Source organism: Oryctolagus cuniculus, chromosome 1 (assembly GCF_964237555.1).
Source record: "Oryctolagus cuniculus chromosome 1, mOryCun1.1, whole genome shotgun sequence".
In the NCBI taxonomy this organism is placed as follows: Eukaryota; Metazoa; Chordata; class Mammalia; order Lagomorpha; family Leporidae; genus Oryctolagus; species Oryctolagus cuniculus.
Window position 1 is genome coordinate 109,032,759 of NC_091432.1, and position 1,051,206 is coordinate 110,083,964.

The 1,051,206-nt window shown below is 53.6% G+C and overlaps 19 protein-coding genes, 6 long non-coding RNA genes, 1 other non-coding gene and 1 pseudogene across 83 annotated transcripts; 14 read left to right on the forward strand and 13 right to left on the reverse strand.

The window, feature by feature from the left end:
• The first annotated feature begins 23,506 nt into the window (after nucleotides 1-23,506).
• LOC138847727 (U6 spliceosomal RNA) lies at nucleotides 23,507-23,613 on the forward strand. The gene has a single exon (XR_011385675.1). It is a non-coding gene; the product is annotated as a U6 spliceosomal RNA (small nuclear RNA).
• Nucleotides 23,614-35,611: 11,998 nt separating this feature from the next.
• On the forward strand, nucleotides 35,612-37,075 carry LOC138846114 (uncharacterized; annotated as a pseudogene).
• Nucleotides 37,076-62,334: 25,259 nt separating this feature from the next.
• PAFAH1B2 (platelet activating factor acetylhydrolase 1b catalytic subunit 2) lies at nucleotides 62,335-95,495 on the forward strand. 3 transcript variants are annotated; one of them, XM_002708388.5, is made up of 6 exons: nucleotides 62,335-62,499; nucleotides 71,503-71,590; nucleotides 81,648-81,737; nucleotides 83,001-83,117; nucleotides 84,369-84,491; nucleotides 92,285-95,495. In XM_002708388.5, exons 2-6 carry the CDS (start codon nucleotides 71,510-71,512, stop codon nucleotides 92,561-92,563), a joined length of 690 nt encoding a protein of 229 aa, XP_002708434.1. In that variant the 5' UTR covers nucleotides 62,335-62,499; nucleotides 71,503-71,509; the 3' UTR covers nucleotides 92,564-95,495. The 3 variants fall into 3 exon arrangements, with proteins under 3 accessions (XP_002708434.1, XP_008259129.1, XP_051704929.1); XM_008260907.4 differs by having other exon boundaries at nucleotides 62,354-62,539; XM_051848969.2 differs by lacking the exon at nucleotides 62,335-62,499 and adding an exon at nucleotides 62,625-63,193.
• On the forward strand, nucleotides 77,024-80,556 carry LOC138850681 (uncharacterized). The gene is made up of 2 exons (XR_011390780.1): nucleotides 77,024-79,756; nucleotides 80,130-80,556. It is a non-coding gene; the product is annotated as an uncharacterized lncRNA (long non-coding RNA).
• Nucleotides 95,496-107,325: 11,830 nt separating the features above from the next.
• On the forward strand, nucleotides 107,326-122,026 carry SIDT2 (SID1 transmembrane family member 2). Of its 5 annotated transcripts, none has more exons than XM_070078692.1 (28): nucleotides 107,326-108,016; nucleotides 109,270-109,391; nucleotides 109,624-109,788; nucleotides 109,877-109,922; nucleotides 110,269-110,370; nucleotides 110,456-110,539; nucleotides 111,429-111,528; nucleotides 111,716-111,781; nucleotides 112,656-112,749; nucleotides 113,070-113,122; nucleotides 113,447-113,458; nucleotides 113,812-113,883; nucleotides 114,056-114,127; nucleotides 114,296-114,358; nucleotides 115,082-115,200; nucleotides 115,494-115,567; nucleotides 115,672-115,738; nucleotides 116,225-116,298; nucleotides 116,455-116,578; nucleotides 116,787-116,904; nucleotides 117,355-117,491; nucleotides 117,738-117,846; nucleotides 118,067-118,143; nucleotides 118,316-118,362; nucleotides 118,621-118,726; nucleotides 119,275-119,385; nucleotides 120,466-120,579; nucleotides 120,678-122,026. In XM_070078692.1, exons 1-28 carry the CDS (start codon nucleotides 107,834-107,836, stop codon nucleotides 120,738-120,740), a joined length of 2,574 nt encoding a protein of 857 aa, XP_069934793.1. In that variant the 5' UTR covers nucleotides 107,326-107,833; the 3' UTR covers nucleotides 120,741-122,026. The 5 variants fall into 5 exon arrangements, with proteins under 5 accessions (XP_069934793.1, XP_069934799.1, XP_069934797.1 ...); XM_070078698.1 differs by having other exon boundaries at nucleotides 109,270-109,368; XM_070078696.1 differs by lacking the exon at nucleotides 114,296-114,358.
• Nucleotides 122,027-123,675: 1,649 nt separating this feature from the next.
• On the forward strand, nucleotides 123,676-128,244 carry TAGLN (transgelin). Its single transcript, XM_002708381.5, has 5 exons — nucleotides 123,676-123,947; nucleotides 126,582-126,772; nucleotides 126,863-127,040; nucleotides 127,274-127,376; nucleotides 127,675-128,244. Exons 2-5 carry the CDS (start codon nucleotides 126,593-126,595, stop codon nucleotides 127,817-127,819), a joined length of 606 nt encoding a protein of 201 aa, XP_002708427.1. The 5' UTR covers nucleotides 123,676-123,947; nucleotides 126,582-126,592; the 3' UTR covers nucleotides 127,820-128,244.
• A 293-nt stretch (nucleotides 128,245-128,537) lies between these two features.
• PCSK7 (proprotein convertase subtilisin/kexin type 7) lies at nucleotides 128,538-153,713 on the reverse strand. 2 transcript variants are annotated; one of them, XM_002708370.5, is made up of 17 exons: nucleotides 153,578-153,713; nucleotides 152,150-152,269; nucleotides 151,256-151,735; nucleotides 149,436-149,570; nucleotides 148,406-148,571; nucleotides 147,260-147,350; nucleotides 146,490-146,544; nucleotides 145,904-146,042; nucleotides 145,150-145,250; nucleotides 142,803-142,970; nucleotides 142,292-142,399; nucleotides 141,817-141,919; nucleotides 131,675-131,831; nucleotides 131,099-131,193; nucleotides 130,234-130,327; nucleotides 129,949-130,066; nucleotides 128,538-129,717 (listed from the first exon to the last, which is right to left on the reverse strand). In XM_002708370.5, exons 3-17 carry the CDS (start codon nucleotides 151,721-151,723, stop codon nucleotides 129,385-129,387), a joined length of 2,331 nt encoding a protein of 776 aa, XP_002708416.1. In that variant the 5' UTR covers nucleotides 151,724-151,735; nucleotides 152,150-152,269; nucleotides 153,578-153,713; the 3' UTR covers nucleotides 128,538-129,384. The 2 variants fall into 2 exon arrangements, with proteins under 2 accessions (XP_002708416.1, XP_008259068.1); XM_008260846.4 differs by lacking the exons at nucleotides 130,234-130,327; nucleotides 131,099-131,193.
• A 452-nt stretch (nucleotides 153,714-154,165) lies between these two features.
• On the forward strand, nucleotides 154,166-201,400 carry RNF214 (ring finger protein 214). Of its 10 annotated transcripts, none has more exons than XM_051848915.2 (15): nucleotides 154,166-154,296; nucleotides 155,723-155,838; nucleotides 159,111-159,621; nucleotides 160,302-160,361; nucleotides 171,434-171,574; nucleotides 177,863-178,002; nucleotides 187,540-187,636; nucleotides 187,796-187,884; nucleotides 190,060-190,150; nucleotides 190,383-190,481; nucleotides 191,342-191,718; nucleotides 191,823-191,955; nucleotides 192,166-192,270; nucleotides 192,563-192,658; nucleotides 193,542-201,400. In XM_051848915.2, the coding sequence occupies exons 2-15, from the start codon at nucleotides 155,729-155,731 to the stop codon at nucleotides 193,605-193,607; spliced, it is 2,115 nt and encodes a 704-aa protein (XP_051704875.1). In that variant the 5' UTR covers nucleotides 154,166-154,296; nucleotides 155,723-155,728; the 3' UTR covers nucleotides 193,608-201,400. The 10 variants fall into 10 exon arrangements, with proteins under 10 accessions (XP_051704875.1, XP_051704901.1, XP_051704898.1 ...); XM_051848941.2 differs by having other exon boundaries at nucleotides 159,111-159,156; XM_051848922.2 differs by having other exon boundaries at nucleotides 154,243-154,347.
• On the reverse strand, nucleotides 196,149-217,415 carry BACE1 (beta-secretase 1). The gene is made up of 9 exons (XM_002708373.5): nucleotides 216,515-217,415; nucleotides 204,868-204,956; nucleotides 203,371-203,587; nucleotides 201,736-201,873; nucleotides 201,028-201,162; nucleotides 199,597-199,698; nucleotides 199,092-199,241; nucleotides 198,653-198,824; nucleotides 196,149-198,131 (listed from the first exon to the last, which is right to left on the reverse strand). Exons 1-9 carry the CDS (start codon nucleotides 216,773-216,775, stop codon nucleotides 197,890-197,892), a joined length of 1,506 nt encoding a protein of 501 aa, XP_002708419.1. The 5' UTR covers nucleotides 216,776-217,415; the 3' UTR covers nucleotides 196,149-197,889.
• Nucleotides 217,416-224,593: 7,178 nt separating this feature from the next.
• Nucleotides 224,594-301,046, forward strand: CEP164 (centrosomal protein 164). Of its 14 annotated transcripts, none has more exons than XR_011384870.1 (34): nucleotides 224,891-225,529; nucleotides 236,219-236,321; nucleotides 238,744-238,855; nucleotides 254,766-254,970; nucleotides 257,044-258,699; nucleotides 261,913-262,065; nucleotides 262,427-262,564; nucleotides 263,375-263,452; nucleotides 273,932-274,315; nucleotides 275,308-275,388; nucleotides 277,150-277,233; nucleotides 281,062-281,147; nucleotides 282,436-282,591; nucleotides 283,406-283,573; nucleotides 287,132-287,332; nucleotides 289,468-289,599; nucleotides 289,684-289,900; nucleotides 290,721-290,798; nucleotides 291,138-291,269; nucleotides 291,587-291,709; nucleotides 292,719-292,862; nucleotides 293,285-293,368; nucleotides 293,503-293,571; nucleotides 293,818-293,993; nucleotides 294,309-294,438; nucleotides 294,673-294,737; nucleotides 295,150-295,357; nucleotides 296,181-296,288; nucleotides 296,875-296,989; nucleotides 297,462-297,821; nucleotides 298,605-298,671; nucleotides 299,507-299,629; nucleotides 299,758-300,278; nucleotides 300,894-301,046. XR_011384870.1 is itself a non-coding variant. In XM_070065144.1 (33 exons), the coding sequence occupies exons 2-33, from the start codon at nucleotides 236,240-236,242 to the stop codon at nucleotides 299,849-299,851; spliced, it is 6,009 nt and encodes a 2,002-aa protein (XP_069921245.1). In that variant the 5' UTR covers nucleotides 224,594-224,711; nucleotides 236,219-236,239; the 3' UTR covers nucleotides 299,852-301,046. The 14 variants fall into 14 exon arrangements, 12 of the variants coding, with proteins under 12 accessions (XP_069921245.1, XP_069921222.1, XP_069921233.1 ...); XR_011384871.1 differs by having other exon boundaries at nucleotides 299,758-300,101; XM_070065144.1 differs by lacking the exon at nucleotides 224,891-225,529 and adding an exon at nucleotides 224,594-224,711 and having other exon boundaries at nucleotides 299,758-301,046.
• Nucleotides 301,047-312,555: 11,509 nt separating this feature from the next.
• On the reverse strand, nucleotides 312,556-651,206 carry DSCAML1 (DS cell adhesion molecule like 1). 2 transcript variants are annotated; one of them, XM_002708369.4, is made up of 33 exons: nucleotides 650,999-651,206; nucleotides 635,551-635,868; nucleotides 630,723-630,869; nucleotides 406,522-406,668; nucleotides 399,722-400,000; nucleotides 396,709-396,984; nucleotides 393,577-393,873; nucleotides 391,776-392,048; nucleotides 382,901-383,179; nucleotides 382,381-382,500; nucleotides 381,395-381,571; nucleotides 362,775-362,974; nucleotides 362,257-362,353; nucleotides 361,696-361,824; nucleotides 353,375-353,542; nucleotides 352,691-352,761; nucleotides 347,030-347,270; nucleotides 343,970-344,116; nucleotides 341,933-342,088; nucleotides 334,895-335,034; nucleotides 327,898-328,051; nucleotides 324,860-324,977; nucleotides 324,395-324,558; nucleotides 323,995-324,093; nucleotides 323,123-323,311; nucleotides 322,431-322,718; nucleotides 320,429-320,584; nucleotides 317,745-317,775; nucleotides 317,444-317,562; nucleotides 317,019-317,171; nucleotides 316,184-316,378; nucleotides 315,042-315,353; nucleotides 312,556-313,554 (listed from the first exon to the last, which is right to left on the reverse strand). In XM_002708369.4, exons 1-33 carry the CDS (start codon nucleotides 651,042-651,044, stop codon nucleotides 313,079-313,081), a joined length of 6,162 nt encoding a protein of 2,053 aa, XP_002708415.2. In that variant the 5' UTR covers nucleotides 651,045-651,206; the 3' UTR covers nucleotides 312,556-313,078. The 2 variants fall into 2 exon arrangements, with proteins under 2 accessions (XP_002708415.2, XP_069934867.1); XM_070078766.1 differs by lacking the exon at nucleotides 393,577-393,873.
• On the forward strand, nucleotides 500,960-504,007 carry LOC138847206 (uncharacterized). Its single transcript, XR_011384883.1, has 4 exons — nucleotides 500,960-501,051; nucleotides 501,176-501,267; nucleotides 501,923-502,044; nucleotides 503,801-504,007. It is a non-coding gene; the product is annotated as an uncharacterized lncRNA (long non-coding RNA).
• A 14,305-nt stretch (nucleotides 651,207-665,511) lies between the features above and the next one.
• On the reverse strand, nucleotides 665,512-667,847 carry LOC127488147 (uncharacterized). The gene is made up of 3 exons (XR_007915599.2): nucleotides 666,457-667,847; nucleotides 665,920-666,028; nucleotides 665,512-665,703 (listed from the first exon to the last, which is right to left on the reverse strand). It is a non-coding gene; the product is annotated as an uncharacterized lncRNA (long non-coding RNA).
• A 1,527-nt stretch (nucleotides 667,848-669,374) lies between these two features.
• LOC138850687 (uncharacterized) lies at nucleotides 669,375-675,039 on the forward strand. Of its 4 annotated transcripts, none has more exons than XR_011390795.1 (3): nucleotides 669,375-669,516; nucleotides 669,840-670,696; nucleotides 674,532-675,039. It is a non-coding gene; the product is annotated as an uncharacterized lncRNA (long non-coding RNA). The 4 variants fall into 4 exon arrangements; XR_011390794.1 differs by having other exon boundaries at nucleotides 669,840-669,897; XR_011390796.1 differs by having other exon boundaries at nucleotides 669,375-669,483.
• Nucleotides 669,914-676,777, reverse strand: FXYD2 (FXYD domain containing ion transport regulator 2). Of its 4 annotated transcripts, none has more exons than XM_051835977.2 (6): nucleotides 676,613-676,777; nucleotides 671,713-671,751; nucleotides 671,463-671,537; nucleotides 670,431-670,467; nucleotides 670,258-670,288; nucleotides 669,914-670,051 (listed from the first exon to the last, which is right to left on the reverse strand). In XM_051835977.2, exons 1-5 carry the CDS (start codon nucleotides 676,629-676,631, stop codon nucleotides 670,264-670,266), a joined length of 195 nt encoding a protein of 64 aa, XP_051691937.1. In that variant the 5' UTR covers nucleotides 676,632-676,777; the 3' UTR covers nucleotides 669,914-670,051; nucleotides 670,258-670,263. The 4 variants fall into 4 exon arrangements, with proteins under 4 accessions (XP_051691937.1, XP_069934872.1, XP_051691935.1 ...); XM_070078771.1 differs by lacking the exon at nucleotides 676,613-676,777 and adding an exon at nucleotides 673,328-673,509; XM_051835975.2 differs by lacking the exon at nucleotides 676,613-676,777 and adding an exon at nucleotides 673,328-673,486 and having other exon boundaries at nucleotides 669,914-670,077.
• A 6,603-nt stretch (nucleotides 676,778-683,380) lies between these two features.
• FXYD6 (FXYD domain containing ion transport regulator 6) lies at nucleotides 683,381-714,208 on the reverse strand. Of its 8 annotated transcripts, none has more exons than XM_070078809.1 (8): nucleotides 713,982-714,208; nucleotides 688,459-688,524; nucleotides 687,879-687,914; nucleotides 687,702-687,776; nucleotides 687,176-687,212; nucleotides 686,450-686,499; nucleotides 685,986-686,036; nucleotides 683,381-684,555 (listed from the first exon to the last, which is right to left on the reverse strand). In XM_070078809.1, the coding sequence occupies exons 2-7, from the start codon at nucleotides 688,517-688,519 to the stop codon at nucleotides 686,008-686,010; spliced, it is 288 nt and encodes a 95-aa protein (XP_069934910.1). In that variant the 5' UTR covers nucleotides 688,520-688,524; nucleotides 713,982-714,208; the 3' UTR covers nucleotides 683,381-684,555; nucleotides 685,986-686,007. The 8 variants fall into 8 exon arrangements, with proteins under 8 accessions (XP_069934910.1, XP_069934905.1, XP_069934902.1 ...); XM_070078804.1 differs by having other exon boundaries at nucleotides 688,459-688,554; XM_070078801.1 differs by having other exon boundaries at nucleotides 687,879-687,917; nucleotides 713,982-714,191.
• A 21,621-nt stretch (nucleotides 714,209-735,829) lies between these two features.
• On the reverse strand, nucleotides 735,830-763,267 carry TMPRSS13 (transmembrane serine protease 13). Of its 3 annotated transcripts, none has more exons than XM_051835986.2 (13): nucleotides 763,106-763,267; nucleotides 753,189-753,384; nucleotides 752,224-752,328; nucleotides 749,705-749,827; nucleotides 748,591-748,720; nucleotides 745,764-745,856; nucleotides 744,823-744,866; nucleotides 743,195-743,357; nucleotides 742,181-742,353; nucleotides 739,341-739,439; nucleotides 738,071-738,213; nucleotides 737,794-737,946; nucleotides 735,830-737,203 (listed from the first exon to the last, which is right to left on the reverse strand). In XM_051835986.2, the coding sequence occupies exons 1-13, from the start codon at nucleotides 763,124-763,126 to the stop codon at nucleotides 737,177-737,179; spliced, it is 1,470 nt and encodes a 489-aa protein (XP_051691946.2). In that variant the 5' UTR covers nucleotides 763,127-763,267; the 3' UTR covers nucleotides 735,830-737,176. The 3 variants fall into 3 exon arrangements, with proteins under 3 accessions (XP_051691946.2, XP_008247643.2, XP_069934938.1); XM_008249421.4 differs by having other exon boundaries at nucleotides 753,189-753,387; XM_070078837.1 differs by lacking the exon at nucleotides 737,794-737,946 and having other exon boundaries at nucleotides 737,029-737,203; nucleotides 753,189-753,387.
• Nucleotides 763,268-815,225: 51,958 nt separating this feature from the next.
• On the forward strand, nucleotides 815,226-826,889 carry IL10RA (interleukin 10 receptor subunit alpha). Its single transcript, XM_051835980.2, has 7 exons — nucleotides 815,226-815,378; nucleotides 817,322-817,442; nucleotides 818,063-818,247; nucleotides 819,063-819,232; nucleotides 819,765-819,915; nucleotides 821,296-821,417; nucleotides 824,126-826,889. The coding sequence occupies exons 1-7, from the start codon at nucleotides 815,312-815,314 to the stop codon at nucleotides 825,047-825,049; spliced, it is 1,740 nt and encodes a 579-aa protein (XP_051691940.2). The 5' UTR covers nucleotides 815,226-815,311; the 3' UTR covers nucleotides 825,050-826,889.
• Nucleotides 826,890-838,324: 11,435 nt separating this feature from the next.
• Nucleotides 838,325-840,551, reverse strand: SMIM35 (small integral membrane protein 35). Its single transcript, XM_070060872.1, has 4 exons — nucleotides 840,530-840,551; nucleotides 840,361-840,477; nucleotides 839,434-839,467; nucleotides 838,325-838,799 (listed from the first exon to the last, which is right to left on the reverse strand). The coding sequence occupies exons 1-4, from the start codon at nucleotides 840,549-840,551 to the stop codon at nucleotides 838,700-838,702; spliced, it is 273 nt and encodes a 90-aa protein (XP_069916973.1). The 3' UTR covers nucleotides 838,325-838,699.
• Nucleotides 840,552-858,192: 17,641 nt separating this feature from the next.
• Nucleotides 858,193-859,979, forward strand: LOC138847208 (uncharacterized). The gene is made up of 3 exons (XR_011384888.1): nucleotides 858,193-858,770; nucleotides 859,542-859,714; nucleotides 859,849-859,979. It is a non-coding gene; the product is annotated as an uncharacterized lncRNA (long non-coding RNA).
• Nucleotides 859,980-872,586: 12,607 nt separating this feature from the next.
• On the forward strand, nucleotides 872,587-910,190 carry TMPRSS4 (transmembrane serine protease 4). The gene is made up of 13 exons (XM_008249423.4): nucleotides 872,587-872,929; nucleotides 892,601-892,634; nucleotides 895,600-895,713; nucleotides 898,187-898,339; nucleotides 899,048-899,177; nucleotides 901,623-901,730; nucleotides 902,507-902,547; nucleotides 903,588-903,747; nucleotides 904,259-904,425; nucleotides 906,750-906,848; nucleotides 907,052-907,194; nucleotides 908,550-908,699; nucleotides 909,110-910,190. The coding sequence occupies exons 1-13, from the start codon at nucleotides 872,927-872,929 to the stop codon at nucleotides 909,119-909,121; spliced, it is 1,314 nt and encodes a 437-aa protein (XP_008247645.1). The 5' UTR covers nucleotides 872,587-872,926; the 3' UTR covers nucleotides 909,122-910,190.
• Nucleotides 910,191-918,732: 8,542 nt separating this feature from the next.
• SCN4B (sodium voltage-gated channel beta subunit 4) lies at nucleotides 918,733-936,108 on the reverse strand. 6 transcript variants are annotated; one of them, XR_011390805.1, is made up of 6 exons: nucleotides 934,862-935,232; nucleotides 928,508-928,680; nucleotides 927,252-927,480; nucleotides 924,407-924,536; nucleotides 920,044-921,989; nucleotides 918,733-919,259 (listed from the first exon to the last, which is right to left on the reverse strand). XR_011390805.1 is itself a non-coding variant. In XM_070078849.1 (5 exons), exons 3-5 carry the CDS (start codon nucleotides 927,382-927,384, stop codon nucleotides 921,896-921,898), a joined length of 357 nt encoding a protein of 118 aa, XP_069934950.1. In that variant the 5' UTR covers nucleotides 927,385-927,480; nucleotides 928,508-928,680; nucleotides 935,988-936,108; the 3' UTR covers nucleotides 918,733-921,895. The 6 variants fall into 6 exon arrangements, 4 of the variants coding, with proteins under 4 accessions (XP_069934950.1, XP_069934949.1, XP_069934940.1 ...); XR_011390803.1 differs by having other exon boundaries at nucleotides 918,733-919,895; XM_070078849.1 differs by lacking the exon at nucleotides 934,862-935,232 and adding an exon at nucleotides 935,988-936,108 and having other exon boundaries at nucleotides 918,733-921,989.
• A 3,348-nt stretch (nucleotides 936,109-939,456) lies between these two features.
• Nucleotides 939,457-959,094, forward strand: LOC127488151 (uncharacterized). Its single transcript, XR_011390810.1, has 3 exons — nucleotides 939,457-939,610; nucleotides 953,751-953,873; nucleotides 958,734-959,094. It is a non-coding gene; the product is annotated as an uncharacterized lncRNA (long non-coding RNA).
• On the reverse strand, nucleotides 947,372-954,738 carry SCN2B (sodium voltage-gated channel beta subunit 2). The gene is made up of 4 exons (XM_002722181.5): nucleotides 954,526-954,738; nucleotides 948,620-948,786; nucleotides 948,190-948,400; nucleotides 947,372-947,717 (listed from the first exon to the last, which is right to left on the reverse strand). Exons 1-4 carry the CDS (start codon nucleotides 954,599-954,601, stop codon nucleotides 947,518-947,520), a joined length of 654 nt encoding a protein of 217 aa, XP_002722227.2. The 5' UTR covers nucleotides 954,602-954,738; the 3' UTR covers nucleotides 947,372-947,517.
• A 6,378-nt stretch (nucleotides 959,095-965,472) lies between the features above and the next one.
• Nucleotides 965,473-992,704, reverse strand: JAML (junction adhesion molecule like). 4 transcript variants are annotated; one of them, XM_008249431.4, is made up of 10 exons: nucleotides 992,497-992,704; nucleotides 987,324-987,386; nucleotides 984,824-984,978; nucleotides 983,136-983,361; nucleotides 978,778-978,890; nucleotides 976,907-977,138; nucleotides 971,808-971,946; nucleotides 968,721-968,781; nucleotides 968,140-968,226; nucleotides 965,473-965,945 (listed from the first exon to the last, which is right to left on the reverse strand). In XM_008249431.4, exons 2-10 carry the CDS (start codon nucleotides 987,364-987,366, stop codon nucleotides 965,853-965,855), a joined length of 1,149 nt encoding a protein of 382 aa, XP_008247653.2. In that variant the 5' UTR covers nucleotides 987,367-987,386; nucleotides 992,497-992,704; the 3' UTR covers nucleotides 965,473-965,852. The 4 variants fall into 4 exon arrangements, with proteins under 4 accessions (XP_008247653.2, XP_008247647.2, XP_051691968.2 ...); XM_008249425.4 differs by lacking the exon at nucleotides 992,497-992,704 and adding an exon at nucleotides 989,864-989,975; XM_051836008.2 differs by lacking the exon at nucleotides 992,497-992,704 and adding an exon at nucleotides 989,011-989,200.
• An 816-nt stretch (nucleotides 992,705-993,520) lies between these two features.
• Nucleotides 993,521-1,018,264, reverse strand: MPZL3 (myelin protein zero like 3). 2 transcript variants are annotated; one of them, XM_002722182.5, is made up of 6 exons: nucleotides 1,018,110-1,018,264; nucleotides 1,008,283-1,008,449; nucleotides 1,003,518-1,003,728; nucleotides 1,001,248-1,001,413; nucleotides 998,611-998,674; nucleotides 993,521-996,450 (listed from the first exon to the last, which is right to left on the reverse strand). In XM_002722182.5, exons 1-6 carry the CDS (start codon nucleotides 1,018,180-1,018,182, stop codon nucleotides 996,424-996,426), a joined length of 708 nt encoding a protein of 235 aa, XP_002722228.3. In that variant the 5' UTR covers nucleotides 1,018,183-1,018,264; the 3' UTR covers nucleotides 993,521-996,423. The 2 variants fall into 2 exon arrangements, with proteins under 2 accessions (XP_002722228.3, XP_051691970.2); XM_051836010.2 differs by having other exon boundaries at nucleotides 1,008,283-1,008,413; nucleotides 1,018,110-1,018,259.
• Nucleotides 1,018,265-1,019,953: 1,689 nt separating this feature from the next.
• MPZL2 (myelin protein zero like 2) lies at nucleotides 1,019,954-1,036,130 on the reverse strand. 4 transcript variants are annotated; one of them, XM_051836011.2, is made up of 9 exons: nucleotides 1,035,881-1,036,130; nucleotides 1,033,249-1,033,700; nucleotides 1,031,234-1,031,440; nucleotides 1,029,305-1,029,527; nucleotides 1,028,234-1,028,400; nucleotides 1,027,744-1,027,954; nucleotides 1,024,813-1,024,960; nucleotides 1,023,766-1,023,841; nucleotides 1,019,954-1,021,556 (listed from the first exon to the last, which is right to left on the reverse strand). In XM_051836011.2, exons 4-8 carry the CDS (start codon nucleotides 1,029,360-1,029,362, stop codon nucleotides 1,023,778-1,023,780), a joined length of 648 nt encoding a protein of 215 aa, XP_051691971.1. In that variant the 5' UTR covers nucleotides 1,029,363-1,029,527; nucleotides 1,031,234-1,031,440; nucleotides 1,033,249-1,033,700; nucleotides 1,035,881-1,036,130; the 3' UTR covers nucleotides 1,019,954-1,021,556; nucleotides 1,023,766-1,023,777. The 4 variants fall into 4 exon arrangements, with proteins under 4 accessions (XP_051691971.1, XP_069935005.1, XP_008247655.1 ...); XM_070078904.1 differs by lacking the exons at nucleotides 1,031,234-1,031,440; nucleotides 1,033,249-1,033,700; nucleotides 1,035,881-1,036,130 and adding an exon at nucleotides 1,030,004-1,030,041; XM_008249433.4 differs by lacking the exons at nucleotides 1,031,234-1,031,440; nucleotides 1,033,249-1,033,700; nucleotides 1,035,881-1,036,130 and adding an exon at nucleotides 1,029,585-1,029,716 and having other exon boundaries at nucleotides 1,029,305-1,029,476.
• Between the last annotated feature and the right edge of the window lie 15,076 nt (nucleotides 1,036,131-1,051,206).

Consider the following 1,051,206-nt stretch of genomic DNA (forward strand, 5'->3'; position numbering starts at 1 on the left):
GGCCCGGGTTCCTTGGGTGCCGGCTCCAGGGTGCCCCCCTCCGGGGAGCAGGCAGAGGGAACCTCAATCTGGAGGCTTTCCGCAGCGCTGCCCGCCTGCGGGAGCCTGACGCCCGACCCGCAGCCAAGTCCCGCCGGGCCTGGAAGGGCCAATGTGACCCCGACGGTGACCTCTGTCCCAGTTCAACCGCCACCAACCTCCCTTAAAGCAAAAGTACTTCCTCATCACCAAAAATACCAGCCTTGTCCCACTTTAGCCCCTGAGGCCACAAAGGCAGGAATAGCGAGGGTATTTAAGCAACTGTAACCAAGTTGGTAGCAAGGCAGGGGAGTTGTTTGGTAAAATTCCTTCCTCTTACAAAATCCAGCTCGCCCTGTGCGATCAATCGCGTTATCACTAAATATAGAGGGAAACCAGGATTTGCGTTTTCAAGGGCGGAGAAATCAGCCCAAATACGCACTCCAGTCCCGGGGTGGGTGAGGGCCAGGGAGGGTGTACGTCATTTTCCTTCCTACCACCCCCATCCCTGAACAGTTCTATAGCTACGTGTCTGTCAGTGTCTGCACGCTCTTGTTAACCCTGACGAAGCAGTGGTGCATTGTCTGGTAAGCCACGTCATCTTTAAAGACTAGCACGGTCTGTTGGGCAAAACACGTAAGTAAATAATAGAATTTAAAATTCCATCCATACTAGTAACTCTCCAAGGACATTAAAGGTGATCGGCTCTGTAACTTCAGCAATAAAACTCCTATCCCTTCTTCCCTCTGACATTCCACAGCCTCCGCTGGCTCCCAGGCTGCTCCTCCCCCCCCCCCCCTTTCTTAAGTAGATACACTTAGCTGCTTAAGGTGGGAGTGAAGGGGAGGGGAAGTGGGCGGTCAATATGAAGACGGTGTTCCCGCAGGCTAAGGAGGTGGAGGGAGGATTGTTGAAATGTGATTCCTGCACTCTATACTGATCCATTGCACTGTCTTTTGCAACCCTGGAACCATACTGTCAGGTCACTGCATGTACAATGTTAAAAACCAAAACCTACAGGGTTGCATATGTGTGAGAGGGAGCACAGGTGTGTATACTCTGCAACCAGGGAACATTTCCTGGTGCTTTGATTCCCCATCTGACTTTGAGACTAGGGTGGGACAGAAGTGGTGGCTGTTCCAAATTGCCAGCACAGTTAACACTAATTACCTTATTTAAAAGATATATTGATTGTATGTGAAAGGCAGAGTTACAGAGAAAAGAGAGACAGAGAGAGATCTTCCATCCACTGGTTCACTCCCCAAATGGCCACAAGAGCCAGGGCTTCTTCCAGGTCTCCCACGTGGGTGCAAGGGCCCAGGCAATTGAGTTATCTGCTGCTGTTTTCCCAGGCACACTAGCAGGGAGCTGGATCAGAAGTGGAACAGCCAGGACTCGAACTGGTGCCCATATGGGATGCCAGTGTCAGTCACCAGCTCCTAATTGGCTTCTTCACTAACAAATAAGGATAAGGTTGAAGAGGACCTCGACTTCCTGCACTGATCATCAGCTGAACACATTCAACACCAGATAAATGGGGTGTGGCCAGCCACTCCTACACTTTCTGGGCCTTACCTGCCTCTCTCAGGGACTACAGCTTTGGCATCCCAGGCCTGTTTTACCTTTATTTTTTATTCATTTATTTGTTTTTTTGACAGGCAGATTTAGACAGTGAGAGAGAGAGACAGAGAGAAGGGTCTTCCTTCCATTGATTCACCCCCCAAATGGCCGCTACAGCTGGCGCGATGCGCTGATCCAAAGCCAGGAGCCAGGTGCTTCTCCTGGTCTCCCATGGGGTGCAGGACCCAAGCACTTGGGCCATCCTCCACTGCCTTCCCGGGCCACAGCAGAGAGCTGGACTGGAAAAGGAGCAACCGAGACAGAATCCGGCACCCCGACCGGGACTAGAACCCGGTGTACCGGCGCCGCAGGCAGAGGATTAGCCTAGTGAGCCACGGCGCCGGCTACATTTTACTTTCTCACTGTTTCGGTGGGGTGGGGGGGGGGACTCAACAACAGCAACCTTATCTTTCACTCTGGAGGCTGCAGAACTGAAGCCCTGCTCCCAAGTGACTTTGCACTCACAGAGCATTCCTCCACTCACAGACAGTTGAATGACAAGTACGACAACGTGTGCCTCTCTTTCATCAAAAAACAAAACGATAAGGAGGACCTAGAAAATGGAGCACTGGTCCAAGTTCCAAAGAGAAGAGGCAAATCACCCTTGTCCCCTGATCTTGACCGGAGTGCATACCATGTGCTGTGCATTATACCATTTATGCTCCCTGGCTGCATGCATTCAGGCTAGTAGATGGTACGTCCAAGTTGTGTGCCTGCTGGAGAGCTCCCCGAAGAGTCTCCTTGGGTGGAAAGAATATAGAAAATTGAGAAGGAGACTAATCAGAGATGATTGGGGAAGAAAGGAAAATAGTTCAGATGTATAGATTTGATGTTTGTACATTTATTTGAGAGACAGAGACAGACAGCTCCCGTCTATTGGTTCCCCAGGTGGGGCAGGTCTGCATTAGCAGGAAGCAGGAGCCAGCGCCAGGAATGGAACTCAGCCACTCCAATATGGAATATGGGCATCTTAATCCAGTGTCTTAACTGCTAGGCCAAATGTCTGCCCCTAGATATATATATATATTTAATAAAGATTTATTGAGTACCACAATTTAAATTAGGTTTGAGAAGAAGAGCTCATATTCAATAACAATAGCAATTTCTCAGGCACTATGCTAAACAGTTTCCATATCTGAACTCACTTAAATCCTTACCACAACTCTATGAGGTAGGTTATATAATTTTTAAATATTATATATATTTATTTATTTGAAAGGCAGAGTTACACAGAGAGAGAGGGAAAGATATCTTCCATTCTCTGGATCACTCCCCAAATGGTTGCAACGGCCAGCATTGGGTGGAGCCTGGAACTCCATCACAGTGTCTCACAAGGGTACAGGGACTCAAGCACTCAGGCCATCTTCTGCTGTTTTCCTACATGCATTAGCAAGGAGCTGTATGGGAAATAGAGCAGCCAGGACTTGAACCAACGTCCATATGGGGACACTTTCCCCAAGGTGGATTGTACACACTTTTTTTTTTTAATATTTATTTATTTACTTGAAAGAGTTACACAGAGAGAGGAGAGGCAGTGAAAGGCAGAGAGAGAGGTCTACCATCCGCTGGTTGGTTCACTCCCCAGATGGCCACAACGGCCAGAGCTGTGACAATCCGAAGTCAGGAGCCAGAACTTCTTCCAGGCCTCCCACATGGATGCAGGGGCCCAAGCACTTGGGCCATCTTCTACTGCTTTCCCAGGCCATAGCAGAGAGCTGGATCAGAAGTAAAGCAGCCGGGACTCGAAAGAGCGCCCATATGGGATGCTGGCATTGCAGGCAGCAGCTTTACCCACTATGCTATGGCGCCGGCCCCCACCCATTTTGCTAAGGGTGGGGTTAAGGGAATTGGCTAAAGTCATGGTTCAAGCCAAGGAAGCCTTCATCTGGAGCCTGAGATCTCCGCTCGTTGTAGCACAGTCCCTCGAAGGTAGAAGCCAGAGGGAAAAGAAGGCCAGGGTGACTGAGCTCAGTTTGGACCCAGGGAAGGAGCAGACTTAGGGAGTTTTGTTTTATTTTTAAGATTTATTTCATTTGTTTGAAAGGCAGAGTTACAGAGAGAGAGAGCGAGAGAGAGAGAGAGAGATCTTCCATCTGCTCATTCACTCCCCAAATGACTGCAATGGCCAGGGCTGGGCCAGGCCTAATCCAGGATCTTCTTCAGGGTCTCCCAAATGGGAGCAGGGGCCATCTTCCGCTGCCTTCCCAGGCCATCGGCAGGGACCTGGATCAGAAGTGGAGCAGCTGGGACTCGAACCAGCGCCCATATGAGATGCTGTGTAGCAGGCAGCAGTTTAACCGGCTATGCCACAGTGCTGACCCCTATAAAGTTCTTAAAAGCAGAGCAGAACAGGTAGTTGAAGCATGTGAATGAAACAGACTGCAAGGCTGAATGAAGTAGCTGTGATCACTTCACTTGCAAGTACAGCCCCTGAAGAGACTCTGCTTATTATGTAGGAGTATCACAGGCTAGCAGGTGTGTTCCTGCCCTGCTGCAAAGGAGAGGCTCCAGAGCCGAATTCCTGGACCCCGGGCAGTCCAAGGTGAAAGCAGTTAGCTACCAGCTCATCAATCAGCCACCAGCTCCAACACCTCCCTTCTGAGAAAGCAAAAGATAGATTCAAAGATGAAAAGGAGACATTTTCCAGGTGAATACTATTGTGTCTTGTTTCTAGAACTGGAAAACAGCCAAGGCGTTTTTTTTTTTAAAGAGTTAATGATTTATTTATATGGGAGGCAGAGTTACAGATAGAGAGAGGAAGAGACAGAGAGAGGTCTTCCATCTGCTGGTTCACTCCCCAAATGGCTACAACGGCTGGAGCTGGGTCCATCTGAAGGCAGGAACTAGGAGCTTTTTCCAGGTCTCCCACGTGAGTTCAGGGGCCCAAGCGCTTGAGCCATCTTCCCGTCTTCCCAGGCACACCAGCAGGGAGCTAGATCAAAAGGGGAGCAACGGGGACTTGAACTGGCTCCCATAGGGGATGCTGGTACCACAGGCAGAGGCTTAACTTACTATGCCACAGCACCAGCCCCACCAAGGCATTCTTGAAGGAGATGATGGAATCTTGGAGATTTCTAGAAGTGATACAAAAACTTCTTAGGACCTAAGTTCTGTCCTGAGAGTGATATAAGCAGTAGAATGTAACTCTTTAATGATTTTAAAGGCCTGCTTAGCCTGTCAGCAGCGATTGCAAAGAACACTGCAGCCTCACAATATTGCTCCATGGACTCTCAGAGCCGTGAGGACCTTGACGGAGGTCCAGCCCCTCTCACTTTACATTGGCCTGAACCATTACTGCTCTGGAAGAGCATTCAGTCAATACGGAAACCATTCAGAATTTCTGTATGCCATAAGACGTCATATGCTTATATATAATCACATGGTTATATACGATATATAACCCATGTGTATTTATATGCTACTTATTTTCCAAACCAGGACATTACAAATTATAAATTCTAGGGATGGGCGTGTGATGTAGTGGGTAAAGCCTCTGTCTGCAGTGCCGGCATCCCATATGGGCGCTGGTTTGAGTCCTGACTGCTCCACTTCTGATCTAGCTCTCTGCTATGGCCTGGGAAAGCAGTAGAAGATGGCCCAAGTCTCAGGCCCCTCACCTGTGTGGAAGACCTGGAAGAAGCTCCTGCCTCCTGGCTTTGGATTGGCATAGCTCCAATGGTTGCCACCATTTGGGGAATGAACCAGCAGATGGAAGTCTCTCTCTCTCTCCATCTGCCTCTGTAACTCTGCCTTTCAAATAAATAAATTTTTAAAAAACACACACACAAATGATAAATTCTGCTGTCACATAGGAATCAGGGCACTCACTGGTGGACACTCATGGTCTTAACACTCCACATGCCCTAGTTCTCTGGGTAAGCTGGACATGTACCGTCTCTTTGTCAGGGCTGCGTTCTGCATTACCGCCTCAGCCATGTGGCTTTTGCCCTCCTTCCTCTGCTATCCCAGGCTTACTTGTCAGGTGCACATGTTTCCCCAGGGTATCGAGAGCATACGATGACAAGTACCTAACCCCGTGTTGTAACACATCTCAGTGAGGGGGCTTCTGAGAAGCTAAATATGTTTTAAGTAAAGAATTTTCTGTTTAGCTTGCCTACATTTTTTTCCTTTCCTTTTTTTCTTTAATTTGTTTGAGAGAGAGAGAGAGCTTCCATCCACTTGTTCATTCCCCAAATGCCAGCAATGGCCTGGGCTGTGCCCTCCTCCGAAGCCAGGAGCCAGAAACTCAATCTAGATCTTCCAAGTGGGTGGCAGAGACACAACCACTCAGGTTGTCACCTTCTGCCTCCCAGGGTCTGCACTGGTAGGAAGTGAATGGGGAGCTGGAGCTGGGATCAAACGCAGGCACCTTGACAAGGGACATGGGCATTTTCACTGGTGTCTTAAGGCTGGGCAAATGCTCACTCCCACATTTTTCTCATTAATTTAACCATTCAAGCTACTACATAAACCATAAAAATTATTCTCTGTGTGTGTTCTAGGATATGGTGTACCCACTTTCAGATTACCATTATTCTTTTTTTTTGAAGATTTATTTATTTATTTATTTGGAAGTCAGAGAGAGACTGGTTCACTCCCTAAATGGCTGCAAGGCTGGAGCTAGGCCCATCCAAAGCCAGGAGCTTCTTCCAAGTCTCCCACGCAGGTGCAGAGGCCCAAGGACTTGGGCCATCTTCTACTGCATTCCCAGGCCATAGCAGAGAGCTGGATCAGAAATGGAACAGCCAGAACTTGAACCAGCACCCATAGTGGATGCCGGCACTACAGGCGGCAGCTTTACCTGCTATGCCACAGCGCTGGCACCACCATTATTCTTTAAATCATCCAAAACATCTTTATTGTGTATTTTTTAAAGGTTTTCTGCATTCTTTGATATGACTGTGTGATCATTCAGGATCAGTACCTTCCTTGGGTGAACATTCCTTTGGTCTTATAAGGCAAGTCACTGGGGAAATAGGTTTAGTAGAGAAGATAATTCACTGAGGCTTCTCAAGGCTAGGTATCCCTTGGGACCCTGAGAGCAATTCTTTAATATTTAATATTAATTGCAATATTTTAATATTGCAATTGATCTCTTTTTCCTAAATTTCAATTGTGGTATTTAACAAACATTCATGAAGATTTAGAGGTATTTGCATCCTTTTCTTTCCCTGGAATATGGAGATGTACCTGAGATTCTGGGAAGTCACAACACTTCACAGAACACAAAGGCCTACTTCAAAGGTCACCTAGGGTGGGAGTTATCTGCCTGCTGCTGTGTTCTAACCCAGGGAACTGCATCCTTCCCCTTTTCCACTTTGGGAACTGCTCTGGGTTTCAGGTGCAGCCTTGCAAACAGCCTCCCATATCTTAGTAGGACAGAGGCTGGACTCTGACCCTGCGGAGGAGAGGGCTTTGCTTAGGTCTTCTACCAGCCTTTCTGGCTGTTGGCTAAGAACAACTGGTACTACTGGGATTGGTTGCTACAGGTAGATGACCTACCTTGATTTGCTTCACTTCCATGACAGTTTTACTCAGTGAAACTAGAAAATCCATCTTCCACCTCTTGAGGCTACAGGAAAGCCTCTCCCTTGTCTGCAGAGACATCTACTGGTCAAAATCCTAAAGTACATGGTGCCTAACTACATGCTTTTCTGTTCCACTCAGGCCTTCTAGTTCTTTCTATTGAAACTTCAGGCAACTGAAAACCACAAACCCAGATCAGGAGCCAGAAAGCTGGAATTGAAATGGAAGCTGACTCCAAGGAGCTGGATTACTTTATGACCAAACAGAAGGTACGGTGGAGTAAGCTCACAGAGTTCCTTGGATCATGCTATAGTTTTATGACACCCAAGGATGTCACCATTGATCCCCAGTGTTCCCATGGCATTTTTAAAAATTCTTAAGAATGATATTTTTTCTCTTTTTAAAACTTTTTTTTTTGACAGGCAGAGCGGACAGTGAGAGAGAGACAGAGAGAAAGGTCCTCCTTTGCCATTGGTTCACCCTCCAATGGCCACCGCGGCCAGCGCGCTGTGGCCGGCGCACCGCACTGATCCGATGGCAGGAGCCAGGTGCTTCTCCTGGTCTCCCATGGGGTGCAGGGCCCAGGCACTTGGGCCATCCTCCACTGCACTCCCTGGCCACAGCAGAGAGTTGGCCTGGAAGAGGGGCAACCGGGACAGAATCCGGCGCCCCGACCAGGACTAGAACCCGGTGTGCCAGCGCCGCAAGGTGGAGGATTAGCCTAGTGAGCAGCGGTGCCGGCCTAAAACTTATTTTTATTTAATTGAAATGCAGGGACAGAGACAGAGAGAGAGAGAGAGAGAGAGATCTCCCATCCATTCCCCAAATGCCCACTGCAGACAAGGCAGGACCCAGGCAGAAGCCAGGAGCCTAGAACTCCCTTTGGGTCCCCCACATGTGTGACAGAGACCCAAGCAGTTAAGCTCTCAGCTACTGCCTTCCAGGATCACATTAGATAGAAGGTGTATCTGAAGTGGAGTAGCTGGGACTCAAACCAGGCGCTCTGATATGGGAGGCAAACATCCCAAGCAGTGTCACTGAGCCATATGCCAGGCCTCACTTCTATTTAGTTTTGTTTTATTTTTATTGTTTTTAAAGATTTATTTTATTTATTTGAAAATCAGAGTAGGGGAGAGGGGAACAGAGAGAGAGAGAGAGGTCTACCATCTATGGGTTCACTCCCCAAATGGGCCAGGACTAGGCCAGACCAAATCCAGGAGCCAGGAGCTTCTTCTGGGTCTCCCACATGGGTGCAGGAGCCCAAGCACTTGGGCCATCTTCCATTGCTTTCCCAGGCATATTAGCAGGGAGCAAGATCTGAAGTGGAGCAGCTGGGACTTGAACCAGCATCCATATGGGATGTCCACATTGCAGGCAGCGGCTTTACTCACTGTGCCACAATGCCAGCCCCTATTTTTACTCTAAAAATAGTTTCAGGGGTAGGCATTTAGCTTAGTGTTTATGATTCCTATGTCCCACATTAAGAGTACCTGGCTTTAATTCCCAGCTCCAGCTCCAGACTCCAGATTCCTGCTAATGCAGACTTTGGAAGGCAGCAGGTGATGGCTCAAGTGATTAAGTCCCTGTTACCCACCATGGGAGACTTGGATTTAGTTCCCAGCTCTTGGCTTTGGCCTGGTCTGCTCCCAGCCGTTACAGGCATTCTTCAGTGAACCAGGGGATGGGAGCTATGTGTGTGTATATATATATATACCTCTCAGATAAACAAATAACACCTTAAAATTTTTTTCATTGTAGCACAGTGGGTTAAGCCGCATGAGACGCCAACATCCCATATGGGTGCTTGTTAAGTCCTGGCTGCTGGATTTTCTAGTTTCACTTTTGATCTAGCTCCCTGCTAATGCACCTGGGAAAGCAGCAGAAAATGACCCAAGTAGCTGAATCCCTGCCACCCACGGAGGAGACACAAATGAAGCTCCTGGCTCCTGGCTTCAGCCTAGCCCAGCCCAGGGCATTGCAGTCATTTGGGAGAGTAAATCCACAGATGGAAGATCTCTCTCCCTCTCTCTCTCTCTCTCTGTGTGTGTGTGTGTGTGTGTGTCCCTCTCTATAACTCTTTCAAATAAAATACATAAATATTTTTAAAAATTTTTTTTCTTGCAGAGTCGGGGCTGCTCTGCACCCAATCCATCTTCTTGCTAATGCATCCTGGGAGGCAGCAGTAATGGCCCAAATGCTTGGGCCCCTACAACTCACTTAAGACACCCAGATGGAGTTACAGGCTCCTGGCTTCAACCTGGCCTAGCCCTGGACACTCCCAAATGCCTGTGATGGCTAAAACTGGGCCAGGCCAAAACCAGGAGCTGAGCATTCCTCCCAGGTTTCCCGCCTGGCTGGCAGGAACCCAGTTACTTTTGCAGTCATCACTGCCTCCCAGAGTCTGCAGGCATTTGGGAATGAACCAGCAGATAAGTTCTCTGTCTCACTCTCTCTGCCCCACTGTCCTCCCTCTGTCACTCTGCCTTTCAAGTAGATGAAAAAATAAATAAGGAGTAAAGATTTAAAATGTTTAAACATTTGGCATGTTTAAGGGGAAGGCTGGCCTAATAAGTAAAAAGAACAAAGATTTTACAGTTAGACTTGGGTATCACAAGTGTTTCCCTTTCCAAAGTCATCTCTGAGCCTCTCAGTTCCCCTCTTGGGAAAATCACTCCTACCTGTGAGGTTGTTGGAATCCCCTGGCATCAATACATGAAGTGACCTAGCTTAGAGTCTGGTGCATTGTGTGTAGTCAAGGAGTAGCTTCCTGTCTATAGGTGGCAAAGGCAAGTGAACAGTGACGTGTTGCTTTCAGAATAACTTCACAAGATTAGCAATGATTGAGAATAGAATAAGCGCCGTGAAAATGAGTTACCTTCAGAGTTAAGAAGAGAACGTAATGGTATAAGGTGTTTTGGTTAGCTTTACTGCCCATGGGTAGATCCATCTTCGGAAGCTGGATGTAACTGTGTGTGTGATGCCACTCTGCAAGTACAATGAAAATATTCTCATTCTCAAACGTTCCACAGCAGTCGTTCTCCCCTCTTGATAGTGTTCGAGTTGCTTGGCCTGCTGACAGGTCACCCAGCCCGTAGGGGAGTCTGAGGAAGCAGGGCAGCTGCTCTCCAAAGCCAACGGTCTTTACAGACTTGAGAGCAGGTATACCAGTGTCTGTGGCCGTTTAGAAATAAAACAAAAACTGACTTTGTTCCTTCTTATTTATTTATTTATTTATTTGACATATAGAGTTAGACAGTGAGAGAGAGAGAGACAGAGAGAAAGGTCTTCTCTCCATTGGTTCACCCCCCAAATGGCCGCTACAGCCAGAGCTACACCAATCCAAAGCCAGGGGCCAGGTGCTTCCTCCTGGTCTCCCACGCGGGTGCAGGGCCCAAGGACTTGGGCCATCCTCCACTGCTTTCCCGGGCCACAGCAGAGAGCTGGACTGGAAGAGGAGCAACCGGGACTAGAACCCAGCACCCATATGGGATGCCAGCGTTGCCACGGCGCTGGCCCTGTTCCTTCTAAATTTTCTTTAAAGTCTGTACAAGACACTTCAAAGGGTTTATAGGAAATTGAATCAAAAGATAAGTTTTTTGGTTTGATGCAAAAAAAAAAATGAGATACATAGTTTTTTTCTAAACCCTCATTTATATGAGCAGTCTTCAAAAAGTTCATGGAAAATTAGTATTTCTATTTCTCTCATTCAAATGTAACAGGCTGCTTAAGGAATTGATTGCAGGGGCTGGCATTGTGGCAGAATGGATGAAGCTGCTGCCTGCAGCGCCAGTGTTCCACGTGAGCACCAATTTGTGTCCCGGCTGCTCCACTCTGATCCAGTTCCCTCCTAATGGCAGTGGAAAATGGCCCAAGTGTTTAGGACTGTGCCATTCATGTGGGAGACCTGGATGAAGCTACTGGCTCTTAGCATTGGCCTGGCCCTACTCTAGATGCTGTAGCCATCTGAGGAATGAACCAGCAGATGGAACATCTCCCTCTCTCTGTCTCTCCCCATCTCTCTTTCAAATAAACTAATTTTTTAAAATGACTGCATCCTCAATCTTACTGCAGAATGAAGTGCTCTGGGAGAATTCTATATCTCTATAAGAAACAAAAATCAATCCTAGTGGTACTTTCTTCTAAAATTAATTTAAAGCCATATGTAGGGGAGAGTGTTTGGCCTGCTTGTTAAGATGCCCACACCCACATCTGAGGGGTGGTATGCAGATCTTCGTGAAGACTCTGACCAGCAAGACCATCAGCCTGGAGGTGGAGTCCAGCGACACCATCAAGAATGTCAAGGCCAAGGTCCAGGATGAGGAAGGCTTCCCTCCTGACCAGCAGAAGCTCATCTTTGCAGGCAAGCAGCTGGAAGATGGCCACACTCTCTCTGTTTACAGTGTCTAGACAGAGTCCACCCTGCACCTGGTCCTGCACCTGAGGGGTGGCTGTTAATTCTTTAGTCTTGCCATTCAGAACGCCTGATGGCATTACTCTGCATATAGCCATTTGCCTAATTTAAGTTTAGAAAATACCAGCTTCAGTAATAGCTAAAGCTGTTCAGAAAGTTAATAAAGGTTTTGTGGGGAGCAACTCAGACTAGACTGTTACTGGAATTAACACTTATTCTATGCATCTGCTCTCCCACAATATGGCGCTGAGAAGGGAGAAACAGCTTCTACACAGCTGCCTCCAGTTCAACCAATAAAGTGTAGGACCTGCTCCTGATTGGAGGAGAGCAGCGTACTCGGCGTGTGGGTAGCAGAGTTGGGATTGGTGGAAGAGGGCTATAAAGGAGGAGAGAGACGGCATGCACCAGGAACATCTAAGGGGAACATCTATCCGAATAACACCTGTGCAGCCCCCGAGAGAGCCGGCGGGCGGTGTGCCGCTCCCCCGCGGAAGTGGGGAAAGTGGCTAGGGGGAACTGCCCTTCCACGGAGGTGGAAGGGACGGTAGCCAACCCGGGAAGAACCAGCAGCAAACCCGGGGAGGGCCGAGCAGACAAAAGAACAGCGCAGGGTCCTGTGTCGTTCCTTCATGAAGAAGGGGAGCGACAGGTTTTATTGCATGGTAAAAATAATAGTAATACTAAAATAAGATGCCCACACCCCATATCACTGAGCCTGAATTTGGTTCTGGCTCCTGACTCCAGGAGCTCCAGAGTCTTCCTAATGTAGATCCCAGGAGGCAGCAGGTGATGGCTCAAGGGATTAGGTCCTTGCCACTCACATAGGAGACTTGGATGAAGTTCCTGGCTCCTGGCTTTGGTCTGGCCCGGGCCCGGCCATTGGGAACACCTGGAGAGTAAATCATCAGGGGGGAACTCTCTTTGTCTGTCTGTCTCTGTTTCTCTCCATCTCTCAAATAAATAAACAAAAATAATTAATTTAAACAGGGGCCGGTGCTGTGGTGCAGGGGGTTAACGCCCTGGCCTGAAGCGCCAGCATCCCTTTGGGCGCCGGTTCTGTGGGGAGCAACCCGGACTAGACTAGGTTACTGGAATTAAGACTTATTCTATGCATCTGCTCTCCCACAATATGGCTGGGAGAGGAGAAAAACAGCTTCTACACAGCTGCCTCCAGTTCAACCAATAAACTGTAGGACTTGCTCCTGATTGGAGGAGAGCAGCGTACTCGGCGTGTGGGCAGCCAAGTTAGGATTGGCAGAGGAGGACTATAAAGGAGGAGAGAGACGGCATGCACCAGGAACATCTAAGGGGAACATCTAAGGGGAACACCTGTGCAGCCCCCGAGAGAGCCGGCCGGCGGTGTGCCGCTCCCCTGCGAAAGGGGGGAATGTGGCCAGGGGGAACTGCCCTTCCACGGAGGTGGAAGGGATAGTAGCCAACCCGGGAAGAACCAGCAGCAAACCTGGGGAGGGCCGAGCAGACGAAAGAACAGCGCAGGGTTCTGTGTCGTTCCTCCACGAAGAGGGGGAGCGACATAATGGTGCCGTGACTCGGATATGAAGCCTAGGCAGGGTTTAGTGTTGTTCCTCCACGAAGAGGGGGAGCGACAGGTTCTAGTCCCGGCTGCTCCATTTCCGATCCAGCTCTCTGCTATGGCCTGGGAATGCAGTGGAAGATGGCCCAAGTCCTTGGGCTCCTGCACCCGAGTGGGAGACCCAGAAGAAGCTCCTGGGTCCTGGCTTCGGATCAGCGCAGCTCCGGCCATTGTGGCCATCTGGGGAGTGAACCAGCAGGTGGAAGACCTCTCTCTCTGTCTCTACCTCTCTCCGTAACTCTCTTTCAAATAAATAAAATAAATCTTTAAAAAATTAATTTAAACAGTGAAGGTACTTTTAAAAAATCATATATGTAACAAATAACTAATATAGGTAAACTAATATATTATTTTATCTGCTAATCTGCTTTTAAAGAACTAAAGACTCATGTGATTTTTAATTTTTTTCAAAATGAAATCTCTAATTCCTTTTTATTCTTAAATAAATTAAGATTATACCATTGAATTGCATTTTAAGTTAGACATCAGGGCAGGACGTGATGAGGAAGGGTAATAGGATGTGAGCCATCAGCGAGGCCATCCCAGAGCTCTGACAGGCCATTGGGAACAGCACCAGATGTGGAAGCTCAAGTTCTCTGAGACCAGACTGTACCCTTACCTTTCATACCAGCTGCACTAACAGCTTTGATCCCCAGAGATTTTCTTCTGATGACATGCAACACCTAGTATTTATGGATTCTTTGTTGGGCAGAGTCTAAACTCTTTTGCAACCTAGCCTCAACCTACTTTTTCAGCTTCTCAGGTTCATTTACTTTCCTACCCCTCCCTTCCCCACCCGAGATTACCACAAGTGTCTTTACTATCAAAGTACATCCTGTAGTTATTCCTTAACCTTTGCTACCCCACCCAATTGTTATTTGAAATTCTATTACTCCTTTAAGGTACAGCTCAGTTTAAGATTTTTATAATCTAAGTAAAATCTCCTAAGTATTTTATCTATTCAGAGCAGATGAACTGGTTTCAAATCCTGATTCCACAGTTTTTTATTACCTATGTGTTCTTGAGGAAAGTAGTTAACCTCTCTGGGCTAAGTTCAATGCTTCAACTGCAGAATAGGTATAATAAGAGCTCCTATTTCCTAGATATGTTCTAAGGATTAAATAAACTACTACATATACATTACTACATGGATAGCACTTAAAATAGTGCCTGAAACAACATTTGTGACCTATGAGATGATTGCTAAAATTATTAGTAATGTTCATTTACTGCAGAATCTTTTTTTTTCTGATAGGAAGAGTGGACAGTGAGAGAGAGAGACAGAGAGAAAGGTCCTCCTTTTTCCATTGGTTCACCCAACAATGGCCACTGCGGCCAGCGCACGGCGCTGAGCCAAAGCCAGGAGCCAGGTGCCTCTCCTGGTCTTCCATGCGGGTGCAGGGGCCAAGCACTTGGGCCATCCTCCATTGCCTTCCCAGGCCACAGCAGAGAGCTGGAATGGAAGGGGAGCAACCGGGACAGAATCCGGCGCCCCAACTGAGACTAGAACCCAGGGTTTCGGCGCCGCAGGCAAAGGATTAGCCTATTGAGCCGCAGCGCCAGCCTACCGCAGCATCTTAACGCTCTAAATGACATGCATGGCTGTAGACAGCCTAACTAGAAAATTTCCAAATAGGATTGATATCTGTTTAATTTGCTATTCTATATCCAGCATTTAACACTGTGCCTGCCACAAATAATTCATTTTAAGATTTTTCTCCTTATATATTCTTAAGATTTATTTATTTATTTACTTATTTATTTATTTGAAAGAGTTACAGAGAGCATTGTGGCATGGCAGGTAAAGCTGCTGCTGCAACACCAGCATGCTATATGGACACCAGTCATGTCTTGGCTGCTCTGCTTCTGATCCACCTTCCTATTGATGGCCTGGGGAAAGCAACAGAAGATGGCTCAAGTGTTTGGTCCCTTACCACCCATGTGGGAGACCCTGGCTCAGCCCTAGCTATTACGGTCACCTGGGGACTAAACTAGCAGATGGAAGATTCTCTCTCTCTCTCTCTCTCTCCCTCTCTGTATCTCTGAATTTCAAATAAATAAATCTTAAAAAAGAAATAAATTGGCAAGTTGATCCTAAAATTCATATGTAAAGAACCCAGAATAGTTAAAAACAATATTTTTAAAAAGAACAAGATTGGAGGAGTTACGCTTCCCAATTTCAAAACTCATTACAAATTCCCAGTAATCAAGCAGTGTGGTACTAGCAGAAAATTACATGGATTGCTGGAATAAAAGTGAAAGTTCAGAAATAAACCTTTATATTAATAGGCAAATTGATCTTTGACAGGATGCCAAGATAGTTCAATGGGGGAAAGAATAATCTATTCAACAAATGGTGCTGGGACTTCTGGATATATGCATGCAAAAGGATACATTTGGACTTCACACTATGCACAAAATTAACATAAAAGAGATTATAGACCAAAATGTAAGAGCTGAAACTATAAAACTCTTGGAAGATAATATGGGAGTAAATCTTCATGACTTTAATTTGGTCAATGATTTCTTAGCTATGACACCAAAAGCATGATGAAAAAAAATAAATAATAGGTAAATAAGACCACCTCAAAATTAAAATATAATTGGGGAAGACATTTGGCATAGGAGTTAAGACACTGCTTGGGATGTTGTTATTCCGTATCAGAGTGGCTGGGTTCAAGTCTCTGTTCCACTTCCAATTCCAGCTTCCTGCTAATGAACACCCTGGGAGGCAGTAAGTGATGGCCCAAGTACTTGGGTCCCTGCCACCCACATGGGAAACCCAGGCTGAATTCTAGGTTCCAGGCTCCAAGCTTCAGCCTGACTTGGCTACAGCTCTTGCAAACATCTAGGGAGTGAACCAGCAGATTGAAGGTCTCTGTTTTCCTCTGTTTCAGTCTCTTTGTCTCTCTCTCTCTCTCTCTCTCTCTCTGCCTTTCAAATAAGTAAGTATTTTTTAAAAATAAAATATAAGGGCCCACATTGTGGCACAGCGGGTTAAGCTGCCAATTGCGATGCCCACATCCCACATCAGAGTGCTGCTTTGAGCCCTGGCTGCTGCACTTCCAAGCCAGCTGATAATGGTTCAAGTACTTGAGTCCCTGCCACCCATGTGGAAGACAAGCTTCCTAGCTTTTGGCTGATGGGGATATTTGGGAAGTGAACCAGTGGGTGAAAGATTGATCTCTCTCTGTCTGTCTCTCTGTCTCCCTCTCTCTGTGTCACTTTGCCTCTCAAATAAATAAATAAATCTGCAAACATATATAGCAATTAGTAACACTACTATTAATAGGAATAAATAATAAAATAGGCTGCAAATGAAGCATCAAGAAAATGAAAAACAACATACAGAAGAAAATGTTTACATAAGTATATGACTTGCATACAGAATATATACACATCTTGCAACTTAATAATAAAAAAACACAACCTGAAGTGAAAAGCAAAAGATTTGAATAAACATTTCCCCAAGAAAGATCCACAAATGGCCCATTAGCATTTGAAAAGATATTCAACACCATTAATCATTAGACAATGAAAATCAAAACCACAGCAAGAAAACACTGCACAACAACTCGGCTGGCTAAAATAAAAAAAAACAATAATAATAAGTCATGGGGAGAACAAAGAGAACTCGGAGCCCTCGTGGATTGCTGGTTGGAATGTAAAAAGGTATAGTGACTTTGGAAAAAAACCTTAGCAGCTTCTCAAAAATTAAACGTGGAGGCCGGCGCCGCGGCTCACTAGGCTAATCCTCCGCCTAGCGGCGCCGGCACACCGGGTTCTAGTCCCGGTTGGGGCACCGGATTCTGTCCCGGTTGCCCCTCTTCCAGGCCAGCTCTCTGCTGTGGCCCGGGAGTGCAGTGGAGGATGGCCCAGGTGCTTGGGCCCTGCACCCCATGGGAGACCAGGAAAAGCACCTGGCTCCTGGCTCCTGCCATCGGATCAGCGCGGTGCGCCGGCCGCAGCGCGCCGGCCGCGGCGGCCATTGGAGGGTGAACCAACGGCAAAGGAAGACCTTTCTCTCTGTCTCTCTCTCACTGTCCACTCTGCCTGTCAAAAAAAAAAAAAAAAAAAAAAAAATTAAACATGGAATTACAGTGTAACCCAAAATTCTAGGTCTATGCCCCAGAGAACTAAAAACATACATTCAAACAAAAATGTGTACATGAACGTTCATAGCAGCATTATTCCCAATAGCCAAAAAGCAGAAACAAGCCCAAAGTGCAGCAACTGATGCCATACACTGGATTATCACACAGCAATAAGAAGAAATGCAGTATTGGTGCTCCTCATGGATGAACCGTAAGACACTGTGCTAAGTGAATAAAGCCAGACATGACAGTCACGTAGTGTACGATTCTGTTTATGTGAATGTCTGGAAAAGGCAAATCCATAGGAATGGAAAGTAGATTAATGGTTACCAAGGGCTGGCAGAGTTGGGTGTGGGAGAGGCTGGGGAGTGATTGCCGATGGATAGAATATGTCCTTCAAGATGGTCATGGCGTTTACTGCACAAAGTGGAAATATACTAAAGCCAATAAATAGTATTGTTTAAGTGTGTGGATTTTAGAGTATGTGAATTATATCTCAAAAAAGACATACATTTTTAATAAAAAATTGATAAGGAAAAAATTCTCTCCTTTACCTAGGCAGACTCAGCTAAAGGGGGACAAAAGAATAAACATCAACAGCTTTATGTAAACACCAAGGGAAGCCTTAAGACCACGCTACTTGCTGACATGGAGAATCCAGACGTGGAATCGGCTTCATTTATAAAAAGAACACAGACTATAGGGGCTGGGGAATGTGTGGGAAGCATTGCAGGGAAGGAGCCCTTCACAAGAAGAAGAAACAAAATTTCTCCCCTTTCCCATTCAGCAATTTTACCGAGCAAAAGCACTCAAAGTTACAAAGCTCACTCCACTCAGTGATGTAATGGGTCATGTAGCTGATCCACTTATTCCTGGGAAAAGCAGCACCTGTAGGCCGGGCCCTGAAGAATCCCTCCTGGCTGTAAACAGCTCAGCTGGTTCACAGGCAGTAGCCACATCTATTATTTCTCTTCTATCCCTTGTTGATAGATGTTGAGGGCTGCTGATTGCAGTCCCATTTTGGAGGTGGTCTCCTGGGCTGAGTTATTTCCAGCGACTCCGTGTTTCTTCAGTTCCCTGTGGGCTTGGGGAAGGGGAGAGTTGAAGACTCTGCAGCGGTAGCTGCTGTTTGACAGCTGCCAAGGAGCAGCTCCAAGAACAGCTGTTCCCGCGATGGGACGGACCTAATGGGAGACCACGAATTGCATCTCTTCCAGAATGGGGTTTGAAATATGAATTGGAGAAAGAACCAGAATGATGTATTTTCACTTGGCTCCCCGCCCCTGATGGAGCTGAGCTGGAAACATAATGGAAAGGGATTAGCAGGATTTCCATAGAAGTCAGTACAGCCCGGCTGTGCACTGTGCACCAAAAATAGAGGGATAAAAGAAAAGACCTAAAACAAAGCAAAGCACAACAAAACACACCACTCAACTTGAAGTTATGTAAACCCGCCAGCCAGAAACACTTCCTACGCTGTGTGTATAAACTAGATTCACTGAAATAAACTCTCTGCCTTTGAGATGCTGGTCTTAATAATTTAAAAAACCAAAAACTTACTAAGACAGTACTGTGAAGTGCTTGGTTCTGTTGCAAAAACATCCTACTCTGGGAAAGTAGGCTGGGAGCAGTTTGAGGCGCCTGTCCTGTTTCCGGTAAGATGAAATACACCAGTGGAATTCACGAAGTTCCTGGAAATGCGGATTATGGAAAAAACTATACCTGGATTTCAAACATTGTTACAACAAAATTAATTTACCTCTTAATTCCATTTTTCCACCATCATATGGTCAAGACTTAGGTGGGCTGGCATTGTGGCGCAACGGTTTAACGCCCTGGCCTGAAGCGCCGGCATCCCATATGGGCACTGGTTCTAGTCCCAGCTGCTCCACTTCTGATCCAGCTCTCTGCTATGGCCTGGAAGAGCAGTAGAAGATGGCCCAAGTCCTTGGGCCCCTACCACCCATGTGGGAGAGCAGGATGGAACTGAGTTTCTGGCTGCTGACTTCAGCCTGATCCAGTCCTGTCTATTGCAGCTGTTTGGAGTATGAGTCAGTAGATAGAAGATCCCTCTCTCTCTCTTTCTCCCCCTGCCCCATTCCCTAACACTCCACCTTTCAAATAAAATAAATGATATTATAAAAAGATTTTAAGGAGATGGAAATGCTAATTACTGTGATTTGATCAGTATGTTACATAAATGTCTTGATTTATCACACTATGCACAATAAATATTAACAAAAAATAAATATACACAATAAATATTATTAACGTGTACAATTATACATTAATCAAAAAAGTCACTCATATCAAAGAATTAGTTAAAATAGTTTTAAAAGATTTATTTATTTATTTGAAAGAGCCATGGAGTGGGAGAGAAAAAGACAGAGATCTCATGGCCTGGGAAAGCAGTGGAAGATGGCCCAAGTGCTTAGGCTGCTGCACCTGTGTGGGAGATCTGGAAGAAGATCCTGGCTCCAGGCTTCGGATTGGCCCAGCTCCAACCATTGCAGCCATCTGGGGAGTGAACTAGTGGATGGAAGACCTCTCTGTCTCTCCCTCTCTCTTTCTATAACTCTTCCTCTCAAATAAATAAATAAAAATCTTAAAAAAAAAAAAAAAAGAAGAAGCAGGAAAGAACAAAAGTGAATTGTTGTCTATCCTCTCTCACACCTGCTGCAAGGTTTGGGGGCTGAGGGCTCCACACAGAGGAAAGGCTGCAGCCAGATCTAAGTCTATAAACATTTCCGCTGGGGGCTGATTGTGACGGCAGCAGGGCAATGGAGAGAAAGCTGAACACTGGGTCCGGTGATGGTATTCAAGCTCAGCTCCACCATGGAGTAATGTGGTGACTTTGGAAGGCTTGCAAAGTAAGGATAATATTAGCTTAACCAGCTGGGTTGTAAAAACTAAGTGAGATCTATTTACAAAAGAACTTGTGAATTACAAAGGGTTACATAGATACATTTTGCTGAACAGTAGGATAGTTCTGGGGCTATCCTAGTTTACAGGAGTGGAAAACGGTCTCTAATTGTGAGAATCTCCTAATCCGATAGGGTAAATAAAGTTTACAAACCTGAGGATCCTTTAGGATAGCACAGGGTTGCACAGGGATGGAGGCAAGCTTTCATCTCGTCCATTGCAGATGACTCAGGGACGGCTAGGTGTGTCTGGCTCCCTTCGAGGGTGAGGAAGCTTATTGGAAGGACAGTTGGATGTCTCATTTAAGAGATTTTCGTTGGGAAGAATATGAAGATCAGCGGGACAGGCTTCACCAAGAGTTGCCTGACCATCAGAAGGAGCGTGGTCATTGTTACTCAGATGCAACACCGTCTCAACGCTTAGCTGAAGATCCAGGCCCATAAAAAAGTCTTATGGAGACATTGAAAGAGCTGCCTCTGTAATACACAGGGACTCAAACAATAGCACATTCTGAATAACACCAAAAATAATGGGAAATGTCCCCCACTCTGCCACAGACCCTGCATTCCTTAGACACCCAGAGGCTCCTGATGGGGCAGGGTGGAAAACCCAGAGAGCACCCAGGAGAAGGAGCCATCATACGACGCCAGCCTCCAGAGCTGTCAACACCCAGCCAGCACTGTTCCCTGCAGAGCAGCGACAGTCCCTAGCAGAGGCTGCCAGGCCAGACAGCACCGTGAGAGCAGTATTCATAGAACCACTCAGAGCAGTGGCAGCTCTTGAAAGAGCACTGTGCGTATTTTGGGAATCCAGGGTGTTAGATAGGGGCTGGTGTTGCATTAAGCAGCAACACCAACCTCCCATATCTAAGCGCCAATGTAAGTCCTGGCTACCCCGTTTCCGATCCAGCTCCCCACTAATGTGTCTGGGAAGGCAAAAGAACGTGGCCCAAGTGCTTGGGAGTTTTGGGCTCCCAGCTTCAGTCCTGGCCCAGTCCTGCCTGTTGTGGCCATTTGGGGAGTGAACCAGCAAATCAAAGAGCTCGCTCCCTCCCTCTCTTTCTGTAACTAACGTTTAAATACATACCATACATACGTACATACATACATACATACAGAAGGAGGCTCCTATGTTGGCAAGTAGACCCTGAAAAGTTCACTTAATGCAGAGTCCTCTCAGATAATAATAAGGCCAGTAGACTGAAATCATTGACTTCAGAGAGGAGGAGGTAGCTGCTCCTTAAAGTTCATCACCTGGGGCCGACTTTGTGGCATAGTAGATAAAGCTGCCACCTGTGAACTGGCACCTCGCATGGGCAACAGTTCGTGTCCCGGCTGCTCCACTTCCGATCCAGCTCCCTACTAGTAGCATGGGAAAGGCAGCGAAGGATGACTCAGGTGTTTGGCTCCCTGCCACCCAAGTGGGAAGCTCCTGGTTCCTGGCTTTGGCCAGGCCCAGCCCTGGCTATTGAAGTCATCTGTAGAGTAAACCAGTGGATGGAAGATCTGTGTGTGTGTGTGTGCATGTGTGTGTGTGTGTCTGTGTGTCTCCGTCTCTCCCTCTCTCTATAACTCTGACTTTCAAATAAATAAATACATCTTAAAAAAAATTGCTCTCTTGGGAGCAGGTGTTTGATGTAGCAATTAAGACACTACTTGGGAGGCTGGCGCTGTGGTGTAGCAGGTAAACTGCTGCCTGCAGTGCCAGCATCCCATATGGGCACCGGTTAGAATCCTGGCTGCTCCACTTCTGATCCAGCTCTCTGGTATGGCCTGGGAAAGCAGTAGAGGATGGTCCAAGTCCTTAGGCTCCTGCACCCATGTGGGAGGCCCAGAAGAAGCTCCTGACTCCTGGCTTCAGATTGCTCAACTCTGGCTGTTGCAGCCATCTGGGGAGTGAACCAGCAGATGTAAGACCTCTCTCTTTCTCTCTCTGCCTCTGCGTCTCTAAACTCTGACTTTCATAAACTCATAACTCTTTTGTTTCATAAAACATCTTCCATAAATTTTTAAAAAAGATTTTATTTATGTATATATGTATTTCAAAGGCAAAGTGACATGGGGCTAGGTTAAGCCGCTGCCTACAATGCCAACATCCCATATGAGCGCCGGTTTGAGTCCTAGATGCTCCACTTTCAGTCCATCTCCCTGCTAATGTGTGTGGAAAAGCAGTAGAAGATAGCCCAAATACTTGGGTCCCTGCAACCCGTGTGGAAGACCCAGATGAATCTCCTGGCTCCTGGCTTCTGTCTGACCCACCACCAACCATTTCAGTTATTTGGGAAGTAAGCCAGCAGGTGAAAGATCTCACTCTCTCACTCTCCCTTTCTCTCCCTCTCTCTTGTCTCTGTGCCTTTCAAATAAATTAATTAATTTAAAAAAAAAAAGAAAGGCAGAGTGATATGAAGAGAAAGACATTACCAAATGTCTACAATGGTCAGGCTGGGCAAGGCCAAAGCTAGAAGCCAGGAACTCAGTGTAGGTCTCCCATGTGGGTGGCAGGTACTCAAGTACTTGAGCCATCATCTGCTGCCTCCAGGGTATATCGATGGAGAACTCAGTAGGAAGTGGAGTAGCCAGGACTCCAGTCAGCACTCCATTATAGGATGTGAGCACTGCAAGCGGTGGTTTAACCCTTTGTATCACACACCCATCCTCCATGAGTTTTTAGAAGACCTTTACTATATGTCTTATTGGTTCTATTTTTTCGGAAAAACACATTTATCAGGCATGTGTAAGTGTCCAAAGATGCCTCTTACTCCACAGGTTTTAGAGAAAATGTCCAACTATTAATTCCCTAATATTCAGAAGTGACAACAGAGCTTAAAAAGAGCTTTATAACAACACTGTTACAGGCACCAAACTGACAGCAAGTCTCCCTGGCGGGTCATTCTTGCAATTTGCCTATACCCAGAGCAGCTGCAGCTTCTGCTTTTTGCCCAAGAAAGCTTTCTCTGTGTTCTGCCTCACTCCAGGGACAGCGTATTCTTGGCTCTTCCCCTGGTGAATGGGTTGTTTAGAGTCCCTTGGGCCACCCAAGAAAAGTAAGAAACGGGTGGTAGCTGTGGACACAACAGAACTAGTTCAGATGTAACCTGTGCCCACTGAAGATTCTTCCCAAAGATGGTTGTCAGAGTTGCTTAGGGAACCCTAGAGAAGTAAGTTTCAAGTAGCCTGGTGGTTGCCATAGGCAACATTGTCTTCCCTAAAAACAAGTGACAGGTGCTCTCTGCGTCTTTAACATATCAGGGATTATGGTATGGGGGTAGGGAGAAAAACTGACTATTCCTAATTCTGGATTTATTTTAAAGATGACTACCCAGTGCTCGCTTCAGCAGCACATATACTAAAATTGGAACGATACAGAGAAGATTAGCATGGCCCCTGCGCAAGGATGACACGCAAATTCGTGAAGCGTTCCATATTTTTGTATACGAATCTAACATGCTGTGTAAACTGTGTTTTTGTTACTGCACAGTTTATGCAGTGCTGCTTTGCCAAATAAAAGTTCAAAGCAAAAAAAAAAAAAAAAAAGATGACTACCCAATGAACTGGAAGCTGAACCTCCTTCCGGATTTTCTAGATTGGAAAATATTCCATTCTCCTGTTTTTGGGAAAAGACATCACTAGCCATCTAAGTGACAAATACAACAAATGAAACTTAGGCAAAGGTTTTCAGGCCTGGGGTGGAGAGCATCGTGTTGCAGAGGGTAAGCCATCATTTGGGACATCTGCCTCCCATATCAGAGTGCCTGGTTCCAGTCCCTGATGCTCTGCTTCCAGTGCAGCTTCCTGCTAACAATGCACCTGAGAGGCAGCAGAGGCTGCCTCAAGTGCTTGGGGCCCTGCATTATGGAGGGAGTTGGTTCCTGGCTTCCGGCTTCAGCCCGGCTTAGTCCCAGCTATTTGGGGAGTCAGTCAGTGGATGGGAGATCTCTTCTGTCTCCCTGTCTGTCCTTCTCTCTCTCTCTCTTATTCTTTTTTTTTTTTAACCAAAAGTGTGATTTATTTTTGGAGAAAAATAATTAAAAATGAAGCTTTTCCAATAAAGGGGAGAATGAGACCAAACCCTGGTTACGTGTTAATTGTCACATTCTGTGCAATATGGATGTGTTCAACATACATTCAATGATAGTATCAATAATGAATTTTGCAATTTAAAAAGCTCAAACCACTGCCAATGTTGCAAATTCAGAAATGTTGAAATAAATACCTACAAAATAAGTATATTTTGAAACCTGAAGTCTTACCAGTGTTTATAGATCAAACCATCACACACAAACAGTACAGCAAATAGACTGATGTTACTGCTAGTTTCCACTTAATTTCTTCATAATATGGCTGTCTGGTGTTGCAATAGTGAAAATACTTCATGCAACTACATGGGTGCCCCAGAGACTATGAGGAATCACTTAAAGCAGCCAAGATCACCGACACAGAAACCTAAATGTCAGTAGCGTTCATCTGTTTCAAAAAGAATGTTGTTTGTATATGGTCCAAAAAAACTGGAAGAAATAAAATACAAAGTAATATTTTCGTTAGGAAGAAAGGCATTGTAGTAAGTTTTCACATAAACATGAAGATACATCTACCAATACTCCAAATATTTCAAGTAGGAAATAAAAAAGGTTATATTCAACATCTGAATTACTCCCTCCTTTTTTTAATAAAAATATTTATTTATTTATTTATTTGAAAGTCAGAGTTACACAGAGAGAGGAGAGGGGTCTTCCACCAATGGTTCACTCCCAAATCAGCCGCAATGGCCAGAGCTGCGCCAGTCCAAAGCCAGAAGCTAGAAGCTTCTTCTGGGTCTCCCATGTGGGTGCAGGGGCCCAAGGACTTGGGCCATCTTCTACTGCTTTCTCAGGCCATAGCAAAGAGCTGCATCAAAAGTGGAACAGCCGGGTCTCAAACTGGCGTCCATATGGATGCTGGCACTTCAGGCCAGGGCGTTAACCCACTGTGCCACAGCACTAGCCCCTACTCCCTCCTTCTAACTTCCTATGCATTCTGGAAATCTACTTGAATGATTTAGCAAATTTTGTGTTTCAACTCAAATGCGTAACATTACATAACCTTTGAAGATAAAACGAATCTTAGAGAAGTTCACTATCTTTTTTTTTTTTTTTTTTTTTTGACAGGCAGAGTTAGACAGTGAGAGAGAGAGACAGAGAGAAAGGTCTTCCCTCCATTGGTTTACCCCTCAAAAGGCCACTGCGCCAATCCAAAGCCAGGAGCCAGGTGCTTCCTCCTGGTCTCCCACGTGGGTGCAGGGCTCAAGCACTTGGGCCATCCTCCATTGCCTTCCAGGGCCACAGGAGAGAGCTGGACTGGAAGAGGAGCAACCGGGACTAGAACCCGGGGTGCTAGTGCCACAGGCAGAGGATTAGCCAAGTGAGCCACGGTGCTGGCCCTGTAATACTCTATTTTAGCTGATAAGTGGATACAACACCTGTCTCTCTGTAACTCTAACTTTGAAGTAAATAAATAAATCTTTTTACTTTGAAGTATTTATTTGAAAGACAGAGTTACAGAGAGAGGAAAAGAGGACGAATTATTTCCTTAAAGGCAGAAACTCTTCTTGGCATCCCCAGAACCAAATGCAATGCCTGCTTTATGAGCACTCAATACACTGTCATTGTCACTGAATTAACCCCTATGAGGAGACGCTGGGCTGCTCTTCTAGATGATGCGGGAGGTACCAAAATAAATTAGACCCAATTCTGACCCTGGGGAGTTTATAATCCAGAGCGGGGAGCTCATGTGCAAGGTACTCCAAAGAGTTTGTGGAAAAAACAGAATTGAAAGATACATGTGTGGGCCAGCCCTGTGGCATAGCAGGTAAAGATGCCACCTGTGGCGCCAGCATCCCATATGGTCACTGGTTTGAGTCCCGGCTGCTCCACTTCCAATCCAGCTCTCTACTATGGCCTGGGAAGGCAGTAGAAGATGGCCAAAGTCCTTAGGCCCCTGCACCCACATGAGAGACCCAGAAGAAGCTCCTGACTCCTGGCTTTGGATGGGCCAGGCTTTGGTCATTGTGGCCATTTTGGGAGTGAGTGAACTGGCCAATGGAAGAGCTCTCTCTCTCTCTCTGCCTCTGCCTCTCTGTAACTCTGCCTTTCAAATAAATAAGTAAATCTAAAAAACAAACAAACAAACAAAATCTGGATGTGGAGAAGTTAAAAAAATATGTCAGTTTAAAAAAAAAAGATGAGTTGGGGAAGTTGGGGACCAGTGCTGTGGTGTAGCAGGCTAAGCCTACGCCTGTGGCGCTGGCATCCCATATGGGTGCCAAGTTGTTTCCTAGCTGCTCCTCTTCTGATCCAGCTCTCTGCTATGGCCTGGGAAAGCAGTGGAAGATGGCCCAAGTCCATGGGTCCCTGCACCCGTGTGGGAGACCTAAAGGAAGCTCCTGGCTCCTGGCTTCAGATCTACTCAGCTCCAGCTGTTGCAACCATTTTTAGAGAGTGAACCAACAGGTGGAACACCTCACTCCTTCTCTCCCTCTCTCTGTCTATAACTCTACCTCTCAAATAAATAAATCTTAAAAAAAAAAAGACTGATATTCTGGGAAATGAAAAGTTTACTTTGGTCCAAAAAACTTTGAAGTTCATGCAATTTTTTTTTATCCAGTTTGTGTGAACTTTCTGAAGAGCCCTTGTACTCCACCTCACAGTGGGTAAGAAAGGCCTGCCACAAAATCATGCTGGCTTCTCGCTCTCTCTCTCTCTCTCTTTTTTTTTTTTTTTTTTTTTTTTTTAAGATTTCTTTATTTACTTCAGAGGCAGAGTTACAGACAGAGAAGGGGAGAGACAGAGAGAGAGGTCTTCCATTTGCTGGTTCACTCCCCAAATAGCCGCAACAACAAAGCTGGGCAGATCTGAAGCCAGGAGTCAGGAGCTTCTCTCTGGTCTTCCACATGGGCACAGGGGTCCAAGTACTTGGGCCATCTCCCAGTGCTTCCCCAGGCCGTTAGCAGGGAGCTGGATCTGAAATGGAGCAGCCAGGACTTGAAGCATTGCTCATCTGGGATGCTGGCATAAGGGCGGAGGCTCAACCTACTACGCCACAGCACCAGCACCATGTTGGCTTATCTTACACAGAAAGTATCTAGGTGTTCAATTACTGGGGCACAACCAGAACTCAAGTGTAGAAGGGAGGTTCCTCTTCCACTAAAAGGAAGGACCTTATCTCTGCAAGACAGCTGACTAGATAAGAACAGAAATATACAGAATCAGACAAAAGGAGAGAGCCCAATGGCAGGGGGAGGGGAAGGGATATGCATTTCACAAGTATCAGTAAATCCCTTCTGAAGAGGGTGACTAGAAACTGGGTGCCTAGAGGGAATGTTGAGAAATTGCAGATGAAGAGAGGGAAGTTTGGTCCAAAAATAATAAGGATCCTAATACCAGAAATCAGGAGCCAGTGTTGTAGTGCAACGGGTTAAGCTGCCTCTTGCAATGCCAGCATCCCACACTGGAGCACAGGTTCCAGACCCGGCTGCTCCACTTTCATTCCACTTCCTGCTAATGTGCCTGTGAAGGTAGAAGACGGCCTGGGTACTTGGGCCCTGCCTCCAATGTTGGAGACCTGGATGCAGCTCCTGGCTCCTGACTTCAAGCCTGACCCAACAACTGGTGTGGCTATCTGGGTAGTGAACCAGTGGATGGAAGATCTCTTTGTCTCTCTCTGTCTCTCCCTCTCTATCACTCCGCCTTTCAAATAAATAAAATCTTAAAAAAAAAAAAATACCAGAAGTCATATCCTAGTGTAGATTAAATGGGATAAAAAATAGCAAGGTCATAGAGGAAGTAAAGCAGTAGAAATTGGAAGAAGAAACAGAGGAGACCAGCGGTCTTTATTTTATTTTATATATATATTTTTTTATTTTATTTGAGAAGCAGAGAGAGAGGAAGGAAGGGAGGAAGAAGAGAGGGAGAGAGAGATCCCATCTGCTAGTTCACTCCCCAAATGCCCAAAATAGGAGCAGAAGCTGGAAGCTGGGAGCCAGGAGTGCAATCTAGATCTCCTATGTGGTGGCAGGAAGCCGATTACTTGAGCCGTCACTATGCTTCCCAGGGTCCGTATGAGCGGCAAGCTGGCCTCAGCAGCCAGAGCGCTCTGGTATGGTATGTGGGCATCTTAACCACCGAGTTAAACTCCAGCTCCCATACCCGAAACTGTTAAACCATATTTGGCTGAGAATGCTTACATGATCCCAGTAAGAAAATAATTACAAAGATTAGGAGAACCTTATCGGAAACTCGCATTTAGTGTGCGGAAAGTTATCTCAGTGGCAAATTGTATGTCTTTCACATCAGAATGGGAGTTCATTCTCAATAAATCCCTAAAAATCATGCCTTGCACCAGGCTTATTTGTGTCAGGTGTTCCCCACATAATACTAAGGAATGGACACGTGTAGACACAATATAAGGTGTCCATAAAAGACACAGGCACCGTATTATGGAAGCCCAGAAGGAGAAAGTTTTCTTTTAGCTGGTGTGATTGGGGGAGTTTTGTGGGAATGGACAATTCAATTAAGCCTTGAAAGGTGGTCAAGATAGGGAGGTATTGGGGCGGGCGTTGTGGCATAGCAGGTAAAGCCACAACCTGCAACACCAGCATCCCCTTTGGGCTGCTCCACTTGGAACCAGCTCCTGCTGATGGCCTGGGAAACACAGCAGGAGATGGTCCAAACGTTTAGGTCTCTGTTCCACTTGCGAAACCTGTAAGAAGCTCCTGGCTCCTGCCTTTGACCTGACTGAGCCATGACCGTTGCAGCTATATGGGAAGTGAAGCAGTGGATGGACGATCTCTCTCTCCATCTCTCCCTCTGTCTCTGTAACTTTGGCTCTCACATAAATAAATAAATATTTTTAAAAAATAAAGGAAGAAGGGGCCGTTGCTGTGGCGTAGCAGGTAAAGCTGCCACCTGCAATGCCAGCATCCCATATGGGTGCCGGTTCAAGTCCCAGCTGATCCACTTCCAATCCATCTCTCTGCTGTGGCCTGGAAAGCAGTAGAAGATGGCCCAAGTTCTTGGACCCCTGCACCCACGTGGGAGACCCGGAAGAGGCTCCTGGCTCCTGGCTCCTGGCTTCGGATCTGCAAGCCAAGTGGAGAGTGAACCATTGGATGGAAGACCTCTCTCTCTCTCTCTCTCTCTCTCTCTCTCTCTCTCCTCTGCTTCTCTCTGTGTAACTCTTTCAAATAAATAAACAAATAAATCTTTTAAAAATAAATAAATCTTAGCCGGCGCCACAGCTCACTAGGCTAATCCTCCACCTTGCAGCGCCGGCACACCGGGTTCTAGTCCCGATCAGGGCACTGGATTCTGTCCCGGTTGCCCCTCTTCCAGGCCAGCTCTCTGCTGTGGCCAGGGAGTGCAGTGGAGGATGGCCCAAGTGCTTGGGCCCTGCACCCGCATGGGAGACCAGGAAAAGCACCTGGCTCCTGCCATCGGATCAGCACGGTGCGCTGGCCGCAGCGCGCCAGCAGCGATGGCCATTGGAGGGTGAACCAATGGCAAAGGAAGACCTTTCTCTCTGTCTCTCTCTCTCACTGTCCACTCTGCCTGTCAAAAAATAAAAAATAAAAACAAAAAAATAAATAAATCTTTTTTAAATAAATAATTTAAAAAGAAGAAAAGAAGTAGGGAGGCACAAGGCAGATGCAGACAAGCCATTTCTCAATAACAGTCACCTTTTGAGTTGTGTGTTTGAGTTGACTGCTGGCTTTGTTTCAGATGCATACTCCATACTGCATACAAATTCAGAAATGGTGCAACATAAAATGTATACAGTGGTTCTGGTATCAGTCTCCACTCCTCTTCCCTTCGAAACTGGTTATAGAGGCTGGGACTGCAGCGTGGAGGGTTAACCCACTGCTTGTAGTGCAGGCATCTCATATTGGCTCTGGTTCGAGTCCCGGCTGCTCCACTTCTCATCCAGCTTCCTGCTAATGTGCCTGGGAAAGCAGTGGAAGATGGCCCAGGTGTCTGGGTTCCTGATACCCATGTGGGAGTTCTGGAGAAGCTCCTGGCTCCTGGCTTCAGACTGGCCCAGCTCCAACCATCAAGGCCATTTGGGGAGTGAATCAGTGGATGGAGGATCTCTCTCTCTCTCTCTCTCTCTCTCTCTCTGTAACTCCACCTTTCAGGTAAAAATTATATAAGTAAATAAATAAAAAATCAAGGAAGAAAGGAAGGGAAAGGAAGAGAAAGAATGAAAAGAAGGAAGGAAGGAAGGAAGGTAGGAAGGAAGGAAGGAAGGAAGGAAGGAAGGAAGGAAGGAAGGAAGGAAGGAAGAAGGAAACTTGTTATAATCCTCCACCAGTGTGGCTAGGGGAGTAGTTTGATGCAGCTCCAGATGGCCTTCTGTGTGCCTGCTCTAGGCTTGTCTTCACCCTGTTTGGCTGGATATTTTCTTTGGCTCGGGACCTGAAGTTTCATGTTCACGCATTTGCTTAAAGTTCTGTCTGTTGAGCCCCTTCCCATTTCTATCATCACCTCATAACAAAAACCCTGCTCTGTTTTGTAGCTTTCTCAATGCACATGTGATCAGACATAAGGAAATAAAAAAACATGTATTAAGGGATTTGTTTATTTTCTCAGACTACTTTCTTTTGAGCTGTCTTAGGCTTACAGAAAAACTGAATGTAAATACAAAGTTCCTGGGGCCAGTGTCTGGAACAACAGTTACCGCTTGGATCACCCACATTCCTGTATCAAGTGCCTGGGTTCAAGTCTTGGCTCTGCTTGTGATTCCTGCTTCCTGCTAATGTGCACCCTGGGAGACAGCAGGTGATGACCCAAGTACTTCAGTCCCTGTCACTCATATGGGAGACCCAGATTGAGTTCTGGGCTCCTGGCTTCAGCCTGGTCCCATCTGGGCTGTTGTGGGCATTTGAGGAATGAAGATCTCTGTGTGTCCCTATCTGTCCATGTCTTGCTAAAATGAAAATAAACAAATTTAAAAGAACAATAGAAACATAGTGAAATTCTTTACAAACAAAAAAAAGAATACAAAGTTTCATACATCCCTCCCTTTCCTCCTGCTTTTCTTTATTATCAGCATGTTGCTTTGATGAGGGACATTTGTTACAACTGACAAGTCAGCACTGACACTGTATTTTGAACTACAATCCATTGTTTACATTAGGGTTCACTGTACTGTACATTTCTTGGGGTTTTGACAAGTGCGTAGTGTCAGGCAGCCACCATCGTAGTATCATGCAGCGGAGTTCCACTGCCCTGAAAACCCCCTGCTCTCCACCTATTCACCCTTTCTTTCCTCTTCACCACTCATCTTTTTACTGTCTCCACAGTTTCGACTTTTCTAGAATGTCATAGAGTTGGAATTCTACAGTATGCAGCCTTTTCACATTGCCTTCTTTCACTTTATAATTTAAGTTTCTTCCATGTCTTTTTTTTTTAATATTTAATTTTCTTATTTGAAAGGCAGAGTGACAGAAAGAGAAAAAGACAGATAAAAAATGATCTTTTATCCATTGATTCACTCTCTAAATGACCGTAATGGCTAAGGCTAGGCCAAGACGAAGTCAGGAGCCTGGAACTCCATCTGGGTCTCCCAAGTGGGTGGCAGGGAACTCCAATACTTGGGACATCATCCATTGCTTTCCCAGGTGCATTAGCAGGAAGCTGGATCTGATGCAGTTGGGACTTGATTCAGCCCTTTGATACATCGCAGGTGGCCGCTTAGCCTACTATGCCACAATGTCATGGCATCTTCCATGTTTAGTCATGCTCAAATAGTCCATTTGTTTCTTTTTAAAAATTAATTTATGGAGCTGGCATTTTGGCATATTGGATAAAGCCACTACCTATGACACCGGTATGGCATATGGACACCAGTTTGTGTCCAGGTTGCTCAAGTTCCAGGGGGTTGATCCAGCCCCCTGTTAATGGCCTGGGAAAAGTAGTGAAAGATGACCCAAATGTTTGGGCCCATGCCACCCACATGGGAGACCTAGATGAAGCTCCTGGCTCTTGGCTTCAGCCTGGTCCAGACCTGGCTATTTCAGAGACCCAGAGAATAGAAAATTCCTTCTGGGGCTGGTTCCGTGTGGCATGGCAGGTAAAACTGCCGCCTGCAGTGCCGGCATCACATATTGGCTCTGGTTCTAGTCCCGGCTGCTCCACTTCCGATACAACTCTCTGCTATGGCCTGGGAAAGCAGTAGAAGATGGCCCAAGTGCTTGGGCCCCTGCACCTGCGTACGAAACCCAGAAGAAGCTCCTGGCTCCTGGCTTTGGATTGGCTCAGCTCCAGCCATTGCAGCCATTTGGGGACTGAACCAGCAAATTGAAGACCTCTCTCTCTCTCTCTCTCTCTCTGCCTTTCATATAAATAAATAATTTTTTTTTTAATTTGAGCTGGAGAAAGAGAGACCAACAGAGTGCTAGTTCTCTCCCAAAATGCTCACAAGTGCCAGGCCTGGGCCGAGACTAGAATCAGGAACTCAGTACAAGTCTCCCATATGGGTAGCAGGAACCCAACTACTGGAGCCATTGCATTGTATCCTGGGGTGTGCATTAGCCAGGTATTGAACCAGGCACTCCGACGCAGGATGCAGACCTCTCAACCAGGGTTTTAATTGCTATGCCAAATGCCACCCCCTTTGCCTGATTTCCAAATGGATTGTTTGTTTTCATATTGTTGCGGGATTTTGTTCTGTTTTATAAAAAGAAAAAGAAAACAAGATTATATTGTGCATGTTTGTCTTGCTTTTCTCACATAACAGTATGCTGTGGAAATCCTTCCACATCAGCTGGAATAGATGTAAAACAGTCTTGGTTTTGGCTGCATAATCGTGTATGGAATGAATGGCCCACAAGCTATCAGCTTCTGCGCAAGGTTACTGCCCTTCATCTGGATTCTGCCATCACAAACAATGCTGCTGTGTATACCCCTGTGCTTATTGTCGCCACACACACTGGCTCTTTCATGTCTGTTGGGAAGGAGGACTCAGTGGGTGATGAGGAGTGCAAAGCCCTGGATTCAGCCTAAATTTGAAACCCATATCTTCACTCATTATCTGGATCACCTTCAGGTTGCTCAGTATTTCCCATAAAACAAGAATAATAGGGCTGGTTCTGTGGTGCAGTGGATTAATGCCCTGGCATGAAGCGCCACCATCCCATATGGGGGCTGGTTCGAGACCCGGCTGCTCCACTTCCAATCCAGCTCTCTGCTATGACCTGGGAAAGCAGTAGAGGATGGCCCAAGTCCTTGGGCCCCTGCACCCACGTGGGAGACCCGAAGGAAGCTCCTGGCTTTGTCAGCGCAGCTCTGTGTATTGCGCTGCAGCCAACTGGGGAATGAACAATCAGATGGAAGACCTCTCTCTCTCTCTGCCTCTCCATCTCTCTCTGTGTGACTCTGACTTTCAAATCAAATAAATAAATTAAAAAAAAAAAACTACCAAAACAGAATATTAAAAAAAAAAACAAGAATAATAATACTAACATCCCAGAGGGTTGTTGCAGGAATTAAATGACATATTATCGTGTATTGACCAGACCTTGTCATCCTTTACCATTATCAGATAGATTCCTAGCAATGAGATTGCTTGGTTGAAGGTTATATTCATTCTAAATTATTTGTTTTTTTTTTTTTTTAAAGATGTATTTACTTATTTGAATGTCAGAGATACAGAGAGAGAGAGAGATCTTCCATTCACATGGTTCACTCTCCACATGGCCACAACAGCCAGAGCTGGGCCAGGCTGAATCCAGAGTCAGGAGCTTCATATAGGTCTCTAATATGGGTGGCAGGGGCCCAAACACTTGAGTCATCTTCCTCCGCTTTTCCCAGGCCATCCACAGAGAGTTGAATCAGAAGTGGAGCAGCTGGGACACAAACTTATGCCCATATGGGATGCCAGTGTCACGGTGGTCACTTTACCTGCTGCACAACAATGTCAGCCCCTACATTCTCAATTCTAAGAAGTGTTTCTAGATTGTTTTCAAAAAATGTCAAATGACAACATTGTACAGGACTTCCAATTCTCTGATTGCTGAGATGAGCACCTCTACATGATCTTTTGTCATTTAAATGTTCTCTTCTGTGAATTGTCCAGTTATATCTCTTGTCCACTTTTCTATAGGTTGTCTTTTTGTTACTGCTTATAAAAGCTCTTTACGATTTATAAATGTCCCTTTTATTTATTTATTTATTTTAAAGATTAATTATTTACTTGAAAGTCAGAGTTACACAGAGAGAGAAGGAGAGGCAGAGAGAGAGAGAGAGAGAGAGAGAGAGAGAAAGAAAGAAAGAGGTCTTCCATCCACTGGTTCACTCCCCAATTGGCGGCAATGGCCGGAGCCACGCTGATCTGATGCCAGGAACCAGGAGCTTTTTCCAGGCCTCCCATGTGGGTGCAGGGGCCCATGGACTTGGACCATATTCTACTGCTTTCCCAGGCCATAGCAGAGAACTGGATCAGAAGTGGAGCAGCCGGGACTCGAACCAGGGCCCATATGGGATGCTGGCATTGCAGGTGGCAGCTTTACCTGCTACACCACAGCACTGGCCCCAATATGTCCTTTTTATTGCAAAATCTTTCCTCAGTATATTAAGTCTTTCAACTTTGCTTATGAAATCTTTTTCCAAACACAGAAAATATTTTTTTTTTTGGCATTTTTAAATCTGTTCTCTCATAGCTTCTGGGTCTCCTCTCTTGACTTAAAGATTACATAGCCCTTAGCTTATATATAAAGATGCCTAAATTATCTTTCATAATTTTTATTTTTGTTGCTTACTTTTAAGTTTTTAATTGTCTGAAATAAAATTTTTGCATATGGTTTAAGTCAATGATCAAACTTGGGGCTGGCTTTGTGGCGTAATGGTTTAAGCCATCTCCTGCAATGCCAGCATCCCATATGGGAGCTGGTTCAAGCCATAGCTGCTTCATTTCCAATTCAGCTCCCCACTAATATGCCTGGGAAAGCAGTAGAAGATGGCCCAAGTCCCTGGGCCTCTGCCACCCACATGGGAGACCCAGAAGAAAGAAGCTCCTGGCTCCTGGTTTCAGCCTGGCTCAGCCCTGGCCATTGTGGCCATTTGAGGAGTGAACCAGTGGATGGAAGACCCCCCCCCCAACTCTGCCTTTCAAATAAATAAATAAAATCATTAAAAATAAATAAATAAGATGTACACAGAACACTAAACACATACCAAGGGAACAGTTAACTTGAATACAAGGTCAAAAATCAGCAACAAATTCTACAGTCCAGTGCTGATAACAGATACAAGCTTCAAGGACAAATTCCTTTCAAAGGCTTATTCCAGGTTCATGAAGTGCATACATATGCCACAGCGAATTTATACTTCAGGTCAGCTCATGCAGCAAATGCTATGTGTCTGCTGGCAGCCTGTTCAGAAGCCCTTTGTGGTAGGTGATGGAGGGAGAAGGGCACCTGCTCACTGATCCACATCTGGGGAAGGTGGGCAAGGAGGCCAGCACCGATCCACAAGGGGTACTGGCACCCAGGGGGTGCAGTGACCTTGATCTTCACGGTGCTGGGCGCCAGGGCAGTGATCTCCTTCTGCATCCTGTGGGCAACGCCGGAGTCCGTGCTGATGCCCGCAGACAGCACAGTGTTGGCGGGGCAGGTTCTTTCGGATGTCGATGTCGCACTTGATGGAGTTGAAAGTGGTCTCAGGGATGCCCTAGAACTCCAGGCCCAGGGAGGAGGGCTGGGACAGCGCCTCGGGACAGTGGAATGACTCGCTGCCCGTGGTGATCGCTTGGCGGGCAAGCAGCTGGTAGCTCTTTCCCAGAAAGGAGGAAGTCTCAATGATGGCCATCCTCTCTCCCATGTCCCGGGCCACTAGCATAACTCCCCCTTGGTGTCGCGCACGCCGTGGTGGTGGCGAAGCTGCAGCAGCACAGGTGCAGGTTAGCCAGGTCCAGATGCAGGATGGCGTGGAGGTGGGGTGGTGGTGGTGGTTGCCCTCTAGGTGAGCACCGTGTGGACAACTGCGTAGCCAGAGTGCATGAGAATGCCGGTGGTGTGGCCAGAGGCACCGGGACAGCCACGTACATGGCTGGTGTTTTAAAGGCCTGGAACACGACCTGGGTCATCTTCTCTATGTTGGCTTCCGGGTTCAGGGCGGCCACGGGCAGCAGAATCGGTGTGCTACCGGCTAAGGCTGCGGCGGAGGCCGGAGGATCCGCCGACGGCGGGAGCGGAGCTGGATGAGGGAGTGAGAGGAAGCGAGAGAGGAGCCAGCGGAGCGCGCCCTACCGCCCGCCCGAGGAGCCGGAGCCGCCAGCGCCCACAGCCCTGTCCTCCCCGCGCCCACAGCCCTGTCCTCGTCCGCCGGCAGCGGCCACCAGCCCAGCCAAAGCAGCGCCATCCCCACGCGCACCGTGCGCATCAGCGACGCCGCGCAGCTACCTCGTCGGGCGGGACACTCCTTTCCACCGCGAATCATTTATGTTGCAAAGTTTCTGTTGGATCGTCGCAATTCTCCAATGGCTCAGACCCCGCCATGCTTATCTGCCCAATGTTCCAGGAGTCACTAGCCCTGGCACCTTAATAGAAGACTCCAAAATAGTAGTAAACAATTTGAACAATTTAAACAGTCATGACCGGAAGCATGCAGTTGGGGATGCTGCTCAGTTTGAAATGGACATGACTCTCCAGCAAGGGTTAGAAGAAAAGCAGCGGCACGGAGGCCTGCGTGTACCTGACTGGACCTTTAGGATCCACAGTGGACAGACAAAAGAGGCAGCCCCAGCAGTCCCCCTTGCAGTTCGCACCTCCCCCTTCCTGCAGGTGCCAAATAATGGGATGATGAGCTGCATCTCACCATTTCTCCGCCTCTTCCTCTTACCCCTCCCACTTAGATTAGATTGAAGGCCCTGGGAGTATTTCTGTAGAAACAAGCAGTTCGTAGTAGAAACGTTTGATGGCCGGCGCTGCGGCTCACTAGGCTAATCCTCCACCTGCGGCGCTGGCACCCCGGGTTCTAGTCCCGGTTGGGGCGCCGGATTCTGTCCCGGTTGCTCCTCTTCCAGTCCAGCTCTCTGCTCTGGCCAGGGAGTGCAGTGGAGGATGGCCCAAGTGCTTGGGCCCTGCACCTGCATGGGAGACCAGGAGGAAGCACCTGGCACCTGGCTTCGGATCGGCGGCGGCCATTTAGGGAGTGAACCAACAGAAGGAAGACCTTTCTCTCTGTCTCTCTCTGTCTCTCTCTCTCACTAACTCTGCCTGTCAAAAAAAAAAAAAAAAAAAATTAGACCCAGCTTGCTTGGTCATTTTTCTATTGAGAACCACCCATCCCCTCTCAGATCTCCCCCAAACCAAATCTCAGTCCCCCAACAAATTCCTGCTGGGGCTTCCCGCGAAGGTGGGTTCTGCATTGTTCATGTCCTTTAACCTCCTCTCTGCTCCCTGGCTCTGGATCCCGCCTGTGCTTCAGTGCTGCGAGATTGTGGGTTTGGGTCTGTAAAACCACCAGGGAAAATGAGCTGTTCTCCCTTTTACCTTAGGCTGCTCTGGTAGCATTACCCCGTGAGACCTCCCCTTTCCCTCTTTTCTCTGGGAGGAGTGCCTTCTTGTCTTGGTCTCACAGTCCATCTCGCCGTTCCTTTCCACAGGCATTTGTGCAGATACTTTTAAACTGGGTCAGAAGAGAACCCTCGGGAATGGCTGTCTTTGCTCCCCGTCGTTCCTCCCTGCTTTCTCTGACTGATGGCAGAGTCCGCTTGTGCTCCAAGATATCTGGGTGGTTTATCTGCTCCCAGAGCAGGTCTGTCCCAAGTAAGAGAGGCACGTCGGCCTCCACTGGTGGGGAAAGCAGTATTGTGCCAGGTCACACAGGAGGATGGCCCCAGGAGAGTGTGGAATCTCTGGTGTACCCTGTCCCAGCAGTTGCTGTTCTAAGAGCCGATGAGCATTGTGAGTTTAAAGCTGCCTCTCAGGTTATTCTAAGACAGGAGCTCTGCTTCCCTTGGCGGATCTGCTTTATTTGACTGCTGGGATAGATAAGCATGGGCCGATGCCATGACGCGGTTGGTTAATCCTCCACCTGCAGCACCTCCATCACATATGGGTGCCAGTTCTAGTCCCGGCTGCTCCTCTTCCAATCCAGTTCTCTGCTATGGCCTGGGAAAGCAGTAGAGGATGGCCCAACTCCTTGGGCCCCTACACCTGCGTGGGATACCAGGAAGAAGCACCTGGCTCCTGGCTCCTGGCTCCTGGCTTCAGATCGTCGCAGCTCCAGCCATTGTGGCCATCTGGGGAGTGAACCAACAGAAGGAAAACCTTTCTGTCTCTAACTCTCACTGTAACTCTACCTCACGAATAAATAAAATCTTTAGAAAAAAAATGCATTCTTCCCACTTTTCTTGCCTTTCCCATTGTACTCTGGACTTTCCCTTCCATTTCATTCGTTCTTGTCCCCTCTTTCCCTTCTCCTCTCTGTCAGGCCATTTTTCAAATCCACTTCAAAGATACTTCAAGTGTTGGTATCTGATAATACCTGTTACTCCCATTGTTTGAGGAGTAACCTTTTAAGATGACTACAGACCTATTGTTGGATACGTTTTCAGTACAATTCTGAACAGCAGCTTTTTAATTAAACATACCAGTGTTAGGAAGGTGGGAAAATCCACAATATAATATAATAGTCTGTTATAGCCTCACTGATGGGGATGGAGAAAAAGAGATGTAGATCTTAGTAAATGTGTTAACTCTGGAATCTGTAAGACCAAGGACAAAAATAATCATACACAAGCCCTGTACTCTGGTTGGTAAAGTTGTTTTCCCTGCAGGTTAGGGTTAGCAATTTTAAAGTCACTATACATATATACTGGGAACGAACAAGTAAGCAAAAAGGTTCCTCAATGTTGGAATGAGAGGGTACAGATAAGAAAACTAGAATAAACTAAATGACATGGGTTACAGTGACTATAGTAATAGGTATTGAGTTTATCTGACTACAGATAATGACAGATATGCAGAGATATAATAATAATTTGTGTATATATGCAGGTTAGTATACTTATAAGGGTACTTCAAAAAGTTCATGGAAAATGTGAATTATGGGGCTAGTGTTATGGCTTAGTGGGTAAAGCAGCCACCTGTGACACCGACATCCTCTATGGGTGCCAGTTTGAGTCCTGGCTGCACCACTTCCAATCCAGCACCCTGCTAGTGTGCCGGAAGGCAGTTGAGAATGGCCCAAGTGCTTGGACTCCTGAGCCATGTGGAAGACCCAGATGGAGTTCCTGAGTTCCTGGCTCCTGGCTTAGGTCTGGTCAGCCCTGGCCATTACAGCCATTTGCAGAGTGAACCAGCAGATAAAAAGTCTCTCTCTCTCTCTCTCTCTCTCAACTCTGATTTTAAATAAATAAAGTACATCTTTAAAGAGAAAAAAAGAAAAGAAAATATGTGTTATGAAAAAACTATACATGGATTTTGGATTTTTTATATCAAAAATAAACTTATTTTTAATTCCATTTTCCACAAACATTTTGAAGCATCCTTGTACTTATATTTCCTAACTCTGTCTTTTAAGAAGTTTAAAGTGACAACTCTTGTAACATTGAGAATAGTCAGTGCTCATATCTTGATTTCTATTATCATTCTGCAGTAGTATATTTTATGTTTTCTTTCTTTCTAAGATTTATTTATTTATTTATTTTAAAGGCAGAGTACTTGAGAGAAAAGGAGAGATCTTCCATCCATTTGTTCAATCCCCAAATGGCCACAATGGCCAGACTGGGCAAGGCTGAAGCCAAGAGCATCTTCTAGGTCTCCCACATGGGTGGCAGGGGCCCAAGCACTTGGTCCATCCTCTGCTGCCTTCCTAGGCACATTAACAGGGAGCCGGATTGGAAGTGGAGCAGCCAGAACTCAAACCAGTGCCCATAAAGGATGCCAGTGTCACAGGTGGCAGCTTAACCTACTATGCCACAGGGCAGCCCCTTAGATTTTCTTTTGAAAAATTATTTGTTATTTATTTGAGAGAGACAAACACAGAGATAGAATTCCCAAGTGCTGGTTCACTCACCAAATGCCTAAAATGAATGGGACTGTGCCAGGCCAAAATTGAGAGCGAGGAATTCAATCCAGGTCTCCCACGTGGTTATCAACAACCCAGCTATTTGAGCCATCACCACTGCCACTCAGGGTCTGCATTAGTGGAAAGTTGAAATCAGGAGCTGAAGCCAGGAACTAAAACCATGGAACCCAATATCAGATGTGGGTGTCTTAACTGTAACCTAACTGCTAAACCAAACTCCTCACGTTATAAATTTTCTTTCATTTGTGACACTATTCTTGGAGATGTAATTCACATATCGTAAAGTTCACTTTTTCCCAGGGAAAAAGTTTCTGCTTTTTTGCTTGTTTTACTTGTTGTCTTCAATAGTAGAGGCTTTTCTCAGCTCTCTGGTAATCTCGACTGTTTGTTCTTGGTCAAGAGCACATCCATGGAGCTTGCTGACTGTGAGTTTCGCCACAGAGGTGGTGTGCTTGACTCATTTCTTGGGAAACAAGATTCTCCAGAGAAGTCTGTTTCAGCCTTCTGCCGGGATAGGAAAGGTGTGTGCCCCAGGAACCAAGTGAGGAAGAGTATTAGGAGCTCTGCGCTCTCAGGATTCAGTGTGAGTAGTCACTTAATCCTGTTTGCTGTGCCTGCCAGCTCCAGGTGCAGAGCCTCTCTGTTTCACCTGGTCCGAGGGATATGACAGGAATGTTTCCTGGCTTGAGGAACAGGCAGTCAATCAACAGAATGGAGAGAGAAATAATCCCTTTCTCACTAAGCGTTCCCACCACTCTGTGTATTTTAGTCCTAATTCCACCCTCATCCCGTTCCGATACAGAGTTCCAGAGGTACTTAGTGCTGCCAAGTTCTCTTGAAGATTTTGTAGTACAGTTCAGGCTGATTCTCAGATGTCCCCAGTGTTGCATCTTTGGAGATTGGATATTCCAGTTCTGCCAAATCACTACTAACCCTTTGCTTATTATCCGCTATGCTTCCCATCCTAACAGGTTTTTTTTTTTAAATACCTTTATTTATGCCTATTCTTTGAAAGACAATGAAATTAGATGTGCAATCAAGCCCAGTAAGGAGGGCCAAACATGGGTCTCAACCTCTGGAAACAGCAATCTGGCAAGAACTGTGTGGATTGTCATCCAGCCCTACAGTTTCAATGAGGAGAATTAAAGGGCTAAGCCATAAATCACATATGCAAGAACTGGTATGGAAGAACTCTTCCTTGGAGCAAGACTAATGCCACAGAGTCTGAGTATAGTCCTAGGGTTTGTCTTGGTCCTTGCGACTCTGAGTATGACCCAATGACCAGCAGCCAGGGTGTCCTGTGGTAGCCTATTAGCAAGGCAGAATCTCAAGCTACACAATAAGCCTTCTGTGGGAGAACCTGTGTTTCAACAAGATGCTTGGCTTAAGTCTGCCCATAGTTGCAAGGATTTTGACATCTACAATTGGCTCAGGCTACGATGACAGGTACAAAAATTAACTACACCCTTATAGAGAGTGTAGCTTTTTTTCTTTTCACACACACAAAAAAAAGTCAAATTGAGCTGACTCTACTTTAGGATGAGTAAGTGAATTTTTACAGTGCTTGATCCACTCAGGTGAAATCTAAATGTGTCATTTAGTGGGGACCTAACAAGGTCAACCACGTTGGAGGGAGATGAGATTCGCTCAGTGAGTACAATGGGATCCTCTGTACTCTTAGTGTGAAGAAATTAAAAACAGGATAGAGAAGCACATGTTTTATGGTACAATAGTTGATAAAAATTTGGAAGAACAAACCAAGAGGAAAAACAAATTAAGAAGGTAGAATCAGTGTGGCTTGTATTTTTAGTATAGGAGGAACATATTGTTAAACATATTTAACAAAGGGTTAAAAAAGAAAAGAAGACTGAATCCCAGCTTCATTCCTTACTATCATTCAACCTCTGGGGCCTGAGTTCTTCATCTGAAAACAAGGAATAGTAGTAGCAAATCATGGGGTTTCCTGACCATTAAATTAGACGGTAAAGTGAGGTGAGGTGCTACGCAAATCTGTCTTTCATTGTAAGTGAGTGCCTGGCTCAAAAACCCATCAGTAAAGCTATGAGCAAATTATATGACTGGTAAGCCTGAGAAGTTAGGCAATTATCTGTATTTTGTGATGTAACAGACACCAACAAAGGCCCTCGCTCCAGTGTTAACTACAGTGTTTCAAATTCTGTCATCAGGGGGCCAGCGCTGTGGCATAGTGAGTAAGCCACCGCCTACAGTGCTGGCATCCCATATGGGTGGCTGGTTCAAGTCCCTGCTGCTCCACTTCCGATCCAGCTCTCTGTTATGGCCTGAGAAAGCAGTAGAAGATGGCCCAAGGACTTGTACCTGCGTGGGAGACCTGGAAGAAGCTCCTGGCTCCTGGCTTCAGATCAGCCCAGCTCCAGCCATTGCGGCCATTTGGGGAGTGAACCAGAGGAATGGAAGACCTCTCTCTCTCTCTCTCTCTCTCTCTCAGACTCTATGTCTCTCTGTAACTCTGTCTTTTAAATAAATAAAATAAATCTTTAAAAAACAAACAAACAAAAAACAAATGGTTTCTAGAGAGCAGTGCACCCTACAATAGAAATGTTACCGGAGAATGGCAGGGTTCTTGTCTTCACGCAAGAAAGAATTCAGGTGTAAGACAGAGAGGAGTGGGAGGTAAAATAGCAAGGTTTATTAGGGAAGGGACATCCGTAAGGACGGATGGGCACCTCTCCAGACAGAGTCTGAGAGAGAGTGCCCAGTTGCTCAGACTTGGGGGGAAGGAGCGAGGTTACCTGGTTGAGTGGAGAGATTACACCTGGGCAGGCCAGGCGGGCGGCTCAGCAGAGAGGAAGAGGGCTGAGCACGCAGTCTGGTTGAGGCCGGGGGTTTTCAAGGAGACCGGTCTTGCTTCCCTACCTGTGCTCCTCTTGGAACAAAGGGCTTTTTGGATGGAAATAGAAAAACTTCTATTTGAGTTTTCCCCTGAAGGTATCAGACAGGAAGTAGGCTAGCTAGTGCTTGTCCTGAGTGTAGAGGAAGGGTGAGCAAGACCCCCTAGAGAATCGGGATCTAGAGCAGGATGTTTGAAATGCAGATACTGGGCTGCATCTGGGAGATTGTGGAAGACTTGTCAGGCAGAAGGGGCAGGGACACCCCCCAACCTCCTCAGCTTTTCGAGTAGAAGGGGGCAGGACAGGATACGAATACTGGGCTGCACCTGAAACATTATCGGGATGACTTTGAGATGCAGATGCAAATGCTGGACATAGATGTCTTCTCTTTAGGCCTGTCACACACACATAAGCTCATATCTGACTTCCTACCTAGCAGAAACACTGGTGGGTCCCTGGCATTCAGAGTTCTGAGTTGTACGCTGAGAGATAAGTAATTATTTATTTGAGAGCAAGAAAGAGAGAGATGGATAGCGAAAGAAAGACAGAGAGAGCTCCTATCCACTGGTTCACTTCTCAAACACCTTCAACAGCTGGGTCTGGGCCATGCTGAAGTCATGAGCCAGAAACTCAATCCAGGCCTCCCAAGTGGGTGGCATAGACCCAACTGCTTTAGCAATTACCTGCTTCCTCCCAGCGCCCAAGCACTTGTGCCATCCTCCACTGCCTTTCCGGGCCACAGCAAAGAGCTGGACTGGAAGAGGAGCAACCAGGACTAGAACCGGTGCCCACATGGGATGCCGGCGCCGCAGGTGGAGGATTAACCAAGTGAGCCACAGCACTGGCCCCAAGAGTTCCCTACTCCTACTCCAGCACACTGATGCATTCATTACAGATATGAAGTGAGTATTTAGAGTTTTCAGGTACATTTCATTGGAAAACTATATGATATGGGGCTGGCATGTGTCATAGTAGATAAAGCCACTGCCTGTGACACTGGCATCCCATATGGGCACCGGTTCATGTCTCAATTGCTCCATTTCCAACTCAGCTCCCTGCTAATGGCTTAGTAAAAGCAGTGGAAGATGGTCCAAGTGCTTGGGCCCCTGACACCTATGTAGGAGACCCAGAAGCAGCTCCTGGCTTCAGCCTGGCCCAGGCCTGATCATTATAGCCATCTGGGGAGTGAACCAGTGGATGGAAGACACCTCTCTCTCTCTCTCTCTCTCTCTCTCCCCCTGTGTAAAATCAGAATAAAAATGGAGTGAGTGTGGCTAAAAGCTAATTGCAGATCTCTTGCTTCTGTACATATTAGCTTTGCTTGTTAATGGCTAAGGGTGCACCTTGTGAAACTATGCAGGCCCAAATTCCCAGGAACTAGGTTGACTGAAATGTGTCCTTCACTGTTATCTTACAACCATATCTTGGATCTGTTATTGGGTTGTTATTGTTAACTGTTATCTTACAACCATATTCTGGTTTTCCTTTTTATTGTTCACTGCATACCAGGGGTCCTGTTTGAAACTGTGAGCCCCAGTGGACAGAATACTATAAGAAGCTGTGTAACTGCTGTTGGGGGCCGCACTCTGGTAAGGAGTGTTGGTCCCGATCAGTGGCAGAGGTCCTGATCAATTACCTTGCCTCTCATTTGCTTTTCGTTTCAATAAAATTCATGTGTGACTGTCACTGGTTTTTGTAATACTCTACTTTTTTTTTTTTTAAAGATTTTTATTTATTTATTTACTTGACAGGCAGAGTTAGACAGTGAGAGAGAGAGACAGAGAGAAAGGTATTCCCTCTGTTGGTTCACCCCTCAAATGGCCACTAAGGCCAGAGCTACACCGATCCAAAGCCAGAAGCCAGGTGCTTTTCCCTGATCTCCCACGCAGGTGCAGGGCCCAAAGACTTGGGCCATCCTCCACTACCTTCCAGGACCACAGCAGAGAGCTGGACTGGAAGAGGAGCAACTGGGACAGAATCCGGCACCCCAACAGGGACTAGAACCCGGTGCCCATATGGGATTCCGGCACTGCAGGTGGAGGATTAACCAACTGAGCCACGGCGCTGGCCCTGAAATACTTTATTTTAGCACTTTATTTTTGCATATGCGTGTATGCAAAACCTGTCTCTCTGTAACTCTAACTTTGAAGTAAACAAATAAATCTTTTTACGTTGAAGTATTTATTTGAAAGACAGAGTTACAGAGAGAGGAAAAGATAGAGAAATCTTCCATCTGCTGGTTCACTTCCCAAAGGGCTGCAGTGGCCTAGGGCTCTGCCAAACTAAAGGAGTTTCTTCTGGGTCTCCCACACGGATGCAGGGTCCCAAGCATTAGGGCCATCCTCTGCTGCTTTCCCAGTTGCATTAGCAGGGAGCTGGATTGGAAGTGGAGCAGCTGGAACTTGAACTGGCTCCCATATGGGATGCTGGCCAGGCCAGGGCTTGAACCCACCACATCTTAGCGCTGGCCCCAGATAAATAAATCTTAAGTGCAGGGTGTCCGGTGTAACAAATCTTCCCAGGCAGACGAGTCAATTAATTCACAGGCTTTTATTGGGATTCCGCTCCCGGGCGACGTTCCCTGGTCCCAACAGAGCAGGGGCTAGGGAAGTCGTGTGTCAGAGGTTGGGAGGGCTCCTTTTATAGATACAGGGCATGAGGGTTAAAGGTCGAGGCAGGTCTGATCCTCATTGGTTGACCTTTGCCCATGTGGACCTTGACAAGGGCTTTTCGTCCTTGGAAGTGCAGGTAGGGACTCTCCATTCCTGGAAGTATAGGCCTTCTCTCCTTGCGGATCCCAAAGCTACCATTAAGGAAAAAAAAAAAAAAAGGAAAGAAAGAAAGAGAGAGAGAGAGAAATTATTGGGCCAGCTCTGTGGCATAGCTGGTTAAGCTGCCACCTGCAATGCTGGTATCCCACATGAACACTGGTTCCAGGCCGAGTTACTCCACTTCCAGTCCAAATAAATAATAAATAGAGCCATCGCCTGCAGTGCTGGCATCCCATATGGGCACTGGTTCAAGTCTCAGCTGCTCCTCTTCCAACTCTATTCTCTGCTATGGCCTTTGAAAGCAGTAGATGATGGCCCAAGTCCTTGGGCCCCTGCACCCTCGTGGGAGCCCTGGAAGAAGCTCCTGGCTCCTTGCTTCAGATCTGTGCAGCTCCAGCCATTGCGGCCATTTAGGGAACGAACCAGCGGATGGAAGACCTCTCTTTCTCTCTGCCTCTCCTTCTTTCTGTGTAACTCTGACTTTCAAGTAAATAAATAAATCTTTAAAAAGGGGGGGATTATATAAATAGTGAAGTTCTCAAAATTGGGGACTCCCAAAGACCTCAGGAAAATTTTCTCAAGAATGAGAAGGGTATATTATATACACTTAGATAAACTCGTCAAATATGTAGACCTGTACACTTGTTATGGTTTGGATAATAGTTTGGGTTTCTACCAGAGGCCCATGTATTGGGGATTAAGTCCCCAGGGTTTTATGTTAATGATTAATGCTTTAGCAGTGAAGGCTTAATCTAATTATCGTGTCTAGGAGGTGGGTCCAGTGGGAGGTCTTTAGGTCACTGGAGGCATATTCTTAGAAAGTAGTTCTTGTAAGAAAGTTGGTTAGGGGCCAACGTTGTGGCTTAGAGAGCTAAGCCTTTGCCTGTAGCTCCTGCATCCCATGTGGGCACTGGTTGGAATCCCAGCTGCTCCTCTTCCAACCCTGCTCTCTGCTATGGCCTGGGAAACCAATGGAAGATGACTCAAGTCCTTGGTCCACTGCGCCTGCATGGGAGACCTTTCTCTCTCTCTGTCTGTCTCTCTCTCTTTCTATCACTCTCTCTCTCTCTCTCAAATAAATAATAAAAATCTTTAAAAAAAAAAAAAGAGTTGGTTAGTTAGCTAAAGTGGGCTTAGTTTTTCTTTTCTTTTTTTTCTAAAGTTTTTTATTTATTCTATTTGAAAGGCAGCATTACAGAGTTACAGAGACAAAGAGGCAGAGAAAGAGATCTTCCATCTGCTGGTTCATTCCCCAAATGACCACAATGACCAGGACTGGGCCAGGCTGAAGCCAGGAGCCCGAACTTCATCCAGGTCTCTCATGTGGGTGCAGGGGCCCAAGGACTTGGGCCATCCTCTACTGCTTTCCTAGGCCATAGCAGAGAGCTGGATCGGAAGTGGAGCAGCCAGGACTAGAACCGGTGCCCATATGAGATGCCAGCACTGCAGGTGGCGGCTTTACCCACCACGCCACATCGCCAGCCCCAATAGCTTTTCTCTCTGCTACCTGGCTCACCATGTAATCTTCCCTCCACAACTGTTCCACCATCCGTTGGCCTCATCAGACACCAGAACATTGGAGCCACCTGATTTTGGACTGAGAACTTCTAAATTTTAAGCTGAAATCAACATTCTTCCTTCCAAAGCATCTCCTTTGAGACATTTCAATTAAAGTAATAAAAAGCTGATTAATGCAACACTGAAAGCCACAAAATATTGCTGAGAGATATTAAAGATCCAAAATAATGGTATGATAAGTACTACTCATGAATCAGAAGACTCAATGTTATAAAGACGCCAATTCTCCCCAAACTGATCTGTAGATTCAATGCGACTTCAATCAAAATTTTGAAAGGCATCTTTGTAGAAATTGACAAGTTCTGTTGCCTGTGTTGTGGCATAGCTGGTAAAGTCACTGTCTGCGATGCCAGCATCCTCTATGAGCTCCAGATTGAGACCCAGCTATTCCACTTCCCATCCAGCTCCCTGCTAATGTGCCTGGGAAACAGCAGAGGATGGCCCAAGTGCTTGAGTCCCTGCCACCCATGTGGAAGACCTGGATGAAGCCCCCTGGCTCCTGGCATCTGCCTGGCTCAGCCCTAATTGTTGCAACCATTTGGGGAGTGAACCAGTGAACGGAAGACCCCCCTCCCCACCAACTCTTTCAATTCAAAATAAATAAATAAATCTTTTTAAAAAAGGATTTGACAAGTTTACTTTAAAATGTATATGAATGGGCTGGTGCTGTGGCTCAGCGGGGTTAATGCCCTGGCCTGAAATGCCGGCATCCCATGTGGGCGCTAGTTCGAGATCTGGCTGCTCCATTTCCGATCCAGCTCTCTGCTATGGCCTAGGAAAGCAGATGGCCCGAGTCCTTGGGCCCCTATACCCACATGGGAGACCTGGAAGAAGCTCCTGGCTCCTGGCTTCAGATCAGCACAGTTCCGGCCATTGCGGCCAATTTGGGAGTGAACCATCAGATGGAAGACCACTCTCTCTCTCTCTGCCTCTCCTCTCTCTGTGTGTAACTCTGATTTTCAAATAAATACATTAATTAAAAAAAGAAAATAAAGAAAAAATGTATATGGAAATGAAAAGAATCTAGACTAATCAAAACAATTTTTAAAAAGGAGACAGTTGGAGGATTTATACTCCCTTATTTGAAAACTTGGTACATGGCTACAATAAGTAAGATAATTGAGTATTGGTGTAAGGATAGACATCACAATCAATGGAGCAGAAATGAGAATCTGAAATAGATTCACAAATCTATGATCAATTATATTTCTTTTTTTTAAAGATTTATTTATTTATTTGAAAGTCAGAGTTACATAGAGAGAGAAGGAGAGGCAGGGGGAGAGAGAGAGAGAGAGAGAGAGAGAGAGAGAGGTCTTACATCCACTGGTTCACTCTCCAATTGGCTACAATGGCTGGAGCTGTGCCAGTCCGAGGCCAGGAGCCAGGAGCTTCTTCTGGTTCTCCCACTTGGGTGCAGGGGCCCAAAGACTCGGGCCATCTTCTACTGCTTTCTCAGGCCATAGCAGAGAGCTGGATCAGAAGTGGAGCAGCCAGGACTCCAACTGGCACCCATATGGGATGCCGGCACTGCAGGTGGCAGCTTTACCTACTATGCCACAGTACTGGCCCTCAATTATCTTTCAATAAAAGGGTCAAGATAACTCAATGGAAAAAAGAGAAGGCTTTTCAATAAATAGTACTGATGCAACTGGACATCTGTTTGCAAACACTTAACCTTGTGTATTTTCTTTTACTATAAGAAAATCTATCCTAAAATGGATAATGAATTGAAATGTAAAATCTAAAGTTATAAAACTTCTAGAAGAAGACATAGGAGAAACAATAACTAATAGTAGGTAAAGATTTCTCTTTCTTTTTTAAAGATTTATTTATTTATTTAAAGGGTCGAGTGGTAGAGAGAGAGGGAGAGACAGAGTGAAAGAGAGATCTTGCATCCACTGGTTCATTCCCTGAATAGCTCCAGTGGCCAAGGTGGGGCCGGACCAAAACCAGAAGCCTGGAGTTCCATCCAGGTCTCCCATGTGGGTGGCTACTCCACAATGCTGGCCCCTTTTTTCATACAGTAAACATATCCTTGTCATATGCCTCAGCAATTCCATTCTTAGGTATTTAACAAGAGATGAAAGCACTACTCAAAGAACTTTACATGAATTTTCATCTTAGTTTTATTCATGAAAGTCGAAACTAGAAACAATTCAAATCAACAGTGAATGGATAAACAAATTGTGGAATATCCGTACAACGGAATGCTATTGAGCAATAAAGAGGAAAGAACAACTAATACACATGACAGTGTGGATGAATTTCAAAAATAGCCCACCAGTAAGGAAAGAGACAAAGATACTCCCACCACAACGGGGTGCAGCCAAGGGAGCCTCCCCACAGCCTGTGTCATCTTGTGTGTGTATTAAGTGAAATCCATTTTTTTTCCTCTTTTCACATTCTGTCTAACAAAGATAATTGCTGATTTTGTGACTAATCAGTCCTATGTTTAACTCAACACATAAATAATGCTTCCTTAAGAGCCCAAGGAGTGCTGGCACCGCGGCTCACTAGGCTAATCCTCCGCCTTGCGGCGCTGGCACACCGGGTTCTAGTCCCGGTCGGGGCGCCGGATTCTGTCCCAGTTGCCCCTCTTCCAGGCCAGCTCTCTGCTGTGGCCAGGGAGTGCAGTGGAGGATGGCCCAGGAGCTTGGGCCCTGCACCCCATGGGAGACCAGGATAAGTACCTGGCTCCTGCCATCGGATCAGCGCGGTGCACCAGCCGCAGCGCGCCAGCCATGGCGGCCATTGGAGGGTGAACCAATGGCAAAGGAAGACCTTTCTCTCTGTCTCTCTCTCTCTCTCACTGTCCACTCTACCTGTCAAAAAAAAAAAAAAAAAAAAAAAAAAACCAAGGAGGGGGTGGCACCGTGGTGCAGTGGGTTAATCCTTCGCCTGTGGCACTGGCATCCCATGTTCTAGTCCCAGCAGTGGAGGATGGCCCAAGTGCTTGAGCCCTTGCACCCGCATGGGAGACCGGGAAGAAGCACCTGGCTCCTGGCCTCGGATCGGTGCAGCTCTGGCCATTGCAGTCATCTGGGGAGTGAACCAGTGGATGGAAGACCTCCCTCTCTGTCTCTCCCTCTTACTGTCTGTAACTCTACCTCACATAAATAAAATAAAATCTCAAAAAAAAAAAAAAAAAAAAGAACCCAAGGGACTGAATGCAGGTATTGTGGCTCAGTGGGTTAAGATGCTACTTGGTGCCGGTGCTGTGGCTAACTAGGCTAATCCTCTACCTGCGGCACTGGTACTCCAGGTTCTAGTCCCTGTTGGGGCGCTGGTTCTGTCCCGGTTGCTCCTCTTCCAGTCCAGCTCTCTGCTGTGGCTGGGGAAGGCAGTGGAGGATGACCCAAGTGCTTGGGCCCTGCACCTGCGTAGGAGACCAGGAAGAAGCACCTGGCTCCTGGCTTCGGATTGGCGCAGCGCACCGGCCGTAGCAGCCATTTTGGGGGTGAACCAACAAAAGGAAAACCTTTATCTTTGTCTCTCTCTCCATCTAAACTCTGCCTGTCAAAAAATTAAATTAAATTAAATTAAAAAAAAAAAGATGCTACTTGGCATGCCCAGGTCCAACCTCTGCTTCCAATCCAGCTGCCTGCTAATACACACCCTGGGAGGCAGCAGATGATGGTTCAAGTATTTTAGTCCCTGCCATTCACATGGGAAACCCAGATGGAGTTTCTTACTTTTGGCTTTGGCCTGGTCCAGCCTTGATTGTTGTGGGCATTTGAGGAATAAATGAATGAATGGAAGATTTCTCTCTCCCCTCCCCATTCTCTGTTACTCTTCCTTTCAAATAAAAATAAACAAACATTAAAAATAATAGAATTCCAGGAACTAACTGTGTGGAAAGTGCCTAGAAATACAAGATCTTTTTTTTAATATTTTTATTTCTTTATTTGAAAGGTAGCGTTACAGAGAAGTAGAGAGGGACAGAGAGAGAGAGAGAGAGAGAGATCTTCCATTTGCTGGTTCATTCCCCAATTAGCCAGGACAGCCAGAGCTGGACCGATCTGAAGCCAGGAACCAGGAGCTTCTTCCAGGTCTCCCAAGCGGGCACAGGGGACCAAGGACTTGGGCCATCTTCCACATCATTCCTATACCGTAGCAGCGAGCTGAATCAGAAGTGGAGCAGCTGGGACTCGAACCGGCGTCCATATGAGATGCCGGCACTGCAGGTGGTGGCTTTACCTGCTACACCACAGCACCAGCCCCAAATTGCAAAATTTGAACAACAGATGACTTTTGAAGTAACAACTTGACAGTAGGAACTCCATTTTGGAGCACCTGAGACTCCCTCCTGGGAAAGCACCCCCCTCATCCCCACCCACACTGTGAGACTCTGGTCTGAAACTATGATCTAAAACAGTCAGACAATAGCAGTCCACCACATCACACTCGGCAGAGCATAGACACTCCCTAGCATGAGCGCTCAAGCTTGAAAGTAGAAAGGCTGAACCTGGATTAATGATAAAAATATAATTTGTCTATGTCCTACATATGATTAAAACCAATATTTGGATTAACGTCAAGATTATAATTGATATTATTAAGATTGTAACTGTTTTATTGTCAAGATTATAATTGATATTAATTTCACATAGGTTTTAGGTCAGCTTGACCCCAGTAACTATGTACTTCCCCTTGATCCTAGCAACCACGTATTCCCCTCCCTATTTTGCAGTTTTTGCCTTTATAAACCCTGTTATTTTGGGCTTCGGGGTCAAGAGTTCTTTGGGGCATGAGCACACTCTTGGCCAGCAATAAAGGACTCTAAAACTTTTCAGTGTGTGGCGCTCCCCTGTCAGCACTCGCTCAGGCACAACACTTTGTGCCTACCAAGCCTAATCTCAGAGGAGCCATAATCTGTCCAAGAACTTGCGACTACTCGCTGAAAGCAGTCAAATTCTTTTTTTTATTTTTTATTTTTTGACAGGCAGAGTGGACAGTGAGAGAGAGAGAGAGACAGAGAGAAAGGTCTTCCTTTGCCGTTGGTTCACCCTCCAATGGCCGCCGCGGCCGGCGCGCTGCGGCTGGTGCACCACGCTGATCCGATGGCAGGAACCAGGAGCCAGGTGCTTTTCCTGGTCTCCCATGGGGTGCAGGGCCCAAGCACTTGGGCCATCCTCCACTGCATTCCCTGGCCACAGCAGAGAGCTGGCCTGGAAGAGGGGCAACCGGGACAGAATCCGGCGCCCCATCAAATTCTTAATCAAAGGAACCCACCACCCAATCAGTTTCAAGATGATTATTAAGACTGCCTTGGACATCTTCTAATCAACTAAGTCCATTATCCTCCCTGACTTCCCCGACTCCCCTTTCCCTCTTTAAAAGGTTCTGCTAACTTCTAAGTTGAGAAAAACCCTTTTTGAGACAGAAACATCCACTCTCCCCTCCCCCAAGATTGCCAGCCTCTTGAATGAACCTGAGTTCCTTGCACTAACTCCTGTCTCTGGTAATTGGCCTTCAAGAAATGCAGTCTGGACCCAGGTTTCCAGGATCACCTGGGCTTTGAACCTCTGGAACTGTGAGTCAAAATAAATTTCTTTTCTTTATAAAGAAGTCTGTGTCAGTTATTTCACTATGGTGATGGGAAGTAGACTAATATAGAAAAATTGGCAATGAGGATGTGATTACTACTATAATCCACCTGAAGAGATGGAACTGGCTTTGGAATTGGATTTCTTGCAGAGGTTGGAAGAGTTTGGAGGAGTAGACTAGAAAAAGTCTAGAATGTTCTAAGTGGAGCAATAGAGGAGATTCTGGTGAAGGCTCAGCTGAAGACAGTAAGACCACAGAGGGGCTGGCATTGTAGCAGAGCTGGTAAAGCTGCCACCTGCAATGCCAGCATCCCAAATGGGCACCAGTTCGAGTCCTAGCTGCTCCAGTTCCTATCCAGCTCCCTGCTAATGCATCCGGGAAAGCAGCAGAACATGACCCAAGTGCTTGGGCCTCTGCTCCCACATGTGGGACCTGGGTGAATCTCCTGGCCCCTGGCTAGTCTGTCCCAGCCCCTGCTGTAATGGCCATTTAGGAAGTGAAACAGCAGATAGAAAATGGATCTTTCTCTCTCCTCCCTACTTCTCTCTGTACAGTTTGCCTTTCAAATATAAATAAATCTTAGTTTATAATTAAAAGGGCAATAGTGTAGAAAGAATTTGGAAAATTCTCAACCTGGCCCTGTAGAATGGAATGAAAGAACATATTCAGGAAAGGAAACTGTGTGGATAAGCAACCATTTGCTAAGGAGATTAGTATGAACAGAAAAGAGACAATGGGAGAAAGATCTTGAAGGTATTTCAGAGATCTGTGAGGCTCCCTCTTGTCACAAGACCAGAGACATACTCTCTGAATTCTGGCACAGTGCTCCTTGGCTGCTCCAGTAGTGGTGCAGGTGGGACCAAGTATAACTTGTGCTAGTAGTAGACCTTGATGTGGTTGACATGATTCTGGTTTTGCAGGCATCAGAATGCAAGAGTTACGGAGTCATGATCCCACTGAGGGTTCAAAGGGAAGCTCAAGAGGCCAGGCAGAAATTTGCTGCAAAGTCAAAGCTTCCACGGGGAGCCCCTGATGAGGTGATGCCCAGTGGAGCTGTGGAAGCAAAGCCAAAATAGAGATGCCAGAGAGGTGGAGAAAACAGGAGTGCACAATGCCTGCTGGGAAAGCTACAGGCAGCATGCTACACGAGCCTTGGACAGCTGCAGACATCAGCACGCAGCCCATGAGAGGCGCCAGGTGAGCCAACAAAGCCACAGGACTGGGATTCCCACTGAGGCTCCAGAACCGGAGCGCTACCAGCATGCAATGCCCACCTAAATGCTGAGCCCAGGAAAGCCACCGTGGGGCTGCCCAAGAGGGTCCAACCCCCATGCCAGTGTGCATGCAATGCCAGACGTGGGGCTTTGGGGATGTAATACTGCCCTGCTGAGTTTGGGTCTTGCTTTGGACTGATTACACCTTTCTTCTCTGTATGTTTTCCCTTTGGGGTCAGGAATGTATCTCCTGTCCCTGTCTCTGTCCTGCCATTGAATATTGGAAGGACGTATCTTGTTTTTCATATTACAGGAGTTCATAGCCAAAAGAGTTTGACTTGAGTCTCAGATTCAACTTTGGACTTCTGAATTAATGTTGGAGTAAGACTTTGGAATGATTGTATGGGATATATGAAAAGGACAGGAGTTTGAGGGGCCGGGAATAGAATGCTATAGTTTGAAAGTTGTCTCTCGGAGCCAGCACTGTGGCTTATCTGGTAAAGCCACCACCTGCAGCGCCTGCATCTCAAATGGGCGCCAGTTCGAGTCTCAGTTGCTCCACTTCTGATCCAGCTCCCTTCCGTGGCCTGGGAAAGCAATACAGGATGGCCCAAGTCCTTGGGCCTGTGTGGGAGACCCGCGAGGGAGACCTGGAAGAAGCTCCTGGTTCCTGGCTTCAGACTGGCACAGCTCCGGCCATTGTAGACATTTTGGGAGTGAACTAGCAGGCAGACGACCTCTCTCCCTCTGTCTCTCTCTCTCTCTCTCTGCCTCTCCTCTTTCTGTGTAACTCTGACTTTCAAATAAATAATAAAACTTAAAACAAAAAGGAAAGAAAGAAACTTGTCTCCTCTCACTCATGCAAGGGGTTATTCACTAAACTCTGTGTTAATGACATTGAGGGTAGAAATTTAATTCAGTAATGATGCCTGTATGTGGGACCTTTGGGAAGTGATTAGATTGAATTAGGTCACAAAGGTGGCACCCCCAGGACTGAAGGCTGTAGAAAGAGAGGCCATACAGACTGGGACAGACTACTGTGTATACAGCCAACTGGGTGCCCTCACCAAAGCCTGTGTCACGCTATTAACCTACAGAATCCTGCACCAAAGCTTCTTTTTGTTATGACATAAACAAGCTAAATCTATACCTATTATATTTTGTATATATTCTTTTTTTTTTTTTTTTTTGACAGGCAGTGAGAGAGAGAGAGAGATAGAGAGAAAGGTCTTCCTTTGCCGTTGGTTCACCCTCCAATGGCCACTGCGGCCGGTGCGCTGCGGCCGGCGCACTGCGCTGATCCGAAGGCAGGAGCCAGGTGCTTCTCCTGGTCTCCCATGGGGTGCAGGGCCCAAGTACTTGGGCCATCCTCCACTGCACTCCCTGGCCACAGCGGAGAGCTGGCCTGGAAGAGGGGCAACCGGGACAGAATCCGGCGCCCTGACCGGGACTAGAACCCCATGTGCCGGCGCTGCAAGGCGGAGGATTATCCTGTTGAGCCGCAGCGCTGGTCCTGTATATATTCTTAAAATTAATTAATTTATTTATTTGAAAGGCAGAGTTATATAGAGAAGGAGAGACAGAGAGAGATTTTTCATCTACTGTTTCATTCCCCAAATAGCCACGACAGCCAGGGCTGGACCAGGCTGAAGCCAGGAGCCAGGAACTCCATCCATGTCTCTGATGTGAGTGGCAGAGGCCTAAGCACCCAGGCCATCACCTGCAACTTTCCTAGGTGCACCAGCAGGGAATGCTGGATTGGAAGCAGAGAGGCTGAGATTTGACCCAGCACCCATATAGGATGCTGGCAGCACAGGCAGCAGCTTAACCAGCTGTTATATATGTCACAATGCCAGCCCCTATGTGTGTGTGTATGTGTATTTGTTTTTTGCACATTTTGTATACATATATAACCATGCCAGTCAAAACATGTTGTATGAGATAAATATACACAATTTTTATTTGTCAAGGTAAATAAATAAGTACTACAGTTTACATGTGTCCCTCAAAGTTTGTGTATTGGAAGCTTAATCCCCAAGGCAACAATATTGAGAGGTAGTAGTTCACAGCTTCAGCCTCAAGCCATTGTGGGCACTTGGGGAGTGAACCAGTGTATGAGAGCTCTATAAAGCTCTATCTCTTTTTTTTTTTTTTGACAGGTAGAGTTATAGAGACAGTGAGAGAGAGGGAGAGAGAGAGAAAGGTCTTTCTTCTGTTGCTTCACTCCCCAAATGGCCGCTACGGCCGGTGCTGTGCCAATCCGAAGCCAGGAGCCAGATGCTTCTTCCTGGTCTCCCATGTGGGTGCAGGGGCCCAAGCACTTGGGCCATCCTTCGCTGCCTTCCCAGGCCACAGCAGAGAGCTGGACTGGAAGAGGAGCAACCGGGACTAGAACCCGGCACCCATATAGGATGCTGGAGCTGCAGGCACAGAATTAACCATGGGAGCCACGGCGCTGGCCTGAGAGCTCTATCTCTTTATCTCTATCTGTCTCTGTTTCTCTGCCTCTCCAATAAGTAAATTTTAAAAAATTAAAAAGGAATCAGGATCTAGGTTTCCACTAAGCAAAGACAGGACAATTTGCTTAATAATTATTTAGTAATACTAAAATATACATACACACATATTTTGCTTAAAAATATGATCACTGAATGAAAAGAATTGAGGCAAATAAAGATCTGTTAATGTGTAAAGATGTTAATTTTTTTTCTGTTGAAACATTTCTTAATTTTGAATTATTTTAAAAATTAGAGGGCTGGCGCCGCGGCTCACTTGGCTAATCCTCCGCCTGCAGCGCCGGCACCCCAGGTTCTAGTTCTGGTTGGGGTGCTGGATTTTGTCCCAGTTGCTCCTCTTCCAGTCCAGCTCTCTCCTGTGGCCCGGGAGTGCAGTGGAGGATGGCCCAAGTGTTTGGGCCCTGCACCCGCATGGGAGACCAGGAGGAAGCACCTGGCTCCTGGGTTCGGATTGGCGCAGCACGCCAGCAGTGGCAGCCATTTTGGGGGTGAACCGGAGGAGGAAAGACCTTTTTCTCTCTCTCTCTCTCTCTCTTTCTCTCTCTCTCTCACTGTCTAACTCTGCCTGTCAAAAAAAAAAAAAAAATTGAGGTGGGGGAAAGAGAGAGAGAGCAAGAGAAATCTTTCATCTGCTGGTTCATTCCTCAAAGAGTATGGAACTTCTTACATCATTGGGAAAGACCCAACTACTCAAGGCATCACTTGCTGCCTCCTGGGGTCCACAATAACAGGAAGCTGGAATCAGTAGTAGGGCTGGGACTTGAACCAAGGCACTCTGACATGGGTTCTGGGTGTCCACACAGATGCCTGCCCCAGGACACAGGCATCCTTAAATGCTAAACTAAATATTTACGCCCATTAAAGTTGTTGTAAGAACAGAAAATTTTGAAACTGCTTTCCTGTAAACCATTTGACATGATTCTTTACCCACAGAAATTCCCCGGATTCACGTTGTGTGTTCATTTTCAGTCGACAGGGATTTTCTTCCCTTCCTTCATGTTTGAAACGCCAGGCCCTCTGGAATCTTCCAGTTTCCTGACAAGGCCAAGTAGTCTGCACTTGGGTGGTATTTCCAAACTCATCAAGGTCCCAAGTTCACACTTGATCAATCACATTTACTCTGGCCCATTTGAAGACTCAGTCCACAGACATTTTGCCAAAGTTTTGATATTTTCTTCCTTCAGGTTGGCCTTTAGCCCTGAAGGAAACCAGACTGAGGAATCTGGAAAGGGGGCGGCACCGTGGCAAAGCGGATTAGGCCACCATCAGCAGTGCCGGCATCCCATATGGGCGCCGGTTCCAGTCCAAGTTGTTCCCTTGCTGACCCAGCTGCCTGCCGATGCGCCTGGGAAAACAGCAGCAGATAACTCAATTGCCTGGGCCCTTGCACCCACGTGGGAGACCTGGAAGAAGCCCTGTCTCTTGTGGCTATTTGGGGAGTGAACCAGCAGATGAAAGTTTTCTCGCTGCCTCTGCTTCTCCTTCTCTGTAACTCCACCTTTCAAATAAATAAATTAATAAAAAAATAAAGAATCTGGAAGGATGCATAAAACCCATCATAATTAAGAAAGCACAACTTAAGGGGCAAGCTCCCCTGACCAATTTCAATTTGTCTCATGATCAGAAAATACATATTTTTACAGATCATTAAGTAGGTCTTTATGGAAAGCTCAGAAACTGAATGAGTTCTGGGGGTGGCGTGGCTGTGTGTAGGAAGTGAGAGTGAAGAGTAAGACTGGGTGTGTGAGAGGCCTGCCCACCAGCAGAACTGTGTTTTGTATGAAATTGAGGGGAAGGTGGAAGTTTAGAGTCTGAAAGCTCAGCAATCATCTAAAACAGTCTTGTTGCATCCTTTTTGTCTTACAGACCCGAAACAAAAGCTTGAAGGAATTAAAGCCTTTAGACAAGAACCTAGGACACCCTGAAGGCTAGTTTAGGGTTTTTCCCATCACCTACATATTTTTAAAGATAAACTATTTAGAAAGGTAAAACAGACATGGGACCGACGCCAGGTAAAGCCACGGCCTGCAGTGCTAGCATCCCATATGTGTACCTGTTCGAGTCCCAGCTGCTCCTCCACTTCCGATCCAGCTCTCTGCTATGGCCTGGGAAAGCAGTAGAAGACGGCCCCAAGTCCTTGGGCCCCTGCACCCATGTGGGAGGCCTGGAGGAAGTTCCTGGTTCCTGGCTTCAGATTGGCACAGCTCCAGCCGTCATGGCCAATTGGAGAGTGAACCAGCGAATGGAAGCTCACTCTCTCTCTCTCTCTCTCTCTCTCTCTCCTCTCTTTGTGTAACTCTGCCTGTCAAATAAATAATTTTTTAAAGATTTTATTTATTTATTTGACAGGCAGCGTTATAGACAATAAGAGAGAGAGAGAGAGAGAGAGAGAGAGAGAGAGAGAAAGGTCTTCCTTCTGTTGGTTAACTCCCCAAGTGGCTGCAATGGCTGGAGCTGCGCCGATCTGAAGCCAGGAGCTAGGTGCTTCCCTCTGGGTCTCCCATGCAGATGCAGGGGCCCAAGCACTTGGGCCATCCTCTACTGCTTTCCTAGACCACAGCAGAGAGCTGGACTGGAAGAGGCTTAGAACCGGCGCCCATATGAAATGCCGGCGCCACAGGCGGAGGATTAACCTTGTGTGCCATGGTACTGGCTCCAAATAAATAAATCTTAAAAAAAAAAAAAAAAAAAAAAGACAAATTCAGGAGGCATGTTCTTTTTAAAAATATGTATTTATTTTATTTTCATTTCTTTGAAAAGAAGAGAGACAGAGAGAGAAATCTCTCATCTGCTGGTTCATTGCCCAAATACCCACAATGAGCCAGGGCTGGGCCAGATTGATGTAGGCCAAAGCCAATAGCCAGGGACTCAATCTGGGCCTCCCACATGTTGAGCCTCAGCTGCTGCCTCCCAGGGCACACATTAGTAGGAAACTGAAATTGGGAGCAGAGCCAGGAGTCGAACTCAGACGTGACACAGGCATCCTCTTGCTGTGTCTTCACCACTGTGCCAAATGCCATCCCCAGGGAGACAAGCTCCCATATCAGGGTTCAGTGACATGAAGAGTTTGCCAAAACACTAAACACTGCATGAACCATTAAAGTATTTAAATATTTGCAGAGTTTAGTGAAGTCTGGTGCTATTTACTTCCCAGGGGCATACCTCCCACATTTATGTTTCTTAATTTAGAAGCCAAGAACGGGGAATTACAAAGATAAGCCATGGGTTTCACAAGGCACCCATTCAAGCTTTGACCATTCCTCACGTGGCATATTTACTGCATGTCTGCTATGTATTGGGGCAGGGAACCCACAGAACAAGATCCCTGCTCCTTCAGAGCTTACAGCAGGGAAGGCAGTGTATGAAAGTGTCCTGAGTGTTAAAGTTGGGGAAATGCAGGATTCATCCCTGGAGAACCATTCAAGCTGTTCCTCAACGTATCCATATATTTCTGAGCTGCCTTTTTGTTTTTTAAAAGTTTATTCTGGGGGTGGGGGATGTGGCAGAGCAGGTAAAGTGCTGGCATCCCATATGGGCGCCGGTGTCGCTCCCCCTCTTCGTGGAGGAACGACACTAAACCCTGCCTAGGCTTCATATCCGAGTCACGGCACCATTATGTCGCTCCCCCTCTTCGTGGAGGAACGACACAGGACCCTGCGCTGTTCTTTCATCTGCTCGGCCCTCCCCGGGTTTGCTGCTGGTTCTTCCCGGGTTGGCTACCGACCCTTCCACCTCCGTGGAAGGGCGGTTCCCCCTGGCCAGTTTAAGTCCCCACTTCCGCCGGGGAGCGGCACACCGCCGGCCGGCTCTCTCGGGGGCTGCTCAGGTGTTCCTCTTAGATGTTCCCCTTAGATGTTCCTCGGTGCATGTTGTCTCTCTCCTCCTTTATAGTCCTCTTCCACCAATCCCAACTCTGCTACCCACAAGCTGAGTACGCTGCTCTCCTCCAATCAGGAGCAGGTCCTACAGTTTATTGGTTGAACTGGAGGCAGCTGCGTAGAAGCTGTTTCCCTTCTCAGCGCCATATTGTGGGAGAGCAGATGCATAGAATAAGTCTTAATTCCAGTAACTCAGTCCAGTCCGGGTTGCTCCCCACACGCCGGTTTGAGTCCGAGCTGCTCCACTTCCAATCCAGCTCTCTGCTATGGCCTGGGAAAGCAGTGGAAGATGGCCCAAGTCCTTGGGCCCCTGCACCCATGTGGGAAGTCCAGAGGAAGCTCCTGGCTCCTGGCTTTGGATTGCTCAGCTCTGGCTGTTTCGGCCACCTTGGGAGTAAACCAGTGGATGTAAGACCTCTCTCTCTCTCTGCCTCTGCCCCTCTGAACTCTGACTTTCAAGTAAACAAATAAAATCTTAAAAAAAAAAATTATTCTGTATTTGAAAGGCAGAGTGACAGAGAGGGAGAGGGAAAGATCTTCCATCCGTTGGTTCACTCCCAGCCAGGTCTGGGTCAGGCTGGGTCTCGCACATGGGTGGCAGTGGCCCAATCTTTTACTACCTTTCCAGGAGCATTAGCAGGAAGCCGGATCTGAATTGGAGGGGACTCAGGCTTCCACATGGGATGCTGTGGCTTAGTGGCTTAACCGGTTGCACCACAACCAGGGGCCCTAGCTGGGCAGCTTTCATACCCCATGTGAGTTATGCAAACAGGAATTCTTTTTAATACAACACTTACAACAACAAATATTTGCTGAGCACCTATCACTAGGCCAAACCGTATGAATATCTGCCAGACTCTAAAATAAATTAGCAAGGTAAAAGCATTTTATGTGAGAACAAAATTATTTTGGGTTACGTGCCTCTGATAAAATACACATTTAATGCCACTTGACGGCAAAGGTGACCTGAAAAATAATTTGATAGATCTTGACCCTTAAGGCCCCAGGAATTTTTGTCAGCAAAATTACCCGTCTCCCTCCCGCTCCTCCCTCTCCCCATCAGCGTCAGACGCCCGGAAGGTTCTGCTGATTCACAGCTTGGGTCGGAAAGAAGGCCCCCCTCAGGGTCAGCCCGCCCCCCTCAGGGTCAGCCCGGGTTTGCCGCTGCGTTGCTGTGCCCCTAGAGATCCCGCGTTTCTCTAGCGTTCAGCATGTAGTGCTTTCGATATCGACTTTGTTTTCCCCGAAAACGGGCAGATCTTTAAGAAAAAGGCTGGGAGTCGCTCTTCCCTATGCTGTCGTCTCACCCTGTATATTCATCATAGAAATAGAGATTGCCTCATTAACCTCGGGGTCCTATTTCCCTCCCACTTCAGCAATATGGTCTATTCCATGGGTGGAGAAGGAGGCCAGGTTGCAGGGGTGGGAAGGGAATGGCGTCAGTGTGAGGTCACGCTACATTGTCCCGAATGCCATCTGCACACCGCCGCGACATGAATGCAAATGCAGGATGGAGGGATGCAGCTGGAGGGAAGGCGGAGGCCCGAACGGCGCACCCTACGAGCAAAAGGAGCGCAGGGGCGAGAACAAAGCGGGGAACCTGGCGGGGCGTGGCAGGACACCTGCGCGCGAGCCCAGCGCGCCGGCTGACAGGGAAAGTGCGGCGCAGGGGCCACGCAGAGGCCGGGCGGGATGGGGGCGGGACTTCCGGAAGCCATTTGCCTGAGTGGCAGGGGAACCGGAAGTGGAGGCGCTGCTGCTGGTGCTGGGGCCCGAGGAGGGACGCGCCGGAGCGGGGCCGCCGGGACCGAGGGAGCGACAGACGCGCCACCCGCCGACGCCGCAGCCGCTTGGGGCCCACACGGACCCTCTACCTGAGTGAGTGCATCCAGGATCGCGGGGAACCCGTGGCTTAGAGGTGGGAGTTGGAAGGGGCTGCGAGGGGTTATTGTGAGAGGCCCTCGGCCGCCCCTCCCCCACCCCGTCCCCTCCCCCCGCCCGCCGGCCCGTGGGGGGCCTCGCGCGCGCCCTCTCGCAGGCCCGGCGTTGATCCCCGGCCGCTCGTGTCGCTCGCCCTCCGCCGAGACCCTTTCTTCTAGCACCGCAGCCCCGAGCCCGTCGACTTTTCCTCAGCCGCTGGCCGGCGCCGCACCCCGCCTTCGCCTTGGAGCAGCGGCGTGACGGGGCGGACCGCGCTGGCCGTTCCCCTGCCCCGCACCCCCCGGAGGAGGCCTCTCGGCGCCCTCGGGTCCCTTCGGCCGATTGTCCGCTCCTGCAGGCACGCTGGTTGAGCAGCTCTGGCGGCTCCAGCCCCAGCGGAGCCTTTTCCCTCCATCCCTGAGCCTGCAGCTCCGAGCCGCCTCTCTGGCTCGCCTTGCGCCTTGTCGCAGTTACTCCGTTATTTTTTTACCGAGCGTTCTTCCGTCTCCTTTACAACTCTTGAGAAACTCCTGTTACGGATTCGGAAGGTCCATGTCAGGGTTCGGCAGGGGCTACTTACTTCCTGGAAGGCGGCTGAGTCCAGCATCTCATTTTAGGGATGAGGCCCCGAGAGGCTGGTCCTTTGCCCAAGGTCAGCCAGCTCGGTTGCACCTGCGGCGGTGGTGGGGGGAGGTTTGGGGGCGGTGTTTTCCAGAGGCCTGTCCGTTTACCAGATGAGGTCTTTCTGGTGTGGATGTTTGGTGCATCCGTTGTGTGGTGACTCATTCTGCTTTCCATAGCTCCCAGGCCAGTGTTGCTTTTCATCATTGATATGCAAACCGTAAGGAAAGTGAGCACTTAAGCCTCGGCCTCTTTGTGGCGCCTACCCTGAAATTGTAGGACCGCATTTTGTGCACCCTTAGAATGGGGCTGAGGAGTGAGTGAGAAGCCAAGATGTGTGGAGTCAGGAAAGAGCAAATAGGATTGCCTTGGGAAGGCTTGCGTTGTTGGGTTCTTCGTGGCACCGCGTTCTGACATAAAGGTTGCCTCCTTGTGGGGGAGCAGGGGAGGAGTAGGAAGTCACTGTGGTTTAATTTGTTGGCTCGGGGATTTGATAATAAATTATGGATGTTCTCTACCCCGGACCCACCCACCAGTGCACTGAGCCAGCATATTCGGGAGTTGGCCCGCCTCCCTCTCCAGAACAACCCTATCAGCTCCCCCTGACATTAAACGGAGAGTTTGGGTGTGGATGCAAACGGCCTAAATCTTTGAATTCTTCCTTTTCTGTCTTCCTCCTGGTCCAAACTAAAGAAGCTCCCAACTCAGCTCGAGAATTTTTAATTCTTTGTTGTCGGCACTAGCTTCTGCTTACATACACTACACTTCGCTGGTGGTACATGCAATTGGGAGGTCTGGTGTTGTATTGTCATAGCCCAAGTTAAGTGGAGATGTAAAATGCAGGGAAATTGTGCCAATCACTTCTCATCTTCCAAGGCAGCTCATTTAAATGGGCAATTAAAGCTTCGCTGAAATATGGCTTCTTGTGGTAAATTAACAAAATTTTTGTCTTTGGACCCTTCATCTTCTCTGTGTTGTGTTTTTCTAACTGAGCCTGCTGTTTGTGCAATCTCAGACATCAGTGACTTGCTGCATGGGGAGATTATTATGAATCAGGAAGGTGAGATGGGAGTCACATCCCTCCCTCTTGGTACTTTGTTTTTTTCACTTTTCCACTGTTCTGAAGATGGCCATGTTACAGCATTGCCCTCTATGTGAGGCAGGAAACCCAAAGTCAGCCAGATTTTTGTGACCTACCACAAGCTTCTCTCTGGCTAACCCTGGATTATTTATTTTAGCATAAGAATACAACATTTGGGGGCCAGTGTTGTGGCACAGCAGATTAAGCCACCACTGGCATCCCATATGAGCACCAGTTTGAGTCCTGACTCCTCTGCTTCTGAGCCAGCTCTATGCTGATGTGCTTGGGAGAACAGCAGATGATGGCCCAAGTGCTTGATCCCCTGCCACCCACATTGGAGACCCAGATGGAGTTCCTGGATCCTGTTTTTGGCCTGGCCCAGCCGTGGCCATTGAGGTCACTGGGGCATGAACCAGTGGATGGAAGATATTTCTCTGTCCCCCCTCCACTCCTGTAACTCTGCCTTTAAAATAAAATAAATCTTTAAAAAGAATACAACATTTTATTTTCTCTAACTCCTAGAAAAATTGAATCCTCCAGATGCATAGTCCCCTAATTTGTGCATATCTAGAGGAGATGGCCTGGGTTTGTGGATCAGCTTTTCTTTTCCTGGTATTTAAAAATGTTACCAAGTCATAGGCATCAGTAAAACTGAAAGCTACTTTGTACTGTAAGATTTAGATTTGGAAAATAATACAAAATCCAAGTGTCTGAAGGCACAAAGAAGCTAATTTTCACTCAGATGCTATGCCCTTATAGGGAAAGAGGAATGGCCTTGTTTTCGTAGTTAAAAGGGGGAAAAAGACTACTTAATTGGGAATATTTTGTGAGCTTTTCCTAGTTCCACTTGCCTTGTAGTATTAGATAAGGAACATCTTGTTCTTCAGTTTTTCTGTCCATATGCCCTTTTTTTGTCAAGAAATTTAGGATTGAGATGGAAAAGTGTTTTGCTCAGAGTATAAGAATGTCATTAAGATTGGGTAGTATTAATAGAAAACATAGGTGAGGCAATTTAGTAAGTTAGAATTTACACTGTGTAAGATTAACTTCATAGTCTATATATGAAACATGAATTTGTGTGAAGACTTAGATCCCACTCCCAAAATACCTTGTGTACATATAGATGTTCCAAGATCTGAAAAAAATCTGAAATTTGACACACTTAGGTCCCAAACATTTTGAATAAGGGATCCTCAACCTGTCCTGGGTTCAAGTCGCAGCTCTCTTACTTACCAGCTGTACTGGCATGGAGTAGATTCCTTAGATGTCTTTGAGCTTTGGCTTTATTTATTTATTAAATATTTATTTATTTACTTACTTAGAAGAGTTACAGAGAGAGATCTCCCATCTGCTGGTTCACTCCAAATTGCTGCAACACCAGGGAATGGGCTAGGCCAAAGTCAGGAACTCCATTCAGGTCTCCTACGTGGTTGGCAGGGGCCCTAAGCACTTGGACCACCTTCCTCTGCTTTCCCAGGAGCAAGGAGGTAGATGGCAATAATAACTAAGGCTTACATGGGATTGTGGTGTTGCAGCTGTGTCACAACACCAGCCCCTCAGTTTTATTTATTTATTTATTTTTAAAGGTTTATTTTATTTACTTGAAAAATAAAGAGGTAGAGACAGAGAGAAAGGTCTTCCATCCACTGGTTCACTCCCCAAATGGCCGCAACAACTGGGACTGGGCCATTCCAGAGTCAGGCACCAGGAGCTTCTTGCAGGTCTCCCACACAGGTGCAGGGGCCCAGCACTTGGGCCATCTTATTCTGCTTTCCCAGGCCATAGCAGAGAGCTGGATCGGAAATAGAGCAGCCAGGACATGAACTGGCTCCCATATGGGATGCCGGCACTGCAGGTGGAGGCTTTACCCACTTTGCCACAGTACCGGCCCCAATAAATATATCTTTAAAAAAAAAAAAGTAGAGTCTAGGGGCCAGCATTGTGGTGTAGCGGGTTAAGCTGTCATCTGCAGTGCTGACATCCCACGTGGGCACCGAGTCCCTGTTGCTGTACTTCCAGACTCAGAAGAAGCTCCTTGCTTTGACCTGGCACAGCCCTGGCAGTTGTGGCCATTTGGGGAGTGAAACCAGCCTGTGAAAGCCTACCCCCATGCCCACGCCCACCCCACCCCCCCGTCTCTCCCTCTCTCTGTAACTCTCCCTATCAAAATGAATAAAATAAATTTTTTTTAAAAAAGTAGGATATAGACAGACACCCCCAGTGGTCATAAAATTGTGCATTGAAATGTAGGAATGGGCCGGCACTGTGGCGCACCAGTTAAAGCCCTGGCCTGAAGTGTTGGCATCGCATATGGGCGCCGGTTCTAGTACCGGCTGCTCCTCTTCTGATCCAGCTCTCTGCTATAGCCTTTGATAGCAGTAGAAGATAGCCCAAGTCCCTGGGCCTCTGAACTCGCATATGGAGACCCGGAAGAAGCTCCTGACTCCTGGCTTCAGATCGGCGCAGCTCCGGCCATTGCAGCCATCTGGGGAGTGAACCAGTGGATGGAAGACCTCTCTCTCTGTCTCTACTTCTCTGTAACTCAAGTCTTTTTTTTTTTTTTTTTAAGATTTTATTTATTTATTTGACAGGTAGAGTTACAGACAGAGAGAGAGGGAGGCAGAGAGAAAGGTCTTCCATCTGCTGGTTCACTCCCCAAATGGCCGCAATGGCTGGAGCTGCGCCAATCCGAAGCCAGGAGCCCGGTGCTTCTTCCTGGTCTCCCATGCAGGTGCAGGGGCCCAAGAACCTGGGCCATCTTCTGCTATCCCAGGCCACAGCAGAGAGCTGGACTGGAAGAGGAGCAACTGGGACTAGAACTGGTGCCCATGTGGGATGCCGGCGCCACAGGTGGAGGATTAACCTAGTGTGTCATGGCACCGACCCCCTGTCTTTCAAATAAATAAAATAAATCTTTAAAAACAGAAATGTAGGAAAAAAATTAGAACTTTATTTTTATTTATTTATATTTTTTTTTTTGACAGGCAGAGTGGACAGTGAGAGAGAGAGAGGAAGGTCTTTCTTTGCCGTTGGTTCACCCTCCAATGGCTGCCGCGGCCAGCACGCTGCGGCCGGCGCACCGCGCTGATCCGATGGCAGAAGCCAGGTACTTCTCCTGGTCTCCCATGGGGTGCAGGGCCCAAGCACTTGGGCCATCCTCCACTGCACTCCCTGGCCACAGCAGAGAGCTGGCCTGGAAGAGGGGCAACCGGGACAGAATCCGGCGCCCTGACCGGGACTAGAACCCGGTGTGCCGGCGCCGCAAGGCGGAGGATTAACCTAGTGAGCCACGGCGCCGGCCAGAACTTTTTTATTTTTAATATAATAGTGATAATTTAACATACATATTAACAGTAATTCACATATTTATGTACAAATATGTGTATATTGAGAAATTTCAAATAGATTCTAAGACATTGAACATATTTAGACCCCACTAATCTGAGCCATCCTTCAATCATTTGCTTTACTTTATTTTCTGCTTTTCTATTAGATATTCATTTACCCTCTTTGTATCCCCATTGTGAGAAATCTACCTTGTGAGACAGGCCACCTCATTTTGTAGTCAGTGTTAGAAATTTGTCCTGCTGGGGCCAGCATTATGGCATAATAGGTTAAGCCACCACCTGCACGTTTGAGTCCTGGAGTCCTGGTTGCTCTACTTCCAATCCAGCTTCCCTTCTAATGTACTTAGGAAAGCAATGGAAGATGGCCCAGGAGCTTGGGCCTTTGTATCCACATGGGACTCTTGGCTTCAGCTGGGCCAGCCCTGGCATGTATGGTCATTTGGGGAGTGAACCAGTGGATGGCGGATCTCTTTCTCTCTTTTCCTTTCTCTGTGTAACTCTGACTTTCAAATAAATAGATAAATATAAAAAAATTCATTAATGAGCTCTCAATCTACTTAATATAAGTCTTTCAATTAACTTTTGCCTCACTGATACCTAACATGTTAAGCATTTCTTCAGGTAGGAGAATAAGTGAGGCTATAACTAATGAAATGACTGGATTTTAACAATCTGTTTAGGCCGGCACACCGGGTTCTAGTCCCGGTCGGGGTGCCGGATTCTGTCCCGGTTGCCACTCTTCCAGGCCAGCTCTCTGCTGTGGCCAGGGAGTGCAGTGGAGGATGGCCCAGGTGCTTGGGCCCTGCACCCCATGGGAGACCAGGATAAGTACCTGGCTCCTGCCATCGGATCAGCGCCGTGCGCCGGCCGCAGCACGCCGGCCGCGGCGGCCATTGGAGGGTGAACCAACGGCAAAAGGAAGACCTTTCTCTCTCTCTCTCTCTCTCTCTCTCTCGCTATCCACTCTGCCTGTCAAAAACTTAAAAAAAAAAAAAAAGAATCTGTTTAAAAAGGTGGGAACTAGACTTTTTCATTTAGTCAATAGAAAATGGAGTTGTATTTTATATTTCTTCACAGAAAAAGTTCTTTGCCCCTTGTGTGTCTTAAGTCCAGGAAGAGCTTTTTGATCTGTATGAAAAGAAGGTACTTTTAAGATTCATTTGTATTAAGGATCATGTCAAATTTAACCTCAATAGCCAAAACTAAACTTAGACTCAAAGAAACTCTTATATATGAAGTATAGAATATGGTGCCAGCACCTGCACGCCGGTATCCTTTATAGGCCCCAGTTCAAGTCCTTCCTGCTCCACTTCCAATCCAGCTCCCTGCTAATGCATCTAGGAAAGCAGCAGAGGATGGTCCAAGTGCTTGGGCCCCTGTACCCACGTTGGGGACCCAGACGAATCTCCTGGTTTTAGGTTTTCGATCAGCTCAGCTCTGGCCATCGCAGCTTTTTGGGGAGTGAACCTGCAAATGGAAGATCTCTGTCCTCCCCTCTAACTCTGCCTTTCAAATAAATAAATCTCTTTTTTAAAAATGTAGAATGTTTTATTGATTTCAAAACAAAAGCAAAAAAACTCCAAACTGTGTATTTTTCTTTTTTAAGATGAATGAAGGACAGAGATCTTCCATCTTCTGGTTCACTCCCCAAGAAGCCGTTATGCCTGGGACTGGGCCAGGCAGAAGCCAGCAGATTCATCCGGGTCTCTAATGTGGGTCCAGGGCCATCTGTTGCTGCTTTCCCAGGCCATTAGTAGAGAGCTGAATTGGAAGTGGAGCAACCAAGACTCCAACCGGTGCCCATTTGGGATGCCAACTTCGTAGTCAATACCTTAATCCACTATGACACAACACCAGCCCCCTTTTATATGGCTATCTTTTAGCACGTTTAGTCATTTTCTTTTTCCTTTATACATCTTCAGTTTTTCTGTGCTTTAGATAATGAAACCCCAAACAGATTCTGTAGTCTGATTCGAGCCATGCAGATTCATCTTGAAGTTCTTTATGATTTCTTATATTTTATGTTGTTATACTTAGTTCCATGTTGCATGTACCTTCTGAGTGAAGTGATTAGATAATATGCTCCTTTAGGGAGTCAGTGTGAATTAATTTATGATCAGTGAGCCAGATGTGATGTTACTGAGGTCAGACAAACCTAATTTCAGACCCCCTTCTGTCTGCGCATATTGCTTCAGTTCTCTGATTGTTTTCTTCCTTTTGTAGTACTTGAATCAGATATGGGGTTAGCCCTGAGCCTGATTATTTTTATTAGACCTAGTGTCATTTGTACTGAGTTCCATCTGTTTACTTCTGTAATTTGTTTTTTCATGATGGTATGCTTTCATTTCTAAGGCTTGGTACTTGGGATTCTAAAAAACTGTCTTGGAAATCCAGTGTGTTTTGTGTACTCAATGTGAGAGTGTGTGTGTTGAATGAATATAATTTAATCTTTCAGAGAAAGTTTAACTGTTTGGAGGATAGCAAGAGAAATAAAACCATTGCTCATAGAGAGAATGTTATCTTTTACTCTAAGCAATAGAACTCCACTTTTTTTTTCTTTTTCATTGTTTGCATTTAGAGCCTGATGTATTCTCAAGAGTTGGTTGAAAATAGTTTGGCTTCTTACTTGTCTTTTTAGAAGGCTAGTGCTTCTAATTTTGCTAAATTTTGCTTATTCCTTCTTCCCCACTATCTCATCACCACTAAATTTTTTAGTGGAGGGGCCAGCACTGTAGTGCAGTGGATTAAACCTCTGCCTTCAGTGCCGGCATCCCATATCAGAGCACCAGTTTGAGTCCCAGCTGCTCCTCTTCCAAGCCAGTTCCCTGCTGACACACCTGGAAAGAGCCAAGGATGGTCTGAGTGCTTGGGCCCCTGCACCCATGTGGGAGACACAGATGCAGTTCCAGGCTCCTGGCTTTGGCCTGCCCCAGCCCCAGCTCTTGCAGCCATTTGGGGAGTGAACCAGAGAATGGAAGATCTCTGTTTCTGAGTCTCTGTCTCTGTCACAGTACCTTTCAAATAAACAAAATAAATCTGTAAAATAAATGTAAGTGATTTGTCAAAAATATCTAGTAAACGTTTGTCAAAGACCAGTGCCAAAACCTGTGATTAGATTTTATAGTAATTGATTCTATATTTATCTGTGAATTTTAGTAACCTGTGGATTCTAATTGCTGTAGTATATATCTTTTTAAGATTTATTTTATTTATTTGAGAGGCAGAATTACAGAAAGAGGGCAACACAGAGAGATCTTCCATCCACTGGTTTACTCCTCAGATGGCCACAACATTCGGGGCTGGGCTGTGCTGTGCCGAGCCGGAGCCAGGAGCCAGGAGCTTCATTCAGGATTCCCACATGGGTGGCAGGGGCCCAAGCATTTGGGCCATTTTCCACGGCTTTCCCTGGCACATTAGGAGGGAGCTGGATCGGAAGTGGAGCAGCTGCCACTTGAACTGGCACCTATATGGGATGCCAGCACTGTAGGCAGGGGCTTAACCTGCTACACCACAATGCCAGTCTCTATAGTAATTCTTACATGTGTAACTCCAGCAGTCTAGAAGGTGGTAATACAGATTTCATTGTATTATATAGGTATCTAATTCCTTGTGTGCTTTGGTATTTACAGAAACATACAGTCATGAAAAACTAATGTAGGTATAATATATGTATCAAAAGCAGATTTTAGGACACAGTTAAGACCTGTTTGGAAGTTTAGTGATGCTGTATTTATGAGACTGAAGTGGTCATGTGTGGGATTCATCACTACTGAAAATAAACCCTAGTTTTTTAGTTTCTAGGCTAAATGACAGTGAAACAAATGGTTATTTAAAACCTGTCATGTAGTATTTAAGTAAGCGGTTAACGAACATTATTATTAAATGAAGCATAACATAGACAATTTTCCTCAGGTGTAGAATGAGCCAAGGAGACTCAAACCCAGCAGCTATTCCACATGCCGCAGAAGATATTCAAGGAGATGACAGATGGATGTCTCAGGTAAGAGGAAGTGCATGTATACTACTTACATGAGATGAGTCTGAAAATTTTTAGAGCCTTTTGACCAAAACTGCAAAGGGATGGTTATAATACTTGTAACTAACAAACTTAATTACTATAAATAAAAATCTAACATTAGAAATATCATACCTGATCCCCATTCTGTTGGAGTTGAGGATGTTCATATAACTTGGTAATTGTCCTCTGGCTAAGATAATTTTTTTAGGATTTTTATTTCGAAGTAATTTCCAAGTTGCACAAATGTTATAATTTTAGAAAGAACTCTTGACATCCTTCACCTAGGTTGATCAGTTGTTAACAAATTGTCACATCTGCCTAGTTAGTCCTTCTATATCTATTTGTGTATGTATAAACTGACATCCATTTTTTTTTCTGAACGTTTGAGAGTAAGCTGCAATCATCATTCTCCTTTACCACTCAGCTTTTTTAGCATATTTTCTAAGAAGAAGGACATTGCTTATATAACTTTAGGATAGTTGTTAAAATCAAGTAGGTTAACATTGGTATAATACTATTGCCTAATCCAAAACCATGATCAGATTTCCCCAGTTGACTCAATGATATTTATAACAATTTTCTTCTCAGTCCAGAATCACATTACATTCAGTTGTTGTGTCTCTTTTTTTCTCCCTTTAATCTGAAACATTTCTTGGCCTTTGTTTCTCATATGAAGGTATAGGCCATTTAATGTGCAATGGCCTTCTGTTTGGATTTATTCCTTTTCTCATAATCAAGATTGATACTGTGTATTTTTTTTTCCAGGCTATCAATAAAATGATGTGTCTGTAGCACATCACCTAGAAGGCACATGATGTTGGTTTATCTCGTTGGTAATCTTAACTTAGATTGCTTGGTTGAAGTGGTATTGGCTACAACCAGTTCTTATTTATTATAGTATGGATTCATGGATTCTTATTTTATTTTTTGGTTATAATTCATTACCATTCTTACTTTGAAGCTCACATTTTCTCAGTTAGCAAGTGGGATACCTTCTAACTGACCTTTTTGTCATCTTGATGGATTTCATAATTTTCTAGCACTTTATTTCCATCTTTAATATTATTAGCTTTCTTTTGACAAAATGTTATATACTTAACTGCAACTAATTTAATCTGTTTCCAACCATATTACCTCCTCAAAATAACAGGTTCTGTATAACTAATTAAGTCCTCAAAGTTTAATGTGCTAGTGGATTATGATTCTATTAAAATCCTCATAATTGGATAGTATTCTCTGTGTTTGTTTGTTTGTTTTTTTTTGTTTCTGTTTTTTGTTTTTTCTTTTAGCTTTACAAATTCATCTGTCAACTAGCTTATTTTGAGTGGCACTATTTTTTTGAACTGTTTTTTTCTCTTATGGGTCAGTTACCTTGGTTATACTTACTAGGTTACATTTTTTAAAAAGTTAAGGGAGCTGGCATTTGGAGCAGCAGTTAAAGATCCCCTCATCCCATGTCAGAATGCCTGGCTCTGCTGTCAGTTCCAGCTTAAGCCTTGAGTCTGGAATTCCACTCCAGTTTCCCTGGTGGATGATAGGGGCGCAAGTACTTGGACCATGTTCTGCTTTCCCAGGCTCATTAACAGGGAGCTCGATTGGAAATAGATCAGCCAGGACTCAGACTGGCACTCATATGTGCTACTGGCATCACAGGTGGCAGCTTAATTTGATGCGCCATGCCACTGGCCTCAGTTTTCATTCTTTAAATAGCACCCACTGCTATATATGAAAATACCACATTTGATTTGCTCATTTTATCATTGATGGCCATTTAGGCCATTTTTACCTTTATTAAAAGTATTAACTAAACCTGGCTGCCTTGGTTGTTCCTTACTTGTTAACAGAATTTATATAATGAACACTGGCTGAAAAAAAGATAGTTATGTTAGAAAAACAGATCTAGATATTGAAATAAATTGTTTTAAAACTTATCATGATAAGAATTAAAATATAAGATAGTTCTAAATCTTGGTTTCTAAATACTGTGTCCAGTGAAAGGAACTGGGAGTCCTTGAAGAATTGGTTGATTCTACAGCTGAAGCATGGAAAAATAAAAGATGAACTTAGCCTATATTGTAATAAAAGAAAATAAGGAAGAAGAGGGGAGAAAGGTGGATAAGAATGTCACTAGCAAGGTGTCTCCTGTGATGTATGACATAGAGGGTATCTGAAACTGGTTCATCTCATTGATGATAATTTTGATCTCTTGGAACCAGCCTGAAAGAGCACCCAAAATGTGACACTAGAAAAGTTGATAATATCATATTTTTGGCTTATAACCCAAAGAATGACTTAGATGCTCGTGAATCCACACTTCCATAAATACATAATTGAATGAATAAGCAACAGGGATAAGTTGCATCTAAATATATAAAATGTGAGTTTTTTTTTTTTTAAGATTTATTTATTTATTTGAAAGGCAGAGTTAGAGAGGCAGAGAGAGAGAGAGAGAGACAGAGAGGTCTTCCATCACTCTCCAAATGGCCACCAGAACTGCGTCGATCTGAAACTAGGAGCCAGGAGCTTCTTTTGGGCCTCCCATGCAGGTGTGGAGACCCAAGGGCTTGAGCTATTTTCTACTGCTTTCCCAGGCGATTGAACAGAGAGCTGGATTGGAAGAGGAGCAGCTGGGACTAAAACCAATGACCATATGGGATGCTAGCACCGCAGACCGGGACTTTAACCTGCTGAGCCACAACGCTAGCCCCTAAATATGTGTTTTTAAGTTTTACATATGTATGTATACTTGAGAGAGTCAGAGATTACTTCTCTCTATTGGGGTACTCTCCAGATGGCCACAATAGCTGGTACTGGGCCAGTCTGGAGTCAGGAGCCAAGAACTCCATCAGTCTCCCATGTGAGTGGTAAGTTCCCAAGCTTTTGAGTCATCATCCTCTGCTTCCCAGGCACATTAGCGGGAAGCTGGATCAGAAATGGCAGTAGGACATGACCACAGATAACTGCAGTAGGGGATATAGCTGTCCCAGTTGGGGTCTTAACCTGCTGTACCACAACACCTGTCCCATTTGGAGAATTTTACTTACTGTGGAAGGAAAAGAGGAAAAGAAAACCATCAGTAGACCTCTCACGATAATCACTACCAAAAGCAGATCCACTGAAGAATATGAAAATTGGTGGACACAAGTGTTTGGGCCATAGTTAGGATACCACTTAGGGTGATGCCTGTATCCTGAATCAGTTCCTGGGTTTGAGTCCTGGCCCCACTTACCGTTCCAGCTTCCTGTTGGTGAACACTCTTGGAAGCAGTGGTCATGGCTGAGGTGACTGGATTTCTGCCACTAAAGTGGAAGGCCTGCATTGAATTCCAGGTTCTGACTGGTATGACCTAGCTCTAGCTGTCTTGGGCATTTGCGTAGTGAACCAGCAGATGGAGGATCTCTTAGCTCTTTGCCCTTCAAATAGTGATAAATAAATAAAGTTTGTAAAATATGTCCCAGAATGAACATTTTTAAAAATTAAACTGGTAGATGTAACGTTAAGGAGAAACCATACAGTATTTGCCCAGCCTCAGAGGATGTTCCTCTGCATTACTTTGGTGATTTTACATACAGCCGTATACTTCTTATGTTCCTGCTTCTAGCAGATGCAGCTTAATTTTCCTCACCTTTAGTGTAGACTGGTTTTTGTTTATGGCTCCTAACAAACAGAATATGAAAAATAACGTTTCATTGGAGAACCCTGGCAAATGATCAGTGTCAACATCATTATTAATAAGTCACAGTGATACCATGTACCTGCTGAAAGGATGCAACAAGGAGGGCATATTATCTCTGTGGCAGTCTTTAAAAAAAAAGATGATGATCTTAGTCTGTGCTTGAGGAAAAATCAGACCCAAATTGAGGGCTTCTATAAACCACCTGACCAGTACTCATCAAAGATGCCAAAGATGGATGCCAGTTCAAGTCCCAGGTGCTCCACTTCCAATCCAGCTCCATGATAATTTGCCTGGGAAAACAGCAGAAGATGGCCCAAGTGCTTGGGCTCCTGCACTTACCTGGGAGACCTGGAAAAGGCTCCTGGCTCCTGGCTTTGGGCTGGCCCAGCTCCTGCTGTTGTGACCATTTGGGGGCTGAACCAGCAGATGGAAGATTCTCTCTCTTTCTGCCTCTCCCGCTCTCTTTCTGTAACTTGACCTTTCAAGTAAATAATTAAACCTTCAAGAATAAAAAAGGTTGGGGTACAGCGCTGTGGCGAAGTGGGTTAAATGCCCTGGCCTGAAGCACCGGCATCCCATATGGGCACCGGTTCAAGACCTGGCTGCTCCACTTCCGATCCAGCTCTCTGCTATGGCCTGGGAAAGCAGTAGAAGATGGCCCAAGTCCTTGGGCCCCGGTACCCACGTGGGAGACCTGGAAGAAGCTCCTGGCTCTTGGCTTCGGATCTGCGCAGTTCTGGCCGTTGGGGCCAGTTGGGGAGTAAACCATTGGATGGAAGACCACTCTCTCTCTCTCTCTCTGCCTCTCCTCTCTCTGTGTAACTCTGACTTGTAAAAAAAATCTTTAAAAAAAAAAAAAGAATAAAAAAGATGTCAAACTGGAGTGGGTATTTAGTCTAATGGTTAAGACTATGTCCTGTATTGAAGTACCTTGGTTCAGTTCCCAACTCTAGTTCCTGAATTCAGCTTCCTATTAATGGAGCCCCTCAGAAGCAGTGGTGACAATGAAGTAATTGGGTTCCTGCTACCCATTTAGAAGACCTGGATTACATTCCTGGCTTTGGCCCAGCTCAGTCCTGTCTATTGTGGGCATTTGGGAAGTGAACCAGTGGATGGGCGTTCTGTCTCTGCTTCTCAGATCAGTTTTTAAATAGTCAGTCATGAATGACAAAGACCATGAAGCTGTCCCAGATTAGAAGAGACTGAGAAGACATGATGGCTAAATGTAACATGGTATCCTGAATTGGTTCTGGGAACAGAAAAAGGATATTTCTGGAAAAATTGGTGAAAGCTAAATAAACTAGTTGATAGTGTTTTTCAATATTACTTTATTTCTGATAAATGTATCATGTTTATGGAAGATACTAACTATGAAGAAAGTTGAGTGGTATATGGAAGTACTCATACTTATCTTTAAAACTCATCTATAGATCTAAAATTATTTTGGGGCCAGTGTTGGGGCATAATGGATAAAGATAATACCTGCAGGCCGGCACCGCGGCTCAGTAGGCTAATCCTCCGCCTTGCGGCACCAGCACACCAGGTTCTAGTCCCAGTCGGGGCGCTGGATTCTGTCCCGGTTGCCCCTCTTCCAGGCCAGCTCTCTGCTGTGGCCAGGGAGTGCAGTGGAGGATGGCCCAAGTGCTTGGGCCCTGCACCCCATGGGAGACCAGGAGAAGCACCTGGCTCCTGCCTTCGGATCAGCGCGGTGCGCCGGCCGCAGCGCGCTGGCCGTGGCGGCCATTGGAGGGTGAACCAACGGCAAAGGAAGACCTTTCTGTCTGTCTGTCTCTCTCACAGTCTAACTCTACCTGTTTAAAAAAAAAAAAAAAAATGCCTGCAACACCCACATCCCATATGAGTGCTGGTTCACGTCCCAGTTGCTCCACTTCCTATCTGGCTCCCTGCTAATGGGCTGGAAAAAACAGCGGAAGATAGCCCCAGTGTTTGGGCCCCTGCCCCACCATGTGGGAGACCTGGAAGAAGTTTGGCTCCTCGTTTTAGCCTGGCCATCTGGGGAGTAAATCAACTGATGGAAGATTTCTCTGTCTCTGTCTCTGTCTCTCTCTCTCTCTCTCAAATAATCTAGGGACTTGTGTTGTGGCCTGATGTGTTAAACCACTTTGCAACTCCAGCATCCTAAATGATCTGTAGTTTTTAAGTCCTAGCTTTTCCACTTCTGAGCCAGCTCCCTGCTAGTGCATCTGGAAAAACACTGGAAGATGATTTAAGTCCTTGGGCTCTTGCGCTCATGTGGGATACCCAGATGAAGTTTCTAACTCCTGGCTTTTGCTCTCTGTAACTCTGCCTTTCAAATAAATATTTTAAAAGAAATCTTTTCAAAAAATTATTTCAAAGTAAAACTTTTTTAAAAAGGAAAATGTAAAACTGTCATGATTAAACCTCTCTAAACCCTTTGTGGTACCTGTGAAGTAACCTTGTACAGGGAATTTGTTCCAGGACTCCCCTAAATACTAAAATCCATGAATGTTCAAGTCCTTTATATAAAATGTCACATTTAGGGCCATTGTTGTGGCATAGCAGGTTAAACTACCACTGATTGCAACATCAGCATCCCATATTGGAGTGCTAGTTTGAGTCTTGGCTGCTCTGCTTCTGATCTGCCTCCCTGCTAATATGCCTGGGAATACAGTGAAAGACAGCCCATTACTTGGGCCCCTGCACCCACTTGGTAGACTTAGATGGTATTCTGGTGCCTGGCTTTGGCCTGGCCTGGCCTGGCCTTGGCCATTATAATATTTGGAGATTGAACTAGTGGATGGGGGATCTCTTTCTGTTTCTTTATTTCAGATAAATAAGATAAATTCTGATAAATAAAATGGCATAATGTGCACATCCTCTTGTATACTTTATATTGTTTGTTTGAGAGGTAGACACACATACACAGCTCTCATCTACTGGTTCACTCCCCAGATACCCACAACAGCCAAACTGGGATCCAGGAACTCAATCTAGGTCACCCATATGTGAACAGGAACCTAATTACTTGAGCTGTCACCATTACCTCCCAGGGTATGTGTTAGCGGAAAGCTGGGGTAAGGAGCTAGAACTGGGAATCAAATCCAGGTATTCTGAAGTGGGATGCTGATATCTTAACCACTAGACTGAACACCCACTCCAAATAGTAATCCTTTAGTATCAATATATAGTTAGTGTTCAAATTCACTGTCTAATTTTATTTTTTGTGGTGCTTCAACTGTTTGACCTATAAAATCAGAGTACCTGGATTCTATACCCAGTTCTGACTACTGTCTCCAGCTTCCTGTTAATACATACCCGAAGAGGCAGCAGATGATGGCCCAAGTATTTGGGTTCCTACCACCCATATAGTATTCCCAGCTCTGGGCTCTGAGCCTGACCGAACCCCAACTGTTGTGGGCATTTGGGTAGTGTACCGATGAGTAGGAGCTTGCTTGCTCTCTATGTGTCATAAATAAAACAGCAGAACAAACATTAAGAGTTACACACTGAAGTTTTTAAAGGATTTTTTATTTGATAGATGAATAGAATAAATCTCATTTTCAGTTGTATCTTGTGCCTTTAAAACTGAGAGGCATTCCAGGACTTGGTTACTGTTTATAAACCTGGTTTCCACTGAACAGTATTGAGTCCTTGTTTACTAAAGTCTCACACTTGGAAGTTAACAGGCATTTTCAAAGTCCATATTTAAAACACCCAAATAAAGTACATGGATCTTGATTGGATCCTAGTTCAAAAAAACAAGTAAAGGGGCAGACATTTGATCTAAAGGCTAAGCTACCAGTTGGGACACCCACATCTCAGTGCTTGGATTTGAATCTCAGTGATGTTCCTGTTTCCAGCTTCTTGTTAGCATGCATTTTGGAAAACAACAGTGGTTGAGTCCCTACCACCTACTTGGGAGACCCGGATTGATCTTTGACCTGGCCCAGCCCCAACTATTATGGGCATTTGGGAAGTGAACCAGTGGGTAGGAGCTCTCTCTCTGACTCTCAGCTGAATAAATGAAATAATAATTTAAGAAAAAGAGTGGTCTGCACAGTGGGTTAAACCACTGCCTTCAGCACTGGCATCCCATCCCATATGGTTGCTGGTTCGAGTTCCATATGTTCCACTTCTGATCCAGCTCCCTGCTAGTGGGTCTGGGAAAGCAGTGGAAGATGACCCAAGTGTTTGAGCCCCTGTACCCATGTGGGAGACCCAGATGAAGCTGGCTTTGACATGGCCTAGCCCTGGCTGCTGCAACCATTTGGAGAGTGAACTAGCAGATGGAAGATCGATCTCTCTGCTCTCCTCCTCTCTGTAACTGCCTTGCAAATAAATATTTTAAAAGTTCTCAAAGATGTAGCAGTTTATTTAACTTTGGAACAATTGGAAAGAATAAATATGGATTTAATATTGGATGTTACAAGATTGTCAGGTTCTTAGATATGGTAGTAGTTTATGGGTTTTTAGAAAAATGTCATTAATAGGCCGGCGCCGTGGCTCAATAGGCTAATCCTCCACCTTGCGGCGCCGGCACACCGGGTTCTAGTCCCGGTCGGGGCGCCGGATTCTGTCCCGGTTGCCCCTCTTCCAGGCCAGCTCTCTGCTATGGCCAGGGAGTGCAGTGGAGGATGGCCCAGGTGCTTGGGCCCTGCACCCCATGGGAGACCAGGAAAAGCACCTGGATCCTGGCTCCTGCCATCGGATCAGCGCGGTGCGCCGGCTGCAGCGGCGGCCATTGGAGGGTGAACCAACGGCAAAGGAAGACCTTTCTCTCTCTGTCTCTCTCTCTCACTGTCCACTCTGCCTGTCAAAAAATAAAAATAAAAAAAAAAAAAAAAAGAAAAATGTCATTAATAGATGAATGCTGAAATAGAGATGAAGAATCAGTCATTTTTGCAAGTTAGCTTCAAATGGTTCAGCAAACGCATACACAGAAATAGAAATAAAGCACAGGAGGAAGGCTTTGGCCCAGTGTTTAAGACACCTTCATCCCAGGGTCTGGGAATGTGGCATAGCGGGTAAAGCCACTGCCTGTGACACTGGCATCCTATGGATGCCAGTTGTGTCCCAGCTGTTCCACTTCCAATCCAGCTCCCTGTTAAATGGACTGAGAAAAGCAGTGGAAGACAGCCCAAGTGCTTGGGCCCTACCAGCAATGTGGGAGACCCAGATGAAGCTCCTGGCTTTGGGCTGGCCCAGCCATAGCTGTTGCATGCATCTGGGGAGTGATGTGAGATTCTGTCTTTCAAATAAATAAATCTTAAAAAAAAAAAAAAAAAAAAAAGACACCATCATCCCATATTGCAGTGCCTGGGTTAAATATCAGTGGGACTCCAACTTCCTGCTAATGCAGAAGACAGTGATGCTAGGTTCCTACTACCCACATGGCAGACCTGGATTGAGTTCCTGTTCCCAGCTCCCAGCTTTGACTTCTGCCCCAACCAGGGGGCCCTTAAGGTCATTTAGGGATTGGATCAGGATTAGGAGTACTTTGATCTCTGCCTGTCAAATAAAAGGAAAACAGGTCACTAGCATTGTGGTGCAGTGGGTTAAATCACCACTTGGGATGCCTGCATCCCGTATTGGAATCCCTGGTCTGAGTCCTGGCTACTTAGCCCTCTCTATCTGGCTTCCTGCTAATGCACCTGGGGGCAGCAGATGACGGCCTGAGTACTCACGTTCCTGCCACCCATGTGGGAGATCTAGATAGAGTTCCTGTACTCTGGCTTCAACTTGGCCCATCCCTGGCTTTTTTGGGCATTTGGGAAGTGAACCAGTGAATGGAAGATCTCTGTCACTATGCCTTCCAACTAAATAATTAAAATCCTTAAAAGGAAACCTGGGAAAATTTTATTCATTGTAGATGTATAGGTATTTGTTGAACTTTTACAACTTTTCTATATACTTGAAATTTTCCTAATAAAAATTTGAGGAAATGATACACTTTTTAAAATTTATTTTATTTTATTTTATTTTGACAGGCAGAGTTAGACAGTGAGAGAGACAGAGAGAAAGGTCTTCCTTCCGTTGGTTCACCCTCCAAATGGCCGCTGCGGCTGGCACGCTGAGCCGATCTGAAGCCAGGAGCCAGGTACTTCCTCCTGGTCTCCCATGCGGGTGCTGATAAACTTTAAACTATGTTAAGTGTATTTTTGTATTCTGGTTTTCTTGAACATGTTGAAGTGATGAATATGGTAAGAGTAAGAAGAAAATTCTAACAGTTAATTGCAGAATGAGAATAATAAGCTTTACAGAGAGCCCCCTCCAGAAAGGTGTAACAACAGTAACTGGTTGGACAACTTTTTTTTTCTAGGATGAGAAATCTCATAGGGAAAGAAATGCCAGTTTCTAATTTTTCTTCTTCCTTCAAATTAGCACAACAGATTTGTCCTGGATTGTAAAGACAAAGAGCCTGATGTCCTGTTTGTGGGCGACTCCATGGTACAGTTAATGCAGCAGTATGAGGTAAGGGTGGCAGGGGTGAGGGGACTCCTGGCTATGTAAATTCTAAACTGAACCTGCAGACATAAGCATGAGAGCCTATAGTGGGCTCTTCCGGATCTTTTTTGATTTAGGCATTCTTCGCAAGGATACTTGAAAGAAAAGATGGCTTTATTTCTTTTTGACTGCAGCATTCTAAATGTCTTCATCTGGTTTCTGTTCTGCCGTGTTCCTTTGAGTAGTTAAATAGGGATTGACATTGTGGTACTGCAGGTTAAGCCTCTGCTTGGGATGCTTGCATACCATATTGGAGTGCCTGGTTTGAGTCCAAACTACTACGTGCTTCTGATTCACTGCATCCTCTAATGGCACCTGGGAGGCAACATGGGAAACCTGAGTAGAGTTTCTGGCTCCTTCCTTCAGCCTAGCCTTGGCATCTAGGGAGTAAACCAGCAGATGAGATCTCTCTCTGACTTTGTTTATCCCTCTCTCTCTAACTCTGCCTTTCAAATAAATACATCTTTTTTTTAAAAAGCCATCTCCAAAGCCTTTTTTTTCTAAAGATTTATTTTTTTTATTTATTTGGAAGAATTACAGAGAGAGAGAGATATCTTCCATTTGTTGGTTGACTCCCCAAATGGCTGCAGCTATGCCAGGCCGAAGCCAGGAGCCCGGAGATTTTTCTGGGTCTCCCATATGGGTGGCAGGGACCCAAGCACTTGGGTCATCTTCCACTGCTTTCCCAGGTGCATTACGAGGGAGCTGGATTGGAACAGTCAGGTCTCGAACTGGTGCCTATATGGGATGCCAGCATCGCAGGTGGTGGCTTAACTTGTCATGCCACAATGTCAGCCCCTTTCCAAAGCTTTTTCAACAGTGAGTGGCACAATATTTGCAGAGTTACGTTTGAATACAGAAAAAAAATAGTTGGGGCTGGCATTGTGATATCACACCCCACAATACCAGCATCCCAAGTGGGTGCCGGTTCAAGTTATAGCTGCTTCACTTTTGATCCAGCTCCCTGCTAATGCACCTGGGAAAGCAGCAGAAGGTGGCCCAAGAGATTGGGCCTCTGCACCCATGTGGGAGACTAGAATGAAGTTACTGGCTCCTGGCTTTGCCTGGCCCAACCCCAGGCATTGCAGCCATTTGGGGAGTGAATCAGCAGATAGAAGACCTCTCTATCTTCTAACTCTGCATTTCAAATAAATGAAATCTCAAGTGTTACTTCAGATGAAGATTTGTTTCCTACTAATTTTAGCCTAACTAACTCGTTTTTCTCTTCAGATATGGCGAGAACTTTTTTCCCCACTTCATGCACTGAATTTTGGAATTGGGGGAGATACAACAAGACATGTTTTGTGGAGACTAAAGAATGGAGAGCTGGAGAACATTAAACCTAAGGTAAAAATAAACATTTTTCTAGAAGAATATTGTTAATATTGGCTCTTTTTTAAGTAGTTAAATTGTGTGAAACTGGTAGTAAAGCATTGCTTCTTTAAAGCACTGTTTCGCTGTTGCTATTCATCTCATGCCCCTGTAGGGCCAGTGATATTGTCATTGCTTAAGAACACAAAGTATTTATCTAATTAAGAAACCAGCATGTTGTTTGTCTGGGTTGTATTTTTAATTATTGTAATTATCTGCTTCAGTTGTGGGAAGAGATTTGATGTTAATGAAGTGTGCTATTCTGTGGAATGCATGGATCTGGGGCTGTGAGGGGGAAACTGCTCATAGGTGGGCCATGGGAGCCGTGCCATGATTCACTTGAGGAAGTAATTTGGATCTGTTTGACCTTATAAACAAATTAGTAATCTGGGTCTCCAAGTTATTCTAAAGAAAATTCAGAGCAGAAAATTATCTCTATCCAGAACACTATCATATAAACTTCCTGAGTTGGCACAGTGTCTGTTTTTTCAAATTTGGGGAAAAAAAACACAAAGCTGAATCACTGATAAAAGTTACTTTTTTGAAAGTATGTTTTCTTTGCCTTTCTAATAGAAAAAATTGTGTCTGTACCTTTCTTTGGGGACAAAGTAGGAAGTTACTTTGTTGGGTCATACAAGTATAATAAAATGTATGCATCTTAAATGATAGCAAAATTGTAAAGTGATTTTTTTTTAAGAGCAAAATGTTAAAACTGCATCCCACCTCTATCCTGTGACTTCTTTGAGTGCAGCATAACATCCGTATCACTCCCTTTGCTATTTCATTATTATAGATGACACTTCTAACGAGGGTGACCAAGTCTTTATAATGGGAGTGGTAAATATCTTCCCCCAGATTTAGATGTTATTTATATAAATTTTTTTTTACATACAGAAGATTTTAGTTTATACAGTTGAATTCATTAATCTTTTTTGTATAATTTTTGGATTTGGAGAGGTTAGCATCAAACTCTATGATGAAAGAATTCTTCCTTATTTCCTTCTAGTATCATCTTGCCACTTAGATGTTAATCTTTTTGGACTTTATCCTGATATGTGAGATAAGGTATGAATCAGTGTTTTAAGATAGCTACCCAGCTGCACTTAACAAATATCATTCGAAAAATTCATCTTTCTTTTTTTGATTTTTGAAATAAAATTTCAATCTAAATGTTGGACATTTCCTTTATCACTAGATACTTACCTTCTTTTCTTCCTTCAATTACAGGTCATTGTTGTCTGGGTAGGAACAAACAACCATGAAAATACAGCAGAAGAAGTAGCAGGTGGAATCGAGGCCATTGTTCAGCTTATTAATACAAGGCAGCCACAGGCCAAAATCATTGTATTGGTATGTAGTCTTTGTTATATTTAAGTTAGCTAAGGACTCTGTTTAGAAGTGTGTCACTCATGGGCGCTGGGTTCTAGTCCTGGTTGCTCCTCTTCCAGTCCAGCTCTCTGCTGTGGCCCAGGAGGGCAGTGGAGGATGGCCCAAGTGTTTGGGCCCCTGCACCCGCATGGGAGACCAGGAGGAAGCACCTGGCTCCTGGCTTCGGATCAGTGCAGCACCAGCCGTTGTGGCCATTTGGGGGGTGAACCAACGGAAGGAAGACCTTTCTCTCTGTCTCTCTCTCACTAACTATGTCAAAAAAAAAAAAAAAAAAAAAAGAAGGTGTGATCACTCACTGAGGAGTACAGTTGTGGGGTGGAAGCAGTGTATGGTACCTCTGTTGACCTCTTCTCTCATATACCTATGAGAGAAGACATATATATCTCTCATATATATGTCTCATCGTTTCCCATACCAGCTGGGAGATCATCTTTTTTCTTATCCTTGTTTAGAAGTGTGGAAATCTTTTGTTGCCTCACATACCCTTTTTTAAAGATCTGTTGGTAAAAATTATGTGAGATTTGCCAGAACCATGAGTCTGTTTTTCCTGAGTTTGGATCAAGTTAGGTGTGTGGTTCTGTTGCATTGTTGGTATTTTATAGGTGGTGAACTTAATCTTACTCCTAATGGAAAGTGCTACCCTTTCTTACTATTTTTTTTATTTTTAATTAAAAAAAATTTTTTTTTGACAGGCAGAGTTACACAGTGAGAGAGAGTTATAGACAGTGAGAGAGACAGACAGAAAGGTGTTCCTTCCGTTGGTTCACTCCCCTTATGGCCGCCTCGGCTGGCGCTGCGCTCATCCAAAGCCAGGAGCCGGGTGCTTCCTCCTGGTCTCCCATGTGGGTGCAGGGACCCAAGCACTTGGGCCATCCTCCACTGCCCTCCTGGGCCAGAGCAGAGATCTGGACTGGAAGAGGAGCAACTGGGACAACTACCCGGCGCCCCAACTGGGACTAGAACCCGGGGTGCCGGCACTGCAGGCAGAGGATTATCCAAGTGAGCCACGGCACCGGCCCTACCCTTTCTTACTATTAAAGCATTAATTATTTATGGTCTCAGAAAGGAAGCACTGTCTTATTTCAGTATAAAAGTAGCTGTCCGTATTTGTAGCTCAACTTGAAGCATTTATTTAACAAAATGTAATATGCAAAAGTATTTCAAAAAGTTCATGGAAAATGAAATTAAAAGACATATTTGTTTTGGTGCAAAAACCTGGAATCCATGAATAGTTTTTCACAATACACATCTTCCATAAACTCTCTGAAGACCCCTTGTATATGTGGTTCCTTAATGAGATAGTGTTAAGCAGCTATTTACTCAACAAACGAGAGTAACTGTGTACAAAGTATTATCCTAGGTCCTGAGTATACAGAAATGAGTAAGACAGTCCCTCTCAAGGAGCCCATAGTCTAGTGGATGGAAACAGCAATAAAAGGAAAATTATTATGCTATATGCACATGGCAGTAAGAGGAGAACGTGAATGTTTTAGACATGAAAGTTGACAACTTAATGTGCTTTAAAGAATTCATTGGTCTCCAAGCTAATGAAGGAAAGAAGATAGATACCGCAAATGATGTAAAAAATGATTAAAGGCTTGTACTTGTACATGTTTGTTAGGTGAGCAGAGGAAGCTGCATAAAGTTTGAGGCTAGAATGGTTGGAAGAAAGAGGGCTAGCCAGGTCACATAGGAGTTTGTTATGTTAGGGAGTTCGGATTTTATCGTGCAGGTGCTAGGGAGCCAGTTCTTATTTTTTTTTATTAATATAGTCCTTATTTGTTTTGTTGATGTATTTATTTATATCCTGCCTCCTCTCTCTCTGCCTCTCCCTCTCTGTGTAACTCTGACCTTCGAATAAATAAGTAAATCTTAAAAACAAAAACAAAAAAATATTTATATCTTGCCTTACTCCAGAATGGATTATATTGTGGTTATTTTTTTTTTTTAATTTATTTATTTATTTATTTTTTTGACAGGCAGAGTGGACAGTGAGAGAGAGAGACAGAGAGAAAGGTCTTCCTTTGCCGTTGGTTCACCCTCCAATGGCCACCGCGGCCGGCGCACCGCGCTGATCCGATGGTAGGAGCCAGGAGCCAGGTGCTTTTCCTGGTCTCCCATGGGGTGCAGGGCCCAAGCACTTGGGCCATCCTCCACTGCACTCCCTGGCCACAGCAGAGGGCTGGCCTGGAAGAGGGGCAATCAGGACAGAATCCGGCGCCCCAACTGGGACTAGAACCCGGTGTGCCGGCGCCGCAAGGCGGAGGATTAGCCTAGTGAGCCGCGGCGCCGGCCTATATTGTGGTTAGAGTGCAGTGGAGGATGGCCCAGGTTCTTGGGCCCTGCACCCCATGGGAGACCAGGAAAAGCACCTGGCTCCTGGCTCCTACCATCGGATCAGTGCGGTGCGCCAGCCGCAGCACGCCGGCCGCGGCGGCCATTGGAGGGTGAACCAACGGCAAAGGAAGACCTTTCTCTCTGTCTCTCTCTCTCACTGTCCACTCTGCCTGTCAAAAAAAAAAAAAAAAAAAAAATCTACTTGTCAGGTACAGCAGCTGGTACATAGTAGTTCAGGAAATATTTGTATGAATATTGCTGAATAAATCTTTTTCATCAGTATTCTTTGTTTCAAGCAGATTTTTAAGCTTTATATACAGAGGTGTCAATTATAGTGTTAATGGTACTAAAAACATTGTAAATAGTGAACGACATAAATGATTATACAAGTGTACCTCAAAAAGTACAAAATTCATATTATGATAAAACTGCACATGTAGTTCAAAATTGTTTTATGTCAAAATAAACATCTTTAATTATGTTTTGTTGTTGTTGTTTTTTTTTTGGACAGGCAGAGTGGACAGTGAGAGAGAGAGATAGGAGAAAGGTCTTCCTTTTTGCCGTTGGTTCACCCTCCAATGGCTGCCGTGGCTGGCGCGCTGCGGCCGGCGCACCGCGCTGATCCGAAGGCAGAAGCCAGGTACTTACCCTGGTCTCATATGGAGTGCAGGGCCCAAGCACTTGGGCCATCCTCCACTGCACTCCCTGGCCACAGCAGAGAGCTGGCCTGGAAGAAGGGCAACCGGGACAGAATCCAGCGCCCCGACTGGGACTAGAACCCGGTGTGCCGGCGCCGCAAGGCGGAGGATTAGCCTAGTGAGCCGCAGCGCCGGCCTAATTATGCTTTTTTTTTTTTTTTTAAATATTATTTGAAAGGCAATGTGACAGATTTGTCTTTTTTATTATTATTTATTTATTTGAAAGGCAGAGTTAGAGTGGCACAGGCAGAGAGAGAGGTCTTCCATCCACTGGTTCACTCCCATATGTGCCACAATGGCCAGAGCTGTGCTGATCTGAAACCAAGAGCTTCTTCTGGGTTTCCCATGCAGAAACAGGGACCCAATGACTTGGGCCATCTTCCATTGCTTTCCCAGGTCATAGCAGAGAGCTGAATCAGAAGTGGAGCAGCCAGGACCCGTACTGGCGCCCATATGGGATACTGGCAGTGCAGGCGGCGGCTTTATCTGGCACCAGCCCCAAAATTTATCTTTAATCTACTTCTTCACTCCCCAAATGCCTGCAACAGCCTGGGGCTGGACCAGGTTGATGCCAGGTGCCAGAAACTCCATCAGGGTCTCCCTTTTGGGTGGCAGGGACCCAAGTACTTGGACCATCATCAGCTGCCTCCAAGGTACATTAACAGGAAGCTGGGTTGGAAGCATAGAGTGAGAGGACTGGACTCGGTTTTTGATAGGGATACCGGTATCCCAAATGGTACCTTAATCTGCTATACCATAACTCCTACTTCCTTAATTCTGCTTTTCTATCAACATTTTGAAGTATCCTCCTAGAAGTCATTGAATATAGTAGCACTAACCACAGTACAGTTAGGGCTGTGTGAAAACAGACTTTTTGGGCCAGCGCTGTGGCTCAATAGGCTAATCCTCCACCTGCAGCGCCGGCACACCAGGTTCTAGTCCCAGTTGGGGCCCCGGATTCTGTCCCGGTCGCTCCTCTTCCTGTTCAGCTCTCTGCTGTGGTCCAGGAGTGCAGTAGAGGATGGTCTAAGTCCTTGGGCCCTGCATGGGAGACCAGGAGAGGCACCTGGCTCCTGGCTTCGGATCGGTGCGGTGCGCCAGCTGCAGCGGCCATTGTGGGGTGAACCACCGGAAAAGGAAGACCTTTCTCTTTGTCTCTCTCTCTCACTGTCCACTCTGCCTGTCCAAAAAAGAAAAGAAAAGAAAACAGACTTTATGGTGTGTTTAAGCAAAAAATTGGAATACTAAACAATAGATATATTTAGGGTTACTTAAAAGTACAGATGCAATTGGAAAAGGGCTAAAAGGAAACAAAATTAAAACTGTTGCTACAAAGTGAAGAGATTAGGAGTATAGTGTTATTCTTCATTAAAAGTTTATTTTGCTGAGGCTGACGCCATGGCTTACTTGGTTAATCCTCCACCTGCGCCTCCGGCATCCCATATGGGCGCTGGGTTCTAGTCCCAGTTGCTCCTCTTCCAGTCCAGCTCTCTGCTGTGGCCTGGGAAGGCAGTAGAGGATGGCTCAAGTGCTTGGGCCCCTGCACCTGCATGGGAGACCAGGAGGAAGCACCTGGCTCCTGGTTCTGGCTTCGGATTGGCACAACGCTGGTCTTAGCGGCCATTTGGGGAGTGAACCAATGGAAGGAAGACCTTTCTCTCTGTCTCTCTCTCACTGCCTATAACTCTACCTGTCAATTAAAAATTATATTCTATATATTTATATTTTATATATATTATATTTTAGCAGTTATTTGAAATCAAAGAGAAAAGCAACACAGCACAATACCCATATCAAGTGGAATGCTGTGCAAATACATGAGCCAATTTTCTCATCATTGCCTGAAATTTTCAGTAATAAATATGCTGCCTTGTTTTTGAGGCTTAATCATTCTTTATGAATTTGATTGCTGTGGTAGTCTTTGAAAGTCAGAACAAAATGTTTATTTATTGTTCACTGGCTGTCTTTCCTGGTTGCTTATAATTTCAGCCAGACTTTGATATGTCAACATTGAAAGCTGCTCTTCTGTATTAACTATTAGGTGTAGAGCCTGTTACCTTTTTTTTTTTTTTTTTAAGATTTTTATTTATTTATTTGACAGGTAAAGTTACAGACAGTGAGAGAGACAGAGAGAAAGGTCTTCTTCTGTTGGTTCACTCCCCAAATGGCCACCATGGCCAGAGCTATGCCGATCCGAAGCCAGGAACCAGGAGCTTCTTCCTGGTCTCCCATGCAGGTGCAGGGGCCCAAGGACTTAGGCCATCCTCCACTGCCTTCCCGGGCCACAGCAGAGAGCTGGACTGGAAGAGGAGCAACTGGGACTAGAACCTGGCACTCATATGGGATGCCGGCGCCGCAGGCGGAGGATTAACCTAGTGTGCCACCGTGTTGGCCCCAGAGCCTTATGCTTTTAATATTCATGTTAAACTAAGGTTTAGGATTGACTTCAGCTTTTGAATTTTTTGAGGAACTTGACCCATTAAGTCTCAAGTTTCCGATTCTGTAAATTTTTCAATGCCAAAATTTGTATCAGAGTTACCATTAGTGGTATATTTATTGCTCAATTTAAATCTTTGTAGGTGTCTAATATAGATTATGATGGGACACAAAGGGTTAACAAGGATAGGACATGGATCAAGGTAGCATCATTTTTTCAAAAAAGATTTATTTATTTGAAAGGCAGAGTTACAGAGAGGTGGAGGCAGAAAGAGAGCGAGGTCTCCCATGTGCTGGTTCACTCCCCAGATGGCCGCAATGGCCGGAGCTGAGCTGATCTAAAGCCAGGAGCCAGGAGCTTCTTACGAGTCTCCCACGTGGGTGCAAAGGCCCAGGAACTTCTCTGCTTTCCCAGGACATAGCTGGGAGCCGGATCAGAAGGTGGAGCAGTTGGGATCTGCCCATAAGGGATGTTGGTACTGCAGGTGGCAGATTTACTCACTGCGCAACAGCGCCGGCCCCTAGAATAACAGAGTCATAATTTTGTATAATTCTCTTTGGGAACTATGCAATCATATAATTGGTAATCGAAGTTCTAACATCTCTAACATCTTGCTGAAAAAATTTAAAGTAGATGTTAATATTTTGAGTATTTTATTTTTTAAAGAAAATACCCACAGAAAATCTCTTTTTGTGAAATAAGACCTCTTTTTTTTTTTTTTTTTTTTTTGACAGAGTTATAGACAGTGAGAGAGAGAGACAGAGAGAAAGGTCTTCCTTCCGTTGGTTCACTCCTCAAATGGCCACCACGGTCGGCGCTGTGCCGAACCGAAGCCAGGAGCAAGGTGCCTCTTCCTGGTCTCTCATGCGGGTGCAGGGGCCCAAGCACTTGGGCCATCCTCCACTGCCCTCTCGGGCCACAGCAGAGAGCCGGACTGGAAGAGGAGCAACCGGGACTAGAACTGGCACCCATATGGGATGCCGGCGCTGCAGGCGGAGGATTAACCAAGTGAGCCATGGCGCCAGCCCAAAATAAGACCTCTTAAAGTCTACTTTAATTTTATTTATTTAATTTATTTGAAAGGCAAAGTGACAGAAAGAGATAGAGATCTTCCATTGGCTAGTTCACTCCTCAGATGCCCAAAACAGCTGTAGCCGGGCCAGGCTAAAACTAGGAACTCCATCCAGCTCTGCCACATATGTGGCAGGAAGTCGAGTACTTGAGCCATCATCCACTGCTTCCCAGGCTCATTAGCAAGGAGCTGGATCAGAAGTGGAGCAGGCTGGACTTGAACCAGCAGTTGTATGGGATGTGGGTGTCCTAAGCTTAATCTACTATATGCTATACTACAACCCTTTGCATGCAATGTCTGCCTCTTTAAAGACTCCTTTCAGATGATAAAACTTTGCTCTTGCTATGTAAGAGCAGGCTTTTCTTTCCTTTATTATAGTAGGATGACAGACATCTGATTTATCTGAAAGTTATGATAGACCATTAACATGTAAGTTAAAAATTGATTGAGGCCATATTGCTGTTTCATCCTACCAGATATTATGTGGCTCTGATTCATCAAGATAACATTCTTTCTAACCTTCTCATGGTACGTTATGGTGTAGGCTCCATGTGACAGTAATGGACAGGTGTGCATTTGTACTGGACATTCTGAAAGCTTTGTGGAGAATAGATTGAAGAGAAGACAACACTGGAAGTAGGAAAACCAGCGAGGAGATTTTTACATTAATGTAGGTGAAAGGTGATAAGTTTCCCATCTATGGTAGTATATTTAATGGATTAGAGAAGAATTTAGAATGCAAAAGGTGCATAATTTAATGATCAGTAGACAAGGTGGTGGGGTGAGATCCTCAGGGATGCTAGGACAACCAGTTGATAGAATGTGTAAGAGACCTAGTTTGCGGGGAGGATGATGGTGCGCTGCTTTAGATCATGTTAAGTTTGGACTGCCTGAGCAGCATTCAAGTGTGGTTCTGTAACTGCATGTTCAGCATGTAATTCTAAAACTCGAGGGAGAAGTTTGGCTGAAAGTGGTCGGAGTGGGAAGAATAGTGGGCCAAGGAGAAGTTACCTGCAGAATACAATTATGGGAAAGGAGGGAAAGAAGACCCTGTGAAGAAACTAAGAAGGAATGCTCAGCTTTCATTAAAACTGTTGTGGTCCAGAGTTTCAGAAATCAAAGCAGGTTATTCGGGAATATCTGAAAGCAGAAGTAAATATTACAGAAGAATGAATGAATCTTCTCATTTCATGTTCTTTGCTCTGCCCAGGGTTTGTTACCTCGAGGTGAGAAGCCCAACCCTTTGAGGCAAAAGAATGCCAAGGTGAACCAACTTCTCAAGGTTTCCCTGCCGAAGCTTGCCAATGTGCAGCTACTGGATACAGATGGGGGCTTCGTGCACTCGGACGGTGCCATCTCCTGCCACGACATGTTTGATTTTCTGCATCTCACGGGAGGCGGCTATGCAAAGATCTGCAAACCCCTCCATGAACTGATCATGCAGTTGTTGGAGGAAACACCCGAGGAGAAGCAGACCACCATTGCCTGACTGGCTCCCATCGGTGTTAATAGCTTCCCAGCTTCCCGAGATCAGTTATGTCACTGGCACTACAGAATCCTTCTCTTTCTTAAGGCACTTTGCATTGTAGAATGTTCCTGGATGTTCATACCTAGTGTTTGAAAGGGAGGAGGGATTCAAACTGGTCCTGTACATAGGTTTGTTTGACACAGGAGAAAAATTAGCCAAGAAGATTGTTGTTTAAATTCATTGGAAACAAGAAGGGGACTTTTTAGTTGTATGTGTGACACATTCGTTGAATTATCGCTGTTTTTCCTAGAACAACATCAAGCCTAAATACTGAACAATATGAAGATTCTTTTCTTGGCCTTTTTTTCTATGGATTATGTCATATATAATAATTTTCACTCACACCTATTTGGCTTTAAAATGTGGGGTTTTTGTTTTTCCAGTTTTGAAGGCTCATAATTTAGCCATAATTTACTCCTATGTATCCTCAGCATTTTCTTAACATACAGCATTGGATTAAACATGCTTGTCATTCAGATATGGAAGATTTATAGTTACAAGTGAATTTGTTCCACTCTCTTAATTTTTTAGCAGTGAAAAACAGGTTTTTGCCCCATTTGGAGGACTCTTTGGAGGGTATGATTTTTATGCTGCTGAATATCATGTCTATAATAGACCCATGCATGCAGCCTTTTCCCTTGTCCCCACTTCTTTTGCCCTTAACATTACAAGCTTTTAACATTTTTGACCTAGGGGCTCTGTTGCTGAAAGTGTAAGTCCCCAGCCAGTTACTCTCATATATTGCTGATGTATAACTCATTCTCGTGTGGTGTTCTGTGCTGTCAAGTCTGTGTAGTGCTATCCATATTCAGAGTCTGCTTTGTCTGGTTTTTCCCTTAAAACCTGTTACAGTTTCCTTTTGGGGAAAAAATAATCAGAATTCTATTTCCTATCCTGTAATGCCTGGCATTGTTTCAAATTTTATAGGCTCTTAAGATGTATATTTTATTATTTTTAAAATTGGCTTGTTTTTAAATTATATCAGTCCAAAAAACTTGGCTTTTTCCATGGGGAAACAGTGAAGCTGCTCTTCAGAATAAACATTCTACCTTTACCCCATCTTTTAGTAAAAAAGTACTAGGTTCATTTAACTTTTAGGGTTTCTCACTAACATATCTTCAGAAGAATTTCTTTCAAGAGAGTTCTTAGAATCTAATGACTTCCTTGAGCTTCAAGAATTGCCACTTAAAAAATAATGAGAGAGTAGATGATTTGTCGTTCAGTATACCTATGGAATATGCACAAACTGGACCAGGTGGGTATTGCATCGACCCATCGACCTGTGCTCTGCAGTGATTCCGCTTCACATTCACATTCAGTAACCGAGTTGTGTGTTGTATATTCTGCTTGCAAGGCAAATGGCGGTGCGTTGTATATTGGAGGAGGGTTGCCGATTTATGCTAAGATTCATTTCTGATTCAGAGGGATAGAACTTGGGCTTTTTTCTTGTGCAGTCTCTAGAATTTGTGTTTTTTTTTTTGTCTTTCTTTAAAAAGCACACACTTTTCTGAATCTATCATGTCTTCATTAGCGATTGAAAATACATATGGTGTTTACTAAACTTGTTTACTATTTTGAAATTTTCTTTATGTTTTTAGCAGCCCAGGTTCTTGTTTTTCAGCACAGATTTTTTTCTTAACTGCGGTATAGGTGGAAGCAGAACTAATGAAGCCAGAATTCTGTGTGTACAAAGACAGTTTCCTATGCAGGTTTCTTTCTGTTTGTCAGGGAGTGAGTATGATCCAAATCAGCTCCTGAGCTTGCTCCTGCAGCATGTGCTTTCAGCTTCTCTCTCGACCGAGGATCAATAGCCCTTTGTGGGCTGGCCATCAGCTTCTTTGTTTGTGAGTACAAACCTCAGATGTTACTACATCTGCCAGAGCTATTCAAGCAATAGTATTGGAACCACTAGCCTTTTAAATACGATTCTGTCGTGTTGCTAATGTACAGATACTGGGTCCACTTTCATTTCTTGCCAGATTTCTTTGCACTGCTTTAGACAAAAGCTATCACTCTACTTTTCTTTAATTGACATCCCAGTTTGCTTCAGTGACAGAACTTACTGCCTAATCTTTTGTACTTTTAGAAATCTATAATGCACTGTCTAAGTGAAATGTCCTAGTTGTCGTGATTAGGGGCCAACTTTCCAGGCAGCTAACAGAGATACTATTCTGTTTTTATCTCAGTAATTTCTTTGCCCACCATTCCTGCTACGCTAGATGGCAGCCATGATGGGACAGTATGTCTGTGATCTCATCTCGAACATAGCAGGTTAAAGATATACTGCCAGAGGTGACCTAGGGCAGGTTGTCTGCTGTCCCTATACTCTAGATGGCCACAGACGTGCCCTTGCTACCACCTTGGGTCTATATGGACTGCTTAGGACATCTGCCTAAACCTCAATCTTTTGTCAAAAACCTGAACCCAACAAAACAAATCTTGAGTAGCTCATGCCCTGCTCTTAAGAATTCTGTCTGTTGTTTAAAAATATATTTCCAACTTCTTTTTATTTTTTTTAACCTAGTCACTGTTTACAGTTATATGCTAAAGCCTGAAATACTGTCTGTGCTGTGGTGTATGAGCATTGCCAATTTTATATTTATTGCAGTGAAGAAGAAACTAAAAATATATGAAAATGAGGAGCATGTCCAAGCTCCCAAATCTGTGTGGGTGCATGTGGGAGAAGTGAGTGTGGGCCTCGTACAAGGAGGCTTTTTTGGGAGAGGGGTCCTGCAAGCTTCTCCTTGGTGTTCCTGCTTGGGGATCACTGCTGCTAGCTGACTGAACCTCCCCAACGGAAGTTTGTGATTCTGCTTTGGCAAAGTTTCATTGACTAGTAGAACTCATTCTGTTTAGTGCATATTTCAATATAAATGTAAACATTTCACTCAAACTTGCTGATGTCTTTGTGTCTCCTTTATTATCGTTTGGATTCCCTTATCTTATCACAAGCAAATTGAATGCTTCAGTGGAATTGAATGGATGAGAAGTTGAGTCTCATCACTCACCTTCTCAGGGGGGTGAGATGGGGCGAGTAGGTGTCCTAAGGAATCTAAGGAGAGAAGTGGAAGAATCTATTTCAGACTGGCCACAGTATCTGGGAGAAAAAACAACTCTTCAACTGTAAAATGACCTTTTGATTCCTTTTAATTACAGCCTTAACAGTTTAGTCATATAAAGTGTTCTATTTTCTACTGTTTTTCCATTCCTGATACTAATGATCACCAGGGTTTGGTTTGTTTTTTTTTTTTTTTTAATTTTTATTTATTTGAAAGAGTTACAGAGAGAGAGAGAGAGAGAGAGAGAGAGAGAGAGAGAAGTCTTCTATCCTCTGGTTCACTCCCCAAATGGCCTCAAAGGCTGGGCGATCCGAAGCCAGGTGCCAGGAGCTTCTTCTGGGTCTCCCTGCAGGGGCTCAAACACTTGGGCTGTCTTCTGATGCTTTCCCAGGTACATTACTGGGGAGCTGGATCGGAAGCAGAGCAACCAGGACTCAAAGTGATGCCCATATGGGATACCAGACGGCAATACCAGGGCTTTAACCCACTGCGCCACAGTACAGTACCAGCCCCAGTGTTGTTTGTTCTTAAAATTACGTATTGTTTATTTGAAAGGCAGAGAGAGAGGTCTTCCATCCATTGGTTCACTCCCCAGATGTCCGCAATGGCCAGAGCTGCACTGATCCAAAGCCAGGAGCTGCTTCTGGATCTCCCATGTGGGTACAGGGGCCCAAGGACTTGGGCCATCTTCCACTGCTTTCCCAGGCCATAGCAGAGAGCTGGATTGGAAGTGCAGCAGCCGGACTCAAATCAGCACCCATATGGGTGCAGGCGCTGCAGACCGGAGCTCTAACCTGCTGCGCCACAGCACCAGCCCCACCCCAGTGTTTTGTAATATGTTTTGGAAAATACCTCTTTTCTCTATTGTCTCCAGCTTGAATTTTAGTAGCACTCCCTCAGTTCCTGTGTCATTAAGTATAAAAAGCCTTGGAATAGTATTTGCCATGTCAGCTTCCTATGCACTTTATGTAGGAGCATCCCCAAATGTTACTGTCTGCTAAGAGGTCCAGGTGCTGGGTTTTGTATCTTGTCCACGATCAATCATATTTAATTTAATAGTTTAAATAGTTGAACTGGGATTTGGATCCAGCACTACCTGCTTCAAAGTCCTTACCCTTCCATCAGTTGAACTTGAATCTTTCTGGCTCCTGATTTTGATTTGCTGAGTTCATGACAAATGAATCCCTTAGTTTCCTTTCTGTTGAACGTGCTGGGAACGAAGTGATTGTCTTCCTACCTGAACCAAGGCCACAGCTTCCTCCATCATTAAGCAGCTGATCTGCTTTTTGGTTCTATCCTTCACTGGCCACAAAATGATCAGATTTATTTAGTTTAAAGTGCATTGTCCGTCCATCTTGCTCCTTACCTTAAACACAGCAGTAGGGCTGGCATGTTTATGGAGCATGAGTTTTTGGTGGGGTACCCAAGGGATTCAAAGAAGACCTCTTGCCTATGTTGACATATTATTACATTCAGATGAGTAAAAGCAGACACTGTTTGAATAAGTGGACTTAGAATCTAAAGGAAACCTTGAAGTTTAATGAGATTTAGAGCAGAAAGATAACTTTCCACACGCCACAGTGATGGGAGAAACAACAACTTGAAAGGAAAACCTCAGATAAAGGGTTATGTCAGGATTCGGCCAGCACAGCTTCCTCCCTGGAAGTCCGCTCTTATACACGAGGCTGGAAGCTTTGCAGAGAAATTTGGGTGGGTGCTGTGACCTGCCTTCACGGAACTTGGTGAATATCCCCAGTCTCAGGATAAATACATTTATGACTAAATGGGCCACCATTGTGCACTGCTTGTGACACCAGCATCCCGGAGTGCCAGTTCAAGTCCCTTCACTTCACTCCAGCTCTCTGCTCATATGCTTGGCAAGGCAGCAGCAGATGACCCAAGTACCTGTGCCCCTGCCACCCATGTGAGACCTGGATGAAGCTTCTAGCTCCTGATTCTGCCTGTCCCAACCCTGGTGGTTGCCACCGTTTAGGGAGTGACCCAGTGGATGGAAGCTCTCCGTGTCTCAGCTCTGCCTTTCAGATAAATATTTTAAGAACTGAATACATTGTGACTACAAGTTGTGCAACTTGAGGGTGGACTCATCACCCCTACATCCCCAGACTGAAACGGCCTACTCCTAGCACTTCAGGCTGTGAGGCGAGTTCAGTTACTCAGTGGGCTCATCAGACGTATCCTGGTACCACCACCAGCCACCGTGCCGAGAATAATTATGGCTAATTGATAAGAGTGGATCCTGTGGTTCCTTGACAGCTAAAAATTCATAAGTTTTTTTTTTTTTTTTTATCATTGTATCATTCTTCTCTGTAGTGATGCTACAGGAATAAAATGGTTTATTCCTGTAGGGTAATAAAATGTGGATACGTTAAACCAAAGCATGTTTCCCCACTATCTAGTAAGTTCCTCTCCACCCATGCCCAGGGAGGCCTTGAGTTTGTCAGCTGCTGTACATCCCCCTCAAAGTGCACAGCTGCCACAGAAGCAGCCTGGGTCCCGAGGCTTTGCCTGACCGGATCCAAGGTACCTCCTGCAACCTTTTCAGTGGCCCACGTGAGGAGAGCGGTGTGAAAGTTGTACTTGGGGGAAAACTGGACAAAACCCACAGGGAAGTTAGTCTCCTGCATTTCTCCAGCCATCGCAAGGGTGAACGCCTAAAGAAAACCCAGCACAATGGAAAGGCCTTGACCTAGTGGTTAAGATGCCAGCTGGGGTGTCTGCACCTCATATGGAGTGCCTGGGTCAGAGTCCCCGCTCTGCTCCCGGTTCCAGCATCCTGCTAATGTATGGCCTGAGAGGCAGAAGGCTCAAGAATTGGGTCCCTGCCACCAAGTTGAGACCCAGATTGTTTTCTGGGCTGGCTGAGCCCTGGCTGTTGTTAGCATTTGGGTAGGTAAGCTATTATTTAGAAAATCTGTCTCACTTTCAAATAAAATGAAAACAAAAAATTTCTATGGGGCCGGCATGTGGCTCACTAGGCTAATCCTCTGCGGCGCCAGCCCCCCAGGTTCTAGTCCCGGTTGGTACTATTCCCGGTTGCCCCCTTCCAGTCCAGCTCTCTGCTGTGGCCCAGGAGGGCAGTGGAGGATGGCCCAACTGCTTGGGTCCCTGCACCACTTCCAGGAGGAAGCACCTGGCTCCTGGCTTTGGATTGGCACAGCGCCGGCCATAGCAGCCATTAGGGGAGTGAACCAACGGAAAAGGAAGACCTTTCTCACTGTCTATAACTCTCTCTGTCACTGTCTAACTCTGCCTGGCCAAAAAAAAAAAAAAAAATCTATCAACAAATCCTCATACAACAAAAAACCTCTTTCTGAATCTTTTTTTTTTTTTTTAAAGATTTTATTTATTTATTTGAAAGGCAGAGTTACAGAGAGATGCAGAGACAGAGAGGTCTGTCATCTGCTGGTTCACTCCCCAAATGGCACCAGCAGCTGGAACTGGGCCAATCAGAAGTCAGCAGCCAGGAGCTTCTCCGGGTCTTCCTATGTGGGTGTAGGGGCCCAAGGACTTGGGCCATCCTCTTCTGTCTTCCTAGGTCATAGCAGAGAGCTGGATTGGAAGTGGAGCAGCTGGGACCTGAACCAGCACCCATATGGGATGCCAGCACTGCAGGCGGTGGCGGCTTTACTCACTATGCCACAGCGCCAGCCCCAAAAGCTACATGTTTTACATAGCCATGAAGAAAAGATTAAAAAAAAAAAAAGTTAAAAAGAGGTTAAATGTTTTGCTAAGTACACTGATTTTCATGCTATGCCTCTTTGGCTTTTGTTTCTTTGCTGGTCATTGTAATTCATTTGCATACACACAGATTTTACAAACTGATCAAGGTGGTTTTTTTTGTTTTGTTTTGGACAGGCAGAGTTAGACAGTGAGAGAGACAGAGAGAAAGGTCAATCCAAAGCCAGGAGCCAGGTGCTTCCTCCTGGTCTCCCACGTGGATGCAGGGACCCAAGCACTTGGGCCATCCTCCACTGCCTTCCCAGGCCACAGCAGAGAGCTGGACTGGAAGAGGAGCAACCGGGACAGAACCGGCACCCCAACTGGGACTAGAACCTGGGGTGCTGGCGCCGCAGGCGGAGGATTAGCCAAATGAGCCACGGTGCCGGCCCTGATCAAGTTTTGATAGCACACCTGGAAAGACTTCATCACACATCAGTGTACTGTACACTTGTTAACAACCACTGATGTACAAGAGCAAGTCCAAGCTGTTAAATTTAACTTCCAGGGGCTGGTACTGTTGTGTAGTGGGTAAAGCCGCTGCCTGCAGTGCTGGGATCCCATATCACCAACCGTTTGTGTCCCAGCTGCTGCACTTCTGATTCAGCTCCCCGCTAATGTGCCTGGGGAAGCAGTGGAAGATGGCACAAGTATTTGAGCTCCTCACCCATATGGGAGATCTAGGTGAAGCTCCTGGCTCCTGGCTTCATCCTGGCCCAGCCTTGGCAGTTGCAGCCATTTGGAGAGTGAGCCAGCAATGGAAGTGTGTGTGTGTGTGTGTGTGTGTGTGTGTAACTTTGTCTTTCCAACAAATAACTTTAAAAAAGAAAAACTAACATGCAACACTCATGACCCTGCCACTATCCCATTCCTATCCCCCTAACCTTTTCTTTGAACTTTCATGTCAATAGCATTGACCGTCTGTCCATGCCTTTCCCCCAAGTTAGGACCCCTGCCTGGGGTACACGTCTGCCCCTCTGCTGGCCTTGCTGGTACACATCTTTTAAGAATTGCTCAGGGCCGGCGCCGCGGCTCACTAGGCTAATCCTCCGCCTTGCGGCGCCGGCACACTGGGTTCTAGTTCCGGTCGGGGCGCCGGATTCTGTCCCAGTTGCCCCTCTTCCAGGCCAGCTCTCTGCTGTGGCCAGGGAGTGCAGTGGAGGATGGCCCAAGTGCTTGGGCCCTGCACCCCATGGGAGACCAGGAGAAGTACCTGGCTCCTGCCTTCGGATCAGCACAGTGCGCCGGCCACAGCGTGCCAGCCGCGGCGGCCATTGGAGGATGAACCAATGGCAAAGAAGACCTTTCTCTCTGTCTCTCTCTCTCACTGTCCACTCTGCCTGTCAAAAAAAAAAAAAAAAAAAAAAAAAACTCAGAGGGTTTGGCGTGTAGCCTAGAAGTTAAGACACCTGCATCCATATGGGAGTACCTCTGCTCGATGCCTGGCAGCAATTCCTGATGCTAATGCACACCCTAGGAGGCAGTGATGATGGCTCAAGCAGTTGGGTCCTTGCCACCCACATGGGAGACTTGGACTGGGTTCCTGGCTCCCTCCTTCGGTCCTGGCCCAGCCCCACCTCTTTTGGGCACTTGGGGAGTGCCCAAAAGGTAGGAGGTCTGTATCCCTTGTCTCTTAATTCTCGAATAATTGTTTTTAGTCTCTGAGGAGCACCTGATTTCCCCTGTTGCCAGTTCTGGTGTTAGATCAGAGCTCCCATGATGCCTTGTTAAGTCTTTTGTCACTGTACTTACTCTGTGTTACATGCTTAACTATTTGTCTACACTGCTAAATTATGAATCCCTAAAGAAGAGAATGTGTTTTAACTATCTATATTTTCAGCCCTTAGCTTAGAAACCAGCACAAGCACAAATTAGACACTGAATAAATGAAAGAATGAAGGAGTGGAAAATTGAGTGATTTATTCATGGTCAACTAGCCAGAGCCTGTCAGAATTGAAACAGGGACAGGGGCCAGCGCCATGCTCACTTGGCTAATCCTCCACCTGCGGCGCCGGCATCCCATGTGGGCACCGGGTTCTAGTCCCGGTTGCCCCTCTTCCAGTCCAGCTCTCTGCTGTGGCCCAGGAAGGCAGTGGAAGATGGCCCTGCACCTGCATGGGAGACCAGGAGGAAGCACCTGGCTCCTGGCTTTGGATCAGTGTGGTGCGCTGGCCATAGTGGCCATTTGGGTGGTGAACCAACTGAAGGAAGACCTTTCTCTCTGTCTCTCTCTCTCTCTTTCTGTAACTCTACCTGTCAAATAAATTTAAAAAAAGAAGAAGAAACTGAGGGACAGGCATGTGGCGCAGTGGATTGAGCCATCACTTGCCATGTTGGTATCCCACTCTGGAGTGCTGGTTTGAGTTTTTAGTGTTCTGTTTCTGATCCAGCTCCCTGCTAATGCATCTGGGAAAGCAGTGAAAGATGGCCCAAGTGTTTGTACCTCTGCCACCCACATGGGAGATCCAGATGGAGTTCCTGGCTCCTGGTTTTGGCCTGGCCCAGCCCTGGCCATTATGGCCATCTCAGATGCAGGATCTCTGTGTCCATCCAATTCTGCTTTCAAATAAATAAATCCTAAAAAAAGAAAATGAAACACAAATCATATCTTTTTTATCTTTATTTGATTTTTTTTTTTTTTTTTTTTTGACAGGCAGAGTGGACAGTGAGAGAGAGAGACAGAGAGAAAGGTCTTCCTTTTGCCGTTGGTTCACCCTCCAATGGCCGCCGCGGCCGGCGCGCTGCGGCCGGCGCACCGCGCTGATCCGATGGCAGGAGCCAGGAGCCAGGTGCTTTTCCTGGTCTCCCATGGGGTGCAGGGCCCAAGCACCTGGGCCATCCTCCACTGCACTCCCGGGCCACAGCAGAGGGCTGGCCTGGAAGAGGGGCAATCAGGACAGAATCCGGCGCCCCGACCGGGACTAGAACCCCGTGTGCCGGCGCCGCTAGGCGGAGGATTAGCCTAGTGAGCCGCGGCGCCGGCTCTCTTTATTTGATTTTAAAGGCAGAGGAATCCACTGGTCTACTCCCCAAATGCCTGCAACAGCGAGGGTTGGGCCATGCCAAAGCCAGGAGCCAGGATCTCAATCTGGGTCTTCCACATGGATGACAGGGACCCCAGTACTAAAGTCATCACCTGCTGCTTCCCAGCATGGGCATTAGCAGGCAGTTGGATCAGAAATAGAGGTGGAACTCAAACCCAGGCTCTCTGTTATATGGCTGTCTCAAGTGGCAAACACATGCTCCAATGCAAATCTTTTGAGTTCAGTTCCTGGTTCTTTTAATGATACCATGGGTGACAACAGTTGTTATTTCTGCTGATACTAATGACAAAGTTAAAATTCAAATATTTCTGCTAAAGATAAGGATAAAAGTGAAGCAATGTTCAATTAAGAGCAAAAGCAGAAAAATGCAATGAATACCCAATAGAAAATTTTCTGAGACCTATTTTGTAATTACCTGATTAGAACTAGATGGAATGAATAAAGATAATTTTTATAGAGGCTGGAGTGCTAGTTCTAGTCCTGGCAGCCCACTTCCAATCCAACTTCCTGCTGATGCACCTGGGAAAGCAGGAGAGGATGTCCAAGGACTTGAGTCCCTGACACTCCCGTGTGAGTTCCAGGCTCCTGACTTTGGCCTGGCCTAGCCCCACCCTGGCTTGTTGTGGCCACTTGGGGAATGAATCAGCAGATGGAAACACACACACACACACACACACACTCTCTCTCTCTCTCTCTCTCTCTCTCTCTCTGTCACTCTGCCTGTCAAATCTTAAAAAAATATATATATTTCTAAGAAAAGTGAATGTAGAAGGGGTAGGCTACAACACCAACATCCCATGTGGCTGCTGGTTCAAGTCCTAGCTGCTCCACTTCCAATCCAGCTCTCTGCTGTGGCCTGGGGAAGCAGTGGAAGATGGCCCAAGTCCTTGGGCCCCTGTACCCCCATGGGAGACCCAGAATAAGCTCCTGGCTCCTGGCTTTGGCCCTGCCCAGTCCGCGGGACCATTGCTGTCATTTTGAGAAGTGAACAGCAGTTGGAAGATTCTCTGTCTCTCCGTGTCTCTCTCTAATTCTGACTTTCAAATCTTTTTTTTAACAAATAAAAGTGAAGGTAGGAAAAAAGGCTAGATTGATTGAGAGGAATAAATGTATTAAGGAGAAACCACGTTTGTGCACTGAGGCCTGAGACCCAATGAAGCAATAGAGAAATGTACACAAAGGTGTGTGGTGTGGCCTGTATCAGAGAACATCTCTGAGTAAGGCTACCTGGGATCTTCAGATAGAGCCAGACATGGGTCAAGTTTCTTTAGCTGCAGTCTGATTTCTTAGGCGGGGCTCCACGCCACGCTGTCCTGAAGCAAGAGGGTGGCTGGCTCATTTTTATCAGTGATCTGTGGAGGCACGGATTTGAGCTAATCAATTATGTATCTGCCTGTTGTCCGCAAGCTGGTGCCAGCCTCATTTCCTGGAAAGCTGCGTGGGTTCCAGCGCATGGCCAGAGGGAAGCACACGTTTCTCAGTGCGAATGGCAAAAGCCAGGTTTCAGGAAATGGAAAGTGACTGATCTGGGGCCGGCTGAAAGTTCTGCCCATCTGACCGAAACTGCCCTGTCGCCCGTCTCTTCCTGTTCTTTACACAATAGCTTAGGAGGATGAATGCAGCCGGGCCCAGTCTACTGTGTGCTCTCCAGGACAATGCAGGAGAGAAGGAGCTCCTAAGGCTTGGGAGTTTGAAGTCATTTGCCTAAGACACACAACGCAGGGGTTACCAGGACTTTCTGATTGCAAGTCCTTGCTTTTGCCAGGATGCCAGGAAGCTGGGCGGCAGGTTGGAGAGCTTCTCCCCAGCGTGGCAGCACGAATCCTGTATGTCTGGTCACCAACCTGTAGTGCGTCCGGTTCTCAGTCGTTGAAAGCGAGAAAGCCAGACACAAGGGCAGCCCTGGGAGAGAACAGACTGTGCACGGGGGAAGGAAGTCTGAGCTGCTGCTGCCAGGGCTGCCTGTGACCAGACAGTTTATTCTGAGCTCCAGATAGACACACCGAGCCCTTTTAATGGTCACAAAACAGGGAACTTCACGTACATTTCCTTCAGAGGCATTCGCTTTATACAGTCTCTTTTCTGGGTTAAAGTTATACCATTACTCGATTGTAAAGTCCATTTTCATCCCGCCACCTACCCACAGACATAGCTACTCCCCCTTGGGCTAATTCATTTACCGGAGTTCTTACGGTGTCTCACGACAGGTTCAGTCTTCAGGGCATTCTAACCATACCCCTGAGCCAGCTGCTGCTTCCTCCCTGTCCTCTCACCTAAACGTCAGAGATCCCAAGGCTGGTCCACCTTCCTACTAATGCGCCTGGGAAGGCAGCAGATGATGGCCTGGGCTATCCACGGGAGGTGGGAGGGGGCGGGGGCACCGCGTGGTCCTGGCTGTTGTGGCCCTTTGAGGAGAAACCAGTGATAGAAGATTCTCTCTCTCTCTCTGTCTTTCCAATAACTAATTAACTAAACAAATAAATACATCTTTTACAATGGGGCTGGGTCCCTGGAAGCTTGGGAGCCCTGTCAGCTGCTTGGTAGATGGCAGTGTTGCTTTGGTCCACTAGGTAGTCAGGCCCAGGAAGGGCGGCTTACAGGGAGACAGGAATCCTTTACCCTGTGACCCCACTGTGCCCTGTTCAGGGCCGGGGTGGGGGTGGGGGTGTTGAGTTTAGGTAGAATAGGACAGAGAAGGCGTTAGCTGGGCCTGTGTAGAAGGCCAGCAGCGCTGCACTAAGACCTTGACATCTCCCCTTCGAGCTCACAAATCTGTCTTTGAGACCCAGTACTGCCCTTCTTTTATGTGGACTACTGGAGCCAACAAAAAAGGCCTTCTCTCCTCTCCCGCAGACCTCAGAAAGGGCCTATTCATATCATAGGCAGCGGCCCTCCCCAAGGCGGGGGCAGAGGGGCTGGGAACACAGGGCTCCTGCTCTCCCCTCTCCCGGCCTATCCAAACACCAAGGTGCTGGCAACTCCAAGGCCCTGAGCCCTTGCAAAGGGGAAAGATCCGTTCTGGGTGCCCCCACCCCATACCGCCAGGAAAGCAGGTCCTCCACAGCTGCTTGGCTCCAGGGCAGTATTCAGACCTTGTAGCGATAAATGCAGATTTCTGGGCTGCACTGTGATTCAGTGTGTGTGATGCAGGGCCCCAGGCATGCATTTTAAAGTTATTTTATTTGAAAGGCAGAGACAGCTCCTGTTCACTGAGTCATTTCCCCAGATGCCCACAATGCCAGCCCTGTGTCAGACCCGAGCCAGGAGCTGGGAACTAAGGGAGGTTCCCCACCTGGGTGGCATCGCCTGTGCTGGAGCTGGAATCAGGAGCAGAGTCAGGACTCAGACCTAAGCACTCGGGGCCAGGCTGCGGGTGCCCCTGAAATGTGTATCTGCAACAGGCCTAGGGTTGCCTCAAAGCCCAAGAAGCCAGTTTGGAATGCTTCTCCCCACCCCGCAGTACAGGTTCATCCAACACAGCCGTAGCACCAGCCAGCCTGTACCTGAGACTGTGACCCTCAGCTTGTGACCATTTAAAGCACACCAGGCTCAAGCTCAGTGTAGACATTTGTCTTAGAAAAGCAATACATGTACCTTGTAGACAAGCTACAGTTTTGGAAAGTACCAAAACTTATTTTTTAATGTTTTTAAAGATTGATTTTATTTATTTGAAAGGCAGACTGACTCAGAGAGAGAAAGAGTCAGAGACAAGACCTTCCATTGGCTGGTTTACTCCCCAAATGGCTGAGACAGTCAGGGCTGGGCCACACTGAAGCCAGGAACCAGGAACTCCATCCAGGTCTCCCAAGTGGTGGCAGGGGTCCAAGCACTTGGGCCGTCTTCTGCTGCCTTCCCAGGTGCATTAGCAGGGAGCTGGATTGGAAGCAGAGCAGCTGGGCCTGGAACCAGCACTCTGGGATGGGATACTATCATGGTAAGAGGCGACATAACCCACTGCACCACACCAGTCCCAATCCTTGCTAAATTCCCTGTGTTAGGGGGAAGGAAGGAGACCTTGGTTCTTGTCTCACGTAGAAAAGGACAGGTCAGTAAGCAAAGCAAGATTTATCTAAGTCAGAAGCCTCCTGCCGTGGCATCAGCAGGGAGGGCTCCAAGAGAGGAAGATGGGGAAATTGGTCAAAGTGGGGTCTTTTAAGCACATTTGGGGGAAGGACAGAGGGTGGAGACTGTAATCCTGTAACTTCAGCCTTCTGTTCTCACATAAAACTAGAAACTCAGAGAGGGGGAGAGTGGTGTTTTTGTCTTGTTAAAGGCAGCTTCTGTGCAGAAGCACCTTGACCATTCTTAAAGGCACTTGCCCTCTTCCCATTCCAACAGGGACCTGACCTAACTGCCTATTAGCTCACCAACCTCCTCACGCCGGTGGGCAGCCATGGGGTCCCTGCAAGGGGCACTGGTTAGAGGCTGGGCCTCTTGCATTTCCACCTCAGTTTTTCCCTCAGTGCTGTCTCCCAGTGCCTTGAGTTCTACGCTTTTTAAGATCCCAGGAGAGAGGGAGGTGTGGTGGGGGTGGGGAGGCAGGGGTTCGAATGGAGGGGAAGATAGTAGTGGAAATAGCAGTAAGGATGGGGAGATCTCTATGAGCGAAGAATTTCTCATTGAGAACCCAACACTTGGACATCCTTCATGCAAACATGCATCTATTCCAACGGTAACCTCCAGAGGTGGCAGCCAGTAGGAGCTGGAGACCGCCATGGTGTGTTGGGGGGCGGGGGGAGACTTTCCCTTTCCGCTGGAAGGTTGCGGCCCCTTTAAGGACAAATCCGGGACCTGGCCCTTTAAATCCGTGTCAGTTTCCCCTGACATCACAGTGGGCGGGTCGGCGGCTCTGCTGTTTACCGCCCGGCGGTGCAGCGCACTTGCCGAGCTCCGCGCCCGGGCCGCCGCGTCCGCCCGCCCTTAAAGGGCCCACGTCCCAGAAAAACTCGCTGGCCGGCCTGGCGTCCAGTCGCTACGACCTATCGCTCCCCTCACCCTCCCGACTCTCCTCCCTCGCGGCCGCCCTCGCCGGCTGCTTCCCCTCCCCTTTCCCGGCGTCTCCGGGCTCCCGGCAACCAGCGCCCCCGGTTCTCCCGGCCCTGGCCGGGGGCTGCAAGGTCTCGGGGAGTTGCTCAGCCCCTCGTGAGCTGGGACCCCTTCCCGTAGTTCCCTTCCCCACCCCACCCCCGCCGCCCCCTCCCCACCGGGGCCCCTACGAGTGTCTCCGCGGCTCCTGGGAGGGGACGTTTCCTAATCTCGGACCGGGGTTAAAGTTCTGGTCCTGGTGAGATGCTGGAAGCTGCGGCCGCAGCCGCCACCCGTCCCGGAGGTGTCCTGTCGCCTGTCGCCGCCGCCGCCACAGCCGCCGCCACAGCCGCCCTGCCGGGGCCATGTTCGCTCTGGGCTTGGCCTTCTTGGCGCTCTTGGTGGCCTCGGTCGAGAGCCATTTGGGGGCCCTGGGGCCCAAGAACGTGTCGCAGAAGGACGCCGAGTTTGAGCACACCTACGTGGACGAGGTCAACAGCGAGCTGGTCAACATCTACACCTTCAACCACACCGTGACCCGCAACCGGGTGAGGGCTGAGGCTGGCCGGGGGTGCCGGGCGGTTCTGCCAGCCTCCTTGTACTCTTGGGAGACCTCATGGACCAGCTACCCCGCTGGGAACCACGAGGCAGCCTCCAAACTAGTCCCCCCTCCCTGGCCACCGGTGCTCCTCTGAGTCTCCGCCCGGATGGCTTTTGAAGTTGTCGCCTTACCATCTTGTGGACCACCTCCCTTCCACGGGTTGTGGTGTGAGCAGGCCTGGCTGCTCTGGCGTGGCTGGCTGCGAGGGGATGTCCCAGGTGGAAAAGGCTCTGCCCGAGCGAGTTCCAGCTCGGCCTTCCCCCGGGAGATGGGTGCAGGACTCTCCAGCCGGAACGCCGGCTGGCCTTGGGAGTGGAGGGTGGCGGAGATAAGGCCAAGTGCACAGAGGGTGGCAGAAGGGGAGCTCGGCCACTGTGAAGAAGCCACCTCACTCCCACTGCTCTTCCCTTTGCTGCCCAGCAGGGCGTTCCCAGTTGCTAGGGCTGGGAAGTCTGGACCTCAGGCTGAGCTGAGGCTGGGGGAGTCCCTTAGGCTGCCTGTGTGGTTCCAGGAGCCGTGCAGTTGAGAATGGGGAATCTTTTATTCTTAGTATCATTCCCCAGGATGGGGCAGAGTTTGGTTTTCTGAAGTTGGATCTTTCTGCTTGAGTCCTTTCTTGTTTCCCGTATGTGGGCTCAGGCCGCGAGCGGCAGCCCAGGTGTACTTAGTTTTGTTTTGAACAGTGTTATTTTATAGGAGGGGGACTGAGACCCAGGGATGTGGAGGGACCTCGGCATGCTCGTCCTGGGCGGAGATTCACCTGCTCCCCCGGCCCTCCCCTCATTAGTTGTAGTGGTGGAACTGGAGCTTCCTGCCGCTTTCCTGGGTCACAAAGAAGGCTGGGGAGCACTTCTTGTTTTCCTGTGTATGTGTGTGTGTGTGTGTGTGTACATACGTGAGTGTAAGAACCTGTGCATCCCATGCACTTGGTAGGAAAGAGGTGTCCCAAGCAGGCTCCCAAGGTCTCTGTTGTATTCCTGGGGCTTGGGTCCTGCCGTCTGGTACACACCTGTTGTCCAGGAGCTGGCCCCCTCCGTACACATCTCCTCTTCACCCGTTCCTCCTCGACCGACGAGGGTTGCTCCGGCTTCCCAACCAGACCAGAGTGGCGTGGGGGAGGGCCGGGCTCGCCGTCTGGTCTGGGAGCCGTGTGTCAGGCGGCTGAGGCTGGAGTGAGGGGTGTTTGCGTGTCGTTTGCAGACTGAGGGCGTACGCGTGTCCGTGAACGTCCTGAACAAGCAGAAGGATGCGCCCTTGCTGTTTGTGGTCCGCCAGAAGGAGGCTGTGGTGTCCTTCCAGGTGCCCCTGATCCTGCGAGGGCTGTGAGTAGGACGTGGGGACCAGGGCAGGGCAGCCTGGCTGGGCCTCGCCTGGAGCCTCCCCCAGGAGCTCCCTGAGCCAGAAGGCCGGTCAAGGGCATGCGGCCAACTCAGCCCTTTGTGGACCCGGGCTAGGGAGGTCGAGGCCAGATGGGGGCCCTGGGGTCTCACTCCTCTAGAGGGGCAGGCTGACCGGGACACTGGTCACGCCCTGACTCCCGCCTTTGGGCCCCAGGTATCAGCGCAAGTACCTCTACCAAAAGGTAGAACGGACACTGTGCCAGCCCCCCACCAAGAATGAGTCTGAGGTCCAGTTCTTCTATGTGGACGTCTCCACCCTGTCACCAGTCAACACCACGTATCAGCTCCGGGTCATCCGGATGGACAACTTTGTGCTCAGGTCTGCCCGAGGGAGAGAGGGAGGATCCGGGGCCTGGCCGTCCCGCAGGCCCTGGGAGTGACCGTGTGGGGTCTTCTGTGCCCCGCAGGACCGGGGAGCAGTTCAGCTTCAATACCACCGCAGCGCAGCCCCAGGTAAAACCTCCCTGTTGTCTGCACCATAAGGGAAAAACGAGTGGGGGCCCAATGGGGGCGCTGGAACGTGAGAAGCGGGGTGGCCAGTGGCCAAGGCACTGGGGCTTTCACGGTCGTGGTACTGTTCATGAGGGACTCTGACAACTGGCAGACATGTGGGGTCTGGCTGCCGCCTCTTCTGCTGTGTCTCGGCCACTGTCCTGAGTGCCCATCTGAGGTTGAGGGGAATGGTGTACAGCAAATGGGGCTGCCTGCTTGCCCAACCCGAGAGGACTCTGGGGCCTCGCTCGCGGGAGACTGCGTCGTCAGCGAGATGGGTCTCTCCCTGGCCCTCCTGTGCCCTCAGTACTTCAAGTACGAGTTCCCTGAGGGAGTGGACTCGGTGATTGTCAAGGTGACCTCCAACAAGGCCTTCCCCTGCTCGGTCATCTCCATCCAGGATGTCCTGGTAAGTTGCCTGCCCTGTTGCTGTCCTCCAGCTGCTGATAGGGCCCAGGTCCCCTAACATCTGCCTTCCCCTTCTCCCTCTGTAGTGCCCTGTCTATGACCTGGACAACAACGTAGCCTTCATTGGCATGTACCAGACGATGACTAAGAAGGCCGCCATCACTGTGCAGGTAGGACGTGCGCCTGGCCCTCCTTTGCCTCCACCCTGTTCCTACACAGGACTGAGTCCTGGTCCTTCAGTCCCTGTGTCCGTGGGTCCCCTGCTACACGTAGGCTTGAACTGCACTCCCAATCCGCCGCAGGGAGAAGAGGAGGCAGAGTTCCCATTCTTGCTGTTTCATCTCCTTCATTTGTTGTAACGCGAGTGAGGAGAGGGAAAGAGCGCCAGGGCCGTGGCCTGGGTGGGAAGCTGCCATTAGCAAGGCCCAGCCCTGTTCTGAGGACAGGGAGGGGGAGCCCGTGCATTCCACTCCAGCAGCAAGTCAGGGACCCAGCAGGACACGTGGCCCCTCCACGCTTTCTCCTGCCTGATACAGAGCCTGGAATAGCGCAACCCGTGTGGCACGTGCACGTGATTTCTCACCTAGCTGCAGTGTAGATAGAGGGTTTGGGCTCTGGGGCCAAATAATCCTGACTCTTACACTTAGTGGAAAGTGGCCCTCAGCTACCGTCGCTGAGCCTGTCTGGCAGGGAGAAGAGACGAAGGGCGCTTCCGAGGATTCAGTGAAATGAGGCGTGGAGCAGCGCGCAGCCGCTGGCTGTCCTGCTCGCGGCTCCCTCGGCAGCCTGTGCCAGCGGGCCGGCTTCCGGCTGCCCTGCCTGCTGCTGCTTACTTGCAGCGTGTTCAGTAAATCTAGCTCTGCAAACTCAAAAAAAAAAAAAAAAAAAAAAAAGAATTTAGCACGATGTCCGGCCCAAAGAAAGTGTTCAGAAAAGGGAGGAGGCATGGATGGTGGTGGTAGTGATGGTGATGGTGATGGTGATGAGGATGATGGTGGTGATGAGGATGATGGTGATGGTGACGAGGATGATGGTGATGGTGATGGTCGTATCCTGCAGCGCAAAGACTTCCCCAGCAACAGCTTTTACGTGGTAGTGGTGGTGAAGACTGAAGACCAGGCCTGTGGGGGTTCCTTGCCTTTCTACCCCTTTGTAGAAGGTACATTTTGTGCCCTGGGCCTGGGAGGAATGGGCAGGGCTTGGTGGCTTCTAGGGAGGTCCCGGGTGGCTGATGGGTGGACCTGGTAGGACATGGGTTTCCACCCGAGTCTCCAAGGGCTCAGCCCACTGCCTCTAACGAAGCTGCAGGCTACCACTTCTTTGCTTGTTTGATGTCTTACTTCCAGATGAACCGGTCGATCAAGGGCACCGCCAGAAAACCCTGTCGGTGCTGGTGTCTCAAGCAGTGACGTGTGAGTGTGGGCGGCTGGGTGGGGAGGATAAGTCATTATGGCTCCGCCCTTCTGACAGGAAGGGAGATGCGGACTCAAGCTGCTGACCGGGGAGCTGGGGGAATGAGGGGCCCGTGGTGGGAGGGCTGGGGGCGAGGGCCATGCAGTGCAGTGTAGGCGAAGCCCAGGGCTGGAGAGGGGAGAGCTGAGTTGTGGTTCACCCTCCACCCCTCACCAGCAGCGTCATGCCGCTGTGCCTCTGTTGCCCTGTTTCTTTACTGGAGGCAATAAAAGCTGTCCCATTAGCCCAAGTTGTGAGATTTAGCAGAAAAGTCCTGGGCCCCTAGCCAGTGCTCGATAAATATTTACTGAATGATTAAACAGGGCCTTTTATAAACTGGAAAGTATGAGATAAAAATAAGGATTGTGATAGGAGAGAAGAGAAGCTGCCTCTCCTGTACGGGCTATTTATTCTACAAATATTTGTTGAGCACCTCCTGCTGGGCCTGGGCTCAGTCCTTGGGGAGCTCCTGTGCAGAGGGGCTGGAGGCTGTTACTCTGCAGGGTGCTGAGGGCTGAGATGGGCACCGAGCAGGGGGAATCAGGGTGGAGGAGACGTTTGAAGACGAAGTCAAGAGGGAATTTTCAAGAAGGAGAAAGAGAAGACTGTAGAATACACAGGGAAGGACATGAGCAGATAGGATCGTGTCCAAGTTTGGCATGCTTGGGGAACTGCCAATGTGCACACTGGCTGGGTCGTTACACTGGAGGGGAGAGGAGGTGAAACACCGGGCTGGGCAGAGATGCCAGGTCACGGAGGTCCGTGGGTGCCACAGTGGGCTGTGTCCGGGGGTCTGGACGAGACCTGTTCACCTGCCTCCTTCCCGCCCCACAGCCGAGGCCTACGTGGGCGGCATGCTCTTTTGCCTGGGCATATTCCTCTCCTTCTACCTGCTGACCGTCCTGCTGGCCTGTTGGGAGAACTGGAGGTAAAGTGCAGCTGCCGGGCAGTGCCCTGGCCTGGGGAGAGTTGGGCAGCGCGTGTGGGAAAGGTGGCCTGGCAGGACCTGTGCAGCTGCAGAGTGATGTCCACCACCTGCTGGCCGTAGGAAGGTGAGGCCCTGTTAGCGGGTGTGGTTCTTGGGCCTTCCTCTGGAAGACAGTGCCCCCTCACCTTCTCCTCAAGCAGGGATGCCCCACGTTGCCCCCAGTGGGGGTCAGGGCCAGAGGGGTGAGAACGGGCAGGAGAGGCTGCAGGGAAGGCCTCGTCCTGGCCCATCTGGGCAGCTTCTGGATACTGTCCCCGCAGGCAGAGGAAGAAGACCCTGCTGGTGACTGTAGACCGAGCCTGCCCTGAAAGCGGTACCTGCAGGGGCCTTGGGCGGGGAGGGCAGAGTTTGCGTAGCGTTTGGAAGAGAAAGTGGTGGGTCGTTCCCCTGGGTTGGGGGCTTCTGGGCATTCCTGTGGGGAGTCCCAGTCTGCAGGTGGAGGGGGGCTGGGACACTGTGTCCTGCAGCTGGCGCTGTCCCCGGATTGCACGTCTGGCTCTGGGCACACTGCCTGCCCGCCTCAGGCATGGGGCGTGCGGCTCTGTCTCTGGGGTTATTAACTTCCTGTTCTCTCTCCTTTGCCTCCACCGCACCCTCTCTTTCTGTCCTCCCTCCTGCTTGGGACCTTCTCTCTCAGCCTCTCTCCTTGGTAAGCTCCAGGTGCCGGGGGCAGAGGAGTTGCAGGCCGGGGGAGGGGGGTGCGGGGGTGAAGCCCGGGGGCTGGCCTGATGTCTCTGTCCTTGCTGCTGGTCACTTCCACACCTCAGTGCCTTGGCCTTGCTGTCTCTTTAGGGAGGAGAGAGCAGGGCAGGCGAGGGGCACGCCGGGGCCGGGCGGGCAGATGCGTTATCTTTGCTGCAGGGAAGGGGAGGGGGGGCTGTGGCCGTCTTCCCTGGGTTCTGCTTTCCCTCCTCCCCCACGGTTCCTGGCCTCTCTGTTTCCAGGGCTAAGAGGATCTTGTTTTTTTTTTTTGTTTGTTTGTTTTTTGTTTTTTTGCCACAGGTCACCCTCGGGTCCTGGCTGACTCCTTTCCTGGCGGCTCCCCATATGAGGGTTACAACTATGGCTCCTTTGGTATGTGTCAAAGCCCGAGGCTGTGCTTGCCCACTCCCAGCCTGGGCTGCTGTGGCTGCCACCTCTGAGGTCGTCCAATGTTAGCCGGCCCCCTGAGAGCTGTGCCCTGGCCGCTGGTCATCCCTGTCCCTGAGAGCTCTCCTACCTGCCTCACCCGTGCTGTTCCCTGCAGAGAGCGGCTCGGGCTCCACGGATGGGCTGGTGGACAGCAGCGGCACGGGAGACGTCTCCTATGGTTACCAGGGTGAGTGGACCAGCAGCGCGGGGCTGTGTGGTGCAGGGCCGGTGTTGGCTGGGTGAGCGTTGCGGTGGGCAGGTGCCTCCTCTGCCAGGTGCTGTTTTCTTGCCCCCCTCTGCCCTCTTCTTTCACCCTTGGCCCCAGTTCCCCGGTAACTTTCCCTTTCCTTTGAAGGGCTCGACCAGTTCAAGCGACGCCTCCCCTCTGGCCAGATGCGGCAGCTGTGCATTGCCATGGGTAGATGTGGGGAGGGGGCGGGGCCGCTCTGCCAATCAGCTCCTGCCAGGGCGGTTGATGGGAGCCCACCGGCTCCGGGGCTGGAAAGCTGCTCTGTGCATGGCTTCCCCATCTAATGACAGCGATGGCCAGCTCTCGTGTCTTCTGAGGGAGGCGGGTACTGGTCTCTCTGCCAGCCCCAGGCCACGTGTTCTTGGTGGCTTGTGCTCTGCCGGCACCTTCGCTTCCTGGCCACTGGGGTCGTTGATCAGGCATGGCCACGGGAAGGAGCCTCTGAAGGCGAGAGGCAAACACAGAGTGAGGGAGGCCTGTCGCCCTTGCCTGTACCCCAGCCCTTCTGGGTCTATAAGCCAGCAGGGGCCAAGACTGCGTCTCCTCAGAACCCACGGGGCTCAGCACCTTCTAATCAGCATGACTCGCCGAGTCCAGTGTCTGTGCCCGGAGTGTGCTCAGTGCTCAGCCTGGCGAGCCCGCAGGGGCAGACCTGGAGCACTGTGTGGTGGCCTCTGCAGCGCCCACCCTCGTGCCCCTCTAGGACTTGGGAGTACCTGGTGGCTCTCCTAGTGCCTGAGCCCCCCTCCTCCTCCCACCTCAGCTCTGAGCCCCAGCCTACAGTATGCCTTTTCCCCACTGCCTAGTAATTGTGACAGCTGCCTCTGATGGGGGGACACACCTGCGGCTTCGCTTCTGCCAGTACAACCCCTCCCTCCCTGCCCTTCCCAGACCACCCCTTTGATCCCGGGGCCACCCGGCCACGACTGGACTCCATGAGCTCCGTGGAGGAGGATGACTATGACACCTTGACTGACATCGATTCAGACAAGAATGTCATCCGCACCAAGGTCTGTGTGCCCGGCTGGCTAGGGGCCTCCTGTGTGTTGGCCCCAGCGTATCTCCCGCCCGTGTGGTCTCTGGGGGCAGCAGGAGGCAAGAGCGTGGCGGGGCAGGGTCGATTCCAGAGGAAAGTCATCCGATCGATCGCCAGCGTCTTGTGCAGCAGCGAATGCTCTGGGGTTGACGAGCCACGCGGGTTGGGGAGGGGGCCTAGGACCCTGCCCGCCTTGAATTTGGGCCTGGCTAGGGAGGGTTTCTCCCGGGTGGTGGGACCATGGGGCTCACTGCAGCTTCTCCCCAGCAATACCTCTATGTGGCCGACCTGGCGCGGAAGGACAAGCGTGTCCTGCGGAAGAAGTACCAGATCTACTTCTGGTGAGCGGGCTCAGCACATGGTCCCTGGCGGGGGTGGCGGCTGGTCCCTGGCGGGGGCGGGGGCTGGTCCCCAGCCGCCTCACCGCCTCCCTCACCCTTTGCAGGAACATTGCCACCATCGCGGTCTTCTATGCCCTGCCCGTGGTACAGCTAGTGATCACCTACCAGACGGTGAGGGGCTGGGGCTGGCTCACCAAGGCCACCGTGAGGGACAGGGAGGGCCCTGGGGCTCTGGAACCAGCACAGGTAGTCGGTGTGAGGACCTGGGTTCAAGCCCCAGCTCCACTTTACTTGCGGCCTGTCCCTAGGCAAATCTCTTCACCTCCCTGAGTATCAGTTTCTTCGTCTGCAGAATGGGGACAAGATAAGCCCAAATGGCAGCCCTTTCCCCGGTAGCTGTGGGCATTGTGAAACCAAAGCGCTGTGACTTTGTGCTAGTTTCCCTTCCCTTTTCTGTGCACCTGAATCTCAGCGCTGCCTCTGGGCAGAGAGCACTGTGTTGCCGGGCGTCCCACTTCTCAAAAGCAGCCAGTGCCTGGGGTACCCGGCATACGCATGGCTGGCCGGCATACGCATGGCTGGCCGTGGTAGCACGTGCTCTCACTGGGGGGCAGGGAGGCGGGGCGTGGGCTGCAGTTTCACTCCCCGTTCGTGCAGGTGGTGAATGTCACAGGGAACCAGGACATCTGCTATTACAACTTCCTGTGTGCCCACCCGCTGGGCAACCTCAGGTGGGGAGCATGCCCGGGGAGGAGGAGGAGGAGTCAGCAGGGCGGGGGGCGGGTTCTCCAGGCCAGCGGTGAACCAGGCTGGGGCAGGGGCTTTGGGATCGCCTGCCTTGGCTGGGCCCGAGGCTGAGGCCAGCGTGTGGCACTGCCCCCTTCCAGCGCCTTCAACAACATCCTCAGCAACCTGGGGTACATCCTGCTGGGGCTGCTGTTCCTGCTCATCATCCTGCAGCGGGAGATCAACCACAACCGGGCCCTGCTGCGCAACGACCTGTACGCCCTGGTGAGCGAGCACCTGCCTCCGCACACGCTTCCTGCCAGGCGTGGGCGTGGCTGTGTCCGGCCCTGCCCACCCTGGCCCAGCGCCCTGTCACACCCACTCACACCTGCCACCTGCTTCCCCCCCTCCACTCCTCTCAGGGCTCCCTCTTGGTGTCGCTCCCTCCCTGCTCGCCTCACCTGCTCCCTGCCCTCCCCCTTCCTCCCAACAGGAATGTGGGATCCCGAAACACTTTGGCCTGTTCTATGCCATGGGCACAGCCCTGATGATGGAGGGGCTGCTTAGTGCTTGCTATCATGTCTGCCCCAACTATACCAATTTCCAGTTCGGTAAGTGAGGCCTCTCTCTACTCGGGCTCAACCTAGAACAGGAACCCAGCTGAGTCTGCCACCAGCCCCAGGTCACCCACGGGAATCCCTAAGGCTCAGCTCTGTCGGAAACTCCCGGGCCAGGTTGCCAGTGTGCCGTCTGTAGCCAGCACTTAGAAAAGAACCCATGCAAGTACTGAGCAAAGTACTGTGCAAGTACTGAGCAAACAGAGGCCGCTGCGAAACCGCCCCTAGTCTCAGGCTGCTCGCACGCGAAGACCCTCGGGCTAAGTTGTCATCAGGAGACATGAGACTCTGGGTGACAACCAGTGGGGTGGCAGGGATGGTTAGGGACTGGAGTTCGAGTGCCAGCCCACCGTGGACTGGGGTTCCCTGCTCCTCTGGTTGCCGGCCTGCGGGTTCTCTGCCGAGCCTTGCTTCTGTCACTCACCCCCACGTCCCCTGACCCAGACACGTCGTTCATGTACATGATCGCCGGCCTCTGCATGCTGAAGCTGTACCAGAAGCGGCACCCGGACATCAACGCCAGTGCCTACAGCGCCTACGCCTGCTTGGCCATCGTCATCTTCTTCTCTGTGCTGGGCGTGGTGAGGGCCTGACCCGCTCTGCCCAGCCTGTAGGAAAGGTGCCCGTGCGTTCGTGCACCTGTGGGCCTGCACCCCAGCCCCCTCTCCTGCAGGAGGGCTCCCCACTCCTTCCCTGAGGTGCCTTGCTGGCCCTGCCCACTGACAGTCCCAGCCTGACCCAGCAGTGAGCCCCAGGAAGGGCGGGCTGTGGGAGCCACGGGCAACTGGGCAGCTTCTCAGCCCTGCCCCGCAATGGCCTCCCGACAGGTGTTCGGCAAAGGGAACACGGCCTTCTGGATCGTCTTCTCCATCATCCACATCACCGCCACACTGTTGCTCAGCACACAGCTCTATTACATGGGCCGCTGGAAGCTGGGTGAGGGCATAGCCCGGGTGGCATGGGTCCGAATGCAGGCTCTGTGGCCTCGGGACCTGGCACCTGCGGGACTCGGGGTCGTGTCCTCTCTCGGAGGGGCCCTGGAGGGCGCAGCGAGTGAGGACCTGGAGACAGCCGTGCGCGGCCTCGGCAGATCCAGCTGAGGGGTCTGGCAAAGAAGGGCGCCCACCCTCTCAGCGCCACGCCCTTCTCCTCACAGACTCGGGGATCCTGCGCCGCGTCCTGCATGTGCTCTACACGGACTGCATCCGGCAGTGCAGCTGGCCCCTCTACGTGGTACCTGCCCGGCTCCCCAGCCCACCCCGCTAATCTTCCCTACCCTGGGGGGCGGGGGGGCTATAGCTGGGAGCCCAGGGCAGGGGCGGGGCCAGCTGGCACGGCCCTTCTTCCTGTGGGCTCCCTGTCTGTGTGCCTCTCCGTCTCAGTCCCCGTGTCTCTGCTTCCGCAGGACCGCATGGTGCTGCTGGTCATGGGCAACATCATCAACTGGTCCCTGTGAGTGTGGCCACTGCCTGCTGTAGCCTGGCTGGGGGAACCACGGGAGGCCCAGCCAGCCACTGGCTGCCTCGAGTCCACGGACAGCTTTAAACATTGGGTGTAAACAGTAGGGGCTGAGCAGCGAGGTGTTGGCACCTGGGCTTCTAGAATCTTCTGTGGGCCTCTGAACCCCGGTCTCGCATGGTGGGGGTCGGTGGGAGGCCCTTGCTGGCTCCGGTGCCCCCCTGCCTCAGCAGCCCCTCCTCCCTCGGCCAGGGCTGCCTACGGGCTCATCATGCGCCCCAATGATTTCGCCTCCTACTTGCTGGCCATTGGCATCTGCAACCTGCTGCTTTACTTTGCCTTCTACATTATTATGAAGGTGAGTGAGGGCAGAGGGCCTGGACTGCCTGGGGCAGCACCAAGAGGGAGTAAGCATTTTTCTGTCCATCTGTCGGTGCCAGTGAGGCCTGAGTGGGGCGGGACGGAAGCCTCTTGCTTGTGTCCCCTGGGAGCCGGGTGCATCCTCAGAGCCCCTTCCCTGTTGGCATTTCAGGTCCCTGTTGTTGCAGAGGGGCTGAGAGGAGGTGGGCTCACTGAGTCTGGTGGCCTTGGGCCTCCGAGGGCCCGGTGCCATCTGATGTGACAGGAGTCCCCCCCTGCAGGAGAGCCCTTTGGCCAGAATTCTTGGCCAGCACAGGATTCTGGGTACATGAAACCCAGCCAGGGTGGACCTTGGAGTGAGGACGGCATGCTGCCAGCATGGGGCCAGAGCGAGCCCCGCGGCCGTGGGAGGTGCTAGGAATGCAGGGCTCCCTAAAGGCCGAGTCCTGCCAGCCGAGGCGGGCGCCAGGAGCCTGGGTCAAGGAGAGGCAGGGAGCGGGCGGGCGGGGCCTGGCGCTCACTCCCGTTGCTCCCCTGGCCCGGCAGCTCCGCAGCGGCGAGCGGATCAAGCTCATCCCCCTGCTCTGCATCGTGTGCACGTCGGTGGTCTGGGGCTTCGCCCTCTTCTTCTTCTTCCAGGGCCTCAGCACCTGGCAGGTGAGTGGCCGCCCTCAGGCTTGTCCTTTCTGAGTGTCGTCCTGGGGACACCCGCCATGGGCCAGTGCTGTCCAGGCTGCTCTCTCCCGAGCTCTGCACGTTCATCGTGCCCTGTGCCCTTTCCTTACTAAGATAGCCGCGTCGTACTTACGGGGCAGCAGAGGCTCAGAGAGGCAAACCCAAGACACCCAGGCTGAGTTGTCCTGCCTGTATGTGATGACCAGTGGGGGAGAAGGGACAGTTTAGGGACTGGGTGCAAGTGCCAGCCCTCTGCTGACCAGCTGTGTCATTCTGTCCTGCGCCTCACAGGGCGCCCACTGTGTGGCTGGCTTTGATTCCGTGACCAGAACTGAGTCTGACGTGGTCTCTGCCTTTGAGCCACTCAGCTTAGTTCAAGAGAAAGCAAGCCCGCGAGCTCGCGTCTTGTTGTTTACCGTGTGAGACATGAACTAAGGGCACAAGCGAGGTGGGGCAGGGGCAATGGACAGGACAGAAGCTAGCGAGAGCTCTGAGGTAGGGGTTCCTGGAAGGCTTCCTGGAGGAGGGGCCCTTGCTCTTGGTCATAGAGTCCCCGAGCTGTGAGGAAGGACCCATGGCCCAGAGCTACTGTGACCTGAGTGGCGACAGGCCAATTCGGAGATGAGTGAGTGCCCCCTTCTGGGGGCCACGTGAAGGCTCTGAGCTCCTGGAGGGCAGGGCAGGTCTGGGCGGATCCTGTCTGGTCCTCAGCGCGGCACGGACAGCCCCCAGGCCTACGGTGGATGATCGGGGCCAAGCAGGGGCCGCTGGTGTCCTGGACCAGGGTGTGACGTGGCAGTAGCGCTTTGGAGCAAACAGTGAAGCTGAGGACCGAGGGGAGCAGGGGCAGAACCCAGGTCAGGGCCTCTCCCCCCAGGCCTCTCCCGTAGTCGTCAGCCCTGCTCTCGGAGAAAGTGCAGAGGACCAGAAGGGAGGCAGCTGAGAGGGACAGGAGGGAGGAGAAGGCAGCCTGCCTGGGAAGAATTGTGTAACAAAGGCCGGGAGCGGGGTGCTGGCCCGGCCAGTGCCAGAGCAGTGTGCAGTGGCCCGACTTCTCCCCAGAAAACCCCGGCAGAGTCGAGGGAGCACAACCGGGACTGCATTCTCCTCGACTTCTTTGATGACCACGACATCTGGCACTTCCTCTCCTCCATCGCCATGTTTGGGTCCTTCCTGGTAGGTGGATTCCACCCAGCCCGGTGGTGGGGGTGGGGCAGCTTAGCACTGACCTGTTCTTGCTGCTGACCTGGTGTCTCCCCCCCCCCCCCCACCAGGTGTTACTGACACTCGACGACGACCTGGATACCGTCCAGAGGGACAAGATCTACGTCTTCTAGCAGGAGCCCAGCCCTCCACTTCACCTCGTGGGGCTCTGAGCCCCAGTGTCACCTGCTGGGCACCTTTGTAGTGCCAGGGGTGTGAGTCCCAGCCCTATTGCCCAGGGCTAGGTGGTAGCGGGACAGCGAGGTCTAGGCCAGGCCTGGCCTGGGACAGTCATGGGTGTCATTGAACCTTGCAGCTGCCCTCTGCTGGGAGGAGGCCTGCCTCTCCCCTGAAACCCTAGACATGGGGGCCAAATTGCTACTTCACTCTCAGTGTTGAGGCCCCCCGTGGCCGCCATCTGTGGGCTGTCCTGAGGAAGGAGGGAAGGCGTCGGTCCCCCCATTTCATGCCTCACATCCTGCAGTCCTGCCCTCCCGGGCAGCCTGGGAACCAAACCACTTCCTTCCTTCCATGCCCCTGCACCAGGGCCCCCGTTCTGCTTGGGCTCCACGTGGCTGCCATGACTGCCCACCCCTGCACCAGGATGGGTGAGAGTGGAGAATGTGAGGATCTGGCCCGCTGGTGCCAGGCTTTTGGTGCTAAGGCCTGCAGGGGGCCCAGAGCAAGACCCTCTTTCCGCTGGTCTGTGCCCAGGGCTGGCTCTTTCAGCGAGGAAAGTCTGTCCGTTTTGAAATTCTTCTGATCCGGGGGGCTGAATTCCGAGGTCACCTCCTCATCCTGTCGCCCCCCTGCCAGACTGATTCCGTCCCCAGGATTCGGATTGATGGGAAAAGTGACACCCCTTCCCCTCCTCCAGTCCTGCCAAGCCCCAGCTGGGGACCTTTCAGTGCCATCGACACTGCCCACAAATGTCACGAATGTCACGAGGCACAGGAGGGCTGATGTGAAGCCCCACCTGCCTCCACCGGGAGCCCCAGTGCCTAGCTTAGAAGGGGGCTTCCCTCTCCGTCCCTGGCCTCAGCCCCACTCCAGGACCAGGGCTAGCTTCTGAGTTTCCATCCGTCTTGAGCCAAGTTCTGTGTTAGTCACACATGTGCGCACACACGAAGCCTTGGAGTTTACATGGAGTTGCCCCCAGCCCCGGGCCCCATGGCCACACTGGCTTCCCCGCCCCACGCAGTCCATTGCAGATGCCAGCGATGGGGGAGACTGCATGGGGCCTGTGCTCCGGGCCGCGGTGGGTTTCTCTCCCAGCCTTGTTCTTAGAGCCCTCCCTGGGCTGGGGAGAGGGGCTGAGGCTGGGTCTTTGCTCAGAACTCCATTTTGTGTCTGTCCAGGCTACGGTTGCATTTCCGTTTTCTATGAATGAGTGCATTCAATAAAGAAACAAGCAGGTGCAGTCCCTGGGTCCTCCTTTGCTCTCCTGCACTGGGTGGGACTGTTGAGCGTGAGGGGTGGGGCAGGGGGCTGCGGTTCCCATTTCTTCTGGCCTCCGTCTCCAAGCTGTGGTTGCAGCTCCGTGGTTCCCCTGCATTTTTTTCTCTGCCCTGAGCAGTCAGCGTTCCCCTGGGGTCTGCTCCGCACCAGGCACTGTGCTGGGAACAGAGCCTCCTTATCCTTACCGGGAACAGCTCCGTCCTGGGATTCCCTGAGCAGCAGCCTCCGCCCACCTGGCCCCCCACCCGCTGGAGACGATCTGGCTTCCCGGGCAACCTGAATGTCTCCTAGCTTGGCAGGCTGCAAGCTGGTCCCCCTGCACCCCCCCATCCTCCCTGGTGTGGGTGAGGCCACCTTGAGTGTGAGGTGGGGTGAGGCCTGGCGGGCCTGGGGGGAGGCAAGAAAATGAGGGAAAGTGAGCAGGGTCCCAGAGGAAGGAGTTTTGAAATATCCCTGGAAGATTGATTAGATTCAGCAGGCCTCGCGAGGAAGGGCAAGCTTTGGGGAGGGGGTGCTGCAGGAATTTGGTGGATTGGAGAGAGCCAGAGTTCCCTGGGGTTCTGGGAGTGGGGGCTGTGGGCTTTTCTCATCCATCTCCAACTCTGCTCCCTGCTCTTTCCTTAAGGTGCCACAGGGGGGCACTATGGCTCTGCAGTGCTAAGCTCAGAGTGAGCCAGGCTGGTGGCAGGTGGAGCTTTTGAAGTGGCCTTGGCTGCCTCTCTCTGGGGCATTGGTTGGCTGGGGTTTGGGGTGCTGCTGGATGTGTGTGTGTGTGTGTGTGTGTGTGCGCGCGCGCGCGCGCATGCGTGCAGTGGAGAGTGTCAGGGCCTGCCTGCCAGGTGCCCTCAGGTGGGGAGACACTGCCACAGCGGGCAGCCCAGCGGCCCTTGAACCCAGGTACAATCAGGATGTGAGTGGGTCTCCCAGCATAGGTGGGAACTGCTCCAGAAGGGAAGGAGGGCTGACTCCCAACTCCCTGAGCTTCCTACCCGTGTCTCAGGTAGTACAGGCCGTGGAGACCCTCTGCCTTCTGGATAGGGGCTGGGCTGGCCTGGCTGCTGCTGAACCCTCAGATTCCACTGCTAACTAAAGCTTGTAACTGAAGCCCACCCAACTGACAGCTCTGCAATCTGGGTGGGGTGGGAACAGCTGGGCAAGGGTCTGTCTCCAGTGCCCACGTGAGCAGGCAGGGGAGGCCAGGTCCTGCCACTCACCACGCACCATGGCGGGGAGCGGGGAGAGGCACACTGGCCCTCAATGTGGTTGAGTATTAAGCGAGCATTTGCAAAGTGCCTGGTCTGGAGCAGGGCCTCAGTGAACGCATGGTTCCCAGCTCTGATCGGAGCTAAAGGCTCCAGGAAGAGGGTGGCTGCTTTGTCCCCCCGCAAGCCCCAGGGATCCCCAGCTCCCTAGCCGCTGCTCCTTTCCTCTCTCTGACCAGACTCTTGAATTCCGCCTCCCCTCAACCCCAGGGGCAGGGAACAGTGAAGAAGGAGCAGCCCCAAGTCCAACAGCAGGGAAGGCCTTCGTGGTCCTGCCCATAAAAGGCTTTTCCCGGCCGGCTCCCAGCAGCCACGCAGCCCCGCCCCTCCGGCTCCATCTCCAAAGCACGCAGAGAATGTCTCGGGCAGCCCCCGGCAGACTGCTCCAACTTGGTGTCTTTCCCCAAATATGGAGCCTGAGTGGAGTCACTGGGGGGCTGGGGGTGGGGAGACGAGCCGGTTTCCTCCTGCAGGGAGGGGGGGCCCAGGGGCGAGCCAGCGGGGGAGGCTGACATCACTGCGGCGGGGCCCTTTAAACCCCTCACCCAGCCAGCGCCCCGTCCTGTCTGCCCCAGCCCAGACGCCGCACCTCACTCCTTGCTGCGAATCCGAGGAGCCCCTGTAAGTGCCTTTGTCTGGGGCCTGGAGGGAAGAGGGGCTGGAGCCCGCACAGCGGCATCTGGCTACACGGCAGGCAGGGCTCTGCAGAGAGCCAGGGGCTGGGGAAGCCCACCCTCCACAGCTACACAGGGTGGTGTCCACGTGCATGCCAGGGAGGAGGGGACTGGGGGTTCTGGCCTCGCCTAGACTGGACCACCCAGCTCCTTGGAAGGCCTGGCGTGACTTGGCTGGTGCCGGGGAATTCACTGTGGGCATGGTTGGGGTGGGAAATGGGGCTTCCCGTCTTGGCCACAGGTGAGTCAGGCCGAGGCTCTGCTGGCTGCTGTCCCTCCAGGAGGATGCAGGAGGAGGTGAGGGGGTGTCGGGTCGCCGTGCTGGACAGCAGCACTACACAGCAGAGCCTCTGTGCTTCTTCCCTGGTCCTGGTGGGAGGGAACCCCACTGTGGCCAGAGGGGCGAGGGTGAGCTCTGCCCAGAAGGTGCAGCTCTGGAGGGAGGGGCTGGCCAGGTCCAGGCCCCTGGCCATTCCCAAGGGTCTTTGTGATCCCCTCCGCAGTGGCTGCAATTCACAGGCTAACAGTGAGCATGGACCGCCTTTGGGCAGCGGGCTGCTGTCTCTGTCCCTCTGTTCTGCTGTTGTGCCTGGGCTCCCGGGAGGAGGTGCGCTTGGATTTTGCTCTTTCTCCGATCCCTGCCCTCACCCGTGGACCCCTGGGAAGCCCCAGGGCAGCAGGGTCCATGCCCAGCCTCATGCAGTGCTGTCCAGGGGCCTTTGTCTAGAAATATGCCTGGGCTGGCGGCAGGGAGCGGCGATTCCGAGGGATTTCCTGGGAGGCTCGCGAGGCTCGTCTCAGGAGACAGAGTGAAGGGTGGGGTGGGGGGCAGTGTGTGTGGGGGGCCTGGGGGCTGGGTCCCAGCAGGGCAGGAGATGGAGGGTGCTGGGTGCCAGTCTGGGATAGCAGCGTGAAGGCTGAGACAAGCCCAGGTGGATGTGAGGAGGGAGCCTTGGCTGAAATCATCTGTTCCCAACTGACTTGTGGATTTTGACCGTGGCTCTTGGCCCAGCGGTCTTTGGGTGGAAGTGGGGGTGGGGCTTGGCTGTTCTCCCTTGGGTCCTCTAGCATCCCTGGCTGGAAGTGGAGTGGTGCGGCCCGACGGGCTGAGAGAGGACTCTGCCTGGAGTTGCTTGGCCCCGTCTTTGTTGTCAGCTCAGGGAATGATTTTGAGAGGGGCTGGACACAGGAACGGGGAAGGACACTTGCTAAACGTTACCCCTCGGTCGCTACCAGGAGACTGTCCTGGGCAGCCTGGAGGAGCCGTCCCACTGCCTCCATCTCATGGCCCTCGGAGCGGGCTACCCCGCTCCCCAGCTGGGGAACTCAGGCGCCAGCGCCAGGGAGAGACAGGGCCAGAAGGCACAGTGTGCTGGCCGGTCACCAGTGGGACGTGGTGATGCTCACTCTGCTTCCCGCGGGGTGTGGGTGGGGTCTCAGTTCTCACGGGGGGGAGAAGAGGGGGGGCCCTGGCTGCCTCCATCCTCAGACTCCTCTGAGGCCAGGAGATGGGTCTGCCCCACTTTGGTAGTCTTTTGGAAAGCTCTTCAAGCACTGGGCAGAAGGTACGCCACCCCAGGTCTGCCTGACCAGCTGTGGCCACATCTGCCCAGTGACCTGTGTGCCTGCCTATGCCCCCGCAGCCTTCACTCCCCGAGTGGGGCTGTCCTGAGTACTGCCAGGCCTCGGCCCTTGGGGCGGCAGCCACCGGACAGGGCAGGGCTTGGCTTCCCAGGTGCTGGCAGGCAGGTTCTTGGCTCTGGCACGTGCCCAGAGGACTTGGACTACTGGTTACTCAATCTACCACCGTGGGGGGAGCCCGAGGGCAGGAGGGCATGGACCAGTTTGGTCCTGTCTGGGCCCTGACACAAGGCAGCTTCTTTGCCAAGGGCCCTGGGGCTTTGGTGGCTCCCCAGACCTTGCCAGGGGTGAGTGAGCTGGCACCTCTGCAGCCACAGGCCGGAGGCCGAGCTGCCCTGGCCTGGCCTGGAGCTGTGGTTTTGAGTTGCAGCTTCCGGGCTGGAGGAGGCAGTGAGAGTTGGAGCTAACGGTTCCTTAGGCAGCAGCAGTAAGACCACCTCACTTCTGCTGGATGAGATGAGACATCTCCTGGCTTTTTTTGAGGGGGATAGCGTGGCCTCCGCAAAGCCTTCCAGGGCCTCCGTGGTTGGTCTTAGCAAAGAATGCTGCAGACTAGTTGTCGTCCAACTGAGGCCCATGGGCCAAATCCAGCCAGCTGTTTTTGTCAATAAAGTTTTATTGGAATTCAGCTGCACTCATTTGTTTACGTGTTGTCTATGGCTGCTTTCGTGCTGTCAAGAGCAGCAACCGTGTAGCCTTCAAAGCTCAAACTCTTTCCTGTCTGCACCTTTACGATCTTATGCCTGCTCCAGACGTCCAAAGATCTATCTCCTGTGTTCACATTCGGAGAGGCCTCTGGACTGAGGGGCCAAGCCTGGCGCAGAGGGGTGGTGCTTTGATAAATCCAGGATGGCGGGGAACCCCTGCCTGGCACAAGTGGAAGAGAACTGTTGGCCGATCCTCTGAGCCGCTCCCTTCTCCCTCCCCGGCCCGGCTTTAGCTCTCCCCAGCATGGCCAACAAGGGTCCTTCCTACGGCATGAGCCGTGAGGTGCAATCCAAAATTGAGAAGAAGTACGACGAGGAGCTGGAGGAGCGGCTGGTCGAGTGGATCATCGTGCAGTGCGGCCCTGACGTGGGCCGCCCGGACCGTGGGCGCCTGGGCTTCCAGGTCTGGCTGAAGAACGGCGTGGTAAGTGGCACCCTGGGAGGGAGGCTGGGGTTGTGGGGCAGGCCCCCCCCACCCCCGAGCCAAGTCCAAGCCGTGACCTCTGCCTGGCAGATCCTGAGCAAGCTGGTGAACAGCCTGTACCCAGAGAGTTCCAAGCCAGTCAAGGTGCCCGAGAACCCGCCCTCCATGGTCTTCAAGCAGATGGAGCAGGTGGCTCAGTTCCTGAAGGCAGCTGAGGACTACGGGGTCACCAAGACCGACATGTTCCAGACTGTTGACCTCTTTGAAGGTACAGAGGAGAAAGGGGGCGTGGGCAGAGGCACCGGTCAAAACACGCCCCAAGTCAAGGTCTGCTGACCTGGGCCTCACAGGGGTGGGGCTATGCCAAGGGACCCCACACTGTGCTCGCAGGACCTACTGTGGAATCTACTGGAGCCTGTTGATTTGGGGACGCTTGCCCCTGGCTGGATGCCTGTCTACACCACCCTGAGTTTGTCTTCTGTCCCCTCCGTCTGCTCTCAGGCAAAGACATGGCTGCAGTGCAGAGGACCCTGATGGCTTTGGGCAGCCTGGCAGTGACCAAGAATGATGGGCACTACCGCGGAGATCCCAACTGGTTTATGAAGTATGCGGCCACACTCCAGGCTTGGAGCTCTGCCCGTGGGGCTGAGGTTGGGGGCGACTTGGCTGAGCCAGCTGGTGGGAATGGTTAGGGGGAGCAGAGCTAGGAAGGGGAGAGGGAAGAACAGGGCCCTCAGCCTTCTGGACTCTCCCCTTCCCGCCCTGCTGTCTTCCCCGCCTCCCTAGCCCCCGGGGGACGTGAGACTGAAGGGAATGGGATCTGGCAGCGAGTCACAGAGGGCTCAGCGGGCAGGGGAAACGTGAGGTCCTGCCCAGTCTTTCTCCTGGGTCCTCTCTTCTAGGAAAGCCCAGGAGCACAAGCGGGAGTTCACAGAGAGCCAGCTGCAGGAGGGCAAGCATGTCATCGGCCTTCAGATGGGCAGCAACAGAGGGGCCTCGCAGGCGGGCATGACAGGCTACGGACGACCTCGGCAGATCATCAGCTAGAGGGGCGTGGCCAGCCCGGAGCCCTGCCCCTCCCCGGCCCCCTGGCCGCAGCTGTCCCGCTTAGCCCGCCTCACCCACACCTGTATCGTTTCTCAGCCTTGGCCAAGCTTCGAGGCTGTCACTGGACAAAGGTGACTGCACACGGGCAGCTCCCCTCACCACCCCCGCCTCGGCTCGATGCCCTGCGCCAAAGCACCGCTGCTGCGCTGGCCCCTCCTCCTGGCTGCCCCCCGCCTCTGCCGCCTCTCCCCACCCTGGGCCTGGCAGGGGAAGCGGGCTGGGGCAGCCCTGCGGTGGGGCGAGCCCACTGTCCTTGGCAGCAAAGCCTACTGGAGGAGACAGCCCGGCCTCCCCCATCTGTTCCTGGAATACTTTTGGGGTCGAAATTCAACAAGGAAACAAATATATTCGTGCCTCTTTTCTCAGGCCTGGCTAGCAGTTTGATTTGCCCCAGTCACCGCCCCGCGGCTCCAGGAAGTCTGAGCAGGGAGTAGGCTGGCATCTGGGTTTGTGCTGCTCTGGGCCAGTGTGCTCCAAAGACCCCTCAGGCCCCAGGGTTCAGGGGGGTCCGAGTCCTCCCCAGGAACCAGGTCAGGGAACAGGAGAGGGAGTCTCCGGGACCGAAGGGAAAGAGGGGCAACCTGGCAGCAGGCGTGAGCTGTGCGTGTGGCATGGGGGGGCGGGGTGGACAGGAGTTAGGAGACAGGGAGGGGCAGGGTGGTTTGGAAGGTTTTTATTTTGGAAAAGCTGCGCGGAAAAAAATTCAACAAAATGTTGCTGTGAAAAGAGTAAGCCAAAACTTAAGCATTTAAAAAAGAAAATTCAAATCCACCGTTTAGCTCAGAAGAAGGGCGAGGCCAACAGTGGAAGAGGCCCAGCCCGTGAGGGGACAGCTGGCCCCAGGGGAGGGCCATTTCCCTGAGCGGCTGCAGAGGAAGACGGGGTGGTCACGGCCCAGAGTGGCACCTGCTCCTCTGTTCTTCGACTTCCCAGAGGCGGCACCACAGGCCCGGGAAGCTGAGTCCCAGCACCCCCACCACCACCACTTGGGGTGGGAGCCTCGTACCAATCCTTCGGAAAGATGCAGGGGAGGGGTGCCGGGGCGGGAGGCAGGCCATGTTCTAGGCTGGCTTCTGATGGGGCGTAGGGAAGGGAGGCAGGGGGCGTGTCTGTCCGGTGCTCTGCCCCATCTCCCCTTGTCCCCCACCCCCTTTCTGAGTGACCCCAGAGATGCCTCTGCTGAGTTGCTTTCCTGGCCACGGCAGGCATCTTATCACCTTGCCAAGAGACTCGGGGATGGAGGCCTGCCCAATGGGGCACCAACGCCTTGTCCGAGACCTCGCCAGCAGCTCCCACTGAGCTGGAGACCTGCGGCGCGTGCCAGACCACTCTCTGGCACCAGTCCTCTGCCAGTGGCACCTTAGGAAGGTCCCCCCCAGTCCCTGAGCGTAGCCGGAGGAAGCCGCGGAGGCCTCTCTCCCAGAGCCCCGGCAGGCAGGAGCAGGCTTCCCAGCTCCTCCATCGGGGAAGAGCCTGTCCCACGCGGAGCCTGCCAGGCTCCGAGGTCAGCAGATCTGCTCCTCCCTCCGCTGCGGCAGGTCCGGGGGGCAGTCTGGTGCACTCTTGCTGCTCTGGACCAGCGGGTCGGGGACAAGGAGGCCAGGGCTGGCGGGGGGGCCCCCGCTCTCTGTCTCCACGCCGCCGAGATCCTTGCTGTGGCACAGCGGCACTGACTCCAGCTCTGTCCCTTCCTCCTTGGCTTTTCGGCTCCGGTGGGGCCAGTGGCAGGGTCCACGCCCACAGGCCGAGCTGGCGGCCACACTCCTCTGGCTCAGATACATTTCCAGCATGTAGTAGACGGTCCAGAAGATGGTGAAGCAGCCCACCAGCACCAGCGTCTGGGCAAAGTCAAGCACCCTTATCAGGGGCTGCTTCCCAAAGCCCACAGCCTCTCTCAGCCTACCGTGTTGACCCCGGAAAGCCCCCCACCCCGGGCCATCCCTGCCCACTCCCCACGCGAGGATGGCCCCTGAGACAGCAACTAGAGGAGGGGTGGAGCTGCCACACCCCTGCTGGGACCCTGGTCACCCGAGGAGCAGGTTCCCAGCACAGGGCGCCTGTCTGCGTACCTTGAGGGTGTTAGGGGTGATGGTGTAACCATCCTCCTCAGGGATTTTCAGCCCGGGGGGGCAGGGCAGGCTGAAGCCGTCGTGCAGGTACTTCCCACTCATGGCACTTTCCAACAGCCTGTGTGGCAGGAAGGGACCAGGATGCCCTACGCGGTGCTTCCCATGCCACCTTCCACCCACACTCCCACCCGTACAAGGCGGCTTCCCAGCCCAGGGAGCACAGCTGGGGTCCTCTTGCCCATCCCCCACGAGCTGCCTTCTCCTGACACGTGCAGCTGGACGCACCTTTGTCTGTCCCTGATGTCTACCGGACTCCACACAGAGCCATATAGGGTCAGCTGCCACTGCTGGAGGACGCCGACGTGCAGTGACTCATCTCCTGGGGCGGCAAGCAGGGCAGTGCGTGAGCCATGCCCTCTGTGGGCCGTGACACACAGCAGAGCCCGGCCGCACCGCCACCCCGAGGCACTCAGCCTACACAGTCCGCTGCAGCAGCTGCGCGGCCCGCTCACCCCGGCTTCTGCAGGCTGCCTCCCGGGGGGCCCCAGGACGGGAAGGGGAGGGCCACAGGCTGTACTCGGAGGCAGAGGAATTTGTCTTTATCTTCCGGATTTCGGGTTCAGCTAGGATTCTGCTTGGGTGAAAAAAAGGCCTTTCTGCTAAATTAAAGACAGGTTTGAGAACCACTGGTCTCGCGAATCCCTAACTCGACGGAAGCGGGGAGGCTGGGCTCTTCACTGAACTGCAGGTGGTCAGCGGCCCTGAGGCTGCAGTGTCATGGACACGGCGACCTTACGCCAAGTCTCTGCAAACCTCTGGGCTTCAGTTTCTCAAAAAGAACGGCGACAATCAGTCCTGCCCTTACCTGCCTACCAGGGCTCGCCGAAGGATGGTTATATGTGAAAGGACTTGAAATGTGGTTCAACAAGGAATTTTTGTTGCTATCCTGAGGAAGAATGGATCAGTCACTTCTCCAAAGAAGACAAGGGTGGTATCAATGCACAGCCTAAGACACCAGTGCCCATTGTCTGCAGGGGGCGCCTACCCTCCTGGCCAGGGCAACCCTGTGCCTTCCACGTGGAAGGGGAAGTGAGGTGTGGGGACTGTGAGGTGCAGAGGGGCCAGGTGATGGGGGGCACAGGGCACTCACCTACATCCCTCACCACGAGCCTGTAGACCCCTCTGGCCCGCTCCCCCCAGCATCTCACAGTGGAGAAGGTCCAGTCACTGAAGCCACCGGGGTCCCTGGGGAAGGAGCAAAGCAGGAAATGTGGGCGGTGCTGCCCCTGCTCCTGCAAACAGCACCTGCCCATCCGCCAGACGTGGAAAAGCACTGTGGGCAGCTGGGAGGGGGCCACGAGGGTCCTCAGGCGCTGTCCCTGCTGCTGAGACCTCAGGGAACGAGGGGCCTGTGTCCACGTGGTGCAGGGAAGACTGTGGGCTCGGGAGGCCCCCGGACCTAGCTCACCCTTACTCTCGGGCACTTCCTGGCTCTGCGACTCGTTCCCGCCTGTGTGAGCGGAGGTGACAGAGTCTGCAGTTCTTACGCAGGTGAGAGGAAACGCAGGTCGAGTGCGCACATGCACACCGCACACAGCAGGCGAGCAGGTGATGGATGGCTGCCAAAGACAGCCAGGGCACAGCGGCCGCTGGGCTGGGCCGGTGACCACCTACAAAGGTGCTCCTCGGACAGAGGGCCGCGGGCCGCGGGTGATCGGATACGTACGAGTCCATGCTGCGTGGCGCGCCGATAAGGGACATCATGCCGCTGGGGCAAAACAGTTTCAGTTCCAAGCTGCCGCGGCGTGGATGAGTGATGGAGACTGTGACTGCCACGTGTTCCAGTGTCTTCAGCCCCGACATCTCCAGGTCCGTCCTGCTGACTGTGGGAAGTCAGGCTGGGCAGCTGAGAAACCAGCCCGCACCTCACCCCAACGTGCACAAAGGCACCTGCTCCCGAAGCGGCCGGCAAACACCCACGTGGGATCTCAGCGGGCCCCAGTGTTGGCTAGGAGATGAAATGCAGATTCTGCTCTCAAGTTGAGGGTGGAGTTGGGAAGACGACATGGAGCCAGGACATGACTACCTAACAGAGTGACTTCACTCACTCATTCATCCCAACAGTTATGCTTCAGACACTGCCCTAGATGCTGGGAACAGAATGTAAGCCGGGCATGGTCCCTGCCTTCTACCCGCAAGCAGAACACGGTATGAAACAAGGTTCATGGCTGATGCAGGAAAAAGACCTAGAGAGATAGGTGTAGGCACAGAGTGGTGAGCCACCCACTGCAGCTGGCAATGAACACAGACTGGTACAGAGGGTTGGCAGAGGGTATTCTAGAAGGGGGAAGGGCATGTGCAAAGATAGAGATGAGACTTGCATGGGAGACAGTACAAAATTCATCTAAAAAAACCTACTGAAGTGGATAATCTTTAAGGAAATTACGCCAAGTGAAATAAGCTGGGGCCAGTGCTGTGGCGCAGTGGGTTAACGCCCTGGCCTAAAGTACCGCATCCCAAATGGGCGCTGGTTCTAGTCCTGGCTGCCCCACTTCCAATCCAGCTCTCTGCTGTGGCCTGGGAAAGCAGTAGAGGATGGCCCAAGTCCTTGGGTCCCTGCACCCGCACAGGAGACCCGGAAGAAGCTCCAGCTGTTGCAGCCAATTGAGGAGTGCACCATCGGATGGAAGACTTCAATTTCTCTCTGCCTCTCCTCTCTCTGTGTAACTCTGACTTTCAAATAAATAATCTTAAAAAAAAAAAAAGAAATAAGCCAAGTCTCAAAAGGACACACGCCACATGGCTCCACCTTGGCAATGCTCAGGGACTGACACAGTGTAGCAAACGGGAGCTCAGCGGTGCCTGCCAGGAGTCAGGGCAGAGGAAGGAATGGGCGTGGGCATGAAGGGCTGACACAGGAGTCCTGTGGCTGGAGGTTACGCAAGACTACACTTGTGGGAAACTCGATTACAGCTGCACACACAGACACAAGCGTGCAGTGTATACAGAGCTGCTGAAATCAGAATGAGCTCTATGGATCGCACCAACGCCAATTCCTTAGTTTCGATATGGCACTACAACTCCCAAGACATTAATGTCAGGAGAAAGGTGCGTGGGACTTTTCTTTGCAACCTCCTGTGAATCTGTGAGTATTTCAAAATGAAAAAATTGAACACAAAACTGATGAAGTGGAAGACTCAACTGGGGACTATTAAGAAATTAGGTTGCAATGAGAAATAAATCTTTTTGAAAAAATTTTTTTTTTACTTATTTTCATTTTATTTGAAATGCAGAGTTGGAGAGAGATGTCTTCCATTTACTGGTTCTTTCCCCAAATGCCCACAACAGCTGAGGCTAGGTCAAGCCAAAGCCAGGAGCTCAGAACTCAGTATGAACCTCCCACACGGTCGTGTGGGTGGGCAGAGACCTAACTATTCATCACCTGCTGCCCTCCAGGGTGCACACCAGAACTCAAAACCAGGTGCTTGATGTGGGATGTGGGTGTCCCAAGCGGTACCTAACCACAGCACCAAATGCCCATCCTGAGAAATAAATCTTTCTACAACACCCTTTTTTATTCTTCCATTAATTTAATATACAGAGCAGAGAGCACTACTTTCACTTTATAGACGAAAGACCTCAGAGAGGCACTCAGAGGTAGGAGGAAGAGGACATAGCAAAGGAAGCGCTTTACAAACTTTAAATAGGCAAACGAGAGCTAGGATAGACCAACGAGCAAGCACACAGTTAAAAACACAGTGCCCTGGGAAGGAAAGAAACAGTTGGCAGAGGCCGGATCACTCTAGGGGTGAGCTGGCGCACCTGCGGATGACGGGGCCTGGAGGAAGGCTCACAGGCTACGACACCGCTTCCTGTCCTTCCCCACCTCTGTGCTCTCCCTCACTAGTCACTGGAGAGTGCCACCTCCCCTTCTCCACTGCAATACCAGCATTTTGGAGGCCCACCTACCCAGTGTTCTAACTGCACACTTCTTCACCTCGACTTCAAAATCCTTTCTCCATCCATGTCAGCCACCCATATCTGTGACCACAGCCTGGACCTCGTCATTAGCTGGGGCTGAGTTACTTATGGGTGTTTAGAAACTTCCATGGTGGGTCTTATTATACACGAGATGCAGACTGATTGAAGATACATGAGAAAAGTAGATGAGCAAAAGTAAAAACAAGAAAATACTCAACAATTCCTGCTAACATGCTGGTGAATGTCCATGAATTCAGAGCTCTGTATGTATGAGGGGACTCCAAAACGTTCCTAGGAAAATGGAACTGAAGTTTTTTCTGGGGGCAGGTGTTTGGTGTGGCAGTGACGTCATAGGCACCATGTTGCCGTGCCTAGATTCAAGTCCCAGCTCTGTTCTCCATTCCAGCCTCCTGCTGACGGGTAACCTGGGAGGCAGTGGGTCCCGGCCTCCCACACGGGAGACCAGGATCGAGTTCCTGGCTCCTGGCTTTGGCCTGGAGCTGTTACAGGCATTAGGGGGAGTAAACTGGTATGTGGGAGATCTCTGTTTTGTTTCTCTCTCTTTGTATCTTTGCCTTTCAGGTAAGTAACTAAATTTTAAAGTTTTAGTGCAAAAATGTCTGAAATCCATCCGTGCAAGAGATCTTCAAAAAGTTCGTGGATAATTGCAATATGGCACAATTGTGTGGATTTCAAAGAGTTTCTGCACCAAAATAAACATATTTTACTCCCATTCCCCATGGATATTCTGAAGTCGCCCCGCACATGTGCTTGCGTGTTCTGTGCTCAGTTCCACCTGTCTCCCTCTTTCTGAAAACACCCTCCCTCTGGCTGCCTCCCCAGCCTCTGTTCCTGACCAGCTAAGGCCTCGTGGCTCCCTCTCCAGCACTGTCTTGTCCTTTCACAGCAATGTTGGGCAAAAGCCAAACGCCAGATCAACCGAAGGATCCGCCTTCTTGCTTACAACTCTCCTATCACAACTGGAAGACAAACGCAACTCCTCCCTTCCTTACCCCGCCTCTAGAGCCAACCAGCCTGGATTAAAATCCCAGCTCTGCCATTTATTAGCTGTGAGAGTTGAGACAGTTTCCTTATTTGTAAAATAGAGTAACGGTACCCAATTCATGGAGTTGCTAGGATTAACTCAGCTGATATATGTAAAATGCTTAAATTAGTCTATAAGCATTAGCTATTTCTCATCCCTCCTAGGCAGACCTCGAGGAAGCGGTCTGTGCCCACTGTGGATACTCTCGCAGTCATCCCTGGCATCTTCTTTCTATCAGAACAGTGTTCTGTGTGTGGCTTTAAACAAAGCTGTGTGCTCATCAGGAAACAGGACCATTCCCTCCTCAGCCCCTCCTGTCTGTGATCCACTCTGGAAGCAAACACGTCCTAATACTTTCTTCAGGGACCCACCAGGACAGCTATTTTAGGGGTTATCAATTTGAGACGTCTTTCATCAGTTTTCGACCGTGGCAGACGAGGATTTGGCACAACGTGCTCACAGCTCCCGGCCAGCCCGCCTCACGGCCTCGCAACACCACATCAGTACATCAGTGTCCAGACAGGTCTGCGCCTGGCTCACCTCGCGGGGACCTGATCCGCGTTACACTGAATTGAGCCAAGCAGCACGCAGCACTGCTTCACTTCCTGAACAGTCTGCTGCTCTCCCCTCTGAGGTTTCATCATCTCCCTGGTTTTTGGTTTATTTCAATTTCATGCCCCATCACTAATTCTTCCCAAATAAACCATATTAACTTCTTCACATAGCTTCTTCCCTTTTCTTCTAAGTGAAGAGGTCAGGGTTCCCCTAACGCCACCTGCTCTCAGAGAAGCCCTCTAGAGCCTTCTGTCCCAGTCCCATCTGCTGCGCAGCTCCTGCACCGGGACCTTTCTTCACTTCCTACCTGGGTTCTGGGTTCTGACCCCTCCCCGCTTTGTACTTCCTCCCTCCCCCCAAGATTTATTTCTTTGAAAGGCTGAGCGAAAGCAAGAGCTAGAGAGAGAAAGGGACATCTTCCATCCACTGGTTCAGGGACATCTTCCATCCACTGGTTCACTCCCTAAAAGGCCCCAACATCCAGAACTGGGCCAGGTCAAAGCTAGGAGCCAGGAACCCCATCCAGGTCTCCCACATGGGTGCAGAGGCCCAAACACATGGGCCATCCTCTGCTGATTTCCCAGGTGCATTAGCAGGGTGCTGGATTGAAGTGGAGCTGCCAGGCTCCCAGCTGGCACTCTGATACGGGACATCAGTGAGGTAGATAGAGTAGGAGGTCTTAACCTGCTGCACCACAATGTCAGACCCTCTTCCTACCTCTTCTGCTTTTTTGCCTTTCACTACAGAGCAGCACATCTTCGAGTAGTTTCCAGACAAATGGATCCTGAGGACGACCTTGCAGGTCTGAAAGCGTCCTCATTCTACCTTCCCACACAGTTAATAGTCAGGCTGGGTGTGTCTTACTGCTTGAAAATAACTTTCTCATTCCCCCACAAGAATCTTGGAGGGCTTTCCCCGAAATGGTCAGTGTTCTGTTATCTTCAAAAGCAGGTGGGAAGTGCTAACTGCACGGAGCTGTTCTCACTTCAGCGTGGGTTTCCCTGGCTGGCCCTGGGTCTCTCACGGGAGCAGCCCCATGGAGCGTGGCACTGTCGTCTGCCGAGGAGGGGACCCATTTCTCTGGAGAGGGCTCTTCCAGCCTCCTGGCCACTGGGGCTTTGGGATACCAGCGGCTGGCTGGCGGGGAGGAACTCCCAGCTTCTGTCCAGCTGGTGCCTCCCTCCCTGCCCAGTTGGGGCCCTGACGTGGCCGCCCACCTCGCCCCCATCTTCTGCAGCGCACGCACGGCGTCTGAGCGGCCCGGGTGGGCTGTGTCTGCGCCGTCCCCGGCAGGTACTCGGTCTGCAGTTTTCTCGGCCCTGCTCACATTTCTATTCCTTTCCCACCTTCCAAGAATGCGATGAAATCTCTGATTGCCATGGCCTCCTCTCTCATTCTTTGTCCTTGTGCTCATCTCGTTTTTATTCCTTCACTCTTTCTTTGGTGAGGTTTGGGGAAGAGCAGAGATAGAGGCAGGGGTTCATTTCCCAGCTCTAACCACACATCTCCAGTACGCTGCGACAGTTCTGCTCCAGCTCTCTGCTACGGCCTAGGAAAGCAGTGGAAGACGGCCCACAGGCTTGGGCCCCTGCATCCACGTGGGAGACCCGGAAGAAGCTCCAGGCTCCTGGCTTCAGATCAGCACAGCTCCGGCCACTGCGGCCATCTGGGGAATGAACCAGCAGATGGAAGACCTTTCTGTCTCTGCCACTGCCCCTCTGTAACTCTGCCTTTCAAATAGAGAAATCTTAAAAAAATAAATAAATAAATAAAAAAGGAATATATGGGTTCAAGCCCTGGCTCCACTCCTGATTCTAGCTTCCTGCCAGTGCAGACTCTAGGGGCAGCAGTGATGGCTCAAATAATCGAGTTCCTGCCACTCACGTGGGAGAATTGGATTATGAGTTCCTGGCTCCTGACTTCAGCCCATCCCCGTCCTGGCCATTGTGGGCATTTAGGGAGTGAACCAGTGAATGGGAGCTCTCTTTCTGCTCTCAAATAAATACAACAAGAAGCGCTTATCTCTGCTAGCCATGTAGATAGTGGCACGCTGTACCCATTTCCACACTGATGTGGATGGCGATGTGCGTGGCAACGCTTGAGAGAGCCCCAGAATTATTTCGGCTCGTATTCGGTAAACTAGTACTTAGGACAGAGCTGGGCACCTTCAAAACACTGAGGTCTTAGCTGATGTGATGATCCTCAACTTACTATTTAGCCTCTGGTTAAACTGGGGTCTTTTTTAACTCTCAGTCCCCAAAGATGCCAGGGCTGTGTTTGACCTTAACCTGCAGACACCATGACAACCTCTACCCTCTCACTGGTGCAGGATCAGAATAAGAGTGTAGGAGCTGGCATTGTGGCGTAGGTTGAGCTGCTGCCTGCACAGCTGGTGTCCCATATGGGCACCAGTTAGAGACCTGGCTGCTCCACTTCTGATCCAGCTCCCTGCTAATGCACCTGGGAAAGTAGCAGAGAATGGCCCAAGTGCTGGGCCTCTGCACCCACATGGGAGACTCAGAGGAAACTCGGGGCTCTTGGCTTTGACCTGGCTCAGCCAGCCCTGGCCGTTGTGGCCATCTGGGGAGTGAATGAGCAGATGGAAAATATTCATTCATTTTCTCTCCTTCTCTCTCCTCTCCCTCCATCTCTGTAACTCTTTCAAATAAATAATAAATAAATCTTAATGACAACAAAAGAACAAGGGTGTAGAACAAGGAAGCATCTGTGGTGAGATGGGAACTGAAGTCATCAACACAGCAGCACTGCTGGGGGGCAAGTGTCAGGGGAGGGAAGAAAGTCCGGAGTGAAGCTTGGGAGATGCCCAAGGGAAAGGAGCATGTTGGGGAGAGAAGCCAGCAGAGTGCTGTGGACAAAGGAGGTCCCAGGAGCCTGGCGAGGAGCGAGCTGCAGACAGGCCTCTTCAGGGGCAGAGGAACAAGAAGGGTAAGAGTGATGAACCCCCAGCCAGCCCCAGGAAAAGGGCACAGCGAGGGAGGCAGGTGCTCGGCCCTGGCAACAGCAAGCTGCTGCTTTTTAGCTCGTGCATCTGGCAAGGCTGCTGGCTGGAGGCTGGCAGGGGTTGCATTTGCAGGCAGGAGGAGGAGTCAGCAGGGAGGGAGGGAGTGGGGTGAAGGGGGCAGACGCCGAGCGGTGAAGAACAGGCCTCACTGTGCAGGCAGAGGTGAGTTCACTCCAACTGCACGCAAGCACGAAAAGGCAGGTGCGAGTAGGCGCTCGGCACTCTGCACACACACACACTCCCTTGTGCGTGACGCCCTCCCACCCCCTGGCAGAGACTCCAGACCCACAGTGGGATCCACAGGGACCAAGTGGCCCACGCTTGTTTCCACACAGCTCCTGTTGGTGTGGAGAAGCACAAACCTGTCTTCAGGTTGCTGCTCTGCATGGCAGTCACTGGCCAATGTGGGTGTTTAGATTTAAACTCATTATGGGTAAGGTCACACTAGCCTCATTTTAGTTATTTATTTATTTTTAAAGATTTATTTATTTATTTGAAAGTCAGAGTTACACAGAGAGAAGGAGAGACAGAGAAGGAGGTCTTCCATCCATGCTGGTTCACTCCCCAATTGGCCACAACGGCCGGAGCTATGCCAATCCAAAGCCAGGAGCCAGGAGCTTCCTCCAGGTCTCCCACGTGGGTGCAGGGGCCCAAGGACTTGGGCCATCTTCTACTGCTTTCCCAGGCCATAGCAGAGAGCTGGATCGGAAGTGGAGCAGCCGGGACTTGAACCAGCGCCCACATGGGATGCCAGCACTGCAGGTGACCGCTTACCCACTCTGCCACAGCACCGGCCCCAAACACTAGCCATATTGTAAATGTCCAGTAGCAGTTGGGCGGGCACCATGGTGCAGTGGATTAGCCGCTGATTGGGACACCTGCACCCCGTGTCAGAGTGCCAGTTCCGGTCTGGGTGCTGTGCTTCCAACCAGCTTCCTGCTGATGTGCACCTTAGAAGACAGCAGTGGCCAGCGCCGTGGCTCACTAGGCTAATCCTCCACCTTGCGGCACCAGCACACCGGGTTCTAGTCCCGGTCGGGGCGCTGGATTCTGTCCCAGTTGCCCCTCTTCCAGGCCAGCTCTCTGCTGTGGCCAGGGAGTGCAGTGAAGGATGGCCCAAGTGCTTGGGCCCTGCACCCCATGGGAGACCAGGAGAAGTACCTGGCTCCTGCCATCGGATCAGCACGGTGCACCGGCTGCAGCGGCCATTGGAGGGTGAACCAACGGCAAAGGAAGACCTTTCTCTCTGTCTCTCTCTCTCACTGTCCACTCTGTCAAAAAAAAAAAAAAAAAAGAGAGAGAGAGAGAGAGAGACAGCAGTAATGGCTTAAGTGCTTGGGTTCCTGCCACCCATGTGGGAGACTGGGATGGAATTTTTAGATCCTAGCTTTGGCCAAGCCTAACCCTGGCTGTTGTGAGCATTTGGGAAGTAAACCAGAGAATGGAAGATATCTCTCTTTCTCCACCCCTCACCCCTAGCACGCTGCCTTTCAAAAAAATAAATAAATCTTAGAAAACAATGTCCAGTAGGCTGAAATGCCAGCACCCCCTGACTGAGTGGCACAGACAGGGAACACTTCCAAGAGGGCGGAAAGTCCCCTGTGTAGACACTGCAGCCCTGCGGTCTTCGAGGGTGTCACCTCCTCTTCTATCAGGGGGATGCTCAGCCTCACTGCCCTCTGGGAAGCTCACTTTGCAGCCCCAGACACTGGAGCTCCAGATCTTAGCTGGAGGGGACAAGGCTTCCAGTCTGGGACCCAGGTGCTCAGCGCTACTGACTGGGCTTACTGCCCTCCCTCTGCAGGTGAGCCCATAAGCTTATACCTTCTGTCCCGTCTGCTCACGGGGAATGGTGGTAAGAGGGCAGAGGACAGTTTTGCTGGCCTCTGAAATTAGGAGCCGTCCTGCTTGCTGCTCCCCAGGGAGACGAGGGGCTCCGCCAACCAAGCTCCAGGACTCTTCCCCTGATCTCGCCAGCCTGACCCTGCCCTGGCCCCATGTGCTCTCCTCTGCCCAGGACAGATGGTCCTTCTTCCTCTTGCTTTCTCCTGACACACAGCAGGTGCCAGATGCCTCAACAGCTAGGGAGGTTCGCCAGACATCCTGAGGCAACTGTCCCTGGGTACTGGGAAGCAGAGGATGACAGAGCCGGGAAGAACCCAAGGGCTCAAAGTCAACAGGAAACAGCCTGTGTCAGAGGTCAAAGTTGAAAGGCATTTTACCTCCGTGGTACATGAGTACAGGGGCTCCAACTGAACCGCATTCTAGAATGTAACTGACCTTCTCTGCCTTGGCTGCTGCTTTATGCCCTTTCCAAGACAGCTTTCCTTTTAGGGCAAACACAAGGACTGGGCCCGTAGGGCTCCTTCCACGTGGAGGGCACCCGGGCAAGGGCTGGGTGCCCTGAGGGAGACGGACAAGCCAACCCTTCTCTGCAAACCTCCCCAGGAGGAAGCTGCCCTCCTCTCTCAGTCCCTGCCTCTGGCCATCGCTCCTCCTGCCACGGCTCCAGTCCGGTCACTCCCCAGGAGGGCAGGACGAGTGAGGACAGAGCTCTGGTTTGGACACCATGCGTGAGATTTTTCAACCTTCATAAAAAGTAGTGAATGACTCTGCTTGTCAAAACTTCTCAAGGGTAAAAGAAAAAAAAATTCCTCTAAGGAGGCAGAGGAGGCAGTGGTAGGGAGACTTCTGGGAAGCACGCAGAGGCCTCTGGCACAGGCGTGGCATCCCACCCAGCTTCCCTGTTAGCACAAGAGACACTTCTCACCCCTGCAGACAGTCCTGGCGACCCAGGGTGCCGTGGAGGCGGGGTGGACACAGAGGACAGGAACGCTGTGCACTGCTCTGCCCCACCCCACACTAGACAAGCCTGAGAACCCAAGGAAGGGGTTCCTTTACTTCCCAAAGACGCTGGGCCGGGTGGAGTTGCCCGGCTAGACCTGGCATGGAAGTGGCAGGAGGGCTTTCAGCTGCTGCCCGTGTCCTGAGTCCCAAACCCACTCCTCCCGCCGCCTCGCTAGCTGGTTGCTCAGCAGCTCCTCCTGCTACTAGTAACTCGGGAGAAAGGTCTTGTTTAGCAGCCGGGGGCCAGCCAACTCAGAAGCAGCAACATGTCCTAAAATGGTCAAAGCAAACTGCACAGGTTTGGCCGGAGCTCAGCTCCTCCAGGAAGGGGTGGAAGGCGGCAGGGAGGGCGAGTGTAACTTTCCCTCTTCCCACCCCAGCTGGACTGTGGATTAACCCCCTCGTGCTGCGGACGTACCATTCCACAGGACCTCCAGGGCACTGGGCGTCTGCGGGATGGCCTTGTTTTCCTTTATCACAGGGCTGACGTAGGAAGCTAAGTAGGGGACAGAGGTCCAGACCTAGGAGAGGAGAGGCAGGGTCACAACCACCGGCGCTCCTCCAGCCACGTCTCTGTCGGCGTCTCCTGTCCTGATCACTTCCTCTCCATCCCGAGACTCCTGCTGGTGGCCTGCGACGGAGCACCTGCCCCACGATGCACCACCTGTCCCAGCTGTCCCCCGCTCACTCTCTGCCCCCAGTATGGAAGCTTCACCGGCAGCACTGAGCCTGCTTTGCCAGTTGTAGGTCGGCGGGGATGAGGGTAAATGGGGTCGAATCAACGACACGAATGCATTTATTAAGCACTGCTGGTGTGCCAGGCAGTGTTCCAAGCATCTGGCCCCCTCCCTCAGTCACTCCACACAGGGACCCTGCCTGCTGTCCCCGGTCACCTTGGCTGCATTAACAAGTCTCCAGGCATTGAGCAGGCCGAAACCATGCTGGTGGCTGTGGCTGAACCCTGCCTCGTTGGTGACCCAGTCTGCATGGCGATCTTCATACTGAAAGGACAGAGGTCCCTGTTAGTCTCAGGCCTCGCCAGTGGGAATTCAACCTCACCCAGCTGATGACCCAGCCCAGATTCTCCCACTGAGGCTACGGCGAATGGATTCCCCGAGGAAAGCTAGGACAACGGGTCAAAGAACCATGTCACCAGCCAGGGCTGGCCTCTAGAGAGCGGTCAGGAGGCAGTAGCTCGAGTGCAGGTACCTGGCCAGAGCTCTCTTCTGCCAGCAAAATGACCACCGCAGAGTTTAGGTCAAGTGAGCTTAGGCTTGGGGTCTCTGTGGGATCCCTGCCCTTTACACATGCAGCTCTGAAAGGGAGCAGGTGCCCGGCATTTGGGGCATTGACCACCTGAACCCCCTGCTCCCTGGACTCTGCGGTCTACTGCCGGTGTCCTACCTGGGTGGCTGTGAAGACGATGATGTGCTGGACGTCCCGCCACGTGAGGCAAGGCCGCACCTGCAGCATTAAGGCTATCATGCCGGCTGCCAGGGGCGCCGCAGCCGAGGTCCCCGTGTGGCCCTCGGTGCAGCCAGTGCCCCTCTGAAGGTCCCAGTCAGTGGTCACCTGGGGAGTGGGCAGTGGTTAGTTCCAGGGTGACACAGAGCGGGTGGTGCAGGCCAGGTCCTCAGAACAAGGCCGTCAGGCTGGGCCTTCCTCTGTTAGAGCTGACTCTGAGCAGAGGGGGGCCTAATAGCAGGGCAGGACCGAAGAGGCCTTCGACCCTCTGAAGACGGAGGCACTGATACTAAAACGAAGGGGGAGGGGGAGACGGAGACCTGCGGGAGGCCTTCGGCACAGCTGAGTTTCCCGATCCTCTACTATCTGTGCTCCCAACCCCAACTTCTCTACCCAACCCTGCAACCCCCACAACCAAGCCAAGCCAGGAGAGCTACTGGGCCCCAGCTGGAGCTGGGACAACAGTGACGGCACCAGGCAAGGAAATGCAACTTGGCAGCTGAGTGACGAGGGCAAACCCTGGCAGTGTGTTCCCAGGGAGGGGGCTGTGTCCTTGCATACCCCCAGGTTCAGCTTCATGGCCTGCCTGCCTGGCTCTACAGACCTGGATGGGACAAGCTGCCTCTTTGCTCTGGGCTGGGTGCCTCAGGTTGGTTTTCATGAGCCCCCTGGTCTACCTGTGCTTCTGAGCTGGGGGCGGGAGAGGGGGTTGGGGCCGGGTGTCTGTCCAGCACCAGGTTCTTTTCACGCCTCGACAGCCACGGAGCTTCCCAGCAGAGGAGGTCCCTGTCTAAATGCGCTCCCTGCGGTTGCACCCAGATCCTTGGCACGCGGTGCCACTGCTATGACCAGAGAATTTCTTTCTTCCAGAATTCTTTTTTGGGTCAGACTCCAGGATGCTGACTTCTGCCAAGAGCCGCCCCTTCTCCATTGTACTCATTACTTCCCTTCCGGCTGTCAGAGCTGCTGCCCAGACTTGCAGCTTCTCCCAGACCCCACGCGCTCCCACAAGAAAAGGGAAAAGCACTTTCCAAGCTGCAGTGGCAATGAGAGGGAGAAGCCTGTGCCAAGCTGGGAAGCAGACTGCTTGTTTCCTGTTGAGGACACAGCCTCACGATGACAGGCGAGTGTATAGCTGTGAAGCCCACATATTCACCCACGGTGGCAGGAGCTCTGCCCAGTCCCAGAGAAGCCCAGGGAAGCCCCCAGCCCCTGCCCTCAGAAGGACAGCTCCACCCACTGCCCTGGTCAGTGCACAGAAACTGGCAGCAGTTTTCTGGGGCCAGAACATTCCAAGGATGGGAACTTGGCTAAACAAACTCTCTTTTTATTTCTGGACAGATTATGCTTCAGATGGAAGGCGGGGGGGTGGGGGTGAGGATCTGAGCTGACTTTGAAGGAGAAAAGCCAGGTGCCACGGATCAAGAGTGACAGCTCTGTTATGGCACCTCCTTAGGCCCCTGCCTGGGCAGGGGTGAGCTGGGCTCTCAGAGTTCTGCTGGGGGTGAGGGGCTCAGGGGTCCCTGCCCTTCTTAATGCAGCCCGGCCTCAGGCGCACAGACCCCAGCATGCAGAGCAAAGCCTCCCCTGCCTGTTCACTTCAGTGCGTTCCAGGAGGGCAGGGAGCAGGGGTCAACCGGCTGGGGCCTCAGGACACTGTGTTCACTGTAAGTCACTCATTGGCACAACAAAATTCCATGTTTTGGAAAACAAACTTCTTAACCCAGCAGGAAGACAAAGCAGCCGAATTCCCAGTGGTCTCAAGAGAGACCTCCCAGCCCAGCCACTGGAGAAATCTGACACCCGCTGGCTGGAGCCCAGCTCTTGTCTGGAGTTGCTTAGCCCCATAGGAGCTCTGGGAGACCTGGCTTAAACCTGCTGGGAGGGAGCCAAACCCGGCCGGGGCCCTGAGCTCTTCAGATGGGTGCCAGAGGCTGGAGACCGCCCTCCCCTGCTCCAGTCTGCTTGCCGTGGCTCCAATTATAGCTGCGTGGAAAAGGTCCTCTCGGCTGACATGAGAAGTTCCTCTAACTCCTTGTCCCGCCCACCCCCTAAAGACAGCCGCTGGCTCCACTGAGGATGCACAGGATGGAATTCAGAGTATTTACGTAAGGACCGAAGAGCAGTGGAATGATCTTTTTAAGCCCACAGCTTAGCCAGAGTCCAAGTTCTACCAAAGGAAGACATTGCGAAGATGCGACACCCAACGTGTCATAAAGCATGTTAAGGGGGCGGCGAGCAGCGAGGAGAGGAAAGTCCCGCGACGGGAGGGGCCGGGAGGACTCACAATGCTGCGCAGCATCTTGTCCCCTCCGCTGAAGGTGACCGCCAGCATGGAGGCACACTCCTCTGCGTAGAAGGGCATCCGCCCCTCCTCGTCCACCGCACCTGGCAGGGAGGAGGGCAAGTGAGAGCGTGGGGAGGAGCTGGCCCCGTGGAGGGCCTGGGGGCGTCACGGTCACCCTGGGGGCTGGCTTGAGTTTAATAAAAAGGATCCGTGTGGCTCAAGTGCCCCGGCGTGCCCTCGGCCCTCATCTGAACTGGCAGCCTCACGCGGCAGAAGGTACCCTGTGCCTGAGACAGCCTCCAGGTCCACCCAGGGGCTCCTGACTGCTAGGCCTCTTCCTTTAGCAAGCATCCACCGGGAGTCACGCACTGCACCAGGCACCAGGGCCAGATGCAAAGGCCACAGGAGGAAACAGACGGTCAGGCAGCCTAAGGTCAGGCAGCCTAAAGCCAGGCAGGAAGTGCAGAGCCAGGTGGCGAATGCTGGGACTGGGGGCACAGGTAAGCACAGGGCACTGGATTTAGGTGAATGGGAATCACGGGAGGCTTCGGGCAGGAGGTGTGTGGCCCACGGCAGAGAGGCCAGAGCAGAGGCCTAGCCAGTTGCAGGTGGGATGGAGGCAGATGGGCGGGACTCCAGGGAGCTGGGCTAGTTCCATCTCAGAAGAAGAGATGATCACGCTCACATGCGCAGAGAGACTGGAGCTGAACAGGACACACACAACCCTCCCACGGCCCCGAACCCCGGGCCCTACCTATGGTGACGGTGTAGATGGAGTTGGCGTAGCCGTCATAGTTGCAGTTGTCGTTGTGCTGGCCCCCGTTGCCGCTGGCTACCACAAAGATGCTCCCAAAGCCCTGGCGACCAGCCATCACCCCGTGTTGCAAGGCAGCCTGGGTAGCAAGAGTCAGGCTCTCAGCCGAGCAGCTCAGGAGAGGTGGCTATTACCAGGCCAGTCACCCTCTCCTCCCTCACTGGAAAGCAAGCGACAAAAGGCCGGAAGGGCTCTGGGCGTGGGGGAAGGAGACTTAAAGGCAGACGCAGGTGGAGAGGGAGCTGAACATCTCATGGATGCATTCGCTTATCAGATGAGTGGCAAGGGCGCCAAGCACAAGCTCCAAGGGAAATAGCCGCAAAGCTGCCCCATCTCTCTCCGAGAGCCGGCGCCCCTGCCCCACGGCCCCAGGTCAGGTGTAGTCTTCCCGAAAGGAAGCAGGTGGGCTGGGAGGCGCGCATCCTGTACTGCGGCGAGGGATGCGAGTCCAGCTTGTAGTAGCTGCGGTGGTGCTGACCGGGGAGGGTGCCCTGGGCTCCGAGAGCCTTTGCCGGCCCCCACCTACCTTTCCAAGTTGGTGGGGGCCGTCGACTGTCTTCCCATCGTCGTCTGGTCCCCAGCTGTAGAGAAAAGCCCAGTGATGAGGCCAGAGCCAGGCGGAGCTGTGCACCCAGAGTCTCCCAGTCTCAGCTCGCCTGCCCCTGGAGCTCTTCCTCTTCTCCCAAGGGCTCCAGTTCAGGACTGCACGATTTTAAGACAAGGTATTCAAGGGGCCAGTCCTTCTCCAGAGTGGAAAAGGCCATGGTTTTCCTTGGAAAGGTCCCCGGTTAGGACTGCCCGATCCTGCCCGAGAAGTCACTTCCCATGTCTCGGGGACCAGGAGACAGCAAAGAGCGGGGCAGAGGACCAGGGTCCCGCCTCCCCTGCTCTGGGCGTCTACCGCCAGGCTTGACAAGGATGTTTTCAATTTTGATGAGTTCTTGGTTCCTGAGCTGGGGAGCTCGCTATTCTTTCTCTAAGTGGAAGCACACCTTGGGGACAACGTGATGGGTTTAAGGGCGGTACAGGAACAGGGCCATCCCTGCCGCTGTGTCCAGCCCAGCACAGCTGTACCTCAAGCTGCAGGTGCACGCGTTCAGGCAGTGGGGGCTGGCACTGCACATTCGGCCCCCTGTGGTTGGAGAGGAAAGCCCACTTCCTCCCACGTGACAACCTGACTACTGGGGTGCCAGGGGCTGAAGCCTGGGGATGTGTATCAATGAGGATAATGGATGACCTGAACCCAACCAGCAGACCCCTGCTGGGCCCTGCCCGAGCCAGCCTGGTGCCCCTCACCTGCAGCTGTAGATGTCATTGATCTGGTAGTGCTTGTTGAACGCCACCGCCTCCATGCTGTCTGTGAGCGGTCCGTCCAGCACCCGGATACCTAGGCATGGGGGTCACCGCAGCCCCTCAGTGATGCTGGTCTACAAGCAGCAGGCCACAGGGGGACAGGGTGGTGAAGCCACATGCGGGAGGCCGACTCTTCCCAGTGGGCTCCTCTACTTCTTCAATTTTTATGCCACGTACATGCGTAACTTGTCTGCAAATACATCTTAACCTAACAAACACTGGAACTTGCGCTTTAATGATCATGAGGTCTGGTGGAGAGTCACAGGCTAGCCTAAGGCAGAATTCCCCTCTTATCTCCACCCATGATCCCATCTAAAACATCTAGTGCTGTCCTTGACACACAAAAGGAGCTCCATAAATGGCACCATTACCACACCTCCTCCTGTGAATGCCAGATTTCGTCCTCTAAAACGGGTCGGGTCACATCCCTGTGACTGTGTAGGGCCAAATGGAGCATTTTCACAGGGTCTTGGACCCTGGAGGTTGCTAGAGCCTTCTAGTCTCATTTTCAGGGGGATACTGCCCTCTGCTGGAGTGTAGGAGAAATACAGTCAGCCGATTTGGCCTGAAGGGTTCCTAAGCGCTTACTAGGAAACACCGAGGGCAACTCCATTCATTCCTGGACCTGTGCCCCAACGGACTAGGGCTGGGACACAAAGGGACACAGATCCATCTCAGGGGCAGACGGGGAGGTGGGCAGGAGGTGGGCAGGGCTGCTCAGCTCTGTGGAAGAACAGAGGGCAACCATGACAGCAGGACTGAAGGCTGCAGAGCTGGGGCATGAAGAATCCGAGGAAGCAGCTTGTGGATGAGGGCAATGCAAGCATAGCGGAGCCAAGTGCAAGGAGCTGTGACATAACCATGATCAGAAAAGCGGAGCTGTGGGGCACGGGACTTCCGGCCCACATCACCAGCAATTCCATGTTTGTTTGCCTTAAACACCGGGGCCTGTTGGAAACACCCCTGCACTGAAGCCAATCAATGACCCGCCCTGTCCTTCGATCTGTGCCGTCTGGCATAAGCTGCACTTTGCTTTAGTGTGTGTGTCAAGGGTGGGAAGGAGGCGTTTCAGGAGGAAGTGCTAGTCACCTGCTATGCGGCTGCCGTACGCCACGCCCACTGCACAGAAGCTGTTGTTGGGCACCGCAGCGATCTCTCCCGCACACCGCGTGCCATGGTGGTTGCCATTCTCCACGTCTGGGTGGGGCATGGGGTCGGGGTCATTGGAGTTGAGGTCGTAGCTACCCTCTGGGCTCTGAAATATTGGGGAGGGGTGACATAGGGTCACTCACTGGTCCTAGGGGTTAGGTCCTGGAGCTCAGGGAGAAACAAGAAGTGGGAGTCGGGGATTCCAAGCTGGGGCAGTGGGCCCACGTCTCTGCAAACCACATGGGCCATAAAGACAAAGTCACAGAATGCAGAGGTGAAACACAGAAGTGCCACAGCCAGCTTCTCTCTTGCCTGAAATAGAAATGTGCCCAGGAGATGGCCCCACGGCTTGGTAATCCCAGATGAAAGTGAATTAGGGGACCGATGCTGTGGCGTAATGGGTAAAGCCGCCGCCTGCAGTGCTGGCATCCTATGTGGGCGCCGGTTCAAGTCCCGGCTGCTCCACTTCCAATCCAGCTCTCTGCCATGGCCTGGGAAAGCAGTGGAAGATGGCCCAAGTCCTTGGGCCCCTGCACCCATGTCGGAGACCTGGAAGACACTCCTGGCTCCTGGCTTTGGATCAGTTCAGCTCTGGCCATTGCAGCCATCTGGGGAGTGAACCAGCGGATGGAAGACCTCTCTCTCTCTCTCTCTGATTCTCTTTCTCTTTGTATAACTCTCAGATTCAAATAAATAAATAAACCAGTTAGGGCTGCCCACGGCCGAGCTTTAGAGCGAAGGCAGGTACTCAGAACTTCTGCCAGGAGGGAAGCTGCTGGCAGGGGCCACTCCTCATTCCCCGGGGAGGAACAACAGGAAGCAGGAAGGACCTCTTAGCCTGGGAGCCACCTGCTGCGAATGCTGGCTGGGGGAGAGGGAGTCCAGCCCTCCCCCCAAGCCTTGGGAGGGGCCGAGTGTGGCCACGTCAGGAAGTAGGATGTGGGTGGGGCCAGCTGTTCTGGGCACTTACGTAGTTGGGCGCAATGTCCTGGACGGTGTGCTCCACTCCGTCATCCACCACCACGACTGTCACCCCTCGCCCAGTTACATTGCGTTCCCACACACCCGTCACGTTGATGTCCCTGCCGGGGCTCCGCCGGTTATTCTGTAGAGGAGACGGCAAGGCGGGAGTGCAGCGACACACAGGTGGCCCAGAGAGAGGCAGAATTACAGCCGGCAGCCCCTCTCCCCCCCCGACCCCACTCTCCACCAAAGAGGCGGACAGAGCTTGCAGGCCCACGGGTCTGGGTGGGGACAAAGAGGGGTATGGGGGAGCTTTGCTATCGCCTTGGTCTCCATTGCCTCAGGCTGCAAGGGTGGCTAGGCCAAAAGGCTGCACAGCAGAATCATCGTGCCACTGACGTCACTCGTTATCACTAAGAGAAAAGCGTCACTCGTTATCACGAAGAGAACAGCGTCACTCGTTATCACGAAGAGAACAGCGTGTAAGGGCATGTAAGCTCACTGATCCTAACGATGACTCTATGAGGTAGGGACGTTACAATCCCTTTTACAGATGGAGAAACTGAGAAAGGTTTAGCAGAAGGCAGGAACGGCTTGCCGCAAGGCACCTGCAGAGGGAACGTGGGCCTGGCGGCTTGGCCACAGTGCTCAGGTTTCTAGAGCTGCCTTGCTCCCCGTGGGCGCACAAACCCCTCACACAAAAGGCCACTTATTTCCATAGAATCCATTTATAGTCTTCTAACACACCCTTCTGGGACAGGGTAAATGACCGTTGTAAACTGCATTGCTTAGGAAATGATGACAAGGAAAAACTGCCTGTGCCAGGATCCTTTTGGAAAGTTTATGGAAAGTGGCATTAAAAGGTGTGTGTAGGGCCCAGTGCTGTGGGCACTGATGCTGGCAACCCCTTACTGGGGCACCTGTGTGAATCCTGTCTGCTTTGCTTCTGCTCCATCTTTAATGATGCCTGGGAAAGCAGCAGACGATGGCCCAAGTGCTCAGGTCCCTGCCACTCCTGTGGGAGACCCCACGGGAGTTCAGGCTCTTGGCTTTGGCCTGGCCCAGTCCTGACCATTGCGGCCATTTGGGGAGTGAGCCAGCAGACAGAAAATCTTTTTCTTTCTGTCTCTCCCTCTCTCTGTCACTCTTTCAAATACATTAAATAGATCTTTAAAAAAAAATCCAGCTATCTCTAGGGGCTGGTGGTGTGGCATGACAGGTTAAGCTGCTGCTTCAGAGGCCGGCATCCCATATCAGAGTGCCAGTTTAAGTCCCAGCTCCTTTGCTCCCATCAAGTTCCCTGGGACAGCAGGGAAAGATGGTCCAAACATCTGGGCCCCTGCCACAATGCGGGAGACCTGGATGGAGCTCCTGGCTCCTGGCTTCAGCCTCCAGCCGCTGAAACAATTTGGGGAGTGAACCAAGGGATGGAAGACTTCTTTCTCTCTTTCTATGTGTCTTTTAAATAAATCATTTTTTTAAAGGTTCATCTTGCTATACAGAATTTGGAAATCCATGCAGTTTTCAAGATGCACATTTTCTACAAACTTCCGAAGACCCCTGTATGCGTTCAGTACAGACACGGTTCTCCCCCCAAAAAACTTCTATCTGTGGTGGATTGAATCTGCGATCGTGGAACTTGCCTACACGAGGGCCGGGTGTACAGGGACGGCAGGGGCTGAGGGCGAACCCCAGCAGCCACGCCTGCAGATGCGCTCCTTCAGGGGAGCGGTGGGGGCAATGGGACAGGGACACAGCCAGAAGCCCCGCCTCCGGAGAAGTGGCCCAGAAAAAACTTTCCCCTGGAAACCGCGGGTCTGGACTCACCAGGTGCCACTGCTGGGGGTACTTGGGGTCGTTGAAGTGGACACTGCGCTTGGTCCGCTTTAGCAGCCTCTGCTCTGAGTGCCAGCGCACATCTTCGTGGCCGGCCAGTGCAGCCTCTGCCCGCTGCCGGACGGCCTCCACCTCCACGGCCTGCCCGTGCCCGGCGGGCTGGACAAAGAGGTAGTGCCCATGGAGCTCCCCGATGCGTCCGGTATTCACGAGGCCTGCTGCCTGCGCCAGGGCGTCTGCCCGCTGTTCCAGGGTCTTCTCCTCCCTCTCATCGGCCCGGCTGTGCAAGTGCACAGCCCAGCTTAGCCCCCCTGGATGCTGGGCCTCAGGCCCACCTGCCCCTGCCAGGCCCATGACCCAGGGGACCAGTAAGAAGAGCCCGGCGAACTCCAGCCAGAGGCAGGTGGGCAAGCCCAGGCGGGCATCCAAGTGTGGCACTCCCCGCCTCCCCTTCGGCATCAGAGCGGCAGGCTGCAGACAAAGAGAAAGGACAGGAAAGACATAGGGGAGCTGGGCTGCAGGATCCGAGAGAGGCGCCCAGTGCCAATGTGCACCCCTGGAAACCTCCACTCTGTGCCTTTTAAATTATTCATCAGCTGGTCCTCCCTTTCTGTTCCCTGTATAGGGCTAAGCCCCTGGGGAGCTAGGCCTGGACTAACCCCCGCGGGTGCCCTCCCACACCCCTACACCAGATGGGCAGGTACCAGGCTGCTCTTCCCCCTGCAGGGACAGCACTCCTGACCTCAGAGCACGGGTCACCCCCAAAACCAGGGGTGCCATCATGACAGTTCTTTAGAAGAGACCCCATGCCTCATTTACGGGGCTCATGGGTCTTCCCCCAGCTGCTCTCAGGGCTGACTCCCCACCCCGGGGCCCCCTCCCTACCTGCACTCTGGGTGAGGTTGAGCTCCTGGGCTGGCTGACCACGGCACACTCATGTTGTGCAAATGCGTATCAGGCATCGCTCACCTTGTGAGTAGTGCTGACTCAGCACAGGCTGCAGACCTGCGGGCCCCAAGAACAGAGAGGGTCCCACCAAACTCAGTGGCGAACCACTGAACTTCAAAAGCAGAGGCTGGCCATGAACGTCAGGAGCAGCGACCAAGGACACTGGCTAATGACCATCAGGGAGCACTTCCAAGGATCTCACACAGGTCGCAGACTGGAACAGCACTGGTACGGGAAGGCGGAGGCAGCACCAAACCTAGAGGCTCTACTTGCTGTCCTATTTATCTGTTCATCGGCAGAGGACTTAACCACAGCCGGCACGCTTTCCGGAAGTCCAGCTGTCGCCTAGCGTCCTGACTGTGCATCTCCAAGGGACACAGGGGACGGAAAAGTGGGCAGGAGGAGGGTGAGCAGGGAAAAGCCAGAGAGAGACAATGAAACTGAACAGATGCACGGGGCAAGCAGGCACTGGGAGAAAAGACCGGGACCAGCTCAGCAACCAGTTCGCAAGTGAGGCTCCAAACCTGGGCTCCCATTGCCGGGTTCAAAAGAACCAGGGAATTCGTCTTAGGAGCGCTCCAAGACACACACACACACACACACACACACACACGCCGAATTAGAACGGGCACCCAGGCGTGGGGACACAGGTGGCACGCGTGTGCCCCATGGGTGGCTAGCTCTGGATACGAGTCCGCCCTGGGCAGGGTTCGGTCCTCACACACACCCAAACGGATCCCACTCAAAGCACCCCAGAAAAGGGCCCTTAACCCGCGGCTTCCTGGGAACAGAGAATGTACACCTAACATTTCCCTCCAAAACTCTCCACTCCGCATCGCGCTGCTCCTTAGGTTCTCGGGCATAGCCCCTCTCAAGTCACAGCCCCTCTCCCACCCCGGGGCAGCCTCCACGGCGCCGAGCTGCTCGGGGGTCCCCTACCCCTTCTGCAGAAGCCGGCCTTGGACAGCCGGCGTGCGCCTCACCGCATCCCACCGCACATTTCCGGAAGAAGGGGAAACTCGAGCCCTTCCTGTCTGCCGGGGGCCCAGCCGGGCCTCTGGGAAAAGAACTTCCAGTGCCTTCCAAAAGCGGAGCCGAGCCTCCCTCCACCACAGGCCTGTCTTCCCAGCCCCCGGCGGCCAGGGCCGGCGGAGGAGACTGCGGGCGGCCCCGGGTTCAGGAGTCTGCTCCCAAGCCACGGTCCTCCTCGCGGCCACACCTTGCTCCGAGGGGCCGGATCCCCCGGCCCCGGCGACCCCTCCCTCCCCGCCTGGGAACCGGAGACCCCGGGGCCCGGCCCCCTGACCTCCCCCGGCCTCTGCCCCGCCGACCGCCACGGTGCGGCCCCACTGGTGCCCAACTCACCCGCCTGCCCGGCCGCAGCTGCTGCCGCCGCCTCCCCGCGGAAACTCGCGGCTTCCCGGGAGCCGGAGGAGTCGGTGACAGCCGCATCACTTCCGCCCGGCGCCGCAGCCAATCCGCGGCCGGTGCCGCCGGCCCGCCCGCGACCCCGGGCCCGCGCCCCCGGCGCTCGGGCCGGCTCCCGCCGCGGCCTCCGCGGGTGCAGGCCGGGCGGGGTGGGCGGGCCCCGCTCCCGGGACTCCCGCGTCCCGAGTCCTCGGGGGCATCTTCAACAGGGTCCCTCTCCAGAGGCGGCTTCTTTTGCATGGCGTCCACTGGAGAGGGCATCTCGGTTCCGATCTTTAAAAAGCACCTCATGGCTCTGCTCCCTCTGATGCCGTGGCCCTGACTGTCCCTATTACTTCCCCGCAGCGGCTGCTGCCTCCACCACGGGTCGCCTGCTTTCTTGGCGCCCGCATCTCCCGTCCTCTCAGCGCCTCGGGCGAGACCACGCGTACCTCTGGGGTCTTACCGCAGCATCCCCGCGCCCCGGGCGGTGCCGGCTCTCGCCGCCAGAGGGCGCCGTCGGGGGCGGCGCGGCGCTCCGGCGGCCTCTCCTTTCGCGGCCTGAGCCTCGCCCCCTCCGCTCGCGCCGCCGGAAGTGGGAGGTGTCGCGCGCGGGCCGGCGCTCGACCCCTCCCCCCGTGGCTCGGCCGCCCCCTCCCCCCGCTCCGCCCGCTCAGGTGCGTCCCGTCCCTCCCCCCTGCTTTTCTCCTGGGGGCGCGGCGCGGGAGGTGTGTGCGGGGCGGGCGCGCGGGAGGGGACGGCGAGGCCGGGACGCGGGCGGGGGTCCGGGGCCGAGGTGGGGGGCGTGGAGGGTGCCGTGAGGACGGAGTCGGGGGTCCTCGGCCTAGAAGTGGGACGGGGCTGGCCGTGGGGTGGGGGCCCGAGGGGGGGAGGTGTAGGGGGCTGCGGCCGGCCGCGCGGTCCCTGTGGAGGCTGGCTGTGACCGCCGGGGCTGCTTCCCCCCATTGTCCGCTCTCCGTCCGTGCGCCGTTCTCCCCCGGGGACGCGCCGCCGCCTCGCCGGTGGTGGCCGCCGGGTCGCGGGAGCCCCTCGGGCCCCGCGCCCGTGCGCCCGCAGCCCCCCGGCCCCGGTGCCGCGGACTTGGCGTGTGTGCCCCATTGCCCCACTCCGGAGACCCCCCCCCCCCCCGACCCTGCGCACTGTTGGAGTCAGGATGTGTGCACTTGAGGAAGCAGTCATGGCGATTTGGGGCCCGTTTTTCTCGCGGGCGCTTTGTAGCAAGAGGAAAACTGAGACACAGCGGGTGTCTGGACTGTGGCTGAAGTGTTGACACGGCTCTGTCGCCATAGCTGCCCTGCGCGCTCGTCAGTGGCAGGGGTCCGCCGGCGATGCTGTTAGAATGGAAACTGACAGTACTTCGCCCGCCTGCCTCCCCAGAGACGTTTTCCTCACTGTAGAAGGCCGTGAGTTTGTGCTGCATCGCAAAGGATGACCTTTAGATTAAAAAAAAAAAAGAAAGAAAAAGCATCGGCAGGTTGCCTTACTTCTGTTGCTGTGTTGCTCAGCTTCTGTTTTGGTGCTAGGGTAGCCCAGGTCTCATACTTCTGTTGCACCGCTGTAGCGACTGAAAGATGGTTTTGTTTTCTGGCTAAGACTTTCCCCTCTGGGAGGAACACACGGACCCAGGCAGCTAGGCACTGGGATCGCCCGGGATTGCACTCCTTGTTCTCACACACAGACACCTGCAGAAAACTTACATGAACGGAGATGGAACAGCCACCAGGCGATTTAAAAACCTAAGGGACTGTTGATACCAGGCCAGAAGGATCACATCTTTTAGAAGTGGTAGTGGGCAAGGTCAGTGGAAGATTCGCAGACTGTATTTTAGATGAGTGCATTTGGGCCAGGATGCAAGGGGAAGGCTTGCACAGACGGTTGGATGATGGTGACGCCTGAGGCTTGATGCTGCGCCTACTGCGTACAGTGGCTCTCAATACCCCGCTGGAGGATACTAGAGTGTTTTCTTCTGCAGCCCAACTTTTTCCTGGTGTTTCTTTCAGTCTTGCTTGCAGATTCAGAGTGGGGGGAAAGATACATTTGTTTTCACCTCTTGAAAACTCTCCTTTGTTTCCCAATACGCAGAGCGTGATGGCGGCGCCCGAGGTCGCTGGCGTTGCGGCCAATGCCCCCGAACCTCCAGAATCCTCCTCTAGTTTGTGTGCTTCCCAATCAGAAGCAGGCCTGCCAGATGGCCTAAGGTAAATGTGTGGTTCTTGAAGCCTGGTTTGGGTAAAGTGCTGTAGAGGTGGGGGTCTCTGTAGCTCTAATGCCGCTGCACTAGCTGAAGCTTTTTTTAAGGTAGGGGTCATCTGATCTGTCTCTGTGTTTCTGGAATCCAGCACAGCACCTGCCACTCACAGGCATGCTAAATACTGAATGATTAGAATACAGGGTGTCAGACATCCTAAATGCAAATATTTTCCCCATCCTCCATGTATATATATATATATATATATATATATATATATATATATATATTTTAAGATTTATTTATTTGAAAGGCAGAGTTACAGAGAGGCAGAGGCAGATCTTCCATCTGCTGGTTCACTCCCCAGATGGCCACAACAGCTGGAGCTGGGCCAATCTGAAGCCAGGAGCCGGGAGCTTCTTCCGGGTCTCCCACACGGGTGCAGGGGCCCAAGTTCTTGGGCCATCTTCTACTGCTTTCCCAGGCCATAGCAGAGAGCTGGACTGGAAGAGGAGCAGCCAGGACTCGAACCAGCGCCCATATGGGATACTGGCACTGCAGGCGGCAGCCTTTCCCACTATGCCACAGTGCTGAACCCTGCATGCTCTTTTAACTGTGTGTTTATATATCATATACATAGAAACGTGGTTACATGTGTAGTATGCATGCATAAACACATACACATATGTGTATGTTTCTACGTAGATGTCTTTGTTAATATAGCCTGCTGCTTTATGTATACATTTTACCTCCCATCTATACGCTTAAGGGCAGGAATTGTGATTACCCAACTCTGCATGTTACTAATACATGTGGATAATACATTGTTATATATAATACTGAAACAAGTTGACTATACAAGGAATCTTCAAAAAGTTAATGGAAAATGCATATTTTGAAAAATACATGGATTTCAAAATTTTTTACATCAAAATAAATGTCCTTTAATTCTACATTCCACAAACTTTTTATTGTTACATTTATTTACTGTTTATGAGTAGTTATAGAAAGAGCACTTCTACTCCTTGTCTACTCCCCACATGCATGCATGTCTTCAGCCAGGTATCAAAGCCAGGGGCTGAAGCCAGGAGCTGGGAACTCAATCCAGGTCTCATCTGGGTGGCAGGAACCCAGCTACTTGGGCTATCACCGCTGCCTCCCAGGGTCTGCGTTAACGGGAAGCTAACTAGAGCTAGATATCATCAGGCACTGCAGTGTGGGTGTCAGTCATCTTACATCTCCATTAACTTTATTTATTTTTTAAAGATTTATTTATTTTGATTTGAAAGGCAGAGTTACAGAGAGGCAGAATTTTTATTTGAAAGGCAGAGTTACAGAGAGGCAGAGGGAGAGAGGTCTTCCATCCACTGGTTCACTCCCCAAATGGCCGCAACAGGTGGAGCTGGGCTGATCCGAAGTCAGGAGCCAGGAGCTTCTTCCAGGTCTCCCGTATGGGTGCAGGGACCCAAGCACTTGGGCCATCATCTTCCACTACTTTCTGATCCAGAGAGCTGGATCAGAAGTGGAGCAGCTGGGACACAAACTGGCCCCCATTTGGGATGCTGGCACTGCAGGTGATGGCTTTACCTGCTAAGCCACAGCACCAGCCCCGAGCTTTATTTTTTCAAAGATTTTAAAAATTTTTTAAATTTATTTGAAAGACAGAGTTACAGAGAGAGAAGGAGACAGAAAGAGTATTTTTTTTTTTTTTTTTGAGAGAGAGAAAGTCTGTTCATCTGCCAAAACCCCACCCAGGTCTCTCACATGGGTGGCAGGGACCCAAGTACCTGGAGTATCTTCTGCTTTCCCAGGTGCAATAGCAGGAAACTGGATAGGAAGTGGGGCAGGCAGGACTCAAACCAGTGCTTATATGGATTGTCAGTATTACAGGCAGCAACTTAACTCACTTTTTTTTTTATATATATATATATATTTTTTTTTTTTTTGACAGGCAGAGTAGATAGTGAGAGAGAGAGATGGAGAGAAAGGTTTTCCTTTGCCGTTGGTTCACCCTCCAATGGCTGCCACGGCTGGCGCACCGCGCTGATCCGAAGGCAGGAGCCAGGTGCTTCTCCTGGTCTCCCATGGGGGGAAGGGCCCAAGCCCTTGGGCCATCCTCCACTGCACTCCGGGCCACAGCAGAGAGCTGGCCTGGAAGAGGGGCAACCAGGACAGAATCCGGTGCTCCGACTGGGACTAGAACCCGGTGTGCCGGTGCCGCTAGGTGGAGAATTAGCCTATTGAGCCGCGGCGCTGGCCTTATTTTATATATTTTTAAAGATTTATTTATTTGGAAAGCAGAGTGACAGAGAATGGGAGAGATCTGCTGGTTCACTTCTCAGATGTCTATAACATCTGGGGCTGGGCTAGACCCAAGCCTGGGAGGTAGGGCAGGTGCTATTGAGGACAGAAAGATGTGTTGACTTTAATTCTCAGCAAATGCTAGTTTGTGATGTAAGAGAGGGTCAGTTGAAAAAGTCAGTTAAAAGGGGGAGATGGCAAAGGAATTTCACATAGGCTTAATGTTTGGGCTTAAGACTTACCATTAGGAATGTTCATGTCATCATAAATCAGTTTTAAAGATCTCTTTAAAAAGCAGTACCTTACAGAGTGTTTGACCCAGCAGGTGAGCCGCTGACTGGGATACCCATGTCCCATTATCTCAGTCCTGGCTCTCCTGTCAATCCCAGCTTCCTGCTAACGGCACCCTGTGAGGCAGCAAGTGGCAGCTCTAGTAGCTGTGATCTTGCCACCTGCACAGGAGGGCTGGACTGTCTGCATCCAGACACTTGAAGTGAGCAGGCTGTGCTCTGGAAAACTGTCAAAGAACCTAAAAGTGATTCTGGTCAAAGACACATGTAATGAGGTTGAATCAAAGTGTGTTTTGTGAAACATGAGAGTAGAATCAATATTTCTAGGTTATTGTCTTATGTACTAAAATATGTGTAAAATAGTGCATGCAACTGAATATTCTAACTAGCGTTAGGTTGTTGCATCTATGTTCATATTGTCCCTCAACCTCTTTTTGGATCTTCAGAGTCATTTCTGTTTGTGCGTTTTCTGTAGACTGTCTCCAGAACCCAGGTTCTACGCCGCCTAGCATTACTGCTTACAGATGGGTAGAAATCATTGGTTGGAAATTAAGTTTTTCTTCATTCTGTTAATGGGGATGATTTATTTAGCCTAGTTTTGTTTTTCTAATGGTTTGTTGATAGTGTTATGTACCAAATCCTCTGAAAGACTGAGTGAAGAGAGAAACTTTTTATTTTATGTTTTTGATAGCCCCAAAGATCCTGCACAGAAGCAGAAGAACTCGCCTCTGTCGAGTGTAAGTAGCCAAACGCTAACCAAGGAGAATAACAGAAATGTCCATTTGGAACACCCAGAGCAGAATCCTGGTTCATCAGCGGGTGACACTCCAGCAGCGCACCAGGAAGTTGTAGGAGAAAACTTGATAGCCACAGCCATTTGTCTTTCTGGCAGTGGGTCTCAGTCTGATATGAAGGACTTGGCCAGCACAGCAGGCGAGGAGGGGGACACGAGCCTCCAGGAGAGCCTCCGTCCAGTCACTCCATCCCATAAGGCAGGGTGCCGTACAAAGCAGCCTGCCTCCGAGAATGGCCCTGAAGAGAAGTCCCCACAAGCCTCCATCCAAAAGGAAGGGAGCAGGGACACAGGCTTGGATTTCCGACCTGTGGTGCCTCCCGCAAATGGGGTTGAAGGAGTCAGAGTGGATCAGGATGATGATCAGGATAGCTCTTCCTTGAAGCTTTCTCAGAACATTGCTGTACAGGTCAAGTATCAAGTTTCTACTATTAAAATGGAATTTGGGGGGTGGTTTGAGGGTAGGAAACATCCCTTCGTGTTTGGTAAACTACACTGTCTCAGGATTCTTTGCTAGCAACTGTCATACTGTTTTCACACGGTGCCATGCAGTGAGTTCATTCTGGTGCTCAGTAAATAAGCCAATGCCAGCGTCGAATCTTACGGCCAGTGGGAATTTTATGACCTACGTGTGATCTCTTTGGCTGAGGAACTGATGAGCACAGGTCACGAGCATTCATATTTCCCATCTTTGTCCTTGCAGGAGGAATCCTTGTTAATTCTCTGACCTACATCTTACGAAGTACAGTGTATCCTGCCTTCTAGTGACTGGTGTGCTTTGTCGTAGGAGGAAGTATGGGCACGATAGGTTGTAGGGGCAAAATTGTCATCTCAGAGTGGAGACTTTCTCTCAGTCAGCTGCTGAGCCTTGTTCAGCTTATTTTCTGGGACAAATGATTATTGTCATGTGGATGCTGGTGTCCGTTTGCCAGAACTACATTGTTTTTCTTTCTATGAGCTAATGGGGGAAAGCGCAAAACATTTGTTTCTTAGTTGCCTGTGGCAGATTTCTAGGTGGAATCCTAGAATAAGTACCTTTCTTAAAATGTCTTGGAACAGTTCTAAATACGATTGTTTCTTCCTTTACAGACTGACTTTAAGACAGCTGATTCAGAGGTAAACACAGATCAAGATATTGAAAAGAATCTGGTAAGCATTTAAGCTGTCATTGTTGTTAAAGGAAACCATTAAAGCAGATATAGAGCCATGTCATTTCAATTGGAAAAGATGGAGGAATCCTCTTTATAAAATTCCTGACAGCTAACTTCTACTTGATCACTTCAGACATGGGAAGCTTTCTATCTATTGCATTTTAGTTCTCATTTTGAGGTGAGAATGGAACCTTTTATTTGAAAGGCAGAATTACAAAGAGAAAGAAATCTTCCATCCACTGATTCCCTACCCAAATGGCTGTAGTGGTCAGAGCTGGTCCAGGCTGAAGGCAGGAGTCTGGAACTCCATCTGCGTCTGCCTAATGGGTGTCAGGGTCCCAAGCACTTGGGTTATCTTCCATTGCTTCCCCAGGCATATTAGCGGGAACCAGATCAAAAAGTGGAGCTGCCAAGACTTGAATTGTTGTCCATAAGGGATGCTGGCATCGGCAGGCTGCAGTTTAACCTGCTGTGCCACAACGCTGGCCCCATGTAAGCTCTTGATACAATTCTCTCTAAGGATTTCTGGAGTAAATTTAATCTCTCATTAGTCCTATGTATATTTTAAGATTTTTTTATGCTTCTTCCTCGTACTCCTTTTTTTTAAAGATTTATTTTATTTATTTGAAAGATGAAATTACATAGAGAGGCAGAGTCAGAGAGAGAGATGTCTTTCTTCTGATGGCTCACTCCCCAAATGGCCACAACGGCCAGAGCTGAGCTGATCTGAAGCCAGGAACCAGGAGCTTCTTCCGGGTTTCCCATTTAGGTACAGGGGCCCAAGCCCTTGGGCCATCTTCTGCTGCTTTCCCAGGCCATAGCAGAGAGCTGGATTGCAATTGGCGCACCTGGGACTTCAATCGGCATCCATATGGGATGCTGGTGCTGCAGGCCGGGGCTTTAACCCACTGCTCTATAGTGCTAGTCCCCCTCATATTCCTCAAGTCCAGACCTCTCCAGGCACAATGTCCCTACATGTTTTTAGCATTCTTATTTTCTAAGTATACTTTTTCAGTATTTTATCATCATCATCTTGCTTTTACCTAGGCATGCTTCATTTTGGAAGTCTTTCTTTTAAAAAGTGATCTTGAGAGCCAAATGTAATAGCCCAGATACAGTATGATTAGTTCATAATACAGTGGGTTTCTCAGTCTCTTTTTTAATTTATTTTTTTATTTTTTGACAGGCAGAGTTAGACAATGAGAGAGAGAGACAGAAAGAAAGGTCTTCTGTTGATTCACTCCACTAATGGCCACTACGGCTGGCGCTGCGCCGATCCAAAGCCAGGAGCTGGGTACTTCCTCCTGGTCTCCCATGTGAGTGCAGGGCCCAAGCACTTGGGCCATCCTCCACTGCACTCCTGGGCCACAGCAGAGAGCTGGACTGGAAGAGGAGCAACCGGGACAGAATCCGGCGCCCCGACCGGGACTAGAACCCGGGGTACTGGCACCGCAGGTGGAGGATTAGCCAAGTGAGCCACGGCGCCGGCTCTCAGTCTCTCATTCTAGACCCCGTTTCTTAAAAGTGTGCGTTGACTTATTTTGGCAGTTTGTTATGGTGGTGAGTTTTCAGTCAAGCCCCATCAAATACTTTCCTCACATGTTGCTGACTTGTATCTTTCCATTTTCATTCATGTGTTATTAGTTTCTTTTTTATTTGAAAGGTAGTATTACAGAGAGGGAGAGGCAGAGAGCGAGAAGTCTTCTATCCACTGGTCCACTTCTGAATTGGCCACAATGGCTAGGGCTGGGCCAAGCTGAAGCTAGGAGCCAGAAGCTTCATTCAGATCTTCCACATGGATGCAGGGGCAGTTCCAAGTGCTTGGGCCTTCTGCAGCTGCTTTCCCAGGCACATTAGCAGGGAGCTGGATTGGAACTGAAGCAGGTGGGCCTTGAACTGGTGCTCATATGGGGTGCTGGAGTCACAGGTGACAGCTTTACCCACTACAACACAATGCCAGCCCCCATATATTATGACATTTCAGTGTGTTTATTGGGTATAGTATAACACATTATATGCATTGATTGGATCAGGGCAATTGGCATATGTATCACCTCTGACATTTATCATTTCTCAGAATATTCTACCAGCTATTTTGGAAACTTCAGTTTGTTGTTGCAAACTGCAGTTATTCTAATGTGCCGTAGAATATCCTATCCAGCTGTACCCCTGTTAACTGTCCTTTCTTTATCCCCTGTTCCTCCATACCTTTTCTACACTCAGAACTACTGTTCTATACTTCTTTAAGACCAACTTTTAGCTTCCACATAAAAGTGAGAACATGTGATATCTGTCTTTCTGTGCCTGTCTTCATGTCTTTCAGTTCCATCCGTGTTGCTGCAAATCACAAAACTCCATTCTCTTTCATGGCTGAATAACAATCCATTGTGTCTGTATGCCACATTTCTTTTCCTGGATATGTAGGTTGAGTCTGTGCCGTGACTGTTGTGAATAGTGCGGCAGTGACCATGTGAGTGCAGGTATCTCCAGCATACTGACCACAGCTCCTTTGGATGTGTAAGAGTACTTCACAAAGCTCATGGAAAATGGAATTAAAAATCAAGGATATTTTAGTCTAGGAAAATTTTGGAATTGTATTTATCAGAGATCGCCGTAAACTTCATAGAAATGTGAATTATGAAGAAATTGCATGGATTTCAAAGTCTTTTGCAGCAAAATAAACATTTTTTAATTCCATTTTTTCCATCAACCTTTTGAAGTACCCACATACATATTTAGAGAGTGCCATAGGATATTTCAATGCACGTATACAACGTCTGCATTGTATAAGGTTTAAATCCGGGCAAACATACTTATCTTCTCAAACATTTATCTCTCTCTCTTTTCATTAAAGATTTATTTATTTGAAAGGCAGAGTTAGAGAGAGGGAGACAGAGAATCCCCAAGTGGTCACAATGGCTGGTGCTAGGCCGATCCAAAGCCAGAAGCCAGGAGCTTCTTCCAGGTTTCCCATGCGGGTGCACGGGCCCAAGCACTTGGGCCATCTTCTACTGCTTTCCCAGGCCATTAGCAGCCATTTCAGGGGTGAACCAATGGAAGGAAGGCCTTTCTCTCTCTCTCTCTCACTGTCTAACTCTGCCTATCCAAAAAAATATTAAAAAAAAAAAAAAGAAGTGGAGCAACCAGGACTCAAGCCAGCCCTCATAGGGGATGCCAGTGCTGCAGGTGGAAGCTTAACCTACTGTGTCACAACCCTGGCCCCATTTGTCCATTTTTATTTATTTTTTTAAAGATTTATTTATTTTTATTTGAAAGAGTTATACAGAGTGGCGAGGCAGAGAGAGAGGGAGAGGGAGAGGGAGAGGTCTTCCATCCACTGGTACACTCCCCATTTGGCCACATTGGGGAGCTGCACCGATCCAAAGCCAGGAGCCAAGAGCTTCTTCTGGGTCTCCCATGCGGGTGCAGGGGTCCAAGGACTTGAACCATCTTCTACTGCTTTCCCAAGCCACAGCAGAGAGCTGGATCAGAAGTGGAGCAGCTGGGACTCAAACCAGCACCCATATGGGATGCTGGCACCGCAGGCGGCAGCCTCACTTGCTGGGCCACAGCACCAGCGCCGCCCTCCCCCACATTAATTCTTTAAAGGTTTGGTAGAATTCATCAGTGAAGTGATCTAATCTGGGGCTTTTTTTTGGGGGGGGGGGGAGGTTTTTATTAAGTTAGTGACTTAATCTTGTTACCTGTGAATTGTTCTGCTTAGGTTTTCTGTATTTTCATGACTCAATTTTGTTAAGTTATATATGTCCCAAAATATCTATTTCTTCCAGGTTTTATAATTTGCTGGTATATAGGTGTTCATAATAGTCTCTAATGATCCTTTGTATTTCTGTCACATCGGTTGTAATGTCTCCCTTTTCATCTTAGATTTTATTTGGCTAGAATCTTTTTTTCTTCATTAGTGTAGCTTAACAGTTTGCCAGTTTATCTTTTTTTTTTTTTTTTTTTCTTTTTGACAGAGTGGACAGTGAGAGAGAGAGACAGAGAGAAAGGTCTTCCTTTGCCATTGGTTCACCCTCCAATGGCCGCTGCAGCAGTCGCGCTGCAGCCAGTGCACTGCGCTGATCCAAAGCCAGGAGCCAGGTGCTTCTCCTGGTCTCCCAGGTGGGTGCAGGGCCCAAGGACTTGGGCCATCCTCCACTGCACTCTCTGGCCACAGCAGAGAGCTGGCCTGGAAGAGGGGCAACCGGGACAGAATCCGGCGCCCCGACCAGGACTAGAACCTGGTGTGCTGGCGCCGCAGGCGGAGGATTAGCCTAGTGAGCCGCAGCGCTGGCCGCTGGTTTATCTTCTTCAAAATTCATCTTTATTTCGTTGATTTTTATTTTAAGATTTATTTATTTGAAAAGCAGAGAGAGAGAAGGAGAGACTGAGCGAGGTAGAGAGATCTTCCATCCTCTGGTTCGGCTCCCAAATGGCCACAACAGCTGGGGCTAGGCCAGGCTGAAGCCAGGAGCTTCTTCCAGGTCTCTCACAGGGCTGTAGAGGCCCAAGGCTTGGGCCATCCTCTGCTACTTTTCCGGGCCCATTAGCAGAGAGCTGGATTCGAAGTGGAGCATCAAGGACTTGAACCGGTGCCCATAGGGGATGCTGGTATTGCAGGTGGCAGCTTAACCAACTGTGCCACATTGCCCGCCCCTATTTTATTGATTTTTAAAATAATTTTGAAAAGCATTATTTGTTTGAAGGTCTGAGCAACAGTGAGACAGATATCTTTATTTATTTGGAAGGCAGAGCGACAGAGAAGCTAAGAGAGAGCGATCTTTACTGGTTCACTCCCTAAGTGGCCGCAGCAGGAACTCCATCTGAGGTTTCCCACATGATGGCAGGGATCCCAGCAGTTGGGCCATCTTTTACTGTCTTTGGAGGTACATTAGCAGGAAGCTCAATTGAAAGTAGAGTAGCCAGGACTCTAAGCAGCACACCGATATGGGATGCTGGTATCACAAGTGGCAGCTTAACCCACTATTTCACAAGCTGGGCCCTTTATTGTTTTTTGTATTGTTGTTTTACACACACACACACACACACACACACATTTATTTATATATTTATTTGAAAGAGTTAAAGAGGGAGAGACAGGTCTTCCATCTGCTGGTTCCCCCCCCACCCCGCCCCAGATGGTTGCAATGTCTAGGGCTGTGCCAGGCTGAAACCAGGAGCTTCATTGGGTCTCCTAAGTGGGTGGTAAGGGCCTAAATATTTGGGCCATCTTCTGCTGCTTTAGGTGCATTAGCACATTAGCAGAGAGCTGTATCGGAAGTGGAACAGCCAGGACACAAACTGGTGCCCATATGGGATGCCACCATTGCGGGCTGCACCTTTTACCTGCTATATCACAATGCTGACTCCTCTTTTGTATTGTTTTTCAAGTCTCTATTTTGTTTATTTCTGTTCTTTGTTATTTCTTTTTATAAAGTTTTGGTTTGCCGCCTTCTTGCTTTTCTATCTAGTTCCTAGGTTGCATTGTTAGGTTTTTTTATCTGAAAATGTTTTATGCATATATATTTTAAAATATTTATCTGAGGCCGGCACCGTGGCTCACTTGGTTAATCCTCTGCCTGTGGCGGTGCTGGCATCCCATATGAGCACTGGGTTCTAGTCCCGGTTGCTCTTCTTCTAGTCCAGCTCTCTGCTGTGGCCTGGGAAGGCAGTAGAGGATGGCCCAAGTGTTTGACCCCCGCACCCACATGGGAGACCAGGAGGAAGCACCTGTCTCCTAGCTTTGGATCGGTGCAGTGACTGCTGTAGCAGCCATTTGGGAGGTGAACCAATGGAAGGAAGACCTTTCTCTCTGTCTCTCTCTCTCACTAACTCTACCTGTCCAAAAAAAAAAAAAAAAAAAAAAGGCAGAAAGAGAGAGAGAGGGAGAAACAGAGAAAAAGATCTTCCATCTGTTGGTTCACTCCCCAAATAGCCACAACAGTCTGGACTGGGCCAGGCTGAAGGCGGTAGCCAGGAACTTTATCTGGGTCTCTCATATGGGTGGCAGAGGCCCAAGTATTTGGGCCGTGTTCTGCTTCTTTCCTGGGAACATGAGTAGGGAGCTGAATCAGAAGTGGGGCAGCAGGGATTGAACTCCTACTCTGATACAGGCTGCTAGCAACGCAGACGACGGCTTAACATGCTGTGCCACGATGCTGTTACTGCTATAAACTTCCTTCTTAGTACTGCTTTTGCTGTACCCTGTAGGTTTTGGTATATTGTGTTTTCATTTGCATTTCTTTCAAGAAATAATTTTATTCTCTTTGCTGTCAGAGAAAGTACATTTACAATTGCACTTTTAAAAAATTTGCTGGGATTTGTTTTGTGGCTTGTGGTCTCCTGGTAATGTTCCATGTGCTGTTAAGAATTTGTATTCTACAGCTGTTGGTTGAAATGCTCTATAAACGTCTGTTAGGTCCAATTTCCCTCTGATATTTCTTTGTTGATTTTTTTGTCTGGATGATCTGTCTCTTCATGTGAGTGGGATGTTGAGGCCCTGACTATTATCATATTCCAGTCTGTCTCTCTATTGAGAGGTAATACTTGCCTCATACAATTGAGTACTCCAGTATTGGGCACATATATATTTATACTTATTATTTCCTCTTGTTGTATTGATATCTTTATCATTATTTACTGGCCTATGTCTCTTTTCCTAAATGTGTATTTTTTAAGAGGAAGGCCAATGTTGGGAAAGATACCTGGGATCAGATCTTTGGGGTAAGGTATGTAAATTGAGGGCAGAGCAGTATGAACAGGAACATTGCTTATAACCAGATAAGAAAGTGGGTATCTGGTGCAAGTTGAAGGAAGCGAGGGGCAGGTGTAAAGATGTAGTTATCGGAGTATATTAGGCAGATGAAACCAGTAGAAGTTTTTAGCTGGAGAGTGGTAACCGAAGAGTTACTTGTAACAGACAGGTAGAAAGGTCCCGGAGAAGAAAGCCCTCGTAGAGAAGGGCTTGGTGGAAATGAGGGTAGAAAAGAACTTCAGGGAAGTGGGAGGAAACCACCTTTCCTCGAGTGCTGACTTTAACCATGTTACGCCGTCTTTATTCTGTCCTCACAGTTGTAAGCTTGGGTTCAGGGAAGGACATGGTGTTTGAAGGGGTCCCCTACAAAGGCATAAATAAGCTTTCCCTTGTTCTGATACAGGGCTGCAAATCCAGTGAGCCATTGGGCCAAAAAGGGGCCCGGGATTTTTTTGTTTGGCTATAATGTTTTGGGTAGTAGTGAGGTTCAAGTGATTTTTTTAAATAATATTTATTTATTTATTTGAAAGGCAAAGTTATGGAGAGGCAGAGGCAGAGAGAGAGAGGTCTTCCATCTGCTGGTTCATTCCCCAGATGGCCGCAACAGCCGGAGTGGGGCCAATCCAAAGCTAGGAACTTCCTCTGGGTTTTCCACATAGGTGCAGGGGCACAAGCACTTGGGCCATCTTCCAGTGCTTCCCCAGGCCATAGCAGAGAGTTGGATTAGAAGTGGAGCAGCCAGGGCTTGAACTGGCGCCCACAAGGGATGCCGGCACTGCAGGCGCTGCGGCCTTACCTGCTATGCCACAGCCCCAACCCCCAAGTGCTTTTTAAAAACCTTGTGAAACGAGGCAGGTATTAAGCTGGTAGCAGTATAAGAACCTGGTTCCTGATATTTTCTGTTTTCATGCATATATGGAAATTTCCCTTTACCTGCATTTGAAATTGTTACTCCTGGTCTAGGAACCATCTAGTCACTGATGAGACAAAGTAACAGTGTATAACAACCTCCGCCTTGCAGCTCCGGCACACCGGGTTCTAGTCCCGATCGGGGTGCCGGATTCTGTCCCAGTTGCCCCTCTTCCAGGCCAGCTCTCTGCTGTGGCCTGGGAGTGCAGTGGAGGATGACCCAAGTGCTTGGGTCCTGCACCCCATGGGAGAACAGGAGAAGTACCTGGCTCCTGCCATCGGATCGCCGGCCGCGGCGGCCATTGGAGGGTAAACCAACGGCAAAGGGAGACCTTTCTGTCTGTCTCTCTCTCTCTCACTGTCCACTCTGCCTGTCCAAAAAAAAAAAAAAAAAGATGAGATGAATTGGATCAAGTAATTTACTGTTTGCTGTTAAGTTGCATATTTGTATGTACTAGTAAAATAGTATGTACCCAAGACTTCGTTCCCTGATACTAATGCTCTTTCCTTATTCTGTGTATGATCTAAAGATGCAAGAAGATGAGGAATATATCATGAGGAAGCAAAGGGAAGGAAAAGAAATTCTTTCGTCTATTTGTTTCTTCACTTTTCTTTACTTGCCTTAGGTTAAGATTTACTTTTCAGAACCTTTTTTTTTTTTTTTGACAGGCAGAGTGGACAGTGAGAGAGAGAGAGACAGAGAGAAAGGTCTTCCTTTGCCGTTGGTTCACCCTCCAATGGCCACCGTGGCCGGCGCGCTGCAGCCGGCGCACTGTACTGATCCGAAGGCAGGAGCCAGGTGCTTCTCCTGGTCTCCCATGGGGTGCAGCGCCCAAGCACTTGGGCCATCCTCCACTGCACTCCCTGGCCACAGCAGAGAGCTGGCCTGGAAGAGGGGCAACCGGGACAGAATCCGGCGCCCCGACCGGGACTAGAACCTGGTGTGCCAGCGCCGCTAGGCGGAGGATTAGCCTGTTGAGCCGCGGTGCCGGCTTTCAGAACCTTCTTAAAAACTGAATTCTTATCTCAGAAAAAAAAAAAAAAAAAACTCACACTGCCCACACTCTCCACACACCCCCATATCAGTTTGAAGATCACCTGAGGACTGTCCATAAACCCCAGATTCAGGTTCTCTGCAAAGATGTGATGCTTGGGCCCAGTGTTGTGGCGTAGCAGGTAAAGCCTCCACTTGCAGTGGTAGCATCCCATATAGGCGCTGGTTTGAGTCCCAGCTGCTCCACTTCTGATCCAGCTCTCTGCTGTGGCCTGGGAAAGCTGCAGATGATGGCCCAAATTCTTGGACCCCTTCACCCACATGGGAGACCCAGTAGAAGCTCCTGGTTTCCATTCCTTTCTTTGGCATGGCCCAACCCCGGCCATTGTGGCCATCTGGGGAGTGAACCAGTGGATGGAAGACTTCTCTCTGCCTGTCTCCCTCTCTCTCTCTAACTCTGCCTTTCAAATACGTAAATTTCTTTTTTAAAAAAAAGATGTATTTATTTATTTATTTATTTGAAAGGCAGAAGGCTGGCGCCGCGGTTCACTAGGCTAATCCTCCACCTTGCAGCGCCGGCACACGAGGTTCTAGTCCCGGTCGGGGCGCCGGATTCTGTCCCGGTTGCCCTTCTTCCAGGCCAGCTCTCAACTGTGGCCAGGGAGTGCAGTGGAGGATGGCCCAAGTACTTGGGCCCTGCACCCCATGGGAGAACAGGATAAGTACCTGGCTCCTGGCTTCAGATCAGTGCAGTGCACCAGCTGCAGCGCACTGGCTGCGGCAGCCATTGGGGGGTGAACCAACGGTAAAGGAAGACCTTTCTCTCTGTCTCTCTCTCTCACTGTCCATTCTGCCTGTCCGAAAAAAAAAAAAAAGGCAGAGTTACAGAGAGGCAGAGGCAGAGAGAGGGTGAGAGATAACAAGCTTCCATCTGTTGGTTCACTCCTCAAATAGCCACAACAGCAGGAGCTGATAAAGGGGAGACAGAGCTGAACTGTGATCCTCAGAATCCTCACTTTTTTTTTTTTAAAGATTTATTTTATTTGAAAGTCAGAGTTACACAGAGAGAGATGGAGAGGCAGAGAGAGAGAGGTCTTCTATCCGCTGGTTCACTCCCAATTGGCAGCAATGGTTGGAGCTGTGCTGATCTGAATCCAGGAACCAGGAGCTTCTTCTGGGTCTCCCACTAGGGCACAAGGGTCCAAGGACTTGGACCATCCTCTGTTGCTTTCCCAGGCCATAGCAGAGAGCTGGATCAGAAGTGGAGCAGCCGGGACTTGAACTGGCGCCCATATGGGATGCCAGCACTGCAGGCGGCTGTTTTACCTGCTACACCACAGCGCTGGCCCCAAGCCTCACTTCTAATCTCTAGATTTTATGAGAATTTGCTGATTTGTTCTGTTGGAATACAGGAATCCATAGACTTCTTTGGTGAATCTCTTTTTAGTGCTAATGACCAGTAAGGTATCCTGTTCTTGGATGCATTTTCAGTAGATCCTGTGTTCTTTGTTTTTGCACATTCTTTTTGATGATAAAGTACCTCCTTCATAACCCCTGGAGCAAGAGTTGGCAAACATTTTCGATCAAGGATCTGATAATGCATATTTTAGGCTTTGTGAACTATTTGGCCTCTTTGTAGCTATTCCACTCTTCCACTGTAGTGTGAAAACAACCCAGAAACTATGGGTGTGCTTGTATTTATAATAAAATAAACAAACAGGTGATAGCCAGATTTGACTTGATCTATAGGTCGTCAACAAAGCCTTAGAGTAATGTTGTATGATAGGAGTTGCCAGAACTTTGGAAATGGCTCTGTATCTCTGCTGTTTGGTATGCTAACCACTAACTACTAGTCACATGTAGCCTTTAAGAACTTAAGATGTAGCTAGGCTTGAGGGCCTAGATTTTTCTGTTTTATCATACTTCAAAGTTGCATAACCACATATGGCTGGTAGTTCCAGTGTTAGTGCAGCCCGAGAACTGCACAATGCCTTTGGACTGGCACTTAGTGCATGTTTCCTTCCTTCCTTTTTTTTCCTTTTTTCTTTTTAAAGATTTGTTTATTTGGAAGATAAAGAGAGGATGAGAGAGATCTTCTATTCACTGGTTTACTCCCCTAATGCCCACAACAGCCAGGGTTAGGCCATACCAAAGCCAGGAGTCAGGATCTTTGGGCCTCCTACATGGGTGGCAGGAACCCCAGCACTTGGGCTATCATCCTCTGCCTTTCCAGGCACATTATCAGGAAGCTGGATCAGAAGTGGCAGAGCTGAGACTTGAACTGGCACTTTATGTGGAATGCCGGAGTCATAAGTGGTGGTTTAACCCATTGCACCACAATGCTTGACCCTGGTGAATAGTTCTTGTGATTAAATTAGGAAGTAACCTTCTCTTGTGTTGTTCCCATTAGGATAAAATGATGACAGAGAGAACCCTCTTGAAGGAGCGTTATCAGGAGGTCCTAGACAAGCAGAGGCAAGTGGAGAATCAGCTCCAGGTGCAATTAAAGCAGCTCCAGCAGAGGAGAGAGGAAGAAATGAAGAATCATCAGGTATTTTGCTTATATTGAAATTGTTTGTAAAAAATAAAAGTAATTGAACAAAAAAGAAAAAAGATTAAAAAAAAAAGAAATTGTTAGATGAGATGCTGCTTGTGATACCTGCATCCCATACTGGAGGGCCTGGGTTTGGCTTCTGGCTCCTCTTCTGATTCCAGCTTCCTATAAATGTATACCCTGGGAAGAAGCAGATGATGGTTCAAGCACTTGGTTCCCTGTCACCTGCATGGGAGATCTGGATTGACATCTGGCTTCTGGCTTCATCTGGATCATTCTCGACTATTGCAGGCATCTGAGGAGTGAACAAACAGATGGAAGACCTCTGTGTCTGCCTGCTTGCCTGCCTGCCTTTCAGATAAAGAGTGTCTGTGTGTGTGTGTGTGTGTGTGTGTGTGTGTGTGTATGGTACAAGTCTAATAAAGTTTTTTCCATGTAGGTAACTTTGTCAGCTAAGTATATTAAATAAATAAGCCTTTTCTCTCTGAACTAAAATAGGAGTAAGAGTTTAGACAAGATAGGTTCAAAGATTCTCTTTGTTCTAAATCATAAATCATATGATAACCATCTGCCACATGGGTGGCAGGAACTCAACCACTTGAGCTATCACTTGCTGCTTTCCAGGGTGTGTATTAGCAGGAAGCTGGAATCTGGAGCAAGTTGGAATTCAAACCCAGGTACTCCCCTGTAGGATGTGGGTATCCCATGTGGTTTCTTAACTTTTGGGTCATTAACATTTGGGCCATGCCAAATGGCTATTCCTGCCCCTTTGTTTTTTTTTTTTTTAGAGATTTATTTATTTAAAGATTTATTTATTTATTTGAAAGAGTTACACAGAGAGAGAAGGAGAGGCAGAAAGAGAGGGAGAGGTCTTCCATCTGCTGGTTCACTCCCCAGTTGGCTACAATAGCTGGAGCTGCACCGATCTGAAGCCAGGAGCCAGGAGCTTCTTCCGAGTCTCCCGTGTGGGTGCAGGGGCCCAAGGACTTGGGCCATCCTCTGCTTTCCCAGGCCATAGCAGAGAGCTGGATCAGAAGCGGAGCAGCCAGGACTTGAACTGGTGCTCATATGGGATGCCAGCACTGCAGGTGGTGGCTTTATCCACTGTGCCACTGCACTGGCCCCAAGATTTATTTATTTATTTGAAAGTCTGGGTTACACAGAGAGAGAAGGAAAGACAGGGGCGGGGGGAGAAGGGTCTTCCATCTGATGGTTCAATCCCTGATTGGCTGCAACAGCTAGAGCTATGCCAATCCAAAGCCAATAACCAGGAGCTTCTTTTGGGTCTCCTTGTGGGTACAGGGGCCCAAGTACTTGGGCCATCCTCTACTGCTTTCCCAGGCCATAGCAGAGAGCTGGATCAGAAGTGGAGCAGCCGGAACTCAAACCGGCGCCCATATGGATGCCAGCACTGCAGGCAGCGGATTTACCTGCTATGCCACAGTGTTGGCCCCATCTTGCCTTTTTTCATATTAAAAATATAGTTCCAGGTAGATTAAAAATTAGGGAGAAATTTTAAATTGGAAAATTTAGGAGAATATTTATAGAGCTTCAAATTGCAAGAGATTACTTTAAGCAAGGCAGAAAAACCCAGAAGCCATAAAGAAAAAGATTAATCAATTTAATTTCATATAATTAAAATTTTTCAGTATGACAAATGATGTAAAGTCTAAAGATTGTTAGATTGGGAGAAAATATTTGTAGCACGTTTGATAAAATTTTAATATTTATGAGATTCTAAAGATTCTTAGAAATTATATAAAGTCAGTCCAGAGAAAAATCAGGAATGGTGTTGAATTTATGATGAATTTAGTGGTTTAAACAATTATTGTTTTGCATTCAGTTGGTCAGAAACCCAGTGTGGCTGTCACTGCTATAGTCACGCCATTGGTAAGGCTGCATTCTCTTCTGGGGATTCTGTGGAAGAGCATGCTTCCTTGTGTCTCCAACTTCAAGAGCAGAGATGGGAAATATCCAGGCTGTGGGCCTGGAGATAAGTCTCACAAGATCATTTGGACTGGCCCTGCCAAAGCCATTGCAAGTGGTGCTTGAAATTCGATAAATCTGTAGCGGGCTAATTTTTTTTTTTTTTAAAGATCTATATTTACTTGAAAGGCAGAGTTAGAGAGAATGAGAGAGAGAGTGAAAGAGATCTTCTATCCACTGGTTTACTCCTTAAGTGGCCACAAATGGCATGGGCCTGGGCCAGGCCAAAGCCAGGAGCCAGGAACTCCATCCTAGTCTCCTATGTAGGTGGCAGAGCCATCTTCTGCTGCCTTCCCGAGGGAGGGAGTTGAATTGGAAATGGAGCAACTGGGACTAACACATTCATATGGGATATTGGTGGTGCAAGCAGTAGCTTAACCTGCACCTCAATGCTGACTCCTAACAGGCTAATTCTGTTTTAAAGATTTATTTATTTATTTGAAAGGCAGAGTTAACAGAGGCAGAGATAGAGAAAGCGAAAGGTCGTCCATCAGCTGGTTCACTCCCAAAATGGCCATAATGGCAGGAACTGGCCTGATCTGAAGCCAGGATCCTGGAGCATCTTCTGGGTCCCCCACACAAGTGCAGGGTCCCAAGGATTTGGGCCAACTTCCACTGCTTTCCTAGGCCATAGCAGAGAGCTGGACCAGAGGTGGAGCAGCCAGGACTCAAACCAGCACCTATATGGGATTCTGGCACTGCAGGTGGTGGCTTCACCCTCTAAGCCACAGTGCCAGCCCCTACCAGGCTAATTTTTAAGTTGATAACCTTGTCTGGCCAATGAATGATGCTGTAAGTATCCAAATGGCCCTTGGCAGAAAAGAAGTTTCCCACCCTTGCTTTAGAGGTCATCTGCATTACTTGACTTATGGTCCCCTTCCTTCATCTTTAAAACCGGCAGCATTGTATCTGTCTGACTTCTTCGCTAATCACATCTTGCTCTGAACTCAACTGGAAATAATTCTCTACCTTTAAGGATTCATGTGATTAGATTGGCCCTCACTAGATAACCCAGGATAATCTCCCCATCTTGTGCTTTTCTCCTAATAACATCTCCAAAGTCCCTTTTGTCATGGAAAGTAACTTATTTACAAATTCCGGAGCTTAGATTGTGGACATCTTGGGGTGGGGGTGTGTTACTTTGCTAATCACAGTTATAAACAAATTCACAGAAGAGGAAAAGCAAATCAGAAATATATGAAAAGTAGCTCGGGAGCTGGCATTTAGCCTAGCAGTTAACACACTCATGTCCCAGAGTGTAGTGCCTGGATTTGATTCCTGACTCCAGCTTCTGCTAATGTAGACCCTAGGTGGTAGCAGGTATTGGCGCAAGTGATTGGGTACCCGACACCCATATGGGAGACCTGGATTAAATTCTTGGCTTCTGGCTGAGCCTCCCAGTGCAGTGCCATCATGGGTATTTGTACAATAAACCAGCAGATGAGAGTTCTTGCTATCTCTCTTTAATAAATGAATAATTTCTTTTTTTGTAGTATTGGCCCAGTGTTGGCTGTTGTGACTATCTGGGGGGGCGAGCCAATGGATGGAAGACCTCTCCGTCTCTCCTTCTCTTTCTGTAACTTTGACTTTCAAAATAAAATAAATGAATCTTAAAATTGGAATAGAGTAGAAGTGTAATTATAAAAACATTGGAATCAGTTTGATGGAATTTTAGCAAAGAATGGTTGGAAAAATTAGATATATGATATCATATTTATCTTTTTTTTAAGAGAATGTATTTGTTTAGCATTTATTTTATTTGAAAGACAGAAAGATTGCGGCCGGTGCTGTGGTGTAGAAGGTTAAACCTTTGCTTGCAGTGCTGGCATCCCATAAGGGTGTCGGTTCGAGTCCTGGCTTCTCCAATTCCTATCCAGTTCCCTGCTAATGCACCTGGGAAAAGCAGCAGGGGAATGCCCATGTACTAGGGCCCCTGCACCCACATGGGAAACCCAGAAGAAGCTCCTGGCTCTTGGCTTTGGCCTGGCCAATCCCTAGCAATTGTGGTCATTTGGGGAGTAAACCAGTGGATGGCAGATCTTGACCTCTCTCTCTCTTCCTTCTCTCTCTGTATCTCTGCCTTTCAAATAAACAAAGCTTCAGAAAGAAAAAAAAAAAAAAAAAAAAGCAAGCAGAAAGAGTCAGGAATCTTCCATCTGCTGTCTCACTCTCCAAATGCCCGTTATAGCTAGGATGGGGCCAGGCTGAAATCAGGAGCCAGGAACTCCGTCTGGGTTTCCTACATGAATGGCAGGGACCCAAATACTTGAGCCAAAATCTGCCTCCTTAGCATGTGAATTAGCAGGAAACTGAAATTAGAAGTAGAGCTGGAACTCAAACCGGGCACTCAAATACAGGATACTGGCATCCCATGCACCTTAACCACTGTGCCAAATGCCTGCCCTATGCAGCTGTTCTTGAGCTGTGTCTGTATTTATTGCTGTAGTGTGTACGAATGAGAAAAAGCATGATGCAGATAATGTACAGAAGATGTTCTAATATTTTTGAGAAATGAAATACAAAGTAATAAGTCAGATTTACCTAAGTATTCAAGGGTACTTCAAAAAGCACCCTTGGAAAAAGAGATGAAAAGACAAGTTTATTTTGGTACAAAAATTTGAAACCTATACATTATTTTTTCATAATATGTGTTTTTCAGGGCCAGCGTTGTGGCACAGTGGGTTAAGGTGCTGCCTGTAATGCCACTGGTATCCCATATGGGTGCCGATTCAAGCCTCAGCTGCTTAACTTTCCTATGTACCTGGGAAAGTAGTGGAAGATGACCCAAGTACTTGGGCCCCTGCTACCCACATGGGAGACTCAGGTGGAGTTCCAGGTGCTTGGTTTGGCCAGGTCCAGCCCCAGCAGTTGTGGTCATCTGGGGAGTGAACCAGCAGATAGAAGCGCGCTCTCTCTCTCTCTCTCTCTCTCACTCTGCCTTTCAAATAAATAAAAATAAATCTTTTAAAAAACTACATGTACTTTCAGTGAGCACTTTGAAGACTCCCTTATACATGTGTTTTTATGAGAAAGACATGAAAGGGTAGCACAATGCATTTAAGACATTGATTACTTTATGGATGGAAGTTTTGTGAAATCAAGGGTAACTTAATCTTATAAACTTTGTGTTATTTAACTTAATTTTTTTTTAATTTTTACATTTTTTTAAAAAGACATTGATTTTTGAAAGATTTACAGAGAAAGGTAGAGACAGAGAGGGAGAGATTGATTTTTCATCCCCTGGTTCACTCCTTAGATGGCTGCAATGGCCAGTGTTGGGCCATGTGAAAGCCAGGATCCCAGAACTCAATCCAGGTCTCCTATGTGGGTGGCTGGGGCCCAGACATCCTAGCCATCTTCTGTTGCCTCCCCAGACCATTAGCAGGGAGCTGGATTGGAAGTGGAATAGCCAGGACATGAACCACTGCCTATATGGGATACTAGGATCCCGAGTGGCAGCTTTACCCACTATGCCACAACATTAACCTTAACTTTTTTTTTTTTTAAGTATTTACTTACTTATTTGAAAGACAGATAGAAATCTGCTATCTGCTCATGCAGTCCAAGTGCCTGCAGTGCCTGGGGCTTGGTCAGGCAATAGCCAAGAGCTGGAATCAACCCAGGTCTCCCACATAGGTGGCTGGAACCCAACTCCTTGAGCCATCACTACTGCCTCCCAGGTGTATATTAACAGGGGACTGGAATTGGGAGCTGAGATAGGACTCAAACCTGGGTACTCCGATATGGGATGCAAACATCTTAACTGACAGCTTAATCACAAGGCCCAATTCCTGTCCCTGTTTGACTTATTTTTTGTATATGTACACACACACACACACATACATATTTATTGTTAAGTTGTAAGAATACAAATGAAGGAAAATCCACTACACACAATGTAGTAGAACTGTAACAAAACAAAACAAGAACATATTTGTTGAATGTAACAAACTCCCACCTGCTACAGGGTTGCTTTTCTCAGCATTCTTGACAGGTGTTTCATTCAGCCTTTATTTCAGCACCTGTAATGGAGAACTTTCTGCTTCACAAGGCAGCATATTCCATTTTTAAACAGTTGTGATTATTAGAAATTCTTTCTCCTGTTGAGTTGAAATCTATGTTACTGTAACTTTTTCCCTTAGGTCTGGCTTTTAGAGCTACTCATCAACCGATTCTTTCAATTCAGTTTGAATTCACTAAAGTCAGTATATGAATTTGTGATAGCTCAAAGTAATCTGTAGATCAGAAGAACTAACTTAATGCCTTTTTTGTTTGTGTCTGTAATTGTGTGGGATTCAGGAGATACTAAAGGCGATTCAGGATGTGACAATAAAACGAGAAGAAACAAAGAAGAAGATAGAGAAAGAGAAGAAGGAGTTTTTGCAGAAGGAGCAGGATCTGAAAGCTGAAATTGAGAAGCTTTGTGAGAAGGGCAGAAGGTAAATGATGTTAAGAATAAAACCTCTGCATGTGTGTGTGTACACATAGGTGCCAATCCCATTTGTGCTTTCAGGTTCTTTTCTGGTGGTCTGATTTTTATTTGAAAACAAATCCCCCAGTGAAAACTGTCCAATGACTTTAGCTTCCTCAGTACCCCATGTAGGACTTTGTGAAATAATTTCAGATTTATTACTACCTTGAAATGATAGCAGTTAATTGTTGAGTCCCAAGTATGATCAAGATTTTGATATGCATCTAACACCTGTTTTAATTGCTTTATAACAATTTTTTTAGAAGTTCAAGCAATGAACTCCATTAACATTTTGGAAGGTAGCCCAAGTACTTGGACCCCTGAACCTATGTGGGAAACCTAGAAGAAGCTCCTGACTCCTGGCTTTGGCCTGGTATAGCCCTGGCTGTTGGGGCCATTTGGGGAGTGAACCAGCAGATGGAAGATCTTTCTCTGTCTTAGGGATCCCTTTCTCTTTGTAACTTTGCCTTTCAAATAAATAAATAATAAATCTTTAAAAAAAAAAAAAAGAGCAGGATAGGTATAGAATTTAGTTAGATTCTCAATTTTCCAAGTTTCTTAAAATGAGCTGTTTGGAAACCAAAGTGCTGTGAATATTGTGGTCATTTTATTTAAATTCTACTAAAATGAATTTTTAATTATCAGGAAAATATTGACTTTTGCTAATGTGTTAGAATGCTAGGTGAAGAGTAACAAGCTCATTTACTGAATCATTTCCCATGTCTGAAAGATAATAACTGTGGAATTTCAACACGGGAAGGAATGTGTGGGAGAGAGCCTAAGGACCGGTCACTTGTTCTGATGAGAATTAGTGACACTAGTGATTAGAAGATGGGTCAGTTGTCTATGATGGTAATTTTTCAGCACTTACGAAGAGTGTACTCGGAGCAGAACACTATCCCAGTCATTGATCACCATTAGGACAAGCACCGGGCCGGCGCTGCGGCTCACTAGGCTAATCCTCCGCCCTTGTGGTGCCGGCACACCAGATTCTAGTCCCGGTTGGGGTGCCGGATTCTGTCCCGGTTGCCCTTCTTCCAGGCCAGCACTCTGCTGTGGCCAGGGAGTGCAGTGGAGGATGGCCCAAGTGCTTGGGCCCTGCACCTGCATGGGAGACCAGGAGAAGCACCTGGCTTCTGGCTTCGGATCAGCGCGATGCGCCGGCCGCGGCGGCCATTGGAGGGTGAACCAATGGCAAAAGGAAGACCTTTCTCTCTCTGTCTCTCTCTCTCACTGTCCACTCTGCCTGTCAAAAAAAAAAAAGAAGAAGAAGAAAAAGAAGAAAGACAAGTGCCACTGCCCACAGCAACATAGCCCCCTGCCATCAACTTCATAGTCTGTGTGGGGAAGGTGAGGCATGGCATACAGATACCAGCTTAGCGGCAGATATCCTTTTTTTAAGATTTATTTATTTGAAAGAAAACACAGAGAGAGGAGAGAGAGAGAGAAAAAAAAGTCTTCCATCTGCTGGTTCACTCCCCAATTGGCCACAATGGCCAGAGCTGAGCCAGTCAGGAGCCAGGAGCTTCTTCCGGGTCTCCCACGTGAGTGCAGAAGGCCAAGGACTTGGGCCATCCTCCACTGTTTTCCTGGGCCATAGCAGAGAGCTGGATCAGAAGTGGAGTAGCCGGGTCTTGAACTGGCGCCTAAATGGGATGCCGGCACTTCAGGCCAGGGCGTTAACCTCTTGCACCACAGTGCCAGCCCCGCAGCAGATATCTTAAGGAGCAGCAGTTAGGGAAATGAGTCTGTAATTTTATTCAAGGCCCTGTGAAACATGTTCTTTGAATGTTCCTGTCTGTCTGATTAAATAGCTACCAATACTGATTTTCACTAGCAGTTTTGCTGTGCTTCACAAGGTCTTGGAAATCCAGTTTGGTTTTTAAAAAATTTATTCATTTGAAAGGTAGGCAGGTAGGCATGTATGCATACACACACACACACACACACACACGGAAAGAGAGAGAGAGAGAGAGAGAGAGAGAGAGAGAAATTACCTGTCGGTTCTCTCCCCAAATGCCTGCAGCAGCCAGGACAGAGTCTGGCCAAAGCTGCCACCCAGGAGCTCCATCTAGGTCTCCAGTGGGGATGGCAGGGATCAAACCACTGTAGCTATCACCATCACCTCTGCCTTCCAGAGTTTGCATTAGCAGGAATCTAGAATCAGGAATTGGAGCCAGTGTCAAACCCAGGCCCTTTGATGTGGAATGCCAAATGTCTTAACTGCTATGCCAAATGCCTGCCCTGGCTTTTTTTTTAATGTATATCATAAGCATTAGAAATGTTTTGTCATTTTTTCTGTTAAATGTAGGGTTCATTTTTCAAGAAGCAGGAAGAATAGGTGTTCTGTGAGTCTGTTGTAGCAGTCATGTAGGTTTACCTTAGTGTTCCATCATCCACAGGAACTGTGGGCAGAGATTTTGATCATTGTGTTAAACACCTGGGACTGCTACAACAGAGTACCACAGACTAACAACAGAAATTTGTTTTCTCATAGTTCTGGAAGCTGCATGTAGGTTTTCTTTTTGGTGAGGCCCCTCTTCCTGACTTGCGCGTGACTGCTCTCACCATGGCCTTCTCTGTGTCCACATAATACTGATGTCTCTTCTTCCTGTAGGACAGCTGTCCTATTGGATTAGGTCCCTATCCTTATGATCACATTTAACTTTATTTGCCTCCTTCGAGGCCCTATCCCCATCTACAGTTGAAGTTAGAGCTTCCACATGTGTATTTAGAGGTACACGATTTGGTCCGTAACTGTCAGATCTCTTGTTCATAGCTCTTTGTTTCATTCACTCAGCCAACATTTATTGAGTCCTATGAGCCAGGTGTTTTGGGCCTGGAGAATAAAAAGTCCTCGAGTGTCGCTCCCCCTCTTCGTGGAGGAACGACACAGGATCCTGCGCTGTTCTTTCGTCTGCTCGGCCCTCCCCGGGTTTGCTGCTGGTTCTTCCCGGGTTGGCTACTATCCCTTCCACCTCCGTGGAAGGGCAGTTCCCCCTGGCCACATTCCCCACTTCCGCAGGGGAGCGGCACACCGCCGGCCGGCTTTCTCGGGGGCTGCACAGGTGTTCCCCTTAGATGTTCCCCTTAGATGTTCCCTGGTGCATGCCGTCTCTCTCCTCCTTTATAGTCCTCCTCCGCCAATCCCAACTCAGCTGCCCACACGCCGAGTACGCTGCTCTCCAATCAGGAGCAAGTCCTACAGTTTATTGGTTGAACTGGAGGCAGCTGTGCGGAAGCTGTTTACTTCTCTCCCAGCGCCATATTGTGGGAGAGCAGATGCATAGAATAAGTCTTAATTCCAGTAACTCAGTCCAGTCCAGTTTGCTCCCCACAGATCCCCCTTTCTTTTTATTTTTTGGCGTTGATACGCGCCTGTCTTCGGTGTCCCGCGGCACACACTCTGCTCTACTTGCTAGAGTTGCCACAGGTTCTTACAAGTCCTATCAATCAGGCAAACCGAATCCGGGTCCTCTCTTTGCCATGTTGTGAGGAGGTTTTTAGGCGCTGATGCGTGCCTGTGTTCGGTGACCTGCGGCTCATACTTTGGTCGAGCCGCCTGCTGGCGCTTACCGCCTTAATCAGGCAGACCGAATCCAAGCTTTCTCATTGCCGTATTGTGGGGGAGACTTATTAGTGTTGGTTCATGCCTATCTTCGGTGACCTGCAGCTCATACTCTGGTCGAGCTGCTTGCTGGTGCTTACCGCCTTAATCAGGCAGACCGAATCCAAGCCTCCTAATTGTTGTATTGTGGGGAAGCCTTACTGATGTTAATTCGTGCCTGTCTTCGGTGACCTGCGGCGCATAAGCTGCTAGCCGCCGCAGGTGCTCATCGCCTCACTTAATCAGGCAGACCGAATCCAAGCTCTCACATTGCTGTGTTGTGGGGAGGCCTTTCTCTTTCTCTATTTCTCTATCTCCGGGCATTCCTATCTCTCCCATTTTACTTCTGTCTGCCAACATTCGTATTTCTCTCACTTTGCTTCTAAACTTCTATTTCTCTTATCCCTGCAGCTTCCCGGCGCCTCGCCCTGCCGGCAGCTTCACGGCTCCGCGCGGCTTCCCGGCGCCTCGCCCCGCCAGCGGGCTCCGCCCCGAGGCTGCTTCTCGGCGCCCCGCCGGCTCTGAGCCGCTTCAGCCCGCGCCTCTCTCATCTGCGCGGGGCTCGGCTTTGCGCGCACACTCCGCGGTTACGCACTTAACCCTTTCGCGTCTGAACCACGGCCTCGCGCCAGCCCCGTTCCCTATCTACTTGTGCCCCGCACGCTCTCTCTGCGCACGGCAGCCTCCGCGAGTCACACAGCGTAGCTTACGTGTCCGCCACTAGCATTCAATCTAAGTTCCCCGGGCTAGCCTGGCGAATTCAACCCAGCTTACGTCTCCGCCCCACGGTTTGGCTTCCCGTCCTTTGCTCCCCGGGCTAATCAGACGGATCCCAACCAGGCTTACGTTTCAGCTTCTGGTTTCAACTTTTCGCCCCCCATTCCCGGGCTAACTTGAGAATCCCAAAGTGGCTTTCGTTTCAGCCTCGGCCTGCCCCCCGCGGCTTCAATTTCCCTAACACTTTTCTCTACCCGGTATGTTTCCCTAAGTTTTCTTCCAACAATATTCCTCCCTCATTTCTCCTGGCCTCTCCCCACAGTCCGCGTCCGAGTCTGTTTGTTCTAGCTTTCACTTTCGCTTTCGACCTTAGAGATTTCTCCCAGCTTCCCCCCGTAGTCCGTATCCGAGTCTATGCCTAGGCTTTCAATAGCTTCTTCCAGCACCTTTTTCGTCCGGCTTTTCCCTAGGCTGTTTGCTAGTCTCTCCGATATTTTCCCAGTTCTTCCTGTTTCTTCCCTCCTAAGTTTCATATCCGTCCTAGGTTTCCTATCCGAGTCACGGCACCATTATGTCGCTCCCCCTCTTCGTGGAGGAACGACACAGGACCCTGCGCTGTTCTTTCGTCTGCTCGGCCCTCCCCGGGTTTGCTGCTGGTTCTTCCCGGGTTGGCTACTATCCCTTCCACCTCCGTGGAAGGGCAGTTCCCCCTGGCCACATTCCCCACTTCCGCAGGGGAGCGGCACACCGCCGGCCGGCTTTCTCGGGGGCTGCACAGGTGTTCCCCTTAGATGTTCCCCTTAGATGTTCCCTGGTGCATGCCGTCTCTCTCCTCCTTTATAGTCCTCCTCCGCCAATCCCAACTCAGCTGCCCACACGCCGAGTACGCTGCTCTCCAATCAGGAGCAAGTCCTACAGTTTATTGGTTGAACTGGAGGCAGCTGTGCGGAAGCTGTTTACTTCTCTCCCAGCGCCATATTGTGGGAGAGCAGATGCATAGAATAAGTCTTAATTCCAGTAACTCAGTCCAGTCCAGTTTGCTTCCCACACTCGAGGAGCTAATTATTTTGTTTATTTATTTAAAGATTTATTTATTTGCAAGACAGAGTTACAGAGAGGCAGAGAGAAAGAGAGGTCTTCTATCCTCTGGTTCACTCCCCAAGTGGCTGCAACAGCTGGAGCTGAGCTGATCCAAAGCCAGGAGCCAGGAGCTTCTTCCAGGTCTCCCACACAGGTACAGGGGCCCACGGACATGGCCCATCCTCCACTGTCCCACCAGGCCACAGCAGAGGGCTGGATCAGAAGTGGAGCGGCCGGGACTTGAACCAGCATCCATATGGGATGCCAGCACCACAGGCGGTGGCTTTACCCACTACGCCACAGCACCGGCCCTGGAGCTGATTGTTTATTAGGAGAGAAAGATAATTACGAAGTACATACTGATACTATGGTAGTGGTGGCATGAATGCATCTAGAAAGGCAGATAGTTATAAAAGTTAAGGAGGAGGCCGGCGCCGCGGCTCACTAGGCTAATCCTCCGCCTTGTCGCACCAGCACACCAGGTTCTAGTCCTGGTCAGGGCGCCGGATTCTGTCCCGGTTGCCCCTCTTCCAGGCCAGCTCTCTGCTGTGGCCAGGGAGTGCAGTGGAGGATGGCCCAAGTCCTTGGGCCCTGCACCCCAGGGGAGACCAGGATAAGTACCTGCCATCGGATCAGCGCGGTGCGCCGGCCGCAGTGCGCCGGCCGGGGCGGCCATTGGAGGGTGAACCAAGGGCAAAGAAAGACCTTTCTCTCTGTCTCTCTCTCTCACTGTCCACTCTGCCTGTCAAAAAAAAAAAAAAAAAAAAAAAAAAAGTTAAGGAGGAAACATGACCATCAGGTACAATGCATGATCTTTGGTTTAATCTTGGATTAGATGAAAAAAATAGTGCAGGACATTTTTGGAGTAATTGGGAAAATTTGAATATGTATTATATGTTGCAATAATATTGTATCTGTTAGATGCTTTGAGTTTATTATGGTGTTGTTTGATTATGTGGAAAGATGTATCTGTTCTTCAGTGGTAATTGCTGAGGCTGGTGTTGTGGCACAGCAGGTTAAACCACTGCTTGGGATGCTCACGTCGTATATCAGAGTTCTGCCTCTGCTTCTGATCAGCCTCCTGCCAATGTACCTGGGAGACAGAAGATGTAGTCCTTTAGTTCTGACCACTTATCAGGGAGACTTGGACAGAGTTCCTGATTTCTGCCCGGTCCAGCCATGGCTGTTTGCAGGGATTTGGGGAGTGAACCAGCTGATGGAAGATTCTCTCTCTCTCTCTCTCTCTCTCTCTCTCTCTCTGTCTTTCCTTTTCTTATGTCACTCTGCCTTTTAAATAAATAAATCTTTTTTTTAAGATTTATTTATTTATTTGAAAGGCAGAGTGACAGAGAGGCAGAGTGAGAAAGAGGTCTTCCATTACCTGGTTTACTCCCCAGATGGCCTCAATAGCCAGAGCTGAGCCCATCCAAAGCCAGGAGGCAGGAGCTTCTTCCGGGTCTCCCACGTGGGTGCAGTGGCCCAAGGACTTCTCCTGCTTTCCCAGATGCACTAGCAGGGAGAAAGATTGGAAGTGGAGCAGCTGGGATTTGAACCAGTGCTCATATGGGATGCCAATACTGCAGGCGGAGGCTTAACCTTCTACACCACAGCGCTGGCCCCTGGTTGGAAATTTTTAGAGAAAAGGTTTCAGTGGAAGGGATAGATACAGGTAGGGTTTTTCTAATGTAAGTGCATATTTCTAGTTGACCAATGTATTTTCTGAAAGTTAGGGGTGTTAGTGGACATTTATCATCTTCAAGCATAACTTCAATCACAGAAGACAACTCTCATTTTTTCCTACAATTATCCCATTGTCAGAGAGTAAATAGATGGATTATTGATGAACTCACCAACGTGTTTCACATATTGTGGTAAGAGGATCCTGACTGATGTATTTTGAAACTTCAGGATTATGTGTCATAGCAGGAAAACACAGCTACATTGACACTTTTTTTTAAAAAAAAGGTTTATTTTATTTATTTGAAAGATTTACAGAGATTGATAGAGATAGAGATAGAAGTCTTCCATCTGCTGGTTTACTCCCCAAATGGCTGCAACAGCCAAAGTTGAGCCAATCCAAAGCCAGGAGCCAGGAGCTTCCTTCAGGTCTCCTGTGTGGGTGCAGGGACCCAAGCACTTGAGCCATCCTCTATTGCTTTCCCAGGTACATTAGCAAGGAGCTGGATTGGAAGTGGAGCAGCCGGGACTCAAATAGGTGCTCATCTGGGATGCCGGTGCTGTAGGCTGGGGTTTAACCTGTTGCGCTACAGTGCCGACCCCACATTTAAACCTTTTTCTAAAGAACTATTAGAGAATTTTTCCTCTGACAAGAAGTTAATTTGGGGAGGAGAATATATGGAGAGCGAAAGAAAATGCCCAGCTACTCATTTCTATTAGCTAAATAGACCTTGTCAGTTGTGGGCAGACTTATGACAATGAATGAATGAATGTGTGTGAATGAATGAATGAATGTGTAACACAAAACACACCCCTGAATCTATGAAATAGAGAGCAGAAATGCTCAGAAATTGGGTCAAAAGCAAGAATATGAGAGTAGAAGGGGCCTCAGAAACTTCTGGTAGGTGAATTACGCTTTTTCGTGTATATAAGGGTACCAAAAGAGCAGAGGGGGAATAAAATTTTTCTCACTGAAGAAAGAAGGGAACATTTCTCTTAGGATGTACTCTTTTTCAAGCTATTATTCCTATTTTTACCTTTTTTTAAAAGATTTATTTTATTTATTTGAAAGAATTACAGAGAGAGGTAGAGCCGGAGAGAGAGGTCTTCCATCCGCTGGTTCACTCCCCAGATGACTGCAATGGCCAGAGCTGAGCTGTTCCAAAACCAGGAGCTAGGAGCATTTTCTGGGTCTCCCATGCAGGTGCAGGGGCCCAAGGACTTGGGCCATCTTCTGCTGCTTTCCCAGACCATAGCAGAGGGCTATATCGGAAATAGAGCAGCTGGGACTTGAACCAGCACTCATATGGGATGCCGGCGCTGCAGGCCAGAGCTTTAATCCACTGTCACAGCACTAGCCCGTATTTTTACCTTTTTTAAAATTCAGTGAAAATAAACATTTTTATGCCCTTCTGCCCACTGATCTGGGTAACCTATGCTTTTAGCTATAAAACTTACTATAGTCAAGACTAATATAAGGACTTTTGGCTGGCTGTATTCCTTAATGGCCTCTTCAGTTCTGAGTAGGGTGATCACCTTGTCCCATTCACAGAAAGTCCCACATCCGGCTGGCGCCGTGGCTCACTAGGCTAATCCTCCACCTGCGGCGCCGGCACACCGGGTTCTAGTCCCAGTCAGGGTGCCGGATTCTGTCGCGGTTGCTCCTCTTCCAGTCCAGCTCTCCGCTGTGGCCCAGGAGTGCAGCAGAGGATGGCCCAAGTGCTTGGGCCCTGCACCCGCATGGGAGACCAGGAGAAGCACCGCAGTGGCCATTGGGGGGTGAACAAACGGAAAAAGGAAGACCTTTCTCTCTCTCTCTCTCTCTCACTGTCCACTCTGCCTGTCAAAAAAAAGAAAAAAAAATTCCCACATCCTATGAAAATCCCTTAGTACTGGGCATACTGGGATAGTTGACCACTCCAACCTTGAATGTGAAGTGTGAATATTGCACTACAGAGATGGGGATGGGAGTGTGTAAGAAGAGAGGAAATCAGTGAAAATGAGAAGTCCTGGGCATGGAGAAAGCATTTTTTGCTTTTGAAGAATGTTTACTATAGCTAAGAAAATCTGAAACGCATAAGCCAGTACCTGTTTGGTAGTGAATTGGTAAATACTGAATTAGAGATGAGTATTAAATAGACTTTGTTTCTGCCTTCTTTAGGGCCCATACTAGAAGACAGGTGAGAAATCAGAGAAATGCTATAATGAGCAACAAAGATGAGCATTCTGCCTTCAGTGAGGGTTTTATTTCTTTTTAAGATACACTTTTTTTCCTGCTGTAGGTAACCTTGTTTTAGCAAGTGGAGATGTGAACGTTTGTGCTTCCATATGTAGGGCCTTTATGTAATTGTAGACCACTTTATAGTTACTACTTAAAGACTTCTTGTAACAGACCTGGCAGACCAAGTTGGTTTCTTTTTACAGAGAGGTGTGGGAAATGGAACTGGATAGACTCAAGAATCAGGATGGTGAAATAAATCGGAACATTATGGAAGAGACAGAGCGGGCCTGGAAGGCAGAGGTAAGAAGAGCTGATGTCTTGAAAGCTTTCATCTTGGGCTTCCAGGTGGTATATATTTTAGATGTAAAGAAAAGCCAGTAAGCATTTGTGTTAACTATGTAGAGATAGCTTTGTATATGTGAAATTAATAAAGTATTTGTGTGTGTGTGGTTCCCTTAGATCTTATCACTAGAGAGCCGGAAAGAATTGCTGGTATTGAAACTAGAAGAAGCAGAAAAGGAGGCAGAACTGCATCTTACTTACCTCAAGTGAGTACCTTCCCATCTTTTTTTTTTTTTTTTTTTTTTTTAAGATTATTTAGTTATTTGAAAGGCAAAGTGATAGAGACAGGGAGAGACAGAAATAGAAAGATTGATCTTCCATCCACTGGTTCACTCCACTAATGGCCACAACAGCTGAGTCTGGGCCAGACCAAAGCCAGGAATAAGAAACTCCTTCCTTGTTTCCCACATGGGTGGCAAAGGCTCAAGTACTTGGGACATCATTCTCTGCCTTCCCAGGTGACTTAGTAGGAGGCTGGATCAGAAGTGGAACAGCTGGTACTCAGAATGGCATTCTGATAGGGGATGCAAGTGGCAGCTTAACCCACTGCACCATAGGGCCAGCCACATACTACAGAATTTTTTTTTTTAAGATTTATTTGTTTATTTGAAAGGCAGAGTTATACAGAAGCAGAGAGAGAGAGACAGAGAGAGAAAATCTTCCATCCACTGGTTCATTCCCCAAATGGCCACAACGGCCAGAGCTGGGCCAATCTGAAACCAGGAGCCAGGGGCTTCTTCCCGGTCTCCCATGTGGATTCTTGGGCACAAGTGCTTGGGCCATCCTCTGCTGCTTTCCCAGGCACAGTAGCAGAGAGCTGGATCGGAAGTAAAGCAGCCAGGACTCAAATTGGTGTCCATATGGGATGCCAGCACTTCAGGCGGCAGCTTTACCCACTATGCCACATTGCTGAACCCACACTACAGAATTCTTAAATTTCCTTCCAAACTTGTTCCTCTTCTAGCCTTCCCCATCTCTCCATCATTTAATAGTTGCTCATCCAAGAATTTATGAGGGTTTTTCATTTCATTATTTTCACAATCTTTGTCCCTCAATCCTTTATCAGCAGGTCCTGCTGTCTCTTCAAAATCTACCCAAAGTCTGCTTCTTATCACCTTTCTACCACACTCAGGGCTACTGTTATCTCTTACCTGGATTCCTGTACGAGCTTCCTAATGACTCTCCCTGCTTCCATTCTAAGCCTCTCCCTGCGTGACTGCCACAACACCAGCCCTAGTACCTTTCCATTCCAAGGTGTTAGTGGTCCTGAAGTCTGTATATGTTTTTTAGGCTTTTGAACCCTTAGACCACCAAATCTGATAGTCATTCTTTTTTTTTTTTTTGACAGGCAGAGTTAGAGAAAAAGGTCTTCCTTCCATTCACCCCCCAAATGCTACGGCCGGTGCACTGCACCGATCCGAAGCCAGGAGCCCAAGCACTTGGGCCATCCTCCACTGCCTTCCCGGGCCACAGCAGAGAGCTGGACTGGAAGAGGAGCAACCGGGATAGAATATAGCGCCCCAATCGGGACTAGAACCCGGGGTGCCGGCACCACAGGCAGAGGATTAGCCTAGTGAGCCACGGTGCTGGCCATGATAGTCATTCTTTCTTCAGGAACTCTAAGGCTATATTTGTGTGTAGTAATTGCTCAGTGATTTCTCTTCCCATGTTAGAAACTTTTCCTCACTCTTTAACTTCCCTTCTACAGTATTATAGGTTTGCACCTTTATTGTATTATTTCCATTAATAAACAACATGTTGAGCTATCAAAGCATAGCCTCAGTCATGGAGGTTTGTTTCTTAGGTAGTCATTTTTCTTTTTTCTGTCATAGAATTTGGAAGACTTCTGTGGCATGTTCAGGCAGACAAAATCCCTCTCTCTGTGGTTGGTCCTCTTTATTGAATAACTGCCATTAAAGATGATACAGTTAAATGGCTGGCATTGTGGCATAGTGAGTAAAGCCGCTGCCTGCAGTGCTGGCATCCCATATGGGCACCAGTTTGAGTCCCGGCTGCTCCACTTCTGATCCAGCTCTCTGCTATGCCCTGGGAAAACAATAGAAGATGACCCAAGTCCTTGGGCCCCTGCACCCACGTGGGAGACCCGAAGAAGTGGCCAATTGGGGAGTGAAACAGTGGATGGAACACTTATCTCTCTCTCTACCTCTCCTTTTCTCTCTCTGTAACTCTGACTTTCAAATAAATAAATAAATTTTTAAAAAAATGATATGGTTAAGGGAGGCAGGTGACTTAGAATCTTGGGCTTCTGCACCTGCTCCTACCTGTTCTTAGAAGTTCATTAGCTAACTACTGTTTTGGTATCAGAGAAGTAGGAATTGGGCCTCTTTTAATTCTGTAAATTTCTATTGGTTTCTTGAAAGGTCAACTCCTCCAACACTGGAGACAGTTCGTTCCAAACAGGAGTGGGAGACGAGACTGAATGGAGTTAGGATAATGAAAAAGAATGTTCGGGTATGTGTAGTAATGGGTGACCATTTGGTCAGTGTTAGTTTGTGCTTAAACACTTCTGGTGAAGGGGAGATGGTAGCTTTTTTATTTTTATTTATTTATTTATTTTTGCATTGCTGTTGGGCCTGCCCTGCCCCCTTCTCTTTTTTCCTTGATAATGGAAAGCCTCTAGAGAGGCTCACTAGCTCAGCAATAAAGGATAATACTTTCTTTTCTTTTTGTCTTTTCTGCCCAGGACCAGTTTAATAGTCATATTCAGCTAGTGAGGAATGGAGCCAAACTGAGCAGCCTTCCTCAAATCCCTACTCCCACTTTGCCTCCACCCCCATCAGAGGTAAGAGAACTGGCTTTGGGAATTCCACTGGTCTATGTTAGTGATAGAGCTAGAGTCTTCTACTTGTTCTTTTTATGAAGATAATGGAATAATCCCTTTTCTGTACAAGAGTTGCTCATTGATTTCTACTCTGGTTTCTTCTTCTTCTTCTTTTTTTTTTTTTTTTTTTTTTTTTTACAGGCAGAGTGGATAGTGAGAGAGAGACAGAGAGAAAGGTCTTCCTTTGCCGTTGGTTCACCCTCCAATGGCCGCCGCGGCCGGTGCGCTGTGGCTGGCGCACCGCGCTGATCCGAAGGCAGGAGCCAGGTGCTTCTCCTGGTCTCCCATGGGGTGCAGGGCCCAAGGACTTGGGCCATCCTCCACTGCACTCCCTGGCCACAGCAGAGAGCTGGCCTGGAAGAGGAGCAACTGGGAAAGAATCCGGCACCCCGACCGGGACTAGAACCCGGTGTGCCGGCACCGCTAGGTGGAGGATTAGCCTATTGAGCCGCGGCGCCGGCCTCTACTCTAGTTTCTTAAACTTAATTACTTGAAAGCCAGAGAGACAGAGACCACCCACCTGCTTGTTCATTACCCAAATGCCTACAATACTCTGGGCAGGGACAGGCAGAAGCCAGAAGCTGGGAACTCAGTATGGATTCCTTTTGTAAATGGCCAATCACTTGAGCTATTGCTTGCTGCCTCCCAGGGTGTACGTTAGCAAGAAATTGGAGTTGGGAACAGTTAGATCTCAAATCCAGGCACTCCAGAATGGAATTTGCACGTTCCAAGTGGCATGTTAACCACTGCACCATGCAGCTGCTCCTCCTAAACTCCTTTTTCTTCTTTTTCTCTTGTCCTCTGCCTCTTCCTTTCTGCAGACAGACTTCATGCTTCAGGTGTTCCAGCCCAACCCCTCTCTGGCTCCTCGGATGCCCTTCTCCATTGGGCAGGTCACAATGCCCATGGTTATGCCCAGTGCAGATCCCCGTTCCTTATCTTTCCCAATCATGAACCCTGCCCTTTCCCAGCCCAACCAGCCTTCCCCACCCCTTCCTGGCTCCCATGGGAGAAATAGCCCTGGATTGGGTTCCCTTGTCAGCCCCCACGGTCCACACATGCCCCCTGCCGCCTCCATCCCGCCTCCCCCAGGCTTGGGCGGTGTTAAGGCTTCTACTGAATCTCCCCGGCCCCAACCAGTAGACAAACTGGAGAAGATCCTGGAAAAGCTGCTGACTCGGTTTCCACAGTGCAATAAGTAAGTGTCTTTAAGGATTAATCAAAATATCTTTATTAGAAAAATGTTTAGGATAGGTTTCATGGATACAGAATAGACTCTCTCTCAACATTTTTCTTTCTTAGGGCCCAGATGACCAATATTCTCCAGCAGATCAAGACGGCACGTACCACCATGGCAGGCCTGACCATGGAGGAACTGATCCAGCTGGTAGCTGCACGGCTGGCAGAACACGAGCGGGTGGCAGCAAGTACTCAGGTAAGAGAAGTTTCTTAGGGAAGAACTTCGGCCTACTGAGGTGTTGGGGAAGAGGCAGGTTTCAGAAAAATTTGGGGTGGGAAGAAGCATTGCAGCAGGGTTATTAATCTGCTTTCTTCCTTTGTTGGAGTGGAAAGTAAATGATTTCTTTTTGTCATATGCTGTGTTACACAGACTCTTCCTTTACTCTGACAATGTTTCTACCCACAGCCACTTGGTCGGATCCGGGCCTTGTACCCTGCTCCACTGGCCCAAATCAGTACCCCAATGTTCTTGCCTTCTGCCCAAGTTTCATATCCGGGAAGGTCTTCACATGTAAGACTCCTTTTCTTGGAACACCTGGAGTATGCCAAAGCTGGGGGTGAGGAGGGAGTGGGTTTACAGTGGAGTGCAGGAAGAAAATGTTACCTCGTCAGCTTGCTTGTTTTTAGCCATTCTAGCAACAGGCCAGTACTTTAGGAAGGAATCTATACTTGGACTCATTTCTTTTGGTGTAAAATCTTTCTGCCCTTGTGGCCTGTCCTGGAAATAGTAGATGGAATCGTGGGCATGAAAGGCAAGGAGGCCCAGAGTTTCCTTACCTTGTGATCCTGCCTCTGTTCTGCAGGCACCAGCCACCTGTAAGCTGTGTCTGATGTGCCAGAAACTTGTCCAGCCCAGTGAGCTGCACCCAATGGCATGCACTCATGTGCTGCACAAAGAGGTGGGTGCTACATACATCCTCATTTTCTACTGTGTCTCTTCCAATAGCAGAATTTTTCTTGAACATTTTACTGTGTTCATGCTCATCATGATGTCTGATCATCAGATTTTTCTACAAATTATGGCTTAAACATCAGCAGAATTCAGAATACTGCAGCTGGGATCTCCCAGCTTCTTTTTACCCCATACCCTTCCGGACACTGGATAAGCAATTATACTAGAGCACCAATAGTCTGTTTCTTGAAAAATTGACAATAAAAGGTAAACCTACATATCTAATCATTTTTTTTTTAAAGATAGTGTTGCCAAGAGACTTTGCTTACATGAAAGGAATGGAATAGGGAACCTGAATATGTTGGTAACTCCCTTAACAGAATAGCTGAAGGCCTGCCTCTCTGAGATTATCTTCACAGACTGACAAGTCATTCTTTTTCTTGGATTGTGTTGCCAGGGAGAGTTACATCTCTTAGCAGCACTGATGATTCCTTCTTAACTATTTTGTTTTGTTGAGTTTGTTTTTCCAAGAGGTAGACATGGATTTACATCTGAATTGATGGCAAGAAAAAGTCCTGAATAATATTTGAGGGTGACAGGCATTAGGAGATGGAAGCACCTCTCAGGATAAGTGGGGAGAAGTGATGTTAGTTACATGAGAGAGCAACTGCATGAACACTCTTCTTAGCTTATTGTTAATGTTCCTTGTAAAAAGGACAAGTTCACATACTTTGAGGATTCTTTTTGGGGTAACAGCCATTGAACTAGCCCTCCCAGCCCCCCACAGTAAGAACTTTTCTGATTTGGACCTTGTTGAACCTTAACCGCACTTTCCTTCCTTCCCTTTGTTTTCCCTGATAAACCTGAGGTGTGTCTTTCTTTCTTTCCAGTGTATCAAATTTTGGGCCCAGACCAACACAAATGACACTTGTCCCTTTTGTCCAACTCTGAAATGATGGAACTGACTGGGGAGAAAGAAGAGGAGAAATTGATGTGAACAGGAAGCGCGGGTTCAAGATTTCTAAAACTCTATATTTATACAGTGACATATACTCATGCCATGTACATTTTTATTATGTAGGTAATGTGTGTATAGAAAGTCTGTATTCCAATGTTCGTAAATGGAAGTATGTATATTATGCAGAAACAGTCTTCCCCCTCATCTTGCAGTTCTTTCCGAGGATGCAAATTGTAGGGAAGATGTTTAGTTTGGCCTTGAAATTCTGATATCCCTACCTAGGGCTGTTTTCAAATACAGTATAAAAACCATCTGGGAAGCTGCTGTTGCTCTAAGGCCATCCTGCTTTGGTTTGTGTCAGCCTCTAGTCTATTTTCTTAAGGCTTATATATGCAGATTTGAAGCCTGGTGCTCACCTGCTGTCCAACCAGATGCCTTGCTTATCAAAAGCTCCTGGAACCCTCAATGTTCCAGCCACTCTACTCCCAATAGTTAAAATGATGCACTCATTGAGGGCAAAAATGTAACCCTAATAGTTTGACTTTTCATTGAATATTTTACTGTGTTAACTCATTATTTATATGTAGACCTTAGGTTTACAGAATATTCTGTTTGACATCAGCAAAATTCACAGTCCAAGAATAACAACACAACAGGTCCCATTTCCCCCATGCCTCCAGCAACATGTTTTTGTCCACCCGACCTTCTGGATAGAAATTAAGACAACTTAGTGCTTTTCCTGGGCCTAGCCATCTCTTGCTGCCACTGGCTGGGCATCTAATCAAGCTCTGACCTGCCAACTTTGTGAAGTCCCCATCTGTTCACATTCACCTGTGGTCTCCTAACCTCCCTCTCTCCCAAAGGGTAAGGCAATTAGCTCATAACCAAGTGGTTTGGTGACCTTGGGTAAGCTCCAGACAGGCACTAGCGTGAGATGTCTGTGCGAAATTCCTTGTGGAATGACATTGGGATGCTAGGGTTTAATTTTTGAAGCAAGAAAGCTATAGGGGATGGAGACCAAAGTGATAGGAAGAAGGGAGGTTGAATTTCAAGTTTGTGGCTCATTTGTTCTGGGGATAGTTACCTGGGACTAGAACATTTTTCCACCTCTGCTTATTGAGCACTCTGTGTTTAGGTTTTCTAACTGGGAAAGTTAGGACTTTATCAGAGTTTTGAATCTTCTTCTATCCTTCTATCTCCACTTCTACAGGAAATTGCTTTAGCTCCCTTCTCTTTTGGAATTAAATAAGTAAAAACTAAATGCTAATAAAGACAAAAACCAAGCAAACAATTGGCTTCAGGGGAAGGATATCATTACATTACCAGCAACTGAGTTTTTTCCATTTGGGGACCTGGAAATGCTTACCACTACTAATAGTACATACCAGGGAAGGAATGACTACATTTCAGATCTAACTAAATTATCTCCTATGTTGTTGCTGTTTTCCTGCTTTGTCTTCCATCCTTGCCTTTTAGCTCCTGGGTGAATTCTTCTCTTGTCTTACTTGTTCATGTTTAGCATCTTGTCAGATGATTGCAATGGCCTGAGTATTCCATTCTTTAGAGGTCAGGTGACCCGCTTTCTTTGGTTAATGAAATATTACTGTTCCCAGGTTGGTAGCTGTCATGAACAGGAATGGGCAAAATAGAAGACCAGTTCCTTTGCTCTTTTCATTTAGGGGACTCATTGTTTATCTTGTAAGATTTTCTGTCCTCTCAACTTTGTAGTGGTGGAACTCCTGCAGTATATTCTAATATCCTTTGAAAATTTAGAAAATGGAAGTGGTTGTAAAGAATATTGCTTCTTTTCCAAAAATCTTTGAAGTCAAAGGAGTAGAGTGAAAAGGTGGGGATAAATAGGGGGCTTAACTGCTTCCCAGTAAAAACCCCTGGAAAATCAACTCTAGCAGGAGGCTAAGTGTTTTGGAGAGCTGTGTGTGGGAGCTTGAGCCTCCTTGTAGCTCTTTTTCTTGTTCAGGATCAATCAAAAAGCAGCACTTAAGTTTTGGCCACCCCGGTCTCCCCTCTTGGCTGTGTTCACTAGCCTGCAATGGTAAAAGCATGAATATCAAAGGGAAGGGCCACAAACCCAATGGGCAGAGATGGGACAGTCATTTCACAGAAGAATTAGAAAATAAAAATATGTAGTACATATTTTTTATGAGCAAGATGCTATTAAGATTTTTTTTTGTTGTGGTTACACTTAGAATTCAGTTTCAGGGTAAAGAAGAAAATAAGTGCAAGTTTTCTTTTAAAAAAATAGTAAGACAGTAGGACTTAAGGAACGAAGGGGTTGAGTTTTATGCCTTGAAAAGAGCTGGGAAAAAGCCAGTTTTCCCCAACAAGGTTAGATATTATAAAGCAGAATGTGGTATTTTCTTTTCACAGTAGCAATTCTGGAAGTTTATTTACACAGTAAAGTCTGAGCTAGAAATGGACAGTCTGCAGGCTGCTGTCAGTCTTTGTAGTGACAGAGTGTTTCCAGTTGGTCAAGGCAGCACCACGTGCAGTGGGAATGAAGAGAACCCAGATAAGAAACTGTGACTCAGTATTCTTGTTTTATTGGTTTATGGCTTGTGGCTGAGGCCAGGAACCCCAGAGGCCCTCCTTGTATTTCCCTCTCCCTCATCTGATGATTCCACACTTTGTAGGTCCCATACCTGGAAGCAGTGTGATGACCAAATAGGAATAGGATGCAGTGGGTATACCAGCAAAATTCGGTTCTTCCCACGAACATTGGTGTCATAGTCTGTTGGAACTGATGGGGAGGAAAGGAACTTGGTCCCCACTACCTAGCCCAAGAACCAGCCTGGGTACCCCCATATTACTAGGAGTGGGGAGCAGAGAGAACATAGAGGGAAAGGATGGCCTCCATCAAGGAACCCTTTTGGTGAAGGAAATGGGGATGCCCAGGGGCTGCCATCCTTTCTCCATGCAGCCTTGATGCTGATGGCAAGGATGTTAGAGCCAGAACACCCTGCATTGCTGACATTCTTGGATAATACTAGCCAGTATATGAAGCCATAGCCAAATAAATGGAGGGACCATTAGAGAGGGCAAGAAAGTAACAAAACCACTCTGTATTCTGTAAAGACCTTATACTTACAGCTGAACAGGGAGAAATTCAGGCAGAGGTATAGGGCATCAACTCTATACCTGTTGGGTGAATCTCCAGGATTTTACTTTCAAGGGTTAGGTAGGAGAGGTCTCCTATGTCTGCCTTTTAGCACCTTAGCTGCAAAGCTCCCAAGGAATAGGGCTTTGGGGGAAGGAGTGAACTTGTGACCAGGAAGACAGAGCCCAGCCCTGCTGTATTCCAACTTCTCTCCGGTAGGGCACCTGAGACCTAGGGGATTGGGATTTTTCAGCACTACCTGTCGTCTGTGAAATGAAGCGTTCAGGCAAAGACAAGTGAGATTAATAAGGTAGAAATTCATTTGTTAAGCAGAATTTCTTAGTGGGCACTTTTCTCTTAAGAGAGCCAAAAAGAGCTCTTTGGCCAGATAAGCCCTTTTCCTTTCTTGCATTTAGTCAGACTGCAACCACAGAAAAGAAAACACTGGAAAGCGACACCCACCTTACGAGATGGGATTCTATCTTGGAGATGAGGTCTAAAACTGGGACTGACATGTGGTTGTGTTTCTGTCTTTTCTAGCTTTGATCCAAGCTGTTCCATGTCTGCACTCCCTCTCCTCTTCTTTCAGATCACCCTCAAGTGTACACATCTTCAATCTAATAATTTTTTTGTTTAATTCAAGAGACAGTTTTTGCATCAATGTTAGGCTTGTTTATACAGTCCCTATCTCTAAAGCAAATCGCAAACTTTGCATCCTGTCCTGCTGACTTTGCCAGCAGGAAAATCAACGTGGCTCTTTCTTTGCCAGGGTACCGTAGGGACACACTGGTGTGACCTGGGTGTGATACCAGTACTTCCGGAACTGCCAAAGGAGAATACTGTGGGTTGGAAAATCTAAAGGTGGTGGGCAAAGGTTCAGGGCTGAAGTTTCAAGCAGCAGAATTTTCCAACTCAACTGTGGGGTGACCAAGAGTATTCCCGCCACCAGGATGCTTCTTTCTTCCCTTTCCTGTCTCCCACAGGTGCAATCCTGTAACCCACCTTGCCAGCTTTCCTTCTTTTCTGTCACGGCAGAGGCATTTGGTGGGCAGATGAGGGTCCTGAGGTGCTCTGGTCACAGATGCCATCTGTGTCTCCTACTTGTGACCAAAGTGAACCACCCAGATGTGGTCCAGGGGAATCTCTCTTCCGCCCATACTGCTCATCACTTCAGCAGGGAGATGTCGTCAGCAAAGTCGTCGTGCTGATGGCGCAGGCAGCGGAGGCAGCGCCACTGACACACCATGAGGCAGAGTGGCAGCATGAAGAGGGCGCAGATGGCAGCCATGACATAGGCTATGGTCATAAGAGTTGACTCATCTGTCTGTGGAATGTTGTAGCCACAGTCTTCCATGTCCGGGGTGACAAAAGGGCCTTCTACTGCTGCTGTCCTGAACTCGTCGTGCACTGGGGAGAGGACAGATGTGAATGGGCAGCTCATTTTCATAGAGCAGTTTGGGTTTTACAATAAAAAACCTTCCTTACCACTAGATCCCAGCATCAGCTCCTGTTGACTCTCTTTCTTGGAGATAGTTACAGGCAGTTTGGAAACCTGTGCTAGGTGGAGGCCTTTTTCCCTCCCCAGGGCACTGGGAGCAACACCCCTTCCCTATAGTTCTGAGCTGACCAAAAAGCCAGATCCATGCAGCTGGTAGACTTACTTGCTGCTGTAAATACTGCAAACCCTGCCAGCTCTCTTGAAGAGCATTCAGCCTCTCCATACGGCAGCCAGTAGGGCTTCCCAAGGTGCCCTGGCAGCTGTTTGCTCAGGGTTTCCAACAGAGGTTACCAATCCAGGCAAGGGCCACCATGGCAGACACTGACACTAGCACTTGCACAATATGTTAATATCTCCTAAAGTAAACAGGCCCAGGTTTATAGGGAGAACACAGGTAGACTGACCCCATCCCCATCCCTGGCACTCTCACCATGGCAAGCACTGACAGCAAAGCCAATTCGTTTTCGGGCCCGATCAAAGACAACGTAGAAGCCCTCCATGATGACAGCTCCCATGACAGTGCCGGTCGATGACTGTGAGATGGCGAACTTGTAGCAGTCATCTTGCGACGTGGCCACATCTTCCACTGGCCGCAGGTATTGCTGGGGTGAGTGATGAAAGGGTGAGAGTGTGTCTTCCTCACTCCATCCCGTACCCCATCTCTGCCTTCCAACTATCTCTGCCCCTAGGTAGCTCTTCCCCGCGTCATCCCTGAACTCTGAAGAGTTGGGTTGTCGAAGACCCCTTTACCACTGAATGCTCATCTGTTTTGTCTTCTAAGCCCTGGGAAACTGTGTGTGTTCACTATCTCCCAGCATGTGCTTTGCCTTCTCCCTGGTTCCCATGGCCTCAGGCTAGGGGAAACATACCTGTGGAAGGATGGTGATGCGGAAGGACTGATTGGTGACCTCACCCATGAGGTAGAGTGAGATGACTGGGAAAATGTTCCAAGGGGTAGTGCCTGCTTGCCAGCACACCAGCTGCTCCCCTAGCCAGAAACCGTCCGGAAACTTCTCCGTCTGTGTTGCCAAGTAGAGAACAATGAGAAGTGAGTCTCTTTCACCATCTCACCTCTCCCGTCACCAGATAACGCTAACTGGGTCTCATGCTTGCTTTTCCAGGGCTATAGCCAAGTAGGGAAAGGTGAACTGTGACCCAAGGAGAATAGAGGAAGAGAGCAGGAAATGGAGGTCAATTCAGTTGTAGCAGGGGGGGATTGTGTGATGAGGACACAGACCCACAAGGGAGAACACTTTTTAGGAGCTCTGAGTGGAAGGACCTAGCTGCAAACATCGTGGCTTGCTGAGCGGTGTGACCCTATTAATTTCCTCTGACACTGCGTCATCTCTTGTACCCCGTCCCTGGTCCACTGACCGAGGAGGCTGCCTTGATCGACTTCACTGCAGCTTCAAACACCTTCTTGGGCAAACGAAGGTTGGTGGTACCACTGTCCACGATGCTTTTGTCGTAGTTGTACTAAGAGGGAGGAGAGGTTGAGAGAGTCATGAGTTTCCACCGCCAGGCTCTGGGCAGAGGCAGAGGCATGGGTTAGAGGCCTGGGTCTGACTGCCTGGGTTGTGCCTGGCTTGGCGTCCTGGCTTTGCCACTTGATAAGCTTGGTTCCTTGGGCAAGTTACTTAACCCCGTGCCTCAGTTTTCCCACCTCTGAAATGAAGATAATGCCTACCTCAAAGGGTTATTATAAGGATTAAAGAATATACCAAGGTCTTAGAATTGTGACCAGCAAATAGGAGGCACTCAGAAGTGAATTCTTAATATCTTGGCTGGGCAGACACTCTCCAAATCTTGAAAGTAAAAATACTTTTAAAAAATACTTTTAGGCCGGCGCAGTGGCTCACTGGGCTAATCCTCTGCCTGCGGTGCCAGTACCCCGGGTTCTAGTCCCAGTCAGGGCACTGGATTCTGTCCCGGTTGCTCCTCTTCCAGTCCAGCTCTCTGCTGTGGCCCAGGAAGGCAGTGGAGGATGGCCCAAGTGCTTGGGCCCTGCACCCACATGGGAGACCAGGAGGAAGCACCTGGCTCCTGGCTTCAGATTGGCGCTATGTGCCGGCTGTCGTGGCCATTTGGGGGGTGAGCCAACAGAAGGAAGACCTTTGTCTCTCTCTCTCACTGTCTATAACTCTCTCTCTCTCTCTCACTGTCTAACTCTGCCTGGCCCCCAAAAAAAAATCTACAAAAAAAAACTTTTAAAATGCTTTTAACTTTTTGTAATACTTTTATGTCTGTTTTAATTTAACATACATGAGAATCTAAGGAGGGAAGATGCAAATGGTTGGGTATGGTTAATCATAGACTTAACTCTATACCTTTTGTCTGATGTTTGTCAGTCTTTGAGAAAGTGTTTTTTACTCCTGCTTTGCAGATGAGGAGACTGAAACAATAGTAAGGTGCCTTGGGGCACACAGCTACTAAGTGGCAGGCTATAGTCAGCTCCAGGTCTTTCTGACTCCAACACCATCTCTATGTCATATCATCATAGCACAGTGTTGCAAACAGCTGGACCAAGGTCTTGAGGCAAGGCAGTGACTAGGGTCTGGACGTTAGAACCAGTTCCATGCTTTTTTCATTTCTAGACCATATGTCCTGTGGCCCCTGTGCAAGTGCTTTGCCAGTCCTTGCCCCAAACCCCAGGTCCTGTTACATAGTTGTCCTGGGCTCCACACAGTCCCCGACTCCTCACAGGTCCTATTGCTGCTGCCTCATCCTCCCAGCCTCACAGCCAGGGTCTTCCCTCCCACTGTGCCCCTCTCCCCTCACCTCCCCTGGCCCCCTTGGTTTTCTTACCTCCTTACAGTCCATTTTCAGATCTTGTCCATTGATCTCCACCCGCACAATGATTACCTCGTAATACCATTCCCGCCGGATGGGAGTGTACCAGAGGCTGCCCGTGTACAGCGAGTGGTCGATTCCCCCAATGATCTAGGAGAAAAAGAGGTACCCGTGTCCCAGCACAGGAGGAGAGCAAGTTGCTGGGAGACTGGATCACCTTTTTGGTCTTCCTGCTTTAGTCAAGTCATGCTCAGACCTGGCTTGCAGTTTTTTAAATGTGTTCAGAGGAAGAGACTTTCTAGGATTTTCAGTTGTTTGAGATTACGCACCCCATGGTATAAGGTTATTTAAATCCAAATTGGCATAATAAATGTTGAATGAATGATTACTTGCTGCTGCTGTTAAGTTTTGTTTTCTCTGCGTCATTCACCATTGACTTCCTTAAGTTCCTTATATTTGTCTTCTGACCATCAGACTGAAAACTCTGATTTTGATAGGTCTTATTTAAACATTTCCAATCCTTTCCAAGTTTACCATTGGTACCTCAAATTTGGAATAATGCAAGGAAGAAAAGAATGGAGAAAGAAAGGTGGGTGGAGAGTAAAAAATTATTCTGTTCTAAGTCATGGAACCACCACAGTGATGTGGCTTTGAGGGAGAGGGGCAGACGGCACATTTGTGTCTGCCAGTGCCAGGACTTCCCCTGTCTGAGGACCTACTCACCATGCTTCCTCCAACTGAGGCCAGCACCTCAGACTGGTTGAGGGGGAAGCCAGCGCCACAGAGCTGCAAGGAGAAGAGGTTGGGAACATGGGTCTGCTTTACCAGGGAGTCGAAGAAGGGCTCCAGGGAGTCGTCAGGCTGCGGCAGAAAGAGACAGAGTAAATTCTCACTTGGAGGCCCTCCCCGGACAAAGGCCAGCTTCCTGCCTACACTGGAAGGCAAAAGCAAGAACTTGGGGGATGTTATCTGGGAAAGACTCTTGAGGTGCTGAGAATTGGCAGAGAGAGGGTTAGCAAGAGATACTCAGGCCAGTGCCGTGGCTCACTAGGCTAATCCTCCGGGTTTCGGCGCTGGACACCGGGTTCTGTCCCAGTTGCCCCTCTTCCAGGCCAGCTCTCTGCTGTGGCCAGGGAGTGCAGTGGAGGATGGCCCAAGTGCTTGGGCCCTGCACCCCATGGGAGACCAGGAGAAGCACCTGGCTCCTGGCTTCGGATCAGCGCGATGCGCCGGCCGCGCCGGCCATTGGAGGGTGAACCAATGGCAAAGGAAGACCTTTCTCTCTCTCTCTCTCTCTCTCACTGTCCACTCTGCCTCTCAAAAAAAAAAAAAAAAAAAAAAAAGAGATACTTGCAATGCAATCAGGAAAACACTGAAGGACCCACAGTGCTATACCATAGCATCTTTGATCCCCGTATGCCTAGCCTGTTTCAGATTTATGGGGTCCTCTCTTTTATAAGATTAATTTTTAAAAAATAATTATTTGAAAGAGAAAGATATCATCTGCCTTCTGGTTTACTTCCCAAAATGCCTACAACAGCTAGAGCTGAACCATACTGAAGCTAGGAGCCTAGAACTCAATCAAGGTCTCCCACATGGGTAGCAGGGACCCAAGTACGTGGGCCTTCATCTGCTGCTTTCCCAGGTACATTAATAGGAAGCTAGATCAGAAGTAGAGGAGGGACCAGCACTCTGGTGTAGTGGGTAAAGCCACCGCCTGCAGTGCTGGCATCTCATATGGATGCCAGTTTGAGTCCCAGCCACTCCACTTCCAATCCAGCTCTCTGCTATGGTCTGGGAAAGCAGTAGAAGATGGTCCAGGTTCTTGAGCCCCTACACCCACGTGGGAGACCCAGAGGAAGCTCCTGACTCCTGGCTTCAGATCGGCACAGCTCCGGCTGCTGCAGCCAATTGAGGAGTGAACCAGCGGATGGAAGACCTCTCTCTCTGCCTCTCCTCTCTCTGTGTAACGCAGACTTTCAAATAAATAAATAAATCTTAAAAAAAAAAAAGAAGAAGAAGAAGAAGAAGACGAAGAAGTAGAGGATCCCACCCACTCCAATATGGGATATCAGTGTCCCAACTGGTGGCTCAACTCTATACTATAATGCCCACCCCAAGGGTCTGCTCTTAGTAAAAATCATATGGTAAATAAAACCCACAGCCTAATTCTCTGCATATCACAACTCCTCTCGCTACAGTTCTGTCCTCTGTCAGGCTGAAATTCAGACTGCTACCATTTCCTCCATCAAATAATCCTTTAAACTGATCTGTTTCCCTCCTTTAGTCAACTCCCTCCCTCTGCAGCATGCAGTGAACACTGTGCAGACAGTGTAGGCCCAGGCCTTGTTCTCTCACCCTGGCAATCTCAGCGTAGGCCAGCCCCAGGATACCCTCCCAGTTGGAGCCATTGATGAAGAACTTGTCTGATTCCGTGATGGCAGCGATGTTGGCACGCACGGTGACGTTGGGGCCATGAGGGATGCTTACCAGGTCAGTGCCCAGTTCTCCCTCCCACTTGCCCTGGGTGTAGGGCACATACACGCCCTTTCGGAGGTCCCGGTATGTGCTGGACCTGCGGGAAGGAGGCAGAGATCTGTGGGTGCATAACCCCAACAACTGGTATATGAATTTATCAACACTCCTACTTTATCTCTGGGGCATCCTACCGTCTGCTCTCAGGCTGCTCTACAGAACGTCCCTAGACCCATCACCCAGAACGGACTGGAGAGTGACAAATAGAAGAGGGGAGCTATTGCTGGGGCTTGCTGTCCTGTCTCCATAGCTCATATTTCTAGATCTTGAGCTCAGGCCCTACGGAGAACAAGCCTAGCCTTTGTGTATTGTGCCCACTGCTGCTGCAAGGATAGCTAGTGGGCATCTCGTCCTCCCCGCCCCTCCCTTCCCCTCCCCCCAGCTCCATCAGGCTCCCAGAGAAAAGGAGCCATTGACATGGACTCTCCTGCTGCCTTGGGCTCCAGTGGTACCATCTGAGTGGTGGAGTGCCAGGCAGGGTGGGTGCCGAACCTCCACAGGCAGCTCTGAAGATGGGATTTGCACAGGTGTCTCAGCAGAGCAGGCAAGTGTCACATACCGCTTATGTGAAACATGCTAGCCAACGTGTGACACCCTCACTGTGGGCTGCTGGGTGGTGGGCGGCAGGGATGGGGTTGGCGTGAAGTGCCTCCATGGATCCTGCTCTAACCCGTCTCCCTGACTCTTTTAGATAGAGACGTTCAAGGGGAAGATAGGGAAGGTGGGTGCTGCCCTGCTTAGGAATCCAAGGGTGGGAGGTGAGCCTCTCCTAATGCACACAGATCTTCACACAGATGAGTCAGGCGTTAGCTTTGCTGTCACCACTTCCTCTTCCTGCTTCTATGCCCTGGGGACGTCCAGATCATCCCCCAATGCCTCTCTTCCCACAAAAACCCCACTTCGGCCCTCCCACCAGTAAGCTGGTGGCACCTGCAAGGCACGCAGAGATCTTTGAGCTCCCAGGCCCTGATAATGTCCCAGTGGGTTTAGGGAAGCTCTTTGCTTCAAGTCCTTGAGCTGTATTAGAGTGGAGCAACCCCTCGTGAGAACACCACAAAGGGAGCCATCACTGGGCCTCGTTCAGCCTAGCCTTAGCTGGTGTGGTCAAGACCTGAGGGCCCCCTGAGATGGCTCTGGGAGCTATGGGCTGCTGTCCCTCAGCTGCACTCTCCCATGCTATAGTTGCTAAAGTGCCCCCTCTTCATCCTTCACTCTGCTCTCAGTGGCTTCCTTTCCCTTCCCCTGTCCAGCAGGAAGAAAGGAACTGGGGATCTTGTCTTTGTCCCTGCAGCCCTCCCCTGACCCTCCCCCGGGACTCACAGCTGCCTCTGGTAGTAGCGATGCAGGAAAGGGTGCGGGGCAGCCCCTACTGCAAAGTTGCTGCTGCCTGTGTCCACCAGGATGTTGAGCTGTCAGAGAAAGGGGGGAGAAAAGCCATTACAGACAGGAGACTCCAGACTCAGCGCCCTTAGTTAGGGTGCCTTTCCCCATTACAGTGTCCAGGGGGAAGCTTCCATGATGCAGGACTGGCCAGGCTGGCACCCACTTGCTCCACCAGCACAGACCGAGCCTAGGGTCCAGTGGCGCCTTCCACATGGCTCAGACTTTGCCTCTGCTTTTGTCTGTAGCAGCACGTTTCCTGTGTCATCAGACACACAAGTGTGTGTATACTGTCTGTTCCCTCCGTGGACCTGACCGCCTGTGTCTTCAGAGCTCTTGCCACTTCCCTTTTTTTCCTGGTCTTCCCAGGAAGCAGCCTGGCGCGTGCCTCTCCAGCACAGAGCAGAACTATTCCAGGAGCTGGCAGTGGCAAAGGGAGCCGTGGGTACCACAGTGGCACATTGGTGCCCACGTGTGTGTTTCCGACCCTACCCATCGGAACGGAACGTGACTCCACAGGCAGGCTCCCCTTCTGTCTCAGAGTTACAGGGACCCGTGAGTCCCTCTGTTGCAAATAGTGGGGAGCCAGGAGCCCTGTGATGTCCTGGTGAAAACCTGTCTTGTCATGGCTCTGGTTTTGGCTCAGTGAATACGAACAGGTGTCTCCTCGGTGTCCTGCTGGGAGGCTGCTTCTCCAGCCTCTTTTCTGCCTCCCTCCTCCCGTCTCCACCCTCCCTCCTCCCATGATGGCCTGGCCTGTCCGGGCAGACCAGTCCCTGCTTCGAGTGTCTGCTGTGTCCGCACAGGCAGAAAGAAGGCAGGCCGCCGACCTCAGGGAAGCGGCTGTCTGGATTGTGCCTCCTCTCCTGTCCATCACCCACCTCGGAGGCCTCCCTCTCCACATCCTGTCTTCTCGGTGCACAGAAGTCAGCTGGCCTGTTCGCTGCAGGCTCTGACCTTGTCACCTTGAGCAGGTCACTGTGCTGCTGGGCTTCACCTGCCTTCTCTCTGCTGCCCCCTCCCTGCTCCTTCCTGCTCTCCCTGGTCCTCTGTGGCTACGCTGACTGCGCCTGCCCCAAGGGTGCTTAAAATTCCCAGCTCCCCTGTCCTGACTTCACTGTCTCCCCAGCCCGCAGACCCCCTCCTCCTTCCCAGCCCCCCACTTCTGGCCTAGTTCTCGTTTCCCTCCCTGCCCCCTCTGCCCCTACCTTTCTCTCTCCCCGGCCTCTGGGCAGCCACCAGCCCCAGATGCTGTGCTTTCAGAGAAAATCAATGGAGCCAGAGGCCCAGCAGTTCAGATTTCAATCAGCCAGATTAATGATTAAACAGGCTCTTCACCCACCCCTCCTGCCCCCTCTCCCCACCTCACAGAACTCAGCTGCCTGCTTTCGGACCCTGAAGAAAGAGGGCCCCTCCCCAGATGGCCCCTATAGGCTGTGCAAGAGCGGGCCCATCTGATCTGTGTGTCCCAGCCAGCACTGGGAGGCAGCTTTTATCTGGAGCCTCTGCACCTGTCCCCTCTCCTGCAGGGCTGGTGGGGCTCTGCAGACTGCTGCCTCCCCAGCCACGAGACCCCCGGTACTCCTGCTGCCCTTCCATTGCCAGCCTCATTCCTGCTGAGGAAGATCTCTCCTTCCCAAAGGGGGCCAAGGCCAGGAAAGACGCACACCCGGTCTGTCCCCATTTTAGGAGGTTAGGCCCCTACTGCTAAAGCTAAAGAAAGCCAGAATAAACAGTTGGGATTCCCTCCAAGCAAATGTCTGTGTGCTGGCCTTCAGCAGCGTGGCCCTGTCTGAGAAAAGTGACTGCTGGGCCAGTCCTTCCTTCTTGCTTGGAGGAGGCCTTCTAAAGCTACCACCACTCGGCTGCCGTTCCTGTAAGGGGACAGCTGTTAGAGGGAAAGAAGAGGCAGAAGGCAAAGGGAGGACAGTGCACCCCTCACTTCACAGAATGGGGCCATGGGATGGGATGCTCTTCATCCCCTACAACCAATCGTTCCGATGGCCTGCCTGCAGCTAACCCCATCCCCAGGCTGTCCCTCCTCCTGGCTCAGGCCCCAGCCCTATTAATGATCCCTTTTCCCTCTGGTGGAGCCAACCATCATGCCCCCAGCCCCCCACACCACTAAATCTGATTCTTCCTACAGGCATTTGCAGATGCTTGAATCTCTTCATGAAAACACACGCACACACACACACACACCAAGAAGCTTCCTTAATCTCACACCCGCCTCCAGCTCCCCTCCCTACCCCTCCCGTCACAACCCAGGTTCCCAGCCAAGCTGTCTTCATTTCGTCACCTCCCACTCATGCCTCAACCCATTCTGAAACTGGGTTTTGCCTCTATCCTTCCACTATCAAACAGCCCTTACTACAGCTACCCAGGATTTCATGTCACCCAGTAGAGTTTTCAGATCAGCCCTCATCCGACCTGACCTCTCAGGTCTGTTGTCCCCATCTCCTTTGTAGGCTTGCTTCTCAAGGCGTGGGCTTTGGCCTCTTCTTCCACGCTGCCCTCTCTCCCCAGGCATCTTGCCTAGCTTCCCATGACCCTCAAGCTACTCGTGCTACCCCTTCTGTCCTGCTTTGAGCTCCAGATGCGTGTACTGAACTGCTGCACAGAACCTGCAGACCCAGGAGGTCCAGAGCTGGTCTTCTCGGTCCTGCTCCCTCCTCAGTGGATGGCGTCACCATCCATCTGTTCTACAAGTCAGCAACCTCACGGACATCCCTACATCTTCCTTTCCTTCACCTCTCCCCCAGTGCATCACCATGTCCTGCCCAGCTAACCTCCTTCAAAGCTCTTGAATGCATTCATTTGTTGCCATCTTCCTCACCTCCCCTGGCCGGAGCTATCACCATCTGGAATGTCACAGTAGCTGCTCCACTGGCACGCCCACCACCCACCGTGGGCCTCTCCCAGCTGTTTTCCACACTGGGTCTGGAGCGATCTTTTCCAAATCAGAAATTTGGCCGTATTACCTCCACACCTCCTGTGTGGATGGTCAAGGTCCAATTCGGCCCACATATGCAGCCTACATTTGTCTTCGAGTCCCCTAAGCCCTCTGTGCATCAGCCATGGGCCCTTCCAAGGCTGGGCCAGCAGTTGCTCACTCTGCCTGGACCACCTTCTGCTCACCTGATGCTTTGTCTGCTCATCCCCTGCTCAACCTTCAGGCCGAGCCCACAGGGGCCTCCTAGGGGAAAGCACAGGCCATATTCTCTTCCTATTCAAATGCTTCTGTAGAACTTGCCACCCTGACTTCACCCTGACCCTCGCCTCCCCTAATATCCAATTTTTCAAAACTCCAGTATGCCCTCCAGTGGGTATCATGGGGCCTGGCAATAAGTATTTCTTGAACGAATGGATGGTTAAAAGACAGAAGGTGAAGGAGCGAATCTACTCTGTTCCTTGGGTAGAGGTGAGGGAGGATGCCTCAGTGAATCCCAAACGGCAGGTGTTTGGGTCAGGCTCAGGCTTAGGCCCCTGGCCTCCCAGCTTGATGCAAGAGGCGTATGTTCTGGCCGCCCGAGATCCTGGAGCCATCTGACTTCCTTGAGGCAGGTAGACCCAGGGGTAAGATGCCCATGGGGCTACAGCCTGGGTCAGGGATAGGTCATCTCCAATCACTTAACAAACACATGTACCCTTGGGGCCCTCTGAGGTAAGGTAGCTTTGCACGGGCTAACAAGCCCCTCAGGGAAACCTGGGTCACTCCATGCTCAGCAACAGGTCTGGGTGGCAGGTTTAGGGAGAGCAGTTTGTTCCCCAAATCCTACCTGTCTTAACCTCAGCTCTCACCAATAGTCAGGGATAGTCAGGTTTTTCTGGATGAAAAGAACATTTATAAGCCATCTGTCCATTGGCTGGGAAAGACGGGTGCTGTCTCCAATTCTAAATGATCTCTAGCCTGCCCCCAGGGTCTTAGCACTTTTGCAAGCCTTTGGGGCAGGGGCATTAACTCCAGTTCTTTCTACTTCTCCTGTGTGGGCCTCAGAGTTAATGAGGGAAAAGCTCTCTATGCCTATACTTTCATGCAGAAGTTTCCCAGTAGCGCGCTGGCCTCCTCCGTGTACCTATGCCTGAAACAGTCACCGTGTGCCTTCTGTGTCACTTGCTGGTCACAGCTGGAACATCCTTCCTCTCCAACTCTAGCCCTAATGCCCCAGCCAAGATTAGGTTCCTCCTTTCATAGGCCCTTAATTGCACCTGTGCTTCTTTGTCTCCTACCCACCACACTTCTAATCATTTCCTTAATGTCTGTTTGTCCATGGAGCATGAGCACCACAGGCTAGGAAGCACCTTTGTGTCCTTATTACCTAATTATTATCTAGCCTTGAGTAGGTGCTTGGTAACAATTACTGTTTTTTTTTTTTTTAACTGACAGTAATTGCATCAGTTCCTGCATTCGCTCTCTCCAATCCTATAGACGTCAGCTATTACTTCTCAGCCCCAGGGTCCTTGAGGGGGTGATTTTTCAGGCTGGCCCTGTGCACAGCTGCTGAGCACAGTGTCCATGACAACAGGTGCTCGCCATACCCACACACACTGGCTGAACCAGTGTCCATGGGTTCTTAGCACCACGATGGTGACCCCAGGGCTCCTCGGCCCCACAGCCTCTGTGAGTCAGCTTCCTCTGCTCTCCTAAGAGGAGATTCCCAGGCTGAACCTGCCTGGAGCCCAGAGAAGGGGCAAGGAAGGACACGGGCAGCCTGAAGTCAGCAACCGGGAGTGGCTGACAGCCAAGAAAGCACACAGCTCCTACCTCGGACTGAGTCCAGTGACTGGGTCCTGGCCAGGTTCCTCCACCTGAAACAAATTGGCTAGAGCTGGCAGTTGGTACCTGGGAACAGCAGGCTCCCTGGCGCCACTCACCACACCCCCAGCTGTTTTTCCTAAAGGCATCCTAAGCTGGCTGGGTCACCCCGAAGCAGCCCTGTCTAGTGCACTCTTCCCCCGAGGACATGCTGCTGCTGTGCTCCCCAGCCTCGAAGCCAGCTCAGCTAACATTTACTGTTGCCTCCCCTTCAAATAGTTGGGAAAGTGGAAAGCGGGCATGCGTGTTCCTACAGCATGGAGCCAACTCCATTGTCAAGCTTTCTTTAAGCAGCAGAACAAATTTCCCGTCTTGTGTGGGATCCCAGCGTACAACAGGAGAAAGGGCAGAGCTGTCCCATTTGAGGGAGAGGTTTTGCACCCCCCCCCCCCGCCCCGTGCTGGCTCTCATCTCAGCAGCACCCTCTGCTCTACCAGCAGCTATAAGCTACCTGCTTTTCACTGTGAGACAGCAAATCCCCCTGGCACCTAACCTTGTCCCATCCCAGGTGACGGTGACGGTGGCTTCTCCTGGTCTGATCTCTGCTCTAAACCCACTTTCCCCCCATGGTACGTCGGCTGTGCTCAGGTCATCCAGCCATTGGTGGGCTCGCTGCTTGTGCTACTTAGCAAAATCTCCCCCGGCACTGGGAAGGAGGAAGTGTGGTGTTCATGGCCCTGAGAAGCTAAGCAAGAAGACATCCAGCCTGCTACAGTGGGATTATGCTGGACAGCAGAGAGGCCCAGGTGACAGCAGCTAGCTCAGAGGTCTGGTGAAAGAGGACGGGCTGGCTTGGCGCTCACATTTTCAGAGTCTGGAAGAGAAAGGACCTAGGAGTTACAGCTTCCCCCTAGGAGCTGACTGTGGCCTCCCCGGGACCGCCGACTCATCATGCTCCTCTTAGGAGCCAGCCTGCCCCAGCAGCCATACCCCGTGAGCACTCTCCAGCCCCAGAATCCCAGGGCAGCTCTAGAACCAGGAAAGCAGCCTGGCTCCTTCCCAGAACTGTGCACTGCCCAGGTGCCCAGGAGAGATGGCTCCCAGCCGAGACAAGTTAGTTCTCAGGGATGGAGGCTTCCCTGGGAGAGGTTTCTCTTCCTGGACTTCCAGCCAGAATTGTCCTTTTAGCTCTTTATTGGAGATGCCCAAAACAGGCTCCAGACCTTCTACTGTGAGAGGGCAACTGTCTTTCTCAACGCGCCCCACTCCCAGCTACACTGTCCTTTATGGAGGCACAAACGTGCATGACAGCCTGAGGACTTTTTGCAAAGGCTCATGGGCAGGCTGAAGCCCAGCCCAGGAAACCCAGCTGTGATGGCAGGGATGGGGTGTGCAGTGTGGGAGTTGGACAGTCTTGCCTTCTTTGTCTAATTTGGAGGGTAGCTTTTTTTTTTTTTAAGTTCAGCGGTTTTTACCCCCCCCCCTTTTAAGTACAAAAGCTCTTTATGAAAAATAAAATATAGCCCTGAAGTCCAATGTATAGTAATAAAAGCAGATGGGATTGGCACTGAGGCATAGTAGGCTAAGCCTCCGCCTGCAGTGCCAGCATCTCATATGAGCGCCGGTTCATGTCCTGGCTGTTCCACCTCCGATCCAGCTCTCTGCCACAGCCTGGGCAAGCAGTGGAAGATGGCTCAAGTGCTTGGGCCCCTCTACCCATGTGGGAGACCCAGAAGAAGCTCTTGGCTTTGGATAGGCCCAGCTCTGGCTATATGGGGAGTGAACCAGCTGATGGAAGACCTTTCTCTCTGTTTCTCCATCTCTTTGTAACTCTACTTCTCAAATAAATAAATAAATTCTTAAAAAAAAAAAAAAAAAGTAAAATAGAGAGTTACTCTGCAGGGCTGGGGTTGGGATATTTCGGCAGGTGAGGAGGGGTGCCTTGGTGATAGGGGAGCTCTGGAGTCTTGCCCGCCTGTCCTCCTCCTAACCCTCTCCCTTCCCTTGAGGTCCCTTTATAGCACCCCGAAAAGCACAGTTGGAGACCATTCTGGGGGAAAGAGAGGGAGAGATAGAGACAGAGAGAGACAGAGAGAGACAGAGAGAAACACTGGGCTGTTTTTGGTTCTGAGTCCCTGAACCCTTGGAGCTTATGACTTCTCTGGTCATTTTCTCTGGCTCCTTTGTTTACACCCAATATCCTTTCCCCAAGTCTTTGCTCTTTCTCTCTCCGTTCTCTGAAAAGTCTGCATGCTAACTCGGCTTCTGCAGTTGCTTCTCTGCAGGTGACTCCTAAGTCCACCTGTGCAGTCTCAACTCCTCTGCTGGTTCGCAGATCCCCTCGTCAGCTGGCTGCTGGATATGCCTGCGGGATGGTGCACCAGCAGCCCCAAGTCAGCCAACACGTCCGGGATGGGATGGGATGGGAGCATGCGGGGATGTCCCGGATCTGGACTGAGACTCTAAGGACCTGGATTTGGACCCCAGCTGTGCTCTTCCTCGCTGAGTAGCTGTGGGAAAACCACTTCATATCTCTGAGCCTCCGTTTCTTAGCTTCCCAAATGGCTATGCTAATACCTATCCTGCATCACTAAAGCCGAAAAACAAAAGTGGCATTCAGTCTGCTACACTGTGCTTTCAAAGCTCGCTCCTTTTGTTCTAATTCCTGACACAAACCAAAGTCAGAGAGGTTAAGGAAAAGGAAGCTACTTCTCCACCTCCTCCTCTCTCAGCCCCCGAGTCTCGCTGGGCGCAGAGGACAGATGGTTGGACCAGATGTGAATGCCCGTGCTCAGAGGATGTTTTCCGTTTCCCACCCTCATGGCCACCACCCGGCTTCAGGCCCTTGTACCCTGGCAGATCCTCGTCTCATGTGCTAGTCTGTCCAAGTCCTCCTGCACGCTGAACCACATCATCTCGCTGCCCATCGAGCATAGAACCCAGACTCCACTCGGCCCCACGGCGGCCTCACCATGACTTCCAGCTTCTGCTCCCGTTTGTAGTGCGAGTCTTTCAAGGCCACGTTAACTACTTGTCTAGCAAACCTTCCGTCATCCTCTGCCTTTCTCTGTGTGCTTCCAAGACCCTGTTCTTCTGTTGAACTACATGCATTTGGCCTTGTATGATATTTAGGAGTTTATAGCTCTGGTCTCACACCAAACTGTAAGCTCTCCAAGGGCTTCGACCATGCCATTGTGTGTCCTCTCCTGCACACAAGTGCTCAACATAGTGTTTCCTAAACTGACTTAACTTCACCACATTTCCCTCTGAACAAATTACTCCCCTGTGCTTGCTCAGTGGTGCTCACACCATCATAATGAGATGGCATCCTCTCATTTAAGTGGAAAGAAAGAAACGAAGACTTTCTACCAGAGCTCCAGGTCCGCATTTACACTGGGCCATCACCAGTTCTATTTAGATGTCTGGCCACTTTTTCACTCACTCACTCAACATGCTTCAGGGGCGTATCTTCAGCCTCACATTGTCACACAGTAGATTACAAAGAGAAACAAGACACTTCTAAATTAATTAATTAAGAAGGCATTATCCTTACGCTGGGAATGTTATGTCGGCAGCCAACACAAAAACAGTTATGATCCAATACGAGATATAGTAAGGGGCAGCAAGGGAACACTACGGGGAATGGAAGAGACGCTCCTGAAAGTCTTCCTTCTTCTTCCCCAAGACAACAGCATAGTGGGAAGACCCAGGGCGAGGCAAGGTCTCAGCTTGCTGGCCTGCCTCCTGGCCAACTGTGTAACCTTTTGACCTTGTTTCTTCTGCTCAAAATTGTGAGTAATAAAGACCTGATATGGCAGAAATTCTGTAAAGAACAAAACAATGCCTGTAGGATGCATAAGAAGAAACTTTATGCTGCAATAATACATACAAGTATATATCTGTATGCAGTCCCATTAGCCCCCCCCCAACTTTCCTCTTTTTTTTTTTTTTGACAGGCAGAGTGGACAGTGAGAGAGAGACAGAAAGGTCTTCCTTTGCTGTTGGTTCACCCTCCAATGGCCGGCGCACCGCACTGATCCGAAGCCAGGAGCCAGGTACTTATCCTGGTCTCCCATGGGGTGCAGGGCCCAAGGACTTGGGCCATCCTCCACTGCATTCCCTGGCCACAGCAGAGAGCTGGCCTGGAAGAGGGGCAACTGGGACAGAATCCAGTGCCCCGACCGGGACTAGAACCCGGTGTGCCGGCGCCGCAAGGTGGAGGATTAGCCTAGTGAGCCGCAGCGCCAGCCCAACTTTCCTCTTCCCAGCAACAGTCTTGTCCTCCGATCCACCGCAGATCAGAATCTCAAGGCCGCCTTGGATGCTTCTGTTCCAGCCTTCACACCAGGGTGCCAGGCCCTCCTCTGCCTGGCCGCCTCCTTCCATCTCATCTCAGCCTCCTGCCATTCTTGTCATTGGGCCTCACAACTGGACCATTGTGCCAGAGCCTCCTGCTGCAAACAGCTCTCAGTCTCATTCTTTCTAAAATTCAGATGTCTCTTCCTGGAAGATCACTGTCTTTATGTCACGACCCTGTACTACAAAGGGACTCAGTTTCCCCTCTTAGCTACAGACCAAAGTCCAAACCTTGACAAAGCTTAACATTTAAGGCCCTTGGCAATTTGGCTCTTCTTTACCCAAACTTCTCCGGTGTCAGCACAGACCTGTACTGCTGAGTGCACTGGCTTTCTTCTCCCGGACAGACTCGCAGAAGCCCCGGCACAAACAACTCATTCTCACACTCACTGTGGCCTCTCCAGGTTAGGTTAGGAGCGGAGAAATTACACTTTGAACAGGCTTCCTCCACACAGGTCTGGGGCTATCACTGGCTATCACCCTGTGGATGACTTGCACTAGGTCTGAATGGACAGGAAATGTGTCTTCTGTCTCTTTGTGGATTAGCTACCAAGCATAGAAAGCGCTCCCTAAACTCTACTTTTACTTGCTCCGAGCCCTCTGCCACCATGTTCTCACTGGGTACTCAGCCACCAGGCAGGGAGAAAGGGTGCCCTTCTCACAGACTGCTGGGGCCAGAATCCAAGTCACCGCAGAGTGGACACTGGCAGGGGCTGGGGCCGGGGCCACTGGGCACTCCACAGAGGAACTCCCTGGGCTGTGCGAACCTTCTAGAAAGGAGCTGACACATGTGGGAGTAATTCCTCTCCCAAGTCACCTCAGGGATCAGGAAGTGCAGTCTACCCTGCAAACCATGGGGGGCCCAGGACACCCAGTTTATAGGCCTCATTGCACGGCCCAGGAGAGCAAGGGCCGGGCAAGATAAGGAGACAGTGACTTCAGATTTGTAGGAGATGAGTTAAGTGGGTGCTTTCACAACTCTTAACTCTCACAGTTCCCTTGAAAGATCTCATTTCATTCCTGTGGGAGACAAGGCAGTAGTCCTCCCCCTCCCCCTTTGTAATTTGCCCCAGGGCCACAAGCTGGACAAAGGGAACACTGTGGGTGTTCCTGGTCCACCAGACCCTGCAGCCCTAGTTGGTGGCACAGCCTTGCCCCGGGGCCCTGCCACAGGTCTGTGCAGTTTGTGAGGCACCTGAGTGGCACAAGCAAGAGCAGCCCTCAGGCCTCTGCTGGTCCCCACTCCCTGACCATACCTGCCCAGCCCTCTGCTCAGGCTGCTCAGGGCCTGATTCAGGCTTGGTGCTGAGCTCCACACACGCACCTGAGGCCACTCCTGGAGAAGCTGTGGTGCACAGGAGAGAGGACGGGAGAATGGGGGAGACCCCAGGAGGTCAGCCTGAGTGACACGGCCCTGGGAAGGTGGGTTTCTGTCAGGTGATTGGGAGGTGAGGGTTATGGTTCCCCAAAATCCAGTCATCTGAGTTTGGGGAAGAGTGGCTCTCTTCTCCAAATGCACCCCCACCTTTCCAGACCGACCCGTGGACAGGCTTCTGGGACAGGGACACAGATCCCGGGTGACTCACAGAGATGTGCAGGATCAGATTCAAGGTGACACACAGCAGCATGGACAGAGCCACACAGCCGCCTTTGCCCATGTTCACCCATAGAGCAGGCAGATGCACGCAGAGGGCAGCCAAGCACCCCACACAGACAGCAGCTCCAGCCCACATGCCCACGGCCACCCTCCACCAGCCACCTTGGAGGTACCTTGGAGACGGCCAGGAAGGACAGGAGAGCAGGCAGTGAGCTCCCTGCTGCTGCCATGCCCCTCCCCCGGGAGGGAGTCCCACTCCTAGAAGGGGGCTCTGGCTCCCTTCCTACACTTTGTCCTTTCCCCGGCTCAGTTCACTTGCCCTCCAGCGGTGCTGGGAGGTGTTGGGTGGGGGAAGGGCTGAAGTGCAGAAAACAAGGGGGAGGGGAGGAGCAGTAAGAGGTGGGGAGAGGGACCAAGGCAAGGCAAGAGGCTGTCTGGGGGCCACTGGGTTGCATGGTTGGGGGACCTCACTGTGCTGCCCCTGTGGCCGCTCAGACAGTGGGAGGAAGGGGCTGATCCAAATGGTGCCCAGACTGCTTGGTGCTCAAGGAACACTGAACCCCAGAGGAGGGCAGAGGGCTGGGTGGCAAACATCCCGAGAGGTGGAATTAGGGAAACTCAGGCTGGGACAGCGCCAGGAGGGGCTGACACCTGCCACAGCACCCCTGCGACCTGGACCCTCCCGCCACGTGGGTCAGGCTCCCCAGATCCCTGCCCAGGGGTTAGGGGAGAGCACCGAAGGGCGGCTGGGGAGCCAGACAGGGGAAGGAGGGCAGGAAAGGGGAGCTTTGGGGGCGACTTCCGGCGACAGGATCCCATTTACAAAGGGGGACAGGCTGCTGTCTTCCCATCCTGCCTCCCCTCCCCGGTCTCCTTACCGTCTGCGGGGGGCTGCCCACAGTCATCTCCACATAGTAGCCCTGGCCCGACTTGCCCCTCAGGTTGTCCACCATCTCCACAAAGTTACCCCTGCGGCCCGGTTCCTCTGGGTCCTCCTCAGTCTCCCGGGGCAGCCGCAGCCCCAGCGGGGCGCCCCCCAGGCCGCTGCGCAGGGGCAGCCGGATGCCGTGCTGGGTGCCTTGGGCAGGCAGCATGCCCGAGCCCATCCACAGCAAGAGCCAGGGCAGGGCTGGGGCCATGGTGGGCCCACGTCCGTCCCTGTTGCTTGTCCCCAAGCCTGGGTGGTGTTGGTGGCTTCTCAGGAGAGGGGGCTTGGAGGCATCAGGACTCCAGAGCCTGTAGGCCCCTCAACCAGTCCTCGGGTCCGGGCACCGAGATCGGGCAGGAGAAATCCGCAGAGCACCAGAGAAGGGGATCCAGAGCCAGGCTACATCTGGATGGCGGCGGCCAGCCCCGGCAGCGGGCTCGGGCCTCTCCGGGTGCTGGGAGGGGTGGGCATGGCAGCTTGGTGGCCGCTGCGCTCCTGCTCCTTCAGGCGGGGTGGGCGGCGTGGCAAGGGGCAGGGGCTCCGGGCTCCTGCGGCTGCGTCGGCTGCTCAGGCCACCTTAATCCAGCTCCCAGCTCCCAGGCAGGCTGGGGAGGCGGAAAGACTTGTGGCGGCGGCTGTCAAAGCCAGAGGGTTTTCGCTGTTCCCTGGGATCGCTGGGAAGTGTAGTCTTCCCATGGCAGGCAGCCCAGCTTCCGGGGCTGCAGAGGGGTCTGCGATGCCCTCTGCCGAGGCGGAGTCCACCCTGCAGGGCCCTGGCGGGAAAGATGTGCCCAGTCGTGGCGGGGCGGGGAGGGCCGTGCGGCCAGCGTGGGGCCGCCGGCACACCTCCCATCCCTCCGTCCTCCTTTCGGCACTGATGGGCACCCGCTGTGTACCAGACCCACTGCCCGGCCCTGGCGCTACGCAGAGAAAAGGCACACGCAGCAGAATTGGCTCCCCCGGCAGGGTTGAGGGAGTGCTGTGGAGTGGGGTTCCACACAAAAGGGTGTGTTTGAGGGAGAAGCCGTCTAGGGGACGATTAGGTCTGGGGAGACGCAGCGGGAGGGGCCGGTATTTAAGGCGAGCCTTTTCGAACGTGGGTGGGGTTTCCCTGAGGAGCGCCCTGGGGGCCGGGTTATAAGGGATAGACCCTAGGCGGACCGCAGGAGTGGGGCGCGACGGGGAGTGCAGCCAGCGCTTTCCACCGCAGCCGGCGATCTGTGGGCGGTCGAGACGTCCGTTCCCGCCAGAGGGAACCTTCCCTCTGCTGGGGATCTCTCCATGCCTTTGTTGTTCCACTTGCAGGGACTCCGCATGACCCCCTGTCCCCGCACCCGCAGTCAGCATGGCTGATGACAGCTTTGGAGTGATAGCACTCCAAGAAGTGTCCGTAACAGTTTAAAATGAAAAGCTTAGAACTCTAAGAGCTTAAAGGAGCAAAGCCATACGATGATATCAGTATCTATTTGATATATTAGTTTATCAAATGAGGAAAGCCATTGATAAGATTCAGTAGTTGTTCCAATAAATAAAATTAGGGGATGCTTCTTTTTTTTTTTTTTTTTTTGGACAGGCAGAGTGGACAGTGAGAGAGAGAGACAGAGAGAAAGGTCTTCCTTTGCCGTTGGTTCACCCTCCAATGGCTGCCATGGTTGGCGCGCTGCGGCAGGCGCACCGCGCTGATCCAAAGCCAGGAGCCAGGTGCTTCTCCTGGTCTCCCATGGGGTGCAGGGCCCAAGCACTTGGGCCATCCTCCACTGCACTCCCTGGCCATAGCAGAGAGCTGGCCTGGAAGAGGGGCAACCGGGACAGAATCTGGCACCCCGACCGGGACTAGAACCCGGTGTGCCGGTGCCGCAAGGTGGAGGATTAGCCTAGTGAGCCGCAGTGCCAGCCAGGGGATGCTTCTTAAGTAAGATTAGCAGAAAATCATAGAAGACCTAATTGCAATAGGCTAACATTATTCCCATTGTAGTCTGGCTTCAGGGTCATTGTCACCATTCTTACCACACATTTTGGGATCAGGCTGGCTAACTCAGTAAGACAAGAAAATGGAACAAGTACAATAAATATTGGAAAGCAAAGGGACCGTTATTTTCAGATTATATGATATGGGTAGAAAAATCCAAAACAGTGAAGTGATTAGACCCAAGTTAAAAATGTAAAAATAGATCACTGATACATGGGAATTGTAAATATGATAAAGATAGCAAACATATTGGAGGAAAATAGATGCATTATTCAGTAACTGCTGTTGGGACCAGTTGCCTATCCATTTGGAAAGGAAAGAAAACCAAATCTTTACTGAAAAATAAACTCCAAAGAGATCAAAGATCTTAACATCAAAAAGAAGACTACAGAAAAAAATATAGGAATCTTTTCACAATCATTTGTTAAACAAGGCCTCCCTAACAAAATACAGACAATAGAAAGAAAAACAACAACCTGCACAGATTTGACCAATTAAGGATTCAAAACTTGTGTAGAATCAGGTATATTCTGATACTGCCAATGTTCCAATTATGGCTCTGCTAGTTAGTAACCAGGAGACCCCAGGCTAGTTACTTACCCTTTCTGTCCCTCAACTTCCTCACTTGTAAAATGGGAATGATGATGGTATCTACTTCGTCATGTAAGAAATCAATGAAATAACCCATGTAAAGCACTTAGGACAGTGTCTGGCATATTGGAAATGCTCCATAAAGATTAGCTATTATGGTATGCAACCACTGAGAAAATGACATTTGCAACCTTGGAAGATAAGCCACAGATTGGGAAATGTGTGCTATACAATAGAGTCAAAGAGCTCGTGTCTGTGATACGTAGGGCTCCTACAAATCAATAAACAGCCCTTACAACGTGATGGAAAAATCATCAAAGAATATGACTAGGTAATTCATAGAAGAAATTTGAATGGCCAATAAACAAACAGAAAAAGTCAACTCCACTGACAGTGAAAGAAGGCTGAGTAAGTACCATCTTGTTAAGTACCATCTTCTTGCTTTTTAAGACTTTGGGGGCTGATATTGTGGTGCAGTGGGTTAAGCTGCTGCCTGCAATGCCAGCATCCCATACCTGAGCACTAATTTGAATCTGCAGTCATTTGAATAATTTGAGACTGCAGTCATTTGGAGAGTGAACAAGTGGATTTACTTATTTATTTATTTGAAAGTCAGAATTAGAGAGAGAGAGAGAGAGAAAGAGAGAGAGAGAGAGAGTCTTCCATCTGCAGGCTCGCTCCCTAGATGGCTGCAATAGCTGGAGCTGTGGCAATCCAAAGCCAGGAGCCAGGAGCTTCCTCCGGGTCTCCCATGTGGGTGCAGGGGCCCAAGGACTTGGGCCATCTTGTACTGATTTCCCAGGCCACAGCTGTCGCTCCCCTCTTCGTGGAGGAACGACACAGGACCCTGCGCTGTTCTTTTGTCTGCTCGGCCCTCCCCGGGTTTGCTGCTGGTTCTTCCCGGGTTGGCTACCGACCCTTCCACCTCCGTGGAAGGGCGGCTCCCCCTGCCACTTTCCCCACTTCCGCGGGGGAGCGGCACACCACTGGCCGGCTCTCTCGGGGGCTGCTCAGATGTTATCCGGATGTTCCCTTTAGATGTTCCTGATGCATGTTGTCTCTCTCCTCCTTTATAGTCCTCTGCCACCAATCCCAACTCTGCTACCCACACGGAGAGCACGCTGCTCTCCTCCAATCAGGAGCAAGATCAGCTCTTGCAGCTCAGTCAAATTGGCGAGAGGCAGCTGTGTAGAAGTTGTTTACTCCTCTCCCAGCGCCATATTGTGGGAGAGCAGATGCATAGAATAAGTCTTAATTCCAGTAACTTAGTCTAGTCTGAGTTGCTCCCCACAACAGCAGAGAGCTGGATCAGAAGTGGAGCAACTGGAACCAGTGCCCATATGGGATACCAACACTGGCCCCTGTGGCTTTACCCGCTATGCCAGAGCACTGGCCCCAGAAAACCAATCTCTCTCTCTGCCTTTCAAGTAAATGAAAATAAACCTTTATAGAAATATTTATTCATTTATTTTAGAAGCAGAGATACAAAAAGAGAGCGTTTCCATCAGCTTGTTCACACCTAAATGCCTGCGATGGCCAGGGCTGGACTGGGGCTGAAGCTAGGAACAAGGAATGCATAAAGTCCCCCACATGGTAACAGGAACCTGATGACTTGGAGCATCATTACTGACTCCCAGGGTCTGCATAAGTAGGAAGATGGAATCAGAAGCCAGAGCTGAGAATTGAACCCAGGCACTGCAGTGTGGGATGTCAGCTACACTCCACTCTACCATTTTCTCTTTCTTTCTTTTCTGCTTTCTTTGTCGCTTTGTCTCTTCCCTCCCTCCCTCCCTTCCTTCCTTTTGCCACTCAGATTTGTAATGCACTGATGTTGGTGCAGGTATTGTTTGCACTATAAATTATTCCATTTTTGGAGAGTAATTTGACAATACCTATTAAAATGTAAACATGCAAACTCTTTGAGCATTGTCATGTGTAAGACCCTATCCAACAAAAGCTACCATATTTCAGCAATGTGTGCAATGTCACAACTTTTGGAAAACTAAATGGTCATCAATAGGGTAACGAGACATTCACTCAATGAAATCCTAAATAACCACTAATAGAAGTGGTATAGCTTTTTATGAATGGATCTTGGAATATATTTGTGACATAGTAAATGAAGAAAGCACAAGGTAGAACAGGAAGAACATGATGGTCTCATTTCTGTAAAAATTAAAAAATATGTGTGAATGTGTTAAATCTACATCTGGAAGAAAGGAACCAAAATGCCCACACTGATTCCCCTGAAATGTGGGGATTCATTTATTCCTTTGTTTGCTTACTCGTTCACTCACCAGATGTATGGGGAGAACCTACGAGGTGCCAAGTCCTGTTTTAGGACGAAATCCCTGTCCTCATGGAGTTGAGATTCTCAGGCAGGGAGACAGACGATAAAGAAATAAAGAAAATCCAGGGGGGAGTGTTTGGCCTTGTGACTAAGGTGCTCACATTCCATACTGGAGAGCCTGGGTTTGAGTCCTGCCTCCACTCCCGATTCCAGCTCCATGGTAATGTGCGCCCGGCAGCAGCAGGTGAGGGCTCAGTCCCTGCCACCCACATGGGAGACCCGGATTGAGTTCCGAGCTCCTGGCTTCTCCCTGGACCAGCCCCAACTGTTGTGGGCATTCAGGGAGTGAACCAGCAGATGGCAAACTCTGTCTCTTTGCTTTTCAGATAAATAAAATTTAACTTAAAGAAGAGTTGCTGATAAAAAAGCAATGAAATCTCTAGCATTTCAGATGGTGATATGTGCTATGGGAAAAAAATAAAGCCGAGGAGGCAGATAGAAGGTCAGTGTGCAATTTTATATAACATGCATTGACTCAGAGAATACAAGGAACCTTTCACGTCTTCCCACATTTAACAAAATAGGACTAACAAGTTCATTTTTTATCATGAGGATAGTTTTCTGGACACACACACATGCACACACACACATCCCAGTACATGAAGAGAAGAAATTAAGTTCTCACAAGAAGAAAATATTTCTGATCTGGGGGTAGGGAAAATGTTTGACTGATTCCCTCCCACCATCTGGAAAAGTCACTGCTAAATGTGTTTCTCGGACAACCTCGAGTGAGTGAACCAAGCCCCCTTCACTGGCATATCAATTGATGTAGGAGCCTGTGCTGTGACGTGGTGGTGTGGTGGTTACGCATCCGCCTGCAGTGCCGGCATCCCATATGGTCACGTGTTCGTGTCCCGGCTGCTCTTCTTCTGATCTAGCTCCCTGCTAATGTGCCTGGGAAAGCAGCAAGTGCTTGGACCCCTGCACCACATGGGAGACCACATGGGAGACCCAGAAGAAGCTCTTGGTTCCTGGCTTTGGATTGGCCTAGCTCTAGTTGTTATGGCCATTTGGAGAGTGAATCAGGGAATGGAAGACCTTTCTGTCTGTCTCTCCCTCTCTCTGTAACTCTACCTCTCAAAGTAAATCCATTCCTTCCCAAAGACTTACTTTTCTAATTATGTTTGTCTAAGGGCATTCTATAAATTGGTTTGCAACCCTGAGTACAAACCTATGGGGAAAACTGATAAGATGCAAAAAGTTGTCTCCCTTATTATTATTATTTTTTTTTTGACAGGCAGAGTTAGTGAGAGACAGAGACAGAGAGAAAGGTCTTCCTTCTGTTGGTTTAACCCCCCCCCCCCCGACACAAATGGCTGCTATGGCCAGCGCCCTGCGCCGAAGCCAGGAGCCAGGTGCCTCCTCCTGGTCTCCTATGCTGGTGCAGGGCCCAAGCACTTGGGCCATCCTCCACTGCCTTCCCGGGCCACAGCAGAGAGCTGGACTGGAAGAGGAGCAACCGGGACAGAACCAGCACCCCAACCGGGACTAGAACCCGGGGTGCTGGTGCCATAGGTGGAGGATAGCCTAGTGAGCCGTGGCACTGGCCTCCCTTACTTTGTTAGTTCTTCTCAGGAGCCAGGAAAAGGGATAAAGGTTAAGAATTTTGATGGTATTAAAATCAAGCAGATGATTTCAAGAGACTGAGAACTGCAAATGGTTGTGTGAATCCCTGTCTTGTGCAGGTGGATGAGCCTGGAAGCCTGGGAGCCCTTCCCAGTGTGGTCCCTTGACTCCTCTATGTGACTGCGGGATGTGCAGAGGGAGGGGGAGGGGTCAGAACACAGGGGGCACAGGCAGAGCTGCCAGGCTGCTCTGTCTGAACTTGAACATGGGGAATGTTTTCTGGATGTTTGGGAACAAGAGTCTAACCTCCTCATTCGCTCTTGGATCAGGCCCTGAGAGAGCTGGGACCAGACTCAGGAGTTTGTGTGAGCCACATGCTTTTCTGGAACCTACCAGGCACTGCTCTTGGGGCCTGGCCTCATTGCGCTCCCCTTCACCACACAGCCTCTCCATGCTGGTCTCTCATAGTGGCCAAAGTGGTCTTTGGCCCTCTCTTGAAAAAATTAATGAACTCAGGGGAGAGAGAGAGAGAGAGAGGAGAAACAGAGATGCTGTCCACTGGTTCACTCCCCAAATGCAAGCAACAACTGGAGCTGGGCCACGTGGAAGCCAGGATCCAGGAACTCGATTCAGGTCTTCTAAGTGGGTGACAGCTGTCATCTGCTGCTTTCCAGGGTCTGTGTTAGTAGGAAGCTGGAATCAGGAGTGAAGCCAGGACTGGGGTAGATTTTCCACCTGCTGGCTCAGTGGTTGGAGCTGGTCCAGGTCAAGGCCAGGAGCCTGGTGCCCCATCTGGGTCTCCCACCCGAGTGGCTGAGCACTCATGCCTTCCTCTGCTGCTTTCCCAGGCACAGAACGCATAGCAGCAGGGACTCATACTGGCACTGCAGTGTGAAGCAGATTTTTTTTTTTTTAAGATTTATTTATTTGAAAGACAGAGTTACACAGAGGTGTGTGTGGGGGACTTCCATTCTGTTTCACTCCCCAAATGGCTACAACGAGCTGGGCTGATCCGAAGCCAGAAACTTCCTTTGGGTCTCCCATGCGGGTGCAGGGACCCAAGGACTTGGCCCATCCTGTACTGCTTTCCCAGGCCACAGCAGAGGGCTGGATTGGAAGTAGAGCAGTTGGGACTCGAACCGGTGTCCATATGGGATGCCGGCACTGCTGGCGGTGGCTTTACCCTCTATGCCACAGCGCGGCCCCCAGGATTGATTATTGATGACATTGTATTATTCGCCAGATATTAAGCACGGTACTAATATGATAATCAGTAAACTGCCTTTCTATAAATACTATGAAAAGCTCTTCCCTCCTCTGTAAGAAATCCTCCTCATATCTAAATTCAGGGCCCTCTTTGAACCCCTTTCAGACCCCCCATCAGCTATCTTGAACTACATCTCCCATTGTGCCACGGGAAAATGGGCGGAACTCCCGCGTAGGTCGATAGGAACTCGAACCAATCCAATGCCAGAGCTCTCGCTCAGCGACCTATTGGCTCCAAGCAGAGGCGGGATTCCCAGTTGCTAGGTTTGTATCCTTTCCGGAAGTGGTTGTTGGCCACTGCAGGGCAACACCCCGGCGTCCCTAGAAGCGGGGAGCCGGGGTGGTGCTGGGGAAGCTTCGCAGAGACGGGAGCCATCGTCCAGAACCTCCCGGGGTGGGGGAAAGGTGAGGGCCTCCCGGAGGGAGGGCCAGGGTGGCGGGGAGTCGGGGCCGCGAGTGCGAGCGGGAAGTGAGGGAGGAGTGGAAGAGGAGCGGGCGGGCGGGTGTGCATCTGCTCCCAGTCCCGCCGCGGCCCGCCTGGTGGGCGGCGGGCGGCGAGTGAGCCGCGCGCCGCGGGCCGGGCGCCGCGCGCGGAGGAGAGGGCGCCGGCAACCGTGCGAGCTGGCCGGGCGTTGGCTGGCGCTCCCGGGTAGCATAGGAGGCCCGGCCCTGTGAGCCTCGCCGGAGTACCTCTCGGTGGGGAGCGCCCCCGCATCCCAACCCCGGGCTGGCCCAACTTGATGCCATCTTTCGGTCGGCTGGGGAAGTTGGAAAGTTTTTTGTGTTTTTTCCTTACTTTGGCTCAGAAGTCTGCCTCTCCATCAGGAAGCCCTGTGCTCGCTGGGCATCCTCGACGCCCTCTCCCCTCAGCCCCTTGCAGCCCCTCCTGTCTGCTCCCCACACTCCCTCGCTAGGCGATCTCACCCAGAATTGCAGCTATCACCTGCCCAGCCGCGCTGCCCAAACTTGCGTCCAGAGCTCAGATGTGCCAGCCCTCCCCGATCCCCTGCATCTGCCCCTCTTGCGTTTCCTGGAAGGACTTCAATCACTGAAACAGCCGAGGAATTCATTCATCTGTTATATGCGGCAAACATGTCCTGGCTTCTCAGCAGTGAGCTAGGTGGGTGCTTATGGGCAAGGCCTGGAAGTGAAGAGATGATCCCCGCGTTCTGGCTGAAGTGCTATGGTTCCTCCCTCCTCCGCCTCTCACTATGTTGCATCAAGTAGGAAAATTATAATTTACTTATTTGTTTTCTTTTTTAAAGATTTATGTGTTTATTTAAAAGTCAGAGTTATACAGAGAGAGAAGGAGAGGCAGAGAGAGAGAGAGAGAGCGAGAGCGAGGTCTTCCATACGCTGCTTCACTCCCCAGTTGGCCGCAGTGGCCGGAGTTGCGCCGATCTGAAGCCAGGAGCCAGGAGCTTTTTCCGCGTCTCCAACGCGGGTGCAGGGGCCCAAGGACTTGGGCCATCTTCCACTGCTTTCCCAGGCCATAGCAGAGAGCTGGATTGGAAGTGGAGCAGCTGGTACTGGAACTGCTGCCCATATGGGATGTCGGCAATGGAGGCGGCAGCTTTACCTGCTATGCCAAAGCACCAGCATATTTTCATTTTTTTGAAAGGCCGGGGTGGGGGATGGGGGAAGAGAGAGAGACAGAAAGAGAGAGATGCCAGCTTGTTGGTTCACTCTTCAAATGGCTACAGCAGTCAGGGCTGGGCCAGGCTGAAGTCCGAATGCAAGAACCCCATGCGGGTCTCTGTGAGGGTGGCAGGAACCCAAGTGCTTGGACCTTCATTCACTATCTCTCCTAGGTGCCTGTTAGCAGGAAGCTGGCAGGCACTCTGATACGGACATGGGTATCCCAAGGTGGATAAACCACTGGCATTCTGTTCTGTCTACTATGCTAAAGTCCAGCTCCTCTGGTCCAGTCTCAAAGCCACTGCCTTAGCTCATAATTTCTTGCCTGTGCCTTCAGAATAACTTTCCAAGTGGTCTTTCTGCCTCTGTTTTTGCCCCTCTAATTTTTTTTTTAAGATTTATTTATTTGAAAGACAAAGTTACAGAGAGAGAGACAGAGAGAAAGGTCTTCCATCTGTTGGTTCCCTCCCCAAATGGCCACAATGGCTGGAGCTGCGCCGATCTGAAGCCAGGTGCCAGGAGCCAGGAGCTTCTTCCGGGTCTCTCACGTAGGTGCAGGAGCCCAAGGACTTGGACCATCTTCTACTGCTTTCCCAGGCCATAGCAGAGAGCTGGATTGGAAATGGAGCAGCCGGGTCTCGAACTGGTGCCCATATAGGATGCTGGCGCTTCAGGCCAGGGCTTTAACCCACTGTGCCACAGCAGTGGCCCCGTCTAATTAATTCTTACACAGCTATTCACAGGTGTCTTTCTTTTCTCACTCTCACTTTTTAAAAGATTTATTTGTTTGAAAGACACAGTTACAGAGCTATAAGGAGAGAGAGAGAGAGATCTTCCATCCGATGGTTCACTCCCCAAATGGCCCCAACAGCCAGGGTGCACCAGTAGGAAGCTGGATCGGAGGCAGAGGAGCCAGGATATGAACCAGCGCCCATATGGGATGCTGGCATTGCAGAGAGCAGCTTAACCTGCTATAGCACAGCATCAGCCCCAGAATTGTCTTTCTAAACTGTGAGTTTGTCCTACCAGTCTGCTCTTGAAATCCTGCAGGACACAGCGTCAGTCTTTCCAAGCCCTTTGTCGTGTGTCCCTGGCTCCCATTCTGGAGTTCCCTCTTTCCACTGTCACTTGCACTCTGGCTGTATCAGAGTAGTTAAACCTCAGGCTCTGGACTCAGATAGATGAATTCTATTGCACATTTACCAGCTATGAAACCTTGGGAAAGGTGCTATTTTTTTTTTTTAAAGAAAGATTTATTTATATGGTTGAAAGAGAGGGAGAGGGAGAGAGAGAGAAAGCAAGCTTCCATCTGCTGGGTCATTCTCCAGTGGCCACAACAGTCAGGGCTGGGTCAGGCAAAAGCCAGGAGCCAGGAACTCCATCCTGGGTTCCTACATGGGTGGCATGGATGGGATACTTGGGCCATCCTCTGCTGCTTTGCTGGGCACATTAGCAGGGAGCTGGACTGGAAGTAGAGTAGCTGGGACTGGAACCTGTACTCCAATATGGGATGCTGGCAGCAGCTTAACCCAGAGTGCCACAGCACTGACTCCCAATACGAGGTAGTTGAATGTCTGGGTGGCCTTAACTTGTAGTCTCTGTTGCAGGAACTGTCCTCTTGAGCAGTGTAGGACGAGCCCTTTAATTAATTTATTTATTTATTTATTTGAAAGAGTTAACACAGAGAGGCAGAGGCAGAGAGAGAGAGAGGGGTCTTCCATCTGCTGGTTCACTCCCCAGATGGCTGTAATGGCCAGAGCTGCCCAGATCCAAAGCCAGGAGCCAGGAGCTTCTTCCAGGTCTCCCACATGGGTGCAGGGGCCCAAGGACTTGGGCCATCTTCTACTACTTTCCAAGGCCATAGCAGAGAGCTGGATCGGAAATGCAGCAGCTGGGACTCAAACCGTCGCCCATATGGGATGCTGGCACTGCAGGCTGTGGCTTTACCAGCTATGCCACAGCACCAGCCCCACAAACCCTTTAAATATGTGAGTAATAATCATAACATCTATCACCAAACTTACTGTATGTATATATTTTAAGATTATTTATTTATTTGGAATGCAGAGTTACAGAGGGAGAGGGAGAGACGGAGAGAGAGAGAGATCTTCTATATGCTGTTCACTCTACAGATGGCCACATTACCAGGGAGCTGGATTGAAACTGGAGCAACTGGGACTCGAACTGGCACCCCTATGGGATGCTAGTGTCACAGGCTATGTCACAGAACCAGCCACTATATATATTTGATTTATTTTATTTATTGGAAAGCAGAGTTAGAGGGAGATCTTCCATCTGTTTGTTTACTCCCCAGATGGCTGCAGTAGCCACGGTTGGGCCAGGCCAGATCCAGCCAGGAGCTTCAGCCAGGTCTCCCACGAGGGTGGCAAGGGCCCAAACACTTGGTCTGTCCTTCACTGCTTTTCCCAGGTGCATTAGCAGGGAGCTGGATTGGAAGTGGAGCAGCTGGGACACGAACTGGCACCCATATGGGATGGTGGTGTCACAGGCAGCAGTTTTACCTGCCGCACTAGAACACTGGCCCTCACTATGTGGTTTTCAAAATAATTTATTTTTGTTTTATTTGAAAAGCAGAGAGAGGAAGAGAAACAAAGACCTTTCATTCATCCACTGATTTACTCAAAGCCAGGGCTGAGTCAGGGTTGAAACCAGGAGCTAGAAACTTGGTCTGGGTCTCCCATGTGGGTGGCAGGGGTCTAACTACTTAAGCTGTCGCCTGCTGCCTCCCAGGGTGTGCACTAGCAGGCAGCTGAATCAGAAGCAGAGGTGGCACTTGAAGCAGGCCCTCCCAGTGTGGGATGTGGGTGCCCTAAGTGACAGCTTACCTGCTGAGCCAAGTGCTTGCCCCGAGGTCCTACAGTGCTTATTTATGTATATAGCACATATACTACTATATATACAACATATGAGAATATGGGTATTATGTACATCATATATGTGTGTGTGTGTGTATATATATATATATGTATATAATTAATTTCAAAGGCATGGTGAAGGGAAGTGGGGAGAGAGAAAGAAACCTTTTATTTGCTGGTTCACTCCCCAAATGGCTGCAACAGCCAGGGCTAGTCCAGGCCAAAGCCAGGAACCAAGAACTCCAACCAGGTCTTCCATGTGAGTGGGGGGCACTCAAGTATTTGTGCCAACATCTGCTGCCTTCCAGGTGAATTAGCGGAGAGCTTAATTGGAAGCACAGCCGCCAACTCTCTAATACAGGATGTGGGCATCCCAAGTGGTGGCTTCACCTGTTGTGCCACAGCCATGCTACTTCTTACTGTATTTTAGTAAGCTCTTTCCATGGTTTGAAACCATATAACCCTCACAATACTTTGAGATAGACATTGTTCTGCCCATTTTAGAGATGAGAAATCTGGAGTAACTTGCCCAGCTTGTAAAGTGCAGAGCAGGGATTCAAAGCCAAGTGTGTTCTAAAACCTGTGCTCATTACAACTCTCTCTTTAAAAAAAAAAAAAAAAAAACACGAACTATCTTTTGCTCTTTTGCTGCTGCTGCTGCTTCTTCTTTTTTTTTTTTTTTTTTTAAGATTTTACTTATTTTATTTGAGAGGTAGAGTAACAGAGTGTGAGAGGGAGAGACAGAGAGAAAGATCTTCCTTCCGTTGGTTCACATCCAGAGCTGTGCTGATCCAAAGCCAAGAGCCAGGAGCTTCTTCCTGATCTCCCACACGGGTGCAGGGACCCAAGGACTTGGGCCATCTTCTGCTTTCCCAGGCCACAGCAGAGAGCTGAATCAGAAGTGGAGTAGCTGGGACTCAAATGGGCGCCCATATGGGATGCCGGTGCCGCAGGTGAAGGATTAACCTACTGCACCTCGGCACTGGCCCCTATAACTCCCTTAACTTCTCTAGGTCTCTACCTTTTCTGTAATGCCCTTTCCAGTAAATCTTTTTTTTTTCTGTTTTTTTAAAGATTTATTTATTTTAAAGTCAGAGTTACAGAGAGAGAGGAGAGGCAAAGAGAAAAAGAGAGGTCTTCCATCCACTGGTTCACTCCCCAGTTGGCCCCAATGGCCGGAGCTGTGCTGATCTGAGTCTAGGAGCCAGGAGCTTCTTCTGGGTCTCCCACATGGGTGCAGAGGCCCAAGGACTTGTGCCTTCCTGTGCTGCTTTCCCAGGCCATAGCAGAGAGCTTGATTAGAAGTGGAGCAGCCGGGACTTGAACGGGCACCCATAAGGGATGCCGGCACTGCAGACGGTGGCTTTACCCACTATGCCACATTGCTGGCCTCCAGTAAATCCTTTTTAAAATTTATTTATTTGAGAGACAGAGAAAGACCATTAGATAGACATAGGGTGATATGTCTGTTGGGTCATTCCTCAAAAGCCTGCAATGGCTCTGGGCCATAGAAGCCAGGAGCTAGGAGCTCAATCCAGGTCTTCCATATGTGTGGAAGAGACCCAGCTACTTGTGTCATTATCTGCTGCCTCCTAGGTGCATATTAGCAGGGAGCAGGAATTGGGAGCAGAGCCAGGACAAGAATCCAGGCACTGTGATATGGGGTGCTCGTATTTTTAACCACTAGGCCAGAAGTCCACCTCCAGTAAATCTTTTCTGTATTGGATATTCCTGTTCTTGTTGGAACAGAGTGGGAGAAATAAATACATAGGGAACCCTAATTGTGCATATAAGTATTTGTGCTCTCTGTGTGCAGAACTCTGGCTGTGCTGCCCACACAGAGGGTGCTCATGGGACAGTAAGCTCAGTGCTGAAGGACTGGGCAACAGTGGTATGTATTGTATGTGAGGGACCTGGGAGTGCTCAGGTTGGAGTAGAGAAGCCTCAGCTTCTCTCCATAGATCCAAAGGCCAGAACTTGACAAATTAGGGGCAGAATTTTTTTTTTTTTTTTTAAAGATTTGTTTATTTGAAAAGTAGAGTTACAGAGAGAAAGGAGAGACAGAATTTTCCATCTGCTGGTTTGCTCCTCAAATGGCTGCAATGGCTGGGAATGGGCCAGGTGGAAGCCAGGAGCCTGGGACTCCATCTGGGTCTCTTAGGTGGGTGGCAGGGGCACAAGTGCTTGGGTCGTCTTCCGTTGCTTTCCCAAGTGCATTAGCAGGGAGCTGGACCAGAAGTGGAGCAACTGGGATACTAACTGGCAATCATATGGGCTACTGGTGTTGGAGGTGACCACTTAACCCACTGTACTGCAGTGCTGGCTCCAAAGTTGGGAAAACTTTTTGGAAACTGATTATGATTTAATATTTGGAAAACCTTGAAGGATTATTGAACTCCATGGAATTGGCAATAACCTCAGTAATACTAGCTGAATTTATTTAATATTTACTTTATAGCAGACTGTGGTAGGTCATTTTCAAGTATTATCTTGTTTTACCCTCCAGCAGCCTTTTGAAATAAATTATGGTGGTTTGAATTATACACATGAGGATGTGGAGGCCTGGACAGCTGGTAGGTGAGGGAGCTGGCGTTTGAATCCAGGTTTGCTATTCCCAAAGCTGTGCTTTGACCACTGTGCTGTCACTTAAAGCATAGAGATGGAAAATTTAGCATGGGAAGGGAGGCTGGCCCCGAGCTACTTGGGCTCCTGCAGCTCCTGATGCTCCTTGGGTCTAAGTTAGCAATTCATAGTGGTAACTGAGCTCCTGCAGTTTACCCAGATTTGTTTTAGGCTTGGTTGGACAATTCCAGAGGAGAAGGGATGGCTCTCAGAAGATTGTGGTTTGACAGGAGAGGTGGGAAACGTCCTTGCGGTAAAAGGTAATATGGAGAGACATATGCCTGTGAACTGTGCACAGTGTGTCCTCCACGTGGAGCTGGTTCTGGGTGGACAGGAAAGGGTGAAGTTAGCTAAGAAGGCTTCCTTTTTCTTTTTTTTTTTCCTCCTGGGATTGGCAAGAGATGAGTGAGTGCAGTCGAATGACCTCTGTGCAACCTCTCCACAACTCAAAGGCTGAATGTGGTCTCAGGCCAGGTAGCAAGTGCATGTCAGCAGATTTCATCTCCTCTCTGCTGGTAACTGCTCCCTGGAGACGATGTTGCAGGTTCTGAGGCAGGTCTGGGGTGCCTTGATTGACTAGTGATGTCCCTGGTGGTTGCAGGCCTGGAGTAGAACAGCAGGGTACGTGCTAAATCTCATCTGAGGGCTGTGTCGTTGGCTTATCCTCTGTTGCCTTCCTCGGTTACCATCATCCCCTCTCCCCTGGACTCTCTGGTTTCTTACCTCATTCCCTGCACCTACTCTTACTTTCTTCCTTCCAGTCTGACTTCCTCTCTAGTCTGTATTCTTCTTCTTCTTCTTCTTTTTTTTAATTTGACAGGTAGAGTTATAGACAGTGAGAGAGAGAGAGAGAGAGAGAGACAGAGAGAGAAAGGTCTTCTTTCCCTTGATTCACTCCCCAAATGGCCGTTACGGCTGGTGCTGTGTCGATCCGAAGCCAGGAGCCAGGTGCTCCCTCCCGTTCTCCCATGCGGGTGCAGGGGCCCAAGCACTTGGGCCATCCTCCACTGCTCTCCCCCGGGCCACAGCAGAAAGCTGGACTGGAAGAGGAGCAACCGGGACTAGAACCATATGGGATGCTGGCGCTGCAGGCAAAGGATTAACCTAGTGCGCCACAGCGCCGGCCCCTAGTCTGTATTCTTTCTCTGTATGTTCTCAATGGCCACCAGATGGATTCTTTTCCCCAGATGTGTATCTGGGAACACCCTCTCCTGGCTTCTGGTTTCTTAGGAAAAAGGTCAAGTCCTCAGCATTGGCTGGCTCCCACTTACCCCTCAGCCTCGTCCCCAGTTATTATTCTTGTTTGGTGGTGTTTTCTGTTGAGGGGCCTTTGCACGTGCTGCGCCCTCTGTTGGAACATGTTTTCTTTCTCTCTGTCTACTGCAGTTCCCAGCAGACACATTGTCTGCTCAGGCTCATTCCTTTCAGAGTGCCTGCCTTGTTTTAGTTATACGTTCATCTAGGATGGTTTGGTTGGTCGCAGTCCTCACTAGACTGAAGTTCCAGAGAAGAGACACGGAATCTGTTGTTAATCACCGTTGCGTCTCCAGTGCCTACGAGTAAGTCAGCAGATACTTGCCGAGTGAGTCAGTGGTCTCTAGCAGCCATTAAAAAATATGATTTCTCCTTCCATTCTCTTCTTTCCTGTAACTTCTTGCCCTTTTGGCCCTGCCCTGGCCTATATCTTTTCTGAAGCTGGGTAAGGCAAAAGAGAAGGTGGAATTCAGCTTATCTGTATGTTTATTTTTTCTGGAAGATTTGTTTGAAACTTGGATGACCCATGAATTTGGATTTTCCTGATTGTTCCTGAGCTTTCGGGAGTTGAATCGAGATCAGAGTGTGTATAGCTAATTGGAAGTTTTGCCACGAGGACAGGGATCATGTGTGTCCCCTGCTTTCTGGGATGAGCTGTGCGCAGGAATAGGTAACGTTTCTCAGAGGCAGACTTGCCTGGACTCCCTTGCAGTGCGTGTGCTCACACTGATGCTGGGGCTGCCTTCGAATCCTCCCTGCCCAGGGATCTGTTCCTCTTCTCTTTCCCTCTTCTCTGATTTAGAGGATTAAGGCTTCAGGTGACGTCTTCAGTTAGCAGGGCTGTGAGCCCCACCTGCTGCCCTGGCTGCTGGCTCTTTTCTGCTCAGCTCTTCAGAGTGGGTGGTGGCCGGGCCCTCTTGTTCAGGCTGGAGCTCTGTGTCTCGGGATGCTGCGGGGCCTCAGTCGGGAGTAGATTTCCACTCCAACTCGTGGGCTGCAGAGAAGAATCCTTCGTCCCTTGGTCTTTCCTGCCTGTTTGGAGGTGGCGCAGTGGGGATGAGAGGCAGAGTCTGGCTCTCTTCAGGTCTGGTAGACTGAGGCAGCAGTGACTGTGAGTCCTCAGGCAGGACACCTCTGTTGCCCGTCTCTCAGCTGTCGTGGTACAGAGGGGGCCATGGGAATGGTCCCATGGGCTCACGCTCTCTCTCTCTCTTTTTCTCTTTTTAAGAGTTATTTGAAAGGCAGAGCAACAGAGAGAGAGAGAGAGAGATCTTCATCCTCTGGGTCACTCTTCAGATGGCTGCATCAGCCTGGCTGGGCCAGGCTGAACCTAGGAGCCTGGATCTCCATCTGTGTCTCCCACATGGTGGCAGAGACCCAAGCCCTCGGGCCATCTTCCACTGCTTTCCCAGGCACGTTGTCAGGGAGCTGGATCAGAAGCAGTGCAGCTGGGACCCTTACTGGCACTCTGGTATGGGATGTCAGTGTTGTAGGCAGAGGCTTAAACTACTGGCCACAACACCAGACCGCAGGGGGTCTGTCTTATCTCTAGGGATTTTGGAGTGAATTCAGAGTCACCAGATGCAGTCATTTCCCTAACATTCTGCCCAGGCCACATCCTGACCCCGTGGTGAAGCCGGGGTCTTGTACTTGAACAGGGCTATTCATGGTCACTGCTCTGGGCAAAGCGCTGGCAGCATCTGATGGAGCGGGGACAGGAGAGGTCAGGACTACCTTGTGCAGCCTGCCCTTGCTCTGCGGGGCGAGCTGTTGGGAGCAGGGCTGTTCCCAGCAGCCAGCTCATAGGGCAGCCCAGCCTTGTGTCACCAGGCTGTGCATGCTAAGGTGCTGGTGGGCCAGGAGTGGGCAGAAGGGAGTAGATCTAGGGCAGCATGTCAGATGCAGAACTTGGTACTGCCCCATCCCTGGGGCTGGGAACCTTGCATTTGACCTGGACACCTCCTGTCTTAGGCACTTGGGCTTCTGCAACAAAATGCTATGGACCCTATGACTTAAACCTGGAAAACTATTTTCTTACATTTTTGGAAGCCACGAGACCCAGGTTGAGGTCTGTTCCTGGTTCCTACCTGGCACATGAGTGCCTTCTTGTACTATCCTCAGGTGGTGGAAGAAGAGCGTTCCAGTCTTTCTCTCTCTTTTTAAAAAAAGGTTTATTTATTTTTTGAAAGCAGAGTTACAGAGAGAGAAGGCGAGACAGAGAGAGGTCTTCCATCTGCTGGTTCTCTCCCCTGATGGCTGGGCCAGGCCAAAGCCAGGAGCCAGGAGCTTCATCTGGGTCTCCCATGTGGGAGACAGGGGCCCAAGTTCTTGGGCCATCCTGCACTGCTTTCCTGGATGCATTAGGAGGGTGCTGGATTGCAAGTGGTGCAGCTGGGACTTGAACTGGCACCCATATGGGGTGGTGGCGGCTTAACCTGCTGCACCAAGTGACGGCCCCTGTATAGACAGCAGTCCTATTGGTTAGGGGCCCATCCTTGCAACCTCATTTAACCTTCGTTACCTCCCCAGTACCCTCTCAGCTACACGTTACATGTCAAGGCTTCAGTGTATGAAGTTAGGGGGGCATGGTCTAGGGCCTTGCAGCTCCTTTCCACTCCTTGCCCTCCACGTCCCAGTCCCTTTAAGCCTAACTGACATCCCTCTGTCTGTCGTGCCTGTCCATCCCCTTCCGATCCCTCTGCCTCTGCCCTAGTGTAGCCCTGGATGGCAGCCTCCTGAGGTGATTCTCTTGATACCAGTTTCTTATTTCTCCCATGCCGCCGCGCCAGTCCTACCAGAGTTCCTGTCCTAAAAAAAGGCTGCCCTGTGTCTTTCACTGCCGTCCTCAGTGACTCCCCTCTGCTACAGCGCAGGCTTGAGGCTCGTAGGCAGCCCTGGAGCTGGCCCTCCACCCCAGCCCTGCCATGTACACTGTTCCCTCTGTCTAGAAGGCCTTTCTCTGTGTCCAAGTTCTTGTCAGCCTCCTCACACCTGCACTGGAAATTTGCTACTCTGTCTTAGTGTCTTTGGAGCAGGAGGTTTCCCCTGGTGCTGTCCTCTGCTGGTGAACTTGTGATGCTGCCTGCCCTGGATTGTGGGTTCCCGGAGGGCACTGTTGGGTATCAAAGAGGGTACGAGCTGAGAGAGTGTGACCAGGCACCGGCGTGTGCTGCTGGTGAATTTGGAATCACCAGGGTTTTCTAGCTAGAGGTCCAGTGCTTTAACTCTCCTATTTGGAGGGCTATGAAGTCACTCTTATGAGAGCAAGGCATACAGTCTTTTGTGGCTTGCCAAGTGTGTGGTACGCCGGGGAGAGGTGTGTCTTGGGAGCTTGCCCAGGCGCAGAGCCCATGAGGCTCGAGTTTTGAGTTGTTGGTTGCACCCTCCACCATCCCCGGTGCCTGGAGAGCCCCAGCCATGCTGGTTTGCAGGGTCTGGTGTGGCCCATTACCCAGCTCTAGTTTTAACCTTTCTAAGCTGGACCACTAATTTTCTCTTTGTGTGGGGGTCTCTGGGGTCTAGGTGTTCAAGCCCAGGCCAGTAATGGCCGGACAACCCATGCGCATAGGGGACCAGCTGATTCTGGAGGAAGACTATGATGAGACCTACGTACCCAGCGAGGAAGGTAAGAGGCCCTGCTCTTTGAGGGCAGGAATGTGAATGGTTTATTTCTGTTTCTTCCAGTGCAAGGTATGGTGCATGCACAGGACTGCTTATGATATTTGAGTTGGATCAGGGGTTGGGAAACAGTAGCCCATGGGCCTGCCTTGGCCCATTACCTGGTTCTATAAATGTATTTCTTTGGAAAGCAGCAACTTACATTTATTTCTGTGTCTACGACTGCCTTCATGCTATGGCAGCAGAGGTAAGTGATTGTGACAGAGACTGTCTGACCCACGTTTACAGAAAAACTCTGCTAACCTTGAATTACATCAATAGTGAGCTGTAAGTGAAGACGTAGTGTGGGATGTCACGATGTGCTATGGGTCCTGAGGCAGGACAGACCGAATTTCTTATGAACAAACTTATAAAGCAGTGGGTTTTTTTGTTGTTGCTTTTTAGATTTATTTATTTGAAAGGCAGAATTTTATATATATACACACACACATACACACACACACAGAGAAAGAGAGAGAGAGAGAGGTCTTTCATCTACTGGTACACTCCCCAAATGGGCCACAATCGCTGCAATGGCCAGGGCTTGGCCAGGCCAAAGCCAGGAGCCAGGAGCTTCTTCTAGGTCTCCCATGTGGGTGCAGGGGCCCAAGTATTTGGACCGTCCTCTTCTGCTTTCCCAGGTGCATTAGCGGGGAACTGGCTTGGAAGTGGAGCAGCCAGGACTTGAACCAGCACCTGTATGGGATTCTGGCATTGCAGGTGGTGGCTTAACCCACTACACCACAACACCAGCCCTGTTTGTTGGTTTTTAAAGACAACAAACTTATTAATGACAATAATATAATTTATTGAGTATTTTTGTCTGTTTTTAGAACTATACATGTTTCCTTTCTTTTCCTTTCCTTTTTTCTTTCTATTTTTTAAGATTTCTTTGAAAGGCAGAGTGACAGACACACACACACACACACACACACAGATCTTTGATCTGCTGATTGCTCCCCAAATGGTTGCAATTGCTGGAGCTGGGCTAGGCTGCAGCCAGGAATCTAGAATTCCACATGGGTCTCTCACGTGGTTAACAGGGCCCATGCACTTGGGCCATCTTCTGCTGCCTTCTCTGGCACATGAACAGGGAGCCATATTGGAAGTGGAACAGCTGGGACTTGAACTGGCAGTCACATGGCATGTTGGCATCCCAGGCAGCTGCTTAATCTGCTGTGCCATAGCGGTGGCCCTGGTGAGACAGCTCTTAACTCAGTACATACATCTCTTCTATTCCCCCAGAGCTCTGGCAGAAGAGCTCTTCTACATGCTTGACTCCAAAAGAGTACTGCACAAGCCTTAGGCTCCAAAATACACAGCAAGACGGAAGACAAAGAGAAACAGCTCCCTTCATGGAAGAGAGGGTTCAGCAGGTGGGGAAAGGTCCCGCCTGAGTGTCATCCACTCTCTCAGCGCAGGATTTCCCCGCCCCCAGGCGGAATCAGCACTGCTTTCTCTCTGCTTTGTGCACAGGCTAAACGTCTCCATTACAAGCGCGTTTCACCTGCTTCCTGCTGTAGCTGTGGTCTGTGAGGCCCTCAGGGGCTCAGTCAGCTGTAGTTGCTCAGGCTGTGCTTGCTGATCAGGCCGTCCTGGGGAGCGCTGGTCTGGCGAGGCCGCCCTCCAGCCGATGGTTCTGGCTGTGGCTGGTGTGGTTCTTGAGGCTTCTGCCATGAGGAAGTCTTGCCGTCTCCCCCCCCCCCCCTTTTTTTTTTTTAAACCTTTTAACTACTTGGCTTTAGATTATATTGTTGGAGGGTAGAGCTCAACGTGTGTAACTTCAGGTATGACTTGCATAAATTGTGACATAAGGAAACAATTAAATGCAAGGGTACTTCAAAAAGTTCATAGAAATGGAATTCAAAGGTAAGTTTATTTTGCTGCAAAAAAAAAAAAAAAAAAAAAAACTTTGGAAATCTAGGACTGGTGTCAAGCTAGCACTGGTTTGAGTCCTGGGTGCTTTCAAATCCCTCCCTGCTAATGTGCCTAGGAAAGCAGTGGAGGATGGTCCAAGAGCTTGCATCCCTGCCACCCATGTGTGAGACTAGAATGGAGTTCTGGGTTCCTGGCTTCAGCCTGGGCCAGCCCTTGATGTTGTGGTCATTTGGGAAGTAAAACAGTGGGTGGAAGATCTGTCTGTCTCTGCCTTTCAAATAAATAAATCTTAAAAAAAAATTGAAATCCATGCATAGTTTTTATAATATACATTTTATATGAACTTTGTGGAGACCCCTCAAATGTGTTTATTTTTTACATTTAGAGAAACAATATTTTCTCTTCAAAGAAAATTTGGAAAGTGATTGTAAAGTAGAAAAGATTTTTTTTTCTTCTTTTCATGCAACTTCCCCATCTTTCTCTCTTTCCGACCCTCCTGCCTGTCCTTGCAGAAATTCTTGAATTTGCCAAAGAGATTGGTATTGACCCCACCAAGGAACCAGAACTGATGTGGCTGGCAAGGGAGGGCATTGTGGCCCCACTGCCTGTGGAGTGGAAACCGTGGTAAGTCAGCAGGGGTGGAGCCCTGACGGCCCGTCAGAGGCAGAGGGAACCTGATGTTGGAGCTCAGTGTTGACCAGCCAGCTTTCCCGTGCCTGTCCTGCACTTGGGGACAGCCCTGTGCTGTTTCTGTGCCAAGCTGCCTTGCTGGTCTCTGTGATGGGTACAAGTCTTGTGTCTGGGGCCGCAGGAGCTGCTGCTCTGTGTCCTTTAGCACCAGCATCTGTTCTGATGTGCTGAGGAGGTGCCATTCTCATTCTTTGTAGGCTGACATTGGAAGTGACAGCTATACCTCGCATATGTCCAAAATGGATGCTGTTGCTACAGGGGTTTGTAGTGAGGCTACACAAGCAAAGCGTTCTCGTCTCTTTTGGCAACCTGTTGCTGAATTTTTGTAACCTACCACAAATAGGTTTATATTTGTGGGTTCGTTCATATTTTTGGAGTCAGAGGAGCACAGACTCTACTCGGGTTATCTGGAGGAAACAGGTTTATGGTTTGGAAACAGAGCAACCAGGTGGGGAAGCATAGGGAGCCACGGTCACCGCATTGTCAGCCTCCGTCCCTGAAGACATGAGGATGCCCGGCCTCCCTCCAGCCCTGGCACTGTTTCCTCCATTCTGTGTGTCTGCTCTCTTGCTGACTGCACACTTGCTATTCCTCGTCATGTGCACACAGCTCTCTCCCGCGTTGTTTCCTTAGAGTGCCATAAGTTTACTTCCTACCTTACAGTGAGAGTTCCCTATGATTGTCCCAGACTAGTCCCCAGATATTTTGGGTGGGATGTCCCCTTTTGTGCAAGCATTGTGCACTTTTGTAGGCAAGGTGTGATCATCTGTTCTTGCCCAGAACATAGAATGTGTTGGCTGTACTTCAACGTGACTCCAGTGGCCCCGGCCTTACTCTTCGCAGCTGAAGAACTATGATCCCTTTAGCTCTTCCTTACATGGCAGGCTCCTTGTTCTCTTGGTCTTTCAGCTGCCTTTCCTTGGATTGTCTCCAGCTTCGTGACATCTTCCTTGTTGTAAATCTGCCTGCACTTTTTTAGCAGTCCCTGTGCTGAGGACTCCTGGCTGTGTCTGTAGGATAAGTTTATGGGAGAGTGGTTTCTGTTGTGTCTCCAGTGTCCACCGTGGTGGAGGGTAAGAAACTGCTGTTGGTTGTGGGCTGTGAGTGTGCTGGGCTTTGTGCCAGCTGCCTTCTTGTACCTGCCAGTGTTGGCGGACACTTCCTTGCCTTGTAGGAAGAGGGAGAACTATTTTTCACTTTTTAAAATAACCTAAGTCAAGATTCAAGATGGCCAGATGGAGAAGCCCAGCATCTGGCTCCTCCTCTTTGGAGGAGGCCCAGAGCAGCTGCATCTCAAGGTGAGTGCCTGAGGAGGAGTATCTGAATGCAGTAGAGGAACAGTGGAACACATCAGAACACAGGACCGGCAGAGACCAAATCCCTGGCCCCACGGCCAGGGGAGTCCCCTGTGGCGGGGGCCGGGGTTAGCTGGAGCGCCTCCGCGCAGCCCATGTTTAGAATGAACACCGACTGGTAGCAGTCCTGGCCAGGGAGGAATCCGGTCACCACAGAGAGCAGCGCAGCGAGCTCTCCCTGGAAGACTCACAGCCCTTTGCTTCGTTGAAGAAACTCATTGTCTCCTCCCTCACCCCTCAGAGCAAGGGCTGTGGCAGGGTAGCACCGTCTTGAGAGGGGAGTCACTGTTGGAAGCCACACTGGCTGGCCTCACAGACAGAAACCCTTGCGTATCTTCTTCCCAGGGGCCACATGGATAGTCTGCAGTCTGTCAGGGAAGACTGAGGCCCCTCAGTCCGACTGGATACAACGCGGGAAGGGTGACCCCAGCACTCTAGGCCACGTAGCCCAGTGCACTTCAGGGAATGGTGGTAGCAGGGCAGCTGGGATATCCAGCTTCTAGGTCCCTAGAAGTACAGGTCCTGCCCCTTATACCTGGGGATGGTCTTCCTCTCCACTGTCTCCCCTCTCCTGACCACTTGGAGCACTGCTGGTTGCTGCCGGTACCTCTGCACACCGGACACAGTCAGGGTTCCTGTGCCCTGCCAGCTCTGCCTCACAAGGCTCAGGGCTCCCTGTGCACCAGGGACAGTTCTTGCGATAGGATCTGAGCATGTGGTGAGGAGTGTGGTACTTTGTGCATGTTCCCAACACCAACACAGAGAAGGCCTGTAGACGACACCCTGCACCTACAGGCTTCAGCCTCTCCCACTGACATTAGCCAGAATTTTGAAGCCATGCCCATTCTAGGCATCATTCTGGACTCTTGCCCCTCCCATGACCAACTGCCTGGGCTTGCTGGCTGTACCCAGTGTGCTCACTGGGGGCTTTGGCCTGGGCTTTCCACCCTGCCTAATGCAGCATGTAGTGTATTAGCTCAGGGCTTTGGTCTGGACCTTCTGTGCCACACTCAACCCAGCACACTGCTCAGAGTTTCTGTGCTCAGTCCAGGCCCAGTCTGGGGCTCAGGGCTTCAGCACCTCCCAGAGAGCCTGCCAAGTTTCCGTGACCCTCCAAGGCTAATACGCTGCTGCTCAGTTGTTGCTCCAGCCTGGGCTTCCTGCATCCCACTCAGCTCAGTAAGCAGTCCATGGAGAGGGGCCAGGGATTGCTTGTTCTGTTGTCCCAGAGGCAGTTACTCTCGCAGACCCAGCCATTCTCTCAGCACCTGTGGGACCTGCCTCCTGCACCAGCATAGCACTACCTTGGGACACTAGAGTCAGGTTGTGGCCGGGAGTCCATGACACCATCCTACTCCTGGAGCCAGGTTGATCTTCCAAGTCCAGCTCCTGACTTGTGTACTGGCTGGGATTTTGTGTGCCAGCTGCACCCTGAGCACCAGCAGGACCTGCTCCCAACACCGGAGAAGTTCCTGACTCCAGTCCTTCCCTGAGGAGATGGCTGGGATGTGTGACAGGGGTCCCAGTGACTGCACAGGACCACAGGGACTCTGAAGATCCCTGCTACTGCCCCCGTGAACTAGAGCAAAAAAAGGGATTAGGAGTATGTAGTATGGAGTCCAGCTGGAACTAAAGCTGGAGCTGTGAACCATGCCAATACCCAAAGGCACATCTCCAGGAAAAAGCCTTCAGTCAACAAAAATCGCCTTCAAGAAGTAATAGAAGCAATTATTCTCCCAGATGTGTAAAGAACAGCAAAGGAACACAAGAAATATGAATAAGTGAGGCAATCTGATGCCCCAGAAGGAATGCAATAATGCATTAGTATCAGGCCATGAAGAAAGGGAGATTGGTGAAAAGCTGGAGAATTCAAAGGAGGGATTCTGAGGTTACTCAAAGAGATACAGGAGAATACAGATAAATAGCTAAATGAAAATAGGAAATCACTGCATGACATGAATGTGCAAGAGCAAAGAGAGATAGTGAAAAAGAACCAAATATTACAAATGGAGAACTCGATAATCAAATAAAAAATATACTGGAAAGCCTTGACAACAGGCTAGATCCAGCAGAAGAAACAATTTTTTATCTTGAAGACAGGCTTTTGAAGTATCTCAGCCAAACAACCAAAAAATGAACATGAATGAAAATAGTGTTTGGAATCTCAGAGATACCATCAAGTGAATTAGTATTTGAATTCTGGGAATTCTTAAAGGAATAGAAAAAGAAGAGTTGCCTAGAAAGCCCATTTGGGGCTGGTGTTGTCGTGCAGCAGGTTAAGCCACTGCCTGTGACGCTGGGATCCCATATCAGAGCACTAGTTTGAGACCCAGCTACTCTGCTTCTGATCCAGATCCCTGCCAATGTGCCTGGGAATCAGGCCCAAGCAGAAGATGGTCCAAATACTTGGGTCCCTGCTGCCCTTGTGGGAGACTTGGATGGAAGGTCATTATATCATGATCAAGGGATCAATTAAGAAGATATGACTATTGTAAATGTATACATATCTAATGGTAGAGCACCCAGTTTCATAAAACATATGTTAATCTAAAAGGAGACACAAACTCCAATACAATAATATTGGAGGGCTTCAAAGTCATCACATCTCAGTGTTAATTTCACTTCTATGGATTACCTTTTAGATACTCTATTAATTACCACAGTTCAGGAAGAACATATGCCATTTGTCTTTTTGGGACTGGCTTTTTCACTTAGTATAATGTTTCCCAGTTGCATCCATTTTGTTGCAAACAACAGGATTTCATTTTTTTTACCACTATATGGTATTCCATCATATCCCATAATTTTTTTTATCCAGTCTTCAGTTGATGGGCATCTAGGTAGATTCTGTATCTTAGCTATTGTGAATTGAACTGCAATAATGGAGGACTTCAGCACCTCACTTTCATCTGTGGTCAGATCAGCCAGCCCAAAAAATCAGCAAAGAAACAACATAGTTAATTTGCGCCATAGACCAAATGGACCCAGTAGACATTTGCAGAACATTTTATCGCAGATGTGCAGAATACATATTCTTTTTGTCAGCGCATGGACCGTTCTCTAGGAAAGCTCTCATACTGTGCCATAAAACAAGTCTCAACAAGGTTATTTATTATTTTTTTTTTGACAGGCAGAGTGGACAGTGAGAGAGAGAGACAGAGAGAAACGTCTTCCTTTGCCGTTGGTTCACCCTCCAATGGCCGCCGCGGCCGGCGCGCTGCGGCCGGCACACCGCGCTGATCCGATGGCAGGAGCCAGGAGCCAGGTGCTTTTCCTGGTCTCCCATGTGGGTGCAGGGCCCAAGCACCTGGGCCATCCTCTACTGCACTCTGGGCCATAGCAGAGAGCTGGCCTGGAAGAGGGGCAACCGGGACAGAATCCGGCGCCCCGACCGGGACTAGAACCCGGTGTGCCGGCGCCGCTAGGCGGAGGATTAGCCTAGTGAGCCGCGGCGCTGGCCCCTCAACAAGGTTAAAAAAAATCATGTCATCTATCTTTTCCTATCACAATGGAATAAAGCTGGAAATTAACAACAAAAGAAACTGTAGAAGTTATGCAAATATACAGAGCCTGAGCAACATGCTCCTTAATGAGCCATGCATTGAAGGAATCAAAAGGCAAAATAAAAAATTCCTTGAAACTTATGAAAATGGAAACACAACTTACTAATACTAATGGGGTATAGTGAAAGCAGAGTTAGGAAGGAAGTTTATAGCAACAAATGCCTACATTAAAAAAATTGAAAGGTATCAAATAAATAATCTAACAGTGCCATCTTGAGGATCTGGAAAAGCAAGAACAAACCAATCCACAAATTAGTAGAAGGAAAGAAATAATAAAAGAGAATAAACAAACTAGAAAAGTTTTAAAAATATAAAAGATTAATGAAATGCTGGTTTTTTTTTAAAAAAAATAACATTGATAAACCATTAGCCAGACTAACCAAGAAAAAAGAGAGACAGCTCAGATCAATTAAATCAGAAATAAAAAGGGAGATAGTACAACTAATACAGCAGAAATTCAAGGAGTCACTAGGAACTTTATAAACAACTGTATGCTAACAAATGGCAAAACCTGGAAGATACAGATTTCTAGAAACGGCTTAACAAATCTGAATCATGAAGATAGAAAACCTGAACAGACTATTAACTGTGGGTGAGATTGAATCAGGAATACTCTCCCAACAGAAAAGTCTAGAACCAGATGGCTTCACTGCTGAACTTTGCTAAACTGTTAAGGAAGAACTAACACCAAATCTTCTCAAACTATTTCAGACAGCTGAAAGGGAGGGAACACTTCCAGAGTCATTCTGTGAGGTCAGCATCATCTTAATTCCAAAACCAGATATTGCTACAACAACAGCAACAAAAAGAATGCTGTAGGCCAATATTCCTGATGGACATAGGTACAGAAATCCTCAACAAAATACCATCGAATTAAACAACACCTCAAAAAGATCATTTACCCTGACCAAATGAGATTTATCCCAGAAACACAGGACTGATTCAACATACACAAATCAATAACATCCTATCAATAGAATGAAGGCTAAAAATTGTGTGATTGTCTCAATAGATGCAGCAAGAGCATTTGATAAAATACAGCATCCATTTATGATGAAAACCTTAAATTAAGTATAGAAGGAATATACCTCAGCATAATAAAGACTAAATATGGGGACTGGCACTGTGGTGTAGCTGGTGAGGCTGCTGCCTGCAGTGCCGGCATCCCACATGGGCATCTGTTTGAGTCCCAGCTTCCGATCCAGCTCTTTCCTGTGGGCTGGGAAAGCAGTGGAAGATGGCCCAAGTCTTTGGATCCCTGCACCTGTGTGGGAGACCAGGAAGAAGCTCCTGGCTCCTGGTTTCAGATTGGTGCAGCTCCAGCCAAAGTAGCCATCTGGGGAGTGAACCAGCAGATGGAAGACCTCCCTCTCTCTCTGCCTCTGCCTCTCTGTAACTGCCTTTCAAATAAATAAATCTTTAAAAAAAAAAAAAGACTAAATATTATAAACCCACAGCAAACATCATATTGAATGGCCAGAGCCATTAGGCAAGAGACAGAAAGAAAAGGTATACAGATAGGAAAGGAAGAAGTCAGATTGTCCCTGTTCTGGGGCTGGTGTAATGGCGTGGCGGGTAAAGCCACCACCTGCAGTGCCAGCATATGAATGCCCATTAGTTTGTGTCCCGGTTGCTGTACTTTCCATTCAGCTCCCTGCTAATGGCAAAGCGTTAATTGTTAAATCTATGTGTGCTCATTGAACTCTTTGTATTTTTCTTATTATTTGAAGTATTTTAAAATAAAAAAAGGCATCCGCCACAAGAAAAAGTCATTAAAACTTATGCATGCGTGCCATTTTTCCCCTTCTCCTTTTCTCAAGGGTAATTACTGTTAATTGGTAAATTCCTAACAGATTATTTTAAAAAAAGTTGGTAAATTCCTTCCAGAAACACATGTACCTGCTCTCACATGTACACTCACATTCTGTAAGTGCTACGTTATATGTCAGTATGTGTTAGTCTACTTTCTTTTATCAGGTGCATATTTTTTACATATAGATGTACCACATTTAAAAAATTAACTCCATCTGTGTCTCCCAAGTAGATGGTAGGGACCCAAGTACTTGAGCTATCACCTGCTGCCTGTAAGGGTGTGCATTAACTGGAAGAAGCTAGACTGGAAATGGAGTAACCAGGGCTTGAACCAGGCACTCTAATACAGGATGTGTGCATCACAGCCAGCCTTTTATTATTATTATTTTAAGATTTATTTATTTGAAAGTCAGAGTTACACAGAGAGAGGAGAGGCAGAGAGAGAGAGAGAGAGAGAGAGAGAGGTCTTCCATCTGCTAGTTCACTCCCCAATTGGCTGCAATGGCTGAAGCTGCACTGATCCGAAGCCAGGAGCCAGGAGCTTCTTCTGGGTCTCCCATGCAGGTGCAGGGGCCCAAGGACTTGGGCCATCTTCTACTGCTTTCCCAGGCCATAGCAAAGAGCTGGTTTGGAAGTGGAGCAGCCAGGACTTGAACTGGCACCCATATGGGATGCCAGCACTTTAGGCCAGGGTGCTAATCCGCTTTGCCACAGCGCCGGCCCCTATTATTTATTTTTTAAAAGAATTATTTATTTATATGAAAGGTAGAATTACAGAGAGGCAGAAGCACAGAGAGGGGTCTTTCATCTGCTGGCCCACTCCCCAGATGGCCACGACAGCCGGAGCTGTGCTGATCCAAAGCCAGGAGCCAGAAGCTTATTCTAGGTCTCCCATGCGGGTGCAGGGGCCCAAGACTTGGGCCATCTTCCACTGCTCCCAGGCCACAGACAGCAGAGAGCTGGATTGGAAGTGGAGCAGCCAAGTCTTGAACATAACCACTGTGCTAAGAGCCTTCCCAGCTTTTTTGGTGTTGAATCTTATTTTATCCTTCATGTCTGTTAACTTCTGTCTCATATTTTTTGAATATTTATATTGCATGCTACTTTCTGGATAATTTCCTGAGGCATATTTTCCAGTTTACTCTGTTTCTTCCTCTGTATTAAATCTGCTGTTAACTGACGTATTTTTCTTTTTTCTTTTGTTTTGTTTTTGAGAGAGCGAGAGTGAGAGCACGCTTCTATCTTCTGGTTTATTCTCCGAGTGTCCACAGGGGCCAGGGCTGAAGCCAGGAGCTTCATCCGGGTCTACCAGTAGGTGCAGGGGCCCAAGCACTTGAGCCATGTTCTGCTTCTTTTCCCAGGTGCATTAGCAGGGAGCTAGATCAGAAGTGGAGCAGCCAGGACTTGAACTGGTGCCCATATGGGTTGCTGGTATCTCAGGTGGTGGCTTTACCTGCTATACCACAGCGCCAGTAACCCCCCCACACCCATACAAATTTTTAAATATAGTTATCTTTAGTCTTCTTTTGCATGTTGTACTATCTCAAGTTTTATTCATTTATTTATTTGAGAGGCGGAGTTACAGACAGAGCACGAGAGACAGAGAAAGGTCTTTCATCTGCTGGTTCACTCCTCAAATGGCCTGAATGTCCAGAGCTGGGCTGATCTGAAGTCAGGAGCCAGGAACTTTGTCCAGGTCTCCCATGAAGGTGCAGGGGCCCACACGCTTGGGCTATCTTCCACTGCTTTCCCAGGCTATAAGCAGAGAGAGCTGGATCAGAAGAGGAGCAGCCGGGACTCAAACCAGCTTCCATATGGGATGTATGGTGCTGTAGGTGGAGGCTTAACCTACTACACTACAGCGCTGGCCCCAACTATCTCAAGTTTTATGTCATGCTAACTCTTGTCTTTACTGTGTCTGCAGATTTTTGCTATGGTAAACTTTCCTCACATGGTTTGGACTTTTTTTTGTTGGAAATTTCATGATTTCATCTTGTGAATGGCTTATTTTCTGTGAGAGTATCATTAATAGATTATTGAGTGGCTTTACAGTTGCTTCTGCCAAGGATTTTTCTGAGGTTTAGTGTGGGGAGCAACTGGGAGCAACTCGGACTAGACTAAGTTACTGGAATTAAGACTTATTCTATACATCTGCTCTCCCACAATATGGCGCTGGGAGAGGAGGAAACAGCTTCTACACAGCTGCCTCCAGTTCAACCAATAAACAGCAGGACCTGCTCCTGATTGGAGGAGAGCAGCGTACTCGGCGTGTGGGTAGCAGAGTTGGGATTGGTGGAAGAGGACTATAAAGGAGGAGAGAGACAACATGCACCAGAAACACCTGAGGAACATCTGAGCAGCCCCCGAGAGAGCCGGCCAGCGGTGTGCCGCTCCCCCGCGGAAGTGGGGAAAGTGGCAGGGGGAACTGCCCTTCCACGGAGGTGGAAGGGACGGTAGCCAACCTGGGAAGAACCAGCAGCAAACCCGGGGAGGGCCGAGCAGACAAAAGAACAGCGCAGGGTCCTGTGTCGTTCCTCCGCGAAGAGGGGGAGCGACAGTTTAGGACAGAATTTTATATGAATTTCCTGACTTGGCATTTTCTTACCACACTTTGTACCATCTGTATACACACATGGAGTTTCAACTTTTCATAAGATTTTATTTTGGCCGCCCAGAACTTGGAGTGGGTGACACGCCTTCATGGCTTGCAAGGCTTTTTTTCTTCCCATGAGTGACTGTCCTTACAGGCCCAGATATACACAAGAGTCTCATTTCCAGTTTCCAACTTCATGAAGGCCTGAGGACACAGTCTGTGTTCCTGGGGCCTGTATCCAAGTCAGATGTCCGTTCTGACCTCTCAGTCTGCGCTTGAAGTTCATGTTTTCTTTCTGTTTCTGCTGTCTGAGAATTTCTTTGTTTGGCTAAGTTTGAAAATATATTTTTGCTTTGTTTTGTTGTGATTGTTATATGTGAGGCTACTTTAAAAATTTAGCAGAAAAATAAGTTTATTTTGGTGCAAAAATGTTGAAATGAGCATTTTTTTTCTTAATATTCATTTTTCATGCACTTAAAAAAAGTACAAAATATATTCGAGGGATTGGCGCTGTGGCATGTAGCAGGTTAAGCCTCCACCTGTAACTCTGGCATCTCATATGGGTGCCAGTTCGAGTCCTGGCTGCTCTACTTTGAGCCAGCTCCCTGCTAATGTGCCTTGGAAAGCAGTGGAAGATGGCCCACATGCTTGGGCCCCTACACCCATGTGAGAGACCTGGAAGGAGCTCCTGACTTTTTGGCCTGGTTGTGGCCATTGGGAAGAGAACCAGTGATTAGAAAATCTCTTTATTTCTTTATCTCCTTTTTGTAACTCTGCCTTTCAAATAAATAAAAAAAAAATGTTTAAAAAATGTATTTGAAGGCCGGCGCTGCAGCTCACTAGGCTAATCCTCCGCCTTGCGGTGCCAGCACACCGGGTTCTAGTTCCGGTCGGGGCGCCGGATTCTGTCCCGGTTGCCCCTCTTCCAGGCCAGCTCTCTGCTGTGGCCCGGGAGTGCAGTGGAGGATGGCCCAAAGTGCTTGGGCCCTGCACCCCATGGGAGACCAGGAGAAGCACCTGGCTCCTGGCTTTGGATCAGCACGGTGCATTGGCTGCAGTGTGCTGGCCACGGCAGCCATTGGAGGGTGAACCAACAGCAAACGGAAGACCTTTCTCTCTGTCTCTCACTCTCACTGTCCACTCTGCCTATCAAAAAAAAAAAAAAAAAAAAGTATTTGAAGAGAGAGAGGGAGAACACTCAACCACTGGTTCACTCTCCCAAATGCCTGCAATGACTTGGTTTGGGCCAGGCTGAAGCTGGAAGCTGGGAGCTCAATCCAGGTCTCCCACATGTATGTCAGGAGCCCCAGCACTTGAGCCTTCATCACTGCCTCCCAGGGAGTGCATTAGTGGGGAACTAGAATTGGGAGTCAGAGCTAGGGATCAAACCCGGGTGCTCTGACAAGGCCCGCACATGTCTTTACCGGTAACTTAATTTCTAAGCCAAAATGTCCTCCCCTCCATGAACTTGTTAAAGACATTTCATGCCTGGATTTTCAATTTTTTTTTGGTACCAAAATGAACTTTTTTTTTTTTTTTTTTTTGACAGGCAAAGTTAAGTAGTGAGAGAGAGAGACAGACAGAGAGAGAGAAAGGTCTTCCTTCCATTGGTTCACCCCCCGAATGGCTGCTATGGCCGGCGTGCTGCGCCGATCCAAAGCCAGGAGCCAGGTGCTTATCCTGGTCTCCCATGCAGGTGCAGGGCCCATGCACTTGGGCCATCCTCCACTGCCTTCCCGGGCCACAGCAGAGAGCTGGACTGCAAGAGGAGCAACCGGGACAGAACCGGCACCCCAACCGGGACTAGAAACTGGGGTGCCGGCGCCGCAGGCAGAGGATTAGCCTAGTGAGCCATGGCACCGGCCCTTCTTTTCTTTTTAAAGATTTATTTATTTATTTGAAAGGCAGAACTAGAGAGAGAGAAGGAAAGACAGAGAAAGAGAGATCTTCCATCCACTGGTTCACTCTCCAGATGGCTCCAATAGCTTGGGCTGAACCAGGCTGAAGCCAGAAGCCCAGAGCTCCATCTGTTTCCCATGTGGGTGGCAGGGACCCAAGTACTTGGGCCATCCCTCACTGCCCTCCCTGGCACATTAGCTGGGAGCTGGCTTGGAATGGAGTAGCCATGACAAACTGTCACTTGTATGAGTTTCCATAGGCAGGGACGTAACCCGCTGCTCCAGAACACTGGCCTCTAAACTTATTATTTTTTTATTTTTTATTTGTTTTTCTTTCTTTTTGACAGGCAGAGTAGAGAGTGAGAGAGACAGAGAGAAAGGTCTTCCTTTTTGCCGTTGGTTCACCCCCCAACGGCCGCTGGGGCTGGCGCATCGCACTGATCCGAAGCCAGGAGCCAGGTGCTTTTCCTGGTCTCCCATGGGGTGCAGGGCCCAAGCACCTGGGCCATCCTCCACTGCACTCTGGGCCACAGCAGAGAGCTGGCCTGGAAGAGGGGCAACCGGGACAGAATCTGGCGCCCCGACTGGGACCAGAACCCGGTGTGCCCGCGCCGCTAGGCGGAGGGTTAGCCTATTGAGCCACGGCGCCGGCCTCTAAACTTATTTGTAAGTCTGTTTTCCGTGAACTTGTTGAAGTCCCCTGTATTAATCCAGTATTCATCTCTGTTGGAGGGAGTAAGGAGAGATCAGATGTTTCCTTTCTTCAGCAAAGCATGTTGCCAGAATTTTTGCATGTGTTTCTTTAGAAAAAAATTCTAGAATTTGAGTTGGTATGTGAAAAGATATACAGAACTTAAGCATTGTTAGTTCATAACAGATTAATTGCCATTAAAGTTTAGCAGTCCCACCAACACCACATATAATAGTTCATTAAAACTATTACCAGTTAAAATTTTTTCTGTTAAAAAGTTGCCAGTTCGGCCGGCGCCGTGGCTCAACAGGCTAATCCTCCGCCTAGCAGCGCCGGCACACCGGGTTCCAGTCCCGGTCGGGGCGCCAGATTCTGTCCTGGTTGCCCCTCTTCCAGGCCAGCTCTCTGCTGTGGCCCGGGAGTGCAGTGGAGGATGGCCCAAGTACCTGGGCCCTGCGCCCCATGGGAGACCAGGATAAGTACCTGGCTCCTGCCATCGGATCAGCGCGGTGCGCCAGCCGCAGTGCACCGGCCGCGGCGGCCATTGGAGGGTGAACCAACGGCAAAAGGAAAACCTTTCTCTCTGTCTCTCTCTCTCACTGTCCACTCTGCCTGTAAAAAAAAAAAAAAAGTTGCCAGTTCAAGGGCAAGAAATTATACTTCATTTTATTTATTTTTTTAAAGTGATATATTTATTTGAAAGGCAGATAGAGAATGATTTTCCATCCACTAGTTCAGTGCCCAAATGGTTGTAATCTCTGGGGCTGGACCAGGTCAAAACCAGGCACTAGAAACCGTCTGGGTCTCCCACATGAGTGGCAGGGACCCAAGTAATTGAGCCATCCGCTGCTACCTCCTAAGCCGGAATTAGGGGTGGAACCAGGACTTCAACCGTCCTCCCTGCAATGTGGGTTGCAGGAGCCAGGAGTCCTGAGCACCTGCCTAACCTCTATGTGAACACCTGCCCTAGTCTTGTTTTAATTTGTGTTTCCCAGATTGTTCACAGAGCGGAGTTGGCCATCTGGTGGCCATTTGTTAATCTTCTGGGTTTTGCTTTATATATATCTTCGGGCTTTTTGTCCATTGGGTGCATATCTTTTTATTTTTCTTAAGGTGTTAGAATTTTGATTACTGTGGGTATTAATCTTAACTATTATTATTTATATTTTCTTCCAGTCTCTTAATTATATTTATGCTTTATTTTATTATAAGTTATTTTGTATTTTTTATTATGTTAAATTATACAAGTACAGAACTTAAAATTTATCATTTAACCAATTTTAGGTTTGTAGCCCAGCAGCATGAGGTGCATTCATATTGTGGTGGTACAGCCATCACTGCTGTCCACCTCTAGCATTTTTTGATCTTCCTGTACTGAAACTCTCTACCCATTATAAGCAACCCCCATCTCTCTCTCTGCTCAATCACCATTCTGCTTTTCTGTCCCTGAGACTTATCCTACGCACTTCATCTAAGAGGAGTCATACAATATTGTCCTTTGGTGTCTGGCGGCAGTGACAGTGGCGGCTGCTGCTTCTTGTTCTTTTTTTTTTTTTTTTTTTTTTTTTTTTTTTTTACTTATTAGAGAGGGAGACAGAGACAGAGGCAGAGAGATATGAGACAGATCTTCCACTTACTGTTTGCTCCCCAAATGTCTGCATCAGCCTAGGCTGTACCAAGCTGAAGCCAGTACTCAGGAATTCCATATGAGTGGGTGGATCTCAAGTACTCGGCCATCTTCTGCTGCTTCCCAGGTGCATTAGCAGGGAGCTAGAGTGGAAGTGGAATAGCTTCAACTCAAACTGGCACTTTGATAAGGGATGTGGATGTCCCAAGTGGCAACTTAACCCACAAACCACAGTGTCCACCCTTGACTTTTTTCATTGAGTGTATCAGGATTCATCCATGTTATAGCATGTGGCAGAATTTATTTCTTAAGGCTGAATAATAATTCAATGTGTGTATGTATCACATTCTGTTTATGCATTCATCTGTCAATGGACAGTTGGGTTTCCACCTTTTGGCTCCTCTGAATGTTGTGCACAGCTTCTTCTTCTTCTTCTTCTTCTTCTTCTTCTTTTTTTTTTTTTTTTTTTTTGAAAATCAGCGTTACACAGAGAGAGAAGGAGAGGCAGAGAGAGAGAGAGCTCTTCCATCTGCTGGTTCACTCCCCAATTGGCTGCAACGGCCAGAGCTGTGCTGATCCGAAGCCAAGAGCCAGGAGCTTCTTCTGGGTCTCCCACATGGGTGCAGGGGCCCAAAGACTTGGGCCATCTTCCACTGCTTTCCTAGGCCATAGCATAGAGCTGGATTGGAAGTAGAGCTGCTGGGACTCAAACTGGCACCCATATGGGGTGGCAGCTTTTTTTCCTGCTACGCCACAGTGCTGGCCCCAACACAGATACTTATAGAATCTCTGCTTTCCATTTTTGTGGCTGCAGGAAGTGGAACTGTGAGGTCATATGGTAATTCTGTGTTTAATTATTTGGGGGAACTGGCATTGGTTTTCCACAGTGCTATACCATTATACATTTCCACCAGCGATGTGTGTGTGTGTGTGTTTTTAAAGATTTATTTTATTTATTTGAAAGGCAGAGTTACAGAGAGAGGAGAGGCAGAAAGAGAAGTCTTCCACCTGCTGATTCACTCCCCAGACGGTCCCAGTGGCTGGAGCTGTGCCAATCCAAAGCTAGGAGACAGTAGCTTCCTCTGGGTCTCCCACGTGGGTGCAGGGGCCCAAGGACTTGGGCTATCTTCTGCTATCCCAGGCCATAGTAGAGAGCTGGATCAGAAGAGGAGCAGCCGGGACCAGAACCGACACCCATATGGGATGCTGGCGCTTCAGGCCAGGGCTTTAACCTGCTGCGCCACAGTGCTAGCCCCCAGCAATGTGTTTCAATTTCTCCAGATTTTTGCTGACACTTGTTATTTTCTGGGTTTTTGGTAATAGCCATATTGGCAGGTGTGAAGTAGTGTTTCACGGTAGTTTTGTTGCATTTTCCTAATTTAATGGTGCTGAACTTCTTTTTATGAATTTATTGGTCGTTCGAATGCCTTCTATTGTTGTTCTTTTTCTACTTTTGATACTTTTCTGTCTGCTTTTCTTCATTTTCTGTTTTGTTTGAATTGAGTTGAGTTTCTTTAGGATCCTCATTGGAATTGCCCTGAATTTCTATATTAAGGATTATTGGCATCTTAATGATTCAAGTCTTTCTATTCAGGAACATGGTTTTGCTCCAGTTGTTTCAGTTGCTTTTTCCTTTCTTTCTTACCTTTCCAGTAAAGCTCTATAAAGATCTTAACATTTTAGATTTATTCCAATGTATTTTGTCTTTTATATTGCTATTCCTGCTAGCTGTCTGAATGGGTCATTATTAATGGTGGCTGGGTGGATGGTTTACTTTGGACTTGCTTGTGTTGAAACACAGATTCTTAAAATCCACCTTCTATGTTATTTTCTTCTACTATTGACCCCTACTAGCTTGGATTATCACTTCCTATGAGTCTAGAGTCTTCTGCAAAACCAGAGCTTTCACAATGCCTTTTTCTTCTTCTGATTATTAATTAAAATATTAAGCAGGGTCTGTCCTAGTGTACATCTCCAAGGTACCATAGTGTTTATACTTTTTGTAAATAAAGCCAAATTTATGCCTTCTCTAGCCTAGCATGAATTCCCAGAACTCTGGTGATTATATATCTCCACATGGTGTCCCAATCCATTGTCCCCATATCTAAGTTAATTCCTTAGCCAAATGGCACCCTTTAATTATTTTGTACTAATCCTTTCTTCCCTCCTTCCCTCTCTCACCCCAACTCCTCCTATCTTCTTTCTCCCTCTTCTCCTCCCCCTCCACTCCTCCCTGTTCCCATTTTGCCCCCAAGTAGTTTTGGACCTGAGCAGGGACTAATTTCTGAACTCTGCTCATCTCCAGCCAGGACATCACAGGTGATATTTACTATTTCAACTTTGCCAATGGGCAGTCCACGTGGGACCATCCGTGTGACGAGCATTATCGGAACTTGGTGATCCAAGAGCGGGGGAAGCTGTCAACTCCTGGGGCTGTTAAGAAGAAAGACAAGAAAAAGAAAAAGGAAAAGAAAGACAAGAAGGATAGGGAGACCTGTAAAAATTCCCTGGTAAGTCAGCAGATGCCAGTTCCTGGAGAGGCCAGGGTGAGACCTGAGGGGATACTGGAGTCCCTTGTATGCAGATGGGCGGATGAGAACAATGGTCCGTGCATTTTTGATAGCAGGTCATCTGGATTGTGACTGTCTTCTGGGAGATTTTCACTGTTATCCTCTCCAGATGGCTGCTGTCGTCCAGTGCCTGGGGTAGTACCTGTTGCTTAGGGCTGGTGAGATGCCTGGGGTAGTACCTGTTGCTTAGGGCTGGTGAGAGAGAGTGACGTGCCAAGGACACTGTTGAGCAGTAGTGTGGGAAGTGATGGCCACTGCTGCCCTGGAGAGGTCAGGAGCCTCCGTGGCTGAGTGTCCTTTCTCTGCACTCAGAGCCAGGTCTTCCTAGTGCATGTAGGCTTATTCTTTGTCTTAAAGTGATAGCAATTCACTTAGCACAACACCAATGCCTTGAAGACCCAAAAGAAAAGCCTTGGCAGTATCTGCTCCCTCTGCTCTTGTGGAGTGTCTTGGTGCCAGCAACCTCGGTGGCTTAACAGCAGCGTGCTTGCTGGTCTCGGCGGCTTTTGTATTTAGAGTGCAGGGTGCTCTTTCCCATTGTTCAGTCTGTCCCTTCGGCATGTCTAAACTTAGGAGGTGGAGTTGCTAAGACTTGCAGCTGTACTGAAATGAGGCTCCCGCTCTCCCAGAGCACGGCGGCCCCTGCCTTCATGCAGCGGGCATGCTGAGACAAGAGGGATGTAGGGAGCGCTAGGAATATCTTTTCAACCCTCTCAGTGGTCCAGTTGTTTTCCTCTTTTGTTCATAACCTTTATTTCCCACCAGAGCAAAGATTTCATCCATCTTCCTTCTTTCCTAAGGTGTCAGTTTTGTCTCTGAATGGTTGGTGATGAATTGCTCCTTTTTATCACGTCCAAGCTCTCCCCTCCTCACGTATGGCTTTATCATGGTTCTGAGGAACAAAATAATAAGCCCTTTGCTCAGATGCAGAAAAGAGGACAGGTAATTTCCAAAGAGGTGTTATGTGTTTGGCAGGCAGAAGGTGACTGATGGACTTTTCACTAACTCAGGATTATTTGAAATGAAAATCAGGCATCTGGTAAACTGTGGCATGGCTAAAGATGGGAGAAGCAATGAAATGTGGGGTCCTGGGGTGGAGGGTTAGGTGGAAGACTTGAGTTCTGGGTATACAGCTGGGTTCCCAGAGCTCTGTTAAAATGGGGCCCTTCTGAAGTTTTGGAGAATGAGGACAATTGGACAGTCCCAGGCTGGCTGTCTGCTTCTCAGGGCTCATGCCAGGTGCCTGAAGCTTGCATTTGTCCAGAGGACAGGCTCAAGCCGGGCGGGTGGCCTGTACTCATTGGTTTGGGCTCTTTGGAAGTAAGCCCGCAGAGCCAGGTTCACTATAAGTGTTTACAGGGCTGGTTAATTTTTCAGAGTTTCTTGTTAGCCCGAAGTTTACCGACTGTGGATGTCCCCCGAGTAGTGCTGACTTGTGCCTTTGGTGGTAGACTCTGGACTGAGTTTTCAGGCGCCAGGCTGCTGGTTATGGTTTTTTTTCCCTCTTCTAGAGAATTTCTGGGAGTCCTTGGTAAGGTTGGTGGATTGTATAACATTAACCTGATGCAGCTCAGTGGCACCTTAGGGATAATCTCACTGGTGCTCATCATTCTTTTGTTGGTAATGAAGCCCTGTCCTCACATTATCTCGAGAGGGCAGGCTTGTAGAAAAGGGAATGGAGTTGCTATGGTTGAAGCCAGGGGTGTAGGTCAGGGTGACACTCTGCCGTCACAGACACGCTGGAGTGGCCCTTGAGATACCAAGCCCCCCAGGTTCCATGGAGCGAGGTGTGTAAGCCACTTATCTTGTCCAGCTCTCTATAGATGGAAACTGGAGCCTAGAAAACAACATGTTTCCAGTTCAAGGGAGATCTTAGTTTTTATTCCCTCTTTGGTGATGTTTTACCTAAATGGAAGGCAGATTTCTGTCTAGGCTTGCCAGGGGTTGAGGTAGCAGGTATAAATCAGAAGTACTTTCTCTTAGTTCTCTCTGCATGTTTATATACCCATCCAGGAAACACTGCCTGAGCAGGGACTTCTGCCTTCCTCCTCTCTCCGTGGCCTGTCCCCTCTCCCGGCACGTGAGCTTGCTGATCTGGACCTAGACCAAGAGATGCAGGCTAGAAGTAAGGGCTCCTTTAAGAAAGGGAAGAGCCCATGCATGCTGGGTGACCCGCCCCGGCCTTTCCTGGGTGCCCTCCCCAGCAAACTGCAGCCGCTCTCCAAAAGCCAAGCTTTTCGAAATCACCAGATCTTTGCTGATGTGGAGAAAATCTTAGGGAGGGCCCCAACCCAACTCAGGCCAGACTTAGGTGACCAGCAGAGTCTGGAGAACCCCCAGAAGGTGGCAGAGAAAATCGACCTGGGGTTTTCGGACCCTGAAATAGAAGAGCTGAAAAAGAGGACCAGACAGCAGAAACGTGGCCCCCTAGGCCCTGCAAACGTGGGGCCTCTCCGGGATGAGCAGGATGCATTAGGATGCAGGAGCCAGACCCCTGCCCACCTGCAGCTTTCTGAAACCACCAGCAGTCCACAGCTGAAAGGGGAGCAGCACAGCCACAGCACAGCCCAGCTGAGCTCCACTGGCCCCAGGGGGGACAAGGGCCAAAGCCCCATCCCCTTGCCATCTGAGGAGGAGCCCTCCCTGTCCCTTTGTTCTGACCAGATGCTGCCTACCAAGCTGCTGTTGTTAGATAGGAGCCCAGCTGAAGATCTGAGCTTGCCAGGAGTTCCTGGGGACAGCGAGAGTGTGGGCAAGGGGAGGCAAAGGAGAGAGTCCCCAGGATTGTGGACGGGACAGTTCGCCAAGCTTGTCACCAAGGACACCTCAGAGAGCTGCAAGGAAACCGAGTCCATTGACGCTGAGGCTACAGGGGCCCTGGCTGAAGAGGTGCCTCAGCGACTGTTCCTAGTAGTGCCCGACATCCGGGAGGCAGAAGCAGCTCGGAATGCCTGTTCTGAGAGTTCCCTGGCAGGGTCCCCTGCTAGTAAGAAGAGACATCCCCCAGGGTCCCTGGAGTCTTCGGATGAAGATAGGAAGGCTAGTGGATCTGGGCCCGACGAGGAGAGCAGCAGCTGCAGCAACAGTCTGGCCTCGCACTTTGGCTCTGAGGTCCTGGGTGAGGTGAACAACTTGCCTTGGGACCTGCCGAGACCCCAGGGATTTGTCTGGGACAGGGGTCAGCCAGGTCCCGGACCCAGAGGTCAGCACTTCAGTCCCTTCCTAGCACCGCAGTTGTCCGAGATGCACGGCCCTGCTGAGGAGTGCTCAGACAGCGAAGACTACTCTGAGGACCAGAAGTTCTACCAGCACATCCTGCGGATGGCCAAGGTCTCCAGGCGGCTGGAGGGCCTGGGGCTGCCCGAGAGCATGCAGGAAATGCCATGCCAAGACATCACCGGCGTGGTCTGCTGCATGGCGGCTAGGTGTTCCAGGACATGCAGTGAGGGCGAGCCTGACGTCCTCATAGCCGCAGAGAGGGACTGCAGGTTCCTGGTTCAGGGACCGGAGGTGCTGGAGCTTCCTCAGGCAGTGGCCCTTGCTGCTGCTGGCCAGGCGCCCTCTCAGAAAGTCCAGTCCAGCAGCAGCCCCTGCAGGCAGGAGCTAGTCGAGCTGAGCTCCAGCAGAGGGCTTCCTGCAGGGCCTGACAAGATGCAGCTTCTCCATCAGGTAGGCTTCTTAGAGAGCATATGGCCTGCGGCCTTGGTGGGCTTGGCAGGGAGGGAGCAGGTGGAGACGATGTCCTGGTGCAGCACGCAGGTCTGCTTCCCCGCTGTTCACCCTCCCTCAGTAACTGTTGGTTTCTTAACTACCCCAGTGGCCATCTTAGAGGGTGACAGGTGTTTCAAGTGCCTTCGACCCCACTGCCTGCCAGCTAGGGCTGACGGTGTCTGTGACTTCCTTTCCTGGTTCTAACTGTAACTCATGAGTGATTCCCAGGCTTTGAAGATGGTAAGTCTTGAGGGTGGACACAGTGGTACTGATCCTGGCACTCACACAGGATTTGGCATTCGGGAAGCCTTTCCCATGAGCTGATTCAACAGAGGGATCCTTGTGAGCATACACCCTGGCCTGAAGCCCTGCACTTCTTCTCATCTCAGTCACACAGAGCCAGGCAGTTAATCAACACTGGCAGACACTGGAGCTCAGAATCTCTCTCTGACAGCCAGTGAGCTGCCTCTGCTCCTTGCCTCCCGGGGTCCCCAGGAAGCCCTGTGGATAACCCGTGTCAGACTTGCGCAGACCTGCCTATGACCTCACTTCCTCCCCTACTGGCATCTGACAAAGGGTTGTTTGCTCTGTCATTCTGACCCCTGATCCGCTCACCGTAGTTTTCATTCAGAAGTTACGTTGGGTCAGAGACCATGGGGGTCAGTCTGAATTTCCCCGGCTGTTCTTTTGCTGTGGCCCAGCTGTGCCTTTACCCGGTTGTTCCCTCTGGTTCCTAATTGCTGGCGTGCGCTGGTTCTCTGTTAGCTGTAATAACTACTGTAGCACTATAAATATCGGATAAGCTGCAGATTACCCTGGAAGTTTTAATTAGCTCAATGGCAGCAAGTATATCCGCTCTGAAGGACAACGTCACGCACAGCCCCACACTTGGAGTTAATGGCCGTCTGTAGAAGATGATCAGCTAGGAGTCAGCAATGTATCATTTCCCTGCTAACCACTGAATTGGTAAAGCCTGGCAGAACAAAGCCCGCAGCATGCCTGTCTCCTTCCCTCAAGCCCCCAGCACGTTGGCAAATTAGTCATGTTAGGAGTCTGTAATTTTCCATAAATGCGATGTGGGAAGAATTTTGCTTGCTGGTGACTGGGGCTGGTTGGGAGGGCTGAAGCCAGGAGGAGCAGGCCTTGTTTGCTCACTGTTCGCTCAGAGGAGCTTTCCTGGGTTCTTTTCCTGCCACAGCCTGAAGGTGGAATACAATACCTACTGTCTTAGAGACAGCCCTGGGCTGTCACCTGGGGGACAGGGTGGCAGGGTCCCAGCTGTTGGAGCTATTACCTGCTGCCTCCCAGGGTGCACCTTTACAGGAAGCTGGACTCACAAGTGGAATGGGGATTCAAACCCAGGCGTTCTGATATGGGAGTCAGGTGTCCCAAGCGGTGACTTGACTGCCATGCCAAATGCCCATCTCCTTTTCATGAAATTTATTTTGGGAGAGGGAGAAGGGAGGAAGGAAGTGGGGCGGGGGAGGGAAAGAGAGAGAGAAAGAGGGGGAGAGAGAGTGAGAGAGGGAGGGAGAGAAATTTCCTGTTCACTGGTTTATTCCCTAAATACCTGTGACAGCTAGGACTGGGCCAGACTGAAGCCAGGATGAGAACTCAATCCAGGTCTGCCATGTGAATAGCAGATACTCAACTATTTGAGCCATCATACTGCCTCCCAGGATGTGCACTGTCAAGAAGCTGGAATGGAGAGCAGAGCCAGTACTTGAACCCAGGCACTCTGATATGGGATGCAGACATCCTAAGCCCGTCCTAAGTTCTGTGCCAAAGGCTTACCCCATTAAGAATTCTTCTTTTGTCACTTATATATATTTGTTCATAGTTATGCTTATTGTAATAAAAAATACATGCCCATAATTAAAAAAATAGTCAAATAGTGGGGTGGGCCTTGTGGTGTAGCAGGATTCATGACAAAGAGGAGACACCGAGGCCAGGGAGCAGTCTTAATTTACGCCAGCATAAGACTCAGTTGGATTCGGGTCTAAAAAGACTGAGCCCTGAACAAAGAGGGGTGTTTCCTTATATATGGTTTTAGCTTCTTTGTCTCCTTCATATGGCTATAGGTATACACTTGTTTGGATATTCTAATATTACATGGCAGCCACAGGAATTGATACAATCCTGCGCATGGGTACATAGTTACTGATGATTTTTTTCCCACACATATACTGAGCTGGACTTAGGGCAAGGCTTAACACCATTGGTCTATACTAGCAAGCAGAAATGGTTACATATAAGCAGATAATAATAGCAGTTGAAGCCTTCACAGGCAGGCAGATAATGACCACATTTCATTTCCAGGGTAAGTGTCTTTTTCTCTGTCTGACCTTGGGGAGGCCTCTGCCACAGTGGCACAGTGTGTTAAGCTGCCACTTGGGACACTTGTATTGCATATTGGGGTGCCTGGTATCAAGTCCTGCTTCTGAGTCAGCTGCCTGCCAATGCATGCATACCTTGGGAGGCAGCAGGTGATGGCCCAAGTACTTTGGTTGCTGTTGCCCACATGGGAGACCCTGATGGAGGTCTTGCCTCCTTGGCTTTGGCCTGGCACAGCCTCAGCAGTTGTAGGCCTTTGGGCATGAATCAGTAGATGGAAGGTTTCTTTTTCTGTGGCTCGGCCTTTCAAATAAATAAATAAATAAACTTAAAAAAAAAAAGCCACCTACCTAAGATTTGAAAAAAGCTAAATAGAACCAAAAGGCACATCACTTCAGTCCAGCAGTTCCCCTGCTGTGGCCACCACACCCAGAAGCATCCACGTCCATCTTTGTAACAGTGTGCTTGGGCCGCTTCTGTTGACGCATCAGTGTTGCACTTCATCTGCTGAGCCTCCTCCTGGTGCAGGACGGCTTTGCTTCTGTGCTCCCTTCCTGCACACTTCTGCTGCGGCTTCTGAAAGCAGAGCAGGGCCCCGTGCAGCATCTGCCAGATGTAGAGGCACCTCGGGGCCGTGCGAAGCAGGAAGGCAGCCCGTGATTCCTCATGCAGGCGCACAAGCGTCCTTCCTGGGTGTTGTGTTTTATTAGCCTCAGAGCGGAGGTGGCTTAAATTTGAGCAGGCAGGATTTATAGGTGTTATTTTCATGTCGGTCTTGGACACTCATGGGGCTACATGGTTTTTTGGGTTTGTAACAAGATGTTTTCTGCTGGCCAGGCCCTGGGTTCCTCGTTAGCCCCAGTCCACGCTCCTCTTGGGGGCCTGGCTCCTCTACGAGGCCTTGTGGATGCCCCGCCTCCTGCTCTTCGTGGATCTCAAAATCTGAGCCTGGGGAGCTCAGTGGAGTCTGGGCAGCGTGGAGAACTGCTGGTAAGCCATTGCTCGTGTTCGGCGCGTGGAGTCACTCTGGGGCCTCGAGGTGCTGTGCTGGGAACAGGCCGAGTGCTCAGGGCTCCTAATCTCTGTGGGACGAAGAGTCACATCTGTGTGAAGGGGCATGGATCTGGCAGTGGAGGCTGGGCCTGTGCCGCAGTGCTGATGCCCCAGTGTCTGCGGACAGGGCCGTAGGAGCTCAGCAGGGAGTCATCGGTGTGAGCGGGAGCTGCCAGGTCAGCCTCGCGGCTGTGCAGGGACTTGATGTGGGCGACGTCTACACGGAGTGCGGAGGGCGTTCTGAAGGTCATTCTGAGGGTCTTCTTGGCGAGGCCCTTGACTTGTCCCTGTTTTGGAGCTTTCACAGGGTTTGAAGACTTCCGCTCGTACGAAAGGTCTCCTGGGCTCCATCATCCAGGAGGACAAGAGTACCCTCAGGATTTTGGCTTTAGGGGAAGAGACCAATGAGGAGGATGAGGAAGAAAGTGACAACCAGGTAAGGGTGAAGCCTTCTGCCTGGCCTGGAGATCCTCTATTTTTTTCTTTTTAGAACTTTTTTTTTTACTGTAGTAAAATATATATAACATTAAATTTGCCATTTTAACCTTTGTAAATAAATTTACAGTTCAGTGATATTAAATACTTTTACAGTATTTAATTACAGTATCGTGCACCTGTCATCACTGTTCATTTCCAAAAGCTGTTCATAATCCCAAACAGAAACCCTGTTCCCATTGAACAGTGACCACTGCCCCTCTTCCCCTGGTAGCCTCTAACCTGCTGTGTCTGAATATGCCTGTGGTGAGCCGTGTGGGTGGAGGTATGCAAGCTTTGGCTTTGGTGCCTGGCTTCTTTCATTAGCGCCTTCCCACAGATCACCATCCACGTGACAGCATGCAGTAGGATTTCATTCCCTTTGAAGGCCAAGTCCTCTTCCATGGTGTATATGTGCCACATTTTGGTCATTCATGCACCTCCTGATGGATGTATGGGTTGTTTCCATCTTGGGCTTACTCTGTGATATTTTAAAAATAAGTAAGAAGGAATTTCTAGCCCATAGCTTCATTTCCTAACCAGTCTGTTTCTCTCCAGAAAGTGCAGTCTACAAGGGGCTTTTTGGGCCATTTGCCTGGCCCGCAGCATCGTTCACACTGGGTAAAGGGCTGTTGAGTGAGGCTGCCTCAGTGAGGCGCTGCCCTGGGGTGCGGGTCACTGCTGTGTTCAGCTGGACGCTTTTCTCCCCGAGCACTCTCCTGGGCTGCCCGGTTCCCTTGCACTTCGCACTCACACTCACCTTTGTTCCCAGAGTGCCCACAGCACGAGCGACCTTCTGAAGAACTTGCACCTGGACGTTGAGGCACTGGGGGCTGATTTTGAGAATAAGGTAAGAGCCCGAAGGCCTACAGGCCTGTGCCTCAGCCTGGCATGGCCCCCTGCCTTATCAAGGCTTTCTACTTGGTGGGATGCATGTGTGGGAAGAATAATTTTGTCCCAGTCCTGTCCAGATGGAATTCCCGGGGTTTGAGGAGGGACAAGAAGGTGAAGCAGTTCCTTCAGTTACTAGTGTATCAAATACCTGCCATTTCTTGAATGTTTCTGCTGTCATTTATACAAGCATAACTGAGACATGATTATTGCCTCATAGAAGACAGACTTGCATGACTTAGGAGGCAGGGTGGAATGTGGGGAAGCAGAGTGCCCTGAGAGGGGAGGATTAGGGGGCTCCTGTTTGCATCTCCCGGCAAAGGCTTTTTTGAGAAGCTGACGTCTGAGGTGAGCCAGGAAGGAGGATGGGTAGGGCTGGACATGCAGAGGTAAAGGTGAGAGAAGTTCAAATGCAGGAACTGCACAGGCAGAGGAGGAGGTGTGGGGTAAGTTTAGGACAGAGGAAGTCTCCTTTCTGTAGGGTTCAGAATGCACGTGGGGTAGGTAGGGCTGCGCCTTAGGGCACAGGAGTGGCTGGCCATGAGGCTTGGGAAGGATTATGCTGATGCTGGGAGCCATCAGTTTGGAACAGAGGTGCAACATTGTCTGAAGCCATTTTTTTTTTTTAATTTTTTTATTTCAAAGTCAGAAATACACACCCACACGTACACACACATACATACACACAGATATCTTCCATCTGCTGGTTCACTTCCCAGATGATGCCTGCAAAGCCAGGTTTGGGATAGGCTGGAGCCAGGAGCCAGCAACTCCATCATGGTATACCACATGGGTAGCAGGGGCCCAAGTACTTGGCCCATTTTCTACTGCCTTCCCTGGTGCATTAGCCAGAAGCTGGATGGGAACTGGAGTAGCTAGGGCTCAAACTAACACTCTGATATGGTCTGCCAGTGTCTCAAGCAAAGGTTTAACCTGCTGCACCGCAGTGCTGGCCCCCATCCCAAGTCTTACCTTGTGTTGAATGCTGGCCATGTCCTAGGACACTGTCCAAGGCTCTGTGGAAGATACAGTTACCAGTAAGATTTGGGCCCAAGTTTGCATCTGGGGAGAGAGAAGAGAAACTAGGTACTTGGCACTTAGTAAATACTCAGTAGAAGTTGAGAGAATGAACATACAGGAAGTTGTAAGGCAGAGCAGAAGGGAAGCCAGCTGTGGCACAGGCACACTGTTGAGGGGAGTTCCGTGGGAGAGGAAATCAACAGCTGGGCACGAGGGAGAGCTTGGTGGAGAGGTGATGCTTGCCCTGGGTCTGGCTGCAGGGGAAGGGGAGCTTGAGGTGTGGAGTGTATGGAGATTTCTTGGCAGGTAGATAGCCTCAGCAAAGGCACAGGGGTTGGAAATGCAGAGTATTGAGGGCAATAGTTTCTGGAATATGTTCTCAAATTATAATCTCTTTCTCTGCAGGCTGCCCTCCACTGCCACCAGAATGCTATTCATAAAAAGCAAACATCAAGCAGTGGACATTGTGGTGTAGTGGAGTGCCCGATTCAAATCCTAGCTAATCTGCTCTTCTAATCCATTTTCCTGCTAATGTTCCCGGGAGGTGGCAGGTGAAGACTTAAGTACTTGGGTTCCTGCCACCCACATGGGAGACCTGGATGGAGCTCCTGGCTCCTGGCTTTTGCCTGGCCCAGTCCCAACTGTTGTGGACATTTGGGGAGTGAATCAGTGGATGGAAGATCTCTCTCTCACTCTGTCTTGTCCTCTATGTCATGCTGCCTTTCAAATAAATAAATCTTTAAGAAACATATACCAACACTCATCATGTGGATATAATACCTAAAACTTCCAATATGTTGTTTAACTTGGAAGATCAATTCCTTTATGTCCTTTTCCTCTCTCCCTCCCTCCCTCCTTCCCTTCCTTCCTTCCTTCCTCCCTTCTTTATCTGAGAGGCGGAGTTAGATACAGAAAGGTCTTCCATCCACTGGTTCACTCCCCAAATGGCCACAGTGACCAGACCTGGGCCTATCCAAAGCCAGGAGCCAGGAGCTTCTTCAGGTCTCCCAGGTGGGTGCAGGGGCCCAAACACTTGGTCCACCTTCTACTGCTTTCCCAGGCCATAGCAGAGCTTCCTAGATTGGAAGAGGAGCATCCAGGACATGAACCTGTGCGCATATGAGATTCTGGCGCCACAGGCGGAGGCCTAGCCCACTATGCCACAGTCCTGGGCTGGCTGGCTCACCTCCCCCTCCTTCCCCTCCCCCTCCCTCCCTCCCTCCCTCTCTTTCTTTCTCTTTCTCTTTTTTCTTTTTCTTTTTCTTTTCCCTCTCCCTCCCTTTTTCTTTCTTTTCTCACTCTTCCTATCTCCCTCTCTTTCCCTCCTTCCTTCCTTCCTCCCTCGCTTGCTTCCTTCCTTCCTTCTGCAGAGTTTCTCAAAAGAGGGAGAGACAGAGTCAGAGAGAGAGAAAGAGAGAGAGGGAGAGAGAGAGAGAGGAAGATTGATCTTCCGTCTGCTGGTTCACTCCTCAGATGGCTATGATACTCAGGGCTCGGGTAGGCTGAAGCAGGAGCTTCTTCCAAGTCTCCCATGTGGGTGCAGGGGTCCAAACACTGGGACCATCTTCTGCTGCTTTTCCCAGGCCGTTAGCAGGGAGCTGGATCAGAAGTGGAGCAACTGGGACAAAAACTGGGATGCTAGTATCACAGGTGGTAACTTTACCTATTGTGCCACAGTGCTGGCCCCTGTATATTCTTTATTTAGAGTCCAATTTATTGACTTTTAAACAATTAACTTTCCTCTAAGTATTCCCACAATCAGTGAATCATAAAGTCAATAAATTAGATTTCCCCAAACTTTTTAAATGTTGGTTAGGAATGCAATCAGTTAAACTTTAGATGAGTCTAATAGTGAGATTTTCTTTTAAAAAGATTTATTTATTTATTTGAAAGGCAGAGTTACAGAGAGAGAGAGGAGAGACAGAGATCTTCCATCCACTGGTTCACTCCCCAAATGACTGCTGTGGCCAGAGCTACACCAGGCTGAAGCCAGGAGCTAGGAACTTCTTTCGGATCTCCCATGTGGATGCCGGGGCCCTAGCATTTGTGCCTTGTACTTTTGCTTTCCCAAGCCATTAATAGGGAACTGGACTGGATGTGGAGCTAGCACCCATATTGGATACCAGAGTTGCAGGTGGTGGCTTAACCCTCTGCATCACAGCACTGACCCCATGAGATTTTTTAAAAAAATATCTTAAAACTCTTTAAAATCAAACAAGGCGATGCACTTTATTAGAATAGTCATAAAACTGGCCAGTAAAACACCATTGCTCTTAGCTCATATCATGGATCTAAGTATTTTTCCTTACCCACCCACCCACCCTCCCTCCCTGTCTCTCTCTTTTAAAGTTTATTTATTTATTTGAAAAGCAGAATGACAGAGAGGAAGGGAGAGAGATCTTTTATCCATTGGTTCACTCCCCAAATGGCTACAGTGGCTGGGACTGGGCCAGACTGAAGCCAGGAACCTGAAACTCCATCTGGGTCTCCCACATTGGTGAGAGGAGCCCAGATATTTGGGCCATTAGTACTATTTTCCCAGGTGCATTAGTAGGGAGCATTTGGGGCTTGAAGCAGTGCTCTGATATAGGATGCCTGTGTTGCAAGAGGGGGCTTAAGCCACTGCGCCACAAAGCTGATCCCTATTATTTCTTTTGTTAAAAAATTGTCTTTTTTTTTTTTTTTTAAAGGCAGAGTGGACAGTGAGAGAGACAGAGAGAAAGGTCTTCCTTTGCCGTTGGTTCACCCTCCAATGGCTGCCGCAGCTGGTGCACTGCGGCCGGCGCACTGCGCTGATCCGAAGGCAGGAGCCAGGTGCTTCTCCTGGTCTCCCATGGGGTGCAGGGCCCAAGCACTTGGGCCATCCTCCACTGCACTCCCTGGCCACAGCAGAGAGCTGGCCTAGAAGAGGGGCAACCAGGACAGAATCCGGCGGCCCTACTGGGACTAGAACCCAGTGTGCCGGCGCCGCTAGGTGGAGGATTAGCCTATTGAGCCGCGGCGCTGGCCCAAAAATTGTCTTTTTAATTCCATTGTCCATGAACTTCTAAACATTTTTATTTATTTTACTTATTGGAAGGGTGCATATGTGCACACATACACACACAGACACACACATAAGAGCCAGAGACAGAGAGACAAATGGAGAGAGATTTTTCCATCTGCCGGTTCACTCCCCAAATGCCTGCAACAACCAGGCCTGGGCCAGGACAAAGCCAGGTTCCTGGAACTCAGTTTGAGTCTCCCGTGTGTGTGGAAGAGGCCCAGCTACTTGAGCCATCACCCGCTGCTCCCAGAGTGCACATTATCAGGAAGCTGGGGTGGAAGCAGAGCTGGGCTCTGACATGGGATGCTGGCATTCTAAGCAGGGTCTTGCCTGCCACTCCCCCTTATGATTTCTGACTTGTGTTCCTGGTCTTCACCTCACTTGGAGAGCTGGAGTTTCTCCATCCAGCTTTGGTTTCCCATGCTAGGCCCTGACTGGTACTTGAGACCTGAGTTGTGGTAGATCTTGCAGGGCGTCCCAACCCTACTGATTGGTTAGGGCCATTTGAAGTTAAGCTTTTGCCTCTTATCTCAGAAACCGGCAGCTTTTTGGTCTGTGCAGTCAGATATGTGTTGAATGTGACTTTAACACTTTGTGCCACATGAGATACTTTTTCCGAGTGTCCCACTGGTATCATCAACCTGGTGTATGTCTACTTGGAAACCGTTCCTCCTGAGTGGGGCCTGGTATGTCTGGGTTAAATCCAGAGCCTTCAGTCTGTGTGGTTCCCCAACATGACAACTTTGTGTCCTTCTCATCCACTGCTAACACTTGTCCTGATTGATGGACTCAAAGGAGGTGCTTAGGGTTGGAGCCTGTCGGGATGACCATAAAGAGGAGCCGGGGTGTTGCTTGCTTCTGGAGCAAGAGGGTAGTTTCTAGAAGACTGAGGAAGTGGAGAGTGGAGTCTGCTGTCTTCATGTCTGAGTGTCCAGGCAGCATGGAGCCCACTGCCTGGAACACAGGAAACGCTTGAGTAGGTTTCGTTCCACAGTTGAGGGAATGAGGATGTGCATGAACGAGCTGTGCTGGGACAGGGCAGTGTCCAGGCAGCCTGTGCTGTGTTGCTGTCTCTCCTTGCTTTCCCAGATGCTGGGGAGGGTGGGTGCTTGGTCTCCGCTCTCACCTGGGGAACTGCAGGTCTCGATGTGGCCTGGTCATGATTGACTTTGACTTTGGGATACTTGACGTTTACTTCACAATGGATTGTGAGTGTCACTAACAAAGCCTCTTTCTTCTTTGAAATGTCCTGGATTTCTGAAATCCTTCCTTGTAATGGTTTTGTACATTTTTTTTGAGGGGAGTGGGAACCTCTAAACATTTTTATAACCTCTCTGTTATAAATAGGCCCCAGTGTGATGGGGGGAATGGCTGGAGCAGGTGGTGTTAAATACACCTCCCACCACTGTCTCTAGCATCCCAGAAGACTTCAGTCTTTTTGCCACATGGGGTGTTGGATTCCTGTGTTCCTAGGCAGGAATTAGGCTTTCCTTGTTGGGGAAAATTAGTGCTGGGGAAGAATGGGGGTTTTAGGACAGGCTGAGCTGCCTCTGCTTGGGCCTTGCCCTTAGCAAATGGCTTTTGTCCCAGTTTACAGACCTTGAATTCTTGGAGCCACCCCCCTTTCCCCACTCCTGGGCCAGCTGGGCAGCGCCAGATGGAGATTTCCTTCCACGGTTGGCTCTGCCCTGTCTCCCTGCACAGTCACTTTGCTCCTCATTCCATGAGAGGGCAGTAGGATGGCAAGAATGCGTCTCTCCCTCTGTCTCCTCCCTCCTCTCCTGCTTAAACCCATTTCTAGTCTATCATAGACTCAACAGGGAAGGTTTGTGGAACCAATGCTGAAGACGTGTGTGAGTGAGCCGGGGAGGCCAAGGGGTAGGCAAGCAGGTGGTGTGTGGCCATGTGGCGCTGCTGAAAAGCCCATCAGCGGATCAAAGGAGCGGGAGGAAGCCTGGCTTAGAAGTAACAGGATGATGTCAGTGTGACTGGAAAGCAGTGACGTCACCAGGGAGCTGTGTAAAGAATGGAGACTGACTGGGTGGGAAGCAGACCTGGAAAATCCACTGGCCTGTTGGTCAGCTTGGCGGGGTTCCCCCAGAACAGGGTCAGTGCATGGACGAGGCATTCAGCTCTTGCCCCTCACAGCCCCTTCCTGTGCTGTGAAGATTGTAGGAGCCCCAGCCTTTGTGCTCTGGCCAGGAAGATGGGGACATCAGCACGGGAGACCTCATGGCTCTTGGAGGGGGTGTTACATACTCATGAAATGATTTTTTTTTAAGGTTTATTTATTTATTTATTTATTTGAAAGACAGAGTTACATAGAGAAGGAGAGACAGAGAGAGGTGTTCTGTCTGCTGGATCACTCCCCAAATGGCTGCAGTGGTTGGAGCTGGGCTGATCTGAGGCCAGGAGCCAGGAACTTGTTCCACATGCGAGAGACCCAAACACTTGGGCCATCTTCTGCTTTCCTGGGTATATTAGTAGGGAGCTGGATCAGAATTGAAGCAGCCAGAACTTGAACTGGTGCCAATATGGGATGCCAGCACTGCGGGTGGTGGCTTTACCTGCTGCACCACAGCACCAGCCCTTCATGAGATGGTTCTTACAGGCATCTCTTGCACCCTTTCCTCATGCAGATGGTAAAGTTTTGAAATATGCCTTGAGATACTCTAGGACCTGGGACTGTGACAGGAGAGACAGAGAAGTATGAGCCCGAGATGGGCTGACGCAAAGCTGTGGTCAGGCCACAGGGCCCCCGTCCTGTGCATCCCAGACCCTCGGGTGGGAGACTGGCTGTGCCTCATTGCTGGAGTGTGCATGCTGGCTGGGGCCTTAGGTCTTGGGCTCACCCCCTGGTGGGATGAGACCCGGTTATGGCTGAAAGGAGAGAAGCGGGGAGCAGAGTGGGTTTTTCAGACAGCCCCACGCGTTCATCTGTGGGTGATCTACAACAAGTGTGAGTCCCTCTCTGCTTTCCCCACTCTCAGGGTGCACCCCTGGCTGTTCTGTCATTGTGATTCCCAGCATGAGCACAGAGTGTGAGGTCAGGTGTTCTAACACTAGCCATGTTTTGCTATCTTAGTATTTAGGTAGGCAGAGTAGGCTCAGCTCACCATGTGAAAATCTTCTTTTGAAGAAGTTAAGCTTGAGAGTGAAATAGATTGGGCCAAAGATTCTTGTAGCCTGGCTACATTCTCTCCTATGTAACCATGGGAATCTCTCCGTGTAGCTGGTGTCCTCCGATTTCTGATAGGCCATTTGTGTGTATATCACCTTGAGTAGGAAATTAGTAGTTACATTTGTTTAGCTATTTTCAATTTAACACTGTAACAAATATATTCTTTTTTTTTTTCAAAAAAAAAAAAAAAAGACTTATTTATTTATTTGAAAGGCAGAGTTACAGAGAAGAGGGAAACAGAGGGAGACAGAGAGAGTGATCTTGCATCTGCTGGTTTACTCCCCAAGTGGCTGCAATGGCCAGAGTTGGATCAGGCCAAAGCCAGGAGCCAGGAGCTTCAGCAAGGTCTCCCTCCCACGTGGGTGGCCAAGCCCCAAACACATGGTCCATCCTTCACTGTTTTTCCCAGGCCGTCAGCAGGGAGCTGGATTGGAAGTGGAGCAGTTTACTGCATTCTGAAGGCCACTGACCCTGTCTGTGGTCTGACACCTGCTCTGTCCTCTGACCCCAGGTCTATTCCAGGGAGCTCTCTTGGGGCCAGATCTTAATGCCAACCTCATGCCAGAGAGCCTTGCCTTAATCTGGAATGAGCCCTCAGGGTTGCTGGGTGAGGGGTCGAGTGGCCAGTCGCTCCTACTCCATGGAACCCCCATTCCGTGGAGCCCTTAGACCAGCTGTAGAGCTCCTGCTGAGTGCTGGCTGCTGCTGGGGGTGTGGAGTGAGAAGGCCAGACCCCAACCTGCAGCCGCTTCTGTTGAAGAAGAGGAACTCTGGGGCCGGTGCTGTGGCACGGCAGGTGAAGCCCCCTCCTGCAATGCAGGCATCCCATATGGGCACCAGTTCCTGTCCCAGCTGCTCCACTTCCAATCCAGTTCCCTCCTAATGGCCTGGGAAAAGCAGCGTAACGTGGCCCAAGTGTTTGGGCCCCTGCCACCCATGTAGGAGGTCTGGAAGAAGCTCCTGGATCTTGGCTTTGGCCTGGTCCAGCCCCATCTGCTGTGGCCATCTTGTGAGTGAGCCAGCAGGTACCAGTGATCACTGCAGACTTCTGTGCTAGAGGTCAGGGATGCTGGGAGGGGCAGCCCTGGAGGGAACCTACCTTTCTGTTGCCAAGGTGTGACAGACGCCTCTGCTTTTCTGCTGGGACAGGCTTGGGGCTGGTGACAGTGTCACACCTGTGTCTAGTGCCTCTCTGCTTTGGGCAGTAAAGGTTCATAAACCAGAGCCACCAGTGCCACTTCACTTCTCTAAGGATCTGTGTCCTGCTCACGTTCGGATCTGCAAGGCAGGGTCTGGCCATGGCAGGTGTCAGTGGATGAACGTGTGGGTCTCATCACATCCAGGGACACTGACAGGGTGCTAGGGACGGTTCTGAGTTGCTGAACTCGCTTAGTGTTACTCATTCAATCTTCCCAACAATCCTACGAGATAGACACTACTCTGTTCTTGTGTTTTAGAGAAGGAAGGTGGCACCAAGGAGTTAATTGCTGCCTAAGAACACAGGTCAGTAGGGGTGGAGCTGCACCTTAGATGGAGAAGTCTGTTTCCAGAGCTGAGCTGTGAACCACTGAGCTTCACTGCCTCTCTCTGCCATCCTTGCAGAGCTTGGGTTACTTTGACAATAGCTGCCAGGCAGGCCTATGAGTGGCGATCGTATCTTTGGGATCGACAGGTGCTTAGCAGAACATTAATAAATGCTGTGTTTAGTGCTCCTCCTCGGGCCTTTATCTCCCTAGTCATCGTGCTTCTTGTTTGAGTCTTCAGGAACCAGGAAGTCTGAGAAGTCCCTGCTCAGTGCCCCAAGTGTTAGCTCAGCTGTTTTCTGGGAGGAAGGCTCTGCAGCTTGGACCAGGGGAACTCCTTGGCCGTACTGCCGAGGGAGGGCTTCCTTCTTCTGTTTTAGGTGACCCTGAGGAATTGAAGCAGAAGCAGCCCTCAGGTTTTTACTGGCATTTACCTGGAGGGGTGTGCTGCTCACTTCTCCTTTTATGAGACGTTGCAGGGCTGGCACTGTGGTGTAGCAGGTAAAGCTACCACCTGCAGTGCCGGCATCCCATATGGGCACCGATTCAAGTCCTGGCTGCTCCTTTTCCAATCCAGCTCTCTGCTATGGCCTGGGGAAGCAGTGGAAGATGGCCCAAGTTCTTGGGCCCTTGCACCCTGGCTCCTGGCTTCAGATTGGCCCAGCTCCAGCCATTGTGACCATCTGGGGAGTGAACCAGCACATGGGAGATCTCTCTCTCTCTTTCTCTCTCTCTCTCTCTACCTCTGCCTCTCTGCAGCTCTGCCTTTGAAATAAATAAATCTTAAAAACAAACAAACAAACAAGAGAGACAAGTTGTTGAGGCGAGCTTGGTTGATCGATAGCCTCCAGCTGTTGCCCCTCCATCCACCCTGGTGCAGTGCAGGGCTGTGCTGCTGTGCTTTCTCCTAATGATGGGAGACAACAGGGCCCTGAGAGCAGGACTCTGAGTGGCTGATGGGGGACTCCCCTCGTGACAGCCTGCTTGGGGACTCTCACTGGGCTGGCCAAGACACAGAAGGCTCTCCCTCCCCTCCCTGTCTCCTGTCACAGGGAGCAGGCCCACGTGGTGTTCTCTTCCCACCTCCTCTGTCTTTGCTAGGCCTGTGCCCGAGTGAGTCTCCTGCACAGCGTCCCTTCCTGGCGTCTGCTTCTCAGGGGCCTCGCCCTGACGTTCCTCGCGGAGGAAGCCTCTCCGGGGTTGCCGAGAATCACCTTGCACAGGGAGGCTGTGGAGATGAAGGGCAGCCTCCTGCCGCTGTGAATCCTGCTGCCCTTCACAGAGGAAAATGGGAATTCAGACTTTGTGATCTTTGTCTCCCACGATTATCCGTTATCTGGATGAAACACCAGCTTCTTGCTATCAGAGCAAGGCAGATGTGTCACTGCAGGGTGGACTTGAACAGTCCAGAGCAGTGACTTCCTAGCCCATCAGTGGACGGGGTCCAGTTGGTTTTATCTAAATCACCATAGAAATTCGTATTCTGTGGATCCAGGATCGAACCAGCACTCTGTGCTTTAAAAAGCTGTGTGGGTGTTTGGTAGTCATTGGAGTTGGGCCTCGGGCAATGGCTGTGGGCGTGGAGGAGTGGCGGCTGGGTCTTAGAGCAGTCTCTAAACTCCTGTGCGTTCCTGCTGTCTTCCTTTCCAACTTGTCCGCGCTCCCTAGGAGTCTCTGAAGTCCAGCCAGCCGGAGAAGAAGGCTGTTTCCCTAGACTCGGATGCTGCCCATCCCCCTGCTCCCGGCCAGCTCTCCAGCCAAGGTGTGGGCAGCAGTCTGAGCAGTGCCCTTGGCAAAGAGCAGCAGGAGACAGGGGCAAGACCTTGGCTGCCAGAGAAAGAGGAGAATGAGAAGAGCGATCCTGGTGCTTCCCTGAGTCTGCTGACTCCTGGAGTGGACCCTGGGGATGATCCGCCTGCCCGGGCCTCTGCGATGGAGCCACCAGAGGATCCGGTGGGTGCCGCAGAGGAGGGTTCCCAAAGAGAGGAGGCAGCGAAGGAGCCAAAGAAGGAGGCCTCTGCCTGGAAAGAGGACAGATCAGACGACAGCGAAGTAAGTCACTGTGTCTCCCAGGCAGTTGCTGGCTGCAGCCCTCCGCTGCTCCCTTCAGCCCTGCACCGCCTCCTCTCCTGCAAATTCATTATGGAGTCGGGAGATTCCTTTGCAGGCCCTGCACTGGGCTGTCAGCAGCAGCCAGAACCTTTAACAGTGACAAATACGCCCAGACCCAGCAGGCAGTAAAAGTCTGAATGAACCTGCGGACCTCCCAGCACTAGAAACCCAGAGCAGAAACCCGCTCTTCCCTCGGCACCCTCCTGGGATATTCATGTTCTTTTCCTCCGCCTCCTCCCCCTTCCCCTGTCCTGCCTCCCACTCTGCTTCCCGTGAGGCTTGCTGCAGTCAGGTTCCTATAGAGAGAGGAGGATGTTCTGTGTGCTGGGGAGCCCAGGGAGCAGAGGGCACTGCGGTTGGAGTGCCCTGCCGCACTCTGGGTGGGTTAAGTGACAGGAAGACTCTTGATTCCTGTTACTGCTTCTGAACCAACCCAAGGCAGGCAATGCTTGCTTTGGCAAGACCAGGCCAGCCATCAACATGGACAGAAGTAGGTCCGAGAGGGGAGAACCCTTGGCATTTTAGATTTCCCAACCCTTAGTCCTGTTCCTCCTCCAGGTGGATGGTAAGGGAGTTCATCTGAACAGCCCTTACCCATTTCCTAGAAAAGATACTCTGTTTTTTAGGATGGTGTCAGAATTCCATGTTGCCAACTTTTTTACCCTCTGTGCTGCACTTGACCCCTTATGTGTGTAAATCCTTGTTGGTCTGATTCAGAGTGGGGCTGGGCTGCCCAGGTCCAGGGGGTAGAGGCTGAGGCTTATGTCTGGAGAGCAAGGCCCATGGGCCTCCTGCAGGTTTTTCTAGAAGGGGTGGGTTTCGGTTTGGCCTGAATCCTGTCTTCCGCCATGGCCTGAGTGTTAGTCCCTGGGCAGCACCTCTGACCCCTGTGCCCTGCCCAGGGACATTTCTCGGGACCTCTGTCTTCCCAGGAGTCAGAGATCAGTGAACACATGAAGGAACTGCATCTCTCGGATTCCATGGATTCTGACTCCAAGCCCCTCCGTGGCCTGGTGAGTCGAGTAGAGGGGCAGCAGGGGGCGGGGCGGGGTGGGGGGAGGGTGAAGGGTTTGAAGTTCAAGTCCCCAGGGGGAGGGAATTTGCCAGGCATCACACAGTAAGTAGGGAGGTTGGCACTCACATCTGGGGCTTGGTAGCCCATGAACTAAGATAACAGTGCCTACTTTATAGGTGTGTCGTGAGAAGAAAGTAAGGTAAGAGTGTAAAATGTGAACATCTACATGTTCAATAATTGTCAGCTCTCATTGCTCTTGGTGTTGTGTGCCTGGCCTGTGAGATCATGTGGGTTGAGCGTTATGGAATCTGGGAGGGTAGAGAGTGGTGCATTGTGTTTATGGAATCCCCAGAGCTGTGTGAGGACCCAGACTTTGTGCTGGAATGCCAGCCTGCGTGGTCTCCCCCAACCCAGCCTGCTGGATGCAGGGACACCTGCCAGGTCTGTGCCTAAGGAGAGTGGCTGGAGGGGCTTTTTGGCCGATGTGACCTCTGGAAACCATCCTCCATCTGTCTGGAGGAAGCAGATCAAAGGGAAGGGATTAGTGGGCCAGGGTCAGGGATGAGCAGCAGTGATGTGAGGGGTGCAGAGGAATTAGGGGGCTGTGTGCTCCAGCCTCTCACTGAGCCAGGGGCTTAAGAGGCAGATGGCGGCTGCATTAAGTGGCGTAGGACTCAGACTGAAAGGGAAATGTCACCTAAAAAGGGAAAAAAGCCCTGTAGGCTAGGAAGGGAGGGCAGACAGCCATTGTCGTTGGCAAAAACTGCCCATGAAGAATAGCCGTGTCACCGAGCTCTCTGAAGCCAGGCCTGTGGCCCTTGCGAGGCATCCACCCACGTGCAGAAATGTGCCCATCAGCATTTTTCTTCTCCACAGGAGGAGAGGCAGGAAGCCGTGGACAGCAGGACCAGACCTGGTCTGGGCGTCCTGCCATTTGTCAGGGCTGATGACAGAGCTGTCCCCATTAGTGTGCTGTGGGTAGCAATCCTTCACTTAGCCCAGCAGGGGTCTCAGGCTCAGAGGGGGCGTGGTCCTGTGGCAGCCAAAGGGTCCTGAGGAGCTGGCACCGGAGTGGGGCACTTGCTGCCTGTCCCAGAGACAAGATTGTGGAGAAAGTGCTGATAATTAATCCCTGTCTTCCAGAGGGCATTGTGTGGCCAGGGAAGGAATGAGCTGGACAGAGCCCACCAAGCCTCCTTGCCAAGTTGTGCAGTTTTGCTGGGCACTTTGGCCTCCCTTCTGGTGGCCTGGTTGGGCACTGGAGGGGGAGAGACAGCCGGGAAGTGACTAGCTTTTGCAGTATGTGTCAGAGAAAGAGCCCCGGGTGGGGAGTCAGCCCCTGGGCCCACCTGACTCCCAGTTCCCTTTGCTTATCAGCTGTGGGACCTTGGGCAGTCTGTGTGCTTCCCCATCACTGGGAGGAGGGATAAGAGCTTCAGTCTCAGGGTTATTTTCTTCCCCATAATTTTACTATGAAAAGTCTCAAGCATAAGGAAAAGCTAAAAGGACTTTATAATGCTCACTACACAGAGTCTACAGTACACATTGTTACCATTCTTGATTTATCACCTATGTTTCCATCTAGTTACAGTGACATTTTGTGGGATAAATTAGTGGCAGCTAGAATGTTTGGCACAGTGTCTGGCATGTCGTGGGGCCCTTTCTGGAAGGTTCGAGTTGGGATCGAGGTCAGAGGAGAGGCTCGGTGAGCACTGGCCGCGACAGAGGCCGGTTGACCTCCCGTCCTCACCGTCCCTAGGACTTTGGTTTCCGCAGCCGGATCTCGGAGCGCCTGCTGGATGTGGACGTGCTTTCCCCAGTCCTGGACGGAGCCTGCTGGGAGGTGAGTCTCGGCGTGATGGGCTACGCTGGGGCTTCCTTCTGCCTGGCAGCCAGTTTTTGGAATAACCCAGAGCTGAGCCCTGGCCTATTCCTGGGTGTGTTTCTGAAAGTTCTCTCCCTTTTAATTCATTCAGGCATGGCCCTCACTGTGCCTTTCATGAGGCTCTGACCATTCCTGCTCTGTGGCTGCTGTGAATTAAAGCAGTCTTCCTCCCGTGTATTCGTCCATTTATCCATTCATTCAGCAGCTGAGGGTTGACTGGCGCTGACATGCAAAGCGCCGTGTGAGCTGTGGTTTTGAGGCCTTTTCTACCTTCGCCCCTCCACTCTTCCCAGCCTCGTGCTTGGTCTACCTGCTCCCACCAGCAGGGCTGCCACACGCTTTTCTCAGAGCAGAGCTCTCACTCCCTCTGCCTCCGGCACTGCCACTCTGCCTGCCAGGCCGCTTCCCCTTTGGTCCTGGTGAGACTGCCCCCGATGTGTGCATGAATTCTTCCCCTCTCTGCTGCCCTCAGTGCTTCTTCTTCTTTTTTTTTTTTTTTGACAGGCAGAGTGGACAGTGAGAAAGAGAGACAGAGAGAAAGGTCTTCCTTTGCCGTTGGTTCACCCTCCAATGGCCGCCGCGGTCGGCGTGCTGCGGCCGGCGCACTGCGCTGATCCGATGGCAGGAGCCAGGTGCTTCTCCTGGTCTCCCATGGGGTGCAGGGCCCAAGCACTTGGGCCATCCTCCACTGCACTCCCTGGCCACAGCAGAGAGCTGGCCTGGAAGAGGGGCAACCGGGACAGAATCCGGCGCCCCAACCGGGACTAGAACCTGGTGTGCCGGCGCCACAAGGTGGAGGATTAGCCTACTGAGCCGCGATGCCGGCCCCCTTAGTGCTTCTTGTGCTGTATTTTATACTTGTTTGTCTCTCTCCCCGGCCAGATGCAAGCTCTTTGCGGGCATGGATGACACCTGAGCCCAGGGATATACAAAGATGACCCAGACACAGACCCTGTCCTTAAGGGACTTCAAGCTGAGAAGACAGTTTTTTCTCCTCTGCGGGTTGGTTAGGAGACAAAGGTTCTGACACAGGTCTCTGCACGGTTAAGGGAGAATTTGGTGTGGAAATGTTGAATGTTGAATGAAACAGATACCTGTTCCACTCCCCTCCTGGGTTTACCATGAGCCTGACCTGGGAGCCCTTGCTGAAATGCATGCTGGAGACAGACCAGAGACCAGAGTTGTCTGGCTGATTGCAGTTGAGCCCTACATGTTCCTCTTAGTTCTGCCTGATCGAGCTATCCCTTCTGGGCTTTGGTCACCCCATTTGCGGAGCGAGAGGGAGGTGAAAGCACAAACAAGGGCAGGTGGGACTAGGCAGCAAGGAACAGGTGCCTTGGGGAGCTCCTGTGACAGTGAGAATGCACCATGCTTTATCTCACTGGGGCCTGGACCTTGAACAAAGACTGACCCCTGGAATTGAGGTAGGACAGGGGAAATGGCATCTTGAGTAGTCTTCAGGCCAGAGTGGAGGATGCGCTTGCCGTCTTGCCTTGTGGAAGATCGCTGGTTTCCTGGTCTGCTCCCTTGGTTCCTTTTCTGTGGCAGCGAGGTCTTTGGAGTGAGTGAAACTCTACTCAACAGACCTTCTGTCCGGATGTTTTCCCAGCGTACCCCCTTTTCCCGCGGGGGCTAGTTCTGTTTCACAGGGAAATACAAAGATGAAGCAAGACGGGGGTGGACAGATAGACTTGGTCTTTTTCCTTGTGGTGCTTCAGGTATTGTCTGGGAGACCTGTCTGACTCAGGCCTCAGTTCCCAAATGGTCATTGTGAGCACCGCACTTTCTTGAAAACTCCTCTTCTGTTTTAGTTTGTTAAATGGAGTTGGCCTGTGTGATATTCTTGTTTTTTATTTCCTTGAGAGCCTGTGTGATATTCTTGTTTTTTTTATTTTTTATTTTTTTTTCCCTTGAGAAGCGACTGAGGGAGGAGTTTGATGAGCTCGTGTAGTTGTCGGGGGAAGACCTGTTGTGCACTGAACACCGGGAGGTGGGGAGGAGAGTGGAGAGTGGCGGGGGCTGCACACCCTCGTCATGGTCTGCAGGCTGTGCCCAGGCTGATGCGATGAGGACTGGCAGCCCTGGCGGGGAGCCCTTCTGCTGCAGGCACCGGGAGCTTCTCACAGGCGGCGCTGCTATTTTTAATCTGATCTGGGGGAACTGGGTTGTAGTCCAGGCCCTGCCCTTCCTCGCCCATCCAGATGGCAGCATCAACCACAGCTGCTGGGCTCAGGCTGCCAGCGGTGAGGTGTGGGGCCGGTAGGCACAGGGCTGGGGACCCCACTGGGAAAGACAGAGTGAGCTGTCTCCTGCCCTCCCTCTCCTGTTGACCTCTGTGTCCCAGAACAGACGGGGCTGCTGTCGGGGTGACAGGAGGAGTGCAGGTGCTAGGATGGGGACTGGCACTCACTCTCAATGCCTTTTCTTCTTTCTTTTCCGCCTTTTTTTTTTTTTTTTTTTTTTTTGACAGAGTGGACAGTGAGAGAGAGAGACAGAGAGAGAAAGGTCTTCCTTTGCCGTTGGTTCACCCTCCAATGGCCGCCGCTGCAGCCGGCGCACCGCGCTGATCTGATGGCAGGAGCCAGGATCCAGGTGCTTTTCCTGGTCTCTCATGGGGTGCAGGGCCCAAGCACCTGGGCCATCCTCCACTGCACTCCCTGGCCATAGCAGAGAGCTGGCCTGGAAGAGGGGCAACCGGGACAGAATCCGGCGCCCCAACCGGGACTAGAACCCGGTGTGCCGGCGCCGCAAGGTGGAGGATTAGCCTATTGAGCCACGGCGCCGGCTTCTTTTCCGCTTTTGCCTTAAGCTGGGGTGGAGGGAGAGGAGTGTGGGAAGAGGAGCTAGCGTGGTGTGGCTGCTTCAGGCTAGGAGTTGGGCATAAGGTACACATTCTAACTTAACCCTTGCCATCTGCTCTCCCATTTTACAGTGGAAGAGACAGAATTCCCAGGTAGAAAGTGCTGGAACAAAGGGTTGACCTTAGGCTGACCACACTGTTCTGCCCATGTGGAAAACATTTATTTGAAATGATCAAGAATAATAATAATACTTTCTTTTCTTCTTCTTCTTTTTTTAACCACTTTGTTAAATTTGCCTGGACACCTAAGCTTTAAAGGTTTTTTTGTGTGTGTGTGTGTGTGGATTGTTGTTGCGTTTGGGATGGGTGATGTAATCTCTGCCTCCTGGGAAGAGGGCGTCATTGTCCACTGCAGGACCTGGGTCTTCCAGGGAGCCCGGAATGGAACAGTGGAAGGACTCTGCCCTTCTGGGGGGCCTGACGGTGCCCTCTTTGTCTGGGGTGTAGCTCTGTTGTTCCACCAAGACTCTATCTCTCCAGGAGACCTTCTTTTCAGCATGCTTGTCTGCTGGCCCCAGTTCTGCCTACTTGATTTTAGCAGCCCTGTACGTCACTGGCACTGCTGATGGAGGCCTCTGTGGCTTGGGATGTTTGTGGATATCTGTGCTTTCTCTCTGCAGTGCGAGGCAGGGTTTTCTTTTTCTTGAGTGTTCTCCTGCCTCTGGCTTCTGGTTCTGTGTGCAGTGGCTGTGGTCGTCTGCCTCATCATCCAGCTGTGAGCAGTGAGGGGTGAGGTTTAGCCAACAGTGTGCGGGAAGCTTCCTTTTGCCGCACCCGGGCCTTCTGTTCTGTGTCCCACTGTGGTCCCTGTCCTCTTTTGAGAGCCACCACTCAGAGCTTTCTGCTAAGCATGGGGGTCAGCAGGCGTGAGGGGACCCAAATGCAGCCTCCTGCAACCCATACTTTCCATTGCTTCTTGTCCCCAGGCCCAGAAGTTGGGACGAGAACACCAGGATGACAGCCAGTCCAGCCGAGAGGAGCTGCAGAGCAAGCACTCCGGTGGCTTGGAGAGGTACAGTGCGAGGGGGGCTGCCCTCTGCAAGCTGCGACATGGAAAGCCGTCAGGATGCTGTGGACTTGAGCAGATGTCCTGGCTTTGGTGGTTGGCATGGCTTGGTGTGCTCCTGTCCTGATGATGAGCTGGCTGCGTGGCTTTGGAAGTCTGTGTGTGTGTGTCTGTGTATGTGTGTGTGTGCATGAATTAACTTCCAATTTGGCACCAAGACAGGATGTGAAGGGTTGCCGGGTTATTTGGTGGGACTCTGTGCATAGCACCATTGTGGAGCCAGGGCTGTCTTCCTCACTGGAGTACGGTGATTAAGCCATGTGTGTCTGATCATAGGTAGGGCTGAACCAGCCTGTTGGAGGTCTGAGAGAGTCATACTAGTGGTCAGTTTTGCAACTCAGGCCTCTGAGCCAGGGTGCTGCCACATCAGATGTGGCTGTGGCTCTGTGTGTGTATGTGTGTAAGTACGAGATTGACTGTTTGGGGCTGCCAGTTCGTTAAGCTTGAGCCCATGATAAGGCCACCACCCTGCAGGTGGAAGGAAACTCGTTCTACTTTTTGGACCTTAGAAAGTCATCAGTATCGGGGCCAGTGTTGTGGCATAGCTGGTACAGCTGCTGCCTGCAGTGTTGGCATCCTTTTTGGGCACCGATTCGAGTCCTGGCTGTTCCACTTCTGATCCAGCTCCCTGCTAATGCACCTGGGAAAGCAGTGGAGGATGGCCCAAATGCTTGGGCCCCTGCACCCACGTGGGAGACCAGGAGGAAACTCCTGGCTCTGGCTTCATCCTAGACTAGTCCTGGCAGTTGTGGCCATTTGGGGAGTGGACCAATGGATGGAGGACCTCTCTGTCTTTCTCTCTCTCTCTGTAACTCTGCCTTTCAAATAAATAAAAATGAATCTTAAAAAAAAAAAAAGCCATCAACATTCTTACTCTTAAAGCTATAGCTTCATGTATTTTCTGTCATCTGAGCCCTTGAGTCTGGCATCTCTTTTTCTCCCCATTTCTACTCAGTTTTTCCATCCCCCCTGGCTCTGAAGATCTGATGGTGGTAAAGTGGGAACAGAGGCACTTGTGTGTCCAGCTCTTGCTCTTGGACTGAGCAAATGCAGTGCAAGGGCCCAGGGAGCCTGACTGCGGGCCAGGGAGTCCCTCCCTGCTGCACGTCCAGTGCTTTGCTTTGTGGCCATCTGTGGGGCCGGGGCCAAGTCTTGGGGGAGGAGCTGATCTCAGTGGGCTCACTGCACTCCCAGGTTCTCCTGCCCTGAGTGCTACTCTTGCTGGCGCATCCAGGTTGTCTCCTCCACTGCTGACCAGGGTGCGGCTCCAGAGTCCCCTTCATAGCCAGGACACGGAGGAGGGGCCTCTGCAGGCACCCGAGGGGCAGGAGGCAGCAGAACCTGGGGAGGAGTCCATAACCAGTCCTGTGCCGCTGATGTTCCTCCAGAGGTGAGGAGGAGGAGGGGAGGCGCCCTGGGTGGTGGTGGCCCCTCAGGTGTGGTTGCATGTGATTGGCGTGTGTACGGTTAGGGAGGGCAGAGCTAGGGAGGGAGGTGAGAGCTGGGGCAGGTTGTAGCCCAGAGCCCTGCTTGGTGTTCCCCAGGAACTGCGGAATGAGAAAATCTGCTTCCTAGTCCCCAGCCCAGAACTGAAAGTGGGGTGCCCAGTCTGAACAGAGGAGCGAGGGAACTCCTGAGCAAGGAGGAGTCTCCTGTCTCCCAGCTGCTTCCCTCCTGGGGGCTGGGGCAGAGGTTCTGCCATCACCTGGCTGCCCATGCCTGTCAGGAGAGCCATACTCCCCAGTCCCTCCCATCTGATCACCCGGCCACCCAGCCGGAGCCCTGCTCTGTGCTAGGCGCTAGGGGAGGGAGGGAGGGAGAAGCAGCGCTGAGGCCTCTGAGAAGCCCTTTGTGGCCTGGCCCGCTCCAGAGCTCGGTGTCCACCTGCAGGTCCTCTGTGGCCCTGAGCACTCCTCTGGTTGCAGTGAGTCACCCGGGGAGCTGAGCAGCAGCGATGTTCAGTCAGCAGCAGCCGTTGAACACCTGCTGTGTGCAGAGCTGCTCCTGGGGTGCCGTAACCATCCTGTTCCCCATGTCGGGGGAGCCTCTGGACTTTGTGCAGTCAGTGAGGGGAGAGGCGGTGGGGGGAGAGGGGAGGATGGAGACCCAAGGCAGGGAAACCGTGTCCCTCGTCCCCATCACAGCGCTTTGGTCCTGCCCGGGGTGTGTCTGAGCCTCTCTTCTTCCTCCTGGCTTTAACACAGTTGTTTCCTCATGCTATCAAGGGAACAGGCCCCAAGCCCGCCTGCTTCCCACGAGCGGGGCACGGAGCAGCGCTCCCAGGCCGAGGAGCTGGGCCCTGGGCAGGAAGAGGCCGAGGAACCTGAGGAGAAGGTGGCGGTCAGCCCCACCCCGCCAGTCTCGCCGGAGGTGTAAGGGCCAGCTTTGTGTGTCTGTCCCTGCCCTGCACCGTGTGTACACTGCCTGCACGCCGTTCCCCCTGCAGTTGTGGGGAGGGATGCTCTGGCCCCGGCGCAGCAAGTAGAGCGTTCGGGGGAAGAGTGTATCCTTGCTGCTCTGTGTGCACCCTCGAGACCCCTACAGGGCCATCACCAGTCCACGCCTGGGTTAGCAGGTCCCCGGGGCTCCTGGTTAGGACCTGCAGTACAGGGGTGGGCCAGGGAATGCCTTCTGGCTCATCGCCAGCACAGTCCTGGTCAGTCATGTTTCTGCCTCTACCAAATATGACTTTTTCCCTTAAATCTACTTTCCTTGAGGTCTCTGTGTGCGCTGAGGCACACAGATCTGAAGTGTGCCATTTGATGCGTGTCTGCATGTGTACGTGTCACGTAACAGCCCCCCAGCTCAGGCATGGAGCGGGCATCCCTCCAGCCCCCTCAGTCTGTCCACCACAGTCTCCACTGGTTTCAGCCTCATAGGCTCGTTTTCCCAGTTCGTCGCCTCCGTGTAGTTGGAGTGGTACAGCATCCATGCGTGTGTATGTGTGACGCACCTGCGTTGTTGCACCAAGCACTTCCACCGTGAAGAAACCTTTTAGCTGTCCTCCCATTCTCCCCCTCCCTCTCACCCCTTTTTCAGATGAGGGAGCAGAGGCCCAGGGAACTGGAGGAATCTGCCCAGGCTCCCAACACTAGTGCGTTGTAGAAGTTGGAGCTGGCTGTGGTCGCTGGCACCCCTGGACTTGTGACTTTTGTCTGCAGCCACTGTGCCTTTTCTCTGTGTGGAGAGAGGCAGCTGCCAGGGTTTATAGATTTTCCCCTCGGCGAACCCAGCAGGATTGGGGCTGACTGTTGAGCAGAGACAGGTTCCTGCCCTGACTGCTCCCTGGCAGTGTCACCAAGAGCTGGCAGGATTTGTGAGCGCACAGGGATCAGGCCCGGAACGGGGTGGCCGTGTTTGTCAGACGGTGATGTAGCCGGTGGTGAAAGCTGTGGCCCCAAGGGATTGTATGGCTTTCTCAAGTCTTGGTAGCCTTCTGTGAGGACGGGCGAGGGTGGTTCAGAGAGGAAGATCTGGGCAGAGACGGGGTTGGGGCAGCGGGGGCAGGGCACAGGGCTCAGGAGGGACTGAGGCTCCCCCGCCTCCTGGGCCGGTCAGCACCTTGACTTTGTGTCACGCCCATCCCAGTGCGGCTGCCTCTGCTGGGGTCTCAGACGCTTCCTTGACCCCGTAGCAAATGCCTATGTTCCTTCCAGGCCTCCTTGTTGCTCATCTGTATAGCTACATCAGGAATGGGTTGCCTTTTGGGCTTTTGTGGCGAGGAGTCCTGTGCCTGTCAGCTGGGAGCAGAGGGCATTGTGTAGGGGTTGGGCAGACCAGGCAGCAGCACAGGCTGGTGGTTGTGCCTTGTGGCCAGAAGGCGGGCCTGGGAGCCAGGAATGCCCTCCCCTTTGTCATTGTAGCATCTGTCATGAGGATTTGCAGAGAGAGGGTAAATGAATCAAAACCATTGTGTGGAATAGGAGACGAGACAAGGTGGCTTTGGCTCCGTTCCCAGCTGTAGTGGTAGTATAACCGATCCAGAGTGCTCCCTCCCCCCGTCCCCCGTCTTCTCCCTCCCCGCTTTCCTCCACGTGTCTCCGAGCGACCTGGTGGCCCACCTGAAATGACGGTGCTCCTCCAGAGCCTGCCCTTTGCATCTCACTGACGCCGACAGGGGAGGGCTCGGCCTGGAAGCAGACCTGCCTCTTCTCCGGAGTCTGCAGCTTCCCAGTCGTCTCCTAGATCTTCTGGGTGCTGTTTGCTGCCGTGGACCTAAGCTAAGAGTTTAGGATACCAGCTCTTTAGGAGCAAGGGGGAGCAGAGGCCCACTGGAAAACGGCCCCATTTGCCTGCCTGCGAGGTGTGCAGGCAGACTCAGTGGTGCGCAGCAGGGCACACACCGCCACGCAGTCTGACGGCCGTCTCTCCGCAGCATCTGTCCCAAGGGCTCTGCAGAGCCGCACAGCCCGCAGGGGAGAGAGACATTAAAAGGCACCATCTCAGGGAAAAAAGATGTTTTCAGCCAAGGTCGGAAATGAGTTGGAGGGTTGATGAGGCGGAGAGGTTGGGGGGGGAGGCCTCTTCCGAGGGCAGGGCTCTCCAAGGAGGTGGCAGCCACGTCTCTTAGCTCTGCACCAGTGGGGCTGCGGCAGGGGACCGAGAGGAAGCCAGGATTTGGAGGGAGGGAAGAGGTGGAGTTGAGAGCAGACAAGAATAGAAAAACAGGGCTCAAGACTGCTGTGGTTTGAGTTGTGATTTTAGGGAAGGTCTTAATGGTATTTCAGAGACGTCAGCAGCCACTTTGGTCTCCCTTCGCTGGCTAGGCTCAAGGGGCTGTGAACAAATTCCTAAGCCTTTGTTTTCTTCTGCCCCTGCCCATTGCCTTCCGTCTGCTGCGGTTCAGGGGCTGGAGGCAGAGGGGAGTTCTGAGTCTCCAGCAGCGAGGACCTCCCGCTCCCCCCCCCCCCCCCCGTTTGACTCTTATCCCTTCCCCTTTGATTTGAGTCGTGCCCACATGTTCCTGCTGAGGCCGCCTGAGCCCCAGCGCCAGGCCCACAGCAGCCTGTGCATCCTGCGGGGGTGGGGGGTGGTGGTTGTGCTGTGAGCCAGGGTCTGCCATATGGGGCAGGGGCCTGGAAACAGGAAGACGTCCCCGCCGTTGGGACAGCCGCTGTAGGAGGTGAAGGACATCAGTGAGCTTGTGCGTGCATTGCTCCAGCTGTTCCCAGGGTTTCCCTTCGGGTAGTTCCTTCCAGAACCAGAATGCAAGCCAGATGCCAGTCTGCATTGCTTCATAGACTTCTTTTTAACCAAGCAAATATTCCTTATCTTGTCAGCCACCCGTGTATCCAAGTCAGCTCTGGGTTCCTTTTACCCATTTCCAAAACACTGAATTCACTCTACGCGGATTCCAGCGTGCCACCATGGGGCGGCATGGGACGTAGTGGTCCTGGGGTGCGCTCGCTACGTGTTTGGCTCAGAGAGGTGTGTCCTGCCCATCCCTGGACCTCCACGGACTACTGCAGGCCACAGGGCTGGGGGACGTCCTGCCGGTTCTCTCACAGGCTCATATGCACTATGTACTGGGGAGACGGCATTGTCTGGAGCCTGGCACGTGCCTTACGTAGCAGGCAGAGTCCTGGTGGGAAGAAAGAGGACCGTGAGCCACTGTGGGGAAGCATCCAGCAGGGTCCGGGCTTCACTGTCTCCCTGCTGCTGCGAGCCCTTGAGCCACAGCTCTAGTTTTGCCCTCAGGCGGTGATCTCCCAGGTCCCTGGCCTGCCTTTCCCCATGTCTCTTGGGGCCTTAGAGGGCCACAGTGGGGCTTGCCCTATAGAACATATATTGACCATATCTTTGAGGGGGACCTGGGCAGTGACCTGCATAGGTGACTTCTGATTGTGGGCCCTCTGTACCCTTGTGAACCTTGAAGCCCCAAGCTGGGCAGATGCTAAGATTGTAGTGACGCGCTGTTCCTACCATGGCAGGCCATCTACAGAGCCCGCGGCTCCTCCACAGCAGCCCTCGGAGGCTGCACGAAAGGCCATGGAAGAAGCAGTGGCCCAGGAACTTGAACAAGACCAGAGGCGGCTGCTGGAGTTGGAGCGAGAGAAGATGCAGCAGCTACGGGAGAAGCTGTGGCAAGAGGAGGAAGGGGAGGTCGTCCAGCAGAAAGTGAAGTCTCTCAGGTCCTGCCCGTCCCTGAGCCCCCTCCCCGGGCCCTCACAGGGATGGAGGAGCGGGGGGGGGGGGAGCCCTCCTCCCACCCTGGAGAGCACCGGGCTGCTGCTCCTGGAAACTTCACCCAGTGACATTTGCTCTGTCTCGTGGTTCCCCCTAGTTGCGAAGGAGGCCGAGAAACGGAGTCCCTTTGCTGGCCTCTACCTGATAGATGGACACCTGGGGTCTGTTAGTAGCAACAGTGGAGGATGTAACTTAAGGCTAGCTCCCGTCTATTAAGCTGAACATCCAAGAGTGGTGGGGAATTACTATTTTTAGAGCATACATAGCAAAGAGTGTGTAAGACATCTGTGCTTAATTTAGAGGAAATGAAACAGGAAACTAGAACTTGAGCACTGGGAGTGGGTGTGTGTGTTCAGGGGCAGTCACTCTCATTGGCCCAGTGCAGGATCTGCTGACTTGGGGTCTTTTTATTGTGCATCCCAAAGAGCAGACCTCTCCCCAGCTCCTCAGTGTCGTCTTCCTGGAGCCGGTTGCAGATTGGGGCGGGGCCCACTCGGGTGGCCTGTGACACAGCGCACCTGGAGAGGCAGCGTCCTGGGGGAGATCCTGGTGGTGTTGCGCCAGCTGGCCTCCCTGGGCCCGAGTGACTGGACTGTACTTTCTTCTCACTTCCCTCAAGCCCTGAGTCCAGAGGGACCTTCCTGGAGCCCCCTCCATTCGTGGGAAAGACTGCCATGCCGCAGATATCTGCTTCAGGCCTGGGAAATGAGAGTCGCTCTGTAAATAGCAGCCCTTGCTCCATTTTCAGCTGGGATCAGTCGCTTCAGCCAGTCTCGGCAGAGTGGTTGTTCTGGGGGAAGTGCCTTGCCTGGCTTGCTTTGAAACTGTCCCTCATGAGAACCCCGTTTCTGTTTGTGCCTGAGCCTTTTTGAGAGGTGGGGTCTCCTGCTCTCTGCTGGGAAACTTCTATGTGGTGGAACTTTCTGGAAGCCACAGCTGTTTGTGTAGGAGGTATTTCTTGAATGAGAAGGCAGGCAGGCAGGCAGGCGGGCAGGCCGGCCCTTAGTTTCTTGAGTTGTAGAATAAGAGATGATTGCCTTGGTGATCCCCGCCAGGTGTAACGTTCTGTGTCACTGGAGGTCAAAGAGAGAGCTTCTGGGGGAACCTGGGAGGAAGGGTTTTTACTTGACTCAAATCTTCTCTCATAATGGAAGAGTGCAGAGGTGCGGATAACTTGAAAATGATCCGATCCTAAATCTTTTAGGGCTTTTGAATTTGCTACAGAAGGGTTTCAAAGAAATTGTCTTGGATCAGGCCTTGCTTTCACTTGAAATTCTGCCGAGTGCACGGCACACGTCTCCTGGTTGTGTGGGGGCTGAGTGAGGAGTTACCCAAAAAGGGCACTCGGGATGACATGGCCTGTAAATAAGGTAGCACTCAGGGGTAACCAAGGCTTAGAGTTTGAGGCTGGCCCATGCTGTTCGTATTCAGTACGCACTGGTTAAGCACCTTCCTTGGGTCTGTTACGATGTTCCTTGCCTGGGATATAACAGATTTGAAAACAAGATTGTTTCCCTGGAGAAGTTTCCAGACTCTCAAGGAAAGCACAGGTTCAAAAGAGATGCAGTTTGTTACGTGGGTGGTGCAGATCGGCTGGGTAAGAGAGGTCGGTGTGTAAAGTGCAGTGGGAATGGAAGGTAAACCTGGGAACTAGGAGGGAGTTGGGAGCACACTGCAGAGAGCAGAGAGATGGGTATTGAGCAAGGGATTTGAGCTGGCCAGACGGAGACGGAAAAGGGAACTCTGGGCAGAGCAGCTGGCATGAGAAAAGACCCAGACAGAGGCAGGGAAGAGTGTGAGAGGGTTCGGAGGCGGTGGCTCAGCAGATGCCGCTGGAGCTCAGGGGAAAGGCTGGGGAGGGAGAGTGTGCGGAGCCAGAGTCACCATGGGGTCCTTGAGTGCGTGACACAATGCCTGCAGGAGTGAACGTGCAGGCAGAGGGCAGCTCTGCTGCGATGGCTGGAGTTCACGGCCCTCTTGCTCCCCTGGGATGTTTTATAGGGAGGCAGCATAGGGTTAGCAATCGGAGGGGGAAGACCCCACGTTCCCTCCAGCAAGCTTGCCTTGCCTTGCCTTCCAGTTCCCTGCAGGCGCAGCTGCAGAAAGCCACCGAGGAGGAGGAGGCTCGGATGAGGGAAGAGGAGAGCCAGAGGCTGTCCTGGCTCCGAGCACAGCTCCGCTCCAGCACAGAGGCAGATGAGGACCAAATCAGGTGAGTGCACACCTGGGCGCTGCCAGCCCTGTGGGGCTGTCCCGGTGTGCACAGGCCCATGAGCATGCCGCTGTGTCTACCCAGGGCCACGCAAGAGGCTTCCCTGCAGAGGCTGAGAGAGGAGCTGGAGTCTCTAGAGAAGGCGGAGAGGGCCAGCTTGGAACAGCAGAGCAGGCAGAAGCTGGAGCTGCTCAGAGAAGAGATGGCGGCTCTGGAGAAGGACGAGCAGGCCGCCCTGAGAGCGGAGACGGAGGAGGCTCTGCGGCAGCTGAGGGAGCGGCTGCAAGGGGAGCGGAAAGACGTGAGCAAGTGGAGTGGGGCCTCTCTCCGACACGTCTCCCTCAGGGCTGCCCAGGGCAGGACTGAGTGTAGAGGAAGATGAGAGCAGACCTGCAGCGGGCGTGGGCATGGCACACAGACGGCGTGGGAGACTGACTCTCTGGGCCCGTTGGTCTCGGGGACCTGACTCGGGTCAGGTGCTGGCCCTGGTCTCCACTGCAGCACCGAGGTCACTGCAGGTGTCTCGAGGCCCCTCTGGGGCTGGGCTGGGTCTGTGGCAGCAGCCGCCGTCAGAAGCCCGAGACAGAGCTACCTGGCCCTGCGGGGCGTTGGGAGTGACTTCCTCTGCCCCATTTTGTCTCCTGTCTTAGAACGAGAGGCTGCGACTTAGAGGGTGTTTCTCCTTTGCCCCCTCATTCCCTCTCCCTGCAGCCAGAGTCTGCTCGCCATGACGGACTCTGTGGGCTGTTTTAGCTTTTTGATGAGGAGTGGAGTTTGAGCCATTAGGCCCAGAAAAACTACATCAGAACTGGGGGACGGCCCTCTACCACAGGCGCTCAGAGAGAATGTGCCTAAGCTCCCTGCCCTCCCGGGCCCAGGCATCTTTATAGCTGTGCATGCCGTCTGTGTTACCTGTGGCCCGGCCCGGAGGCAGGGCTGGGAGTGGTGCTGCTCCAGCCCTCGTGTTCCTGCGTGTTTGCCACTCGCAGCCTTTAGGGGCTGAGCCGCCCCTGTGATTGCCCTCGGCCCCTTTCTACAGGTCTTCCCTGCACCTTCCCCCATGCTTGCTACCAGCCTGCATCCCTACCCTACTTCCCACACGGGCCCCCCTCGCTCCCCAGGCATTGGCAAGGCTGGAGCAGGAGCACAGAACTGAGCTAGAGCAGCAGCGTTCCTTGCTGGAGACCAAGCACCGGGAGGTGAGATGCTGCCGGCCTCGGCCCCCGGAGGCAGGCCTGGGTGTGAGCACCAGGAGGTGAGATGCTGCCGGCCTCGGCCCCCGGGGGCAGGCCTGGGTGTGAGCACCAGGAGGTGAGATGCTGCCGGCCTCGGCCTCCGGGAGCAGGGCCTGGGTGTGAGCCCCGTGGCCCCCTTTGCCCCTGGTCAGCAGAGGAGCTCAGTTCCATCCATGACTACAAGGGGGAGCTTCCCTCTCCCTCCAGGCCCCTGGGTTGGGTGCTGGACCCCTAGGAATGAGCCCCACGGGAGCTTACCCGTCTCCGAGTGTCACACTCCCCTGCGTTCTGGGGCTGTCTTAGGTGCTGTCCGGCCTGCAGAAGAAGATTGAGGAAGCTCAACAGAGAGAGGAGGCTGAGCTGCGGGAGAGCCTGGGGAAGGCAGAGCAGAGAGCTTACCAGAAGCTTCACCAAGTGCTTGAGTACGAGCAGGAGGTGAGTGCTGCTCCCCCTGTCCCGGGCTCCCGTCGGGTCACTGAGCCGCCCTGGCCTCAGTGTCCCCCAGTGTGCCGCGGGTGACCCAGTGGGGGCTAGCACTTCTCCTTCCGTTTTTGTGCCTTAGTTCCTCGAGGCTGGGTCCTATCCCCAGTCTGCTGTATGCACAGAGGGAGTGTTGGTGGGGGAGGCTGTGCATGTACCATGCGTGGTGTGTGTCATGTGTGTGCATGTCAGGGGCAATGGGGAGATGTGTGTAAGGTGTGCTGGTCCACCTCCGTGTCCTGCCTGCTGGACCCCTGCTGTCTGCCCTGCAGCTCAGCAGCCTCCTGCGGGAGAAGCGCCAGGAGGTGGAAAGGGAGCATGAGAGGAAGCTGGACAGGATGAAGGAGGAGCACCAGCGAGCGGTGGCTGAGGCCAGAGAGCAGTACGAAGTGGAGGTAGTGCGGCTGCATCCCCTGGTGTGACTCCCGGGGCCTCTCCCAGCTGGCTGCAGGGTCGGGAAAGGGGGACAGACTGTGGTCGGGAACGGGGGAGGTTTTCTTCCATGGGCCCTGCAATGGTGAAGTTGCTTGTTTGCCTGTTACTAAAGCATTGGACAAAGGCCCCTACTGGGAGGTGAGTCCTATGAGGCCGGCTGCACTGCCAGCAGACTGGCTTGTGCTGTGCGCCAGGCACTGTTCTGAGCTCTCCTTGTGGGTGACCCGTGAAGTCCTCACTACTGTCTTAGGAAACGGCAGTGTTGCCATGTCTACTTTAAAGATGAGGACACCGAGACTTGGAGAATTTAATTAACCTTTCTGAGAGCCAAGATTCCAGTCCAGGCTGTCCGAGTCCAAAACCTCCCATCTCCCTCCCTCTGACACCATGCTGCCACGGCTAATCAAGGTTTTAGGACATCTGAAAACAGAGTGGCAAGGGCCAGCTGCTACTTAGAGACCCTTTGCCCACCCTCACCCTTTGGCCTTAAGAAGGGGAGGCTCAGTCACTTGAGCAGACCCAAGCCAAACGGGTGGGGCGGCCGACCTGAGCCCAGAGCCAGGCCTCTGGGGCGGATTTTAGGCCCCTGCCCCAGTGACTGGAACCTGTACCCCAGCCTCTTCCTGCATCCCCTGGGGGCAGAACCAGTGTCCCATGATGAAATTTGGTCGCCGTCCTTCCCGCCCCACTGACTGCCCTGCTGAGGAATGGTGACGATTTATCAGTGATTTCCCTTATGGAGGAGAGTTGAACAAGAGGGGAGCCCGGCTCCCAGAGGGGACTCCCTGTGGCACTAGCCAACGTCTGCTTCAGCTGGGGAGGGATGCAGGTTTCCTGGGGGCTGACCCCATGCTGTCCTCGCTGCTTGGGCCTCAGGGGCTGATGGTGGTCCTGGTCTTACTGAGCCAAGGCTGAGGAATGGGGAGAACTGTGACTCTTGGGGTGTGTGGGGCCCCGCCCTCCCTGTAGGAGAGGAAGCAGCGGGCTGACCTGCTGGCACACCTGACGGGAGAGCTGGAGCGCCTGCGTCGGGCCCACGAGCGAGAGCTGGAGAGCACGAGGCAGGAGCAGGACAAGCAGCGCGAGGACTTGTGGCGCCGGCAGCGGGAGCAGGTGGGGGGCCGGGGCGGGGCCGGCTGGGCCCACTACCGTCTCAGTCCGTCTCTGCGGGGTAGGAGAGTGCTGTGGCCATGGTGGGACGGAGCCTGACAGTTTCAGGAATGGAGTCGCTCATGGTCAGCTCCAGGCTGGGCACCTTTGCTCCTTTCATTCCTGGGCCAGGAAACAGGCCCAGGGTCAGGAGACGACAACTCACATCAGGTCTCGGGTTGACGCCTGTGCTTCTCCTTGCTCCTGTGCACGAGGGGAAGGTTTAATGCCTTCCTGGGAGGCGACTGGGGCATGCTGGGAGGAAGCCTGTGCCTGCTGGGCAGTTGGGGTGTGGTATGGTATGTTCCGGAGTGCCTTCGTGTTCCTCTGCTGATGCCTTACACGCTGTCCACGCAGTTTACTTTCCACCTGTGTCTTGTGGGCAGGAAAGGAAACTCCAGGATTTAGAGGTGGAGCTTGAAATAAGAACCAAAGATGTCAAGGCCAAGTTGGCTCAGCTGGACGTGCAGGTGAGGGAGCTGTGGTGGGGGCAGCGTCTACAGGCATCCTTGACCTTTGGGTCTGCTCCCCCAGAGAGGGAGCACACCTGCCCCTCAGAACTGGGGTGTGTAGTCGGTCAGAGGGCCCCGTCTCTGGCCCGCAGGAGAAGACGGCCCGGAAGGAGAAGCAGCAGCTGCTTGACGTGCAGAGGCAGGTGGCTCTGGAGAGAGAGGTTTGTCTCCTCTTGGCCTCCTCCTCCGTGCAGGCCTGTCCAGGGCACTGCTCTGGGGACTCCAGCTCGGGGTCCTCGGGGAGTGGGGCCGTGGAGGGAGGACGGGAGCCTGTGCACCCCTGGCTGCCTGACCGCAGAGCCAGCGGCTCTGAGTTACGTCCCCTGCTGTCTCTTCCGGCTCCCCTCGCCCACTAGTGCAGCCTGCTCCCCTGACGTCTCCCGGTGCTTGTCTCTTCCCCACCCCAGGAAGCCACAGCCACCCATCGGCACCTGGAGGAGGCGAAGAAGGAGCACGCCCAGCTGATGGAGTCGAGCCGGCAGCTCCGGAGGGTGCTCGATGAGCTTCAGGCTCGCAAGCTGGACCTGGAGTCCCAGCTGGATCAGCTGCAGGTGCAGAGTCAGAGACTGCAGAGACACGTCAGGTGTGTGGGCACCGGGACCTGTCCCCCGTGGCCACCTCCGCCTGGCCTCTGCCTTCTGTCACTCACGGCCCCTGCCTCACCATGGCCCAATCAGTAGGCAGAGGGGCGGGTCTGACGTGGAACCAGGCGGAGGGGTGTGTCTGCTACAGTTGTAGGGAGTGAGGTGTGAAGAGGCTGTGGAACACGGTGGGGTCTCTTGTTCTACTGTTCCTGCCTCGGCTCCGCCTGCTTCGGGGGTCTTGAGGGGGGTGTGGAGGTGGTCCCGTGGCGTGACTGCGTCTCACACCCCACTTCCGCTCCTCTTTCCCCTCACAGCAGCCTGGAGGCTGAAGTCCAGAGGAAGCAGTCCACGTTGCAGGAGCTGGCGGCCGAGGAGAGTCACCAGGCTGCTCCACATTTTGAGCCCAGTCTCCGCATTGAAGACCTGAGGAAATCCCTTGGGACAGTGAGCTGGGGCTCAGGGCTGGCGTGGGTCCTCAGGAGGGGCCTGCTTCTGCCCTGCATGCAGCCCAGCCCCCTGCGGCCTCTCCACACGCCAGATGGCGCCCGTGGGCAGTGCCTGGCAGCTGGCAGCGCCTTTTCCTTGTCTGGGCACTGGGAGGGGCTTCAGGGTCTCTTGGTCCTGCAGGGCATCTGCTTTTGCTGCCCTCAGTGGGTCTTTTCTACCCTGTGTCCTTAGAACCTGGCCAAAGAGGCATCCTCTTTCTCCCAGAGCAAGGAGGAGAGCCCCTTGTCCTTGGACAGGTGAGTTCCGAAAGCCCGTCTGACACCGGGTTGAGGGCCCGTGATGGAGTGAACGAGAGCCCGTGTGACAGCTGGCTGAGCAGGCATGAGGCGGCAGTGACTACCAGTGGGCTTGCCTCCGGGGGAGGCCCAGGGACCGCGTGCTGGCCTCTGCTTGAAGCTTGAACTGCTGGGAGAGTCCGGCCGTGGGTTGGGAGGCGCGGGCATGGTCCCTTTCAGAATCATGGTGGGAGCTCTTAGCCCCATATGCTGCGTGGTGTAGGCATTTACCCCGGCACCTCACACCCCAGCCCAGCCGCTCCTCTCTGTGCCCATGTGGGCCTCTGCTGGGGAAATGGCCATGTTCCTTCAGCAGAATTTAGAGTCTTCTGTTTCTTTCTCCAATGCCCCTGGCCTGGCCTCACCTCTGCAGTGTCCGGCACTATCTCTCTGCTGAAGGGATAGCCCTCCGCAGTGCCAAGGAGTTCCTGGTGCAGCAGACGCGCTCCATGCAGAGGCGGCAGACGGCTCTGAAGGCCGCCCGGCAGCACTGGCGCCAGGAGCTGGCCAGTGCTCAGGAGGTGTCCAAAGACCCACCAGGCTCCAAGGCCCTGGAAGATGTGCGCAAGAACCTGGAGGAGGTCAGGAGCCCAGAGGAGAGCCTGCAGGCCCTGTGCAGCGAGGCTGCGTAACGCGGTGTCATGGGGCGGTGGGGGGGGGGCGGTGGCGACACCGTCTCTGACAGTAAACCCCTGGAGCCTCGTGATGGCCACGTATACTGTGCCAGGCAGCACAAGCCGAGCGCCCCGCACCCAACATCCACAATCCAGAGCGCTCTGAGGTTTGGATGGGAAAGTGTATGCAAAGATTCCAAAATCCGAAACACTTCTGCTCCCAAGCATTTCAGAGACAGGCTATTTAGCCTGTGCCCTTGTTCTGGCCTTCTGGTCAAGAGTACAATTAAGGTTTAAAAAATTTTTAAATCCAGGGTTTTGCTTTTCCATTCTGTTGCACTAAGGACTTTGTAAATGAAAATCTTTTGAACATTCTCAGGGTAAGTCTGAGTTCTGTCTCTGTTTTGCTTCTTTTTAATTTGCAGTGAAGAGGCAGACTTCATTTTTAGGGTTAAGGCCACCAAACTTTACGCCAGGGGAGGGTCCCTGCAGCTGGGCTCTCTTGGTTCATGCCTGCGCCCTTAGAATTGTGATACTGCCAAGAGCTGGGGAGGGGACACAGGCCCCTGTGGTCCTGAACCCGGCCCGGGGGCAGCAGAGGGCCAGGGGCTGGCACAGGCCGAGGGGCAGGCTTCTCGGGTATCTTCCCCAGGCTGTTACTCAGCTTAATCTCTCTGAACACTGGCGGTGGTGGTGATGATGATAGTAGTGATTATAAATAACCAGTCTGGAAGCCAGATTGCTGTCTGCGTGGTCAGTCACTGCTCTTCCCCCGCCTCCCTGGCTGCAGGAGACCAGACACCTGGATGAGATGAAGTCGGCCATGCGCAAAGGCCGTGACCTGCTGAAGAAGAAAGAGCAGAAGCTGAACGAGCTGGAGTCTTCCCTTCGAGAAGAGGTACAGCGCTGTGGCTGCGGAGCCCACCTCCCTCTTCCGGTCCTGGCATTGCCTGTTTCCGGGGGAGCTGGGCCTTGAGAGCCCGGGACTGGGCAGTGGGCTCAGGGTCCTGGAGGTAGAGATGGCAGTGGCTCGTCTCTGAGCTTGCTGGGCACCCTTGGGTTTGGATGTCTGAGCTGGGTGGTGCCGAGCACACCTGGAGCCTCCAGAGAAGGTCCCAGAGCAGGGGGACTAACACCTGTCCTTACCCCCCAGAGGCACCCAAGGAGGGCTGTGGCCAGCTCTCTGAGATGGATGCTCGTGGCAGGGGTCCCCACCTTCCCTGGGTCCCTGTGGACTCTCCCCTGGACGCCCAGGGCTTGGAGCTCCAGTGTCAGACACACTGCAGAGGAGTTGACTGGGAGTGGGGGCCGATCTCGGCCTCTGTCGCAGGCAGTTGGGTTCTCTTAGCCTCTCCGAGGTGTCTGCTGGGACTCTGGGCCCCAGATGAGCCCAGTCACCAAGTCCTCTGTCCGCACATCACAAGGGCAAGGGGGTAGCAAGTCCCTGGGGAGCGGGGGTGAAGACTAGCACGTCTGCCCGTCAGGCCTCCGATGAGGACACTCTGAGAGGAGCCCCCACCAAGAAGGTGGTGACCTTTGACCTCAGCGACGAGGAGGAAGAGAGCAGTGAAAGTTGTGAATCTTCCTCCCTGCCTCCTGGTGAGTGTGGTGGCTACAGGGAAGGGGGGTGGAGAGGCAAGGGTGGGGCCTTGCATCTGGGAGAGGGAGGAGCTTGGGGAACAGGGGCACAGCCCCCGCCCTCAGCACTGAGGGGACAGGTCTCTGAGCCCACGTCTAGAAGCGCTGGCAAGAAGGGACGCTGTGTGGGTTGGGGCAGGCAGGGCCCAAGGGGTCAGGGGGGGCCTTCTGAGCGCCACGGAGCCTTTGGTCGGGAGACGTCGGGCCTGGTGAGCCTCCCCTCCCGGGAAGCTGCTCTCCCTCTGCGGCGGCCACCTGCTGCTGGGCAGCGGGGTCCTCTCCCCTTCAGCTGTCTAGGGCCAGCTGCTGTCTGCACTGTGGGGGACACAGGAGCCGTCTCGCCCCCAGGCCCCGCCCCAGGTGCCACGGTGCCAGCTGGGTCGGGACGTTTCAGGGCCCTGAACCAAGCCCAGCGCCTGCCTTGTTCTTCCAGCGACGCCAACCCCGAGTCCCATCGTCCCCACCAAGATCCACCACTTGAGCAGCTCCCTGCAGCGCATCAGCAGCGAGCTGAACGCGGTGCTCAGCATGCTGGGCAGTCTCGGCACGCCGCCGCCGCCGCCGCCCCCGCAGCCACTCTTCACCTGCACGCCAGCCCCGTTCTCAGCCCGGCCCTCCAAGAGCGTCCCCACGCCTGCCTACCCCTCCCTGACCCCCATCCCAGCCGCGTCTCCTGTTTCGCCTGTGTCCACCTCGTGGGCCTGGGACCCGGGGCTGGGCCCCAGGCTCTCCTCCTCCGTGGCTCAGACAGTGGACGACTTCCTGCTGGAGAAGTGGCGCAAGTATTTTCCATGTAAGCCTCCCTCGGGGCAGGGCCTGCTTCTGGACGGAGCCTTCCCACCTCCTCCTCTTCCCATCTACGCCCTTCCTCCTGCTCATCCTCTCTGCCTACCCCTTGTCCTGCCTCAGCTTGAGCCAGGTCCGTGGGTCCCTCGTGAAGAGGAGCCCGCAGGTGGCCCTGAGCCAGAGCTGTGCGGTTCGTGGTGGTTCACGCGAGCCTGGGCAGAACCTGCAGGGCCCGCGCCACCACCTGGGGCACAACCGCACGGGCCAGGCACCCTGTGTGCGTGTCTTCATTTCCTCCTGCTGATGGGTCCCTGAGGCTGTGATATTTATCCCCACTGCACAGGTGGGGAACTGAGCCCCAGGTGGTTAAGTAATATGCTCTGGGATGCTCCGTGAGTGAGCAGCGAGCTGGGTTTTGACCCCGTGTCTCTGTGACTCCAGGCTTCTGTTTATAACCCCTGAGCCACGTGGCTTCCCTCGCTCCAGGGCCAGGCGGCCTCCCCTGGTCCCACAGCCCTGCCGAGGAATGTGAAAAGCCGTCATTTGAGGGAAAAAGTGAAAAACAAAACAAAAGCAAAAACATACTTTCTGCCTGCCCCTCCCAATGGAAAGTAGATTAACTTTTAGAATCAACATGAGTAGGACAGTTCCTGCCTCACCTGCAGCTACCGGAACTTCACTTGCTTCTGTGTGCTCTGGGGGCACTGCCTTGTCTGTGTGGGGGCGGGGGGGTGCTGGTGGGCAGATGCTGGGGCCTGGCTCTGCTGACTCACTGCCCGTTCGTCTCCAGCTGGCATCCCGTTGCTCAGTAACTGCCCGCCCCCCCTGGAGAACAAGCTGGGGTACGTGTCTGCCAGGTAAGGCTCCCCGTGGGCCCGGAGTGGACCCTCACCTCAGGCTGCTCCCTGCACCACCCTGGGCAGGTGGGGCCTCGGTGGGGAGCACGCCTTCTGGTCCTGTTGCCCGGAGAGATGAGGCCCCGGTCCACAGAGCTGCCTGCCCCTTGCCTGGGTCTGAGGCACCATCCACAGCCAGGGCAGGGTCAACTCCACGGCTCTGTGGTTCCAGTGCGCTGGGCCTGGGCCTTCCCGGCCAGCTTCAGCAGAGAGCTGCCCTGTGGTCCCTGTGGGCAGAGTCAGCCCTTGCGGTTGTGCCCCTTCCTGTGACCCACCCCCACCCCGGCAGCCCTGGTGTCCGGCCTTTGTCCTTGGCATCGAGGGCTCTGCTTCCGCTGCTGCCTTCTTCCCCAAGTCTTGCTGAGCGACATCTGGAGCAAGAGGAGCACCCCGTCGGGGAGACAGACGGGCGATTATTTAAACCTGTTATTAATTTCCCATTCATCTCACTCCTTGCCAAGCGTCTCCCCCCCTTCCCTGCTCAGTCCCCAACCATCAGTACCCCCGCCGTCACTTTGGCCAGCTTGGGGGCTGACGCTGGGCGAGTATTTGACTTGGCTGAGGGGAGCCCTTTGCCGATGAGCTTGGCTGGAAACAGGCAGAGGCGGGAGCCTGGAGCTCCTGCCGGTAGTGGGCACCCAGGGAGGGGGCAGAGGGCCGAGGCTCGTGGTTCTGGGGGACAGCTCTTGCCAGAGGAGGGGCTCCGAATGGCCAGAGAAGGCCCCAGTTGCACGGCAAGGGGATGTGACGGTCGGCCCCGCTGCCTGCTCTCTTCCCCTCCCCACACCCTCTGCAGTGAGCAGCTCCGCTTCCTGCAGCGCCCCCAGTCCCAGGTCCCTGAGGCCGGCAGCACCAACTTCCAGGGCATCATCGAGGCTAACCGCAGGTGGCTGGAACATTTCCGGAACGACCCCAAGTCGTATCCTTTCTGCTGGTCCCAAGCCTTGGTCCAGCCCCTGGGCGTGCTTTCCTTCTGCCTGTGACCCTTTCGCGGCCCCTGCCGAGTCGTGCCCAGCTGACCTGAGTTTCCCTTCACCTTGTGGCCAGACATCTCTTCTCCGTGCCCAAGCCAGCAGCCACTGTGGGCCTGCTACAGCTGGGGCTGGATGAGGACAAGACCCTGAAGGTGTATCGCTACTGAGGCCCCGAGCCGGGGCTCTGGGGCAGCCCGGCCTCCCGCACACACAGACCAAGTGCCTGAGGAGCTGCCTGCACTTTATCCCCCTGATACGGCGTCCTCCTGTCCCCTTGCCGCCTGCCCTGCTCAGGGCTGGGAGGACAGGTGGCAGCATCGGTAAACCACAAGCCATGGCTTCTGTGACCATGTGGCGTGGCTCAGGTGGACATGCGGCGGCCTCGTGGGCTCTGGCGAAGGCACAGCAGCGCTGCAGGTGTGCGGCAGCTGGGGGCGTTGGGGACCTGGGCCCGGAGGGTGGCATCAGAGGAGCTGCCTCCCGAGACCACGGGGATCTGGAGCTGAGCTGCTCCCTGGGACCACTAGGACCGAGTGCCCTGCCTGTCTGCGCCCCGCGGCCACACCGTGTCTCCAGTACCTCAGCCCGGCGGAGGTCAGACCCTTCTGTTCTCAGCGGCTGCTCCCCGGCTCTCCTCTCCACCCTCTCAGGGCTGGGCTCGGCCACCAGAGCCCCACTGTGGCTGCTGGGCCCCAGGAAGCTCCGCTGCCTCTCCCTCTGTCCCCTTCCGAGCACTGTGCTTTCCCCCGGGCTCAGGAGTGCCCGCCTCTCCCAGCGCCAGCAGCCCGCATCTCAGGTCTCACGCATACTTCTTCAGGAAGCCAGAGAGCCCCAGGGAGAGGCGGGGCGGCTTCTGGCCTTCACTCTCCTCCGTGAGGAGGCCTTGGGTCTGTGCACAGGCTCGCAGCTCCGTCCCCTCTGCCTGTCCCACCCCCTGCCCCATGCCACGGCCGCCTCTTCCCAGAGCCTGGCAGCGAGGGGCCTCCTGCCAGGCGGAGCGGCTGCCGTGCTGGCGCAGCTTCCTGCGGCACGCGCCTCGGGGGCTCCGGCCCGTTGTCTCAACAAAATGCCCCCATTTTTCTTCTCTTGAAAGCTGTGGGGCTGCCCCTGCCTCCCCGTGGCCTCAAAGCTAGCTGTCTCCGCCCCGCCCCTCATTTCGTTGCCATGGAAAAAGAAACTGAGATCCCCTTGGCTTTTCTACCCCCTCAGGTACTTTGTAGGCATCAGCCGACTGCACAGAGAAAGCCCATTTTGTTACTTGGCTCGTTGTATGTGCTTTGGAATCGCTCGTGTGGTACGACCAACTCTGGTGACAATCCTGTGTGTTCTGCATCAATTAAACCTCTGCGGGTCCTTTTTCTACCCGGCTGTCGTGTGTGTGTGTGTGTGTGTGTGTGCACACGTGCAGGGCTCGGCCTCGGTCTTCTTGCTTGAGAGTAGCAGGGGGGAAGGCAGCTTCGTCTTCACGGGGCCCCGCCCCAGGTGTCCGAGTTAATCAGCGCAGTGCAGAGGTGCGCGTGGACACCTGCTCTAGCTTTATGCACGAGGAGACCAAGGCTCAGGGACCTCCCAGTGCCTGGGCCCCCGGTGCTGTAGCCCAGCTCTCTACACGCGGAGAGGCCACCCCCTCCCCTGCACCCCCAGAGCTCAGAGGCTTGGGGTGGGCTGACAGTCTCTGGCTCTCCCTTCAGCCCCACCCCTTACCTCCCTTCCCCTTGCTTCCAGCCCCACCCTTCCCTGGGGTGCTGGGAAGGGGTGGCTCAGGTCATCACTGTGTCCTGGTGGAATCAGAGGGCCCCTTGTTGCTCCTGCCCTGCCTGCCTCCCTCCCCTCCCCTGCTGGCCGCATGGCGTGGGCCCTTTCTGGCAGGTGTCACGCAGGTTGCAGAGTGCTGTGATAAACGGCCGACAAAAGGATGGTGGCCCTAGCTTTCTCCTTCAGTTCTCTCGCAAACACATGATTTTAAGCTGCTGTTATTCGCGCACGCGCGTGTGTGTGTGTGTGTGTGTGTGTGTGTGAATTTATTTGAAAGGGAAATAGAGCTCGCCCATCTGCTGGTTCATCACTCAGATGTCCACAGCAGCAAACCAGGAGCCAGGAACTCCATCCAGGTCTCCCACTGGGTGACAGGGCCCCGACCCACTGAGCTGCCGTCTGCTGCCTCCCAGGGTGTGCATCCGCAGCAAGCCGGCATCGGCCAAGCTGGGACTCCAACCAGGCACCCCGGGATGGGACGTGGGCCTCCCAAGTGGCGTCTTAACCACTCACTGTGCCACACACCCGCCCCTCCCCGGGCCTCTTCAGCTTCGCACCCTTGGTTTTGCACTCCCAGAAGCAGATGGCTCACACAGGCCAGCGCACACGGCCGCCGCCAGTGCCCTCGTTTCTAGTGAGTGAGTCCGTGGAGATGGGAGCCTTGCTTGATGGAGACGCGTCAAGGTCCCTCTGAGAAGAGGAAGGTGCCGCTGCCCCCTGCGCTCATCGGGTGGAGCTGCTGCTGCTGGACATTGGTACAGAACAGTCTGCGAGTGGGAGTCTGCCGACGTTTTAATCAGGTGGAGGGCAGGAAAGGGGTGGGATTCTGCTTTGGCTGGCACCTTCTGCGATGGGGCAGATCACACGCGGGCCCTCGACTCCACTGTGCTAGAAAGCCCGTCTCATGCTGGTGGAGCCCCGGCTGTGGACTTTGGGTCACCTTGCACTGTCCCCGTCACGTTTATCTCCCTGGTGGTTGGTGTTTTTAGGTGACCTGGTGGCACCTCCTGTGAGAGAGGGCGTAGGAGGTGCCCTCTCTGGCCCAGCAGGGACAGCTCTCAATGCTCCTCACCCCTGTGGGGCCCCACAGAGCTTCCCTAGGGAGGCCCCGCCTCCTGGAGAGTCCAGTGGTTCCTTGTTTCCCTCCCCAGGTCTCAGGCTGGGGGCACTATTTTTTTTTTTAAAGATTTATTTTATTTATTTGAAAGAGTTACAGAGAGAGGTAGAGAGAGAGAGAGGTCTTCCATCCGCTGGTTCACTCCCCAACTGGCCGTAACGGCTGGAGCTGCACCGATCTGAAGCCAGGAGCCAGGAGCTTCTTCCTGGTTTCCCACGTGGGTGCAGGGGTCCAAGGATTTGGGCCATCTTCTACTACTTTCCCAGGCCATAGCAGAGAGCTGGATTGGAAGAGGAGCAGCCAGGACTAGAACTAGCGCCCATGTGGGATGCCGGCACTGCAGGCCAGGGCTTTAACCCACTGTGCCACAGTGCCGGCCCCAGCACTATTTTTTTTTTTTAAAGATTTTATTTATTTGAGAGGTAGAATTACAGAGAGGCAGAGAGAGCGAGAGGTCTTCCCATCTGCTCGTTCACTCCCCAAATGGCTGCAATGGTCGGAGCTGGGCTGATCTGAAGCCAGGAGCTTCTTTTGGGTCTCTCACATGGGATCAGAGGGTCATCTTCTACTGCTTTCCTAGGGTAGGAAGTGGAACAGCCGGGCCCATATGGGATGCTGGCACTGCAGGTAGGAGCTTAGCCTACCACGCCACAGCGCCGGCCCTTGGCAATATTGAGAGGCTCCCAGCAGTGCCCTCTCTGGGGCCCAAGCAGGAGTCCCAGGGCTGCCTGAGCTGGAGCACGGGTGGTGGGCTGGGCTGCAGAGCCGCTGTGGAGATGCTGGCACTGAGTGGCTCCATTGTCAGAGGCAAGCATAGGCCGAGATGGCCAGGAGGAATGATCCCCAGCCCCTCCTTGCTTGGGTCAGATCAGCTGCTTAGTTTCTTCCCTTTATTCTAAAGACAGAGAAGGAGAGATCATCCATCTGCTGGTTCACTCTCCAAATGGCCACAATAGCCTGGGCTGAGCCAGGCCAAAGCCATGAGCTCAGGCTGGCGCCGTGGCTCACTAGGCTAATCCTCCGCCTTGAGGCGCCGGCACACCGGGTTCTAGTCCCGGTTGGGGTGCCGGATTCTGTCCCGGTTGCCCCTCTTCTAGGCCAGCTCTCTGCTGTGGCCCGGGAGTGCAGTGGAGGATGGCCCAGGTCCTTGGGCCCTGCACCCCATGGGAGACCAGGATAAGTACCTGGCTCCTGCCATTGGATCAGCGCGGTGCGCTGGCCGCCGTGTGCCAGCCGCGGTGGCCATTGGAGGGTGAACCAATGGCAAAAAGGAAGACCTTTCTCTCTGTCTCTCTTTCTCACTGTCCACTCTGCCTGTCAAAAAAAAAAAAATGTATTAAAGCCATGAGCTCAGAATTCCATCTGGGTCTCCCATGTGGGTGCAGGGGCCCAAGCACTTGGGCCATCCTCTGTTGCCTTCTCAGGCACATTAGCAGGGAGCTGGATTGGAAGCGGAGCAGCTGGGACATGAACCAGCACTCCAGTAGGGAATGCCGGTGTCACAAGCAGTGGCATGATACGGGCCCCTTTGTCTTCTTGAAAGAACCATATGGTTTGCATCTGATCCGTATGTTGCTTGCCCCAGGCCTGGTCCTCTAACCAGACGGGACTGGTCTGGGTCACTGGGATGGTTGCTCCTGAGCTGGGAGAGAGCTACTGGGCTCGCGAAGTCAGCTCCGCAGCAGCCTCCCTCCTGGGGGCGCCGATGTCTCCCAGCAGCTGCTAACCAGGCAGGAAGAGCTCTTCCGTGTGGTGCGGGGGGTGGTGGGGGGTGGGGGATGGTGGTGGTTGTGGGCCTGCAGTGTGGCCTGGCAGGAGGCCCCTCTCCTGATGCACGGCTCTGCCCTGTCCTGCTCTCCCAGCAGCTCTGGGAGGGGAGGAGTCAGCCTGCCTCCCGGCCTCTGCTCTGGGGCCGAGTGCGGGGCGTTGGAAGCGTTTCTGCTTGGCTCCGCTGAGGAGAGCCTGCTGGGGGGGGTGGGGGGAGGGTCGGAGCAGAGGACCATGGGAGTTGCACTTTCAGGGTGGAAACAGAGGGTGTGAATCGAACAATCGTCACATCTGTAAAATGGGATTAGTGGGATTAGTAGTCATCCCTATCCCATAAGTGGTTGTGAGGACTCCAGGAGTCCTCAGAGCAGCACTCCACACACAGTGAGAACACTGGCATCACACTGCAGGAAGACCGCGCCCGTGACCCTGATTCTGCACCAGCCCGTCTGGGGCACTGCGGACATCTAGACGGCCAGGGAGATGTTCGCTGGGGGTCTGGCTGGCTTGAGGAGACAGACTCATGAGGCTCCCACAGGGAGCCAACCCTGCCAGCTGCATGGAGCTAGGGATCTGGGGACACAGGCTTGGGAGGGTGCTGTCTATGGCTGTGCCCTCGGGCCGTCTGTGGTCACCTAGGCTGGGCCTGGAAAGGGACAAAGGGAAGGGGTGGAGGCAAGGCTGCTCTGATTACCTCTTGTCAGGCTCTTATGTTGGTGGGGGCAAAGTCTGGCCCCAAGGCTCTGTACTGTGGCTGATACAGCCTGGAGTCAGGGGTCAGCATTGTGGCACAGCAGGTCAGGTCGCCAACTTTGATGCGGGCATCCCACAGGGCACCAGTTCAAGTCCTCGTTGCTCGGCTTCCCATCCAGCTCCCTGTTGATGTGCCTGGGTAAGCAGCAGAAGATGGCCTTGGGACCCTGCCACCCACTGGGAGTCCTGGGATGGAGTTCTGGGCTCCTGGCTCTGGCCTAGCCCAGCCCCGGCCATTGTGGCCATTTGGGGAGTGAACCAGAGAATGAAAGATCTCTCTGTCTCTTCTTCTGTCTGTAACTTGTAACCCTGTCTTTCAAATAAGTAGTAAAAAAAAAGAAAGAAAGAAAGAAAGAAAGAAAGAAAGAAAGAAAGAAAGAAAGAAAGAAAGAAAGAAAGAAAGAAAGAAAGAAAGAAAAAAAAGGAAGGGGCTCCTTTGGCAATGAATCTAGCTCTAGGCCTCAGTCTCCTCTCCTGTGTAATGGAGCGCCCTGGGTGAAGCGCCCCGCATACGGCCGAGTGCTGCAGAAATGTGGGCCTGCTCCTGCTGCTTGCTCTCCTGCCCTGGGCTCACAGCATTCCTGTCTACTTCCACATGGCAGTGCCCCGGCCCTCGGGAGCTTGCGCATGTGCGCACAGGAGCCACTGGGGGGGCACCTGCACGGGCTCACCGGGTGGTTTGCTCAGGAGGAGCCGGTGCCCAGTGCTTTACCGACCCGCGGATCTCACCGCATCTCCACAGCCCTGCGAGGTGGGCAGTAGGGCTTCTCATTTTGTGAGGTTGGAAAAGAGACGCGGACACGCTTGGGAAGGTCAAGCTCACAGGCCTCCCAATGACTTCCCTGACCCCAGGCAGGGCTGTGCGTGTGGGCTAGGGAGCACGTGCCTGCCCTCCCAGCACAGAGACTGGCGGTGAGTGCAGGCAGAGGGAGGGCCGGGCAGCCTCGTGTGTGAAGAGGGGAAGGCGTCCCAGAGCAAAGGCCTCTGGTCTACCCTCGCCTGCCCCAGTACTCCCGTGGCCTCGGAGGCCAGCAGAGCCTGGACTGCAGGCAGGACGGCCTTGGTGCCTTGTAAGTAGCGCTTGCTCCGCCTCAGCTTGTTGCCTCCTGGAGAAAGTCAGCAGGCCCTGGGCCACGTCCGCTCCTGTCGCTGCAGCCAGGGGAGCCAGGTGGAGAGGCACTGCGGGCGGTGCCCTGGGGCTGGGGGCAGGGTCAGCCCAGCATGTGCGGTTTGCGCATCCAGCCAAATGGCTATCCAGAGATACACAGGTGTGTCCTGTGTTCCTCTGAGGCTGGGGTCATCCCTGTCCCTAGGAAGCCCAGGGACATGGGTGGGGACCTGTTGCAGCCCAGTGCACCCCTCTGCTGCTCCCTGAAGTCCTCTGGGGGCCACATTCAACTCTCCAAGACGGCCTTGGAGGGGTTTGAAAGCTGGAGGTGTGGCCGGCGCCGCGGCTCACTAGGCTAATCCTCCGCCTTGTGGCGCCGGCACACCGGGCTCTAGTCCCGGTCAGGGCGCCGGATTCTGTCCCGGTTGCCCCTCTTCCAGGCCAGCTCTCTGCTGTGGCCAGGGACTGCAGTGGAGGATGGCCCAAGTGCTTGGGCCCTGCACCCCATGGGAGACCAGGAGAAGCACCTGGCTCCTGCCTTCGGATCAGCGCGGTGCGCCGGCCGCAGAGCGCCAGCCGCGGCGGCCATTGGAGGGTGAACCAACGGCAAAAGGAAGACCTTTCTCTCTGTCTCTCACTATCCACTCTGCCTGTCAAAAAAAAAAAAAAAAAAAAAAAAAAAAAGCCGGAGGTGTGGGACCCACATCCTGGGGAAGAGGTGGGCAGACGCGGGGAGGCAGGCAGAGGCCAGTGTGGTGGGTATGCCCGGGAGGGGGCGGCGACCCTGCTCTGTCTCCAGCCTGGGAGCCCTGTATTATCCCCTCGTGCGCCCCAGACTCCAGGAGGGATGCACTGCCCATGGCGCCCTGAGGACAGCTCGGGTTTGGCTGCTGTGGGGGCGTTGGCTCAGGGATGGCTGCAGGCAGGGCTGGTGGTGGCCACTCGGGTGCTGAGCCCGATGCCTCCACTCAGAGCTTGGGCTGAGCCCCCGCGAGTCACTGAGAGGCTGGCAAAGCCCGGGGCCAATGCGGGCACACAGGGCTGGGCCGCTGCTGGGCTCTGCAAGGGTGGGACTGAAAAAATAATAAAATAAAAAACAAGTCATCAACAGCAGTGGGAGGATTTTAGGGCAGAGTGTGGAAAAGGTGAGGCTTCCTGGGGGACTGATAGCACTGATTGGGTAGCAGGGAGGCGTGGGGGCGGCTCCTGTTTGCCGCGCATGATAGAGGCTTTGAGGCTATGCTCAGCCTTCAGAGCTGTGCTCCTTACACCATTGTAATGCCTCTCTCCACTAGTGGGCGCTCCGAGGCAGCAGGGACCTGCATAGCCCACCTGCTCCCCCAGATGCAGACAGGGCAAGACCATTCATCAGGCCTAACCTGGCTGCCCTGGGACCTGGCCCTCTGATCAGCTGGGCTTTTTCTTGCCTAATCTCTGCTTCTCGGTGAAAAGCACTCGGCCAGGGCAGGCGATTGGCTTGGGACGTTCACATCCCGCCTCACGTGCCTGGATTGGGTCCTGGCTCTGCTTCCACCTCCAGCTTCCTGCTCACGTGCACCCAGGGGGCAGCAGGTTATGCCTCACATGCTGGGGTCCCCGCCACGTATGTGGGAGACCTGGATTGAGTTCTAGACCTCTTACTTTGGCCTGGTGCGGCCCTGGCTGTTGCAGGAATTTGGGGAGTGAAGCAGCAAGTAGAAGATCTCTGGCTGTCTCAGCATTCCTTTTTTTTTTTTTTTTTTAAAGATTTATTTATTTGAAAGAGTTAGAGACAGTTAGAGACAGAATCTTCTGTCTGCTGATTCACTCTTGGGATGGTTGGAAGCACTGGCCGAAATCAGGAGCCAGGAGCTTCTTCCAGGTCTCCCACCAGGATAGTGGGGGCCCGGATACCTGGGCCGTCTTCTGGGGCTTTTCTCAGGCCATTAAATGGACTGGAAGTGGAGCAGCCGGGACACAAACCCGTGCCCATTGGGGATGCCAGCTCCGCAGGCAACGGCTTTACCTGCTGCACCACGACACCGGCCCAGTCTACACTAATAACAACAACAACAACAACAAAGCAGTTCATCCTCATTACGGCCCTTCCCTCTCATCAACCCAGCTAGGTAAGGGGATTGTTCCCATCTCACAGTCGAGGAAACAGAGACTCGGCAGGGAAACCACTTTCCCAGGGTCACAGAACTGGAAAACAAACTTGGGGTCTGGCCCCACCTTCTCTGTTCTTCCCACCACAGGGCTGAGCACAGTGCCTGCCACCCCCCAGGTGCTACCGGGCTTGGTAAACTGGCTTTGGGATCCAGTCCCTGCCTGTGCCTCTCGCTAGCAGTGACCTGTGCAAGTCCCCTGACCTCTTGGACTCTTGTCTTAGCCAACACTCTGGGGACAACGATGCTATCTCTTGAGCTCAAAAAACCATGAGCCCATTCGTTTCCCGTCCTTGGCCCCTTCCTGCCGATCTCGAGAAGTCAGCCTTGCCTGCGGCTTCCCGTCTCCTCCGCTGCTCCTGCACCCACCCTTGGGGGTTTCTTTGTGCATGGTGTGCAGGGGAGAGGGGCGGCGGTGGAGGCCCTGGGGGCATGAAGACTTGCGTGGAAGAGGAAGGGTATCTGTGGGGATTCCATTCATGTATTCGTCCAGGTCTCCTTCAGAGGCACAAAACCAAGGGCCAGGAGCTGGAGTTGCAACTTCCCTTGTGCTCGCTGGTCTGCGTTGTTTGGCAGCACCGGCTCCGGTGCTGACCCGGGCCGATTGCACACAGGGGCCGCCTTTTTGTATAGGGTGGATGTGGAGACACAGGTGTGGTTAGCGGAGTTCTGGCCACAGCGAGCCCTCTGTCACTGGCAGCGGCTGTCGGTGCGTCCCTTTGTGCTGTTTCCTGTACCCTGGAACACTCTGGAGAGAGCCAACGTTTCCTGTGATCTTGGTCTTCACTGATCTCCCCCTACCTGTTTCTCCCACTCTCTGTCTCTCGTCCGTCTATACCGAGGGTATGTGATGCTCCTGTGACGTCAGGCACGGACCTGGGGGTGGCAGGGAAGGAACAGAACCGTTCTCTGCCCGTGGGGATCCTGTCCCCTAAGAGCGATGCCATGTTCAATGCCATGTGTGGAGGGCGGCCCTGGTGGGGCAGGGAGGCAAGAAGGGGTGTCCTGGAGCCTTTTGGGAGCAAGTGAGAAGGGACAACCAAGCTTGGTGCAACAGGGTCTTGGCTGGCTGCACTGCCCACTGGTGAAACACGCCGGCTTGGGGAGAGATGAGTTCTTCATCAGCAGGTGTCTGTCCATTTTCTGTTGCTGTAAGAGAATACACAAGACTCTGTCATTTATCAAAAAAATAGATGTTGATTTGGCTCGCCGTGTTGGAGGCTGGGGCGTGAGAACGTGGTGCCGTCACCTGCGTGGCGTCTCCGAGGGCCTCCTGGCTGCATCACAACACGGCAGCAGGCACTGCGTGCCAGCGCAGGCCCCCTCCTCTCAGGAGGCCACCAGCGCCGTCATGGCCTCATCTAACCCTGATACCCTCCAAAGGCCCCACCCCAGATATCATTAAAATAAAGACGGCAGGCTGTGGTTTAGCGCAAGAGCACATCGAGGTTAGATTATTAGCAAATGAGGACTGGGGGGCTTTGCACACATCCGTCTGCATTTGCAGGCCTGCGCGTTACGAGGGAGCCCGACTCAGTGGAACACAGGTTAAAGCAGCCCGTGCTTCACTTCTCTGCCGCTTCTCCCAATCCTCCTCTCCCCACGCCGTCCTCCCCATGGCCAGGCCTCCTCTCACAGCGCCATCCCCCCCAGAGCTGAATCCCCCCGACCAGCACCCTCGCCGAGGGAAGTGCACCTGAGCCCCTGCCTCCCCCTGCCCGGTGCTTCCTATTGGTGCCTCTGCCGGAACCGGTTACTGATGAGCCTGCATCAGCTGCTCACCTGCCCGGGAGTCCGGCTCGCTCACCTGCACCCGGTGGGAGCTTCACCTGGCAACATCTTTAGGGAAGAACTGGAACCCCGACTTTGATTGGCAGGTAGTATGGCCCAGTGGTCAGGGAGCCAGACACGTGGATTTAAACCTCATCTCCGACCTTTCTTGTTTTTCTGTTTTATTGTTAGAAAGATTTATTTATCTGAATGGAAGAGAGAGAGAGAGAGAGATATTTTCTACCCGCTTGTTCATTCCCAAATGACTACAGCAGCCAGAGCTGGGCAAGCTGAAGCCACGGGCCAGGAGCTCCATTCGGGCCCCGTCTGTGTGTGGTGAGGGCCCAGGTACTTGGGCTGTCTTCTGCTGCCTTCACAGGCACATTAGCCAGAGGCTGAATTGGAAGCAGAGTAGCCAGCCAGGACTCGCATAGCGCTCTGATATGGGACGCTGGTGTTGCAAGCGGTGGCTTAACCCACTGCACCACAATACTGTCCCCTTGTTTTTCTTCTAAAAATTTTTTTAAAGTATTTATTTGAAAGGCCGAGGGACAGCAAAGACGAGCTCCCAACTGCTGGTTCACTCCCCGGGTGCTCACGACAGCTGGGGCTGGACCAGGCTGAAGCTGGGAGCTGGGATGCAACCCAACCCTCCCATACAGGTGGCCGGAACTCAATTCTTGAGCCGTCACTGCTGCCTCTGCTGTCTGCGTTAGCAGGAAGCTGGAGTCAGGAGCTGGAGCTGGGAGGGAACACAGATGCTCCAATATGGGCGTGGGTGTCTTAACGACTAGGCTGAGCGCCCTCCCCTCTTGCTTTTCCGACCTCAGGCAAGTTACTTAGCTCCTGGAAGCTCTAGCTTTCTCCGGAATCTGCAGTGGGGCTGCGTGAGACAGCGTGAGGAGTGTGTCCACTCAGCACCTGGCACCCAGGGCGGGCTCGGCATTGCCCTTTCATGGCAGGGCGGCCCCTTTGCTGCCCTCGGGCAGGTGCCCACCTGAACCTCTGAGGAGCTGCTCGTTCTCAGGCGCTGGTTGGAGCTGGGTCCCATCTGCGTTTGTTAGTGTCCTGTGTGCAGGGGAGTGGGTGTGGGGGCACTCAGTCTGGTCCCAGGCAAATCTGCTGGCAGTTCTGAAGGCGACCTGCAGATGGCGTGCGTGGTCCTGGGAGGCGCCGCGTCTTCCCGGAGAAGGTGGGAAGCTGAGTTGTCACCAGGCACCGTTCTTACTGATGCCCTCAGCTGACTGTCCGGAGTAGGGCCTGAGTGTGGGGTCTGGGATGAGAATTTGCCCCCAGCCTTGGAATCACGGTGGAGCACAGAATCTCTGGCCCTCTGTTCCGAGGGTGCTGCCGTTCCTTACCTGGCGTGATTCACGCATCCTGCACACTCACGTCGGGTGGCCAGAGTTCCTGTTTGGAGGTGCTGCTATTAAAGATCACACATCCCAGGTCGGGTCCACAAGGCGCAGTCTGTGGACATGACCTCCTGGGACTGGGCTGCACAGACACCTCCCTCCTCTCCTCCCTCCCCTCCCCCACTCCGCAGCACTTCCAGTCCCTGCAGCCCCAGGGGAAAGGGACTCACCTTCCCACCGCTTCCCCAAGCCTCGCCTTGGTGTGTTCAGCTCAGAGGCTTCCTTTTGTTTCTTGGGTGCACTTCCTTTGACGAAGGGAGATGTCCCCCTCCAGACCATGGATTTCACACCCTGAGCTTTCATAGTCTCCTGCCCTCTGCCGTCCAGTCTCCCAAGCCTTGTGTCCTTGGTGGCCCAGCCCACCTGCCCCTCCTTACAGGTGCACGCCGAAGCCCCTCCTGTCGCTGCCGGCTGACGCTCCCTTCCCTGGGAGTCTACTTGCCGACACCTTGGAAGCCAGGTGAGGTCCCAGGGGTGCCGGCTGGTCTCTTTGGCAGAGCTCCCCTCCCCCTCCTCCACATGGGCTCTTTCCACCTCCTGTCTCTGAGAACATCTCCCTCCGCCCTCAGCTTGCCCGAACAGCTCAGAACCTCAGGCCCCGAGCTCCTCTGGCTCCCAGTTTGTAAGTGCCTCTCCTGTAGCTGGGTAGCTGGTGGCTGTGAGCAAGGGGTTTTGCATAGCCCCCCCCCCGCCCCCCCGGGGGCTGCCACCTGCTGCGCTGTCCAGGCTCCTCCACACTCTCCCCAAGGCTGTCTCCTACCCCAGCCACAAACCTCCTTCCACTCACAGGGAAGGGAGCCAGTGCTCAGTGGGGCTGAGGTGCTGGCCGAAAGCTACAGCATGGGTGCCCCCTTAGGGCCTGGGTCAGATCTGGGAGCAGAGCAGAATGGTGGTGGGGGGTAACAGATGCACTCTGGCTGGCTGGAGCGCCCAGTGCCCCTCACTGGGTCTCCCCCACCCCCATGAGAGGCGGCCGGCTTGGGGTACAGCGGCCTCTGCTCCCTCCCCACTGGCCCTCGCCACCCGGAGAAAAGCCACGACGTAGAAACATAACCTTTATTGCACACGGCGCTCGGTCTTTTTTCATAGAAAAAGGTATTAACACATAAGCATCTGCAAATTGAAGCAACTCCTGGTTTTCTGGGAACAGTAAAATCGCATGCAGTGTCTCTGAGCTGGGAGTCCGGTTTTTGCCAAAACGGCCGGGACGGGAGGGGGTGAGTAGGAGGGCGAAGATTGCCGAGTCTTTGTGCCTCTGTCTCAAAAGGAGGTGGGAGAAATATATAGCGATATAGCCGTCCGTCTCTATATCCGCCTATATCTCTCGGCCCGGATTTGGGGGGCGGGGTGTGACGGGGTGGGTCAAATTCTGTGCCCTGGCTCCATGGAGAAGAAGAAAATAGCTTCATTTGTACAAAAGAGTTCCATGTACAGGCGTCCGCGACTTGGGGGTGCCTTCTGCCGCCGGTAGGTTGGTGTCCGTCAGTTCAGCATAAATGACGCGGCAAGACGGCCGCGGGGGTGCGCAGAGTCCGGCTGGGGCGGCTCTCGTCGCGGGACCCCTACACCAGGGTGTAGGATTTGGAATAGGCCCCCGCCCCCTGCTTCTGCGAGCGCCCTACCCCCGAAGCGCTCATCTCGAGGAGTGAGTCCCTGGAGCCCCCCATTTTGGTGTGTGGACCCCCGGGCCGCGGAGGCTCGGAGCTGGGGGCTGGCGGGGCCGCACTGGGGACGGCGGGGGGCTCGGCCGGGGCGGGGCCGGGGGCGGGGGGCGCCGTGCCGGCCGGGGGGGCGGGCATGGCCAGAGTCCTCTGAGGTAAGGTGGCTGTGGAGGCGGCAGCGGGGGCCCCCGCGTGCGGGAGGCCCAAGGGCTTGCTGGCAGGGTCCAGGGTCAGGTGGCGAGCCTGGGCGTGGTAGGTCCGAGCCAGGTTGCGGATGGAGGCCTCGCGGGGTGGGACCACGGGGCAGGGTTCCCGCCCGTCTGCCTTCCGGAAGAAGGCCTCGGACTTGGCGTACAGCGGCAGGTTGCAGTAGTCACCTGGAACCACAGGGGCACAGGACGTTAGGGCCACGGCCCGCGGAGCCCCACCCCCGCCAAAGCCTTGCCCTTGCTCAGCCTTGGTTTTCTCCTCTGTGAGGTGCGAATGTCCTATTTCCCCTCAGGGCTGTCGTGAGCTGTGAGTGCCGTGAGTGACAGGTGTGCCAAGTGCACCAGTGCAGGGCCGGCACACTCAGTAGGTGCTCGGGCCGGCGTGGTGGCCCAGTGGGTTAAACCCGACATCCCATAATGGGGTGCCGATTTGAGTCCCGGCTGCTCCGCTTCAGATCCAGCTCCCTGCTAATGCACCTGGGAAGATGGCCCAAGTGCTTGGGTCCCTGCCACCCACGTTGGCGGTCAAGATAGAATTCCTGGCTCCTGGCTTCAGCCTGGCCCAGCTCCAGCCTTTGGCGGCCATTTAAGGAGTGGCCAACTGATGGAAAATCTCTTTCTTTCGCTGTCTCTCCCTCTCCGTCACTCTGCCTTTCAAATAAATAAATCATAAAAAATATGAATTGGTGTTTACTGTCACTACAGGCTGCTCAGCCTCATGCAAAGACAAGGGCTGAAGGCGGACTTCCAGCAGCTTTTCTGACCCCAGCCAGTCTGATTCTGCGCTCTGAGGGAGGCCCCGCCCCCCTCCACCTCCGGATGGAGAAGGCAGCTGTTTGTCCGGAGCTCTTCCTTGCCCCATCTGACCCCAGCACCTCCGCATCCTGACCTTGCTGTGAGCGAGCCCGTGCTGAGTGGGCTTGTCTGTCTCATTTAACCCTCGCACAGCCCCCCTGTCTGGGCCACTGGTCTCTGGCGTTCTGGTATTTTCCACCACTCTGGACCCTTATCACGTGGCCCAGTGCTTCCCTGTGCCCTGCCTCATTCATGTGGCCACTCGCACCAGACTCCATGTGGTCTGGGCCATGCGTGCTGCGACCCCAGTGTCTGTGGATCGACGCCTGCTGGGAACCCTAGACCTGCCCTGCTGGCCACCAGGGCCGTGTGCTCTGCCAGCATGGCAGGCCTTGTCACTGCCCACTGTGAGATGCGACCTCTGTGAGCTGAGCTGCCAAGACTGTGCCTTTGGGCACTGAGAGCAGCAGCCACTGGGCAGCTGACCCCATGAGGCCTCCCCCGCCCGGCACAGCTTCAGACGTAAGGGAATGATTGCTGTGCAGTGAGACCCACTGTGCGTCAAACGTGTCCATCATTTCCGATGCCCATCCTGCCAACGCAAAGCGGATACCACCACTGCAGTTTACGATGAGGAGATTAAGCCCAAAGAGGTTAGACAACTCGCCCAAGGCCACAGGGACATTAGGGAGGCGGCGCCTGGATGTATGCCCGGGTCTGCCCGCTCCCGAGTCCTTGCTCTCTGCTGGACCCTGTGCTGCCAGCGAGCCCTGTTGGGCTGGCAGGATCCAGAAATCCAGCCAGGGACCACGTGACGGAGGCTCAGGGGACCCCGCACGGGCGGTGGGCCTGGCACTCACTCTTGTTGGCCCGGTGTGGGATGGGCACAGCCACGTTTTTGCCTCGGTCGGCATCCTGGGGCTTGGGTGGGGAGGCGGTAAACCGACAGATGCCGGGCTCCGAGGGCGTGCTCATGGACGTCATGCTGTCGGCGTTCTCGTTGGTGCCCGTGGTCATCTGGTCGGAGGAGCTGTCCGAGATGAAGCACTCCGTGATCTCGAACTTGGCGTGCTGCAGCTGCTCCTCCAGCTTGGCGTGCTCGTAGGCCCGCGCCAGCTCCTCGTAGGTGGAAGAGGCGCTCTCAGTGGACACCATGCTGTTGCGTCCTTTGTCTGCAGACACGGAAGCAGTGGGGTTTGGGGGCAAGGAGTGGGTCCAGGGGAGACCCGGCTGAGCACCGCCCCCGTGCCTAATCCCACAACCGTGCGAGCCTGGGCCCGGGGGAGATGAGGCTCAGAGAGCCTGCTCTCCTCCTGGAAGGGCAGCAGTGCTGGCAGGAGTGAGATGCTTGGTTAGCAACGGGAGGAACATCCAGCTGTCTGGAAAGTCAGCACCAGCGGTTAGGTGTTGGGGGCAGCAGCTGCTGCTTGGGACACCCGACCCGCATCCCATGTTGGAGTGCTGGGGTTCCAGACCCGCATCCTCTCTGGCTTCCAGCTTTCTGCTAATGCGACTCCAGGAGGTAGTACTGATGGCTCATGTACCTGCATCCCCTGCCACCCACGTGGGAGACCTGGATGGAGTTCCAGGCTCCTGGCTTTGGCCCAGCCTAGCCCCATTGTCACAGACATTTGGGGAATGAACCAGCAGATGGAAGAGCTCTCTCTCTCTGCCTTTTAAATAATAAATAAGTAAATATTATTTCAAATAAAGAAAAAAACACCAATCCCTGGGATGCTCAGCCCACTCTCCAACAAATGTCTTGCTTTCTCTGACAATTGTTTTTTGGGGAGGGGGAAACAAAATGAAATCCTTGACCAAGCAGAGCTGAAGGAAGTCAGTTGCTTTTGTTCCGGCCACACCGTGGGTCGGTGGCCAGCTAGGAGTGATTGGTGCTCTGGACCCTGCGATCTGGTGGGTTGGGGTTCAGCAAGGAAAGTGGGGAGGGGAGATGGGGAAGCAGAGGAGGGTGGGCAGGATGCGGGCAGGGCCCCAGGCACACCTGTGTCCTGGGACAGGCTGGCACTGTAGCTGTCACTCTCGGTGACAGTGACACCATGCTGGGAGCCCACGGTGCGCCAGTCGGAGGTGAGGGTGCGGGCCGGCGTGGAGGCCTGGCACTTGGTCAGGGTCCACTGGCTTGAGTAGCGGTTGCGGGTGCTGTGGGCTGACTTCACGTTCTTTCTGGACACTGGATCTGCACGGGGGGTGGGAGGGGAGAGAGAGAGATAGCACCGCCCACCCAGGGCACAGAGCTCAGCAGCTGGCACGTGTCACAGAGGGTCCTGGGAGGCAAAGGGGAGGCAGAAGCAGCCCCGGAAGCTCCTGTGAACACGCTGACCACACTGCCTTTCCCTGACCATGTGTCTGGCCCCAGAGGAGGGGAACAGCAGAGTGCAGGGGTGGAGGCAGCGGTCAGCGTCCTGGTCCTGCACCCCTCCGCCCCCGCGGTCTCCTTCCTCCCGCAGAAGGGTGTGATGCCCCCTCCTGCTTCCTGACCGTTCATCACTCGCCACAGCCCTGCGTGCAGGCCCCCTTCCATCTCCAGTCCCAGTGCTCGAAACAAAGACCCTCGGGGAGCAGGGATGCCCAAGGCCCCGAGCCTGCTGGGTAAGGAGATGGAGGCCCAGAGCGGTGAGCTCAGGGATGCGCCCAGTCCCGGCCCGTGAGCCCGCACGCCAGCTCTCCAGAGTGCCTCATGCAACTCCAGCGCTCTTTCCATGCCGTCCCAGCCCGCCCCCGTCTTCCCCTCCCCTGTTAAACATCACCGCCGCCCCACGCCGGGCCCAAGACACCCTGTGGAAGAGCGCGGCTGTCTCCCTACGGATGATGCGTACTGGTTCCTGGCCGGATGTCAGACATGTCGATGAGGGGGCCCGTACTCTGGATGAGGGCTGGGTGATGCAAGGAGACCCCGGTACAGAAGCTCTGGGGGTTGACAGCTTGGCTGAACTCAGCATCTGTCACGGGGATGGTGGCCTTGTCGTCTCCTGGGGAGAAAGGACAATCATCGGGCACGTTCTGCAAACTTCTGTTTGTCTTTTAGCCCATGTTGAGGCCCATCGTATAGAGGAAGAAAGTTAGCTCTTGAGAGCAGCTGCGATGAGTTCCAAGGTTGGGGAGTCCTTGATGGGGCTGTGGCTGGGACCCTCAGCACTGCCACAAGGCTGGTGGTCCCCCCCCCCCCCCCGCCCCGCCCAGGGCTTGTGGCCCAGAGAGGCACACACAGCACAGGGCAGCCAGCCGGGACACCGCCACTCACCCAGCTGCTTGATGCCCTCCTTGTCCTCGATGAGCAGCTGCACCCTGGGGATGTCAATGTGCAGCCGCGGGCCCTGCGGCGGCCCTTTCACGGGGGTGTCAAAGCTGCGGTTGTTCTTGCTGTGGGGAGAAGGACTGGAGGTGGGTGGCTCAGCAGCCGTAAGGGACTGGGGGAGGGGGCTTTGCAGGACAGGGGGTCTTAGCAGCTCCTCTCCTACTCTGGGAGTACACAGCGAGGCTCCTGTGTCCCCTGCAGGGGAGAAGAGGGAGGGGAGGACAGAGGAAGCAGCCATGTGACTCACCTTATCAACATTTCTGCCAAACTCTTTGCATCTGCAAAACAGTAGAAAGAGAGGGGTCCTGGGTGAGAGCCGGTTTGAACAGGACGCTGATTGGGAAAGGCGCGGGAACGAGAAGGGAGAATTCCCTAGAATGGGACCAGCGCTTGTCTCCTGAGAAGCAGAGGGAGTCCCATAGGATCTACAGAATAGCCCCAAACTTGCACAGGTCTCATTGTTTCCATACAGGATTGAATCCAGCTCTGTTTCTTCTCCTCAGATTTTAATCAAATGAGGAGGTTCTTTACAAAGGAGAGGGGGCTTCAAACTGCTCCTCCTGCTTTGTGAGTTGACTAATTGAACAAGACGCCACAGCGGGCTGCAAACAGGCATCACCCAGTTGACCGCTGGGGAGAGGAGGCAGCAGAGGGTGAAGCAGAGATGGCCAACGAGAAGTCCTGGACAACCAAAGTCTCACATCAGCCAGGAGGCTTCAGAGCATCTGTCCCCCACACATCCATGGACGCACTTGGGGGTCCTTGTGTTGTCTCATAGCGGGCTTAAACAAGAGGATCAGAATTCTTGAGTGAGGAATTAAGATGAGAGGAGACTCAAAGGGCAGTTAATCCATTATATCCATAGTAACCAAAAATTATCTGTCAGAATGAATTATATTGTATGCATCTAACCCTCTAGTCATCTAACAATCCATCCACCCATCTATCCAATCATTCATGCACCATTCATCCATTCATTAATTCATCAATCCATCTACCTGCTCATCCCACCATCCACCCACGCATCCATTTAACCATTTGTCCATCCAAGCAGCCATTAATCCATCCAACCATTCATTTATCATTCACCTGTTCATCTATCTATCTATCCACCTGTCAGTCCAACCATCAATCCATCCATCTGATCATCCATCCAACCATCCTCCCATCAAGTCAACCTTGCATTAATATTCATCCCACCATCCTTTAATTTATATATTCAACCTCCCTCCAAGTATCCATACCACCATCCAACCATTCACCCAATCCCACCATTTCAACTCTTCTTTTAGTTAACCATACAACCATATGTCCATCTTATCATCCCTTTATCCATGAAAATATCCTTCCATCCATTCATCCATCCACCCAATTATCAACCCATCTATACAGCTGTTCATATAATCATATACATATATAAATAATCAATCTATTCATTCAAACATCTACTTATCCATCCAACCATCTATCTATGAAACCTTTAATCCAACCATTCATCTTATTCATCCAGCCATCCTTCTACCTAAATACCCTTCCACCCAACTATGTATTAATTGATTCACTCAACCATCTAACCATCTATCCAACCATATAACCACTCATCTGTACAGTCACCCGACTGTCCATCAACTCATCTACCTATCCGCCATCTGTCCATCCATCTATCCATCCATCCTTCCATTTGTATATTTTTACATTCAACTATCTATTCAATCATCCAACCATCTAACCACTCATCCATCCAGTCATCAGATCATCTATCTAGTCATTCACCTATTTATTTATTTATTTTTTGACAGGCAAAGTTAGATAGTGATAGAGAGACAGAGAGAAAGGTCTTCCTTTTTTTCTGTTGGTTCACCCGCCAAGTGGCTGCCATGGCTGGTGCATTGCAGCCAGCGCGCTGTGCCGATCTGAAGCCAGGAGCCAGGTGCCCCCTCCCGGTCTCCCATGCAGGCGCAGGGCCCAAGAACCTGGGACATCCTCCACTGCACCCCCGGGCCACAGCAGAGAGCTGGACTGGAAGAGGAGCAACTGGGACAGAAGCCAGCACTCCAACCGGGACTAGAACCCGGGGTGCCGGCGCTGCAGGCAGAGGATTAGCCTATTGAGCTGCGGCGCTGGCCTCACCTGTTTATTTATCCATCTAATCATTCATACAATCATTCGCCTATCTAGCCATCCATCAACCATTCAACCATCCATTCATCTGGCCACCAAATCCCTGAATATCTAGAGAGCATCAGTCATTCCCTCTTCCATGCTACTACTGTCCTCTGAATTCTCACATCTGCCTGTGAATTCTATATGGGTGTGGGAAGTCTCCTTCTTCATTTATATGCCATATTTCTAATGTCTGGCAGTATCTATGATGCAGCAAACTCAATAAATGTTTTCAAAATGAGTGAACAAACATTTGTGAAGCAACTTGTAGGTGCCAGATACTGTACATTAGTCCTTGGGAAAACTGAGGTATCAAACTATGATATCGGGTATTAGAAAAAAGGGGACGATATTCAAAATATTTAACACTCAACACGGCATGAAAACTTCCCAGTCAGAAGCAAGCAGCATCCTAGAGACCAGCTGAAGTCCTACTCCCTAGTGGACGGTCCCAAGAATCCCGTGTGAGTGCAGCCAAGCTGGAAGAGAGGAATGTCTATTTGCCACCATGCAAAGTTTGAGTGTTTTAACCGCCAGCATGGCTTTGCCAGTGTGTCCCTCTACCTGTCAGCTCTGGCTGGGGCAGGCACAGAGACCTGGGGCCTAGGGGAGGAAGCAGTGATCAGCTACGGCGGTTTCAGGAGGCTGGAGGGCAGCTCTTCCGTCAAGGGCACACAGGCACTGTCTTGCTGTGGGCTAGGGCAGGGTGGCCAGTGCGCCTGAGAGTCAGCACCGCCCCCTCTGAGAGCCCATGGGAAAGCCCCCCACCTCGGAGCCGCTTCAGTCGCTTCTCCTTCCTCTTCTTGCGCACGATGAAGAGCAGAGCCACCCCCAGCGTGGCCAGGATGACGGGGCAGCCGATGGTGAAGAGCTTCTTCACGTCATCCCCTTCTCCTTGAGCAGATTTGATGGGCGGGATGGTGCCTGAGCGAGGGCAAGAAGGAGAGCAGGTGCCCCTGTGAGCCAGGTGCCGTGCAGAGCCCTAGCCCTCTGACTTCGGTCTCTGGTCTCCACCTCCCGGCACAGAGCACTCAGAGGGCCACTGAGCCCTCTGCTCCCCTCAATTCTGGTCCCATCAGAACAGCCGCGAGCAGCTGTGCAGTTTTTACACTGCATTGTACACTTCCTGGTTTTGTTTCCGACTTATTCTCAGGTCTCTGACACGGAGTCTCCTGCCTGGCGGTGTCAGGGCTCATTCTCAGGGGGTGGGTTGAGGGGCTTAAATTTCCACCCCTAGCCAGAGTTTGGGGGAATGCAGGGAGAAGCATAATAGAAAGAAGTTGGCAGTGGGATCCTGGGTTCTCTTCCCTAGGTGGGGACAAAACCCACTAAGGACTCTGCTCTCTCTCTGCTCTTCCCTCCCCAGGCAGTATCTGCTAACCTTGAGTGCCTGCAGGGCCTGCTCAGTGATACTTTCCTGCCCACAGAACCCTCTGCCAAGCCCAGACTATGCTTCAAGGTCACTGCCTGGCTTGGGGTTGGCCCAGCTCCAGCCATTGCAACCATTTGGGGAGTGAACCAGTGGATGGAAAACCTCTCTCTCTCTCTCTCTCTCTCTCTCTTTCTCTCTCTCTGCCTCTCTGTAACTCCACCTTTCAAATAAATAAATCTTTTTTTTAAAAAAGTCACAGCATTCAGGAAGCCTTCCTTGTCTGAGCCCATCTGCTTCCAATGCAGCCTTTATCCTGTTTCCTGACCACCCACTGGACTTGGTTTACCTTGGGACCACAGCCCCTGTGAATTCGGCCTTCTAGGTTCCTTTGGCATATCTGTGGAATGTGCATGCCTGTGTGTGTGTGTGTGTGTGTGCAGTGTGGAAGTAGCTCTAAGAGGCAGACACCTGTGACGAGCTCGCCAGATGCCCATGTGCTTGGCCACCTTTCCAAACTTCCTTGCAGTCAGATTAGAGCCATGTGATGAGTTTGGGCAACAGGGTGTGAACAGAGTGGTAAGCTCCACCTCCTCACCAGGGATCCCATGTGCCTTTTGGTGACGTTGGAGGCTCCACATTCGAGGGCGTAGCTAAAAATGATGGCCAGCGAAGCGTCACAGGCCTCCATGAGAGCAAGAAACACATCTTTAGTGGGCTAAGCCCCCAAGCTTTCAGTGTCTACTCTTGCAGCACAGGCTATCACTTCTTGTTTAAATATTTAAAAAAGATTATTTATTTATTTAAAAGGCAGAGAGAGAGAGAGAGAGAGAGAGATCCTCTATCTGCTGGTTCATTCTCCCAAATAGCTGCAAATAGCGTGGCTGGGCCTGGCTGAAACCGGAAACCAGTAGCTTCCTCCTTATCTCCCACGTGGGTGGCAGGGGCCCAAATACTTGGGCCATTTCTGTTGCTTTTCCAGGCCATTAGCAGGGAGCTGTACTGGAAGTGGAGAAGTCGGGACCTGAACTGGAGCCCATATGGTGGCGGCTGCACCTGCTGCACCACGGCACTGACGCCAAGGCTGTTACTTCCTGGCTAATCTGCTGCATCAGCAGAGTTCTTAGAGGCGGGACCTCAATACGTCACAACCTGCTTCCCCGCCCATCTCCCGGAAGCAGCAGAAACTCCATCTTCTGTGGCACTGGCCTTTGTCTGCCTACTTACCTGCCTGCTGCCGGTCTGCTGCCCCCTTCGCCTGCCCCTTCCTCTGTCTGCCAGCTGTCCCGCAGACTTCTTACTGGTCTGTCTCTTCCTGTGTCTCCCTCTCCACCAGCTTCCCCGGCACCACCTGCTCCTGCCTCGGCACAGCCCCCCTCCCACCCTCTCGGACGGACTCACTGCCATCGTAGTCCAGGGTGGCGAACTGAGCAGTCTCGTTGCCGCAGCCAGCGCTGTTGCAAGCCCGCATGCGCAGCTCGTACCACGTGGCCTCTCGCAGTTCGGTGAGGAACACCTCCCCGGAGCTGTTGGCCCGGAGGCCCTGCCAGGCCCAGGTCCCTTTGGGCCGGTACTCCAGGACGATGGCTGTGATGGGGCAGCCCCCGTTGCTCCAGCCCTGCAGGTTGAGCCGAGCATGTGTGGAGTTGATGTGGGTGAAGAGGTGCTGATCTTTGCTGAAGGAAGGTTCTAGGGGGTGGGGGTGGTGCAGAGGGAGAGAGAGAGGTTAGAGAGACCCAGGGCAGGAGAGCATTGCCCTGGGGCAGATGGGGCTGTCAGGGTCCTGGGGACCAGTGTTTGGCACACCTTGGGGTGGGGATGCCCTAGGGAGCAGAGGGAGGAGAAGCTGGGACCTGGAGGGAGGCCTCAGAGTGCAGGGAGAGAGATGGGGAGGAAGGGGGCCACCCTGGGCCACCCTTGCAGATGAATGGGACCAGAACTGCCCCACGGTGCCGGTTCCATTCTCAAGGTGCCCTAGTGGTGGGACCGAGGTGGGGTCTCCGCCCTCCATCTCCCTGCGTCCCTCTCCTGGCCATCTCCCCTCCCTCGGCCTGGGCTCCTCCATCCTCCCGCCTCCCCCACCCGAGCCTCACCCCGCCCGTGGGTCTTGGCCTCGATGATCTCGCTGATGCGTCCGGAGCCCACGCTGTTCTTGGCCGCCAGCTTCACCTTGTACCATGTGCCGCACTTGAGGCTGTCCAGCTTGAAGGAGCGCTCACTGGAGCTGATGAGCACGTCCTTCCACTCCTCGCTGTTGTCCACCGAGTACTGCAGCACAAAGCCTGCCCGGGGTGGGGGGTTTGCCTGGCTCAGCTGGGGGCGGGGCGAGGGGCGGAAGCCCAGCCCAGGAGACCCCCACAGGCACAGTCATGGGGAGGGGCATATGCAAGTTAGATACCAGAGTGCAAGGACCTTAGGTCCAGCCCCTGGCCGGGTTTTGTTTTCTCTTGCTTTAGTGCTAGGGTTCAGTAGCCAAGGTGGGGCAGAAAACCAGAGAGGTGAGGCTTCAGAGGGTCCCGTGTAGACCCTTAGAGCTCCACATGTGGGCCCGGCCAGCAGCAGCAGCATCACCTGGGAGTCCACAAGAAATGCAGATTCCTGGCCACTACTCTGGCCCCCCAGGCCTTACTGACTCAGGATCTGAATTTGTAAGATGCTCGGGGTTCATGCACACATTCAGGTTTGTGGGGCACTGATCAGCCATGTATTTGACAGATTGGGAAACCGAGACCCACAGAGGAAAGCCAACTTCACAGCTCCCAGGTGGCGAGGGGGCGGGCGTGCTGCAGCCCACATGCCCAGGCAAGCGCCCTTTCTGTGGCTCTGAGTGCTAACCTCCTGGCGGTCCGAATCCACCCCCCCCCATTCCCTGGATCTGATGGGGATCGTCGTGGGAGTGAGGAAAGCCCTTCCCCTGCCCTGGGGCCTAGAATTCCTTCCCCTCCTCACCTGGACTCCTGCTTACCTCTGATGGAGCTGCCCCCATTGTCACCTGGGATCCAGGTCAGGGTGATGGACGAAGCGGAGGTTTTGGAGACAGTGAGGCGGGGCTGGTCCGGGGGAACTGTGAGGAGGAAGCCACCAGCCCTCAGCAGAGGGTGAACCCGGGTGCCGGGAGGGTGGGGAGGGGGCATGGAGGCACGCGGGAGGGGACCAGCTCTGAAATGCTTTCAGCGATCCTGCGCCCCACCCTCCTGCCACCTCGTCTGACCGGCGCACCTGTTCTGACAAGGCCAGTCCCCCGCCCCCCAGTCCCCACCCCTGGGCTTGTCTTTCAGTAACCCTCTCTCCCACGTGATGGAGCCCCTGCCCCTTCTCAGGTCCTGTCCCCCACAGAGCCCGCCCGCCCACCCCACAGGTCTCACCTTGTACCAGAAGGTTGACGATGATGGTGTCGAAGCCGCCGGTGTTGGTGGCGGTGCAGGTGTAGTAGCCCGAGTCCTCGGCTTTCACGGCACGCAGCAGCAGGGTGCCATTGGTGTGGATGAGCCGGTGCCCGTCCATGGCCACGGGGATGGCAGAGTCTTCACTGCCAGGGCGAGAGGGTGGGTGGGTTATGGCAAGCCCCTCCCCGTCTCGGGGCCCTCGGGTCTGCAGGCAGAGGGCGCTGTGCGCTGGAGGCCTCCCAGGGGCACCCTGCGTTCTTGGGGATTTTACCCAGCACTTCCTGGGGGGTGGTGTCTCCAGTAACCTTGGCTCTTGGCTCCCACCAGAGAGGAGCCAGGGAGGCCGGGCCTGCTGGGAGAGCAGCAGCCATGCACTCCGCAGGGTTCCCACAGTCAGCAGGACCGGGGAACACCCCCAACTCTCCTCCAGGGCCTGCCACACACCTGTCCTTGGTCCACTTCACAGCAGGGGCTGGATCCCCCACCGAATTGCAAGGCAGCCGCACGTCCTTCATCCAGGGTGTCGTCACCGTGCCCCCGAAAGAGATGATCTTTGCTGGGGCTGCAGAGGAGAGAGGGTGATGGCTCCGCCACTGCTGCCTCTCGACACTGCCCTGCCCCCTCCTTCTCAGGGATCCGCAGATCAAGCCCTCCCTCCCCAGCCCTACCTCCACCTCGGGGTCGGGGGAGGAAGTCAGGGAGTCCCGGCTGGGGTCACTGGTTCAGCAGTGTGGGTGAGGCTCGGAGGAGTCATAAAATGAGGGCGATCTAGCCTCTGCACTCGAGGTGCTCATGGTCCAAGGAGGAGACAGGGTGCTGAGTACCCCGGCAGGGCAGGGCCAGGGAGTCAGGGGAGCCGGCTAAGGGGGTGGTGGGTGGTGGCTGGGGACGGCTGCTGGAACTGGAGGTGCTGACCTGAAGGCTGGGAGGCGACTCACTGAGCAGAGGAGGAGAGGCAGGCCAGGCAGAGGGAACAGACTGAGGAAGGGCAGAGGGCTCAACAGCGGCGAGGGTGAGGGTTTGCAAGGACTTAGGGCAAGAGCTCAGAGTGGGCAAGGGGCGGCAGTGGAGTCATGGAGGGCTCCGTCGGCACAGCAAGGAGGGAGGAAGCCTCTGGAGGCTTATCCGTAAGCAGCGCCCGCCAAGCGCCAAGTAGGGATTCCAGATAAGCTCCTAGCTGTGCGGCGACCCTGGAGGGTGACCAGACGTGGCCAGAGCGCAGGCCCAAGGCATGGCAGTGGGGAGGAGGTTCAGGGTGAAGGGCAGGGATGGACAGGGATGGGGGAAGAGAAGGGGAGGTGAGGGTGGCCAGACTGACTGGGTGCGGGTGCTGGAGCCTTCAGGGAGATGAGGCACGGGTCTGGCAGGAGAGCGGTGGAGATGCCCCTTCGTGCTGCCTGTGGCCAGCACACGGGGAAGCCAGAATGCAGCTGGGACTGCATGTTCTGTGGTGTAACAGAGATGTCTGGGCCTGAGACACTGAGCTGGGGGTTGTTAGCAGGAGGGGACATGGACGGCCGGGGCCATGGCAGCACCCAGGGTCAATAATGCGGAGGCACCAGTGAGCCCCCAAGGGAGGTGAGAACTAAGTCAGGTGAGAACTGAGCAGCAAGGGTGTCTCAGAGATCGCCCAGCCTGGATGGGAAGGAGTGGAGCAGCCTAGAGCCGCAGAGGGCCAGCAAGAGCTCTGGAGCTGCACGGTGGTGTCCGGGGGTTGGGGAGGCAGCTGAGGGGTTTGGGGACAGGAAGTTGGCTTGGGTTGGTCTCCAGGAGGGCAGTGCTGGGGGGGGCAGCTGTGGGGCTCATGGTGGGTAGGGAAGGTATGGGCGAGCGGCTGAGCAGGGCAGCGGGACAGCAGGGCCTGAGTGGAGATGTCCTCCACAGCGGCAGAGCACAAGTTCTCCAGAGACCCAGCTCCTGCCCAGCTCTGCTGTGGCCCTGGGTTGGCTCCCGGACACCCATGGGTCTCAATGCGTGTGTCGGCAGGTGTGCATGTCTGTATCAGTCTGTGCAGGAGTGTGCATGTGCACGTGCACACGCATGAATGCATGTATCTATGTGAGCGTGCATAGGTGCATGCACGTGTTATGAGCGTGTATATGTGTGCATGTGTACTACGTGAGTGTACATAGTGTGCATGCGTGTGTATGAGCATGAGTGCGCATGTGTGAACACTGTGTACATGCATATGAGCATATACGTGTGTGCATGTGTGCATGGCTATGCATACCTATCTATGTGTACATGAATATGCATGTATGATGTATGTGCACATATGTGTACGGTACACGTGTATGTATGTGCCTGTGTGCATGAGTACGTGTGTGCGCATGTGTGAGCGTGTGACAGCTGGGGAACGAGACAGCAGTGTCAGTCTCTGCTCACAGGGAAGCTGCGAGGGGCGAAGCGTGACTGAATTTTAGGAGGCACAGAGCTCAGGAGGAATGTGTTGTATTTAATGACCACGGAGGCAGGGGCTTGCTCTCTGCAAGGCATTCAGGCCCTTGAACCTTTGCCTCTAAGGGGCTCTAGCTGTCCCAGGAGGACCAAGGGCTACAGCCCCCCACCTTGACAGAGGTGAGTTTTGGAGAAGAGGTGGTAGCGCCCCGGCAGGAAGTAGAGACACCGAGGTCACGTGGAAGCCAGAACCAGCCCAGCACTGCTCGCCTGCCTTGGCGCCAAGGCCCTGCCGCTCTTACCCTGGACTGCTCAGCTGTAGCATGGGATGGCAAGCCCCGCCCCGTTGCTGGGTGCCGGCGCTGAGCCTGCAGTGTCTGAGCAGGGGAGCTCCAGCCAGGAAGGGGGGCCGGGCTGAGCGGGCAGCACCTAGCCTTGTCCAGGCCCTGGGACCCCAGGGCTAGAGCCAGGTGGGTAAGCAGTGGCTGGCTGGGGGAGCAGAAGGAGGCCAGAGTCAAGACCCCAAAGTCCTGAGCTCGTGGGACCAGTTCCTGTGTCTCAGGCTCGGGACAGAGGCCCTGCCTAGCACCTGCCCCGCCTTGGTGTTGGGTGGAGGTCTCTGAGAAGTGGGGGTGCACCGCAGTGCCACATTTATGTCCGGGTCAGGGATTCCAGGGTCACGCCCCAGGAAGGGCTTCTTCCAGTCCAGAAGGCCTTCATGGCATGCGCTGCACCAGGGGCGGCTCCTGGAGCTGTGGGCGCTTCGCTGGGGTCAGGGGGTGGAGGTGCATCTTTGGAGCAGCCCCCACAGGCCCCAGTGAAGGGGCTGAGCGCTGGGGCTGTAGGCTCGACTTCGGGGTGGGAGGTGCGAGCGGAGGGTTTGGCGTGGGGCAGCGCGGGGTGGGGGGCACGCGCGGGCTGGCTACAGGCTGCTGTGAGGCTCTCCCAGAGTCAGGGGGCAGCAGAGGCCCAGTCTTGGCGGCTGCAGGCCGGAGGCGAGAGGCCAGCGACTCACACAGGTCAGGGGCAGGGGAGGGCAGACAGCCCCTGTCTGGTGGCAGCCCCGCCCCCGCCTGGCTTCTCACCCTTGCTGGCGGGCTCGATGGTGACCTTCTCGCTGCTGTTGCCCCGGCCGGCGGAGGTGACGGCGGCCACCCACAGCAGGTACTGCTGCCCTCGGTTGAGGTGGGCGATCCGGTAGAAGAGCTGCTCGGGACTCGTCTCGTACTCGCTGGGAGCCTGCAGGGCAGAGCGAAGCGGTCCTTGGAAGCGGAACCTGGGCCCTGGGGCCTCCAGCCCCCACTCAACCCTGCGCCCGGGGCTCCAAGGAAGGGTGGGGTGGGAGGCAGGATTCCATCACTTTGCTGGAGCAGTGGTTTGCACTGTCCTGGCCCCTTGGGAGGTGACCCTCTGGGTGGTGCTGGGCTAGCCTCAGTTTACCTCTTTGCCTGCCCCAAGCTCTGGTGACTGTGGCTCCAGGTCAGGGACCAGGAGTGTTTTGGGTGAGGGGTGGAGGGGTCAGGAGAAGGGAGAATGGGGGAGGGAGGGTCCCAGGTAAGCTATGAGAAAGGAACGAGTTTGTGGAAAGCAGCCAAGTTGCTGTCCACGCCTTACTGGGGCTGTGGCCAGGCTCCGCAGCCCGTCCCCGCTCAGAGTGGCCGCCCAGCCCTGCCGTCTAATTACCCACTCCTCCATTCCTCGGGCAGCAAGCCTGTCGGGGAGGGAGGGGCAGGAGAGGGAGCGTGGGAGCTTTACGGGGCACCGCTTTATTAATGATTATTAGTGGTATAGATCACCATATATATTTGTAGGTTATAGAAATCTATAACATTTTTTCAAACCAAATGACAGTTTTGACAAGTTGCCAACAAAACAATATCAGATCCCAGCGGTTTTACCAGTTGCTTTGATGAAAAGATTATGTTGCCTTGGAAACCAGAGGCTCAGATATTGAAATGAATTTGAGAAGGAGCTTTTGATAAGCGCCAGTGTGCAGACCTCCTGTCAGCCTCTTTCCTGGTGCCGGTGGGATGGGGCTGACTTCATTTTATTTTATTTTTTGGTCAGCTGCGGGGAAGGGAGAGGAAGACAGCACCAGGGCCCCTTTGAAATCTGGGCAGAAGTCCAGGGCTAGTGTGGGGGGGCAGCCCCCCTGTAACAGACAGGGGGCCCCCCCGAGGCCATGGGGAGCGAATAATTTGTTATCTCTGCAGTCACGGGCTCTCGCACACACCCGCTCACATGCACACGGACGTGGGGACGCCAGGATGCCTGTGCCAAGGGACAGACGTGGGTCACAGAAGGACAGTCTCCAGGCCCTGGGAGGGCTGAGCGCTCCGGTGACTTCTAAAGGGGGAGACCGTCCTCCTGACCCCAGCCCTTCTCTACAAGGAAATGCTGGGGAGAAGGCATGGGCATCCGATCAACACACGCAGAGCTCCCGAGCAGACTCCTCCCTCATGGGGATCTGGCCTTGAACCCAGGAGGTCCCCGCTAGGCGACAGCACTGTGGGCCCCAGTGCGAGTACTGCAGCTCATATCCATGCATGGGGCACGGTGGCTTGAATGCTGTCCTGCACTACTTAGGAGGCTCAGGACCGGCAAGGTGGCCCTGGTTCCCAGGGCCTCGGCTTTCCGTCCTGCACACCAGGCAAGCCCTGCCTGCTCTGCACAGTGACCGGGAGGCACAAAGCAAGGGGTGTGCAAGGCCACGGTGAACTGGGACTCATTTTCAGTGAGGATAGGGGATGGATTTGGACTTCGTGTTATTAAGGATCCCTTGTTATTAAACATTAATTACTGTGTACTGGAGGATAGATACCCTGACCCTTTGCTTATGTCTGTAAGCATCCTTACATTATTTCACACCTTCTTGAACTTTCACTTAATGACACAATAGAAAACATCCCGTAGGACTAAACAAATCTGAAATTATATACATTACATAGGCCTTGGCTGTAATATGTATTACGGAAAATTAAATGTTTATTAAAATAACTTTTGTTAGGCATATGCTGACATCTGGTAATAAACTAATTTGTTAAATGTTATAAAAAATGCCAGATAATGTCTTTAACAGAAAGCAGCAAATCCATAGAAATTGGGACTATGTGTTTAGTTTTTATAGTTTTCTTGACCTAACATATATAAGTGGGATTACAGCATACAAACATGAAAATAATAATTCTAGAAATTAAATGTAGATGTCTATTTTAGAGAACTATTTAAAATCCTAGGACTGAATAATTACAAATGAGTAGCAAAAAACACTAATATGTTAAAATCATTGATATGTGAAAGCCTCAATAATCCCATGGCTAAAGAATCTATAAAACTATATGCCAGATTCTAAATAAAAATGTATGTGCACACGTGCGTGTGCGGGGAAGTTGCATGTGCTTGCGTGAATGGTCAGCATGTACTGGCGGGAAGCAGGCAAGTCCGGCTTCCCCTCGACGGTCTAGGCGTCTTACCCAGTTCCCAGGCACCTTCCTTTTAACCTGGACTCCCCATGAATCGCACGACATCACTTTCAAAAGCACATAGATCCGGGCCGGCGCCGTGGCTCAATAGGCTAATCCTCCACCTTGCGGCGCCGGCACACCGGGTTCTAGTCCCGGTTGGGGCGCCGGATTCTGTCCCGGTTGCCCCTCTTCCAGGCCAGCTCTCTGCTATGGCCAGGGAGTGCAGTGGAGGATGGCCCAGGTGCTTGGGCCCTGCACCCCATGGGAGACCAGGAAAAGCACCTGGCTCCTGGCTCCTGCCAGGATCAGCGCGGTGCGCCGGCTGCAGCGGCGGCCATTGGAGGGTGAACCAGCGGCAAAGGAAGACCTTTCTCTCTCTGTCTCTCTCTCTCACTGTCCACTCTGCCTGTCAAAAAAAAAAAAAAAAAAAAAAAAAACACATAGATCCCCACATAATGTCTCAGTGAATCAAAGATTTAAAAAAAGGCAAACCACGAAAGGTAAATATTTATCTGTTTTTCTAGTCATAAAAGTAAAGGCAAAAATCATAAATGCAAATAACATAATTTCACATGACATAAAAAAACTATGGCACATGAAAAACAGAACCAAAAGGCAAGCCGTGAACTGGCACATGTTTGCCACTCACTTGATAGGAAATGGTTATCAGCCCTAACACAAAACAACACTCACAAATCAGTAAGAAAAGCACGCAGTGGGGCTTGTGGCACAGCTGGTTAAGCTGCTGCCCCGGACACTCGCATCCCACACAGGAGGGCAGGGGACTGAGTCCCAGAGCTGCTTCTAATCCAGCTCCCTGCTCCTGTGTCTGGGAGCCAGCAGATGATGGCCCAAGGGCTTGGCTTTCTGCCACTCATATGGGAGACCCAGATGGAGCCCCTGGCTCCTGGCTCAGCCTGGCTCAGCCCTGGCTGTTCTGCACATCTAGGGGAGTGAACCAGCAGATGGAAGATCTCTCTGTCTCTCCCTCTCTTGCTGTCACTCTGCCTTTCAAATAAACACATAATAAATAAATAATCTTAAACACAAAATAAGAACAATGAGAGTAACCAAAATAGAAAAAGGGACAAGACATATGAATTGGTAATTAGTAGAAATAGAAAAAAATAGTCAGCAACTATATGAGAATCATTTAACTAGTGATCAAAGATGGTTTAAAATAAGTCACCTTAAAAAAAAATCCAGCTGAAAACCAAACCAAACCAAAAACCTTGGGATGAGTGTAGACATGGAGGTGAACCTGCCCATGCCACAAACACCGAGGATGCTGGCAGAGAGGCTGACTGGTGCAGACTTGAACAAAATTCACACTCTTTGTGATCCAGGGATTTCTACAGAAATTGACCCTGGGAAAAATACTGAAATAAGTGCCTCAAGACTTTTGTGAAGAAAGTCCACTGAAGCATTGTTTACAATGGTGAAAATTTCGAAGGCACATTAAATATGGAATAGTGGGAGCCTGGTTAAATAGACTTTGTATAAACAGAAATTCACAATCATGTTTTCAAAGAACATTTGATGGCATGGGCAGTGCCTAGGTATATTACATGCAAAAAAGAAGGTTATGTAATATTCACAGAATTTTCTGAAAAAATTCCAGAATATAATATGTGTACAGATCAAAGACTGGAAGGCGACGTGGAATCTTCAAAAAGTTCGTGGAAAATGAATATTATGAAAAACCTGGGCTTGGATTTCACAACCTTTTTGCAGCAAAATAAACTTATCTTTTAATTCAATTTTTTCCACAAATGTCTTTGAAGTCCCCTTGTACGACAAAGTGTCACTGGTTTATCTTGGGGGAGTGAGAGTACAATAACTTTTACTTGCCTCTTGATTGTTTCGTATATTTTATTTTATATTTATCTATATTTATTTAATATTTACTTATATTTTATTTACAGTTTTCTGTAATTAAATTGTATTATTTGTATAGTCAGAGAAAACTGACAAATTCGCTGAAGTGTTTGGAAGAACTTCTACCAGGCCCCAGGGCAGCTCTGGCTACCTGTGCACCCGGCAATGCACTGACAGCCAGTGTCACAGGCACCTGTTCTGAGGACACCCACGTACCCATGAGACTCTCCCACTGCCATGCATGTGCACACTTGCTCCCAACCCCGTGCCTGTACCCGTGATTTTGCATTATCACCTACACCCTCGTCCCCAGCACACCTCCCAGACCTGCCTTTGTAGCTGTTTGTAATGCAGTTGTTTGGAATCTGGAATGTGTTTGTTCAAAGCGGTCATGTCACACGTGGTGGGTGGGTCCTGGTCCTACACTAGGTGAGCCAGTTCATCTGAGTTCACCTGCTCTCCTGCCCTCGTGTGGCTGAAGTTCCCATAGCCCCGGGCAGTCCTGTGTGACACTGTACACCAGGACGCCTCCCCAGGGGAGATGAGACTCCTCAGTGTCCACGACACAAAGAAGGCAGAAGGTGGGTCCCGGGGTCCCCAGCGGCTGGAGGAGGGGATGGGCCTGGGAGAAGACCCCAGCCAGTGGAGTGAAGGAGCAGACCGGGCTCCCGCACACCAGTCCCTCGGGAGACTTCATTGTCAGAGGAGGGAATGACCGCAGAGGCCGCGCTAGGGAATGCCCAGCGTCTCCCGTGCGTTTCAGAAAGGACACTTGCCCAGTAGCTCCAGCATACAGCCTCCAGACTTCTCCTTACTCATTTCCCAAACCTGCAGTGATTGATGGCCCGGACACTCAGCAGCAGAAGACCCAGTGACGGCAAGATGCTGCCCCGCCCTCACAGGGTATCGGAGACCAGCGTGGGAGAAAGAACTGGTCAGCTTCCTGCTCTGGAATGCATTCAGTGTGTGACCGTGGGCAGAGGGCGCGGCACGGTGGGAAGCCAGTGGGGCAGGGTGCGGAGGAGTGAGAAGGCATAGTGGGTGTCCAGCAGGGTGAGGGGTTTGGTGTTACGAGCTCCTAGGGTGTGTGTGTGTGTGTGTGTGTGTGTGTGAGACAGAGAGAGAGAGAGAGAAAGAGAGAGAGACTGACTGCCTGGGTAATCCCCATTGTCCATGTAGATGTGGGGCACCTGTGATGAGGTGTGATTGGCCCAGCACCCATCAGGGCAGGGTGTTGTCAGCCAGCACCTGTGCACCCTGGCGCCCAGCGCTTCCCCTTCTAGCTCTGTGCCCAACAGGAACACATACGCACGAGTGCCCAGAGCCAAGTACAAGAATGTCCACAGCCGTACCACTGGAACAGCCCCCAACAGAAAAGAATGCAACCCTTCCCTCGTGGGTATCCATGGATAACACAATGGAAAACTGTGCTGTGATCTTTGCATGCAACCGAAAGGTATGTGGAGGTGAGAGTGATCCGAGGCCACACGCCATGATGGGTCTGACATTCACAAATTCAAAATAACGCTAAGCAACAGAAGTCAGACAAGGGTGTGTCTCCACTTACACAAAGCACAGGAAGAGGCAGCGCTGATGATGTTCCCAAGGTCACCAGAGGGGTAGCCCTGGTGGGGACTGGCGGGGCTTGAGGGCTTGCTGTGCCCTGTCCCCTGCCCTGGGGCACTGCCTGGAGCGCCGTGCGGCTTCATGGGGCTGCGTGGTCAGCACGCCACATGCACGTGTGGAAGTGCCACGAGGACGGCCAGGAGGGCAGGGCTGGGGGGCTTCCTTCCCCTAAGAGAACTCTGGCCTCTGTGGTGAGGAGCTTGGCCACCTGCCACCAAAGGCCAATCCACACAGATGACACAGTCACTGCGTGATTTCAGGGCGGCTTCCTGGAGGCCGAGTGCAAACCTGTAGTTGCTCGGGCTGATAAGTTGCTGATGGAGGAGAGGCCGGCCTCCTCCCCCTGCTCCGTGCTCCCCAACCCCTCCTCAAGGCCCTCCAGTGTGCTCCCTTCTGCCCCACTCCCACTAGCCTGGTTGCACCTGCTCCGGTACCTACAACAGGCAACGTGCTAGGGTAGTCACTCAGCCGGACTTTGGGGCTGAGCGGCTGGAGACGAGAGAGGCAGGGGAAGGTGCTGATGATGGGGCCCCTCTGAGTACTCACTGGGAGGGTAGGGGCTGCCCCTGCTCTGTGCCCCCACCTGGGGCTGCCCCTCTGCTCCGAGGGTGGGCAGGTAGCGCAATCTCTCAGCCCTAGGCCCTGGCCCTTGCCTTTCTCAATAGTATCTTTCCTCCTCCCCGATCTAGCTCCATGTTTGGGTGGCCACCCAGGCCAGAGCGGCCGCAGCCCCTCTAAGCCTACGCTGTCTATGCAGAACTCACCATGGATCATTGCTAGGGCCACAGACCAGCCAGTCCTCAGTCCCCATCCTGGGGCCTGCTAGAGCTTCCTTGGCCAACCAGATGGAAGATTTGTACCTGCCTGCTTGGCTGCGATCCACCTGCCGTAAGGGAGCCTCTGGGGCTTGGGACAATCTTGCAGCCCCTGGAACAGAGGACTTATCCAAGATGGAGAGTGGGTAAAGCCCCGGCACCACGGGGTGACCCGTGGTCGTTCTCATCCACGAATCTGGGTGGATGCAGCCAGGGTGTGGCCTGGCAGCCATCTGATCTGCAGGGTGCCTTTGCTTTTCTCTTGTGCCCCTCATCGTTCTGTCCTGGGCCCCACTTACCGGCTGGCCAGACCCGGGGCTGGAGCAGAAGATGGTGTACTTGCGGATCACCCCGTTGGGCTTGGTGGGGGGCAGCCAGGACACGACCACACTGCTGGCTGATGAAGGGACAGCCTTGATGCCAGCAGGGGGACCTGGAACTGAGCAGGGAGAAGGTCTGGTCAGTTTAGAGAAAGGAGGAACATAGCCTGTGGGAGGAACTGGAGTGGGGGAGAATGAAGCAGATCAATCTGGCAGAGCTTCCTGGAGGTGGTGTCCTTGAGCTACGTTTTAAATAGAGGCTAGCAAACAGAGGAAAGGAGAAAGGTGACCCTTTGGACTTGTAACAAAATTTCCATAGTGGAGGCCCTTAGAGTACAGCAGCTGCAGAATCGTTTGGCTAGAACCAAAGACTTGGGACAGGCAGGTGAGAAAGAGAACCGGGGAGGAGCTCAGGATCCCTGCCCCCAGTGCCCTCACTAACCACAAGCCTGTGTCTGGGGGAGAGAGCACGCCAGCACTTGTCATCTTACTCTTTTTGGTCTGCATTCCTTGGGGCTGAGGCCACAACCTCTGGGTGCCAGCTCGGCCCTTTCTGTTTCCAAGAAGGAAAGTCCATCCCGGGAGCAGCCAGGAAACCCACTCTAAGTGGATGCCAGCTCACGTGACCCTGAGCTGCTCCGGTCCCGCCTCTGGGCTGCCTGGGACACCGGCAGCTCCCGCACACTCCTCATCTTCACACCTGCATTGCATGGTTCTCCTCTTGTGTCCTGCCTCCTGGAGATCTGCTGCTGCTTTGTGGATGGTGACAGCATCCTGCTCACTTTATTTTACTCCCTCTGAGCTCAGTTTCCCCATCTATACCACTGAGGTGACCACCACATTAAAGGGTTGTGAAGAGACTTGGCGCCCATTAAAATAAAGCACCTAGCGCAGCAGCTACTGCACCAGACAGTCAATAAACTCTAACGAGGATGATTTTTGCCTTTTTCTCTCTCAATTCTCAAGCTGTGGCACCTACTTGACTTCCTCTCCCTAGTCAGTGGCTGACAATTGGGGCTCAGTGAAGTAACTGGACACAGCATCACCACCACCCAGTGCTCTGAGCCTGGAAGCTGGGAGTTGGCCTTCATGCCGCCCGTCTTCCCTGGGACAGCTCTGCCATCTGCCACTCCGCTCGGCATCTGCAGTTGTAGGGTGTGGGGGTCTGGGGTTGGCCATGAGAGTAAGTGTGCCCACTGAAGTGTTCAAATCTTCTTCTTGCACACTTCCCTTTCCTATCACTTAGCACATCTCAAGAGAGATGTGCTAAAATTGTCCATGATTTTAGACTGGCTGTTTCTCCTTGTAGTTGCCAGTGTTTGCTTTTCCATGTTTTGAGGCTATATGATTAGGTGCATGCAAAAATTTAGAGCTGCTGTAGTTCCCTAGCAAATCTGGGCTTTTATCATAGCCACGTGTCCTTCTTTACCTCTAGCAATGCCTTCTGCCTTCAAGTACACCATATTAATATTCTAGCTCTCTTTTAGACAACGTTGCAGTTTGCCTTTTATCTTTTCCCATTCTTTGATGCTGAACTTTTCTGTGCTCTTATGTTTTACGCTTTATCTAAGCCAAAAGGCTGAGAAGCAATAAGCCCTTACATTTTACATGTCTCCCATACACAGCACATATTTGCCAGTCTTATAGTCTTTATCTTTTAATCAGAGAATTTAGTCAGTTTATCTTTAGTGCAATTCCTGATATATTTAGGTTTAAATATCCCATCTTACTAAATGCACTGTTTGTCTACCTATGTTGTTTTTCCTTTACTTTTTTGGTCTTCTTTTGGATTATTTAAAAAATATTCCATTTTACTTCCTCTGTTAGTTTGATGGCTATTACCAAGTGGCACTTTTCTTTTCAGACAATGCAAGGATCTACAAACTTCCATTTACCCTCTCTCAATTTATATGTCATTGTTTGTACTTTAATTCTTCAGAGACATTATCATAGTTATGGTAGGGACTCAAGTACTTGAACCATCACCTGTGGCCTCCCAGGGAGTGCATTAATAGGAAGCTGGAATTGGAAGCAGAGCCAGAACTTGAGCCCAGGAACTCCAGTATGGGATGTGGGTGCTCTAAGCAGTGTCTTAACTGCTGTACCAAATGTCCACCCACCCGGTTACTTTTTATTTATTTATTTATTTTTGACAGGCAGAGTGGACAGTGAGAGAGACAGAGAGAAAGGTCTTCCTTTGCCGTTGGTTCACCCTCCAATGGCTGCCGCGGCCGGCACGTTGCGGCCGGCACGTTGCGGCCGGCACACCGCGCTGATCCGAAGGCAGGAGCCAGGTGCTTCTCCTGGTCTCCCATGGGGTGCAGGGCCCAAGCACCTGGGCCATCCTCCACTGCACTCCCTGGCCACAGCAGAGAGCTGGCCTGGAAGAGGGGCAACTGGGACAGAATCCGGCGCGCCGACCGGGACTAGAACCCGGTGTGCCAGAGCCGCTAGGAGGAGGATTAGCCTATTGAGCCACGGCGCCGGCCAGGTGTGTATTTCTTTAATATATTCGCTTCATAATTTGTAGAACTTCTTTAATTTGTGGCTTGATATCTTTCATCAACATTTTCAGACATTTTATCTTTTTGTCACATTCTCTTCCTCCTCCTCTTTGGGATGCCTTCCCATTGCATCCTCTGTGTCCTTAACACTCAAAACGTGGCCCATAGGTCATCAGTGGCACCACCTGGAAGCATGTTAGAAATGCAAGATCTCAGGTGCTATCCTAGAACTACTGAGTCAGAATCTGAATCTCAACAACATGACTCCCAAGTGATCTGTGTGCACATTAAAGTTTAAGAATAATTTCTCTGTGACTCGACCTGCACTTTTACCATTTCCTATCCATTTGTCTTTCTGGGCTCCATTTGGATATTTTCTCCTGACATATCTTCCAATTCACTCATTGTCCCTTCAGCTGTATCAAATATGTTGTTACACCCATCTACTGCAATCTGAATTTCAGGTGTTAGCATTTTCATGTCTAGATTTTCCATTTGATAGTTCCAATTCTCTGAAAATTTCAACTTCGTGAAGCATAATTATCATGAAGTCCATGTTTAATAAAACTGTCTGGAGTATCTGTGGATCTGTTTCTTTTCTCCCTCTTTCCTGCTGCCTTTTCTCTTGTGTCCTTATTTTATATCATGTGCCAGATACTGCTTTGTGAAATTGTTTGCGGAGATAATGAGGCTTCAGATGATATCTTCTTAAAGAAAGGATTCAAATTTGCATCTGCAATCTAGGTTTGCTCTAATCCAGTTTCCAGCACGGACATGATTCAAAGCTGAGCTGTGTACTTCTGCACCTAGACTGCTGTCCCTCACGGCCTTGGCTCATGTGAAGGGAATTCCTTAGACAGCCACACCTGCGCAGGCCTGACCTTCAGTGCATGTCTTCCTAGTGCTGCTCAGCGTCTGAGCCACAGCTCCAGGTTCAGCACCTGCCCCTCTGGGAAGGAGCTGTTGCAGAGCCCAGGCTCACCTCCTGGGCCTCTATTTTCCTTTGGATCTTGGCCCGGCAACTGTTTGCTCTCCTGCCAGTGCTCTGATGCTTCCAAGCAGGTGCTTATAAAGTGTTTTACCCAGATTTCCTGGGTGTCCTTGGCAAGGGGAAAGGGGGTTGGTGTGGAGTCTCCCAGGCCACATTGTTGGAGGCAGAACTCCGCCACGTTGCCCTAACCAGCCTCCTGCCCTTCCTCCTCACCGCTGCTGTCCCCGAGCGTGACTTCTTCATCTCTGGTCCCTGTTCCTCCACCCCTACCTTAGTCATGCCTTTGCCTCAGTCAAGGTCTCTGACGTGGCCTAAAACCCACCCCTGCTGGGGCCGGTGCTGTGGGGCAGCGGGTTAAAGCCCTGGCCCGAAGCACCGGCATCCCATATGGGTGCTGGTTCGCGTCTCAACTGCTCTACTTCCGATCCAGCTCTCTGCTGTGGCCTGGGAAAGCAGTGGAAGATGGCCCAAGTCCTTGGGCCCCTTCACTCCCATGGGAGACCTGGAAGAAGCTCCTGGCTCCTGACTTCAGATTGGCTCAGCTCCAGCTGTTGATGCCATTTGGGGAGTGAACCAGTGGATGGAAGACCTTTCTCTCTGTCTCTACCTACTCTGTAACTCTGTCTTTAAAATAAAAACAAATCTTAAAAAACATACAGCCCCAATTTACACTTGGAGCCAGCTTCGGTAGTCACTGGGGAGATGAGCAGCAGCCCCAAGGCTTGGGAGCTCATGAGCTGAGTCCAGCCGAGCCAGCCCGAAACCAAGCTCAGCGCAAGAGAGCTAGGCTTAGGGAATGAACCTGAATTCATTTGTTTGCGTCTTTTCATTTCTTTTGGCTTTCCTCTGAATTTTCTGATTACTTTCTCCTTTAGAGAGATACAACATCCCAGGGGTAGGTGGGGTCACGGTGTCTTCAGGTTAGGTTTGCCCCAGGAGCCACAGCAGGGCTGGGACCGGAACACAGAGCTGTCTGCTCGCCTCGCCAGTAGCAATTCCTGTAAGGACTTGCAGCTGTGGGGCAGGGCGGCCTGCTGGACAGGCAGAGTGGAGGCCCAACCAGCCCTTCTTCCCACTCCCACCTCACCTTTGCTCCTCCATGCTTCAGAGACCGCTACGTCTCCTATGCCAGAGATGAGTCGCGCTTGGCGTGAGTTGGCCAGGGTGACTGGCTTAGCGTGAGTGCTGTGCCTGTTCCTGCCCATGAGAACTGAGGACGACTCCGCAGAGGGGTTCCTGGGAAAGGTTTCTCGCATGGGAAGAGACTGCCCCCTCTCTCAGCTTGGCCCAAGTGGGATGCCCGGCTGCAGCAGTCCTCTGGCTCAGTGGAGCCCGGCCAGGTGCGAGCCACCCTGCGCCGCCCTGCTCAAGGCTTCCTGTAGTACAATCATGCATGAGCTTTCCACTTACAGTGCTTTCAGCTGGGCCTTCTATTGCACCCAAACTCCCGGGATCTCAGATGCAAGGGGCTGATGGGAGGCATGGAGGGTAAGGTAGATGAGAAAGCTTGGATTTGCCACTGTTAGCTAAGGAGCGTTTGGAGAGCAGCGTATGCTCTCCAGGCCTCAGTTTTATCACTTGTAAAACAGAAATAAGGGGCCAGCGCTGTGGTGTAGGTTAAGCCTCCACCTGCAGTGCCAGCATCCCATATGGGCGCCAGTTCAAGTCCCGGCTGCTCCACTTCTGATCCAGCTCCCTGCTAATGCACGTAGGAAAGCAGTGGAGGATGGCCCTGGTGCTTGGACCCCTGCACTCATGTGGGAGACCTGGAAGAAGCTCCTGGCTCTTGGTTTCAGCCTGGCCCAGCCCTGGCAGCTTTGGCCATTTGGGGAGTGAACCAGTGGATGTAAGATCTCTCTCTCTCTGTCTTCTCTGTATCTCTGCATTTCAAATAAATACATAAATGTTTAAAAAATGGAAATGACAGCTAGCTCCAAGGGCTGTTGGGAAGGTTGAATTGTTAGGCTGGCACAATGCACAGTCATGTTAGGACTCTGGGCTGAGGCCTCGCTGGACAGCCCGGGCTCCTACCTGGGGACACTGAGCCCTCAGTCATTTCATCACCAGCACCTCGGTAGCTATAATGCAGCCCCTGCCACCAGCATCGGACCTCAGAGAAAGGCTGTCCCAGCTGTCTTGCTCAAGGAGGCATCACTGTGCCCATTTCATCAGGAGTGGAATGAGGCCCAGAGGGGTGAAGCGACTCGCGGGGCGGAGCCTCCCAGGCTCTGCGCGGCTGTGTGCCCGCATGTGCGGCTTCCTCAGCGGTGCCAGGGCCAAGGTGAGGGCGGGAGGGCTCCTGGCAGGGAGGGGTGGCGCTCCTAGGCCTCTGGGCTCCTCAGGGCCTCCGCCTGGGCAAGCAGTGGAGGTGTGTGAGGCTCAGGTCTCCATCAGAGTCGCGGCGGAAGGGGCCTGCAGGCCCTGGTGGCTCATTTCCAGAAGCTGGGAAGGTGCCTGCGTGTGTGTGGACCCAAGGCTTCAGGCAGGACCAGGCTCTGGTGCCATCTCAGTTCAGATTCCATGCGAGAGCAGGTGGCTGTGCCCCGGGAAGCCTCAGCGGGGGATTATTGGCAGGGAAAGTAGAGCAGGAGGTTGGTAAATATTGAAGTCCTCAGAGCTTCGGGGCGGTGTTGGGGGGCTGGGGGACAGGGAGGGGCTTAGGGAGAGTGAGGAGATTAAGCTGAGCTGGAAGCTGGTCCAGTCACAGCATTGGGCTCACTGGCCACTGGGGCCCTGGGACTGCAGCACCAATTACTTCTTTTCAGCACCTTCCAGAACCTTCTGCCAACTTGTTAGGGTAGGACTGAGACTCTGCGCCTTGGTACCCCTTAAAATAAAACTGAGGCTGGTTGGGAAGGAACCAGCTACTGCTTAGCGCCTGCTGCGTGCCAGCCGCTGTGCATCTCAGCCGCCTCTTCTAACACACAGTGCGCCTGGCTTGGAGCACTCGGTAAGGAACAGCTGACGGAGAGGGCTGGGGTCTGGGAGCTGCACCCAGAGCTGTGCCGCCACCTGCAGCTGCTTCTGTGTGACAGTGGCTGTGGCCCAGGCTGGACGTCTGGCCCCTCTCCCAGCCCACTCCAGGGTGACTCAGCTTCCAGCCTCTGTCCCTCTTCCCTTGAGTCTCTGGCTCCCAGGAGAAGTTGCTTTGAGACCACAGCTCCAGATGGAGGCACATCCCATTCCCCTCCTTGAGTGTCCAGGCCGTGGCCTGGGACTCCTGTGGGGTGACTGCATGCCCTAAACGCAGGAGGTGCTGGGCGACGTTCCTACTTCACTCTGCACGTGTGTCCGGAGGAAGCCAGGCTGAACCTGGCTCGCAGAGGAGGCCCAGGGGTGGGGCTTGAGGGGAGGGCTCCTCTGGCCCACGACTCGGTGCTGCAGGGTGGGCACGGGCCAGATGTTTATGCATGAGGCCTGCATCAGCCGTGTCCTGCCCGAAGCGGGGCCCAGGGTGTGCCCAGGTTCTGGAGAAGGGGTGGTGCCCTGCAGGTGGGCCGGGGCTCGGGGGCCTGGACTCACCGTCCTCCTTGGTCTGGATGTAGAGCACACTGCTGCGCACGCCGTCCCCGGCCTGCGTGTAGGCCAGCACCTGCACGCTGTAGTTGGTGAACTTCTCCATGCCCCGCAGCTCCACGCGCTCCCGCGTCGTGGTGATGTTCTGCATCTCGCCCCACTCTGCCGGCACAAGGGGCACCTGAGCACGGCCAGCCAGGCCCTCGCCTGCTGCACCGGGCTCCCAGCACAGAGAGCAGCCCACAGGGCCGGCCCTCCACCTCGGGGTACCTGTGAGCAGATCCTGGCTGCTGGCCCCAGGGCTAAGTCTCTCCCGAAGGGGCCCAATCAGGGTGGGCCACGTATGCTGGCTGGCGCAATCCCCAGTGGACCCTGCACCAACTTCCACTGACACCCTTTAGAATCCCTCCATCTCTCCACTTGTCTGCCCGCCTGCCACTCAGCTGTCTCCCGTGTGAGAGACCCTGAGGCGCCTGCAACCCAGAGGGGAGCCCAGCCCAGGTGGGACAGCCTGGTAGCCTTCTCCCTCACTGCCTCAGCCCCTCCCTGGGGCTCAGATCTCCAGGGGCTGTTGGTCACCCTGGCACGACTCAGGGCCTGAGGCTCCCTCCCCTGCCTCTGAGGGCTCCCGGGCCACTGCTTGGACTCCCACTTAGGGTCAGGGGCTAAGTGACTCCTCTGCTTCTCCTCACCACTGAGGACACAGCCGTTGCCTGCCAAGAGTGGGTGCCGTCAGCCCAACATCCGGGCTCAGACTGCAAAGAAGGCTCAGGGAGAGGCTTGCCCGGAGGGCCAGGCTCGGGGAAGGGGCTCTCGAGCTTCCTGCTGCGAGTACTGGGCTTTCAGACGCACAGGCCCGGGCGCTGGCTGAGGTTGGGCCTCGTGGGGATGGACCCTGCATCTCCACTGCTGGCGCCTGGTTCGTGATGCGGCACAGGCAGAGGGCCGGAGGCAGAGGGCCTGGCCACGGGAGGGCAGTGGTCTGCTGGGCACCAGAGGGTGAGAATGCCATGCCCAGCAAGAAGGGCCTGCAGGTTGATTGCACAGGGGGTGGGGGTCTCAGAGGCCTGGGCAGCAGGATCTGTTTGTCTCAGGAGGGCTGTAAGCAAGAAGACCAGGTAGACCCGACCAGGACTGCAGCCCGAGAAAAGACCCGGGGGAGGGCAGGGTGGCCACAGTCCAGGTGGACTGGGGATCCCCAAGGCCAGTGCCTTCCAGGAGGGCTAGGCTGAGAAAACAGGAAATCTCTGGAGAACGAAGGAAGTGGCCCCACGTGGCCTGGCGCTGTGATGTGACTGCGCTGTTGTGCTCTGGGTAGCGTGGCCTGGCTTCTCACAGCGGGACTAGGGAGATGCAGAGACCAGAGAGCCCTGAGTGAGAGGTGAGAGGCCCCCGTGGGTCGCGGGAGACCAAGAAGAGGGCCGTGGGGCAGCACGTCCTACAGGCAGGTGGCTGTGAGCCAGAGTCCCAGGTCCTCTAGCACAGAGAGGACACAAGGGCGGGGCAGGGGGCTGGGGACGCGGCGAGGTGCGCTCAGGTCAGCCCTGGTGGTCAGGGCGGGAGGGCCGAGGCCTCTGGGAGCGATCTCACAGTCTGGGAGGCTGGGCCCTAGCTTGCAGGACGGCCGAGCTCCTGGCCAACCTGAAGGTTCTGGTGTATGTTGGTGGGTGGAGCTGGGTGGGGCTGTGGGGCTACACCCACCTGTTTGCACCCCCAGAGGAAGGAGGATACCCCCGAAGCTGGGCCACTGGGCGGGATTTCTCCATTGCTCTCTGCCCCCTCCTGCCCTGCCCTGTGCTCTGGCCTGCACTTCTCTGGGTCTCTGGGGCTCGCTGTGCAGGTGTGTACCTAGCTGCCAGTCTGCTCCAGCTCTCTCTTCTAGGTTCTGGGAGTCCTGCTTCCTCTTCCACCACACCAGACTTCCTACAGGTGCCAGTCCCAGCTGCCCACCCTCCCTCCCCACTCCTCTGAAAGCACCCCCCCTCCCCCACCGACCTAGCACCTGTCATCCAAACACCCGGCCAGCAGACCCAGCAGACTCACCCCCGTCCACGTAGAGCGACCAGAAGATGACCCGATAGCCTTTGAGGACCCCATTGAGTGTGCTGCGTGGGGGCTCCGACCAGGAGATGACTGCCACGTCGGAGGTGATGGACAGGGCCCGGACGTTCTCGGGGGGCTGGCTGGGCACTGCATGGGTTAGGGGAGAACAAGGGACCAATCAGAAATGCGAGTGGCAGCACAGCTCAGGCGCCCCAGGCGGGGTCCTGCCGTCCTCCAGTTAGACAAGCAGAGGGATTTCCTGACTCAGAGGGTGGTGAGGTTGGGGCTGGGTGAGGGGAGTGAACCAGCGCTCCCTTCCAGAGATCAGAGCAGACTTGGTTCCTTGCTCTCTGGGTGGTCCTGGTTAATTCCCAGGGAAGATGGTGATGAGCTTTGGGTCCAAGCCCCTGGGAACTCACGGGTGGACCACTTCGGCCAGGGCCTGCCTCTGCTGCATGTGACCAAACCTGGAGGAGGCCAAGCCACCCCAGAGGAATCTGAAATTCACTACCTCATCTGATGGCCACCAGCCACGGGGGTGCCATCTGACCAGGGCGTCTGAGCCGAGGCCTGGTTTCAGGAACCGATGTGTCCCCTTTGCATCAAACTGAAGGGAGAGAAGGGGAGCTAACCCACCCTGGTGCAGAGAGAAGTTTCTGTAGGGACTTTGAGGACTTCGGGGACCAGTGCACTAGTCCCTGTCCCCAAAATGCCAGAAACGATGGGACGACTCTCAGGGGCCACCTTAGGTTGGCTGGGGGGCAGCTGGCCCTTGCTAGGATGGCAGGCGGTGGGAACTCTGGCTCCAGGGTCCACCCCAGCCAGGGAGGCCTCTGGTGGCACTTCCTACTGGCCTCCGAGGGGCATGGGACAACAGGATAAAAAAAAGATGGTGCTGTGTGGCTCTGAGAGGGAGCGAGGAGGCACAGGCGGGATGGAAGGTAATTAGATCCCGTTGCCCCACAAGAGGCAACTCTAATTTTTATGAGCATTTAAATGATGATACATCATCCTAACGACGCTCTTTGAGAATGATTATTGTTTCATATTACTTAGGTGTAAAAATATAAGCACCATGTAATTAGGGACCCAGTGTAATAAACTAATACAGATCGCCCGTTCGAACAAAATGAAGGTAATATAATTATGGAAAAGACACTATTGCTAAAGCAGGGGCCCTTGACTACCCCAGGAGGAGCGCTAATATTGCCAGGAAACGATCAGGATCTGACAGGCTAACGAGAGCCCTAATTAAGTATGAAAAACTGCTGAGCAAATGCTGCTGGAAACTTTCTCCCTCCCCTCCCCAGCCCAAGCAGATCCCTCCCTGCTGGGAACGCCAGGGGCCCCCACAAGGCAAGGGAGGTGAGGCCCTGACAGTGGCTGTGTCCTGGCGTGGCCCCAGGGATTACGGGAGCCCTAGTGTTACGTTGGGCCGCTGTCCCCCTGGGAACAAGAGGGTGAAGCAGGAGCTGGTGGTTCAGGGTTGGGCCTGGGTTCTGATCTGGGCTCTGTAATTGACAAGATCGGTAACTCTGGACAGGTCACTCCGCATGCGTGAGTCCCGGCTTCCCTTCGGGGCTGTGGTTCCCAACGGGCTCCCTGGCCACAGCATTAGTAGTGCCCGGCGAGCTGAGAAATGCAGACTCTTGGCCCTGGCTTCCGAGTTGCTGCAGCGGCAGCTGTGGGGCGGTGGCCCAGCTGTCTGCTTCACAGGCCTCCAGGGGAGCTGCTGCGTGGGCTCAGGTCTGGTTGGTGCAGGGGACAAGCTGTTCTTCCTGGACCCAGCCAGGTCTGTGCTGTGACCAGCCCCCTCCCCCCACTGGGAGGTGGGGAGGGAGAGGGAGAATGGCGAGGGTCGTGGGCTGCGCCAGGGGTTGCAGGTCAGCTCTGTGACCAGCCCCAGATACCCAGGGCTCCGGGGCACTGACGTCTGCCCCATTCCAAGGCCCCACTGCTGCAAGGAGGTGAGGCTCTCTGGGGATGGTGCCTGGGCATCAGCATTTTGCAACCAGAGTCAGGAACTGCGGGCTTGAGCTAAAGCACTCCCAGGTGCTTCTGACCTAATGTGTCCCCCCACCCCCAAGGGTTGCTGCGTCTTCCCAGAGGGCAAGGGAGGTAGAAAGCACTGCTTAACCTGAGAGGACAGCTCCCTAACAGGGGGTCCTGGGCAACGGGGCAGACCAGGGGCTGCAGCCTCCTGCTCTCCGGAGCTGGGCCATCCTCTGTGGGGATGGAGTGGGCAGGCTCAGGCTCACGAACACCCTTTTGGTTGGGACATCAAGAAGGGTGCTGGGGAAGAATGCTCTGTTCTTCTTTGTTCTGCTCTTTGCAGGGCTGTAAGCAGCCCGGCCGCATCTCTGGGGGCATCCTGGCTAAGTCACCTCTTGGCCAGCGCAGGCTCAGGTGCCAGCTCGTGTCTCTGAGCTTGGTGAGCAGGTGTATTCCTACTTCCTCCTAGCCCTCTCCCCCATGCAGAAATGAGGGCCTTGAAGTGCTGGGTCCCTCCTGCTCATCAAGGAACTAAGTTTTAAAACCCAAGCCACATGGGTGTCAGGATTGCTTAGCTCCACAGCCTCATCATAGGGCCTTAATTAAAACAGTGGGGGCGGGTTCCAGGTTAGAGACACAAAGGGCACCTGGCTTCTGCTCCATTTTCCAAGAAGCTGCAATGGGGGAGAAACAGAACCAGGGAGTAGAAGCAAGAGTGTGGGTCAGAGAGATGGGCTGGGGGCTGGGAAGGAGGAAGACAAGGTAGAGGGAGAAGCAGGGGTGGAAGGAGGGTGGACAGCCAAGTGCTCAGGCGCATAGGCCAATGGACAGCCTGCAGGCAGGACTGGAGCAAGCGCCTGGGTAAGGGGCAGCCAGATGGATGGAGGGCCTAGAGTGCCAAATGGACCAGTGTCCTGAGGAGAAGGGGCTGCACAGGGAGTCTGTGTAGGCCACAGGAACAAGCCAGGCCCCCAGTGAGTGGAGGCAGCCCCACGCCCTTACTGGCTGCCCTGGCTTTGCCCGTGGCTGGGATCGGCATCCCGTCCACCCGCCTGCTGCTGCCCTCACCGTCCTCCAGGGTGGTGGCATTGATCTCGCTGGAGGAGGGCCCCGTGCCAGCCCTGTTGAAGGCCTGGACCACCACCCCATACTGGGCGAACTTCTTGAGGTTGTCCAGGGTGTAGACCTCGCTGTCCCCAGTGGCCTTCATCTCCACGATGCTGTATTGCCCATTGCTGCCAGGGCTGTTCTCCCTGTAGCCGATCTGGTAGCCCCGGATGACGCCATTCTGCAGCTCCTTCTTGGGTGCCTGTGAGCATGGGGAGGGTGGGGATGAAGAAACACCACTTCACGCTCAGGCGATGCTTTTAAAACCCAAGCCAGGTCACGTCTCTCCTCTGTGCTGAGCCTGCCAAGGCTCCCATCCCACTGGGGGGAAACCCAGGGCCCTCACGGTGGCTACACGGCTCCCTAACACCTGGCACCACTGCCTCTCAGCTGGCTCCTCTCCTGCTGGCTTCCCCTTCCCACTTCTAGGCGGGCCTGCTCCCCTGGCAGAGGGACACTTCCTCCGCGGAGACGCACACCCTGGTGCTCTCCGCCACTGTCCTGTGCTAGCCGACACGCCCCCTCCCTCATGGGCCTCCTGGCTCCTGCCTTGGCCCAGCAGCCCCGAGTTTTGCTTCCTGGATGAATTTTCCTCTATGACACTTGTCATCATAGGCTACTTTATAGATTTTACCTATGGGTTTGACCACCTGCCCTGGTTAGACTGTGAGTACCACGAGGAGGAGTCTGGTGGGCCTTGATGATTTGTATGGAGCTCGGTGTCTAAATGGAGCCTGTTTGCAGTGAGTTAAGCCAGCACCTGTGATGCCAGCATCCCATATGAGTTTTGGGTTGAGTCTCAGGGGCTCTACTTCTGAGCCAGCTACATAATTGTACCTGGGAAAGCAGCACAAGATGGTTCAAGTGCTTGGGCTCCTGACACTCATGTTGGGAGACCCGGATGGAGTTCCAGGCTCCTGATTTCAGCTTGGCCCAGCTCTGGTTATTGTAGCCTTTTAGGAAATGAATCAGTGGATGGAAGCTTTCTTTCTTTTTTTAAAATTTATTTTATTTTATGTATTTTTTTGACAGGCAGAGTGGACAGTGAGAGAGAGAGAGACAGAGAGAAAGGTCTTCCTTTGCCATTGGTTCACCCTCCAATGGCCGCTGCAGCCAGCGCGCTGTGGCTGGTGCACCGCGCTGATCCGATGGCAGGAGCCAGGTGCTTCTCCTGGTCTCCCATGGGGTGCAGGGCCCAAGGACTTGGGCCATCCTCCACTGCACTCCCGGGCCACAGCAGAGAGCTGGCCTGGAAGAGGGGCAACCGGGACAGAATCCGGTGCCCCGACCGGGACTAGAACCTGGTGTGCCGGCGCCGCAAGGTGGAGGATTAGCCTAGTGAGCCGCGGCGCCGGCCGGAAGCTTTCTCTCTCTCTCTCTCTCTCTCTTTCAAATAAATAAATAAACCTAAAAAAATGAGCCTAGGCCCTTAGTACATGTTGGATGAATGAATGAATGAATGAATGGGGATATCCCTTGGCATGGCACAGGGGCCTGGGACAAAGTGGAGTATCAGACAAACAGTAATCAGACGGAGAGGGAGATGAGCAATTAATTTGTATGAAAAGAAAGTCTCGAGATGCCACTTCACACCCCTTAGGATGAGAATGATTAACAAATGGAAAATAAGCATTGGCGAGGGTGTGGAGAAGTTGGAGCCCTTGTTGACTGCTGGTGCGACGTGGGCAGGGCGGCCACTGTGGAACACGGTCTGGCTGTTCCTCAGTTCCACGGAGAATTACCACATAGTCCTGTGATTCCACTTTGGGCACACACTCCAAAGAATTGAAAGCAGGGACTTCCACAGACAGTGGGATCCACAACCACTCAGAGGTGGATGTAACCCAAGCCCCTGGTGACAGGTGCATGGCCACACGAAACGTGTTGTGTGTGGACCATGGACTATCACTCAGCCTTAACGAGGAAGGAAATCCTGCTACATGCTACAACACACATGAACCTTGAAGGCATTATGCTAAGTGAATAAGCCTGATACAAAAGGACAAATACTGTTTGATTTCACTTAGGAGATTCCTAGAATAATGACTCCATAGAGACTGAAGGTAAAATAGAAGTTTCCAAGAACTGGGAAAAGGGGACATAGGAAGTAGTATTAATTTAACTTATTTCAAAGGCAGAGAGACAGAGAAAGAGATCTCCCATCCACTGGTTCACATCCCCACTCCCCTCCAAATGCCTGTGATAGCTAGGGCTGGGCCGGGCTGAAGTCTGGAGCCTAGAACGCCTTCTGGGGTGCCCACATGTGTGGGCAGGGATACGGGTACTTGAGCCATCACTGCTGTCTCCCAGGGTGAACATTTTCTGGAAGCTGGAATCAAGAGTGGAGCCAGGACCCAAACCCAGGCATTCTGAGAGGAGATGCAGATATCCCAACCATCGTGCCAAGCAAGTGCCCTGGGCGAATGTTTAACAGGTGCAGAATTCTAGCTGGGAGGTTGAGCAAGTTCTGAGAACAGACAGCAGTGATGGCTACACAGCCCTGGGAAGACTCAGTGCCACTGGACTGCTTGCTCAACACAGTTACAATGGTGGATTTTATGTGTGGTTTTTCTAGAACTTAAAGAGTCCTCGACTTTACCTGGGTCCAGCCGTCTGGGATGGCTGAGTCTGGGTTTCCCCAGACACCAGGGCCAGAGGCTGAGGTGTTGGGAGGGCTGACAGCCTGCACATGGCAGGGCAGCGAAGGCAAGGACATGGGGGTCAGGGGGCTGGTGGGAGGCGAACAGGGAAATCTCTACTGTCTGGTTCTGGACATTGCACTCTCATCCCAGGCTTGGGCCCAGATCCACACTCAAACACAGACACACAGATACCCTGGATGAGAAAACATTAGCACATGAACACTCTCTGAGACATGGCATTCTCATACATGAACACACACACACTCCCCATGTACTGGCTCACATCCAGACCTACCAATACCAACGCCCCAACCCACACACTGGCCCACAGCCACACATATCCAGGCCCACGGAGAGAAACTGCTCATTTAACACAGGGGCCTGCCCGCCTATCAATTGAGACAGAGAACACACTCCAGTGCCTATAAAAACAGCTTGTATCAGGGTTTTCAAATGAAGTTAATTTAAAAGCCCACCTTTTATTGTACTAAAAAAGAGTGAGATCAAAAACAATTAAGTTGGTACAACAGCCCCACTTTCTGTTTTAAACACAATGAATGTTTCAAATGGATTGCATTTTTAAGCTCGCTGTTAACTCAATAAAATGGAGTTTTTAATTTAACATAATCATTTTGAACACACTAGATAGGTGTGTGTGGTTAATTGACTTGGGTTTTTGTTACTGCCTGAATAACGTTTCTCTCTGCACAGGCAGTCCAGCAAGCTAGAATGTAAATGTGCACATTTCTGCATTTGGATCTTGGATGCACACACGTGTATGCTTGTGCACACTCACACACGTGCAGACATCTCAGAGAGAGACAGAAATGTATCTCAAGGAACCTGGCATCCCCTTTGGAGTGACAGACACTCTCCCATTACAGCTACACACGTCCATGCCGACGCTCATTTTGATGTAAACACCGTGACCCTACACACACGCCTTCTTACCTAGAGCTCTCTAACTTGATATAGGAGTGCACAGGAAATAGAGCTAAAAAATCAGTTAATTCCAATGTAAGAATTTTTTGAAATCTATGCATATAAGGGATCTTTGAAAAGTTCATGAAAAATGTATATTATGAAAAAAAGTATGGATGGATTGCAAAATTTTTTTTTGCTCCAAAATGGACATACCTTTCAGTTTCATTTTCCTGTGAACTCTGATGTTACCTGTACAACCGCACCGTGACCACAGGGGACGGACCTAGGCTTCCAGGCCAGCCCGGACACGTCCCTACAGAAGTTCAGGTATTTACACAAATCTTGGCAGGGCCTCCTTCCTTCCCGCCTCTCTTTCTTTTCTCTTCCCCTCTGTCTCTCTCTTTCTCCTCCCAATGGCACACTCAGGATTTAAATCAATCTTAACAACATTTCTCTGAAGCATTAAGAAATCAATAGAGCTGATTGCAAATTTATGTCGTAAAGCAGGGACGATTCATCTTGCGGAAAGAGTCTTAAAATGAAGTGACTTATCTTTCCAGTGAATCTTTATTTTTCATTAATCTGTTTCTCAGTGTTGAAAAAAAAATCCCCGGAGAAGTCAGTCCCCAAATTTATTGACCGGCTGGTTCATTCTGAAGTTCTAACTTTCTAATCAATTTTATTTTTCATTATGAGACTTTGGAGAAATAAATCTGATTCTAAATTTTTATCGACCTCAGGGTCAGAGCTTTGTAGCCAAATATCTCCAAATTTTATGTATTCAGTCCTTGCCCTTGCCTCCCACATCCTGTTTCCTGCGAAACGGGTCCAGAGCCAGGGCACGGACAGGAAGACAAGATGTGGGGACTGGACTCAGGGCTTCAGCCCCAGGCTCTGCGGAAGAGCCCAGATCTGGAGGGGACCCAGGGATCCAGGTGTTTTCTAGGTGGGTTGGCCCCTCTGGAAGGACCAGCAGCCCAGTCCCTCCCTGCTTTCCTGTGGTCACTTCTCCAGGGAAGGGAGCAAGCAGGCTCCTGTGTTGCTGTGTGCCTGTGTGTGTGTGTGTGTGTGTATGCAGAGTGTCTTAGGGAAAATATCACCAGGCCTTCTGAGTCTCACTCACTCTCAAGTCTCCCTTCCCAGAGAGCCCAGGACACCACCTTGGATGCCTGATCCCTGTCGAGATGGGAATGTCCCACGAGGAACATGGAGGGGCCTGAAGGAAGAGCTCCACTCCAGAGCTCCAAACAGCGGGCTGTGGTGGGAAGACCAGGCTGTGGCTCTAGACTGTGTGTGGGGAAGCCCCACCGTGTGTCCGCTGGAGTGACCGTGGGCAGGTGTCCACAGATCTCCGCGCCCAGGGCCTCCTCTGCAGGGTGGGGAGGAAGAGACTCTGGCCACCGTGCAAGAGGGTCACATGAGCTGGTGTAAGAGAGAGCACGTGGAGACTAGAGCAGGTGGTCAGCACTCTCGTGCCCATGGAGGGACAGGGCCTGGCACCCCTTGAGCTGCTCAAGGTTATTCTGCTGCTACCCTCCCAGCTGTGCATCTCCTAGCAGAGTTCCTTAAGTGGCAGATGCTTCAGCCTCCCCTCCCTCTGTTGACTCCGGCCCTTGGAAGCGGCTCGTCTACAGCTCCTCCACACTCCCACCGAGGGGTAGGAGGGCAGTTATTTTCATCCTGGTGCTACTGAGTCAGAACTTTGCGCAGAATCCGACACGATTTCTGTCTTATCACAACACTCAACGTTTGATGACGCGCCAGTGTGGGGGAAGAGCCGTCTTCCCTTGTTGGCACCACAAGTTCTCCATCCCACCCCGGGTCCACCCTTGGCCAGAGAGCCCAGGTGTGGAGGAGGGTGGGGATGGATGCCCTTTACCCTGCCTTCCTTCCATCCTTCAAATCTCACTGAGTTTAGTGAAACCAACCAGCCAACCAGGCACAGGCAGGAGATGAAACTAGAGACCAGCAAGCCTGCTGGGGGCTTCATCACCGGATTGGGTGGTGGGGAAGGGGCAGAAGGCATTTCATGGGAGGTGCCCTCCATCTCACTCACCTTCCAGGTCACTTGGATGCTCTGTGAGGTCACTGGCTGCAGGGTGACATCCATGGGAGGCCCATCAGGAGCTGGGGGCACACAAGGAGCAGCTGTGAGCCAGGTTCTGGGAGGGGAGAGGCCCTGTGTTCTCAGCTCTGTGCTCCCCAGCTGGAGGAGCGTGGGTAGGAAGAGAAGGCTCACACCCAAGGGGCAGAGAAGCTGTGTCGGATTTCCCCAAGCCGATAACTGATATGCAATATTGGTTATGTTAGTTTCACTACATGCTCATTTGTAAGACTGTACATACACATACTTGTCCGCATTGCTTCATGTTTCACCACAACAAATAAAATACAGCAAGCGAAATCCTGCTTAAGCTTTCGGGAAAACTCCATGGCGAGGGTCACAGAGAAGGATCCAGGGGCTAGCAGTCCACCCTTTGCAGATCTGTCTTTTGCAGGCAGGCTGAGGCCTGGGCAGAAGGGCAGAACCATGGACAGCTCCCCAGGCCCAGCATTAGGGTCCCATTTGGAACAGGATCAAACAGGACACCTGCCACCGGCCCAAAGGTGACACAAACACCGTGGGATCCCTCCTCAGCTCTAACTGCAAGCCTCCCTGCTAAAGGACAGGGCTGGTGGGGGTCCCGGAAGTCCCTGGTCCCTGAGGCCACAGACAGGGGTGGCAGGGTGAGCTGCTTACCGGCCTCCTCAGTGCTGATGGTGAGCTCCTTGCTCGGTTCGCTGCGGCCGATCTTGTTGAAGGAATACATGCGGATGCTGTACACGGATGCCGGGTGCAAGTCCACGATGTTGGCCTGGTTGATGGTGGGGGAGATGTTGCGGGTGGACTGCTTGAAGTCCCAGGAATCTGGAGAGAAAATGTCCATGCAGAGCAGAGCCACAAACTCCAGGACCCCTCCCCAGCCTCACACACCACCCAGCTCACATAGATGCTGGTGAGGGGGGTGGTGGTTCTTAACCACTTCATGGGGTGCTCAGTGGGTCCATCCCATGAGGTGCAGCTGGGGAGAAGCCTGATCCTCCTCTAGGGCTAGCCAGCTTGTGAGTGTGACCCTCAGATGGAGGTTGGGTGGGATGTTCCCAAGGTCCCTGCCAAGGTCACTGCTTGCTGACTATGGAGGAGGGTCTGCCTGGCCAGTGCCCTCTTCCCAGGTCTCTCAACATGTCAGCGACCCACACAGCAGTCCCTGTGCAAGTCTTCTCCCCTTCCTCTTGTTCTGTCTGTATTCCTTTCCTTGGCTCTCGGGGGTGGTGGTCTTGAATGCTGCATGTCATGGTTATGTGGGACAGACCCGTGCTGGAGTCTCCAGCCCCAACCCCATCCTCTTTCCTTCACTAGCAGGACAAGCAAAGGTCTCTGAGTCTTTGGGATTGGAGGCCAACAGAGGGATGGACCTAGCTCTGATTTGTCTGGGGAACTGACTGTTCACTCCAGGGCCAATGTGTAGCAGAACAGCAGAATTTTGAAAATACCAGACAAATGCCACTGGGAGGTGCTGTGACAGCAGACCCGCTACATCCCCAGAGGAATTCAGCCCTTCATTCAATGCATGTTCGTTGTGCTTCTACCAGAGGGTCCCAGGAACAAACAGGAAGGGGTGCAGTTACAGTAATACCTCAGCTAGGACCCTCCAAACCCAGAATGTTTACTTATTTGAGGGGTGGAGAGGTCAGAGAGAGAGAGAGAGAGAGAGAGAGAGAAAATGCATAAGAGAGCATTCCAACTGCTGGCTCAGTCTCCTGGACAGGGGTTGAAGCCCAGAGCAGAGAACTCAATCCAGGTCTCCCCATGGTTATCAGGAATCCAATTACTTGAGACACCATTACTGCCTCCAAGGATCTGCATTAGCAGGAGACGGGTCAGGAGGTGGAGCTGGGAATGGAACCTGGACGCTCTGATGAGGGCCGTGGGTGTCTTATCCCCCAGGCTAAACGTCTACTTCTCAAACCCAGAATCCTTAACTGGATGAGGTTCCCCCCCCCCTTGGCACTTTGAAAACTAAAAAAGGCAAATCTTAAGGAAACAAGCTGATAGCAGGGCTTAAAAATGTTCCCAGGGCATATCTGGATGCTACTATTCGTTCTAATTTTCTCTGCTTTTTAATCCAAAGTAGAGTATCCTGACTACTTCTCAATAGGAAAGATTAAATTATACTCACTACAGTTTAATTCTTAACTCAGAAAAGAATACTTGCACATTCTAGATAGATTTTTAAAGTCCGTTTTTTGAAGCTAATGCCTGATAAATCAGGAGAATCCCGTGCCCCCAGATTCTGGTTAGTTGAGGTCTTAATGCTTTTCCAGAATCCGGCTCTGAGCTGAGCAGGCTCAGCATCTGCGAAGGGCACTGGCCCAACTCTCCATCTGCAGTTTTGCATTTAATTCTTTGGTTTCCTGAGCCAAAGGAACAAAATGGCAGGCTTTTGATGCTCTCTCTCTCACACACATACACACATTATTTTCCCCTTGTCTTTGAAAACACCTCAACCACAAGGAAAATCACCCCATGGCTGCAGGTGAAGCCAGAATTGTGAATGCGCAGGCTCCTGCCTGCTGTGAGCACCTCTTTGGTTCAGGATAGAACAGGCTTGCAACGTGGAAGCAGGTGCTCGCTTCTCTCTGCGGCATCCTGGGAGCCAGTGCCAGCACACAAATCACATTTCAGTTGTCTGTGTTTATACGAGCGGGAGAGGGATCACAAGTCAGTGCATTCATTTTTGATGAGTGCAGGCGGAGGGAGGAGCTCAGGGGTGTGCGTGGACACAGAAGGGCTGGGGAGAGGAGACGAGGAGACCTGGACATGCATCAGGCACCTTGATGTGTCCAGCATAGTGCTGGACACTTTGAACATCTGCCACTTCCTCTTGTGACAGCAGGGCTGTGTCCCCATGGCTTGGGGACCTCCAATTTCTCACTTGGCCTCCCAGGTATGTTCCAGACTGGGACTGCTTCCTTCAACTGTGTACACTGCCCCCACCACCCCAGCTTTCCCCTCATCACTTGGGCCAGTTTTCCTGTGTCGTGGCAGGTGCATGCCGCTGTGCCCTGTCACTAATGGCTGGGGTTCCTCTAGGACCATCCCAGCCTCTCATTCTCTCCCTCCATGCACCTTTCCCACCCATGCTGTCTACCACGGGTCCTTTAAAAAGTTCATGGAAAAGTGGGATTGAAGGACATTATTTTGGTTCAGTTTTTTTTTTTAATTCGATGCGTATTTCCTATTACATGCATTTTCCATGAACTTCTGGAACATCCCTATATTTCCTTCTGTGCACAAACAGCTCTCAGATCAGCACCCAGCCTGGGCCTCTCCTTGAACTCTAGACCTTTACACATTACTTTTTTTTTGGTGTCTCTCTCCTGTTTCAAAGGCACCTCAAACTCATCCTGTCTAAGGCAGGACTCTCCGCCCTACAGCTGCCAACCTACCTCCTTCCTGGTTCTGTCTCATAACGGCGCCCTCCTGTGTGCCAGGGGCTCAGATGCTATTCCGGATTCTCCCATCTCCAGCCCTCCCTCGGGTCTTTTGCACCCCAGGCAGCTCCTGAGCATCCTCCCATCTCTCCACCTCCATCCCTGTCTGAGGCCAAGCCACTGCCACCTCTCACCTGGACCAGAGAAACGACTCCCTCACCCGCCTCCCAGTAAGCGCCTTGTCCATGCTCCTCGCTCCCCTCCTTCTTTGCAGAGCAGCCATCATTCTTTCTTTCTTATTTATTTATTAATATTATTTTGAGCCGGAGAGAGAGGAGAGTTCCCACCTGCTGGGTCACTCCTGAAATGTCAGCAACAGCTAGGGCTGGGCCAGGTGGAAGCTGGGCACTGGGGACTCAATTCTGCTCTCCCACGTGGGTGACAGGAGCCCAGCTACTCGAACAATCATTGCTACCTCCAGAGTCCGCAGTGGCAGGAACTGGAGTCAGGAGCGGAGCTGGGCGCTGATACGGGACGCAGGCATTCCAAGTGGTGTCTTAACCTGTGCCCAAGCGCCTGCCCAAACATCACGCATTCTACAGATAGGGCTGAGCCCCTCCCTCTCACAGGCCAAGCACTCCAGCTAGGTGCTGGGAGTAGTCTCCCCCAGCCCCTTGCACAAAAGTTCTTTGGTAGTTCTTCCTTGCTCTTAGCATAAAGGCAAATTTTTTAAAAAAATCTTTTTAAAAGATTTATTTGAAAGGCAGAGTTGGAGAGAGGGAGAGAGGGAGAGAGGGAGAGAGGGAGAGAGGGAGAGAGGGAGAGAGAGAGAGAGAGAGAGAGAGAGAATCTTCCATCCATTGGTTCACTCCCTAAATGGCCACAATGGCCAGGGCTGGGCCCGGCTGAAGCCAGGAGTCAGAAGCTTCACTGGGAACACCCATATGGGTGGTAGGGAGGGGCCCAAGCACTTGAGCCATTAGCAGGGAGCTAATTAATTAACAAGGAGCAGACCTGGAGCAGCCGGGACTTGAACTGGCACCCATGTGGGAGTCTGGCACTGCAGACAGTGGCTTAACTCCCTGTACCACAGTGCCGGCCCCAAGGCAAAAATTTCTTAACACGACCCAGGCCCTGCAACATCTGGCTCACGCTCACCTTTCAAGCCCTGTCTGAGGCCACTCTTCTCCTCTGAACTTCTGCAGCTTTTGGAGCTCCTGTCCATACCTCCTGTGCAGTCCTCACTGCCTCAGGAGACGCTGAGTCCCCTGAAGGCAGGAGCTGCTCCTTGACTGCGCATGTGTGGGGCACTCACAGGCTGTCCTCGGTTTGAAATCAGAGCCACTCCATGTCCGTCGGTTCGGACTTGGAGTTCCTCTGCATTTTGGAGTCACAATCAATACCCTTTGCCTCTGCCTTCCTTGCCTCACTCAGCTGCCAATCACAAGAAGGTGGGGGGTGGGGGGAGGGGCCCAGAGAGCAACCCCTCCTTTTCTGCTTTTGTCAGTCGTTTGCAGGTGGATTTGACCTTGTGTTCCCAAATCATCTTTGATGTTGGCACAAAACAGCTCTCTGCTCGCAACCCTTCCAGGCTAATGCATCAGAGTGGAGCCTGGAGGTCTTTGGTTGATTTTTCCCACTCGATCACTGCCATTTCCCTGACCCTGAACACAGCTGAAATCAGCGGCTCCCGTTTTCTTCCCTTTCCTTCCTGCTCTCCCAGAGTCCTGGGCTGACTTTGGCGAATATTGTCTCTTTTAATATTCCCTTTCATATGAGCCTGGCTTACCCAGATTAACATATTTCATTAAGGGCTCTCTCTCTCTTTCTTCATCAAAGGGCTTACGATGCAAAATATTCTTCTTAAAAAATAAGAAAGCAGCTGGGGAGACGTCGGTGCCTTCCGCTCTGCGGGCTGCTTGCTGGGAGGGGCCGGGAGGCTTCGGTTTCAGGACAGGCATGCACAGCGGAGGGGCGCAGCTTGGAGGAAAGCCACATCTGGGGCGCGCAGCCGCCTGCGCTCTGCAGTGTGGATTTCCTCCTGGCATGGCGGCTCGGTGCCCCTCATGGCCGACCCGCCGCAGCCCAGAGAGGAGGATCCCTGCATCACACAGGCAGCTCTCGACATCCCAACACCAGTCCCTCTCACGGGACGACAAACCCATCGCGGCACCCCTGCCCCCACCCCAGCTCCTGCCCCCCGGGTTCGCACCAGGAGGCCGCCTTCTGGGCTTGGAGGACTGTCCTCAAGGAGCCCACTCCTGCTCCCTGCTTGGCAAAGAGGGGCGAAATGTGGTGTCTGCATTTTTAAATCTGCACAGCACCATCTGATAGATTTGTGTGGACGGTGCTATTTATCATTCAGCATTCATGTATTATTACTCTGCTGCCTGGGGCCAGGAGAAGTCAGCATGAGTGGGATGGCTTAGAAAGGGCAGACTTGGTAATTTCCCTTGGAAAATTAGCAGGATGAGCAACACGGCGGAAAGCAGGCAAAGGCGCATGGGGGCGGGGGGGTGTATGTGTGTGTGCAAGAAAGGAGGTGGGAGCAGATGGTCAGCAGCCAGGCTGGGCAGGGGCTGGGGGCTGGAGGGAGATGGGGCCGGGGAGCAGAGGCACAGACGGGGACCCATGGAAGATTCCCGCGGGCCAGGCGCCGTGCCAGGCCCTGCCATCCATGTCATCCTAATCCTTATAACCGCCCTGAGACAGAAGTGCCGTTGTCTCCATTTTATAGGTAAAGAGAGGCCAAGTACTTGTTAAAGGTCCCCTGGCTCTGGCACTTGGTCCACCCAAGTCTCCTGCTTGGAGAGTGGCTGTGGCCCCACTGGGGCACAGGTGCAGGAAGACGGACCTGGACGCGCCACACCCGCGCGCGCACACGCACGCCTCCGCCTTCCTTCGAGTCTGCCTTCTGTTCCCTTGGACACCTCTCCAGTTGTCACGTAGTGCAGCTTGTGGTGACAGGCTAGTGCTCTGGCGCAGCTCTGAAAGTGTGTGCGTGCGTGCGCCTGTGCCTTCTCACTCTGACTGCAGCGTGGGCTCCAGGGCCAACATTCTATCTCCTGCTTCTCTCCCTTTCCCTACCTCATGGCTGGGGCCCGATTCTGCGAGAGAAATACTGGCACCAGTGCACAGGGCTGACTGACAGACACATGTATTTCAGCCTGTGCGCGTCTCCCGGGACTCTGAGCGGCCACGTGAGCTGTTCGAGTTAGAATGGGGCCAGGGACTTGATCCGCAGCCCCGTGCTGGATGTTCTCTCTCTAATTCTGAGAGCAACCCCGAGAGGCACGCACTGCTGCTCCCACCTCCCAGGCGGGGCGGCTACACTGCGCTCCCAGGCTCCACCTGCCTCCAATGACAGTGCCTGAAGCTCTCTTGGGGCCCCTGTTCCTAAACGCAGGAGGTGACAGAGGCGCTCTGGATCCTGCAAAGCCCTTGTGGAGGGGAGTCTGTGGTGGAGTTTCCGTCACCGCTCCCTCCACGCTGCCACCCATCCTGGCTTTCCTGGCTCTGAGGCAACATGGCAGGTCCTCCTCCTGCAGGGACAGGACGTGGACAGGCTCTGAGGGCAGCCTCTCCCTGCCCGCCTCTGCTTGCGCACAGCTTTCCAGATGTGTGAGGTTCTCAGCGCCGTCCTGCAGGGCAGTGCCCCAGAAAAGGCTGCCACACATTAGGCAGTGGTCAGTGCAGGGAGCGGGCCATGGGGTAGCAGGAGGCAGTTACGGGGCGTGGAGGGAGAGGGTCACTAGGGACGGCCTAGGAATCCACGACTCACCCCAGATGTGGGCCCAGAGAGAGTGCAGCAGGCATTGCTGTGCGGACGGTGGCCTCAGCCAGCCCTTGCTGACTGCTCCAGGCAGCCTGCGCCCAGCCCCAGGAGCCCTGAGATGGGAGACGGCCACACCCAGCCATGGTCCCCTCTCTGTGCCCTGCGACTCCTCTCCTCTCCCCACTGCAGCAGCCTCCTCGCTCGTGTCCAGGGCACCCTTCCTGCTCATGTCCATTCTTCTGTGATGGCGCTGTGTCGCCTAGCCCTGACTCAGGAGCTCTGAGTCAGGCACTGCCAGCGGCTCTTCATGGCCTCCCCCAGCGCAGTGGTCGCTCAGCCCCGAGGCCTCCCTCCTCACCTCGCCCGTGAATCACATGTGCGACCCCTGTGCTCGACCAGGGGTCTCTCCTGGGAGTGTCCTGTGTCCCTGCTCAGCCTCTGCTCTTTCCTTGCCCTGGGCTCTTGGCCTGGTGCCTTTCAGTCTTCAAGACCCAGCTTGTGCTGCGCGGGACCAGAGCCGTGCCTGCGCTGACGACCTCTCCTTGCGCTCGGGCCGATTGCCAGCAGACTATAAGCTCCTGCGGGCAAAGCTCCTCTTTGTAGGCCACTGTAGCAAAGATGACTGAAGCAGGTGCGCTCACGCCACCAGGTGAGACACCCATGCCCCACAGCCAGAGTCCCAGCCCTGGCTCCTGATTCCAGCTTCCTGCTAATGCAGACCCTGGGAGGCAGCAGGTGATGGCTTGAGTACTTGGAAGGCCTGGACTGAGCTCCTGGCTCCAGGCCTTGGGCTGGTCCAGCCCTGGCAGCTGTGGGCATCCCGTGAATGACCCAGCAGATGGAAGACTTCTGTCTTTGCATCTTTCAAAAAATGTTTTGAAATCCCCCAATCCCCTAAGTCACAGATAAACTGTACTATGAGGTGGAAACAGTCCAGTTATGGTGTCTGGGAGCTCCTTAGGCCACTGCTGTGCTCTGAGAAAGTTGTTCTCTCATGGGGCTTGGAGACACAGCCTCAGCGGGGCCCAGCCGCTCTATGGCCTGGCTGGCCACGTGGACACCATCGCTATCCACTGCTGACACAGTGGCCAAATCAATGGAGCCCCATCTTGGACTTGAACTTCCAGAACCATGAGCTAAAACAAACTTCTCTTTCCTTCATAAGTAGCTTGTCACAGGCATTATATTGTAGTAACGACAAGTCCACTGATTCCACATTGAACCCCAAAGGCACAACAGGATCTTGACTAAGTAGATTCTCCCTGTCCTCTCTGAGGCCCCCTCCTTGCCATCCCCACCACCTGATCGTGGGACCCACCATGGGTCCCCTAGACGCTGGGTGCCCCACAGCGGTGGGCAGCTTCTCATGCGCAGCTAGGACCTGAGAGCAGGGCTCTGGGAAGAGTCCTAGGAAAAGGAAGCTGAGAGCCATGATCTTCCAGGACTCCCCACCTCACAGAGCCCCAGTCGCCCTCACCTTCCCAAACCAGTTCACCTGCTCTGTCCCCAGAAGCAGCCAGACCCTGGACGCAGTGCCTTTAAATAGCTTGGAGTTAGACCACCCTTGAGGACGTCATCCCAGGGACAATGCTGGACAGGAGGGGCTGACACCCCTCCCCATCAGTGGGGGTCCCTCGGGCTGTACCATGGAGCCCTAACCTGATAAGTCCCTCCCTTTGGAAACCAGAGGTGCTGGTGTCTGCCTTAGAGGGGTGCTGCTCCAGGGACTGTCCCATCAGAAGGGCACGGGCAGGGGACATGGGGTGAGGCTCTTGGTGGCCATGCCCTCACCCTCCCGCCCTGGCACCCACCTGATTTGTTCTTGTACTCAATGTCGAAGCCCGTGATGATGCTGTTCCCATCGAACCGCTGGGTCCAGCGCAGGTTCATGCTCCGGGCCTTCACCTCCCGGATCTCCAGTTCAGGGGGGTCAGGGGGCTCTGGGGTTTGGCCGGAGAGGGGTAGAAGTGAGACTGGCAGCAGGGAGCTTGCTGTCACCCGTGGTCTAACCCAGAACCCTGGAACCCTAGATTCCTGGCTTGCTGCCTTCTCTCGCGTGGTCTGGAAGAGGGCAGCTCTCCGCACAGGGATTCCTCCAAGTTCGTGGCCTGTGTTTCCCCATGCAGAGCCTCTCCCCTCCCCCTCCCCTTCCCATTCTAGATCAGGCAGCAATGGACTCTGTAGGGACATAGTCATGGCAGAACACTGCTGTGTGAAGGGTGCCTGGGAAGGGCCAGCGTCCCTGCTCAGCACCCAGAGGGAGGCCTTCTGCTGCCATCCACACAGGGGTGGGAGTGAGGCCCCTACTCGTGGAGGGGGAGGTAGCTTCAGGCCGCTGGCCCCAGGAAAGCGGGGGGAGGTGGGGCGAGTACCTTGCACAGTGAGCTGGATCAAGCCCCGGTCCTCCCCGTACGAGTTGATGGCGTGGCAGCTGAAGAACACAGAGTCCCCACGGTCAGCTGGCTTGAGCTGGGAGAGGCCAGCAGGGGCGGAGAGGGGGAGATGGGGAGAGGCTTTTAGAGCTGGTCAGCAGAGGGGGCCACTCGCGGGGCATCCTCAAGCCGGCGCATTGGGGGAGGGGGACCCCGAGGGGCTCTGTCCAGGGCTTTTCTTCCCAGAGCATCCCCAGGATGGAAGGAGAGAGGCATCCAGGAGGGACGGAGGGGCCCAGAGCTTCCAGAAAGGAAGCAGGGGTCATGGTACCCCACAGGTGTGATGGCTGCGGGGCTGTCACAGTGAGGCTGGGAGTCCTGAATGCAGAACGGATGTAGGCAGAAAAGGGAGTGCAGGGAGGGGCTCCCAGGCTCCCCACGTCCTCCTTGTCCCAGTGGTGGGCTCCCCACCCTCCCTGATGATGGGTCGGGGTCCCCGGACGGGAGTGGGCGCTCACCTTCAGCGTGGACACCACCTCGTCGCCGTTGTCCCTGGTGGCGATGGTGTAGCGCAGGACGCGGTCAGGGTCAATGACCGTGTCCCCCTTCTCCCAGCGGATGATGATGGGCCGCTCACCCCGCGCCGTGCAGTTCAGCTCCTTCGCCTGGCCCTTGATGGCAATGGTGGTGTTGGGGTGGGAGGTGATCATGGCCGGGACTGGGGAAGAGGAGGTGCAGCAGGCAGTGAGCATGGGAGGCCATGGGTGTGGCCAGAAACCCACCCCTGGTCCCTAGAGACACTCTATTGAGGGTGGGAGCAAAGTGTCCAGAGCCCCCAGGGTCTGTCTCCTCTCTCTCTCTCCCTATCCGTGATGTCCTGGCCATGTCAGCCCAGTTTCTGAACATCCTTATACATGTAAACACACAGAGAATTGTACATGAGACCAGCTATGTTGCAATACCTACATGGCGATGCAAACATTAAACAGTCAAGAGCACGCTTTCCAGGTGTCCTATCATGTATCGATACATGTTCCTCTTTAGTCCTCTTTTTAAAAAAGATTTATTTTTATTTGAAAGGCAGCGTACACACACACATACACACACTCAAATCTTTTAGCCATTGGCCCACTCCCCAAATGGCTGCAACAGCCAGGACTGGGCCTTGCTGAAGCCAGGAGCACAGAGCCTTGGTCTCCTACGTGGGTGGTAGGGGCACAAGTACTTGGGCCATCATCTGTTGCCTTCCTGGGCACATTAACAGGGATCCAGATCAGAAGTGGAGGAGCCAGGACTCGAACCAGTGCCCACATGGTTTGCCAGGCTTGCAGGAGGCTGCTTGATCCATTGAGCCACAACCCCACCCCCTGCTTCATCACTCTGTACAGAGTCAGATCTGGCGGTGGGGCTTTTAATTACCGTCTGCCTTACTGTGATCTTGTGATAGTGATGCACATGAATGACATTTTGAGATGTCGACAGCAAATGCGACGTGATGTGAAAGTACCCGTGGATTTCTACGGGTGACGGTCGCAGGAACAGCACGGCTGTGTTTGTTGCTTGTGTTCCAAATGGAAGGGAATACTAAATTTCGGTTACATGTCAGTGAGAGAACGGTGAGCTTTTATCCCCATCCAAATTCATGGACTCCCCCTCTCCCTGAGTCAGATCCACGGGCCTCCTGGGGTCCCTGCACCCCGGTGACGAGCCCTGCTCCAAAGCCTGGGCCCCTGTGGTGCGTTCACAGCTGCAGCTGGCTTATTGCCTCCTGAACCTTCAGACCAAACACGGTGGAAACCCTGGATGGCTCCACCCCAAGTAAAACCTCCCAGCAGCCCCCATCCTGCCGTGAGCCTGAGAAAAATCCCCATGGACCCATCATCAGGAGAGACCGCCCGTGCCCGGAAGAAGCCTGTCAGTCACCGGGCCTGACGCTAGAGAATGCGAGGGGCAGCGGGGAAGATGGCCAGGGCCAACTGTGAAACTCCGTCCCTTTCCTCCTGCATCCCGCGTGACAGAGACCTGGGGCACTTAAGAATCAGGAGGCAGCAGGCTGGGGCCATCGTGAGGCTGGGCTTGCGGGATACACCTGGCGCTGAGACAGGGTCCTTGTCTCCTGGAGGGAAGGGAAGGCAGGCCCCCCAGGGGCTTAGGAGAAAGGACCTCCAGCTGAGCGGTAGCTGGCAAAGCGCAGCCCAGGGCTCCAGCGAGTGCTCATGGAGCTGGCGGGGGGGTGGGGGTGGGGGGCAGGCTTTGCGCTGGGTTCTGCTGCTGACGGTGGGCAGGACCGAGGTGGCTTTGACCTCGAGGACTTTCACTCCAGTGGGGAGCAGGGACAACAAGACCAGAGCACTGTGCTGGGAGAACCGCATGGCGCTGACCTGGAGGGCTTCAGCCTGGGTGAGGGAGCGAGGACACCGTGGCAGTGGAACCTCGTGGGAAAGCCAGCTGCCGCGCAGGCCCCGGAAAGGTGAGTGTGGGGAGCCCTCTCAGTCCCTGTCTTTCCCTCTCCACCTTTCCGGGAAAACTTAGCGCTCTGTGGCTCCTGTCCCAGCCGTCCCTGAGTATGCAAATCAGGTGGGGCCTGCACTGGGTTCTGAGGGCAGAGCCCAGCTCACCCTGGCCCCATCCCTGGCCGGCTTGGGCAACGCTGCAGGAAGGGGTTCTGTCCTCTCCCCAAAACCCGGGTCCCCACCCGCCCCATCCCCAGCACCCTTTTCTGCTCCAGTTCGTCAGCTGACCCTCCTCCTTGTCCCTGGCCCGTGTCCTCAGAATCTCGCTCTTGCTCCATTTGAAAGATCTGCTCACAGCAAACTTCCCAGGGACAGCTGATTTTTCTGGACAAATCAAACCTTCAGAGCAAGGAAGGAAACCAGGGAGCTGTAATGGAGCCACCTGAGACACCAGTGAGTGGCTAAGGGGGCGTTAGGAACAGGCATTGGGGGCGAGCGGTTGAAGGGAGGTCTCTGGCTCCCCGAAGACACACCGCAGAGCCAGCCACCTCCAGCCGCCTCGTCTGCCGCCTGCTCCTGCAGGCGCTGGTGCCGAGGCCAGCCCTGGTCCCAGGCCCCTGCACCGGCAACCCTAGCAGGCTCCCCAGCCCCAGCTCATCAAATAATGGAGCAGATAAATTTTATAATGCATGGCATTACACCAGGATATACAATAAAATGCGAAAGACAAATAACGAGGTGCAAGTTATAATGAAGAAAAAGCCTGCAGTCAGAGACATCCGAGTATGAATTATTGACTAAGGTTTTACACTCTCAAGGATGTGCTGAGGAATATTTTTCCATCAAAGATTTGCATAATTCACTCGGATAAACCTGGGTGGAATACAGAGTGAGCTTTTACATCAACAAGTCGGGCCCGGCACTGCGGAGGCCTCCATTTTCCCCCCGGAAGATGGAAATGTTGGCTGTGGGGCAGAGGCAGTGGGCGGCAACTGCTCTCCCCACAAGGAGAGACCAGAAGACTGGGGCCGGCGTCCCCAGGGGCTCAGGCCTGAGGCCTCCCTGGGGAGGAGTCCTAGTCCTCAGGAACTGGGGGAGCATTCTGCAGAGGGGGGTGTGTGTGGTGGGGGGAGGGCCAAGCCTCAGCAAGGCGGAGCCTGATGAAGGCAGGGACAGGAAGAGCCTGTCTTTGGCAGGAGGGCCCGAGGGGCCACACCCAGCTGACGGGCCCAGGGTCTTGAAGCCTGCGTGGGAATTGCACAGGGCCCCCCTGGTGGGATGCAGCCCAGTGCCAGGAGCCACTCGTCCCTTAGGCTGTGTGCTTTTGAGCAGTGCACAACCTGTGTGCCTGTCTTGCCAATCAGAACAGATATGGGCAGCCAGAGATCCCTGACCCCTCAATCCTGCATAACAGCCACACCCTTCCACCTACCGGCTGAGTTTTAAATTATTTTTTGATTTATTTGTGGGGGAGGGGGAGAGAGAGAGGGGCACACACATGAGAGAGCACTTCCATCTGCTGCTTCACTCCCAAATGCCCATAATGGTCCAGGCTGGGCCAGGCCAAAGCTGGGGGCCAGGAACTCCATCTAGGTCTCCCATGTGGGTGGCAGGAACTCAGTTACTGAGCTATGACCACTGCCTCCCAGAGTCTTCACTGGCAGGAAACTGGAGTGAGGAGCTGGAGCTGGAGCTGCATATGAAACCCAGATCTTCCAACACGGGATGCAGGGTCACCCAGGGTCACCCCTGCCTCAGCTGGCTGCTTTTCCTGGCCTGAGCCCCACATAGCACAGCACAGCCCCAGGCTCAGGGCTAGCTCCGGAGAGCAGCAGGGAGGCAGGAAAGGCTTGGGTGTTTGGCTTGGCTTCTGCTTCTGTGTAATTCAGCGCGTTATTCAGGTCTCTGAGACCAGGGTGCGGTTTAGGACAAAACAAGTTCACAGAGGTATGACGCCTGCCACACAGCGGCTGCCCAGGACGCCTGGGTTCTAGTCCTGTCCCCAACACGCTTACACCCCTCTCCTGTCCCCAGGAAAGCATCGGATGAATAAATGTACATAAAGTTCCTGCCGGAAGCTGTTACTGCCCGGCTCTTCCATGGGATCATGGAGTCCTGGAGCCCTGGAGCCCGGGGGAGACATGCACAGTTGAATACGCAGCCCCTCACACGTGTGGCCGTTGGGCACCTGGCACACGGCCGGTCCAAACCGAGCCGAGCTGTCACTATGAAGTGCATTCTGGATTTCAGAACTGTGATAAGAAAAACTTGTAAATGATCTCACTGAGGGGCCGATGCTGTGGCATAGTAGATTAAGTCTGCCTGTGGTACTGGCATCCCATAGGGGCACTGGTTCAAGTCCAGGATGCTCCACTACAGATCCAGCTTCCTGCTAATGGCCTGGGAAATCAGTGGAAGATGGCCCAAGTGCTTGGGCTCCTGCACCCACGTGGGAGAGCCAGAAGAAGCTCCTAGCTTCAGGTTGACCCAGCGTTGGCTGTTGCAGCCATTTGAGTGAATCTGTGGATGGAAGACTTCTCTCTGTCTCTCTGTCTGTAACTCTGCCTCTCAAATAAATAAATAAATCTTTAAAAAAATGATCTCATTGACTTCTGTGGTGTTTACATGCTACTACTTCAGATATGCTGAGTGAAGCAGTGGAAATCTCACCTGTTTGTCTTTTCACTGCTTTGAACATGGAACAGCTGGAAGATTTAAAATTACATGTATGTTTCTGCTTAGCAGCACCGGCATGCATGAGTCACACAGGAGAATGCTCCCTTTCACAAATGGGGAAACTGAGGCAGCACAGGGCCGTGATTTGCCCAAGGTCACACTGCTAAGTAAGCAGTAATGCTGTTAAAAGACAGCCGACGGGAGAGGCCAGGCTTCACACAGAGAAGTGTACAAGGAACGGTGGGCAGTGAGGCGACAGTGGGAGACTGAGCCCCCAGCTGAGAGGCAGAGACAGAAAAAGAAGATGCTCTTATCTGCAGGTTCACTCCCCCGATACCCACAATGGCCACGACTGAAGCCCGGGGCTGGGAGCTCAACCTGGTTCTCTCGTGTGGGTAGCGGGAGGAACCCTGTTACTCGAGCCATCAGTTATTGCTCAGGGTCTGCATTAGCAGGAAGCTGGAGTCAGGAGCCAGAGCTGGGACTTGAACCCAGGTACTTCGACGTGGGCTGTGGGCTAGCTAAGCGGTAGCTTAAGCACTTCCTCCAGTTTTCAGGCTGCTCACACAACCCTATGTCTTGTATGGCACTCTGCTAGATGGAGGACACTGATAAGCAGGGATATGGCCAGGACGAGGGGCAGACATCAGTTACTCCAGAAACTGGGAGTCCCTGGCCTGTGGGCAGGTGCAGTGCAACGCTGAGCCCCTCTCTGGGTTAGAGGCGATGTTCTAGTGGTTTGTGCTGTTAGGAAAAGGGCTGCAATGGGAGACAGCACACTGCCTGCACTACTACAAGCAGGAGCACCCCAGAGAGGGTCAACCAGACCCAGATCCAGGCCCTATGAAGTCTTACGGCCGACATCAGAGCAGAGAACTCTGCAGCGTGCCCCTCGCCGAGGCTCCGTCCCCTGCCTGCCAGAACCACAATGCCCTCTTGTGCCTACAACATGGGCCTCGGACCTCCCAGCCACTGCACAGCTGGGCTTACCGAGGCAGCGCCTACTAAGGGGAGCGCCAGGGCAGCAGGTGCCCTCCCCACCTGCTCTCCCTGCCTCCACCTCTCTGTTGCTTCCGTGTGGACGACAGGGTCTCTCCTTGCTTGGCTGAATTGCAGTGACAAGCACCATGACCTCCTGGATGGGGAAAGCCTGTGGCCCAGAGAGCAGACCTCATGAGTTCCCTAGGGAGGGGCGCACTTGTACAGTCACCTGCGGGAGCCTGGGTCCTGACCTACAGCCACACATACACATAGAAGCAATGTCATACACACAGTCACTCTCACAGCCCAGGCTCTGACATCCACACACAACCCATGCGATGACCAGTGGCATGCCAATGCCCTGACAGGGTTGCTCAGGCATGTCTGTTCACACGGCCACGGTGGGGAGGGCACACTCTCTCCACACACACACACCTGTATAAGTCGCTGGTGTTGAGAGCTGGCTGCGTGCTGGCAGCAATCTGAGCACCTTGCACGAATGAACTCACACGAAGTAGGTGCTGTGATCAGTCCCCAGCCTCCAAGCACATGGCCCCGAGGTTTCTGGACCAAGCGCCATGGCCTCCCACGTGCCCACAATGTGCTTGATGGAGCAGGCAGTAAGCTGGGTGTTTGCCTCTTGGTTCAATGCTCAGTGGGTCCTCTCTACAGCAGCCATGGTACAGCTTATTCTCCCCACTTTCCAGATAAGGAAACCAAGGCTTCCAGAAGGCAATTCTTTCTCCTCCAAGAGAGGCGGGCTGCCTTGTGCCATCTGTCTGTCCCCTTGCACACAGTCTCTGGCTTTGGGAAATGGGATCTGGCTGTCACCAAAAAGCTGTGGGCTCTCTATAGTGAGGCAGTCTCAGCAGGTGGCTCCCGGGGTGGGCAGGTGGGTGGCAGGGACTGCAGCAGTAGGGGTGCTGGCAGGAGAGCCAGGGAGGGAAAGGGCATGGCCTGCAGACGCCTGCCTGTGTGACAAGTGCCAGTGACAGTCATAGGGCAGCGCACTGCACAGAACACTAGGAGGCCCTAATGATTTACAGCCCCTTTTTACCCTGTGAACAGCCATGGGAATCGAGTTCCTCTCTGCAAAAGCCTGCACGGGGAAGGCTGGGCACAGGCTTGTGAGTGGGCTGCCCCACAGTGCATAGCTCCTTCCAATGCAGCCCCTTTGGGTGGCGTGGGAGCTTCTCTCTGGGGCCTTGCACAGTCCTTGGGTGCAGCAGACCGTTTCATTCAAACTGTATGGTACCTGGCACTGTAGGGGGCCACACCAGGACAAAGCCTGGGAGAGCACCAAGAGACTTCCTGGTGACTCCAGGGCGCTTCCCTGGCACGTGAGCCACACGTAGACGCACTGCCTGGGATATTGCCTGCTGGCCCATGTCCTGTGTCCGACTGCAGAGGTGCCTCTGTGCCAGGAAAGAAGGAGGCTCTCCTAGGATGTGCTGTTGTAGTGCAGTAGGTCAAGCCACCGTATGCAATGCCAGCACCCCATATGAGCACTGGTTCGAGTCCCAGCTGCTCCTTTTCTGCACCAGCTCCCTGCCAATGTGCCTGGGAAATAAGATGGCCCAGAATTTGGGCCGCTGCCATTCATGTGGGAGACCTGGATGGAGTTCTAGGCTCCTGACTTTGGCCTGGATCAGCCCTGGCTGTTGCGGCCACTGGGAGCGAGCCAGCGGATGGAAGATCTTTCTCTCTCTCTCTCCCTTTCTCTCTGTAATTCTGCCTTTCCAATAAATAAATAAATGTTTAGCCGGCGCCGTGGCTCAATAGGCTAATCCTCCACCTTGCGGCGCCGGCACACCGGGTTCTAGTCCCGGTCGGGGCGCCGGATTCTGTCCCGGTTGCCCCTCTTCCAGGCCAGCTCTCTGCTATGGCCAGGGAGTGCAGTGGAGGATGGCCCAGGTGCTTGGGCCCTGCACCCCATGGGAGACCAGGAAAAGCACCTGGCTCCTGGCTCCTGCCAGGATCAGCGCGGTGCGCCGGCTGCAGCGGCGGCCATTGGAGGGTGAACCAACGGCAAAAGGAAGACCTTTCTCTCTGCGTCTCTCTCTCACTATCCACTCTGCCTGTAAAAAAAAAAAAAAAAAAAAAAAAAAAAAAAAAAATAAATAAATAAATAAATAAATAAATGTTTAAAAGAAGGAGACTCCTAAAGCATCAGGAGCCTTTGTTGCCTCCTCCAGGGCCTGGGCACAGCCCGCCCTGGGCCTCAACCAGACTCTGTCCAGGGCAGGGAGGAGCCACGGAGGGCCCCTGGGGCTCAGGCTGCACCGAAATCTCCGATTTCCTCCTCCTGGGTTCGATGGGGCCTTTATTGGCAGATGCTACCGAGAGGAGAGAGGCCGGGGCTGGAGTGTGATCACCCCTCCCCTGGCTCCAGGGTCCTCCCAGGGCAACAAGCCGAGGGGAGAGGAAATCAATTTCAGAAACAAGACAGTTGTCAGAATCCGATGTAACCGGTTCCCGTCTGTGAAATTACTCGCAGGCCGGCTCCTGTCACCCCCGAGGTCCTGCCTGGACCAGCTGCTATTTACATTTTAATTTGATGTGAGAGGCTGATAGATTTTTAAACCACGGCAAGACAGCTCTGCCGCCTGCTCAGCCCCAGCGTCCCCCTAGGCTGGGAGGTGGAGTGTGAGGGTCCCCGGACCCTGCCGGGGGAACTGCAGACTGCACCAACTGGGCCCTCAGCTTCCTCCTGCCTCTGGGGTCCCTTCTCCTAGGTGTAGGGGGACTGGCGGGGAGGGGGGTGCTCCTTGCAGTTTAGAAAGCTCTGGTGCATTCTTTGTAGCCGGTGTCAATCGTATTCAGGAGCTGACTTAGGGTCCGTTACCCCCTCCATTACCAGTGAGGCTGCAGAGTCCCAGAGAGGTTACCTGCTTTGTCTGAGGTCACACAGCTGGTGACTGGCAGCAAGGAAACCAAGCCCCATGTCCCCCTGACAATTCACCACCACCCTGCCTTGCGGAGGCCCTGCCTGGCTCCTTTCTCCCCTCGAATGAACTCTAGGGGCAATGCGGAAGCAGGCTGAGAGGTGGAGTGGGGCAGGGCAGGGTGGGGAGGGAGCGCGATGGGGATGGAGGCCCGGCAGGGGCAGGCTGATGGGGGGGGGGGGGGGGCGTGTGTCAGGCTGTCTCTGTCTCCCTCCCTCTCTTCTTCCCCGTGATTGGAGCTCAGCTGGTGTTTGTGACAAGTTCCCAACTCACCAGGGAGGGAAGATTCCGTTCTGAATACCCAAAGGAGAGGAGCAGTGCATGTGGGAAGAATGTGGAAGAAACAGGAAGCAAATGTCCTTGGCTGCTGGGAGGGGCCGGGTAAGCCGAAATCCACAGGAAAGAGTGGCAATCAGTCCCTGCTGTGGGCAGGGGCGTGAGGCTCACTAGTGCCAGGTGTGCACTGCCTCGTGGAATCCTCACAACAGCCCTGGTTCCCGCTGTGCAGGCGGACAGGAACCCCTGGGTTAGAGAAGTAAACCGGCCAAGGGCACATAGCCAGCAAGTGGCTGAGCCGGACTCCCACCAAGGGTGTCCGTGGTCTCACCCACGGCGTGACACCAGGCAGAGAAGGACGGCAGACAGTGGAGCAGGTGCTGGGAACCGGAGTGGCAGGAGCTGAGCTCTGAGCAAGAGGAAGGCAGGGTAATTTGGGGGGCTCGGGGCCTGGGCTTGGCTGCCTTCGCAGCTGGGGACTGAGGAGGGCTCAGGCCTGGCTCTGTCGCACAATCACCTGGGAAGCTTTTGAAAAATATCATTGCACAGACCCTGTTCCCAGAGGCCCTGATTTAATGGGTCAGCACCCTGATTTTTTTTTTTGACAGGCAGAGTGGACAGTGAGAGAGACAGAGAGAAAGGTCTTCCTTTTTGCCGTTGGTTCACCCTCCAATGGCCGCCGCGGCCGGCACGCTGCGGCCAGCGCACCGCGCTGATCCAAAGGCAGGAGCCAGGTGCTTCTCCTGGTCTCCCATGGGGTGCAGGGCCCAAGTACTTGGGCCATCCTCCACTGCACTCCCGGGGCACAGCAGAGAGCTGGCCTGGAAGAGGGGCAACCGGGACAGAATCCGGCGCCCCGACCAGGACTAGAACCCGGTGTGCCGGCGCCGCTAGGCGGAGGATTAGCCTATTGAGCCGCGGTGCCAGCCAGCACTCTGATTTAATGCAGGCCAGGACTCTGATCGCTTAAGGACCACCTCCACCTCCAGATGAGGCTTACACGTAGCCCATGGTGGCAGATGGCCCCTCGTCCCCCCTGCATCCTTCCTCTGCCTCAGGCAGGAAGACCCCAAAGTCAACAGGATTGAAAGAAGGGCAACAAGGTCAAGACCGTGAGGTTCTTCACCTGCCCAAGGAAGGGGCTTTGCTTTTCAAGGAAGTCCTTATGGAGGTCTAATTGGATCTCTCCAGCAACCTCAGAGCTTTAGGCTGGATGGGGTGCACTGGGCATGCTCAATGCCTTTCTGGATGTGCCCCTCTTTATCCTCTGGGAGGGGCTTTTCCAAGGGACAGCAGGTGCGCTGAAGCTCCTTGAGAATCCTGAAGACCCACCTTGTCAGTGGAGAGGGGGCCCTTGGCTCAGAGCCCTCACCCACTCTTGTTGGGGAAGGATTACACGCAGCGAGGGGGGGAGGGGGGACCCTCCTTCCCCCCAGTGCAGCCCCCTCCCCTTCCCTGCAAAGGCTTGTGTTTCTGTTCCTTGTTAACAAGCTCCTGACAAGAACAGGAGCCCTGTTTGGCAGTGTGAGATAAGCTGCCACAAAGGGGCATTGTTGGCACGTGGGGTGGCCAGCCTGGGCGGGTGGCAGCAGCTCCAGGCTTCCCCGGGGAAAGGCGGAGGAAGTGGGGGGGGGGGTGCCTTCTGGCGCCGGCTTTGTTTTCCCCTTCTTAAAGAGCCAGGGCCGTGGCGTTGTTAATTTGATTGCACCCACTTCGGCTTCTTGTCTCCCCTGATTAGCCAAGCTCCACCTGAAGCATGAGATTAATTCAAATTGCATGGAAGCAATCAGCTTCACTCTGAGAGCCAGTGGGGAGGTGCCTGTGCAGCTGGGGGCCTGTGGGACCCTGGCTGTCCACTGCCAAGTACACAGGGTGCAGAACAGGTATGGACGGTGTGTGTGAAGGCAGTTGGGGTGGGTCCTCGGGGGTGTGCACCGCACACCTATTTCTGCCGCATGGCAGCCCAGGGAGACCTTCAGACTTGCCAGGCCTCAGTTTGCCCAGCTGTGAAATGGGGATGAGGCGGTTCTTCTCTTTGCTGTGTGCCAAGGGGTGCACGCTCAGGAGGGGAGTGTTTTCGAATGAAGGTGGGGGCTGGTCCTGCCCCTGCCCCCCAGCCTCTGGTCCTCTACTTCCCTGAGAATCCTGGCAGAGCGACAGCAACAATAACAGCTCGCAGATATCGAGCGCTTGTTATGTGCACACACTGTGGCTAATGCTTTACATGAACGAGCTCATTAAATCTGCCCTTCCCCGCCCCCACCAAATGCCCTAGGATGTGGGAGCATCTTCATTCCTGTTTCAGGGATGAGGGGAAGAACCCTTTCAGAAACAGAAGGAGATGGTGCCATTTTTCTTTGACCCTCTAGAAAGAACTTCCGGGTCATGGCTGTGACTACGCTAGATCTAGGGTTGGCAAACATTTTCTGTGAAGGGCCAGATGGTGGAGATTTTAGGCTTTGTGGAAGCCGCTGCAGCTTGAGAGCTGCCACAGAGAGAACAGGCACAGCTGGGGTCCTGTCACACAGGGCCCGCTGCCTGCACTTGGCCCGAAGCCCGGTCTGCTGGCCCCTGCCCTGGAGTTTGTGCATAGGTGAGGTTGGCCTGACCAAGAGGGAGCTTTGGGATAGGAAACTACTTATCTTTAGGTGGGGCCCTTGTAGGATGGTAGAAAGCACGGAACCTTTTAGTAACCGAGCCCTGGGGGGCTGTTGGGGGTTGAATTATGTCCCCTGAGAAGCTGTGTTGAAGTCCTAGCCCCTGCTAGCTGTGACTGTGCCCTTACTTGGAAACAGGGTCTTTGCTGGTGTAAGTTGGGGTCGTACTGGAGAAGGGTCCACCTTACTGCAGGAGACCCCGTCCTTATAGGAAGAGAAAAGACACACACAGAGGTCACACAGAGAGCAAGGCCACGCGGCAATGGAGACAGAGGCTGGTGCGATGGGTGTACAACCCAGGGAACGCGTGGACTGCGGGCGGCCATGGGACAAGGCGAGGGAGCTGCCTTCCCCAGATCCTTCAGTGGGTGCACGGCCATGCTGGCACCCTGCGGTCTCACTTCTAACCCAGGACTGTGAGGAGCAAGTTCCTGCTGCTGCAAGGCACAGGGTGTGGCGCTCTGTTGCAGTCTGGGGGATACAGACACAAGGGTTCTCAGGGCGATGTGTGCAGCTCCACGGAGCTGCAGGGGCCTCCCAGGGCGCCAGGTTGGGTGGGCTCTGCTCTCCCCACTCTCCCCTCCTGTTGCAGTCCCCCCGCAGTAGGCAAGGCAGGTGCAGGCGTGTTCAGAGGCCACCTCCACTCTGCCCCAGCATACGCCTCCCCTAGCACCCGGCCCGGGTGTTGACACACAGCAGGTACTCATTAGCTATTGCCGAATAATGAATGGACAATGGCAGCCCTGGACAGGAGTGGACACAGGCCAGAGAACATTTTCTTTCGACTCTCAGTTCTCTGCAGAACTGAGAGGCCCAGAGGGCTGGGGTGGGGGAGGGGGAGTCAGGCGGGGGCTTGGGATCCCAGGGGAATGTGTATTCAGCCCACCAGCCCCATTCCTTCTGGGTGTGCAATGAGTGGTGGGGCCCCCCAGCGGGGTGGGGCCTAGGACATCGGGTCTCACACACGCCTCTGGATAGAAACCCTGGCGGAGCGTCAGCCAACGTGTGTTTCCTCAGAGACCTCCTGATGCGTCCTCTTTGACCCAGGCATGTGACAGGCCACCCCTCATTCCCATCCATCCGTTTCTAGGGACGGTGCCGTCATGCTCAGCTCTCAGCCCTGAGCCCTTGACTCAGTCTCCTGGCTCCTTTGGGCCAGTCCACTGAGGCCTGGTGTTTTTGCCTTCAACACGGCCCTCAGAGGTCCCTCTCTCCAACCTCTGCTGGAGACCTAGTGTCATCTCCATCACCTAGCACGCCACGGCCAGACCTCAGGCCACTTTTCTCATCCAACCCACCCCTACCTCAGCCGCCACCCTGTGGTCAGGTGCTCTCCTCACTGCCTCCCACCCTGGCTTCTCACCCCGTGCCTTTTTTTTTTTTTTTTTTTTGATAGGCAGAGTGGACAGTGAGAGAGACAGAGAGACAGAGAGAAAGGTCTTCCTTTGCCGTTGGTTCACCCTCCAATGGCCGCTGCGGCCGGCGCACCGCGCTGATCCGATGGCAGGAGCCAGGTACTTATCCTGGTCTCCCATGGGGTGCAGGGCCCAAGCACTTGAGCCATCCTCCACTGCACTCCCTGGCCACAGCAGAGAGCTGGCCTGGAAGAGGAACAACCGGGACAGAATCCGACCGGGACTAGAACCCGGTGTGCCAGTGCTGCAGGCGGAGGATTAGCCTACTGAGCTGTGGCGCTGGCCCCCAGTGCCTTTGCTCGTGCCATTCTTTCCACCTAGAGGCCTCCTTGCCTCTCTTTCCTATCCAAACCCTCCCTGTTCTTGCAGGCAGAACTTAAGCCCCAGCTTCTCCAGGAAGCGCAGTCTGACCACGCCTGTCCACCCTGGGAGTTTCCTTCTCTGACCTGACCTTGCACTTGTGGTGCTACACATTTTGACCTTGCCTTGTTAGCTGCAGCTTCCTGGCTAGTTTGTAAATCCCTGGAGGGAAAGGGGGGGTGACTTCACCCTGCCTTTCAGACCTCGACAGCGTGTTGGGCGTGGGGGCTGCTCAGGAAGTGCACAGCTCTGCCCAGCCCCTGCAATCGTTCATTCTGCCCTTACTGACAGAGGGGCTTCAGGCCTCACCGGGGGAGCAGTTCTGGGCTCCCCTCTCAGGGATGGGTTTGGGGACTGCTTAGATCTCTGTCCGCCTGCATTCGCTGTCTATTAACCTGGCTCCCCCAGGGAGAGCCTTGGCACGTCTTCTGTCTCAGCCTGTTGACTGCTCCCTTTACCTGTGCTGACCATGGACAAGGCACGTTGTTTTGTTATTCATCCAATCTGCCCTGAATGATCGCCCAGAGCCCAGACTCAATAGACACCCTTCAGCGCTGCAGCAGCCGTGGGACCGCAGGGTGAGGGTGAAGCGGTGGTGATAGAGGGGCCCAGGAGACTCCTGAGGATGAGCACTTTTGTTTTAGGCGTGGAGGCTGCTCAGGCAGGTGCAGCCCTCCTAGCCCTGCCACCAAACCTCTCTGGGTCACCAGAAGACCTGAGTTGCTATGGTGACAAGAGGCGGGGCCAGGCAAGGGGCTCTCCCCTAGGACACTGCTTTAGTCTACCTTGAATCTCTGGCATAAAGGCCTCCTTTGGGGCTGAATTCAGGATGTGACCTGTTGATAGCGAGGTGTCATGAGGTCAGTAGGACCTCCCACGTTTCAGCCACTCAAACACAGCTTCATCTCTCTGTTACACCCCGAAACACCAAGGGCTACAGTTCCTGACACATGGGACCTGGAGAACCGGCAGTGCGTGCCCTTGGGTTTCCACTGGCACAATGAATGCAAACCCCTTGTTTCGTCCTGTCCAAGGGGGGAGGGAAGAGGACTACGATCTCTCTGAACACGGGAGCAAACCAGGGCCCTGGCAGACGGTGGCAGGCCCCAGCTCACCCAGGGCAGAGTGGGGGACACTGGGACAAGAACAGGACTGCGGCTCCCTGGCCAAGGCTTTCCTGTCCTCTAAATGCACTCCTCAGGTTGGCCTCCCTGAGCCCTGCAGGGATGGGGAAGGCCTGGGCTAGCCCAGGGCTGCAAATGCTCTGGTGAGGGCCCAGGCAGGCCTGCTGGCTCCTTGTTCCTGTAAGTGGGGGCCGCAGCGGGGAGCCTGCCGCTGAGAGGATGTGTCCAGCCTCTCTCCTGCTCTCTGTTTGATGACGCAGGAGACAAAGTGCTCCTTAGTCAATGAAGTCTGCAAGTCAAGAGGCCCAACAACCAGCTGCATCAGCATCGCCATGGAGATCATCACCATGGCTCCCTCTTCTTCACCCCACCCCCACCCCCCAGCTGCACCAGTGGCTGGGGAGGCTGGGCCCACCAGCACACAGGATCGCCTGGCTTGGCATGGGTCAGGGAGGATCGTGACTAATGACCACCACCCAGGGAGAGAGGGCAGGAAACAGCCCCCAAAGCCCACAGCTATGGCAGGGCCAAACCCTAGTTCCAGCCCAGCCCCAGCCAGTCTGACTGGAGGCCCACATATTCTGCTTCCCACTCCCACCCCATATGCACGTCCAGTAGAGTCTTTGTCCCTGACCCCTCACCCAGTAAGGGGACTCATGGGTGGAGAAGAGCTGAGGACATGACCTATGACCTGTGACCCCAGATGTGATGAGATCAGCCCTACAGCCCGGGGGCTGGTTGGCAGGCCAGTCCTCAGCACAGAATGACAGTGGACAGAGGCCTGTGGAGAGCTGGGTGCTATGTGCAGGAGTTCTATCCAGGGAGGACAGGACCAGCCCCAGCCTCCATGGGGCTTCTGCCTGGTGAGGAGACAGCACCCACAGCAGGGGACACACCAGCAAAGCTTGGGCTGGACACGTGGCTTCTCTCTGTCTGTTTCTCATCTGTGCTGAGGGGCATGATGAGTGTGTGTGTGGACTTCCTGATCCAGGATCCAGTCCCCTGCCCTGTGGACAGCCATCCCTCAATCTATGGTCATGCTGGTGGCAGGGCTGGTCCACAGCAGGACTGATGGCAGAAGTGACCTTGGACATCAATGCAGGGAATTCCCTGCACCAGCAGCGTGGCCTAGGAAGAGCTCTGGGGCTGTGGATGGCCTCGTCCTTACGCTCCTTGCCTTGGGAATGGGCAGGGTTTCCAACACACAGCCATCTCATCCAGGGTTTTACTTCCTGACCTCGGTATGAATGGCCAGCCAAGGCAGGTGGCCGAGCCTGCCGGCGCCCAGCGGCTTCCCCTTGCCCTCCCTCGGCCCCCAGGACAGTCTGCCTCCATTCCCTCCTGCCTGACTTCCTGTGGCTGTGGCAGGGTGCTGCTCGCTGAGGGCTCTTGGCTCTCCCTTTAATTGGTCTGACATTTTGCTAAACAAACAAATCAAAACTCAAACCAACAAAGAGCCCTTATGCGTTTAATTGGCCATGGGCTTTGTCTGGGGCCCAATGGCTGGAGCCTCCACAAAGTGGAGAAGCATCTGGGGGAGGTGCCAGGACCCGCCTAATAAGGTCACCTGCTGGAGGCGGGGGCGGGGGGCCCGGGAGGCACTGCCACTCCGTGGCGACATCAAAACCCAGCCAGCCGTCTTCCGCCTCAGCCGCATGGCTGTGCACCTGCCTCTCGCTGAAGAGCCACTTTGAAGATGCTTCAGTTTTCTCCCATGTGTCCGTCGGAGGAGGAACTGCCTCCCCCTCCTCATGGTCATTATCTCTCTGTTTTATATTTTAAAAGGGAGATAAAAGGCAGCTCTGTGGACGTGGTATTTTCTTCTGTTAATTACATTTATTTTCCACCAAGTTCTGGGAGGCAGTCAGGTGGCCTGCAAAGACCACGCATGCTGCTGGACCCACAGCTGCTCTGAGCTGGAGTCAGCCAGGGCCTGGAGTCTACGCCCGGCCTCTTTGTTGTACAGATGAGAAACTGAGGCTTGGAGAAGGAAGGGACAGCTCAGGAGATACAGCCAGTGGGTCAGGGCTGGGAGCAGCCTCTGGGCCCTCATTCTCACTCTGAGCTCTTTCCTCCAAGCCAGGAGTCCGTCAAGCTACCCTGGGGCCAGCAGGGCCTGGTTGGCGGCCAGCAAGGAGACCTGAGGACTTGGAAGCACAGAGGCAGGGGCAGAATGGAAGTTCTGGGGCTGGCCAGGCCCCACCCAGTGCGGCAGCCCCACCCCCAGGCCCTGGACAGGGTCATTGTCGGACGGAGGCCCTGCCATACCCAGCCCTCAAACGTCCTAGGGCCTGCCTCCCCCTCTCCTGCTGGGTTGGCCAGGGCAGGTCCCTGGGGGCTGGCATGGATGGGGTGTTGGCCATAGAGGAAGGGTGTGAGGAACACAGGGAGTGTGAGGGGGCGGCTGGGAGGCGGCCTCGGAGCAGGCTGTGTGACAGAGGGCCAGGCGGTACAGTGAGTGGGACAATGTTACCCGGAGGTGCTTGGGATGGGAGCAGATGCAAGAGAGGAGGCCCGCGGGCCCTGCTGGGGAGAGAGGCAGGAGCCAGTGACAGAGCAGCTGGCGTGGGGACATGGGAGCAAGGGAGTGAGGCGGGGAGCTCCCTGGGAAGAGGGAGCATGTGTGTGTGTGTGTGGGGGGGGTTCATAACACGTGCCCTTTCCTAACGCCCCAGTGCTTCACGGCCGCTGCCTGGGCTGCGAGTGAGGATGGCGGAGGAAAGGGACTTGCCCAGGGCCCCTCGGAACAGGACGCGCCGGTACAGGACGGACAGCCTGGCTCCCCACCTCCTGACTGCTGCGCCCTCCGTCACCCGTGTCCCCTCATCTCCACGGAGAACCTGCAAGCCACAGATCCGGCAGCTAGGCTGGCCCGGCGAGAACCCCTCACTTACAGAGAAAGAGCAAAGACAGGAGCAAGTCTGGGGCGAGCCTGGCAGGCGCGGCCAGGGGAGAAGGACCTGATTGGCTCCCGAGGCGCCCGCCCCGCCCCTGCCTCCCGCGAGGCGCGGCAGCAGCGAGCCCTGCCGGGCCGAGGGATGTAGATTGATTGTCTGGTTTTATTAAGGACAAAGTGCTTTTTGATAGTGTGAGGCGAGTGGTTCCCCAGGGCGGGGATTCCGGCCCGGAGCTCCCTGAGCAGCGATCGATCGCCGCCTCGCCGGGGCTTCCCTGCCGTGAGCGGTGCTCCGCTCCGGGCTCCGGCGCAGGCGGAAGACCTCTGATTCTTCCAGGACGGGGCCCTGGGGGCACGGGGAGGGCCTCACGCACAGCGGGCCCCATTGCAGGAAGCTCCCCATGCCACCCCGGGGCAGCGCCCTTGCAACAGCAGGCTGCGGGACTACACGGGATCTGCCCTGCTCTGGAGACGCGAAGGGCACTGTTCTGACGCCCACACTCAGCAGCCTGCAGATCTGTGCAACCCAGCGGGCTCACCAGGGTCATGCAGCCACCGAGCCAAGGGCCCCAGACTCACAGGGGACTGGGCCAGACGGGAAAACTCGGGCTCTCATGCAAGGGCCGCCAGCCACAGCGTGGGGCCCACTCCCTGACCCGCCGTTCTTCTCCCATTACCTGGCCCCCTGTGAAAGTGTGCTGTGACTTGGAACCGTGAATGATAATCCCCAGCGCTGGTCCAGGGACTGAGAAGGTGCAGACACAGCACCGGCTACAGAGATGTGACACATTACATCTTTGACTTTTTCCAACACGTCTTTCTCTTCCCGTTGGTAGCTCCTGTGCTGGTCACAGCAATTTTGTGGGGTGGATGGGCTGGGAGTGAACCTCAAGCACAGGTGAAGAAAATGGAGCACAGAGAGGCAAAGTGACTAGCCCAAGGTGGCACAGCCCAGTGGGCAGACAGGGACGGCAGCCCAGGCTTTCCAACAGTAAGACTTTCTCTTATGCTGTGTATCTGGGGCCTTCCTTTCTGAGCCATACACAGAGTGGACGCAAGCAGGTTTATACAATGTGGCAGAAACAAGCTGTTTGATGTGTGTGTTCAGCCTACAGATCGTAGTAAATGGGGTGCCCTGGTGCATTTCAGGGCAGACAACCAGGAGCAAATCGTGATGGGCGGGGTGCTGGGGGGCGAGGCCCTCCTTTCCCACGAGAGGGCGTCTGAACGTCCCTCTCAGAGGGTCCCACGCTAGGGAGAGCCCTGGGAACCAACGAGCTAGGCAGGGAGGATGCTGAGAGGGGCCGGGCCTGTGGCGGGGCAGCTGGGGGTGCCGTGCGGGGGGCAGGACTCACTCTTGACGGTGAGGAACATGGACTTGCTGATGTCGGTGCCCACGCCGTTGCTGGCCTGGCAGAGGTAGTAGCCGATGTCCTCTTCTAGGACGTGGCGGATCAGCAGCGAGCTGTTGGGCAGGATCTGGATGCGGCCGGTGAGCGGCACCGGGTGGTACTGCTGGGGGTTCCCACTCCCTGGAAGGAGGCAGCGGTTAGGAGCACTGGAGTTCTGCCTAGGGAGGGTACCAGGTGGGACTGGAGGGCCAGAGGAACCGCCCTGGTTCCCCTCTCTCACCCATCTAGGGTCGTTTTGCAGCACAGCCTGTGCCATTGTCAAAATGCTGGAGCCACGTGTCTCCTGCTGGGCGTGGGAGAGACAGAGGTGTGCAGCTGGGGTCTGGGCCTCTGTTCAGTGCCACCTTGGCCCTGAGCTGCTTGGGGGGGTGAATTCCTTGGAGAAGAAGCAAGAGGTGTTTTTGGGCCACTTGGGAACAGGCGGAGAGAAGATTGAGCTTTCAAATGGCAGCGGCTTGGCCACAGGCAGAGAGGCCAGACTTCCTCCAAGCAGGGCTTGGGGGCATTCCTCCCACCCACAGGGTCAGCAGTGGACACAGCCTAGGACGTGAGGCTTGGGCAGACACCCAGTGGGGCCTTGGGAGGCAGCTGGGCTCTGAGAAGGATCCCGAGCCCACAGCAGGTTGACTGAGAAGCAGGGCAATGAGGCTGTGGCAGCGAGGGCAGGTGGTGCACATGCACCAAGTCTGGGCCGGAGGTGGACGGGGGAGGGCAAGTCTGTGGGGAGCAGAGGATGTTGGGAATCAGCAAGAGGGCAGATCCCTGGGGGCGACTGAGGATGACCCCTAGATCGAGGTAGCCTGGGGTCAGGTGACTGAGGTCCTAGGACACCCACCCAGGGCTAGTGAACAGGCCCAAGTCCAGCAGAGTGTCCTCCTCTGCCCCCTCCCCTGCCCTTCCTGCAGACGCTGGCTGGGCCCAGAGCGTACCCTTGGCGTGCTTCCACATGACCTTGGGCGGCGGGTAGCCATCCACCGAGCAGTTGAGCACACCAGCTTTGCCATAGATGCCGTCCTGATTGTTGGGCTGCACCACGAATCGAGGGGGCACTGTGGAGAGAGGAAGTGGCGGAGAAAAAGGTGTTTCAGTCCCTGACAGGTGTCCCAGGCTCAGGCACCTTGCACTCCACGCCAGCCCTTCCTGGCTGGACCACTGTAAAGTGGGGAGTAGGCAGCTTCTGAAATCCAAGAAGCTGAGAGCTTATGCGGAATATGAGGGTGAGCTCTGGGGGTTCTGAGTTCCAATCTTGCCTTTGACAATGATTAATGCAGCAAGTGTCTCCTCGGTTTGCTGACTTGGAAAATGAGATGCTGGGCCCCTTTGATCCTGAGGGGCCCTGCTGGAGCCAACCTTCCATAAGCCCGTGATTCAAACTGGAGACCTAGACCACTGCCCCAGCAGCAAGGCAGTGCCAGAGCTCCCTCCCCTGCGGCGCCCTGTCCCACTCACCGCGCACAATGAGCTGGCGTTCCCTGCTCACGGTGGCCGCGGCGTTGCTGGCGATGCACGTGTAGTTGCCGTTGTGCTTGAGGGAGACACTGGAGATCTGCAGGGAGCTCATGAACTCCTTGCTCTCGATGGTCACGCCCGAGCCTGAGATGATCACCTGTCCGTCCTTCCTCCAGGTGATGCGGATGGGCATGTCCCCCGAGGACACCACACAGGGGATGTAGAGCAGCTGGCCGATGGAGGCAGGCGGGAACTCGAAGGGCTGGATCAGAGGGGGCACTGGAAAGGCAGTGGTGCTGCTGTCAGGCCCCCACTTGCCCCAGCCCAGCCGGTTGCCTTGCCGTGGGGTTCTGGGCAGCCCTGGGCCCCAGCGCGGGCCTTAACTAGGGCTCCCCTGGCTCCTGTGTATCCAGTGACTCCCAGAGGGACCGGGGGGCCCTGCTTGGCTCCTGTCCCTGCCCACTTAGGCCTGAACCCACTGCCCCTGTGGGGCTGACCTTAACTCTGACCTTCAGCTTTGTCCTTGAACTTGAATCATGTGTGTCTTGACATCTACCCACCTGCTGACCCACTCTCAGCTTGTGCCCATGTTCTCATCCCAGAGATTCATCTCACAGCTCTCTGGGGGCCTGGGATAGACTAGAGATAACGTGTCCAGGTGACAAGAGAGGAAGGCTGGTGAGAAGATGGTCCCCACGTGTGCCCCGTAGCTGCTGGTCTACACCTGGGATGCTGTTTTCAGATCTCCCCCAACAGAGGGGCCACCTCCTGCCCTGCCCCTGTGCACTGTCATCAGGTGTCGGCACTGGCGAGGCTCACACCCCTGGTCACTTCACTCGCTCTATAGACATTGCCTCATATCATGACATGGGCTTGACGGTCCCCACTTTGCAGAGAAAACTGAGGTTCAGAACAGAGAAGGCATCGCTTGAGGTTTCAAAAGAGGTGATGGCAGGATTTGAAATATCATCTGCTCTCCACATCTAGGCTCTCTCTTTAAAAAAAAAAAGAATTATTTATTTGGAAGGGAGAGCATGAGAGAGAGAGAGAGAATCTTCCATCCACTGGTTCACTCCTCAAATGGCCACCATGGCCAGGGCTGAATCAGGTGGAAGTCAGAAGCCTGGCACTCCATCCGGCCTCCCATGTGGGTGGCAGGAACACAAGCATGTGGGCCGTCTTCTGCTGCTTTCCCAGGCACATTTAGCAGGGAGCTGGATGGGAAGTGGAGCAGCTGGGACTGGAACTGGCACTCGGCAGTGAAAAGCAGGCATCTCAAGCGGCTACTTAACAACGCAGCTGTTTGGGGGGACTTTGAAGATAGCCCCCAAAATGCCCAGACCAGAGGCCCTTTGGTCTCATGAGTGAGTGGCAGGAATGAGCAGAGAGGGAGCTCTGTGGTCTGCACTACGGTCAGGTGTTCAGATTCACCTGGGCAAAGCTCTGTCTGCTCAGCCTCCCTCCCCTTGGAGCTGCTGCCACCCCTCCTCCCTTGCCGCTTAGCCCCTGGGGTCCTGTTGCTTGGAGATGGACCCTCCCTTCTGGGCTCAGGCTAGAGCATCAGCCATTATCTTTATGATAACTCAATTAGGCTGCAGCGGCTTCCCTAGCAAGTGGAGGAGAAGCCGGTGCAGGAGACAGACAATCGGCTTAACAAGGCTGAGCACCTTGGGCGTGGGATCGCCTTTCTGTAGTCAAGTAATTCAATTACAAGGCCCGCAGAAGTCCTCTGGCCTCCTCCCAGGCTCCAGCCCCAGCTCCTCGGGATCCTGCTTCTCTCCACCCCAGGGCCACCTAGGATGGCCACCGTGGGGGATGAGCCCCCCAAGGGGAGGGGAAGGGAGAGTGTAGGCTCCGGGTGCCCCCTGCACCTTCAGGGCTTTCAGTGCTCAGCAGGATGCTGTCTGTGGGGAGTGGGCAACGCTGGACACAGAAAAGCCCCTCCTGCTGCCTTGTGGATCCTTGGGCCAGTTCTTGACCGAGACTTCTAGGTCTCAGGGACGCTGCCTCCGTGACCCTCAGCAGGGCCTCCGTTGTCATCTCCCACCTTCCTTCAGTCCAGCCCCGGGCTCCCTCAGTGCACCACAGCCACCCGCAGCGCCACGCCGTAGCCTGCCTGGGTGAGCGCAGCTGGACACCGTGCTTCCTGTCTCTCACCACTTGTCCCTGTCCCCGCCTGCCTGGCTTGCCTCCGCCTCTTCTAGATACACTTGGCTTCGGGGGCTCTGGTCGCTGTCAGGACTTCCTCATTCCCATCTCTGGCTGTCATTCTCCCCCTGGGATGAGCCATTGCCTCCCACCCCCCATATTTGTTGGCCCTTAGACATCTTCAGATGGATTCCTCTGGAACCTTGACTCTAGCAATGGCCCAATGCCCAGTCCCAGAGAGTCCTCTTGTTGGGCCTCTGAGGGTCCCCCCCCCCCCAGTGTGTGCATGCCCAGGTCAGCTCTAGGCCTCTGGGCTTCTTAGGCTTTCTGCTGGACTCGCTGCAAAGACCCACAGCTGCCACCCAGTTTGCCTCCTTGGGCCTGGAGGAGTCCTTTCAGATCTGCCCAAATGCCACTTCTTCCGTGAAGCCCGCCTTCCTCCAGCCCTTGGCAGGCATCTTGCTCCACTCCACTTACCATGGGTCAGCTGTATCACCACCCACTGGTGCTGGGAGCTGGAGTTGTAGAACCAGGTCTTATTTACTTGGCAAATCGTAGGCACCCAATAAATGCTTGTCGGATGAGCAAAGCGAATGAACATGGGTCTGGGTGCCATTTCCTGGGATGACCTTAGAAGCTCACCAGTGAGGCAGGCAAGGGGTGGGGACAACGGGGGATGGGGTTCACCCAGAGTAAGGAGGTGCCCTGTGCTGTTCCCCAAGATGCTGTATTTGTGCTTTGGAATTCTGGGGCCCCCTAGGGGCCGGGCCTATGAAGTCCTAGCATCAAACTGGCTCCTGTGACTTAAAAGCTCTGTGGACACATGACCATGAGCAAGAGGGGAGAGTGGTGACAGTGACCAAGGGCCGGAAGGCAGGGCACATGAGCAAGGCAAGAAGGTGGGAGGAGGGGGCTGTCAGGCCTGGACGCCCCCACCAATGTGGATGAACGGCTAAAGCACCACACTGCCACTGTGCACAGGGCAAGAGGCTAGAGGCAGGCTGAAGTCAGACAGTGAAGCTTGGTTCAGGCAAGGGGAAGGCTGTCTGAGTAAGAAAGGATTTAGATAATAGAGCAAGTTACTAAGGCAGTTTAATTCATTAATTAACTAACTCATCTAATATTTATGGAACGCCTGCTCTGTGAGGGCGTGATGCTCCATGTGGGCTGGGGAGAGCAGAAGCATGTTCACACTACAGACAGGGCTTCCGGGAGCTGCTGGGGAGGGGAAGACACCTCCCGCCCTGAGGACTGGACAAGCACCACGCTGAACTCAGAGCACACGGGGCCGTCCCACCGGTGGGTGATCTGACAGTTAAAGGACACACGTGCTTTCAAAATTCAGATGGGATGAGGGAGAGAGGGGCAAGGCTGAGGCAGGGGACAGTGGCTGCTTGTCCTGCAGACAGCTAAGGGATGTGGCTCCTGCTTAGAAGCCAAGTCCATGGGGACTCTTCCTGATGCACAAGCGGCGGCGGCCCAGACCCAGCGCTGCTCTTTGACCAGTGATGCACAGTGCCTGCCCCAGCGCTCAGCCAACAGGCACGGGCTGGTGGAACGTGTGTGTCCATCTCTACCTCGGGCAGCTCAGTCCATCAGGAGGCAGGGTCTCTGACCATCTCCACCCTGGTGACAGCCAGGGCCTCCTGCCCCCAAGTCCTAGCTCTGCCAGCAGACAGCCTGGATGTAGGGGGCACAACCAGGAGTTTCTCTCAGGTGCCCTGCTCTGGCCACGGCCCTCATTAGCAAGCTCTCATGATGCCCAAAGGCTGGAGGACACAGTGGCTGACAGGGCTGCTGGGGCTGTAACAGTGCATGCAGTGCCGTGTCCAGCCACCATAAAGTCTTTATGGCCACTTGTTTGGGAGTGTCACTCAGGGGGAAGTGTGCTGACCACCAGCCCAGCCCATAAACGCTTTATGGCGTTTCTCATCAACTCTCTTTGAGCACGAGCCTTTTATTTATTGCACCTGTTAGCAGAGTGCACCGTGGGAAGTCAGGGCTTCTGTGCAGCACGGAGATGGGAAAGAGGGGGCCAGGACGCTGGGTTCCACGCTCTGCTACCACTTAAGGGACCACGACGGGCAAGCTGCCTCCTCACCGCCCTCTTTGCTTCTCTTTCTGAGCCTCGGTCTTCTTCATCTGCGAAGTGGAGCGGTTGGACCAAGTAATCTCGAAAGCCCAACACTGATTTTCCAGTTTTATCAGGTCCCCTATTCAGGAACAATTGCAATGAACTTCAGTTTCTTACAGAATCGCTCATCTTGGGAAGCCCTTCCCAGACCACCTTATACAGAACCACAAAGCCTCACCCCCTGGCCTTGGCACTCTCATTTGCACTCCTGCTTCGACAAGGGACATCTGTTATGTATTTGACGATGGTGTGTTTCTCCACTAAAATATAAGCTCCCTGATGCCCGGGCTTTCTGTCTGCTCTGAGCATAGCCGTACAGTGCCTCAAATATGGTGAGTGCACAGCAAATACCAATGAATGAGCGAATGGGTACTTCATCACCACTGTCATCATCTTCATCACCACTGCCAACTTCACCAGTCCTGACTGTCCCGTAAGGCAGTTTCTTACTGCTGTGTTCCTGGCTCCCCTGGCCAGGGAAGCAGGGCTCCTTAGTACCCAGTCCCCCAGGTGTAGCGAGCGATCTCCTCTGATGGAGTCTGATGCGCTCTCTTCCTGTGGATTCCAGCAGAGTTCCTTCCAAACCTCCACCTCTGCCAATAGCAGGCCAGGTGCCCTGCTTTCTCTCTAGCCCCCCGACCACAGAAACCTCGGCCCCTTCATCAGGGTGGGAAAGGGCCTCTGCCACAGGCTCTCAGGATATGGCAGGGGCTAGATGGCGCTGGGCCCTGGCCAGTAGGGGAGAATGATTGTGGGTAGGGAGTAGGCGCATGTGTGTGCGTGTGTGCCTGTGTGTGTGTGCATGTGTCTTTCTACTGGCTCTCCACAGGGACCTGGCACCACCTCCTGATCCTGGCCCTGATGAGCACGGGCACACAGAACCTCACACCTTTGGTTTGGCTCCAGAGACCCTTGGAGACTCAGATGTAGGGATGGAGATGTCTCTTCACCAAGCCAATGCCAAGGTGCACCCAGTGCAGCCCTGTCTTCCTAGTTAATTAAACAGCGTGTGTGCCCAGAGATGCTTTTGTGCTACGTTATTTTTCAGCTACAGGGGGTCCTAAGGTCACCAAGTCCAGGCTGGATCTGTGTGCCTGCCTCTTAGCACCCTGCCAAGGAGCTCTCCCTGTGCCCAGAGACAAGTACCCCCCCGCCCCCCGCAGCTCGGCTCTCCCCTGCCACCCCACGTTACGTGTGCCAAATCCTAGGCAGCCCTCAATGCATCCTCTACCCTCTCTCCCTTGTGCCCCTCACATCTTGTCGGGCTACAGAGAGCTCACTTGGGCAATGCTTCACTGGGCCCCACCTGCAGCCGCCTTTTGTGGCTCGGGAACCGTGCCTTGCAGGAGGGTACATTGGGAGCATCTGTGTATATGTAACGGCGTGCATGCATGTGTGTGTGCTCAAGCACGGAGAGGTGATTGTGCGACTGTGATGCTTGTGCACACTTGTATGTGCCAGGATGTCCAGGCACGTGTACCCACAGAGAGGCGTCTGCACGTGTGTGTTTGCTTCTCAGCTCAGTGTTTGAAAAATTCATTAGGAGACAAGCAGTCCCAGAAGGAATGGAGTCAGCAGTTGTTTTTCCAGCTCACAGAGCTGCATAGTTTTTGCCCCTCCCTGCCCACCAACCATTGGCTCCACAGAGAGGTGTCAGGGGAGGGGACCTCCAATTTATCTCCGGCTTCCAGGGCCCTGTCCTGCCCCACCTGGCCCTTTCCTGCACTCCTGCTGTCTGCTCCGGTTTCCAGCAGGGCAGTAGCGCTGGGGTCTGCAGTGCTGCCCCCTTCCCCTCCCTTCCCCCGCCAGGGCCAGGGCTCCCTCACCATGCCCAGGGCACCTCCTCCACCCCCTCCATGGGTAGCTCTTGGAAGAGCAGCGCATCAGCTAATCAAGCAGCGTGATCATAATCAGCTCTGATGGGTTCTTCTGCAAAAGTGCATTCTAATGAGGCGAGGGAGGGAGGCGGAGGGGGAGGAAGGACCCAGGCTTGGGGAGTGGTGGGGGCATAGGGACCCCAGAGCCCCTCACACAAGTGGTCTAGCGAGGAAAGAGGGGACCACACCTCTTCTAGGGCTGGGTTTCTGGAATTTTTCAGAACCCAAGGGTGGGGAAGGGAGCCTGCACATGGTTCTCTCTCTCTCTCTCTCTCTCTCTCTCTCTCACACACACACACACACACACACACACACACCCTGCTTTGTGGATACTAAGCTTATGTTGGGTGCTGGGTATACACATGTGGCCAGGGCATGGGCTCTCTCACACACCCCGCCCCCTCCCCCACCCTGGGCTGGGGCACTACAGGCCCGACCAGCCGCTGAGACGGACTGCATCAGATTCAATTCATTAGGGCTGATCGCTCCCGGAACGGGGCTGCATAATTGATGAGCTGAGCAGCTCTGAGGATGTTCCGAGGCCTTGGAGCTCGCAGCTGCCCTGTTGTTATTGCTTCCTTTTAAGCCAGCAGACCCGGCCGAGTGCTCGCTGGTGCGTGCGGGTGAGGGGAGCGGCGAAGAGGTTAGATGGTTTAATACCTGATGTTTACACTGTGAACACTCGGTCCCCTGCTTCTACGGGAAATGGATACAGGCGCCGTACAGCACAGCCGGGCAGGCGGGCTGGCTGGCTGCCACCGTTACCGCTGATGTGCCCAGGATGCCAGGGGCCTGTGAGGCTCCTGCTGGCACGGCAAGGCCCTTGGGCTGGGCAGAAACACTGGGCTGAAGAGGTGACCAGGACAGCCCTCAGCCCGACTGGGGTGCAACAGCGGAGGGCAGGGAGGGCTCCTCTCCTCTCCAGGCCTGTGATGCTACAGGGCCCCCCAGTACTCTGGGCTCAAAGTGAGGTTTCCCATAAGTCACTTGACCTGGACTAGTGCCTCAGAGTCAGCCACACACACACACCCACACACACACACACACACCCACACACACACCTATCCACACAGGCTGTCTGGCACTGTGACAGGTGGTAAGTACGCAGGTGCACAGGATACGGCCCTAGGTACTGGCAAGGATGAATGTGGATGACAAAGCATGCATCGGGCACACGGGAAGGATGCACTCACCTCCTGCCCCCCGGCCCTCCCACCTGTATGACCCATGGTCCCCACATGCTCCAAGGGCCAAAACCAGATGCTGCCTCTAACCCCAAACTCTCCCTGCCTCCAGACCAACCTCTCCGTCGGCAGTGGCCGTATTCAACTGCCACCGTCCTACAGCAAGGAAGTGCCTGCAGGCTGGGGCCATCTCCTTTTTCCCTTCCCTCGCATGAGCCCAGGGCCCACAGTCCCTGTAGGACGTGGATAGGGGTGCGTGTCTCCTGAACCTCCTCTCCCCACTGCCCGGGGGTGATGCAGACGCCCAGGGGAGGGGAACCCCCCAAAGCCAGGTGCTCTCAGAGTCTCAGGATCCCCTCCCCTCCCCCTCCCAGGTGGTCCCAGATGCTGTATTTATCCCTGAAGGGCAGCTGGGGGCAGAATTCCTCCCCAAGCCGTCCCTTCTCCTGGTTCTGGAGTTACCAGAAAAATTGTCTGCACATGACAAATTACTCAGCCTTTCCAGACCTCAGCCTTTGCCCTGGGATTTGGGGAGGAAGCGCTGCCTGCGTTAGGTAAGCTGCAGTTGTGGGGTTCGACAGTGATGCACGCAGAGGTGCGCCCTCCACACTGAGCCCTGCCCTGATTGTAATGACCGCAGGCTGGAGACCGGAAGCCCCGTCCTTCCTCCCTGGCACAGCCACGGGCTGTGGCGGAGCCTCAGGCTGCAAAGGCCGGCTGCCTGCTCATTTTCCCAATGCCCCAGCCCACCCTGGCTCTTACCCATCATGGTCACCTCGGATTCAGTGACCACCCACCCCCAGCCACCTGGGTTCCACCGACCTCTCCTTAGCTCTGCCTCACAGGGTCCATTCTCTCGCCATTCTGCCCCCGACCTACCCAGCACCTTCCTCTCACCAGCTGTCTAGACAGTTCCAGGCCTGTGGGTTCCAAAGACTCATACACCTGCACAGGCCCAGGGCCTAGGGCCCAGCCGCCCGGGACTCCCTCCTTCATTCATTTGTTCCCCTGTATTCATTCACGCATGTGCCCGTAGCTCACTGCAGGGCTGTACTCCCAGGCATGAAACACAGACCTCAGCCAGGTAGGGGTGAAGGGGCTGGGTAGGGGGAGATTTTGGAGCCCTGGGCAGCGCTTTCAGGCTTACGCAGCACCAGCAGATGGGAGGTCCTTCCCCGTGCTTTAAAAGCAGCCTGGGCTGTCCCATCTGTGTCCCAGGAGGGAGTCAGGGCTCACTGTGGTTCCCTCCACCCCAGGCTTCCGGTGGTGATCTCTGGCTGGCCCTGTCCTGACATCAGAGGCCCATCGCAGCTCATCATGTCGGACCGGGCCTCCTGCCCAGGAGGTAACCTGCCTGCCCTCTGTCTGCTGCACAGCCCTCTAGCACCCGGGGCCAGTGCTGCCTTGTTCTGCAGTCTGTGGAGCTTCTCACCCACCATCTCTCGACCCTGCCTCATCACTCAGGATTGCCTGCTGCTGCCGCCTGCAAGGTTGGCTGGAGGGGGCTGAACTGGGCGGGCTGGGAGGCCTACCTTTGACGGCCACGTGGACACTCTGGCTGATGGAGAGCTGGGGCTGGATGAGCACGCTGCAAAGGTACTCGCCCTCGTCCATGCCCTTCTGCACGTCGGTCAGCTTGAGGGTCCCGTTCTCAAACACCACCTGCCGGTGGTTGTCGGGCAGCAGCAGCGCGTCCTTGTACCACTTGATGGAGTAGTAGGGGTAGCCGATGACCCTGCAGTTGATGAGCGTGTCCCGGCCGGCCACTGCTGTGATATTTCGCATCGCCCGGATGCTGGGGGGGCCTGAAGAGGAGGAGGAGGAGGAGGAAGAGGAAGAGGGAAGGCAAGGGAAGACGTCAGCTGGAGACAGCCAGGCACTGTCTTGTGGTGTTCTTCTCAGTTGCCTGGCCCCTGAGACTCAGGAGGTGGACGTCGGGTGTGGGGCGGGGGGCGAGGGAGGCCTCTATACAAGGCTAAAGGAAGAGGCTGGAGCTGGGTGGGGGGTCCACAGTCACTCTCAGACTCAGTCCCTGGCTTCAGATGGTTGCCAGCAGTCCTGTTTCAGTTACAGCCAGGGTGAACGGCTACTCCCCTGGGGGGCCAGGGTACCCAGCAGGGAGACAGCCTTGCCAAGAAGAGACTGGGTTAAGGGAAATGTGGGGATTTTGGTATTCCCATGCTACTGGCCCATCCTGGCCTTGGGCCCCAAAGGATCTCACATGCAGAAAAGATGGAAAGACAACAGGACAGTTCTCACTGCACGGCCTGACCCTTGCAGCAGGGAAGTACATGTCGCAGACTCCAGAGAAGGGGCTGTAAAAGGGGACCCCGGTCACACTGGCCGGGGATGGAGTGTCCTCTCAGGGCCTACGTGGGGGCTCAGAAGCCACCATCAGGGACAGGGCTGCAGAGGGTCCAGGAACTCCGTGGCTTCAGCTCTCCATCCAGGAAGTAGGGACAGGACAAGAGTCTCCCAGGGTGCTGCAGCTGTGTCCCTGGCCAGTTCGGAGGCGAGGCAGGAAGGGGGCACCCCGGAGGTCCGCATTTCCCCTGTGGGTCCGGAGACCTGGCACGGCGTCCACTTCTGCCACCCTCCCCTGTGCCACGGCACCCACTGGCCCTTGCCTTCCTCCTCTGCACTTGGGTCAGGGGTCCCTGGTAGGGCCAGATGAGGAATGAGCGGAACCCCGCAGGGATGCAAAGACCTTTGGGAACTCAGCTCTCGCCACAGGGCTGTGGAGACGGTCACCCTTTCCCCCACTCCCAGAGGCTACCTGCCTTCATCCAACCTCAGCCTCCTGCTCTTGATGGTTTGAGCCTTTGGGGAGAAGATGAGGCCCTGGCTCCCGGCTGCTTACACTCCCTGGAGCAGGTGGGTTGGCTCAGTGCAGGGTTGGGGGAACACTGGGAACGCAGCTTTCATGGGCACCTGTGTTACAGATCAAGCCTGGCTCCCCTGTCCCGTGCTGTCCTTGTGATTGCAAGGCCCTGGTGGGACTGGCAGAAGTGAGCAGGTGCTTAGCATTCCTGGGGCCCCGAGAGACTGGATGAGTAGGAGGTGTTGGTGGGGCATGTGGGATTCGGGAGAGGAGAAGGGGGGTTGGAGGGGTTGGAATGGGAATGGGGTGACTGTACCAGACACTCACACATGAGAACAGAAGATGGGGCTTGTGGTGGGCAGGGAAAAGGGGGTGCGAGAGAGCAGAGAGACCTCTACTAAAATCAAAATGACGACCAATCGTAAGTACTAAGCACCACAAGAATAATGGGAACCACAGAGATGGCAAAGGAACTCAAAAGCCTATTCTGATATTTAAATGTAGACAGGCACCTCTTACGTTTATTCGCGCCTGATATTCAGCACTGCCCACCGAGTTCCGCGCTGCGCACCGGTACACGCCCCCGTCGCGGATCTGGGGGCCCGTGACGTTCATGTGGCTGATGGTGGTGCCGTCCGACATGGTGTACTGGTTGGTGCGGTGGCTTCCGTCCCGCACAATGGGCTCGTCGTCCAGGGCCCAGGTGACGGTGGGGGGCGGGGCGCCCTTGGCCGCACACATCAGCGAGAACTGCTCCCCGGGGTTGACCACCTTCTCACTGAAGGACGAGATGATGCGGGGCGTGCCGTCTGCAGGGAGCGAGGAGCCCCCTTCAGGGTCACCGAGCCATGGAGACACCGTCCCACTGGGCCACCCACCCGGGAGGGGGAGCAGGGAGACAGCCGCCATTAACAGCGAAGAAGTATCACGTGCAACCTTTCCTTTGCAACCCACAGGCCCAGGTTACTACTGTCCACAGGAGACTCCAGCCTTGGGATCTGCCCTTAGCGCCGAATCTTGGGCGAGTGATTTAGCCTCTCCCTGCCTCCACGGCGGCTGCAGGCAGAGGAGGGGGATACTAACTACACTCACCAATGCTTATTGTGGGGATGGAGTGAATCAATGCATTTCAGAGGCTCAGTGTGGCACTTATAGGGACTTAATAAACGTTAGTGCCTCTCCACAGTTCCTTTTCCACCTCTGTCTCCTCCCTAAATGAGTAAAGACACAGAGGCTCAGAAATGACTTGGGCAGACCCATAAGGGAACTTCAAAAGTTTGTGGAAAAATCTAATTAAATGATAACATTATTTTGGTGCAATTTTTTTAAGAGACTATGCATAGTTTTTAAATAATGTCTTCCATGAACTTTTTGATGACCCCTTGTGTTTATGATTTCAAGAAATTTTGCACCAAAATAAATCTTTTAATTCCACCTGTCCGTGAACTTCTGGAGGTTCCCTACAAGTGGAGCAGCAGGGCCCTGCGGAGTGGTCCCAGTCTCTCTGGAAGTGATCATGCCAGTAGGAAAGGGTGGGTGTTGGAGCCCTGTTAGCAAAACACCTTAAGTTTAAGGCATTAAAATGCAAGTTTCAGAGGCCAGCATTGGGAGCAACAATTAAGACACTTGCATCCCATATTGTTGTGTCTCGGTTCAAGTCCCTGAGCTGCTCCCGACTCCAGCTTCCTGCTAATGTGCACCTTGGGAAGTGGCAGCATATGGCTCAAGTCATTGGCTCCCTGCCACCTGTGAGCAACCCAGATTGAGTCATGGATTCCTGGCCTCAGCCTGGCCCAGTCAGTGGTATTGTAGGCATTTGGGGAGTGAAATAGTGGATGGGACACCTCTGTCTCTGTCTCAGCCTTTCAAAGAATAATCATAATAAAAAAGCAAATTGTCCAGACACACCCAAAGGCAGAGGTGGGGAGCCTAGGGCTGGGCCTTGAGTCTTGGTTAACAGAATAATCTTGGGCAAGACAATTAACCTCCTTGCCCAGCTTCCTCATGTGGGATGTGGTGATGTAATTACCAGTCCTGGCCAGCCCGCATAAGATCCTTGCAAAGGATTAAAAATGGGCATCAGGCACTTTAAGAAGTCACAAAGAAAAGAAAGTGACCCCTGTGTAATATGGTGCTCCTCACAGTCCACCTGCACTCACACTACCCAAGACTCTGCTGTTTCTCCATCTCTCAGGGACAAAGCCCAGCAGAGTCTGGAGCTTGACAGAACCCGGGAGGGCCCTTGGGGTCACGTGGTCCCAGCCCCTCCTCTGCTTCCCTCCCCTTCCCCACTCTCAGTCCCTGTCATCGGGCTCATTCCCATGTGCCAGTCAATGCCGCCCATCCTCCAAGGTCTCGGTCATTCCACCAAGGACAGGTGGGTGAAGGCTGGGGAAGGGCTGACTGGGGCCTCCTGGGATAAGAGGAGTGCATGCTGGGCTGGTGCACCGGCTTGCTGGGCAGAGAGACCGGGGATACAGCACAAGGAGGGCTCAGTCCCCTGAGGAACCACGGGCTGGACAGAGGGACCTTTTTGTTGCAAGAGTGAAAAGTTCTTGGAAGGAACAGGATTGTGGATTTTTCCGGGGTTGGGGGGTATGTGTAAGACAGCTCTAAAGAAAGAGCTTGGGGAGCTGGCGCTGTGGTGTAGCAGGTAAAGCTGCCACCTGTTGTGCTGGCATCCCATATGGGCGCTGGTTCGAGTCTTGGCTGCTCCACTTCCGATCCAGCTCTCTGCTATGGCCTGGGAAAGCAGCAGAAGATGGCTCAAGTGCTTGGGCCCCTACACCCGCATGGGAAACTGCGAGGAGGCTCCTGGCTTCAGATTGGCACAGCGCCAGCTATTCTGGCTATTTGGGGAGTGAACCAGCAGATGGAAGACCTCTCTCTTTCTCTCCTCTTTCTGCCTCTGCTCCTCTATAACTCTGCCTTTCAAATAAATAGATAAATAAATATTTTTAAAATAAGTTTTTTTTAAAGAGAGAATCAGGGAACTTGCTGGGAAGGGTGGGGCTTCTGCCAGCACCCACTGCACCTCTGAGCAAATGAGGGCGAGGAGCTGCCCCCGGGGTGATGGCAGCCCGGCAGGCTGGACTTTCATTCTCACCCTCCTCCTGCCTGGGCAACTTGTGCAGCAAACAGCCTGAACGACTCTACACAGAGGTGCTGGGCGAGGAACCCTGCGTGGTGCAGCTTTAAAGGGAAAGAGAAGCAGGTGGAAACCCGGGCCCCTGGTAACAACCAGAGCCTCCTGCGAAGATCCAACGCTCAGAGCCTCCTGGCACTCTGGGCTCTGGGAGACCAAAAACCTTTCCCACCCCAAGTCCCCTTTAGTGGTGAGGTTCTAGGTATGTGGGTGAGCCGAGGCAATGCACTGGGAAGGTGAAGAGGCTTGATCAGACCCCTGGGATCTTGGCCAAGTGATGGTCGCCACAGTTCCCTCAACTGTGAAACAGGTCACAAAACAGCAAAGGCACTGCACACGGAGGAGCCAGGGAGATTGTGCACCTGCCTGGAGAGCAGGGAGCGCCGGCCCAGCTGCCACGGGGCTTCCCCGCTAGGAGGTGGCAGCAGACAGCTGGGATCGGGTGACCCCGCCCCGCCCTGCCCCGCCCTCCGCCTGGAGTCCCGCTGTCCCCGCCTACCCTCCAGCACGATGATGGCGAAGTCCTGGGCGGTCTGGGCCTTGCGGGTGGCGAAGCACTGGTAGGCCCCAGAGTGGCTCTTCTGGGCCGAGGCGATGAGCAGGGTCTCGTTGCCGAGCCCGCGGATGGAGATGGCCTCGTCCGGCAGCACCAGCTCCGTGTTGCGGTACCAGCGGATGGCGAACTCTGGCGAGCCGCTGAGCGAGCAGGACAGGATGACCGTGCTGCCGATGCCGGTCTTCAGCTTCTTTGGTGTCAGGGTCACGTGAAGCGGCTCTGGGCAGAGTGGGGGAGAGAAACAGAACTTACTGCGGGGAGAGGGTACGTGTGTGGGTGGGGGTGGGGAGGCAGTGGCCATAAAAGGCCTGGGTTCTGCAGCCTCCCCTGCTTCCCCCACTCCTGTCCTCTGCCCTGCGGCCACTTTCCTGCCCCCAGATGCAGCAGCACCAACAACTCCGTGTGGCACTCAAGGCCTCTGGGACATGGCTCCCCTTCTGCTGTCACCCAAGCCCACAGTCTGGAGCGTCAGGGACCTGCCTGCCTGCCCTGGGCTGCTTCCGGCTCCAGGGCCTCTGCCTAACCCCTACTCATCCTTCACACCGACCTCCCAGGTCACCTCCTCCAAGAAGTCTTCCTGGACACCACTCTGCCTTCCAGCCAGCTGAGTTAGGGATCCGTCCTCCAGCCCTACTGTGCACAGCTAGTCCTGCCCTGACCACACTGTCTTTTCATCACCTCTTTTGTGTGTCTCCCTCTGGACTTGGAGCTGCTTGAAAGCAGGGTGACATCTCTCAGTTTTATGTCACTACCAGGACCCAAGCCAAGTTTATTGATGGTGATTGTTAACTGCCCTGAGCTGGCCTCTCTCCCTGTTCTCCATGGGCTGAGGGCTCTGTACAGGGGACTCCTGTTCTGGGAGCTCAGGACCCCAAGGAGGCAGCCTGCAGGAGAGGGGGAGACTGCAGGCCCACGTGGGTTGGGTGCAGCCAAAGCAGACATGACTTCACCCTCGGCTCTCCCTGTCTGCTCCCCCAGAGCCTCTGTCCAGTGCCCAGGAAACGTCAGTGTACAAAGAGGCAGGTGGCTTCCTGCTTATCCCGGTCACCAGCCAGCGATCCCAGGGCTCTGCCAGCCTCTGTCTCTGTCTCCTTGCAGCCTCTGCATGGGCTTGGTGGCAAAATGGGGGTGGGTGTGGAATATGGAGAAGCAAGGCTTTTCTTCCCATGAGCCTGGCAGAAGGGCTGCGGGTGAGGCTGGGAGACAGAGAACAGCTATTTGCTTTCCCTTGAACCTGCCCATCCAGCTGAGCCCGCTGTGGGCTGGGGCGCTGAGGAGTGGAGGAGAATCAAGGACCTCCATGTACAGGGGCAGTGTGGGTGTGCACACATCTGGAGGTGGTTACTTATTGCACACCTGTGGGAGTATACTCGGATACGGTGAAGGGACCAACCTGTACATGTGTATGGGCACCACAGATGTGTGCGTGTGTGTGTGGAGGGACATAGGCATGTGCATTTTTGGCATATGTGTGTGTGTGTGTGTGCACGCACGTGTATGTGTCGGCCTGCCTGCAGGCACAGGGGCAGGAGCTGTGGACACTGCATTTACCTGGAGTCAGGTTTGCAAGTTTCCAAGGATTTGGAGGTATGCACCCTCCTGACCCATTTCCTGAGCCTGTGTATGTGTGTGTGTGTGTGTGTGTAGGAGGGTGGGCAAGGAGGAGACAGAAATGTTAGACTGAACTTTTCCAGACGGTGCTTAGGGCAAGAAGGGAGCCTACTGTGCTGCCCAGAGTTTGCTCAGACCCGAGGCAGGTGTGCCCCAGCCCCCGAGGTAGGGCCCTCAGCATTTACTGGGCATCTGAGTCGTGCTTGGCCACCTCACGGCATTTCTTGGAGCTCACTCACTCTTCCAGGTTTCTGGTGACTTGGGGTGCGGAGGCCCTCTGCCTGGCACTGTGGAGAAACACGGGCAATTGTGCAGACCTCCTTGACCCGGGGGAGGACACTGGGCCCAGACTGGGCTCAGCGATCAGACACCAGGCCTGGGAGGCCCCGGGCAGCCACTGCTGTGGGTCTCTGGGCCTCCCCAGGGGCTGCAGGCCTGCAGCTCCTAGCTGATGAGATGGGTGGCGAGCTGGGACAGAGCTGCCTAGGCCAAGCTTCAAGGCACGGTGATCCTCCTGCTGGGTGGCTTCCTGCTGCTGCCCCGGAAAGAGTGACCCTCACGACACTGTCAGATGCCACGTTCAGGGGCTCAGGCTACTGCTGCCCCTGTGAGGCGTGGGATTCCCCAGGCGCCTCCACTGTCAGCCCCACTGCAGCCCAGAGAGCAGGGAAGTCCGGGTGCCAGAGCTGGAGGGAGCTGCTTCATTCTCCAGGTGGGGGGAACCTGAGGTCGGGTTCTGCACGAAGAGGTGGGGGTGAGTGGGCCGAGGGGTGACCCCGGGTCTCTCCAGTTCTCATCTAGGCTTCTTTGCCCGCCTGGGGGCTCCCTGGCCCCTGGGGCTCTGTGCTGGGGGGGAGGGGAGGAACAGGAAAGGGCAGAGCCGAGGCCCGGCTGATACAGAGAGGGAGGCTGACTGCGTTGTTTATAGCCCGTGTCTGATCCGATGGGTCACTGCCTCCACCAATCATCGTTACGTGGTCTGAATGTCATGCTAGGATGGGGCCATATGTCTTGTCGAAAGGATTCGCATCAGCACTGCTTCCCCGACTGCAGACACCGCCTCCCCCAGCCAGCCAAGAAGCCTTGCCCCAAAGTGAGCTCCTAGCACCACCCTCGTCGTCCCAGTTAACCCTAGTGACCTCCGGCTGGGATCACTGTCCCCTTTCACAGAGGACACTGAGCTGGTGGCCATGGGCAGGACCAGGGGCATTGCCAGAGCACCCAGCTACCGTCCACAGCCTGGATAATCCCCGGAGCAGGTGCGGCTGCCAGCCCAGCCCTCCCAGTCCACATTTCGGGCCCCTCAAATGTTCCTGGGACTGCCTACGAGGTTCTCCCTACTCACCGATGACTGTAAGGACGCCTGTAGCCTCTGCCGAACCAAAGGTATTGGTGACCTCACAGATGTAAGTGCCACTGTCCTCGGTCCGCAGGTCATTGATGGTCAGCCCGGTGATGCGCTTGGTCCAGCGGCTGTCGGCTGGGAGTGGCCGGCCGTCCTTGAGCCAGCGGATGGCAGGGATGGGGTAGCCCGAGGCAGCACAGGGCAGCTCCACGGTGTGGCCGGCCCACACTTCTTGGGAGTGGAAGCCGTCCAGGATGGTGGGGATGGACTCGGCAGGGTCTGGAAGACAGAGAGTGTTGGCAGCCCTTGGCCAGGCCCCAGGTGGGTCAAGCTGGGGCTGGGGCAGGAAGGGTGACAGAAGCCTGCTGCCCACTGGTGCCTGCAGGGAGCGGGTCTCGGCGTGGCTCCAAGTGAGTGTTGGGGTGGTGGGGGGCTCTGTCTCCTGCACTGAGGCCATGCAGAGTCCCTGAGGACCACATTTAGTAGCAGGGGCCAGGAGGGGCAGAGAACGTGTTGGCATTCAGGCTAGAATGATAGACGGGGAGATGGAAGAGGAAGAAACAGAAGATGGGGCAGAGAGGGAGGGGTGGGCGTGAGAGCTGTCTAAACACAGAGTCCCTGCAGTCTGGCCAGCCAGGAGCCGGGATGGCCAGGAGAATCCTGACGTCCAGGTTCACAGTTCTTGATCAGGCTCTGTCTGGGCTTCACCCTGGGCTGGAAGAGCCCCTGTCCCCCTGCCCTTACCCTGTCTTCCCCTGTGGGTGCCCTGGACAGGCTCAGAGGCCACAGCACTTCCACTAGAAGGGCTCAGGCACTCAGGCTTTTCCCTTCTGCAGAACCCCCCCCCCCCGCCCCGCACTCCTCACACTCCCTATGACGTTCCTGTGTTCTGCATTCCCAAACCAGTGGCCCTGAGACCCCAGGCCCCAAACTACGGGAGACCACGGCCCCTTGGAGATCAGTTCCCGTGTGTGGTACCCATGCCATTTATTTTTATTTATTTGAAAAGTAGAGTGATAGAAAGAAAGGGAGGGAGAGAGGGAGAAAGGAAGAGAGGGAAGGAGAGAAAGGCATTGTCTATCTGCTAGTTCACTCCCTGAAAGGCTGCAATGGTTGAGTTTGGGTCAGGTTGAAGCCAGGAGCCTGGAATTCCATCTGGGTCTCTCACATGGGTGGCAGGGGCCCATGTACCTGGGTCATCTTCTACTGCTTTCCCAGCAGGGACTAGATCAGAAGGGGAGCAGCTGGGACTCACAGTGGGGCTGCGATACGAGATGCCGGTGGCTGCTTAACCCCGCTGTGCCATTTCTGGGAGGATGTCCCGGCTGCTGTCCAGTCTTGCTCTCCCTCTTCAGCCTCCCTGTCCCTGGCTTTTCTGCTCCTGGGAGACCTCCCCCAACTTTTAAACTTCCACAGGCCCCCTTTACCTGCATGCAATAGGACCTGATTCCAGGGCTGCTGGGATCTGGCCTGAGCACTCCGGGCCTGCCCAGCCTCTCTCAGTCCCACCCCCACATCTGCAGGCCTCCACCATGGAGCACAGGGTCCGCCCACAGCAGGCGATCAGCTCCCATTCAGCGTTCACTGACCATTGTCAGCGTCCCCACCTCTGGGTGCCCCCCGGCCACCTTTGCCTCCCACAGCTCCTCTCATTCTATTTCCAACCATCCAAGCGGCATCCCTCCCCTGGTTTAAAGGAAAGTGTTTAAAGGGCTTTTTTTTTTTTTTTCTTTTTGAACAGGGACCATGAGCACATGGCAAAGCTTTAGAAAGTCTAGAAGAACCTGCAGGGAGAGGGTGTGTCCCTACACCCCTGCCGCCAGCCAGCCTATTGCCTCCCTGTCCCACTACCCAGCAGCAGTCAGTGCAAGCCATGTGTCCCTCTGTCCCGACACAGCGGGCCCTTGAGGCAGTGTGCAGCCAGGGCTGTACCTCCTGGGCCTGGCCAGGGCTGGTGAACCCTCAGCAGCCGAGGGCATGGGGTGGGCCTGTGGCCTGATTTTTCTGGGTAAAACCCACATGGCAGAACTTGAAGACCTGGCTTCAAGACCACCCTGGAGGGCAGCAAAGCAGGCTGCCAAGATCAGAGAGGGGCCAGGGGCCTGCCCAGGATCACGGGGCATAGCTAAGATCAGAAGCCTGCTTGTTTAGGAAGTAGGATCCGAGGTGGAATCATCTGAAATCCTCAACTTGGCCTGGGAGTGAATGGAGGGGGCCTCCTGACCCATGGGCTCTTTTTATCACTCGTGGGCACTTCCTGTGCCTCTGCTTGTCTGCCCTCGAGAGGGCTGGGTTGTGGAGCTTCCCTCCAGGGGAAAGACCTTCAAGAACATTCTCTGCCCACCCCCGGGGGGGCTCTTCAGGAGGTGGTTGTGGGTGGAGAAGGAGCCGGGGTTCTGCTTCGTCACTGAAAGCCAGGTGACCTTGGACGAGTCTAGTGACCTCTCAGACCCAGGCGTGTGGCGGCAGTGATAACACGGCCTCCAGGTCTCACGAGGCTGTTGTGGGCAACTCAGGGCGAAATGTGGGTCACAGCGCTTTCCAGAAGCTTCCTCGAGAGGGAGATGTGCAGGGCAATCACTTCGTCCCTCTCCGACTCTGTGGCCTCTTCCCTCAGCGCCCAGCCCGACGGGAAAGGCTGGGATGAACAAAAACCTGGTGCCAGGGAAGAATTACTCAATGTGACACTTAATTGATGCAAAATACACAAATTCTGTGGCACTCCGCAGAATTTACAAGCGAGGGGCGGCTGGAGGAAGGGGCGGGGGGAGGGAATTAATCACCGAGGCTCAGGCGTGAAATTAAATTCTGAGGGAGAGAAACCTCTTTCATTACTGTGAGCAGAAGTAAAACGCTGTGGCGTGTACACGGCACAGCCCCGGGGGACTGGGTGCTGCCAGCGCTGGCGTGGGGCTGGGGGAGACAGATGGCCCCGCCTGAGGAGTCGCCGAGGGTTGTGCCCTGGGGCAGGGCTGGGCCGGGCCGCAGGTCCAAGGCACCCAGGGCTTAGGACAGAGCTTCTGCACCTGACTCTGTTCTTGGGAATGGGGTGGTGGGCGGGGGTGCGGGCGTGGCCTGAGCCTGCAGTAAGTGCTAGGTAAACTCACAGGCACTGTATGTAGAGAATCCTTACGATGGGCTTGATTTGGGTGGTGGGGGGTTCCAATTACTCTTGCAACTGCCTCTTCTCACTTAGAAAACATGGGAAAATTGAAAACGGCCTCCCCACCCTCTTTGGAAATGTGGAAGGGATCATCGTTATAGCCCAGCAGCCGCCAAACAGCGGTAAAGACCGCTCCGGCAGCAAGGGCAGCCGCTGCCTGTCCGGGGCTCCCTGCAGGTCTGAACCAGCTGTGCTTTTTATCTACAGAATCAGGTTTTGTTTTCAGTCCATTTTGTCGCTCCCACTTTAACAGATCCAGAAGCTTTTCCTTCGATGCCAGGTTGCACAGCCAGGAAGCGGTGAGGCTGAGACAGAAGCCCCGGCCGGATTCCTAAACACTCTTTAACAGTGTGTCCCATCACCAACTCCCTGCCGCCCTGCTCCCACCTTAGCTAGCACTAAGTGGGCACTGAAGACGTGAGCACAGGGTGGCTCCTGCCACCACCATCTCCAACACATGGTCCCAAGCATCATCTCACCCACCCCTCTCCCTAGTGAGCTGGGGTACCCACAGCCCCTATGGCCCTGGCCACTAGACCCTGGGGCATCTCAGGGGATGCTGACCCACACCGTGGGGAGGGTGGGGCGGGGAGCCTGGGGCGCTGGCTCCCCACCACAATTCCCTTCTGCACTGCCTCTCTGGTATCAGTTGCATTTTTGCCGAGACAAGCAGCTTGCCGACAAGCAGCCTTGCCACATCACATCACATCACATCAGGGCCCGCGTCACTGCACGCCTCCCTCCCCTCGCCCCGCCTCCCTCCGTTCTGTCCCCAGGGCTCCCTCCTCCTCCCTTCTCCTAGGTCTTCCTTTGTCTCTCGGTTCTGTTTTCCCCTCCTGTGTCTCTCTGCCTCTCTCCTCCCATCCCTCAGGGTACATTCCAGCCTCACTCCCATTTCTCAGATGGGGCTTTAGCTGGTGCCGGTTCCTCCCACTCTCCTCCACTGGCCCTTTTCCTCACAGCTGCTGGGGGCTGGAAAGGAAGGGAAGGGTGGCAGGTTCTCCAGTTTTGAGAATCGTGCTCTAGGGGTGGGCATTGAACCAAGCCCTTGAGATGCCCACAGCCCATACCAGAGCATCTGGGTTCCACTCCCAACTCCAGTTTCCTGTGAATGTGGACCTCGGGAGGCAGTGGGGATGGCTCAGGTACTCGGGGTCCTGCCGCCATCTGGGAGACCCAGATTAAGCCCCCAGCTCCCTTTTGGGAGAATCAGCTTGTTGTCTCTGTCTCTCCACCTCTCAAATACATACATACATAAATTTTAAAAGGATGCCTTTTTGTTACAGTTGGACAGGAGGAAGACTTGTATAGTAGAGTGACTATAGTTAATGAGATTGTACATTTATTTTTTTTTTAAAAGCTAGAAGGCAGGACTTAAAGAAATGCTGGCTGTTTGAGGAGAGAGCTCGCTTACCCTGATGTAAACAACGTGGATGGATATACGTGCATTGAAACATCACCTGGTACTCCATAAATACATGCAATTTTTATGTATTGGTTAACATTGTTTTTACAAATGTCTTTTTTTGAGGAACTCCCCTGAAATTCCCCCTGGAAGCTGGAGGTCGGCCTGAGTGGTTAGAGAATGGAGGGGTTGGCCTGTCGCTGGGGTGGGGGTGGGGAGATGGAGCAGCTCTGCAGAAGGCGGGGTCTCGGCGCCCTTCCCACATTGTGGGAGAAGCATGCAAATAAGATGCAAAACAGCCTCTAAACAAGTCCCAGCACATTTGGGAACGGGACTGCAGATTCCAAAGCTAAGTCACAAAGACAGCGCCCGCACAGGGCAGCCCGATGTCTCCGCATGTGACAGCGGTTTCCCTTGGCCTCGATAATGCCGTAAATATTTACTTAGCGCCAACTGTGTGCCAGGCGCGGAAGACATGGAGTGAGTCGGGGAGCACGGTCCTTGTCCTCCCAGCTCCTGCTGTCCTGTTTTTTGCCTCCGAATGTGTAAGGCAAAGGAGGCCCCTGAGAGAGTGACACTGGGGTGGCTCTCACCAAACCACAGAATGCCAGGGGCAGACAGGATCCAGGGCAGGCACTCAGACCAGCTCCTATCCCAGAGGCCTGGCCGTGGGGGGGGGGTGCCCTGTGTGATGACGGGGGGAGGGGTCTCATCCCCGAAGCCCCCTGTTCTCACTATTAGATCATCCTGCTTCCAAAAGCACTCCCATCTCAGATTTGCAACCTGCAGGCTGTGATCCATTAGGAGGTGGTAAAACCCCTTTGGGAAGTTGAGATCAGCATTTGGGAAAATGAAAATAAGGTAAAACAGAACAGAAATATCAGTGTGTGTTGCCCGGGTTATAATACAGTCGTCTGCTTGGGGATTGCTATCAAAAAAGGTTTGGAGACCAGGAAGCTGGAGGGGAGCCGCATGCCTGCTTTTCCTCTCTGGGATTACGGCTTGGGGTGGGCACCCAGCCAGCGCCGTGGGGTGGGGAGGGCTGTGGCTAGGAGGAGCCCAGGGCCAAGGGGCCCAGAGTTTGCATTCTGGCCGCTGTGTCTCCCCTGCAAGTCGCTTGGTTTCCACAAGCTGTGGTTTTCTCACCTGTTAAATTAGGGAGAACAGCACCTCAGAGGGCTGCCACGGTGCCTAGCAGCCAGCCAATGAGGGAACTCCGAGGTCCACAAGGCCACCCAGCAAATACCAGCTTCCATCCCTCCCAGGAAGCTACAATAATAGACCTTCAGAAATGAACTGTTTACAGTTATATTCTTCAGGGCTGGTGCTGTGGCACAGTGGGTCAAACCACCGCCCACAATGCCAGCATCTCATATAAGCCCTGGTTTGCATCCTGGCTGCTCCACTTTCTTCTTTGATTTTTTCAAGATTTATTTATTTATTTACTTAAGAGGCAGAGTTACAGACAGAGGGAGACACACACACAAAGATCTTCCATCTACTGGTTCACTCCCCAGACGGCAGCAATGGACAGGGCTGGGTCAGGCTGAAGCCAGGAACCTGGAGCTTCATCCGGGTCTCTTATGTGGGTGTGGGGGCCCAAGTACCTGTGCCATCCTCCGCTGCTTTCCCAGGCATTTTAGCAGAAAGCTGAATTTGAAGTGGAGTCAGATGGAGTTCCTGACTCCTGTGTTTGGCCCTGGCCCAGCCTGGGCCATTGGGACCATTTGGGGGATGAACCAGAGGGCGCAAGTTCTCTCTGGCTTTCTCTGTCTCTCCCCCCATCCTTCTGTAACTCTGCGTTTCAAATAAACAGAATAAATCTTAAAACATTATAATCTGCCTGCTCTGCAATGTCAGGAGGTGGCCTACAACTGGAGAGACACATGTACTCAGGGGTAAAATAGAATTGTGCAGAAACTCAGACCGCAGGAGATGCAAACGCCCTGACTTGTAGGTGAACAGTCCCTGCGAGCATCGATTTTGTCTATGAGCTTCCTGACGGGGAAGGCAAGGAAAGGAACAGGAGGGTGGGCTGCACACCCCCACTGCTGGATAGATGGAAATGTGCTGGTTCTCCAGGAGAGCACAGACCCCACACCCAAACTGGATAAGGTCTCCCCCAGTGCTTTCTGTAGCTGGCCTCTTTCATCTCCTTCTCGAGCACACAGGGGACTTCTCGATTGTTGATGGGATGAGCCCGCGGCCTCCCTCCCCAGCCCCCCGGCCTACCTGTCACAGAGAGGCGGGCCCCGTTGCTCTGTCGGGTCTCCCCGCTGTACTTGTGCTTGGTGATGCAGCGGTAGGTGGACAGCGCGTCCTCCTTCTGCAGGTCCGAGATGTACAGCCCGCCGTGGGAAGTAATAAAAAACCTGTTTTCTGGAGACACAATCAGGACAGAGTCTATTACTGCCTAGCCTGGGCAGCTCTGGCTGGCAGCTGGCTTCTCCCAGGCCTGTTCTGTTGCCCAGAGAGAAGAGGCAATGGAGAGACGAAGGGGAGCTTGGTGCAGCCTCAGAGGCAGGGGACCATCTCTCTGATGGGTGAGGATTTCCCACACACCATCAAAATGACAAATAGAAATTAGCAATTGTTCCTTTAAGTATCGATGCATCAAGGTTTAACAGAAAGAAGCTGGGATTCAGAGTCAGGCTGGGATCTCAGTCCCGCCATCTAGCTGTTCTACTTACTAGCAGTGTGACCTTGGGAAAGTTGCTTAACCTCTCTGAATCTTACTTGTGTAAGAGGGTGCAAATGATACGTCACAGGGTGACTATATGGATTAGAAAATGATCGAGTGTTTGGTACAGCAAACATCCACTCAGTGGATATCAACCCTCATCTTTCCTTTCCTCTGTCACATTCATTGCTCGGTGGCCAAGTGACCAGCACGGGTCACACAGCAAGCAAGGGGACTAGATCTGCCATCTTCTGACTCCCAGCACTCCTGCTGCATTGAACCAGACACAAGCCTGAATCCTTTTCTCTCAATTTAAATCACTTACGCACACAACTGCTGACTTCTGAGCTAAGCCACACCAGGAGTGGGGACGCGGGGATGCAAATGCCCAGGAACAATCTGCCAGTGTTTCGGGGACACCCACTCCTTGCAAGGCAGAGGAAGGGCTGGGCACTGTGCCTGACCTTATCCCCGCCGGCACTGTAGGCCTCAGCAGGAAGCAGGAAGCTCCGGCAGCTGTGTGCCCATTTTGCCCGATACGACCTTGGAGTCCACCCAGAGGTGGAGTGCATGTCCCTGTCCAGGGTCTTAACCTTGACCATGAGCTAAGTGTGGACCTGAGCCTTGGGAAGGGCTTGTGTGCAGCTTCTGGACCCCCTAGGTGTCTGGCAGTGTGCCCCATGGAGACCGAGACGGAGTCTCTGACTGGGTCCCTCTGCCCGCTCTCTGGGGGTGGCTGCTCCTCCCAGGAAGGCATGGAGGGCCCTGGCTGTCACTTCCCTCAAGAGTGGTGACGGTGACTTAGAGCCATGGAAGCACGGTAGAGGGTGATGAGCTAATACTGGACACGGCTTTTGTCAGGAACCAGGTTGCCCCTGGTGACTCAGAGCTTGTTATATACAAGTCTGCTTCCCCCCATGCACACATACACAGACATACAGACAGAACACACAGAGAGACACTCACACATACTCACACATACACATAGACACACAGACACACAGAGACACACCCATACACTCACATACACACACGTACCAAGTGACACCTCCTGAACCAGTGACAAGAGCTCTGACTATGGCTCATTCTCCCGTGAGGAACATTCTGGTCCCTGACCCCCATATGCACACTCATCCACGTCTCGGCTTTTGGGGCTGGGCACTCCACCAAGTAGGGGAGGCTGTGGAACTGCAGGGCTGAAAAATTCAACACGCTTGACACCGTCTTTGACAGAGACACTCTACCTTTCATTTGAATATCTCTGGGGTCGGGGAGCTCACTACCTCTCTCAGCAGTCCATCCCAAAGCTAGCAGCTCTGACTTTTACAGACATCTCCCTTGCTGCCTTCAGAACCTGCTGGAACCCACTTTTCTGGTGCCTCCCTCACCCCGGGGAGGGCTGCTGTTGTGCCTCTTGGCTTCGGTTTATGCTAAACAGCCTGTGGATTTTCGTTATAATAGTTATTAACTATGGATTCAGGTAACTCTATCAACCGGGCCTCTCGCTTGGGAATGAACTTGGCTTAGCTATGAGCCTCCAAATTGTCCCCTTCCCTCCCTTCTGGCTTCTCCTCCCCACAACACAGGAGCTCCTGTGTGCCAGGTGCTTTGCTGAGTGTGGGCTCCAACCATCTGACTCAATCGCTCAGGGCTTGAAAGAACCAAGACTGGCGACTCCCAGGCTAGATAGTACTGACTCATTACTTCAAGGGCCGGTGTGGGAGTGGGCAGGAGCCCCATCCTGGGATCTCCTCGCTGTCTACTGAAGACCCCGGTCTTCCCCCACAGCCCACCTCCCCTGCATAGTGGCTGTGTGTCCACGTTGGTCCCCAGGTGAGTGCTCAGCCATCTGGCAACCTGCCTGTCCCCTGGGACCTGGAGTTTGTGGACACTCCCTCCCTCCACCTGTTCCCTCCAGCACGCCCCTCCACAACTGTGCAGACCCCACTCAGCGCTGAAGTGTTGAAGACAAAAGGGAAGCTGGTGGGGCGGGCGGGACCCTGGGGCCTGCTGCTGGTGGTGGGAGAGGAAGCGGAGGAGGAGGCTCCGAGACAGCCCGGCTCCCCCGCCGGCCCCCGCAGGTGCTGCCGTGTCTCCGTGTTGTGACATCCTGAAGTCAAACGCGGATGCTCTCCCGTCATTTCTCACGGAACTGGGACTGGAATGCAGAACTACTGGAAGGCGCTGCTGCCAATCACAAGTGCCAGGGTCAGGAGGCGGTGGCGAGGGGGTGAGGGACAGACACCAGCATCCACAGCTACAGCCCACAGGTGTCCTAGCTCTGCATGGCTGGGGCCCTGTGGTCTCACCTCTCGGCGGGCGAGCCCCAGGACAAATGGAGCACTTGGCCCGACTGGGATTTTAAGCTGGGGGTGGGGTGGGGTGGGTGTGGGGGGGTGAAGCTGCGATGATGGTGATGGGGAGCTGCGTTTCCATGGCAACCAGCAGCTGCTGCGTCTGATGTTTCACATCTTTCATTGTCCTCATTTCCCCTCCCTTCCCCCCTTCTTGTGCATATTTAATTGCGGTAGCGTTTTCAGACCGTGTTTGTGCCTCCTGAAACAAAGGCAGGCTGCAACTGGGGGGATGTGAGGGGAGAGGAGCAGGGGTATTCTGTTCCCTCCCTCCGGGGCAGGGGGGGCACTGCGCAACAGCGGCTCTGCATGTTTGATGAGGCTCAGACCACGAGCCCTGCTGGGGAAAGGAAGGCGGAGGTGCCCGTGGAGTGAGCCTCGGACAGCCTGTCGAGTAGAGGGGGGCACAGCCAGCTGGTAGGGGCAGCCAGAGGGGTGAGCCTGGGCCCCACTGAGGTGTCCTCTGTGGATATGGGCCAGCCCATATTCTGCACCCCAACTGGGACTAGCTGTCCCTGGACTGGGAGGAAGAGTGGCCACTGCACATGCTTGGCTCTGCCTCCCTGGGGCAGGTTGGGTGCCCTGGAGGAAGGAGAGAGTGGCAGCCAATGTCCCTGGCTGCAGCGCTCATCTTGAGCTCATTTGGAAATGTGGGGGTGGGGGTTGGGGATGATACCACAACTAGGGGGCACTAATAGCATTTAGTGATTAGGGGAAGGGGTAACAAAGCATTGTCCTCCAAAGTTCCAGCGGTGTCCCTGGGGGTTCAGGCTGGAGGGCAGCTTCCCTTAGGCTTGAAGACCAGGATACAGAGCTGGGCTGAAACGTGGACACTGCTTGGTGGTCACACCCAAGAGGCTGTGGCCTCATCTGCCAGCATTGACCATGACCAGGGAAATGCTGGGCATGGCTACTGAGCCCCTGGCTGCCTTTTTAGCACTATGAGTACTCTGCCCTGTCTCCTTTCCTGGTGACCTGCTGTAGGCTTCTAACTTTATTAAAGCTAAACATTTACTGAACATCGATTCCATGTTAGACCAATATTTTATATACATTATCTCATTTAATTCCTATAACCTTTTGAAATGAGTACTATCATTGTTAGTATCAGAGACATAGGGAGGTTAAATAACCCATCCAAGGCCACGCAGCAAGGAAGTGGTGGAGCCTGGACCAACAGGCTTCGCTTCGTCCTGTGCTCTGTGAAAGAAGCTCTGTGCTGGATTGGCTCTGCTTGAGTGACACAGCACCACCCTTGGGGTCTCGGGCCAGCTGGCCTCTCCCGTAGTGCATGCAGTCCTCACTTCCTCACCAAGGAGCAATCACACACTCCGTCCAGGGTGGCTGAATCTGTCTAGTCTTTGTGGAGCTCTCCAGGTCCTGGACTGGCCTCCGGGGAGATGTCTGGGACATGGTGTGTGCTCTCTGGGATGCCACTGTAAGACAGGGTCCTCCCACCAGGAAAGGAGCAGTCAGCACTGGGGATGGTGATAGCTGGGGAGGGGGCTGGAAGCCACAAGCAGGAAGAGGAGCACTAAGAGGGGCTGAGCCAGCCGGGGTACAGGGGCAAGCCCAGGCTGGGGTGTAAGAGACTGGATTGGGGTCTTGGCTGTGCACTGAGGTCATGGTGCCCACTGCCTCCCAAGTTAATGTGCATCAAGACCTGTGAGCGTGACCTTGCTGAAAATAGGGCCTCTCACATGTTCTCAAGATCATGCCACACTGAGGGAGGTTGGGCCCTCAATCCAACATGACCAGTGCTATTATGAGAAGCAAGAGCAAGGAGATGTGCACACACTCACACACATACATACAGACATACAGACACACACACAGACACAGACACCACACACTCAGACACAGACACAGACACAGACACACATACATACATACATACATACACAGATATACAGACACACACAGACACCTCACACACACACACACTCACACTCACACTCACACATACATACACATACAGACAAGGCAGTGCGTCTCTGGGGTCTTAAGGCACCCGGTAGTGGGGTGTTGTTATGGTGGCTCTGGGTACAAATGCAGGTGTCTCTGAGGGACGTCCCATCTTCTCCCAGGACCTGTTTCCCCATCATGGAAAGAGGGCAAGTATCGGATGCACGAGTGTTTTCCAACCATGTTTGTACGTCAGGTTCAAAGCAGCATCTCTGGGGGTAGCCGGGAAATGGGAATTTTTACAAAGCTTTCCGGGAGGATCTAGCATGTGGGCAGAGAGTCACTGGAACAGAAAGACGCGTGAAGACCCTTCACTCTGACAACTGATGTCTCCGTGGACGCTGAACCTGTGTGAGCTCCCCTCCTCCTCCTCCAGGCACGGGGAGAAAATACCTGGCACTTGTATCACAAGGTTGTGGGGTGGGAGGAAATACTGCCTAGAAAAGTCTCCAGCTTGCTCAGAGTCAGCACAAGCTGCCACGTCTCTGGAGGGCTGAGGGCTGGGGCAGGCCAGGCTGGGGGTTACAGAGGCTTCTGGCTTCCTGGACGGGTGAGCAGGGAACAGTAGATCCCTCCTCGACCATGATGGAGTCCAGCACACAAGTGCTAAGTAAGCTGACAACAACTTTTTTGTAGTTTTCTAGAAGGTCAGAGGCTGGGCCTTGGAGATGGCTCGCAGCTGCACGAACCATGGAGAGAAAATGGGAAGAAATCTCAGGGTTCCCACTGACCTCTGAGCGGCTGGGGAGATAAAGCTGGGGTCTCTTTCTGGAGAGGTAGGGGGTGAACTTGGGAGGAAAGGAGGGAGAGCTGAGAGCTGGGGGAGGGTGAGAATTAGGCAAATCCCAGGGAAGGGGAATCACGGAGCGGAGCAAGGGCAGCAGCTTCCAAACTGGCCTCCTCTGTGTGTCACCAACACTCCCCAGAGTGACTCTTCAGTCCCTGTGAGCTCACGTGGCTCTGCTGTTCCAACCCGCCAGTGGATCAGTGTACAAGCAGACACTCAATGCCTATTTCCAGAATGAACGAGGAAACGAAACTTCCCGAAACTCTGACTTTTAGCCCCACAGCACTCATGAGGGGACTGCAACTCACACAAGGCTGACCCCAGCTTGAAATGCACCTGCTCCAGGAAGACTTCCCAGGCCAGCCCACTCCTGTTTCTACACCTGTCGCTGCTAACCACGGTTCCCGTCAGGTCCAGTCGGACCTTGAAAAATCATTGCTTGGTGAGTGTTCAAAAGTCAGGATTAAACAGTATGGTGAATCCTCACAAGGCTAAAAAATGGAATCACCGTATGATCCGGCACTCCCACTTGTCGGCACGTGTCCCAGACAATGGAGAGCTTGGCCACACTACTCAGAGCAGCGGAGAAGTGGGGCCAGCCCGGTGTCCAACAGTGGGAGAAAAGACGAGCAGAACGCAGTGTACATGAACAGAACGTGGTGTACATGAACAGTGTGATGCAGCCTTGAAGAGGGAGGAGTTTCTGCCCCATGCCTGGAGGACAGCATCCTACGGGACACAGCCCAACTGTACAAGGACAAATGCAATGTGATTCCACCCATATGGGCCAGCTGCAGTAGTGAAATCCACAGGAACAAAGCTGGATGCTGGTTGCCAGGTGCCGGAGGGCAGGGGGAGCTGGAGTTGTTGTTTGATGGATACAGAGTTCGTTTTGTAAATTGGAATCGCACTTAAACACTATTGGACCTAACACTTTAAAAATGGCTAAGACAGGCACATTTTATGATGTGGATGAGACTCTGCTGTTCCACTTCCAATCCAGCTCCCTGCTAATGCACCTGGGAAAGCACTGGACGATGGCTCAAGTGCTTGGGCCCCTGCCATCCATGTGGGGGACCCAGATGAAGCTCCTGGCTCCTGACTTCTGCCTGGCCCAGCCCTAGCTGTTGAAGGCTAGGGGAGTATTGGGGAGTGAACCAGCAGATGGAAGATTCTCTCTTTCTCCCTTTCTCTGTGTCACTCTGCCTTTCAAATAACATAAGTACTTATTTTAAAAAATGAAACAATTTTTAAAAATCAAGATTATACAAAATTGGAATGAGTGTCTTCAGATAGTGAGTCTCCTGTCACTAGGGGTATTTAAATTGATGTGTAAGAAACATATTTCACAATGGATTTCAGTATTAAGCAGGAGGCATAAACTGGGCCATACTTAAGATGGTCTTTTCCTCCCAGCAATTTAAAAATTCACAGCTCGGACAATGTCAGAGCAGCAAGCCCATCAGAGACCACCTACCACAGTAGTTTCAAAGTAGATGGCAGGGCAGGTTAAGCTACCACCTGCGATGCCAGCATCCTGCATCGGAGCACTGGCTCAAGTCCCAGTGCTCTGGTTCTGGTCCTGCTTCTTGATAAAGGGCCTGAGAAAGCCCAATGCTCTTTCCCTGTGGCACTGGCATCAGAAGCAGTTTGAGTGGATGGGAGGTGGGGGCCTCTGTGATGTAGGCTGGAGCAGGGGCACACATGACCAGAAGCTCTGGGCTGCCCCTTGGTGCTGGAGCCAGGCTGGAGCTGCTAGAGGACGGCTTTACACCTGGAACACCTGCAGGGGGAAGAAGCTGGTATTTTTGCCTGCCTGCTGGCACACAGGCTCCTGGGGCCTTGGGTGGACCCCATGGACTCACATTCATCCTTTGAGTATGATGCCAGGCTGGGTCGGGGCCCTGCCAAGGGTGGCACAAAATACCATGTATTTCCAAGAGGCTGGTGGAGCAGGGCCTCCCCTTCTTCCTCCACTAACCCTCTGTACTAGGAAGGCAAATGGTCAGAGGAAGAAAACATGAGATTCTGGAATGTTTCAGATACCATCTTGGGGCTGGCGCTGTGGTGTAGCGGGTAAAGCCACCGCCTGCAGTGCCTGCATCCCATATAGGTGCTAGTTCGAGTCCCAGCTGCTCCACTTCCAATCCAGCTCTCTGCTATGGCCTGGGAAGGCAGCAGAAGATGGCCCAAGTGCTTGGGCTCCTGCAGTCACATGGGAGACCTGGAAGAAGCTGGCTGGCCTGGCTCTGGCCATTGTAGCCATTTGGGGACTGAACCAGTGCATGGACAATCTCTCTGTCTCTCCCTCCCTCTCTCTTTAACTCTACCTTTCAAATAAATAAATTATAAAAAATAGATACTGTCCTCCTCATGGGGTCTCACCCTCCCTCAGTTTCCCCTGCAAGCCTGTGGGGTCCATCTCTGGCCTCAGGGGCGGTCTTGTCCTAGGTTACATGAAGCCCTTGGGCCAGGCTTATCTGAGTGTGTGAAGGCAGCCTCCTCCTACCCCAGACAGCCATGGATTTTGAAAAATTCTAGTTACTTTCATTTTATTTGAAAGGCAGAGAGACAGAGAAAAAGAGATCTTCTATCCGCTGACTCACTCCCCAAATGCCTGCAACAGCTGGGGCTGGGCCAGGCAAAAACCAGGAGCCTAGCTCTCAATCCAGGTCTCCCACATGGGTGGCAGGGACCCAAGTACTTGAGCTGTCACCTCCTTCTTCTCAGGGTGCACATTCACAAGAAGCTGGACTGGAAGGGGAGGAGCTAGGACTTGGACCCAGAACCTGACATGGGATGTACGCATCGCTACAGTAACTGCTGTGCCCAACACCTGCCCCCAGACACAGACTTCTTCTTCTTCTTCTTCTTCTTCTTTTTTTTTTTTTTTTTTTTGACAAGCAGAGTGGACAGTGAGAGAGAGAGACAGAGAGAAAGGTCTTCCTTTGCCATTGGTTCACCCTACAATGGCCGCCACGGCCGGTGCACTACGCTGATCCGAAGTCAGGAGCCAGGTGCTTCTCCTGGTCTCCCATGGGGTGCAGGGCCCAAGAACTCGGTCCATTCTCCACTGCACTCTTGAGCCACAGCAGAGAGCTGGACTGGAAGAGGGGCAAACGGGACAGAATCCGGCGCCCCGACCGGGACTAGAACCCGGTGTGCCGGCGCCGCAGGTGGAGGATTAGCCTATTGAGCCGCGGCACCAGCCCAGACACAGACTTCTAAGAAGGGTCAAGTCTTTGCTCTAGCGAGTACTTTGGGGGGTGACGCTGTGGCACAGTGGGTTACACTGCTGCCTATGATGCCGGCAACTCATATCAGAGCCAGTTCAAGTCCTGGCTGCTCTACTTCTACTTCAGTTCCCTGTTAAGGTGCCTGGGAAGGCAGCAGAAGATGCCGGTTGTTGCAACTATTTGGGGGAGTGAACCAGTGGATGGGAGATCACTTTCTCTCCCTCTCTCTGTGTAACTCTGCCTTTCAAAAGAATACAATATATCTTACAGAAAAAAAATACGGAGTATCATGGCTGAGAAATGCCATCTTCTGGAACCTGCCCTCGGGAAGGACTCATGGGGCTGACACGGGGGAGCTGAACGCACTGGCCGGGAGGTGGGAAAGCTGGCCTCCCATCTGCCGGGTGACCTCTGACAAGCTTCAGCAGCCTCAGTTTCCCCAAATAGGGAATGAGGAGAGGAAACCACTTGTTCTCACAGGTAGCGTGGGAGTCCCACTTTCTTTGTGATTCGATGACCTCTCTCCACGTGGCTGGGCAAGGGGGAGGTCTCCTCCCTGTCTAGTCCCATCTCTGTGAGAGGCCCTGGGGCTGCTCAGCACAAGAGCTGGTTTGGCTCAGAGTCTCCAGGCTGGAGCTGCCTCCCTCATGGGTGCGACAGGACAGTACCCTGCACTCCAGCCACACAAATCCCAGACGCCTACATCAGTGCACTGTCCTGAAGGTCACCACCCCAGGGTGTCCTTCGGGCGCTGTAAGAGGGATTAGCCAGGACACCCCCCACCATCTTCATCAGGCTCCCTGGAGGGATGCGAGCAGCGAGAGCCCAGCTGTGATATCAGAAGGGCCTGGGTTCCAACTGTATTCCCCTTTGCAGATGAGCTGGATGACACTGGGTAAGCACGAAACTTCCAAACTCGCTTGCTGTGAGGACAAACAAGGCAGGAACACACTCAGCATGGCACCTGCACCACAACAGACCACCAGAAGCATCTGTTAAGTGAATGACTGAGCAGACGACCACATCACTCTCGCGAGTGGGAGACCCAGGACGGGATCTGGTTCTCAGCCTCTGAGTCCGGAGCTCTGCCACACACTTTCACCTCCCGCTCACTGCCTGGACCAGGCTCTTAACAAGTGGGAAGGGTGTGGGTTTATGACAAGGGCCCTGCCTGGCTCCCCCAGGTCGGACTGACCTCTGTGGGCAGCAGAGACCCAGAAGGGCCCAGCACTGTCTCTGAGCAGCCCCCAAGGAGCCAGGGGTCCCGGGAGGTGGGGAGGGTCTCAGAGAGGAGAGTCAGAAGGGGAAGCTCAGGACAGGAAGCTGGCTTTTCTCCCTCTCTCTGACCCTTCCCGCTAAGTACAGCTCTTTCTCCTCCTCTACCCCAGGATTAGCACACACCTCTCATTCTCCTATTGCAACAGGATTTTATTTCTAATTATGCTGTAATAAAACTGGAGCGCTCCCAGGCTTCCTTGCAAATGGCTTGTACACACGCTGCCGATTGGACCCTCCGCAGCCCCATTGTAACAGCGTCTCCCTGACATTCATTAGACATGCATGAGAGGGGTGCTTTAAGAATAGAATTGCATTTAAATGGATTTGCTGAGAGAGGAAGATGAAAAACAGAGAAGCGAGGAGGGGAGAGGGAGAGGGAGAGCAGTTTGTTGAACAAACTATGAAAACAAGATGTCATAATAACAGGGTGCCGAAATAGGCCTCTTTATGCCCATTCCAGGGGCTGCACATGGCAGCGCCCAGCCGGGGCGACAGCCTCCAGCCCTCGCAGGGACCCCGCCCCCATGTCTGTGTTACCCGCCAGGGGGCTTGGGCGCTCTTCCTGGCCCCACGTGTCAGATGCTCGTGGTATGATAGAAGTCATTGTTATCAGGATTCTGGAGAGCCGCCTGGCTGGCACAGGACCCCGCGGCCAGGCGGAGGATGAAGACCCTGCTGTCTGGGTCTTGGGGAAGGGCTGGTGACCCCCTGCCCAGGCTAACCTCCAAGGTGTGGCCCCACCCTTGTGCTCTGCCCTGGATGCTCACGTGGCACCCTGCACCCACACTGCCACTGAGAGGTTGGGGTTTTTCTCCAGTGCTGGGGGCTCAGCAACTTGGGGGCAGGAAAAGCAGCAGACCAAGCTGACCCAGGGCCTGGCCTTCATGGAGCCTCCGTAACCGTGCATGTCCCATGGGATGATGACAGTCACCCTTTATGAGGGCCTGCCATGTGCCTGTGCCTGCTAGTGATGTCATCTCATTCATTCTCCTCACTATGACCAGATTCTCTTTTTTAAAAAAATATTTATTTGTTTGTGAGGCAGAGAGAGAGGGTGGGGGAGAGAGAGCTCCCATCTACTTGGTTCACTTGTCAAATGCCCACAGTGGCAGACCTAGGCCAGGACGAAACTAGGAGCCTGGAGCTCAACCTAGGTCTCCCACGTGAGGGGTAGAGACCCTACTACTTGGGCCATGACCTACTCTGCCTCCCAGGGTCTGCATTAGTGGGAGTCGGAATCAGAAGTAGAGCTGAGACTTGAACCTAGGAACTCCAATTTGAAATGCAGGGCTCCTGAGTGGTGTTTTAACACTAGGCCAAATGCCCACCCCCAGTAAGTAAGAACCTCTTTTTTTTTTTTTTTTGGACAGGCAGAGTGGACAGTGAGAGAGAGAGAGAGAGATAGAGAGAAAGGTCTTCCTTTGCCGTTGGTTCACCCTCCAATGGCCACCGCGGCCAGTGCACCGCGCTGATCCGATGGCAGGAGCCAGGTACTTCTCCTGGTCTCCCATGGGGTGCAGGGCCCAAGTACTTGGGCCATCCTCCACTGCACTCCCTGGCCACAGCAGAGAGCTGGCCTGGAAGAGGGGCAACTGGGACAGAATCCGGCGCCCCGACTGGGACTAGAACCCGGTGTGCCAGCGCCGCAAGGCGGAGGATTAGCCCAGTGAGCCGCGGCGCCGGCCGCCAGAACCTCTTAAAAGGGACATGAGATCATGCTGAAACCCGTCTCGTGGGTTCCTGGTTTTCTTGGGATAAAGAAGGCAGCAGCCAGAAGCCCGCCCTCCGTCCCTGGCCCCAGCTCTGACCCCCGGCCGCAGCTCCAGGCCCTCCTCTGGTTCAGTTCCTGCCTCCTCCCCCTCGTCTGGCTGCTCCTGGGGACACTCTCCCCACCCTCTCCCCAAGGCCCACTCTGACTCGGAGTTCACGCACACTCGCTCCTGCCAGGAGCCCCTCGCCGGGAACCTGGCTATTCCTGTGCTGCTTCACTCCACACTCATCACTAAGGGGAAGGGGCGGCCTGAGGCACTGAAGGCCTGGCCCAGCCCTGGGGGCCACGTGGAGCACCCAGCCCTGGCTCAGCGGCAGAGCTGGGCACGCTGGACGAGGCTGCGCTCCAGGGACATCTTGTGCAAGCCTTGCTTTGGGCTTCTTACAGCAGTGGGGAGCTTCCTTCCCCCTAACATAGGAGGAGGCTGAGAATCCAGCCGGTCAAAGCAACTTGCCCCAACTCTCGAAGCTGGGGCCATCCACATCCAAAGCCGGGCTTGGTCAGGTACTTCCTGGTGCACCACATCGCCAGGGCTATCGGCACCTGCTGCTGCCCGTGTGAGGGCAGCCCTGGCCTGCACCCCCACCAGACCACTCTCAAATGCTCTCTGTTCCTCCCTTTCCAGACAGTTTCCCAGCTCCTTCTGTGGGGCCAGGAAGGGCCTGGAGTTTTCCGTCTGGATGGTGTCTCACTGGTCCGTGTGAGCCATTTTCATATTCCTGGAGGGAACGCAGGCTCCTTAAAGAAGCGTCATGGCCCCTGTGAATGCCCTCTGCACGCAGGGCAATGCTGGGGACTCCTGAGGGCCTGTTGGCTCTGGCCGCATGACAGCCAACAGAGACGCACCACTGGGGACCTGGAGCTGGATGAGGGCCTCTGCTCTCTGCTTTGTGCTTATGGCCACCATGAGAAGGCTGCTCTTACAGGTGCCCTGGAAGGGACCCTGGGGGAGAAGGACATGATTCCAGAGGCCTCTCCTCTAAGTACTGCAGAGAGAAGGCTCTGGCGAGGGGCTGGAGCCTCCACAGGCCAAGAGCAGCCGGTAGGTGCGTCTCCCTCCACCTCCTGGTCTCTAGCACAGCCCAAGCCTTACCCTTAGTCAAGGCCCAGTGCATGCTGGTGAGCGAGACCTTGGCCGCCATGATGCCAGGGCTGCCTGCCAGTCCAAGGCTCTGGGCTCAGTGTCAGTCACAGTGCCTTTGTGGTGACGTTAAAATAGAAGTGTCACGTGAATGAATGATGAATGAGTGGTAAGGACTTGGCTCTCAGGACACTGTGACCTTGCATAGGTTGCCTAACCTCTCTGGTTCAGTTTGCTCATCTATAACAGTATGCTAATGGGACAGGCATTGTAGCACAGTGGGCTAAGCTGCCACTGGGACGCCTGCTTCCCACATCAGAGTGCCTGGGATCAAGTCCCCCCTCTGCTTCCTTTGCAGCTGCCTGCTAACGTGCACCCTGGGAGCCAGCTAGTGACAGTTCAAGTAGCTGGATCCCTGCTACCTATGTTTAAGACCTGGTTTGAGCTCTGGGCTCCTGGCTTTGGCCTGGTCTGGTCTAGCTGTTAGAGGCATTTGATGAGTGAACCAGCAGATGGAAGACTTCTCTCTCTCTCTCTCATCATTCTACCTTCCAAATAAATAAAAATAGATGAAGACGTATTAAAAACATGTGCTAATAACAGCACCAACCACACAGGGATGCATTTGTCAGAGGAGTTAAAGCACCTGCCCTGGTGCCTGCACGCGATGGCTCGATAAGTGACAGCCCTGCTTGTTCTAGCTTCCCGGTGGGAGAATCCACGCAACGGCCACTGCTGCCCACTCTGAAGTGTGCGGTGGCCGCAGGCATCCTAGTTCTAGATGGGTCCCGAGTCCCGTTCCCTTTATTCAGAACCCTTCAAAGTCCTCTGATGCTGCTCGCCCAGCGAGGCAGTTCAGCCGTTTTGAACAGGTCAGGCTAATCAGGGTGGCTGCACGGCCCCTCATCCCTGCCGGCCAGGGAGCTTTCAGCAAAGGTGGAAGTGTCCGCAGTCCCATCAGCTCTCACAGTGAGTGCGGCGCCCGGCCTGAGAGCCCAGTATTGGCTTTTCGACAGTGCCCATCTCTCAGGGTGCACAGACAGACACCTGAGAGACATGGGCTAGGCACGCAGGCAAGGGACCCGATGATTCTCACTACGCCCTTTGTGCCCATGTCTTCCGAGTGGGGACACTGGCCCTGCCAGCTCCCTGGGCACACACTGTCTGCCTACCTCACCACTGCCCAGAGCGGCGTCAGTTCCCCTCGGCACTTGGGAATCCTGAGCTGATTCACCAAACAGCTACAATTTCCCGCCTCTCACTCTGACACTCGCTGTACCATCGATCTCAAAGCTGTTCCAAATGAAGCTAGATTTAGCTCAGGCTCCCTTCTCACTCCTGCAATTTCCTCCAAGCGCCAGCCTCCCTGTACCTCGCCCTCTCTCCGCAAATGCTCTGCTGACCCACGTCCGGGCTTCTGGCAGGAGAGGGCCTCGGTGCAATTTATCCTGACCTGGGTCCCAGTGGCTGTGGGGGGCATCCTAGGCTATCAGCAGCCACATGATCAAAGAACAAGGAGGAATTAATATCCCCGAGGTGGTCGGGAGCCTCTGATGCCAGCAGAAAATTACAGGACACGAGATGAGGCGTATTACAGGATGAATGGGAGGGGACAAGAGATTCCCGTGGCTAATCCTGTTAACGAGACAATTTCTTATCAAACTCATTATGTTTGTGAAAGGAGGGGACAAGGAGCGGGAAGAGGTGGTGGGGGAGAGAAGGATGGGGGTGGGGCAGCCCTGGAGAAGGGAGAGAGGCCAGCAGCTGTGGTCGTGGTCGGAGAGCCTGCAGGTTGCAGCCAGGGGGCATGGAATGGCAGGTGTCTGACCTTCTCAGATAGAGGCCAGTGGGGCCAGAGCTCCCGGGAGCCCCCTCTCTCCCAGGCAGCTGGCAGTGCAGCTATACTAGCCTTGGTAACTGAACCCACAGGTGCCTGGGGTGCAGCAGGAGCCTGCCCCTCCTTTTCCAGCCTCAGCCCTGTCCCATGCATCCATCCACATGGACACTGGAAACCTGCATGACTCACACTTGTCTGTGGAGCACTTTCCTGCCCAGGCCCTCGTTCAAGGCTCCCCCCTCCACCACCTTGCCCCTGAGATGGGCAGGGAGGGGATTACGTAACCCAAGAGGCCAGAGGGTTAGCACTTAGCAGCTGAGCATGCTTGGGCAAAACACTTAACCTCTCTGGGCGATCATTTGTTCATCTTGAAAACAGAGATTAAGTAAATCCTGCCCTGTCTACTTCACAGGGCCCTTGTGAGGAGGAGAAAGGATAATGCATGCAAGAGGACCTTGTAATGTGTGAAACATTTACATAAAGCAGAGGGACGGTTATTATCGTTTTCAAGTTGAGACAACAGGTTCCTTCAGCTGAAGTGTCTTGCTCGAGGTAACAAGGCCTGAACCTCTGATCTCAAGGCCAGGATCATTTCTGCTGCCGGAAGGCACCCGCCACCCTGTCTTTGGCCACTCACAGAGGAATGCAAGGGTGCAAATCTGGGCACGTGTTTAGGAAGGACTGGCCGTGTGCTCCGGTCTTCCCTGCCTGGTCCAGGGATGGAAGGAGTGGTTGGGGAGGCCTCTGCTTGTGGTCCACACAATTCTCTCACCTCCTGGTCTTCCCAGTCTGCTTGGTTGGTGAAGTACCCTTGGTTGCCTGTTCTGGGTGATGAGATCCTGCTCGTCAGAGTGGGGGCGATAGGAAAGGACTTTCAGGAAAGCTCTGATTTTTCAAAGACCAAAATATAAGAGCTAAAACGATCAAACTTGTAGACGAAAGTAGGAGAAGAGCTTCATGACACTGGATTTGGTGATGATTTCTTGGATCTGACATCAAAAGCTCAGGCAACAAAAGAACCATTTCAAAATTTAAAACTACTAGGCATCAAAAGACAATCTACAGAGTGAAAAGGCAACCCGTGGAATGGAAGAAAGTATTTGCATATCATGTACCCGATTGGCAGTTAACATATGTGAAGAAACCTCACAGATCAACCACCGAAACAAACAACCCAAAGGAGCAAAGGACTTGAACAGACACTTCTCCAAAGCAGATGTGCAGATGACCAATAGGCACAAGAGAAGATGCTGGCCTCCGGGCAGTGAAAATCAAAACCCCGGGGAGGTACTGTGACCCACCAGTCAGTTTGGCTCTTGTGAAATAAACATCCCTCAAACCCCAAACCCCAGGAAGCAAGTGCCAGCCGGGATGTGCAGAGCTGGAGCCCTGTGCACCACTGGTCGGCAGACAAAGTGGTACAGCGCCATGCAACCCTGCGGTGGTTCCTCAAAGAATGAACCCAGAGTTAGCGTAAGATCCAGCTCGTCCACTTCTGGGGGTATGCCCAAAGAATGCAAGCAGAGACCCACACAGGTCTCTGCACGCTCATGTCCACAGCAGCTGGGTTCACAACGGCCAAAAGGCAGAAGCAACCCAACTCCCCATCAGGGAGTGAACAGACAGACTGATGTAAATACACACACTGGAACGTTAAAAAAAAAAAAAAAAAGAAGAAGGAAGGAAACCCTGTCAAATGCTACAACGTCGGTGAACCCTCAGTACATTTTTTTTTTTTTACAGGCAGAGTGGACAGTGAGAGAGAGAGACAGAGAGAAAGGTCTTCCTTTGCTGTTGGTTCACCCTCCAATGGCCGCCATGGCTGGCGCGCTGCGGCCAGTGCACCGCGCTGATCCGATGGCAGGAGCCAGGTAATTATCCTGGTCTCCCATGGGGTGCAGGGCCCAAGCACTTGGGCCATCCTCCACTGCACTCTCTGGCCACAGCAGAGAGCTGGCCTGGAAGAGGGGCAACCGGGACAGAATCCGGCGCCCCGACTGGGACTAGAACCCGGTGTGCCGGCGCCGCAAGGCAGAGGACTAGCCTAGTGAGCTGCGGCGCCGGCCTGTCAGTACATTATCTTAAGTGGCATAAGCCAGGCACACGATTCCACTCACACGCGGATTCTAGGTAGAGAGAAAGAAGAATGCTGGTTGCCAGGACCCGTAGGGCGGGGTAAGGGGAAGCTACTGCTTAATGGGCTCAGACTTTCTGTGTGGGCTGCTGAAAAGTTTCAGACATAGTGAGGGTAGTACTCATCATGTGAAGTATATTCTACTCAATTAAAGATAGCAAAGAAGGATAGACACCACTGTCACACACCTTTTAAACTTTGTCCTGCCTCCTTTTTTCCAACTACAAAGACAGATGTGATGCTTGGAAGGGCAGCAGCTGTCCTGGCATTATGAGGAATGCAGACCAGGAAGGGAAAGGAGCCTGAGCAGCTGGACCAGCCCTGGGCTCCTTCATACATGAGAAAACCAATTCTCAGATTTGGCTAAACCACTGTGGGCAGCTAAGTCAAATCCTGAGACAGCGGCTAAGGGCTTCCTCTGGCCACTTCTACCTGTCTCTCTTCTTTTTCTTTTCTTTCTTCTTCTTCTTCTTCTTCTTCTTTTTTTTTTTTTTTTTTGGCAAGCAGAGTGGACAATGAGAGAAAGAGACAGAGAGAAAGATCTTCCTTTGCCGTTGGTTCACCCTCCAATGGCCACCGTGGCTGGCGCGCTGCAGCTGGAACACCAAGCTGATCCGAAGCCAAGAGCCAGGTGCTTCTCCTGGTCTCCCATGGGGTGCAGGGCCCAAGCACTTGGGCCATCCTCCACCGCACTCCCTGGCCACAGCAGAGAGCTGGACTGGAAGAGGGGCAACCAGGACAGAATCTGGCACCCCGACCAGGACTAGAACCCGGTGTGCCGGCACCGCAGGTGGAGGATTAGCCTATTGAGCCGCAGCACTGGCCTCCACCTGTCTCTTCTACAGCTGTCTGCTGACCCAGTGGGACCTCATTGTCTCCTGAGAAAGCCTTCTCTGTGACTTTGCCCATGCTGGGCCCATCTGCGTGGCCCCGCTTCCTTCTGGGCACTCTTTTGTGGGATGAACAGCTTCCACCATGGCTCTGCAGGGTTGGCCATTGCCCTGCAGGGTTAGTTACTCCAAGCCTAGGCTCCCCAGCACCCCATGCCCACCTCCATCATGGTCGTTATCACTTTGCTCAAAATCGCCTATTTTCATGCCTTCTCCCCACTGGACAGCACGCTCCTTGAAGGTCAAGCTCTTGTGCAGGGGCCTGTGCGTGGTGTAGTGGGTAAAGCCACCTCCTGTAGTGCCAGCATCTACCATATGGGTGCTGGTTTGAGTCTCAGTTGCTCCACTTCCGATCCAGCTCTCTTCTATGGCCTGAGAAAGCAGCAGAGGATGGCCCAAGTTTTTGGGCCCCTGCACCCACATGGGAGACCCAGAAGAAGCTCCTGGCTCCTGGCTTTGGATTGGCCCAGCTCTAGCCGTCGCAGCCAACTGGGGAGTGAACCAGCAGATGAAAGATTCTCTTCTCTCTCTCTCTTTCTCTGCCTCTAACTTCACCTTTCAAATAAATAAATCTTTGGAAAAAAATTTTGTGCAGATCTGGAGCCCTGGTGCCTGTATGGGTATCAGGTACACAGCCAGGCGTTCAGGAATGGTGGGTTGACCAAAGCTCTTCTGCTCTCTAGACCCACAATGTGGGGAGGTGGACCTAGACCCAGAAGCAGATTCCCAGAGGGGAGCAGCCCAGGAAGCCCAGAGGCCCAGGTGACCCTGGAGTCTGGGAAGCCGGGATGCATGGGGTAGGGGACAGCAGAGGGCTGGAGTGTGGAGGTCCTGTGAGCCGAGACAGGGGCTTGCTCTGAGCCCAGGGATGGGGAGCTGCTGAGCGCTTTCTGCAGAGAGCAGAACGGGTGGCACTGGGCCTGAAGTTGGCTGTACTCGCTAGCTACATGATGCATCAGCAACTGTCCCTGGTGGAGCATGGGGAGGGGCTGAATGGGGAGGGGCTGGGAGCAGAAGGCCACCAGGAGGAGGAGGGTGAGGAAGACTCTGCAGTCAGACTGTCTGGGGCCTGGCTCTGTCTCTTACTGAGGTCCCTTCCCAGTTCCTCTGGGTGCCCCAGTTTCCACGTCTGTGAAAGGGGGTTAATCACAGCTCCAGTCTCAGAGGAAGCTCTGACAACATCGGCATGTGACCCACTTGAAAGTGGTCCACACGGCCTGGTGCAGACTAGGTGCCTGGTGACACTGAAGGAAGGGTGGGGGGAGAGGAGACTGCCCCAGGGCTGCAGGGTGATAGGGGCTGGAGCTGGGGTGGGGAGATCCAGTGGTGGAGACTGGAGGATGCTGGAGGCTTTGGGTGCCCGGGTGAGGAGCTGCAGCTGGTCTGATGGGCTGTGAGGGCCACTGAAGGTTTGTGGGCAGCCTTGTATGGAAGGGAGGAGTGCTTTAGATGGTGAACCAGAGAGAGGGAGAGGGAGAGGGAGAGGGAGAGGGAGAGGGAGAGGGAGAGGGAGAGGGAGAGGGAGAGGGAGAGGGAGAGGGAGAGGGAGAGACATGGAGGCCAGGGAGGGAGGAGTTTTTCCTTTCCAGGCTCATGGTTGTCCCTCTACGAGTTGCCCATTGCTCTGGGCCCAAGGGCAAGTGGGCAGAGGGGTGATGGGGAACAGCAGGAGACAAAGACATACCCCGTGGATAGCCCTGCATGGGATCCTGCCTGCCAGCAGGGATCTGGGAGTGAGGACTCAGCCTGATGCTGACCCACGTGAGAGCAAGAGCCAGGCACAGCCTTGTCTTCGACTTTCGGGGAAGGGTCAAGGGCCTGCAGAAGTCAACTTGTTCCCAGGGATGGTCTGGGCTTCAGGAAGGGCTGGCAGCCTTCATAGCACCCATGCCTGTGCCACAGCCGTAGTGCGAATCCATGGTTGTCAGATTAAACGGGCGGGAAGAGGGTGCTTGTAAGGGGGTGGGGTGGGGTGTTCGCATCTCCCCAGGCGGGCACAGGGAGGGTCCAGACCAGACCAGACAGGACGGACATGAGGATTTCATCTGAGCTCATCACAGTGATGCCAAAAGGAATTTAAAAGGGCCCCTAGGTTCTCTGGTAGGAGTCAAGTGTCATGAATGGGAGGTGAAGTATGTGGGGACTTGCAGGAAGCAGGTGCAGAAGCAGGAGCAGAAGTGACCTCCTGGGACCTCCAGCTTAGTGCCGGCCCAGGCAGCTTCTCCAGAATAGCACTGGGCCCAGGACCCCCACCAGCGTTCACCCTGTGCCAGCCCTTGCAGAGTGTGGACACCCCCCCCCCCGCCGGCCCACCCCACCCAGCTGGAGCGGCAGCTTCCGGGAGCCCCTGCCTGCCTCCCTCAGCCCCAGCCCCTCTAACTGCCTTTCATCTGAGCAGAAAACAAAGCAGAGGCCCCAGGGCTGGCAAAGCATTTCACCGCGCACAATTTGCATTTTTCGTCTCCATCCGAGCCTTGCCGCCCTGGCTTTGGGCAGCCCAAGAAAGAGCAGTGGCTGGAGCCAGCCTAGGGGCTGGGTTCTTTGTGGGTCACTACGTGCCTTGCTGGAGGGTGGGGGCAGGAGAAGGAGCAGAGCAAGGGGAGTGGGAGAGGCTGGGGAGACAGCAGAGTGGGGAGTTAGGGGCCCAGATGTGCTGTAGGTGTAGGGCTGTGGTTTTCAGCCAGGGGTGCTTCTGTCCCCCGGAGACCTTTGGCCCTGTCTGGAGATAGGTTGGTTGTCATGCGTGGGGGATGCAGTGAGCAGGAATTGCTACCCCATCCAGTGGGCGGAGGCCAGGGATGCAGCTGAGCATCTTACAAGCACGGGGCAGGCCCCACACACAGATGTCCAGGTCCAGGCTGTCCGTGGTGGGGCTGGGATGGGAGGAAAAGCAGGGAAGAGGGGGCTGAGCAGAGGGATCCAGCCCACGTCTCCTGGGTGCCCTGGAGTTGACAAAGGAAGCAGTGAGCAGCAAGACGCATGCAAGGCTCTGCCTCCGGCACCCACAGGGCTCTGCAGGAGCCGGCACCGTCCTGTCTTGGGCTGAAAAAAGAGAAAGAGGGGAGCGTGTCCAGAGAGACCCCCAGCAAGGTGGGGATGTGGAGCAAGGGAGGAAGGGCCCAGAGGTGGGGGTGGGGCAGACAGTGGGGTAGGAAGAAGCCCCAGGATCAGAGTCAGAGCTCCTGCCAACAGCCTCCTGGGTGAGGTGGATGAGCAGCAGCTGGAGAGCTTAGCTTGGCCCTCAGTCCCCCAACCCCGGGGCTCGTCAGACAGGGACCCCTGAGCAGCCATGGGAAACTAGAGGTGCTGGGAAGGAGGGTTGGGGCTGGCTGCATGACAGAAGCAGCTGACAGAATCCCTTCGACCCACAGTGTTCCGTAGAGGGGTCTTCAGAAAGTTCATGGAGGGGCCGGTGCTGTGGTGCAGCAGGTTAAAGCCACAGCATGCAATGTGGACACCCCATATGGGTGCCAGTTTGAGTTTCTGCTGCTCCACTCCCAATCCAGCTCTCTGCTAATGGCCTGGGAAAGCAGTGGAAGATGGTCCAAGTGCTCGGGCCCCTGCACCCACAAGGGAGACCAGGATGAAGCTCCTGGCTCCTGGCTCCTGGCTCCTGGCTTTGACCCGGCCCAGCTGGGTCCTTGAGGCTATCTGGGGAGTGAACCAGTGAATGGAAGACCTCTGCCTTTCTGTCTCTCCTCTCTCTCTGTAACTCTTTCAAATAAATAAATAAATAAATAAATAAATCTTTAAAAAAAAAGTTCACAGAAAATCCAGATGGTGAAAAAAACGACGTGTTGCTTTCAAATGCTTTTTTCCTTTGCACCAAAATAAGCTTATTTTTATTTATGTTTGCAGTACCCTCCCAATACTTCTACACTTTCGTAGTTGTGAATGAAGGTGCGTGCTAGAGGGAGTCTATGCCCTCAAGGGTCATTAAGGCCTTGTCCACCCTGTGGTTTGTCTATGACAAGCTTGTTGGCTTTATGACTATTACATTAACCCTTTCTTGTCTGGAAAATATGAAAGCAGTAAGTGTTGTAAGTTTTGGGAAGAAGAGAACTTTTATAATGGACCTCAAAGTGGAGATAACAGCAAAAGTGGAAAGTAGGGAGAAGGTGACCAGGGTTGCACTGCTTCCCTGGGGATGCCTGGCGTGACATTAAGGACCACTCTGGGGCCAGGGGCAGGAAGGGCTGGGCTAGGCCTGTGTAAGCTGCCAATCAAAGTGAGAGACAAGGAGACGAGTGAAGCAATGGATCGCACACTTGGTGTGCTCCCCGGGGTCTCTGTCAGATTCTGGGCTCCCTGGGAGATCAAAGGCTAAGCAAGGGCAAGCAGCACCCGTGGAACTTTTGAAACAGGACAAGGGTGGCTCTTCGGGTTCAGGGCCCATTGGAATCTGCCTAACATCAAACCGAGTCGGGCTGCAAGTGCCGATGGTGGAGTTGCCCGGGGTGCTGTTTCTAGAAATGTGCCTGGGAATGGCCACTGAAGTCTCTCCTCATCACTTGCTGGAGCCTGCATACCCAGAGAAGCCCCCATATTAGGCGCAGAATCATTAGGTCCTTTGACCACTTTGGGAAGGCAGCCACCAGCTTTTTTTTTTTTTAAGACTTATTTATTTATTTGTAGGGGTAGAGTTACACACAGAGAAAGGGAGAGACAGAAAAGTCTTCCATTTGGTGGTTCACTCCCCAAATGGCTGCAACAACTGGAGCAGGGCCTATCTGAAACCAGGAGCCAGGAGCTTCCTCCAGGTCTTCCATGTGGGTGCAGGGGCCCAAGGGCTTGGGCCATCTTCTGCTGCTTTCCCAGGCATTAAGCAGAGACCTGGATTGGAAGAGGAGCGGCTGAAACAGGAACCAGTGCCCATTGGGATGCTGGCACCACAGGCGGAGGCTTAGCCCACTACACCACAGCGCTGGTCCCTGGCAGCCACCAGCTTTAATCCTGTTTGCATTCAGCTGAGCACACGTGGCCCTTGGGAGGCCAGGAGGACCTTTCTCTGTGCTCCAGAAGTCACGTTCAGGGAGTGGGCCTTGCAGGCCCTGAGACACCCCCAGTCCAGTAGCACCTGCCTTCTGTCTGTCCCTTCATCACACCAAGCACCCTTTGGCCCCAGGCCTGTGCCCTGGTCAGTCTCAGCTTGCGCAGCTGTGCCCCAGACCCACATTGCTTGCTCCTCACCTCCTCCAAGTCTCTGCCCCAGCCACACTTCCCAGGGAGGCTTCCTGCCTGCTCTTTTCTTTTTTAAAAATACAGTGAGTGAGGAGAGAGAGAGAGAGAGAGAGAGAGAGAGAGAGAGAGAGAGAGTCTTCCATTTGCTGGCTCACTCCCCAGATGGCCGCAATGGCGGAGCTGTGCTGATCCAGAGCTAGGAGCCAGGAGCTTCCTCCAGGTCTCCCACGCAGGTGCAGGGGCCCAAGCATTTGGGCCATCTTCCACTGGTTTCCAAGGCCACAGCAGAGCGCTGGATCAGAAGTGGAGCAGCCGGAACTTGAACCAGAGCCCAACTGGGACATGAGCACTGCAGGCGGCAGCTTTCCCAGCTATGCCACAGCGCCGACCCCTCCTACCTGCTCTTCTACGCTGTCATGCCCCTCCCTGTCCTCCTCAGCCCCCTTTCCCTGCTCAGCTTTCTCTGTAGCACTTCTGGCCATAGCATTTGTATACAAACACAGTGTACAATTCATGTGTTTATGACATTGATTATTTAAGATCGTCTGTCTCTTCCCATTAACACATGAGCCCATGATGGAGAGGTTGCATTGTATCTGTTACTCTGTCCTGAGATCCTGTATCACAGTCCACCACAAGGAGGGGACTCAGGATGTATGGCATAAACAGGTTTCTCCCACCCCTGGCCCCAGCAGGTGGCCCTATCTTTCTCCTTTTATTGGTGGCCCTTGGACGTTGCCTTGACTGTGACAGCTGGAACATGTTCCCTGGGGAGCTCAGAGAGGGGTGGGGCCTCCTGTTCCCCGCCGCCCTAGCCCCACACCAGCTGCAAGGCCAGTTTTCCCCACGCAGCAGCTGAGGGTAGACGCTAAGCTCCAGGAATAATGCTCGCTTCTTACAGAACTCAGCGGCTGGGCTAAACGACCTTCAGCTGGGCACCACCCCCAGACAAATGAGATCATGAGACCCAAGTCTCATTCCGGGGATGCAGGAGGGCCTGGTGAGCAGAGCCCTGGTGGGGAAGGTGTTGGGAGACCAGAACTCCAGAGGGACCACCTGCATCTGGCTCTCTGAGCCCCATCCGGAACAAACACAAGGAAGCTTCAGAGTCTCCCTGGGATGGGAGCAGGGGACTCACAAGAGCAGGAGGGAACTCTGAGGAGCGTCGTTGCCATCACTGTCACTGCCACCACTATCTGAGCACGGCTTGTGTACCAGCCCTTGGCAGACACCTCTCAGCAGTCCTGCAGGGTCAGGGGGGGTCTTCCTGGCCTTGCTTTACAGATGAGGACACTGAGGCCTGCGAGGAGGTGCTTTCCCAGGACTGGGAGCAGAGGGAGTGAGGACTCCGGCCCTGGAGCACCTGTCCTCTGGTGCTCTTCCCTCACTCTCTGTGGTTTTGGCTTCCAGGGAGCACTGGCCTGCATCACGTGTGCTGCTGTGGGTCCAGGCATTCCCAGGGGAAGACTGGTGCTGGAGACCTCTGCTCTCCTGCCCGGGTCAGCCACGTGAAAGGAAGGTGGAAGAGGAAGAGTGTCCGTGACAAGCCCATGGGCAAGGTCCTCCCCCCTCCCCGACCCTAGCCCCACCTGCAGGTGTGCTCTGCTGATTCCCCCAGGGAACGAGCATCCCCAGAGGGGCAGGGGCTCTCGGGAGTTTTCCTGAGGGCTGGCTCCGCGGAAGCTCCCTGGGGCCCCAGCATTGTGCTGGGAGAGGAGGCTCGTCCCCCAGTAGGCTGGTGGGCGAGCTGGAGGGAGAAGTCAGGATCCCCCTTTCTGACCTGGTGTTTCACTGTGGGAGCTGGTTTACAAGAAGGCCTGAGGCCCCTCCCCCCTCATTCTCCAGAGTCCTCTGCTCCTGCCCCCCTTTAATCATGGGGTACGTGCTCAGGGGGCCCCAAAGGGGTTTCCCATCCAGCTCGCGTGATGGGCGGCTGCAGGTGAAGTATGAGGAGGGCCAATATCTGGGGCAATGCGCTCAAAAGACAGCCGAGGGGAGCCCCCTCCTTCTTCTTTGGATATGTGGTTGTTGTGAGTTCTTCTCTCCCAGTTCTAGGGCAGGTGCACCCACGCCTGCTTTCCTTAGGCTCCCCCCACTCTCCTGCCCGGGGGCCCTGCTGGAGGTCCTGAGCACCCTGCTCTCAGGGTGGGGTCCATCAAGGATTGGCCAAGGTCCTGTCAGCCCTGGTGCTCACGATGGCCGTGACGGTGATGCTAATCGTGCTGACAGCCCTGTGACAGGGTTGTCTTAGCTGATCTCCAAGGGGCCCTGGGGGAGAGCGTTTGTTTCAGCCCTCCTCTTCTCCCAATGGGAAAATTAGGTGAAGGGACCAGTTCAAGTTTATGCTCCTACTAAGTGGTATTGGTCAGCATGCAAAGCTCATCCCTGTCCCATAGCCCAGTCAGGTGATGTGAACCTTCCAAACCCTATCCACCTCTGTCAGGGGATGGCACCCAGAGTGGTGCATCCATATACTCTCTGCACACTTGTGCCTGGAGTCTCCAGCGGTTCTCATGTATGCCCTGACATAGCTGCTTATCAATCCGATGCCAGCCTGGGCTGCTGGCAGACAGAGGAGCCACCATGCATGCCACTCCCAGCCTGCTGCCTGACCCCTCAGCTGGAGATGCCCTGCCACACACCTTGCTCAGCAACCCCCTCGGCTCCAGCCCGGCTGACCCCCAGGGCAAGGACCCAGGGGTCATAGCACACAGAGGTGGGTGAGGTCCTGCAGAGAGGGCAGCTCCCACGGGAAGCCAACGGCCTGGCTCCTCCTGCAACAGGGCAGCAGAGATGGTTCAGCAGCCCCAAACGCATGAGCCCCAGGGCAGTATCCCCAGGAGACGGCTGGAGGAGAGCCTTGCTTCCTCCCTCCTCCCAACCAGCCTCCCAAGTCCTTCTGGGATCCCCCACACAGTGAAAGGAGAAGGCCCAAAGTCCCCCAGCTGCCAGCAGCTCCTGCTGCTGCTGTCAGGGGACCCTCATGCTTGGCACAACCTTGCAGAATCCAAATCTGTTCTCTGCTTCCTTCTGCATTCTCTCTCTGGAGCAGGGAGGGAGAGGTGGAGCCCTTGTTCTAGGAGCTGGGTGGGAAGGAGGGGGCTCAGAAGACCCCCCCCCACCTCGGCCTTGACCCCCAGGCCACTCTGGTTTGGTTTCTTCCCTAGGGAATCCAACTCTGCAAAAGGGACAAAGTGGTACCGTACCCATGGGTGAAACCCATCCATTTACAGGTAAGGAAGGGTGGCAAGGGTATGAATCCTAAGGCGCTGTGCAGAGGCCCCGTCCCAGGATGTCTGCTTGCTCTCAGGAGATTTTCTAGTTTCCTCCCCAGAAGGGAGAAGACTGAGTGGCAGGTGCCTTTTGGTGGGCTTGGAGGGGTTGCTGGCTGTTGTCCTCTGGAAGCTGTCCTGCCTCTGAGGCCCGTGCCCCTTGTGCAAATCGGCAGCTCTGCTTTCTAATGAGCCTCCACTGGGGCACTGTGGGCTGACCCGTCCCCAAGCCCAGGGCCTCCTGAGCACCTGTGGGGTACCTGGCGAGCCTGTGTCACCTCCGGGTGCCTCTCTCCTCATCATCTCACTTGGTGGGCAGTTCCTGGTGCGAGGGGTGAGGAGCCTCTCTCCACCTCTACAGGGCAAAGGTCCAGGTCCTGAGCTGGATATCGAGTCCCCCTGGGCTGTGCTCCTCCCCTGCTGTGGGGCCCACTGCAACCACAGACCCTCCCGAGGCATAGGTGCACGCTCCATGGAAAGCAACCGACATAGGGGTTGGTCCGGGAGGGAAAAGATGGAGCTGGCCTTGCAGACCTGTCTGCATGTGAAATCCCCAGGCACGAGCTGGCATGGTTTAGTAAACCCGTTCTAGTGAACAGGAGCCCAGGGCCCTGAGAGCAGGGGGCCCTCAGGCTACACCTGGAGGACTGGGTTCTGTTCAGCAACACGAGTGGAGCCTGGCTGAGAGCCAACACCCAGGTGGAGGGGACCTGAGAGCCGCCAGGGCACTGGGGAAACAGGTGAGGTAAGGAGCTGCCTAGAAGGGACAGGCTTGCTGGGGACCTGAGGGGCAAGGTCACGAGAGTGGATTTCAGCCCTTGCTGCACGCTGGGATCCCTGTCAGAGTTGAGAAGCTCGGGCTGCATCCCTGAGTTACTAGGCTGGGTGAGGGCCTGGAAGCTCATCCATGAAAGTTGTCCCAGGGATTCTGTTGCTGAGCCGGCATTGAGAATCACCAAGCTCGCCCCAGCTAAGATGCTGGACTTCGTGGACCTCGTGGTCCCTAAGACAGGCAGAGCCTTTCTCTCCATGCAGGGCAGTGTGCTGCGTGGTGACAAGCAGAAAGCTGAGGCTTGTGTGCACCTTGTGGGGTGCGATGTCCGTGTGTGTGCCACAGGGCACACGGTGGGTGGCTGGCCTATGGGCTCTGTCTGAATAGGATGCCCAGAGGCCCTGGTGCCCAGACCTAATTAAAGGGGGCATTTATCTGTTATCTGCCCCTGCGCTCTGTCATCCGAGCCTGTGCTCTGAGCCCAGTCCCACAGGCTCCTTGTGAAGGGGTTTGGTGCTGCAGCAGCTGGGCCCTCATCCAGACCTTTCAGAGCCAACTGCTCCTTGTAACCAGGGGGTGGAGAGGCTGTCTTGGGAGGGAGCTGCCTGGGGTTGGGGTCTTAGTCTCGGTTTTACTGACTTCACAATGGCTGATGGGTGGGGGGTTCTTCCGGCAGATCTGAGGGCGCTGGCACCACCACGCTCAAGGATGGACCTGGTTTGTGCAGCCTGGCCCCTCCCCATTCCGTGGGCGGCAGGCAGCTTTGCTGACAGTGGACTCTGCCGGCATTTACCCAATTGTCTTCCATGCCCAGGCCCCTTCGCCTCATCCTCAGTCCTGTCCCACTTTCAGGATCTATTCAACAGCAATGATCACAAGAACTAAGAATCTATGCTCATTAAGGAGGATCATAAACAGGGGTACTTCAAAATTGGTGAAAGATAAGTTTATTTGGGTGTAAAAAATTTTGAAATCCATGTATACTTTTTTGATAATACTCATTTGTTTCTGAAATTTTTAAAGACCCATTATAAGCATGGATTTCAAAAAATTTGGCTCCCAAATAAACTTATCTTTTAATTCCATTCTCTATGAACTGTTTAAAGGACCCTCATACAGGAAGTTTCTAACAGCGCCTGGCATGTGATACATGATGGAGAAATAGAAACCTCCCTGCCCCAGCCCTCCTTCCTGAGTGTCCCATGCAACTAAGTCGAGCCCAGCTGTTCTTAGTGAGTTCTTTCCTGTTTAGTTTTCAGCCCCTGAGCACGTGGAAGCTGTGTGCTGAGTGTTGGGAAGCCATCCATTGCAGAGTCAACATTCTCATCAACCAAGCGGATGATCCAAGAGAGAATGGAGCTGGAGTCACAGACAGGGTGAGCTTCCATAGCTAATTACCATTGGTCTACACACTACACACTGTGGGTTTGTGATGTGGGGGCAGCGCACTTTTCACCAGGCCCCAGATAACTTTCAGATGTAAGTCCATGACTTAGGGTTAAGTTTTCTCTACAGGTTCCACATAGCAAGTCATATCCCTACCAAGCCAGAGTGGCACATGGTGGAATGGGCACTGCACCACGTCAGCTTACCTGGAGTCCGCTGGTACTGGTGTCACCCAACACTACTGAGTCTTTTTGGAGTCTGGTCCAGGAGCTTCCTGGATTAGTGGTTCTCAGACCCTGACTCATGGCCTGGTCACGCCAGAATCCATCAGCTGGAACATGCTTTAGAAATTTCTGACTTTCTGCCTGGCCTGGCCTGCAGAGTATCTGATTCGATGTCTCCAGGCAGGGCCCAGGCAGGTATGGTTTTTGAAAAACTCCATGGTGATATTAATGTAAGGCAATGTTTGGCACTTGTGCAGCCAAGAAGGTTTTCCTGACTGCACCTGCCTCACTGAAGACACTCGCCAGGGTGAAGCCCTTGGCTTGCGTGACACCCTCTTCTCCCTCCTGCTCCCTCTCATCTGTTGCACATCTGTGTGCCCCTCGCCCTCTGCTCTAGCTGGGCCCTCTCCCTGGGGTTTTGCACTGACTCGCACAGCTGTAGAGCCCAGCCACAGGCCGGCAGCTTCCCCGGGGCTGAATCATGGCCCTGATCCCCACTGGAACTGCCTACTTTTCCCTCCACTTGGATGACTAACAGTCATTTCAAAGTGAGATGTCCAAAACAGAACTCACATTAGCCCTCCAACCTACTTCTCCCGTCTTCCCAGGCTCCACAAAGGACACCCGCCCACCCAGACACTTAATCCCCAAACACAGGAGTTATCCTCAGCTTGTCTGTTTTCCTTTCTGTCATCACCTAATTATCAGTGAGTCTCATTGGCCCCATCTCCCAAAGTATCCCAGATCCATCTACTTCTCTCCCAGCACACTGCCCTGGCCTGATCCAAACCTCAGTCATGTCCCTCCCAGATGTGGCAGGTTGACTGTTCTTGCTTCTCTCTCTCTCTCTCTTTTTTTTTTTTTTTTTTTTTTTTTTTTGACAGGCAGAGTGGACAGTGAGGAGAGAGACAGAGAGAAAGGTCTTCCTTTTGCCGTTGGTTCACCCTTCAATGGCTGCCACGGCCGGCGCACTGCCGCTGGTGCACCGCGCTGATCTGATGGCAGGAGCCAGGTGCTTCTCCTGGTCTCCCATGGGGTGCAGGGCCCAAGCACTTGGGCCATCCTCCACTGCACTCCCTGGCCACAGCAGAGAGCTGGCCTGGAAGAGGGGCAACCGGGACAGAATCTGGCGCCCTGACCGGGACTAGAACCCGGTGTGCCGGCACCACAAGGCGGAGGATTAGCCTAGTGAGCCGCAGCGCCGGCCCTTGCTTCTCTTACACCGTGTTGTCCACTCTTCACTTTAACAGCCGGGCGCCCTTTGTGCGAATGTGCCACATCCTGCATGGCACTCAAAATCAAATTCAAACTCCTTCTCATGGCCTACAGACTTCCACAGTCTTCCCCTGCCCACTTCCTGGGCCCCATCGCTGTGGCTGTCTCGCCCTTGTGGGTTCCACCCTGGCCACGGCAGTTCTCTGTCCAGCCCTCGGCCACAACAAGAGCCTTCCCCCAGGGGGCCTTCGCACTGGCACTGCCTTCTGCTCGGACACGCTTCCCCGCATCACACAGCTGGCTCCTTCCTGTCATTTAGGTCTCTGCTAAAGGGCACCTCCCCAAACAGGCCTTCCCTGAAGTCGACCCTAGGCCTGTCTTGTTTTCCTCCTCTGCACAGCGTGTACCAATGTTTGATATGTTATAGACCACTGGGATGATGATTTTCTGACTTGTTTGTTCGCTGGCTGTCCTTTTTCTCTAGAACGTAGAATCCATGAGGTCGGCGACTTCATTTCCTTTGTTTACTGCTGTGTACCTAATGCCTAGAACATGGCCGGGCACACTGTAGGTACTCAATAAATATTTATTAAATAAATGCATAAGTATACGTACCCTTCCAGTTCTAGAGGTCCATGAGATATTTATAATACTTAATAATTCATTAGGTTATTCTGTGTCAAAACTTTTGTGGAGTCAAAGATCGTGGTTTTGAATGCAGAGTAATTGGACAGGGTTTCACTCTTTCTCCCGGCTATTTAGCTGACTGGCGAGCTCAGGCACCAGACTGCTTCTTGGAGACACAGTGAGATCCACGAAGGCAGGGCTCTTCAGGTGGCCCCAGGGTCGCGGCTGTGGCGGGCTCCGTAAATGTTTGTTAAGAGGAGCACACGGTCTTCTGGGCAAAGAGGGACACTGAGGCTGAGCGCAGAAGGGAACTGTACTCGGGAGACTGTGACATCACGACTGTGTGGCCGATCCTATACCTCCTCTCTGTTCTCTGCTTTCTGCACTGGACGCCTCCACGGCTCCTTCCATCCCGCGTAGGCAGTGAGGGCCAGGCGAGCAGCAGCTTCCCTACTTCGGTGCCGGCCTGAGGCACTTGGGCAACCTTTCGCTCTAAGGGGCAGTCTGGTGGGCGGAGGTCAGGGAGAGCTTAGCTCTGGACTTTGTGACCTTAGGCAGGTACCAAATCCCTGTGTCTCCCTGTCTTTGTCAAAAGCAGAGAATCACAGCACATGCATGTGCGCAGGAATCCTGTGATGATTACGTGCGGTGCCTTTGCACACAATAATTGCTCAATGAATGTGGGTTATTTTAATGATCGTCAACAGTTTTGGCCTTGAGCTGGGATCTGGGGCACCAGGGTTCTCTGCCCAGGGATTCTTTCTCTTGCTCTCTGCTTTATAGCTCCAAGCAAATCACCTGGAGCCTTCTTCATCCTTGTTTTTTTTTTTTTTTTTTTTTTTGCAACCAGGATAATGATAGCTCCCCTTCCTTCTAGCACTGCTGTGTGGATTAATTAGTGTTAATTAATGGGCTTCGAAAATGAGAAGCACCTAGGTAAGTGCTGATCATGATTATTAATGGGAACCACGAGCATGGAGAAGGTGCTGAACAGGGTCCTAAAATTATACAGATTAAAGAACAATGCGGGGAGGTGAGAACGTGGCTATTACCCTCTGAGCCGGGGCCCAGGGCTGCCAGCCTGCCAAGGTGTTCCAACCTGAACAAAACACTGGCAGGCATTCTCATGCAAAAGCGACTTGGTGTGCCAAGGAGGTGGGGCATCTCCAGCACCTGTCACAGGCTGGAAGGGACCACGCAGGTCACTGAGCCAAAGCCCCCAGCCCTGAGGATGACCACAGCCGCCTCGCAGAGAGGGCTCCCACTACACTGAACAAAATACGAGTTGCCACGCATCACCTTCTCACTCTGAAAGCGCAGTGGTCTGGTAACCCCACGTGCTGAGGGTTCCACCCGGACACATCACCTCTTTTCGGAGGAGGGGTGGGATTTGTCGAGGCAGAATTTGTGTCTAGTAAGGCTCACCCATTGCGGTGTGCCGTTCCGCAAGTTCTGGCACACGCGCAGAGTCACATCACCACTCTAATCAAGACACAGGCTGGCCGCCTCACCCGCCCTGCTCTCATCTCCCCACTCCCTGCTCCTGGAACCACGGATCTTTTGTCTGCCTTTGCACTTTTGTTTCTAGAATGTCACAGAAAGGGAATCATACAGCGGGTAGCCTTTCGAGATGGGTTCCGTGTACCTAGTCTCACACATTTGAGCATAGCCCATTGAGACAAATGCAGGTCCATACATCAAGAATTTCATTTCATGTTTGACTGTTATCTCTTGCAATCCTCAAGACACCTGCGAGTTCGGTATTATTATTATTATTATCCCCATTTTACAGACAGGGCTATTGAGGCATAGAAATGGTAGCTAACTTGATTAAAATCACATGGTTAGCAGATCATGGAGCTGGGATTGCAACTCAGAATTTCTGACCACAATGCCCACGGATTTCATCACCACGCTGCATCCCAGGCAACACCAGGCATGGAGCCTCTACCTGTATCGGCATGTTTAGTTCATGGCATACACTGACTTCTCCCTCTTCTCCAGGTGAAACCCTTTGGTCTCCTAAACCCACTTCCTCTTGGAGCTGACTTCGAGGCCCACGCCTGCTGCCTGTGTTATGGCTTCCCATCAGGAACACACTGCAGTTCTGAGAGGCAGAAGCTCCCTGGATCCTGGGACGTGGATCTGAGTCACGTTAGAGGAAGTGATTTTGGAGGAGCTGGGGATGAGTCTAGGGGGCTAAGAAGGCCATCTTCCTGCAGAAAAGCAGCAGGAAGCGCCATGTATCCCGAAAGTGTGGCCTGGCTTCTTTCAGACTTGTCTGATCTCGTTGCGGCAGCTGCTTTGTTGACCGGGTACTGCACCCACATACAAGTCCAGTGGGACTCGTGGGGCGGAGGGCAGGGTTTGTGCGGTTTGAAACCACAAAGCCCAGCCTCCACGCCTCTGCAGAAGTGCTGAGCCGGGGCTGTGGAAGGCAGCGTTGGGTATGGACTCAGCAATTAGCCCCAGCAAAGGGGTCTCCCTGCACGCACAGGGTCCCCTGTGGCCTCGGCTCGGGGAGAGGGGGAGGAGTGCCTGCTCCTGCCCACGTGAGCCTCCCCTTCTTCCCGCTATATCAATAATTATGAAGATGTGCATGAGCGAGATTGACCTAGTTGGAGGTTTCATAAATATAAATAAATGAAATGGTTATGCTAAAGGATGCCAGGGCAAGCACGTGGGGACGAAGGGAGAATCACTCTCGCTCAGATGGGCAGTGAGGGGAACCCCGGGCCTGTTAAGTGAAAACCAGACATAGAAGGGAAGAGGAGATGCCATGAGCCAGGCCCCTGCAGCCCTGGGGCAAGCTGAGCCAAGCCTTCCTCTCTGCTGCCCTGGCCAAGGGGTTGGGTCTGCATGGGGTGATATGGAGTCCCCTGGCTCCATGACAGTGGAGCAGGGCCTGGGGTCTGGGCTGGCCCAGGAAGTCCAGACTAGTGGCCTCTGGCTGTCCACAGCCTGATCAGTTTACCCCAGCACGCTGCCAAGAGAGATTTGTGCCTTGAAGTAAATACGGGTGAAGGCAAAGGAGACCGGGCGGGAGGTGGGGAGGGGACAGGTGCTTTTCAATATTGGGGCGGGGGGAGAAGGCAGACAAATGCACTAAGCCCTGCAGCCTTTTCACTGTACTGTCACACCGCCATCTCCTGCTCTCAGAATCATGAGGCAGGGAAGGCAGGGACATTATTACCAGAAGCATCAGCATTCCCACTGTACAGATGTGCACACTGAGGCCCAGACATGAAGCCATTTATGCAAGGTTGGCCCGTGACCAGGTGGTTTCCTCATTCAAGAAACTGTGACCTCTCCTCTCACCCAACAGTTCAGCGGGCCTGGCCGGCCTTGGGGTCTATGACCTTCCCCTCAATTTCTCTTCTGGTTTTCAGTGTCTTGGGTTACCAGACCCCTCGCTTGCAGCCTTCCCCCTGTGCACACCTCTGCCAGGCAGGTGTCAGACACTGCTTCCACCTCACCCACCCTCTGCTCCTTGTCCTTCCCTAGTTCCCCTGGACCCCCAGAATGCAAACCAGAGTCTCCTCTCACAGTCCAGCCTCCATGGTCCACCTGTCTCACCCTTCAGGGATGCCCTGTCTGGTGGAATCCGACCGCCTGTCAGCCTGCCAGGCTCGGCTGCAGCCCCACCTCCTGGGGGACGACGTCCCCGCTTGTCCTAGCGCACGGCGCTGTCTCCCCTGCACACCCCATCACCAGCACCATCGCATTCCACCTTGCATTGCCCAGTCACCCCTTCCTTCCCTTGGGGCACATCTGCCCTCCCTCCCACTGACGCACTGGACCAGATTAGGAGAGGAGAGAGCCTGGCATGACTCCTGCCCTGACCTGGAGCACGGCCCTCCCTTCTCCATGTCTCCATCCACAAAGCGGGAGGGGGTCGTGCCTGGACACTCAGATGTCCTTCCCACTCCCTCTCCTGTGCGCTGTGGACTTCATCATTCAGTGGCGGAAGACAGACTGAGAAGGTCTGACCCTGCTCTTGTCCAGGAATTTGCATGCTAACCAGCACAATGCTTTCAGGGAAGGAAAGAGGCTCAGACCTGCTGGGGTGCGGGGAGCTTCCAGTACCCCTGGACATCCCCTGCAAGTCCTCTGGACCAAAGGCCAAGTCTGCTTTGTGCAGATTTCCCACCCTCCTGCCCCCTCCCCCAGCTCCCCCTGCAACACTAGGGAGCCTCGGGGAACTAAGAAAATAGAAACACATTTAAATTCTCTTCCGCTTCTGTCTTCTCGCGTTCAGATGACTGACTCATGCTTGTCTCATCTCCCTGTCTCTCACTGTGGGCTCCAGCCCAGAGGGGCAGGGACGACGTCTTTGTTCTGGCTCTGAAACTCGGGGCTGATCTGACACCTGCCCCCACACTCCCTCAACAGCACTGGGTTCCATTCCCACCAGCTTCTCAGGAGCCAAGCTCCACTGGAAGTGGGTATGGGTAGGAGGAATTAGCCAAGCCCAAAGCAGCAGGAGGGAGCACGTCATCTGTCTGCATCTGGGCTTGTGTCAGGGGACTGCATGGGACTGAGCTTGCCCAAGAGTGAATTTCCCAGGACCCGGGCAGCTTCCAGCAGCTCCACTACTTGTGCACCCTCTCAACTTGGAGCCATCGTGTTCAGCTGCAGCCTGGGGCCACAGAGCAGGGACTCTGAGCAGAGAACTCAGTCCCCTCGTCTGTAAGATGGCTTAGGAGCAGAACTTGGGGCCAGTGTTGTGGCACGGTGAATTCAGAAAGCTGCCACCTGACACCTGGCATCCCACATAGACACTGGTTTGAACCTTGGCTGCTCCACTTCCAATTCAGCTCCCAGCTAATGGCCTGGGAAAACAGCAGAAGATGGCCCAAGTCCTTGGGTCCCTGCACACATGTGGGAGACTGGGAAGAAGCCCCTAGCTCCTGGCTTTGGATCGGTGCAGCTCCAGCCGTTGAAGCCATCTGGGGAGTGAACCAGCAGATGGAAGGCATGTCTCTCTCTGCCTCTGCCTCTCTGTAACTCTGCCTTTTAAATAAATAAATCTTAAAAAAAAAAAAAAAAGAATAGAAACTACCCACAGAGGTGTCGGGAAGATCAGCAAGAGGACACAAGCGAAGTTCTCAAAGTGGGGCCCGGCACGTGACAAATGTCCCGCAAATGGGAGGGGACTTCCAACAGTTTGTGGGAAATGGGATCCAACGACAAGTTTACTGTCGAGACCCATGCATAGTTTTTGCATCACACACATGTCTGTGAGCTTCCTGTCTCTCCTATCAGCTCCTGCGACACGATGGTTTGGAGCCATCACCACTGATGAGTGGTCTGCACACTTGGTGCACTCTAATTTTGATGCTCTCTGCCCAGATAATCCCTGCAAACATTCTCTCCCAGGTTTGCTCAGTGCTGCCTCTCTTTATAGTCATCAGCCCTTCCCTGTGACTCACTTCATCTTGATGCTCATCAAGGCAGAATTGGGAATTGATATACACCCTTAAGTGCATTTCAAATCAAACGGAAGCGATTCAGGGGTCATCTGCTTCAGTGTCTACAAATCTTGATGGTTGTGTGGCACGGTGAACTTCCAATAGGTCCCCTCCATGGAACCTCCCTCACTGGGCAGGGGGCGGTGGCAGCAGACAACATGTTCCGTTAGGATCTCCGGGGACCCCACTTGCTCTAGGGGGCTCTGTTGAAACGTCACTTCCCCTGTGCGACCATCTTGGCTGATTTCCTGTAAGGACGAATCACACACCTTTCCATGCTCTCAGTGTTTGTGTGGAAGTAGGGGGCCTTGAGCTTTGTGCCCCTGGGCACCCTGAAGGCAGGGCCGCTTCTGGACCACATGCGCATCCCCGGCACCCAGCAGCACACACCAGCAGCAGTGCTCCTTGAATGGCCTTGCCTTGCCTTCCAGAACCCTAGAATGAGGGATCTGAATGCCACCTGGACTCAGCCCCAGTGTCCAAGACACTGGCCAGGGTGGGGAAGTGACATTCCCGAGTTCTCAACTGGTGGCAGAGCTGGGAGTGGAAGGCAGGTCTCTTGTCTTGGCTGCAGGTTCTGTTCTCAATGCCTGCTTTTCCCCTTCACTCACACCTCCACGGGGGTCTTGGTGTGTGATTTGCACTCCACAGGAGGATGATGTAGAGGCTCGAAGCAGTACCTCCAAGGCGCAGGAAATGGCCAATTTTCTTTTTTTTTTTAACTTTTTTTTTCTTTGACAGGCAGAGTGGACAGTGAGAGAGAGAGAGAGACAGAGAAAAAGGTCTTCCTTTTCCGTTGGTTCACCCCCCAATGGCCGCTGTGCCCGGCGCACTGCGCTGATCAGAAGGCAGGAGCCAGGTGCTTCTCCTGGTCTTCCATGCAGGTGCAGGGCCCAAGCACTTGGGCCATCCTCCACTGCACTCCCTGGCCACAGCAGAGAGCTGGACTGGAAGAGGAGCAACCGGGACAGAATCTGGCGCCCTGACCGGGACTAGAACCCGTTGTGCCGGCGCCGCAGGCAGAGGATTAGCCTATAGAGCCATGGTGCTGGCCTGAAAATGGCCAGTTTTACCCAGCATTGCAATGTGGCCTCCAGGAAGTTATCCTGGTTGGTGAAGACCTCTACCCCTTTGCAAGTCCCAGGGGACAGACCAACTTTGCTCCTTAACTGCCCCTACCAGGGTTAGGATGGCCTGCCCTTTGACCCCAAGCAGCTGGGCATTATTTCCGGCACAGCTTGGCTATGCCTTGTGCCCACCCCCATCCCAAGTTACTCCCAGTGAGGACACCTTCCTTGTTCCAATTCTCTCTTCTGGGCCACCTTATTGTCCATGTGACATGAGCACAGTGTGGCAGACCCAAGCTTGCCCGTGAGACACCCAAGTCTCAATCGGGGCCTGCAGGGAGCCCAGGGAGTCGGTACCAGCACCAGCTTTCACTCTGCTCACTCCCCTTGCCATCTCCCTACCCAAAACCCATGAGGGTGTTTAAGCGGCATTGGGGAGGGGGCAGCCGCAGCAGGGTACCCTGGGATCCCCCAAGTGCTCTTTCAAAACCACAGCTCTTCCCACTTCTCTCCACCCCTCTGTTCTGGGGATGCTGGCAGAGACTGAGAGACTGTGTACTCTCGTCCTGCATTCTCCGGTCACCGTTTCTGGAGGGGACACACAAGAAGGAAGGGCCCACATCTCCAGTCAAGAGCAAGGGTCTCACTGACTTGCTCTTTGGGCCTAGAGTGCAGGCTGGAATTTTCCAGAGCAGCTCTTATTACCCAGCATCCTTCCCCCTCTCTCTGCTCAGCCTGGCACAGCTTCCCCTGCGATCCATCCCTCTGCCCCATCTGCTGTTTGGCTTCACAATTACGCAGCAGTGCAGTCAGGTGAGGTACTGTGTCCAGTGTGTAGATGGACTAACTGAGGCTGGGGCGATGTCCTGGAAAATGCAGGGACACGACATCAGATCAAACCATAGGTGGATCCTTGCCCTACTCTTTGTAGACCTGTAACCTCAGCCAAGCTCTCTAATCTCTGAGTGTCGAGTACTTTATTTGATAAGGACAAGGACCACTCTGATGGGGTGTTGATAAACACTGAAGATAGGCACAGTGCCTGGCCCATGGCAGGTGCTCAAGACACAGAAATTGTGATGGCAAACGAAGTGCTTGGTGAATTGGCCGAGTTGGGGCTGGAACTTGGCTCCATCCACGTGGTTTCTAACAGTTTCCTTGCCTCCTCATTCTTCCCCATTTCTTCCCCCAGCCTGGGTTCTGCTGGCAATGGATGGAGCAGGATCTCTGTTCTAAATGCCAGGCCCAGGTGATGGAATACATTCCATCCACCAGTTCCAGCTGCTCGCCCAGCCCCCAACCCCTGGTAGCAGTGGCCAGAGGAGCACTCTGTGCCTCCTCCCGGTTCCCTCTGGGTGAGGGCTCCAGATGGGAGAGCAGCAGAGGGGAAGGCGCAGTCAGGTCTAAAAACTCCGTGTTCCAATGGCCACAGCAGGGCCAACAATGAGAATGTCGAGACGTGTTTTCCTAGCAGAGTGTGTCTCAGGGCATAGGGGCGAAAGCTCGGTGGGCACTGATCCCTTCAGGGATTTGCCCTGGGCAGTTGTTGGGCGTCCCTGGGGACCTCTGGCTGCTTCTGCACAGGAGGCTCTTCCTAAGACTTGGAGTGCTTTAGGCTGGGGTCCCACCGAATAGCTAACACCAGACTTTGCATCACAGTAAGTTCGAGCTGGAAGGAATCTTACTGGTCACTTCCACCCCTGCCCCAGCTTATTTCAGAGACAGAGGCCTAGAGAGTGTAAACAGTCCAGCCAAAGTGACAGAGCTGAGTGTGACCCGGCTTTCTCTGGTCTTGGTTCTCAGGCTGTTCCACTCCCCTCTGGGCATGAGACCTCTGAGACCTACATTGGAAGGAGAGGGAGCAAACAACAGGAGGGCAAAAGATGGCAGCAGGCCCAGCAGCCAGGGCTGGGTGTCCCAGGCAGGCTCCATTTCCAGGGTTGTTGCCACCAGCAGGCTGGGTGCTCAGGACCCAGCCCTTCTCTGGGATGGACAGCACAGTGGCTTCCCACTCTACCTCAGCCCCGTCCAGGGGACACTGCCCGAGGAACCATCTCTCCCACCCAGGTTGACACCTCCAGGTAGTTTTTTGCATCAGGCACCTTAGCTGCTGGGGACAAAAGCCTGGGTCTGGCTGGCCTGGCTCAGTGCCAAGGTCAAGCTGCTCACAGGGCGAGGCTCCCTAGGATGCTTGCCCCAGTGCCCCAGCCACATCGGCTCTGCTCTGGACAGGTTCTGGGGCCCAGGGTCACTCGCTATGACAGCCACGGGGGAAGGCTCTCAACTTTGGCCAAGGGTCACTCCCATTGCTGCTACCCCCAGGGGTGGCTTAGGTCAAGATTCATTTGTCCTTCTGCCCTGACTTTTTTTAAACCCCAAATACCTGCAAGACAGTGAGAAGGTGCTGCTGCTATGACCTTGTCAGTCACTGATTGTTATTTGTGCATTACCATTGGAGACAGTGAGGGTGAGAGGCTAGGGATCTGCCCAGGGTCCCACTGTGAGAGTCGGCAGAGCCAGAGCTCTGTGTGGGTTCCTAGTGCTGCAGCCAACGCCTTTCCCACCCTCCCCATCACGTTGCCTCCCAGCCCCGAGGACCACAGCTGTGTCGGGATGCCAATGCACACTGTCGTCCTGGCCCAGGCTGTGAGTGCTGGTGACATCTCACCCTCCTCTTCCTCCTCCTCCTCCTCCTCCAAGGATCCCCAGATTCCACACAAAGGACATGAGTCAGGACCATGTTCTCCATGTCCCCTCTGCAGCCCGAGACCCAGTTGCCTTGCAGGGTCATTACTGAGGTGATAGTTTAAACTGAGAGTGTCCCTGCTCCCCGTGCCTCCTCTCTGTCCTTATGCATATCCTCAGCGTCAAGTGCAGAGTGAGCTGAGGCCCCACACTGCCCGTTCCTTTTGGAGGGGTGTGCTCCTTGGGGATTGGGGCAAGCCGCATTTTGAACTTTCCTGTGGTCCTGATGGATCACGGTCCCTCTCTGACCCAGGCTAGGGGATATCCAAGCTCAACTTCCTGGAATTTGGTGACACCCTCATTCTGAATCTCAGGGTAACCCCCTACCACAGGGGACCAGTGCCCAGAATTTCTTTGACAAAGCCTGCCCTGGCATGTGAACGCACCAGGTGCCTTTCTTAGCATGCTGCGGATACTGTTCATCGCATCCTCTCTGGGCTGCTTTACACTGTCGCTCTCCTCTTAGGGTTGGGGAAACTGAGTCACCGCAGTCACATAGCAGAGCCAGGAGGAGAGCCAGGCAGTCTGACAGCAGAGTCCATGCTCTTAAACCTCTCCCCTCTGCTCGCCTTGGTGGGGGCCCCTCTCAGACAGTTGCTAATGCCATAGCCTTTCCTTTCCCTCCCCTCTGGGACAGAAGGGTTTTGTGCTTGCTCCTGGGGGGGGCCTGAGTGTCTATTCCGAACATTCTGACTCCCACCTGGCCTTGGGTAACCTGTGCAAACTGTAGGGGCAGATTGATCCGCAGCTCCCACGCAAAGCCCCCTCTCCTGTATGCCTCTGAACAGATACATCGAGGGCATGAAGCATTTTGTAGTCATGATGCAAACACAGGGGCCCTGGATGCCAGCAAAGCTGTGGGCTGGAGCTGCGCTGGGCTGCTGCAGAGAGCTCTCAGGCACAACACCAGGGCACTGCCAAGCACTAAGCATCTGAGATGCTGTGTCCAAACAAGTGAGAAGCATTCTGGGGGGCGGGTGGGGCAGCTGAGTTGCAAACCCCTCAGGACAGGAGGCTGAGGCGGGGCCAGAAGAGTACGGTGGGGAGGTGGCCATGGAGCTACTGCCCGGTCCTCACAGCTACTCCCCCCTGTCTTCCTGCTTTCTCTCCTCCTCCCCCTTTTCCTTTCATCTCCCTCTCCCTCTGACAAGCGGGAGCACCAGTCTGATGTTTTCAGTGCCTGAGATCAGGGGACCCTGCTGCCATCTGTAGAGAGGAAAATGAGCCTCATCGACACAAATAAATAAAATAAGCAGGCGCGGGGGGAGAGCGGCTGCTACCCAGGAAAAACAAGGCATGATTTGGCACGTGGAGGATGATGCAGGGAGAGCAGGGGTTGGGGGCACAGAGATCCCCACTTTGGCTTATTCCAAGGCTCCGGTGAAACTGGAGAAGGGGGCGACAGTCTCTTCTACCACCCTGATCAAACGCAAGCGGGGCCTGGAGATGGAGAGGCAGGTGACAGACGTCGCTGCGAATTACAATGCAAGCGACCAGAGCTAGGGCCTGCAGGTTGTGCAGCCGGCCTGGATTGGATGCACGCGGGGCAGCCCTTCCTCCTCCACCCAGCTATTTATTTATTCAAAACAAACACACGCTCAAACTCTTTTTATTCTAGGTGAACAAAGCAAACACACTCGGCAGGCAGAACAGCCTCCTCCCATGTCCCCCAACTCAATGTGTTTTCATTAATATAAATTGTTTGCAGTAGGCAAATTAATTCTAGAAATGGGTTTTAGACACGGCAAATCGTTCTTGTAGAGCAACGGATGCACGAGAGCCCTCCGCATTTTGCTATGCACTGGGGATCTTGGGTAAATATAATAATGCTGCTGATGACAATCGATGCTTGTTGCAATGGCCAGGCTTCCTGACCCGCAGCACTGAGAGCCCATCACAGCCAGGCCGTGAGTTGCACAGAGCTCCTGGGAGCGGGCAAATGACATGAGGTACAGAAAGCTTTGAAGCTGGGACATGCCCCATGCACCTTAAATCTTGCCTCTCTGGGGGCAGACATTTGGCCCAGTGTTTAAGATACCCACATCCCACATCAGAGTGCCTGGGTTTGAGTTCCAGCTCCTGCTTAGGCAGACCCTGAGAGGTAGCAGTGATGGCTCAAGTCATTGGGTTCCTGACACCCAGGTTTGAGTTCCTGGATCCCAACTTTTACCCCCAGCTCTTGTGGGCATTTGGGGTGTGAACCAGCAAATGGGAGCTCTGTTTGTCTGTCTGCCTCCCTCCCATCCCTCCCAAAAAAGGCCCAGCCCACAAAAACAAACTTGCCTTTGTAGAGGGTTTCTTAGTGGAAAACACACCTTGACCCTCAGCCTGACATCAGTGAGCTGTGGTAGGCAGGGTGCTCAGGCATGGGCCCCAAGAGGTCAAGCGATTCGGTCAAGGTCACCAGCTGGTAATTCACAGAGAGTGGCCAGAGACCCCAGTGGCCTCGTTTCAAACCTCCTAGTTCTACCACACCCAGGCTCCATCCTTCAGGGTTTGGGATCCCATTAGGGGTCTTTTCCTTACCCAAATGCAATCTGCATTCTTATTTAAAAGTTTTCTCAAAACCGACCTTAAACCACCCGATTTCTTGGACTTGCTTCAAGTGTAGCCATGATATTCATGGGCTTGATCTCCTGGTTCTAATTTTTAAGTGAAGATGAGAATAAATGCATCATTTTGAAAAAGGCTTGTGTAGGCACCCCTCCAGCACACTGCGAGGGCACACCTGACAGGCTGGGGAGCACTGGTCCAGGACAGAAGGCAGTGGCCTACCACACTGCTGTTGTCCCTCCCCCCAGACCGGCCAGCTCCACTGTTCCTGCCTCACCAGCCCTGCCAGGGCCTGCAGGACCTTCTGCCAGCGTGGCCCTGCTGTCCACTAGAAAAGGAGCACCAGGTGCAGGCCACATGACCTGAGGGCTGGCATCTGGGCACAGGGATGTGGCAAGAAGGATAGCTTGTCAGGCTCTGCTGGAACTGTGCACTGGCAATGGGGGGCCGGGGTGTCCCAGGGCAATGGCTAGGATGAGCCACAGAGACCCTCAAATGCAGATTGAGCCATGGATGATGACAAACAGGCATTTCTAATTCTGTTAAGCGGGGATGATGATCATGCGGTCACATGGGCAAACAGACGTATTCCTATTCATACTGAGTTATGCAGAGGTGAAGTCCCCAGAGACCTTCAAGTCCTTCAGCACAAGGGGCGGGGACGGGGGCGCGGGAGGGAGCCACTGTGCACAAATCCTGATAGCTATGAGCCTGGGTGATGGGGCGACAGCCGTGGGAAGCTCATTATGCTACACAACTTGAAATACTTTGTAATAATTATTTTAAAAATGGAAACAAATGACTCTAGCTGGGCTGGTGTAGGAGAGGGCTACTGAGGCCTGGAAAGAGGTGGCAGAGTGAAGGGAGTAACGCAGTGTCTTGGGAGGGAAGAGTTGGCTCCAGCATCCCCACGATCCAGTGGGCACCCCGGTTCCCCCAGAATTGGTCTGTGCTCCTTAGGCCTGGCTGGCTTCCGTCATGAGCGCCTGCCTCCGTAATGAGGAGTGATGTATAATTGATGAAAGCACAATGTGATACAGTCACAGAAACCTCGCCTGCTAGAAGACATCTGTTCAGCACATAGAATCCACTCAGCCACTGTCACAATGCGTTTACTGTATTGTATCAGAGCTGCAGGAATGCGGGCTTTGAGCCGTAACATTCTGCGTCTGCGCCTTGGGACGCGGAGAGGTAGGAACCGCTGCTTCTGCCTGAGATAGCTACTTGTCCAGGCCAACGCCACTCCCTGGGCCTCCCTTGCTCTGTCTGCATTGTTTCAGAATCCTCTTCATAAATTACCCCTGCTCTCTGCTGGGCTTTTACCAGGCTCAGGTGCTGGTGTTGACCAGTGCCTTGGGGGTGCCCTGTGCACTGCTCACTCTTAAACAGGGAGGGGTGCTGGTCGGAGCAGCAACTCCTGAGAGTCTTTCTGTCCCCGGGCTCTGCTGCTCTCTGTGCACCCAGGCCCCTGACCTGCCTCCTCTTCCATATCAGAGCTGCCAAAGCAGACACTGCAGGCTCTTAGGCTCTTGTGTTTGGTGCCCAGTGAATTTCCTGCAGGTTCTGGACAAGTGGGAAGGGGATGTGTGTCTTGAAGGGAGCTGGCAGACAAGACCACATCTGGAGGTCCGGCCGCAGGCTGCGGCCCCAGGAGCCTGATCTGAGCTGGTTACTTCCACGGCTGGCGCAGGTGAAGGGTCTAGGGGCTGGGGGGAACTGCTGATCAGGAGGGTCAGGGAACGTTGGACACCAGCCACCTGGTCCGCTGTGGCCAGACACAGGGTTCTCCACTGCTCTGGGCTACCAGTTTGGCCATCTTACTCCTCTGTTGAGGTCCTAGCCTATCTCCTCCCCAACTCAGAGTGTGCCTCTCCCTGGAAGCCCTCTCACTGAGGACTGCTTCCTCCCTTCAGTGGCCACGCAGAGCACACACGGCTGCCATTCAGTGTCTTTAGCATTCTGAACCCATGTGTGTGTCCTGGGAGTCCCCTGAGGGCTGGCTCTCCATTTTCTTTCTTTGTAATCTCCCATGGGATCTCCCATGGGTTACAAAGATCTCTCAATCCTGATTTCTAATGGCAGGGACCCCCACTATGGAAGAGAGAGAGAGAGAGAATCTTTCATCTGCTGATTGATTCCCCAAGTGGCTGCAATGGCTGAGGCTGTGCCAGGCTGAACCAAGAGCCTGGAATTCTGGAATTACATCTGGGTCCCCCATGTCAGTGGCAGGAGCTCAAGTATTTGGGCCATTTTCTACTGCTTTCCCAGCCACATTAGCAAGGAGCTGGACAGGAAGTAGAGCATCTGGGACTTGAACCAGTACCCATAGAGTTTGCCTCTCACTTAGCAAGCAGGAGGTTGCTTGACCCACTGTACTACAGCGCCCTCCCTCGCCTGTGTTCACTTGCTCCACACAGGGAGGTACTCCATGGACAGCAAGCTCCAGCCTCGCTGCAGAGGAGAAAGATGCCTTCTGCCCTACAGTACTGTCTCTGCTTCTCTATCCTCTCCTACCTGTCTCCGCCTCTTGCACATCATCCCCATAAAGGCAGGCTCCCCAAGGCACCGGGGAAGCTTCCTCTCTGTGTGCCTCACTGGGGACGGTGGTTCCGGGTCACTCAGGTGGTACCTGGGGGCTGCGGTGCAGCCGCCCTCATCAGAGCCTGACACGAGATGTGAGAATGAAAGCTGTTCTGTGCCACCTGGGAAGAGAAGATGACAGGCAGCCTGTCTGCACCCAGGGCTCCTCACAGGCTTCCTACAAACCCCAGGCCCTGAGGCTGGCCAGCGGGAAAGCCTCATTTGTTGGAAAAGATCATGAGCCCGGCAGAGCCCCCGAATGCTGTCCATCACAGCCCTGTGGGGTCCCATCTTCCTCCAAGCACTGCATCAAGTCTACTGTACTGCTAAGAAGACTTTTCAGAAGGGAACTGATCTCTCCAGGCATGGCCATCTGGGGAAGTGGAGCACCAACCTTCTCAGTCTTGCCAGGGGACAGAGAAGGGAGCAAGAGGCACTCGGGATATGCCCCCAGGGAACTTGGACACCGGGTCCCCATGTGGGGCTCCATTTCTTAAAGCAAGTCTGCTGATGGCAGGGTGCGGGTATTACTGGCATTAGGGGTAAGCATACAGCCTTGAGGGTCTGTCCCAGGTGCAGGACATTTAATTTCCATGCACCAAACGCCAGTAGACCCCTCAGTCATTTGTCATTGGGGTGACACTGCCCCAGGTGAGAAGCCCCTTCAGGTCTGCCAGTGCTCTCAGCAATGCCCACACCTGTGCTGGGGTCTCGCAACAGTCATGACTTCCCTCCCGGCATCAGGTTCTTCTGTCAAACTGGAGGCTGTGCTCTGGCTCTGACCTCTGTGGTCTCAGTGTCCCCAGTGGACTGAGTGAGGCCACCTCCCTCTGACTCTCTACAGATCAGCAGCAGCCCCCACTCCTTCTCAGCCTCCAGTTCTTAGTCCTTTGTCCCCGGTGGACTCCCTAGGCCTCTTCCTGGTTTGAGGTATCCACCCTTTTTCCCTAGAGGCTCATCTTTGGTCCTATGCAGCCGGCCAGAGGCTCGGGAGGGAGGCAGAGCAGGCAGAGTGAAGAGTGTGGCCCTGCCTATGGCTGGGATTTGGCCTCTGTTATTCAGCTCCCTGTCCCCTCTTGCCTTTGGCAGGGATTTGAATTCCTCATTTCTACCTTTGTTAAGATGGGAGGACTGGAAGCTCTTTCTCTTCAAGCTGCTCTTTTGCATTTCTATGGTGGGTTTCCTCCCTCCCCATCTAATGCCTGCTGTCTCTCTCCCTCACCGTCTCTCTCTCACACACACACATGCACACGCACACACATGAACACACATATGCTCACACATGCATGCATGCACACACGCCCTTTGATATTTCCTTAAGACACTGCTCTGGAGGGAGGGGGGGGAAGATTCGAGGGCTGCTTTAATGAGGGAGGCTTTCTTACAGTGGAGGAGAGGGTTGCGGGAGTCATTACAGCACTGGAACCAGTGTTTCAGGAGGACTTTTTAAAATATATCCCCTTTTAAAAAATTAAAACACAGCACATAATCATGGTGACAAATTGAGAAAATTTAGAAAAACCTAAATAAAATAAAGACAACCCGTGACACCCCCCCCCCCCCACCGTAAGAGACAACTTGATAGGGTGGCGCATTTGTTGCGTTTCCTTCCAGCCTTTGGTGGACACCAGGCTGCCCATGCAGCTGTAAGTGCTGTCTTCCCATTGCACTGCAGCAACACCTTTTATTCTGTGCTGCTCCGTCCTCTTTGAATGCACGATTTAAAGGACTATGGAATATTCTCTTCTAAGTTTAGGGTGCTGCTGACCTTGAGGGATCCCAGGACCCTGAGATGTGTTCCCAGTGGAGTCCCTGGAGACAAGCTGAGGCCGTCTCTGTGCTGATGCATTCACTACGTCACTTCACGAGCAGGATGAACTTCTCAATGTCAGCCCCGTGCCCATCTCCAGCCTCCTGTGGGCTACCCTGAGATGGACTTTTGCCAACTCTATGCGTGCTAATAAAAGTGACCTTTCAAGCTCTCCTTCCTTTACAACCAGCATTAGACCACATTTCCTTGAGAAGCTTCCTCAAGTGGAGAGCTGGGAGGAGGTGGGTGTGGAAATATGCAGATTGAAGTGGCTAAGGAACAAAATGTCATGTCTTCAGCCCCAGGACAGAATCATGCAGGAGCTGGAAACTTATTAATAAATTCTTTTTTGTTCTGTATTGTCTGTGATAAATGACCACACTCAGTATCAATAACTGCAAACATCCCTGGGAAACAGATGTACACGCAAGCCCATCGCTCCCGCTGAAAACAGTGGGCTGAATTTAATTTTGGGTTTAGAGGCAAATTTCCCAGCCCTAAACAAAATTATCTTCAAGAGCTGCCACCACCACACATGTAATAAAAGACCTTTGTGGCTAAAGTGGGAGAATGTTTCCCCAGAGTTATAAAAGTTCACAAGGCACCAGGTGTTAAGGGACCGCTACTCTTAAGTCCAGATTTTTTGAACCTACAAGGCTTTGCTCTTAATGGAACTGCTCTCAGGAAATACAACCTCCTTGGAACTTCAGAGTTGGGACTTCCCATCAGCAAAATCTGCTATCTTTTGCAGGAAAAACTCACACTCCAGCAGGGCACACCAAAGGTGTAGGGAAGTATGCATCCAGCTGGGGAGGAGAGAGCACTGGAGAGCTCATTTCTAACTGCAATCACTTATCTCTATGCTTGGGTGAAATTCAACGAGAGAGGAAATTTTGGAAACAAATACAAAATGAATAACCAATGTGTCCATCATGTACTGCCCACACAGCTGGCATCACTATGTTCACAGAAAGTGATAGCAACCACACATTCTAGAAAAAAAGGATAAGGCCCAAGAGGTGGACATCAGAGACACAGGGAAAAGTAGCAAGAGGGAGCACCGTATGTGTTTTACTCAAAAAATCCTCACGAACCAATATTAGCCAAGGCTGAAGCATTGTTTTCCAAAAAACACCTTCCAAAAAAAGTTCACTGTTTTAACACAGGTAAATGTGAACACCCAGCCAGTGACTATAAAAGGTTCACTGGAAAAGAGAGAGAACCCAGGAGCTGAGTTTGGGATCATGGTTCGTGTTTGTGAATTTGTCACTGCTACGGGCTCTCTTTTCCCTTGGCACAGAACACTCCCTGTGAGGAGCAGTCACAGAAAGCACAACATGGATTTCTATTATTCTTGGGTGGTGTGTGGCTACGGCAGCACGGTTCTGCATGGAGGTTTCCAGACATATTATAATTACATTCTGTAGGTTTGCAAATAATGACATAACCCAGTCACCTTACTGTGGGTATGATTTATTACAAATAACAAAATGTTATTATATGGAAATTAGTTTCCACACAACAGCTGACTAGAGGAGAGTGTTCCGGAGCCACTTTAATCACTAAGACGGGAACCCTGGCGTTTCAGGACCTGGGACAGCGCCAGCATGGCCTCGGCCTCTCTATAGGCTGGAAAGGTTTCTCTGCCAGAAATAAACTGGAGAGAAGGACTGCAGGTGCAGGGCCCTGAGTGGCCAAAGCCTTCTGAACTCAAGGCCAAGGCCCTTATCAGCCTGGGAGAAGGAGGTACCAAGGACTGCATTTGATTTTTTTCTGTGGGGGTTGCTTTCTCCTGAACTCCTGTTTTTTACTGTTTAATTCTCCTTCTCTAACTTGGGGGAAAAAACTGTCAGCTTCAGAATCATCCATAAACTCACTTTTCTTTTTTTTGCCTTTGGAAATAATGTCCTCATTTAAAAAAATAAAAAGAAAAAATGCCACTCAATACACATTGAGCCTTTGGTCTGATACAAAAACCTATAATGAAGAAGAAAGACATTTATGGATCATTTCACTGTCTAGCATTTTCTCCCAAGTAGATGGTCACTTCTTATGAAAGAAAGCAAAGAATGAATCTTTCAAGCATCTACTTGGGCTCTCTCCAATTTCTTCTTTTTTTAAAAAAGATTATTTATTTATTTATTTGAAAGGTAGAGTTGCAGACAGTGAGAGAGAGACAGAGAGAGAGGTCTTCCTTCCGTTGGTTCACTCCCCAAATGGCTGCAGCGGTTGGAGCTACGTTGATCCGAAGCCAGGAGCCAGGTGCTTCTTCCTGGTGTCCCATGTGGGTGCAGGGACCCAAGCACTTGGACTATCCTCCACTGACTTCCTGGGCCACAACAGAGTGCCGGACTGGAAGAGGAGCAGCCAGGACTAGAACTGAAACCCATATGGGATGCTGGTGCCACAGGTGGAGGATTAACCAAGTGAGCCACGGTGCTGGCCCCTTCAATTCCTTCTTTTGCACTGTTCAAGTTTACAAGATCTGGAATGCCACCTAACAATCTCCTCTCCCTGGTCATTTATTGAAATTTCCCAAGGGGACTGTCTTTCTTTAGAATGCATTTCTTTGCAAGGTGAGAATAAAATTGATGATAATTTTCATAGAACCTTACTATTTCCCCATGGTCTATGGAGTAGAACTTATTATTCCATTGAACTGAAGAGTAGGAATTAGTTCAGTGATGTGCCCAAGGCTGAGGAGCAAAGGAAGAGTCAGAAGGCAGGCTTCCCCTTAATCCCATCCAAGGTCCACCGTGTTATGTCTAGCATGATTCAGGAGAAGGCAGCTGCCCAAAAGGCAGCCCTGGAAACTGGAATGAGGTTGAGACAGGGCTGAGCCCCATTATGTGTCCCCTCTCCCCACCCTGCCCCACCACATGTTGGGGACTCTTAACTCCATGGAGAAATTCTGTTTCATCTTTATCTACGTTCATAGGCAGATCCAAACTGATCTCATCATATATTCCCCAAACATGAAGTCCAAACTTTTCCTTGTCCTTTGTGTATAAGGGTTTGAGGGTACAGATGTAGAAAATGGGCAAACGGCAGGTGGGGAGGAGCTCAGAGTGGCAAGGAGGGGACTTGCTGACACTCCCGACGGCACCTGGGGGTGCGGGGAGGCAGCACTCAGGGAAGCTTGCCCTGATCTCAAACCCAGGGCTGACTTACTTTGGTTCAAATTGATTAAGAGCTCTGAGCGTTCTGAGAAAGCCTCCTGACTACCCTACTTTGGATCAGGGCTTGTGGTGGTGTCTTTTTCTCTGACATTGGTGCCCAAAGTTTTGAAAGGATAAATGCATTAAGAATTTAAACACTAGGAAAGCAATCACTCAGTGACATTTAATAACACTAATGCAGCAGAATTACAGAATTATCACAGTAATGCGGGTCTCAATACCAGTTTCTTTTCTGTGATTAGAGAATCCCTGACTAATTAATATGAAACATTCTACTGCAGCTTGGGGTACACATTTCAGAGCAGTTTCTGCAAAAACCAGAGAGTTTTTTCTTAGAACTTCCCACTCCTTGTTGCCCATCTCCTAGGAAGACTTGGAGTAAATGACCTTGGGTCCAGCTATTTGGGTTGCTACTGGGCAGGGGCAGCTGTCCCTGTCCCCTAGCAGCCTTCCACCACTGGACGGTCATGCTTGGTTCTGGCCCATCTTCTTTCTTATGCACTGGGCTATTTGTGGCTGGAAGGGGATGTCTATATGGTTTTCCCTAAACAAAAGCCTTCAGTAGCTCCTGCACATATAAGGACCCTAAGGAACCTTTTCATGTTGCGTACTTTTCTTTATGGCACAGATGTCTTTCCCTAAATGAGATCTCACATGGAGCCTCAAGGAGAAAGTGGGCAAAACGGTGATGTTTTGGATGAGGTCAGGGGCCTTTCTGCTCGGCAGGGCCTCCCGAGCCGCTCTCCTCCCTAGGTGAGCATGTTCACTGAGTGCTTCCTCAGTCTGACCCTCCTCAGCTCCACAGTCCATCAAAATGGGTCTGCTCCAGAATTCAAGGCAATAAGGGCTACAGGGCCCTGACTTAGGTCGGGGCTGAGGATTTCCAGCTGGGACAGAAAAGGGGCATGCAACACACAGAGATGAACAAACATCAGCACGACAGGCATATACGCCCACTCATAGCCGGGTTAGGATCCGGGACTCAGCACTGATGCCCTGACTCCAGGGGAAGCACTGGGTATGGGGTTCATTACCAGAGGGAGGGGGAAGAGCAGAGGGCAAGGTCTCAGCCAGGCTCTGCCCAAGTGTGAATGTGATGGACAAGTTCCTTTACTTCTCCATGCCTCATTTTCCCCGCGTGCTAAGACAAGCTACTAAAAACAACAGAGGCTACATTTTGGAGATGTGATGAGTAGTGAGGGAGTTTTCAAGCATGCCAGATAAAAGCATTTGGTGGAGAAAAGGCCCAACACGTGAGCAGCAAGCAACAGTGTCGGCTGTCTCTACTTCTGACCACCCCCACTCCTTCCTCACCAGCCTCTGTGCCCTGCTCTGCCAGCATCCCTGGCTGGCACGCCTGGAGGGCAGCTGGGGCAAAGGAGCCCTGTGTAGCATACAAGGAAGGAGTGCCCTAACTGCCTGGTTCTCTGCACCCCCTCCTGGCTCTTCCCAGGCCTGGCTGGCCAAGCAGGAACATCTTGCAGGCACGTGACAGCCTCTCACGGCTGAGCTGCAACACATAAAGGGATTTTCGGTTGTAAAGCCACATCGTGCTCAGGATCACACCGGGGAGTGGGGCAGTGAGTCCCCACTCTCGGCTCCCAGCTGTGCACTGTCCGCCATGCAGGGGGACTGCCAGCTTCCCTCTCCCTCCAGCTCCAGGGCCATTTGGAGTCCCCCTCCCCTTCCCAGGCCACAGGATCCCCTTTACTCCTTGCTCCCTTCTCTCCCTTAGCTCAGGGGGCGGGAAGCAGTGGTCTGAGCCACCACACTAGGCAGTGACAATTAAGCCCATTCAGAGCCGAGTCATTTGCATGCAAGTCCTCACTAGGCACAGAACACTCAGCCTGTCATTATCTCTTGGCATTGCGGGTAGCTGTGCCGTGCCGCTGTGGAGATGGCAGTCTCCTTTCCCTGGGCACTGCTGGGCAGGAGGAAGGTGACAGATGTGGAGTCCAGGACCTTTCCTTCAGCGCTAGCTGGCCTCTGTAGGAGGCCAACACCCAGAGCTGGAGGGAGAGGGGGATGGGGCTGAAGACAGGACCCCACGGACCTTACATCATCTGGCCCTGTAGAGGCCCTGGAGGCCCTTGCAGGGGGACCGGAGGAAGGGCAGGAACCATCTGAGGGCAGTTCCCACCTCCTCAGCTGGGATGTATTGAACCAGATTAGCCCTTGAGAAGTCTGCGAGCCACCCCTTTGCCGCACACCACAGAGCTGGCAGAGTGGCAGCTGCTCCCTCGGAGGCGCTCCAGCTGTTCCCTGCCTCCAGCCTGCAGCCACCTCCTCTCCTCTCTACCCCTCCCCAGCCCCAGCTCTAAACCAACCACAGCCAGGACCAAAGGCCACCAGGGCTGGTGGTGGGAGGTGAGGGTGGGGCAGGGTAGAAACTCATCAACAGGGAGACCTACTCTAATCCTCTGAGGCCAGGAGAGGGCCCAGGTGAGATGCCCAAGCTCAAGGGCATCCAGGTTTAGCTGGAACAGGTGGCACTATCATGAAGGGTCCCAAAGCCCCCTACCATCCCAAACACATTCAGTATCCACCAAGGCCTGAGATTCTGCTCTCCAAGCTTTAGTCCTCTTACTTAAACAGGTGATAGCCTGCTTTATAAGCAAATGTCCACAAGACAGGCGAACTGCACTCAGTTACTCACCCCTTCACAAAGGTACATTTCTGCAGGCTTTTCTGAGAGCAAGCATTGATAGGAAAGGAAAAGAGAGGAGAGGGGAGGGGAGGGGAGGAGAGGAGAGGAGAGGAGAGGAGAGGAGAGGAGAGGAGAGGAGAGGAGAGGAGAGGAGAGGAGAGGGACAGCACATCCTTGAGTGGGTGGGAGCTGGTTCCACCAGCAGGAGTTTCCCCGGGCTGGTTTGGGTCTTGGCTTGCTGTGACCTGGGCATATGGGGCCAGCTGAGTGTCTTCTAGGCTGGGTTAGCTCTCCTGGGACAACAAGTTCTCAAATGGAAACTGGAAGCATTTTCTTTGAGTCTCACCACATTCCCTGTTGCCGAGGTGAGGTCATATACCTACAGAGTCTCAGCTTGCTTCTGTTTGAAATGAGTGACTTATCGAAAGGCCAACTGCTTTTTCCACCTCTGCTCCTACCTCTGCATCAGCAACAGAGATGCCGCCTTTAGGTAGCCTCTGAAAACAGAAAGCCCAGTATGTCAGGTAGGTTCAAGCACCGGCTTTGTGTTTCCAGATTTGAGAGACATCCGAGCTGGTGCCAGCCAAGAGTGCATCCTCTGCTCCACTTGAGGTCCTGGCACAGGTGGCTGGATGTGGCCAGGTGCCTCAGCCAGAAGTGTGTCTCTGCCCTCCAGCTGCCAGGGACCTCTTGCAGACAGGACTTCTCTTTATTTTTATTTAAATCTTTCTTTTAAAAATTTATTTATTTGAGAGGCAGAGAGAGAGAGAGAGAGAGGGAGAAAGAGAGACTCCCATTCACTAACTTACTCCCTAAATGCCTGCAATAGCTGGAACAGGGCCAAGGCCAAAGCTGGGAGAATTCAATTCAGGTCTCCCATGTGGGTGACAGGAACCCGATCACCTGAGTTATCACCACTGCCTCCAGGGGTCTGCATTAGCAGAGAGCTGGAGTCAGGAGCTGTGGCAGGGACTTGAGCCAGGCTCTCTGATGTGGTGTGTTGGCATCCTAACTGCTAGACTGAACTGTACCTGTGCTTCTCTTTATAGACTCTGTGGTATGCAGCACAGGCTAGGCATACAGCTGGTACCCAATAAGTATCTGCAGGTAGGTTGCCATACTTGCCCTCGGCGTGGGCAGGCACCTCCAGTTGGCCAGGGGCCGAAGAGAGTAAGCACAGAGGCAAACTGGTCTCTTCCCAGGAGCTGGGCCATCAGAACTCCAGGGTCTCTGGCCTCGTACCCCAAGGCCTGGGCCCGCAGTTCTCAGGTTTCTGACTTCTTTTTTTTTTTTTTTTTTTAATTTAATTTTATTTTTTTTTGACAGGCAGAGTGGACAGTGAGAGAGAGAGACAGAGAGAAAGGTCTTCCTTTGCCGTTGGTTCACCCTCCAATGGCCGCCGCGGCCGGCGCGCTGCGGCCGGCGCACCGCACCGATCCGATGGCAGGAGCCAGGAGCCAGGTGCTTATCCTGGTCTCCCATGGGGTGCAGGGCCCAAGCACCTGGGCCATCCTCCACTGCACTCCTTGGCCACAGCAGAGGGCTGGCCTGGAAGAGGGGCAACCGGGACAGAATCCAGCGCCCCGACCGGGACTAGAACCCGGTGTGCCGGCGCCGCTAGGCGGAGGATTAGCCTATTGAGCTGCGGCGCCGGCCAGGTTTCTGACTTCTGACCAAGAGCTACCCCCACCAAATCCTGTGGATCTGAAGCCTTGGAGCTTGGACTGAGCCACACTGCTGGCATCCCAGGGTCTCCAACCTGTTGTGGGCCCTCCTAGCCACTGTAATCCCATGAGCCACTTCCCTAGCAAATCCTCCCTCACACATGTAAGGTCATATCCTGTCGGTTCTTCCTCTCTACCCTGTTGCCACAGCCGGTAGGAGATGTGGGTCAGGGAGATTGGAATCTTTGCTCCATCCTGTACCAAGGGATTATGGGCGAGTTCATCTCTCAGGGCCTCAGTTTCTTTACCTGTAAAACGGTGATAGTGAAGTTCCCGTGTCAAGGTTTGCTATGAAGAGTCAATGAGAGGGTGCATGGAAGGCACTCAGCACAGTGCCTGACTCAGAGCCAGCACTTCATAAATGTTTGCAGTTGGATGTAATTACTCCCTAATGCAATGGCTGACGGCCTAAAGGTCAGGAGGCGGAATTTATTGTGAAGGTTTTTAAATTCAGAGGCGAGACTGACACTTCTCTCTAGCAAGGGGGCAATAATGGAATCATTCTGGCTAAGGAGGGTTATTCTAAGAGTCACTCTAAGAAATGCCAACATTTTGGATAAAAACTGAAAATTAAGCAATATCCTCAAAGGAGCTGAAGAGCAAGGGATTTGTCCAAGGGTCAAATATTATCACTACCACCAGCAGCTCACAGGTATTGAGCAGTGGCCTACGCCAGGAATTGTGCCGATATCTTGTTTGTAATCCTTGAAATGACACTTCCAGAAAGGCGTTATTATCCCCTTGGAGTCCGGGAGGAAGACAGGCTGGGCAGGTGACGCGGCCAGGACGCCACAGCTGAGCTCCGGCAGAGCTGGTCTTTCTGTACACCAAGCCTGTCTGACTGAAAGCCTAGGTCTTTCTCCTAAGCAGACTGCTGCCTGCACCCAAGTCCACCAGAGAATAAGCTCCCCGCAGGTAACGGAGCCCCGCATTGGCCTTTGTGAGCATCTTGCACAGGGTCTGACCCATGGCAGGCGTTTGCTGCAGGCTCCCTGGGCTGAACCTAAGTCTGTTCCAGGGACCAGTGAGTGGGGAGGCACCTTTTCTGCGAAGTGGCCGACCATGACTGGGGCGTCCTGACCTTTGTCACCGCGAGGGCAGGACGAACTGCAGCGAGATGACTTGCTGCAGTGAACTTGACCTCCTCCTGTGCACAGAGGTCTACCTCCCTGCTGTGCCTGCGCCTCCCTCTCTCTCATCAAGACCTGTGTTAAATGGCAACAACCAACAGAGGCCCCCACTTTGGCGGGCCCAGCTTGTGAATACTGAACAGACAGCAGACTTGGTCCTTTGGAAGGAATTCTCCCCTGGCTGGCAAAGCCGTGTATCCAGGCAGCAGCTCATTCATTCACGTTCTCCCACACCAGATCCTGTTCTCCACCCACCTTCCCTCTACCCACCTAGTTCTGGCTTCCTGCCGAGGGCTCCGAGAAGCCCAGGACAGAGGGACCAGAGACTGGAGATGGCAAATGCTATCTCCCATGCTGGTCCGTCTGCCTGTGCCTGCCTCCCTGGCAACGTGGCCTGGCTGGGATCCAGGGCTCCCCAATCTGGGGAGGTGTGACTTCTGGGGAGGACCATCGCTGTCAGTTGGCAGTGGGTTTAGGGGAAGGCCTGATGGATGGAGCCCACGGCAGATGAAGAACATCTTTCTTTCAGTTCTTCTGTCGCCCTCCTTCCCTCCCTCCTGCAGGATTTTCAGTCAGCAGAGCCCTTCTCTTGCCCTCAGTCCACGGTGAGGCTGCTCTGACCGAGGGTCCCAAGAGTCACTAATGAGGCGACCTTGCCCTCCACGCTGGTGCCCAGCTCAGGCGCCTGTGTCCATGCTCCCACCCTCTGTTCCCCAGCTCAGGGCTGTGAGCCCAGAGCCCTCTTGTGTGCGCGGAGGCGGCACCCGCAGACCCAGCCCAGCCCAGAATGCAAGGACGAGGCAGAAGGGAAGCACTTTAGCGGAGGCCCTCGGCCAACTTTCGTTTACTCCACCACCTGGCTTCTTTTAGGCCTGGCACACACAGTCTGTCGCTGTTGGACTAGATTTCTCCATTTAGGTCAGGAGCGCCTTCGAGGGGAGGGGTGGCTGGACCAGTGACGGGGAGCGGTGGGGGCTGGAGTGGAAGGGTGGGTGAATACCTCTCCCGGGAGCTCTGGAGCCAGGAAAGCTGGATTTGAACCCGCCTGACTCCTTCCTGGCTGTGCTGTAGGGAGGCAGCCGCTTCGCTTTCCTTTGCCCATCAGCTGAGGCCAACCCCAGGCTCCTGGTGGGGCTGCCACAAGGGTGAGACACAATATATAGAACACCAGTCCCAGGGCCTGGTAAGTGCTCTTGCACTCTCTGGCCTCAGTTTTCCATTCTGTGGAATGGGAAGAGCCAAACTCTTCTCTTGGGTGTGTGGGAAACTACGCTTGCGTTGGTCACAGCATTACTGGGTTCCCAGGAGACCCTGGAGGAGGCTGTGACATGGTCCCCCGCCCGCCCTGAGCTCTCAGCACTGCTGGAGCCACGGGCACCACTCTCTCAGGGTTCTTTCCTCCCTCCTGAGAATTCCTGTGGGTGAATTCTGAGGACCAGAGAGGAAGCCCGAGATCAGGAATATTTTCCCTCCTCCCATGGCTTCTGTGGTTTCCAGAGGAAATCTACTTTCTTTGCCCACTGCCCAGTGGCACACCTGCCCATCGCACTGCCACCAGCGCCAAGATGAGTGAAGACCTACTTTCTCGAATTTTACCCATGGCCATAGTTATACCCTTAGATAAATGTGACCTGTTTTCCATACAATGCCCCAGAACTCTTGAGAACATTCTCTCTTCTCTTAGATATGCTCATTTGAAAAAAGGCCCAGATTCCATCCAACCCTGCCCCGCCCACCAGGCCACACTGCTCCCGCTCCGTAGGTGACCAGCGAGTCAGCTGCTGCTCCCGGGCTTGTCCAGGAGGTCAGAGGTCCTCCTGATCTCCACTGCACTTCGCCCTGCTGCTGCCGGCCCATCCCTGAGCCTGGGAGGGAAATCTGGGTTGTGTTTCCCATGCCCGTTTTCTTTACAGTTGCTGATCAGGCCACGGCATCGGCACCCAGGAAGGTCTTTCTGTGGAGGGTGCCTGTTTGGGGGCCGCTGGCGGAGAGTGGGATTTACCCAGAGAGATACTCTTAGATTAGAGGAGGAGAGCTGACCCATTTAGTTAATTAGTACTTCTGGAAATTTCCACATGCTAAACAGCTGAGAACACAGGACTGGCTGAATCACAGCCCTGCCCTTGGGAGCCTCACCATCTGCTGGGACTAGACAGTACTCTGGGGGCAAGGCTCCACGGCCAACTGCCCGGAGTAGGGGGCTCCTTCCCAAGGACCCGGAGCAGGGGACGGGAGGGCTGGACAGGCCCTGGTCTTTCAGGGAGAGCATATGCGGCCTCTCGTAACACCAATGTGACCTCTTGGGGCTCTAGGTTGAGTCGATCCACCTTAGAGACTGGACTAGACATGCTTTGGAGGAAAGGGGGAGGAGAGGCCAGGGCGGGGTGGAGGTGGGGTGGTCAGACCCAGCAGTCCCACAGACAAGGTGCCCACAAGGGGCTTTCAAAAAAGCTCAAGATGTATATTATTAAAAAACTATGGATTTCAAGTTTGTTTTTTTACCCTCAAAATAAACTTATCTTTTTAATTCTACTTTCCATGAACATTTTAAAGCCCCTATACGTGTGCAGGTGCTTTGGTTTGGGTCTCTGCCATTCATGCCCCTTACAGAAGCCAGCCACCTGGGAGCCACCATTCACAGCACAGGCTGCCCTGCACCTGTTGCACATTAGGGGCTCAGCAGGAGACAAAATTCAAGTCAGCTGGGTCAAGAGCAGAGGCTCTGGGGAAGGGACGGGCCCAGAAGTATGGGCAGGGATGGGGAGGGACCTGGGGACCAGTAGCTGGTCTCAGTGAAAGCAGCAGGTGGAGGAGGCCTGGCTCCCTAGCAAGCTGTCCCCACACCTTGTCTTTGCCAAGAGAACAGACCTCATCACGCCAGACCTTAGCAGCACCACTGAGGAGTGCAGCAGAGGAGTCGTTGGATGCAGGTAAGTGTCCCCTGCACATGCAGGCAAGTGTCCCCTGCACCCAGAGCCATCCTGGGTGGGAGGACCCAGGGCTGCATTAGTGGGACAAAGAAGTTCTGATGAAGCACTGCGCCTCCGACCAGCTGCTTTAAACGGCAAGACCTAGCGCTCCACTCCATTCTTTGCCAAGTGGTGAGATTAAGACCTCCTCCTCCCTTCACCTGCCCCAGGGGTATGGGGCCTTGGGGCAGGCGCATCAGTCATGGAAGCTAAAAGAAGTTCCATCTGCACTGTAGTGGATGAATTTTGACCTACAGCCTGTGTGTTGAGACTCACAGACCAACAGCAACGGATATGAGAGCTCATGCAGAAGCAGACATGACCTAGAACAGAGCCAGCAGCCACACAGGTGTGGAGTGTGGCACTTCCCCAGCGGAGGCGGCCTCAATCAGGACAGGTAGACAGGGTGACCGGGGTGGGGTGACACGGCCCACCAGTAGACGTGAATTTTCTGATCATAAAAATAAACTGTACTTATTAAAACATTGAAACATATTGACAAGTACATAGAAAAGGAAATCCACAATCCAACTCTGTTAACACACTTTGATGTATCTCCTTGATAGCATTTTCTGCTTCTACATGTGTCTGTATAAACATGCACACACATACACACACACATTTTGGCATAGTTGGAGCCATCTTGTACACCCTTCTGTTTCCTACCTATTTCACTCTACATTGCAATGAGAACACTGTTACATACGTGAGCTTCTCCCAGGATAACCACGGGACAGGCCACTGTGGGAGAACGATCATGTGTTTAAACAGTGCTCTGATGCCTGGTGTTTAGTCCATGTATGGGTTTTTCATTTCTGATTATATTCTTAGGATCAATTCTTGGAAGTGAAGTTTTTGGGATTACAGGGAATACTGTTTTAAGGCTCTATGATACTATTGGCTTAAGTATTGACACATACAGTCAATGCTGTACCAGTTGTCACTGTCATCTGTGGGGTTCCAGATTGTCCTTCTCCTCTTTGCCAAGACTGAGCAGTATATATACGTATATGTATACACACATGCATATATATATATATGCTTTAAAAATGTATATGAGAGGCACAGAGAGAGAGAGAGAGAGAGAGAGAAGACACATATCCACACACTCACACACACACAGATCCTACATTTGCTGGTTCACTTCCCAAATGTCTGCAATAGCCAGAGCTGGGCCAGGCCAAAGCCAGGTCTCCCATGAAAGTGGCAGGTACCCAAGTACTTGCACCATCTTCTGCAGCCTCCCAGGTGCATTAGCAGGAAATTGGACTGGAAGCGGAGGCAGGACTCCAATATGGGATGCAGGTATCCTGTGTGGTGCTGCAACTCACCGCACCACAACACCCACCCAGCATTATGTATTTTTTAAAATATGTGCCAGACTGATAGGGCAAACTGGTAGCTTGCTTTAATTTGCATTTTTGATTACTAGTGAGGCTGATTCCTCTGCCCCATTTTTTCAATGATTTTTATTTTTTTCTGCAAATTCTCTTGTCCATTTTGGTGGGGGTGGTGGGGGACATTAGTGTTTTTTTTTCCCCAATGATCTAGAGGAGCATTATATTTTCAAGGATTTAATTTTTACCCATTGCCTACAAAGCTGCAGGAGGGTGGTGCAGATTCTCACCTGGTCTTTCCAAGAAGGGAATGGAGACCTTGTGATCAAAGACCCTTTACAAAGCGTTCCTGGCTAGTTTTCCGCCTCCCCCCATGCAGCAAGGGCCCTGGGCGGCGGTGAGCACAGACTCTTGGGAGGGAGGAGTCAGTAACGGAGGTGCTGGGTCTTTCCCCGTGGACCTCCCCCAGCAAATCACCAAACCCACTTGTCCCTCCCTTTCTGTTTTTCTTTGTCCGCTGACAATATCCTGGGGGTTATTCCTCATTAGTGTACACAAAGCTGTCTTTGCAAGGGTTGACCAGTTCTCCATTCCTAGGCATTGAAGTTGCTTCTAGGTTTCAATGATGACAAGGAACACTGCAAAAAATACAGCAAGGGGTGTCACATCTCTGCAGGGTAAACTCCTGGAAGGAGAACTGCCAAGCCTGAGTGCACACCCATTCCCAGCGTCTCCATCTGTGGCCACCTCACCCCTTCTGGAAGAGGCACTCACTGGTACCCCCAAGAGCAGCACAGCAGAGCTCATCTTCCCACCTGCGGTCAGCATACAGAGCAGAAGCCAGAGCTGCCCATGCAGCCAGCCATGCTCTGTGGGGTCGGGCCCCGCCGAAGCATGAAGACGGTTCAGGCCCTGCCTCCGTCCTTGCTGGCCACAGCCTTGCCTGCCGGGTCCTCTACCCTCCCTCCTTCTTATCCTGCAGATGTCTGCTCCTGTCTGCTTCTGTTGGCAAGTGAGACTGGCCCTCCACTCCCAGACCCGCGACAGCCCCCCAGGGCCAAGGTCTTTGCAGGATGGCAACCTTCCCTGGTGCTGCCCCGGGAACATCCTTCTCCAGTGGTGTGTGGGATGCTCTGATGAGGGTCTCACCACTGAACTTGCAGCTCCAGGACGGCAGAGACCGTGGCTGTTTCTGATCACCACACTTGTCCCAAGCGCGGGTCACAGTGTGGCCTCTAGACAGCACCCAACATCACCAGATTCTGACCCCCAGGATGCTCCCTCATCACTTGTCCCCTGGGCTCCTTTTCTTGGTGAGAGACCTCAGTGCCCATCTGGCACCAGGGTGAGAAGCCTAGCCATTCCCTGACTCCTGTCTCCCTGCACATCCAGCAACTGCAAGTCCCCTTTGGCCCTGCTCTCTGGATGATTTCAAGCCCCTTCCTGACCCCCAAGGCTCTCTCCCTCTATGCTCTGCCTGATGGTGTCCTGTCCAACTTTTAGGGCTCACTTCAGCTTGTCTCAGAAACTTCCCAGGGCTCCCAGTTGAACTTGACCTCACCTCAGCCCCAAACACACTGTGTCTCCAGACAGCCTTTACCCTGCTGAAGATTGGGCCGCTGGTGGGCTCTTCCCCTACCCCCATGCACAGTGAATGCACCGTCTTGGGGAGCAGGGAGCTGCCCTTGCTCATCTCTGTGTGTGCCCCCACCCTGGCTCCGAACGCAGCACTCTGTACATAGTGGGCGCTTAACAGACTCCGGAGAGGATCAACCAGGTGAGGCTTAGGCCGAAAGGGTTTCTTCCACCTTGGGAGAGGTTTTGCAGACGGAGGTCCACCAGGAGGCAAGGCCCAGGGAGCCTCCTCTCTGCCTGCTGCTTGCTGCCTTTCCCACGGCCTCATCCCCAGCCCAAATGCACGCAGCCTCATCAGACAAGTCAGATGTTGCCCATCCACCTGCACGGTTTCTCTTTTCATTTTGCACATCAGCATCATGCTCTCAGTCTCTTCGGCAGCCTGCCCCCTTCTCCTGCCTCCCCCTTGGCCCACCCTGAACACGCCACCAGGCCCCGCTGAGGATCACTGCCTGTGCTGCAGATGCAAAGGTTGTTTTGCTTGACAGATGAAGCTGCCCTTCCAGGAGGTAATCAAGAGATCAATACCTGTTGTGCCACAGTACTCAGGCGCAAGGGGCCAGTGACGTCCCCCTACCCCACTGCCAGAATGCACTGTGCAGCCCCCACACCCTTGGCGCCTGCCGAGGCCTGCTGTGCCCAGGACCCAGCTGGACTGTCATCTCCCAGAGAAGCCATTGGTTACCATCACGCCATGAGCATCCTTGGGGTGCAAAGCCCCCCTGTTCCGGGGGCTGGTGGCCATGAAGAGACCAGCCAGGGCTGATGGAAGGAGCCCGAGTGAGGTGAGGGAGCAGACAGATGCATGGGCCAGGGTCTGCATTTCAGCTCTGTCACTCGTTGACTGTGTCACCTTGGGTAAGTCACTTTCCATCTCTAGAGGGGCCATGGGTTCTGCATCTGCAACCAGGGAGTCAGCCCTAGTAACCCAGGAGGCTGGGATGGACTTTGGAGGGTCCATGTACCTCTGAAATCATTTTGAAATTTTGTGCACATGTCAGGGTGGGCTTTTGGTGCTGCACTGAAGACACCACTTGGGACACCCACAGCCTACATCATAGTCCTGGCTCTGCTTCTGAGTCCAGCTTCCTGCTAATACACACCCCAGCTGGCAGCAGGTGACAGCTCAGGGACTTGGGTCCCAGCCAAGGGAGACCTGGATTGAGTTCTGGGCTCCTGGCTTTGGCCTGGGCCAGCCCCAGCTATTGTATGCATTTGGAAAGTAAACCAGTGAATAGAAGACCTTCTTTCTCTGTCTCTATCTCTCTGCCTTTCAAATAAATAGAAAAAATTTTAAAATTGTATGCATATGTGTAATTATTTCTGGGTAGAGGGTTATCAGACTCTGAAAGGAATCCCTTATCCCAGTGGTCAACTCAGACATTTCCTGACTCCAGCCAGGAGGCAGGTGTTACAGTGCTGCTAATGTTGTCAGGGACACACAGCAGGTGTCCCAGGAAAAGCCTCCAGGGCTTACTTGTGGGGCAGTAGTAAAGGGATGGTTAGAGACAAGTGGATAAATCTGGGAAGACTTCCTGGCAGAGGTGAATTTCAACAGGAAAGCCAAGTTCTCAGGTAAGGCAGAGGCTTAAAGGGGAAAGATGAAAGGGGCATTGAGGAATAATAGGGTGCCCTGTCTGCTCCTCCCTAAGAAAAAGTGAGACGTCTTGTGAAGGGGACTCCTAATTAGCCCAGGCAGCTCAGAGTCCTCTACCAAGAACAAGAAATCAAAAAGTCAACACCAGCTCATTAAATACTCGGGGCTGGCTAGCTATTAAAAGAATTTCCATTTCAGAACAGGATGCCTAGGAGGGAATGCCAGCCCTAAATATAAGCCCGCCCCTCCCTGCCAGGAGACTTCACCGCGGGAGGCAGGCAGGGGAGGACTTCTGGAGATGTGTCATTACTTTTAACATCCAAATATAACCCGCCCCAGGGGGTCAGGGATTCAGGAAGGCTGCAGTTCCCTGCCGCCTCCTGCCAGAGGGGGTAGGGGGAGCGGGGGGGGGGGGGGGGGCAGGAGCCGACCCCGAAGAGCTCCGCACAGAGCTCGGAGGTCTGGGCCCCGCGCAGCCCCCAGCGACTCCACCTGCGGCCATGTGCAGGGGTTTGAAGCCAGGGCCACTGAGTCTGCTGGCTCCACCCTGCTGGGATGGTGTGGAGGCTTGGGGAAGTCTGGGAGCTCTCTGGGTGAAGGCAGAGTTGCTTTTGGATATTTATGATGACTTTTCCTTTCCAGAAAAGCTCTCTGCCTTGGCATGGGGGGAGGAGAGAGACAGTGAAGAGAAGCCACAGGCTCCCCAGGATGTGTGCAAATGCCCGCATTTCCTTGCCTCTGCACACACTGTGGTTGGCAGTTCTGCACTCTGGTCTGTCTGCCCCACTGACATAAAGCTCCCTGAGAACAAGCCTTGGTCTGGGGTGGGGCAGGCCATGCAGGGTTGCAGGTTTTTGTTTTTTTTTTTAGATTTATTTATTTGAAAGGCAGAGTTACAGAAAGGCAGAAGGGAAGAGGGGAGGGAGAGGGAGAAGGAAGGAGAGGGAGAGAGTGAGGTCTTCTATCCACTGGTTCACTCCCCAGTGACTGCAATGGCCCAGAGCTGAGCTGATCCGAAGCCAGGAACCAGGAGTTTCTTTCTGGTCTCCCATGCAGGTGCAGGGGCCCAAGGACTTGGGCCATCCTCTACTGCTTTCCCAGCCCATAGCAGAGAGCTGGATCTGAAGTAGAGCAGCTGGGTCTCGAACCAGCGCCCATTGGGAATGCCGGCACTGCAGCTGCCAGCCCCTGTGCAGTTTTAAAAGCTCCCCAGGTGGTTCGCATGTGAAGCCACACAGGATCTCATCACAAAGCTTTCCCTCTGCTCAGCTGATTTTCTCTTCTCTTCCTCCCCACCCTCCTTCTCCTTTGATGCCCTGTTGTTACCAGGGTAGCCAGGGATGATTATCCCAGGGTAGGGTGGGGGTTGAAGAAGAAACACCTGCTCAAAGAGATTAAGTGACTTGGCCAAGGTCCTGAAGCAAATAGGCCTTGGAGCTGGGACACAGTGCCCGGCCCAGGCCGACTTTCCTGCCTCCAGTGGAAACCCTGCAGTGGTGCCTGGCGCTTCAGAGAATCTGACTGCAAGAGAATGTGGCTCTTTTCATGTTATGGAAGGGGAAGCTGCAGTCACTGTACAAGCCCCAGTGCCCCACCCCCAACCCCAGTGTGGCCTGCCTCTCCAGGGGGTCTGCTCTGCTGCTGAGTGAGGCCAGGGACAAGCCCAGGGCTGGCTCGGGCTCTGATGCCAACAGAGAGAGGGCATGGCCTGCCATGGATAATTATGCAGAGAAAAGCTATTAAAGATTCTACAGCAGGGTGGGCATCTGGCCTAGAGGTTAAGACATCATTTAAGACGCCTGCATCCCACAGTGGAGTTTCTAGGTTCAATACCCAGTTCTGGTTCCTGCCTCCAGCTTCCCGCTAATTAAGACCCTGGGAGGCAGAAAGTAGTTGGGTTCCTGCCACCCACATGGGAGATATGGATTGAATACCTGGCTCCGGTTTTTGTCTCACCCAGTCTGGCTGTTGCAGACATCTGGGGAGTTAAACTAGTAGGTGGAAACTCTGTCTTTCTGCATCTCAAAAAGAAAGACATAAAGAGCTGATAGCAAATAGTCCGTCTCAGGTTACCTCTGGTTCAAGTGTCCTTTTAAAAGTACTAGTTTCGTAATTGAATATCTATTGATTCTGGTAGGGTCATTTAAGCCCCTGGTGGCTCAGTTTTCCCATCTGGGGGATGGGTGTAATTTTATCCTCCCCATGGCTGCTCTGAAGATGAAATGAGAAAATGATGCTGAGCATGGAAAGAAAACATGGCTGTGTGCTCTTTGCCCTGGGGAAGAGCTGTTGGCCCTGGCTGCCCTTCCTGGGCCTCCATCTCATCCTGAGGTCTGAGATGATGGCCTATCAAGGGGGCATATGTATGTAAGTATATGTGTATGCATATATGTATTTAAATGGCAGACACACACACACACACACACACACACACAGATCTCTAACTGCTGGTTCACTCCCCAAATGCCCCAAATAGCCAGGGCTGGGCCAGGCTGAAGCTAGAAGCCTGGAACTCCATCTCGGTCTCCCACATGAATGGCACAGACCTGGTTACGTGAGTCAGTACCCGCTACCTCCCAGAGTTTGCATTAGCAGGAAGCTAGAGTTGGGAAGAGAGTAGGGACTTGGAACCCAGGCATTCCAACATGGTGTGTGGGCATCCCACTGACATCTTAACTGCTATGCCAAATGCCTGGCCCAGGAACTTGCTTTTGGTAGCAAATCCTACTTGTGACCCTCATGGCACAGACTTCTGGCCAGAATGAGCTGTCTTCCGTTCCCTGCTAAGCTGTGGAGGGGGAAGAACATCAGGGCAGTGGGCCTGGCGAGGCTTAAAGCAGGTGCTTTGTGTAGGTAGAAAGGCAGCTGTCGCTTCCTAGGAAGAAGTCCTCACAGCACAATTTCCCACACTGACCGGGTCAGCTCAGCAATAGCCTTGGGTCACTGCAAGAGGTCATTTGGTGACTGTCACCCCCATGACCAGGGATGGGAGCAGCATGGGGAGCCCCAAAGGGCAAGGAGCGGAGGGTCCTGATGGGACACAGCTCATTTTTTTTTTTTTTTGACAGGCAGAGTGGACAGTGTGAGAGAGAGACAGAGAGAAAGGTCTTCCTTTGCCGTTGGTTCACCCTCCAATGGCCGCCGCGGCTGGCGCACCGCGCTGATCCGAAGGCAGGAGCCAGGTACTTATCCTGATCTCCCATGGGGTGCAGGGCCCAAGGACTTGGGCCATCCTCCACTGCACTCCCTGGCCACAGCAGAGAGCTGTCCTGGAAGAGGAGCAACCAGGACAGAATCCGGCACCCTGACCGGGACTAGAACCCGGTGTGCCAGCGCTGCAAGGCGGAGGATTAGCCTAGTGAGCCGCGGCGCCGGCACAGCTCATTTTTATCCAGCACAGATCATTCTGGCGTCGTCCCACTGTCAGACTCTCAGGAGTCCAACGTAATAATCCTGTGTTCAGTGAACAGAACAAAGGAGGGAGAGATCTTGGGGCCATCGTTGGTCCAACTGGCCACTTGATGCTAAAATCTCCATTGTCAGCAGGGCTCTGCTGTCTGCTAGTGATGCCTCTGGTAACGGGGTGCTCACCGCCTCCCATGGTGTCTCCCCTCAGATGCACTCCCTTCTACCTTAGTGGATTGGGGGTGGCTGGAGAAACAGATCCTGCTGCTGGGGCTGACAGGGTGCCCACAGTGGGTGGTTCAAGAATTACAGCAGCCTCTTGACCAGGGAGAAGAGATGGAGAGAGGACGGCTTGTGGTACAGGGGTGCAGCTGGACAGAAGGAATAACTCCCAATGTTCTATAGCACAGTAGGGTGACTATGGCTGACAACAATTAACTGTGCTGTTTCAGAATAGCTAGTGGAGAGGATTTTGAATGTTTCCAAGACAAAGGAGAAACGTCTGAGTAATGGATACATGGACTGCCCCGATCTGATCCTTACACATTGTAAACATGTACTGAAATCTCATATTGTACCTCATAAATGTGTCAGTGAAGAAACAAACACAACAATTACGGTAAGTTCTGAGCCAGGTCTTGGCAGACAGTCCACAGCTACTCAGTGGGAAGCTGGCCTGGCTCCTGCTGCGTAGAATTTGCTGCTTTTCCTTGTTGTATAGTATTTCATTATATGATGATGGCACAGTCTGTTTTTCCACTGCTGATGGACATTTGTGTTTGCTCTAGGTTTGAATGAATGAGTCTCACATGAATGAATCTCAAAAACATAAAGCTGAACAAAGTAAATCAGACTCCCCAAAGAGTACCCTTGGCTTAATTGGATTTTATGCTTTTTCCCTCCCCTGGGGAGTTAGTGATGGGGGAAGAGGAACACAAGGGTTGGGAGGTGGCTTCCAGGGTGCTGGTGATGTTCTACTTCCCAGGCTAAGTGATGACGACACATATGTGTTTAGCTTAGGAAAAATGACTAAGGCGTGTATTTGTAATCTGTGTCCTCTGACATGCATGTGTTGTACCTCATTCAAATATTCATTTAACGAATTATGGTCCAACCACGATAGATTTTAAAATAATAATCAGTGTTACAGAGCTTCATAATTTCTTACTGAGGTGCAACGTGTGAGAGGAAACTTCAAGGGAGATACATTGTCATGGAGTTACAATTATTTTTTAAAAAAATCAAGATAGCATTGTTCAGCAAAGCTTGCTGACCATTACTACGCATCAGATACTGTTGCAAATGTTCTGGGCATTCATTCATTCATTAAATTCTCGAGACAACAGTAGGAGGTCAGTCTTCTGATTCTGTGGAGAGGGAAATGGAAGCCCAGAGAGGTTAGGCAAGCAGTGGAAGGTCACACTGTGGGAAAGAGGTGGAGCTGAGGCCCACCTGCTCCCAGGAGCTGGGGACATTTTCTGAGCTCCTGGGATGCCTTGCTAAAGGCACCCCTGGGCTCACCTGGGGGAAGCCAGACTGGGTGGAAAGCCCTCCAGGCTTGGCTAGTGGCTCAAGAGTCTCTGGCCAACTGAGAGGAAACCCACCTGCTCAGTGTGGATGTTGTGGTGTTTTTAAAAAGAAGTAAATAAACCTCCTCATTTGCATGATATCTCACGCTGACTCTGCCTCTCAAACTGTTATTCCATCTACACACTGCACTGTGGGATGCCTGCGATATTTTATAAAGTTAATAACTTTCTCTTAATTGGATGAGTTTATAGAATAGTCTGTGCAATTAACAATAATTACGCCAAAGACACTTGGGTTCCAAGGGTGCTCCACAAACAGTGGCGTATTAAGCCGTCTAGGGAGAAAACATCGGCCCACAACCAGCGGCCACAGACAGCACTGGGTGCCGCCCCCCCCAATCCCACCCTACTGGCTGCAGTACTCCCTAAGGGCCTGTGGCCCAGGCAAAGCTCCAGGATGCTGGGGCTTCTCCAAAGTGCTGGGGAAGAAATGGCTCACATCCCACGACTACATCCTCCTGCACCTGCCACACAGGTAGAAGGATGGGCCGGCAGGGCCACGTCCTGCTGCTGCCATTTGTTGAAGAACACACCCCATCCACGCCCAGGAACCCATGCAGGACATTGCCCCCTGAGTGAGCAGTTTGCAGAGTTGCAACAAAGTAGGTCTACCATAATCTCTCTCTCCCTCCCCCTTCCACCTTTGATCTCAAGATACTGTTATTTAGAATGATTTCTCATTCAAGAAGGACAATTGCCTAGAGACATGGAATTCAGAATGACTTGAATCAAATTGTTGAGCTATTCAATATAGTTCCTCTCATTAAGTTACAGCCATGCGGGCCTGGGAGGGGCCTGAACCTTGCTCCCACATTCCAGCAGGTGCTTGCTCAGGCTTTTCTGGGACACCTCTGTGGGGGTGGGGGGCGCCCTCTGCCTTCTCTAGGCACCCATTCCATTTTCAGATGGCTTTCACCATGAGAAAAGTCTGCCAAAGAACAGAGCTTACATTTGTCTTCTTGCAAGTTCCACCTGTTGGTTCTACCTTTTGGAAAATAAGTGAATTCCCTCTTTGGTGTGACAGCTCTTCAGTTTTCCAGCACCTGCATGTGGGTCATTCATGCCTTCCTGCCATTCTATGGCAGGCTCAGGAACTCATCCATCTAAACAGCCCTGCAAACAAACTGCAGCCCTGTGACAAAACAGGTCCCTCTTCTAAAGATCTCCATCAACTCTTCGTAGTGCCTTCAGGCTTGGTTTGCAACATACTGTTGGGCTTTGCAAGGCAAACAGATGCTTGCATTAGAGCTGGGGAGGGGGAGGTGGAGCAGGGAGGGGACCTCTTGCTCCTAAGGCTGTGTTAGGCAGCCCAAAACCAGCACCGGTGGGCTTGTCCTTCAGCCCCCTCTGGGGATGGCCTTCAGTGCCACTGTGGGGGTCAGGGTGTCCCTGGGGGAGAGAGAGCCCAGACAAGGCTGCTACATTGTGCAGAAGTTGCGCTCTTTAGTCTGCAGGATCCCAGCCCTGCTCTGCCAGCCTGTTCCTGACCCAGCTTCCTTGCTGTTCTCTCCCAGTCCCCTCCCCAGCTCCACTTCTGCCTTTGTGGCTGTAGCTCAGGACGCCTGTGCCGGGCCCATCTGTTCAGTCTGCCAGCCAAGTCGGGCCTGGTGCTTAGTGCCTCCGCCCCAGCCCTGGGAGGTTGGTCTCTGGCTTTCTCTGTCCAGCCTTGTCGCTAGGAAACGGCCAGGCTGCAGAGTCAAGTCTGGGTCTTGGACATGCTCCTGGTGCTGCAGGGCTATGGCCCAGGGCCTGCAGCCCCTGAAGGGCACCTGGTAGCCTTCCTTGGGGATCGGCCCTGGATCAGGCTCGATCGGACCCTTGAAGGTGGACAGGACCCTCCAAGACTTGGGAAATCTGCAGATCACAGAGTGGGGAAATAGTTTAGAAAACTTAAGATTTGGGGCAAAATGAAAAATAAGCCTCATGTCTTTTTGTGGCCTTTGCCAGCGTGTAGTTCCTTTCTTGCTAAGGCAGCTAACTCTGGATGGCAGCTAATGTGCTTTGATTTTGAAGGGTTCGTGTTGGGAGAGTTAAAGGGGAGTTAAATGGAGACTGGAAAAGAAAATGGCTCCATCTGAGGAAAGTAGGCCCCCTGGTCTGCTCTTGGCTTTCGCTGTCAAGGCAGTGGAAGGTGGTAGGGCTCTCTTGACCTGCTTTCCCGTGGCCTCTGTGCACCAGGGCTCCCTGGCATTTCTTGCCCCTTCCACAGCATGCCTTTGTGGCAGGTCACCAAGAGTGGTGGTGGGGGCAGAATGTGGACCCTGGGTTCAAACTCTGGCTCTTCAATGATTTAGTTTCATGACCCCTGGGCAACTTTTTGAGCCTCTTTAAAATACGGATAGAGACCAGCATTGTGGTACAGACAGCTAAGCTGTCACCTTTGAGGCCGGCATCCCATATGAGTGCTGGTTTGAGTCCCGCCTGTTCCACTTCCAATCTAGCTCCTTGCTAATGCACCTGGGAAAAGCAGTGGGCGATGGCTGCTGTCACGCACATGGGAAACCTGGATGGAGTTCTGGGTGCTGGCTTCAGCCTGACGAAGCCTCAGCCACTGTGGCCATTTCAGGAATGAACCAGTAGTTAGATGGAAGATCTCTTTCTCTCTGTCTCTCCCTCTCTCTGTCTCTCTATAACACTGCTTTTCAAATAAATAAGTAAATCTTATTGAAAAAAAGAGAGCAGTTTAAATCCCATAAAGATGGTGAGAAAAATTAGTTAGAACACATGTGGTAAAGCCCTTAGCACAGTGCTCGGCACACTGGATGCAGGAGGTCCTTGCAGGGTGAAGGCTGGCCTGGGACATCACAGCCTTGCAGCTCTGAAGTCCCCGAGCAGTGCCCCAGCCTCCCCAGAAGAGCAGGTACAGTTCTGGCTAAAGCTCTCAAAGCGGAGGCGGGGCCGGGATCCAGTAAAGCAGAGCTAGGTCTGAATCTCTTCGGCCACCAGCAGCGGAGAGCTGACAAATTGCTCTCTTTACCCCCTAGTACCTGGAAACACTGCCAGCTCCCCCTGCCGCCCTCCCTCTCCTCCTCCTCTCTCCCTCATGCCTGCTCGCCCCCTAGGATTAGATTGGATTCCAGTTTTATAAGGCCATTCTGACACCTACAGCCAACCAACTGCTCCGCTTAATAGGAAAGACACTGTGACTGAAATGAACTCCAGAGGGGAGATTTCCGAGCCATTGCTCAGGCTGGCTTCTCTCTCTGCCACCAGTCTGGACTAGCACTTTGCTCTTTGCCACGCCTCCCTCCCTGGCTTTCCTCTCCCCCACGTCATATCCTTGCTCCTATAAACCCATCTTAGACTGGATGGTAAGGATGGGGTGCCCACCCCTGAGGACAAGTGGAGACCAAATGCCCAAGATGAAGAGTCAGCATGGAAAACTAGGAAGATGAACTCCAATTCCATTTCCACTACTTGTTAGCTGTGTGACCTTGAGCAAATCACAAAGCCCCTCTGGGCCTCAGTGTCCTGAGCTACAAAATGGGCTGACTTAGAGAGTCCAGGAAGCCAGTGCGAGTCAGAGTACTTCTTGTAGCACTGGGCAGACACTCTAGGCGTTTAATAGATGACAGCCCAGCTAAAGTCCAAGTTTCAACTTTGAGGCAGAGACAGGAAGCTCTCCTAGGTTGCAAGAATTCCTTCATTTCAGCCAAACAGTTTGCCATATGGGTTCTGGGACAATTAAGCTAAAGGTGGCAAATACTCCAAAGTCCAGCTCAAAATTCTCTTCCGTTAGGAACCTCCGATGGCATCACCCAGGTTTTATTGCTCTCTCTTTGTGTGTGTGTGTGTGTGTGTGTTTATGAGTGGCCCTTCAGCACTTTTGAACACATCTGAGACTGTGGAGGAAACTCAGTAAACGCAACAGGTAGATGATGCTTCACTTACGCACTGTTAGGGAAACGTACTTACTGATGTCTGAAACCGAAGCTGAGTCATTTTTAGGAGGCTCAGTGGTGACACCTATCTGTGAGGGCTGGTGTGGCAGACCAGCTCTATTAGACACAGAAATACCTTAACCACAGGGAGGGCAAAGAAAACAGTGCTGCAAGGTGGAGCCAGGGGAGTCCGAGTCTCAGGAAGATCTATCTGGGTATTAGCAGGGCCAGTTTCTTTAAAAATTTTAATGTATCTGCATGCTGCTCAAGTGGACCCCAGGATCCTGACCTGTCTGCTTTTCTCTGTGGTAAAGAACTTAGCTTTGGAATTAGAAGCCAGGCTCTGCTGCTTATTGGCTATGTGGTTTGGAGCAAGGTACTCAGCATCACTAGGCCTCATTTCCTTACCTATGCAATGGAAATAATATTTACCCCACAGGGTTACTTTAAAGTTGAAATGAGGGGGATGGTGGTGTGGCGTAGCAGGTAAAGCTGCCACTTGCTTCACCAGCAGCCCATATGGGTGCTGGTTCATGTCCTGGCTGCTCTACTTTCAATCCAGCTCCCTGCAAATGACCTGGTAAAGGAAGCAGACCATGGCCCAAGTGCTTGGGCCCCTGCTACTCATGTGGGAGGTCGAGGAAGCTCCTGGCTCCTAGCTTCAGCCTGGCTCAGTCCTGGCCATTGCAGCCATCTAAAATACATAAATAAATATTTTTTAAAAAGAGAGAAAAATAAGCAGGCTTATTTACAAAAAACTGAAATAATTTGTGAAAGTACCTGCCACTTACTAGTCAGGTATCCCTGGGTAAGGTGGCAGCCTCCCTCAGCCTCAGTTTTCTGACTGAAATTTGGGGTCATCATGAAATTACCATGAGGATCAAATGAAAGGACATGTTTTGTAAAAAGTGTTCCATGCATTGAAATGTTATTTCAATTTTTAGTTATTACTATGGCAAGCATAGTGCAAGGCCTGAAACTTCGATGGTCCTCACTCTGTCTGCTGAGTGCATGAGTGGCAGGATGAGGGACCATCTGCTTGGGCCAAGCTCACGAAAGGGCTGACGAGATTGCTACTGACTTGATCTTTTCCACCTGATCTGCATTTAGAGCTGTCCATCCCAATGGGCCAGTGGCCTGGAAACTCTGTGGACACGAATGAGGTGGCTCCGTAGCAGTGGCCTTGCTTCACCGTGGAGCTGCACACTCTCTTCGGTGCGAGATGAGGATGCCAAAAAGCACCATCTGTAAGATGTAAATTTTGATTTGTCTTCCAGGAGCAGGGACAGGTTGTACACAGTTGCACTCCCTTGTTTCCGCTCTGTGATTGATGGTGCAGCGTCGGGAGGGAGCTGTCGGGCAGTGGGTCCTAACCAGCCCAGCTGCTCCTGCAAGGCCACAGGGAAGACTTTTCATGCATGTGTTCTGGGGCTCCCACTTCTCTGCACAGTCCTGAAGGAAGGAGATCCTGGCTCCTCTTTTTTTTTTTTTTTTTGGACAGGCAGAGTGGACAGTGAGAGAGAGAGACAGAGAGAAAGGTCTTCCTTTGCCGTTGGGTTCACCCTCCAATGGCCGCCAAGGCTGGCGCGCTGCGGCCGGCGCACGGCACTGATCCGATGGCAGGAGCCAGGTGCTTCTCCTGGTCTCCCATGGGGTGCAGGGCCCAAGCACTTGGGCCATCCTCCACTGCACTCCCTGGCCACAGCAGAGAGCTGGCCTGGAAGAGGGGCAACCAGGACAGAATCCGGCGCCCCGACTGGGACTAGAACCCGGTGCGCCGGCGCCGCAAGGCAGAGGATTAGCCTAGTGAGCTGCGGCGCCGGCCCACTAGCTCCTCTTTCAAGTCTGGTTTCTCCCAGCACCTGCAGCTCTAAACCACCTGAGCCCTGAGCCAACGAGGATAATAGAAGGCGCGAACCGAGAGCTCTTAGCAAAACTGTGAAGCAGACCAAGTTTCAGCTACCTATTGTTTGGTGCTCTTCATCCTCCCACCCAGGGCACCTGCCAGGCTGCACGTGTCCCGTGCTGCACTTCTGCAGGATCCTATAGGTGGCAGATTCACAAGCAATATAATTATGCATAAGTAATAATATTGCCCGACGCTGGACTATGTATCAGATACAGCAAGGAGCACACCCATAAGGCCTTCTACTGGGCAGACAGGGGCAGCCACCATGAGTGGAAACCCCACATGAGACTGGTCTGATGTCAAACCCTGGCTATACCACTCATTAGCTGTGTGGCCTCAGGCATGGTACACATTTTTTAACTATCTGGATGATAGTTAAAAATTATATTCATTTTTACTTGAAAGGCAGGGAAAGAGACAGATAGAGAGTGAGAGAGCTTCCATCTGCTGGTTCACTCTCCAAATGAGCATGACAACCAGGACAGCGCCAGGCAGAAGCTAGGAGCCAGGAATTCAATCCTGCTGTCCCACATGGATAGCAAGGACTCAAGTACTTGGGCCATCACCTACTGCCTCTTAGGATGTGCATTAACAGGAAGCTGGAATGGGCAGCAGAACCAAGAGTGGAACCCAGCTCTCTGATACGAAATATGGGTGCCCCTAGCTGTGCCACAACTCCCATCCTGGGAATGGTATTTGACATCTGCAAGCCCTGTGCCCACCTCTCCTCACTCCTGTGGGACATCAGAACCCTCCCTTTTCATCAACCAGTGTCAACTGAGACGTCCACAACGTTAGGGGGCATCTGTTTGTTGAAGACGCTAAGCTCCCGTGGCAGATGCTTCTGTAGCGGGAGTGGTCTGGGGTCAGTCTCAGCTCCAGTCCTCATCAGTCGTGGAGCCGGGAGGAAGTGAAATAACCTGAAACTCAGTTTCCTGGCCTCTACTGTGGGGATAATAACCCTCCCCCCGCCATGGTATCGTTATAATGATTACACTAGACGATGCTCCTGCAATAGTTAGCCTAGTGCCTGGTATATGGTTAATGTTAGGTAAATCCTGGCTCTGTGAGTTAGCCAAACCTCCCAACAGAAGAGCAGCAGGGGCTCAGGAAGCTGATAACTCGCTCAAGATCACACATCTGGGATTTGAACCCAGGCCTCTGACATCAGGGCCAGCCAGGTAATTCCATCACCAGATGCTGACTAATCTGAATAATGAGTGCTCAGACACTGTGGGGGCATAATGGCTTGTTGTTCCCCGCATAAAAGCACAGTTAAAATTCCCACCGGAGCTGTCAAGGCTTAGTCCAAGGAGAAAAATGCTGGGCTTCCAGGGACCATCAAGGACAGGTGGGAGAGAGAGCTGTCTGTACATGAGGCACAGTGGAGAAATAGGACAGCTTACCTTCATTAAATGAGTCACTCTCTTTCTACCATTTGTTGGCTTCAAATTAAAATAAGTCTAGCCAACTCCCAAAGCCACCCACCAGCTTCAACTCCACTGCAATCAGCTGATCGGAGTGACAGCTTCACGGGTGTTCACGGAGGAGGGCGGTAAAGAGGCAGGAGGGGGCTGCTGTGGTGAGGCCTGGTAAAGGAGGGGGCTGTTCTCCAGCCCCCAAGAGTGACTAGGGCCATTTGTGAACTTGTAGCTCTTGGCAGAGCAATGATTGGAAAGGCCAAGTTCACTTGCAAGTAGAAAAGTGTTACAGATGGGCCCCAACCCACCTGTACATGAACCGCAAGGGAGAGCTCGTTTGTAATGGGAAGTCAGGCCACTATGAGTTTAAAGGAAAGCATCAGGTGTACTTGGATCTGACCCTCTTGGTCCTATATTGAGACCTTTGAAATTTATGGCTCGAGTATGGGCGAGACCATGTACACTAGACTTGTACACCAGATCACAGCTTGGAAGTCACCATGTGGCCCTTTTAAACCAGTTTATCCATAAGCCTGCCCTGGGGAGCCCTCCCCATCCATCCACCCATCCCGGGGTTCAAATGTGACCCCTAGCCAGAATCATAGCCTTGGGAGTCAGCCTGTAGGAAGGAGGGACAACCTATCGAGCACCTCCCTGGCAGGGGCACAGAGGAATTTGAGGCTTGGCAGAGGAGAGACAGAACCTGAGTGTGGGAGGCAGGCCTAGGTCAGGGTCAGGGTCACTGGTTCCCAAACTCACCTGCACGTGGGAATCCCCAAGGTGCTTGATCCCCCCCGCCCCAGGTCTGGTCTCCATAGGTTGAAGTTTAATTGGTCTGGGCCGTGGGGTGTGGCTCCAGCTCTGGATGTTTTGAATACCTCCCCCCTAAAAGTCCCCCCACCCAATATTCCAGTGTGCAGTAGAATTTGGGTATTACTGGTCTGGGACCCCTCTCAAAGAAGTTCTGCTTTACCATTGTCACCTTTTCCATACCAAACAGGTCTCGCTAATGGCTGGGGCAGGGGAGTCTGGTGGAGCACAGGCATTGAATAAAGGGACTAGGGGAGTACCCTCTGATTTTCCAAACACCTCTCCCACCTCCTTCCTAACCCCTGCAGCTCCTGCACTGGGACAAAGCTTTTTATTCCGCAGTGAGAGATGAGGCTTAAAACAGCAGTGCCCTTGGGAGAAGAGAGAGTGACTCAAATTCCTGCTAAGCTATAAATGACTGATGAGAGAGCAAGCAGACGTAGCCATGCTGACAGCCTCATGCTGGGGAGAAATGTGAAAACAGCAAAGGTAGAGGTGCCCCCTCATTTTAGAATGGAGGAAACCAGGCCCTGGAGGGGTGCCCCAACCATCTGCCCCATGGGTTGGCTGTCATGGTTGGCAAGCCGTGGCCCTGGAAGTCAACAAAGGAAGGCTCCTCCCATGGGTGCCTGGGCAGATCTATGCACCGGACACCACACTGCCCCGGATGGCATTGGGAAATGTGCCAGGCATCGTTTGATTGACAATGCTTGGGGTGCTCCGGTTGCCACTTTTTTTTTTTATTTGACAGATGGAGTTAGACAGTGTGAGAGAGAGAGAGACAGAGAGAAAGGTCTTCTTTCCGTTGGTTCACTCCCCAAATGGCCGCTAAGGCTGGCGCTGGGCCGATCCGAAGCCAGGAGCCAGGTAAGTTCTTCCTGGTCTCCTATGCAGGTGCAGGGGCCCAAGGACTTGGGCCATCCTCCACTGCCCTCCCGGGCCACAGCAGAGAGCTGGACTGGAAGAGGAGCAACCGGGACTAGAACCTGGAGCCCATATGGGATGCCAGCGCTTCAGGCTGAGGATTAACCAAGTGAGCCACAGCGCTGGCCCCCCGGTTGCCACTTAGGGTGCAGGGACACTAAAGAGCCTGTAATGTGTGGGTCAATCCTACTGGGGAGCAACAGTCCAACCCCAGGTGCCACCAGTGTCACCTTGAAAAAGCATGATGCATCCCCTCAGTGGCTTGTGGGGCCCATCCTGCCCCACAGCAAACTACAGGGGCAGGGCCACATGTTTACTGGCTCTGCCTTGACATCAGAGAGGAAGCACCTGCTCCCTGTAGGCCCTAGAGGCACCCCGAGGCCAGTGTCTTTGTGGCTGGTTTCTCACTGGCTTCTGGGGGCACTGCGCACTCTCTGGGCATAAGCCTGGAGACCTACACAGACCAGAGGCCCCCAGGTGGGCTTCAGCACAGCTCCCCTTGCTGGAACCTTCCCCTCTTCTTGCATGAGAGCTGGTCAGAGAGCCAGCCCCAGGCACCATCTGCCCCGGCTCAGACTCAGCCCCCTGGGGGTGCTGCACAGAGTGATGGCCTTTCTTGGGCAGGAAGGACCCTGCCCCAGACTCATGCTGCTGGCTGACTGCTTTTGGGGGATGGCCCCCTCCTCTTAATGTAAGGATGGTTGTACTTTCTCAATGTGATAATGGGGCAAGGTGGGGTTGATGGGCATTGCCAGGGCCTGTTTTATTCATTGGATCCTCTCTGAGTTTCTGTTTCCTCATCCACAAAGGGTGCTGAAAAAGCCCTTTATCTTATTATAGTAAGAATTCGGGACCGGTGCTGTGGTGCAGTGGGTTAACGCCCTGGCCTGAATCGTCGGCATCCCATATGGGTGTTGGTTCAAGTCCCGGCTGTTCCACTTCCAATCCAGCTCTCTGCTATGGCCTGGGAAAGCAGTAGATGATGGCCCAAGTCCTTGGGCCCCTGCACCCACATAGGAGACCTGTAAGAAGCTCCTGGCTTCGAATCAGCACAGATCTGGCTGTCGTAGCCAGTTGGGGAGGAAGACCTCTCTCTCTCTCTCTGCCTCCTCTCTCTCTGTGTAACTCTGATTTTCAAATAAATAAATCTTTTTTTTAAAAAAAAGAAAGAACCAAGGGAGGCAAAGTGAGGCAAAGGGACGGCAGGCTCTCCAGCTGCACACAAACCAGCACCCCCCTCCCCATGCAGGAGGTGCCTACTTTCTCATCATCTTCCCAGCACCTGCTGCCCCTCCGATTCTACCGCATGCACCTGTACACCTCAGGCCAGGCAGAGCCCAGCTCCCCCGGCTTGCTCCCCTGAGGGACACCCTTATATCTGACCCATGGGCGACAACACCCTGGGGGCTTGGCAATGAGGAGCAGGTACACAGACAGTTAGGTCTCTTGCACAGTTCCTTCATAATTTGCGTTTTCCATGAATTTTTTAATTCCTCCCTCCATGCATGAATTTAAAATGTTTTTGCACCAAAACCAACTTAGTCGTTTAATTCTGTTTCTATAAATTTAAAAGGATTCTATTTATTTATTTATTTAATTACTTATTTGAAACTCAGAGAGAGAGAAACAGAAAGACAGCACCCATCTGCTGGTTCATTCCCTAAATGGTTGCAACAGCCAGTTCTGGGCCAGGTTGAAGCCAGGAGCCAGGAACTCAATCTGGGCCTCTCCCATGGAACCCAAGCACTAGAGTCATCATCTGCTGCCTCCCAGGGTGTGCATCAGCAGGCAGCTGGAATTGGGCACAGAGCAGAGACTCGAACCCAGGCACTACAATATGGGAGGTGGGTATCACCTGTGGCATCTTAAACCCTGCACCAAATGCCCGCCCCTCCACGAACTTTTTGAAATACACTTACACTGCACCATGCCTGCTACCTGCCCATCCTGGTGTTCCAGGAGAGAAAGAGAGAGCAGTGGGAAAAATCTATGGGAGAAACAAGCCAGGCCTGCTGGCAGCGGTTCCTGTGAGACTTCATGTTCAGGAGGCTGAGCTGACATTTATGGTGGGAAGTTTTATTTCTGTGGTAAATAACCTCTGATAGTGTAGGTCGTTACACTAATTACAGCAGATAATTAACTTCCTCATTCTTTTCTTAGGTGGCCACCTATTACAAGAGAAGCATCATTTATCCCTTTTCGTCCTGGGCATCAGCACAGGGCCCATCCTGCCCTCCTGTCCCGCCAGCCCCTCCACAGCCCGCAGGCCCAGCCCTCCTCCCCTCTCGTCGCTGTTCTCATTCACAGGCTCAGTCCTCACCACCCTCCGAGGGCGACATTGTCATAGCGCCCCAGTTTTCTCAGGGGCACAAAGGCGGGTGCTTGTTTGCGAGGCTTTCATCGAAGGCCTGTCTCACCCCTTTCTTGAGGGGCGCCCTGGTGGGACCGTGCAGGCCAGGTGCTCCCCGTGAGCCCCACACCGCCACCCTCGTACCCACCTCTGAGCCCCTGGATGCCCTGGCACCTGCCTTCCACGTCAGCCCCGTCGTGGTGCATGGCGTGGCTCAGCAGCGTTCAGCTCCAGAACTGCTACTCGGGACATGAGCTCAGCTTTCCCTGAAGGTAACTTTGGAAACTGCAGGGCCAGGCACTTTGCATGTCTTATCTCATGCAACTTTTTTATTTTTAAAACAGACTTATTTATTTTTAAAGTCAGAGGAGAGAGAGAGAGAGAGAGAGAGAGAGAGAGAGAGCCTCTCCCATCCACTGGTCCACTCCTTAGATGTCTACAATGGCCAGTGCAAAGCCAGGCCAAAGCCAGGGGCCAGCAACTTCATCTGGGTCTCCCATGTTGGTAGCAGGGGACCAAACGCTTGTTCTGACACTTTTCCTAGGCCATGAGCGTGGAGCTGCATCAGAAGTGGAGCAGCCAGGTAACGAGCCGGTGCCCACATGGGATGCTGGCGATGCAGGCTGCAGCTTTGCCCACTGTGCCACAACGTCCACTGTCCCCCACCACACCAATTTAACTTTTCAATGAAGTTCCAACAGGCTTGTTTTGGAGCTGAGAAAACTGAGGCTCAAAGACTTCAAGTGCCTTGTCCCAGACCCCTCCTCTGGTCTTGTGGCCAGGTCCACGCACTTCCTCCCGCCTCACAGGCCCCCCTGCCCCCTCTGTTTTACTGACCTGAAGCCCCTCATGTCCTCCTCTTCCCCATGGGGCCTCCAGGCATTTCTGCTGATCCCTAGCACTTGGGACTTCTCAGTAATTGACCTTGTGTGAAGAGGTTTAAAAGAAGTTTCTAAAAGGGGCCGGTGCTGTGGCGTAGTAGGCTAAGCCTCCGCTTGTGGCACCGGCATCCCATATGGGCTCCAGCTCAAGTCCCAGCTGCTCCTCTTCCAATCTAGCTCCTGCTGATGGCTGAGGAAAGCAGTAGAGGATGACCCAAGTGTTGGGCCCCTGCACCCACCTGGGAGACCAGGAAGAAGCTCCTGGCTCCTGGCTCACGGGTCAGCCATTTGGGAAGTGAACCAGTGGATGGAAGACCTTTCTCTCTGTCTCTCCCTCAGATGGAAGACCACTCTCTCTGCAACTGTACCTCTCAGATAAATAAGTGAAATCTTAAAAAAAAATTCTGTAAGAGATGGAATTTAATGATTCATCTGTCTTGGCGCACTTTTGAAACCCACGCCTGCTTTTCCCACAGTGCACGTTTCCTGTGAATCTTCTGGTGACCACTCATACTTTAAACGGTGTATGCAGCAGGAAGCTCTCTCATCACAGACTGCACTTGAACCTCACAGCAGGTCTGCGAGGGACACAGTCCCACGCCCTTGCTCCAGCTTCAGGGATGAGAGACTGACAGCCCTTGGTCACACGAGTGAGGGAACCCAGAAGTGAGAGGAGCCCTTTGGCTGGCTCCCTCCTCTCTCTGCCGCAAAGGGAGCAGCCCCAAATGACCGGTGTTAAGAACGGAATAGCGGCCAGCGCTGCGGCTCAATAGACTAATCCTCCGCCTGCGGCGCCGGCGCCGGCACACTGGGTTCTAGTCCCAGTCGGGGCGCCGGATTCTGTCCCGGTTGCCCCTCTTCCAGGCCAGCTCTCTGCTGTGGCCAGGGAGTGCAGTGGAGGATGGCCCAAGTCCTTGGGCCCTGCACCTGCACAGGAGACCAGGAGAAGCACCTGGCTCCTAGCTTCGGATCAGCACAGTGCGCTGGCTGCAGCACGCCGGCCGCGGCGGCCATTGGAGGGTGAACCAATGGCAAAGGAAGACCTTTCTCTCTGTCTCTCTCTCTCTCTCACTGTCCACTCTGCCTGTCAAAAAACAAACAAACAAACAAAAAAAACATACCACGGAATAGCAGGGCCTGGGTTCCAGGCCACTCCATCTGCCTGCCTGGCCTCCCGACACAAACTGGGGGTACCAGTTTGAGTTTTCTCACCTGCTAACCAGAGACTCCTTTGCTAAACCCAGAATACAGAACCTCACAAGTACAGAACCTCACAAGTGACTTCCAGTCTGGCCGTTCTGATCTTCTCTTACAGAATTCCTGTTTGTTCTTCAAGATCCCCGTCAGTTCACAGGGACCTCCGTGAAACTGTTGCTCCTCTGACTTACACTCTCTGGCCCCACAGCTCTTGTTTTTGTCTTAAATGGGAATCGCTTCTGACTTGCACTGCACTTAAGGGGACATAGGTACACAGTCCTCTGGGACAAAGCTTCCTTGGTGGGGCGAGGGGCAGTTACATGTGGATTTGTGTCCTCCTGCACACCTCTCTAGAACAGTCCCTCCAGGAGCAGAAGTGGCTTCTCCTGCAAACCAATTGGCCTGACCTGCCCATTTCACAGGTGGAGGAAGTGAGGCGCAGAGGGTGGAAGTGTCTTCTCAGGTCACAGAGGTGCCAGGCTCCTATCCTAGTCCAGTGCTCATTCCCTCCAGCCAGAGCCTGGCTCGATGGAGTCCACTCACCCTGGCCCAGCCTGTTTTGTGGGAGGCCAGAGACGCAGGCCCTCAACACAACCAACCCAAGTGGAAACGGCAGATTGATCAGTGCTAATGAAGCTTTTAAAAACAGTGCAGGGATTTTAGGAAAAGAAGAGTCAGCTCTACTCCAAGCATAAATCTGCTCCACAGAGAGGAGACCTGGCTGTTTTCTGAACCATGTTGCTACCTGGAGAGGGGGACGTGGGGATGGGGTGGGGCCTGGGTCTGGAGGCTCAGCTGTGTTGGCTGGCCAGGGCCTGTGGCAAGGCAGCACCCCTGGTGCAGAGATGTGGTACCTCAGTGACCTGCTGGGCTAACCAGGAAGACAGAAAGCCCAGAGCCAGGAGGCCCCAGAAGCCGATGGCTGCCCTGCTGAGCTCTGAGGGGCTGGAGTGTCTGGCAGGTCCCAGCACCAGGGCCCTGGAGACAGATGGGGATGGGGTGGCCAGACAGGGTAGAGGTGATGAGAAACTACTACAGGACAGCTGGGCAGAAAGAGCAGCAGACACCCCAGGGGGCAACACACAACAGGAGAGGTGGACAGAGACAGGGAGCCTGACAGAGAGACAGTGAGACTCAGGCCCGAGGAACTGGTTGGAGAGGAAGATGGAGTTAAGAGAGAGGAGGGGCCAGCAGTGTGGTATAGTGGGTTAAGTTACTGTCTGCAGTGCCGGCATCCCATATGGGCGCTGATTCAAGTCCCAGATGCTCCACTTCTGATCTAGTTCCCTGTTATTGCACCTGAGAAAGCAGCAGAAGATGACCCAAGTCCTTGGGCCCCTGCATCCATGTGGAAGACCCAGAAGAAGCTCCTGGCTCCTGGCTTCAGCCTGGCCCAGTCCCAGCTGTTGTAGCCATTTGGGGAATGAACCAGTAGATTAAAGACCTCTCTCTGTCTATCCCTCTCTTTCTTTGTAACTCTGCTTTTCAAATAAATAAAATAAACCTTAAAAAAAAAAAGAGAGAGAAAGGAGAGCCCGATGCAGTCCCTTGGGCACCTGAGAGACAGCAAAGGGAGGTACAGGGACAGCAGGCTGCACATTGCCCATGGGAGCCTCCCTCCTGTCCCCTGCAGAGCGCACTCCAAGGTCCTCTCCTCTTTCTTCTTGCAGCCCTCTAACCTGCTGAAAGGAGGAGGGGGCAAAAGTGGGCAGGACCAGACCAATTGGATGTGGTCCTGGGGCTTCCCACTGCCCCGGCCTCACAAACACGCATGCATTCATCCTGTGGCCTTGGAGACCACAGATCCACAGAAAGGTAGGGACTCCCTGGGCTCCCAAAATGCTTTGGGGTGTGGTTTGGGATGTGGGACAGAGGGTGAGCAGAGAAGGAGGAAGAGGAAGAGGAGGAGACAGCCAGTCCTCCAAGTAGCTTCCCCTGGGGACTCCAGGGAGGTCCCCACATGCCTGCCTCTCTACCACCACTTTGCACGGCACACCCTGGACCAGGCCTGGCAGCAGCTGGACAGGCCCACAGCACAGAGGCTCACAGCAGCTCTGCGAGTAAGAATGGGTACTTGCCATTTGCAAATGTGAAAAATGAGGCAAAGAATGGAATGGAAAAAAGGCATAGAGAGGTGGGAGGTAGGGCCTGGACCCCGGGTTTGGAGGTCCAGAGAGAGTGAGGCTTCCCCAGAGAGTCCTCACTGGCGATTCTGGTGCGGGGCACAGCCAGGCCTGACTCTTCCTATGCAGGACCTTGGGCGGATCACATGCACACTCCCTGTGCCTTGGTTTCACTGTCTAGAAAACAGGGATGCCAGCATTTAGGTTGAAGAGCTGTGAAGGTGATCTGAAACATGGCAGGAAAAGGGCTCAGAAGGGTGCCGCGCACAGCAGGCACTGGCAAAGTGTGAGTGATTAGTATCTGACAGGCAGGGGAGTGCCAATGTCACAGGCTGGGTGTCAGGGAGAGTGGGAACGGAGGAGGGGCCCTTTGGGAGAAATGGTGGCCGAGCGCCTGCCTCCTGGGACACAAGAATTCAGGAAAGCCCCAGCCTGAGCCCTGGAGGCCTCCTGCTCCCCGCTCTGGGCAGTATTCTCCCAGCTCCGAGATGACAAGAGTCTTGTCCATCAGACAGGCCTCCCGCAGATGGCTGGCCTGCTGGGCCCAGGGAGGGAGTCAGGGAAGCCCCATGGGGGTTTCTGGAATGGCAGCCTCCCCTCCATCTGCAGCCAGTGTACCCCCAGCAGGATCCTCTGAATATCACTCTCTACTGGGTCCCTGAACTACCTCCTGCCTGGGTTTATTTATTTATTTATTTATTTATTGACAGCCATAGTGGACAGTGAGAGAGAGAGACAGAGAGAAAGGTCTTCCTTTGCCGTTGGTTCACCCTCCAATGGCCGCCGTGGCCGGCGCGCTGCGGCCAGTGCACCGCGCCGATCCGATGTCCTGCCTGGGTTTTGAAGGGGACTGAGACCCAGTTCAGCCTGGAGGGATGTCTCCTTAGGCATCTTTGCATTTTTAAAGAAGCCTAGGGGCTGGCATTGTGGTGCAGTGGGTTGAAGCCCTAGCCTGAAGCGCCAGCATCCCATATGGGCGCTGGTTCTAGTCCTGGCTGCTCCTCTTCCGATCCAGCTCTATGCTATGGCCTGGGAAAGCAGTAGAAGATGGTCCAAGTCCTTGGGCCCCTGCACCTGTGTGGGAGACCCAGAAGAAGCTCCTGGCTCCTGGCTTCGGATCGGCTCAGCTCTGGGCTGTTGCAGTCATTGGGGAGTGAACCAGTGGATAGAGGACCTCTCTGTCTCTACCTCTCTCTGTAACTCTGTCTTTCAAAATAAATAAAATAAATCTTAAAAAAAAAAGAAAGAATCCTAGAGTGGAAGAATGATGCTACTCAGGAACCAACACATTAGACTATGAGGCAGTATTTCAGGGCACTTACACACGTGCCTGTGTGTGGCTGAGTGTGCCTCAGCATGTGTGTGCATGTAGTTGTCCCATCGCTCCCTAAACCAATCATCTGCCCCTAATCATCCAGCTGCTCCTACATTTGGCCCTTTTCCCTGGGCCAGGCCCTGAGATGAATTCTGGGGTGACAGGGGCAAGTGGCTTGGTCCCTGTCCTTGGTGGGAAGGCCTCTGAGCAAAGGAGAGGACTATAGACAGGATCCCCCTGGCTGGGTCACAGGCTCCCACCGGGCCTGGGCAGGAGGGACCCTACAGTAGCTGCAAACGTGGTAACTAGATGAGAATGCTGCAGCCCACAGTGGCAGTAGTTGTTCTGGGACAGCACAGGCTGTTAGACCTAGAGGGGATGTCAGCAGTAAACTAGCCACAGCCTCCACCCCAAAAGGGAATGCTGTCTACAGCCTCCTCCGCATTGCTGTCTAAATGTTCCCAGGGCTGGGAAGCTCACTGCCTCTCCAGAGAGGCCACTTCATGTTCAGACTGCTCTCTCCAGCCCACCCACATGCTCTGACCTGGGTTCTGCTTTCTCCTAGGACTTAGGCATCTGAAGATGGCCATCATGCCTCTTCCAAACTTTGTTCCTCCATCCGGTTCTCCCACATGGGCGCAGGGGCCCAAGTTCTCGGGCCATCTTCCGCTGCTTTCCCAGATGCATTAGCAGGGAGCTGGATTGGAAGCGGAGCAGCCGAGGACCCCATCTCGCACTCATATGCCATGCTGGTGTCTCAGGCAGTGGCTTAATCCACTCCTCCCCAAACTTTGCTTCTGTAATGAGCTTCCTGCCCTCCCAGCCTGGCCCCCACCAGCCTAGGGTGGAGTAGGCCATGGAAGGGATGGGTTCTGGGAGCTGGGATGCCATCAGCCAACCTGGTCAGGACACAAGTGCTTAGGAGCAGCTGAAGACTGTGGCCAAGAACTCACACTGAGCTTTGTGGCACAGCCCTGGCATTTAGTCAGGCCTGGAATGGGGTTTTGTGGACAGCAGTGAGTCTTGGAATTTTCCCTGTCCAGAAAATCCAGGCTTGGGCGGGTCACTTTCTCTGGAAGGGTTCTGACTTCTCAGCCTGTAGCAGTGCCACTAAGTCATCCTTAATACTTGTAACTACCGTTTACACAGCCATGGAAAGGGCACGGTATGTATTATCTCATTTAATTCACCCAGCAAAACCTGGGGGTGGACCCTATTTGCTAAAGAAAAGGAAACTGAGACTTGTACAGGCTAACTTGTAGAAGTTAACTTATTGACTCAGAGCACGCACGGTCATTTCAAAGCTGGAGTTCCTGACCGCTCAGTGACCAGGCCACTGATAGGGTCGGGCCGGGTGTGCTCCACCTGTCCTACTTTCTGATCACAAAGTGAGGCCTCCCCCTGTCTTGTCTTGCAGCAGTGTGCACCTTTCTCTGGCCTGTGGGAGCATGTCCCAGGCCTGACAGCTCACTGCCCTCCTGCCTGGCCATGCCCTGGCCACCCTCCCGGCAGGAGACAGGCAAGGCTGCATGCAGCCCCGCTCCCTGTCAGTGCAGAGGGAGGGCTCTTCATGCGGCTTGGCCCCACCCATCTTATCTGCTTGGCGCTGACAGCCTGCAGCGCGGGGCAGCTTCTCACGCAGAATTCTCCCGGCTAATCCGCCTTTGTCGGTGCCCAGGCCGACACGGCAGTGGCAGCCTCGTCTGGGCGATTGAGAGGGATTACAGCCCCTCAATCCTCCAGCGTGCGGGAGAAGAATGCTTTCTCAAATCACATTTTTCACAAATCTGTTTTCCAAAACAATCAAAGTGCAAAGCCCTGCTCGGGACCGAAGGGTAGGGGGAAGACACTTGGCTCTTCAACATGTGGCAAGATGCAGAGGGCAGGGTGTCCTGCCCGGGGCTGTGGCGCAGTCTCCTGGCTGGCTAAGGCTACCAGGCCTTGTGTCCTCCAGACTTCTGCATTCCCTAAGGATGGTGGGAGGTGGGGGAGTGGGGGGCGGATGCTTTGGTCTGGTCTGTGTTGACCGTGACCTGGTGCATGAGCAAAGCAAGGAAGCAGCGGGGCCAGAGACAAGCGCAATTTCAACAGCCACAGGTTACCAGCCTCTCAGGTACCCGCACCCTGCTGCGCACTGTCCCGGGCATGACGACCAATGAGGTTTTATTGCTGCCTTGAGGAAATGACAGACGAGAAATCCTGAAACAGGGCAGGGTGGGATGTGGCTTCCCGGAGCAGTAAGGACAGGGACACATGTCCCTGGGCTCCCCAGGTGGTTTCCTGGAGAGGGAAGGGAAGGTGGATGGGGCTTGGCTTCTGTGGGCTGGAATCCTGGCTGCCCCAGAAATTACCTTGCCCTGAGCAGAAAGAGACCCCGGGGCATCAGGGAGACCCGAGTGGGGGGCTGGATTGTCCCTGGCTGTGGAACCTCGGCTGCAGCGTGGCCTGCATCTGCCCGGCTTGCTAAGGCTCCAGGGCAGACCCGAAGGCTGGGGAAGGGGAACACAAGGCGCAGGGTGCTGTGGGCCTGTGGGCTTTCGTGTAAGTCGCTCAGGCGCTGGAGTCTGTGCTGCCTGGATTAGTGACTTCTCCTTAATGCTCCCATGGCAGTGGCTGAGCAGCAGGGCCCCAAGGCCACCTCCACTCCCAAATCCTCCTCCCTCTGCCAACCCCTCGCACCCTCCCCCAGCCCGCCATGCCTGTGAACCTGGCCCCCTCCCCAGGGGGCTGCATGGCATGGGTTAAGATGGGAACTTGGGCGCCAGAGCCTCATACAGGTTCAGGCTTTTCTTTTCTCGGTCCCAAAGGGAGCTGGAGTTTGGTGCCCTGGTGATTACTGGGCCCAGAAATGGGATTTTGTTTCTGTCATGGTGCTGTGGCAAGGCACAGGGATCTGTGTGGCCAAGCCATCAACGCCCTCTTCAGCCTTCGGGCACCCCCAGGCCTGCCGCCCACCGAGCCCTCCATGGGCTGCTCAACAAGCAGCAAATCGCCCTTTTGGGGGCTGATGAAAGATGGATGTGCAGCCCTGGAGGTGACTCAAAGCTGAGGCTGCTCTCAAATGCATAACCCCAATATTTTCTTCTTAAGCGAAGCTGTGTTCTTTGATGTTCCACAGCTGCACACAAGCGCATTGGGTTTGATGCACAGAATGGGGAGGAGGGGGAGTAGAGGGGGTAGGGGAGGGGGAGGGAGAGCCCCAGCTCTGCCTGCTCATTCTTTCCAGGCAAATTCAGTTTTACTGTTTCATCCCTGGCCGCCCAGGAATTCAGCGAGCTGTGCGTTGTCTTTCCACTGCATCAGAGTCATGGATATCCAGGGACCTGGTATCAGTAGATGGGTTTTATGGCTTTCAATGCACAACTTCCTAGTGTGTGTGTGTGTGTGTGTGTGTGTGAACTGTGTGATGCACTGGGGGATTCTCCATTTCCCAGGGTGCTTCAGGGGCTCAGAAGAAGGCAGGGAAGGGAGAGATCAGAGGAGTCAAAAAGAAGAGATGGGAAGGGAAAGAGGTTGAAGGAGAAGGGAAGGGAAGAGGGCTGTTTATGGGAAGAGAGAAGAAACAGGAGAAACAGGGACACCGCCCCTCATCCCATGCAAAAGAGGCGGTGACATGACAGCAAAGTCACTGTGCCCTTGCACAGGGGAAGGTTGCTTTAGCACACACTGGGTTCCCATCACGGAAATCTGTGGCTGGGACTCTGGGGGCACTGAGGCCACTTGGACACTTGCCTGAGGGCGGACCCTCCCCATCCTTTACAAAGAGGAACCAACAGAACTGGATTCAGAGGCCGAGGTTGGGGTAATTTCTACCTATGGTACAATTACAACTGGTCCCTGGACTACCGCCCAGTGTTCCCAAAGCCAGGGACAGGTGGCAGGGATGAATGAGGGGAACTCCATGTGTCAATGAGGAAGACTGAGCTCTTCATCCGCACCACTGCACCACGGCCACCCGGACACAATTACATCCACAGTGCGCCTGGCCAGAACATTTGGGGAATAGGTATTTTCAGGCATTCCTTTTAAAGAGTGGAGCAGCAAGTTACATTATCATATTTTAATTAAAAGGAAAAAATCCTATTAAACAATTCCCCAATGTGTTGGGATCAGCAAAAACCAGCACCTGGGACCCAGTGACTCAGCATGTACGAGCACACGGACAAGACTTCTTTCCCTACACCTGCCGCCTACCCGCCCCCAGCCCTGTGCATAGCTTCCTGTGGGCTCTGTCCCAGCAGGCCAGCAGGGGAGGTTCGGGCCCTGCAGGTGGCTCCTTCCACGATCCCTGCAGGAGAGGGTTGGGAAGCCGCATCTCTTCCCCATACTGGGTTGTCTCCCCCAGAACCGTCACTCAAGGTACTGCTGGCAAGACTGGGCTTTAGATTCAGGAGGTGCTGGGCCTAAAACCCAGTTTCACCACTCACTCACTCACAGCCCTGGGCAATTCCTTGGTTCCTCTGAGCTTCATTTCCTACTGTGTACAACGTGAATTTTACCTCTACTCTGTGGGGTGGTTGGAAAGAGTAGAACTTGCACCCAGAGAGAATCTGGTGCTGTGCCTCAGGAGTAGCCGGTAAACAGAAGGACGCTCCTGTTAGTTACCGGTATTATTTGTGACCCAGCTAGAGGAACTGCACTGGAAGCCCAGTCAAGCTCATCCCATTCCTGAGCACACCAGTCCATGTGAACACCTGTTGTTTCCTGGCCCCGGCCCAGGCTGCTCCCTGTTAGGACCCCCTCCCTTTCCATCACTTTCACTAAAATACCTGGAAGGATCTTCTTGGGAATAAAACAGGTGTATTTCAGCTTCCATATCAGAAGTTCACGGTTCAAAATCAAGTGGCCCTGTTAACCTGGCATTTGGTGGAGCCTGACAGTGGTGAAGTGTGTGCAGAGGAATGACCACGTGGTGGGCCAGGAAGCAGAGGGAGAAGCTGGGCCAAACTCGGCTTAAACAACCAACCCTCTTGCCAGCATCATCTCCCAAAGGCAAGCCCCCGGTGGCCTAGAAAGACCTCCTGCTGGCCCCACCTCCTGGCGGCAGAAACTAGATGAAATCAGCTCCTTAATCCATCAACAGTTAGCATTAATCCATTAACTGTTAACATTAGACTTGGGGGGTCAAATGTTTTTGCATAAGTTTGGAGAACCAAGTCCTGTTTAATGCACAACACACTCCCGCGTCCCTAGCCACATGGCCTGATACACTCCTACTTGGGCATCAACTTTTGGTTTAGCATTGCTTCCTTTGAGAAGCCTTCCCTGATGCCCAGGGCTGTGAGGGGCAGGCTGTTCCCTGTGCTCACTGTGTCTCCAGCATCGCCCCTAGAGCATCCTAACCTCCCTGTAACATTCTGAGATCCTCCCTGAGACCGAGCCCCTGAAGAACTCCCGCATGCTGTGGTGTCTCTGCTGTCACTGCACATAGTAGGTGCTCAGTCAGTATTTTTAAAAGAAATGAATAAGTCAGAGAGGAAGTGAGATAGAAGCAGATATAAAAGGAGCAGGAAAAAGTGGCAGTGGAAGTGACACGTTCACATGTAAACAACTGAGGGGTCTCATTAGCACTATTCATTGAGCTATGGCTTCCCCCCAGAAGCCACAGCAAAGCGGTTGTATTAATGGAGAAATAATCTCCAGTCAGAGGGTGATGCTCAGCTCCCCCTGTGTGGGTAAACACAGCTGCACGCTGGATTCGGTTCCAGGTCCCTCTTTCAAGCATCCACCAACACAACACAGCCCATGCTTTTCTTTAATTAAATTTTTTTTAAAAATTTATTTATTTGAAAGGAGGAGAGGGCCAGCACTGTGGCGCAGCAGGTTAATGTCCTGGACTGAAGTGCCGACATCCCATATGGGCACCGGTTCGAGACCCGGCTGCTCCACTTCTGATCCAGCTCTCTGCTATGGCCTGGGAAAGCAGTAGAAGATGGCCCAAGTCCTTGAGTCCCTGTACTCATGTGGGAGACCCGGAAGAAGCTCCTGGCTCCTGGCTTCGGATTGGCACAGCTCCGGCTGTTTTGGCCAATTGAGGAGTGAAACATTGGATGGAAGGAAGACCTTGCTCTCTGTCTGCTTCTCCTCTCTATGTGTAACTCTGACTTTCAAATAAATAAATAAATCTTTTAAAAAAAAAGAAATAAAGAAAGGAGGAGAGAGAGAGAAAGTGCCCCCATCTACTATTTCATTCCCCAAATGCTTGCAAGGGCTGCGAGTGGGCCAGGCCAGAGCCAGGAGCCAGGAACTCAATCCGGTTCTCCTCTGTGGGTGTCAGGTACCCAACTACTTGAGCCAGGGTCTGCTGCCTCCAGGGTGCACATCAGCAAGAAGTGGGAATCAGAAGTGGAACCAGGACTTGAATCCAGGCGCCCCAACATGTGATGTGAGTATCCCAAGAGGTGTCTTAGCTCCTGCCGCAAACACCAGCTCCAAAGCAAAGCCCATTCTGTGTGGGGCTGCCTGGAAGGGAGAGGGGACCCCGCTCCTCATGCACTCAGGCACCAGCTGGTCTGGGCCTCTCCCCAGGGCTCTGGTTTAGACGAGCTGTCTTCCAATGGGGTAGGTCGGGATGTGTTCTGGACACTAAACACAAAGGCTGATGTGTGGGTGCCACAGCCAGAGATCTCCGCCCAGCCTACCCGGCATTGCCTCCGTGTGAGTGTCCGAAGCCCTGTCTCCGTCTGTCCAAACCAGGACTGTCGGTCACCCCACTTCCATACAAGGCAGCACGTATCCGAGTGTGCTCATGGGAGCTCTGTCGAGACTAATACACGTTCCCTGACAACCCAGCCAAGGTGTACCGGTCACCGGTTTGTAGCAGAGTTGTGCAGTCACCACCACAGTCGACTTTAGACCATTTTTTTATCACCCCCAAAGAAATCCTATACCCTCAGCTGTCATTCCAACCCCACACCATTCCTTCAGCCCTGATCCACTTCCTGTCTCTATGGAGCTGCTCCTTCTGGACATTTTATATAAATGGAGTCACGTAATACGGGAACGTTTTGGGCTGCCTAGCGCATTCTTTCCAAGGTTCACCCACATGGCAGCAGGCATCAGTCCCTGCTCCCTTGCACAGACGAACAGCATCCCACTACATGGGCAGACCACACTGTCCATTCATTGGGTTTGTTACTGGGTTCTTGTGCAGTTTCCACTTTCTGGCTGACACGGACAAGGCTGCCATGAATGTTTTCGTGTGGTCATGTGTGTTTGCTTCCCGCCCCCTTCGCCCGAGAGTGGAGTGGCTGTGTCACACCGTAACTCTGAGCTCCAGCTTCTGAGGAACTGCCATCCTCGGCACTGCTCCATGTCCCCCCCAGCAACGTCAGAGGTTGAGGGCTCCACAGCCTCGGCCATACTCGTTGTGATCTGTCTTTCCTGATCTGTTGTCCTGGTGGGTGTGGCAGGTGTGTTTGGACCAGCAGAGCACTGAGGCCCCAAAAACTGCTTCCTGCAAAGTGCTGAGCCCCTTGTCAGCCCTGGTATGCAACCGAGCTGGGTAAGCCTGCAGAAGCCAGCTGGGAGACTGGCAGATCTCAAAGTCCTCAGCTTTTCCCCCCTAATCTTGAGGGTAAGGGATTTGGAGGAAGCCTGAAGGGTGGGGACAGTTGGTGAAGGGGACCTTGGGAAGGAAGGAGGGAGGAGGGTGCACAGTCAGGCTCACCTCCGTGCTGAGTCTTTGCAGGCTGGGGTGGGCAGCAACAGTGGCTCAGGGGCTGTCGTCTGGGCCAAGTTGCTGCCCAGTGAGGGTGGATCAGCAGTGCCTGCAGAGACACCAGAAACCAGAGCCGCCCCTGTGCCTCCACTACTCCCCCACTCTCTGCTCTCTTTTCATAGGGCTCTGCTGCCCATCTGGCCTTTCTGTTTCCATCTTGTCCTCCAAGCACCACAGGAGGGACTTCCCAGCTGCCCAGGGATGCTCTCGTGGAGGGGAGAAGAGCAGACTGGCCTGGGTGCTCTGGTCAGGTGGGTGGGGGCAGAATGGTCCCTGTGCTGGTGGCTGCCCAGGAAGCAGCAGGAGCAGTGGCAGTGATCCTTTCCGGTCTCATGCACAGTAAAACCATGGCTCAGTTCTCAGCAGTGAGACCGAGGAAGGGGGTCTTTCCTTCCTACTTTCTTCCTCACCCCTCTTCCCATTCACTTGTGTAACACCCACGCCACAGCGCACTAATGAATGGGAGCTCCTTCCTGGCTGAGACCCCCCCATCCAATGGGCAACTGTCAGGTCACATCAGTGATTCTAGCACCCTGACATGAGTGATCCAGCTTAGTTCTTGGAGACATCTGGGAAGGGGGGTGGGGAATCATTGCCCCTCCTTTAGAGATGGGGCAAAGCTTATCTGGATGATGTACTCTGAGTCACATAGGGGAAGCCACAGTCAGCCTTCGGGTCCTGGTCCAGCCATCCACGGTCCACCTGCTCAGGCCAACTCTGTGAGCATCGTGCACGACTCCTCCTTGTCATGGCCCCAGTCAAAGCATCAGGAACCCCAGCTAACTCTGTCTTCAACCCACGCCTTTAACCTGGTCACTTTTCACTTTTCATCCCACAGCTGTGCTCCACACCCAAACCATCAGCTTCCCTCCTGTGGGGACTGCAAAGCCTCCTCCCGATGCCTGCCTCGGCCCCTCAGTGACTTCCACTTCATCCCTTGCAGGGTCTGGTCTGGGCTGTGGGGCCTTTCTTCTTTCTCAGTGTCCCCTAGGGCCCTGCAGGGGCACAGAGCTGCAACTCACTGAGCTGTGGCATCTAGCAGAGCTGAGATGACACTCATTGTCTTCCTGTGTGTGTATGTTTTCTGCATGTGTGTGTGCATGCACAGGAATGGCCACAAGCACATGTGTGGTTGGCTCCAACCCAAATTAATACACACGGGCTGGAGTGGTGGCATAGTAGGGAAAGCCTGTGACATAAGCATCCCATAGGGCGCTAGTTAGAATCCTGGCTGCTCCATTTCTAATCCACCTCCCTGCTAACAGCCTGAGAAAAGTGGTGGAAGCTGGCCCGGGTTCCTGGGCCCCTACACCCACGTGGGAGACCCAGATGAAGCTCCTGGCTTCTGTCTGGCTCATCCCTGGCCTTTAAGGCTACTTGGGGAATGAATCAGTGAATGCAAGATCTCTCTCTCTCCCTCTCTCTCTCTCCTTCTCCCTTTCTTCAAGTAAATAAAATCTTTAAAAAAAACCCACAAAAACAAAAATAATACACATGCCAGGCACCTCACCATAACTCTTATTTAGAGAAGCTTATTTCTCCTACTTCTAATTTTTTTTGTGGAGAGGAATACACACCTTATATTTTGTAGCAAACAAGGTTAAGGACCACTCCAGCTGGCAGGAGACATGCTGGGTCTGATCAGACGCCAGGCCTGGGGACAGTTGACCCAAAGGTCCAGGAAAGAGACTGCTCGAGATGCACATGGCCAAGTGCTACCTTCTCCTGGTCCCCAACAACGGAGCTGATCACCAGCAGGCTGCAGGAGCTGTTGGGGTGGGGGTGCAACCCCAGGCTTGGCCCTTTACTTTTCTCGGTCTGATTTCAGCATCCTCTGTGATCACATCAGTGCGAGGCTGTCTCCTACGGTTAGTTGTCTGCATCCGAGATGAGGATATAATGACTTCCCTGATGTCTCTACGCACTCCCCAGCCCCGCAGAGCAGACACACTCTGGCTCCACATGGGGCTGCCATGTGACTGCAGCATTCTTTCCATGTGATCTGGCCCCTGGGTACCGGCTGGGGAGGCTTTTTAATTGTCTAGGAAGAGTGTGGAGGGAACCGGGCCAACGTCAGCACCAGAATGACAGATCGGGACCTCTGTAAGTGCCCAGACTCAAGGGGGGGACAGACTCGGGGGAGAGACAGGCTGAGGGGCGGTGCCAGGGCACAGAGGGAGTGGAGGACGGCAACCAGCCCTATGTCCCATTCTAGCTTCCATTGCAGGGCCTGTCTCCTGCAGGAAATGAAGAGGGGAATGAGTGTCTGTGGAGAACCTGCCGCCTGTCACTCTCAGCCAGGCCCTCCATTGTGCTCAGGTACTGCTAAGACCATCTCACCAATGAGGGAAACTGAGGCCAGGGGCCCAGTGTTTCATAGCCAATGAGTGGTGCAGCTGGGATTTGAGCCTCCATCTGCATTTGTCTACCCTGGGCTCTCCTTTTGTCTCCTTGTTTCCATGGAATTCCCTTGGAAGCTTTTTATGGGAGAGGGGTTTTAAGATCCAGAGGAAGAAATGCAACGTCACAAGGGAGCTTGGAAACTTAGGGAGCAACTAACTCCGAGAGCTGGGACAAGCTGGAAATACTGAGAGCTTCCAACAGGGATTAGCTCCATGAATGAAAGTCAGACTAGGATGGAAACGAGCAGAAAAATCTGAGTAACTTTGTCCATTATCTGATTGTGTGAGAGTGTACAGGGCGAGGGGGTGCACGAAACCATCCCCCTGGCTCCCCATAATACTCATTCCAAGTCCCTTCCCTTTGGGGCTGGCACTGTGGAGGAATACTCAAGCCCTTCTCTATGAGGCTGACCCCGTGACGAAGTCTGCGGTTCCCTTCTTAAGTTTCTGGAGGGTGGAGGGTGAACACCTTTCACTCCTGCAACAGCTCCTCCAAGGACCAGATCTAGACCTCCAGGCCTGGTCCTTACAGGTGAGCTGGGCTGAGCTGGCTCACACTCTACTTCCTGCAGGGCGGAACTGCACTCCATAGAAACAATGCTTGGGTTATCAGCCACACTGGGCCATCCTGCCTGCCCCGCCCCAGCCGGCCTCCTGTACCTCCCCTCCTGTGGTCCCCACTCACACTCACCAGGTGGGTAAGCATTGGTTGCATTCCACAGGCACAGAACAGAGACAGGGTGGGGAGGTGGTGGAGCCAGAAGTTTCTGAAAGAGCCTATCTGAGGTGGGGGCATGGAAAGTCCCCACAGAACTGGGAACTAATGTTGGGAGGAGGCTGGCTGCACACCTGTGTGATTCCCCCGACTCCCAGACCATGAGTGCTCCTTTTCAGTGGGGCACGGCTCGTCACTGGATGGCAACAGGGGATGTTCCTGTAGGGGACCCACGGTGCAGTCCTGGGCTCAGGGGCCCTGCCAGTCTCACCCTGTCTCAGAGAGAAACACATCTGACAGCCACTCTCAAGTCTCGCAGGCTTGCAGGCACAGCATCCAGAGGGAATGGGGTGTTTCCAATCCCCATGCCAGAGATCACTAACCCCAACCCTTAATTTAAAGCCCAGGCACCAAGGGCCGCTGTTGTGGTGTAGTGGATTAAACCACTGCTTGAGAAATTGGCATCCCAGATGAGTACCGGCTGGAGTCCCAGCCGCCCCACTTCCGATCCAGTTCCCTGCTAATGCGCCTGGGAAGGCAGTGGAAGATGGCCCAGGTGATTTGGCCTCTGCAACCACACAGGAGACCTGTACAGAACTCCTGGTTCCTGGCTTCAGCTTGGCTCAGCCCCAGCTGTTGCGGCCATCTGAGGAGTGAACCAGCAGATGGAAGATCTCTCTCTGTTCCTCTCTCACTGTAAGTCTGCCTTTCAAATAAAAATAAATCTTTAAAAAAAAAAAAAAAGCCAGGCACCTAATGGCCAGGTGCAGAGGGAACTCTGGAGAGCCTGCTGGTGTTCCCTCCAAGCCTGCTCTCCCTGGGGGCTGAGATGGGACAGTGTCCGGCCTGCCCCCAGGCACGGCTAGCTCATGGGAGGCCCCCAGATAGGCGTCTGTGCCCACAGGCATTCACATGCTTGCCCTCGCACCAGTAAAATTCCCTGCAGACTGCTTTCCTTCCCTAAATTGAGCCCATTTAGAAAGTTTTCTTTCCTCTCTCCCACTGAAGACATCCATCACTTTCCCCAGCAGGGCAAGGCAGCCACGTCTCCTTGCCGGGTTTATTAAATACATTCAAGAGCCCATTTGTAGCTGCCAGGGAGGCGCCGATGGAAGCCAGGGAGGGCTCTTGCCATCTGCCTGCCCAGCCTCCTTCTCACCTCCCGGGCCCGGTACCCTCCTACCAGTACTTCTCCAAAACAGGCAGAGCTGGAGGGGTACTCTGCCCCTACTGGGGTTGGACAGCCACAGGGGCACCACAGGGGTGGGCAGCCACAGACAGAGCCCCCAAGATGGGTCAGGCATCTCACATGCATTGGGTCTCAGCTCACACTCCAGAGTCACAGACAGGACCCAGGAGCCCAGGGGGTGGGGGCTGTGTTCCCACTGTGGGTGACTCTGCTCACAGACAGGGCACCCACGCTGGTGACTGGGGAAGGGAAATGTTTTGCATGTGCCTTCAGGGCCTCCTTGGCCCAGGGAAGGAGGCATGGAAGCTCCAGACACTGCTTCCTGAGTGACAGATGAGAAAGGTAAAGCCCAGAGAGAGACCCAGAGACCCCCCCGCCAGGGTCCCCTCAGTGCCTGAGGACCCAGGACCCTAGAGAGTAGGTTTTCTCCCTTCCCTAGGATAAAAAAGGGTGGAGAGAAAAACTCCAGCAATGACAGGGACTGACATCAGGAGAGCCATGCTTTCTGATTTCTTGAGTCATTTCTCCTTCTTTTCTTAAAATTAGGAAATGTTCCCCACGCACAGAAGAGCAAACAGAACATGTAACCAACACCTGTGCACCCACCCCCGACGTGAGCAAGCCCCAGTCTCTGGAGTGATTTCTAGTTTCAAACACAGCGTTAGTCACTTTACGGTTAGCTGACTTTTTATATCTCTTTTCAAATGTAAAATAATTTCATTCTTTTTAATAAAGACATTTCATTAAATAGAACCAGGATTTAATTTTTTAGACCTTGGAGGACTTCATTTAAATACAAAGTTGGGAAATAAAATCTTTTGCCCGACTGTGGGTCCTAATTTTCTGTTGCTAAATGTTAGACTCTGTGGGGCTGTGGCCTGGGACTGGAGGGGAGTGAGGACACTACACTCCCTGGACACTTTGGAGAGGCCTGGATTCCAGGGCAAAGCTCTCTGTCCAGTTTTCCAGGTGAACTTTCATCGAGAATATGTGGCGAGGAAAGAGAAGCCGGAGGGAGGGAGGCAGGCAAGGGTGGGAAGTCCGACTTGGGTGGGCTCTGTTGGGGAGGTCGATCCCCAGCCCTGCCCAGGGCCCCTCAACCCCCCACCTCCCTTCTTCACCCCAGTGCATCCCTGTGTCCCCTAAGCTGCCAACTGTTTCTTACCTCTGAGCTTTGTTTAGCACCTACTATGTGTACCTGCCAAGATGTTAACAGACGAACTGTGCTGGAGCCGCTCAGACCAGCTTGGAGAGTCCTTTGAATCGTGGTTAGCAATATCACATTGGTAGCTTGCAATGGGGCCATGGTAGGAGTATTTACAGCCTGGAAATCATTCAAAGGTTACCAAATGGGGCTCTCCCTTCCCTGAGAGCTGGTTGTTACACACGGGCCAGCACAGCGCTGGCATGAATGGCACAAGAATACCTGCATTGAGAAGAGGCCTCCCAAAGAAGGAAAGCACTGGGGAGCCAGAGAACAGTGGGTCAGATTTCAGGTCTGAGCTGGGCTGTGGGACACGCGTCACCTGAGCAGCCGCTGCTCAGCACTGTGGGCTAGACAGGTCCCTAGAGCTGATCTGTGCAATCCTCTGTCGTGAGAAAGCAAAACAACGTCTGCAAAGGTGCCGGGCTCACTCCGACACAGGCAGCCTCACAATGCACATTGAGACCATGATCGGATGCTGGCTCCTGGGCCTGTGCGCCAGGAGCTGGGTGGAGGTGGACTGGGACACCTGAAGCAGAGCCCAGGCGACTTCAGCAAAGGCTCAGAGATGAGAGTGAGCGGGGGCACTTTCTGTCCCGTTGTCCAAGAAAAGGCTCCATGTCTACTAGGGTCTTAGCAAATGCTGGAATTGGGTTGAGCTGATGAGCCAAGTGTGCAATGTGGTGGTGAGCTGGGCAGGGGTCTGCTCCTCAGCTCTTGAGTCCCTGGGCCCCCAGGCCAGGCTGCTCAGAGGACTGTCACTTTTGTTGGCTTTTCCAGGACACAGTCCTGAGGGTCAGAGAGCAGCTAAAGACTCCCAAGAGCTCGTGTGAGCCACAGGTCACTGAACCAGAAGAAGCAAGCAAACGAGAGCCCCTGCAGAGGAGGTGGGAGCTTCTAGGAAGGCCAAGAGCAGAAGCCCGGCGAGCGGGGAAGACAGTGACACGGGGAGGAGGCATGGGGTGTGCAGCCTCACTCTGATTCACAGAAAGCAAACCAGAAGCATGATCTCCAAAGGCCATAAAGTGGAGTGAGAGAGGGGAAGACGGCGAGTGAGTCTGGGACAGAGACCTGAAGTTGCAAGGAAGACTGGTCTCCAAAAAGCCTTCCTTGTCCTGGCTCTGCTGAGACTGCCTCCCCTCTGCAGCCCTCCCCCAGGGCAGCCCAGACCCCCCTGTGCCCGTGTGGTTGGTGCCATCACCTCCTGCCTGTGCATTGGGCTTCTGGTCCAGCACCACATGCCTAGGCTGAGACATGTCCCATGGTAGGCACCGCGGCCCAGAAGCAGCCCAGCAGGTGACCCCCACCAGCCAGCCCTGTCTAGGATGCTCTGAGCAGCCACACCCACAAGTGACCAACCACGCACTGTCCCAGGCCCCCTGACTGCGGCCTCTCTGCCAGCACCCGCTGTGTCCCTCTGCATGCACGTGCTCCTGCTCTGTGCCAGGGGCTGCAGTGACCTGGAAAGTGGCACTGAGATTTCTGCCCAGCTGTGTGGCCCTGGGGTGAATTACTTCCACTCTGCAAACCCAAGGGGACATGGGGTCCAAGGGGTGCTCCTGGGCTTTCCTGGCAGGGCCGGCTCAAGGTTCAAGGTTGAGTTGACAGCTGTTTCCCAAGCACTGAGCCTTTCTCTGAAGGGCACTGAGAGCCAGGAAGGACTTGCCCGACGTGCTTTACCTCTGCCTGCCTCGATCCCTGCCAGCTGGGTTCAGTTCCTTGTGTGTCACAAGGAAGGATGCATGAGCAAAGCACAGGAGGAAGCGTCCTGCAGTCAGAGGCTGTGGGCCTTCGGGAGGGGAAGCAGCACAGGCCATGGGGTCAGACAGACCCTGGTGTGGGGCTGGCTCAGGCCTGCCTGCATCTTGGGTCAGTGACTCAGGTGAGTGACATTCTCTGTAAGACAGGGACAGTGGTGATGCCTAATGCCTTGCATGCATGGCGTTGGAGAGTCATAGCGCCCAGCTAGGACCTGTGTGGCTATTCAGTGCTTGGTAGTTTCCTACCCCAGTGCTCTGGGGTGTTTCCTCCCTTCCCATTCCACACCTGTAGGCACTTTGGGGCTTTCTGCCAGCCAGGCAGCCCAGGCTTAGAGGTAGGAGGTGAGCTCTCTGCAAAGCCAAATGCTCAGTGGTGTCAGCCCAGAGAACCAGACCGCAGCGGGCGGGGACGTCAGCTGTGCATAGAGCCCCTAGCACCACAGCTGAGTCTGGGCCTTCCTCAGGCCGGGGGTTGGTGCCTAGTGCTCCACTTCCACCCCTCTATCACAGATCCCAGTCTCCCGACACATCTACCAGCTCAACCAATCCTATCCTACTGCTCTAGGCTCTAAGGTTCAACAAGCTAGCACCCTGGACTCACCCATCTCCCCAGCTTCCTGTGGACACCTGGGGCAGGCTCTGAATCTCTGTCCCCTTTCCGGGCGCCCTGTGACCCTCTGTCCCTGGCTGAAAAGCCCTTCCCCGATGCCTACTGAACAAAGTAGGAATTCCTTGGTCCCAAATCTGGTTCTCAACCTACCTCTCCTGACCCAGCTCCTAGATCTCACTACCCAAAGAAGACCAGGAAATTCTCCCCTGGAGACTTCAGTGCCTCTGCGCCCCATCTGTAGCCTGCAAAGCTCTCTTTGTTTGCCCTGCCTGCTGGAGCAGACTCCCCCCTCAAAGGAACTGCCTTCTGAGAAGCCCCCAGATCATTCCTCATCAGGGTACTCAGCCTGGCACAGTCTGGCCTCTGGTGGCTGGCAGCACACTCTGGAAAGAGTGCCCTACAGGCACTGGCCACCACTTGGGCAAGCTGATAAGTTGGGGTCCCAACGCAGCAGGGAAGGAAAGTTCCAGTCCCGGGCTGCAGTCAGAGCCCTGCAGGCCCTTCTGTTCACTGTGAGGAACGTGCACAGGTGTGTACATGTGCAGTGGGCTTGGGGTGCCAGGTGAATGGCTCATTAGGATTATGAAGACCACCAGGATGGCCGAGGGCTGTTCCAGAATCAGCAGGTTCCCACTTAATGTGGTCTGGGGCTCCAGCCCAAGGCCCAAGTGAGGCTCCACAACAGCCCAGTCAGACCCCAGGCCCTGCCCATCCGTTGACCTGGGAAAGTCCAGGCAGTGAGGGCACTCCAGGGCAGGGCGGAGGTGTCATCTTGGGGACCTAGAGTGTCTTCCTTCCCTCCCTAGCCTGGAAAGCCACGTGGGTGAGGCCTTGGACGTGGGTCCTGTGACGTGGGAGACATGGCTCTGGCTGGAATTGCAGGAACAGACTGGGGCCACCTTCTGACCAAATCTTCGGTCCAGGGCACCTTGCTCTCAGCCAAGCATAGCTGTTGCTCCTGTCCACAGCTGCTGGGCCAGTGTCCCTCTGCTCTGGCCTCAGCCTGAGGATGGGACAGGGGAGGAGAAGCACAGATGATAGGAGCACAGACTCCCTCCCCTGCAGGGGCTACCCCGCCACTCGCACAGGCTCTCTCTGAGGCCCCCTGGAGGGTGCCCTGCTCAGCCGTCAGTGCCCTGTCTGCGTCTCCAGCGAGAGAAAGAGTAACTGAGTCCCTAAAGGCGTGTTGTCTTTCAGGTTTAAAGTGCTTTGGCTTGGGGCTGGTGCTGTGGTGTAGCAGGTAAAGCTGTCACCTGTATTGCTGGCATCCCTTATGGGTGCTGGTTCAAGACCTGGCTGCTCCACTTCCGATCCAGCTCTCTGCTGTGGCCTGGGAAAGCAGTAGAAGATGGCCCAAGTCCTTGGGCCCCTGCACCCGCATGGGAGACCTGGAAGAGGCTCCTGGCTCCTGGCTTAGGATTGGCGCAGCTCCGGCCGTTGTGGCCATCTGGGGGAGTGAACCAGCAGATGGAAGACCTCTCTCTCTCTCTCTCTCTGCCTCTCCTTCTCTCTCTGTAACTCTTTCAAATAAATAAATAAATAAATCTTTAAAAAAGAGTGCTTTGGCTGGCGTTCTCTGCCTGGTCTCCAGCCTGCAGAGAGGACTCAGGGAGACACCTGAGATGCCCTACAAGACAGTCTTGGTCATCTATCAGCTATTCCCTACTAGTGATTGATTATGGGCATTGGCCCAGGCTTCCAGGGCATCCCCAGGTCACCTCCATCTTCAGAACCAGTGTTTCCTCCCTCTAAACCAGTGAGGCCTAATGCTCCTGGGCTTGTCACTTCCTCATTCCTCCTCCTTCTGGAAGAAACCCTCGGACTATGCTGGATCATCAGAGCCAGCAGCTCGGGGAGCCCACTGGCAGGGGCGGCCTCGACTTCCGAACCACTGCTGAGCACTGCAGCACTGGATCCTCTGAGACACAGCATTGGGAGAATTAATCCCGGTGCTGCCTGCTCTAGTCCCCATTTCTCCCTCTCCACTATGAGAAGTCACCTGGGCTGCCATGGCCATCCTCTTGACCACCAGGAAGACACGCGCTGGCTTGGCCTGGCCTCTCACAGGCACAGGAAGCTCGTGTTAGCTTCTCCCTCCCCGGTGGCCCCGCCTCTTACTGCATTTTCTCAGGTGGGTGTGGTTTTGCTTTCTCTTTCCAATGCCAGCCTAGTCCCAGGTTCTTCAAAGCTCAGATCAAGGCTTGTTTAGCCTTGGGGAAATGAGCCATGGCCCTGGCTTCTACATGCTAACAGAGATGATGGTGCAGCTGGTGCAGCTCCCCACCTTACCTACTCAGTACAGCCAGCGGGCTCCCTGCCTTGTGGAGCAGTTCTGAGTTAGCCAGAGTACAAGGGGGCTCTGCCCACTCACTCAGGGCCCTCGGTCAGCCTGGGCCAGGGAGGGAAGTGGCCAAGAAGCAAACTCAGCCTGTAGTCTGGTCACCATCACCACACACATAGCCAAAACCACCTGTCATGCTTCCCCCGAGACTCACTGGATCCAGTGTCTGGTTCCACACTGCAGATGACCTCCGGTGGAGACAAGCACCAGTTTCTAGATGACTCCTGGAAGGCTGGGGACGCTGGCCTTTATTCCCAACTCACTCATCCATCATTTGGCCTACATAAAGCTCTAGTTCATTTCTTCTGCACCTCCCTACAGATTTTCTTGCCTGTAGCTAGGTGAGGGTTTAGCTAGGTGAGGGCTGGAATGGACGTGGAGAAATTGGAATGTCCATACCTTGCTGGTGGGAATGTAAAACAATGCAGCCACTTTGGCAGTTCATCAAATGGCTAAACACAGAGTTACCATGAAACCCAGCAATGCCACTCCTGGGCATCGACCCAAGAGAAACAGAGGCACACATCCACACAAAAACATGTACGTGAATGTTCACAGCAATGGTTTTCACAGACAAAGGGTGGGAACAATCAGATGGCCATCAGCTGATAAGTGGGTCACCAAAATGTAGCACAGCCATGCAAGCAAATATATTTGGGCGATGGAAGGAAGGAAGCACAGATAGAGATGAACCTTGAAAACAGTAGGATAAGTGAAGTAAGCCAGACACAAAGGCCGTGGATTATGGGCTACACATTATATTTCTATACAATGTCTCCGGTGGGCAAACCTATAGAGAAGATTGGTGGTTGCTTAGGGATGAAGGGGGACAGTGTTAGCCAAAGAGTAGGGGATTTATTTCTGTGGGCATAGCTGCATATATTTATTTATATGAAGAAAGAAATAACCCCCCTACTCTTTTGCCAACACCAATATCAGCAGATATATATATATATCTGTGCATACATTAAACCCCATGAGTGTGCATTTTCAATGGGTGAATTGTAGAGCATAAGAATCACATCACAATGCACCTACCATGAAGAATTAGAAAGAGAGAGGACATCAGAGTGGAGTCGGAAGGTGTCACACCCTGGGAGCACCAACAGTTTGCTCTGTGACCCCAGAAAGACGCCTGCTTCTCTGAGCCCCTGCTGGTGCACCTGTGAGACCTCCTGCCTCTGAGGAGCACTGTGAGGACATGAGGATGGGAGATGCGTTAGCCAGTGCAGCCTGAACGGAGGCATCAGATTTACTGTCGCGATGTCATGTTCTGGGACACCGTGGCTTCGTTGACTTATGAGCTTGGAATCCTGCAGAATGTTAAGTTGGAAGGGAGCTCAGATATGAATCCTGAACACAGTGAGGACAGCCCTGAACTCACATGCATATCCGTGCACCCGCCTACCCTCTCCCATCGACACACGTGTGTCTGCACTGAACTGATGGGGGAAGCACCAGGTAGGAGTGGCAATGCTTTACCTTGGGTCCCCTGGTAGGGCCAACCAGAATGGCACTTTTCCTCTTCTCTACCCCAGGATGTAAAACAGAAAATCAGACACCACAGTCTCCCCACTCAGAAAACCCTCTGCCCACGCCTGTCTCCCAGCCCCCATGCCAGGTGTCCAGATGTTGTGGCAGCTGCCAGCTCACTCCCTCTTTCCAAACCCTGACTGCACCTCCCAGGGCTGAGCCGTGGCTGTGAGCCCTGCAGCCACTGCTGGGAACAGCTCCAGCCCCCACTGAGGCCTGCAAGCCCACAGTCATCTTGGTGTGGTGCTATTGGGGTCTGTCTGCAGGGGGTCTCGCCAGCAGGCACAGAGGCCCGGGTGTGCAGGCAGAAGAGGCCTGACTGATTTGAGATTCGAATTCTGAGGCAGTGGATAGAATACTGGTAATGAGTATGTTACTAAAAACAGTGACAGTATGTCTGCTGCCTAGAAGTTACAGGTAGGAGGTATTCCAAAATGTTCATGGAAAAAAATCTGGTTAAAAAACAAGTTTGTAGCCGGCGCCGTGGCTCAATAGGCTAATCCTCCACCTTGCGGCGCCGGCACACCGGGTTCTAGTCCCGGTTGGGGCGCCGGATTCTGTCCCGGTTGCCCCTCTTCCAGGCCAGCTCTCTGCTATGGCCAGGGAGTGCAGTGGAGGATGGCCCAGGTGCTTGGGCCCTGCACCCCATGGGAGACCAGGAAAAGCACCTGGCTCCTGGCTCCTGCCAGGATCAGCGCGGTGCGCCGGCTGCAGCGGCGGCCATTGGAGGGTGAACCAACGGCAAAAAGGAAGACCTTTCTCTCTGTCTCTCTCTCTCACTGTCCACTCTGCCTGTCAAAAAAAAAAAAAAAAAAAAAAAAATTTGTTTTTGTTGCAAAATCCAGGTATAGTTTTTCATCATATACATTTTTCCATGAACTTTTAGAAGACCCTTCATTTGCAAAATTTTTGCATCAAAAGAAACTTATTTTTTAGTTCCATTCTTCCATGAATTTGTTGAAGCGCCCTCATGTTATTATTCTATACTCACACCAGCCCTACGAAGTCTACACTATCATCTTCATTTTATAGGTGAGGAATCTGAGGTTCAGAGAGGTTAGGTACCTTGCCCAAGGTCACACAGCTAGAAAACAGTACAGCAAGGGTTTAAAACAAGGTCTGTCTGGCTGGTAACAAGTCAGACAGAAGCTGCAATCCATAGCCCATCCCTTTCAGGCCTTCCACCAGGAGCCCAGGGACCGATTCAAAGCCAGGAGCCAGGTAATTCTTGCCCTACAAGAGCAATGGTCTCCAGGCTTTGGATCGGTGCAGCTCCAGCTGTTGTGGCCATCTGGGGAGTGAACCAAAAGAAGGAAGACCTTTCTCTCTCTGTCTCTACCTCTCTCTGTAACTCTACCTCTCAAATAAATAAATAAAAACATAAAATCATAAAAAAAAAGAACCACGGGAGTCTTCCATTCACTGCCAGGACAGAGATGTTGGGCTCAGGAGGCCCATTTTGCCTGAAAGCAAACCTGGCTGCAGAAGCAGCCTGGCCACAGCTGCCCCATTCCCTCAGCCACAGTTGCTGAAACTGGCTTGCCCTCCATCCACCCCACAAAGCGCCACCCTCGTCATCGCCACTGGCACCGAGCTGGGAGTGTGCAGGGTGCCCGTCTCGGGAGGTGGGATGAGGGTGACAACTTCCTGCATGCTCCCAAGATGGTGTTCAAGGGGGCCAGCTCAGGGTCTGGAGTAGGGCGAGCTGCATCCAAACCCTGGTTCGACCATCTAACCCTGTGTCACCTTTGTCAAGGAGTCCAGCTTCTGCAGTGTCATCCGCTGCAAAATGAGGGCAGAAACAGTGACACGACTGAGCCATTCTGAGGACAAGTAGGATGTGAGAAAAGGCATTCACTGTGTGCCAGCGACACCTGAATAGTACCTAAATATGTGTATCTCTCCCTTCCTTCCTTCCCATCTTCATATCTATCTATCTATCTATCTATCTATCTATCTATCTATCCATCATCCATCCACCTCTCATCTCTCATCTATCCATCTACTTACCTGTCTCTACGTAGTCCCAGCAACTCGGTAAAGTGGAAATTGCTATTATTCTCTGGAGGCCCAGAAAGATTAAGAAACTTGCCCAAGGACACAACACCCAGTGAATGGGGGCCAGGGATTTGAACAGCCTCTTCAGCCCCTGAAGAACACATGGGAAGGCTCTGGGGCAGTGCCCAGACTGTCCCCATGGGTGGCAGGACACCTTCCTGCAAGCAGTGCTCTTCCAATGCCCCAGGGGCCCTTGAGGAACTGGAAGCTCGCTGGGTGCGTCCAGCCACTGATTAAGTAAAGGAATGACTAGGAATGGACCTACTGCACTAGGAGAGAAAAATGAAGAGGCGCTTCCGTGCTGGATCACAGAGGAGGTCTTCGTACCAGCTATGTAGGCAGAAGGGCCATCAGCTCTAAGGTAGGTGTGCGTGGGCTGCAGGGCCCAGCACTGAAGACAGCAACCAACGCCCCAGGCCCATCAGCAGCCAGTGCAGGTGATGGCCCTGCCCTGCTCATCCACATTCACTTTCAATGGCAGGGACTTCCCGTCCAGACTCTCAAACACTGTGGGCCCCTAGCACTGCAGGCCCACATCACAACCTGAAACAGCGAGCAATGCACCAGCAGAGGCCTGGAGAGGGCTCAGAGACTCTCGGAGCAAAAGGGTACGAGAACAAGAAAAAGGAAACCAAAACAAAGCCACACCCCTGGGTCATCCCCCAGCCAGTCTGTGATTGTGGGTGGCTTTCACGTTTGGTTCCAGGACAACCCGTGTCTCTCCTGCCACGGTCCTTCTGTCAGACACCCAGGTAACATGCATGTCTCCATTGACACCTTTGCTGCTCAAGACCTCAGAGTTGAATTTAATGCTCCTAGTCCGTGACCACCTAATTCTCCGTCCCTGGTAAAACCGTCTCACCGCGTCCTTTCATCTTTCATTCTGCTTTTCCAACTTTATTTGTAACTTTTGGGGGCCCCAAGTCTCCTCTTTTGGGAGCTGGCAGGAAACAGATCTGAGATGCACACTGGATTACACATGGAGGGTGTATCATTATAAGGACCTTTTAAGGCCATTCCTTTTAAAAAAGACTTAGTTAAATCTACTTAAAGGAAGAGTGACAGAGACAGAAAAAAAAGAAGAATCTTCTATCTGTTGGTTCACTTCTCAAAGCCCACAGCAGTCAGGGCTGGACCAGGCCAAAGCCAGGAGCCCAGAACTCCATCCTGGTCTCCTACATGGGGTGGCAGGGTCCAAGCACTTGATCCATCATCTGCTGCCTCCCAGGATGCATTAGCAGGGAGCCAGATCAGAAGCAGAGGTGCCAGGTCACAAACTGATATAGGAAGGGGGTGTGCCAAGTGGTAGCGTAACCCACTGTGCCACAATGCCCACCCTAAGGTCCCCTCTGAACCCGGAGGTCCTGGGACTGTGATCAGCAAACAGTCCGCTCAGCTCCTCTCCCACGAAGAAGCAGGCCTCTTCGTTGCGTGCTGGAAGAGGGTGCTTTGCTCCTGCAATATCACGGCGTGATGGACTCTCACGTGGTGCTGGCTCTGAACAATGGAGGCAGGCTGCTGCTTCTTGCCGCCGTTTGAAGCCAGACTTGGTCACAGGATGCCAGCTGGCACAGGCACAGGGAGCTGACTGCCGGAGAACAATGGCTTTTGCGCCATGCCACCGGCTGCTCCTTGACAACAAAGTGTGTGTGGTGACTGTGCAGTCATGGGCTGTCTGTTCCATGGGCACAAGACAGAACGCAAGCTTCTGCAGAACCCAGGCGTGAGCACAAATGGGAGCCACCGCAGGTTCCTTCTGCAGCCTCAGGTTTTAGTGCTTATGCGACCTGTGCGTTGGGCGGCGGCGCAGTGTCAGACGCTCTTAGCTTTGAGTGGTTTGCTAATACCACCACCTGACTTATGGGGAGCCCCTCTCGCACAGGTTCTGATGACAAAGAGACTTTCCTGACCCACTTCTATGAGGCCGTGAAGATCAACTCCTTCTTTTTACAGATTGGGAATCTGAGTTCCAAACAGTATGATTTGGACAAAGTCAGGTTGCCAGTTATCAGCAGAGCAAGAACCGAACGGCCTTATCTTAAGAGTGAGACCTGGGGTCTTGCCCTGGGCACTGGCACAGGTGACATGCACAAAGAAAGCACAGTGTGCGGTGGAGGACGGGACGTGTGGTTGGTGACAGCTTGGGCTCTCTCCAAGCCCAAGTCAGCAGCTGCCCTGGACCACGGACAGGGAAACATTGCAGAGAGTGACGTAAGCAGGAGGAAGAGGCAACTGACAGCTAAAGATTAGCAGGAACGCTTTTCAAAGGCAAAGACTTTCCTTGGGTGTACTGGGTTGCTTGGTCATGCACTAGTCCCAGAAATAAAAGTGGAACAAAAGTGCAACTTCCCCCCAGTCCCTCAACATCTGCATGCTCCCTGCTTGTGTTTTGAACTGGGTGCTCCTAGGTCACTGGGCCTTAGCTTCTGTGCAGCCCAGCTGTCCCGACCTTCAGTCTGGGCACAGTTCTGACTCCCACATACACTTGCCTGCAAGCGGAGTGGCAAGCAGGGCTGCTCGCGGCCCTATTGACCCAGAACTCCATCCTGACTCCTGTACAGTCTGCCTCCCAGAGCCAGGGCGGCACTGCTGCTACTTCAGAGCTCCCACAGGGCTCGGCAGAGGGGACCCACGGTGAGCGGAGTTCAGCAGTAACAAGGGGCTAGGTTCTGGGACATGGTTTTTCCTTTGGGCCTTGTTTCTGTTCTCCTTGCCCCAGAGGTGAAGCTGACAGACGGGATCCCTGGCTATGAGCTCACATGCGGAGCTTGGACGTGACTATGACACTGTTTAGAGCCTGGGGCATTACCTCTGGTATCTCCTATAAACCTGACCACAGCCTCCCAAGCCCTGAACAATATTCTCATCTAACAAGAGGAAACTGGGGCACATGAGCTTCAGTGCCTCCAAGAAGGCCGCAGACTTAACAGGGAAGACAGGACCAGCAATCCGAGCACGTGTCCTTCAAAATCAACTTTCCTTGCCAAGATGTTGCTGTTTAAGCATGGGTCTTACAGAAGCCCAGTCAGTGGAAGGAGCTAGCTTCTGGAGTCCCCCTGGACAAAGCTGAGGAGGTCCTCAGCCCAGCTCTGTAGGAGGAGCCAGGACTGGCTACTCACAACCAGTGCATCCCAGCACAGGAGCTCCCCATGTGTCCAGCCCTTGCCCCTTTCCCCTACGCTCCTGTTCTGAGGGGGGGAACCACATCTCTGTCACATATCACCCTTTCCTGCCCCTCTCTCTTTCTTCCTTCTTCCTGGCACAAGTCCAACTACATAAGCAGGGTCTCCAGCTTTGGAGGCCCCCTCCCTCCTAGAACCCAAGTCCCACAGGATGAGCTCAGAATATAAAGCCCCAGGCAGGGGCGACTGACCCGACTGACAGCCCGCCCTCCCTGGCTCCCCTGTTGGCATCAGGTGCTGGTATCATGTCTAATGCGTCCTGGGACAAATGGCTTTCCCCACGGGACCTCAGTTGTCACATCTGAAGAATGATAGCTTGGATTCTGTAATCTCCAAGTTCCTTCTATGCTCACTCTGATAAGTGCTAAGAGCAGTCTTAGTATAGATCCCATCCTTGGCACTGGCTTTGCCATGAAAAAGGAGACCGGGGCAGGGAATGAATGGATCCATGGAAACTCTGGAGAGTCCAAAAAGGGTTTTAATTAAAATGTAAATGTTGCGAACATTCACACTTGCTCCACCGTGGGAGCTGGGGCCCAGCTGCCGCAAGGCTCAGGGCACAATTTGCCATCATTAGCGGTAACAGACGTCCTGTGTGTGTTCCCAATGCAAAATTCGGTTTGGGGATCTTGTTCTCCTGGAACACCCATGCAGGAGAGCTGTGTGTCCTCTAGATTAGCTCAGACATAGAGCCAGCTGCATCCAGAGGAAGTTTCATGTCCTGAGCTTGAGAAAGATCCCTAGCCCCCAAATGTCTCCCTGTCTCCTTATGGACATGGCTGATGCCTAAAATCCCATCGCCAGGGCTTCCTTGGAGTTAGGGAGTATGCGCCTATTAGCACGAGATAGTCTGAAAGAGTCAGTATGTTATTTCTTAGCTGTGTAATTTTGGGCCTAGTCCTGTGCTTTCTTAGAAACAGTGACAAAAATGGCCAGTCCCTTGTTCTAGGGCCCAGAGGTCATGCTGGTTTGGTCCTACAGCTCTTTCCCTTGCACCCACAATCCCAGGGTCATGTTCAATCTTCTCAAGGCTGATGATTCAGGGACTCAGATTTGGAGGCTGGTTCCTCCTGATGCCAGGAGGGAACTAGAGGCTGGGGAACCAGAGAGAGGCAGAACCTCAGAGGATCGCAGATCTTGGCCAGCAGACAGAGCAGCCAGGAGGTAGCCATGGCAATGCAAAGCCTTCCCTGGAGTTTCTACCACAAGAGAGGAGTAAACCGAGAACACAACAGGTGCCGGGAACACACCAGGCACCGTAGCCGGCTGGGTTTGCTTTTGCTGGAGTCACTGCAACTTTTAGTGATTGTCTAATTACGGCTCATTACAAACATCAAGTTACATTTGCAAGGTCTAACTACAGGGGAAGGATACAATTATTGTAATGAAGCCTCCCCTGCCCCAGACCATCACCCTCCAATCAGTCCCAAACGCCACCACTCAAATCACCTTCCTCGCCTGCCACCTGGTCCTGCTAGGGCCCCTCTCCTGCAGGCCTCCCTAAGGCCAGCATGACAAAGCACGGCACAGGGCACGGTGCCCTCTGAGCACTGTCTCCATCCAAGGGGATGTTTCTCCCTTTCCTTCCCCTGCTCGGGAGCAGCTTTCTCCTGGTGCTGCCTTGACGAAAGGGCAGAGACAAGGGTGTCAGATGGTGACTCACAGAGCCACGGAGCCTTGCCTGTGAAGAGTGGCAGGATGTGCCACAGAGGACTTGGTGCCTTCTAGCATGGCCTAGGGTCGGGGCCCGTTTGCTGGCTGCAGCCCGGCAAACAGCTCCTCCCAGGCCAGGTACTGGAGACGCACTCTGAGTCACTGAGACCTCGGCACTAAGGGGCTGCAGGCGTGGCACGACCTCCTTCCTCTGGAGGCAACTCTCCCGGGCAAAGGCTCATCTCTGTCCAGAAAAGAGGAACAAAGGCTTTGCCTTAGTCTTTCTCTTCTGCTGGTCACCCACCCCAAGGCAAAGTGTCTCCCCCCCCCCTCCTTTCTTTCTCATTCTTCCCTTCTTCCTTCCTTCCTTTTTTCTCTCTTTCTCTTTCTTTTTCAGAAATGGACAGCTCCTACCAACTGGTTCATTCTCCAAATACCTACAATAGCCAAGTCAGGAGCTAGAAACACAATCCAGGTCTCCCACAAAGGCGGCAGGAATCCAGTCACTTAAGCCATCACTGCTGCCTCCCAGGGTCTGCATTAGCAGGAAGCTGGAGTCAAGGGCCGGAGCTGAACCCAAGGATTCTGACACAGAACACGGGTATCTGGGCCACCAGACTACATGCCTGCCCCTGCAAAGTGCCATTTTGAAGCAGGATGGTCGCTAACCTAACTAGAGAAGGGAAGGTTACCTGCAGCAGGTGAGGAGAGGCAAGCTCCCCCTTCTATGGAACAGGCAGTTTTTAATCCGGAAGAGTTGAAGCAGACATGACAGAAGGCCTCAACGTCTGAAGGGCTGTCAGGTAGAAGACAGAGCAGATTTGGCCTGTGTACCTGTGTGCCCAGAGGCAGAATCAGGACCTGTGAGCCAGCCAACCACGGACTTGGCGTCTCACAAAGCACCGAGTTCACGGATGACCACCCGTCAAGGATGCCACAGAAGAGGCTCTTCCACCAGCTGGCAGGGGTTCTCTGACTCCCCTCACCCTAAGACCGTCCATGTCCTTGGCTCTGAGCAGCAGCCTAGCAGAACACCGTGCACACAGTAGGTGCTCAATCAATGTTTCTAGATTGTCAAGTGGGTGATATTAAAAAGAACTTAGCTTTCAGGTAGCTGTAGGGACTTCGTCCAGCACGCTCCCTTCAAATCAAAGATGGTGAAAGCAGCTCCTAACGGAGGTTGTCAAAAGTAGTGCAAACAGAGTCAGGTGCTTATTTAAAATGCAGATTCTTGGGCCTTGCTCAAAATTTGGACTCGGTAGGCCTGGAATGGGGACAAGAAATCTGCATTTTTAACAAGTTCCCCAGGCTTCTCAGGCATGAGATCACCAGATGGCACTTTTAGAAATGCAGACTCAGAAAACAAAGCTTGGGCTCATCTGCTTCCCTGACACACGCCCCGTCGGCATGGGTCTCGCCTATGACTCGGCCACAGCCACGTGCTCCTGGGATGCAGGAGGCCCCCCTCTCATCCTGGCTGTGTCCCGGGCACATGGAGGCACCTTGCAACATGAGCCTCACCTACGGGCCCTGGGCATTTCACAGTGCTGGGAAGCAGGCCCACCCCACCCACCCCAAGCCCATGTCATGTCACCTGCTCCCGACACTTCCCATCCTGCGGCTTAGCCTCCCATTAATGCTCCCTTGGCCTTGGGACTTGGGTTCAGGCTCTGGCTGCCACCTCTACCAGGAAAGGGCTCCACTGCCCTTGCTCCTAGGACCCTGCATCTGGCGGTCAGACCCATCCACAGGCCCAGCCCTGAAAGCAGGACATAGCCAGCTCCCTCTGGGAGCCCACTGGCGTGCCAGGATGCACAGGGTAAAGGGGTACGGCCATCCCAACCCTTCTTTCCCAGATGGCCTCCCTCCCACCCCTGTGGGAGTGAGTGCAACCCAGCCTCCTGCACAAGGCTCGCTCTCTCAAAGTGCCCAAGCCACTGGCAGGTGCCCGGCCGGGCCAGCCTCTCCCTCCCCCTGCCCTCTTGCGGCAGGAACTGATTTGTTTGGTTTCAACAGTTTAATCTTCTCCTTCCCTCAGAGCAAGCTGTTTTTCCTCTGATCCCTGGTGGGAGGCATTCTGTATCGGACTGAATAAAGGGGGGCTGGGGGAGGAAGGTGAAAGAAAAAAAAAAAGGAAGCAGGAAAACATACCTCCTGGCAAAGCCCAGAGCACCACTTACACAACATCTTCCCCTCTACATTATTTATAGCGTGACTGAAACATTTATTCCTCCCCTGCTCTTCCAAAGAGCGCTGCTGTTTGCACTGAGCTGTAACAAGTACAGCAGGGCCGCTGCCGCTCGGCAGCACGCGGGCACCCAGCATTGGATACACAAAAGTGCACCCCGGAAAATGCTGTGGCTCCCAGCAGTTGGCAGGGCCTAGAAAGAGAGACAGAGTGGAGCTCTGTCAGGAGACCAGGAGGGTGTCAGGGGGAGGGGATCAGGACCAGGGTACAGAGAGGAATGGGGGAGTTCTCAAGGCAATTGCAAAGGGGTCCCCAATTAGCAGGGCTGGCGGCAAAGCAGGGGCTGTAGGCCAAATCTGCAACAGTGACCGTGGAAGCAGCACCGGCAGGTAACAGACAGCTTTCTGAGCAGATATTTTTATTTAGTCAACAACTTCTATAAATAAAGACACAGATGAACTGCAGTGGGGAAGGACGGGTCACGGAATCTGGATTCTCGCAGAGCTTCCAGCACCCTGCTCTGTGACCCAGGGCAAGTCCCCCAAGCCCTCTGGACTCAGGTTCAGTTTCCCTTTCTGCAAAAGTAGGAGTCACAATCCCCACACTGCATGGCTGTTTCGGAGTGCCCCATTCTGTGCCATGGGTCTTCAGAAGGTTGATGGGATTGCATGGTATGGAAGAAGCCGGCATGGATTCCAGGCAGTTTTTGCACCAAAAGAAACTTCTCTTTTAGTTCTGCTTCCCATGGACATTTGAAAGCATCTTCATATAAAAAACATCCGACATTTGGTGTGAATTCCGTTTCGCTGAGAACACAGGACCCAGCTCTGTGCCCCATCCCTGATGGATACTCACAAAGGGGGCAGGCCATTTTTGGTTGAAGAGTTTGAGGAGAACTGATGGGCTTCACGGGATGGTTCCTGGGGGCCCAGTTTTATACTAAGAAGAGCGCATGTGCAGTAAGGGAGCCCTGACCTTTTCCCAGGCCTCCAGCTCTCTTGGAATGCATCAGACTGGTGACAGCGCAGCTCCACGTCCCCTTTTCCCATTCCCTGCAGCAGCAGCTGCCGCGTCCCTGCCCGGCTGTGTGTCCGCTGGACATTGTCAGAGCCACACACACCAATAGCTGTTGCAGTTTGCTCACTGACCTGGGAACCCCAGGTCCTGCCCTCTTTTCTACTTCTCCTTATTGCTCCTTGCCCCAGCAGTGCCTGCGCCAGACCGTCTCAGCTCCAGCCCCTGTTCCTTGCTGAGGTCCCGCTGATAGCTCCTGCCCTCACAGCCCTCCCTCTCCACCCCTCAGGCTGCCCTCAGGTTGGCATCAAATCATGTGTGGCTTCTCACAGCCTCTGCCCATCAGCACCTGCTCCCTGACTGGGGTGGGAGCACCTGCTGGCTCTGACTGGCCGAGCCGCTCTGCACAAATCCCATCACATTTCTAAGATGAGCTTCCTCTTCTGTAAACCGAGGCTGCCTCCATGGGCTAATGGTGACCATCGTACCCACGCATCCTGCACAGGCTGAATGCCCGGAGGAGGCGATGCATGGTCCAAGAGTGGGATGAGGACGCACCGGCTCCCTGGGAGGCAGGACCAGACCCAGGGTTTGGGATCCGAGGCATGCATGATTTGAGCAGTCTATTTAAATATTTATTTATTTTGGAATGAGTTTGTGCAAATACAGCACCTGAAACGTAGGCTGCATTAGCCTCATGGCAAATCTACCTCTGCAGGGGGCACTGTCACTGTCCCTACTTCACAGATGAGGAGACTGAGCCCGGCAAGACCAGTGACTTGTCCCTGTTACACGGCCAGCATGAGTGGGGCTGGGGTTCATACTCAGGCTCTGTGGTACGTGAGCCACCACCCTACTGCCTCCAGCACTGCCCAGGACCAAGGGACACTAACGCATGAGGCAACCCTAAGATGGGGTCCAGCTTCCAGTCCCATAGCCAGCCTGTGCCTTCCCGCGCAGCTCTGGGAGGCGAATGACTTCTGCAAAGCCCTCAGCAGGATCAAGGCCAGGGTCAGAGCCTGTAATTCCCAGCCACATGTCAGGAGCCCTCTGTTGCCCGCGTGAGAACTGAGGGACTAGGCGTCTCTGCTGCTGGGTTGCTGCTTCTTCTCTTTGCCTGGAGCCCACGGCTGCCGCTAAGACTCCTGCAGAGCCCTAAGTGACCTCCTACTGGCCACAGCCAACTGACGCCTCCCAACCCTGGCCCCTGCACGTCCCCATAACAGGTTCCAAACTTGCCTTGAAGTTTCAGGTTTTCTTAATCTCAGGAAAGGAACACTTTAAATATTTCTATCGCCACAGTACCAGCATCCAGCTGGCCTCTGGTAGGGGTATGAGGATGGCATTGACCTCACGGGGCCTGAGGTCAAGTCCAGCCTCTGTGCTTCCCAACCAGGGCCCCTCAAGCTCAGTCTCCTTATCTGTCCACTGAGGGTACTGATCGCACTGCACAGGGTGCTGGGGATGAAACAGTATCACAGCTGTAAAGAGTGGGACAGCAGTTAGCATTTTCCATGGTGGATGCGAGAATCCCCTTGCCTTTCCTACGAGGTAACAATCTGCCCCCCAGAGGGCCTCTGTCCTTGGCTAGTCCCCTGGCTGAACTTCCTGTCCCTGTTTTCTGATGTGGCCGCAGCTGCTGCAGTTCCCGGTGATGGCACACCTGCTGCTTCTCAGCAGGTTACCTGCCCATCGCTGCTACTGGGCACCCCTGGATCCCTAGCCTGCTTCTCTAGGACCTAATCCCTACTCCAGCTCCTATCTCCATGAGCCTGGGTCACACCCCCAGGTCTGCAGAGACCACCTCAGGGTCCAGTCGTAGGAATGAGGGTCCCTAGCTGAAGTCCAGGCTGTGCGCGGAGGGGCGGGTCCTTGCAGCTGAGCCTTGTGCAGAGGAAGCGGCAAATTCAGAATGAGCTTAGAAGATGTGGCTCTTCTCTTCTTTCTGAGGATGAGAGCCATTCCCCTGGCTCTCTGGGGTGGGGCAGCTGACAGGACTCCATGGTCTGATGGGTGTGGAGTGTGGCTCAGGGTGGGCACTGCACTCTATACACAACAATCGTCGCCATCAATGGCTTCACCATCATGCCTGCTCGGGATGGGGCTGCCAGGTGGGCAGTCAGCAGGTGTCAGTGGCCAGGTCGGGGGGATCCATCTAGGGTAGGAGTCTGAACAGCAGCTGAGGGTTCAAGGAGCAGCAACACCCAGCTTGCCATGGGACATGGCTGCCAGAGCAGGGCAGGGCCAGAAGCCTGCCACTCCAGCAGAGGCAACATCGCTAATGGGGCTCCTGCGACTGCCCAGTCCCTGACCCTGTTAAGGGCTGGATTTCTCTGGAGCCTCACCTCTTTGGGTACTGAGGCCAGCTCGGTTCTGGGTCATTGTCCCAGCCTCCCTGCTGATTCTTCTTTCCTCTTTGCACTCTGGACTCAGTGTCCCACGTGGTTGTCACCCCGACTCCCTCCCCTGCGTTGGGTACCCTCAGAAGCCTCCTCCCGCTCTGCCCTAGAATCCAACTTGCAGGGTTGCCGAGAAAAAGCAGAAAAAGGTGGCTGGAGGCTCGGCTGCCATGTCACCCCCAGGAGGGGGGCACTGCGTCCCAGCCATCTGCTACCCAGTGCTGCTTCCTGTATCAGGAGCCACGCTGTACCCAAACATGGGAATATCATGTCTGTTTCCGTAATTCCTTTGCTGGGCGAGAGGGGAAGGAACATGGGATCTGGTGCCAGAAGGTCTTCTACCCGCCAGGCACTGACATTGGAACAAGTAAGCTGACCTGAGAACAATGTAGCAACTAAACCCCACTGGCACTTACCAGGTGCTCAGGGTCACTTTTCCCTACATGAGCCTAGGAGGGGCTTGCCTACTGCACTCCAGGTAAGACGGCAGGAACACAGGGATGAGTAAGACAGACATGGGCCGTGTCAGGGCCTCACTCTCTGCACAGATCCCATGGACCTGCTTGTTCCAGAGAAGCCCCCAGCCAGCAGCTGCTGCCTCAGGAGCCTCTCAGCAAACAGTGACCCCCACCTGAGGACGTGTAAAGGCACCTTGTCACCTGCAGGGCACACTGGTCGTTGTCTGTCTCATGACGCCACAGCTCAGCAGGTCCCCAGGAGGCTGGCCAGGCCCTTTTCACAGGAAGGCACCTGTGCTAGTCCCTGAACAGCACTAGGTTCCAGGCAGGGAGCGCCAGTCCTCCCGGCCCTCCCTCAGTGGCTTCCACGGGACTGCAGGGGACCTGATCTCACAGCAGCCACCTCTGCAGCTCAGAGCCATCTCCTTCTGGCTGTTTCTGCTGTTTCAAAGTGTGGGGAGCGGAGGGGAGAGGCGGACGGCTCGAACAATAGCCAACTTGCCTAAAACCCCGATGCTGGAGTTAATAAAAAGAAATGAACCCATTCAGGCTAGCACTGAAATTACAGTCTCGGTTTCACTGTAGCAATAGAAGGCGGGCACTCTGGCACGGAGCTCGGAGCTCAGAGCCGGGAGCCGTTCTGGCGGGGGGTGGGGGTGGGAATGGGGAGAGATGGGGGGAAGAGGGGAAGGGGAGGCGGGTCTTGCATGGCCCCTCGGGTAAGCCCACACTTGGATGTATTCTCTCCCTTTCTTTCCAGCGGCCCGGCTCCAGGCCCCCCTCCCATGCATGTATGTGTTTGTTTATCCCAATTGATTTCCACAGGCCTGGGGCCCCAGGGGCCTCTTGCTGCAGGTGTACCAAATGCAAATCTAACAATTACACTCAATCTCGCAGCAGAAATTCCCCATAAAAGGGGGGAAGCCAAAGGGACCCCCGCTGGGAATGCAGCCTCAAAGACAAGTCCTCCATTGAAGGGCAGCTTCAATGGGCTTGGCAGCCCTGGCACAGGCGGGCACCAGGATGGGCAGATGGTACAGGACGGGCCCTCGGGCTGGCTCCGGGAAAGCTCTGCCTCACTGCCCACTGCAGCATCTTGCTCTGGGAGACCTTGAAGGTCCCATCTGCCTGAGCTGGGTGAGGGGTGGCAACACGACGTCTCTAGCCCAAGCCTCCCATGCTGGATCATTCATTCATTTATTCATTCAACAACACTTGAGTGGCCGTTCTTGGCATCAAATATTGTTCCAAACCCTGGGATACGCCAATGAACGAGACAGACATAGTCCTAGTGCTAAGAGGGCAGGTAGTGGGGCCGGCGCCATGGCTCACTTGGCTAATACTCCGCCTGCGGCGCCAGCATCCCATGTGGGTGCCGAGTTCTAGTCCCAGTTGCTCCTCTTCCAGTCCAGCTCTCTCTGTGGCCCGGGAGGGCAGTGGAGGATGGCCCAGGTGCTTGGGCCCCTGCACCCACATGGGAGACCAGGAAGGAGCACCTGGCTCCTGGCTTGGGATCAGCCCAGCGCCGGCCATAGCAACCATTTGGGGAGTGAACCAACGGAAGGAAGATCACTCTCTCTGTCTCTTTCTCTCACTGTCTATAACTCTACCTGTCCCCCCAAAAAGAGGGAAGGTGGTATAGGCAGGGAGATCAGATTAGAAATAGCAACCAAAGGGACGAGAGTGTCAGGATAGAAACCAGGAAGGGGGTGACACAGGTAAGACCTGGATCCTTCAGATAGGTCAGGAAAATGACACTGAGAAGATGGACTTGTACCCTGGGTCCTCAAGGGTGACAGAGACAAATGAGAAGCATGGGGCTGGGGAAGGGAAGAGCTTTCTAGGTGAGGGGAACACATGCAGAGGCCCTGGGGCAGAGTGGAAGATGGGAGACCTTGGTTTGCTCATGAGCCCAAGATGTCAGCATGACCACAGCTCAATGAGCAAGGGGGATGGCGTCACAGGCGGGACTGGAGTATGGCAGGGGCCAGGCCAAGGGGGAGCTCAGGGGCCCATGCAAGTGTTGAGCTCAGCTGCTGGCCTGGCCACCTGTGGGGCTAGACCCTCTCTAAGGGAGGGAGGCTCTGCGAGGTCTTTGGGGACTGCAGCCTGTTTTCAGGAAAGACATCTAGAGAGCAGTTTTGATGCCTGTCACTTCCTCACAATTGTGAGCCTGCGGCCTGGCCCTCCACTTGTCCTAGCACTCAAAACCAAACCCCTGCATCCATGGACTTCACTCCAGGAAGGGTCGACCACCCACCATGTGCAGGGCAGGAGGTGACTCCAGCTGGGGCCCAGGCTGGCTGGGTGTACCAGGTCCCAACTACAGGGATCCTTGGAGGAGGGTGAAACAGAAGAGCGACAGATTCGGACTCGAGCAGGACAAGGAGGCTCTGGCACAGCATGGGTCAACCAAGGCTATGGTCAGAAGCCACTGGGACTGTTCAGGCATGGGGCAGGACAGCTCCTGCCTGAGGCATCTGCCCACTCCCCAGGATGGACTCACAGGCCTGTGCCTCTATGCGTGGGTAGCTTCTCTGTTCCACTCCAGGTCCTCGTAAGCCCTGAACCGACACTTCAAACAGGAGGAATTCCAAAGGTCCCTTCTTGTTAACGTTGAAGTGTGCAGAGGGTCTGGGGAAGGAGTGAGCACATTTCCACCCCAGTGTCATCTGCTGCTGCTGCTGGTGAACTGAATCTGCCTTCCTGGGCATGCAGTAATTTGACAGAGGGCCGGGGTAACAGAGGAAGTTGGGCTCCTGTCTGCGTGGTTAACTGAGACCTTGAAAAAGGTGTGCACTGGGAAACCATGGGGCCCATTCCCTCTGGCCCGTGCCTGGCATAAGGAATGCACTTGACAGTAACACTTCAAAGCACCGACCCTGACCACATCTTCCCGGAGGGACACAGGCTGGGCAACCTGCGCTTGCCCGCAGCAGTGTTTGATATGCAAATACCCTGCCTCTTTAAGCTAGACTGTTTGTGAAAATGGAGACTTAGAGTCTGACTTATGGCATTCGAGCCCTGGGAAATGATGGAGTCCTAAACCCTCGCTTTTCAGAGCTGCCACCACGGGAACACAGGTGAAATGACTTAGCCTGGCACCTCAGTTAAAGGGCCTGGGTCTTCTGCACTGGCTTTCGGTGGCCACCAGAGTTCATGTTTACCTCGAAGCTTACCTGCTAAACCCAGTGCACACATAAAATGTCTCCCAGTAGCAGTCCTGGGATCTGAGAAATAAATACTTAGATAAAAAGCCATTTACCAAGACTCGATGCCTCTAAACGGAGGCTGTGCGCCCAGCAGGATAAGCCAATTACCAAAGGATTGTGTTCCCAGCCCAGCCCAACTGTCTCACAGCCATGTCAGGGGAATCAATAAGTAGTTAATCAATGGATTGATTGATCGTTTACGGCTAGTAATTAAATTTTGAGAAAGTACAAATTCTATTACATCTAGAGTCAGTCAAAAGCAATGCTCAGATCCTGGAACATGGAAGGAAATAAAAATAGAAGGCCTGTGGCCACACAGTATTAGAAACGTGACAGGTGGGGGAAGGGCGAGGGAAGTGGGGGGAGAGAAAGACTTCATCGCACAGCCTCACGGGTCTTTAGAGTCAAAGCAGCGTTGGGCCTTATCAATCTGACCCTTTCAGTTTGGGGTTCACCTAAAGCAAAACCACATCCAGGCCCCCCTGCCCTTAGGAGAGAGACGGGGAAGGCAGCCGCATCTCTGGTGCTTTGCCAGAAGCCTTGCCCTTAGGGGCACGTGCTAGACCTCCAAGAGGTCCAAACACCTGCCTTTTCCGTGAACAAGGACAGTGGGGACGCCACTGGCTGTGCACAGCAACCTCCTCCTTCTGGCAAAGTAGAAAGGAAAATGCTCACAGGACAGGGATTTGCTATCACTGGGAGAATCCAACAAACGCACAGACGGGAAAACTGCCAGAGAAGGCGCTCAATGACCTCCGAATAAGACCCGGGGGTCCTGCGAGTGGACGACTCATTTGCAAAGCCTGTTCTGCTCTGTTTGTCAAAGGGAGCTCATTTTCCTACATGGCATGTGGCTGTAGCATCCTGGGTTCTGTCTGCTGCTTCTCCTGTGGTCCTCAGCTTGGATATCACTCACTGTGGGCATGGAATGCTTGTTGAACAAAGATTTAAGACATGGGGCCGACGTTGTGGCGTCATGGGTAAAGCTGCCCCCTGTGATGCCTGCATGCCCTATTTGTGTCATTTGTGCCGATTTGTGTCATGGCTGCTCCACTTCCAATCCAGCTTCCTGCTGGTGGCCTGGGAAAGCAACGGAAGACAGCCCAAGAGCTTGGGCCCCTGCCACCCACAAGGGAGACCTGGATGAAGGTCCTGGCTCCTGGCTTCAGCCTGCCTTAACCCTAGCTGTTGTGGCCACTTGGGGAGTGAGCCAAAGGATGGATGATATCCACTCCTCCTTGCTTTGTCTCTCTCTGTAGCTCTGAATTTCAAATAAATAAACAAATATATATATATTTAAAGATCTAAGATGTGAAAAACCAACTTCATGACAACCACCCATGCAGGAGGCATAGTCATTGAGGGGACAGATGCCATTTGGTTGACCTATACCTGTAGGTAAGAAGTGGGGAGCAGATAAGAACCATGTAGGTGGGGCCTGTGCTATGGCACAGCAGGTTAACACCCTGGCCTGAAGCGCCGGCATCCCATATGGGTGCTAGTTCAAGACCCGGCTGTTCCACTTCCTAACCAGCTCTCTGCTATGGCCTGGGAAAGCAGTAGAAGATGGCTCAAGTCCTCGGGCCCCTGCACCCGCTTGGGAGACCCAGAAGAAGCTCCTGGCTCCTGGCTTCAGATCGGCGCAGCTCCGGCCATTGTGGCCAACTGGGGAGTGAACCATCGGATGGAAGACCTCTCTCTCTCTCTGTGCCTCTCCTCTCTCTACACACAGAGGCTTTCAAATAAAATAAATAAATCTTTTAAAAAAAGAATCCTGTGGGTGAGCTTTAAGTTTCTGCACTTGTTCCCAAAGTCAAGTGCAAGCTCTCCTGGGATGCGGTCTTGTAGGGCACTCCTGCTGCCCTGTGCTCACCATCTCCCCCAGCAGTCTGCTTCATTGCCTGCTGCTGTGACCCTGTGGACAGTGGTGAGCTCCAGCTGGCCAGCATGAGTGTGAGCCCCTTGCTGGCAATCTAAGTGTGACCAAGAAACAGTAGCGCATTTTTATGACTTAAGCCAAGTGGAATTAGACAGGTAAACCTGGGAGGAAAATCAGTAACATCCAAAGCCAAGTAGCAATGATTTCTAAATTATGCTGAGACCCAAGCTGGGGTTTCTGTTTATGTTACACACAGCTCCTGGGTGGACTTCTCCAGCTAGAGGGCAGCCAGCTTGCCCAGGGCAGGGATCCTGCCTCCTCCCTTCCTTGCCATTATGCCTGGGAAGTCTGCGGCTTCCCTCAAGCACGCGTGGCTGGATGTTCCATTTGCTGGGGAATCGTTCCCCCACCCTCACCCCCACCACACTCCCCATTCCTGGGGAAGCAAATTGGGAAGATTAAGGATTACTTGATGTGTTCTGTGCAGTCATTGGGAAAGTCCAAGTCTCCTGCACCCCCTCTAATTGGATCTGCTGCCTAGGAGTCTGATGTAATCAGCCTGTGCTCAGGGGGCGGGGGTGGGGGCGGCTCAGGGAGAGGATGAGCCTCCAGGGCCTGGGCTTGCTCTGTTGGCCGCCCCAGCTGTGTGTGTGCACAATCAGCCTTTATTAACTATTACACTTCATTCCGGACAGCTGCCTGGGGAGAACATCGATTCATTCCCCAACCTTTTAGGCTGCCCTGGAACTCAGCGTTTCCATTTATTTATCTCCTTATTTCCGTGCGCACGTGCAGGTTAGAGCTGGCCCAGGGAAGACAGTGCCAAGAAATTGATTCAATTAGAAGTGTGGATTTCCGCTCTCTTCCTTCCAACTCCCACCTCTCCTGGAGTCTCACTCAGGGGGTGGGTTTCCCTCGGATCTCCCCACCTTGTAAGACTGAAATAGAAGATTCTCCGTTGCAGGAAGCAGTCGCAACACTTAAATCCAAAGCAGTTGCCTCTGCCAGTGCTTGTCTAGGTTCTCAGTGTCGCATCATAGCCTGTCTTCATGGGGAGGGCAGTTCTGTCCCACCCATCCTGCCCCACGCCCAGGCTTGCGCTGGCCATGTGCTGCAGATGGAACCTGGGAAGCATCAGGTGCTCGTCTCTGAGGCTTTCCAGGCAGGCCTGTCCTCATTCTGGGGACTCCTAGGTTGGCACTGGGATGCAGTAACTCCTGGAGCAAGAAGTTCTGGGTTCTCATTTTTGGGGGTAGGGGAAGCTGAAGCAGTAGCTCCCTCACACTCGTTCTACGGCCTGGTAAAGGGACTTTAGGTAGAGGCACTTCTGATGAGCCAGGTGGAACTGCTGCTATCCTTGTAGCAGATGGTATGGGTACCACAACCTCAGGCTTTGTGGCACACGCTGCAGGTGCTAAGCCCTCTCTCTGGACACTCATGAGATTTCCACTAGGTAGCATCCCTGCCGCCTTCCCAGGCACAATAGCAGGGAGCTGGATCAGAAGTGGAGCAGCCAGAACTTGAACTGGGGCACATATGGGATGCCGGCACTGCAGGTGGTAGCCACAGCGCCAGCCCTCAGTCCATCTGTTTACTGAGCTGTTGTCAGCACACACACAGACCATGCCATGACTGGGAGCATTTTCAAACACAACAGAAGTATCAGCGTTATGCTCCTGTGGGGAGCAATCCGGACTAGACTGAGTTACTGGAATTAAGACTTATTCTATGCATCTGCTCTCCCACAATATGGCGCTGGGAGAGAAGTAAACAGCTTCCGCACAGCTGCCTCCAGTTCAACCTATAAACTGTAGGACTTGCTCCTGATTGGAGGAGAGCAGCGTACTCGGTGTGTGGGCAGCCGAGTTAGGATTGGCGGAGGAGGACTATAAAGGAGGAGAGAGACGGCATGCACCAGGAACATCTAAGGGAACATCTAAGGGGAACACCTGTGCAGCCCCCGAGAAGAGCCGGCCGGCGGTGTGCCGCTCCCCTGCGGAAGTGGGGAATGTGGCCAGGGGGAACTGCCCTTCCACGGAGGTGGAAGGGATAGTAGCCAACCCGGGAAGAACCAGCAGCAAACCCGGGGAGGGCCAAGCAGACAAAAGAACAGCGCAGGGTCCTGTGTCGTTCCTCCACGAAGAGGGGGAGCGACATGCTCCCACCCCACCAGCTGTGCAAGGACTTGCTTCAGGCCTGGGTCCCACCTGTAGCTGGGCTTTTGGGAAGAAACTTGCCACCAAACGACTACTCTGAGCACAGGCCTGGCTGTGCAGCTGCTGTTCTGAGTGCATGCCCCCCACCCTGGAGCACCTTGGGCACTGCGCCCTAGGGGCAGAAAGGTCCACCACCAACATCTGCGCTCACCCTCATTTGCCAGCAGCCCCTGAAGCATCCGCATACTCCCAGCTGGCCACTGCAGCCAGGGTCTTAGCAATAGTCCTCCTGGTCAGATGCAAATGCATGGAGCAGTTCCCACTGCTGATTATGATTCTCTCTCCACACCGAGTGATCCCCACTCCAGGGACAGCTTTGCATGAGCTGGGGCTGTGAAGGGGAGATGTTGGCTTCTGAACTTGGATTGTGCCAACGGGTTCCAACCCCACCTGACTCAATGTTCATTACGATGGAGACGATAAAACAGAGCAGAGAGCCGATTAAAGGGCTGGCAATATTATCACAAATTGGCAGGGGAAAAAAAAAACATGGTTAGTTTTGATTACAAAAAAAAAAAAAAGCAATCATAAGAGAGGAAGGGAGAAGAAAGCAGTGATGTCAGATGGCAGAGTTTTTCCAGATCAAAGGAGGAGAGGAGGCGGAGATATTGGATATGGTCCCAATACATTCCAGACGCCCAGGTCCTTGCCCAGGCCCTGCACAGCCTGTCCCTGTTCCTCTTTGGCCTCATCAACATACTATTATTAACCTGATCTTATAGGCAAGGCAAGTAAAGCCCAAGGGGGTGAAGAGATTTGCCCCAGGTCACCAAACCAGTGAGCACTAGAGGCAGGGTTAGAACTAAGCAGCCTGGCTCAGAAACCCAGGTCTTATAAGGTTTATTTAATTTGAAAGTCAGAGTTACACACAGAGAGAAGGAGAGGCAGAGACAGAGAGGTCATCCATCCACTGGTTCACTCCCCAATTGGCCGCAACCACTGGAGCTGCGCTGAACCGAAGCCAGAAGCCAGGAGCTTTCTCTGGGTCTTTCCACACAGGTGCGGGGCCCAAGGACTTGGGCCATCTTTTACTGCTTTCTCAGGCCAGAGCAGAGAGCTGGATCGGAAATGAAACAGCCAGGACTTGAACTGGCGCCCATTTGAGATGCCGGCACTGCAGGTGGCAGCTTTACCTGCTATGCCACAGCACTGGCCCCCGGAACCCAGTTCTTGACCACTGTGTGGCACTGCCCCTCTGAACCAGCTGTCTCAAAGGACAGAGCTCCCAAGGGTGGCCTGCTGTGGCTGAGTGATGAAGCGATGGGGTGCACCTGCTAAGGGACTCAGGAAGCCAACCGGAAAGGACAGCGTCTGCATTAGGGAATGGCACAGAGTTACGGGGCCCAGAGGGCTCACAATCATCAGTGAGAGAGAGGGAGGCTGGCAATTGAGAGGGAGCCACAGCAGCATCAGCCACAATGACCCCTTTGCTGTTCTCCTCTCCTCTCTCCTACCCAGGGAAAGCCAGGAGGGTGCCCTGGTGAGTGTGTGGGCGGTGAGGGAAGAAAGGAAGCCTTGATGGTTCTGGGATAGAGGTTTTAATTTAGGAACAAATGTTTCTTGAGCACCCATTCCATGCAGGAATGGCTTTAGGCCTGAGGACACAGCAACTAATAAAGAGGACAAATCCTCTGCCTTGTCGGGAGTCTCACTCCACGGGCGGGGGATAAACAGTAGATTGCTTGACTACGGCAGGTGTGAGGGACCACGGACAGGGAAACTGTGGGTGCAGGGTTATACCTGATAGAGGGCGGGGAAAGCATTTCTCAAAAGGAGACATCCAGGGAGTCCTGAAGGCAGTGAGGGAAGCAGCTGCAGGTGGAAGAGCATCCCAGGAAGCAGGGCAGAGGAGCAGCAGGTGCAGAAACTGCAGGCCAGCACAAGCGGGCACGTTGGAGGGACAGCACGGAGGCTGCTGTGTCTGGAAGGGTGATGGGGAAGTGGCAGGAGGAAAGCAGGGCTGGGCTGTGTGGGGCTGGTGGGCAAGGACTTGGGTTCCATCAGAGGACTCTGTGTGTGGTGTGTGTGTGTTGGCGAGCAGGCAGTTTCAACACTAGAACACGAGAGAGCATAAGTGCTCCAGCATGCTCCGAGACATGGTGCAGAGAAGCAAAGCTCAGGTTGGGGCAGAAATGGGAGAAAAGCAAAACTGTTTCCTGATTGCAGCCTGAGTCCAGCCTGCTCAGTGACGTGACGTGTGCACCAATGTGCATTTCTGAGAAGGCTGTTAGCACATCTGCACTGAGCGCTTGGTATCGGGGCCTTATGGTTGCTGTCTCACAGCCCTGTGCCGTGGGGCAGTGTTTTCCCATTTTACAGATGAGCAAGGTGAGAAGGGGAGTGAAGTGGTTGCCTGCAGGGGCTCACTCTGCAAACAAGTGTCAGAGGTTGGATTGTAGCTGAGGATATCTGCAGCCAAAGCTACGTGGGCAGAGGCCAGGGAGGGCTTCCCAGGCCCAGTGGTCCCGTTATCTTCTGCTGGACCAAAGACCACTTCTGCTCTACCTGGGCCAGGGCAGAGACTGGGGGAAAGATGGGTTCACAGCCACTCTAGGGCTACTCATGGGCCTGGGTGCCATGCAGGGGGAGGGGAGGCATGCACAGAGGGAGAGCTTTAGCATATATAAGAATTCATGAACAGGCCCTGGCTCCCAGGGACTCAGCATAGGCAACAGGGCACGGGGGTCAGAGCTGCTGGCGTGGGCTCTGCAACCTTTCCTCTGCAGGGAGGACCAGGGAGAAGGCTCAGGCCAGGGGCGCCGAGGAGGCCTTGAAGAATGAGGCTCATTAAAATGTAGCTCTAGGGCCAGTGTTGTGGCACAGCAGGTTAGGCCACTGCCTGTGATGCCAGCATTCTATATCAGAGTGCCAATTCAAGCCCTGGCTGCTCTACTTCCAATCTCGCTCCCTGCTCATGCTCCTGGGAGAGCATCAGAGGATGGCCCAACTGGCACCCTCCTAGGAGACCCGCTTGGAGTTCCTAGCTCCTGGCTTCTGCCTGGTGCAGGCTCAGCTGTTGCAGCCATTTGGGGCGTGAACAAGCAGGTGGAAGAGCATCAGATGGAGGCTCTTTCTCTGTCTCTCCCTCTCTCTCTCTCTCTGTGACTCTGCCACTGGGTCCTGGGTATGTTTGCAGCCTTTGATGAGACGCCACCTCCTGGCTAATGGTGCCCCTCCACCTGGGGGCCAGCTCGGCTTGCAGTCTCCCGCCCTTTCTGAGCCAATTTCTGGCTTTCTTCGTAGGGGCCCCGGCCTCTGCCCTCCCTGCAGTCCTCCCTGCCTCACCTTCCTTGCTGTCCTGGCCCAAGGCCTCTTCTAATGGATTCCACCATAGCCTGGCTTCCGGGGAGGCCAGAGCCATGGCAGAGGCCTCCAGATGCACCAGGCCGATGTGACTCGGCTCACTCGTCAGAGGGGGCACGAAGTTGCATGAAGGTTTCCTGTTTGAACAGGCACCATATGCCCACGGAGAAGACCAGCCCTCCCTTCTGTGACCCTGACCCATGGAACAGGTAAACCCCTGTGTGCTGCTGCCTGAGCCCCAGGCTCTGCTGGCTCCCTGCCTTGCCACAGTTCCAGGTGCTCAGATGCCCACTTCCTCCCATGTCAGCCCCTTCCACCACCTTGCTGAGCCTCCCTCTGTCGCTCTCCCACTCACCTTCTGTAGCTGAGCGCGAGACCTGGCCATGTGAGCTCCAGAGCCCCGGCCCAGCTCTGCCAGCCCAGTTTCCTTTCTTCACTCTCTTCCTGAGCTAAAATGTGCCAGAGTGGCTTTTTCCCCCCAAGTTAGGCAAATGGAACCAAAAATATCCAAGTGACTTGTCCCAGTTCACTTTGTAAGCAAGAACCAGAACCCAGGACTTCCAGCCCCCAAGCCCGGTGGTCCTGCTCTCTGACCCTTCTTGGGGCCCAGAGCCCCCTCAGCTGGGAAGGACGTTGTGCAGGGCGTCCCATGCTTGGCACAAGGTCCCTCAGATCCTAGCCAGGCCAGTGATCAGTAGCTGCAGGAGAGCTGGGGGGGCGGGGGGAGGCATTTCCCCACTCTCCAGGTGGAGGCCTGAGACTCAGCTTTGGGCTGCAGAGACCTCTGGGAAGGAGCATTAGGGCAGCTAACAGTGCTGCCCTGGGTTGTCCCTGCAAACCTGCTCCACGATGGCTGGACGGCCACTGTGGTTGCACACAGGGCTCCTGTGTCCCCAGGGCTTATCAGAAGGACCTGGGGCCCGGCTTCCTGAATCCTCCCACCTTGCCAGGGAAAGACCAGAGAATGGCCTGGGAGGCCGGAAAGGCTCAGGTCGTGGCCTCTGGGGCCCTCTTCCTCTGTGGCAGCTGCAGTGAGAACCTGGGGAGATCCTCTCCCAGGGAGAGCAGGGGCTCAGGATAACACAGCCCCAGGGGGCCCACAGTATGCAAAGAACAGGGGGCACAGGTCTGTCCTGCGCTGGTCACCAAGGAGGTAGCCTGCCCCTGACTTTCTCTTCCTCTCTCCTCTGACCCAGGTTCTCATCTTGCCTTTTCCAGACCAAACATCTGCCCATTGTTTGGATCATGGCAACAAAAGACCTTTGGAAGCAGACCCAGCCCCACATCTCCCTCCCATGCCCTCTAAGCTTTGCCAGCTCCCAGCAGAAACCTTGCAAATGGATGTACCTGACAGACTCCAACAAGGCTTTCGGACACTCATGGAGTGAGTGCAAACCCTGGGAGAGCAGCAATGGCTGGAGCAGCGGCAGCTCTTCAGAGATGCAGGATCTCGGGTTTCCAGAGCCCAGGCTACCGGAATCTGCACTTTGACAAGCGCCCTGGGTGGTTTTGCACGCACTGAAGTTGAGAAGCACCACCCTGGGCACTTAGGCTGCCTCCTCCTTGAAGGCTCCCTGGCTTGAGCCCAGGACAGTGAAGTCCTACACAACCCTCCCTTTTGCTGGCCACTCCAAAGCAGGCCCCTCTGGGCAGGCTGCAGGGCTTCATGTTGGAACACAAGCCCCTGGCACACCAGACCTTTATTGAATTTCCATGTTTAACTTGTGGAGTCAAGACGGCTGCTTGGAGACCACCTTCCCCTCCACTGCCACTTGCCCCCTTCCTGGTTCCATCCAGCCCCGGGCCCCTCTCTGCATTTAGAAAGAAAACAGAAAGCTCACGTGAGGAAGGCATTCACAGAGACGGATTCTTTAAGTTAGTAAATGAATCCTTGGGCTTTTTGTCCACTGCCTCCTTGAGAGTCCCCCAGGAGGCACTGGCCCAACCCCACACATCATGCATCTTCTACCCACCACCAGGAGCCTCTTCTGTAAACATATGCAGGCCATTATTCAGCTCCTAACTACCTGTCCCCCTTCCCTGCACTGTTCTCGCCAGCACCCCTCTCAGGCGCCACCGCATACTTTCTTCTTTTTTTTTAATATTTTATTTTTTATTTGAAAGGCAGAGCTACACAGAGAAAGAGACAGGCAGAGACATACAGAGAGAGCTCTTCCATCCACTGGCCCACTCCCAAGATGGCTGCAATGGCCAGGGCTGGGCCAGACCAAAGCCAGCTTCCTTTGGGTCTCCCACATGGGTGCAAGGAACCCAGCATTTGGGCCATCCTCTGTTGCTTTTTCCCAGGTGCATTAGCAGCGACCTGGATCGGAAGTGGAGCAGCCAGGCTTGAACTGGCTATGGGATGCCAGTGTCACAGGCAGTGGCTTTACCCACTACATCAAAATGCTGTCGTCCCTGACAGTTTCTAAAGCACATTTTGTTCTTGTCCCTGCTGCTGCCTCTTCCAGTGACCTCGCACCTCCTCCAGAGTGGTTCTCACTGGAGGGAGACCCTTCTCACTTCAGGGGGTTTCTTTGAAGTCGGGGGCTGTCACAAAGAGGGGCCGTCTGGGTGCCAGGGACAGCCCAGCAGAGCAGAGAACTGGACCCAGCAGGTGGAGCAGCACCCTGTTGAGAGAAGTGGGTGATGAAGGTCACCCTCCTGGGTGTGGTTACCGGGCCTTCTCTCCTTCCCCAGCCCTGCCTCCCAGAGCCCCTGGCTCTGGCCCCACTGCCATAGCCTCCCGTTTCCCACCTGCTCCAGCCATGAACCTGAACTTGAGGATTCCCTCCTCTGAACCGCTGTCTCCCTGTTTTCTGAAAGTGCATCCCGGCCTCCCCTCCATGAGTGCCTGCACATTTTTGTTCCACATGGAACATGACTGCCACTGCCCTCTCATGCCCCATCCATGCTGGATGGAGGTAACAGGACATTCCAGGAGAGGTCAAACTCTTGAGAGCAGCAGGTGAAAACAACGCCTGCATCCTGCAGAGAGGCGAGAGAGGCTCTTCCACAGGACCCGCTCAGAGGGAGCCCAGACACCCTGCAGCCCTGGCCTACCGCCACCTCCAGCCCACACGTCAAGGCCGGGAAAGGATTTGACCCTCAGTTATCCCTTTGCTCCATCAGGTCGGAAGTATTTATTGAATGCCCATTTACTTATTTGTTTGCCTAATTTGTATCTTACACTGCTCCAATAGGAACCAGAGGCGGGCTGTAGACACCGGCAGTGTCAGGAAATATGACTGAGAATGAAGGAGGAACAATGGATGAGGTCATGACGGCAACTGAAAGACAAGACAAACAGCAGAGGCCAGAGCACAGCTGCTCCCTCCAGGACCCAAAGGCCTGCATCCTTCCTACAGGTCTGTGACAACTGGACTGCGTGCTTCTGGTGAGTGAAGAGCCTACTGTGGTAGAGTGCCTGCCTAGGCTCCCGGGAACCTGGAGGTGAGTGTTTGAGCTCCGTCATCCAGGACTTTATCAACATCACTTTGAAGTCAGCAAAGCTCGCTGCCATGCACCTCTGTGTTTGCATCCCCTACCAACCCTGGGAGGAAAAGGGAGCCAAGAGAGGTGACCGGCCCAAGGACACACAGCAAAAGGTGCCACAAACCTGCTGTTTGCAGGCTCTTTCCTGTATATTACAGGGGTCAAGCAGTAGCCTCCAGGGCCAAATGCCCTGTGTTTGTGTGCTGCATCCACCTCATAAAAGCTATGTGACTCCACCCCTCCACGTCTCAACATCCTCTTGATAATGTGGGAGAAACACAGTAGGTATCTCACAAGTGAGCCTTGTCCTTAAAACTTCAGACTCATAAGACAGTGAACAGATGTTAGCTGTCATTATTTTATCACATAGCTGATTGTCCCCTGCCCGAAGTCCCAGTACCAGCATTCAAGGACACAGGAGTGTGTGTACACAGGCATATCCCTGTGCCCAAATGAAGGCAGTTACACCAGGGGTTTTCAAAATGTTTGTGGAAAATGTGTTCAATGAAAAAATTATGCATAGCCCTCACATTTTTGGGCACCAAAATAAGCTTATCTTCTACTTCCACTCTCCGTGGACGCTTGGAAGCATCCTCGTTTATGTGCTGTTGGTATCCTGAAGCTGGACCAGCCACAGTGCTTGTCTCCACCCGTTGCCTCCCCCCGCCCCTTCCTTCCTCCCTCCTTCCCTCCCTGGGATGGATCCTTAGAAGGATTCTGTCTCCTCTTCAGGACTGCCCAAGCGTCAACCCCTTTCTCTGGAACCACAGATATACGAAGTCACTTCCAAAAGGACTGGGGCCTCCCGAAGTCTCTCTGCCCATGCACCGATCAAAAGCACCACAGCGGGGCTGGCACACTGGGAGAATAAAAGAGGGACAGATCACACACGCAGTTCTGTACTGATCTTCCCCTTCCCTTCGTCCTCCCACCTCCCCTCCTACCCGCAGCCTCCCTGCCTGCCAGCCATGCCTCCTTCAGAACGGACAGCTCCCTCCCACGCAGAAGGTTATGGAATCCATCAGCACTTGCTTTTAGCTGGGTACAAACTGTGCTCACAAAAGAGGGGGTGTGTGGGGTGCAGATGCTGGGAGAGCAAAATCATGTAGGGGCGAGCGTTTGGCAGAGCAGCTAAGACGCCAGTGTCTTGCGTCGGAGTGCTCCAGCTCCTGAATCCAGCGTCCTGCTCATGCGCACCCTGGGAGGCAGCAGGTGACCACTCAAGTGCTCGGGCCCCTACCACCCATGTGGGAGACCTGGGTTGGGTTCTAGGTTCCCGGCTTTGGCCTGACTCAGCCCTGTCCTGGCTGATGAGGTTTATTTGGGGAGTGAACCAGTGGAAGGAAGATCTCTGTTCTCCTGTCTCTGCTTTGCAAATGAAAAAATAAAAATTATATAGAGATTTAGAATATACAAGGAGAGGAGGGGAGGGGAGGAAAAGGGAGGGGAAGGAGAGGAGAAGGAGAAGTTTGAGTCAGACAAGAGCAGATTTTAGGAGGTGGCGCCTTGTGCTTCAGGCTAGCTTTCCTGACTTAAGATGTGTCTGTGGGATTTAACAAGTGCTGCTGACTGTTAAATGCAGCTACGTCAGTGATGTAAAACTTGTGTCTGTGTGTGCCTGAGAGCGAGCAGAAAACAAGGTGCCGAGAGGAGCCCCCTTCCACCCACGCTGGCTGGGCTTGCCCAGCACACAGGGCTTTAGCCAGATGAGGGGACTGGCCTTGCTAATTGCTCTTCCTGGAGAAGGCTCCAGAGTTCCTTCTTGGGAGCCCAGGCAGGCCCCAGTGCAGAGGCCAGAGGCTGCCCAGCCAGTGCCCTGAGCCACACAGGGCTCTCCTGCCCAGGGCCCTGCCCGAGGGAGCAGACAGTTCAAGAGCCGAGCTGGAGAGTGAGCAAGGCCTCTGTGACCTCCTGGTGGCTTCCTTCAGGGCCTCTAACCTTGGCTGGCATTGGATGGCACAATGGGAAATGTAACTGAGGGGGGCTCTGTAGGAGCTGGGTTTCAGAGCTAGAGGGACTCTCGGACAGGCAGAGTTAGACAGTGAGAGAGAGAGACAGAGAGAAAGGTCTTCCTTCCGTTGGTTCACCCCCCAAATGGCTGCCACGGCCGGCGCTGTGCCGATCCGTAGCCAGGAGCCAGGTGCTTCCTCCTGGTCTCCCAAGTGGGTGCAGAGCCCAAGGACCTGAGGCCCTTTCCCTTTATGGATGAGGACAGTTGACACCCCAAGAGGCTGTGTGACTTACCCAAGGTCACACAGAAAGCTAGTGGCCAGAACTAGCGTCCAGGCCTCCTGATCCCCAGGCAAGTGCTCTCACTTCTCTGGTCGGGCAGAAAGCAGCATCAGGGTGAGGGTCTGCCCAGGGACAGCGGCAGGACACAGAAAGCTCCGCCCAGACAGAGTAATGGGGCACACATGACCCCTAGGGCAGCCCTGAGCTCCAGCACCCCCAACTCACAGGCCTGGGGTAGTTTGCAAGGGCTGCTGGCTTAGGGGCTCTGGCTCCAGGACAGGCACCTCCAGATGTTCCAGGAGAGCCCAAAGCTTGGCCTTCCACTGGGTTCTCCAGGGAGATGGGAGGCACTATTACCTCTGGCTGACTTCGGGCAGCAGCCTAACCTCCTGGAGCCTTTCCTTGTCTGCAAAGTGACTCTGCCTGGTCCCATGGGTCCAGGAAGTCAGATTGGAGAAGGTATGGGAAGCTGTGTGGTGGTGTTATTTATCAAAGGAGATGATTTGCAGTAAGCGTGCGAAGACTACCTCATAGGCGGCAGTGTGTGGGGGGCTTAAGACCCACCTCAATTGGAATCTATTTTTGGAAAGCAGGGCATGGAAAGAGCCCTAGCCCCTGGAGATGCGCTCTGATCTCCCTCCTTGGGGTTGGGCAGGAGTGCTCAATGGGCAGAAGCTGCACCCGTCAGACTGAACGTAAAGACAGCAGCTTGCTGGGACAGGGCTATAGGGAAGAGAAGCCGAGACCCAGAATTGAGGTCCCAGGCTTCCTTCTCCCTGCAGGGGCCCCTGTTCCTGGCTAAAGACCTCATGGGCTGACAGGCTGAGACTGACCTTGAACAGTGACAGGAGCAGGGTGGCTGGTGGTGGTGGGGGTGCTGGCCCGAGTGGATCAACCTTGGCTTGGAGTTCAAGTAACCGGGAAAAGCCCCTGTGCCATCCTGCCCCTGTGCCCTGGCAGAGGTGCCATGAAAGAGCTCTACTGCCCCTGTGGGTATTGTGTGTGAGCAGTTTATTGTGCACAACACTGGTGATGGGGTCCAGCCCTTCCTTTGCATAGGAGGTAACAGAAAAGAGCGGTACCTGGGCCCTATCACACCAGCAGCAGAGTCAACAGCTGCTATCTACAGCACCACTGTCACATCGGCCTCCCACCCTGGGTCCTTGCCCCACACAGCAGGCTCATCAGGAGCCCCTGGCACCTGACATCTCCTTCCTGAGCCACGTCCTCTGCCCAGGGGTTGTGGCCAACTCAGTCACATTCAGAGGTAAAGGACTGTAACACCCTCAAGTACCCTTTCCTGGAATGTAAAAGGGGTCCAGGCGTTTGTGTGGGGTGGGAGAGAGGAACATAGTGGTCACCGGGAGCCCCCAAGGCCTCTGAAATTCAGCACAGAGACAAGGAGCACCCTGGCCCATGGGTGAAGCTGGTCTACCATACCCTACAAGCCTGGTGATGATGCTGTTCGTGATGGTGAGGAGGAAGAGGAGGATGATAACTCACGTTTATTTAGCTCAGTCTTCTCAAAGATCTCTACTCTTAGGCTCCAAGCATGGGCCATGTGGGCAGGTGCGGGAAAGTGGATTCTGCCACATCCAGCATCTGCTCCCCCTCTTCAGAGGCCCCCACCATGTGAGGGATCTGCTGGCTGTGGGCGGTCTCTTATCCACCCCGAGTCTCCAGAGGCTACAGGCCTAGCGGTGCACAGAGTCATGTAGATTGTGGACCATGAGAAGAAGGCCGAGGACTGCATGGTGGGGGGAAGATTTACAGGAGAGGATGGAGGGGAAGAAAGAAAGCAGAGCTCACAGGCACAGAAGCCAGAGGATCAGGGAGAGGGCAAGGACTGTTGGGATCTGGGGACCATTCTGCATTCAAATCCCAAGTTCTTGGGCAACAGTTTATTCTATCAAGCAGTTAGTGAGCATCAACTATGTACCCAGCAGAGTAGGATACACTGACCATGCCCCTAAGCCTTGGGAAATTAATGTCAGTACTGCGTTTGAAAAGTGAGGAAATCAGGGCTGTTGTGGGCAGCAGGTTAAAACGTTGCTTGTGATGCTGGCTCGAGTCCCGGCTGCTCCATTTCCAATCCAGCTCCCTGCTAATGTGCCTGGGAGGCAGCAGAAGATGGTCCAAGTCCTGGGGACCCTGCCATCCATATGGGAGACCAGATGGAGTTCCTGGTTTCAGCCTGACCCAGACCCAGCTGTTATGGCCATTTGGGGAGTGAACCAGCCAATGGAAAATCTCTCTCTCTCTCTCTCTCTCTCTCTCTCTCTCTCTCTCCATTCTGCCTTTTACATAAATCTTTTAAAAAGTGAGGAAATAAAAACTGAGAAGAGTAGACTCTTTGGGCTTCAGAGAACCAGCATCACTATCTGAATGATGAACAAAACCGACAAGGGCAGCTTCAGAGAAGGCAGGTGTCCCACACCAAGGCGCCCAGGGACCTCAGGAGACAGAGGCTGGATGGCCTGGACCTCGGCTCTGACCACAGGTGTCCTCATAGCCAGACAGGCCAGGAGGCCCAAGTCACAGGTAGTAAAGGCAACCTTGAGAGGGAGGCCAAGGACCCCTGCTGCCCACTGCCTGCACTTGGACAGCTGGGGTTGGGTGGGTGGGGGGAGCTCACTGAGGGGAGGGAGGAAGGAATTCTCATCAGCAGCAACATGGGGAAGAAGAAAGGTGACTGGGTGGGTGACATTGCCAAGAATTTGGAGCATGCCAGCCCTGAGTGGCCAGAGCAGGCAGGGATGTGGCCGGTGGCACCCTTGAGCTGTCAGGGGTGGCGCATGGGTGGGTCCCGCAGCCCACACGTCCCTCCCATGTCCACTGGGGAGGCTGACGGCTCCACTCTTGGGCTGGGCCCTGCTCCTCCTAGAGAGAGTCTTGAGTCCTGGCAGGACAAGGTCTGGGGAGAATGGAGAGCGGTGGGGTGCGAGGAGCGGCTCCCTTCCTCCCCCGAAGCCTAACATCACGGGCAGGAAAAAGAGTCATCCCCTCCCTGCCCTCTCTCCATCTCTCCCCCACCTGCAGATTCTTGGTCATGGGCAGCAGGAAAAACACAGGACTGCTGGGCTGGGCTCCACCAAGGGGAGCCTGGGCAGCCTTGGGCAAGCCTCTAAACCTCTCTGTGCCTTGCATCTGTAGCACGGGGACCACGAATGCCACCGACACTCTGTAAAGAAGGAAAGCTCTAAATGGACCATCTAACCACCAGCTTCTTCTTCAGAATTCCCATTAAACGCTGAATGATACCCCGAGTTACATAAATAGTCTGCTTTAAAACATCAAGGTCAACCTAACCAGGCTCTAGGATGGCTCTCCCCTGCTGGAAATTGAGTACCCCTTTCAGCCCTGGGCTCCCAGGGACCATGGAGGACCTCTGCCCCATGGGAGGGGCACATCCCAGAGGGGTTCAGATCCTTCCTGGCCTCACAGCCCTAGAGCCCTAGAAACTGCACAGCCACCCTCCTCCACCCTCCCTGCTTCCAGAGGCTTCTGTTCCAGCAGGTGACCCCTGACCTCAATTTGGGTTGGAGAGGTCATCATCGTCCTAGTCTCACTGATGAGGAAACCAGGACTCCCAGAGGCTGAGGAATTCGCAGGGTAGTTTCAGCAGAGACAGAACCATTCCAGGGATGCATGCAAAGAGACTCAAAGGAGCTGTGTGTTGTTGGCTTTTATGTTTGTTTTGCCTCCTCTGGAGCCTGATACTGGAAGCGTACTCCATGGGATGGAACGGTTGGGAAGCTGGGTGGAGATGCAGAACCTCGGGTGCTTTGTGCAGTCACTGAAACTTGGAGTCCACAGGTCTAAGGGATGATCGTGCCTGGCGAGAACTAGGTGAGCTGCACGGAGAAGCTGCCCGCCCGTGGCTTAGGAAATGTACTTTTGGAGGGGTTGGTGTTGTGGCACAGGCACCTGTGATACCAGCATCCCATACGAGTGCCAGTTCGAATCCTGGCTCCTCGACTTCTGCTCTGGTTCCCTGCTAATGTGCCTGAGAAAGCAGCAGAAAAGGGCCCAAGTACTTGGGTCCCTGCCACCCACTTGGGAGACCCAGATAGAGTTCTTGGCTCCTGGCTTTGGCCTGGCCCAGGCCCAGCTGTTGTGGTCATTTGGGGAGTGAACCAGCAAATGAAAGACTGATCTCTCTCTCTCTCTCTTACTCCCTTCTCTCTCTCTCTCCTCTGTCAGTCTGCCTTTCAAATAAATAAAATAGTGGTTTTTTTGGAAAAGAAATACGCTTATGGACACTCCTTCTGTGTGGAGGGGAAGGAGGGGGCCAGATGAGACACGGGGCGATGAAGAAGAGGTTCAGGAACCTCCTTAGGGGGCGCCCAAGCAGATCTCCAGTGCTCCCAGAGCCCTCTGACGGCGAGAGCCCCAGATTTGCAGGCATCGCCTCTGACAAGCTGAGCCCAGCAGGCTTCATTCACGGTCTCCTGGAGGACAGGTATTTGCATCAGAAATTACCTTGGAACTTAATTCTGCATAATGTTGCTCAGACAAACGGCACCCCTGAAACCCTTTGCCAAGGCCAATAATAACATAACTGCAGAGAGAAGTAATGAATAGGAGCAGGGGGAAGGGGGAAACCGAGGAGGCGGGGGCAGGGGGAGAGGAGGGGCAGAGACAGCGCTTCCATGCAGAGGCACTCCTGCCTTGTCATCAAGTCGCTAGCACCTACTAGGTGCCAGCACCTACTAGGCACTGGAGGAAAAAAAAAAAAGCAAAACGAAGGGAAACTGAAGACAGAGCAGCTTCAGTTCATTCACTAACAGAACTATGAAGCAATCCATCCATTCAACCATTCATTTGTCCACCAGATTCTGACGAGTACCTATGACTAGTCAGGTACTTGCTGGGCACTGTGGACCCTGTTTTCGTGGCCAGAGCTCTGAGCCCATAACTCTAAACCCTGCAATGAGGGGGTCCTGGCGGAGGTCCCCTGCCCATGTCACTTAAAGCCCAAGGGCAGGACCCAGGCAGGCTCCCAAGTGTGGAGGTGTCCAAGGGGCTCCAGGCTGCTGTGCCCAGGCCTCTCCACACCAGCTGCATTGAGCAGGGGGATTTCCTTGTGCACTGGATGCCTTTGAGGTGTCACAGCTGAAAGGAGTGTGGAGATCACCTGGCATTTTACACATGGGACAGGCAGTTCAGAAAGACAGAGCTGGAGGAAGAGCCCCGCCTCCCCTTGCCCAGGTGACACCTCCCTGCAAGGCAGGGAGACCTGGGTGTAGGTCCCCGGGGCGGGAGGGTCACATCTATTGCCTGGATGCAGGACACCTTCAGAGCTCTCATTCTGTGTTCCCCAGGACTACCCCAGACCCCCGGCAGAGGAGAGGGTCTGGGAGAAGATGGGGCTGGCAGGAAAGGGGTGCTCTGGGCCCTCACTTTGCTTTAGTAGGAGCAGCTGTCTTGCTCATGGGGCTCCCCTCAAACAGGTGGTGTGTAGCAAGAGTCCCAAAACCAAAACAATCATGCCAAAATGTCTCTCTAGGGTTCCCATGATACGTGCATTTGGTGATTACAGCAGATGTAGGAGGCAGGGTCTCTGCCATCCTCATGTGTAAATTCCATCTTAAGAAGAAGAAACAGGGGCCAAGGTTGTGGAGCCGTGGGTTAAGCCGCTGCCTGACACACCGATGCCCCATATCAGAGCACCAGTTTGAGTCCTGGCTGCTCTGTTTCCAATCCAGCTCCCCACCAATGTGCCTGGGAAAGCAGCAGAAGATGGCCCAGGTGCATGGGTCCCTGCCACCCATGTGGGAGACCTGGATGAGTTTGGGACTACTGGATTTGGTCTGGTCCAGCCCCAGCTGTTGTAGCCATGGGGAGTGAACTAGCAGATGGAAGATATCTCTCTCTCTCTCTCTCTCATTCTGTCTTTCAAATAAATAATTATTTTTTAAAGAAAAAAGTAAAAGGAGAAGAAGCCCCCCACGTGAACAGACTTGACAGCTCCAGGAAGTGGCGTCTGGACCAGGAGGGATGCGTCTCCAGAGCCGATCACGAGGGACCCAGTGCCCAGGTGATGTGTGGGGTGTGGAAACAGGTGAGTAGCCCCCTTGCCTTCGGGGGGCCCAGAGAGACAAGGCCACCCTAAAAACAAAGGGGCAGGCACAGAGGGGCCCGGGGAACAGGGGGATCCACCTGGTGTAGTAAGGATGCCCTCCACCCACAGTCACCAGCGCCCCCGATGACACGTGTTTACATGACGGTGATGTGTAATCCTGCCATTTACATTCAGCTGCAGACTTCTCTGTGTGCTCATAAAATATTAACAGTGGAGGGCCGCTAGTTGCAGCCATGTTTATAATTTCTCTCCCCATTATGGGCTTATTAATGATAATAATCCCGTTTCCCTGCTTAGGAGCTGGGGCCCGCGAAAGGCAATCACTCACCACCGCGGAAATACGGCCGTGGGAAGTCGGAGTCGTTCCCTGCTCGGCATTTAATCTTAATAACATTTTATCTGGGACGACAAGTGTGTGTAATGTTGTTTAAAAGCCATGACTACATCGACACTGCATGTTCAGGAAGGGAGCAGGGGAGGCCGTGGGGAGAGGCGGCGCCTCCCCCTCCTTCTCCCCTCCCCGGCCCTGGGGGGTGCTTGGCTCACAGCTGGCCTCTGCCACCATCTCTGTGTTTCTGAGATGGGAGTGGGTCCCGCGCCTGGGTGAGGAAGTGGTGGGGGGCTCCTCTTGACCCTGGTTCAGCATTTTCACTTTGCAAGCATGTTTTTTTTCTAACCTGTGAGCATGAAAGGTACTTAGGAGTACATCAGCCTTTGAAAACACAACTACCTCAAATGGGCTCTATTAAAAATAAATAAGTCCACTGCAGCTCGAGAGCAGGCCTAAGGGAGTGTGACGTCCTCACGGTAGTTCCAGAGGGACCCGTGTGGTGGCCTTTTCCTACGGTGGGCGAGGTACCTAACGATAGGGTTCCCAGGCCAGTGCACTTCTGGGCCTCCAGGCTCCCTGCACACCGGACCCCCTGCTGGCAGCGCTCTCTGCTCCCCTTCCTCCACCCCCTTCTTGTCTGGGCTGCATCATTAGCCTTTTGTCTAAGGCGGGCTTACTGTGACTGACAGCAGCCATGACCCTCTCTTTAGCCTGACACAGGCCAGAGCGGGCTTTGTTGGCTACATCTCCCTCTCTTGTTCCCCTCCCCAAAACACAGTCAGGAGAGGATCTGCCCCTTGTAGGCGCTCGAGACCCCGATATTGGCTGGGCTCTTGAACCACAGCTTCCAGTCAGCACGGACGGACGATGGCACTGGGCTGAGAAAGCAGAGACTGTTTCCAAGGTCTGGTTTGACAACTGTGTGAAGGGCCACAGAATTATTATAGCAGCTGTGATTCCACACTCAGGAGAATAATCAAAATGATAGCATCAGAAGCTAATAATCAGGAGGGACCCTCAGGATGCCCCAACTCAACCACTTCCCCCAAGGCAAGCCCTCTGCCGCCCTGCCTGTGCCCTGGTAACGCAGAGCTCAGGCCCTGCACAGACTGCAGGGTAGGGAGACCCCAGTGAGTGTCTCCCCTGCAAGGAACGGAAATCTGCTCCCTCACAGCTCCCCATCTCTGTCCTGGGAGCCCGTGGAGCTGGCTGGCCTCAGAGCGGGAGCCTGGGCTCTGATGCAGTTACACCTGCACGCAGGGAGAGTTCTGTTTTTCTGCCTTGAACCCATCTTTCATTAATTCAGCCCAAGAACAACCTTCCGCATGTGCCTGTGGCCATTACCACAGCCAAGATGTCCTGAGATATTCTTGTTATCAACCAAACCTTTCTCAACCGAACCCACATCACGTCAACTTGTCCCCAGCCTGTACTTATGGAATTGATTCTTTGAAACCCTGGAGGCCGGCGCCGTGGCTCACTAGGCTAATCCTCCGCCTTGCGGCGCTGGCACACGGGGTTCTAGTCCCGGTTGGGGCGCCGGATTCTGTCCCGGTTGCCCCTCTTCCAGGCCAGCTCTCTGCTGTGGCCAGGGAGTGCAGTGGAGGATGGCCCAGGTGCTTGGGCCCTGCACCCCATGGGAGACCAGGAAAAGCACCTGGCTCCTGCCATCGGATCAGTGCGGTGCGGCGGCCACAGCATGCCGGCCGTGGCAGCCATTGGAGGGTGAACCAACGGCAAAGGAAGACCTTTCTCTATGTCTCTCTCTTTCACTGTCCACTCTGCCTGTCAAAAAAAAAAAAAAAAAAAAAAAAAAAAAAGAAAAGGAAACCCTGGAACAAAGACACCAGCATTTATGGAGCTCCCAGAATTGCCACCCCTCATCTACCTTCACATGGGGGCTGGGCTCTGGAGATCCACAGCTGGGGAAGCAGAGCCCCTGCCCCATCCTGCTGCAGAGGCATACACGTAAAGAACCACCGGGGCCGGCCTTGTGGTGCAGTGGGTAAAGCCACCTCCTGCAACGCTGGTTCAAATCCTGACTATTGCACTTCCAGTCCAGCTCCCTGCTAATGCTCTGGGAAGAACAGCAGAAGACGTCCTAAGTAGTTGGGCCCTTGCATCCATGTGGGAAAGGCCTGGAAGAAGTTTCTGGCTCCTGGCTTCGGCCTGGCCTTCTGGGGAGTGAACCGGTGGAAGGAAGATCTCTCTCCCTTCCTATGTAACTCTGACTTTCAAATAAATAAATAAATCTTTAAAAAAAAGAAAAGAAAAAATAACAAACCATTCTATGGTGCTAGCTGTGTTTATTGGTGACTTAAAACCAAGTTTGAACCTGGAGGAGAGGTCCATCCATTCTGGTAGAGGGGTTGAAGCAAGCATCGTGGGACAGATAGATCTTGAACTGCCTTCTCTGGGAAGCAGGCATGAAGGTATGATTTACTTCTAGGGACTGTGACTAGCCAACAAGACAGAGTCCACTGTGCAGGTGGAGTCAGTAATTGAAGATGAGGCCGGGTCACCCTGGTGCCAGGTGGTGATGGCCTTGAACGCCTGCTAAGGACGCCTGTCAGCCTCTCGATGAGGGGAAGACAAGGAGTATTCAGAGCACAATGACAGGCTGAGCTTTAGAAAGACACCTGGCAGCTGTGCAGTGGATGGATGTCAGGGAAGATGCCAAAAGCAAGACAATAAGAGTTCAAGGGAAATATTACAAGGTCCTAAACAATAGCAGGGACAGCAGGAAGAGAGAGAGAGAAAGAGTTCACAAGCATTGAGAAGGTGGACTCAAGAAGACTTGGCCGTCCACTAGGTAAGGGATGAGAGAAAGACATCACAAAGGATGTCACCTGCAATTTCTAGCTTCAGCCACTGGGCAGACAACGGCTCTGCTAACCAATGTATGGGAGAAAGAGCAAGAACAGATTTGAAATGAGGGAGGCCGTGGGTTCATTTCAAGACAGGATGCAGATTATGTGCTGGGGCCATCAGGTGCAGGGGATGTTAAAATCAAGAGCAGAGGCAGGCGTTTGGCCTAGCAGTTAAGACTTCGCCTAGGACACCTGTATCCCATGTCAGAGTACCTGGGTTCAATCCCCAGCTCTGGCTCCTGACTCCAGCCTGCTATTAATGCAGATCAATGGTGGGGGGATCGGGGGCAGGGCAGCAGCGATGTTTCAAGTAGGTAGGTCCCTGACGTCCACATGGAAGACCTGTGTCAAGTTCCCAGCCCCCGGGTTTGGTCCTGGGGAGTGGGAGCTCTGTCTCTCAAATAAATAAATACATAAAATTTTCTTTTAAAATCAAGAGTGGTTGACTTACCCAGAGAGCACATGGAGACCAAGACAAGAGGGCTGAGGACAGGGTCCAGAGAGAAACCCATGTGTGTGGGGTGGGTAGAGAAGGAAGGGCTAACAGAGGCTACTCGGGGAAGACTGGAGCACAGTGAGTGAACTCAAAGGAGCAAATTTCAGGTGCTGCAGAGCTAAGGGGAGACCAAGAGATCTGGAGGATGAGGACCAGGAGAAGTGGCACTGCAGGGGGCATCGGGCAGCTCAGAGACTTCAGGTGGCTGCAGTGAGTCAGAGTTTTGACCCTGGCTCCAGGTGATACTGGGGGAGTTAGTCACTCACTGAGCTTCCGTTTCTTCACCTATGAGGTGGGGATAATCACAAGATCCACCCTGTAGGTTGCTGTTAGGGTTAAATAGGATGCTCAATAAATGTGAGCAAAAGCCAGAAATCTGGAGAGGTTGTGACAGGGGTCACTGGAAAGGGCTTGGGAGAAAAGACAATTGAAAAAAGAAATGAAGAGAGGATTGGAACAAGGCAAGAGCAGAAGGAAAGGGGGTAGGAGGTTTGGCAGGAGGCTCCAAGAGCAATCTCTAAGGACGGGCAGAGGCCTGGTGACACAGGGGGACACAGGCAAGATGCACAGCCAGGAGGGCTACTTCTCGGAAGCAGGAGAGCGGAGCTGGTGCACACCGTGGGCCTGATGTTCTAGCTGGCGGTGCGGTTTCCAGGAGGAGAGCATTTGTGGGGGTCGGGGGGCCATGGAATGGCTGCTTGGACAGAAGCAGGACTGAAGAAAAGAATTCTTTTAAGATTTGTTTGTTTATTTGAAAGTTGAGTTACAGAGAGAGAGAGAGAGAGCGATTCCATCCACTGTTTCACTCCCCAAATGGTCACAACGGCCAGGCCAAAGTCAGGAGCCAGGAGCTTCTTCCAGGTCTCCCATGTGGGTGCAGGGGCCCAGGCACTTGAGCCATCTTCTACTGCTTTCCCAGGTGCATAATCAGGGAGCTGGATTGGAAGAGGAGCAGCCAGGACATAAACAGGCACCTACATGGGATGCTGGCATCGCAGGCATCAGCTTTACCCACTATGCCACAGCACTGGCCCTGAAGAAAAAGAATTTCTAAGGAGCACTAAGGGCATAGCTTAGGCTAGGACAAAGGCTCTGCACTCTGGGAAACCACGAGTTGAAGTTTCCCCTGTCTTGGTTTCAGTCAATTGTCAACACTGAACCTTCTTCCAGGGGAGGCTGCGTCCACCTTCCCCGCGGCCCCCAAGGCAGGACAGGAGCTGTGGACACTCATCCCACTGCTGAGCCCAGGAGCAGCGCAGCACAGCCAGGACCAGTGCCCGTGTCCCTGCTTCCCCCAGCGCCTAGCACCTGGCACAGAGGAGGGGTGCCCCAGCACCTGGGGAATCACTCTCTCTTGAGAGTTATCTGGATTCACTGGGGGCTGGACCTGCTCGTCTCCTACAGTTACAACAAGTGTAACACTCACTACGCAGCTCACTCAGAACAGCTCCGTCTCCTGCCCCAAGCCCTGGAAAAGGACACCTCATGCGCTTGCCATTAATAGTACAGCTGGCCTTGTCATCCGAGCAGCTGCGGGCATTTACACAGCCTGTTAGGGTCTGCGGCCTCCTCTTTCCCGGGGCCCTCCTCACACATGTCCCACATGGCCCTGAGCAGCATGGTCACCTCACTTCATCAATAAGCATGCCATGGCTCAGAGAGGCTGGAGCACTCTCCAAGCTCACACAGCACTGCATTCAGCACTCAGCTCACCGATGTGACTGACTCCTGCTGGTCCTAGGATGTCTGACTTTTTGAGGAGCCACTATCCTGCTTTCCATAGCACCTGCATAGTTCCACATTCCCACCAACCTTGTAGAAGGATCCCGATTTTTCCACCTTCTCACTTGTGCTCTTTTTTTTTTTTTTTTAATAAAACAGAACATTTTTATAGTAGCCATCCTCAGGGGTGTGAGGTGGCGTCTCACCATGGCTTTGGTTTGCCTTTCTCAGTGACGGTGAGCATCTTTGCCAACTGGCCATTTTTCTGTCTTCATGAGAGACACGTCTGTTCAGCTCATAACTCCAGTTATTTCTAACAGTGATGCTCTTTACAAGCCCTGGGGTCTGCCCTCCACCCCACGACTCCACACTTCCTCCCAGGACAACTCCGAGGGAGCAGAAGGAACTGCTCCGCCTGCCTCACCACACTGCTGGTGCCAAGCGCAGAACACGCGTGGCGATGGGGGGCGCTGTCAGCCTGCAAGGGTTGCCCGGCAGAGGTATCCCAGCAAGTTTCAGCATCCATCAGGGAAAGAGGCCCAGTACAGGCGGGGCCTGGGCAGGGAGAGGCACGCTGGAGCCAACAGTGAGGAGAAGCAGAGGGCACCATGGGAAGGTGTCCAGATTTGGGGTCTAGGGCTCCCTAAGGTGGTGGTGAAGTCCAAAGTATGAGGGAAAGTCCTGGCCGTGGTGGAAGCCCCCAGGAGGAATGGTCCCCTGCGGGCGGGGGCAAGGAGCACACAGCTCAGCCTCAAGTGGCCAGAGTTCGGAAGGAGAGGGTGAACAAGAGCTCCTGGCTTCACAAGGCCACCCCAGAGCTCAGGGAGGGGGCGGCGCAAGGTAAGCAGAGAGGCCAAGAGCCGGAAGGAGCCCACACAGGGAAAGGAAGCCAGGAGGGCATGTGGCTTGGACTTCCCTGGGTGGTGGGAGAGCTGTGACAGGCATGGTAGGCAGATGGCCCCGGCTGGAGCACCGTGATCACAGCCTCACGCCAAGGCCATCAGCTCTCGGGCTGCTCCCAGCCCAGAAGTGAGCACACAGACTCCAGAGCCGCGGCATTCAGCCCAACACTGGCCTCCCCTTGGAGGCCATCTTTGCTTTGGGGCTTGCCATGGGCCTGGCTGAGAACCCTCCCCCTTCTTCTCCCAGGAGTCTCAGCTGAAGGCTGCCCCTCCCTCCCCTGCTCTATCCCCATTTCAGCTTCTATAGAACTTTCCCCCAATAAATCCATTGCACACTTAATTCCATCAGACATCTGTTTCTTTGAGGATCCAAACTGGATGCAGAAGATGTCCAAACACCCCTCCCAGACAAGACACACGCAGCCGTGGTCTTGGCTTCCCCATCATTTCTAGAAGCTGAAGAGATGCCAACAAGGGCGGCCTCAACTGACAGACTGTAGTCGGCACAAACGCATGGCACAAGGGCGTGCGTTGCTCAGCGTGGGCAGTTTTAGGTGGGTAGGAGGCTACTCAGTCATGAGGCCTCCTGCTTGTATGAGGTCCTTCCACCCACAAAATGGGGTAGACCTGGCCACATTCAACTTGGAATTCCCAGGGCCTTGGATAGCACCTGGCACCTGCTCACGAGGCATCTGAAGAATGGTGGAGTCTGTTCATCCAGAGTGCTCTAAAATCCCCACAATTTCCCACTCTATCTGCAAACCCAAGAAGCAGGAAGGGCAGAGCTGGTCTCAAAGGTCAAGAGCACTGACCGCAGCCTCAGACCTCTTTCCATCAGATTAGACCTCCCCACTTCCTATTCCTTCTTCATGCCAATAAAACTCTTTTATCTGGAGTGCCCCAACCCCTGCCCCGAGAGCCCTGTATCGCCCCTGCCCCCCTGCACCCTGAGATGACAACGGCAGCCCAGTCCAGCCCATCTCAAGGCCAGGAAAGCAGCAGCTCCCAGCACAAAGCCGGTGCTAGGCCAGCAAGGGGATGAGCGAGACCAGCCTGCTATTGACTGACCTACTTTGCTCCATTGATAACTAATACCTGGTGCTTGACAAGGCAGGTTCCCAGGATGTCTCTAAGGGACGCTGATGAATGTGGAGAAGCAAGGATCAGGCTCCATGCTGGAGCAGCACCGGTGGCAGCAGGTGCTCCCCGGCTCTGGGCTGGTGCCAGGAGCAGAAGCCCCAGTGTGTAGCCGGGTTGTCTCCTGCACCCAAGCAGAAGCCAAGCAGCCCTCTTCAGTGCCAGGCTCCCTGCTGTACCAGGGAGGGAACTGCTCAGGGTTCACTGCTGCCTTCAGCAGTTTTAGGTCCTGCCTCCTAAGACACGATGGTTTGCTTTCCTTTCTCTTGTTTGTAAATGAGGCACCTGAGGGTTCTGCTTGCTGCAGGATGACACCACTCTGGGCAGGATCATCCCCTGGAGGACAACCCCCCACCAGAGACCAGCAGGCTTTGATAACCTGCTTATGATCAATTAAAAATCCCAATTAGCACTTGGGAAAAATAGTTCAATATTTGTCACCAAATGCAGGGTGAGAAGCATCTGCAGGCAGACGGGAGAGAAGGCAGCCTTCATCAGAGAGGGAGCGGGCTCCTCACTGGGGACGGCACAGGGCACAGCTGGCTGAAGACCACCCCCACCCCCGCCCTGCCCCACTCCCAGCAAAGCCAGCAGGGGTGCAGGGTGCCTGCTTCTCCATCCCCACTCCTGCCACCAAATGGTTACTCCCGCATCTTCAAAGGAGATGCCATGGCTGGAGCCCACCCCTGCGGTTTGGGCACAGTGACCCCTAGAAGACACCTTCCTGCTGGGCCAGTGCCTGGCTCTATTTGCCCTCCCACCCTCGGGCCTGGTGACCTGGATGTCCCAGGGACGTCACCGGAGCATAGCTCTGGGAGCCTCCTAAGTCCCGCATGGACCATTTCTGCTCACACTAAATATACGTAAGGCACACAGCATGGTGCAGAGATGGGTAAGCAGACCCTGCCTGGCAGCTGTGCTGGCTGTTGCCTTCTGCACTCCTGAGTCACACCATCCCATGGATTCAGCCACCTGCCCTGGTGCGGAGCCTGACGCTCCATCCCCTCCTCCCACATCTCTGTCAGGCCCTTGCTGCTTTAGTCTTCTCTGTGTCTGGCTCCCCGACTGACCCTTTTTAAGATGCAAGTAGGACATGGTGGCCCTGACATGGTCTCCGCTTCTTTCAGGACAAGTTCAGAGTCTTTGGCAAGGCACAGAGAACCCTTCATGACCTTGGCTGGCCTCTGCCCTCCTACACCTCCATGCACTGTCCACTGGAGTCCCGGAGGACTGGATGCCTACATCTCCCCTATGGGGACAGCCTTTCTCCCTCTCTTCTGCTAGCAAATATCCTAGGTTAAGCTTCACCTCCTCCAGGAGGCCTTCCCTGACCGCCAGTCCGATTTAGTGCAGAACATTTGCTGCTTACCCTCGCCACAGCAGTTCCATTCTACCCTGTCGATATTGATTTATTGTTCTTTGGAAACTCCCAGAAAGCAAGGACTATGTCTTATATCACAGTTCCTGTCCCATAGGAGGCATGCAATATGTGTGAGTTACACGAACAAAAGAATATTTTATGTAGTTTTCAAAAACTGTCATTACCAAGTTGGTGTGAATCAAACCATATTTCCCACTGAGTTTCATTCTAGCATCAGAGGTGTTTTATCTGCATTTCTCGTGTTGAGAGGTCAACAGCAGTTCTAATTCTTTAGCTTAATATGCCTCCCTACAAAGCCTCAGTCAGGTAGAAATCAATCCCCAAAATGATTCAGAAAAAGCTGATCATTAAGGAATCCTTGTGGCTCAACTCTTGTAAAATAGAAGACTTTTGGGAATGAAAATGACTACCTCCTAATTTCATTACTTGGTAAGTCTAAATTTGGAAGTTTCTTTAAAAAAAGATTTATTTATTTGAAAGGCAGAATTAAGATGGAGAGGAGAGAGAATTTTCCATCCACTGGTTCACTCCACCAAAATGGCTGCAACTGCCAGAGCTGGGCCAGGCTGAAGCCAGGAGCCTCTTCTGGGTCTCCCACATGGGTGCAGGGGCTCAAGCACTTGGGCCATCTTCCACTGCTTTCCCAGGCCTAACAAAGAGCTGGATTGGAAGTGGAGCAGCCGGGACTTGAACTGGTGCCTGTGTGGGATGCTGGAGCTGCAAGCCAGGGCTTTGACCCTCTGAGCCACCATGCATGCCCCTGGAGGTTTCTTAAATTAGCAGAGCAAACTTGTAACTTCTCTGAACATGGGACCACCATTGTGGCTCATGCCATAAAGACACAGGGCAAAGGACTTGGGCGTGGCAGCCAGTGGTGATTGCAAACACCATGTGCCTATGGAGGCCGGAGTCTGCGGAGGACTGCAGGCCTCCCAGCAAGTCCAAGTTGCAAACCATGTTCTGGGAGGAGCACCGCTTGGGGCTCAGGCCTGCAGCTCTCGCTCACCCCAGGGCCATTTCACTCGAGATTATCCCAGCTGCCTTCCCCACCCAGCAGGCGCTCGGAGGGGAGCTGGAATGATATTCCTGTCCTTCCTCCTGTGGGAATTCTTTTGTCTGCTCCTCAGAGAGCGGCCCAGTCTCCACTCTGCTTCCCACTTCCCAGACAGCTGGATTCTGACCTGGGAGGCTCTGTTTACTCACCATGTGGCAAATATTGACACGGAGACCAACTGTGCTTCTGCCGTTGCTAGTCTGCTGGTCCCAGGAAACCTTGGTCCCCAAGTGACAAATGGATTCTAGGCCCATTAGCTTAGCCTATCATCAAAACTCAAAATATATTGGGGCAGGTGTTTGGCCTCATGCTTAACACTCTGCCTGGGACACCTCAGTTCCATATGAGAGGGCCTGAGTTCAAGTTCCACCTTTGCTCCTGATTCCAACTTCCTACAAATGCATCCTGGGAAGCAGCAGATGATGGCTCAAGTACTTGGGCCCCTGCCATCCACATGGGAGACATGGACAGAGATGTAAGCTCTCAGATTCAACCTGGCCAAGCCTCAGCTGCTGCAGGCTTTGGGAGTGAACCAGATGATGAGACACTTCTCTCTCTGTCTCTATCTCTGTCTCTCTCTCTCTGCCTTTCAAATAAAAAAATTTTAAATCTCAAAATATAAATCTCTGCCACTCCTGACCTTTTCTAATATCTGGAAATCTGGGTTTCCCCTTGCTAGTCTTGCCCACCCAGACTCTCTCATCTTTACAGGTAGCCGAGTGGAAGCAGAAGCAAGAGTGTTCCCCCCAAAAGACCGTGGGTGTCCCCAGGGCAGTGGCATTTACTGGACTGTCCATCTCCAGAGCCTGGCCTGGCATCCGATATCCACCGACCATCCGACACAGGAGGAGAAACCACGATGATGACCATGATAACAATGACCGTCACCCCCTGATGGTGCATGCAACCCTGTGCTCACGTGGGGAACAGCAACCCCATTACACAGATGAGCAAACGGGGGCTTTAAGAGGGAGAAGCACACTTCACTATCGTTCCTCACACTTACTCCCTGGAAAGCTGGAAGTGCACTCACAGCTGCACCTCCCTCCACACCCCACCAGGAGGGACAGGGCCACTTCCAGTGCTGCCTCCCATCCTCCCTGGCCTCACCTCCACCTTCAGCACTCACACGTGAAAGCCATGTTTCTTAGCCAGGTGGCAAAACTGCAGTTGGGAAAGACGCTCTGGTGGCAACCAGGATGCCCAGGGCCCAGGCACCAGCAGTGAGTAGCAGGGAGGAGGGGCAGAGCTGGCCTACTGCTTAGCCTGCCCCTGGCCACGGTGGCTGGGGCTGGGAACTCCCAGCAGCACCCCGGAGAACATACGTCCTCTTGTTGTGCTCCAGCCACGGGGAAGAGGTGGATATCACACACACCCACGGCCCAGGAAGAGTGCAGGTATTAATAACTGCGGTAATTGTGTGCGAGGCTCAGCGCATGTCCCCGCACTGCTTCCCCGGGCTGGGCTGGCCGGGCTGCTGGTGACTCACAGAGAACTCCTCATTCAGAAGAACGCGCCACCCGCCACCGGCATTTCCATTTCCCGGTGCGCGGTAGGTGGGTGGTGAAGGCACTGAGCTAAGTGGGGTGCTGTCAGGTGAGCGTGTGCACCCCGGATGTGTGTGCTGTGCAAGGACTGCACTCTCAGTGCCCACGGCGAGGGAGGGAAGTGTGGGACCTGGGGGGGGGGGCAGAACCTAAACATAGCATGCATTTGCCTTGGACTTGATTCTCCCATCCCCACCCAACCCCAGCGGATTCACCTTTCTAATTGTGTTGTGCTCAGGCTGTTATTCAAATGCAGTTGGCTATCGCTGAGAAACTGAAGGCTGGAGAAGGCAGGGGGCTGCCCCCAGGGGCTGCTTGTGTCTTGGACACTCCTAAGGAGAAGCCACTTACTTAACTCTGGGTGGGAATACAGTTCTTCTTTTAAGATACTATTATGGTTCCCCCTTTTGTTAGACATGAGGTGCTTCCAGCAACTCAGCCCCAGCACGTGCCATGAGGAGCGGGCAATCTGGACAGAGGACAACAAGGTGGCATCGGCGAGGCCCAGACCCTCATCGCAGGGGCAGCCAGGATGGCAGGCTGGGGGTGCTCACACAGGTTTACAAAGTCAGGCGAGACCTCGAACTGCCTCACCACGGGCCTTGTCCACCCTCCCACCTCTGACTCATCTCAAACCAGGGAGGTGGGGGGGCCAGTGCTGCCTTCTGCTGACTTCTCTTTGGTACTCAGTTTTCCTCAGTTGTAGTACAGAGGTCAAATACACCTCATGCAGCAGCCCACGCAGCACAGCGGCTGCCCCTCCATGGAACATGTCCTCATCTTCTGTTCAGGGGTCTGCCCTACGCTCTCAACGGGGTCCTCTCTGGGGACAGCTGAAAAGGCCAGGGTATACCAGCTTAGGGAGCTTTTCCTGGGGAGGCCACTGGGAATAAGGGGCCTACGCTCACCCCTGAGAAACCCAGCTCCTCACACCTCTCCCAGCTGCTGCCTGACCCCCAATTCTCCCCTCCCAGGAGGCCCCTGCACCCCAGCAGTCCAGCTTCTCCCCCTCAGTTTACCTAAGGGGGAGGCCTTCCCTGGTTCACTTCTGTCTTTCATTTTCCCTAGGTTTTACGTGTCGGTGGGTTTGATTGTTTAAGCTTTTCCTATTTTATCCGGGGGGACCAGGAAGCATGCGGGCAGAGATCATGGTTGGGATCGCTCCTCACTCCCCCTGACTCAGCCTGGCCTACTCCCAGGGAGGGGAGCAATGGGGATTCAGTGTTTAGTTTAGATAATCCAGCAGGATTAAGGGCTGAGCAGGAAGAGGTGTAAACGGGGAGGCCCTCTGTACGGTGAATCCCTTTATCACATGCGTTCTGGGCCAGGCTGAATTTTCCTGCAAGCCAGGGGGGTGGAAGCCATCCATGGAGGCAGACACATCTGTGCAAATAACTGTGTGGCCAAGTAATGGCCTTCACCTGCACACAGGTGTGCGGCGGGAGGGGCTGCAGGAGGCCTGGCCTCAAGCTCCACTTCTCCCACTGACATCCTCCTGGGCGAGACCTTTAATTCATTTTTCCCGACCCTGCTCAATTATCAAAATCCAGGTGGGGCTTTTATTCTGAAGTGCAGACTCTGAGAGTCTCTCACAGAACTGCTGCCCTGGATGGCCAAATACAATTTAGAGGATCACAGCTTAATAGCTCTGGCTTTATTTATTTATCTATTTATATGTTAACTTAAAAAAAATGTATTTGAAAAACAGAGCAACACAGAGATATCTTCCATCCACTGTTTCATTCTCTAAATAGCTACAACAGCCAGGGTTGAGCCAGGCTGAAGCCAGGAGCTCAGAATTCCATCTGTTAAATGGGAATATTAATGACATCCATCTTATGGGTTTTCCATTCTGGGATAAAATGAAGTAAGGTGCCTGACTTATGCCAACCCTGGTACATTACGGCCCAGGCTTTGTGGCCCTGCAATCATGAAACAAGATGGTAGCTATATTTGTTTGCTTGGACAGTCACAGGTAAACACCACAGGCTGAGCAGCTTAAGCCACCGCAATCTGTTTTCTCAAGTTCTGGAGACTGGAATGCTAAGATCAATAGTTCGGTGCCTTCTTGCTGTATGATCACATGGCAGAAGGGGAGAGAGAGCTCCTGGGGGCTCTTGCAAGGACACTGCTCCCATCAGAACAGGGCCCTGCCCTGATGACCTTATCGAACCACAGTTCCTTCCAAGTCCCCCTCTGTGTGCAATCACATGGTGGGGAACTGGGGAGTTCTTGGGGGATGGAGAACAGTAGCCAGAAAGGGTTGCTCAGTGCTATTTATTCTAATCAGTTCACGGAGAAATAGATGGTTCTGCAGCCATGGTCGCCCTGCCCTGAGCTCCAGCTGCTTCTGTCCTGTCTCCTGGCTTCAGTGTGAGGTGTCATGCTAGTGGTAACAGATACATCTCCTGATCCATCAGCCTCAGGAGCTGCTGAGAAACGTGAGACCCCAGGGAGCCAGGCCAGGCCCAGGCCCTTGAAGGAACTCCCAACCCCTGAAGGTGGAAGTGGCAATGGGGCAGACCCAGACTGAAGGAGCAGTGGCCAGCTCAGTGTCCCTGCCCCCAGGTGGGGCCTCCCCAGCAGCACCCACAAAGACGAGTCCTAGACAATGCCAGGGCAGTCTGGGGAGGTCTGGTGCCACTGACAGATCACTACGCTGATGGCCGGGACTTCCATCTAGTACCATCTTGTTTATCGCATGGATATTTCATCTCCCAGATTCAGCCTGAGATCAGCATTAGAGGTTTCTCTGCTCACTGAGATGTCCCTGCTAATCACACAAATCTATGTTGTCATTTCAGGTTAATCAGAGCTGTAATCTGGGGGAGCAGCGACTGTGACTTCTAGTCCCCATTTCTCTGCACCCTCTCAACATCATATGATTCTGAAATACTCTTCCTCACAACCATTTATCCTGGGCAGCCTTCCCTGGGCTGGGCTAGGCTCTGGGCACAGAGTCCTGGCTGTGGACAGTGTGGGACAGGTAAGATGTGTCCTGGAGGAAAACCCTCCATCCAGCTTCAGCCATCCACACATGAGCCTTAGGGACTAGAACTGGGGACACAGAGCACTGGTTTCAAGCCTGGCTCCACCACTTATACCCTGAGTTTCTGTGTGAGTCAACCACTACATGACTCAGTTTCCCCACCTGTACAAAGGGGTTAATTAGGATTCCTACCGATTAGGTTGCTGTTAGTATTAAAGGGAATGAACATGGGTAGGCATTTGGACAGAGTGAGTTAAGCCACCTCTTACAAAGCCAGCATCCCATATCCTTGTGCCGGTTAAGGGCCTCTGACACCTATGTGGGAGACGCACGTGGAGTTCTGGCTACTGGCTTCAGCCTGGCCAAGACTAGGCTGTTGTGGGCATCTAGGGATGAACCAGTGGATGGAAGATAGATATATCTCTGTGTGTCTCCTTTTCTCTGCCAATTTCTTTCTTTCTTTCTTTCTTTCTTTTTTTTTTTTTTTTTTTTTTTTTTTTTTTTTTGACAGGCAGAGTGGACAGTGAGAGAGAGAGACAGAGAGAAAGGTCATCCTTTGCCGTTGGTTCACCCTCCAATGGCTGCCACGGCCGGCGCGCTGCAGCCGGTGCACCGCGCTGATCCAATGGCAGGAGCCAGGTACTTCTCCTGGTCTCCCATGGGGTGCAGGGCCTAAGCACTTGGGCCATCCTCCACTGCACTTCCCTGGCCACAGCAGAGAGCTGGCCTGGAAGAGGGGCAACCGGGACAGAATCCAGCGCCCCGACCAGGACTAGAACCCGGTGTGCCGGCGCCACAAGGCGGAGGATTAGCCTGGTGAGCCGCGGCGCCGGCCCAATCTCTCTTTCAAATAAATAAAATAAATCTTTTTGTTTTTAAAAACGGAATAAGCTGTGTAAGGCACTTGGAAAAGTGGGAAGAGTAGGGTAAATGGTAGCCAGTCACTGATGTCTGCGGAGCCCCACGCCTTGGGGAGCCTCTATGGACAGCACCATAGCTACAGCAATGCCTCTGCCCTCTGCCAGCTGACGACGTAACTGGAGAAATGGAACACTCTCAGGAAGAAAGCATGTCCCAAGCCCTAAGCCACAGGGTCCTTGTTCTCAGAACAACTGGAGCTGGATCATTCAAGGTCACAGAGTTAGACCAGGGAGGGGAGTTCCTCACATGGCCACCCCCTCCCAGGAGGGGCTGATTCTCAGAGGAGCACCACCAGTGGCTCCAGCTTAGCTGCCCTGCCTTCTCCAGAGGAATCCAAGACAATGAAGCACGCCGCCGAATGCTTCCAGAATGCTCCTCCAACAGCCTCTGTGCTTCAGGCGGCACAGCCCTGTGGTTTCTGCTTCATGGGGCAGGCTGAGCTCAGCTGAGGACAAAGGAGAGCCAGGAGCAGAGAGGTTATGGCCGCTTAGCTTTGCACCCCACTCCGTGCTCTTGAGGAGTTGAGATGTGAGTCCCCACGTGCTTCAACACTCGAGGCGGCCCCCGTTTTACAGAAGAGAAAACTGAGGGGGCAGAAGAGCCTCTTGAAGCCCCCGAAAACACCCAGTTGTGGGGCTTGATCAAATAACTCAGGGTTCCCTAGAGCAAACTGTGGTGAAAGCTTAGGGCCATTCCCTTCCGCACGATGATCCCTTTCTCCCTACACCAGCTGCTCCTAGAACCAGGCTTAGGGGTCTTCACCCCCTCTGCCCACCAGGACAGTCTCAAATCCTTGGCACAGAAAACTCCAGGGACAACACCCAGGAAATGCTGGGGCCTCTTTTTTCAAACACCTATAATTCCAGGCTCAAGAAAGAAGATCCAAATCTGCAGCTCTCTCTTTTTTCCCCCAATTTTGTCGCCATCACTTTAATAATTGCCTCCCCGAATTGTTTAATTCCACAATGAAGCCACTTCTACTTAGAACTGGCCTATCATCAGTTAGGATTACGATTCATTTCAAGTAAGAGGGTTTTCCCCCATTCCCCCCTTCTTTCATTCCCAAACTAAATTTGCATGACAAAAACATTAAACAAAAGCAGCATTTTGAATCTCCACTCATTACTCCCATTACATTTGTTAACATCATTATCCGCAGCTGAAGATGGCAACTATTATCAAACGTTGCGGTGCTTTGTGGACCTCTCGCCGTATTAGTTTAGAAAATTGCTTTAATGCATATGCTTTTAGAGGTTTAAATTCTACCATGGCATTATGAGCTATATAATGCTGTACATTTTTAATCTAATAGTGCATTTATTTAAAAAAAAAATGCGTCCCACTAAAATACAAATGCATGCCTGCGGTAAGGAAGAAGACAAATGCAACTGGGGAAATGCAGAATAAGGCTCATGAGTGGCAGGCCCTCCCCACCGCCTGCTTTCCCTCGAGACGAAATCACTGTTGCTGAAACCCAGACCTTCAGGCCCCGAGTGGGTCTAACGCGTGCGGACCGTGGGTGGGGTGGGCTGGGTCCTCCCCGACCTGGGGATGGGCCATGAAGCAAAAGCAAGCCCTTGCCATTCATTAGCACAGAAAAGCACAGTTTCAGGGGCAATTACCAAATTTCTATATTCATAGAAATCCAGCTTCCCTGGAGAGAAAGGCTCAGGTTGGAAAATTTATGAAGTGCTGGTTTCTTATGGAAATAGGAATTTTTGGTAATTACACAAGAGCAGCTCTTTAGCTGCTTCTGCACTGCAATGACAGGGAATGGTGTTTGTTAGTTTCCTTTTTATTATTATTATTCTAGCTCAGGCACGAGACAGCCTCCTTGCTGGTATCTCAGGGATCCATTCATCCTAACATCTGGGAACAGCTGGCTGGGACCCTGCTCAGTCACTGCCAATCACTGCTCACCAAAGCAGAGAGCAGAGCAGGGGCAGGGACAAGACCCTCGGCTTTGAGGGCTGCATGCTGTGGGCTGGTGGCTGTGTGCCTGCCTTCCTCCTGGGCACCTGCTGTCTCCTCCTTCACTCCTGACCCTCCTTGAGTGGCTCCCTTTCTGGGGCCCTGGGAGGGTATTTTCCATTAGGAAGCCATTTTTAGCGCAGAGAGTTTTCAGTACATGGGATTCTGTTGTGTTCTCCTCCCGTCTACCCTTTCTGCAGCAAGTCCGCACCCCCAGATGCCCAGGACTGATAAAAACATGAATCATTGTGTCACTGGAGACTCACGTGACCAGCTCCCTGCCTCAGTTTCCCCGTCCAAACCCAATGCCTTGTTGGCAGCTTCCAATTCCACCCCTCATCAGAGCCAAGGGGACCCACATTGACTTCCTGCCCCAGTCCGCAGTCCGGTGTGCAAGGCCTCACTTCTTGGAATAACCACGGTCTCCCAGAGCCATCTGAGCTGATTTATAATGGTTATAAAAGAGGTCAGGGCTTGATTGGGCTTAATAGATCCATTAATTACACCAAACAAAACAAACATAATGAACATAAAAAATTGACGGCCTCCGTCATGGGTTCAGAAATGACCCCTTGTAGGCCTTGACAGGCTCTGCGGAACCCATCCATCTTGGCACTTTGCAGGATCAACAGCTGATGCCGGAAGGAGGCAGTGTTGGGTGCTGGGTGGTGGAGGGGTGGTGGAACGCCCAGATCCTGCTGCTGAGGGAGGTCCCTGGACCCACCTGCAGCCCCCCCTGTCTGCCGCTGTCTCTCCTGCAGTTCACAGGATGGCACAGTGCAGGGCAGTGCAGTGGTCAGAGCAGGAGGTCAGCAGCACAGCCCCTGGTGCAAACCCCGGCATTGCATTTATTAGCCATGTGGTAATGGGCAAGTCAGTCCACCTGCCTGGCCTCCTGTCCCTGCATCTGTGAAATGGGGATAATAATTAGTTCATCCTAACCCTGGGGTGGCTGTCAGCACTGACTTAGTTGATGCATCTAAGGTGCCAAGACTGCTACCCCCCGTAAATGCTGGTACCTGCTCATTTTGGTCTTACTGCTATAAAGACTAATGCCATCTTCAAAGTCCTAGTATTTTGGTGAGGAACTGATACCATCTTTCTCTTTTTTCTAGAAGTTAAGTAAACTTGCCAGAAGGTAACATCACCTCGTACTTATCAAACTCCAAGTGGCTAACCTTGGGTAGGGGCTGAAAGAACAGCTCAGCTTCAGCCGGTGGTGCCAGCCTGGAAATGACTTCCAGCATCCACAAGAGCCTAGGAGGAATCGGAGGGACCTAGAGGTCATCTAACTGGACACTTGGCACCTCGCCACTTTCCTGCCAAAGGAAGGAAGAACAAGAAAGGTTGGAAGGGGCTGGCCCAGGCCCTGGAGCTACATGACCATGGAGCTGGGACAAGAGCCCTGGGCCCTGACCATCCAGTGTCTCTCTGCTGCAGACCAAGAGAGACCACACCAGCAAGGAAGAGGGGACGGAGCATGGGGCCAGGGAGTTGACAATGAAAGCTACAATTGTAAAACATCAAGTCTTACGTGCAAAATACATAACATTTTTATTTGTTAATTAAAAATAATTAAATGCATTTTTAAAAGAAAATGGAGGCCGGCGCCGCGGCTCACTAGGCTAATCCTCAGCCTAGCGGCACCGGCACACTGGGTTCTAGTCCCGGTCGGGGCGCCGGATTCTGTCCCGGTTGCCCCTCTTCCAGGCCAGCCCTCTGCTGTGGCCAGGGAGTGCAGTGGAGGATGGCCCAGGTGCTTGGGCCCTGCACCCCATGGGAGACCAGGAAAAGCACCTGGCTCCTGGCACCTGCCATTGGATCAGCGCGGTGTGCTGGCCGCAGCACGCCGGCCACGGCGGCCATTGGAGGGTGAACCAACGGCAAAGGAAGACCTTTCTCTCTGTCTCTCTCTCTCACTGTCCACTCTGCCTGTCAAAAAAAAAAAAAAAAAAAAATGGAAACCATAACCCGCTCCCCCTCCCCCAGGTGGGCATCCATCCTGGTCCCCCAGGGTCCCAGTGCCTTGCAGGCTCACAGGCAGCAGCACTGCCTTCTCCCAGCCTCTTATGCACTGTGCCCTCCTTCCTCCCCAGCTCCCTGGACCAGCTCTGCCCCTGTTGCAACACTCAGCCCGGGTTTCACCTCTTCTTTGGCTTCCCTTAACCCTCCTGAGATCTCCCAGGAGAAACTGGCATCCTGGCTCCTTGTCTGCTGCCCTCCTCAGACCCCTGCCACAGTGCAGCCTCTGTATGGAGGTGAACGCACCTCACTAGGACTTCCGTGGCTCTTGTTGACTCGGTCATGCTCTTCTTCACTGAAAAGCGGATGAAGCATCTACTGTGTGCCAGGCACTGGGGACACTGCGGTGAATCAGACAGCCACCATCCTGGCCCTCTGGGACTTAACCATATAGTGACACTGGTTTCGTCCTGGGCATCTTTGTGTTTTCCTCTGTGCCTAGCAGAGGCTCAAACAGAACCGTGCACAGTTCCAGGGTGAAGTGGGAGGGTAAGTGGTTGGGAAGCCTGGGGGAGGGGCAGAGGCTGCCCGTGGGTGGGCTTACCTGGAAGACAGGCAAGTGGATTATCCGGGCCTCTTTACAGAGCGGGCAGGAGTTATGGTTCTGTTCAGAGCTCACCCCCAGGGCTCGCAACAAGCCCGGGGGAGTACAGAGATATTCACTTGGTGTGGGGTAATCATCTATCACCCTCCTCATCCGCTATTCCAGCCTCAGATATCAATTCCTGGCTGGTCACTCGGCCCACAAGACCCTGAAAATAGATTTAAATTATTGCTTTATTTCCCATCCAGCCCAGGGTGTTGATTTATGCGGCCCAAACAATCAAGCCTTTATCTCAGTCACCCAGCAGCATTAGCGGCAATTTATCATGTTTTACTTCTGCCTTTCCCACCCCGATGCCAGTGCCTATTGGTTGCGTCCTTCTCGTCTCAGAAAGATGCGGCGGCCAGTGGGCAGCAGCAATCATGGCAGCAAGGACAGGGCCGCTGCCTGACAGCCTGGAGCAAGGGGGCAAGCAGATGCTTAGCCTGGAGACCTTTTATCTCCGGGTGGCACGGTGAGGATGTATCCTTGGACAGCAGGGCTCCTGTCCTAGTTCTGCTATTAACCAGCTCAACAACCTGGAGGCCTCTCTGGGCCTCGTGTCCTCATCTCTGACCCTCTCTGACCACCGAATACTGGGAGGTCTGCAGAAAAGAGCAAAGGGAGCTTGCAGAGCTTGCCTTCTCCACCCACAGGCTTTTCAGCGATCTCTTTAAGAGATTAGCCTTGGGGGTGGGGGGAGGGTGGTGATGTAGCACAGCTGGGTAACTTGCAACACTAGCAACCCATATCGGAGCACTGGTTCGAGTCCTGGCTGCTCCACTTCTGATCCAGTTCCCTGCTAATATGCCTGGGAAGGCAGCAGAGGATGGCCCAAGTGCTTAGGCCCCTACTACCCACATAGGAGATCTAAATAGAGTTCCAGACTCCTGGCTCCTGGCTTCAGCCTGGCCCAGTTCCAGCTGCTGGGGTCATCTGGGGAGTGAGCCAGTCAATGGAAGATTTCTTTCTCCCTCTCTCTGTCACTCTGCCTCAAATAAATTTAAGTAAATCTTAAAAACTAAAACAAAAAAGATTAGTCTTAGGAAAGGTGTTTGGCAGTGTTTAGGGTGTTGGTTGGGACAGAGTACCTGGGTTTTGGCTCCAGCTCTACTCCAGATTCCAACCTCTGCTAATGTGCACCCTGGAAGGCAGTGACTCAAGTAGTCAGGCCCTTGCCACCCATGTGGGAGTCCTGGATGGTGTTCCTGGCTCTCAACTTTGGCCTGGCCCAGCCCTGACTGTTGCAGACATTTGGGGAGTGAACCAGCAGATAAGAGATCTCTCTCTGTTTCTCCCCCGCCCCTCTCTCCATTCTAATAAATAAAACTTGAAAGCATAGTCTGACCAACTTAAGTTACTCTCCCTTTTATTTTCATATCATGGCAGTGAACGCTGCAAAATCCAGCCCACCCTGTCTGCACAGGAGAGTACTCCTCGTGAGGGTGGAGAGGGCAGCTGGGAGCGAGAAGTCAAAAACGCCGAGCACATCTGAGACATGAGGATTCAGCCAGGTCAGAGTCCAGATCCAGCCCACTGCTGGTTTGATGCCACCTGAGACTAAGGACGGCCTTGAAATGGCTGAAACAGTCAGAGGTGAGACTCCAAAGAAGAGTATTATTTCATGTCCTTTTTTAAAAAAAAGATTTATTTATTTATTTGAAGGGCAGAGTTACAGAGAAAGAGAGACAGAGAGATAGAGAAAGAAGTCTTCCATCCACTGGTCTACTTCCCAGATGGCCACAATGGCTGGGGCTGGGCTGGGCTATTCTGAAGCCAGGATCAGGAGCTTCCTCCAGGTCTCCCACATGAGTGCAGGGGCCCAAACACTCTGGCCATCTTTCACTGCTTTCCCAAGCCATTAATGAGCAGAGAGCTGGATCAGAAATGGAGCAGCTGGGATACAAACAGGCGCCCATATGAGGTGCCGGTGCTGCAGGTGGAGGCTTAGCCTACTATGCCACAGTGCCAACCCCTACACGCAGTGTTTTCATAATACATGTAGTCCATGACTTTCTGAAGAGCCCTTGTGTTGTGCACAGCTGCTTGTCGACTACCATGGCAGGACTGAGTAGCTATAACACAGAGCCTGCAATCCTCAGAGCCCAACACATGTGTTCCCCAGTCCTTTACAGGAGAGGGCTGGTCACCCTTAGGCTGGATGAGTGGCCGAGTCAGAGAGCCCCACTCCTCACCCCTTGAGCTCTGCTCTGACGCCGGGCTTTCTGCTGAGTCTGGGAAGGGTGTGGGCTGTTCTAGAGACCCCCACAGGGAGAAAAGATCACCTGAGGTTTTTCTCAGCTAAAGAAAGCACTCTTGGGAAAGCCAGCAATGAGAGGCAGCCTCTGGCTGCCCCTCCTAGCCAGCTGGCCAGGCTGGCTCCTGCCACCGGGGAGAGAAGGAGAGCAGCTGGGGTGGCTCATGGCTCCTGCACCACCTGCCCCACACCTCCTGGCCTCTGCCTGCACCTCTTCCGAAGGCCACCTCCTCCCTGATGCCTTGCCCCACCCCGCCCCAATCCAGAGGGGTGCCACCTCCTCTTCAGAGCCCAGTGCACCTCATCAGAGCTCCTCCTGTATCACTCATCATTTCCTCCAGCAGGGACAACAAATTGGTTTCATCTTAGGTTGGTTCCAATTGACTGGAGTTGGCTTCCGTGTTGATAAGAACTGAGAGCCTGTTCAGGATCTCAGCAAAAAGATGCTGATGATCAGCCAGCGACCGATGGCTGCTCTGGGCGTGGGAGGGGCTCAGACCCACACTGGGCACCATTCTAGGCCTTGATAAATGGTACCCACCCCTCAGAAGCTGGCCCAGTGCGGGCACCCAGCTGGTGTCAGGGCATGTCTGTCCGGGGCTGCTACTACTGGCAGTGTCCTGAAACCAGCCCTTTCAAATGCTCCCTGGCAACTGGTCCTACCACACACCCATTCTGCCCAGAGGGGCCCTGCCGGGACAGGCAACCAGCTGGCCTCACCGAGCTGGGCGCAGGAGGATTGAAGAGCAGGGAGGAATCCCTGGCATTTACACAGCAAACAATCCCCAGGTGAGGCAGTGTGTCAACAAGGCCTGCTCCACAGCTCCCCAGTCTCGGCATATTTCAAATGTTTGCCACATGCCAGCCTTTAATATTTTAACGGCTGCACGTCCGTGGCAGGCGGAGCGGTGTCCGGAACACGGTGTAGAAATTGAGTGATAATAGCCTGCCTGTGTGTGAGGTCAGTAGGGCAGTGCCGGCGCCAGCACCAGCCTCTCTGCAAGCCGCACACACCAGGCCGCCGGGCTTCCCTCCCTGCTGGCACGGCCTGGGCAGTGTCTGCTGCACTCCTGGAGCGGGCAGGGCTCTGCTGGTCTGGAGGGTGCCGACGCAGCTACCAGGACCCTTCAGGGGCCCCCAGACACCAGTGTAGCTAAGTGGTTTCCCCAGTGACTCAGCCAGCTGTGAGTGTCAGCGGGCTGTTCCGGGGTGGGAGATGGGGAGGATACAACAGAAGAGTTTCCCCAGGGGAGAATTCATGGATGGGATTAAGAGATTGGGAATGGCCCCCCAATTCCTGATAACGTTTAAGGCAGGAAATACAAGTACCTGATGGGAAGGATGGCCCTACTCTGCATCACTTCCAGAGTCCAAAGTCGTGGTGCAGTGGACTAAGGCACCATGCATGAACGCCAGCATTCCATACCAGAGTACCAGTTTGAGTCTCAGCTGCTCCACTTTCTATCCAGCTCCTGGCTAACGCTCCTGGGAGGGCAATGGAAGAAGGCCCAAGTGCTTGAGTTCCTGCCACCCACGTGGAAGACAGGGATGGAGTCTTGGGTTCCTGCCTTTGGCCTAGACCAGCCCTGATGGCTGCAGCCATTTGAAGAGTAAACCAGCAGATAGAAGATCTCTCTCTCCCCCTTGTCACTCTGCAGGCAGGCAATTACAGTCACTCATCCATAACAGTAACCAGAGTTTCATGCACACATACTATGTTCCAGGCTGAGAGTCTACACCCCTCTCCTGTGAAGGGCCAGTTAGGAGACACTTTTGGCCTTTTAAAACCATACTCCACTTTGCATGGCAGCTGGAAAGCAGCACAAGACGATATTTCATGGAAAGCGAGGGTTGTCTTCAAATAAAAGCTTATTTACAAAAACAAAGAGTGCTGTATTTGGCCTGTGGGCTCCAGTTTGCTGACCTCTGTCCTCGGCAGTGTGCTAAGTGTGTTACATGCATAATCTCATTTAATCCTCATGATAACTCTAGGCAGGGCACCACTACATGCCCATTTTTTAGAAACAAAGAAACTCAGGGTCAGAGTCAGGCACATTGCCCAAGATCACAGGGTTAATACGCAGTGTGATTATAACTCAAACCACTTAACTATAATGAGCTGATTAAGAGTCTTGTAAAAATAATAAGTTGAGGCTGATAATTGCAGAGTACTTGCTAAATATCAGGTACTGTTCTGAAGGACTTACCTCATCTGTACAGCACTATTATTCTTTCCATTTTACAGATGAGGAAACTAAGTCCTGAGAGAAAAAGCAACTTTCCCAAGGACACACAGCTTGTCAGTGGCAGCCTACAGTGTGGGGCTTGGGTGGTCGACACCCAATTTTGTGTCACAACTGTGTAACTTTCAAAGCTTTCCCTGGAGGCAGGTCAGTGGGCAGGGAGCCCCGGGGTTCAGGCCTCTGGTTTAGGCTATATCGTTCCCTTGCTACTGGAGAAAGGAAAAAAGCCTAAGACCCTCCCCTCCAACTGTCCTTGCAACAGGGCATGGGGAGAAAGAGCTACTGTGCTTTGTGTGCCTCTGACCCTGCACACACGTGTGGTTTCAAAGGCAGAAAGGATTTGAAATCTGGATGTGAAAGTCTTAACGTTCAGCCCCCCAGCCTCAGCCAGCTGCCCTGATCAAGTCTCAATCAATCAATCTCTCCAGGCCCAGACACCAGAGCTCTCAGTGAACCCTGGGGACAGGGCCCCGCCAGCCTTCCCTGGGACACCTGCTCATGCCGAGTCAGCACCAGCCTGCCTGGAACAGGAGCAGCAGCGCCTGCCCCGCCTCCAACCCCCCCGCCCATGCCGATCATCACGACGCCCAGGCATCCAGGTACAGAACAGATAGCAATTTTCCTTTTTGCTTATTGGTGCAAGGCAAGTCAGGGAGCCTGACAGGGCCCCAAACAAGCTGTCAGGAACTTCTAATTAGGGCTGAATGGCGTAAAGGGTGTGCACGCCCTCCCAGCCTCAGAATTAGCAGGACAAAGTACCCAGATGGAGTCAGACAGGCTGAAAGAGGAAAACCTGCAGAGGGGCGGGGAGGGGAGGGAGACAGGGAGCCCAGGGCTGAGTCACGTGGCGAGCCCGTGCTGCCTGGTTTTCCTGGCAGCTCCAGGACGCCAGAGTGGCCTCTCCCAGTGACAGGGGTGGGGTGTATGGGACCAGGTCCCTTGCACCATTGCTTCCCTCCCTTCTCACTCCTCAGAGAAGCTGCTGAGTCCCTGAGCAGTAATAGAATGGTGTTTAAGTCTTGGACTTGAATGGGCCAGACCTGGACTCAAACCCTGGCACTCCCGCCATGTTTCTTCTGGTTTCCTCATCTGTGAAGTGGTGACTGGCAGAACAACGTGGCACTGACCTCGAGTGGGTGTTGTGAGAACTGAGAAGATGCCTGCCAGGTGTGTGGTCCTTGACACGTGCTAAGAGCTTAGTACACCAAGGGCAGCTTCTATGAGTGCTGTGCCTGGTAGGCACCTGAGGCTACACTGGAGCCCTGGATTAGCGACAACACAGCCTTTGTCCTCCAAGGACCTTCCCCAGGAAGCACTTCCTGGCCCATTACATTTTTATCCCCAACATCTGTCCACAGTAGGTATCACAATGCCCATTGATGAAGAAACAGAGACTCTGAGAAGTGAAATCATATACTAGCAGGTGATGGATTCTGGATTCAACGTGGAAGTTACAAAATCATCGTTGCAATAATAGCCACTGTTTTTTTTTGCTCACATATAATGCACCAAGCACTATGCTAAGTGAATCATGTGCTGCCTTCTCCTAAGATGCGCCAGGCACCCACCGATTTGAATCAGCCTGAAGGCACGAGTGTGCTTCTTTGCACTGAGCCGGAACACGGTCCTCTCTGCCCTTGGCTCTGGTGCTACTCCTCACCCCCGCTGTCTCCAGTACCATCAACAATTCCTCATAGGTTGACACAGCAGCTAGTTACCTCTGCCAGGGGGTCCTGGCTCCACTCTCTGACTCCCTCCCTCAGCCTGGGCCGGCCCCATTTTGTCAGTGTCTGGAGTCCACAGCCATGGCCTGATGGGCGGGTTCCTGTCCTGAAGTTCTCATCACCCTGTGGACCCAGGCCAGGCTGCAGCCAAGTGAGCCCCTCTGTTCGACAGATATGCCTCTGACTAGTCTCACCCCCTATCCTGTCTCAACGCCCAGATTCCAGAAGCAGCAGCTCCCAAGGCTCCACAGTAGATGGCATCTGATTGTAGCCATGGACATCACTTTACATCGTGTCTCTCAAGGCAAGGGAGCAGGAGCACAGGCTCTGGGGCCAGATGGCCTGGGCTGATCCTAGTTCTCCAACTGGTTGCCTTAACCAGTTGCTTATTGCTCATCCTCACTTTCCTCATCTACAAAATGGGAATCATTGTATCACCTACCTCATTGGGATGGCACAAAAATTAAATGCTAACACACGTGAATGTTTAAGAACAGAGTGCACGTGGTGGATGCTACAAAGCTCTTAGCTCTGATGTTCACTGTTATGGTACCCAGGACACCTTGTACCTTAAGCACATCCACACATTTTAGTATGTCCTCTACCTCTGCACCAAGGTCAGTGATGACTCGGCTTGGAAAGAAGAGGGGATCCCCAGACTGTGGGACATTTTCCTCTGGTGTGAGCTCAGTCCACTAGGTACTCACTCCCCTCTGCCTGCTCCAAGGGTTCCTCCCAGGCTGACATCCAGATTATAGATCTCCAGCTCACCCACAAGGGCTGCCATGGATGATGATGACTTGGCATGCTGAGATCCCCTTCCTGTATCCGGAGCATTCTCCTGACCCACCAGTATCTCACAGAAGACAGAGCTTTGCTTGTCTGGCACATCCGGTTCATGGTGGATCGGCCCTGCGTTCTGGTGATCACCCCCCTCGCTTCCCTTCATTCCAAAATGATCCACTCCTGGGCTGCTCAGAAGCCTGCCTGGGGCCTGTGGGGAGCTCATGCGTGGATCGTCTGCAGCATTCGCCTGTGTACTCCTCACCCCCCCTCAGAGAGCAAAACGCTTGCCTTCCTCCCCACTCGCCAGCGTCTCTCTAGTTGTGTGCAGCTCCCTGGAGAGGCCGCTGTCATTTAGCAACCACGGCGTCTCCTGGCAGCACCCCGGGGAGGGAGGGAACCACACACCTATTTAGCTCCACCACTTCACGTCCTCCCGCCTGGGCCCAGAGCTGGGCTTAGGTCCCACCACACAGGTTTGTTCTGCCTCTCCCGGTCCAGCCATTCTTCCCTGAGACAGAGAGGAGGTGGCAGAACAGAGCTGGGTTCTGCATCCTCCTTTCCCTCCCATTCCCATCACACCAGCTGTGCCTATCAGCAAACCTGTACCTGCCTGTCGTTCTCAATACACAAATAACTAACAGCCTCTTCTAGAGGACCTGCCGCCCCGGTCCCCCGCCCCGCCCCGCATCTCACCTCATCTGGGAGTTAGTCTTCCTCAACCCCTGCCCCATGGAGAGCAACGCACTGACCCCAAAGGCTCCCTCCAGTCTGCTGAGAATGTGAATCTGTCAAGGGCTAGAGGCACACTGCTGAGGTCACATGGCAAGTCACCTGGTCCCCTCATCCGGCTGGATCCTGATCCGCAGGCAACATGGCTGGGCATGGTGTGAGATGGGGCATGGAGGCCTGGACCCGAGCAGGAAGGATGCAGGAGGTGGCCCCAGATGGAGAGGGGCTGTGGCTGTGGCAGGTGAGGGTGGGAAGCAGGAGGGACCCAGCCTAGAGCTGACACACAGGCCTCATGGGGTCTGTCCACCGGCACGTGCAACAGCTGCCTGCTCCCTACTCTCCCCAGCTCTTCTTGATTCATTAAAATGCTCAGATGCCGACTAACTTTATTTGCTCAGTATTTATTTCGCCAGCCTTGAAGCAGGAACAACAGGCAGCTTGATTGAAAGGTTGTCTGGTTTCATTGTGGCTCTGGCAAGTAATTCTCCAGCCGCAGTAGAAATGATATTTTATAACTTGCCAGGGCCGATTTCCCTTGGTGAATTGGAATAGATACCCCTGCGTCATGTCAGCCGTCCTCTCCCACTGCCTAGGCCTCTGCGAACCACTCCCTTCTCCCACCCCCACTATGCTCTCTGCACATGCGCCCTGTGCAGGGGACTAAGGAGTCTGTCTTCTGGGACTGTCAGCGGAGTCTACCAGGCCACCGTAGGCGTGGGGGAAATGGCCTAGAAAGGCAGTGGGACGGCTCCAGGTTAGGCCTGGACTCACTGCAAGGAGCAAGGCACTGGGGTGTGGGGCTAGGAGACACACAGGATGTATGACTTCTCCTTCTTGGGACATCTCCAAAGGCCGGGCTGGTGTCGTTGGGCTTCTCCTGCCTGGAAGAAAGGGAAGCCCAGATGCTTTCGGTAGGGCATTAAAAGTAGGAGGACATGGGGTGGGTGTCTGGTACAGTGGTTAAGCTGCTGCCTGGGGCATAGGAATCCCCTGAGTGCCTGGGTTCCATTCCCAGCTCTGGTTCCTAATTTCAGCTTCATGCTAATACAGACCTTGGGAGGCAGCACTGATGGATCAAGGAATTAGGTCCCTGCCAACAACGTGGGAAGTCTGAATGGAGCTCCTAGCTCCTGGGTTCAACCTGGCCAATGAAGGCATTTGGGGGAGTGACCCAATAGATAGATCTCTCATCTTCCTCTCTGCCTCTTAAACATAATTAACTAATTAATTACAGGAGAGAAAAAATAGGAGCAATCAGCTGAACCAGCACTTCCCCAGCCCCCTCCCCACCCCCGCATGCTGCCCAATCCCCACAGACACGCAACAGAGGAGGTCTCCAAGGCGGGCAGGTGGCTTGGGTCTGGGCCTGCCCCTCTCCCCAGAGACTCTGCCCTGGAGCTCCCAGAAGGTCTCAAGGGCCCAGGACTCCTCCTGCCCGCTCCGGGTTCTGAAGGCTGGCGTGGAGCACAGGAAGCCCCACCTGTGGTCTCACTCAGCAGCTCCCCTCTCCTTGCTATTATGACTAAATCAGGTTGGGTGATTTATCTCCCACTTATCTTTGCCGTTTCCGCTGCCTGTCCGACGCGCACTGCTGAACACACCAGAGTGAAAACACATCATCTGTTCTGATCAGCGTGCTGGGCTGAAACACGCACCTTTCCTGCTGCTTCCCGGGCAGAGTGGCCCACAGGAAGTAGGGGACCGTCTCAGGCCCTGGACGCGGGGTTGGTCCCTGGCCGGGTAGGGGTCTAGAAGCCTCTGCAGAGGGAACCGGTCGGGGTTAACTCTTTTCAAAAAAAAAAAAAGCAAAGAGAGGAGGTGGAGGCAGCTAGGAGCAGGCGCAGACAGCCAGGGCCCAGCCAGGGGCAGCTGCAGCCCTCCAGGCCTCACTCCAGGCTTCACCTTGGGTCACTTCTTCAGCTGAGCCGAACCCACCAGAACCCAAGGATGTCCCCTACCTGTGCCCCGCTGCAGTAGCCCAGGGCACACAGCCAGGCCAGTCACCTGCTCTGGTGGGTCATCTCAAGAGGGGACTACAACCCACAGGACACTACCCACAAAAGGCAGGATGATGTGGGGACCAAGAGGGTTAGCTCTGGGGTCTAAAAGCCTGGGAACGTAGCTTAACTTCTTCTTTCAAATAAATAAATTAATCTTAAAAAAAAAAAAAAAACCTATTAAGCAAGAACTGCTCTTACTGGAATAAGAGCTATGGGGAAGGGTCTCTATTTCTCTCTCTCTCACTACACACACACACACACACACACACATGTGCACGTGCATGGCCTCATTGAGTCTTCATGACAGTTGGTATTACTACCCCTTTTCACAGAAGAGAAAACTGAGGCTCCAAGAAGTTAAGCAACGTTCCCAGGCTTTTAGACCCCAGAGCTAACCTTCTGATCCCCACACTGTCCTGTCACTGAAGGAGAGAGTGAATGATTTACACTGGTTCACAGAGCTCGTACAGAGAGCTGGTTCTGGATCCCTTGCTCACTGTTATTGTTGACGATGAATGCTCTTTTTAAAATTTTTAATTATATTGTATTTATTTGAAAGAGTAGGGTAAGGGAGAGATCTTCCATCTGCTGGGTCACTCTAAATGTCCACAATAGCTGGGGCTGGGCCAGGCTACAGCCAGGAGCCAGGAACTCTATCCACGTCTCCCATGTGGGTAGCAGATATTCAAGTACTTGAGCCAGCATGTGCATTAGCAGGAAGCTGGACTGGAAGCGAGGCAGGATTCAGTCCCAGGCACTCTGGTATGGGATGTGGGTATTCTAAGCAGCAGCTTGACTGGCCCCAAAATAAACACCTGCCCCAAAAATAAATATTCTGCATCTGTCTCCACTCCAATCACCAAGACTCTGTCAAGCCTTTGAGACACTGTGAGATGATGAGGATCCAGAGATCAGTGATAAACGAGCACAGTGCCTACTTCCCAGGGCTGACAAGGATCATGCACCTTACTTTCTCAGCATCCACACTCCCCCCCTTCCCCAGACAGAACCCTCTCTCCAGCAAGGATGGATTTACTCACTCATCCTCAGTCGAGTGTGACTGCTAAACTTAGCACAATGCTTTTCCTGATGCATTTGCCTTTTAACGTGGAACACACGGTTAGGTCAAAGGGATGAAGTTCTAATCATGGAATATCAGGCGAGGGCGATGTTGGCATGGGTCAAGATTGCCTTACATTCACGTCTGGACATAGCCCATGTCAGGGGCAGCACCTGGGCTGCTTGGAGAGGTTTGTCCTTGCTCCTCCCACCACACAGGAACTGACTGCTCCCCGGTAGTGCTTGTCTTTAATCCCTGACCTGGGGAAGACATTGGCAGAGAACAGGAAGTCATCTCTGAACAACACAAGGGTGTCCAGCAAAGGGTGAACGAACCCCAGAGTGCTTCCAGCAGAGTGGAGTCAGAATCAGAGTTCTTGTCGGCCAGAAGGCAGCCCTCAGACCCTCTGCCCAGGGCGAGGACTGGGGCTCAGGCACCTCTGGCAGAGCTTAAGCCACTTTGGGACAGAGACTAGGGCTCCCTAGGAGTACGGGTGTCTTGTCTCTTCCTAGATTCTGCAAACGTGGCTTCCTGGAAGCTGCTTTCCTGCTATGGTTGCTGACTTCCAGCTCACACTCTGTCCTCATTGTGCCCCTGCAGGCTGAGCCAATGAGAATGGGGGTCCCTGCCAGGCTGTCACCTGCCTCCTGGTGCAGGAGTGTCACCAGCTCTGAGTGTGGTGGGCACCAGACACAGCTGGGGAGCCAGAAAGGAATGCTGGCTCAGCCCTAATCAGTTGTATGACCTTGGATGACCCATTGAACTTTGAGTTTCAACTTCTTCCTCCACAACATGAGGATTTGAAACCTTGCCCTGCTGGGCAATACAAGGTCGAAAGAGGACCGTGTCCACAAGAGGGCTTTGTAACTAGGCTAATGCTGGGTTGTTACTGTTATGGTTGCCTTCAGCCTCTTGTTTCCAGGTTGGCCTACAAGTCTGAGCGACTCCATGAGGGTATTTCTTGGTCTAGTGACCTACTCCTTACCTGTGATGAGGCCTTCTCACAGGTGACAGGAGTTTAACACGCAATGTTTGAGCTGCATCTTGGGATGCTGGTATCCCACACCAGAGTCCCTTGGCTGGAGTCCTGGCTTGGTTTCTGATTTCAGCTTCCTGCTTATGCACACTCTGGGAGATAGTGGGTGATTCCTCAAGTAGTTGTGTGCTTGCCACTCATATGGGAGACCTGGATTGAGTTCCAGGCTCCTGGCTTCAGCCTGCTCAGTCCCTGCAACTGTGGGCATCTGGGAAGTGAACTAGAGGATGGATGATCTCCCTCTCTCTCTTTTTATCTCTCAAATAAATAAATACTAATAAAGATCCCTCCTATCCTACATCATCTAGAAGGGGCCTGGTCCTCAAGTACACACTCAGCCCTGCATAGCAGGGGACAAATCTGCCCTTTAACTACTTGGCTCATAATCCTAGGAAAAATTCCAGGAACAAGATAAATCTTGCAGACAGCTGTCACTACAACCCAACTTGCCTTTTCTGAGCAAAGGAACAAGAATGTGAAAATATAGGGGCCAGTGTTGTGGCACAGCAGGTTAAGCCCCTGTCTATATTCCATATGAGCATGGACCTTAGTCCCAGCTGCTCCAATTCTGATCCAGCTCCCTGCTAATGTGCCTGGGAAAACAGTAACAACGACACAAGTGTTTGGGCCCCTGCCACTCATGTGGGAAACCCAGATGCAATTCCAGGCTCCTACTTTGGCCTGGCCCAGCCCTGGCTATTACAGCAATCTGGGAAGTGAACCAGCAAATGGAAAATCTCCCTCTCTCTTTTTGTGTGTGTCCTTCCTTCTGTCTCTATAACTCTTTCAAATAGTCAAATAAAATAAAAAAAAATACTATGACAATATAAACTGTGCCACTTAGCAGTGGGATAGGCCTTGAGGATCATTTCATCCTGGAATGATAAACAGGCTACTCTCTCAGGGTCCACTGAGGGTCCCCAAAGCTCTGTGTAGAGGATTCTGGATTCAGCAGGAGAGAGATCCACAATCAGCTGGGGTGTGTGGATCCAATGGGGTACAGCTCTTCCATCTGCTGTTTCACTCCCCAAATGGCTACAACAGCTGGAGCTGGGCCAATCCGAAGCCAGGAGCCAGGAGCTTCTTCCTGGTCTCCCAGGTGGGCTCAGGGGCCCAAGGACTTGAGTCATCCTCTGCTGCTTTCCCATGCACATTAGGCAGGGAGTTGGGATGGAAATGAAGTAGCCAGGACTCGAACCAGTGTCCATATGGAATGCTGCCCCACAGCTCCTACTTTTAAGGATGAGGAAACCATATGCTGGGAGGTGAGACCAAATGGTCAAGGTCACTTAGACAGAGACAGCCCAAGGCTCTTCCCATAGCGCGGTGGCTTCCAAACTTTGTCCTGTGAAGTCACAAGGTTTCCAAGGAGCTCCCAAGGGGTCTGCCAGGGAGCAGGAGAGGGAAGCAAGGATGAGGCGCAGCAGGCAAGGCTCAGGTCCTCCCCGCATGCTGCAACTTGAGCAGCTCTTCTTTAGGAGTTTTAAATGCCAGGGTTCTATGTAAGAGTCCATTTGAAATAAGGATCTCACCTTATATTTCAAAACCACTTGTGCTCTACCAGGTACTGGGTCATCCTGAAGAGTCCCAACCTCTTGTCTTCTCTTCCTCTTCTATTTTTTTTTTTTTGTTTAAAGATTTTATTTATTTATTTGAGGGGCAGAGTTACAGACAGAGGGAAAGATAGAGAGAAAGGTCTTCCATTTGCTGGTTCACCCCCCAAATGGCCACAATAGGCCAGAGCTGGGCCAATCTGAAGCCAGGAGTCAGGAGCTTCCTCCAGGTCCCCCACACAGGTGCAAGGACCTAAGCACTTGGGCCATCTTCCACTCTTTTTCCAGGCACAGGCAGAGAGCTGGGTAAGAAGCAGAGCAACCAGGACTTGAACTGGTGTCCATATGGGATGCTGGCACTGCAGGCAGTGGCTTTACCCACTATGCCACAGCGCCAGCCCCCTCTTTCTCCTCTTAGGAAAGTTTGTTGGGCAGGTAGTCACAAGTCATGCAAGCTACACTGACAACCATGTCAGGCAAATGGGGTAGCGGCTTCAGCCTTGTAGGAGCTGGCATTCTAGCAGGGGAGACAGTTACACAGCCAACCATGCCAGACTGCAGCTAGTGCAGCAGCAAGTTACATAGCAAGGATGGGGAGAGCACAGGTGAGGTGAGGAGGCCGTCGGTGCTGCTGGGTCGGGGGAGGTGAGGGGAGATGTTGGGGGAAGGCTTTTTTGCCCAAGATGACATCTGCGCCAACCTCTACTGATCTCCTTGGGTTAACATGGGAAAGACAGAGCCAAGGGGAGTAGAGAGGATTCTTGCAGGTGAGTTTGTAGGATGGTTTAGGAGGAGGGACCACAGACCTGCTGCCCCGAGAATCCTGACATCAGAGTGCTTACTTAATTCTAGCAAACTGAATCCAGAAGCATACAAAGAAGATTACATCCCACGGCCAAGTAGGATTTATCTCAGGAATGCCAGCTTGGTTTAACATCAGGAAATAAATTAATATAATACACCACATTAATAGAATCAAGGACAAAAGTCATGTGGACACGCAAAAAAGCATTTGAGAAAATTCAATACCCCTTCATAAAAAGAACAAGAATTTGACTAGGAGTAGAAGGAAACTTCCTCAACCTGATAAATGGCAGCTGAGAAACATGACAGCCAGCATCATATTTAATGATGAAAGAGTGGCTGCATTCCCTGTAAGATAAGGAACAAAACAAGGACATCCATTCTCACCACTTCTGTTTGCACTGTACTGGAGCAATCAGGCAAAGCAGTGAAAGAAACGGCATCCAAATAGGAAAGGGAGAACTCAAACTGTCTTTTGTTTTTAGATGCCATGATTTTGTCCATATAAACCCTAAAAAATCCACTAAAAATTGCCGTAACTAATCGATGAGTTGAGTAAGGTTACAGAGAACAATATCCATGTGAAAAATCTACTGTATTTCTAGGGCTGGTATTCTGGCACAGTGAGTTCAACTGTTACCTGTGATGCCAGCATCCCATATGGGTGCCAGTTCATGTCCTAGCTGTTCCACTGTCACTCCAGCTCCCTGATAAGGCACCTGGGGAAGCAGTAGAAGATGGCCCAAGTGCTTGAGCCCCTGCAACCATGTGGGAGACCCAGATGAAACTCTTGGCTCCTGGCTTTGGCCTGGCCCAGCCATGGCCATTGTGGCCATTTGGGGAGTGAATCAGTGGATGGATGATCATCGGATGGAAGATCTCTCTGTCTCTCTTTGTCTCTCCCTCTCTCTGTGGATCAGCCTTTCAAATTAAAAAAGGTTTGTTTTTTTTAAATTGCGATTTTGAAGCCACTATATTTGTGGTGATTTGTTGCTGCAGCAATGGAAAACTAAGATAGTATGAGTAGGAGAGGGTGTAGAGAAACTAGAACCTTCACACATTGCTGGTGGGAATGTGACAGTGCAGCCACTGTGCAGAAAAGTCTGGCCATGGGTCAGGGGTTAAATGCAGAGCTCCCTTGACCCAGCAGTAACACCTCTCCTGGGTATCTACCAAGAGAAATGAAAACAGACATTCACACCAAAATGCATGGAACCAACCTAAGTGGTTGCCAGTGGACAAAGGGGTACATTCAGTGTGAATGTGCTAAGACCTAGACAGCCCTTGGAAGTCATATACAAAAGTCTAACATTCAATTATTCCATCTATGTGAAAGGTCTAGAATAGGCAAGGGAGGTTGAAGGGAGGTGGGCTGGGGGGTGAGTGCTAATGGGCAGTGAAGATGTTCTGAAGGGGATTGTAGTGATGGGTGCACAACACTGGGAATATATCAAAAACCACTTAACTGTACACTGTAAATGGTATTTTTACCAAAATATCAAATTCTATGGTATGTGAGTTATATCTCAATAAAGTTTTTATTTCATGTACTTATTAATATATTACAGAGGCAGAAAGATGGGGCAAGGAGGGGGAGGAGGAAGAGAGAGAGAGAGAGAGAGAGAGAGAGAGAGAGATTGTTCTTTCATTTGGTGGTTCACTCCCTAAATGCCTAAAACAGCAGGGCTGAGTCTGGCCAAAGCCAGGAGTCTGGAACTCCCATGAAGTCTCCCTCAAAGACGGTCAAGGCCCAAGTACTTGAGGCATCATCTGCTGCCTCCAAGGAAGCATTAGCAGGAAGTTGGCTTGGAAGCAGAGTAGCTGGGATTTGAACTGGCACTCTAATATGGGATATGGATGCCCCAGGCAGGGGCTTTTCCCATTATGCCACACATCTGCCCCTAAGGCATGGTTGTCTGTCCTATCGTGGGCAGAGGTCGATAATTGCAGAAGGCCTCATGGATCTGCCTTAGCCCACCACGCCCACAGAGAGAGCTGCAGCCCTCTCTTTGGTCCACACAAAAAAAGGGAATTCCAGAGCAGGATAGGTATTGTCTTCCCATGGCCCAGACTTCTCAATATGGCACTGGAAGGACATCCACAGAGACCCCTGCCCACCTCTCTGGCTGGTCTCCACCAGCCAGCCTCATGGCACATGGGTCCTAATTCTGAACCACAGATGTCATCAGTACCCTCATGCTGCCACCTCCCTGCCTTGGGTCACACTGCCCCTTCTCCCTGTAAATTTCCATTGCCCAACACGTACCTGTCCTTCCAGGCCTCACTCAGGTGTGGCTCCCCTAGGTGACCTCACTGGACTCCCAGAAACTGGCAAGTTGAACTCCCTCAGGCTCCCATAGTCCCTTGCATGCGGCACTGCCTATCACATAACATCACAATAAAAGCAAGTATAAACACCTCTTTTACCACAGCCCTTAAGTTCTTGGAGGGCAGAAACCACTTCTCTTGTCTGTAGCTTCCAAGAGTGTTCAGCCCATGGTAGGTGCTCAGGACATATGGATTAAATAGCCCAATAGGCCATTTGTCCAGCTTCAGCCTGGACAGGCATCAAGGCCCAGAGAGAACAGGGTGTCCCAGCACAGCCCATGTAGGCCGGGATGGGCCGTGGGATAGGCAGGATAGCACCAGCTTCTCTTCCAGCCCCATGGTACCCTCGGATCTCAAGGGCCTTACTGTCCCCTAAGGGTCTGACTGTCTCCCACTACTCACTCAGCCCCAGGGTCAAAGGTGCTGCCTCTCCCAGGGACATTGGCAAACCAACAGTTGAGCTTTGAAAAGAGGAGACTAACACTGACTGAGAACCTACTGCCTGAGGGACTGTGCTGGAAGCTTTTGCATATGCTGCATTCCTTACTCCTCACGATAAATAAGTGACATTATTTCCAAGTTTTTCCAAAGACATTCCCTCCCGGGTCAAGGGTCCTCTTTCTGGTCCTGTCATTACCAAGCTTGTGACCTGAGGGGCAGACCACTTCTTGGGGCCCCACTGCCTTCATTATAAGGAGAGCAGTTTGAACCAACCGATCTCCAAGGCCCCACATAGCTCCTGTCCTGGCTGTGAACGGTGGTGGGCTTTTAGTCTCAGTGAGAAATCCCCAGAGGAGATGGCTAAACCTGCTCAGGACTTCTCAGATCACACACAGGCAAGGTCAGCCCTAGGCCCACATTAAACTCAGCACCCAGACTGGAAGGCCCACAGGATGGCAGCTGGGACTGCCCTTGATATGGGCAGGCAGGGGGTCAATGAGGGACAAGGAGACGGAGACTGCTAACGCCCATGTCATGGGTGCTGCCCAAATCCCATCACCTTCCACGCTGACTCAACATGGCTGAAGGCTCGGCATACCCTCTTCCCATCATGCAGCTGGCCTCACTTTCCATCACACCGTTCCAGATGCCACAATACTTTCCTGTGACCCCCACCCAAATCCTGCCTCCTTTGAACACTCAATCAGGCCTTGCCCAAGCACCACCCCTATCCTATACAAGGGGACACCAGCCTGGGGAGGAGGGCAGTGTGCAATTCTTCTTCAGGAGGTTGCCTGTGTTCACATCTGAGTGTGTCCTATCCCTTTGCCTTTCAATAAATCCCGAGTTTCTGCTCTCCCCTAACTACATCTCCTGATTATATATCCATATATAGCCAAGAACCTAAGTCTAGCAGGGAGTCTCTCCAAGCCCAGTCAGGTACCCTGACCTCTCTCCTTCCAGAACGTGCCCTGTGACTGCTCAGCTTCCTTGGAACCAACATGAAGCCCAGAAAGAGCCAGGAATTATTATTATCAGCAGCATTATTATTGTTATTATTGCATGCAAATCATGCATGACTAACTCGGGAGGAGGGGCATACTTTCCTTTTCTAGTTCCTGCAAACATCGGTATGATAATAATACAAAAAATTATATGCTTGGAAACATGCACCCAGCACTGCCCTATGTTTTCTCCTAATTGTTCCCGGAGCCTCCAAGAGCCACGTTTAAATAAAATGAAGCAATTATTTAGTCTGCAATTAAAGATCGCAGTGCTGTGTTTTTAAATAGGAATATCATCATGGGGGTGAACCAGCAAGAGCAGAAGACAGAGAGGACCCAGGGCCCAAGGCACCCCAGCACCCACACAGTGGCCATGGCTGGGTAGGGGGGCAGCTGACCCACAGAGGGTGTCTTAGCCACCACTGTGGGGGAACTCAAAATGGCAGGGTGTAGAGGGGACAGAAGGGGCCTGTGGTCCTGCACAGCCCAGAAGACCAGAGCAGCCAGCCCTTATCTGGCTCTGTGCTTGAGCCTCCCACTGAAAGTGCCTACAAACGTACCCCACGGGGGCCCTGGGTAGCACAGTGCCTGGAGTGCAGGATGCTCTCCACACATTGCCAGTGAGCGCTAAAGGAAGCCGCCCCCTGCTCCTGCAGTGCTTCTCTCTCAGCAGCCCTGGCCAGGCAAGGGCTCCCTAAGCGTGGAGAGTGACATAGCTCAGTCTTCATGGTCTGTGCTCCCTGTGAATGGCCGCTTTGTCCCTCTGCCTAGCGGAGCGCGGGACTCCAGGTGCTGATTAATAAAGGATTATGGGTGAAACCTGCTGGTGCCTACTGCCCAAAGCCACGCCAGCTTGCAGGGGAGGGTTGCCTGGCACGTAGCCTGCCCCTACCCCCACAAGCTGGGGAGGGCAGTTGGGACAAGGGTGAAGGGTGGGGCAAGAGTCTTGGAAGGGAGCTGGTCCAGGCCTCAGGTTTCAGCACGTTTGTAGGTGTGAGTCTCCTCTGACTGGGGACCATCTGGAGAAGCTATTTCCTTGGTTACCGCTTTCTCCCACCTCTCCAAGCCACTGCCCTTTGCCCTTACTCTTGGGTCATCCCCAAAAGCACAGGCTGACAGCCTGATTGTCTGAGTCCTGGGAGGTCTTTCAGGGAGAGGGACCACTGAGGGCAGTCGAGGAGGGACCAACGGTGGGAAAGGTGGGAGGGACAGCAAGCCCAGCAGAGCCACCCCAGGGGCCCACAAAGCCCCCGCTGGCCTCTCCCAGCTCACGCCAGCGTCTCTCTGCCTCTGGGACCCTGGCTGGCCCGCCTCAGGCTCTTTCCCCTTGCTTGGCCTGGTCACCCCTGCTCTTGTTCTAAGTCTGCTTCCTGTGAGTCCCTCAGAAACATCTTCCCCGACCCGCAGCCCTGCACCCTGATCCCCTCCTCACATGCGCATCTTCCCCAGCTTCTGCATGCTTCACCCCTTTCCAGCACGCGCTGGGAAGCTCCACAGGCCTGCTCTGCTCCTCACTGTTAGCTCAGGGTCTGGCACATGGTGGGGGCTCCCTAAAGGCTTATGGAGGAAGTGACTGTGGGCAGACAGAAGAGGCAGACAAGAGAAGACGCTCGGTAGGGCCCAGGCTGGGCGGCACTTTGGAGAAGAAGGAATCAGACAGGGGACACTCAGCAACAGAGGGCACCCAGAAAAAGCAGAGGTGAAACTGCGGTGGCTGTTGGGCTCTGCTTGCCGGTCAGGGCTGCCGGTGGCCAAAGTCACCTTCTCCGTGAGAAAGCCTGGGCTAGGGAGTTATCCTTTATGGGGATCCAGGTCAGGAGCCCTCACTCCACACAGCCAGCTTGCTCCTGCGGGACCAGACTGTGCACCTGGCCTTGGGGCATACATGGAGGTGCATGGACGTCCGAGGAACTCCTGGCCACTGCTCTGCCTGGAAGGTCAGAAGGGCTCTCCTCTCATCAGGGAGGAGAAGGAAAGCAGAGCCTGAAGCCCAGAGACATACGGTGGTGTGCCCAAGGCACCAGGACCCCAGGGCAGAGCTGTGAGGTTCATCTACCTGCACGCTCACGCTCTGATTTCAAATCTCGCAGGGCACCCTCGTTTGACGACGCTTGTTTCATAGATGCGGAAACTAAAGCTCAGCCCTCACTCAAGGTCGCACAGTGAAAAGAGGGCAGCTCCAAGACGCCTACCCCTGAAGAGGGGATGCTGTGGGGGGAGGGGCCCATGGGAGCAGGACAAGCACCCCTTTAAAGAGCGCACGAGGGAAGAAAGCAGGAGGAAGGCTGGCCCTGCAGAGCCAGAGAGGGGAATACAGAATATCTTTTTCTTTCCCCAAAACGGCATCCTCTGTGAGCCTGTGAGGCCCACACATCTGTCCGCTCATACAAAATGAAAGAGGTTTTGAAAAACAAGAGGGACAGTAATAAAGCATAGACTGTGCTGTGCCCGGAGCTGTGCCCAGTGGGTCCTGTCACTGTCACGACCAGGAGACAGCAGCTAGGCTGTTCCCACAGCCAGGCTTCCCTGCAACCCTTGGGCTCCCGGAGAGGTACAGACAGATGGACACATGCGTACCAGGGCTGAGGGAGGAGCTGGGAGGCCCACAGCCCAGCTGTCCAGGCCAACACCCAGAGGCACAGCACCCACTGTGAGCAGGTGGGGCCACAGCGTTCACAACACTCACATGCACAGCAGAGTTGCTTCCTTCCCAGAACCCAACCTGCACCTACAGGGTGGAACCCATGAGAAATCACACACTGGCAGTGTCTCTTAACGGGGCCACATGAATTAGCTATGCCACATAGCAGATTACCCCAAGCCTGAGCAGTCTAAATGACAGTTACTGAAAAAGCTTGCAGGGTGTCTGAGGGTTAGAAACCAGAGTGGCTAAGCCAGTGACCCTAGCTCAGGGTCTCCCATGAAATTGTACAGCTATTAGCTCTGGCTATGGTCACTGCAAGCCTCAGCTGTACTGCAGAATTTGTGTCCAGCTTACTCATGTGGCGGCATCAGGCTGCACTAGCGTCTGGCTGTTGGCTGGAGGCCTCAGTTCCCCACTGTGCGGGCATCTCCCTACAGCTGCCTCACCACCTGATGGCTGGCTTTCTCCAGGAGAGAGCCCAAGGCAGAAGCCATAGTCTTTCATCACCAAATCCCAGAAGTGACGTCATCAGTTTTGTCACATGCCATTGGCTACAGAGACCAGTGCTGGCACATGAGACAGCACTGCCGGAGATGTGGCTACAAGAAGGGGAGGATGCTCAGGGCTGTCTTGGAGACTGGCAACCATGGGGGACTACCACACTGTAGGTTACACAGCTCTTCACTGTGTCTGGCACCCCGGGCTTGCACTCCAAATGCCAGTAACTCCTGCCAATCACACCACAGTCACACCAGTCCCCAACTCAACAAGCACACATTTCCAACATTCTGGGGATTGTTTCTTAGCACTGAACCGCTAGCTCCATCCCTTTTTCCACCGATGAGAAAAAGGTTTTGGCAATGATGCAGAAGACACCTGTAGCATAGTGGAGCAGAGCGACCATGAATTCCAGGTTCCTGACTTGCATCCACAGGCCTCCTCTTCCCAGTTGTTGTCGGTAAGGGAAAGTTATTTCTCATCCTTCAGCCTGAGGATCCTTTTCTGTGAAGTGGGGTAAGAAGGCCTGGCTTCAGAGCTGCTGTGGAGGGGGAATGAGATGTACATGAAGCACCTGCCACATAGTAGGAACACAAAAACCTCACTACGTGCAACACGGCTTTTAGGCAGTGACTAAGACACCTGCTGTTCCTTTAAAATCCACTGTTTAAGGAGGCAGCACTATCCACCTGGAGGAACTTGGCACTGTGAAACAGGAAGATTGAACTCTATTCTTGGCCTCAAGTGAGTTGCTTTAAACTTTCCTGGGTCTCCCCTAGTTTTAAGTCAGAACAGATCACTTTGAGTTATGTTGCCCTTTCAAGTTATTCTGTGATGAAAAAGATGGAATAGATGTAAAAGCCCTCTGGGGATTTAGAGACTGAGTGTTATGCACAAAGGTCAAGTTCAGTGTCTGGTTCGTTATACGCCCCCAGTAGACATCAACCAGCCAGCCACTCGGCAGCATGGTGAGTGTGTGAATGCCAGGGGCCACCTGCTCCCAGGGAGCACTCATGGGAGCTCAGGGCCAGCCACGCACAATGCAGACTGTCGTGATGCTCTGTGTGACCAGGACAGTGGATCCACAGAACAGCTGCGTGCTGTCCCTCATGTCTGAGTTCCGGAGTTTGTAACATACCATACCCCTGATGTATATATTTAAGGTGCTGTCTATTATTATCAAAAAGAAGGTATGTCTTCAACCATAGTCCTGCTCAGAGTCTGACATCCTACAATCCAGAAGTGGTAGTGGGTTCCCGTGCCGGACCTGCATGGGTCTCCCTGCTGAGGAGACACAGCGGTCTGTGAAAGATGGCCTGGGCCTCCCCATGTCAAAAAGGACAAGCCAGGCACCAGCAACAAGTAGAAGGAAACCAGAAGCGTGAGGTGGCATGGCAGGCTCCTGCAGCCCAGCATGGTGTGCCAACGAGTATAGATTTGTATTGCACACACAGTGAGCAGTCATGTCAGGGAAGATATGATCAGATCTCTATTTTAGATGGAGCTGGAAATAATTTGGAGGCACCAAAATCAGTTAGGAAACAATTGGGTTGCACGGGTGAAAAATGCTGACGGCCTGAGCCTGGCAGAATGTGGGTTACTCAACAGACGCTGATGGTTGAATGGCTGCGTGTGAGTGTGTACCTTGTACATTGTTCTAGAATGCGATGGTTTCCAAAGGCACCCCTTCACTGCTCCTCCACCCACACACTCAACTCCTTTCTCACCTTCTGCCAGCAGCCCCACCTTCTTCACTACTTTGCTTGCTAGAATTCCTGTTTTCCATTCAAAATGAAACCTATTTTGCATTCTAGGTCATTCCCTCCCTACAAAGAATTTTGTGGGTCTAGCTGTAATTAGCTCACTGTTTCTCAAGTCTTCCCTTAGATGCTGCCATCAACCAGAGCCCCCTCTGTCACCGTCAACCCTGCTTCATTGTCACCTGCCATTGTGTGTCTGTGCACACAGGTTTCAAGGTGTGTTCGTGCCCATGTAGACTGCTCAGATCTCCATATAAAATCTACCCACATATGTATTCATAACAATATCAACGATCGACCTCCTGCTTACCCTGCTGGGTCTCCAGCACCAAAGCCTTGGGATGCCCAGGTCTTTCTCCCTTCTCTAGAAGGATTTCTAAGGTGCCTGAGGAAGGCCTTCATCATGGCCTCTGCTGGATTAACTTCCATTGCCTGCCAGCAGCCCCAGAGCTGTGTGGACTGGAGCCACAGTGCAGGTGTGCTCCAACAGGACCATGTCTCTGACTGGGGAGAGATGGGCCATTGGTAGGCAGCCCCAAGTCTCTCTACACCACTCCCTTTTCCTACATCTTGGAACCTTTTATGATAAAAGATGAAAAGGTGTTCTGCTACATCCTAAAAGGAGATGACTAGAACAGTCCACCAGAAGGCAGAGGGGAAATGTCTATAGCCTAGCAGAGAAATAGCCGCTGTGAACAGGACCATCCAGCTATCAAACAACTTGTACACTGAAACATCTACAGCCTAATCCAAAAGCAGGTGCTCCTACTCCCAACTGATAAAGAAAGGAAACTAAGGCTAGAGAGGTGAGGGACATGCCCAAGCCGGTCCACTAATAAGAGGCAGAGGAGGGAGCTCAATCCTGCTCTCCTGACTTCCGTGTCACAGGCTACCATGGAAGATCACCAACGATGGTGGTTCTTGAGGGCGGTCCTTCCCCCGTAGCCTCACCTCAGACACTGTTAGAAAAGAAAACTCTGGGACAGCAGCCCAGACCTACTCAAATAGAAACCCTGGGCTTGGGACCCAGTAATCTGCGCTTTTAGAAACCCGCCAGCTGATTCTGATACATATGACTTTGAGGACACTAACCTAAGACCCAGGGACGGGTAATGAGAGAAAACAGATAAAAGGACTTTAATCCCACAAAGCCTACCTATCAACAGGGAGTGCCTGGGAGCAGGTGGTGGCTGCTTACTTCACTGTACACCACACGAGCCACACAGTGCTCCTAAATGGAAGTTAACATCACCTACAGACCATCCCACCCCCCCCCCACCCCCCTGCCCAGGGTGCACTGTACTCTGGGAACGGTTATTCAGGTTGTGCACTGTACAACTCAGAGGAAATGGTGCCCTTGAGTACATGTGGCCCAGTCACTTGTGAAGGTGGGAAAGTCCAAGCCAGGCCAGAATGAGTTGGTCACTCTGCCTATCCCTTGGGGGCCAGGGGGGGTCTCACACAGTGGCCTCAAGGGGCAAAGCTGAGATGGACCATAAGCAAGGTGAGGAGGTGGGAGCCAGCATTGTCACATACCTACTGCCACTTGGTTCCAGTTCTAGAGCCCTGAGTCTGCTCATTCTTAGCTCTGGTCCCTCTAGGAGGCCACAAGGACTCATCAGTGTGGACAGCTGGGTGCATGACCATAGTCGTTAGAGCTGAGGGACCATAATGTGCACAAGCCCAGAAGAATCACCGGGTAGAGGTTCTTTCTTGAAAGGGAGTTTTTCATATCCAGTGCTGGGCAAAAAGAGAGCTGGTTGTCTCAGGAGAGAGAAGGGCTCCCTGGTCACAAGAAGAATCAGGCAGGGGCCAGACAACCATGCATAGCAAAGGAGGACCAAGCTGTCACACATATTTAAGTCAGCAACGATGGTCTCCTAAGAGTATCTGATGTAGTGATATCATGGTCAGCTTGTGCAAATACAGTCCATGATGTCTGCACATCAAAAACTCTCCTCGCGGAGCTGGCACTGCAGTGTAGTAGGCTAAGCCTCCGCCTGTGCACTAGCATCCCATATGGGCACCAGCTCATGTCCCAGCTGCTCTTCCTCCAATCCAGCTCTCTGCTAACGGCCTGGGAAATCACTGGAAGAAGGTCCAAGTCCTTGGGCCCCTGCACCCACATGGTAGACCTGGAAGAAGCTCCTGGCTCCTGGCTCCTGGCTCCTGGCTCCCAATAGGCCCAGCTCTGGCCATTGCAGCCATTTAGGGAGTAAACCAGTTGACGGAAGACCTTTCTCTCTCTCTCTCTCTCTCTCTCTCTCTGTAACTTTACCTCTCAAATAAATAAATAAAATCTTTGAAAAAAAAGAAATTCCCCTCGTGAAGCAATGCGCCACTCACAACAGACACTATTGTGCAACAGACACTATTAATCCCACTTTTAATCCCACTTTACTGAAGAGAAAACTGAGGCTTGGAGGGCATACAGAGGGGATACAGTCCAAGGCTGTCCAGCTAGTAATTTGGATTTCGGCCTGACTTCAGGTTCACACTCTCTCCCTTTTGTTGTTGTGCATCTCACACCAGGGTGGACCAACTATCACAATCTGTCTTGGATTACAGTGGGGAGGAGGTTTTTGGGTTATGGGGCTTTCAGGGATAAAACTGAGTGGGACATGAGCAAACAGAGACATGTTGATCACCCTAACACTGACTGTCTTCAGTTATAGGGCTTCTGAGCCCCACTCCTCCAATCTCCAACCACAGCCCCAGCCAACAGATCTCTGGCACGCCACCCCTTGCCCAGGTATCCTGTGAAAGCTCCCTCTTGCCACAGTTCTGCCTGACCTTGCTGCTTCATCCTCCCTTAATTCCAACCCCCTGACAGATGTCGAGGGGTACAGGCTTGGTCTGAATTATGTATTTATCATTCAAGAAATGAGGACCGCCAATCATAATGGCTGTGGATTTGCCACTTGCACACACAGATCTCCCAAACTGTGTGCCAAGGAGGAGCCACAGCTGGGATCAACCAGAAGGAACTGTCAAGCCAAGTTTGGCTGAGCCAGGCCAAGGCTGAGTGTGCACCTGCAACAAGGGCATGGGAACAGCAGGCTCCAGGCAGCCTGGCCTTCTTATCCAAATGGAGACATCAGGCAAGCTGGAAGTGGGGATGGCCTTGTTGAGAAGGAAAAGGGGCAAAGGACACTCAGCTAGAACCTACAGCTGCAGGATGCATTTCTATGTTTTCTTGTGTGTAAGCCTGGTCACTGTCCTGGCGGTAGAGGCAGTCACTGGAGACTGGTACCTCCCCTTCCATGGTGGGGAGTGGCCTGCCCAGCCAGACTCGCATACACCTCCGCAGAGCACGTGACTGATTTCTGGCCCATGGATGTGGGTGGAAGTGACGAGTGCCATGCCTGGGCCCTGTCCACCAAAACCTCCCACTTCATCCTCCATGTTCTCTCCCTTCCACCATCTGCCTCAGGGCGATGACATCCAGGACAACTTCAAGAGTGAGACATTAAGGACAATAGATTCTCACTTGGTCTGGATCCCTGGGTGACCACATGGAGCAAACCTCTACGCCTACCAGATTCTGCTTGAGCAAGAGGTGAGTTATACTGTATTATGATTTGGGGCTTTGATTTTGTTTCCCATTACAACAGCTTATATCACCTTCATGAGAAGCACAGTGACATTCCTACTGACAGGTGAGGAAATGAAGGCTCGAAGCTCTTCAAGAACTTTCCTGAACTCACAGTAATTAAGGAAAGGGAAGATGGGAGGCCCAGTGCTCCTGTACTTTCTATTTCTCCAGGCTTGCGCCCAAAAACAGCGTCCTTTGTACTCAGTCACGTCCAGCTCCCCTCCTCCCTAAGGCTGTGGCCTCTGGTCCAGGGTCCTTGACACTGGCCCCCTCGGGCCATCTTGAGAGATGTTGGATGTCACTCACATCAGCTCCACACCATGGGCGAAGCCAGGGCTGGCTTTCATGCCACTGTCTTGGTGGGAAAGCAAATTGGATGTTGGTGTTGGGCTGGGTTTTGTTCCCAGTGGATGGCCATGGCCCCTGAGAGGGCTTACCTTGGGTAAATGCTCTCAGAGAAGAAACAAAGGGGGGGGGTCTTCTCTGTGTGGCCCCAGCTTGCTGACCTTGGTTCCTTCCAGAATGGCTGGCCCATCACAAGTGATTCTGTACCATCTGGTACTGATCTCACCTCTAGACACTTTGGATCTAGGAAAGTCTTGGGAACGGACAAAAAAATCGTAAAATGCAATCCTAAAGAACTAGGGTGGCTTTTCCAGGAAGTTCAACCCCTTCATGTCTTAGACCAAAACACTCAGGAGGCCCAGAGAAAGGAAATGATTTAACCCAAGGTCATGCATCACATTAGAAGGAAAGCCTGAATGAGGACCCAGAATCCTGACTCCCAACCTAGTGAAGGAGGGACACACCTGCAGCTGATTCACAGAAAGAGCCAAGTTCCTAGGTTGTGTCAGAAACCCATTTCGTGACATTGGTGGTGCTGGGACTCTCCTGGGGCCCTACCCCAAGCCTGGTTAGGGGACGCTCTGGTTTATTAACATGAGACTCTCAAACGCTCTGAAAAATAACAGCATCAAGTCCATCATTTGAAAGGAAGGAGGTGGCTGGCTGGTCAGGACTGTTCCCCAGGGAGGGGACTGTGTGGAACAGCTTTGTACACGGAGCCAAGGTGGGGACTTGGAGGACAGAATCAGCTCCCAGGCTCCTTGGACCGTGCACCTGCACAATATTCCCAGATAATCCGTTTCCAATGAGTGCATGTAGCATTTGAGTCACTTTATACTTTTCAGGCCTCATTTTGTCTCCAGTCAACATATTTGGGTAAGAGAAAAATATTTAGAGGAAGGGGGCATGGCCTTGTCTCTGAGAATGGGATCCTCAGAATCCAGCCTTGATAATCCAAAAGACTCACACAGGGGCAATTGGACTACGGTGATATGCTGGCCTCAGGCATCCTCTCCCTAGCTCCAGTGTCCCTTCTGGGAGTACATCTATAAAGATGCCCACTCCACTCTCTCACCTATCCATCCTTCTACTCATCCCCTCCACCATTCAGCATCCATTAATCTATCCATTCCCTCTTTCTTTCTCACCATCCCTGTATCCATGTATCTATCCATGTATCTATCCACCATCCATCAAACCATCCATCCCTCCTTCCAGCATCCATCAATCCCTCTCTCCCTCCCTCCATCCATCCACCCATCCATTCCTCCTGCCTCCCTCCCTCCCTCCATCCCTCCCTCCCTCCATTCCTCCCTCCCTCTTTCCCTCCCTGCCTCCCTCCATCCATCTCTCTATCCATCCATCCATTGCTCTATCCTTCAATCCAACATTTCATTCTTCTATCTATTCCTCCATCCATCAATGCCTCTGTCCATCAGCAAGCCAGCCAGCATGAATGAAGACCTGCTTTGTGCCAAGCCCCGTGCTGCGGGAGGGAAAATTAAAAATAATATGTGGTGCCTTGCCCACAAGGCACTCACATTTCACAGGGTAAACAAACAAGAAAATTACCAATTACATCATGGCCTTCCATAGCACAGACAAAGAACACATGGCCCAGAAGAAGAGTGGTGAGAAAGAGCAGGAGACAGCCAGGCACAGAAGTGGAGGCCGAGGCAGGAGTGGGAGCAGATGCCTGGGCAGGTCACCAGGCCCTTGGGCAGTGTGCATCTCCCTGAAGGTCACAGAACCATGTGGCGGGACACACATGAGCAAGAATAGACACAGAGCCAGTTGTGACCAACTTAAGCCCCAACCTGCCCCAGTATCCCACAGTTCTAGACACCACTGTCCATATCTGTGTGCAGCCCAGGCCCTCTGACCTCAGCTCCCCAGGGAGCCAGCTGCCCAGCCATTCCCTGAGATGCAGGACGCTGAGTGGAGTCTGACCTCTTTGGGCCACGCCAGCTCCCGCTGTCTGACAGAGCACTCGCCCTGCTCCCGGGCTGTGGGTCCTTCTCAAATCCTGGATCCTCCCGAGCATTCATTCACTCTCCAGCAAGTGTCTGCCTCCCCTGTTTCAAACCTCCTTTCTCATTTAATTTAGAACTTGCTGGGAGCCAGACAAACACCTTGTGTTTATCCTTAACAATTAATCCTTGGCGATTAACAGGCAGAATTTAATATCCACAAACACCCGGGTGGCTGGTGACTGGCCTGCAGACATCGCATCTCAGACCTGCGTGGGCGAAGGTGGTGCTCCTCGCCCCCCGCCGCTCAGACTCCATCTGCGGGAGCACGCGGGCTCATCGGCCTCAGTTTCTGCTGCTGAAAATGAGTTCTTTGATCTGGAAAACGGGCCTAATAATACCACTTGCCTTAGGGGTGTGGGAGAGTTAGATGAGATGATGTGGGAACTGCACCTTGCCTGGTGCCTGGCATGGCGTAACGGATGATAAATCACATTTACTGCTCACCGCGGGCTAGGCCCTGCTCAGAGTATTTCACGTGGAGATCTCATTTAAGTCCCACAACAACCCTGCAAGGCAAGTGCTCCTGTTGTCCTCATTTGATAGATGAAGTTCAGGGAGGTTAGGCAACTTGCCTTGGTCACACAGGAAGTGGCTGAGTTGGATCAGAGCCCAGTCCAGCTCCTGATGGCCTTGGGGCACTGCCTACCATGGGGCCTCTCACCTTCCTGGGACTCAGCCACTCCCTGGTCAGTGCAGGTTCTGATCCTGTAGGGCAGGGTAGGGCCTAAGATCCTGCTTTTTTTTTGGGGGGGGGGGGGAGGACAGGCAGAGTTAGACAGTAAGAGAGAGAGACAGAAAAGGTCTTCCTTCTGTTGGTTCACCCCCCAAATGGCTGCTACAGCTGGCGCACTGTGCCGATCTAAAGCCAGGAGCCAGATGCTTCCTCTTGGTCTCCCATGCAGGTGCAGGTGCCCAAGCAATTGGACCATTCTCCACTGCCTTCCCGGGCCATAGCAGAGAGCTGGACTGGAAGAGGAGCAACCAGGACTAGAACCCGGTGCCCATATAGGATGCTGGCACCGCAGGTGGAGGATTAGCCAAGTGAGCCACAGTGTCAGCCCTGAGCCTGCATTTTGAACAAGACCCTAGTGAGGCCTTAGGGAGCACAGCAAGGTCTCTCCCTGCCTTTCCCATAGCAAGGGTCTCCTTTCAAGAGACCCAGACTCCCAGAGTTTCCCAGCTGGAAGGGGTCTCAATGGTCTCCTAGCCTCTTCCTTGCCATGCTGCCAAGTCTGGGCCAGTGGGTGGATCTTCTGCTCCCTGAGAAGCCCCAGCCGCTGGTCATCCAGGAACGAGAACCCCAGCAGGACAAAGTCCACACTGACCACACTTCTGCTTGGATCCTTTCCTGCTGAGCCTGAGGATGATGAAGGGGGACGTGCCCAGTGGGCCTGGCTTTGAATCCCAACCAGGAGACCACAGGGGTAGGAGGAAGCTTCCAGAAGACATGGGCAGGGAAAGGATGTCCCCAGAAGGAGGCTCACTTGCTCCGACATGTCCAGGGGTCCCACCCCTTGCACTGATTTCAGGGGCCCGCCTGCCCCACTGTGGAGAGCTCACTAATCCAGGAGACATGTGGGGGCCGGGGTGAAGGGTTGCCTGACAGCAACAGGGATTACAAACCAGGACATGCCCCACACACTCCTGACAGGCCACTCAGACACCAAGTCCAGGGTGAGAAGCCAGGCAGAAGAGAGCACCCCACCTGCCCACCTGCTTCTGTCTTCCATGAAGCTCAAAGCCAGACAACACTGATGCATGGTGACGGGCCTGAGAAGGGAGGCAGTGACCATCGGGAGGGGTACCTGGGAGGCTTGCAGGGGGCCAGTGTGGCTGATCTGGGGATGGCCACACAGGTATGCTCACTCTGTGAAAACTCACTGACACGTACACTTGCCTGTACATACGTTAACCTTCCTTAAAAAAAAGTCAATTCACAACAAAACACCTGACTGCAAAACAAAACCCAAACCAGGGCAGGCTACCAAGGGAGCTGAAGCTGCGCTGCCCCAGGGGGGCTTTCCTTCTCCTAAGACCACGCACACATGGGTGTGGGGGAGACAGGCTGGGAGAGCAGAGACCAACCCGGCCCTCCGCCCTTCCCAGGGTATGGGACAGCACTTCCCCCGCCCTCCTGTCCCTGTGAGCATGCCCTACTCTCAGGGCCTGGGGCTGTGACAGAGACTCATGTCCCCCCGATGAAAGACAGGTGCCCCGGCTTCCTCCTGTCATCACTGCTGGTCTGTCTGCTGCATTGTGCTGGGACAGCAAGGCAGGGCCTGTGAGCCGGCCTGCAGTGCCACTCACATCAGTTACTAGTGGGTGGCCACGGGCAAGGCCTTTATCTTCAGAGTCTGCACCTGTACGAGTCGGGTATGAACAGAATGTCCCTCGTCGGGTTATTCCAAGCATTACATGAGGAGCACATGCTAAATGTAACCCAAGTATATCTGTATTACTGTAATTCAGCATTCTGCCAGTGGGCATTTGGAACGGGTCAGAGGTCAGGAGACTAGGACCTGGGCCTTGTGCCAGGGTTGTCCCCAGTTGGCTGTGTGACCAAGGGCAGTGCCTTGGCTCTGTGTTCTGTGGCCCCTACTCTGCGCCTCACCTGTCCCAGGAGCCTAAGGAGACAGGGGAAGCACAGTAGTTCCTAGGAGGTACTTGGAGCCCTGAGAAGAGAGGGCCAGCCTCCTGCTGGGCACCCTTCTAGAACTCATGTCTGATCATGCAGCCTCCTGCTCAGAACCTGGAGAGCTGCTGACACCTCCAGTTCTGTGTGCTGTTGGAAACCTGGGATGCTCCCTCTCATCTCTGCCCAATCTAAAGGCTACAGGGTGCTCCCCCCAGCCTCTGCCACATGCTGCTCCCACGGCCCAGAGTGGCTCTTCCTGCCCACTCCTTACCTAGCAAGCTGTCACTCAGGGCTCCAAGACTCAGCTGCAATCTCAGGTCTCCCAGGGCAGTTCTCTGGGCAGGCCTAGTCCTCCTCTGCTCCATCAGAGCACACAGTGAAGCTGGGCTAGAAGATTTAGGTCTGAGCACTTGATTAGTGATGGATGAATGAATGACCGACTCAATGGATAAATGAACCCACACAGATCCAAGGGCTCTGCGTCCTCCCTGCCACCCCCAGGGCCAGGGCCCAGGCTGTTTGCCACCTCTAGTTTTGCTGTTCCTCTATGCCTGTGCTCTGCCCAGAGTGTCTACTGATGGTCATTATGGCCCCAGCTTTCCAACACTGACCATCACCCAAACTGGCTTCCTTCTTTCCATGAAATATCAGGCACAACAGGATTTCTTTTCTTTTCTTTTTTTTTTAAGATTTATTTATTTACTTAGAAGGCAGAGTAACAGACAGAGGGGAGATGGAGAGGGGTGGGGAAGAGACAGAGCTTTTCCATCTGCTGGTTCACTCTCCAAATAGCTGTAATGGCCAGGGCTGGGCCAGGCCAAAGCCAGGAACCAGGAGCTCCTTCTGGGTTTCCCATGTGGGTACAAGGGCCCAAGTACTTAGGTCATCTTATGCTGCTTTCTCAGGTGCAATAGCAGAGATGGATTGGAAGTGGAGCAGGTGGGACTCAAACCACTGCCCACATGGGACGCTGGTACTGCAGGTGGCAGCTTAACCTGCTGTACCACAGTGCCAGCCAGAGAACAGATTTTTCTTCTTTGTTTTATAATGGCCTTATACCTTAAGCTTTGAGAATGGGTTTTTAAAAATTCTAGGTACTGTGTTATATCATCCTGACCTGGGGCTGCTGGAGGATCCCAGGCCAAGCAGCGTTGTCAGTTCCACAGCTGGGGTGACCAGCAGCCAATAAATATCCACCCTTCCATACCTCTTCCAACATATTTCATCCATAAAATGCTAAATGCAGGGCTGGGAGCTACATGTGACCCCATGAAAACCCATATTCTGCTTACAAGTAAATGCACAAAGAAACAGCAACAGCATACTCTCCTGATATGCACTAAGATGGAGGGTTTGCTACTGACCTGGGAGGTGAGGTCTACCTGGGTCATGGAATCTCACAGCTTCCTGCCTGGACAGACCACCTAAGTCATATGGGAGAAGGAGGGTGACCAACTCCCATGAGCAAGGTGTGTGCAGACTATATCATACACAGGGCAGAGTTGTATAAGCTGTGATGGCCTCCTCCTGAGGTCCAGGTGAACCTGAGTATCAAGGTCACATGGAAATACAGGGTGATCATAGGATGGGGACTCAGCCAGGGGGACTTCCCGGGGCAGCGAGTCATGGAACCTTTCCTAAGGGGAAGAGCATGACTCTCCCCCTGGCGACAGGTTCCCCTGCCCCAAGTCCCACAACACACTAGTGCTGGGGTTTGGATGTTGATTTGCGGGTTGCCCAAAGGCCCTTGTATTAAAATCTTGGTCCCCAGAGGCCTGTGTTGATGGCTGGTGGGTTAAGGGTGGAGACTGCACCTAATTACGGCATCTCTGGGAAGTGGGCCTGGTGGAGGGTGTTTAGGTCATCATGGGTGTGCCGTGTGACACTCTGTGCCATCTCAGGACCATTAGCAGCTGCTTCAGCAGCTGTGAACCTCCAAAGCTAAGAGCCAAAATAAATCTCCTTTTTCAGAAGTAGCTTGTTTGATATGGCTAGGAAGAGCACAGGTCTTCTCAGGAACACAGACCTGCTATGCTATTTATAAGCAGTGTGACCTTGGACAAATCACTTAACCTTTCTAAACATATTGCCTCCTTGTGCAACATGGGGACAATGACATCTGAATTGTGCATCATTATGAGAAAATGAACACTGGACAGGAAGCACCTGGCATTGAGCAGGCACTCAACAAACAGCAACTGATAGGATTCTTTCTCCCTGCCTAACGCACGCAGTAGTATTGGGAGTGCACCACCTCACAAGGACTCCAAGCCGCTGCTGGACTCATGTCCTTGTTAGAAAAGTCACTCTGACAATAAGCCTCCACCATCCTCCCCATGACCCCCACTCACTGGTCCTCATTCTCCCTCTTAGACCCTCCTGCAATGAGCTGGCTCCATCTTGCCTCTTACAGCACCACAGACTTCCAAAGGCAGGAATCATGTCTCCCCCAAGTCCACTCATCTCTGGCCACACAGTCTGACTCCCTGGGTTGTTTGCCTGTGTCTTACTATCCCTGGTCATCTACCATCACTTACACACTATAGGGAGGTGCCCAGGATGGAAGATGGTGCAGGGTGCTGGGGTCCAGGCCCTCTCTGGCCTGCAGTCCACTTGTGGATGAGGATGGAGAGGAGGACCAGGACTCCAAGCTGTTGGTTTTGCTAAAACGTTCAGGACCCTGGGACCTGGGTGCCCCTCCTAGTCGCTCTCTGGGACAGCCAACTGCCTAGGGAGGCAGGGAAGGGCCTGCATTACCCCCTCTCCTCTGCCTGTCTCAGTAGGCCTGGCCAGGTCCTGTGATGGGAGAGAGAGGGGATGCCACTTCTGGGTCCCCCCACCCAGGTCCAGCTCCTGGTCTGTGCAGGCTGCAGAGTGGAGTTTGGAGGACAAGGCTCCAGTCTTCTCTGCAGCCCTTCAACCCAGCACTGCCACTTACACATAGGCCTTGTCTGGTCCTGCTGGGTGCAGAGAAGAAATTCTGAGGTCTTCCTCAGCCTTCCATCCAGGGAACAGATACTGCTGTCCCCAGAGATGAGCCACGGCAGGGGGATGCAGAGCAGGGGAGGATCAGGCTCCAACTTTGCAGCTCCTCCTCCAGCCCCTCGTGACCTGGTTTCCTGCTCTCATCTGGGCCAGGATGGGTGTGAGCGGGGATGAGGGTTTGGAAACAGGCTGGAAACCAGATGCTGCTGTGGAGCTGTGACTTCCCAGGTAAATAAATTACACACCAAACACAAACAATCTGCTGCCTGCCTCTCCCCACTCAGAGGGCGGTGTGTGCACAGAATGAGCTGTCCTCCAAGAAGCAGCTTCATTTCCCTGTGGGCAGTGCAGGCCTGGTGTGACCAATCCCGAAGGCAGGGCTGGGGTGGGCTGAGGGGTCACGACTTGCCCCAGGCCTCCGACACTCCAGAGACCACTGCACAGTGCAGCTGGCCGATCTCAGCCTCCAGAACTGCTCATCTGCTGAGGGGAGAAGTGGTGACCTGGATCCTGGGCAGGATGAGCCCAGCCTGCTGCAGGGGCTTGCAATGGGCCAGAACCCAGAGCCATGGGGCAGAGTCCTGGGCCACACAGGTGGACTGGGAGCTCTGCACAGGATGCAGAGAGCTCTCCTACATCCAGAGAAGGGCTGATGAGTTGAGATTGATACCCTCGGGGTCTGTGCCAATGTAAGCATGGGTGGTCCTCAATGACAACAGACCCCAGCTCACTAGGCAGGGATGTGGAAACCCGAGGGTGACTTCCTCTGTCCAGGCACCATCTGACCTATCAGGATCTGGTCAGGTGGACAGGAGGCATGAGGGAGGACAGGCCTGGAAGCTGGATGTGCTGCCTTCTTGTTCTTGCTTGGCCCTAACAAGCCTGTGACCTTTCTGGGCTGGGTGTCACTAGGGCAGCCACGGGGCAGGGCAGAGAATGCTGAAGGGCACACCCCCCAGCAAGGAGACCCTGTGCTTGGTGGCTTTGTCCCCTCCCCACCCCATGCTACACACCCTGGCATCACCCTTACCCTTTCCTGCAGGGAGCTGGGCTACCTCTTTGGTGGACCCAGGGTGGGGGTCAGTTACTACTTCTGCAGTATGAGACAGGGCTCTCTGTGTCCACCATGGCCATGAAGGTGACTGTGTTGGAGGAACTTCCAATGACTGGAGACCAAGGGACCTGGGGAGACTGTGAGCTCCTGAAGAGCAGGACCCCCAGGCCCATGAGCTGGGCACAGAAGGGGGACATGCTGCTCAGGTGCCTAGTGGGCATGCGTACTCTTCGCTCTCCACACGGGCGGCTGCACGCACGCACGCAGGGCCTCCCTGGTGTGAGCAAGGGGCAGAAAAAAGAAAGCAGTGTAGGCCTCTGTGCTACTTCTAGTCCCAAAGTGAAGCCTCTAGCAGGAAAGTCCCCAGCCTGGGAGTCAGAAGCCTGGTGGTTTCCATCAGCCACTACCACTAACTGCAGGTGACCTTGAGCAAACGAGCGGATGCAAAGATCTGAATCAAGCAGCCCAGTTCCATGGAGAATGCCCAGCACAGCCGTTGGCCCAGCCCCTGCCCTCCACAGGCTTATGGTCCACAGAACGGCAGTGGCCGCCCTGGTGGGAGGTCTCAGCCATCCCCGCCTTGCCCTTCTGTCACAACCTTCTATATGGTTCCTTACCCAGGCCTCTTGCTTTTGGGGGGATTTCTGAGGTCTCAACTGGGGGTGGCCAGAGGCAGAGGGCAGGGCCTGGGGCTGCCTCTGCATGTGTGTTTGTGTGTGTTTGTGTATGCGCAGGCGTGTTGTTGGCACGGACGTGACTCTGCATTATCCAGGCCCGTAATGAGTCCTCATTGCAATGGGTTTGATGGAATAATTATATTCTGGAAAAACTGCAGGAAACTGCGTTCCACTTCTTAAAGGGCAGGATCATCAAACATTCGTGCTACATTATTTGCAGTCACACCTTCTGCTGCATCTGCTCCCTTAAAAAAAAAATCTCCAACTCCAATCTGATCTGAATATATAAATCTGAATTATCACAGCAAAGGCGACATGCTCACACCTTTTTTCTTTTTTTTTATCTGTTGCCATGGTGATTAGATAAAATTCACGCCAAGTCTCCAGGGAAGGATGGAATTATTTCAGACAGTTTCTCACCCCTCTCGAGCGACTTCTCTGTAACATGCCTGGGCACCATCTCTGGGTTTGAGCAGGAAGACAGGCAAGAGGAGAAGGCACCAGGTCTTTGGAAAGCCCTGGGCAAGCAGAGGAAAGCACCCACCTTTTTGAGATGTTTCCGGTACCCAGCTAGGCCCCAAGCTACAAGTCGGCAGCATGCTCTCAAGCCCACAGCTTCCTCCAGCACCAGAGGACCCCCTGGGGAGGAGAGTGGGAGCTTGGGGGTGCAGAAGGCAGTGCCCTTGTTCAAGGTCAGAGCAGTAGGGGTTGTAGAGATTGACCCAGACCTTGGCTCTGCTCGCTCCCAAATGGAGTTGAGCAAGGACAGGTCTGTAGAAGTGAGGGGCTCAGCTCCCAGCACCAGGGCTGTGTCTGCATCCACTTTCCACCAGGGTTCCCCAAGACCGAGATCCACACTGGGGCTGATTATCAATAGGTGTAATTTGTTAAAGGGTTTTTCATAAAGGGCATTAGTGACCTAATTGTAATTTAACACCATCAGTTCCATGTGCGTGTTTCACTTAAGCAACTCCGAGTGCATTAAAGAAGGCAAGATCTGGGGCTGGCGCCATGGCTCACTTGGTTAATCCTCCGCCTGCGGCGCCGGCATCCCACGTGGGCACTGGTTCTAGTCTCGGTTGCTCCTCTTCCAGTCCAGCTCTCTGTTCTGGTCTGGGAAGGCAGTGGAGGATGGCCCAGGTGCTTGGGCCCTGCACCCACATGGGAGATCGGGAGGAGGCACCCTGACTTCTGGCTTTGGATCGGTGCAGCTCTGGCCGTAGCGGCCATTTGGGAAGTGGACCAAAGGAGGGAAGACCTCTCTCTCTCTCTCTCTCTCTCTCTCACTGTTTATAACTCTACTTGTCAAATAAATAAAGAAGACAAGATCTCTCCATAGCACACACAGGCCTTCTCATTTCTAACAAAAGCCCCAAACCAGGGTACAGGAGATAGAACTCAGTGTCCAGGAGGCCCCTTTATTTTCTTTCCCTTTTTTTTTTTTTAAAGATTTATTCTTTATTTATTTGAAAGAGTTACATAGAGCCAGAGAGAGAGAGAGAGAGAGAGAGAGAGGTCTTCCATCCGCTGGTTTACTCCCCAAATGACCGCAACGGCCAGAGCTGGGCCATTCCAAAGCCAGGAGCCAGGAGCTTCTTCCAGATCTCCCATGTGGGTGCAGGGGCCCAAGGACTTGGGCTATCTTCTACGGCTTTCCCAGGCCATAGCAGAGAGCTGGATTGGAAGTGGAGCAGCAGGGACTCAAACCCGTCACCTATATGGGATGCCGGCACTGCAGGCTGGGGCTTTAACCCACTACATCACAGCGCTGGCCCCAGGAGGCCCCTTTCATGGTGGCCTCAGAGAACTGAAGTCAGCAGCTGAAAAAGCTGAGAACGGATCCTTATTAAAACCATGTCTGACCAATGAGGGCAAAGCTTTGTCAGCCAAAGCCTTCAGGTGAGACACTAATTTATGGCTCATGTTGGAGTCTCACTCCTGGTCCCACCTCTAAGAGGGCAGGGACTGGGGAATACGTCATCCTCATTCATCTCACAGCACATTTTGCCTCGATGAGTTAAGAAACACAGGCCTGGGTGTGGGCATTTGGCGAGTGGTTAAGAGGTCAGTTAAGACACCTGCATCCCATATCAGAGTAACTGGGTTTGAATCCAGGCTCCACCCCAGAGTCCAGTTTCCTGCTAATGTGCACCCTAGCAGGTGATGGTAGGTGACGGCTCTAGTAGTTGGGCCCCTACCACCAAGTGGGAGACCCAGACTTAGTTCCTGGCTCCTGGCTTCAGCCTGGCCCAATCCCAGTTGTTGCAGGCATTTGGGGAGTAAACCAGTGACTGGAAGAGCACTCTCTTTCTGCCCTCAAATAATAACTATAGTAATAGAAGAGTCTGGAGGACAGGAAGGGACACTGGATCCCCCTAAGTCTGAATCCAGCACAACTCCAGGCCAGCACCCTGGAAGAAAGGGCCACCAGCAGGTCACAGGGACACAGAGAATTCCTTTCTAGGTTGTATCAGCTGGAGAATGTCTCTGGTTGGTTGCTTGTTGCTTGCCTGGGCCCAGAGGCAGGGTGACCTGGGGAGATGATGGGGTCACGGTCAGGATGGTTGGTTTGTGGGGGCTCTGTGGGAATCTGCTGAGGACTGGCTCCTTTCTGGGCCTCAGGCTCCCATTCGGAAACCAGGGAAGGAGAAGCAGCCTATTTCTGCTGTTGCCATAAAGCATGGCCAATTCTGCATCACGGAGGAGGCACACACAGCACGAGGGTCCTGTGCTGAGGCCAGGACACCAGGAAGACTGAGCAGGCCTTTCTCATCCCTAGCACAGGGTCTGGACACAGGAGGCCCCCAGTGACTCCACAAGAACCAGTCTCTAAGCCTCTCATGTGTCGAGCCCAGAGCTGTCCCAGGGACCCCAGAGGGTGGTAGTGGTAGAGGCACAGAAAGTCACTGTGTGGGCCTGGGAGTCAGATCTGGCTGCGAATCCTGCTGGAGCTTCTGACTATAGCTCTTGACCTTGAACCATGTAACCCACCCAGTAGGAATAAATTTAAAACCCATCTCATAAGGTTGTTGTCAGGATTAAATGAGATAAAGCCTACAAAATATCGAGCACAATATAAAGGCACACAGTGAAGGTTCAAGAAACAGTAGCCAAGGGGCCAGCACTGTGGTATAGCAGACTAAGCCTCTGCCTGCGGCGCCAGCATCGCATATGGGTGCTGATTCGAGTCCTGGCTGCTCCTTTTCCGATCCAGCTCTCTGCTATGGCCTGGGAAAGCAGCGGAAAATGGCCCAAGTGCTTGGGCGTCTGTACCTGCATGGGAGACCTAGAAGAAACTCCTGGCTCTTGGCTTCAGATTGGCTCAGCTCCAGCCATTACTGCCATTTAGGGGGTGAACCAGCAGATGGAAGACTTTTCTCTCTCTCTCCCACTTTCTCTCTCTCTGTAGTTCTATCTCTCAAATAAATAAATAAAATCTAAAAAAAAAAAAAAAAAAGAAAGAAAGAAACGGTAGCAAAGAGGAGGAGGAAGAGGAAGAGCAGACTGAGGAAGAAGGAGAAGGGCAGCATTGTTTTAGCAAAAGGTGATGCCATCCAGCCCAGGCCTGGGAGCAGGAAGTCCTGTGTTCCAATTCTCCCTTTGCCATTTCTTGCTGCTGTGCTTTGGGGCCTCTGCTTAATCTCAGAGCCTCCTTCTTCACTTATAAAACAAGAGACTACTCTGTAATGAACATGTGTGGTAAGTGTTATTATTCTAGACCTTCATTTGAGAAAGGAGCTTCGGAGAAGTTAAATACTCAAACTTGTTCAAGTACACGTATGGGTGGCTGAGCCAGGATTCAAACCCCAGGGCAATGCCATCCCCGGCCTTCAACATGCTGAGTGTAACAGGAGACGATGCAGGCACATCTTTGTGGACTGTCCAGTGTGATGCTGGCCACAACTCGGCTCTGGTTGTGAGAATCACCTTGAACTCACAGCTGAGACCTACAACTTAGGAAGGCTTGTCTCTGATGCCCAGATGGGAGGCCCCTAAGTGTAGCTGTCCCTCCCCTTGCCTGCTGCCAGAACTGCCACAGCAAGCCAGACAGAGAGAATGTTCTAGAGATTTGAGCAGTCACTAACCGTGGGATCCTGAGCCAGATGCTCTCCAAGGTCCCCTCCCCATTCTAAGCCTCTGGGATTCTAGGATCCAGTGGCCAGGGACAAGGTGAGCTGGGCATTCCTCGATTGCAGAGGAAAGACTGGGGCAGTCTCAGGACAACGAAGGGAGAAGGGAGCCAGGAGGGCTACCAGGGATGCATAAAGGCAGCTGCAACAGATCCCAGACTCCTTCCCCTTTAAGAGGAAAAGAGATCCCTGACTTTTGGATTCAGGCTATGCCAGTCAGGAAGGGGGTGGGGCGGGGGAGGGCACAAATGCCCCCAGGGTCTAGAGATTCAAAGACACCCTGCCCTGCAAGAAGCAAAAACTCTTAATTGGAGCTGTGCGTGCATCCGTGCGCACCATGTGTCTTTCTGACTCGGCACAGGAGGCGGCCCTTCATTAAACCTGCACCAGGGAATTAGTGTACCTTGCTGCCATCACTCTGTGTCTGTCAGCCTTCCCCTCAACAGCTCCTTGATCTTCCACACCTTCCTGTCCTTGAGACAGGAAGCCTCCTGCGGCTGTCATCTGAGCTCTGACTGCATCGTGGGCTGGGATTCAGGGCCTGGATGGCAACGGCCAGCAGGGAAGCCCGCGGGTGGACGCACTGAGAGGTGGCTGCACGTGCACTCACGCTGGCAGAGGGAGCAGGCGAGGGAGGGACCGCAGGCCCCAGGGAGGCTTCTCTGCTACCAGTGGAAGAAGGAAAGATCTGAAAGCTGTCGGTGACAGCTTACTGGCTCACCCTATTCTAGCTATTCTTGAAACAGTGACTTTATAATTAAAGTCCCTTTGGGAGGGAGTCACGTGGAAGAGGAGGAGGAGGAGGGAGTAGCTGAGAAGGGACTGCAGGGAAGCTACCTGTGCCAGTCTCCAGTGTCACGGGGCCTCCTCGCCACCGCCAATCACAGCTTCCCACTGCCGTCTCCCCTGCTGACAGTGTGGCCCACCTTGTGGCCCTGGTGCAGGGAGCCCTCACCTGAGATGATTTGGGGTGGGGCTGGAGGGGGGGCAGGGAACAGGCAGGCTCCACCCCCTCCCACCCATGGGGAACCGCCTCCCTTTCCTCACTGCCCCCTGCCCTGGCCCTGGGCTGTGGGCTCCGTCTCCTGCTACCATGCAACCTATTACTTTTGTTGTGCTTTGCTGAGAATAGGGATCTGTTAGGAAGAGCTTCCCTGGGCCCTGACCCTGAGACCCAGATCTGCGGTCTGAGGAAGCCATGCCCATAGTCAGTGACGTCTGCCATGAGTCACTGGGAAGCGCGTGAGTTCAATTCCTTTTTCTCCATGGAGCCCCAAAAGACGTGTCCAGGGCTTATAAGAAAATAGGCAACACTAGGAGGAGGATGGCTGGGAGCATGGATCATGTGGATGCTACTTTAGGATCCAAGGGAGGGTTTAAGGAACTTCCACAAAGCAAGGAGGCGCCCTCCTCCCCACCCCCACCTGGGGACACAGGCACAGGTCCAGGGCTGGGTGTCTGGTGCAGCAGTCACTTAAGATGCCACTTGGGATATCTGTATCCCATACCAGATTGCCTGGTTCTGGTCTCACCTCCTCTTCTAGTTCCAGCTCTCTCTCTCTCTCTCTCTCTATCTCTATCTCTATCTCTATCTCTATCTCTATCTCTTTCTCTCCTTCCTTTACTTTTTTAATTTTTAATTATCAAGATTTTTAAAATTTATTTGAAAGGCAGAGTTATAGAGAGAGGAAGAGAGAGATAGAGAGATCTTGCATCTGCTGGTTCACACCCCAAATGGCCACAACGGCAAGGGCTGGGCCAGGCTGAAGCCAGGAGCCTGGAACTCCTTTCAGGTCTTCCACATGGGTGGCAGGGGCCCAAGAAATTGAGCCATCATCTGCTGCTTTACCAAGCACATTTGCAGGAAGCTGGACTGGAAGTGGAGCAGCCAGGATGAGAACCAGCACCAATATGGGATGCTGGAATTGCAGGCAGAGGCTTAACCCCCTCATTGTGCTACAATGCCAGCCCTGTTGCCTTCTCAAATAAATCAAAAATAAATGAATCAAATTAAAAAAATATATTAAAAAAGAAGCTGGCCCAGGCTTTTGGCCGAGGTGATGCCAAGGAAGCCACATGACTGAAATGAGATCTCCCCATTTTATGGATGTGGGGATCCTGAGAAGTAAGGATCAGGCCATCCTACAAGACAGCCAGCACCTGCAGCCTCAGGCCTGGACTCTGGCCCCTCACCCAGAACACTCTCCCTTTGGAAACTTCTCCCATGCTTGGGACTTAATTCCATGCAGACAACATTGCCTCTGGACTCTAATCAAACTTCAGGGTCAAGTCAGAAATGCAAAAGGACCCATTTAAAGGGTTCTTGCTTTTGTTTTTTGTTTTGTTTCACTTCCTTAAGAAATTCTGACCTGTCCTTCTAATGGAGCCACAAAAAAAATCCATTTTCCCTACCCACAACCATCTGAGTGTTGAAGCTGACACTGTGATACAGAGGAGCACCTGCCACACAGGGAGGAAGGTGTCCCACCCCATCGCTGGGGCATCCGTGGCACCTGCTCCCATCCCCACAGCTCCTAGGTAGTTCTGCCACAACCTCTCCCACTCAGAGCCAAACCCTTTGTCCTGGAGAAGAAAGCCCTGCTCTTTGGTGAGCATCAGAGGAAAGGAGGGGACGGAAGCTTAGGATCATGGTCACGGCCACGGGCTTCTCACTTTAGACACGCTCAGAGACATCAAGGTCCTTCCTGAAATCCCATGAAAGTTCTCCAAGACCCTCTGAACTCCCCTGTTAGTAAGGCGGATTGGGAAGTGGAAAAGAGAAAGGAAGGAAGGGTGGGGCCCTTTTCTGAAGTCACAGAGACGGGACTGGCAGACCCCTCGAGAGTGGGGGACAGGGAGGAAGCCACAGAGCACGGCGGGTCCCTAACAGGATCTCGGGCACAGGAATACCTTCAGAGATCCATGTCCTCGGGGGTCCACATCTCTCAGAAAACCTTCAGGAAGGTCTGCACAGCACATGCAGGTCTACATGAGGAGGGAGGTCAAGCCAGTGTCGGGGAAGAGAGAGTGAAGCACCTCTGAGGCAGAGCAAAGAACGAGTTCCCTTTCTGGGAAGCGAGAGCCAGCCACAACTGGAAGTGCAAACACAGACCTGGAAACCTGAGCACGTCCTAGGAAGGCCATGGGCACCTCCAAGGACAGGAAGCTCCACTTACAGCTCATCTCCTAGCTCTTAAAAGGCAGTTGTCACCCTCCTGCTGCCAGGATTACAGAAAACGCTTAACCTTGTTATTATTTTAAAAATGAAAGAGGTGGGCATTTGGCCTAGCAGTTAAGACAACTGCATCCCACAGCAGAGTGCCTGGGTTCAAGTCCTGGCTCTGCTCCTGACTCCAACCTCCTATTAATACAGACCCTGGTTGGCAGCAGCGATGGCTCCCACATTGGATACCTAGATGGAGTTTCAAGGTCCCAGTTATGCCAGGGTCCATCCCCAGCTGTTATGGAAGTTTAGAGAGTGAGCCAGTAGCATCTCTCCCTGTCTCTGCAGAGAGAGAAAGAGGAAGAGAGAGAGAGAGAGAGAGAGAGGAGGGAAGGAGGGAAGGAAGGAAGGAAGGACGGAGGAGAGGAGAGGGGAGAGAGGAAGGGAAGGAGGGAGGGAAGAGAGGGAGGAAAGAAGAGAGAGAGAGAGAGAGAAAAGAATTGAGACAATCAAGATATTCAAGAAAGCTTGAGAAACGAAGGTAAAGGGTCCAGTGCAATCCAGAGCCAGCGTTCAGAAGAGGCCACCACCATGAGGCCACCAATGAAGAAGCAATCTGATCAAGGGGGAGCACAGTCCCATCGCACCCTCTGTTCAGCCCATCTGCAGTGTAGGGCACTCACCCTGGGCCTGGATTTTGATAAAGACTGAAAGACTAGGGCACGTCCAGAGGTGTTCCCAGGATGAGATGAGATCAGAGTAAACTGGAGAAGGGACCGATCGCTGCAGGAGAGGGGCTGCTTTGGCTGAGAGAGTGGGGCGCTGGGGTGGGGGCAGGAGAGGATGCGAGCAGTCCCCAAGCACTGATGGGTGCGAGGTGGGGGAGTGCAGGAGGGGAGGCCAGGCAGGACCGAGGACATCACGAAACTGAGTTCAGCCCCATGTAAGAAGCAGGGAGAGCCCAAAGACAGAAGCAGCAGCTGCTTCTCAGGGTTTCTACATCTAACTGTGACTTTTTAGTTTTCAAAATCACTCGGTATCTAATCCTCTCAATACATGCTCAAAAAATCTAGGAAAGTATAAACCAGACACCAGAGATCTTCCCAATTCCCACTATCTAAAGAACCATGACCATCAGGATTAGTTATCAAGTCCTTTCCAGATATCTTTCCAGGACATGCACACACCTGTGGGTACACGCGTGTGTGTAAGTCTGTAGCCAACTTGAACCCTAATATAAATATAAAATCCATTTTTCCACTTAATACCACATTGCGATATTTTTCTCAGGTAGTTAAAAAATCTTGAAAATATTTCATTGTATCATGATCCCATTAGCAACATTTGATCAATTAAGGATTTTTTATTTTCCGCTGCTATAAATAACACTACAGTCAACAGAAATCTTTACTGCCTTCTTCGATTATGTCATAAGGCTGTTGATGGACACTTAGGCTTCAGATACACACTGCCAAGCTGCTTTCCAAAAAGGTGTAGTTAGTGTCTACTGACATCAGCAATGTGTGTGCCTGTCCACCCCTGCACGCCCTTGCCAACGTCACCTCAAAGTTTTACTAGAAAGAGTACTCGTCCATTTACAATCAAATTTGAAAAATCACTTTTCAGAATATGCCTACATGTGGAAACCGGGGTGCATGAGAAACATGATAAATTCTGTCTTGCACAGGTGCACACACGCACACACACACACACAAACTATACGCACTGTGCTCTTAACACCCTGGCGATATTCCCAGACCGTCGAGGCTCCCAACACAAAGCACCCTGCTGAGAATGAGACAGACTCATGGTCCTATAGTCAGATGCTCTGGAGACCGGAGTTCCAGGTGCAATCAAGGCTGCAGGCAGTACCTGCATAAAATACCCCAGACACTGGGCTCCCTGACACCCAAAGCCCCTTCCAGCCCAGACCATCCAACCAGTTGCACATGCCACCTGGGAACTTGGGTATGTAAGAGGGAGGGGGAAGGAGTGGAAGGGCAAGACAGGGGAAATCTTGTGGAATAAAGTGAGGTGCTTCTGAGAGCCGGAGTAAGAAGGCAGCAGCTGGCGCTCCCAGGCCACCCTCTGCTGTCCAGGTCCCAGGAGACAGCACGGGGGTGGCTACAGATCACCTTTCTCTCTCAGGTTTCCCAGCTGACTTTCCCTGAGTCCCAGTTTTCTTTGGTAATTTGAGCTGAGATTGGGAGGCGTGGGGGTTATTATCCTGGTCACCCATCCCCAAATCCTGTTTCCATGCCCAGCTGGCTACTGGCTGCTCTACAGGCCACCGGCACCGACCAACTACCCCCCAGGACACAAGGACACGGGCTGCCAGGACACTCCCCGGCCCCAGCCCTGCAGAGAGCGGTGGAACAAGACGGCCGCGCAGCCCCGTAAATATTCCTTGTGTTCTTAATTTTCAGGGGCCTCACGCTGGGCCTCCAGACTCTCATTAAACCAGGAAACATATTACACTGGGTCCCCAAGGCAGATTCATTTCTTCTCCGCTCATATTTATATCACCTTTAATTGTTGTTATTTAACAAGTGTGGAGCACCAACCCTGCCCACCTTAGTCCAGGGAGGGGGCAGGAAGTACCTGGGTCACAGAGAGCAAAGCTGAGGCGGAGGTACATGCACTTGACCCCTCCCCAGCTCCGCCAATGTGCACTTCCCAAGATCAGCCCCCAAAGCTCACTTTGCCAACAGCTGCCTCTCTCTGCACTCCCGGTCCCCCAACCCTAGAATATTCTAGACCCAAAGTCCACCTATTCCCCTGAGAACCGTGCACATTGTACAGAAATGGTTTCTTTTCTCACAAAATACATCATGCATATAGAAAGGCATTAAGACCCAAGCTTCTTTTGGCTGTATTTTCTGCAGATCTTTTTTAGAAGAAACATTTTTAAGAAGTAAAACATTCTGAAAACAGTTGTATTTCCTCCCCAAACCCACTGCCTCCTCCTCGGAGGTAAGCACTCCCCTGAATATGGTGTTTATCATCCTCATGCATGTCTTTATACTTTTGCTACATATGTATGTTTCCAGAAACAATACCAAGTACTGTTTTGCATGTTTTCAAACTTTATACAAATAGAACCATAATGTATGCATCCTTCTGCAATTTGCTTTTTTCCATTCAACATTCTTTCATGATGTGTCCACGCTGGTTCCTGCACTTCCCCTGCCACATAGCATTTCATTGTGTGACTACCACAGATTTCATTTATCTGTATTGGTCTCCAATTTCTTGCTGTCACAAACATGACTGTGGTGATTATTCTGTTCGTGTCTCTTTGTGTACAGGTGTGAGAGTTTTCTTTAGGGAATATACACATTGGAGCTCTTTTCTTAACTTGTCTGTCTCCCTTGCAGGGCACAGAGCTGTCACCATATTCCTGGTGCCAGTGTGATACAGGGTTTGTGGCTCGGGAAAGTTTCTTAGACTGAGCTGAGCTGGAAAGACCTTGAGGGACCATCTGTTGTTCCAGCTTCCTCGCTTACAGAGGAGGAAACTGATGTCCAAAGAGGTCAGAACACGCCTCCGTGGCCGCGCTGCAACTCAGAACGCTGGGCCCTCTGCCCAAGTGTCAAGCCGTGTGCCCCCACATTCAGGGAGAGCTGTGACTCAGAAAAATGATTCAGAGGAGAGAAGTAAAAGGAAGGGACCAGTCAAGAGGTCACACCTGGACATCTGCTTCCAGTGTGGCATTGACACTTAGACACTCATCGCAAAAAGGGAAGCCTTGCTCCTGGACAACCAGCTTGGAGAGGGGGTGCACACGGGGACCCTCACCCTGCAGGGAAGGACCCACTCCCTAGTCTGCCAAGGCCTCAGCTCTGCACACTGGGCCCCCAGACCGATGCCTGCTGGATGGAGGCCCCACTCCGGGGGCCCGGTGTCCAGACCTGCCTTTTATGCCTTCCCTGCCCCCTCTTGCAGATAGTCCAGGCTAGTGGAAGACAATGGGGCGGTGAGCCAGGTGACCCAGATATTATGGCCTCGAGGTAGAGCGTGGGCTCTGGTGCCAGATGGCTGGGGATCAAATCCCCTCTCTCCTGCTCACTAGCTGAGCTGTCTGACCTTGGTGAGTTGCTTTGCCTCCTTTTTTTCATTTTGCTTCATTGTTTTTCATCTTTAAAATTGGGGGTGGTAGCATTCCATTTAAAATGGGGGTGGTAACATTCCATTTAAAATGGGGGTGGTAATATTCCATTTAAAATGGGGGTGGTAATATTCCATTTAAATTGGAGATGGTAACTTTCACTTATCATGATATGGGGAAGACTCACAGGTAGTTTGCATAAGGCAACTCACAAGGCCTGGCAAGTGCCATGTATTTTATTAGTCCCAACTTCCATACAATAGCTAGTGTGGCATTGACACACCCTGCACGGCCTGACCTCACTCCCACTCTGGCTCTGCCACCTGGCCTGGGGCAAGCCATTCCTCCAAGCCTGTTTCCTCACTTCAAAGTGGTGATGACACCACCTGTCAGGAGTGTATGATGACATCGAACAAGCCACAGGGGCCTTGACAAGGTAAGCTGTCACCAAGCAGAGAGGGACCAGTGCTATCGTTTCATTTGTTCATTCTGATCTGCCAGTCAGGCCAAGGGTTTTCCCACCCATTGTGAGCGGCAGACCATGAGCAAACAGATAAGATTCTCTGTCCACAGTCCAGAGGCCGAACAAAGGCTGCCCTGGGTACCTACTCCCTGCCCTCATGAGGTTTTTTTTTCTTCTTTTGCACATCCGGAAGGAATTGAAGAGGTGGCAGAGGAAAGTCAGCAAAACTCTGAGCCTCTGTTTGCTCATCTGTCATTGGGGTGCATTATTTCCATGCTATGCAGAATTATGGGTATCTAGTTGGACACATTTGCAAGCATGCTACAACCTGTGAAAGCACAGTACAAATTGAACTTATGAAGTAGGAGACTACTGAGTTTATCATAGATCCCACTGCTTCATCTCTGGGGCCGGGGCTTCCAGGCCTCTCTGGTAAGCTGTGGCCTGGGTTAAGAGACAGCAGCCTGAGGAAGGACATGGGGTATGGGAAGAGTGTGGGCTGCATGACACAGGGAGCTCAGCAGCTTACCTGCCTCTAGGGTACCCAGTGAGAATTCCCAGGAAACTCAAGGGCAGACTCCAGAAGAGGAGGCAAGGAATAACCTTCACCTTCCTGAGACCATTATTATTATTACTTATTATTTGAAAGGCAGAGTTATAAAGAGAGAAGGGCAGAAAGAGAGAGAGATCTTCCACCTACTGGTTCACTCCCCAAATGCCGCAATGGCCAGGCTGGACCTGACCAAAGCCAGAAGCCGAGAACTCCATCTGGGTCTCCTACTTGGGTGACAGGGGCTCAACCACTTGGGTCATCATCCACTGCTTTCTGAGATGTATTAGCAGGAATCTGGATGAAAAGTGGAGACGCTGGGACTCGAACTTGTGCTCACATGGGATGGTGGTGTTGCAGGTGGTGGCTTAACCCACTGCGCCACAGCACCAGCCCCCAAACATCCTTGACCATTAAAGGCCAGGCCCAAAAATTCCTCCCTGACCATTCCCTGCCCCAAATCTCCCATGGCTTCCCACTGCCCTTTAATTGCACACAATGCATGCAACCTCACTAGACCCCACCGTTACTGCAGCCTGAGCTCCAGCCAGAGCAGACTCTTTCCCAAGAGCAGTCCCTTGTCCTCAGCCCCCCAGGAGTGCATGCCTGTGGCCTCCTTTACCTGGGACCCAGCTGCTCAATGGAGTCCTGCAGAGGCCTTCAACACACACCCATGCCTGGGCTTACCTTAGGAATCCTGATTCTATCATTTTGGGGTTGGACCTGGACATTGATGTGTTTTTTTTGTTTTTGTTTTTTTAAGATTTATTTATTTACTTGAGAGGCAGAGTTACAGACAGAGAGAGGGACAGAGAGAAATGTCTTCCATCTGCTGGTTCACTCCCCACATAGCTACAATGACTGGAGCTGGGCCGATCTGAAGCCAGGAGCCAGGAGCCTCTTCCCAATCTCCCACGGCACTTGGCCATATTCTAGTGATTTCCTAGACCATTAGCAGGGAGCATCAGAAGTAGAACAGCCAGTACTCAAACCAGCACTCATATGGGATGCCGGCGCTGCAGGCGGATGCTTAACCTGCTATACCACAGCACCAGCCCCCCTACATCAGTGGTTTCCAAAGCTCCCCAGATGATTGTTAAGTGGACAGCTGAAAGATGTAGAACATCACCTGGTGGCACTCAGCCTGCCAAACATATCACTCTCCAGGTCGCAGATGGGTCCCCCACCTATAAGCCCCAGAGAGCTTAGTGCCCCGACCCCGCACCTCATCACACTCTACCTCATGTTGTGTTGGGGTCACCTGTGTCCCAAGCCCGGAAACCCCTCAAAGGCAGGGACAGTGTCCTCCATGTATTTCCATGCTTCTGTCTGCCCTTCCTCTACCTAAGGGACCTCACTCAGTAGCAACTGATCCATGGCTGGCCATAAAATTCAAAATATCTAGGGGCTGGCACTGTGGCATAGAAAGCTAAGCATCTGCTTGCAGTATCAGCATCCCATATGGGCGCTCATTTGTATCCTGGCTGCTCCTCTTCCAATCCAGCTCTCTGCTGTGGCTGGAAAAGCAGTGGAAGATGGCCCAAGTGCTTGGGCCTCTGCACTCACGTGGGAAACCCAGAAGAAGCTCCTGGCTCCTGGCTTCAGATTGGCCCAGCTCCAGCCATTGTGACCCCTTGGGGAGTGAACCAGTGGATAGAAGACCTTTCTTTCTGTCTCTCCCTCTCTCTATCAGTAACTCCACCTCTCAAATAAATAAATAAATCTTAAAAAACCAAACCAAAACAAAAAAACACATGGCTCCCTCCACTCCTGTCCAAAAGAGAAAGAGGAGAAGGAGGCACTGTTGTCTACAATGAGGAGAAAAGGCCAACAACTGAACCTGGCAGCCCCAGTGCCCCTAGACTCACCCTGGGCTGGATGCTGCAAGGGGTGCCCTTTCCCACAGAGGGGCAGCAGGTCAACGTGCCTCTTAGGCTTCTGCTCCAGGGAGGTTCTGGAAGTCTACACAGATGAATCTCTCCCCTTTTCACAAGTAAAAAGTATGAGTATTCACATGCGAGCACACAGTCAATATGTGCACATCACATCATGTCTATTGTTGATACGCATGCACACATATCTGTTCTAATTCAGATGAGTTTCTTTCCTCTGTGGGAAGAGGAATTTCTCCAAATCTCTTGAGATCCTCAGGAAAGACCCCTGGGAATCACTGTCTACACAACACAGCATCTTGCGCACAGGAAGCGCTCAAAGAACATTTGCTAAATTAAATAATGAACTAAAAATTCAATCAGCTGATTGTTGCTTATGCTAACACAGTCATTTAGATAGACTGAGGGGATGAGAGTGACAGGAGATGGGGTACTGCCCTGGCCTTGGCCTGACAGAACCAGGAGGGGTGCAGGCAAGCAGGGCATGAGCACGTCCCATCAGGCTCTGCAAAATGTCCTCCCTGGGCCTGTGTCAGTAATGGCATGATCTGGAACATTCTAGAAGCTAGCTTCTTACCTTTCTTGATCCAATCTGAGGGGCGGTGAAGAGCAATGTGCTCTCACATGGGATTCCTAGGCCCATCCAACCCTCACACGGCATGAAGACAGTCCCACACCTGGCCAGCACCAGCATCTGGGCAGAAGCTGAACTTGGGTCCCCAGACTCTGCCCCTGCCCACCCCCCACCCACTGGCCACTCACTTTCACAGGCTTCTTTCTCCCATTCAGTTGCCACTTCTCAGCTGACTCTCCAGGACTTGAAGATTCTACGCCCTTAGAGATTCGAGTGTTCAGCCATACTCTGAGCCCCTGCTTGCTCTGTGGAGGGGAGGAGTCTCTCTCTAGGTTGCGAGGAAAACGCCTCAACTTAGAGGCCTTTGTCAGAGCCACAGGATCCCTCTTGTCCTCAAGGAGGTTGCAGAAGGGCCACGCCTGGTTCCAACCAGCTTGTCATTTGAAAGGTGGGCTTGGCATCCTATTGAGACCCAAGTTAAAGTGCCAAAGGTTTCTGCACACAACCGACGCTGAGGAGTGCATAAAAGCCAGGAGCACGATGAGAGTGACCCAAGGGAGTCCCTGCCCGTGCCCCATCACAATGGTTGAACTCCTCACCGTTCTGCCCTTAAAAAAGGTGGGGTTTTTTGTTTGTTTGCTTTGTTTTTGTTTTTTTGAAAAGCAGAGAAACACGAGGTAGCATTGTGGCACAGTGGATTAAGCTGCTGCCTGTGACGCTAGCATCCCATGTGAGCCAATTCCAGCTCTCTGCTAATGCATTTGGGAAAGCAACAGAAGATGGCCCAAGTGCTGGGACCCCTGCCACCCACACAGGAGACTCAGATGGAGTTCCAGGCTCATTGCTTTGCTCTGGTCCAGCCCCAGCCATTGTGGTCATTTGAGCAGTGAACCAGCAGACAGAATATTTCTGTGTGTCTCTCCATCTCTTTCTGTAACTACCTTTCAAGTAAGTAAATAAAACTTTTTTTTGATATTTATTTACTTGAAAGGCAGAGTTACAGTGAGGCAGAGGCAGGGGGCGGGGGAGAGAGAGAGAGGTCTTCCATCTGCTGGTTTACTCCCCAGAGCTGAACTGATCTGAAGCCAGGAGCCAGGAGCTTCTTCCGAGTCTCCCACACAGGTGCAGTGGCTCAAGGACTTGGGCTATCTTTCATTGCTTTCTCAGGCCACAGCAGAGAGCCAGATCAGAAGCAGAGCAGCCAGGGCATGAACCGGTGCCTATATGGGATGCCAGCACTGCAGGCAGCAGCTTTACCCACTACGCCACAGTGCCGGCCCCAAAACATTTTTAAAAGGAAAGAAAAGCAGAAAAACAGAGAGACAGAAAGATTGCCCATCTTCTGGTTCCCTCCCCAACTGCTGTTAAAGCTGAGGCTAAGCCAGAAGCCATAATTTAATCCAGGTCTCCCACGTGCATAACAGGGACTCAGCACTTGGGCCATCACCTGCTTCCTCCCTGTATATAGATTAGCAGGAAATTAGACCAGAAGTGGAGCTGGGACTCAAACTCAGGTTCTCTGATATGGGATACAGGCGGCCCAAGTGGGGTCTTACCTGCACACCAAATGCCCACCATCATCCTGCCCTTTTGCCCTCCGCCCTGATGCCCACATGACCCTTGTGTAAGGAGAGTGAGGGGTGCTCTCCTAAGCACTCACATCCGTGTGTTTACCCCTCATGGATGCCTTCCATGCCCCCAGGAGAAGAGGACCAGCCCTGGGGGAGTGCATGGGCCGGTGTCTGCCCAGCATCAGGAAAAACTGAAAACCTCCAACAGAGGATCTATTGGCAGAGAAGAGATCTGCGTAGAGAAATATACATGAAAAATTCATGTCCTCTATAGAAAAAAAGACATCATTTCTAATGCTCACAGCTGACAGCCATGAATGAAGTACAGAGCGGGTACAGGGCCACCTGGCCAGCAAGAAGCAGGGTCAGGACTAGAACTCGTCTCTAGGAGGCCACAGCCCACACTCGGCCACTCGGCCTCACTGCAGCCTTTAAGAGGCTCCTGGCAAGCCCTGCTGAACTGAGGTGCAGCAGGGGCCAGCAGTGGTTCTACTGGAGCAGTACAACCACGTCTTCCTCATCCTACGGACAACTAACCCAAAGCATCACTCAGCCTCCAGGCTGAATTTTCCTCTAGGGTTTCAACCACCTTGAGCACCTACTGTGGGCCATGCACAGTGAGGCTTGCAGCCTCAGCACCGTCTCCATGCAGCTCTGGCACCAGCAGCAATGTCTCATTGATACACAACAGAGTTCAAAATCACAGGCTTGGCAGGAAGCACCATCTATACATAGCTCTACCATTCTGTAAGCACCGTTGGCTTCTTCTGAATAAATGCTACCCTACATTAAATGCCAGAATTCGGCAAGCAATACTGCATGTTTGCAATGAGATTGAGAACTGGAGGCAAGATTGATTCTGATGTGAACACCAGCAAAGCAAATGGGTTTTTGAAAACCCTATAATTTCCTTGCAACCCTTGACTTCACTAAACACACATTTTTAGACTACAGCACAGTTAGGTAGGCATTAAACAAAAATGAGGTAGTCTAATGATGATTTATATGTAGGATAACCTTCTATAAAGAATTCCGCTCTGATTCCAGGGTAACTTACGGAGGTGCCAACTTAACCAAACAATGCCGCTTGCTCCATGTCCACTGCCGCGGCGTGATCCCAGGGCAGCGCGCTGGCCTGCAATTGTCTTAAATCTGCTGAAATTCACCCAGTGGGCGCTCTGGAAATGCAGCGCCTGCCATGAACTAAATGGAAAAGCAAAACACGACACATGCACACGCCGCCAGAGGCACCTGTGAACACGAGACGTTTCTGCTTGACTGAGGAGCGCAGCTGATGGTTCTGGAACCAACCAACTGGCGCACAACTGCGGAGCAGCCCGCCTGCCAGGATCCTGGAAGCAGTCCTGGGGCGCTGCGGGCACGTGCTCCAGGTGGGGCTTCAAGAGCTCCCCGGGGTGCAGGCATCGAAACCAGAGTTCAGGTGTGCTCCACCCTGGCTCCGTGACCTTGAGCGGGCTCCCCCCCCCCCATCCTCTCCTGTCTGGTAGAGAATTTAAGGATGTGCCCCCTGCAGATGTGGCTCAGAGGGCTTGATAAGAAGACGTCAGTGACTGGGCTTTCTAACACAGGTGGGAAAGGGGAGCGGTGGTCCATATCATCACTGACAGCTGAACTCAAACTGCCCTGGTCATGCGCCCTCCCTTCCTCCCTCGGTGGCCTAGGGCATGTGACTGGGATCCACAAAATGGGGAGAATCCTAATACCCACGACGCGGAACACCTGTGACAATGCCGTCACACAACATGGGAAAAGCACTTGTCACATAAGAGCTCGATCATTGATGACCTGTGTTCTGATTCACGGTCATTGTCGCCACGATGACCATTTCTGTTTAGGCTGACAGGCCAGAGGGAGGGGTCCTTGGCCACATCTGTATGCTTCCTTGCCATCCCTAACCGGCAACGTGTGTTCAGCAGCTTTGCAAGGTAGGATTTGCCTTCCACGTGTCCAGGAAGAGACAAGTCTGAGTCTGCGGCCCCCCCCCCCCCCATAAAGCAAACAATAAACAAAGAGCAGTAACACTGAGGGCCAGCTGCCTTTCCTCCTAGCCACCTTCGTGAGGGAAATATTAACTGGCGGCGTCTCTAGAACAGCTCTCTGCCCGGAGTCACTGCTACGAGGAGAGAGCTTGGGCTCCGGACAGAAGCTCTGGGTCCAAGCCCCGGCCTTGCCACTTGGAAGCTGTGTGACCTGGAGCAAAAGTGCCTACCTTCTCTGAATCTCATTTTCTTTGTACTCACGTTGGGGAGTAGCATGCTTCTCTCACAGGGCTGCAAGGAGAGCTCAACGAGCTGACATGCAGGTTCCTGCCCCTGCACCCCGCAACACACGTGGCTCAACACTTGTGTATTTCCTTCCCTGGACTTCTAACTGCGCAAGGTGCTAAGCCTCACTGCATCTGTGTCCTCATCTGTCAGATGAGCAAGGTCACAGGGCCTTTTGTAGACAAACGACATAATGTGGAAGTGCTTTACACACTGTCATTCAGAGGATCGCTATGACCAGTAGAGAGAACAGTGTCAGTGAGCGGAGCTTGAACACTTGAGGCAACCTGGGCCCGTGCAGGATGTGGAGCTCATCCTTCCCGTGTTAGATCCACACACACACACACACACACACACACCCCTCCACTCCCTCCCTCAACATAAGTCTCCATCAGGGACCGCGCACTGGTGAAGGCGACAGGGATGAACAACTCTGCGCACCCCAGTCATTTTGCTTCCCTGCCTCCCCCTGCACGGATGTCACCTCAGAATATCTGAGTTAGGGACACTGTAGTTGCCACCTGTGTAGCCCCAGTCCTGTGGCTTTCTCAAGACCACATTGAGTGGGGGGCCACCTCCATCTTGGATCCTGGAACCACTGCTCCTCCAGGGGGCTGCATCCCTGGCTTACCACCTCCAGCTTCCAACCCAGCACCCACAAAGAATAGCAGAGGTGGGAACCCTAAGAGGAGCTGTTTCTGGGGAAAAGAGAGTGAGGAGGACGGGTCCTAGGGCTGGATACCCCATGACGCCGGAGGGATGCATTTCCTTGAGGCGCTGAGGCCACTCCTTCCCCACCTGAGAGTTCTGGTCTCCCCACAGGCCTATTTTTCATTTCAGGGATTTCACATACATTAGGTTCATTGTCCCATTTTACAGATGAATAAGTGGAGGCCTTGACAACAACTTGCTGCAGGTACTGATTAAACCCAGCAGATTCCACAGACTGTCTTCTTCCCACTCCACCCACTGCACCTTCTGGGAACTGGCTGCTCATAACTGCTTCCCACTGATGTCAGGTTGTTCATCTTTTTCTTGTTGTGAGGCAAGAAAAATATAAGGCAGCACAGATGCACAGATTACGGAGTACCTAAATTCAAATCCCAGCTCTTCCGCTTACTAGCTTTAAGCAATTTAGTTATCTACTTTTTGCCTCAGCTGATTCATCTGTCAAATGGGAGAGTAATCAAGTGTCTGGTGCAGCAGTTAAGACAACACTCAGAACTCCCGCATCTCATCTCCAAGGGCCTGGTTTCAAGTCCTGGCCCCATTCTCAATTCTAGCTTCTGGCTAATGTGCACCCTGAGAAACAGCAGATAATGTCTCAGGGGACTGGGTTCCTGCCATCCACATGGGAGACCCAGTTTGAGATCCTGGCTCCTGATTTGGGCCAGTCCTGGGTTTTGTGGGCATTTGGGGGAGTGAACCAACGATGGGAGCTCTGCCTATCTCTGTCTCTGTCTCTAAAATAAATAAAGATCGAAGAAGAAAAAAAAAAACACATTCTGGCTCATGGAAAAAGGACTAGTTTGTCCCTTGGACACAGGGTCAACCCAAGAGCAATCTGGGCAGGACAACACACACACACACACACACACACACAGAGTAAACGAGCTAATTATGGTAAACTGCTTAGAACAGAGCCTGCCAACTCAGTCAGTACTCTAAATATTGTCAGCATTATCATGCCCCTTGTCTTCTTGCCCTAGTCCACGATCTTCAAGGGTCAAACAGCCAGTAACCTTTTTGGATTTGTCACCCACTACTTCTTTCTGCCCTCCCAGTCACGTCCCCAGATCATCCCACCCTCTCCTTGCCTGCTGGCCTGTACCCACGCTGTCACCTCCACCAAGGGCTCCCAAGGCCCTCCTGATCACAGGCCCTGCCTCCCTCCCTCCAGGACACCTTCCTGGGCTGCTGTTGCCAGGAATAACTGAGCCCTGCCGTACCATCCCCTTCCCCAGGAAGACCCCGGAGCCCTGAATGGGGCCCCCGAGGAGAGGAACAGGCCATGGTCAGCTTGGATTCCTCTGCATGGCCCAAACCCGAGGGGCTGACTCTTTCTGAGCTCACGTCCGTGCCATCAGCCCCACCCCCTGCACCCCCAGTGAATGAGACCGAGGGCCAGCGAATCCCGGCCATCCCACCAGCATCTCCTGCACACAATCACTGCTCTTGCAGATTCCACACTCCCGCAAGCAGGCACAGCGCAGGTGTGAAACTATCACAGGAAAAAATGCGATTAGTGTCTTGAGTGAGGAACTGATAAAGTTCAGGAGGCACTCAGGAAAGGATCGCTGGGAGGGGGCTAATCCGGGTGATTTTAAAACCCGTTCTTAGCAGGAACAACATCACAGAAAACAGAGAGGTCTGAACGAGATCTTGAGAGAAGCTCAGGTTTTGGACAAAGATGGAAAACCATCTGGTAGTCAAACAAAAGTGGCCACAGGCCTGAGAGCAAGCAGGAGAGAAACAAGGAGACTGGGCTGTGCCTGGGATGCTTTATCAGTGGATGAGGAGGCTGGACCACCAGCTCGGACCGTCTGGGGTCTGCATGTGGTCTGGACTGGTTTCCAGCACCACCTGTCTCTCTCTTTCCTGGGCTCACACCCCGTCCAAGTCGGTGTAGACTCACGGCATCCAAAGTAACCTTCCTATGAAGCTGAGCCAAACATAATGAGTAAGTCGGATCTGCATTCCAAAGCCAAGGCGAGGTCAGATTTATTTGCTCTATGGAGATTTCCATCCCTGCCCTTCAGAGCTGAGGACACGAGCTGAATCCCAAATTCCCAGATCAGGGCCCCAAACAGAGCCAGTGCCCAGTAAAGTCCCCTTGTTAGAATGGTTGTTTTGTTCATTGATCTTTTAGAAGGGACCTGTTGCCCATCAGAAAATCAGAGCCGGTGCCAGCATCATGGTATGGAGGGCTAAGCTGCTGTTCCCCGTGATAGCAGCCATATCGGAGCACAGGTTTGAGTCCTGGCTGCTCTGCTTCCAATGCAGCTCCCTGATGATGCACCTAGGAAGGCACTGGAGGATGATCCAAGTGCTTGGGACCCTGCCACCCATATGGGAGACCAAGATGGAGTTCCTGGCTCCTGGCTTTGGCCTGGCTAAGCCTTGGCCTTTGCAACCATTTGGGGAGTGAACCAGTGGATGAAAGATCTTTCTCTCTCTCTCGCTCTTTCTCTGTTTCTATCTCTAACTCTGCCTTTCAAATAAGTAAAATAAACTTTAACAAAAAAAAAGAAAGAAAGAAAGAAAGAAAGAAAGAAAGAAAGAAAGAAAGAAAGAAAGAAAGAAAGAAAGAAAGAAAAATGAGAACCTCTGGTTACCACACACAGCCAGAGGTCAGCTAGTGACACAGTTCTGTCTCCAAGCAAACATGGCAGATGAGGACAGGTGCTCATCCTGTGTGGAAATCCAAGGACTGTTCACCCCTTCACTCCTAATGGGGAGGCTGTGCTGGAGAGGCAGCAGAGGTACAAGACCCCAGAAGATCCCAGCTCAAACCCAGGCAGCATCCCTTATTAGCTGTGTGGCCTCGGATAACTTCTCTGAGCCTCAATGTCTTCATTTGTCAAACAGGAAAAGAACAGCAAGCATTATCGCTCTAAAAGGGTTATTGTGAGGATTAGGGAAAATAAATTGAAAATGCCTACTGAGAATGGGAGAAAGAGGAGGAAGAAAGGTTGGAGCACAGGCAGGAGGGAGGCTAGGGTGGGAAGTAGCACTATGTTCCCGAATCTGTATACATGAAATACGTGAAACTTGTATAACTTAAATAAAATTTAAAAATAAAAAATAAATAAAAATGCAAAATGCCTGACATAAAAGAGGTCTCATCCATGATGGATATTACCATTAATCATATTATTACTCTATGGGAGTGCTATGCTGTTGCTGGTGACACAATGATGGAAAGGATATAGGCGTACCAACTCCTATGGCAGACAGATAGAAATAACCGCCTGGACCACGAGACGGGAGGAAGGAGCTGCTCTAGGAACGCAGCTGCAGGAGTAGCGGCTTGAGCTGCGTGGGAGGGCTTGTGAAAGGGACCCACGTGAACCAAGTTTACAGTCAAAGAGAGGTGGGGTACCAACAAGCAGAGGTGGGGGGACCAGTAGGGATCATGCAGAGGGTGAAATGAAAAGATATAAAAACCCATGGGAAACCCTGGGCCCCTGGCCCACTGGGGACAATCACTGTAGGGAGCTGGAGGAGGGCTGGGGTGGTCACTTGGCTCCCACCTGTGGGCAGAGGTGGGCCACAGCCAGGAGGCATTGCCCAGTGGGAATCCTCGCATTGGAGGGCCTTCTCATGTGTTTTTTTTTAATGTTTACTCATTTTTATTTATTTGAAAGGCAGAGAGACAGAGATGGAGACAGAGATCTTCTGTCTGCTGGTTCACTCCCCAAAGGCCTGCAACAGCCAGGGCTGGGCCAGGCCAAAGCCAGGAGCCCGAGCTTCATCCCAGTCTCCCACATGAATGTCAAGGGCTCAGCACCTCAGTCATCGTCTGCTGCGTCCCAGAGTGCATACTAGCAGGAAGCTGGATAGGCAGTAGTGGTGCAGGAGGAACTTGACCCCAGGTAGCCCTATGGGATTCAGGTGACCCACGCAGAGGTTAACCACAACGCCAGCCTCAGAGGGGCCTTTTCAGACAGGATCCCTCTGGCCAGATTCCCCCTTGTCCCTATTTCCCCTCCCCCATCACGCAGTACCCTCCATGCACTCACAGCCTGGCCAAGTCAGAACAAGATCCCAACACCCACAGGCCCCATCCCTAGGCTGGCAGCGGGGAGCTCCTCCCGGCTGGTTTTGCAGAACAGCAGCAGACACATCTGGCCACGTCTGAGCAGTGTCCAAAACCCCCCGCTGGGGCCGACAGAGCCATTCAGGATGCTGGGGAAGAGCATGCTGGGAAACTCCCACAAGGAGCTCACATCAATATAATCAGGTCTGGTGGAAATGAAAAGCTATTAGGAACAGGGCCGGATTTATCTTTATATCCAGTAACATGCATTGTAATGGTGATCATGCAGATGGGAAATTAAACCACATCTCGGCTTCACTGGAGGCCTTAATTTTAATTTATGTTTGTGCTCAGCCTTTGGCCCTCTTACCCCCACCCAACGGGCTCTGGAGAGCCAGTTCACCATAACACCAGGTCCCTCAGGAGAGAACCAGGGGCTGGATCCACCAGACCAAAAGTGAGAGGCCCTGCGCTTCATTTATCCATCTTTAAACAGCAGGCGTGAAGGGAGGTGGCCAGCTCAGGGTGGGAGGAGGCACTGGAGGCAGGTGTAGCGGTGGCAGGTGGCTCTGAGGACGGTTAGCACTTTGGTCTGTATCTTTAGCCTCCCCCTACTCTGGGAAAAGCACAACCAAAAACCCGGTAAGAGATTCCATTGCCAACTCTAGGATAGGCATGGATAGCCAAGAAGACAAACCCATGTGCAATTATCCAACTCCCCAGCCTGTTTAAGTCCTAAGCCCTGAATCCTCCCCAGACTCCCTTAAAAAGCAGCATGGGGGAGGAGCTGGCTCCTCTTCACAGGGGCCTGCACCTGCCCTTGGGCCCCCTCCTCCCAAGGCACCTGCTCTCCTCAAGGGGCTGCCTCTTGGGGCCCTGATTGATCACATCAGCCTCCCCTACACCTCCTCCTGATTCCCAGCACCTGCTCCTGCCGGCTCTGTGGTTTGTGGAGAATCTGAGCCCAGCCCCGCACATCCAGAGATCAAAGTCAACACAGCTCCCCTGCCCCAGAAGCAGACCCTGGAGTGTCAGAGGGAAGTGACTGGCTCCTCCATCCTTCTTCAGCCTCCAAGGCAACTGATCATTAAATCTCTCCCCACCGTGAGAAGCTGCCCTCCAGCCTCCCCATTGCAAAACACGCACACACAGCACAGCACAGCACAGCACACACGTTGGAGATAGCATGAATAGAGACGGAAGAGAAATTCTGTTTTCATAAAAAAATCAACAAACTATTTGAACTTTCTAAAATTAAAGTATGAGGCATGTAGACACAAGTCCTGGTCCCTCACCTAGAGCCTGGAGGAAGCAAACCCCTCTTTTCCTGCTATCAGACTCATTAGATCTGTGTGTTTGGGGAGGAACAGCCCTGGGTCTAACATGTAGCTGTAGAAGGATCTAGAATGATTATGGCTGGGGTTAGAGAGTTAGGCAGGGGAAGAAAATTCTGCAAGACCAAAGGAAAGAAAGGGTTCTATAGAACCAGAGTTGAACACAGCCCCGCAGATTAGCATCAAGGCCACTTCCCTGATAATTATGCCCTTTGGGGCCAGCAGCCCAGTCTTGACATCAAAGACGGCCCTGAAGCACCAACTACAAGGACCGCCTGGGGGGAGCTCACTGCCTCTAGCTCCTAAGCGCAGGAGCTGGCTAGCCTTCCATCCTCTCTCCTGTGGGCTCTGGTCTCCTAACTGCCCCAGGCTCACCACGCCCAGCCGGTTTCACTGTCTCGGTCATGTGGCTTCCCAGACTCCTCCAGAATTCTTCCCGGCATCCATGCATCCACTCACTGAACACTGAGTGAGTGCCCTGACCGTGGAAGAGCTAAGAGCCAGGGATGCTGGGTGAAGACAAGCCAGTGAGCCGCCCTGGTGCGCAGTCTTGCGGGGGTCATGACTGGGATGCGGCAGAACGCTGCCACAGAAACGGCAGGCACCAAGAGGAAGCACAACCCATCCGCAGAAGCTGTCAGCCTGTGTCCTCAGCATTGGCCACGTAGTAAGTAACTCCTTCTAATTACAACCCAAGGGGCCCATTTTACAGCTGGGGAAACTGAGGGAGTCTGTGACTTACTTGCCCAGCTCGTAAGCAATGGAAGGAGTTCCAAATCCAAGTGGTCTGGTTCTAGATTGGGGCTCTTAATCACTCAGTGGACCTGATTCCGTGAAGCCTTCCCTGAAAGATCAACATTGATTTTTCCCTCTTCTTCAGGCCCCAGCGCTCACGGCGGCAGTCAGAGTAACACCTAATTGGATGCATTTGTGTGGGTGTGGGGAGACGCTGCTGTGTGGGGTTAAGTGCACGGGCTGAAAAACAAACCCGATCCAAGCCTCTATCCTCGCTTAATGGACCCGTGACCCAGAAGCTCCTTTGCTTCTCTGAGCCTCCTTTTTTTTTGTAAAATGGAGGGAGGAAAAATACACTTACGGGCTTTTCGTGAGGCTAACATGAGATCATTTTTAAAAGTTTCTTAACCCAGTTCCCGGCATATATAATAAGCACTCAAAAAAACTTTGAATATAATAATTATTTTAATGGATATCATGCTTAGTCTATAAACTCAAGTGTACAGGAAATACTGCATTTCTTTACATTCTTTAATCCCTTTAAATCCGACTCTGCAGGAAATTCTGTCTCTGACATTGCTAGGACTCCCCCCGACCCCCACCAGCCCGTGACCCCTGCCCACATGGTCCCTGTGGGGTGCACCTCCTGCCTCATTTGGACAGTTCCAGACCCTGCAGGGCATCACACGGCACTCCTTGAGATCCAGCTGCTTCCTCAGCTGCAGCCACAGAGCCTCCTCCAGCACCATTCCTGTTCCTGGCACTCTTTTGCCTCCTCTTTGTTCCTTGCTCTCAGAGGCTCCCCTTCCAGACAGAACACCTGCTGTGGTTGCAGTGTGTCCCCTACCCCCTACCCTGGGTCCTGTCCTGGAAGCTTGGTCCTACCTGTGGTGGTGACAGGACCTGTAACAGGTGGGGTCTGCAGGGAGGATGTTAGGTGGTGGCGGGGCACTGAGGAAGGGGTTAGAGTAGTTCTCCTGGTTCCCAGGGGACTCCCAGGTGGCTCTTCCTGCCCTGCTGTTATGGGTCTATGTATCTTAATCTTTTTACCAGGTTCCTGCCCACCACAGAGATAAATTCAAAGCAGAGACATAAATACAGTCAGTGCACATGTGGAAGCATGACTTATTTTAAAGAGAGCGAACATATACTCACGCCTGAGCGTGGGCAACCCCACAAGCAGAGATGCCCATCATGAGTGGGCCAGAGAGAGCCAATGAGGAGAGGAGGAGAGAGAGGGCAAGACAGAGACAGACTCATACGCATGGTCAAGAGCAAAGGAAGGGCCCCTCCCACATTGTCAGTCTCTGATGAGACAGTGGGTGGCATCCTAGTTAAATATACAAGTGAGATGGAGGTTAGAGTACATGCAGCTTTCTAGGGTTTTCATGGTGCCTCCATGAAAACATAGACTTAAACTGCCATCTGGCCATCCTAGCATCTCCTCCTTCCTGGTCCCAGGTGAGACCCAGGTGCATCATGGGACAGTGGGTGTAATGGATTGACAGGTACGGGAACAGAGTTACAGTGCAGGACTGGCAAAGATTCCAGCTCACCTATTCCTGCCTATGGCCCTACCTAGTTTCCCCATATCACTGCCACGTGATCTCTCCCTCTCAAACACATCCTCACCATTGTAATGCCGAAAATCAGTACCAAACCAATGCCAGACCATGCCCTTGAACTTCTGGAAACATGAGCTAAATAAATCTCCTTGCTTTATAAGGCACCCAGCCTTGGGTATTTCATTATAGTAATGGGAAACTAACCAATACCACAGCCATCGGCACCTTTCCCATTGTTTTAAGGTTTTACAAAACAGCAAGAGCAGTCATCCTCAAGTAGCTTCAGATTCCTGTCCTGCTACCACCTCTGAAGCCAACAGAAATAATGGTCTGCCCACCTGCCTGGAACTGAGAGAGGCCAAAAGGACCGATCATAAAACACAAATAAATGTCTCAAAAAAAGTGTCTCCACATTAGCTGTTGGCATGCCTGAGCGTTGGTTCTTATCCTACCTGTACAGTAAGAATCACCCAGGGATCACTGGAAAATGCTGATGCCCAGGCCCTACTCCTGAGAGATTTGGACTCAATTGATTTGAGATTGGCATAACCATTGGTACTCTTGAAGGAGCTTCTCCAGAGCTAGGATAGGGAGTGGGATTAAGAACCCCAGCTTTTAAAGGTGCCATGTGTGGAAGTCATATCTTCCCCAACCAACCCGTAGACAATGAGGAGCAAGAATCGTCTCCCACAGGCAGCCAAGGCCCTTCACACCCAAGGAGCGCCTGGTCAAGTCCCTCTACTCTACAGGCAGGACAGCAAAGGTCAAGGCAGCAGACCCCCTGCAGTGTGCGAGCACAGAGGGAGGGTGGCAGAGCCCTCCTGGTACCTGGAGGCCGAGAGGTCTTTTAAGGACGTGAGGTTCTCTCTTGGGGTTCAGAGGTGGAAAGGCTCACATGGCGGCTGCAAAGTGGGGCACCTGCAATGCGGTGTTTCCCCCACCTCCTGCCATCGGCCATGGGTGCAGTCTGCAGCCAACTTCTGAAATAGCACAGGCCCCGTGCACGCCTCCCACAGCAGGTCCGGGAGCAGCAGTGCTTGTTCACGGCGCTCACCACGGCGACACAGACCTCGACCCAGCTTTCCTCTCTCCTTGCCTGGCCATTTCCACAGAAGAGCTGCCTCTAGCCTTGCCACCCCTCCCTCGGCGCAAAGCCAAGCCAGACCTCAGTATAGGAAGGATGGTGGCTCGGTCCTCTGGAGGGGAGCACTTTGCACGCCCAGGAGAGGCCACCGGCACACAGATCTCCACCTCCCCACGCAGAGACCAAAGACACCGTTTTGCTGAAGCCTCACCAGAAGAACGAGACACCACACAGCAGACCACGTTCAAGGCCTTGATCAGCTCAACAACCAGCTCAGGCACCTTCACCCAGCCCCGGCCCCGCGATCCTGTCTTACCTGGGATGATGGCGACGGTGTCTTTCTCCCAAGACACAACGCTAACATATTCCTGCACTGAAGAGGGGATGAGGCACTTGAAGACGGCCACGTTTCCACGCATTGACCTTTGATCCTCCACCCGCACGGTGTAGGGTTCCCTGAAGACTGCAGAGAGATGGGGGGGGGGCGAGGAGAGGGGGCATGAGGGGGGCGAGAGAGAAACAAGAGTCAATGGACCTTCCCGAGAGCCTCCCTCCACCCCGGTCCCTCCCATCTCCCACTGCCCAGCCCAGAACTTCCTGCCACAATCCCCTTCCTGTCTAGGTAACTCCTTCTCCAGCAACCTCCCCTCCCACCATGGACAGCCCCAGAAATGCAAGCTCAACCTTTCCAGTCTGTGTGAGACTGCAGGGAGCTTGACAGCAGCCCCTGAACCCGGAAATGGCAACCAGAGGAATTCCCCTAGGGAAACCAAAGTGGATTTCCTACATTCAAAAAAAATTATGTATTTTATTTATTTGAAAGTCAGAGAGAGAAATCTATCCACTGGTTAACTACACAGATGACTCCAAAAGGCAGAGCTGGACCACGCCGAAGCCAAGAGCCTGGAACTCCATCTGGGTCTCCCATGTGAGTGACAGGTGCCCAAGTACTTGGGCCATTTTCTGTTGCTTTCCTAAGTGCATCAGTAGGGAGCTGGATCAGAATTAGAGCAGCAGGGACTCGAACCAGTGCTCCGATATGGGACGCCGGCATCAGAGGCAGTGGCTTCACCTGCTGCACAACACCAGGCCCCAGATTTCCTACATTATTCCTGGCTCCAGGTAGTGTTTGTTTTGGCTCCAAAGACGACCATTTGCCAAAATAAAAGCTGTGACGTGTGATCCAACAATAGAGTTTTGGGCCACAGCACCAGGAAAGGCAGCAGCCTGGGAAACGCAGTTCAGGTGCTGAAGTTTCTGGACAAGTCACGGGTGAGGACCATGGCAGGGAGTGTTTGAAACTGTCATCATCTCTGAGGATGCAGAACCCCAGACACATGGACACAATCTCCAATTCCTCCAAAACGAAGCATCCTTGCTGCCTTCCTCCACCTCTGACACTGCCTGGGTCTCCAGGGCACCCCCTCAGAGCCAGGGTCCATGCCCTGCCCTGATCCCAGGGCTGTTCTGGCCCTTGTCACCTGTTAGGTCCCATGGGTGGGCTGACCCGACCTTAGGAAGGGGGCCGAGGGTCCTGTCTCTGCCCTGTCCTCCTCTGCTCGGGCCTCTCCCAGGGGCTCACCCTGTCTCTCAGCAGGCACCTTCTCTCCCCATCATGGTTGCCAGGGTGACACTTGGGGTCCCGGCAGTGGCCCCCTCCCAGGTTGTGCACCTGCAGCCCCCCTGGCATCATCAAGAGCCTCTTAATTGCCAATTGGCCCGGTCCTCCCTGGCCCTTCTCCAGGCCTTTATTCCTTCCCCTCCTCCTTGCTGTGGCCACAGCTGAGGTGCAGGAGAGAGAGGAAGGGAGGGGAGGCGTTGCTCTGGGGCTGTGGTCAGCCAAGGGCTGGGCAGGGCACTGCCCTCAGATGTGGGACAAACTTCTTATACACAGAAGACTGTGGGGAGCCGGTCCTGGGGAGGACAGACTGGTGGCCTGGAAAGCGGGGGCTGTGGCACCTGCCACTCACGACAGATCAGGGATAAGAGCTCCAAACAAGCAGCCCCTCCCCACCCTGCAGCCCGGTGTGTGATCCTGGACAGAGGAGTTAAGCTTTCAGAGGCTCATCTGCCTCATCAGTTAACTGTGAAAGGGCCAGCACGGACAAGGTGGCTTCTCATTACAGCAGCGCCTCTGTGACCAACTGGCTGTGGGCAGCGACTGGGCCATCAGCTTAACCTCTCTTTGTTCTTAGTCTCTCATCTGTAAGGAACACTCTACAGACCTGCTGTGAAACCACCTCCTAACCCAATGAGAGGCAGGTACCAGGAAACAGCCTGGCCCTTCCCCCAGCCCTGTCTTCCAGGCAAGGAAAGCCAGAACTGGACCCCAGATCCAGGCCTCAGGGCTCCCGGCTCAGCCCTTGGTGTGGCCTTAGGGCAACAGTGCAGACACCCTCCTAGAAGGAGAGTCCCTGGGAGCCCAGGAGAGAACCCCAGAGCCTGGACCTGGGTTCCAAGAGCTCACAGCCTCCCTGCAAACAACACGACGGAATGAGGCAGAGTTCTCACCTTCCCACCATCCTGTTCCCAGCTACCTGGGGCCTGGGAGAGGCACCCTCCTGCAGCAGGAGCCAGGAAGCTAGGGGGCTCATTTGCAGCAATGTCACTCAGTACGCTGGCTGGGGGGTCGTCCCAAGAACACCGGCTTCTTGGTCTGCCCAACACAGTAGGAAAGATGGTGCCCTCTAGGGCTGGGGCTGCCACAGGCGGCTGGACTGCACCTGTCCTCTCACCGAAGCAGCTCTTCTAAGGACATCACACCCCCACACCAGCGCTTTATGTCTGAGAGACACCTCACCAGTGACTATGACACACCAGCATCATCACGCCCTACGTAAGGACGGCGGATCTAAGCTGTTTGCTCACCTCCAGACCTAACCCAGAGAATCGAGACAACCTGAGAAACCCTCACTTCCTTGCCTCCACGACTCTTCTGAAGATCCAGATTCTTCACTGCTAAGTTCTCTGTCATGATTTTTGGTACATTTTATCTACCTGTATCCCACGCCGGTCCTCAGGAGCTCTGTTGTATTCAAGCGTCCACCAACAGTGAGATGGACAAATAAGAGAGCACTTTTAAAAGCTCCTGGAAGGGGCAGGTATTTGATGTAACAGTTAGGCTATCGCCACTTCGGACACCTGCGTCCATACTGGAGTGCCTGGGTTAGACTCCCAGTCCTGCTCCCCATTCCACCTTCCTCCTAATGTGCACCCTGGGAGGCAGCAGGTGATGGCTCAAATACTTGGGTCCCTGACACCCACGTGGGAGACCCGGATTCCCAGACTGACAGATGGAGTTGCTGGCTCCCACTCCAGGCTGGCCAGCCCTACCTATTATGGATATATTTTTTAGGATTTATTTTATTTATTTGAAAGGCAGAGTTACAGAGAGAGGTAGAGACAGAGAGAGAGGTCTTCCACCCACTGATTCACTCCTCAGATGGCCACAACGGCCAGAGCTGAGCCAATCCGAAGGCAGGAGCCAGGAGCTTCTTCTGGATCTGCCACGTGGGTACAGGGGCCCAAGGACTTGGGTCATCATCCACTGCTTTCCCAGGCCATAGCAGAGAGCTGGATGGGAAGAGGAACAGCAAGGACCAGAACCGGTACCCATATGGGATGCTGGCGCAGGGCTTTAACCCGCTGCGCCACAACATCAGCCCCTATTGTGGAATCAAAATCAGCAAATGTAATATCTGTCTTTCTGGGGCCAGTGCTCTATAAGTTAAGCCTCTGCCTGCAATGCTGGCATCCCATATGGGCACCTGTGAGTCCCGGCTGCTCCACTTCCGATCCAGCTCCCTGCTGATGGCCTGGGATAGTAGTAGAAGATGGCCCAAGTGCTTGGGCCCCTGCACCAGCATGGGAGACCCGGAAGAAGCTCCTGGCTCCTTCTTTGGATTGGCCCAGCTCCAGCTGTTGCAGCTGGGAGTGAACCAGCAGCTAGAAGACCTTTCTCTGCCTCTCGAATCAATAAATAAAAACTTTTTAAAAAAATTATGGGAAACAGAATTAGAAGATATTTGGTGCAAAAATTTTTGCAACCCACACTTGCATGAGGTCTTCAAAAAGCTCATGAAAAATACATATTATGGGAAAACAAAAAACATGCCTTGTAAAGTGTGGTCCAGACACACAACATGCCGCCACACAGCAATGAGAACGAACAAGCCACCACGGCAACAGTGCATGCAAATCCCAGATGAGCAAGAGAGACAAGAGAATTCGCGCCGTAGGATCCAGTCACACAAAGTATAACAACATGCAAAACACTGGTATTTTTAGACATCAGGAGCGAGGTAACTCTCAGGGGAACGGTGACCAGGAAAAGTAGGAGGGCAGGCCTCTGACTTGCTGATGTTGCATTTCTGGCTTCAAGTATTTGTTGAACTTTGTGGAAATCCATCAAACCGTGTATTTACAATAGGTAGACTTTTAATGCACTTCAGCAAAGGGTTTTTAAAAAAATGATAGATGGGGCTGACTCTCTGGCATAGTGGGTAAACCTGCCGCCTGCAGAACTGGCCACCCCATATAGGCGCTGGTTCAAGTCGCGGCTGCTCCCCTTCTGATCCAGCTCCCTGCTAATATGCCTGGGAAAGCAGTGGGAGATGGCCTAACTGCTTGGGACCCTGCACTCACATGGGAGACCCAGAGGAGGCTCCAGGTTCCTGGCTTCAGATGGGCCCAGCTTTAGCCATTGTGGCCTTTTGAGGAGTGAACCAGAGGATGGAAAACCTCTCTCCCTGCCTCTCCTTCTCTCTCTGTGTAACTCTTGACTTTCAAAATAAATAAATAAATCTTTTAAAAATAAATAAGTAAATAAATACGTCAACGAATGTGTTCTGTGAGTCAAAGGCTACAAACAGCACTCAGCGAGCACTCTCCGGTTTAAATCAAGGTATGAGGTGGGTATACGAGGCAGGGGGCAAACCTCAACTCCGCAGAAGAGGAAACTGAGGCTCCCCACGGGGTCTTCTCCGCCACACGACGGTACGTGGCGGAGTAGCGATACCGCAGAGCAACAAAAAGGTCCTTGACCGACGTGTCCAGCGCACCGCCCACAGCACTGCGCGCACATGCGCAGCCCACGCCCCCGGCCCGCGCGCCCCCTGTCGGCGAGCGCGCGCCTCGTCCCTCACCTGCTTTGACGCGGATGTTGGGGCTCCGGATCTTGCCGGCGGCGTTCTCCGCGGTGCAGAAGTAGTCATTGTCGTGGATAAAGCTATTGAAGGCGGAGGGGGAGAAGGGATAGAGCTGCAGCGTCCCGTTGGCGTGGACGTGCCGGATGTGCGGCACGTCGTAGATGTCGTCCCCCGTGGCCAGGTACCATCGAAGGGCCGCGCTGGGGGAGCCCGCGGCTGGGCAGGGCACCACCACCCCCACGGAGCTGGAGAAGGTGACCTGCTGCAGCGAGTCATTCACAAAGTAGAGGCTGGTGCCGACATCTTCAGGGCGGGCTGCGGGAGGCCAGGGGAGACACCGGGTTAGGGCACTTTCCAAGCCCCACTTCCGCCCTGCCAGGCCTGGGGCCACACACCCTGCACTGGCCAGGAAGAACAGGAGAGTTCCTCTCCTGTAGAAGCTTCCAGCCTAGGAAAACCGTCTCATCCTCGGGCCAGGCCGAATGCATGGGGAGAGCCTGTCACAAACCATTAGGCCGAAGTTCTGAGGTCCACATGTCAGGAGGGGCACCGACATCTTAGAGAAATGAGCTCCCTGAACAGGGGGCACCCACTGTGCACCCCTGCGGGCTGGGGACCCTGCTGTGACTCATCCCAGAGCACACAGCTGAGATACAGGACCAAACCTGAGCCCATTGCTCCGAAGCAGGATTTTCGTGTTTTTTTCTGAGGTTTTTATCAAAACCTCACCTTAAGTGACAAGGAAGGCTTCAGGGACTGGGATCCGCTAAGAAAGGTGGAAACTGCAGGAGATCCTGAGAGCCGGCTTGGACCCCTGGACAAGGCCACATAGGGCTGACTGGGGACGTAGGATCTCAGCTTAGGGGCAAGAGCCCCAGCTTCCCAACCTAGCCCCAATGAGAGCTGACTGCGGCACTGCCTCCCCGCTCGGATCCTCTGCTCTTCCATTTATAAAACAGAGTAGAGGGCGGCGCCGCGGCTCACTAGGCTAATCCTCCGCCTTGCGGCGCTGGCACACCGGGTTCTAGTCCCGGTCGGGGCGCCAGATTCTGTCCCGGTTGCCTCTCTTCCAGTCCAGCTCTCTGCTGTGGCCAGGGAGTGCAGTGGAGGATGGCCCAAGTGCTTGGGCCCTGCGCTCCATGGGAGACCAGGATAAGTACCTGGCTCCTGCCATCGGATCAGCGCGGTGCACCGGTTGCAGTGTGCCGGCCGCGGCGGCCATTGGAGGGTGAACCAATGGCAAAAGGAAGACCTTTCTCTCTGTCTCTCTCTCTCACTGTCCACTCTGCCTGTCAAAATAAATAAATAAATAAATAAAAAATTAAAAAACAGAGTAGAGGCTGCTCAAGACTGCAGGGACGCCCTCCGTTAGTCCCTGGCAGGCTGTTCCCCCACCCTCATCCGCATCCCAGGATGCCCTCGTGGTTACAGCTGACAATGACGGGGCTGCCTCCCAGGGAAGACCGGCCATCTGCCCTGCTCACGTCAGCCCAGGACCTTGGTTTTCCCTGCTCTCATCCCAGCAGCCCTGAATGGTGGCATCAGGGGTCCTCTCTCCCCACCAAAGAACCTGCCCCTTTAACAAGACCACCCCCAAGCCAGTGGGAGCAAACCCAGGGGAAGGGAGAAGCTGGTCCCAGGCCTCCAGCTGGAAGCCATCCCCTCTCCACCGGGAAGACCAAGGAGCAAACAAACCACTCTGCTGCTTGTTTAAAGAACGTTGCAGGGGACCCAACTTGACCTCAATTTCCACAACTTTATGGGCAAGGGGGAGGGCCCACATCCGGACCGTATTAATATTCTTGGCTTAACTCTGCGCTGAGCCTCCGGGGAGAAGACGCCAGGCGGCTGGTGGAGGAAGGCCATTAAGCCTCATTGGCCAGAGCAATTCACATCATCTCATAAAAAGCCGTGATGAAGCCATTAGCAGCCGCGCTGGAAAACACATTCTCGGGCTCCTTGCTGCGGCAGCAGGGCCGTCCTCTTAGCAGCAAATGCATCTGCCGTCCCCCCCAAGCACTGCACTCTTAGTGGCCACAAGGGAGCTGGGCAAGGGGGCATCCGTGCCTTGTGTTCCCTCATGCTGTCCCAGGGACACTCCCAGGGGTGGTGGCTGAGCACATTCACTTGTGGGGGGGACCCTCAGAAGCTCCAAAACATGCCCAACTTCTGGTGGCGAAAGCATACTCCCCATCAAGAAATTGTGCCATGGGGCCAGCTCTGTGGCGAAGTGGGCTAAGCTACCGCCTGCAGTGCCAACATCTCACGTGGGTGCCGGTTCAAGTCCTGGCTGCTCCACTTCCTATCCAGCTCCCTACTAATGTACCTGAGAAAGCAGTGGAAGATGGCCCAAGTCCTTGGGCCCCTGCTACCCACGTGGGAGATCCAGATAAAGCTCCAGGCTTCTGGCTTCAGCTTGGCCCAGCCCTGGCCATTATGGCCATTTGGGGAGTGAACCAGCAGATGGAAGATCTTTCTCTCTCCCGTTCTCCTCATCCCTCCCCCCACCCCAACTCTGCCTTTTCAATAAATAAGAAGCAATTGTGCCATTTTGTGAGAAAGAGACTGAGGCTTCGAGAGGCTTCTCTGGGGATCCATGAAGACTCCCACACAGAGCTGCAGTGGCCAGTATCAGGGAAGCAGCTTCTGGGTGCGAGGCACTCTTGTAAGGACTTGACCCACATGGCCTCCTTCAAGCCCACAACAGCCCCAAGAAGTTTTACTATTGTTATCCCAATGTACGGATGAGGAAACTAAGGCCCTCACCCAAGACTGCACCAGCAGGAAGGGAGGGCTCTGGGATGCCCAGGCAGGCCGTCTGACCCCAGAGCCACTCTCTTAACCATGCCACAGGAATAAAGAGGGGGCCTGGCCACCACCCTCCATTTTGAGCTGGCCAAGGACAAGGCGGATCCAGATAGGTGCTCCCGCCCTCCCCCTGGGAGCTGCCCCCGCTGGACACTGGTCATCTCAGGCAGTCCTTAGCTTTTGGGAGCAGGGACATCACTCTGGGGTCCTGGGTGCTTTCTGTGACAACCTAGTTAATCAGACAACCTCACAGTGGCAGCTCCGTGGGATTTGGGAGCCAAAATCCATCAGGGTGCAGAATGACTGGACCTTGTACCTGACAAATGGACTTAAGAGGCTGAGAAAAAGCCCTGACAGAGAGGAGTCTGGGCATTTTCTGATGTGCGGGAGAGGACGGCTAAACACTTAGGTAGGACGCAGCCCCATGGAAGGACAGGACCTGCAGCAGGAACAGCAGTGACTGCTGATTTCCCTATTCGCTCCGCGCCATTGTCGATGCTACATTCATGTGGTGTGGGTATTCTATTTAACCGTCATAACTCCCGGGGTGGGGGCATTATTATTTGCACTTTACAGACAAGGAAATAAAGACTCAAAAGTTAACTAACTTGGCCAAAGTCACACAATATGCGAGGGCTGGAGCTGGGACTGAAACCCAGCTTTGGCATCCACAGGAGGCAGAGGGTGGCCCTGCTCACTCCATCCTATTAAGTCAAAGCACAAAATTGGGTTTCCCAGGCTGGGCCCCGACTGGCTTTCCTTCATCCCAGTCCTACCCCAAATGCACCTTCCTCATCCCCGTATCTCCTGGCCGCCTAGACCGCCCCTTCCCCAGGCCCCCGCTGCTCCCACCAGGAGACATGGCCCTCGTGACAGCAGCCTTCCCACACTCCTGGGCCTCCAGTCTTGCCAGAGCCAAGGACACAGGGTTCCCAGCCACTACAAATGGGTACATTTAATTGATGAATTGACTAGGGTTGTCCAGCCACCTGTCAGAGCTGATGAAACGGCAGATTTATAGCCGAAGGTGAGTAGCCTCATATTTCTCCCACCTTGGAACGCGAGCTGCTGTCTGCTGAGTCTGGGGGAGATGAGGAGGACGAGACAAACCATCCATTTCTGCTTACGGCTCTGACAGTGCGTCGTCATTAGGAAACATCACCCTCAGGTGTACAACAGTCGCATTCTGCACTTATGCTGGGTCCATATTTTACCATCACAAGGCACCTGTCAGCTCAGAATGCAGAAGCCCTTAAATAAACATTAATTTAGCCTCACCCTACCTGCCAAGAGAAAGGAGTGAGCAAATTCCCTAAGGGGAAACTGAGGCACTCACCGCCAAGTATCTCAGATGCCTGCTCCGTGCCAAGTTGAACTGGGCACAAGGGCAGTAGGTAAGTGGCTGTAGTGGCAATGGGTATATTCGGGCACCCAGAGACAGAAGGGAGAGCCAGCAAGGGCCTGAGCTCCTGACAGCACCTGGTGGGGTCTGGTGTGGCCTCTGGGCTGGGGGCGTCCCCTCTTCTCAATCTTCAAAGCAGCAGCAGAGCCCCAGCCAGCTTGGAGAGGATCAGGGTGGCTGGAACAATAGAGCCCTGGGATGGAGTGGGACCAAGCCACCTGCCCCTGCCGGGTGATCCCAGGCAAGCCACCGAACCTCTCTGAGCCTCCGTGTCCTCATTTGTAAAAGCAGGAGGGAGGCACAGGTGATTGCCCCATCTTACTCACCTTGGTTCCCTAGAATGAGGATGCGTAAGGAGGAGGGGCTTGGAGTGGGAGTCGGGTCCCTCTGGGAGGGATGCCGAAGGCCTGCGCTTCCTGTAAAGGATGGCCAGGCCACAGCTGCGCCCCGACTTCTCAGCGGACTCCCTCTGCCTCCGTCTCACTCTCACGTCCTCTCTGACTTCCCTCCCTCCAGAAGACATTTGCCAAGCTGTGCAGTGTCCCAGGGATGGTGGGAGACACCCAGACAAGGGGGAAGGGCTGGAGAATAAATAGGAAAGGGGGTTCAACAACAGTCCAGAGCTGAGCACGAGGACCAGCTGGAAGTACCCACTCGGAGGGGAACCATAGCAGAGGAATAGCTTGGGCCTGGGGGCCTGCACTGCACTGCACCACTGCAGGCCGGGATTGAGGGGGGCAGGAGCCAGGTCAGACTCCCGGCCAAGCACAGCCTCATCAATGCACAGCACTGAAATGGGCAAGCACGTTGGGGACACTGCAGAAGCCTTCCAGGCGGGACCACTACATGGGCTTGGGGGGAAGAGGCAAACCCAACCGGACTGGCGCCCTGCCCCTCAGTGGTGGGTGCAGGGGGTGGGGTCGTCCCCTAACAGTGGCTACAGATTATTCAAGTTCTTGTCCTTAAGCCTAGCCTCATTCTGGCTGGACATCTGTGACCCTGAAGGCGTATTGGCCTGGCCGGCAATACGAGTCTTCATGAGAACAGAGCGTGCTGTGTGCCAGGCACTGGGCCTAGGAGCTCAGTCGAGGACATTTTCTCATTTAATGGCCACACCAAGGCAGATCCTGTTGGTCTCACTGTACAGGTGAGGAAGGAGGGGCTCAGGGCACTGATAACTTCTCCGAGCACCCATAGCTAGAAAGACATAGGGCCCAGACTCCCCTGAGCTTGCTTCAAAGCCGAAGTTTTTTTCTGCCCCAACGCCAAAGTGTGTGTTCTAGGGGCCTTCTGAGGTTTCTCCTCACCTCTCAAGCCTGTCCCATTTGGCTGAGCAACGCCCCTACAGGAGACTCCGTTTCCCCTCCCATCCCAAGCCCTCCTCCCAGCTCTTTCTTCCCCCGGCACACAGGAGCAGGCAAACCAACAGAGAGCAGAAAGAGGAGGGGGACACTCATCCACCGAGACAGAGACGGGCAGATCAACAGCAAAGCTGCTTCTGGTCAAAGGGGGAATAGGTTTTTAATAGAAAATGCAAGTTATGGGCTCTCTCGTCGTGTGACAGACGCCCGGACTTAAACCCATTTAATCTTCTCCACCGTTTAACATCGAGCACCACCCCGATGCTGTGTTTTATAAAACAGCCTCCAAATCGCTAGGAGATTAGAAGTATAGAAATAGCACAGCAATATTTTTAAACCAGAAATCGCCCCCAGGCATGTGGGCTGCCCCCAGGGTCACCGCTGAAACCTAAATATCTATCGCACAGACTCGCTCACTTGGCTATCCTGAGTGACAATGGGATCAGTTTGGTGAAGGAAACCCGACACTGGAGGGCTCCCCCAACACCTGCCCGGGTCAGGATGGGGGTGTCTGGCGGCAGCAGGGGGTGCCGGCCAACTCGGGTGCGCATTGTGTTACCCCCACGTCATCATGTCCATTCATCGTAAATGACAACTCGAGGGGACTGAAATATTAACACCTCGCCACCTCCACAGGGAGGATGAGTCATTTTGCTCTCTTCCTTTACAATATTTACTCGTCTCATTCACTGGACTTTTCCTGGAGGAGACTCAGCCAGTGCCGGGGGCCCCCGCAAAGCCCTCTCAGAGACAACTAACAGTCTTCCAGGGGCATCTTTGCCTGGGTGGGCACAGCACGCATGGGGTGGGGGAAGCAGTGGGGCTCAGCGGGGTGGGGAGCAGGATGGGGCGTGGTGGGGGCATCCTCTTCCTTGCAGGCCTGTGAGCTCCCCAAGGGCAGCCACCACTCTGTCCCCCTGGGCACAGCACTGAGCATCTAGCCTCCCATCTCTGTGCCTCAGTTCCTGCATCTGTAACATGGTGAGGACACTATCTCCCTCCAGGGTATTTTCTGGGCCTTTATAGTGTATGCATTTGTGGCTGTTCATCATCAAAGGAGGTAGTAGGTATTTGTGGAATGAATGCATCTTATGCAACAATTATTTACTGTTTCCCTATGATGATGATAATAATAAGGTAAGACAGTAGCACTCAAACATTAATATGCATAAGAATCACCTGGGAGCTTGTTAAAAATGCACCCCCTTAGATAACAGACTCACCAATCTCCGATAGGGCCAGAGATTCTAATTGTTCTCCATTCTGCCTAACGTCGTTAGAAAAGTAGATTTGCCATACGGGACCTCTCTGTCACCCTCCCAAAAACAGACAGCTCTCCCCGGCTTGGCTGACAAGACCTCACTGCCACATTAATTATCTTCATTTTCTGATCAAGTTAATAAAGTAATAGTGGTGCGATCAATAAGGACATTGCAACAGCCCCACCGCAGCTGCCCCAGGCACAGAGCTCCCGCGATTCTTAGATGGATTTGCGAGGTTGCTGACTTCACTGCCTTTCCACACAAAGGGTTTCTATGAGATGAGTTCTGTGCTTTGCTCGGATCATTCCCCTTCTCCCGCTGGAGAAACTGGGTCCAGAGAGGCTGGGTGGGGTGCAGCCACCAAGTGCGTTCAAAACCCAGGCGAGGACCAGCTGCACAGGAAAACCCCTTGTAGTATGCTCGTGCCTTGAGGACAGTCTCAGACTAGACCCTGGGGAAGAAGGCGAGCCTCCCAGGCAGCCTCCTGCATTTCCAACTGGTATTGTCCTTGGACAAGATGGAGCAGCAGGAACCAAGGCCTGTGCTTCTGCCTGTGACGTCATGGAAAACCTGGCATACCCGTGTCACAGCCGTCTTCCCCATCATCGCTGCCATCGTTTCTTTTTAGTGTGTATCTTGCACCAGGTGCCATGAGAAGCCCTTTTCTTGCATTGTGGTATATTTAGTTCTTACAATAGCCATTTGGTGGAGCACCTGCTCGAGACCCCATTTTACAGATGTGAACACAGGCTCTCAGGCCCAGCGACTTCCTGGGGCTGCACGGCCAGTCCTGGCAGAGCTGCGTCTCAACCCCAGGCCTCCCGCACTCCGAGGGGCACTGGTCATCAGGCGCACAGCAGGCTAGACCCAGGCTGTCTCCAAGGTGCCAGCACCCGGAAGGGTGGGGTGGCACTTGAGGATGATTCTGAATGATTTGGAACCATCCCAGGCATTAGATGTTGCTTCCTTCATGTATCCCTCCCCCACCTAAATGCCAACCATTTGCTACCCTGGTCATGGAGATGAGCAAAAAGTGCTCCCCGTTTGTGATCCCCAGTGAGGAGCAAGGCTCAGCCCTCCGCCCTCGCTGGCCAGACACACGGCTGGTTTGGGTTTTTGTTTTCTGAGATTCTGAGCGCAAACACAGTTCCTGTAAGCCAGCAACCTGAAACCCAGGCGATCCAGGGAAGACACAGCTTTTCTTCAACCTTCAGGGCCCCTGCACCGTCAGTTCCAGGAGAAGCTGTGAGCAACAGCTGACAGTCAGACCGACGCTTTCATCTTCCCGTCCTCTCCAGTCCGGGCTGTGGGAGGAAGGCCCCTGACGGCCAGGAAGTCCTTTCTAGGGAGTCAGCGGGAGTCAGCTCAGACAGCACAGTTGTCCCCAGAGTCCTGGATTTAGATTGTTCACGCTTGGGGGATTTAGGAGATTATTTTGTCCAATCTCTTCCATTCACAAAGCAGAGAGAGGTGAGGCATTTACCCCGGGGACACAGCGAGCCAGTGTCCCAGCTGAGACCGGAGCCCCATCTCCACCACTCTTTCCATTCTGGCCACCTCGCTCTCAGAAAATGACCACCCCCGGAACAGAGAAGCATCGTGAGCCACGGAGACGGGGTGAGGGACGCTGTGCCTCTGGAGGAGGGACCTCAGAGGGGCGGGACCTCTGCCTGCAAGTGGTCACATTCACCCATGTGGCCCAAAATGTGGAAGCAGGACCAATGCCGCGAAGGTGACAAGACCACGACAGAGTCTGGCTTGCTCTAAAGATGAGCTCTGCAATAGAACTTCAGGACCAGGGCTAGGCTGCCTGTGGGGAAGGAGCCCCATGTTGCTGGAAGTGCTGCGGCACAGGAAGAGAGACATTGAGAGCAGGCTGCAGGGGGCACCAGGCATCAGACGCCATGTCCTGGAAGGTGCACTCCAATCCTGGGAGACTTCTACCCAGCACAGTCATCTGCGTCCCCCTCGCCCTCCCCTAAAGTGGGTCTCCATCCTCCCGCATGGCGGCTGCCTCCGGGCAGGTCACCTGGACACAGGGTGTCCATGACCCTTGAGTCAGCAGCCGTCTCGGGGGTCCCATTGAGCACCGTGGCCTTGAATGAGGTCACACAAGAGGAGACCCCGAGCCTACTGCTCATCCCACAAAAGTCTGTGGTTCCTGGCAAGGTCAGCCGCCTCCTGGGCAGTTGGTCCAGAGGATCATGGAGTAAACTCACATCCGAGGACCTGGGAGGGGACGGAGCCCGAGAGCACAGCGTCAGGCTTCTTCCCACTCCCACCAGCACTGGGGCTGAGGGGACTCTGCAGAGCCTGCTCCAGGAAGACGGTTGCTAGCCTGGCTGTGCCTCATCAGCTGTTCCCCATAATGGTGAAAAGCAAAAGCTAGGAAAATTCTCCATTTGTGGGGGGCCCACGGAGGGGGAGACAGCCGCAAACAGCTGTGAGACCTCCGTCGTTCTGTATGATGAAATGACAGTAATTATACCTTCTGTCGCAGCAGAGCATTTATGAGCTAAAACTGGCTGGCTGTGGTTTTTACACACATGTGTTGATATGTTGCCGCATTCGGTGTACAAAAAGGGGCATCTCATGATTCATAAGCCCCTCATTCTTCTTGCACACACCCAATAACAACTGCCCTGTAGGACAACTGGGACAGTGGTTATTTTGCCCATTTTACAGATTAGGGAGTAGAGGCACAGAAAATATGAGGTCACTTCCCTAGAATAGACAGGTCAAGTCTTGTTTTGTAGGTCCATGGACCATGCTATTTCCAACACACACACACACACACACACACCCCTTTAGAATCAATTTAATGGATATGGAATCAACAATCGAATAACTGTTCTTAATGAAGATGTGCTTATTGGACACTGTCAGTGCAAGCATCGTGTATAGCAAGCGCACACAGGTGGGTCGTAGCATCTGGAGTGGCACGGTGGTACCCAAAGCTAGTGCTGTGTGCACAAAGCAGCACTGGACAAGCATCTGTTGAACAGGGCCCCAGCTTGCTGTACCCATGGCCACCCTACACTTCTGGAGCCCACAGGCCACAACCTGCCCTGGGTGGCACATGACTTTAAAGTCACATGCTACCTCCTGTAGCAAACCTGGCCATGGTGGGAGGAGTGGCCAGGGACCTCCAAGATCACAGGCTACCAAGAGCATTCTCTTAATACAAAACTACCTGAAATACAGAGAGAGAGGCTCATGGCAGCAGGGAGAGACACAGAGACATGTCCAGCTATAGTCATGGGCACCACTAGGAGCACACACAGGCTCTTTGGCATTAACTCCGGGATAGTTATTGTTCTGTCCAACTTGGTATTGATGGAGCAACCAGCCCCAGCCTTCCTTTGAAGAATACAAGACCTGCCTATGCCTTACCCACTAATGCAAGTCCAGAGCCAACCTCTGCCTTGCTTGTTTCCACCACTGCTGCTAAGCATGGCTGGGGGACACTCAGGCACCTGCAGGACTTCAGCTCTCTTGCCAAAGAGGAGTCCTGAAGGCTACCCAGACAGGTGACTGCGGAAAGGAGCTGATGTCCCCTGTCCTGGCCACCACTCAGTCTTTCTTATTGTTACAAAGTCGAAGCCACTTGGCTTGGCCGGAAGTGAGACTGGTGAATGCCAGCTCTCAGGGCAGGGTCTGATAATCTATTTTGGGAAGGGAGCAGGAGGAGGAAGATGGAGGCAGTGCAGGAAGAAAAGAAGAGGCCTGCTTATTGAGCACAGACTATGTTCTGGCTACTTCAAATGCATTATATCCCCTTTAATCCCATCTCATAGCTGGAGGAAGTGAGGCTCAGAGAGGCCCAAAGTCACATGGCCAGGAAAAGCAGAGCTAGGATGCCAATGGATGGTTTGCCTTGACCCTCAATTTCTACCACACCAGGCTTGCAATCCTCTTTATTTCCCCTCACACTCCAATGTATAAACATAGGTGAAAGCTCAGCCCACTGGCCTTCTCCCTCCATCCCCATCCATCCCCTGAGGCTCCACCTAACCCCTCAGAGTGCCATACAGCATCCTCTGGGAACCACTGTGGGCTCCAGCAGACCAGCACCCTCCTGCAACCGTAGCGGTGCAGAAAAACACTCCAGAAAGCCTTGCAGCTGCACCTGCCAGGGCGGGATCTGCACAGGGCCCGGAAATGCAGACAAAGCCATTCTGATGGCCATACTCCTGCCGTGGGCAGCCCCGCTGGCTCCCTGGCAGGGAGCACTCAGCTCTCCTGAAGTGCTTGTTCTTCAAGCATCACCCCGAACTCCACACACCCTTCCATGGATGACAGCAGTGCCTGTCTCCCCACTACCCCCATCAGGACCACCCCCACATGACCACAGCTGTCCTGACCATTGTGGAATAAAACATTTTTTCTCTAATCTCTTGAAGGCCACAACCAACCCCTCAGAGCTGGGAAAGTGAAAGAGATTTCTACCTCTCTCCTGCCCGCCCCAACCATGGTGCTGTGCACCTAGCTCCCTCCATTCTGGGGGTGCACTCACCAAAGGCTAATGTTGGTCCTGTGTGTCCCTCTCTTCATCCTTGTCGTCTTCCTGCAGCACCAGAGGAATGGCACACTCCCCAGGTTTTCTCTGCCTTAGGGTGTTTCTCTCCATTGCCTCTCATCCTACCCTAATAGCCCCAGTGCCACTGTCTGCCTGATACAGGCAATGGAGGCTCCAGGGCTGTTTTGCCAGATGGTGAACTCAGGGCCAGTCCTATCCTCTAGGTTTAAGTCTCAGAAGCACTACCCGAAACCCTAGTCCTCCCCGCATCCTGCTCCTACCCCACCTCTCTTCCATGCAATGGGAATATCACTGACTGGCTGAGACTGAGGCCCAGGTCAAGATGCTACTCACTGAGGGCGAGGCTCTTGGTTTGGCTAGGTGAGCATGCAAATACAATATGTAAATTATATGCAAATATGGGGCTTGCCCTTGGGTTCCTGGCACCCTGCCATTTCTGCTGCCTGTAGCTCACCCTATTCAGGCACCTGAGTACCAGCTAGAATCCACTGGGCTAGGGACTAAGAAAGCACTTGGGGTGCAGGAGCTCCTCAAACGTCCCCAAGAAAATCCTCCAAGGTCAAATGGGAGGAGAAGACTCTCCCAGCCAGAGCCCCCTACCTCCAAAACAAAGCTCTTGGAATACCCACCCTCCCCTCTCCTCCTCCACAGACAGAATCACCCTTCACCAGCCAGAGCAGAGGACCAAGCAAGTTGTAAGCATGGAATCCCCAGAGACACAGAGTGGGCAGAGGGCTTGAAGTGTGCACCCCTCCCCCAAAGGCCCTGGGTCTGGGGCTCCTGGGTTGCTGTTGGGTACCTGCTTCTTTAGCAAGCCATCACTGGGCCAGACCACTCCTCTCCCCACCTAGTGTGCCTGCCCACCTCTCTATCCATCAGCCCAAGAAACCCAAGCCTCACAGGCCGGGTCCTTGGGATCTGCTCAACTTCAGCACTGTCCTGGGTCAGCGGCTTACTTGCTTTTCCTTTCTAATTGAGTTCCCCTTGCTGCTGCAGAAATGAAAGGCAGCTGGCTTGGATGCCCAGGGATGCCAAGCGGCAGAGGCGTCTGCGGGCATCACGACAGCTCCATCCTCCCTCACGTTACACCAGGACCCGGGGCCTCTCTGCCCATCCGCCCCCTCCCCTAAGCTGTGTTTGCCATTCTGAGGTTTTAAAAACACATTCCCCAGTACACAGCAGCCCCCTCTACATACACACAAACACCCCGATTTAATTAGACACTGAATGGAGTTAGAGATTTTCTTAATGGCCTGACGAAGGCTTTTAATTTGGTCTTCTCAAGAGAGGAGAACCACGGGTCCCCATCCGTGAGGTTAGGGTGGGAAATGAAAAAAAATCAATGCAACCCATTATTTTGGCTTTTAGAAAACAGGAATTTTAGTGCCGGGGAAGCTTGTTCTTTTACACAGTAAAATGCAAATGCAGGCAACACAGATGCTGGCACGCTGGATGTAACAACGGAGACAGCCTCGCCAGGGTTCATCTGGCTGCCCAAACCTGGATTTGTTTTGGCAATAATAAGGTGGTTATTGGAGGCTCGATAACCGATTATTAAAACACCTTCCCAGTTTAGTTCTGGGGAATCGGTCTGAGCACAGACTTCATCAAAAAAAGATCTTCGGAGAGGAATGGAAATAACAGAAGCTTAAAACACATTCAATAACTGCTTAATTCCATCCAGAGGATGCTCCATCTCGCCCTGTTTTCCTCTCTCTCCCTGCCTCCTCCCGCTCCTCACAGATGGACGTACAAATTATTGCAAGAGGATATTGTTTTCTGTAACAGGCTAGAACATTCGCATTTACATTTTCCTTGGTGCCGCGGGGGTGACTGGCAACGGGAGAGAAAATACACCCAGCTCCATCTTTCCTGCTCTCTGCAGCACAGCCTCCCCGAGCCGCCTCCGCCACCCCCCTGCCACGCCACCCCAAGCAGAACAGGCCCCGGGGACCAGCCTGGCACCTAAGCCCCAATTACAGCACCCAGGAAAAGAAAGGGCTGTCTGGCGAGGCGCCCTGGTGCCCAGCCTTGCCGCTGGGGCCTGCAGACCCCAGGGCCCTGGAGGGCGGTCACACCTGGCCCCTCCAGCCACCCACGGGCCTGGGTAAGCTAAAAAGGCTTTTGCCCAGCCGGCTGTCCTGTTGCCTTCTAGGTCCTCCTCCACCCCCACCTCCATCTGCTCCCTCCCTATCAAATAGCTGGGGCTTCATTTATTCATGCGGGGCTCCTGGAAGGGGGAGGGGAGTCTCCTTCAGGTATTTACTTGGAGGGGTCTTGACCCCTGGGGGTGGGGAGTGGGCAGTTCTGGAAGATCCCAGGGGGCACAGGGCCCCGGGGAACCAAGCTGGACAGGAGTGTGGCCGCAGGAGTTCTGACCTCTGTTCTTGGCCTGACAAAATGGGAAAGGGGGTAGGAGGTGGTGAGAGCGAGAGATGGAGAGAGAGAGCTGCTTCTCACCTTATGTATTTTTAATATTAATGTAATTAAGGCTGCAAGCTGAGGCAGCCTGCGGGGGCGGAGGGAGGCAGGAAGAGCCTGGGGAGAGGGAAACTGGGGTGTGCCTTGGGGGACCGGGTGAACAGGAGGCAGGCTCCTGCTCTGCTGGGTGGGGTATTAGGCGCTGCGGGGGCAATGGGTTAAACAACCTGGGCCGGCCTTAGCGCACAAGCCTCTGGCCCACACTGGGTCTGAGAAACTCAACTACTTCCTCCATGATTCATTCAGGGGCCACCCCTTGCCCGGCACCCGCCAACCCGGCCAGTACTGGGGTCTTCGGTCCGGCTGTGGCGCGGCGTCATCTACACGCAACGCTTAACCCGCTTCCTCCCGGGCTTCGGCGGGGAGAGACAAGCACCCTCCCCGGACCCCTAGCCCTGCTGGCTTGCCCTTCCCCGTTGCCCAGGGGTCGCGAGTTGTCGCTTGGCCCGAGCAACCGCCGGGGCAATAGGTGGGAGAAGCAGCCCCAGGGACGCGAAGGAGAAAAGTTAGAGGGCTGAACAGGTAAAGCCGAGCTTGCCGGAGCAGGAGTGCTCCGCCGCTCAAGGGCGCGAGACTTTGACCGCCTCACATCCCGCCAGCTGCGCGCCCCGGGGCACGTCCTGCACTACAGCCTGGAACCCGGTCCGCCAGCTTCAGTCTGCTCCGGACTCGGTGCCCCGGTGCCTCGGACCGCTCAAGCCCGTCCCCTGCCAACCTCCCAGTGCCTGCTACTTCCCGGATCAGGGGCGCAGCGCCCCATCAGCAGGTCCGGACATGCCGGACACCTGGATCCACCCCTAGCAACCCTTTCTCTATCCCAGGAGACGGACACGCCCCCCAGCCCGAAGACTCGCCCCCAGGTCCTGTCGGCCAGGCGCCCTAGCGGAGAATCTTGCACCTTTGGGCGCGCTGCCTGGGGTGGCCGCGGCAGCGCGGCGAACCCGGGGCTAGCGCCCGGGGCATGGGGCTGGGGTGGGGTTGCGGGAGGTAGCCCGCCGGGTTTGGACACCAAACTTGCTCTTCCAGGGACCCCAGCTCTCGGGATCCCCAGCTCTGTCCGCGCTGCATGCAGCCAAGGGAGCGGACAAGCGCCATGCGGTGCGCCCGCATTCGCGCCAGGGCGGGGGTCCGGGGCGGCCGAGGGGCGCGCGGTGGAAGGAGTAACCGGCCGAGTCCGAGGTCCGAGTACGTGAACATTCCTCGGTGAAGAGTCATGGCCCGAGGACCCCTGGCCTCAGAAGGCACCCCGGGGTCCCAGCGCCACCAAGCCGCAGGAGGTGGCTACGGGGCTGGGGGAGGGATCCAGGGCAGAACCGCGGCTCTCTCAGGAGAGAGGGATGAGGGGCACCCTCGCCACCACCCCTACGGCGCGCCCCGAAACGGCGGGCGCGGTGGCCGGCAGAGCGGTCCTGGGCTGACTCTCACCCGGCCCCTCTCGGGGCGCTTGCTCCACCCCACTGCGCCCCACCCGGGGTCGTGGACCCGGGCCAGTCCCCGGGCACCTGGAGCCCGCTGGGTACCCCGCGTCTCCACCCGCCGCGCGCGCCCCGGCCCCGCCGCCTCCGCCGCCCGCCGCCCACGCGGGGCTCACCTTTGTGTAAAGAGTCCAGGAGCAGGAGGAAAGTTACCAGCCACATGCCATAAAGAGGCCCTATTCTCCGGGGAGGTGGTCCTGTGGCCGGCCGTGCGGCAGCGCCTCTCCCCCGCTCAGCGCGCTCCCAGCCGCCCGCACTCCGCGCCCCGCTCTCTCTGCTCCTCAGCCCAGCGCTCGGCGGCGGCGGCTCCTCCCTCCTCGGCTCCCCGGCTCCTGTCATCCGCGGGGCTGGGCCAGGCGGCCGCTCTCCCCGCCCCCCCGCTGCACCCCGGAAGGCTAGCGCTGCTCGAGCCCCCCGACACTGAACGGTCCCGGGCCCGCGAGCCCAGGGAGGGGGCGGGGGCCCGGAGCAGATGCCCCGACCCGGGTCCTCTGTCTGAAACCCCGGGGGTCCCATGACCCATGGATTGGGAGCCTACACCGGCACACAGGCGTCTGTCGGATGCGTGCCAAGGGTCCCGCCTTGCTCGGGCCAAGGACGCCCCTTTCTGCTGGCCCTCTCACCGCGGGCCAGCGCTTCCTGCCTCTTTTGGACTCAGTTTACCCCTCTTGGGTGGGGACGCACGGGTGTTTGGGGTAAAATCCAGTCTACAGTTGCTGGCGCTGTGGCTTAGTAGGCTAAGCCTTCACCTTTGGCGCCGGCATCCCATGTGGGCGCTGGGTCCTGTCCCGGCTGCTCCACTTCTGATCCAGCTCTCTGCCTGTGGCCTGGGAAAAGTGCTTCAGCCCCTGCACCTGCATGGGAGACCCGAAAGAAGCTCCTAACTTTGGATCGGCCCAGGTCCCACCGTTGCTGCCATTTGGGGAGTGAACCAGTGGATGGAAGACCTTTCTTTCTGTCTCTCCCTCTGTCTGTAATTCTACCTTTCAAATAAATAAATAAATAAATATAATATTTCAAAAAAAATCGTCTATGGTCCTGAGTGGACACGAGGTGCTGCTGGCCACCCACACTGCACTGCCTCCTGCAAGCCGCCTCCTGCAGAGCCCCTCCCGGGTACCCTGTCCACATCGCCCTCAGCACTGGGCAAGCTGTGAGGACTTAACAATCGTTTGTAGTTTAGCATCCACTCCACCTGTGTGTCTTCCTCCTTCCCCGCCTCCCAGCAGAAACCGTTGGATTCCTTATACTAACCTGCATACAGTTGGCATAAAATAGGACTTGAGTGAGGGCACCTTATCAGTTTCAAAAGGAATGTTGAGCACCTGCTGTGTACCAGGCACTGGGTTAGGCAAGACTGTTATGAAAGGTGGTGGGTATGGTTAGCAAACTCTCCTCTTGTCTTAATTCCAAAGTAAAAGGCCATGCAGGAGCCGGAAGAGGGGGCTACAGCAGCCCTGAGAATGGACTGTGAACCAGGACCCGGTCTCCCCTTCAGTGTGGAGTCATGGAGGTTGCTTTGGAGGTGCCCCGGCCATGTGGGGCGCCTGGACACCCTGTGGAGCCGGTTCTCTGCAGTCTGGACCGTGAAGGAGGGAGAAAGAGAGAGACTGCTGTTCAGCCCCATTTCACAGAGGAAGAATTTACTTCCCCTAAAATATCTTGCCTAAATTGAGGCAGGAGAACTAGGACTCCTAGATTTTGCCAAAATATCCCTAGAAATTTTAACTAAATTTTGAAAAGTGTGCGCTCACTACACGACATCAGCATTTGAACCATTTCCACACTCTCAGCTGTAGCACTCAGCGGCGTTACGTGCATCCACAGTGTTATGCGGCCGCTGCCCCTGCCCTGTCCTGTCACTGTTTCAAACGGAGACTCTGCCTCCATTGAACAATAAACTCATCAGCCCCTCCCACACCCCACATTCTATGTCCCCTCTGTGAATTCACCTGTTCAGGGCCCCTCACAACAGGCAGAATTAGACAGCATTTATCCCTTTGTGCCTGGCTTATTTTACTCAGCATAATGTTTTCGCGGTTCATCCATATTACAGTGAGTGTCACAATGTCATTCTCTGTAGGGTTGAGTAGTACTCTCTGTATGTGCTCACCGTTTGTTTATCCATTCATCCCTCTGTGAACACTTGGGCAGCCTCCACCTTTTGGCCATTATGAATAATGCTGCCCTGACCACAGGTGCACAGATACCTCTCCGTGTCCCTTTTGAGGATGTTCCCGGCCAGGGGACTGCTGGCTAAGATGGTCATTTTGTGTGTTAACTTGTTGAGGAATTGCTGGGCACATTACTTGCTATTTATATACAGTGCTTTAAAAGTTTAAAGGGCAATTGCTCCGAGTAATCCTCACGCTATCACTGAAGCTCTGTCAGTCCCTTTTTATCATTTTCTAAATTTGTTTTTCATTTTATGTGAAATGCAGAGAGACAGAGAAACAGAGATCTTCCATCCGTTGGCTCACTCCCCAGATGCCCGCAACAGCTGAGACTGAATCAAGCTGAAGTTAAGAGCCTGGAACTCAATCTGAGTTTCCCACGTGGGTGGCAGGGACCCAAATACCTGAGCCATCAGCTGCTGACTTCCAGGCTGCGCGGCCACGGAGCAGGAAGCTGGAGCAGATACTGAGAAGCCAAGACCCGAGCTGAGCACTCTAACGTGGGCATCCCAGGCAGCGTCGTCACTGCTGCACCCAACACCCACTCCTATCAGCCCCACTTAAACACGTGAGAGAACGGATGCACAGCTTGTCAAGGTCACCCAGTGTGTATCAAAAGCAGGACTTGAACTCAGGTCTCCCAATTCCAGAGCAGAGCTGGAGGCTCTACGCTGTGCTGCCTCCCTTGGTGGCTCAGCTCCATGATGCTAAATGTGTTTGCACTTGGAGAGCTGGCAGGTGCATACACGGGCCCAGGACAGAGACACAGGGAGCAGGCTGCAGGGTGTTTGAGATGAGCAGCCCACTCCTGCGCTCCACGGGTGAACACACTGAGGCTCACAACACATGGGTCTTCTGGTCTCACTCCCTTCCCTCACCACCCCCAGCCTACGGGGTCACGGTCCCATCACACCCCTTCCCTTCCCAGCGAGGTGGTCACTGAGAGGAATTCAGTTATTTAAAACTAAGCCTGGTGACCCAGAGCACCTGGTCAGGCCAGGCCTAAAATAGACCGCTAAGTCAGACAGGACGAAAGGGGCTGCTGTCTGCTGGGGCTGGAGTGGGCCCGGGGGGGTTCAGCGCAGCTGCTCCGGCTTGGGGCCTCACACCGGGAAGGAGAGGAGGACAGCGCTTCCTCCACGCACCTCAGTCCCTCCTGTAACCTCAGTGCTCCTTTTACGCTGGGCATTCCCCCGAAGGTTGAGGTCGGTGACCACAGTGTGGCTGTTCCCTGAAGAGGAGCTATGCTGTGGACACAGAGGGGAGGGCAGGCTCGGGGACTCCCTGACTCCGAAGGAGGCCTTGGATGCAGACAGAGCCGAACTCTCCATCCGGTTCTGCCCCTTGCTAGCTGGAGGCCTTGGGAAATGCATGTTGCCGAGTCTCAGTTCCCTGTCCTGTAAAGTGGCGGCGACAGCTCACACAGCCACCTCTGCAGGGATTAAGCAAGCCCACAGCGGGTGCTTGGTGAGCACAGGCAAATAGCACTTAGGTCACTGGTTTTGTTCACAAGGACCTTGACCAGAGGAAGAGCTCAGCTGGGTGACATCCTGCGGTCCTGCTGTGATGAGGCACGAGACCACAGAGACATAGGAGGTGCACCTGAAGGCTGGGAGAGGCTGGGGAGATGGCTCACGGTGGAAGGACCTGAAACAGATGACCCTTTTGCGTTTTGTCTTTTCCATTGCCCAGGTTTATTCCTCCTTAGCATTTAGGAGAGTATCTCAGAAGACAGCCTGGCTGAGAGGTGTTCAGAAGTGCCCCCTTCACTGGGGGCTGTACAATGGGCAGTGAGGCTGGCAAGACCGGGTCAGCAGGAGTCCCAGCCAGAGATCTCCGAAGGAAGAGTGTGACTTAGGGGAGGAGAGGCGGGGGGCTTGTCCCTCCCCCTGCCCACTGTGAACCCTGACATTCTGCTGCACATTTCGCTGACATTTGGGAAGGGCCATTTTATTTGGATAAAAGAGACAGTTCCTTCTCAGTCCTAAATTGGATGGAAACCGTGCCACCCACACCCAAATGTGTGCACACCAGAGTGAGCACAAACAGAGTCACCCAGGCAAACATTCCCGTGTGCAGGTAAACATAAACACCTAATGACAGGCACACCTGTGCCGAAGCTCAGTTTGAATGCACTCCAAAAACCCTGCACTGGCACCCAAGCAGAGGTCCTCATTCTTCAAAAACAGAAGCCTCAGATCTGTGGGGGTCTCGCCTAGGAGGGGCCCACCACCCATTTAAAGTGGCTGCTTTCCACACTGTGCTGCAACAGAACACTGGACGACGATGAGCAGGCTATCTTTCGGTTTTTGTTTTCCGGTTTCTTTCTGTGTTTTACCCGTGCCAGCTGAAGCCGCTACATGAAGTCACTGGAAGGTGAGCCCTCTCCAATTCAGGTTAATCATGGATATTTATGGGTATTATTTTGCCATGTTATATTAAGACTAGAGCCATCATGAGAAACAGCAGATGTTTTTATTGTTTAACCCAAACAATAAGCTTATATATTTTGGATATTTTTCTTCAAAAACAAAAGCGTGTAATTATTCTCACAAAACCTTCATATGTGCTCTGAAATTATTTGACAATTTCAGAATAAATATGGTTTTCATGAAAGGAATCAATGCTGGCCCAGGTGAATGTTAAAATTGGGGGTCACAATGCTAATTTGAGATTGACCTTCTTGGTACTTGTTCATTGATTCAGGGAGGGAAAAGAGCCACAAGGATTTCTCTGCTTATGTTTTCAATTTGTAATTGGCTTTACTGCTATAGAAAGGGCCCCAGACTCTGAATGAGAGTGCTGGGTTCTGGTGCCATCTCTTCACCATAGCCAGCTGTGTGATCTAGGGTAAGCCACATGCCCTGGGCCTGCCCCACGGGTGTGCTTGGTTGTCCCACAAACGTGTGATGCTCTCGGCAGCAGGCGAAAAACAGAATACAAACTACCTGGCCGGCGCTGCAGCTTACTTGGCTAATCCTCTGCCTGCGGCACTGGCATCCCGAGTTCTAACCCCGGTTGGGGCACCAGTTCTGTCCCTTCTGCTACTCTTCCAGTCCAGCTCTCTGATGTGGCCCGGGAAGGCAGTGGAGGATGGCCCACGTGCTTGGGCCCTGCACTGCATGGGAGACCAGGAGGAAGCACCCGGCTCCTGGCTTCAGATCAGTGCAGCACGCCAGCTGTAGCAGCCATTTGGGGGGTGAACCAATGGAAGGAAGACCTTTCTCTCTGTCTCTCTCTCTCTCTCACTAACTCTGCCTGTCAAAAAAAAAAAAAAAAAAAGAAAAAAAAAAAAGAAAGAAATACAAACTCCCATATAGAAAAACTCAGAAGCACACAACCACACATAAAAACACCCACATACATGTGAACTACTTCCATCACCTGGAGTTGGAGGTGGTCACAGTTCACAGACCCTGGCGCCCAGAGAAGGCAGTGCGTGTCATGAGATGATGCAAGTGCACCTCTAACCAGAATTCTACACATTTAGCTCAGACAATGTCCCAGCACCTCTTGCCGCTTATCCTAACCGCATTTTGGATGGGAACGTCATTGGAACTGAGTTTCCTACAAGGGCCCCATCACCCTTATTCAGATCTCTGTCTGAGTAGTGACTTGGGCAGGGGCAGGGGCCCCCAGCGTAGCTGGAATCTTTAGTGTAAGTTTGGCCTCTCTCCTGCTATTTTTTTTAAAGATTTTATTTATTTTATTTGAGAGGTAGAGTTACAGACAGTGTGAGAAAGACAGAGAGAACAGTGAGAGAGAGAGACAGAAAGAAAGGTCTTCTTTCTGTTGGCTCATTCCCCAAATTGCCGCAACAGCTGGAACTGCACCGATCCAAAGCCAGGAGCCAGGAGTTTCTTCCGGGTCTCCCACGTGGGTTCAGGGGCCCAAGCACTTGGGCCATCTTCTACTGCCTTCCCAGGCCACAGCAGAGAGCTGGATTGGAAGGGGAGCAGGCGGGACTAGAACCGGAGCCCATATGGGATGCCAACGCCACAGGAGGATTAACCTACTGCGCCATGGCGCCGGCCTCTTCTGCTATTTTTTATTTTTTGTTGTTGTTTTCAAGTTTATTCACTTATTGTAATTTATTCGAAAGGCAGAGAAGGGAGAGAGAGAGAGAGGAAGGGAGAGAGCTCTTCCATCTGCAGGTTCACTCCCCAAATGTCCAAAACTGCTGAAGCTGGGCCAGGCTGAAGCCAGAAGCCGGGAACTCCATCTGGTTCTCCCACATGGGTGGCAGGGACCAACCGCTTGAGACTCCCAGGGTGCACATCAGCAGGAAGCTGGATCAGAAGCAGGATTGCGGGGACTTCTCCACCAGGCACTCAGAAATGGCACGCGGTGTCCCCAGTTGCTGCCTAGCCCACTGCCTCACGATGGTCACCCCCATCCCCCTGTGCCTTCTCAGCTCACAACTCGGAAACTGAGCGAGGGCTTCCATGAAGTCCAAATTTGAAGGAGCTGGAGCTCATCGACACACTGCCCTCTAGGAAGAGAGTGGGGGTGGGGAGGGAGGAATCCAAACTGAGGGAGAAGACAAAAGGAGCGGGCACTCCCTTTGCTGCCACAGTCACCTTGCTTGGGTGACTTTTGATCCAGGAGACATTCGCGATGCTATCGAATTTTGTTTAGCTTCTGTGTACTTTTCTAACCACTCTTGTATTCTCAAGTCTCCAGTGCGTCCTCCTCCTGTTGAGTCTTCTTGTTCAGCCAGGCCTGCCTGGACACCCCCAGCTCTCTGACCGGTCCTCTCTGTGGCCACTTGGCTTCCAGCTCTCATCCCTTTGTCCTGGATTGTGGCTCGTTATGCACACATGACCCTAGCCCTTCGCATCTGTACCTGCAGGCCCCAGGCTGGTGCCTCCTTGCACCGGGGGAGCCCTCGGTAAATGCTGATTGAGCAGCTGGCCGGGCTCATTCCCCCAAGGTCACACACACCTGATTACAGCCCCACGTGTCACACGTGTCCTTTCACTGTAATCAAAGCCCTCTGCTTTGAACTTCCCCTCTGCACACTCTGGCCTCAGAGGACGGCAGAGCCTACAGGAGTCCTGAACCCAATGCTGAAGAAGTACCCACAGACACCTGCTCAGCCGGCACCCTCATCACCCTCATCACCGTGTGCATGGCTCCCTTCCTCTTTGCTTCTTCACCAAACATGTGCAGATGGGGCCAGGACTGCTTCGCTCACTGCAAGGGTGACAACGCCAAAGCTTGGAGGGCTTCAGGGGCAGAATTATCACAAAACCAAAAAAAAAGCTCAAGCTTCAGGGTCCCTGAGGGCCCCAGGAATGTTCCCGTGGTCAGCGATGAGTGGAGAACGTGCAGGAAGGAGGTTAGCAGCTGCCCCTTTCGTCTGCTGACTCCCCAGTGGGCCCGGTGGGCATCTGGGGGCTGTACCCCAGGCTCAGGTGTGGGGGCTGTGCTCATGCCGCTGACAGGCAAGGTCACTCCTCCTCCAGTGGAGGACACGCTCCTGCTCACTTGGCAAGGGACACCAGCTTGCAGGACCGGAAGTTGTGACATGGGGGCCTGAGCTGCCTGCACAGAGGGCTATGTGTAGGGGGCAAGAAGCAGTGTTTGCTATATGTGGAGTCAGAAGCCAGTTTGTGTATAATTGGGAGCAGAAGTAATGAAAAAAGCAGCAGTGTAGAGGCTCATCAGGCAATTATTTAACACGAATGCCAGGTTATCTGTCTAGATTCTGAGATGCTCATGGTATTTGTCAGTTTTTCCAAGATTTGGGACTTGCTGCAATCACTTTTTGTCATTCTGAACTAATAATCACATTCATACCTAATTTTATGTTCCTTAAAGAGGCTCTGGGCTACGCTCCTGACCCTGCAAAACCTGAATGCAGCCTGGGAATTTTCCCAGGGTCCCACTGGGGAGGTGGAGCTGGGCCCAGCCCGGGATTGCTGGATTTTGGCCAGGGTTCTTCCCCTGCCTCTGAGGCCTTAACTCCGTGTGTAAATCGCCTGTTGATACAGGGCTGTGCACATGGAAGTGCTTCAAAGTGCATGTCCACCTTGAAGAGATCGTCATCCACAGGGAGAAGGAACTCAAGGCTCCAGCCCATGGTGGTGACCTTGACTTGGAGGACAGAAGTCTCTTCCTGGGACATCTGGCCTTGTCACCACACATCTGACCTGTGGGTCCCCATATGGGAAGACCTCAGCACAGAGGAGGGCTTAGGGCCACCCTAGTCACCTGTACAGTCTCTCTGCAGGACAGCATGGACAGGCCACCAAGCGAGGACAACTGAGATGCCCCTGAAAGCCCAAGAGTCTGGGTGGGTGCTGTGATATCTATATCCCATACGAGAGCACTGGTTCGAGTCCCAGCTATTCTGCCTCCGTTCCAGCTCCCTACTACCATGCCTGGGAGGTAGCAGATGGTGGCTCAAGTACTTCAGCTCCTGCCACTGATGTGAGAGACTCAGATGAAGCTCCTGGCTCCTGGCTTCAGTCTGGCCCAGCTCTGGCTGTTGTGGCCACTTGGGATGTGAACCAGCAGATGGAAGATCTTGATCCTTCTCTCTCTCTCAAGAATCTATAGAGCATACCACTCTGAGCAGGAAGAATGTGCAGCCCAGAAATTCCACCTCTTGGGGGTCAAAGTCACAGAGCCCGAGGTGCCCCAGTGCTGTGTGGAACCCAGGGGGGCTTTTGTACCCCCACCACCTCGCCTGGCCCCACCCCAGCCTCAGGCTGTCTCTACATCCCACAGGTCAGGCAACCCACCCCTGGTTCCATGCTGCCAGGGACAAGAGCTCCCCCCCCACTCAGAAGTGCATCGTGGTTGTCTAGGATCCTGCACACACTCCTCTTTCTGGAACCCCCATCCGCCGTGGCCCCTGGACTTCACAGGAAGTGCCCAGTCTCTGCCAGATCACAGCCTCCCAGTGGTCCACGGCAGCCGTGCAGCCCCACGCCCGAGCCTCCCTTCTGCCAGACTAAATCCTTCCAGTAGCCTCTCCTTCGTGACGTTGGCTTATACTCAATTTCAGCCGCATCTCTCCAGACCGCGAGGTCTGAGGCACCCTGAACACGACACTACTGCTCCCAGAGAGGCCTGTGCCCTTCTCCTCCGGTCGCTTGAGAGTCTGTCAGCATTCTGGGGGCTCACCTCCCCTTCCCCATGAGCTGCTACCACACCGGCCCCCTCGGCCCCATGACCCTGGCATGGATTATTCGTGAGGGAAGCGTGGTTAGCTGGGAGGTGACATGGTGCCTGGGGCAAGTGGCACCACCTCCCTACAGACCCGGGGGAGACTCTGCACATTGTGCACAGTCCCAGCTGAGCCCCCGCAGCAGGTGGCGGGTGGCGGCGTGCAGGTGAGAACGCCACACTGGAGGCAGAGGTCCCGGCTTCCAGCCACCCTGGTCTTGAAGGCTAAGTGTCCTGAGCAAACTTGATCTTTTTAACCAACCCAGGCCTAAAAGCAGAAAGATCTAATATGACATTTCCTCAGTGCTTCATGAGCAGGTAACGGGGGCGGGGAATGAATTCATGGTCAAACAGGCTCAGAAAACACTGGGAAAACCAAAGGTACATAGGTTTCGTGCCAGAGCCGTAAACACATGGGCGTGGTGAATCTGAGTGGCGGGGATGGCGTCAGGTGTTTGGGAATAATCAGTTTCTCACTTCTCTCGCTCTAAACACGCTGTCCTTTTGCTCCTGGCCCCACTTGACCTAGAGGAGGCATAGCACGTTGGTCACTCATTCTTCTAAGTTTGTCCCCAGCCCCGTACAAATTATCCTGGGATCCCTAGAAAGCCCAACACGTGCGGCTCCGATCCTCAGGGAGCCTGCACCCCAGTGCGGACAGTGCTCAGCGAGACACAGGGCCAGAAGGCCAGAGCAGGTGCAGACCCGGTGCTATGGCGGAGGCACGGCGGCCGGCAGGTGCAGAGCACCCCGGGTCACTCAGAGGCAGGGCTGCCTCTGTCTGGGTCAGGCTGTCCATGCTCTTTACCCACCCATTGTGCCTGCCTTGCGCCCCCTCCCTCCTCTGCACCCAGGCAGGGGCTGGGCCCTGGGGAGGCCCTTGGCGGGTATTTGTCAGACAAAGGCATGACGGCCTGGGTGGGTTCCGTGGCTTTTAACCTCATCTAGTGCTGGGGTTTGATGAGAATGGAGAGAGCTGCCCGAGCTCAGAGGAAGGAGCTGTCGGCAGAAACCCAGTAGGAGGTAGGAAGCTGGGCTTCAGGGGTGGGAAGCCCAGGCCAGCAGAGCCACAGGGAAGAGGCCCCAGAAGGTGTGAGGAACAGGGGCCCCTGTGGGGCGCCAGGAAGGTCTGGCTCTACCCACCCGAGACCCCTCCAAGCCCAGGGCGGCTCAGGGCCGAGTCTCTGAAGACTCCTCAGTCAGAGCCCGGAGCACTGAGCTGGATCAGCCAATCACAAGCATAGCCATGGCCTCTGAAGGCCAGCGCCCTGCAAGTGCTCCAGCGGCTCAGCCCCAACCACACCTCCATCGCCCGTGTGCAGCTGGTGTCATTAGCATCATGGCTAACAGACAAGGACATGGGGGCACGGAGAAATGACCTAACTCAGCCAACTCCACAGCGACTGGGGGTCAGAGGATCCAGCCCAGCCGCCTGGCTGCAGGGTCTGCACTCTGCATCAGATGTGTGTGCTGGTAGTGTTTTCACGGTTGCCTTTTTCAAAGGTATTAGCTATTTATCTGAGAGGCAGAGAAGAGAGAGAGAGAGAGGAGAAGGAAAACTCAGAGAGCCCCCACTCACTGGTTCACTCCCTGAATGGCTGCAGTGGCTGGGGCTGGGCCAGGCTGACGCCAGGAGCCCCGTCCAGGTCTCCCACATGGGGGGCAGGGACCTAACTACTTGAGCTGTCGCCTGCCGCTTCCGAGGGTGTGCATAAGCGGGAAGCTAGAACCGGAAGTGGAGCCAAGACTCAAACTCCAGCACTCTGACAAGGGTTGTGGGTGTTCCCAGTACTGGAACTGTTGGACAAAATGCCTGCCCAGCTGGTACTTTTTAAAAAGGGAACAGGGAACATTTCAAATATAGCAAGGGCGAGGGAAGAGTAGGATGAACGGTGATGCACCCATTCACCAGATGCAGCAATTGTTCACTGAAGGTCTGTTGCGTCCACGCCCTTCCACTCCCGGATGTGTCAGAAGCCAGCTCCCCCACCCCCCGTAATTGTGTAATTTCCCCCAGGGCATCTACGTACACACATCTCTAAATGATAAGGCCAAAGGCCCATTCTCAGCCACAGCCGTTGGCACTGTCCTGACGGAGGGCCTCCCTGGGCCAGGCACAGCCCCGCCCCTCCCCTCCCCCCACCAGGTTTCAGGCTGGCCTCACCCCAAACAGCTGCACCTGCGGCCGAGATGCAACTGGTTCATGTGGCAGCCTGGTTCTCAAGCCTTCACCTCACAGGGCTGCCCGGCCTCCCTGAGTGCCCTTCTCTCTATAGCGGAAACTGCGCTCAGTCTATCTAGAGTTGGGAAACACCCAGGCACCGGGGCTCTCTGCCTGGCAGAGCTGTTGCCACGTGGATGAGAAATCTTCCTCCATGAGTTCAATCCTGAACTCCAACGCTGGCCATGACCCTAATCCTGGTCTCTAAATCAAGGTGATGAAAGGGGATCTCAGCTGCCCCAGACGGAACAGAGAAAGAAGTACAGGTGGGAGGGATTTGAAGCACCTGGAGTCAGAGGATAACTGTGCCTCGTAGGTCTCACCTTTCACATCTGCAGCAATGGGTACATAACAGCCGTCTGGCAGGGTGATTGTCCAAGAAGACAAGTTTCCTCCTCCGAGTTGTTGGGCTAGAGGGGATGCAGTACCTGATAGGGCCAGCAGGTGTCACCCAGAGACTGAGTACCAGAAACCTCCGGGCCGGGGTTGGGGCTACTCCATGGAGGGAATTAACGCTCAATGCTAGGTCCAGCTGGACTTGCAGAAGCGGAACAAAGCTCACCTGCAGGGGTTCCCCTTAGAAACGTCAGTCTCAGGCTGTACTTCGAGTTGAGGAGCAGAGCTTGGCAGCCTCAAAGCATGCGCACATAAAGCCCCCCACGGCCAGACGGGCATCCACGCTCCCGCTTCACAGACGAGGAAATGGAGGTTTCCACTCCCGTGTCCTGCTCACACTCAGGAACACACGCAGCTCACTCCCGTCTGCCGGGGACGCGTGTACGATAGCCCCCCACCCCAAGGGTTTAGACACTGAGGGAGCTGCCGCGGCCGCCCCCCGCCCCCACTCCCGCCCTCGCCGCGCCGCGCCGCGCCCGCTCCCCCTCATCTCCACTGCCATTTGAGCAGGCCAAGGACAGTGTTTTCCGCCCCTGTGGGGAAAGGCTTGGATCTGGGAAGAGTTCCAGGGCGGCGAGGACAGATCCCCCACGGGTGACCCGGAACAACCGCCGTCACACCTGCACCCCCTGGCAGGGGCGACCCAGGGAGAACCGGGCCGCCTCGCCCACTCCGCGCGGCCCCTGCGCGTGGCTCTGCTCTCCCGGGAGCCCGGCCAGCCCTGCCACCGCGCCCGCGGCCGGCTGCCCCTAAGTCCCAGGCCTCGGCGCAGGGAACTTGGTTGTCTGGCTCCCCCTAGTGCCCCTGGCCGGGAAGGCAGCGCCAGAGCGGCCCTAGTTCAAATGCCCAAGCCCGTGGGCCGTCCTCACCTAAGTCCAGCTTCACTCCTGGCCCCTGGCCAAAGCCTCTATGGGCCTCTATGAACTACTGGAGGTGACGCGCCGGGGCCTCTCATTCTCAGCCCAGGTGGGCGGGCTGGGGCCGACACCACGCAGGCATCCCTCTTGTACCTGGCTTTCCCTGGCTCCTCTCCTGGTTCCAACACAACCAGCAACACACATGCATGCACACATGCACACACAACGTACACACGTGCACACGCATGCATTACCCCACGCATGCTCAAACATGCACACACAGAAAATCCAAATCAAAGCTCCTTTTTTTTTTTTTTTTTTTTTTTTGGACAGGCAGAGTTAGAGAAAGGTCTTCCTTCTGCTGGTTCACCCTCCAAATGGCCACCACGGCCGGTGCACTGTGCCAATCCAAAGCCACGAGCCAGGTGCTTCCTCCTGGTCTCCCATGTGGGTGCAGGGCCCAAGCACTTGGGCCATCCTCCACTGCCTTCCCAGGCCACATCAGAGAGCTGGACTGGAAGAGGAGCAACTGGGACAGAATCTGGCACCCCAACCGGGACTAGAACCCGGTGTGCTGGTGCCGCAGGCGGAGGATTAGCCTAGTGAGCCGTAGCGCCGGCCAAGAGCTCTTTTTTTTTTTTTTTTTTTTGACAGGTAGAGTTATAGACAGAGAGAGACAGAGAGAAAGGTCTTTCTTCCGTTGGTTTACCCCCAAAATGGCTGCCATGGCCGGCGCTGCGCCAATCTGAAGCCAGGAGCCAGGTGCTTCTCCTGGTCTCCCATGCGAGTACAGGGCCCAAGCACATGGGCCATCCTCCACTGCCCTCCCGGGCCACAGCAGAGAGCTGGACTGGAAGAGGAGCAACTGGGACTAGAACACAGTGCCCATATGGGATGCTGGCGCCACAGGCGGAGGATTAACCAAGTGAGCCTCGGCGCCGGCCCCAAGAGCTCTTTTTCACTAGTGCTCCCTGGTCCCAGCACAGCAGCCTTGGGTCACTGTCCCTTCCGCTCAGGGGAAGTGGGCACCCACGTCTGAGCTGGCAGGGGGTTCCAGGGCAGCAGGCACCTGTACAAGGGTAGGCCGGGCCAAGCCTTTGGTGTGGCTGACGTGGTGCTCTGGACTGTGTGGCTGAGACCCGTGGCTGCCTTGTAGCCACTGTCCACTGAAGACTGGTCTCAAGCTGGAAAGGTTTCTCCATGTGGGGAAACTGAGGTTCAGAGGGAGCTTGCCCATAGGCACACAATTCACACATGACCATGTCGAGGTTAAAATCCAAGACCCCAGGTTCCAAGGCCTGCGATCTTAACCGTGACACAGGGGAGAAATGACAGTTGCCACCAGACCGGTCTATGTTGGAGCACAGCACACAAGCCCAGCCACCTGCCCAGACTCTGTACCCAACAACAGTCTGCAGGAGACCATGGTGGCAGGACCAGATGCACTCTGCAGAGGGCACAGCACACATGGGTCCCTGCAGAGTGGAGCGGGGAAGATGCTGGCCCTTCCCAGACTGCCCTTGAAGGAGAATGCAGATGGGACAGGGGACAGCAGTTCCATCCCGCCCTGGAGCCACTTCACCAAATAAGGGCGCAGCACCAAGGGCTGGTGGTGGACGCCAGGTGCAGACATTCAGGGAGAGCCAGGGAGATGCGGGTCCCCTGGCTTGTCCCCAGGGTGCCAGGGAAGGCTGGTGGGGACAGGTCCTGGGATAGCACAGGTCTATCCAGGTGGGCATCGGAGGGCTCAAGGCCATTTCAGAATGAATTTTTTAAAATATTTATTTATTTATTTATTTGAGAGGCAGAATTATAGAAAGGAAGAGACAGAGAGACAGGTCTTCCATCTGCTGGTCCACTCCCCAGATGGCTGCAATGGCCAGGGCTGGGCCAATCCGGAGCCAGGAGCCAGGAGCTTCTTCCAGGTCCCCGATATGGATGCAAGGGCCCAAGCACTTGGGCCATCTTCCACTGCTTTCCCAGGCCATAGCAGGGAGCTGGATTGGAAGAGGAGCAGCCAGGACTTGAACTGGTGCCCAAATGAGATGCCCATGCCACAGGCAGAGGCTTAGCGTGCTGCGCTACAGCGCAGACCCCTCCCCCAGGTGACTTTTTAAAAAATGTTTATTTGTTTATAATTGAAAGGCAGAGAGGGAGAGAGACGAAAGACAGAGAAAGCGTCTGTCCACTGGCTCCCTGAGTGATTTCCTTACCTGCAGGGAGAGTGTTTGGTCCGCGGACATGAACCTGAAATTGTATTTACTTCAGAGCTCCCAGGCAGCTGCGCCAGACACGTACTTGGCTACTGATTGATAGCCCTCTCTGGAAACAAAGACCCCGAGAGAATTCCACAGTCTCCTGGCTCCCGGCCAAGGCGGGCTCATCCCGGTGCCTTGTCACATGTGTCCCTCTGCCTCTGCACTTGCTTGCTGTGGCTGCTCCCACCACCAGGGGGCAGCCAGCATGCACCTAGGGGGGCGTGTGTCAGTGCCTGCACCCAGCTTCTCTGGTCAGGTCCGAGCAAGAGGCTTGGCGATGGCTTCCCGGCCACCTCCATCCCTTAGCAGTCACAGCCCCTTGAGTTTAAGCTGAAGCTTGGAACTTTCAGTCTTGTGTTTGTTTTTCCCAAAGCCAAGTTTAGAGACAGAGCCCAAGGTCACACAGCAGGGAAGTGAGTTCCCCCCTTCCACAGCTTGCTGGCCCAGCTCAGAACCACTTGCCCCCCTGCCCCTCCCTCATGCTGTGTGCACCTGTGTGCGCACCTGTGACACCTGTGTTCACAGTGACACCGAAGACGCCTGTTAGGGAAGCAAAGGTGGGAAATTCTTGAAACGGGAACCAGGTTTTGAGCTCTAGAAACAGACAGCCCCCAGGAGCCACTGAAGGCCTCCAGGAATGGGGGCGGGACTACGGGAGGTCACTGGGGGTCACAGGAAGCCAGGGTTTGGGCACTGCCACCCAGGACGCAGCTCGTTCCAGAGCTTTCCAGGCCGGAGGTGCGTGCACATCAGGGAGGCACGTGCCCCCATCTCCCGTCTCTATCCAAGGTCGAAGCTCTCAGCAGGATTCTTCCCCAGCACTCAGGCCTTCCACTCACAAACACCCAGCATGTCCCGGGCTGGGAGACTCCTGCACCAGACCCGGGAGGGGGCGCAGGGTCTGAGCCATGGGCTTCTCCCAAAGCCGAGACACCTGGGCACCTCCCGGGCTCTCCCAGTACAACCTGGTGTCTGCGCTGTCCTCCTGACAGCACTGCTGTGGCCCTGCTGGGAGGCCCGGGTCTGATCCATCTTCTCGGCCAGTGACCCGCTGCAGTGACACGGCAGGCTGGCCATGCCACCTGCCTCTGCGCTCCCCTGGTCAGGAGTTGGTCAGGCGGCTGATGAGGAATGGGCGCTTGGTGAGGAGCTGGTGAACTAGCCCAGAGGGCCCTGTGGAATCCTGGGGCACAGATCCACAGCAAGGCCACGGATTTCCCCAGCAGCAGCCCTGCTGTCCGGGAGCGTGGAGTGGCAGGGGGACCTGGGGCGAACCCCCTACAATGTCAGCACAGCACCCCCACCCACCACGCCCTGCTCCCACTGGAGGTGGGAACAGGGAGATCCTAGCAGGGATTCTTTGGCCCCTCCTTGTCCAACTGGGGAAGGTTCAGGATTGCCAGGGTGGGGTAAGGCTCTGTGCCAAGGTCCCAAAGCACTAGCAGAAATTAGAGGCCAGGGCAGGAGCACCCTCTTTCCGGGCAGATCAGCTGTGGAGTCCGTGCTTGTCCAGCCCCACCCTCCAATCCCTGGGATGGGTGGGCCATGCCTGGGCAGGAGCGGGCCCTGCCTCGGGCCGCCCAGCCCCACCCTCGAGCACCTTCTCTGCCCTCCCTGCGCTGTCACAGGCTGGGTGAGACGGGGCAGTGGGGCTGAGCATGCACGGGGCGGGGCACCACGGGGGCTCACCAGCCAAGCTCTTGCCCACGGCGGGGGGAGGGGGTGGGTGTGGAGTTGGGGGCCTCACCCCCAGGTCTTCCTGTCCTGGGATGTTGTGAGGAAAGGCTGTTGGCCAAGGATGAGCAGGCAAAGCTCCCCCCTCCCCCCAAGCTGCCCTCTGATGCAGCCAGCTTGTGGCCTTTAGTCTCCTGAGAGCACTCTCTTGGGCAGTGGGCAGGGACACGGTGGAGCTGTCCTCCTGCTTTGCCGGGCCACGCCCACCTGCTAGGCTGTGACTTTCAATTCTGGCTCCACACCAGTCTCCCCCAGGGCCGGAGTGAGACCCACCGATGCCCATCAGCTCAGGCCAAATCTGCATACGGACCCCAGCCAGGCCCCGCCTCCCCTTCCCACCCTGCACCTCTCTGCACCTAAGGGTTTGACGGTTCTGCGACTTGGCGGGGAGGGGCTGTGCGTGTGGAAGGAGAAGAACTCAGGGCTGTCCCAGGAAATGTGGGCGCTGGGAAGACCAAGCAGGAACCCCTGTGCCCCGGACCGTGGCCAAGGCCAGGCTGAAAACCGGCCATGGAAGGGAATCGGACTAAGCCTCATGCTCCCTCTGGTGGCAATAGGTGGAACTGCACTCTCAGGCCCAGGCTGCTTTTGTCAACTCTTGGATGATTAAGACCAATTCACGTGATCACTTCGCAGTGTGACTCAGTACAGATCTGAACTGTGGAAAATCCCGAAGGGAAGTGAAAGTTCAGCAGCTGCAGGCGACCTGACCTTCCTGGAGGGAGAAGGGGAACTGTTCCCTAGCGTCCTGGGGGGAGGGGGTCAGCCACACCTCCCCCCACCTGTCCCCAGGGGTCCCCTAGGGGCGTGTCAGGCTTCCTCCTGTGCGAACCCCACCTCAAGGGGCCTCTCCAGCAGGTCTGGAGGTTTGAAAAGGACCCGATGCAGTCTCACGTTTCTCCAGCAGGGGGTTTGCATCAGGGTCACCCACGGGAAGTGACTCACCCAGGACCCATTCCCCTCCAGAGCCCCTGGAATTCCCTCTGAGTGCGGGCGGCTCCGTGGGCTGGTGAATAGAACATTCCAGAACGGCCATCTCACGTTTGCCCACGTGGACTGCAGGCCTGCGACGCAGCTCCTCCCGTTTCTGGGAGAGGAACCACCTCCCTCCTGATCTCCCCTGGCGGCTGCTCCTGTGTGCATCTGTCCCCCATACAGAAATACTGAACACTGCCTGGGGGTGACCGGTGGCATTGGTGTTATCCGGGAGCCCATCTTCAGAGCAGGCGTCACAGACCTTGCCAGGCTCTGCCCTGCTGGCCCCTGCTGGCCCAGGCTTCCTGGGGCACAGGTGGTCTGCCAGGAAGTCCACCCCCCCCCCGGCCCCTCGGTGCCAAGGTGCTGGGAAGAGCACATGAGGGGAGCCACAGACTCGGTCCGGCTCTGGCTCTGATGGCCTGGGGGCCTCCCTGGGTTCCCCGGTGTCCCTTCTGTGGGTTGCTGGGCTTCAGGGCTCAGGGGCAGTGGGCTTGGATCACGAGTGTAATTCGTAAGAGGAAAGGTGGCCCACCTGCCCCTCCCCACTCACCCTGCAAAGTTTGAACCCCAGAAACTTCCCTGGGCTCTTCCTTCGGATGCCTGCAGACGCAGGTGAGCAAACCAGACGCTAGGTGGCGCCCGGATCCGCCACGCCGCGGGTCCCCGGGCGACCACTGTGGGCAGGGAGGGAGGCTGGAGGGCGGGGTGGCCCGGGCGGGGAGGCCGGTTGAGGATGCCTGAATGGACAAGGCCCTGGAAGACGTGGGAACAACGGGCTCGCCCTCGGTGCCCATTGCTGAGCCTCTGGTGCTGAGCTTAACGGGGGAGGGGGGCCCACAGGTGGGCGTGAGTGGGTTCAGCTGGGGTCGCCTGGCCCCGAGGGGTGGGGGTGGCGGGGAGAATCCGGTTCAGGGCCCCCCGGCCCCCCGCCCTGGGGCGCCCCCACCCTGGGGCACCCTGGGCGAACTGGCAGCGCCCAACATAGGTGGTGGCCGCAGGCAGCTACAAGGTTGGTGGGCTGGGTCACTCCTCTCAGGGAAACCCCAGGCCCTGGAAGCCGCCCAGGGCCTCTGTCCCCGCCCTGCCCCGCCCCCCCCGTCCCCCCAGCACCCTCCTTCCCGGCTGCTGTCGGTCCAGGTGACACCAAGCTACTGCTTTTACAGGCCACAGGGATGACGGAGGCTGTGTTTGTATACAGCTTGGAGACAGTTACGGAACAAGGTAGGCGGGGGAAGGGGCCATTTCTGAAGCCAGCTTTATTACCGGCAGGAGGTGGTGCGGGCAGGAGGCAAAGCCCACCACGATTGATCAGGCTGAGCCTGGCAGACAGGAGGTGGGTCGGCGGTCCGGCGTAGATGGGGGTCCTCAGCTGAGTCTGAAAAGAGGGAGGCAGGAGAGGGACTGGGAGCTGGGGTTTGTTCCCCCCCCCCCCCGCCCCGGTCAGCTTCCCTAGGTCATGCGCTGCACCCCAGGCACTTGTCAATCATTCAGAAACCCATGGCGGGTGGCAGACCCCACGACCCACCATGAGCCCTAGACTTCCTCCCAGCCCAGTCCCAGCCCCCCGCCTCCCCGACGCACCTGCTGTCACAGCTCGTCTTCACCGAGTTGCCTGGGTTGGGGGGCAGAGACAGGTCAGAGGCCGGCGGGAGGGCTGGGGCTGGGACTCTCAGGTTGAGGACCCCTTCCCAGCCCCAGAGACAAAATCCTCATCCCACCCCCGACCGCCCCCACGGTTCCCCGGGCACACTCACCTGCGTTTCTTATGCCCCCCACAGCGGAATCTTTTGCCTTGAAAGGAGAAAAAGGGATTCAAGTTCGCAGACTTCTGAAAGATGGGGTCATCAGCCTCTGTTCTCCCCATCCTCCTGACCACCCACCGGCGTCACTGGCTTAGGGCTTGGGGTCACCTCACATAGGGCCGGACCCAGAACATTTAAGGAACCCTCGAACGCTCACTGCAGTGGACCCACGGGGAACAGTGCAGGCGCTCACAGCACCGGGCACAGAGCACTGGGAGGTACGTGGCAGGAAGCCCCTCCGAGCCCCGCTCGGACCCCTGCTTGGGTTCGTGTGCCCTCCACCCCCACGCCGTGGCCGTAGTGCGTTAGGATTCCTGGACACAAGGCTGTGTGTGCTGTGTGCAGCATCTCCTTGCCTTTGGCCACGTGTCTGTGTATTTGTCTTTTGGTTGTGCCAGAACAAGTCAGCAGCATTTAGTAAGCTCCTGCCCTGTGCCTGCTGAGGTTGGGGGACCCTCTGTCACAGCCCCCATGTACGCATGGCCTTTGCTGAGGTACTGTTGGGCCCCCCAAGTCTCTGGATGGCAGCAGGGGTCAGCCTGACTTAGCAGAGTGGGGCCCTGGGGGTTTGCGATGCAGGGTCTGGCCCCTGGCTGTGAGAAGGCAGACACACCTGGGCCAGTTAATGTACCTCTCAGGTGGGCCTGCCTTGTCATTGTAAAAGGCTGGCGGTCGGGCCTCCCTCAGTGGTGCCCAGAGGACTGAATGGGCTAAGATGTGGCCCAGGTGCAGGCTGGTGCCCCCCCCCCCGCCCCCATTATGCCTCAGGTTCAAGCCCTCCCATCTCGGCAGCGCCTCCTGGGTCCACTAGAGGGCGCACAGGAGTCAGAGGGGACCTTGCTCTGTGGTCTAAGGTCCAAGCAGCCTGGCATCCCACTGGGCACCCCCTGCCGTGCTGGGGCGGGAGTGGACCTGGGAAGCCAGTGCTGTGCTCAGTGGCTCTGGGGGGAGACCCGCCCCCATCCAGCACCCCCCTCCACTCACTGAGGAGGATGATGAGCCCTATGACGAAGGCCAGGCCAGCGAAGATCAGGCCTCCCTGGCGGACAGTCTCGTAGTCTGGGCAGAGAGGGCAAGAGAGGCGGGATGGAGTCTGTCCCTGCAGCCCGCCTGGCCACCCACCCACAGCAGCCGCAGGGCAACGGGGCGGGGGTGGGGGGCAAAGGGGCATTGACACAGGCAGGGGGAGGGGCTGTGAGCCAGCTGGCAGGGGAGGTGGGGTCCCCAGGCTTACCATAGTGGAATGGGTCCTCTTCCCCTTTGGGGCTTCCACCTGAGAAGAGAGCCACAGGTGTGCTGGGGCGGGGGCAGGGAGTCTACGCAGTGACCAGCATGGGAACTTGGAATTTCCGCTCCTCCCCTTCCCAGCCGCGGAAGCCTGCAGAGGGCAAAGGCAGGCTCCCAGCAGAGGAGGCCAGCAGGTCTGCGAGTGCCCTGCCCGCGGCACACAGCCGGCCACCCCCATCCACGGGGGCTGCGGGGCCGGCAGCACGTCAGGGAGGGGCCGGGTCTCCTGCTCCTTGCTTGTGCGTGGCGATTTGAGGCTGAGAAAGACGCCCGCCCGCCTGTCCGCCCGCAGCCTGTCTCTCAGGAAGCTGCAGCTATCTGGGGATCACTGAATGAAGCAGGACCTCCAAGTTCATGGAGCAGAAACAGGAAACTGAGGCCCAGAGGAGGAAAGCGAGCCAACGTCCCCAGGGCAGGTGGAGCCGGGAGTCTTGAGCTGTTTCCAGTTAGTGTCAGAGCTGCTGTCCTTTGTCACCGCGCTTGCTTGCTCGCACGGAGCCAGCACACCGGTGTCATAAATGTTGACAGCCGTGGGTGGTCCTTGCCACTTGTTTAACCCCTGACAACCCCTTGAGGCCTCACCACTACTCCACTGTAACCCACAAGAGCACAGAGGCACAGAGAGGGCACGTGACTCACCCGCAGTCACACAGCGAGCAAGGGGTGGGGCTGGGATTTGAACCAGGAGGTGGCGAAGCACCCAGGAGCAGAAGCCCTCCCGGCAGGCTGGAAGGAGGCCTCTCAAGGTAAAGGCGCCTGGCCCTGGCCCTGTGGCCTCCCCACCCCGCCTCAGAGCCACTCACAGCCAGTAGGGGTCGCAGGCCTGCCCCCAGCCCTGCGAGGTGCACGCTCGCCCTTGGCCAGCTCTTCCGCTCCAGTGGGCACCTCCTGGGCTGTGCTGTCCCCAGCAGCCCATCTTAGGACTAAGAGAGAGCCGCCCGGCAGGGGTCAGTGCCCAGTCCTGAAGGGCCTGACAGGTCAGGAGGACCAGAGGCCAGGGCCAGGCCGTGGGGGCTGCGGAGCCCTCTTCCCCCTCAAGGGCATCGTCCCAGACTAGGTCAAGTCTTTTTCAAGGTCACATCGAGAGTTCACATCAAAGCCACAGCCAGACCCAAGCCAGGACACCCCTCCCTGCCACAAGAAACCACTCCCTGCTCAAGCCATTTGAAGAGCCCCTCCCCCACCCCACACCCTAGGCTTTTCTAGACCAGCTGACCTTCCCGCCCGGTCCCCCCTGCCCCGCCACCCAGTCAGCAGGTGTCCGCTTGGTCTGCACAGGCCTGAGTCATTTCTCATCACGGGATGCCTTTGGGGAGTGTGTCCTGAACCTGAAGGGCTGGGACCGGGCTAACCAGAGGGCCTGCCCCTCCCCCAGCCAGCCCTCCCTGCTCCCCTTGCCTGCGTGCACACCGGCTTCTACCTGCTGCCCCCAGTTCTGCCACTCGCGCTCTATGGCTTTGGGGTGAAGGCAGGCTAGGAGATGTTCTCGGGGAGGGAGCTGGCACGTGGAGGGAAGAGGGGTCCTCAGGGCGGCTGCGCAGCCGAGGCAGGCACACACTCACCGTCATCCCCAGCCGGCAGCCCTGCCATCTCCCCAGCCCACCGGGCTCCTCCGCCGCTTCCTGCCGCCTCTGCGTGTGCCGCAGGTGGCCGGGACGAGGTGCGGGCATTAAACATTAACAGTGCCAGGTAATATTTACCCTGGTCACAAGAAAAGCTGTGGTGGGGACGCAGGGGCTCCCGCAGAGCAGGGAGGAGGTGCGTGGGGAGGGAGGGGCCGGCTGGGTTTCCAAACCCTCCCAAAGGAAATTTCCAGAGAGAAGGGCCAGGGATGGGTCAGCGGGGGTCACCTCGCCAGCTGTGGGAAAGGGGAAGCGCAAGGCTCAGCCTGTGCTGCACTTGGAGCTCTGGGGGCAGAGGCGGGGGTCCCAGGGAGGCCCCTCAGCCCCCCCACCCCGTGGACGGGACTGCACCACTGGGGCACCTTACCCGGCACTCAAGGCTTCCCTGAGGGGCTCCCAGAGATGCCCCACCAGAGCCCCCCAGGGTCTCCCTGCCTGTGCCAGTGCCTCCCTGCACACCTCAGAGCCTGGCTCTGCTCCCCTCCCCTTGGGGCACTGTAGGCGCCTGTGCAGCAGAGGCACAGAGAGGTTGGGGACCCTGCCCAAGGTCACACAGCCCGTGAGGAGCAATGGGGAGACTGATGAAGAGACCTTGGGCTTCAGAAATCAGGGGCTGTCCCCGACCCTCCCAGATGTCTCCCATGACCTCCCTCTCCTCGGGGACTCCAGTGCCCAGGATTTGGTGAGCACTGCAGAGACCTTGTTCCATTTGAATCATCTGAATTGGTCTCCAGAAGAGACTGACGCCCAGTGGCACCCAAAGGGCTGAGGCCAGCGGGCAGCGTCCACCTGGGGCAGCTTGCTCCTTCCAAAGGGAGCCGCTCCATCTGTGACTTCAAGGCTCCTGCACTTGCCGAAGCTCTCTGTGCCTCAGTCTCCTCACCTGTACAATGGGCACAGTCCTGGCTCCTAGGGTTGTGAAGAGTGAGATAAGGCATGTGAAGGGTGTAGCATGTGGCTGGAACGGGGAGTGTTGTTCTTGCGTTGATCAGAAAAACCACAGGCACCAAAAGCATTGGACAGTGAACACCCAGCCCCTCCCCGCTGAAAACGAGCATAAGTGAGCGAGATGGAGGGAGGGAGGTCACCACCCTACGACCTTGCAGGCGGCTGTCACACCCCTGCGCCTCTCTTCTGCTTTCAGAGCTGGTGGTCAGCAGCACAAGGGGGCTTCAAAAGGCAACAGAAAACCCGCACCATCTTAGGATACCGTTTCCTCTATGGTCTATCCGGAGCCCCCTCGTACATCCACAGAGAGCTCCCTAGCCCTGGGGGGCCATTTATAGGTAAAGAAGCTGAGGCTGGGGGCCAGCGCTGTGGCGTAGCGGGTAAAGCCGTCGCCTGCACTGCTGGCATCCCATGTGGGCGCCGGTTCAATTCCCGGCTGCTCCACTTCCGACCCAGCTCTCTGCTATGGCCTGGGAAAGCAGTGGAAGATGGCCCAAGTCCTTGGGGAACCCCTGCTCCTGCGTAGGGAATGCAGAAGCTCCTGGCTCCTGGCTTCAGATGGGCCCAGCTCTGGCTGTTGCAGCCATCTGGGGAGTGGACCAGCAGATGGAAGACCTCTCTCTCTCTCTCCCCCTCTGCCTCTGTAACTCTTTCAAGTAAAATAAATAAATATTTAAAAATAAAATAAAAATTTTAAAAAAGAAGCCAAGGCTGATCCTTGGCTGCCTGCAGCTGCCCCTGGAGGTGGCCCGCGCTCCCCTGGGAAACCTGAGGAACCGAAGGCAGGAGGCTGAGGGACCCGCTTGGAACCTACGATTAGCACCAAACCCCGAGCTAGAAAGCCCGGCTCCTCCAGGCCACGCAGCTCAAGCTACTGCCACTCTTCACGTGGGTAGAGCACCCCTGTCACCCGCCATCCCATGAGCTGACTGTGGTGCCCCTGTCACACACCATCCCATGAGCTCTGACTGTGGTGCCCCTGTCACCCGCCATCCCATGAGCTCCGACAGTGGTGCCCCTGTCACCTGCCATCCCATGAGCTCTGACTGTGGTGCCCCTGTCACCCGCCATCCCATGAGCTCCGACAGTGGCGCCTCTGTCACACACCATCCCATGAGCTCTGACTGTGGCGCCCCTGTCACCCGCCATCCCATGAGCTCTGACTGTGGTGCCCCTGTCACCCGCCATCCCATGAGCTCTGACTGTAGTGCCCCTGTCACCTGCCATCCCATGAGCTCTGACTGTGGTGCCCCTGTCACCCGCCATCCCATGAGCTCTGACTGTGGTGCCCCTGTCACACACCATCGCAATAGCTCTGACTGTAGTGCCCCTGTCACCCACCATCCCATGAGTTCTGACGTGGTGCCCCTGTCACCCGCCATCCCATGAGCTCTGACAGTGGCGCCCCTGTCACCTGCCATCCCGTTAGCTCAGTGGGCATCATCTGTCCTGGGAGCCACCACAGAGGCTTCCTGGAATAACAAGGAGGGAAGCACAGGTGGAAAGTTAGATGAAAGATGTAGACAGACAGACAGACAGGCAGACAGACACGCCAGATCATAGGTAGATATGGACTGAGAGATGATAGGCACGATGGATAGATGATGATGGTGACCGATGATAGACAGTAGATACGGAGAGATAACCACTAGATGGAGACACATTGATGATGGTGATAGATACATGATCAATACAGGTAACAGGCAGACAGATTGAGATAGATGCTAACAGGTGCAGATGGATTGGTGATGACACAGATGATGGGTGATGATGACAGATGATGAAGATAGCTGGGTAGATGCTAGCCAGAGACAGATGACCGAGAGGTGACAACAGGAGAGCAAGCCGATGGCCGCATGCTGAGCCTTTATGTGCAAGGCACAGCTGTGCTTTACAAAAACAGTCTTTCGTTGCCACCATGGCTCTGCGAAGGAAGGGAAGCGTTTTTAGTGTCTCTGATAAAACAGGGAAACAATACAGAACAGCCCAGTCACAGGAAGTCAAATAATCTGCAGAGACCAGCAGCTGGGAAGTGGGGAGCCAGGATTTACAGCATGGCCCTCCTTCAGAGTTCCGGTAGATCGAGTCTGCACAGCCAGCAGGCCCAGGAGGCTGTGCTGAGCGCACGGCACGCGTACCCAGCAGGCCAGGACTGCACGCTGAGACGCCCTCGTCGCTCCTGGTTTCTGCTCTCCTGCCCCTCTGGGGAGCCGGGGGGTGCACTTGAAAGTGATGGAGGACACCTGGGGTGGGCGGGACTGGCCTCAGGGGACTCACCCGGGTACCACCTGTCCATGGCAGGAGCTGCTGGCCGCGTCCAGGGGCGCGACACAGGCGGGACGTGTCTGTCGCCTGGGGCCCAGATGCACGGAGTGGCACTGCCTGCCCGCACACCTCAGCTGAGCCCAGAGCCAGGAAGAGACGGGGGCGGAGAGGAGGGGCTGGAAGAGAGCCCTCAGCTCCTGCCCGGCTGCCAGGACGGGTTGGGGCAAGGGAGCCACGTGAGAGCCAGCTGGGGCCAGGGCAGTGGGGGAGGGGGGGCGGGGAGGGTCTGACCTCCCCTGCACCAGAGGAAGGGGACGCTACCCACAGCCCTCACAAGGGCTCAAGGAGGGCAGCCAAGGAGCACAAAAAGGTTGCCTGGAGCCGGCGGAATCAGAGCCCCCTTTTTCCTCCAGGCCCCTGAAGGAGACATAACGGGCATTTGTGGGTGGAGCCCCTTGAGCTTTTACTGGGGGTGGGGGCGGGTGGTCGCACTGCCATCCTGCAGGTCCCTCTGTCCTGTGCCTGATGTATCTGCCCCAGCGCCCCATCCTGTAGCCCTGTGTCCCCTGAGACTGTGCCTCTGTGGGGTGGGAATGGTCTTCAGGGCCTGGGCCTAGGGCCTGAGACTCCAGAGAGAGTAAGAGTGGCCGCAGGGCTGGAGTCAGGCTGGCATGGGGGCCGCTCCCATGGCCACCCCCAGGGACTTGCGCAGGCTGTGACGGCAGAACCGAGGATCGAGCCAGAGTCGCCTGCAGCCTAATGAGGCCTCTGTGGGCTGCTGGTTGGGGCCAGCAGGGGATGGCCGGAAGGCAGCCCATCCTCTGGTCCCGGGGCCGGGATGCAGCCTGGAGAGCCTTGTGGCAGCCCCTGCTCCCAGGTCACCAAGGCCTCCCGTGGGCCCAGGGCAGGCCGAGACTCACGGCCTCTGTGGGGCTGACCTGGGTCTGGGGTCTCCCTCAGGGTCGCCCTGGCACCAGCCACCGAGCCACAGCGCCGGGGAGATGCTGGGTCTGGCCTCAGCTTTTGTCTCCCCTGAGCTGGCAGCCCTGACCCCAGGCTCTTTGTGCCTCTCCCCACCCCCGGTGAGGCTGGCACGGGCAAAGCTGCCCAGGGGCCCTGTCACATGTCCCAAGTGGGAACCTGCCTGCTGTGACAGCCCAGACCGCGGGGCGCTGTGACAGGTGCATGAGCCTCCGGGCGGCGGACCTGCTGCAAACACACACGTGACCTGCGGTCCAGGGAGGTGGCGGTCTCAGCTGGACCGCCCCTGCCCCTACACACTCTCTGTTACTCTTGCACACTGGCATTCACACAATCTCTCTCTCGCTCACACACACACACACACATACACACACTCCGCCTGCATTCCCCACCCAGCCCTCGTGCTGTAAGGGAAGACACCTCCCTCCTGGAGTTGTAGACCGAGAGGCTGGAAAGGGCGTCCTTGGCTGCCCCCTCCAATGCCCGCACCGTACACGTGGTTCACCCCCTTGCTAACCCTGAGAGCTCCGAGGATAAGCCAAGGGCCTTGTGTGTCCTAAAAGGCCCCTTTCAGTCTGCACCAGCGACCTCTCGTGGGAACTGACCTGTGACTCCCCTGCCCCTCTCCTCACTGCAGCCACGCTGGTCTCTGACCAGCTTCTAACCCTTCAGTGCACAGCCCTGCCTCAGGGCCTTTGCACAGACTGTTGGCCTCCCGTCCTGAATGCAGGCTCCAGGCTCAGCTCCCACTGTCCTCAGGTCTTCCTCGTCAGATCCACTCAGACGCAGCACCTCAAGCCCCTTCTCAGTTACCTCTGCTGTGCACACGCACCACTGTCCCACAGGGCATGGGCTTTCCTTTCTTGTCTTTCTCCCAGGTAGAATTTAAGCTCCGAGAAGTGAGAAGTTCTCTTTGTTGGTTCGGTCCTGGACCCCAGAGTCTGGGGCAGCACGGCGTGGACCCTGGCGTTGTTCCATGGCTCCGTCAGCCCCAGGGAGGTACAGCGGTCCGGCCGGGGCACAGGCAGGCCCAGCTGGTCCAGGGCCGCCCTCTTGTGCCGCCACCGGCCTGGGCACACAAGTCACTGTGTCGCAGGGGCAGCAGGGGGTCAGTACCCCCACTGCCCCCCAGACCCTTCTTGGGGGGTTCTCTCACTCCTCCTGTTCCCACCCCTGCCCCCTGTCCGGGGCCCCTCCCAAGCCTGCTGCCCATTTGTCCTTTCCGGGGCTTCAAAGTTGTGGTCCCGTCCCTTTACCTAGCTCATGTCCCCGGCTTTCCTCAGTCATCTTCCTTGTCCCCCACCCCATTCCAGCGGGCTGAGGTCAGTGACAGGGCCTGGCTGGCACTGGGGCAAGGAGCTGTCCCACCCTCCCTCAGAGGCCTGACCTGTGGCTGCCATGTCCCCCAGGACAGCTCCAGGGTGGCCCCTCCCTCCTCCCAGCAGGGGTGCCAGGGGCCAGGCCACCTGGAGTAAGCCGCTTTGCACCCTGGCTCTGGGACTGCATGGCCCCGGAGGTCGCCGCCTGCTTCCATCTTTAACACCTACCTTGGGGGGTCGCTGTAGGAGTAGGGACGATGTTTGTGAAGTGCTAGGCCGAAGGGGTCTTGATGAGTGGCAGCTTCGTTCTCCTCGGCCTGAACCAGCCCGGGGGACACAACCCCTTCCCCTGGCTCAGGCCCCAGCGGGGCACCATCCACAGCAGACTCCTGGGAGCGCCTCCCGTCCAGGAGCCTCGGGTCTCTGCCACCACCTCCCTCTCCTCCCCAAACAGACCCAAGCAGCGCAGCTACCCCGGCGTGTCTGGCCCCAGTTCCTGCTCTGCATCTTCCCTGCCACGTGGAGCCGACAGGCATGGGAACATCACTCTGCTGTCCCAGAAGGGATGTAGGCAGGAGAGCCCCCCGCCTGCCACGTCCAGCCCCCTTGCCTGTCTGTTCCAGGCTGGAGCCAAAGGGGGCATCAACGCGCTCCTGCTCTGGGTTTGGGGTCTTCCACCTTTCAGCACTGTCCCAGCAGGCAGTGCCCTCAGCTACTGTGCCTCAGCGTTCCCACACAGGCCTCTGTCTGCCCTGTTAGACTCAGAGCAGAAACCTGAGGTGGTCTCTGGCGGGCTGGTGGGGTAAGGAGGGCCCTGGCAGAGACTTCCAGCTCCCTTTGCGCCCCCGGTGCTGGCAGCCACAGCGCAGAGGCCTGTACTCTCAGCCGCCCAGACAGCGCTCTCCACACCAGCCCTGGTCTCTGCGCATCAGCCATGGCCTTGAACTCCAGGCTCCAAGTCAGCTCTTCCTGGTGTTGGTTTGCGGCTGGAAGGGGGTTTCGATGAGGCAGAAGCCAGAAGCCCCGAGACAGCCTGACTTCAGCCCTCAGAAGCCTGGAACCGTGGCCACCGGGCAGGGCAGGTAGTCCTTCGGGATGCCATCTGCGCCACCCACAGGTCCTGGACCCCGAACAGCACTGGCTCCGGCTGCGGCTCCAGATGCCAGGGCCCTGGGGTCTTATACAGCACGGCTGGGAGGAGGTGGGCCCCGGAGGTCCATTCCTCAAGTGCTGGCTTTAAGACAGCCGAGTGTGGGGCACGGAGGTCCTGGGAACTGCCAAGGGCCAATGTACTCGGAGTCAAGGTCACCAGCTGGTGACAAGGACAAACCCATTGGACCCACTTCTCCCATAGTCCCCTGGGAGAAATACATTTTTGGCTTCTCCCAGAATTTCCGGCTGAGCCTGAACTGGAGCAGGGACTGTTCGTCTCCTGGTACCCACACTCTCCTGCCTCCAGAGAGCATCTGGAGGCTCCCTGCCTCCAGGAAGGCCTCCAGGGGCAAGCCACCTCTCCCTGCTCCCCGCCCCCCAGGCTTCTGGACTCCTCTGAGGTGGCTCACATGGCTCACAGGTGGTTTTGCAACCACTTGTGTTCCTCACAGCTTGCCAAGCCCACCCTGGCCTCCGTGAGGCCTCGGCCCAGGTCGCGTCTGCTCCCAGCCTGGCATGGTCTCCTCTCCTGACCACAGCGGTGTGCACATCACAGCTCTGGGTACCCCTGAGTGTCTACTCCACCCCCGCCCCACTCAGCCAGGCAGGTGTCGGGACACCGGCTTCACAGAGGATGAAACGGTGAGTGGTGGACAACTGAGAACGCGCACCCAGACCTACAGATGGAGGGGGGCCCTGCTCCCCAACACGAGACAGGGCACACGTGGCAGCCCCGCCACCAGTGACAGTCCCAGCGCACACGCCTTCCAGTGCTTTCCGGCCCTTCTACCCCTTTGACCCCACGAGGTAACGGGGAAGAGATGGACAAATGGCCCTTCTCCACTTGGGGAGACTGAGGCTTAGGTGGCAGGAAGCCCAGCCCACCCTAGGGAAACACAGAGAAGCTGGGGTCTGCCCATGCTCCCACAGCTAGAGAGACCGTGGGACTCAGGAGGTGCCCTGCACCTCCTGCCTGGCTCAGGGCAGGAACCCACTCTTCTGGTTGTGCAGGGGGGCCTCGCCGCCTGCCCCTCCCACCCCAAGTCCTCCGGACATCCGATCACAGCATCACCTGCCCTGGCAGGTGCCCTACTATTGTGCAACCTGCCACGGGGCTGAGGCTGGCCCCACAGAATCAACAAGCAGTTGGCCTGAGCTGGCTAATTCTGCCCCCCGCAGCTTAGCTGTGACAGCCATGAATCACACTAATGGCGAGAGGGGGCCAGTCCTCCTCTCTGTGGCCTGGAGACAGGTATTTCCAAAGCTCCTCCCCCAGCTCAGGCCGACACACCTGCCCTTGGTGAGGCAGAGCAGCCAGGGACAAGGAGCTGGCGGAGCTGGCGAGCTCTCTTACCCCGCCTCTGCCCAGCCACCCCGCCGGCCTGCGGTCCTGGGGCGGGCAGAGGAGGGGACCGGTGACCTTGGCGTGGCTCCAGCCTGGCATCCCCCTAGCTGCTTGTGCTCTGCCTCTCTCTTCCAAGAACAACCGGCCAAGCTCTAACCTATAACCTGCGAAACCCCAGAGGGAGCCGGGCCACGGTGCCCAGGACCCAGAAGGCAGAATGCCTTCTTGCAGCAGCCTTTGCAGACCCAGGACCTGCAGGAACAGGGGGTGTCGCTGGGAGGCGAAAGGGGCAGGACACGGGAGGTTGCAGAGACCAGGGCATTCCCTCGGGGACACGGCAGCTTTCCCTCTCAGCCAGATCACCAGTAGGAACAAGGGTCCATGCCTGGCGGCTGGGGGAGCAGACACGGCCACGCCCTCCCGGGGTTAGCACAGTGTCTTGTGCTCACACAGTGAGTGCTTCATAGACATCGCTGCTCTAATTCCTTTTGTTGCTGCTGCTATTCCCTATTTTGACCTCCATGTGTCCTGTTCCCAGGCCACTCACCTCCCACCGGAGCCTGCCTGGAGCATGTGGCGTGGGTCAGTGCCCTGCAGGGACAGCCGTGCTCTGGGTAGGACCGCCCAGGTCATGGGACCACTCCTCCCTGCCTGTGAACACCAGCACTCCGGAAGGAGGAAGCTGGGCCCCCTCCAGCTTTATCTACCCGTCTATTTGAAACTCAGAGGAACAGAGACAGTGAGAGAGATCTTCCATCTGCCAGTTCACTCCCCCAAAGGCCCCAGTGACTGGGGCTGGGCCAGGCAGAAGTCAGGAGCCAGGAGCTCCATCCAGGTCTCCCATGTGGGTGGCAGGCACCCAAGTACATGGGCTATAACCTTCTCTGTCCCAGGCACATTAACAGGGAGATGCATTTGGAAGCATAACAGCCGGGACTTGAACTGAATCCACTGCACCACAATGCGGCCTAACAGTACTTTTTCAGAAACTCAACTGAAATGTCTTGTGTGTGTGTGTCTGTGTGTGGGGTGGGGTGCTGTGTCAGGCATAGGCCACCTGTGTCCCACATCAGAGTACCCGGGTTCCATCCCTGGCCCTGGCCCCAGCTTCCTGCTAATGCAGACCCTGGGAGGCAGCACTGAATGGTTCCAGGGACTGGGTCCCTGCCAACTGTGTGGGAAGCCTGGGTTGAGGGTCTCTGGAGAGTAAACTGGTCAACAGGAGCTCTCCCCCACTGCCTTTCCTCTCTCTGACCTTCTGCCTCTCAAGCAAGTAAAGTTGACACTTAAATTTTAAAATTTTAGCACCGTCCTTGGGAAGATGTCCTAGGTAACCCCAGAGCCCCGCTTTCCAGTGCCACAAAGGCCGATTTGCACAGGGACGTGATCCGGCCGCGCCCTACAGTGTGGATCCAGGCACAGAGCACCGACTGTGCAGACAGCCAGGGACCAAGTGCTACCAGAATACAGGGGACTCACTGCACCTAAGGCCAGGAAGGCTTCCCAGAGGAGGGGGCACCTGACTGGTAAGGGCTTTGAGCATAACCCAAGCGACCACCCACATCCATCTTTCACAAGGCCTTTGGTTGCAGCCCCAGACCTGAGCAGAAATAAAAGTCAGAAGCTTTAACCAGGCCACTGACCCTCGCAGAAGCCACAGTGACTTCCTTTCTCTGAGGTGCAGAGCGCACCAGCGCTGTGATGGGATGGAGCCCCGCCACTGTGGGGACCCAGGCTGGGGTGTGGGGGGTGAGGGCCAGTAGGGCAGCGGGAGGAGGGCAGAGAAGGGACAGGGAGAGAAGTGGGCGGGGTGGGGGTGGGAGAGTCTGCCAAAGCAGCGGAGATGAACACGCACCTGCCCGGCTACCTCCTTGGACCTCACTTCCTCCCCTGGCCAAGGACGGCCACGGTTTGGCCCTTTAAGCTCACAGGCCTTCCTGATGGTTAAGTTCTTGTACAGAAAGCAAAGCGCCCCAGAGCCGCTAGGAAACAAGTGATATTTTATTCCTGTTTCTGATGTTATCGCGAGGAGAGAGCACAAGACAGAGGGGCAGCCCTGGGCGCGGCGGCATGGTGTGGGGGCTCCACGAGGGCACCGGGATCCGCTCTGCATTTCCATTCCTGGGACCTGCACCATGCAGCTGAGCCCTCTGCAGCAGGGCTGCACGGAGCCCAGGGTCTCCCTCAGCCCTCACCGCTCCGGCTATGGCCGGGCAGAGAAGAGATGCAGTCAGAGTAGCCAAACCCACCGCCCACCCCGGCACCTCCCCACCCGCTGCTGCCCACCCCAGCAGCGTCCTCAACAGGGCAGGAGACCCTCAGCATCTCCTGCTGGAGACCCAACATCAGGGACGAGCCGGGCTGCAGGTGGAGGTCTGGGAAGCAGGACGCAGGGGGCCCCAGAGCCCATGGGGTTATTGCTAAGACATGCAGGGGGGCAGGCTGGAAGCCCTGGGCCTGGCATCCTTGGGTGCTCCTGGTGGAAGCCCCCCAGAGGAAGATGGCCGTGTGAGGCTGCCTGAAGGCTGCACCAGGCTCTCGGGCTGCTCGCTCTGAATCTGCGATGGCTGAGTGACCTTCAGACCAGACCTGGCATGTGTGAGCCTGTGCGTGTGGGGGGGGGGCGGGGGCGGGACAGGAGCCAGGTACTTGTGAAAGGAGCAGAGAACCATGAAGGGTGACGGTGAGGGTGAGGCCAAGCCTTCCCGGCTCCCACAACAGCTGGGGTCTCTGGCCCAGGCTCCGACTCTGACTTTGCCCCCCACCCCCCAATCAAGACAAGGGCTGGTCTCTGGTGGGGGAAGACCGGGAAGAGTGGGAGGTGCTGGGGGGGCAGTAGGAGCAGGGAGGAGCCGGCAGTGCCAGAGCCCAGCTCCTGCCCAGGGGAGCGAGTCCACAGTTCACTAACACGGTGTCACCCACAAACAAGTAGCCACGAGACCACAGGCAGCAAACACACATGGACACATGGACACGTCACGGGAGGGGGCCGGGACCGCGGGCGGAGGCTGCATCATTAGGGAGACGTTAGAGGGGACCGGGGAGCAGGGCACACACAAGTTCTCGGCTTCTCCAGGGGAAAAGGTCTGCTACCGGAGTGGCTGCTTCTCTCGAGTGTCAACGTCGCAGTCCGGGCAGCTGCCTGCAGGTTCCGGAGGCTGGGGAGGGAGCGAGGGAACTTCCGTCACAGCCCAGCTGCGGCTCCCGCGGGAGCTCCTGATCTGTTCCCCTCCCCGCCCTGAGCGAGGCCTTTCAAAGCCCCAGGTCCCCGGCTAAGCACGAAGGACACGCCTGGGCTGCAGAGAAGCGAGGCAGGGGCCCGAGACAGCAGGGGCCTCAGGGGAAGGGGGCTCCCAGGCCGGCCGGGGCCCGGCAGCCGTGAACCCAAGACACACTCAGCAAGTGCCCCCAGTGCTGACACATGGGAGAAATAAAACTCAAGGAGGAGCCCGCTCATTTGGAGGCTGCCTGCCTGGAGCCTTTCCATGCCATTGCCATGGAGGCACGGCCTGGCTGGCCAGGGGAGCGGCAGTGCACAGGACACCACACTACCCAGCAGGACGTCCACCTCCTAGACGGGGACCAGTGGCCCTCTCCAGCCGGGGCCACCACTACCTTGCAGAGCCCCACCCAGAAGATGGACGTCCTGAGCCCACCTGCGGGCTGTTCAGGGGGACGCAGAGGCACTAGGGAATGGGTCCAGGTGCCACTCAAGCACACTGGGCCCTTAGGATCCCAGGAGAACCTGTGTGTCAGGCACCAGATCCCCAGGCAGCAGGGTGGTGGAGGCTGGGGGCTCTCATACCTCACTTGTAGAGGAAGGAGAGGCCAAAGTGAGCTGATGGAAGCCCGATGCTCTGGCATGGCCCAGGGGGTCCCCATGTGGGACAGGCAGGACAGGGGCCATTGTGGAAATGGCACCCACCGACAGCCAGCCAGGGACCTGAGCTCCAAGCCGGGCCTGTCACATCCGGTCTGTGTAGCTATGCCCACTGGCCTCAGTTTCTGCAGCCACAGAATGGGCCCAACCCCAGCTGTCCTACTCTGCTGCTTCTGGCAGGCTGGCGAGGGCCTGGGAGGGGCTGCACTCTGGACACCGGGATGCAGGGACCTGTGGTGACTTCTGTGTCCCCTGAGCACACACTGGAAACTGATCCTAAAGACAGGACCCTGCAATCTTAGCGACTGGTAGCACCAGGATAGGAGGGGGCGCTACTTCTCTTGGAGCTAGTTCTGCACAGGGTTGGAAATTTTACACATTTTTTTTAAGTGGCTCTCCAGAAATGGTCTTTGTGACTCATGATGATGTCATCGAGGCTACTTTGACACCAGTGGCACTGTGCAAACCCCAACTCCTCGCCAGGCCGTGCCCACGTGGAGGCTGGGACGAGGCCTGCGGGGCTGACCCTCGGGCGCGGTTGGAGGCCCCATTTCTGATGCCCACGGTGTGCAGGCAGGATGCTCGCTGTCCCTTTCGACTCCTGAAGGCACCGCAGACCAGGTGGACTAGAAGAGCTGTGTCCGCTGCAGCAGCCAGCCCCGTTCCCTGCGCCGGCCTCCCCCGCCCAGACCCCCGTGAGCGGCTCACCTCCCCGCCGGAGGGCTGCACCTCAGTTCTCTGCCTTCTGGGGCTCTGTCGCTGCTGAGAAAACCAGAAGGGGCTGCAGTGAGTGGGGACCCCGCCCCTGTGGCCATCCCGCCCGTGCCTGCCTCCGGACAGTCTGAAGGGGACACGCAAGGTCCTTGCCCTGTGGCTGCTGCTCCCAGGAGCTCGGGCATGCTCCCTGAACCCCTGGGTTGGAAAACGAGGGCCCCACGGCCTCCCTCCCAGGGCTATAAGCAGCATGGTGGTGGTGGTGGTGGTGGTGGTGGTGGTGGCAGTGGCAGCGAGAGGCACTGTACAAGCCCCAGGCAGCCCCCACCTGGCACGGCAAGGCCTGGCTGGCTATAGTTCAAGGGCGGCCCCAGCTGGTGCCGGGTAGTTCCCTGGCCTCCCGCGGGGCCCCTGCAGCCCCCTCTCTTCCACCTGGGAGGGGGGTCGGGGACAGTTACCATTGGCGGTGATGAGGTTCTCCACCTGGGCTTCCTCGTCCCCGGGGGCCCTGTGGGAGGAAGACACACAGCCCCGTCACAGGTCTCCAGGGAGAACTCACAGCTGCCCCCTGCTGGCCAGGGCCGCGTGGGATGGGTCTCCTGCAGCGGCTCTGAGCAGTCCACGTGCTCTGTACCACAGGTGCCCGGGACACACAGAGCAGTCGGGACAGGAAATTTGCAGGTGCCCTGTGTGTCAGCCCCAGAGACACTGGGGACGGCCACGTGGGGCCTGGGGGTGTCCTGATGCAGGCCCTGGGCTTCAGGGGTCCAGGGGCACCCCTGGTTTCTGTTCCGGATTAGTGGAGTGCGACCCCTGTGTGGGGGTGGAGAGGGAGGCCGAGAGTCCCCTCAGTTAAAAGGGCTTCAGAAGAGGGGACAAGTAGGGACAGCATCTCAGGTCCTGCATGGAGGGGCCCCGGAGAGGCCACGGGGTCTCCTTCTCTTCCCAGCAGGTCCAACTGTCTGGAGGGCTCCGGCCAAGGCTCTGCACGTTCTTGCCATCAGGAGAGGGAGGGATGTGCTAACTTCACGTTTCAACCTCTCCTCTTCCCCCAAGGTCCCCTGACGAGCCTCCAACTTCCACTATGCACACAGGGCCTTTGTGAGACAAGGGTCCCTGGCACACCCCTCTGGGGCCACGCACGAGCCCCTCCCCGCCCACGTCCACCGTCACAGCATCCTCACCGGGGCTTCTGAGCGAAACTGCACTTGCACCTGCGACCTGAAAGGCAAGCAAAGCGTCCCAGGTTAGGCTCGTGGCGTGAGTCCCAGCTCATGCTGCTGGCTCAGCCCTGGCCAGGCTACCCTGAGCCCGTACAGGTGGAAGCGCCCCCTGGATCTGGGGGGTGGGGTGCATTGCACGCACACCTGTGTGCAGCAGCCCTGCCAGGAGGGGTGGGGCCTTCTGAGCCCAAGGCAGCACACTCAACAGCTGGGACAGCGGCAACACCGGCAGGAGCTCCGTGCAGACCAGGCTCACATCAAGGAACACAGCATCTGTCTCCTGCCTCCTGTGACGGCCAGCCCCAGCACCGGGAGAGCCTCTCTGCCCCTCCCCCTCTGCGGGGGCTCCCCTCCCGCATCCCTGCCTCCCTGCTTTGCTGAGCACTGACTACGCGCCCAGCACTGCACTGGGCGCAGGGAAGACAGCCAGGCTCGTGTGCAGCATCCACGCATGGCAGCCCCGGGGGACAGAGGGACACACACTTACTTAGGATAAGCAGGATCCCCACAGAGAAAAGGACGACGGCAAACACCAATCCCCCGATCCTCAGGGTCTGGTAGTCTGCGGAGGGAACGGAGGTGAGAGACGGAGCGGGGCCAGGACCGGACCGGCCCTGTGACACAGCCGCCCTCTCCCAGCACCCAGGGTGGCGTCACTGCTCACCATAATGGAAAGGGTCCTTCTCCTTCTCCTGCTCAGCTGCTGCGAACACAGAGAGACGCTGTCAGGAGGCAGCCGGCGCCTGTCCTGGTTCCCAAGGGTCTGACCAGGGCTCACACATCTCGGGCCCCACAGGGGTTCCCCTGCAGGGCAGGGAGGGGCAGACCTGCCGGTAAGTGAGGCTCAGCCAGGGGGCCAGGGCCTGGAGGGCTCAGAGGCCAGTGAAGTCCTTGCTCCTTTTCATTCTAACATCGCCCCCTGGAGGCAGGCACTGCTCTCCTCTGGTGACAGATGGGGAAACTGACCAAGGAAGGCGTCATGGCAACAAACAGCACACTGGATAGGAAGGGTGTAGAAACCGACATGCAGCTCTGACCCCCAGAGCTCAAAGCCAGAAGTGCAGGGGGTGGAGAGCGCGATGGCAGACCCTGCGGGCCCGGCTGTGGGGAGACGTGGGCAATGGGATTCGGCCGTGACCTGCCGTCTCCTTCCAGGACTTTCTCTGCCAACTAACGGGAGGGGACCCGACCAGACAGGAAGAACCTACGCCTCCAAGTCTGGGGGCGCGGTGGGGGGCACTTACCACTGGCCAGGACCAAGCGGGGGGCCAGCAGGCTACACAGGAAGATCAGGACCACCTCCATGGCGTCTGCAGACAGAGGGAGGATCACAGGAGTCCCTGGGGAGGAGAGCCCCACCGCGGCCATCAGTCTGCCCTGCCCAGTGGTTCCTCCCTGAGCACTCACTACAGGCGCGAGGCCAAGCAACCTGAGTGGAGAGCTGACCTTTATCAGCTGCCTGCAGAGAGCTCTGTATTAATCCGTTAGCGCACTCAGCAGGCTCAGTGATTACCGTGTGTCACAGGCCAAGAGGCCCGTGGACTCCCGCCACAGCAGGTGCAGGGCCCGGATCCTCAGCCCACTCCCAACCAGGCCACATGGCCTCTGGGCTGGAGTGGTAAAAGGACTTTGGGGAAATCTCATCTGAGTTCCTTCCCCCAGTCCACCCTTCTTGGGCATCTCTAGTATTCTGATGGGGGCTTCCTGGCCTGATTCCCATAGCCAGCACCACCCCACCCCACCCATCAGAAATTCTCGTGGGAATCAGATTAAACGGGGCAGGTAAGCCAGCAGCCCGAGGGCCAGCCTGCTGGGTGGGTGGGCAGGCTGCTGACTGGACGCCCCACGGGAACCCTGAGATGCTGCACCTGCCCTGGGTGGCTCCTCACCCACACTCCCCCCAGAAGGAGGTCTTCCCTGGACACAGGCAGTGTGCATGTCCGTGTCACGCCCTCCTGCCCAAGAACATGCTGAGGCCCTGCTCAGGAGCTCACGGAGTCCTGGTCTCTGGGGTGTGGCCCCAGGATGGACAGAGGCAGAGAGCAGGGCCAGCTAGTTCCACCCAGGGATAAATTTCAGTATATCCCCCATACCTCCTGCTGGGCTTAAAGAGGTAAAGAGCCAGAGAAGGCAAAGGAACCTGAATCAAAAAAGCCCAGGGCGTGCGCTCCTTTCCACGGGAGTGAGACCGGGGGTGGCCGGGACCTCCGACCCCTTGTCTCACACAGGCACCTCCTGTGCCTGTCCCGGAGCAAGCAAACCCAGCTGCACTTCAGCTCTCGGCCACCAGGGGTCAGAGCAACCGCATCCAGGGCCTCGATTCAAAGTCTTCATTAAAAGACAGAAATGCCCTTCTAAGCTGTCTCATTTCATATTCATACTTCTTCCAAAGATTCATTACATGTTGTGTGTAAAACGGTACACGTGGAGGCCAGCGCTGTGACGTAGCAGGTAAAGCCGCCACCCACAGTGTCAGCATCTCCTGTGGGCACCGGTTCTGTCCTGGCTCCTCCACTTCCCATCCATCCAGCTCCCTGCTAATGCACCTGGGAAAACAGCAGAGGATGGCTCGAGTGCTTGGGCCCCTGCACTCACGTGGGAGACCAGAAGAAGCTCCTGGCTCCTGGCTCCTGGCTCTGGATTGGCCCAGCTCTAGCTGTTGCGGTCATTTGGGGAGTGAACCAGCAGACAGAAGACCTCTCTCTCTCTGCCTTTCCTCTCTCTCTGTAACTCTGCCTTTCAAATAAGTAAATAAGTAATCCAAAAAGAAGACGAAGAGCATCAGGTCTGTCTACAGAACAACTTGGGGATAACTGGCATATTTCTGATCTTGAGTCTCCTATAAATAATAAATCTTTTCATTGGTTTACGTCGTTTTCATTGTTGTCTAATAATGCTTTATATGTGCTTTGACAGAGGTCTCACGTCTTCAGTTAGATTCATTCCTGGATACCTTCTACATTTTATTGCTAATTAAAATGTTACCTTGTTTTGCAGGTATAGAGAAAAATGGTTGATTTTTGTATATTGATCTTGAATCCAATAATCATGTTAAACTCTCACTGTTTTGACTACTGCTCCCACAGCTGTCTGGGTTTTCTCCTGAGACACGCCATCTGTACACGAGGCAGTACTGTTTCTTCTTTATCCTGTTGTTACCTGAGTGCATTGGCCGGAATCCCAGGGAAGGGCAGAAACGATGATGATGGGGACACACACTCACACAAGCACACTCACGCACGCACACACCATCTCATCGCTGGTTTTAAATGGAGTTCTTTTAATGTTTTGAAAGTTCCACTCTACCAGGCTTTCCAAGGTGTTTCTGTTTTATGTTACTTATGAATGAGTTAACTCTTCTCCTTTGATCTATCAATGAAGTCAATTCCTCGTATAGAATGTTACCCCCTCCTAGCATTTCCCAGGTCAACAACAAGGTAGTATCTTTTCAGTGACAGATGGATTTGGTTTGCTGGTATTCTGTTTCGGGTTTTTGCATCTATGTGCACCTGTGCGACTGGGCTGCAATTTCAGTCTCACTGCAGTGGCCCTGCCTGGTCTGGTGTGGCAGTGCTGGCCTCGCAGAACCAGCCTCTGTGCTCTTGGCATTCCCTAGGAGAGTCTGCAGCTCGGAACCACCTGTGCTTGAATGTTTGCTAAAACTGACCTGCAGAGCCACCTGCGCTTGTAGGGAGACTTCAGATCTCCTGTTCAATTCATTACTGGTTGTGGCACTCTTTAGGTATCTATGTGAAGCTTTTCATGAATTCTAATTTGTTTAGGTGTATCTGTTGATTTGAAAAGGCAGAGTGACAGAGAGAAACAGAAAGAGAGAGAGAGAGAGAGAGAGAGAGAGAGAGAGAGAGAGAGGAGAGAGCTTCCATCTTCCGGCTCACTCCCCAAATGCCTGCAGCAGGAAGAAGTCCGCAGCCAGGAGCTCCGTCTGGGTGGCAGGAACCTAAGGACTCCCAGCCATTACCCGCTGCCTCCCGGGTGCACAGTAGCAGGAGACACAGGGCTTGTGCTCCGGCACTCCATGGGTTAGGGCATTCTGAGGGGCACCTTCACGGCCGCTCCACAAGGCGCACCTGCGCTACCTTTATTATAAAAAGATTTTTGTTTTCAGATGCAATGCCACAGCGTGGTTTCTAGCATTTTCTTGCTGTCTGGTTTCTGCTGGGTCTGTCGCTATCCCCATTTGCTTCCCTCATGTGACTGACGGCTCCCTTCCTCCCGGCTCAGTCTCACCGGAGCCTTCGCAGTCTTTTCAAAGCATCTCTTGGTTCTGTTGATGCTGACTGGAAGTTCTCCCAATTCTGCCCTTGCCCCCTGCCCGGGTTCCTGCTGTGGTCTGCAGTGTCTGCCTGCCCATGCTGGGAACCCAGCCCGCCGGCACTCAGCTGTGTGTCTTCTCTCACATAAGCACCCGAGACTATTATAAAACTCCCGGTTTTTTTTTTTTTAAAGATTTATTGTTTTTTTTGTTTGTTTGTTTGTTTGTTTTGTTTTTTGAAAGAGTTAGAGAGAGCGGTAGAGCCAGAGAGAGAGGTCTTCCATCTGCTGGTTCACTCCCCAGATGGCCACAACAGCCAGAGCTGAGCTGATCTAAAGCCCGGAACCAGGAGCTTCCTCTGGCTCTCCCATGCGGGTGCAGGGGTCCAAGGACTTGGGCCATCTTCTGCTGCTTTCCCGGGCCATAGCAGAGAGCTGGATCGGAAGTGAAGCAGCCGGGACTCGAACCGGTGCCCATGTGGGATGCCGGCACTGCAGGTGGCAGCCTTACCTGCTACTCCACATGAAACCCCTACTGAGGGCCACTTTCCCTCCGCCATAGCCTCTGTAAAACGCGGCTTCCTGGCCCTTCAGTTCTCAGCACATTGAACTTCCGTTCCATTTCTCACCTGATTTTTAGGCTGCTTTTCTTACCAACTTCTAACTCAAGTGCACTATACTCAGAGAGCACAATGTGTGGCCTACAGACGCCTGGAAATGTTCTGCTCCAGGACTTACTACCTGGTCAGGTATTTCAAAAACCGATTTCATGCATGTTCAGGACTCCTTCATTTTGGGGAAGAAGCTCTTATATGCCCATTACATTGACTGTATTTTAGCATTCTTACTTTTTTTTTTTTCATTTTTTGATTAACCAATTACAAATTGTTACGTGGTTTAAAATTTATCACAATGAGAAGTTTTTAGCTTTATTCCTGTGTTTCTTACTGTAATATAACATAGTTTAAAACTGTTCTACTTGGGGCCAGCGCTGTGGTGTACAGGTAAAGCCGCCGCATGTAGTGCCGGCATCCCATATGGGTGCTGTTTGGAGTCCCAGATACCCCACTTCTGATCCAGCTCTCCGTTACGGCCTGGGAAAGCAGTGAAAAATGGCCCAAGTCCTTGGGTCCCTGCATCCATGTGGGAGACCCAGAAGAAGCTCCTGGTTCCTGGCTCCTGGCTTTGGATCAGCACAGCTTTGGCCACTGTGGCCAACTGGGGAGTGAACCACCAGATGGAAGACACCCCCCCCCACCCCCCCCACCCCACCCCCCCACCCCCCGCCACCGCCTCTGCCTCTCTGTAACTCCGCCTTTCAAATGAATCTTTTTTTAAAAAAATCCTGTTCTATTGTTCTGTGGGTGTGTCAGGTCTCTTAGGACGACACAGGGACTCTTGGTCTTAAATTCCGTTTCACTTCCTACTTTCCTGTGCTCTTTGGTGTGTGATCATTTTATAACTAGCAAAGGGCTGATTTTTCAAACCCTGTTAATTAATTGGCAAATTTACTCCAAATCACTCAGTTAACTATCGCTGGTGATAGATTTGGTTTGGTTTCTGCCCCCCTCCACCACCCAGCTTTTCTTCTGCTCATTTTACTCTTGCTCTTGTTGATTTTTCCCCTTATTTTTTCTCCCTCTTCTGATCTTACAACGGGATGCTTTCCCCCAGAGAGCATTTATTTTGAGCTTTTATGGAGAACGAGAGTGGCAGATACCAACTTGAGAGCACTTCAGCCCATCTCAAGGGCGCTGGGCTTAGCTCGGGGTCTCGGGTTTGGCTTCCCCTCCGACGTGGACTATCTCCAGAACCCACTGCAAGGCCTACTCTGGCTTCACCCTGGTTACTCGTCCCACAGTCCAGTTCGGCCCAGGGGGTATCCAGGTTCGGCTTTTTGGCTTTTTTCAGTGTGTAGGCCATGTGTGCTGTGAGGCGAGGAGCTGTGAGCCATCACTGGGTCGCTCTCCCTTCTTCTCAAAAACCAAGTCTGGAATCAGAGATTTTCTGCTGGAAAATCCCTCCAAGGCAGTCAGAATGTCTTAAATGCATTATTCAAAGTATTAAATCAGGGGCCGACACTGTGGCACAGCAGGTTAAAGCCCTGGCCTGAAGCACCGGCATCCCATATGGGTGCCAGTTCTAGTCCCGGCTGCTCTTCTTCCAATCCAGTTCTCTGCTGTGTCCTGGGAAAGCAGTGGAGATGGCCCAAGTCCTTGGGCCCCTGCACCCACATGGGAGACCTAGAGGAAGCTCCTGGCTTCAGATCAGCACAACTCTGGTGTGGACCAGTGGATGGAAGACCTTTCTCTCTCTCTCTCTCTCTCTCTGTCTTTCAAATAAATACAAATAAATCTTAAAAAAAAAAAGTATTAAATCACATACATCTTGAGCCCTTGCTGCTTGTAAAATCTTTGTTTCACCCGATATGTGTGTCTGTGTGTGTGTGTCCAGGGTGGGGGTGGGGGTCACACTTTCTGCTACTTTCCAGACCAAGCCCCACCTCCAAATTACACCTACTCCAAGCTCAGCCAGTGGGGAGGCTGGGCTCGGGACCTGGAAGGGGGCGAACTGCACATTATAGGCCTTCAAACCTGAGGGGCCTTCCTGTGAGTACTGGGCCCAAGGTGACAGTGGGCAGAGTGAACAGGGCCAGGCTTCCCACAGTGGCTTCCTGTCCAGCTCTAGCCAGGGGAAGGGTTATCACGCAGAGGAAGCAGGAAAGACACAAGTCGAGGAGTCCACGTGGCACAGTGGCCAGCAGCTGGCATCACTGCTGTACCCACCCCTCAGGCTCCCCACCCCCAGTCACCTCCAGAGCCGCCCAGGTTCAAGTCAATTCCACAAACACCAAATTCCCAGAATAGGCCATGCTACTCTGGGTCTGCAGGGGCTAACCAGGAACCAAGACACAGCCTTGGCTGCCAAGGAGAGGCGGGCAGGGTTTGCTAGCAAATGGGGAGAGAAGCTCCATGTAGCGAGAGCCAGGCAGGGCAGGAGGCACAGCACGGGCCCTGGTATGTTTCTAGGGAGGAGCTGGCATTGTGTGAGGGGTTAGAGAGAAAGAAAAGACAGGGCACTCTGGCAGCGGAGACAGGAACAAAGGCAGTGAGGGGGGAAAACAGAAAGCAGGGATGACAAAGAGTGTTCCGTTCAAGTTCAAGTTGAACCTCAAGGCCCTTCACTCAACAGTGGCTATCTGAATTGGTTTCCCTAGCAGGACTCTGAATGAGGCTGAGCAGGAGAGACAGCATTCGTCCACACAGCAAAGGAGGGGCAGTGAGAGCTACAGCCCGAGTGTTTGCCATTTCTAGCTAAAGACGTCTTCCCAAACAGTGCGTGGGGCAGGCGTCTGGCTGAGGGGCTGCTGTACATCCCACATCCGAGTACCTGGGTTCAACACCCAACTCCAGCTTCCTGCTAATGCGCACCCTGGGAGGCAGCAGGGATGGCTCAAGCGATGCTGGCCCTGCCACTCGCAAGAGCGACCTGGTCTGAGTTCTTGGCTCCCGGCTTCAGCCCAGCCCAGACCTGGCCGTTGAGGACATTTGAGGAGTGAACCAGTAGACGGGAGATCACTATCTGACTCTTAAAAAACTAAGAAATAAAACAGTGAATAAACCATATATGACTAAAGCATGAGGGGTGGGAATTCCGGTAAGGCGGCTGGAACCCATGCTGAGTGCCCAGCTCCGGAGTCAGGACGTGCCTTTGTATTCCAAAAAGAACACTTGGGATCGGCTCACAGTGCACGGAAAGAAGCCTGGTTTCAGGTCTGGAAGTGGCAAACTCTCCACTCCTCCGGGCTACATTGGGGTGTCCCTGGGCCCCCAAACCCACTGTGGAAAATCCCATCGGTGGTACTGCTGGCCCTGCCCTGCCCCAGGGTCAGTGGCTGAGGACATAACACAGACAGGCCTTTGAAGGAACACAGACGCCTTTGTCCACTGCTGCACCAAGAAACTCTATCCGGCGTGCCAGGGCCCCTCCGCTCCCACACATTCTTGTCTCTGGGGAGGAAGCCAGGTGCGTGGGGCCTGCCGGCAGAGGTGGTAAGTCTCATTTCCAGGCATAGCAACGGAGTCAGGGGTGGGGAACCTTTTACTGCCAAGAAACGTTTGGATATTTATCACATTATTCCCAAGCCATAACAAAATGATCAACTTCAGGGGCTGGCGCTGTGGTCCAGCGGGTTAAAGCCTTGGCCTGAAACGCCGGCATCCCATATGGGCGCCGGTTCTGGTCCTGGCTGCTCCTCTTCTGATCCAGCTCTCTGCTGTGGCCTGGGGTAGCACTGGAGGATGGCCCAAGTCTTTGGGCCCCTGCACCCATGTGGAAGACCCAGGAGAAGCACCTAGCTCCTGGCTTCGGATCAGCGCAGCTCCGGCTATTGTGGCCATCTGGGGAGTGAACCAGCAGATGGAAGACCTTTGTCTCTGTCTCTACCTCTCTCTGTAACTCTCTCTTTCAAATAAATAAAACAAATCTTAAAAAAAAATGATCAACTTCAAAATCAGCCTGGGGGCTGGTGCTGTGGCACAGCAGGTAAAGCCACCTGTGACACTGGCATCCCATATGGGCACCAGGTTTGAGACCCGGCTGCTGCACTTCCAATCCAGCTCCCTGCTGATGCACCTGGGAAAGCAACAGAAGATAGCCCAGATGCTTGGGACTTGCCACCCACATGGGAGACCCGGACAGACTTCCAGGCTCCTGGCTTTGGCCTGGCCCAACCCTGGCCATTGCAGACATTTGGGGAGCAAACCAGTGAATGAAAAATATTTCTCTGTCTCTGTGACTCTGTCTTTCAAATAAATAAATATTTCTGAAAAACTATCCTGCTATGGATTTATAGAATTTCAAGTCCCACCTGCGGCAGCCTTGGCAGGGCCTTTGCGGGCCTGATACGACCTGTGGGCCAGACGGTCCCCACCCTGAGTGTTAGATGGAAGAGAGGAGAGGGAAGCTACAGGAGGCAGAGGCTGGAAGTGGTGCAGCTGGGGGAGGGGGCTCAGGGCCATCCCAGGAGGCTTGATGTGCATGCTGGGGGAGAGGGGGCATTTCCTTCTGAGAGGGGCCCCAGACCCCTGCCTGGGGGCCTGAGCACTTGGCTCCCTGATGGGGCAGGTGGGCAGCTGCGGAGCCTCCTCATTCTCCTGCTCACTTGTCCCGTCCACCCCCTGTTCTCATTCATCACCACGCTGGTAAACAGCTGACATTTCTGGTGGCAGCAGCACTCTCTGCCTGCCAAGTTCGCCCTGATCGCCCTGCCGCGGGCACATCTGCTCGTGCACGTGCGGGCGATGGCAATCAGGGGAGCTGCTCGGGTGACTGTCATCCTGTATTGAGTCCCATCATCCGCTTAATTGCTGGGTGAACGCTGCTGGAAGGAGACGCCGCTGGCTGGCGGTGCCGCAACGCGCCACATCATCTTTGATTCCACACCCGCCACATCATCTTTGATTCCACACAGTGTGAGGTGGAGTGGAAAAACTCAGAATTCACCGCCCTCCAAAATACAGAGGCTCCAGGTTACAGCGAATCCTCCTTATCCCACCCTCCGCCCACCCCACTGCTCCCAGGGTCTCCCTCGGCCCCTGTGCATCCTGCCTGCTGCTCCCTTGCAGCTCAGCCTGAGGCTAACAGGCCCCAAAGTTCACCCGGGCCTCAGTACAAAGATGAGCACCCCACGCCACAAAGAACGTACTGGAAGGGGCACTTTTATGAGTCAAACAGTGTCCAGGCTCCACAGTTCAGGCTCTCTGGTTACCAGAGTCTATAATTATTACATAGGCCAGGGGACATCGTTTGGCCTATGATGTTTCTAAATCTTTGCAACAAAGAAGCTGTGAAAAGATCTGACTGTGCATACAAACAGTATAACCAAGCCACAATGAGGTTTACCAGATGGCGCTGGGGTCACAGCAGGCCAGACACCGCTAAAATGAGAGGAAGATTCGTATTTTTCATTTGAGAAGAGTGAGGTACAAAGAAGCAACTGAGGGGCCAGCGCTGTGGCTCAGCAGGTAAAGCTGCTGCCTTCAGTGCCAGCGTCCCATATGGGTTCGAGTCCTGGCTGCTCCATTTCCCATCTAGCTCTGTGCTATGGCCTGGGAAAGCAGCAGAAGATGGCCCAAGTCCTTGGGCCCCTGTACCTTCATGGGAAACCCGGAAGAAGCTCCAGGCTCCTGGCTCCATATCGGCCCAGCTCCAGCTGTTGCGGCCATCTGGGGAGTAAACCAGCAGAGGGAAGACCTCTCTCTCTCGCTCTCTTTCTCTCTCTGCCTCTGCTTCTCTGTAACTCTGACTTTTGAATAAATAATAAATACACCTTTATTTTTTAAAAAAAGAGGTAGCTGATCCCCCCCTGCCGGGGGTGGGGCTGGCTCTGAGGACATGCCTCCGCCTCCACTCCTGCCCTCCTCCAGGCCTGCCGGGCAGGAGGGGCGGCCGTGAGGAGCAGAGGGGAAGGCACACTCAGGACCACCTGGCTGACCCAGGCTGCAGGAACATGGGGGCAGGAAGGAGGCTCCTCTGCAGAGAAGCCGACCTCGGGCTGGAGAGTGGAGGCCAACTCTGCCCTCTCTCCCGAGAAAGGCCTCCCGGCTGCACAGACACAGCAGCTCATCCTCCCCCTGCTCTCCTTCCAAATGGTGAGGTTATCTGATGTCAAGATTCCACCTCTGCCAGGAGGGAGGCCTGTCTGTCTGGCTGTCTGTCCCCTAGACTTTATCTCTGGTCTTGCCCCTTATCTCTGGCCTGGCCTCACACCATTCCAACCCCATCAGCTTCCCCAGGAGCCAGAGAGAGAGAAGGTGGGCTTCCTTTGTTGCCACCACACCCCTAAGAAAGAGGCAGAGGAGAAGTGGCCACCTGGGAAGCGAGTGTTGGTTCCAGACCTGGATCCTGCTCTGCCTGCCTCCGCTGATGGAGAGAGAGCAGCCTTAGTGGGCTGGCTGGAGCTGTGAGCCTGCGCTTGGATTGCTCCCACCCCTCGGGGGCCAGCTAGGCCACGGCACTTTGGGGGCCCACTGGCCCAGGCAGCTCCTAGCCCAGCAGACTGCGGTAGTCAGATGCAGCCGCCTGCAGATCAGAGGGGGCCACAGGTAGGGGCCGTGGTCTGCAGACACACGCCTGTGCTGCCCACGGTCTCCAGCTTCAGACGTATTCAGGAGAAGAGGAGACAGCAGAATGCACATAGCCTGCCAGCCCCCACCCCCCCAACCCCCCCGGAGCAGTTACAGCCCCTGGGTGGACAGAGCTGTTTTCGCAGGTAATTGTTTTTTAACAGGTTACAGACTCATGCAGCTAAGCGGCTGAGGGTGGGTGCAGAGCAGACTGGGCCGGCCCATTCCCCTGTCTGCTTTCCAAAGCTATGATAAGGCCAAGTGAGATAAGAGGTGTCAGGTCAACGTTCTTTGTAAACTGTAAAGCACTGGGACAATGCATAACACTTTCTAGGGTGCTCATGCCATGCCAAGTGGTGTTCCAAGTAGCTTACAATCCCTGTGATCATTCCCATTATACAGATGAGAAAAATGAGGCCAAGAAGGTCACGTCATTTGCCCAAAGTCCCAATGCTAGAAAATAGCAGAGCCCAGGTTCAAACCCAAGCAGTGTGGCTCCGGAGTCCGTGCTGGGAAGCGCTCAGCTCTCCCACCTTGCCGCTGCTCAGAGGCTCCGTGGCCTCGTGCGAGTTACTCAAGCTCTCGGGATGTTTGCTTCTGCAGCTGCCAGGCAAGGATGAGACCACATACCTCAGGAGCGATGAGGCTCGGACCAGGCAGCCTCCGTGGGGGACAAGCACTGTCTGCCTGCCACATTCCTCCCTTCTGTAGCCCCTCCCTGCAGGCAGGAGACTTCAGCGCCCCCTGGGGGTCCCGGCAGAGCCAAGGAAGGAAGGGAGTGGTAAGGCACGCAGCCACGCTGGGAAACCTGGGCACAGGAGGCTTCAGGGGGCAGAAGGCACCAGCAGTAGACAGCGAAGAGCTGCCCAGGACAGAGACTCGGGGAGCAGGGACAGGGAGAGGGGTCTTGGTGGGCTTCAGGCCCCGCTGCTCCCAGACCCACAGCACCAGCTTGCCCTGCAGCTTGGCTCTGCGAGCCCTGTGTCTGTCCCTGTGCGTGGGAAAGTGTGCCCGATGCCCGGCCAACCAACCAACGGGCCTGTCGGCATCCGCGGCTGGTCGTCTACCACTCACTCCCCAGCGTTTCCTACATTTGCCTGGACAGTGCTGGCCAGGGAAAGCGCCCAGCTGTCTCCTCTCCCTTTCTCCGTTCCTCGGCACTGCCCTCCAACCATGGAAGGCTCCAGCGTCCCCCCTCTGCCATGGGATGGAGAGGGGGGCCTCAGCCTTGGGCCGAAGATAGGTGGCGTGGGAACAACAGTGACACATCCCCTCCTGAAGACTGAGGGGAGTCCCCCTCCCCCTGGGAAAATCGAGGGGCGCCCACATTCAGAAAACCACAAGGCATGGGAAAGCAGAAGAGGCAAGAGATGGCAGGGGAAGAGACACTGAGCAGGGGAGATGCCCCAAGAGAAGCGGGAGGAGGCGGGCAAGGCGAAGAGGAAGAGGAAGAGGCTGCAAGACGGGGCAGGGGCAGCCCCGGGACAACACAGCGGCCCCAGCAGAAACTGAGCCAGCACGGAGGGCAGGGTGGGGAGTGGCACAGGCAGTGAAGCCAGGAGAGAAGGGACAGTCTGCTGGGCAGAAGGCAGCCCTCACATGAGCCTCCACAGCCCCCTCTCCCCGTGAGACCCCACACACCTGCTGCCTGGGTAGCCTCCACCCCGCCCAGTGCACCCTGGCCCCACGGATGCTCTAAAGGAGATAAAATGCACCAGGGCCACATCTGCAAGGAAAAGTCAACAGACCCTGCTGTCCCTGGAGAAAACATCCATGCCCTAGTCTGAGCCAGCCCCTGAGGCCCTCGGGCACCCCTCTGGCCAGCCTTGCCCGGCCTTCTTCCTCCCCAAAGTTCTCCGAGGAGAAGCCTCCAGTGCGTCCCTCCTGGTGGGCTGGGCCCTGAGCTGCACGGGAAGGGCCAGGGCTCGCTGCAGAGCCAGGGTGCTGTTCCCAAGGCCTGCCGCCTCCCAGGGCATCAGGGCAGAACTCGGGTCCCTCGGGGCACCCTGGCTGCGGGAAAAGAAAGGGGAACCTGTGTTTTGCATGTTCCATATCCCACACTGCTGTCCCCTGCCCGCGTGGGTCGAGAGGGATGACAACGACGGGGATGACGTGAATCACAGCAAACACTGCTGAGACACCTTCTTTACCAAGCTGCTTCACAAGCATTAGCTCCCAGAGACACAACCACACGGGACGCTGGACACCAGCATGCTACAGCCCGGGGAACAAGGGCGGCTCACCATCGCATGTGGGGACAGTCACCAAAAACTATGCTCTTTCCACTCCTCCTTGCTAACTCCCCAACAAGTGGGCCACTGCGCAGGGGCTGGGAAGCAAAAGTGGTGGCCCTGATGTACTTCTGGAACGCGTGGATGGCCCACCATATGACAATCAGTCAATGCCATATACAGGTTTCCAGAATGAAGGGGAGGAAACCGCATCATCATCTCAATAGAGAAAAAGCACCTGAGAACACTCCACATCCTCTCATGACTGCAAAACAACACTCGAAAACCACCTCAACGTAACATACGCTATGCAAATATAAGGTGCCCTCCACAAACGTACTCCAGGGTACAGACCAAAAGCTCTTCTGTTCAAACCAGCAACGAGGCTGGTAGGCTTCCCTTCACGATCTCTGTCTAACGCAATATTGGAAGCTCCTCAGAGCAACTGCACAAGGAAATAAAAAGCACCCAAACTGGAAAGGAAGAAGTAAAATGATCTCTGTTCACACATTATGACCTTGCATGTAGAAAACCCTAAAAATTCTACACCCACCAAAAAAAACCCGTTAGTACCAATAAACAAATTATTCAGCCAAATAGCAGGATACTAAATCAACAACAACAACAAAAAACAATTGTCAGAGCCAGCACTGTGGCATAGCAGGTAAAGCCACCACCTGCAGTGCTGGCATACCATATGGGTGCTGGTTCGAGTCCCGGCTGCTCCACTTCTGATCCAGCTCTCTGCTATGACCTGGGAAGGCAGTGGAAGATGGCCCAAGTCCTTGGGCCCCTGCACCCACGTGGGAGACCCAGAAGAGTATCTTGGCTCCTGGCTTCGGATTGGCACAGCTCCGGTGTTGCGGCCAATTGGGGAGTGAACCAGAGGTGGAAGACCTCTCTCTCTTTGCCTCTCTTTCTCTCTCTGTGTAACTCTGAATTGCAAAGAAATAAATCTTTTTTTAAAAAAAATGAATGGACAAACCGTACAGGAAAATAAGACAACAAATCCATTTTAAAAGCATCAAAAAGAGTAAGATGTTTGAGAATTAACTTAGCCAAAAAGGTAAGTAAGTTGCACAATGAAAACTACAAAATATTTTTCAAAGAAATGAAAGAAGACATAAGTAACTGGAAGACTTACTTCATAGATTGGAGGACTTAATATTGTTAACATGCTAACAGCAAACAAAATGACCTACAGAGTCAATGCAATCCCTATTGAAATCCCAATGAGGTTTTTTTGCAGACACAAAAAACCCACCTAAAATTCCTAGGAATCTCCAAGGACCCACAATAAAATAGCCAGAGTAATCACGGAAAAGTACAAAGTTGGAGGACTCGTGCTGCCTGATGTGCAAACATACTACAAAGCTCTGGTAATCAAAACGTGTGGTGCTGCCATGAAGACAGCCACGTGAGACAGCAGAATACCTGAGAGGATCGGAAAGAAGCTCCCGTGCCACGTGCCACGTGCTGACAAGGGTGTCAGGACCACTCTGTGCAGAATCACGGCCCTTTCCACAACGATGCTGGGGACACCAACTACCCACGTGCAAAAGAAGGAACAGCACACACAGACATCAACTCAAATGGACCCGTGGCCGAAATGTAGGACCTGAAACTATGAAATGTAGAAGAAAATACTGCATGGAAAAACAGACAAATCGGACTTCATGGAAACTGTTAAATATTCATCAAAAATACTACCAACAGAATAAAAGGGAACCCACAGAATGGGAGAAAACAATTGCAAATCATGTATCTTACAAGGGATTAATACCCAGAACATATAGAGACTCACCTAAAACTCAACAATAACAAAAAGCAAACAATTCCATTAAAAAATGAGCAAAGCACTTGAATAGATATTTATCCAAAGAACAAATACAAGTGGCCAACAAGCATATGAACAGACGCCAACATCACTAACCGCTAGGAAAATGCAAACCAGAACTACACTGAGATACCATCTCACACACTAGAATGGCTACAGAAAAACAGAAAAAGAAGTGCTAGGATGCAGAGAAATCATAGGAATACAAAACACAACAGCTGTTGTGGAAAGCAGGGTAGTGGTTCCTTAAAATATGAGAAATGAATTACAGCAGTCCTCCATCCCCATGGATTTGCTTTGCACAACTTCAGTTATCTGCAGTCAGCTGTAGAACAAAAATAATACATGGAAAATCCCAGAAATAAACAACTCTCCCTAAGTTTTCCATTGCACACTGTTCTGAGTAGCATGATGAAACTGCCTGTCATTTAGCCTTATCCTACCTGCAAGGTGCCTTTGTCCAGCGTATCTACCACTATGCACTACCCACCTTGGTAGTCACTTCACAGCCCCCCTGGTTCTCAGATGGACTGTTACAGTATGTATGCAAGGGAAGAAAACACAGTACAGAGAGAACTTAGGAGTGTCTGGAGTTTCAAGCAGCTACTGCAGGTCTGGGGGTGGGGGACACCCTGAACTACATGATCCAGCCATTCCTCCTCTGAGTATCTGCCCCAAAGGGTGAAACACAGGGTCCTGAAGAGATTATCTGTATCCCTCACTCACAGCACCTGCGTGCACAGTAGCCAAAACACGGCGCAACCCAAGTCTCAACAAGCGGGTGAACAGATAAACAAACCACGGACAGCCACAGATGGAGCATTATTCAGCCTTTCGAAAGGAGGAGATTCTGCCACACGCTGCAGCATGGACGAAGCTCGAGGCCAGGAAGTGAAATCAGCCAGTCACAAAACGGCAAATGCCGCGTGATTCCCCTTACGACAGCCAGATTCACAGACAGTGGATCGGCGGTTAGCAGGGCTCGAGTCAGGGGCCGGGGCGCGGAGTCAGTGCTCCACGGGGCTTTGAGTGTCAGTTTTGCCAGGTGAAAGTCTGCCGCTGAACCATACACCGAAAGACAGTCAAAGTCAACTTCCCCCTATGTGTATTTTACATGATAAAAAAAATTTAGGAAAAAAAAGATGAGTATAGTTCTGGACAGGGAAGAAAAACAACCACACACGCTGATCTCGACTCGTGAATCACAGGGCCCACTTGATGCCAGTGTTCTTACCCAGCCCCAGGAAGGGTGGCGAGGATCAGAGCAACCCGAAACACAGCTTTTTCAACTCTGGCATGGTCATGCCCTGTTCTTTTCCTTTCACATTTTCTTGCCCAATTCAGCTCCGCCAACTATGCCTGACCATGGGTAAGGCTGGGCCCTGGGGGCCTCTGGAGGAGGGAGGAGGCCTGCTCTCTGTCAGCTGGTGGACCCCAGCTGTCCCCCGTCATGCCCCATCGCTTCCAGATAAGCCTCGGCATCCACTCAGGTGCTCCTGCCGGCCTTGTCCGCCTCTCACAGCTCACAGCAGCGCGGGCTCCCTGCCGCCGCCTCCCCGCAGGGCATCAGTGCCCCGGTGCTGGGAGCTGGGGCGTGGCCCACACCAGCTGCAGGTGCACGCGCCCACCAGGGACGCCAGCAGAAGCTCTAGCCCAGCAACGGCGGCCTCGCAGGAGCGGGCTGCAAAGCCATGCACTGCCCTGTTCCTGGCGTGGCTCAGGATCAGATGGGGTGCAGAACCGAAGTGAGGACCCCATCTCTTCAAAAACACATCTGTGCCTGCTGCATTCCCCCAGGTGAGACTTTAAATGTCACTAGACCTGGCTTTTAGCAGAGAATCCAATCCCACTGGTCACTGGTAGCTTCTGTGTTATGATTGCTCTCCGTACTGCTGAGATTTGCCTGCATTTATGTGGAAGCACCGGTGGGGAAAAGCAGAGTAACTGTGGAGCAGGTGTAATTTTGAAAAGAACGGCAGGGACCAGCATGCTGGCATCCCATACCGGAGTCCCGGCTGCTCGGCTTCAGATCCAGCTCCCTGCGAATGTGCCTGGGAAAGCAGCAGAAGATGCAGCAAAGTACTTGGACCCCTGCCACCCACATGGGACACCCGGATGGGGCTCCAGGCTCCTGGCTTCTTCTGCCCCAGCCCTTGGCTGTTACAGCCATTTGGGGAGTGAACCAGCAGATAGAAGATTTCTTTTCTGTCTTTCCCTCTCTGTCACTCGCCTTTCAAAAAAATAAAATCTTTAAAAAAAAAAAAAAAGGAAAAGCATGGAAGTTTACCCTTCCAGTAACCCAGTTAACAAAGACTTATGAACGGCCCACTGCTGTCCAAGTAGTCTACAGGCACACAGCAATGAGCAAGAGACAAGGTCCCTGCCTGGTGGGCCTCACAGTCCACCTAGCCACTGCCTCCACACTGTACCTGCCACCAAGTCCTGGCCATGCTCGCTCCTGCAGCCTCTCTGGGAGCTGGCCCATTTGCACTGCTCCCCTGGGTGGAGGCTGTACCCACCTTTAGCCCCTCCCTCCACTCTGTCCCAGGCACTGAGGATCGCTCCATGTGTCCTCCCTCCAAACCCAAATGCATTCAGTGCTGCTTCAGCATCTTGCTTAGCTGTTTAAAAATCTGAGCTTTGGGGAGCACAGAAAACTCTCAAAGTCTCTCCCTCCTCTGCCCTCCAGTGTTTTCTCTGCCACTCTCAGCAGAGAGGGTCTGCCCATCTCCCGCCTTGCGTAAGTCAGACCCCGTGTCTTTGAATACTCTGTCGCCTCCACTGAGAATGCCCTTCCCTTCCCTGTCTATTCCAGTTCTCAACTCTGGCTACACCCTGGATCACACAGAGAGCTTTAAAAAAAAAAAAAAAAAAAAAAGATGCCCAAACCAACCAAGTCCCATTAAATTCTCAGGTCTAGGGTGCAGCCCAGGCATCTCTAGTTGCTAGGGTCTCCCCATAGTTCTCCCGTCCTGCACTCCAGCCTAGACACTCCACTGGAGCCCATTCTTCTCCAGACTCAGAGGGTGCGTACTGCCTGCTGCCCGTACTGACGAGGCACCCAGCACGTCTGTGTCAGGTTCTCTTTAATAACCCGTGTGTCCCTATGACCTGCAAGAGCTGGGGTGGCCAGGACAGCCAGAGATCGCTGGGCGACACACTGATGCATGTGGAGGGGCACAGAGCTGCGGCCACCAGGCCCTGGCACTGGAATGCATGGCAGGTGGGAGCCGAGGGGACGCCCAGGCTGCTGCCAGCCATCAGCGTGATCCACACCTGCCGCACGTCCCCTCCATGTGACGGATGGGATGACAATGGCATTGTGCCTCTGCCCTCGCTTCCTGAGCCCCAGAGCCTCAGGAAGACATCAAAGTCCCCACACAGGGCCTCCTACGAGGAACCTCACCAGAACCGTCACAGGCATCAAGCCTGAGAAACCGTCACAGGAGACGCGGTGACTGCGGTGTCCTGGACGGGATCCTGGCACACAGACGGGACGCTGGGTAAAAGGTGAGGATGACGCATCAGCTCTGGCTAACAGGCGTGCAGCAGGTACCCTGAGATCTTAGCCAACCATGAAACTGCATGCAGCGGGGAGGGCACTGGGACCCTGTACTCTCTGCTCAAGTTCTCTGCAAATCTCAACCTGCTAGAAACAAACAGAACGGTAACAAAAATCCAAAAAGCCAGTTAAACACAAGACCGGCCTCCTAGCCCCTAACCATCCCTCCCAGCCAGTGGTGTGGGTCCCTGGGCCCGGAGCTTGTTCTGGGACCTGGGCTTCTCTGGGTCAGAGCCACACAGCCAAGGGTCAGGCAAGGCTTATACAACAAGCGCTCTGGGTCCAACCAGAGCCCACCAATGGATCTGTTTCCTCTAGAGGAAAGCAACCTGTTCCTTCAGTTTGCGTTGTAAATGCTAATCAAGCAGGCAATTAAACACCAATTATTTGGCCAGCACCGCGGCTCACTAGGCTAATCCTCCACCTGCGGCGCCAGCACACCAGGTTCTAGTCCCGGTTGGGGTGCCGGTTCTGTCCGGCTGCCCCTCTTCCAGGTCAGCTCTCTGCTGTGGCCTGGGAGTGCAGTGCAGGATGGCCCAAGTGCTTGGGCCCTGCACCCACATGGGAGACCAGGAGAAGCACCCGGCTCCTGGCTTCAGATCAGCGCGGTGCGCCGGCCGTAGCGGCCATTTGGAGGGGTGAATCAACGGAAGGAAGACCTTTCTCTCTGTCTAACTCTGCCTGTAAAAAAAAAAAAAAAAAAACAAACAAAAAAAAAACAAAAAAACCAAAAAAAAACACCAATTATTTATTCAGTTTCACGGCCTAACTTTGCTCCCCCCACCACAAAGTCCCAGAGAAAGGAAAGGGCTGGAGGCCTGGAAGGGGAGGAGGAGAGCAGCAGGTGGTGCCGTTCCAGTAGGCTGGGGCCGTGGACCCTTTGCTGGGTTCCTTGCAAGGCTAAGAAGGCAGCTGCACAGTCTGGGAGCAGAACACGGCTGCTGACAGTGGGGCAGGGCCCAGTGGCGGGGAATCTGCCACCATCCCCCTTCGGGGCCGAGGGGCACTGTCCACTCCTGGGCTGCATGTGGGGGTCTTCGTGTTGCCAGGGTCAAAGCCCATGCACAGTCCGGCCTGGCTGCTCAGGACAGAGTGGGAGAGGCAGAGTCTTCTATCACACAAGGGGCACTCGCTATCTTAACCCAGGGGCGCCTTGGTCTTTAACACCCAGTTATTTAAGGGAATGAGAAACTTGGTCAGAGAAAATTAAAAAAAACAGAGGAGGGTGAGAAGAAGGAAAGTTGCTTCCTTAGAGAGAGAAACAGACGGTGTACATCATAACCCCAGTCCCTGAAAAGCCCCCAGGCCAGCCCACCAGCAGAGGCGGTGTCACTGCCATCCCAGCCACAGCCCCACGCGCTCCCCACAGGCGCACTCCTAGGCAGGCACACACGGTGCTATTGTACTGCCAACCAGGCTGAGGATGTGAGCCAGGGAGCTGCCCCCTCCCCCACAGAGGCTGAGGCCCCCGCCCCCAGGGCATGTCGACAGGTTCCAGGGAGTCTGGTATTACACAAAAGCCAGGAGCCTCAGGAGGCCAGGCAGGATGGGGTCACCCCCCCCCCCCCCCCCCCCCCGCCCCACACACACACACAAAGACTCATTCAAGACAGGACAGAAAAGCAGTCCCCAGCAGCAGACACAGACACCTGGAGCAGACGCCCGGGGCCTGGAGGCCAGGCCCTTGCACCTGCCCACAGCCTGCCGGGCAGCTGGCCAGTCCCTGTGTCCAGAGGAGCCCCACTGCTCTGCTGGCCTCCGCCTGCAGGGCACTTTGCACAAACTCCCACCACCCCCTATGGGGCTGCGAGTGGCATGAGGATGAACCCAGACCACCGGCCTGGAAACCTGCAGACTCAGCCCTTGGGGGGCGGGGGGAAGCTGTGGCCCCACGCTATCTGTGTCTGTTTCAGAAAACACATTGCCCCTTCCTTCCTTTCCCCCACCTACTCTCGTGCCCTCCCAGCTCCCACGGATCCAAGGCCCACACCCCTCCCATGTTCTGCTGCTACTAGTGAGTGGCCCCTCCCCCCACTAAATCAAACTCCCTGGTGGCAGAAGCACCCCTGGGTCCCTCACGCAGAGCACGAATGGACAGAGCCTCACTCTCTCTTGACTGTCATCACCAATCCAAGCTCACAGGCATCTCTGAGCCTTCTCGGCACGGCCCCTGCTCCAGCCCCCCCGTCCCCCTTCCTCCTGTCTGCTAGCTGGTGCCTGTGGAATCCCAATGACCAAAATGCTAGGACGGTCCCCTCTGTTGATGTCAGCATCTCCCAGATCCAAAGTAGGGTCAGATGTTTCATTTTTAGGCTCTGCCAAAGGAACTGGGCAGACAGAGGTAATGGCGGGAAATGGGGAAGGTGCTGCATGGGCGGGGCCAGGCCAGGCGGACCAGCAAGGCAGGGATCTGGGGGGCAAGTGGGCTCAACAGCTCCCAGCGGGTGGGCACTCTCCACGCATGCTCAGTTCATATGTGCTCCCTGCACGTCTGACTCTGTGGGCAGAGGGGAGCAAAAACACAGGCACCATGGGCCAGGCTCTGTAAGGGAAGAACCACCACAGCATCCCAGGTACAGGGAGGGGGAACCAGGAAGAGCTGCTTGGCGGACTAAGCCTGGGGAGGAGTCTCGAAGGATGACACAGAAGCAATAATAATATCGTTCTAATAGTAATAATAATAATACATCATTGCTATCATCACTCTTACAGCAGCTAACACCTGCAGAGGGTTTCTTATAGGCTAGGGTCACATGGCTCACCCCATACTCCTCTGCTCATTTCCCAGGGGAGGGAACAAGCTTACAGAGAACACCTGCCTGGGTTCCAGACAGGAGCACCCATATGGCTCTGGCTTCCTGACTCCAAGTGCCTGCCACTGTGGGCCCTGGAAGACCTGGATTGAGTTCCTGGTTCCTAGTTCCAGCCTTGGCCCAGCCCCAGACAGTGAGGGCACCAGGGGAGTGGGGTGGGGGGGCTGTCTGTCTCTCTATGCATCTCTGCCTCTCAAATAAATTAACAAAATGGGTGCGCTCTCTGCCTCTCTCTCTCTATGCATGCCTCTCAAAGAAATGAGGCTTAGAAAAATTAAGACAATAAGAAAGCACCGGAATCCAGATTAGAATCCAAGTTTCTCTGTCTCCCAGGGCTGCAAAGCCCAGTTGCACAGGCTGGGGTTCCAGCACATTCCAGCGGGGCCTGAGCACAGGCATAGGCAGAGGGTGGGGAAATACAGGCTCAGGACGAGCACCTGGACAAGGCATCTGGAGAGGCAGTGGGGCCAGGTGACCGATCGCCTGGTGCACCCAGGCAGGCACCCGTCCTTACTAACAGGTAAGGGGGGGCCTGGGAGGTCTGACCCAGCTGCACCTGGGCCACAGGATGGATAGGTAAGCGCATGGGGCTGAGAGAATGGAAACTTGAGAGGCCACCCCAAGGGTCTGGGTGACAGCCTGCAGCGCAGGGAGGTGAGAAGGGGTGGGGGTATTGCACAAGGGGTGGAAGCTATGCACGTGTGAGGAAGGGCCTCTGGGCATGCGAGTGCACCTGTGAGTATGGGGGCCCTCCCAGGAAGGAAGAGGAAGAGGCTGCAGTCTTTCCAGGGAGGTGGCGCCGAGGAAGGCAGTGGGGAGAGGAAGACACAGGACCAATCAGTGGACGACTGCAGCAGGAGGCCTTTGGCCGGCAACAAGCCATCAGCTCATGGCTCTGCTAGGACAAGAGGTTCCCACAGGCCTGGCATCTGGGAGGGCCTCGGAGAACCCTTGTTAACAGAACAAGGGAGTGAACTTGACAGCATTCCTGGCTTTCCCTGCTAGCTATCTCCAGCCCCGTCCACCCAAATAAGGTGTTCCGAGGGGCATGAGGATGAACCCAGACCACCGGCCTGGAAACCTGCAGACTCAGCCCTTGGGGGGTGGGGGGAAGCTGTGGCCCCACTGCTATCTGTGCCTGTTTCAGAAAACGTGCCGTGCCTAGGGCCCCACCTGCTTCCCCTGCCCTCAGCTCTCTTTCTGGGCCTCCTTGTCCACCACAAATCTTTGAGACAAGCATGCTCCTCCTACATGGCTCCAAGCCGGCTTCCTACTTTCCCAGGTCAAGGCCTCCCTCTCCGCTGGTTCTAGAGCAGAGAAGATATTGCCAAATGTGTTCCAAGCTTTCATCCCAGCCAGGACACGCCCTGCTTCTCACCAAGAACAGCACGCTGTGACCCTGACCGGTACCTCTGCTCAAAGACCTGCCAGCAGGCCAAAGGCTCCCCAGGAAGGACTTCCTGGACCCTGGCTCTGGGCCTCTCCTGAGGATGCCCTGTGCCCCACCCTGCATGGAGCCCAGCTTCTGCCCTAGTGGGTGAAAGGGGGCTTCCCTCCAGGACCCAGAGCCCAGGCCCTTTCCTGGCAGCTTGGCTGCAACCCTGTACTGTGAAATGATGAGTCCCATTTGGTGCCCAGAGAGAAGAGGGGACCAAGCCAGTGTGCTCCACACACACGCAGAGCGCTGTGCCTTGGAGTCATGATCCTAAGCCCTGATGACAAAGGCGGAGGCAGAGGTCTGAGAACAGTCTAAGCTACCGTAGAGTGTTACCAGAAGCCCAGTTTGCATCCAGAAGCACCAGGTATTTGTGTAACGAGCACATTGCCTTGGGGAAGCAGAGCGGCTCAGGGCAGCGCTCCCTCGGTCTCACTGGGTGCTCCTTTGGGCTCGCTCAGTGCTCCCTTGGGACAGGAAGCTGGCAGACAAGAAGCCGCCAGCCAGCTCTCTGCCCTGTGGGGTGTGCCCTTCCTGACTGCTCCGCTGCCCCCAGGGAGCTCGGATAGACAGACATTACAGTGAGCCCAGGGAAGGGGGCGCTGCAGCACAGTTGGCCAGCCAACAAGACTGAGGGTGGGCAGAGTGTGTGCTCTGGTTGATGGGGGGGGGGGGGGGGTTTGGATCGAGGTGGGCTGACTCCCCTAAGGCTACAAGGAGCTTCCAGGGTCTAGGGAACTGCTGCTCCCCCCCTCCTCTCCCTGCCACACCCTCCAGCCTTACCTTGCACCCACCAGGAAACCCTCACTTTGGAAGAGGCACCCCAGTCTCCAGAGGCTGGATGGTAACAGAAAAGAAGGCAAGAGATGCACAGCAGGTGATGGAGGATCCAAAATCCTCACTGAGGAGTCAGAAACCTGCTACAGGGGCTGGCGTTGTGGTGCAGCAGCTTAAGCTGCGACCTGTGACACCAGCATCCCTCAGGAGCACTGGTGGGAGTGCTGGCTGCTCTACTTCTGATCCAACTCCCTGATAATGCACCAGGGTAAGCAGTGGAAGATGGCCCAAGAGCTTGGGGCCCTGCATCCACGAGGGAGACCTGGATGGAATTCCAGGCTCCTGGCTTCTGCCTGGCCCAGCCACGGCCTTGCAATCTGGGGAGTGGACCTGCAGATGGAAAAATCTGTCTCTCCCTCTCTCTGCATCGGATGAATGAGTAAGTAGGTAAATCTGGCGGGAGAATCCCTCGACGCCCCTTCCAGCTCTGAGCATCTAGGACTCTCAGACCAAGGGCTGTGCTTCCCTCCTGACGGTCACGTCCCCGGCAGCAATCACATAGCAGACACTTAAACAATGCACCGGATGCCTGCATGAAACAGATCCTCGGTCAGCCCAGCAGCCACTGGAAGCCAGGAGGAACGTCTTCCCCTGGACATGCACTCTCCGAAGACCATACAAGGTGCAGGACTGGCAGGAGCCTGGGCAGCCCAAGGGCCCTTCGCAAACCTGTGTCCTCTCCTGGACACACAGCTGGCCCCAGGTGCTAAGAGGAAGCAGGGAAAAGAAAATGTGGCTGAGGACCGAAGAGAGGGCAGTCTGATCCCAGCTCTGGACAGGAGCACGCAGCCCTCACTTCCGGGGCTGGTCCCCTGCCCACTCCCACTCCTCCCCTCCCCTGCCCTGGCCCAGGAACCACCTGTCCTTGCCTCCTAAGGACCCCAGAGCCTGCCCGAGCCTCCTCCCGTCCGAGGATCGTGGATCCTGCGGCTTCCTGGTGGGCAGGGGAGAGGGGGCGCAGTGGAGGGACGGAACTTCTGGTCTGCCCAGCCCCTCTTTTGAGGGACTCTGCAGGTGCCTTTTCCTCCTTCTTCTGCATGGGCTCCGGGTTTTCCTGCTGGGCTTCGGGAACCTCCCCACCGCAATTCCCGTAGGCATGGGCTTGGAGCACAGAGCCCGATGGGGCAGGAAATGGCCCTGGCTTCCTTGCCACAGCCCAGCCTAAGCCCTATTTAGAAGAAGCACAGGGAGCATGTGTGTATGTGTGTGTGTTGGGGGAGGAAATGGAATGCAGGTGTGAATACACAGTGCTAGGGTAGTATAAGTTCAGCACTGTGGGTGGTGTGTATGTCGTGTGTGTGTGTGTGTATGTGTGAGGGTGTTATCTATGGTGTGTGTGTGGACAGCAGGATGGGGATGTGAGGCTGTTTACTGTGTGTGTGTGCGTGTGTGTGTGTAGCGTGCTATGAGTGCATGTGTGTTGGTGATGTGGAGTGTATGTAATGGGAGTGAAATGGGTAAAGGCCCCTGAGCTCTGGGCAGGAGTCACATGTCCAGGGTCTCCCACCCAGAGAGGCCAGGGCTAACCAACAACTAAGCAACCATATTGGGGGGAGGGGAGGAGGGGAGGAGGCACTGAGGTGAGGAATGGGCTGGGAAAGGAGGGAGGTTGAGACTTGGAGGAGTTTCCATGGCAACTACCAGGCAGGTCACGTGCAAAAGGCCAAGTTGCGGAAACTGACAGACACAGGCACACATACACACACACATACATACACACACACACAACACGGAGGGCGCCAGGGCCCCCAGAGAGGGATGGGGGAGCAGCTGCTTCACAGAGAGCCTGGAAGGCTTACTCCTCCATCTTCAAACCCAGAGATCTGAGCCCATGGAGACAAAGGCAGCGGGAGCCAGGGGCCACTCTTCAGGGAGAGCAGCCTCCGGCGGCCACAGCCCCCCAGGCCTGAAGGCTGGCTGCAGGGGCCTCCCCAGGCCCCACGCGTCCAGCCTGGCTGCCTGCCGCTCTCACCCTCGGGCGCCTTCTCCGCCAGCCACCACTTGTAAGAGCAAGACCCAGGCTGCTCACCCAAACTCTGCGAGAAACCCAGGGAGACAAAAAGGGGCAGCCCCGCTGGGGAGAGAAGGGGATGGCGACCCAGGAGCCATGCAAAGATGGGATTGGATCGATCGCCAAAACGGATGAACCCAAGAGATGCAAGAGCTTCCTGAAGCCCCGGGTGCTGGAAGCCCTGCCCCTCCTCGGCGGCCCCCTCCTGCTGCCCACCGCCCCGCCGCCCCTCACTCCCCCTTGCATTGCTCCGTGTCCACACTCACACCACCACGCTCCACCCAAGTGTCCAGCCTTCCGAGTAACAAAGGAAAACTCGCCCCGATACTGAGTGCGAGCAGCCCTTTCCCCCTCGGCAAACCCAAGCCCCAGGCTCAAAGCTGCGACGAGACGAAAGCGCGGGCAGCCGCCGGGACCACCCCGCCGCCAGGACCTGCCTCCCCTTCGATGCCCCTCTCTCTTCCGACGCCCACCTCCTTGTTTACGTCTCCCAGGCCCCAGTGGGGACGTGGCGGGGGCCGCACCCACACACTGAAACAAACAAACCAACGCGCCCTCCCGGCGCGCGGGGCGTCGGGCCCCACCCCGCTACTCCTCCGCTCCCAACACGGAGCCAACTTTGCCCACCTCCCAGCTGCTCACCTGCACGGCGGGTGTCCTCGCAGGCGATCCCAGGAGGACGTGCCGAGTCCGGAGCAGCCGGGGAGTGGCGGGGCTGGGGGCAGGGCGGTGGGCGCGGCTTGCGCGGTTTTCCCGCCTCCCCTCCTCCTAGGAGCGGCGGCGCGCGGCCCGGGAGGTGGGGGCGGGGCGCCACGGGCGCGGCTGCACGGGGGCCGCGGGGGGCGCGGGCGCGGGGCCGCGCAGACCCCTCGCTTTAGTTTTGTGTGCACGCGCGCGCGCGAGCGGGAGATTTTTTTTTTTTTTTTTTTTTTTTTTTTTTTTTTTTGCCAAGGGGCGTTCAGGCTCGGCGAAGCAACAGGAGGCGCCGCCAAGGGGGCGTGCGAGCGCCAGAGCGGCTTGAAGAGCAGCTGTTGCTGTTTGCTCTTCCCCGGGCGAGGATGGGGAGGGAGCAAGCACCAGGACAGAGCTCTGACGGAGTCCACGCAGGGGAGCCGGGACCCTGCCCCAGACACACCAGCCCGCGTCCCTTCGCAGCCTCGCGGTCAAGTGCAACAGGCAGCAACAGCGGAAAGGACTGGCGCAGGCGCAGGAGCCGGCCCTGGTCGTGGGTGTCCTTCGTGGCTAGGCTAGAGCCAGTTGGGGTGAAGGGCCATGGCTCTCTGCTGAATCGCAGGTGTGCCCTGACCCAGGCGTGCAGCACAACCGTTCCACCACCCCCTCCCCAGCCCAGGCCCCAAGAGCCAAGATGGCAGACCTCGCGTCCTAGCTCTGCAGCCGTACCTGTGCAGGGAGCTTGAGTGTGTCTCTGTACTAACCTCCTGGGTCTCCAGTTCCTCACGTGGGAAAAGTGATTGGACCACTGCCCCCGTGGGAGGCTTTGCTCAAAGGCAGTGCTGTGAGTGGCTGTCCCTGTCAGAGGCAGTAAGGGACAGAAGCAGGTGGCCCTGCGCTTGGTAGCCTGAGGGGCCCAGCCTGAGCCACAGTGAGTGTTGGGGGGCCTGGCGGTGTGCAGGAAGGAGGGAGTGGCTGCTGAGAGAGGCTGTGATTGCTCGGGCTGAGGTGGGGCCACAGGGACTTCCTTACCAGCCCCAAACCGGGAGATGATGGCTACTGCTAGCCAGAGACCCAGCCCGCCTCGAACACCCCCAGCCATGGGCCCAAGTTTTCCCAATTGTGAACTGAGAGCCATAGACAAGTCTAAACTCCCTTCCAGCTCTGGCCCTAAGATGATTGCGTTATTTTAATAAACCGTCTGGTCTCAAAATCCCAAAGCAGGAAATAGCCATGAACTCGAGAGGGCTTTGGAGCCAACAGAGAAACCATAAGTGGCCTCTGGGAAAGGCTGTCAGAAGGCCAGGCTGGCCCGCTGGGCTCTGGGCTGAATGGATGGCCCTCTGGCCAAGACCCCAAGTCCCTCGGGTCCCTGTGAAAACTGAAGTTCCTTCCCCAAAGCCCCGTTCGGGTCTTGTGATCCGTGTGTCCGTAGACAGACCGCGTAGCCTCCTATAAACCAAGGACTCAGTTCCAGCTGTCCTTTTCCCCTCACCTCAGCTGCAGGGGGAAGAGCTGCAACCACAGCTCCTTTCAGGCCCATGGCCTCAGACAAGGAGATCCATGCCTCCAGGTGCCCTTGAATCCTGCCTTTTGGCCGACTCTCTGTGTTGCTTTTGGAAGCACCTGCCGCTGGGGACACAGCAAATCCAGGCTTTGCAGGTCTTCCTGGGGAAGAAAAGGCCCATGGGTCAGAACTCTTAACACCCAGCCACCTGTTGGTTCAGCCCTTCCTGCCAGAGGCTTCCCAAGTGTTGGGTCACATTGCATCCTGGGCCCCTCGGCCGGGTACTGGGGCCCAGCCAAGGCTGCGCAGGAATAACCGGAGTTACTGTGGCCCAGGAATGGCCATGGCTTCGTCACGTCCCGTAGGTGCACTGCTGAAGGCACCTGGGTGTTACAGGAACTCGGCAACACGTGAGTTTGTTCTAGGGGAGAAGAGTCACATTGCCACCTGGGGAAGATGTGCTCCAGGGTTAGAAGAGGGCACAGCTGGCCCCCTCTCTCGACACATTTATGGATGTGAAGAGCTACTCCTGACTGAGCTCTGCACCAAGCTCCAGGGACGCAGGGAAAGGAAAGACATAGTCCCTTATAGCTGATGGGCACGGTAGACATTTATGAAACCATCCCATGAGTAAACAGGCCATTGGAACAAGGGTTAGAGCCCTGAGGAAGAAGCATTTCAGAAGTGAGCTGATGGCTCAGGAGGTCTCAAGGAGAGGCGGTAGAGCCACAGCTGGGGTGTCAGGCAGGGGTGGGAAATGATTCTGACACTAGAACAGAAGCAAACATGTGCAAAGACCCTGTGGCAGCAGGAGAGCCAGGCTGGAGAACGAAGCAGGCACCAGGCCAGGCCGGCTGACATATCCTCGGTGATTTTAGCTTTTTTCTTCAGGGCACTAGAAGCCCCGGAAGAACATCAAGCAAACTGTTGCAAGGAAGAACGGGGGAGAGGCAGCTTAGGCTGCCCCTGGGGGACCCTGCCATGAGGCCCCAGGGGATGTGAGGAGATCGGAGTACTGTTTTCCTGAATCCCGACAGACGAACCCTGCTGTCTAGAAGCCATCAGAGGAAGAGAGTGCCAGGGCAGAGCTGCGTAGCCATGTGGAAGCAGGGTGAGAGAGGGCGGGGGTCCCTGAGCCGTGGAGGACTACAGAGCTGTTGGAGGTGCTTCAAAGCTTGCCCGAAGATTGGCGTGTGCTAAGTCACAACGGTGCAGCTAAAACCCCTCTGGGTAGCACTTGCCCCCAGCTCCCTTGTACTGTGGCAAAAATAGCCCTTCCGTGAGTCAGGGCCCCGGGCACACAGCCCCGGGAGAGAGAGTGGGAGTCTCCTACGGGCCCCTGCTCCTCCTAGGCAGACACGGAAACCTATGAGGTGCGCTTTGTCCTGGGGTGCAGGCTGCGGAGAGGGAGCAGAGCCTGCCCCCGGCTGCTCCTGTCTGTCCATCACACTTGCTTCGCTGTGTGCGAGTTTGAGGCCTGCAGTCCTGGACAGAGCAGTTTCCCACCCCACCTCCAGGCTTGGAGAAGTCGGCTCTCTTCCGAACTGCTCCTCACTCCTGGATCCCTTGCTCCCTCCCTAGCCTTTCTTTCTTAAACTCTCTCCCACCCGCTCAGGCCTGCTGAGTCCTCTCCCCAGGAGACCCAGACAGACAGGTCTCCTGGGCCTGCTGCACAGGGCTCCCCTCCCCTGTCTTCCTGGAATGCACAGGACAATGTCCCCCCCACCCCCCTGCCAGTCACTCACCCAGAAAAACTTGCCATTCTCCCGCCTCGGGCCTCGTGTCGCTGCCTGTTCTTTCCGAGCCCACTGTGCCTGTTCCAGGGCAGGCCTCCATGGCACCAGCCCCCCGCCCCGACAGGTGACTGCCTCAGTCTCCCCACCACCATCTCTATCAGTGCTTGTTTGGTAGGGCCCTTCTCTGCAACACCAGCTTGATCCAACCCTTCCACGGCTCCCTGTTTTCTACAAATTAAAGTCCAAATCACACCTGCCTGTCTTTCCAAATGCCGAGTCCCCTGATCCATTCTAGGCCTTGCTCCCTGACCCCTCCCCCATCCAAACCTTGTAAAGGCCACGCCCACACAGCACCTGCTTTCCTCCCATCAGCCTGTGCTGCTACAGTGGTCTCTGCCTAAAGCTTGCTCTCTCTCCTCTCTCTTCTTATGAGGATCCTTCCCGGCCTGCAAAGCCCCATTCAGACCTGACCCTGCCCAGATCAATGCTGTTTTCTCCATGTTGTCATTGGTGGCACCAGCCTCTGCAGCCACCACTGTGCAGACGCGGTCTGACCTGTGCCGTGTTGAAGGGTCTGTGTCTGCTGCCCTGACCAAATGCGAACAGCGCTGTTAGAACTGGCCTCACACTGCACCTGCCCCTCTCCCAGCGTCCTGTGCAATGACCCACGTCTCACTTGTTAAATTGAATGACTTGTAGTTTCAAAGAGGCCCTGCACAATCTTGCCCCGGCCAAGCTCTCAGCGTTCCAGCCAGCAACCTTACCGCTTAACCCACAGTCTTCAAAGGGGCTTCAGGACCAGCTCCGTGAGTACGGGTCCCCTGAGCCTCCACCGCACCTGTCTTCCCAAGCTGAAGGATGCAGTAGTCGGTGCAGGCAGAGGAGGAGGGTGAGCCTCACGGGCTGATCATCCCAAGTGCAGCCCTCTGTGGGTGAGGCGTCCTGGAGACCCCCAGGCCAAAGGAGCAGGTAGCCCCGACAGTGACGCTTCAGCATGGACAGCAAGGCCTCGTGACCATGTGTGGCTGCTGGGACTGGGTGCCAAGCACTGCTGCTTCCCTAGCCAGATCCTTTCTCTTCTTTCTCCCTCTCACCAGAACTTTCTCTAACTGAGCAGCGGTGTGCTCAGGTTAAACGACTCATTTTTTCTGAATTTTTCATTTTTTTTAAATTTTGACACCCTTTTATGAGTTACACAGATTTATTTTTAAAAAGATCTTATTCATGTATTTGAGAGGCAGAGTTACAGACAGAGAGAAGGAGAGACAGAGAGAAAGGTCTTCCATGTGCTGGTTCACTCCCCAAATGGCCACAGCAGCCAGAGCTGGGCCAATCCAAAGCCAGGAGCCAGTTTCTTCCAGGTCTCCCATGCAGGTGCAGGAGCCCAAGCACTTGGGCCATCTTCCACTGCTTTCCCAGGCCATAGCAGAGAGCTGGATTGGAAAAGGAGCAGCTGGGATACGAACCAGTGCCCACATGGGATGCTGCCGCTGCAGGCAGAGGCTTAGCCTACTACATACCACAGCGCTGGCCCATTTTTCTGACTTCTGTGCAACTGTGGGTGTCCCTATCACTCCCTTCTAGCCAAGGAACCAGGAATAAGAATTCCAAAAATGACACAGTGATGTGTGTCCCCTGCCCTTTGATGCTTTCTTCTCCTGCTTCTTCCCCTCCTCCTGTTTCATCAGAAATGTGGATGTGATGCTTGGAGGTGAAGCAGCCGTTTTTGCAACCATGAAGAAAAGAAGTCACTGATAAGGATGGCAGGGCAAGGAGCTGCAAAGAGCACTCTGGAGTTCCAGCTGTGTCAGGTAATTCAGCTCCTTCACACGAAGCCGCAGTAGTAGCTGGTTTTCCTCTCCATGCGGCCAACACAATCCTAACTGACATGAAGGGGGTGGGACAGCGCATGTTCGAGTGTGCATGTGCACATGTGTGCGTGTGTGCCTGCGTGTGCTGGGGGCAGCCTTTTGTCCCGAAGAAGCAGAAATTCAGCACAGGTCCTCCCCAGGAGACCTCCACCTGCCTGCCTCTCTCAGCCCCGTTCGTGCCCACCGGACCAGAGCCGGGACACCAGCACCATGCACACCAGCAAGGGAGTGGGCCCTGCACCGCGCCTGTCCTCAGTGCCATCTTGATGTGGGGGAAGGGGAGGAAGCAAAGGCAGTGGGAGTGGAGGCGGGGGGTTGGGGGCGATGGGGTGGGGGCGGAAATAAAATCACACACACACACACACACACACACACACACCAGAAGATTCTAAGCCACGTAGGGAAAAAGCACCATCCAAGGCCTGGGTGGGGTTTTGTTTCTCAGTGAAAAATCCACCCCAGTTTCACTATTGCCTCATTAACTTGAACTTGTCTCCTAAGTGTGAGCTGACACCTCGAGGTGCCCGTCTCTGATTGTGAGCATTGATTATCCATGCCAGAGCCCGTGACCGCCCCTGCACCCTGCCCTTCCATGGGGCAAAGACTCGTCCACTCGCCACTTCCCAGTGAGTGCAGATGGGAGGCACGCGGACATTTGGAGAGGATGACGTTGGAAATTCAAGACACAACGGCTCCCAAGACGAGACCGGAATAGCTCAGTGTTTCTGCTCTCCCAGGCCGGGAGCCTGACAGCCCGTTAGCGTAAGCAGGCGCCTGCCCTCTCCGCCCCTCCCTGGGTGTCTGGAGCCAGCGCTCGTGGGGAGAGGCACCTGTTTATCATCATCCACTTTCTTCCAGGCCACTGGAGGCAGGCGCAGAGGTCTGGAGCCCGGAGGAATTGTGGGGTCCCAGCAGGCACCCCCATCCAGTGTGCGGCACAGCTCTGCAGGAAGCAGTGACCCAATAGGCCGTCACGTTTGCTGGGCAGGGAAGGCTGATGGGGTCTCCTTGCTCTCCCACCCCCTCCCCAAGCCTGCCTGGAGTTTAGAAAAAAAAAAAAAAACAGTGAAGATGATTGGCAGCTGGTGGCCGGTTGAACTTCTGTATCAGGAAGCCACATGAACCCTTCAGACTAAGTGAGTGAAGAGAGGACCCTCCCTGCAGGGCAAACAGTCCCAATAGGCAAACCTACATTTCTCCCAAGGGTGCCCGGGCTGTGTGCTGGCCTGCTTGGGGGAAGGGGTCACCTCTGCCGACACTGGACATCTGAGAGCGTGGGTCAGCAGACCACTGTGGCCAGAGGCGCTCCTGCCCTGTCTGCTTCCAACTCTGGGCCCCTGACATGTCCCCTGACATGCTCCCAGGCAGTCGCCTCTCGGGTGATGCCATGGGCGGAACTGCTTCTGTGGCCAGAGGCGTGTTCGATGCCCGCCATCTCTGTGGATGTGCGGTTTTCAGGCCTCCGAGTGGCCTTAGATCCGGCTGGCTGCAGGTGAGAGGCACGAAGCCCTCTCCCTGCTGGCTGTTCGCTGTGGCGTGAGCCCTCTACAGAGCCCTCGGCTCCTGGCTGCTCCCCAGCACCTGCGACAGAGAGAATCCGCGTCGCCTTCCTCCATGTAGCTGGGCACTAACTCAGACCAGGAGGCAGGAGCCGTGACTCAGCCCTGGGACTGCTTCAGTTGTTTTCTCTGCTCTCAGAGGGGGAGGAACTTGAGGACAGGAAGGGTGCCTGGTTTGTGTTTTTAGCCTTCTCCCCTGTGCCTATGTAATTGGTGTACAAGGAATAGTTGCTGAGTGCAAAGGGTGGGAATGATATGGACCGAGAAAATCAAGGTGCACACATCATGAGTTCCACTCTCTGAAGTGCTGGTGCTGCACCTTGTGTGGCAGGTGGGAGACTTGGGGCGAGAAGGTGTGGGAGGGGCGAGCTGGGAGGCAGGCGCCTGGGGACATGGCCCAAAGGTCTGGAGCGCGGGAGACTCCATCTTTAAGGTTGGCGCAAGTTGATGTCCAGAGACCTCCCTCCCCCTCCACTGGGCTCCTCTGCAGTGGAACTTTGCCCCGTGGGGTCTCTTCCTTCAGTCTGGGTGGGCTCATTTCGAGCAAGGAAAAGAGGCAGGAGCATCATTATATAACCTTCTAGACGGGGCTGAAGGAGCCTTCAACTTGTGCCTCTCCTGTTCAGAACACAGCCTCATGGACGCCAAGCTGCCTCCCTCAGACTGCCCTGCTGGGGAGGGTCCCGAAGTCATCGTGGCTGTGCCCAGCCCAGCCCAGCTCCCAGCTGAAGGCAGCCCCTCAGCTGACCTTGGCTGGGAACCACCTGGAAGGATCTTGTGCAAATTCCTCTCCTGCAGATCAGGAGCAAATAAAATGGTCCTTTTTCTCTTTTTTTCCTTTATTTTTATTTATTTGAAAGGTAGAGCTACACACAGAGAGAGAAATCTTCCTCCCCAAATGGCTGCAATGGCTGAGGCTTGGCCAGACTGAAGCCAAGAGCCACTGCTTTCCCAGGTGCATTAACAGGGAGCTGGATTAGAAGTGTAGCAGCCAGGGCTCGAACTGGTGCCCATTTGGGATGCCAGCGTCACGGGTGGTGGCTTAACCCATTTAGCCACAACGCCAACCCCGTCCTTGTTTCCAATGTGAAGTCCAGGCCTTTTATCTTGCAGCAGTAGGTAACTGAAAGATGACAAGCCCCCAGCCCCTGCCCGGAATCAGATTCTCCAGGGTTGGGGGCTGGGCCTCTGTGTTTTTACAGGGTCTCCCTGGGACCACTTGTTGAGTCTGCATTGCCTCTCCCACAGGCGACTTCCTGTGTGACTCACACACAACACAGCACACATGAAGTGAGCCTGAGCTGCAGCAGCCAGGGACGCAGGCAGGGAGAGAGATGAGGCAGAAATAACCCAGACGCGTGCATCACGAGTCCCCTCTGCGTGCCCATGCTGCACCTCGCGTGGCAGGAAGGAGAAAGGGGGAGATGGGAGGCAGGCTCCCTGGAGCACGGCTCACAGACCTGGTGCCCAGCGGCCTCCTCTGGGCAGCGTCTCCAAAACCGTGGCAAGCTGGATCCCCAGGGACGGCCTCAGCGGTCTCGCCTGTGCCTCGTGCTCTTCTGGAGTGGAACTTTGCAGGAGGGGTCTGGTCCAGAAAGGCAGCCTTGGAATGAGCAGGGCATAAGAGATTTCTGTACCCAGAGCCCGAACCAGGCAGAGCCAGGAAAGTCAGGGGAAACTGAGCCATGGAGTCTTTGAGCCGGATGTGATCTTAAAGAGTATTTTACAAGTTGGGAGCCCAAGGCCCAGAGAGGGAAATGGTCTTGTTCAGAGATACACAGCTTGTGGCCAAGTTGTGTCCCTGTCCATCTGTGAGTTTCTGCACCCTGAGGCATGAGAAACGTGTTCCTACATGCATGAGAAATATTTTAAAATATTAACTAAGCTGTGTACTGGGATGTGCTGCTCATTCATGCACCAATTAAGCTGAAATTACCCAAAGCACCCTGAGCAGGAGACGGGTGGGAATGGAGCGTGGGACTGAACGAGCCGTCCTCATGGAGAGCTGGCCTTTGATGGGGAAGGGCTGGGCGCTGGGACGTGCAGGTGCAGACGGTCCTGACGGGAAGGAACAGGGCTTTGTAAGTTTCCTCTGGGTCCCTGGGTCTTATCTGGCTCCTCCCCAGCAGAGAAGAGGGAGGCCTGGCCATTGCCCAAGTATGGGGGGTTGGCTTTCGCCACAGGCTTCCCGAGCCTCACCCTGTGCCCACTGCGCTGAGAAGAGAGCCACCCAGGGCCTGGAAGTGGACGAGCCCCAGGAGCTCAAGCAGTGAGGCCCAGGGCTGCAGATCCTGGGCCGAGACTCCCCGCACTCTGTGAGTTCAGCCCTCCTTTATGGCTGGAAGGGGCCTGGAACACCACCCAGATGAGGTTATTTTTAGCTTCCATTCTCTGGACAACGGGCGGGACATGAAGCAGGCTATTTTCAGGTCCCAGCTGCCCTATGCTGAGCGTGAACAAGAGAACTTGTGGCAGGAGAGGCCAAGGTCGGCCGGGTGGGACGTCCTCTTCCTGTGGTCACAGTGGGCTAAATGAGCAGGCTGCGGAATTGATTTCCTTGGGGAACAGTATGTGCTCGGCAGAGGGATCCATAGTGCTGTCTGCAGATGCGTGCCCCAGAGCGAGGCGGGGGAGGCTGGGAGGGAGCAGCAGCGGCGCTGGCGTCCAGGACTTGCCACTTCACGCTGAGGGTCTGGAACAAGTTCCTCTCGTTCTCTGAGCCCCAGTTCCCCCATCGGTTAAGATGCTGTTAATGAGACGGCTGGTGCTGTGGAGTAACAGGGAAAGCCACTGCCCAGGGTGCAGGCATCCCCTATTGGCGCAGATTTGAGTCCTGGCTGCTCCACTTTCCATCCAGCTCCCTGCTAATGGACCTGGGAAAGCAGTAGAAGATGGCCCAAGTCCTTGGGCCCCTGCACCCACATGGGAGACCCAGAAGAAGCTCCTGGCTCCTGGCTTCTGATCAGCACAGCTCTGGATATTGCGGCCATTTGGGGAGTGAACCAGCGGAAGGAAGACTGGTCTCTTTCTCTCTCTGCTTCTGCCTGTAACTCTGCCTTTCAAATAAACATTAAGTCTTTTCTAAAAAATGTTAATGGGATTTATCACCTTGTCCCTAGGGGTTACCATGAAGATCGGCTCAGCAATACTTGTTTCTTAGCTCTCCTGTGCTCACTCAAGCCACTTTGGCAAGTCCCTATGCCGAGCTTCACCTGTAACCAGCACCTATCTTGTGCCTACTGTGTGCCTGCCATGTGCCTGGCACAAGGCTAACCATGTCACATGTGTCACCTCTGGGGATCTGCATGACAAGCTTGTGGTGGAGACAAGGAGATTGAGCCTGAAAGAGTTGGAGCAATTTGCCTAAAGTTGCTCCGCTGATGGGTGGCAGAGCCAGGAGTGCCATCTGGGTGCAAAACAGGCTTTTGCCTGTGGAAGCCATGACCGTGACTCACAGCTCTCAGGCCCCTTCGTCCCAGGAGGAGACGCTGGTTCCAAGAGAGTCCGACTCCATGGCAAAGCGACCAGCCATCCCCTCCCCTACGTGAGGCTGAGGTCCCGGCACCTGTCCCTGCCCTCTGTTGCTTTGCATGACCAGAAGCATTAGCCAGACGTGGGCAGAAGTTGTGTCCTTTGTCCCAGTAATCCGTTGAGAGGAAGTGCAGGCCAGTGTTTTGCTGCTTTGAATGGGTCATTTGTCTTGCTCACTCCGTGTGAGCCTCCTGCTCTCTGCACTGTTAGATTAGATTGCTGCCTGTGATAAAAGGAGGGCGTTTTACAGCTCTTCACCCCTGCAAGGACTGGTGAGGGACACGGGTTTGGCTGGAGATGTCATTGTCATCTTCATCATTTAACGTCTGCTAACTGCCCCAGCATGCTTGCCGGGCTCAGGAGTGCTCGGGGAGGACAAGGTCAGCTGCAGCAGTGGGCACTTCCTCCCCCAGGATGCCCAGATGCAAATCTCCAGCTGCAAGTCAAATATCCCCAAGGCTCGCCCATACAGGTGCGCTCGGACAAACACATCCCCTCGGCCAGTGTTTCTCAAGCTAGAGCTTGCCTCGCTGTCACCAAGGGGGCTTGTTAGAACACAGGTTGCTGGGCCTGTCTCCAGGGTCACTGATGCTTCTGGTCAGGGAACCACATTTTGCAATCCAGTGTACTAAGACACCAACTGCATCTAGACGCTGATATGTGAACTCAAGTGCAGGTGCACTTTGGATACACTTGATCAGACAGGCCCCTGCCCTGTCTTCAGCATCCTCTGGCCACACCCTCTCCCTTGCCTTTTGGATATCAACGTCTCCAGCCTCTTTGCATCCTTCAAGTCTATGTCTCCTGCTTCCAGGGAAAAGAGATGGGAGAGCAGCAAACTGAGCAGGAAGGCCAGAAGTCTTGCTTCTGGGAAACAGCAATGGATTTGGGGGACAAGACAGTTCCCACTGTGGGCAGAACAAGACATAAAATCACTCTCCCTGCCTGGAACACGGTTCTTCCTACTCTTTGTTGCGTGAATGCTTCCTCCCCTTCCACATCTCAGGTCTAAGATCCCCTTTGTCAATAGAGCCTTCCTTGCGCTGCCCCTACCCCTCCCGACCACCACCACCAGATGAGCACAAACTCTCGCCATAGGCGTCAATCTTTACAGTTTTTCGTGCCCTCTGGGCAGGTGATTTTCTTTCTTTTTTTTAACGATGTATTTATTTATTTGAAAGTCAGAGTCACAGAGAGAGAGAGAGAGAGAGAGAGAGGTCTTCTATCTGCTGGTTTACTCCCCAATTGGCCGCAATGACCAGAGCTGCGCTGATCCAAAGCCAGGAGCCAGGAGCTTCTTCTGGGTCTCCCATGTGGGTGCAGGGGCTCAAGGACTTGGGCCATCTTCTACTGCTTTCCCAGGCCATAGCGGAGAGCTGGATTGGAAGAGGAGCAGCCGAGTCTTGAACTGGTGCCCGTATGGGATGCCAGCACTTCAGGCCAGGGTGTTAACCCGCTGCGCCACAGCGCCGGCCCCAGGTGATTTTCTTTAATGTACCTTTGGCTCCATGGGAGCGGGGCTTGTGTGGAGTTTCTCACAGTTGCACCCTTAGCTTTCTGCCTCATATTAACCCTTCCCACTGTTTGTTCAATGAATAAATGAACCCTCACACACGTGAACAGCTCTCAAGTACACACAGGTATTTCTATGAAAACACATCCATGTGGACTTTTGTGTCAGCCTTTAGCATTCTTTACAACATGAGGTAGCAGACTTGGACACTGTTGGAGGAATACAAGTTAATTCAACTCTTCTGAAAAATAATTTAGGGCCGGTGCTGTGGCACAGTAGGCTAAGCCTCCACCTGTGGTGCCGGCATTGCATACGGGCGCTGGTTTGAGTGCCAGCTGCTCCTCTTCCAATCCAGATCTCTGCTATGGCCTCGGATAGCAGTGGAAGATGGCCTAAGTCCTTGGGCCCCTGCACCCATGTGGGAGCCTGGAAGAAGCTCCTGGCTCCTGGCTTTGGATCAGCCCAGCTCTGGCTGTTGCAGCCAATTGGGGAGTGAACCAGTGGATGGAAGACCTCTCTGTTTCTTCCTCTCTCTGTCTGTAACTTTGTCTCTCAAATAAATAAATAAAATCTTTAAAACAAATTTTAGCATTTTGTGTATGAGATAAGCAATCCCATTTAGTAGCATTTACCCTTTGGAGATCACTGATTCAGAATGAAAACATGCATGCAGGAAGAAGCTCATTGCTGTATTATTTATGCTATAAACAACTGGAAACTGCCCTTCCAAGATGTCTACTTGCTGATATGTCCATACTCTGGAATACTCTGAAACCATAAAAAATGCTAATACCCAATCCCATGAGGAAGGCATTCATCGCATATTATTGAGAAAAGGAAACCAAGATAAAAAAAATAACCTGTGTAATATGTTCTCATTGACTTAAAGTTACAGATGTCTACCCAAGGAAGTATAGAAAAAGTTCCAGAAAGATTTTATCAAAATTCTACCTACTTCATAATGTTGAAAGATTAAATGAGATAAAGTGACTAGGTGATGAATTTATAGCAGAATGCTTGACACAAATAAATGATACCTTTTATTTTATTTTTATAGCTTGCAGTGTTGTTTGATTTTTAAAAAATACTCTCAGAATGAGAGTTAAATTACAATCAAGCTTGACAAAACAAATCCATAGTGGAAAGAGCCAGCAGGTGATACAGTGATAAATTATCTGTAGGTGGGTGTGTCCCTATCCAACCCCAACCCTTGTTCGTTCCCAGTATTTTTTTTTTTTATTTTTTTTTTTTTGCTTTTTATTTGAAAGGCAGAGAGATAGAGACCTTCTATCTGCTGGTTTACTCCCCAAAGGTCCATACCAGCCAGGGCTGAGCCCAGCCAAAACCGAAAGCCTGGAGCTCAATTCGAGTCTCCCACATGGATGACAGGGACCCAAACACTGAGCTTTCGCCTGTTGCTTCCCAGGGTGCACATTTGCAAGAAGTTGGAACCAGAAGCAGAGGAGCTGAGACACCACCATTGGCCATGGGCCCTGATATGAGTAAGTCCCTGTGGCAGCTTGCTAATTTGAGTTGGATTTCGGTTCTTTATTAGTCTGTTTAGGGAGATTATCAGAGAGGGGCTGATGGATTCCTGACACCAAGCGAACCCCACCCAAACTTCACTGCTGAGACTAAGGTGTTCCCCCAGCCCTGGGAGGATGACGAAAGGGTTTGTACAATCCTATTAAAGCACTCACCTAGGAGGCATCAGCCCAGGAAGTTAAAAAATGCAAATTCCTGGGGCCAGCACCATGGCTCACTTGGTTAATCCTCTGCCTGTGGTGCCAGCATCCCATATAGGCACCGGGTTCTAGGCCTGGCCGCTCCTCTTCCAGTCCAGCTCTCTGCTGTGGCCCGGGAAGGCAGTGGAGGATGGCCCAAGTGCTTGGGCCCTGCACCCCATGGGAGACCAGGAGAAGCACCTGGCTCCTGGCTTCAGATCAGCGCAGCACCGGCCGTGGCAGCCCTGGGAGTGAACCAAGGGAAGGAAGACCTTTTCTCTGTCTCTCTCTCACTGTCTATAACTCTACCTGTCAAATAAAAAAAATGCAAATTCCCAATCATTCTCTTCTTTTTTTTAAATTTACTTATTTAATTGAAAGGCAGAGTTACTGGTTCACTGCCCAGATGGCCACAATGGCTGGAGCTGTATGGATCCAAAACCAAGAGCCAGGAGCCTCTCCAAGTCTCCCATGTGGGCATAGGGGCCCAAAGTCCTGGACCATCTTCCACTGCCTTCCCATGCCATAGCAGAGAACTGGATCAGAAGTGGAGCATCCGGGACTAGAACTGGCACCCACATGGTATGCCAAGACTGCAGGTGGCAGCTTTACTTGCCACCCCACAGCACTGGCCCCTCATTCTTCTTTGTCCCAACCAATTCAATTCTGTTCCATTCCTCAACAAGACCCAACTTTACAGCCTAAGGCTGATCAGCCCTGGACCTCCTCTGACCAAAAATCCTTCACCCCCATCCCTGCCCCAGAGCAGGCAGAAGATCCTAATGAAGCAAACTCATTATTAGAGTTTTCAGTGTTATTATTCAATCCTGAAGACTCACCTGATGTGACAGAGAAGGAGATACACACAAAACGTTTTCTGCTATCAAAGTGCTAAATTTGTCTTGAGGGAAATACCTTTCTGTCGGAGCTGCCTCCGGAGCAGCCTGTTGTCAGGAAACATTGTTTTTATCTGAATGAAGCTCAACAGACAAACCGTGATTATTTAGACTTGATAGTTGGCAGTCATCTTCTCGGAAATAAATGCAGTGAGCTTGTCACCTCAAAGAAAACAACTGACAATATTTCTTGCTAATCATAGAACTTGAGCTTCCAAGTGAAACCCAGAATTATAGAGAATGTGCATCCTTCAGGATGAGTTTGGCAGTCTCCTCTCTTTAAAGACTGTTCAGATAAGATCAGTGGTGATATCCATACATGTAATTTCTGATATTGCACCATGAAGTGTGTCAACATTCAGAATACATTCATAAGCCAGAGAACCAACATTGTCCAAATGACCAATGTATGATGCCTCAAAAGTAGGTGTGGCTGAAAGACTCATTCAGAGCACAACACAGATCAAGAGAGTTTTAAATATTTATGTATTCATTTATTTTCACTTTATTTGAAAGGTAGAGAGACAGAAATTGAGATTTCCCATCCACTGGGTCCATTCCCCAAATGCTTACAATACCTGGAGCTGGGCCATATAGAGGCCAGGGGCCCAGAAATCATTCAGGGTCTCCCATGTGGGTGGCAGGGACCCAAGTACTTGAGCCATCACTTGCTGCCTCCCAGAATATGTGTTAGCAGGAAGCTGGATCATAGATGGAGTAGCCAGGATTCAAACCTGGCTCTGTGACATGGGATGCAGGTGTCTCAAGCAGCAACTTCACCACTGAGCCAAGTGGCTGCTCCCCAAAAGATTTTAATTTAACCCAGGACAAAAAGTTTATTGATGAGGTTTCAGATTCTACATTGCAACTAACCTTAAAGAAGACGCCACTTGCAAAGTTTGAATACAAGGTCAAAAAAGCCAAAGAAAAGTCTCTACAGTCATCTGCAGAGGCTATCAAAATTCCCTTCCACTTTTTAGCCCTGTGTCTGCATGGGATTGGGTTTTCTTCACATATTTCAACCAAAAATAGTTTATCACAACAGACTGAAATGCAGAAGCAGATATGGTGATTCAGCTATCTTTATTAAGCGAGACATAAAAAAGACTGGAATAAATGTAAAACAATGCTATTTTTTCCTATTCTTTCTGCTTTTAAAATATAGGTATTTTTATTAAAATGCTATGTTAATGTGTGAACACTAAGTTGTAATCTAAAAAACAGGCATAGGATTTGTATGCTGAAAACTACAGCACTGTGATGAATGACATCAAAGAAGATCTAAATAAATAGAATGACATACAATGTTCATGGATTGGCAGACCCAATCTTTAGAACATGTTAATTCTTTCTATATTGATCTATACATTTAGCACAACTCCAGTAAAGGTTCCAACAGTTCCAACAGTTTCATATTCAAATATGGACAGGCTGGTTCTACAATTTATATGGGAGTGTTTAGGAATTAGATTAGATAACATAATTTGCATAATAATAAATATGGAGGAGTCACCTACCCAATTTTAGCTCATACTGTAAAGTTGTAGTAATTCAGACAGGATGGTATTGGTGAAAGGACAGACCTATAAATCAAAGGGACAAAACTGAAAGTCAAGACATATACCAGCACAAAGATGGTCAACTGATTTTCACAAAATTCAAAGACAATTGGATGGGAAGAGTATAGCCTTTCAACAAATGGTGCTGGAACAACTGGACACCCTTTTTCAAGAAAATAAAACTGAATCTTAATCTATATAGATCTCTATATAGTGTAAAGAAATTAATTCAAAACAGACCACTGGCCCAAATGTGAACATAAAGCGATAACATTCTTAAGAGACAACACCAGAGTAAATCTTTATGGGCTTGAATGTGGCAAGGAGTCTTTATATATAACACCAAAATACAACCCAAAAAGAGAAAATTAATAAGTTGAGCTTCATCAAATTGAGTATTTTTGTTCTATCAAGGACACAAGAGAATATAAAATGGAAATCACACAGGGAGAAAACAGTTGGGAGTCATATACCCAATCAAGACTTTTATTCCAAATATATAAAGAGCTCTCAAAATTCAACCATCCAGCCAAGAAATGAGCAGATCAAAAATACTGAACAGACATTTCACCAAGGAGGATACACAGAAGGCAAATAAACATTAAAAAAAATTCCCAGCAGCATTAGTCATTAGAGAAATGTAAATTGAAACCTCGGTGAGATACCGTCAGACAGCTATTAGAATGGCTAAAATGAAAAACAGTAACAGTACTAGTGTGGCTATGGAGCAGTTGGAACTCTTATATTGCAGGTAGGAAAGATGATAAAATTGCTCTGAAAACAGCTTGATGGTTTCTTACAAAGTTGAACATATGATCAACCAGATGCCCAACAATCTCGCCTATAGTCATGGATCCCAGAAGTGAAACCATATGTTTACATGCAAACACGTACACAATTGTTGAAATCTATGCTCATCTCGATTTTTGTCATGATCTCATTGGGAAGGGATGGCGATCTCAAGGAGAAATCACAGGTGTGCAATGCTCACAAGCGTCAACTATCTGCTAGGAGAAGGCTTAGGGAGTTGAAGAGAAGGGATTAGCCTGAGCCTTCTCTGGGGAGAGTGGGGTTTCAGAGACTGAGGGCATAGAGGACAGCAAGTTCAGGGGCTGCTGTCTTTTTAAAAAGTTGTCTGTTTGAGAGGGAGGGAGGGAGGAAGAGGGAGAGGGAGACGGAAAGGGAGAGGGAGAGGTGGAGGGGCACTTCCATCTGCTGGTTCACTCCCCAAATGCTCACAACAGCCAGGTCCAGAAACTGAACGCAGATCTCCCAAGTGGGTACCAGGAGTCCAACCACTCGAGCCATCACCACTGCCGCCCAGGATCTGCATTAGCAGGAAGCTGGAGTCAGGAGCTAGAGCCAGATGTTGAACCTCATTCAATACTGGACTGTGCTGTGGGATGCGGATATCCTAATTGCTAAGCCAAATGCATGCTCCGGAGGCTAATCCTTTCATCTGCCCAATATTCAGAGGGGTGTCTTGAAGGCTGCAGGCTGAACACCCAGCCCAGAGAGTAGTAAGCAGGCTGTCCCAGTCTGGAGAGCAGAAAGCGGGCTCTCCTGGGGAGGAGCGTGAAGAGTGGGGTTCCCAGCCAGGCTGTGGCAGTTTGAAGTCAGGTTCACCCGAGTTTAAAAAGAAAGGTGACACTTCTTGTGCCTTAGCGACAGGAAGCAAGCTTCTGTGGCTCCATGGGTGTTGGGTGGAGACCCTGGGAATGGATGATATGCCCCGGGTTAGCCTTTGCATGTACCGTGGGAAAAGGAGAGTGCTAAGGGCCATCTCCTGGGGGCGCCATTGTGGAACTTAAGGCTGTGATGGAAGGCAAGCAGGGAGAGCGCCCAGTCATGAAAGTCGTGGCCATTTCATGAAGTGGGGAGGACTCAACAGTTCAAGGCTGTGGAAAGTTCCAGTAGGATGAGGACTCCCAGGCATGGTGACTGGAGATTCACTGATGTGATTGATGCACCGATGCATGGGAGGTAAGGCTGTGTGTCCCTCATAGCCTTGAACTGCCCCGACGCCCACAGCTAAGCTGTCAGAGGCCACCAGGGCAGGCGGGCACTACCTACTACTGGAGGAGAATTCTTCTGGGGATAGGCAGCTGTCCTCCCTGGGACCTGAAGACACACCCAAACTCCTCCCTCCTAGCTCCCTTGTTTGGTGAAGCAGCATGGAGGTGAGGATCTGACCCTTTAGCTACAAATTCAATATTTGCTGAGGTCACGGCACGGCAACCAGTGTGCCCTGCATTCCTGCACGCGTCACTCTTTAATCTCGCAACTGCACGTGGGATAGACACACCCATCTTACATACGAAGGAACAGGTAGGTTGCCTTGCCCAAGACCACATAGCCAAGTAAGTGGGAGAGCTGGAACGTATCCCTCCAGGTTCTTGGAGTCCAACTCCAACGCTCTCGCCACTGCAAAGGTGTACAAAGTGGGGATTCTTCAGAGTAGCTTCCTTTTTAGAGAAGAGAAGCCGCTGCCCTGGGACTTAGGGCTTGGACAGAGAAGGTTTCCTGTTGTGTCCACATCTCGTGAGTTGAGCTACGAGGACCAAAGACCAGGCTCTGCCCTCATCTATCTCAGAGTTCTCTTCCACCGAACACCCTGCCTGCATGGGTGGAACCATTGTAGGACTGGAACGGTGTTTACTTCCTGGGCTGGGCGGTAGCTTTGTCAAAGGACAGGAAGTCCCAGCCAGAGCAGAGGAGGTAGGGAATGGATGTCAGGTGCCTCCCAGAGGATGTGCCACCTCTGCCATATTGTTAGGTAGGAAGTCAGATATAAGTTTATGTGTGTGTGACGAAGGCCTAAAGAAAAGACGTCTATGTCCAGCATATGCATCTCAAAGTCATCCCGATAACATTTCAGGGGCAGCCCAGTATTCACATCCTGCCCTGCTCCCTCCTACCCAATAACCTGCCAGGTGGGGGTCCCCGCCCCTTCTGCCTGATAACCTTCCAGATGCAGCCCAGCATCTGCATTTCAAATACCCTGGTCCAAATCCGGATCCTCCAGGGGGTCTGCTCACCCTTCCTCTAAACTCAGGACGGCACCAGCTAGGCTTCCTCCTGTCTGATACCTTCAGGGGAAAACTCAGATAAGAGCTTCTTAATATCTACATCCATAAAATCCTTTGTTTTAGGAGGAGATGTGTGAAGACAAAGACCCATCTCCTTAAAACCCCACCCCGGCTTCAACAGGACTGCGCACTCAGCCCTCTGCCTCTCTGCTGAGCCACCCGCCTGCCTGCCCATGTGTAATCTCTCCACTCTACCATGTAACCTCGCTCCTCCTCCTCCCCCCCCAAGTCCGAGCGACTGGGCACTCTCCCTCAGGCTCTGTCTGGAGAGGTGCCCATCCGTTCTTACGGATGTCCCTGCCCTAATAAACTTTGCTATTTTACTTTTCCACTACTCTGTCTCACGCCTGAATTCTTTCTTGCATGAAGACAAGAACCCTGCCATTTTCCGGTAACAATATCAGTCTAGAACCTGCAGGGAGCTGTGTGTGGGGTGGGGTGCAGTGGCATTCTCTTATGTCTCTGGAAGATATGGAAGAGTCCTGAGTGACAGTTTGCCATGGCCCCCCAGAAATTGTCCACTAGGGATGAGGTAGGGGAGGGGCTGGGGCCTCCTCCCACTCCTGATGCACATGTCCAAGTTTCAAGAAACTGCCTGGCCACATTAGTCAGCTCTTCATCACAAAGTGCCTGGTGGGGGCTTCTTGGGAGGAAGGAGATTTATTTCAACTTGTGGTTTTGGACTTCACAGTCCAAGGTTGGGGCCCATTAGCCTGGCATCTGCTGAGGGCAGAGCACGTGCCAGGGGAGGATCACGGGGTGGCCAGGAAGCGTGGAGAGAACACGTAGACCAAACTCAACTTATATGACCAACCCTCTCGCAAGAACCACCTTCTACAGGCATGCCCTAGGCACCTAAACACCTAAACTCCAGACCCACCTTCCAGACACCATAATTGGATCAAGTCTCCACTTTTAATCCATTAACCACCAGCTTTAACCCATTAGCCATTAACATCAGATTTGGGTTTTAAACATCTGCGTGAGTTGGCGCAGCTCCATCCTGTTCAAACCACACCACCGAGCCAAGCCTCAGGTCGTGCGACACTCCGAGGGGTGGGCCCCGCCTTCCTGGTGGCGCTGTCCTTTCCTTCAAAGACACGCAGAGCCAGATGGCAGAGCGTGTGAGGTCACAGGAGGGAGGGATCTGCCCGCCGGTGGAAGCAGCCGTGCTCAGAGAGTATGAAGGGAGCTTTTACAATCCGACAGCTTTGATTCAAAGTCCAGCTCATCCACTCGGTGGTTGGAGGGGCTGTTTTCATTGTTGGCCTTTGTCACCTCTTCTGTGCCCACTGCACAGGGTACACATCAGGTGTTCAGCAAGTGCCGGGCTCATGGTGAACACTCTAGAACATCGGAACTCTGCTGTGGTTATCACGATCATCATTATCATACTGAGAGCTCTCTGCATGCATCTCCCAATGTCCTCTCAATTGCCTCGGGACAAGGGCTAAGCAATCATGGGAAACAATGGCCCCTGGCAATCCAACCAAAGCCCGGAGGCAGCTGGGTCCCCAGAGCCATCATCCACCCAACCCCAGCACACTCCCTTGCCTTCCCCCTCCTTCCCCCGGAAAATTCCATGGAAATTCAGTGGCCCACAGGGCTGGCAAAGCTGGGATCCAGGGACATAGGAGAATGTCACTGCACACCCCTCTCCACACACACAGCTCTGCAGATTTTGGACTGATCTGCAGAGCCCCCTCACGCCCTCCCCCATGATTTTTGTAGCCTCTATGTTCTGGGCCAAAGGAATGTGTTGGGTTTTGTTTTCTTCCCATCCAGCGCCTGCTTTTTCTCTACCTTATTTCCCTGCCTCCCACCCAAACACTCCTGCCAATCAAGTCATTGACCAAGAGAGGAGGGGAAGGGTCTGGTTTCTAGGGAGAAAGCAACAGAAGTGGCCAAAGTCCCGCCGCTCTGCCCCAGGCCCGGCCTCTGCCGATGCAGCCGGCTTCCTGCCGTGGGCAGAGCTGCCTGGCAGTCTTGCTTGCTCAGTGCTCACTCCTGCATAGGAACCAGCCCACGCCGGCACTCTAGTCCCACAGCGGGCTAGGCTACTGGGATTGTGGGATCTATGACAGCAGGTAAGTGCTACCCCAACTGGGAAGCCACCTCCCCTACTCTTTCTTGTGCAACTGGCCGAGGAAAGAATTGGAGGAAGGATTTGCTCTGGCATGGATGTGAGAGGCCAAAACAAACCCGAGGTGCCCAAAGGCCAGACCTGGAGAATTCTAAGCTTGCAGCTGGAGGCGTAAGTGTGAGTGCTGGCGCTGCTGAGAGCTGGACATTCACTGGTGGATCATACAGCCGGGGTCAAGGACAGCAAGTGCAGAGCAAGAAGGGGGAGATCTTTCAGAAGAGGGCAACAGCTCCGCCCACCCACTCCCTTGGAAACAGCTGTGCAGCACTGGGGCTTCCTTGTAGACAGGCCTCTTGCTGAGCCAGCAAAGGCAGAGGTGGGAGAGAGGAAGGAGCGGCCTGCCAGGCCCGCCCTGTGCTTTGCGAAGGCTCACATAAGTCTCATTTCAAACCTCGCCTCCGCTGCGAAGCCTTCCGTGGCCTCTCTAGGCGTGGCTGCTTTGTTCCAGGTTCCACTCAGAGCATCCACACTGAATCAGCTTCCATCACTCTTGGTCATGAGCCAGTTCCTTGAGGACACCATTGTGCTCTATGTGCCCCCGGAACCTAGCGCGAGTACCCGGCCTAGAGAGGGCCCTGATGTGGCTGGAGAACAAATGATGCAGAGAACACACCCCAACTCAGAGCCTGGGCTGGTGGCAGGAAAGCTCTACGTCCCACCAAAGGCACCAGTAAAACACCCGACCACAGGTTCTTCAGGTCCCACAATTTTATTGCAGAAGACCATTGTTGGGGGACTGTCGCGACATGAGTGTTGCCCCCTCCCTGGCCTTGGTGACAATTGTCAATGTCCCTGGCCCCATCTGAGGCAGTGCCTGGGCCTAGACACCCACAGAGAGGGAGTAGAGTGGGGCTAGGGAGGTATGGGCACCCCCGGACAAAAGGCCAGGAAGGTGCCCACCCTCCATGGCGAGGAGGCCAGCCACGCTGATGGCTGGCGGGAGGAGCGCTGACTCTGAGCCTCAGTGCTCAGCTTTCTCTCCACGGCAGGGGCCATGGCAGGGCCATGTTTCTGGAATAGCTAAGAAAGCGTAAGACGGAGAAAGCTGAGAGAGACCCCCATGTCCCAGGATGGCCCCGGGCACGAAGGAGCTGTCCACCTGGACTTCCCGGGGCTCCTGGGGGCCTGCACAGGAGCAGCCTGCAGCCCTGGCATGCAGAAGAGCCGCTCTCCCTGGGCTGGGTCTGCCGGCCGCCCAGACGCGGGTTTGCTTCCCCGAGTGTCTCACAGAGGCCGACTTTGGCTCTCCAGCAGGGGGACTCCTCTAGTCCCTTCAGCCCGCTCCTCGAAGCCAGCAACATTTTGTAGGGCTGCGGAAGGGCACAAGTCGTATGAGTCCCATAGAGTTCTTGGGGCGACTGATTTTGGAGACGCTTCAAAAATACATGTTTGCATTTCTTAAATATAAAAATAAAATAAACCCTGTGCCAGCAGTTTGTGACCAAACAGGTACCATGGACCCTGTTCACGGTTGACAGCGTGGTGGGCCACAGCGCTGCCTGGCTCTGGACCACGGCTGGGCGGGGGCGCTGTGCTCACAACACTGAGGGCCTCCTGCTAAGCACAGTCCAGGCACCATGAAGCCAGCGCTCCAACAAAGCCCCTCATCTGTTCTGGGACAGCAACAGTGTCACCAGCGCTGCAGGGGTGATGCCCACTCTGGGCTGGCCCCTTAGTCAGGGTCAGAGGAGCAGGAACTGCCGATGTCACCTTCCGGCCCTTCTCTGGACTCTCCTCTGTTTGTCTGTGGACACTTCTGTGGGAACATCATGGTACCCAGACCCTCATCTGCAGAAAATGCCTGGGATTCTGGGGGGAGCAACAGCTCTCCCGGTTCCTGTAGAACTTGGAAGAGCAGCAACACACACATGTGCACACACTCGCACTCAGACTTGCTCACACTCACACACAGCAGCACATGGTGGAGGGGGGAGTAACACAGGTGTCCAGAAGACGTTGCAAATGGCCAGGGCCCTTGGGCCGGAGTCTTCCCAGCAGCCAGTGCTGTGAGTAGGGGGGTGGCGGGCAGGACACTGGTTAGGATTTCCGGAAGCGCGTCTCACTCTAGGAGGAAAACAAACAGGAGAGTGTGGTGAGGGTGGGCTGACTGACAGGGAACACAGAAGCCAGCAGGAGGCCCCCGCCTCGATGCCCAGCCCAGCTGTCTGCCGGCTCCGCCCCTCTGAGAGGAAGGGCAGCATCATGAGAGCCCCGCTGCTGCGCTCAGCTTCCAGCTGCAGCCCCCTCAGAGCTCCGCCCTGTTCTGCCCTCACCACAGGCAGAGGAGGGAAGGGCTGGGCATCGCACTCCCTGCTTCACAGCTGAGATGAGCAGGGGTGGAGCTGGGTCAGCCAGCTGGGGGCAAATCCCATTTCCAAGGCTGCTCTTCCTGCCTAGGAGGGAGGCCTCCTGGCATAGTCCATCCTCGGTGGCTGGAGAGGGGACAGTGGAGGGGGGCTGGCATCAGTCTCAGCTCACCCTTTGGCCACCCTCTGAGCTCTGCTCGGAGGGAAAGACAGACAGCAGACCCAACACTTGACCCTGCTCAGAACACCTCTGCCTGTACCCGTGGGAAGGCCTGGGCCCCCTTTTGGGGTCGTTGTTTCTAGGGATGCCCAGGCTGCCTGGCACAGTAGCCTGTGTTAGGCCCTCACCTCCATCTTGCTGTAAATCCAGGAGAGGACTTCTGTCACTTTGGTGTACACACCGGGCTTGTTTCTCTGGCCACAGCCTGTGCCCCAACTGGTGACACCTGCCAGGTACCAGCGGTTGTTTTGCTGGCAGACAAGAGGCCCCCCGCTGTCTCCCTGTAAGGGGAGGGAGCACATCAGCTGGGGTGGACACAGGTAAACTCTGGACTGGGAAGGGTGTGACCCCGGTCCACACATCAACCCCAGCATGCCAGCCTTCTCCCACCCCCAGCAGCCTCACCTGGCAGGAGTCTCTGCCCCCACGCAGGTCCCCAGCGCACATCATCCTCGGGGTGAGGTAGCTGTCGTAGACCAGGTAGTCATTGCACTTCCTGAAGTCGATGAGGTTGACCTGCACCTCCCGGAGGAACGGGGATGTCTTCTCTTCAGTGCGGTGGGAGTGGGGGAGAGGGGGCGGGAAGCTGATGAGACTCTGGACCTCCAGCTGCCCCTCCAGGACCGGGGCTCAGCATCCTGGGAGCAGAGGGCATCCTGCCTATGGCCCCAGCCCAAGGAGGCCCTGTGTGGTTGGACACCAGGACACATGGACACTCACCCCTGTGCCAGACACAACTCACTGTGCATCAAACAGAGCCACACACGAGCACACACTTGCAGAGCTCCCCGGCTCCCTGACAGGTGGCACCATGCCCGCATACATTCAGAGCACCATAGCGGCTAGCACTTCACTGGTTTTTAGATGCCAGGTGTCCTACAGAGGGTGGGGCTTATCTGTCCACTCACAGGTGGGGAAACCTGGTGCTAAAGAAGTGCCTTGCCTGCAGCCGAGTGGCTGGGCTCTCATGGAAGCCGGATCGGAAGAGGGCTGTGTCCACCCCATCACCCAGAGCCAGGGAAAAGCAGCCCTGTGCCCCGCGACCAGCCTGAGTCCCCGGCGGAACATGATGGCTCTTACAGAACTGACAGCCCACAGAGTACCCTGTGACCCTGATGAAGCCAGGCAAAGTGGCAGCCTTTTCAAACAGGGTCGCAAGGCTCAACTCAGAAACACCCCATGTTTCCTCTCGCTGACACCCTATGGGCCTGCTTTTAGGTGAGCAATCACAACTTGGGAGCCCTCCCTCCTTCTAGAAAAGAGGGCTCAGATTCCCCATTAAACAGTTGCCCGGATTCGTGACAACATCCAGTCTAGAGAAAAGCCCCACATCTCCCCAAGCCCCCCAATGCTGTGATGAACCCTCCGAGCACCTTATCTAGACAGTCCAGGCTCTCCGTAGTGGGTTCCCCCTCCCCCACGCTGCAGTGAGCCTCAGATCCAACTTGTGCACCTGCAGAGGTCCTCCAGGTGGTCTTGCCTAGAGGGCACTGTTACTCCAACTGCGCTGACAAGACACACGGGAGTTGATCCACACACATTTGTAGGCAGCCCATGAATTTATCCACCCAAACCCCTACCTACATAGACTTCATCTGTGTACCCGTCGTCCTTGACATGTACACACGTGCACGCACACGCACGCACACACACAGCGCAGCACCTCTGCTCTCACCGTCTGTCTCCTTGGTCTTGCCAAAGCCTGTGATCCAGCAGGTCTCATTGAGGCTGAAGGTCTGTCCGTGCATGGGGAGGCAGGCAGGGTGGACGTGAGCTGCCGTGAGAGGTCCAGATGTCAGTGGAGGACAAGGATGGAGGGATTCGGGCGACAGGGCACAGGGGAGCAAGCGTGTTGATGTCCTAGGAGCCCTTCTTGCCACCAGAGTGGCTCTGAATCTTCCAAGTCCTTGTCTCCACCAGGCAAGTAACCCTAACCCTAACCTAAACCCATCACCTTATCTTAACCACCCAGTCAGATTTCCAGAACCATGCTGATCTGAGTCGCTGCCGGGCGGGCACACACAGAGGCTTGGTAGCTCCCTCACACCAAGCAAACACCTGACTACTGCAGGTCTCTCCCCACAAGCTCGGCTCTCCTGGCTGGGCCTCCTCCATGCCTTTCCCTTGGAGCAAAGAACAGCATCACACTAAGTCCTGGATGCTGACCGTGGCCTCTCAGCCAGGCAACCTGCTGGCTGGCCAGGGTCCGGGGCTCTCCCTGCAAATGTTCACCTGGATCGGGTCCAGATACCTCCCTAAGCAGGAGGGCACAGCCCTAGGCCAAGACCACAAAAGCACAGGGAAGTTGCTCTCACACCCAGAAACACTGAGACGGGGACCTCGAGGACCAGCTCATAAACTCTCCCCAGGGAGCGGTGTCCCTGGATGGGTCATCGTGGACCACCAGACTCCCGTCTGGAAAAGGCAAACGCGGACAGGCCGCTTGCTGCTTCCTCAACTGTTCATTACTGCAGCGTCCTGCTCCTAGAATAGCGTCTGGTTCTGTGAACACAGAGAGAGAGGGAAGGAGGGAGGGAGGGAGGGAGAGAGACAGACAGAGGGAGAGAAAGAGAGAGAGGGAGAGAGGGGGAGAGATACAGAGAGAGAGAGGGAGAGATAGAGAGGGAGAGAGAGGGAGAGATACAGAGAGAGAGAGGGAGAGATACAGAGAGAGGGAGAGGGAGAGATACAGAGAGAGAGAGGAAGAGAAGGCACAGGGAGGGAAGAATGCTAAATTCTTTTATAAACTGGGTTTTAAAGGTTGACATCTATGTTTCTATGTTTTGTCTGCTAGAGAATAAACAAAACATAAACAAAGGGATAAAATCCATTATTCACAAAAAAGGCAAAACTCGATTTCTAGTCTACATCCTTTTTTGAGATGCAGTCTTCAAACCACGTACCACCACTAAGCATTCTGTTGTATTTCACTCACTTGTGTGGGGAATTAAATTTATCAGTGAGTTTTCACACATTTTCCCAGAAAGTGCTGTGACTTCCAGGTGCTAGGCCTGCCACATGAGTTATAGAAAGTCTGCCCTGATTTCTGAACCAAAAGCCAGGGCACATGGTCTGACACGAATCGGAGCTGTGCTTCTGGAATGAACGGTCTGCTTCCAGCCTGGGGCGGGACTGACAGCCCTAAAAGGCATTTGCAATGTAATGATAGCTTTCGCTTGGTTTCAGAAATTACTTTGTTTTTAGAGTTCCAAATGATATTGAGGGTCTTGGCAGTGGGTAAGAGGTAGGATCTGGGTGTTTAGCCACAAGGAATGTGGGTTTACAAGACTGAGACCGACTGTCCTCCTGTAGTTGGGCCAGAGCTTGAGTGGGGGACTCCTCACCTCGCAGCCCCAGCTCTGCAGACCAGGCTGGAGGGTGTGGCTGCCCGGGGGGTGTGGCCTGCCCTGCCCAGGCCCTGCTCTGCAGAGGATCCTCCTCCTCACCCCACTCTGATGAGCTCACCATTGTGACTCATGGCAGCACCGCCTGGGTAATGAATGTGCCAGGAAACACCAGCTCACAGGCGCAGGGCACAAGAACGGCAGGACTAACCAGAGAGCCAGTCAAGGCTTCCAGAAATCCCCACTCTCCTCCTTCTCCTCTACCTGAACAACCCGGCTTATGCCAGAGGCCCCTGGCCACATTCTTCCAGGGGCTCCCCAGGGTCCCTCCTGCCTGACTTCATCAGCCTTTCTTGGGCAAGCCACCCTCAGTCTGCCATGACCTCACCTGCGCCACCCCAACTCCCCCTTGCTACCTGCTGCCAGGTTTGTTCTGTTTGTCATTGCAACTGCAAAGCCTGTCATTTAGTAGACACACAGTAAGGATCTGCTCGGGGAACGAATAAAGGGAGGAAGGTTCTTTGATGCCCCGTGTCTACTTCTGTAGCAGCTCCTGTGCAAAGCCTCGTTTGGTCCTTGGCTCACCTGTGCGGCTGTTAGATGAGTGTGGACACAGCTCACATTCTCAACCCCAGTGCACAGAACTTGCTGGCTGTAGCCGAGTGGGCAGAGCACTGCTTGGGAGTCTGACCAACCTGGATCCCATCCTGGAGCTGCCCCCTCCTACCTGTGGCCTCGGGGCAATTATCTCTCTCTGAAGCTCACTTCCTCTTATGTCAGATGAAGCTATTAATAGGACCTGCTCTGCAGGGTTGGCTGGGAGGGATCAATGCAATCATGTATGTAAAATGCCTACCAGTGCCTGACCCTAAGTGCTCAGCTGATACTAGCAAAACAATTCAATCCATTTATAATGATTTAGACCAGTGTCCAAGCCCTGGCTCTGTCATCAATTTGCCATTCGAGCTGTGTCATTTGGGGCAAACTTCTTTCCAGCTCTCTGGGCCTCAGTTTCGCCCACTGTAAAATAGCAGGGCTCCAAGTAATGATCTCTAGGAGTCTTTGACCTTGGCTCTGCGGAGGCTGTGGGGTCCTGGGGCAGGTTGAGAGATGCTGCCAAGTGCAGGGGCCGCCGAGGGTGCCCCAGTGGAGTGGGGGCAGAGTCGCTCACCCGACAGGGTCAAGGGCTTGGAGAGCCGCATGAGGGCGATGTCGTAGTCGTCCTGCTCGTCGGTGTAGTTGCCGTTGATGATGATCTGGGAGATGGAGGCCGCCTCGGGCAGCTGGTGCAGGTTGTTAGTGCCTGCGTACACCTTCCAGCCCTCCAGGATCTTCTCCCGGGTTCTGCAAGAGCCGCAGGAGAGCACAGGCCGGTTACCCGCCTGGCAGAGCTTGCTGGCGACACCCAGGGAGCGGCAGCCCAGGCACCAGTTTGGAGACACAAGGATGGTTGGGACCACCTCAGAAGGGAGCCCTCCTTCTCACCCCAGGACTCCAAAGCAGCCCTCCATGCCCCACGGCCCTGAGGGGGCCAGTCTGCAGCTTACATCACTAAAGATTGAGGGAGGGACACTCTGGTGGGGCCTCCACTCACATCTCCAAAGATCGGAGGAAGTGGTGGGGACAGAGCCCAGCTGTAGAACTCGAGATGGGGTCCGTGGCCCAGGGAAGGCTTATGCTGGGGAAGCCAGTGCTCCTGCGGCCTGGACCAGAGCCCTTTCCTGCTTCACACGGGGCTGTGCGCCGCCAAGGGGACAAGGCTGGCTGCTGGCTCAGAAGCTGATGGCACTGGTCTCCCGCCAGCACCTCCCTCCCTTCTGCCCTGTCCTTCAGCTCCTGGGACCATGTTCCTGACATCCCACGCGCCTCTGCTCCAAGTTCCAGTTGCAGGAGGCCGGAACCAACTCAAAGCTCTCTGATTTCTCTCTGCTCTTCAGGGGCAGGCTCCCAAGTCCCTCTGCCCACCTGTCTCCCTCTCATGAGGGCCATCACTGGCATTTTCTCATCTTTGGGCCTAATCCACAAATCACACCCCCAGTTGCCAATCCCGGCCCTCAGAGGATCACTCCAGCCTCACCTGCCCTGGCTGGCCCCTGGGCACCCCCAGCTCCTGCACAGAGAGGCCAGCCTGTGGTCAGCCTGTCCTGCCAACACCTGAGGAGTCACCGCCACCTCGGGCACTTACACGAAGAAGCAGTGGGCCGCGGTGAGCACCCACTGGGCGTCGATGAGCGTGCCCCCACAAATGTGCGTGGTGCCGTAGTGCAGACTGACTTGCCAAGGCCACTTGCTCTCGGGGGCCAGCGCCCCTCCCACGATCCGCCCGGTCATGGCTCGCAGTCCACAGTCTAGGGGGGAAGCAGAAGTGACCAGCCGTGAATGTGGCTTCTCTCAGAGCCTCTGCCACACTCCCTGGGCCCAGCGTTGTGCTGAAAACCACCCATGGCCTGGCTCACTGAACCTGCTGGAGTGTGGCTGCTTCCCGCCAGGCACAGCCATCACCTGGCAGGTAGCTCTCGGGTCATTCATGGGGAGTTTGTTTTGATGGAGATTGCCTGGGGCTGTGATCAGGGGCTCAGGAAAGTGGACCGATTCTAAAGACGTATTCGAAAGACAGAGCTACAGAGAGGACGAGAGAGTGAGCAACATCTTCCATCCGCTGGTTCACTTCCCACATGGCCGCAACAGCCACGCTGGGTCAGGCGGAAGCCAGGAGCCGGGAACTCTAGTCTGATCTCCCATGTCGGGGGCAGGGCAGGGACTCAAAACGCTTGGGCCATCTTCTGGCCCCTTCCCAGACACATTAGCAGGGAGCTGGACTGGGGACAAGCAGCCGGACTCAAACTGGAGCTCCAGTACCAGATGCCGGCTCCACAAGTGGCGGCTTCACCCGTGGCGCCACCCGGTCTGAGTCTGACACCACCCTGCATGGCTGAGCATCGGCATGAGACTCTCAACCATTTCAAAAGCAGAGAGACAAAGCTGAGCTGCACAGGTGGGCTTGTGCCCGCAGGGCTCCAGAGGCTCCTTCAGTGCTACTGGGAGCGCTTCATCCCAAGGGAGCTGTCCCTGCCTGTCCTGGAGGGCGTCACCCTGCGGAAGTCACCGACAGGAGGGTGGCCCCTGGAGTGTTGCTCAGACACGAGTCCCTGTCACTTTGAAGGGAGCAGAGGGTGAGCAGCCCCTGGGACCCTGAGGCATGGGCAGCCGCCGCCCCTGGCACTGCCCACAGGCATTATTGAGAACACAGGACCTGTGGGGCTGGTCGCAGCCCGGACTTCAGGGCCAGAGCCTAGGCTGAATGCTAGCTCCCCCTACCAGTGGTCTGACCTTAAGCAAAGCGAGCATTTCAGTCCTGGCAGCTGCCTCGGTTGGCTGTTGTAGGAATTAAATGCACTTGTTTGTAAAAAGATGGGCTGGGTGCCTTGAGCACCCAAAGGCTCCGTCAGCGCTGGCTCCAGAGCCAGGTCTGCAGCTAGCTCCCTGTCGGCGGGTCCTAAAGGTTTACGCTGAAGCAGCAGGTGCTATCCCAGCCCCTGGTCCCTGCCTGGAATCCAGGAAGCCTTCAAGGGGCCCTCTTGGAATGAGAGAGCTTGCTGGGCTGCCCGTGCTAGGAGCAGGGGAAGTTACCCTTGGCTGCCCCACACCTTATGGGGCTCCTTGCCCTGAAACAAACCTGCTGGTTATGCCCCCTTCCTGGATTAGACCCCCACCCCCAGCCCGGCCAGTCATCATTCTCAGAGAGGTTGCTCCAGCCCTCTGTCCCACTCTCCCAACCCACATGGCCACAATGCAGGAAGAAGAGCATCTTACGGGAACACTGGAGAGAGACGTACCGCTGGGAAGGGCATTCGGACCTGCAGGAGGAGAAGGGAAGGTGGGAAAGGGGCACATTAACCACCTCCTCCAAGCGGTCTTTCTGATTGACTCCTGCTTAGCTCCTATCCCGTTCCCAAGGAAGCCCCTCTTGGTGCAAGAAAGTGGAGGTTCTGACCTTGTTCCCCTGTAGGACAGGGAAGTGCTGGCTTCAGCAACGGGGGGAGCTCAGTGCACGTCATCTCCACCTCCCATTCCCCGCCTGAGTTCCTTGCAGTGGACGGTGTACATTGGTCTTTCCAGGTTCTCTGAACCCAGGACTCCCTCGTCCCTGCAACACTGCACAGCTAGAGGGGTGGCCCCTCAGCATAGCACGTGAAGCCCACCTTGCACAGAGCCATCCTTGGACGTCGCTGCTTCACTTCCTGTCCCTCACCGCCCCTTCGTCTGCAGCCCTGCTTGCTCTCTGCCCCCACGAGGTAAACAAGGCTGCTGCGGGGGCACCCCATGCTCCCCTCTTGAGGGAGGGGCTGCAGAGCGGAGATGGCAGAGGAGCAAGAGGCCCGGGCCCCCCAGATGGGCTCCCCGTGGTTGACTTCTCTCACCCGGCAGTCTTCCACCCCACTCCACCCTGTGGAAGCTTTCAGCCCAGACCCCTGGCTGACAGGTGGCCCCAAGCTTTGCTTGTTGTCTATGACAGCCAGGTACACTCCTGGGGAGCCCCTGAGCTTGAGGGGCTGGTCTGCCCCAAGGCCCCTTAAGACTCTGGCAGTCAGGAGGCAGCGTGGTCAGTGAGGCCTGAGCATTCCTCCCAGACTCCTGCAGGAGGGTCCAGGAAGGCCAAAAGAGAGTGGTCCCTGACTCCAGGCCCTCCTCCCTGCCCACCTCCCAATACCCGGCCCATGAGCGTGCAGTGCGGCCCACCCACCCTGCCATACCGGTGCAGGCTTTCCTGGATGGTGGAGTTGTATTCAGAAACAGAGAAGCTGCTGGTAACGTCCCTGAGGGCCACCTCGGTGGTCCGGTAAGCACTGCGGGGTGGGGGTGGGGGGCAGAAGAATGAGTCCATGGAGACAGTGCACCCAGGTCCCCAGCTGGTGTCAGAGTCCCCGCCGGCCCTATCCACAGAGGCTGTCTGCGGTGGGCTGGATGATAACCACTGTCCCGAACAGCTGTCAGGGCTCCACACCGACCAAGCCCAGCCTTGGATTCTGCCCTACGTACTGACTCAGCAGTTCTCAGAGTCTGATCCCATCAGCGTAGCCTAGGAAGTTGTTAGAAAGGTGACTGACTCTGCGAGCCCCATCCCAGGCCGAGTGAATCGGAAACTCTGGGGCGGGCCCTGCGGTCTGTGTTTCAACAGGCTCACCAGGGGATGCCTGGGCGTGCTCAGAACTGAGAAGCCCCAGCCCGGCCTTTTCCATCCACACTGTTGTCCATGTGCCAGCAACAGCTGTATCACCCTACACCCACTGAATCCAATCTGCATTGAAAAAGTCACCAGGTCGTTGATTTGCACATTAAAGTTTCAGAACCTGTAGAAGGCCTTGGTCTGGTAGTTACGATGCCCACATCGAGGTGCCTGGGTTCAACTCCCAGCTCCTGCTCCTGACTCCAGCTTCCTGCTAATGCCCACCCTGGGTGGCATAGGCAATGGCTCAAGTAGTTGGGTCCCCACCACCTCCATGGGAGACCTGGGTAGCATTCCTGAATTCTGGCTTTAGTCTCCTCAGCCCCTGTTAGTGTGGGCATTTAGGGAGTGAACCAGCAGATAAACAATCTCTCTCTCTCTCTCTCTCTCTCTCTCTGCCTCTTTAATTAATTCATTGTGTGATTAATTAAAGGAAAGTTTGAGAACCTTCGGATAAGCACGCTGGTGATTCTGAGAGCACAGTGAGCCTGAGACTGGCCTTGGCTGTTGGCTAAGCAGGTTCCAAGTCCTGATCCCAGAGATGCTGATTTAGGGGCGCATTTTCAAGAGCACCCCGGGGGATTCTGGCGTGTTCCCCTCGTGTTTCTGGGACAGGGCGTGCCCTTGCATGAGACAAGGCCTTTGCACGTGGTGCTCTTCTTCCCGGAGGGCTCAGTTCTTCCGTGCTCTCTCTGGGAGCGCAGCTGGGAACCTTCTCCATCCTGTGCATCCTCACATCCTCACATCCCCAGCATCCTCCTTTTTTTTTTTTTTTTTGGACAGGTAGAGTGGACAGTGAGAGAGAGAGACAGAGAGAAAGGTCTTCCTTTTGCCGTTGGTTCACCCTCCAATGGCCACCGTGGCTGGCGCGCTGTGGCCGGCGCACCATGCTGATCCAAAGGCAGGAGCCAGGTGCTTCTCCTGGTCTCCCATGGGGTGCAGGGCCCAAGCACTTGGGCCATCCTCCACTGCACTCCCTGGCCACAGCAGAGAGCTGGCCTGGAAGAGGGGCAACAGGGACAGAATCCGGTGCCCTGACCGGGACTAGAACCCGGTGTGCAGGCACCACAAGGCGGAGGATTAGCCTAGTGAGCCGTGGTGCCAGCTCCCAGCATCCTTCTGGTCACACAGCATTGTTAGTTTAAGCCTCTCTCACCCACCCAATACTGGAGGGTCTTCCAGGGATCCTGTCTTATTCCTTTGTGTCTGGGTACCACACAATCTCTGGTCCTTGGTCAAAGCTCAGTGAGTGATCTTTGAATAAACGACATTCAGAGGATGGAATGCTCAAGGCAGACCCAGACTTGCACAAGTGGATAAAGGATGTCCATGACCTTCTGCTGGGACCCTCGGAGCCCCTGCCATGGACTTGGGTGGCAGTGGAGCTGCCTAACTAGTTCCCATCCCAGCTCCAGCTCCTGGTTTCCAGGTGCTTCTCCTACAGAGAGCCCAGCTGAGATCCTGGACCCTTGCCCCATGACCTCAGACAGCTGGGTGAACCCCAGAGCTACTCAGCTTTAAATCTCAGATGGGCACTTGGTCTAGAAGCCGACATGCCACTTGGGATGTCTGCATCCGACATCGGAGTGTGTGGGTTTGCGTCCCGGCTCTGCTCCTGATTTCAGCTTCCTGCTAACACACATCCTGGGAGGCAGTGGTGATGGCCCAAGTACTGGGTTCCTTGCCACCTACATGGGGAACCTGGACTGGGTTCTCAGCTTCTGGCTTTGGCTTGGTCCAGCCCTGGCTTTGTGGGCATTTGAGAGTGAACCAGCAGATGGAAGCTCCATCTGTCTGTCTCTCTGTCTCCAAAAAAATAAGAAAAACCTCAAAACACTCAGCCTAGGATGGAGGAGCAGTATATCTTCTTGTCTGCAAACTGCAGGTTCCACCAAGAAGGCCATCGCTCTCCCTTTCCCTGCCCTGCCCGCCAGCACAGGCTTCTTGGTTTAAAATCTCTAGAGCACAAGATTCTTTCGACTTGATCTGGCCACATCTGTCCCCTTTCCAGTTCCCATTTGTGAGTTTCTCCAGCCAAACCATGACTGATATGACTCAAAGTCCACCCAAGGGCTTGGCCAACCTGATGTAAAAAGATAAGGCCTGTCCCGTGCTCACCTGTCTCAAGAGTGTCACCTGAGAGGATGGTGATGGGACAATTAAATGTAGCAAGGGATACGAGGGTGCTGGAACCACACAGGGGCCTGACACTGTTACAGCTGCACAAATAATTACTTTGGCCTCGTGGGACCAGCTTGCCCCAGACTCACGGGACTCAAAGCGTCCTGAGCTAGTGAGGTCAGTGCGGGTGTCCCAGGCCTTTGCAATGCGAGGCCCCCTGGGGGAAGGCTCACCTCTTGAAACCCAGCTGCCGACAGGTCTTTTCGGAGAAGGAGTCGTTCCAGCTGTGGCTGCAGATGGGCAGCCACTGGTGGGAGGGGCCAGAGTAGACTTTCAGCAAAGACGAGTCCCAGTCAAACCTCACTGCCGGGCAAGAAGAGAGGCAGGGCAGATGCTCAGCACCCGGCACCCAGCCAGCCCCTGGGGGAGGAGCTGAGTGAGGCCTCTTGTCCAGAGGCTCCTCGCCGAGACCCGAGAGAGGACTGGGAGGCTGGCCTGAGTGGCAGTGGTCAGCCCGCTCTCAGCTGCCTGAGACGGTCAGCAAGGCAGAGCCGGGGTGATGGCTGCGGGGGGCACTGCTGGGATAAGGAGCAGGCTCTGGCAGGAGCGGTGCCCTGAGAGGCCAGAGGTGTGCCCTCACGAGAGAGTGATCGGGTGGACAGGACAGCATCTGTGACGCTCCCAGGCCAGGCTGAGTCACTGACGGCGCAGGCACAGTGCATATGCACCTGCAGGCGGGCCGTCCAGAGTACGCACGCAAAGCCCACCAAGGCCACAGTGCAAAGCGATCTTTTTTTTTTTTTTTTTTTTTTTTTTTTGCAAAGCGATCTTTGTGCACATCGAGTCCCGCTGCTTACAAACAGGCCTTCATTTCTTTAGAAAGTAGGGGTGACACTCAGGGGCCACCTGCTGGACAAAGAGGAAGGGCTCCAGCCCCCCTACCCACCGCCTGCCAGAGCTGCTCTGCTTGGCTCAGTCTGATGTCTGGGAGCTGTCAGATTTTATTTGAGAATCAATAACCTTGTCCAACCCACTCATTTTACAAATAGGAAACCGAAGCCCATGGAAGGTAAGCGACTCATCCTGGCTACACAGCACTCAAAGTCGGGTTTCAAATCCAAGTCTGCTGTGAGTAGAACCCAGATCTCCAGACGCCCTGTCCCTTGCCTCCTGTTTGTGCTGACACAAATTTGCACCACAGTTTGAAGCCACATGCATACACACAGGCACACACACAACCATGCAACGAATGTAAACAGTGCACACATTGCATGCACACACAGACACACATGCATACACGTGTACACTCACATGCACACACATGCTCGCCCATGCCCACCTCCTTACCACAGCCCAGCTCGTCACTCTGCAGCTTGCAGTCCACCACCCCATCACAGCGAACGGTGTGGCTGGGGCAGCTCTCCACCGGCTCCTTGTACTTGATCCCCGTGTGGCCCCGCCAGAAGTGGACTGGAACAAAGGAAGCAGAGCCTGGGTCACTGCCAGCCCCAGTGACAGGACTGTAAGTAGCCCAAGGCCCTGGGGGTTCGGAGACACCGACCTGCGATCCCTCTTGAGCTCTGGGGCTCTCGTCCCCCATCTGCATGGAGAGAAAGGCTGCTCAGGCCTGCTCTGGAATGCTCCAGAAAGCTCCTGCAGGCAGGGCAGCACCAGGCAGACACGAGCAGCCAGCCCCCCGGAGAAAGAAAGAGGAGAGTGGGGAGGGAGGTGGAGGTGGGTACCACTGTGGCACTGCGGGGGCCTCTCCACCTACATGCTGGCCAAGGTGGTGGCCAGAGGGGCTACCTCCTGCCCCAGAACCCCCTCTCAGAGCCACCTCCTCGGTGCTCTGCTGGGCCACAGCAGAGAACTTCCGTCCTCACAGTCACACAGACACTGCCTGGGCTGACCTCTCTGCCCCCCCCCCCCCCACCGGAAGCACCTGGCCGTTCTTCCTCCTCCCTCTCCGCTAAGCAAGGGTGTCTCTCTGTGCAGCCCTCGCCCCACTGCCAGTCTTATGGCTTTGAAAGGCTCCTCACTCCATGAGCAATCCAGGCAGCTGATTCCCGGATGCACAGAGTCTGGAAGAAAACGACTTTACAAACCACCTGAGCGATCAGCTCCCTGCCACCCTCTGAACACCAGTCTCCATCCAGGCCGGGAAATGCTACCCCACTGCTCGGAGACGCCTCCCCCTGGGCGCCCCACAGGCCTGGGCTCCAGCTCCTCTTCCCGCCTTTCAGCCTCAGCCCCCACTCTCACTGGGCCCTTCACGCTCTTGGTTCCCCAAGGTCAAGGCCGCCTTGTGAAATGGCCCTTCCAGGTCTTCCCCCCTTCCATACCCTGGACGCTGACCCTCCAGCATGTTCACGAAGCCCACAGCCTGGTGGCCTTGATGGGCAGAAGGGAGAACATGGAGCAGTGGGGCGAGGGGCAGGGGCCTGGCTCTAGTCCTGAACCCTCCCCCCCACCATGTAGCTGCTATGCAGCCTGTACAGTCGCACCACCTCCCTGGCCCTGGGAGGTCTGGAGGCCCTGCAACAGGGAATGCTGGGAGCTCTGCCCTGAGAGCTTTCGTTCCATTGGGCGAGCCCACCTGTGAGTGCCGTGTGCCCCTCCAGGAGCCACTTCCCACGCTCTCATGGAGCGGGGGTCCTGTGGTGAGGAAGCGGGGCTGGGCGGCAAACACCAGCTGGGGGTGTTCCATGGATGCCACGTGACAGGTGCAGAGGCCTCCACGTGCCCTGTGACAGTGACTCCATTGCCTGGGCAGCGGGTGGGGAAACTGACCCCCAGAAAGGCCATTAACTGGTGGGTCACGCAGCCGGCAGGTGCAGAGCCTAGATGCCTGGGCAGTGTGCATGGCACCCTGCCTCCTCTCACCCAGTCCTCTTCCTCCTCGGGCCCTTCCAGCCGGCAGCTTCCCTGTCCCGCCCAGCCGGCCCCTCACTACACCACAAGGTGCTGCTTCTTGAACAAAATCCTTACTCCTGGGCCTGGCGGTAAAAGCTCTCTGCCACGGGCCCTGGCCTCGTTGAACCCAACAGGCAAACGGCCCCTGGTCCCCAAATGTGTCTTCTCCTCTCTGGCTAGGTGGGTCCCTTCTCCCCCTGCCAGCCCTGCCCACCTGGTCTCCCACACTCCCTGTGGCTGTCCAGGTCCTAACTGCTTGCCTGGTCCTCGTCTGGGGCCCTGCACCCAGCCCTCAGCTGTCACATCTCCCTCCATCACACACAGGTGCAGGTGGCTGGAATTCTGCTCAGCTCTGTGGTCTCCCTGAGGACATGGTGGGCCTATGCGTGGTCACTTCTGCTCCTCCTACGATTGCCCAGCGAGCCGGGGTGCTGGAGGACTCCTTAGCAGCGAGCCATGTGCATCTTTTCCCAAGAGAAGGGGGATCGACACAGAACTTGGACACCTGAACACTGAGCGGCTTATCCTTACTAACCGAGTGTCTCTGCAGGGCTTCCCCGTGTTTTCACACTGGGCTGTTCAGTTTGTAGCTAGCCCTTGCAGGCTGAGGTTTGGGGCCATTCCTATATCCGTCTCCATCTATTCCTCCTAACCCAGTGAAGCTGGGATGAGGTCTTTGGGGCACAGAGCAGGCTGAAGGAGTGCATGAGCTTGATCCCACCTGGAGGTGTGGAAACTGCACTCAGGGTGCAGTCACTTGCCCACGTCAGTAGCACAGACGGGACCCAGGCCAGGAACCTGTGACGTCCCACACCCTTCACCCGGCCACCTCGCAGGAGCCGGGCAGCACTGTGATCCCAGGCCATTTGCAGGAGTGTCTCTCTGTGGACCCAGCCTGTGGTCCCCCACTCCCCCCAACCATGTCCAGGACCCCACCCCTCCGTTCGACTCACAGAGAACGATGAGCGAGACCACGAGGGCGATGAGGAGGAGGATGCACCCGATGAGCGGCAGCCGCTTCTGGCCCTCCTGCCAGGAGAACTTGGGCCCACTGGTACCTAGGAGCAGGGCGGCGGTGGGGGCGGGTGAGGCCGTGGGGGAGGGGCCAGCACGGTGGGGGAGGGGAAAGGAAACACCTGTGCAGCCCAAATACAACCGCACCCCTGCCTGATGACAGCACCTCCTCTGGGCCAGCCAGGCACCCTGCACGCATGCTCTGAATTCTCACTGCATGCTTGTGAGTAGAGGCTCATTAGGCCCATTTTACAGTTGGGGAAACCGAGGCTCGTGGAAGTGAAATAACTTGCCCAAGGTTATTACTCAGGCAGTGAGTGGCAGTGTGCCCGAGTCCAAAGCCCTGCCTCCCCCCACCACCAAAGTATTCACCCATCAGGCCTTGGGTGATCCTCCAAACACAGACATCACCAGGCCTGTTTGCACTGTGGTGGAGGGATGGTCTGCAGTTGGGGCTGGGAGGCCGGCCATGTTGGAATGGGCAGAAGCAGCTTCCTTAAGGGTGGAGCCATTCCTGGAGCCCACTGCTCTCTCTGACTTCCTCGTAGCCAAACCATTAGACCAAGAGTTTGGAAAGCTGGGGGTGACCAGATGTCCGCCTGGTCAGAATTCCTCCCTTTCCTCCTGGAACCCACAGATGGAACCCAATGGTCATGATCCTGTGCACCTCAGAACACAGCTTCCCTGGCAGGTTCACAGGGCAGACCCAGGAAAGACCCTACTAGGGGGCGTTTGCCCTGTGGCCTGGCTGGGCCTCCTCCTGTGTTCTGCAGGCTCTGGGGGCCCAGTGGCTCGCTCCCTACACCCTTGGTTCCTCTTTGCTCACTGTCTCGGGTGTCCTGTGTGAGGCACCTGAGAGTTGGCTGTCATTTCCTCCCTGCCCCCACCCCAGCATCCCCCTTACCTGGGCCCTCCCTGGTGGCTGGCGCTGAACTGGCAGGAGACGCCCGGACAGGTGCAGCCCCCACTGGTGTTGCTCTAACGAGGTGCACTCTCGTTGGGGAGGATGTCACGGACGCCGACCTGGCAGAAGATGACCCGTCCGACGATGACCTGGAAGGGTACGGCCGGGCCGGGGTTGCCCTCACCGGCGAAGCGTTCTGCTGGCAGAGCACAGGGGTCCCTCAGGCTGCTGCCCTGCTCACCCTCCACCCAAGCTGTGAGCCCTGCACAGCAGGGAGACGGATGCTCTGGGCCAAGCAGCTGGGGGTTGAGCAAAGCCCCCAGACAGGAAACACCCGCCAAGAAGGGCACGTCCAAGGGCAGAACCAAAGTTCAAAGGGCCTCCTGCCCCGGCTCTCCCACAGCACCCCCCCCCCCCCCCCCGCCAGGAGCTGCAGAGCGGTGCTCTGGTTTGAATGGGAGTTGGCCCCTGAAGTCACCCTGCAGACTTGAGTTTCGATGATCCTAAGAGGGCAGGTGCTTAATCTGATTATGGTGTCTGGGAGGGAGGTGGGCCTGCCGGGTCCTTAGGACATGAGGGGCAGGTTTTCAGAAGTCGCTCTGGAGGGAGGACTGGTTATGAAGACCTGCTGGGGCCCAGCTGCTCTCCACGTCCTGATTCACCATGCAGTCTTCCTCCACGTGCTCCATCTTGGCCTGGCAGCACCCTCACCAGACCCCCAACCGTGGGGCCGCCTCATCTTGGACCGGAACCTCCACCACTGTGAGCCAAGGCAAGCTTTTCCCCTTGCAAAGTTACTTCCCCGGGAATTTCATGGTGGTAAAGAAAAGCTGATGGAGGGGCCGGCAATGCTATCATCCTGTGTGGGCGAAGCTGAAAAACGTGCCAGCATCCCATATGGGCGCTGGTTCGAGTCTGGCTGCTCCACTTCCGATCCAACTGCTGATGGCCCAGGAAAGCACTGGAAGATGGCCCAAGTCCTTGAGCCCCTGCACTCATGTGGGAGACCCCGATGAACCTCCTGGATCCTGGCTTCGGCCTGGCTCAGCTCTGGCCATTGAGCCATCTGGGGAGTGAACCAGCGAATGGAAGACCTCTCTCTCTCTCTCTCTCTCTCTCTCTATTTCTCTCTCTCTAGCTCTGACTTTAAAATAAATAAGCAGATCTTTTTTAAAAAGAAAAGAAAAGCTGGCAGAGACAGGTGGGCTGAGGGCAGGGGCCATCTGCGGGGTGGGGGCGACCGGGACACCTGCTCAGGCTTTGTGTGTCTAGGGGGGTGTTCGAAAAAAGAGGCGGCCGGGCTGGACCCTATGCTGAGTCCTCACACCAAGGAACTGGGTCTCCTTCTGCACCTTCACTTCTGCCCCTGCCTCCCCATGCGGTTCTTCCTTGCATGTGTGTTAGATTCCAAACCACTGTTCTCAATACCGGCTGTTGGCAAGAAGTGGGCAGAGCACTGTTTCAGAAAAGCCCTGACCCACCTCCTGCGGGGAATCCTCACACAGGTGCACACATGCACACCCGGCCCCCCAACCCATCAGGGACCGGAGAGGCAAGAACAGGGGAGGAAGGTGTGGAGGCTGGAGGCTGGGCCCCGCCACACTTGGAAAAGAGCCTTAACCTCACAGCTGTAGGCGGAATGATTTATCAAGTTTCCTTTAGTAGTTTCATTTAGAGTTACAGGGGAAGTAACTGGCTCTAAGTGCTTTGTATGCATGTACAAATTTAATCCCCTTAACAACCCTGTTAGGTGGGAACTGTTATTATTCCCATTTTACACAGGGGGCAGCAGGGGCAGAGGGATTAGGTAATTTGATCAAGTTCTCAGAGCTAGTAAGTAGCAGAGTCAGGGTTTGAGCCCAGGAAATCAGCTCCAGAGACCACCCTCCAACCACTAGGTTCTGGGGCCCTCTGTGGAGGGTACCTGGTGGGGTGCAGAGCTGGCCCGAGCAGGCACTCAAGAACCAGCAGTCCTGCTGCTTTCCTGGGGAGATAAGCAGGTGTCACTGACCTCTGTCTCTGCTCTCCTGAGCAGCAGGCTGAGCTGGCAATGGGCTTAACCTTAACTGACTGGCTTTCTTGTGGGGGGGGGGGCGGAATGGGAGAAGAAGCCCCGTGCTCACGCTTGGGGCACCTGGCCACAGGGCTGTGTGAAAGGTACAAAAGCTCTAGGGTGGGGCAGGCGCCATGGCTCACTTGGCTAACCCTCCGCCTGCGGCGCCGGCACCCTAGGTTCTAGTCCCAGTTGGGGCGCTGGATTTTGTCCCGGTTGCCCCTCTTCCAGTCCAGCTCTCTGCTGCGGCCCGGGAGTGCAGTAGAGGATGGCCCAAGTGCTTGGGCCCTGCACCCCATGGGAGACCAGGAGAAGCACCTGGCTCCTGGCTTTGGATCAGTGGGGACCACCGGCCATAGCAGCCAATTGGGGGGTGAACCAACGGAAGGAAGACCTTTCTCTCTGTCTCTCTCACTGTCTAACTCTGCCTGTCAAAAAGAAAAAAAAAAAGCTCTAGGGCATCTGGCGCCTCTGTCTCCATCCCTCACCCACTGCTGGGTGTGGAAGCATCTGATGCTGTTACTAAGCAGATCAATTAAAAGTCCTTGTCCACAGGACAAGGTCAGCGTGGGCCAGGTCAACAGCATCAGCTGTGCCAAGTAGGACTTTGTGGCTTTATCCTTAAAATTCCTTCTTCGGGAGTGGGAGGTAATTGATTTGGTCCCTTCCCTGTTCTGGGGCTGTGAGACGAATTCCAGGAATTCTGAGTTGCTGACCACACTCAGCTTGCCAGAGGCAGGAGCAGGCACAGTCTCACAGCAGGTTCTGGGGCTCATGGATGGACGTGCGGGAATACGCATGAGCCCGATGTCCCACTGGCTGTGCAGGGGCTGTGCAGGGCATGCTTGTGTCTGTTTAGGGGCCTGACGGTCATTTGCTTCTGCTGCTGACCTAGCTGACCAGGAGCTGGGGGCTCCCTCTCATGACCATCACCTGGGCAGAGACTAGATTGCCATACAATGAAGACAGGCTAGCTGCAGCAGCTTCAAGTGGAGAAGGACTGGGCCTGGGGGCAAGGAGAGAGGGAAGTAGAGAATGCACCCATCGAGTCAGGCAGACCTGGTCCTGGCTGGGTTTCTCACTCAGGAGCCCTGTGACCCTGAGCCAGCCACTTAACTCCCTGGGCCTTTTTCTTCATCTGCAAAACAGGACTGATAATGCTTGGGAGAGCCCTTTCCGGTGCCTGGCACATAGCAGGCACATTACATGGGACTTGGCTGCTGCTCTTGGCCTTGGTCTGGGCACACACAGTACTACCCATGCTGGGACCGAACAGCCACGAGACAGCATTGAAGGGGCTGACAGGTGGTATGAGCTCATCTTAAGGAAAAAACAGGACGCTGGACAAAGGCCAGACTATGGCCCTTCCATAAGAGGGACAGCTCTGGCCATGTAAGGCCTTGTACTTCCCAGCAGCCATGGCCTGAGCCTTGGCACCTGCTGGACACCCTGGCGCTGCACACCTCCACTGGCCTGCCGGGCTCTCCCTATAAGCCTGCCGCAGCTTAACAGGGAATGCCCATGATTCAGGCCAATAAAATGCTAATCTCACACATGCATATGTTATTTTCAAGTTTATGATACACTTTCACGTCTGCGGCCTCGTAAGGTCCTCCTCACGTCCCTGGGATACCGGTACTTTGAGAAGCCCATTGCACAGAAAAGAAAGTCAAGGCTCTGAGCTCAGGAGGCAGAACCACACAGTCAGGATCCCACCTGCAGCCTGCGTCTGGGTCCCCTGCCCCTGTGGAGTAGGAAGGAGACCCTCCTGCTGAGTCTTCTCCCTGACACACGTACACTGGGCACCCACGTTGCACCTGGGCCTTGGCATGTGAGCTGGGGTCTGGTACCGTACGGGGTCAGGAGCACCATGGGGAACTGGGGGAAGGGCTGGGGGTCCCTGCAAGGCTCTTGGTCTCATGGTACTCTCCAGCATGCACCAAGGTTGGGCCCTGTGGCCCGCCAGGATTGGGCAGAACCTGGTGACCTGGAGCAGCAGGGCTAGAGTGACCATGCTGGAATCCAGCCCCACCCCGACGGGGCTGCGTGACAGCGAGCAAGTGACCTCACCTCCTCACATCTCGGCTTCCTGATTGGTAAGGCCGAGCTAATGACCAGGCCCTAGTCATCGGCGATGGATGCAAAGCGCCCACTGCACAGCCAGGGCTGGTTACATTAGCTGGGATGGTGGGGTGGGTGGGTGGGTTGAAGAATGCTGGGCTTGAAATACAAAGATCTGTGTCCCCGCCTCACCGGTTACCTTGGACAAGTGGCAGACCCTCCACGCACGTCAAATGGGCAGATCCCAGCCCTCCAGGGCCTGGGTTCTAACCAGGCTGCCAGGAGCAAGCTGAGTCTCCGGCAGTGGTGTCACAGGTGCCCACAGGCACAAACCTCCTCTCTTACAGGGGCTTATGATTTGCAAGGCTTCACACCCATTATTTCTTTTGATTCTTACAAGGTTCCCACCCCTGGTGTGTTAGAAGGCTCTTCCAAAGGATCATGGAAAATGGAATTTAAAGATAATTTTATTTTGGTGCAAAGAAACATTTGAAGGGAAATGCTAATTACCTGATGCCAACAGTTCACACAGCTGCACTTGGTATTAGGTGTTAATTGAAACTTTGAAATTAAAATTAAAGACAAATTGGGTTGAAATCCATACCTAGCTTTCTTAACACACGTTCCCCATGCACTCTTTGAAGTTCCCTTGTTTGTGGGGATCTGGGCCTCAGAAGGACTAAGTGGGAGCCTGGGCCCCTGTACCAGCTGGCAGGCTCAGGGCTGTGACACAGCCCTCTCATTCCTCGTCCAGTGCATAGGCCATCTCCACCCCAGCTGAATCTGGTGATCCATCCCTGTCACCCACTCATGGTGGCCAGGGATGAAGGGGCCAGGAATGAAGGAGCCAGGCCTGGAGGAGACAAGAGGTTCCCCAGGGTGGGAGGTCCAGAGGCGGGGGAGGAAATTTGCCCAGAGAAGGAGGTGGGGGTGGCCAGGCACCCAGGAGGCCAGGAGCAACTGGAACCGGCAGTACTCCCCTGGGACTGAAGGCTGTGGGTCAGGGACGGCTCAGCTGTGGTCCTGGAGAGCCTGACTCTGCTATCAGCTGGGGGAGGCAGGTGGACAGAGGCCAGCCCCTGAGACCAGGGCGAGAGGGAGGTCTTGCACTGAAGCCCCGAGCGAGGGCTGCCAGCTGGGGACATCGAGAGGAAGCAGCATCCGGAGTAGGGCCGTCTGCTCCATCCTCCCTCCAGCTCTGAGCCTCAGCCCCAACCATGGCGGGATGTTGAAAGAGCTGTTATCTCCAGAAAAATGTAGAGGCCCAAACAGTGTGCTTTGCCCAAAGTTGTTGAAGTTTATCTTATAACAAAACCCAGACCTCCTGCTCCGAGCCCAGTGCTCTCTGTATCACAGCTTCTAGAGGTTGGGGTCCTATGGAGGCTCTGTCTCTTGGGATCTCCCACCTGCTGGGGGAGGGGAGTAGGTCAAGGTGTTGGCATCCTGCCCTTGGCCTCCCCTGGGGCAGCCAGCATGCCAGGGAGGAGCGGGGTGATAGCATAGCTGCTCTGGGGGTGGCTTCATCTCAGTGGTTCTGTGCTGCTCCTGTGGACGGAGCCCTGGTGCCATGCAGTGGCCTGCGCTCCGGGCAAGATAAGCAGCAGTCATTGTGAATCCCAAGTGTGCAGTGGGGGACACATGCAAAGCTGTCCTGCTGGATCCAGAGTGACATGGCAGTGGTGACAGCGAGGACACCACCTCAGCACCCCTTCAAGTCCAGTCTAAACTGAGCCTCCCTGCTGGGCCCTGGGCAACACCCTGGGGAGCAGAAGCCAGTGAGCACACCTTGGAGCAGCAAGGACTTTGGAAACCTCTTATCTGAGCCCTGTATCCCATTGACGAGGCCATGAGGGCCCAAAGAGGCTCTGGCTTGCCCAAGGTCATGCAGCCAGTTGGAGGCCATGCCAGGACTAGAACCCTGGTTCCCTCCCTGGGTTGTCACCTCTGGCTATCACTCAGTGCTGTGCTCTGCCACTGCCTACCCCCTTAAAGGAATGCCCTTCCACTGACCTTGGCCCCTGTGGCTTCTTGTATTCCCAATGACCCTGATGTTCAAAGTGCTGGGCATAGGTGGGGTCATGAGCCAGCTCCCCAGAGCTCTGGGGTGGGCTAAGCATGAAGAGGTGCCCGGCCCCCTGGCCCTGCTGGAAGGTCAGGGCCTGAACACAGTCCTCGCCTGTTGAGAGCCCAGGGAGCCCGGCGACTGGGGGTGAGGGGCTGAGTTTGTCCCAGTGTAGGCTTCCAGGCTGTCTCCCCCATCTCCTCCCAGATCCGAGAGAATCCCCAGAAACGCAGGCTGTGAGATCCCTGCACTCCATGTACCCAGCACCCCCACGTACATGCAGTGTCAGCCTCGGGGGCCTGGGCGGCCTGCAGTCACACTGGGCTCATGCTAGGGAGCCAGTCCACAAGACGTCCCCTGCCCAAGGCTGGGCACCGCGAGAGTCTTCTCTTTGCTCTCCTCCAGCCTCTGGTCCCTCTGCCTATAAAGAAGAGTCTGCGTGACTGTTTTCAAACAAGGTGCCACACAGCATGGCAAGCTCCCCAGAGGTGCTTTGCAGAGCTGCGGTGGGGTACTGAGCTGTACCCCTTCTCCAGCAGAGCAGGGCCACACAGCCGACCCCACATAGGACTGCATTTGAACCAGCGAGGCAGCTGCTGTAGAGAACTTGGCCGGCACCTCCTGGGTGTGTTAGAGTGAATTTACTGTGCCTCCTGTACCCTGGGAGATCCCTGTTGCATCAGAATCAAAACACCCCCTAATTCATTCATTCATTCATTCATTCATCATCAAATACTTCAAAGAGCATTGAGTACCCCTGACTGCCAAGCGAGCTGGATTTGATCACCAGGAACCTGCTGCCTCCATTTCTCCCGTACCCCTGTCTTCCCACCCTGCCAGCGCTGGGTGACTGTGCAGCTCAGGGTGGGTGGACAAAGAGGGCTCCCCCGCAGAGGGGCCAGCTTCCTCGGGGGTGCTGCCGAGGCTTCCACTTGGCTGACAAGGCCGGGTTCCCTGTGGCCTTGTCGCCAAGGTCTGCCCCACCAGCACCCTGCCCACCTGGCTGGGCACAATCCACCTCCGTGTTTGCTGCACCGAGAGGATGCTGCTTGGCCAAAACAAGACACTTAAGCTAAGTGGCCATTATTACATCACCCAGCCCGGCCTGGAGTGCTGCACACACACTCCTACACATTTGCCCTCACGCCTGCTGGGTCCCAGGGGCCAACACAGTGCAGCGTGCAGGTGGGAGGCTGCTCAGCACTGGTGACAACGTGAACCTGAGGTCTTAGATGAGGGCGACATGCGAAGGGATGGCACCAGGGGTCTCGAGGGTGCCTGCGTTTGGGGGCTATGGTCTGACCCACAGGTCTGCCACCTCAGGAATCTGCCAACCCCCCTCTGGGGAGGGTGCCTCATCCTGGACCAGCCCTGGGCCCCTAGACACTCCCACTAGTCTACCCCATCCAGGGTCTTGGGCTCGATGAAAACCCTTACCAGTCTAAGACCAGGAAGAAAATCCTCTCTACAAAGCGTAGATGCTTTTTCAACGAGTCTACTTCAGCTCTTGCATACACACCACAATTCTTGAAACAGCAAAAATGGGGCCCAGATGAAAAAGCCAGCAAATGCAGTATTTGTCAAGAACAAACGTATATATCCAGTATGGCACACCTGTAATCCCTCCTGATAGCCCCGGAGACTACCATGGAACCCGAAAGGAGCTCCTGGGGGGCTCTGTGTCCCAGCGTCTTCTTTGGTAGGCAGGAAAACTGAGGCATGGAGAGATGACACTTGCCCAAATTTAGATCCAAGAACAGACTCTCGATGGTGATGAGGATGGAGATCCTAAATCCTAACACTCCGAATGCCTTTGTGTCTCTATCCATCTGTGCCGAATGCTGTTCCAGAAAAGCCTCCTGTATGAAAGACCCTGTTGTGAGGCTTCTTAAGGCTGGCATTATCATCATCCCATTTGTCAGATGAAGAAACTGAGGTACCCATGCTGACCCGGGAGCTGGTTTGTTCTCTGTCCACCACAACACGTGGCTTTCCCTTTGAATGTGGCAAAGCTGAGAGCTGAGTCCGTCTCTCTCCCAAGCTCCCTCTGCACACCCAGCGGCTGCCACAGGGCACACCAGGCTTCAGCTGCTGACCACCCTCTTCCTTACTCCTTCTTGGAGCAGAGGGACAAATCCACAATGCGCCTCTCCAATAAAGGCCCCGGGAAAGCCCAGCCTGAGACGACGAGTTGCTCCCAGCCTGCTTGTTTTCCATCCATCTAAGACACCTACCTGCTGCAGGGGAAATTGAGAGCCCAACCCCAGCCCTCCCTGCCTGTATGTCAGGCTCACTATGTTGGGGTCCCACCCTAAAGAGGGGGTACATCTGAGAACCTTGAATAAGGATGTGATGGCTCTGTTCTTTCATTCCAAGGTAAGAACCAATGACCTCCCTTCCAGAATGAACGTGGCCCCTACCATTCCTTCAGCGCTTCATTCATAAACGAACTGGGAGTCCCCATCAATAATTCAAAGTCTGCTCCTCACCCTGTCCCCCTCCAGTAACCTTCCACGTGGGTGCACAGCTCCGGACAGAGGCGCGGGCCTCCTCGCTCTCAGCCTGCCCTAGGAACAGACCGTCTGTCTGCCTCTGATGTGAGCAGAGCCTTCTCCCAGATGGCTCAACCCTTCTCCCACTTTGGGTGCAGGGACCATCATGTTTAGGCTCCTGGCAGGGCACTCGGGAGGATGCTCCAGGGCCGTGGGGGGGACTCATCTCCCCATGCTGCAGATAAAACCCTGGGCGTGCCCCTTGTCTGCTCACCAGAGGCCCAAAGAGGCCCAAAGATCTTGGGCAGGAGGAGATGTGAGCCCAGGAGACCAGAGCAGAGGAGGGACAGCAGCCCGGGGAGGAAGTCAAGAGGGGGCTGGAAGAACAGTGGGGAAAATTATGGAAAAGGTTGCAGAAAATAGTTGGGGTTCAGAAGAGACACAAGCCAACTATACACAGGACATAGAGTATGCTGCTCTTTCTCAAACCCAGGGCTGGCCCATCCTTCCCAGAGTCCCAGATTTACCTGCTCAGCAAAGCACAGAGACCGTGGAGTGGAGCAGAAAAGGAGACCCGCAGGGGAGTGGGAGTGCAGGCGGGCTTCCCACAAAGGCACGAGCAGAGGCACGGGGAACTCGAGCTCCCGGAGGCTCCACGTGCCTGCCTGGCCCTTCCTCGGAGGGCCCTCTGGCTGCCGTCTACCACCCCCGAAGAAAGGAGCCTGAGTTCTGGCAGAGGGATTGTGGTTAAATGTAAGGGAGGACTTCCCAAGCACGAAGGTTAGGAAGCCCAAAGTAAATCATCGAGAAAGATTGGAAAAAAGAAAATCCACTTTTAAAGCACACAGAAAGTCCTATTTTTCTGGGAAGGTTTAGGAGCCGAGGGAGGGAGGGAGATGAGATGACGCTGAGGACCAATTAAAATGCTTTTGATCCTCAAGGCAGTGAGAATCTCCCACAGCCGGGGCTCTCACTACGCAGATGCCCTGACCACAGGGCTCACAGACCACAGGCAGGGGCCAGGAGTCAGCCCTGGGTGCCCGCCGACCAAGCCCAAAGCCTCCAGCTTCTCTTCCCGGGCGCTCCTTCCAGGAACCATGATCAGAGGAGCCTGGAGATCCTGATCCCCGGCAGCGTACCACAAGCCGAGGCACTTCCAGTTCCCCTGAGAACCTGTGGCACAGTGTGCCAGCGCTCCACCTTTCTCCCTGTCCCAGCCCTGCTCCCCGGCGCCCACAGACACACTCACCGGGCGGCCGCCCCTCTCCATGGTCTCCGAGCAGGCAGCCAGTGTCCCGGCTCAGCTGACGGCAAGGGGAAGACCCATGTCGGCCCCTGGGTTCCCGGGCCTGTGGGGAAAAGGGGCTTCCAGGGCTGAGGGCCGGCCCCCAGCCAACGGGGCGGGGAAGCCGGCTGGGACGTGTGAGGTAATCCTGAGTGTAGTATAAACAACACAGAACTTGCCAGACCTGTCCCTCCTCCCCTGTCCGGGGCCATCCCAGTTACTCAGCGAATACCCAGTCCTGGGGGTGTGAGGCTGCCTCTCGGCCTGAAACTACCCCCCCCAGCAGCCTCTGGGGCTCCCTGCTGCCTCTTGGAGAGGGGATTCTGAGACAGGGCAGGTCCTGTAAGGGTGCCCCGAGCCCTGCTAGGGTGATCCCGTCCCCATAGGTGATGTCCCAGGCCAGGCAGGGCAATGGACACCTTCAGTACCAAGGACTGTGGGTCCATCCCAGATCAGAGCAAATCTGTGGTGTGGCAGGTGTTTTTCTAGAACTCGGCTTATCCCCATGATTTTTTTTTAAAGTTTGTTTATTTATTTGAAAGGCAGAGTGATTGAGAAGGAGAGACAGAGAGATCTGAGTTTTACTCCACAAATGACCTCAACTGCTAGAGCTGGGCCAACCCGAAGCCAGGAGCCAGGAGCTTCTTCCAGGTCTCCCATGTGAGTGCAGGGGCCCAGGCACATGGGCCATCTTCTGCTGCCTTCCCAGGTGCATTAGCAAGGAGCTGGATCCGAAGTGGAGCAGCCGGGACTTGAACCAGCACTTGGATATGGCAAGCTGGCATTACAAGTAGTGGCTTAACCAGCTGTGCCACAACGCCAGTCCCTTTCCTTGAAAACTTTTAAAGAAATTAAAATCAAATGACTTTTAATTCTGCACACAATGAATTGCCTCTATTGAAAACAATAAAATGTTATGAAACAACACATCAGCCCAATTAAAATAAAACACACAAATATCTGAACGGGAGCCATTGCCAGAAATACTGGGCTGACTCACAGCCCCACGCCCCTGCTTCACTCTGATCTTGAGTCAAAGAAGGATTGGAAGTGGGGTTCAGTGCCTCCCGACCTGACAGAGCACTGCTGAGAACCGCAAACCGAGGGGTTGGGTCCACTTGCAGAGGAATTTCCCTGACCCTGAGCATTTGGGGCCCTAGGATTCTCGGGGTTTGGGAAGCTCAGAAACTGTCCAGTGGGCCCACCTCGCTTTATGGGTGAAGGTGCAGGGCCAGGAAGGCAGAGGACGTTGCCCTGGTCACATAGAACCAGCAATAGCAACGGCGGTCACAGTGAAGTGCGGCTGTCATGCAGGTGTGGTCAGCTGACAAGTATCCGTGGAGTGCCTCTTACGGGCCTGGCCCTGTCCTAGGTGCTGGGGAGACAGAGCACAAAACAGGCCACAGCTCCTGCCCCATGGTGCTAGTGTTTGGGGCGGGGGGAGGCAGACAGAACCAGCAGGTCCGCAAAGCAGTGCGCGTGAGTCAGAAAGAGGGGTTGGCTGCGAAGAAGAGCGAGGCGGGGCAGCAGTGGGGGGAGGCAGAGACCCAGAGCTGGGATTCCAAGCAGCGTGGCAGGGACAGCCTCTCTGAGATGAGCCTCTCTTGAGCCAGAACTTAGAGGGACTGATTCTTATGCTCCCCAGAAAGTTCTAGCTCCAAAGGGAAGCTGCCTGCTCCAGCATAGGGCATCCGGATGGAAAGGATGCACAGGCAGAACTTCTGGAGGCCCCGGGCCCACACCTCAGGGGTCTCTCGTTTTGGGTTATTTTGGGGTGCCACATCCCAGGCTTGCAAAGACCACAGAACCCAGCCCCCCACTAGCCCCGCTGGCCGCCCAGCCAGTGCAGAGCAGAGGCCGGCGTGCTGTCCTCAGCTGTTTCTCCTCCCTCCCTGCTAGGGAGGCCCCTGGCCCCACCTCTGACTGCCACTGAGCCTCGGCACCCACAGGCCAGGCCCGAGGGCCCCCACTCCACCCTCTACCCAGGGTACTGACCCCTGAGAGTCACCCCCAGCCTCCTTCCCTGAAGGTCCCTCCCACCTATCTCTCCAACTTGGGGTTCTGGCTGGCCAGGAGGAATGATCCCAACTCCAAGTTCAAGGCCAGCGCTGTGAATTTGGAGGTCTACAGACGCACCATCTGGAAAATGATGATGATGCCCAAGAATGCACCCAGCACCGGGCGCTGGGTGGGCTCAGAAGGAATGCCGGGTTTATTTCTTCTTTTTTTTCCTTGGTTTCCGTGAGAGCCAACTCCCGGCCTGGAGTCCTTGCTGACCAAGCCACCCCCAGGCGAAATCCCTGCCAGCATCGGCTAGTTCAGTAGGCGCTGGCTGCTCAGCACCAGGCCCCGCGGGAGCTGCTGGCGGGCAGGGATGGCAAAGAACTGAGAGGCAGGGCTGCTGCCCTGAGAGGACACATGGCACGCGGGGGCTGCAGGCACGCTCAGCATGATGCTGCTTGGTGGTCATTTTCCTATATCTGGAATGAAAGGAACTGGAGCAGCGTAAGACCTGGGTCCCGCCTCCAGCAGAGCTGGCCTTGGAGACCTGCTCCTGCCCTTGCCCTTGACTCCTGTCGCTGACCTTGGCCCTGACCTTCCTGGCACCCTTTGTCCAGTGTCCTTGTTCTCCTGACCACACAACCCCAGCCTCCCTCTACAATGCCCTCCTCCATGCCTCCCACAGCCCCCTCTGATTAATCACTTGCGGACTCCATCACTGCCCTCCTCCCTCCAGTTGTCCAGCTGCCTTCTGGAAGGACACGTGGCTGGCCCTGAGCTGTCTGCAGCACCGGGGACTCACCCCCAGGCCAGCCACCAGGCCCTGTTTCCTGCCTCCCAAGCATTTACAGCTGGGTAGAGGGAGTTTTACACACACACCACGTCGGCTGTGCAAGCAAGCTCATGCCCCACCGCAGTGGCCAAGAAGGTGGAGAGTGAAGACAACCTCTCTACTCTTTCGAGAATGAGCCCCTAGCTCTCTGCTGTCAGTGCTACTGCAGCTGCCACTGCCCGATGCCTTGGGGACTCCTTCCTGGGGCTCCAGCCCGGGACACAGAGCTCCTGGCCACTCTCTGCCCAGTTCCCAGCTCAGGCAATGGATGCTCCTCTTTCCCTTCTGAGTTACCTTCCCGACTCCCTCTTGGAGCCCCGAGTGCCCTTCGGCCATTGCACCCCGCTTCCACGCTTCTCCACCACTCAGAGCTCCACGTGTGGATTCCCTGCAGGCCCGAGGACGGCCAGGACACAGACAGCTGCCCAGAGGCCAGGCCGGAGACACTGAGCCCACTGTCCAGAGGGGTGTCACCCAGAGACCTTCCCCTCCTTCCGACCAAGCCCAGTGCTCGGCCCAGCCCCAGGCGGGGCAGGTCTGGGTCTCACCGCGCATCTGCCCACCAGGCCCTCAGAGGTGGCTGGCCCTGCACTCTTAGTTCTCTGGACTGGGGCTGGATTATTCTTCCTGCTTTCCCCTGAGGCTGGGCAAAGGCGAGCAAGCAAGGCGTTCTCCTGGCTGCAGGGTAGAAGGCGGTGCCCAGACAATTTAAGAAGCAATGCACTTTAACGCAATATTTTGAAAAAATCAACATTTGTGCAAAAAAGTCCATGACGAGCAAAACATCCAAGTGTAAATAAAGACAAGATCGGCTTTCTGCCCACCTGCCCGCTTGATTCCTCCCAAGTTCCAGGCCTCATGCGCCATCGCGATTGTTCCTTCTGTGCTCCGCAGGCTGTCCCGATACAGCCTGGCGAGGGGAGAGAGATTTCAGGGCCTTCCCAGGGGGAGGGGCTCCCCTGCACAGAGCAGGCCCCGCCCCGGCGGGCTGCTGTGCTCACGGTGAGCGCCCACCCTGATGTCCCTGTTTTCCTGAGGCGTTTGCGGTCCTTGTGATCTACTTCATCTTCGTTGTGGCTGAACAGGAGTCCTCAAAAGGAAGCTCACCAGTGCCTCGTTGGCCATTGCTTCCAATCTGTCCTAAGATTTGTGTTGCTAATGAACAAGACAGTAAGTGTAACAGGATACGTCGCAGACGGAGCGTACAATTAAGTGGGCTCTGACAGACGTACAGGTCCATGTGACCACCTGGACGGTTAACATCTAGAACATTCCTATCACCTCAAAAAGTTGTCTCCAGCCTCTCGAGGTCCATCCTGGCCCCAGGGAACCGTGGATAAGCTTCCTATGACTGGAGCTGACTTTTCCCTTTGCTGGACACATAGACACACACGTCCATCTGCCCCAAGATTTGCACAGAGCAGAGGGCCCCTGCCCCAGGACGCTGGGTGGGGCTGCTCCTGGCTGTTGTAGAGGAATGCCAGGTGGGATGGGGGCATGGCTATGTCAAGCTGCGTCCAGGGAGCCTAAGCAATGCCCTGGCCCCTGCTGACCTCTCTGGCAGCCCTAAGGCAGGCTCACAGGGTGGCGGTGGCTCTGTAGACACTGGTCCTCTTAGCTCGGGGACAGGGACAGGGGAGGGAGAAGGACAGGCACGCCCAGGAGGGGGAAGCAGGGGACCCCTTAGTGACCCCTCAGCAGGTCTGGGGCTCAGAGTCTAGGACCCCTAGACCCGGCAGCCATCATGCTGCTCCTGTCTTAGAGGTCACTGCCTTTCTGTGCCTGTCCAGGACAATAGGGGAGGAGAAGGACCAAGACCTGCTCTTCCCCATGATCATCCATGTTCTCAGCTCGTGGGACCCCTGGCCCTAGGCATGCACCATCCCTGCCTCCTTGGAGCGTGGGAAATGAGGGAGGCCAGCCCTGCCCTCCAGGGTGCCCAAGGCCACAGTGGCTGGGAACTCTTAGGTGGACCCTGTATGACACCCCTGCTGGTAGCTGCCCAACCTGTACTTGGATGGTTCCAGGGAATGGAATACATCATCACCCATCCGGGCAAAGTTCTGACACCTATTTCCAAAGCAGGCGTTGACACAGGGGCTGTTCCCTGTGATTCAACCAGACTCCTCCGTTCTCCTCTGTGGGCATGCGCGGCAAGGTCAAAGCCCACTCTCCCAGGGCAGCTCCTTCACTGGCTGGCTGCTGGCGTGAGGTGATTTCAAGTCCCCTCACCTGAGTGAATTTCTCCAGAACCAGGTCATCTTCACACAGGCTCTCTCGACTCTTTACAGAAAGCTCTCCCAACCCCCCACCCCCACCCCCGTGGGTTGCCGGAAATGCCCACTGGGCTGCTGCTGACCTTGCCACAGAAATGAAGCAGCTGCCCACAGACGAGCAATGCTGACGGACAGGTAGGGCTGAAGCCAGCAGAGCAAACAGGAGTCCACCTTCCCACAGCCACGTCACATGTTCACAGAGCAGGGCAGGGCGAGTGAGTGGCTTGGTCCTGTGACCTCAAGAATCTCCCATTCGGACAGGAATGCCTGTAACTTCCCTCTCATCCATCCGAGGAGGCTTTCTGGAGGAGGAAGAGAGATTCCGGAAGCTGCGGACAACAGACAATGTAATAGCCCAGTCCTCCGGGGCTGCTGGGGCGCTTGCCAGCCCTGGGGGACACTCAGAGTGGTGAGTGCTGTGCGTGCTAGACCTTGAGGTCAGACTGCTACGGAACCACAGCTCTTCCATGCACTACGTGCCAGGCGGGTTTCAGACTTCAGGTTTTTTTTTTTTTTTAATTTTGGAATATTTGCATATACATAATGAGATAGCTTGGAAATAGGACCCAAGACTAAACACGAAATTCACTTGTGTTTCATATACGCCTATCACATTGCCCGAAGGTGATTTAACGCAGTATGGTTAGTGCACCTGTGTTTTGGCTGCAGCTCGTCACATGAGGTCAAGTGTGGAATTTTCCACTCCTGGTGTCATATCAGGCCTCAGAGAGTTTCAGACTTTGGAGCAATCTGGACTGGGTTTTCAGATCAGAGCCTCAGTTTTCTCATAAACTGAGGATAATTGTTCTTTTTTAAAAATATATATTTATTTGAAAGGCAGAGTTACAGAGAGGGAGTTAGAGAGAGGTCTTCCATCCGTTGGTTCACTCCCAGATGGCTGCAATGGCCAGGGCTGGGCCAGACCAAAGCCAGGAGCCAGGAGCTTCTTCTAGGTCTCCCAGGTGGGTGCAGGGGCCCAAGGACTTGAGCTATCTCTCACTGCTGTTCCATGCATTAGCAGGGTGCTGGATCAGAAGTACTGTAGCAGGGACTGGAACAGCTGCCTATATGGGATGCTGGTGTTACAAGTGGTAGCTTTTATCTGATATGCCACAGCACTAGCCCCAGTAATGTTCTTTTCAAACAGGATATTTGTGCATTCCATGAAAGATTTGTATAACACATTTGGCACAAGACCTGATACCTGACACCTACCAGTAAATAGTAAGGATTATGATATCCTATATTCATATATATATAATTTAATAACAAGTAGCAAGGGACCAGCTCTGTGGCATAGTAGGCTAAGCCTCCGCCTGCAGCACTGGCATCCCATATGGCCACTGATTCGCGTCCCAGTTGCTACACTTCCAATCCAGCTCTCTGCTAGTGGCATGGGAAAGCAACGGAGGATTGCCCAAGTGCTGGGCCCATGCACCGGTGTGGGAGACCAGGAAGATGCTCCTGGCTCCTGGCTTCAGATCGGCTGAGCTCCAGCTGTTGCGGCCATCTGGGGATTGGGCCAGTGGATGGAGGACTTCTCTCTCTGTCTCTCCCTCTCTCTGTAATGCTGCATCTCAAAAAAATAAATAAATCTTAAAAAAAAATGTAGCACCTTGAGCAGGAGAGGAGTGAGATATGTTTAGGACCCAAAGCCCAAAGGAAAAGATCTTTGCCGGGGACTTGGTAGACACAGCTCCGCTGAGGCCGTGGGCTGGGCTCTGGTGGAGGCTCTGTCACTTCTGAGCAGTGCAGCTTCTTCCTAGGTGGCTCCCTGCATGTCAACTTTTTCATCCTTAAAGGTGAGGTCCCTTCCAGCTCTAGAGACCCCAGAGAGGTCTCTCAGCAGAGAGACTCGGCACAAGCATCGACAAAGGTGATCAGGGGGCCTGGAGCTCTCTGCTAAAGAGATGTGAAGCAAAGAATAGCTCAGAGAGAAGAAAACGCCCCCAGAGAAACAAGAACAGGAGAACGGCCGGGGCCCAGACAGAAGGCCAAACAGGTGCCGTGTGCAGTTGCTACACATGAGGAGGAGAAACTGCATATACTTGGAGTAGAACTATAAATGCATGTATATGTATTTCATGGATAAAAATAAAAAAGAACACCAGGAAGTAACAACTCGCATTTGCAAAGCGTTGGCGCATTTATGACTTCATTTTGTTCCTGGAACACAAGTGCATAAAATTATCACTCCCCGCCCCATTTTGCAACAAGGAGGCAACAGCTCAGAGAAATTTAAGTTCCAGGGTCAATGGCTTCCCAAGGGTGGGGTTAAATCCCAAAGCCACATCTTCTGCCTCCATATCTGAGTTCTTGCTAAGACAACGTCAGTTATAACAGAGATGTATAATGAGTAATTGTATTTTTAAATTATCCTTAATGCCTTCTACTGTTTTGATAAAGCATTGCAGGATGTTAGAGTTATATATTCCTGCTGGAACCTTTCTCGGTTCACTTTGCAGCTCGGAGCAGTTGCACAGCAACGCTTTCTTTTGATGCAGTCCTCCGAGCTTCACTTCCCAGCTGCTGCAGATGATGTGTTTTTATCCAAGCAGGTGACAAGTGTGAAGTCACTGACGGTGAACTCTGGCAGCGTCCCAGATTAATCATGTGATGTTTTGCCACCTGTCATCCAAAGATATTTATATTGTTTGCTCAATGAAGGGGAAATGTTATGCATTTTGAGTTTATTTTTTTTCTTTTCAAATGTGAATCATAGGGCTGGTGTTGTGGTGTAGCAGGCCAAGTTGCTGCCTGCGATGCCTGGACACCATATGGGTTCTGGTTCGAGTCCCGACTGCTCCACTTCTGACCTAGCTCCTTGCTAATATGCCTGGAAAAACAGTGAAAGACAGCTCAAGTGTTTGGGCCCCTGCACCCACTTGGCGGACCCAGATGAAACTCTGGCTGCCGGCTTTGATCTGGCCCAGCCCTGGCCTCTCTCTGTCTCTCTTACTATCTCTCTGTACCTCTGCCTTTCAAATAAATAAATCTTTTAAAAAGTGAATTGCTTAAAAAAATATAAAGTCATACAGATTTTCAACCTGGTTAACATAAGAAATGACTTTTAAAAATATTTATTTATTTATTTGAAAGTCAAAATTACAAAGAGAGAGGGAGAGACAGGGAAACAGAGAGGTCATTCATCCACTGGTTCACTCCCTAAATGGCCAGGGCTGGGCCAATCCAAAGCCAGGAGCCAGGAGCTTCATCTGGGTCTCCCACATGGGTGCAGGGCCCAAACACTTGGGCTGTCTTCTGCTGCTTTCCCAGGTGCATTAGCAGGGAGTTTGGAAGTGGAGCAGCTGGGACACACACCAGCACCCATATGGGATGCTGGCGTCCTACGTGGCAGCTTTACCCGCTACACCACAGTGGCCCCGGCCTTGACATACTTGGACATGGCAGCTGTATGACCCCATTTCTCTTGTGTCCTTCAAGTTTAGAAAGAAAACCTGAGCCTTTCAGCTCTTGTAGCTCTCAAAAGATTCCTCCACTTACGACAAAATCACCTGAAGGGTATGATGTTTCCTGTGCACATGGAAGTGCTGGATGGATTCTGAGGTCATTTCTTTTTAAGATTCATTCATTTATTTATTTGAAATGTAGAGTTACAGAGAGAGAGGGAGAGACACGGAGAGAGCTCTTCCATCTGCTGGCTCACTCCCCAGATGGCCACAACAGCTGCGGCTAGGCCAGGCCGAAGCCAGGAGCAGGAGCTCCTGGTTTGGGTGCAGGGGCCCAAGCCCTTGGCCCATCTTCCACTGCTTTCCCAGGCCATTAGCAGGGTGCTGGATCGGAAGCGGAGCAGCCAGCACACAGCTGGAGCCCATATGGGATGCTGGGGCTTCAGGCAGTGTTTTTACCTGCTGCACCACAATGCCAGTCATTTCCTAACACAAAGGTTTACCTGCTTTGATTTTCTGGAGGAGCCTGTGCAAATCCATTCTTCGACCTGACTGAAGGCAGCTGTCTGGGTAGAGAAGGTTATACCTGCTGAGTCACCCTGGCTGGAAGCTTCCCCTGCAGATGTACAAAGAGGCATCTGGTGATACCTTCAGTACGACATAGACTTGGAATATCACATTTGCAAAGCGCTGTCTCTTCCTTTATCTCATCTGGCCCTTAGGACAACCCTCAAAGTGTTAGGACACCCCCCATCATAGACAGGACAACCTCCAAATTAGCATTCCTGCTGAAGCCCAGAGAGTCTGTACAACTTGCTCCAAGTCCTAGGGCTGGTAGACAGGCTGAGCGGGGCTGCAGCCAAAGTGGCCCCCAAATGATCACTTCCCGAAGTTCACTCTTCCAACAGCCCCAAGGGCCCTCTGGGGCCATGAGCAAGATATGGTTCTGGAAGATGCACACACTCACCTTGAACCTGTCTTGTTTCCAAACTCCTTAGGCACAGTGTGTCATGACCTTGTCCTGCCCTGACTTGGCTCCTCCCAGGAGTGGAACCTGGGTCAATCTCTGCAATGCACCTTCTCAGCCATGGGGCAGCAGTGATCTGTCAGTCCTGCCTGCCCCTCAGACATGGAGGCGGGGGTGAGATCTCTTGGGAAGCTTCGAAGTACTCTGAGGACACTGGGCATTATAACTCTGTGTTTAAAGCCCTGTGCTAACCATCTTCCTACCATCAGTCTTAACTCACCGCGTCTGGGTTCTAAGATGCCCGGGCTTCAGGGGTTTGCCGATTTGCTTCGTTCTGCTTTTCCCCCTCAGTTTTCTTGCACGGACGGATCATCACTATGCTTCTGGTAGCTCCTGATGGAGCCCCCTCAGCTTCACAATAGCTGAGTAAGGGACACCACGCAGGAAGAGGACCAGGTTTCCAGCTGGAGTCCAAAGTCCTTCCCTTCTGAAAATACCCGGATCTCACGGATCTTTTGGGCTGTGTCTGTGTTGAGACCGCCCACTAGTCGGCTGTACCCCCAGAGTCCTTCATAGCTCTGAGGTCCCTTCCTTGAGTCAAAACCAGTCGCCCAGGGCCCTAAGCTCAAGCATGAGCCATTTTGCCAAGTGAGCTTCCTTCTGCTTTAGCAAATCAAAGCCCGTTCGCGAGTCTGCCTTACTGTCCGTACGTTCTGAAAGCAGCTCCGCACCGCACGCCCGTCATGTTCCAGGTGCGGCTCAGGCTGTGAACCAGAGCAGGGGCAGCCTACCGCTGGGCCTGTCCTCACGGACTGCGCTTCCTTCCCCTCCGTTCTCACCCTCCGCACCCTGGGGTCTATTGTGCTCTCTCCCTGTGAGGGGTGTGTCTTACTTGTCACACTAACCGACTACCATTAGGAACAGGATTACGCTTACTCCCATTTCCCAGGTGAAGAGGCAGCTGAGGCTCAGAAGGGTGAGTAGTTTGCCCAGGAGTGCATGGGATCTGGGCACACGGGATGGAATCCAGCTCTGCGTGGCTTCTGAACCGCGAGCCTCCAACTCATCAGCTTCAAGTGTGGAAATGGTGATCTCCAGAGTTCATGAAGCTCTCAATACGGTTTGTTCACACGGAGATTCCTGGGGAGTGTTCCGTGAAAATCCCTTGCGTGGAGCAGCCTCCTTCTTTCCCTACAGTTCTGAGCCGGTCCTCAGCTCTACGTAGTGGCAGTGTAGCACAGTGGTTAGGAACACAGCCTACATCATGCTTTGTTGTTTTGTTTTGTTCTAAAGAAACACTTTGGATTCTGGCTACTACCTGCATCTCTCAGTTTCTTTGTCCATAAAACAGGGAGTATGATGCCTATCCAGTGGAGTTATAAGGATTCAATCAGCTAACACTCAATAAAACAGTGGTTCGTGTTATTATACAACTTCTTTCTATTTTTTCTTTCTTTTTTTTAAAAAAAGATTTTTTTATTTATTTGAAAGAGTTGCAGAGAGAGGTAGAGACAGAGAAAGAGGTCTTCCATCCACTGGTTCACTCCCCAGATGGCTGTAACAGCCAGAGCTGCGCTGATCTGAAGCCAGAAGCCAGGAGCTTCTCCTGGGGTCTCCCACATGGGTGTAGGAGGCCATGGACTTGGGCCATTCTGTACTGCTTTCCCAGGCCATAGCAGAGAGCTGGATCAGAAGAGGAGCAGCTGGGACTAGAACCGGCGCCCATATGGAATGCCGGCGCTTCAGGCCAGGGCTTTAACCTGCTGCACCACAGCGCCAGCCCCACAACTTTTTTCTTAGCTACAATTTTTTTCCAATAGCTTTGAATGTTGGACCCTTTGAACATATGTAGAAAATCTAAAACAAATGTAAGCTGGCTGTTCAGTGGGACTCACAGGTGTATCTCACTCCATTTGGACAGTATTATTTTCACCTGAATTCATCACTAACATTTAAAAATCCAAGAACGTCTGGGCTGCCATCACTGGCCACCACATGCACTCAATAACTATTCATTGATTAATTCTTTTGCGTACCTCATAATGACTTGCATAAATCTAGCAGCTAATCAACAAGTCTTTATTGGGTCTCTGCTCTCTGCCAATGGCAGTTGCTTCATAACTAAATTGCTTCCACTGATCACGAAGAAAAATTACTCAGTCCTCCTACGAAGTAGCCTCTACTGAATGAATCATAACCTCATGGAGATGGATCTTATGACACACGTGCATTCCTTAGAGCAGCCAGAAAGAGAGCCGCGTTTCTAGAATTGCAGAATTCAGGAACACAGGGCAGTGGTTCGTTGAGACCTTGGTCTGAGTCAGGCAGACCCGGATTGGAACCCAGACTCACCAGGTGGGAGGTTTGGGACGTGGAGACACCAGCAGACATTTCTTCTCGGAGCCTCAGCGTGCTCCTCAGAAACCCAGGAGGGAGACTGGGAAGTCCTGGCAGGCGCGCGGGTGTGGAGAGAGGGGACGTGAGGCAGGCCACGGTGCAGACATGGTGCTTGGTGGAGGGTGCCAGTCGGACGTGCTGGGGGCATCACAGCTCCCCTCTGCTGGCCGCTCAGCCATTCCCTGAGGCTTCTCATGCCAGGGCAGCCCTGGACACCCTGTGGCCAAGCACTCAGAGAGCCCAGGATTCTGAACACTGGTTTCCTGCCTATCCTTGGTCTTTCTTCCCAGCCCACATAGAACCCTGGGGCCATAGAGTGCAAAGCCTCCAAGGTTAACGGTGAGGTTAACCAGGTGGCAGAGCCACCTCTGCCCCACCTGCCGTGAGATCCTGTTTTGGGGTGAGGAAGACCAAAGAGCCCTCTGGTGCCGCTGCCTCTGGCTCCCGCTCTCAGCACCGGGTGTCCCCGCTTTGCACTCACTCGGTGCCTGGTGGAGGAGCCAGTTCTCCCAGTCTGCACTGGGTTGAGGCTGCCGGGATGCCACGAGGCCCGAGTCATCAGCCGTGGGTTCAGACAGTGACTCATGTGTGCAGATGACACTGCGGAGGGGCTAACAGCAGTGCTCCCCGGGGTGGGGTGACAGCTCCAGGGTGCTGTCCTTTAGCTGCAGAGAGCTGGAGACAAAGCTGCCAGGAGTCTGTCCTGGGCCTGGACGCTGTCTCAAGGGGCTGGAATCCCGATGGGGGAGGGGGAGAGGTGTGTGCAGGTGCACATGTAGCTGAAGTGATCTGGGATTGCTTGAGCATTCCCAGGCCCAGTGACCAGTTCATGGGAATGTCCTGCCTGATGTGTTTCTCCTAAGAGCCAGGAGGCCATCAGATGAGTATGGTTCATTCATTCATCCCGTGTGAAATTTTTAGCAACATCACCGAGACAGAATTCAGATACCATACAGGGGCCAGCACTGTGGTATAGTAGGTAAGGCCTACGCCCACAACACCAACATCTCATATGGGTGCAGCTTTGATTCCTGGCTGCTCCACTTCTGACCCAGCTCCCTGCTGATGTGCCTGGGAAAGCAACAGAAGATGGCCCAAGTGCTTGGACCCCTGCACCTCACATGGGAGACCTGGAAAAAGATCCCGGCTCATGGTTTTGGATCGGTGCAGCTCTAGCCGTTGCAGCCATCTAGGGAGTAAACCAGTGGATGGAAGATCTTTCTCCCTGTCCCTCCCTCTCTCTGTCTGAACTCTGCCTCTCAAATAAATAAATTTTTTTTAAAAAAATCAAAACAGATACCATACAATTCACCCACTCAAAGGTGTAAAGTCAACAATTGTGAGTATGTTCACAGAGTTGTCGCATTGTCACCACCATCGACTGATTCTAAGACATTCGTCATCCCCCAAAGATACGCCCTCCTCTGGCCAGCGCTGTGACTCACTAGGCTAATCCTCTGCCTGCGGCACCGGCACACCGGGTCCTAGTCCCGGTCAGGGCGCCGGATTCTGTCCCAGTTGCCCCTCTTCCAGGCCCGCTCTCTGCTGTGGCCAGGGAGTGCAGTGGAGGATGGCCCAGGTGCTTGGGCCCTGTACCCCATGGGAGACCAGGAGAAGCACCTGGCTCCTGCCATCGGATCAGCGCGGTGCGCTGACCGCAGCGCGCCGGCCGCAGCGGCCATTGGAGGGTGAACCAACGGCAAAGGAAGACCTTTCTCTCTGTCTCGCTCTCTCTCTCACTGTCCACTCTGCCTGTCAAAAAGAGAAAAAAAATAAAAACGCCCTCTTCCTAGGCATTTTCCCCGCATTCCTCCCCCCAGCCCAGGCCATCTATTTGCTGTGTCAACAGAGTTGTCCGTCCTGGACATTTCCTGTGAATAGAACCGGGGAGCAGGCGGCCTCCGGTGCCTGGCTGCTGCCGCTCACCGTGGTGTTTCCAGGGTCAGTCCACATGGTGGCTGGCTTCAGTACTGCCTTCCTCCTTGTCGGGGACCTACGGTCCACCGTGGGGACAGGCAGCCCATCCCTGACCCACCCGGCGGTTGAGGGACCTTGGGCGTGTCCACCTTTTAGCTCTCAGGAAGCATTCTGCGTGAACGCTCAGCTGCCAGTTTTTGCGGGCGAATGTCCTCAGTTCTTTACGGGGTGTGCAGCTAGGAGCAGGATTGCTGGGCCATGTGGGAACTACACCTGACCTTGCACAAATAAGCCAAAGATGTTGAGAAGGCAGATGGTGAGCGCAGCCAGGTAATGGGCACCATCATTTGTATAAGGAAGGGAGAAGGCCGAGAGGAAGGAGGCACGGCCACAGAGGCTCCAGAGAGCAGAGAGGAGTCGGTGTGCAGGGAGCTGGAGGTGCCGCGTGCTGGGAAGGGGAGCGGGCCGGGCAGAGCCCCGCGGACCACAGCACCCGAGCCCTGTCACGCAGGCGCAGGGCGGAGCCAGCGCTGGCTGACGGCACCTTCTGACCCTGTTCATACAAACCACACTTCGCAGAGTACGCACGCCCACCGAACAGCTCCCTGTCTGTGGTCTGACGAGCGTTGACAAATACACTCAGCTGTGTAGCCACCACTCAGCTTCGTACACCCGTTTCCCCAAAACAGTCTCCCTGCCTCTCCTCAGCCAGGCTTCTGTCCACACCCCGGCCCCGACATGGATTCACTCCATTGTCCTGTTTGTAGAATATCGTATGACACGTGTATAACCACAAAGAGGCACTCCCGGGTGTGTGGCTTCTTCCACTCAGCTTAATGCTTCCGAGTCCTGCACAGCGGCAGCCAGCGAAGCTCTGCTTCTTAGTCATGATGGCTGGCGGGATCCTGTTACAGGGTCCGGGCTGCATTTGTTGATCTTGTCACCAGTTGACTGACACTTATTTCCAGTGTGGGGCTATTATGAATGAAGTGCAGCTGAATGTTGGTGTGGACATTTTTTTTTATTTATTTATTTATTTATTTATTTATTTATTTTTGACAGGCAGAGTGGACAGTGAGAGACAGAGAGACAGAGAGAAATGTCTTCCTTTTTGCCGTTGGTTCACCCTCCAATGACCGCCACGGCCAGCGCACTGTGGCCGGCGCATTGCGCTGATCCGAAGCCAGGAGCCAGGCACTTCAAGCACTTGGGCCATCCTCCACTGCACTCCCGGGGCACAGCAGAGTGCTGGCCTGGAAGAGGGGCAACCGGGACAGAATCCGGCACCCCGACCGGGACTAGAACTCGGTGTGAGGGTGCCGCAGGTGGAGGATTAGCCTAGTGAGCCGCGGCGCCGGCCGTGACCGTGTTTTCATCCCCTGGGTAAATACCTAGGAGGAATGGCAGGGTTGCAGGATCAGTGTATGCTTCACCTTAGAGAAATGCTACAGTGTTCTCAAAGTGGCTGTACGGTGTGTGCGCCCAACGCCCACCAACCGCTACTCTGCGTCCTCACCAGCACCCGCGGTGTGGAGGAGTACGCCAGTGTGGTTACAGTTGCAGCTCTCTAATAGCCAATGGTGTTGAGCATCTTTCTCTTCCTGTGCTTACCGGAAATTTTTTAAAAAGATTTTATTTATTTATTTGAGAGATAGAGTTAGAGACGGTGAGAGGGAGAGACAGGGAAAAAGGTCTTCCATCTGCTGGTTTACTCCCCAAATGGCCACAATGGCCGGATCAGGACCAATCCAAAGCCAGGAGTCAGAAGCTTCTTCCGGGTGTTCCACGTGGGTGCAGCGGCCTAAGGTCCTGGGCCATCTTCCACTGCTCTCCCAGGCTATAGCAGATTGGAAGAGGAGCAGCCAGGACTAGAATGGGTGCCCATATGGGATGCCAGCACCGCAGGCAGAGGATTAACCTAGTGCACCACAGCACCAGCCCCTCCATATCTTCTTAAGTGAAGTATTAATTCAAATTTTGCTTCCCATTTTAAATTAAATTGTTTGTCTCCATAATGAGCTACAAGAGTTCTTCAGATACACTGAGTACCTTTCACGTGTCATTGATACATCGTTTGAAAATCCTTTCTCCCAACTGTAGCTTATCTTTTCACTTTCTTCTGACTTTTAAAGAGCAAGGGGTTTTCATTTCTGGTGAAATGCAACATATCTCCTTTTTCCTTTGTGGCTCATGTTTCTCATGAATTACCTAAAAATTTTGCCTGACTCAAGGGATTTGCTTGTTATTTTCCTCTAGAGTTTTTAAGTTTGAGTTTTTACATTTAAAGTGAGTACATGAGTATGGTCTGAGGTAAGAGTCCATTTCTGCTTTCTATTTTTAAAATTTGTTTATTTGAGGCAGAGTTACAGAGAGAGAGAGAGAGAGAGAGAGAGAGGGAGAGAGAGGGCTTCCATCCACTAGTTCACTCCCCAAATGGCTGCAAAGGCTGTGGTGGGGCCAGGCAGAAGCCAGGAGCCTGGAACTGCATCCAGGTCTTTAACTCCATCTGGTAGATTTATTTATTTATTAACCAGCTGCACCCAACACGGTCCCCATAAACACTATATTGAAAATTTCTATTTTCTATTGTTGGTTGGTAGAAATACAACAGAATTTTGTATATTAACTTTGATTACTATGGCCTTGTTAAAATCATGTATTTTTTTTTTAATTTAGTTATTTGAAAGGCAAAGTTACAGAAAGAGGGGGAGAATTGTTGGGGAGAGAGAGCGAGCGAGCAGTATCTTCTAACCACTGGTTCATTCCTCAAATGGCTGCAAAGGCTGGGGCTGGGCCAGGCCAAAGCCAGGAGTCTGGAACTCCATCCGGTCTCTCGGATGGGTGACAGGGCCCAAGGACGTGGGCCATCTTCTGCTGCCTTCCCAGGCACAGTAACAGGGAGCTAGGTCACAAGTGGAGCAGCCAGGACTGTTCCGAACTAGAGCTCATATTGTTAGGTAGGAAACTAGGAATTATCCTCTGCGTGTGAGGGGGCCCAGGGAGAACGCGGCAGCTGCAGAAGCTCCCCTCGGAAGCAGCCCAGTATTTCACACCACAAAGCGCACCCACGCCTCTGCAGGGGTCTCAGCCTTCCCCGAGGGAAGCTCCCCAGGGGAATCCTCTCCCTCAGCACCAGGCGTGTTACCCGGCTGATGACACGGAGCGACAAAACCCTCACAGCCCCGTCCAAGGCAGGCCCGCAGGGGGCAGCCCTTCTGCCCTGTGCCAGGTGGGCTCCCCGGCCTGACAGCTGAGGAGTGAAAGCTTGGGGGAAATTTCACCTGATTCACACTCCGCAAACCCCTGTCCTGGAGGAGGAGGAGGAGGGGAAGGAGAACCGGGGTGGGGGGAGGACTGCACCCCTTTCCCTTAGATGTCCTATGCCCAGCTCTCCACTCTCTGCTGAGCCGCCTGCCTGGCCTGCCGGGAGTGTTCTCTCCATAGAACCATGGACCCTTGCTCTCCCGGGTCTGAGAGCCTGGGCACTGTCTCTCAGATTCTGTACCGTTCGTTCTGACGGATGCCCTAGCCCAGAACACCTTGCTACTGTGCTTACACTGCTCTCTGTCTCACCCCTGAATTCTTTCTTGCTCGAAGACAAGAACCTCACCCACCCATTGCCACTAACAATATGGGATGCCGGTCCCATATGGGCACCAGTTCTAGTCCCAGCTGCCCCTCTTCCAATCCAGTTCTCTGCTGTGGCCTGGGAAAGTAGTGGAAGATGGCCCAAGTTCTTGGGCCCCTGTACCCATGTGGGAGACCCGGAAGAAGCTCCTGGCTCCTGGCTTTGGATCGGCACAGCTCATGCCATTGCAGCCATTTAGGGAGTGAACCAGCGGACGGAAGACCTCTCTCTCTGTCTCTACTTCTCTATGTAACTCTGTCTTTCAAATAAATAAAATAAAATCTTAAAAAAAAAAAAAAATACGGGATGCCTGCATGGCAGGTGGCAGTTTAATCCACTGCACCACAATGCCTGCCCCAGATGTCTTGGTCATTTTTTTTTAAATGTAGACACCATGTTGTTTGTGAATAAAAATTTTACATTTTGGGGGCTGGCACTGTGGCGCAGCAGGTTAACGCCCTGGCCTGAAGTGCCGGCATCCCATATGGGCGCCGGTTCGAGTCCCGGCTGCTCCACTTCCAATCCAGCTCTCTGCTATGGCCTGGGAGAGCAGTGGAAGATGGCCCAAGTCCTTGGGTCCCTGCACCCATGTGGGACACCCGGAGGAAGCTCCTGACTCCTGGCTTTGGATTGGTGCAGCTCCGGCCATTGTGGCCATCTGGGGAGTGAACCAGCGGATGGAAGACCTCTCTCTCTGTCTCTACCTCTCTCTGTAACTCTGTCTTTCAAATAAATAAAATAAATCTTTAAAATAAAATTTTACATTGTCCTCTCCAGTATGTGTATGCCTTTTATTTTTTCTATTTTTATTATTACAGTAAAATGTTGAATTAAAATGTCCCCATTTCTTCTGGGGATTCCACTTCAACATAGACTAAAAACAGTAAGAATAGACACCTTTGTTTGTTCCTGATCTTTGGAAAACCAGTCATCTTTCATCATCAAGTAAGATACTAGCTGTAGGTTTATCTTTGATGCCTCTTATAGACTAAGGATATTATTAGATTTTCAAGTTTTTTTTTTATTTTAAAAATTTATTTCTTGGAAAAGCAGAGAGACAAAGAGAGGGACAGAGACAAATTTTCCATTTGTTGGTTCACTTCCCAAATGCCTGCAACAGCTGGAGCTGGTATGGGCCAAAGCCAGGAGCCCGGAACTTAACCCAAATATCCCATGTGGGTAGCAAGGGTCCAAGCACTAGAGCCATCATCTGCAGCCTCCCAGGGTGTGCATTAGCAGGAAGCTGGATCGGAAGCAGAAGAGCCAGTATTCAAACCGGCCACTCGGATATGGGATGTGGGCACCCCAAGAGGTATCTTGGCCACTGCACCATACGCCTGCCCCTTCCTCGCCTTAACCACAGATGGAAGCTGATATACCAAACTTTTTTTCTGCTTGCACTGAACACTTTTTCTTGCTTAGTCTGTTGACGGCGAATCACACCGATGGCGAAGTCTAATTCATGATCGTAAAAGAGCATTCTTAGGATGAATCAGAGAAGAGCTGGGAGGCCAGTTTGGAGGTTCCTGCCATTACCCGAGGGAGGGACGAGGGGGCCGGGGTGGGCTGTCAGCACTGGGTCCTTTTAGAACGAGAGCTGTTGTCTGCAAGCTTTACTTGGACAACTGAGAGGCTGGCAGTGCCCCTGTGAGCCAGGCCGGAGCCAGGTGGAGGGCAGCAGTGAGCCCACATCTGTGGGGGCACCGAGCACCCCCACCACCAGCACTGAGGGGACTCTGAGGCCGTGTGCTAAGGTGTTAGAGCAGAGGCCTGGCATGGCTGTGTCAACCCCCCAGTCAGTGTGGAAGCTGGAGTTGTGTCCCATCCTGTGACCCCGACACAGGGAGGCAGTAGGACCAAGAGGTACCAGCAGGTGCCCTGGGCTGGGAGGGGCTCCCCCGGAAGTGGCCTCCACTGAGCAGAAGCAGCGGGAGGAGCCCAGGGCATGTGTCCACTCTGTCCCCAGCGACCTCTTTCAGCTCCTTTAACGGGAAGCAGAGAGGCTGGGGATGGGCAGGCCAGCACAGGGGGGAACCCAGGAAGTGAGGCCATTGATCAAGCCGGCACTGGTGAGCACAGCTGAGTAGAATCAGCGCTGGAGCTGGGGCTCAGAGGTCGGAAGAACAGGGTAGCAGCAAAGGAGAGAAAGGGAGGGGGTGGGGAGAGAGAAGGACACACTGTGTGCTCTAAAGGTGGTTCAGGGCAGCCCGGAGCCAGGTAGATCTGGCTGTCTACAGCAGCGCTTCCCAGCTCTGCCTTCGTAGCAGCACCCCCGGGAGGCTTTTAAAACCCTGACCTCCAGGGCTTTGGCTAAATCCCAAAACATCTACACACTGGAGGCCCTCAATAAATGCGACTTTCTTTATTTTTTAAAAAAGTTTCCAGTTATTTATTTGAGAGGGGTGGGGGATGCCCATCCACTGATTCACTTCCCAAATATCTGCAATGGCCTGGAACGGCCCAGGCCAGAGCCAGGAGCTGGAAACTCAATCCAGGTGTCCCCGTGGGTGGCAGGGGCCCGGCTACTCGAGCCATCCCTGTGCTTCCCAGCGTCTGCATTAGCAAGAACCAGAAGCTGCAGCCGGGAGTCAGGCCCAGGCACTTGGTGGCAATGCAGTGTCAACTGGTATCAGCTGTCAGCTTAAGGGTCCACTCCTCTGTCAAGATCTGAGCAAGGGCCACGTCCCTTACAGCTCACGTTCACATCTCAGGACCCGCACTGTAGATGACAGGCAGTAGGTACTCAACGAAAGAATGAATGAACACTATGGTTACCCATTACTGTGCCGGGGGAATGACATTTTAGTATCTTACACCAGGAGGCTGCACACCAGCTGGAGAGTTTAATGTCAAGTGCCTGTCTGGCGGAGTCCCCACTATTAGGATAAACATAATTATGTTCATCGGATCTGCAGGGCCACAGACCTGGCAACGGGGAGGGGGGTGTCGGGAAGGATGGCCTTGCTAGGGGGTGTTCCGTGGCTGCTTCCGGGGCTGAGCTGCCGGGCCCCCGTCTTATGCATGTCCTGCCCCGTGACCTTTAATATCATGATTAACATCTGTGATGTTCAGGGCTTGCCAGGCAGGGCCGCCACCTCACTGTGGGTGCCCACGGGTTTATCATTAACACCAGGTCTTTACGGAAGCTGCCCACGTTGGGGGTCAGCAGGGGCTGGGGCGTGAGCTGGTGAAGTAACAGCGATGAACAGACAGGACCCGCCTGTTTCACCATCTGGCTGGTTGGGGAGATAAGATGGGTGCTGAGGGCAGTTTGCAATCAATGCCTGAGGTGTGGCAGCGCTGCCCTGGGGCGGCCCATTTCACAGCACAGGCGGGAGAGCAGAGAGCAGGAGTGAGAACTGGGGACAGGGCTGGCGAGCTCTCCCTGCGGCATCCCCATCCCCCATCTGCCCAGCTCAGACACCAGTCTTTGGTCCTTGCTGCCATCCTCCCATTGTGCTGCCCGGGCTCAAAAGGGTCCAGGACAGGATTCTCTTTGGGGAAATGCAGGCAATGTCCCTCTGAGCAAGCACAAGGCTTGTACCTTGCAGTAACTCATTAGCATGTTGAATGCAGAATGAATGAATGAGGCAAGAAGACCACCCCAAGGGCACCCATCACCCCCAGAACAGCTCACATATAATGAGGCAATAGTGCTCCTGCCCCTCACTCAGGCTGGTCCTAACCAACAGCCGCAGATGAAGTCATCTTGCTGAGTCATTTCCTGGGAAGGGGGTGGGGGAGTAGTTCCCCTGGCTTGCTCAGCCTTCCAGTACTTGGCTTAGGGCGCCACCTGCTGACATGCTAGAAAAAGCATGCCTGGTTCTCTACCTGGGGTTGACCAGCTTTGGAATTACTGGAAACCAGGACCCAACTCCCCAGCGCAGCACAGCCAGCCCTCTTCCAAGTCCCCTTTCCCCATGATTATATTCCCATCATGCAGTCCGAGCCCCGAGCATCCTAATGAGGAAACATGTCACCTCTGTGTCAGCTTCTCAGATGTCCCTGCAGCACGCGGCTGCCTGGGGTCACGTGGTGCATCCCAGCTCAGGTGCAGAGGGAGCTGCTGCCACTCTCCAAACCTCAAAGGACACGGAGAGGGACGCACACATCCAGTGTTGCCTCTAGCTCTGCCTCCACTCAGGCGGCTCCTTCCCTGGCACCACACACTGCACTGGACCACGCCTCACTCCCCGAAGGCACATCAGCCAAAGGCTGTGCATGTAGCTGGAGGTCTGGAGTCCCAATGGAGGGACACTGGTCATCGTTTCAAGTTGAGTGCTGGACATTCCCGTTCGACATTGTGTGGGAGATGGGGTGAGGGGCTCAGGTCAACAGGGGGCTGTTGCACACCTGGCCTCGTGGTGGAAAAAAATCTCAGGGCGGTTCTGGACACAAGGGCTCTGCTGTGTCCAGGAGCTCGTGTTCCAGGGGAGGGAGGCGGGCAACTGGGCATGTATATGGGTGATTTCCATGGTAATAAGTGTAAGAAAGACACAAAAACAACCTACAGAAGGGGCTTTACCAAGCTGGGTGCCAGGAGTGGCTGGCAGGGAAGGGAGACTCTAACCTGAGTGAGCTCAGGAGGGCCCAGCATTGTGGGGCAGCAGGTTAAGCCCCTGCTGGGGACACAGGCATCCCACGGGAGCACCAGTTCGAGCCCCGGCTGCTCTACTTCCGATCTAGCTCCCTGCTAATGCACCTGAGAAAGCAGCGGAAGATGGCTCAAGTGCTTAGGCCCCTGCCACCCATGTGGGAGGCCCAGATGGAGTTCCTAGCTCCTGGCATCAAGCCTGGACCAGACCTGGCCATTGTGGCCATTTGGGGAGTGAATCAGGGGTAGAAGGTCTCTCTCTGTCACTCTGCCTTTCAAATAAAAAAAAAATCTTAAAAAAAGTAAAGTGAAAAAATGAGGTCGGGGTCCCTGCAGCTGATGACATGAGCCAGCACCTGAGTGGGTAAGGAGGCAGGGAGGGGGAGGAGGAGGGGGCAGTTGGGAGTGAGGTGTCCACAGGAGATCCCCAGCAAGGTAACCCACAGGCCTTCCAGGGCAGCAGCGTCAGCATGCACGCTGTGTCCTGCTGTTTCAGGAACGCCGCCCCCTCGCTTCTCCGCGGAGCCCTTCCTTCTTGGGAAATTGAGCACACTCATGGATGTTCTGTTCAGGGAGTTTTTACTTCTCAGCTCGGTTTCTGTTTTGGTTGTGGTGGAAATCAGAGAACTCAGATGGCCACGCAGGAAGCAGAACAGAAAGCACATGAGTGCGAGCAGCAGTGCAGGGCGCAGGCAGCGCAGCTCACGTGGCCTCCTGGAAATTCCTGGCGAGCGGCCGCAGCGCACAGCCCGGCTGCAGCCCATGGACGTCAGGGAGCAGGGAGGCCAGGGCTGGCTTGGAGGGTGTGAGCCACAGTGCATGGGGAGCACTTGCAAGATTCCTCTTGGAATCTCATCTCCTCTTTGCACCCAGGCATCTCTGTACTTCCCACTCGGGAGAGGTAATGCAACCCTGAAGCTCATGTGGCTGCCAAGCAGGAGAGGCGGGATTTGAACTCAAGTCTGACTCCACCCCTGTGCCCTGAACCACGCTCTGTATAAGGGGACTTCCAAAAAGTTTGAACAGCAATGCAATTAAAAGATAAGCTTATTTTGATGCAAAAAATCTCTTTTTTTTTAAATTCAGGCATAGTCTTTTCATGACTCACATTTTCATAGAGTTTTGAAGGCCCCTTCATACTCATGGATTTCAAATTTTTTTTGCACTAAAAGTTTTCTGAGGTGGGCAATTAGCCTAGTAACGAAGGCATGTGAGTTCCATGTCGGAGTACTTGGGCTTGATGTCCGGCTCTCGCGCCTGACTCCAGCTTCCTGCAAGTGCAAACCCTAGCAGGCAGCAGGTGCTGGTTCCGGAGGCCCGTGTGGGAGACCTGGACTGAATCCCCAGTTACCAGCTGCAGCCTGACCATGCCCTGGCCACTGTGGGTGTTTGAGCAGTGAGCCAGCACATAGGGGCACTTGCGCACACTCTCTCTCTCTGTCCCTTTAAATAAATGTTTAATTTTAAATATTTACTTTTAATTTGTCAACTTACTTTAAATTCATTAATTTATTTATTTTGTTTTTCTTTACGATTTATTTATTTATTTATTTAAAAGATAGAGTGACAGAGAGGGTGAGAGATACACAGAGAGAAAGAGAGTGAGAGAGAGATCTTCCACTTACAGTTCACTTCCCAAATGGCCACAACTGGAACTTCTTCCGAGTCTCCCATGTGGTCACAGGGGCCCAAGGACTTGAGCCATCTTTCATTGCTTTCCCAAGTGCATTAGCAGGGCACTGGATCAGAAGTGGAGCAGCCAGGATTTGAACAAGCACCCCTATGGGACCACAGGTAGTGGCTTAACATACTTGCCACAGTACAGGCACCAATAACTATGCTTAAAAATTTATGTTTGTTTTTTTTTTTTTTTTTTGGACAGGCAGAGTGGACAGTGAGAGAGAGACAGAGAAAGGTCTTCCTTTGCCGTTGGTTCACCCTCCAATGGCCGCCGCGGCTGGCGCGCTGTGGCAGGCGCGCTGCGGCAGGCGCACCGCGCCGATCCAATGGCAGGAGCCAGGTACTTATCCTGGTCTCCCATGGGGTGCAGGGCCCAAGCACCTGGGCCATCCTCCACTGCACTCCCTGGCCGTAGCAGAGAGCTGGCCTGGAAGAGGGGCAACCAGGACAGAATCCGGCACCCCGACCGGGACTAGAAACCGGTGTGCTAGCACCGCTAGGTGGAGAATTAGCCTATTGAGCCGCGGCGCAGGCCCAAAAATTTATCTTTTGATTTCATTTTTCCCTGACACGTTAGGAGTATCCTTGTCTATGAAAAGTAGGAATGAATGGATGCTCCTCCAGCTGGCTCACTCCAACATTCAGACGGACGTAGACAGAAACACGTCTCACGCCTCGGAATTCCCAGGGCAGGCGTTCTGTGTTGAGGGCCGAGTGGTGGGGTCTCAACACAAGCACACGTAGCAGTGTCTGGCGACAACCGGGGGCCAGGACTGCAGCCAGCTTGCAGTAAGTAGAGGTGAGGGTTCTGCTGAACGCCCCCCTGTGCACGAGACAGCCCCCCGCCAAGAATGATCTTGACCAAAATGTGACAGTACCGAGGGGGAGAAGCCGTGATGTGCGGGGTACCGTCGGGCGGGCACCAGCAGGCCAGCGCGATGTTGGATGAGCTGACCTCAGCCTGGGGTCTGTATCTCACCTCATCCAACCCAGGCTCTTGGTTTCGTGAATTCTCCAAAATGCTAAAGTCTTGAAGAAATGGTTCACATCAAGAAAAAAAAAAAAAAGGCAAAGAAACCGACTTGTAAGTTTTTTTTTAAAGCAGATCTCTCCCAAACAGGACAAGCAAGAACCATCCCCATTGTTCATAACTGTGATCGCATCCGGTCTTAGCAAAGCCAGAAGAAGAAAAATACAGTACGTGCCTGGTTGTGTTCAAAACCCTGCAGTCCCTGATCTCTCACCCTGGCAGGTGCGGCACAGCCATCGCCAGCCGTCCTGTGCCCACTTTTGCACTACTTCTCAGGGCTGCTGCTGTGGCACTGGGAGCAGTTACCAGAAGCAGGCCTTCTAGAAAGATCCACAACCTGGGGACAGTCCAAGGGAAAGAGCCCAGGAAGGAGGTAGAGAATTCTGCAAAGCTGCGCCAGTGTGTCTGCCACACACAGCCCGCAGCTCACCCACTGGGGATTTTCTCATCAGCGGAGCAAGGCATTCTGCCCCCAGAAGCCAGCCCCCAGGACACCACCTGCTCCCCCAGCTTGGAGTAAACCTGCACAGGAGGACATGAGAGGGTGCACAGGCTCTCAGCCTTCAAGAGTCCTGCCCCTCCCCCAGGCCTGAGCAAGCCAGACCTTTCTGGAAAGGTTCTAATGCTGAATATTAGGGACCTGTCAGCCCTGCCTCTCTGTCCTGGGGAGACCCGTACTGTCCACTGCTGAGCCTCAGCCGCTGGCTCCTCTTCCTCCCATTCGCCTGTCGACCAGGCGGGCACGTTAGAGTCTGTCTGTAGCCCAGGGTTGGCCAGGCGGGTTTATCAACACAAACTCTCAGCTCAGGCAGAATTAGAATCCAGTCCTGGCTGCACCACCTCCTGCCAAGTAGCCCTGGGCAGCATATTGGAACTCTTCAGGTCTTGGTTTTCCTGTCCATTAACTACAGTCTCCTGGGGTTGGTGCGAGGTGCCTGGCATGGTGCCTGCAAACTGGCGCCCACTCTGTTGATGCGTGCTTGCACCGTCGCTGCTGTCACCTTGCACAGAGCCTGGCGATGGTAGCCAGCTCCTTACACTATGGGTGTCCAGTGCATGTTTGTGGCTCAGGGAATTGAGCCGATCTCCTTCCTGGGTCTCCACCTGTGTCAGCTGTGTATGCCTGGCTGCCCTGCGCAGGTGCAGAACTTGAGGAGGAAGACAGGACAGTGGCACAGCCAGGTGGGGTCAGAGACCTGGATGCAGCCCTGATGAGCTGTGTGACCACAGCGGGGGCCCTGCCCACTCAGTTTCCTTATCAGCAAGGTGGGGCAGGTGGTGACACCTACCTTCTAGGCCACCACAGCTTGATGGAAACACACACGAGCCACATCATGGTGGGTTTTGTTTTTGTTTTTAGCCTTTAGGACCCACAGCGAGTCAAACAACAAGAAGAGGCCAGGGCCTCCAGCGCAGCGATTGCCACCCCTTGGTGTGTCCATGTCAGTGCTTCTCTGAGCCTGAGTCCTGGCTCCCTGCTGGTGTGCGCCCCAGGAGGCAGCCGATGATGCCTCAAATACTTGGGTTCCTGCCACGTATGCAGGAGATCCAGGTGCATTTCCTGGCTCCTGGCTTCCGCCTGGTCCAGCCCAACCCTGACTGTGGCAGGCATTTGGAGAGTGAACCAGCAGATGGGAGATCTCTGTCTTTCAAATAAAAATATAAGTAAATTAACAAATTAAATTTAAAAATATTGGGGCCGGTATTGTGATGCAGTAGGTTAATTCTCTGCCTGCAGTGCTGGCATCCCATTCGGGTGCCAGTTTGAGTCCCAGCTGCTCCTCTTCAGATCCAGCTCTCTGCTATGGCCTGGGAAAGCAGTGGAGGATGGCCCAAGTCCTTGGGCCCCTGCACCCACATAGGAAACCGGAAGAAGCTCCTGGCTCCTGGCTTCAGATCCGTCCAGTTCCAGCCGTTGCAGCCATCTGGGGAGTGAACTAGTGGATGGAAGACCTCTTTGTCTGTCTCTCCCTCTATCTGTAACTCTGCCTCTCAAATAAATAAATAAAAATCTTAAAAAAAAAAAAAAAGAGCACAAGGGCTCTCTCTCCTTTATTGAAAAAATTGAACTTAATCTCAATAGTATCTATTTAGCCCAGGATTTCCAAAATATTGCCAGTTTGAAATGTAGTTAATTAAAAGAGGAAATGGTTACTTTATATTATTTATTAAAAGCAGCAAACGTTTGAAACACAGTGTGCACGTGCACACTGATCTCAGCTTAGACTAGCCAGCTATAGGGCGCTGAGCTGTTGGGGTGAGGAGGAGCTACAGCGCAGGACGGCGCAGCACCAGGGGCTAGAAACACGCATGCGTTGATGGAGGCAGACTCGTTGGTCCCAGGTAGGTGTGTGGCCAAGGCTGGCACCGTGACATGACGGACAGCAGCAGGGGCCGCTCGGAGCACACAAGTCAGGTTATGGACAGGATCTGTAGGGCGGTCTAGAGGCTCAGCACACAGCCTTCGAAGGCCAGTGGCTCTGCCGCTCACTGGAGAAGCAGCTGGGGAAATTTCTTAGCAGCTCTGTGCCTCAGTTTGCCGATCCATACAAGGGGTTCAAGGGGTACCTACATCACAGGGCAGCTGTGCAGAGTGCTGAGGGCATGTCTGACACACTCAATGTGAGGTGTGACCGTTCTGTTTGTCAGAGAAAATCTGAAAGCAGAAAACAGTTGGAGGAAATGGTAATCGATTAACCTGAGTCTTTTCCACCCCCGAAAAAACACGGTTGACATTCTCCTTGTGGTTTCATGATAAAACACAGGGCCCCACCTATTTCCTCTCTTGAGAAAATTTAAAGTGCCTCCTCCTCCCTCCTTCACTACTGCCCCACCCGATCCTGTGCCTCACTGGCTCCACAGCATGACCCCAAAGCCAGGGGGAGGCCAGAGGACAGTCCAAGGAACACAGGGAAAAGCAAACCAGAGAACTTGTGCTGTGAGCCCAGCCGGTGGGTTCCTGGGGTTATTGTCCCATGGCAACGTCGTAACTAGCGTCTGACATCTTGCTTCTGGCAAAAGTCGGATGAGATGGGACTTCTGACCAGGTTATAACACAGCACAGAGCAGGCCACGTGTCACCATCACGTGTGATGGACCCTCTCTCGTCAGGCTGGACGATCCCTCGGACTTAGGGAAGCACGGCATACAAAATCCACCGAGTGGGAACAAAGCTCCCACCGGACACAGGAAGTTCTGGATAAAATGACAGGAGAGGCCGGCGCCGCGGCTCACTAGGCTAATCCTCCACCTAGCAGCGCCAGCACACCAGGTTCTAGTCCCGGTCAGGGCACCGGATTCTTTCCAGGTTGCCCCTCTTCCAGGCCAGCTCTCTGCTGTGGCCAGGGAGTGCAGTGGAGGATGGCCCAAGTGCTTGGACCCTGCACCCCATGGGAGACCAGGAGAAGCACCTGGCTCCTGCCTTTGGATCAGCGCAGTGCGCCAGCCGCAGCGCGCTGGCCGTGGCAGCCATTGGAGGGTGAACCAATGGCAAAAGGAAGACCTTTCTCTGTTGTCTCTCTCACTATCCACTCTGCCCGTCAAAAAAAAAAAAAAAAAAAAAAAAAAAAAAAAAAAAAAAAGACAGGAGACTGAGCAAAACTACAAGAAGCTCAGCAAAGCCAAGCAGGACAAATGCAGACAGGAAAAAAAAAAATCACACCTGGGCACATCACAGTAAACCACTGAAGACACAAATATAAAATCTTGAAAGAAGCCCTCCCCCCCAAAAAAACCAACATGTGTTCTCAAAAGGACCAAGAATAAAACCGATGGCTGATATCTTGCTATTTTTACTATGAGCTGAATCGTGTCGCCTCTCTGCTAATTCATACCCTGCAGTCCTAACCCCGGTTCCTTAGCATGGGGCTGCATCTGGAGACAAGGTCTCCCGGTGCGCTCCCATCCAACGTGACTGACATCCTCGTCAGGAGGAGTGTGCACAGGGGAGATGGCATGAAGACAAAGGGGAAGACAGCCATCCACAGCCACAGACAGACGCTCTGCCTGTACCCCGTCTTGACTTGCAGCCCACAGGGTGGTGAGGAAGCAAGTCTCTGGTGCTGAAAGCGTCCTGTCTAAAATGAATCTTAATGGAGAATGGGACTGGGAAGGGGAGCGGGAGGAGGGGTGGGAGGGCGGGTGTGGTGGGAAGAATAACTACTCCTAAAAGTTGTACTTACGAAATTTGTATTCCCTTAAAAAATAAATTAAAATAAAATTTAAAATTTTTTAAAAGACAAAAAAAGAGAAAGCACCCAGTCTGTGCTATTTCGCTGTGGCAGCTCTAGATAATCAATACACATTTTTTGTTTGTTTGTTTGTTTGTTTGTTTTTTGACAGGCAGAGTGGACAGTGAGAGAGACAGAGAAAGGTATTCCTTTGCTGTTGGGTCACCCTCCAATGGCCACCGTGGCTGGCGCGCTGCGGCCGGCACACCACGCTGATCCGATGGCAGGAGCCAGGTGCTTCTCCTGGTCTCCCATGGGGTGCAGGGTCCAAGGACCTGGGCCATCCTCCACTGCACTCCTGGGCCACAGCAGAGAGCTGGCCTGGAAGAGGGGCAACCGGGACAGAATCCAGCGCCCCAACTGGGACTAGAACCTGGTGTGCCGGCGCCGCATCAATACACGTTCTCACAGTAGGAGCCAGAGGGCAATGGGGTGATGGGTCTCAAGTGCTGATAGGAAACAACTGCCAACCTAGCATTCTAGAAACAACAGCAATGCAAGTGAGGGCTTCCACTTCCGGGTAACACGGAGTGAGAGGGACTGCACTGACCCTCCCATGTGGACACTCCACAGAAAGACAAAATATTCAAAACAGTGGTTTTCAAGACTTTGAACTGGAGGCAAAGACAGTGACCCAGAGAGAGAAAACAAGCAAAATGAGCCATCGTGACACAGGCCCAGAACAATCGCAGGCTGTAAACGGCCTGAAGCCACAAGGCTCTCACCTGGTGCCTGCGGACCGCTTCCTGCTTTTCACCAGCCCCAGCCCATCATGGAGCTGTTTAAGCATACTGCTAACCTCCCTATGTAACACAAGCTGCATGTTAGGCCACTGCTGATTGGTTCCTGGCTGAACCAATCACATGCAGGCTCTGCCTACTCCATGATTGGTCCACATACAATACCTCATTAGCATACACCTCCACCAATCAGGTAACCGTCCTTCCTTAGAAACACATGAAAGTCCTGAGCTAGGCAGTCCTGGGGAGCAAACCCCTTGGAACCCCTCCTGGCTGCTGGGAGCTTTCTCTGCTTCTTTCAATAAACTGTGTTTGCTTTGCTCACTCTTGCTTGTCTATGTGCCTCATTCTTCTTGGTCACGAGACAAGGAACCTGGCAGACAGGAGAAGCTGTAACACCCAAACTGCACACTCCTCGGTGGATCCAGCAGAGAAAAGCTGGGACCCAGCAGGAGGGGAGAGGCTGTAACCCCAAGCTGCAAAACAGGAGCTTGCTGTTTCTAAAGAATCTTCTGAAACGAATCGGCCACAGTTCTTGGGGAGGGACAATGGACGTGAACTCCTGCAGCCTCAGATTCCCCCCCAGCACTACTCCTGCAACACTCGCACAGCTCCCACGGTGCCTTGAGACAGCGTCAGATCATAGGGAGCAGAGACTTTGTGGCTGGAGTTCACAGGATGGAACAGCAGAGAGCAGGGAGCTGCACGCGGACAGAACCTCTGAGACCTGGAGGGGGCTCCCGTCAGGTATCCAGCGGGGCATTGATGGTCCGTGTGGAGAAGCTATCTGAGGCCGGGCAAAATGGCATCTGAAGGGATTAGAGGAGCAGTACTTGGCACTCACACAGAACTAGGAATATGCCCGTCCCACCATCCACACTGGAGAAATTCCTCATGCACAGTGCGTTAGGAAGACTGCCTCAATAGGGGAAATAATTAGCGTAATCCGAAAGCTACTTCAGATTCACCTAACGAATCACAAGAGCAAGACACCAAAGGATCAGACTGTTTCCAAGTAACGGAACTGCATCCCAGAACGCAGCTCAAGAATAGTGAAGGAAACTGAAAACAGCCTGCACCCATCAAGGTAAAATCATCTGGCACTGAACCAAGATTACCAGGCTTACACAGAAAGAAGAAAACATGACCCACTTGATGAAATAATCAATCAGTTGGAACCAATCTAGAACTGACCCATTAGAATTAGCAGAGAAAGACATTAACACAGTTGCCATTACTGTAGTTCACATACTCCCAAAGCTGAGACCTCAGAGATACACTTTATAGTCTTAATTCTGATTTCTAGAATGAAATACACCCAATGAGATTACAGCAGATTAAACATTCTGGAAGATTAGTGAACTTGAGGATTTCAAAATAGACACTATTCCGTAGTTCAGGAACAAAATGAAACACATCTTCACTCAGCCTACTACTGGAATCCCTTAAAGTCCCTGAGGGAGATGAGAGGGGAAACAGGAATAATGGCTGAACCGAATCTAAACCTAATGAAAATTATAAACCCCATAGGTTCAAGAAACCAAACATTAAAACAAAGCCAAACAAAACCCCAAGCGTGAGAAACATGCAGAAAACGACACAGTGGCACGTTCCAATCACCTTTCTCAAAGTCCGTGTGAAAGAAGATGTTGTAAGTGCAGGAGAGGAAGGAGTCAAGCGCGGATTTCTCAGCAGAAGCCGCGCAGGCACGCGGACGGAGCAGCCTCTCTGGAGCAGGGAAAGGGAAAGCGGGAGATGATCTCGAAGTCTACACCCGGGAAGAAACCGCTCAAAAATACAGGGAAAGACATCTTCGGATGCACGAAACGCCTTCCACCAGCAGAACCGCGCTGCCAGAATGTTCAAGGAGCTCCTCCCGGAGGACGGGAAAGGAGAGCAGGTGCACATCTGGATCGGTGCTAAGGAGTGACCGATACTGGAAATGGCAGTGACCACACTGCTAAACACGTGGGTCTCTAAAAATGACTTAGCCTCTTTAAAAGATTAGAGACGTCTAACTCACAAATACTACAATGTATCATAGACTGTAGAACACATGCAAAAGTAAAAGCATGCTGACACAGCGTGGAAGTGCGCTCTTGGAAAGCTCTTGAACCTTAAAGGAAGTGATACACTTGGAGGTCCACTGTGATACACTGAGGACAGTACCATAAGCCTAAAAGCAACCACTCCAAACAGCCCAGTAACAAGGAGTTACAGCTAAGAAGCCAACAGAAGAGATTTAAAAGTACTCAATCAAAAAAAAAAACAAAAAAAGGCAGACATACATTTGAGACACAAGGAAAGGAAGTTGTGGATGGCAGACGCAGACCCAACAACACCATGGCCGGGCGTTGGGCTTCGCAGTGAGGGTGTGCGTGGCCCGTGTCAGAGCCCCTGGGTTTGAGTCCAGCCTCACTCCTGGCTGTAGCTTCCTGCTCAGCCAGACCCTGGCAGGTAGCAGTGATGGTGCAAGTGATTGAGTCCCTGCTCCCTCACGAGAGAATTGGATTGGCTTCCTGACTCCTAGCCTTGGCCTGACCCAGCCCCAGCTGTCAAGAGTGTGTAGAGGGTGAACTAGGATATGGAAGTTCTCTCTCTCTCTCTCTCTGCCTCTCAAATAAAAAAGGAGATAAGCATTGAAATATCAAAACCTAACCACACCAATAATCACTTCAAATGTAAATGCTCACATACCCAAATTAAAACTCAGAGGTTTGGGCCAGGCTGTGAAGGTAGCAGGTTAAGCCACTACCTGCAGTGCCGGCATCCATATGGGCACTGGTTCCGGTCCCAGCTGCTCCACTTCCGATCCAGCTCAATGTTAATGCACCTAGGAAGGAAGCAGAAGATGGCCCAAGTGCTTGGGCCCCTGCACCCATGTGGGAAACCCAGAAGAAGCTCCAGGCTCCTGGCTTCAGTCTGGTCCAGCGCTGGCCATTGTGGCTATTTGGGGAGTGAACCAACCAATGGAAGACTTCTCTCTCTCTCTGCCTCTTCCTCTGCTTCTCTGTAATTCCACTTAAAAAAAAAATTTAGGGGCTGGAGCCATAGCTTACTTGGTTAATCCTCTGCCTGTGGTGCCGGCATCCCATATGGGCACCGGGTTCTAGTCCCAGTTGCTCCTCTTCCAGTCCAGCTCTCTGCTGTGGCCCTGGGAAGGCAGTGTCTATAACTCTACCTGTCAAATAAAAAAAAATTTAGAAACAGAAAAGAAAAACTCAGAAGTTGCAAAGTTGGATAAAAACAGCAAGACCCAGCCATATGCTGCCAACCAGAAATGCGTTTTGAATATAGAGATACATCCTGGTTAGAAGTAAAAGGATGCAAAGATAGGATGTGCTAACATTAGTCAAGAGAAAATGAGTACTGATATTACCCTCAAACACGCTGGATCTCAGAGCAGAGCATATTTTCAGAGATAGAGATCATCTTATTGATAAAGGGATCAATTAAGAAGACATGAGAATCTTGAATATCATATACCTTTGAAACACAGAAAGAAAAACTGAAACAGATAAATGCAGCTTTATAGGTAGAGATTTCAATGTCTTTCAAGAGTTAGAGCAGCAGGTAGGAGATCAACAGCAGTACTGTTATTCGCACAGCTCTGTCAGTCATTGACTTGATTGACTTTTACGAACCATCAACCCAACAGCAGCAGAATACATCCTCCGACACATAGAGCATTTACCAACACAGGCGTCAGTCTAGGCTGTCAAATAAGTCTCCATAAACTCCAAAGGAGCATGCTCCCTGATCACAGAGACACTAAGAAATCATGAACAGGGGCTGGTGCCGTGGCGCAGTCGGTTAATCCTCCACCTGCAGCACCGGCATCCCATATGGGTGCCAGTTCTAGTCCCAGCAGCTCCTCTTCCAGTCCAGCTCTCTGCTATGGCCTGGGAAAGCAGTGGAGGATGGCCCAAGTGCTTGGGTCCCTGCACCTGCATGGGAGACCCAGAAGAAGTTCCCGGCTCCTGGCTTCAGATCGGCGCAGCTCCAGCCATTGCAGCCATTTGGGGAGTGAACCAACAGATGGAAGACCTTTCTCTTGTCTCTCTCTCTCTCACTGTCTGTAACTACCTCTCAAATAAATAAATAAAATCTTGAAAAAGAAATCAAGACCAGAGGAATATCTGAAAAATCCCCAAATGCCTGGAAACGGAATCTCCTATTTCTAAGGAACCCATTTTCACAGAGAACCTAGAAAAGGGAATCACAGAGGAATCTGAACTCACTGAAAATGAAAGCAGAACGTGGCAGGGTTTATGGGATGCTTCCAGGCACCATGCTGCAGTGTGACCGTATGGAAAAAGCAACCCCCAGTGCAGCAGCGTGCAGAGGGGAGACCTTCACTCTTGAATTAGCGTCATTATATGGGAGCTGGTTGGCTGTCTCTTCTCTCACGTAAGCAGGCTCGCTTGCCCTTCCGCCTTCTGCCATCAGATGACACAGCACGGAGGCCCTCGCCAGACAGCTTCTCAGCCTCCAGAGCTGTCAGAAATAATTTCTATTCTTCGCGAAGCATGCAGTCTCAGGCGTGCTGTCACAGCAGCGCAACACAGACTGAGGCCCAGCGCCCAAGGGCAGCTACGCACGCTTCCACGGCTTTCCTAGAAGAGGATTGTCAAGTAAGCAAGCTCGTATTCTGCTTTCACAAACTAGACGGAGACAGAGAACATGAAACTTCAAATAAGCGTAAAAAGAAAATAACAGGACCAAAGTGGAAATTAATGAAAGAGGAAACAAAACAAAACAAGAGAGGAAGTCTGTGACCCCAAAAGCTGGTTCCCTGAGAAGACGAATAAACCGGTAAACCTCTAGCTAGACCGACCAGCACAGAGAGGAGACACAAAACACCAGTACCAGGCCAGCACCGTGGCTCACTTGGTTAATCCTCCACCTGTGGTGCCGGCATCCCATATGGACGCCAGGTTCTAGTCCTGGCTGCTCTTCTTCCAGTCCAGCTCTCTGCTGTGGCTCAGGTGCTTGGGCCCCTGCACCTGCGTGGGAGACCCGGAAGAGGCACCTGGCTCCTGGCTTCAGATCGGCACAGTGCCGGCTGTGGTGGCCATTTGGGGAGTGAACCAGCAGGGAGAGGGGCCTTTCTCTCTGTCTCTCTCTCTCACTGTCCACTCTGCTTGTCAAAAAAAAAAAAAAAAAAAAAAAGCAATGACATAGCCTGAACAACCTCGGATCTGTTCAGTAATTTGAAATTGAAGTTAAAAGCCCTCCCACCCAGAAAACGCTGGGCACAGGTTGCTTCACTGGTAATTTACAAAACATAAAAGAAAAATTTTAATTTAATTAAAAATTTAAAGCCAAAATGTTAATTAGTTGAACATCTAACACCAGATCTACACAAACTCTTCCAAAAACTTGAAGGAAAAGGCATGTATCCCAACTGGTTTCATGAGGCCAACGTTACCCTGGTACTAAAACCAAATCCATTTACAAGAAAGGAAAACTGAAAAACAAAATCTCTTATGAACATAGATGCAAAAAATTTAAACCACACTGTAGCCAATCAGACCCAACAATGCAGTGATCATCAGGACCAAGCGAGGTGGGCCCCAGGGGTTGGGCTGCAATTAGCACTTGAGAACCCCTCCATGTAATTCCTGACATTCAGAAGTCAGAAAGGGAAAATCATGGCCTCAGCTCTGTAGGTGCAGGAAAAGCACTGAAGGAAATTTAGCACCCATTCCTGATACACATTCTCAGCAAATGAGGACTAGAAGGGAACTCCTTCAATCTGACTTAAAAAAAAAAAAAAAAAAAAAACTTCTAAAAAATACCCCCTTCAGCTATCATCACACTTTAGGCAAAAGACTGAATGTTGGGGCCGCTGCCCTGAAGCAGCCGGCAGTGCCAGCATCCCTTACGGGCTCTGGCTCAAGTCCCGGATGCTCCACTTCCAATCCAGCTTCCTGCTACTGTGCCTGGGAAAGCAACAGAAGATGGCCCAAGTGCTTAGGCCTCTGCTCCCATGTGGGAGACTCCTGGCCTCGACCTGGCCCAGCCCTGGCCATGGCAGCCATGTGGGGAGTAAACCAGTGGATATAGGACTTCTCTGCCTCTCTCCCTCTCTGTAACTCCACCTTTCAAATAAATAAATAAACCTTTTAAGAAATAGAAATTTCCCCCTTAGATCAGGAATAGGACAGACATCCCTGTTACTTCCAATCAACATTTCACTGAAGGTTCTAACCAGCACAACCAGGAGAGAAAAAGACAGAAAAAGCATCTAGTTTGGAAAGAAGTAAAAAGGACTTTATTTTCAGGCAACATGATCATCTCTGTGGAACACCTGGTAGGATCTATGATACAGCTTCAAGAGCCAGTCAGTAGTAAAAGGCAAGGTAACAGGTGAGGACCCATATACGAAAATCAATAGTATTTTATATAGTAGCAACAAATAATCAGAAATTGAAATTCATAATAAGAACAGCATCAAAAATTTCAAATATTAAATTAATCATATCCTATGTCATAAATCAAAACTCAGTGACTTTCAAGAATTTAAATCACTTCGAGGATGTTCCACAAATCAATAAAAATGATAACAGGGGCCAGAGTTGTGGCACAGCTGGTTAAGCCCTCACTTGGGGTGCTGGCATCCCACACTGGTTCAAGTCCAGACACAGGAAATCGTAATAAAGATTTAAAATATTTTTAATCAAGTGGTAGACACAACTAAACCTATGGAATGTGCCTGAAACAGAGCCCAAAGGGAGATGTAGAACCTCAAATACATAAATTAGCACTGATGAAAAGCTGAAAATCAGTTATCTAAGTTGTCAAGTCAAGATGATTTCAAAAAGCAAATCAAACTAAAGAAAGTAGAGGGCTATAAAAAAAGACAAGAGCAGAGGCTTATGAACAGGAAACATGGAATTCAGGGCCCAGTGTTGTGGCACAGCAGGTTACGTCGCAGTTTGTGTCACGGGCATCCCATATCAGAGCCCTGGTTCCAGTCCCAGCTGTTCCACTTCCGATCCAGCTCTCTGCTATGGACTGGGAAAGCAGTAAAAGATGGCCCAAGTCCTTGGACTCCTGTACCACGTGGAAGACCTGGGAGAAGCTCCTGGCTCCTGGTTTCGGATCGGCCCAGCTCCTGCCATTGTGGCAACTGGGGAATGAACCAGCGGATGGAAGATCTCTCTCTACCTCTACTGTCTCTGTGTAACTCTGACAAAGAAAGAAAGAAAGAAAGAAAGAAAGAAAGAAAGAAAGAAAGAAAGAAAGAAAGAAAGGAAGGAAGGAAGGAAGGAAGGAAGGAAGGAAGAAGGAGAAGAAGAAGAGGAGGGGAGGGGAGAGGAGAGGAGAGCAGAGGAGAGGAATCGAGTTGAGTTGAGTCTGTAGGTAGGTTTGGGTCTCCATAGTCTGCGCTCTCTGCTTCCAAGGCCTCTTCAACTTCCAGCTTCTCTGGCAGCTCTGGGCCTGGACCTCCGACTCGGGCCCCAGCCTGGCAAGATTCTCCTTAATGTGCACTGCTGGTCTCCCCAGGGGCCACCTGGAACCGGCATGAGGAATGCAGGAACCTCCCCAAGTTCGCTCTCTTTCTTTTATGCTTTTGTTTGTCCAAAAGAGATGGGTTCCTTTCTTTTTTTTTTTTTTTTTTTTTCAGATTATATGACTTTTTGGGGGTGGGGGATTAATCTCCGACTTCCAGAAGAGTTGCAAAAAAACACTAAGGGGAACTCCTGCATACCCCTTACATCACTTGTTTATCAGCTGTTAACGTATTTCCATGGTGGCTTTCCTCTGTTGGCAGTAGATAGATGATAGATCATACAGATACGTGGATGTGTACATGCGCCGTTTGTCGATGGTCTTTAGCTTTTTAGAACAGTTGTCGATTAGCAAAAAAGATTGACAGCATGGTGCAGAGAGTTCCTCTGCAGCCCACATTCAGTTTCTCCTCTTAACTCCCCACATCAGTGTAGTGCATTGCTACAGCTGGGGACCCAGTGTTGCAACATCACTAACTAAAGCCCGATTTTATTCACATTTCCTTAGTGTGCACCAGTCGTCCTGGGTCTGCGCTGGGATGCCGTGCAGGGTGGCCTTGTGTGTGTCTCCACAGGCTCCTTGGTGGGGGCAGCTGCTCACAACTTGCCTGGTGTTTGGTGACCTGTGACCTTGCCAGTGCTCAGGAGCACTGCTCCGGTGTGGTGTTGTACAGGAAAAAAAAAAGAAATTATCAATTCCCAACTTGACTCCCACTGGGATTAAACATGACAAGAGGTCTGATCTGATTTCATCATCATTTAAAAAAAATCATCTATTATTTTTCACTTTATGTTTCTGTGTGGGAGCAAACTGTTGAAATCCTTACTTAAGGTATACTAAGCTGATCTTCTGTATATTAAGATAATCGAAAATGAATCTTGATGTGAATGGAAGGGGAGAGGGAGTGGGAAAGGGGAGGGTTGTGGGTGGGAGGGACGGTATGGGGGGGGGAAGCCATTGTAACCCATGAGTCGTACTTTGGAAATTTATATTCATTAAATAAAAGATAAAAAAAAATAAATAAAATAAAAAAAAAAATTTGTCGAGAGCGTGCCCGCCCCCCCCCCTCCCCGCTTCTCTGTGGAGTTATCCATCCCCCTCCCTCCGCGCTGTACTTCCTATCGAAGTGGCCCCAGGCCTCCACCTGAAGGGGGAGGAGTTTGGTCCTGCTCCCCCGCCCCCCAGGCATGGCAGATTATGGAAGGCACATGGGGTTCTTATACTTGGGGCATTTGTCTTTATACTTGGGACTTTCAATGTTTTATTCAGAGTTTATTACCAGTGTCAGCCAAAGGGTTATTCAGGAGTAGTTTGTATTGGAAAAGAAACTTGGCTGATAACGATGATAAACACGGAACTGGATCTACCCAAATCGGATGTGTGCTGCACACCTCGCTCGGCTCTATGAACTGTGATGGACGTCCCTTACGTATCTTACTTCATTGAATCCTTGTAATAATCCTATGCAGTGAGCGCTACTGTGCCTGCTTCACCAATAAGAAACCGGGACCCAGGGAGACACTGTATTTGTCCGCTTGTCTTGAATTTGGAGTGAATTCCCTTACTGCCTAGTTGGTCCAGCCACCCCTGTGTGTCGGCGGACAAAAACTAACACCGAGGCAGACTCAGGGAGGAAAAGGCGAGAGTGGGGGGGCTGCAGCCTCATAGGTCGGAGCCCTGACTGCATGTGTCCGCACACTTTGATTTGCTTTACACGCATCAGGGCTGAGGGTCAGGGTGGCCTGAAAGTCTCCGTGTACCTAAGGGAGAAGACATCTGGGTGTTCTCAGCAAAACAGCTTCTCAGGAAGACAGCGCACGTTCATCTGCACTCTCCCGAGGCGGGCTCCGGGAACTGCAAAGAACCGCCCAGACGGCCTGCATTCAGGGGTTCCTTGTTCCCTAGAGCTGTGGCCACCCCAGGCCCCAGCTCAGCCTCTGCAGCCATGGGTCCGGAACCTGCTTCTCGACACCTCGGCCTTGACATCCACCCAGGTTTGCTGCTCTAGGGGAGCCCTGCTCCGAACCGTCTTCACACATCTCCCTCCCCTGCTTGTGTAGTAAGTGGGTGCTCACCTGTGCCTGCTCCAGAGCCCACCGCAGAACCCAAGACCTGGGCCCCCGTAACAGCTCCAGGGCCTGCGGGGCCACAGCCTGTGGCTGCCATTCACACATCCAGTGCCCTTGTCGTCCAAGGGCACCAACAGCACTCGCACCTACTAGGAGGACCTAGCAACAGCTAGAAGCCTGTTTCACACTTGGAGCAAAATCCCCCACTCAGACATTCAAAGGCGAGAGGGCAGGGAGGGAGCCGAAGACTCAGAAACCGCTGTGGTTGGATAAGAAAGCCAAACAACATGACTTGAAGTGGTTAACCCGCCTGCCCCCGCAGCACCCCCCACCAGGAGGAGTCACGGGGACAGGACGGTGTGGCTGAGCCAAGCTCGGAAAGTTCAATGGTTCTGTCCCCAAGGCTGCCTCTGCCCACCTCTACCCCCAGCCTCGTGCTGGGGCCCACAAGGCCTGGGTGCAGAAACTCATGGGATCAGCACAGGAGTCCTGGGAGGCTGCAGGGCATGGATTCTTATCTTCACTTTGTCATAGAAATTGAGGCTGGGAAAAATGGAGGGATTAGCCACACCCATTCCAGTCAGTGGCCAGTGGCCGTGTCCTCTGACTCCTCCTTGGGCTTTCTGCAGAAAAGACCAGAGCCCCTCCCCTTAAAGACCAACTCATGCAGAAGCTTCTGATAACAGTGACTGATCAACAAGACGCGGATGCAACCTGTAGGTCAAATATTCCTTCCCAAAGCTGCACCGTTTGGAAAGATAAGCATGGCCAAGGTCAATGGCAGAGGTTCTCTGGAGACAGCGCTGTGTTGTGCGGGAGGAGGGAAGGAGGCCGGCAGAAAGAAAGAAGGCCAGGTGGGCCCATACCCCCAGAACACGTGTCTCCTGTCTCTGCTGGCTCCTGGCAAGCCGTGCCTGGCCTGGGGTCCCTGTTTGTGAATCACCAGCTGGTGTGTGTCTGGGGATGAGGACTGGTGGGCCACAGAGCTGGAGGCTGGAAGAGGAAACAAGCAAACCGGTGCTCCACTCCCAGCAGGTGCGTCTCTCAGCGTTGCCAGCTCCCGGCCTATGCCGGTCCACAATGAGTCCATCTTAAATGGGTGTGGACTTGGGGTTAGAAGCTCCTGGAAAGGTACTCAGGCACAGAGAGGTGAAGTCATTCTCCCAAGGTCACACAGCCAGGAAATTGCAGAAGTGAGACTCGAGCCAGGTGAGCAGACTATTTGGTGCGTAAACCTTTGTGTTTTCCTCTCTGCCACACAAGGCTTCTTTAAAAATTGTATGGAAACACGAAGTTAAAATGTAAGCTTATTTGGGTGCAAAACTTTTTGAAAGCCTTGCATACGTGGACTCTTCCAAAAGTTCATGAAAAATGTAGAGTGTGAGAAAAGTGTGCATGGATTCTCTTGAATTTTTTTTTGCACCAAAATAAACTTAGTTCTTCATTCTTTTTTTTATGAACTTTGTAGAGTGCCCTCGCCTAGTTTCTTGCTTCAAGAATCAGAATAATGTCGTGTTCTCATCCTATTCCCTGTAACTCCCACCACCATGCCTGCCTCACCATAGCCTTTACAAATTTTTTTGTTGACCAAAGTTTAGTGGTCTGGCCCAGTACCAACCTGGGGGATTTCCTTGCTGAACCACCTGGCACTGCACTGGGCAGGAAGTTGAATCAGGTCTTGGGAGGATGGAGCTGTGGACACAGAACAGTGGCCAAGAGCAAGGCGCGGGGTAAAGGGTGGGGAAGGGCACACCACAGTGACCCCACATAGTCCCTGGAAGCCTGGCCTACCTGCCTCTGGCCACCCAAGCCCTGCGCCACCCATCAGTGCTGGCCACGCCCCGTCTGTCCCCTCTGCCTGCAACTCCCTGCCCTCCCTGATGGCCCCAACTCAGCCCTCAGCACTGCACTGCAACGCCCCCAGGGCTTTGCTCACCAGGGAAAGCCCCACCTGCAGGCTCTCAGAGCACTTGCCGCCGAGACAGCTGTGCGCTTCATCGCATGTTATTTGAGTGCTGCTTTGATGAGTGCCCATCTTCCCCTCTAACCCGTAGGGCTGTATTCCAGCAGGGCTCTGCCTTGCTCCCTGCACATCTTCAGTGTCCTGTGCACCACGTGCTGTTGAGGAGGAGCCCAGTACATGTGTGGGAGGAATGCAGGGTTGAAGGAACATCCACATGAATGTTGCAACTTGCTCAGATGTCCCCCCCGGGAATAAGGTCCTCACAGATGTGACTGAATCAAGGATTCAGAGATGGGGAGATGACCCTGGATTATCGGGGCGAGCCCTAAATGCAACTGCATTTAAGCTGTTGGGAAATAGGCATGATATGAGGGAGGCTGAGGGCCAGTTGGCACACACCGAGGAGAAGGCCACAAAGCAAGCTGGCGACCCCGGGAGCTGCAAGCAGCAAGGAAGAGATTCTTCCCTGGAGCCACTGGGCAGTGCAGCCCTGCCAGTGCCTGGATTTTGGCCCAGGCCACTGCTTCCGGCCTCCACCCTGTTTGGGGTCACCGGCCACAGCAGCCGCAGGAAGCTCATACACCTCGATCTTCCTCCTCACCAACCCCCAGCCCTCTTCCCACCCTCTTCCCACCCGCCCCTCTGCGTCCAGACACTTCAGACCCGGGTGAGAGGGAAGAATGTGAAACAGGAATAAGAAAGGGTGGACCAAGAAGACAGAGAAGAGAGGACGAGGGCAGAGAGGGCCAGAGTGTGAGTCCATAGGAAGTACAGCTTACTGGGGGCCTGGAGGCAGGGCCCAAGGGGCTGGAAGGAGGGCCCTGTGGCCACACCACCCCCAAATCCCTCCCCCTACCCAGTGAATATTCTTGAGGGGAAGTGGGAGAGACAGAGTTCTCAAATCCTCTGTCTTTCTGTCTGCCTGCCACGGGCCATGGTCCCCTATAGCCAGGGGAGCCTCACTCTCTGGTCTCCAGCCCCAGACTGGTGTCCCAGTTCCCAAACCAGGCAGGTATACTCCCACCTCAGGGCCTTTGCACGTGCCATCCCCTTTGCCTGGAATGCTCTCCATCCAGATATCCACATGACTCACTCCTCGCCTCCTTCAGGGTCCAGTTCAAATAACCGGGAGGAGGCCTTCCTACACGCACCCCCCCGCCGGCCTTCACCCCTTCCTTACTTTACTGTTCTCTGTAGCACCGATCAGTGTCCAGCAGACTACGTATTTTCTAATCTATTGGTTGCTGATGTCTACACTCCTGCTAGAATGCACTCTGTGCGGCAGGAGTTCATGTGCTCGCTCTGCCCGGAGGAAAGGCATTGATAGCTACTTAAGGGCAAACATCCTCAGAGGGCCTTTCTGTGGGGGCAGTGGAGGGGCTGCAGTGAGAGCCATCGGACAGGCACAGCTGGGAGCAGGTTGACCAAGTCACTGCTTCAGAAGCCAGAAGCCCTGCCCTGTCTTCCACAGCCCCTAGGGGTTCCCCCCAACTGGCTGCATGGGCAGTGGGCCTCTAAGGGGAAAGCAGCGGCACGCAAACACCTGTCAGTGGGCCCCAGAGCTGGCTCTGTGCCTGGCAGTTTCCCAACAGCCTACAGCTAGAATTGCCCGACTGCTTCTCTGTGGCTGTGGCTGGTGTGGGGAGGCCTGAGCGGTGGAGGGGGGACCAGCTGTGATGCAGCCAGACAAACCCAGGCTTTATAGCAGCTGCACCATTTACTGGGCATGCTTGGGAAAACTGCACACTGATTCACTGGCTGCATACTGATTCTTCGACTTTGCAATCTGGATCTTTCCAGGGCTAGCACCGTGCAGTCTGGTTCTCTCTCTCACAGCACTGGGCAGCAGCAGTGACCTCAGCCCCCAGGCAGCCCCGTGGTCACGAGGGGAACAAACCACACTCTGCAGTGTGCTGTGCTACTGAGCCCAGATGTGCAGTAGGTTAGGTGGAGTAATGCGTTTCCCACGTAGCTGTTTCCAACTTACGGGGTTACTGAGATAGGACCCCACTGTAAGTCGAGGGGCATCTATATCATTTCTCAGACTCACTTTCATCCTTGTAAAGCGGGGAGGAATGACCTGTCTCCTACAGGATCGGATGAGCTCCAGGGAGGAAGTTAGCCTGTACTGTCACGTTAGGTTTCTAAGTAAGCACGCTCCAAGGCAGAGGTCACCAGGCTCCTGGCTTTGTGTGCAGGTGCTGGCATGGTGTCTGACCCCGCGCAAGCACTCCGTGAACGTTCGCAGGATTGAGCTGAGACAGAGGGAGAAGGGCAAGAGGATGGTGCGGTGCAGCGGCTGTGGGCTCTGTCATCAGACAGGGCCCCGGCTGCTCCATTGCCCATGCACTCCCTGCCAATGTGCCTGGCAAAGCAGCAGAAGATGGCCCCTGCACCCACCTGCGAGACCGGGTGGAGTTCCAAGCTCGGAGCTTTGGCCTGGCCCAGCCCCAGCTGTTGAAACTACATGGAGAATGAACCAGCGATGGATGGATCTCTCTTTCTCTGTAACTATTTTTTTTTAAATAGAATTTCTACAATTTGTAATGTTAGAGGTGAGCGGCGAATCATCTAACTGAAACTTGTTATTGCCCATCAATGTGAGGATAAGAGCTGTGTAACTGTGAACATTTGCTTACTTGATCAAAGAGTTTTCCTGGCTTTTGGACACACAGCTATCAATCAAAGTTTTAAGAAGTATAGCAGTGGTCCCACCACACACAAGAGCTCTGAAAACCTACAGAAGAAATGCCCATTTTCCTCTCGTGGGTCCTGGTGATTTTCCATTTGGGGGGTCCCTCGGCGTCCGAGCACGGGGTGGATGGAGGGCGAGTGAGCGAGGACGGAAGGGGGCCCTCCCCTGTCACACAGTGACTTTGGGAAAAGAAGGTGAGAAGGGCTCCAGCTGACTCTTTCTCTTGTCCCCAAAGGTCAGGTGGCCACAGAATGAACCTGGGGGTGAGGTGTGAACCGCCGTCGGCTCGAGACAGCCTGCTCTGGCTTTCATTTTCTCATAAATTATCAGAGCTTCAGCTCCACCCAAGGACGGTGGCGCTTCCCTCTTCCCCCGGCCCCGGGCTGCTGGTGCCTGCACACACTCCCCACCCACAGGCCCGGCTGCCCTCCAGCCACTGTTTCTCCTCTCTGTCACCCATTCTGTGAAAGGGGGAAAGCCTGCAGCCCAGCGCATCCTGGGCGGGCGTCAGAACAGAGGCAGAGGAGCAAGGGTTGGTGCCCCACAAGGATCCCAGTGTCCCATGGGGGCAGGGAGACCCCTGGAGTGTGGGGGTCGGGGAGAAGAGGCTCCCATGGGAGCTGCTCATGTCACACTCAGCCTGGTGTCATCAGAAAGGAGCTCCCGTCTCTAGGAGAAAGGAGAGCAGCAGTAGTTATGTCTCCCGTGTGTGGAACGCCTTGGAGCCTCCGGAACACCATCCAAGCTGGTTCTTCCATGTCCAGTCCACATGATTTCCAGCGGGTGGAAGCCCCCCCCCCACACCCAGTGTGTGAGCCCGACGTGGCCGGTAGCTGACTTACCTTTCAGTCCCACCAAGCCCAGGCCAGGCCAGGCCACTTCGTTCACCCTCACGCATCCTCTCCGCAGTGCTCATGGACTGGGAAAGGCTGCAGACTGCTGGGCGCTCAGAGCTGCCATCCAGAGGCACACGCAGCTTCTGCATGACAGAGCAGAGATCAGCACTGACCCTCAGGTGGGAGCCTCCCTCCGTCCCGGGAGAGCCTTCCCGCTCTTGTCCATAAGCGCATGCCTGTGGCTTTGGAAGAAGCCCTGGACATCCATGGCGGGGCCGAGGCAAACGCCTCAGACTGGGGTGTTACAGATTTTGTCTGGCAATGCCAACTGTCTCCCTGGCAGAACCAAGCCCCAGAGGAGTCAGAGGAATGGCTTCCCTGAGTCTGAGTTCTTTGTCTTATTTTTTGAAGACCAAGAGCCCAGACATGGGCAGGAGGGCCTGGACCACCCAGCTGCTGCCCCCCTGTGCTGTCACCCATGGCTAAAGCGCACTTAAGGCAGCTCGCCCTGTGTGGGCAGCTGGAGCCAGGCCAGACTTCAGGGTGTGGCTGTTCCTGCCATGAGTCATCTCAAAGCCAGGAGTGGGCAGGAGAGGAAAGACCCCTTCTCTGTGTGTGCGCAAGAAAGGTGCTCACAGAGGCCCAGGCATTTCCCAAGGCGGGAAGGTAGCCGGCCTCTCCCACCACAAGGACTGCAGAGCAGGGCAGAGCTGCTGGGAGCTCCGAGCCGCGGCTTCTGGAAGCATGGGTAGGCCATGGCCTCCTGGGCACTCCCACACGCTCGGCCAAGGGCCAGCCTGCGTCCACGCAGGAAGCAGGCAGCCACAGCCCAGGGGCCACGGCCATGAGACAGTCAGCCAGGGCAGTGAGCACGCCAGAACAGCTCTGGGAGTGGGAGCCCAAGAGGACAAGAACTTCCTGTATTGGCGGCATGGGGTTCAGACTGCTATTATTTTAGAAGTAAGGGGAAATGATACCCTTCAACACTGAAGAAGTCAGGGCCATCTGGACTAGGGAAGGCATAAGTGCTTCTTGAAATGACGCAGGATATTTCTGTCAATGGTCTCTTTAAAAAAAAAAGATTTATTTATTTATTTGAAAGGCAGAGTTACACAGAGAGAGAAGGAGAGGCAGAGAGAGAGAGGTCTTCCATCCGCTGGTTCACTCCTTAGTTGGCCACAACAGCTGGAGCTGTGCCAATCCGGAATCAGGAGCCAGGAGCTTCTTCCGGGTCTCCCACGCAGGTCCAGGGGTCCAAGGACTTGAGCCATCTTCTACTGCTTTCCCAGGCCATAGCAGAGAGCTGGATCGGAAGTGCAGCAGCCAGGACTCGACCCAGTGCCCATATGGGATGCCGGCACTGCAGGTGGCAGCTTTACCCACTGCACCACAGCACTGGCCCCAGTGGTCTCTTCATAACCCCTTGCACCCCGAGTCACAAAGCAATGATGATGGGCCACATGCTTCCTAACATGGCGACTTTCTCAAAAAGCTCTCTGCCATAGGGAGGTGTCCCAAGGCCCAGCTGTCCGGGGCCGAGGCAGTGGGGCCCAGCTCCTCACATGGCCTGGAAGGAGGCCGAACATCTCCAGGCAGCTAGAGAAAAGGGCCAGCTCCTCTAGTCCATAAGAGGCACTTTTTGCCCAGTGCTGCCCCCGCCACACCACCTCTCACTGCGGAAGTGTCATCACTCATCAGAGCACTCTTGTTTCAGCTTTAGGCAGCCTGGGGCGATGATAATGACTCCAACCTTGCCAGTGGTGCTTGGGGGTAAAGGGGCTGGTGCAAGGGCCCACTGCCGGTGGTGGCTGAGCCTGGGTGGAAGCAGGTCTCGCGGCTCTGGATTATCTGCTCTGCTGATTCCAGGGAATTAGCAAGGGAGGCTCCTCCCCAAGAAATCAGATTCCCTCCCTTCCCTGTGAGCTGATGCGTTCAGCAGTCTTCCTAGTGCCCCGAGCTTAGCTGCTGCGGTGGACACCCAGATGGTTGCACTTGGAGCCGGAGGGTGGAGTTTTCCTCCTGCCTCTAAGTAGGGGAGTAACCCCGGCTAGTCACCTCCACACTCTTGAGTTTCCACTTGTATTTAACATGCAAATCTGCCGGGCCCCTCTCCACAGCCCCAAACCGTTCACTGAAGCCTGGCACCCAAACAGCTAACGTACAAGCAATGGCCCACTCAAACCTGAGCCATGATCCACAGCCAGAGAGAAATGACAGCAGGAAGCCTGGCCCTCTGGGCGCTCATCCTCAGCCAGCAGGCAGGCAGGCCGCGAAGGGATGAAGGTTCTGCAGACAACGGCTGGGAGGCTCGTGCTGGGGGTGGGCAGGGGCCGCAGAGCAGGCCCCGTCGGCCCCTCGACAGGTCCCTTGCCTTGGCCTCTGAGATTCCTTTGCCTCAAGGACTACCGAGTTTCCCCAGGCAGCTCCTTCTGTCTGCCTCCCTCCCTCCTTCCCAGGGTTCATTCCTTCTGCGTGCAGCTCTGACACAGGGATCAAAAGGCCTGGGACTTCCCTGATCCCCAGTCCAGGGACTGAAGCCACAGGTTGTGCCCGTGACCGCAAGCAAGTGTGACTCTGTCCCTACCCAGATACCCACCTGCCCCTCACCAAGCCCACAAGGAAGCATCATCCTGAAGAACTCAATGAAGTAGAGTAAAAGGGAGACAGGGACCAGCCAGGGCTGCACGGTTCCCCTAAAGGCTTCCCACGGGAGCCGAGCCGTCCACCCAGCTCTGCCACCGCTTCCCTGGGGCGTGCCACATCCCCCAACTCTCCACAACACTCAGCCCTGAGCTGCCCTCCTCCCACTGACTCCCACCCTCTTTCCTCTCTCTCTCAACTCACTTGGCATTTGTCTAGCAAGAACTCTTCTGGGGCCAGCGTCGTGGCACCTGTATTGCCAGCATCCCCTATGGGCGCCGGTTCCAGCTGCTCCACTTCCTACTCAGTTCCCTGCTAATGTCCTGGGAAAAGCAGCAGAAGATGGCCTAAGTGATTGGGCCCCTGCCACCCATGTGGAAGACCCAGATGGGGCTCCTGGCTTTGGCCTGGCTCAGCCATGGCTGTTGTGGCCACTTGGGGAGTGAACCAGCTGATGGAAGACCTCTCTGTTGCTGCCTCTGTCTCTGTAACCGTGCCTTTCAAATAAATAAATAAGCCTTTAAAAAAAAAAGAAAAAAGAACTCTTCAAAGGCCACATGTTAACCTGTGACCACAGCAGGGAAGGGTGAGCTGTGGACTGAACAGCTTCGTCCTTAGCTCTGCCTCTTAAGAATGGAGAAGCTGGCAAGCAGCTGGATCTCTGCAGAGCCCTGAGAATGACGTTCATGTCCCTGGGTGGCTACAGGGAGTAAATGACACCGTGCCTGCAGATTAAGCAGCAGAGCTGGTCCTGGCTGCTATAAGAAAAACCCCTGTATCCCAGTGGCTTGCTGTAAGGGTTCAGCCCTCACTCTGTGAATAGTGCTTTGCAGGTTTGATGTCTTCCCCACTCAGCTCTGCTCCAGGAGGTGATTCAGGGGCCCGACCTCCTTCCATCCCCTGGGAGTCCTCCATGGACCCCTCCAGAGCGCTGACACAACTAGAGGCTAGATCTGGAAGCAGCACCCCTCAAACCAACTTTACATCGGCCATGACCCCAAGGAGACTGCTACGGCTGCCGGCCCTGCATGCTCAGGAGGAGGAAAAGGATTGCTAAGCGCCTGGTCAGCATCCGCCAGCAGGTGCTCGCTCTCAGCACCGTGCCTGCAGCAGGGCAAGAGCTCAGTAGACAGACGACGTCCCAACACTGGTGTGAATGTCAGAAATCACACAGCTCTGGGCAGGGGCTTTTCAGAACACTGAGAATGAAAAACCAAATAGGAAGCAAACCCACCAGGCGAATTTCTTGTTTTCCATTTTTTTGTTTTGTTTTGTTTTTGAGGCTTGGTAATCATCTGTTTAACAGGACTCCTATTCAGAGTATTCTCTCTCTCTCTCTCTCTCTCACTTAAAGATTTTATCTATTTATTTAGAGGCAATTATAGAGAGAGAGAGGGAGACAGAGAGTGATCTTCCATCCACTGCAACAGCCTGAGCTGGGCTGATTTGAAACCAGGAGCCTCTGCTGGGTCCCCCATGCAGGTGCAGGGGCCCAAACATGTGGACCATCTTCCACTGCTTTCCCAGGTGTTAAGCAGAGAGCTGTATCGGAAGAGGAGCAGCCAGGACACGAACCAGCATCTATATGGGGTGCCGTGCCACAGGCGGAGGCTTAGCCACTACACCACAGTGCCTGTCCTGTATTCAGAGCACTCTCTAGAGGCAGCTGGAGACACCAGGAGAGCCCTTGTGTTTAAATGCTGCCTCCGCCTCCAGCCAGGTCCGCCCACAGCAGCCATGGCAGTGGCTTTGTCTCCCAACAAGAGTATCAGTGTGCCCACTCTACAGGGCCCTTCAAAAATGCCACCATCTCTCATCTGCAAGGGCACACTTCCCTCTATCTGGAATGTCCCCACGGCCACCTGCACTCCACCACCTCCCACACATCCCTCAAGTCCCTGCTCAGATGGCACCTCCTCCAGAAGCCCACCCGTCCCCTACGCCAGATGTGCTGAGTGCTCGTTCCCCATGTGCTCACGTTAGCTGGCACTTCCTTCCCAGCACCCTCACCACAGAGTTCTTTTTTACACATTTATTTATTTATTTGAAAGGCAGAGTCACAGAGAGGCAGAGGCAGAGAGAGAGAGAGAGAGAAAGAGGGAAAGAGAAAGAGAGAGAGGTCTTCCATCCGCTGGTTCACTCCCCAATTGGCCACAACAGCAAGAGCTGTGCCGATCTGAAGCCAGGAGCCAGGAGCTTCTTCCGGGTCTCCCACGTGAGTGCAGGGGCCCAAGGACTTGGGCCATCTTCTACTGCTTCCCCAGGCCATAGCAGAGAGCTGGATCAGAAGTGGAGCAGCCAAGACTCGAACCGGTGCCCATATGGGATGCCAGCACTGCAGGCGGCGGCTTTACCCACTAGGACACAGCACCGGCCCATTACCACAGAATATTAAAATTCCTGTTCACTCTTTTGTCTCTAGGTAGATAGTTTCTTAGGGAGGATACTTTGCTTTGAGCACTATCTTATTCTTGGCATCAGAACAGTACCTGGCTCACCGCAGGAGGCAGTACGTGCTGTCCTATGAATGAACTAAGAACCTCTGCTCAGGGCCGCTGCTATGGTGTAGTAGGCTGAGCCTCCTCCTGCAGTGCTGGCATCCCATATGGCAGCCGGTCTGTGCCCCAGCCGCTCCACTTCTGATCCAGGTCTCTGCTTAAGGCCTTGAAAAGCAGAGGAAGATGGCCCAAGTGCTTGGACCCCTGAACCCACGTGGGAGACCGGGAAGAAGCTCCTGGTTCCTGGTTCCTGGCTTCGGATTGGTGGAGCCCTGGCTGTTGTGTCCATCTGGGGAGTGAACCAGCAGATGAAAGACCTCTCTCTCTGTCTCTCCCTCTCTCTCTCTGTAACTCTGCCTCTCAAATAAATAAATATTAAAAAAAATTAAAAATAATCCTCTCTCTCCTTCAAAACAATGATGGGATAAGACTTGCATTCTTATCAGTCAACAAAAAACCCAAAGTGAAGACCAGATCAGGAAGACTGCCACGGTGCCCGCCTCCCCACAAAGGTCAGTGGGAACAGGGAAATCATCTCACAGAGCAGCCATACCCTGTGTCACGACCCACACTCTTGAGCAATCTGCAGTCTTAGTTTCTCAATTGAGCAACAGAGAGTGCACAAACCATCCTCACACATGACAAAGCCTGGGTCTCTCCATCCCAGATCCCCCAGTGGTACCTGGCCAGCTCGTGTGTCCTGGTGAACCTGTGGATACCACTCCCCATGCGGCTGGGATGCCCCAGCCTCCCCTGGCTGTCACCAAGAAGAAAGTCTTTCCAGTGCCAACGGAGTCTGTCAACACAGGAGGGGACCTCTACCATTCCCACCCTTAGCCAGCTGGGCTACCCTCAGTCCTGGCCACTTGGAAGAGAGACTTGACTCCAAAAACATTCAAACAGGCTTGCTTACCTCTCCACAAAGCATGGGAATAACGCCTTACTAATCTGTTCGCCACGTACACGGTGCTCAGGTCACATAAACCAGACTTACAGATGCTTTTCCAAAAGCCACAGTGGATGAGACCTTCAGTGCAGGCAGTAGGCACGGTCAGGGAAACCTCCCAGGGGCAGAGAGAGCCTGGGGACCCCAGCCCCAGCCTGGAAATACCCCGAGTCCTTTGAGAACAAGGGCAGGGCTCAGAGTGCGTGCCCGCACTCTCACTCGCTCACACTGGAGGTCTGGCCCTCCACCAGAGTGGACCAGCAGTTCGTGTGCCACACCCCCCATCTTCACTGCACCTGCAGGGAGGTGTGATGGGCTCAGTGACACAGAGGTGCCAGCGACAGGCGGAGCTTGAGGGTCACCCTCCAAAGCGAGTTGAGGCACGTGGTTTGTGGCAGTGACTGCGCCTGTTGGGGCCACAGTGAGATTGGCCACTCAGAACGGTGCATTGTTTGCCCAGAACAAGGGGTTCAGAACGGTGTCCCCACTGGTTTGAAAACAGAAACGAAAGAAGTAGAAACAGTGGCTGATGGCTTGTTGGGACTGCACTGGCTAACAAGAACAGCGGGAGCTGCTGGCTGGCTGGTTCTCCTGCTACACATTCTAGAAGGAAGAGCAATGAGCAAGCATGGGCTACGCCTGTGTTATTTAAGGAGACGTAGGCTTTACTTGCCTTATCTACTGTCCAAAGGACATTGGCTGGCTGGCCAAGATTAACCAGGCCTTTAGGTTCTTCCATGACTAATCTCGTTTCCCCCTGGGCCTCTTTGTCATCTGGTTTTAAATCCCTTTCTCACCTACCAGCAGCAAAATAACTCAACGTGCCACTTCGGGGAACCCCCCAAAAGGCTAAGGGTCATTATGAAAGCTCCCAAAAGATTGCAGGCAGGGAAACGCTTACCCTGCCACTGCTCTAGCTCATAGCCCTTCACGAAGGTCCTCCAAGACACACACTGGTCCTTGCACCCTGCACTCAGTGCCTTCAAGCCCCTTCCCCACCGCGGCCCTGGAAGCTGGCGCCCGGGGCCAGAGCCAGCAGGGAGGAGAGAGCTGTCGGGCACCCCACTTCCGTCCCGTGCGCCCGCGCCCCAAGCCGGGAGCCCAGGACGCACCACGGTCAGCGCCGGGCTGGAGGCGAGCTCCAAGGCGGCGCCCTCGGGGCGGGGCATCTCTAGGCCCCGCCCCCAGACGTCAGCCCCGCGGGCGCGCGCGGGGCGGGAGCTGGGTGTGAGTCCCAGTCCACGGAGCAGCGGCTGCAGGCGCGCAGCTCGGCTCCGGCTCCCCGACGATGCGGCTCACCTAGGATGCTGCGGCGCCTGGTAGTGCCTCTGGCGGTGCTTCTCAGCCTGTGCCCAGGTCCGGGCGCGCACGGTAAGGCTCCGGCTCCCACCGTCCCCAGCCCGCTGTTAAAAGTTCTGTGTCGGTTGAAGAACCGCTTCGCGCTGGCCCCTGATTCCTCCCTGGTTCTCGGCTGGGGCTCCCTCGCTCTGGCAGGACTCCGGTTCGGGGTTGCCTGCTGTGGCAACGGGAGAGCCAGGGTCTGATGGGGGTCGGCGCGGGTTGAAAAGTAGGTGAAAGGTCAGCAGCCTCCCCGCCTACCCCCCGCCAAAACTCATCATCCAGCCACCTCTCCCCGAACTTAAATGTAGCTCTGGCTTTTTACCTGCTCTGGTTCAGGTGGTGGGGGCTGCTTGTCGCCCAGGTAATGATTTGGATCCCCTGTGTAGTCTCCTTCCCCTTGGTCCTCGCATCAGCCTCATTCTGCTCACCTCCCATCTCTCCTCCATCACCCCCGTCTGATGGTCTTTAGCCCTAACTCACTCCCACTGCCACCTGTCTCCCTCCCTCCTACGCTCCTACCTGTTAGGTCAGCTTCCTAACCCAGCCGCTGTCCTGGGAGGTTTCTGCAACTGAGAACGGTCAGTCCCCCAGAGAGAATGAAAAGGCAGGGAGGTGGAAGGACCAAGTGCAGAGGCTCAAAGAGCAGGGACCGAAACCACTTCTAGGTGACGTCAACACACAGAGTAAAACATGTAGTTGGCCATTCATGTGATGGAGAGCCGTGCGAACAAACCCCAAAGTTCCCTTTCTGCCTAATGCTGGGCAGTCACGGCCCAGACTCAGGGACGTGTGTGCTTTCAGAGCCAGAGAGCTGAGTGGAGAGGCGACAGCCTTCGAGTACAAGGCAGGGGAGGGGCAGAGCTGCGGCCACATGGAGAGACCCTGGGGAGAGGGGAGGCAGCTACGCTTGCCTTGCGCACCCTGCATTCTGCCTGATGGCAAGGCTCCCCCGCTCCCCACTAGGGAGGGTTCAGGGCATTCTTAGAAGTGAGAGAATCGGTTCAGCGAGGCCGAATCACTGGCTAGTGCTGGCTTGAGGCTCCTGAATGATGAGTGTCAGGGTCAAAGGAGAGGGAGAGTGGACACGGGCGTGGGTAGTTACCGTCTTACTGCCTGCTCTTTGTGGGGATGTTCACCCAGGACGATTCCTTCTGGCTGTCCTCACCTCCCCTGAAGTTGGGCACCTGGATTACAGGACCAGCCCTTCTAGAAGCTAGGGGGTGAGGCTTGGGAGCCCAAGAAACGTTGAAGAAATCAGACAGGTGCCACAGGCAGGGTTTCCGTGACTCAGAGAACTCCAGAGGTGGCCTTGTGCTGGGGCCAGGATGGGGGCCAGGTGTGGGACGGAGGGCAGGCCTCGGGATGGTGCCAGAGCAGGGCCTGGGATTGGGCAGAGCCAGGAACTGGCTTATCTGAGAGCTCACTGTCGCCCCCTGCCGTGTCACACCGGGGTTGACTGCGGCTTCAGGGCAGGGCTCTGAGGATGCAGCCCCAACTTTGCAGTCAGATGCATCTGCATTCAAGTCCCCTCTGCCCCTCGCTCGCCCCATTGACCTTGAACTAGCCGGTTCACCTCTCTGACTCTCCCTCCATTTTTTCTTTAGTAAAATTGCAGTAATAAATGCCAACCGTTAGGGCTATCATTGGTAATTCAAGAAACATCTGAGGGAACTCCAGAACACCTGTAGCAAATAGAATCAAAAGATAAATTTATTTTGGGTGCCTATGAGGGATCCTCAAAAAGTATAAGGAAATTGTGCATTTTGAAAAAATCTGTGCATGGAAGACAAAAGTTATGCACCAAAATGAACTGGCCTTTTACTTCCGTTTTTTTTCCATGAACTTTTGGTATTTCATCTTATATAAAGCACCCTCGTGAGGTACTCAGTAACTGGTACCCTGTCCGGGTCCCCCTCCCCTGGGGTGGGGAGCCGGGGCTGTGCCGGCTCGGGTACTGAGGCTCTTCTCTCCAGGGACAGATCTTCCCAGCCCTCCATCGGTGTGGTTTGAAGCAGAATTTTTCCACCACATCCTCCACTGGACACCTGCCCCAAATCAGTCCCACAGCAGCTACTATGAAGTGGAGATCCAGAAGTAAGGAAGGGGAAGCGTGGGGGGGGGCAGGGAGGGGGGGGTCCGGTCTTGCCTTGAGCCCTGGCACAGGGTGTGCTGCTTGTGCTGCTGCTTTGTTGTTGAGAGGAGGCGGGAGGGGCTGTGACACACATCTGCTCCCCCCCCCCCCGCACACACACACTGAGCGCTGCTAGGGTCCCGCTGTGTGCTATGCAGAGCACCCGGAGCTGGGGGAGAACCAGGGCATCACCCTTGCCCTCCAGCCTTTTCCATTTGCTGAAGAGCCTCTATGGCGTAGTTAGAAAACAAGAAAACACCACCAGCAGTCGTCGCAGTTGGGAGAAGGGAGGAATGAGGCTGTGCGGGCCAAGGTACCAAAGCGTCCCCAGGCAACTGGGGCTTGAGCCACCCACCCATTTTTCCATCCACAAGTCTTCCAGAACACAAGAGCATGGGTGCAGGGGCCCAGAACCAAGGGAGACCCCTGCAGTTAGATGCCCTGGACTAGAGGACACCCCCAATGGGCTACCCAGTCTCTGCCACCGTGAGAGCTCTCTCTCCCTGGTGCCTTGATCCCGTCTTCAAGGAGGTAGGCCTGCGCACAAGTTTCTCTCCCAGTGCCTACCCTGGTGTCTCCCCAGGTATGGACAGGGGCCCTGGAAGTCCGTCCCCAACTGCAACCTGAGCCTGGTGCCCTCCTGTGATGTCACCTTGGTGACCCTGGACCTGTACAACTGCAGCGGCTACTGGGCCAGAGTCCGGACGGTGGATGGTGGCCGGCACTCCCTCTGGACCAAGACCGAAACGCGCTTTACCAAGGATGACGGTGCTTTTCCGCCCCGGACTAGAACACAGCCCGTGGGGCCCTTTCCAGCCAGAAACTCTGCTTTAGAGCTGTGCTCTGTGCTCCCATAGCGCCCCGTTGTCAGCCAGGCTCACGGCCAGCCTGGGGCTGCATCAGGACTTTAGGGAAAGTTAGATGAAAACAGCTCGCGGGGTCTGAGGTTTTAAAGGGAACTGGAGTTGATTATCCTACAGAAGTCCTGGGATAACACAGCTGCAGCTGAGTCACCAGGGCCCCAGGCCTGTGAGCCCCTGGGGTTCAGGGACCGGAAGTGGATCCACAAGCTCTCGGCACAGGGCAGCATGTGCCCCCTCCCCTGAGGGCTGAGCTACTAGGGGTCAGCCGTGTGTAGTGGCAAGGAGCTGCTCTGTCTCTCTGGAGAGGGAAAGAGAGAGGACGAGCCCCCCGCATGAAGGGACTGGAGCATTCGGCCAGTGTGGGTAGAGCATGTTGTGTCTGGGCTTGCTCTGCAGAGTTAGGGCCCATGGCCCAGGAAGTCACTGGCTTCCACATGCCTGCTCCTGGGCCAGTGCTCAGCCCAGTGCAGCCACACCTCCTAGGGAGTGCTTTTAAAATGCACAGTCCCAGGCCCAGCCTGAGACCTGCAGCTTCCTTGAGGGTCTTCAGTGGGCCTAGGGTAGCTGTGTCTTTAACCTGCTTCCCAGGAAGTCCTTTGTTCTGCTGGGTGAAGGATGCATGGCCTAGGTTTTTGGGGGGGAGGGTGCAGCTCTACCCATAGGCAGAGCCAGGGTGGGCTCCCCAGGCTCTGACGTTGCCACTGCCCCTCTGCCCTGCAGTGACTCTGACAGTTGGCAGCGTGAACCTTGAAATGCATGGCAGCTTCATCCTGGGGAAGATCCAGCCGCCCAGGCCCCCGGTGGCCCCTGCAGGCGACACTTACGAAAAGGTCTTTGAATGCTTCCGGGAGTATGAGATTGCGATCCGCAAGGAGCCGGGAAACTACACGGTATAAGTTTGTCCCGGGGGTGTGCTGACTTTGCTGGCAGAGCAGAGGGGTCCCCGGGACAGGTGGTCCAGGCAGAGGAGGGAGTTGAAGTGACCTCAGCGCCCGACCTGTGGAGCTCCCTGGGATGGTGGGAGAGGCCCTGCCTGCTGGGCATCGCGCACCACGTGAGACTCTCCGCAGCCATTGCTTCTGCGGGAATATCTGACTCATTTTATAGCCGAGAAATGAAGCTGCAAGAGGCTGTGTGGCCTCTCTTCCGGGGGATACCTGCAGTCTGCAAAGGGTACTGGCCCTGCTCTGCCCAATTGAACCCAGCCCCTTCTGGGCAGAGCCTCGGCTTCTAGAGCGCTCCCTTCGCTCTGTCAGTGCCAAGTCTGCACTGGTAATTCACTGCGCTGCACTGGGGGTCCCATGTTGTTATCTTGGGAGCAAGGAGGCTCTAGGGGGTCAGCTCCAGAGGGTCCCTCCCCTCCCCGCCCGCCCTGGGAGCTGAGCTTGGGGGTGGTGTTCATGGCCGTTATTGGTATTTCAGTTCACCAACAAGAAGGTCAAACAGGAGAACTTCAGCTTCCTGGTCTCCGGAGAGGTGGGGACGTTCTGCTTCAAAGTGAAGCCGTCCGTGGCCTCCCGCATGAACAAGGGGGTGTGGTCCAAGGAGGAATGCATCGTCCTCAGCAAGCAATGTGAGTCAGGGGGCCACCGGCCTCAGGGTGGGAAGGGAGACGAGCAAGGACCCGTGCTGTCTGAGAAGGATCTGTTCAGCACTGTGGGTGCTGGGCACTGACCCTCACAACCCCCCACGCCGCCCCACTGCAGCCATCCACTCTCTTGCAACCTATGTGAGAGATCCTGCTGTCCCCATTTCAGAGATAGGGAAACTGAGGCTTGGATAAGCAGCTTGTGGGTGTCCCGCAGGAGACACAGTGGCAGAACCAGCCTCCCCCCCCCCGCCCAATTCCTTCCACTTGAACACAGCTGTGCTTCCCAGGGCAGCCCCACCCCCGCCCCAGTCACCCTCTACCAGCTGGGCTAGTTCCTGTTTGTTACAGTGCTGTGCTGGTCTTTCTCAGAGCTGGGGGCATGAGGGCTTCCCCTTAACCTCCCTGCCTCCCAGAGGAAGCAGAGCAGAGCCGCCTCCTTGCCATAGCTGCTGAAGTCAGCACACTCCTCCCGCCTCTCAGAGGCGGGATGTATAGCACGGAGGTCCTGCCCACCAGGCGCCTGCAGTCTGGCTGGGCAGATAGAATCCACAGAGGAAGCCATAGCTAGATTCCAGCCAGCGTGTGTCGGTGCCCCGGGATGCACACCAACTGGGAGTGCCCGTCCAATGTGGGCAAAGACAAAGTGACCCTTTCTAGATCTACAGTAAGTTTAGGTTTGTGAAGGACCTGGATAGCTCGCTGCTGTTTCAATCCCACTGCAGAATGGGTGCCTGCCGTGTCAGGCGGCAAAGCCGATTATACATTCGTGTGTCGCGGGAGCAATGGTTTTGTTCAGATCTCAGCTTTACTGCTTCTCAGCTCTAGGACCCTGGGTGAATGACGCCACCTCTCCTAGCCCTGGGACCCTAACCTGTAAAAACAGGCTGGGCTGCTCCTGGCTCCGGGGCTGCTGCCAGGGCCGGGTGGCACCAGGGAGCATGGCACATGAGAAATGCTGGGTGCTTTATGGCATCATCAGAGGCCGCTGCTCTCCTTTTCCCCATTGTATAGATGGACCAGTGGAGGCTCAGAGAGGTTAAGTAATTTCTGCACAGCCCCACAGCTAGGAAGTGGTGAAGCTGGCTGCCCCCAGAACCTCTGAGCCTGCCTGCTGTCTCATCCTGCCGCCTCGCTCTGTTTGCTGCCGTGAGCGTTGGGTGCAGAGTCGGTGTCAAAGAAGGGAGCCCTCCGGGACAGGGGTGGGAAGGCCAGGCAGGGATTTCCAGGACCCAGTGCTGTGGCCCGGAGGTTGCCTGTGGAGGTAGCCCAGGGCCACTCACCAAGAGTGGCCGAGGAGTCCCTGGGGATTATCCTTCCGTGTCCACGGTGCGGGGTCACAAACGTATCTCTCTGGGCCAGCAGATTTCACCGTGACCAACCTCAGCATCTGCTTTGTCTTCGTCCTGCTGCTCTGCGGAGCCCTGGCCTACTGCCTGGCCCTCCAGCTGTATGTGCGGCGCCGGGGGAAGCTGCCCACTGTTCTGGTGAGTGTCCAGGGAGCTGGGGACCCACTTCCCTCTCCGCCACGCTCGGCCCTGACACTAGCAGCAGTCATCTTCAGAGGCCAGAAGTCAGCATCAAGCACAGGCCTGGGCACACTGCCTCCTCAGAGCCCAGACAGCACACATGCTGGTAGTCACCCACCTCGGTGGCTGCATGCCCTTCCGGGGGCCCTTTTGTTCTCGCTCGCTGATAACCGGCCACAGACCAGCCCCTGGGCATGAGTTCCCCTGAGACAGGCAGGGTGATTACTCTCGTGCTCCCAGTGGGGATACTGAGGCACGGAGAGCTTGCAATGGAGCCTGTTTTCCCACTCCCAGTGGGGAGGAGTGTTCCACCAACAGGAAGAACCAAGGGCTGCTGTCAGAGCCTAGGGGAGGCGGGGCAAGACCCCCTGCCGGCCCGGGGTGTCTCGGTGCAGGGTGCTGACGGGGGCTCCAAGCTCAGCAGGCGAGGGCTGAGCAGCACTTCCCAGGACTGCAGCCGGGCTCTGGCCTGCAGGTCAGGCCACCACCAAGGTCGCCCACCTCCGCCCCACAAGTAGTGCCGCTGTGGGATTCCAGGGGTTCCGCTGGAGAAGACCCAGCCCAAGCAGGGTGCCAGGGGCCCCCAGGAAGCTTAGAACCAGAAGGGGGACTCCAGAGGAGCCTAGAGCTTCTAGGAAGAACAAGGAATGGGGCGAAGCCTCTGGAGTTACCTGAGTAAGAACTCCAGGAAGTGTGGGGCCGGAAGAGGCTGGGACCACCTGGCCTAGTTAGGGTCCTCGTCCAGGCCGGGAGGGGTGGTGTTCCCAGCTCCAGATTCCGGGGTAGGAAGCTGAGGAAACAGAGGACACAAGCCCTTACAGACTCGGGAGCTATACAGCCCTCCCTGTGTCTGGACGCCCTGTCTGTGTGCTCCTGGGAGATCCCAGGTGATGCAGGGCCTGGTGCTGAGGGGTGGTGGTAACCCCAAAGTGGGGGAGAGTCCCAGTCGGTGAGCAGGAGCAGTATCTAAAAAGAATGAGGTGCGTGGAGGTGCAGTGGCCGAGCACCTGCCGCGTGCAGAATGCTGGGCAAGAAGCTGACGGACGGCCCCGGCCGCCCAGGGCTTGGTCACAGGTGATGGGAAAACTTCACCGGGTGCGAAGCGGGGAAGGAGACTGCGATGGCAAACGCTGCGAGGCAGCAGAGCCGCCGCTGGTTTTCTGTGCCTTCTGGACCCTCGGCTTGCAGAACTGAGCTATCCGTGAGGGTTTTCCGTCCTCGGGACAAACGCTGCCCAGTTCCCTGTGTCCGCCGCTCAAAGTCCCCGATGGACTGCAGCACGGAGCGGGCACACACAGTAGTCTGCCACGAGCGTGGGTCACTCTCCTCCTTCAGGGTCAGCGTGACTGCACAGCCAGGGGACTGCAGGACACTTGGGTACACATGATAGGTTGGTTCTTTGCTGCTGTGTGACATTGGGCAAGCCATGTAACTTCTCTGTGTTCTTTGAAACAGAGATAATAAAATTCCCTGTAGAATTGTGAAGGGGTAAAGTTCAGTTGAGCGTGTGGATATTGAGCCCCCCTCTGTGTGCCACACTGTGTTCCAAGCACTTTGTGCACATTAAGTGTGATGTAAGGAGGCCGGTACTTTCGTTATTTCCATCTTACAGATGAAGCACAGAGAGGGGGGAGAGTAATTTGGCCAGGGTGATGAAGCTGGAGGGAGGCAGAGCTGGGGTTCGAACCTGTGAGGTCTGGCTCCAGAGCACAGGTCCCTGAACAGCAAGTGGTGTGACAGTAATGGGGATTCAGCCAATGACAGGTGTGCTGAGTCGTCATGGATGGAGGAAATGAGGATGCACACACAAGGGTGGGTCAGTCAGTCAGTCAGCAACCCTCACAGGGGCCTGCTGTGTGCCAAGCGGGGAACAAGCCCGGACAGTTCCTGCTCTCACGGAGCTGGGGTTCTGCCGGAGAGTAGCTGAGGATGTGTATAGAGGGAGGCAGAAAGCAAACCTAGGAAACAGTGCTAGGGACTGAGCGCCAGGAAGAAGTTAGCAGGGCAATGCCCCGCGAGTTCCCGGAGCACGGCTTGGCCAGGCTGGTCGGGACGGGCTCTCTGGGCGGCGACAGCTGAGACCTGCACCGTGAGTGCCGAGAGGAGAGCATCCCAGGCAGAAGCAGGAGCAGAGCAAAGGCCCTGGGACGGCCTGGGGGTGGAGTGTTCTGGCACTGGTGTGGCTGGAAGAGTGAAGGGAAAAGGGGTCCACTGACCTCTCTGGGGCGCTCAGCAACGAATGGGGAGCAGGTCCCCAGCTGCTGGTTCCATTCTGGGGAAACTAATTTGGTGTCTGACATCCAGAGTTTGCAGTATGAAATGGGTAGGACGAGATGGAATAGAACAGAACAGAACTGACAGTTGTGTGTTGTATACACAGGTTATTTTGCAACGCTTACTTCTTCTTTGCATCAGAATTCAAAAAAATCGGAAACCCGCTTCTAGGCAGGTCAGGCTCGCTGTGGGTTTTGGGAATCCCTGAGAGCTGTCAGCATTGCCACAGGCCCCCGCTCTGCCCGCTCTCCTCCGCCGGCTCCCAGACTGCCAGCTTCTCACCCAGTGTCCCACCCAGGCCTATCTGGCCATGGCTTTAGGAGGAAAAGCTTGGTACCAAAGCGCCTGTGCAGATGACCCCCCCTCACTCACTCCGCTCCCTTGTTCCCCAGGTCTTCCCGAAGCCCAGCCCCTTCAGCCTGGCCAGCCAGCTCCCCTGTCCCGGCACCCAAGACACCATCCACCCCCTGGACGCGGAGGCCTTCCTGAAGGTGGCCCCAGAGCTGAGAAACTCGTGGCTGCACAGCAGCACCGACAGTGGCTTTGGCAGTGCCAAGCCGTCCCTGCAGACTGAAGAGCCCCCATTTCTGCTCGCGGCGGCCCAGCCCCAGGAACACGGGCCTCTGGAAAAGGGGGAGCCCTCGGAGCTGCAGGACAGCCATGGGAGCAGTAACAGCACCGACAGTGGAATCTGCTTGCGAGAGCCCAGCCTGAGCCCTGGCACACAGCCCACTTGGGAACAGCCAGAGCACAGTGCCAGCCAGGGACAAGATGACAGTGGCATTGGCCTAGTCCGGAATTCTGAGGGGCAGCCTGGGGACACACAGGGTGGCTCAGCCTTGGGCCACATCAGTGCCCTAGGGCCTGAGGGGCCTGAGGAGGAAGACCCAGCCATGATGGCATTTCAGGGCTACCTGAAGCAGACCAGATGCACGGAGGAGAAGGCAACCAAAGCAGGCTGCCTGGAAGAAGAATCCCCCTTGACTCCAAATGCCCTTGACCCTGAGTTCAGGACCTGCCTGGATGCTGAGGCAGGCTGGCCTCTACCAGTCCTGGCCAAGGGTTATTTGAGACAGGATCCTGCAGGAACCACCCTGGCTCCCTCGGAGGCCCCGGCTGCACAGTGGAAGCAGCCAGCAGAGGAATGGCCACTGTCGGCCTTGACCAGCTACGGTGACCTGGAAATACCTGACTGGAGCTGCACCCCCGATCGTGCCCCTCTGGACTGTGCCGCAGCCGCAGGCAGTCTCCTGGGCAGCTTTGACTCCGATCTGGTCACCCTGCCACTCATCTCCAGCCTGCATTCAAATGAATGACCCAGGAGAAAGGGCTACTTTGGATCCCAGTCCTGCCTGCTCCCCAGCCTGCACCCGGAGGAGGAGTCCCAGGGTTCGGCGAAGCCGGTCTGTGCACTTCGCAGCAAGCCTGCCCAGGCTAGCCGGGCCCTGTAGGGCAGGAGGGGGCAGGGCTGCCCCAGCACCAGGTATACGGGGCCACTGCCTGACTGCCAAGTGGGGCACTGCCGAGAAGGGCAGCAGAGACCTCCCCGCTTGCAATTCTCATTCTGTGCCCACGGGAGCCACGAGGTTTTCTGGGGTTGTGTTGGGGCTGCCAGTGTGTGGTCAGCTCACACCTGACGTGCCACGTAGGCCAGCTAAGTATCTGGGCCAGCCGTAAGGCAGGCGCTGAGAGGATGGGAGCTTTCAGGCTTCATTGTGGAGGTCAATTTTATAGGAAAAACGGGGAGAAAGTGGAGGGGTTTGGCCTCTGGGAAGGTCTGGTGGAGGTACTCCCCTTTTGGCTGGCCTCCCAGGCGAGGAGGTCGCCCCTGGAAGACTCTAAGGACTCTAAGTCCTAGACATCAGTCAGTCGCTCACTGCGTCAGGCAGAGCCACCTGGAGAACAGGGTGCTGGCTCAGAGCCGGTCCCTCTGTCCACTCACAGGTGGCCCCCATAGGGCCGAACACTCACTGTCTGCACCTGCTGCCCGTGCCAGGGACCCTGGGGTGGTTTGTGCTGAGCTGGGCTTAGGGAGCAGCCGGAGTCAGCCCCGGGGACCTTCACTCCCATTTGCTGCTAATGTACTGCTCCGGACCCAGAGTACAGGCCATGGGGCAGGGGGCCCTGTGCTCAGCACTCAGCTGTGTGACCTTGGAAGGCCTCTGTTGTCCCATGTGTGGAATAAGGCTGGCTCCTTGGGCTGGATGTCAGCCAAGCTGGCTTCCTGGGTGCCATGATCCACCCTGCCAGACCTTGGGCTGGGAGCACGTGGACTCCGGAACCTGTCTGCCCAGAGTCAGCTCCCATCTCAGGGCATGGCCAGCCTATCTAGCAGGAGTGCCCAGCAATGTGCCAGGACAGCTGCAGGTCACGGGGGCCCACCGAGGGGCAGCGCCTTCATCGTGCCTTCCCACAGTGCCCTGGGAATCCGTCTTCAGACCATGACGGTTCACAGTCCCCAGGCAAAGAGGCTGGGGGATCACCAGGCCTGTGGCTGCCCTCCGGAGCCCTTTCCTGGCCTGCGTTTCTCTGCGGTGTTCTGAAAGCAGAGCGTCTGGCCCAGGGGACCCAGCCGTGACTCCTGCCACTCCACCAAGAACCTCTTGGTCTTACGACCGAATTCTCCCCAGAAATGGACTCCAGGGAAGGTCCCTTGGAAGCTTTATTTATTTATTTTGTTCAGTTATTTATTGACGGAGAAGGAGCCCTAACTCCGCATTTGACTCACCGTGTTTCTAGTTTCGTGACTCGGGACAGTCCCTGTTCCTGTCCGAGTCTCGGTGTCCTCATCTGTGGACCTGGAGCACCACGCTGAACCTGCTGAGTTCCCAGTGACATGAGGTGCCACGGAGGAAATGCAACGTCCTGTAAATGAATGGTGTCTGTGTTTGGTTGCAATAAATTGTGAGGACCACAGGGATCTTGTGGAACCAGAGTTTGGGTGACAGTGGCAGGTGTGGGATGCGGGTGCTGATGATTGAGGCTGATAGCCGAACTCAGATCAGACAGACCCAGGGTCAAGTCCTGCTCTGTGCATTGCCTTGACCTCACGCTCTCCAGGTTTCTGTTTCCCCGCCTGTAATACAGAGGTGACAACTCCTCGAGGGAATGACGTGAGGTTTAAATGGGGCCACAATTAAAGAGAGCTCAACCCAGTGCCAGGCATGTGGAGTCCTATGTGTCACTGCCCGTTATCGAGGGAACGGTATATTTTTTTCTTGGTAGCTGGTGAAAATGAAAGGCAGGAGGATGACCCCAGGGTGGGGGGTGGTGTGCAAAGGCAGGGGTGCAGCTGTTTGTGGTGACGAGTTGGACAGGAACACCTGTGGGCTGCGCCTTCTAGGAAGACAGCAAGCAGCCCTCCCTGGAGCCGTCACCCGCTCCTCGCCTCGGGAGTGCCGAAGCCATCTAGTCTGAACACGGCCCGCTCCTTCCACGGAAAGCCACACATGGGTTTGAATCACTCCCCAAGCCCAGCCCCGCAGGCAGAACAAACCCAGGCCCCCGCTTGAGTTTCCAAGGTGCTGTCCTCAATGTCCCAGCCTGGATCCCCGAGGAGATGCCTGGGACAGCTCATCTCCTCCCCTGCTCCTGTCGTCACCTCTTCCCCTCGGGTGATACAGCCCAGCCATTCTGGAGAACTGATCCTATTGCCTGCAGAGAACTTGATTCAGCTCACACCTCACACTGCAGCCCTGGGCCATGATTGGAAGAACAGGAGTGGGTGCTTCCTCCTGCAAGTGGGGCGTTGGGAGAGACCCCTGGGCGGGGGTGGATGGAGACGGACCACGGGCCTGGTAGAATGAGAGAAGACTGTGGCTTTGGTTGGGGGAGACAGGAGGAGTCATCTGAAGGCTGGAATGGAGTTGGAACAGGGAACCTGTGTCCTTCGGTGGTGTGGCCAGGAGCAGGGCCCCGTGTGCCCGTGCCTGGAGGCTGCGCTCTGCCCACCCAGCATGGCCAAGGCCACGGCGGCGGAAGTCCACAGAGTCCTCCCAGCCATGTGATACTCCCCTGCAGCTCGGGAATTTGGAGTAAAGTCCCCGGGGGGTTGTTGGGCTGAGAAGCTTCCTTCCAGGGCTGCAGCAGGCTGAGGAAGGTGTGAGTGTGTGTTTCTGTGAGCTAACGGAACTTCCTGTTGGAAAGGAGAGGGGAACCCGGCCAGCCTCGACTGAGGAGGAAATCCTGTTGCACCGTGTTTCCCCAGCTGTGGACATAGCTGAAGTCACGGTGCGCCTTGGAAGCCCAGGCCCTGCCGGGGCGTGGGCGTCTGCACCCTTTGTACGAATAGCCGAGAGAGGGCAGCTGGAGACTCCCCACTGGGCCAGCAGACCAGCGGCCCGGGAGGCAGCTACAGCTGGTTTTATCAAGCCGTGGCCTGGAGGATGCGAGCTGCTGGGAAGGCTGACTCATTTACTTCCTGTAGTGCTCATGGGTTTGAGGGTTTCTTTTGAAGTCAACCCACAATCTTAAAACGAAGTGCATTTTTATTAATGACCCTCAGCACCTTTCCTCACTATCAGCTCCATCGTGGCTTCAGTTGTCTTCCACCTCCATAGCAGGGCTGGGACGCCGCAGGCGCTGTGGAGGAGGACGCCTTGGGCAGGGTGGAGATACGTGGCGAGCTGACAGGCGCACTGAGAAAGGTGTTACTACCCTCGGCGATAAGTGCGGGGCAAGAAGCTAGTATTCTATCCGGAGGACGAAGCGGGAGGCGTAGACACCGTGGAAGAGGCTGTCTCAGTTCTGGCTCTTAAGCAAATACCATAGGCGGAGGACAAGAGACATTTGTTGGTGCTGTCCCTGGAGCCTGGGAAGCCCAGGATCACGGTGCCGGTGACTCTGCTTCTGCTGCAGGCTCTCTTCCTGGCTTGCCAGCAGCTGCCGCCTTGCTGTGTCTTCGCGCGGTGCAGAGAACTCTGGCCTCTCTTCTTGTAAGGACATCCGTTCTGTCAAGGGACCCCCACCCTGAAGACCTCATCTACCCTAGTTACCTCCGTCACACTGGGGGGCTCAGGCTTCAGCAGAGGACCTGGGGGTGGGACACTCAATCCATAAAGAAGCTCCTGCAACAGCCGACCAGAGACGATGTTGAGCAGGGGCAGTGGGAGTGGAGAGGAAGGGACAGATGCAAAGGACATTGTAAAAGAAGTGTGGGAAGGCAGGGCGACAGGCTGGAGCGAAAGCCACAGAAGCAATCAGAGGCGCCAGTCACAGGCAAACCTGTTGGGAACCGTGGCACGGACACAGAAGGGATCCGTGGTCGGGGTCGGGGAGAAGGCTGCCGGCGGTTCTGGCTTCATAATGGCATCATCCAAAGAAAAGGTGTTCGAGCCCTTGGCAAAGCAGGCCAGGCGCTGGGCGAGGGCTGGGGCTGAGGAGTTGTGCACCAGCTCGGTGCTCTCTGACCCACTGCAGGAATGAGTGCATGGCCGTGGGCGTGCGGTGGAGGGCACAGGTCTGGTGAAGATCAGATCTGCAGTGCTAATGTTCACCAGATGACTTCCTGCCTTAAGGGAAAGCGGGCTGCCATCCGTCGGGCCCAGGGCAGCAAGAGCCGGGCCCGGGTTTGGCCTCTGTCTTGCAGACCCCACTGAGGATGCTCATCAGGGCCCCTTAGCCAATCACAGCCCCTTATTGACAGTGCAGCTGAGGGTTCCCTGTAGGAGATTATCCAGTCTGCGGAGCTCGTGGGTTCTGCCGTGGGCCTGAGCTGGGTGTGTACAGACTGGCATGCGATCAGCAGAGGCCTGGGTGGAAGATGCCTCACCTGTATACCTCTGCCTGCACAGAGCAGGAGGAGCCGGTGGAGGCCTCACCATGGCCCTGGAGAGAACAGGAATACTTTCCAGAATTCTGCAACCTGGCCACCCCACCTTGGCACTCGGCTTTGTCCTTGCCTTCCACACATCTACCTGTCCCCAGCGCAGTGTCTCCAAGTATCACCTGCATCCAGATCAGGGGGGTACTTTGCTTCCTAAGCTTCTCCCTGAGGCTCAGAAGAAACACCTGTCCCCAGGACCTGCTGAGGGGACACGTTTAGGCCAGCAAGGTGCAGGTGGCTCTGACACACCAACGTGTGAGGGTCCCTTCTTCAGGGAATGGCTCGATAAATTAATGCTGTTTCTATTAGAATCACTCCTTCTTGGCCCACTGCTCCCAAAGTGTCATCACTCATACCTCTAAGGGCCACAGGCACCGCCCTTACTCTAGTTGTTCAGACCAAAAATCCAGGAGTCATCCCTTCCCAGCCCACGGCTGATCCATCAGCTCAGTCCCATCACCTCTACCTTCCAGATAGAGGGTGAATGCCATCACTTGTCCCCACTCCCACCACCGTCACCCTGGTCAAGTCCATCAGCATCTCCGCCTTGGACTGATGGAGTCTGTTCCTCTGCTCCTTTGGTCTGCCCTCTGCACACACGCAGCCTGACCTGGAGCCCAGGGCTGCCTGCGTTCCTCCAGAACAAGAGCAGAAAGCAGATGACCTGCGGTGGGCACTGAACTGAGACTTTGCCAGAGTCAGAGCCCACTCAGAACTGGATGTGCCCGGGGAGGACAGAGCGGGAGGTGAGGCGGGAGGCAGTGGTGCATCCGCTGTGCGTGCTGTGAGGCGGGTGCGCGAGGGTCTGAGGAGTGTGCAGGGGGGCACTTGGTCTAGCTGGAATGTTCCAGGAGGGCTCCTCGATGAGGTTGAGCACAGAGTTCTGGAAACTTCCTGACCAGCACCACCTTCTTTGGCTCCCTTCACAATCAGCTCTTTGCAGGCCCTGTCTCCACTCGCTGACTCCACTTCCACTGCTTCTGCTGCACCAACTCCAGTGTTCTATGCAGACAGCGCCCCCTACAGTTGTTCAACCCAGGGGCCGTGCACTTGTCCGCCTCAGCGCATGGGAACCACGCTTCCTCCTGCGTGCTGGTAGCTGGCAGCCCAGACCCATTCCCCAGTGTCTGGATTCGCGGTCCCTCCGTCGGCGCTGAACCCTCATTTCTCCGTTTGGATTTTCTCTGAGCATCTCCCGCCTGGCTGGTGCTGCTCCCACCCACAGTCATGGAGGCAGGCGGATCCTCCCTCCTGTTGCTATCGGAGTTGGGTGGGGTGGGGGGTGGCGTTGGCTTCTTCAGCAGCCATCCGAAAACCCAGTCTCCGTTCCTGCCTCACCACCCCTGTGGGTCTGTGTCATCCTTCACCAGGACTGTCTGCCACGCCTCCTGGTCACCTCTCCACCCCCCCAGGAGTCCTTCCTACAACTCACTCACTTAAGGGCCAAAAACACTGATTTGAGCAGTGTGTTCCACCGTCCCTGGTCCCCATTGCCTGTAAGACAACACGCAAAGCCTTTGCTTAAGCCAGAGGGTCTGCAGGATGGCCCCTGCCTACTGTTCCACTCTGGATCTCCCCCATCACACCCTCTGCACCCCTCCCCTCCAGCCCCCGGGGCCCCCGCCTCTCCTAACATCCCACACTGCCCCGTGCCTCTGGGCCTCTGCGTGTGGCTCCTTGTCCCAAAATGCCCCTCCCCACCAAGGCAACAAAGCCACTCCGGGCCCTCAGACCCTGCACGTGCTTCTGACATAGAGCCCATCACTGCCAGCGTTTCCCTGGCCCTGCTGGAGGGAAAGGGCAAGTGTGACGGATTCCTCTTCGTGCCCTCTGCGTCCCTCGTAAGTGTGGGGCGCACATTTGCTGGACGAATTGAAAAGAGTCAGACACGCAGTCTATCAGATCAGGCCCAGTGGTGCTCGCAGACTCGGAAACTGACTCACATTGCTGGTGTTGTAAGATGGGAGCCCACATTTCCAAGGGGGCCAAGAGACAGCAGGCGGAATAGAACAAGCGCCGTGCAGTGGGATGCGATGGAGGGGACGGAGTCGGACACGCGCTCAGTGACCGCCAGGGCCTGCCTGTTGCTCTGCAGATGCCCCAAGAGCAGACAGGAGGAAGCAGTAGCCCCAGGGGGTGGAAAGACGCTGCACTGGCCCTGGGTTCCAGGCACCCCCAGTTCCATTCACCATCCGTTCTCTCGGCGCGACTCTGTCCTGTCAGCCCTGGGCCTCGCTCTTCTCTTCCGTCACACGCAGAGAGCATCTCCACCGTGATTTCTCTCCTGAGCGCCCTGGGCGTCTGGCTCTCCCTGCGTGCACTACATTCAGTATTCATGTCACATGCGTTCTCGGAGAGCAGAGGTTCCTCTTGAGTTGTCTCTGGATCCTTTGCACACAGCAAATGTCCGATGCATGCTCGGTGCGTGTGTGATGAATAAATGCATACATGAATGAACAGGCACTCTCCATGCTCATGAAGAAAGCTGAGACAGCATAATATCCAACATGAGACGGCACGAGTGGTGCTGGCAGCCTGAGGCTATGCACGTCCTTAGGAGACATTAGACTGGGCATAACAGGGCAGGCTGTCCTCAGCTGTGATTTGTGGTTTTATTTTCGGACTTGTCAGCTTAGCTTAGTCAGATGATACTATGATTATTCTCTTCACTGCTATCCTTACCTTATAACTCTTGAGTATTGTAGGGTCTCATGGCTACAGACCAAACAGGAAACCTACAGCAAGGGGATGTGGTCAGGGGACAAGACGAAGGGCCGTGAAAATATGCAGTATGCAGTCACTCACTCTCTGGGCAAAACATTCAATGAGCACCTGCCAGGGGTGGGCCCTCTGGGAACCAGAGGCAGCCAGATGTGCAGGCAGACATGATCCATCTCCTTGGCTCAGCTCTGCGGTACACACACACACACACACACACACAGGGCTCTCTCCATCTGCCTCCCCGCATGCCCCCGCTCCCCGCCCCAGCTCTGCAGAGCTGAAGGTCCCCGGCTCTGAAATATCCTCACAGCTGGAAGAGGCCTCAGGATCCTCATGTCCAAGGGCAGCCTTACACAAAGGTGCCTTGGAGCCCATAGAGCCTGAGCCTACCAGCTGGGAGGGGAGGAACCGGGATGGGAAGAGGAGAGGCCACTTCCCACACTTTCCACCCGTCTCTCTCCCAGGGCCTCCCCGCTTCTGTATGGGAAGCATCACCCAAGGCTTGGGGGCAGTGGGGCAGAAAGCTAACCCCCATGGCTCAGCAGGTGAGAATCCAGGAGGCCATCAGGGCCGCGCCTCCAGAGCCGCCCCACCTGTTGTTTTCTTGGCCTGCGCTTCTCCAGGCAGGCAGAACATTTTCACTTCTGGTCCCCGAGTGTGAAAATTCATCAGGCCACTGGCTTCCTGTTTTGTACCAGATCTACTCAAATATCACCGCATCTAGATGGGTTTTTGATAACTAAGCAGTTTTTACAAATATAATAATGATTTTCCATCTGCTCCCTCTCTGAGTTTCTCAGATCCGCGGTGCAGAGAGTGGAGCACCAGAGGGGCTCATCACCAGGCCCCTCTCCTGCCACGGGCAGGGGGCCAAGGTCAGTAGGACCTGTCCAGCCTTGTCAGGGCTTGGATCGCCCCTTGGAAAAAGTCATCACCTGCGCGTGCTCCGTTGCTGGGACCTGATCATCAGCGCAGGGTGACACATGCTGGAGCGGGAAGGGGAGACCTGGGATTGGACCAGGATCACGGCAACACGCACGCTGCCTGATGAGACTGGACTGTTTCTTCAGCAATTCTTTCCTGAGGAGTGCGTGACTCTGGCCAGAGCTGCACAAGATGCCGTCGAGACCGCAGTGGAGGTGTGACATCTGATTCCGCCAGACGGGAGAGCGCAAGGCTGATCTCAAGAGAAACCGGACCCCGCCCCCACAGGCCCCAGCACAGTTCCTGGCGAATTGCAGTAGCTGTGTGAGTGGATGGATGGAAGGATGGATGGATGCAAAGAAATAATCAAGGATTAACTTTCGGGAGCCAGAGACTGTAATCAAAGTCAGAACTAGCCCTACAGGTCTTGAAGAAGTCTCTTTGGGGAAGTGAGAGATGAGTTGGTGTGAAGAACGGGCAGAATGTGACGACTAGTATAGGAAATAAAAGCAAGAAGGAGAAGCAGTCAGTGAGAAGTCCCAGAGCCCTGCTTTGACGCCGGGGACCCAGGAAGAAGCCAGGGACTGAGTGGAGGGGCAAGCTGGCTTCTTGGGGGCCGCAGGTCTCGGGTGAGCTGCTGGCTTGCACTGTGGCTGGAAGTGGGCCACAAAGGATTATAAAGCAAGCAGATTCTCGCCTGGCCTCGGGCAGATCATTTCACTGTGCTCTGAGCCTCGTACCCTCAGCTGGGAGCCTGTGCAAGAGAGGCCCCGCCCCGCACCGAGTGTGGCCGGCAAACGTTAGTGTTTGCCTTCCCGGAGAGAATGACTGGGCTGGCAATGGCCTGTCCTGGGTGTTGGCCAGGTACCTTCAGGGTCCAGGCCAGGCTGAGAAGGACCTGGAACCCTAGACCACTGGAGTCCGGAAGGACAGTGGTGGCCACCTTCCTACTGCCACCTCCTAAGCTACATGGTTCTAAGGCTACTTTGTGCCTGCATCTTTGTTGATTGAGCACCCACCGTGTGTCAAGCCACATGCTAAGTACTCAGAATACAGTGACTAAAAAGAAAAAAAGATGGGGCCAGTGCTGTGGCATAGCAGGTAAAGCCACTTACGATGCCGGCGTCCCAAATGGGCTCTGATTTGAGACCTGGCTGCCCCACTTCCCATCCAACTCCCTGCTAATGGCCTGGGAAAGCAGTGGAAGATGGCCCAAGTGCTTGGGCCCCTGCACCTGCATTGGAGACCCAGAAGAAGCTCCTGGCTCCTGGCTTTGGATTGTCCCAGCGACCACTTGGGGAGTGAGCCAGCAGATGGAAGATCTCTCTCTCTCTCTTTCTCTCTCTCCTTTTGTAACTCTGCCTTTCAAATAAATAAAAAAAGCCGGCGCCGCGGCTCACTAGGCTAATCCTCTGCCTAGCGGCACCGGCACACCGGGTTCTAGTCCCGGTCGGGGCGCCAGATTCTGTCCCGGTTGCCCCTCTTCCAGGCCAGCCCTCTGCTGTGGCCAGGGAGTGCAGTGGAGGATGGCCCAAGTCCTTGGGCCCTGCACCCCATGGGAGACCAGGAAAAGCACCTGGCTCCTGGCTCCTGCCATGGGATCAGCGCGGTGCGCGGGCCGCAGCGCGCCGGCCGCGGCGGCCATTGGAGGGTGAACCAGTGGCAAAGGAAGACCTTTCTCTCTGTCTCTCTCTCTCACTGTCCACTCTGCCTGTCAAAAAAAATAAATAAATAAATAAATAAAAAAAAATCTTAAAAAAAAAGAACAGATACAAGAACAGATCATTCTCCTACAAGCAAGAGCCGGAAGGAGGCAATCTTCTGATTTCTAGATGCTAAAAGAGATGCCCAGAGAGGTGGAGTGGCTAGTCCGGAGCCACACAGCATTGCAGGGCAGGGTCAGAACCAGACCACATTCTACAGCATCCAGGCCCCACTCAGCTAAGCCCTAAGGTCAGGCTGCATCTGTGAGGACGCAGACTCTGCTCAGGCCCCAGTGCGGCCAAGGCAAGTGGTGGAGCCTTGGGCAAAGCATGCAGCCTCTCACAGCCTCAGTCTCCCTGTCTGTAAAGTGGGGCCAAAAACAACACACACATCCCGGAGCTGCTGCAGGACGCTCTGCCCTGGCTCCTCTGGCCACCGGAGCCTCTTCCAGGACTGCGCGGCCTTTCGTGGTCACACGGTCTCCCCACTCGGCAAACACTCACTGCCGCTTCCCACATGCTCCTGGTCTGGGGGTAACTAAAGATCCGGGGTCGCAACCTTGCTCGCACTGGACACTCAGCCTGGTCAGGGAACAGGCCACGTGGAGGAAATCCCACCTTCCATGGCAGGGATCCCACTGTGTGGGATCCTCGGGGCCTTAGGGAGCCACCCCATGGAGACCAGATGTGGCCCTGAGGACAGCCCAGGCTGGAGGGCACCCACAGGACTGCCGGCTGGCGTGCCTGAGCAGTGCTGGGAGAGGCCCTGGCATGGCCATGGCCATGTTCCTAGGCCCCTGCTCCCTAGTCAGCACCCGGGAGAAAACTGGGGTCCTGGGGCGAGGCCAGGCCGCAGGCTGAGGGAAGCTGTTCTAGCCAGTGCCCGCCTGCGGAAGTAGGGGAAGCAGGCGGAGGCAGAGGGGCCGGCGAGCGCGTCATGGGGCCCCAAAAGAGGAAGCTGCCCACTCTCAGTTCCCTTCTCAGGGATGGGAAATACCCTCCATTCTCCCAGCCCTTGACAATTGTCCCTGCCTCCTCACCTATCCTCCCTTACAGCGTCCCCAAGACTGTGGAGTCGGCTTCCAGGGGCCGAGCATGGCCCTGTGGGGACTGCACACCCAGGATCCACGCTGAGCTGAGCAGTACTGAGAGTGTTATTGGGATGGACACCACATGGGTCAAAGAAGGGGGCCCAGCCCTCAAGGCTGAAATCCAAAAAGAAAACCAAGGGTGATGCATCTCCCCTTTCTCTGTCTCTCCCAAGAAGAGAGCAGGAAGAGAAGGATCGCAAACCATCCAGGGCTCTTCCTCACTCCTCCTACCCTGGGACAGAAATGCAGTTAAAGGCCTTGCAACCCAGACACTTGGTTTGAGCCAGAGCCTGGCTGTGCCGGGAGGATGGCCCAGGCCCTCGCAGAAAGGAGAGGGTAAGAGCTGGTGAGGTTCCCTCTTGTTCCTCTACAAGCTGGTGGACCCCAAAACCAGACCTCAGGCCAGGGAAGCTAGCAAGATGACTGACAACTTCCCCCTACCTCCCCCATGGCTGCCCTGGGCGCCTGCACCTGCTGGCCTCACTGGGACACTGTGGGAGTCAGCAGCATAAAGGCCCCGTTCTTGGGCCCTGTGCCACCTGCAGCTGCCCAGGGCAGGCTCTCTGCGTGGGGCAGCTCTGAGTGGAGCCCCGCCGCCCTGGCAGGAGGAAGAGGACAGTCATGAGGCACGCCCTTGGCCGGCCACCCCGCTGCTGCGTCATGTTTCCTGTGCAGTTTGTGTGGTTTGTCCACTCTCAGCGGGAGTCTCCGCTCAATTCCCACCATTCCTGGTCCACTCTCCACCTCCTAGGGCAGATTTGGCCAGGAAATGCAGATTACGGTGACATGGAGCTCCCACCCTGCCCCCTGCAACCGCTCTTCCCCATCAGGGAACCTGGTCAACTCCTTTCTAGACTGTTCTCAGTGCTGCCCATCAGCCTGGGAGCTAACCCGTGTGGGAGACACTGCCATGAGAACAGGCCCAGATTGGGGGTGGGGTGGGGGTGGGAGGAAGACAGCCGGATCTTCCTGCCCCTGGTGTCAACTCCATGAGGACAAGTGACTTGGGACGCATGTGAAGAGCTCCCTCTGGAGTCTGGGAGCCCAGTGTCGCCAGGACCGCACTGGGTGGGACACGGTGCTCCAGGACCCCTGTAACTCCTGCTGCAGGCTCAGGGCCTCCTGGGAAGGACAGCCTCTTTCCTTGCTGGGTCAGAAGCCTGCCTCTCCCCACACATCTCCCTCTGTAGGCTGTGGGACACCCACAGATGACCCCACATTCCCTACAGTCAGGGCCAGGCCGGACTGAAGATCTGTGGCAGGGCGGGGGGCGGGGGGTAGGGAGAGGCAGCCACAGCCCAGGGGAGCCTGGGAGGGGCAGGTGCTGCACCAAAAGCCTCTTCCTATAGAAAAGCAAAAGGGAGGGTGAATAAGGAGGAGGCGCAGGGGCAGGCGTAGGCCTAGGGGTCAAGCTGCCACTCGGGATGCCCGTGTCCAGTGTCCCAATGCCTGGTTTCTGCTCCTGGCTCCATGCTCAATCCCAGCTTCCTGCTAATGCACACTCTGGGAGATAGCAGTTATGGCTCAAGTATTTGGGTCCTTGCCTCCCACGTGGGAGACCTGGCCTTGGCCTGGCCCAGACCCAACTATTGTGGGTATTTGCAAAGTGAATCAGTGAATAGGCTCGCTCTCTCTCTCTCTCTCTCTCTCTCTCCCTCTCTCTCTATCCTTGTCTCTCTCCCTGTCTCTCAAGTAAATAAAATAAACAAATTTTTGATTATTTATTTGTGAAAGGATTGCTCTAAACCATCTCTTCTGACCTGCCCAGGTTTGTCCTGAGCAGGAGAGGGGCCAGAGGGAAAAATCCACAGAGCAGCTGGGCGTCCGGAGCAGATGGAGAGAAACCCAGGGGCATGTGGGAGGGGCAGTGTTTGGGTGGGGAAAGCACCCGAGATGTGGGGAAAGGCAGAACTTGAAGGCCAGGGAGAGAAATGTGTGAGCAGAGGGCTGGCCGGAAGCAGGCGAGGAGCCCGGGCTTAGAAAGTTCAGGAGCTTGAGGCGCCACCATAGCTCACTAGGCTAATCCTCCGCCTGCGGCGCTGGCACACCAGGTTCTAGTTCCGGTCGGGGCGCCGGATTCTGTCCTGGTTGTTCCTCTTCCAGGCCAGCTCTCTGCTGTAACCTGGGAGTGCAGTGGAGGATGGCCCAAGTGCTTGGGCCCTGCACCCGCATGGGAGACCAGGAGAAGCACCCGGCTCCTGGCTTTGGATCAGCGCGGTGCGCCGGCCGTAGTGCACTGGCTGTGGCGGCCATTGGAGGGTGAAATAACGGACAAGGAAGACCTTTCTCTCTCTCTCTCTCTCACTGTCCACTCTGCCTGTCAAAAAAAAAAAAAGTTCAGGAGCTGAAGCCCCAGAGTGAGGTTTCTTGGAGAGCCTGGCCACCTGGAAGCTTCACCTCCAAGCAAAGGAACGGCACAGAAAGTTCTGCTCTGGAAACTTCTAGAACTTGCCAGGAAGGGGAGGCGGGGCATGGATCAGCTGGAAATGCAGCAGCCCCAGTGCTGGAAGCAGATGCAGACAACGTGACCCCGGGCCTTGTCCCTGGGACTTATCCCTGGGATTGTCACCAGAAGGGAGGTGGGGGTCAATATCCTTGGTGCTGGACCCTCGGAGGACTTTTCTTGGATGTCAGCTTCACGCAGGAGATCTCCAGTTTTCCTCTTCACCTCCCCAGGGCTCCAGAAGCCAGATGCTTCCCCCATCAGACTGGCCCGTTGGAGAACCTCATGTAGCCGCCGTCTGGACCGCCAATGTGGCCACTGATGGTGAACGGTGGCCCCGCCTCCAGATCCTTCAGGTTCCTGAGAGAGATCAGCCAATGCCGCTACTGGGGCTGGGAACCCAGCCTCTCCCTGGCACCCACCTCCCTGGGCCAGAAGCTGATGAGGCATTCCCAGCAGGGGACTCTCCCGGTCACTGCCTGATCTTCCAGGGCAGACCCCACACCATCTCCCAGCGCCCAGCGGAGCCGGCCTGCCCTGTGGACTGAAGTAGACAGGGGGGACTTGGGCCAGGGGTCCCCCCTTACTGGGCACTTCTCCCTGAGGGCCTGACTTTCTCCAGTTGCTCTGCTCCTTGGACAGCACGGTGCAGCAGAGGTTGCATTATTCCTAGCTGTCTGCAGCACAGACGGGGATAGAGACTACCCCTTCATCTCTGCTCCCTCGGTATGAAGACGCCAACGCTGGCCACAGTAGAACCTCATGGACTAAAGGACTGGGGGATGGACGGATGGATGGATGAGCAGGTGCCCCCCGCCTGCTATGGGGTCGCACGTGGTCTTGTCCACACTCAAGCTGTTACTCTTGCTCTCTCAATGGATTCTTGGGCCCCTCTCTTATTTGCTTAGGCAAGGGGCGAGGAAGAGAAGCAGTAAGTTCTGGCTTTCTCCATCATAGCTAATCCCCCACCCAGCTCTTCCCTGAATCTACTCACCGGATTTGGTACAAGTTGAAGACAAAATTCGGCCCTAGGATAACAATCCGAAAAGAGAGAGTTAGTGTCCCCAGGGAAAGCCACCCATCCCACTGCTCCCTCCCCCTGTCTGGAGGAGGAGGGTGGCTGGTTGGCCTCAGGCTGCTCTGTGGGGGTCCCAGCCCCTTTAGAGTCTTCCTATTCAGGGTCCTGATAGCACCAGGAAGGAGGTATATCTAGCCTGACACCCAAAAGAACCAGACCTAGAGCCCAATGTGGTTCCATCACTTTCCAACTCTGTGACTTCAGCCTCCCGTCCCCATCTATAAAACATGGAGGCTGGTACAACTTCTTTGTCATGTGGGATTTTAAAGAAAATCCCATTGGGCAAAGGTGCATGGGCACACAGGAGGTGCCCAACAAATACTCGTGGAATAAATGTTACAGTTAATTGTATTTCTCAAAAATGCTTCCTCTTTCTCAGTATCCAGCATGCATTTGTAGCTTCCCAGGGTTCTAGGAAAATACAGCTCTGTCTTGGAGTTGAGAACGCCACGGGGACTGGCAACAGACTCCCAATATTAGCATCAGCAAGCCCAAGAGCAGACCCTAGCCTAAGACTGGGGCAAAGATGCATGGGAGCCAGCCTGGGACGACTTGGAGCTTGGACTAGCTAGTGCACTCATTGCCCTTGGCCTTGGGGGTCTGCACAGGCCCCTGGGCTGGGAGCTGTCTGCCTGCTGGGCTGGGAGGAGCCCCTATTCATCTCATAAAGGTCCCACTGCTCCACCCCCACCACTGCTCAGCCACTGACTCAAATCTTCAATGGGGGCCACCACCACAGGAAGCTGTTTTGCATCTGCCATGCCCCGCCCAGCCTTGCCAAACTGCTGTGGCAGAGGAGGGGCTGGGTGGAGTTGGGGCGACAGGGTCCAGGGGCTCACTCACCCTCCCAGCAGTAGCCTTGCTGGTACCACTTGGCCAGGCTGTAGCCAAGGATGGACACGAGCAGCAGTGACAGCCCCACACCGAGGATCAGACCCAAGGTGCTGATGGAGTCTTCGCCTGCAGAGACACAGCGTCCTTGAGCCACTCGTGGCCCCCTGCACCCACTAACCTGCACTGTGCTCCCGCCCCATGCCCATCCAAGGGGTCAGCCAAGGGGTTAGTCCAAGGTCTTAGTCCTCTGATAGGACGGGCATTGGGCACAGCTGCTTGAGAAGCCTGCATCTCACTCCGGAGTGCTGGGTTCAAGTCCTGACTCTGCTTCCTGCTAATGTACACGCTGGGAGGCAGTAGGTGATGGCTCCTACTACCCACATGGGAGACCTAGACTGAGTTCCAAGCTCCGGCTTTTGGCCTGGCCCAGCCCCTGCTGTTGTAGGCATTTGGGGAGTGAGCCTGCAGATGGGAGCTCTCTATGATTCTTCCCGCCCCCCACCCCACCTTTCAAGTAAATAAAAATAAGTTCTGTTTTACAAAAAAAAAAAAAAAGTTATTTTGAAAAAAAAAAAGGCCATCTGATAATATGAGGGTACTTTTACAAGTTCATGGAAAATGTAATTAAAAGATAAGTGTGGGGGTTGGGGTTGTGGTGCTTTGGGTTAGACCATCACTTGGAACACCCACATCCCATACCAGAGTCTCTGTCTGTCTGTCTCTCACTCTGCCTTTCAAATAAATAATCTTTAAAAAGATACATTTGGGGCCAGCACTGTGGTGTAACGGGTAAAGCTACCATCTATAGCACCAGCATTCCATATGAGCACCGGTTCGAGACCTGGCTGCTCCACTTCCGTCCAATCCAGCTCGCAGCTATGGCCTGGGAAAACAGCGGAGGATGGCCCAAGTCCTTGGGCCCCTGCACCCACGTGGGAGACCGAGAAGTAGCTCCTGGCTTCTGTCTTTGGATCGTTGCAGCTCTAGCTGTTGCGGCCAACTGGGGAGTGAACCAGAGGATTGGAAGACCTCTCTCTCTCTCTCTGCCTCTTTCTCTGTGTGTGTGTAACTCTGACTTTCATGTAAATCAATAAATCTTTTTTAAAAAAAAACCTTTATTTTATCAGAAAAAAATTGAAATCCACGCGTAGCTTTTTCATAGACCATGCATTTTCCACGAGCTTTTTGCAGCCCCTCCCTAGGGTAGTTTGGCCTTGGGAGACCTTCTGAAGCCACAGGCGTTACTTGGAAAAGCACTGCCTGCTTGGGCAAGAGGCCAGGAAGTCCAACCTCAGCATAGCGGTGTCTCCTCCCTTTGCAAAGTCTGAGCACCCACCCAGCAGGGTGCTAGCCTGGGCTCTTCTCTTACCACTTCTTCCCTTTTGTGGTATGAGCTCTTCGCTAAATTTATATTTTATTTATAAAGTCAAACTGAGGGGTGGGGGATGGGGGTTGGAAACCTCCAGGGAGATGAGAGGCCAGAGCAGAAGCAGAGGGCGACCAGGCTCCAGGAAGGTGGCAGGAGTGCCAAGGGGCAGCCCAGCTCTGCCGAGGCAGGGAAGGAAGGAGAAGGATGGACCCACTGGTGCCCGGAGTGTAGACAAGATGAGTTCAGTCTCCATGGCCTGGTGTGTCCAGAAACTCCCGGAGTGCCGGCCCCCCGTTATATTTTTTAAGCTATTTCCCAACTCTCCCCACACAAGGCTTTTCCTCCCCTCCACCCTTGGTCTTTCTTTCCATCAAAGCAGCCGAGTTATGCTCTGCCCAGTGAAGAAAATGCAACAGCCACATGCAGAGAACTGTGATCAGAGGCCCTAGGAGAAACGGAAAGAATTCACAGTGGAGTCAAGTGAAAGCAGATTCACCGTCCTCCCCACACTGGGAGAAAGAGGTGGGAGGGAGGAAGAAAAAGCAGAGGTTCCACAGGTGTTAGCGGGTGCCAGAGAGGGGCCTCGCTCCCTGCTCCAAAGCCCAGGTAGTACTGTGGGTCCGAGAGGTGGGCGGAGCTCCGGCGGGCGGCGGGAGCTGGATGAGAAAAGTTGCATGGCGTGCCTTGGCGGCTGGAGTCTTCGAGAGTCGCTGTGCCCTGTCACAGCGTGGGAGCAGCCTGATGGCCCCGTCACCATGGGAACCAGTGTCCGGCCAAGGACGCCTAGGACCAGGCACTCTGTCCTCACCCCTTAACTCCCCCAGGGAAGGGGGATCAGGGGCGGGGATCTCCCGCGCTCCTAGAATTAAAATCCTGCCATCTTGACAAACTGAGACTGAAAAGAAACCTGACATTTCCAAAAAGACGAAGATGCGTTTCTTCCTCACCTCCTGAGTTTCTCCACTGAGATTTATGCCTGCTGCTAAGACCAGGACAGTGAAGATGACAAATACCGTGACGGCGTGAGGACAGCCAGCCGTCCACCCAGAGCCCTTCCCCTCTGCCTGCCCTGCAGGGAGCTGCCAGCTGGGACGGCCGTGGCGGGGGCGGCACTGGAAGCCCAGTGCTCAGATTGGAGGACAGCAGCGTTGGCCATGCTCTGGGCCCAGAGGTGGCCAGGGTTCCATGGTGTCTCCACCAGGACTGGTTGGATTCTGTCCCAGCAGTGCAGTGGAATTACCAGCGTGTCTCCCTCCCTGGAGTGGCTGTTAGCTAGGGAGAAGCAGATGACACCATCCTGGGCTCTGGGGAGAGAGGCGGACAATCAGCCCCAGCCCTGGAAAACCGCACGGAGGAGAGACACTGGCCCCGGACCCCAGAAGACAGGAGTGGCTTAGACCGTGGCTGCCATGCCCTGAAAGAGTCCCCCAAGGCCATACGTTGCAACTTAGTCATCAATGTGCCGACATTAAGGGGTGGGGCCTTTAGGAGGTGATGGGGAAGCAGCGGCGGGCAGGTGGCTGCTGCAATCCTCAGGGAGAGCTGTCTGTTGGAGGACAGGAGTGAGGTGTCTGAGGTCACAGGAAGCCATCTCTGCATCTCTGTGGACAGTGAGCCGAGAGCTCAGGTCATTAGGAAGTAGTGGGTGGTGCCCGGGGCGGGGGTGGACAGGAGACTTGACATAGTGGCCGGCGGCGCTGCTGGTGTATGTGGAAGCTGGGGTTTGGAAGGGTTTCGTTAAAGTTTGTCTAGGAATAGAAAATGCCAGCAGGAAGGCCCTGGCAGGGGACGCACAGGCCCTCCCTGGACGTAAAGGTGAGAGAAGAGACGCCACGTGTGCTGCTCTGGTGCCCCCCCACCCCCTACCCCGCAGGCCTTTCTGGATCAGACGGGCCACAGAAGCACCCAGCGAATATATTCTACTCCTCCAGCTTTAAAAAAAAAAGTTTGCACTTTATTTGAAAGGCAGAGAAACAGACAGACAATCACAGAGAGTTTTTTTTCCATCAATTGGTTCACTCCCCAAACACCCACTACAGCCAGGGCTGGGCCAGGCTGAAGCCAGGAACTAGAAACTCAACCTGGGTCTCGCATGCAGGTGGCAGGGACACAAGGACTTGAATCATTACCTGCTGCCTCCCAGGATGCACCTCGGCAAGAGTGGACCAGAAGGGAGGCAGTCAGCACTTAGCCCAGGCCTCCCAAGCAGCATCTAAACTGCTCAGCCAAATGCCCCCCGTCCCCTTCTCCTCTTGCTAGGCTACTCCTTCAATGTCCTTTGCTTAGTCTGTCTTTTTATAGCTTTAGATTTTTGCTATAAAATACATCTTGTGGGGCTGGCACCATGGCCCTCACCCAACACACCCATTACCTTCAGCTCACGAAGGGACTCAGACACCGACTGAGCACAGCAGAGGCCACTCACCCACATTACCCAAAGGTAGAAAGGGGAAGGGATACACGTGAAACGACCCTGTGACAGCCCCTGTCCCCTGCTCTCCTGGGATGACTGCTGGGCCATGCGCACGGGCGTTCCTCCTACTGCACGCCCTGCTCCCATCCACTCGGCAGTAGGGACCCAGCATGGACATGCTGCCCTCTCCTCGCTGTCACCGTGCCAGTGCCCGGCCCCTGCAGGCCTGGGACGCTCAGATCCAAGACTGGAGTTTGGGATAAGGAGGACAGAAGCATAGCCCAAGGGTCTTCAGCTTTGGTCATTGTTCCAGCCAATAGGCCTGTGGGGACTTGGGATACAAATCCTAGGATACAATGTTGTTTCTCTTTCTTCGACTTTTAAAAAAGACTTTATTTATTTGAAAGCCAGAGTTACAGAGAGGCAGAGGCAGAGAGAGAGAGAGAGAAAGAGGTCTTCCATCTGCTGGTTCACTCCCCAGATGGCCACAATGGTAGGAACTGTGCCAATCCAAAGCCAGGAGCCAGGAGCTTCTTCCAGGTCTCCCACACAGGTGCAGGGGCCCAGTGCTGTGGCATAGTAGGGAAAGCCACACAGTGTTGGCATATCATATAGGTGCTGGTTCTAGTCCTGGCTGCTCCACTTCTGATCCAGCTCTCTGCTATGGCCTGGGAAAGCAGTAGAAGATGGCCCAAGTGCTTGGGACCCTGTACCCAAGTGGGAAACCTGGAAGAAGCTCCTGGCTCCTGGCTTTGGACCGGCCCTGCTCTGGCCATTGTGGCCATTTGGGGAGTGAACCAGCAGATGGAAGACCTCTCTCTCTCTTTCTCTCCCTCTTTCTGCCTCTGCCTCTCTGTGACCCTTATGATGGTGGATTCAAGTTCTGTCAGAAGGACAACAGATTATCCCAATGAAATGGAAATAAAATGAGAAATTCAATGAAACATGAAAAATGAATCAATACCATCAATATGTCAAATAGAGCATCTGGACCTAAATCAGCAGCCGAGCAGACACAGGAGTGCAGCGGCGCCTCAAGCAAAACAAAGCCAGGGACGCAAAGACCCTGACCTAGGATAAAGTGTTACTCAAGGAACAAAGGGAAATTTCTAAAAATTACCTTACTCCCTAGAACCACTTAACTGAAAGTGCTCAGAGGGACAAGGGAAGGAGGTAAGGAAACAGAGGACTAAAAGCACATCGCTACAGAGCTGCGCTCAACAGAAGTAGTGACGAGCAGGGGAGAAAACAGAACAGTCAGAGCTTCATTTCTGGCTGAAAAACAGTGGAGACGAGTGCAGGGGATGGGAAGGAGGAATCAGAGGGACTAAAGCAACCAGGGAAAAAGCTCCCGGCTCCTGGCTTCAGCCTGGCATAGCGCTGGCCCTTGTGGCCATCTGGAGAGTGAACCAGTGGATGGAAGATTCTCTCTCTGTCTTTGAAAATAAATTTTAAAATCTTTTTAAAAATTAAAGAGTGTGCCAGATTATAAGGAAATTTGATTCAGAAAACTCAAGAGGAACAGAGAGCCTAGTAAAAGTGCTCTGGTTATCGAATTGAATTCTCAATCTCAAGTCCACTCTCTCTATTGGGCTCTGAACCGCTCCAATTAGGATTCTGCGAAGAACTCCTTGCTGCCCCGGGGAAGCTCTGCCTGTAGGGGGCGACAGAGGTGACTGCAAGGCTGGTGGAGGAAGGAGGGACTTAACTCCTGCCCACTGCTGCCTGTGGTTTTCTGTGGATTTCATGATGCTGCCGGCGTCTCCCAAGGCTTCTTTTTTGCTTCCATAGTTTCTTCTGGGAGCACTTGGATCTACTTTTCAGTTTGTCCAAGTTCATAGACCCAGTCTTACTGTCCTTTCCCTCTGCCACGGAAACACTAGCATGAGACTGCCAACGCCCCTTGGGACTACCTCCGAAATTCCTAGTGCTCCCCTTCTGGTTCATGGCCCTCTACAGTAACAAACGCTCCCTCCTGAAATAACTCATGTGATTTCTGTTTCCTTACTAGACCCTAATTTTTCTATTTCTGTCCAGGCAGAAATACAACAATGCCTTAGGCAGGAGGATACCACATAATTTAGGTTGGCCTCAGGCTTCCTCCCAGGACCTTGGTGCCCGGGAGTGATGGAACAATGCCTACAAGATTCTAAGGGTAGAAGTGAAATGCCAACAGATTTTACCAAACTGAGATGCTGATCATATGTCAAGACAACAGGCAGGCGTTCCCAAATAGGGGTGAATCTGAAGACCAGAATGGCCACATATGCTTCTCGGCCCGACAGCTGTTGGTGGGGGGAGCAGCAGCATGGTGGCTCTGAGGAGGGCGTCCACAAAGCGGGTACCAGAGCCCAGCAGAGTGAGGAAGGGGTCGCTGGAGCAGCGGTCTGGCAAGCGGGGTCAGAACCTGAGTGGGATGGGGAGGCATCCACAGCAGAGGCTGGGGTGGGGGGTGGCCCAGCAAGTGATATCAGAGACCACACAGAGGCTGGTGCCGCGGCTCACTAGGCTAATCCTCTGCCTGCGGCGCCAGCACACCGGGTTCTAGTCCCGGTCGGGGTGCCGGATTCTGTCCCAGTCGCTCCTCTTTCAGTCCAGCTCTCTGCTGTGGCCGGGAGTGCAGTGGAGGATGGCCCAAGTGCTTGGGCCCTGCACCCCATGGGAGACCGGGAGAGGCACCTGGCTCCTGGCTTCGGATCAGTGCAGTGCACTGGCCACAGCGCACTGGCCGCGGCGGCCATTGGAGGGTGAACCAACGGAAAAGGAAGACCTTTCTCTCTGTCTCTCTCTCTCACTGTCCACTCTGCCTGTCAAAAAAAGAAGAAGAAGAAGAAGAAGAAGAAGAAGAAGAAGAAGAAGAAGAAGAAGAAGAAGAAGAAGAAGAAAAGAAAAGAAAAGGAAAGGAAAGGAAAGGAAAGAGAGAGAGAGAGAGAGACCACACAGAGTGAAGAGGGGAGCCCTGATGTGGAGCCCAGCAGAGTGAGGTGGGTGGTAATGCACATAGGACGCTGACTGCATACAGGCGGTTAATCAAATAAGTAAACAGACTAAGATTGTCGGAAGCCAGATTTCATACCTTTGGGAAAAGGAGTTACAAACACAAAAAGAGAAACATGGCAGGGCTGGCGCTGTGAAGCAGTAGGCTAATCCTTTGCCTGCAGTGCCGGCATCCCATTCCGGTTCCGGTTTCTATCATGACCGCTCCTCTTCTGATCCAGCTCTCTGCTGTGGCCTGGGAAAGCAGTAGAGGATAGCCCAAGTCCTTGGACCCCTGCACCTGCGTGGCAGACCCGGAAGAAGCTCCTGGCTCCTGGCTTTGGATCGGTGCAGCTCCAGCCATTGCAGCCTTTGGGGGAGTGAACCAGCAGATGGAAGACCTCTCTCTCTCTCTCTCTCTCTCTCCCTCTCTGTCTGTAGCCCTACCTCTCAAAATAAATAAATAAAAATCTTCATAAAAAAAGAAGCTTCGTGCATAGTGGAGTATTTATATAGTTCTAAATTATTCTACACAAACTACTTTTTATTTATTTATTATTTATTTTTTGATAGGCAGAGTGGACAGTGAGAGAGAGAGACAGAGAGGTCTTCCTTTGCTGTTGGTTCACCCTCCAATGGCCGCCACGGCTGGTACGCTGTGGCCGGCGCAACACGCTGATCCGATGGCAGGAGCCAGGTGCTTCTCCTGGTCTCCCATGGGGTGCATGGCCCAAGCACTTGGGCCATCCTCCACTGCACTCCCGGGCCACAGCAGAGAGCTGGCCTGGAAGAGGGGCAACCGGGACAGAATCCGGTGCCCTGACCAGGACTAGAACCTGGTGTGCCGGCGCCGCAGGCGGAGGATTAGCCGGCCCTACACAAACTATTAATTACAGAGAAAAACTGTGGAGAGGAAGCCTGGCAAACCCCAACTTAATCAAGAGACCCAGGTGCCCAACAGCAACGAGAGTCACAGAAACGAGGTGCAGCCTCAGAGGGTGAGAGCAGAACTCAGCATCTCTTCTGGGATATTCCTGCTGAAGAAGCGTGCCTGAGCTTCCTCGTGAACAGGCATCACGCAAACCCCGGCCGGGCGGCCAGCTTACACGACACCTGCCCATCGTCTTCTAGTGTGAGATCATGCAAGTCAAGAGAAGCCTGTGGACATGTTCACGCTGAAGCAGACTAAGCACGTGGCAGTGGGGCAGGCGTGCAGCCTCACAGGTAGGACAGCCACGCCCCGCATCAGAGAGCCTGGGCTCAGTTCCCCGCTCCAGCTCCTGCCGCCAGCTTCCTGCCAACGAGGGGCCTCAGTGGCAGTGATGGGCGCTCAAGGAATTGGGTTCCTGCCAGGCACGTGGGAGACCCGGCTCGAGCTCTTGGCTCCCAGCTCTGGTCCTGGTCCAGCCAAGCTGTTCTGGGCACCTGGAAAGTAAACCAGTGGTGGCAGTGGGCTCTCCCTCACTTTGTCTCTCCCCCTCTCAAATAAATAAATAAAAATAAAAGACACATTAAATACAACTTGTGACTTTGAACTGGATCCTTTGGCTACAAAAACCACTACTGGGGCAACTGACAAAACTCGAACAATCTAAGGATTAGAAAGAAGCAGTGTGGTGAGGGGCCAGCGCTGTGGCATCGCAGGCTAAGCCTCCGCTAAGGCACCGGCAGCCCATATGAGCACTGGTTTGTGTCCTGGCTGCTCCTCTTCCGATCCAGCTCTCTGCTGTGGCCTGGGAAAGCAGTGGAAGACGGCCCAAGTGCTTGGGCCCCTGCACCCGCGTGGGAGACCGGGAAGAAGCTTCTGGCTCCCAGCTTTGGGTCAGCTCAGCTCCGGCCATTACAGACATCTGGAGAGTGCGCCAGCAGAGGAAGACCTTTCTCTGTCTCTCCCTCTCTGTCTTCTACCTCTCAAATAAATAAAATATTTTAAAAAAATAAAAAGAAGTAGCGTGTTGACATTCATGTTCTGATTTTGGTCACTGTATCATGGTGACGTAGGAAAATGTCATTGTAGGAACACGTTCTAGAGTATTCAGCTGTGACAGGGCATCAAGTCAGGGACTTACAGCCAAATCACTCAGGAAAAAAAATGGCTTTGGTTTTTTTTTTAAATGCTCCCAACTTTCTTTAGCTTGGAATAATTCCAAAATAAAAATAATTTTTAAATGTAGAGGACTCTACTTGCTGGGTTATAAAATCCCCAAAACGTTATATTTAAAAAGAAAAGTATAAGTGAACATAGTAAAAAAAAATTTCTGGGAGATGGACTGTGTAGTGGTGGGAAAGAGATTTTTTTTTAAATTTTTTTTTTATTTATTTGACAGGTAGAGTTAGACAGTGAGAGAGAGAGACAGAGAGAAAGGTCTTCCTTCCATTGGTTCACCCCACAAATGGCCACTACAGCCAGAGCTATGCCGATCCGAAGCCAGGAGCCAGGTGCTTCCTCCTGGTCTCCCATGCAGGTGCAGGGCCCAAGCACCCGGGCCATCCTCCACTGCACTCCCAGGTTACAGCAGAGAGCTGGACTGGAAGAGGAGCAACCGGGACTAGCACCTGGCACCCATATGGGATGCTGGCACCACAGGAGGAGGATTAACCAAGTGAGCCATGGCACCGGCCCTTTTTTATTTTATATCTTCCTGCACGGGTTAAATCCTACTACCAGGTACATGGATTACTGTATTTTTTTAACAAGACTTTTATGGAAAGTGGGATTATATGCTATTTTTGTTTACCTGATTTTTCTTCAAGCACTAATAAATAACATTAAACCCTTGCATGAATGCACATGACTTTCTCTGTTCTCTCTGTGATTAGGCTAAAAGGCAAACCAGGACCAGCTCTCATCAATGAAGGCAGGTTTTGAACGATTGAAATGACAGGAAGTCTTTCTGTGGTGTTTGATTGGATTTGGGCTTTGTAAGCTAAAGACACACATGAGGGCCGTCTGGGGCTGCCACCCAGTAGAACACACGGAGTCCAGGGCAGACAGCTTGGGCCCACACCTCACCCTGGGGGATGTATTTGAAACTCTCCCTCCCTGTTTGGATTGAAATCCCTTGACAAACATTTCCCAAACGTGAACTCCAGAAGGTAGCAAACTTCAGGAGAATTTGGAGTTCCTAAAACCTCTGTGTGTTTCCTCCCCTGTTGCTTTGCACACTGCCTGCTTGGTCTGGTCAGGCAGCTTGTTCTGTTGTTGTTGTTGTTTTGTTATTGTGACTTCCTGATAATGTTCTTGTAAAACCCGGAAAGTCAAGGGCAAGGCCCACAGCTAGTCAAACATGGACTGGCTACACAGACTTGGGTTTTCAATGATCTCTTGATAAGAGATGAACAGACAAGTGTCTCCCTTGAAGCTACTTCAAGAAGCAAGTTTCAGAAGGCACTTCTGAGGAAAGCGTCCGAGTCGCAGAACCCTGTCAGACAGCCCGAAACCTCCCTGCAGAAAAGCTGGGAGCCCTGAGCAGCATAGACCAGAGCTCCAGTGGGCGGGGACTGGGCTAGACAGACGTGACTGTGAACCCCAGCTTTGCCATTTATGCACAGGGCGTCCGTGAGCAAGATACTCTCTCCGAGACTTCGTTCATTTATGTAGGAACTTTAGATAATGGAAGTACCTGTCACCTGGAGTCACTGCACCTGTGTTTGAAATAACGCACGTGCTTTCTAAGTATTAGGCGTCACTGATTTCTTTTTTAAAAATCTTCAACGTCTCTGTCTATGCTCCCAAGCTCTTGGGCAGAATTATAGGTTAAAGCAGGAGGGAACTGGGTACTCTCTGTGTGCACCAAGACATTGATCACGGGAGTGACGGGTAGGAAGAGGGACCAAGACCACCAGCCCAAGACCAGAGCTGTTGGTGGAGCTGCCCTTGGGACATGTGTCCACCAAGCTGCCAGACAGGAAGGCCCGGCTGTGATTATGAACACCAGCGGTGAGGAGTTTTCTGGAACGTACACAACTCTTCCCCTGGTTGCACGTGGACTCTGAGGAGAGCGTCAAGCCCCCTCCCCACATCCTCTGTCACTCTGTGCTCCAGAGAACAGCCATTCTTAGCAGCAGCAGTGTTTATAGGGTTCTTCCCACAAGCCGAGTTGTATGCTAGCCCTGGGGAGGAGCCCCGCACTCTCAGGACTTGTGTTCCGTGGGGAGGGCTGTTGGGCCATCATCACCCTCGTGGGCTGCTGCTCCGTGAAGCACTCGGGGGAGAATGTGACCAGCACAGGGGACCTGTGGGACAGGCTCCCCGTGTCCGACATCCAGCGAGCCCTGAGCATGCTGGGAGTCAGAAGAGCAGCACAGAAGAGCATTTCAGGCAAGGAAAACAACTGTGGGAGGAGGGGAAGGGGGAGACAGGGCGAGAACAATTGGAAAGGTTGGTGCGAGCCTAGAGCGTATGAGAGTACTTCAAAAAGTCTGCAGGAGAAATCGAATTGGAAGATGATTGTCCGGTGCAAAGAACGACCTTCATGCCTAGTTTCTACATCATCTACATTTCCCATGAGCTTCTTAAAGACCCCTCACATGGTGGGGGGGGGGTGAGGAGGGCAGGACAGCAGAGGGGGCAGCGCTCGGGGGCGTGAGAAGAGGCAGAGGAGATAAACAGGGCCTTGTACACCATGTGAAGGATTTGGGGTTTTATTGTTAGAACAGGGAACCCACTGAAGCATTTCAGCAGAGTAATGTTATGATCAGACACGCTCTTTCTAAAAACCACTCTGGCTGCGTGTGTTGAATAAATTAGAGCAAGAGGCATCAACCGGCAGGAACGAAGGGAAAGATACACAATTGAACAGGAAGGGTTGAAAGTCTCAAAAGTCTGACTTTCTATATTGGATATCATGAACAGAAGATTAACAAAGAAATGGAAGATTTGAACAATAGTATAATACTAACCATACCTAGTAGATGGCTATAGAACACCATAATCAAGAACAAAGAATGGGGCCGGCGCAGTGGCTCACTTGGTTAATCCTCCACCTGTGGCGCCAGGATCCCATATGGGCACCGGATCCTGTCCCGGTTGCTCCCTTTCCAGTCCAGCTCTCTGCTGTGGCCCGGGAGTGCAGTGAAGGATGGCCCAAGTGCTTGGGCCCCTACACCTGCATGGGAGACCAGGAAGAGGCACCTGGCTCCTGGCTTTGGATCGGTGCAGCGCTGGCTGTAGCAGCCATTTGTGGGGGTGAACCAACGGAAGGAGGACCTTTCTCTCTGTCTCTCTCTCACTGTCTGTAACTCTACCTGTCAAAAAAAAAAAAAAAAAAAAAACCACACACACACACACACACACACACAAAGAACTACACGTTCTCCTCAGATGTTCAAAGAACATCACGTGCTAGGCCATTGAGCAAATCTCAGTAAAGTCCCAGGGACAGGGCAGGCGTTCAGCCTGTCAGCTAAGATGCCCACATCCCTCACTGGCATCCCTGGGTTCAACGCCCAGCTCTGCTTCCTGACTCCCTAGGCTGCAGCTGTGGCTCAGGTCGCTGGGTGCCTGCCACCCACTGGGAGACCTGCATTCAGTCCCTGGATCCCAGGGCCGACTCCAGGCCCAACCCAAGGCTGCTGCAGGCTTTGGAAAGAGAACCAGTGAAAAGTCTACTCTCACACTACTTCTCAAGTAGAATTTTTTTTTTTTTTCAAAAAATAACAAAGTATATCCTCTGACCACAGGATAATGAAATTAGAAATCAATAGCCAAAAAGTTGAAAGACTCACAAATATGTGAAAATTAAACAGCACACTACTATGACCTATAACTAATGGTCAAAGAATAAATTAAAATATTAATTTAAAAATGCATTGATATGAATGGAAATAAAGGCACAATCTACCAAAACTTATTGGGTGAAGCTAAAGTGTCAATCAGAGGGAAATGTGTATCTGTGAATGCTTAGTGAGGAAAGAAAGATCTCTAATCTTTCACTTGAACACACTAGAAAAAAGGATAAACCAAGCCTAGAGAAAGCAGGAGGAAAGGACTAAGGATTGGAGTGGAAACTAGTGAAACAGAGAAATAAGAGCAATAGACAATAATCACTGAAACTAAAACTTGACTCTGAAAATACTCATACAGTTGAAAAGATTTTATCTAGATTAACCAAGAAAAAGAGGAGAACACTTGGCTTACTAGAATCTGGAATGAAAGGGGGGACATTACTACCAACTTTACAGAAATAAGGAGTACAAACAAGAGCTAGGAGCACGTTTACACCAACAAAATAAATACCATAGATGAAAGGGGCAGATCGCTAGGGACACAGACACCAAACTACCAAGCCCGACTCAAGAAGAGACAGGTGATCTGAGTAGACACTGGGAGTGTGTGCAGGACGGGGAGAATACCAAGGCCAGCCGCTGCAGCCACGGGCTCACCGCGACTTGACACATTTCCCTGTGCAGGCGCCCAAGCAGGGCGACCCTGGGTTTGGATAGCGCTGGGCTGAGCGAGAGGCACTGAGGAAGTGGAGAGGCACTAGGTGTGGGATCAGAGGTCCCACCTGCCAGGGGTCCACGGGCCAAGGGTGAACCTTGTGTGGAGGGAATGGCAGCACCTGCCCCGTGGGAATGTGGTGTGGATGACATGACAGGCATGAAAACCTTAGCAAAGAGAAAAAACCCTGAGACCTGTGCATGGCCAAAGCATCCATGGGGGGTTAAGATGCCCACATTGGAGTGCCCGGGCTCCACTCCAGCCCCACACAAGTCCAGCTTCCTGCTGGTGTGCACTTTGGGAGGCAGCCGATGGGAGGACTGATAGCTCGAGTCCTTGGGTCCCTTCTGCCCACGGGGGAGACCTGGATTAAGTTCCCAGCTCTTGATCTTCAGCCTGGTCGGCATTCGGAAAGTATTGGGGCCATTCTATGCACACGCTAAGTATAAAGCGTGAGTCGGGGTAGGCGTTCAGCACAGCAGGTAGAACGGCCGTATCCCACATCTGAGTGCCTCAGTGGGCACCCCGGCTCTACTGCTCCAGCTTCCTGTTAACATAGACCCCATGAGGCAGTGGAGGCTGGCCCAGTAGCTTGGTCTCTGGGAGAACTGGCCGGAGGTCCCAGCTCTCAGCTTCAGCCTGGCCCAGTCCCGCTGGTACAGGCACCTGGGGAGTGAACCAGCAGATAGATGCTCGCACGCGCTCTCTCTCTCTCTCTAATAAATAAGTAAATATTTAAAAATTCAGCCCTTCTGCCCCACCCCCAGCTGCACCCTGCCTCCCTTTCTCCAGGAGACATCCAGCCCGCACTGCCCACCCTCCGCCTTCCCCAGCTGCTTGTGGTGCCGGGGCCCCAAGACAGGAGAGAGTCAGGAGCAAAGGAGAATGGGGAGCTGCTGAGGGCAGGACTGGGCCCTCGGAGGAAGCAGGGAGACTGTGCCCAGGCTGTCGCGCCATGGAGTTACTAAGCGTTAAAGTGGCAGGCCCCCTACCTGACTGTCTATTGATGAGTCTGCTCTCTTGTTCTATGGAAGCCTCCAAAATCTCGTGTGACTGGGCCTTCCCAGGCTCTCCCCTGAGATCAGCCCCATAGCCGGCACCCTCGGCTTCCCAGCCTCAGCCCGGACTCCAGTCTTGCAGCCCCGTGCGTGGCCAGCCTCCGCCGGCAGCCAGGCAGGTTCCGGCACTGGGCCTTTGCTGATGGCGTTGTCCTGCCTGTCCTTTCCCTAACTCTCTGGCCTGGTGCACTCCTTTTCACCCTGCAAGGCCCACAGCAAACAGCCTCCTCCAGCTTGGAGCCAGGGGTCTGCTCCAAGACCCCCCATAGGGGCCAGAGACCACATAGTACTAAGCCCTAAACACACAGTTTTTCCTGTAGTATGCATATACCAGTGGTCAAGTCTGATTACCAGGTGGGCATAGTCAGGGCCAGTGCTATGGCCTAGCGAGTTAAGCTGCTGCCTGCGACGCCAGCATCCCATATGGGCACCAGGTTCATGTCCCAGCTGCTCTGCTTCTAATCCAGCTCCCTGCTAATGTGCCTACAAAAGCAGCAGCAGACGGCCCAAGCACTTGAGCCCCTGCCACTCACATGGGAGACCTGGGAGAAGCTCCTGGCTGCTGGCCCCTGGCTTTGGCCTGGCCCAGCCCTGCTCATTGTAGCCATTTGGGGAGTGAACCAGCAGATGGAAGACTTCTCTCTCTGTCTCTCCCATTCTCTCTGTAACTCTGACCTTCAAATGTATAAATAAAACTTCTAAAAATTTTTAAATGGGCACAGTAAAAGATAAACAACAATAATAAATAGAATAAAATGATAATAGAGTAATAAAATAAAAATAGAAAATACATACCAATAATAAAACTGCCAGAATCACCACTCTTGTGTTTTGGGACCATTATTAAGTAAAATAAGGGTTAACTGTTGCCAAGCTGTGACACCACAGCAGAGGATCTGATAAGGACAAGGCAGCCAGTGACTAATGAGGGTTGGGGGTAGCATATAGGGCATCAATGCACTGAACCAGGGGATGCCTCACGCCCTGGGCAGGACCCACAGGGACAGTTCAAGATCTCACCCCGCCACTCAGAATAGCAAGCAATTTAAAACTCATGAATTGTTCATTTCTGGAATTTTCCATCTGCTATCTTCAAGCCACAATTGACCGTCACTCAAACAGCAGAAAGTGAAACTGTGATAACAGGGCTGACGGTAGGAGGCCTTCCCCAAGGCCCAGACAGAGTCAGCACTCCCTCCTGGGTCTCCCCGCAGCAGTGGGCACGTCCCCGCCTGTCCCTCCATCACTGCACACACGCACCAAAACCCTGTCTGGCACTGCAGGTTCCAGGGTTGGCCTCCCTGACCAGACTGCGGCTCCACCAGGGCCCAGGCGGACTCACAGAGCCCACCAGCTTGGACCCCTCTCTCCCAGGTGCAGGAGGGTGTCTGTAGTGTGTAAGGGTGACCCTGGAGAGTGATGACAGGCACCTGGCCTAGGCCAGGGGCTCAGGGGTGGGGCTACGATACAGAGCAGGCAGGCAGCAGAATTTGGTGCTCAGTTGGATGTGTGGCTTAAGGAACCGATGAATGGCCCTAGTGCTGTGGACAATGATAGAGAGAGTAGTTCTGGTGCCCCGCTGGGCATGGCTCTCACAGCCTTGGCCACCTTCCTTGAGTTCTCCTCCAAGAAGAGCCTGAAAAACCATTCCTGGAGCCCAGGCGCCCCCTAGTGGTTGAAACAGCACCTGCCCAAGAACTAGAGGCAATGGCAGGCCCGGCCCACGGGCCTCCTTCCCGCAGGGCTGCTTGACCACTGCCCCGCACAGCAAGGTGTGTCCCAGGTCTCATTCACTGGGAGGCTCAAGTCCTGTGATTCCCGTCGCCCCGTCCTGGATGGCTGTGAGCGCTCCTCCTGACCACGGTCCCAAGGACCCCACCCCAGGCCCTGTTCCCCTAACGGTGGCCGTGGTCTCCACCCCTGCTCTGACGTTCCTGCCCGTGCCATCCAAGCTGGCCTGGCAGCCTCTGAGTGGGCGCTCAGGTCTCCTGGAGAACCCGCCCCACCCCTGGGTGGCCGTGCTCCGAGCGGCCACCCCAGCCCCGGGTCGGGGACAGCGCTCTGTCCAACCCATGCACTGTCCTAGATGTGCTTGAATGTGAGGCCTGCTGGGGCTGTGCCTCCTGCTGGGGTCCCTCCACCCCCTTGCGGACACCTCTCTGTTTCCCTCCATCTCCCTGGGCGCCTCAGAGCCCCCTGCTCGCAACAGTTCCTTCATCCTCTCTTCTTCCTACCATTTCACATCTGCCTACAGAACACCAGCCTAACCACCACCTCTTCTAGGAAGCCCTCCTTGATTATTTATCAAACAACCATCTACTGTTGTTTCGCCATACCAGCCAGGCGTGCGAAATGGAGCTACAGCCCCGGACCTCCAGCAGGGGAGCCGGCGGGGCAGAGCTGTTCTTCCAGCAGAAGGCAACACACAGGGACCCACACAAGGGACGCACAGGTGGCGGGGGCGGCATCAAGGATGCATTCCTGGGGCCAGTGCTGTGGTGTAGCGGGTAAAGCCACAGCCTGCAATGCCAGCATCCCTTATGGGCACTGGTTCAAGTCCTGGCTGCTCTACTTCTGACCCAGTTCCCTGCTAACACTCCTGGGAAAGCAGTAGAAGATGGCCCAAGTGCTCAGGCCCCTGCACCCACATGGGAGACCCAGAAGAAGCTCCTGGCTCCTGGATTTGAATTGGCTCAGCTCCAGCCATTGCGGCCATTTGGGGAATGAACCAGCGGATGGAAGACCTCTCTCTCTCTCTCCCTCCTCCTCCCCATCTCTCCCCCTGCCCCCCATCACTCTACCTGCCAAATAAATAAGTCATTAAAAAGATGGAGGGAGAGGAGGAGGAGGGGGAGGAGGGAGAAGGGGGAGGAGGAATAAGAGGGAGAAGGCGAGGTCTTTACTGGAGGATGGTGTTGGGGGGGCTTCGCCTTGGGGGGCTGGGCAGCAGGTGCTGAAAGCAAAGGCAGGAGGGGGCTGGTGGCTGGGGAGAAACTGGGGAGCTGACATCCTTTAGGAGGTGAAGAGCAGGTGTGCTGAGCCCAAGGGAGGGTGTGAGAGCACGCCTGGAGGATGAGCCACTGCACACTGGGGTTTACGATGCCGAGAGGCAGTGTTTGTAGAATTACACGCGAAGAGCTTAAAAATAAGTAATGACGTTCATCTTCAGTTCACCCAAGCCTGTAATTTGATACCTGGCCGCGGGCAGGGCCACCGCAGGCAGAGGATTAAACTCTACTGGCCCTGTGACCTCGCCCCGGCTGGGTCAGTGTTACAGCCAAGTAGCTGTCCGACCTAATTAGAACAAGTATGTGGCTGGCTGAGCCCCGGGGGCGGGGTGGGGGAGGGGCTGTCGGAGCAGCCCGGGGACCAGGGTCCTGGAGCAAGGGGTGCCGCCCTCCCGGGCACACCCTCAGGACTGCCCTGCAGCCCCCAGGCTGGCCCCTCTCTCTGCTGCGACCCCATCTGGGGCAGGACTTTCCCCCAGGCCAAGCAAGGCGGAGACCCGGAAGGGGCAGGGAGGCTGGGTGTGGGCGCGGCCGGGGTCCGAAGCGGCTACAGCGCAGGCGGAGGAGGAAAGTCCGCATTCATGGCCGATTGGTACAGGGACCGCACAAGAAAGCCCTTGCAGGAACAAGAGAAAACTCGGATCTCAGGAAACTCGTCCCTCGTTGCTGAAGTGTGGGGTGGCCAGACTCGCCCAGGCCAAGGGCTCCTCCCCACAGCCTCAATCCCATACCCCGGGCACCCGCTTGGGGCAGTATTAGGCTGTGCGGGAGGTTGGGGCGGGGTGGGGGGCGTTGGAAGATTCGTGAGACCCCCCTGAGCTTCTCAGGAAAGACGTTGTGGCCGAGAAGGGTGTGGGGCTTTGTAGTCACAGGAGTCATCCCACGGCTCCCTGCTCCGGCGGGCGGTGAAGAAGGCTGGCCTGGGCCGGCTCGGGGCACCAGCAGCATGGGCTTTAGCCCAGGAAGGGACTGAGGCCGTGGGGAAAGCGGCCCCCTTTGCCGCGAAGGGACCTGAGCACCCTCCCTCCCCGGGGGCAGTGAGCAGCCTGGCGAGCGCCACCTCGCGTGCCTCAGGGTCGAGTGAGAGGACGCAGGAAACGCGTTGGCCACTGACCCCGGCGTTGTCAACAGGCACTGAGGCTCCGTCACCAAGGTAGGCAGCGGGGTGAAGCTTCCACTGTCCTGGGGCCTGTCAGGGTCCCCCAGGCTGGGTAGGTCTTCGTTTATTATTTAAAAGATATATTTACTTATTTTAAAGGCAGGGTAACAGAGAGAGAGAGAGAGAATCTTCCACCCACTGGTTTACTTCCCAAATGACAGCATGCCCAGGCTAAATCCAGGAGCCAGGAACTCCATCTGGGTCTCCCATGTAGGTGGCAGGGGTCCAAGTACTTGGGCTGTCGGGTGCTGCTTTCCCAGGTGCATTGTCAGGGAGCTGGAGGGGAAGCGGAGCAGCGGGGACTGGAACCAGCGCTCTGGCATGAGATGCTGTGGGTAGGTCCTCTGATGAGGCTACACCGGCTTTTGTGCCTCATCTAGCAAAGCAGGCATCTGACCCCCTGCAGTGCCGTCAGGAACCCCCAGATCTGGGACGCTGGTGAGGCTCCTGCCTCTGCTGGATAAACGTGTACAGACGTGCAGGTCCCACCCAGGGCTGCAGGGCGCGCTGGGGATCAGAGGCAGGGAAAGTCAGAGCTCAGGCAAGCTGCGCACCTACTTGTTCTGGTTTATCTCTGATAAGCATTTTATCTCAGCCGCCTGCTGGGAGCAGTGGAGGGGCAGGCCCACCTGCGTGGGCTGTGGACTGGGAGCAGGAGTGTCTGGGTGTGGGGCTGGGTGGGGCCAGGAGGCCTCCATCGACCTGACCTGATTCCCACATTCCGGGGGCTCTCATACCACATCCATGCACTAACCTCTTCCCCAGGGCCTGCCCAGAACGGAGTCCCTGCCCAGAGCCCAGGCATCCCCAGTCATGCTCGCCAGTGGGCATCCCGGCTCCCTCTCGGCCTCCCCCGCAGCCTCCGGCAGTCAGCACTGGGCACTAACAGAAGAGCGGGAGTCGGGGCTCTCCTGCAGCCCTGCTTTGCTCCAGCCAATGTAAGAAGTGCACGTGGCTTCCCAGGCTGCCGTGGAGGGCGGGATGGTGCGCAGGCAGCCTGGGAAGCGTCAGTGTTGGGAACTGGGAGGTGCATATGTTTTTATTTTTGCAATAATAATCAAAATGATTCCAGGGTGTGGCCGGTCCCCTCCTCGGGTTATCTTCTTCCTGGCATCAGTGTTTCAGGGAAGCAGGCAGTCACCAGGCTACCAGGTACACACGCCAGATAAGAAGTAGGAGGGGCGGGGGAAGGCTCCGCCTGCGCCCTGGGAAAGGCCCCTGGATGCCCCTGGCCTGCACGGGGCTACCCTGGGAGACTGCTAGGGGCCCCGTGGCCTGGCCCTGCCTCTGCCCTGGCCTGCAGGATGCTCACTCGTTCTCTCACTTGGAGCTAGGACGCTCGTGTCCTTTGCCTCCTCTACCCCGCTGTGTTCTTCTACAGATGTGTGTGCATGTTGCTGACTGTGCCAGAGTCAGGCTGAGTCCCAGGAGCCTCCACAAGGAGCTGTGGCTCTTGCATTATGAGTTGACTTCACAAAAGCCCCGCTCCCTGCTCAGGGAGTTCCCGCTTCTGCAGCCCGCAGCTGGCTGTTGACGTGCAAGTGACAGCACCACTCAGCCACCCACGGCCATGGCCAGGTTCATTTCCCCCTCTTGAGCTGGTAGGTCCTTGACTTCCCCATCCAACAGCCGTCCAATTTTGTTGTGTCCCAGACAGAAGCAGGTGGGGAGAGGCAGCCCAGAGCTAATGCACCCAGCCAGGTACCCCCTTCGGCTCACAGCAGCCTTGGGTGCAGGCCGGCCTGGCTCTGGGGCCCCTACCCCACGGAAGCCAAGGTCATAGGTGCTGACCAATCTCTTCCCGATGCCCAGCTGAGGGTCTGCAGGCTCGTGCCTCTGGCTCCTTTGGTTTTGCAGTTGGGAACCAGGCATGTGGTGGGAAGGGGGAGGGGGAACACAGGCTTCAGCCCCCTCCCTGTCTCTCTGCATGTGGCCAGCCTGCCACACCCCAGCCCTTGACCTGCTTGTCCATGGCTATGAGCTTCTGCCACTTTGTCACGTCCCTCTTTCTCCTCTGTCTGTGATCCCACTCTCCTGTCTTCTCTTTCGGCTGTTTTCTACTCCTCTCCCTGCCTCCAGTCCTCTTTGTCACTCTCTCATCTCCCTTTCTGGATCTTCATTTTGGCTCCCTCAGCTTGCCTACCCATAGCGCCCTGCCCTTCCAAGGAGACATTTTCAAATGGGAGAAAAGATAGCCACCACGTTCCTGCCGATGTCACAGCCCTGCCCCCATACACACAGACCCCCAAATCCTGCCAGAGGTTCAAGATGGTGGCTCCCCTGCCCTCCCCAGAGTCCTTACTGGGGGTGCACACTCTGCAGGTGCACACCTCAGAGCAGAGCAGCCCAGGAATCCTACACAGAGCCAACCGGATCAGGCCAGAAGGAAGCACCAGGGCCCTTCAATGGGTTCATGGACAATTGGGTAAAAATATAAGTGTATCTGGGTGACAGAAACGTTTGAAATCCCCACATGCCAAAGGTCTCAGAACGTCCACAGGGATGCATACTCCGAAAACGCTATGCATGGTTTCAGGAAACTTCTGCACTAAAATAAACTTCTCGTGAACAGCATTTGTCCAGGAGCTCTCTGGGGTCTCCTCCTATTCCTTCCCCGCAGCCAAACCCCGGCCCTGCCCAGCTGCGGGCTTCCCACACCTTCCCGCGCCCCGCCCACCTCCTCCTCTGCCTAGCTCGGCTCTGACGGCTCTGATGGTGACAGCAAGGGCGTTCCCGGCCGAAGCGGGGTTTCCCAGTGGAGCATGGGGGGGACGGAGGACAGGAGGGGGCCTGAGTGGAGGATCGGGCCCAGAGAAGAAGGCAGACGACGGGTGCCTGATCCTTGGGGTTTCCCCAGATTGAACACAGCGAGTGGCCAGGGTACGCTCCCTGGGACACAGCACCAGGGAGCTGGCTAGGAGCAGGAGCTCTGGCTAGAAGACACTGTGACCGCTCCGTCTGCCCCCTCCGTGTCCTTCGAGAGCAGGCATCACGTCCCACAGAGCAGCCAGAGTCTGCAGAGGCCGTGTGAGAGGGCCCGCGGCACCCAGGGTTCTCCTGACCCCCGACACCCCTGCTCCGCGCAGACACAGGCTCTCCAGCTTCCTCCACACCCCGCCTGGTCCTTGCTGACCACCTGGGTCAATGCAGTAGTCCCACTCTGTGCCGGGTCTCCCTGAGGACAGGGAGTCACCCTGGATCTCCCAGCCGGCCTTCTCAGGTCTGACTCCTGCCTGAGGTCCCCTCGCCTGGGCTCCAGCCCAGCTTCTCTCACTGGCCGCCCACCCGCCTCCTGCTGTCTCTCTACCCCAGGCTCCCTCCACACAGCTGCCTGCCAGCTGCTCTTGCAAACAAACAAAAACCAGTCACCCTCTTGCTTCTGCAACCGGCTCCTGGGGCCTGGTTCCCAAACTTCTTTGATCCCTGCTGGTCATTCTTAACTGTTAGCACACATCTCTATGACTGTGTGTTTGTTTATGCATAGACTGTGTTGACGGGCGCTGCCATCATTAGCCAATGTGGGAATGTATCATACGCCTTTACGAATTACTCACATCAGATTTTAATCTATATTTCAAATTGCCTTGATAACCTGGATTTCTCTCTGCCAACTCCTTTCAATGATGATTAGGTTGTTAGGATTTTCACCCGGAGATGGAAAGAAATGAAAATCCCACTCTGAGAGTAGGGGGCAGCAGCCTCGCCGCCGTCTTCCTGTTTGCTTGTGCCTGCATCGCTGGCCATCTCCCAGTGCCTTTTCTTGCTAAGGCCCCTTGTTCATTCCGCAAGGACCCACTAGCTAAGCTCGCGGATCCATCCCCCACTGACACGGGGAACGGCATCATGATATGCTGATGCAGGATGGAGGCGAGGACCCTCTGGCCCTGGCTGTTGGTCTCCCTGTGCCCTGCCTCCCCTGGACCCTGAAGGCCCCGTGCTGGCACCTGGCACAGGGGCTAACTGCGGGCACCAGGGCCGGCCCCTGCCTTCAGTAGTAGAAAAGCTTAATGCTGTCTATATCTGTAGTTCGGGAATACAGGGAAGCGGAGGTTCCGGTATTTTTCCTGCCCTCGCAGTGGGTCATCTTGCATGATCCCTGTGTGTGGAGGCTGCTGGTCTGTATGAAAGGTCTGATTCCAGATGCGTGCAAGTCCCTTAAAAGATGTGTTATAACCCAGCCACCCCTCTTTCGGGAATACATAGCCAAAGGAAATCGAAGAAACACCTTGTTGTCCCGATAGCTGTGACATGGACTCAACCTGGGTGTCTGTCGGCAGCTGAACAGATGAGGCCAATGAGAGCTGTGCACACAAGGGAATGTCATCCAGTCATGAAGAGGTGATGTCCCACCATCTGCAGCAAGACGAGTGGAACTAGAAGGATGTTGTGGCAAGGGCTACGTCAGACGCGGGAGCATGAATGCTGAGTGCTCTCTCCCCTGTGTGGAGCCACGAAAAGCTCTGAACTTGGACTAGTGACTCCTGGAGCCTGGGAAGCATGGCGGAGGGGAGAGGGCGGAGGCTGGAGACCAGGGACCAGAATGCACCGGGAGGGAAGCACCGGGTGCAGGTGCCCTGCAGCAAAGTCCTTCCTGGAAGACCAGAGCTCAGAGTCTCCAGCGAGAAAGACGGGAACGTCAGCTGCCCTGCTTCTGTCAACACACGTTGTATGCACGTAATAAAGTGTCATGGGGCACCCTCTAAGAATGTACAATTACAAGGGGGGTGGGGCAGGCCCTCGGCCTAGCAGTTAAGATTCCCGCCTCCCACAGCAGAGTGCTTGGCTTTGAGTCCGGCTTCCTGCTAACGCAGACCCTGGGGGGCGGGGGTGATGGCTCAAGTGACTGGGCTCCTGCCACCCACGTGGGGGACCTGGGGGAGTTCCCAGCTCCCGGCTTCAGTCCAGCCCAGCCCAGCCCAGCCCTGGTTGTTGAGGTCACTGGGGAGTGAACCAGAGGGTGGAACAAAATAAACAACTAAATAAAGCAAACAAATAAGTAAAACAAAACAAAAAAGAAAAAAAAAGGAAGAGAGAGAGAGAGGAGAGAGAGAGGGAGGGAGGGAGGGAGGGAAAGACGTCTTTTGTCTCCCGCTCAGGGCCACGTATGATTCCTCTCCCCAGGACTGGCACAAGGCTGGCCTAGCAAGGGTGCCCAGGAAGCGTCTGTGGCACGGCCTGCAGCTCCCTAAGCACACGCAGCCTCCTCTCTGGTCCAGGGACGCTGTTTTCCCTGCAGCCTCCCCACGTCTCGCTCAAGCACAGCTCAGAAGCCACCTCCTGGGGAGGCCGCACCGCCCACAGCTCTATGCCCAATTGGTCTGTGCGTCCTCAGAGCCCAGCCCACTGAGCGGTTCTCACAGGGCAGGGCTGAGGCCCAGGGACTTCAGCTTTGAGAACTGCCCTTCTGAGCTTGAACCTGCTCCTCTGCAGGCAGCCTTGGCCACAGGCAGGGGAATGAAAGAGGGGACAAGGGAGTGTGGGGGCATCCAGGATGGTTCTGGAGAGGAAAGTGACCTCAAAAGCAGAGGGCTGGGAGCTTCCATCAGCGGGTGGCGTGTGCACGCCGCACCCCAGGCAACCCCGAAGCCAGCGGCCTCTTCCCAAGCTTCACTCCTTGGCCAAGAGCACTCAGTCAAGCCCGACTGAGGCACCAGCCTCATCAATAAATCATCCTCCGTGGGGTTTGCCAAGGCCTGGACACAGACCATCTAAAAGCACTCTCGCTTCCAACGGGGTCAACCCAATGAGCTCAGCCGGTAATGCTTCGCCATCGACTCCATCGCCCGTAAAGAAACCTGAGTCATCCCCAGCTCCTGCCGCGGCCAGGCCCTAGCACGCTGCGTCAGCAGCATCTCCACACTCCAGCGGCCCGGCCACCTGCCCACAGCTGTGCGCTGGGTCTGCCAGCCAAGCGCAGCTTTGTGGTGTCGGTGGGGAGCCTAAGACGCACTGTGCACAGTGATGGGGCAAGGTTGGGCATAGCCTGTGGCACAGGGCACAGAGAGTAGAAAGTCAGAGCGCGTTTCCCTTCCTTTTCTCCCCCTCCATCCCTGTGGGCCAGGCTCCCATTAGATCTCCTCCAGCCTTCACCCAGAAACTCCACTGCCCCCCGCCACCGGCCACCCTCCCGAGTGCTCCCCACGCTGCAGCTGCCGACACCCATCTCTGTAGTGGGGCTGTGGGTTTTTTTTAAAGGTTTATTTTATTTATTTGAAAGGCAGAGTTATAGAGAGGGAGAGAGAGGCAGAGAGAAAGAGAGAGAGAGAGATTTTCCCATCTGCTGGTTCACTCCCCACATGGCCGCCACAGCCAGGGCTGGGCCAGGCCACAGCCAGAGCCTGGACCTCCATTCGGGTCTCCTACATGGGAGGCAGGGGTCCAAGCAAGCATTTGTCTGTGTTCTGCCACTTTCACAGGTCATTAGCAGGGAGCTGGATCAGACGTGGAGCAGGCAGAACTGGAACCGACACTCAAAGGGGCTGCCAGTGGGTCAGCCTGCTGTGCTGTCCTGCCTGTCTCGGGAGCTGTGCTTAAAACAAAACTTGCTCAGCCAATATTTGAGCACTTTTTATGGGCTGGGCACAGTGCTGGACTCTCCCAGGGAGCACCGCCCAGGGGCCCCGTGGACGCTGAGAGACTGCGTTAGCTCCATCGCTGCCGTGGCTGGAGCACATCCCCAGAAAGTAATGGCCAGTGTGGTGTTGCTGGGAGGCGGCAGCTTTAAGAGGTCATGAGGGCTGAGCAGAAGGATTAGGGCCATTGTCTCAAGAATGCATTCCTTGTAGGAGGTGCTTCCTTCAGAAGGAGAGAGGAGAACCTATCTGTCTCTCTCTCCTTCTCTCCCTCCCTCTCTCTCTTTCCCTCTTTCTCTCTCCCCCTCTCTCCTTCTCTCTCTCTCTCCCTCCCTCCCTCCTTCCACCTTGGGATGATGTAGCACAAAGGCCCTCACCAGATGCCAGACCCCTCTACCTTGGTCTTCCCAGCTTGCAGAATCCTGAGCCCCCCATTTCTGCTCAGTAGACTTCACCCACTCTCGGGTGTCCTATTATGACAGCACAAAATGGACTGATTGTCTTTAGGCTGGCACTGAGACACGCTCACCTCCACACAACCCTTGCCTGCCCTCCGTCCACACCCGGAACCACCTTGAGCAAATGGACAAGCAGCTGAGACCTGACCCTCCCCCCGCCCCCGCATAAAGAGACTGCCTGAGCCAGTGACAGAAATAAACAGGGAACAGGCAGGAAGTGTGGCTTGGCCACCTGCAGACATATGGAGCCTTGGCTCCTGCAGAGAGAGGGCAGTGGGTGGGAGGGTTGCTCCATCCTCAACACCGCTCTTTGGGTGAGACCACCAACCCCAAGAAGATGGGCTGCTGCCCGGGCACAAGGGCCATGTCACCTCCTCCCTCCTTAACAGCTTCTACACCCCCCTCCCCAACACACACACACACACACACACACAGCACACACCTGGCAGATTGGAGGCAGGGGAAGTGAGACTGAATTTAAAAACAGGACTCGACAGGTTACTCTGCTGCCATAAACATGGTCTTGGCCAAGGACGTAAAGCCTGATGTGCGCAGGTGGCCCGGACTTGGCTGCCCTGGCTGTCGAGGCAGGGGCAGGGCAGAGCTGCAGGGATGGGGAAAGTGGAGCCGCACAGAGAATGAGACACAGCCCCCATGCTGGCACGGCCCTCGCCTCCCCCAGGGCTGCAGGAACAACACACTGCAAACAGGGCCGCGAACAGCAGAGATGAGTGGTTTCACGGTTCACCAGAAGCCTGAAACTGGTGTTGAGGGAGCCACGCTTCCCCCAGAACCCACCTGCAGGGAAGATCTGCCTCCATTCAATTTGTGTTACTCTAACAGAATGCCTGCAACTGGGGGATTGGCAAACAATAGTTGGGGATGTAGAAATGATTATTTATTTGAAAGACAGACGGGGAGAGAGAGAGAGAGAGACTCCCCACTCATTGGTTTACTTTCCATACATCCACAACAATCAGGCCAAAACTAGGAGCTGGGAACTCAATTTGAGCGGCAGGCACCCAAGTTTGTGAGCCATCACCTGCTGCCTCCCAGGGCGTATTCTAGCAGGAAGCTGGAATTAGGAGTGGAGCCAGGACTCAAACCCAGGCACTGTGATGTGGGATGCAGGTGTCTAAAGGGGTGTCTTAAACCACTGCCCTAGGAAGATGGTTTGGCCCATGGTTTTGGAGGCTGGAAAGTCCAGAGCGTGGCCCTGGCACCTGGCATGGCCCATGAGCCACGCTGTCACTCAGTTGAAGGACAAGCAAGCACGAAATCAGGATGGAACTTCTTATCTGGAACCCATTCTTGTACTAACTTACCCACTCCCCCAGGGCCCCGCCTCTCACCACCACGGCTGCACTGAGGCAAGGCTCGGCCTCTGGCAGAGAAGCAGTTAGAATGGGCCAAGCACACAGCTGGACAAAACTCCCCTGTGGCTCTGAGACGGCCCAGCCCTGCCCAGAGCAGAAGCCAGTGTCTGACATGGACAGTGTAGGTGGCCCAAACCCTCAGGCCATACTGTGGCGGAGCAGGTAAAGCTGCTGTCTGCAGTGCCGGAATCCTATGTGGTCACCGGTTCCAGTCCCTGCTGCTCCACTTCCGATCCAGCTTTCTGCTATGTCCTGGGAAAGCAGTGGAAGATGGCCCAAGTCCTTGGGCCCCTGCACCGCTGTGGGAGACCAGGAAGAAACTCCTGGCTCCTGGCTTCAGATAGGCCCAGCTTTGGCCATTGCAGCTATCTGGGGAGTGAACCAGTGGATGGAAGACCTCTCTGTCTGTAACTCTGGCTAGAAAGGAAGGAAGGGGGGGAGGGAGGGAGGGAGGAGGAAGGAGGGAGGGAGGGAGGGAAAGAGAGAGAGAAGAGAGAGGAAGGAAGGAAGGGAGCTAGGGAGGGAGGGAGGGAGGGAGGGAGGAAGAAAACAGAACAACAGAGAACGAGTGATGTGTGCAGACGACTCGGCTCTCGGTCATCAAAATAGGGGTGTGCAAGGGGGTGATTCATGAACTGGGGACGGAAATGTTCCTGTTCATTTCGCTGACAATGTTCACATGGCACTGACCACGTGCCAGGCACTGTGGCCAGCACTTTACAGATTCCACGTCACTCAACCCTCACAAGTGCCCGAGGGGGAAGTGAGGCACGGAGAGGTCACTCATGGGCCCAGGGCGACACAGCTGGCCGGTGACAGTCGTCACAGCCAAGACCGAAAGCTGTCAGGAAGATGTCCCACATGCCAGGGAACTTCAAAAAGTTCATGGGAAACAGAATTAAAAAATGAATTTATTTTTGGTGCAAAAAAAAAAAAAAAAAGGAAAGCCGTGCATTTGAGGGGTCTTTAAAAGGCCTGTGGACACTGCGTGTTCTGCAGTGACTAGACAGGGGTTTCAACTGCAGAGTGCACAGGTAAGGAGGGAGCCCCAGCAGGCCTGGCCTGGCTCCCCGCAAGGAGAGATTCTATAACCACCCCTCTCCCCAGCACGGGGTGGGCCCGGAGGCTGTCGAGTGGAGCCTCAAATAACCACACCAAACAAGGGCTGGGAAGGGGCCAGCTTTGCTGCGGCCCATAAGGTTCTGCTCAGGACACCCACATCCCACATTCTAGTGCCTGCGTTCAAGCCCTGGCTCCACTCCCTATTCCGGCTTCCTGCTAACGTGCTCCCTGGGAGGCAGCTCAATGTGATGGCTCAAGAACTTGGGTCCCTGCCACCCACGTGGGAGACCCAGATTGAGTTCCAGGCACATGGCTTTAGCTTGGCCTGGCTCCGACTCTTGAAGGCATTTGCGGAGTCAGCCAATGGATGGGAGACTTCTGTCTGTCTGTTTCTGTCTCTCTCTTTCAAATAAATCATATAAACTTTAAATTGAAGAACCAAAAAAAAGAACTGAGAATCCTGAACTTGGGCTGGAGGCCCAGGCCCGCTGTGGGCTGGGCACAAGCCTTTCTCTTATGACCCCCGGCGGGCTGGGCAGCTGCTCCCTTCCACACCTGTGTGACCTCAGCTGGGGCTGGTGGTGATTGACAGACAGAATGGCAGGGCGTGCTCAGTCCAGAGAAGCCACAAGCAGCAAAAAGCATGAACACGTGGCCCTCACTCCACGTGCCGGGCCCTCATGCCCCCGGACAGAAGTCAGGTCTCCTTATTCAGTGCTCAAAGCCGCCATCCGATGCCTGGGATCCAGGTCCGTGGAGCTGTGGGAGGCCAGGGCTTTTCTGCTACAAGACACACACATGGGCCCCGCGTGGATCATGGAGAGGGCCTGTGTGCGGCACTCCTGGGGCCTCTGCAAAGCCCCTCTGGCTGAAGATAAAGGAGTCTGGACGCAGGAACTGAGATCCATCCTTCTCGTAGTCTGGGGGCGAGGGCAGCCCGAGAGTCTCCTGCTGAGCTGGGTGCCCCTCGCCATCCCCACATGGCATGCACTTCCCACGCGCCGTGCCGCAGACCCCTGGCATGGCTGGTGCAGGCTCAGCCAGCTCCTGCATGCACCTTTCTCTACAGAGTGTCTTTCAAGGGGCTTGGACCAAAGGCTCCGACGCTGAAACTGATCTAGACTCCTGAGATCCAAGGGGAAGAAGTTTAGGTTCTTGCTGGCTGGGAGCGACCTGGGGTTTTATCCGTGTCGAGCTCCGGTGTCTGAATTCAGCTTGCTCCAGAAATAACAGCCTCTACCCCACCCCTGCGCGTGGGAAGAGATCTGGAACAGCGTGTCTCCGACTGCAAGGTGCATGCCACTCAGCTGGGGCCCCTGCCACGCCGACTGCCGCTGGGGCAGGGTGAGCGCTGGGACTCGGCTTTTCCAACACGCTCCCGGGTGGTGTTGACGCTGTCTGTTCCAGGACACCGCTGGAGCAGGAGGAGCGAGGGGCCCTGTGTCTTCAGAGGCTCCGCAGGGGAAGAAGTGCAGGGTGGAGGCAGGCTGGGCACCTCAAGGCAGGAGCAGCCGGCTTTTCTCCCACCACCCTGTCTGAGGGCATCACAGAACATGCTTGTTGCCTGGGTGGATGGATGGACAGGCGGGTGACTGCTTGCTGATATGCACATCAAATGCACAATCAGAAACAGCTAGCAATTAATACAGAGCCCTGTAAGTTATGTATCTAGGTGAAAATGTCCCAGGGGGAAAAAACGAAGGAAAAAGAAGGACAGAGGGAGGCGGGGGAGTGGTGGCAGATGACAAAGATTCCCCGAGGTCCCCTGGAGTTTTCCTTTTATCTCAACTGGAACATCTTTTAACGGCTGGGTCCTCTCTCCCCTGGCAGTCTATGAGGTACGTACATACAGCTGGCACAAGAATGGGCTCTAACAGTCGCTCAGTGAACACACGGCCTGTGAGATGCACAGGGATAACAGCTTCACTCACCGAGTGTCTTTTAGGCAGCAGACACATCACATGGATTATCTTGTTCAGTGTTCATAACAACCTTATGAGGTCAGTACTATTAAATGAGGTCAGTACTCTGTAGACGAGGAAGGCAGCGTTCAGGAGGACTAACTGAAACACCCAGTCATGCAGCTAATTGGGGGTTGAGACGAGGGCACAGGGCCCCAGGCTGTTGGAGCCCATGCTCTTGACCAAAGGTGACCCAGGTTGTGTGAGGACTAAAGTTCAGACGTTCTACAGTGCTCTTTCAGGAAAGGAATGCCAAAAAAAACTTACAAAAAAATACAACTGCATGAATACACAAGGGTTCTTCAAGAAGTTCTTGGGAAAATGATATTAAAAGTTTATTTTGGTGCAAAACATTTATGAGATGCATGCACAGATTTTTCATAATACATATGGGCTGGTTAAGGGCCTCGAGTTGCTGGGAGCCTCCCCAGAGCCTCGGGAGGGGTCGTGCCAGGGAGGGGCTTTGAAGCTGCCTCTGACCTGGACACACAGAAGAACGCAGGCCAAGGGAAGGGAGAAGGTGGAGGAGACATTGCTGGGGAAAGAGAGAGAGAAAAGGAAGGAAAAGCGGAAGGGAGCTGCGAGAGACCTGAGGCAGCCGCCCAGTGATGCAGTTTCACACCTGGCACCTGCGAGCCACAGGCCACCTCCCCGCGGTGGCGGGTGTCACAGTGGCCCTGCCCAGACCTGCCCACAAGCCTCCTTCTCAGCCCCCCCCCCCCAGGCTCGAGACCCAGCCTGGAGCTGGGGCCAGAGTTAGAGCCAGGAGGGCTGAGTCACCACGTGCCCCCCCTCCACTCCCTCCCCCCCGCAGCCGTGCCCAGCAGCCTTCCGGCCCAGGCAGCTGCCTCCTGCCTGGCTCACCTGAGCACCAGGGGAGGCAATGCAAACCCCTGGAACCAAAGCAAGGGCAGGCCTGCTCCAGGGTGGCCCACTCGCCTCTTCCCACCCCACCTCCCTTTCAGGGAGGGCCCTGCCTGGATCTTCACAGCCTGGCGCCTGAAACCACCTGTTCTCAGGTCCCAGGCTCTTGACTCTTGCCTGAAACAAAGGCCGCTACTCTAAAGTGGGTAGAGGCTTGGGGCCGTGTCGGCTCAAGAGGCCCTTGGAGGTCAGCCTCAAGTCCCTACTGTTCGCATGCCCAAGGCCATGTGGCTCACTGAGATCTGATCACCAGGGCCATCCCAGACCACATACCCAGGGCTTTCAGACATTGCTCACATGGCTGGTGGCAGGAGGTGACCCCAGTGCCGCCCCAGCTCTGCCAAACACTGCTTCATCTCCACGGGCTATGGGGAAAGTACTCCTCACGGGGTTGTGGTGAGAATAAAGAGTGATGGCCAGAACCATGTGCCCCACGGAGGGGCTCCTGGGAGGGGCGCAGCTGGGAGGGGCGAGGATTTGTTCAGAAGCTCACGTTCATTAGCTGCCCTCCATAGAACACGAGAAGGTACCCAAGTCCTTTCCAACTCTTTGGGCCCTGGTTCCAAGGGCCCCGCACACGCCGCAGCCAGGGAGTCAGAAGTGACCCCCTGGGAGAGAGGAGGCCTGGGCCCTCGCTGCAGCACCACGGGGATCTTCACGGAGGTTAAGCCTGAGACTCTCGGGCAGGATGCTGGCTGTGGTCCTCTGCCTGTTAGCCCTGCACTGACAGTTCCACTCCCGGGAAAGAGAGCATAGCTCACCTCCTCCTCCTCCTCCCCCTGTTCCTCCTCCTCCTCCCCCTTCTAGATTTATTGGAAAAGTAGAGTTACAGAGAGAGAGAGAGAGAGAGAGAGAGAGGAGAGAGATGAGATCTTCCATCTTGTTGGTCCACTCCCCAAACAGCCACCATGGAAGGGGACCAGACCAGACCAAAGCCTGAAACTCCATCGAGGTCTCTCACATGGGTGGCAGGGACCCAAATGCTCCAGCCATCTTCCTCTGCCTTTCCAGGCATTAGGAGCAGGGGCAGAAGCAGAGCACCTGGGACTTGAACCCATGCTCTGATATGGGATGCCTGGGTTGCAGGCAGAGGCTTAACCCGCTGTGCCACACGCCGGCGCCAATCCCATCTTCTTAAGGGAAGAAGCTGCCTTCTCTGTGCACTTCCCAGGCTTGCTGCTCCGCGTGTGGCAGGCATCCCCTCCTACTCAGCAGAAAATTCCCTCACCCCAGCCCCTGGGCCCCTCCACTTTGCACACAGCTCCAAACCAAAGCACCCACACAGACAGAAGTCGAGAGAGGAGAGAGGGAGAGAGAGAGAACTCAGCTCTGACATCACCCTCAGCCAACGCCCAGTTGGGTGGAAGCCATTCAGGCGGGAAGGCTTTTATGACATCTCAGGTGTGTCACCTGTTCTGAGGCCGAAGGGCTCCAAGAGCTGGTGAATGACTCCAGGTGTGGGTCCTGCCCCTAAGACGGGTGTCGGGTTACAAGACGCATAATCATTCCAGTTTGGCAACTTCACCTGTGGGGTTGATTTCATCGACCTGCCTTGCAGTCCCCAAATCACTCCTGGAATACAGCGGTGGGAGGTGGCCGGCTTGGCTGGCAAGGGGGACAGGGATGCTGGCCGTGAGGGACCAAGGCCTGCCCTGCACTTGGGCCTCCTCCAGCCGGTGCTGACCGGGATTTCTGACCTGCCGGCCCTGGTCCTGAACCCCTCCTCCCACCCTGGTTCACAGATCTGGGCTCCAGGCTGCAGAGGACATTGCAAGATCACAAGATCGCACAGTCAGCATGGTGAGTGTAGGGGCCTTGGCTCCCAAGACTGGGGGGTGGGGAGTGGGGGTGGGAGGGTCCCCCCATACAGAGCTCCTCAAGCAGTCCAAGAGGCCATCAGCTGAGATTCTGTAACACCTTGCAGGTTCAAAAAAGGGGTCACAAGCAAATCACCCCCATACCCTGCCCTTTACATGCCCTGTGCCCACCTGCCCTCCTCTCTCCCACCACTGGCAGTGGCCTCCTTGGACCCGTGCATCAAGGGAGCAGCGGCCCGAGGCCAGGGCTGACCTTTCTCACCGTTCCCTGCCTGCTAGCTGCTCTCTGGCCCAGTGCCTAGCAGTCTGGCTGGAGACTGGCACTGTTCCGTCAAGGGCAGGGGACTCTGCACTTCCCAGTGGCCCTCTGCCTCCCCCGGGAAACTGACTCCTTTGCTTTGTAAAGGAAATGGTGCAGAGATGCTTCAACACAACCCCGGTGTCTGTGGCAACCACCTGGTCTCTTCCCTCCTCGGAGCACCCAGGGCATCTCCGCTGCCTTAGGGCCAGGAGAACCCCACCCCCACCCCGGGCCACGGAGGATAACAGGGCCAGTGGGGAACAGGCAGCAGCTGGGTCCGAGGTAGGCCCCACCCTCTCTCCCATCCTCAGCCAGGATGCAGCACCCAAGTGAAAGGGGAGGGGAGGCGAAGCGAGGGGAGCGGCCGCCCCGCTGCAGGGCCCCTGGGTGACCAGGTGAGCGTCTCCCGACTCCCAGCCCCAGTGCTTCCCTTCACTCTTAGCACAGGCTGGCAAAGCGCTGGCTCCAGGGCAGGGGGGCAGGAAGCAGAGGGGCTTTGCCTGATTTACCTGGGCAGGGAGCCAGGACCAAAGCCCCAGCTTCCTGCTTCCCCGTCCAAGGTGGCACCGGGAAACAGCCTGTGTGCAGGGCAGCTGCGTCCCCGGGTTCTGGGCAGGTGAGGGGCTGCTGCGGGCTCTCTGAGCACACTGGGGCGCCGCCTGGAGAGTGGCGGAGACAGGAGGAGCCTCCAGGGCACATCACCTGAGCCCTAACTGCAGAATGGAAAGGGCAGGAGGCCAGCTCCCGCCTTAGTTGGGCACTTGAGGCATTTGTCCCTGGACACGCATGGTCTCCCTCTGCAAAATGGGCAGAATAAGGCCCACGGCACTGCAGGCGCGCACACAGGGTTGGTGGGGAGGCTGAGAGGGCAGGAGTGGTGCTGTGAACCAGGAAGCCCTGCACACAAGGCAGCCCCTCTGGGAAACTGTGGCTGCGCAGGCCACCCTGAGCCTCTGCGCTCCAGGAAGGGAGGGTGGGTGGTGGCCCATGGGCTGCAGGGCTCAGGACTGGGGTTCCAGGGTGCGATGGAGGAGGCTTCTGGTGCCTGAACTATCATAAATCAGCTGTGCCCACTGACCCTGTGAGTTCCCTCGCACGAGCCCAGGACCACCACAGCTCCCAGCCCCGAGAGAGGACTGCCATCTTGCACCCAGGCTCCACCCTCCCTGGGCCTCCTCTCCCAGCCTCTCCAACACTCACAGGCCCCTCCTGGGCACAGCAGGGCAGAGTGTTGTTAACAAGGCTTCTTCCCGGCACCATTCAGCTGGGAGTGCTGGAGCTGGGGACACAGCCAGGACAGAGAGCAGAGTTCCATCTGTCCCGGTAGGGAAGGTGTCCCGGAGGGCTCCTCTGTAGCCAAGGCCTGGGCAGAAGTCAGACATCCTGTAACTGACCATCCTAGCCTTGACCTCTTCCCACCCCCGAGGCTACAAACACTCCTCAAGCCACAGCACAGGGGCATTAGTTAGCACCTGGTCTATCCAACCCTTCCAGCTGCTCTGCAGGGAGCTTCCTAAGGCCCCTCCTTTCCTTGGCAGCCTGGTGCAGACCCAGAGGGCTGGCTGGGCTGCGCTGGGGCTCAGGAGTGAGGCAGAGGCAGCCAGGATCGGGAGCAGGTGCAGGGCCCTCCGCAGACTGAGCCCTCCTGGTGTCATCCTGGGTCAGGGGACAGACTGAAAGTCATGCAGAGGCAAGACCCTAGTGGGCAAGAGAGCAAAGAGCGGCCGCTCTCCTGCCTGCTCTGCCAGGACCCTCCCTGCCTGGCTGAGGGGACCTCATGTCGCTGTGGCCCTCAAAAGAAGCTGCAGCCAGCCAGGTACCTGACTCTGGCCAGCCTCTAAGTGAAAGGAGGGCCCAGCCTGGAGGCACTGAGAAAGGAGAGTGTGACAAGGACAATGGGGAGGGGTCACAGCTACCCTTGGAGCAGAGGGGAGTCTCTCATGTGCTTGGGAAGTTGTCCCAGAAGAGAAAGCGTTTGCATGGGTTCTTGCAGGTTGAGCTGACTTGCTCCAGGCAGAGGGAACTGCATGCAGACAGCATGACAGCGTGGCAGTGTGGGGACAAAGGCCCAGGGCACACAGGTGTCACAGGCTGAGGTCTGGTCCCCCATGGAGCTCAGGTTCAGGGTCCGCACCTCACCCTGGAGGTCAGTGCAGCCCAGATGGGGAACTTGGTGCAGCCACCCTTCCCCCACCCCTGAGGCAGTTCAGCTCCGCTCATCCATTCCACGCGAGGGCAGTGGGCCTCACACGTGCCGGGCGCTGGACATGTGATTGCTGGGGAGAGAAAGACCTGGCTCCTGCTCTCGCAGAGCTCAGAGGCTAGAGGGCTGCAGGGTCAGGGTAGACATTCACCAGATGATCCCACAGACTTGTGGTGGCCCACAACAGAGGCCATGCTACGGCACAGCAGGACCTGGGCCTGAGGGCTGTATAGGAGCCATGGGTGCAGGGGGAGCAAAGGAGAAGAAGCACACACCCCTACCCCTGGATTCTTCCTTCCTGGCCTGTGCCTGGTGCGGCCTGGAGAAGGGGGCGAGGAGTCAGGCCTCCCGCGTGTCCCAGGCCCCTCTCCTCCCCTGTGCCTCCCTTCAGCACACCCGCAGCAGAGCCCTGCACTCGCCAGCCTAGCCCCTGGGGATGCCTAAGAGATCTGGGACACTGAACATGGCAAGCGAGGAGAGACCAGTCCAGGGAGGGAGATGAGAAGAAAAACAGACCTAAACCAGGGCTCAGGGACCCCAGACAGCAGCTCCCCAGAGCCCTGGGAGCAGCCCAGGACAGCAGGCAGCAAGACTGACCTCAAGCTGAAGACCTTCAAGTTTCTCAAGCACCTGTTGCACCCTCCGCCCTCCTCCTGCTCAGATAAAAACGTCAGCCCCTGTAAAACACTCCAGGTTCCCAAGCAGTGGTTCCCCAAGGCAGTGGACTCCCCGGCGTGGAAGGTGCAGGGTGCCGCTGTGTTAATTAAACCTGCTGCCATCTGACAGTGAGCTTCTTGGCAACAGGGCAGATGGCGTCTCTGTGGTTTAGCCCAGGGCCTGGATGGAGCAGGCACTTGGTAAAACCTGTGAATGCTCCCATCACTGGATGGCAGATAAGTGATCAGAGCCTGAATCCCCTTCAACCAGCTTCTGATCTCTCTGACACTGGAAACGAAGTTCAGGTTCAACTGGAAACAGACCAGACTAGACCAGCGGTGTAACCAGGGTGTCTGGGGGTGAGGAGGGACAGGCCCCAGCCTGCCCGGACACCCAAGTAGGAGGGAAGAGGTGGGGAAGGCAGAGCCCGGGCAACAATCCCCGGGAATGTGTTCAGCTCCACGTCCCTACCTGCCACTCCTGTCAACTTTCCTGATCACGAGAAATTTTCAAACAAGGCTCAAAACCACAACCCCTGCCCCTTGCACCCGGAACATCCATCATCCAGCTTTCTCATATAATCTACACGCAACCGGAAACCTTCCTCAGGCAGCAGACTAAAGGAACACTCACGGAAGAGGTGACAGAATGAGCCGGCACCTGTCCAGGGCGGCCGCGTGTCTTCCGTCACAAAATCTCTCGCACATCGGACTGGCTGGGCTCTGCCGCTGGCACGCTTTAGGCACTCCCTGCTGTCTCAGTTGCTTCCTCTATCATACTCATTTGTTCATTCATTCACTCACTCCTGTGTTGCCTGAGCCTCTACTACGTGCTGGGTACTAGCAAGACGCTGTTGGGAGATTCAGAGAAGAATGTGCAGAATCTAGGCCCTCTGACCCGGGTACTGCCTGGGTGGGGCAGGAGCAGGCTAAGCCGCTGCCCCTTCCACGGGCAGAGCAGGCACGCATCCACCCGATGATGCCAGCCACTGGTTGGGGACACCACCTGGGAGTGCATGGCCAGTGCCCAGGGAGGACCTCCCCTGACAACAAGGAGCCCCTGGAAGGGTTAGAGAGCACGAGCCACAGTGGTGGCGTCTCATCTTCAGCCTAAGCAGCGAGTGCCGCATTGCTGGGGAAGCTCCGCCCCAACCTGACACAGGGTGTTCTCCAGTCAAGGCACAGACAGGTTAGTGACTTCACAAAGGCCCCTCTCCGGAGTTCCTGCCAATCCCCCAAGAGGTGGACCCCAACCACCAGCACCTGCAGAAGCAGGGCATCCCACTTCCCTCCTGGAGGCCCGTGGCTCCTACCCAAGTATGCAGGGGGTGAAGACTGTGGCACGGCTGTTTGTGCCAGGAGACCCGTCTGCCGCTAACTACCAAAGCTCACAGAGGGGAAAGCCACGCCAGGTCAAAGGAAAACCGATGGGCAGAACCATCTCAGGCGTAATGACCTCAAGAGCTCCGCGCCTCACACCCAGTGCTGCTCAGGGGAGAAGCCCAAGTCAGCTTGAGACGGTGGAGGACAGACAAGTGACTTACAGAGAGAAAATTATGAACGGACTGGGCGTGGGGCCGGCCAGGAGCAGACGTGAAGTCCCAGAAGAGCTCTTCAGGATCACAGACCCCGAAGAGAGACCCTCCGAGGCCTGCGAGGGGCGTGGCTCCCCCACTCTGCCCCCCTACCATCTGCTGTAGAAGCCAAGCCTAGAAAAGACCAGAGATGCCTGTTGGCAAGGCCTGCGGCCCCGCCCACTTCTGCCCGGTCTCTCCCCTGGCAGGCCCTGGCTCCCCCACCCCCACCCCTCAGAATCCCCCCAGGAGCCCTTGCTGGCTCTGCCCCCTGTCTCTGCAGCAACCTGAGACCCCCTGGCTTCTGCACACACACCGTCCGTTTCCAGGAAGCACTGGCTGCTAGAAGCCGTGTACCCTGTGGCAGGGGAAGGCTTGGCCACGACTTGCCGCATGCATCCTCGGGACGACCACACGGATTCAAAAGGAAGTGTTTGTCCTTGTCCTTACAGCGCCTTTGCGTCTCTGACCTGCGTGTGCTCCCTCCCTGCAGGGAACCTTCACAGAGGCGCCGGGACGTCCCTGTAGGTCCCCTTGCTGCCCTGGTCACCCTCCCCAGAGGCACTTAGTCCACTCTCTTCCCGCCCTGAAGTCAGGCCCTTCGGCCTGAGAAATCCCAGAAATAGCTAGCATTTGCTCCATTCACATCAGGTCCTCTCCAAGCTCCCGCCCATTAATAATGAATCATTTCTGAGCATCCTCCATGACAAGCCCTGGCCAGGTTCTATTTTAATGTTACTATTATTAATTATTAATAAAAATAATAGATTAGATGCTGCATGGGCACAAGGGTTTTGCCTCTTGCTCCTCACTGGATGATAGATGATTATTATTAATTATCATTATTAAACTGCTAGTGTGCTCCCACTGTGCACCGGGCAGTGTGCTATGTGCTATGCGTGTTTTAGGGAACCACTAGGAGTCTCTCTCTCTCTCTCCTTCACACACACACACCACGCTGAGGTACCGTGTGGATAAATCACTTGCCCACAGCATCTGCCTGGTGAGCAACAGAAGTGGGTTTCGGACCCAAAGTGCAGGATTCAAGGCTGCTCCTCCAGAAAGCGCAGCCTCTTCTGGCCAAGGGCAGCCCAGCCAGGAAGGCCTTCCAGGAGCCCTCACAGTGGTCTGGGAGTTGGCAGGGAAGCGATGAGAGCCCTCACTATGGGTTATGCAACAGCACAGCAATGCGTGCAGAGACGTCTCGCAAGCAGCGCGGAGGCTGAGCTCAGAGCTCACGGGGCAGACATGGCGGCCTCACTTAACCGGGAAAGTGGCCGCAGCAGCCACAGCAGGTGCCCAGAGGCCAGCTGTCGACGGAGCGCCCAGAACAAGTGAAACTGCTCCACCCTGTCCTCATACGGAGCCACAGTGCAGGCCCTCCTTGAATGCTGGGTGGAGTTTGGGGTGACCAGAGTGGAGGGGACTCATTTCTACTTCCACTTACCAATCCCCCCACTATGCTTCAAGCACCGAGCGAGGCACGCCACGTCCATCATTGTGTTTAGCCCTCACCAACAACCCTAAGACGTAGATTGCATCCTAGAAAAAATTCATCAACTTGCCAGCACCACCTGCCTGGGAAGGAACTGAACTGGACTGGGGCCTTTGCCTGCTCAGGGGGAGCAAGACCAGAGGACAGGCCCCTTCTGACCAGAGCAGCTGAGACTCCCAGAACCACAAGGACCAGTCAAGGGCAGACACGAACAAGCCAAGATGGCAGTGGGCCAGACGGGTGCCGGCAGCCTTGAAGAGGCGCATTGTCCCTAGCAGGTGCAGCGTCTCGCAGCCTTTTCTCACTGTTGTCCTGTGAAGTTCATTTTCGCACACCCACGTTCCAGAGGACGAGGCCGGGTCCAGGAGACATTGGTGGTTTACCCAAGGTTGCTCAGCAGGTCAGGAGAGGAGCCAGACCCTCTAACCCCAATCTCCTCCTTCCCTGCCGCCTAAAAGACAGCCTAGGACATTGTAACAAGAGAGTATGGTGTTCCAAAGACAGGGGTGATTCCAAGGAATTCTTTTGTGAATTTCAGACCACAGCCTGAGTGGCAGCTCCTTGGCTCAGGTATTGGCTGTGCTTCAAGGACCCTTCTAAGCTTCAGTAGGATCTAGGGGTCTGCACCAGGCTGGAAGCCTGACCCCTGCGGTCTGACCCCTGCTGGTTCTTCCAGGTCCCCAATAGTCACTGGCCGAGCACCGCCCTCAGGGGCACAAAGGCAGAGTCACCTTCCCCCCCCCCCCATTCGGATCCTACCGGGAGGGGAGGGTGAGCTCAGATGGGCCCACCACCCTAGGGCACAAGGAAAGCTGGACAAAGTAGAGCTGCTGAAAACTCAGAGAGGCGGGAGAGATTGGCCTGCTTCCCCTGGGAGGGGCTTCCAAGCACTCTGGCTCCCTGCAGTGTCCCCCGGGAGCAAGGCCCTCCAACGGGGAGCCAGGTGGTCTGCAGGACTAGCACCGTACCTGCCCTGCACCTTGCCCTGCCGCGTGATCTGTGCCTCAGCTCCTCCATTTGTGAACCTGGCGTTTAACGACCTGTCACCCTCCCTTTGGGCCGTATGGAAACACAAAGCTTGAGCCTTCAATGCTGGGAGCTGAACAGCAGGCTGGCAGCAGGATAAAGGCAGCCACCTGACACCGCCCGTCCGCCCCAGGCCCTGCCCTAGAGCCATTATATGCTGGGATGGGGGCTGGGTTCTGGGCTCAGATTGCCAGCAGGTCAGCACCTATGTGGCTTAGAACAAGGCAAAATGGATTCTAATGTAGCAGCCGAGACTGAGGTTAGAGCTAAAGGGAAATGCGCCATGTGTAAGGACGCCTCCACCGAAGGCAGAGCATGGAGGACGCCTCCCGCCTAACCCGCACGTGAGGGCTTGGGGTCCACCTGTATGTGGCCCGGGCTGCCCTGGGGGTGGTCCTGCCTGGAGACAGGTCTGGAACCTTCCATGTGCTCTGGGCTACTGCCCACAGCCAGGCTCCCCTAGGAGACACATACCAGTGCACCCCTCCACTTCTGCTCTCAACACCTTACCTGTCATGGCTGAGGCTCTCCTTGCCAGCCAGGCGAATGCATCCAACTGCCTGTCCCAGCTTCCGGGGGGACGGTCACAGCTGCTCACAGGTGGGGTGAGAGAGCAGTGGGATACCCCTTCACAGGAGCACGGAGCCAGCCGTGGCCGAGACCCACTGCCGAGCCGACTGTGAGCAGCCCTGGGTCCCTTGGCTCGTCCAGGGAGCTTTCCCCACCCCCTCCCCTGGGTTTCTCTCCCCACCAGCGCCAGCAACCTGGCTGCACCTGCCAGAGCCTCAAGGGACCTGTTACCCACCTCCTAGCAACAGCAGCATCTCGGCCTCTGGGTTTTCCTCCCAGGAGACCCCGGGAAGTGCAGGCCTCGGCCCCCATGGGGTCCTGGAGCTGGCGCAGGTGGCAGCGGGGCCAGAAAGCCCCTTGGCTGTGCCCCTACTTTTCTCCCGGCTCCACCCCTACTGCCTTCTTCCAAAGTCGGCCTTGCATGGAGGAGGAGAGGCAAGGCCCAGGGCAGGCTGCCTGGCGAGGAAAGCAGAGAGAGGGGGTGGGTCTCTTCCACAGCCCATGGCAGCCGGTGCAGCTCCTGCCCACTGCCTTGTGAGGGCGTTAACCCTTGCATCTGCTTCCCACTACCCAGAGGGCCCTCGTGATTGACGGAGGTTGTGAGGTGTGCTGGAGGCTGGCGGAGAACTCCTCCTTCCTAGACTGGTTGTCCAGAGCTTCTGCGCACCAGGCTAGTCCGTGCCCCATTTGCAAACAAGATCTGTCTGGGTCCGGCTCCTCCATCTCTGAGCTCAATGGGAAGCAGGCCCCTGACACGTCTGCCTGCCGTTCAGAGCTGAGCAGCGCTCAACCAGCTGCTTCTCTGGGAGGGCTGGGGGTCCCTGAAGGAGCAACCGGTGAGAGAGTTGCGAACCTAAAGGGAGAGAGGGTACAGGGTGCTGGTTCAAGTAAAGCCCCTACTGGGTGCCAGGTCCTCTTGCTGATATGCCCCAGGAGGGGAGTGGGTCTCCTGCCAGGTCCGTGGATGGTTCTGCAAAGCCCGAGCTGCTCAGAGGTGCCCGTGCCTTCTCACCGGGCGCAGCCATCTCTGTGTGTTGGCTGCAGGCTAATTACATGCGACAAGGCCTTGCTGGTGGGGAGTGGGGAGTCAAAGGACCCAGCCCCACATAATGGCGCTTACCCAAGGAGTTCCTGAGAGGGGGAGCAGCCCACTGAACCCAGCAGCTGGGCCAGACGCTGAGGTCTGACCCTGACTAGCTCTGACGCCGCCTAGTGTTGGAGTCTTGGTTTGGGGGTAACGTTTTAGGGTTCTGAGAATTGAGGCAGCATTTATGACCGAAGGGCATTGTTCGCTTTATTAGGGCGGCTAGCACAGCACTGCTCGGCCTGCACGTTGGGGTCCTGCTTTAACGTCTTTCTGCTGCCGATGACAGCTGAGAAGCCAGGAGGGAAGAGTCTGAGCCAATCAGGCAACAGCAGGTGCTTTGCAGCCACCCAACACCCCTCCATACACACACACTTCTTCCATGCCCCCTTGGCGCCCACTCCCTCTGGCCTGGGCCCCCCCTGGGCCCCAGGAGCTGGGCATCCCCACCCTGCCCCTGCACGGACTACAGGCAGCAGGGCTTCCGTCCCAGGTGAGCTGCAGGTGGGGCGCAGGCTAGACCCGTGCGTCAGGGCTCTGTGGCAGACTGAATCAGCAGAGCCCACAGCCGCCCAGCCAGCAGTGCAGACGCAAACAGCAGGGCCCACGTCTGGGCTTGCACTTGCTGGGCTGGGCTGCCGCGCTTGTGGCCAAGGGCTGAGTTCACTCTGGGGATAAACAAAGACGTTTCCAGTGAAGCAGGAGGAAGCTGATGGTCTTTGATGGCCTCTTCATGTCCCATTTCCCCCATCAATGCTAGGGCAAGACCGGCTCCCTCTCTGGTCTCAGTCTTCTCATCTGAAAATGGGCAGTTGCCTGGGGTGGTCTCAGGAGACCAGGGCAGGGACCTATCCTGGCAATGGGGGCCATTGAACCCAGCCCAGGGCCCCTCACCTCTCAGCCTCATTCTTTCCTTTCCCAGGACTGGAGGGAGAGAGGAAGGGAACACCATTAGTTCTTAGAATTGTATTTACAAAGCACATGGAACCTGGCCTGCGTCTGGGCTGAGAGAGGACAGAGCTGCCCTAAGTCCCTGTTCCTGTCCTACTCATGAATGTCATTGACACGGAAGGACCCAGTGGCCTTGCACAGGCCTGAATGACACCTCTGCCCTGCCCACTAGCCCGACACCCATGACCTTCAGCCCCCCGCCTTCCTGGACCTCTGTGTGTCCAACACGTTTGCCCAGAAGCTTTGCGAGAAGCCAAAGAAAGAGCCACTGAAAGGGAGCATTGAGGGCAGAACTGGGTGAGGACGACTGACCTCCTCAGGCCCATCGGCACGCCCAGAGGTGGTGGTGGTGAGGTTCGCTTATTTATGTATTTACTTGAAAGAGAAGCAAGGAGCGGGGAGAGACACACAGAGAGAGGTCTTCCGTCTGCTGGTTCACTCCCCAAAGGACTGCAACAGCCAGGGCTGGGCCAGGCCGCAGCCAGCAGCCGGGAAGTCTAGCCTGGTCTTGCATGCGGTGCCTCCTCAGGCGTGCTATCCGGAAGCTGGGTAAGAAGCAGAGTGGCCGGGACTCAGCCACTCCAATACGGGACTCCAGCCTCCCGGCGGTGGCGTCACCGGCCACAGCACGAGGCCTGCCCAGGCCTGGCGCTTGTGTTTTCTGTTTGCATCTGGGGTGCACAGCAGTGGGTGACTCATAGTCTTTGATTCATTTTCCTTATTCTCGAGGCAGATGGACAGACAGAGACTTCCTGTCTGCTCCTTCACTCCCCAAGTGCCCACAATGGCTGAAGCAAGACCAACTGGGATCTCTCTTTTTAAAAATTTCAATTTAAAAATTTTTTTTAATTTTAATTAGTTTTTAACAGATTCAGTGTGCTTTGTAGATGCAATTCTTTTTTTTTCCCAGAAAACTTTTATTTAAGGAATACAAACTTCATGCTTTCTATAAATACAACTTTATGAATATAGTGATTCTACCCACCATACCCACACTACCACCCCTCTTCCTCCTCCCTCTCCTATTCCCATTTTTATTTTTCACTAAGACCTATTTTCAATTAACTTTATACATGTACAATGACCTCTATACTCAATAAAGAGTTCAGCAAATAGTATGAAAAAAAAACTGCTCCTCAACAGTTGAGACAAGAGCTATTCAAAGTCATTGCATCTTGAGTGTTAATTTCACTTCTATAGATTAGCTTTTAGGTGCTCCACTAGTTCTCACAGATCAGGGAGAACACATGGTATTTGTCCTTTTGAGACTGGCTTATTTCACTCAGTATGATGTTTTCCAGTTGTATCCATTTTGTTGCAAATGACAGGATTTCGTTTTTTTAACAGCTGTGTAGTATTCCATGGTATATATATCCCATAATTTCTTTATCAAGTCTTCAGTTGACAGGCATTTATGTTGATTTCATATCTTAGCCACTGTGCATTGAGCTGCAATAAACATGGGGGTACAGAAAACTCTTTCATATGCTGATTTCATTTGCCTTAGGTAAATTTCCAGTAGTGGGATGGCTGGGTCATATGGTAGGTCTATATGCAGATTTCTGAGGTATCTCCATACTGTCTTACACAGTGGCTATACCAGTTTACATCCCCACCAACAGTGGATTAGGATACCTTTTTCCCCACATCCTTGCCAGCATTTGTTGTTTATTGATTTCTGTATGAAAGCCATTCTAATTAGGGTCAGGTGAAACCTCATCGTGGTTTTGATTTGCATTTCCCTGAGAGCCAATGACCCTGAGCATTTTTCATGTATCTGTTGGCCACTTGCTTTTCCTCTTTTGAAAAACACCTGTTTAAGTCCTTTGCCCATTTCTTTCTTTCTTTCTTTCTTTTTTTTTTTTTTTTTTTTTTGACAGGCAGAGTGGACAGTGAGAGAGAGAGACAGAGAGAAAGGTCTTCCTTTTTCCATTGGTCACCCCTCAATGGCCGCTGCGGTCGGCGCGCTGCAGCCGGCACACTGTGCTGATCCAAAGCCAGGAACCAGATGCTTCTCCTGGTCTCCCATGCGGGTGCAGGGCCCAAGGACTTGGGCCATCCTCCACTGCACTCCCTGGCCACAGCAGAGAGCTGGACTGGAAGAGGAGCAACCGGGACAGAACCAACGCCCCAACCGGGACTAGAACCCGGTGTGCTGGCGCCGCAGGTGGAAGATTAGCCTATTGAGCCGTGGCGCCGGCCGCCCATTTCTTTTTTTAAAATGATTTATTTATTTACTTGAAAGTCAGAGTTACACAGAGAAAGAAGGAAAGGCAGGGAGAGAGAGAGGTCTTCCATCCGCTGGTTGACTCCCCAATTGACGCAACAGCTGGAGCTGCACTGATCCAAAGCCAGGAGCCAGGAGCTTCTACTGGGTCTCCTATGCAGATGCAGGGGCTCAAGGACTTGGGGCCATCTTCCACTGCTTTTCCAGGCCATAGTAGAGAGCTGGATTGGAAATAGAGCAGCCAGGACTTGAACCAGTGCCCATATCGGATGTCGGCACTGGAGGTGACAGCCTTACCCACTACACCACAGCGCCAGCCTCTTTTGCCCATTTCTTAACTGCGTTGTTTTGTTGAGTTTATATATTCTGGTTATTAATTCTTTATCAGCTGCATAGTTTGCAAATAATTTCCCTAATTTGTCGGTTTCCTCTTTGCTCAGGGTTTCTTTGGCTGTGCAGAAGCTTCTCAATTTGATGTAATCCCATTTGTCCATTTTGTCTTTGATTGCCTGTGCCTCTGGGGTCTTTTCCAAGAACTCTTTGCCTATGCTGATGTCTTGCAGGGTTTCTCCAATGTTCTCTAATAATCTGATGGTATCAGGTCATAGATTTAAGTCTTTGATCCATTTTGAGTGGATTTTTGTGCAAGGCGTAAGGTAGGGTCTTGCTTCATACTTCTGCATGTGGAGATCCAGTTTTCCCAGCATTAGTTTTTCAAGAGACTGCCCTTGCTTCAGAGATTGATTATAGCTCCTCTGTCAAAGATAAGTTGGTTATAGATGCGTGGGTTGATTTCTGGCATTTCTATTCTGTTCCATGGGTCTATCCATCTGTTTTTGTACAAGTACCAGGATGTTTTGATTATAGCTGCCCTGCAGTATGTCTTGAAATCTGATATTGTGGTGCCTCCAGCTTTGTTTTTGTTGTATAAGATGTCTTTAGTTATTCAGGGTCTCCTGTGTTTCCACTGAATTTCAGCATTGTTTTTTCTATATCTCAAAAGACTGTCCTTAGTATTTTGATTGATATCACATTGAATCTGTAAATTTCTTTTGGTAGTATGCACATTTTGATGATATTAGTTCTTCCAAACCATGAACATGGAAGATTTTTCCAATTTTTGTGTCTTCTTCTATTCCTTTCTTTAATGTTTGTAATTCTCATCGTAGAAATCTTTGACATCCTTGGTTAAATTTATTCAGAGATATTTGAATATTTTTAGCTATTGTGAATGGGACTGACCTTAGAAATTTTTTCTCAGCCATGGCCTTGTCTATGTATACAAAGGATACTGAGTTTTTGGGTATTGATTTTATATCCTGCCACTTTATTGGAACTCTTCTAGTCTGTAAGTCTGAGTTTTTTGGTTCCCCTATATATAGAATCATATCATCTGCAAATAGGGATAATTTGACTTCTTTCTTCCCAATTTATATCCCTTTGATTTCTTTTTCTGCTGGGGTCCTGAGTTGTACCCGTCCACACCCTCCTCATGGGTCAGAGTGACCCCCTAATTTGCATGGAGTTCCCTCTGCCGTTCTCTCCCTAACTCTTCCATTACATAGATATAATTCTAAGAGCACATTGATATTCCCTCCCTCCCTCCCACTCAACTGGAATCTCAATCCTGTCTCCCACATGGTTAGCAAGGACCCAATTACCTGAGCCGACATTGCTGTCTCCCAGGGTCTGCATCAGCGGGAAGAGGGAGCCAGAGGCAAGAAGCAAACCCAGGCGCTCTGATATGGAACGCTGGCATCTTAGTCACTAGGCCAAATGCCCACCACTGATTCATGACATTTTTCACTATTGGTCCATATCAGGACCATTTGTAAGTTGCTAGCTGGTTAGTTGGTTTTAGCAATGTAGTAAGCTTCCATCAACCCACCATCCCCAAGAAAAGCTAGAATTTAGTAACCTCCTCCAGCCATGAGATGCCTTGATCTCACACATCCATCCCTGCCAGGGCCAGTGGACAAGTCTCTTTTATTTATTAATTCAACAGATATTGACCATATGTCTTGGATAGGCTAGGAACTACTCCTGAAGCCACCTGCCGAGGTAAACCTCATCCCAAATCCCATGATCATCATTCCCTTGCTTTTTCATGAGAGTCTGTGCTATATGTAGTCTTTGGGAATTTAACATTTTCCCCAGATACTCAACGGCTAATGACATCCTCCTGTCTGTGTCTCTGTAGTTCGTTTGCCTTGACTGCAGCTCGACGTTCCACGGTGTGACTATAGCGCAGTCAGCTTCATGAAAGCTGACCCGAGACCTGTCCACTTCCTCTTTCAGCTCGAGTGTGCTTATTCAAAACTCACAGCCCACATGCATTCAGAAGACATCAGAGATGCAGTGACTAACAGGAGAGTCACAGGGCCCACCATTCTGCTGACAGTCTTGACGGGTTTATGTTTTCCTCCTCTCTCGTTTGCAAACAGGAATGGAATGTTTTCCACAACCATGACTCAATGGGTCACAACTGGGAACATGAGAGGGGTCACCACCATCAGTGCTGAATCGTTGAGGTTCCGGAGTGGGGAATCCAGGGCCAGAAAGTGCAGGCTCTAAGCCTCCTTTGTTGCTTTGTGCCTCAGCTTCCAGCACAATCCCAGGCCCATCAAAGGGGTACAATAGTTGTCGAATACCTTGCTTACTTCAACTAACACTGGCACCTGTGGGGGTACTGCATGGGGTGCATTTTGCCTAGTGGTTAGGACCCCACCTGAAATACCTGCACCCCACATCGGGGTGCCTGGCTCCACACCCAGTTGCAACTTCTCTGCTGGGCGGCAGCAGGTGATGACTCAAGTAGTTGAGTCCCTGCCGCAAGTAGACCTGGACTGAGTTCCCAGCTCCTGGCTTGGGCCTGGCCCGGCTGTTGTGAGCATTTGGGGAGTGAACCTGCAGATAGGAATTCTTTCTCTTTATCTCTGTCTGCCTCTGCCTCTCAAATAAACAAAATAAAAATATTTTAAAGTTCACGGGAAAATGGATTTTCAAGATAAGTTTATTTTGGTGCACAAAATTCTGAAATCCATGTGTTGTTGTTATATAAAATGAATTTGCATGAGCTTTTTAAAGACTCCTCATAGGCACAGATTTCAAAAAAAATTTTTGCACCAAAAGAAACATGCGTTGTTTTCCATGAACTTTTGGAAGTACGCTGATGCACACAAGTAGACATGGTGAGAAGGATGAAGGAAGGGCCTGCTGTGTGGATGCTCTGAGTTGCCCACCCCCCAGTCACCCCCTCCAGCTTTCTGTGACTCAGCAGACAACCCACACAGCTTAGCAGACACCCCAAGAGTGCCCAATCATTGTCTCCCAAACACCTATGGAATATTTCTTTTTCTATATTTATTTATTTTATTTTATGTGAAAGCTAGAGAGACCAACAGAGAGTGATCCTCCATCTGTTGATTCACTCCTGAAATGCCCGTAACAGCTAGGGTTGGGCCAGGCTGAGGTCAGGAGCCCAGAATTCAACCTGGGTCTCCTATGTGGGTGACAGCAACCCAAGTGCTTGAGCCATCACCTGCTTCCTCCCAGGGTGTGCATTAGCAGGAAGCTGGATTGGATGCAGAGGAGCGGGGATTCGAACCAGGCACTCTGTTAATATGACACACAGGCATCCAAAGTGGCATCAAACACCGACCGTGTTTGGAATCTCTCTGCCACCTCTCCACTCAGTTCCTCCAGGACCCCAGCTTCTTCCTGCCTGTTTGGCTTCTTCTTGTCACGCAAGGCCCAGCTCCGGTGTCACCTCCCCAGAGTGGCCCTGACCACCCTGACCCCTCCCCTCCACTCTCCCCATTCTGAGTCTGCCCCCGGGAGCTGTCTCCTCTCACCCTGTTTACTCTCTGCATAGCACCCATGCCTCTCTGGTTTCACTTTCTGGTTTAGCTGCTTGTGGCCTGTCCCCTCCCTATACCCTCACCCTTCTCTGGAATGCAACCCTCAACTGTCGTGGGGTAGAGGTGTTCTAGCCTGCTGCAATGGTTTCTTATTTGTTTTCTAATCCATAGCTCCTAGAGCATTGTCTGGGACAATGTCACCATTGTGCGGTTCCTTAGTTTAGTAATGACTTAATGCCACACCACTTGACTACCAGATGGTTACAGCGATCCTTTTTACCTCTGACCTGACTGAGTTAGGTGAAAGGACTTGGTAAACGGCTGCCTCCTAACTGTGTGTAAGTCACCACTGGCATCGCCATTACCTGAATGTGCAGCGCAAAGTCCAGCGTGTCCTCATCCGCAGCCCGGAGGCGGTCCCCTCTGTCCAGCCCTGGTGATGACGGCTGGGGAGAACCTCACTCAGGGCAGAGCCCAGGGTCCAGTTCAGTTCATTTGAGTGCTTACCAGGTAGAAGCCCAGTGCTAAACTCTGAGGATACAAAGGCACTAAGAAGAAAGAAGGACTAGAAACGGGGCTGCCGACAGGAGACATGAGCAGAGCTGTGCAAAAACCTGAGCCAGGGGGCCAGCACTGTGGCATAGTAGGTAAAGCCACCGCCTGCAGTGCCAGCATCCCATATGGGTGCTGTTTTGAGTCCCAGCTGCTCCACTTCCAACCCAGCTCTTTGCTATGGCCTGGGAAAGCAGTAGAAGATGGCCCAAAGTGCTTGGGCCCCTGCACCTGCACAAAAGACCTGAAAGAAGCTCCTGGCTCCTGGCTCCGGATCAGCACAGCTCCGACTGTTGTAGCCATCTGGGGAGTGAACCAGCGGATGGAAGACCTCTCTTCCTCTATGCCAGACCCTGTGGACACACAGAAGATGCAAGGGCAGCGGGAAGGGAGCACTCTGGGGGGCACTGGCTCTTTCCACTTACTCCCTGGAGCCCTTAGGAGCAGGTGCGAGTTCCCTGTTGTCCAGAGGGTGCACCTGAAAGCTCAGAGAGGTTGAGGATCTCGCCCAAAGGCACACAGTTAGCAGGACACAGAGCCCGCATCCCAGTCCAGCAGGCTCCAGCACCTGGCCGTCTGCTCCACCAGAGCCTGCCGTGGGACCTACTGTGAGCGCCCCAGCAGACTGACTGGGGCCAGGGAAGAGAGGAAGGGGCACGTCCTCCTCCTACCGACTGCTGGGTCCACCGTGCTTAGTCATGCAGCAGGCAGCACCCAGGGCCCCCCCTTCCCCAACCTGGGGTACCTGCCCAGTGGTTAGCAGAGGCCCTCTCACTCTGGGTGAGACCGGAAAACTTCCCACTGAGCAAAGTAGAGGGTCGTGCAGCCCCTCCAGCCCCCGCCCAGGCCGTCCTGTCCTCAGCACAACCGGGTAGGCAAGTCCCTGGCTGCAGCCCTGCACGGTGAGCTGAGTGCAGGCACGCCAGAGCCTGGGCTGGCCCAGGAAAGGGACGGGGGAGCAGAGTTTCCTGGGAGGCACAGAGAGTGAGGGAAGGGTTCAGAAGCTGTGGACGTGGGTAGCTTCCTCCTTTAACCTTTGCCTGGCTGTGTGAGCCTGCGTGTGTGCAGCTCCTGCAGGTAATCTGTGTGCCTGTGTGTGCCAGGCAGGGGTGCAAGAAGTCCAAGAAGTGCCGTTGTGTGCATTTGCGCTCATGTGTCATGGCGGCCCAGCACCGCTCTCCCAGATACATCGTCTTGTTCGGGTAGCTTCTTGGTGGTGCTTTTGCTTGTCTGTTTTATTGGTATAACGTGCATTGAGTAAAGCAGTTTTATCTGAAGCAGACTGCTCAGTGAGTCCCTGCACATACAAACACCCACCGTTCATGTAAAGTGGTCGCTGTCCAGTATCCCAGAGGGCTCCATGCCATATTGGTCCCACCTCCCCGAGCAGTATCCACTGTTCCAACTTAACCTTAACTTTGCCTCTTAAAGTTCACAAACAGAATCATACAGAGCGTACTTTTCTGTGTCTAGTTTCTTTCCTTCATCGTATCTATAGATTCTTCCACGCTATTACATTTGGCATTGGTTTGTTCTTGTCTATAGATGAATTCTATTCAATTGTAAAGTACACCGCGTTTGTTTCTGTACTGCACCAATGACTGGCAGCTTTTCCAATGCTTAGCTATTTGAATAAGAGTATCATGCGGATCCGTGTACAGATCTCATATTCGACACGTGCACTCGTTCCTCGTGGTTACATCTTGGTGCAGGATTCCTGGGTCATAGGATCACAGAGTAGTCACATGTTTGCCGTTAGCAGAGTCAGTTGACCCACTTTCCAAGGTCTGTGCTGATTTCCATTCCAGCACCGAGGTCTGCGCATTCCCCTGGCTTCACATCTCCATCAGCTCCTGCTGTTGTTGGCGTTTCTAATCGTGGGCGTTCTGGCGTCTGTGCAGAGCTTTTCACTGTGGCTGACGAGTAATGAAATTGAGCCTCTTCTGGTCATCAGTAGCCACTTTGCATCTGCCTTTGTGAAGTGTCCAGATAGTCACAGAAGTACAATATCTGTAAAAAGAGACAAACAACCCTGGCGCCGCCCATGTTTCTCTCAGACGCATTCGCAACTTTCATCAAATTTGTGTGGTGTTCGGCTCATTGTTTTGTTTTGTTTTATTTTGACAAGCAGAGTTAGACAGTGAGAGAGACAGAGAGAAGGGTCTTCCTTCCACTGGTTCACCCCCTAAATAGCCGCTATGACCGGCGCTGCGCCGATCCGAAGCCAGGAGCCAAGTGCTTCCTCCTGGTCTCCCACGTGGGTGCAGGGCCCAAGCACTTGGGCCATCCTCCGCTGCACTCCCAGGCCACAGCAGAGAGCTGGACTGGAAGAGGAGCAACCGGGACAGAACCGGTGCCCCGACCGGGACTAGAACCCGGAGTACCAGTGCCACAGGCGGAGGATTAGCCTAGTGAGCCGCGGTGCCGGCCTGGGCTCATTTTCTTAAGACACTTGAACTTTCTCCGGAAGGCATCAAATAGGCATTACGATGACTTGGAGTTCCGTCAGCTGTAAGGATGGCCACATCTAAGTGTTCACGTGCAGGCTGTCAGACAGACTGAATTGACTTTTACGAGAATCATTTCAAAAGTTAACTTCCTTACAGGGTTAACATGGGGGACTTACTCTGACTCTGGTTCATAGTGTTTTTCATTATGTGATGTGAATTTTGGCTCGTTTTAAAAATTGTCCCCTTTAGTTCCATTCTGGCCTGGTCATCCCTGCAACATTGTTTAAAAATCCCAAGCACTTTTTCCTTTATGATATGTGAGCCCCTGTGACCTATTCTCTAAATCACAATCCTTGTAAATAGTAATAAATGTCAGCTCTGTGTGTCCAAAAAAAAAAAAATAGACAATTTGACAAAAAAACAGACAACCGAGCAGAATCATCTTGAGAATCCAGCAGCACACACAACCCAGCAACCAGCTGTCTCTACGATGGCTAACTATAGTCGCCACAATTTGTGAACTAGCTGGACCAAGTCACATGGGTACACGAGTGGATGTTTCATTTTGCACCAGTTATTTAGATTTCGGACACACTCCTGACTTAGATTCTGCAGGATAAAGGGAATGCAGACGAGAGCCAGGAACCGCTAGCTCCAGCCAGAGAAGTGTCCTCACTCATCTCACCGTCTCTCCTTCCGTTACAGGATCCCGCCAGTGACCAACCCCTGAACGGCATCGGTAAGCTCAGGTCTGGCCTCCCGTTGTCCACCTCAGCCTCTGAGCCGTGGCTACTCCACGGTCACTACACCGCTCTTGGGTGCTCTTCATCACCACCACCAAGTGCTTAATGCTGTGGGTGCCATCCATCGGTCTGTCCATCCATCACTCCACAAACAAATACTAAGTCACTGAAAAGCCTAGGGTTCGTTCTAGAAGTAGGAGGCCTGCTCTCTAGGGAAGTAGAACCAGCAAACCTAAAATTCCGAGAGCAATGATTCTCCCACTGAATCAGCTGTTCATTGTCTTCTTCGTTCCATAAAACCGCGAGTGCCTGCAACACGCCAGGCCCGGGGCTGGATGCTGGGCTAGGGCAGCGGGAGAGATAGCCAAGGCCTCTGCCACCAAGGAGTTCACAGTCTGGCCGCGCTCAAGGAGCCGTGGACAAAGGCATTGTCGCTGGGAGGAAAGAAAACAGCAGTGTTTTCCTGACTTGCAAGGGAAAAATAAGTTAATACGATGATCTCATATTTAAGGGCTTGTTCCCTCCCCTTTTCTAAACCATTGATCCCACTCCTGATAGCTCTCTGCATCAGCAGAACACATGAGCAAGGAACAAACTAATAGGAACAGATCCATGAGAAAATGACAGCACCTGCTTCCTCTCCCAGCTTATATAAACCCAAGTCCAGGGTCGCAAGTTAACATTGATCACAAACATCCTTTCTGGCAAGTGGCACGGCACCTGGGTGTAAACTCCGGATCCAATATGTCGATAGATCGTGACGTCTCGAAAGAACACCGGGCTTCCCAGTGCTCCACCACCTGAGAGCTCCCAAGCCTAAAACCAGCCAAACGTGCAGCCAAATGCCCAAATGCAACCAAAGATCCAGGCTACCCAAGTGGTCAGGGAGGGTGCATGGATCAGGCCCCGGCAATGAGGAAACAACCACGGAACACGGGAGGGGTGAGGGCCTCGGCGCGGCCGGGAAGAGCCCCGGCTCTCCAGACGCAGGGCTGAGAGTGAAGCCAGGACGAGCCTGCCCACGAGGGCTCAGGCGGGTCAGTGACGCCCAGTAGCTGGATCCACTTGGCCAAGAACGTGAGGCCAACTCCCAGAGGGAAGCACAAGCCAAGTGTGGGAGACATGGGAAGCCTTCGCAGCGGGAGATGCCAGGACAGGAGCAGTGTTTTGGGAAGCTCTGTCTAGCAGCAGTGGGCAGGACAGGCTGGAGGAAGGAGCGATGGTGGGCGGGCAGGCTGTTCATAGTTCAGTGGGTTCATGAACTTGAAATTGATAGGAAGCCCCTTCCCTTCCTGCTGAGGATCCCTGGGGCCATGGGCACTGGGCCCCAGACACAGAGGCTCATGGCTCCCCATGGCTCATTTGCTCTCAAAAACAAACCAACTCCAAAGCTGGGTGCTCACCAAGTAAGGCGCGCACACATGGAGGAACAAAGCCTCGTGGAGGCGGCGGCAGAGGAGAGAGGACGGCTCTGAAGGCGGCTGCTGGAACTCTGACGACAGGACCAGCTCGCGTCCCTGACAAGCAACACGGCCAGGTCCCGCAGTCCACAGCCAGCACCACGTGCAGGCGTGCCCGGTGCCTGGCCTCCAGCTCTGAGGAAGACACATTTCCCAAGCTTGCCTTTGCCAAGAGATGCATTCCTATCAGCATAGATGCTTAGGAGAACAGAGTCCAGGGCAATGCATTCGCTCGCTCTGTGGCTATTCTGTGGCTATTTGCTGAGTGTCTGCAAGGAGCCGCTCCAGCCATTGTAGGCACCAGGGACCCTGCAGGGAACGAAACAGGCGCAAGTCCTATCTTCACGGAGTCTTCATTTCTGGGGTGGTGGGGGAGACGGCAAATACAGAAAAGATGTAGACAGAGTGTGCTGCAGGCAGTCAGTGCTTTGGAGAAGAAAGCAGGCCAGGAAATGTTGGATTGCATTGACTGGTGTATCTCTAAGAGGACACTGAAGGGAGACTTGAGGGAGGCGAGGGACCAGAGAGCCAGCCTGTGGCTTTCCAGGGTCACTGCTTTTCCCGCCTCCCTGGAGAGGTCCCCACAGCACCTCTGGAAAAAACCTTGCCCTGCCACTTACTGAGAACTCCCCTGTCAAGGTTTCCCCGCGTCCCCTCGTCTTGGAGAGCCGTGTGAAATGGACACATCGTCATTCTGACCTCCACTTTAGGTTCCTCCTTGGTTCCCTAATCCCACTCCTGTGTCCCGAGAGTCGTCACTCATCATCCGATCATTTCTCTCCACCTTTGGCCCCAAAACTCCCGATGATTCCTCACTGTGCCCTGGATAAAACCCACAGCCCTCAGTGCGCTCTTCCAGTGTCTCCACCCATAGGCAGCCGCACACCTGCCCGTGTGCGGGGACCCACCTTCTGTTCACACTCGCACCTCCACAGGTGCCAGCGCTGGTCCAGCCCCACTGCACCTGCCGCTCCCCATCTCTCCCTGTGTTAAAGGTCTCCCCATCTGCCCTCGGTGGGTCTGTGTGTCAACACGCATCATCTTCCCCTGGGGCCCAGTTGGAGATGGATCAACTCATTTCCAAGAGTTTTTTAAGCCTCTGGTACTATGCTGGACACCCCTCCCCCCTGGAGCTCATAGTTGAATCAGACAGAAGTCAAGAAAGCCAAATGGAAGCACAATGAGCAGGTACCTGCCCAAGCGCATGCCTAAGAGGCTCAGACCTCTCCCAGGGCAGGTGCAGGTCCCACTGCACAGGGCCAGCCATCCCCTGATGGGCTAAGGCAGACAAACGGGAGATGGCCTGGGCTGCAGGCTCCTCTGGGGGCACATGTGAAAGCTAAGCTAGGCCCCGTCTGCAGGAATAACCCTCCAGCATCCCCCAGAACCACGGCCCCAGCACTCCTGCTGCAGGCAGCAGGGAGCGAAGCCACGGGCCCGGCCTGCACAGGCACCGAGCGCTGACCACTGCCCCTTCCCTCTGACTCTTGTCTTCTTGCAGATGCTGCTCCCCTGCGCAAGCCCCGCACCTCACTGGAGAACTTCAAAAGGGTGGGGGTCCCCATCATCGCGGCACTGCTGAGCCTGGCAACCATCATCATTCTGGCTGTCCTCAGTAAGTGGCGGCCCCCACCCATAGCCTCCTTCAGCTCCCACCCGCACAGGCGTGCGTGGGCGATCTACCCGATGCCTTGCAGGAAAATCTTGTCTCTACCCCTGCTTTGAACGAAGCCTTCTTCTAAGATCGAGAGGGGGAGACAATCCCAGCCCCGGCGCCCCCAGATGACTTCTATCCCAGTTGATCTGCAGGGAGAGCTGTTCGGTGGCACCCAGTACAAACCCACACAGGCAATGGCGGGGCCACGCCCCCTGCCTCCTCCTCCCACCACCTGCACACAGGGAGCTGAGTGGATCTGAGCACGCTGCTCCTGGAAAAGCTGGAACGTTTCTGCTCACAAGGAGCGCACCCGAGAAGCCACCCTCAGCTCTGTCTCCCTCGTGGCCAGTGCCTGGGATCCAGGGAGCTCTTGAGCAGGCCACGTGGCCTCGAGGGAGATTGAACTGAATAAGCAGCCATTGCCAGGGCGCCCCCCTCCCCCGCAGCTCCCACACTCTGGAACTGGGTCCGCTGCTCAGAGCAGTTGCTGACCACACCTTCCCAGGCACCGGGGACCCAACCAGGAATCAGGGCACCTGGCACAGGGAGCCTGGCTCTGCCGCTTGCTACAGCGGGACCACGAGCAAGTCCCTCCGTCCCTCCTAACCTCAGCCTGTGAGATGCCCTGCCTCCCTCAGAGCAGTCTCCTGAGCCCTGGAGGCCCAGGAAGGGCGACCATCAGGGACAGGGCTGGGACAGCCCCTCCACTGAGCAGGTGCGTTTCTGTCTCAACTGGCAGCAGGGTAAACACGGACCCACAGCCTAAACCCTGCCCGAGTCCCTGGGAGCCCTGGCTGCACGTGAGATGCAATTAACCCCACATCACTTCTTGGTCTGGGCTGGTCCACACCGAGGATGGTTTGCCAAGGGGTCGTGTTCAGAGTTTGCACTGCAGAGAGAGAAGGAGAGAGGGAGAGAGGGAGAGAGGGAGAGAGGGAGAGAGGGAGAGAGGGAGAGAGGGAGAGAGGGAGAGAGGGAGAGAGAGGGAGAGAGGGAGAGAGGGAGAGAGGGAGAGAGGGAGAGAGGGAGAGAGGGAGAGAGGGAGAGAGGGAGAGAGGGAGAGAGGGAGAGAGGGAGAGAGGGAGAGAGGGAGAGAGGGAGAGAGAGAGAGAGAGGCCACGGTTGTGCAGGGGAAGTCAGGCAGGCACAAAGGCAGAATTCAGCCCTGGACCCTCCCTGCTCTCCCAAATTCTGCAATCAAAGGTGGTCGCCCAGTCCGCCCTCCTGGGCTAGGTTCCTCCCGTCTTTTGGCTTCTGGGGTCTTGACTGGCAACCCCCTCTCTCGGCTTTCTCCCTGGAGGCTGTGGTGACCCTGCCTTCCCCTGGGCTCCTAACCATGACCCAGATTCCAATGGTGCAGGAAAAATCCACCCCCTCCAGCTCTCCCTTGTGTCCCATGGCCCAGGCACACAGGGGCCAGCAGGTCACAGCTGGAGTCCTGGCTGGGTCATACAAGCACTGTGTGGCCTTGGGAAGGAACGCTGCCTCTTTCCTCCCCTTTCCCTGGTGTGAGATGATTGTGACACCTGCCGCCTAAGACGCTTAGGGGCATGTCCGAGGAGCTGTATGGGAAGCTCCTAGCGCAGTGATAACTGAGACCCTGCTTAGACTTGGAGCAGCCTGCCTGGAGAGGGGGCACCAGGCCGAGGGAGAGTCGGCCAGGGAGGAGGGCTCCTTCCTGCCAGTGGGGTTTGGCTGTGCATCCTCACCAAGCAAAAGGAGTTAAATGTCCGCTAAACGCCCGAGGAGTTTCAAACCCTCAGTGCATTCCCATGGGGCGAAGAGCTTTGACTCTAAAGGCAGCAGTGCATGTTCAGGACGGCAGGCAGAAAACCACACAAGACAAAACCCAGCCTCCTCCGGGTGTTTCCACGCCGGGTGAGAAGACCCGACTCTAGAACTGTGCTTACTCATACGAGACGCTTGCGCGACACTCAGCTCTCTGCGTGTTCCCAGGAGGCAGCGTATCATCCCATTGTGCAGATGAGGAAACTGAGGGCTAGGAAGGGGAAGGGATTGATGTAAAGTTGCACAACTGGTGCAGAGCCAGGACTCGGAACCCGGGTATGGGACTCCAGGACCCTGTTCTGGCTCCTCCTCCCTTAGCTGAGGGCCCTGAGCCAGCACTTGGGGGTAAGAGGATCGTAGAGCCTGTTCCTAAATTTACCCCTGACACACACACACACGCACACACACACACACACACACACGCTCTCTTGACTCCTCAGCCATCTTGCAGGCCTGGGGCTGGGGTTCTTACCCCCACTTTGCCCACACAGCAGCTGCGGCCCAGCACCCAGCGTCCCTGCTGCTGGTAGGCAGGATGGAGCCTGGAACCCATGCCTGGCACTGCTCTCGGGGCAACAGAGCCTCCCCCTGCCAGAGGCGGCCGGCTTGACCCTCTGTGCCCCTCCCTGCTCTTGCCTTGCAGTCAAGGTGATTCTGGATAAATACTACTTCCTCTGCGGGCACCCCCTGCGCTTCATCCCCTTGGGACAGGTGTGTGACGGCCAGGCAAACTGTGCCATGGGAGAGGACGAGGAGCAGTGTGTCAAGGTCTTCCCTGAGCGACCCTCTGTGGCAGGTGAGTCCAGGGGCTGAGGGACGCCGGGAGCGGGCAGGAAGCCGTCCAGGGCACCCAGGCCCATGGCATAGCCTTTGACCACTGACCTGTGGGTTTCTACCCCGTCACTAGGATTCTTTTTATTATGATTTATGCATTTGTTTATTTGAAAGGCAGAGTTACAGAAAGAAAGGGAGAGAGAGAGAGGTCTTCCATCCAGTGGTTCACTCCCCAAGTGGCCACAATAACCAGGGCTAGGCCAAGCCGAAGCCAGGAACCAAGAGCTTCATCCAGGTCTCCCACATGGACGCAGGGGCCCAAGCACTTGGGCCATCCTCCACTGCTTTCAAAGGCGCATCAGCAGGGAGCTGGACTGGAAGTGGAACAGCCAGGACAGCGCCCATATGGGATGCCAGCACTGCAGGCTGGGGCTTTAACCTGCTGCGCCACAGTGCCAGCCCCCAAAATAAATTTTAACAAACAAAACTAATGCCTATAAGAGAAAAAAGAGCAGTATTCATCATCGTGCCAGGGCAACGGGTCAAAATGGAACCTGACCCCAGGACATTTGCTCATCATAGCTAACATCAAACCAAGGCTCAGATGAAGCCACATACAGGAACTGCCACTGATGTTGAAGGTGTTGAGTTGGGTGCGCTTGGACCAAGGTCCCGATGAGCTGCACGGGAGCTGGATGACCCCTCGCTGACCCTCATTCCTCCCTCCCAGTCCGCCTCTCCAAGGACCGATCCAGCCTGCAGGTGCTGAACCTGGCCACGGGGAACTGGGCCTCTGTCTGCTTCGACAGCTTCTCACCAGCCCTGGCAAAGGCAGCCTGCGGGAAGATGGGCTACAGCAGGTACCCCCCTCAAGCCCCTGGAGCTGGCGCCTCGCCCTGAGAGCCCCTCGTCTTCCTGCCTCTTTCCTCCCCTCCACCTGCTTTCTCTCCCTCCTCCTTTCCTAAAGACACAGGTGTCACCTAGGACAGTTTGGAGTCCCAGCTCGTTTGCTCACCGGCAATGTGAAGTCACGTGAGCGCCAATTGCCTCAAGATGTATCAAGTGAGGTGATGCCGACCGCACAGGAGGATAGAGGGGCCGAGGGAGACTGCACGCGGCCCCGACACATAGACGCACACACACTAACACACACACACACATGCTCATGCACTCATGCTCACACACACACACACACATGCTAACACACACGCTCACACACACATGTGCTCACACAATGCTCACATGGTCAGTTCACACACACGCTCACACACATGCTCATACACACATATGTGCTCACACACATGCTCACATGATCGGTCACACGCGTTCACATACATGCTCACATGCTTGTTCTCACACATGTGCTCACATGCATGCTCACACACACACATAGCTCCTTTGCAATCCTATCTCCCTCTATTCCTCAGGCCTTTGTCCTGACTTTGCAGAAGGCCGTTCGTGCCCACTAACACAGAAGGCCAGCTTAACCTCCTGGGAATCCCATTGGCTAAAACGCAGTGGACGTGAGCCTGGTTTCACCAGGACCCTCCACAGCAACCCCCGTGCTCACAGCAGTTCCACGTGGGGAGTAGACGCGCAGGGGTGCAATTATGGAAAGGGTAATTAGCATTTTACAGAGATGATTACATCCAGTTGCCCTCAGCACAGAACCGAGAAGTTAGTGCTTACTACATTTGTTCCCTAATGGGCTCCGAGCGGACAAGGAAGCTGCGTGGGTAGCAGCTGGAGGGAGAAGCCTGGAGCGGTGCCCAAGACCCTGAATTCCTTCGCGCTGTGCCCGCTCCCAGCTGGGGTAATTCCGTCTTCTCTCGGGCCGGTGAGCTAGGTGGTCACAGTCACGCCCAGGGCCCGCCTGCAGAGGGTGGGACAGAGCTTGTGAGTTCCAGGGCGCCGTGGCAGGCCCCAGACTCCTTCAGGATTCAGGAATCTGGGTCCAGCCACTAGGCAGAAACAATAAGCACTAGGGGCAGACATCACCAATCCATCGCAGACCTCTCCTAACTGGGGGGGTCCCTAGGCAGCCTCAGCCTGCTGTGCTGGGTGCAGCTGATGCAGCCTCATGGCCCCTTTTTCAACCAATGCTCCTGGCAGCCATCATAAATCACCCACCCCGGCCCCACCCCCGGCCCTCCCCACTGAGTGTTCAGGCTCCCTGGCTCTCTACCCTCCCTGAGGCAGAAAGGCCACCCTGCCCCTTCCTCCTGGAGGAGAGAGTGGGCAGGCTCCCGGATGTCTGTCCCCCCGGGGCCCACTAAAGCACCAGGCCACTGCCCCCGGCTTTCTGCACACCTAACTTCCTCCGAGTTCTTCATCAGCTCGCTTTGCTGGGAGCGGCCACTTCCTCCTTCTGAGGCCCGGCTTTCTTCACCTTCCTCCCCGCGGGCTGGAGGCCACAGGTTGGCTCAAGGTGGGCTCTTACGGAGGGGAGCCGAGGCTAGGAGGAGCAGCGTGACCTCCTGAGCTCACAGGTCAGACCAGTGTGAAAGCCATGATAAAAGTCTCCTAAATCAGAGCCTGGTCCTCCCAGGCCCAGCACCTGGACCCACTGCCCAGGCAGTGCCGCTCAGGGGCACGGACTGACCCCAGCCCTCCACAAAGAGCTTGGACTAGTTGCCAGGGCGGTGGGGGGGGGGGGTAGAATATTTGGAAGAGGGAGATGCCTTAAAGGTTCAGAGAGATGGGATTAATCAGGAAGCCTTCCTAGAGGAGGAAGATTTAAACCAAAGATCTGAAAGAAGGCAACCTTGGATCAGTGAGAGGACGAGGGAGGGTGGTCCAGGTGAGGGATTCCCATGAAGACTGATCCAGGCTGGTCCCGTCTCCGAGGGAGCCACGCTTGTGCCCTCACTGTCAAAGCCAGACCCTACTCCTCGTTTGGAGCACAGAACATCCACCTCCACTTCCCTCCTGGATAAGGGAGCCCACCTGGGTCCCTGCATTTCCTTGTTCCCCCTTGTGCGAACCAGAAGGGATCACTGGGACACTGGAAATAGAGTCAGAGCCGGAAGTTAGGAAAGAAGATCGCTAACATTTTTCCAGGGCTCTGGGGTCTGGGCCTGGAGTCCTGGCCCAGGAAAGCAGGGCCATGCCCGCGCTGCACCTGCACTGAGTGCTGGGAGCCAAGGGGAAGTCCCTCGATGTACAGCACAGCAGGCCCCAACTGCACTGGCCAAGGTCACCTGCCCTGCCCTGCCGCTCCCTCGGCCAGCCTCTGTCACCCTCTCCCGGGAGAGCCCCTCCCATCTCACTCCTGCCCGCCCACAGCTCCCCTTCTCACCTGACAGGACCAGCAACCCCACGTTCAGAGCTGTGAAGATTGGCCCAGACCAACAGCTGGATGTCGTTGAAATCACACAAAACAACCAGGAGCTGCAGGTGCAGAACTCAAGCAGGTGAGTGAGAGGTCACAAGGTGACCTGGAGCAGCCTGGCAGCAGGGAAGTGCACAGGAGGAGCGCCCAGGCGGGCTGACCAGTACGCACCACGGCCGCCAAGGCCCACCTCTGCAAGGTGCCCTGGGGAGGGATGGATGAAGTGACCGTTCGTTCATCCGAACATAAACCAGCGTGTTTGGGCCACTGCCTTAGGTTCCCTAACACACCCTCAAAAGGCAAGGTTCCAAGGTCACTTCATCCTGCCCCACTACTGCCCCAGGCCAGAGCGAGACCTCCCCAACACGCCAAGGCAGAGTCCCCATGGCCCATTCACACGCCCCGCCCCCGTGCAACAGGACGCAGCCTCGAGATAGGATCTGCCACGCGGTAGCGAGCTGGCTCAGATGCGGCCCAGGGCTGCTCGCTCAGCGCAGCGCAAATCCTGAAGAGGATGGGATGGACGGCACGATGATCGCGCACCTGGAATCCCATCCAAATCCTGCTCTCCCTCTCGGAAAGCCGGCACACTGTCCCAGGCTCTGCTCTCCTCTCGCTCAGGCTGCCACGTTCCCAGGGGGCTTCAAAGCAGGCAGGGCCCAGCGCATAGTAGGTGCTCAGCAAGGAGTGGGGTGTTGAATCCAGTCCAACTCAACTGAGCGTTGGTGCAATTTCTACCCAGTCCCCATTGGCGTCAGGATCCGGGTTTCCCAGGTGCAGGGACTCAACACTGCCGGAGGCCCCCCTCCCAGCCCAGGCAGGAGCAGAACCCCAGGGAGCGCCCTGTCTCTCTTGCAGGCCCTGTCTCTCAGGCTCCCTGGTCTCCCTGACCTGCCTTGGTGAGTATGCCCTGTGTCTGAAGGTTTGGGGCTGCAGCCAGCAACAAGCAGTCGAGGGAGCATCCTCCTCTTCCTGAACCTCTCGGACCCCATGCTTCGCTCTGTCTTGCTCCGACCTTACGTCTGCAGTTATGGGTTTGTAGGTCCCTGCTCCTTCAGGGGGCCGATGGCATCAGGGTGCTTCCTCCAATGGTGCGCAGCCCCAGGCCCTGAGCAGAGGAAGCTGGGAGGGCAAGAGGGGCCTCCACCCACTCGGCCAGCCCTGCTCAGAGCACACGGCCTCCTTGGTCGCCATCAGCTCAGGTGCCGAGAGCAGCTCATCCGTGTGGGTTCAGCAGCTTCTCACCCGGCAGTTGCCCACATATGAAGTAGGTGCACCATTAAGGAGCCTGACTCTACCTTGCCAACAGAGGGCGCCCAAGGGCCTTTGAGGGAGGGCCAGGCACTGCAGAGCAGCTGGCTTGACGGGGTGGTATCCGAGAAGCCCCTGCCCAGAGCAGTGCCTGGCATGGAGGAAAGGGTAGCAGCCCTACCCCCGCCCCCAGGAACGACCCCCATGGCAGGGGTGAGGACCGGGGAGGTAGGGTGGGGCTGGAGGTTGGGGAAGACAGGATGTCAGGTTGACAGCCTCCCTTAGCAGGGGGAAGGAACTTGGGGAAAGGTGGGTTTGGGATGGGAAAACCCAGTTTCTAGAACTTTCCTCCCACTTCCGGGCCCCAAGGCAGCTCGTGGGCGTGTGTTTACTGCTACTCCGTGGGAGCGGCTGGGGACACTCCGCCTGGGCAGGGCTTTCATAGTTCTGCTGTTTGGCTGGAAGGTCATGAATTCCCGGCACACTGGGTGCGTCCGTGTTCACAGCCTAAGCTCCTTAACAATCCAAAGCCCCAAAGAGGAGAGAGGGAGGCTTGGGGAAGACCTGCGGTCTCCCCAGAAATGATTCAGAATCGGCCTGGTGCTCCCCGGCCAGGGGCCCTGGTGGGAAGCGGCCCCACCCCTCCAGGGCCTCACCTCCTGCTTTCCCCTCCTCCCTGCCACCCCAGCCTGTGGGCAGAGCCCCAAGGCCCCTCGCGTGGTGGGCGGGCAGCAGGCCTCTGTGGATTCCTGGCCTTGGCAGGTCAGCATCCAGTACAAGAAGCAGCACGTCTGCGGAGGGAGCATCCTGGACCCCCACTGGATCCTCACGGCAGCCCATTGCTTCAGGTAAGACCTGGCTACAAGTTCACCCAAGGTCAAGGTCACAGAAGTGGTGACCCAGAGCCTGGAGCCCGGTCTCCTGGATTGGTTTCCAATCTGCTCCCCGACCCCTGCCAACTGCATGCTCTCTCGGAGACCACGGCCAGGGGGTGGCCACTCCAGTGAGACCCTGGCCTTGGCACCCTTTGTTAGGAAGCAGGGCCCTGGTCACCCAGCTTGACCACTGTGCAGTGGGAAGCCATCAGACGCTCACCCCCGTGTCATTCACTCCCTCCTGCCAGTCTTCCAGGAAGCAGTGGCAGAGTCTAGAGCCACTGCCACGCCCCCTCAGGTAAAGGGTTCCTTGAGCAGGTTTCATGAGGAAAAAGAACCAAGTCCTCCTGTGGAATCTGACGCTGCCCCTGCCCCACCATCGTGTCACACCCGGCACCAACGTCATGGCACAGCAGAACCACAGCCCTGGGCAGAGCCTTCCAAGGCTTGGCTCAGGCCCGAGCCCAACGGTGTCTGTCCCCAGGAAGCACCTCGACGTGTACAGCTGGAAGGTGCGGGCTGGCTCAGAGAAAGTGGACGACTCCCCGTCCCTGCCTGTGGCTAAGATCTTCGTCTCCGAGTACAACAGCTCGTACCCCAAGGAGAAGGACATCGCCCTGGTGAAGCTGCAGTTCCCGCTCACCTTCTCAGGTGAGAGCGGCGATCCAAGCCCCGCGGCTCAGCTCCAGGCGCCCCTTGGCCTTGGGTCACCACTCCCCCCCACCACCGCTGCCCCCCAAGACCATACCAGCCCCCAGCCCCCAGCTGTCAGCCGACACCTCACACTGCCCCCTGCTGGAGATTTTCCCAAGGTCCCTTTTCTCCCTTTGGGGCCCCTCTGGTGAGAATCACAGATTCACTCCATCTTGGAACTGGGAGGGTCCTCTTTAAAAAGACCGTCCAGTCCATTCCCCACCCCCGACCGGTGCCCGAGAGCCTGTGTGGCATCACTGCCTGCTCTACTCCAAAAGCAGGGAGCTCAGGCTGGCGCCGTGTCTCACTGGGCTAATCCTCCGCCTTGCGGCGCCGGCACACCAGGTTCTAGTCCCGGTCGGGGCACCGGATTCTGTCCTGGTTGCCCCTCTTCCAGGCCAGCTCTCTGCTGTGGCCAGGGAGTGCAGTGGAGGATGGCCCAAGTCTTTGGGCCCTGCACCCCATGGGAGACCAGGACCTGGCTCCTGCCATCGGATCAGCGCAGTGCGCCAGCTGCAGCGCGCCAGCCGCGGCGGCCATTGGAGGGTGAACCAAAGGCAAAAACCTTTCTCTCTGTCTCTCTCTTTCTCACTGTCCACTCTGCCTGTCAAAAAAAAAAAAAAAGCAGGGAGCTCATTATCTTTGAAAAACGAATTCCCCTTTACTTTTTTTTTAATGAGGTATCCTCTTAAAAGTTTTTTTAATACGCATTTTATTTGAAAAGCAGAAAGGGAGGTCTTCCAACTGCCAGTTCGCTCTCCAAATGCCTGCCGCAACCAGGGCCAGGCTAACCTGAAGCCAGCAGCCCACAACTCAACCCGGGCCTCCCCCATGGGTGGCAGGGACCCAAGTACTTGAGCCGTCACCTGCTGTCTCCCAGGGGGTACCTTAGCAGGAAGCTGGACTGGAAGTGGAAGAGCCTGGACCGGAAGTGGGCACGCCAATGTGGGATGCGGACGTTCCAAACGGCATCTTAACCGCTGCACCACAGATCCTCCCCAGAACCCATTGCTCTTTTTTTTTTTTTTTTGCATTTATTTATTTATTTGAGAGTTATACAGAGAGAGAAAGAGAGCACGCGCGCGCGCGCGAGAGAGAGAGGTCTTCCATCTGCTGGTTGGCCAGAAGGGCCGGAGCTGCACAAATCCAAACCCAGGAGCCAGGAGTTTCTTCTCGGTCTCCCACGTGGATGTAAGGGCCCAAGGACTTGGACCATCTTCCACTGCTTTCCCAGGCCATAGCAGAGAGCGGTATTGGAAGTGGAGCAGCCGGGATTCGAACCAGTGTCCATATGGGATGCCAGCGCTGCAGGTGGTGACTTTACCCACTACACCACGGCGCCGGCCCCAAATCCATTACTCTTAAGACAGCCTGCAAATCCTTGAATAGCTCTGTTAGTTGCCCCGTGGTTACACTGCGTAGTATTAAGGTGGGCGTTTCCCACTGTGGGTTCTATGGGACAATGGTCCCTTGGGGAAGAGGGGTTCTACTGGCAAATCACTTTGGGAAACACTTCCAAGCTGCAGCTCCCCTCTTGGAGTGCGGTAGCATACTTAAAGTGTGAAATGCCTTTCAAAGGCATCTGTTTGCTCGTGTTTACCCCATGTTTGCCGACCTTATCTGACCCCCGACTCCTTTTTTCACGCCACCCGGTTGGCATCCCACAGAACAGTGGTGTAGAAGCACAGGTGTGGACTTTTCCAGGGCGTAGGTACCCGGCTCTCCTGAACCCTGGCCCTGTTTCTGGATTTGTGCCTGGGATTTGCTTTCATGAGGTATGGTAAGGTGACCGACACGGGGGCACCTACCTTTAAAGGAGAGTTTCTTACTTGCAGTTCCTGAGAGAAGGGGACGTCCTACACCACACCTGGACACGGGGTGACAGCACGCGGTCACTCAGTCGTTACTGAGGTTTCCATGGAGAAGTGTGGGCAAGGCAGCGTGCAAGTATGAGCGAGCTTGGGGTTGTGCAGTGTGAAGAGCTGTCTGGGCTCTGGAGGTTGATCTCCAGTTGTCCAGTCCCCAACTCTGGGGTGGTTTAGGGCAGGGGAAAGATTGGCATAGTGGGTGGAGTTCCGGACAGGGGTGGTTAGGCATATGGGCTTTGCACTGGTCGGTTTACACATTAAAGGCATTCCCTGGGCAGGTGCTTGCTACCTCCAGGACTTAACCAACCCAGTCCCTCCCAGACCAATGAGATCCCCACAATGTCAAAGCACAGTAACATACTGAAAACAAAGCCGTCATTAACACGGGGCCTCTCTCCTCTCTGCTCCTGGCAGACACAGTCAGGCCCATCTGCCTGCCCTTCTTCGATGAGGAGCTCCCTCCAGCCACCCCGCTCTGGGTCGTGGGCTGGGGCTTTACAGAAGAGGGTGGAGGTAAGTCCTGGGCTCAGGGCCACAGGGCAGGGGATGCCCTTGGAAGAGGCAGTGGGAAGGTCACCCCTCGGGAAAATGCATCCTGGAGGACCAAGCTCCAAGGTGCCAGGCCCAAGGCAAGGTGTTCTGGCAACCCAGAAAATGAAGTCGGGCTGGGGGTGAAGGGCAAGAACGGGACTGTGAGTGCGTTTTCAATCTCCCAGGGAAGATGTCCGACACGTTGCTGCAGGCGTCCGTCCAGGTCATTGACCACACACGGTGCAATGCAGAGGATGCATACCAGGGTGAAGTCACCGAGACAATGCTGTGTGCAGGCATCCCGGGAGGTGGTGTGGACACTTGCCAGGTGGGGCCTCCAAGAGTCACGGGGAGTTCTGTGGGTAGGGATGTAGGTCCTAGAGAGATGGAAAGGTTCAGAGGCTGAATGCCCCATGTGGGTCCTTGTGTACAATGGGCACTCAATGTGTGATGAAGGCAGGGAGAGATGGAGGGAGGGGAGGAAAGAATAGAGTCAGGTAAAGATCTAAGTATGGGAGGATGGATGGGTGGTGGATGGATGGGTAGATGGATAGGTGGGTGGATGGGCGCATGAGTGAATGGATAGATGGTAGGTGGTTGGATAGGTGGATGGATGGATGGATGGTTGGATGAAAGGGTAGGTGGGTGGATGGATGGATGGGTGAGTGGATGGATGGATGTGTGGGTGGGTGAATGGATAGGTGGATGGATGGGTGGTTGGATAGGTGGATGAAGTGGTAGATGGGTGAATGGATGGGTTGGTGGATGGGTGGATGGGTGGATGGATGGATGGATGGATGGTTGGATGGTTGGATAGGTGGGGTGGGTGCATGGTGGGTCTGTAGATGAGTGCTGATAACTAGAAAGACTTCAAGTGTCTAGTTCACACACAAAGATGACAAGACACTAGAAAACCCATCTCACACTGGATGAACCCTGGTGCATGTCCCCTCTCCACCTCACCAGCCATCAGAACTGCTTAGCAATCCCCTGCATTTTTTCTCACTACCCACCCCCATTTCCAGAGGAGCTTCTAAACCATTTTCATTACAATCCTTTCTGCGCTGCCACCCCCATATCCAAACATCCAGTTCCTTCATCCAAGAGACATCTCCTGTGTGCCACAAACATGGTGTGCCTGCCCTCAGGAAGCTCATGGCTGGGAGGGTGGATTGCATGGAAACAGGCTCTCGTACTGCAGTGTTAACGGGTTTGGAGGAAGCCAGTCAGACGGGCGCGAAGTACTTTCCTCTATGTGATGTTTTCTTGTCTATTTGCTTGTCTGTTGTCTCTGTCTTCCACTCTGTTAGAGACCTTCGGTTTTCTCATTGATTGAATCCCAATTGCCTAGAATAGTCCCTGGCACAAAAGAGACACTCTGGAAATGGTTAACTGAACTGGAGAACTCCTCAGTTAGACAAAGATAACCTGACTCCTGCAGGGTGCCGGGAGCCTCCGATGAGCTGGCGTGGGCTGTGGATCTCTGTGAGGGCTGACAGCATGCCCCAGCCAGCCTGACCTCACATAGGCTCCCAGAAAGCGGAGTGTTCCAGGTGTAGGCCCAGCATGAGTGCAGGCAGCGAGGGAGCACAGAGGAACCCATGGGCTGGTTCAGGAGGCGGGGAGGAGATCCCCGGCCCCTGGCCTGCCTCCACCAGCAGCCCCTGGTCCGGCCTCTCACAGGGCGACAGCGGTGGGCCCCTGATGTACCATGCTGGCCAGTGGCAGGTGGTGGGCATCGTGAGCTGGGGCCATGGCTGCGGGGGCCCAAGCACCCCAGGAGTGTACACCAAGGTCGCCGCCTATCTCGACTGGATCTACAATGTCAGGAAGGTGAGTATGGGCCCCCTTCCCCTCCCTCCCTCCCTCCACCCTGCAGCTGCCAAGCTGTCCTTTAGCGTGAAGTCAGTGTCTCTGAGGTGGTTTCACATGCAAATCCCTGTCCCTCCCAGCAAGCAAGCCGCAGGAGAGTCCCCTACTAAAGGCAGAAATTCCACAGGGCACAGATTCCTGCCCGGTGCAAGCACCTTAGGCTGCAGCCGCCCGAGCTCTATCTCTGCCAATTTTCTGCTAGAGTAAGACTCTCAGGACCTTCCCAGAGAGAAGATTCTGGGGTCTTCCTGGCCCCTTGAGGGGAGAGGGAAGCAAAGTCCCCCCGAGAAGGAAGAGCATCCCGCAGTGGTCACCACGCAGTCCTGTTTCCCATCACCCGACACACTCTCTGTCACCCTCTCTCGCTGCAGTCTGAGCTGTGATGCTGCCCCCCCACTGCGGTGCTGGGAGCTGCTTCTGTCTCCCCGACACACATGGGGATCCCGCAGAAGACAGACACAGCAGGAAGAGCCGGGTGGGACTCGCCTCTCTGCCACCTCAGCATTGCTTGGAGCAGCTCAGGGCCTCCATGCCCGTGAGAGACCTCCAGAGCCCGGAGACAGCATAAGGGAGATGGCCCACCTCCGCCTGTAGCTGCCAGCATCCCAGGGAGACAGGCAGCCCCTGAACTGGCCAGCCTGGGGGCCACGGGCTCAGAGATGTCGCTGGACAGCAGCAGAACTTTCCACCGCACCGACTCACGTTTCCCCAGAGTGAGAGCCAGGGCGGAGAGGGGCTGAGCCAGCCTCTGCCTCTCCACTCAGCCTCACGCCCCCCAGAGCAAGGCACAATGCACTGTCCCACTGTCGCCGTGCCTACTGTTACCGCCTGCGAGACTGCCGCTTGTGTCTCTGTGGCACTATTATTAACCGGCTGTTGAAATGGTCAACGTGGACTGGCTGGGCTGCTGGGCGAGAACCAGGTTAGGATTGCAGGGCCCGAGAGCTTTGGGCCTGCGGAGGAAAAGGTCCTGGAGAAGGGATCGCTTCTCACAATCGAGGCGGGGGAGGAGACACGAAGCAGCCTCCTTCCCACAGGGCCCCTCCAGGCCTCCGCCTCCCCCTGCAGGCTGTGACGGAAGGCAGAGAAGTTCCTGAATGGCTGGAAGGAGGTCTTGCCCGCAGAGAGCCTCCAGGGTGAAGAAGGGGGAGGGGAAGGAGCCGGGTCACCTCCAGGTCTAAGGTAGTCCCTAGGCTGAGGACAGAAGCACGAAGGGGTCTCTGCACGCAGAACCGAGCTCCGTGGACGTCTCTGACAGCTCTGTGGGACCCCCTCCCTACCCATAGTTGAGTCAGATCCTAGATCAAATCTGCTCATTAATGCTTTATGGGTTCCTGGCCCAGCCATGGCTGTTGTGAGCATCTGGGGAGTGAACCAGCGATGGAAGATATCTCTCTCTCTCCCCCACCCCTGTCACTCTGCCTTTCAAATCAATAAACAAAGAAACTGTCAGTCGAAACTAAGATGTTCTTCTAGGAACAATAAACCAAAATCTTGGGTTGCCCTGGGGACAGAGACCTGTAGGCTGAGATCAAAACTAAACCCGAAGTGGCTGGCTCTGTGGTGCAGTGGGTTAAAGCCATGGCCTGCAGTGCCGGCATCCCATACGGGCAATGGTTCAAGTCCTGGTTGCTCCACTTCCGATCTATCTCCCTACTAATGGCCTGGGAAAGCAGCAAAGGATGGCCTGAGAGCTTGGGGCCCTGCACAGGTGTAGGAGACTGGATGAAGCTCCTGGCTCTGGGCTTCAGCTTGGCCCAGCCCTGGCTGTTGCAGCCATTGGAGAAGTGAACCAGTGGATGGAAGATCTCTATCTCTCTATCTCTATCTCTATCTCTATCTCTATCTCTCTCTCTCTCTCTCTATCTCCTCTCTCTCTCTCTCTGTAACTCTGCCTTTCAAATAAATAAATCTTTAAAGAAAAAAACTAAACCTGGACCCCCTGCAGGCAAGGGTGCTGAGCCTGGGACTCCTACGTGGAGCAGAGACGGCTGAAGGGGGCTAATGTGTCCCAGGCACAGACCCTCTGGAAGAAAGCATCTCCAATTCAGGATCTCAGCATTCCCAAAGATCCTCCAAATGTGAGTTCACCATCAGGGTCAGAGAAGATGCTAAAAAGGAATCGTGGGAATCGTGGGAAACTGCTGACTCAGGACTTTCGGTATCAGAATGATCAGGTAAGAATACTTATGGAGTATCTCCTTGTGCCAGACACTGTCTAAGTGTTTCATCGTGTGCTGGTGCATTTAACACTCACACAGGCCCGAGAGAGAGGTACTCTCTCGGCTCATTTATGGATAAGGCACACTGAGATTCAACACCTTGCCCGAGGTTACAACCTTGTGAGTGGAACCTGAGGTCTGACTACAGAACCTGTGCCATGAGCCACCCCACTGCAGGGCCTCCAACGTGGTCATTCACAAAGTATTTACATAGATTTTAAAATGGGTGCTATTTCCACAATTTTAAAATTACTTGTGTGGTGAAATGCAAGTCACCATCCTCGCCATTTCACGCGTGGGGTCCAGTGCCACCAAGCACCCTCACCCGCTGTGCAGCCACTGGCGACATCCACCTCCAGAACCGGTCACCTTGTGGAACTGAAACTGCACCATTCAACACCTCCTGCTCTCCACTCCTTCCAGGACTTGCAGCCACCATTCTGCTTTCTCTCTCTACAAGTTTGACTCCTCCAGGTACTTCCTCTAAGGGGAAATCATACAGTATTTGTCTTCTGTGCCTGGCTTATTTTCCTTAGCACAGTATCTTCAAGGTTCACCCCTGTTGTAACATTGCCAGGCTGAACAGCGATGCATTGTTTATACCACATTTTTGCTTGCCCAATCGTCTGTCAAGTGACATTTGAGTTGCTTTCGTCTCCTGGCTGCTGTTGAATAATGCTACTATGAACTTAAGAGTACAAAAATATCTTTAAGACTTTGCTTTCAATTCTTTTGGATATATGCCCAGGAGTGTAATTGCTAGATCATATGATAGGTTTATTTAATTTTTTGAGGAACCACACTGTTTTCCGTAGAGGCTGCATAATTTATATTCCCATCAACAGTTCTAGTCTCCCCACATCCTCACCAACACTTGCTATTTCTATTTAAAAATTGATATATTGGGAAGAGGAGACTGGTGGTGTGGTACAGTGGGTTAAGTCACTGCCTGCAATGTGTGCATCCCGTTTGAGCACCAGTTCGAGTACTGGCTGCCCCACTTCTGATCCAACTCCTTGCTGATGTGCCTGGGAAAGCAGTGGAATATGGATGGCCTGAGTACTTGGGCCCCTGCACCCCCATGGGAGACCCAAGCAGAGTTCCAGGCTCCTGGCTTCAGCCTGATGCAACTCCAGTCATTGTGACCATTTGGGAAGTGAACCAATGGGTGAATGAGCATTCTGCCTCTCTGTCTCTCCCTCTCTCTATATATAAAACCCTGTCTTTCAAATAAATAAATAAACCTTTTTAATTGATGTTTTTAATAATTAATCAAAATGACAAGTATATTTGAAAAATCAAATATAGTTATTAGAAGTAAAAACTTACATTATTAAAATGAAAAACCAAGTGGATGGGATAAATAGCTTTAAAGACACAAATTAAGAGAGATGAATAAGCTGGAAAATGGAAAATTTTACTAAGTTTATAGCAGAGAGGAGAGGAGGTGACTTTGAAGCAATCAAGGCCAGAATGTTGAAGTCTAATATATCCAGAGTCCCAGAGGGGGATAGAGACAATGCCCAAACAGCAGAGAATATCCCAGAACCAATTAAAGGCACAAATCCACAGATCCAGCAGACACCCATACAACCATGGCAGAAAAGTTACAACAAATCCAAACCTAGTTATGTTATAGTGAAGAAGCTTCAGAACACCGAGCATGGAAAGAGACTTGAAAACAGCCAGAGAGAAAGCCAGGTCCACCACAATACCATGTTAGACAGTCAGCAGACTTTCCCACAGCAACACAGGAGCTGGAAGGCAGTGGAACTGTTGACCATATCAACAGACAATAAATGTTGTGTGCTGACATTGTGCACAGAAGGTTAAGCCACATCCTGTAATGCCAGCATCCCATTTGAGCAGCTACTCTGCTTCCAATCCAGTGCCCTGCTCATGCACCTGGGAAAGCAGTGGAAGATAGCCCAAATATTTAAGCCCCTGTCACCCATGTGGGAGACCTGGATGGAGTTCCAGGATCCTAGCTTCAGCCTTGCCCATCCCTGGCCATTGTGGCCATCTGGGGAGTGAGCTAACAGAAAGAAGATCTTTCTGTCTAACTCTGTCTTTCAAATAAATAAATCTTAAAAATTATTTTTAAAAATATAATAGCAGTCAATCGAGAATTGTGAACCCTACAAAACTGTGCTTCAAAAATAAAGATTTTTCAGGAAAACAAAAACTGAAAGTTTACCACCAACAAATATCCTCTAGGAGCATCTAAATACTTTAGGAAGAAGGAAAATGATCCTCAAGGGAAAAACGTGTACCTGAGTCACGGAGTCAACGCGTGTGTAGACGACGGCACCAAGCATGTGGGAGAATTCAGAAGTTCATGAAAATACATGTTGTGAGGAAACCATGCACGGATCTCAGACGTGCTTGCCCCGAAACAGACTTACCTCTCCCTTCTCTGTTTCCACAGAACTCTTAGAGGGTGCTTGTGTGTAAAACCAAATCCTCAACACTTAAATAGATACCAGAACCCTTTTATAAAACCAACCATACGCCAGTCTGTGAAGCCTCAATCTACTTCAAGTGGAGTGTGGACCCCAGATGTCTGATTTCCACACAGCCTGGCCTGAGTGCTCAGACTCCACTCACCTTCCTGGCTGCCTGCTCCGAGGCAACCCAGCTCCAGCCCCTCCCATTCCCACCACTGAAAAGCCCTGGCCAGCTCTGTCGCCTCTTGTCCTAACATCACCACTGGTGTCCTCCTCCTCCCCTGGTGCCAGGGCCGGGCTTCGGCTCGGTGGCCTTCATCACACACTGCGGGACAGCCCATTTGGGTACCAGCCAGAAACATCAAGCCTGCAACTGACAGCCAACCAGAACCAGCTGAACAAGACTGAGAGCCCGCCTTGTTAGCAGACTCACCTGCCCTATCATCCTACCCTGAGAAACTGCCCATAGCCACATCGCTACTATTTTTTACCCCACTAGCTCCGGTCAGCCACTCGAATGGCCCACAGCCTGTGTGCAGTCACAGCATTCCTGATAACCATTATTCCTCATTCCTACCCCCATCTGAGCAAGCACTCCTGTAGTCTCCCATTTTGAGTGCTGGTTAGTCAATGACAGGTAAGATCCCCTGGGGGATAACCCAAGACAGGCACAGCCACGTACAGAGACCACATGGAAATGGGGTCAACAATGGTATGGCCAAGAATCATGCCTCCTGTTGCTCAAAAATAAATGAAAAGGGAGAAATGTGGTGGAATGAGAAGGCCATGCCAAGATGGCCACTGGCAACAGAAACTGCCTGGCAACAGGCTGTGATTGGGTGGCTTTGGAAACTGCCTGGCAACAGGCTGTGATTGGTTAGTGCATAGACCGCCCCTTGGCCGGATTGGCTGCCTTGGCTATTTAAGCTGGTGTACCAACTGAAACGAGTCTGCAGGCTGCTCCCCTCTGGCCCGCTTTCACCCGACTCCCGAGGTCTATGTTGTGACTCCACGCCTCTTGCCCCACCACGCTCCTCCTCTCAGAACAAATCCACAGCAACAACACACCCTCCATGGTGAGAGCTCCAGCGGTTCCAGGCCCCAGAACCCGTGACTGTACCAAGAGAGCTTGGGCTCCCCAGGACTGCCCGGAGCAAAGGTAGCAAAACATGGAAATGATTGTCCAGGCTGTAAGTGGAAGGCAGCAGCCAGCAGGTCAATTGCTCGACCTTGCTCCCCAGGACAGAGGAGTCAGAGAAGTGCCGACCCCCAGTGACGGCCTTGTGCTTCAGCAGTGGGCTGTGCTGCAATAGAGCCGAGCTCAGCCAGTATCAGCTCCTCGAGGTGCTGTCTCCCAGTCCCGCCCACAGCCCTCCTCTGCTTCCTCCTGCTTCCCTGGGACTCACCCCCCAACCCAGAGAGAAGAAGCCAGCCTGGGAGGAGACACTCAGATTAGGTTCTCACTGTGTTGCTAAATTACAAGGCAATAGCAAATCACTTTCAGCCTACAAAATACATATGTGATTTAACAAATGCTCATAGAGGCAGGCGTGTGGCACGGAGGTTCCCTGCACCCTTAACCAGAGGGCCTGGTTTTCAGCTGCTCCGCTTCCAAGTCAGGCCCTGTCAGTGTGCCCCTGGGGGCTCAGATGCCGGCTCAAGCACCTGGGTCCATGGCACCCACATGGTACAAAGAGGGGGGTCCCAGGCTCTGGCTTCTGCCTGGCCCAACTCTGGCTCTTGCAGGTATTGGCTACCAGCCAATGGAAGATCTCTCCCTCTCCTCCCTCTCTGTCTCTCTGTTGCTCTGCCTTTCAAATAAATAAAACTTGAAAAAATATATAAATAGGTTAAAATTAAAACACTTTTAAATAATAAGTCAATGAAGAAGCTATAAAGAAAAATGTACTAAAATTGAATGATAATAAAATATATAACGTGGATATTATGGTCCCATCCGGACAGACACCACGCAGCCGCATCCACGGCACGATTTCAGGACTGGGTTGTGGGGCGGGCCTGCCTCAGCGAGCTGCCCTCAGCACAGGTGATTCTGCCAGGAACGCCAGAGGGGAGCGGGCGGAGGCTCTCACCGCGCTGCTGAGGGGAGCATGCGAGAGCAGGTTGGCGCGGAGGCAAAATGCCCTCCCGGGTTTATTATTTTTTTTTTAATTTAAGAGCTGGAGAGAAAGAGCTCCCATCCTGTGGGTCACTCTCCAAAGGCCTCCGACAGCCTGTGCTGACTTGGGCAGAGCCAGGAGCTGGGGACACAGCTCGGTCACCCACTGGGTGGCGGGAATCCAACAGCCTGAGCCATCCAGGAGCCAGGAATGAGACCTGGGCGCGCCTGTGTTCTGTGTGGGCATCTTGGTTGGATCTTAACCACCAGGCCAGATGCTCACCCCAGACTCTCCCCTACTTCATAAGAAAGGAAGGGGGTGGGTCCCAGAGAGGCAAGTCCTCACCAGGGTGAGCCTGGCTCCGCAATTCCAGTCCACAGCCATCCTCATGACAAGGTACTTCTGACCTCATCTAAACGCCAGGACTGTTAGTGTTGGGGCGCGGGGGGCAACGGGAGAACTTTAATGAGTGCTGCATTGTGTGTGCAAGTGTCCTGGGGCAGAAATATATGAAACAGAGTGGAAGACTAAAAGGCACATCCCCAACCCAGGGAGGCGACTCTAGCAGGTGGGAGCAGCAAGGACCAAGGCCCAGACTTGAAGGGGCTCGACGAGGAATGGGGAAAGTGTCGGGTGAGAGAGAAGGCCGCATGGGAAGATGGGAGGAGAGATGTGAAGTGAAGTGGCTCAGCTTTGGAGGCAAACAAACCTTGACTCAGAATCGTGTGTGTGCATGAGTGTATATGCATGTGTGCATGTGTGTACACGAGCATGTGTGTGCGTGTACACAAGCGTGTGTGTGTGCGTGCATGTGTGTGTACACGAGTGTGTGTATGCATGTGTGTGTGCGTCTGTGTGTGTGCGTCTGTGTGTGTACGCACAAATTACAAACATGTTACACATTTCAAACATTCTGAAGCAAAGATCTGAAGTCACCCACTCCACTCTGACCCCTGTCACCCTCCTCGGAGACCACCTCTGAGCTAGCTACACAAGCACTGAACGCCTCTTGGCCTCCATTTCCTCTTCTCTAAGTTGGGGCTGATAATAACGGTTCCCACCCCGCGGCTGCTACAAGGTCTGGGTGACAGCGGAGCAGGCAGGAAGCACCTGCAGGCTCTCAGTTCCTGCGCGCGGCCCCTCAGCACGGTCGCCGTGCAGCCGGCCAGGGCTGGGCTGCCTTCTTGCCTGCTTTACCGAATCAGGGCTGGGGCACATCAGCCGCGAAGTCATTTGGCCTGGCCCTCCTAAGGCAGCCGCAGGAGGGACTCATTATCCAGGGATTCTATAGCAGGCTAATTTTTAAATTGGTCATTTTTTAAAAGATTTATTTTTATTTGAAAGGCAGAGTTACAGAGAGGCAGAGGGGGGCACGTCTTCCATCCACTGGTTCATTCCCCAGGCGGCCGCAATGGCCAAGCTGCACTGATCTGAAGCCAGGAGCTTCTTCCAGGCCTCCCATGCAGGTGCAGGGGCGCAAGGACTTGGACATCTTCCACTGTCTTCCCAGGCGCATTAGCAGGGAGCTGGATCAGAAGTGGAGCCACCAGCATCCATGTGGGATGCCGGCACTGCAGGCAGCGGCTTTCCTGCTGCGCCACAGCGCCGGCCCCTAGGGGACATCTGTAAGCTGTCTCTGTGCTTTGGCTTTATCCAGGGTAAAATGGGGATCATTGAAGTGACCTTCCAAGGTGGCATGGGATGTGATGTGAGGCTGACAGGAATTCAACCCTTACTCTGCAGAGTCGTTGCTCCCAGAAGACTTCATACTTATTGTCTGGGTCCCCTCACAGGCGAGGAGAGCAGAGGCCAGGGAAACCCCGGCTTTCCCACCCTCCTGCCCGCCGTGCTCAGGGCAAGAACTGCGTTTGGGTCAGGGACTCAGGTCCATAGCTTCAGGCTGGCGCTTCTCCAACATGCACACAAATCACCGGAGACCTGGCTACAAAGCAAGCTCTCCGTCTGTCCATTAGGGGAGGGGCCTGAATTTTTTTTTCCAGGCAGAGTTACACAGTGAGAGAGAGAGACAGAGAGAGAGAGAGTTATAGACAGTGAGAGAGAGACAGAGAGAAAGGTCTCCCTTCCGTTGGTTCACTCCCAACATGGCTGCCATGGCCGGCGCTACGCCAATCCGAAGCCAGGAGCCAGGTGCTTCCTCCTGGTCTCCCATGGGGTGCAGGGCCCAAGCACTTGGGTCCTCCTCCACTGCACTCCCGGGCCACAGCAGAGAGCTGGACTGGAAGAGGGGCAACCGGGACAGAATTTGGCACCCCGACCAGGACTAGAACCTGGGGTGCCAGCACTGCAGGCAGAGAATTAACCAAGTGAGCCACAGCTCCGGCCGAAATTCTGCATTTCTGATGAGGTCCCAGCTGAGACTCACTCTTCCAGTCTGTGATGTGTGTGTGTCTGTGTGTGTGTCTATTTGTGTGTGTGTCTGTGTGTGTGTCTATTTGTGTGTGTGTCTGTGTGTGCAGCCAGGGCCCAAGACTCTTGGGGCCCCCATGACTCGCTGGGAAGCCCCGTGAAGCGGCTATGCCTTGCACCCGCCCAGGTTCTGTTCCCAAGGGGCTGCCCTCTCTTGGAGTGGGCCAGGCGCCTCTCAAGGGACCCAGGTCCCTGAGGACTCCACCTATTCAAGGAAATTAGCAAAGGTCTAGGGCCCCTCCCCCGAGAGAAAAGACCCAGCCCCTGATCCCATGGGGTTTATATTCTAGTTAGCGGAGGTGCACAACAAACAAGGGAGCACATATATGCCTGGTGGAGATGGGTGCATTTTTAAAAAATTCATTTTGTCAGGCCAGCGCCATGGCTCAATAGGCTAATCCTCCGCCTGCGGCACCGGCACACGGGGTTCTAGTCCCGGTAGGGGCAGTGGATTCTGTCCCAGTTACCCCTCTTCCAGACCAGCTCTCTGCTATGGCCCGGGAGTGCAGTGGAGGATGGCCCAAGTGCTTGGGCCCTGCACCCCATGGGAGACCAGGAGAAGCACCTGGCTCCTGCCTTCGGATCAGCGCGGTATGCTGGCCGCGGTGGCCATTGGAGGGTGAACCAACGGCAAAAAAAGGAAGACCTTTTTCTCTGTCTCTCTCTCTCTCTCACTGTCCACTCTGCCTGTCAAAAAAATAAATAAATAAATAAATAAATAAAGAAGAAGAAGAAAACAAAACAAAACAAAACAAAAAGAAAACCTCCAAAGTCCTTATTACTAAACATAACTTTTTATTTCATCCAAGGCAAAGCGAAATACAATTCTACAATGCAAAACACGTTGTAGAGGCAAGACTGTCTGATCACCTCCCTGCCGTGCGTGAACACAAGTCAGTGCTGGGTGTGTGCTCCTCTGGGCCACCCCGAGGCCCCCAAGGCCACTGCTGCAGCCTCTCATCTACAGTTACAGAGGGAAACTGATATGGGTGTTGTTGTCATCCAAGCCCAAGGCATACACCATGCATGAGATAGCCAGAAGCACTGCGGATTCGGGGGGGGGGGGGGCAGGCAGGGACCCCAACCTGGCACAAAGCAAATTGAAGCAAGCGGCAGGCTTCTCCGGAACAGCCCTCCCTCCTGGCACACCCTCCCGCCAGCCCTCCGACCAGAGCCGTCTGCAATAATGAGATGGAGTCCGGGAGTGATGGGGTCAGGAGCACGGCTGGTCTTCCTCTTGGTCCTCTTGTCCGCTCTCAGCTTGCAGATTCCCAACAGCCACGCTCAGGCCGGGAGAGAAGGCTCCTGAGAAGACCAGAGTCTTGCCCACCATGCACCGCCCACCGGCTCCACACACCTGCACTGCCTGTATGGGCACATGCTTCCGCATGCACGCGCCGCCCCCTCACCCCCTCCCCGAACAGCCTGAGCTTCACGGGCCGCCCCCGCCCCGCCCCCAGGCCTCTCTGGCATCACAAGTTCACGCTGGCTGCCTTCTGCTCAGTTCCAACACCAGAAGAAACTGAGGCCTGGAGTGCCAAGGTCCCATTTTGAGGTTAAGGATGGGGCACTCAGAGCAGTGTCTTTGAGTCCTTGACATCACCGTCAGCGCAGGTGCATCAACTTGGTGAACGCGGTCCCGCAACAACCTCCATCAGAGACGTGCAGGCACGGAGGCCCTACTTGGGGAAGACGGCTCTGCCCACATATGTCCTGCCGCCAGGCCACGTCCGTGTTTCTCCATGGGCATCATACACTGGCGTTTAACACTGTCAGTCCCCCCTCGCTGAGTGCATTTAGCATCTCCTCGGACAGTCCCAGGCACCTCTGCTGAGAACCACCCGACACAGCCACGGACAAGAAGCTGGAAGCATCAGGGTCAAGGTCTCCAATGGTACAAAGTGACTCCACGGGGGAGTGGCGGTGAGCGGGAGCTGAGGGCTGGGACACAGAGATGCGGTCAGGACAGACTTGGAGCAATCCCACCACTCCTAAACCTGCCTTCCAGACTCCTTTCCAAGCCTCACAACAGCCCTGTGAGGTAGGTAAGTATGATTCCGCCCATCTGATGGTGGGCTCCGTGACCCACCTCTAAGCCAGCAGGAGACCCGGGAGAGGGGAGGGAGGATGCTGCCCAGGTGCGCGCCGCTGCCTCGTCAAACATCGGCATTGGACGGGAGAAGGAAGGTTCACACGAAGGCAGCTAGAAGTCTTCTGAGTGGTTGAGGGCTCTGGTCTGCCTGTTCCCAAATCCGAGAAAATCCGATCCCCCTCCCCAGGATGGGTTCTGGGTGGAGGAGGATGGGAGGGGCAGGGGAAGAACATCAGGGGAGCCTGTGAGCCAGTGAGCGAGGGTGAGGGGCTCAGACCACAGCCGTGAGCACCCCGCAGGTGCGGCTGTGCCTCCGTCTCTCTGCACCTGCACCCTCAGGGAAGCGTACAGTGCTTCCTGGCAGAGAGAGTCATGAGGGGTCCCTACATCCTCTGCAAAAGGGACCCAGGGGACACGGGGTCAGGAATGCAATCGGGGGCGAGGGATGGGCGCACGTGGGGGAGACCCCTGTTATCACATCTACCATCTCTGCCCCACAGGGACTCACACAGGGGGACCCAACAGGTGGCCCCACTCCAACACCACCCTGGAAGCACCCGGCAGATGTCTCCATCTCAGTTACTGGCCAACGGGTTGCAGGTAACACAACCCTAACCTTGCGCCCCCGCCACGTGATCCTAGGGAGGGGGGTGCGGTGATGCCAGGACACACGGGCTGCAGGCAGAGACGAGTAAGAGCTGGACTCAGGGAGCTAAGGCACAGTCTAGCCCCATACACAGGGGTGTGCAAACTGGTTCTGAAAGTGCAGAGGGCACGTGTGGGCAACCTCTCCCTGCTCCCCCACCTCGGGGGAGAGACGGGGTGGCCCAGCTGAGCAGGAAGCATCTGGAAAAGCCAAGGGCCCTCATCCAAACAAGAGGGTCCCTGAGATGGAGGCAAGCCCTTGACCCCGGGCTGGCGGACGAACAGCCCTGGGGACAGGGGAGAAGCAGTGACAGGGGCGTAGGTGGTGCAAGCCAGCAGGACGGCAGGTTCCAGGGTGTGACCCCACAAGCAAGGTGACAGCACCTGCCATCTGGGGGCAGGGGAAGAGGGGGAGAGCGGGGCTCTGGAGCGCCCAGGTGGCGATGGTCCTGCCATGCCAAGGACAGGGCTGCCAGCAGTGGGGCTGGGGTGGGCATTGCTGTGGGGCTCCGGTCCCCTCTGCACATCCCTAGTAAGCAGAGGGCAGAGGCCAGGTTAGATAGAGGCCCAAACCAGCAGGGTTTAGAAACTGGAGCAGGAAGTGGGACAGGGAGCTGGGATGAGGCAGACGGGCACCCTCGAGCAGGGGGTGGCGAGGGGGGGACTTTGCACTTGAGGGACTGAGGAGAACGGGGATGGCCCGCAGCCAAGGCAGGCCTCTCACTGTGGCCCTGCCTCCAGCAGCCCCCACTCCACACCGCCCACTCCCACTACCCAAAGGGTCAGTCCTCCAGGTGGGGGTCTCCCCCAGGCCCAGTTCCTGGGCCGCCCTCGCTGTTCCCCCCAGTCCCTCTTGACGAGAAATCAGGAAGAAAACCAAGGTCCAGGGAGACAGAAGGAGACCCCTTCTCCCCAGGTGTCGAGGAGGGCCAGCCCGTCCATCCCGGCCCAACCCCTCCTTCCCCTCTGCCGTGGCCGGCCGCTGTCCCTGGGTGCCCTGGCTGGCTGCTGTCCCTGGGTGCCCTGGCTGGGAAGCAGGCGGGGCGGGCCAGGCACATCCCGCGCCTCCCTGCCTAGAAAGTCTACAGTTGGAGGCAAGCAGCAGGTGTCTCAGGCACGTGGGTTCTACAGACGGGCGGGGCTCAAGGATCAGTCTCATCACGGGAAGCTGCGGCTCCCTGCGGCCGCCCGGCCTGCCACACTGCTACACTTTTGTGGGCGGTTTCTCCTCGGCCTTGGAGCCGGGCAGCCCGTTCTCCGTATTGTCATTCCCGGAGGAGCTCACGAGACACTCCTTCCTGGAGAGGGAGAGACAGGGGACACTGTGAGGAGGGACGCCGCGGCCCCCTGCATGCAACCCTACGCCCTCTCCTCTCCTCCCGCCATCCACCAAGCAAGAGACCGAGCAACTAAGGGATCTGTAGCTCCATTTGCCCAGCTATAAAATAGATGCATCCATGGGGCCTTGGTGGCGGGCTTGGAGGAAGGAGCAGAAGCACTAGGAAGGTTGCCTGGCCCACAGAGGATTCTCACGGACCGGGCCTGGGTGTCTCCACGCACCCGGAGGCCTGGGGCCAGGCCGAGTGCTGAGGACACAGGGATGTCCCCCCTCCCCCCAGGGCCCCCAAGACCCCTCCTCCCTGAGCTGTCTGTGACCACAGGTGAGACAGCAAGGGCCATAGAGGGACAGTGCAGGCAGGGGTTCAGACTCAAGGGTGGCAGGTCTGGGCGGAGGCAGCAGGAAAGAGGTGGTCAGATCGGGGAGACACTTCCGGCGAGCCACACCACCCTGAGTGCCCCAAGCTGGTCCTGCCCCGACCCTGGTTTGTCCTGGCGGTGCCCAGGCTGGGTGGACAGAGCTCATGGAAAACATCCCTGACCCTTCCCTGTCCACAGGCTTACCCCAGGCCTGCCCACCCCAGCCCCTTGCCCACGTGGCCAGACCCTTCCTTCTGGAGCTCCGTGACCGTGACAGGGCCTGGGGCCCTGGCCCACCCCCCACCTCCCACAGGCAGAAGGGAAGCCCATCTCAGCCTGCACCTCCAGGTCCCTAAGGCTCACTCTCGACCCCTGGTGGGCTTTTCAAATCTCCCAGGATGCCTCCATCTGAACACCCTCCCCTCCTCTCTCCCCAGTCCACCACAAACACCCATGTGGCCAGAAAGTGCCCCTGGAAGTCCGCCCTCCTCTGCACCCTGGGGCTGTGTCTCAGCGGCCCTGTCTGCACAGCCCTTGACCTTGCATTGCTTTTCTCTGCACTCAATCTCATCGCCGAAGGCAGGATTTCCTACAGCACCTGCCACAGAGCTTTGCCCCAGGGGGAGGAACGAGTGAATGAACAAACTCTCAATCAGCTCAGTGAGCGGGATGTGGCGGTGATGGTTTAAGCTTTGACACCAGATAGGTTGGAGTTCAGATCCCAGCTCCATCACTAGCTGTGTGGCCGTGGGCAAGTCACTTAACCTCACTGAGCCTCTGCTCAGCTGTCCAAGAAGCCTGGCAGGTGCTATGTGCTAATGCCTGGGGACGGGCCTGACCCATGGCAGGTGCGCAGTGGACACCGGCAAGTGCACCCAGTGCAAACTGCTAGCCTTGCCTTGCTTTGGGGGGCTGAGGTGGGTCACTGTGGGTTTACTAAGTGCCTTTAGGCCATATGCTGAAAAACTCATTCTCCGCGTTTGCTTGCCATCGCTGGAAAAACTGGTTCTTAAAAACAGGGCCTGTTACAGCTGCATACCTCTGGCTCCTCCCTACCTCCACCCCTGATACAGTAAGGTAACAATAGCCCTGCCCGCCTGCAGCTTCCCTCCCCTCTGCCAAGAGGGCAGAGTGGTCCTCCCTTCTCTCTGGCTTCCCGTGACTGTCGCCCTCTCCAACGAGAGGCCTGCCTCCTCTCACCTGTCCTGCTCAGAGCGCATCTTTGGATGTCTTCTCCCTGCTCTGGCTTTACAAGATGCACCACCTGCTACCTTGGGCCCTACCTGACCCTGTTCCAGAAATGCCAGGCCTGGGGTTTGCCCCCCTGCCCCTCCCCCTCCACCCTCTCCCCTCCCACGTGAATGTTCAGGGCTTCACATCAAAGGCTCCCATCTCCCTGGAAGGGTCCCCGGCTCAGAGCTGCACGTGGAATCTTGTCTTTCCTCTGCTTTTCCTCCGTCCTTTGGTAGGGCTTTGGGTTGAGTGATACAAATGGAAAGAAAGAAGCTCACGGATGGGAAGGGGGAAGGGAGCCGGTGGGAGAGGGAGGAGCTAGAGGATTGCACAGCCTATGCTCACCGGATTTGCATTGATTGACAGCTTCAATAAATTCATATGAGAGGGGGAGGAAGTGGGAGGGGGCTAGAACTCAGGGACTGGCCAGAGAGTGCTGTGATTAGGAAGGGGGGGGGGGGGAGCGGGGGCGGGATGGGGGGAAGAAGGGGGCTGCAGGTTGATGGAGGAGGTGGGGGGGATGGGAGTTGGTGTGAGGGGGGATGGCGGGGAGGGAGAAAAGGAGACGGGGGGGGGGCTGGTGGGAAGGGGATGATGGGAGGGAGGGGAGGAGAGGGGGCTGGTGGGAGGGGGGACGGCAGGGGAGGGGGGGAGGAGAGGGAGTCTGATGGAGGGAAGTGGTGGGGAGGGGTGGGGGAGGAGAGGGGGGCTGGTGAGGGGACAGCGGGGAGGGGACGGGGGAGGAGATGGGCTGGTTGGGGAGGCGGCGGGAGGGAGGACTCACTTCTTCTCCTGGGTCTTCTTGATGATGAAGGCGATGAACTTCTTGAGCAGCAGGATGAAGACGAGGAGCCCGATGACCCCACCCACGACGGCCAGGATGATGAGCGTCACAGTGTTGTCCACTTCCTCCACTGCAGGGCACGGGGGGAGGGGCAGGGTCACCGGGCCCAGCACCTGACAGGCCAGCCAGCAGCTGTGCACCTCCACAGCCTGGGCCCCAGCTCTCCCCAGGCCTGTGGCGGGAAGCAGGGGAGGCAGGAACGCGGCACCCACCAGGCTAAGGCCCCACCCGCAGAGGCCCTCTCCCCCTCCGCCTCTGCACCCGTGTCGTCCCACAAACACCCAAGTTCTGTGACAAACCAGAACCAGAGCCCGCAACACCCAGGTTTGAGTCAGGACCCTACCCCCAATTGCCGGGTGAGAATTTCAGTGCTTCTTTCTAAGTCTCTCTGCCCATGGAGGAAAGGCGAAGCTGTCTCTACGGCGTCTCATAGGTGATGGGAAAACTTCGGGGCTGGGTTGCCTGGATTTTAACCGTCACTACTTCAGGTAACGTTGGGCAGGTCCCGACACCGTGCAGCCTCGACTTCCCCATCTGAAACCTGACCTCCCTCCTTCCTCCCAGACCTGCTGCACCCACGGTCTCCCCGGTCCCACTGAGAGCACCTCCGGCCTTCCAACCGAGCGGCTCAAGGCCCCTGGACTCCTCTCTGGCTGCTCTCTTCTCAAGCCTCTTACCCAGCCCACCTGGGAATCCTGACGGAGAATCCTAACTTCAGAAAAACTCCAGGGAGCCTAGCAATTAAGACGTCTGTGTCACAAGCTGGAGTTCCTGGGTTCAAGTCCCAGCCCCACTCCAGGCTCCGGCTTTCTGCTACCATGCACCCTGGAAGGTAGCGGTGATGGCTCCAGCTGGATTCCTGGCACCCACGTGGGAGACTCGGATTGGATTCCCAGCTCCTGGCTTCAGTCCCAGCCCAGCTCCAGCCATTGCAGACACTGGGGATTGGACCAGTGGATAGCAGCCCTCTCTCCCTCTCTCTCTTGCTCTCCATTTTTTAAAAGATTTATTTCATTTCTTTAAAAGGCAGAGTGATAGAGAAGGTGAGATAGAGAGAGAGAGACCTTCCACCTGTCAGTTCACCGCCCAAATGGCTGCAACAGCCAGGGCTGAGCCAGGCTGAAGCCAGGAGCCCGGAGCACCACCCAGGTTCCCATGTGAGTAGCAGGGCTCTGAGCACTGGAGCCATCTGCTGCTGCCTTCCCAGGCACATGAGCAGGAAGCTGGACCAGAAGTGGAGCAGCCAGGATGTGGACCAGCGCTCTGCTTCAACATGGGATGCCGGTGCTGCAAGTAGCAGCTGACCTACTGCACTACAACACTACCCTAGCGTGCTTGGTTTCTGTTTTAGTTCCGGAATCTGATCAATCACAGCCACCCTGGCCCACACCTGGTGAGAGCCATTTTCCATGAGCTTCCATCCCCCTCAGAGTCCTTCAGTGGCTCCGTGTCACTCACACGTGCAGAGCCCCACACAATCTGGCTCAGTCTGAGCCACTTCTTAATACTAGTCCTGCCCCAGCCACCCTCACACCTCACAACCTTGGGGCAGATTCTTCTCTTTGAGAATCTGCCCCAGGGCCTTTGCACAGGACCTGCCATCCCAAAGGCAGCTTCCCAATTTCCTCTCTTGCCTTCTTCAAAGGTCACAACTTCACCTTTGTCCAGAGAGGCCTTGCCAAGCCACCCTGCTAACGCCCCATCTCCCTCCCCTGCTCCATTTGTTTCTCCATAACACTAATCATGCCTCATGTCTGGTATAGTTCTCTTCTTGCTGTTTTATGGTCTGTCTTCCCAGGTGGGGGGAAGTTCGGCATGTGCAGGAGAGCAGGAAGGTGCCCTCAGCACCCTGGACCAGGGCTGTGCGGAGCTGGTCCCCGGCATGTGTGTGCTGCTGACTTCTACGGATGAACGCCTACAACCACGGAGCGGGAGGCTCCTCCCAGGACTGTGCGCGAAGCAGAGGAGCTGAGGGGAAGGAGACCGCCAGCACCCTACGTGTCAGTTCCTGTCCCTCCTACAGGGCCGGGCACAAAGCAGGGTGACAGGAGCCCAGACAGGGAGCAGAGGGGCCGCCACACACAGAGCTGATTCAGGAGAAGCTGCCCCACTGGCCTCTGGCTCTGCCCTCGGCACAGGCAAAACTGAACTCCCAGCTTCTCTTTCTGCAGGTGCACCCCATCACCCAGCAGGTGTGAAGGCCCAGGAACACTCGAGGCCTCCGACTGGGGTTCCCGCCCAGGTTCCCTTCCCCTCTGCTCCCTTGCTTCCTGGGGCTCCGAGAGGCCCCGCCCAGCTTCTCCAGCGCTGGCCAGGCAGACTGGAACCCCCGACAGCAGGACAGACATCCCTGGAGGGGAGGGCAGCGTGTCTGATTCCACCCCTGCTGTCTCTGCCTCCACCAGTGGATCTGTCCTGCCCTGGCCCTGCTGCAGTCCCCTCTGTACCTGTCTCCCCACAACCCCCCTCCCCACCCCGTGTCACTCCTAGCACTTTCTAGCACAATCCCTGGCCTTCAACCCACCTTTGCTAGCAGAAGCCACAGGAGTAGCAGTGACCGCCATTGAGAGAGACAGGGAGCTTTGCTAGTCACAAAACATGCCCAGGTGGCTTCTCAACCCTCGCAGCCACCCCAGGGGAATGCAGCCATGTCCCCATCTCAGCGGCGGGGTAAGCGTTCACGCGGAATGCTAGCGTCCAGGTGCAGCGGCAGTAACTCGTGAAAGTGCAAAGAGAAAGAGAAGCAGCCACGGGTGCACCTGCCCCGGCCCAGCCCCTGGCCTACGTTTATCGACGACTTGGAGGAAGATGGTGGCCTGGTGCTCCAAGTCCTTCTCCTTGGGGTTCTTCACGTGGCAGGTGTACTTGCCCGTGTCGCTGAACTCCAGGCTCCGCAGCAGGATGGAGATGTTGTTCATCTTCTCCTTGGTGGTGCCCTCCAGGGACACACGGTCGTTGTCCCGCAGCTTCACCTTGGGGTCCGACTTCTCGTTCTTCACAATCCCTTCGATGAGCTGAGGAGGAGGGGCGAGCAGGGCAGAGAAGACGCCCCACAAAAGACTCAGGGTCACCGAGAGCGGTGACTTCATCCCGGCCTCCTGGCACCGCCCTTGTCCACGTGCAGGAAGCACCTGCCGGCCCAGGTGCTCCTCCAACCTGCAGGCTGCAGGGAACCTGAACTTGGCATGTTTCACTCTCAAGCCATCTCCTTTTTTTAATTTTTTTTTAATTTTTAAATTTTTTTTGACAGGCAGAGTTAGACAGTGAGAGAGAGAGACAGAGAGAAAGGTCTTCCTTTGCCGTTGGTTCACCCCCTAAATGGCCGCTACAGTCGGCATGCTTAGGCCGGTGTGCTGCACCGATCCGAAGCCAGGAGCCAGGTGCTTCCTCCTGGTCTCCCATGCGGGTACAGGGCCCAAGCACTTGGGCCATCCTCCACTGCCTTCCCAGGCCACAGCAGAGAGCTGGACTGGAAGAGGAGCAACCAGGACAGAACCGGCGCCCCAACCGGGACTAGGACCCGGGGTGCCAGTGCCACAGGCAGAGGATTAGCCAAGTGAGCCACAGCGCCAGCCGGCCATTTCCTTTTGTGAGATGTTCCTGGAACGCGGAGCCCCCACTGCTGTCTTCCTGCGAGCCTTTTATATCAGGACAGCTGGGTCACTCCCACGGCTCTGTCCATCAGCACCCGCCGAGGTCAGCGTTTAGTGATGCCCAGGGGCAGCCACTGTGGCTCCCTGACCAGGGCCCCAGTACCACCTGCTGGCCCGCCCATCCCCCCCACACCGCCCCTGTCAGGGCAGACCTGGCTGGCGTTTGTGAAATCAGACTACTAATTTTTACCTAAGCATCCCGATTTCCAGGGACTGTTTAGGACCCTAGGACTCCAGCCAAGAATCCCAACAGATCCCAAATCCCCACAAGACATTCCAAGCACCCCTCCCACTCTGGCTGGTCCTGACCCTGGAGAAAGGGTGGCAGGAGGCGTGGCCCTCACCGCGGGGAGGCGGCTGGTGGGGGCGGCCGCCCTGTCCTCCTTACCTTCTTGTAGGTGTCACTGGTGTTGTAGGACCACCAGAAGCGGAGGTTCTCAAAGCCGAAGCAACTGGAGAAGGTGCAAGGCAGCAGGATCTCCGTGCCGTTGACGGCGTAAATGGTGGTGGCCTTTCCCACGGACACCTCCAGTGACAGGGCCACGGGCAGTAGGAGGAGACCTGTGCCGGGGTGCAGCTTCCCTTAGTAAGCCCACCAGGACCCCCACGCCGGAGCTCCAGATGGGGACGATCGGCCGGCGAGTGTGGCACTCGGCACGACCACCAGGGGGCACCCCAGCCCCAGGAAAGCGGTCCCCTCACCTGCAGGCTCATCCCCGAACTTGCGTGGGGCTCCCCGCCGTCTGAGTGGGAACCTCCCCATAGGTTTACCGGATTTGTGCACTGGGGAAGCGGGCAACTGCGGGGCCCCGCAAGGTGACGAACAGCCGCAGCATCCCCGCACTGCCCGGGAGCCCCTCGCCGCGGGGGCCTGGAGGCTCCTGCGCGGCTCCGGAGAGCCCCATCGCGTGGGCCTAGGTGGTCCGTGTGAGTCCGACACCCTCTGGACACCCAGCGGGACCCCGAGAGCAGAAGGAAGTCTGCGGCGGCGGTGGAATCGGGTTCGGCAGGGAGGCGGGTGGGCAGAGGGTCCCAGGAGGCGGGGTCTGCACCGGGCCCCAACCACTCCCCCACCCCCTCCCTCCCGGCACGCGTGCAGGGACGGCCCCGGAAGGCGCCGGCCCGCAGCCCGGGAAGCCGCTGCCACGGCGCCCCTTGTCCGGGAAAGTCCCGAGTTCCCGCGCGCGCTCCCAGGCACGGAAGTACGGGCCCTGCCGCCCGCGCTCTAGTCCTGTCCTGCAGATGCCTCAGGGAAACCCCAACCCGTGAAGGTCATTGGAGGGCGGGGCTGAGGGACGGCCTCTCCTTGCTCGCCCGCTCTCCCTGCTCTGGCCTTCTGTTGTCTAACTGAATCCCCTGGTGACCCAAGTATGACCCGTGCCACTGCGACCATCGCAGCAATAACTATTTGTTGAGTATTTACTATGTGCCAGGCCTAGCTCACCCTCACACCTGTCCTGTAAGCCCGCACTGTTATAGCTCCATACTGTGGATGGAACAACTGAGCCCGGAGAAGTTAGGTCAACCAGAGACTTTTCCAGCACCTGGTAGTCCCAAAGCAAGAAAAACCGCCCCTCCCCCTTACATCCTAAAATAGCCAGATTTGCCCAGCAGGGCCCTGGTGAGTGCCAGGATGGGATTTCAAAGAGCCCGCCCATACCCCGGGAACTGTTTATTCTACGGGCTGGTTTTCAAGCCTGCATCAAAATCTAGAGGGCAGCACGGCCTCTCCAGCCAGGGCCCAGGGCTGCTGGAGAGCTGATTTCTACCAAGTTCCCTGGGGCTGCTGGGGCCCAGGGCCGGCACCGTGGAGTAGCTGGTTAAGCCCGCCTCCTGCGGTGCCAGCATCTCACATGGGCGCTGGTTCGAGTCCTGGCTGCTCCACTTGCAATCCAGCTCCCTGCTAATTTGCCTGGGAAAGCAGCAGAGGATGGCCCAAGTGCTTGGGCCCCTACACCCACGTGGGACACTCGGAAGACACTTTGGGTTCCTGGCTTTGGATGGTCTCAGCTCTGGCCATTGCAGCCATTTGGGGAGTGACCCAGCAGATGGAAGACTATGCTTGGGCAGCTTGGGCACAGGATAGCCCAGGGGCCTGCCACCCACATCACGTCTCACCTGTGAGGCTGTGCTAGGGGCGAGAAGTGAGTGAGGGCAGGTGCTGACCCATGGTGGCCCTGGCAGGCTGCTTGGGCAGGATGGCTGAGCCAGGAGAGGACTGGTCAGCAGGTGCAAGGTGGCCCCGCTCTGCCCGCTGGCCTCTAGAAAGTCAAAAGTGCCCCATCCAGCGAGTCCCTCCCCAGCCAGGGCGAGGACGGCTGGAAAACACAAGAGCTTCTGTGGTGGGCACCCTGCGGGTGGAGGAGGGTGGTGTTAGGAAGGTGGGGAGGGGCCAGGGTTGTGCCACCGCAGGTCCCCCTGTACACAGGGCGCCCCTCCCTTCCCTTAATGACCAGTGTCAGCCCAGAATGTCTGCAGGCCACTCCTGCAATGATTTATCTTCTCCCGGCCCTGCGATGTAGCTTGGGTCACTTCCCTGTGGCTACTTCCCTGGAGTAAAGGACTTTCCTTGTGTTGTCCTAAACTTAACTCCTTAGAAAGCCAAGGAGTACAGGTGTGTATGTTCATGTGGGTGTGTGCACGTATGTGCCTGTGCATGTGTGTGCATGTTGCAGCCCTGTGTGCTCATGTGTGTGTTTATGTGTGTGTGCACATGGCAGCATGTGTGTGCATGTGTGCACATTGCAGTCTGGGAGCAGGGGCTCTTCCTGGCACTGTGGAATTGACACGTGTGAGTGTGCATGTGCACATTGCAGCCTTGTGTGCTCATGTGTGTGTTCATGCACGTGTGTGCACATTGCAGCATGTGTGTACGTGTGTGTGTCTGTGTGTGTGTGCACATTGCAGTCTGTGCATGTGCATATGTGCGTGTGTGCACATGTGTGCATCTGAGAGCAGGGGCTCTTCCTGGCACCGTGGAATTGACACGTGTGAGTGTGCATGTGCACATTGCAGCCTGTGTGTGCTCATGTGTGTGTTCATGCACGTGTGTGCACATTGCAGCATGTGTGTGCATGTGTCTGTGAATGTGCATATGTGTGTGTGTGCACATGTGTGCATCTTGGAGCAGGGGCTCTTCCTGTCACCATGGAGTTGACAAACAGGTCCTCTTGGTCACCATCATGTGGACTTCTATCCTAAGCCCCAAAATGTTGCCTTTCCTCACTAAGCGGCCCTGATCACTTAGCCATTCTCACAGCAGCAGTTTCTGGGCCGTTCTCTGAAGTCCTCAGCCCCCAGATATCCTCACTGGGTGCTGGAGCTTATCTGAGGATTCACTCAGGATTCCCAAGTATCCTTCCCACACACAGGGATCAGTCTCTCTCTCTCTCTCTCTCTCTCTCTCTCTCTCTCACACACACACACACACACACACACACACACACACACACCAGGGCAGGGGAGGCTGCCCACTCCCCACGAGCTTCCGCCTGGCTTCAGTGCCCAGCCTCAGCACTGTGGCCCTCAGGGAGGCAGAGAGGCTCCAAGTTAGAGCTGGGAGGTGGAAAGTGGGCTGAGGCTGGCAGGACAGGACCCCTCCTGGGGTGCAGGCCCAGGAGGCTGTGGGAGGCAGGGCTGGGCCATGCTGGGCCCCTGAGCCCAGCGACAGAGGAAAGATTTCAGCTCCCTCTCCCTAGGCAACCCGCCTGCTTCCTGCCCGCCCCCAGGAGCTTTGCCAGATAGCAGCGTGCCCCTGAGACAGCACTGCCTGCTCAAGGAAACCAGCTTTGCAAACAAGGCCAAGCAGCATGCCTGGGCCTCCCTCAGACCACAGAGCAGGTGTGCCGGCATGGCCTGACCGTGGCTTATGCGGCCATCCCAGTGCCCCTGGAGGGCCCACCCCAGGGCCAGTGGGTGGCTCCCTGTGCCTGAGTCTGTCCAGCATCCTCATCCTCATCCCACCAGGAGGTGGCCGGTCCTAAGTGCTGGGGGCCTTCTCTCTTGGGTGTCCCCATGGGCCTGCACCTCCCACAAGTTCAGAAAGAAGACAAACCATCATTTCCAGACTTCGACGCGGGCTTTCCCTCTGCTTCTCCCCTTCTCTCTCCTCTTCTCCAGGAACTCCTCTTCCTCTGAGTGGGACACCCTCCCCTTAATTGCATTCTCATTAAACAAGCTTTTAATAAATACACACCAAGGGAAAGAGGGTTGTGCAACACAGCACTCTTACAAGTGATAATTAAACATGGAGCACAGCAATTAAGCAAATCAGGGAACAACGCAGGGGTGGGCAAACAGCTCCACCGCCAGAGCCGTGCTTAGGAAGAGCCCGGAACCCACAGCGGCCTCAGAGGCGACGGCACAGCCTTGAAAACCTGCTCCTTCGTCTAAGAAAAGGGTATCTTGTTGGGTTATCAAAAAGCACATTGGGGGACTGGCACTATAGCGTAGCAGGTTAAGCTGCTGCCCGTGTTGCCAGCATCCCATACGGGTGCCGGTTTGAGTCCCAGCTGCTCCAGTTCCGATCCAGCTCCCTGCAAAGGCACCTGAGAAAGCAGTGGAAGATGGCCCAAGAGCTTAGGCCCCTGCACCCGTGTGGGAAACCCGGATGAAGCTCCCAGCTCCTGGCTTCAGCCTGGCCCAGCCTAGGCCATTGCAACTATTTGAGGAATGAACCAGTGGATGCAAGAGCTCTCTGCCTCTCCCTTTCTCTCTGTAACTCTGACTTTCAAATGAACATTCTCAAAAAAAAATCGCATTGGGCTCAGTCTATGAGATATGAGGAGAGGGACGGGGAGCTGGGGATTTCCTGCTCTCCACAGTCTCCACAGCCATGAAAGCAGGTTTGGGGGCCCCCAAGCCTTCATGCATCTGTGCCATGGCCCAGAAAACCTCACTCCTTCTCCTGCCCTGAACTCAAATCCTGCTGACCTTCCCCCTCACCACCCTTGGATCAGCTAGGAGGCAGCTTGGTGCACGCGAGCCCGAGAGGCCTGCATTCTGTCCCACCTGACCCCCACTTTAACCGTGCACCCCTGGGAGAGCCACTGTCCCTCTCAGGACCACGGCCCCCTCTCCTTAGTAACACTCTGGGCTTTAGGCCCCCGGAGAACATCTCCAGGCATCTCCACACCTGCCCATGGGCTCACAGCTAGGATGTGATCTGTGACCCGAGTTCAGAGCAAAGCCCAAGGACACCCCGGCTGTGGTCCTTCTGCAGCCCAGTGGGGCCAGCTCTGTGGCTGCAGAACTCCCATCTACAAGTGGCTCTGCTCTCTCCTGGGAGGGCAGCTCAGGGATTCATTCTGATGGGCCCCCTGATCTGCCCCACTGAACGGTCCCTGCAGGAGGCAGGAGCTTGTCCCTGGAGAAGTGGATCAAGACTCTGGCCACAGTCCCCCTACACACAGAGGCACACAGACACAGTTTTCAGGGCCCTCTCCATTGCCCACAGAGGCCTAGAACATTCTATGAATAGTCTAACAGCCCAGGGACTGGTGGCAGCAGGAGGAAGGCAAGCTCAGAATTGGAATGACTGTATGACCATGAATTCCTAGGCGACCTCTTGCCCCTGGCACGGCCAGGTGTGGGGGGAGGCTGGTCTGGTCTGAGAGGGGCCGGAGGGAATGAGCAGACTGGCCCTGGGTGCACTCGGGCTCAGCTCGGCATGCGTGCCAGCAGCAGAGGGGCAGTGCGGGTCTTCTATGTAACTGCAGAGCTGTGAGCCGCGCAGAGGCTCCCAAGTAAAGAGATGCTGTCCCCTCGGCCACCAGGCACCCAGGGGACAGGTCTGCATGCAATGTCCATTTGCAAAGCAGTACACTAATACCTCCACCACGTGCCTCACCCAGGCGGGGAGCTGCCGGAAGTCAAATCTGACAAATATAAACAGAAGAGGCGCAGGTGCCAGTGATGGAGTCGGCTTACATGGAAGTCGGGCTACGATTTGTGATGAAATTACATTCCGGATTCATAAATCTCATTCCATAACCTCTTGGAGTCCAGCACTCAAAACTATCATGTACATATTAATAGATGTGAATAATACCCCGTCCCTCTGTGGCCTCAGGACAGGTCTCCTGGGGTCTTCATATTCACCCCAAAATCCAAGAGCCAGGAGGATGCCAGTCAGATCCTCCCCATGGAATCTTTGTAGAAGAGAGACAGGCCCCGGCCCCAAAGGGAGCTTACGACAGGTCCCCCAAGCCCTTCCAGCCCTGGCCAGTTTTTAGTATGGAACTGCAGGGAAGGCAGTGAGAGCAGGAGCAAACAAGGTCCCGGGGGAGGAAGGGGAGCCCCCGCCCCCACCCACCAGTGCACGACGCCTGAGGAAAGCCTGGGAATCCAGCAGCTCCACAGGGGGTGCAAACTAGCATCATCCCAAAGAGCGCATGTGCAACCCCTACACCCACGGCACAGACCCTCGCCCCGGAGGCTCCCGCTGCAGTCCCAGGTCCCAGCCTCAGACGCCTGGAGCTGAAGGCACCCGCACCAGCCAAAAACTCATCGGGAGGCTGGCCGGCTGATGGGGTGCGGGGACGCACACCGTCCCCAGGGAATACAGCTCTGGGCCAGGCGTCCAGCGGGAAGCCAGTGGCCACCATGCTGTTCCGTGTCGCCTTCCAAGGCCCACCCGGCCAAGGCACCCCTCTTTCCGCATGTCCCTTTTGGGGACAGGGGGGAGTTGTGGGGTTGGGGGGGGTGGCGGGCATGAGAAGAGACTAAGCTGGGGCTGCCTTACCCAATAGCCCAGGGCCCAGCCATCTCGCCGGGGCTTTGCCTCGGTCCCCAGCCCCGGACATCGTCCTGTCCTGTCCTCTCCGGAGCGCGCCCGGGGCGGCGCGGGGATGGGATAGCCCGCACAGCCGCGCTCTCCGCCCCCGGTCGGCAGTCGGCCCCTGGGCTGCCGGGGAGCTCTGCGCCGCCGGTCGGGGCTCGGGAAAGTTAGCAGGGAGAGAGCGAGGGGAGAGGGAGCGAGAGGAGGGGGAGGCGCTCTCCCTCTGCCGCCAGGAGCCGCCTGCGGGAGCCGCGGCTGGCGGGGGGGAGGAGGAGGAGGAGGAGGAGGAGCAGCGGAGCCACGGGGAGGACGCCTGAGCGCGCGCAGCGGCGAGCGAGCCTGCGCCTCTGCTCTGGAAGCGCTCCAGCCGCAGGAGGGGCGGTGGCCGCGGCCGAGCCAGGGCGCCCCCGCCCGCGTGGCCCGCCTCGTGGTCCCGGAGCCCCGGGGCCGGGCGGGGGCCCGCCCTCCCGCTCCAGGCGGGCTGGGCTGGGCTGCTGCGGCTTGGCACTGCGGAGCCGGCCCGCACCCGCCCGCTTCCTCCCAGGCGCGGGGCTGCCAGTTAGGAGGATAGTTTCGCGGGAGAGCGGAGGTGGAGCTTTTCGGGTGTTGGAAGCTGCTGTGTTCTGCTTAGGGGGACACGGGTAGGTGGGGGCTCCCTCTCTCCGGACCGCCCGGGCACCGCGCGAAGAACCGCAGCCTGCGCCGCCGCAGCCGATGGGCGTGCGCGGGTTTGCCCGCTGCGCGCGTGCGGCCGCGGAACTGCGGTAGTTGGGGAGCAGAGCGCCGGCTGCCCGCAGCCCAGTGCACGCCCCCGTACTTAGTAAACTCCTTGGAAATCTCTCTGGGACTGGTCTGCGGCCTGCGCCCCGCTTTACCCATCCTCTGCACCCCTGCGCTTCCGTTCGCCCATTTAGGCCGCACCCTCAGACTCCGCCCTTCACCCTGCTCCCCCTCCCGCAATCCCCGTTTGCCTCGCTTTCTGGCCCTAGATGGAGGAGCCCAGGGTCACAACCAGGACAGAGGGCTGAGGGGAGCCCGTGAACCCACCGGCCCTTCCCCAGACACTCTGGACTCAAAAGTGAGCACCTACCAGAGCTGGCGCGGCGGCTATGGCCCAGCGGGTTAAGTCGTCTCTTGGGACAACCATCAGAGTGCCCCCTTGCTTGTGCAACTTCTTTTTAGCACACCCAGGAAGGCAGCAAATAATGGCTCCAGTGTTTGGGCCCCTGCCACTGGACCAGCCCTGGCTGCTGCTGGCATTTAGGGAGTGAACCCCAGAAGTGGAGGGTGGGGGCACTGCTCTCATGGAGAAGAAAATAAACAAGCCAGTGTTTTTGTTTTGGGGAGTGGCTGCATTCTCCTCCAGCCCCCAGGTTCGCAGCCACTCAAGCTGCAGCCTTGCTGTCTGGGGGCTGGTGCAGACCTGGAACCTACCCCCCCACTTCTTGGCCTGGCTGCTGCCCACACACAAAGGCACCCTCTCCACTCACCATCCTTACTTGGGGTCCCTTGGGCGGGTCTCAGAGCCATCCCAGCCCCTCTGAGATTGCATGTGAAATGCTGAATGTCTGATTTTCCCGTAGCGGGGTGGGGGGGTGGAGGCTGCGTGCAGCAGCCCGGGCTGCTCTGCCGATTCCTAGCACGTGACTTTGAGTAGGTTACACAACTTTCTGCAGATGCCCCCCAGCTGTACCGTGGTGAACATAGCAATGTCTGCCTTGGAAGATGGCCTTGGAACCGGGCGTGGGCCTTCAAAGGCCTGCGAAATCATTTGGTGCGGCCCTGCCAAGGCAACCCAGGCGGGACTCGACATTCAATACATCTATAGCAGGCTTGTGTTTAAGTTGAGGTCATCATGAAAGGAAATTAATCAAAGGCTCAGGATAAAAGATATAGTTTAACACTTTGTTGGTCCTGTTTATAGCTTGTGTGTACAGCTACATGTAATTTGCATTTGTGTGCTTACTGCAAGCCCGGCAAGCATCAAACATGGACTTGGCCATGAAGACAGAGATATTGCGGCAGTGCTTAGCTGAATGCCAGGTGCAGGGTCCTTACACAGCTCTTTGCTGTGGCCCACAAGGGCTAAGCCTCTCCTTTGTCCCCTGTGTTCCTATACCATGCCCTCAGGGCCAGCCCTCCGCACTGAAGGACCAAGTCTCCCCAAGCAGTGGGCTGAGATAAGAGAGGAGGGGAGGCCGGCGCCACAGCTCACTAGGCTAATCCTCCGCCTTGCGGCGCCAGCACACCGGGTTCTAGTCCCGGTCGCCCCTCTTCCAGGCCAGCTCTCTGCTGTGGTCAGGGAGTGCAGTGGAGTGCAGTGGAGTGCAGTGGAGGATGGCCCAAGTGCTTGGGCCCTGCACCCCATGGGAGACCAGGATAAGTACCTGGCTCCTGACATTGGATCAGCGTGGTGCGCCGGCCACGGCGGCCATAGGAGGGTGAACCAACAGCAAAAAGGAAGACCTTTCTCTCTGTCACTGTCTCTCTCTCTCTCTCTCACTGTCCACTCTGCCTGTCAAAAAAGAGAGAGAGAGAGAGAGAGAGAGAGAGAGAGAGAGGAGGGGAGACAAAGGGAAGGAGAGTGACCGCTGCCCAGAGGAGGGGCAGGTGACAGCACAGCTCAGAGCGGCAGGGTTCCCTGTACGGGGAAGGCTGGCCTCACCCCACCTCCCTGCAGCCCCACTGTCCACCCATTCTGAATCTTAGAGCTGGGAGAAAGGAAGGAAGCCCTGCCCATCACAGATGAAGAAGCAGGCCCAGGGCTACAGTACGAGGCCCCGGGTCACTGTGGGAGCTCCTGTTGGAGCCAGGCTTGGGGCCACCACCTTGGTTTCGCCACTCACGCTGCACCTCCAGCTCTCCTCCGAAGAACACAGCGGGACTCGGCAGCCGGACAGAAGCTGTGCTTGGGAAGTGCGTTCATGGCCAGAGGATGCTGACAGGGGTGGAGCGCTGGCCTGAAAACCCTCAGCACGGGGTCCCTTGCTCTAGCTCAGCAGCTCCTGCGGGATGCTGCCCCCGGGGAGGGGCTGGCGTGGGCAGAAGGGCAGAGCTCCAGTCTCTCACTGTTGCACACATGAAGTTGAGCTCCTGTTCCCCGTCACTGGGTGGGGATGGGAAGAAACCATCAGCTCACAGCCTCCTCCCCCTCCATCTGATGCAGCAAGTCCTCCGGAAGAAGAGGGCAGGACTGGCAAATGGTGGGACCAAACCCCCACTATGGCCCCGACAGGCCTGATTCCTGGTGACGGGGTGATGTGCACTCTGGGCTCGGAAATACCTTGAAGAGCAAGTTTTCAGGGATGCAGAGATGGCCAGGGCCCTGCGCCAAGGAGCTGTCAGAGAACCGTCTCTTCTCTGGCTGGAAGAGATGGGAAAGGCAGGAGGCTGTTCCCTTGGGGACTGGGGTAGGCCTACGGACTGCCTCAGTTGGCCTCTCCCCCGCCCCTGCAGTCCTGGGGAGCTGGGATAGAGCCAGGTGGGAGAGCAGGTGCCTCTTTTCCAGCAGGGGCCACGAGGTGGGGGTGGGGGCAGTAATGGGGGCAGAGCTGCTAATGCCCGCTTCTGGGAGCTGCTCACCCCTGCGAGCAGCAGATCACCTTCTACAGGTGCCCGGGACTGGCAGGGGTGGATGGAAGTGCTCCGTCCCCTCTCCGGTCTCAGAAAGCTGCGGGGACCCTGGGCAGGGGAGGAAGGGAACAGGAGAGCTCTGACAAGGTCTCCAGAGCTATTTTGAGAGGAGTTCGTCCTAAGCAGCAGGAGCCTGGCAGGCGGCCGCCTCCCCCTGCCTCCCCTATTGCCCTTGCTGCCGCCTCCCTCTCCCTCCTCCTCCCCCATAAACGCTCGCGCTCCTGTCAGGGCACTGCAGGTAAAGGAGGGAGCTCAGTGCAGCAGGACTCAGGCTCAGCTGTCCGGAGGACACTGGGCTCTGCAGGGAGTCCCCCAGCCCTCCCCCCAGCTCCCCTCAGACCAACACCTCCGCCCTTCACCTTCGCTGAGCCACCCTCTTGTTGTAGCTGTGAGATTCTCTGATTCTCCACATGCACAACTCAAAACGCCCACAAATCCTCCTGCTGCTGCTGCCTCGGGTTGGGGTTGGGAGGAGGCTACCAGGGACCCCCTTTCGGCACCCTCCTGCAGTACACTGAGGTCTGTTTGCTGCCCTCCCCTACTCACCCACCCCACAGCTCAGAGCGCCGGCGCGCCCAGCCTAATTCTCAGCAGCACTGACTTTGGGCTGCACGGAAGGAGTTAACCTGCAGGCGTGCACCGAAGGACCTGCAGGCCAGCACGTGGCTGTTGTAGCAGTAGCAGGAACCAGCCCCGCCGCCACAGCCTTCTGGCTCCCAGCGCCCATGTGCAGTGAGCGAGCTGGGGGAAAGAGAAGTCTTTCTGAACCCTCCTCCCAGGGACGGCTTCCCACCCATCTCCACTTTCCAAGGGCTCCGGGTGCAGGCAGGTAGCCAGCCTCCTCCCCCGGCTCTGCCTTCCTCTCTGTTTTCTATGGGGCTCTATCCAAACATCCTTTTCTCAGGCCAAGGGGGATGGGGAGCCCCAGACAGATGAGCTCATTGGAAGGAGGAGGGCAGAGGGAGGAGGGAGCTGCAGCATCCTGACCAGAGAGGCTCAGCGACTGTCCCAAGCTGGAGAGGGCGTGTGCCCCCTTCCGGGACCCGGCCTGTGCCTCCCTTGTGGCAGCTCAGAGACGGGGTGAGTCCCGGGCATCTCTTTATTCCTGGCCACATCGGGGTGGGATTTGAAGCACCCCAGGGAAGGGTCTCAGGCACCTTACCCAGACCCCCTGCCCCGAGCTGTGTTGACCTCTCTGCTTTAGGGGTCACACAGGTCCCCTGCCCTGCTATCCAGGGAGGACCGGGGCTGGGGGCTGGAGGCACCGGGCAGGTTTGTCATCGGTCGCAGCCTGCTGCCTGTGGGGCTGCCTTGTCAGCTGGACAGCCAGCTGTCCTCCAGGACCCTGGTGCTGACCCTGAGATGGTCAGCTGAGACAGAATGGCCAAACCAGAAGCGCAAAATGGCGTGGAGCCCCAGGCAGCCTCCCCAAGGGTTGTGGTCTCAGCCCTTAGGAGCGTTTCAGTGTGGGTGCTGCCAAACGAGGGGGCCGGGCGTGGACAGCAGAGGAGGTGCGGGGGCAGAGGCACATCTTCCTGGGGGCAGGGGGGCGTCAGGAAGTGGCTGGGTGAGGAGGAGGGCTAGGAGCAGGGAGGAAACCGGCCAGCAGGTGCAGCAGGGGATTCGCAGGCCTGCAGGGAGGAGGAAGAGTGAAGAGGAGCCGGAGAGCAGAAGGGGGCAGCAGAGGGGGCAGCACAGGGCCCTGGGGTCAAGGGCCAGGCAGTGCCAGGGTGGGCTGTGAGGAGTGCACCAGGAGAGCTTCACTCTCTGCCCCCAGACTCTTTGCACTCTTATGTGGGGGTCCGTGGTCATTCTGAGGCTGGCTCCAAGTCACCCTTCCCCACACACCCCTAGATCTGGGCTGCAGGGAGCCAGCACACGGACATTTCTCAAGCTTTGGCCTCAGGCGGCTCTGGCTTGGAATCCGGCGCTGCCATTTCGCAGTCCAGTGGCCTTCTTTGTGCGTGAGTGCAGCACGGCCTGGGGATCCTTAGCTGAACAGGACGCACCTCCGGGGGCCGCCCTGAGGATGGAGGAAGCTCACAGAGGCAGAGCAGCCCACGAGGGGCCGGCACACAAACGTAAACAGTGTGGCTGTGGCCTACCAGCCTTGTCAGGACACGAAAACCGCCGCCCCCACACCCGCCCACCTGGTCCAGGAGGACAGCTCCAGGGAGGCGCCCTAAGCACAGGCGTGTGCTATGGAGCCGGGATGTGGCACAGCTGGGAGGGCTCAGGGAGGAGGAGGCCGACAGGACTTTTGTGTTTGGCAGGAGGGCGAGGAGGGCAAGTGAGGGGAGAAGTTGATCTTTGGGGAGAAGTTCCCGAGGCAACCTGGCTTCAAATTTCCCGTCCTCTCCCTGCATGCACACCGGGGCTTACCAACACACCTCACCCCACCCCCAGTGACACGTCACGTGAGAGGAATTAGGTGAAGGGGGTGCCGAGGTGACCTGGAGCCGGCTGCGGCTGAGTGAGGTGGTTGAGGGCCAGGGCTGGTCGTGGCGTGCACCGTGTTTACCTCCAGGCACGAGAGAGTGAATCCCACTTCCATCATTGGAGCCCTGAATTGAGGGCTGCAGAGAGCCATGGGCAGTAGCCATAAAGGCCGCCTAGAACCACAGCCCCAAGCTGTGTTTGAATACCTTCTGAGACGGGGATCTCATTACCTCAAGAAACCCAACACTCCGTATAGCTCTGACCTACACGGGATGGGTATCTGCCCCTGCCCACCAGTCCTAATGTTTGGCTACGGGACGGAATGGGACAAGTCTACTCCCTGTCCCCCCATGGCCGCAAGCGGCCACTGCTCCGGCCAACAGCTGTGACGCACGCACACTTCCCCTCCTGGCTGGACTCACCGTCTCCTCCCCTTTGTCCACAGGAGGGGCCCTCGGGCTGTTGGGGCCAGCAGTTGCCCGTCCCTTGGCCACCTGCTTACAGGCACTGTGTCCCAGCTGAGAAGCAAAGGCAGCTGTGGTTGGGATAAAGGTGACTTTGCCTTCCAAGTCGCCCAGCTGAGCGTTTGCTGTCTGCCTGCACCCTGGACTCTCAAGGTCATTACTGCCAGAACAAAGGAAATGCAGCTGTACCAGACCACCTGCTCCGCCACCCCGACTCCCAATCCATCTGTCCCCACCACCTCCCCTCCCCCGAGACCTTTCTCCTGTTCTGTCCCGAGGCCCCTTCAGTACTGCAGGGGAATCCCATAACTGGACCCCCTGACCTCCCAACCCAGCCCATGTGCCATGTCGCAATCCCAGCATATGGTTCCCCAGCTGGGCCCTTATCTGCTGGGAGCCTGACCTGAGCGGTGGTTGGCACTCTGGCTGTCAGCATGGTGGCAGGAACCCAGGAGAGCCAGGAGCCTGGTGGGCCTCAGGGGGAGGGTCTAGGAAGGCGGGGAGAGAGGGGGACATATGCCCAGGGCTCTCCGAGAGGAGTTCCTGCAGGTCCCTCCAGCGTGCACTGTAGCACCAGCGTGCCAGTGGGGGAGGCCAGGAGACCTGGTAGGGGCTCATCCTCCTGCTCTGTGTGCTGCTGCCCAGCCTGCCCTGCCCCGGGCTCCCGTCACCTGGAGTAGTTGGATACTACCTCCTATGTTTGCACGGGCTGGAGACAAGTGGCCTAAGAGAGCCCATATACAAACTAGCAAGGACAAGTCATGCTCCCAGTGTGTAACCGGGGCTAAAGGACAGGAGTCATCTCAGGTCAGCCTGGGGACGGCCTTCACCTGGGGAGAGACTGGGGCTGCAGCTGCGGCTCCCTCTCTGGCCGCCGGCGAGACTTTGGGTGGATCACTTTTCCTCTTTAGCTGAGCCCTGTGGAAGTGTGAGTGCCTTTCCAGACCAGCCCGGCTGCAGAGGGGCAGGGAGCCGGGGCTGCTGTGTGCTACTGGGCCCTGCGGTAGGTGTGGGCTGTGGGAAGGAGGCAGAGCTGGCCCCTGATGAGACGCTGTGTGTGCTGGGCTCAGCAGGTGGCTGAGTCTCCTCTGGGGGCTCTCAGTTCCTCCTTCAGGGCAGTGACGCTCTTGGCCAGCTGTCCCTTGGGGCCTCCCACCCCTGATGTTTAAAGGTCTGCTCTCTCGTCCCCCTGCTTATGGCCCAGACCCCGTTCCTGGCAGTGGGTGGCCCTGGGTGGCCCATCGGGATGGGGAGGAACAGTGGGAACTGCTCTTGTCCAGGTACCTCCGCCTCAACTCAGGGGCGCAGGTAACTGATGACCAGCTCTGAGTCCCAGGGTGGGAGCTGGTTCTGAGCCCACAAGGCAGCTCACTGTGCATTCCAAGTGACCCCACCTGGCCCCACGCAGGCTGGGCCAAAGCCAAGTCCGCCTCCCAGAAGCCAGAGCTGGCGCGTGTCCTCTAAGTGTTCTTGGAGAAGAACCCAAGGAGGAAGAGGCTGCCGGCCTCGTTGAATCTCGGGGCCTGTGTCTGTCCCGGAAGGAGCCAGGCAGGACCCTGGCGCCTCCTGCAGTCCAACCCGACCCCTGCTCCATTCCCTACCTGCTAAGTCGGGGAGCAGCCTTGCCTTTCTGACATCCATCAAGAGGGCCCCGGGGCTCCAGGGCACAGGCACCCTCTTCAGCCAGAGGGGCTGTGGTTCTTGGAAACACCAGCCACTCTGTTCCATGTGGTCGCCTCCTTTCTGGCCTCTCTCAGGCAGTGGCTGTAATTCCTGCAGGTGTTAGCCCCACCGGGTCAAGATCCCCACCCCGAACCACTGCGGAGGGTCTGTGGGTCAGCAGGGAGCGGACAGAGGGAGAGACGAGCCGGCAGCAAAGTAGGAACAATTGCTCCTCAAGCATTTCCTGGGCATTCTGCAAGCTGTAGCTTTTCTTGGCTGGCAAGCCTGCTGGTCACGTGTGCGTGTGTGCGTGTGTGCATGTGGGGGGGGAGCTTGTGCACACTTGCGTGTGTGCGTGTGTGCATTGTGGGGGGGGAGCTTGTGCACACTTGCATGTGTGCGTGTGTGCATGTGTGTGGGGGAGCTTTGCACACTTGCGTGTGTGTGTGTGCATTGTGGGGGGGAGCTTGTGCACACTTGCGTGTGTGCATGTGCATGTTTGTGCGTGTACATGTGAGAGAGAGAGAGATGCAATGAGACAGAAGAACAGGAGACAGGGGGCAAAAAGACCAGGGTCGGCCTGGGACAGTGGAGCCCCCAGCCAGGGGGTGGCCTTTGGTCATGAACTTCTTAGAGCTGACTCAGCAGCACATAAATAGGACACAGCAGCACGCAGATGGGATGAGAGCAACCTGACTCCTTCCACCACTGTGAAGTGACGCGAGGGCAAGCTCCGCTCAGCTGTCCCTGTTCCTCCTGAGCTCAGAGCAGGTTAGATGTCCCTCTAACCAGGCAGTGCCGGGAAGCAGGGGCAGGAAGCATGGCCCATCCGCCCACAGAAAGAAGAGGCAGCATCCACGTAACAGTCTGGGATGCTCAGAGGTTGTCCTCATCCCAGAAATAACCAAGAGCCCGCCCCCACCCTGCAACCGCTCCACCCCCGCGTGTGTATTCCACCCTGCCTGTCCCAGGATAAAACATCTGTCAATCAGAGAGGAGCAGCGCATTCTCATCCCTGGGAGGCAAGGGCGTAGGGGTCCCCAAGGATAGAGACCTGGCCGTGTCGTTGGGGCTACCTGGGAAGGCGCACTGCAGAGACTGAATCAGGATCCTCAACCCACTCGCATCCCTGAAAAAATGCCACACTCACAGGGTGTTCTGGGGAGACGATCTGTTTATTGTAACAGACAAGCTGCCAAAGAACCCAGCCTGCTCCCAAACTCAGATCCCTCGAGCAGTCGGGTCACACAGGATCCCCGCAGCCTCCCTCCCCTCCCCAACCCCGTGCCCACCACCAGCTCCAGCGAGAACCCAGAAAGTGCATAAGTAGTTGGGTTTTCCCCTCCAAGTGCGCAAAGAGCAATAGAACATTCCATCATTTGCCTTTGGTGAATCAACTCAAAACATTGAGAAGTCATCACACCCTCCCCGCACAGTGTAACTTGGGGTGGGTGCTGTGAGATGTTTCATATTTGTATATATAATATATCTATGCCTATAGAGAGACTATTTACAAATGCATCAGCAAGCTTCAGTAAAGGAAGACATCAGCAAGAGACACAGGCTGCCTGTCCTTGAGACATAAGCAGGAAGGAAAAGTCCTCTATTCCTCACCCATCCTAACTGCACCAAGCCATTCCTACGGCCTGGGATGATCTCCATGGACTTGGTCAGTATTTGCATCCTTCTGCCTGCTTCACCTGACCTTGGAGTCCCCCCAAGGAGACTCGCAGAAAAAAAAGATGGATCCAATCGGCCCCTCCTTTGTATAAATTGTGGCTAACCATGACGAGGCCCTAGTTAGGGTCCCGTGAGCTATTGCCAAAGCCAGTTCCAAGGCACCTCAAGGCATTTCAGTCCTGAAAGATTGTGCTTTGTTCTTATAAGCTACACCCACGGGTCAGCCAGCCCGTCTCTCTTTACAGTGACCCTTCGGGGGGAAGAGGGGGTTCTGGGAGCACCGGAGAGGCAGGGGCAGTGACGAGAGCCAGCAGCCCGGGTGCACTGGTGGCAGCATGCAGCCAGAAGTGGGGCTCAAGCCCACGGTGCGGGAAGGGGCACAGCTCACTGGCTGGGACAAGCTGGCAAGCAGGGTAGCGAAAGGACCGCGGAGGCAACATCTCACCCGTGTCCCCGCCTCAACTCACAAGAGCCCTGTTTTGCTCCCTACACCGCCCCCCCGGTGGAGGCAACCCCATGAGCCCTCAGGAGGAGGGGCCGAGGTGTGAGAAGGACATACACAGGAAGGCGAGTGCCTGGGGCAGGCATGGCTCCCGGCCCACCCCGTGGCTCAGGCCCCTGAGCCCCATGGAGATGCCCATGGCTTTCCCTAGCCTCCACTTGGCTGGGGCAGATAAGGAGAAGACCTCAGGGATCCTGGGCCTTCTGATAAAGCGTTAGAGTTTCTTAGAAGGAACCTAGGGAGCCCTGCACATAATTCTTCCAAGTGTTAGGAGTCCTGGAAAAAGAAAATTGCCCACGTCAGCACAGGTCGTCACGCTTGGGACAGGAGGTGGCCAGGCAATGGCATCTGAGAGCTGCAGAAATCTATCCCCTACCCCAGATCTTGGCTGGTCTGAGGCACCCGCCGCCCACTCCTCTGCTCCCAGCTGGCTGGCTCCAAGGATGGGCAGTGTCCACCTGCTCTGGGCATCCTGGTGGCAGTGTGTTGATTGGCAGTTAGGTCCTGAGCCGAGGAACTGGACTCACCTCACCCAGCAGCTGTCTGGCAAGTTGCCCGTCACCCACTCTGTGCCACTCTGCCCGGCTTCTGTGCCCACATGCTTGTGGCATCCTCCTCCTTCCCTGACCCCAGCCCTGGCGGCAGTGGCTACTCAGGTGGAATTAGATGCACCAAAAGCAGACTCTTGGTCCCTCCCCGCTGTCCTGGCAGCCACAGCTCTGTTATGGCTTTGAGCGCGTCCCCGGCACCCAGCACTGGGCCTGGCACACAGCAGACGCTCGGTCAATGGTTGTTGGGTGGAAGTGAGCTCAGCTCAGTCTCTCACGTGCTATTGCTCTCGCTCTCTCTCCAGATGGGCCAGCTGTTGGCAGAGGCTGGGACTGGTCCCTGAGACTGTCACAGACCTGTCTCCACACCCTCTCCCCAGGCTCGTTCCCTGCCCGGACACCTAACTCCCTGAGCCAGGGCGGGGGCTGAGTGCCTGAGGGGGGCCAGGGCCCGGGAGCCCCGCACCCTTCACCTCACCTCCCTTACCCACAAGGGCCCGGAGGCCTCTGCCACAGGGAAATCTACGGCTCTGTCATGCAGGGTGGAGGCTGGGGAGCCAGAGAGGAGTGCAGGGCCCTGGGGTTGTGGCCCCTGGAGCCTCAGTTTCCCCATCTGTGATAAGAGGGACTTGCTGGCTGGTCTCTGAGAGCCTTCCAGATGGTGCTCTCTGAGTCAGCAGTTTTGCTATCTGAGTCAGCAGTTTCTGCCTGTCTCAGCTTGAACAGTTCCCTTTGGGTGGGAGTGAATGGCAGTGAGAGTCGGCTCCCTGTGGACGCCACGTTCTGCCCCACAAAGGGAGCCGTGGGGGCAGAAGAGCAGGTAACGTGGATCCGGATGGAATGGGGCAGCCACGGGCTGCGGGGGGGCACTCAGGCCTCCTGAACTCTCGCTCACCCAAACCCTCCTGAGGACAGCCAGGAAAGTCCAGCCTGCAGCCGGGGTGGGAGCTGCCCCACCACACACCCCGCCTCCTCGCGTCTGAGCCTCGGCTGCTCTAGGCCCAGGCCGGGGGTCACCTGGTCAGACACAGAGTCTGCAGCCACCTCTGCCTCCACGGAGCCATCAGCCCTTGGTCCCTCCCCAACCATGACCGCGGCCTCCCGTGGGTGGGGATCTGTGGCAGAGCACAGCCCCCCACCCCAGAGCTGTTCTTCCAGGTCTGTCCCCACCAGTGATCCCAAGGCATCCGTGGTGCAGCTGGCAGCAGAGACGAGGGCCCCGCAGAGCTCCCTTGGCCAAGGCTTGTGTCCAGGTTGGCTGCCAGCCCTGGCTTCCCTTCAGTGCCCGGCAAATGCACAGTCATCCTTTCACACGCTCCCCCCGCCCCTAAAATGATAGGAACCCGTCATCACCTCCAAACCTGACGGGGCTGTCAGGGCTGGGAGCAGCCAGAGGGGGCAGGCCCTGCAGCCCCGCCCCAGCCTCTCCTTGGGAGCCTCCTACATGCAGGTCGGAGCCCCTCTGTTGTCTCCCCAGGGCCCACACATCCCAGATGCCACGGCGGGTTTCTCCGATGGAAGAGAGGTGGTCACTCTCGGGGCAGGGTGGGGGATAGGAAGTGAGGGGTTCAGGAGGCCCCAGGTCAGCCCTGTGGCCTAGTTCACACCAAGAGAGGGCAGGCAAGGTCACACAGTACGGGGCAGAGAGTGGCAGGGGCGGGACACGGGGAGGGGCTGCAGGCCGGCCGCCTGTTACTTGGTGCCGTCGTCCGCGTTGGCCTCGCCGTCCGTCTTGGCCTCTTCCTCTGTTTTCAGGTCATCTGTGCTCAGTTTCTGCTCTTTTTTCCTCCTCACGCACTTGACGACCATCAGCACCAAGATGACCACAGCCAGGAAGCCCCCCACGGAGGCCCCCACAATCACGGCCACCGTGGAGTCCCGCTCGGGGGGCTCTGCAGGAGGACAGGAAGCAGACCCGCTGAGCACCGGGGCCGCCCCCGCCCCCAGCAGTGGGTGCAGAGGGCCCTGACTGCGCACCCCCTCCACAGCCAGGGCTGTCATCAAAGCCAAAAATCCAGCCAGGCACAGGTGTGACGGGGGGCTGTAGGAGCATGGCCTTTGAGGTCGGGCAGACCAGAACCCACGCCCGGCCTCCCTAACCTCACTTTCCTTATCTGGAAGCCAGAGAGCAAAACCTCCCTGCGCTCCTAAGGTTGCTTGTGAGGATGGAACGAGAGAATGACGCAGGGACTAACCCACGACTGAGACGGCGTGAGTGTCCAGTGAATGAGAGTGGCCATTGTTAGATCATGGTCAAGGTCACTACAAGGACACTCTGAGGCAGGCCACAGAGGGAAGAGAACGGACGCCCCTCCCCACTGTGGCGCCCCCCCCAGCTGTTCCGCCCCCCCCCAGCCACCTCACCTTCCATGAGGACCCGCAGGCTGATCTTGCCATGGCCACGATGGCGGTCGGGCGGGTTCATCACGTAGCAGTTGTAGGTGCCCTCATCCTCGGGCTGCACGTTCCTGAGCATCACAGACACGTCGTACTTGCTGGGGTTGCCAGAGAACTCCACGCGGTCCCGGAACCGCTCCAGCCTCAGGTTGATGATCTTCATGCGGAACTGCAGGAACTGGGGTGGGGGCAGAGGACAAGGGGGCGCTGGACAGTCAGCCAGGAGCCCCAAGGAGAGCCCGCCCGAGCTCCTGGGAAGAGAGGAAGCTCCCTCCAGGAGGGCCACCCAGGTGTGCCCCATGCCTGGCGGCACAGCCCCCTGGAGAAACAGCACCCCCACCTCCAGCCCACCTGCAGGGCCCTCAGGGGAGTGCGTGGGGAGGCTCCCAGGACTCACCATCTCCTCAGAGCAGTTGCCACATTCCTGGTAGGTCCAGTTCAGGGAGAACTGTTTGTGGTTCACCGTGTAGCAGGAGTTGAAGGTGCAGGACAGGCGGGCGTCAGAGCCATTGAGCACGTTCAGGATGGTGGGGACCGACACCTCCATGCTCTGCCCTGGTGGCACTGCAGACAAAGCCACCAGCTGTGAAGCAGGGCCAGCTGGGTCCCCGACAGCTGCCCTTCTCAGGGGGTGGGGAGACAAGCAAAGCACTCAAGGGCAGCAGTGGTGTTGGGGGAGGGAGAGAAGTGGGTGGGACTGGTCTGTCATTTCAGAGCAACCAACAGCCGCGCTCCTTGACCGGGACCACCGTGGGGCCACCCCTCCACCTGCCCCAGTCCTGCCAGCACCACTGGCCAGCTGGGGACCACCGACGCTGTGCCTGCCTCAGTCTCCCCCTTCTCCTCCACCACTGCCACCAGCCACCTTTGCCGGGCAAAGCCCTTCCAGCCAAGGCCACAGGCAGCCAAGGCCTTGCCCTCCACATCCCAGACCCTGAACAAAGCAGGGGTCCCAGCCCAGCCCCCCATCCTCTCTGGGCAGATGGGCAGGACGAGGGAAGCGCCACCATCCAGGAACCAGGCACAGGAGTCCCTGTTGGAGGCGTCCGGCCCGCAGCCAGCTCAGCAAGGAGCAGGTCCAGGCTGTGGTGAGGGCAGGAAGCAGGTGGGCAGCGCAGTCTGTGGCGTCCGGGTGTCCGACTTGGGCCAGGAGACCTGAGTTCCGGGGCTGGGGGAGGCCTTGTGAGCCGGGCGGTCTGCGGTGAGGGCCTGAGGGGAGGGGGAGCCACCATTCTCAGGATGGCATAAGGGCTCCTGATGTGCGGCAGCCTTCAGCGCCCCTTGTCTGCCAGTGCTGAAAAACGTCCTCCCCAGGAGTCCCTGTCTACAGAGGACCGGCTCCGTGCAGCTCCGAGCACTCACCCGCTCGCCTCCCCAGTGAGTCTAGGTCCTGGGGGCACCGCTGTGAGCAGGCCAGGCAGGGTCACAGCGCCGGGCAGCGGGCAGTGAGCAGGGTGGACAGGGTCATGGCACCAGGCAGTGGGCAGTGAGCAGGCCGGGCAGGGTCATGGCGCTGGGCAGCGGGCAGTGGGCAGGACGGGCAGGGACATGGCACCAGGCAGCGGGCAGTGGGCAGGACGGGCAGGGTCACGACGCCGGGCAGCGGGCAGTGAACAGGCCAGGCAGGGTCACGGTGCCAGGCAGCGGGCAGTGGGCAGGACAGGCAGGGTCATGGCACCAGGCAGTGGGCAGTGGGCAGGACGGGCAGGGTCATGGCACTGGGCAGCAGGCAGTGGGCAGGATGGACAGGGTCACGGCGCCGGGCAGCGGGCAGTGGGCAGGGTGGACAGGAACATGGCGCCAGGCAGCGGGCAGTGGGCAGGACGGGCAGGGTCACGGCACCGGGCAGCAGGCAGACATGGTGTCGTCGCAGGCAGTGCCACACAGCATGGGCCCTGTGCAGCAAAGCCAGGCAGCCCCCAGCTGGCAGTCAAGGTGCTAGACCGTTACAGCAAGCCCATTTCCAGGGCATCAGCATCAAGGGCTGGAATGCACTTTGCGCGTGTGCAGCAGAATGAGCAAAAAAAGGCTCATTCAGGGCCAGCGGGGAGGCCCGAGGGCCCAGAGCAAGGCCAGAGGGCTGCAGGTGCGGGAGAGGGGTCGGTCTCCCCCCACCCTGCCCCGTTCTCTGATAGGCTTGGGTTGAGGGAGGGGCTGACAGGAAGCTGCTGATGTGGGAAGTACATGGGGATCCGATGAGACTGGGGTGCACTCCCAGCCCGGGCCGTGCCAGGCGGGGCGAGCGTGGGCACCCACCTCCCAGCGGTGTGATGCTAACGACAGCTGACATAAGCAATAAGGGCTCTGCAAAGTGAGCTGTCGATACCCCACGTCCTCCTCATAAGCAGCAGGGGCTTCTGGGGGAGTCTCCCTGGCCCTTCCAGTCAGCCCCTCGGGATTCCCCCGGAGCTGTCCATCATCTCCTCCTCACCACCCTTTTGCTGCACAAGGGCTCTGAGCACCACCCAGAAGCGCAGCCCTGCAGCTCGCAAGCACGGAAGGAAACAGGGGTCTGCCCCAAGCATGAGCGTCCTTCGGCCCTGTCCATCCCCTGCTGGGTGACCAGAGCAGGTGCAGGACTCAAGAACCCAGGGCGCTCAGCACTGCTGGCCCAGAGCTCCAGCCCTGCGCATCTCAGCTGTGGGCTCAGGGATGCCAGGTGTGCCTGCCAGTGCTCCTGAGGGGAGTGGCACCCGGGGAGGCTGGGTGAGCCCCTGCCTGGGAGAACAGAGCCTGCACTTCTAGATCCCCGCCTAGCACCAGGGCCCAGCGCCAGGCAAGGGGGAGGTGTGCACGAGTGCCTGCACTGCCCCCACTCTGCAGAGGCAGAGAAATCTGAGGCGAGGAGCTGCGGGAGCCTGTCCCCAGCTTACCTCCTACCCCTGCACGGCACCGTCTGCCACCTACCAGAGTCCCTGACCACCAAGTAAGTGCTCTCTCACCCCAGCCCCGGGCCGCACTCGGGATTAGAACCTGGGCCCCTCCCACCCTGAAGGAGCCAGCACCTGCCGAGTGGGAGGGCAGAGTAGTGGAGGCGGGGTGGGGTGGGGTGGGGTGGGGGAGCTTTTCTGGCTGGCGGAAGGGGCAGACAGAAAGGCGCATTGCAGGCTGCGCGCACATCGCAACCAACAGCAGGGCCTCTGCAGAAGCACCGAGCGGAACCGTGCGCCCTCTAGTGGTCACAGAGCTCAAGCGTCAGGCACCAAGCGCCGAGAGATGGGGCAAGTGTGGTCACTCCATCCGGGAAAGCCAGAGCTGGCGGGAATCTCAGGAGGTGTCCACTTAGTCCCCATCGTTTTACCAATGCGGAAGGAAAGGCCGCGAGAAAGATACACAGAGAACAAGGGCAAGATGAGTCCACGATCGTGGCTCCAGGCCCCCGATCCAAGCCTGCACTTCAGCCGGGCCTCTGCCAACTCCCAGAGGCTCTAGGCTGAAGGGCCCAGGGCCTCCCGCCAGCTGAGAACCTCATTAAAGACAAAACCAGTGGCTCAAGGTCAGACATGGGAAGGAAATCCTGGTCTCTGGATGACCTCTGCTGCTTGGGGCAAAGTAGCCACACGTGCAACCAGGGCTGCAGAAGACTCCAAGGCAAGGCCGGCGCCCACGCGGGGTTGCCAGCGTGCCAGGTGCTGGTGAGGTGCCCCACGCTTGCTGCCTCCCCTGTACACCTGTGATCACCACCACTTTCTGGATGAAAGTGCAGGAAGCAGTCCAGGTTCACCGCCTGGAAGAGCCACGTGTAGGGTTTGAGCCCAGGCTGCCTGGCTCCAGACAAGGGTCAAGGCTGGATGGGGATGAGGCTGCCCTTCCAAGGCGCCCCAGAGAACCAGTCTCCTCCTGTCTACAAGGCAGGTGCAGCCCTGTAACTTCCAGCTGCAGGCAGCTTGACCAGCGGAGAGTGGTCCTGTTTAAAGGACCCTCCGTCCAGAGACCCTACCCTCCTCACAGCTGTCCCACTCGGGACCACAGCTCATCCCTGGCTCTGCTACCACAGCTCCCAGAAAGGAAGTGACGATCAACCAGGGCAGTGAGGAAGCAGCTTCTGCTCTTAGATCCTGAACAAACATCACCGTGCCTGGGCCCCTCCAGGCACATCGGGCCCCCCGGCCCCATGTCATCCATGGTTCTCACTGGCCCATCTCAGACATCATGAAAATGTGTTCATCGGGCAAACGCTATCTCCTGCAGGTGCTCAAAGGCAATTCTTGCCGTGCCTCTGTCCAACCCTGCAGTAGCAACTCAGGAGCTAGGTTTGTTTTCACCTTGGTGGCAGACCGTATCTAAGCAGAGACCTGGTGCAGGTGAGTAGGATGTGCTGTTCCACTTGTGCCGCCTTCCCATTCAGACCACCTCTGTCCAGGGTCTCCCTGCCCAGGCCAGTCTATCCTCCACACAGCCCAGAACAACCTGGCCTTGTCACTCCTCCCCTGCAAACCCCCTCCCCATGGCTCCCTGTTGCTCTCAGACCCAAGTCCAGCTCCTGTGCACAGCTTCCAAGCCCTTGGCCAGTTGGGACCAAGCTGCAGTCCAGACTCATCACCTGCCAGCTCCCATCCTGTCTTTCACATGCCTTGGAGGCAGAATGGTATGGTATGGTATGGTATGGTGTGGTGGCCAAGACCAGGGCTCCAGAGCCTTGATCCGATCTTAGGCAAGACAATCAACTTTCCGGCACCTCAATTTCCTCATCTGTAACGTGGGGACCATGACAGGACCCAGCTCATAAGGCCGTTGTGAGGATTAAAGCTCAGTAGTTAGCTGCCATTGGCATTGGCATTGCTCCTGTTATTATCACAGTGCGTGCACCTGCTGTACTGGTTTTTGTATCTGAGTTCTTCAAGAGGCTCTGGAGAACGGATTCTTACTCATCTTGGTGTTGCTGGCACGCAGCACAGCATGTGGCACACACAGTGGGCACTCAGTAAAAGTCCACTGCAGGAAGGGAAGACGTTTTCCCCCTCCATCTCTGGATGCCTGCCCCCTGCAGTGGTCAAGTGCACTTGGTCAGACTCAGGCTAACAGAGTGCTCGTACTGCCGCATGCAGTACCATGTCTTGAACAATGGGGGCGGTAGAGTCCAGCGTTTAAGAGAGTACTGAAGTTGGACGTGCTGGAGAGTTGGGCTCTCTGCCGCCCATAGGCTGTATCACGTGCCTTCTTGGGCAAGTTACTCAAGTCCTCCGTGCCTCTCTGTTTCTTTCCTGTACCAGGAGTGCAGTAATAGCCAAATAGGCGGCGCCCGGGGCCAGGGAGAGGAGCTCACGAATCCTGGCCATGGTGGGGCCCCTGCTGCGCACGGATCACAGACGGGCCAGGCGTGGGTCTTTCCCGGTCCTCCACGGCATGCCCAAAGCTCAGAGGGCTTGAGAAACTTGCCTGTGGTCATTAGGGAAATGGCAAAGGTGGCTTCCCCTCAAGTCCCACTCCGAGCTCATGCTCTTTCCCTGGCAAGAGCTGCCCCAGCGTCCCTGCTGTGCCCTGGGCCGCTGAGCAGCTCAGCAAAGCTAAGAGGCCTTCTCTTGCAGGTAGCCCGCTTGCCCAGGCCCCAGCACGTCACGTCACGCCGCAGAGAGACGGAGCCTCTATGAAGGGGAGCACTGGCCCGGACAGTCCTTGGACTTGACCCTGGGTCGCTGCACCATCAATGGGTAGGTGTAGGAGCACGCGGGTTAGTTAGCAGACCTGCATGTAACTTCCCTGCCCACTTGCCCAACTGCCCACCTGCCCACCTGCCCACCAGCAAGTCCCTGAGTGGCCCCACTCTGGTCCACTTGACAGCAGCCCCTGCTGCCTCTTCTTTTCTCTTAAATCCCTCACCTGACTCTCTCTCCGTTCCACCTGGCCCGCACTGGCCATGCCTTCCCTGTCCCCTTCTCTGGCATGCGCAGGTCTCCTTCCCACCAAGAGACCATCCCTCGAGCCTGCCTCCCACCTTCTCCCACACACATGTTCTAACAAATCAGGGGGATGGATTTGCAGGAAGCAGACTAAGCCTCAACTTCCTGCCCCCAGCTCTCCTGCACTCTCCACCAGAATCCAGCGATCAAGGTTCGCAAAAGCCCCTTGTGGGAGCACAAAGTCCTAGGACCCCACATTGCAGCAGCTGCCAAAAAAAAAAAAAAATCCACCCTCTGCCCCACCCCCACACAGGTCCACTTCAGGGAAATCCAAGCAGCCCCTAGCAACACTTCTTAGCCCGGGGCCACTTCCCCCCAAGGACACGGGAGAGAGAGGTCCCCTGGCCTGCCCCCTCCCTGCTCTCTGAGCCCCCGAGAGCATGCAGCCAGGGCTCTAACTTACCCAGAGAGAACATGAGAGTGAGCCCCGTGAGGCTGAGGCTGAAGGCAGGGCGAGGTAGCCAGGCATCTCTGTGCATTTTCAGACACAGCTGTTAGTCAGGTGGGCTGCGGGAGGGGGCGGTTGGGGGGCGGAGGACCACAGGGAGGGAGGGGTGGCGGGAGGCGGGAGGCTACGGAGACTGCACGGATGCACTTCAAAGACACAGACAACATTGAGGAGGCTTTATTTCCATCTCTCTAATATGGCCGGCTCGATGCTGCTGCTAAAAAGAGAGCGAGGGAGTGTGAAAGGGAGAGAGGGGAAAGGGGGGATGGAGTAAATGTTGTGGTTAGTGGATTTCCAAAGGCGGGTGGGAGGGCAAAAAAGAGTCTTTTTGAAAAGGCTAAGGTTCCCAGAGCTTTTCAGCCTTGAAAAACAGGAACCCGAGCAAGCAGCGCTGCCCCTCCGCCTCCCTGGGGTGAGTGCCGGGTTCTGGAAGCGCTCGGAGGAATCTGTTATCCCAACTCGGCTCTGGGGTGGAGGTCATCTTCGTGGCGCTTGAAAACATCCCCAAAAGGGCCAAGAGGGAAATGCTTGTTTTTGTGCTCTTTGGTGAGGGTTCAGGGAAGTGAGTCGGAGGGGTTTTGGGGCACAACTTCCTCGCTGTCCAACGTTTCCATGACAAACAGAGCATGGCAAAGGAGGCTGATGCCGAAACAGCGAAGAGATTTTACCTTCCAACAAATCCTTATCCACACGAAGCAGCAGGGAAAAAAAGACATTTTTGAGCCAATCAGGAAAACTTCACCGAGTTTTAGAGTGGTTTGCGAGCACCCCTGCTGAGTGTGATTGCAGGAAAAAAAAAAAGAAAAAGGCTGGGGAGCGTTTTTTACTGGCCAGGGCAACTTTGGGTGTTTATAACATCAGTCAGGGGCCCTGCAAAGTCAGCCACCTACAATGAACCTGCTGCAGACTTACTGAATCAAGTCCCAGCTCAATGCGCCCACCCCAGGTTTAACCACTGGAGTGTGGTGACAGGATATACTCAGATGTGCTGTAAAATATTCCAGGAGTGGGGAAGGAGGTGGGAGAAGCAAGGCCAGACACTGTCGAAGCCGACTGGTGATGGGCGTGCAGGGCTTTGGTGCAAGCTGGGGAGTTTTTTGAAGGAGGAGGAGGGATGGGTTAAAGTCACCAGGTGGAGGACTGAGGGGAGGAGGACCCAGGTGGCCCTGTGCAGAGAAGGTGACCACAGCCTCGCCAGGAGCGGGCCAGGGTGGAACCCGAGCTCTCTGGCATCGCCAAGGGCCTGTGTGTACCAAAGAGGGACCTTAACCAAGCACGCTGCCTGTGATACCTCAGCTGCATCTTTTTTCTTAACGTATTTACTTATTTATTTGAAAGGCAGAGTTACACAGAGAGAGGGAAAGACCCAGAGAGATATCTTCTATCCGTTGGTTCACTTCCCAGATGGCTCCAACAACCAACACCGGGCCAGGCTGAAGCCAGGAGTCAGGAGCTTCTTCTAGGTCTCCCACGTGGGTACAGGGCCCAAGAACTTGTTCCATCTTCCACTGCTTTCTCAGGTGTATTAGCAGGGAGCTGGATCGGAAGTGGAGCAGCCGGGACTGGAACCAGCACTCACATGCAGCTTAACCCACCACACCACAATGCTCACCTCTCAGTTTCATCCAAACCTTGGGATAGGTGATTACTTTTATTCCTTTTGCTTTCTTTTTTTTTTTAAGATGTATTCATTTTATTAGAAAGGCTGAGTTATAGAGAGAAGGAGACACAGATAGAGATATCTTCCATCTGTTGGTTCACTTCCTAAAAGGTCACAATGGTTAGGGCTAGGTCAGGCTGGAAACCAGGAGCCAGGAGCTTCCTCCAGGTCTCCCATGCGGATGGCGGGGCCCAGGCACTTGGACCATCTTCTGCTGCTTTTCCCGGACCATTAGCAGGGAGCTGGGTCGAAAGTGGACACAGCCGCCCATGCTGTGTCTCCACGGGAGGGGAACATGGAACCAACCCTGGGGTTGCTTAGGGAGGCACAGGGAAGGGAAGGCTGGGGGGATGACAGAAAAGATCAGGCCAAGGGGCCTGGCTCAGAGCAGCCGCCAACTGCCCAGGAGCACGGCTGAATGAATCTGGAGAGGCAATGGGGGAAGGAGGTGACATCTCGCTGAGGCCTCTGGGAAGGAGCCCAGGGGACCAGGGCCGGAGGCAGAGCTGCCCACGGCAGAGGGGATGGACCCACGGGCCCTCTGTGCTAGTCCATGCTGGATTGTGCAGATGCTGTCCCTGTCCCTTCAGCAGGGTCTGGCCCTGGCCAGCGGTCCACAGAGCACCCAGTCCCTAGGAGGGAATTTCAGGTGAGAAGGGGAGAGGCACCCTGCAGGGAGAAGCGACCTCTATCAGCCGCTGCTGGGGCCCAGCCCCAGCTCGCTCCAGCCCCAGGCCTCCTCTGTGTCAGCGGCTCACAGGTGGACCCGGAGAGACAGCTGGCACCAGCCTGGCCTCCGCTCCCGCTGCAGCCAGCCCTGCCAAGGCCCCTTCTGCCGCACAGACACTTGTCAGCCCAGCCCCACTGCCAGAAATTTTTGGTTTGACGTAGCCGGCCTCTTCCTTTTTCTGCACGCAGCGGAGGGGGCCCAGAGACAGAAGGGATGCCGCTTACCTGGCTCATTTGCGCTCACACTGAGGCCGGAAGCTTCTATTTTGAGGAACTGAAGCAAGAAATGGACCCAGGAGTTCTGCTTTCGTACAGAATCTGGCTGTGAGGAAGTAGGGATCCGGACCTGGGATGGCCTTGTCCAATACAGCCCTCCGGCACCAGCTGTCAGGGCAGAGGCCCCGGTGGGGGTGGGCGGTGGCAGGGGAGATGGTGGGTGGGCAGGGGGCATGCCAGGGCCTCCGCAGAGCACACTGGAGCCTCCGAAAGAGTAAACCTTCCTTAGGATCGAGTCAAAGCTTGGCAAGCAGGCAGCCAAAGCTGGCTGAGCAGAGCGGAGACACCAGGATCCAGGACAGGCTGTCTGGGGAGGAAGCCCTGTGGTTTTGGCACTTCGGGGTCATTCATCGCTGAGCTGTTACTGGACATCACTCAATTACCTACCCTGCTGTGTTACAAATAATTCAAAAGCAGTAGTTTTCTTCTGTCTTCCAGCCTCATTTCTCAAAGTGTGGTTCCCTGTCGCGTGTCACCTGTGTCACCTGGGAGCTCATTAGACATGCGAGTCACTGGCTCCACCCGAAGTTCACACCCTAGATGGCCACAGTGACCCAGGCTGAGCCAGGCTGAAACCAGGGCCCAGGAACTCCGTGCAGGACGCCCACGTGGGTGCAGGGGCTCAAGCACTCGGGCCATCTTCCACTGCCTTCCCCCGAGCATTAGCAAAGGGCTGGCTCAGAATCAGCACCACCAGGACTTGATTCAATGTGGGATGCCAGTTGCAACACAGGGCCCCAGAGTCTACAATTTTTTAAAGATTTTATTTATTTATTTGATAGATAGAGTTACAGACAGTGAGAGAGAGAGAGAGAGACAAAAAGAAAGGTCTTCCTTCCATTAGTTCACTCCCCAAATGGCCACAATGGCCAGAGCTGCGCCAATCCAAAGCCAGGAGCCAGGTGCCTCCTCCCGGTCTCCCATGTGGGTGCAGGGGCCCAAGCACTTGGGCCTTCTTCTACTGTTATCCCGGGCCACAGCAGAAAGCTGGACTAGAAGAGGAGCAGCCAGGACTAGAACTGGCACCAATATGGGATGCCAGTGCCGCAGGCAGAGGATTAACCTACTGTGCCATGGTGCTGGGCCCCAGAGTCTACATTTTTAATAAGATCTCCAGGTAATCCTTGAGCAGATTAAAGTTTGAGAAGCACTGCCTTCAATTTGTATTAAGGACTGGGGAGAGGGGTAAGTAGAAAAAAGCCTCAGGCTAAACGGTGGCCTCGAGGGTCCACAGAGCAAGCCTGGCACTGCTCCTGGGTTGACTGGTAGGGGTTCAGTCCACCTCTCTTCTCTCTTCTCAGCCCTCTGCCACCAGGCCAGGTCTCTCTGACCCCGCACACCCTCCAGGTCTTCATGACTTTGCCTGTGCAGTTCCCTCTTTTAGGAATGCCCCTTTGCCTCTTGTCTGCTCACAAACCCACGGTCCTTCTTCCAAAATCTGCCCAAATCACCTACTCCTGGGCCTCTGACTGCCTTCTCTGTGTTCTTGTCTCTTCAGCTGCCTTCACTCATCCATCAAGCTAAGTCTCTCCCTCAACAAACTTAAATAATCCCCATCCCTTATCGCCAGAGGGTCGCCGCAAGTCCCCAGCGGACGCAGACACCGCGATAGCGACGCCGGCAGTCTACCTGCTAACCCAGCCGGCTCCTGCGTGACCAACAGAGGGGCAGCGCACACAGCACGGATGCGCTGGGCAGAGGGCTGATTCTTGCCCTGAGCGGGACAGAGGACCGGCTGAGATTTCATCAGACTACTCGGTGCGGCGTGCAGTTGAGAATTTAAGAATTGTTACCGCTGGAATTTGCCGTGTGATATTTTCAACACACGACTGGGGGCAACTGGAACTATGAAAAGTGAAGCTATGCGCATGTGCAGCCGCCTGTGTCTAGTCGATGATCCTGGTGCTCTAAACAGTGGGTTAGACAGGGGCCCCATTCAGGAATGACAGACAGCTCGCCATTGAGGGCTCCCGTTCCACCCAGGGAGATAACTGTGCAAACTCACAACACAGCAGGGCGAGTGCAGGCCCGTGTGCAGGACACCTTGTGTCGTTCAGCCTCTGCGCTAAGAGAGCATGGTCATTATTTGTTTACACACTGGACCTCCCCAGCGGAACTGCAGCTCTTAAGGACAGCTCTCCAGAGTCTTCTGAGAGTGCTCTGGGCCTCTGCTGATCCCCAAGCGGATGAGAATGTGGGTGGGCGTGTCTCTCACACCTCCGGGGAAGGGGTAGATACTCCATCAGCCTGACCCTCCCCAGCCAAGGTTGGTAGAACAGGTCTATTAGCTCCCTCCACCCTCTAGGAAGTGCATTATTTTAAAAACAAAAAAAAAAAAAAAAAAAAAACCAAGTATCTCACAGTTCAATTACTATATGCATTTATCAGTAGCAATTATTAATGCATGAAAAGAGGACAAAAAGCTCACAAACACTCAGCACAATCCCACAAGACACTGCAGGGGGGAAAGGGATTGACGTAGATCAGCAGCACCCTAGGGTCTTGGGAGGCACCATTCCTGGGGCCAGTGGGCCTCTACTTCTTGGTGGAGGCGGTCTGGCTTCTGGATGGGGCATGCCCAATTGGCAGGTGCATGATGGTCTCGTACCAGGCGGAGGAGCCATAACGCCTGGAGGTGGGGCTGCTCTGTGGGACTCCGCTGTGCTGGTGGGTCCTGCGCTGGGGCTCCAGCAATGTTCGTGATAGCAGCAACAGCAATGGCCTTGTCTGCCCTGTGGAGCCATTCCCTGCTGTGCCAGCCCCCAACTCCTCGGACAGGGGGGGCCTGCCAATCCAGCTAAGCCTGGAGAGTTAGACCCCAGCTGATCCTCCTCTGGCAGCCGCTCTCCCAGAGCTGTGGTACCCAAGCAATGCCAGTGCCTTTGGGAAATGGACCCCTCCACAGTCACAGACACCAAGTTCTCCCCACACAGGGACACCACACCCAAACCCTGCTTTTCTCCATGCTCTGCTTGCCCCACATTCTTCAACTTTGTCTTCTTGAACTCATCACCATCACAGAGGATCCAACTTACACGCTTGTCAGAAGCCCAGAAGGGGCCAAGGAAGACTGGGCTGTCTTGTGGGGCACATCTCATTCTATAGCGTGCAGCATCTTGCTACTCTCGCCCACGGCCGTAACTGCTGCTCCCCCGAATCCAATGTCCAAAATCTCAGGACCCCTAGGACCTACGGGAAGGCGATGGAGAAATGCCGGGAGCAGGTTCTCCTAGGAACAAGGCGAGCTGGGCAGAGGTTTCACAGACAGCCTTGTTTGGGCGCGGAATTCAGCTATCTTGATATTCGAACTGTGCTTTAACTAGCTGGTGGCGTCTCAGCTAAGAATGCCCACCTCAGTTCCCCCTGGAAATCCACCAGTTCCCCCGGAAATCCACCGCACGTACTTGCTGCCGCTGCATCTTGGATCCGACTTGACCCTGTTGGCTGTTCAGCAAAGCCGCCCTCCCATGTTTGACGGACTTCCACTTCTGGCACGTGCCGCTCTGTGGCCACCTCGGGTGCTGATGTAGGCAGGCATACAGGATAAAATTGATCAGGTTTGTGAGCTGGAAGACCACGCCCCTGTGTGACCTCATTCCCCTACCTGGCCACACCTGTGTACCCACCAGCCAATCAGGTTCATTAACCACTCCCTTTTGGAAGTGGATTAAAAGCCTGGGACACAGTGTGCCTGGCCCTTTTCATTTTGCCAGTGAGGGCCCATGCTGCCCTGCACCTCCAGGGTGTGTGGCCTTGGGGCCACCTGCCCCATGCTTCCTGGCCTGCATGCTCCTCTACATGGCTGGTTCCTGGGACTCAGTATGAATCCAGATTTATCTCTCTTTTAGATAGGGCCCTCACTCTCCTATGCATCTTTCTTGCTGGATATAAGCTTAAAACGTATCATGCCACCTCATTCATTTATGCCAGTATTCAGAATTCTTCTCTGAATATTAGGCAGGAACCCACACAGGCTTATTAATATTGGGAATTTATTAATAACCACACGGTGATATGGTATGGCACCCCATATTCCGATATCAGTGCCAGTGATCCCAATGACGGTGGCTGCCTGCAGCCCCACAGTCCTGAATGGTTTTGCCCTCGGGGGCCTCCAGACCCTCACGCGGGATTCCAGACTGCAGCTGCCACCCTATGCAAGCACAAGAGGGGGCTGCAGAAAATCTCTAGGAAATCCGTTCTACAGGGACTGTCCCACGTGAGGAGAGATGCTGCAGGGGCCGGGCAAGGCCTGAAACAGGAGCGCTAAGAGCATAAGTTCTCAGGGGAGGGGGAGCAGCACGGTGGCACAGCCGGTTAAGCCTCCACCTGCAACACCGGCATCCCATATGAGCGCCGATTTGAGTTCCAGCTGCTGCACTTACAATTCTGTTGCACCCGGAAAAACAGCAGACAATGGCCCAAGTACCTGGGCCCCTGCACCCACATTAGACCTTGATGGCGTTCTAGGCTCCTGGCCATTGCAGCCATTTAGGGAGAGATATCTCTCTGTCTCTGTCTCTCTGTTTCCCTTCCTCCCTCCCTCCTTCCCTCCCTCCCTCTCTCTCTCTCTCTCTCTAAATCTGCCTTTCAAATAAATAAATAAATCTTTAAGGAAAAAAACCTCTCTGGGAGAAAATAAGGTATCACACCCATGACACAATTAGAAGACAACGGAGAGAAAGTCTGATCAAATGCAGAGACATGAAGGAAGGTGTGAGAAATAGGAAGAGGAGACCAGGCAGGCAGGGGGGACAAGAAGGGCCCAGGTGTGGGCAGGCAAGGAGGGAAAGGGCACCCCGGGCATGAAGGCACAGAGCGCAAAGGCTCAGCCACAGGAGGGAGCAGACGCAGGGGCAGAAGGGCAGACAGGGCAACCCCAAGCAGACAGCACCAAATGCAGAACAGAGTTCATGCCATGGACCTCCTGGGACAGCTGCGCCCTCCCTGTTCCTGCCACTTATGAAACCAGCAGGGTCTTGGGTCTGTGAGAAAGCCCTAAGTTTCCGGATGTTTGGATGCAGAAGAGCTGTGTCAGAGCTGGGTTTTGCAGAAGTGGTCATGGCTTGCCTGAGCTCGCTGAGCAGCCGGTCAGAAGGTCAGTGGCCCCAAGAAGCGATGAGGTCGGAAGCTAACTCACAAGCTAGGGCTCCTCAGCTCTAAGACACTGGGCTACTGCAGGCTCAACACCACCTGCTCCCACCAGACCACACACACACACACACACACACACACACACACACACACACAGTTGGTGTTTATAAATGCAAACTGTCAATGCAGACACGCCCAGGGACCAGGGAACAGACAGCAGGTGGCAATAAGGAACAAAAGATCAAAGGGCCGGCAGCCTTGAAGGAGGCTCATCCGCCCCCCCCCCCCCCCGCTCCCCCCCACCCCACCCCGCCAGCCCCAGTGCACAGGCAGCTGTTTGCCGGCCATGAGCTGGGTTCAGAAGCTGCTGAGTGCTCCACTGTTCAAGGGGTGACCACACCCCCTCCACCCCGGAGCCGCTTTCTCTTGGCAAAGGCCTTTGAAGATGGGAGCATCTGGTGTCCTGGGGACCTAAAATGCTGCAAACTCAAGTAACAAAACTGTTTGCAAAGGATCTATGTCAAGGAGATTCAACAGGCTCACCCTCCAGCAGCCTCCCCGGGCCGCGCAAGGGCCTTGCCTATCCTCAGCGTGTCTCTCTCTCCCTCTCCCCCTTCCTCTCTCCCTCTCTCTCCCTCTCTCTCCCTCTCCCCCTTCCTCTCTCCCTCTCTCTCCCTCTCTCTCCCTCTCTCCCTCTCTCTCCCTCTCTCTTTCTCCCTCTTATGTTACTAAGCCCGGACAGCCAGACTGGCTGGCAGGACAGAGGTAAAAGAACCAGTTCCTGAGGGACAAGAGTTGTGCCGATACCCCCCAAGGGGGAAAGTCCCTTCGAGGGGGACGGAGCGCTCAGACCAGGCACTGCCCCTATGTTACCGCATTTAATCATTGCACAAAGATCCTGTGAATCTCCTTTTCGTGTTTGGATGGTCTCCAACTTCTGGCTGTCCGATTTAGGAAAGAAACCACACTTAGAACTTGGAACTCTTCCAGGGCTAGCGTTATGTGGCACACGCCAGGCAGAGCAGCAGCTGCACCCCAAGCAGCCCCACGGTCACAAGGGGACACCACCCACACTCTATGGTGAGCTGTGTGGCTGAGTGAGGATGCTTGGTAGGTTGGGATAGTAAATGCATTTTGACTTAGAATATTTTTAGCTTAACATGAGTTTCTTGGGACATAACCCCAAGTCGAAAAGCATCGATATAGAAGAAACAGGGCTGGAGAATTTGAGTAAACTGCGATGTTGAAGAGTTAAGAGACGGAGCCGGGATTTGGACCAGAACGACTGGACCTTGGAGCCCATTCTGTGTGTTGTCCATCTTCACGTTCCTGGGCTGAAGAGACAATTGCATCTATGACAAGGACACAAGAGAGCAAGCAACAGCCATTTTTCTTCTAGGTTTTTTTTTTTTTTTAAGGCAGAGAGAGAAAATTTTTTGTCTGCTGGTTCACCCCAAAATGTCTGCAATAACTGGAGCTGGACCAGGTTGCAGCCAGGACCCAGGAGCTTCATCCGGGTCTCCCAGATGGGTGCCAGGGACCCAGGTAGCCGGGTCATCATCTGCTGGCTTCCCGGTGCATTAGCAGGAAGCTGGGTCAGAAGCAGAGGAGCCAGGACTCCTCAGGCACTCTGACGTGGGATGCAGGCGTCCCAAACAGTGGCTGAACAACCGCATCTCCGCCCCAAGCAGGCGTCTCTCAGGGCCCCGTGCGGGGCTATGTTGACTTGAGGAAAGTTAGTATTTGACAGTGTGGACTTCTGCCTGGAACCCTGGCTCCACACAGGTGTGTAAGAGGATGGATTGTGGGGAAGGAAGGCCTCCCCTTCCTCCTCCTCCTCAGTCACACTGGGAGTGACTCCAGCTCAGACGTGGGTGTGACTACAGCTCCCTGGTCAGGGTGCCCTCTGAGGATCATGTGGACAAGCTGCCCCACCCATCCCCAGCTCTTATCCCAATGGCTGTGCGGAGTCTGAGCAACAGGTGTAAAATTACCACTCACCCACCTAACTCCGTGTCCTGGAAGCCGCCCTCCAGTGCATGCAATGTTTGAGGAAGGAGCTAACCCAGGAGAGAACGTTACTTAATAGCCCAAAAGAAAACCACTTCCTCTCTGTGAACACTGGGGATATGAAACAGTCCACCTCCCCCCTGCTTACATGTCAGCACGGGTCTCTGATGTGCCTTAGCCCAACCCTGCCTTCAACACCCATGAGGCACATCACTGACATGTGCCTTATTTACAGCCCACTGGTGAGAAGAAAGAGAGGGAGAGACAGAGAGAGAAATCTTCCATCCACTGGTTCACTCCCCAAATAGCTGCAACAGCCAGGGCTGGGCCAAGCTGAAGCCAGGAGCCAGGAGCTTCTTCCAGGTCTTCCACATGGGTGAAAAGGTCCCAAGTACTTGGGCCATCTTCCACTGCTGTCCCAGGCCTATTAGCAGAGAGCTGGATTGGAAGTGGAGCAGCCGGGACTCGAACAGGCCCCTGTATGGGATGCAGGCACCGTGGGCAGCAGCTTGACCCACGTGCCACAATGCTGGCCCTGAAAAGGAGATCTTGAACGACTCTTATCCACAGTAAACCAGGACAGCTGGCAACAGTGGGTGTGCTCTGAGAGCGTCCTATGTTTGGGGAGTTTGGGGAATGCAGCCCCCGCTGAGACTAGACCAGAACTCAGAGACCCATGTGGTGAAGTCCAGGCTGGACCCTGGAGCCTGGCAGTCACAACCAGAGTTGTTTAAGACCAGCTTATCAAATCTGGGGTAGCAGCCCCAAAGTGCAAGCACCTCAAGTTTCAGATCAAGCAGTCAGTCAGCGGCCGTACACCTGGCAGCCCATGAGAATCCTTTTGAAAACCACAGACGCCTACACTCCACCCAGAATCCCCAATCAGGGGGCCCGGCCAGGAGCCAGCAGCACCCCAAAGCCCAGCAGGAATGAAGAGCCCAGGGCTAGACCCAGGAGCAGCACTCCTGTCCCATTTCCTGCCCACTCAGCCTCAGACCCTCCCCGGACCAGGACTGGCACCGGCACCGGGACCAGCCCCAGTGTGTGAGTCACCATAGCTCTCCTCCAGGAAGTCCATGTGGCCCTGAGGCCCTTGTGTGAACTCCAGGCGGCTCAGCCAGGACATGAAAATGGACGATTCCACAGACCACATTTATTAGGGACAACTTAGCAAAGGAATTGTTTAGGTTGGTTTTGTCTCTGGGACTCCTCCCAGGGACTCATCCCCAAGGGTGATCCCAGGCCAAGGATCCCACCCAAGGCTGTGTTTGAGGCTGCTGCAGGGGCTCAGCCAGGATCCCCATGGCCAGGGGCTGGGCCCTGGCCCCTCCCTTCATCAGGGCCTGTTCCAACAGGGCTGTCTCGGGCTTGCCAACAGGCTCGAAACCCTCCATCATCAGCCCCGGGAAGGAGCAGAGAGGCAGGAGGGGAGCTCCCAGGGCAGGGTCTGGAACAACAGGTGCAGGGGCTCAGGCCTCCGCCACGGTGAGCAGGAGGGAACGCTCTCTTCTCCTCACAGAGCTGGCTGCGGTCCTGGCACTCTCCCGGCTGACTTCTTATGCACTGGGCTATTCAGATCTGACCTTGGCGTGGGCCACACCGGATGCTGTAGGAGAAGAGAAGCAAGAAGCCACACAGGCTATGAGAGGCGGCTGGGCAAGAACTCTTCCCCAGGCCCCGCCAGCACTGGCTTTCCCCTGCTGTACCTCTGCTGATTCTCAACACCCAATTTCAGGATAAGGAGACTGAGACCCAGAGAGGCCACAGCACCTGCCAAGACCTCCTGGCCTGGCCGGCGCCGCAGCTCACTAGGCTAATCCTCCGCCTAGCGGCTCCGGCACACCAGGTTCTAGTCCCAGTCCGGGCGCCGGATTCTGTCCAGGCCAGCTCTCTGCTATGGCCAGGGAGTGCAGTGGAGGATGGCCCAAGTGCTTGGGCCCTGCACCCCATGGGAGACCAGGATAAGCACCTGGCTCCTGCCATCGGATCAGCACGGTGCGCCGGCCGCAGCATGCTGGCCATGGCGGCCATTGGAGGGTGAACCAAGGGCAAAGGATGACCTTTCTCTCTGTCTCTCTCTCTCACTGTCCACTCTGCTTGTCAAAAAAAAAAAAAAAAAAAAAAAAAAAAAAAGACCTCCTGGCTGCCAGACCATAGGTCAGGGCTCGGCCCCATCTCTAACAGCAAAGTTTGTGATTTTTTTTTTTTAAGATTTATTATTTATTTGAAAGAGCTACAGAGAGACAGGGAGACACAGAGATCTTCCATTTGCTGGTTCACTTCCAAAATGGCCCCCGTGGCCATGGCTGGACCAGACTGAAGCCAGGAGCCAGGAGCTTCTTCCGGGTCTCCCACGTGGGTGCAGGGGCCCAAGCACTTGGGCCATCTTCTACTGCTTTTCCAGGCCCTAGCAGAAAGCTGGATTGGAAGTGGAGCAGCCAGGACTCAAACCTGTGCCCATATGCGATGCAGGCACTGCAGGTGGCATTTTAACCCACTGCACCACAACATGGGCCCAAAGCTTGTGATTTTAACCACTGTGCTAAGAGCCTTAGAAAGGTGCAATGGCAAGGTGCCTACCACAGGGACCCCTGGGGACCCCCAGGGGCTGGGTGCCAGGACACCCAAGGACAGCAAACTCTGCAGATGCTCAAGTGCCTTGCAGAAGACGGCATATGATATAGACTCTACCCCTCCCCCCATAGACTTTCCACCTCCCTAGACTGCTAATTGTGATACCTAATACAGTACATAGGCCGGGTAAATATCTGCTAGACTGTGTTGTTCAGGGAGTAAGGAAAGTCTACGTGTTTGGTACAGACACAGGTTTTTTTTAAGCATTTTCCATCCACGACTGGGTGAACCCGTGGATCTGGAACAGAAGGGCAGTGTACATTTAAGTAAAGGGAAGGAATCCAGCCACAGGAAGCAGCAGAGTTTCCCCTGCCCCCGCCAGAGCGGCCTGCAGCCCGCAGTTCACCCCCAGGCTTCTCGAACCCGGCATGCAGTGTTTCAGAGTCCCCACACGGGGCCGGGCATCTGGCCTTGTGGTTCACATCCGGATGGAGGGCCTGGCTTTCAGTGCTGGCTCCAGTCCTGCAGGCGGCGGTTTACCCTGCTGCACCACAACCTGGGCCCCAAAGCTCCAGCTCCGCTGGTTACGGCCACCCACAGGGGACACCGGCAGTGAGATCCCAGCTCCTGGCTCCCAGTTCCAGCCCTGGTCCAACCCCAGCTGTTGCAGGCCTCTGAGGAGTAAACCAGCAAATGGGTTCTCTCTTTCCTTCTCTCTCTCTCTCTTTCTTTCAAATCAATAATTTTTAATAATCAACCAGCCCTAAAGGCCTTTGAGTTTGTGGCCAGGTCTCTCATTACGCTCACTCTGTTGCCCCCATCTCAAGACGAGGCAGGGGCTGTTAGCGCTGCATGGGGGGAAGGTAGCCATAAAGATGATCGCGCCTCTCACTTCTGACTCAGAGCCACAGGTAGGTGTCGAAGGGCCAGGACGAGCCTGGTGAGGCCCTGCGGCATCACAGGGTCCCAGCGGGCGGAGGGCGTGAGGGGGAAAGAGCCTGTGCAGCTGCAGCTCGGGGTGCAGCTCGTGCGGGGCGGGGCTCTCACGCACCCCTGGCAGATCCTTCTCTGCCGCACTCAGCAGGTGGGACGCGAGCTCAGTGCTGTTCCAACAGGGACAAGCACGGCCCCGCACACCCAGCCCTGCTGAACCCAGCAGAACCCCCCGCCCCCGCCCCTGCCACCTCTGGATGCCAGGCTCAGCTGGGGCCCTGAATCACACTCACCATGGTCATGTAGGTGGCCTCTGATTTCCCACTCGGATCTTCTTCCTCGGTCACTTCCCGTGTAGCTATCGAGGAGTACACGTGTTTCTAGAGGGGGAAGACATGGTACAAGGTTCTTAAACGTCAAGCGTATCGGGGCTCCGTGTCACCAGCATCCTGCATCGCAGCTCCAGTCAGGAGTTCCAGTTGCTCTGCTTCTGATGCGGCTCCCTGCCTGGGAAAGCAGTGGAAGATGGCCCAAGTTCTTGGCCCCTGCCACCCATGTAGGAGACCCAGAAGAAGCTCCTGGCTCCTGGCTTCATTCAGCCTGGCTCAGAGAGGTGGCAGAGCTCCGTGACTCCAAGTCCAGTACTCTTTGTCCGGCTCACAGCTGCCGGAGCTGGGCTGGCTGCTACCCCACTCCACTCCTCACTGGTGCTTATGCTATGGACAAAGGCTTCCTGCGTGCCTGCTCTGTGCCTGGCTCTGGCCTGCGAGCTGAGACATCGGCTGAGTAAGACCGGGTTCCAGGGAGTGAGAATGGCACCCCCTGTGACCACTTAGGAGTGTCGGGCTGGGGCTGCCCCCGCTGCTCCTCTCACCTCTGGCTGAGCCTTCTTCGCGTTCTTCAGGTTCTTTACCATGGCTGCTGAATCTGCGGAACTGCAAGGCAGGAAAAGCAATGTGGACAGAAGCAGCGACACTGTTGGTTCACGGGGGCCCACCTGAGGCACCCCACCCCCACAGCTCTGGGAAGAGACTGGAGGCGGGGCTACTCCTGCAGCTGGCACCACCCTTGAGTCCCGACCCGTGCAGTTCTAATGGACAGCAACTCTGGATAGAATCCTGGCTGGGAAGCAGCCTCCACTCCCTGTTAGCACTCTAACAACTTCTGTCTGTGATGGGATACACAGCGGTGAGTGAATGCATGGGAAAAGGGACCACGAGGTTAGATTTCACCGTCCTCTGCATTTCCCAGGAGTAGGAAGATGTAGTTGAACCAGCAGGGGGCAGCAGATACCAGACTAGACACCAGTTCAGGAGCTCCCAGCCTCTCCCAGGAAAGAGCAGAGTTACCCCCAGAACACCCCAGCCAAGTTGAATTTTGGCTTCCTCCCTGTCCTGGGCCCTTGGCCTTTAATCTCCCCAGCATTTGCCATGAATACTTTTTGTTCTATTTAGGCCTAAAGCAGAGTTTAAAAAAAAATAAGGATTAATGTTAGAAAAGACATTTTTGGGGGGAGGTCTCAACATGGAAATTCTTTCATCACATTTTAAATTATTAGTTGGTGCCAGTGTTGTGGCATAGCAGGTAAAGCTGCTGCCTGTGGTGCCAGAATCCCATATGGCTGCCAGTTCAAGTCCTGGCTGCTCCACTTCCCATCCAGCTCCCTGCTAATGGCCTGGGAAAGCAGTAGAAGATGGCCCAAGCACTTGGGCTCTGTAACCCATGGGAGACCCAGAAGAAGCTCCTGGCTCCTGGCTTCTGCCTGGCCCAGCCTTGATCATTGTAGTCATTTGGGGAGTAAACCAGTGGATAGAAGACCAACCTCTCTGTCTCCTTCTAATCTGACGTTCAAGTAAATAAATATTTTTAAAAATTATAAGTTGTAAGTACATTTTTCCTTTAAAACAATCCATGGCTATGCAACCGGCTGGAGGTTGAAGTTCCCAGTCAGCCCGCACCTCCACGGGCAGCACCTCCTCCTACCACACCACTATGGGTATCTGGCAGTTGCCTCCCAACCTCTCTCGGTTTAAGCACAACAGACTCACAAAGCTTGTTGGGTATATATGCTGCAGAAGTGAGCACTGCATTTCCTTTGTCACACCAATGGGACCACACAGTATATTTTAGACATTCCTATCCCAGGAGTATTATTCCATGCCATCATGTACAGGGTGGTCAGCATTTCCTCAAATGTGAAACTATCGTATATCAGTATTTTTTTTTTTTGAACAAACGTGGAAATGCTGCCCTTCTCGTTGCGGGACACAGAGGCCCAGAGTAGGGAAGGGAGCTGATGGCTGACAGGCTAGCTCTCGACTCTGCTCTCAGCACGGACCACAGCAAAGATGAGGCTACCCAAGCTCAAAACCAAATCAGAGGCCCCAGCACGTGCAAACTTGGCAGACACAGGTACTTCCAGCAGAATCCATGCTCCACTGGGAAAAGTCACTCAAAGGCCAGCTCTGGGGCAGGTGTTGTGGTGTAGTAGGTTAAACCTGCACCTGCAATGCCGGCATTCCATATGGGTGCGGGTTCAAGACCTAGATGCTCCACTTCCAATTCAGCTCCCTACTAATGTGCCTGTGGTCCAAGTGCTTGGGCCCCTGCACCCACATGGGAGACCTGGATGAAGCTCCTGGCTCCTGACTTCAGCCTAGCCCCCCTGGCTATTGTGGCCATTTGGGGAGTGAACCAATGTATGGAAAAAATGTCTCTCCTCCTCCTCTTCTCCCTCCTCCTCCTCCTCTCTTTGTAACTCTGCCTTTTAAATAAATCTTTATTTTAAAAAAGAATCAGCCCTGGGGCTGGCACCGTGGCTCACTTGGTTAATCCTCCACCTGAAGCGCCGGCATCCCATATGGGCGCTGGGTTCTAGTCCCGGTTGCTCCTCTTCCAGGCCAGCTCTCTGCTGTGGCCCAGGAGTGCAGTAGAGGATGGCCCAAGTCCTTGGGCCCTACACCCACATGGGAGACGGGGAGGAAGCACCTGGCTCCTGGCTTCAGATCGGCGTAGCTCCGGCCATAGCGGCCATTTGAGGGGTGAGCCAATGGAAGGAGGACCTTTTTCTCTGTCTCTTTCTCCCTCGCTGTCTAACTCTGTCAAATAAAAAAAAATTAAAAAAAATAAATAAATAAAGAGTCAGCCCAGGAGGAAGCTCCTGGCTTCAGATGGGTGCAGCTCCAGCCGTTGTGGCCATTTGGGGGGTGAACCAACGGATGGAAGACCTCTCTCTCTCCCTCTCTCTCTCTACCTCTCACTGTCTGTAACTCTACCTCTCAAATAAATAAATAAAATCTTAAAAAAAAAAAAAAGCAAAGTGGGTACACAATTTAAAAATAAAATCAGCTCTACTTAGTCTTCATGGCGGAGGGGCTTTCTAATATGTTCCATCCCTTGTTGGGTAAATTGAGGGACACGGGCTGTCCACAGCCAGTGAAGGGCTGACGGCTGTGCCAGGGCATCCGGGCACCCCTGGGAGCACTGCTGCCGTCCACGTCATTTATGGAGGATCTGAGGGCATCGGTGCGGGAACGGCCTCTGGGGGGGGGGGGGTGCGCCTTCCAACGAGGCCGCGGGCCACGCTCCCGATCCAGACCTCTGTCCGCGAGACACCATGCGGATGATCCCAGCGTCATTTCTCTCAGGCAGTGAAAGTGGAAGACCAATTCTCTCAACTATGCTCTCCCTGGAACCCCACTCGGGAGGCAGTCTGTGCCCTCTGGACAATGCCAAGGTGAACGGAGGTGATGCAGAAGCACCTGTCACCTCAGGAGCACGGTGAGCACGGCGCGGGGGTACGCGCGATAACACCTGACGTGACAGCCAGGACGATTCCCTCGAAAATACCCCCCTTCCACGGCAACGGCACAGCAAGCGCCTTGCCGCCCTCTTCCTCTGGGGGTCAGAGGCAGCCCTGCAGCCCTGCCTGCCAACCCAAGGGACAGGGACAGCCCTGTACCTCTTACTGCCGTGGGTCCTCTTCACGATCAGTATCAAGACAGGGAGCAGCAGGATCGTGGCACAGACGATGCCCACCAAGATGAGCAGCTGATTCCCACCCAGGAGTTCAGGTCTAACGGTGGCTGGGACCACCAGTGCTTGGCAAAGGAGAAGAGCAAAGAGAGGGTCTCAGTACCCCAGAGAAGAGCCAAGAGCCCCATCAGTTCTGCACCAAGGAGTAGCAGCCAGGTCAGGAGGCAGAGGGAGAAGGCCAGATCCCAGCCCAGACAGGGACACCGGGAACGCTGCCTCCTTGGATTGAGAACCACGGTCTGACCCCTTGCTTACCCCTAAAACGTAGGTTCAGGTGGAGAGAGAAGCAGTAGCATCTCAACTATCATGGAGCCGCCTTTTACATCAACAACTCTGTTTCACATTTTGGCTTACCAAATCAACTTGAAAAAAAAAATCTTGGGCATTTTAGAAGCTGCTTCTCTCTCTCTCTCTATGGACAAACAAATTTGTCAAAAGAATACATGCTACAAGACTCAGCCCCGTAGTCACGACCCCAAGGAAGGCACCGGAGGCCCATTCCACCCACCCACATGGTAGCCTCTGCTCGTGTCCTCAATAACATCTAAATCTACCAAATTCTGCCTCTGGCCAGACGCCACGAGGCACAGAGATTTGAGCTGAACGGTGCATGGCCGCTGCTTGCAAGCAAGGAGACAAACATGGACGCAGAAGTCCACAGGCTGCCATGGGTACTGGGCACAGGTCTGCATGAGGTGCAGAGGGGCACACGGGGAGGGGCAGCCAGTGCTCTGGGCAGCAGAAGATGAGCATTTGCCAGCAGAAGTTCAACGTGAGTCTTACAGGAAATATCCAGTTTGTTGGGCAGACGATATGGGGAAATGGCAGAAGCGGTGTTAGGCACAAGGTGCGGCACCCTCACCGCATACAGCCATTAGAAACAAGAAATGTCTCCGTGGGTCTGGGGCAAAGGGTGCACCTGTGAGTGCTGGGGGGAGTTGGGCCACAGAGACAACGGGGCCAAGTCGGCAAGGACCTTGATCTCCACAGCCAAGAGCTGGGCCTTGTTTCTGTAGGCAGCGGGGAAACACCACCGAAAGAGCCGAAGCAGCAGAGCGGAATGCTCTGGTCTGCGATTTAGACAGATCACACCGACGGCTACAGGAGATCACACCGACGGCTACAGGAAGCTTAGGGTGCTGGCTGTGAATGAAAGTGGAAATCAATCAGACCCCGACAGCCCAAGACAGAGACGGGGGGGTGGCAGAAGCCAGGAAGGCAGAGCTCCCCCGGAGTCAGCGGTCGAAACGACGACACTCGCTGCTGGGTGAGCTTAGGGGGCACAAGCAAGGGAAGCACCAAGTCCAACCCCCAGGCACCCAGTTAGACGGCCCTGGAGCTGGCGGTGCTGCCGTCTGCACCACTGCGGCGGGCCAGGTGGCTGGGGAGGGGACGCCGGGATAGGTTTGAACATGTTGCATCTGAAGAATTTGTGGAAATTTGGGGTGGGATTGAGCAAAATGAGGGTACTTCACAAAAAGTATGTGAAGGAGTGAGTCCTTAGCCTACTGGCTAAGACGTCCATGTCCCAAATCAGAATTCCTAGAGTCGACACCCAGCTCAAGCTCCTGGCTCCAGCTTCCTGCCAATGCAGACCCTGGGGGCAGCCGCGACAGCGCAGGTGCCTGGGCTCCTGCCGCCCAGGGTGGAGTTCCCAGCTCCTGGCTCTTGCCCCAGCCCATCCCTGGCTCTGCAGGCACCCAGGGCGTGAACCAGTGGATGGGAGCTCTCTCTATGTCTGTCTCTCTGCCTCTCAAATAAATTTTAAAAATTTTGTTTTAAGTTTGTGGAAAATGGAATTAAAAGATAGCTTGAGAACAAAAAGTGCATGCATAATTTTTTCATAATATGCATTTTCAATTAACATGTTGAAGACCCCTTGTCTGCATGGAATTAAAAATATTTTGTACCCAAATACACTTTTCTTAAAACAAAAAGAATCATTTATTTGAAAGAGTTACCGGCCGGCGCCGCAGCTCACTAGGCTAATTCTCTGCCTCACAGCTCCGGCACACCGGGTTCTAGTCCCGGTCGGGGCACCGGATTCTGTCCCGGTTGCCCCTCTTCCAGGCCAGCTCTCTGCTATGGCCCGGGAGTGCAGTGGAGGATGGCCCAAGTGCTTGGGCCCTGCACCCCATGGGAGACCAGGAGAAACACCTGGCTCCTGCCATCGGATCAGCGCGGTGCGCCGGCCGCAGCACGCCGACCACGGCAGCCATTGGAGGGTGAACCAACGGCAAAGGAAGACCTTTCTCTGTCTCTCTCTCTCACTGTCCACTCTGCCTGTAAAAAAAAAAAAAAAAAAAAGAGTTACAGAGAGAGAGATCTTCAACCTGCTGATTCACTCCTCAAACATCAGCAATGGCCGTGGCAGGGCCAGACTAAAGTCAGGAGCCAGGAGTTTCATCCGAGTCTTCTATGTGGGTAGCAGAGGCCCAAACACTTGGGCCATTTTCTGTTGCTTTCCCAGGCATGTTATCAGAGAATTGGATCAGAAGTGGAGCATGGACTAGCATTGTGGCATAGTGGGTAAGAGCAGCCAACTGTGGCATTGGCACCCCATACAGGCACCAGTTCAAGTCTGCTGCTCCACTTCTGACCCAGCTCCCTGCTAACGCACCTGGGACAGCAGCTGAAGATGGCCCAAGCACTTGGGCCCCTGCACACCCATGTGGAAACCTGGAAGCAACTCCTGGCTGTTAGCTTTGGATCAGCCCAGCTCCAGTCATGTGGCCATTTGAGGAGTGAACCAGTGGATGGAAGATTTCTCTGCCTCTGCCTCTCCCGCTCTGTAATTCTGATTTTCAAGTAAATAAACAAATAAATAAACCTTTTTTTTTTTTTTTTTTTTTTTTTTTTTTTTTTTTACTGCAGAGTAGACAGTGAGAGAGAGAGACAGAGAGAAAGGTCTTCCTTTTTCCGGTGGTGCAGCCCCCAATGGCCACTGCAGCCGGCACGCTGCGGCTGGCGCACCGCACTGATCTGAAGCCAGGAGCCAGGTGCTTCCTCCTGGTCTCCCATGGGGTGCAGGGCCCAAGCACTTGGGCCATCCTCCACTGCACTCCCAGGCCACAGCAGAGAGCTGGACTGGAAGAGGAGCAACCGGGACAGAATCCAGCGCCCCAACCAGGACTAGAACCCGGAGTGCCGGCGCCACAGGCGGAAAATTAGCCTATTGAGCTGCGACGCCAGCCCAAAGAAATAAATCTTTTAAAAAGAAGGAGGAGGAGAAAAAAGTGGAGGAGCTGGGACTGGAACAGGCACTCATATAGTGTTGTAGGTGGAGGCTTAACCTGCAGCACCCATATACTGATCTTTTAATTCCATTTTCCATGAGCTTTTTAGGTACCCTCACACACACACAGCCAGCCCTCAGTATCCTAGGGCTCCTCATCTGTAGATTCAGTCAATGGTGTATTAGAAATGTTTCAGAAGAAAAAAGCTGTATCTGTGCAGGCAATTTCTCCCTTGAACAACGTGGTATGTAGCACAGTATACACAGCATTTATGTTGTACTGGGTATTGTAATAATCCAACGATGATTGCAACTATATGGGAAGATGTATGTAGGTTCCATGCAAACACTGTACCATTTTATATAAGGGACCTCAGCATCTGCAAATTTTGGATTTGCAGGGTGGATCATGGAACCAATCTACAGATACCAAAGGATGACTCTGTGTGTGTGTGTGTGTGTATATATATATATATATACACAAGTCGTAGCCAGTATAGGATGCATACGGAAGGTGGTGTCCAGTACCAGTGAGGTAGGAAGGCTGGGGACAGGTGATTAGAGTCATCAGGCTACAGCAGAGGTAGAAGCAGGAGTCAACACGGCACACAGAGGGGCTGCTGGGACACGAGACAGCAAGACAGCAAGACAGCAAGACAGCAAGTACAGCCCTTTAGCAAGTTGTTTGGCTATGCTGAGAGAGAAATGTGGAAATGACTGTGGTGAGTGGTGGTGCTACAATGTGAAATACACCACAAACCATTGAGCTATATACTCTAAGTGTGTCAACTATAGGGTATGTCAATTACAGCCAGGAGCCGTGCTTTAAGAAAAAGAAATACAAGCGAGATAGATAAACACACAGGCAAGAGGAAGAACCAAACCAGTAAGAACAGGAGCAGGTGCAGCTATGTTTGCAGGCAGGGTGGGCAGGGCGGGCAGGGCAGCTGAGTGGCCCCACCATGGCACGCATCTTCCCTGGGAAGCAGAGTGCAGATTGTGAGGGAGAGGCACACCTAGACAGGATGCTCTCAACTCCACCTGCTCTGCTGCCCGCTCCAGCCACAAGCCTGTGCTACCAACAAGGAGGTGCCTCCCTGGACTTGGCTCTCTGGCCCTGGGTGTCACGGTATGCTCCATCCTCCCGGCTCTCCCCAACCCCCAGCCAACCCAAGGGACCTCCTGAAGGCCTCAGTAAGAGGCAAAGTCCACAGGTCACATCCCGACCGCTGGGTTATGGTTTAACGTTAATCCCTCACTTATCAACCTCTCTCGGTCAACACGATTGTTTATTCCCCTGGGCTGTGGAGCACAGTGGCTGCCATAGTACAGAACTTTGGATCAGAAAACCCCTCCGGCTCAGGCTGCACTCCCTGCTGTCCCCCATCAGCTCAGGACCACATTCCCTTCCACCGCCCAGCACCCAGCTCCTCCCTGGAAGCCAGGTAAAGACGGCTTTGGACATGAACTTTGCTCCATCTCTGCGCCCTCATATCTTTACCTGGACAGACCACACTGGCAATGAGAGGGCTCTGGCAGAGGGCTGGGGTTTGCTAAATGTCAGCTCCCTTTTGCTTGGCCCAGCAGCTGGGCCAGTGTTGTGGGGAGGCAAGCAAGGCACCAAAGAAGCCACACTGAATGCGGCATCACTCCCAGGACGGTGCGGGTCAGGACCAGCCCCTGACAGCGGTGCCCTCTTCCATTTTGCATCCTGGGAGCCCCTCCGGCCTGGCCCAGCCTGCCAGCTCTGGCATCCCTCAGCACCCCCACCCCAGTGGAATGTGAGATACTTTCTTCCCGGATCACACTCAGCACGACTGTCTTCCGGAACACCAGGTCCCCCAGGTGGACACTGCAGGTGTAGCTTCCTCCGTCAGACGCCTTCACTTCCCGGAGCACGATGGAGCCATCGTGGCGGGAGATGTCCCCCGTCAGGTTCACACGGTTCTGGAAGCGGCCCCAGCTCCGGGAGTACTCCCCTGGTGTGGTGAGCTTGGGGTGGTAGCGGAGCACGGCCTCCACCTAAGAAGGAAAAGGCAAAAAGCACGAGGTTGTGAGGACAGGGCAGGGCACAAAGATCCCGGGACTCACTAGTGACGGCAACCAGGCAGTGCCGGAAGTAGCAGAGGACATGTCGTGCACGCCCACACACGGGTGCACACCCACACACGTGTGCACGCTCACACACTGCTGGTATTTCCGTCTGAACAGAGGTGTGACAAGGGCAGGAGCGCGGAGCGACTTCCGCTGTTTGCATTCTCCCGTTACTTTTCATGGCACCTCCAGGTGGGTTTCCAAAGAGCCCCTGGAACACGTTGACAGCACAGCTCCTAACGTCTCCTGGAACTGGCTCCTACTAGTCTGTCCCTTTCGAGAAAGGGCAATGCTGCCTTCCTGGTGCTCGTGGACACATCCGTAACTCCTCTTCTTCGTGGAAAACCCACATGTAACCCCCTAAGCCAGTCCTGTAGCCCCTACCACCAAAACACCTCCCCGCCCACCCCCCACCGCTAGAATTCTGGCCCAACCCACCTCTCCCTCGCTGGATCCCTTAGTTCTCTTCCTGCTTGCTCTCCACCACCATCCCTTCTCAGCCCAGGAACCCCCAAAAATGTCAGTCATGCCACTCCTCTGTGTAAAACCTTCTGATACCCCCAGCCCCTTTCTCTTAAAAATATGAGGCCCCACATGACCTGCTCTTCCCTCGCTTCCTCGGGTCACCTCACTCCCGCCACACTGACCTCCTCGCTGCCCCTTGAGTACTGGCCTCAGGGCCCTTGCACTTGCTAACTCCCTGTAACAGGAACACTCCCCTGCCCCCACAGCCCCCAGAAATACACACTTACTCCCTCCCTCGCTTCTACTCTCTGCCGAAATGTCACCTCCTCGCTGGAGCCTTGCTGACCCCCAGTACGAAATGCCGGCAGACCCTGCCTTGCCCTCCCTGACGCTCAGGGCTGCCTGACGCGGTAACGTCAGTTTCTTCCTCAGTTCACTGCCCCACCCCGCCTGCCCCCTCCAGCGGCATGCAGCTGATAAGCGAGTGCAAACCACCTCCTCAGAGAGATGACCTGGACTCTGTTGTAATTTACAAAAGTGACACCTTTTCTAAAACTTTGCATCCTAACTCTCACTACTAACAACAACGTACCCCCTCACAACATAGCTTGCCCCATGGAGCGCCCATGAGCCAGCCCTGGCCCTGGGCCCTGGGGATGCACCAGTCCCAACCCGCCTGACACTCCCACCAAGACGAAGGAAGTTCCCCCATCACATACACGGGGCAAAGGAGCGCAGACAAAATAACTCAAATAGGAGTAAGAATGCGGCCATCCCTACGCTGGCCCGCGGCTTTCCCAGACTCCAGCAGGTCTCCCCGCACTGTGCCATGGACTCTACAAAGAGGAGCAGAGGGGCAGGAGACACCAGACACAGCAGCCAAGTCAGGCACCAAGTGCGCCCCACGTTCACGCTCACCGAGCCGGCAGCTTGCCAACCCTGGAAGCTGAGCTGCTTCTGGAAGATGCTGAGAAGGCCCCGGGACGACCCCTCCAAAGCCCAGGCCCTCGCAGCACCGCCTCGTGGCACACCCTCTGCCCTCTCGGTCCTGCCACCCGCCGCCAGGGCCTCTGCTGCCCCCCCGACACTTCCTCCTCATTACCTTGGCGCGCTCTCCGGAGGAGAACGTCCAGTCCACCTTGGTCACAAGATTGTCTTCCGTGCTCCGGAAAACACACCTCATCACAATCGAATCAGCCACGTGCACCGTGAGCTCTGGGACAAAACAGTAAATCAAGTCAGATCCACGGCATACCCCATAGGAGCCGAAGGTTTTCTAGAGGACAAAGAATTCAGACCAAAGACTTAGCAACAAATCGCTGAGGCCACCGAACACAGCCTGTGTCCTTCCCACAGATGACCCAGACGACCCCGTGTGGGCGCAGTACTCAGAGGCCCCTCACTCAAGCCACAGAGCGCCCCCCCCCCGAGGGAAAGGGGGCGTCCTCTGACTGCACACCCCCTACCGTGGACCAAATACGTCCTGCCGCCTTTCATTCTCTTCCCGTTCCCCTTCTCAGAACTCCCCTGTGCACCCCAACTCCACCAAGTTTGCACGAAAGAAAACACAGAAAATCTAGAAGCCCCGGCTTCCTGTCTGTCACCTTAGATACCCACATCTGCTTAGCATGAGGAGGAAGTGGAAAGTTCTAGAACTCATTTATAACCCACAAAAATAAATCATGGGTCATTTGCTTTAGCTTTTTAAATTCTGTTTACAAGTTGTCTTAGGACTCAGTTCTGGTGTCAGGCCAGGCAGGAAGACAGCTTCCTCTGGACGTTTCTCCTCTCCCCTTTGCCCCCTCCACTGTGCCCCAGTGCCTCGGCTCCTCCCTCTGCCTGCTAGCAGGGGCAGCTGCCACCCGCCACCCCAGATGCACTGCAGAGGCTGTTCGCAGAGATCCTCAACAAGAGGCCACGGGCACAGACGCGTCTCACGTCTCTGCAGCACTCTGAGCTAATCACCCACGAAGGCAACACAGAAATGAAAGGCAGGAGAGGACAGCGCGACGCAAGCCTAGGTCTTCGCTGAGCAGAGATCCTGCAAAGGAGCGTGAGTGTGCGCTCAGCAAAGCCCAGGAGGAAGGCGCTGACCTCTCCTCCAAACCGCGGCCCCCACGAGTTCACTTCCTGCCCAGCAAGACAGAAGCACAAGGGGAAGAAAGGGAAAGAAAATAAAGAAAATATTATGAACTCGAAATCCAATGCAGGGAACTATTTTGAAAATTCAAAAAATTCACTCCAAAGAATACCGGGGGTGGGGGGGAGGGGGAGGCGGGGTATAGCATGCTCTATCCACACGTTAGGGACTGAACGCTGTTTTTAAAATGCACTGCTAACAACTGCATACTCTGAGGCCTACCGTGCATAAGACAGATGCCAGACCCCTCACCCACAGGAGGTGAGGCAGGTACTGTCACTCACCCATTCTGCAGAGGGGAGAGGCAGACAGCCCAGAGCCTCCTGGCCAGCATACAGCAGAGCCAGGGCTGAACCGCAGCCCACCTACACACAAAGCCTGAACCAATGGAAAAGGAAGACCTTTCTCTCTGTCTCTCTCTCTCACTGTCCACTCTGCCTGTCCAAAAAAAAAAAAAAAAAAAAGTGGGGTTTCCACACGGGAGGCGGCAAGCTCCACAGAACGACTTTCCCCGGAGCTACAAGGCACACATCGCAGGCTGGGTCTATCCTCATTTTGGCTGGATGCAGAAATAAATGCAGGTTGCCCCAGCGGTTCCCCGGGGATCATCTGACTGCCCCTGTCCCCACAGCTTCTTCAACTCTTGGAACGGCCTCCCTTTTGTACCTCCGGGAAGGCAAAGGCACCCCTCGTGCAGGCTATGCTTGTCTACACATGTGTTCAAGTACAGCGCCAAAGGCAAAGGCACACAGAGAAACAGAAGAAATCCTGGGGCACACGGGGATCTGATTTGCTTCCTCCTCCTGGAGAAACAGAGCACCGAAATCACAAGGAAAATGGCAATAAAATTAAAGTAGGAAAATTAGGAGACCAGCCAGAAGCCAGCGTCTGCAGCTCCGCTTCTCAGAAATAAGATTAGGCTGAGGGATAGCAATTCAGTTCCAGAATTGCCCTCATGTGACAAATGCTTATTGACTGCCAACTCTGTGCCAGCGCTCGGGCCAGGACTCATCGGAGACCAAGGACATGGAGCAGAGCAGGGCAGAAGTGACTGAGCAGGTGTGGGGAGTGCCCCCAGGAGAAGGCAGCTGCTCTGAGGACCATCACAATGCCAAGCACCAGAGGGCCCAGCTGGTAGATCCTGGCTCCCTGCCTGAACCCCAAACTCCTCCATCCCAAACTTGTAAAGAAGGCACCCAGGTCTGTGGCTTTCAAACTTCTATTCATTGAAATATTTTGATTTAGGAATGATTATATCGATAGAGAGAAACTGGATTTTAGAGACGCTGGGTGTCAGTTGGATTGGATCTCAACAGTTCATTATAGAAGAGGGATGCAGGGTTTGGTGTGCTGGTGCAGCAGGCAGAGTCACCACCTGTGACAGCGGCAGCCCCTCTCAGAGCACCAGTTTGAGTCCCGGCTGCTCTGCTTCCTACCCAACTCCCTGCTAACGTGTCTGGGAAGGCAGCAGCAAACCGCCCAAGTGCTTGGGCCCCTGTCACCCACACGGAAGACCTGGACGGAGTTCCAGGCTCCTGGATTCAGCCTGGCCCCAGCCATTGTGCCCATTTTGGGAAGTGAACCAGCAGATAAAAGAACTCTTTCTTTCTTTCTCTCTCCATCTCTCTTTGTCAATCTGCCTTTCAAATAAATAAATAAGAACAATTATTTACACGATGAAAGATTTCAGAACTTCAGTGGCATAGGTAGCTTCATGCAAGGCCATTTCAATAGTGATTTATTTTAGTCTACATGCTTCCCAAGAATGTCACCATCTTAAATAAGAAATACTATCAGTCATTAAAAATACAATGAAATCTTTTCACCTGTGACAATATGATTGGAACTATAGGTCGTCGTCTTAAGTGAAATAAGCCAGCAAGCACAGAAAGTGTCATGTGACCTCACTCGTATGTGCAGCCTTTTATAAAAGGGTGCTCTCATCTCATACAAGTGACATGTATAACAGTGGGGGGCCGGCGCTGTGGTGTAGTAGGTTAAGCCTCCACCTACAGCACCGGCGTCCCATTGGGGCACCAGTTCCAGTCCTGGCTGCTCCTCTTCTGATCCAGCTCTCTGCTATGGCCTAGGAAAGCAGTGGAAGATGGCCCAAGTCCTTGGGCCCCTGTACCCACATGAGAGACTGGGAAGAAGCTCCTGGCTCCTGGCTCTGGATCTACCCAGCTTCGGCCGTTCGGTGCATTTGAGGAGTAAACCAGTGGATGGAAGATCAATCCCTCCCTGTCTCTCCCTCTGTCTGTAACACTGCCTCTTAGATAAATAAAATAAACCTTTAAAAAAAAAAAAAAGTCAAATGGTGGTTACAGAGGCTGGGGAGGGACAGGGGAGCGAGGGGTAGAGAAGGATGGATTGACAGGCACTAAGCCACGCTGGAAGTCAGCAAGAAGTTCGGGTGGCTACAGGGACTGTTACCGTGCTGTCTATTAAACTAGAGGAGAGCATTTTGGATAGAGAAATATGAAACGTTTGAGGAGAAGGATATGTTCACACCGATTACACTTTACACAACATAAACAGGTATCGAAACAGCACCTGCTAGCCTATAAATAAGTACAATTTTTATTTGTATGGTAAGAAAATATTTTTTTTCAAAAGAACAGACGCAGCACTTGTCATCGACAGCTGCTTTGGCACATCTGTATTCTAGGCGACAAGCTCCTCGTCCGGCTGTCTCCGTGACCCATGGACGGTGTTTCCCAGCCCCGCCTGGCTGCTCATGGTTGCCGGCCAGAACTTTCCCTCCTTCCCTACAGTACCACGTGTGCGCCTGGCAGCCAACATGCCAGGAAGAAAAGCAGTGCCCCAAACGGCTGCCTGGCTCCTGCGCTCACTTTCAAACTGCTTTAAAGCAGCGGAACCCGCTCCTGCAAAGTCTCATGTGGCAGTCCAGGCCTTATACCAGCCCCACCCTGTCCTCACCTTTGTGCCACCCGGGTTCCCAGGTGAGTGGGGCTGGGGCTGGGGGCGTCTGCAGGGCACAATTGAAAGCTCTGGATGGACTAAAGCCATTGCCACTGTTTACCGATGGGAAATGAGGTGCAAACAAGCAAGATGTGCCGGTTTCTCTTGTAAGCCCCGGAACTCCTAGCACACAATGCGGACGTGGCACCAGTGTGTGTAACCGCTGGCAGCTATGAGGGCGCAGGGAGAAGGCTGCGGACCCCACTGCCAGAGATGCAAGTGCTCTTTATGCCATTTAACAGATGCGTCCTTGGGCTAGTTCCTTAACCTCTCCACGAACAGCTCCTGGCCTCTTGCACCGCGGGGGCCTGCCCCTGCCGAAGGATGCGCCCGCGTACCTCTGGGCTCCTCGGGCAGCACGTGCAGCACCACTGCCTTCTTGAACACGGCACTCTCCTTTTCCAGGCGCATTTCACAGGTGTAGGTCCCCTGGTCAGCCTCTTGCACCTCTTGGAGCAGCAGGGAGCCAACCTTGCGCAAGATGTCCCCCGCCAGGCGCGCACGGTTCTGGAAGCGCCCCACAGGCACGCTGAGGTTGGCATAATAGTAGAGCACGTATTCATCCTGAGAGCCACACACGTGGGAGGGAAGCGAAAGAGCTGTCAGACCTGGGAGGCTGGATTCCAAAGGCCTTGTCAGGGTAGTGTTGGACCTGGTGGTTGGGACACCGGAGCGGCTGCGTTCAAGGTCTGGCTCCACTCCTGATGCCAGCTTCCTGCTAATGCACACCCCGGGAGGCAGAGGGTGACGGCTCAAGTGACTGGGTCCCTGCCATCTCTGAGGGAGACCTGGGCATTTAGGGACTAAAGCAGCAGGTTCATTCTATCTCCTTCTCTGCATGTGTGTCTGCCTCTCAGATAGATAAACAAACAAACAAACAAGAGATCCTGGTCTGTGGAGGCAGCCTAATTAGGAGCAAATCCTCAGGGAGTAATTACAAGGTGCCAGGTGACGCGCTCAGTGACTCACTGGCTGCAAGGACAAGTGAGAAACTTGGCTCCCATTTTTGTTTCTTGCAACCTAAGATGTAACACCTCTGATGCTGGCCCTGGGCACGCCAGCTGACAGTTTCTGAGGACCCATCTTTCAGGTTCACCCTATCTGCCATCACGGCCCCTATGCCGTGGGGATGGAATTCATGGCTGAATTCCACTGGGCCTGTGGGCTGGCGCTCCCGGCAGCCGCTGCTCTGGCTTCCACCGCCCTCCAGGCGGCACATCACAAGGAGTCAGGGGCAGGAAGTAACAGCAGGCTAGGGGGCAAGCCCTGGGGAGGTGTTACTTCTACTCAGACCAGGGCTAAATCTCTCCTGTACTGATAAATACTGATTTGACGCCAGTGGGATGACAGAGGTCACAGGGAATGCCCCAAAGGCAATATTTCATTTGCAAATGCTGGCATGTTGCTGCTAGTAAGAAATCACCAAGGACCCTGACATACCCAGCTGGCCACACAAGCTCTCATGAGATCCTTCCTGCCTCCTGGTTCCTACTCTCAAATAGGAACTTTGCCCAGTCACGCTGCATTGGCCAGTCTCCACATTTCAAGCAGCCACGGAGAAGAGAAGGGTGATTCCCCACAACACAGAGGAAGTAGGGTGCTGAATGAATCTGCCCCCTCTCACCCCAAGAGAGATCACGGTGGCATCTGTGCTGTGCCCAGGCCGGAGTTCCTCTGCTTAGACCACGGGAACCGCTCCTTCACCCACCCGTGCCAGTGCACAAACAGCAGGAGACGCCTCGTGGATGTCCCATCAGACCTCAGCGACCTGACAGTTGAGCACTAACATTATATAATCACCCTCCTCCTCACAGATCTGGAAGCTGAAGCTCAGCGAGCCTGAGAAACACCCAGCTGGAGCTGCCCAGCAAAGCGGCTAGGTGAGGAGGGGGTGCAGGGATGACCCCCAAACACCCACCCCGCCCCGGCACAGCACCACCTCGTGGCACCCCCTCTGCCCGCTCAGTCCTGCCACCCGCCGCCAGGACCTCCGCTGCCCCCCCCCCCGACGCTTCCTCCTTGCTACCTTGGCGCGCTCTCCGGAGGAGAACGTCCAGTCCACCTTGGTCACGAGTTTGTCTTCCGTGCTCTGGAAAACACAGCCCATCAGAGCCGAATCACCCACATGCACTGTTAGCTCACGGGTGGAAACAATCGGGTCACTCAGGCCCCAGGAATAATCTATGAGTCAAAAGCAAGAGACACATGGCTTAGACGAATACCCTCAACACCAAAAATCACTATCAACCACGCAGTACTGGACCACCACCCACCCCCACCCAAGGGATGCAACACGGACCACCCACGTACCCAACTGCACCTCAAACCAGGCGGCCCCAAGGCTAGGAGAAGCATCCTCTGGTACCTCGAGGGCTCAGGTCATCCAGTGCCATGGATGCTATGCGGCTCCCTCCCAGCTGGTCCCTTCCCCCTTTCCTTCCAGAATTCTTCCTTCCAGGGGACACTCGGAACTGCCTCCTCGCTGGTGGTCCATCTAGACACTCACATCCACTTACCACAAACAGGAAATAGCATGCGTCTTGCTCTTAAGTTTCCCATGACCCCCTATCTGAAAAGCCAGTTCAGGGATAGTTTTGGTCGCCTTTCTCTCTCTCTCTTGCTTTAATTCTTTGACAAAAACCTGCCCCTGCATTTGCTGCAGTGCAGGCCGTTGTGCAGGTCATTGAAACTGGGCCAATACAGAGTACAGCTCTCCCTTTGAGCTCCATTGGCTTTGCCCTCTCCCAACCCCGCTCCCTCCCACAGTGCCACCAGCCCTGGCTCTTCAGCCTCTGGGTGCCGGCACCCATGGACCACTCCCTCTCCATATCTCTATGTTGCTCAAGGAATTGCAAGAGGTCATGAAAAGCAAATACCCTAGCATCAGTATTTCTGCTCTCATCAGTTACGATCTATGCAGAGAGAAAACAAAATAGAGAAAGACAAATTTAGAAGCTGCCTGGCTCATACAAAGAGGAGCCAAGCAAACGCATATGGGAAGGGACAGACGACGTGCCAGTCTCTTCATCCAAGCTGTTTCCCTGAGAGAAGAGAGCTGACTTCCTGCCCAGCAGCGGGCCCACAGTAGGGAGGCTGGAAAAGAAAACATGAACTGCAAACCCTTCGCAGGGAGTTATTTTGAAAGAAATCAAAATTAGCTGCAACAACTAGATGGAATTTTCCTGTGAGGAAGAACTGAGCAAGTCCCCGTGTGGCTAAAGGTATAAGGAGGGCATTTCCGCTCTGTACGTACAATCATGGATTTTTCAAAAGCAACAGCAACAACCAAAGCAAAGAGGAGCTCCTGTCTGAAGGGTGACCTTAGTAGAGAAACAACCAAATAAAACGAGGCTTTCACAGAGGAGGCCACGCGCTCCAGAAAGACCTGCAGAACACCTTGGGGCCACCAGGCCACCACCCACAGGGCTTGGATGGGCAACTCTCTGGAGAGGAGGGCAAACACAGCAGACTTCTCCACAGGCCTCTGGGAAACAGTCAAACACCCTCCGGCACAGTTATCACCCTGCTTCCATGAAAAACAGTCTACTGCAGATTACACACATGTGCAGGTGTGTACATGCGTGTACATGTGCACACATACATGCTATGTGTGCGTGTGTGTTGCATGTGTGTACATGTGTGTATGCATGTGTGTGCATTGTGCATGTGTATGCATGTGTGTACTTTTGTGTGTGCTTGTGTGTGCATTGTGCATGTGTGCGTGCATGTGTGTGTGTACACTTTCTGTGCCTGGAACTGGAGTGAGGTATGTACTTTGCTAAGTCAGTGTTCAAGCTGCCCTCCACAGTTGGAATAATAATAATAAAGAGAAAACTAGAAGGCTAGGAGCGCCAAGCACCTGATTCCTTTCTTCTCCCCACCGAGCATCCCTGGGATAAAGAGGCCAAGGAGAAAGGAGAGGCAGCGCTGAGCACCCCACCGAGGCACACCCGGGAGACCCAATCTGGCTAAGGAGAAGGCAGGGGCACGCCCCAGGGAAGGGGTGCTGTGGATGGAAACCGAAGCCTAAGGAAGCCTTGGGCAACACTGGCAGCGGGGAGGGAGGGTTCCAGACAAAGGAACCACAGGAAGTTGGGAAAGAGCTGTGTGCACGTGAGGAGGCGTGCGGAGGCAGGCGCGTGCGGCCACAGCCCGAAACAAGGAAAGGGATCTGGGCAATCTCAGTTCCAGATCCGGGCTGCTGCGGTTTCAGAAGACGGCAACTGGAAGTACAAGCATGCTGGGGAGAGACTTGCTTTGTGTCATGCAACAGGGCCCCAGGACGCCTGCTCAGTGGGGACTCAAAGGCCTTCTGTGTCTGACAGAAACAGGGGAAGACCCCACTTTCCAAGGAAGGCTTGCGACCTGGCTTCCCAGTCAGCTGCTTTGGCAAAACTCTGCAGCTTCAGGTTAAGGCTTCTGTTTTCAACAACCCCAGGGGGTGAAGATACACAAAAACGGGTTTTTGAAACGCATGAGACTTATGAGAAATTAAATACTCCTCTCAGGCCTTGGCTTCTACTTACTCAGTAACACCAAGTTCAGGATGAGCGTCACCAGGCAAAACATGCTGCTGTCAACTCTGCGATCTTAAGACAAAAGAGAACAAAGTCAGACCTTCACTATCCAGTTCGCTGATTTAACCACCCGTGAGGGGTGCAATATTGAACAAGAAAGACAGGGTCCTGGCCCAGCTGCAGTTCTCAGCTGGGAGAAGTTGGGGAGAAGAGCAGCAAATGAAGGGATAAAGAAAATAATACAAGAGGCTGACAGCGCTCTGATGAGACAAAACCCAGCGGTGTTGGGACAGCTGCTTGGGGGCTGCATCAGACTGGCCCTAAGGGGAGAGAGGATGAAAGCTGCTTTTCAAGGGGTGGGGGGAGCAAATGATTACAGCCAAGTCCTTGAGGTGCGAACCCGAGGCATTCCACAACCTGAGCGTTTCACACGAAACAAAAATGACGGATGCCAGCCCGGACTTGTCATCCATGACCCCAATCAGTTAGAATTCCTACTTTCAGTGAGGAATGTGCAGGCCATGTGGGAAAGGAGATGTAGGAATAAGGGGGAGAAATGTAAACCCAGTTGAGGAGTTAACCAAAGGGTGGGACACGAAGAAGCCATACGAAAGGCCCACAGGGAGGGTTGGGGGTGGGGGGTTGTGTATGGTGGTTTTTTTTTGTTTTATTTTTTTGTTTTTTTTTTTTTTTACTTTTTTAAGGTAGAATAGCCTATAGTGGAATGAGAATTGCACTTTGCATGGGCAAAAGTATTTCTTCAATGTCTACATTATCTCTGTGGCGTTACCAGCTCCTGGAAAAGCATTCCCTATTCCACACAATGATCCCAAACTCTCTTGGTCAGACAAAAGACCCCAGACTCCAGGGAGTCCCAGTTCAGCTGGTCAAGGCTTCCCACTGTGGTGCTGGGTGTCAGGTGTGACCCCTGCACCCTCGCCGCCCCGCCACTGGAAGATTCCACCTGAGAACCTGCCAGGAGCAGAGGTCTCGTCACTTCGTCGACAGCAAGGCACCCAGCCGCCTCTGCTGGGACGTCTGGCACGTGGCGTGGTCGTTTTACTTGGTGAAGATGATTACCCAAGAGAGTCCTCACTTGTGTTTTAATCAACGCAGTCCTCCACTCCGAAAATCAAGGCCAAACCGTCCAAGGCGGTTCCTTCCTGAGGTCCCCCCTGTGCAGAAAAGTCAGCGGGGTTCCCTGATCCTCAGTTTCCTTGCCTCTAACATGAAATAACAATGCAAAAATCACACAGGATAACGCGAGTGACAGCGTTTCAAAGCCCAGGGAGTGTTACCCTAGAACACCCTGTTTCTGGGGACCTAGGAGTCAGGTAGCAAAGTCTCCAGGTCAGGGAACTTTCAGACTGTGAGCTTCCACCCCTGTAAGAACAGCAAATGACGGATCCGAACACACAAGAACTACCTGTCTCCACTCTGAATTCCACGGGACAATGTAGACGGGCATCACATGGATGCAGATGGACTGAGAGGCACATTAAGTTTCCCCAACTAGAAGCACCACTACAGAAAACACAGCTCTCTCCAGAGACGGCCACAGCGCTCCTCATGTTTCAGGCCATGCACCTCACCCCACGCACACTCACGCGTGACCGAGAGCCATCACGGCCTCCTCTACACACAACACGCCCTAGCTTTCGGTCAGCATATCCAGGCCATCTGAGACCCCCGCTACCTGCTGGCTGAGTCCTTCCCCGGGCCGTGGGTGTTGTCCCTTCTCTGCCCAGCAGACAGCACGCAGCTCTGGTGCCTACCCCACCATCTGCACGGAGCCGCGATGACCGCTCTGCCTGCCACCAACCCCTACTCAAGTCTGTACACTCTCAAGAGCCTGACTCTGCGTCTTGCAGAGTCGTGTCCCATCCCGAGCTACTGCACCTGTAGCGTGCCTGGCACATGCTGCACAAATGCCCACAGCTGCCCGTGTAATCATCAACATCAACATAAAGGCATCCTGCCACCCCATTGCTCCGCTCCAAGAGGAAACCAGTGACCCTACAAAGATTCTGAATCTAGTCGCCAAACCTGAATCACTAAGAGACACACCCAAAACCACTTTCAAACAAATTCTAAGAAACATGCACCCTATCTGATTACCAAAGAGACCCATTTTCAGTTCTAACCATTCCAGCACACGCTCCGAACCCAGCGTGAGCGAAGAGCAGCAGTGATTCCAACGGAAAAAGCACTGAATTGGGTTTTAAAACAATTTATCTTCTGGGCTCAGATCTTCCATTCACTGACTCTTTGACCCCTGGGAAAAGCATTCGACCTCCCTGAGCGTTGTCCTCAGTGTTAAAGGCTCAGACCCCTATCTTGTCTTCCTACGTAATAGAGCATTACACCAGAAAGCGGGAGTGCAAGAATGCAACCACCCAGAGAAGGCCCTGCACCAGGCACTGTCGGAGTGCCTTCCGCATTAACTCACTAGTCCTCACCACAATCCTGAGTCAAGGCCTTGGAGACGAGGAAACTGAGGCACGGATCGTAAAGTGAGTTGTCTGAAAAACACAGAGCAGCAGCAGTACCTGATCCAGGGTTCATACAAGCCTGTGTTGGGGCCATGGCACGCGGCAAAGCTTCTCTGTGGAACCATATTCTGCTACCCCCGACCGACTGCTCCTCCAACTCCCACAGCTTGCGCGCTCCCCTGTTAGCCCCTCCTCATCTTTCAGCTGCCAAGTTAGAATGTCACCTCCTCAGGACACGCCTCCACAGCCATCTCTTTTGGGTCAGATCCCCTAACCAAATGTCTCACTACACTATCTTTCTCTTAGGGCATCTGTCACAAGTTCTAATTCTCTATGTTTTGTGTGCTCGTTTGAGTAAAGCCTTGCTCTCCATCCCCTCACCCCCACTAAGACCAGAAGCTCTACTGGGCCAAGAGCACTGCCCACATCCACGGCATCTCCAGCACCGGCCCAGGTGGAGGCCCACAGGAGCACCGAGCTACTACTCGTCAGACGAGCTCAGGACACTGGACATCCACCACCAACACTCTAGTCAAGCTTCAGTTCCCCAGTCAGTTGGCGATGACGCAGAGGTTCCTATTGTTATTGATCCCGTCATCACTTACCAACCAGGGATGCAAAAAATTCTGAGAAGGGCATCGTTCGGTGCTTTTCTTACTGTGTGACCATGATCGAGTGTACAGACACAAACTGCAATGTCGGGAGGCGATACAACCTTTTGGGGCCACCACTGTATAAACAACCCACTGGTGACAAAACTACCATCATGCACTGCATGACTCCACACACACACACAATTCTGAATTACAGATACATGAGTATATGGTTACAAAATTCTGAATTTCATATATATATATACATATATAATAAATCTCAGTTTTTAAACATCCAACAAAAGCATTCAGAAGCACCTTGATAATAATAGGTATCATTTAAATGTTTAACTTCTACCTGCTTCCTTCTCTTTCTGGATACACAGTGACCTCCTCAGAAGGTATTTTTGAGATACTTCTGCAGAGTTCGTCATCTCAATCCTGATCTTTCATGACATGACTTCTGGAAGGGGTCGTCTATTGCTCCTGGAGGGTTACAACCATCAGATCCCCTTCCCTATTCTTATGAGTGTAGAACAGTTGTTACCCTTGGCACAACTAAGACAGAGCAAACTTCAGAAGGTAAGCTCACAACAACGACCCTACCACACAGAATAGGAAAACTACCCCCAAATATCACAATAATGCGAGGTAAACTAGAACAGCAGTGCTGGCTCAGTCAGGAGTTTGTCCCCAGTGGGGATAGCCCACCACCAAGCCAACAGACACCTGCCCAGCGTCCCCTCGCTCACGCCACCCGCCCAGCTGCAATGCTAAGTCCCCCTCATCTCTCTTCATAGTGCCATGTATCTCCAGGCTCTCAGATGCTTTTAGGTATAAAACATACATCAAGAAGTTCATGGAGGGGCCAGTGCTGTGGCGTAGTGGGTAAAGCCGCCATCTGCAGTGCTGGCATCTCATATGGGTGTGGGTTCAAGACCCGCTGGTCTACTTCCGATCCAGCTCTCTGCTGTGGCCTGGGAAAGCAGTAGGAGATTGTGCAAGTCCTTGGGCCTGTCCTTGGGCCCCTGCAGCCATGTGGGAGACCTGGAAGAAGCTTCTGGCTCCTGGCTCCAGATCAGCCCAGTTCCGGCTGCTGTGGCCATCTAGTGAGTGAACCAGTGACTGGAAGACCTCTCTCTCTCTCTCTCTCTCTCTGCCTCTCTGTAACTCTGCCTTTCAAATAAATAAATAAATCTAAAAAAAAAAAAGTTCACAGAAAATGGAATTAAAAGATAGGATTATTTTTGAAACAAAAACAAATTGAAATCCCTGCATATGGAGAGGGCTTCAAAAAGTCTGTGGAAAATGGGTATTCTGAAACAAACTCCTCATGGATTTCAAACAATTTTGTACCAAAATAAACCTATTTATCTCGTATTTCTGAGTTCCATGAACTTTTTGAAGTATCCCTGTACAAGTCCATGTAATGACTCTGAGGTATAAACCTCTTAAATTGTGCTCTTGCTTTTTGTTGCGAGGTTACTTGGTACAGACTGGCGACAGCACGGCTCCTGTGACACAGCGCAGGTTACATCCTCCAAGCCTCCACTGGAATGGCACCTTGGAAGCCATCAGGGACTCCAACTGCTTCCTGCAGACCCGATTACACCTAAACCACCTTACACAGTCTTTCCCAAGGTCAGGGTTACCCCAGGGACGTGACAAGTGAGGATGAGAACCTCACTCTCTTGGGAGGTTTGCATTCCTGGCTCCTAAAGGCTAGAGGTTTTCACATCTACAATGGAGAGAAGAACAATGAAGGAAGGGTTTTGCCATGAGCTCAAGGAGAACCAGTCACGGCTCTACCTACAACCACGGGCAACTTCAAGCTGAAAATTAATTATCGTCATTGCCATTTACTCTTCTACCACGAGCCCACCCTCCTTTTCTTTTTTCTGAGGCTCTTAACCTAAGTCGCTCTACACTACGGAAACTAAAACTGCACACACCAGACCACCTTATGACAGTGGCCCTACAAAGACGGAGAGTTGTAGGACTGTGGCCTCTCGATCCTAAAGGCTTGCCAGATCAGCCAGCCTTCTCCCCGGCGAGACGTTCAGACAGTGGGTGGACAGGCACACAGCAAGGGCTTACCTGAGATGCAGGGGCCCAGGAGGGGCTGTGCACTGAGCTCTTGGGCAGCAGCACTTCCCACACTGCACCGAAGAGACTTCTGCCAGTGCCGCAGGTCAGACTCAGTGCAAGCCAAGTGTATGCGTGCTGAGCCTGCTGCCGGCACACAAACCGGAACCTCCAAGTCAAGCTTCTCCTTTCAGTCAGCTGGCCCCCTAGCCACTTTTTTAGATTATGCTTCCATCCTCCAAAGGGCTAATAAGCTCGGCTCACGTGGGCGAGCCCCACAGCCCAGCCTTGTGCAGGTGTCACCCACTTCCGCACGACGAGCTCTCTGAAGGGGGGCCTGATGGCATTCGGCACACCTTTGCTGAGGGGCAGTCAGCTTCGTGCACACAGAAGACAAGGATTTAAAAGGACCACGAAACATTTGGCTCTGGGTTTGGGATACGGCAGCCTCTCAGTTCTTCTTTCAACACACAGGTGCAATAAAGCCAGGCCATCACCCAATCTCTGGGTCCAAAGATTCGCACCTCAGTCCTGCAGCTCCCCAGCCAGACATGCAGATCTCCTCTGATCACGGGAGAGCAGTGCCGAGGCCTGCAAGTTGCTCTCCTAGAGAACCCCTCGTGCGCCTTGCACATCCTGAGCACGCACAGCCTTAAAACTCACCACTTCCAGATGACGGATCCTGCTGGACACACTTTCATCCTTGGCCAGGCCTACCCACAGCATGCTCATCAGACAGACTTGTCCTGGATCCCTTGCAAAGCTGTCGGATGCCTACGCTGCATGGTGCAGGGTCCATAGCACAAATACTATCACCACGAGCAACCAACAGTTTAACACCCAATTGGCAAAGTCCCTAAAAAATGTTATCATCGGTTCCTGTCGTGGGAGCTGGCTCCAGCAGACCACCGAATTGAAATCTATGTGGCTTCTTGCTAGGGTACAGCTCAGACACATCTGTTTGCTTCATGCTGAAAACCACAAACCCCCCTCTTTCACATGACAACCCTCCAACAGATGTACACCAAAAGGCAGGTAGAAGACATAGAGAAGTTTATTAATTATGCTGTGGTAAAGATACCAAGAGTTACAATGTCAGTGCACATGGCCCAACGGTGCATACCCTCTTACAAAAAAAAAAAAAAAAGGTGATGAGATGCAGCAGTTAACAGTCCAACACTGGAGGCAAAGGAACAGAGCTGCCTCTTGGAGCAGCAAGGTTCTACGTTGTGCAGTTAGAGTCGTCTTGGTCCCGTGGATCGCCTCGCAGCTCCGGCTAGCAACACGGCTATGGGCCACAACAGAACACTCACACTCGGGATTTCTCTTCCAGGGCTGTTTTTTTTTTTTTTTTTTTTTAAACAAAGAGATGGCAGTCTTCCCTCTTGAAGCATGAGTGCCCATTTCAGGAGCTGCCGGGAACTAAAAGGTTCTCCAAGTAGCCCAAAGTAACAGGAGCACGGGAGACACAACGTACTTCATAAGCTCACACTTTGTGATAGAATCAGAGTCTAATGCACAAAACTCGTAAAGGAATGAAACCACCAGTCGAGGCTTCGCCCACCAGAGAAAGATGCTGAAACCCTTTGACCCTTTCTACACAGGCCAGTCTCCAAGTGAGGAGAAGAGTCCATGGAGGGGCAAAAATGAAGAGTACGGCACCTTGGGAGATGCAAACAGCAGGTGAGACACGGACTCCCTCTGCCTTTCACCCTGCAGGCAGGCAGGCAGGCAGGCGTCTTCAGCTCCTTTGAAGACAAAAGCTGCAACCTTCCCTCCCCCACAGTGTGATCGTCTCCAGCCAGGATGGGACCACAAACTCGAGCAGTAGACTGTATCGCCAATTCACTCCTTCACCACAAAGAGCTCTACCGCTCGACCACCTCGAAAGGAAGGGACCGTTGCAAGTCACGATCAGGCTACAAAGTACCCCGTCCGAGTACTCACAGGGCACCCTTTGCCTGGAAGGACAAACATCCACACTGGACACATCCTCACAACGGACCTGCGAGGGGATTACGAGAAGCCTCACCCCAAACCAGTTCCCCATTTCATGGGATGTGGCTTTGAATGGGTTCCGGAAACATCTCAGTGGGAGAGAAATGAGACACAGAAACTCCCCCTTACAATTAGATCTCTATCTTCAAACCCCAAGAGTGCCAAGAATTTACTTTTGTTGTTCAAATTATTTTCTTTTCTCTGTTGGGTGTTAAAAATGGTCTCATTCTATTGGCCACAGACAACCACATCCTTAAAAAAGTGGCCTGAAGGACTGCAGCGTTTACCTACTGAAAATGTCAACTGCCATCCCATCCGCCTCTTCTGATTCCTTCCGTGACTGCAGGTGAATCACAGGAGACCGTCAACTAACCAGATTCTCCGCTCCAGACTGACACAAGAGGCCAGGCCAATTCTACGAGCAGAGCTAATGACCCAAATTTTTAAAACGAGATCTTGGCCAAAAAGATACAAGTGGCTTTATAACATTCATAGTGCAAGATGTTACCATGTGGGAACCCCCTGAAACACAGAGGGAGGAACCATGGAGCAGGACTTCCTATTGAAAACACAAAGATGGGCTGGCGCCACGGCTCACTAGGCTAATCCTCCGCCTGTGGCGCCAGCACACCGGGTTCTAGTCCCAGTCGGGGCGCCGGATTCTGTCCCAGTTGCTCCTCTTCCAGTCCAGCTCTCTGCTGTGGCCCGGGAGTGCAGTGGAGGATGGCCCAAGTCCTTGGGCCCTGCCCCCGCATGGGAGACCAGGAAAAGCACCTGGCTCCTGGCTTTGGATCAGCACGGTGCGCCGGCCGTAGCAGCCATTGGGGGTGAACCAACGGAAAAAGGAAGCCCTTTCTCTCTGTCTCTCTCTCACTGTCCATTCGCCTGTCAAAAAAAAAAAAAAGAAGAAGAAACACAAAGATGAAGGAGGGAGATAATTTTCACTTCTCATGAGGGAGACACGAACCTCGCGACGTTACACATACATGCTGATGGCCTGCAGAAACCCCATCTAAGTTAACATTTGAAGTGCGCTGCTGTGGGAGGATGGAAGACAGCTTGCCCATCACAGTGCACTTGCAGCTGGTGCATTTTAGAAGTCAACATTTTAGAGAACAACACAAGTGAAAAGGTTCAAGTGCAGAGAAATGCTAAAACAGTCTGGACGTCCCCACTACATTCTTTTCAAGAATTTTCCTTGCCTCTAATCTGAAAAATCGAGAATGAAACCACAATTAGTCAGCTGTAAGAAAACAAACACTCCTTGGGCCAAGGAGACCCAAACCAAACCAAACCAAACCAGGACTCCTCTAGCTCACCACTCCTTGCCTTAATTGTAAACGGACGACACTTTATTTAATACTTTAAAACCCCAGTAAAGGCAATCCAAAGACTCCTGATCCTCCCAGCTCCCAGGAGATTAGGGTTGTGCACTCCAAGTCGCTCACAGTCGACGCGACCACTAAACCAGGACTCTATGCTGTAGACTAATTCACAGCTGGACATGTCCCTGGAGCAAAAAGCAAAGGACGCATGTCCCAGACAACATTTTGTCTGGTAGTACATCAGGAAACTACACGATCCACTTTGCTGCAATAATCATTTTGGCATCAGCAACGTGGCAAACACTTAGGATTCTCCTTCTAAACCAGAAGAGAACACGGAACCAAAAAGTATCTGCCCAGGAAAAGACTTTCTTCATCCGACTAGAGTAACCTGTCAGAAGGGAAGTCATGAGTCTCTTCTGACGGCTTCTGAAGTGTACAAACACAACAACAACACTTCTTCAATAAATAAATGGCTTCTAGTGTCTTCACAGATGACCCCCAGATGTTCTGCCCCGGCCGTCCGGGCCAGCGCTGCCCTCTGAGAGGTTGCAGCTGCCGGGGAGTGGGGTCATTTCTGGTGTAGGAGGCTCTTCTTATCTCACGCAGGCTTTCATCAGTATGTCTCCTCGTAGTCTGAGTCCTGGAGGGAAAGAACGGAGGGCGTGGTGTGCACGGGAAGTACAACGCCGAAGTCCACATACTCGGATCCTCCAAGGGAACCAGAGTGTGAAGTAGGAGCCCGATGCCCCGGACCTGCCACGCCTACACCCCCGTGAAGCGTCAGGCACCTCGGTATGATCATGCCTAGTGGGCTCACTGCTGCCTGGAAGCCTTGCTGGTTTCCTTTCCCTCGGTGAATATTTTTTGAGACCTCGGAATACAAGGAAGGGTTCCCTGGCTACAGCAGAGCACACAGGATTGTGTTTGGGAGGTGAGGCGAGGGGTCACGCTGCTTCCAAGTTCCACCCTTACTGGCTGTGTGAGCTTGGATAAACCTAGTTCACTGGGGCCGGCACTGTGGCACAGTAGGTTAATGTCCTGGCCTGAAGTGCCAGCATCCCATATCGGCGCCAGTTCGAGACCCAGCTGCTCCACTTCCGATCCAGCTCTCTGATATGGCTGGGGAAAGCAGTGGAAGATGGCCCAAGTCCTTGGCCCCCTGCACCCGCGTGGGAGACCCGGAAGACACATCTGGCTCCTGGCTTCATATCGGCACAGCTCCGGCCATTGTGACCCATTGGGGAGTGAACCATCGGATGCAAGAACTCTCTCTCTCTGCCTTTCCTCTCTCTGTGTAACTCTGACTTTGAAATAAATAAATCAATCTTAAAAAAAAAAAAAAAAAAAAAAAAAAAAAAAAACTAGTTCACTTCTCTAAAAGCTGGTTTTCTCATCTGTAAAATGAGGACAACAAAAACACCTACTGAACTGAATGAGACACTATATGCAGATTGCTCTGCATGGGGCCTGGCACTCTGTAAGCACTCATTCAAGATTAGCAAGCACTCATCATGGGGGTCAGTGTTGTGACACCACCTGCAATACCAAAACCCACATGGGCGTCGGTTCCTCCCAGATGCTCCACTTCTGACCCAGCTCTCTGCTACTGCACCTGGGAAAGCAGTAGAAGATGGCCCAAGTGCTTGGGACCCTGCACCCGCATGGGAGACCGGAAGAAGCTCCTGGCTCCTGGCTCCTGGCTCCAGCCTGGCCCAGTCCAGCCATTGCAGCCATTTGGGGAGCAAACCAGCAGATAGATAGATAGATAGATAGATAGATCTCTCCTCCCCCACCCACTCCCTCTCTGTAACTGTCTTTTAGAAAAATGCAGTCAGTGAGCCGGCGCCGTGGCTCAATAGGCTAATCCTCCACCTTGCGGCGCCGGCACACGGGGTTCTAGGCCCGGTGGGGGTGCTGGATTCTGTCCCGGTTGCCCCTCTTCCAGGCCAGCTCTCTGCTGTGGCCCAGGAGTACAGCGGAGGATGGCCCAAGTGCTTGGGCCCTGCACCCCATGGGAGACCAGGAGAAGCACCTGGCTCCTGCCTTCAGATCAGCGTGGTGCGCCGGCCGCGGCGGCCATTGGAGGGTGAACCAACGGAAAAAGGAAGCCCTTTCTCTCTGTCTCTCTCTCACTGTCCACTCTGACTATCCAAAAGAAAAAAAAAAAGAAAAATGCAGTTTAACGGGCAGTGGCATCTCAGCTGGACCTTGCAGAATGAGAAAATGTTTTCCAGGTGAAGAACATTAAGTTCTGTGGGGGCTGAACTTTTGGTCAGTTTTGTTCACTGTTGTTTCCTGAGTACCTAGTATACTGCACACAGGCTTCCTAGAAACAGCAAGTACTCGAGGGGCGGCCGTAGCAGCCTTTTTCCATTGAAATCCAAACCTGAGCCTTCCACGTGGTAATGTTCATTGAGAAAAGACATCCGGTTACCGAAAGGTTCTGTTGCTCTACCTCCCTGGCAAACACTGAGGCTCAGCAAGAAAATCACACTCGGGGCTCTGGGCCAGCCAGTCGGAGTGTCCTCGGATGAATCCAGCGCGCAGGCCAGCACAGGCTGCTCGGGCCAGCCCTCTCCCTAACCTACGAATACCAGCCCACGCTCACGAGGCAGACAACAAAATCGTGCTCACAACTGGCGGGGCTCCCCTGTGACTGGAAGGCTCTGGGCAAAGACTCTGGTTCAGACCTCGCGTGGTCCTATCTGCATATCCCCTGCTGCCTCGGAGGGCCAAGGACCTCCCTGAGTCAGCGGGAAAGTGAGACAGACAGACAGCAGAGGGACTGGCGGGGACTTACCATGCACTCGGCACAGCGGACGCAAAGCCTTGTCATGCACGTGTCGTTCTCCTCCTGGTCGGTGCTGCAGAAGGGGACAGAGCAAACCCGGACCATCACCATGCTCAGCAGAGGACGTGCAAGAACACAGGCATTGAAACCCACAGGCCTGGCCTCGATCCTGGTTCTGCCACCCACCAGCCAGGTGCCTGTTTCTCATCTATAAAATACAGACTTCCTGCCTGCCCTTCAAGAATAGGAGGAAATAAAATTAAATATGTTGCCCAGCACATAGTATGTGCTCAATAAATAGAAATGAGTCATAATTTTTCATTCAGAATTGTACCAAGCACCAACAATGTCTGGTTATCATGCTAGGCGAGGGTAAAAACATAAACAAACAAAACATGGTCCCTTGAAGAGCTTACAATCTCATGGAGGTGAGAGACCTGGTAAAACCTAACAAGTAGGGGCAAGTGTTGTGGTGCAGAGCGTTAAGCCACCACTTGGCACATGCATATCCCATAGGAGTGCCTGGTGCAAGTCCTGGCTACCCTGCTACTCTGTGCTTCTAATCCAGCTTTCTGACAATGCACCTGGGAGCCAGAGGCTGATGGTCCAAGTAATAGGGTTCCTGCCACCCAGGTGGAAGACCCAGATGGAGTTTCTGGCTCCAGGCTTGGGGCTGGCACATCTCCGGCTGCTGCAGGCATTTGGGGAGTGAATTAGTGAATTATGTACTGAAGATCTCTCTCTCACTTGCTCTCTCTCTATCTCACTTCTCCACCTCCTCACTCCCTCTGCCTTTCAAATAAATCTTCAAGCATTAAACTTAAGTATGCTATTTTTTATAAAAGATGTATTTATTTATTTGAAAGTCAGAGTTACACAGAAAGAGAAAGAGAAGCAGAGAGAGAGAGGTCTTCCATCTGCTGGTTCACTCCCCAAATGGCTGCAATGGCTGGAGCTGCACTGATCTAAAGCTAGGAGCCAGGAGCTCCCTCCAGGTCTCCCACGCGGGTGCAGGGACCCAAGGACTTGGGCCATCTTCCACTGCTTTCTCAGGCCACAGCAGAGAGCTGGATCAGAAGTGGAACTGCTGGGTCTCGAACCAGCACCCATATGGGATGCCCGCACTGCAGACGGCAGCTTTACCAGCCACGCCACAGTGCTGGCCCCTTAAGTATGTTATAATACAATATGTGATCAGCATTTTAATAGAGTTAATGTCAAACTGCTGTGGCAGCAAAGGGCAGGGCGTGGAAGAGCTGCACCCTGGAGGAGCTAGGGATACTCAAGAGACGGAAGGTTGAAGATTTGGAGCTTCCGGGCAAGCAGGAGAGGAGAGGAAGGCAATCCAGGCCACAGAAAAGCATAGAGGGTAAATGATTTGCTCGAGGACAGCTCACAGCGGCTGGAATGCAGGGTCAATGAAAAGAAATGGCAGGAAACAATGTGACGAGGTCAGATAATAAAGGGTTTTGTATACTAACCTTAGAAATATACATTTTAGGGACCAGCGCTATGGTGCAGCGGGTAAAGCCACTGCCTGCAGCGCCAGCATCCCATATGGGCACTGATTCAAGTCCTGGCTGCTCCTCTTCCTATCCATCTCTCTGCGATGGCCTGGGAAAGCAGTAGAAGATAGCCCAAGTCCTTGAGCCCCAGTCTCCCGTGTGGGAGACCTCGAGGAAGCTCCTGGCTCCTGGCTTCTGTTTGGCCCAGCTCCAGCCATTGCGGCCATTTGGGGAGTGAACAAATGGGTGGAAGATTATGTCTCTTTCTCTCTCTAATTCTGTCTTTCAAAATAAATAAATCTTTTTTAAAAAATTAAAAAGAAATAGATGTTTCAATCAAGCATTCATCACCTCTTTGGGGCCATAGATTCCTTGTACAGGGCACCCTTGATCCTTTAAATAAAAGCATGGCGGGGGGGGGGGAATACATGAACACACTCACACACACATACACACACACTCACACACACACACACGCTCTGAAAACCTGGGCCCTCTCAGGCTAAGACCATCAGGTTAAAGACCCCTGACAAAGACAATGGAGAACCAATGGGGTTTTTAGGTAGAATTTTGTTACTTTTTTTTTTTTTTTTTTTTTTTAGTAGATTTGTCTTGAGGGCAAACACTGGATGATGCCTGCTCACCAGCAGAGTGGCTTTGACAACCACAGTCCACTCAGCTCCTGCGGAGTGTCTGCTGACCAAGAACAGATCCCTGATTTAGACACTTTTGTCCTCCACAGCTATTCTTAAAGCCTCTATCATTACGCATGCATCTTCAGCCAGGAGACATCAGTTCAGTGGCGAAAAAAAAAAAAAAAAAAAAGCGGGGGGGACAACTGATTTGGAATCTCCTCTGGATTTTGAAGAAATGAGATAGCCGCATCCAAGTTTATATTCAGAACTACGGCCCCGTACACTCTGATTTCCCCAGAAGATGGGGCCGATCTGACAGCTCCTCCGTCTCTCTCCCGGTTATATCCACAAGCTCCACCTGCAGCCTCCCTTCCAGTGCTCCACAGCACAGCCACTCTCTTCCAAAGGGAACTGCACCATCAGACCTAAACTCAGCGCGCAAGAGAAGCGGGGCGTGGACGCACGGTACGGGCAGGGCAGCACCCGCAGAGCAGGCCGGGACTTACTCGTCGGAAACCTCAATAGACGACTTCTTATAGCCAGCCTTGCTCCTCTTGTTCAGCCCCGCAGCCTGGCGCCCCATCCGCACCAGCAGCAGGACCACCACCACCGCAGAGGGGATGAAGACGAGAACAGAGAGGAGGGCCACCGAGGAGAGCATGGTGCCAAACCCTAGGGGGGAGGGAGAGAGGGTGAGAGAGGGACACGCAGAGGCTTCTTCCACAGGAGTCACGTTCTGCTTCAGCGTTTGCATTTCTTATGATTACAAAAGGAATCGATTCATGGTGGAAAAGGAAGAATATATACACAAGGACAATGGAGGCTAAAAACTCGGGGCGAGCCTTGTGGCTTAGTGGATTACACCACCACTTGCCATACCTGTACCCCATATTAGAGTACCGGTTCCAGTCCCAAGTACTCCACTTCCAATCCAGATGCCTGCTACTGCTCCTGGGAAAGCAGCAGAACATCTGGGTCTGTGCCACCTACACGGGAGGACCTGGATGGGATTCTGGGCTCCTTGCTTTGGAAAGTGAACTTGTGGGTGGAGGAGGAGCTCTCTCCCCACCCCACCCCGCCCCTGTCACTCTGCCTTTCAAATCAATAAAAAAATCCTTTTTTAAAAAGTACCCATTATCCTACTACCTAGAAATAACATACTGGCATCTACCATTACATGTTCTTTCAAGGCATATTGGGTACAGATGTGCACATGGGGGGCAGTAACATATTTAACATACTATTCTCAAGCTTCCGTTTTTACTCAATATGATAAACATTCTTCATGCCATTTTCAGATTTAATGCCTAATGGCTGTATAGTACTCTACTATATTGAATGACTCATTGAATTGACTCTCTGGAGCTGGACATTAAGTCTCCGAATCTCCAAGTTATCTTAGGATGATCATCCTTATACATAAACCCTCATGTTTAGCTCTATTTCTTTTTTTAAAAAAGAGATGGATTTATTTACTTTCTTTTTATTAGAAAAGCAGAGAGAGCGAGATCTCCCAGCTTAGAGTTCACTCCCCAAATGCCAGGTCCCAAGTACTTGAGCCATCATCTGCTGCCTCCCAGGGTACACATCGGCAAGAATCAGGAATCAGGAGCGGAGCTGGGACTTGAACCCAGGCACTCTGATATGGGATGCAGGCCTCTCAAGCGGTAGCTTACCTGCCACACCAAACACTCACCTCATTGCTCTGCTTCTTAAGATAAAATTAAAAATTAGAATTACTGAATCAAAATACACACAATCTTAAGGACTCTAACTCATACTACTAAACTATCTTCCAGAACAACTCCTGCTGGTAGTATAAATGTGCCCATGACTTTGAAACTTCCAAGTTACTACTCTTTGTGAGAGAAGCAGGCAGAAGAAGAGGGTGTGGGGAGACGGCAGGGCAGGCCGGCGTCTGTAATGAACCATAACGTATCTCCAAGGCTTCGGTTCAAACCCAAGTAAGGACTAGAATGACCACTTGACAGGGAAGAATAGAGGGAAAGGTCAGTCCTTAACCTCCCCTCCTCCTGTCTCACTCTGAAAGGGAACGGCTGCCCTTGGCAGCATAAATGCAGTCTCCTTCATTACCAGACACCTTCTAAAGGTATGGGCGAGAACATGGCTCAGCTGGGACAGCCAACACGACAGGGAAAGTGAAAGGACAGCCACGCCACCTACGCGGGGGGTTGCCACACTTTCCACAAGCCTGTGGTCACCCGAAGTTAAAGCAAAAAAGGAGTAGTGGGGAAAATACGCCATACTCGAAGAGAAAATCTACTTTTCAAAATAAAGATAGGGGCCAGTGCTGTGGCGTAGTGGGCTAAGCCTCTGCCTGTAGTGCCGCCATCCCATATCCCATACAGGTGCCATTTCCAGTCCCGGCTGCTCCACTTCAGATCCAGCTCTCTGCTGTGGTCTGGGAAAGCAGTAGAAGATGGTCCAAGTCCTTGGGCCCCTGCACCCTTGTGGAAGACCCAGAAGAAGCTCCTGGCTCGGGCTTCGGATCGGCGCAGCTCTGGCCGTTGGGGCCATCTGGGGAGTGAACCAGCGGAGAGAAGACCTCTCCCTCTCTCTCTCCCTGTAACTCTGCTTCTCAAATAAATAAATAAATATTTTTAAAATAATAATAAAGATTAAAAATTCATCCTAACAGGCATACTGAGGATGGCAGGAAAATCACTTTAATGCAACGACCCAATGACAACCGACTTAGGACGACAGCTTCCAGGAAGCAGCAGCGGTGAGAGCAGGGTGGTGGGGATGCACTTACCCCTTTCTGTGACCGTGAGCTCCGTCAGGGGGATGTTATGGTGCACGTCTGGGGGATTCTTCACAGCACAGCTGAATGTCCCGTTGTCCTTTAGGGTGGGGCTGCTTATGCTAATGGATGCATCCCCTTTGTACACGTTCCCAACCCAGAAAATCCGATCCCGAAACGTGCCTGCTGTGGTTGGGTACTGGAAAGACTGATAATGAAAAATCTAAGAAAGCAAGACCAGGGGAGAAAGAATTAATTTGGAAAATGCAATGAAAGTGTAAGCTGCGTATATCCCAAGGAAACTGTACTCATATAACAGGTTTTTTCAGCTGGGCCATTTTGGGGGGAGTGCGTTTAATATAACAGGTTAAGAAAAAGCCTGATGAGAGGATCCTGGGGTCCTGACCCTTGGCTCTGCCAGCTGTCCCTGAAGTCCTAAAGCAGTCATTCTCAACCAGAGACTTCATTCGCCTGGAGCCATCTGAAAGTAGTTCTTTCTATTTGCTTTTAATTGAAAAATCATTGCATATATTTACTTATGGGGTGCAATGTAATATTTTGATCTATATATACACTGTAGCAAGAAACAATCAGGCTAATTAACATATCCACTACCTTGCCAACTAAAACCCTCTTTTAGCAACTTGGAAATAAACAGTACATTATTATTAACTGTGGTCACCACACAGTGCCACAGATCACGACTGCTTCTGTCCCACTGAGACTTTGCACCTTTGATCAATCTCTCTCCTCTCCCCACCCCACCCATCCCCCTTTGTCTCCACCTCTGATAGTCACCTTACTACTCTCTATTTCTGTAAGACGGACTTTTTCAGATTCCTCATAGAAGTGAGATCACACAGTATTTGTCTTTCTCCCGTTCCATCCATGTTGTCACAAATGACAGAACTCCGCTCCTTTAAAAGGCTGGACGGGATTGCATTGTCTGCACAAATATCCTCTTTACCCACTGCTCAGCTGATGGACACATAGGTTGCTTCCATTTCTTGGCTGCTGTACATTGTGTAAGGTGAGCATGTGCATACTGCTGCCTCCTTGACATACCAATTTCAATTCTTTCCATTACAAACCCAACATTTTGGGATGGCTGGATCACATTGCAATTCTATTTTTAGATTTTTTTTTAGGAATATCCATCCTATCTTCCAAAATAGCTATTACCAGCTTATATCCCAACTAACAGTATATACCACTTTTTCCTCGTCCTCTTAATCACTTATCGTTCATCTTTTTGATAGTAGCCAATCTACCAACGTGAGGTAGTCTCACTGTGTTTTCTTTTTGCATTTCCCTGATTAGTGATGTTCAGCATTTCTTTCAGACAGCTGTTGGCCACTTGCATCCCTTCTTTGGGGAAATACCTATTCAAATCCTTTGCCCTTTTCCCACTGGGTTATTGGTTTACTTGCTACTCACCTGGGCCTCATAACAACACTGAACCATGTGATACAAGCATAATTATTCCAAACGTATAGAAAGGGAAACAAGACCAAAAATAAAAATGAAGGGAGTTCCTCAAAGGTACACAACTAGCAATCGACACAAGGGAGATGTGTTTACTCTCAGAATGGCCAGGAGGGTGTACCATAATCTGGTCCCTCTCAAGTCACCTATGTTGGCAGCTAACAGAAACCCCATTCAAATGCATAATAAGTACTTGATGAATGTATGTTGAATTAAAATTAGGCTGCTTTGGACTTGGTAATCATACACTTCATCTCCAAAAGCATCAAGTGAGATGGGGAGGTAGGTTGGGCAGATACTACAGCACCACATGGCTTTTCTCTCTTATGCAAGATAGAAGCCTTGGGGGCGACACTATGGCATAGCAGGTAAAACTACCTCCTGTACACCATACGGATGCTGGTTTGAGACCCAACTACTCCACTCTGACCCAGCTCATTGCTAATGTGCCATGGAAAGCAGCAAAGGATGGCCCAAGTGCTTGAGTTCCTGTACCCACGTGGGAGACCCAGAAGAAGCTCCTGGCTCCTCCTGGCTTCAGATGGGTTCAGCTCCAGCCTTTGCAATCATTGGGGAAGTGAACCACTGGATGGAAGATCTTACTCTCTTTGTCTGACTCTGTATTTCAAACAAATAAATATTTAAAAAAAGAAAAGAAAAGAAAAAAAAGAAAGAAAGAAAAAAGAGCAAGTCAGGCCCCTCCCTTCCAAAAAAAAAGAAGATACAAGCCTTTCCTCTTTCTTTGTTTACTTGGTACTTCCCACTTAGGAACGCAGGTGTTTGCAACCACTGAATTGCCCAATTTTGAAGCGCAACTTCCTAAAGAATTGGCTGAATCACTTATTGCTTCCTTTGTTCATGAATTCATTCAACAATTCTTTTTTTTTTTCTTAAGATTTATTTTTATTTATTTGAAAGACAGGACAGAGTTACAGGGAGAGGTAGAGACAGAGAGAGAGGTCTTCCATCTGCTGGTTCATTCCCTAGATGGCTACAACGGCCTGAGCTGCACCGATCCAAATCCAGGAACCAGGAGCTTCTTCCGGATCTCCCACGCAGGTGCAGGGGCCCGAGGACTTGGGCCATCTTCTACTGCTTTCCCAGCCATAGGAGAGCTGGATCAGAAGAGGAGCAGCCAGGACTAGAACCAGCGCCCATACGAGATACCAGCGCCTCAGGCCAGGGCTTTAACTCGCTAAGCCACAACACTGGCCCCTGAACAAATCTTTAACGCACAGCTCTCATGTGCTAGGCACCATGTTAAGCAAAAGGAGACGGTGGGAAGCATCTAGGCACAGCCCCTGCTATCTTATAACTTACACTCTAGTGGGAAAGAGCCAGGTGAAGGACAACCCCTCTTTGACCACAGGCATCAGTCAGTATCAAGGAGTCTGAAATTCATTGTCAAAAGCATCATCAAAGTCAATCTAACCCATACGTTCCTTGCTAACTGATTAACCTAAGGGAATCCTGACCCTGTAACCATGGACTTTTATGGTGCGTTTGCTGGATTTCTGACCAGCCTTGCAGAAAGCAGCACTGTGCAAACCATGTACACGTCAGGTTTCTAACGCAAGCAGCTCCCCACCGCCGGCTCTGATCTATTCTGGCCAAGAAGGCAGAGCCAAATAAGGCCAGCCAAAGTTTCCTGATCACTCAGGACAAAGTGAACTATTTAAGTCTAAAGAAAAAGGGGCCATGAATACAGCTTGGCTTCCTCCACTACAGTCACCTACCCAGCTCCAAGCTATGTGGCCTGCAATACTGGCTCCTAAAACAGAATTCAAAGACTACATATGGGCCGGTGCCACGGCTCTATAGGCTAATCCTCCGCCTTGCGGCACTGGCTCACGGGGTTCTAGTCCCGGTCGGGGCGCCGGATTCTGTCCCGGTTGCCCCTCTTCCAGGCCAGCTCTCTGCTGTGGCCCGGGAAGGCAGTGGAGGATGGCCCAAGTGCTTGGGCCCTGCACCCCATGGGAGACCAGGAAAAGCACCTGGCTCCCGGCTTCGGATCAGCATGGTGCACCAGCCGCAGCGCGCCGGCCACAGTGGCCATTGGAGGGTGAACCAACGGCAAAGGAAGACCTTTCTCTCTGTCTCTCTCTCTCTCACTGTCCACTCTGCCTGTCAAAAAAAAAAAAAAAAAGATTACATATGAAAATTAAACATGGCCGGCACCACGATCACTAGGCTAATCCTCCACCTGCGGCGTCAGCACCCCGGGTTCTAGTCCTGGTCGAGGCACCGGATTCTGTTCCAGTTGCTCCTCTTCCAGTCCAGCTCTATGCTGTGGCCCGGGGAGGCAGTGGAGGATGGCCCAAGTGCTTGGGCCCTGCACCTGCATGGGAGACCAGGAGGAAACGCCTGGTTCCTGGCTTCAGATAGGCACAGCGCGCCAGCCGCAACACACCAGCCGGGGCGGCCACTTAGGGGGTGAACCAACAGAAAAAGGAAGACGTTTCTCTCTGTCTCTCTCTCACTGTCTAACTCTGCCTGTCAAAAAAAAAAAAAAAATCAAACAGAACATGTTTTAATGATGGAGACAGTACAAATAAGTTAAGGACATTTTCAAAAATATACTCTTATATACAGTCATGATATTTATATTCCTGAATACCACCTATCCTGAGCTAAGGATCCTATTAGAAGGGTTTTATTATAGCATTGCAACCTTCAATTAGACATGCACAATGGGATTTGAACCATAAATATGTTTTATATGTGTGAGTAAAGTATATTGCTCCTAACACTACAAGGCCATCTGTCAGACCATCTGTCACTAACACACAGTGCCACCAGGTCCTTCAAAGGCGCCTGCATAAATCAGTGCAGATGTTTGCACATCAGGAGGAAGTGCCAAGATAAACCTGCAGATACGCACAGACACGCCCACTGGCTCAACTCCCGCAAGGCAGGAAACAGCAGCTTCCAGAGGAAGGCTGCCTGGGCTTGAGACCTGCAGAATTGCTTCTCTCCAACAGTCCCGGAGGTACCCTTTCTAATGCATCACATCTGAAAATGAGGCCATACCACCAGGCAGGAAGAAACAACAAAGCAGAAACAAAAATCAAACCACATTCCCCCTGAGTTTCTGACAATTTTTCCCCATGGCTTATTTGCAAGATCCTTGCGTGGAAGAATAAAAAGCCCTCCATGACCAAACAAATGTCATCCAGGATAGAGGCTCATCTGCTACTGTAAGGAGAGAAACCCTCATGTAGGCCTGTGACTTGCAATAAAAGGATGTGGAAAGCATCACACACAGGAAGCTCCCGGGCAGACGCACACTTACTGATTCTGTGCGGCTGCTGCCAGGAGGGCGGTACGTCCAGTCGATGGTCAGTTTGTCGGTGACATCTGAAGTTGACTTGAAGGTGCATCTCAACTTGACCTTTTCTCCAACATAACCTCGGACATGGGCATCTGCGTTAATCTCCAAGGAAAGGACGATATAAACACCTAATCAAAGCAAGTCCAAATGCTTAAAATATATTCATTCAGGTGGAACACACAGAGGGGCGTCGGCAATAAAGATACGCTATGGATCATTTTTAGGGCTCTTGTCAAAGAGCCAGAGCCGTAAAATATCTTCTCCGGCAAGCCCACAAGGGACAAGGCCCTAACTTGTCCTAATCAAAGACAGCATTTTAATCATTTTGTGATCTTAAGTCACAGATTAGATGCTTAGGTAAAAAGTTTAAACCTGATCACATCGGCGTTTTTCCAAACACAGGCTTGTGGTTAAATGAAGTACAAAGAGGTGGGGCTGTCCCTAAAACACGACATCTCCCGCTCCTTTCCACAACCCCCAGACACACACACACACACCAGGAACATGGCAGCTTTTGTGGTCTAAGGGACTCACCCCAGGTACAGCATGCTTACAACACGTACTACCACTGCCTCAATCATCAGCAAAATGAGATCTAAGAACAGAAAATTTATTTTTTCAAAGAATATTTTAAAACTGCACCAGGGGGCCGGTGTTGTGGCATGGTGGGTAAACCACCGCCTGCAGTACCGGCATCCCATATGGGCGCTGGTTCGAGACCTCGCTGCTCCACTTCAGTTTCAGCTCTCTGCTATGGCCTGGGAAAGCAGTAGAAGATGGCCCAAGTCCCTTGGCCCCTGCAACATGGAAGATCCAGAAGAAGCTCCTGGCCCCTGGCTTCGGATCAGCACAGCTCAGGCCACTGCAGCCAACTAGGGAGTGAACCAGCGGATGGAAGACCTCTCTCTTGCTCACTCGCTCGCTCGCTCTCTTCATCTCTCCTCTCTCTGTGTAATTCTGTTTTTCAAATAAATGAATAAATATTTAAAAAACAAAAACTGCACCAGAGTTTTACCCAGCTCCTCCACCCCTCTTTCTTGAAGTTGGCTGATGAATCACACACACACCCCCTTTTTTTTTTGACAGGCAGAGTGGACAGTGAGAGAGAGAGACAGAGAGAAAGGTCTTCCGTTGCCGTTGGTTCACCCTCCAATGGCTGCCGCAGCTGGCGCACCGCGCTGATCCGATGGCAGGAGCCAGGTGCTTCTCCTGGTCTCCCATGGGGTGCAGGGCCCAAGCACTTGGGCCATCCTCCACTGCACTCCCTGGCCACAGCAGAGAGCTGGCCTGGAAGAGGGGCAACCAGGACAGAATCCGGCGCCCCGACCGGGACTAGAACCCGGTGTGCTGGCGCTGCAAGGCGGAGGATTAGCCTAGTGAGCTGCGGCGCCGGCCTACACACCCATTTTAAAAAAGTAAATCACGGGGCGTTTGGCACAGCAGTTGATACTTGAGATGCAGGCATCCTTACCTGTCCCAGTTTGGGTCCCAGCTGCTCTACTTCCAATCCAGCTTCCAGCCAATGCACCCTGGGAAGCAGCAGATAATGGTTCAAGCACTTGGGCCCCTGCCACCCATGTGGAAGACCCAGATGGAGTTCCAGACACTTGATTTTGGCATGGCCCCGCCCTGCCTGTTATAAGCATTTGGGGAGTGAACGAGCAGATTAAAGATCTCTCTCTCTCTCTCTCTCTCTTTCTCTCCTCCTTTTCTCTGTCTCTCTGTCTTTCAAATAAATAAATTTTAAATATATTTTTTTCAAAGTAAACCATAAGAAGGAAAACAGAACAATGAAGGCATTCTGCAATGCCAAGTCTTTTTTTTTTTTTTTTTTTTTGAAAAGCAGCAACAGAGCTCCCATCTGCTGATTCACTTCCCTAATGTCCACAACCGGGGCTGGGCCAAGCAGAAAGAATCCAGGAGTCAGAAACTCTACTCAGGTCTCCCACATGGGTGGCAAGGACCTATCTACTTGAGCTTTTACCACTGCCTCCCAGGCTACACATTAGCAGAAAGCCAGAAATCAGAGCGGAGCCAGGACTCAAACCCAGACACTCGGATATGAGAGGCAAGGCAGGCATCCCAAGTGGGGTTGCAACTGCTAGGCCTTCCCTGGGGATCATTCTTAAATCTGTAGACTTTCTCTGTCCAAAACCACTCATATATCCAACTCTGCCACTCCATCTCCCCCCACAGAGGTGGCACTTTTTTCTCACCAGTACTCTCTGCTCTCAGAAAGCAATAAGTACAAATCCACCCTTCACTGGGGAGCCATGTTTTAGGAAATTAATTCACCAGCATTTTGTTTCCCTGGCTTCCTTATCCACCACAATAGACCATGATTCTTCCAGTGGCCAAAGGCAAACAGAGCAGCAGCACTTCAGGAAAGAGCAAGTCCAGTCTTGAAAACCAGTAGTTCCTCTGGTTCCAGGCAAGGCGGTGTTGTGATGGAGCACACAGACTCCTAAACCCCAGCCCTATCACCTGCTGGCTCTGTAGCCTTAGCAAACGTCTTTACGTCTTCATTGCCCCAGGGAGTGACAATGCAGGCTGAGCGACTCTAACCTGGAAATCTTTGCAACTGATATGACACCACCAGCGGAAAACGATTCGCTGACCTCATGTGACAAGTTGCAGTCAAAATGCAGCCACACTTGTACCTCATATTGGAGTGCCTGTACCTCATATTGGAGTGCCTGCTCCACATTGGCGTGCCTGTTCCATATGCCAAGCTGCGGATACAGCTTCCTGCTAATGCACCTGGGAGGCAGCAGATGATTGGTCCAAGTACCTGGGCCCCTGCCACGCAGGTGGGAGACTCAGATGGAGTTCCTGGCTCCTGGCTTGGGCGTGGCCCAGCCCCAGCTGCTGCAGGCAGGAGAGTAAACAAACCACAGATGGAAGATCTGTGTGTATGTGTGCACCACTCTGCCTTTTAAGTATACAAATTATGTATGTATATGTAAATTTTTCAAAATGAAAACAAATCCTAAACCTGAAGCCTTTCTAGACACTCGATGTCTAACAGAGTTTACCTGAGCAGGTCCCTGTGAGACTGCGTGGGTTAGGACACACACACAATCAACTCTGAGAAGCCACTCAGCCTGGAGTCAGTGCGCGGTGCGCATTAGCTGGTGTCATAGGCCAGTGTCACCACTCCAGCTCCGCCTACACTCTCTGCCTTCCCGTCACAGTCAGCTGTGAGTCATCGATTCCTTGGCCTTCTGCCTGCTTTGAACCATTTTTCTTGCTCCTTTCTAGACCGTCCAGTCTGTTCACATTCCTCTTAAAAGGAGGAGACCAAGACAGGGCTCATTAACAAGCACTGGAACAGGAATCTGACCCAGCCCAAAGAGTGAGGTCTCCCGGTGAGTCCCCAGGATCCTTTCTGCGCTTGCCATACTCAACCTGCCACTCCTCCCACGCCTTTGCAATGCCGCTCCTCTGCCTGGAAAGCCCCATCCATCAGTCCCCACTCTGCTGATCCACAAAGGTTAAAATAAAAAGTCATCACCCAAGACCTGGCCCTAAAAACTGCAAGGTCAAAACAGATGGGTAGTCTATAATCTTCCCACATCCCATTCTTCTATCTTATAACATAGGCACAGTATGGAGATTCAAAGTATGGGCTGAGACTTAGCCAGACCTAGACTTGAGTCCTAGCTCAGCTACTCCCTAGCTGTGAGATCTTGAGTCAAAGTTACCTGACCTGCTCAAGCTTCAATTTCCTCACTTGGTAAATGGGAATACTAATAAAGACCTACTTCCCTGGATCGCTGTAAAGATCCAATACAACTAAAAAAGGTAATATGAGAAACGCTTAGCACATCACCTGGAATAAAACTTTCCAGAAACGTTACTATTATTATCAAAATGAGTACCATACGTATTCATTCATATTCAAAACCTTCCATAATTCCTTACTGGACTATAGAATAAAATTCCAACATAATGATCTGGCTCCAAACTTCTGTCACCCTATGACCTGCCCATCCCATCCCCTTCACCGTATCTACAATGTCCTGGCATTTCTCAAGTACCCTGTGTCCCTTCATGCCCCTGTGCATGACCATGTCTGGGGAAGGTTCTCCCCATCTCTACCAATCCTGCCTGTGTTGTCACCCACCATACCACATCCCAACACCTTCAAAACCCAGCTCAGATTCTCAGCCTCCTGGGTTATATTCCCGGATGCAGACATTGCTCTGTCTTCAATGTCCTCATAACGCAGAGTAGAGCTGTTCAGCACACGTGCCATTGAATGCACCTCATTTATAAGACTGTTTCCTCCATTCAGGGGAAGACAGCAAGGGGAGACAGAGAGAGAGAGGTCACCAAAAACTCTAGTACAGGAACACAGCGTGTTCATTAGTCAGCCACTCTCTTCTAACACTATCTTTTTTTTTTTTTTTTTACAGTTTTTTCAACACCCTAACTCTCCTGTGCTCCTCTCTGCAGCAGCCATTCAGGGAGAGCTTCACTCAGACTGGACTGGTATCCCTGAGGAAGAAAAACCCCACAACTGCACAGACAGCCACCATGAAGACATCGATGTTAGGGAACAGGAGGTGTCAGGGGTGACTCCCAGGTTTCTGGCTTGGTGATGCCATTCACTAAGACTGGGAATGTACCAGGCCTGGCAGGGGAACATGAGTTTGATTCTAGATGAGGTTAAGGTGTCTTTGGGATACCCAAGGGATAATGGCAGGGAGCAAACGGTTTAGGGCAGAGGTCAGCAAACCATGACCCAGGGGCCACATGGTAGGAGAAGAGTAAACTAAGACAAGTTCCCCCTACTCTCAGCTCTGCAGGTGACCCAGGGTAACCTAAAACAATCACTGCAGCCAGTGTTCTCCTGATAGAGATAAAAGAAAAAACAAAACCTACACACACACCCACCACACCTCAAAACAGCCCAGACACGTAGGGTTCTACAATCTCTGTGGTGCAAATACTCCTACCATGGCTAATTTCAAGCTACAAAAGGAAAGTACCTGCACGCTGAATCAGGAAGCAATACATGTAACTCACTCTTGCACACACACACCATCCTCCTGATAGGTTTGGGGTCAACACATGACCTAGTTTCAGAAAGCATGCATGGCAACTTATGTAATGACTCCATGCCTTATTTATGTTCTTCTCTGTGTCTAGAATGTTCCTCATCCCCTTCCTCTTAGTCCTCTTTCAAGAGTGAACTTTGGTGATGCCTTCAGGAAGTCTTCCCTTTATCATCACAGCAGGTCAGGGACACCTCCTCTGCATGTCTCTGGTTTCTAATGTGCTTCTCCCTTTCTTAAAGACTGATTTATTTATTTGAAAGACAGAGTTACAGAGAGAGACAGAGAGGCAGAGACACAGGCAGAGAGAGATCTTCCATCTGCTGGTTCACTCTCCAGATAACCACAACAGTGGGAGCTGGGCTGGTCCAAAGCCAGCAGCCAAGAGTCAGGAGCTTCTTGGAAGTCTCCCATGTCAGTACAGGGGTCCAACCACTTGAGCCATCTTCTGCCACTTTCCCAGGCACTTCCATGGCTGTTGCAGTCATCTGGGGAGTGAACCAACTGTTGGATGATCTCTTTGTCTCTCTCCCTCCCCTCCACTCTTTTCCTCCCTTCCTCCTGATGTCACTATGCCTTTCAAATAAAACAAATCTAAGAAAAATGTATAGTTACAGAGGTAGGAATTTAGCCTAGAGGTTTAGACACCACTTAAGATGTCCACATCACGTATAGGAGTACCTGTGTTCCATATCCAACTCTGGCTCCCACTCCAGCTTCCTGCTAATGCAGACCCTGAACGGTAGAGGTGATGGCTCAAGTAATTGGGTTCCTGCCACCAATACGTGAGATCTGGATTGACTTCCCAGTCCGGGTTCCAGTTGTCACAGCCATTTGGAGAGTGAACCACCAGAAAGGAGCTCTCCCTCTCTCTCTCTCTTTCTTTCTTTTTAAAAAGATTTACTTTATTTATTTGAAAGAGTTACAGAGAGAAGTAGAGCCAGAAAGAGAGAGAGAGAGAAGTCTTCCATTCCACTGGTTCACTCCCCAAATGATCGTAATGGCCAGAGATGAGCTGATCTGAAGCCAGGAGCCAGGAGCTTCTTCTGGGTCTCCCACATGGGTGCAGGGTCCCAAGGACTTGGGCCATCTTCTTCTGCTTTCCCAGGCCATAGCAGAGAGCTGAATCAGAAGTGGAGCAGCCAGGACTCGAACCAGCACCCACATGGGATGCCAGCGCTGCAGGCTGGGCCTTTAACCTGCTGCACCACAGCACTGGCCCCCTTCCCTCTCTTTCCTTTTCTCTGTCTCTCTTTCTCTGTCACAATCTCTATTTCTATCTTTCTACCTCTCGAATAAATTTTTTTAATTTATTTGAAAGGCAAAGTTACAGAGAGAGGGAGAGACACAGAAAGAGTGAGGTCTTCTATCCACTGGTTTACTCCCCAGATGGCCACAGGAGCTTCTTCTGGGTCTCCCATGGGAGTGCAGGGGCCAAGCACTTGGGCCATCTTCCACTGCTTTCCCAGGTGCATTAACAGACAGCTGGGTCAGAAGTGGAGCAACCGAGACTTGAACCAGCACCCGATGCTGGCACTGCAGGCAGAAGCTTAACCTTATATGCCACAGCACTGGCCCTGAAAATAATTTTCTAAGAAGCTTTTTAATTAAAAAAAAAAAAATGCATAGTTACAGACAAGTACAATCCATGGGTGAACCCAACTAGTTTATACTGTCAGACATCTGGAGGTTGGGTCCCTTTGAAGGAGCAGGGATGATGCCGGAGAGAAGCACAGTGAAGGCTTCTGGGAGCCAAGAACGTTCTATATCCTGAGTAGGGTGCTGGTTATTCAGCTATGTCCAGTTTCTGAAAATTCATTGAGCTATATACTTGTTATATGTGTACTTTCCCATATATAGACTGTATTGAAATTAAAAGTCTCTTAAGATCAATGGATATAGCTGGTTTGTCTCTTCTACTCATAAAAATAGAATGGGGGAAAAATTACCAAAGTAATGTTAAATTCATTCAGAAACTTCCATCCTAGCCTAAGGTCCTTACAGATATCTTTCCACCTGAGGAAAAAAAAAAAAAGCTGCTGAGTAAAAATAGCCAACTATTGAAATATTCATAATTAACTACTTTTTAATGTAAAACAACAGTTTAACCTAAGACACTGTTAACACGTGGAAGAAATTAAATGTGTCAAAACAAAGATCCAAATTTGTACACTCCATTTTCCAAAATATAAATCTGCCCGGGGCAGGAGTTGTGGAACAGGTTATGCTGCCATGTGGGATGCCGGCACCCCACACTGGAGTCCTGGCTTCTTTGCTTCTGATCCAGCTTCCTGCTGATGTGCCTAAGAGGGCAGCAGATGATGGTCCAAGTAGAGTTCCCGCCACCCCTGCAGGAGACCTAGCAGGAGCTCCTGGCTCCTGGCTTCAGCCTGGCCCAGTCTTAGCTGTTGCAGGCATTTGAAGAGTTAATCAGTGAATGAAAATCTCTCTCTCTCATTTTCTCTCTTCCTCTCTCTCTCTTTCAAATAAATCCTTTAAAAAAGAAAGATCTCATTTTAAAAAAAAGAAAACTGCCAATCTTTGACTCATATAATTATATACTTAAATGAAAAATAAAAAAGTGTACGAATCCAAGACTCCTAGTCTAGTCTATCATTTCTACACAATTAGGCATCTGATACAGCAGGTCCAGACTTATAACTTACAGAGAATTTGGACAAGCTAATAATTTAAGAAGAGGAAAGGCACATAAATACTAGTATGAAACCAAAGTCGATTACCTAACAAATTCAGAAGTAACACCAGGGGCAGGCATTTGGCATGGTGGCTAAGATGCTGCCTGGGATGCTCTGATCCCATATCACAGCACCTGCTTCTGGCCCCGGCCACTCTGCTTCCAATCCAGCTTCCTGCTAATGTGCACCCTGGGAGGCTGCTGCTGGTGGCTCAGTACTTGGGTCCCTGCCACCCACACAGGAGACCCAGATTGGGTTCCAGGCTCTGATTTTGGAGCCCTGGCCATTGTGGACATTTGGGGGAATAATTTTTACAAAGACAAAAAAAAAAAAAAAAGAATGAACCTTGAGAGAACATTAAGTAAAAGCAGTCAGGCAAAAAGAAGTACATGTTCTATGATTCCATGTATACAAAATGTGCAGAACAGCCACATCCAGAGAGATGGGAAGAGGATGCCAGTTGGCAATTACTGGGGGAAGGTAGGAATGGGTGTAGGATTTCTCTTAGATACAATGAAAGGGAAGTTTTAGAATTGATTGTGGTAATGACTTCATAGCTCTGTGAATACTAAAGTCCAGTGAAACGTATACAGTGGTTTACAACGGGTAACTTGTATAGCATGTGAGTTACATTTCAATAAAGCTATTCTTTCTTAAATGGTGAAAGATAAATCTATTCAACAAGTACACAGAGATCATAAAATCAACTTTTAACGTTTGATGGAATTACTTGGTCTGGCAGATTTGACACGTGGTCGTCAATGAGAAATGAAGAAAACACCATTTCTAGATTTTTTTTCCCTATAGGGTAAGATTTTAACATTTCCCATGTATGTGTGAGAGAGAACTCTTATTTGGAGTGACACATAAGCCAGCCTAAATACTATATTGCAAAAAGAACCTAGCAGAAAAACTGGACACTTACAACACAAGTAGTTGGGAGGTATCAAGGAGTGTGCTGGCAGCAAGAATATTAGTCACCAAATAAATAAAAACTTCCCAGTCTCACCTGCGAGGATTTAGGACATCTGAAGTCTACATTTATGTAATATTTAAGTCCCTTTCAGAAATCCCCATTAACCACAGGGAAACTGTATGAAGTTCACAATTCCCTTTAATGCTAGCTATTTTAATACTTGATTTCCCAAGAAGATACATACTCATGCAAGACCCAGGAAAAATTACATCCTAAAATGAAGGTAATTAGGTTGGACTGAAATGGATACAATTTGAAAACTGCATTAATACAAAACTTATTCAAATTTTAAGATTAGGACATCACGGAAACACTATACTTCTGATACTAGTTTAAAATTTAAAAATTTAACACAAAGGAGACTGAGCTCCTGGAACCCATTCCTTATGAATTCATGGCATAATAAATTAGTATAAGATAAATAAATAAAAGACCTCTGGACTGTAAAGATGTTTCCTAAAAAAATTAAAATTAAAAAATAATTTAACACAGTTGACAGGTCCTTCATTAAAATGTTAAATTGGTTGTTTTCCTTAACAATGTTTCTTTATTGCAATGAAATCACATCACATTCCTTCTGCGCCCAATAAACATTTTATTTCATAGCCCCGATTATCCTCCCAAAAAATAAAATTACCAACGTTCATGTTTCCTCTCCTACATATTACTGGGTCAAACCACTGGCTACAAGAGTTGCCTTTTTCTGATCAAGACAGCGCACAAGACCATAGCAATCAGCCACCGATTTCATCACAAGATAACCCGAGCGCCCCAAAGCCAGAGCTCGCGGCGGTCGCGTCGAGCTGCGCGTCACGGCAACACGACGCCGAATCCCGCAAGGTGGTCGGGCTCCCGCAGCCTCCGGAAAGGGCTCAAGCGCAACCCGCCTCCGGGCGGTGGAACCAAGCAGAGAACGTCCTCTCCCTCCTCCCCCTCCTCTTCCTGCCACAAGCTCAGCGGGGGTTTCCTGAGACCCCCCCACCCGGAACCGGAAAAGCGACCCACGTCCCTAACCCCCTCGGCCGGAAGTGGAGCGCGGCCAGCCGAGGCACTCACCCTGGAAGAACAGAACGCACAGCACTGGGGAGAGCGCGCAGCCGCGGCCTCCGGGCGCTCCGCTCTGCTGCATGCCGACAGCGCTCCAGCTGCTTGCACACCTTGTTTACGGCTCCCGGGAACGAGCCAGGTGACACCGGAAGTGACGTCAGGGCAGGAGGCCGCCAACGGGAAAGCAAGATGGCGTCAAGAGTTGCCGTAGGAACGTAGCTTCTTTCTAGAATCACACCTGGTTTCGCGGACTGGCGGGTCTTCACCTCTCTAGTGAGAGCTAAGTGCTCTCTTGAGTTAAAATGAAGCTGGCTTAAGACTGGGAAATCTGCAGTTTAATATTTATGGAATCCTGCAAAACTAAATCTTGATTTTTGTGTTCCAGTTGTGATTTTTCTGCCTCTAGAGATTAAGTGAAACTCATACTTGATTCCCTTAAATTTAAGTTCAAACTGTTAGGTAGGAAGTCAGATATGAGCTTATGTGTGTGTGACATAAAGGAATAAAGAGGAGACATCTATGTCCAGCATATGCATCTGCTGACAATGTTTCAGGGGCAGCCCCGTATTCACATTCTGCCCTGCCCCCTTCTACCTGATAACCTGCCAGGTGGAGATCCCCGCCCCTTCTGCCTGACAGATCTTCCACAATCTCCCAGATGCAGCCCAGTATCTGCATTTCAAACACCCTGCTCCAGATCCCCATTCTCTAGGGGGTCCTGCTCACCCTTCCTCTGAACCCAGGATGGCACTAGCTAGGCTTCCTCCTGATACCTTCAAGGGAAAACTCAGATAGGAGGTTCTTAATATTTACAGCCATAAAATCCTTTGTTTCAGGAGGAGATGTGTGAAGATAAAGACCCATCTCCTTAAAAACCCCCGGCCTCAACCGGACTGCACGCTCAGCCCTCTGCCTCTCTGCTGAGCTGCCTGCCTGGTCTGGCCAGGTGTACTCCACTGAACCATGTAACCTAGATCCTCCCCGCCCGCCCAGTCTGAGCGACTGTACTCTTTCCCAGGTCCTGTCTGGAGAGGTGCCCATCCATTCTTACGGATGTCCCTTCCCTAATAAACCTTGCTATTTTACCTCCCACTACTCTCTGTCTCACGCCTGAATTCTTGTGCGAAGACAAGAACCCTGCAACTTCTCCGGTAACAAAACCAAGGTGATCATACCGGATCAGTCAAAAGATAACATGTCGCCAGAGTGTGCCTCCAGTCTCTCTGGTCCCTGTCCTTTTTTAATGTCTCTATTACAGCATCTAGAACTAGATGTTTATTAAATTTCCATTGACAGTGACAATTGTGATCAAATTATTATGGCATATGTTAGAGAAAACTGGGAACTGGGACTAGTGCAGCTCTTGGTTGGAAAAACCACCAAGTTACACAGGGGTTGGGGTGACATGAGGTGGAGGTGGCACAGCCCTCTGGCTCAGCCATGAGTCATCTTGTTCCCTGGAATTTCCCGTTCAATCAATGCAGGTGGAGAACAAAAGTCTGCCTCAGCTTTTGGGAAGATTTAATAACTAGTCAACTTCCAACTCCCATGCCTTCACTAGACTTAAAAACTGGTAGTTTTCTCTATAGAGTAATGCAAGAATAAATAGAATGTTACTTCAAAAGACTCCCCGAATTAAGTTATGTTACACATAATTCCAAGCTGTCCATAGCAATGTGACAATTCTGTGGAAATCTGTATACTTTCATTTTTTCAGTAGAAACAAATTATATCCCTTGTTAACTTCCAGGTTGTCTCTACTAAGAAAACTTCTAATGAAGCCAAAATGTATACCCTTCTGTCTTTTGTTATCTGCTATATACATTTTTAAAGATTTGTATATAAGCAAATTATGTAATTAATAATTCTTTATTACTAAAGGTTTATTTACACAGTGTTTAAGGTATAATAAAAAATAAATTACAATACAAAAGTACTCTTTAGGAAGACAGTAAACAACAGGGCCACACTACCCACTGAGTTGTTTAAACAAGACATGAGCTACACCTTTTGCTGGAAAGACTCTCCATGAGTTTTTGCTTCTTTACGCTTACAGAACATCATCCAGCCATCTGCTGGAAGAAATATCCAGTTATGTTTTCAAAGGTTGAATTATGAAGAAAAACATAAAATATGAATTGAAAGTAGCACAGACTTCAAATCTAACTTTTAGTTCCAAAACAGGGCATTGAAACTTTAGTTTTTTGGACAGTATAAAAAGCAGAATGAGACAGGTCTGTAACAAGTTTCAGAAAATGTAAATTATATCGATTTTTTTAAAACATTATTGGAAGACATATCAAGGCTCAGCATATTGAAATACAGATATCCTATTTAAAAATTTCAGTTTGTTAAAAAAAAAATAACATCTGCAGCCCAGTCAATGAAAACTGAAAATACCAACCTGTCAAGTGGCTCATGCACCTACAATTTTAGATGTTTTCTATCCTCTGAATGAATGCTTCTGTAGCTTAAGTTTGGAAAGACACTGAGAAACTAGACACTTTCTAAATGACACTCTCCTTTCAATAGTCCACTTACAAAGACTGGTTTATCTACCAATCGAAGGGGACAAAGAAGAAAATCAGTTTCCTTCAGTTAAAGTAGTTTTGATATAAAGAAAGAGAATAAATAATCTTTTCCAGTTCTCAGAGCTATGTAAAATACAAAATCATCATTTAGAGTAGTTTTTGTTTTCTCCAGCCCTGTTTTTAAAGTTATAATATAATATTTCAGAATCCTCCTATTAAACTCCCTAATGATTCCAGTTTGCCAGTGATCACAGACTTTGATCTGCTATTAGAGATCATTAAATTGGGGTGGGAAACCTAGTAAGGCAAACAGTCACTGTGCATGAAAGACCTATGCTGTTGATTATTCTTTACAATACAAATAAAAGGTGACGAGTGATTCATCCTGAGGTGGCTTTTGCCAGTCTGTTATCAATTATGTAATGCTTCGTACTTACTGTGTAATTAGACTTTCTGATATTGTAAGCCTTGGATTGACAAAAACAAAACAAAACAAAACAAACCTGTCACCTGAGATACTGAAATTCCATAAAAAGGTTGTATCCCGTGAGCCATAAAAATCCAAATGTTGTTTGACAGTTTGTGTTTTGGGTTTACTGTTAATCATTGGGTACATATGTTATAATCCTTAAGGAGTATTTTGGAGCAAAAATGGGGCTTCTCAGTTTACAAGAGCTAATGAGATATGAGCAGTATGTGTACTCTGAAGTCAAGTCAAACCTTCACAGTGAGACTGTCTGAATCTAGCAGTGTTTGCTCAAGAAGAGCCCTATGCAGGCTCCAGAGGGATGTTGCTTATCTAGGCGGGTCTTTGCTGAAGAACTGGTTGGAATTCAGGTCACAAGGGAAAAGCCAAAGTCAAGTTTCCATTAACTTCAAGAGCTATCAGGGTTCTTGTTCTTGGAAATCTTCAGCTTCCTAAAACCTAAAACAAAATTTAAGCAGATAATTTATTTAGGAAGATGCAATGAGTCGCTAGCATTATGCATTACATATACATTATTAAATGTCTTCTCCATTCTGAAGGAAAATATTTTTAATATTATTCTCTCCCTAGTATGTTTTCTCTTTTTTTAAGGTTTATTTGAAGGGCAGAGTGACACAGAGAAATCAGTCTTCCATTTGCTGGCTTACTCCCTAGATACCTGCAACAGCCAGGACTGGGCCAAGCAGAGATCAGGAGCCAGAATCCCATCTGAGTCACCTGCATGGATGGCAATTCCCAAGTACTTGGGCCATCACCTGCTGCCTTCCTAGGTTCCATAGCAGGAAGGTGGATCAACTTGGATGGGAAGCAAAATAGCTGAGACTTGGACCTGCACTTGGCTATGGGATATGAGTGTCACCTGGGCCACAGCAGCAACCACTCCCTAGTTTAATTTTTTTTTTTAAGTTTCTTGTTCCTTATTAATAGTTCTCGGAATCAGCATCCTTAATTCTTAGCTTCTAAGTGCCCTGAATGGATGCTTGGATGCTGGCCCACACTCATGCATTCTATATCATTCCCAACCCCATTACAAACAAAAATCAAAGGTACAGAAAAGTTGAGAAGACAGAGTATGGAATTTACCTAATTTTAAAGCATTTGTTAATCTTACTTTTTTTTAATTGCTGAAGTTTAAAGCAAATTACTGACATTTTTCCCTAAATATTCTAGCATACATTTTTAAAATAGGGACTTTTTTTTCTAATTAACTACATTATCATTATCATACCTAATAAAAACCAATACTAATTCCCTAATGTTATCTACAGTCATAATTTTCATATTTAAGACTTTCTCAATTACCCCTCCAACTACTTTTTCAACCAGTTTGTTCAAACTAGCATTTTCTAGTCAAGGATTTCATGTTACACTTGATTGTGTTCATCTCTTCCATTTAATCTAAAATGAACCTCCTGGGTATTTCCTATGACCTTGGCTTGATAGAGAATCCACTTGATTTTAAAAAGGCAACAGCATTTGGCAAAAACTTCCCCCCCAAAATTTGAGTTTCCTGGTTTTACAAGACAATCATTTTCTTTGTATTCTATTTATAAGTTCTTGAGGTCTTTCACTGGAGCTTTGCTATTAAAATGTTGATTCTCTTTGCAACTAATAATAGTCTATAAAAGTTTCCACCCATTTAGGAGAGCCAAAAGAATCTTTACAGGCTGATGTTACAAATGTCAAGAATTTTATTATGAGTACAAGATTCAAGCTTGCACACCTTGATTTACATCTAGGAACTAAATGTGTGGACCTACATTAGAGAATGGAACAAATTCTGAGCATATGAAAAGTATATTATGCTACTTTTTAAGCCTGATAAATCTGGAAACAAACAAAAAAAAAACAAAATTATGTATAGCTAGAACTATATTCATAGTCCCAATAACTAAATGAGAGGCATTGAAAACATTTCCAAACAGTACAGAAACTGGCTTATTTTTTTTTTAATTTTTGACAGGCAGAGGGGACAGTGAGAGAGAGAGAGAGAGAGAGAGAGAGAGAGACAGAGAGAGAAAGGTCTTCCTTTTGCCGTTGGTTCACCATCCAATGGCCACCGCAGCCAGCTCATCACACTGATCTGATGGCAGGGGCCAGGTGCTTCTCCTGGTCTCCCATGGGGTGCAGGGCCCAAGCACCTGGGCCATCCTCCACTGCACTCCCTGGCCACAGCACAGAGCTGGCCTGGAAGAGGGGCAACCGGGACAGAATCCGGCGCCCCGACCAGGACTAGAACCCGGTGTGCCGGTACCACAAGGCGGAGGATTCACCTATTGAGCCACAGCGCCGACCTGCTTATAATTTTAAAAACCCAAACAAGCAAGTCTAATCTTTTCATTTTAAAAAATGAGATTTATTTATCCATGTTCAAAGTTTATTGCTAATGATGATGATGGTAAATATAATCCCAAGCCCTCAAATAACTGCAGAATTCTGTTTTAATGGCAGTCAAGTCTAGCTTCTTAATCTTTTGCACAAAATACGCTCGAAGGGGAGCCACCCACAAGACTACTAGAAGACTTTTATCTCCCAACTGAACTCCTCTAGTTTCATAGAGGAAACACCTAACAGCCATTTAAGGTAAACTGGGATATTCACATTAGAGATGTACCAGACAGAGAAGGATGAGGTCTGTGAACCTTACCATCTAGGAATGTTAATCTATATCTTCCAAATAAACAGAGACCTTTTTTTCTTGGTTGAGTCTTTCCTCTTCTTTTCTGTAACAAAGAATCAGAAACCAATTTTCAGGTGAACAAGAAAGAAGCAAGGGTATCTCTTCTCTCTGCTCTTCTCTCTCTCCAATAAACCCTTTCCCTTACTAAAAAAAAAAAAAAAAAAAGCAGCAGCAGCAGCAAGGGTGGCAAATCCTATGGAAGCTGCAGGGAAGGTGTTCTCGACCCCAGGTATTTGAACTTAGGCACTTTTCAGCCATTCACATGGGAGACCCAATGAGTTCCTGGCTCAGACCTGGCTGTTGCAAGCATTTGGGGAGTGAACCAGCTGATGTGGAAGATCTGTCTCTCTCTCACTCTACCTTTCAAATAAATAAATGACTGAATCTTTAATGTAAAAAAAAAAAAAAAGGGCCACCTATTTTATGGTTCTTAAATGTCTACAATAGTTCAATAGTTAAATCCATATAGACAGGGGCTGGTGAGAGGGAAGAATAGGATGTAGGGACTAAAGGATATGGAATTTCTTGTGGGGGGAGGGTTGAAAAGGTTCTGAAACAGACAATTATTGCACAAGTTTGAGAATACTAAAAGGGTACATTTTATGGTATGTAAATTTTTCTCAATTTTAAAATAATTGTTGGGCACCTACTGTCAACACAGCACTTTCCTAAGCCTTGATTCATAGCAAGCCTGCTACCTGTCTAGCCCAGCAGTTCTTACCAATGTGTGATTCACTGTAAAAGCAAGGGATTACTTTACATAAGCAGATTTTTATAACATCAAATCTCACATGGTAAAGAAATCCTATGATGAAATCTTCTGTAAAATTAAGAAACCTTTTATAAAGTCACTGCTCACACCCTAATTTATCCTTCCTCTGAACTTGAATTATTTCATACAAGGTTTGCCCAAGGAGAAAACATCTGTTTAACAATTCTTTTGCCCACTTGCAAAACACCAAGAGTCACGGGAAGAGAGTGTCAGAAGATTTTCCCAAAACTCCCCAGGCTTACGATTGTATCTCCACCACTTTATGAGCTTCTTCGGCCCATCGCTTTTTCCGGAAATGCTGGAAGAGGACCACCCCAATGACTATGATGACCATCAGCGCACAGGCAGAGCCAATGGCGAGCGCCAGGAAGTAGATCTCAGAGAAGCGCGCTTTGAAGAGAAACACATGCGGTGACCAAGTCAGGCTCCTAAGATGACTGTGATGAAATCTAAAGACGTAGTAGCAATGCATTTCTTCCTGAAGCAGGGCCTTCCTTCCCCCTACCTTTATGTATAAAACACCACATCACCTCGGAAGCCCAGGAGCACCGGGAAAGTCTACTTCCCCAAGTGTGGTCCTAGGAGTGGCAGCCACAGCCACTAAAAACTTAGAAATGCAAATTCCCAGGCCCCACCCCAGACTTACAGAAGGAGAAATGCTATGGGTGGGGCCTCAGTGATGTGTTTTGATGTGTCCTCCAGGGAACTGCAAGGAACCCTGGAGTTCTGAGAACTAGGGGTTCAACTACCTGGTGGGGTAAGGTTCTTGCTGGCCTAGTGCCCAACCCACTTCTCCCCGACTCCGTCTGCTCGTCTGCTCGCCTCTGTCAGCCATTTATTTATTTAGATGTATTAAGGGCCTACTGTGTTCCAGGCACTGTGGTGGATCAGTAACTAGAGTTCAGTGGGTAAATGATGAAAGACATAATGAGTCTCTGAGGCCCAGTGATCCTGTCCTTTATCTTGTTTTTTTTTTTTTTTTTTTTGGACAGGCGGAGTGGACAGTGAGAGATAGACAGAGAGAAAGGTCTTCCTTTGCCGTTGGTTCACCCTCCAATGGCCGCCGCGGCCGGCACACTGCGGCCAGCACACCGCGCTGATCTGATGGCAGGAGCCAGGTACTTATCCTGGTCTCCCATGGGGTGCAGGGCCCAAGTTCTTGGGCCATCCTCCACTGCACTCCCTGGCCACAGCACAGAGCTGGCCTGGAAGAGGGGCAACTGGGACAGAATCCAGCGCCCCGACCGGGACTAGAACCCGGTGTGCCGGCGCCGCAAGGTGGAGGAGTAGCCTAGTGAGCCGCGGCGCCGGCCTCTGTCCTTTATCTTGATTTCTCAATAAAGTGCCCAGAGCCAAAAAGGACCTTAAAGAATGCCTAGCCCCAGGAGTTTCCAGCCTAGAGCTGATGAAGGGTGGAGGAGAGGAGAGGCCCACAAGCCCACATAATCCGTATCACGTGTGTGTGTCTCCATCTCTGTGGGAACTGGCCCACAGCTTTCATTAGATTATCAGAGAGCAGTGACCCTGATATATTGGAGAACCCTTGCTTTCTTGCTCAGCTCGTTCATTTTGTGGATGAAGAAACTGAGATCCGAAGGCATGAATACTTCTGGCAATGCTCCAAGGTCACCAGCTCTCTGCTGGGAGGGCCTTGAGGGATGGCTGTAAACTCCACAGGGTGGGCATTGGGCCAAGCGGTTAAGATGCCCACATTCCACAGTGGAGCACCGGGGTTCACTATGCAGCTCCGCGCCTGACTCCAGCTTCCTGCTAATGCAGACCCTGGGAGGCAGCAGTGACAGCTCAAGTGACTGGGTCTCTACCACCCCTGTGGGGGACACAGGTTGTGTTCCTGACTCAGTTCCAGCCCTGGCTCTTTCAGGCTTTTGAGGAGTGAACCAGTGGAACATTGCTGTTTCTCCCCTTCTATCTGTTTAATTCTCAAAAGAAAAGTAATTTAAAAATAAATAAAACCATAAACTGTTGATAGGAATTAAAGGAGGAATGCTCAGCACTTTGCAGGCTTATACACTGAAGGTAGTAAGACTATATGTTGGTGGGGTGGATGCTGTGGCATAGCACGTAAGGCTGCTGCCTGCAGTGCTGGCATCCCATGTGGGCCTGGTTTGAGTCCCTGCTGCTCCACTTCCAATCCAGCTCTCTGCTATGGCCTGGGAAAGCAAAAGAGGATGGCCCAAGTCCTTGGGCCCCTGCACCCACGTGGGAAACCCAGAGGAAGCTCCTGGCTTCGGATTGGCACAGCTCTGGCCATTGCAGCCATCTGGGGAGTGAACCAGTGGATGGAAGACCCCTCTCTCTCTCTCCCTCTCTGTAACTCTGCCTCATAAATAAATAAATCTTTGAAAAATACTGTGTGTTGGTTAAGAGCATACACTCAGAGCTAGGTAAAGATACCAGCTACCATTTACTAGATGTAGGATTTGGAGTAACTAACTTCTTTGAGCCTCAGCTTTCTCAGGAATAGATAACAATATCTATTCCTTGGGTTCTTAACAAAAATAATTCAGGTAAGTTGTTCCATGCTGTACCTGCCCAGAATAAACAATGTGTGGGAGTTATGACAATTCTTAGTACAATTCACACTTCGGGAAGCCTTTACATTGGCACTGGCCAGCTGACATGACTGTGGGCGAGCAACTTGACCTCTAGGAGCCTCATTTCCATCACGGGGAGGAATGGGAGGCACTGGATGCATAATAAACAGATGCGGTGCGTGAAGGTTAAACTGTGGGAAGTACTCGGTGAACGCTGGCTACCACTGCTGGGACCTGCCTCCTAGGGTGGTGCGAGCATTAAATGAGATCGTACTTGTCCCACAGTTCCGACCGAGTACTCTGTAAGTATCTTGAATAAGTAAGTGAATGAACAGACCCATTGTGAGTCCTTTATCAGGGCACTGCTTCCTCTGCCTTCCCCGATTTCAATGGATTTTTGTAAAAGAGCCCCTGGAATCCTCCTTCCTTTCTGTTTCTTTCCACAGCAACTGGACAAAGCCTTTCTCTTTTCACCCCGAGGCTGTTCAGTCACCCTGGGAAGTCCCCAGCTCCAAGCACTGGGCGCTCTCTCTACCGTTTCGGCCTTCACAGCACACTGCCCCTCTCCGCCCTAGCAGCTCTCACACTTCCCAGAACCTCTGTCCCTGCGTAACCTACCAGTGTGCACCACGCTGAGCCGGATCTCCCCTATCAGCCCGTCAACATCGGGTGGGTTCTTCACCTGGCAGGTGTACGTCCCGTTGTCGTCGAACTGCAGCTTCCAGAGCAGGATGGAGACATCGTACCGCTCAAGGTTCCCGTCCCAGGCCACCCGGTCCTTGAACCGCCCACTCGTGGGTTTGAAGGGATCCATATGGTAGTAGAATACCTAGCGGGGAGAGATGGCATAGGGTCTTGCTTCTCCAGCACCGCGGCAAGGAGGCTGAGATGGTGGGAACGGAAGGAACACAACAGCGCAGGCACCGCCCTGCCAGCGGATCTCCTGCTGCCCCTTCCCGGCCTCTCTCTCTAGCTCTCTGCGCCAACAATTGTTTCCCTGCTTAACCCTGTGCCTGTTGCTTCGGCAAGCACAGGAAAGGCAAGCGAAGCCGGCTGGCTTGTCACTTTCTTCACAAGGGTCCCAGGAAAATGACAACAATCTACTCACAAACTGCTCCGGCCCTCCATCTTGAGGACGAAAATTCCAGGTCACCGTGAGGGCATCGCCCACGGGAGCAAAGCTGGAGAAAGTGCATTTTAAACGAGCATCTGTCCCGTTAACAGCCTCCAGCACCCGGGAGGTGTAAATTTCCACAGCTGCTGCGGGCCCGTGAGCTGCAGTGAAGGGAAAGGAAGGGTTAAAAGGGATGGAGCTGACACTTGGAAAAGAAACTTCCAGGAAGGACATCTCATTCTTACTTCACCCAGAGGCACTGCCAGCAACTCCCGCCAACTTTTCAGTCTGCATCCTCCTGCCTGTATCTGCCTTCACTTTCCCATTCCACCCCACGATTAAAAATACCACCCAGCCCCAGTGTCATGGTACCAACTTAAACTGGTACAGCAAGCTGCCAACGCTGCCCAAAAAAAAAAATAAAGCGCAAATCGTTAACCCTGATTAGCCACGTTCTGTATAGTAGGTAAGACGGCATGCAGCAGGTCGGTGTCCAGAAAGGGTCCTTGTTATGTGGACTTCACGCTGCGGAAACGGGACTGGTCAGCTCCAGACCGCTGAAGCTCGGCTGTACCCCAGGACCTGCCGCCCCGCGTGGCGCTCTGGCCACTATATTTACATTTAGAATGTGTGCGTTGGGGCAGCTCCAAAAAAACCACAGCGGGTCCCTTCCTCTCTCTTTAACAATCAACTTTCCAAGTGCCCCAAGAGGCCCAGAGGAGACCCACCCCTAGAAATCCAAGTGCCAAAGTCGTGCTGAGTCCTGCCAGCAGGGAGAAGCTGAGAATGGCCACACACACACACACACACACACACACACAAAATGGTGTGTAACCTGAGATCAGAAAGCCATCCTCTGTGCAGGAACACACCTAAACCTGTTTTTCCCAAAGTAGCTCCCCCAAAACAGCCCACCGCCTTCGGCTTCAGTAAAGTCCCAGCTAAGACGAACTGCACCTGTGGCCCAAGCTCCCAAACAAAACTCTCTCGACTTCTCAGGCAATGAGTTCACTTAATGGGCTAGGGTGGAGGGAAGAAACGCTGAGCAAAGCCCACGGCTCTTACCTGCGAGCTGTAAGCCAAGGAGCAGCAGAAACACGCGCGTGGGGCTCGTGCCATACATGAGGGAAACCCAGGCCTGGCCCCGGAGACCAGACCCGGGCAGACCGAGGGCGCCGACACTCTCGCGGCCGCTCGGGGAGGAGCAGGCAATGTTTTCGGCCGGAGAGCTCCTCACCTATGGGAATTTGAGCTCGCTTGAGTCATCCCGCTGGCCCGGTGCTCGGGGCTGGAATGAAAGGTGGGGCCTAAGCTCCTGGCGCCCTCCTCCCCTCCCCCCTCTCACCCTCCGCACCGCGAGCACCCAAACCCTGCAGCTCCTCTCTCTCTCAGCTTCTCAGCTCGTCTGACTGGGCTGTGGCCTCTGAATGGCCTCGGAAACAGCCAGAGGAGGTGGTGCCAGATTGAAATGTCCCAGGCTGCTTCAGGTTTGGCCCACACACACACCCTGTCTTAAAGGAGGCTTTAGGCTTGTCTGGGAAGTGAATGTTGAAACCACCTGCACTTCCCAGAGCATTGCCCGGGGGCCCTTTTAGCCCGGGGTTGGAGCCGCTTGACTCTGCTGTCAGAATTCCTTAGGAGCCTCTGTGGTCCCAAGCTCCTTCCACTGCTCCCCTGCATTTTAGCCCAACAACGTAAGCTCTGGGATTTCTGCACCGGTCTGACCGGTAGCTTTCCCTGAGACTCAGCTGAAAATAAACTGACCAAATCAAACCTCATTGTTTAAGGATCCTGACCTCTGCAGGATTTAAAGAACCAGGACGTCACCCCTCCCACCTACCCCCACCCCACCCCTTCCTGCTCATTCACCTGCCGGCTCAGTACAAGTCACAACAGGATTTTTGGCTGAGGACTTCACTTCCCCAGCACCCCCAGTGAAGTGTTCCCATTTGATCTGAGCGCAGGGAGGGCGAGTGATCGCCCCCCAGAGGGGCGCAGCAGATAAATGGCGAAACTGGGGCTCTCCTGGCTCTTAAGTCAAGTGCTCTTCCCACACAATGACACCTAGGGAGAGGATGCCCAAGGAAGAGATTTTCATAGTAGCTTTTCCTGCATCAGATTTCCCCTGCCTTGGTCAGGGGGGCCCTCTGTCTGGGGAATTCAAGGAGACAAGCAGCCTCCTAGCTGGGAAAGAGGGTGGGTCCTTGTTGCAGACTAAGGGAGCCGGGTGGAGACTACACCCGTTGTTAAGAGGGTGGCTTGACCAGCAATGTTCTGAACTGAGAAGGCATTGCCCTTCTCCCTGGATTAGCCTTTAAACACTCTGCAATGATTCATGCACTCTCCCGCTGAGCCCTGGGACCCAGAGGGCTGCCCGGAGGGGAAGCAGGGAGCAGGCGGAGTAGGAAAATAAAACATAAAGAAGAAGATGGCACCAAAAGAGAATGAAAGTTACAGAAGCGAAGGGGCAGGGTCGGGGGGAGGAGCACAGGGGAAAGATGACTTGGGCTTGGAGCAAAAGCAGATGGCCAAGAACAAAAATTCATTGTTAGAACTGAGAACCCCAGGGGCCACCCCCGATGGAGATCAGCTGCGAGCCAGCAGGCCAGTGCGCCAGCAAGAACGCCCTGTGATGGGCCCATCTGAAAACAGAGTGCCTGCCACCTTCGTCAAAGGTGACACCAAACAACCTACACTCAGAACGCTGGGGACCTTTAAAATGGTGATGAGGAGGGGAGACAGCCTTTCTTGTACATAGGACATAGCCCCAGAAGCCTGAGCAAAAAAAAAAAAAAAAAAAAAAAAGATGAAGGCAAACTTGATCTTCTCGGTTGCCTTTCAACTTCATGCAGCTCCGGAGGATGGAGAGGGAGAGCCTGGGGTTTTGGAGCCCACAGCCAAGTGCAGAATGTGGTGAGAGGTAGAGTTACAGGGAGCTGAGGAGCACAATGCAGAGAGCAGGTGAGGAATCGGGGCAGCAGCAGTGGAACAAACCTCCCGTTGTGGCCGCAGGAGAACCTCTCCAAAGGTAGCCAGGCACTCTGAGAGCTGGCGGCCAGCCCAGCTCGGATCCACTGCTCCGCAGAGTTCAGGTCCCTGGCTCAGTGCCCAGCAACGCCCTGATTCCTTCCAGTTAGCAGGAGGGGCTCCTCCTCGCCCTGCTCCCCCGCTGGGTGAAGAAAGAGGCCGAGGCTGGAACTCCTGTAACGAAGAAAACGCTACAGAAGAGGCGTGTCTGTCCCCGGGCCACCAGAGCGGGACTTTGATCAAACTTGCAGTTGGTCAGGAAGAAGCAAAGTGCTCCGCGCCACTGCCTCTTCCCCAAGAAACATCCTCATTGTCCCGAAAATGTGTGACATCCCGAAGTTCTGCAGTGCCTCCTCTGCCCCAGCTCTACACACTTTGCTAAAATATCTCTAGTGGCTCTCCAGATCCTGGCCAGGGGGCTCAGAAGACGCAAGGCCAGCTGGCCTGTTTCAGTATCCATAAAATCTGTCTTTCTCAACATCTGAGGCAAAAATGTTTGCTTTGCCTTTTTTTTTTTTTAAGATGAAACCAGCATGCTGTGAAGCAAGGAAAACAAATAATTTAGCTTTCAGGGTTTCAGGGTGACTCAAATAAAGCATTTGTGTACTTAGATGTTTCTGCCCATATGTCCTACTAAGAAAATACTAGGGGGCCGGCGCTGTGGCGTAATGGGTAAGGCCGCCGGCTATAGTGCCGGCATCCCATAAGGGCGCCCATTCGAGTCCCAGCTGCTCCACTTCTGATCCAGCTCTCTGCTATGGCCTGGGAAAGCAGTAGAGGATGGTCCAAGTCTTTGGGCCCCTGCACCCGCATGGGAGACCAGGAAGAAGCTCCTGGCTCCTGGATTCAGATAGGCTCAGCTCCCCGTTGCAGCCATCTGGGAAGTGAACCAGCAGATACCAGATCTCTCTCTCTCTCTCTCTCTGCCTCTCCTTCTCTATGTAACTCTTTCAAATAAATAAATCTTAAAAAATAAAAAACCTGAATACACAGGAATTCTGGAAATAGCGAGGAGAAGCAGAGACCTTCCCATTGGGGCCAATGGGGTGGGAACATTGTATTCACGGGGAGTGGCAGCAATTCCTCCAACCTCAGGCACAGGCACGAGGGGCAGGCCCTGAGAGAGGCTGAGCCCGCATGGCCGGAGCCCTCACTCACCATCTGAGGAGCATGAACTTGATTCTGACAAATGCACAGTTGAGGGTGGCTGACGTGTGACCCAGTGGCACGCCCAGAGAGGACGAGGGAGCTCCAGACCCCTCCCCACAGGCCCTGCCCTGGGCACCTCTGCACCTGCAGCCTTTTAATAGCCTTGATCATAAACAAGTAAGCAGTTAAGTGCCTGTGTGCCAAGAACAGCCTCCCTAGAATGGAATTACTTTGGTATTTCCAAAGAAAAAAAGAAAACAGAACCGAAGCCTGGGGACACCAACCACTTACTCTCCAGGCTTTCTCAGGGGCCTGCCCAGAAGCCGGGCTGAAAACACAGACCCAACAGCTGCTCTCAGGACACCAAGGGACTCCCTGCTGGCCCTAACCAACTCCAGTCTACAGCACCCTTTCTTGAAACACGCTGTGTTTCCAGAGCTTTTCAAGAAAGCCGGGCTCCAAGCCCCAAATAGCAGGTGCGTCCCCTTCGGTCCTCCTCGCCTCGTATTTCCTGTCCTGGAAATGTCCCATAGTGGGTCTGAACCTGAGATTGAGCTCTCGACGGTTAGCAAAACTGGGGGAGGGACGCTCTCCTCCCTCCCTCCCTCCCTCACTACAGCTCACACTCACCTCTCAGAGAGGCCTGGAGGCCCTGCTCCTCTCCTAATTAAGAAAGGAGCCGCACTGGTGCATTAACCAGCCCTAGGAAGACTCTTCCCTTACTCCCAGGGAAGTGAGGTGGCTTGCACAGGGCTCCAGAGACACTGAAGACTCTCAGGTAAAGGGCCCTGGACCTATAAAAACATAAATTGAGCAACAAATATACCACTTACAGTAGCTTTGAAATAAAAATTCTGGGTTTTTGAGTTCTCTTCTTTTGAGAAAAGTAATAGGTGAATGATTCAAGCATTGTGGAAATGGCATGAACCTTACCACAATGTTATTTTTATGAAATGTTCAATTGAACACAAGATCGTGCGTACAACTGATATGAAACATAAGAAAGGCGTTCATGAAAGTATTTTCTAGAACATTTTCTTTCCAAGGAATGTGCTAAATTTGGACTGGAATGACTGAAAACGGCTGTTCTGCGCAAAGGACATTGGGACAACGCACTCTGGCGTAGCGGCGTGCGGGGCACCACTGCCGCCCGATGAACTCTGACATCTTGCTGCTTGCATGGCGGCGAGGTGCGGTCTGTGTTTCGTACTTTTCCTAAACAGTTCTTGCACTCTTGACGGTGCCATTAGCATTCATCCAGAGCAGATGAGCCTGTGGAACAGACCTATGGAGGGTAGCAATGAGGCATTTCATCTAAACAGCTATGACCATAACGTATAGTGTTCAATCGTATTATGCTAGAAACGCATAGGAAAATGTATACACAATTGAATGAACACCCTTTAATACGTTTTATCAATCATTAGATTATCATGCTTTATTTTTCTTGCTGCAAATGTCAAGAAGATATATTTGAGCACTTGAAGAAATCAAGAAACCATTGAGGGAATTTTCTGAAAAATGAGAATATTGAAGCAGCTGACATAATAATAATCCCACTAGACATAAATAAAGCATAATGATGTAGCTGCTGGTGATGAAAGGGGTGAAAGATGTTTCAGGTCCTCTCGAGACATCTGACCTCGCGCAGAGCAAGCGAGTACTGACGAGAGTGAAGACTTTGGCGTTACTGCCATAGATGCACCTACCCATTCTCAGGGCAGACAGGACACAGGGCTGACATTGTTAGGTAAGAAGGGGGGTCATGTTGTTAAAGAAACTATGTTGTTCTGCAGAAAGTGAGAATCAACTTGAAGTACCTAGTGTAGATGAGTTTAAAACATTTTTGGAATTTTTAGGTTGTCAGATTATCATAATCTACCCTCCATAAGAAACTACTGGTCAAATGATGAGTGTGTATCCATCATCAAAAATGCAAAGTCAAGAGTTAATATCCAGGAGCTGAAAAGTATCATACATTTTTGCAGCAACAATGAATGGCAAGGGAATATTGAAAAAAAAGGTTTTGGGTCGGCGCCGTGGCTCACTAGGTTAATCCTCCGCCTTCAGTGCCGACATCCCATATGGGCACCTGGTTCTAGTCCCGGTTGCTCCTCTTCCAGTCCAGCTCTCTGCTGTGGCCCGGGAAGGCAGTGGAGGATGGCCCAAGTGCTTGGGCTCCTGCATCCACATGGGAGATCCAGAAGAAGCACCCGGCTCCTGGCTTTCGATCGACGCAGTGCGGCGCAGTGCAACGGCCGTAGCAGCCATTTGAGGGGTGAACCAACGGAAGGAAGACCTTTCTCTCTGTCTCTTTCTCTCTCACTGTCTAACCCTATCTGTCAAATTAAAAAAAAAAAAAAAGGTTTTAAAATTTGCCAAGGGCTGGCGCTGTGATGTAGTAAGCTAAGCCTCTGCCTGCAGCACCAGCATCCCATATGGGAGCCAATTCTAGACCTGGCTACTCCACTTCCAATCCAGCTCTCTGCTGATGGCCTGGGAAAGCAGTGGAATATGGCCCAAGTGCTTGGGCCCCTGCACCTACATGGGAGACCCAGAAGAAGCTCCTGGCTCCTGGTTCCTGGCTTCGGATCAACCCAGCTCCAGTCACTGAAGCCATCTGGGGAGTGAACCACCAGTTGGAAGCCCTTTCTCTCTGTCTCTCCCTCTCTCTGTCTGTCACTCTGCCTCTCAAATAAATAAATAAAAATCTTTAACAAAAATTTGCTGTCTAATAAATGATTCCAAAGTCATGCACAGCATTTGGTATCTCTGAAGCATGTTAGTGCATGAAACTATTATAGAATACTAAAGACAAAGCTCACAGAAACAACTTATAAGACGGAAGCCTTTAACATTTGGTTATAAATACCAGACACAGTGTGGAGTATCGGGACGTTGCTATAACTTGTATTGTGGAGGAAGCGCTCAAGAAGGACCTAACAATGACCTTTTGCTTGGGAGTCAGGGCATTCTACAAATGCCTGAAGAGGTAGGGAATCCACACAACACTCTGGTTTGTTTCTTCCAACAGTCTATTCACTCGTTATGACTTGTTGGTACACCTGCAAAGTATTGGATTCCAGGCTACAGGCACCCTGAGGAGAAACAGACTGAACACCTATCCTCTGAAACCAACAGCACTGATGAAAAAACAAGCAAGAGGTTCTGTGATTACAGATTTGGCACAAATAATGAAATTCTCATTGTAAAATGGTTAGATGATACATGTGTCGCTGTTGGGATGAGCTACGGTACAACAGAAACACTTGGCAAAGTTCAATGACAGAAACAAGAAGGAGGGGCCGGTGCTGTGGCACAGTGGGTTAACGCCCTGGCCTGAAGTGCCAGCATCCCATATGGGTGCTGGTTCTAGTCCCGGATGCTCCTCTTCTAATCCAGCTCTCTGCTGTGGTCTGGAAAAGCAGTAGAGGATGGCCCAAGTCCTTGGGCCCCTGCACCCACATGGGAGACCTGGAGGAAGCTCTTGGTTCCTGGCTTCAGATTGGCACAGCTCCAACCATTGCAGCCATCTGGAGAGTGAACCAGCGGATGGAAGATCTCTCTCTCTGTCTCTACCTCTCTCTATAACTCTTTCAAATAAATAAAATAAATCTTTAAAAAAAAAAAAAAAAAAAAGAAGGAGCAGAGCCTACGTGCCTGAACCACAGGTATCGGCACCAGTAACAACTGCAGTGGTGGCCTGATTGAACACAATAGGTTGGTTTCCAAATATTCCACTACCATAAAGGTAAAAAATGGTATTGGCCTTTGTCCACCGGAATAATTGGCATGTGGATCGTAAATGTGTGGTTATTCATAAATTTTTGGCCTTGATTTGTTGGGCTTCAAAGGAAACATCTGTTAAGCACACCTAAAACAATGCATGAGAAACTCTCAGGAGGAAGCAGGCGCAATACTCCCGGATGTGCTACTGTTCAATCAGATTTGACACAAGAAGCGCTATTATTCTCAAACAGCGAGGACCAAGACGATGTCTAAGCACGCCATATCACGGGAAACTGACAACAGGTTGTCAAAAATGTAATGCCATGCTTTGTTTGAACTGTTTTGCTCCCTCCCACCAAAAATAATTGTTGAACAAGTCGTGAAAGTCACTTCCTTGTATGCTGTGTAACACATGAAGGGATACCTGTTACCGGAGAATGGCAGGGTTCTTTGCTCAAGAAGAATTCAGGCGTGAGACAGAGAGGAGTGGGAGGTAAAATAGCAAGGTTTATTAGGGCAGGGACATCCGTAAGAACGGATGGGCACCTCTCCAGACAGAGCCTGAGAGAGAGTGCCCAGTCGCTTGGACTGGGGGGTGGGGGAGGAGTGAGGTTACATGGTTGAATGGAGAGATTACACCTGGGCAGGCCAGGCTGGCGGCTCAGCAGAGAGGCAGAGGGCTGAGCGTGCAGTCCGGTTTGGGGGGGGGGGGTAAGGAGATGGGTCTTTGTCTTCACAGATCTCCTCCTAAAACAAAGGATTTTATGGATGTAGATATTAAGAAGCTCCTATCTGAGTTTTCCCCTGAAGGTATCAGACAGGAGGAAGCCTAGAGGAAGGGTGAGCAAGACCCCCTGGAGAATCGGGATCCAGAGCAGGGTATTTGAAATGCAGATATTGGGCTGCAGGCTATCAGACAGAAGGGGCGGGGACCCCCACCTGGCAGGTTATCGGGTAGAAGGGGGCAGGGCAGGATAGAATACCAGGCTGCCCCTGAAACTTTTATGGGATGACTTTGAGATGCAGATGCAAATGCTGGACATAGACGTCTTCTTGTTAGGCCTGTCACACACACATAAGCTCATATCTGACTTCCTACCTAACATACCATTTGTGTGTGTGTCAAAGATATTGTATTGTTCCAGTCTCCTATTTATAGAACAACCTGTATTTTTTTTTTTTTTTTTTTTGATAGGCAGAGTGGACAGTGAGAGAGAGAGAGAGACAGAGAGAAAGGTCTTCCTTTGCCGTTGGTTCACCCTCCAATGGCCGCAGCGCACCGCGCTGATCCAAAGCCAGGAACTTATCCTGGTCTCCCATGGGGTGCAGTGCCCAAGTACTTGGGCCATCCTCCACTGCACTCCCAGGCCACAGCAGAGAGCTGGACTGGAAGAGGGGCAACCAGGACAGAATCCGGCGCCCCTACTGGGACTAGAACCCGGTACGCCGGCGCCACGGGGCGGAGGATTAGCCTAGTGAGCCGCAGCGCCGGCTCATTCTTAGTTATCGTAAAGGATACATGAATTCCAAATTATGTTTTATAGCCTATTTTAATGCAGCTGTGTCAATGACACTGAAATATTCACAGAATTGAAAACTTGGGATCTAATTGGATTAATATCACTTGTTAAAGATCTCTTGATAAAATCAGAAGCAACTTTCATTCTTAGAAAATTAATGCATTTCCCGAGAAAAGAAATAGTCACCTCTTTTTTTGGCCACTATATTCTTTGTGTCATAGGAACCAGAGCTTGACCCGCTCAAATCCAAACCCTAGCTCAGTTATTGACCAGCTGTGTGACCTTGGGCAGTTACTTACTTCTCTGTGAAATAGGAATGCTAGATTTGTACCCAGTGGCTTGGTTGAAGGACCAGGTGAAACCCTGTATTTAAGTCAAGTTCAATGTTCGACTTAAACAGTAAATTTTAGCTCTTTGCTGTTAAATTTAATTAAAATGCTGAAAAACTGTTCCCATGACCACTTTGAGGAAAGTTCTGGTAGTTTCTTAGAAGTTAAAGATACCACCCCCCCATAGCAATCCCATTCCTAGGTGCTTACCCAAGAGAAACATAATCTTATAGTCACAAACAGCCTTGCAGAATGCTCAGAGAAGCTCCCTTCATAATAGGCCAACACTGGAAACCACCTAGGGGTCCATCAACAGAAAAGTGGATAAATGATGGGTGGAATCTTCAAACAATTGATACTGCTCAGCACAGAAAGAAAGGAAGCACACTACCTACAACCACATCAGAGAATCTCAAAAGCATGTTGAGCAAAATGAGCCAGACATGACATAATGCACCCTCTTTGCTTTCATTTCTATGTCATTATAGAGCAGTCAAGCGAACAGGCAGGCACAAGACACTGTGACAAAGGGTTGTGATAAGAGAAGCACTGGGAGGGGTCCCCATGCCAGTCTCAGAGGCTTGGGGGGGGGCTCCCCAGGGGAGAGAACGCCCACTGGGGTTGATTAGGAGCCTGGGCTCTGGGGTTAGACACACATGGGTGTGACTCACAGGTCACATCATTCATTCACTCCTTTAACAAGCATTTGGGGGGGTTACAATGCCTTGCCAGGAATTTTCCCTGGCACAAGAACACTGTGGTGAACAAAGGCACTTAGGGTGGTCAGGGAAGGCCTCTCTGATGACTCAAGAAAACCTGCATGGAGTGAGATAGTGAACCAGGAGATTCAGGAGGAAGAGGAAGTAAGTAGTGCAAAAGCCCTGGGGTGGGAACATGCCTGCAGTGTTGGAAGGAAAGAAAGGAGGCCAGTGTGGCTGGAGCAGAGGGGGCAGGGGCAGGACAACCACAGAGGGGTACAGGGAAAACCAGAACACACAGGGCCTCGTGGGCCTCACAGAGGACTTTGCCTTCATGAAGGCAGCCACTGGAAGATTATAAAGGCAACCCACAGGATGGGAGACATATCCGCAAATCGTATTTCTACTAAAGAATTACTATTTAAATGACTGCTCCAACGCAACAACAAAAGATCTAAGAACCTGATTTAAAAATGGAAAAATGGACAGGCATTTGGCACGGCAGTAAAGTTACTCCTTGGGATGCTCACACCCCATATCCAAGAGCCTGGATTCAACTCCCAGCTCCACTTCCAATTCCAGCTTCCTGATAAGGCTCACCTGGGGCGGCAGATGATGCCTGAAGCACCTGAGATAACGGCTGAAGGACTTTGAATTCCACCCACGTGGGAGACCTAGATGGGATTCCTGGCTCCTGGCTTCAGCCTGGCCCAGGCTGGCTGTTGCAGGCATTTGGAGAGTAAAGCAGCGGAAGGAAGATCTCTCTCTCTCTCTCTCGATCTCTCGATCTCTCTCTCTCCCTTTCAAATAAAATGAAAAAAAAAATATTTTTTTTAAATGGATGAAGAATTTGAATAGCTATTTCTCCAAAGAAGGTATAAAATGGTAAATAAGAGCCGGCGCCGTGGCTCACTAGGCTAATCCTCCGCCTTGTGGTACCGGCACACCGGGTTCTAGTCCCGGTCGGGGCACCGGATTCTGTCCCGGTTGCCCCTCTTCCAGGCCAGCTCTCTGCTGTGGCCAGGGAGTGCAGTGGAGGATGGCCCAGGTGCTTGGGCCCTGCACCCCATGGGAGACCAGGAAAAGCACCTGGCTCCTGCCTTCGGATCAGCGCGGTACACTGGCTGCAGTGCACCAGCTGTGGCGGCCATTGGAGGGTGAACCAACGGCAAAAATGAAGGCCTTTCTCTCTGTTTCTCTCTCACTAACTCTGCCTGTCAAAAAACAAACAAACAAACAAAAAACAAAAACGGTGAATAAGGCAAGTTGTTCAACATCACTCATCATTAGGGAAAGGCAAATCAAAGTCACGAGGAAACACCACCATTTCACAGACATCAGGTAGCTATCATAAAAAGAAAGAAAATAGCAGTTGTCGGCAGGAATGTGGAAATATTGGAAGTCTTGTACACGGCTGGTGTGAATGTAGAAGGGTACAGTCTAAAAAAGAGTGTGGCAGCTCCTCAAACAATTATTACCATATGATCCAGCAATTCTACTTCTGGATATAGACACAAAATAATGGAAAGCGAGGACTCTAAACAGATGTTTGCACACCGTATTCATAGCATAGCCAAAAGCTGAGGGAAATCAAGGTGTGGATAGATGCACACGTTCAATGCAATGTTTTCAGCCAAGTTCTGACACCTGCTTCAGCGCGGGTAAACCTCAAAGACATTGTGCTAAATGAAATAAGCCGTGCACAAAGACGAATGCCTTTGTCAAATTCACAGACTCAGAGAGTGGAATGGCGGCTGCCTGGACTGGGGAAAGGGGAAAAGGAGGCCATTGGGGAGTGGGTTCCCAGTTTCCGTCTGGGAAGATGAAAAGCTGGGGAGGGGGATGGCAGCAGCGGGTGCCCCTCAGGGCAGCTGCCCTTCGCGCCACTGAGCTGTGCGCTGAAATGTTCGGTGCTATGCTGTGTCTTGTTTTCAGTGCAGTAATGAGACAGGGAGCGTGTTTGAAATGATGGCTCTGGCTACTCTGTGGTTTCTGAGTCTCAGCGAGGACCATGAAGCCCTTCTTGCAGGGTGTCTGTGAGGACTGAAGAAGACACTGACGGTGACGCACTGAGCACATCCACCCGTTCGGTGAATATCTTCATGTTAGTTATTATTCTGAAAATACGGACAAGGTAAGCAGTAGGAGGCAGACAATTGAGAGGTGATCCCAGATCAGGGACGGAACAAAGCCCAGGAAAGAAGAGAAAGTGAGGCTCTTGCGGTAACTGCACAAGTTGAACATGGAGTGGGTGGAGAGAACAGTGCAAAATGAAGAGTAAAGGACCAAGAGAGGAGGCTTAAAATCGAATCAGCCCAATAAAGGTTAAGAAGTTTGAATTTTATCCTAAAGGCGATGGGAGACACTGAAAATGTTTAAACACAGAAAGTGACCCAACTGGGCCTGGGTGTTAGAAAGATCACTCATGGGGTGGGTGTTTAGCACAGGGGCTAAAGTCCGCTGTTTGGAACACCACATCCCATGTTGGAGTTCCTGAATTCAAGTCCTAGCCCCACTCCGCATTCCAGCATCATGCTAATCCTCACCCTGGGGGGCTGTAGGCACTCGTTCAAATACTTGGGCCCCTGAATTGAGTTCCTGGCTCCCAGTTTTGGCCAAGCCTAGCACTGCTGTTGCAGGCCTATGGGGGGTGAACCAGCAGTTGGAAGATCTCTCTCTCTCTGCCTTTCAAATAATTAATAAAAGAAAAAAGAGGTCACTCAGCTACTGTATCAGAGGTATGAGTATGGGAAGGCAAGACACTACTTCCAGCACCCAGGTAGGAGTTAAATCCACCTGGACCCAAACAGTGGCAGAGAGAAGTAAAGATTTGAGAGGTATTAGGTGATGAACAGGGGGGCCCAGAACACGACTAGAAGCAGAGGTGAGGGAGGGCAGGCATGAAGGGGAAGCCTGAGCCCCGGCACAGGGGAGTGGGCGGAAGACAACTTGTTGCTTTGGTCTTCCTGCCGACAGCCACACGGAGACAGCCCTGCTATCTAGGGCAATGCCTACGTGAGCTTCGTTAACGCTCTACGCCAGGTCATCATCATTTCCCTCTGAGAACAGGTGGGCTCAAGGGCAGAGGCTCCTTCCCAGGCCAGCTGGTTTAGATCTGTGAGATCCAAGATGGCTTCCAACATGCCCTCAAGCCTCATCCTGTAATTCACTTACATGCTAAAAATCACGTCCACTGGCAACGACAGTAGACAATCGCCATGACAACCAGCAGAAAAGACCGTGAAAGGACAAAAAGAAGGCGGCTCCCTGATTCTGAGAGTCACCAAGTCCCTGTCCCAGGAAATCCAAGACTGTTCCTGCCACGTATTGGACATTCCTGCCCCCACATCGGCAGCCCTGCGTCTGTGACTGGCCAGCCGCAGCAGGTGGAGGGGCTGATGTGAGAGCTGGAGTCCTGCTTCTCCATTCACGGGTTGCTGAATGGAGCTTGTGCAGCTGATGCTCAGCTTCGACTCTGATAATGGCTTTGCGACACCAGACAGACAAAGGACCCGATTCTGGGGTCTCTCCCCCCTCAAACATGGAGCGAAAGGTACTGTTCAAAGCTCATGGGAGGCCATTGTTTTGGGCTCACAGACCAGACCAAACCAGAAGGGAGTGACTCACACTGGCTTCCTTCTAATCACATGGAACTCTGCAATGGGCCAGTTTCCAAAAAAATAAAAATCAAAGTAGATTCACAGCAACCAATCAAAAGGGACCAATTTACCTACCCGATCAGATAAGGAAGTCAATCCCCTCTGTTCTCTTTGGCTTCAGAAACTTTGAAAGGAACGAACTCTCTCTCTCCTCTCCCTTTCTAACAGAAAGGAAGGAAGGAAGGGAGGGAGGAAGGGAGAGAGGGAGGGAGGAACCAGCCCACTTTTGGCCCCTGTTTCTGCTTGCTTCAGTCCTTCCCTACTTACAACTCCTACCCTCTCTGCTCAGCTCATTAGAACACTTCTATTTTATAGAATTTTATAGTTGTCCTGTTCTAGAATCACGAATAAAAGCCAATTATAATTTTAAGATTTATTTATTTATTTGAAAGTCAGAGAGAGAAGGAGAGGCAGAGAGGGAGAATCTTCCATCCACTGGCTCACTCCCCAATTGGCCACAACGGCCGGAGCTGAGCCAATCTGAAGCCAGGAGCCAGGTGCCCAGAGTGAAGGAAGGCGATGGCACAGCCTTGCCAGGAGCGGAGGTCTGACACAGTCGTAGACACAAAGGAGAGAGGCGACTGACCCAAGTCGGAGACTCAGAGGTGAAGTAGCATAACCAAGGCTGCCTAGCTAGTGTCCACACAGATTCAGAACCAGGCCTGCCTAACCAAGGTCAGCCCAGAGCCAGCCTTAACCTGTCCCACAGCGCCAGCCTCCTTGGAATCGCCAGCTGCACATACAGGCCCCTGTTTGGCTGTCACTCCTTCTGTCCCTCCCACCACAATGGCCTCCACCTTTCTGGAGACTTCTGGAGCAAAATAAATGAAGCCAACATTAAGCTCCCTCATCTCAGCATCTCTCCCAAAAGAACAAGGCTTACTCTGGAAACACTGGAAATTGTGTCTAAAACGAGGATGGATTAGGTCAAAATCTCATCACTGTCTGTCTGTCTGTTTCCCTCTGGCTCTCTGGCTTCCCATCCCCCCCCCCCTTTTTTTTTTTTTTTTTTGGTTTTGAGCAAATACTAAGTGTCAGGCACCATCCTGAGTATGAAAAATGGTAAGATCTCAACTGTCGCTCCCCCTCTTCGTGGAGGAACGACACTAAGCCCTGCCTAGGCTTCATATCCGAGTCACGGCACCATTATGTCGCTCCCCCTCTTCATGGAGGAACGACACAGGACCCTGCGCTGTTCTTTCGTCTGCTCGGCCCTCCCCGGGTTTGCTGCTGGTTCTTCCCGGGTTGGCTACTGTCCCTTCCACCTCCGTGGAAGGGCAGTTCCCCCTGGCCACATTCCCCACTTCCGCAGGGGAGCGGCACACTGCCGGCCGGCTCTCTGGGGGCTGCACAGATGTCCCCCTTAGATGTTCCTGGTGCATGCCGTCTCTCTCCTCCTTTATAGTCCTCCTCTGCCAATCCCAACTCAGCTGCCCACACGCCGAGTACGCTGCTCTCCTCCAATCAGGAGCAAGTCCTACAGTTTATTGGTTGAACTGGAGGCAGCTGTGCAGAAGCTGTTTTCTTCTCTCCCAGCGCCATATTGTGGGAGAGCAGATGCATAGAATAAGTCTTAATTCCAGTAACAGTATAGTCCGAGTTGCTCCCCACATCAACCCTCAAGGATCTCAGGCCAGAAAATAAGTAAGACATAACGCAGGGTGGTGTGCAATAATAAAGTGCATACCAGGTACAGGAGATAGCACAGGAAGCGCTGTGTCCAGGAGCACCAGGAAGCCTTCCCTGGGCAGCTTAAACACACCTGGCATCCTGAAGAGTGAAGAACAGGGCACCCAGGGGGAGGCCTGGGGTTAGGGGTGAAACAGCAGGGCCTGAGGAGGAAGTCCAAGCAGTGTGCTGCACTGTGGTAACAGTGAAAGGCAGACAGAGAGAGAGAGAGAGAGAGAGAGAGAGAGAGAACAATCCCAACCACTGTTTGTTTCCCCAAATGCCCCCAACACTGGGGCTGGGCTGAGGCCAAAGCCCTGGAAGAATTCAATGCAGGTGTCCCAAGTGGGTGGCAGAACCCAGTCACTTGAGCATCTCTGCTGCCTCCCAGGGTCTGCATCAGCAGGAAGCTGGAGTCAGGAGCAGAGTCAGGACTCAAACCTAGACACTCTGATGTGGAATGTGGCCATTTAATCAGTGTTTTAACTGCTAGGGCCAACGCCCACGCCTGGAAATGTTCAACAACCGTGAAACAGAAGGCAACAGAGATTTGTCAGTCCTGCTTAAAAAGCTATACTTTAAGTCATTAGAGGCACCAGGCATCCTTAAGCAAGTTTACACACGGGTAAGGATTCGAGCTTAGGTAAGCAAACGTGGTTGCTTGAAGCACTCGGCACATCAGGGCGGTAAAGAGCGGTGAGGAGCATCCGTTCATTAGTGGGAAGGCGGAATAACCACGAGAGGTGCCCCGTGCCAGGCCGAGCGGACGGGGCTGCGGCTTTTCCAGCACCACCCAACCTCCTGCTCCATACACACCGCTGGGAAAAGCACTTCCCCAGGAACGCAGGCACTGCTGGGGCGGGGGCTGAGCTTGTCTGCTGGCCTGCTCCCAGGGGAGCAGCTCTCAGGGGAGTTGGCACACTAACTCAACAAGCTCACTCAGCAAGTGTGCGTCCGCTGGCCTGGGCCTCAGCGACATTCCTTGGCCGACTCTCGCCCACCTCTCCTTCTTTGCTTGATTCCTTTTTTTTTTTTTTTTTTTTTTTGAAAGGTGTCAAACTCTTAAAATTGCAAGAAACCTTAGGGACCACCTTTTCTCAACGTAGTAAATGTAGAAACACAGATGGCTCCAACCTTTATTTCACACATAGCGACACTGACACTGGGCGCGACTCAGCGACTTCTTCAAGGTCCCAAAATGTCAGCAGCAAAGGGCTGACTCTAAGGGCTGGCAACGGGGGAGGGGCTAGAGCGGGGCAGTCAAGGAACTAGAAAAATAAAAAATAAAGTAACGCCCTTGAGAACGATTTTTTTTTTTTTTTTTTTTGACAGGCAGAGTGGACAGTGAGAGAGAGAGACAGAGAGAGAAAGGTCTTCCTTTTGCCGCTGGTTCACCCTCCAATGGCCGCCGCTGCAGCCAGCGCACCGCGCTGATCCTGGCAGGAGCCAGGAGCCAGGTGCTTTTCCTGGTCTCCCATGGGGTGCAGGGCCCAAGCACCTGGGCCATCCTCCACTGCACTCCCTGGCCATAGCAGAGAGCTGGCCTGGAAGAGGGGCAACCGGGACAGAATCCGGCGCCCCAACCGGGACTAGAACCCGGTGTGCCGGCGCCGCAAGGTGGAGGATTAGCCTATTGAGCCACGGCGCCGGCCCGAGAACGATTTCATGAAGGTGATCCTGATTGTGAACGGTGCTCAGCCAATGAGCTCCACAAAGCCAGCTGCTCCGGGCTTCCCTGCTTCCAGGCCGCAGGAAAATGAAGACAAATACATGCAGCTCAGGCCGAAGTCCGGTGAACTGGTCTGGGGAAAGCCAATGCCGAAGCAGCACGTACCTGGAACGGCAAGGAAGCCGTCTGCAGCCCGCGCTCCGTCTGGCATTGACCCCCATCCGGGAGTGGGCATGTGGGAAATGAACGGAGCTAGCCCAGTGTGGGACCACACCCCAAGTACAGAGAGCTTTCCTCCACCCCAGGCCCAGCTCGTCACCTGCAGCCCTGCGAAAGGCACGCCTGATGTCACATCTGGCTCTGTTTTCACTTCTTAGTGTATTAATTTTTGTTTCTAATTAAACCTTTCATTTTGCGATACTTGAAGCTTCATGTGCAGCCATAAGAAATGACACAAAGAGACACCAGTTCCTCCCCTCGCAAAACTCGGGTGAACTGTCATAGCCGGGTTATGAACACTGGATTCAGGCCACGTACAGAACATTTCCTTCACGACAAGGATCCCTCACATCTTTTTAAAAAGAAACAGAAAAAAATCCGGATGTTTTATGCGAAATATCCTACTCTGTAAATATTTGCAATATGAATTCACTTTTTTTTTTGGTAAAGACTTATTTATTTTTTATTTGAAAGGCAGAGTTACAGAGAGAAAAGGAGAGACAGAGAGACAGATTTTCTGTACACTGGTTCACTCGCCCAGTGAATGCAAAGACTTGGTCTCCCATGTGGACGCAGGGGCCCGAGTACTTATGCCATCCTCTGCTGCCTTCCCAGGCACATTAGCAAGGAGCTGGATCAGAAGCAGAGCAGCTGGGATTTGAACTGGCGCTCCGATATGGGATGCTGGCATGGCAGGCAGCAGCTTAACCTGCTCAGCCACACGCCAGCCCCTAGTTTACATGTTAGTAAAGCTCCATGAGTGCTGGGATCACCCAGAGTTCTACACCAAGCAGATGGTGGGGGAAAAAAACAGGGCTTTGGGCTAAGGATGTATGGGGAGGGGACACATGGGTGGCTTCTGGGGTCTTGAACTGCGACTTGTTGATCTTGGTGCTTATTCTATAGATGTTACATAGTATTATATAGATAAGCTCATGTGAAAGTGCGTCAGGTTGTGCACTTATAATTTGCACACCTTTCTTAGGCATGTGAGAAATTGACAGGCGGGGCGGGGGTGGGGAGGGGTGGGGACGCTGGATCGTTGGTAGGAAGGTAGCCGCTAGCCTATGGGTGTGAGAGGGGCTGAGGAAGTGGAATTTCCTGCAGCTGAATGTGGGAAGAAACAGAGAAGCAAGCCTCAGAAGCAGCCCAGCATTTGCACTTCAAGTCTTGCCCAAATCGGCCAATTATCAGGAGGGTCCCAACCCTCCCCCAGGGCAGCTTGGGGGACCCTTCCCTAACACTGTGCTGATAAAGCCCCTGAGGAACTTCACCAATCCCTCGCCCAGAAACCCCTCCACCCAGCCGTGTCCAGGAAGGGGAGGGACTAGGAGAAGCAGTGGCCAGACGCTGTCATGCTGCTGCAGTCTGCATGCCGCCTGGGCTTTGGTTCCTTGCTGAGGTGCCCGCCTGGCCTCCTAAGCCCTCTACCTCGCTCACGGCTACTCTGTCTCACGTCTCGCATGAAGGCAAGGGCCTCTGATCCGGCCACCTCTGGTAACAGTCTCCACGCAGACAACTTTACAGTTCCCCAGTCCTGCGGGAGACCTGGATGGAGTTTCAGGCTCCAGGCTTCAGCCTGGCCCAGCCCCTCCCAGCCCCAGGTGCTGTGTCTGTCCACTTGGGAGTGAACCAGCAGATGGAAGATCTCTTTCTCTGTCACTCTGCCTTTCAAATAAATAAAATAAACCTTTTTTTTTTTTTAAAAGGGTATATTTTATCTTTACAAGGAAAAATTCATGAGAGAGAATGTACTTTAGCAACAGAATCCCTGAAAGAAGTTTGATGTGCTAAGATCATTCTTATTTTCATATTTAAATGCTTCTTTCTAAATACTTTGATATCTAAATGTGTCTTCCCTTTAATTCTCCTTTTCCTCTGCTTTCCACGATTCATACCTTTCTTTTCTCTGAGGGTGGGGTGTGGATGACCCTATAATGTGTGCAGACTGGGACACTGTTGAGAGTGCAAGAGTCCTGGTGGACATTTACACTCAAAAAACACGCGTGAGCCAGGACTGCCCTGGCCCGCGAGGATGCAGGGTCACCCTCCCTTATCACGGTTCTAAAGCCATGAGCCGGGACCAGGCGACTTCCCAGGCCCCTTGCAGCCCCGTAGGTTCTGAGAGGCCTTGTTCTGACTTACAAAGCTTCACAGACCAGAAACTCCGGATGCCACAGGTCTCATGACCAGGGTGCTTCCTCGTGGATTTGCAGAAAGCGGCAGAGCAGGGAGGCTGCCCCCCACCCCGCCCCGCGCGCGCGCCTCCTCCCCTCCCCGCACTCCCCCCACTCCCGCTGAGGCCCCGTGCCTGCAGTGGGGGAAGCAGGTCCGACTCGTCCTCAGAAGCCTTCCGGCGGAGCGGGCACACAGGAGCTGGTCCAGGCAAACAGGTGAATCAGCAAGAGTGAAAGCCCGCCCACCTGGCTCGGTGGGGGGCCCGCCCCCGGCTTCGCCTTGCGGAGGACTCTGGGAAAAGCCTGGGGCGCTGCTCCGCATTTCCCAATTGCTCCAGCAGGCATCTGCTGGGGCCAGGAGGAAAAGAGGCTTTCAAAGACCCAGCAAGATAGGAACGTTTAAGGTCGCCACCTTCGGGCGGGTGCTGTGTAGCAGACTGCCACCCACCCAGAGTCCTGGGTCCTCCGCTTTCCATCCAGCTCCCTGGCTAACACTGCTGGGAGGCAGCCCAGAGCACTCCATGTGGGAGACCCAGGTGGAGTCCTGGCTTCTGTCTCAGGCTGGCCCCCCAGCCCGACCAGTGAATGGAACATCTCTCTTTCTCTCTTCCAAATAAGTAAATAAATAAATCGTTAAAAAATAAAATCATCACCTTAGGTTCAAACTTTTATTCTAACAACGCTGATATTATTCTAAACACTTTCAAAACAACACTTTTGGAGCTGCCTTAAAAGTTTGATTTAGCTGGCACCGTGGCTCACTTGGTTAATCCTCCACCTGCAGCACTGGACCCTAGGTTCTAGTCCCGGTCAGGGTGCCAGATTCTGTCCCAGTTGCTCTTCTTCCAGTCCGTATCTGCTGCGGCCTGGGAAGACAGTGGAGGATGGCCCAGGTCCTTGGGCCCTGCACCCACATGGGAGACCAGGAGAAGCACCTGGCTCCTGGCTTCGGATCTGCTCAGTGTGCTGGCCGTAGCAGCCATTTGGGGGGTGAACCAACTGAAAAGGAAGACCTTTCTCTCTGTTTCTCTCATTGTCCACTCTGCCTGTCAAAAAAACAAGTTTGATTTAGCTTTTTCTTTTTTAAAGACCCTTATTAATGGCAAACCTTTATGCTTTTGAAATTGGGCTTGATTTTTTTTTAAAAAAATAAGATTTTATTTATTTATTTGAGAGGTAGGGTTACAGACAGAAAGAGGGAGAGACAGAGAGGAAGGTCTTCCATCCGCTGGCTCACTCCCCAAATGGCCGCAACAGCTAAAGCTGAGTTGATCGAAGTCAGGAGCCAGGAGCATCTTCCAGGTCTCCCACTTGGGTGCAGGGAACCAAGCACTTGGGCCATCTTCTACTGCTTTCCTAGGCCATAGCAGAGAACTGGATCGGAAGAGGAGCAGCCGGGTCTTGAACTGCTGCCCATATGGGATGTCAGCACCATAGGAGGAGGCTTTAAACCACTATGCCACAGCACCAGCCCCTGGGCTTGATTTTTGAACACATTTAAAAGACTTAGAGGGGCTGGCAAAGCTGCTGCCTGCGACTCCAGCATCCCATATGGGTGCTGGTTTCAGTCCTGGCTGTTCCACTTCTGATCCAGCTTCCCTGAGTGAAGTACCTAGGAAGGCAACAGACTATGGCCCAAGTGCCTGAGCCCCTGAGCCCATGTGGGAGACTTGGAGGAAGTTCCTGGCCATCGTGGCCATTTGGGAAGTGAACCAGAAGATAGATTTCTCTCTGTTTCTCTCTCTCTCTCTCACTCTGCCTTTCAAATAAAATAAGTAACTCTTTTTTACAAAAAGATCTGATCACATAGATCAAAGAAGGAAAGACAGAATATGTACACACGGATTATAACTTTTGAAGAATGATGACCTTGGAGGCCAGCAGGTTAAGCCACAGCTTGGGACGCGTGCGGCTCATTTCAGAGCACCTTCTTGCTAATGCGTCCTCCAAGGGAGCAGAGGATGGCCAGAGTGCTCAGGCTCCTGCTACCCACAGGGGAGATCTAGACGAAGTTTCTGGCTCCTGCTGAGGCCCGGCTACTGCATGCATTTGGGGAGTGAATCAGTGGGATGGAAGATTGTGTGTGTGTGTGTGTGTGTGTGTGCGCGCACGCGTGCACACTTGAGAAAGAGAGTCTGCCTTGATAAAAATAAACTTCTAAGAAAAGAATGATCTTACAAAGGCTATAAATGGCCCCTGAGGGTCCTTTAAAAGACAAACTCCCTACAAAAGAGCTTTGTGTGTAACTATGGGAAGGGCGGTGCCCCAGAGCCGGCTGGAGCGCGCCCCTCCGGAGTGGGATGTGGGCTCACCGGCTCCTCTCATAGACTGAGGCCTTTCGTCCTCTGGCTCCTGCCCGCTCACTGGTTTCTGTGCCCCAATTTTCCAGGCTCCTGGAGTCTTATTCACCAGGCCAAACTATTTGCGGACTTGGTCTCACCTCCACCTGTAATGGTACAGGTTGTTCTGTCTACTTTATTCTGATGAACCTTTATTTGCCCTTCAAATTAAGTTCGAATCCCATGAAGCCTTCCCGGGCCCCTGGAGCCAGAGCTAATCATGACCTCGGCGCCCGGCTGTGCGGTGTGACCACCATGTGTTTACCTGTCTGCCCGGGCCCTGGCCAGAGCCCCTTCAGGACAGGCTCCGCATCTTACCTGTCCCTCCCTTGCACTGGAGACTGCTAGCTCCTTGTCTCGCCCGGCAGACACTGGGCTTGAGTGAAGTCGGGTTTACCGAAGCCTGCTCCTTGTACACTGCAGGGCCACCAGGCAGTGTGGAGCGCCCTCTGGTGGAGCTTAAAGAAGCGACAAGGATGGAGACCTGAAGCTCAATCCCACCTTTAACTTGTTTACCTTTGTGTCTCCAAAGTAAGATGTCTGCTTCCAACAATAGTTCTCACCTTCCGCTATTTCCAGCCTTGAGCAAGCATGAAAAGAGGGGAACAGATACAATATAGGTTTGATTTAAACACTCACATATAATATGTCAATGTTAAACTAATTGAGGTGGACGTATGGCTGGGTGGTTAAGATACATGTTGAGCTGCCACAGACCACTCCCAGTGCCTGGGTTCATTTCCCACCCTGGATCCTGACTCCAGCTTCCTGTGAACGCAGACCC

Bases quoted from the DNA above. Each gene is read 5' to 3' on its own strand.
- TMPRSS4 (XM_008249423.4), top strand. The intron at 892,635-895,599 runs GTAAGCTCAGGT...GTCTTCTTGCAG, and splicing joins CCAACCCCTGAACGGCATCG to ATGCTGCTCCCCTGCGCAAG. The intron at 903,748-904,258 runs GTAAGACCTGGC...GTCTGTCCCCAG, and splicing joins ACGGCAGCCCATTGCTTCAG to GAAGCACCTCGACGTGTACA.
- CEP164 (XM_070065121.1), top strand. The intron at 282,592-283,405 runs GTGAGGAGGAGG...GCTTTAACACAG, and splicing joins CCGCTGATGTTCCTCCAGAG to TTGTTTCCTCATGCTATCAA. The intron at 293,369-293,502 runs GTGAGGGAGCTG...TCTGGCCCGCAG, and splicing joins TGGCTCAGCTGGACGTGCAG to GAGAAGACGGCCCGGAAGGA.
- SMIM35 (XM_070060872.1), bottom strand. From the start codon at position 840,551: ATGGGGCGGGAGCACAGTGCAG. The intron at 840,478-840,529 runs GTTAGTGGGTGC...GTGTCTCTGCAG, and splicing joins GGGGCGGGAGCACAGTGCAG to GCGAAGACTCCATCAGCACC. The intron at 838,800-839,433 runs GTGAGTAGATTC...GATCTCTCTCAG, and splicing joins TTCAACTTGTACCAAATCCG to GAACCTGAAGGATCTGGAGG.
- FXYD6 (XM_070078784.1), bottom strand. From the start codon at position 688,519: ATGGAGGTGGTCCTGATCTTCCTGTGTAGCCTGCTGGCCCCCCGCTTG. The intron at 687,777-687,878 runs GTGAGCAGTGAC...TTCCCTCCGCAG, and splicing joins GAAGGACCCTTTCCATTATG to ACTACCAGACCCTGAGGATC. The intron at 686,040-686,449 runs GTAACTGTCCCC...TGGTTTTCTCAG, and splicing joins GAACCTCATCACCGCCAATG to CAGCGACAGAGCCCCAGAAG.
- MPZL2 (XM_051836011.2), bottom strand. From the start codon at position 1,029,362: ATGTATGGCACGAGCCCCACGCGCGTGTTTCTGCTGCTCCTTGGCTTA. The intron at 1,028,401-1,029,304 runs GTAAGAGCCGTG...CCTTCACTGCAG, and splicing joins CCTTGGCTTACAGCTCGCAG to CTCACGGGCCCGCAGCAGCT. The intron at 1,023,842-1,024,812 runs GTAAGCCTGGGG...TCTTTGTTACAG, and splicing joins AAAGTGGTGGAGATACAATC to AAAAGAAGAGGAAAGACTCA.
- DSCAML1 (XM_002708369.4), bottom strand. From the start codon at position 651,044: ATGTGGCTGGTAACTTTCCTCCTGCTCCTGGACTCTTTACACAAAG. The intron at 383,180-391,775 runs GTAGGCCTCCCA...CTGCCTTTCCAG, and splicing joins TGTCCACGTGGCCGTCAAAG to TGCCCCCTCTGATCCAGCCC. The intron at 362,975-381,394 runs GTGAGTCCTGCC...CCTCTTCCCCAG, and splicing joins CATGTTCCTCACCGTCAAGA to TCCCGGCCATGATCACCTCC.
- IL10RA (XM_051835980.2), top strand. From the start codon at position 815,312: ATGCTGCGGCGCCTGGTAGTGCCTCTGGCGGTGCTTCTCAGCCTGTGC. The intron at 818,248-819,062 runs GTGCTTTTCCGC...TCTGCCCTGCAG, and splicing joins GCGCTTTACCAAGGATGACG to TGACTCTGACAGTTGGCAGC. The intron at 819,233-819,764 runs GTATAAGTTTGT...TTGGTATTTCAG, and splicing joins AGGAGCCGGGAAACTACACG to TTCACCAACAAGAAGGTCAA.
- TAGLN (XM_002708381.5), top strand. From the start codon at position 126,593: ATGGCCAACAAGGGTCCTTCCTACGGCATGAGCCGTGAGGTGCAATCC. The intron at 126,773-126,862 runs GTAAGTGGCACC...TCTGCCTGGCAG, and splicing joins TCTGGCTGAAGAACGGCGTG to ATCCTGAGCAAGCTGGTGAA. The intron at 127,377-127,674 runs GTATGCGGCCAC...CCTCTCTTCTAG, and splicing joins GATCCCAACTGGTTTATGAA to GAAAGCCCAGGAGCACAAGC.
- PAFAH1B2 (XM_002708388.5), top strand. From the start codon at position 71,510: ATGAGCCAAGGAGACTCAAACCCAGCAGCTATTCCACATGCCGCAGAA. The intron at 71,591-81,647 runs GTAAGAGGAAGT...CCTTCAAATTAG, and splicing joins ATGACAGATGGATGTCTCAG to CACAACAGATTTGTCCTGGA. The intron at 84,492-92,284 runs GTATGTAGTCTT...TGCTCTGCCCAG, and splicing joins AGGCCAAAATCATTGTATTG to GGTTTGTTACCTCGAGGTGA.
- RNF214 (XM_051848915.2), top strand. From the start codon at position 155,729: ATGGCGGCGCCCGAGGTCGCTGGCGTTGCGGCCAATGCCCCCGAACCT. The intron at 190,151-190,382 runs GTATGTGTAGTA...TTTTCTGCCCAG, and splicing joins TAATGAAAAAGAATGTTCGG to GACCAGTTTAATAGTCATAT. The intron at 190,482-191,341 runs GTAAGAGAACTG...TCCTTTCTGCAG, and splicing joins TGCCTCCACCCCCATCAGAG to ACAGACTTCATGCTTCAGGT.
- SCN4B (XM_070078839.1), bottom strand. From the start codon at position 934,922: ATGTCCGGGGCTGGGGACCGAGGCAAAGCCCCGGCGAGATGGCTGGGC. The intron at 928,681-934,861 runs GTAAGGCAGCCC...ACCCCGGCACAG, and splicing joins GCTGGGCCCTGGGCTATTGG to GTCTCCTCCTACTGCCCGTG. The intron at 927,481-928,507 runs GTAAGGAGGACA...CCTCCTCCTCAG, and splicing joins CCAGTGACACCTACAAGAAG to CTCATCGAAGGGATTGTGAA.
- SCN2B (XM_002722181.5), bottom strand. From the start codon at position 954,601: ATGCACAGAGATGCCTGGCTACCTCGCCCTGCCTTCAGCCTCAGCCTC. The intron at 948,401-948,619 runs GTGAGTCCTGGG...CCCCCACCCCAG, and splicing joins GCAACTGCTCTGAGGAGATG to TTCCTGCAGTTCCGCATGAA. The intron at 947,718-948,189 runs GTGAGGTGGCTG...GTCCTCCTGCAG, and splicing joins CCTGCGGGTCCTCATGGAAG to AGCCCCCCGAGCGGGACTCC.
- SIDT2 (XM_070078692.1), top strand. From the start codon at position 107,834: ATGTTCGCTCTGGGCTTGGCCTTCTTGGCGCTCTTGGTGGCCTCGGTC. The intron at 111,529-111,715 runs GTACATTTTGTG...TCTTACTTCCAG, and splicing joins TTTCTACCCCTTTGTAGAAG to ATGAACCGGTCGATCAAGGG. The intron at 115,201-115,493 runs GTCTGTGTGCCC...GCTTCTCCCCAG, and splicing joins AGAATGTCATCCGCACCAAG to CAATACCTCTATGTGGCCGA.
- FXYD2 (XM_051835974.2), bottom strand. From the start codon at position 673,435: ATGCCCGCACCTCGTCCCGGCCACCTGCGGCACACGCAGAGGCGGCAG. The intron at 670,468-671,712 runs GTAAGCCTGGGG...TCTCCTTTCAAG, and splicing joins AGAGGACCCATTCCACTATG to GCAAAAGATTCCGCTGTGGG. The intron at 670,078-670,257 runs GTGCGTCGGGGA...CCCAGCTCCCAG, and splicing joins AAGACGAGCTGTGACAGCAG to TCCCTCTCCTGCCTCCCTCT.
- PCSK7 (XM_002708370.5), bottom strand. From the start codon at position 151,723: ATGCCGAAGGGGAGGCGGGGAGTGCCACACTTGGATGCCCGCCTGGGC. The intron at 141,920-142,291 runs GTGACCGGGGAC...CTCCTCTCCTAG, and splicing joins GACTTGTTAATGCAGCCAAG to GTCTGGACCTCTGTCCCCTA. The intron at 129,718-129,948 runs GTACGCAGACAG...GACTTTGCCCAG, and splicing joins TCACCCCTAACACCCTCAAG to ACGCTGGTGCTGGTGGGCTG.
- BACE1 (XM_002708373.5), bottom strand. From the start codon at position 216,775: ATGGCCCCAGCCCTGCCCTGGCTCTTGCTGTGGATGGGCTCGGGCATG. The intron at 203,588-204,867 runs GTGAGTCCCGGG...TCCTTCCCGCAG, and splicing joins CGCTACTACCAGAGGCAGCT to GTCCAGCACATACCGGGACC. The intron at 198,132-198,652 runs GTGAGAGTGCCA...TCCTCTCCCCAG, and splicing joins TGCTGTCAGTGCTTGCCATG to TGCACGACGAGTTCAGGACA.
- JAML (XM_008249425.4), bottom strand. From the start codon at position 989,900: ATGGCCCCAACACAGGCTTGTATGAACCCTGGATCAG. The intron at 983,362-984,823 runs GTAGCAAGGAGG...TGTGGCTCTCAG, and splicing joins CCTCCGGAGAGCGCGCCAAG to GATGAATACGTGCTCTACTA. The intron at 978,891-983,135 runs GTACGCGGGCGC...GTTTTGTCCCAG, and splicing joins GCTGCCCGAGGAGCCCAGAG to AGCTCACGGTGCACGTGGCT.
- TMPRSS13 (XM_008249421.4), bottom strand. From the start codon at position 763,126: ATGGAGAGGGGCGGCCGCCCG. The intron at 745,857-748,590 runs GTGAGCCTTCCC...CCCACCCCGCAG, and splicing joins CGGCAGCTGGGTTTCAAGAG to TGCTTACCGGACCACCGAGG. The intron at 742,354-743,194 runs GTAAGTGCCCGA...CGGCTCTTGCAG, and splicing joins GCGGCCCACTGCTTCTTCGT to AACCCGGGAGAAGATCCTGG.
- MPZL3 (XM_002722182.5), bottom strand. From the start codon at position 1,018,182: ATGCAGCAGAGCGGAGCGCCCGGAGGCCGCGGCTGCGCGCTCTCCCCA. The intron at 1,008,450-1,018,109 runs GTGAGTGCCTCG...TGCTTTGATTAG, and splicing joins GTGCGTTCTGTTCTTCCAGG to GTGTTTATATCGTCCTTTCC. The intron at 998,675-1,001,247 runs GTAAGTCCCGGC...CCCCTTCTGCAG, and splicing joins TCTATTGAGGTTTCCGACGA to CACCGACCAGGAGGAGAACG.